The sequence below is a fragment of the Schistocerca piceifrons genome, chromosome 11, assembly GCF_021461385.2.
Source record: "Schistocerca piceifrons isolate TAMUIC-IGC-003096 chromosome 11, iqSchPice1.1, whole genome shotgun sequence".
NCBI classification, from domain to species: domain Eukaryota; kingdom Metazoa; phylum Arthropoda; class Insecta; order Orthoptera; family Acrididae; genus Schistocerca; species Schistocerca piceifrons.
The window spans coordinates 64631976-65785408 of record NC_060148.1 but is presented as its reverse complement, the minus strand read 5'-3'; the positions used below and the strand labels follow the sequence as shown (position 1 = coordinate 65785408).

General features: G+C 44.7%; 1 protein-coding gene, 1 long non-coding RNA gene, 4 other non-coding genes and 1 pseudogene across 7 annotated transcripts; 3 read left to right on the top strand and 4 right to left on the bottom strand.

Moving 5' to 3' along the window:
* Window positions 1-136825: 136825 nt before the first annotated feature.
* Trnas-cga lies at window positions 136826-136900 on the bottom strand. The gene has a single exon. It is a non-coding gene; the product is annotated as a tRNA-Ser (tRNA).
* Window positions 136901-384641: 247741 nt separating this feature from the next.
* On the top strand, window positions 384642-991008 carry LOC124720051 (high affinity cGMP-specific 3',5'-cyclic phosphodiesterase 9A; the record flags this gene model as incomplete). The annotated part of the gene is made up of 15 exons (XM_047245312.1): window positions 384642-384747; window positions 774214-774363; window positions 828607-828655; window positions 843502-843629; window positions 858757-858871; window positions 881507-881744; window positions 890335-890457; window positions 892825-893088; window positions 899445-899534; window positions 910989-911150; window positions 925245-925469; window positions 964530-964742; window positions 975770-975993; window positions 982708-982881; window positions 990978-991008. Coding segments are annotated over exons 1-15 (2292 nt in total), but the record flags the coding sequence as incomplete, so codon positions are not given.
* Window positions 788501-788618, bottom strand: LOC124720629 (annotated as a pseudogene).
* Window positions 829981-830055, top strand: Trnat-ugu. The gene has a single exon. It is a non-coding gene; the product is annotated as a tRNA-Thr (tRNA).
* On the bottom strand, window positions 846249-846322 carry Trnat-ugu. The gene has a single exon. It is a non-coding gene; the product is annotated as a tRNA-Thr (tRNA).
* On the bottom strand, window positions 957826-957900 carry Trnas-cga. The gene has a single exon. It is a non-coding gene; the product is annotated as a tRNA-Ser (tRNA).
* A 98162-nt stretch (window positions 991009-1089170) lies between the features above and the next one.
* Window positions 1089171-1114886, top strand: LOC124720225. 2 transcript variants are annotated; one of them, XR_007006089.1, is made up of 4 exons: window positions 1089171-1089342; window positions 1090739-1090816; window positions 1103073-1103216; window positions 1113254-1114886. It is a non-coding gene; the product is annotated as an uncharacterized LOC124720225 (long non-coding RNA). The 2 variants fall into 2 exon arrangements; XR_007006088.1 differs by lacking the exon at window positions 1089171-1089342 and adding an exon at window positions 1090243-1090335.
* The last annotated feature ends 38547 nt before the right edge of the window (window positions 1114887-1153433 follow it).

Here is a 1153433-nt window from a genome sequence, read left to right as displayed (position 1 = left end):
CCTTGGAGATTTCTCCTCAATTTGGGCCTACGGAACTAGACGTGTAAGTAAATAAAAAATAAATAAACTTCAGTGTTGACGTTCTTGCGTTGCTAGCATTCTCAAGGAGGAATGTTGAAATCTGTGCACTGAATCCTTCGAATTGTCTTTAAGGTACCAACAAATGTCATCATATTTCATTACTACTGTGACAACTTGCAATGAGGAAAGAGAGAGGTGTAAAAATGACCTACTCTCACAATAAAGAAATAGTAACCCCTCTTTGCCTGCCAGTTCTGCTACGTGGGTAGCAAAATAATCGACGATGTCCGAAACAGGGAGCATACATAAAATACAGGCTTGTAATATTAAGAAAACCTATTAAGAAAAGAATCACTGAAAAGAAAGAGAAATTTGTTGGCATAAAATATAAATTTTAGTTTCCGAATCATATCTCTGGAGTGTAGCCTTGTACGAGAGTGACACGTCGAGGACTAACAGTTAAGACAAGAACAGAACAGAAGATTTTGAAATGTGGTACTGCAGTAGATCGCTGAAGATCAGCTGGGTAGATCGAATAACTGATGAAAGAGACACTAAATCTAACTGGGGATAAGAGAAATTTGTGGTATAACAGAACTAATTAAGGGATCGATTGATGGGACATTTTCTCAGGCATCAAGGGATCGCTAATTTAGTATTGGAGAGACGTGGGGGGAGGGGGGGGGGAGGGATAAAATTGTAGAGGGAGACCGAGAGGCGAATACAGTAAGCAGATTCGAGTGTGTGTAGGCTGCAGTAGTTATGCACAGGGTAGACTAGTGTGTCGAACTGCATCAAAGTAGTCTTCCGACTGAAGACCACAATAACAACAACTTCAATAAAATTTGCTTATAAAAGCTTAATAGCTGACTCTTCGACAGTGTGTACCCAGACTAGAACATGTACCAGTAGGAGCCATGAGTGGATATTTCGACCACTAAGTGTGGGTTGATCGCCCGTTTTGGAATTAAATAAAGTAACTAAGACAGTCTCAAAAACGTGTTTCTGCAGTCTCAATTAATCAGTTGCTGATTGTAATGCTCCAAACGTTTCTGCACAACTTGCTGTCTTTATTTTGATAGCTTACAAGGTGTGTGAGAAAACTATTGTGACTGCCAACATTGCAAGCGATCTGGCAACGCTGTGTTGTTCTACCTGTGCAGACCGGCGTGTCCATCCCTTCCAGAGACTCAATACGAGTTTCAGCTGCTTAGAGCCAATACGTGATTTTTAAGAGTGTCATCAGTGAAGTTATGTTTTTGTTCGGCGTTAAGAAAATGGGAGAGCGGAATTTAGGGTAAAGTTCAAATGGCTGTAAGCACTATGGAACTCAACATTTGAGATTATCAGTCAAAAAAAGGTTCAAATGGCTCTGAGCTCTATGGGACTTAACATCTGAGGTCATCAGTCCCCTAGAACTTAGAACTACTTAAATCTAACCAACCTAAAGACATCACACACATCCATGCCCGAGGCAGGATTCGAACCTGCGACCGTAGCAGCAGCACAGTTCCGGACTGAAGCGCCTAGAACCGCTCGGCTACAGGGACCGGCTAGAGCAAAGTTACGCCGTCAAGTTTTGCGTTGAGCTTGGGAAATCCGCGAGTGTGCCCTTTGAAAAGTTGAAACAGGTCTATAGGGAACATTCCTTATCAAGAGCACAAGTTTTTCGCTACCACAAATCATTTTTGGAAGGCCTAGAACACGTTGAAGATGAAACGCGGTCAGAAAGACATTCAGCTTTAAAAACTGACAAACACGTCGAAGATACACTATGTGATCAAAAGTATCGGTGCACTCCTGAAACATACGTTTTTCATATTGGGTGCATTGTGCTGTCACCTACTGCCCGGTACTCGATACCAGCGCCCTCAGTAGTCATTAGACATCGTGAGAGAACAGAATGGGGCGCTCCGCGGAACTCACGGACTTCGAGCGTGGTCAGGCTATTGGTTGTCACTTGTGTCATACGTCAGTACGCGAAATTTCCACACTCCTAAACATCCCTAGGGCCACTGTTTCCGATGTGATAGTGAAGTGGCCACGTGAAGGGACACGTACAGCACAAAAGCGTACAGGCCGACCTAGTCTGTTGACTGACAGAGACTGCCGACTGTTGAAGAGGGTCGCAGTGTGCAATAGGCAGACATCTATCCATACCATCACACAGGAATTGCAACCTGCATCACGATCCACTGCAGATACAATGACAGTTAGGTGGGAGGTGACAAAACTTCGATTTCACGGTCAAATGGCAGCTGGTAAGCCACAGATCATGCCGGTAAATGGCAAACGACGCCTCGCTTGGTGTAAAGAGCGTACACATTGGGTGACTGAACGGTAGAAAAAAGTTGTGTGGCGTGACGAATCACGGTAGACAATGTGGCAATCTGATGGCAGGGTGTGGGTATGGCGAATACCCGGCGAATGTCATCTGCCAGTGTGTGTGGTGCCGACAGTAAAATTCGGAAGCGTTGGTGCTATGGTGTGGTCTTGTTTTTCATGGACATTGGTGTTTTAAGCACCTTCTTGCTTCCCACTATTGACGAACAACTCAGGGATGGCGATCGCATCTTTCAACACGATCGAGCACCTGTTTCATAATGCACAGGCTGTGGCAGAGTGGTTACACGACAGTAACATCCCTGTAATGGACTGTCCTGCACAGAGTCCTGACCTGAATCCTATAGAATGAAACGTCCCCTTTGAACAATTATACATGACTGTGCTTAACCTGACACACAATATTTTTAGCGCAACGCAATCTGACTTTCAATAACCCTACAAAAGAATGGCCCTGACTAACATTAACCTATGCGTTTCACAAATCGCTTACCTCACAAAAATCTTGGTTACTCGAACTACTGCAATACAGCGGGCGCCACTACTGCCAGCTAAATAAAAGATTCAAACTATGGAAGGCACTAACTACTGATAGGGATAGTTACCAAATGAAAGATATTAATAGAGAACAAACAATGTATTTACCTTAATAGTCATAATATATATAGCAGTTCATGACAAATTACAAAACTCCGCCATCTCTCTCCCCACATCCACCACTGCTGGCGGCTCACCTCCAACTGCGCAACGCTACGCGCTGTTCACAGCCAGCTGCCTAACACTACAATGGCGAGTATTACAACAATGCAAAGCAGCCACAGACTGCACACAGCACAGCCAGTGATTTTCATACAGAGGTGGCGTTACCAATAAAAAAACCTAAACAGCCTACTTACAAGAATACCTCTGGGATGCTTGGAACGCCGTGCCAGACCTCACCGACTGACATCATTAACTCTCCTCAGTGCAGCACTCCGTGAAGAATGGGCTGCCATTTGCGAAGAAACCTTCCAGCAGGTATGCCTGCCAGAGTGAAAGTCGTCATCAAGGCTAAGGGTGGGCCAACACCATACTGAATTTCAGCATTACCGATGGAGGGCGCCACGAACTTGTAAGTTGTTTTCATTCAGGTTTCCGGATACTTTTGATCACATAGTGTATGTGTACTCTTATGAGATCAGACAGACGTTGAACGATAAGAATGTTTGGTTACCTGTTAAACACTTCCGCGGTACATAAAATTTTGTCCCAAGTTTTGCACATGCGAATGATTTGCACCCCGGTGGTGCCTAAAAACCACACAACTGAGTAGAAGGACAATCGAAGAAACATCTGCGTTGATCTTCTTCAGAGGATTGCCAATGACCGCGAATGGTTCAGTCGTGTAATCCCAGGTGATGAAACCTGGACCTCTAAGAACGATCCTGCGACGAAGCGGAAAACTGAGGAGTGGCACACTGAGACAACTCCTCGACAGAAAAATACTTGAATGAGGAAATCAAAGATAAAACAAGTTTTTTGACTGTAGGGTGCCGTGCGTAAAGAATTTGTTCCACCAGAACAAACTGTCAACCAAATGTGTAACAAAAATGTCCTTGAAATGGTGAATCGACTTAGCAAGGACATTGCAGACAAGTGGATACTTCATCATGACAACGCCCCGTGTCTCACAGCCACTTCCGTAGCGGCATTTTTGACCTCAAAAGGCATTCCTGCTGTTTCACGGCCCTTGTTCATCTGAACTGAGCCTTTGTGATGCTTTTCTTTTCCCAGAGTTGAAAAATAAAAGGATGTCGTTTTAGGACGCCGGAGAACAATCAAAGAATGTGGCCGACATGTTCAGTGTCCCACCAGTTGAAGCCTTTCAGCTCTGACACCAAGGCTGGGAATGACGAGTCCGCCGTCTACAGCTGACGAAGTGAACTACTTTGAAGCGGCAATACTGTTGTGTGAAAGAAATAAAACCCATTGTAGATAGTAAATGAGTCTCATTACTTTTTTCACACACCTTGTAGAACAGGCTGGTTTTGACTCTGCATTTTGCATTTGACAATCATTAGAACCACCGTAAGAATTCAGGTTTTCATTTAATAGCAGTAACTAAATGGCAAGTTGAGCTTTGACTAGTATACCGTATGCTGCAATCCAAATTTATCAGCGTCTCAATTTCGTATGTTTTTTCAAGTGTATGGCTAGTAGAGAGAGAGAGAGAGAGAGAGAGAGAGAGAGAGAGACGATTTAGCTGGATGTATAAGGTGTGGTGTCACCGCCAGACACCACACTTGCTAGGTGGTAGCCTTTAAATCGGCCGCGGTCCGTTAGTATACGCCGGACCCGCGTGTCGCCACTGTCAGTGATAGCAGACCGAGCGCCGCCACACGGCAGGTCTAGAGAGACGTCCTAGCACTCGCCCCAGCTGTACAACCGACTTTGCTAACGAAGCTACACTGACCGATACGCTCTCATTTGCCGAGACGATAGTTAGCATAGCCTTCAGCTACGTCATTTGCTACGACCTAGCAAGGCGCCGTATTCAATTTATTATGTGAAGCGTGTATCATCAAGAGAGATGTTCTACAATTGTGGATTAAAGTTAAGTATTACATCATCTACGTGCTTTATTTGCAATTCTCAAGATATTGTCCTGTTCCAGACCTCACGCCAGTCAGCGTGTAATTAAACGCGTGCATTTCGGCCTCCTCTAGAAACACAGTGTTGGCTCTTCTGCCAACACTACATAAGGTACATATTAATTTTAAAAAATTATCATCGATCAGAAATTTTATCGCTCAATTCATCTGGTCAGGTGACTTAGGTCATAATGTACCGGGTTAACAACTTGCTGGTTCTGAGTTCGACGTTCCTTTGTCAACAGCTTCAAATTTAAATAAATTCACCCATGTGGTACTTCCACATGTACACTTTCAACAGCGATTGTCCATTAACACAGCATTCTTTTGTGATGTATGTTTACATATTCGTTACAAAATTGTGTTTTTTATGTCTTTCTCTGTTATTCCCAACAGCTGACCATATTCTTTGACTTCTATAAACCGTGACATTTACGATTTTGGATTTTTGTCGAAGCTGGTATTCATCAGAATTTTGTTATCCATTCTTTTCAAGTGGCCATAAAATGTAATCCTCCATTTCCTCATTGTATCTACACTGAAGAGCCAAAGAAACTGGTACACCTACCAAAAATCGTGTAGGGCGCCCGTGAGCACGCAGAAGTGCCACAACATGACGTGACGTGGCATGCACTCGAATAATGTGATGGAAGGAACTGACTCAATGAATCCTGGAGGGCTGTCGATAAATCCGTAAGAGTAGGACGGGATGGAGATCTCTTCTGAGCAGCAAACTGCAAGGCATCCCAGATATGCGGAATAATGTTCACGTCTGGGGAATATGGTGGCCAGCGGAAGTGTTTAAACTCAGAACAGTGTTCCTGGAGCCGCTCTGTAAAAATTCTGGAGGTATGGGATGTCGCGTTGTCCTGCTGGAATTTCCCGTCGGAATGCACAGTGGACATGAATGGATGCAGGCGGTCAAACACGATGCTTACGTACGTATCACCCGTCAGAGTCGTATTTAGGCACATCAGTGGTCCCATATCACTCCAACTGCACACGCTCCACACCATTACAGAGCCTCCACCAGCTTGAACAATCCCTTGCTGACATGCAGGGTCCACGGATTCATGAGGTTGTCTCCATACCCGCACACGTCCTTCCGCTCGATACGATTTGAAACGAGACCGACCAGGCAACACGTTTCCAGTCATCAATGGGTTGACGGGACTAGGCAAGGTGTAAAGCTTTGCGTCATGCAGTCATCAAAGGTACACGAGTGGGCCTTCGTTGAATGGTTCGCACACTGACACGTGTTGAAGGCCCGGCATTGAAATCCGCCACAATTTGCCTGAGTGTTGCACTCCGTCACGATGAACGATTCCCTTCAGTCGTCGCTGGTCCAGTTCTTGCAGGATCTCGGAGATTTGATGTTTCACCAGAATCCTGATATTCACCGTACACTCGTGAAATGGTCGTACGGGAAAATCCCCACTTCATCGCTACCTCGGGGATACTGTGTGCCATCTGTCATGCGCCGATTGTAACCCTCTTAAGGGGCTCCGGAAAGGCTCAAAATCATGAAAAGTTCAATTTTTACTTTTTTGCGTTTTCTGAATCTGCAGACTATTACCTTTTAATAGATATATAATTTATTCAATTCCGAAGACTACAACTATTTTTAAATTTTTTTGAAATGTGTTCTACATGGGCGTGACCCACTGTGGCGCTGTTAAACTGCTGTCAAATGGTGTTATTATTGACGTCCGTGTTCATCAGGTACATTTTAGTGATGTGAGATAAAGTATGTGTTGTGGCTAACCTGTGATGGTTCAATATATATCGCTGGTGTGATTGTCGATTGATTCATGTTTATTTACTCTGTCGTTATCTCGAAAATATTCGTAATTAATTCTGTTTCTTGAGTCTCTGTTTTGTTGAAGTATAATAATGAGTAAAAGTAAAGTTATTAGAAATCCTCTTAAGGCTTTTAAGAAAAGGAGAAATGTTGGAAAGCCAAAGAAAGGTATGTGTTATTACTGTTAACAATAAAGACGATAACCAAGCGAGTGAACCTAACCTCTGAAGTACACCTGCCCATACCAGTCAAAGTGGGAAAGAAAATACTTCACAGAAGAAGCTTGGTTCAATGAGTGAAAACTATGAATGTTTTATGGGCGAATCGGATGTGAATGAAATATTTGATATGTCGGTTCTCAAAGGAATTTTTTCAAACTGTGTAAGATGTATTCATTGTAGTGAAGTTGGTCTGGAACTCTCCATAATAAAGCACGTAGGACTTGCTAGTGAAATACAACTGAAATGTGACAAGTGTTCATACATGACCAACTTTTGGAACAGTGTTGCAGTAACTGCAACTGAAGAAAATGGTAGCAAAATCTACGAACACAACAACGAGCGATGCTTGCTTTAGACAAGGAACGCCTTCGGGCTGCAGACAGGGCTGTAAAGAGTCTAGAAATACAAGCAAGAGTAAACAGGAGGAGGAACAAGAGGAAGCTGGAGGAGGAGTTTGCAGAGGATGAAGATAATCCATCCTATGGACCTGGAATGCACTAAAAAGTTAATCCAATCTTTGTCGTTCGATTCCCAAAACTTTTATTTTCTCATACTAATTACATGTTTTCTAAGGATCTTCCAAACACATTTGTTTCAAACTTTCAGTAAATGTTACACAGTACCTTCTGCATAATTTAACACAGCCTTTTTCCAAACAAACTGTATATTTTTGAATATATAAATAAAAAATTGCAAAAAAATGTTGTGAATTTTCATTACAATTGAAAAAAAAATCATCTTTAATAACTGAACTAAAATTTTGTAAAATCCCTGTGTTAAGTGGTAGCCCATATTCCAATAAATAATCTGTAAAAAGTTCAACTTCCTACCTCAAATACTTTGTGAGGAAAGATGTAATTTATAAGCGTTATTTTAACATTGCAAGTATAGGGCGTTCCGGAGCCCCTTAATTCTTGATTCCTGCCCTTGTAGCAGCAGTAACCGATCTAACAAGTGGGCCAGACACTTGTTGTCTTATATAAGCGTTGACGAGCGCATTGCCGTATTGTGCCTGTTTACATATCTCTGTATTTGAATACACATGCCTATACCAGTTTCTTTTGCGCTTCAGTGTACAGGGTGATTCAAAAAGAATACCACAACTTTAAAAATGTGTATTTAATGAAAGAAACATAATATAACCTTCTGTTGTACATCATTACAAAGAGTATTTAAAAAGGTTTTTTTTCACTCAAAAACAAGTTCAGAGATGTTCAATATGGCCCCCTCCAGACACACGAGCAATATCAACCCGATACTTCAACTCGTTCCACACTCTCTGTAGCATATCAGGCGTAACAGTTTGGATAGCTGCTGTTATTTCTCGTTTCAAATCATCAATGGTGGCTGGGAGAGGTGGCTGAAACACCATCGCACCAACCCAACCAAAATCGCAGGGGGTAAGATCAGGGCTTCTTGGAGGCCAGTGATGAAGTGCTCTGTCACGGGCTGCCTGGCGGCCGATCCATCGCCTCGGTTAGTTGACGTTCAGGTAGTTACGGACAGATAAGTGCCAATATGGTGGCGCTCCATCCTGCTGAAATATGAATTGTTGTGCTTCTTGTTCGAGCTGAGGGAACAGCCAATTCTCTAACATCTCCAGATATTGTAGTCCAGTTTCAGTAGCACCTTCGAAGAAAAAGGGACCAAAAACTTTATTGGCTGAAATGGCGAACAAATGTACAACTAAATGAAACTTTATAGCTCCCTTAATTCGCCGACAGATAGTGCTTAGCTCTGCCTTTTGTCGTTGCAGAGTTTTAAATTCCTAAAGTTGTGGTATTCTTTTTGAATCACCCTGTATTATACTGTCTCATTTTTTTGCTCTTCATTTTCCAAATCACATTGTCATACTTTGAACCCCATTTTTTTCGAATTACTCTTCTTTCTGTTTTCTCCAAATTATTGAACTCATTGACTTTTTGTATGAGAACATTTTCTCAGGCATAAAGACATCCAGTTTTAATCTGCACATAGTAACGCCTCATTTTTGTTCTAATAGATAAGGATTTTTTTATTGTACGTGGTCTTTGTTAAGTGGACGTTCATTTCCATTTTTTGTCTGTTTATGTTAGTACCTTTTTGCAGAGCATTAGGCTGACTTATTTCTCTCAAGCTTTTAATTTTTTAAACTTTCTTTATTTATGTCATGTTTGGTGTACCGTGAGCACTGATCATTTGGTTTTTTTACACAAAATTTGTGATCTAGTGTTTCTCTGTTACCTCTTGGAGAGTGTTTATATTTTTCGTTATGTGTTATAGGCTCTATGTAAGATGGTTAAACCATCAGCAAAAACTAAGGAGTCAGTTTTAAGGTTGTCTCTCTTTATTTCAAGTTTCCTTCATTTTTTATTTCCTCTTCTTCGTTCTTTATCTCCGTTTTTGTACTGCATTCCCGCAAATGGAATTGATTTATGACGGCGACAGTCCATCTCCTTGCCTCATGCCTCTTTCAGTTTCGAGTCGTTTTAGTATTTCACCTAAAAAAATTAATTTTGGAAACGGTATTAGTCAGTGACTGTGAAACGTCCCCTTAGAAAACATAATGAATTACTGTGCTGATAAACCTCTTACATTATTTGATTTTCAAACAGCTGAACAAAATTGAACGTACTCAGACATTACTCTCTTTACTTATCCTGATCATCACTAAACTAACACACAATATTTTTAGTGCAACGCAATCTGACTTTCAAAAATCCCCACAAAAGAATGGCCCTGACTAACAATAACCTATACCTTTCATGAATCACTTACCTCACAAAAATCTTCGTCACTCGAACTACTGCAATACAGCGAGCGCCACTACTGCCAGCTTAATAGTGTTCAAAAGTCATAATGTATATAGCAGTTCATGGCATCCATCCTTACAAATGTACTGTTTCTGATGGACACACGTCCAGATCATCCGCTCTCAAAAATCCGCCATCTCTCTCCCCACATCCACCACTGCGGGCGGCTCACCTCCAACTCCGCAACGCTACGCGCTGTTAACAGCCAACTGCCCAACACTACAATGGCAGACAACAATGCCACCCAGCCACAGACTGCACACAGCACAGCCAGTGATTTTCATACAGAGCGCTACGTACCGTTGCCAGTAAGAAAACATAAACAGCCTACTTACAACTGTCATTGATTTATTGTCAGGTCGAAATGCTTCAAGGGCACCGAATAGTGGGTGCATCTCTTCATATTTGAGCTATATACATATATTGTAACATACAATTGTTTACTAAAACAAATGAAGCCCCATCCTAAAGTGAATTTTCAAGCTGAGTGCTTTTCTTCTGGTAATGCTATGCAATAGATTTACCAGACTGCAGTGTTTATACAGGATATAAGTCATTAAGTCTTTCGCTGTAGACAGCATACTAATTCTTTGTTCACTATAATCGGTTACAATTTAGTTGCTTGCTGCTAGTGATGAAAAAGTATAGTTATTTGATACAATTATCTGCGCGAGTGAAACTTCGGTCAGTGGGTGCTACTTTCGTTTGACGGCTGAGATGAAAAGCAACGGGTTCGACATGCAAATGTCATGTGTTTGCCATCGTTGCTAGAAGTGTGATCTAGTTCTTGGCAGTCCAGCACGTAAGCTGAGCACACTAAATTGCCCCATTTTACTACCTGTCTAGCTGTAGACAAGCCCGTTTCATTTGTGTAACACCACGCTGTCGCTTTTAACCTGTCTGGTGCTGTAATGGTCCATTTGACTTACAGCGTGTTTCCTTAAGTCTGCTCAAAAATTTAACAGGTCGTAGAGGTTGCTCCACTCAACAGTTTGAGGGAGACGATCTCGGGTCAGAGAAGCCAGATTAAGGAGATATGGAAGTAAAAAAGTGGCTCTGAGTACTATGGGACTTAATTTCTGAGGTCATCAGTCCCCGAGACCTTACAAGGGAACCTCCCAATCGCACCCCCCTCAGATTTAGTTATAAGTTGGCACAGTGGATAGGCCTTGAAAAACTGAACACAGATCAATCGAGAAAACAGGAAGAAGTTGTGTGGAACTATGAAAAAATAAGCAAAATATACAAACTGAGTAGTCAATGCGCAACATATGCAACATCAAGGACAATGTGAGTTTTAGAACGCCGTGGTACCGCGGTTAGCGTGAGCGGCTCTGGAACGAGAGGTCCTTGGTTCAAGTCGTCCATCGACTGAAAAGTTTAATTTTTTATTTTCAGACAATTATTATCTGTCCGTCCGTCCGTCCGATGCGAGGTAACTGCGCCTTAGTTTGGGGACGCCACACCTAAACAAACATCGAAACACACGACGTCAGTCGACCACAGCGCACGGAAGAGAGAGTATTCCTGCTAACGAGGCTCCCTGGCTGGCAGTTGACTGTTCGCTGCTTTGGACGAGAGTGCATTAAATACGTGAGACGTATTCCGTGGGCAATATCAATCCAGCAAATATAGCTCGCGACTTCCAAAACAATCGCACGGTTTTGCGGTGCGGTCGCAAAACACAGACACTAAACTTATTACAGTGAACAGACACGTCAATGAACGAACGGACAGATCATAACTTTGCGAAAATAAAGAAAGTAAAATTTTCACTTGAGGGAAGACTTGAACCAAGGACCTCTCGTTCCACAGCAGCTCACGCTAACCACGGGACCTCCGCTCTCTTAAGCTCACAGTATCCTAGATGTTGCGTATCTTGCGCATGGACTACTCAGTTTGTATATTTTGCTTATTTTTTTCATAGTTCCACACAACTTCTTCTTGTTTTCTCGGTTGATTTGTGTTCAGTTTTTCAAGGCCTATCCACTGTGCCAACTTATAACTAAATCTGAGGGGAGTGCGATGGGGAGGTTCCCTTGTTAGAACTACTTAAACCTAACTAACCTAAGGACATCACACACATATATGCCCGAGGCAGGATTCGAACCTGCGACCGTAGCGGTCGCACCGTTCCAGACTGTAGCGCCTAGAACCGCTCGGCCACTCCGGCCGGCAGATATAGAAGTAAACTTGTCTGCCACTCTGCCTAGCATTTCTGTATTCCAGCTAATTTATAACTAACACATGTACAAGTTTACACATACTGTGCTGTTTATTTACATGTACATTCTTTACATGCCGCAAAAAAAAAAAAAAAAAAAAAGGTTTCAAAAGGCTCTAAGCACTACGGGGCTTAACATCTATGGTCATCAGTCCCCTAGACTTAGAACTACTTAAACCTAACTAACCTAAGGAAATCACACACATCCATGCGCGGGACAGGATTCGAACCTGCGAACGTAGCAGCATCGCGGTTCCGGACTGAAGCGCCTAGAACCACTCGTCCACAGCGGCCGGCTTACTTCCTGACCGTCTGAATGACCACCTGTACTTGCGGTTCGCGCAAAGAGTTCTGTCTGAGTTGTTGGAGAACGTACCCTTGGTTGTTCGTTAGAGGATGTGGATACAACATTACAGTGCGCCGCCTAACTTCAGTGTGGATTTCCGCATGCATATCAATGAAGTATTTGCTGGTCGCTGGATTGAAAGCGGAGGTTGTACGAGGTGCATTCAAGTTCTAAGGCCTCCGATTTTTTTTTTCTAATTAACTTCTCACCCCAAATCGATGAAACTGGCGTTACTTCTCGACGTAATCGCCCTGCAGACGTACACATTTTTCACAACGCTGACGCCATGATTCCGTGGCAGCGGCGAAGGCTTCTTTAGGAGTCTGTTTTGACCACTGGAAAATCGCTGAGGCAATAGCAGCACGGCTGGTGAATGTGCGGCCACAGAGAGTGTCTTTCATTGTTGGAAAAAGCCAAAACTCACTAGGAGCCAGGTCAGGTGAGTAGGGAGCATGAGGAATCACTTCAAACTTGTTATCACGAAGAAACTGTTGCGTAACGTTAGCTCGATGTGCGGGTGCGTTGTCTCGGTGAAACAGCACACGCGCAGCCCTTCCCGGACGTTTTTGTTGCAGTGCAGGAAGGAATTTGTTCTTCAAAACATTTTCGTAGGATGCACCTGTTACCGTAGTGCCCTTCGGAAAGCAAAGGGTAAGGATTACGCCCTCGCTGTCCCAGAACATGGACACCATAATTTTTTCAGCACTGGCGGTTACCCGAAATTTTTTTGGTGGCTGTGAATCTGTGTGCTTCCACTGAGCTGAGTGGCGCTTTGTTTCTGGATTGAAAAATGGCATCCACGTCTCATCCATTGTCACAACCGACGAAAAGAAATTCCCATTCGTGCTGTCGTTGCGCATCAACATTGCTTGGCAACGTGCCACACTGGCAGCCATGTGGTCATCCGTCAGCATTCGTGGCACCCACCTGGATGACAGTTTTCGCATTTTCAGGTCGTCATGCAGGATTGTGTGCACAGAACCCACAGAAATGCCAACTCTGGAGCCGATCTGTTCAACAGTCATTCGGCGAGCCCCCAAAACAACACTCTCCACTTTCTCGATCGTGTCGTCAGACTGGTTTGTGTGAGCCCGAGGTTGTTTTGGTTTGTTGTCACACGATGTTCTGCCTTCATTAAACTGTCGCACCCATGAACGCACTTTCGACACATCCATAACTCCATCACCACATGTCTCCTTCGACTGTCGATGAATTTCAATTGGTTTCACACCACGCAAATTCAGAAAACGAATGATTGCACGCTGTTCCAGTAAGGAGAACGTCGCCATTTTAAGTATTTAAAACAGTTCCCATTCTCGCCGCTGGCGGTAAAATTCCATCTGCCATACGGTGCTGCCATCTCTGGGACGTATTGACAATGAACGCAGCCTCATTTTAAAACAATGTCCAGACAAAAAAAATCGGAGGCCTTAGAACTTGAATGCACCTCGTATGACACGGCTGAGGTCACCTGAGCAGAATCCTCTTGATGATTTGCTATGGGGATAGCTAAAGTCACTTGTGCATGAGGCCCCAGTGGATACAGAGATGAAAATAGTTGCCAGAATTGTAGCTGGCTGTAATGTGATGCGAAACACACTGGGGATATTTGTCAGGGTGCGTCAGAATCTTCTTCGCCGACGTCATGCTTGCATTGTGGTTGATGGCGGCCAGTTTCAGCACAATTTATAAGATACGGTACAAATGGTACGTTCATTGTGTCAGTGATGGTATTTGCAGTTAACTAATGTGAATGAAAAATTACACAGTAATGTGATTTTATTCCTATTATCTTCTCATGCTGGCTTCTCCGACTCCAGGTTGCCTACCTCTGTTCTGTTAAACATCCTTTGTGCGCTGTTAAATTTTTGCCCGCTCTTACGGAAACAACCTGTATATCGTGCTACACGGCTACATTTTAACTTCCTAGCTGTATACAGTCGCAGATGCTCTGTCTAGTGCTACACAGCTGAATTTCACGTGCCTAGTACTACACAGTCCAGTTTGATCTTTCTGGACGTGCACAGATGCAGTTGACATGTATAGTAACAGTCCGCTGGGAAAGTCACCGTGCACTGAACCACAGGCTACAGATGTTGATCAAATTGGAACTTCGTGTCAAACTTAGCACGACACAAGTTGGCAGTGCTGCTTTTTGAAGATACACAATTGTTCTTGTTTTAATTTAATCTTACCTAATGTTTAGCTATTTGATTCATTTCATGAAAGATAATGAATATTATTTGTAGTGCTCATATGTTCAGTGTGTTTTTAAATTACAGTATTTGCAACTGAGAAACGTATTTTTCTTATTGAACATCTTTTCCGGCAAGGCGATAGATACGTAGATTTAGTGCAGTGTGTATTTTCCCAAAGGGTCCCAGAAACAACTGTGCCTTATGTGGATCGTCGACTGCCGGCCGCTGTGACCGAGCGGCTCTAGGCGCTTCATTCTGGAATCGTGCTGCTGCTACGGTCGCAGGTTCGATTCCTGCCTCGGTCATGGATGTGTGTGACGTCCTTAGGTTGATTAGCTTTAAGTAGTTCTAAGTCTAGGGGACTGATGACTTCAGATGTTAAGTCCCATAGTGCTCAGAGCCATTTGAACCATTTTTTGATCGTCGATTTATTGAGAAATTCCGAAAGACAGGCTCAGCATTAGTTCGAATTGGAAGACCACCTAAACTAAAACTGGGAAAAGGAAAAGGTATTGGATTGTGACAATATCTAAAGCTGTTTCATAAGCACTGAAGTTGTTGCCAAATAAAGCGTCAGCAATGCGAGAATTGGAAGATGTGTATCAACAAGAGCGAAACCTTTAGTGCAAACGGTATACACCTTTTATATTCCCGGCTGAGTCGGAGATTTTCTCCGCTCAGGGACTGGGTGTTGTGTTGTCCTAATCATCATCATTTCATCCCCATCGACGCGCAGGTCGCCGAAGTGGCGTCAAATGGAAAGACCTGCACCAGGCGAACGGTCTACCCGACGGGAGGCCCTAGCCACACGACATTTCCATTTCCATTGAGACGAGTGCCATTGACATTCTCGATGTCACCTTGTAAAGATAGTCCACAGCTCATAGTCTTGTGGCTAGTGTTGCTGTCTCTGGATCACTGTCTCCCAGATTCGATTCCCAGCTGGGTCGGGCATTTTCACTGCCCGAGGACTGGGTGTTTGTGTTGTCCTCATCATTTCATCACCATTTGGGAAAGTGGCGAGACTGGACTGTGTAAAAGAATGGGACTTTGTATGGGCGCTGATGACCACACAGTTGAGCACCACACAAACCGAATATCACCATCATTATAAAGGTATACAGACGAGGCCTGGTCCCACCTCTCTGGTCATGTTTACAAACGCAACACACGATTACGATGAACGAAGACTCTTCATCCTGTGCTTCAGATGCCACTGCGCGGTCAGAAAAGTGGGGTGTGGCTAGCAATAACCAGACAGCACATTGTTGGAACTTTATTTTTGAAGAAACCATGAACTGTGAACGTCGTTGGTTAATAATCCACGATTCAATTGGCCAGGCAAAGGAAGACCCAATCAATGACTGACGATTCCAACAAGTCGGCGCTACACTGCATGCAGCTAAAAATACTTACATGTCTTCTGGAAGAGTGTTTTGGGGAATGTGTCATCTCAAAAAACCTAATGCCCCCCTCCCCACCTCAGCGTAGCGTGCTTCACCAGACATTTATCCATGGAGAGCTGCAAAATCTGAAGTGTGTCACAATCACCCATGCACACTCTGTGTGGAAAACTGAGCATCATGTCACAAGTCAGATCTGCAGAACGTGCTTAATAAAGTGACTTGTATAGCCGCTTGTTGATGTCATTTCGAACATGTATACATGTACTGTAACTGCATGGCAACTTTCTATCCACCATGTACTGTACAGCTGCGTTTGATCTGTGTAGCACTATACTGCCCCATTTGACATGCCTTGCACTACACTGCCCCATTTGACTTGTCTAGCACTATGTGCCCCCATTTGACCGCCCGTTGCACTATGCAGCCCCATTTGACTTGGCGATCACAGCTACCAGCCCTCACTGGAATACCCTCTCTCGTGCTCCACTGTGAGCAACCGCGGACTGCGAGTGTAATTGGCCGGATAATTGGGCTCTGCTTTAAAACACTCACCCTTCTCCCTCACCCCTCGCCAGTCTGTTACCCATTCATCGGTGTTTCTGAGGAGGACGGGAGACAGGGCAGAGGATGAGTTCGACGACGACGACGACGCCAAATTGTTATAATGGACCAATTACGGCAGGACAACAGGGGCAAAGCGAAATGGAGTAGAACGAGAGAGGCTGCAACTGGGAAGTGGGGGAGAGAAGAGACGTCGTCTCCCTATTCACTCCCTGTCACCCCTTCCACCACCTCGCTGCTCCCCTGTACTGTCGACTGACGGATTAAATAAACAGTTCACAGACTTCGAAACGTACATTGCAGCCTCTACACACACTTAATATGAAACAGTAATGTGTAGATGATTCAGATAGATACAGAAACCTGTGGCATACGTCTCGAACACAGCTTTACTCAAATGGATGGGATTGCTTATTTCATCGCCGTCTTGCCGATCAAGTTTGGAACGCTAGAGATGTGCGTTTTGCAAACTGCTTTAGACACTCTGTTATCCTTGTAGCATAATAAAGACCATATTTTAAACGGAGGTTGCCTTATTTTAATCGTGTACTCCGTAATTTTTCGAGTAAATAGGAACCTAGTCTTCTTCAGTAAAGTTTGATAAGAGATTCATTCCTCCCACATACACTTTGCATATAAAGGAATAACGCCCTCTCTCCTAGTTGATTAAGGAATCGAATTTCCACGTATAACACGGCATTAAACGTCTGATTACTTTACAAATTAGTTAATATGGTAAATACTTGAAGTTAAGCTTGTGAAACCTTTACGATTGAAGACGCAGAGCCGGAATTATGTTGGTTTTATTACTTTCAGATTATTCACCCATACGCTAATGAGAAAGTGTGGAAAAAGGTTTGAAAATATGTTTCAAGTTCGTTGAAAGTTGCCAAGTGCTCTCGTTGTCAAATATTGGATCAATATAGTCTGGGTAATTTGCGTTCCGTTCTCGGGAAAGTAATTTTTTTCCGCATCTCAATGTTTATTAAATCATATCTCCCGTACTGTGTGTCGTACAATGAAATAATTTTACAGGTACATTCAGAAGCGTATGTGGATGCCCTCTGCAAAATGTGTTGTGAAGAGAGTCAGTGGTAAAGAAGTAACAAATTAAAACGTCATGCCGGATGCTGAAGTTCTACTGCATGAAAGGCGACTATGTAGTAAGTCACAACCTTTTCTACTTTAATTAATTTGTATGTGTGTGTGTGTGGGGGGGGGGGGTCATCGCGAAAAGGAAAAAGTTTCAAAAATAACACTGATAATCCCGTAACTAAAGGTACTTTACAAGAAGCTCTTTAGTGATTGATGCACGTGGAAGTTGTCAATCACTTCCTGATTTATTTATTTGGGATGTTATCACGCCTTGAAACTGTACAACTTCTTCTTGAAAAGTCCATCCACTCCTCTTATATTTTCTTTTGTCCTTTCCTTGGAGTCTGCACCATATAAACAGATGCTTTTTATTACCGTTTCATATAACCTGTTTTTGTCTTTTTTTTTAATTTTATCTGACCAGCTTACTGATTGCCTGTTTAGCTTGTGTTGTCGTGTGCCTTATTTCTTCTTTATTGTAACCTTAGTCGGAGATTATAACTCGTTGATATTTATACCTCGGACAGGCTTCAAAAGCTTTTCCTACGATGTCATGCTCTTTCCTTCCTACAGACAGATATTTTGTTTCAGAAAAATTTATTGTTAGACTGGCAATATTGTATGTTTGTCAGATTTTCTTCATAGTGTACTCTATAAGAAAGCCATCTACAACGAAAATTATTTGATGATTGGCGAATAGTAAAATCGACAGATGGTCCCCCATCTCTGTGAAGACCCGTCCTCCACACTTTTCCACCGGTTTTATAACAACTTAATTCAGATAATATTTAAAAACAGCCTTCTCTAAGAGGTTTGCTTGGCTGTATTACTCAGGAGATTTATATTGCTATTTGAATTACTATATGTTATCCCGCATGAACTTCTTTAACTTCAGCAAAGTATATCTTATTTTTGCACTCTCGTCAAAAAATATCGATACAGATTCTTTGCTGGTACTTTGTCACATGTTTCCTCTAAATCTCTGAAAGTGAAATTTGTCTCTGCTGTATTTTTTCAATTGTTCTTTCATTGTAAATATCCATTCTTTATAACACCAGGCTTACTTTTAACAACAACTAAACGACCAATTTTGGAGCTGCATTTGTTTTTGAGTCCTCAGTCTTCTGACTGGTTTGATGCGCCCCACCACGAATTACTGTCGTGTGCCAACCTCTTCATCTCACTGTAGCACTTGCAACCTACGTCCTCAATTATTTGCTGGATGTATTCCAATCTCTGTCTTCCCCTACAGTTTTTACCCTCCACAGCTCCATCTAGTACTATGCAAGTTGTTCCCTGCCGTTTTAACGAATGTCCTGCCATCCTGTCCCTACTGTTCGTCAATGTTTTCCACATATTTCTTCCCTCGCCTATTCTTTGGAGAATCTCTCCATTCCTTACACTACCAGTCCACCTACTTTTGGACACTCTTCTGTAGCACTACATATCAAATGTTTAGAGTATCTTCTGTCCCGGTCTTCCCATAGTCCAAGTTTCACTACCATACAGTGGTGTGCCCCAGATGTACATTCTTAGAAACTTCTTCCTCATATTAAGGCCTATGTGTGAAGCTAGTACACGTCCAGGAATTCCCATTTTTCCAGTCCTAGTCTGCTTTTGCTATCTTCCTTGTTCTGTCCATCGTAGGTTATTTTGCTGCGTCGGTAGCAGAATTCTTTAACTTCATCTACTTCCTCATCACTAATCCTGATAAGTTACTCGCAGTTCTCATTTGTCCTTTCTCATTACTTTCCTCTTTCTTCGATTTGCTCACACTCCATATGCTGTACCCATTAGATTTTTAATTCCATTCAGCACATCCTGTAATTCTTCTTCACTTCCACTGAGGTTGGCGATGTCATCACCGAACTTTATCAGTGATATCCTTTCATCTTGAATTTTAATGCTACTCCTGAACTTTTGTTTTCGCCATTGCTTCTCCGATGCGTAGATTGAACAGTAGGGGCGAGAGACTACATTCCTGTCTTGCAGACTTAATTGCTACGACAATTACAAATGACAATTTTAAAAATATCGCAGCTCAATTTCGCAGTCGATAGGACGTTCGTAAAAAGGTAAAAATGTCTCTGTCGGATGCTGTATTCCTAACATCAGACAACAAAGCCCCACAAGATGCTTAGGAAGAGTAGAGTTGAAGGCTGTGAGCTACATTATAATTATGAACCTTCCAATAATAATAATAATAATAATAATAATGTCGTGTGACTAGGGCCTCCCGTCGGGTAGACCGTTCGCCTGGAGCAAGTCATTCGATTTGACGCCACTTCGGAGACTTGCGCGTCGATGGAGGTGAAATGATGATGATTAGGACAACACAACATCCAGTCCCTGAGCGGAGAAAATCTCCGACCCAGCCGGGAATCGAGCCCGGGCCCTTAGGATTGTCATGCTGCCGCGCTGACCACTCAGCTACCGGGGGGGGGGGGGGGGGGGGGGGAGGGGGACTTTGAAACATCGCCACGTACGCTTACCAGTGCAACGTAACAAGTGTTTCCTGCAACAGGTAGCACAAGGTATTCCACGTTGCCACACACTAAGGCAGCCACATCGGACTGCAGCTGAGCGCGTGTAGGCAGAGCAGCGAGACTGGGGCGTAGGAAGGGCCGCCTGCCTCCCTGGGGGTTCCCAGCCACACCTGTATCGATAGTCGATACGCTCACTCGACTGGACCACTCGCCCGCGCGCGGGGGCTCGATATATCGGGCTGGAGCTGCACCGTGGAGCGCAGCCGTAGCAGGGGGCTTCGGAAGCACAGACCTCGCAACTTACTTCAGAAGCTTTTCCGCTTTTATCTGAGAATTTCTGTGAGGCAGTTGTCTTTCTGATCGCTGTTCCTGCTAGTTTGCTGTGAAGTCTAAAAGTTCTCTGATCACAACCTCAACCGTTTGAAGATTCTTGCCGAATGAAAACTGCGTATACCATCCGGGATTCGAAGCCTAAACCTAGCCTTTTGCAGGTAATGCTCTTATTGTTGTTGCTGTTGTTGCTTCAGTTCTAAGAAGGGTTTCATGCAACTCCCCACGTTACTGCATCCTGTGCAGCGCTTTTAATCTCTGCCTAACTGGTTTGATGCGGCCCGACATGAATTCCTCTCCTATGCGAACCTTTTCATCTGAGAGTAGCAACCCACGTCCTCAATTATTTTCTGGATGTATTCCAATCTCTATCTTCCTCTGTTGTCCTTCCCTCTATATATTCCCTGAAGTCTTAACAGATGTCCTTTCATCCTGTCGCTTCTTCTTGCCAAGTGTTTTCTATATATTTCTTTTCTAACCAATTCTTCGGAGAACCTCATCATTGAAACTTGCTGGCAGATTAAAACTGCGTGCCGGACCGAGACTCGAACTCGAGGCCTTTGCCTTTCGCCAGCAAGTGCTCTACCAACTGAGCTACCCAAGCACGACTCACGACCCGTTCTCACAGCTTTAATTCCGCCACTATCTCGTCTCCTACCTTCCAAACTTTACAGAAGCTCTCCTGCAAAGGTCCCGAGTTCGAGTCCCGGTCCGGCACACAGTTTTAATCTGCCAGCGAGTTACAAACCAGCGCGCTCTCCGCTGCCGAATGAAAATTTCATTCTGGAAACCACCTCATTCCTTACCTTATCAGTCCAGCTAATTTTCAACATTTTTCTCTAGTGCCACATGTCAAACGGTTCGAGTGTCTTCTTTTCCGGTTTCCCCATAGTCCATGTTTTACTACCAATAGTCCTGGGCTCCAAACGCACATTGTCAGAAGTTTATTCCTCAAATTAAGGCCTATGTTTGAACCGGTAGTAGCAGACTCGTCCTGGCCAGGGTTGTCCTTTTTGCAAGTGTTAGTCTGCTTTGGATGTCCTCCTCGCTCAGCTCGTCATGGGTTATTTTGCTGCCTAGGTAATAAAATTCCTTAACTTCATTTACTTCCGTTTCTCGTTCTGTCTCATCATCATACAAATCTTTCCCCTCACAGAGGCCTTCAATATACTTCTCTATGCATTTAACTCTGGAATTCCTATGAATATTACCACCCTTACTTTTAATTTCATTGAAGATTGTTTTGACTTTTCTATATGCTGCGTCAGTCCTACCTACGATCATCTCATTTTCGATTTCTTCACATTTCTCACGCAGCCATTTCGCCTTAGTTTCCCAGCACTTCCTGTTTATTTCGTTCCTCGTCTTCTTGTACTCCTGAACTTTTTCTTTCATTGATCAGTTGAATTATTTGTACCTATGTTCTTGCTGCCAAGTTCCTGTTCTACTGCACTGCCTACTGAGCTACTCCTTATTGCAGTATCTACAGTCTCAGAGAATTTCAAGCGTCTACACTCATTCCTTATTACAGCCGTATCCCATCTCTTTGTGCACTGCTTCATCCTGACCAGTCTCTTAAACTTCAGCCTGCTCTTCATCACTACTTTATTGTGATCTGAGTCTATATCTGCTACTGCATATGTCTTACAATCCAGTATCTGGTTTTGGAAACTGACGTATTCAAGTACCTGCTGCTCTTTTCCAAGTATACCTCTTTCTTTTGTGACTCTTGAACACATTATTCGCTAATACCAAATTAAATTTATTGCAGAACTCAATTATCCCATCTCCTCTCTCATTGGTAGTACGAAGCCCATATTCTCCTGTAACATTTTCTTCTACTCCATCGCCTAAAATCACATTCCAATCCTCCATGACCAGTAGATTTTTATTTCCCTTTAGGTACTGAATTATCCGTTCAGTATTCTTATACGTACTCAATTACCTGTTCAATATCCTCTTGTACCTTTTCTATCTTTTCGTCTTAGGTTTGCGACGTTGGCATGTGACCTGAACTATTGTTGTCGGTATTAGTTTGCTATCGCTGAACTGGTCACAATAATTCACTCTCTGCTGCTGTTGATATTACCTTTACTCATCTGACGAGCACTCCTCGTCCTCTTTCCATCTGACTGCACTGACGCCGCTGAGCGTTAGCATTTCCCTTTTCAAGTTTTCTAGCTGACCTACCACGTTCAGACTTCTGACATTCCACGCATCACCCGTAGAATGTTAACCTTTCGTTTGCTATCCTTAACTTTTTTTTTTTTGGTCATCAGTCTACTGACTGGTTTGATGCGGCCCGCCACGAATTCCTTTCCTGTGCTAACCTCTTCATCTCAGAGTTGCAACCTACGTCCTCAATTATTTGCTTGACGTATTCCAATCTCTGTCTTGCTCTACAGTTTTTGCCCTCTACAGCTCCCTCTAGTACCATGGAAGTCATTCCCTCATCTCTTAGCAGATGTCCTATCATCCTGTCCCTTCTCCTTATCAGTGTTTTCCACATATTCCTTTCCGATTCTGCGTAGAACCTCCTCATTCCTTACCTTATCAGTCCACCTAATTTTCAACATTCGTCTATAGCACCACATCTCAAATGCTTCGATTCTCTTCTGTTCCGGTTTTCCCACAGTCCATGTTTCACTACCATACAATGCTGTACTCCAGACGTACATCCTCAGAAATTTCTTCCTCAAATTAAGGCCGGTACTTGATATTAGTAGACTTCTCTTGGCCAGAAATGCCTTTTTTGCCATAGCGAGTCTGCTTTTGATGTCCTCCTTGCTCCGTCCGTCATTGGTTATTTTACTGCCTAGGTAGCAGAATTCCTTAACTTCATTGACTTCGTGACCATCAATCCTGATGTTAAGTTTCTCGCTGTTCTCATTTCTACTACTTCTCATTACCTTCGTCTTTCTCCGATTTACTCTCAAACCATACTGTGTACTCATTAGACTGTTCATTCCGTTCAGCAGATCATTTAATTCTTCTTCACTTTCACTCAGGATAGCAATGTCATCAGCGAATCGTATCATTGATATCCTTTCACCTTGTATCTTAATTCCACTCCTGAACCTTTCTTTTATTTCCATCATTGCTTCCTCGATGTACAAATTGAACAGTAGGGGCGACAGGCTACATTCTTGTCTTACGCCCCTTTTAACACGAGCGCTTCGTTCTTGGTCGTCCACTCTCATTATTCCCGCTTGGTTGTTGTACATATTGTATATGACCCGTCTCTCCCTATAGCTTACCCCTACTTTTTTCAGAATCTCGAACAGCTTGCACCATTTTACATTGTCGAACGTTTCTTCCAGGTCGACAAAACCTATGAACGTGTCTTTATTTTACTTTAGTCTTGCTTCCATTATTGACCGCAACGTCAGGATTGCTTCTCTTGTGCCTTTACCTTTCCTGAAGCCAAACTGACCGTCATCTAGCGCATTCTCAATTTTCTTTTCCATTCTTCTGTATATTATTCTTGAAAGCAACCTGATGGCATGAGCTGTTAAGCTGGTTGTGCGATAATTCTCTCACTTGCTAGCTCTTGCCGTCTTCGGAATTGAGTGGATGGTATTTTTCCGAAAGTCAGATGGTATGTCGCCAGACTCATGTATTCTACACACCGACCGGACTAGTCTTTTTGTTGCCACTTCACCCAATGATTTTAGAAATTCTGATGGAATGTTATCTGTCCCATCTGCCTTATTTGATCTTAAGCTCTCAAAAACTCTTTGAAATTCTGGTGCTAATTCTGGGTCCCCTATCTCTTCTAAATCGACTCCTGTTACTTCTTCCATCACACCAGACAAATCTTCCCCCTCACACTCTCAATGTATTCTTTACGCCTATCCGCTCTCTCCTCTGCATTTAACAGTGGAATTCCCGTTGCACTCTTAATGTTACCACGCTTGCTTTTAATTTTAGCAAAGGTTGTTTTAACTTTGCTGTATGCTGAATCTGTCCCTCTGGCTATCATTTCTTTTTCGATGTCATCACAATTTTCCTGCAGCCATTTGGTCTTAGGTTCCCTGCACTTCCTATTTATTTCATTCCTCATCGACAAGGACAGCGTTATCTGGATTTCAGTGGAGGAAATCACAGACACTTGTGGCTGTTACTTTGCGAATGTAATTCAAAAAATCGTTCAGATAGCTCTACGCACTATGGGAATTAACACCTGAGGTCATCAGTCCCCTAGAACCACTTAAACTAACCTAAGGACATCACACACACCCATTCCGGAGGCAAGATTCGAACCTGCGACCGTAGCAGCAGCGCGGTTCCGGACTGAAGCGCCTAGAACCGCTTGGCGACAACGGCCGGCGCGAATGTAATTGTTGGTGCTTTAAAAGAAAAGCCTCCTTCTTCCTACTTAGTGGCCTGCAAAGAACTTGAAAAAGTAAATCATTCTACGATTGCCAGATTTGTGAACGAGGGTATTAGAAAAATCTTCTGCAGATGGAAGGGTGTTTGTGTTTATTTCACATGCTGCTCCCTATAGTAAAGGAGTTTTGCTATTTGGGGAGCAAAACAAATGATGATGGTCGCAGTAAAGAGGATAAAAAATGTAGACTGGCAATGGCAAGGAAAGCGTTTCTGAAGAAGAGAAATTTGTTAAAATTGAGTATAGATTTAAGTGTCAGGAAGTCGTTTCCGAAAGTATTTGTATGGAGTATAGCTATGTATGGATGTAAAACAGACAAGAAGAGAATAGAGGCTTTCGAAATGTGGTGCTACACAAGAATGCGGAAGATTAGATGGGTAGAGCACATAACTAATGAGGAGGTATTGAATAGAATTGGGGAGAAGAGGGTTTGTGGCACAACTTGACTAGAAGAAGGGATCAGTTGGTAGGACATGTTCTGAGGCATCAAGGGATCACCAACTCAGTATTGGAGGATAGCGCGGAGGGTAAAAATCGTAGAGGGAGACCAAGTGATGAGTACACTAAACAGATTCAGAAGGATTTTAGAAGGACGTAGATTGCAGTAGGTACTGGGAGATGATGAAGCTTGCGCAGGATAGAGTAGCATGGAGAGCTGCATCAAACCAGTCTCAAGACTGAAGACCACAACAACAACAACAACAACGTATGATGAAAGCAAGAAAAGCCCTCCGAGAATTTATTCCAATTTTATTCATCTGACGTGCGTTGCTGAAGAAGTACATTCCACGTTTGTGAATGTAAATAAACTGATTCCATCCACAAAGAAAGTGTTTCTAAAAGCTCCTGCTCGCATCAAGAGCTACGAAGAAAAACTACCGAATGTACCTTTACCTCCCGAACCGGTGGTAACTCGTTGGGGTACGTGGGTCGAAGCTGCGTTGTTTTACAGTGAACATTTAGAGGCCGTTAGAAGGGTAGTAAACGACTTCGATAGAGCAGTGGCTTTGGCAGTTTGCCAGTCCAAGGAAGTGTTATGAGCCGTCTTCTGTTCGTAACCTACATAAATGGTTCGCGACACAATGTGAGCAACCCTGTGAGACTGTGTACACATACAGGGTGTTTCAAAAATGACCGGTATATTTGAAACGGCAATAAAAACTAAACGAGCAGCGGTAGAAATACACCGTTTGTTGCAATATGCTTGGGACAACAGTACATTTTCAAGCAGACAAACTTTCGAAATTACATTAGTTACAATTTTCAACAATAGATGGCGCTGCGGTCTGGGAAACTCTATAGTACGATATTTTCCACATATCCACCATGCGTAGCAATAATATGGCGTAGTCTCTGAATGAAATTACCCGAAACCTTTGACAACGTGTCTGGCGGAATGGCTTCACATGCAGATGAGATGTACTGCTTCAGCTGTTCAATTGTTTCTGGATTCTGGCGGTACACCTGGTCTTTCAAGTGTCCCCACAGAAAGAAGTCACAGGGGTTCATGTCTGGCGAATAGGGAGGCCAATCCACGCCGCCTCCTGTATGTTTCGGATAGCCCAAAGCAATCACACCATAATCGAAATATTCATTCAGGAAATTAAAGACGTCGGCCGTGCGATGTGGCCGGGCACCATCTTGCATAAACCACGAGGTGTTCGCAGTGTCGTCTAAGGCAGTTTGTACCGCCACAAATTCACGAAGAATGTCCAGATAGCGTGATGCAGTAATCGTTTCGGATCTGAAAAATGGGCCAATGATTCCTTTGGAAGAAATTGCGGCCCAGACCAGTACTTTTTGAGGATGCAGGGACGATGGGACTGCAACATGGGGCTTTTCGGTTCCCCATATGCGCCAGTTCTGTTTATTGACGAAGCCGTCCAGGTAAAAATAAGCTTCGTCAGTAAATCAAATGCTGCCCACATGCATATCGCCATCATCAATCCTGTGCACTATATCGTTAGCGAATGTCTCTCGTGCAGCAATGGTAGCGGCGCTGTGGGGTTGCCGCGTTTGAATTTTGTACGGATAGAGGTGTAAACTCTGGCGCATGAGACGATACGTGGACGTTGGCGTCATTTGGACCGCAGCTGCAACACGGCGAACGGAAACCCGAGGCCGCTGTTGGATCACCTGCTGCACTAGCTGCACGTTGCCCTCTGTGGTTGCCGTACGCGGTCGCCCTACCTTTCCAGCACGTTCATCCGTCACGTTCCCAGTCCGTTGAAATTTTTCAAACAGATCGTTTATTGTATCGCTTTTCGGTCCTTTGGTTACATTAAACCTCCGTTGAAAACTTCGTCTTGTTGCAACAACACTGTGTTCTAGGCGGTGGAATTCCAACACCAGAAAAATCCTCTGTTCTAAGGAATAAACCATGTTGTCTACAGCACACTTGCACGTTGTGAACAGCACACGCTTACAGCAGAAAGACGACGTACAGAATGGCGCACCCACTGCATTGTCTTCTATATCTTTCACATCACTTGCAGCGCCATCTGTTGTTGAAAATTGTAACTACTGTAATTTCAAAAGTTTGTCCGCCTGAATATGTACTGTTGTCCCAAGCATATTGCAACAAACGGTGTATTTATATCGCTGCTCGTTTAGCTTTTATTGCCGTTTCAAATATACCGGTCATTTTTGAAACACCCTGTAACACTCTCATGTAGCGTCTAGTGAAGTCATCGGATGATCTGAAACGACTTCAAAATGTTTTAGTAAAAATAGCTTGATGGTGTGAAAAGTGGTAATTGATCTTCAATAATGAAGTGTGTGCGGTCGCCCACATCAGTAATAAAGGCAATTTCATGAATTTCAGTTACTCGCTAAATCGCACAAATCTGAAGGCCGTCAATTCAACTAAATACTTAGGGATTACAATTAGAAACAACACAAACTGGAACGGTTGCACAGATAGCGTTGTGGGGAAGCCGAAGCAAAGATTGTGACTACGAAGGCTTTCCCGCCGTATTAATTGATAATATTCTTCTCGGATATGCAGCCGGATCACAACGTCTTCACGACACAATATTTCCGCGGTCCAACTGGCCGCCATCTTCAGGTGAGAGTGCTGGTGCACAATCTCGCCGGAACTGACTTCCTAGCGCAAGCGGCGGCCCCTATATAGGCCGCAGAAGACCCACACCGCGTGCGCGAGAAGGTGCTGTAACTGCCCTCTAGCGCAGTAAAAATACCGCGCCACCAGTGGTGGAAATAGGCGAAATCGACATATCGCTGTCAAAAATTAAAAAAATTTTTTATTCCGACGATCGAAACACAGACCGTTGTTTTTTAATGTCAGATAACACTGGGTCCCAAGTCTTACTTAAAAGATAACCCTTGTCTCTATTAATAAGATTGTCAGATAAACGAATCTCTATGGATTTTTTTAAAACACAGTCCCAATAGCGAGATGCAGAGGCAACCATTTGTGTCGCATCATATAGCATTCTGTGTCCCTCGGTGAGACAGAACTCCGCCACTGCAGATTTCTCAGGTTGAAGCAGCCGTGTGTGCCGCTGATGCTCAACACATCGGTCCTGAATGGTCCGGATTGTCTGACTAATGTAAGCCTTCCCACAGTGGCAAGGGATCTTGTACACACCATTAGAGAAGACGAGGATCTGATAGTTCTACCAGCGGACAATGGCAACGCAACGGTTCTTCTGTCACGTGATGACTATCTGGGATAGATGGATCTCTTACTTGAAGACTCAGCATACAGAACATTGCAGGACGACCCAACTGAACGGATAAAACGGAAGACGCTTTCACTGCTGAAGAAGAGTTCTTTACCTGACGACGTTCTTAAAAAACTTCGTCCTGGTGCTGCCTTGCCACCGAGATTATACGGCCTACCCAAGATTCATAAGAAAGGGGTCCCGCTTCGTCCGATCGTGAGTAATTTGGGTGCTCCTACCTACAATCTAGCCAAGTATTCAGCATCTGTTCTTGGCCCTCACGTCGGTAAATGCGAACATCACATTCCCAATTCTATGGTGTTTATTCAGAGATTGAAGTCCTTGTGTCTTAGTCCCTGCGATTTGCTTGTGAGCTTTGATGTCGTGTCGCTTTTTACCCGGGTTCCTCTGACAGAATCCTTGCAACTAATTGGTGAGAAACTGGATGAGGAAACAACCAGGCTTTGTCGCCACGTGCTAACGTCGACGTACTTTTTATTCAATGACAAATATTTCGAACAGACTGACGGAGTGGCTGTGGGGAGCCCATTGTCCCCAACAGTCGCCAACCTTTTTATGGGAGATTTGGAGAACATGGCGCTGAAGACGGCGTCCTTAAAACCAACCTGTTTCTGGAGGTACGTTGACGACACGTTTATGGTGTGGCCTCATGGGAGAGAAGCTCTTGACCGCCTCCTAGATCATTTTAATTCCCTGAATCCTAGCATCAAGTTTACCATGGAGATGGAAAGTGATGGGAAGCTTCCGTTTCTGGATGTTCTGGTGCACAGAAAGGATGATGGGACACTGGGACACAGTGTTTACCGAAAGCCTACGCACACGGACCGTTGCCTGCATGCTTCTAGCTCTGCCGGCCGACGTGGCCGTGCGGTTAAAGGCGCTGCAGTCTGGAACCGCAAGACCGCTACGGTCGCAGGTTCGAATCCTGCCTCGGGCATGGATGTTTGTAATGTCCTTATGTTAGTTAGGTTTAACTAGTTCTAAGTTCTAGGGAACTAATGACCTTAGCAGTTGAGTCCCATAGTGCTCAGAGCCATGCTTCTAGCTGTCATCCATCGTTCCAGCGTACGGGGGTCCTTCGGACGTTGGCGAGAAGAGCTTATGCCATTTCAGATGGAGAAAGCTTGACACAAGGACTGGACCATCTTAAGGTTGTGTTCAAGCAGAATGGCTATACAGATAAACAGATCCGTTGTGCTTTCCAGTATGGACCTTCGCCTGAACCACCAGAAGATACCTGCAAATCGGTGGCCTTTCTGCCTTTTGCTGGCAGCATTTCCTCGAAGATAGGAAGAATTCTAAAAAGATATCATATCAAAAGTATTTTTCGTCCGCCAGCCAAGATTAGAGCGCTGCTTGGCTCTGTTAAGGATGACTTGGGTTTGAGGAAGCCCGGTGTGTACAAGATCCGTTGCCACTGTGGGAAGGCTTACATTGGTCAGACAATCCGGACCATTCAGGACCGATGTGTTGAGCATCAGCGGCACACACGGCTGCTTCAACCTGAGAAATCCGCAGTGGCGGAGCACTGTCTCACCGAGGGACACAGAATGCTATATGATGCGACACAAATGGTTGCCTCTGCATCTCGCTATTGGGACTATGTTTTAAAAAAATCCATAGAGATTCGTTTATCTGACAATCTTATTAATAGAGACAAGGGTTATCTTTTAAGTAAGACTTGGGACCCGGTGTTATCTGACATTAAAAAACAACGGTCTGTGTTTCAATCGTCGGAATAAAAAAATTTTTTCTTTTATTTTTGACAGCGATATCTCGATTTCGCCTCTTTCCACCACTGGCGGCGCGGCATGTTTACTGCGCTAGAGGGCAGCTACGGCACCTTCTCGCGCACGCGTTGTGGGTCTTCTGCGGCCTATATAGGGGCCGCCGCTTGCGCTGGGAAGTCAGTTCCGGGGAGATCGTGCACCAGCGCTCTCACCTGAAGATGGCGGCCAGTTGGACCGCGGAAATATTGTGTCATGAAGACGTTGTGATCCGGCTGCATACCCGAGAAGAATATTATCGAAGCAAAGATTGTTTTATTTACAAAATGTAACATGCAAGAGGTCTACTAAAGGGACTGCCTACGCTACGCTTGTCCGTCCTCTTCTGGAGTTTGACAGCGTAGCGAGGAATGTTTACCAGATAGGAATGACGGAGGACATCGAAAAAGTTCAAAGAAGGGCAGCTCGTTTTGTACAATCCCGAAATAAAGGAGAGAGTGCAACGAATACGATACGTGAATTGAGGTGTCAATCATTAAAGGGAAGGTGTTTTTTTCATGTAGTTTCAATCACAAGCTTTCTCCTCAGAAGACGAAGATATTTAGTTGACGCCACCTACACTGGGAGAAATGATCATCATTATAAAATCAAAGAAATCGGACAGAGAGAGAGAAGGAAGTGTTACCAGACGTACTGTCGTGGTGCAAATGCCGTCTACCTCTACATGACTAGTCCATAACTCACAGTTAAGTGCCTGGAAGTGCTACTAGAACCACCATCAGACTATTTTTGTACCGTTCGACGCTCTAGAAACGCACAGGGAAAAGGAACGCCTATATCTTTTCGTGCCAGCTCTGAGTCCTGATATTTTATCACGACGGAAATGACCCCTATGCGAATGGGACTTAACAATATATTTTGGCGTCCATAGAAGAATGATATCTGGCCGCAACGAAAGACTCCTTTGTTTTATTTATTACCGTGGGACATTCTGCCATGTTTCGCGATGATGCGAAGCTAACTGTTCTTCTTTGACTTTATCGATGTCCTCCGTCAATGCTAACTGCTAACAAGGGAACCTCCCCATCGCACTCCCCTCAGATTTAGTTATAAGTTGGCACAGTGGATAGGCCTTGATAAACTGAACACAGATCAATCCAGAAAACAGGAAGAAGTTGTGTGGAACTGTGAAAAAATAAGCAAAATATACAAACTGAGTAGCCCATGGGCGACATAGGCAACATCATGGAGACAGTTAGCGCACGAGCGCCGTGGTCTCGTGGTAGCGTGAGCAGCTGCAGAAGGAGAGGTCCTTGGTTCAAGTCTTCCCATCGAGTGAAAATTTTACTTTCTTTATTTTTGCATAGTTATTATCTATCCGTTCGTTCATTGACGTCTGTGTTCACTGTAATAAGTTTACTGTCTGTGTTTTGAGACCGCACCGCAAAACCGTGCGATTAGTAGACGAAAGGGCGTGCCTCTCCAATGGGAACCGAAAACATTTGATCGCAAGGTCATAGGTCAACCGATTCCTCCACAGGAAAACAAGTCTGATATATTCTATACGACACTGGTGACGGCATGTGCGTCACATGACAGGAATATGTTGTCGTCCCACGTAACTTGTACACTTGGCGAATGGGTAAAAAGATTCTTCTACCTTGCCCGATTTAGGCTTTCTTGTGAATGTGATAGTCACTTCCAAAAAAGTGATGAAAACATAAGAGTTTGTCACATAAACTGAAAATAAAAAATTAAAGTTTTCACTCGATTTTTTAAATTTTTTTTTGGGGGGGGGGGGGGGGGGAGGAACAGGAAGGCAGGGTAAACAAACAATCTTTATTCGTACAATTGTACTATCTTAGGGATAAGAAAAGGATCGAGACAGCAAAAACAATTTGGAAACCAGAAAATCAACGTAAAGGCCGTCCTTCGATGGAAGATTTGAACCAAGGACCTTTCTTTCCGCAGCTGCTCACATGACCACGAGACCACGGCACTCCTGCATTACCGGTGTCCTTGATGTTGCTTGTCTTCCCATGATCTACTCAGTTTGTATTTTTGGTTATTTTTTCACAGTTCCACACAACTTCTTCCTGTTTTCTCGATTGATCTGTGTTCAGTTTTTCAAGGCCTATCCACTGTGGCAACTTATAACTAAATCTGAGGGGGGTGCGATGGGGAGGTTCCCTTGTAAGAATCGCACACCACGCAAAAATACTCCAGAAGAGGACTTAGAAGCGTAGTATAGGCAGTGTCTGTAACGGATTTGGCATATTTTCAATAAAACGCAGTCTTTGGATTTGCCTTCTCCACATTCTCTTTGTGATCGAATCAGTGTAAGCTGTAGGCAGCTGATGTCCCTATGTTTTAACGTAAACGGACAAGCTTTAAGCATGTGTGTTTTGTGTCCTGCGTTTCTTCGTCGCCCCCTTATGACAGACAACTGCTCACAACCGGCGGGAGAAACATATGTCTTCTCCCCTTGAAAGGAAAAAGCGCTCAGCGACCACATCTCTAGTTAGCATCACGAAAATTCAACGGTACCACTGCGCGATCAACAGGTTGTCGGTATTCCTGTGTTTCCCGGCCCAGCGAGGGATCTCGGGAGCAACAAGTGGATTCTGGAGCAAGACGACGTTCCCTGTGTCCAGATGAGAGTTGAACGGAATGAGAAAGCGTGTGATAACCAGGACCAGTCCCAACTTTGGACGTCTTATATCGTCGGTCTGTCCAAGAGGCGCGCCACAATCTATGTCTTCGCTCCGCAAGCCACAGTATGGTACGTGGTGGAGGGTACTTTTTGTACCACTGTCGCTTCCGCGCCGGCCGCTGTGGCCGAGCGGTTCTAGGCGCTTCAGTCCCGAACCGCGCTGCTGCTACGGTCGCAGGTTCGAATCCTGCCTCGAGCGTTGATATGTGTGATAGCTCAGTTAGGTTTAAGTAGTTCTAAGTCTAGGGGACTGGTGACCTCAGCAGAAGCTGAGTCATTTGAATTTTGTCGCTTCCGTCCTCTCCTGTTACACTCCCGAGTGGATCGCGAAAACAGCGATTGCTGGAAAGGCCCCGTATCGCTTCGGATCTCTCTAATTTTACCTTCCAGTCTTTTCAGAAGATATATGTAGGAGGAAACAGTACAACGGTTGGCTCTCGAAGGAGCATAATTTGAGCAGTAAACGACACCGTCATTGCATTGTCTGCCGATGCAGTTTATTGGGCTTCTCCGTGACGCCTTCGTGCTTACTAAATTACCTTGTAACGAAACATGCTGCCTACACTACGCTTGTCCGTCCTCTTTTGGAGTACTGCTGCTCGGTGTGGGAGCCTTACCAGGTAGGTTTAACGGAGTACAGGGTGATCAAAAAGTCAGTATAAATTTGAAAACTGAATAAATCACGGAATAATGTAGATAGAGAGGTACAAATTGACACACATGCTTGAAATGACATGGAGTTTTATTAGACCCCCCCCCCCCCCCCCAAAAAAAAAAAAAAAAGTTCACAAAATGTCCTACAGATGGCGCTTCATCTGATCAGAATAGTAATGATTAGCATAACAAACTAAGACAAAGCAAAGATGATGTTCTTTACAGGAAATGCTCAATATGTCCACCATCATTCCTCAACAATAGCTGTAGTCGAGGAATAATGTTGTGAACAGCACTGTAAAGCATGTCTGGAGTTATGGTGAGGCATTGGCGTCGGATGTTGTCTGTCAGCATCCCTAGAGATGTCGGTCGATCACGATACACTTGCGACTTCAGGTAACCCCAAAGCCAATAATCGCACGGACTGAGGTCTGGGGACCTGGGAGGCCAAGCGTGACGAAAGTGGCGGCTGAGCACACGATCATTACCAAAGGACGCGCGCAAGAGATCTTTCACGCGTCTAGCAATATGGGGTGGAGCGCCATCCTGCATAAACATCGTACGTTCCAGCAGGTCTTTATCAGCCAGGCTGGGGATGATGCGATTCTGTAACATATCGGCGTACCTCTCACCCGTCACAGTAGCAGTCACAGTGCTGTCCAGCACCATCTGTCGGACATTTTGTGAACTTTATTTTTTGTTTTTGTTTTGTTGTAATAAAATCCCTTGTCATTCCAAGCATGTGTGTCAATTTTTACCTCTCTATCTACATTATTCCGTGGTTTATTAAGTTTTCAAATTTATACTGACTTTTTGATCACCCGGTACATCGAGAAAGTTCAAAGAAGGGCAGCACGTTTTGTATTATCGCGAAATAGGGGAGAAAGTGTGATGGACATGATACAAGATTTGGGGTGGACGCCATTAAAACAAAGGCGTTTTTCCTTGCGACGGAATATTCTCACGAAATTTCAAATACCAACTTTCTCCTCCGTATGCGAAAACATTTTATTGACGCCGACCTACATAGGGAGAAACGATCCTCATAATAAAATAACGGAATTCAGAGCTCGCATGGAAAGAGATAGGTGTCCGTATTTTTAGTGTGCTTTTGGAGAGTGGAATAATAGAGAATTATCGTAAACGTCGTTCGATGAACCCTCTGCCAAGAACTTAAATACACTCCTGGAAATGGAAAAAAGAACACATTGACACCGGTGTGTCAGACCCACCATACTTGCTCCTGACACTGCGAGAGGGCTGTACAAGCAATGATCACACACACGGCACAGCGGACACACCAGGAACCGCGGTGTTGGCCGTCGAATGGCGCTAGCTGCGCAGCATTTGTGCACCGCCGCCGTCAGTGTCAGCCAGTTTGCCGTGGCATACGGAGCTCCATCGCAGTCTTTAACACTGGTAGCATGCCGCGACAGCGTGGACGTGAACCGTATGTGCAGTTGACGGACTTTGAGCGAGGGCGTATAGTGGGCATGCGGGAGGCCGGGTGGACGTACCGCCGAATTGCTCAACACGTGGGGCGTGAGGTCTCCACAGTACATCGATGTTGTCGCCAGTGGTCGGCGGAAGGTGCACGTGCCCGTCGACCTGGGACCGGACCGCAGCGACACACGGATGCACGCCAAGACCGTAGGATCCTACGCAGTGCCGTAGGGGACCGCACCGCCACTTCCCAGCAAATTAGGGACACTGTTGCTCCTGGGTTATCGGCGAGGACCATTCGCAACCGTCTCCATGAAGCTGGGCTACGGTCCCGCACACCGTTAGGCCGTCTTCCTCTCACGCCCCAACATCGTGCAGCCCGCCTCCAGTGGTGTCGCGACAGGCGTGAATGGAGGGACGAATGGAGACGTGTCGTCTTCAGCGATGAGAGTCGCTTCTGCCTTGGTGCCAATGATGGTCGTATGCGTGTTTGGCGCCGTGCAGGTGAGCGCCACAATCAGGACTGCATACGACCGAGGCACACAGGGCCAACACCCGGCATCATGGTGTGGGGAGCGATCTCCTACACTGGCAGTACACCACTGGTGATCGTCGAGGGGACACTGAATAGTGCACGGTACATCCAAACCGTCATCGAACCCATCGTTCTACCATTCCTAGACCGGCAAGGGAACTTGCTGTTCCAACAGGACAATGCACGTCCGCATGTATCCCGTGCCACCCAACGTGCTCTAGAAGGTGTAAGTCAACTACCCTGGCCAGCAAGATCTCCGGATCTGTCCCCCATTGAGCATGTTTGGGACTGGATGAAGCGTCGTCTCACGCGGTCTGCACGTCCAGCACGAACGCTGGTCCAACTGAGGCGGCAGGTGGAAATGGCATGGCAAGCCGTTCCACAGGACTACATCCAGCATTTCTACGATCGTCTCCATGGGAGAATAGCAGCCTGCATTGCTGCGAAAGGTGGATATACACTGTACTAGTGCCGACATTGTGCATGCTCTGTTGCCTGTGTCTATGTGCCTGTGGTTCTGTCAGTGTGATCATGTGATGTATCTGACCCCAGGAATGTGTCAATAAAGTTTCCCCTTCCTGGCACAATGAATTCACGGTGTTCTTACTTCAATTTCCAGGAGTGTATGATTTGCAGATGTACGAGGGCAATCCCAAAATTAAGGTCTCCTATTTTTTTATAACTGCACAACTCTGTTTGTGTGGCAGTTGGTCACACTGTTATGAAGAGTGCCTCGCGAGCTGAGTGTAAACATGGGCACGCCGCGCTGAGGCGCTCAGTCTTGGCCTGGCAGCCGTTGAGAATGGAGTTCTCGTTGGATGTTACCGCCAAGTGCGAATTGAGCGCAGTTATCTGGTTTTTGAACGCAGAAAGCACTGCGGCGATTGAATTCCATCGCCAACTGACGGAACTGTATGGTGACTCGTGTATGGATGTCAAAATTTTCGTAAGTGGTGCAGAGAATTTGCAGCTGGTCGGACCGAAATTCACGACGAACAAAGGAGCGGGAGACCGTCAATTTCTGAGGAGACAGTGTTGAAGTTTGAGCAAAGCATGTGTGAAGATCGGTGGATCATCCTGGATGATCTCTGCACGTTGGTTCCTGAGGTTCCCCGAAGCACCGCCCACAGAATTTTAACGGAAACATTGAACTAGCGGAAGGTGTGCGCAAGATGGGTGCCGCGCATGCTGACTGAGGACCAAATGCGGCAACGAGTCGATGCTTCCCGCGCATTTCTTCACCGCCTTGCAACCGAACAGGACAACTTTCTGGACTCAATTGTCACGGGTGACGAAACCTGGGCATACCACTTTACACCTCAGACCGAGCAACAATCATGCCAGTGGCGGCATGCTTCTCCGCCAAAGCCGCGGAAATTCAAACAAACAAAGTCTGCCGGTAAATTCATGACAACCGTTTTTTTGGAATCGGAAAGGGGTATTGTTGGTCGACTTTATGCCCACTGGACCCCAATTAACGCTGACAGGTACCGTGAGACTCTGAAAAAACTCAAACGGGCAATTCAGAACCGGAGAAGGGGAATGTTGAGCAAGGGTGTGCACATTCTCCATGACAACGCTCGGCCACACATCGCTAGGCAAATACGTTGCTCTCCTGCAACAGTTTCAGTGGAACACAATCACCCACCCACCCTATAGTCCTGACTTGGCGCCCAGTGACTACCACCTGTTCCACAGGTTAAAAGAACATTTGGCCGGAAAGCGAGTCAGCTCCGACGATGAGATGACAGAAGAGATTAATAACTTTCTGAACAGATGGTATGTCATGGGCGTACAAAAACTACTACAGCGTCTACAAAAATGCATCGGCAGAAATGGTGATTATGTCGAAAAATAGCTAAATGTTTAAGCTGTAAACTGATGTAAACCATTGTAGAAATAAACAGGTCTATGTACTTATAAAAAAAATAGGAGACAGTATTTTAAACATAGCTGCGCAACAGCAACGGTTCCACGTAATAAGATTAAAAACAGCCGACCAGTTGCAAAGGATAAAGTAATCTTTACCTAGGTTTCGATAGATTTAAATCTAAATAAAATATAGCCCTGAGAATAGGGTTTGTCAGACAAATAAAAATAAGTACATGGAAGTTGGAGAGCGCATAAGGGCTATATTTTATTTGGACTAATGGAGCTATGCAGATGTTTGTAAAAACGACAATGACATATCACTCCATGTTAATGTAATACTGCCGCCTTCTGAAGAAGATAGATTTAAATCTATCGAAACCTAGGTAAAGATTACTTTATCCTTTGCAAATGGTCGGCTGTTTTTAATCTTATTAAAATAGGAGACCTTACTTTTGGGATTATCCTCGTATACGTAGTGGGGAGCATGATATCGGGGATCGAATCCCGGTCCGACATAAGTTTTCAACTTTCCCCACTGATGTAAAGCAATGCCCGCAAGCAGATAAATGTCATTAATTCCTTTGTGTCTTGAAACAGTGATTCTAAATTCCCCTATTATTTAACTATTATCCAAAAGAGAGAAGATGAAATAATGATGAAGCTGTCAATTACTCCGGGGTCCACAGCTGATCGCTAACCACGCTTACAGTTAACATGTTTCTCACCAGTGTGGCGAGCAGTTTGGGGCAGCTCCGTACTGCAGCAATCTCTGCTGTCCTCCATCGCTCACCTGCTGCATCCGATAGGACTCTGATTTGTGTCGCAGCGCCCAAACTCTCTCTGAGAACTTCAGCATTGTATTTACTGCTGCCAGTTACTCCCGAGCTCTTACAGGGTGTTTCAAAAATGACCGGTATATTTGAAACGGCAATACAAACTAAACGAGCAGCGATAGAAATACACCGTTTGTTGCAATATGCTTGGGACAACAGTACATTTTCAGGCAGACAAACTTTCGAAATTACAGTAGTTACAATTTTCAGCAACAGATGGCGCTGCGGTCTGGGAAACTCTATAGTACGATATTTTCCACATATCCACCATGCGTAGCAATAATATGGCGTAGTATCTTAATGAAATTACCCGAAACCTTTGACAACGTGTCTGGTGGAATGGCTTCACATGCAGATGAGATGTACTGCTTCAGCTGTTCAATTGTTTCTGGATTCTGGCGGTACACCTGGTCTTTCAAGTGTCCCCACAGAAAGAAGTCACAGGGGTTCATGTCCGGCGAATAGGGAGGCCAATCCACGCCGCCTCCTGTATGTTTCGGATAGCCCAAAGCAATCACACGATCATCGAAATATTCATTCAGGAAATTAAAGACGTCGGCCGTGCGATGTGGCCGGGCACCATCTTGCATAAACCACGAGGTGTTCGCAGTGTCGTCTAAGGCAGTTTGTACCGCCACAAATTCACGAAGAATGTCCAGATAGCGTGACGCAGTAATCGTTTCGGATCTGAAAAATGGGCCAATGATTCCTTTGGAAGAAATGGCGGGCCAGACCAGTACTTTTTGAGGAGGCAGGGACGATGGGACTGCAACATGGGGCTTTTCGGTTCCCCATATGCGCCAGTTCTGTTTATTGACGAAGCCGTCCAGGTAAAAATAAGCTTCGTCAGTAAACCAAATGCTGCCCACATGCATATCGCTGTCATCAATCCTGTGCACCATATCGTTAGCGAATGTCTCTCGTGCAGCAATGGTAGTGGCGCTGAGGGGTGTCCGCGTTTGAATTTTGTACGGATAGAGGTGTAAACTCTGGCGCATGAGACGATACGTGGACGTTGGCGTCATTTGGACCGCAGCTGCAACACAGCGAACGGAAACCTGAGGCCGCTGCTGGATCACCTGCTGCACTAGCTGCGCGTTGCCCTCTGTGGTTGCTGTACGCGGTCGCCCTACCTTTCCAGCACGTTCATCCGTCACGTTCCCAGTCCGTTGAAATTTTTCAAACAGATCCTTTATTGTATCGCTTTTCGGTCCTTTGGTTACATTAAACCTCCGTTGAAAACTTCGTCTTGTTGCAACAACACTGTGTTCTAGGCGGTGGAATTCCAACACCAGAAAAATCCTCTGTTCTAAGGAATAAACCATGTTGTCCACAGCACACTTGCACGTTGTGAACAGCACACGCTTACAGCAGAAAGACGACGTACAGAATGGCGCACCCACAGACTGCGTTGTCTTCTATATCTTTCACATCACTTGCAGCGTTATCTGTTGTTGAAAATTGTAACTACTGTAATTTCGAAAGTTTGACCGCCTGAAAATGTACTGTTGTCCCAAGCATATTGCAACAAACGGTGTATTTCTATCGCTGCTCGTTTAGTTTTTATTGCCGTTTCAAATATACCGGTCATTTTTGAAACACCCTGTACCTACCCGCCAGGGTATCCGAGAGCGCTAACGTGCTGTTTCATGGACTCGGGTACGCACGCCGGCCCCGGCCTCGGCGGATTAACGGCGAGGGCCGGTATGCTGGCCAGTCTGGATGTGGTTTTTAGGGGGTTTTCCACATCCCGCTAGGTGAATACCGGGCTGGTCCCCCCGTTCCGCATCAGTTACACGACTCGCAGACATTTGAAAACGTTTGCACTATTTCGTGGCTTACACTAGTCAGCTGGGGTACACTTCTTCCATCCCGGGGGGTTTGGGGTGGCGGCAGGAAGGGTATCCGGCCACCCTCTGCAATTAACACTGGCAAATCCGCCGTAACAGAGCCAACCCTGCGTTGGAGCCGGACAAAGGCCCGAGAAACAAAGAAAGAAACTCCCGAGCTCTTACCTGACCATTCCCGTCAACGAAATTATTCTTTGTAATCTCTATAACTTCCCAACGTAATCTGACTCAACTTTATGCAATTACCCAAATATCTGACTGCATTTTCACCGCCCCCACAGCTATCGAGGCTGTCCTCCTCGCGTCCCCAAAGCCAACTGCCTACACACCAGCGACCAAGCAGCCATCTTGCCCGCGTTTTTTCACAGTCCACACAACCCAGTTTTCTGTCCAATGGCACAGACCAATCAGACTCCGAGAAGCGTGTAGGGATACATCTTACTTGGAACCCTTCAGCCGAGGAATCTGACTATCCAATGAAACCCCTCTCCTAAAACTTGGTGGGAAGGTCCATTTCTCCATCGACGTACGACCTACGAGTCACATAAGCCGCACAGGAATGCGTCCTTGGGGACGCTTCTGCAGATTTTTCTGGCCTGTCCATCCCCGTATTGCGCCACGATAGCTAACGGAACCTCCCTGTCCTCCCTCACAAAAAAAAAAAAAAATGGTTCAAATGGCTCTGAGCACTATGGGACTTAACATCTGAGGTCATCAGTCCCCTAGAACTTAGAACTACTTAAACCTAACCAACCTAAGGACATCACACACATCCATGGCCGACGAAGGATTCGAACCTGCGACCGTAGCAGTCGCACGGTTCCAGAATGAAGTGCCTAGAACCGCTCGGTCACAGCGGACTACCGTCCCTCACCAAACGCAGCAGAAATTCAACCTAAAACGAAGCTAGAAAGAGAATTGGAACAGAGGTGGAATTTTCTGATCAGGAAGGACACTTAAAAATTAAAATAATACTTAGCTTTACGTGAACACGTCCTCTGCGCATCGGTATTACTGCACAGAATTGAAAACAAGCAAAACATAATACGATACGAAGCTAAATAAACCGGGCCTAGAATCAATGAAGGAGGTACGAAGACAACGTATGGCTAATTCCAGCCATTTATCCGCAAACGCCAAGCGCCTGTCCGTATCATTTCTCGATGGTATGGCTATAGTTTCAGATCCTTCATTATTGTCTGCAGTGCTGTGCGTGAAATATTCAGTTCTCTAGACATACGCCTTTGAGTTTTTCAGCTTTCCAGCGGATGTGCTTCAAACACGCAAGTTCTGTTACCGGTACGCATAGTTCTGGGCCTACCCGCTCCATTTACACGCAATACACTACCAGTAGCGTCAGATTTACTGTTTATTTTCGCTGTCGTTAACAAAGAGGTGCATTTCCTCCAAACTCGACGGCCATCCTCCGTCTCACCTCGGCGTACTTGTTTCTTGCAACGAAGAGTAGGCTGAAGTTCACGAGGGTACTCACGAAGAAACAATGTGCAAAGAAACGTGACACGGAGACGCTGACTGAAAGATTTTTAAAAAGTTTTTAAAATTTTCAAAATTTTTCTGTATTTCGTCTCTATCGCATTTAACGTTAAAAAAATTATTTACAAATTGAGGACCAGTTTCGGTGGCTTGACAACCATCTTCAGATCACATGATTATAAATGCACTCGCATTGTACAAGACAGTAGCATCATCCATAATCTTCTAATTTTAAATCTCCATGTAAAACGTGCTATATAAATAGTGAGCTGTCGTAGATACGTCCGCCGTTCGTGGTCTCGGGGTAGAGTTCTCGCTTCCCGAGCACGGGGTCCCGGGTTCGATTCCAGGCGGGGTCAGGGATTTTCACTTGCCCCGAGATGACTGGATGCTGTTGTGTCGTCTTCATCATCATCATTCATCCCCATTAGGGTCGGAGGAAGACAACGGCAAACCACATCCATTAGGACCTTGCCTAGTACGCCGGTCCGGGTTTCTCGCATCGTTCCCCCTACGCTCATAGATAACGTGGCATATTTTGCCTGTAGATGTAAAGTAGGAGCGTTATGTACAATGCATCGGTCTTGTACGCTACGAGTGCATTTATAATCATGTGATCTGAAGATGGTTGTTAAGCTACCGAACCTGGTCATCACTTTACAAATAATTTTTTAACGTAAATGCGACTGTGATGATATATAGAAAATTTTTGAAAGATTTAAAAAGTTTTATACAGAGTTTTTAAAATTTTTATAATTTTGCAGTCGATTATCTGAGTACGATAGCTTTCTCCTTTTATGAAAATGTTAGATATTTTCACGTTTGAAGTTCTCTGAGGCTAAAACACTACGATAACGAATGTCAGTAGGCAGTTCGCTTGAAGAGAAATGGACATCTCTAAAAGGAGCAGTCACAGAAGATGAAATGTAAAATATAGGTAGAAAGAAGGTAACAGCGAGGAAACCATGGATAACAGAAGAAATACTTGAGTTGATCGAAAAATGTACAAAAGTATTTGTGGAAACTCAGGAATACAGAAATACAGCACACTTAGGACCGAAATTAGTGCAGCGATGCTAAGGCGAAATGGGTGCATGAAAAATGTCCAGAAATCGAAAAATGACTGTCGGAAGGTCTGACTCACCTTACAGAAAATTCAAAACAATCTTCGGTGAAGTGAAAAGCGAGGGCGATAACACTAACAGTGGAATGGGAACTCCACTGTTAAATGCAGAGGAGTGAGGGAGTAGGTGGAATGAATACATTGAATGCCACTAGGAGTGCAGCAAAAATGGTTGAAATGGCTCTGAGCACTATGGGACTTACCATCTGAGGTCATCAGTCCCCTAGAACGCAGAAATACTTAAACCTAACTAACCTAAGGACATCACACACATCCATGCTCGAGGCAGGATTCGAACCTGCGACCGTAGCGGTCGCGCGTTTCCAGACTGAAGCGCTTAGAACTGCTCGGCCACCATGGCCGGCTAGGAGTGGAGCACTTGTCTCATGACGTGATAGAAGCAGAAATGGGAGTCGATATGGAAGAGATAGGGGATCAGTATTAGAGTAGGAATTTAAAAGGGCTTTAAAGAACTTAAAATCAAATAAGACAGAAGGAACAGACAACATTTTTCATCGGAAAATAATTGGTGCAATTGGCAACAAAATGACTAGTCATGCTGATGTGTAGAATGCGTCAGAGTGGTGACATACTATCATACTTTCGGGAAAACATCATCCAAACAATTCCGAAGAGAGCAAGAGCCGACTAGTGTGAGAATTATCCCACAGTCATCTTAGCAGGTCATACATTCAAGTTGCTGGCAAGAATAGTACGAGTATGCAGAAGAATGGAAAAGAACAATGAGGACGTATTAGGTGACGATCAGTTTGGCCTTAGGAAACGTAAAGGCACCGGAGAAGCAGCTGTGACATTGCAGGTGATAGTGGCAAGCAACACAGAAGAAATATCAAGACACGTTCATAGGATTTGACGTCTTGGGAGAGGCGTTCCACAATTTAAAATGGTACAAGATGTTCGAAATTCTAAAAATAGTAGGGGTAAGGTACAGAGAAAGACAGGTAATATGTGATATGTAGAAGAACCAAGAGGGAACAGTAAGAGTGGAAGTGCAGGAATATAGGCAGAGATGTAGTCTTTCGCCCCTACTGTTCAATCTGTACATCGAAGAAGGAATGACGAAAATAAAAGAAAGCTTCAAGAGTAGAATTAAAACTGAAGGTGGAAGGATATCAATGATAAGATTCGCTGATGAGATTAGTGTCCTCATTGAAAGTGAAGAAGAATTATCTGTTGAATAAAATGAACATGGTAATTAGAAGAAAATATGGATTGAGGGTAAATTGAAGAAACTTGAAAATAATGTTACGTCATTTAAAAATGGTTCAAATGGCTCTGAGCGCTATGCGACTTAACTTCCGATGTCATCAGTCGCCTAGAACTTTGAACTAATTAAACCTAAATAACCTAAGGACATCACACACATCCATGCCCGAGGCAGGATTCGAACCTGCGACCGTAGCGGTCACGCGGTTCCAGACTGAAGCGCCTAGAACCGCACGGCCACTCCGGCCGGCTTACGTCATTTACGAGGTACGGCTAGAAAAAAACCACACTGATGCTGGAAAAAACATTTATTTACATTTATTTACAATTTCATGTTATCTCCTTCAATGTACTCTCCTCCTCGGTCTCTACACCGCTCCATACGAATTTTCCACTGTTCATAGCAATGCTGCAGATCATTTTCGGTAAGTCTATACATTACTTCCGTCGCTTTTTCTTTTACTGCTTCAACAGTCTCAAATCTAGTTCCTTTCAAAGCTGACTTGACTTTAGGGAAAAGAAAAAAGTCACAGGGGGCCAAATCAGGTGAGTAGGGTGGATGATCTAAGATGGGAATGTTGTGTTTTGCCAAAAACGTCTTCACTGACAACGCACTGTGAGCTGGGGCATTGTCTTGGTGAAGGATCCATGACTTTTTTCTCCACAAATCGTTCCGTTTTCTCCGTACTCGCTCACGTAGGGTAGCCAGGACGCTAATGTAGTAATGCTGATTCACTGTTTGTCCCTCTGGTACTCAATCAATGTGCACAATACCTTTGATGTCAAAAAAAACAGTCATCATTGCCTTGAATTTCGATTTTGTCATTCGTGCTTTTTTTGTCGTGGAGAACCAGGAGTTTTCCAATGCATCGATTAGCGTTTAGTTTCGGGATCGTAAGTAAAAAACCACGATTCATCGCAAGTAATAACATTTTGTAAGAAGGTGGGATCACTTTCAATGTTTTCCAGGATGTTAGGACAAATCATTCTTCGGCGTTCCTTCTGTTCAATTGTGAGACACTTTGGAACCATTTTCGAACACACTTTGTTCATGTTGAAACTTTCATGAAGAATCTGCCAAACACTTTCCTTCTCAACTCCTGTTAACTCAGACACTGCTCTGATTGTTAAACGGCGATCTTGTCGAACAAGTTTACCGATTTTTTCAATGTTTGCATCAGTTTTCGCTGACAATGGTCTGCCAGTGCGAGTGTCATCACTGGTGTCTTCGCGGCCATCTTTAAATCGTTTAAACCACTCAAACACTTGTGTTCGCGATAAACAATCATCGCCGTACACCTGTTGTAACATTACAAACGTTTCACTTGCAGATTTTCCTAGTTTGAAACAAAATTTGATGTTAACACGCTGTTCTTTCTGTACACTCAACATTTTCCGACGCACAGACAAAACGTCAACTACTTAAAACAGACGCCACGGGCAGACTGAGTGCAGGAGGCAGATGAAACTCGAGCAGTAGGCGGAGCGAGAGTCACGTGACAGGCCACGCGACTCTCAGCCTTATTGCATTCGTTTTATTGTTTCACCAGTACTAGCCCGGTTTTTTTCTAGCCACACCTCGTATACACGGTCCAGTCACATTAATGTGACAAGTGCCTACGTTCGACGTTAACGTGCAGACATCGCTCACATATAACAGGTGGCAGCACTAGCAGTGGAGGGTATAATAAGCGGGACGAGGGGAAGCGGAATACTGCGCAGTCGTAATACGGAAATGGAGTGATTTATCTCTCGTCCAAAAGGGCATATGATCATTGGCTTTCGAGCCAAGGGTGGAAGCATTTTCGAAACGGCTAAGTGTGTAAACTATTCGTGTGTTGTCGTGGTGAAAGTATACCGCGCTAGGCAAAATGCCGATATTCAAAACCGGCGCTGCGCAGTTGTTGTACACCATCGACCACAGAAGACTGAGGTGGCCGGCGGCTAGGGAGATGTGTACGAGCGAATGGACGTGCAACTCCTGAGCAACGGACCGCCCAGACGAACCATGGGGCTACCAACAGGGTCTCTTCAACGACCCTTCGGCGAGCGTTGCAGTGTACGGGCCTTCATCGGGGAGGAGTCCGTCCCCGGTAGCTGAATGGCCAGCGTGACGGATTGTCAATCCTCTGGGCCTGGGATCGATTACCGGCTGGGTCGAGGTATTTTCTCCACCCAGGGACTGGATGTTGTGCTGTCTTCATTATCAACCCATCATCCTCATCGACTGCAAAAAAAAAAAAAAAAAAAAAAAAAAAATGGCCCTGAGCACTATGGGACTTAACATCTATGGTCATCAGTCCCCTAGAACTTAGAACTACTTAAACCTAACTAACCTAAGGACATTACACAACACCCAGCCATCACGAGGCAGAGAAAATCCCTGACCCCGCCGGGAATCGAACCCGGGCGTGGGAAGCGAGAACGCTACCGCACGACCACGAGATGCGGGCTCATCGACTGCAGCTCGCCGAAGTGGCGTCAGATTGAACCTGCACCCGGTGAACGGTCTGCCCGACGGGGGGCCCTAGCCATGCGAATAAACAAACAAATCGGCGAGGGAGGCTGGAATCTGCACGACAATATCGCAACCGGACGTCCACGGTGTGCCAGCAGGTGATTAGTCACGTTTCATTCTCCGTCGCATATCTGTTGGCGTATACGGCGTGAAACATCTGAAAGCAAACACCTTGCATGTGTTGTGGTCTGAGGAATGTTTCTGTGGTATTCGCTGGCGTTATCATCCTGGAAGCCACAATGGATCAACACAGGTATGCACCTATCCTCGGGGACCACGTTGACCCCCACATGGAGTTTCTACATCTACACCTATACTCCGCAAGCCACTTGACGGTGTGTGTCGGAGGGTACCTTGAGTACCTCTATCGGTTCTCCCTTCTATTCCAGTCTCTTATTGTTCGTGGGAAGAAAGATTGTCGGTATGCCTCTGTGTGGGCTCTAATCTCTCTGATTTTATCCTCCTGGTCTCTTCGCGAGATATACGTAGGAGGGAGCAATATACTGCTTGACTCTTCGGTGAAGGTATGTTCTCGAAACTTTAACAAAAGCCTGTATCGAGCTACTGAGCGTCTCTCCTGCAGAGTCTTCCACTGGAGTTCATCTATCATCTCCGTAACGCTTTCGCGATTGCTAAATGATCCTGTAACGAAGCGCGCTGCTCTCCGTTGGATCTTCTCTATCTGTTCTATCAACCGTATCTGGTACGGATCCCACACTGCTGAGCAGTATTCAAGCAGTGGGCGAACAAGCGTACTGTAACCTACTTCCTTTGTTTTCGGATTGCATTTGCTTAGGATTCTTCCAATGAATCTCAGTCTGGCATCTGCTTTACCGACGATCAACTTTATACGATCATTCCATTTTAAATCACTCCTAATGCGTACTTCCAGATAATTTATGGAATTAACTGCTTCCAGCTGCTGACCTGCTATTTTGTAGCTAAATGATAAAGGATCTATGTATTCGCAGCACATTACACTTGTCTACATTGAGATTCAATTGCCATTCCCCGCACCATGCGTCAATTCGCTGCAGATCCTCCTGCATTTCAGTACAATTTTCCATTGTTACAACTTCTCGATATACCACAGCATCATCCGCAAAAAGCCTCAGTGAACTTCCGATGTCATCCACAAGGTCATTTATGTATATTGTCAATAGCAACGGTCCTACGACACTCCCCTGCGGCACACCTGAAATCACTCTTACTTCGGAAGACTTCTCTGCATTGAGAAGGACATGCTGCGTTCAGTTATCTAGGAATTCTTCAATCCAGTCACACAATAGGTCTGATAGTTCATATGCTGTTTCTTTGTTCATTAAACGACTGTGGGGAACTGTATCCAACGCCGTGCGGAAGTCAAGAAACATGGCATCTACCTGGCAACCCGTGTCTATGGCCCTCTGAGTGTATTTCTCCTCTGCACGAAGGCATTTACCAGCACGACAATGCAACGTGTCACACAGCTCGCATTGTACTTGCATGGTTTGGAGAGCACCAGGATGACTTCACCGTGCTCGCATGGCCACGAAACTCCCCGGCTCGAGGAACTGTGGGATCACCTCGATCGCAGCTGTCCCTGGCACTCGTATCGGCAGATTCCACATCCCTGTCGGTACCTTACAGAAACCTCACTGACGTTATTTCTGAACGTTTCATCGACATCTACATGGATACTTTGCAAACACACATTCGGGTGCCTGGCAGAGGGTTCATCGAACCACCTTCGCAATTCTTTATTATTCCAATCTCCTATAAGTCACGGAAAGAACGAAGACCTATATCTTTCCGTACGAGCTCTGATTTCCCTTATTTTATCGTGGTGAGGAAATGGAAGAGGATGTAGATGAAGATGAAATGGGAGATAAGATAATGCGTGAAGAGTTTGACAGAGCACTGAAAGACCTGAGTCGAAACAAGGCCCCGGGAGTAGATAACATACCATTAGAACTACTGATGGCCTTGGGAGAGCCAGTCATGACAAAACTCTACCATCTGGTGAGCAAGATGTATCAGACAGGCGAAATACCCACAGACTTCAAGAAGAATATAATAATTCCAATCCCAAAGAAAGCAGGTGTTGACAGATGTGAAAATTACCGAACTATCAGTTTAATAAGTCACAGCTGCAAAATACTAACGCGAATTCTTTACAGACGAATGGAAAAACTGGTAGAAGCGGACCTCGGGGAAGATCAGTTTGGATTCCGAAGAAATGTTGGAACACGTGAGGCAATACTAACCTTACGACTTATCTTAGAAGAAAGATTAAGAAAAGGCAAACCTACGTTTCTAGCATTTGTAGACTTAGAGAAAGCTTTTGACAATGTTGACTGGAATACTCTCTTTCAAATTCTAAAGGTGGCAGGGGCAAGATACAGGGAGCGAAAGGCTATTTACAATTTGTACAGAAACCAGATGGCAGTTATAAGAGTCGAGGGGCATGAAAGGGAAGCAGTGGTTGGGAAAGGAGTGAGACAGGGTTGTAGCCTCTCCCCGATGTTATTCAATCTGTATATTGAGCAAGCAGTAAAGGAAACAAAAGAAAAATTCGGAGTAGGTATTAAAATTCATGGAGAAGAAGTAAAAACTTTGAGGTTCGCCGATGACATTGTAATTCTGTCAGAGACAGCAAAGGACCTGGAAGAGCAGTTGAACGGAATGGAGAGTGTCTTGAAAGGAGGATATAAGATGAACATCAATAAAAGCAAAACGAGGATAATGGAATGTAGTCAAATTAAATCGGGTGGTGCTGAGGGTATTAGATTAGGAAATGAGACACTTAAAGTAGTAAAGGAGTTTTGCTATTTACGGAGTAAAATAACTGATGATGGTCGAAGTAGAGAGGATATAAAATGTAGACTGGCAATGGCAAGGAAATCGTTTCTGAAGAAGAGAAATTTGTTAACATCGAGTATAGATTTAAGTGTCAGGAAGTCGTTTCTGAAAGTATTTGTATGGAGTGTAGCCATGTATGGAAGTGCAACATGGACGATAACCAGTTTGGACAAGAAGAGAATAGAAGCTTTCGAAGTATGGTGCTACAGAAGAATGCTGAAGATAAGGTGGGTAGATCACGTAACTAATGAGGAGGTATTGAATAGGATTGGGGAGAAGAGAAGTTTGTGGCACAACTTGACTAGAAGAAGGAATCGGTTGGTAGTACATGTTTTGAGGCATCAAGGGATCACAAATTTAGTATTGGAGGGCAGCGTGGAGGGTAAAACTCGTAGAGGGAGACCAAGAGATCAATACACTAAGCAGATTCTGAAGGATGTAGGTTGCAGTAGGTACTGGGAGATGAAGAAGCTTGCACAGAATAGAGTAGCATGGAGAGCTGCATCAGACCAGTCTCAGGACTGAAGACCACAACAACAACAACATCGTTCCTCCCTATGTAGGTCGGTGTCAACTAAATATTATCGCATTCGGAGGAGAAAGTTGGTGATTGCAATTTCGTAAGAAGATTCCGGTAGAACGAAAAACGCCTTTCTTTTAATGATGTCCAGCCCAAATCCTGTATCATTTCTGTGACACTCTCTCCCATATTTCGGGATAATACAAAACGTGCTACCCTTCTTTGAACTTTTTCGATGTACTCCGTCAGTCCTATCTTGTAAGGATCCCACACCGCGCAGCAGGATTCTAAAGGAGAACGGACAAGCGTAGTGTAGGCAGTCTCCTTAGTAGGTCTGTTACATTTTCTAAGTGTCCTGCCAATAATACGCAGTCTTTGGTTAGCCTTCCCCACAACATTTTCTGTGTGTTCCTTCCAATTCAAGTTGTTCGTAATTGTAATACCTAGGTATTTAGTTGAATTTATGGCTTTTAGATTCGACTGATTATCGTGTAACCGAAGTTTAACGAGTTCCTTTTAGTACTCTTGTGGATGACCTCACAATTTTCGATATTTAGGGTCAACTGCCACTTTTTGCACCATTCAGATATTTTATTCTAAATCGTTTTGCGGTTTGTTTTGATCTTCTGATCACTTTATTAGTCGATAAACGACAGCGTCATCTGCAAACAACCTAAGACGGCTGCTCAGATTGTCTCCCAAATCGTTTATATAGATAAGGAACAGCAAAGGGCCTGCAGCACTACCTTCGGAAACGCCAGAAATCACTTATGTTTTACTCGATGACTTCCCGGCAATTACTACGAACTGTGATGTCTCTGACAGGAAATCACGAATCCAGTCACATAACTGAGACGAGATTCCATAAGCACGCAATTTCACTACAAGCCGCTTGTGTGGTACAGTGTCAAAAGCCTTCCGGAAATCCAGAAATACGGAATCGATCTGAAATCCCTTGTCAATAGCACTCAGCTCTTCATGTGAATAAAGAGCTAGTTGTGTTTCACAAGAACGATGTTTTCTAGATCCGTGTTGACTATGAGTCAATAGACTGTTCTCTTCGAGGTAATTTATAACGTTCGAACACAATATATGTTCAAAACTCCCGCTGTATGTCGACGTTAACAATATGGGCCTATAATTTAGTGGATTACTCCTACTACCTTTCTTGAATATTGGTGTGACCTGCGCATCTTTCCAGTCTTTGGTTACGGATCTTGCGTCGAGCGAACGGTTGTATATGATTGTTAGGTATGGAGCTAATGCATCAGCACACTCCGAAAGGAACCTAATTGGTATACAGTCTGGACCAGAAGACATGCTTTTTTTCACTACTCCGAGGACATTTACTTCTACGTTAATCGTGTTGGCACATGTTCTCGATTCGAATTCTGGAATATTTACTTCGTCTTTTTTTGTGAAGGCATTTCGGAAGGCTGTGTTTAGTAACTCTGCTTTGGCAGCACTGTCTTCGTTAGTATCTTGATTGCTATTGCGCAGAGAAGGCATTGCCGGCCGAAGTGGTCGTGCGGTTAAAGGCGCTGCAGTCTGGAACCGCAAGACCGCTACGGTCGCAGGTTCGAATCCTGCCTCGGGCATGGATGTTTGTGATGTCCTTAGGTTAGTGAGGTTTAACTAGTTCTAAGTTCTAGGGGACTAATGACCTCAGCAGTTGAGTCCCATAGTGCTCAGAGCCATTTGAACCATTTTAGAGAAGGCATTGATTTTTTCTTGCCGCTGACATGCTTCACATACGACCAGAATCTCTTTGGGTTTTCTGCCATTTTCGGATTCGGTTCGCACTGCAAAAGGCTTTTGACTGCTGGTCTCGTTAATGTGGCTGCGCGGTGTATGAACTGTAAATAGCAGCGGTCCCATAACACTAACTTGAAGTACTCCGGAAGTCGATTTTGTTCCGTAAAGATCGACGTGTGGGGACGTATGTGCAAGGGAGTTGTACATCCAGTCTCTGATCTGGTCCGATACTCAGAAAGCTCGCATTTTGTCCAGTGAGTTTTCGGAAGTGAGTGTCAGAGTCATAAGCTTGCCTCTGATGTGATCAGACGTATTTTTGTATTATAGGGGGCAACAATATAATTTCAGATTCGTTAACGTGAAAAATCAAAATATTGAATGATATACTAAAATGTGGCAAAATGAGTGCAAAATATTCTTGCGCAAAAAAAAATTCTGCGACAACAATTTTCCAATTTATTTACTTCAAACCAACCGTGAAGACTTGATAATACATTTTCAGCTTCAAGAGTGAGACCCATAGACAAGAAGAACAAGAGCCATGACAAGCTAAGTAAACTTGAAAGTGTATTGTAATCTTCGCTCCTCTCAAATCTTCATAAAAGACTTTTCTTATCAATAACTTGGACTGGGCATTGTTTAATGTGGACAATAGCTGGAAGAAGGAAGGAGGCTAGGGCCTTCCACACACTTGTTCATCGTAGCGCTTCCCGGCTTCGATGTCGTTATTACCAGTTGCGACCGACTTCATTTCTGAGGAAAATGTGATCAGCTTTTATTTTCTCCGTCTCAGCTGCACGAATGTACATTTTACCGCTGCAGTGGTCATCGGTTTCGGGCTGACTCACCCGTCCTCTGACTACACACCTTGTTAGTAACCGTAACTCGTCCTCCAACATGGTGCCAAGAGGCACGAACAGCCCTGTACAAGAAAGTCAAACTGGGAACAACAAATGCTCTCACTGATATGACAGAGTATCTGTCTACTCTTACAGTTCTAGTTACGGTGAATAACAAGACGTGTCGCGTGACATAGCGCGAGTCAACCCGAAACCCTATACGGCAATAATTTGTACATTGATGCAGCTGAGACAGACAAAATAGTTGTTGTTGTTGCTGTGGTTTTCAGTCTTGAGACTGGTTTGATGCAGCTCTCCATGCTACTCTATCCAGTGCAAGCTTCTTCATCTCCCAGTACCTACTGCAGCCTACATCCTTCTGAATCTGCTTAGTGTATTCATGTCTTGGTCTCCCTCTACGATTTTTACCCTCCACGCTGCCCTCCAATACTAAATTGGTGATCCCTTGATGCCTCAGAACATGTCCTACCAACCGATTCCTTCTTCTGGTCAAGTTGTGCAACAAACTCTCTCTCCTCCCCAATTCTATTCAACACTTCCTCATTAGTTGTGTGATCTACCCACACATTTCGAAAGCTTCTATTCTCTTCTTGTCCAAACTATTTATCGTCCATGTTTCACTTCCATACATGGCTACACTCCATACAAATACTTTCAGAAACGACTTCCTGACACTTAAATCTATACTCGATGTTAACAAATTTCTCTTCTTCAGAAACGCTTTTCTTGCCATTGCCAGTCTACATTTTATATCCTCTCTACTTCGACCATCATCAGTTATTTTGCTACCCAAATAGCAAAACTCCTTTACTACTTTAAGTGTCTTATTTCCTAATCTAATTCCCTCAGCATCACCCGACTTAATTCGACTACATTCCATTATCCTCGTTTTGCTTTTGTTGAGGTTCATCTTATACCCTCCTTTCAAGACACTGTCCATTCCGTTCAACTGCTCTTCCAAGTCCTTTGCTGTCTCTGACAGAATTACAATGTCATCGGCTAACCTCAAAGTTTTTATTTCTTCGCCATGGGTTTTAATACATACTCCGAATTTTTCTTTTGCTTCCTTTACTGCTTGCTCAATGTACAGATTGAATAACATCGGGGAGAGGCTACAACCTTGTCTCACTCCCTTCCCAACCACTGCTTCTCTTTAATGCCCCTCGACTCTTATAACTGTCATCTGGTTTCTGTACAAATTGTGAATAGCCTTTCGCTCCCTGTATTTTACCCTTGCCACCTTTAGAATTTGAAAGAGAGTATTCCAGTCAACATTGTCAAAAGCTTTCTCTAAGTCTACAAGTGCTAGAAACGTAGGTTTGCCTTTCCTTAATCTTGCTTCTAAGATAAGTAGTAACGTCAGTATTGCCTCACGTGTTCCAATATTTCTACGGAATCCAAACAGATCTTCCCCGAAGTCGGCTTCTACCAGTTTTTCCATTCGTCTGTAAAGAATTCGCGTTAGTGTTTTGCAGCCGTGACTTATTAAACTGATAGTTCGGTAATTTTCACATCTGTCATCACCTGCTTTCTTTGGGATCGGAATTATTATATTTTTATTGAAGTCTGAGGGTATTTCGCCTGTCTCATACATTTTGCTCTCCCAAGGCTGTTAGTAGGTCTAATGGAATGTTGTCTACTCCCGGGGCCTTGTTTCGACTCAGATCTTTCAGTGCTCTGTCAAACTCTTCACGCAGTATCATCTTCATCTACATCCTCTTCCTTTTCCATAATATTGTCCTCAAGTACATCGCCCTTGTATAGACCCTCTATATACTCCTTCCACCTTTCTGCTTTCCCTTCTTTGCTTAGAACTGGGTTTCCATCTGAGCTCTTGATATTCCTACAAGTGGCTCTCTTTTCTCCAAAGGTCTCTCTAATTTTCCTGTAGGCAGTATCTATCTTACCCCTAGTGAGATAAGCCTCTACATCCTTACATTTGTCCTCTAGCCATCCCTGCTTAGCCATTTTACACTTCCTGTCGATCTCATTTTTGAGACGTTTGTATTCTTTTTTGGCTGCTTCATTTACTGCGTTGTTATATTTTCTCCTTTCATGAATTAAATTCAATATTTCTTCTGTTACCCAAGGATTTCTACTAGCCCTTGTCTTTTTACCTACTTGATCCTCTGCTGCCTTCACTACCTCATCCCTCAGAGCTACCCATTCTTCTTCTACTGTATTTCTTTCCCCTATTCCTGTCAATTGTTCCCTTATGCTCTCCCTGAAACTTTGTACAACCTCTGGTTTAGTCAGTTTGTCCAGGTCCCATTTCCTTAAATTACTACAAAATATAGATTTATCAAATTTTCCTCATCACTATACATCCCGAGGCAGCGTGCTTCGAATCTGAAAGACTTTATTTCTGTTGGTATTTCGAAAGGTGCTCCCCAGGGAGTAGTTCAGGAATATTTGCAAAAGTATCCCATTTCAGAAAACTCGCTCTCTCAGTTTCATCTTTCCACATCTTCTTAGCTTCCCTACAAAGCAGCAATCCGTTTCTCGTACTGGCCTTTGATAAGCCTACCATTCAGTCCTGAGATTGCGCTTGTGAGACAGCACCTGTCCACTCTGCGGTGTGGTTTTATCACATCTTAAAATACGGCACTGTACAAAATACATGGAAGGATGGAGAATAAGACTGATTATATCTGACACGGCGATCAGTTTCGCTTTAAGAACGGTATGGGCACCAGAAGGGCACTTCTGACGTTGTGCGTGATAATGTAAGCAAGACGTAGCAGAAACGTTCATACAGTACGTCGGCTTATAAAAGATATCAGAGTTTCTGAGGAAAATAGCTATAGGGAAACACAGGTAATATACAATACGCGCTAGGACCGAGAGGAAACAGTGGGAATGGAGGATCAGCAAAGAAGTGATCGGATTAAAAAGAGAGTAAAACAGGTTTTTGTCTTCTTCCCGTACTGTTCAATTTGTACCTAGAAGAAGCAATGACAGAAGTAAAACAAAAGATCAAGAGTGCACTACATTCACGGTGAAAGAGTATCAAGGATCATATTCGCCGATAACATTCATTAGTGAAAGTGACGAAGAACTGCAGGTTCTGTTGAATTAATGAACTTACGAAGAAAGAAAAGCACTCCGTGTTCAGGCCACGAGTGGCCTACCGGGTCCATCCGACCGCCTTGTCATCCTCAAGGAGGATGTGGATAGGAGTGGCGCGGGGCCAGCACACCGCTCTCCCGGTCGTTATGATGGCATTCTTCACCGGAGCCGCTACTATTCGGTCGAGTAGCTCCTCAATTGGCATCACGAGGCCGAGTGCACCCCGAAAAATGGCAACAGCGCATGGCGGCCTGGACGGTCACCCATCCAAGTGCCGGCCACGCCCGACAGCGCTTAACTTCTGTGATACCACGGGAGCCGGTGCATCCACTGCGGCTAGGCCGTTGCTAAATGAAGAAAGAGAAATAAGATTAATCAGAGGTCGCACAGGAAGATGTAACTGCTCGATTTTCCCTCGCGCCGTTCGAGAGTGGAACGGTAGAGAAATAAGACTTCCTGGCAGATTAAAACCGTGTGCCGGACCGAGAATTGAACTCGGGACCTTTGCCTTTCGCGAGGGTAGTGCTCTACCTACTGAGCTACCCAAGCACGACTCACGCCCCGTCCTCACAGCTTTACTTCTGCCAGTACCTCGTCTCCTACCTTCCAAACTTTACAGAAGCTCTCCTGCGAACCTTGCAGAACTAGCACTCCTGAAAGAAAGGATATTGCGGAGACATGGTTTAGCCACAACCTGGGGCATGTTTCCAGAATGAGAGTTTCACTCTGCAGCGGAGTGTGCGCTGATATGAAACTTTTCAAAGCTTCATATCAGTGCACACTCCGCTGTAGACTGAAAATCTCATTCTGGTTGAGAAACAGCTTGAAGGTGGTCCGATGAACCCTCCGCCAGGTACTTAATTGAGTAATCGTTTAGGTGTAGATGAGGAACGAAAGTGATGAGAAGTAGCAGAAGTGCGATTGGCTGTAAACTTAACATCGAAGTTGGCGACTCCCAAGCAGACGATGTGAAGCTACCTTGGAAGCAAAACTTCACTTGACGAACGGAACAATGAGGACATAAAAAACGGAGATCAAAGACGGCTTTCGTGGCCAAGAGAAAGAATACTGCTAGTAGCCAACAGTGGCCTTAATTTGAGGAAGAAGTTTCTGAAAATGACTAAGGGGTGATTGAAAAGTTTGGGTATGAGGGCGTTGCTGCAGCTTATATGCGACGTAGCGCGACTCCGATGCGGGTATACAAGCACCGACACGTAGGCAAGGGATTAGCGTAGCATTCGTGTCTGTATGACGTCCGTATGGTAAACGGGAAACGTGAACTATAACGACATTACCAAATGCGTCCGAACAGGTTCAAAATGGTTCAAATGGCTCTGAGCACTAAGGGACTTAACATCTGAGGTCATCAGTCCCCTAGAAGTTAGAACTACTTAAACCTAACTAACCTAAGGACATCACACACATCCATGCCCGAAGCAGGATTCGAACCTGCGACCGTAGCGGTCGCACGGTTCCAGACTGTATCGCCTAGAACCGCTTGGCCACTCCGGCCGGCCGGTCGAACGGGACCAACATGTCAGGGACAATTGGACAATGGCTGCTGTTTCATAATATCACCAGTGTGTGGGAGATATTCGAACTGCTCGACTATAGTCATGATCTTTCCCCACCCGCCCTATAGTTCCGACCTTCTCCCATTTTACAGCCACACCTTCGGTCGCTTAAAAATGGATTTTCAGGGTCGCCGGTCCCTATCGGACTAGGATGTGCAACAAGCAGTTACGGACTTCTTCACGCAGCAGGGCGCGGTGTCTTAATGAACAGGTATCTTCAACTTTGAGCGTCGGTGGAATGATTGCATCAATGCTTACGGCGATTTTGCCTGAGTTACATACCGATTTTCGACTCTACGGCCTTCGAACAAAAACTTTTTGATTGCCTTCCATACGTTCAGAACATAGTTCTGCAGAGAAGTGAATCGTGGACTCTGGGAATGTCAGAAAACAAGAATATCACAGCTTTTGAGATGTGGTACTGTAGAAGTATGTTGAAAATTAAGTGTACTGATTAAATGAGAAATGGGAAGGTTTTCTACAGAAACGGCGAAGAAGGAAACCACAGGAAGCACTGACTAGAGGAAGGGACAGTATGACAGGTGTTAACACAACAGGCAATAACTTGCATGGTACTAACAAGGGAACCTCCCCATCGCACTCCCCTCAGATTTAGTTATAAGTTGGCACAGTGAATAGGGCTTGAAAAACTGAACACAGATCAATGGAGAAAACAGGAAGAAGTTGTGTGGAACTATGAAAAAAATAAGCAAAATATACAAACTGAGTAGTCCATGCGCAACATAGGCAACATCAAGGAGAGAATGAGCTCAGGAGCGCCGTGGTCCCGTGGTTAGCGTGAGCAGCTGCGGATCGAGAAGTCCTTGGTTCAAGTCTTCTCTCGAGTCAAAATTTTCCGTTCTTTATTTTCGCAAAGTTATGATCTGTCCGTTCGTTCATTGACGTCTCTGTTCACTATAATAAGCTTAGTGTCTGTGTTTTGCGACCGCACCGCAGAACCGTGCGATTAGTAGACGAATGGACGTGCCTCTCCAATGGGAACCGAAAACATTTGATCGCAAGGTCATAGGTCAACCGATTCCTCCACAGGAAAACACGTCCGATATATTCTATACGACACTGGTGACGGCATGTGCGTCACATGACAGGAGTTTGTTGTCGACCCACCTAACTTGTACACTTGGCGAATGGGTAAAAAGATTCTTCTACCTTGCCCGATATAGGTTTTCTTGTGGATGTGATAATCACTCCCAAAAAAGTGATGAAAAGATAAGAGTTTTTGTCACATAAAGTGCAACAAATGAATGCAACAGTTTCACAGTCGCACAGTTTTTCCTGCGCTCTGTCAAAACATATGTTTTTAACGTTTTCATATTTTTCCGTGTGTAGACCGTCAAATCCTGCATACGTCGAAGCAAATCTGAACATGTACTGGAATTTTGGAGAGCGAAGTTGATTATGTGTGAGTGCCTGAACTTTGATAATTGTCTGAAAATAAAAAATTAAAATTTTCATTCGAATGCAGACTTGAACCAACGACCTCTCGATCCGCAGCTGCTCACGCTAACCACGGGACCACGGCGCTCCTGATCTCGCACTCTCGTTGATGTTGCCTATCTTACGTATGGACTACTCATTTTGTATATTTTGCTTATTTTTTTTCATAGTTCCACACAACTTCTTCCTGTTTTCTCGATTGATCTGTGTTCAGTTTTTCAAGGCCTATCCACTGTGCCAATTTATAACTAAATCTGAGGGGGGGGGGGGGGGGTGCGATGGGGAGGTTCCGTTGTAAACAAAAGTGTTTCAGTCTACAGTTTAGTTAGGTGCTAAATATAGTGATACTATGGGGATAGAGAGTGTGGACAACAAGCCCCATAGTGGGGCAATGGGAGGGGGAAGCTGTGGTAGAAGCTAATGTCTAATTGCACTCAGGGTTAATGATTTAAGAAAGGTTGGTAACCACTGTACTAGATGGAGGTGTGGAGGGTAAAAAGTGGGGCGTGAGTGGTTGGGGGGGGGGGGGTACGTTGGGATCGGAGATTGGGATTCCAAAACAGATAATAGATAACGTCAAATGCTACTCTGAGATATACGAGGTGCATTAAAGTTCTAAGGCCTCCGATTTTTTTTCTAATTAACTACTAATCCGAAATCGATGAAACTGGCGTTACTTCTCGACGTAATAGCCCTGCAGACGTACACATTTTTCATAACGCTGACTCCATGATTCCATGGCAGCGGCGAAGGCTTCTTTAGGAGTCTGTTTTGACCACTGGAAAATCGCTGAGGCAATAGCAGCACAGCTGGTGAACGTGCGGCCACAGAGAGTGTCTTTCATTGTTGGAAAAAGCCAAAAGTCACTAGGAGGCAGGTCAGGTGAGTAGGGAGCATGAGGAATCACTTCAAAGTTGTTATCACGAAGAAACTGTTGCGTAACGTTAGCTCGATGTGCGGGTGCGTTGTCTCGGTGAAACAGCACACGCGCAGCCCTTCCCGGACGTTTTTGTTGCAGTGCAGGAAGGAATTTGTTCTTCAAAACATTTTCGTAGGATGCACCTGTTACCGTAGTGCCCTTTAGAACGCAATGGGTAAGGATTATACCCTCGCTGTCCCAGAACATGGACACCATCATTTTTTCAGCACTGGCAGTTACCCGAAATTTTTTTGGTGGCGGTGAATCTGTGTGCTTCCATTGAGCTGACTGGCGCTTTGTTTCTGGATTGAAAAATGGCATCCACGTCTCATCCATTGTCACAACCGACAAAAAGGAAGTCCCATTCGTGCTGTCGTTGCGCGTCAACATTGCTCGGCAACATGCCACACGGGCAGCCGTGTGGTCGTCCGTCAGCATTCGTGGCACCCACCTGGATAACACTTTTCGCATTTTCGGGTCGTCATGCAGGATTGTGTGCACAGAACCCACAGAAATGCCATCTCTGGAGGCGATCTGTTCAACAGTCATTTGGCGATCCCCCAAAACAATTCTCTCCACTTTCTCGATAATGTCGTCATACCGGCTTGTGCGAGCCCGAGGTTGTTTCGGTTTGTTGTCACACGATGTTCTGCCTTCATTAAACTGTCGCACCCACGAACACACTTTCGACACATCCATAACTCCATCACCACATGTCTCCTTCAACTGTCGATGAATTTCAGTTGGTTTCACGGATTTCAGTTGGTTTCACACCACGCAAATTCAGAAAACGAATGATTGCACGCTGTTCAAGTAAGGAAAACGTCATCATTTTAAGTATTTAAAACAGTTCTCATTCTCGCCGCTGGCGGTAAAATTCCATCTGCCGTACGGTGCTGCCATCTCTGAGATGTATTGACAATGAACGCGGCCTCATTTTAAAACAATGCGCATGTTTCTATCTCTTTCCAGTCTGGAGAAAAAAAAATCGGAGGCCTTAGAACTTGAATGCATCTCATAGTGGCTAGCGCAGGAGCGGAATTCGTGCGGGATGCAGCAAACTGATCGTAAGAATGATGTAAAATAAGAAATAAAAAAACAATCTTACTTCTTCACTCAGTTGTGTCTTTTTATATCACTCCGTCTTCAGCCCACGAGTCGGGAGCATCCGAACGCCGTGTCATCCTCGGTGGATGATGTGGATAAGAGGGACGTGGGGTCAGCACACCGCTCTCCCGGTCGTAAGATGGTATTCTTGACCGAAGCCGCTACTACTCGGTCGAGTAGCTCCTCAATTGGCATCACGAGGCAAAGTGCACCCCGAAAAATGGCAACAGCGCATGGCCGCCCGGATGGTCAGCCATCCAAGTGCCGACCACGCCCGACAGCGCTTACCTTCGGTGATCTCACGGGAACCGGTGTATCTACTCCGGCAAGGCCGTTGCCGTCTTTTTGTATCAGAAGACAAAATATGGAACTGCCCTTTTCTGTACTTGCTGTACAACTTCTTCTGCAACCCCCTCGATTCCCCCCCCCCCCTTCCCCGTCCCGCCAATGCCACTTGCAGCATTCTCCATACTGTTGCGACTGCACGTACCGTGCAGCCCCTGAAGCTCTGCAGCCTGCGCAGCACCCAGCAACAAGTGGCAGGCAGTTCTGCGGCCCGGTCCAACTCCCGCAGAATCGATTCGCGCGCCGCTTCCCTACCCTACTCCCTCGCGCCGGCGACCCCAGTCACCGCCACACTAACCCCTTCCCCCCCCCCCTGATCCTCACACTGCCCCTCCCCCCAACACACACACACACACAGGCATACACACACTGAGCGGCCAGCAGATGGCTCCTCCCACGGCCGTGCAACATGTCTCATCAGCACCACCCGTGACCGGGACAGGCGCCTGCGATTGAGACCACCCGCTGCGCAGGCCTGCCAGATTGGTTGCCATCTCCCGGAAGGCTCACGTACGGTCGTTTTGCTTCCTAAAACTGATCAGCTATTACAATGCCGATACCCACGTAGCGCGGTATTGCTCCACCACTTCCGCCCATAACCTTCAACAGGCCGTTTCAGTAACAATTCTTCAGGTTCGTGATTCACGTCGCGTATAGTCACAATCATTACCGCCATCAGCTGCTGGATATCAGCTGTCTGATAAAAAGTGTGCCGGCCGAGGTGGCCGAGCGGTTCTAGGCGCTACAGTCCGAAACCGCGCGAAAGCTATGGTTGCAGGTTCGAATCCTACCTCGGGCATGGATGTGTGTGATGTCCTTAGGTTAGTTAGGTTTAAGTAGTTCTAAGTTCTAGGGGACTGATGACCTCAGAAGTTAAGCCCCATAGTGCTCAGATCCATTTGAACCATAAAAAGCGTCTCCGACATTTTCCAACAGCTGCGTTTCTAGCTAGGGGCAAACATATTTCTACCGCATGTTTTCTCACCGAATTCTCTACAACACTTCCACATAATGGTACCAACCAATCGAATAAAGTCAGTAAGGGCAGTGCAGTGGGTTATCACTATTTTGCAACACGAATAATTGTACACTGAAGAGCCAAAAAAACTGGTAGTCCTGCATAATATCGTGTAGGGCCCCCGTGAGCAAGCAGAAGTGCCACACCGTGACATGGCATGGAATCGAATAAAATCTGAAGTAGTCCTGGAGGGAATTACACCATGAGTCCTGCATGGCTATCCATAAATCCGTAAGAGTACGACGGGGTGGACATGTCTTCTGAACAGCACGTTGCAAGGCATCCCAGATATGCTCAATAATGTTCATGTCTGGGGAGTTTGGTAGCCAGCGGAAGTGTTTAAAAGCACAAGAGTGTTCCTGCAGCCAGTCTGTAGCAATTCTGAACATGTGAGGTGTCTCATTGTACTGCTGGAATTGCTCAAGTCCGTCAGAAGGCACAATGCACGTGAATGAATGCAGATGATCAGATAGGATGCTTACGTACGTGTCACCTGTCAAGAGTCGTATCTAAACGTATCAGGGGTCCCATATCTCTCCAAGTGCACACGCCCCACACCATTACACAACCTCCACCAGCTTGAACAGTCCCCTACTGACATACAGGGTTCATGGATTCATGACGCTGTTTCCATACCCGTACACGTCAATCTGCTCGATACAATTTGAAACGATGCTCGTCCGACCAGGCAACTTGTTTCCGAATACGCTTATCGATCATCGTTAAAATTAATGTCATGTGGCCAGGGCCTCCCGTCGGGTAGTCCGTTCGCCGGGTGCAAGTGTTTCGATCTGACGTCACTTCGGCGAATTGCGCGTCGATGGGGATAAAATGATGATGATTGGGATGATACAACACCCAGTCCCTGAGCGGAGAAAATCTCCGACCCAGCCGGGAATCAAAATTCTGTCGCGCTGACCACTCAGCTACAGGGGGCGGACATCATGCTTCGTTGAACGGGTCGCACGTTGACAGAAATGGTCTTACGGGGAAACCCCCACTTCATCGCTACCAGCCGGCCGGTGTGGCCGTGCGGTTCTAGGCGCTTCAGTTTGGAACCGCGTGACCGCTACGGTCGCAGGTTCGAATCCTGCCTCGGGCATGGATGTGTGTGCTGTCCTTAGGTTGGTTAGGTTTAAGTAGTTCTAAGTTCTAGGGGACTGATGGCGACAGATGTTAAGTCCCATAGTGCTCAGAGCCGTTTGAACCATTTTTTCATCGCTACCTCGGAGATGCTGTGTCCCATCGCTTGTGAGCCGACTACAACAACACATTCAACCACGCTTAAATCTTGATACCCTGCCATTTTAGCAGCAGCAACCTACCAACTGTGCCAGACGCCAGTTGTGGCCTTAATTTCTTGACGATATGGTATTACATGGTCGTGGTGTTTGTCTCGAAGTGACTGAACACGAACGTCATTTTAACATCGCCGATTTATTACGAACACTTTGCTTGACACCAGTATATTTTACATCACGTTCAAATACGATTCCATCAATATATGCTCTTGAAGTTATAAACTTGCAATATTAATCAATTATTAATTTCAGAGCAATATGCCGCACCCTTTTTTTCCACGCCAGATTCCAACTAAGTACTCGCAGAAATGGCGCAATTAACACCAAAGAGCCTACAGTAAGTTAATATTCTGTGTGTATTTTAAAACATCCATAAAATCCTGATTCCATCTAATACTGTGTTACATTAAGAAGTGCTTTTACTTCACCCTGTATCATAGACTATTTTTATTGGAACTAATCGTGATAAATGTCGGGATGATTATCTTTGTGGAATCAACATCTTTTTTATATAAATCTAGCTAAAAAGTTTTCGTAATTTGCAAGATGGGTAGTGACGTAACAATCCAGTCATCATTATATAAAGTCAGGTGAAGCAGAAATATTATCAAAAACCTGTTACAAGTTACAAACTTTCTGAAATAGAAGATATTGACAGTTAGCACATGTTTCCACTCTATAGAGAGATAAAATTGATGAAACATTAAAGAAACTCAGTTTATTTATAAATATCACGTGTTTCATGATAATAAGACCTTCTATTTCAAGGTACAAAATACTGCATGACCGAGGAAGTATAGTTTAATCGTTCAGACTTGATGTAACTAGTTTTAAAATTAAGATACAGTACTTCACTCAAATTAAAATTCTGTAACTAAAGAATTAACAATGTCCTTAAAATAGCTTTAATGTATTATATAACCCTTAAATATATAGAACTCGCAGTATTTACAAACACTGCACAAAACATAGCCCTATGTGTCACAACAACAACAAAAACTGTAGAAAATGCCGAGTACTGCTTATGGAAGTGTCTAGTGCATGTTCTTTGATGTAATGATAAAATCAGTGACTAGACTGAAATACCGACCACGAAACATCATATGTTCCTTCGTACACTGTCCCCTACAAATTAATAACGTATCAACAAAACCAGTTAACCCCTACGCTGAAAAGAAAATTCTATAATCAGTGTGTTTGTTCTGACAGTGGGACATGGACTTTTCATGTGGAGACCATTCAAAAACTGAGTGCTTGAGCCGTGGCGTTGCTGGCGCGCCAGTGTGCCTGGGAACACGTGAGCATTTTTTTGTCAGCGTTTCAGTCTAGTGGCTGATTTAAGAAACACGTGAAGGAATGCACACTAGATGAAAAACTGAGTTTCTGAGCGAAAATTTAAAATCGCGAGAATCAGAGCAATAGTATTGCCAGACGATTCTTCCACCAAGAATTTAGTATCGAACGATATGGTTTAGGGAAGTGAGACAACCATCGGTTGTCGAGCACCCTCCTCTAAACGTTGTCGTCTCGGTTTTTTCTCAATTTTGGTAACGAGTAAAGAACTTGCTTGCGCCACCTGCCGTCCACTCTGCTGACTAAATATACATCCACCTCCAAATTTATTTCCATTATATCGTCTCCCATTCCACCTATTCCATGTTCAGTTTATTTCCCTATCACTCCCAGCAATTCCTGACAAGCATTCCGCCAATGCTAAAATAACACAGGCCAACTTTTGTGTTGAAAATGCCTTATTCTTATGTTTTTTAGGGTGGAAAATCCGAATATGATACTTAAAAAGCTGTATCACCCACCATTTCTTCACAGTTTACAGTTAAATTTATTAATTTAAGCGATTTTTTAAAGAATTTAACAGCTTTTTAAATTATGTGTATTGAATGTAGATAACGTTGGTAGCATTGCTGAAAAACATTTGCTGGCAAAAAAAAAAGATAGATTGTATTTTTGTGTTAAAAGATGGTGTTTTGTTTACTGTCTATATAACCTCACTTTCCCATTTCCTGTACATGTGCTCATTACAATGTCTAATCGTGGTTGTAAAAACTCTGCTGACAGTTTTTGTTATGTTTGTGATTAAAAAACACCAAAGAAACATTACAGACTTTGTGAAAAAGGTTTATCTATCATTTCTTGGATCTAAACTTGGTGATCAATATACATCTTAGGCGCCACATAAAGTATACTATGTGTGTGTTGAAGATCTGAGAAAATGGTCCAAAAAGGAGTAAAAAGCCTTCAGATTTGCTGTTCCTACCATATGAAGGAAACCAAGGAATCAATCCGATGATTGCTATTTTCGCAGTGTCGATATTACTGGTCAAAATCAGAAAAACAAGAAGGTAATAAGCTATTCTAACCTTTCGTCCGCCATCCGACCAGTAAGGCATGGTGTAGATTTGCCGGTTCCTGAACCACCAGATGATTTAAATCCTGTTCCAGCAGAAGTATTTTCTGAGGTACAATCTGATTTACGTGACCCAGAAAGTCTAGAACCCAAATTGCTTACTCAGACCGAGCTTAACGATTTGGTTAGGGATCTGGGCTTGACGAAAGAGAAAGCTGAATTGCTTGCCTCTAGATTAAAAGAAAAGAATTTATTGGCAGTTGAAACCAGCATATACATATGTACAGAAAGAGAGAGCATCAATTTTCCAAGGTTTTTCAACAAGAAAGTGATTTAGTGTACTGCTCAGACTTCCTGGTCTGATGAATGAGTTTGACATTGAATACAAAAAGGAAGACTGGAGGCTGTTTATTGATTCGTCTAAAACTAGTTTAAAGGCTGTTTTATTACACAATGGAACATGTATGCATCTATACCTGTTGGATATTGTGTACATAGAAAGAAAGCTATGAAAACCTAGAAATAGTGCCAAATAAAATAGGCTATTCTGCTCATGGTTGGATGATATGTGGCGATCTAAAAGTAACGTGCATACTCCTCGGTCAGCAAGTGGCTTTACCAAATTTCCATGTTTCTTGTGTGAATGGGACAGTAGGACTAGGGATCAACACTGGTGCAGAAAGAACTGGCCTGTGAGGGAGTCTTTATAACCTGATGAGAAGAACATTCTACGAAAAAACCTTGTAGATCCAAAAAAAACGTGCTCCCACCACCTCTACATATAACGTTAGGCCTAATGAAACAGTTCGTAAAGGCTTTGCCTAAAGATGGACCATGTTTTAAGTGTCTCTCCCAAAAGTTTCCACACCTTTCAGAAGCTAAACTAAAACCTGACAGTAGAAAATTGATGTTTGATCTTAACTTTGAATCCACAATGACCTTAAATGAGAAAGAAGCACGGGTATCATTCAAGCAAGTCGTTACAAAGTTCTTAGGAGTTGAAAAAGACCCAGAATATGTTTCTATTATAGCTACAACGTTAAAGAAGTTTAAAACTGTAGCATGTTTAATGAACCTGAAAGTTCACTTTTTGAACAGTCACGTTGATTACTTGCCGGAGAATACGGGAGATGTTAGTGAGGAGCAAGGAGAGCGTTTTCACTAGGACTTTAAAGTGATGAAAAAAAGCTACCGACGCCGCTGGAACACCAACATGTTGGGGGACTATTGTTGGTCACTTCACCGAGAAGTTCAGCAAGCGACACATCGTAGAATAAGCTACACAAGAAGCTTCAGTGACAAAAGAGAAAGAAAATACAAACAAATTCGAGCTGACAACTGAAACCTCTGTTAAAACATATCATTCTTTTAAGTAGCTTACTGTAGTTACAAAACTTGCTTATGTTGTAACAAAGCGTTTCATTAATTTTCCCGTTTACCGTATGTCATAGTATTTTTATCCTGTACGGGGTGGTCCACTTATCGTGACTGGGCCAAATATCTCACGAAATAAGTGTCAAACGAAAAAAACTACAAAGAACGAAACTTGTCTAGCTTGACGTGGGAACCAGTTGGCGCTGTGGTTGGCCCGCTAGATGGCGCGGCAAGGGTCAAACGGATATCAACTGCGTTTTTTAAAAAATGAGAACACCCATTTTTTATTACATATTCGTATAGTACGTAAAGAAATATAAATGTTTTAGTGGGTCCATTTTTTTCGCTTTCTGATAAATGGCGCAGTAATAGTCACAAACATATGGCTCACTACTTTACACGAACAGTTGGTAACAGGTAGGTTTTTTAAATTAAAATACAGAACGTACGTACGTTCGAACATTTTATTTCGGTTGTTCCAATGTGATACATGTACCTTTGTGAACTTATCATTTCTGAGAACGCATGCTGTTACAGCGTGATTACCTGTAAATACCACATTAATGCAATAAATGCTCAAAATGTCCGTCAACCTCAGTGCATTTGGCAATACGTGTAACGACATTCCTCTCAACAGCGAGTAGTTCGCCTTCGTAATGTTCGCACATGCATTGACAATGCGCTGACGCATGTTGTCAGGCGTTGTCGGTGGATCACGATAGCAAATATCCTTCAACTTTCCCCACAGAAAGAAATCCGGGGACGTCAGGTCCGGTGAACGTGCGGGCCACGGTATGGTGCTTCGACGACCAATCCACCTGTCATGAAATATGCTATTCAATACCGCTTCAACCGCACGCGAGCTATGTGCCGTACATACACCATGTTGGAAGTACGTCGCCATTCTGTCATGGAGTGAAACATCTTGTAGGAACATCGGTAGAACATTACGTGGGAAATCAGGATACATTGCACCATTTAGATTGCCATCGATAAAATGGGGGCCGATTATCCTTCCTCCCAAACGCCGCACCATACATGAACCCACCAAGGTAGCTGATGTTCCACTTGTTGCAGCCATCTTGGATTTTCCGTTCCCCAATAGTGCATATTATGCCGGTTTACGTTACCGCTGTTGGTGAATGACGCTTCGTCGCTAAATAGAACGCGTGCAAAAAATCTGTCATCATCGCGTAATTTCTCTTGTGCCCAGTGGCAGAACTGTACACAACGTTGAAACTCGTCGCCACGCAATTCCTGGTGCACAGAAATATGGTACGGCTGCAATCGATATTGATGTTGCATTCTCAACACCGACGTTTTTGAGATTCCCGATTCTCGCGCAATTTTTCTGCTACTGATGTGCGGATGAGCCGCGACAGCAACTAAAACACCTACTTGGGCATCATCATTTGTTGCAGGTCGTGGTTGACGTTTCACACGTGGCTAAACACTTCCTGTTTCCTTAAATAACGTAACTATCCGGCGAACGGTCCGGACACTTGGATGATGTCGTCCAGGATACCGAGCAGCGTATATAGCACACGCCCGTTGGGCATTTTGATCACACGATATTGACCTTTTCCGTAATTAGTAAACGGTCCATTATAACACTGGTAATGTATCACGAAGCAAATACCGTCAGCACTGGTGGAATGTTACGTGATACCACGCACTTACACGTTTGTGACTATTACAGCGCCATCTATCACAAAGCGAAAAAAGTGGTGCAACTAAAACATTCATATTTCTTTACGTCCTACAGGAATATGTAATAAAAACGGGGGTTCCCATTTAAAAACAAAAAGTTGATATCCGTTTGACCTATGGCAGCGCCATCTAGTGGGCCAACCATAGCGCCATCAGGTTTCCCCCTTCAAGGTAGACAAGTTTCGCTCTTTGTAGTTTTTTCGTTTGACGCTTATTTCGTGAGATATTTGGCCCGATCACGATCAGTGGAACACCCTGTATAATAAAAAGCATATTGCTCGAAAACTATGGATGATACAAAAAAACTAAGGGTAGATTTGAATTCAGCTCCGAAAAATCTATAAAGATCAGCTATCAAAAAAGAAAAAAGTTCTTTGACCTGTGTAACAGTTCTAATCCTTTGACAGGTTTCTACATTGCAACTTGTAAAGTTCCTTTGTGTGACATATCAGAAACTTATTTGTTTTATTTCTTTATTTATAATGTTACTCGGAAAACGCTACAAGGCAGTACATAATTTGCAGAATGGTGGTTAGAAAGTTTACAAACGAAGCAAACCAATGAATTAACGAAACACAACAAAAAGAAATTGTTAGAAGTTATAAGAGAAAAAGTAGCACATTACGGTGGGAAGTTCAGAACTACTGTGACAGTATTTGTGTATATGCGATTTCAGTCTTTCTCGGCGTATTCCACTGATGAATTTTTCTCGGTTATCGGCTGAGTGGTTACGTCGTCTTGCCCCAACGTTTCAATGCTGCACTGAGCTGAAAACCGCTGTCCCAAAAACGTGTGGCGTTTATGTCGTTTGCTGGACCGCCAACAGCCAAGATCGCAAGAATATTAAAGAAGCACGAAATAACGACCATCCTTCGTGCACCGAAAAACGTCAAAGATATACAGGGTGATTCAAAAAGAATACCACAACTTTAAAAATGTGTATTTAATGAAATAAACATAATATAACCTTCTGTTATACATCATTACAAACTATTTAAAAAGGTTTTTTTCACTCAAAAACAAGTTCAGAGATCATTCCATGTAGGCTTTCACGGCCGGCGTCTTTATCAGTAAACTCTTCCGGTCTAAGTTGCCGTGGTCGATCTGTAGAACTTCTTCTCCCTGACGTTTCGTTCTCAACTACGGAGAACATCTTCCGAGGTGAGTCGACGACTGGCTGCTAGGAGCTGGGGCCGCCGCTTATATAGAGATCGTAGGGGGCGCCACCACACGTCACATGGCGTCGATGTGCAGCTATCTCTGGCTATCGTCTGTTCTCTCGATTGCAGGCAATCGATTGTCACGTGATTGATGCAACGTCGACCGCCATATCTTATCCAATTTTAATCCTTCTTCTTTACGATTAAAATTACTAGCCAAGTTTCAGGTAGAGACAATTTTTAGACCTACTAAGAAAATTAGTGAATGCCTAAGATCAACAAAAGATGCTCGTCACCCCCTAGCCACCCCAGGGGTATATAAAATTCCGTGCAGTTGCGGCAGGGTTTACATAGGAACTACAAAAAGAAGCATCAATACACGGTTGACGGAGCACAAAAGAAACTGTCGCTTGGGACATATCGACAAATCGGCAGTAGCGGAACATGTTTTTAAGGATGGAGATCACGACATAAAATTTGGTGAAACAAGCGTGCTAGCGAGGACGTCGCACTATTATACACGTATGTATAGAGAGGCAATTGAAATCCACAAACATCAATACAATTTTAATCGTAAAGAAGAAGGATTAAAATTGGATAAGATATGGCGGTCGACGTTGCATCAATCACGTGACAATCGATTGCCTGCAATCGAGAGAACAGACGATAGCCAGAGATAGCTGCACATCGACGCCATGTGACGTGTGGTGGCGCCCCCTACGATCTCTATATAAGCGGCGGCCCCAGCTCCTAGCAGCCCGTCGTCACTTACCTCGGAAGATGTTCTCCGTAGTTGAGAACGAAACGTCAGGGAGAAGAAGTTCTACAGATCGACCACGGCAACTTAGCCCGGAAGAGTTTACTGATAAAGTTCAGAGATGTTCAATATGGCCCCCTCCAGACACTCGAGCAATATCAACCCGATACTCCAACTCGTTCCACACTCTCTGTAGCATATCAGGCGTAACAGTTTGGATACCTGCTGTTATTTCTCGTTTCAAATCATCAATGGTGGCTGGGAGAGGTGGCCGAAACATCATATCCTTAACATACCCCCATAAGAAAAAATCGCTGGGGGTAAGATCAGGGCTTCTTGGAGGCCAGTGATGAAGTGCTCTGTCACGGGCTGCCTGGCGGCCGATCCATCGCCTCGGGTAGTTGACGTTCAGGTAGTTACGGACAGATAAGTGCCAATGTGGTGGCGCTCCATCCTGCTGAACTATGAATTGTTGTGCTTCTTGTTCGAGCTGAGGGAACAGCCAATTCTCTAACATCTCCAGATACTGTAGTCCAGTTACAGTAGCACCTTCGAAGAAAAAGGGACCGAAAACTTTATTGGCTGAAATGGCGAACAAATGTACAACTAAATGAAACTTTATAGCTCCCTTAATTCGCCGACAGATAGTGCTTAGCTCTGCCTTTTGTCGTTGCAGAGTTTTAAATTCCTAAAGTTGTGGTATTCTTTTTGAATCACCCTGTACTTGTCTCAACCAAAGACCAGCTGGGCCTGCAGACGCCGGCCATTTACAATACTGAGTGCGAACGTGGGATGGAGTATATCGGGCAGACACAACGATGTATCACTCAGTGCCGTACTGAACACATCAGGAACGTACGACTAGGACAGACAAACAAGTCCACGGTAGCAGAACATAGCATTATCGAAGGACACACCTTCTAATACGAAAAAACGAAAAATCTGTGCAGCGCCAACGGTTTCTGGGAATCGATCTTCAAAGAGGCAGTGAAGATCCGTCTGCACAACAATTCAGTAAACAGGGATAGTGGTTTTCAGCTCAGCGCAGCGTGGAATCCCGCAATTGACAAAATACGTCAAGAACGCTCCGATCTGAAGGCAGCGGCGTCCGCAGTCAGACTGGATAGCCACCGGGTCTCGACGCCGGGCCCCACCACCACCCGACACCGTTCCCCCCTTCCGGAGAAACGTGATTGGCCAGTCTACAGTAGCGGACGACGGCCAAGCAGCTATATAGATATGCAGAACGCAGCATCCCGACACTTCGCCAGAAGATGGTGGGTAAGAAACTCATTGAGACGCTGTGACGAGACGACCGCACCACTCGGCTGATTACCTGAGAAGAAATAATCAGCGGATGTGTCACATGGGAGCTCGATGCCGGTAAATGAAAGTTAATGCAGATGAGTGGGAGATGAAAATCCTGTAACGCTTGAATACATCAGTGGAGGTGTACTGTTTGAAAAAAAAAAAAAAGAATGGTTCAAATGGCTCTGAGCACTATGGGACTCAATTGCTGAGGTCATTAGTCCCCTAGAACTTAGAACTAGTTAAACCTAACTAACCTAAGGACATCGCAAACATCCATGCCCGAGGCAGGATTCGAACCTGCGACCGTAGCGGTCTTGCGGTTCCAGACTGCAGCGCCTTTAACCGCACGGCCACTTCGGCCGGCTGTACTGTTCGAGACAGTCACGTCGATTACATACAAACGCGTAACGCTGCAAAGCGACCTGAAATGGAATGAGCACGTTGGGCTAGATTCACGCAGCAGCGGCGTGGTGGGGATACGTCGCTTCGTGGTCCACGAGACGTCCGTTTGTCGCCACGAGTCGCGAACCCAAGGGACGCTTGGCGGAGATGTCCAAGTGGAGCGCTGGTGTTTTCGTTAATTTGAGATCATCCGATATGCCCAAAAGCATGTTTTATGTACATCAATTAAAGCTACATCCGTATGCTTTAACTTTTGCGTAAAAAACTGAAAACAACTCTTTTCGGATTCGCGCGTCTTCTCCGCTCTGCAGTCTTTCTCATTCGACTCTGAGGAAACTATTTGGGGAAAAAAATGATTTTCCTACATCTTACAGCCTTTAAGTGGAGTAAATACACTGCTGGCCACCGTAAATGCAACACCAAGAAAGACAAGAGGTAGCACAACAAAATTTATTTGTTAGATAACATGTTGGCCAAGTATCAGATGATTACGTTTACAGACGTCTGTGACATGTGGTTCCTGCCAGAATCAGTAGCCAGAGTAGCCGCCATAGTTGGAGATCACCGCTGCCACACGTCTCGGCATTGAGTCAGAGAGACGTTGGATGTGTTCCTGGGGTACAGCAGCCCAAGCAGCTTCCACACGTTGCCAAAGATCATCTGGTGTGGCAGCTGGGGATGTAATTTGTGTCACTCGTTGAGCGACCATGGACCACATGTTTTCTATCGGCGAAAGATCCGGGGAGCGAGCCGGCCAGGGAAGCAATTCAATCTGGTTATTGACGAAGAACCTTTGGACAATGCGTGCCACGTGTGGTCGCGCATTATCCTGTTGAAATATGGCTGTGGCCGAGCCCTGAAGGTAAGGAAAGACAACTGGCTCCAGCACCTCGGATATGTAGCGCCGGCTATTTAAAGTACCGGCAATGCGTACTAGAGGCGTGCCAGAGTAATATCCAATACCGCCCCATACCATAATACCCGGTGCAAGACCAGTGTGGCGGTACACAATGCAGCTGTCCAGCATCCTCTCTCCACGGTGTCTCCACACTCGAATCCGACCATCGTGGTGCTGCAGACAGAAGCGTGCCTCGTCAGTAAAGACAACGTCATTCCATTCTGCCGTCCACATCCGTCTGTCATCACACAATTGGCGACGGAGACGTCTGTGGTTCTGCGTCAATGGTAGACGAAGCAATGGACGTCTTGCGGACAGACCACTCTGCTGTAAACGGATGATGCGTTACAGGCGCAATGTGCTGTGTTATGGTTCGGGATGTCACTCAGCGATCCGTCACTGCCATGTGCACAATTTGCCTATCAGCACGTGCAGTGGTGCACCGAGGTGAATGCGATCGACCACGTCGGTCCGTCGTACCGTCCTGCATCCAACGGTCACATATCCGCATTACAGTTGTTTGGTTTCGTCCAACACGACTAGCGATTTCTCTGTATGATAATCCACAATCTCGGTAAGCCACTATCCTTCCTCTGTCGAACTCGGATACTTGATCAAACGATGTTCGCTGTTGTCTACGAGGCATAACTGATCGTCTTGTGAAACAACCACAAGGTAAACACACGTGCCGAACGTACACTCGTCGAAATCGCCAAGCCTTAAATGGCGCTATGAGGTGGCGACACAGGCGCGCGTGATGTGCGTCTGCGCTGAAATTCTAATCAGTTGCATATCTCATCGCTGCAAACCCATGGTGTAAATTTCACTTGATTCGGATGCTCCCTTCAGGGTGTTGCATTTACGGTGGCCAGCAGTGTACATTAAATAGAGGAAAGAATGTTCGCAGTTACCAGTAATGGCATTACAGCATTATACGACAATATTCGAAGGAGCATTAACGTAAATAGCGTGAGAAGAAAGTGGTCATAGTTGATCACACCTGTCTCGTTAAACTAGTCGATGGAACTAAAAAAAAAGTAGCCTAGATAGGCATACCCAAAATATGTAAAACACTGCTGTACTACATGATCGAGAAACCCAAGCAACCTGTAGAATGGATGCATAGTCAGCATACTGTAGTTGCGTCAACTGAACGGTGTGGGTCGCTAAGTGTCCCACTTTACTCTTTTTTTTTTAATTATTGGGTTATCAGACTTCTGACTGGTTTGATGCGGCCCGCCACGAATTCTTTTGCTGTGCCAACTTCTTCACCTCAGAGTAGCATTTGCAACCTACGTCCACAAATATTCGAATCTCTGTGTTCCTCTACAGTTTTTGCCCTCTACAGTTTTTGCCCTCTACAGTTCCCTCTAGTAGCACGGAAATCATTCCCTGATGTCTTAACAGATTTAGTATCATCCTGCCCCTTTTCCTTGTCAGTGTTTTCCACATGTTCCTTTCCTCTCCGATTCTGTCCAGAACCTCCTCATTGCTTACCTTATCACTCCATTTAATTTTCAAGGTTCACCTGTAGCACCACATCTCAATTGCTTCGATTCTCTTCGATTCCATGTCTCACGACCATAAAATGCTGTCCTCCAGACGTACATTCTCAGAAATTTCTTCCTCAAATTAAGGCCTACGTTGGATACTAGTAGACTTCTCTTGTCCAGAAATGCCAGTGCTAGTCTGCTTGCTCCGTCCGTCATTGGTTATTTTACTGCCCAAGTATCAGAATTTCTTAACTTCAGCTATTTGGTGACCATCAATCTTGATGTTAAGTTTTCTTCTCGTTTCTGCTACTTCTCATTACTTTCGTCTTTCTTCGATTTACCCTCAGTCCATATTTCTACTCATTAGACTCTTCATTCCAATCAGCAGATCATGAAACTCCTCTTTACTTTTACCCATCAGCGACGCGTATCATTGACATCCTTTGACCTATAATTTTAATTCCAGTCTTCAACCTTTCTTTTATTTCCATCACTGCTTCTTCGATGTACAGATTGAACAGTAGGGACGAGAGACTACATTCCTGTCTTACACTCATTTTAATCCGAGCACTTCGTTCTTGGTTGTCCACTCTTATTCCCTCTTGGCTGTGGTACATATTGAATATTACCCGTCTCTTCCTGTAGCTTACCCGTATTTTTGTCAGAATTTTGAATATCTCGCGCCCTTTCATATTGTTGACAGATCGTATGACAGCTCGTATGACTGTTCAAAATGGTTCAAATGGCTCTGAGCACTATGGGACTCAACTGCTGAGGTCATTAGTCCCCTAGAACTTAGAACTAGCTAAACCTAACTAACCTAAGGAAATCACAAACATCCATGCCCGAGGCAGGATTCGAACCTGCGACCGCAGCGTATGACTGTGTCTTCATTTTTCTTTAGTCTTGCTTCCATTAAAACCGCAATGTCAGAATTGGCCCTCTGATCGTCATCCAACACATTCTTCTGTGTGTTATTCTTATGTGGTACTTGCGCAGAACAAATAGGAGGTACGTACATCTGGAGATCCCTTCGTTACACATCGCTGTTGCAAACGGGCGTTACGCCACGACACAGACACAAATATCAATGCAGTGAACAGAGAAGTCAATGACCGGACGGACAGGTCATAATTTCGTGAAGAACGGATGGGGCACAAGCGAGATTTGATTACTGGTCTCTCCCTTCCTAGTCCAACACCTGACCACAGAACCACGACGTTGTGGCTATTCAGATTCGCTCGATGTTGCTCATCTCCAGCTTGTAACGTAAACTGTTTGTTTTACTTCATTCTTTCACAGTTCGGTACGCTTCTTCCTGTTTACATACTTTATCTGTGTTCAGTTTTTGACGGGCTGTCCACTAAATCTGTGGGGTTGTCATGGGGAGTTCCCCTTGTCAGCACTGACTTCAGAAATACGCGGCTTAGGAGTAGCTGAAGGTGGCAGGGGTAAAATACAGTGAGCGAAAGGCTATTTACAATTTGTACAGAAACCAGATGGCAGTTATAAGAGTCGAGGGGCATGAAAGGGAAGCAGTGGTTGGGAAAGGAGTGATACAGGGTTGTAGCCTGTCCCCGATGTTATTCAATCTGTATATTGAGCAAGCAGTAAAGGAAACAAAAGAAAAATTCGGAGTAGCTATTAAAATTCATGGAGAAGAAGTAAAAACTTTGAGGTTCGCCGATGACATTGTAATTCTGACAGAGACAGCAAAGGACTTGGAAGAGCAGTTGAATGGAATGGACAGTGTCTTGAAAGGAGGATATAAGATGAACATCAACAAAAGCAAAACAAGGATAATGGAATGTAGTCAAATTAAATCGGGTGACGCTGAGGGAATTAGATTAGGAAATGAGACACTTAAAGTAGCAAAGGAATTTTGCTATTTAGGGAGTAAAATAACTGATGATGGTCGAAGTAGAGAGGATATAAAATGTAGACTGGCAATGGCAAGGAAATCGTTTCTGAAGAAGAGAAATTTGTTAACATCGAGTATAGATTTAAGTGTCAGGAAGTCGTTTCTGAAAATATTTGTATGGAGTGTAGCCATGTATGGAAGTGAAACATGGACGATAACTAGTTTGGACAAGAAGAGAATAGAAGCTTTCGAAATGTGGTGGTACAGAAGAATGCTGAAGATAAGGTGGGTAGATCACGTAACTAATGAGGAGGTATTGAATAGGATTGGGGAGAAGAGAAGTTTGTGGCACAACTTGACTAGAAGAAGGGATCGGTTGGTAAAACATGTTTTGAGGCATCAAGGGATCACAAATGTAGCATTGGAGGGCAGCGTGGAGGGTAAAAATCGTAGAGGGAGACCAAGAGATGAATACACTAAGCAGATTCAGAAGGATGTAGGTTGCAGTAGGTACTGGGAGATGAAGAAGCTTGCGCAGGATAGAGTAGCATGGAGAGCTGCATCAAACCAGTCTCAGGACTGAAGACCACAACAACAACAGATCACATAACTAATGAGGAGGTATTGAATAGAATTGGAGACAAGAGAAATATGTGGCACGCCTTGACCAGAAGAGGGGATCGGTTGGTAGGGCATATTCTGAGGCATGAAGGGATGACCAGTTTAGCATTGGAGGGCAGCGTGGAGGGTAAAAATCGTAGAGGGAGACCAAGAGATGAATACACTAAGCAGATTCAGAAGGATGTAGGCTGCAGTAGGTACTGGGAGATGAAGAAGCTTGCACAGGATAGAGTAGCATGGAGAGCTGCATCAAACCAGTTTCTGGACTTAAGACCACAACAACAACAACAACAACAAGGTGTAGCTGCTCGACCATCGCACCCCATCATTTTTTTGCTCTCCTTGCACAGTCGTTGCGCGGTCTGGATTGCTGGCACCACTCCGGAACTCACAGACGATTTCTTCCGCTGATTTCACGTGATATTCCACAACCACCCTCCGCAATGTTCGACACAACCTGCCCATCAGTACAGTAGATCTGCCTGGTCTCAGGTGGCTGTTCCTTCGAGTTTCCACTTCAGAACAGCAGTCGACTTGGGCAGCTTCAGGAGGATTGGAACGTCCATGGTTGATCTGTTACTCAGGTGGCATCCAATGACTATGCCACGTTCGAAGTGATTGAATTCTGCTGACAGACCCACTCCGCTGCTACCGCTTCCCTGCTGGCAACGCAACGCTCCCCACGTCCTTTGCTACTGGTGAGTCGGCCTGCCGTGACGTCTCGAGGTCAATTCCGCATTACAGAGGGTGTAAATGGAAGTATATCATGCACTACTTGCGTAATACGGTGTAGCCCCGCCTTCCCCCTCCCCCCCCCCCAAGAGCAGGCAGAAGTGCCGCAACACGACGTGGAATGGGCTCGACTAATGTCTAAAGTAGTGCTGGAGGGCATTTACACCATGATTCCTGTAGGACTGTCCATAAATTCGTGCGAGTACGAGGGGGTGGAGGTCTCTTCTGAACAGCACGTTGCAAGGCATCCCAGATATGCTCAATAATGTTCATGTCTGGCGAGTTTGGTGGCCAGTGGAAGTGTTTAAACTCAGGAGAGAGTTCCTGGAGCCACTCAGTTCTGGACGTGTGGGGTATCGCGTTGTCCTGCTGGAATTGCCCAATTATATCCGAATGAACAATGGACATTGAATGGATACAGGTAATCACAGAGGATACTTACGTACGTTTCACCTGTCAGAGTCGTATCTAGACGTGTCAGGGGTTGCATATCACTCCAACTGCACTCGCACCACACCATTACAGAGCCTCCACCAGCTTGATCAGTCCCCTGCTGACATGCAGAGTCCACGGATTCAAGAGGTTGTCTCCATACCCGCACACGTCCACCCGCTCGATACAAGTTGAAATGAGACGCCTCCGACCAGGCAACATGTTTCCAGTCATCAACAGTCCGATGTCGGTGTAGACGGGCTCTGGCGAGGCGTAAAGCTTTCTGTCTTGCAGTCATAAAAAAAAATGGTTCAAATGGCTCTGAGCACTATGGGACTTAACATCTGTGGTCATCAGTCCCCTAGAACTGAGAACTACTTAAACCCAACCAACCTAAGGACGTCACACACATCCATGCCCGAGGCAGGATTCGAACCTGCGACCGTAGCAGTCGCGCGGTTCCGGACTGAGCGCCTTAACCGCGAGACCACCGCGGCCGGCTCAGTCATCAAGGATGTGTGTATTGCGTATTGAACCGGGGACCTACAAACGACGGAGAGGTTTTGTCCCTGCGATATACCTCAGTGGTTCACAACCCCACAACAAGCTAGAGAAGACCACTCACCCCATCGTCTCCCCAAAATATAGTTCAAATGGCTCTGAGCACTATGGGGCTTAACATCTAGGGTCATTAGTCCCCTAGAACTTAGAACTACTTAAACCTAACTAACCTAAGGACATCACACAACACCCAGTCATCACGAGGCAGAGAAAATCCCTGACCCCGCCGGGAATCGAACCCGGGAACCCGGGCGTGGGAAGCGAGAACGCTACCTCACGACCACGAGCTGCGGACGACGTCTCCCCAAACCGAACGCAGGGAACGTCTCATACCGGACGAGTGTAACCCCAAATGTTTGCGTGTACGCGTACGTGGAGACAGTGTTTGCACAGCAATCGCCGCTAGTGTAACTGAGATGGAATAAGGGGAACTAACCCGCATTCACCAAGGCAGATGGAAAACCGCTTTAAAAACCATCCACAGGCTGGCCAGCACACCGGACCTCGACACTAATGCGCCGCGTGGATTCATGCCGGGGACCGGTACGCCTTCCTGCTCGAAAAGCAGCGCGTTAGACCGCGCGGCTAGCCGGGCGGGAGCCATCAAGGCTACACGAGTGGGTCTCCTGCTCCGAAAACACGTATCGATGACGTTTCGTTGAATAGTTTGCACGCTGTTACTTGTTGATGGCTCTATGCACTATGGGACTTAACATACGTCATCACTGCCCTAGACTTCGAAATACTTAAACCTAACTGACATAAGGACATCATACACATCCCTGCCTTAGGCAGGATTCGAACCTGTGACCGTAGAAACAGCGCGGTTCCAGACTGAAGCGCCTAGAACCGCTTGGTCACAGCGGCCGGCCAATTGTTGATGGCCGAGCAGTGAAATCTGCAGCAATCTGCGGAAGTGTTGCACTTCCGTCACGTTGAACGATTCTCTTCAGTTGTCGTTGGTCCCGTTCTTGCAGTATCTTTTTTCCGGCATCAGCGTTCTCCGAGATTTGATGTTTTACCGGAATCCTGATATTCACGACCGAGCGAGGTGGCGCAGTGGTTAGGCACTGGACACGCATTCGGGAGGACGACGGTTCAATCCCGCGTCCGGCCATCCTGATTTAGGTTTTCCGTGATTTCCCTAAATCACTTCAGGCAAATGCCGGGATGGTTCCTCTGAAAGGGCACGGCCGACTTCCTTCCCAATCCTTCCCTAATCCGATGAGACCGATGACCACGCTGTCTGGTCTCCTTCCCCAAACCAACCAACCAACCTGATATTCACGGTACAATTGTGAAATTTGTCGCCGGCCGAAGTGGCCGCGCGGTTCTGGCGCTGCAGTCTGGAACCGCGAGACCGCTACGGTCGCAGGTTCGAATCCTGCCTCGGGCATGGATGTGTGTGATGTCCTTAGGTTAGTTAGGTTTAACTAGTTCTAAGTTCTAGGGGACTAATGACCTCAGCAGTTGAGTCCCATAGTGCTCAGAGCCATTTGAACCATTTTTTGAAATTGTCGTACGCGACAATCTCCACTTCAGCGCTCCCTCGGAGATGCTCATACGCCGGCTGTAACACCAGTTCAAACTCACATAAATTTTGATAACCGGCCATTGTAGCAGCAGTTACCTATCTGTCAACACCGCCAGACACTTGTGTTATATAGGCGTTGCTGACCGCAGCGCCGCATTCTGCCTGTTTACATATCATTTGAATGCGCATGCCTACACCAGTTCCTTTGGCGCTTCAGTTTGAAATTTTGGCAGTCAGCGACAGAGATGCAGGTATCGCGGAACCCACTACCTCTGTCTGCCACAACACAGGGTGATTCTCATTAACGTTTAAAAATACCCGCAGCTACGTAGATGACGCAGAGACAAGTAACTTAACATGAGACGCATAGGGCTCAAAATGTTGGGAAATACCCCATAAGTGGATGACAGATGCGGAATTGTGTTGTGTTACCGAAAATACGGAGAGATTTTCGAGCGCGGGCGCGTGAAGTGATGGCTGAGCGATGCAAAACTTGCATTCGAACAAACGGTGCAAATTTGGAACACCTTTTGTAAATGTGATCTTCTGTAAGTGTAGAAGTTATAAAATTATTGTCCTCTCTGTAACCGAACAAAAGATACACTACCTGCGTTCCGCATGGATCACGCCTATCTCACCACTGACTACTATTGTTAGACACATACGGTTGCTGACAACACGTATGGGCCTGAAGATGATGTTGGAACAACATCGAAACTAGTTGCCAATAAAACCAACTCCTTAACACAACTGCAGGAATTTCGTCATTTTTAACATATATTATACTAGCTGACGTCCCAAGTCATCTGTTACAATTATGGATATACGAAGAAAAAAAACGAAAAGATATTCATATTTTGTGTTTCTCTCCTTTTCTCCCTTCTTTTTGTGTTTACAGATGTTATGCAGTTACTGATAATGACGCAATTAGGTTGCTTGTACTCATCTACTTCTGAGTCAATACGGTAGGTAATTTCGCGCTGTGCTTTGCAGTAAACCAGTGGCGAGATTAGTAAACACATTAACAAATTTGTACCTCTATGTACAGACATAGCTGTCTAATGCAGTGAAGGAAATGCTGCCTGCCAGACGCAAGACTCGAACCCTGCCTGCCATTCTTTCATCCCACGCGCTAAAACTCCTCACGTTGGCCCGGAGCCACACTGACGCCAATAGTTACTCGACTGGGGCTGGGATGCCCACGTGCGAAACCCGACGGGCTCCAACACGGCACGTGAGATTAGGTACGCCATCTGGTGATGTCAGGCGTTCGACATTTGTCATCCGTGAAACTTCCTGGCAGATTAAAACTGTGTACCGGATCGAGACTCGAACTCGGGACCTATTGCCTTTCGGGGGCAAGTGCTCTACCGACTGACCTACCCAAGCACGACTCACGCCCCGTCCTCACAGCTTTACTTCCGCCAGTACCTCGTCTCGCACCATCCAAAAACACTTTTAACCTGCCAGAAAGTTTCATTTCAGCGCCCACTCTACTGCAGAGTGGAAATTTCGTCCTCTAAACATCCTACAGGCTGTGGCTAAGCGATGTCTCCGCAGTATCCTTTCTTCCAGGAGTGCTAGTTCTGCAAGGTTCGTAGGAGAGCTTCTGTGAAGTTTGGAAGGTAGGAGACGAGGTACCGGCGGAAGTAAAGCTGTGAGGACGGGGCGTGAGTCGTGCTTTGGTAGCTCAGTCAGTAGAGCACTTGCCCCCGAAAGGCAACAGGTCCCGAGTTCGAGTCTCGATTCGGTACACAGTTTCAACCTGCCAGGAAGTTTGATATCAGCGCACACTCCGCTCCAGAGTGAAAATTTCATTTCGCATCCATTTGTACGGTACTTCCCGTCATTTGCTGCCTCTCGTGTCTTGTATTAAATTACTTATCTCTGATCATCTGCATCGCTTCCGAGGTTTTTAAACTTTAATAAGAATCAGCGTGTACATCAATGACCCCTTCCCTTCCGTACCGCCTCTCTCTCTCTCTCTCTCTCTCTCTCTCTCTCTCTCGGCCTTTCCTTCCTCTTCTGCCTGCCATCCTTCGACCAGACATTCTGTGATTCTCTTTTGTCATCGAAACCTAGCCGTGGCGCCTTTGACGTCGCCGCATCGTCCCACACACACAGACACAGAAAGAACGCTACCATTCTGTGTCGTATTTCCGGGGAACCGCAGACGCGGAGGAAGGGATTAAAGGATCGAAGAGAGCCGCGATAGAATAGCGTGCAGACGTAGCGATGTATGGACGCGACTCAGCAAAAAACCACCCTCCAAATCTTTTCATCTGTGATGGAGCAGACAGACATCTCCCGTCTTTTCTCCCTGTAGTTGCTACGGTAAGTCATCTTGGGTGAGTGCTACATTCACAGATGAAAAAACCCACGGCACAAAACGTAGATGACACGTTATTAACCAAATGAAACTGATACTGTTAAAGTTACTCGTAGCCTCTGACAGATGTGGAAATTATCGAACTACCTCCTGACTACATCTACATCTTCATTTATGGTTCGCGGGGAGAACGACTGCCGGAAAGCCTCCGTGCGCGCTCGAATCTCTCTAATTCTACATTCGTGATCTCCTCGGGAGGTATAAGTAGGGAGAAGCAATATATTCGATACCTCATCCAGAGACGCTCCCTCTCGAAACCTGGACAGCAAGCTACACCGAGATGCAGAGCACATCTATTGCAGAGTCTGCCACTCGAGTTTGCTAAACATTTCCGTAACGCTATCACGCTTACCAAATAACCCTGTGACGAAACGCGCCGCTCTTCTTTGGATCTTCTCTATCTCCTCTGTCAACCCGACCTGGTACGGATCCCACACTGATGAGCAATACTCAAGTGTAGGTCGAACGAGTGTTTTGTAAGACACGTCCCTTGTTGATGGACTACATTTTGTAAGGACTCTCCTAATGAATCTCAACCTGGCACCCGCCTTACCAACAATTAATTTTATATGATCATTTCACTTCAAATCGTTCTGTATGCAGTCTGGCGGAGTGGCCGAGCGGTTCTAGGCGCTACAGTCTGGAACCCCGCGACCGCTACGGTCTTAGGCTCGAATCCTGCCTCGGGCATGGATGTGTGTGATGTCCTTACGTTAGCTAGGTTTAAGTAGTTCTAAGTTCTAGGGGCTGATGACCTCAGCAGTTCAGTCCCATAGTGCTGAGAGCCATTTGAACCAATCGTTCCGTACGCATATTCCCAGATATTTTACAATAGCAACTGCTACCAGTGTTTGTTCCGCAGATCTTCCTGCATTTCGCTGCAATTTTCTAATGTTGCAACTTCTCTGTATACTGCAGCATCATCCGCGAAAAGCCGCACGGAACTTCCGACACTATCTACTAAGTTGTGGTTGTAAAATATTGTCGACAGTTATTTGCAGAATAATGGATAAAAGTGGTAGTAACAGACTTTTGGGGAGATCAGTTTGGCTTCGTGAGAAATGGAAATTCTGACCATTCGACTTAGTGTAGAAGATCGATTGAAGGAAGCCCAACTTACGTTAGTTAGTTAGTGTTTATAGGATATGACGATTTATAGAAACATTTTCCCGAATTGACTTGAATTCGCTCTTTTAAATTCTAAAGGTAGCGGGAATAACATTCAGGGAGCGAAAGATTATTTACAAATTGTATAGAAAGCAGACTAAACTTGTAAGAATCGCGCTATATGAAAGGAGAGGAGTGGTCGAGAAGGGACTGATACAGATCTGTAGCCTTGAAACCTTCCCGTCTCCTGTATCTCTCTATTGTTACGCATCCTTCCCTTCTACAATAACCTATGAAACCTGCCAACGATACTTTGGTGCAGACATTCCCTGCTACCACAATTATTACCAACATGACGAATATTAATTATTCCGACTTAATTCTATTAATAAAATATAAACATCTTTCATAAATTGTGGTTTGACAACAGGAATACACACGTCTTACAGCCTATCCCCAATATGATTCAATCTGGACATTGAGCAAGAAGTAAAGGAAGCCAAGGAAAAATTTGGAGGAAGAATTTAAGTTCAGGGAGAAGAAATAAAACCTAGAGGTTTGCCGATCACTCTGTAATTCTGTAAGGTACAGCAAAGTACGAGTGGCGTTCAGTGAGTAACGGAACACATTTTTTTCTCCGCCAATTTCGGTTGAAACAGTGCGGAATTTTTTGTTGGTCATAGTGTAATATTACTGCTTCAGCCGCTCTAGTTCCACGAAGTTCCCACAGGTGGTGGCGCTGTACGTAGCTTTCAAAATGGCTTCTGTAACGAAGGTCCGTTCTAAGCACACAGCTGTCTTTGAGTTTCTTTTGGCGGTAACCCAGAGTACTGCAGGTGCTCATAGGCGCTTGCAGAATGTTTACGGTGAGCTGGCAGTGAACAAAAGCACGGTGAGTCGTTGTGCGAGGCCTCTGTTCGTCGTCGCAAGAAGGTCGCGCAAACCTGTCCGATCTCCCGCTTGCCGGCCGGCCGGGTCATAGTGTAATATTACTGCTTCAGCCGCTCTAGTTCCATGAAGTTCCCACAGGTGGTGGCGCTGTACGTAGCTTCAAAATGGCGTCTGTAACGAAGGTCCGTTCTAAGCACACAGCTGTCTTTGAGTTTCTTTTGGCGGTAACCCAGAGTACTGCAGGTGCACATAGGCGCTTGCATAATGTTTACGGTGAGCTGGCAGTGAACAAAAGCACGGTGAGTCGTTGTGCGAGGCCTCTGTTCGTCGTCGCAAGAAGGTCGCGCAAACCTGTCCGATCTCCCGCTTGCCGGCCGGCCAGGTCATAGTGTAATATTACTGCTTCAGCCGCTCTAGTTCCATGAAGTTCCCACAGGTGGTGGCGCTGTACGTAGCTTCAAAATGGCGTCTGTAACGAAGGTCCGTTCTAAGCACACAGCTGTCTTTGAGTTTCTTTTGGCGGTAACCCAGAGTACTGCAGGTGCACATAGGCGCTTGCATAATGTTTACGGTGAGCTGGCAGTGAACAAAAGCACGGTGAGTCATTGTGCGAGGCCTCTGTTCGTCGTCGCAAGAAGGTCGCGCAAACCTGTCCGATCTCCCGCTTGCCGGCCGGCCAGGTCATAGTGTAATATTACTGCTTCAGCCGCTCTAGTTCCATGAAGTTCCCACAGGTGGTGGCGCTGTACGTAGCTTCAAAATGGCGTCTGTAACGAAGGTCCGTTCTAAGCACACAGCTGTCTTTGAGTTTCTTTTGGCGGTAACCCAGAGTACTGCAGGTGCACATAGGCGCTTGCATAATGTTTACGGTGAGCTGGCAGTGAACAAAAGCACGGTGAGTCGTTGTGCGAGGCCTCTGTTCGTCGTCGCAAGAAGGTCGTGCAAACCTGTCCGATCTCCCGCTTGCCGGCCGGCCAGGTCATAGTGTAATATTACTGCTTCAGCCGCTCTAGTTCCATGAAGTTCCCACAGGTGGTGGCGCTGTACGTAGCTTCAAAATGGCGTCTGTAACGAAGGTCCGTTCTAAGCACACAGCTGTCTTTGAGTTTCTTTTGGCGGTAACCCAGAGTACTGCAGGTGCACATAGGCGCTTGCATAATGTTTACGGTGAGCTGGCAGTGAACAAAAGCACGGTGAGTCGTTGTGCGAGGCCTCTGTTCGTCGTCGCAAGAAGGTCGCGCAAACCTGTCCGATCTCCCGCTTGCCGGCCGGCCAGGTCATAGTGTAATATTACTGCTTCAGCCGCTCTAGTTCCATGAAGTTCCCACAGGTGGTGGCGCTGTACGTAGCTTCAAAATGGCGTCTGTAACGAAGGTCCGTTCTAAGCACACAGCTGTCTTTGAGTTTCTTTTGGCGGTAACCCAGAGTACTGCAGGTGCACATAGGCGCTTGCATAATGTTTACGGTGAGCTGGCAGTGAACAAAAGCACGGTGAGTCGTTGTGCGAGGCCTCTGTTCGTCGTCGCAAGAAGGTCGCGCAAACCTGTCCGATCTCCCGCTTGCCGGCCGGCCAGGTCATAGTGTAATATTACTGCTTCAGCCGCTCTAGTTCCATCAAGTTCCCACAGGTGGTGGCGCTGTACGTAGCTTCAAAATGGCGTCTGTAACGAAGGTCCGTTCTAAGCACACAGCTGTCTTTGAGTTTCTTTTGGCGGTAACCCAGAGTACTGCAGGTGCACATAGGCGCTTGCATAATGTTTACGGTGAGCTGGCAGTGAACAAAAGCACGGTGAGTCGTTGTGCGAGGCCTCTGTTCGTCGTCGCAAGAAGGTCGCGCAAACCTGTCCGATCTCCCGCTTGCCGGCCGGCCAGGTCATAGTGTAATATTACTGCTTCAGCCGCTCTAGTTCCATGAAGTTCCCACAGGTGGTGGCGCTGTACGTAGCTTCAAAATGGCGTCTGTAACGAAGGTCCGTTCTAAGCACACAGCTGTCTTTGAGTTTCTTTTGGCGGTAACCCAGAGTACTGCAGGTGCACATAGGCGCTTGCATAATGTTTACGGTGAGCTGGCAGTGAACAAAAGCACGGTGAGTCGTTGTGCGAGGCCTCTGTTCGTCGTCGCAAGAAGGTCGCGCAAACCTGTCCGATCTCCCGCTTGCCGGCCGGCCAGGTCATAGTGTAATATTACTGCTTCAGCCGCTCTAGTTCCATGAAGTTCCCACAGGTGGTGGCGCTGTACGTAGCTTCAAAATGGCGTCTGTAACGAAGGTCCGTTCTAAGCACACAGCTGTCTTTGAGTTTCTTTTGGCGGTAACCCAGAGTACTGCAGGTGCACATAGGCGCTTGCATAATGTTTACGGTGAGCTGGCAGTGAACAAAAGCACGGTGAGTCGTTGTGCGAGGCCTCTGTTCGTCGTCGCAAGAAGGTCGCGCAAACCTGTCCGATCTCCCGCTTGCTGGCCGGCCAGGTCATAGTGTAATATTACTGCTTCAGCCGCTCTAGTTCCATGAAGTTCCCACAGGTGGTGGCGCTGTACGTAGCTTCAAAATGGCGTCTGTAACGAAGGTCCGTTCTAAGCACACAGCTGTCTTTGAGTTTCTTTTGGCGGTAACCCAGAGTACTGCAGGTGCACATAGGCGCTTGCGTAATGTTTACGGTGAGCTGGCAGTGAACAAAAGCACGGTGAGTCGTTGTGCGAGGCCTCTGTTCGTCGTCGCAAGAAGGTCGCGCAAACCTGTCCGATCTCCCGCTTGCCGGCCGGCCAGGTCATAGTGTAATATTACTGCTTCAGCCGCTCTAGTTCCATGAAGTTCCCACAGGTGGTGGCGCTGTACGTAGCTTCAAAATGGCGTCTGTAACGAAGGTCCGTTCTAAGCACACAGCTGTCTTTGAGTTTCTTTTGGCGGTAACCCAGAGTACTGCAGGTGCACATAGGCGCTTGCGTAATGTTTACGGTGAGCTGGCAGTGAACAAAAGCACGGTGAGTCGTTGTGCGAGGCCTCTGTTCGTCGTCGCAAGAAGGTCGCGCAAACCTGTCCGATCTCCCGCTTGCCGGCCGGCCAGGTCATAGTGTAATATTACTGCTTCAGCCGCTCTAGTTCCATGAAGTTCCCACAGGTGGTGGCGCTGTACGTAGCTTCAAAATGGCGTCTGTAACGAAGGTCCGTTCTAAGCACACAGCTGTCTTTGAGTTTCTTTTGGCGGTAACCCAGAGTACTGCAGGTGCACATAGGCGCTTGCATAATGTTTACGGTGAGCTGGCAGTGAACAAAAGCACGGTGAGTCGTTGTGCGAGGCCTCTGTTCGTCGTCGCAAGAAGGTCGCGCAAACCTGTCCGATCTCCCGCTTGCCGGCCGGCCAGGTCATAGTGTAATATTACTGCTTCAGCCGCTCTAGTTCCATGAAGTTCCCACAGGTGGTGGCGCTGTACGTAGCTTTCAAAATGGCGTCTGTAACGAAGGTCCGTTCTAAGCACACAGCTGTCTTTGAGTTTCTTTTGGCGGTAACCCAGAGTACTGCAGGTGCACATAGGCGCTTGCATAATGTTTACGGTGAGCTGGCAGTGAACAAAAGCACGGTGAGTCGTTGTGCGAGGCCTCTGTTCGTCGTCGCAAGAAGGTCGCGCAAACCTGTCCGATCTCCCGCTTGCCGGCCGGCCAGGTCATAGTGTAATATTACTGCTTCAGCCGCTCTAGTTCCATGAAGTTCCCACAGGTGGTGGCGCTGTACGTAGCTTTCAAAATGGCGTCTGTAACGAAGGTCCGTTCTAAGCACACAGCTGTCTTTGAGTTTCTTTTGGCGGTAACCCAGAGTACTGCAGGTGCACATAGGCGCTTGCATAATGTTTACGGTGAGCTGGCAGTGAACAAAAGCACGGTGAGTCGTTGTGCGAGGCCTCTGTTCGTCGTCGCAAGAAGGTCGCGCAAACCTGTCCGATCTCCCGCTTGCCGGCCGGCCAGGTCATAGTGTAATATTACTGCTTCAGCCGCTCTAGTTCCATGAAGTTCCCACAGGTGGTGGCGCTGTACGTAGCTTTCAAAATGGCTTTTGTAACGAAGGTCCGTTCTAAGCACACAGCTGTCTTTGAGTTTCTTTTGGCGGTAACCCAGAGTACTGCAGGTGCACATAGGCGCTTGCATAATGTTTACGGTGAGCTGGCAGTGAACAAAAGCACGGTGAGTCGTTGTGCGAGGCCTCTGTTCGTCGTCGCAAGAAGGTCGCGCAAACCTGTCCGATCTCCCGCTTGCCGGCCGGCCAGGTCATAGTGTAATATTACTGCTTCAGCCGCTCTAGTTCCATGAAGTTCCCACAGGTGGTGGCGCTGTACGTAGCTTTCAAAATGGCTTCTGTAACGAGGGTCCGTTCCAAGCACACAGCTGTCTTTGGGTTTCATTTGGCGGTAACCCAGAGTACTGCAGGTGCTCATAGGCGCTTGCAGAATGTTTACGGTGAGCTGGCAGTGAACAAAAGCATGGTGAGTCGCTGTGCGAGGCCACTGTTCGTCGTCGCAAGAAGGTCGCGCAAACCTGTCCGATCTCCTGCTTGCCGGCCGGCCGGCCGCACGCCGCAATGTTCGAACGTGCAGACACTGTCATTCCAGGTGCTTGGCGGATCACAATCAAACACCTCCCTGCTAAACTGGTCTTCTCTGTTGCTAGCACTGACACACTCGTCCACCAGTCGGGCTACTAATAGGCGTGTGGCCACTTGATTCTTCGCCTTCCATCTGTTTGGCCCAGTGAAGGATGTACTCTGTGGGAAGCTGTACGTGGATGATGGTGAGGTCATTGATGGAGCAACATGTTCACTGCGACGTCGACCAGTGGAGTGGTACCATGCGGGCATACAGGACCTGCCAGTAAGGTGGGGTGAGGCCGTCCCACTGAACGGAAACTACGCTGAAAAGTAGGGTTTTGTAGCCAAAGGAGTGGGGAATAATGTGCTCTATTGGAATACTGAGTAAAACCAACTTGCTCTCAGAAAAGCTGTGTTGCATCACTTGCTAAACACCCGTCATAAAAAGACTCTCTCGGGTTAATTTACGTCTATCTTCACCAGCTCAGCCGGCCGCTGTGGCCGAGCGGTTCTAGGCGCTTCAGTCCGGAACCGCGCTGCTGCTGCTATGGTCCCAGATTCGAATCCCGCCTCGGGCATGGGTGTGTGTGCTGGCTTTAGGTTAGTTAGGTTTAAGTAGTTGTAAGTCCAGGGGACTGATGACCGCATTAAGTCGTGTAGTGCTTGGAGCTATTTGAACCCATTTTCAACAGCTCAATTTCTTCGGCATCTGTGTGATACTCTCGCGGAGAGGGGGAGGAGGGGGGCAAAGAAATCTTAACTGTGACCATTCGTGCTGCCCTTTTCTGTATGTTCAATATCTCCTGCTAATCCTGTTTCGTACGGGTCCCACACACACAGTCGAGCAGTATTCTAGAATGGGTATTCTGCGAATAAACCGAAGTGTGCTACATGATTTACGTGCGACTGAACCTGTGTGATCGTTTTATATCATATCTTCAGAGGCCGCCCCCGATAGCTCAGCGTCGCCGGCACGGTAGCTCAGCGTGTTCGGTCAGAGAGCTGGTGGGCCTCTGTAATAAAAAACTGAGTGGAAGGATCCACAAACGAACTTGGACGGATGTCATGTGACGTCCGCAACGAACCAAATTATTGTGTCTCACTGTTTAGAGGCACAAAACACGTGGGTGTTTTCAGCTCGTCACTAAATTCAAATAAGGAGGAGGCCGTGTTGGTAGTGAAACTTCCCCTTTGAACAATTTTATATAACTGTGCTTAAACTGACACACAATATTTTGTTAGCGCAACGCAATCTGACTTTCAAAATTCCCTACAAAAGAATGGCCCTGATTAACATTAAACTATACCTTTCACAAATCACTTACCTCACAAAAATCTTCGCTGCTCAAGCTACTGCAATACAGCGAGCGCCACTACTGCCAGCTAAATAAAAGGTTCAAACTATGGAAGGCACTAACTACTGATAGGGATAGTTAGCAAATGAAAGATATTAATAGAGAACGAACAATGTATTTACCTTGATATCATCATATCTAAATATAGCAGTTCATGACAAATTTCAAAACTCCGCCATCTCTCTCCACACATCCACCACTGCTGGCGGCTCACCTCCAACTGCGCAACGCTACGCGCTGTTCACAGCCAGCTGCCTAACACTACAATGGCGAGTATTACAACAATGCAAAGCAGCCACAGACTGCACACAGCACAGCCAGTGATTTTCATATTGAGCGCTACGTAACATTGCCAATAAGAAAACATAAACAGCCTACTTACATAGAGAAAACATAAACAGCCTACTTACAGTAGGAGCTGAAGCAGTCTAGGTTGCAATAATATGCAGTACAGCACACCGTTAGAGAGAAAGATTATTATTCAAGAAACACATAGTACAATGAAATTACTTATCTTCAGTAGTTTGTAGGACTCCAACTGCGGCTATGAACTGACAATCTCGTAACATGGAATACCATGAACTAAAAAATGGTTCAAATGGTTCTGAGCACTATGGGACTTAACATCTGTGGTCACCAGTCCCCTAGAACTTAGAACTACTTAAACCTAACTAACCTAAGGACATCACACACATCCACGCCCGAGGCAGGATTCGAACCTGCGACCGCAGCGGTCGCGCGGTTCCGGACTGTAGCGCCTAGAACCGCTCGGCCACTCCGGCCGGCACCATGAACTAACACAACACATTCTCAGGGACTGAGCCTGATGGGCCCTCCTCAGAGAATCAATGCAAACATTAAAGAACTGGCTGAGGGCCGATTATGGAAGTGCGTCGGCCTAGGTTGAAATCTAGCTAAGAAGTGAACGAGGCACACTGCAGTTCCGTCGAGCTGCACAGCCCGCTAGAGTGCGCTGTGCTCGGCAGACGACGGGCTGCCACGCTTGCGTTGGCGCCGCGTTGTATCTGTGGCAATGATATTACCCAAATGAAAAAAAAAGTGGTCAGCGCGACAGAACGTCTACCCTACGGGCCAGGATTCGATTTCCATCTGGGTCTGAGATTTTCTCCGCTCATGGACTGGGTGTTGTGTTGTCCTAATCATCATCGTTTCATCCCCATCGACGCGCAGGTCGCCGAAGTAGCGTCAAATCGAGAAACTTGCACCCGCCGAACGGTCTACCCGACGGGAGGCCCTAGGCACACGGCATCTATTTTTTTATTTCTCCAGAAATTGTTTCATCCTGGCATTTGTGTGTGTCGTCAGATCAGAGGGTGCTACGTTACGTCTTTTGTGCATAGTTTTACATCTCTCTGTAGTAAGTTGCGGGTCGTTGCACCACTTCTTACAAAGCACTGACTCGATATTTGTGCAGCTTTTCCCGGACAGTAGTGCAGAGATAGAGAAGATCCAACGGAGAGCAGCGCGCTTCGTTACAGGATCGTTTAGTAATCGCGAACGCGTTACGGAGTTGATAGAATCCAGTGGAAGACTCTGCAAGAGAGACGCTCAGCAGTTCGGTACGGGCGTTTGTTTAAGTTTCGAGAACATACCTTCATCGCGGAGTCAAACAGACAGGATAAAATCAGAGAGATTAGAGCCCACACAGAGGCATACCGACAATCTTTCTTTCCACGAACAATACGAGACTGGAATAGAAGGGAGAACCGATAGAGGTACTCAAGATACCCTCCGCCACACACCGTCAAGTGGCTTGCGGAGTATGGATGTAGATGTAGATGTAGATATTTGATAATCGAATCATCTGGGAAAAGTCTGAAGTTGGTACCCACATAGCGTGCAGAGCCATTGATATAAGGCATGAACATCAAGAGTCCCTTGACACTTCCGTGGGGCATTCTCGAAGTTACTCCTAACCCTCATGATGACACTGTATTCGTAATAATGTGCTGCGTCCTCCTAAAAAAAAAATTAAAAAAAACTCAGTCCGCTCGCGAATTTCGTTTTAAACCGCTTTTTTTTTCTTGTAATCGTTAGTGTCGTATCCAGTCGAATGGTTTTCGCATCTCAAGAAATCCTTCATCGATCCGACTGCCCTGTCCCACCATACAGAAGAGTTGAGAAGCATCACCTTCACGCACAGTCTTTAGTAGCATGTACAGGGTGTTTCAAAAATGACCGGTATATTTGAAACGGCAATAAAAACTAAACGAGCAGCGATAGAAATACACCGTTTGTTGCAATATGCTTGGGACAACAGTACATTTTCAGGCAGACAAACTTTCGAAATTACAGTAGTTACAATTTTCAACAACAGATGGCGCTGCGGTCTGGGAAACTCTGTAGTACGATATTTTCCACATATCCACCATGCGTAGCAATAATATGGCGTAGTCTCTGAATGAAATTACCCGAAACCTTTGACAACGTGTCTGGCGGAATGGCTTCACATGCAGATGAGATGTACTGCTTCAGCTGTTCAATTGTTTCTGGATTCTGGCGGTACACCTGGTCTTTCAAGTGTCCCCACAGAAAGAAGTCACAGGGGTTCATGTCTGGCGAATAGGGAGGCCAATCCACGCCGCCTCCTGTATGTTTCGGATAGCCCAAAGCAATCACACGATCATCGAAATATTCATTCAGGAAATTAAAGACGTCGGCCGTGCGATGTGGCTGGGCACCATCTTGCATAAACCACGAGGTGTCCGCAGTGTCGTCTAAGGCAGTTTGTATCGCCACAGATTCACGAAGAATGTCCAGATAGCGTGATGCAGGCATCGTTTCGGATCTGAAAAATGGGCCAATGATTCCTTTGGAAGAAATGGCGGCGCAGACCAGTACTTTTTGAGGATGCAGGGACGATGGGACTGCAACACGGGGCTTTTCGGTTCCCCATATGCGCCAGTTCTGTTTATTGACGAAGCCGTCCAGGTAAAAATAAGCTTCGTCAGTAAACCAAATGCTGCCCACATGCATATCGCCGTCATCAATCCTGTGCACCATATCGTTACCGAATGTCTCTCGTGCAGCAATGGTAGCGGCGCTGAGAGGTTGCCGTGTTTGAATTTTGTACGGATAGAGGTGTAAACTCTGGCGCATGAGACGATACGTGGACGTTGGCGTCATTTGGACCGCAGCTGCAACACGGCGAACGGAAACCCGAGGCCGCTGTTGGATCACCTGCTGCACTAGCTGCGCGTTGCCCTCTGTGGTTGCCGTACGCATTCGCCCTACCTTTCCAGCACGTTCATCCGTCACGTTCCCAGTCCGTAGAAATTTTTCAAACAGACCCTTTATTGTATCGCTTTTCGGTCCTTTGGTTACATTAAACCTCCGTTGAAAACTTCGTCTTGTTGCAACAACACTGTGTTCTAGGCGGTGGAATTCCAACACCAGAAAAATCCTCTGTTCTAAGGAATAAACTATGTTGTCCACAGCACACTTGCACGTTGTGAACAGCACACGCTTACAGCAGAAAGACGACGTACAGAATGGCGCACCCACAGACTGCGTTGTCTTCTATATCTTTCACATCACTTGCAGCGCCATCTGTTGTTGAAAATTGTAACTACTGTAATATCGAAAGTTTGTCCGCCTGAAAATGTACTGTTGTCCCAAGCATATTGCAACAAACGGTGTATTTCTATCGCTGCTCGTTTAGTTTTATTGCCGTTTCAAATAACCGGTCATTTTTGAAACACCCTGTATAAGTACAATATAACTTCTGCACAATTTCAGTGCAGTAATGTGTTCATTGTAAATAAGTATTATAGTAGTTGTATTACATGTTTATTACCTTATAAATAAATAAAAAACTTTTTTTATTTTAAATTCAGTGCATTAGTATTTGTAAAGTGACTCTTTCATGTAGTGTTCATTAAAAAATGACGACCATTCCACTTGGGACCTGTGGAATGGTACATAAGCTTATTTGTTTTTGTTGTAAATATTTGTCATGTGTTGTTCTTTTTCTGACATGTTCCACATCCTGGAGGACCTCCTCACTACGGATCAATTGGAATGAAAGTAAATCTAATCTAATCTAATCTAATTCACGAAGTTACTCCTAACTCTGATGATGACACTCCAGTCATGATAGTACGCAGCTCGTGGTCTTGCGGTAGCGTTCTCGCTTCCCGTTCCCGGGTTCGATTCCCGGTGGGGTCGGGGATTTTCTCTGCCTCGTGATGACTGGGTGTTGTGTGATGATGTCCTTTAGGGGACTGATCACCATAGATATTAAGTCCCATAGTGCTCAGAGCCATTTGAACCAGTCATGATAATGTGCAACGTCGTCCTTAAAGAAATCCTCAGCCCAGTCGCGAATTTCGTCTTACACCGCTTTTTTTTTCCTTGTAATCGTTGGTGTCGTATCCAGTCGAATGGTTTTCGCATGCCAAGAAATCCTTCATCGACCCGACTGCGCTGTTCCATGATACAGCATCACCTTCACGCACAGTCTTTAGTAGCATGTATCTGCGTTATTTCGCGGAAACACCACAAAGATAAGAGAGATTAGGGCTCGTACAGAGGCATATAGGCAGTCATTTTTCCCTCGTTCTGTTTGGGTGTGGAACAGGGAGAGAAGATGCTAGTTGTGGTACGAGGTACCGTATGGTGGATTGCGGAGTATGTAGATGTAGATGTACCTTCGGACAATGTGTGGCCCTCTTGCACCCTCCCACCTCTCCCCACCCCCAGGTGCTTCCCCCTCCCCATATAACTGCGGCACGGTCTCCTCTGACGTTCAGTTTGTTTCGTACGCCGACACACGCAACACGGCTGCCGGTCCGTAAGTTTTCATACCGCCCTCTCGATACACCTATTGCTTCTGATACCCTTTCGCTTCCTTGCGCAAACGTGGTTCGACACATCTGTGCCATCGCCACTGGGTACTTTTATTCAGCTCTGTAAAATTTGAATGTGTTTTAAGTACAATATTTATTTTAACGATAGTACGCCAGTTGTGCTTGTTACCTTTTCTCTTAGCGGAACCTTCTTTTCTAATAGAACGTCAGGACATTCTCTTTGACCAATGCTTGCATTATTGTGTATACTCTCATATGCGAGGAAGTGATATCATCATGATTCTGATAAGTGAGTTAACGGATCATTTTATCTGCAGTCTTAATTTTGTCACGCGAAAATATTTTGCGATTGTTTTCGTGCTATTTGTCCTCATCTGCATGTGCTCATCCATAGTGGAAATATACATATAAATAAGATACACGTGTTTGGAGAACACAATCTCTCTTTTTTGCTCTGGTACCGAACTGCATATATCGAGGGAAGGGACGAGGGACTATCGAGCCACCGGCTTAGTCGGCTGTTTCAGCGTTTCAACTTTCCCGTGAGAGTACTTAAAGAAAAAAGACTTTTGTAGCGTTTATGCATAAAGTTATTACGTTTACAATTCGACCTCAACTTAAGCCCTCCAAGCACGGCAGTTTCGTAGTAAGAAGCCCACACAGACAAAATGATTGAATTGTTAGTTTCACGCTGTTAAAATTGCGAGGTAATATTTACACCAACTTTAAATTTACGCAAATGATATATGCATTCAGAGACTTTTTAAAGTCCCGGGCATCTGTAATGTATACCAGGTGTACCGGTATGAAATGAGCGTTAAGATACAAATGTGTCAATAGGGAACAATTGTTGTGAACGAGCCTTAATTTTTTTATTTTTTTATTTTTTTTTTTGTTTCGTTGGTATGACATCTGTCTGAGATATTTAGTACACATCAAGTCATGGAACAAACAACATCATATGTTTTCATCTTGTACCAGAAAGTGATGATTTGCGGATAGCATTAATTTTTCGTTTTCATTTGAAAAAAAGTGCTGCAGAGTCGCATCGATTGCTTGTCGAGGCATATGGTGATCATGCCCTGTCAGAAGCAACATGCAAAAGATGGTTTCAACGGTTCAGAAATAATGATTTTGATGTAAGAAATGAAGAACGTGGAAGACCACCAAAAAGGTTCGAAGACGCCGGATTGCAAGCAATATTGAATGAAGAAGCAAATGGCAGCAATGCTAAATGTTGCACAAGAAACAATTTCTGAGCGTTTGAAAGCTATGGGAAAGATCCAAGAGTGTGGAAAATGGGTGCCACATGAACTGAATGAAAGACAGATGGAAAACCGAAGAACTATTTGTCAAATTTTGCTTCAAAGACACGAAAGAAAATCAATTTTGCATCGAATTGTTACTGGCGATGAAAAATGGATTTATTTTAAGAATCCTAAATGGGAAAAATCATGGGTTAATCCGGGACAACCATCAACATCGACTGCAAAACCACATCGATTCGGCAAGAAGACAATGCTCTGTGTTTGCTGAGATCAGAAAGGTGTGGTGTATCATGAGCTTCTAAAAACCGGTGAAACTGTGGATACTAATCGCTACAGACAACATACGATCAATTTGAACTATGCATTGCTCGAAAAAAAAGACCAGAATGGGCCAGAAGACATGTGAAAGTAATTTTTTTACACGACAATGGACCTGCACACAAAGCAAAACTCGTTCAGGATACAATCAAAACACTTGCCTGGGAGCTGCTACCCCACCCGCCGTATTCACCAGACTTGGCCCCTTCCGACTACCATTTGTTTTCATCAATGGGACACGCATTGGCTGAGGAACACTTCGATTCCTACGAAGAAATCTAAAATTGGGTGTCTGATTGGTTTGCTTCAAAAGACGAACATTTCTATTGGCGTGGTGTCCACAAATTGCCAGAAAGGTGGCCAAAATGTATAGAAAGCAATGGTCAGTACTTTGAATAAAATGTCTTTACTTTTCAATCTGTATATTGAGCAAGCAGTGAAGGAAACAAAAGAAAAATTCGGAGTAGGTATTAAAATTCATGGAGAAGAAATAAAAACTTTGAGGTTCGCCGATGACATTGTAATTCTGTCAGAGACAGCAAAGGACTTGGAAGAGCAGTTGAACAGAATGGACAGTGTCTTGAAAGGAGGATATAAGATGGACATCAACAAAAGCAAAACGAGGATAATGGAATGTAGTTGAATTAAGTCGGGTGATGTTGAGGAAATTGTATTAGGAAATGAGACACATAAAGTAGTAAAGGAGTGTTGCTATTTGGGGAGCAAAATAACTGATGATGGTCGATGTAGAGAGGATATAAAATGTAGACTGGCAATGGCAAGGAAAGCGTTTCTGAAGAAGAGAAATTTGTTAACATCGAGTATAGATTTAAGTGTCAGGAAGTCGTTCCTAAAAGTATTTGTACGGAGTGTAGCCATGTATGGAAGTGAAATGTGGACGATAAATAGTTTGGAAAAGAAGAGAAAAGAATCTTTCGAAATGTGGTGCTACAGAAGAATGCTGAAGATTAGATGAGTAGATCACATAACTCATGAGGAGGTATTGAATGGGATTGGTGAGAAGAGAAGTTTGTGGCACAACTTGACTACAAGAAGGGATCGATTGGTAGGACATGCTCTGAGACATCAAGGGATCACCAATTTAGTATTGGAGGGCAGCGTGGAGGGTAAAAATCGTAGAGGGAGACCAAGAGATGAATACACGAAACAGATTCAGAAGGATGTAGGCTGCCGTAGGTAGTGGGAGATGAAGAAGCTTGCACGGGATAGAGTAGCATGGAGAGCTGCATCAAACCAGTCTCAGGACTGAAGACCACAACAACAACAACTTTTCAGTTCAAAATTAGTGGTTTACTTTCACAAAAAAACGCTCATTTCAGACCGGTACACCTGGTATATGGAGACTGAAGCAGCGAATGAAAATTTGTGCAAAGACTGGGTCTCGAACCTGGGTCTGCTGCTCACAAAGGCAGATGCGGTAATCACTACGCCACCGTTGCACAGTGGTTTTCCATGCAGTTGTGCAAAGCCATTGTGCCAGGGTGGCGTAGTGATTACCGCATCTGCCTAATCAGTAGGAGACCTCTTTTGGAATTCTGGCCTTGGTACAAATTTTCATTCATCGCTTCAGTCTGCATAAATTCGATAATTTTGCAATTTGTAAGTGTGTGACTGAGGTGGTCACATAATGACAACCCAGAAAAGGAACACCAGCAAGGGTTTAATATCGGAAATAATCGATGTAGTAGTGAATTTTTGTGGAGTTGTAAGAGGGAGTGGTCTGAACATCATCCTAAAAATCCTGACAGGTGGAAGGGGGCGAGCATATTTGAAAGCCGCTTATGTAAGTTCCCTTTGAATAACTCGAATACTGCGGCCTCTAGCAAAAACGTATCCCAGTACAACGTTAAATTATATTAAACGTCTTACAAAGAAAGGCTCTATTCATTTTTTCTGTAGGACCAAAACTTTGCACGTAGAGAGTGAGAGAATACCGAAAATCTCGTGCACCGCGCATGCGCTGTAGTTTAGGGGGTCTTTATAGGCCAGTATGTCGTAGTTTCCCGACTTTATGGACTATAAATGTCCTGTATGAAATTGTTCGGTTCAACTTCATCCTTGCCCCGTTGGAGGTTTGAGTGCTCCCTCGGGCATAGGTGTGTGTGTTGTCCTTAGGTAAGTTAGACTACGTAATGCGTAAGCTTAGGGACCGTTGACCTGTGCAGTTCGGTCCCATAAGACCTTACCACAAATTTCCAAATTTTTTCAGCTTCGTCTGCTACAGGATGTCTCAGGAGGGATGATCAGTATTGAAGGATATCACAAGAAGATCATTCGAAGGAAAAATCTTCATCTGGACACATGTCCTATTCCGAATGGTTTCCGAGCTAGAACACATTTACTGAACATTTGTTTCTGGTCTAGTGGTGCGCACATGTGCCTCTTACCCACCCAACCTCTTCGACGTTTTATTCTAGCTCAAGCTACCTCATTGCTTTCAACCGGTTTTTTTCGGGATGGAAATGAAATGAGTAGTTTGGCGCCTTGGTGCAGGGTTGGGTTGATTTCGGGGGAAAAGACCAAAATTGCGAGGTCATCGGTCTCAACATATTGGGGAAGGATGGGGAAGGAAGTCGGCCGTGCCCTTTCAAAGGAACCATCCCGGCATTTGCCTGAATCGATTTAGGGAAATCACGGAAAACCTAAATCAGGATGGCCGGACGCGGGATTGAACCGTCGTCCTCCCGAATGCGAGTCCAGTGTGCTGACCACTGCGCCACCTCCCTCGGTCCCTTGGTGCAGGTCTTATTACATTCGACGCCACATTGGGCGACCTGCGAGCAGGATTTTTCTCGAGATGTCTTTCTGCCATAGGAATAGGTCTGGACTCACAATTGAACCTTGTGGGAACCCTTTTGTGATTTCTCTCCTGTCACTAAAATTTTCTGTCTTTTAGACATTGTTTGAATTACTCAGCACAACGTTTTGTCTCCTGTTTGTTGAGTATGATTTAAACCAGTTGTGTGTAAGGCCACCAATTCCACAAATAATAATGTATGTTAAATCTACTCTATCTTGGAATAGAGCATATATCTGAAGTTCGTCCTGGGACAGCCTGTATGCACTGCCCCACAAAAAGATTGAATGGACCAGAAGAAATGTGCACATGTGAGTGTAATTATACACATGCATACACCTCTGTCCCCTTCTGTGGGCTTCGCCCCTTTGATCAGTAGTGTGTATGTAGGAGCTACCTGCACTTTTTCCCAGTCACCTGGAACTTTGTGCTGGGCTAGAGATTTGCAATGAATTCAAACTAAGCAAGGGAACTGTGGCGGAAAGTCCTTTTTGTAAAACCGATTGGGATTCCATCTGTATACAGCGACTTTTAGCTACTTTTCAACGCCAGGAACAACGGAAAAAGCAAGCGAAATTCAGAAGAACGCGAAATCCCAAATATTGGCTAAAATTTACAGACGCGCGAAATTTGGGACGGACTTCAATGCGAGACGCCTTTAATAGGTTCCACAACAAAACATTGTCTCGAAATTTGGTAGAAAACCCGAAGAAACTCTGGTCGTATGTAAAGTACACAAGCGGCAAGACGCAGTCAATAACTTCGCTGCGCAGTGCCGATGGTACTGTTACCATCGACTGTGCCGCTGAAGCGGAGTTACTGAACGCATTTTTCCGAAATTCCTTCACCAGGGAAGACGAATGGAATATTCCTGAATTTGATACACGAACAGCTGCTGAGTTTCTTAGAAGCAGATACCTTAGGGGTTGCGAAGCAACTCAAATCGCTTGATACGGGCAAGTCTTCAGGTCCAGATTGTATACCGATTAGGTTCCTTTCAGATTACGCTGATACAATAGCTCCCTACTGAGCAATCATATACAACCGCTCGCTCACCGATAGATCTGTACCTACAGATTGGAAAATTGCGCAGGTCGCACCAGTGTTTAAGAAGGTTAGTAGGAGTAATCCATCGAACTGCAGACCTATATCATTGACTTCGGTTTGAAGTAGGGTTTTGGAGCATATACTGTATTCAAACATTATGAATCACCACGAAGGGAATGATCTATTGATACGTAATCAGCATGGTTTCAGAAAACATCATTCTTGTGCAACGCAGGAAAGCTTTTGACACCGTTCCTCACAAGCGACTTCTAATCAAGCTGCAGGCCTATGGGGTATCGTCTCAGTTGTGCGACTGGATTCGTGATTTCCTGTCAGGAAGGTCGCAGGTCGTAGTAATAGACGGCAAATCATCGAGTAAAACTGAAGTGATATCAGGTGTTCCCCAGGGAAGCGTCCTGGGACCTCTGCTGTTCCTGATCAATATAAATGACCTGGGTGACAATCTGAGCAGTTCTCTTAGGTTGTTCGCAGATGGTGCTGTAATTTACCGTCTAGTAAGGTCAACCGAAGACCAGTATCAGTTGCAAATCGATTTAGAAAAGATTGCTGTATGGTGTGGCAGGTGGCAGTTGACGCAAAATAACGAAAAGTGTGAGGTGATCCATACGAGTTCCAAAAGAAATCCGTCGGAATTCGATTACTCGACAAATAGTACAATTCTCACGGCTGTCTATTCAACTAAGTACCTGGGTGTTAAAATTACGAACAACTTCAGTTGGAAAGACCACATAGATAATATTGTGGGGAAGGCGAGCCAAAGGTTGCGTTTCATTGGCAGGACACTTAGAAGATGCAACAAGTCCACTAAAGAGACAGCTTACACTACACTCGTTCGTCCTCTGTTAGAATATTGCTGCGCGGTGTGGGATGCTTACCAGGTGGGATTGACGGAGGACATCGAAAGGGTGCAAAAAAGGGCAGCTCGTTTTGTATTATCACGTAGTAGGGGGGAGAGTGTGGCAGATATGATACGCGAACTGGGATGGAAGTCATTAGAGCAAAGACGTTTTTCGTCGCGGCGAGATCTATTTACGAAATTTCAGTCACCAACTTTCTCTTCCGAATGCGAAAATATTTTGTTGAGCCCAACCTACATATGTAGGAATGATCGTCAAAATAAAATGTAGATGTAGATGTATCTCTAAGTGGTCCCTATGGCATATGGGAGTCTGTGTAGCTGTGAGACGATGGTACGGCTGTACGATCCTCCTGCGTGAACGATTTGGGCAGAGGCGTGTGACGGAAAGCAACAGGTGCGGCAGCGACCTAGCGCTGTTAACCTCGTCGGCTGGCACAGGTCGTGACGGGAAGCCATTACACTGCGTCACATACCGGGCGCTATGGCGGGGCGTTATTACGGCGACGCGTCGACCGTGGCGTGCGCTACGTGCCGCGGCGGTTGGCACGCCTGACTAAAGCGGGCAGGCAGCGCTGCGTGCGGGGAAGTCCCGCCCTGCCTCCGCCACCAGTCTGGCCACGCACGTGGGGCGTCACACGTGTGACTGACGTGTGACAGCGAGCGGGCGCCCACCACCCGCGTGTGTGGCATGCGTGGAATACATCAGCACACCTGTCCTCTCCTCAGGCTCACATATACACCTGCCGACAACGAGCTAACTGCGTAATTATCTGATTTATTGGTACTACATACTATACACGGTGTTACAAAAAGGTACGGCCAAACTTTCAGGAAACATTCCTCACACACAAAGAAAGAAAATATGTTACGTGGACATGTGTCCGGAAACGCTTACTTTCCATGTTAGAGCTCATTTTATTACTTCTCTTGAAATCACTCCGTCGCATGGAATCCCTGATGCGCTGATGCAGCCCTGGAGAATGGCGTATTGTATCACAGCCGCCCACAATACGAGCACGAAGAGTCTCTACATTTGGTACCGGGGTTGCGTAGACAAGAGCTTTCAAATGCCCCCATAAATGAAAGTCAAGAGGGTTGAGGTCAGGAGAGCGTGGAGGCCATGGAATTGGTCCGCCTCTACCAATCCATCGGTCACCGAATCTGTTGAGAAGCGTACGAACACTTCGACTGAAATGTGGAGGAGCTCCATCGTGCATGAACCACATGTTGTGTCGTACTTGTAAAGGCACATGTTCTAGGAGTACAGGTACAGTATCCCGTATGAAATCATGATAACGTGCTCCATTGTGCGTAGGTGGAAGAACATGGGGCCCAATCGAGACATCACCAACAATGCCTGCCCAAACGTTCACAGAAAATCTGTGTTGATGACGTGATTGCACAATTGCGTGCGGATTCTCGTCAGCCCACACATGTTGATTGTGAAAATTTACAATTTGATCACGTTGGAATGAAACCTCATCCGTAAAAACAACATTTGCACTGAAATGAGGATTGACACATTGTCGGATGAACCATTCGCAGAAGTGTACCCGTGGAGGTCAATCAGCTGCTGATAGTGCCTGCACACGCTGTACACGGTACGGAAACAACTGGTTCTCCCGTAGCACTCTCCATACAGTGGCGTGGTCAACGTTACCTTGTACAGCAGCAACTTCTCTGACGCTGACATTAGGGTTATCGTCAACTGCACGAAGAATTGCCTCGTCCATTGCAGGTGTCCTCGTCGTTCCCCAGTCGCGAGTCATACGCTGGAATGTTCCGTGCTCTCTAAGACGCCGATCAATTGCTTCGAACGTCTTCCTGTCGGGACACCTCCGTTCTGGAAATCTGTCTCGATACAAACGTACCGCGCCACGGCTATTTCCAAGTGCTAATCCATACATCAAATGGGCATCTGGCAACTCCGCATTTGTAAACTTTGCACTGACTGCAAAACCACGTTCGTGATGAACACTAACCTGTTGATGCTACGTACTGATGTGCTCGATGCTAGTACTGTAGAGCAATGAGTCGCATGTCAACACAAACACCGAAGTCAACATTACCTTCCTTCAATTGGGCCAACTGGCGGTGAATCGAGGAAGTACAGTACATACTGACGAAACTAAAATGAGCTCTAACATGGAAATTAAGCGTTTCCGGCCACATGTCCACATAACATATTTTCTTTATTTGTGTGTGAGGAATGGAATGTTTCCTGAAAGTTTGGCTGTACCTTTTTGTAACACCCTGTAGAAAGCACTGTCTCACCATGGTGAAAATGTGCACGTTGCAGAACTGCCAAAGTACGAGGGTCACTCCAAAAGAAACGCTCACAATTTTTTTTAAAAATCCATCTTTTATTCTACATCTTTGAAAGTTTTACAGTATGTAGATACATCCTTTAGGAACAGTATTTTCATTTCTCCACATAATTTCCATCCCTCTCGACTGCATTACGCCATCTTGGAACCAGCGCCTGTATACCCGCACAGTAAAATTCTGGATCAACCTGTTGGAGCCACTGTTTGGCAGCATTCACAAGGGAGTCATCATCTTCAAACCTTGTTCCACGAAGAGAGTCTTTCAGTTTCCCAAAGAGGTGATAGTCACATGGAGTCAGGTCAGGAGCTGGTCGGAGTGGTCGAGCGGTTCTAGGCGCTACAGTCTGGAACCGCGCGACCGCTACGGTCGCAGGTTCGAATCCTGACTCAGGCATGGATGTGTGTGATCTCCTTAAGTTACTTAGGTTTAAGTAGTTCTAAGTTCTAGGGGACTGATGATCTCAGATGTTAAGTCCCATAGTGCTCAGAACCATTTGAATCATTTTCAGGTCAGGACTGTAAAGCGGGTGTTTCAGTGTTGTCCATCCGAGTTTTGTGATCGCTTCCACGGTTTTTTTGACTGACATGTGGGCGTGCATCGTCATGCAACAGCAGAACATCCTGCTTTTGCCGATGTGGTCAAACACGACTCAGTCGAGCTTGAAGTTTCTTCATTGTCGTACCACATGCATCAGAATTTATGGTGGTTCCCCTTGGCACGATGTCCACAAGCAAGAGTCCTTCGGTATCGTAAAACACCATAGCCATAACTTTTCCAGCAGAAGGTGTGGTTTTGAATTTTTTTTTTTTCTTGGGTGAATTTGCATGATGTCACTCCATTGATTGCGTCTTCGTCTCTGGTAAAATGATGGAGCCATGTTTCATCATCTGTCACAATTCTTCCAAGAAATTCATCTCCATCATTCTCGTACTGTTCCAAAAGTTCGCTGCATATCGTTTTTCTTGTTTCTTTGTGAGCCACTGTCAACATCCTGGGAACCCACCTGGCACAAACCTTTTTTAACGCCAACGCTTACAGTATTCTGCAAACACTTCCTTCCCCTATCCCAACGTAGCGTGACAATTCGTTCACTGTGATGCTTCTGTCAGCAGTCACCAATTCGTTAACTCTCTGCACATTGTGTGGAGTGTTTGCAGTACGAGGCCTGCCGCTGCGAGGACAATCCTCAATATTGCCGTGCCCACTTTCATCACGTAACCTGCTCGCCCACCGACTAACTGTACTGCGGTCGACAGCAGCATCTCCGTACGCCTTTTTTAAGCTCTTGTGGATGTTTCCCACTGTCTCGTTTTCACAGCACAGGAATTCTATGACAGCACGTTGCTTCTGACGAACAAGTGTAGCAGCCATCTTGAAGACATGCTGTGGCGGCGCCACTCACGGGAACAGATTGAACTAAGTTTGAAAACAAGCGGGAAGGATGTATCTACACAACTGTAAAACTTTCACACATGCAAAATGAAAACTGTATTTTTACAAAAATAGTGTGCGTTTCTTTTGGAGTGACCCTCGTACTGCTCTTGCACTGGGGACGAGAAAACCCTCCGGGAGAAAACCGACACCGGTATTTTACTTCTGAATAACTGGTTTTTTTCGGTGTTTGTTTGGTCTCACCTACAAGAGGCTCCTTTCGGTTTTTACCAGCAGCCGAGTAAAAAACAGACATGCCACTTTGCAATGGCAGCAGTGCCAAAATGTTTGGTTTTTAAAACTTAATTTTTTTGGAAATTCGATTTCTGTCAAATTTTTTCATGACATTTCCACTGCTTTGAAATATTGGGTTAGTACAAAAAGTGAGAAAAGCGACAGGTGCTATTTTAATAACAACAGCGACAGAAACGAGCAATGAACATACGAAATAAGAATAGGTTCAGTATTGTTGACACAATACTGTACCTATTTCTGTATGGGGTGGCTTATTAGATGATACAGCATGTACGTACAGTTTGCCGGACTTTCCCTCACATGGTAGACACCGTAGTTTCTCAATGTCGTTCTCAGACATCGGTTGTGTTGCGGAATGGTAGTGCGTCGGCAGTCTGGGAGTGAGCATTGACACAGACGAGGAACGAGAGAAGTTCTGACGGCTAGTGGCATGAATTAAAAATCATCTGTACAAAACAGTTTCTAATTAATAGAAAACTGTATTTCTACTAAAGGAGGAATTGATACTTAACTTCCTGTGCCTCTTATACAGGGTGGTCCACTGATCGTGACCGGGCCAAATATGTCACGAAATAAGCGTCAAACGAAAAAACTACAAAGAACGATACTCGTCTAGCTTGAAGGGGGGAAACCAGATGGCGCTGTGGTTGGCCCACTAGATGGTGCTGCCACAGGTCAAACGGATATCAACTTTTTTTTTTTTTAATGGGAACCCCCATTTTTTATTACATATTCCTGTCGTACGTAAAGAAATATGAATGTTGGACCACTTTTTTCGCTTTGTGATAGATGGCGCTCAAATAGTCACAAACACATAGCTCACAATTGTGGACGAACAATTGGTAACAGGTAGGTATTTTAAATTAAAATACAGAACGTAGGTACGTTTGAACATTTTATTTCGGTTTTTCCAATGTCATACATGTACTTTTGTGAACTTATCATTTCTGAGAACGCTTGCTGCTACAGGGGATTACCCGTAAATACCACATTAATGCAATAAATGCTCAAAATGATGTCCGTCAACCGCAATGCATTTGGCAATACGTGTAACGACATTCCTCTCAACAGCGAGTAGTTCGCCTTCCGTAATGGTCGCACATGCATTGACAGTGCGCTGACGTATGTTGTCAGGCGTTGTCTGTGGATCACGATAGCAAATATCCTTCAACTTTCCCCACAGAAAGAAATCCGGGGACGTCAGATCCGGTGAACGTGCGGGCCATGGTATGGTGCTTCGACGACCAATCCACCTGTCATGAAATACGCTATTCAATACCGCTTCAACCGCACGCGAACTATGTGCCGCACATCCATCATGTTGGAAGTACATCGCCATTCTGTCATGCAGTGAAACATCTTGCATTAACATCGGTACAACCTTAGGTAGGAAATCAGCATACACTGCACCATTTAGATTGCCATCGATGAAATGGGGGCCAATTATCCTTCCTCCGATAATGACGCACCATACATTAACCCGCCAAGGTCGCTGATGTCCCACTTGTCGCAGACATCTTGGATTTTCCGTTGCCCAATAGTGCATATTATGCCGGTTTACGTTACCGCTGTTGGTGAATGACGCTTCGTCGCTAAATAGAACGCGTGCAAAAAATCTGTCATCGTCCCGTTGTTTCTCTTGCGCCCAGTGGCAGAACTGTACACGACGTTCAAAGTCGTCGCAATGCAAATTCCTAGTGCATAGAAATATGGTACGGGTGCAATCGATGTTGATGTAGCATTCTCAACACCGACGTTTTATAATTCCCGATTCTCGCGCAATTTGTCTGGTACTGATGTGCGGATTAGCCGCGACAGCAGCTAAAACACCTACCTGGGCATCATCATTTGTTGCAGGTCGTGGTTGACGTTTCACATGTGGCTGAACACTTCCTGTTTCCTTAAATAACGTAACTGCCCGGCGAACGGTCCGAACACTTGGATGATGTCGTCCAGGATACCGAGCAGCATACATAGCACACGCCCGTTGGGCATTTTGATCACAATAGCCATACATCAACACGATATCGACCTTTTCCACAATTGGTAAACTGTCCATTTTAACACGGGTAATGTATCACGAAGCAAATACCGTCCGTACTGGCGGAATGTTACATGATGCCACGTACTTATACGTTTGTGATTATCACAACGCCATCTGTCACAAAGCGAAAAAGGTGGTCCAACGAAAACATTCATATTTCTTTACGTACTACACGAATATGTAATTACAAATGGGTGTTGCTAGTTTAAAAACGCAGTTGATATCCGTTTGACCTATGGCAGCGCCATCTAGCGGGCCAACCATAGCGCCATCTGGCTTCCCCCTTCAAGCTAGACGAGTTTCGTTCTTTGTAGTTTTTTCGTTTGACTATTATTTCGTGGGATATTTGGCCCGGTCACTATCGATGGACCACGCTGTATATTTGTGGATTTCTTCACATGTTGCGGAAGTGATTCTGGATGAGTGGAGGTACAGTCCTGTGTTGGTAATCATGTTTCAGGTTCAGAGAAGTGGCGTGCCAGTTGCCGAAAATTCCCTTGATTAGTTATTGCGAATTTTCCATCTTGTTTTGTGAAGCGTAAGTTTTCAGGTGTTTACCAGCGGACGTTGCTTGCGAAAGTCCACGTAGAATTCTCCCATGTTGTGCTTGCAGAAGTTTCCTTCTGCAGCATCCAGTTGGCCCTTGACGTACAGGGTGTATCAAAAAGAATGATCCGATTAAAAATAATAGTGTAATCCATGAGATATGTGCGTGAACAACATACTGTTGGAAAGAGTAAATTCTCGAGTTTTACATGGTTCCCGCTAGGTAGCAGCAGTGTGCGCCCACTTCACTTCCAGTAAAAATTTTGTTGGGACAACTTGTAATGTCTCTTGCAGCGGTCTCTCCGCGATGTTTTCGATATTTTCAGAAATTTTATAAATTATATAGCTCAGTACATATCTCGAAATATCTCTTCTTATCTTACCGATTCCTAAACTTTAATATACGATGATTATCAATGCAAAGTAGTTTCAAGCCCTATTATTCCTTGGAGCGTGCATTTATTCCATGGAATAGCTTCTCTGCTATCTACGTTTTCTGTTATGAAAAGAAAGATTGGGATCTTGCCGATTAGCCGTGAAAGAACGAAGATGTACATGTGTGTATTGTTGAGCTAGTCGCCATCTTGATGAGATTCTGTATGAGAAGGAATTTAATGCATGAACTAAACTAAAGTAAGTGTGTTCGCATGTTATTTAACTGATTATTACTGACAGTGTCTGCTTACTACGCTGTGTTGCACGGGATCGGTGGGGAACGTCTGATTTACACTGGACGAACCTGTCGTTTTGTATGCTCGAGATATCCAGTTTATTACTTTCAATAAATGGGCTAACACGGACTTACCAGGAGATCTTCGGTCTTCCCCATGTGGTCACCGAAAGTTAATAATTATTACAAATGTTTTCAGGAGATCGACTGACAATTTTCGTCGCACCGAGACTTTGAAATTGCTTCACTGCCTTACGGAATTTAAGTTGAGCTCAATTTAATCAGGATAGAACAGTATTGAAGTGTGTGCATGTGATAAGCCTGCTTTGTGAATGAAAATTGCCTTAACATACGCATGTTTTTTACTATCCTGATCAGTGATGCTAAATCAGGCCGGTGTGAGAGAGGTTTTTAAATTTTTTGAATACGACAAAAAAATATTAAAAACTGATAGCGTTTTGTGTTCTACGTTCTGCGCAGTACGGGTCAGTAATGACTGTTTAGCGTTACTTTCGTACTACTAGCCACATTGTGGATCCTCCTACAGCACAGAGCTTTAGACGATGGCACGAACAGTTTCGTGCAACAGGTTGTCAGTGTAAAGGCAAATCGCCGGGCCGTCTCCGAGTGTCTGGCACAGACGTCGAACGCATCCGCCACGGTTTCACAAAGGAGAGTCCGCAGAAATCCGTTCGCCGTGCAGCTCGACAGCTCAACATCCCCCGATATCCGTCTAGCGTGTGTTGCGTCGACGTTTACACACGAAACCGTGCAAAATTCAACTACTGCAAGTTCTTCATGAAGGTGACAAACAACAACGTGTAGAGTTCTGTAATTTCGTTCTTGGCAAGATGGAGAATGGCACTTTTTTTTTCCAAGCATAGGGTTTCGTGACGAGACAATATTCCATTGAAATGGAAAGGTTCAAATGGCTCTGAGCACTATGGGACTTAACTGCTGTGGTCATCAGTCCCCTAGAACTTAGAACTACTTTAAACCTAACTAACCTAAGGACATCACACACATCCATGCCCGAGGCAGGATTCGAACCTGCGACCGTAGCGGCCGCGCGGTTCCAGACTGTAGCGCCTAGAAATGGAAAGGTGAGCCGTCATAACGTGAGAATATGGGGTTCGGAACAACCACATGAAGTTCTACGACATGAGAGGGACTCTCTAAAATTTAATGTGTTTTGTGCAGTTTCACGGGAAAAGGTGTACGGTCCATTTTTCTTTGTCGAGAACACTGTTACAGGAAGCACAGATCGCGATATGCTTGAGAACTTTATTTTCCCGCAGTTGGAGACTGAGCCGAACGACATTATCAGGATGGGGCACTGCCACACTGGCATCTGGAAGTGTGGGCAATTTTGAATCAGAGGATTCCTGAACGATGGGTTGGCTGCACCGGACCAGACTATATGTGATTGTTTCTTGTGGGGGTTTATAGAAGGCTCTGTTTATGTGCCTCCGCTACCAACAGCAATGAATGAACTGCGACATCGCATTACAGCGGCTGTGGAAGCTTTAACTCCAAGACATGCTGGGTTGCAGTGTGGGAACAGTCTGAATACCGCATTGGCGTATGCCGTACATCTCAAGGGTGGCCTATTGAACATCTATGAAAAGGTAGTTTGAGAAATATAGACGTGCCAAATCGGATGATTCCTTTTGATGCAACCTACACTTTCCGTTGGTTTGCCTAAAGAGCTTTCTCCCTAGTTTTCTTGACTTCTTAAAACGATACTGGTTTTCTGGGGACTGTTTTACTGTTGTATTCCTGGAAGCGTTGTCTGCGTCTTTCAAGTGCGTTTTCACGTTCAGAGTCCCACCCTGGATGTCTAGTGTCCTTTTAGCGTGGTATCAGTTGTTTTGCTTTTTGTGTGCTCCTTCTGTGGAATTCTTCCCATGTACTTGCTTGTTATCTTGCCCTTTTGTGATATTATGATGCATTCTACCATCTTTTTCGTGTCAAATTTCTCTGTGTGTGCGCTTTTCTGATGGGTTCGCCTGTTTATTTCACTACTATGCGAAGTATCTCGCAGGGAATGAGTGTCTGCCACGGAACCTAGAATTTGACACAGAACTCGACGCCTGCTGCAGGCGTAATATTTGCCAGCGGTCAGCCTTAAGCCCATTGCACACGGGACGTGTGAGCTTGCAAGATTACCCATGATCCTTTATTGTATGATTATATGATAGCAGAACAAACACGGGTAGCAGTTACTTCTGAAAATATCTGGTAGTATGCATACGGAACGATTTGAAGTGGAATGATCATATAAAATTAATTGTTGGTAAGGTGGGTGCTACGTTGAAATTCATTGGGAGAGTCCTTAGAAAATTTAGTCCATCACCAAAGGAGGTGGCTTACAAAGCATCTCGTTCGACCTATACTTGAGTATTGCTCATCGCCGGCCAGAGTGGCCGAGCGGTTCTAGGCGCTACAGTCTGGAACCGCGTGACAACTACGGTCGCAGGTTCGAATCCTGCCTCGGGCATCGATATGTGTGACGTCCTTAGGTTACTTACGTTTAAGTAGTTCTAAGTTCTAGGGGACTGATGACCTCAGAAGTTAAGTGCCATAGTGCTCAGAGCCATATTGCCCATCACTGTGGGATCCGTACCAGGTCGGGTTAACAGAGAAGATAGAGAAGATCCAAAGAAGAGCGGCGCGTTTCGACACAGGGTTATTTGGTAAGCGTGATAGCGTTAAGGAGATGTTTAGCAAACTCGAGTGGCAGACTCTGCAAGGGAGGCGCTCTGCATCGCGGTGTAGCTTGCTGTCCAGGTTTCGAGAGGGTCCGTTTCTGGACGAGGTATCGAATATATTGCTTGCCCCTACTTATACCTCCCGAGGAGATCACGAATGCAAAATTAGAGAGATTCGAGCGCGCACGGACGCTTTCCGGGAGTCGTTCTTCTGCGAACCATACGCGACTGGAACAGGAAAGGGAGGTAATGACAGTGGCACGTAAAGTGCCCTCCGCCACACACCGCTGGGTAGCTTGCGGAGTATAAATGTAGATGTAGATGTAGATGCACCATTTCCGACGGCGCCTACGTGTGGACGGGGCCGCTTGCACGAGATTCGCGCGTACGACGGCTAGAATGCGGAATAGGATGGGTGCTGTTCTGACGCGTATGTAGGTGCTTCGCGCATGCGGAGACGACCATCTGGGGAGGACAGCTGACAAACTGCGTGAAGTTCTATGTGAACTGCGTACCTCTCTCCTGCCCACTTAAACGTAGTACAGCAGGTTGTTTGTCTCACAAAAATTAGCGCGTGAAATATCTGCAATTTTCAGTAAATATTATTTGAAGCTTTATTTCGGTTACACAGTTTATCAAAAGCTGTTGCTACTTTAAGCCATTCCTCTTCAGTTGTTGGAGTCTCTAAAAAAAGTAGAATTGAAAGTTTGCACATTCTTTTGATTCGGTAATATAGGAAACAAGTACATTCAAACGGTTATCCCTCAAAGAGTTGCTGATATTGCAGCATACATCTGTTATCGGTTTAGACAGACTCGAAACTGAAATACGATGCACGAAAGACAAGCTCTTGTAACATTCGCCATTCGCCAGAAATCGCTATGTATCTGTTAACCTGGATAGGAATGAAGTATGACAATTTTCAGCTAATATAGTTGAACAAACACACAAAATTAAAGTCTTGCTTTCCGCTTGGCGAAATTGCTTCTCTCATAACTCTGTCTCTCAGGCGAATATTGAGTTCAATGAAGGATGACAGCTTGTCGAAAGAAGTTGCACCCATTCTCGCAAAATTTGATCCTTTTCCTGGTCCCTTCCTTGAAGGCACAGCCGTACCGGCAGTTGTGTTTTTTGGCATGTCTTTCTTCCCGTTTTTCTTTATGACGAAAGCCGCAGCTACGGTAACAAGACCAAGGCGATATCTTCTTCCATCCTTCTAAGGAAATTCAAATGCTTCAAATGGCTCTGAGCACTATGGGACTTAACTTCCGAGGTCATCAGTCCCCTAGAACTTAGAACTACTTAAACCTAACTAACCTAAGGACATCACACACATCCATGCCCGAGGCAGGATTCGAACCTGCGACCGTAGCGATCGCTCGGTTCCAGACTGTAGCGCCTAGAACCGCTCGGCCACTATGAACGGCGTCTTCTAAGCCTTGTCTTTCGGAAGTATTTAAACGTCTTTTATAAAGAGGACATTTACACATGTGAATGTCATACTTTCATATAAACCTCGCGAAAACAATTACATGCAACGATGTAGTGATCGTCTAAGTACAAATAAATGTGATGCCCTTTGAAGACGATATAAAATACCCGAAAACGAAATAACGCCGACGATTCTCGTCAGTGGCGGACACAGAAAAACCTCACTGACGTTGCGGTAAAGATATCTTGAGCTACCTTTACTTTTACTGTAATGAAAAATAAAGTAACATGCAACGTTTAAGGAAGTATTATTTAAACGGATTGCACACCAATAAGACAGTACCACCTTGTGATATAAGGAAGTTACAAATGTGGTTCTCTTCCTTAAATGATGTATTCTATGCGCCTATACGTCCCGGCAAATCGGTCAATTACATCCTCAATAGTAAATGTCAGGGTGAGTGTTCAACAAAGCTAAGCCATTAACTCGATCCTTCTTCACTGTCGACCTCTGCCATGTCTTTGTAAACCGCAGTGCTGAAAACTTCTTCCTACTGTAGCAATAGGTGCAGGGAGACAGACAAATATTTTGTACAGCGTGTGCATAGTGGGATAGTCAGATCTTGGACAAACAGACAACGCTTCCATAACAGAATCACGATCATTAAGGGCGTTTATACTCGTTTGCTTCTACTGAAGAATCTCCTCAATTAGTCTCTTTTTAATCACGAAACAATAGAATATTCGCGACTTTTCTCGAACAAATGCCATTCAGAATAACGTATCGAGGTCAATAGAATGGCCGCAACTTTTCTCTTAGGTATGTGTTTGCTATCTGTCTCACTGTGTGATCAAAAGTATCCGGACACACGGCTGAAAATGACTTACAAGTTCGTGGCACCCTCCATCGGTAATGCTGGAATTCAGTATTGTGTTGGCCCACCCTTAGCCTTCATGACAGCTTCCACTGTCGCAGGTTACGTTCAATCAGGTGCTGGAAGGTTTCTTGGGGAATGGCAGCCCATTCTTCACGGAGTGCTGCACTGAGGAGAGGTATCGATGTCGGTCGGTGAGGCCTGGCACCAAGTCGGCGTTCCAAAACATCCCAAAGGTGTTCTACAGGACTGAGCTCAGGACTCTGTGCAGGTCAGTCCATTACAGGGATGCTATTGTCGTGTAGCCACTCCACCACACGCCATACATTATGAACAGGTGCTCGATCGTGTTGAAATATGCAGTAGCCATCCCCGAATTGCTCTTCAACCGCGGGAAGCAAGAAGGTGCTTACTTAAAACATCAATGTAGGCCTGTGCTGTGATAGTACCACGCAAAACAACAAGGGGTGCAAGCCCCCTCCGTGAAAAACACGACCACACCATAACATCACAGTCTCCAAATTTTACTCTTGACACTACACGCGCTGGCATATGACGTTCCCCGGGGATTCGCCATACCTACACCCAGCCATCGGATCGCCACATTGTGTACCGTGATCCGTTACTCCACTCAACGTTTTTCCACTGTTGAATCGCCCAATGTTTACGCTTCTTACAACAAGCGAGGCGTCGTTTGGCATTGACCGACGTGATGTGTAGCTTATGAGGAACCGCTCGCCCAAGAAATCTTTCTCACATCCCGCCTCACTGTCATAGCATTGGTTAAAAACAGTCTTTATTTTTCAACGACGCCTTTCGCCTTATTTAGGTATCTTCAGGTTATCTTCATAGAAAACAGAGAAGTAATAGATCTATTTAAGAATCACGATCGCGTTGTGCAGAGTTGGATAACCTGTAAACAGATCAAATATTGAAAGAGCAAATACCTTAATTTGGTCCATATTGAAAGAGCAAATACATTAATTTGGTCCATTCTGGAAACATCCCCCAGGCTGCGGCTAAGCCATGTCTCCGCTATATCCTTTCTTTCAGGAGTGCTAGTTCTGCAAGGTTCGCAGGAGAGCGTCTGTAAAGTTTGGAAGGTAGGAGACGAGGTACTGGCAGAAGTACAGCTGTGAGTACCGGGCGTGAGTCGTGCTTCGGTAGCTCAGATGGTAGAGCACTTGCCCGCGAAAGGCAAAGGTCCCGAGTTCGAGTCTCAGTCGGGCACACAGTTTTAATCTGCCAGGAAGTTTCATACCTTAATTTGGTATTTCCTAGAAGAATCCTTTAGTCTGTGTAGCCAAAGGGCATCAACGAATATATCAGGCCAATATCGCCTTCGTTCAATTCAGAAAAAACTAGAAATATAAAATAGTAAAGTCATTACCTATTCTAGATGGACGCAAGAGGCACCAAGATGTGCATAACGTGTTCCCGTTCACAGGAGCGAGTAACTCCAACTCTGCACAACGCGATCGCGATTTTTAAATAGATCTATTTGTTCTCTGTTTTCTATGTATATAACCTGAAGATGCCTAAATTTCGCGAAACGCGTCATTGAAAAATAAAAACCTAAAATTGCAACCAAGATTGTTTTTAACCAATACTGTTAAGCACTGGTTTGCTATATGCCACATATGGATTGGAAGAATTTCCACTGTGATAGTACTTGCAGTGTATCCTGATGCAGTTTGGAATTCCTGTGTGATGGTCTGGATAGATGTCTGCCCATTACACATTACGACCCTCTTCAACTGTCGCCAGTCTCTGTCAGCCAACACACGAGGCCGGCCTGTACGCTTTTGTGCTGTACGTGTCCCTACACGTTTCCACTTCACTATGGTTCAAATGGCTCTGAGCACTATGCGACTTAACTTCTGAGGTCATCAGTCGCCTAGAACTTAGAACTAATTAAACCTAACTAACCCAAGGACATCACACACATCCATGCCCGAGGCAGGATTCGAACCTGTGACCGTAGCGGTCACGCGGTTCCAGACTGAAGCGCCTTTAGCCACACGGCCGGCTCCACTTCACTATCACGTCGGAAATGGTGGACCTAGGGATGTTAAGGAGTGTGGAAATCTCGCGTACAGACGTATGACACAAGTGACGCCCAATCATCTGACCAGATTCGAAGTCCGTGAGTTCCGCGGAGCGCCCCATTCTGCTCTGTCACGATGTCTAATGGCTACTTAGGTCGCTGATATGGAGTACCTGTCAGTAGGTGGCAGCACAATGCATCTAATATGAAAAACGTATGTTTTTGGCGGTGTCCGGATACTCTTGATCACATAGTGTATGCCAGCCGGAGTGGCCGAGCGGTTCTAGTCGCTTCAGTCTGGAACAGCGCGACCGCTACGGTCGCGGGATCGAATCCTGCCTCGGGCATGGATGTGTGTGATGTCCTCAGGTTAGTCAGGTTTAAGTAGTTCTAAGTTCTAGGGGACTGATGAACTCAGCTGTCCCATAGTGCTCAGAGCCATTTGAACATAGTGTATGTGCCGGACAGAAACGTATAAAATACAATGACACGGACGCGTGTGCTACATAGGAAAGTACAACTACTCGATTCAGTCGAGTCGACTGACGAAAGAAACAAATGAACAGCGTGCTGGCTGACTGGAAAGGGGGGGGGGGGCAGGTAGCAAAGCGGGTGGACCCGAAAGGGGTGAGGGAGGGGGGGCGTGACGCCCCCCTCTCCTCCCCCCCCCCCCCCCCCCCCCCCCCATATGTATCCGCCACTGATTCACGTGCTGGAAGTTGTCAACAAACACGTAGAGGAGACGACGTGACAGAGAAGTGCCGTATAGCCGTTGGACGTTCTACCGCATGGAGCGGTGCAACAGACAGCGACGTTCTTGCGAGAGTCGCACGTCTAGCGTAAAGCGGGCTTTATAACGTCGCGGCTGGAAACACAGCGGCGTTTCGCCCGCTCGAGACGAGTCGCAGCGATAACAGAAAACAAAAGCGTTTTGTGAGCGAGCGAGCCGCCACTGAAAGCACTGGGCCTGCCGAAGGAGGCGCCGTGTTCTGAAATAGTCTGGCGGCGAAGGGGCGGCCGCCCGGGGGTGGTTGCCGGGGAAGAGGGTGGGAAAGGGGTGGGCGTGGGTGAGGAGCACAGCGGTGGGCTCAACAGGGCCGCCACACAAAAGGGCAGCGAGCGGTTTGTGCGGTCTCTGGTCCCGCGCCACTGCAGAGGCGAAAGGCGAGTTAGCAGTCTGGGGTGCGCGGGGGCGGAATGCTTCGTGGGTGGCTCAGTCGTTGTCAGGTTCTCAGAGACGGAGAGGGAGCGAGGGGGAGAGAGAGACAGAGAGACAGGAGGTAAAACTCCCCCTCGCCTTGTAAATCCTTCAGCCAAGTTGTCGTCCAACAGTGCGCTACAGACGAGTAGCGGAGACCGGCTGCAGTTTTCAGCCGCTGTATTTCTGCCTCGCTCTGTGTTAATGCACAGTCAACAGCGACAAGTGTGGCTCTTGCTGCAGTCTCGGCTGAAGTGTACAAAAAAGGCTTCAAAACCAAAATACACCATTAGTGTTGATCTCTCAAAAAATGAAATGGCTCTGAGCACTATGCGACTTAACTTCTGAGGTCGTCAGTCCCCTAGAACTCAGAACTAATTAAACCTAACTAACCTAAGGACATCACACACATCCATGCCCGAGGCAGGATTCGAACCTGCGACCGTAGCGGTGGCTCGGCTCCAGACTGTAGCGCCTAGAACCGCACGGCCACTCCGGCCGGCTGTGTTGATCTCTCGTTTCGCGGTTTATGGGAACGTAACAAATGATACAGTAAAAGTTCTAGAATGAAATTTTCACTCTACAGCGGAGTGTGCGCTGATATGAAACTTCCTGGCAGATTAAAACTGTGTACCGCGCACTTGCCCGCGAAAGGCAAAGGTCTCGAGTTCGAGTCTCGGCCCGGAACACAGTTTTAATCTGCCAGGAAGTTTCACAGTAAAAATGAGTCGAGTTTGTTATGGCACGGTGCTACAGCAACCAGTTTCGAATTATTTCAGAATATAAACAGTCTTGGTTGCGAATTTATTTAATATCACTGACGCGTTTCACCCTTTTGTGACATCATCAGACTGTACAAAAGTAGCTGGGTATGAAACCCATCCGTCATAAAGCCGTATAAAATCAAACTGGACACAACACTAACTGGATATGTAATCCAAGCGACATGAGAACATATGCAATACAAAATGGATCTCGTGAAAAGGAAAGTAAAACCCCCAATATATCATGAAGAAGGTGCAGGAAGTGGCGGAAACGTTTCAGTGACTGTCCCGTGTTACCTTGAGCACACCAGTAGACTCCACCATAGCACTACAAAATAGGTTCAAAAAATGGTTCAAATGGCTCTGAGCACTATGGGACTCAACTGCTGAGGTCATTAGTCCCCTAGAAATTAGAGCTACTTAAACCTAACTAACCTACGGACATCACACACATCCATGCCCGAGGCAGGATTCGAACCTGCGACCGTAGCGGTCGCGCGGTTCCAGACTGTAGCGCCTACAGCCGCTCGGCCACCTCGGCCAGCCTTCTAGTGTGTTCAAGGTGCACCTTGCATTTTTTGACGAATAGATTAAATATCCAGTCACTGTTGCGTCCAGTTTCGATTTCATATGGCGTTATAATGAATGGGTGTCATATGTAGTTACTTTTGCACACTGTGATGATGCCTCAAAAGGATGAAACGCGCCATTTGTATTAAATAACTTCGCAACCAAGCTGTTTTTACTCTAAAAAATGATGCAGTTATTTTGTAAGCTGTCTATAAAAGATTTATCTATGAATGAAAATACTGAATATTCTTTTTTCCAAAACTTCCTACTTGTGTAACGTAAGCTTTAGATATGGTATTCGACTGCTGAGCAAATACTAACTGTAATTTGATCTTCTGTTGCGCATGTCAACAGTCTCGTGAAACAAAACTTTAAACTTAGTGAAATGCCGAGTTTGACGTGATGAAAGTCAGGCACCTCATTTACTACTCACGCACCGCGCTCACTCCTGTTTGTCCCAGTACAGTAAAAGCGAATTATTTGCAATGGCCGAAAATACATGAAAACCTTACAATTTTTGAAACGACCTTACTTCAAATTATTAAATTTTCGGGAACGAAGGAAAATATTCTGTGGATGAGTATATGAATAGGACGGGCTATCCAATCAGTGGCGGCTCTTAAAGTATGCATTCTGGGTGTTCATAAATTTATAATTTCACGTAAATATGACAGTGTGAAATTAATAAATGGCTTGGTTCAAATGGCTCTGAGCAGCATGGGACTTAACTTCTAAGGTCATCAGTCCTCTAGAACTTAGAACTACTTAAACCTAACTAACCTAAGGACACCACTCCCATCCATACCCGAGGCAGGATTCGAACCTGGGACCGTAGCGGTCGCGCGGTTCCAGACTGACGCGCCTAGGACCGCTCGGCCACCCCGGCTGGCCGAAATTAATAGCATTTGCTGTATATCACTTATGCTTATTTACATATTTACACAATTTCAGTCGCTGTCAAACTCTGGGACCAAAAATCGGACACAGACTGCAAACCACCGAGACAACAGAAAAAGTATCAAACATCGAAATCGACATCAGAAAGAGACGAATGAAGTTCTATGAACACCTGTACAGATTACCTGGAAACAGACTAACTAAACGCCTATTGGAATATGTGATATCCCTTAAAGCATCAGTATCTTGGGTAACTGAAATTAAGAAGGACTTGACAAAAGCAGAAATTGACGTAACAAACACATCAGACAGGGATGCAGTCAGAAGCAATATTGATAAGTGGAAATTTATTCCAGAGATGGAACGAAAACCATACCGACGAATCTGGACTGAAGAAAAGAAGAAGGCGTTCGGGGAGAAAACGAAGAAACATTGCGAAAATGGGAAGAACCCTAAGAAAGTTCTCCAGTGGGGACATTCGCTAATAATATTAATAATAATAATAACAATATAAAATGTATAACTTGTCTGAAAAAAAGAAAGAATTGTTTTTGTGGAATTTTGTTGTTTTGTGTATAATTAAGTACAGTTTGTGGCAAGAACGAAATAATGTTTAAGCTATCACTACTCTCCGTTTCGCATTTTTGTGTGATGCGAATTTTCCCACTTTTTTTAGCTTTTTGAAGAAATGTATAAGATTCCTAATGCATGTATTAGTTAACGAATTAACTTCCAGGCTGAAAATCAGGCTTTCTTACGTTGCACCCACAACAACAAGTTACGCTTATTGTACCGCCTTTACATTACGTTTAACAGCATTCAGAGGAAAATAACTAATAAATCCGCAAGGTGTCGAAAGTTAGGGTGTTCATGTGCTGTTGTGCTCTATCACAACAGCCGCCACTGTGTCTGATGTTTAAGGAACAGAATGAAATGGATATTTTGCCGTTACTGCGGTTTAAGGAACAGAATGAAATGGACATTTTACCGTTACTGCGGTTACTAGGTTTTGCAATCTCTTAAAAAATAAAAAATAAAACACCTTGAATAAAGTTCTTTTCTTGAGGAAGTAATTCATATGCATGGCCAAGTTATGTTTTAGAGAGTTTCAAGTTGTTTGATTTTTTACAGGGTTGTAAGTCTAATCAAAGTACATACAAAATGGTTTCATTGACCACTGTCTGCAGCAGTAGCAGCAATAACAGTGTTACATACAGGCCGTTTCCTCATGTCATCATTGAAGTACATATATTCATGCGGAATATGATCAAGTAAACGTTGAAGATCTTGCATTTTCTTCCTGTTAATAGCCACTGGTCCATTGTTAAGACTTTTCAAAACTAAAAACAACGCACAGTTCCGGAAGTAAAAGATAGAATGTAGGCTTCCATAATTCTCCCAAGTATACAGAAGTCACAACACCTAACTGTAACTTCACGGGGTGTAGGACGTCAAACGGGCCGACTTGGAGCAGGAGAGGCACCACAGGACATTTTAATTTCCACTGTCTAAACTTTCGCAAATAAATTCATAAAACTTTGTCAGCATGACCAGGAAGGATTAAGGATTCACAATCATAGCAATGGAAGTTCAAAAAAATAAGAAAATAATTTTTTTTTTTTACATGTGAAAGTTCATCATTTTTTCGCTTCTATTGGCTGCGTTTGTTGCTATAGGTACACGTTTCTTCATAAGTAAGAGAGATTCTTCGATGAATTTTGTGCAGCATACAAACCATACTTACAGGTGTATGAAACTGTAGAAATTATTTAATTTATGGAAAAATGAGTGTGCTGTTACATTTTAAACTTCATGTTTAGAAAAAAACTCAAATTTTGTAGTTAATTATCTCAAATTTTAACACAGTTTTTATTAGATTTGGAAAATTCTAGAATTTCATACACCTGTACGTATGGTTTGTATGCTGTGCAAAATTCATCGAAGAATCTCTCTTACTTATGAAGATGAGTGTACCTATAGCAACAAATGCAGCCAATGGTAAGTGAAAAAAAGGTGAAATACAAATGTAAAAAAATAATTTATTTTCTTATATTTTTGAACTTCCACCACTATAAGTGTAAATCCTGAATCATTTCTGGTCATTCTGACAAAGTTTTATGAATTTATTTTTAAAAGTTCAGACAGTGGAAATTAAAAATTCCTGTGGTGTCTCACCTGCTCCATGTCGTCCTGTTTGACGTCCTTCCCCCCTTAATATTTTCCGGTATAAAGGAACACGGTTCACATTTGTCTCTCTGGTACTTTGGAACATATCTACTTTTTGATGCGTTCGACAGTAGGCCTTCCTTGTAGTACGTTGGCCACGACTTAGAGAAGCCCTACATTTCTTCAGTTTCCCTTAGCTAATGAGATTACTGCCCTCAGTCAAAATGAGGGAGAATCAGAGCAGCTGTAGAATGGAATGAACAGTCGATGGAGTACGGAATACGGACTGAGAGAAAGTGGAAGAAACACGAAACTAATGAGAAATATAGGAAGTTAGAACAGCGAGAAACTTAACATAAGGATTGGTGATCACGAAGTAAGTGAAGGTAAGGAATTATGGTACTTAGGCAGAAAAATAACCCATGAGAGAGGAGCAAGGAGAATATCACAAGCAGACTAACACTGGCAAAAAGAGCATTCCTGGTCAAGAGAAGTCTACTCGTACCGAACATAGGCGTTAATTTGAGGAGGAAATTTCTGAGAATGTAGATTTGGAGCACAGAATTTGTAAGGTAATCAAACATGGACTGTGGAAAACCGGAGAGAAGGGAATAGAAGCCTTTGAGTTGTGCTACAGGCGAATGTTGAAAATTAGGTGGCTTGGTAAGGTAAGGAATTAGGAGGCTCTCTGTACAGTCGGCGAGGGAAGGAATAACTAACAAAGAGAAGGGACAGGGTGATAGGGCGTCTCTTAAGACATAAGGGATTGACTTCCATGGTACTAGAGGTAACATAAGAGGGCAAAAACCGAGAGAAAGACAAAGAGTGGAATACATCCATCAAGTAATTGAGGATGTTCGTTGCAAGTACTGCTCTCAGACAAAGTGTTGGCACAGGAGAGGAATTCGTTGTGGGTCGCGTCTAACCATTCAGAAGACTGACAAATACACTACTGGCCATTAAAATTGCTACACCACGAAGATGACGTGCAACAGACGCGAAATTTAACCGACAGGAAGGTGATGCTGCGATATGCAAATGATTAGCTTTTCAGAGCATTCGTACAAGGTTGGCGCCGGTGGCGACACCTACAACGTGCTGACGTGAGGAAAGATTCCAACCGATTTATCATACACAAGCAGTAGTTGACCGGCGTTGCCTGGTGAAACGTTGTTGTGATGCCTCGTGTAAGGAGGAGAAATGCGTACCATCACGTTTCCGACTTTGATAAAGGTCGGATTGTAGCCTATCGTGATTGCGGTTTATCGTATCGCGTCATTGCTGCTCGCGTTGGTCGAGATCCAATGACTGTTAGCAGAATATGGAATCGGTGGGTTCTGGAGGGTAATACGGAACGCCGTGCTGGATCCCAACGGCCTCGTATCACTAGCAGTCGAGATGACAGGCATCTTATTCGCATGGCTGTAACGGATCGTGCAGCCACGTCTCGATCCCTGAGTCAGCAGATGGGGACGTTTGCAAGACGACAACCATCTCCACGAACAGTTCGACGACGTTTGCAGCAGCACGGACTATCAGCTCGGAGACCGTGTCTGCGGTTACCCTTGACGCTGCATCACAGACAGGAGCGCCTGCGATGGTGTACTCGACGACAAACCTGGGAGCACGAACGGCGAAACGTCATTTTTTTTGGATGAGTCCAGGTTCTGTTTACAGCATCACGATGGTCGCATCCGTGTTTGGCGACATCGCGGTGAACGCACATTGGAAGCGTGTATTGGTCATCGCCATACTGGTGTATCACCAGGCATGATGGTATGGGGTGCCATTGGTTACACGTCTCAGTCACGTCTTGTTCGCATTGACGGCACTTTGAACAATGGACATTACATTTCAGATGTGTTACGACCCGTGGCTCTACCCTTCATTCGATCCGTGCGAAACCCTACATGAAACCGCATGTTGCAGGTCCTGTACGGGCCTTTCCGGATACAGAAACTGTTCGACTGCTGCCCTGGCCAGCACATTCTCCAGATCTCTCACCAATTGAAAAACATCTGGTCAATGGTGGCCGAGCAACTGTCTCGTCACAATACGCCAGTCACTACTCTTGATGAACTGTGGTATCGTGTTGAAGCTGCACAGGCAGCTGTACCTGTACACGCCATCCAAGTTCTGTTTGACTCAATGCCCAGGCGTATCGAGGCCGTTATTACGGCCAGAGGTGGTTGTTCTGGGTGCTGATTTCTCAGGATGTATGCACCCAAATTGCGTGAAATATTTCCTGTCACATACGCTACATAAATATCCACGAAAAGGAAAAAAAAATCGCAGTATATTAAAATGTTTAGTGTCCACAAAAGATGCACATATTAGAATGTTAGTGATTCTTATCGGAAGGAGCAACCTTCATGTGTTCTTTTCTTGGTAATACCTTTATGGTCCACATACATGAAAGACTCATTATTCTTCATGTTATATGTACGAAATACTTTTATCCATTGCTGCCGAAGATAAAATACATCCTATATTGGCAGTTTTAGCAGTGGAACATTTTGTATGAAGTCAAAACAAATTATCAAGAAGTGAAGCTATATGTCTGCATTCTTTTTCGGTAATTTTTACGCTCGTGAAGAACTTATCAGCTTGGCGTTTATGAACAAGTCCCACACCAGCTACTGGTCTTCTAGCAGTATCGTTCAACACTAGACTTGAACCAAGAAAAGCGAAACCAAAGTATAGGAATGCCATAGATGGCACATGAAGATGACCACTCCTGAAAGAGCATTATTCCAGGAGTACTTTCCATATATATCTCTCTCTGTCTCTCTCTCTCTCTCTCTCTCTCTGTCTCTCTCTCTCTCTCTCTCTCTCCATCCGAACAGGCTTAAGAGGCCCAACGGTTATGACCGACCGCAGCCTTTAAGGCGTAACTGGATGCAAATATGGAGGGGCATGTGGTCCGCACACTGCTGTTCCGCCGTATGTCAGTTTAGGAGACCGGTGGCCTATATAGGACGTCGAATTGCAATCTTGCGTCAGTTCTCAGCGGGACTCATCAGCAGAAGCAGCATTTCCTGAAGATGGCGAACAGTTGGATCGCCGAAATATCGAGTGAAGTTGATTTTAGGATCCGGCAGCAAACCCGAAAAGACTTTCAAGACTTATTACGCCGGGAAAGCCTACGTAGTCACAATGTGGTGTTTTCATGAGCAGTAAAAAGGGCGAAAATGATGTTTATGTTGATCGCTATTCCAATTCTCTGTACAGGTTCCGGAACTCTCGGAACCGAGGCGATGCAAAACTTTTTTTGATTTGTTTACAACAGTCGGCGAAGGTGATATTTTGTCTGAACGTAACCAAAGGGATTTCGCAGAATGAGAAAGAAGTGAAAGATGAAATATAAGCGTTTCTGCAAGATGAGTCAGCGGACTGTGTGGTGTCGTATATGCTCGACTGTGCGGACAACGCACATGGGGAGTACAATGACGATAATACTGAAACGTGTCGAGCCATTTAGTTCATAATCTTGTCGGACAGGGCGCCACAAATCCCGTTGTGCAAGAAGCGGGTATAAGTAGACTTAAGGGGCTCCGGAAAGGCTCAAAATCACGGAAAGTTCAATTTTTACTTTTTTGCGTTTTCTGAATCTGCAGACTATTACCTTTTAATAGATATATAATTTATTCAATTCCGAAGACTACAACTATTTTTAAAATTTTATTTGAAATGTGTTCTACATGGGCGTGACCCACTGTGGCGCTGTTAAACTGCTGTCAAATGGTGTTATTATTAACGTCCGTGTTGATCAGGTACATTTTAGTGATGTGAGGTAAAGTATGTGTTGTGGCTAACCTGTGATGGTTCAATATATATCGCTGGTGTGCTTGTCGATTGTTTCATGTTTATTTACTCTGTCGTTATCTCGAAACTATTCGTAATTAATTCTGTTTCTTGAGTCTCTGTTTTGTTGAAGTATAATAATGAGTAAAAGTAAAGTTATTAGAAATCCTCTGAAGGCTTTTAAGAAAAGGAGAAATGTTGGAAAGCCAAAGGTATGTGTTATTACTGTAAACAATAAAGACGATAACCAAGTGAGTGAACCTAACCTCTCAAGTACACCTGCCCATAGCAGTCAAAGTGGGAAAGAAAATACTTCACAGAAGAAGCTTGGTTCAATGAGTGAAAACTATGAATGTTTTATGGGCGAATCGGATGTGAATGAAATATTTGATATGTCGGTTCTCAAAGGAATTTTTTCAAACTGTGTAAGATGTATTCATTGTAGTGAAGTTGGTCTGGAACTCTCCATAATAAAGCACGTATGACTTGCTAGTGAAATACAACTGAAATGTGATAAGTGTTCATACATGACCACCTTTTGGAACAGTGTTGCAGTAACTGCAACTGAAGAAAATGGTAGCAAAATCTACCAACACAACAACGAGCGATGCTTGCTTTAGACAAGGAACGCCTTCGGGCTGCAGACAGGGCTGTAAAGAGTCTAGAAATACAAGCAAGAGTAAACAGGAGGAGGAACAAGAGGAAGCTGGAGGAGGAGTTTGCAGAGGATGAAGATAATCCATCCTATGGACCTGGAATGCACTAAAAAGTTAATCCAATCTTTGTCGCTCGATTCCCAAAACTTTTTATTTTCTCATCCTAATTACGTGTCTTCTAAGGATCTTCCAAACATATTTGTTTCAAACTTTCAGTAAATGTTACACAGTACCTTCTGCATAATTTAACACAGCCTTTTTCCAAAAAACTGTATATTTTTGAATATATAAATAAAAAATTGCAAAAAAATGTTGTGAATTTTCATTACAATTGAAAAAAATCATCTTTAATAACTGAACTAAAATTTTGTAAAATCCCTGTGTTAAGTTGTAGCCCATATTCCAATAAATAATCTGTAAAAAGTTCAACTTCCTACCTCAAATACTTTGTGAGGAAAGATGTAATTTATAAGCGTTATTTTAACATTGCAAGTATAGGGCGTTCCGGAGCCCCTTAAGAAAAAAATCAGTGACAGATTTAGAATTAGTCCGCAGGTAAATGACCGTGTAGTGCGTGAGAAAAACTACGGATGTTCAAGGGGGAACAAGGCGCACTTGTTACAAAAAAACAGGTGTTTGCGCGTTTCAAGGATGCTCGAGACAATTCACACGATGTACACAGTGACCTACTGCGTTATGCACATCGAACTACGCGCGACATGGGTTACAGTGATTTCAAGTGAAGCAGTGGATGGTTGCACAACTTCAAACAGTGCTACAGAACTGGAAGACGTAACGAAATTGCAGACAAAGCGCCAATTTGACGATGTAGAGCAAACTGCGGAATCTGCCCGAAAAGTTTTAGATGAGATAAACAAACTTGTTCATTTTTCAGTAAGGGGTTTTCAACTCGGCCAGTCTGCCATTTTTCAGTAAAGGATTTTCAGCTCTGACCAATCGGAATTGGAAGAGGAATTGCAAACGAAGGGAGCGCCGGAAATTAGAGGTACCAAGAGAGATGTATCAAAATCAACTAGCAAATAGGGTCAATGCTTTAATACGTTGGTATACAGTTAATTCCGACTGTTAATCTGGATGGTAAATTGGATGGAGAGTTATTCACTGTGCTGCGAGAAGCTGAAGGAGCTTTGTCCCTTATGGTTCTTTCTCGCGTGCGTGATACTACAAGTGCAGTAGGAATATTTACGTCACAGCAAGCAAGAGTTGGGGAAATGAGCGTAAGAGTACTAAAACTAGGCCTATATGAGTACTGCTTTTGGCCAATGGCTGATCAAAATATCTTGCTTTTGCTTGATTCCTGACCTGCGTAAAAAAAAAAACTTACTCTTTCAGAGCAAACTGTCCCTCCTGAAAACTGACATTGCAGTTCATACCACCTGGAACCACTGGACCGGATGTCCGCCTTGGTATCTGAGTGGTCAGCGCGACATAATGTCAATCCTAAGGGCCTGGGTTTGATTCCCGGCTGGGTTGGAGATTTTTCTCCGCTCAGGAACTGAGTGTTGTCCTAATCATCATCATTTCATCCCCATCGACGCTCAAGTCGAAGAAGTGGCGTCAAATCGACAAATCGAAAGACTTGCACCCGGTGAATGGTGTACCCGACGGGAGGCCGTAGTCACACGACAGATTTTTTTTTTTACTGGACAAATTCAGGCTCTGGATCTGCAGCTACGCCTTAAAGGATAATCACTTCCACGATAAGCTCCACTAGAGACTGTTTCGTATTCGGTTGCATGCCATCACATTCCACCAGTTCTCGTTACCCCGTTGCACCAGTATCACTCTATATGCCTTCTTTAAGAGTGGATGTCTAGCTGAACGTTCTGCACAGCTTGTAACTCAGAATGAGTTCGCCTTCGATCGTGATCGTACGAACCTTCATAATCACTGTGCGTACCATTTTTTATGGTGCAAGTTAATAGTTTGTTTTCAGCATATCTTGAGTATTGACGATGCCTGTTTTGTGAGATGTAATACGTACATATATCCCATAGAAGGTTGATCTCTGCATTTCCCAGACATTTATTTTCTTCGCCTTCCTGGTGCACATGATGAGTCACTAACAGCTAATATTTTTCTTTTCATAATTCTTTACGTAACACTTTCAAATGTGGCTTACTAAAGATCCAGCTTCCAACCTCGCACACAAGGGGTTTCTACATCTACACGTATACTCTGCAAATCACATAAGTGCCTGGCAGAAGGTACATCGAACCCCCTTTACAATAATTCTCTGTTATTCCAATCTCGTACAGTGCGCGGAGAAAACGAACAGCTGTATCTTTCCGAGTAAGCTCTGATTTGCCTTATTTTATTATGGTGATCGTTTCTCCCTATGTAAGTCGGTGTCAACAAAATATTTTCGCATTCGGAGGAAAAAGTTGGTGATTAAAAATTCCCTATATAGGTCGGTGTCAACAAAATATTTTAGCATATGGAGATGAAAGTTGGTGATTGAAATTTCGTGAGAAGATTCCAGCAGAACGAAAAACGCCCTAGTTTAAATTATGTCCATCCCAAATCCTGTATCATTTCAGTAACACTCTCTCCTCTATTTCGCGATAATACAAATCGTGTTGCCCTTGTTTGAACTTGCTCCATGTCCTCCGTCAATCCTATCTCGTAAGGATCCCACACCGCGCAGCAGTATCAAAATGGCTCTGAACACTATGGGACTCAACTGCTGTGGTCATCAGTCCCCTAGAACTTAGAACTATTTAAACCTAACTAACCTAAGGACAGCACACACACCCATGCCCGAGGCAGGATTCGAACCTGCGACCGTAGCACCAGCGCGGCTCTGGACTGGAGCGCCTAGAACCGCACGGCCACCGCAGCCGGCGAAGAAGTATCCTACAAGGATGGACAAGTGTAGTGTAGGCAGTCTCCTTAGTAGGTCTGTTACATTTTCTGCGTGTCCTGCCAATGAAACGCACTCTTTGGTTACCCTTCCGCACAACATTTTCTATGTGTTCCTTCCAATTTAAGGTGTTCGTAATTGTAATTCCTAGGTATTTAGTTGAATTTACGGCCAATAGATTTGACTGATTAATCGTGTAACCGAAGTTTAACAGATTCCTTTTAGCACTAATGTGGTTGACCTCACGCTTTTCGTTAGTTAGGGTTAAGTGTCACTCTTCGCTCCATTGAGATATCTTTTCTAAATCGTTTTGCAGGTTGTTTTGATGTACTGATGACTTGTAGTCGATAAACGACAGCATCATCAGCAAACAAGAGGGCTGCTCAGATTGTATCCCAAATCGTTTATATAGGTAAGGAACAGCAAAGGGCCTATAACACTGCCCAGGGGAATGCCAGAAATCACTTCTGTTTTACTCGATGACTTTCCGTCAGTTACTACGAACTGTGACCTCTCTGACAGGAAATCGCAAATGCAGTCACATACCTGAGACGATATTCCATAAGCACGCAAATTCACTACAAGCAGCTTGTGTGGTACGGTGTTAAAAGCTTTCCGGAAATCTAGTAATACGGAATCAGTTTAAACTACCTTGTCAAAAGCACTGAACATTTCGTGTAAGTAAAGAGCTAATTATGTTTCAAAAGAACGATAGTTTCTAAATCCATGCTGTGTCAATAGATCGTTCCCTTCGAGGTAATTCGTAATGTTAGAACACAATAGATGTTGCAAAATCCTCCTACATATGGACTTTAATGATATGGACCTGTAATTTAGTGGATTACTGCTACTACCTTTGTTGAATATTGGTGTGACCTGTGTAACCTTCCAGTCTTTGGGTACGGACCTTTCGTCGAACGAACAGTTGTATATGATACTTAAGTATGGAACTATTGTATCAGCACACTCCGAAAGGAACCTAACTGGTATACCGTCTGGACCGGCAGAGTTGTTTTTGTTAAGTGATTTAAGTTGCTTCACTACTCTGAGGATATCTACTTCTAAGTTACTCATGTTGGCAACTGTTCTCGATTCGAATTCTGGAATATTTACTTCGTCTTTTTGGTGATTTCCAAGAATGATTGCCTATCGAAGTCACGGTGCCCGAACGATACATATCGACCGTGCGATCATAAATCGATCATGCGAATCTGGTGGCGGGCGTTATGTGTATGTTTACGGTGGTCGCTACAGAAACGACAAAAGAAGAGCGTTACAAAAATACTTGTAATTGGAAGGAGACGCCTTCCCTTACTCGTCGTCGGCGTTGTCATCATGTGAAAGTCCATTTCGGTGGTCTGGATGGATGATTTGGAAGAGTCGAATCATGTATTCTTCCTGATACTCGTTCGTTTTCCGCACTGTCCGCAATGAAATTGTAAATGGTATTACAGCATCGAAACTGTTCTTACGGAGTTTTACACACTTCGCACAACCACAATCTACATAGTCCCTTCTTTCCTCTTCCGGTGGTACTACATATTTGCGACAAAAAAGTCGAACAATTTTCTACGCTGGATAAACATCGAATCAGATTTTTCCATGTGAGAGAATCCGCCGAAGAAACGTCAAGAACACCAGACATCCCACAAACAATGCGTGGAGGTATGTAATTTAGAGCAACTAAGGGAACGACCCCCCCTTGAACCATGGACCTTGCCGTTGGTTGGGAGGCTCGCGTGCCTCAGCGATACAGATGGCCGTACCGTAGGTGCAACCACAACGGAGGGGTATCTGTTGAGAGGCCAGACAAACGAGTGGTTCCTGAAGAGGGGCAGCAGCCTTTTCAGTAGTTGCAGGGGCAACAGTCTGGATGATTGACTGATCTGGCCTTGTAGCACTAACCAAAACGGCCTTGCTGTGCTGGTACTGCGAACGGCTGAAAGCAAGGGGAAACTACAGCCGTAATTTTTCCCGAGGAAATGCAGCTTTGCTGTATGATTAAGTGATAATGGCGTCCTCTTGGGTAAAATATTCCGGAGGTAAAATAGTCCCCCATTCGGATCTCCGGGCGGGGACTACTCAAGAGGACGTCGTTATCAGGAGAAAGAAAACTGATGTTCTACGGATCGAAGCGTGGAATGTCAGATCCCTTAATCGGGCAGGCAGCTTAGAAAATTTAAAAAGGGAAATGGATAGGTTAAAGTTAGATATAGTGGGAATTAGTGAAGTTCGGTGGCAGGAGGAACAAGACTTTTGGTCAGGTGATTACAGGGTTATAAATACAAAATCAAATAGGGGTAATGCAGGAGTAGGTTTAACAATGAATAAGAAAATAGGAGTGCGCGTTAGCTACTACAAACAGCATAGTGAACGCATTATTGTGGCCAAGATAGACACAAAACCCATGCCTACTACAGTAGTACAAGTTTATATGCCAACTAGCTCTGCAGATGATGAAGAAATATAAGAAATGTATGACGAGATAAAAGAAATTATTCAGGTAGTGAAGGGAGATGAAAATTTAATAGTCATGGGTGACTGGAATTCGTCAGTAGGAAAAGGGAGAGAAGGAAACGTAGAAGGTGAATATGGATTGGGGGGCAGAAATGAAAGAGGAAGCCGCCTTGTAGAATTTTGCACAGAGCATGACTTAATCATAGCTAATACTTGGTTCAAGAATCATAAAAGAAGGTTGTATACCTGGAAGAATCCTGGAGATACTAAGAGGTATCAGATAGATTATATAATGGTAAGACAGAGATTTAGGAACCAGGTTTTAAATTGTAAGACATTTCCAGTGGCAGATGTGGATTCTGACCACAATCTATTGGTTATGAACTGCAGATTGAAACTGAAGAAACTGCAAAAAGGTGGGAATTTAAGGAGATGGGATCTGGATAAACTGAAAGAACCAGAGGTTGTAGAGAGTTTCAGAGATAGCACAAGGGAACAATTGACAGGAATGGGCGAAAGAAATGCAGTAGAAGAAGAATGGGTAGCTCTGAGGGATGAAGTAGTGAAGGCAGCAGACGATCAAGTAGGTAAAAAGACTAGGGCTAATAGAAATCCTTGGGTAACAGAAGAAATATTGAACTTAATTGATGAAAGGAGAAAATATAAAAATGCAGTAAATGAAGCAGGCAAAAAGGAATACAAACGTCTCAAAAATGAGATCGACACGAAGTGCAAAATGGCTAAGCAGGGGTGGCTAGAGGACAAATGTAAGGATGTAGAGGCTTGTCTCACTAGGGGTAAGATAGATACTGCCTACAGGAGAATTAAAGAGACCTTTGGAGAGAAGAGAACCACTTGTATGAACATCAAGAGCTCAGATGGCAACCCAGTTCTAAGCAAAGAAGGGAAGGCAGAAAGGTGGAAGGAGTGTATAGAGGGTTTATACAAGGGCGATGTGCTTGAGGACAATATTATAAAATGGAAGAGGATGTAGATGAAGATGAAATGGGAGATAAGATACTGCGTCAAGAGTTTGACAGAGCACTGAAAGACCTGAGTCGAAACAAGGCCCCGGGAGTAGACAACATGCCATTAGATCTACTGATGGCCTTGGGAAAGCCAGTCATGACAAAACTCTACCAACTGGTGAGCAAGATGTATGAGACAGGCGAAATATCCTCAGACTTCAAGAAGAATATAATAATTCCAATCCCAAAGAAAGCAGGTGTGAAAATTACCGAACTATCCGTTTAATAAGTCACAGCTGCAAAACACTAAGCGAATTCTTTACAGACGAATGGAAAAACTGGTAGAAGCGGACCTCGGCGAAGATCAGTTTGGATTCCGTAGAAAGGTTGGAACACGTGAGGCAATACTAACCTTACGACTTATCTTAGAAGAAAGACTTAGAGAAAGCTTTTGACAATGTTAACTGGAATACTCTCTTTCAAATTATGAAGATGGCAGGGGTAAAATACAGGGAGCGAAAGGCTATTTACAATTTGTACAGAAACCAGATGGCAGTTATAAGAGTCGAGGGGCATGAAAGGGAAGCAGTGGTTGGAAAGGAGTGAGACAGGGTTGTAGCCTCTCCCCGATGTTATTCAATCTGTATATTGAACAAGCAATAAAGGAAACAATAGAAAAATTCGGAGTAGGTATTAAAATTTATGGAGAAGAAGTAAAAACTTCGAGGTTCGCCGATGACATTGTAATTCTGTCAGAGACAGCAAAGGACTTGGAAGAACAGTTGAACGGAATGGACAGTGTCTTGAAAGGAGGATATAAGATGAACATCAACAAAAGCAAAACGAGGATAATGGAATGTAGTCAAATTAAATCGGGTGATGCTGAGGGAATTAGATAAGGAAATGAGACACTTAAAGTAGTAAAGGAGTTTTGATATTTAGGGAGTAAAATAACTGATGATGGTCGAAGTACAGAGGATATTAAATGTAGACTGGCAATGGCAAGGAAATCGTTTCAGAAGAAGAGAAATTTGTTAACGTCGAGTATAGATTTAAGTGTCAGGAAGTGGTTTCTGAAAGTATTTGTATGGAGTGTAGCCATGTATGGAAGTGAAACATGGACGATAACTAGTATGGACAAGAAGAGAATAGAAGCTTTCGAAATGTGGTGCTACAGAAGAATGCTGAAGATAAGGTGGGTAGATCACGTAACTAATGAGGAGGTATTGAATAGGATTGGCGAGAAGAGAAGTTTGTGGCACAATTTGACTAGAAGAAGGGATCGGTTGGTAGGACATGTTTTGAGGCTTCATGGGATCACAAATTTGGCATTGGAGGGCAGTGTGGAGGGTAAAAATCGTAGAGGGAGACCAAGAGATGAATACACTAAGCAGATTCAGAAGGATGTAGGTTGCAGTAGGTACTGGGAGATGAAGAAGCTTGCACAGGATAGAGTAGCATGAAGAGCTGCATCAAACCAGTCTCAGGACTGAAGACCACAACAACAACAACAAGGGAACGACAGAAAAGAGATAAAAATGACGATCACATATAATTGATCACAACGCCCGCCACCAGAGTCGCATGTTCGATTTACGACCGAACGTTCGATATGTATCGTTTGGACACTCAAAATTCGATAGGCAATCATTCTTGGAAATTACCGTCGTTTTTGGTGACGGAATTTCGGAAGGCTGTGTTTAGTAACTCTGCTTTGGCAGCACTGTCGCCGATAGTATCTCCATTGCTATCGTGCAGAGAAGGCATTGACTGTGTCTCGCCGTTAGTATCCTTGACATACGACCAGGATCTCTTTGGATTTTCTCCCAAGTTTCGAGACAAAGTTTCATTATGCGAGATAACACCTTGTAAGTTCAGGGACAGAAACCACAAACTGTAGACGGCGTAATCCATCATGGCTTCCGCCAAATGCCGCTTGTAGTGTAGAAAGCCGTATCACATCTCATTGGCCACGTTTCCCTCCACGAAGCAAAAACGTGACACGTCCGATTCTGCCTTTCACCTTTGCGAATGCTCCGCGACGCGAAATCGCGCGTTTGCGACGCCGCAGAACTACAGCCACGTTCGCTTCCACGTCCCGTGGAAGCCGGTGCGACACGACGGAGGCCTCGATCGAGGAAGAGCTGGAAGGAATGCTTCCGCCGTCCAATCGAGATTCACGGCGTGCGCCGACCGCGTGTGTTAGCCGCGCGGTCACGCCGCGGCTAATGTGTCTGTGCGTCGTATAGGGAGGAGCGGCGTGCGTTACGCACCTGCGTTTATGGACAGCGCGAGGACGGCGGGGCGCCAGCCACGCACCGCAGCGGTGCGTGCCACGCATTCTTCACGGCCCCCTCACGGCTGACATTGCGTAACGCTCCAGCTGCGAGTACGAACACAACTGGTCAAAACCGTGACAATGCATTCTGAACCTGGGACTGTTTAGGCCGAGAGATACTGTGACGCCCAGCTTAACCCGCAGGACAGGACAGGTAGTTCAAATTGTGGAAAGGGGCCAAGTTACACTCGACATACAACTTTATTATTTGATCAAACATTACAAGAGCTGAAAAAAAAACATTTTTAAACACACAGCTTTAATCTTTGGGACTTCATTACCGGCTCGAAGCCACTTTAATTTAAAAATGGCTGAAGGCCAATAACTTAAAACGCAAGCATAACCAGAAATTTAAAAGGCAAGCCTTATCTTACAATAGTTCTTTATTTAGGCTGAAGGCCCAAAGAATCTGAGATTTTCAGAGCAAACAATTTGAATTCAAATCGGCTGAAAGCCCAACACTTACGGCTAAACAACATTAAATTTTAAAAAAAGTAAGGCTCCCCCGCATGGCTGCTCACCCTCCATCGGCTCCTTTCCCCCACTCCGCCCCCCCTTTTAATTTTCCCACCCTTTGCCCATGTTCCCGCCACCTGCCCTCGGCTGTGGCATGTCATATTCGCCAAGCTTTTAGTGCAGTGTTATTCATCTTTCCCAAGTGTTGCGAACAGAAATCTTGCTATCGCTGGGTGTGAATTTTACGTCTCTTGCGAACAGAAATCAGACTGTCACCGTGTTTTTTCAATTGTCTGTCTATTATTTTACCTGTCTGCTTCATATGTATTTTATTAGCATCATCATCCCTTTGTTCTATGTTTTAAGTTCCACGATCTTTTCGTCATTTTACCATGTAAGTCTCCGATTTTATCGCCTGTTTTTCTTGTTTATTACTCTTCATCTTTTTAAAACACAGTCTGTAGGCTGAAGAGCGGCATACTAAGCTGCTGCCAGCCCCCCCCCCCTTCAGGGGGGAATCGAAACTCAGTAAGGGGGAAAAAAATACCGTTATCGTAGTATGTTACGAAACAAAGCAAAGAAGGCGTTGGGCCCAAAATCGCTTTGTTCGTTGGGTACCCTAGTGGGCTCATGGTTTTTGGCCTTGTAAATCTCCAACAAGTCGAAAGCGCGACCCTTCTCTGCCCTGTGTAGAATACGCATATCGGCTACGGTGTGGCCTATTTCTACCAAATGCATCCCCAATGCAGTTTGGGTATGTGCCTGCAAATGCTTCCTGATTCTTATTTTAAAAGAACCTCCACTTTGACCGATATAAAATTTGTCACAACTACTACAAACGGTCTTGTAAACCCCAGAACCGTCGAATTTATCAGAATCAGTTCTCTAACTTTGTTTTACACGGAGTTTCAGAGTGTTGTTAACTTGAAAACCACATCTAACCTTAGATTTACCCATACACTTTTCATCATAATTGACTCGCAAGGCCGGCCGCTGTGGCCGAGCGGTTCTAGGCGCTACATCTGGAACCGCGCGACCGCCACGGTCGCAGGTTCGAATCCTGCCTCGGGCATGTATGTGTCTGATGTCCTTAGGTTAGTTAGGTTTAAGTAGTTCTAAGTTCTAGGGGACTGATGACCTCAGAAGTCCAATAGTGCTCAGAGCCATTTCAACCATTTTCTTGACTCGGTAGTTGCGTCGCCTAAAAAGGACTTGCAACACGGCGGCTGAACTCCCCCCGAATGGGACTTCCCGGCCAACAATACCATAATGAGATTTTCACTCTGCAGCTGAGTGTGCGCTGATATGAAACTTCCTGGCGGATTAAAACTGTGTGCCCGACCGAGGATCGAACTCGGGACCTTTGCCTTTCGCGGGCAAGTGCTCTACCAACTGAGCTATCGAAGCACGACTCACGCCCGGTACTCACAGCTTTACTTCTGCCAGTACCTCGTCTCCTACCTTCCAAACTTTACAGAAGCTCTCCTGCGAACCTTGCAGAACTAGCACTCCTGAAAGAAAGGATATTGCGGAGACATGGCTTAGCCACAGCCTGGGGGATGTTTCCAGAATGAGATTTTCACTCTGCAGCGGAGACTACGCTGATATGGAACTTCCTGGCAGATTAAAACTGTGTGCCCGACCGAGACTCGAACTCGGGACCTTTGCCCTTCGCGGGCAAGTGCTCTACCAACTGAGCTGCCGAAGCACGACTCACGGCCGGTACTCACAGCTTTACTTCTGCCAGTACCTCGTGTCCTGCCTTCCCCCAGGCTGTGGCTAAGCCATGTCTCCGCAATATCCTTTCTTTCAGGAGTGCTAGTTCTGCAAGGTTCGCAGGAGAGCTTCTGTAAAGTTTGGAAGGTAGGAGACGAGGAGGTACTGGCAGAAGTAAAGCTGTGAGTACCGGGCGTGAGTCGTGCTTCGGTAGCTCAGTTGCCCGCGAAAGGCAAAGGTCCCGAGTTCGAGTCTCGGTCGGGCACACAGTTCTAATCCGCCAGGAAGTTTCAACAATACCATAAGTGTTTTTTTTTTCTTGTCAGTTCTGCGGCTTGAAGGGTGCTGCTGGTGACCTGTTGTACAGGCAGTTGGATCAACAGGTGCCGGCTTCCGCCGTGATGTGAAGTCACTGGTTGGGTGGTGTCCGCCTCAACGGGTTGAGCGATTTACGAGCGTCCGATGCCTCCAACAGGCGGCGGGGGCTCGGGCGGTAAAGCGACGAGCAGATCTCGTGTTTAATGCATCGCTGGGCTGTGTGTGTGTGTGTGTGTGTGTGTGTGTGTGTGTCGCGGTGGGGGGCAGGGGGGAGGAGGAGGCGAGAATTGGCGGCCAAGCGCTGGTAGAGCCGTGAAAAGAGCTCCCGTATTTCTTGCCGTCTCCATGGAACAATGGGCCTTCACAGAACGACGTACGCCACAGCTGTCACAGATAAATCCGCCCCTAAACGATACCTTCGCAGTGGACATACATTAAAAAAAAAATTAAAATTTATTTTTATCGTTAATGGATTTCGTCTTTGACGATTGCGCTTGCGATACTGTCCAAATCTCATTTAAGCCTCCCTTTTCACGTTTTTACCATTCCTCCGCCTGTCCATTTCGTTTCGTGACGGCACGTGTTTATTCTTTTTTTTTCTTTCGTTATCATTGTTACTGTATTAACACTTTGGAGCTCAAGCCTGAGCATAGCTCGAGGCTGCAACTTTGCGTTTGCGTTAAAAATACCGCTCCCGAGTATAGGTCGGGCTCCTATTATCTTGACGCTCACTTGTCACACTGTATTCAATACGTGTGAGAAAAAGGTAGAGGCGACCCTTTCGTTTGACTGGCGCTGCCTTCCGTTGTCTATTTGTAGAATTATTTGGAAAGAAACGTTGGCGAACGTAAGAGCTGCTGTCGTGAATGAGTGAGCCAATATGATCGTATTCGTGTAATTTCTTGCACATACTGGTTAGGCCGGTATTACACTATCAAATTTCTTTGTCAAAGATTTGATCAAAGATATGATCCAATATTCCGTCCAATATATTTGACAAAGATCTTTGACGTAGCGCTACGAGGGGTATTACACTGTCATCAAATTTTTCGTCAAAGTTCAAGATGGCTGACAACAACTTGTTATTAACCGCAGCAGTTCTACGTACTCCAATTGCATTGTGTGTACATGCGGAAAAGAAGTGGGGGAAATAATGGAACCATACATACGAGGTTGACAGTCTTAAAAGTCCTGGGATTACAACTTTATAATAAATTCAGTTGGGAGGAGCACACCACAGAACTGCAGAAACGCCTTAACAAATCTGTATTTGCAATTCGAGTGTTAGCAGACATAGGCAACATAAAAATGAAAAAGCTTGCATACTTTCATTCCATAATGTCATATGGGATAATATTTTGGGGTAAATCTTGAAGTCAAACAAAAGTTTTCAAGGTCCAAAAGCGTGTAATACGTATTATTTGTGGAGTAAATTCACGGACCTCCTGCAGAAACCTCTTCAAAGAACTGGGTGCTTCAGATTCTTGCATTGGTACTGGGGGAAAATAAGAAAGAAAATGAAACTGTTGGCGGGCCAGAAGTACAGTGAGACTGTCGTTTGGACGTACGAGATTTGCAGGTTAGCTTTTTTTGTTTTGTATTTCATGCCTAGATACTTCCGTAGAGATATTGTTGCATGTGGATCATTATATGTAATGATTATTACAATACATGCAACGATATGTTTGTACAGTTATCTAGGCATGAGAAACAAACAAAAAAAACTATAACTCTCGTAGGCCCAAATGACAGAGTCTCACTATACTTCCGGCTCGCAGGTTAACTACTGCCTCTCAGTATATTTACTTCTTAATAAAATTTGTCGTAAATAATATATCTCTTTTTCCAACAAACAACTCAGTTCATACATACAATACCAGGAACAAAAATGATCTGCACACGGACTTAAAAACACTTACTTTAGTTCAAAAAGGGGTCCACTACTCAGGAACACTCATCTTCAATAATTTGCCAGGAAACATAAAAAATTTAGTTAGAAATAAAGACCAGTTTAAAAGGAGCCTGAAAGACTTACTACTGGCCAACTCCTTCCACTCTATTGGCGAAATTTTTAATAGAAACAAATGATGTATTGTATTTATTCATACTATTAGTATTTTTATTTCAGCTTAAAAAAAATCGACATGTTCCACATCCATGAGGATCTCCTCAGCACGGATCTATGGAACGAAAAACTAATCTAATCTGGGTGAAGCCGTGGGTTTTACGACGACACGATGAAAGCATTCAACAAAACTTGTTACGTGAGCTTACAGTGGAAGACGTCAAGTCGTACATCAATTACTTAAGAATGGATGAGCATACATTTCTGTATGTGCTCAGTGAAGTGTATCCTCATATCACAGAGCACAATATTCACTTAAGAACTGCTACATCTTCAGAAGACAGGCTCACTGTAACACTCCGATTCCTTGCTACAGGAGAGGGTTATGTTAGATTAGGTTAGGTTAGGTCAGGTTAGGTCTCCAATCTTCTTAATCTATTTTTGTATTCAGGGTGCCTCACGTTGTAAAGCGCCTCATCAGCTTCAGACATCTCTATTAATTCTGTAGTTGTCGGCACACACCAATTGTATTTACCGGCAATGGTTATAAAAACACTACAGACGACAGAACGCTGCAGCGATGCTAGCGCTCCGCGTGGTAGCATATCGCATTGCAGTGAACAGAAGACAAGCGATTTCTTTGATCAAATATATGGCCTCGGCCTAGATTTGATCAAATATTGGACGACATTTGTCAAAGATCCCTATTACACTATCAAATATCTTTGACAAAGATATTGGACAAAGATATTGGACAAAGAAATTTGATAGTGTAATACCGGCCTTAGCTTTTGCAGTTCGCTGTAATTCTACCACAACTGAGTCACGTTTCTTGACTGGGCAAGAAAGCTTGGTAGCTCAAGAGGAATAAATTGCTCAGCAACTAACCCTGCCCTTCTTTCTTGGGACGATAATTGTACTCTCTGTTATCATTATTTAAAATTTATAATTATCAAAGAAGTAAGCATCAAGAATGAATCTTGGACCTTGACCCTTTCTTGGTATGTATTACTCTTGAAGATACATCAATTACGAATATGCCAGTAACGCTTTAAATAACAGCATGAATGAGCTGTTTCCTGCGCCAATATTCTTCTAAGCGGCCCGTCTCAAAAGCTGTAACTGATGGACTGTCACCGAACTTGGGTGCACGCAGCAGCTACATCTATTCAGTTATTAGACATCGCTTGCAGCATTCAGTTTCGCTTTCAAATGCTTCAAATGGCTCTGAGCACTATGGGACTTAACATCTTAGATCATCAGTCCCCTAGAACATAGAACTACTTAAACCTAACTAACCTAAGGACATCACACACATCCATGCCCGAGGCAGGATTCGAACCTGCGACCGTAGTGGTCGCGCGGTTCCAAACTGAAGCGCCTAGAACCGCTCGGCCACACCGGCCGGCTCAGTTTCGCTTTGTTTGCCCTATTTTACAATTTTGGCGCTAGACCCTGTTCAGATTTCTGGACACAGAAAGTACATTCGCCATAGCTGGTTTTTGACAACTGTGCTGTCTAGAAGTATCGAGATGGCTGAACGTGGTCTAAATGAGTAATAAATTACTAGGAAACTAAATTAAAGAATGAAAGTAACTTCTACGCATAACTAGACGCACTTCAATACTTTATCAGCTTCCAAATCTACAAATAAGCTCTCCGAACGACTGTGGAGTAAATGGCAGAGGTTACTTCCGTTTGTAGCAGTTATTGACTTACCCACACATACTCAGCATCTATTGCGCAGTAATATTGTCTCTGTATATTGTGCGAAAGTACGAGGGCTAGAACTGCAGAATATTTCTGTACGGTGTTTATGTCCGGGACGCGTCTGTTAGAACTCTTGACTTCACACGTCGGCGCTAGGCGTGTATTACGACCGAGTCGCTTGCCTTGCAAAACACAAGCGGGAATTATGCAGAACGGACGAATGTCTGAAGAGCTTCCAGTAAACATTTCAATGGACCTGAAGCTCATTCACTGCGGCATACATTCATAAACCACCACCGCAACAACAGATCGTTCAAATGGCTCTAACCACTGTTGGACTTAACATCTGAGGTCATCAGTCCCCTAGAACTTAGAACTACTTAAACCTGACTAACCTAAGGACATCACACACATCCGTGCCCGAGGCAGGATTCGAACCTGCGACCGTAGCAGGAGCGCGGTTCCGGACTGAAGCGCCTAGAACCGCTCGGCCACCCCGGCCGGCAGATCTGCGTTCTTCTCGGCTGTGGCTCAACAGTGGAACAGCGTAACACATCGTATACTGTCACCGGTTACAGTTTGTCAGCCGGCCAGAGTGCTCGAGCGGTTCTAGGCACTGCAGTCTGGAACCGCGCGACCGCTACGGTCGCAGGTTCGAGTCCTGCCTCGGGCATGGATGTGTGTGATGTCCTTAGGTTAGTTAGGTTTAAGTAGTTCTAAGTTCTAGGGGACTGATGACCTCAGAAGTTAATTCCCATAGTGCTCAGAGCCATTTGAACCATTTGAACAGTTTGTCACGTTTTATTACGGCACGAGTTACGTGCGCTTCGTCCGCTTCCCCGCCTACGTTTGACGAATGTACTGAAACGTGCTAGACGGCAATGGTGTATGGGACGACAACAGTGCGAACAGGAATGGCATCAGATAGTGTTTTCGGACGAATCCAGGTTCTGTTTGTTTGAAAATGATGGCCGTATTTTGGTTCGCCGCAGACAGTGGGAGCGGCATCACAGTGAATGCAATCACACAAGGCACACAGCGCCAACTCATAAGGCTTCATGGTGTGGGGTGCTAATGAGTACAATAACAAATCACAGATGGTGCGTGTCCAGGGCACTGTGATCAGTGTGACGTACGTGAATGGTATCCTGCGACCTGTAGCCATACCCTTTCTACACAACACCCCAGACGCCATTTTTCAGCACGACAATGCACGACCACATGTTGCTGCACGGACACGTGCCTTCTTGGTGTCACAGGATGTCAGACTTTCAGACTTTTGCCCTGGCATGCCAGATTGAGAGGTGGCATGAGCCCCCTCTCATATTTCTATCTTACGATTCTCCTCTCTAATTGCATGCGGTGGAAAGTTGCTATTCCTTCACACGCGGACTTCCCACGCAGCGTCTCTCGTCACCCGGGTGGTCCGGTGACAGGCGGGCTCTGCTGATTTTGAAAGGGTGTGTGGGAGTCGAGTGAATGCTTTCCAGACGCCGACATTGTCAAAAGACACGCCCGGAGGGGCCTGAAGTAGCGGCTGGGCTAGAGGTTCCGTTACTTGGCAGAAACTTAGCGAAAACACTTTCTGGCGGGCTACCAGCGAGGCGTGGGAATAACTTGTGAACCCAGGCAGTTGTGGCGGGAAAATTCCCGCGCTTTCTGCAAAATAGTAACTGTGATTGGCTTGCTCAGGGCATAGCTCCGTGACGTAGCAAAAGCAGCGCAGAAATTGGCGCCAAGAATCTCCATTGGTGGAATGGTAGTGCTCCGGCAATAGAGTGGAATTTTCCGCCGGTTTTCGAGTTGCTGATTGGAACGTTTAAGCACGGCCACTGTCGTGGGGGCGGGAATGTGGTGTGTTCGGCCTGTATGGGTGCTCTAGGTAGTCGGCTCTCGCCTTTCGGTCGAGGACGTCGAAGCAACCAGCCATCGCCTCCGGTACGCCAATCGCGTTCTTGCAGTTAAGAAGACAGATTGGTAATGTGCGTCCGCTGCACCGGCAGACAGGGATTTTCCCAGGTGATAATCAGGGCTCAGCAGAGCGCGCCTGTTCGTCTTTTTCTAACTTTGTTCTGTCTGGGGTAGCAGCAATTAATGTTGGGTTGGCTATGTGTTTTCTCTTAAGATTTGAGTTGCAAGGAATTGGCTCCACATACCACTTCGTCATAATCCTCACAATCTAGTTTAGGGACAACTTCACATTCACAGCGTTTGTTTGAGTATCCAATTTAAGCCAATTTGATGTATTGTAAATGTTTCATGTGTTTTTGTTTATTATTTTGTGTTTAGTCTTAATAAATCATATTGTTATTTTGGACAAAACTTTCATTCTGTTAGTCGGTAGAGCAACCCTATCAATCCTCACTATGTTAATGAAACCTTCGTTTATTTAACTTATTTATCAAATTAAATTATTGCAGGTGCCAAACTCTCTTCTACTCCACTGGCAGGGTTGATTAGAGTCAGTTCGCGTATTTTTTTTAATCCTTGTGCAACAGCAAAAGTCGGAGTTAGAATAGGGGGGGGGGCTTAGAGCATCATTTACATATGTAGATTCTAGAAGAATTTAGTGTTAAATACACTGCTAGCGCCGGCACCTCGCAAGATCACCAGACTTGTCGCCAATTGAGAATGAGTGGGGTGTGGTGAAAAGACGGGTGCAGCACTGTGACCCAATACCTAGCACCACAGATGAACTTTGGAACCGGGTGAATGCAGCAAGGAAGGCTTATACCACAGGAGACCATTCCTCCCTTAGACGCGTCGATGCCATCATGCACGGAGCACTTTATCAGGGCCCATGGCAGACCCTGTGCCTGCTAGCCAAGAAGACACATGCTGAATCGACGTGTTTTGAATGCTAATCATTTTTGCAGAACATACTTATGAACATATCCTGTGCATGTGAACGTGCTATCTGTAGTCGTTCAAGGTTTTCTGTTTTTTTCTGAACGTGAGTATATATTGCAGTAACTGTCAATAACTGTCTCATCAAATCAATAGACAGCACTGCACAGCAAATACTGAGCATGTGACAGCCTCTTTACGGTTTCTTGCCCTTCCATTCCCGTGTGGAGCATAGGGCTACTGACCGCTTGAACGCCTCAGTGCACCCTTTCTTCCCTATACCTTCGGAAGTGATACGTATTGCTCAGAAGAGCACTCGCTCATGTAATATTGGTTGTTGAAACTTCGTAAATAGGCTATCGAAGGATAATTGGCATGTACCGTCGAGAGGCTGCTCATTTAAGTATTCCAATATTTCACCGACGCCCTCCCACTGGCTAAGAAAATCTGTGACCATCGTGCTGCCCTTCTCTGTATGACTTCGACGTCCCCTGTTAGTTCTATGTGGTACGGTCCCCCACACTTGAGCAATATTCCAAGATGGACTGCAGGAATACTTTGTAACGTGAGTTTCCCTAGTGTACTACAAACAAAGGCAGTCAGCCACGTGATTCACCCACGGCTGAGTCTATGTGATCAGGAAAATGACACGCTGTGCTCTGTTTGTTACGATCACATTATCCAGATCTTGGCCACGAGCGTCTTCATTCTACTTGGCTGAAAATAAACATCTGCATTTCCAAAACAAGTAAGGGGGAGTACATACGATAACAAAGCAGCTTCATCTCTGGAAAATGTGGCTTTGCAACTACTGTACATGTTAACATATACTGTTTCAAACAAAAGTTCAGCATTTTGGTAAACAACGCATTATTTGTGTTTCCGGTGAATCTGCCGGTCATGACTGTGCTTATGTAGTTAATTGTCGGACATTGCTTGGACACAAGAGCAAAGGTTTACAGGCAAAATACCACAAGAGAACAAACGTCCATATTTTTTTCTTATTTTTTACGTTGGACCTCGGACTGGGTTGGATATGCCCCCATGTTTTACTACATGAAAACCAAAAATACAGTAAGCGATAAATTTTCTTCCTTTCATTACTTCATGGGAGGGGACAGCGACAAAACGATACCAAAACTTCGAAATCTTGTTTAATGTTTCTCCTAAGTCGCAAAGTGCGCTCATTCTCAAATACTATATGAACAGCTAGCTATATCCGGCGAAAATCTTTATACGTTATAGCTTAGCCGGCAAACGTTGTTTTCTCACATAAATTATCTCTAGTCTATAAGAATAATGTATATGAGTGACATAATAGCCGTTGTTGCGGGAGCTCGTGACAAAGAATAACAATGCCCAAAAACTGTGTAGGGAGTGAGAAAAGGGTTAGGGGGAAGTCCGGCAGTATCGGCCACTATTAGTTCTGGCGATTCTACGGTAGATCGCGCGGATTTAACAATTGCAGCCGATACACGGCTCGTCCATGAGCACACAAACATAGCGGCAAATTCGTGTCGAAACGTGTTCGCCAGCATTATGAATAACGCCAAGCACTCACGCATCGATTTTTATCGCACTTAAAAATATTGTACGATTAAATTCATTTTAGAGGAACAAAGGAGAACATAGGAACTTCTTTGTTCCGCTAAAAAAATTTGATCATACGATATATTTCCGTACGATAAAAATCGATGCGTGTGCGCTAGGCCTAAATGTCGGTTTGGCGAATCATGCGTGCTACCTAGTTAAACTTCTCGGTCCAGTTACGTCGATTCAAAGAGCGATATTTGATCGTCGCTTTTGGTACGTTTTCTTCGAAAATGGTTCAAATGGCTCTAAGCACTATGGGACTCAACTTCTGAGGTCATCAGTCCCATAGAACTTAGAACTACTTAAACCTAACTAACCTAAGGACATCACACAGATCCATGCCCGAGGCAGGATTCGAAACTGCGACCGTAGCGGTCGCGCGGTTCCAGACTGTAGCGCCTAGAACCGCTCGGCCACTCCGGCCGGCACGTTTTATTCAATTACCTATCTATCGAATAGTGAAAGACTTTCACCGGTAGACACCTGGCGGGGATAACTGATCAAGTGCTAATTGATCAGTTATCGACAGGGGCTGAAAATTGTTAAATTAATAAAACCGCTATTAAAAAATAGGAGTTGGTGGTAGAAGGGTGAAAATTTAGGGTTGCTTGTATTTTGTAATGCCACATCATAAAAAAATAAAAATAAAAAGTTGTGTCCAAAATAAAAAAAATTTGGGGTTGGACCACCCTTATCACTTACGGGTAGGAAAACAGAATACGATCGATTCTCAGACCTACCGAATATACATGTAAAATTTCATCAGAATGGATCGAACTGTTGAAGAAGTGATAATTGATCAGTTATCGACCGGGGTTGAAAATTATTAAATTACTAATAATCGATATTAAAAAATAGGGGTTGGTGGTAGATGGGTGAAAATTTAGAGTTGCGTGAATTTTTTAAAGCCATATCATAAAAAAATAAAAAGTTCTGTCCAAAAAATAAGAACAATTTTTTTTGGGGTGGACCATCCTTATCACTTAGGGGTACGAAAAATAGATAACGACCGATTCACGAACCTACCGAATACACATGTAAAATTTCATCAGAATCGATCGAACCGTTTCGGAGGAGTGTGACAACTAACGCTGTGACACGAGAATTTTATAAATAAGGGCATGTGGATACCGTACGGTAGCGTTCTCGCTTCCCACGCCCGGGTTCCCGGGTTCGATTCCCGGCGGGGTCAGGGATTTTCTCTGCCTCGTGATGGCTGGGTGTTGTGTGCTGTCCTTAGGTTAGTTAGGTTTAAGTAGTTCTAAGTTCTAGGGGACTGATGACCATAGATGTTAAGTCCCATAGTGCTCAGAGCCATTTGAACCATTTTTGGATACCGTAATTTGCCCCCAACACGTACAAACGCTTTTTAACTTTGATGCTTGACTTACTGTGTTAAACTTTTAACGTAACATTTTATCTCTTAATGAGTGCATTGACACAGCGTTTCAAATTCGGTCACAGTTTTGTGAAACATAGAAAATTATATTTTTTTGTGTCAGATAGCTGATAGACAGGCAACATGCAACTGAACTATGTGACTTTACTGACAGATGTAATTACATGCGCCTGGAGACATATTGAGTCTCAACTTTATCTTCGATAAAGATAGAAGTTGAAGTAACAAGTTAAAATTTGTGCCGTGGGTGGGACTCGAAGCCAGGTCTCCTGCTTACGAGGTAGATGTGGTATCTACTACACCATTCTGGCAGTGTGGCTAACATAGCTTACGGAGAGTATTCGTTTAGAGTATTCCGTACAGGTATGTGACGTTGCCAGGGTGGTGCAATGGGTAGCACATCTTCTTGATAAGCAGGAGAACCGCGTTCAAATACCAGCTTGGGCACAAATTTTAACTGATTACTTCAGCTTTGTTGACTTTTAGGTGGACTGATAAGGTAAGGAATGAGGAGGTTCTACGCAGAATCGGAGAGGAAAGGAATATGTGGAAAACACTGATAACGAGAAGGGACAGGATGATAGGACATCTGCTAAGACATGAGGGAATGACTTCCATGGTACTAGAGGGAGCTGTAGAGGGCAAAAACTGTAGAGGAAGACAGAGATTGGAATACGTCAAGCAAATAATTGAGGACGTAGGTTGCAAGTGCTACTCTGAGATGAAGAGGTTAGCACAGGAAAGGAATTTGTGGCGGGCCGCATCAAACCAGTCAGTAGACAAAAAAAAAAAAAAAAAAAAAAAAAAAAAAAAAAAAAAAAAAAAAAAAAAAAAGAAAGAACTAAAGAACTTCAGCTTGTATCCTTACGTGTGACTTCAGCCTTTTAGTAATACAGCCTGATCCAACAACGATTTACGTTCCTGCAAAAGGTAGTCTGTATGATTGGGTCAATGGAAGCATCCAGTTGCACCTGTCTATTGTGATATGTGACATAATGGCATTGTGCTGTGTGACGTTACTAAAGCGCAGAGTTTTTGAGTTGGTTGTGTTTGTAGATATCATGTTGTTGTATTTCATCATCTGGTGGTGGATATGGGCATGCTAGAGTAACTTGTGGTAATAGGTTCATTTGAGTTTTGGTTGTCATCGTGATAACATTGTTTTGAGTTTAAGTAGTTGGTTCACTGATGTGGGTTGTGGAAATGTTTTCAGTGAGTTGTTAAGGTTTTTATGCTTATGTGTTTTGTGTTTTTGTTAGATATCATTGTTTTGGTGTTTGTTGTGCGGAAAGAAGACTAATTTTTTTATTACTTTTTTATGTGTGAATATGACAGTGAAGTTCACGAGTGGATCATAACGTTCTGAGAAGGGTGATGGTATTATGTCTGACATACAATTTCTGCAGATGTTCGGTCTTACTGCTGAATAGCCGCGCGGGATTAGCCGAGCGGTCTAGGGCGCTGCAGTCACGGACTGCGTGGCTGGTCCCGGCGGAGGTTCGAGTCCTCCCTCGAGCATGGGTGTGTGTGTTTGTCTTTAGGATAATTTAGGTTAAGTAGGGTGTAAGCTTAGGGACTGATGCCCTCAGCAGTTAACTCTCATAAGATTTCAGACACATTTGAACATTTTGAACTGCGGAATATGTAAGGTGTGACGTTTGTAGCAACAACATGACGTTGACGAGAGTTCCGGCAGCTCGGGCCAGGTAGATATGCAGGTGGCGGGAATATATATACAGGGTGAGTCACCTAACATTACCGCTGGATATATTTCGTAAACCTCATCAAATACTGACGAACCGATTCCACAGACCGAACGTGAGGAGAGGGGCTAGTGTAATTGGTTAATACAGACCATAAAAAAAATGCACGGAAGTATGTTTTTTAACACAAACCTACGTTTTTTTAAATGGAACCCCGTTAGTTTTGTTAGCACATCTGAACATATAAACAAACACGTAATCAGTGCCGTTTGTTGCATTGTAAAATGTTAATTACATCCGGAGATATTGTAACCTAAAGTTGACGCTTGAGTACCACTCCTCCGCTGTTCGATCGTGTGTATCGGAGAGCACCGAATTACGTAGGGATCCAAAGGGAACGGTGATGGACCTTAGGTACAGAAGAGACTGGAACACCACATTACGGCCACATGCTAACACCTTTTTATTGGTCTTTTTCACTGACGCACATGTACATTACCATGAGGGGTGAGGTAAACGTACACACGTGGTTTCCGTTTTCAATTAAGGAGTGGAATAGAGTGTGTCCCGACATGTGAGGCCAATAGATGTTCAATGTGGTGGCCATCATTTCCTGCACACAATTGCAATCTCTGGCGTAATGAATGTGGTACACGCCGCAGTACATCTGGTGTAATGTCGCCGCAGGCTGCCACAATACGTTGTTTCATATCCTCTGGGGTTGTAGGCACATCACGGTACACATTCTCCTTTAACGTACCCCACAGAAAGAAGTCCAGAGGTGTAAGATCAGGAGAACGGGCTGGGCAATTTATGCGTCCTCCACGTCCTATGGAACGCCCGTCGAACGTGTACCTCACCCCTCGTGGTAATGTACACGTGCGTCAGTGAAAAAGACCAATAAAAAGGTGTTAGCATGTGGCCGTAATGTGCTGTTCCAGTCTCTTCTGTACCTAAGGTCCATCACCGTTCCCTTTGGATCCCTACGTAATTCGGTGCTCTCCGATACACACGATCGAACAGCGGAGGAGTGGTACTCAAGCGTCAACTTTAGGTTACAATATCTCCGGATGTAATTAACATTTTACAATGCAACAAACGGCACTGATTACGTGTTTGTTTACATGTTCAGATGTGCTAACAAAACTAACGGGGTTCCATTTTAAAAAACGTAGGTTTGTGTTAAAAAACATACTTCCGTGCATTTTTTTATGGTTTGTATTAACCAATTACACTAGCCCCTCCCCTCACGTTCGGTCTGTGGAATCTATTCGTCAGTATTTGATGTAGTTTACGAAATATATCCAGCGGTAATGTTAGGTGACTCACCCTATATATATATATATATATATATATATATATATATATATATATATATATATATATATATGTGTGTGTGTGTGTGTGTGTGTCCGTAAATGTGGTGGATAAACCAGGTGGTATTGCCGGAGGCTTTGATTAGTAAATATTTTGTTTGTTTTATTCTAACGTGAAGGGCTTATTTCAATAGTGGTATAATTCGATTTTTGTTCATTGTGAGATACAGAGTCCTAACGTTAAATGAGCGCTGAAAAATCTGCAGTTAAGATACCAGAAATATTCAAGCATATGGCTTCTTGCTAGAGATGAACCTTTCTTTTTGTTTGTTTGGATCATTAATTGCAGAAGCATTATGGGCAGAAAAGTGGAGGTAATGGACTTGTAAAATTATTGAAATAAGCCCTTCAAGTAATTGTGACGTTATGATGTTTTGTGTGTTTTAGCTTTATGGTTGGTGGGTTTTGTTTTAATTGATGTAGTGAATATAGGGTATTTGGGTTTTTGAGTTGCAGGGATTTTGGTTTCACTTTTCCGAGTTGTAGGTGCTGGTTTTTTTGGCATCGATAGCTGCAGTTGAGCTATAGGTCAAGGGAAATGTCCGATTCCACGGTTTGGAGTTGTAGGTGTTTGTTATTTGATATCGATATCTGCAGTTGAGCTATGTAGGTCGAGGGAAATGTCCTATTTTACTTTTTGGGGTTATAGGGGATGCTTGTTTCGTATTGATAGCTGCGATTGACCTATATAGGTCAAGGGGAATGCCGATTCCTGTGGTTCAGTTGGTGTAGCGGAATTTTGTAATTTAATTTTTTTTTGTGTTATCTGTTTTGGGCTGGTGCGGTGTTTCTTTCTTGTTGTATATTTAGCTTGCATCCTTTGCTTAAACTCCCAGTTTTCCGTGGATGACCTGCTAATTTCATTTTATTTTTGGAGTGAGATGTTATTGTGCCATTTTTACTTTTGTCCCCGTTCGCTGTTGTGTGTATGTAGTGACACCACTGTCGTCATTCTGTATACGCTGGAAGTAGCCGTTACTACCATACTGATGACGTCATGCGTCATAGGAGACGGGTGGAATCGGACGCTTCTGTAATCCGCGTATGATGGTATGTTTTAGCTGTGGACCATATACAGGATATCCCAGGAGGGATGGTCAATATTCAGTGAAATGACATGAACAAAGGAAGGAAGGGAATCTGGTGAACAATAGCTCTGAACTGCATACTTTAAGAGCTATAAGCACTTCCTTATCTTCGATACCGTGAAGAAAATCTCTTCCACTGCTAGCTCTTTCTTTTCGATACTTTGAGAGATGATAATGTGGACCAAATCATGAAAAAGATGTCCAGTAAACATGGGTTTTAAAGTGCATACTTTAAGAGCGATTAGCACTTGGTCATTTTCGCTACTGTGAAACACATATCTTCCCCTGAACGAGTGCTCGTAGTTCTTAAGGTATACATTTTACAGCCCAGATTTACTACAGTTTTTTGTCTCGAATTATCCTTTCTGTCATGTCCTGGAATACTGTTCACTCCTCCTAGCACAACCTGTAGAACCGTGCCGAATGTCTTATAGGAATCTAAAAGTATGTCATCTCTCTGTTGGCGTCAACTGTTTGCCAGATTCCGTGCAAGAACAAAGTGATGTGTAACTTCCCTGAATCGTTTAAAGTAGTGCCGGGGTGTTTCCTTACCAGCTTGTGCTCCTACTGGAATGTCCGCGTTACCGACACGAATGCCGGATGATTCCTGGAAGGAAACCACGCCATTTCCGTCGCCAACATGTTGTTCGCTGTGTGTCTCTAACCCATTAAGTACCAGTGCCCTATTTTGAGGACAGAGCACATATTTATGTATAAATACACAATAAATTATTAATTTGCAACTATTACTTTTGTACGTCATTTGTTGATGCTTTTTATAACAAATGTATGCTTACAGGAAATCGAAAGCAATAAATCCTACCATTGATTGATTATTGAATACTAAGGCACACTTTTCGTTATTACAGGTATTTACTTTATCGACAATTTAGTAATATTTGAAATATGTGGCAAAGATCTTTTTGTGATTACTTATAGTCCATAATGTGTCTTTTAAACTACTTGCATTGTTAGCGCAATTCGACTTTATTCATTGTTTTCCAGTGTCATAAAATTTGGTGTACTCGAAATAGGACACTGGGACTTGGTGTTATCATTGCAGTTATTTATATTTCTGCACGTTCGAATATGAAACTTTGCTACTGCTGATGTATTTTCTTTTTAGAACATGGTAATTTGATCAGATTTTGTTGCTGAGGTAAGTTACGGCCCCTCTTTTATGTTACCCATTAGTAAATAATACAGTACCAGATGGACAGAGGTATTTACACATTCCATTTTCTGTAATTTGTGCTAATGTATTATTCTTTCATTTCACTTTATTTTATTTCATTTCATTTTATATAGATTATAATGGCCTGCAGACGAGATAGATACCTCACTAACGAAGAAATAGAAGAAATAATGAACAGTGACGCATTCTATAATGCGGTGTCAGATGATCAGGACCATATTGATATCACCGTATGTCCTCCTGAAGTAGACTGTATGACCAACGAAGAAGGAGGTCCAGACGACGTTACTGGAACCGAGTAGTCCTAAACATGCTGGACTGCATTGAAAAACCCGAGAATCATTGTGTATACTTTCACAATTTCTTCACTAGTAGAGCTAGTAGAGATCTGATTCATCTGAGAAATTTCGGTTTTCGAGCAACTGGGACTGCCAGAGAGAATCGAGTCGGTGACTGTCCACTACTGAGCAGCAACGAACTGAAAAAGACAGTTCGAGGAAACTATGACTACCAGTTCGACAGGAATGGTGTAGTCTTATTTGTTCGATGCCACGACAACAGATGCGTTACAATTGGTACAAATTTTGACAAAGTTGAACCTTTGGAGCAGCTACGTGGTACAGTAGACAAGCAAGTAAGAAGACACAAGTGCAACAACCTGCCGTTTTGAAGTCGTATAACGCATACATGGGAGGTGTTGACCACCATGACTGGTTAGTTGGAAAATATGCAACGGTAATTAGAGGGAGAAATTGGTACTGGGTCCTATTTACACGTATGCTGGAAATGACCCTCGTAATGCCTGGCTCTCCTACAGACTAGTACATGGGAAAAATGCACTGGATTTACTGGATTTCAGACGTGCTGTTACAGTTAGATACCTGAAATTGGACACCAGAAAACCGAATATTGGACGTCCAGTGGAATACCCATCAAGTCAGTTGAGAGTGATACCAGACATCAGGTTTGATGGAATTGGACTTTTTTATTTTTTTTATTTTTTGGGTCATCTGTCTACTGACTGGTTTGATGCGGCCCGCCACGAATTCCTTTCCTGTGCTAACCTCTTCATCTCAGAGTAGCACTTGCGACCTACGTCCTCAATTATTTGCTTGACGTATTCCAATCTCTGTCTTCCTCTACAGTTTTTGCCCTCTACAGCTCCCTCTAGTACCATGGAAGTCATTCCCTCATGTCTTAGCAGATGTCCTATCATCCTGTCTCTTCTCGTTATCAGTGTTTTCCACATATTCCTTTCCTCTCCGATTCTGCGTAGAACCTCCTCATTCCTTACCTTATCAGTCCACCTAATTTTCAACATTCGTCTATAGCACCACATCTCAAACGCTTCGATTCTCTTCTGTTCCGGTTTTCCCACAGTCCATGTTTCACTACCATACAATGCTGTACTCCAGACGTACATCCTCAGAAATTTCTTCCTCAAATTAAGGCCGGTATTTGATATTAGTAGACTTCTCTTGGCCAGAAATGCCTTTTTTGCCATAGCGAGTATGCTTTTGATGTCCTCCTTCCTCCGTCCGTCATTGGTTATTTTACTGCCTAGGTAGCAGAATTCCTTAACTTCATTGACTTCGTGACCATCAATCCTGATGTTAAGTTTCTCGCTGTTCTCATTTCTACTACTTCTCATTACCTTCGTCTTTCTCCGATTTACTCTCAAACCATACTGTGTACTCATTAGACTGTTCATTCCGTTCAGCAGATCATTTAATTCTTCTTCAGTTTCACTCAGGATAGCAATGTCATCAGCGAATCGTATCATCGATATCCTTTCACCTTGTATTTTAATTCCACTCCTGAACCTTTCTTTTATTTGCATCATTCCTTCCTCGATGTACAGAATTGGTCATATGATTGACAAAAGAAGCGCGCAAAGATGATGTGTAAGAGCTAAATGCAATGGGAAACCAAAAACATATTGTGTGAAATGCCGTGTATCACTGTGTACGAAGTGTTCTGTACCATTTCACAAGAAATAAATAGTTAAGACTTGAATGCAGTTTAGTATGCTATACGATACTGTTAGATCCCAGCGTCCTATTTTGAGGACGGCCATTATATCAGAATGTATAAATATTTTTTGGCTATTTTTGTACTTATTGTGGTTCATACAGTATGTACATTATAATTAAGGAATAAAAAATGCAATTAAAAAAAATTAATTTGGGCTAATAACCACGGTATCGATCGTCTGTCGGGAAGAAGTTGTAAAACGTAATTCTTGAATTGGACGGACTCACCCTGATTCGTTACGTCTGCACCTGGCAGTTCAGGCAGTATTCTGAATTCTTTGCTCTTGTTAGGTTTTGTGATGTCTAGGACTTGCTTGAATTTATTCTCTTGACCTACTGATCTTTTACATTAATTTATTAATTCTCTTTGTTGAAGCCTTACAAAGCGTACTTCGCCCCCCTGCTTTTTGCCTCTTGATCACTTTGAAACGCCTTCCACATGCCGCTTGTAGCGTAGTACATTATGCATACAGTGCAATTAATAATGTTTTTCTTCTTTTTCTTCTAGGTAATTCGGAAGTAATGCAGTAACGTCTTCGCCTTCTCGAAGTATGTGAGTAATTTTAAACTCAGTTTCATCCAGTAGCTAAAAAGGAATCACTTGACAAGAGACGAGTAACTGCAAGCTGTATTACATTGCAGCCGAAAGTGTGTATCATCCGAGCCAACTTTTGCTGCGTGCAGATTCAGGTTACGATGCAACAAGAAATTGTCCATCTGAAGCAGTTGACTATATAGGTCGAATAAAAGAGCTTAGAATTCAATAGAAAAGTGTTCGGCGTCTCCTTGGATCACCAGACTGACGCCTGCTGACGGTAAAGCTACCCTTTCTTGAAGTCGCTGTGGCGAAAAAATATGCGAAGTAGTCGGACATTGTGGAGAACGATGTTGATGAAGGCGATGAAAGGGTCCTGTAGCCACCTTTCATTAGTCCGGTAGCCCATTTTCATTACCATTTCTCTTTCTTTTCCTTGTTTCTCTATTCTCTTTACTCTCATAGTGGTGTGATTGAATGAATGTGGTTGTGTGTCACGTTGCTAGAGGGTGGCGTAGTCTGCTGCAGAAAGTCTGCGATAGTCGTACAGATTCAGCAGCAGTTGCACAGAATAGCCAACTCTCGTAGTGGTCAAGTAGCCAAAGAGGTTTTCGCTACTTGTGAGAAATCCACCTGCGTTAGGTTGGTGGCGGAAATGGCATCTTTCGGTTTTCCGGTCCACGCGGAGCGTGGAAGAGGCTGGAGAAGCGGGAGGCAGTCTGCCGCCGGTACGGGAAGCGTCCACAGCTGTGCTCCAGTCGAAGAAGGGTGAGTTAGACTGACCGCGTGGCGCGTTGTTACTTGGCGAGGGGAGAGCTGTTAGCCTTTGGTCTCGCTTTTCAGCTCTGAAAGATTGCTTTGCCTTGTCGCAGCAAGGAATGCAAAACTTTGGCAGATTTTTCTTTTAGCAAATTTCTGTAGAAGACTTGGATCCGCCGGAAGAGCGCCACACAAAGGTGTCGATAAGAAGTGAGCACTCGCTTCTGTATGAGTGTCTGTTTACCTTCAGCTGTGCCTGTATAAGCTTTCACCTTTCTAAATATTTAGAGCCTTGCCTTCTCGTAAATTTTCCTTACTTTCCGTGTCTTTCGTCCGTGGGGAGCCAACCACGTGGTAGAACATTATAGTTGTTGGGCTACCGGCGTCACTAACTGTCCCATCGCATGTTTGTTTTAGATAATGTTAACATGATTGTGTGATGTGATATTGTTGGAATTTGGCACTATACCTAGAAATTGTGCCTCAACAAACCACGTGTTATCAGGAATCGTGTACATGCCTCACATCCTTAGTTTAGGAATAAATGATTTTATCTACAATTTTCTCTTGTGTTCCGAGATTACGTTTTTGCGCCTAAGCCACTCACCTCGCAGCTTTCCCATTAGCACATCCAATACGTTTCCTTACGCACAGGTCCAGTGATTAGTCTCCCCTTGTATTTTATAACAAATGCTTTAGATTAAGTCATATTTTCAGGTGTGTTGCTGGGAGCTGATCTTATGCAGTGTTCATGCATTTTCTATTTTATTTTAAATGTTTGATTGTCGTGAACAGCGCACGGGCAATACTATTAATTACATCGTATCCGCTGTGAGCGACCTCACAACGTATGCATTTTTTGTGAGTTTTTGGTCTGTGATCAAATTAATTTATTTTCCGACTCGACCAAATCTTTGATTAGTTGTATGGTTTGAGTCGGTGGCGACCCTATTCTTCTCACGTTGATTTCATAAGCAACAAGTATTTCCATTCCCAATAATAAGGAATAACCCGTAGTAACGTGGTTAGTTACAGCGATGATTAGCTCTTCCTTATGGAAGCACCATGTCGATGTGTCCTGCGAACGTGTGCTCGACCATGTTGCTCTGACATTCACAGACAGGTGAATCAGGCTCGAAGCAGGTCAAGAGAGCCAGGACAGATGTCAAATGACATGAGCCGATCCCACATAACCACCCCACCCCCTCCCGCCTCCCCCACCGCGACTACCCTGTTGCAAACCTACCTAGCAAACAGCTGTAGTACGGAAACGGCACGTTTCCGGACGTCTGTTACTATTCAAAGTATTATGTACTCACTACCGTCTCGCACATGTCCGAAAGAGCGGGCACTGTTTCGATCCAGCAGCCATTATGAATTAAGACACAAATTAATTACAGACATTGGCTGCTTAGCACGACTTCGAAATATATTCTTGATTGCACAACTCTTTATTAAGCGTTACGGGTTTCAAAATTTCATCGTCAGACTGAATGTGTCGAATGAAGCGTACAAGAAATTAATGACAGGAAATGTAAAATGTACACTAGCGTGTATCTAAGTGTTGCACTGCACAGAAATACCAAATAGTATCGTACTTACATAAAAATCAAATTTTAGTACAAAGCTCAGGAAAGTGATAAGATTAACTGAAAACGGTAGAAATCATATAGGCATATTTGGCAGTGCCGTCGTGTATCGAACTGAGTGAGACCATTGAACTGTTAAACAGGTGGACCACGACCAGCAGCAGGTGGCGCTAAAATCGACCATAGAAAGCAAGTCAGAGAGTACGTTTACAAACTACTGCACACTACGATGGAGTAGCTGTCACCTCGTGAAAAAATTTGAGAAAAACATTTTTGTTACTTTTATGGAAGAGAAAATCATACTAATGGCATGAAAGATTTTAAACATGGCTGCAGCAGCAACTGTTAGAATTCTTCACAATAAAGGATGACAGCCAAATACAGTTGCAGGATATAATTTTTTTTTTTATTAAAATTCTTGACCAAGGTTTCGGTACATATAAGTATACCTTCATCAGAAGTAAAACTTCTAAAATTACATCATGCACTGGAGAATAATAAAACAATTATGCCAAAGGCGTCGTCAGTAAATTAAAATATCATCTCCATAGTTCATAGGCGAAGCAACGGTGTTAAACTGTTCGCTTTGATCCTGTGCCCATTACACATGTTGTACAAATGGAGATGATATTTTAATTTACTGACGACGCCTTTGGCATAATTGTTTTATTATTCTCCAGTGCATGATGTAATTTTAGAAGTTTTACTTCTGATGAAGGTATATTTATATGTACCGAAACCTTGGTCAAGAATTTTAATAAAAAAAAATTCTATCCTGCAACTGTTTTTGGCTGTCATCCTTTATTGTGAAGAATTCTAGCAGTTGCTGCTGCAGCCATGTTTAAAATCTTTCATGCCACTAGTATGATTTTCTCTTCTATAAAAGTAACAAAAATGTTTTTCTCAAATTTGTTCGTAGTGTGCAGTAGTTTGTAAACGTACTCTCTGACTTGCACAGGATCAAAGCGAACAGTTTAACACCGTTGCTTCGCCTATGAACTATTTCATAGGCGAAGCAACGGTGTTAAACTGTTCGCTTTGATCCTGTGCCCATTACACATGTTGTACAAATGGAGATGATATTTTAATTTACTGACGACGCCTTTGGCATAATTGTTTTATTATTCTCCAGTGCATGATGTAATTTTAGAAGTTTTACTTCTGATGAAGGTATATTTATATGTACCGAAACCTTGGTCAAGAATTTTATTAAAAAAAAATTCTATCCTACAACTGTTTTTGGCTGTCATCCTTAATTGGGAATGGCATGAAGGGTGCGTCCATAGGTAACATCGTAAAAAACTTCACAGAGGTAGTCTTAAGTCAGTATTCAAAAGAGAAGACAATTGTAACCAACGACTGGTGTGGTACAATATAAACCCAATATGAGTAATAAGTAAAATGTGTGTAGGAATATCTTCACAACCACCACAAAATGAATGTACATATCAAAGTTTTGAACATGGCTGCTTGGTTCAGTGACCATTTATAAATTAAAATTGAAACAAATGAGGCCTCGGTAACAAATTTTTTTAGTCTTATTAACCATGTTCCAACATTTCTGAGAGTGCCTTCATCGGAATTTAGACGTTTAAAGTGTGTCCATGTGCAGAGTGGGGAAGGCACGCAGTCTATCTGAGTTTGGCTGAGGGCAGATTGTGGTGGTCCGGACGAAAGACGCACTCTGACCATGCTGTCGGTTGATATTATAGGGCGGCCTCTGGCCACTGCGTCTGCCGATCGTTGTCTGTGCCACCCTGAAGCACAGCCTGATCTGTCAACGAAACTATGTTCTTTTTTTTTTGGCTCAAAGGTAACGTTTTAGTATTTTTTTTTTTAATTCGCAATTGCCGGTTCCTTTAGATCCGTCAACGTCCCCGAGAATAGAGCTCTTCCGGAACTTCCTCCAGCTCCGGAGAAAATCCATCAGTGGCCCCTAGGGAGCACACGGGTATATTTCTCATCCGATCTCGCGCAGTGGTGGGGTGGGGCGAAATATCGGCCACATTTATCCGGTCTTATTCCTCTCCACCTCCCCTCAGACAGTAGCGACCCGTGACCGTGGAATCCTGTCGGCGAGGGGCTGAGAGGATGGGGGGGAGGGGGGGGGCGGAGAAACTCCGTTGCCAATCTACAGCTCTTCCCTCTCCACATCTGCCACACTACCTGCTGTCTCTCTCGGACTCTTGTCTTCTCTGCTGTCCCAGTTTCCCTGCCGCCTGCGCAATATCGCCCGCAGCGGTGCTAACCCCCCTTCCGTGGCTCCCCCTCCACTTTCGTCTCCCCCCCCCCCTTCCACTACACTGCCTGCGCCACCGGCGGGCTTCCCCCCACCCCTCCCCCCTTACCACTGCACTACCTGTGCGACCTGCGGGAATCAGATTAGACGGCGCAGCTCCTCTGATTCGGCGCGCTGAACTTCCGAGAATGAGGCGGCGACGTCTTTGCTGGAATTTTCTGGCGAAATACGCCGACTGGGGAAGGGAAGTGTGTTGTACCACGAAGCTGCAGACCAGATATTCGTCGAACCGCGTAGACTTATCTGACTGAAAGGGTCCGGACACCACTATGTAATCCGGAACTGACCGTAAGATGTTCAAAGAGGCCGACCCGCCAGTACAGAAGGAGATTGGGGGAGGGGGGGGGGGTCCCAAAAGACAAGCGGTAACAGCAGAGTGGGCCGGCCGATGTGGCCGAGCGGTTCTAGGCGTTTCGGTCTGGAACCGCGCGACCACTACAGTCGCAGGTTCGACTCCTGTCTCGGGCATGGATGTGTGTGATGTCCCTAGGTTAGTTAGGTTTAAGTAGTTCTAAGTTACTGATCACTTCAGTCCCCTAGCGCTCAGAGACATTGAACCATTTTTTGAGCACAATGGGTCAGTCAGTGGGGCCCGGTGAAAGGACTAGTTACTACACGTCATCGCCGTCGGCTGATATTCGTATCCGCGATTTGATTTCTCTCCTGAGATTTCCTTTGTCACGGTTCAGGCGTGGAAATGTCTCTGAAAAAAAAATGGTTCAAATGGCTCTGAGCACTATGGGACAACATCTGACTTCATCAGTCACCTACAACTTAGAACTACTTCAACCTAACTAACCTAAGGACATCACACGCATCCATGCTCGAGGCAGGGTTCGAACCTGCGACCGTAGCAGTCGCGCGGTTCCAGACTGAAGCGCCTAGAACCGCTCGGCCACTCCGGCCGGCAAACGTCTCTGATGGCTTAGTAGTCCAATCCTAGCATGGAATGTGCGACCACAGAAATTACAAATGATGGAAGGTGGATGACGTCTCTGGGCCTGGAGGAAAAGCGTCTGGCGTTTGTCATTCTCCAGTCTTCGACGTTCCCGCCCAAAGTTCTGAAGAGCATTTGAGGCAGTTGAGCTATGGTGGGCCAGTTACTCGGATCGACGTTCAGGGATTTTAGATTTTTCTTATACTGATCCTTACACCGTTTAAGAGGGCAGCTGGCGGCCTTTTACCTGCGTTCACTTCACTGTGCAACATTAGCCGTGGAAGTCTGTCATCTCTCATCCGCTGGACATGGCCAACCCATCTTAGTCGGCGCCCAGTAATGAGAGCTTCTATACTATTAATTTTCTCTTTCTCGATGTCATCCCATTTCATATTCATGATGTATCTCAGCTTCTGTAGGTTGAAGCATTCTAGTTTCTTCAGGTCGCGGCGGTATAATGGTTGGGGTTGATTTGGGCGAAGAGACCAAACTGGTAGGTTCAAATCGCTCTGAGCACTATGGGACATAACATCTATGGTCATCAGTCCCCTAAGAACTACTTAAACCTAACTAACCTAAGGACATCACACAACACCCAGTTATCACGAGGCAGAGAAAATCCCTGACCCAACTGCTAGGTCATCGGTCTCATCGGATTAGGGAAGTATGGGGAAGGAAGTCGGCCGTGCCCTTTCGAAGGAACCACCCCAGCATTTGCCCGAAGCGATTTAGTGAAATCACGGAAAACCTAAATCAGGATGGCCGAACTCGGGATTGAACCGTCGTCCTCCCGAATGCGAGTCCAGTGTGCTAACCACTGCGCCACTTCGCTCGGTATAATGTCCAGGTTTTGCAACCACAGAGCAGCGTTGAGATGACAACAGCTTTATGCACCATCAAATGGTTCAAATGGCTCTGAGCACTATGGGACTTCACATCTGAGGTCATCAGTCCCCTAGAACTTAGAACTACTTAAACCTAACTAACCTAAGGACATCACACACATCCATGCTTGAGGCAGGATTCGAACCTGCGACTGTAGCGGTTGCGCGGTTCCAGACTGTAGCGCCTAGAACCGCTCGGCCACCCCGGCCGGCTATACACCATCAAGGCTCGTTTTGCCAAGCGCCCAAATGCTACATGGGCAGCACGTATTCTGTTCTCCACGTCTTTTTCAGATGAGCTATTAGATGAGAATATGCTTCCTAGATAAAGGAGGTGGTCCACTTGTTCCAACGGTGCATCAGAAATGAATATGCTGAAATCCGGAAGGGAAGAGCCAGGATCTGGCTGTGTGAGCATCTTAGTACTTTTAAATAATGGTGGAAAGACCAAATCGTTTGTATGCCTTGATGAAACAATTCACAGACTGATGCATCTCTGCAGGTGAATGAGCTGGAGAGGCATTTTCGTCAGCATACTGCAACTCTGTTACACGAGCTTCACTCGTGAACCTTTTTGGGTGGTGTCTGGATTGGTTTAATAATCCTCCATCGAACCTGTACTTTACTTCTGCGCCAGTGTTGTTTATAGATGTTTCATGAAGCATTGCTGCCAGGTAATATGCAAATAATGTTGGTGCAGGAACGCATCCTTGTTTGAGTCCACTCGTTATTCGGAATTCATTAGATGTTTCATTCGGGCAGATGTCCTGTACAGTCATGTCATCATGGAGAGCTTTAATCAGGCTAAGGCCCCCCAAGTCGACTGTTGGTGATCTGATTGTGAATAGGAAACGTGAAGGCTCAACCACACCTAAACCGAGACCTGGCAGAAATGTACTGAAGCAGAGAGACCACCGAGCACTGTGCAGGATGGTTGTAAGAAATGTCACTTGAAGGGAGTTGAGTGAGCTAGAACGGTACTCAGTGCTAAGCGAAGTGGACAGTGGCTGATTAGAAAGAGTGATTTGGAGTAATGAATCACGCTACAGCCTGTGGCAATACGATGGAAGAGTTTGGGTTTGGGGAATGCCCAGACAACGATACCTACCATCGTGTGTAGTGCCAGCAGCGAAGTACAGAGGAAGGTGCTGTGGCGCTATAGGGGTGGTTTTCGTGCTAGGGGGTGTGGTTCCGTTATTGCACTTAGTTTTTTGGGTCTTCTGACTGCTTTGATGTGGCCCGCCACGAATTCCTCTCCTCTGCCAACTTCTTCATCTCAGGGTAGCACCTGCGACCTACGTCTCCATTTATTTGCTTGATGTATTCCAACCTCTGTCTTCCTCAACAGTTTTTGCCCTCTGCAGCTCCCTCTGGTACCATGGAGGTCATTCCCTCATGTCTTAACAGGTGTCTTATCATCCTGTCCCTTCTCTTTATCGCCGGCTGCAGTGGCCGAGCGGTTCTAGGCGCTTCAGTCTGGAACCCCGCGACCGCTACGGTCGCAGGTTGGAATCCTGCCTCGGGCAAAGACGTGTGTGATGTCCTTAGGTTAGTTAGGTTTAAGTAGTTCTAAGTTCTACGGAACTGATGACCTCAGATGTTAAGTCCCATAGTGCTCAGAGCCATGTGAACCATTTTCTTCTCTTTGTCAGTGTTTCCCATATATTCCTTTCCTCTCCCATTCTATACAGAACCTCCTCATTCGATACCTTATCAGTCCACCTGTTTCAACATTCGTCTGTAGCACCACATCTCAAATGCTTCTATTCTCTTCTGTTCCGGTTTTCCCACAGTTCATGTTTCACAACCATACAATACTGTACTCAACAATTTCTTCCTCAAATTGAGTCCTATTTTTGATACTAGTAGACTTTGATACTAGTAGACTTCTCTTGCTATTGCTAGTCTGCTTTTGATGTCCTCCTTACTCTGTCCGTCATTGGTTATTTTGCTGCCTAGGTAGCAGAACTCCTTAACTTCTTCAACTTCATGACCATCAATCATGTTAAGTTTCTTGCTGTTCTCATTTCTGATACTTCTCATTGCTCTCGTCTTTCTTAGATTTACTCCCAGTCAATATTCTTTACTCACGAGACCGTTCATTCCATTCAGCAGATCATGTAATTCTTCTTCACGTTCACTGAGGACAGCAATGTCATTGATATCGTTTCAGCTTGAATTTTAATTCCACTCCTAAACCTTTTATTTTAATCATTGCTTCTTCTTGGACAGTAGGGGCGAACGACTACTGCATTTAAGAAGAAGGTATATACGGTAGCATCTGAACATATTTTACATGATATTCTAGGAATAGTTCGGGGTCGATGACTGTTTGTATGAGCATTACAATGCATTATATCATGAAGGAGCATCTGTGAGGAAATGGCTACTGGACAGTAACATTCCTCAAATGGACTCATCTGTCCAGGGTCCCAATCTGAGCCCAGTGGAACGTCTCTGGGATGAGTTATAACATTGCCTTTGCTCCAAACAGCGGTGTCTCAGGTTTCAGCTCTTGAGGAAGAATAATGCACTGCCATTCCTTCACGTACATTCAGACACCTCACTCAAAGTGTTCCCAGCAGAGGTGAAGTGTGGAAACAGCCATGTCCACTAATAAGTGTCCACATGAAGATCATATCAGCGCACACTCCGCTGCAGAGTGAAAATCTCATTCTGTAAACATCCCCCAGGCTGTGGCTAAGCAATGTCTCCGCAGTATCCTTTCTTTCAGGAGTACTAGTTCTGCAAGGTTCACAGGAGAGCTTCTGTGAAGTTTGGGAAGTAGGAGACGAGGTGCTGGCGGAAGTAAAGCTGTGAGGACGGGGCGTGAGTCGTGCATGGGTAGCTCAGATGGTAGAGCACTTGCCCGATTTCGAATCTGCCAGGAAGCTTCAGGTGTCCAGATGCTTTTGATCAGGTACTGTACAAGTAATACACGAAATGGCTTGCTGTTGTTCTACGAGCAGTGTAGCGTAGGTAGTTGGAGGAGCGAATCGTTGCTCATGTTTGAGAAAAAAAGCCTAGATCATTCCCGTTTTAAAGGAAAAAAAAGAGATCGTGGAACAGATGCACAAAACCGCAGGCCTATATTTGTGACGTTGGTCTGTTGTAGCATTTTCGAACATGTTTTATGCTCGCGTGTAATGACATGGATTGCGCAGACAACGATCGTGTTAAACGCAACTGGCTCTATTCATCTATGAGACCCAAACAGGCAGCAGATACTGGCGTCCATCGTTGGTATCTTGATATCCAGAGGGTGTTAGATCACAATTCCGCACCGACGCCACACGAACGATATAGGAGTATATGGAATATCAGAACAGCTACGTGGCTGGACTGAAGAGTTCCTAGAGGACAGAAGTCACTTTGGACTTACCACAACGGAGTGTTACGCCACCATTGCTTTTGACAAAAAATGGTTCAAATGGCTATGAACACTATGGGACTTTACTTCTGAGGTCATCAGTCGCCTAGACTTAGAACTAATTAAACCTAACTAACCTACGGACATCACACACATCCAGGCCCGAGGCAGGACTCTAACGTGCGACCGTAGCAGCAGCGCGGTTCCAGAGTGAAGCGCCTAGAACCGCTCGGCCACAGCGGCCGGCCTTTACTTTTGACAGTATACTTAAATGTCCTGTTGGAGGAAGTCGCAGGGTCCATGCGGCTCTTGGCGGATGACAGTGTTGCATTGATCACAGTATCCTTGCCTAAATACGGGAAAATCGCTCAAGTCACACCAATACGCAAAAAGGGAACAACAGTAATCCGCTGAATTACAAGCCCATATCACTAACGTCGATTTGCAGTAGGATTTTGGAACATATACTGTTTTCGAAGTCAGCACGGATTTAGAAAATATCATGAAACACAACTAGCTCTTTATACTCATGAAATAATAAGTGCTATGGACAGGGGATGTCAGACCGATTCCATATTTTTAGATTTCCAGAAGGCTTTCGACACCGTTTCTCATAAGCGTCTTCTAACCAACTTGCGTGTCTATTGTATATCGCCTCAGTTGTGCGACTGGATTCATGATTTCCTGTCAGAAATGTCGCAGTTCGTAGCAATAGACGAAAGTTCGTCGAGTAAAACAGAAGTAATATCCGGCGTTCCCCAAGGAAGTGTTATAGTCCCTCTATTGTTCCTGATCTATATTAACGACATAGGAGAGTAGCCGTCTTAGATTGTTTGCAGATGATGCTGTCATTTATCGTCTTGTAAAGTCATCAGATGATCAAAACGACTTGCAAAATGATTTAAATAAGATATCTGTGTGGCGCGAAAAGTGGCAGTTGACCCTGAATAAGGAAAACATGTGAAGTTATCCACGTGAGTACTGAAAGAAATCAGATACATTTGGATTACGCGATAAGTCACACAAGTCTGAAGGCTGTAAATACAACTAAATACTTAGGGATTAGAATTACAAATAACCTGTATTTGAACGATCACATAGATAATATTGTGAGTAGAGCAAACCAAAGACTGCCATTCATTGGCAGAACACTTGGAAGGTGCAACAGGTCTACTAAAGAGACTGCTTACACCACGCTTGTCCGCCCTATTCTGGAGTACTGCTGTGCGGTGTGGGATCCGCATCAGGTGGGACTGACGGATGACATCGAAAAAGTACAAAGAAGGGCAGCTCGTTTTGTTATTATCGCGAAATAGGGGAGATAGTGTCACAGACATGATACGTGAATTGGAGTGGCAATGATTAAAACAAAGGCGTTTTTCGTTCCGACGGGATCTTCTCATGAAATTTCAATCACCAGTTTTCTCCTCCGATTGCGAAAACATTCTGTTGACACCTACCTACATAGGGAGAAATAACCATCACGATAAAGTAAGAGAAATCAGGGCTCGCACAGAAAAATTTATGTGCTCGTTTTTCCCGCTCGCCATTCGAGAGTGGAACGGTAGAGAGACAGCTTGAAGGTGGTTCATTGAACCATCTGCCACGCACTTTACTGTGAATAGCAGAGTAATCTCGTGGACGTAGATGTAGATACACAGAAGTGGCGACGCTAGAAAACAGTAGCGAAACACGGAAAACCTGTGTAGAACCGATGCTTGGTGTGGAGTGGAAACTGACACTCCACATAAACAAACGCAGCGTACCGCCCAATAGACACAAAAACCAGTCTTTATAAAAGACATCGTATTTACGACAGTGACTGTAACACTTTCTTTATTTCACGATTGCAATTTCGGCCTTAGCCATTATCAAATAAAGATGTTATGGCAAATGAGTTGACATGGCCCAATACCCATAACATCTTCACTTGATAATGGTCTAAGACAGAAATTGCAATCGTGAAATAAAGAAAGTGTTACTGTCACTGGCCTAAATACACTACTGGCCACTAAAATTGCTACACCATGGCGAAATACAGATGATAAAGGGGTATTCATTGGACAAATGTATTATACTAGAACTGACATGTGATTACAAAAAAAATGGTTCAAATGGCTCTGAGCACTATGGGACTTAACTGCTGAGCTCATCAGTCCCCTAGAACTTAGAACTACTTAAACCTAACTGACCTAAGGACATCACACAGATCCATGCCCGAGGCAGGATTCGAACCTGCGACCGTAGCGATCGCGCGGTTCCAGACTGTAGCGCCTAGAACCGCTAGACCACTCTGGCCGGCCATGTGATTACATTTTCACGCAATTTGGGTGCACAGATGCTGAGAAATCAGTACCCAGAACAACCACCTCTGACCGTAATAACGGCCTTGATAGGCCTGAGCATTGAGTCAAACAGAGCTTGGATGGCGTGTACAGGTACAGCTGCCCATGCAGCTTCAACACGATACCACAGTTCATCAGGAGTAGTGACTGGCGTAGTGAGACGAGCCAGTTGCTCGGCCACCATTGACCAGACGTTTTCAATTGGTGAGAGATCTGGAGAATGTGTTGGCCAGGGCAGCAGTCGAACATTTTCTGTATCCCAAAGGCCCGTACAGGTCCTGCAACGTGCGGTCCTGCATTATCCTGCTGAAATGTAGGGTTTCGCAGGGATCGAATGAAGGGTGGAGCCACGGGTCGTAACACATCTGAAATATAACGTCCACTGTTCAAACTGCCGTCAATGTGAACAACAGGTGACCGAGACGTGGAACCAATGGCACCCCATACCATCACGCCGGGTGATACGCCAGTATGGCGATGACGAATACACGCTTCTAAAGTGCGTTCACCGCTATGTCGCGACCATCATGATGCTGTAAACAGAATCTGGATTCATTCGAAAAAATGACGTTTTGTCATTCGTGCACCCAGGGTCGTCGTGGAGTACACCATCGCAGGCGCTGCTGTCTGTGATGCAGCGTCAAGGGTAACCGCAGCCGTAGTCTCCGAGCTGATAGTCCGTGTTGCTGTAAACGTCATCGATCTGTTCGTGCAGATGGTGGTTGTCTTGCAAACGTCCCCATGTGTTGACTCTGGGATCGAGACGTGGCTGCACGATCCGTTACAGCCGTGCGGACAAGATGCCTGTCATCTCGACTGCTAGTGATACGAGGCCTTTGGGATCCAGCACGGCGTCCCGTATTACCCTCCTGAACCCACCGATTCCATATTCTGCTAACAGTCATTGGATCTCGACCAACGCAAGCAGCAATGTCGCTATACGATAAACCGCAATCGCCAGAGGCTACAATCCGACCTTTATCAAAGTCGGAAATGAGAAATCGGTTGGAAACTTTCCTCATGTAAGCACGTTGTAGGTGTCGCCACCGGCGCCAAGCTTGTGTGAATCATCTGAAAAGCTAATCATTTGCATATCACAGCATCTTCTTCCTGTCGGTTAAATTTCGCGTCTGTAGCACGTCATCTTCGTGGCGTAGCAATTTCAGTGGCCAGTAGTGTATGATGCCTTTTATAAACTTCTACATGACTGTGGATCCCAGTTGTATGAACTTAATTAGAAAGACCCGTCATTGTACGATTATAAGATAGAACTCACTTTTGCCGACCGCTGTGGCCGAGCGGTTCTAGGCGCTTCAGTCCGAAACCGCGCTGCTGCTACGGTCACAGCTTCGAATCCTGCCTCGGGCATGGATGTGTGTGATGGCCTTAGGTTAGTTAGGTTTAAGTAGTTCTAAGTCTAGGGGACTGATGACCTCATATCATAAGTCCCATAGAGCTACATATTTTGAACCATTTTTGACTCTTTTATGAACTATCAAGAAGTATGCGTACGGCGTGACTGAAAGTAAATGGAGGACACAAAACTAACCGTAGGCAAGGCAGATGTCGCACTGAGATTCATTGGAAGCATCTTCGGGATGTGTAGTGCATCCACAAAGGCAGTAGCTTACAAAACACTCGTTCGACCAATACTTGAATACTACTCTTCGGTATGGGATCTGTGCTGATAGAGGAAGCAGAGAATCCCCAAAGAAGAGCAGGGCGTTTCGTCACAGATTCGTTTAGTAAGCGTGAAAGCTCGTCGAGTAGCAGACGCTGCAAGAGAGGGATCATGCATCACAGTACGGTGTATTGTCAAAGTTCCCAGAGCGTACGTTAGTAGGAGGGTCAACCAAAATATTCCCTCCTCTGACATATATCTCAGCGACACAGGTGTCGCCTGGCCACCAAGAGCTGTTGCAGGACGATTGATTCACGGACCATGTTATGTGGCTCCTTCCGTGTATAGCGATTTTACGACTATGACGAATGGGGCCTGAAGATGGCATCAATGTAATGCCGAAACTGGTAGCCCATAGAAGTTCATAAAATAAATTTCTACAATACATACGGCTGTTGGTAAATTATTGCATCAAGAAGTTCATGCCAGCCGTCGTCAATGAAGACTAACGTTCGGCTCTGCTAACGCTATACTACGCCTTCCACATCGCTGACTACGGGCTCTACACAACGCTGGTGACTACTCTGAAGGACAGTAACAGGTGCAAACATGTAACTCTTTTGTATCGGTTGTGAATAAATAGTTACCACTATTAAAGCACCAACCCTCGTACTTAATTTCTGACACAGATATGCTTTTCCATTTGTTTCTGGAAAGTACTTTTGAAATGAGTCTTTGGTTTGGTGGGCTATTTTTATGACTTCTGCTGTGACAATTTTTGTATTCTGTTTTTGTATTTGTAGTTAAGCCACTGTACACTATTTTGTTTTCTGATGATGTCTCACTTTGTCTTGTTCCTATTCTTGCGTTTTGTATGTCTGTTTCTGCGACAGTCTGCAGTTGTATTGATGTGTAGCGTAGTCAGAATTCTGGACAGCATTGTAAGGTGGCGGTTTGGTTGTAATTGGGGAACTATTGGGTTGGTGCATAAGTTCGTAGCGTTTTTCCATTACTTTAATAAACACAAACATTGTGAAGTACCTCGAAGAAAACTATTTATTGACACATAGTCAGCACGGATTCAGAAAACATCGTTTTTGTGAAACACAACTAGCTCTTCATACTCATGAAGTAATAACAGCTATCGACACGGGATGTCGTATTGATTCCATATTTTTAGATTTCCAGAAGGCTTTCGACACCGTTCCTCACAAGCGTCTTCTAACCAAACTGCGTGCCTACGGAGTATCGCCTCAGTTGTGCGGCTGGATTCGTGATTTCCTGTCAGAAAGGTCACAGTTCGTAGTAATAGATGGAAAGTCATCGAGTAAAACAGAAGTAATATCCGGAGTTCCCCAAGGAAGTGTTATAGGGCCTCTATTGTTCCTGATCTATATTAACGACATAGGAGACAATCTGAGTAACCATCTTAGATTGTCTGCAGATGATGCTGTCATTTACCGTGTTGTAAAGTCATCAGATGATCAAAACGAATTGCAAAATGATTTAGATACGATATCTGTACTGTGCGAAAAATGGCAATTGACCCTGAATAAAGAAAAGTGCGAAGTTATTCACATGAGTACTAAAAGAAATCCGCCACATTTCGATTACCAGATAAATCACACAAATCTGAAGGCTGTAAATGTAACTAAATACTTAGGGATTACAATTACAAATAACCTAAACTGGAACGATCACATGCGTAACATTGTGGGTAGAGCAAACCAAAGACTGCGATTCATTGACAGACCACTTAGAAGGTGCAACAGGTCTACCAAAGAGACTGCTTACACAACGCTTGTCCGACCTATTCTGAAGTACTGCTGTGCGGTGTGGGATCCGCATCAGGTGGGACTGACCGAAAAAGTACAAAGAAGGGCAGCTCGTTTTGCGTTATCGCGAAATAGGGGAGATAGTGTCACAGACATGATACGTGAATTGGAGTGACAATGATTAAAACAAAGGCGTTTTTCGTTGCGACGGGATCTTCTCATGAAATTTCAGTCACCAGTTTTCTACTCCGATTGCGAAAACATTCTGTTGCCACCCGCCTACATAGGGAGAAATGGTCATCACGATAAAATAAGAGAAATCAGGCCTCACACAGAAAAATGTACGTGTTCGTTTTTTCCCGCGTGCCATTCGAGAGTGGAACGGTAGAGGGACATCTTGAAGGTGGCTCATTGAACCTTCTGCCAGGCACTTTATTGTGAATAGCAGAGTAATGATCTAGATGTAGATGTAGACAACAGGTACATATCAACAATATATTCTCCTTCACTATTTACAACGTTGGGGTAACTGCTAGAATGTGTGACTGTTGAAATGACGTGTTTCTGAGGCGGAGAACTCGTCGAGCTATCTTCGGAGCGCATTTTCATCAGTAAAGGAAGTTCTTTGGAAGTTGTTCCACAGAGAGCGGAAAAGATGAAATTCTGAGGGCGCAACATCAGATGGATAGGGTGGGTGCGGAATGACTTCCCAGCCCAGCTCCTGTATAGTGTTTTTCGTCAGTCTAATAGAATGTGGGCGGGCGTTATTGTGGAATGGCACCGCTTCACACAGTCCTCCTGCTCGTTGTTCTCTAAATGCGTCTGCGAGACGTCTCAGTTGGTGACAATAAATGTCAGCAGTGACGGTTACACCTCGGGGTAGGAATTCGTAGGTCACCACACCGTCGCTCTTGCACCAGATGCATAACATTACTTTTTGTAAATGAGCGCTGCTCTTTCTACGGGGAGTTACTGCTTTGTTTGAGCTCAACGATTCCTTTCTTTTCCTGATGTTAGCATAAAGACACAGTTTCTTGTCGCCAGTGACGATACAGGGTAGGAACTGTCGGTGTTGTCCACGAGCCAGTTGATGACGAGCAAACATAGATGTACATACGGTCACCCGATTACTGCGGCTCAGTGCATGCGGTAACCATATACCATTTTCGAACCTTCCCTATTGCATGCAAATGTCGCACGATGGTGGAATGGTCACAGTTCGTCACATTTGGCGGTTCTCGACTCCACTGACGTGGATCGTTGTGGATAAATGCGATTAAACGATCTCCATCAAACTCTGAAGGTCTTCCTGAACGCAGAGAGTTACTAAAACCAAAACGATCCTCCTTAAGGGGAGCCGGAGGTGCCTATGCTGCCCATGTTAAAATCACTAAGTTTGAGGAACATTTATGAATAAACTACCAAATAGAAAAATCTGAATTTTTTTTTACATATAGAGTGGTTTAGTTTTGCAGTTATGACAGAGGGATTTTTGAGTATCTTTTCTACTTTCCTTCCAATTATTTTTTTTATTAATGACCCAATTTTTTTAGAAATAATTGCTTTACAATTAATCTGAAATAAAACTACTGAACATATTGCCAAATGGCTGTGTTACAATGTAAGTTTGACCACTAGGAGTGCTGTATAAAAATTTCATCTCTCTAGCTTGAGTGGATTTTGATAAAATGTTCCTTATATTCGAAAAATTCTAATTTACGGGAAATGGCTATCAAAGTTTCTCAATACATTCCTGCACTATAGGATGGATTATCAGGGTCTTCTTCATCATCCTCCAAAAGCTTCCTCTTCTGTCTTCTTTTCTGGCCTGTTCTTCCATCATACTTCATATGCCTTTCTCTTCTTTCTGCTCCTCTTCTCCTTTCTCTGTCAACATTTCTTAGTGCTCGTACAGTGTTCACCCTCGCTGTAAATCCTAATGCCTTCAGAACTTCACACTTCACACTGTTCCCTTGGTTGTAGGATGCTATTGCATCATAAATGCCAAAGTGCAGTGTTTTCATGCTTACGAACACCCTTTTAGGAATCACTTTCCAAATCAAATTGTTTACGCTCTCATTAGGATTCTGCGTCTTTCCGTGTAGACATTTGTGTAACAATTCTCGCTGTGCTAAGTCATGAAAAATTGGTTTCATTGCATATATTTCTTAGTGCTCGTACAGTGTCACTAACATATTCACGAAATCTGTCACTTTCACCAGTCAGCTTCTTGCTAGAAGATGTCAGAGGGCTATGGCCGGCCATGTGTTGCTCAGCAGAAGAACGCACTGTTTCTGTAATTGTAGTATCGCAACTTGGTATTAGTGTTAATTTTCTTTTCCCTACGTTCTTCCTCTTCTTATATACACGGTTACTAAAACCTGGCATCGTAACCAGAACAACGCTTTACACAAGAAGTATAATACTATCAACAACAGGCGCAACACTGAACTAATTGGAAATGGTAAACAGCAAAGAGACGATGTTCCGCGCTCTTAGCGCTTCGTTTGTCACAGAAAACAATGTAGCCAACCCTTGCACACTCGCTGTATGCGTAACATAAGGCGCTGTATGCGTAACAGGCCGAGAAAATCCCAAGCAGTTCGCCAGGGTGTTAGATGCATTCAGCGGCCGCGCATTTCCTCTGCAGGCGTGGGGAAAATGGTAAAACCCCACTTCTAGGGCGAGTGGAACAATAATTCAAAGTTTACATTAAAGAGGAATGTTCCAATTAATTTTAGGTAGCAAAAAAAATCGTAATTTTTTGGATTTGACCACCTCCGGCTCCCCTTAAAACGAGAAAACCGATTTCTTACCTAGTTTCTGTCTGCCTCCGCTGCTGTCACCGCTCTATTGAAGCCAAACAGAAGAGTATGTCTGAAATGTTCCAATATCTCCGATCCACGCTCCATTTTCGAGCATCCATAGCTGTACCCACGCTCTCTAAATGGCAAAATAGTTTTTTGTTGTGGACAACCGCATCTGAAGTGATACGCATTCGTGGAATGAACCGCTTTCAGCTTTTACAGGAACACGATGGGTTTCGTCATTTCGTATCACCAATCAAACTACCTGCACAAGGGTTGGGAATGAACCAGGAGACACTGCGACAAATTGTTGTTGAGCACCTGCATCTCTTGCCATACAAAATTCAAACCTGTCAGCCATTACGCCCCAAGGCCATGGTAACTGTGGTGTCACCGCCAAACACCACACTTGCTGGGTGGTAGCCTTTAAATCGGCCGCGGTCCGTTATCATACGTCGGACCCGCGTGTCGCCACTGTCAGTGATTGCAGACCGAGCGCCGCCACACGGCAGGTCTAGGGAGACGTCCTAGCACTCGCCCCAGTTGTACAGCCGACTTTGCTAGCGATGGTTCACTGATAAAATACGCTCTCATTTGCCGAGACGATAGTTAGCATAGCCTTCAGCTACGTCATTTGCTACGACCTAGCAAGGCGCCATTATCATTTGCTATTTATCTTGTGATGCATGTACCGTCAGACCGATGTTCACCAATTTATGGATTAAAGTTAAGTATTCCCGCAGCTACGTACGTTCTTTGCTACTATAACTTTCTTTACCTGTTCCAGACCTCACGCCAGCCTGCGTGAGCTTAAACGCGTGCCTTTCGGCTACCCGTCACTGTGGATTGGCTGTCTTTCCCGTCCACAACAGCAACAGCGGATGCGTTTCGCCAACACTACTGTCCACAACATCACTTTCATTTGGATGCGTTCGTCAATAAACAAAATTAGCGCATTTGGCGGACTGAGAATCCGCATTTTTCCATAAAGAAGGCTCTTCACCCTCAACGGGTGACCATTTAGTGTGCAATGTCCAGTCACGGAATAATCGATGCGATATTCCTCGACGGCACGGTATCTAGCGAATGGTACGTGAAGGTTTTGGAAGATGACTTCATCCACATTACGCAAAGTGACCCTGATTTCGACTAGAGATGGGGGATCCGCTCCTGAACTGATTCATAGAGTTGAATCTTTCAAAGGAGTGAACAATCAGTGATTCAGAAAAAAAGAACGGTAGCTCCAAACGTTTCCCACAGCAGAGAGAGAGAGACGGAGCATATCAGTGGGGCCTCTGCTGGTCAGAGCACACTGCACGCCACACAACACAGCCAGCGCCGGCCTCTGCCCTGCTTCTGCCTTGGCTGCCTGCATTGTGCAGTGCCCCATTGGATTTTGTGTTTCACATATGCCGTGCCGTCTCTGTGCTTCCTCTGCCGCGTGCAGTGTCTGGCGCAGCTCAACTTAGCATCGCACTCCATCGGCGATCGTTTCAGTCGCACGTCCTGCCCTCTGGGCAGTTGATGCGAGCAACAGGACCGAGAGCCTCCTAGCCGAGAACATAAGAACTACTTGCAACAACCTGCTCGCAAGAGAACGGACGATTTGTCTCGGAGCGGGTGACTGGCGGCCATTCACCGCACCTTCGGAACTCGCCCACTCAACGCTCACCCCACCGTTTTCGACTCTAGCCAGAGCGTTGAGCAAAGCAACTCAGGTGTCACTCTGGTCTCTGCGGTCTTAGCTCACGCAGTACTACAGCTCGCGGCTCGACCTGCTTGACTCAGCGCCTCTGCATCAGAGTTCGTCTCTACTGGATATTGTTCTTTGTAGTAATACCGCTATGCATATTACAATATTATGTTATGTATACATCATTTGTTTTTATTTAATTTTATTTGTTTAAACTGATCAGATTAGGTTCCTGATGACTCCTCTTACTATAGGATTTTTTATTATGGACACTCGAATTTACACTTTAATTACGAGCGAACCAATAAATGTATTGCAAAATGTGATAGACCAATATTTTCCTTGTTTTATTCTGCGTAAGGCTATATGCAGCACTTTGGTCTTACAGTCAAATTTATATTTTTTTTTTCTAATTGTAGTACGGATTTTGCGATTTTGGGCGTCTTCGGAAGGAAACGTTCACTTTAAAAATATATGGCTTGGGATGTATTTGTACGAGGTTAATGAAATTTTAATACATTATAGCCAAATACATTGTTAATGTAAATCTCAAGTTACAACATTTTCCGATCACCCAAAAAACCACGATAGTGCAAAATAAATCGATAATCAAAAACTTTGTCATATCGTGGAAATTTCAATAAACAATACAAAATTCTTACTCATTATCTGTGTTACTTCAAAATAGGATCAAATAAGATCAAAATACAGGTATAGTACTGGAATAAACCAAGTTTAAAGGGCAATGTGCCTTCCATTTATTTTCTATTGGGAATGAGTGGTGAGTCATGAAGAAGACCTAGTTCATTTCAGGGAGTGAACAGTTCTGATCCGATCTCTGAAAAGAACAGTTTTGCCCATCTCTAATTTCGACAAGATGTGGTTCAGGCAGGACAGAGCTCGACCCCATCGAAGCAGGAGTGTGTTTGATGTCCTGGAGGAGCACTTAAGGGGCCGTATTCTGGCTCTGGGGTACCCAGAGGCCACTGGCATGGACCGCGATTGGCCGCCGTTTTCCCCGGATCTGAACACATGCGACTGTTTCTTAAGTTGTACAGCAATAACCACAAAACCATTGCTGAGCCGGAAACAGCCATTCAGGAGGTCACCGACAGCTTCGATGTTCCGACACTTCAGCGGGTCACGCAGAATTTCGCTATTCGTCTCCGCCACATCATCGCCAATGATGGCCAATCAAACATGTCATGACCTAAAGCCGAATATCTGTAGTGATGTTTAGATGTTGAATCTGGGATTCTAAAACAGCCAGGAAGGCATCTGGCGTAGACGGTATCCCCGTAAGATTTTATGTTGACTATGCTACAAACATAGCACCATTCTTATCCATCATCTATCAGAGATCATTGCAACGGCGGATAGTACCACGGGACTGAAAGAAGGCCCAGGTCATAGTAATCTATAAAAAGGGTACAAAATCGAATGCATATAACTACTGGCCAATTTCACTGACATCGACTTGCTGTAGAATCACGTAACAAATGGCTCTGAGCACTATGGGACTTAACATCTTAGGTCATTAGTCTCCTACAACTTAGAACTACTTAAACCTAACTAACCTAAGGACATCACACACATCCATGCCCGAGGCAGGATTCGAACCTGCGACCGTAGCAGTCCCGCGGTTCCGGACTGAAGCACCTAGAACCGCACGGCCACCGCGGCCGGGAATCACGGAACATATTTTTTGTTCAGACATAATGACGTTTCTAGACTCTGAGAAGCTCATCTGCAGAAACCAGCACGGTTTTAGGAAACAGCGGTCATGCGAGACACAGCTGGCCCTCTTTGTGCATGACATACAACAGACTCTAGATACCGGCTCCCAGGTTGATGCCATATTCCTCGACTTTCGAAAGACGTTCGACTCAGTTCTGCACTGTCGCTTGCTCCAAAAAGTGCGCGCTTTACGGTCTATCCAATGACATATGCAATTGAATAGAAAGTTTTCCAACAGACAGAGAGCAGTATATCGTCCTGAATGGGGTGACTTCAACAGAAACAAGCGTAACTTCAGGTGTGCCCCAGGGCAGCGTATTAGGTCCTCTGCTTTTTACGATTTACATAAACGATCCGGTTTATGGTATGGACAGCGGCATTAGACTGTTTGCCGATGATGCTGTAGTCTACAGGAAAGTAGTATCACACGAAAGTTGCGAACAAATCGATGAGGATTTGCAAAAAATAAATGTGTGGTGTAATGACTGGCAGTTATCTCTCAATATTAGTAGGTGTAACCTACTGCGTATAACAAGGCGAAAATGCCCATTAATGTGCGAGTACAACATAAATGCCCAGTCTTTGGAAGCGGTAACGTCCGTCAAGTATCTGGGTGTGACTATTCGTAATGATGTTAAATGGAATGATCAGATTACACAAGTAACGGGTAAGGTGAACTCTAGATTGCGGTTTATTGGTAGAATCCTGAAGCGATGCAGTCCTTGAACAAAGTTCGTCCAGTCTTGGAGTATTGCTCGTCTATATGGGACCCTTACCAGTTGGGTCTGATTCAAGAGATTGAGAAGGTTCAAAGAAGAGCAGCAAGATTCGTGACTTTTACACATTTAGCCACCGCGAGAGCGTTACAAGTCTCGTTGAAAGTTTGAAGTGGTATACACTTGCTGAAAGACGACGCGCTAAACGGAAGGGGCTGCTCACTAAATTCCGAAATCCGATCTTCGCCGAGAATGTAGAGCATATGTTATTACCACCGACTTTCAAATCGCGCAATGATCACCATTCAAAGATAAGGGAAATTAGAGCTCGTACTGAGGCGTTCAGACAGCCGTTTTTCCCTCGCGCGATCCGCGAGTGGAACAGAGGGGTCGAGGGGGGGGGGGGGGGGGAGAATATGATTTTTGGGTGAATTTTGTTCTCCGCCACACTTGGTGGCTAGCGGAGTGTATATGTTGATGTAGAATAAAGTGTGTGCACGCTTTAGTTTGTAACTCATATACGTCTTTTTCATATATGTAGATCAATAATTGTCACCCAGTACATAAATAGGTTTGTATGGAACTGTAAGTGCACGAGACCTATATCTCTAACGTCGATCAGTTGTAGAGTTTTGGAACACGTATTATGTTCGAGTATAATGACTTTTCTGGAGACTAGAAATCTACTCTGTAGGAATCAGCATGGGTTACGAAAAAGACGGTCGTGTGAAACCCAGCTCGCGCTATTCGTCCACGAGACTCGGAGGGCCATAGACAAGGGTTCACAGGTAGATGACGTGTTTCTTGACTTCCGCAAGGCGTTCGATACAGTTCCCAACAGTCGTTTAATGATCAAAGTAAGAGGATATGGACTATCAGACCAATTGTGTGATTGGATTGAAGAGTTCCTAGATAACAGAACGCAGCATGCCATTCTCAATGGAGAGACGTCTTCCGAAGTAAGAATGCTTTCAGGTGTGCCGCAGGGGAGTGTCGTAGGATCGTTGGTATTCACAATATACATCAATGACTTTGTGGATGACATCGGAAGTCACTGAGGCTTTTTGCGGATGATGCTGTGGTATATCGAGAGGTTGTAACAATGGAAAATTGTACTGAAATGCAGGAGGATCTGCAGCGAATTCATGCATGGTGCAGGGAATGGCAATTGAATCTCAGTGTAGAGAAGTGTAATGCGCTGCGAATACATAGAAAGAAAGATCCCATGTCATTTAGCTACAATATAGCAGGTCAACAACTAGAAGCAGTTAATTCCATAAATTATCTGGGAGTACGCATTAGGAGTGGTTTAAAATGGAATGATCATATAAAGTTGATCGTCGGTAAAGCGGATGCCAGACCGAGATTCATTGGAAGAATCCTAAGGAAATGCAACCCGAGAACAGAGGAAGTAGGTTACAGTACACTTGTTCGCCCACTGCTCGAATACTGCTCACCGGTGTGGGAGACGTACCACATACGGTTGATAGAAGAGATAGAGAAGATCCAACGGAGAGCAGCACGCTTCGTTACAGGATCATTTAGTAATCGCGAAAGCGTGACGGAGATGATAGATAAAATCCAGTGGAAGACTCTGCAAGAGAGACGCTCAGTAGCTCGGTACAGGCTTTTGTTGAAGTTTCGAGAACCGATGAATCATGGAGTATATTGCTCCCTCCTACGTATATCTCGCGAAGAGACCGTGAGGATAAAATCAGAGAGATTAGAGCCCACAGAGGCATACTGACAATCTTTCTTTCTACGAACAATACGAGACTGGAATAGAAGGGAGAACCGATAGATGTAGTCAAAGTACCCTCCGCCACACACCGTCAGGTTGCTTGCGGAGTATGGATGTTGATGTAGATAATTGTCACCCTGTACGTGATTAGGTTTGTATGGATCCGTGAATGCACGAGTGCTATTCGCACCTGGCCTTTTTTTTGTTAGTTGGGGAGGCGACAGTTTGGTAGTGAGTTGCGGAACTGGTGTCGAACACTTGGGTTGCTGAGTTGTCGCGGCGGTACGTGCTGTGACGCGCCGAACCGGTGGCGACCGCGCCAGGAGAAGAGTCGGGAACAGACGGGACGGGGCAGGGCTGGCTCCTGAGGGAGGCGCAGGCAGGAAGCGGCCCATCTTAGGGCCGGACGCCCTGCCGGGTCCTGAGGAAGTGGCCAGTTAGCCATCAAGGCCCTCCCCATCGCCACCAATCAGCGCCGCCGCCGTCGCCGGCACGACCGCGTGCGCGCCTTTCGGTAGCCGGCCGTCCGCCCATCTCCAGCTTCCGCACCCGAATAGCGCCAACGCACACGCACGGCGGTCGCACTGCTACGCGTCTTTGCGTTCGTGCGATGAGAATGTAGCACAGCGGACGTCCACCAGTTCCCACTACTAGAGGTCGTACGGCACTTGGCGGCTCGGAACGGGCTCTACTACGAGGGCAGTGAGGGAAACAAAAGAAATATTCGGAGTAGGTATTAAAACCCGTGGAGAAGAAATATAAACTTTGAGGTTCGCCGATTACATTGTAATTCTGTCAGAGACAGAAAAGGACTTGGAAGAGCAGTTGAGCGGAATGGACAGTGTCTTGAAAGGAGGATATAAGATGAACATCAACAAAAGCAAAACGAGGATAATGGAATGTAGTAGAATTCAATCAAGTGATGCTGAGAGAATTAGATTAGGAAATGAGACACTTAAAGTAGTAAAGGAGTTTTGCTATTTGGGGAGCAAAATAACTGATGATGGTCGAAGTAGAGAGGATACAAAATGTAGACTGGCAATGGCACGGAAAGCGTTTCTGAAGAAGAGATTTAAGTGTCAGGAAGTCGTTTCTGAAAGTATTTGTATGGAGTGTAGCCATGTATGGAAGTGAAACATGGACGATAAATAGTTTAGACAAGAGGAGAATAGGAGCTTTCGAAATGTGGTGCTATAGAAGAATGCTGAAGATTAGATGGGTAGATCACGTAACTAATGAGGAGGTATTGAATAGAATTGGGGAGAAGAGGAGCTTGTGGCACAACTTGACTAGAAGAAGGGCTCGGTTGGTAGGACATGTTCTGAGGCATCGAGGGATCACCGATTTAGTATTGGAGGGTAGCGTGGAGGGTAAAAATTGTAGAGGGAGACCAAGAGATGAATACACCAAAGCAGATTCAGAAGGATGTAGGCTGCAGTACGTACTGGGAGATGAAGAAGCTTGCACAGGATAGAGTAGCATGGAGAGCTGCATCAAACCAGTCTCAGGACTGAAGACAACAACAACAACAGACCTGTTTATTTCTACAACGGTTTACATCAGTTTACAGTTTGAACATTTAGCTACTGGGTGATCAAAAAGTCAGTATAAATTTGAAAACCGAATAAATCACGGAATAATGTAGATAGAGAGGTACAAATTGACATACATGATTGAAATTACATGGGGTTTTATTAGAATCAGAAAAATACAAAAGTTCAAAACATACCCGACAGACGGCGCTTCATCTGATCAGAATAGCGATAATTAGCGTAACAAAGTAAGACAAAGCAAAGATGATGTTCTTTACAAGAAATGCTCAATACGTCAACCATCATTCCTCAACAATAGCTGTAGTCCAGGAATAATGTTGTGAACAACACTGTAAAGCATGGCCGGAGTTATGGTGAGGCATTGGCGTCGGATGTTGTCTTTCAGCATCCTTTGAGATGTCGGTCGATCACGATACACTTGCGACCCAATAATCGCATGGACTGAGGTCTGGGGACCTGGGAGGCCAAGCATGATGAAAGTGGCGGCTGAGCACACGATCATCACCAAACGACGCGCGCAAGAGATCTTTCACGCGTCTAGCAATATGGGGTGGAGCGCCATCTCGCATAAACATCGTACGTTCCAGCAGGTGTTTATCAGCCAGGCTGGGGATGATGCGATTCTGTAACACATCGGCGTGCCTCTCACCCGTCACGGTAGCAGTTACAAAATCAGAATCACGCATTTCCTCGAAGAAAAAAGGCCCGATAACTGTAGATGTGGAAAATCCAACCCATACCGTGGCTTTCTCGTTGTGCAATGGAGTTTTCACGACAGTGCTAGGATTTTCAGTAGCAGTTGTGGGCGTTGAAAGATCCTCGGAGCGTGAAATGTGCTTCGTCGGTCCACAACACGTTACTCAATCAATCGTCATCTTCCGCCATCTTTTGAAACGCCCACACCGCAAATGCCCTCCGCTTCACTAAATCGCCAGGTAACAGCTCACGATGCCGATGGATTTTGTACGGGCAGCATCGGAGGGTACGCCTAAGTGCCAACCAAACATCAGCGTATGGAATGCCGGTGCGACGTGCGACTGCACGAGCGCTGACTTCCCCGTGCATAGACGAACCCGCTACAGTCTCCATTTCTTCCTGAACTGTCTCAGCAGCATTACGCCTTGTGCTCGGTTGGCCACTACGGGGTCTATCGTCTAAACAACCCGCGGCTTCGAACTTCAAAATCATTCTCGCCACAGCTGCATTTGTCAACGGACCTTTACCCGTTCGAATGCCCTTCCTATGGCGATAGGATCGTAACGCTGAACTAGCACATTCCCCATTCTGATAATACAGCTTCACTAAAAGCGGCTTTTCAGGTAACGTCAACATGCTGCGACTGCTGGCGCATCTGATTCTCTCTCTCATTACAGCTCCTTTCATACATCATTGTCATGCGCAGTCACGGACGCTTTGCTGTCCAGCGCCATCTGCGGATATTTTGTGAACTTCTTTTTTTTTTTTATTCTAATAAAACTCCTTGTCATTCGAAGCATGTGTATCAATTTTTACATCTACCTTATTCCGCGGTTTATTAGGTTTTCAAATTTATACTGACTTTTTGATCACCCGGTATTTTTCGACATGATCACCATTTTTGTCGATGCATTTTTGTAGACGCTGTGGCAGCTTTTGTATGCCCAGCTCGCCGCCATGCTGTTCAGAAAGTTATTAACTTCTTTCGTCTCGTCGTCGGAGCTGAACCGCTGGGACCTAAATTAACAGTGACAGGTACTGTGAGACACTGAAAAATTCCAAAGGACAATTCAGAACCAGAGGAGACGAATGTTGAGCAAGGGCGTACACGTTCTCCATGACAACGCCCGCCCACACATCGATCGGCAAACCGTTGCTCTCCCGCAACAGTTTCAGTGGAACATAATCACCCACCCACCCTACGGTCCTGACTTGGCGCCCAGTGACTATCACCTGTTCGCTAGGTTAAAAGAACATTTGGCCGAAAAGCGATTCAGCACCGATGACGAGGTGAAAGAAGAGGTTCATAACTTTCTGAACAGCATGGCGGCGAGCTGGTATGACGTGGGCATACGAAAACTGCCACAGCGTCTACAAAAATGCATCGACAGAAATGGTGATTGTGTCGAAAAATAGCTAAATGTTCAAGCTGTGAACTGATGTAAACCATTGTAGAAATGAACAGGCCTATGTACCTATAAAAAAATAGGAGACCTTACTTTTGGTATTACCCTCGTAAGAACGCTACTCATTAATTCTTGATTTCTATGGCCACAATCTCTGAAGTTGCTTTACAGTTCCTCAGGGTGCTATCGTTCCGTCGTTACAACCACACTGAAGCGCCTAAGAAACCGGTATAGGCATGTGTATTCAAATACAGAGGTATGTAAACAGGCAGAATACGGCGCTGCGCTCGGCAATGCATATATAAGGCAACAGGTGTCTGGCGCAGTTGTTAGATCGGTTACTGCTGCTACAACGGCAGGTTACCAAGATTTAAGTGAGTCTCAACATTGTGGCGATGGGATACGGCATCTTCGAGGTAGCGACGAAGTGGGGATTTTTCCGTATGACCATTTCATGACTGTACCGTGAATATCAGTAATACGATGAAACATCAAAATCTCCGACATCGCTGTGGCCGGAAAAATATCCTGCAAGAACTGGACCAACGACGACTGTATAGAGTCGTTCAACGTGACAGAAGTGCAACCCTTCCGCAAATTGCTGCAGATTTCAATGCTGGGCGGTCAACAAGTGTCAGCGTGCGAACCATTCAACGACACATCGTCAATATGGGCTTTCGGAGCTGCAGGCCCACTCGTATACTCTTCCTGACTGCACGACACTAAGATTTTACGCCTCGGCTGGGCCCGTCAACACCGACGTTGGACTGTTGATGACGCCTGGTCGGACGGGTCTCGTTTCAAATTCCATCGAGAGGATGGACGTCTACGGGTATGGAGACAACCTCATGAATTGGTGGAACCTGCATGTCAGCAGGGGACTGTTCAAGCTGGTGGAGGCTCTGTAATGGTGTGGGGAGAGCGTAGTTCCAATGATATGGAACACCTGATACGTCTGGATACGACTCTGACTGGTGACACGTTCGTAAGCATCCTGTCTGATCACCTGCATCCATTCATGACCATTGCGCAATTCGACGGACTAGGGCAATTCCAGCAGGACAATGCCGCACCCCACCCGTCCAGAATTACTACAGAGTGCCTCCAGGAACACTCTTCAGAGTTTAAACATTTCGGCTGGCCACCAAACTCCCGGACATGAACATTATTGAGCATATCTCAGATGTCTTGCGGATTTATGGACAGCCGTGCAGGATTCATGGTGTCAGTTCCCTCCAGCAATACTTCAGGAATTAGTCGAGTCCACGCCACGTCCTTTTGCGGCACTTGTGCATACTTGCGGAGGCCCTACACGGTGTTAGGCAGATGTACCAGGTTCTTTGCCTCTTCACCATACACGTTTCGCTTTATTGAGATAAAGCTCCATCAGTGGTCCCTAATTAAAGACATTTACAATTTAATTTGTTTTAAGATGGAGAAAAAGTTTTTCAACAATTAGTTGGTTTCACTTACGTCGATTTCTGCTTGGTTTCTCACGTACGTCAGGAAATGCCGTCTGCTAGCACGTCTTTGGGGACTTTCTTCATTAGACACTGGTAATAGTAGTCTAATTTTACGTTGCTCTGCAGAACTATGCATTTCTTACGTGTTACAGAGCACAGTTTTCCGTACAACACTGTTACTGTTTATTTTTATGCTTCTAACAAGGGAACCTCCCCATCGCACCCCCCTTAGATTTAGTTATAACTTGGCACAGTCGATAGGCCTTGAAAAACTGAACACAGATCAATCGAGACGACAGGAAGAAGTTGTGTGGAACTATGAAAAAAATAAGCAAAATATACAAACTGAGTAGTCCATGTGCAAGATAGGCAACATCAACGAGAATATGAGCTCAGGAGCGCCGTGGTCCCGTGGTTAGCGTGAGGAGCTGCGGAATGAGAGGTCCTTGGTTCAAGTATTGTCTCGAGTGAAAAAGTTTAATTTTTTATTTTCAGACAATTATTATCTGACAAACTCTAATGTTTTCATCACTTTTTGGGAGTGGTTATCATATCCACAGGAAAACCTAAATCGCCCAAGGTAGAAGAATCTTTTTAACCATTCGCCAAGTGTACAAGTTAGGTGGGTCGACAACATATTCCTGTCATGGGACGCACATGCCGTCACCAGTGTCGTATAGAATATATCAGACGTGTTTTCTTGTCGAGGAATCAGTAGACCTATGACCTTGCGACCAAATGTTTTCGGTTCCCATTGGAGAGGCACGTCCTTTCGTCTACTAATCGCACGGTTTTGCGGTGCGGTCACAAAACACAGACACTAAACTTACTACAGTGAACAGAGACGTCAATGAACAAACGGACAGATCATAACTTTGCGAAAATAAAGTAAACTTTTCCTTGACGGAAGACTTGAACCAAGGACCTCTCATTCCGCAGCTGCTCACGCTAACCACAGGACCATGGCGCTCCTGGACTTACAGTGTCCACGATGTTGCCTATGTTGCGCACGGACTATTCAGTTTGTGTATTTTGCTTATTTTTTTCATAGTTCCACACAACTTCTTCCTGTTTTCTCGATTGATCTGTGTTCAGTTTTTCAAGGCCTATCCACTGTGCCAACTTAGAACTAAATCTGAGGGGGGGGGGGGGGGGGTGCGATGGGGAGGTTCCCTTGTAAGTGTGTATTGTGTTTTGTAGTATTGTCAACGTAACATTGCCTCTAGTCTGTCTCTGACCCATATCTTTTTTAGTTAGTTGTTCAAAAATGGTTCAAATGTCTCTGAGTACTATGCGACTTAACTTCTGAGGTCCTCAGTCCCCTACAACTTAGAACTATACTCCTGAAAATTGAAATAAGAACACCGTGAATTCATTGTCCCAGGAAGGGGAAACTTTATTGACACATTCCTGGGGTCAGATACATCACATGATCACACTGACAGAACCACAGGCACATAGACACAGGCAACAGAGCATGCACAATGTCGGCACTAGTACAGTGTATATCCACCTTTCGCAGCAATGCAGGATGCTATTCTCCCATGGAGACGGTCGTAGAGATGCTGGATGTAGTCCTGTGGAACGGCTTGCCATGCCATTTCCACCTGGCGCCTCAGTTGGACCAGCGTTCGTGCTGGACGTGCAGACCGCGTGAGACGACTCTTCATCCAGTCCCAAACATGCTCAATGGGGGACAGATCCGGAGATCTTGCTGGCCAGGGTAGTTGACTTACACCTTCTAGAGCACGTTGGGTGGCACGGGATACATGCGGACGTGCATTGTCCTGTTGGAACAGCAAGTTCCATTGCCGGTCTAGGAATGGTAGAACGATGGGTTCGATGACGGTTTGGATGTACCGTGCACTATTCAGTGTCCCCTCGACGATCACCAGTGGTGTACGGCTAGTGTAGGAGATCGCTCCCCACACCATGATGCCGGGTGTTGGCCCTGTGTGCCTCGGTCGTATGCAGTCCTGATTGTGGCGCTCACCTGCACGGCGCCAAACACGCATACGACCATCATTGGCACCAAGGCAGAAGCGACTCTCATCGCTGAAGACGACACGTCTCCATTCGTCCCTCCATTCACGCCTGTCGCGACACCACTGGAGGCGAGCTGCACGATGTTGGGGCGTGAGCGGAAGACGGCCTAACGGTGTGCGGGACCGTAGCCCAGCTTCATGGAGACGGTTGCGAATGGTCCTCGCCGATACCCCAGGAGCAACAGTGTTCCTAATTTGCTGGGAAGTGGCGGTGCGGTCCCCTACGGCACTGCGTAGGATCCTACGGTCTTGGCGTGCATCCGTGCGTCGCTGCGGTCCGGTCCCAGGTCGACGGGCACGTGCACCTTCCGCCGACCACTGGCGACAACATCGATGTACTGTGGAGACCTCACGCCCCACGTGTTGAGCAATTCGGCGGTACGTCCACCGGCCTCCCGCATGCCCACTATACGCCCTCGCTCAAAGTCCGTCAACTGCACCCACGGTTCACGTCCACGCTGTCGCGGCATGCTACCAGTGTTAAAGACTGCGATGGAGCTCCGTATGCCACGGCAAACTGGCTGACACTGACGGCGGCGGTGCACAAATGCTGCGCAGCTAGCGCCATTCGACGGCCAACACCGCGGTTCCTGGTGTGTCCGCTGTGCCGTGCGTGTGATCATTGCTTGTACAGCCCTCTCGCAGTGTCCGGAGCAAGTATGGTGGGTCTGACACACCGGTGTCAATGTGTTCTTTTTTCCATTTCCAGGAGTGTACTTAAACCTAACTAACCTAAGGACATCACACACATCCATGCCCGAGGCAGGACTCGAACCTGCGACCGTAGCGGTCCCGCTGTTCCAGACTGAAGCGCCTGGAACCGCTTGGCCACACCGGCCGGCTTTAGTTAGTTGTGTGTGTTATTCTAATCATTTACGTTGAAGAGATAGCGAAGAAAATGAACATTGGAATGACTGAGAGGACGTTCGACACAAGATATAAAGAACACACCAGTGCATCGAAATACGGTGCAAACCATTCTACATTTGCAGATCATCTACAACAGGAATACCACAAGCTAAGAAAATATTATAAAAAAGATATAAATATCGTAAGGATCAGTAAAGTCCTTGCCCAAGAAAATCTCCATATGCACAAAGGATTAACACAAAGTAAACATTTGCACTACGATCAAGTAAATATTGGAAACGATACACTGGTTAAAACAATTGAGAAGAAGTCACATGAAAAAGGAAAGAGCCTTTTCCATGCTTCAGTCTGTCCCACACAAGACTTCTCCACCTCTCTCCCCCCCCCCCCCCCCTTTTCCACTTTTCACTTCTTGCTCCTCACCTCTTCCTTTGACTCACTCTGCTTGCACGTTTGTCCATTCATCGAAAAACAAAAAAAAGAAGGAACACCCCATCACTATTCCTTCATTACTTTTATACAGTATATAAATGGACAGCAACATTATTAAATAGAATAACGCACTTATAATTATTTAAAAAAATATAGGTCAAATGCAAAATGATAATAATGTTATGTTGGCAACACTACAAAACCCAACACATAATTAGAAGTAAAAAATACACTGGAAACATGGTGTAAGAGAAATTGTGCTGTGTGAAATGTAACAAATGCATAGTTCCGCAGAGCAGCGGATAATTAGACTGAAAATTATCGGTGTCACAGCAAAGTCGTGCTGGCAGCCGGCGTTTCCTAATGTAGGCGAGAAACCAAACAGAAATCACCGTGAGTGAAAGCCAACGAATTGCTAACAAACTGTTTTTCGACCTTAAAAACAAATCAAATTTTAAATATCTTTAGTTACAGACCACAGATGATCCTTTACTTCAGTAAGCGAAACGCACCTGGTGCGAAAAACGCGCATTTTCTTGTAGTTGTAACGACGGAGCGAAAATACCCTCAGGAATTGCCACTTATGTGTTCACTTAAGTTATTGCACTGTGTGAATGACTGTATTCTCCTAGATAAATTGAATGGGATTGACGGTATAGCCGGCGAATGCAAAATGTCATATCTAACCAACAGAAAGTGGTACTCAGCAATTCAGCCAATATAGTCTGCTGATGTAATTCTGATTCGGGAGAAATCACGTATGGGATACTCTAAGGCCCAATCTTAGGGCCCGCATCTCGTGGTCGTGCGGTAGCGTTCTCGCTTCCCGCGCCCGGGTTCCCGGGTTCGATTCCCGGCGGGGTCAGGGATTTTCTCTGCCTCGTGATGGCTGGGTGTTGTGTGCTGTCCTTAGGTTAGTTAGGTTTAAGTAGTTCTAAGTTCTAGGGGACCGATGACCATAGATGTTAAGTCCCATAGTGCTCAGAGCCAACCCAATCTTAGGTCCGCTATCGTTCCTCATGCAGACTGAGACTCATACGTCCCCTTTGAAAAATTATGAATGACTGAGCTGGTAAACTTCTACGTTACTTGATTTTCAAACAGCTGAGCAAACCTGAACGTACTCAGACAGTTCTCTCTTTACTTATTCTGATCATCGCTAAACTGTGACACAATATGTTTTTTAGCGCAACGCAATCTGACTTTCAATAATGCCTACAAAAGAATGCCCCTGACTAACAATAACCTATACCTTTCATCAATCACTTACCTCACAAAAATCTTCGTTACTCGAACTACTGCAATACAGCGAGCGCCACTACTGCCAGCTAAACAAAAGATTCAAACTACTGAAGGCACTAACTACTGATAGGCATAGTTAGCAAATGAAAGATTTTGATAGAGAACACGCAATGTATTTACCTTAATAATGTCCCAAAGTCATCATATATATATATGTATCAGTTCATGATATCCAGTCTTATAAATTTCCTTTTTCTGACGGACACACGTCCAGATCGTCCGCTCAGAACTCTCCCAACATCCACCACTGCGGGCGGCTCACCTCCAACTGCGCAACGCTACGCGCTGTTCACGTCCAACTGCCCAACACTACAATAGCGAACATTCCAACAATGAGTCCAACCGGCCAGAGACTGCACACAGTTTCATACAGAGCACTACGTGGCGTTGCCAACATAAAAACCTAAACAGCCTACTTGCAAGGTGACAGTCAAATAATAGCAACACGCATATGTACACGTAAAGGCAGCATCTCAAGCAATAAAAGGGCAATGCATTGGCGGAGATGTCGTTTGTACTGAGATGATTCATGCGAAAAGGTTTCCGACGTCATCATGGTCCACAGTGTCAAGAGTGTGCCAAGAATACTAAATTTCAGGCGTCACCTCTCACCACAAACAACGCAGTGGCCAACGGGCTTCACTTAACGACCGAGAGCAGCGGCGTTTGCGTAGAGTTGTCAGTGCTAACAGACAAGCAACACTGCGTGAAATAACAGCAGAAATCAATGCGTTAACGAGCTATGGCAGCAGACGACCTAAACGAGTGCCTTTGCTAACAGCACAACATCACCTGGAGCACCTCTTATTCCCTCGTCACCATATCGTTTGGACGGTAGACGACTGAAAAACCATGGTCTGGTCAGATGAGTCTAGATACCTGTTGGTAGGAGCTGATGGTAGGGTTCGAGTGTTGTGCAGAACCCATGAAGCCATGTACCCAAGTTGTCAACAAGGTACTGTGCAAGCCAGTGAGGCTCCATTATGGTGTAGGCATTGAATGGACTGAACCATCCGGTCCAACTGAACCGACCATTGACAGAAAATACACTACTGGCCCTTAAAATTGCTACACCGCGAAGATGACGTGCTACAGAAGCGAAATTTAACCGACAGGAAGAAAATGCTGTGATATGCTAATGATTAGCTTTTCAGAGCGTTCACACAAGGCTGGCGCCGGTGGCGACACCTACAACTTGCTGACATGAGGAAAGTTTCCAACGGATTTCTCAGACACAAACAACAGTCGACGGGCGTTGCCTGGTGAAACGTTGTTGTGTTGCCTCGTGTAAGGAGGAGAAATGCGTACCATCACGTTTCCGACTTTGATAAAGCTCGGATTGTAGCCTATCGCGATTTCGGTTTATCGTATCGAGACATTGCTGCTCGTGTTGGTCGAGGTCCAATGTTAGCACAATATGGAATCGGTGGGTTGAGGAGGGTAATACGGAACGCCGTGCTGGATCCCGACGGCCTCGTATCACTAGCAGTCGAGATGACAGGCATCTTATCCACAGGGCTGTAACGGATCGTGCAGCCACATCTCGATCCCTGAGTCATCAGATGGGGACGTTTGCAAGACAACAACCATCTGCACGAACAGTTAAAAGACGTTTGCAGCAGCATGGACTATCAGGTTCGTGGCTGCGGTTTCCCTTGACGCATCATCACAGACAGGAGCGCCTGCGATGGTGTACTCCACAACGAACCTGGGTGCACGAATGGCAAAACGTCATTTTTTCGGACGAATCCAGGTTCTGTTTACAGCATCGTGAGGGTCGCATCCGTGTTTGGCGATATCGTGGTGAACGCAATTTGGAAGCATGTATTGGTCATCGCCATACTGGCGTATAATCCGGCGTGATGGTACGGGGTCTTCTCTCGTTCGCATTGATGGCACTTTGAACAGTGGACGTTACATTTCAGATATGTTACGACCCGTGACTCTACTCTTTATTCGATCCCTGCGAAATCCTACATTTCAGCAGGATAATGCACTATCGCATGTTGCAGGTCCTGTACGGGCCTTTCTGGTTACAGAAAATGTTCGACTGCTGCCCTGGCCAGCACATTCTCCAGATCTCTCACCAACTGAAAACGTCTGGTCAATGGTGGCCGAGCAACTGGCTCGTCACAATACGCCAGTCACTACTCTTGATGAACTGTGGTATCGTGTTGAAGCTGCATGGGCAGTGTGCCTGTACACGCCATCCAAGCTCTGTTTGACTCAATGCCCAGGCGTATCAAGGCCGTTATTACGGCCAGAGGTGGTTGTTCTGGGTGCTGATTTCTCAGGATCTATGCACCCAAATTGCGTGAAAGTGTAATCACATGTCAGTTCTAGTATAATATGTTTGTCCATCTGCATCATCTGAATTTCTTCTTGGTGTAGCAATTTTAATGGCCTGTAGTGCGGTTATATTGGGCTGTTTGGAGACCATTTGGGGCCATTCATGGAATTCGTGTTCTCAAACGATGTTATGTCACCAGGCCACAAGTGTTTGGCTTAAAGAACATTCGCGGAAAACCGAGCGAAAAGTTGGCCACACAGATCGCCTGACATGAATCGCATCGAACATTTATGGGGGATAATCGAAGGGGCAGTTTGTGCACAAAATCATGCGCTGGCAACACTTCAGTAATTATGGACTGTTATAGAGGCGGCAGACTTCCAAAGACTTGCTGAGTCCACGCCATGCCGGGTTGCTGCACTAGGCCGGTCAAAAGGAGCTCCGACACGATATTAGCGGGTATCTCATGATTCTTGTAACCTCAGTGTATGTAAACAGTCTTCCGTCTGATACACAACAAACAGAATTAGTTATTTTTGCAGATGACAATACTATACTATGACTATACTATACTATAGTATGACTTTACTACCAATCCAAGCATACAAACACAAACAGAAGAAGTGGTAAGCAATGTTCTTAAAGTGTCATTCACTGATTGTCTGCGTATGGGCTCATCCTCAGTTTTAAAAAGACACAACATACGCATTGAGCGAGGTGGCGCAGTGGTCAGCACACTGGACTCGCATTCGGGAGGACGACAGTTCGAACCCGCGGCCGGCCATCCTGATTTAGGTTTTCCGTGATTTCCCTAAATCGCTTCAGGCAGATGCCGGGATGGTTCCTTTGAAAGGGCACGGCCGACTTCCTTCCCCATCCTTCCCTCTTCCAGTTGGACCAATGACCTTGTTGTTTGGTCCACTCCCCCAGATCAGTCAGCCAACACAACATACGCAGTTCTGCACGTCTGGGTGTACTACGTCAACGATAAGCGTAACACGCGGTGAAGGAATGATAAATAGGGTGACAAATTCAAAATTCTTATATGTCCACAAAGACAAGAATTTAAACTGGAGAAAGCACATTCTGGAACTCCTAAATAGGGCATGGCAGTGCGTCATTTTTTTAAAATAATTATATATAAGGAGAATGTATACAATGCCACAATTTGTCTACCCTGCTATCGTAGATAAAAATAACTGCGGCAAAGCAAACTAGGACGCACATTTTCACAGGACAACAGAACACTTACTTCTTTTCTTGCAGTTGGTTTTTTAAAGAAAAGCTGTACGTTGTTGTGTAAAACGATATATAGCCTATACATATTTGGATGTTTATTAGGGTACCGTTTAAAAATTTCAAGTAAAACAGTCAATAATTTCTTGGGTCTTTTGCTAATTATATTTTCCTATATGTAATTAAAAATATGTGCCGCCGGCCGCTGTGGCCCATCGGTTAGATGTGTGTGATGTCTTTACGTTTAAGTAGTTTTAAATTATAGGGGACTGGTGACCTCAGATGTTAAGTGCCATAGTGCTCAGAGCCATTTGAACCATTTTGTTCACTGAGTTAGGCCTTCTGATTACTGCCTTGCAGTATGTTTATTTCCTCTAATCTATTCCCTCTAATCTAAGTTTGTTGTAAATATCCACTGCTAGTCAAAAGGAACAATTATGTATATTATCATCCATAAGGAACAAATGACATTCATTACTCGCCATTAGGGTTGACTTCAACACAAAACAGGGTGCAGAATGCTGTAACGAAAATTGTTAATCACTTACCCAGTGATATAAAAGATCTGACAGACGGCAAAGTAAAATTTGAAAACAAACTGAAAATATTCTCCTCGACAACTCCTCCTTTTCCGGACATGAATTTCTGTTACAGTAATGTGTAAAAGGTGGTCGTAAGAATTCCTTACTCACACCGATAAATTAAAAAAAAGATACTAAAAATAAATAACTTTTATATTTTCAGCATGTGAACATATTTATAAACAAGTTAGCGATGGAATGTAAAATGACTCACTCCACGTAATTATAATTTACCGTGAAAAATGATACGTTGAACATGAAACTAAACATTCTACAAGAATTTTTCAAAGAGTAGCATTCCTAGAGACAGTAAACGAAACGGTACGAAACTAGACTGAACGTAATGGAATGTCAAAACATTTCACAATACATTTCAGAGGGCGACATTCACATTGTCACTCGAGGGAATGGAACGAAATTGAGTCGAACGGAACGTCAAAATATTCGACAATGCATTTGAAGGGCGGCATTCACACGAGCTGCCTAATAAAGGGGAGGGTACGGAACTGAACAGAATGCAACGAAACAAAACATCAAAACATTCGACTATACATATCAAAGGGCAGCATTCACACAGGTCGTGATAACGGCACGGAACTTCAAAACGTTCTGCCGTGAGCACTCTGACGCGGGTCACGTGATCAGGACTGCGACAGCAGCGCGCCAGGCGGCCAGCGAGCGCAACTGCCAGTTGTCAGAGACACTTGATTTTTCTCGAAGCCACACTCAGTTATCGTTTTCTTGTGTATCCATCCCTTTGCCAGGAGGTCTCTGGGACGACGGCCGTTTACTATTGTGACAAAATAAAACACCTACAGCCGTTCTTATGATTTTTTTTTGTTGCAACCAGTTTCAACGCTTAACGCTGTTGTTGATGCGGTACGAGTTGATATGATCCCTATATATATATATATATATATATATATATTGCCAGCGTTGCTGGATACGCAGATATTGTTTCAGCACTCCAGCCATCAACTGGCAACTCAGTTGGTTGGAATGCTGACACAATATCTGCGTATCCAGTAATGCTGGCAACTGATGTGGTATATACAGGGTGGTCCATTGATCGTGACCGGGCCTTATATCTCACGAAATAAGTGTCAAACGAAAAAACTACAAAGAACGAAACTGGTCTAGCTTGAAGGGGCAAACCATATTACGCTATGGTTGGCCCGCTAGATGGCGCTGCCATAGGTCAAACGGATATCTAATGCGTTTTTTTAAAAATAGGAACCCCCAATTTTACTAGATATTCGTGTAGTACATAAAATATGAATGTTTTAGTTGGACCAATTTTTTTCGCTTTGTGATAGATGGCGCTGTAATAGTCACAAACATATGGCTCTCAATTTTAGACGAACAGTTGGTAACAGGTAGGTTTTTTAAATTAAAATACGGGACGTAGGTACGTTTGAACATTTCATTTCGGTTGTTCCAATGTGATACATGTACCTTTGTGAACTTATCATTTCTGAGAACGCATGCTGTTACAGCGTGATTACTTGTAAATACCACATTAATGCAATAAATGCTCAAAGTTATGTCCGTCAACCTCAGTGCATTTGGCAATGCGTGTAATGACATTCCTCTCAACACCGACGTTTTTGAGATTCCCCATTCTCGCACAATTTGTCTGCTACTGATGTGCGGATTAGCCGCGACAGCAGCTAAAACACCTACTTGGGCATCATCATTTGTTGCAGGTCGTGGTTGACGTTTCACATGTGGCTGAACACTTCCTGTTTCCTTAAATAACTTACAGACATCCGGCGAACGGTCCGGACACTTGGCTGATGACGTCCAGGATACCGAACAGTATACATAGCACACGCCCGTTGGGCATTTTGATCACAATATCCATACATCAACACGATATCGACCTTTTCCACAATTGGTAAACAGTCCATTTTAACACGGGTAATGTATCACGAAGCAAATACCGTCCGCACTGGCGGAATGTTACGTGATACCACGTACTTATACGTTTGTGACTATTACAGCGCCATCCATCACAAAGTGAAGAAAGTGGTCCAACTAAAACATTCATATTTTATGTACTACACGAATAACTAGTAAAAATGGGGGTTCCTATTTTAAAAAAACGCATTTGATATCCGTTTGACCTATGGCAGCGCCATCTAGCGGGCCAACCATAGCGCCATCTGGTTTCCGCCTTCAAGCTAGACGAGTTTCGTTCTTTGTAGCTTTTTCGTTTGACACTTATTTCGTGAGATATTCGGCCCGGTCACGATCAATGGACCACCCTGTATCTACCACATCAGTTGCCAGCATTACTGGATACGCAGATATTGTGTCAGCATTCCAACCAACTGAGTTGGCAGTTGATGGCTGGAGTGCTGAAACAATATCTGCGTATCCAGCAATGCTGGCAACTGATGTGGTAGATACAGGGAGTTACAAAAAGGTACGGCCAAACTTTCAGGAAACATTCCTCGCACACAAAGAAAGAAAACATGTTATGTGGACATGTGTCCGGAAACGCTTACTTTCCATGTTACAGCTCATTTTATTACTTCTTTTCAAATCACATTAATCATGGAATGGAAACACACAGCAACAGAACGTACCAGCGTGACGTCAAACACTTTGTTACAGGAAATGTTCAAAATGTCCTCCGTTAGCGAGGACACGTGCATCCACCCTCCGTCCCATGGAATCCCTGATGCGCTGATGCAGTCCTGGAGAATAGCGTATTGTATCACAGCCGTCCACAATACGAGCACGAAGAGTCTCTACATTTGGTACCGGGGTTGCGTAGACAAGAGCTTTCAAATGCCCCCATAAATGAAAGTCAAGACGGTTGAGGTCAGGAGAGCGTGGAGGCCACGGAATTGGTCCGCCTCTACCAATGCGTCGCTAACCGAATCTGTTGTTGAGAAGCGTACGAACACTTCGACTGAAATGTGCAGGAGCTCCATCGTGCATGAACCACATATTGTGTCGTACTTGTAAAGGCACATGTTCTTGCTGCACAGGTAGAGTATCCCGTATGAAATCATGGCGGTGAATCGAGGAAGTACAGTACATACGGACGAAACTAAAATGAGCTCTAACATGGAAGTTAAGCGTTTCCGGACACATCTCCACATAACATCTTTTCTTTCTTTGTGTGTGAGGAATGTTTCCTGAGAGTTTGGCCGTACCATTTTGTAACACCCTGTGTAGGGATCATATCAACCTGTATCGCATCAACAACAGCCTGAAGCGTTGGCCGGCCGAGGTGGCCGAGCGGTTCTAGGCGCTACAGCCTGGAACCGCGCGACCGCTACGGTCGCAGGTTCAAATCCTGCCTCTGGCATGTATGTGTGTGATGTCCTTAGGTTAGTTAGGTTTAAGTAGTTCTAAGTCTAGGGGACTGATGACCTAAGATGTTAAGTCCCATAGTGCTCAGAGGCATCTGATTTGATTAACCTCTTTGATGCGTCTTAGTTATTGTTGTAAAACATTTTCCACGTGTCACGGAAGATTGTTAACGTATATTTGGTGCTATCGCGCTTGAGTTTGTTAGCTTTACTGATAGAACATGTTTCGTTATTAAATATCTTGTTCATGTGCCTAATTCGAAGAGGTGTCTCTTGTGCATCGCAAATATTAGTTTCTTAATTATCAAACGCAAAGTGTCACTTTGAAAGAATGAGAGTACAGAGTAACACTACTTCGTCGTATTATAGCTTTGGCACTCCATAACAATGCTCAACGCCATCCAATGTTGTTTATCAGTTGTGCTCATTTCACATTCGTGCAGAAGTAACCGCAGCTGTATCGCATTTCCACATTAATTGGAGAGCCAATCACTGATCACAGGCGTCTTTTCGTATCTGTTTAAACTGCAATATGTTCCGACAGCGAAGTTTCTGATCAATAACAACAACAACAACAACAATCCTATTTCATCCTCAACTTTCATTAAGTAATTCCGCATGCGTTTCCGCGAATAAACCGAATCATAAATCACTTTTACCCTATAACGAACGCAAAGGAAGGTATACAATTACGTGAGCTGACAGCATATTTTTATTGGACAAATCCCAGATTGCTTCATTATATCGATTTCCACTGTGAAATTATGTAAGTATTTTTATACTTTCGGTTATGTTTTATGATATGCACGATATTCCCACTTCTTTGGGGGATCTAGTCTCTGTATGATGCATAATTTTGACATGTATGCTCCCGAGTACGTAGTTATTGATGTTACATTGTCTTCAGGTTACATGTCTTTCTGAAGTTACATGTGTGGAAATCGTAGTAAGAGATTGAATGAAACCACCTGGTTGCCTGCTTTGGATTCGTTTACTGATGACTAACCGTTGCTGAAGCAGATCCATGTTCAAAATTGAAATATAGACTATTTTTTTTAACTTCTTATATATTCACATGATGGACAGACAAACCTCTAACTGCAAAAAAGGTAACCGCGAAAGGACCTTCGTTACTGCAGTTGATCATCGAAAGAATGAAGTACCAAAATAAGTATCTTAGAAATGAAATAAATAGAAAGGGCAAGGAACCCAAGGCGAAATGGCTACAGGCAAGACACGAAGAAATCGAAAAAGGAATCATCGACGGGAAGACTGACTCGGCAAATGAAAAACTGGAATCGACCTTCGTGAAATTAAAGGCATGAATGGCAACATTAAGAGTGCAACGGGAATTTCGATGTAAAACGCGGAGGGGGAAGCGACAGATGGAAAGATTACATTGAAGGACCCGATATGGGGAGGAATTCTCTGATGATGTGAAAGAAGAAGAAATTAGAGGCACAGTATTGGAGTAAGAATTTAGAAGAACTTTGGAAGACTTAAGATGCAATAAGGCGGAAAGGACAGATAACATCCCATCTGAATTTCTAAATATGTAGGAGAAGTGGCAACAAAACGATTATTGACATTGTTGTGCAGAATTTATAAGACTGGCGGTACGCCATCAGACTTTGGAAATACATCATCCACACAATTCCGAAAAAGGAATGAGCTAACAAGTGTGAGAATTATCGCACAATCAGCTTAACATTTCACGCACCCGAGCTGCTGATACGAGCAACACAAAAGAATGGAGAAGGAAACACCTGGGGAACGCCAAAAATCACTTCTGTTTAACTAGATGACTTCCCGTCAATTACTACGATCTGTGACTTCTGTGACAGGAAATCGCAAATCCAGTCACATAACCGAGACTATATTCCATAAGCACGCAATTTCACTACGAGCCGCTTGTGTGGTACAGTGTCAAAAGCCTGCTGGAAATGCAGAAATACCGGCTCGCTTGTCAATAGCACTCAACACTTCATGCGAGTAAAGAGCTAGTTTTGTTTCACAGGCACGATGTTTTCTAAATCCATGTTGACTGTGTGTCAATAGACAGTTTTCTTCGAGGTAATTCATAATGTTCCAACACAATTAATGATATCGGCCTGTAATTTAGTGGATTACACCTACTACCGTTCTTCAATATTGGCGTGACCTGTGCAAGTTTCCAACCTTTTGGTTCGGATCTTTCATCAACCGAACGGTTGTACATGATTGTTAAGTATGGAGCTATTGCTTCAACATACTCCGAAAGGAACCTAATTGGTATACAGTCTGGACCAGAAGACTCGCTCTTATTAAGTGATTTAAGTTGCTTCACTACTCCGAGGATATTTACTTCTACGTTACTCATGTTGGTAGCTGTTCTCGATTCGAATTCTGGAATATTCGCTTCGTCTTCTTTTGTGAACGCGTTTCAGAAGGCTGTGTTTAGTAACTCTGCTTTGGCAGCACTGTCTTCAAACATGGTTCAAATGGCTCTGAGCACTATGGGACTTAACATCTATGGTCATCAGTCCCCTAGAACTTAGAACTACTTAAACCTAACTAACCTAAGGACATCACACAACACCCAGACATCACGAGGCAGACACTGTCTTCGATAGTGTCTCCATTGCTATCGCGCAGAGAAGGCATTGATTGTGTCTTGCCGCTAGCATACTTCACATACGACCAGAATGTCGTAGGATTTTCTATCAGGGCTCAAGACAAAGCATCTCGCATCCAAGTCCGAGCTAAATTATGAGCTTCTGTAAAAGATCGCCTATCTTGGGAATTTTGCGTCTGTTTAAATTTGGCACGTCTTTTTTTTTTTGGTTATTGTGTTAGTTCGTCTTCCGTTTTCTTTTCTGAAGAAAATTATAGAAAATTACATGGAGTGATAGGGTAAGGTATGAGGAGGTTCTGCGCAAAATCGGCGAGGAAACGAATATATGTAAAACACTGACAAGGAGAAGGAAAAGGATGATAGGCATGTGTTAGGACATCAGGGGATAGCCTCCATGTTACTAGAGGGTCCTGTAGAAGGTAAAAACTGTGGTGGAAGACACAGGTCTGACATCCAACAAATAGTGGAGGACATATGTTGCAAGTGCTACTCTGAGATGAAGAGGTTAGTACAGGACAGCAATTTGTGGTGGGTCACATCAAACCAGTTAGATTCCTCATGACTCAATAAATGGTTCCAATGGCTCTAGGCACTGTAGGACATGACATCTGAGGTCATCAGTCCCCTAGACTTACAACGACTTAAACCTAACTAACCTAAGAACATCACTCACATCCATGCCCGAGGCATGATTCGAACCTGCGACCATAGCAGCAGCGCGGTTCCGGACTGAAACACCTAGAATCACTCGGCCACGATGACTCAATAAATAAATAAATAAATCAGAGCGCAATATTATTGAGTCTTTGTGGTCTACATTGGAGAGAACAGTGTGTCATCACGATCTTCGTATATCATCGTTGTGTGAACTTGCCTCTGTTTTCGAGCAAGAAAGGTATAAGCTTCCCTTCAAAATCATAGAGGACCTGTACTTATTAATTCTGAGGTGACTGAAAGCTGTTTTCCTACACCATGTTAGGCATGGTCATGTGTTGAGCTTTTCTGTCTCCACATTTTTTCTACTCCTGTAGTTCTTAATGTTGTTGTTGTTGTTGTTGTTATGGTCTTCAGTCCAGAGATGTTTTGATGCAGCTCTCCACACTGCTCTATCCTCTGCAAGCTTCTTCATCTCCAAGTACCTACTGCACCATACATCCTTCTGAATCTGCTTAGTGTATTCATCTCTTGCTCTGCCTCTACGACTTTTTACCCTCCACGCTGCCCTCCAATACGAACTTGGTGATCCCTTGATGCCTCAGAACGTGTCCTACCAACCGATCCCTTCTTCTAGTCAAGTTATGCCATAGATTTCTCTTCTCCCCAATTCTATTCAGTTCCTCCCCATTAGTTAAGTGATCTACCCATCTAATCTTCAGCATTCTTCTCTAGCACCACATTTCAAAAACTTCTATTGTCTTCTTGCCTAAACTGTTTATCGTCCATGTGTCACATCCATACATGGGTACTTTCCACACAAATACTTTTAGAAAAGACTCCCTGACACTAAAATCTATACTCGATGTTAACAAATTCCTCTTCTTCAGAAACGCTTTCCTTGCCATTGCCAGTCCACATTTTATATCCTCTCTACTTCGACCATAATCAATTATTTCGCTCCCCAAATAGCGAAACTCATTTACTACCTTAAGTGTCTCATGTCCTAATCTAATAGCATCACCTGATATAATTCGACTACATTCCATTATCCTCGTTTTGCTTTTGTTGATGTTCATCTTATATCCTCCTTTCAAGACACTGTCCATTCCGTTCAACGGCTCCTCCAGACCCTTTGCTGTCTCTGACAGAATTACAATGTCATCAGTAAACCTCGAAGTTTTTATTTCTTCTCCATGGATTTTAATTCTTACTCGAAATTTTTCTTTTGTTTCCTTCACTGCTTGCTGTATATATAGATTGAATAACATAGGCTGCAACCGTCTCACTCCATTCCCATCCACTGCTTCGCTTTCATGTCCCTCGACTCTTATAACTGCCATCTGGTTTCTGTACAAATTGTAAATAGCCTTTCGCTCCCTGCATTTTACCCCTGCCACCTTCATAATTTGAAAGAGAGTGTGCCAGTCAACGTTGTCAAAAGCTTTCTCTAAGTCTACAAATGCTATAAACGTAGGTTTGCCTTTCCTTAACCTATTTTCTAAGATAAGTCGTAGGGTCAGTATTGCATCTCGTGTGCCAACATTTCTATGGAATCCAAGCTGATCTTCCCCGAGGTCGGCTTCTACCAGTTTTTCCATTCGTCTGTAAGAAATTAGTGCTAGTATATTGCAGCCGTGACTTATTAACCTGATAGTTCGGTTATTTTCACACCTTTCACCACCCGATTTCTTTGGATTTCGGGTTATTATATTCTTCTTGACGTCTGAGGGTATTTCGCCTGCCTCATACATCTTGCTCACCAGACGGAAAAGTTTTGTCGCGGCTGTCTCGTCCAACGCTATCAGTAAATCTGGCGGAATGTTGTCTACTCCCTGGGCCTTGTTTCTACTTAGGTCTTTCAATGCTTTGTCATACTCTTCACGCAGTATCATATCCTCATTTCATCTTCATCTACGTCCTCTTCCATTTCCATAATATTGCCTTTTACGTCCTTACATTTGTCCTCTAGCCATCTCTGCTTAGCCATTTTGCACTTCTTGTCGATCTCATTTTTGAGACGTTTGTATTCCTTTTTGCCTGCTTCATTTACTGCGTTTTTGTATTTTCCCCTTTCATCAATTAAATTCAATATCTCTTCTGTTACCCAAGGATTTCTACTAGCCCTCTTCTATTTACCTACTTTATCCTCTGCTGCCTTCACTATTTCATCTCTGAAAACTACCCATTCTTCTTCTACAGTATTTCTTTCCCCTGTTGTCAACTGTTCCCTAATTCTCCGTTCGAAACTCTCTGCAACCTCTGGTTCTTTCAGTTTATCCAGGTCCCATCTTAAGTTCCCACATTTTCGCAGTCTCTTGAGTTTTAAACTACAGTTCATAACCAATAGATTGTGGTCAGAGTCCACATCTGCCCCTGGGAGAGTCTTACAATTTAAAGCCTGTCTTACCATTATACGATCTATCTGAAACTTTCCAGTGTCTCCAGGCGCCGGCCGGGGTGGCCGAGCGGTTCTAGGCGCTAGTCTGGAATCACGCGACCGCTATGGTCGCAGGTTCGAATCCTGCCTCGGGCATGGATGTGTGTATTAGAAGTTAAGTCCCATAGTGCTCAGAGCCCTTTGAACCATTTTTTGTCTGCAAGCCTCTTCCATGTATACAACCTTCTTCATGATTCTTGAACCAAGTGTTAGCTATGAATAAGTTATGCTCTGTGCAAAATTCTACCATGCGGCTTCCTCTTTCATTCGTCACCCCCATTTCATATTCACCTACTACTTTTCCTTATTTTCCCTTTCCCCATTATTTTATTCCAGTCTTCCATGACTATTAAATTTTGGTTTCCCTTCACTGTCTTAATAATTTCTTTTATCTCATCATACATTTCCTCAATCACTTCGTCATCTGCGGAGCTAGTTGTTATGTAAATTTGTAATAGTGTGGTAGGCGTGGGCTTCGTGTCTATCTTGGCTACAATAACGCGTTCACAATGATGTTCGTAGTAGCTTACCAGCGCTCCTATTTTTTATACGCTATTAAACCTACTCTTGCATTAGTCCTATTTGAGTATGGATTTATAACCCTCTATTCACCTGACCAGAAGTCTGTTCCTCCTGCCACCGAACTTCACCAATTTCCACCATATCTAGCTTTAACCTATCCATATCCCTTTTTAAATTTTCTAACCTACCTGCCCCATTAAGCAATCTGACACTCCACACTCCGATCCATAGAACGCCAGCTTTGTTTCTCCTGACGAATAGGGGACTGTTTTACCTGCGGAATATTTTACTCAGGAGGACGCCATCATCATTTAACAATACAGTAAAGCAGCATGCCCTCGCCAAAAATAATGGCTGTAGTTTCCCCTTGCTTTCAGCCGTTCGCAGTACCAGCTCAGCAAGGTCGTTCTGGTTAATGGTACAAGGCCAGATCAGTCAATCGGTTGTTAATAAAACGGGGAAAATGTTCAAATGTGTGTGAATCTTATGGGACTTAACTGCTAAGGTCATCAGTCCCTAAGCTTACACACTACTTAACCTAAAGTATGCTAAGGACGCTCACCCATGTCCGAGGGAGGACTCGAACCTCCGCCGGGACCAGCCGTGCAGTCCATGACTGCAGCGCCTAAGACCGCTCGGCTAATCCCGCGCGGCGAATGAAACGAAAAAAAAACATTGTTGGTACTCTTAAAGTGAGGCCTGGCGCAGTTTTATTGCAGTAAGGTCTTTCGTACTCCCATAGCTCATCGTTTTAGTCTACAATCTGTCGAGTTTTTCTCAGACGAATGTTTTGTTTGTTACGAAACTTCGTTGGGGCTTGCGTTGACTGAAGATCGCCTTCGTGTAGAGAGCCTTTAGGCGTCCTTGTAGACGATCGCTGACGTCACGTCGTCTCTCCCCCCCTCCCTCCCCCCCCCCACCCCATCCCCGGCGAAAGACGCCGAAGCGGAAGCGGTGTTCCGGAGGCGTGACGCGAATCCGTCGTCAGGGCCCGCATAGGCCCATCACCGCCTGTGGCTCGGCGGACAGCGTGTTGGCGAAGTGGTGGGGAGAGGGAGAAATTGCAGATGGCAGTCACGTGCTCGCTAATGCGGCCGCCACCCGCAGCCAGAATCGATAATGCGAGAGCGGTCGATCTATCGCCTCGCCGCGGTTCTCGCAGTCGACACGACGCCATGAGGTAGGGAGCGGAAAACGTGCCGGTTAATTCCGATACCTGTATTTCGGTTCTGAATAATCAGTATGTACGGGTATTAGTTTTGTCTCGGCTGTAACAGATTTGTTTTGTTTGTTACTAGTATCCGTGTAAACAAATCTGATACATAAATTTGCCACAGTACCAGGTGTACCGGTATGGAATGAGGGTTGAGATACAAATGTGTCCATAGGGAACATTTGTTGTGAACGAGCCTTAATTTTTTTTTTTGTTTGGTTGCTATGACGTCTGTCAAAGATATTTAGTATACATTAAGTCGGCGGCCGCGGTGGTCTAGCGGTTCTAGGCGCTCAGTCCGGAACCGCGCGGCTGCTACGGTCGCAGGTTCGAATCCTGCCTCGGGCATGGATGTGTGTGATGTCCTTATGTTAGTTAGGTTTAAGTAGTTCTAAGTTCTAGGGGACTGATGACCACAGATGTTAAGTCCCATTGTGCTCAGAGCCATTTGAACCATTTATACATTAAGTCATGGAACAAACAACATCATACGTGTTAACAATGTCGAATTTTGTACCAGGCAGTGATGATTTGCGGAAAGCATTAATTTTTTGTTTCCCTTTTCAAAAAAAGTGCTGCAGAGTCGCATCGAATGCTTGTCGAGGCATATGGTGATCATGCCCTGTCAGAAGCAACGTGCAAAAGATGGTTTCAATGGTTCAGAAATAATGATTTTGATGTAAGAAATGAAGAACGTGGAAGACGACCAAAAAGGTTCGAAGACGCCGAATTGCAAGCAATATTGGATGAAGATGATACTTTAAGTCAGAAGCAAATGGCTGCAGTGCTAAATGTTGCGCAACAAACAATTTCTGTCCCTTTGAAAGCTATGAGAAAGATCTAAAAGTGTGGAAAATGGGTGCCACATGAATTGAATGAAAGACAGATGGAAAACCGAAAAACCATTTGTCAAATTTTGCTTCAAAGACACGAAAGAAAATCAATTTTGCATCGAATTGTTACTGACGATGAAAAATCGATTTATTTTAAGAATCCTAAACGGTTAAAATCATAGGTTAATCCGGGACAACCATCAACATCGAATGCAAAACCAGGTAGATTCGGCAAGAAGACAATGCTCTGTGTTTGGTGGGATCATAAAGGTGTGGTGTATCATGAGCTTCTAAAACCCGTAAAACTGTGTAAACTAATCGCTACAGACAACAAATGATCAATTTGAACTATGCATTGATCGAAAAAAGACCAGAATGGGCCAGAGGACATGGCAAAGTAATTTTTTTACACGACAATGGACCTGCACACAAAGCAAAACTGGTTCAGGATACAATTAAAACACTTGGCTGGGAGCTGCTACCCCACCCGCCGTATTCACCAGACTCGGCCCCTTCCGACTACTATTTGTTTTCATCAATGTGGCACGCATTGGCTGAGGAACACTTCGATTCCTACGAAGAAGTCGAAAATTGGGTGTCTGATTGGTTTGCTTCAAAAGACGAACGTTTCTGTTGGCGTGGTGTCCACAAATTGCCAGAAAGGTGGTCAAAATGTTTAGAAAGCAATGGTCAGTACTTTGGATGACATGTTTTTACTTTTCAATTCAAAATTAGTGCTTCATTTTCACAAAAAAGAAAATGGTCATTTCATACCGGTACACCTGGTATTGGTGTTAATTTCTTTTCTTTTGGAAGAAAAGTTTTTTTTTTTTTAAAAATGAATAACGTTTATTTCTAAAACTCCCATTGCTTTGAAGTATTGTGTTATTATAGAAAATGTGAAAAGCGATCAGTGCTGTTTTAATGACAGTTACAAAAAAGCGCCAAACAAATGACAAGAACTTGAGATGAGAAAATTCGATCAGTTACAACGGATACCGGTATTTTAATTCTGTAGTTCTGGATAACCGCTGTGTGTCGGTATTTGTTTGGTCTTGGCTATAACAGGTTTATTTTCTACTACTATCTGTCTAAATAATTCGATGAATAAACTTCCCATAGCAGTGGTGTAAAAATTTTTCCTTTTTGAATAAAAGTTTTTTTTAAAGAATGAACGCTGTTACCCATTGCTTTGAAGCACTGGGTTATTATAACATATGGGAAAAGCGTTGAGTGCTGTTTTAATAACAATGCCAACAGTTGGTAAAACAACAAACACACGGTATAAGAACTAGGGATAAGAAAATCCGACCAGTTAAAACCGATATCGGTATTTTTAGTCCTGCATAACAGTTATATAACGGTCTTTGTTCGGACTCGTTTATAACAGCTGTTTTTTTTATTTTTTAGTAATAGCTGACTAAAGATAACGGTATACCAATTAGCCGTGGCAGCCGTGCTAAAATTCGTCGTTTTTAAATACGCCTTTTTTTAAAAAAAGGAGTAATTTTTATTCGTAAAATTTGCATTGGTTTGGAATATTGCGTTATTATAGAAAATGGAAAAGGCTGCATTAGCTTTATAAGATGAAACATTTTTTTATTTAATGAAATAATGGAGGAAGAAAACTGTTGTAACACTGATAAATTAAAAACTATACATTGCACTACAAATAGAAAGTAGCTGATTTGCTGTTTTTTTGTCTACGTAACATGCCAATATCTGCTTGTAGCTCTTCAAAACGGACAAATGAACATGAGTAACAGAGTTTTTAAGCCTCTATTTTCACCCTTTACCAATGACTATTCGTAATGCCCAGATAGTGGTTTGATTCCCTATTACAGTACAGTTTTTGAGCAAAGTTTCACAAAAAATGGAATAAATGGGAGAATATTGGTGATTTTTTTAGTATTCACCCACTTATCACTTTTTGAGAAAGCAGCGGTGGACAGACTAAGTTTCCTCTTATGTGCCTATTTAATGTAATGTTTTGATTCTTTTGTTGATTGGCTACTCCATGCGTGTTGTGTGCACCACGACCAATTGGTGGATAGAATTGCAAGGAAAATCAGCATTGGCCGTATTTTGTTGTTTTATTGTCAGCAAAATCGATTTTTGGTCACTCAGTGACCATCCTCAGTGCTGTAATAAACAATTTAAATTGGTAGGCACTGGTATCGAGCTATAACCACAAGCTTAGAGCGACCACATAAACTGATTCTTTGTATCTTGGAACTGAGACAGTCAAAATAATAGTAATAAAACTGAAAGCCTGTTACTTCAGAAACCGGTAAGGTCAAACTGAGGTGGAAAAAAGCGATACAACCGAAAACCGGTTGTTTCAGTGGCAATCGCCATCCCTAATAATGACTGGTACAGCATTGTTGAGATGATAACGAATCTGCTACCGTTTAGCGTCGCCTCTACGTGCAGTGTGCGAGAATTGTTCCCACATTGGTAGGTTCTCAATGACATTTCTTGTAATGTACGACGGCAGTTCAATAAGTAATGCAACACATTTTTTTCTGAAACAGGGGTTGTTTTATTCAGCATTGAAATACACCAGGTTATTCCCCAATCTTTTAGCTACACAACACTATTTTTCAACGTAATCTCCATTCAGTGCTACGACCTTACGCCACCTTGAAATGAGGGCCTGTATGCCTGCACGGTACCATTCCACTGGTCCATGTCGGAGCCAACGTCGTACTGCATCAATAACTTCTTCATCATCCGCGTAGTGCCTCCCACGGATTGCGTCCTTCATTGGGCCAAACATATGGAAATCCGACGGTGCGAGATCGGGGCTGTAGGGTGCATGAGGAAGAACAGTCCACTGAAGTTTTGTGAGCTCCTCTCGGGTGCGAAGACTTGTGTGAGGTCTTGCCTTGTCATGAAGAAGGAGAAGTTCGTTCAGATTTTTGTGCCTACGAATACGCTGAAGTCGTTTCTTCAATTTCTGAAGAGTAGCACAATACACTTCAGAGTTGATCGTTTGACCATGGGGAAGGACATCGAACAGAATAACCCCTTCAGCGTCCCAGAAGACTGTAACCGTGACTTTACCGGCTGAGGGTATGGCTTTAAACTTTTTCTTGGTAGGGGAGTGGGTGTGGCGCCACTCCACTGATTGTCGTTTTGTTTCAGGTTCGAAGTGATGAACCCATGTTTCATCGCCTGTAACAATCTTTGACAAGAAATTGTCACCCTCAGCCACATGACGAGCAAGCAATTCCGCACAGATGGTTCTCCTTTGCTCTTTATGGTGTTCGGTTAGACAACGAGGGACCCAGCGGGAACAAACCTTTGAATATCCCAACTGGTGAACAATTGTGACAGCACTACCAACAGAGATGTCAAGTTGATCACTGAGTTGTTTGATGGTGATCCGTCGATCATCTCGAACGAGTGTGTTCGCACGCTCCGCTATTGCAGGAGTCACAGCTGTGCACGGCCGGCCCGCACGCGGGAGATCAGACAGTCTTGCTTGACCTTGCGGCGATGATGACACACGCTTTGCCCAACGACTCACCGTGCTTTTGTCCACTGCCAGATCACCGTAGACATTCTGCAAGCGCCTATGAATATCTGAGATGCCCTGGTTTTCCGCCAAAAGAAACTCGATCACTGCCCGTTGTTTGCAACGCACATCCGTTACAGACGCCATTTTAACAGCTCCGTACAGCGCGGCCACCTGTCGGAAGTCAATGAAACTATACGAGACGAAGCGGGAATGTTTGAAAATATTCCACAAGAAATTTCCGGTTTTTTCAACCAAAATTGGCCGAGAAAAAAAAAAGTGTTGCATTACTTATTGAACTGCCCTCGTAAATCACCATTACTGTGGAGCGGTTAGAATTTTTCCCACTATCAGAGATACAAAACTGAGCAGCAGGTAAAGAATGCTGATTTTTCTGCCTTGTCTATGAAATAATAATAAACTTTAAACAGCGTCCGATCAGTTCTCGAAAGACAATGACGATACCGACCGACCGCCGTGTCATCTTCGGCCTATAGGCGTCACTGGATCCGCATGGATATGGAGGGGCATGTGGTCAGCACACCGCTCTCCCGACCTATGTCAGTTTCCGAGACCGGAGCCGCAACTTCTCAGCCAAGCAGCTCCTCAGTTTGCCTCACAAGGGCTGAGAGCACCCCGCTTGCCAACAGCGCTCGGCAGACCGGACGGTCACCCATCCAAGTGCTAGCCCAGCCCGACAGCGCTTAAGTTCGGTCATTTGACGGTAACGGTTGGAAACACTGCGGGAAGCTATTGGCGTATGAATTAGTAATAAAAGAGAAAGGAAAATATGGCAACAATAATAAAGTCAAAACAACAAATCATTTATTTGAAACTTCCTGGCGGATTAAAACTGTGTGCCGGACCGAGACTCGAACTCGGCACCTTTGCCTTGCGCGGGCAAGTGCTCTACCAACTGAGCTACCCAAGCACGAGTCATGCTCTGCCCTCAAGGGTGCTGGCGAAATTAAAGCTCTGAGGACGGGGCGAGAGTCGTGCTTGGATAGCTCAGTTGGTAGAGCACTTGCCCGCGCAAGGCAAAGGTCCCGAGTTCGAGTCGGTCCAGCACACAGTTTTAATCCGCCAGGAAGTTCCATATCAGCGCACACTCCGCTGTAGAGTGAAAATTTCATTCGAAAAATCATTTATAGTTTATAGTAAAAGCAGAAAGCAGTAGATCTACTCCTTGCGTATATATATTATGCCTTTTTCAGCTTATAGCCCTTGAAACGGACAATGTAAACCGCAAAGTGGAGGTCTTCAGCCTCAGTTTTCACCCTTTAGCAGTGACCGTCGTAATGCCCAATTGTAACATGATTGTTGGGCAGAGTTGCAAAAAATTAGATTCAGCACGAGAATAACGGTAAATTTTTTTCCACTGATCAACCCCTCATTGCTTTTCGACTAAAACAGTGAATGGATGACATTCTAAATTTTCTTTTATGTTTACCCGATAACTTTATTCTACGTATCTTGAAACGTATGATGCAAGATTTTGTGGGAGTCTTAGAATTTTTCAATTATTTTTCGACTTCTACGTTCATTACCGGCAATGAAAATAATAGCAACGAAAAATCGAAAGTCGGTTACTTCAGAAAGCGGTTATTTCGAGCAGTTTTAACTGTCATGTTAAACACGAGGTGAAAAAATGAGAGAATACCAGAGACAGCCGACTCCGCGACGGCGCCGAAGCACAGTGATCGAGCCTGCACCATATTGTATGCCTCAAAAGAAATGGACGTTGTAGATGATAGTGGTACACAATATGTCACGTAACCACAAAATAACGTACAACTGTTTATGTTGAACAGTTACCATCATTAGCGAAATTATCCCTGATTATGACGGACGAGCATTTGAAAAAAATTGAAATTTGTGGTAAGGTTTTACGGGACCAAACTGCTGAGGTCATCGGCCCCTAAGCTTACACACTGCTTAATCTAACTTAGACTAACTTACGCCAGAGAAAACACACACACAACACACACACACACACACACACACACACACACACACACACACACACACACTAGCCATGCCCTAGGGAGGACTCGAACCTCTGACGTGGGGAGCCGCGCGGACTGTGACAAGGCGCCTCAGACCGAACATTTGATATACATCGTCTTTCAACACTGATCGTAACACACTAATACAAAAACTCTTGTCACAGGCGATCCATTTTCTAACACTCAGAAAAAAAAGACATGGTGAGGAAAATTCCAACATCAGTTGGAGATGTGAGCAACTCACAGGTTTTGGAGAAATGAGTTGAGATAAAACGTTCTAGGAATAAGTTTCCTTTCGTATTGAGATCAACCTACTTTCATTTAAAATAATTGAAATGCCACGATCGCTTCAATCGTTTATTAGATGACCCGTTTCAGCACTCTGAAGGCGCCATCATCAGATCTGAAACGTGGAACAATGTTTATGAAACCTGATGGACATCATGGCATATGGTTTTATAAATGTTAATCCACGTTTCAGATCTGATGATGGCACCTTCAGAGTGCTGAAACGGGTCATCTAATAAACATCGTGGCTTTTCAATTATTTTAAAAACAGAGTGACCGCCCCACGACACACCATGTGTTACTTTCATTTATTCCACTTCTAACAAGAAATAAACACATAATGATAAATGAATCATCAATTAAATACTTTATTGTCCAAGCAATAGCATCCACAATACTATTATTTTCAATTCTGATGATTCAGATAAGGTACCCAGTAGGATGGGAAAGAGAATTTATTCGTTCAATAATAATCAGATCCAGATCACTATTAAAGATAGTAGCTGCACCTTTCCATTTCTGATTCCAGAAGTCATAGGTGCTTCAAGCTGAAATAATTGCTTAACATTAATAACATGACAAAAAATTGCCCGAATAATAGTTCTATCATATTGTGTTCAACCAAGAACGTTTATTTGAGCCATTATCATTTTAAGGATTATTATTGGGGCAAGAGGAGGTTTAAATCAAACATCATTAGGACAACTTCTCGCATATTCCTCAATTAGACATTTAGGGTGAATAATTATATCTTTAACCGTTAGAGAAAACATTTGAGAACTATATTATTTATTCCTAAGACTAATTATAGTTTTATTATTTAAGAAAATAAATTTGTTCTTTATAAACCAAATTTATTCAGCCAGAAACATAAAAACTGAAATTAAATTCATAATATTTCTATCTCTACTATCTCTAGGTGTTTTACCACCATTCCTTGGATTCCCGCCAAAATGAACTGTTATACAATCACTAATAGAAAACAACATAACAACCATTATAACTTGAAATAACTACAATATGCTTTGTGTGACGTGGGTCGAATACGAAAACTCCGACATATAGATCAGTAAAGCCCGATTCGTAAAAATAATCGACTTTACACGACTGAAACAACTTAAAACGTCCGATCACTTTACAAACGAGCTGATGTGTTAAACATTTGAAGTTAAGCATTTAAGCGAGAAAAACGTTTAGTAAAGGTTTGAAATGACACTTAAGGTGTGTTGCATGTCGCTAAGTGCTCTCGTTTCCAAATACTGGCCGCATAGAGTCTGGGTAATTTTCGCTCCATGAGTTACTCAGCCTCGAGATATATTACACAGGTTATAACTGTAGCACAAGACTTACTGTAACATAAAATTGTATAAGGGGTATTCAAATGAAACCCGGTTCAAAAATGGTTCAAATGGCTCTGAGGACTATGGGACTTAACTGCTGAGGTCATCAGTTCCCTAGAACTTAGAACTACTTAAACCTAACTAACCTAAGGACATCACACACATCCATGCCCGAGGCTGGATTCGAACCTGCGACCGTAGCGGTCGCTCGGTTCCAGACTGTAGCGCCTAGAACCGCTCGGCCACACTGGCCGGCTGAAACCCGGTCACTAGACTGAAGTAACGGTAACGATTTTATTAACTCAAAAATGTAGTTATAACAGGACACATTCTCAAAAATAGTCGCCAAAACTGTTGGCACATTTATTCCACTGCGACACTAGCCGGTTGATTCCATCCTTGAAGCTAGTAGGCTGCTGTCGGATCCAGGCCTGGACCCTGTCACACACTTCGTCGTCCGTTGCGAATCGATGTCCGCAAATAGCTTGTTTTAGAGGTCCAAACACATGAAAGTCACACGGCGAAAGGTCGGGACTGTACGGTGGATGAAATTAGAATGTTAATACCTTCATCTGCTGACGGGCGTTGATATATATCTACGGGGACAGGTGAAAATGTGTGCCCCGACCGGGACTCGAACCAGGGATCTGCTGCTTACATGGCAGACGCTCTGTCAATCTGAGCCACCGAGGGCATGGAGGATAGCGCGACTGTAGGGACTATCTCCCGCGAGACCCACATTCTCACCTTGTATGTCCACACACTACATTCGTAGTGTCCCAAAAGTGGTTCAAATGGCTCTGAGCACTATGGGACTGGAGATCTGAGATCATCAGTCCCCTAAATCTAACTAACCTAAGGATATCACACAAATCCATGCCCGAGGCAGGATTCGAACCTGCGACCGTAGCGGTCGCCCGGTACCAGACTTTAACGCCTAGAACCGCTCGGCCGTAGTGTCCCACCTCAATATACTCATTACTCGTGAAAGACATTCTTACCAAGTCCCGTCAAGAGTTCGTGGAATGTGTGTCCATCCGCACAGAAGATGGTCATGGCTGCTATTGCCAGAACTATATACTTATATGGATATGATGTCTGTTCTTTCGGACATGTCTGAAACAACAGACACCATATCAGTATAGGTATATGTACTGTGGATATTCCAGCGTTTCCCACCGAACGTGCTGCAATGTCGTCTTCACCGCATTGGCCGTGTGTGGTCGGGCATTGTCATGCAGGAGGATAACGCCATTGGATAACATGGCTCGGCGTTTCGACTTGATCGCTCGTCTAGAGTTCTGTAAAGTGGCTTGATAACGCTGGGCATTGGTGGTGGTTCGCCGTTCCAGTATCTGGACAAGCAGGGGCCATTCGTGGTCATGGTGACGAAGTTTTACGAATTTATTTGTAAAAGTATAGACAGTGGAAATTAAAATGTCCCGCAATGCCTTTCCTCCTCCAAGTCGGTCCGTTTGAAGTCCTACCCCCCCCCCCCCCCCGTCCCTTTAGTAAGTGTCCGGATTGATAGCCACAACGGAAAGAAAAAAAATAATGTTTAAACGACCTTCATTCATTTCCTGACCGGATGGATACGACATTATTTTATTGTCTCCATATATTATCTGTATATTGAGCAAGCAGTAAAGGAAACAAAAGAAAAATTCGGAGTAGATATTAAAATTCACGGAGCAGAAGTAAAAACTTTGAGGTTTGCCGATGACATTGTAATTCTGTCAGAGACAGCAAAGGACTTGGAAGAGCAGTTGAACGGAATGGACAGTGTCTTGAAAGGAGGATATAAGATGAACATCAACAAAAGCAAAACGAGGATAATGGAATGTAGTCAAATTAAATCGGGTGATGCTGAGGGGATTAGATTTGGAAATGAGACACTTAAAGTAGTAAAGGAGTTTTGCTATTTAGGGAGTCAAATAACTGATGATGGTCGAAGTAGAGAGGATATAAAATGTGGACTGGCAATGGCAAGGAAATCGTTTCTGAAGAAGAGAAATTTGTTAACATCGAGTATAGATTTAAGTGTCAGGAAGTCGTTTCTGAAAGTATTTGTATGGAGTGTAGCCATGTATGGAAGTGAAACATGGACAATAACCAGTTTGGACAAGAAGAGAATAGAAGCTTGCGAAATGTGGTGCTACAGAAGAATGCTGAAGATAAGGTGGGTAGATCACGTAACTAATGAGGAGGTATTGAATAGGATTGGGGAGAATAGAAGTTTGTGGCACAACTTGACTAGAAGAAGGGATCGGTTGGTAGGACATGTTTTGAGGCATCAAGGGATCACAAATTTAGCATTGGAGGGCAGCGTGGAGGGTAAAAATCGTAGAGGGAGACCAAGAGATGAATACACTAAGCAGATTCAGAAGGATGTAGGTTGCAGTAAGTACTGGGAGATGAAGAAGCTTGCACAGGATAGAGTAGCATGGAGAGCTGCATCAAACCAGTCTCAGGACTGAAGATCACAACAACAACATTTCCAGTATAGTTGTAACGACGCCTGTGTTACGATTAACATTACGAAAAATTATAAAGACAAGCCCCTATCTGCACAACACCAGATTGTATCCCGCAACACAGCCGGGCAGCGTGAAATAAATCTTTGTTACCTTCAGTCGCGGCCTTGGTCAATGATTCGAAAAATAGTATTTTAAAAATGTATTAATGAAATAAGTGAATTATTTTATGTGCTGTCTTTTCAGTTAATTGCTCTTCTATTTAAATTCGATCGTTTACCATGGGTGGAAAGGCTTGTGATTGGTTTTGGAAGTTACGGATGAAAATATCAACGCAGGAAAATTCCAGCTGAATAACTCTGCACTGAGTCGGTGCAGAATTGTGTATATCAGATGAATTTAGTTTTCTACCCGGCTTCCGACACACAGTACTGATGATTGTCGTTATAATGTCATCACATCTCTTCAAGAAAAGCTACTTCCTTTGAAAGTACTAAACTGAAATAATCTTTATTCTCAGACAACTTTTTATAGTGCACATATTTTTTTATTACCGAAGCAAACAGATCGTGGTGATTTAGGCACAGTCTAACAAACACAGTCGCCGCACTCACCGCTGTGAAAACTTTTAAGTCTTTCACATTTGTAGCGACAGTAGCGCCCCTAACGGCGATAAAGCTACCAATGTTAACGTTTGTTTTTACGTAGTTAAAGCCTAGTTTACACGACGTTTGGTTGCGCCGCTCGTTGCGTGGAATGAGTTGCACGCAAGTGTTTTCGTATATGACTGTACACACGGCGACACCAGCATGCACTTCTGTTTAGTCGTTTTGTGTGTCCCTGAGTCGTGTCTGAAATGAAACTTTTGGGAGCTGCACGTAGCACGGGTGGTGATGGAGTTAATGCTTGTTGTGTGGAATCGCTGCATAAGGGAAAAATAAGAAACGTGAAACATCCTGGCAGATTAAAACAGTGTGGCGGACCGAGACTCGAACTCGGGACCTTCGCCATTCGCGGGGCACGTGCTCTACCCACTGAGCTCTCCAAGCACGACTCACGCCTCGTCCTCACAGCTTTACTTCTGCCAGTATCTCGTCTCCTACCTTCCAAACTTTACAGAAGCTCTCCTGCGACATTGCAGAACTAGCACTCCTGAAAGATCGCAGGAGAGCTTCTGTAACGTTTGGAAGGTAGGAGACGAGATACTGGCAGAAGTAAAGCTGTGATGACGAGGCGTGAGTCGTGCTTGGAGAGCTCAGTTGGTAGAGCACGTGCCCCGCCCGAAGGTCCCGAGTTCGAGTCTCGGTCCGCCACACAGTTTTAATCTTCCAGGAAGTTTCACATCAGCGCATACTCCGCTGCAGAGCGAAAATCTCATTCTGGAATAAGAAACGTGTTTCGATTCGTGACTGGATGACGAAAAGGCCTCAGCTCGGTCGCTCATTATCCTCGCTGAAATAATTTGTAATGGAAGATCCAAGAAGTTCTTTTAATTATCTTAGAATGTCACCAGTACTGTTCACCGTTTTTTTCTAAGTTGAGTTAGTTATGCGATAAGGAATACAAGTACTGTAATGCATGAAGCACTGTCAGTAGAACTGACATTACATATCGCATTGCGTGCATTACAATCGAGAACACTCGACATGCTATAAGATACGGTTTTAGTTGGTGATGACAGTATTTCATTAACACCAATAATTATTAACATTAACATTAATAATTATTAACTTTTGCAATAATAATTATTCGAAGCAGACCGCATTAAGAAGAGAATGGTTCGCAAACTACTCTCTTGAAGAGATATACAGGGTGTTTCAAAAATGACCGGCATATTTGAAACGGCAATAAAAACTAAACGAGCAGCGATAGAAATACACCGTTTGTTGCAATATGCTTGGGACAACAGTACATTTTCAGGCAGACAAACTTTCGAAATTACAGTAGTTACAATTTTCAACAACAGATGGCGCTGCGGTCTGGGAAACCGTATAATACGATATTTTCCACATATCCACCATGCGTAGCAATAATATGGCGTAGTCTCTGAATGAAATTACCCGAAACCTTTGACAACGTGTCTGGCGGAATGGCTTCACATGCAGATGAGATGTACTGCTTCAGCTGTTCAATTGTTTCTGGATTCTGGCGGTACACCTGGTCTTTCAAGTGTCCCCACAGAAAGAAGTCACAGGGGTTCATGTCTGGCGAATAGGGAGGCCAATCCACGCCGCCTCCTGTATGTTTCGGATAGCCCAAAGCAATCACACGATCATCGAAATATTCATTCAGGAAATTAAAGACGTCGGCCGTGCGATGTGGCCGGGCACCATCTTGCATAAACCACGACGTGTTCGCAGTGTCGTCTAAGGCAGTTTGTACCGCCACAAATTCACGAAGAATGTCCAGATAGCGTGATGCAGTAATCGTTTCGGATCTGAAAAATGGGCCAATGATTCCTTTGGAAGAAATGGCGGCCCAGACCAGTACTTTTTGAGGATGCAGGGACGATGGGACTGCAACATGGGGCTTTTTGGTTCCCCATATGCGCCTGTTTATTGACGAAGCCGTCCAGGTAAAAATAAGCTTCGTCTGTAAACCAAATGCTGCCCACATGCATATCCCCGTAATCAATGCTGTGCACTATATCGTTAGCGAATGTCTCTCGTGCAGCAATGGTAGCGGCGCTGAGGGGTTGCCGCGTTTGAATTTTGTACGGATACAGGTGTAAACTCTGGCACATGAGACGATATGTGGACGTTGGTGTCATTTGGACCGCAGCTGCAACACGGCGAATGGAAACCCGAGGCCGCTGTCGGTTCACCTGCTGCACTAGCTGCGCGTTGCCCTCTGTGGTTGCCGTACGCGGTCGCCCTACCTTTCCAGCACGTTCATCCGTCACGTTCCCAGTCCGTTGAAATTTTTCAAACAGATCCTTTATTGTATCGCTTTTCGGTCCTTTGGTTACATTAAACCTCCGTTGAAAACTTCGTCTTGTTGCAACAACACTGTGTTCTAGGCGGTGGAATTCCAACACCAGAAAAATCCTCTGTTCTAAGGAATAAACCGTGTTGTCTACAGCACACTTGCACGTTGTGAACAGCACACGCTTACAGCAGAAAGACGACGTACAGAATGGCGCACCCACAGACTGCGTTGTCTTCTATATCTTTCACATCACTTGCAGCGCCATCTGTTGTTGAAAATTGTAACTACTGTAATTTCGAAAGTTTGTCCCAAGCATATTGCAACAAACGGTGTAATTCTATCGCTGCTCGTTTAGTTTTTATTGCCGTTTCAAATATACCGGTCATTTTTTAAACACCCTGTATGTACAGTGGCTAAAATGGTTCAAATTGCTCTAAGCAGTATGGGACTTATCTGTGGTCGTCAGTCCCCTAGAACTTCGAACTACTTAAACTTAACTAACGTAAGGACATCACACACGTCCATGCCCGAGGCAGGATTCGAACTGCGACCGTAGCGGTCGCGCGGTTCCGGACTGAAGCGCCTAGAACTGCTAGACCACCACGGCCGGCACAATAGCAATATTTCAAAATTCTGACATATGTGAATGAGGACCACTGCAGCGACGTTTTAACCAGATGAATACTGAATAATGCAGCTTCTTGAATTTGTATAGCCCTCTCTCCTCTCAACAATATTCCTTAACAAAGAGTTGGCCAACTCGAACATTGGGATTTTAGTCTTCTAGACGAGAGCAGTGCCACAGCTAGAATTACACTTGCTTGTATTTTTCTTAATTCAGTTGTAAATGTGCTCCTAACTCAAGAAATTTTGTCCTGCAGCTCAGATATTGTCAAACTATCTGTGTTCTGATCACACGTGAAGGTCTCAGCGGCAGCAATATGTTGCTTACTTTTGGAATCGGCATCACTGAACCCCCACAAACACCTATGCAAAGCATAGACATCCAGAAAGTGAACATTATTCTCCCTTCCCCGCTTCATATTTCAGTTTGTCTACACTCTACGAACACACATAACCTCAAAACTCATGCAACTAAAGTGCGCGTCATTTATGTTGGCGGCCAAGTTTAGGTTCGTTCTGCGCATCTGACGTCACAAAACACAGTCAGCCAATGAACAGAGAACGACGTTGCCAGAGCTCGGCTGCAGTGCAGAGCACGGACGAGTGTCTTCAGTTTTAGAAACGTTCAGTCATAAATAAAGTAATAGAACAAAAGCAATGTCTTGATAGCAGACTTTCTTTTATAGAAAGTTTGAAAAAAGCATTCTTTATACCAATTGCTTCATATTCTATTAATTAATTAAACCAAACAAGCAATAAGACTCCTAATTTAGGCGATAGCAAGGAAAGGTGTCTGTATCAATCACACGATCCGCTTTTTCGCAATAAAGAACAGCGGTAATTGTTTATTTCCTATTGTACTTCGACGAAGCGTGAATAATTCATAATCATACCAACAGTGTTTGTCAGTATGTTGCGTGACGTGTTAGAGTCTTCATGCAGTTCTGCAGCCTGACGAGTTGCGATAGCGTAGTGGTTAAGGCGATGGGCTTCTACGCGAAAGGTTATGAGTTCATACCTTGTACAAAGCATAGTATTTTCATTATTTAAAAACAATATCGAAGTGCGTTACTTCACGAATTATATTCGTTTGAATGCAATTTTTTGAAATTTCTAGTGCTTCGTCTCTTTATTTAAAATAAAGCCAAACGTGCTCAGTGTAAATAAAAGTTTTGTTACAGTCGCGAAAGACGGAATATTTCTCAATATTACACACGACACCTATGTGGTACTTCAATGAGATATTGTTATAGAGTAAATTTTATATGAAATTTAGGTATCTTGTCCACATTTCATTCTCAACATTGTGACAACTAAAATCGACCATATGGAAAGTATGCTCTATGGATTTTTACCTCTGCAAACTATTCAAAATTTCGTGCAATGGTTTACTACACTCCTGGAAATTGAAATAAGAACACCGTGAATTCATTGTGCCAGGAAGGAGAAACTTTATTGACACATTCCTGGGGTCAGATACATCACATGATCACACTGACAGAACCACAGGCACATAGACACAGGCAACAGAGCATGCACAATGTCGGCACTAGTACAGTGTATATCCACCTTTCGCAGCAATGCAGGCTGCTATTCTCCCATGGAGACGATCGTAGAGATGCTGGATGTAGTCCTGTGGAACGGCTTGCCATGCCATTTCCACCTGGCGCCTCAGTTGGACCAGCGTTCGTGCTGGACGTGCAGACCGCGTGAGACGACGCTTCATCCAGTCCCAAACATGCTCAATGGGGGACAGATCCGGAGATCTTGCTGGCCAGGGTAGTTGACTTACACCTTCTAGAGCACGTTGGGTGGCACGGGATACATGCGGACGTGCATTGTCCTGTTGGAACAGCAAGTTCCCTTCCGGTCTAGGAATGGTAGAACGATGGGTTCGATGACAGTTTGGATGTACCGTGCACTATTCAGTGTCCCCTCGACGATCACCAGTGGTGTACGGCCAGTGTAGGAGATCGCTCCCCACACCATGATGCCGGGTGTTGGCCCTGTGTGCCTCGGTCGTATGCAGTCCTGATTGTGGCGCTCACCTGCACGGCGCCAAACACGCATACGACCATCATTGGCACCAAGGCAGAAGCGACTCTCATCGCTGAAGACGACACGTCTCCATTCGTCCCTCCATTCACGCCTGTCGCGACACCACTGGAGGCGGACTGCACGATGTTGGGGCGTGAGCGGAAGACGGCCTAACGGTGTGCGGGACCGTAGCCCAGCTTCATGGAGATGGTTGCGAATGGTCCTCGCCGATACCCCAGGAGCAACAGTGTCCCTAATTTGCTGGGAAGTGGCGGTGCGGTCCCCTACGGCACTGCGTAGGATCCTACGGTCTTGGAGTGCATCCGTGCGTCGCTGAGGTCCGGTCCCAGGTCAAAGGGCACGTGCACCTTCCGCCGACCACTGGCGACAACATCGATGTACTGTGGAGACCTCACGCCCCACGTGTTGAGCAATTCGGCGGTACGTCCACCCGGCCTCCCGCATGCCCACTATACGCCCTCGCTCAAAGTCCGTCAACTGCACATACGGTTCACGTCCACGCTGTCGCGGCATGCTACCAGTGTTAAAGACTGCGATGGAGCTCCGTATGCCACGGCAAACTGGCTGACACTGACGGCGGCGGTGCACAAATGCTGCGCAGCTAGCGCCATTCGATGGCCAACACCGCGGTTCCTGGTGTGTCCGCTGTGCCGTGCGTGTGATCATTGCTTGTACAGCCCTCTCGCAGTGTCCGGAGCAAGTATGGTGGGTCTGACACACCGGTGTCAATGTGTTCTTTTTTCCATTTCCAGGAGTGTATATTTAATACTGCATAATAACTGCGTTGAACATCGAAACAAAATTAAGTCATTTATGGGGGGAAGGTATCAGTCAAGAAGATGTGTAAAAGTCTAATTTTTGGGCCAAATAGTTTTTGTGAAATCGAATGATAAAGTGTGTCAAAGCAGTCGAAACACCATGTGTCTACACAGGCGAGCAATGCGATGATGACAAAATCGCGCACATCGCGGAATGCGGGGAGCACGTCTCTGTAGCAGCGAAAGGCTTAATGCGGCCGTGGTGGCTTTACTTCAGGAACTGCGCGCTCCCCCCTGAACGTAAGCTTGCGAACTATGCTATACTATGGCGCTGCTTCTATTGGCGCGTGCGTCGCGTGCAACTGGCAACGCAGCAATCTCCCGCGTCTGGACGGGCATGCGCGAGCCGCCAAGATAAAAGAATTGAACTATAGTGTCGCCATAATTGGAACACGCCGAAAGTGTTGAGTTTCACCAACGAGTTTCGCAAACGCGTGGCGCGCATGCGCAGTGGCCGGTAGTCCAGTTGCCTGCAACCTAGTGTCGTCGTGGAAATTGGCCTAACGAAATAGCTATTATTTTTCGTGTCCCAGGCATTAGTAAATTATCGAGAGGCATGAAGGATCGTGAAGTAAATGTAAAAGCAGCCGAATGTCACTGAATTGGCTACAACTTCTCTGCGAAGAAATACTTACGAATATGTGCGTAATTGCAGACTTGACACACAATAATTTTGTACGGAGGCTAATGATTAGCTCATTCTTACACGTGACTCGACTTCAGAATATTTTTGTAAATGTATTTACTTTTGCTTCAAAAGCCAATTATTGAAGATTCTTGCCGTTTGTGGATCAGATGAAGCAACAGGTTAAGGAACTTATTTTTTCTTTGTTGGGAAACAGTTTTATTGTTTTTGACATTTTAATATGACGACTTCAGCTGCATTTGTAGTGGCTCACTTGATACCTTAAATAACGTAGGTATTGCATTATATACCAGTTTCCTACGTTCTATATTCACTAATTTGAGTGGAAGTGTTGTGAAGAAAACATTTTTGAGTAGACATTCGACGCCCTTCTGCGAAAGGTCAGGTCTTCTGCTGTTTACTAGCCATTCTTTTGTCCTTTAAAGAAAACGACATTCGTCAGTAAATGTTTGTAGGTTACAAGAAAATCGTTCATAAACTGTTCGGTAATGTATCGTTTCAAACTTCCGACGGTCCTTAGGAAAATAAAGAATCACAATTTTTTTGTTACTACCAATTTTATGGCACCACATATGTTCCCAATTGTAAAAAATTACGTTGCAAGTAAATATCAACGGTACTATTCTCAATCATCTAATATCTTATTCAGAAGTATAACTTATTTCTCTGCCCGGAGCGTTGCTGTCGTAGTATATAACAAATCAGTAGCAGTGTCATGACCGTGTGTGTGTGTGTGTGTGTGTGTGTGTGTGTTTCAGGTTCAATACTACTCACTATCTGTAATATCTATAACTACAGCAACGAAAATTCTCACCGTTGTTATTTTTATTTTGTTTTTTCTCTAGGAAAAGTTACATCGCTAACTAGCTTCATCCCTCTTACAAACAGTATTAATTTCCGTCTTGCAAAAGGCAGTCCACGTGTAACCATTATGACACGATACGCGCAAATAACGTAGGAAAAAAAAAGTCCGCACAGAATAACGTGGCCGGTTTGATGCGCAGCCGGCAGCAGTGTTGCCTTTCATAACTCCCAAATTATACTTTACATTCGGTACCTCTGCTATAATTTTGCACTAACATAGGCAGTTATACGGAGAAAATATGTACACCAAATACCTCTCTTGCGATTGTGGGTTCTTTAGCACGTGAGGGGAAAGAGAGAATTTGTTTTCCATTGTAGGAGATGAGTAAGGCTTATCTCAGCGTATTTCTAACGCTAGCACTAATCTTACACACCAATAATAATCAGTAACTGCTTTGCTGAGTAATGAACATGATTCCTTCCTGTACGAGGTGCATTCAAGTTCTAAGGCCTCCGATTTCTTTTCTCCGGACTGGAAAGAGATAGAAACATGCGCATTGTTTTAAACTGAGGCCGCATTCATTGTCAATATGTCCCAGAGATGGCAGCACCGTACGGCAGATGGAATTTTACCACCAGCGGCGAGAATGAGAACTGTTTTAAATACTTAAAATGGCGACGTTTTCCTTACTTGAACAGTGCACAATCGTTCGTTTTCTGAACTTGCGTGGTGTGAAACCAATTGAAATTCATCGACAGTTGAAGGAGACGTGGTGATGGAGTTACGGATGTGTCGAAACTGCGTTCGTGGGTGCGACAGTTTAATGAAGGCAGAACATCGTGTGACAACAAACCGGAACAACCTCGGTCTCGCACAAGCCTGTCTGGCGACACGATCGAGAAAGTGGAGAGAATTGTTTTGGGGGATCGCCGAATGACTGTTGAACAGATCGCCTCCAGAGTTGGCATTTCTGTGGGTTCTGTGCACACAATCCTGCACGACGACCTGAAAATGCGAAAAGTGTCATCCAGGTGGGTGCCACGAATGCTGACGGACGACCACACGGCTGCCCGTGTGGCATGTTGCCGAGCAATGTTGACGCACAACGACAGCATGAATGGGACTTTCTTTTCGTCAGTTGTGACAATGGATGAGACGTGGATGCCATTTTTCAATCCAGAAACAAAGCGCCAGTCAGCTCAATGGAAGCACACAGATTCACCGCCACCAAAAAAATTTCGGGTAACCGCCAGTGCTGTAAAAATTATGGTGTCCTTGTTCTGGGACAGCGAGGGCGTAAGCCTTACCCATTGCGTTCCAAAGGGCCCTACGGTAACAGGTGCATCGTATGAAAATGTTTAGAAGAACAAATTCCTTCCTGCACTGCAACAAAAACGTGCGGGAAGGGCTGCGCGTGTGCTGTTTCACCGAGACAACGCACCTGCACATCGAGCTAACGTTACGCAACAGTTTCTTCGTGATAACAACTTTGAAGTGAATCCTCATGCTCCCTACTAACCTGACCTGGCTCCTAGTGACTTTTGGCTTTTTCCAACAATGAAAGACACTCTCCGTGGCCGCACATTCACCAGCCGTGCTGCTATTGCCTCAGCGATTTTCCAGTAGTCGAAACAGACTCCTAAAGAAGCCTTCGCCGCTGCCATGGAATCATGGCGTCAGCGTTGTGAAAAATGTGTACGTCTGAAGGGCGATTACGTCGAGAAGTAACGCCAGTTTCATCGATTTCAGGTGAGCAGTTAATTAGAAAAAAAATCGGAGGCCTTAGAGCTTGAATGCACCTCGTATTTAATTACCTGTGAAGCACGAGCTACTTTCACTGTGAACTCCCTAGTTCTAATCTAAAGAACAAAACAAGTTATAAAGGTACCTCCAAACCGAGACCCAGTTCCAAGAAGCAAAAATATACAACTGTTGAGAGTTTGGCAAATGTTAAGAAATGTTGACAACAGTTTCAAACTCTTGTAAATACAAGTTCGGCGTTCTTATATTTTGTTGCAGAAGAGCAATGGAAATGTCTTCTGACTGTGAAGATTTGGCTTTCGTTAAGGTGGGAGATGATGCTTTTGCTCTTTCAGAGTAGATGATGAAACCATACGCAGGATGGCAAGAGAAAGGCAACCAGGAAAGAATGTTTAATTACCGAGCATCTCGCGCTAGAAGAATTGTGGAGAATTTTTTTGAAATATTATAAGCAGTTTTTTTGTGTATTAGAACAACTGTGTATTTAAGTCCTGAAAAAGCCACATTAGTGACTTCTGCAACTGTGTCTTTGTAAAGTTTTCTTAGCAGAAATAAATAAAGTGCCACAGTTCAGTCACCACCTGGCAGTTTTCATGTGGAAGATCCAGAACAGTCAGGGTTTGGGATGGCAGTTGGAGGATGTCTCCGGAAAATAAGTATCTTCAGAGAAAGGGCGGCAACCCCGGAAGAACTGCAAAGAATATACGGGATGAATTTGCAATCTACTTTGTATCGGATGTTGGTAAAGTAAAATTGCAAGAGAAATATGAATAAATAAATATCGAGTGAAAAGACAAATGTAATTATAAACTTCCGAACGAAACCCTTATAGCTTCAGTTTTTAACAATGTAAGCCATTGAAACTTCCTGGAAGATTAAAACTGTGTACCCGACCGAGACTCGAACTCGGGACCTTTGCCTTTCGTGGGCAAGTGCTCCACCAACTGAGCTACCGAAGCACGACTCACGCCCCGTCCTCACAGCTTTACTTCCGCCAGTACCTCGTCTCCTACCTTCCAAACTTCACAGAAGCTCTCCTGCGAACCATGCAGAACTAGCACTACGTATTTTAACTGTCATTATTACAGAACGTTGCGACAATATTACATCTGTCAACAGTGGAATGCATGTGTCTGCAGTAAAGAGGGTATAAAGAAGTGAAGTCATTGTTGTTTTCTACAAAGAATATCTATTTCTGTGGGAATGAAAAAGACAGTGCTCAAAGTTTTTGTCGTAACCTAGTCAGTTTAAATAAAGCTATTTAAATAAAGCTATTCACTTCTGCTCTGTCCATATGTTTGTTTTCTACCTTTAGAACTCACGCATTTTGTAGGTGTTTTTTTTCTGAAGACGTGACCTCTTCGTTAGAAGGTGAAACAGCAGTGCTGAGTATATGTCATAGTGATGAAGCAGTTTCGGAGGATAAAGATCATGTTTCGAAATGCAGCTCCTTATCTACACTAGAAGACACAGATGATACTTCCATAAAGCAAATCGTAAGTAGTGTTCATAGGATAAATCAAATCAGTGGAACACAGAACCATTACCTCAACTTGGACAGCATGCAGCATGTGATAAAAGTATGCGGACACCCACAAAAACATAAGTGTCTCATATTAGGTGCATGTGCTGCCACCTACTACCAGGTACTCCATATCTGGGGCCTTACAAGGGAACCTCCCCATCGCACCCCCCTCAGATTTAGTTATAAGTTGGCTCAGTTGGCCTTGAAAAACTGAACACATATCAATCGAGAAAACAGGAAGGAGTTGTGTGGAACTATGAAAATAATAAGCAAAATAAGCAAAATATACAAACTGAGTAGTCCATGCAAAAGATATGTAACATCAAGGACAGCTTGAGCTCAGGGTCGCAGTGGTCCCGTGGTTAGCGTGAGCAGCTGCGGAATGAGAAGTACTTGGTTCAAGTCTTCCATCGAGTGAAAAGTTTAATTTTTTTATTTTCAGTTTATGTGACAAACTCTTACGTTTTCATCACTTTTTTGGGAGTGATTATCATATCCACAAGAAAACCTAAAGCGCGCAAGGTAGAATAATCTTTTTACTCATCCGCCAATTGTATAAGTTATGTGGGTCGACAAAATATTCCTGTCATGTGACGCACATGCCATCACCAATGTCGTATAGAATATATCAGACGTGTTTTCCTGTGGAGGAATCGGTTGACCTATGACCTTGCGATCAAGTGTTTTCGGTTCCCATTGGAGAGGCACGTCCTTTCGTCTATTAATCGCACGGTTTTGCGATGCGGCCGCAAAACAGAGACACCAAAGTTATTACAGTGAACAATAAACTAATTACAATGAACACAGACGTCAATGAACGAACGGACAGATCATAACTATACGAAAATAAAAAAAGGTAAAATTTTCGCTTGAGGAAGGACTTGAACCAAGGACCTCCCCTTCCGCGGCTACTGACGCTAACCACAAGACCACGGCACCCCTGCTGTAACATTCTCCTTGTTGTTGGATATCTTCAGCATGGACTACTCACTTTGTATATTTCGCTTATTTTTTTCGTAGTTCCACATAACTTCTTCCTGTTTTCTCCACTGATCTGTGTTCAGTTTTCAAGACCTGTCCACTGTGCCAACTTATAACTAAATCTGAGGGGGGTGCGATGGGGAGGTTCCCTTGTTAGTAGTCATTAGACATCGTGAGGGAGCACAACTCAAGGACTTCGAACGTGGCCAGGTCTGTACGTGAGATTTCCACACTCCTAAACAACCCTAGGTAGACCGGTTCCGATGTGATAGTGAAGTGGAAACGTGGGAAACGTGAAGGGACACGTACAGCTCAAAAGCTCGTCTGTTGACTGAAAGAGACCGCCTGCAGTTCAAGAGGATCGTATTGTGATAATAGGCAGACATCTGTCCAGACCATGACACAGGAATTCCAAACTGCATCAGGATCCACTGCAAGTACTAAGACAGTTAGGCGGGAGGTGAGGAAACACTGATTTCATGGTCGAGCGGCTGCTCATTAGCCACACATCACGCCAGTAAATGCCAAATGACGCCTCGCTCGGTGTAAGGAGCGAAAACATTGGACGATTGAAAAGTGGAGAAACTTTGTATGGAGTGACGAATCACAGTACACCATGTGGCTATCCGATGACAGGACGTGGGTATGGCGAATGCCCGGTGAACGTTATCTGCCAGCGTGTGTAGTGCCAACAAATTCGGAGACGGTGGTGTTTCGGTGTGGTCGTGTTTTTCATGGAAGGAACCCCTTGTTGTTTTACGTGGCACTATCACAGCACAGACCTACATTGATGTTTTAAGCACAATCTTGCTTCCCACTGTTGAAGAGCAATTCGGGGATGGCGATTGCACCTTTCAACACGATCGAGCACCTGTTCATAACGCACGGCCTGTGGCGGACTGGTTACACGACAATAACATCCCTGTAATGAACTGTACTGCACAGATACCTGACCTGAATGCTACAGAACACGTTCGGAATGTTTTGGAACGCCGACTTCGTGCCAGGCCTCACCGACCGACATCGATACCTCTCCTCTGTGCTGCATTGCGTAAAGAATGGGCTGCCATTCCTGAAGAACCTTCCAGCACCTCCGAGAGTGGAAGCTGCCATCCAGGCTAAGGGCGGGCCAACATCATACTGAATTCGAGCATTATCGATGGAGGGCGCCACGAACTTGTGATTTTCAGCCAGGTGTCCGGATACTTTTGATCGCATAGTTTGTGTGTCCAACACATACCCAGGCGAAGCCACAGATGAGAGGTTAATACAAAAAATAAAAGAATACAGTAAGTCTCGTAATCTCCATGCAAAGTATCCCATTTTTTGTTTTTTTGCTTGACTAATTTTTTTTTTTTACATGTACAGATCTGGTATACATTTAAATATCCACACCACAGTACCATTGAATGGCACAAAAACTGAAATGGCGCTCTTCACAGATAAAAGAGGAGACTGATTACGCCATTTAGATTTTGGCTTGTCTAGCGGCGTGCCTATGGTACTCTGGTGTGGGGATTTAAATGTGTACCACGATTGCAGACGTGCAGGTCCTGCAAACAGACAAACAAAATCGATAAAATTCTACGACGTTTCCAGCTGCGTTAAGTGGTTTAAAACCCATGAGATTTCGACCGGTTAGTCCTCAGCCGTTGTCAAATGACGACTGTGGTGTGGCTGCTACTGGCATCTTCATACAGCGGCGCTGCCACTCGTGACGTCACCGGCACCCGGTCCAGCGCCATATAAGGCAATGTTTTGGTTGCAAGACTGCGCCCACATCAGTCTTCTGATGGTCAGGTTCCAAGCTGTCCTTAACTGGAGACCACCCATGTTACCAAGGATGTTTCCAGTACTCTGGATCTCGACTGCTTCTTTTACGGTGCTGTCCCAGAAACAATTTGTCCTTTGAATAGCAGATCTTTAAAACTGGCTCTTAAATTGCCACTTTCAGTTCTCAGTCTTACTTTCTGTACATTTCAATGACGCAAGATGATACCTCTCCTCAGTGCAGCACTCCATGAAGAATGGACTGCCATTCCGCAAGAAACCTCCCAGCACATAATTGAACATACGCTTGCGAGAGTGGAAGCTGTCATCAAGGCTAAGGGTGGGACAACACCATACAGAATTGCGCTATTACGAATTGGGGGGGGGGGGGGGAGCGGCACGAACTCGTAAGTCATTTTCAGCCAGGTATCCAGATACTTCTGATCACATAGTGTAGTTCATCTAACTTCAGGATCAACAAAGTATGTCACTTCTCGCATTACAGATGAATATTAAGCTAGCAAGTTGTTTCATCCTCTGACAGTTGAAAACGTAATATTCGCCCATTCTAATGCTAAAGAAACGTTTATATGGACATACGTGCAAAAAATTTGATGTTCTTGACCAGCATAGCTCTGTTGCTATTAGCGGGGGTTTATAAGTCACATAAAGAATGTGTCCCGAATGTTTATGGGATGAATACAAAGGTCGCCTAGTTTTCAGAGCTGCTTTGTCACTATAAACGTTCAAGAACATGTCAAGGGTTATTCGATATGATGACCGCGATGACTACAGGAAAAGATAAATCTGCGTCTCTGAGGGTTTCGTGGAAGAAATGGAAATATTACCTAAGTTATGCCTAGTAAACCAGGGAAGTATGGCATCAAGCTTTGGGTACGTTGTAACAAAGAAACAATTTATGCACGGAACGACATGAAGGGGCATAACAACACCTGTGACAATTTTTTCACCTCCCGCTGGCTAAAACAAATGCTGATGGAGAAGAATATCACAGTGATTTGAGCTGTGCGACTTACATCCCACCCAAACTATTGCAAACCCGGGGGACTCCTGACCGCAAGTCAACATCTGCCTTCACAAAGGACACAAGATTTGTGTCATATATACCAAAGAACAACAAATACGTTTTTCTGCAAAGCACTCTGCACAATGCAAAAGTCAGCGAAGGCAATAAAAGGAAGCCTCAAATTATTTTATACTACAACACTATAAACGAAGACGAGATTATACAGTAAAGAGGAAGACACACAGGCGGCCTATTGTTGTGTAGTCGGATATCATCGACGTATTTCCGTATAACTCTTGCGTGCTGTTCCCCAATAGAAAGCAAGCACCCTATAGCGAAGGAGATCGTTCCCAGAAACACTTGTCGGGGAGCTAATTGACGGGAATTTGCGGAGACGAAGATGTCTTCCAAGAAGAAATGCTGCAAGAGAATCTATAGACAGAAGAACACTGTGTGAATCTGCACACTCCACATCCGACGAAAGTGATCCTACGAGTAGGAAAACGAGCAGACATCTATTAGGGAAAAACTGGTTACAAACGTTCAGTGAAATCTAAGTGTAATAAATTCACTTGCAAGATACATTTTGCATACTCAGATAAACACAGTTGGTTAAAGGTAGGCATAGGGTAGTAAAATGAACTCACACATCAGTTGAATATTCGATCACATTTATGCCATCTAAATGATACATTTGTTTCAGTGTAATACACAGACATATAGAGCTGTACCTACCGAACCCAGCTAAGAAACTGCATCTATTTTTATCCAAACACCTTGAGTGCATGTGCAAAATTAACACCTTAGTGGGGTTAATTACGCTTCTGATGAGTAAGTTAGCGACTAACAAAATATGTGACATAAATGGCTGTAAGATTTGACTGCACTGACGTAGAAGCTGAAAATTTTTCGCACGACCTAGACGCCGTAGAGCCTAGTGCATGATCCCAAATTTTACTTGATACGTCTATCCATTCTTCTACATCTACATCTACATCTACATCTACATCGATACTCCGCAAGCCACCCAACGGTGTGTGGCGGAGGGCACTTTACGTGCCACTGTCATTACCTCCCTTTCCTGTTCCAGTCGCGTATGGTTCGCGGGAAGAACGACTGTCTGAAAGCCTCCGTGCGCGCTCTAATCTCTCTAATTTTACATTCGTGATCTCCTCGGGAAGTATAAGTAGGGGGAAGCAATATATTCGATACCTCATCCAGAAACGCACCCTCTCGAAACCTGGCGAGCAAGCTACACCGCGATGCAGAGCGCCTCTCTTGCAGAGTCTGCCACTTGAGTTTATTAAACATCTCCGTAACGCTATCACGGTTACCAAATAACCCAGTGACGAAACGCGCCGCTCTTCTTTGGATCTTCTCTATCTCCTCCGTCAACCCGACCTGGTACGGATCCCACACTGATGAGCAATACTCAAGTATAGGTCGAACGAGTGTTTTGTAAGCCACCTCCTTTGTTGATGGACTACATTTTCTAAGCACTCTCCCAATGAATCTCAACCTGGTACCCGCCTTACCAACAATTAGTTTTATATGATCATTCCACTTCAAATCGTTCCGTACGCATACTCCCAGATATTTTACAGAAGTAACTGCTACCAGTGTTTGTTCCGCTATCATATAATCATACAATAAGGGATCCTTCTTTCTACGTATTCGCAATACATTACATTTGTCTATGTTAAGGGTCAGTTGCCACTCCCTGCACCAAGTGCCTATCCGCTGCAGATCTTCCTGTATTTCGCTACAATTTTCTAATGCAGCAACTTCTCTGTATACTACAGCATCATCCGCGAAAAGCCGCATGGAACTTCCGACACTATCTACTAAGTCATTTATATATATTGTGAAAAGCAATGGTCCCATAACACTCCCCTGTGGCACGCCAGAGGTTACTTTAATGTCTGTAGACGTCTCTCCATTGATAACAACATGCTGTGTTCTGTTTGCTAAAAACTCTTCAATCCAGCCACACAGCTGGTCTGATATTCCGTAGGCTCTTACTTTGTTTATCAGGCGACAGTGCGGAACTGTATCGAACGCCTTCCGGAAGTCAAGAAAAATAGCATCTACCTGGGAGCCTGTATCTAATATTTTCCGGGTCTCATGAACAAATAAAGCGAGTTGGGTCTCACACGATCGCTGTTTCCGGAATCCATGTTGATTCCTACATAGTAGATTCTGGGTTTCCAGAAATGACATGATACGCGAGCAAAAAACATGTTCTAAAATTCTACAAGAGATCGACGTAAGAGATATAGGTCTATAGTTTTGCGCGTCTGCTCGACGACCCCTTCTTGAAGACTGGGACTACCTGTGCTCTTTTCCAATCATTTGGAACCCTCCGTTCCTCTTGAGACTTGCGGTACACGGCTGTTAGAAGGGGGGCAAGTTCTTTCGCGTACTCTGTGTAGAATCGAATTGGTATCCCGTCAGGTCCAGTGGACTTTCCTCTATTGAGTGATTCCAGTTGCTTTTCTATTCCTTGGACACTTATTTCGATGTCAGCCATTTTTTCGTTTGTGCGAGGATTTAGAGAAGGAACTGCAGTGCGGTCTTCGTCTGGGAAACAGCTTTGGAAAAAGGTGTTTAGTATTTCAGCTTTACGCGTGTCATCCTCTGTTTCAATGCCATCATCATCCCGTAGTGTCTGGATATGCTGTTTCGAGCCACTTACTGATTTAACGTAAGACCAGAACTTCCTAGGATTTTCTGTCAAGTCGGTACATAGAATTTTACTTTCAAATTCACTGAACGCTTCACGCATAGTCCTCCTTACGCTAACTTTGACATCGTTTAGCTTCTGTTTGTCTGAGAGGTTTTGGCTGCCAAGTTTAAACTTGGAGTGAAGCTCTCTTTGCTTTCGCAGTAGTTTCCTAACTTTGTTGTTGTACCACGGTGGGTTTTTCCCGTCCCTCACAGTTTTACTCGGCACGTACCTGTCTAAAACGCATTTTACGATTGCCTTGAACTTTTTCCATAAACACTCAACATTGTCAGTGTCGGAACAGAAATTTTCGTTTTGATCTGTTAGGTAGTCTGAAATCTGCCTTTTATTACTCTTGCTAAACAGATAAACCTTCCTCCCTTTTTTTATATTCCTATTAACTTCCATATTCAGGGATGCTGCAACGGCCTTATGATCACTGATTCCCTGTTCTGTACATACAGATTCGAAAAGTTCGGGTCTGTTTGTTATCAGTAGGTCCAATATGTTATCTCCACGAGTCGGTTCTCTGTTTAATTGCTCGAGGTAATTTTCGGATAGTGCACTCAGTATAATGTCACTCGATGCTCTGTCCCTACCACCCGTCCTAAACATCTGAGTGTCCCAGTCTATATCTGGTAAATTGAAATCTCCACCTAAGACTATAACATGCTGAGAAAATTTATGTGAAATGTATTCCAAATTTTCTCTCAGTTGTTCTGCCACTAATGCTGCTGAGTCGGGAGGTCGGTAAAAGGAGCCAATTATTAACCTAGTTCGGTTGTTTAGTGTAACCTCCACCCATAATAATTCACAGGAACTATCCACTTCTACTTCACTACAGGATAAACTACTACTAACAGCGATGAACACTCCACCACCGGTTGCATGCAATCTATCCTTTCTAAACACCGTCTGTACCTTTGTAAAAATTTCGGCAGAATTTATCTCTGGCTTAAGCCAGCTTTCCGTACCTATAACGATTTCAGCTTCGGTGCTTTCTATCAGCGCTTGGAGTTCCGGTACTTTACCAACGCAGCTTCGACAGTTGACAATTACAATACCGATTGCTGCTTGGTCCCCGCATGTCCTGACTTTGCCCCGCACCCGTTGAGGCTGTTGCCCTTTCTGTACTTGCCCAAGGCCATCTAACCTAAAGAACCGCCCAGCCCACGCCACACAACCCCTGCTACCCGTGTAGCCGCTTGTTGCGTGTAGTGGACTCCTGACCTATCCAGCGGAACCCGAAACCCCACCACCCTATGGCGCAAGTCGAGGAATCTGCAGCCCACACGGTCGCAGAACCGTCTCAGCCTCTGATTCAGACCCTCCACTCGGCTCTGTACCAAAGGTCCGCAGTCAGTCCTGTCGACGATGCTTAAGGAAAAGACGTCTTAACAGACGGATGGAGAGACAGAGAGACAGACACAGTGATTCCGTACGGGCTCCACATAATGCTTAAAGAATTAACAAATTCACCACTAGAAGAGTAAGCAATTCAGAACGAAATAAAAGTCTTGTAATACATACCCCAGCAAAACGATCATGACACCAAAATTGTAACACAATTATACTACAATAAAACACAACAAGAAAGGTTCAGTACACATAAAGAAATAACGCTAGACACACACAGAACGAAAAATAAGAAAACAGAATACGCAACCACAACCTATCTAGCAAACAGCTCGAACAAAATTCACAAATTATTCAACAAAACCGACATCGCCTTTACATATCAGAACATACACAGCCTCAAACACGAAATTCACAAAGGCAGCTCGAAAATTCCCATACAAAGCGACCCTGGCATTTACAAAAATTTCGTGTAACACATGCCACAAATTCTCCGTAGAACAAACCAGTATAAACCTCAAATTTAGGTATAAACAGCATACCAGAGAAAGTGAAAACAATCCACCGACATTTTTTTAGCATCTACTAACAGAAAAACACGACGTAAAACCCATAAAAGAAGACCTAGAAATCCTCCATATTACGCAGAAGGGAACCTTTATGAACATCCTTGAGGAGATAGAGATATATGCAACATGCATACAGCAACGCTTCAAATTTACTGTACGAACAAACCCACCTAAAACACAAAAAGTACATAGAAAACTTTATTCACATTATACATCAAGAAAAAGGGTCAAGTAATAAATCCGAGACCCAAAATAACACCTATCCGTAATAACAGCAATAACAAAAAAAGACACAACAGCAACATACACTTACGATAAAATAAAAAATGTAAAATAAAAATCTCAAAACTGAGACAAATTACAGGCAGAAACGTAATTACAAGAAAATCTATAAAAATAATAAAAAACGACTGAACTTCACACATAACTTATTTATAACGGTAACTATGTAAAAATATAATATCGCTGATCGATTGCCGTCCAAGACGTCAGAAAAGTAGCGTACGTGGAAACCAACTACAATCAGATGTATGTCTCCAATCTTAATAATCAACTCATTAAAAGACGCGGGCCCCAAAGAACAAAAAAACCTCATGACAGTATTGAGCATCCAGGAGGGGCACCTAAAGTGAAAGTTTTTTTGTGCCGTATCTCGTGAAAAAGTGTGTGCCCCCACCCCCTCTTTTGAGGAAAACACAATGACTGGAATGACATATCTTCAAATGCTACAGATCTCTCTTTGTGCACAACTTCAGTAGAACTCTAATGCCTTCATTTTGCTACAGGATTGAATTCCATCAGTTTCTGAAAACTGCCCCAACGCTGAATAGGGCGCACGGGACCCCGAGAGGGGGTGTTCACGTCGCCTTTACCTTGTGGCATAGAAAAAGTGAAGAACGGAGTAACAGCCTCCGTAACTTCTGTAAAAGGCCATGCATTGTGTAAAATTTACGACGAATTTAGCTTTCGTCTAGGTGTTGTTGATGCTGCTGCTGGTGGACTTCTGTAATAGTATAGCTAAGACCCAGTGTAGGACATGCCGATAGTTCTATAATTTTATGTTTTACTGCGATTTCCTTTTTAAGCTGTGACAACACCTTTGCTATACTTTGTTCTTCTGATATTTTAGTTTTGGGCGAACAGGTACTGCTTAGACGCAAAATTCTAAACTTAAGCAATATTATACCATGTTTAATCAGTTCTGTGTTAACTTTATGAGCTACTGGTTATTTATTGCAACGTTTTTGCTTGTTTTATTTATTTTATTTTATATTGCGAATACGCCATCTGAGGACCAAGTTCCAATTTCAATTCTTCGTTGTTTGTTGTTTTCTTTCAGTATGGCTGCATCACTGTTTCTTCTTTCTATCTTCAGACCATTTTCAACCAGTATTTTAAGGTACCCTGCCTTGGAACCCTTCCATTTTCAATACTTTTTTTCCCGAAAGGCTTCTATTTTGTTTGTATCTTCCATTTTTACATCGTTTCTTTCTAAATCCTTTTCTACTTCGTTGACCCAGCTTGTTGTGGACTTCTTACCCCATAAATATTTGAAAATCCTATTAGTTAATGTACTGTCTTGCATTCGAAATAGATGTCCAAAAACATGACTCTTCTTTTGCTCATTACGTTTCCAATATTTTCTATATTTTCGTATGCGGTACTTCAGCATTCCTTCCTATTTTACAATCTTCTGCTGTGTTTTGTGATCCTAATATTGTCCTTATAATTCGCCTTTCTAGTTCTTCTAATTCATCTGAATTATTGTTTAATGCCTCGCATTCGCTGGCATATAGAATTCTGGCTTCACTACTGTGCAATAATGCTTTATTTTTGCATTTTTGGATAGTCACGTTTTATTGTAGAGGTCTTTGGCGATACCATATGCTCTCTCCATTTTATGTAACCTTTCCTCTATTGCAGATTTTTCCAAAGCATTTTCTTGGATTACCTCCCCCAGATATGTGAATTTTCTTACCCTCTCTATGTGGCCAACATCCGTTTTCAGAAATTTTGGAACATCCGTAAAGTTTGTTAGAAATTTTGTTTTTTTTCTGCAGAAATTCATAAGCCAGTTCTGCTGGCTACTTCTTCCAGGAGATTTATTTGTGTTATAGCAGAAGCCATATTTTCAGAAAGTATAGCAAAGTCATAATGCAAGACAGTTGATTTCGATCTTTTTGCTTCCTCTTCCTAACCTTATAGATAAGATGCTTAGTTCAATAAGTTTTTCGTTCCAAATTCTTACTATTATCTCTAACACACTATTAAAAAGAATTGGGATAGGCCGTCACCTTGTCGTACACCTGTTTTTATTTTGAAAGGCTGTGAAATTTCTTCCATAAGTTTTACTTTAAAGACTGCATGTGTCTATGTCTCACGGATTAGGTTCGCGAGCTTAGACTTTACGCCGAATTGTCGAATTATTTTATCTATAGTTTCTCTGGCAACAGAATCAAAAGCCTTTTTGAAATCCACAAACGAAACTACAGTATCGTTTGAATTAAGTAATCTACGGCGAATTACTGACTTGAGATTAAATATTTGTTGTGAGCATGACCTTCCTTTCCTAAAACTATCTTGATATTCACCTAAGTGACCCTCTAGCGTTGTTTCTATTCTGTTTAATAAAATCTTGGAAAATTCTTTATACACTACTGGCAGGAAAGAGATTCCCCTGTAGGATTTTACATCCTGTTTATTATCTTTTTTGTGGGGTGGGTGTATCAAGGCAACTTTCCATTACTCTGGGATCTTTTCTGTTTTTCAGATTCCTTCAAAGAGTAAATTTAGCTCACTTGCTATATTTGGCAAAGACTACTTCAAAAATTCAGCTGTAATAGAATCTTCTTCACTAACTTTGTTGTTTTTGACGGTCTTAATTACTTCTTCAATTTGTTCTGTAGTTGATGGTAAATCTTATTCCAATCTTATTTCAATATATGACTTGGTTCAGGACATTTCAGAAGCTGATGAAAATGTCTTGGTAGTATTCACAATTTTCAGTATTGCTTAAGCCAATTTTGCCAATTTCATTTTTGAAACACGTTTTGAGTTTAGAATCTCTTTCACTTGTTATTAAAAGTTTTATAAAAGTCATAAGTATTATATTTTACATGTGACTTTTATAAAACTTTTAATAACTATAGTAATAATAATACTAATACTAATAATAATAATAATAATAACAATAATAGTAATAACAATAATAGTAATAACAATAATAAGAATTATATTTTACATCTGCCAGGATAGCCGAGAGCGCAAATGCGCTGCTTCCTGGACTTGAGTAGGCGCGCTGGCCCCGAATCTATTCCGCCCGCTGGATTAACGACGAGGGCCGGTGTGCTGGCCAGCGTGGATGTGGTTTTTAGGCGGTTTTCCACATCCCTATAGGTGAATACCGGGCTGGTCCCCACCTCCTGCCTCAGCTAAACGACTCTCAGACATTTGAAACACATCCGCACTTTTCCATTATTTACACTAGACGCAGACCGATCGGGTACTCTGATTCCATCCCTGGGGTTACGGGGTGGCGGCAGGAAGTGTATCCGGCCACCCCTTCACATTAACATGCCAAAATCGAATTAACCGCGCCAACCCCGCGCACAATGCGGGACAAATGCGCAAGCGATAGATAGACAAGTATTATATGTTACAAAATTTTTATCTATTTCCAAAAGTTTCTCCTTTTCAAAGGCTCGTTTGGTTTTTCTGATTAGTGTGGCTGCTTCCTTCCTTTGTTATTTAAATAATAATCTTCAATTTTCTGTGAGCATTTCCATGCTTTGCGTATTTCTTTCCAGGTATAGCCACTTTAATTTCGTCTTGTTACTTTTTAATTGACCGTTTTGTCGTAGTAAGCCTGTCTATATTATATTTTATTATCCTTTGTGATCTTCTTTGTTCTTTATTATGTTGAGGTTCCCTACTACTTTCACATTCATACACTACTGGCCATTAAAATGAAGATGACGTGCTACAGACGCGAAGTTTAACCGATAGGAAGAAGATGCTGTGATATGAAAATTATTAGCTTTTCAGAGCATTCACACAAGGTTGGCGCCAGTGGCGACACCTTCAACGTGCTCACATGAGGAAAGTTTCCAACCGATTTCTCATACACAAACCGCAGTTGACCGGCGTTGTCTGGTGAAACGTTGTTATGATGCCTCGTGTAAGGAGGAGAAATGCGTACCATCACGTTCCGATTTTGATAAAGGTCGGATTGTAGCATATCGCGATTGCGATTTATCGTATCGCGACATTGCTGCTCGCGTTGGTCGAGATCCAATGACTGTCAGCAGAATATGGAATCGGTGGGTTCAGGAGGGTAATACGGAACGCCGTGCTGGATCCCAATGGCCTCGTATCACTAGCAGTCGAGATGACAGGCACCTTATCTGCATGGCTGTAACGGATCGTGCAGCCACGTCTCGATCCCTGAGTCAACAGGTGGGGACATTTGCAAGACAACTACCATCTGCACGAACAGTTCGATGACGTTTGCAGCAGCACGGAGTATCAGGTCGGAGACCGTGGCTGCGGTTACCCTTGACGCTGCATCACAGACAGGGGCGCCAGCGATGGTGTACTTGACGACGAACCTGGGTGCACGAATGGCAAAACGTCATTTGTTCGGATGAATCGAGGTTCTGTTTACAGCATCATGGTCGCATCCGTGTTTGGCGACATCGCAGTGAACGCACATTGGAAGCGTGTATTCGTCGTCGCCATACTGGTGTATCACCCGGCGTGATGGTATAGGGTGCCATTGGTTACACGTCTCTATCACCTCTTGTTCACATTGACAGCACTTTGAACAGTGGACGTTACATTTCAGATGTGTTACGACCCGTGGCTCTACCTTCATTCGATCCCTGTGAAACCCTACATTTCAGCAGGATAATGCACAACCGCATGTTGCAGGTCCTGTACGGGCCTTTCTGCATACAGAAAATGTTCGACTGCTGCCCTGGCCAACACATTCTCCAGATCTCTCACCAACTGGAAACGTGTGGTCAATGTTGACCGAGCAACTGGCTCATCACACTACGCCAGTCACTTCTCTTGATGAACTGTGGTATCGTGTTGAAGCTGCATGGGCAACTGTACCTGTACACGCCATCCAAGCTCTGTTTGACTCAATGCCCAGGCGTATCAAGGCCGTTATTACGGCCAGAGGTGGTTGTTCTGGGTACTGATTTCTCAGGATCTATGCACCCAAATTGCTTGAAAATGTAATCACATGTTAGTTCTAGTGTAATATATTTGTCCAATGAATACCCATTTATCATCTGCATTTCTTCTTGGTGTAGAAATTTTAATGGCCAGTAGTGTAATTTCAATTGCACTTTTTCGCGAAATAGCCACATGATCTTGTAAGATGTCAGGCAAATCCAACACCTTCCATGGAAATCCTGACATGATAAGCAAATCCGGCAGTATGCCACATAGCTCCGAATAAATTATGACATTAAATTAACCAAAGTAATACGATCAACGAGTGAGCAAATGGAATACCGCAGACTAACACAAGAATGCCTAAATGCATGTCATACCTTCCCACCGTGAAACAGACGCAGTTCCGAAGGAAGAAACGAGAAGCCGAGAGCAGAACCGTGTTAAGCTAGAAGGCCCTACGATAAGGGACGGACACCCACGTCTCCAGCTAACCGCCAGGACCACCCCCCCCCCCCCCTGCCCATCTTAAAAGCTAGAGCCCTCCAGAAGAACAGTATAGACCTTACGATAACACTAAAAGGACCACACCAGCTGCAAGTTTTAGCGTGAGACTTTTTCGCGTCTCTGTTGCGTTGGAAACTTTTAAAACATTGCCCCACCACGAAAAGTATAACGTTTCTCATTGGATAGACAGAATTTTTGTAGGCGGAGCTTAAGGTTAATGTTGAGACCCTGATTGGTCAGATGAAAACACAGCCAGATAGTTTTTTTTTCAACTTCGGTAAATTGTAGTAAGGAGAAGTTAGGAGAGTGTTACTTCCGAGACGGCGAGGTGAGCGGAGCTGTGCTGTCCGCCGCCCCGTGACAAACACCGACAAGGTAATGAACGCACGCGATGCCGCATTTTTGAGAGCATAAGGCTTCACTCAGAACTGCAGAAGTCTCATCTGTTACATCCCCTTTTTGCGTAATACTAATGTCGATTGTCGATTGAAGCTCATGGTGTTCACATTTGCCACATAAGTTAAAATCTGAAACGCGATTATTTTTCTGTTATATAATTATTGAGAAGCCACATCAGCCACTGTAATTTACGACAAGTTAGATAAGTAATTAAAGATAATTGAGGGTCACTGTAGACCATTTTGATAGTTTTCTCTTTTGCGAAACTTAATTTAAACCTAGATTATAGATGTGATATGGCGTAGGACATCCTTCGATCCATTGTAGAACTTGGAAACCCACTCAGGGAATATTCGTTCACATTTTTCTTGAATGCAGTTGGTTTTTATCATCCTGTATTAAAATATTTCCTTTTATCAATAGTACAATTTATAAACAATGTTTTGTGAGTAGAATAAAATTTCCAATGGTAAACTTAACTGCTTCTTCGACGTTATTTTACCAGCTAACTAAAAATAGGAAAGCCTTGAACCCCTTCCACTAAATGGAATTAGTATTAAGATTCTTTTACAGGGAGTGCAGTGGAGCTGACGCTGAAATCATTAAGTAGTCTCACTGAACCCTTCTGAACTCTATATGTCATGTGTGGTCTGCCGTCTCCTTACCAGCAACAGGTCCCAGGTTCAAACTAGCCAATTCCCTAAAAAAACTCGCTCAGAGCGTCGTTGCGCGAAAGTGGTAGGGAGACACGACTTAGAACAAACAGACACCACGCAGAATGTTAGAATCTAACGAAAATTCTTCTAACGTTGGGTTGGGAGATATGCACGTTTCGGCTTTTCTTGGGAGTTTTATAAAGGAGGTTAACGTTAGGTACAGGTGAGGGCTTTCTTTTATTTTACTTTCTATATATGGTCAGCAGCGAATAACAGAGAAGAAAAAATCTTCCAAGCACGGGTCTTGTCTGACTTTCCTGAACCAGGCGGCGAATCGAGGTCACAGGCAGAGCAGCTGGGAGACCTCAGACAGGCAGCCAGACTACAGAACTGGCTCCGCCAGCGCGTATTCGCCTCCGGACCGCGCTTCGCACCTCCAGCCCGTAATACGCATAATCGAATGGCGCCCCCTGACGCGTGGTTCCAGCTCAGCGGCAGCGGGCGTGCGGCGCCTCACACCCACAGCCACGCACCACAGCCCGTTCCCACCTAAACCGCAAAACCCTACCCCCAGCACCGCGACGGGGAAAAACCCTCCCACGCCCTCACCGCTGCGCGAACTCTCTGCACGTAGCGAGCCTCCCCCCCCCCCTTACCCCTCCCCACACCACCCCCAACCCTCCCCCGCGCCCCCCACCGCCTTCACCTGGCAACCACTTGTTGACGTCAGGCGCCACCCCACCTCATTTTTGGTAGCGAGCGCGCGGAGCTGCGAAATGAGATTTTCCTGCCTCCCTTCCTCTTCATTTACTGCACTCTCCCTCTCACTCACTCATTCTCTCTCTCTATCCTCAACTCCATCCTTCCCTCACGCACAACCGCTCTCTCCTCTAGCACTCCAAAATTAGCTACTCGGAGAGAGAAAGAAAAACTGAGGGTGCCTGGCATCTATTGCGTACTGATATTTTTTTTTTTTTCGAAACTCGTTGGGAAGAAAAATTTTGCAATCGCCTGTTGTTTCCTGCTTAACTACACACGGGTCTCCCTTTGATTCTTGGTCAAACACCTGTTGCTTCAGCATTCACGTTTCTCAGACGCCACAACTCCTCCTCAGCGTTTACTAACGCTAATAGAGAAATTTTTAATCTTTTTCTTTTTGCTGGCACCGTTGCATTGAAGAGTTCGGCCTGTCTATTAACCCTACCTGGCCTTTTTTGCCTTTCACTTTTAGAGAATACAGTCGACCTTCCATAATTCTAAGAACCTCAGAGGAATATCAAACAACTGAGAGTTCGAAACTTCCTGGCAGATTAAAACTGTGTGCCGGACCGACACTCGAACTCGGGACCTTTGCCTTTCGCGGGCAAGTGCTCTACCAACTGAGCTACCCAAGTACAACTCACGCCCCGTCCTCACAGCTTTACTTCTGCCAGTACCTCGTCTCCTACCTTCCAAACTTTACAGAAGCTCTCCTGCGAAACCTGCAAAACTAGCACTCCTGAAAGAAAGGATATTACGGAGACATTGCTTAGCCACAGCCTGGAGGATGTTTCGAGAATGAGATTTTCACTCTGCAGCGGAGTGTGCGCTGATATGAAACTTCCTGGCAGATTAAAACCGTGTGCCGGACCGAGACTCGAACTCGGGACCTTTGCCTTTCGCGGGCAAGTGCTCTACCAACTGAGCTACCCAAGTACAACTCACGTCCCGTCCTCACAGCTTTACTTCTGCCAGCACCTCGTCTCCTACCTTCCAAACTTTACAGAAGCTCTCCTGCGAAACCTGCAAAACTAGCACTCCTGAAAGAAAGGATATTACGGAGACATTGCTTAGCCACAGCCTGGAGGATGTTTCGAGAATGAGATTTTCACTCTGCAGCGGAGTGTGCGCTGATATGAAACTTCCTGGCAGATTAAAACTGTGTCCCGGATCGAGACTCGAACTCGGGACCTATTGCCTTTCGCGGGCAAGTGCTTTACCAACTGAGCTACCCAAGTACGACTCACGTCCCGTCCTCACAGCTTTACTTCTGCCAGCACCTCGTCTCCTACCTTCCAAACTTTACAGAAGCTCTCCTGCGAAACCTGCAAAACTAGCACTCCTGAAAGAAAGGATATTACGGAGACATTGCTTAGCCACAGCCTGGAGGATGTTTCGAGAATGAGATTTTCACTCTGCAGCGGAGTGTGCGCTGATATGAAACTTCCTGGCAGATTAAAACCGTGTGCCGGACCGAGACTCGAACTCGGGACCTTTGCCTTTCGCGGGCAAGTGCTCTACCAACTGAGCTACCCAAGTACAACTCACGCCCCGTCCTCACAGCTTTACTTCTGCCAGTACCTCGTCTCCTACCTTCCAAACTTTACAGAAGCTCTCCTCCGAACCTTGCAGAACTAGCACTCCTGAAAGAAAGGATATTGCGGAGACATGGCTTAGCCACAGCCTGGAGGATGTTTCCAGAATGAGATTTTCGCTCTGCAGCGGAGTGTGCGCTGAAATGAGACTTCATGGCATTCTGGAAACATTCCCCAGGCTGAGGCTAAGCCATGTGTCCGCAGTGTCCTTTCTTCCAGGAGTGCTAGTTCTGCAACGTTCGCAGGAGAGCTTCTGTAAAGTTTGGAAGGTAGGAGACGAGGTACTGGCAGAAGTAAAGCTGTGAGGACGGGGCGGGAGTCGTGCTTGGGTAGCTCAGTCGGTAGAGCACTTGCCCGCGAAAGGCAGAGGTCCCGAGTTCGAGTCTCGGTCCGGCACACAGTTTTAATCTGCCAGGAAGTTTCATATTAGCACACACTCTGCTGCGGAGTGAAAATCTCACTCTGGAAACTGAGAGTTCGATTTAACGAAAGTCTGACTGATCAAGTAAGAATTAAGAAAAAGGCGAAGTAATGCTATCTCCTCCAAAAATAAAGTTAAACACTATTACTGCAGTTTAAACAACATTCACATTTCTTTACAAAGCAACAATTAGAATGCAAAGGAAAGTTCTTTTTTTTTTTACATTTTATTAATGTTATTCAACATCTAAAAAAATGGTTCCAATGGCTCTGAGCACTATGGGACTTAACATCTATGGTCATCAGTCCCCTAGAACTTAGAACTACTTAAATCTAACTAACCTAAGGACATCACACAACACCCAGTCATCACGAGGCAGAGAAAATCCCTGACCCCGCCGGGAATCGAACCCGGGAACCCGTGCGCGGGAAGCAAGAACGCTCCCGCACGACCACGAGCTGCGGACTCAACATCTAAATCTGAAGACATATACATATTACTGAAGATATGCAATAAAACATTAAGTTTTGTTTGTAAGTGCAGCGGAATAGCTGCCAGTACCACGGTACTATGTACACTGAGAAATGAGGTACCTCCTAACATCTTGTCGCACCTCTTCTGCCCGGCGTACGAGGTTGAATCCAAAATTTTCGCCGACCGGGGTGACCGAGCGGTTCTAGGCACTGCGGTCTGGAACCGCGCGACCTCTACGGTCGCAGGTTCGAATCCTGCCTCGGGCATGGATGTGTGTGATGTCCTTAGGTTAGTTAGGTTTAAGTAGTTCTAAGTTCTAGGGGACTGATGACCTCAGATGTTAAGTCCCATACTGCTCAGAGCCATTTGAACCGAAATTTTCCGGACTTGTGCTACCATCTGAAAAGTAGGAGTAGTAGATCTTTGCACCACTAGGTGGCAGGAGCTGCCTATCTGATGAGTCAGTGTGCGGAGTGGCATTCAGTTGGGAGGACGTGTTTCGTGTCCACAGTGATTTCCGTAATACTCTGTGTTTGGTGTGTGGCGATTTTACGATGGTTGCGTGAATAGAACAGCGGGTGTGTATCAAACTCTGTGCGTATCTTGGAAAAATTGCTACAGAGGCCCTTGCAATGATTCAACAAGTGTTTGGGGGAGAGAGCATCCATATGCGTGTGTTTGAGTGGCATGCTCGGTTCAGGGCTGGCCCTACAGACGTCGAAGATGATGCTCACACTGGAAGGCTTCTTAGACAAACCTCAACAACTGGTTCGTGATGAACGACGTCGAACCATTCAAGACCATGCGGATGAAGTGGGTACTGGCTAAGGGACATGTCAGCTAATGTTGACTGATGAATTGGACAAGCATCGTGTTGCCGCAAAATTTGTGCCGAGGATCTTGACTGCCGATCAGAAGGCACAGCGTGTTGAAGTGTGCACGGACCTTTGTCAGACGACATCTGATGACCCAACCTTCTTGTTACAGATTATCACCAGCTTTGAGAGCTGGATTTAGGGTTGTGACCCAGAGACAAAGCAACAGTAGTCCCAGTGGAAGAGACCGTGCTCTCCAAGACCCAAAAAAGCGAGACAGGTGAAGAGCAAAGCGAAGAGCAAGGTCATCGTTTGCTTTGGTACCAAGGGAATTGTGCACAAAGTCATGGGGTATCTCCGAATATCCTGTCGGACCTCTTCTGCCCGGCGTACGAGGTTGAATCCAAAATTTTCGGTACTGGTGCTGCCATCTGGAAAGTAGGAGTAGTAGATCTTTGCACCGCTAGGTGCAAACGATGAACATGCTCTTCACATTTGCTCTTCATCTGTCTCGCTTTTTTGGGTCTTGGAGAGCCCGGTATCTTCCACTGGGACTATTGTTGCTTTGTCTCTGGGTCACAACCCTAAATCCAGCTCTCAAAGCTGGTGATAATCTGTAACAAGAAGGTTGGATCATCAGATGCGTCCCACCCAACCAAACATTGAATTCCGTGTATTACTGTGACGCTTTGCGATGGCTCCTTGAAAACGTGCGGTGACGATGGCCCGAATTTTGGCGTCAAGGGAACTGGCTGCTGCAACACGACAACACGCCCTGTCACACCTCCTTGCTCACCAGGGCCTTTTTGGCAAAAAACAACATGGCGGTTGTACCCCACCCACCATTCTCGCCAGATTTGGCACCTTGTGACTTGGCGCTACTCACAAAACTGAAACTCGAGTTGAAAGGCCGTCGGTTCGACATTCTAGAGAGGAATCGAGAAGCATCGCTGGCGGTGATGAACACCCTCAAAGAACAGGAAACGTCTGACCAGTGGTGGTAGCGCTGGGACCGGTGTGTACGAGCGGATGGGAACTACTTCGACGGCGATGGTGACCATTAGTCCAAAGGTAAGGTTTTCAACAGATGGCAGATCTCCCGAAAATTCTGGACAGCACCTCGTATTCTAGCAACTCCACGTGACATGGGCTCAACAAGTCGTTGGAAGTCCCCTGCAGAAATATTGAGCCATGCTGCCTCTATAGCTGTCCATAACTGAAAAAGTGTTGCCGGTGCAGGATTTCGTGTTTGAACGGACCACTTGATTACAACTCGCGAATGTTCGATAGAATTCATGCTGGCGACCTGAGTAGCCATATGATTCGCTCGAATTCTCCAGAATGTCCTTCAAACCAATCACGAACAATTATGCCTTAGTGACAAGGCGCGTTGTCACTCATTAACATTAAATCGGAAGAAGAGAAATTTGTTAACATCGAGTACAGATTTAAGTGTTAGGAAGTCGTTTCTGAAAGTATTTGTGTGGAGTGTAGCCATGTATGGAAGTGAAACATTGACGATAAACAGTTTGGATAAGAAGAGAATAGAAGCTTTTGAAATGTGGTGCTACAGAAGAATGCCGAAGATTAGATGGGTAGATCACGTAACTAATGAGGAGGTAATGAATAGGATTGGGGATAAGAGACGTTTGTGGCACAACTTGGCTGGAAGAAGGGATGGGTTGGTAGGACATGTTCTGAGGCATCAAGGGATCACCAATTTAGTTTGGAGGGCAGCGTGGGGGGGGGGGGGTGGGTAAAAATCGTAGAGGACGACCAAGAGATGAATAGACTAGGCAGATTCAGAAGGATGAAGGTTGCGGTAGGTACTGGGAGATGAAGAAGCTTGCACAGGATAGAGTAGCATGGAGAGCTGCATCAAACCAGTCTCAGGCCTGAAGACCACAACAACAACAACATATCGTTGTTTCCGAACGAGATGTCCATGAATGATTGCAAATGGTCTCCAAGTAGTTCAGAACATAACGAGGACCTGGTCCATTCCATACAAACATAGCGCACACCGTTATGGAGCGACCACCAACTTGTACTGTGCCTCGTTGACAACTTGGATCCATGGTATAGTAGGGTCTGCTGCACACTCGAACCGTCCCATCAGCTCTTACCGACTGAAATCGGGACTCATCTGACCAGGCCACGGTTTTCCAGTCGTCCAGAGTCCAATCGATATTCTCACCAGCCCAGTAGAGGTACTGCAGACGATGTGGTACTGTTGCCTTCGGTCGTTTGCTACCACATCTCGTTAACGCCATATTTCGCTGCACTGTCCTAACGGATGCGGTCGTTGCGCGTGCCACATTGATTTCTGCCGGTATTTCACGCAGTGTTGCTTGTCTAGTAGCACTCACGACTCTACGCTGCTCTCGGTCGTTAAGTGAAGGCCGTCGGCCATTGCGCTGTCCGTGGTGAGAGGTAATGCCTGGAATTTGGTATTCTCAGCACACTCTTGACATTGTGAGTTTCGGAATATTGTATTCCCTAACGATTTCCGAAATGGAATGTCCCATGCGTTTAGCTCCAACTACCATTCCGTGTTCAGAATCTGTTAATTTTCGTTGTGTCGGAAACCGTTTCGCACGAAACACCTGAGTACAAGTGGTAGTTCCGCCAGTGGGCTGTCCTCTTATACCTCGTGTGTGGGGTAGTACTGCAATGTGTGTATGTGCATATCGCTATCCCATGACCGAGCGAGGTGGCGCAGTGGTTACACACTGGATTCGCATCCGGGAGGACGGCAGTTCAATCCGCGTCCGGCCATCCTGATTTAGGTTTTCCGTGATTTCCCTAAATCCCAGGCAAATGCCGGGATGGTTCCTTTGCAAGGGTACGGCCGATTTCCATCCCCGTCCTTCCCTAATCCAATGAGACCGCTGACCTCGCTGTCTGGTCTCCTTCCCCAAAACAACCCTCTCCCATGACCTTTGCTACCTTGGCGTATTGGACAACATTACGTCACAGTCGGTAACCATTATTTCGTATAAGTGTTACATCTTGATTTGTCTCAAGTGCCGGCCGATGTGGCCGAGTGGTTCTAGGCGCTTCACTCCAGAACCGCGCTGCTGCTACGGTCGCAGGTTCGAATCCTGCCTCGGGCATGGATGTGTGTGATGTCCTTAGGTTATTTAGGTTTAATTAGTTCTAAGTTCTAGGCGACTGATGACCTCAGAAGTTAAGTCGCATAGTCCTCAGAGGCATTTGAACCATTTTTTGATAGTTATTGACTCAGCCTGTAGATGCATCTCATTCTCTAGAAGCGCATAAATTTGTGTCTATATGTTCTTATACCCCTCACCATACATGCGACACGGGGTGGGTGTAAGAGAGCCCACTGCGCTGGGGAAGTAGGGTTAACTCGTAAAAAAGCGTAAATATGTCAAGATGTTTTGATTTGAATGTGTTTGGATCTGCTGGGTAAGTCGAAAAGCTAATTCTTTCCTCTTACATTCCGAAATCTACCCAAGACATATTCGCCTTTTTAATGCTATGAAAGGAGCACTGTTCATTCTGGTTCCCAACTTTTACTCTGCCATAACTTTGATGTTACATCACCATAGCTTGGTAAGTGATGTAGATACGTGTTGACTTAAGTGACAACTGGTTTGGTATATATGTTGCTTATATCGTAGCATCGGATCAAACTTATACAAATCAACAGGACGCCATTAATTAAATGCGTAAGGACACATTCAAGGATAATTTGTATCTATTCGCGCAAGTTTGGAAACAAAAATGGCAGGCGTAAAAAAAAAACAAAAAAACCGCAAACAAGTATTTTTTTGCACGTTAACTCCAAACGGAGCAAGATTTTTTTTAACTGTTAAATCCCGTAGATCATGAGCCGATACACCGTTGTGCCAAATTCGAACCGCCAGTCCTGAATTATTTAAGGGTTACTGTTTTTGCACATAAATGCGTGGAAATGGTGTCATGAGCTCAGCAATAATTTCAGCCCAATTAAAATCTTTTGCAAAAGGAATTAATTGATTCGTACAATTTGCCACCAGTTGCAGTTCGTCATTCAAATCTTGCTCAACAGACTGTAACATAGCTACAGTAAGACAGTAAGACAGATAGGGAATTATAATTGGAACCGAGACACTTAAAGTAGTAGACGAGTTTTGTTATTTTGTCAGCAAAATAATAGGTAATGCCTGAAGTAGAAAGGATATAAAATGTAGACAGGTGACAGCAAGAAAAGCGTTTCTGCAGAAGGAAAATTTGTTAACATCGAATAAACAGATTGAAATTCTTACAGGACACTGCATTAACCCTTCATATAGAGATCAGCAATAAATTTTCTTAAACAACAATACACAGGTTTTCTTTTAAAGCTGATTGTGAGAAAGAAAATGCTGTGCTTGGCCCTTCTATGAAAATGTGCTGTTTCGTTTTCGTTCTGACCTTGGTTTTGACCGCAATTGCAGTGAAATGAAATGAAATGAGCGTATGCCATTGTTGGCCGGGAGGCCCCATGCGGGGGAGTTCGGCCGCCGTGTCGCAAGTCCTTTTCAGTCAATGATGATGAAATGGCGATGGAAACACAACACCCAGTCATCTCGAGGGAGAGAAAATCCCTGACCCCGCCGGGAATCGAACCCGGCACCCCGTGCGCGGGAAGCGAGAACACTACCGCAAGACCACGAGCTGATTTTAAGTATTTGATAAATTGTTTGTTTAATGTATATTACTGTTCTTGGAACAAAAACTGTACACACAACAGTGTGCCAATGTGGTTGCTTCCTTAAGTCGGTTTTCACACGACCAATCACCTTACAGCGGTAGAGTGCACACAGAATAACGTGGTAGATAGATGCACTATTGGCAGAATACATGTAGGGAGAGCATTGGGTAGTGTTGGGGAGGGTTGTGGGCAGGCTCTGTAGGTGAAATGCTGAGTGCTGGAGGGGTATGCTGTTGACTTTGGGGAGGGGACCAAAAAGAGAGGTCATAGGTCCCATCGGAAAAGGGAAGGACGGGGAAGGAAGTCAACTGTGCCCTTTCAAAGGAACCATCCCAGCACCTGCCAGAAGCGATTTAGGGAAATCACGGAAAATCTAAATCAGGATGGCTGGCCGTGGGTTTGGACTCTAGTCCTCCAGAATGCGAGTCCAGTGAGCTAACCACTGCGCTACCTCGCTCGGTGGAAGTACTGTTCTACGAGTAAACTGAAGCCTACACTCACTGTTGTTATAAATATTAAGTGGAGGCTCTCCACGCCGACACTTACGTTGTGACCATTCAAAAAAATCCGACATCTCTAAAATGGTCAAATGGCTCTAAGCACCATGGGACTTAACATCTGTGGTCACCAGTCCCCTAGAACTTAGAACTACTTAAACCTAACTAACCTAAGGACATCATACACATCCATGCCCGAGGCAGGATTCGAACCTGCGACCGTAGCAGCAGCGTGGTTCCGGACTGAAGCGCCTAGAACCGCTCAGCCACAGCGGCCGACTCCAACATCTCTGCTTTGGTTTACATTTAAATAGAATTCCGATGAAAATGTAACTATAACAGCGATTTATTTTCGCCTAGCTTGTTAATCACTTGCTCAAATGTGTGGGCCTGCCGCTGTGGCCGAGCGGCTCTAGGCGCTTCAGTCCGGAACCGCGCTACTGCTTCGGTCGCAGGTTGGAATCCTGCCTCGGGCATGGGTGTGTGTGATCCTTAGGTTTAAGTAGTTCTAAGTCTAGGGGACTGATGACCTCAGATGTTAAGTCCCATAGTGCTCAGAGCCATTTGAACCATTTTGAACCAAATGTGTGGGACCCGTTCCAGATAGGACAAACACAGGATATTGAACGTATACAGAGAAGGGCAGCAAGAATGATCACCGGTTTGTTTAATCTGTGGGAGAGTGTCACAGAGAGACTGGAGAAACTGAACTGGCAGGCTCTTTAAGATAGACGTAAACAATCCCGAGAAAGCGTGTTAAAGTTTCGAGAATCGGCTTTAAATTTTATTCTAGGAGTATACTACAATCCACTACGTATCGCTCACATAGGAATCGCGACGATAAGATTAGGATACTTACCGCAAGCACAGATGCATTCAAAGAATCATTTTTCGCGCGCTCCATACTCGAATGGTACGGGAAGAAACCCTAATAACTGCTACAATGGAAAGTACTCTCTGCGATGCACCTCACAGTGGTTTTCTACGTATAGATTTAGACGTTTTGTCAGGAATTGCGTGTCATTGCCTAGTCTGGGTGGATTTAAATTGCGCAGCAAAATGTTTGGTGAACCAGTTTCCAAACGCAGGTTGTGGTGGTCCAGGCAAATAGAGTGAATTCAAGGGTCGAGTGGGGTAACAGACAGCTTCGTTACACCAGTCGCAGTGTCGACCGATTTGAACATCATCAGCTCGACGGAAAACGTTCGTTGTAGTCGTAAATTGATTTTATAAAAGTAGTAGGAAAAGACAGATGTCTAATTACCGTAAAGAGAGGTCATCGGTCCAATCGGATAAGGGAACGATGGGGAAGGAAGTCGACTGTACCCTTTCAAAGGAACCGTCCCAGCATTTGCTTGAGGCGATTTAGGGAAATCACAGAAAACCTAAATCAGGCACGCTAAGTTGGAGACAGGCACAATTAAAAGACATTTGCACGTATGCTTTCGGCCACAGCCTTCGTCGGAAAAAGAAACACGCACGATTCATTCACATAAGCAGACACACCTCAGACACACATGACCGCCAACTCCGGCAGGTCGTACCAGAGTCTCTTTTAATTGCACCTGTCCGCAACTTGACGTGTCATCTTTACGGTAAGTAGAGATTTATTTTTTCCTACATTGTTGATAAAGTCAACCTGGAATTTCCATTGCTTGGTCAACATAGACATTTCTAGCTGCCAATATCGCTCGTTAATGAGCCATCCGTGGTTGATCTATTAATCTATTAAATTATGAATACTTTTTCCATTCATTTTTAGAAGCATCAGTGTTGCAGAAATTATCTGGCAGTTAAATTAATTGCGTATCTTAATGAAATCAATATTACCATCAACAATGTCCAACAGTTGATTGGAGAATGTGACTGCCGATGCATCGTTTTGCACCTGTACACGGATATTCATGATCAGCAGCAATGTCTGTAATTTCGCCAGAAACTGGATAATTTCAAACATTTGTTAATCTCATCCGCGTACGTAGAACGTGGAACGACAGCTAATGTCTGCCGAAAACCGCAATGGAGCCCCACAGAAATGTCTGGTATTGCCGTTCAAATCTTGCAGTGTTCTATTTAATGCCTAAGTAGAATGTTTATGAGTCATAATTTGGCATTTTATTAGTAAATTGGCTTTACCGGATCTAAATCCCCTATTCAGTCACTCGTTGACCACGATGGCACCGAAACAGAGGACGACCGAAGAAAGGCAGAAATACTGAATTCAGTGTTCCGAAACTGTTTCACTGCGGAAAATCGTAACACGGTCCCTGACTTCAGCCGTCGCACGGACGCCAAAATGGAAAATATTGAAATAAACGATATCGGAATTGAAAAACAACTGCTATCACTTAGTAGCGGAAAAGCATCCGGACCAGACGAGATACCCTTAAGATTCTACAGTGATTATGCTAAAGAACTTGCCCCCTTTCTATCAGCAATTTATCGTAGATCGCTGGAAGAACGTAAAGTACCTAGCGACTGGAAGAAAACGCAGGTCGTTCCCATTTTCAAGAAGGGTCATAAATCAGATGCGAATAATTATAGGCCTATTTCGCTTACGTCAATCTGTTGTAGAATAATGGAACATGTTTTGTGTTCTCGTATTATGACGTTCTTAGATAATACAAATCTCCTTCATCATAACCAACATGGATTCCGCAAACAGAGATCATGTGAAACTCAGCTCGCCCTATTTGCCCAAGAAATTCACAGTGCCGTAGACACTGGCGAGCAGATTGATGCCGTATTCCTGGACTTCAGGAAGGCATTTGATACGGTTCCGCACTTACGTTTAGTGAAAAAAATACGAGCTTACGGAATATCGGACCAGGTTTGTGATTGGATTCAGGATTTCCTAGAAGAAAGAACACAACATGTCATTCTTAACGGTTCAAAATCTGCAGATGTAGAGGTAATTTCGGGAGTACCGCAGGGAAGCGTGATAGGACCTTTATTGTTTACAATATACATAAATGACTTAGTTGACAACATCGGTAGCTCCGTGAGGCTATTTGCAGATGACACGGTTGTCTACAAGAAAGTAGCAACATCAGAAGACTCGTACGTACTCCAGGAGGACCTGCAGAGGATTAATGCATGGTGCGACAGCTGGCAGCTTTCCCTAAACGTAGATAAATGTAATATAATGCGCATACATAGGGGCAGAAATCCATTCCAGTACGATTATGCCATAGGTGGTAAATCATTGGAAGCGGTAACGACCGTAAAATACTTAGGAGTTACTATCCGGAGCGATCTGAAGTGGAATGATCACATAAAACAAATAGTGGGAAAAGCAGGCGCCAGGTTGAGATTCATAGGAAGAATTCTAAGAAAATGTGACTCATCGACGAAAGAAGTAGCTTACAAAACGCTTGTTCGTCCGATTCTTGAGTATTGCTCATCAGTATGGGACCCTTACCAGGTTGGATTAATAGAAGAGATAGACATGATCCAGCGAAAAGCAGCGCGATTCGTCATGGGGACATTTAGTCAGCGCGAGAGCGTTACGGAGATGTTGAACAAGCTCCAGTGGCGGACACTTCAAGAAAGGCGTTACGCAATACGGAGAGGTTTATTATCGAAATTACGAGAGAGCACATTCCGGGAAGAGATGGGCAACTTATTTCTACCGCCCACATATATCTCGCGTAATGATCACAACGAAAAGATCCGAGAAATTAGAGCAAATACGGAGACTTACAAGCAGTCCTTCTTCCCACGCACAATTCGTGAATGGAACAGGGAAGGGGGGATCAGATAGTGGTACAATAAGTGCCCTCCGCCACACACCGTAAGGTGGCTCGCGGAGTATAGATGTAGATGTAGATGTTGCACACGGCAATTTCGTTATTATAAATGTTGCAGCCCGAGCACTGAATGTGCTGTTCTCCACCATCCGAGAAAGTAACAGCAGTGGCTGACGATGCAATAGCAAATGCGATTTTATTTTGCGGTTGCACTCCGAATCACGGAATGTTTTCCCTGTGCCACCTACGGCGTCAAAAAAGAGAACAGAGAGAGAGAGAGAGAGAGAGAGAGAGAGAGAGAGAGAGAGAGAGAGAGAGTAGCAATCGGCGGTGTCGAACTGTTGTCTCTGGATTTTTTTTCCCGGATTCTGTGTGGTACATCTTTGCTCGAGTGATTTTCATATTTATCCAAGAAATTCGATGATTGTGCCGGAAAGCATGCCACTTCTGCACCTGTACTGTGAAATTATACCATATTGTCTGTGTCGCGCAGCGTTTTGGTACTATACTTGGGTTAAAATCAGTAGACGGGTTCGCAATAACATTTGTTTATTATGACCAGTTTCGGCTTATGTTGAAGCCATCCTCAGATTTTTTGGGCCTCCTATGGCTGGTGCAGGCGTCTCCTCGGTTGTTCCCATTCCGTCTGAAATATCGCGCTACATCGGAATAAAACAATGTCCATGCGGACTGACCGAAAATACCTGTTCGTTTGCATAATTCGAAAAATTCAGTCAGTAAGCTTTCTCGTGGATTGAATCACTTTCGAGAGTACACTCTCTTCATCTACATCTGCATCTACATCTACATGGTTACTCTGCAATTCACACTTAAGTGCCTGGAAGATGGTTCATCGAACCATTTTCATACTACTTCTCTACCATACCACTCTCGAATGGCGCTGGGAAAAAGGAACACCTAAATATTTCCGTTCGAGCTCTGATTTCTTTTATTTTATTATGATGATCATTTCTCCCTACGTAGATGGGTGTCATCAAAATATTTTCGCATTCGGAAGAGAAAGTTGATGACTGAAATTTCGTAAATAGCCGGCCGCGGTAGCCATGCGGTTCTAGGCGCCTAGTCCGGAACCGCGCGACTGTTACGGTCGCAGGTTCGAATCCTGCCTCGGGCATGGATGTGTGTGATATCCTTAGGTTAGTTAGGTTTAAGTAGTTCTAAGTTCTAGGGGGCTAATGACCTCAGATGTTAAGTCCCATAGTGCTCAGAGCCATTTGAACCATTTGAGCCATTTCGTAAATAGATCTCGCCGCAAAGAAAACCGCCTTTCTTTCAGTGACTGCCACCCCAACCCGCGTATCATATCAGTGACACTCTCAGCCCTATTGCGCGATAACACGAAACGAGCTGCCCTTTTTGCACTTTTTCGATGTCTTCCGTCAATCCTACCTGGTAAGGATCCCATCTGCAATGTTCCAACAGAGGACGGACAAGTGCAATGTAGGCTGTCTCTTTAGTGGGTTTGTCGCATCTACTAAGTGTTCTGCCGTCCGCAGCTCGTGGTCTTGCGGTAGCGTTCTCGCTTCTCGCGCACGGGGTCCCGGGTTCGATTCCCGGCGGGGTCAGGGAATTTTCTCTGCCTCGTGATGACTGGGTGTTGTGATTTCATCATCATTGACTCGCAAGTCGCCGAAGTGGCGTCAACTAAAAAGGACTTGCAATACGGCGGCCGAACTTCCCCGCATGGGGCCTCTCGGCCAACAATGCCATACGATCATTTCATTTCATTTCAGTGTTCTGCCAACAAAGCGCAGTCTTTGTTTCTCCATTCCCCACAATATTATCTATGTGGTCTTTCCAATTTAAGTTGCTCGTAATTGTAATTCCTAGGTATTTAGTCGAATTGACAGCCCTTAGATTTGTGCGATTTATCGTATACCTAAAATTTATCAGATTTATTTTAGTACCCATGTGGATGACCTCGCCCTTTTCTTTGTTTAGTGCCAATTGCTACTTTTCACACCATTCAGAAATACTCTCTAGATCATTTTGTAATTGGAATTGATCGTCTGATAATTTTACTAGACGGTAAATTACAGTATCTGCAAAGAATCTAAGGGAGCTGCTCAGATTATCTCCTAGATCATTTATGTAAATCAGTAACGGCAGAGGGCCTACGACACTACCTTGCGGAACGCCATATATCACTTCTGTTCTATTCGATGATTTATCGTCTGTCACTACAAACTGTGACCTCTCTGAGACGAAATGACGAATCCAGTCACAAAACTGAGACTTTACTCCATATGCACGACATTTTATTAATAGTCGCTTGTGAGGAACGGTATCAAAAGCCTTCTGGAAATCTAGGAATATGGAACTGATGTGAGATCCCTTGACAGCACTCATTACCTCTTGAGAATAAAGAGCTAGCTGTGTTGCACAAGAACGATATTTTCTGAACCCGTGTTGGTTATGTATCAGTAAGTCATTTTCTTCAACGTGATTCGTAATGTTCGAGTATAATATATGCTCCAAAATCCTACTGCAAATTGAGGTCAGTGATATGGGTCTGTAATTAAGTGCGTTACTCCTATTTCCTTTCTTGAATATTGGTGTGACCTGTGCTACTTTCCAGTCTTCTGTCAAATAAACACGTTGATCGTTTTCAGGATGCACAGCCAAATGCCTGACAGATGGATCTTGTTCGTGCATGGAATAACTCAGAATATCCTAGACAGATTCGTTGCTGCTGATGTATTTCCCCATTTTTCAGCGTGTTATTTCGTCGTTTTCATTTACATTTTAATCTGCAAATACTGTCATATCACCGCTCTTATGAACGTATTTGCAAATGTATTTGACTCACTTAACACAACCACAAAACACTTTAATATGAGCCAGAATGAGATTTTCACTCTGCAGCGGAGTGTGCGCTGATATGAAACTTCCTGGCAGATTAAAACTGTGTGCCGGACCGAGACTCGAACTCGGGATTTTTGTCTTTCGCGGGTAAGTGCTCTACCAACTGAGCTACCCAAGCACGACTCACGCCCCGTTCTCACAGCTCTACTTCTGCCAGTACCTCGTCTCCTACCTTCCAAACTTTACAGAAGCTCTCCTGCGAACCTTGCAGAACTAACTAATCTGCTAAGGAAGTTTCATATCAGCGCACACTCCGCTGCAGAGTGAAAATCTCATTCTGGAAACATTCCGCAGGATGTGGCTAAGCCATGTCTCCGCAATATCCTTTCTTTCAGGAGTGCTAGTTCTGCAAGGTCCGCAGGAGAGCTTCTGTAAAGTTTGGAAGATAGGAGACGAGGTACTGGCAGAAGTAAAGCTGTGCGGACGGGGCGTGAGTCGTGCTTGGGTAGCGCAGATGGTAGAGCACTTGCGCGCGAAAGGCAAAAATCCCGAGTTCAAGTCTCGGTCCGGCACACAGTTTTAATCTGCCAGGAAGTTTCACTTTAATGTGAGCTTTTTACGATTTCGGGGAATAGAGGCGAATATGTTACTATGCATTGATTGTCAATGTCGGTCTGATTGCCATTGTTTCACGTTCGCTTTGTAAATGAATGACCTCCACTGTCTACGTTCCTGGACGATACAATGGACAACCGTTGATGTTCGTAATAATGTCGTTAACAGTTTTGGGAAACGCGTAATACAGTTTCCATTTTCCACTCACGGTGCTGTCGTGTTCACATCTCTGGTCGTGTTTTGTCGACTAACCATACCAGAGTATGTGCGCGCGGCAAACCTCGTTTTTGCCGTTCAATAGAATGCAGCCAGCAACGTGTTGGTCCGAAAACGTGTAATTTGGTTATTAAATTAACCAATGATTTTAATTTTCGCTTGAACACACGTGCCGTAATGTCGTGGCGGTGTACTGCTAATTGACCTGGCAATAACAAAGTTTGCATTGCTTCCCACTTGGGATTACATGTGGACGTTATAAATAAATCTGGTTGTCCACAAACGCCCACGAAGCCGTAGCTCCTTGCATGACGTGGACTGAGGTATATGTGGATGGATGTATGAACCCGTTTCCGATTTCGTTGATATATAATTTCAGCAGCAGCTCTCAAATGAATTTACTCTCCGAACGCAGCCTCGCTTGACTGACACGGCTGTGACGTAATCGCTTCCCACACGTGTCCATGGTATACTGATGAAACAGTTGCAGAACATTTGAGAATGTGACTATGTTTTGAACATGGCTGTCATCAGCAACAGTAAGTAATTACAGGGTCACAAATTTCCAAGCAACCGGTTGCAAATAGAATTTACAATTCTTTAATTAGTTTTCAACGCCAACGAGGAGCGTCTTCTTCAGAAGAAACTCTTACCTTACCTAAAAATATCACAGGAAGGTACATTAATAGCAGGTAGGCATTAGAGCAAACACTTAATTTTTACAAATTAAACTGCATAAAAATACTCACATGTGGTTAAAAGGAAATTTGAGTGACACCTCTCTAGTCAAAGCAAGTTGTTGTTGTTGTTGTGGTCTTCAGTCCTGAGATGGTTTGATGCAGCTCTCCATGCTACTCTAACCTGTGTAAGCTTCTTCATCTCCCAGTACTTACTGCAACCTACATCCTTCTGAATCTGCTTAGTGTATTCATGTCTTGGTCTCCCTCTACGATTTTTATCCTCCACGCTGCCCTCCAATGCTAAACTTGTGATCCCTTGATGCCTCATGGCATGTCCTACCAACCGATCCCTTCTTCTAGTCAAGTTGTGCCACAAACTTCTCTCCTTCCCAATTCTATTCAGTACCTCCTCATTAGTTACGTGCTCTACCCGTCTATTCTTCAGCATTCTTCTGTAGCACCACATTTCGAAAGCTTCTATTCTCTTCTTGTCCGAACTATTAATCGTCCATGTTTCACTTCCCTACATGGCTACACTCCATACAAATACTTTCAGAAACGACTTCCTGACATTTAAATCTATACTGGATGTTAACAAATTTCTCTTCTTCAGAAACGCTTTCCTTGCCATTGCCAGTCTACATTTTATATCCTCTCTACTTCGACCATCATCAGTTATTTTGCTCCCCAAATAGCAAAACTTCTTTACTACTATGTGTCTAATTTCCTAATCTAATTCCCTCAGCATCACCCGACTTAATTCGACTACATTGCATTATCCTCGTTTTGCTTCTGTTGATGTTCATCTTATATCCTCCTTTCAAGACTCTATCCATTCCGTTCAACTGCTCTTCCAAGTCCTTTGCTGTCTCTGACAGAATTACAATTTCATCGGCGAACCTCAAACTTTTTATTACTTCTCCATGGATTTTAATACCTACTCCGAATTTTTCTTTTGTTTGCTTCATTGCTTGCTCAAACGAAACAAAACAAACAAAAAAAAATTAACGATTGTAACAATAATATATGGAGTGCATAGGCAATCACAATAAAATAAAATGAAATGGAAATAATACAGGGAAATGGAGGAATAGCCAAGAACAGACTCTGTGGAAATTAATGGAAAACTGAAAGTATTACCTAAAGTTGAGAGAGTAAAAAATAACCAGATAGTGCATTGCATTTATGAAAATTATTTTTTTTTAATTTTCGCATTGATCAGCTAGGATCACGTTACAAATTCAGTTCCTCTACTTCCGTTATTGTTTTCAATTTTTCCAGTACTCCTGCCCCCCCCCCCCCCCCCCCCTCCATGTGGTCTCTCCTTCCCTCTGTCCATGTTATTCCCGATTTTTTAATTCTTTCTCCTAGATATTTAAAATTACTTTTTCGTTCTATTTTACCCGTTTGTGTTTCTATGAATTTTGGTGGATTTTTTATATTTGGCATGAATTTAATTTTTTTTTCAGCTTAAATGTTGAGACCAGCTTTATTTCCTATTCCTTCCATAAGATTTATTTGAATTACGGTGTCCGTCCGATTTTCTGAACGTACTGTAAAATCGTGTGCAAAAGACTGGTAATTTATCTTAATTCCATTTTTTTCCATCCTAGAATTATTGTTTCAGTTTTGTGATTTTTTTTTAGCTCCGAATTCCAGATCGTTACAATTTTTTTAGAACATAGTTTAACAGCAAAGATGGTAAACCGTCCTCTTGTCTAACACCAGTTTTTATTTCAAAAGGCTGAGCGAGTTCTCCCAAGGTGGTGGTAAGTTCCTATGGGACCAAACTACTAAGGTCATCGGTCCCTAGGCTTACGCACTACTTAATGTAACTTAAACACTAACTTACGCTAAGGACAACGCACACACACCTATACCCGAGGGAGGACTCGAACCTCGGACGAAGGGGGGGGGGCGGTCGGGTGGTCGGGGGGGGGGGGGGGGGTGCCGCGCGAACCGTTGCAAGGCGCCTGAGACCGCCCGGCTACCCCGAAATGTAACTTTAGATGTCGTCGTTGTTAGAGCTTCATGAACTACGTTCGCTAATTTCTCCGAAATGTAACTTTAGATGTCGTCGTTGTTAGAGCTTCATGAACTACGTTCGCTAATTTTGTTTTAACACCAAATTCTTCAGTGATTTTATCTATGGAGTGTTTATTTCTTATAATTTTATATTCCAGTAAACTTAATAATGTGCGTCAGAACTTAACAGAACACAGCTCGTGAGGCTGGTGTTAAAAGTCTACCGATGACGTCATACGCGTTAGCCGGACCTCCTAGTTGCCTTCCTTATAGGAATGGCGGTTATCGCTGAAACGACCGATTTCTGTTAAATCGTTTTTCTTCACGTCATTTCAACCTAGCTGTTGAAACCGCTCAAAGTAACCGGTTACTGAAATATCCGATTTTCGATCTTTTGTTCCTGTTATTTCCTGTAGTAAGCGTACAAATCGGACAAAAATTTTCAAGACACGTAGAATGGAAATATTGATTGAATCACGCGAAGTGATAAGTGGTTTAATACTACAAAAGAAATCACCAGTATGCTACTGTTGATTTCAATTTTCAGAAACTGTGCTCAAAAATCGTGTTGTAATCGGGAATCATGCCATTATTTGGGCATTATGAATAGTCAGTGCTAAAGGGTGATAACTGACGTTTAAAAAACACCGTTTTTCGCGTTATTTCTCTGTTTTCAAAGGCTACAGGAGATAAAGGCATATTAGTAGACAAGGCAGCAAAACAGCTACTTCCCTTTTACAGGGCTATTACAAATGATTGAAGCGATTTCATAAATTCACTGTTGCTCCATTCATTGACATATGGTCACGACACACTACAGATACGTAGAGAAGCTCTTAAAGTTTTGTTCAGCTGAAGCCGCACTTCAGGTTTCTGCCGCCAGAGCGCTCGAGAGGGCAGTGAGACAAAACGGCGACAGGAGCCGAGAAAGCGTATGTCCTGCTTGAAATGCACTCACATCAGTCAGTCATAACAGTGCAACGACACTTCAGGACGAAGTTCAACAAAGATCCACCAACTGTTAACTCCATTCGGCCATGGTATGCGCAGTTTAAAGCTTCTGGATGCCTCTGTAAGGGGAAATCAACGGGTCGGCCTGTAGTGAGCGAAGAAACGGTTGAACGCGTGCGGTCAAGTTTCACGCGTAGCCCGCGGAAAATTGGCTCATGCCAGAACTGGAGACCGACAGCGCCGACTTCATCTTTCAACAGGATGGTGCTCCACCGCACTTCCATCACGATGTTCGGCATTTCTTAAACAGGATATTGGAAAACCGATGCATCGGTCGTGGTGGAGATCATGATCAGCAATTCATGTCATGGTCTCCACGCTCTCCCGACTTAACCCCATGCGATTTCTTTCAGTGGGGTTATGTGAAAGATTCAGTGTTTAAACCTCCTCTACCAAGAAACGTGCCAGAACTGCGAGCTCGCATCAACGATGCTTTCGAACTCATTGATGGGGACATGCTGCGCCGAGTGTGGGAGGAACTCGATTATCGGCTTGATGTCTGCCGAGTCACTAAAGGGGCACATATCGAACATTTGTGAATGCCTAAAAATACTTTTGGAGTTTTTGTAGGTGTGTGCAAAGCATTTTGAAAATATCTCAAATAATAAAGTTATTGTAGAGCTGTGAAATCGCTTCAATCATTCGTAATAACCCTGTATATTACTGTTAAGTTTTTAGTTCGTTACTGTTGCATAATTTCCTTTATCTTTTATTGTTTCATAGAAATGGCGGACAACACTTTACTCTTTTAAGGCAAATGGAGCATTGTACTTCACAGCTGCGTCACTCCGTACTAGATTTGGTGCCATTCTACACTGCAGAGCCAAAAAAACTGGTACACCTGTCTAATATCGTGTAGGGCCCCTGCGAGCAAACAGAATTGCTGCAAGACGACGTGGCATGGACTTAACTAATGTTTCAAGTAGTGCTGGAGGAAATTGTACCATGAATCCTGCAGGGAGTATAAAGGTGTGGAAATGTCTTCTCAACAGCACGTTGCAAGGTATCCCAAATATGCTCAATAATGTTTATTTCTGGGTGGCCAGCGGAAGTGTTTAAACTCAGAAAAGATACCTGGGCCCACTCTGTAGCAATTTGTAGCAATTTTGAGCGTGTGAAGTGTCACATTGTCCTACTGGAATTGGCCAATTCCGTGCTTATGTACGGGTCAACGGACAGTGTCTTATCATGGGTCCCATATCACTCCAACTGCACACACCCAGCAGCATGAAGGGTACACGACTGGGTCTTCACCTTCGAAAGCCCATATCAATGGACAATTCCGTGCTTATGTACGTGTCAACTGTCAATGTCTTATCATGGGTCCCATATCACTCCAACTGCACACACCCAGCACCATGAAGGGTACACGACTGGGTCTTCACTTTCGAAAGCCCATATCAATGGACAATTCCGTGCTTATGTACGTGTCAACTGTCAATGTCTTGTCATGGGTCCCATATCACTCCAACTGCACACACCCAGCACCATGAAGGGTACATGACTGGGTCTTCACCTTCGAAAGCCCATATCAATGGACAATTCCGTGCTTATGTACGTGTCAACTGTCAGTGTCTTATCATGGGTCCCATATCACTCCAACTGCACACACCCAGCACCATGAAGGGTACACGACTGGGTCTTCACCTTCGAAAGCCCATATCAATGGACAATTCTGTGCTTATGTACGTGTCAACTGTCAGTGTCTTATCATGGGTCCCATATCACTCCAACTGTACACACCCAGCACCATGAAGGATACACGACTGGGTCTTCGCCTTCGAAAGCCCATATCAATGGACAATTCCGTGCTTATGTACGTGTCAACTGTCAATGTCTTATCATGGGTCCCATATCACTCCAACTGCACACACCCAGCACCATGAAGGGTACACGACTGGGTCTTCACCTTCGAAAGCCCATATCAATGGACAATTCCGTGCTTATGTACGTGTCAACTGTCAATGTCTTATCATGGGTCCCATATCACTCCAACTGCACACACCCAGCACCATGAAGGGTACACGACTGGGTCTTCACCTTCGAAAGCCCATATCAATGGACAATTCCGTGCTTATGTACGTGTCAACTGTCAATGTCTTATCATGGGTCCCATATCACTCCAACTGCACACACCCAGCACCATGAAGGGTACACGACTGGGTCTTCACCTTCGAAAGCCCATATCAATGGACAATTCCGTGCTTATGTACGTGTCAACTGTCAATGTCTTATCATGGGTCCCATATCACTCCAACTGCACACACCCAGCACCATGAAGGGTACACGACTGGGTCTTCACCTTCGAAAGCCCATATCAATGGACAATTCCGTGCTTATGTACGTGTCAACTGTCAATGTCTTATCATGGGTCCCATATCACTCCAACTGCACACACCCAGCACCATGAAGGGTACACGACTGGGTCTTCACCTTCGAAAGCCCATATCAATGGACAATTCCGTGCTTATGTACGTGTCAACTGTCAATGTCTTATCATGGGTCCCATATCACTCCAACTGTACACACCCAGCACCATGAAGGGTACACGACTGGGTCTTCACCTTCGAAAGCCCATATCAACGATGTTTCGTTGAATGGTTCGCACGCTGACACTTGTTGTTCACTCAGCATTGAAATCTCCAGCAATTTGCGGAAGTGTTGCGCTTCTTGGAAAAAAAAAATGGTTCAAATGGCTCTGAGTACTATGGGACTTACCATCTGTGGTCATCAGTCCCCTAGAACTTAGAACTACTTAAACCTAACTAACCTAAGGACATCACACACATCCATGCCCGAGGCAGGATTCGAACCTGCGACCGTAGTGGTCACGCGGTTCCAGACTGAATCGCCTAGAACCGCTCGGCCACACCGGCCGGCTACTTCTGTCACGTTGAACAATTCTCTTCAGTCGTCGTTGGTCCCGTTCTTGCAGGATCTTTTTCCGGCCTCAGAACAGTATTCATGGAGCCACTCTGTAGCAATTCTGGACTTGCTGGGTGTCGCATTGTTTCTCTGGAATTGACCAAGTCTGTCCGAACGCACAATGGACACGAATGGATGCAGGTGATCAGACAGGATGCTTACGTACGTGTCACCTGTCAGCGTCGTATTTAGATGTATCTGGGGTCCCATATCAACCCAACTGCACACGCCGCACACCATTACAGAGCTTCCACGAACTTGGACAGTCCCCTGCTGACATGCAGGGTCCATGGATTCATGAGGTTGTCTCTGTACCTGTACACGTCCCTCCTCTCGATACAATTTGAAACGAGTCCGACCAGGCAACATGTTTCCAGCCATCAACAGTCGAATGTCGGTGTTGGCGGGCCTAGCTGAGGTGTAAAGCTTTGCGTCGTGCATTCATCAAGGATACACGAGTGGGCCTTCCTCCGAAAGCCGATATCGATGATGTTTCGTTGAATGGTTCGCACGCTGACACTTGTTGATGGCCCAGCATTGAAGTCCGCAGCAATTTATAGAAGGGTTGCACCTCTGTCATATTGAACGATCGTCGTTGGTCCCGTTCTTGCAGGATCTTTTTCCGGCCACAACGATGCCGGAGATTTGATGTTTTACCGGATTCCTGATATTCACGGCACACTCGTGACATGGTCGTACGGCAAAATCCCCACTTAATCGCTACCTCGGAGGTGCTGTGTCCCATCGCTCGTGCGTCGACTATAACACCATGTTCAAACTCACTCACATCTTGATAGCAGCAGTAACCGGTCAGACAATTGCGCGAGACACTTGTTATTTTATAAAGGCGCGCTCACCGCAATGCTGTATTCTGCCTATTTACATGTCTCTGTATTCGAAGACGCACGCGTATACCAGTTTTTTGGCGCTTCAGTGTATTACAGAATGTGAATTTGCAAAAACAGTAAGCAAGTTTTAAGGGCATAGGGAGGAGGTAAGAGGAGTTGGGGACATGGGAGGGGGAGGAAGTGGACATCATCAAACAAACAGCAGGACATGAAGAGAGGGAGGGAGGATAAATGGACAGAGAGGAGTGCGGAAGAGGTGGTGGACACAGAGGAGAGAGAGGGAAAGAGATGTGGAAGAGGATATGGACAAACAGAGAGGGAGGAGCAGATGGACAGAGGCAGAGAATGGGTTGGGTTGTTTGGGGGAGGGGACCAAACACCGAGGGTATCGGTCTCATCGGTTTAGGGAAGGATGGGGGAGGAAGTCGGCCGTGCCCTTTCAAAGCAACCATCCCGACATTTACCTGGAGCGATTTAGGGAATCACGGAAAACCTAAATCAGGATGCGAGTCCAATGTGCTAACCACTGCGCCACCTCGTTCGGTAAAGGCAGAGGAGAGGAGTTTAGAGCTATGACCAGTTCCCATACGCATTATAAACGTGTGCTTTTTCTTGTCTTTCTTTCCCAATTAACCAGGCTGAGCCACAGCAAAACATGGCTGGGTACATCTAGTACGTAAATGAGAATAGCCAAGGATCAAGTAGACCTCATGTCACATTGTTGCCATTTATTGACCAGCAGTTTCCACAAATCAGCATGCATTTGGAAACTATCGCTCTTGCGAAACACATCTGCGTCTACATCCGTACTTTGCAAGCCACCTGACGGTGTGTGGCGGAGGGTACCTTCTATTCCAGTCTCGTATTGTTCGTGGAAAGAGAGACTGTCAGTATGCTTCTGTGTGGGCTCTAATCTCTCTGATTTTATCCTCATGGTCTCTTCGCGAGATATACGTTGGAGGGAGCAATATACTGCTTGACTCCTCGGTGAAGGTATGTTCTCGAAACTTCAGCAAAAGCCCGTACCGAGCTACTGAGCGTCTCTCTTGCAGAGTCTTCCACTGGAGTTTATCTGCCATCTCCGTAACGCTTTCGCGATTACTAAATGATCCTGTAACGAAGTGCGCTGCTCTCCGTTCGATCTTTTCTCTCTCTCTTCTATCAACCCTATCTGGTACGGATCCCACACTGGTGAGCAGTATTCAAGCAGTGGGCGAACAAGTGTACTGTAACCTACTTCCTTTGTTTTCGGATTGCACTTCCTTAGGATTCTTCCAATGAATCTCAGTCTGGCATCTGCTTTACCGATGATCAACTTTATATGATCATTCCATTTTAAATCACTCCTAACGCGTACTCCCAGATAATTTATGGTATTAACTGCTTCCAGTTGCTGACCTGCTATTTTGTAGCTAAACGATAAGGGATCTTTCTTTCTATCTATTCGCAGCACATTACACTTGTCTACATTGACATTCAATTGCCATTCCCTGCACCATGCGTCAATTCGCTGCAGATCCTCCTGCATTTCAGTACAATTTTCCATTGTTACAACCTCTCGATATACCACAGCATCATCCGCAAAAAGCCTCAGTGAACTTCCGATGTTGTCCTCAAGGTGATTGATATATTGTGTGAATAGCAACGGTCCTACGACACTCCCCTGCGGCATTCTGAAATCACTCTTACTTCGGAAGACTTCTCTCCATTGAGAATGACATGCTGCGTCCTGTTATCTAGGAACTCCTCAATCCAATCACACAATTGGTCTGATAGTCCATATGCTCTTACTTTGTTCATTAAAAGACTGTGGGGAACTCTATCGAACGCCTTGCGGAAGTCAAGAAACTCGGCATCTATCTGGGAACCCGTGTCTATGGCCCTCTGATCTCAGGAGGACGACGGTTCAATCCCGCGTCCGGCCATCCTGATTTAGGTTTTCTGTGATTTCCCTAATTCGTTCAGGCAAATGCCGGGATGGTTCCTTTGAAAGGGCACGGCCGACTTCCTTCCCCGTCCCTCCCTAATCCAATCAGACCGATGACCTCGCTGTCTGGTCTCCTTCCCCAAACAACCCAACCCCCAACCCCTCTGATCTCGTGGATGAATAGCGCGAACTGGGTTTCGCACGATCGTCTTTTTCGAAACCCATGCTGATTCCTACAATTTCTAGTCTCCACAGCTTGCCCTTTTCTCAGACAATATCCTGTCGACAGTGTATGAACTGGCAAATTCCATTTTCCCTGATTTGCAAAAAGCGTTCGTCACGCTGCCCCACTGTACACTGTTAAGGAAGGTACTAACGTGAGGAATAGGTTCTCTGACTGTGAATGGCTCGATGACTTCTTAAGTAACAGAACCCAGTACGTTGTCCTAGACAGGAAGTGTTCATCAGAGACAAGGGTATCCTCAGGAGTGCCCCAGGGAAGTGTGATAGGACCGCTGGTGTTCTCTGTATACATAAATGATATGACAGAGAGGGTCAACAGCAGTCTGCGGTTGTTTGCTGATGATGTCGTGGTGCACGGTAAAGTGTAGAAGTTGAGTGTCTGTAGGGATGTTTCCAGAATGAGATTTTCACTCTGCAGCGGAGTGTGCGCTGATATGAAACTTCCTGGCAGATTAAAACTGTGTGCCCGACCGAGACTCGAACTCGGGACCTTTGTCTTTCGCGGGCAAGTGCTCTACCAACTGAGCTACCCAAGCATGACTCACGCCCCCTCCTCACAACTTTACTTCCGCCAGTACCTCGTCTCCTACCTTCCAAACTTTACAGGAGAGCTTCTGTAAAGTTTGGAAGGTAGGAGACGAGATACTGGCAGAAGTAATGCTGTGAGGACCGGGCGTGAGTCGTGCTTCGGTAGCTCAGATGGTAGAGCACTTGCCCGCGAAAGGCAAAGGTCCCGAGTTCGAGTCTCGGTCGGGCACATAGTTTTAATGTCTGTAGGGAGATACAAGATGACGTAGAGTGGTGTCATGAATGCAGCTAGCAATAAACGTGGTAAAATGTAGGTTAATGCGGATGAGGAGAAAGATCAAACATCTACATCATACTCCGCAAGCCACCTAATGGTGTGTGGTGGAGGGTACTTTCGGTACCACTATCTGATCCCTCCAACCCTGTTCCACTCGCGTATAGTGCGTGGGAAGTTTGATTGTCGGTGAGCCTCTGCAGTGGCTCTAATTTCTCGAATTTTCTCCTCGTAGTCAATACGCGAGATGTATGTGGGGGAAGTAATATGTTACATGACTCATCCTGAAAAGTGCTCTCCCGAAATTCCAATAGTAACTCTCTCCGTGATACGCAACGCCTCTCTTGTAACGTCTGCCAGTGGAGTTTGTTTAGGATCTCCGTAACTCTCTCTCGCCAGCTAAACGTTGCCGTGACGAACTGCGCCGCTCTTCTTTGGATCTTCTCTATCTCCCTTATCAGTCCTACCTGACAGGAATCCCAGGTAGACGAACAATACTCAAGAATCGGGCGAACAAGCGCCTTATAAGCCACTTCTTTCGTGGATGAGTTGCATTTCCTTAAGATTCTTCCGATGAATCTGAATCTGGTGTCTGCTTTTCCCAGTATCTGTTTTATATGGTCATTCTAGTTAAGGTCGCTCTGGATAGTTGCGCCTAGATATTTTACTGAGACGCTGGTTGTAGCTGTTTGTCATCAATAGTGTAGATCTACAGTAGTGGATTTTTTTTCCTTTGTATGCGCAGTATGTTACGTTTATTTACGTTCAGAGTCAACTGCCAGAGCCGGCACCATTCGACAATTCTCTGCAGGACGTTCTGCAAATTCTTACTATCATCTGGCGTTTCTACTTTGGTATAGACAACAGCATCACCTGCGAATAGCCTTAAAGAGCATCCGACGCTTTCTACTAGATTATTTATAGATATTGTAAACAGCAACGGTCCTATCACACTTCTCTTTGTACTGCGGATATTACCTTTACATCTGTCGATTTAGTTCCGTTAAGAGCGACTTCTTGAGTTCTATCTGCAAATCCAGTCGCACGACTGCTCCGATACTCCGTAAGCTCGTATTTCTTTTAATTAAACTGCAACGGTAATGTTCGGATACAGTATTACTAGTGCCCTGCTGGATACAGTGAAGGTGTTTAAATATCTGGACTTAACGTTGCAAACTGATAAAATGATTTTATCTTGGAGCTCTTCCATTTGGTCCGTGTTTGCATAGAAAAACAGTAGTATAAGAAAAATGAGTCCGCCTTGGTGCAAAACACCTTGTTATTCGTTTATTTCTTTATTCTCCCAAACTAGTTTCGGCGACAAATATCACCATCATCAGTGTTTTTTTTAATCTTATTTATTGTATGTTACCGCATGTTTTAAGCAATTATTGTCGCTGTCTGCGACATATTTTCTGTGCGCTTTTTTTTCTGTTGCCGTTTTTTACTTAGCGAACGTCATGTCATGTTCGTTGGATGGTATGTGGCTTCTTTAATTCACAGAAAAACAAAACTCCCACACTCTGTTTCTGAAGATGGTGTAATGTTCTGGATCAGAAACAGAGTGCGGAAGTTTTGTTTTTCTGTGTATAAAAGCAGCCACATGCCATCCAACGAACATGACATGATGTTCGCTAAGTAAAAAACGAGAACAGGAAAAAAGCGCACAGAAAATATGTCGCAGACAGCGACAATAATTGCTTAAAACATGCAGTAACATACAAGAAATAAGATTTTAAAAAACCACTGATGATGGTGATATTTGTCGCCGAAACTTGTTTGGGAGAATAAACAAATAAACGAATATGAAAGTGTTTTGCATCATGGCGGACTCATTTTTCTGATATTACTGATATGAGGTGGAAAGAGCACGTGAGAACTGTGGTAGGGAAGGCGAATGGTCGATTTAGGTTTATTGGGAGAATTTTAGGAAAGAGTGGTTCAGCTGTAAAGGAGACCGCATATAGGACGCTGGAGCGACCTATTCTTGAGTACTGACCGAGTGTTTGGTCTAACTGAAGGAAGATATCGAAGGAATCCAGAGGCGGACTGCTAGGTTTGTTACCGGTAGGTTCGACGAGCAGGCGAGTTGTAGGTGAATGCTTCCTGAAGTCAGGAGAGAGTCCTGGAGGGAAGATGACGTTCTTCACTCGAAACACAACTGAGAAACTATTTTTCAGTATCAGTGTTTTACAGTGTACATGCAATGTTCTTCTGACGAGCTTGTTTGTCTGACTGTTACGATCCACAGCTGTATGAAATAGAAGAAATGTATTCCCAATTGCGAATACGTTTGGTCTTCAGCTGCACAATATATTGGCGACATTTGAAAATTTATGCCGGACTGGGACTCGAAACCGGATTGCACATCTACATCCATATCCATATCCATACTCCGCAAGCCACCTGACGGTGTGTGGCGGAGGGTACCTTGAGTACCTCTATCGGTTCTCCCTTCTGTTCGAGTCTCGTATTGTTCGTGGAAAGAAGGATTGTCGGTATGCCTCTGTGTGGGCTCTAATCTCTCTGATTTTATCCTCATGGTCTGTTTGACTCCGCGATGAAGGTATGTTCTCCAAACTTCAACAAAAACCCGTACCGAGCTACTGAGCGTCTCTCCTGCTGAGTCTTCCACTGGAGCTTATCTATCATCTCCGCAACGCTTTCGCGATTACTAAATGATCCTCTAACGAAGCGCGCTGCTCTCCGTTGGATCTTCTCTATCTCTTCTATCAACCCTATCTGGTACGGATCCCACACTGGTGAGCAGTATTCAAGCAGTGGGCGAACAAGTGTACTGTAACCTACTTCCTTTGTTTTCGGATTGCATTTCCTTAGGATTCTTCCAATGAATCTGTCTGGCATCTGCTTTACCGACGATCAACTTCATATGATCATTCCATCTCAAATCACTCCTAATGCCCACTACCAGATTATTTAAGAAAATAACTGCATCCAGTTGATGACCTGCTGTTTTGTAGCTAAATCATAGAGGATCTTTCTTTTTATGTATTCGCAGCACATTACACTTGTCTACATTGAGATTCAACTGTCATTTCCCACACCATGCGTCAATTCGTTGCAGATCCTCCTGCATTTCAGTAAAATTTTCCATTGTTACAACCTCTCGATATACTACAGCATCATCCGCAAAAAGCCTCAGTGAGCTTCCGATGTTATCCACAAGGTCATTTATATACGGTATATTGTAAATAGCAACGGTCCTACGATACTCCCCCGCATCGCACTTGAAATCACTCTTACTTCGGAAGACTTCTCTCCATTGAGAATGAGATGGTGCGTTCTGTTATCTAGGAACTCTTCAATTGGTCTGGTAGTCAATATGCTCTTACTTTGTTCATTAAACAACTGTGGGGAACTGTATCAAACGCCTGGCGTAAGTCAAGAAACACGGCATCTGCCTCGGAACCCGTGTCTATAGCCCCCTGAGTCTCGTGGACGCGAGTGGTATCTTAATTTTTTTTCTTTTTAGTTTTTCTTTTGTCAGTGTGGGGTATATAGTAGGGTTTCAGGGGGCAGAATCGGCGGGGTTCGCAACCCGAGGCTTGGCCACAAGTTGAAGAAAAGAGAGAGAAGGGGGAGTATGTGACAAACTAAAAACAAAGACAAATATAGTAGTTTACTTTCTTAGAGCAACAGTTGTGCTATTTTTATTTTATTTTAGTGTTATATTTTTTATTTTTATTCCATTATGCTACTCCAGGCGGGTGTAAAATGAATGTGCGCAACGGAGAATAATCTCAGGTCATACTTATATCTCATCCAAAGTTAATCAGTCGGTACTTTCGCGAAACAGTCCCTCAAATACTCCTCAATGGTACCCAACTACCATACCAAAAAACAGTAAAGGACCTTGGAATAATCTTGGATGAACACCTAAACTGGGAAGAACAAACAGTCACAGCTTGCCGGAAATCGCTCTCCTCCCTACATGCAATTCAAAAATTTAGAAAAATATTTCCAACCCATGTTAAACAAAAATTAGTCCAAACACTAGTCTTGCCTAATCTTTACTACTGTGATGCAGTTCAACACGGCACAAATAGTGAAAATTCGAGGTGCCTCGAGCTAGTGATGAATGCCTGCGTTACATACGTGTGCAATATACGTTTGTATGATCATATCAGTCCTTCATACTCCCAGCTAGGTTGGATACGCCCACATAAGGCACGCGATCTCCACACGATGTGCTTACTTCATCGATTTCTTAGCCACTGGTGCCCCCAATACTTATCTTCTCGCATTAAACACCTATCATCATTCCACAACCGCAATACCAGATCGGATACGTCTAGCATCTTGGCTGTACCTTTACATAACACAAAATCTTTGTCCGTGTCATTCTCCATATCAGCCATACGACTATGGAACGCGCTCCCCTGTGATCTGCGTCTTATCCAGAACCACTCAACATTCAAGAGGGAGGAACTCAAGACTTACATATTAGGCACGGTATAGCCACCATTGTTGTGCCCCTCTAATCTCTTTCTTTCTCCTCTCCATCATAGCTTCGAATTTTACAATTCTATTTCTCTTCCTCTAACCTAGCTACCTCCTTTATATATCTTTCACCCCATTCTATCGTCTTATGTCTCTGCTCGTTGTGAATAACTCGCAAGCTGCAAGAACAAAGCGAGAAAATTCCCAACTAGCAATAGGACTGACATTCATAAAAGAAAAATATGTTTACTTTCATATACATAGTCATTATTATTATTATTATTATTATTATTATTCTTGATTGTTATAATTATTTTTTGATTGTTATAATTATCATTGTACTACTTTTATAATCTCTATTTTTTTTCTTTAACATTAATACTGTATAACATGTTATATGTCCTTAATGTTCTGTAGAAACTGAAATTTGTTGAATCTGAGTATGCCTGGTTAGGTGTAAGAGAGGGCCTGAAGGTCCTAATCTTGCCAGGTAAAATAAATGCATAAATAAATAAATAAAATAAACGCTAAAATAAAGGTTTGTCCCTGTCCGACTACCCCCTGAAGCAGATCTCAGGATCTCTTACTTCTATAAATTACAATCTAAACATAAATGAATGGTGAAGGCAACTAATCCTACTACTAAATGATAAACGTTGTTCCTGGTGATATATTTATTGTAGGGTAAAACCAAAACTTTATATTACATAGTTTACGTTTCCTAAGTAAAATTGCTAATCAATTGCCCAACTCTGCTCCTTATGATGACTGCGCTATCTAATGTCAATAACTCGAAATGACTGACATCATCTACGTACCAAACACTAGAAGACACTACTTTCAAAGATGATCTACGGTGGTGTGGAACCTCAGTGGAAAAAAACTAACGTGATCACAGCTGTTTAGCTTCTGTAGCCCTCATAAGCCGAAGCAATTTGCGATATTACCGTATATATTTCCGGTGCGTCAAAGTGATGGTTCTCGTACTCGTGTGCGACGATGGAAGAACTCCAGCCACAAATAAACCCTTTCAAACACTAGGACGGCAGAAGGCGGTCCTCCGACTAATACTGACTTCTCCTCTCTGTGTTCTACAGCCGAGAAACGCGCACTCCCAATCACAAGAACGGAGGTGAGATAACGTCTCAACGTAAGTATAGGCAGAGAAAGTTCTCTCAATTACTGAACGCTGCGTACTCAACGACGACTTCCAACCCTGACGTGAAGGCCAGGATCGTGTAAGTTCACAACAGTACAGTGCCTAACTGTTCTAACTATAAACTCTCCGTCCGTACCAACAGAAGCTGATATCGGGGGGACCGTCACACACGGGCGCTCACAACGGAAGACTTCTCGTCTCTCCACTGCTGGCTTCCCTGCAAGGTTCGGCTCCCCACCCTCGTAATTCCGAAAACGAATCATATTCCCGAAAACACGGAATATTCTCCCTCTCCACAGGTTCTTCCGAACGCCGACCAACCGTATTTTAGTCTTTTGTCGTCCAGCTCGGAAAATTTGCGAGGGAAAACCTATACAATGGTACGCTTCTGACAAGGGAACCTCCCCATCGCACCCCCCCCCCCCCCCCTCTGATTTAGTTATAAGTTGGCACAGTGGATAGGCCTTGAAAAACTGAACACAGATCAATCGAGAAAACAGGAAGAAGTTGTGTGGAACTGTGAAAAAATAAGCAAAATATACAAACTGAGTAGTTCAAAGGAAGATAAGCAACATTAAGGACGATAGGAACGCAGGAGCGCCGTGGTCTCGTGGTAACGTGAGCAGCTGCGGAACGAAAGGTCCTTGGTTCAAATTTTCCATCGCGTGAAAAGTTTAATTTTTTATTTTCAGTTTATGTGACAAACTGTTATGTTTTCATCATTTTTTTGGGAGTGATTATCACATCCACAAGAAAACCTAAATCGGGCAAGGTAGAATAATCTTTTTACCCATTCGCCAAGTGTACAAGTTAGGTGGGTCGACAACATATTCCTGTCATGTGACGCACATGCCGTCACCAGTGTCGTATAGAATATATCAGATGTGTTTTCCTGTGGAGGAATCGGTTGACCTATGACCTTCCGATCAAATGTTTTCTGTTCCCATTGGAGAGGCACGTCCTTTCGTCTACTAATCGCACGGTTTTGCGATGCGGTCGCAAAACAGAGACACTACACTTATTACAGTGAACAGAGATGTCAATGAACGAACGGACAGATAATAACAATGCAAAAATAAAGTAAAATTTTCGGTCGAGGGAAGATTTGAACCAAGGACCTCTCTTCAGCAGCCGCTCACGCCACCACGGGACCACGGCGCTCCTAAATTCACATAGTCCATTATGTTGCTTATGTGGCCCATGGACTACTCACTTTGTGTATTTTGCTTATTTTTTCACAGTTCCACACAACTTCTTCCTGTTTTCTCAATTGATCTGTGTTCTGTTTATCAAGGCCTATCCACTGTGCCAACTTATAACTAAATCTGAGGGGGGTGCGATGGGGAGGTTCCCTTGTGAGTAAAAATCCTTGGAAATAACCCAGCCTGCGTGGTTTTCGAGGCGCCGCTTCTTCCTTCCTCTCATCTGCGTCCAAGATTTCCCGAGTTCGGAAGTATTATCCGGTTATCCTTCCGCCCCCTACTACAATAGCGGCCGGCCGTCACCCTATTGTGCTCCAGAGCTCACGTGCCACGACGTCCGTGTGGCTACTTCCAGAGTTTAAGCGGAACCAACACCTGTGCGCGCCTTCCACCCAGAGCTTGACTTCTGCCTGCCGTTTCATCTCCACTGGCGTCCCAACCTCTACTACTATAGGCAATCATTCATTGCGCCGTTTTTATAATACAGACACTCCGTCACCTTTCATGCAATAACCGTCAACAATTATTTACAAGACACGTCACAATGTCAGTCTCCTTTGTATATTGATATATACGATGTTGTTGTTGTGGTCTTCAGTCTTCAGACTGGTTTGATGCAGCTCTCCATGCTACTCTATCCTGTGCAAGCTTCTTCATCTCCCAGTACCTACTGCAACCTACATCCTTCTGAATCTGCGTAGTGTATTCATCTCTTGGTCTCCCTCTACGATTTTTACCCTCCACGCTGCCCTCCAATGCTTAATTTGTGATCCCTTGATGCCTCAAAACATATCCTACCAACCGATCCCTTCTTCTAGTCAAGTTGTGCCACAAACTTCTCTTCTCCCCAATCCTATTCAATACCTCCTCATTAGTTACGTGATCTACCCACCTTATCTTCAGCATTCTTCTGTAGCACCACATTTCGAAAGCTTCTATTCTCTTCTTGTCCAAACTGGTTATCGTCCATGTTTCACTTCCATACATGACTACACTCCATACAAATACTTTCAGAAACGACTTCCTGACACTTAAATCTATACTCGATGTTAACAAATTTCTCTTCTTCAGAAACGATTTCCTTGCCATTGCCAGTCTACATTTTATATCTTCTCTACTTCGACCATCATCAGTTATTTTACTCCCTAAATAGCAAAACTCCTTTACAACTTTAAGTGTCTCATTTCCTCATCTAATTCCCTCAGCATCACCTGACTTAATTCGACTACATTGCATTATCCTCGTTTTGCTTCTGTTGATGTTCATCTTATATCCTCCTTTCAAGACACTATCCATTCCGTTAAACTGCTCTTCCAAGTCCTTTGCTGTCTCTGACAGAATTACAATGTCATCGCCGAACCTCAAAGTTTTTACTTCTTCTCCATGAATTTTAATACCTACTCCGAATTTTTCTTTTGTTTCCTTTACTGCTTGCTCAATATACAGATTGAATAACATCGGGGAGAGGCTACAACCCTGTCTCACTCCCTTCCCAATGACTGCTTGCCTTTCATAACCCTCGACTCTTATAACTGCCACCTGCTTTCTGTACAAATTGTAAATAGCCTTTCGCTCCCTGTATTTTACCCCTGCCACCTTCAGAATTTGAAAGAGAGTATTCCAGTTAACGTTGTCAAAAGCTTTCTCTAAGTCTACAAATGCTAGAAACGTAGGTTTGCCTTTTCTTAATCTTTCTTCTAAGATAAGTCGTAAGGTTAGTATTGCCTCACGTGTTCCAACATTTCTTCGGAATCCAAACTGATCTTCCCCGAGGTCCGCTTCTACCAGTTTTTCCATTCGTCTGTAAAGAATTCGCGTTAGTATTTTGCAGCTGTGACTTATTAAACTGATAGTTCGGTAATTTTCACATCTGTCAACACCTGCTTTCTTTGGGATTGGAATTATTATATTCTTCTTGAAGTCTGTGGGTATTTCGCCTGTCTCATACATCTTGCTCACCAGATAGTAGAGTTTTGTCATGACTCGCTCTCCCAAGGCCATCAGTAGTTCTAATGGAATGTTGTATACTCCCGGGGCCTTGTTTCGACTCAGGTCTTTCAGTGTTCTGTCAAACTCTTCACGCAGTATCTTATCTCCCATTTCATCTTCATCTACATCCTCTTCCATTTCCATAATATTGTCCTCAAGTACATCGCCCTTGTATAAACCCTCTATATACTCCTTCCACCTTTCTGCCTTCCCTTCTTTGCTTAGAACTGGGTTGCCATCTGAGCTCTTGATATTCTTACAAGTGGTTCTCTTCTCTCCAAAGGCCTCTTTAATGTTCCTGTAGGCAGTATCTATTTTACCCCTAGTGAGACAAGCCTCTACATCCTCGCATTTGTCCTCTAGCCATCCCTGCTTAGCCATTTTGCACTTCCTGTCGATCTCATTTTTGAGACGTTTGTATTCCTTTTTGCCTGCTTCACTTACTGCATTCTTATATTTTCTCCTTTCATCAATTAAATTCAATATTTCTTCTGTTACCCAAGGATTTCTATTAGCCCTCGTCTTTTTTCCTACTTGATCCTCTGCTGCCTTCACTACTTCATCCCTCAGAGCTACCCATTCTTCTTCTACTGTATTTCTTTCCCCCATTCCTGTCAATTGTTCCCTTATGCTCTCCCTGAAACTCTCTACAACCTCTGGTTCTTTCAGTTTATCCAGGTCCCATCTCCTTAAATTCCCACCTTTTTGCAGTTTCTTCAGTTTCAATCTGCAGTTCATAACCAATAGATTGTGGTCAGAATCCACATCTGCCCCTGGAAATGTCTTACAATTTAAAACCTGGTTCCTAAATCTCTGTCTTACCATGAAATAATCTATCTGATACCTTTTAGTATCTCCAGGATTCTTCCAGGTGTACAACCTTCTTTTATGATTCTTGAACCAAGTGTTAGCTATGATTAAGTTATGCTCTGTGCAAAATTCTACCAGACGGCTTCCTCTTTCATTTCTTCCCCCCAATCCATATTCACCTACTATGTTTCCTTCTCTCTCTTTTCCTACTGACGAATTCCAGTCACCCATGACTATTAAATTTTCGTCTCCCTTCACTACCTGAATAATTTCTTTTATCTCGTCATACATTTCATCAATTTCTTCATCATCTGCAGAGCTAGTTGGCATATAAACTTGTACTACTGTAGTAGGCATGGGCTTTGTGTCTATCTTGGCCACAATAATGCGTTCACTAAGCTGTTTGTAGTAGCTTACCCGCACTCCTATTTTTTTTATTCATTATTAAACTTACTCCTGCATTACCCCTATTTGATGCTGTATTTATAACCCTGTAATCACCTGACCAAAAGTCTTGTTCCTCTTGCCACCAAACTTCACTAATTCCCACTATATCTAACTTTAACCTATCCATTTCCCTTTTTAAATTTTGTAACCTACCTGCCCGATTAAGGGATCTGACATTCCACGCTCCGATCTGTAGAATGCCAGTTTTCTTTCTCCTGATAACGACGTCCTCTTGAGTAGTCCCCGCCCGGAGATCCGAATGGAGGACTATTTTACCTCCGGAATATTTTACCCAAGAGGACGCCATCATCATTTAATAGTACAGTAAAGCTGCATGTCGTCGGGAAAAATTACGGCTGTAGTTTCCCCTTGCTTTTAACCGTTCGCAGTACCAGCACAGCAAGGCCGTTTTGGTTAGTGTTACAAGGCCAGATCAGTCAATCATCCAGACTGTTGCCCCTGCAACTACTGAAAAGGCTGCTGCCCCTCTTCAGGAACCACACGTTTGTCTGGCCTCTCAACAGATACCCCTCCGTTGATGTTGCACCTGCGGTACGGCCATCTGTATCGCTGAGGCACGCAAGCTTCCCCACCAACGGCAAGGTCCATGGTTCATGGAGGGATATACGATGTACAACTTATCATATGATACCTAATTGATCACGGCAAAGTATGTGGATGAGTTCTTGTAAGGTGCGAAATTATGGCCACCTTACCTTATGTATACATGAAGAACCATAGGGGAAGACCTGTGGTACGTTGTGCTAAGTCGGAGAGGGATGCTACTAACGCGTGATGCGCGTTCAGGAGAAAACCGGGAAACAATACAATAAAAGACAAGGCTAAAGTGACGCAACAACGTATGTGACGCCGGATGACGCGGCGTGTCTTTTTTTTTTTTTTCAGTCTGTGTTGTGCCACATTCGTTCGCTAGAGTGTATGATAGGTCATAGCAACTTCTCTCCCCAAGGACGTTCCGGCTGTTCGGTCGATGATGCAGGAACTCGATAGGTAATTTTAAAAGTGTTGACCGTATTGTGGTGAACAATAGTATGGTGCTGCTTGTGGAGGTAACACCAGAAATCAAGAACGTGTCTGGGGTCGGCACAGTAGAGATATTTCACGGCGTGATCGCCGGTCCACCACATTGCATTCATGTTAGCCCTGGGTAGAATGTTGACCACTTCGGCTATCCCACCACAGCTGCTGGACCGACCAAACTCCCATAATAGCCAAATCGCCAAGGCAACTGCTCGCGTTAAACGGGAAATCCAGCTTCGAACCCGTCACCAATAAATTGTGTAGGTCACGTCTAATCCTACTAGGAATTTGTGAATACATTTCTACTACGGAGAAAATTATGAGAACCGGTATTCGCAACAGACTGCAGAACTATTCTACTGCCATCAAACCGGCCGCTGTGACCAAGCGGTTCTAGGCGTTTCAGTCTGGAACCGCCCGACCGCTACAGTCACAGGTTCGAATCCTGCCTCGGACATGGATGTGCGTGATGTCCTTCGGTTAGTTGTGGGGGACTGTAGGGGACTGATGATCTCAGAAGTTAAGTCGCATAGTGCTCACAAGGGAACCTCCCCATCGCACCCCCCTCAGATTTAGTTATAAGTTGGCACAGTGGATAGGCCTTGAAAAACTGAACACAGATCAATCGAGAAAACAGGAAGAAGTTGTGTGGAACTGTGAAAAAATAAGCAAAATATACAAATTGAGTAGTTCATGGCAAGATAGGCAACGTCAAGGACACTCCGAAGGCGGGAGCGCCGTGGTCTCGTGGTATCGTGAGCAGCTGTGGAATGAAAGGTCCTTGGTTCAAATCTTCCATCGAGTGAAAAATTTACTTTTTTATTTTCAGTTTATGTGACAAACTCTTATGTTTTCATCACTTTTTTGGGAGTGATTATCACATCCACAAGAAAACCTAAATCGGGCAAGGTAGAAGAGTCTTTTTACCCCTTCGCCAAGTGTACAAGTTAGGTGGGTCGACAACATATTCCTGTCATGTGACGCACATGCCGTCACCAGTCTCGTATAGAATATATCAGATGTGTTTTCCTGTGGAGGAATCGGTTGACCTATGACCTTGCGAGCAAATGTTTTCGGTTCCAATTGGAGAGGCACGTCCTTTCGTCTACTAATCGCACGGTTTTGCGATGCGGTCGCAAAGCACAGACACTAAACTTATTACAGTGAACAAAGACGTCAATGAACGAACGGACAGATAATAACTACGGAAAAATAAAGAAAATAAAATTTTCACTCGAGGGGAGCTTTGAACCAAGGATCTCTCGTTTAGCAGCGGCTCACGCTACCGCGGGACCACGACGCTCAGGAGCTCACTGTCTCGATGATGTTGCTTATCCGGCCCGTGGACTACTCAGTTTGTATATTTTGCTTATTTTTTCACAGTTCCACACAACTTCTTCCCGTTTTCTCAATTGATCTGTGTTCAGTTTATCAAGGCTTATCCACTGTGCCAACAAATAACTAAACCTGAGGAGGGTGCGATGGGGAGGTTCCCTTGTCAGAGTGATATAAACCATTTGATCTGCCAGCATTATACACCACACATAGTCATGGTTCGTATGGACATATAGACAGTAGTGCTTCCTTCAGTCTGTGAATGGATCAGGACAGGAACTGATTATCTGCGGTACAATATATCCTCCGCCAAGCACCATATTGTTGCTTGCAGACTATGCATGTGCGTTTAGACGTAGGTGAAGTGCTAGGTGTTTGGAATTTCGGGACGTCACCACACGACATCCCACTGTATGTGAGTGTGCGTTGGGACAGGTAGGTGAACTCTTCTCGACTCCAGTCTGTGGCGAGGCGCTCTGCCCAGTGAAAGCAGCCCGGCTGAAGCTGGCGATGGTGGCGGCGGGGGTGGGTGGTTCTCGCCCCAGCCACCCTAATCCCCCGCACCCCCGGCAGCAGCAGCTAAGGACGCACTTGCTGACGTCACGGGCCCGTCGCCGCGAGAAATCCAATTTGCTGAGGTTCCTCCCCCACCCTGCCCCGGGGGCCAGACCGCCTCGTCACCAGCCGGAAACGTCTGCGTCAACACGGCCCGCCAACTAGCTTCTCATTAGGGGCCTAAGCGCCGCAGCGGAGCCGTCTCCCACACACGGCGCTAGCTGGGTGCGCCCCATTAGACCAACACCTGCTGTCGTCTTACAGACAGCCCGCTGCCGCCGACGCATCTCACCTTCTACCTCCCTGTTGGTGACAAGTCTTTCTCTCAAGTGGAAATGAGCGCGGATCATTACGAAGCAAATGACTCACCAGCTGTCCAAATGTATGATTTGTTTCATTTTGAGACGCAACATGTTTCGGGAAGACATGATTCCATATCAAGGTCTGTTAACATGGAATAGATAAGTTCCTTGGGTACTTGTGCTGTGTACCAGGATCTTTTTGGAATAATTGGCAGGTATCAGACAGCTGCCCCGATATGACGTGAGTGCAGTAACACAGTCTTGCAATCCGATCACCATCACCATCATCATCATCATCATCATCATCATCACTTGTAAAATTTGAACACAGTTTCATGCGTTGTCAGTGTATGCCGCCTTTAGAATCTGAAGATGGTCATTGTATGGCCGAATCCGGTTATGACTGTGTCATAAACATGTGATTGCGTCCATAAATAAACAAAAAATTTTACAACAGAAGCAATCAAGCACTCCATAGACAAAATGTCGTTTTTTCCAAAATCATCATCACTGTTGTGCTCAAAGACAGATTTTCACATAGTAACTCTCCATGGCCCCCCATGAACCATGGACCTTGCCGTTGGTGGGGAGGCTTGCGTGCCTCAGCGATACAGATGGCCGTACCGTAGGTGCAACCACAACGGAGGGGTATCTGTTGAGAGGCCAGACAAACGTGTGGTTCCTGAAGAGGGGCAGCAGCCTTTTCAGTAGTTGCAGGGGCAACAGTCTGGATGATTGACTGATCCGGCCATGTAACACTAACCAAAACGGCCTTGCTGTGCTGGTACTGCGAACGGCTGAAAGCAAGGGGAAACTACAGCCGTAATTTTTTCCGAGGGCATGCAGCTTTACTGTATGATTAAATAACGATGGCGTCCTCTTGGGTAAAATATTCCGGAGGTAAAATAGTCCCCCATTCAGATCTCCGGGCGGGGACTACTTAAGAGGACGTCGTTATCAGGAGAAAGAAAACTGGCGTTCTACGGATCGGGGCGTGGAATGTCAGATCCCTTAATCGGCCAGGTAGGTTAGAAAATTTAAAAAGGGGAGTGGATAGGTTAAAGTTAGATATAGTGGTAATTAGTGAAGTTTGATGACAGGAGGAACAAGACTTTTGGTCAGGTGAATACGGGGTTATAAATAAGAAGGGACTGGTTGGTAGGACATGTTCTGAGGCATCACGGGGTCACAACTTTAGCATTGGAGGGCAGCGTGGAGGGTAAAAATCGTCGAGGGAGACCAAGAGAGGAATGCACTAAGCACATTCAGAAGGATGTAGGTTGCAGTAGGTACTGGGAAATGAAGAAGCTTGCACAGGATAGAGTAGCATGGAGAGCTGCATCAAACCAGTCTCAGGACTGAAGAGCACAACAACAACAACAACTACTCTCCATGCTCTCCTGACTTCTGCCATTCTCTTCAGGTTTCTCCTCTCAGTCTCCTCCCATGACCTACACCTTCTAAATCGTCCATCAACAAGCACTCAAGTCTCATCGAATGTCCCATCTAGTTGTTCTCTCCTCTTACCAACACTTTCCAACACTCTCTACACTTCTACTTACTCTTTCCATCCAGCTTATCCTCTCCATTCTCCTCCACATCCCCATCTCAAATGCTTCTAGACATTTCTCATCTTCTACACATACATCTATCTAAATAAATCGGTAGCCATCGTACGGTGCGTGGCGGAGGGTACTGTGTACAACTACAAGTAATTTCCTTTCCTGTTCCATTTGCAAATAGAGCGAGGGAGAAACGACCGTCTAGTATGCCTCTGTATGAGCCATAATTCGTCATTTCTTATCTTCGTGGCCCTTACGCGCAATATATGTTCGCGGAAGCAGGATCGTTCGGAAGTCAGCTTCACATGCCGGTTCTCTAAATTTTCTCAATAGTTTCTTCGAAAACGACGTCGCCTTCCCTCCAGGAATCTCCATTTGAGTTTCCGACGCATCTCCGTAACACTTACGTGTTCTTCAGACCTACCGGTAACAAATCTAGCAGCCCGCCTCTGAATTGGTTATTGGACTTATCTCAGGAAGTATGCATTTACAGACCCACATTTATTGTACTTATTTTTCTTGTTTCGGTGAGTACTATCACCTCTCGAAGTATTTGACATTTTTTTAACACCCTGTATATGTTATCTGTATGTATTCGTATACAACTTCTCAAAGACTACTGTAAATTTATTTTAATACGTAATCTCTATTCACATACACAAAATTTCAACACATTACCGAGTTTGTGGCGACAATATAAGAAAACTACAAGGGAGGCCCAAGTGCATTCTCTAAATGGTGGTTAACTATTAAACTAAATGGTGATTAATTATTAAAATAAATACTCAACACTGCTGAGAAAAGTTGCATAAATGAATGATAAGCTTGGGAACTTGCTGTTAGCTCACAAACGTAAATTGCCATGAGCTAAAGAGTAAATAAATAGTTTGCTAATTGTTCATACTGTAGCGCTCACCTCTCGGTTCAGGATTCTTAGTGAGCATAGAGGCTGAGCAGGTGAGCTCAGAAGCTTGTGTGGGTGGCTGTCATACAGTCCCTGAAACATATTTTTTTTATTCTCGGTTTATCAGCCGATTGTAGGCGCTTCAGTCCGAAGCCGCGCTGCAGCTACGGTCGCAGGTTCGAATCCTGCCTCGGGCATGTATGTGTGTGATGTCCTTAGGTTAGTTAGGTTTAAGTAGTTCTAAGTTATAGGGGACTGATGACCTCAGATGTTAAGTCCCATAGTGCTCAGAACCATTTGAACCATTTTATCAGCCGGCCGAAGTGGCCGTGCGGTTAAAGGCGCTGCAGTTTGGAACCGCAAGACCGCTACGGTCGCAGGTTTGAATCCTGCCTCAGGCATGGATGTGTATGATGTCCTTAGGTTGGTTAGGTTTAACTAGTTCTAAGTTCTAGGGGACTAATGACCTCAGCAGTTGAGTCCCATAGTGCTCAGAGCCAACCATTTTATCAGCCGAGTGGTGGCGTCGTCTTGTCGCAACGTTTCGATGTGTTTCGTACCAATCATCTTCTGGCGAAGTGTCGGGAAGCTGTGTTCTGCATACCTAAATAGCTGCTTGGCCGTCGTCCGCTTCTGGTCGATCTGTGACAGCGAGAGTTTGCCACGTGAGTTAGCACATCTGCGGGAAACCTTCCGAAAGAACGGCTACACCGAGACACAAATAAGACGCGCCTTCCGTGCAGACAAGAGGCGGGAGGAGAAACCAGAAGAAGACGAAGCAAAACGTGTGGCGATTCTGCCGTTTGCTGGACCGCCGACAGCCAAGATCGCAAGAATATTAATGAAGCACTAAATAACGACCTTCTTTCGCCCACCGCAAAAAGTTAGTCATATAATTGGCTCAACCAAAGACCAGCTGGGGTTGCAGACGCCGGCCATTTACATTAGATACAGGCTCCCAGGTAGATGCTATTTTCCTTGACTTCCGGAAGGCATTCGATACAGTTCCGCACTGCCGCCTGATAAACAAAGTAACAGCCTACGGAATATCAGACCAGCTGTGTGGCTGGATTGAAGAGTTTTTAGCAAACAGAACACAGCATGTTGTTATCAATGGAGAGACGTCTACAGACGTTAAAGTAACCTCTGGCGTGCCACAGGGGAGTGTTATGGGACCATTGCTTTTCACAATATATATAAATGACCTAGTAGATAGTGTCGGAAGTTCCATGCGGCTTTTCGGACATGATGCTGTAGTATACAGAGAAGTTGCAGCATTAGAAAATTGCAGCGAAATGCAGGAAGATCTGCAGCGGATAGGCACTTGGAACAGGGAGTGGCAACTGACCCTTAACATAAACAAATGTAATGTATTGCGAATACATAGAAAGAAGGATCCTTTATTGTATGATTATATGATAGCGGAACAAACACTGGTAGCAGTTACTTCTGTAAAATATCTGGGAGTATGCGTGCGGAACGACTTGAAGTGGAATGATCATACAAAAATAATTGTCGGTAAGGCGGGTGCCAGGTTGAGATTCATTGGGAGAGTCCTTAGAAAATGTAGACCATCAACAAGGGAGGTGGCTTACAAAACACTCGTTCGACCTATACTTGAGTATTGCTCATCAGTGTGGGATCCATACCAGGTCGGGTTGACAGAGGAGATAGACAAGATCCAAAGAAGAGAGGCACGTTTCGTTACAAGATTATTTGGTAAGCGTGATAGCGTTACGGAGATGTTTAGCAAACTCGAATGGCAGACTCTGCAAGAGAGGCGCTCTGCATCGCGGTGTAGCTTGCTCGCCAGATTTCGAGAGTGTGCTTTTCTGGATGAAGTATCGAATATATTGCTTCCCCCTACTTATACCTCCCGAGGAGATCACGAATGTAAAATTAGAGAGATTCCAACGCGCACGGAGGCTTTCTGGCAGTCGTTCTTACGGCGAACCATACGCGACTGGAACAGAAAAGGGAGGTAATGACAGTGGCACGTAAAGTGCCCTCCGCCACACACCGTTGGGTGGCTTGCGGAGTATAAATGTAGATGTAGATGTACTGAGTGCGAATGTTGGATGGAGTATATCGGGCAGACACAACGATGTATCACTCAGTACCGTACTGAACACACCAGGAACGTACGACTAGGACAGACAAACAAGTCCGCCGTAGCAGAACATAGCATTATCGAGGGACACACCGTCGAATTCGAAAAAACGAAGAAGCTGTGCAGCGCCAACGGGTTCTCGGACTCGATCTTCAAAGAGGCAGTGGAGATGCGTCTGCACAACAATTTAGTAAACAGGGATAGCGCTTTTCAGCTCAGTGCAGTGTGGAATTCCGCAAGTGACAAAATACGACAGGAACGCTCCGATCTGAAGGCAGCGGCGTCCGCAGACAGATTGGACAGCCACCGGGTCTCGAAGCCGGGCCGCGCCCCCCGCCCCCCCCCCAACCCCCACCACTGCCGACGCGGTACCCCCTTCTGGAGGAACGTGATTGGCCGGCCTACAGTAGCGGGAGACGGCCAAGCAGCTATATAGATATGCAGAACACAGCTTCCCGACCGAAAAGACACAGGCTATGCTGATCACCCGGAGACTTGGGAGACGCGGACCCCCCCAACCCCCCCCCCCCTCCCCCCTCCAATTCACCTGCACCTACATGGATCCCGATTCCCCTGGCGGAGATCCGCCAAATATCTTGGCGTAACCTTGGACTCGACACTGACGTGGAAACCCCACATAGACGAGGTCCACAGGAAGGTCTGCGCCAGAATGTCCATGCTATACCCAGAGGCTGCAGGAAGGCAGTGCACCTACCCATGGGTTTCTCCGGCGACGATCTCCACGCCGCTGCCGAAATCCCACTCCTCAAAGAAAGATTCCAGGATATGGCAAGGGCTTTCTATGAGAGCTCTTTCAGATCTGGAAATAACCTCATCCGCTCCTTGGGTCGGTATGACATGTCCCGCGACAAACACAAACGCCCCACGACGATCTCGGACGGCTAAGTCGAAGAGAAAAATCCAAAAAATCTCCAAATCCTAACACCGTAATCCTTAAAATACCCAACATCTCGCCAACCTCAGGCAAGTACTAGACATCACCAGAACACCAACACAACACACAGACAGTCAAAGACAATCACACACTCACAACACACACTGTGGAGTAAAAGCCAGCAGGCTAAAAACTCCTCTATGCACTTCCCCGAGGAGGGGAAAGTAAAAGGTGAGAGAGAGAGTCCAGCATCACGACACTTTGCCCGAAGATGATGGGTATGAAACTCATCGAAACATTGCGACAAGACGACGCTGCCACTCGGCTGATAACCCGAGAAGAATTCATCATTTGGATACGCCGAGAAAGACTGCAATCGCATATATTTATTACTTTTGATTTTACAGTACGGATCGTCTGGAAACACGCGGCAGACGCACGCGTGCTGTAGCGCACACTCGAGTGCAAGAAAGAATGCGGACAAAGTGTCTCATTCGCTTCGGCTGTGGCACATGCCAGCAACCAGCGGTGGTGTTCGTCGTGCAGGTGTAGGCGTAAGCCTACCGCAGCTCGGCAGAACCTAGCGCGGCCGACCTGAGTGTTCTCGAAGATGGACGTGTGATTAAGCAGGTGCCAAATGCATGTCGTACATGGCAGCACAGCACACGGGGAGGTGGTACTAGATACAGCCAGGGAGATACACTGAAGAGCCAAAGAAACTGGTACAGCTGCCTAATATCGTGAAGGGCCACTGCAAGCATCCAGAAGTGCCACAACACCACGTGGCATGGACTCGACTAATATCTGAAGTAGTACTGGATGGAACTGGCGCCATGAATCCTGCAGGGCTGTCCACAAATTCGCATGAGGGGTTGGAATCTCTTCTGAACCACTTTGCAAGCCATCCCAGATGTGCTCAATAATGTTCATGTCTGGGGCCAGTGTTTGTCCCAGAAGAGTGTTCCTGGAGCAACTCTGTAGCAATTCTGGACGTGTCGGGTGTCGCATTGTCCTACTGAAATTGCCAAAGTCCGTCGGAATGCACAATGGACATGAATGGATGTAGGTGATCACACAGATTGCATGCATGCATACATGTCACCTGTCAGAGTCGTATCTAGACTTACCAGAGGGTCCCGTGTGACTCCAACTGCACATGCCCCACACCACTGCAGGGCCTCCACCAGCTTGAACAGTCCCCTGCCGACATGCAGGGCCCACAGATTCATGAAGTTGTCTCCATACCCTTGCACGTCCATCCGCTTGATACAAACGAGACTCGTCCGACTAGTCAACATGTTTCCAGTCATCAATATTTCACTGTCAGTGTTGACAGACTCAGGCGAGGCATAAAGTTTTCATGCAGTCAAAATTATTTATGGAACAAAAAAATTTTAAAATATACAGATTAATGGCAGTATTATATTTACAATAGCATTAGAAGGTGTTTCTCTATCCCGGGCAAAAGCAGGTCCAATACGATAGCAGAAGTTGTAGGTTCTGAGCACTATGGGACTTAACTTCTCAGGTCATTAGTCCCCTAGAACTTAGAACTAGTTAAACCTGACTAACCTAAGGACATCACACACATCCATGCCCGAGGCAGGATTCGAACCTGTGACCGTAGCGGTCTCGCGATTCCAGACTGCAGCGCCTAGAGCCGCACGACCACTTCGGCCGGCGCAGAAATTATACCACGACTTCATTCACCCTAGTGTATAACTCAATGAAAAGATTAATACATGACCCGCAGCGTTAATGTGCTAAAGTAACTCCATAAACAAAATTTGTACAATGGATCGTCATACACTTCACATCCTGACACCGTCCTTCACATCTCAGGCCGGCCGAAGTGGCCGTGCGGTTAAAGGCGCTGCAGTCTGGAACCGCAAGACCGCTACGGTCGCAGGTTCGAATCATGCCTCGGGCATGGATGTTTGTGATGTCCTTAGGTTAGTTAGGTTTAACTAGTTCTAAGTTCTAGGGGACTAATGACCTCAGCAGTTGAGTCCCATAGTGCTCAGAGCCATTAAAACCATTTTTTTCCACATCTTCAAATCGAACTGACCGACAACATTCTTCTGTCATGTGAGGTTGCATAAAACATTGGTTCAGAGAAAACTCGAATCTCATTACAAATACACTCCTGGAAATTGAAATAAGAACACCGTGAATTCATTGTCCCAGGAAGGGGAAACTTTATTGACACATTCCTGGGGTCAGATACATCACATGATCACACTGACAGAACCACAGGCACATAGACACAGGCAACAGAGCATGCACAATGTCGGCACTAGTACAGTGTATATCCACCTTTCGCAGCAATGCAGGCTGCTATTCTCCCATGGAGACGATCGTAGAGATGCTGGATGTAGTCCTGTGGAACGGCTTGCCATGCCATTTCCACCTGGCGCCTCAGTTGGACCAGCGTTCGTGCTGGACGTGCAGACCGCGTGAGACGACGCTTCATCCAGTCCCAAACATGCTCAATGGGGGACAGATCCGGAGATCTTGCTGGCCAGGGTAGTTGACTTACACCTTCTTGAGCACGTTGGGTGGCACGGGATACATGCGGACGTGCATTGTCCGGTCTAGGAATGGTAGAACGATGGGTTCGATGACGGTTTGGATGTACCGTGCACTATTCAGTGTCCCCTCGACGATCACCAGTGGTGTACGGCCAGTGTAGGAGATCGCTCCCCACACCATGATGCCGGGTGTTGGCCCTGTGTGCCTCGGTCGTATGCAGTCCTGATTGTGGCGCTCACCTGCACGGCGCCAAACACGCATACGACCATCATTGGTACCAAGGCAGAAGCGACTCTCAACGCTAAAGACGACACGTCTCCATTCGTCCCTCCATTCACGCCTGTCGCGACACCACTGGAGGCAGGCTGCACGATGTTGGGGCGTGAGCGGAAGACGGCCTAACGGTGTGCGAGACCGTAGCCCAGCTTCATGGAGACGGTTGCGAATGGTCCTCGCCGATACCCCAGGAGCAACAGTGTCCCTAATTTGCTGGGAAGTGGCGGTGCGGTCCCCTACGGCACTGCGTAGGATCCTACGGTCTTGGCGTGCATCCGTGCGCCGCTGCGGTCCGGTCCCAGGTCGACGGGCACGTGCACTTTCCGCCGACCACTGGCGACAACATCGATGTACTGTGGAGACCTCACGCCCCACGTGTTGAGCAATTCGGCGGTACGTCCACCCGGCCTCCCGCATGCCCACTATACGCCCTCGCTCAAAGTTCGTCAACTGCACATACGGTTCACGTCCACGCTGTCGCGGCATGCTACCAGTGTTAAAGACTGCGATGGAGCTCCGTATGCCACGGCAAACTGGCTGACACTGACGGCGGCGGTGCACAAATGCTGCGCAGCTAGCGCCATTTGACGGCCAACACCGCGGTTCCTGGTGTGTCCGCTGTGCCGTGCGTGTGATCATTGCTTGTACAGCCCTCTCGCAGTGTCCGGAGCAAGTATGGTGGGTCTGACACACCGGTGTCAATGTGTTCTTTTTTCCATTTCCAGGAGTGTATGTACTGCACTCATACAGTTATAACTGGTGGAGACTTCAATCTACCCTCTATTTGTTGGCGAAAATACATGTTCAAAGCCGGTGTAACACAGAAAACATCTTCCGAAATTGTAGTAAGTGCATTCTCTGAGAATTACTTTGAACAATTAGTTCATGATTCCACACGAATTGTAAATGATTGCGAAAACACACTTGACCTCTTAGCCACAAATAATCCTGATCTAATAGAGAGCGTCATGACGGATACAGGGATTAGTGAACACAATATCATTGTAGCGAGGCTCAAAACCATATCAACCAAAACCACTAAAAATAAACGAAATATATATATATATTTAAAACAGCAGATAAAAATTAGCTTTATGTCTTCCTAAGAGAGGGTCTCCATTCCTTCCAAGCTAATTACGTAAGTGTAGGCTAGATATGGCTCAAATTCAAAGCTACAGTGTCGACAGCAATAGATAGATTCATACCGCATAAGTTAATAACAGACGGGATTGATCCACCATGGTTCACAACAAAGGGCAGAACACTGTTGCAGAACCAACGAAAAAAGCATGCCAAATTCAAAAGATCGCAAAATCCTCAAGGCTGGCTAAATTTCACGGAAGCTCGAAATTTAGTGCGGACGTCAATGCGAGATGCTTTTAGTAGTTCCCACAATGAAACATTGTCTCAAAGTATAGTAGAAAACCCAAAGAGATTCTGGTCGTATGTAAAGTACACCAGTGGCAAAAAAGAGTCAATACCGTCACTGCGCGATAGCGATGCAAATGTTACCGATGATGGTGCCACTAAAGCAGAGTTACTAAAAAAAGTGTTCCGTAATTCCTTCACGAAAGAAGACGAAGTAAATGGTTCAAATGGCTCTGAGAACTATGGGACTTAACATCTGAGGTCATCAGTCACATAGAACTTTGAACTACTTAAACCTAACTAACCTAAGGACATCACACACATCCATGCCCGAGGCAGGATTCGAACCTGCAACCGTAGCGGCCGCGCGGTTCCAGACTGAAGCGCCTAGAACCGCTCGGCCACGCCAGCCGGCGCGAAGCAAATATTCCAGAATTCGAAACCAGAACAGCTGTTACCATGAGTGACATAAAAGTAGATATCTTAGGTGTTGCGAAACAACTCAAATCACTTAAAGGCAAGTTGCATATGGTATACCAATCAGCTTCCTCTCAGAGTATGCAGACACAATAGCGCCATTCTTAGCAATCATATACAATTGCTGACTTGACGAAAGGTGTGTTCCTAAAGGCTGGAAAGTAGCACAGGTCACACCAATATTCAAGAAAGGAAATAGGAGTAACTCATTGAATTACAGACCCATATCACTGACTTCAATTTGCAGTAGAATTTTGGAGCATGCCTATACTGTACACGAACATTATGAATCACCTTGAAGAAAATGACTTATTGATACATAAACAACACGGATTCAGAAAATATCGTTCTTGTGCAACGCAGCTAGCTCTTTATTCCCTTGAAGTAATGAGTGCTGTCGACAAGGGATCTCAGATCGATTCCATATTCCTAGATTTCCAGAAAGCTTTTGATACCGTTCCTCACAAGCGACTATTAATGAAATTGTTTGCATATGGAGTATCGTCTCAGTTGTGTGACTGGATTCGTGATTTCGTCTCAGAGAAGTATGATAGACGGTAAACCATCGAGTAGAGCTGAAGTGATATCTGGCGTTCCGCAAGGTAGCGTCATAGGCCCTCTGCTGTTCCTGATTTACGTAAAGGATCGAGGTGATAATCTGAGCAGCCCCTTTAGATTGTTTGCAGATGATGCTGTAATATACCGTCTAGTAAAATCATCAGACGACCAATTCCAATTGCAAAATGATCTAGAGAGAATTTCTGTATGGTTCGAAAAGTGGCAATTGGCACTAAACAAAGAAAAGTGCGAGGTCATCCACATGGGTACTAAAAGAAATCCGATAAATTTTGGGTATACGATAAACCTCACAAATCTAAGGGCTGTAATTCGACTAAGTACCTAGGAATTACGATTAAGAGCAACTTAAATTGGAAAGGGGAAGGCGAAACAAAGACTGAGCTTTGTTGACAGAACACTCGGAAGATGCGACAAACCCACTAAAGAGACAGCCTACATTACACTTGTCCGTCCTCTGCTGGAATATTGCTGCGCGGTGTGGGATCCTTACGAGGTAGGATTGACGGAGGACATCGAAAAAGTGCAAAGAAGGGCAGCCCGTTTGTGTTATTGCGCAATAGGGGAGAGAGTGTCACTGATATGATACGCGAGGTGGGGGTGGCAGTCACTGAAACAAAGGCGGTTTTCTTTGCGGCGAGATCTATTTACGAAATTTCAATCACGAAGTTTCTCTTCCGAATGCGAAAATATTTTGTTGCCACCCACCTACGTAGGGAGAAATGATCATCATAATAAAATCGGAGCTCGAACGGAAAGATTTAGGTTTTCCTTTTTCTCACGCTTCATTCGGGAGTGGAATGGAAGAGAAGTAGTATGAAAATGGTTCGATGAACCCTCTGCCAGGCACTTAATTGTGAATTGCAGAGTAACCATGTAGATGTAGGTGACTGATCCTGTGTGGTTTTATGCCACCGATGGAGATGAACTATAAATCTACGGCGGGAGAAAGTGTAGGGGAGGGGGAGAGAGAGAGAGAGAGAGAGAGAGAGAGAGAGAGAGAGAGAGAAAGGAGGGGGGGGGGGGTTGAGCGGTGAGGAGATTTTATAAGGGTCGCCCTCAGGGCTGTTAACCCCTGTGCGCGCTCTTGCCTGCAATTACCCCCTGTAGCAACGCGGCGTTTGAGGTGGCGGTGGTTTTCATTAAGGGAGGGAAACTCCGAAAGGCCAGCTAGCTCTCATTACACCTCTCTCTCTCTCTCTCTCTCTCTCTCTCTCTCTCTCTCTGTCCTTAAAAAAATTAAAAAAAGGAATATACCTCTGCGGCAGCCAGCGGTTTCAATTTCCCAAACTCCGCGCCTACTTGTTGCTTAATTAAAAAAGAGCCCGCCAAAGTCGCTCCGACACGCTGCGTTTCGACCTCAGTGTGACGTCCTCAGGACCGGTCACGAGGACGAGGCAATCTTCCCGTTTCCTTTTAATTTCAATTATGTATTTAATTAATTACCTTTTTTTATTAGTCTTCCGAATGGTTTGTTGCGCCTCGCCACGAATTCCGCTCCTATGCCAACCTCTTCATCTCAGAGTAGCATTTGCAACCTACACCATCAATTATTTGTTGGCTGTGTTTCAGTTCCCGTATTTCTCTACAGTTTTTACTCTTTACAGCACCATCTAGCACCACGGAAGTCATTCCCCAACTCCTTATGTCCTGTCATCTTGTCCCTTCTCCTAATCATTTTCCTTTCTTCACCGATTCAACAGAGAACATGCTCATTTTTGCGCTGTCTGTACATTGGTGAGGAAATACCGTATGACAAGAACCATCTTGTGCGTGTTTTTATTTGTTATGGAGCTGAAATTTTATATTTGACAGACGCCTCTCCACTACATTTTAACATACCTCTGCCACATCATATCATTCAATTGTCTGTATTTCCTTCTGAACCAAGAATTTTTTTATAAACGTTGAAGGCTTTGTAAAAGGGCCGGCCGCTGTGGCCGAGCGGTTCTTCAGTCCGGAGCAGCGCTGCTACCTCGGTCGCAGGTTCTAGTCCTGCCTCGGGCATGGATATGTGTGATGTCCTTAGGTTTGTTAGGTTTAAGTAGTTCTAAGTTCTAGGCGACTGATGACCACAGGGAGCTAAAGGCTATTTACAATTTGTACAGAAAGCAGATGGCATTCATACGAGTCGAGGGGTATGAAAGGGAAGCAGTGGTTTGGAAGGGAGTGAGACAGGGTTGTAGCCTCTCCCCGATGTTATTCAATCTGTATATTGAGCAAGCAGTAAAGGAAACAAAGGAAAAGTTCGGAGTAGGTATTAAAATTCATGGAGAAGAAATAAAAACTTTGAGGTTTGCCGATGACATTGCAATTCTGTCAGAGACAGCAAAGGACTTGGAAGAGCAGTTGAAGGGAATGGACAGTGTCTTGAAAGGAAGATATAAGATGAACATCAACAAAAGCAAAACGAGGATAATGGAATGTAGTCGAATTAAGTCGGGTGATACTGAGGGAATTCGATTAGGAAATGAGACGCTTAAAGTAGTAAAGGAGTTTTGCTATTTTGGGAGCAAAATAACTGATGATGGTCTAAGCAGAGAGGATATAAAATGTAGACTGGCAGTGGCAAGGAAAGCGTTTCTGAAGAAGAGAAATTTGTTAACATCGAGTATAGTTTTAAATGGCAGGAGGTCGTTCCTGAAAGTATTTGTATGGAGTGTAGCCATGTATGGAAGTGAAACATGGACGATAAATAGTTTAGACAAGAAGAGAATAGAAGCTTTCGAAACGTGGTGCTACAGAAGAATGCTGAAGATTAGATGGGTAGATCACATAACTAATGAGGAGGTATTGAATAGAATTAGGGAGAAGAGGAGTTTGTGGCACAACTTGACTAGAAGAAGGGATCGGTTGGTAGGACATGTTCTGAGACATCGAAGGATCACCAATATAGTATTGGAGGGCAGCGTGGAGGGTAAAAATCGTAGAGGGAGGCCAAGAGATGAATACACTAAGCAGATTCAGAAGGATGTGGGTTGCAGTAAGTACTGGGAGATGATGAAGCTTGCACAGCATAGGGTAGCATGGAGAGCTGCATCAAACCAGTCTCAGGACTGAAGACCACAACAACAACAACAGTGCTCAGAGCCATTTGAACCTTTGTAAAAGGACTTTCATAAACATTCCAATTTGGAAGAAATTGGCTGTTTACTATTTCTACGAGAAGATTGCTGCTCCAGCCATGTACAAAATTTTGATACACCCTCATTTTTTGTGAGCCCACCTAATTTCCAACACCGTTCTGTAGCACAACATTTGAAACATTTTGATTATCGTGTTTTCCGATTTTGCCACAATCCGTGTTTCAATACCTTACAATGTTGTCTTCCGGAATTATATTCCTCAAGATGTATGTTTCATACAAGTAGATTTCTATTGGCCAGGAATGCCGTCTTTTCCTTTTTATCACCTTCTTTCTCCGTTCGTCATATGTTGTTTTGCTTCCAGCCTAGCAGAATTCCTTAAATTTGTCTATTTCGTGTGCACAAATTGTGACATTAAGTTCGTCACTAATCTCATAACTTTTGTCTTTCTTTGAATTACTCTCAATCGTTACAGTGTACTCACTAGACTGTACATTCCATTCAACAGAGCCTGTAATTCTTCTTTACTTCCACTGATGATGAAAATATCATCAGCCAATCTTAGCGCTGATGGCCTTTCAGACTGATTTCTATTCCCGCTGTTGAACGTTTCTTTTACACTGAAGGGCCAAAGAAACTGGCACACCTGCCGAATATCGTGTAGAGCCCCCGCGAACACGCAGAAGTGACGCAACACGAAATGGCATGGACTCGACTATGTCTGAAGCAGTGCTGGAGAAAATTAACACCATGAATCCTACAGGGCTGCTCATAAATGCGTAAGAGTACGAATGGGTGGAGAACTCTTCTGAACAGTACGTTGTAAGGCATCACGGATATGCTCAATAATGTTCACGCCTAGGGAGTTTGCTGGCCACCGGAAGTGTTTAAACTCAGAAGAGCGTTTCTGGAGTTACTTTGCACCAATTTTGGGCGTGTGTGTGGTGTCGCATTGTCCTGCTGGAATTGTCCAAGTCAGTCGGAATGCGAAATGAATGGGTGCAGGTGATCGGACAAGATGCTTACGTGCGTGTCACCTGTCAGAGTCGTACGTAGACGTATCAGGGGTCCCATGTCACTCCAGCTGCACACACCCCACACCACTATAGAGCTTCCACCAGCTTGAACAGTCCCCTGCTGACATACAGGGTCCACGGATTCATGAAGTTGTCTCCATACCCGTACACGTCCATCCGCTCGTTACAATTTGAAACGAAACTCGTCCGACCAGGCAACAAGTTTCCAGTCATCGACAGTCCAATTTCGGTGTTGACGGGCCCAGGCGAGGTGTAAAGCTCTCTGTGTCGTGCAGTCATCAAGAGTACACGAGTGGGCCTTCGACTCCCAAAGTCCAAATCGATGATGTTTTGTTGAATGGTTCGCTCACTGACACTTGTTGATGGCCCAGCATTCAAATCTGCAGCAGTTTGCGGAAGGGTTGCACTTCTGTCACGCTGAAACATTTCGCTTCAGTCGTCGTTGGTCCTGTTCTTGCAGAATCTTTTTCCGGCCGCAGTGATGGCGGAGATTTGATGTCTTATCGGATCCCTGATATTCATGGTACACTCGTGAAATAGTCATACGGGAAAATTCCCACTTTATCGCTACTTCGGAGGTGCTGTGTCCCATTTGTCGTGCGCCGACTATAACTCAATTAAATCTTACAGCGCCGGCCGGAGTGGCCGTGCGGCTCTAGGCGCTACAGTCTGGAACTGAGCGACCGCTACGGTCGCAGGTTCGAGTCCTGCCTCGGGCATGGATGTGTGTGATGTCTTTAGGTTAGTTAGGTTTAAGTAGTTGTAAGTCTAGGGGACTGAGCCATTATTTGCAACACACTGTGTACACACACACACACACACACACACACACACACTGATGAACAAAGCCCTTATGACAACCTGCTTAATAGCTTGCTTGTCCGTTTGTGGAACGAAGTACGTCACTGATTCTGCCCATCAGGGATAGTTTGTTGGTGGGTTCCTGGAGGTATGTGGCATTACATGTCTACGCTCAAATCATGTAATTCGCGTATATAAAGGGCCACTGATTATGCGTATTTTAGTGATGGCGCCCGGTAGGGACCCAGATGGGTTGCATAGGATTTACATCTGGCGAATTTGGACGCCTAGCCGTCAACGTAAGTTCACTGCAAAAAATGGTTCAAATGGCTCTGAGCACTATGGGACTTGACATCTGAGGTCATCAGTCCCCTAGAACTCAGAACTACTTAAACCTAACTAACCTAAGGACGTCACACACATCCATGCCCGAGGCAGGATTCGAACCTGCGACCGTAGCGGTCGCTCGGTTCCAGGCTGAAGCGCCTAAAACCGCTCGGCCACTGCGGCAGGCAGTTCACTGCAGTTCCCCTCAAAGCACTGTAGCGCGGTTATGGCTCCGAGACACGGACAAATATTCCACTCAAAGATAACTTCGTTGTCATGGTAGACGTCAAGCATGTCTTCGGTTATGTAAGTCTGCAGGCTTTCGTGGCCGTTGTCACTGAAGTTAAAATCTTCTGGGCTATTAGGCCGCGTCATGTTTCTTTTAAAATGTTCGACGTTTCTACCCCTGTGCTGGCATCTTCCTTAGGGTCTTTGGATGTCCACTACTGCTAGAACACTACAGGGTTCTATCAGTAGTGGACACCCGAAGATCCTGAGGAAGATGCCAGCAGTGGGGTCGAAACGTCGAACATTTTAGAAGAAACATGACGCGGCCTAATAGCCCAGAAGATTTTAACTTCCATGTCTTCGATTACTATCACAGGTCCCATGCAAGCGCAGGAGAATGTCTCCCAATGCCGCAACCAGCCTGCGTCCATCGCATGCTGCACGTTTCGAGCCGCCGTTCACCTCGTTCTGTGGAGACGACCATCGACCGTGTGCAGCAAAAATGTGATTCGCCCGAAGAGCCTACACTTTCCATTGATCGACGCTCGAATCCCGATGGCCCCATGCCAACAGCAATCGTAACTGACAATGTGGTTGTGGTAGCATATGAACGCTTACGGATGGTCCTCTGCGGAGCTCCATGTTAATCAATGAACGATTAATGGTGTGCTCCGAAACACTTATGCACGCACCAGCAAATATCCCACAGGTCAGCAAATATCCCACTACACAGAACAGCAAAGCCTCCAAACCCCACGTTCTGTGAAGTTCCGTGGACGTCCAACCATTTGGCGCTTACTGGTATTTTCACTCTCCTCCTACCTCTTTCCTTAGATGCTCACGACGGTAGCACGTGAACAATCGACTAGCTTCGCCGCTTTCGACATGTTCACAGGCTCTGCGTAATAACAATCTGCCTTCGTCAAAGGCGCTTATCTGAATGTATTTCCCCGTTCGCAGCCCACATCTTCCCCAGGATGATCTCCCGACCGTTTCTGCTCCGCTTACATACTTTTGTTACCGCGTCACGTGCCCGCAACAACACCAGGCGCAATCCAACGTCGCGGAGCGCAGTTTATCATTGTACGAGGGCAGTTCAATAAGTAACGCATTTTTTTTCTGAAACAGGGGTTGTTTTATTCAGCATTGAAATACACCAGGTTATTTCCCAATCTTTTAGCTACACAACACTATTTTTCAACGTAATCTACATTCAATGCTACGGCCTTACGCCACCTTGAAATGAGGGCCTGTATGCCTGCACGGTACCATTCCACTGGTCCATGTCGGAGCCAACGTCGTACTGCATCAATAACTTCTTCATCATCCGCGTAGTGCCTCCCACGGATTGCGTCCTTCATTGGGCCAAACATATGGAAATCCGACGGTGCGAGATCGGGGCTGTAGGGTGTATGAGGAAGAACAGTCCACTGAAGTTTTGTGAGCTCCTCTCGGGTGCGAAGACTTGTGTGAGGTCTTGCGTTGTCATGAAGAAGGAGAAGTTGGTTCAGATTTTTGTGCCTACGAACACGCTGAAGTCGTTTCTTCAATTTCTGAAGAGTAGCACAATACACTTCAGAGTTGATCGTTTGACCATGGGGAAGGACATCGAACAGAATAACCCCTTCAGCGTCCCAGAAGACTGTAACCATGACTTTACCGGCTGAGGGTATGGTTTTAAACTTTTTCTTGGTAGGGGAGTGGGTGTGGCGCCACTCCATTGATTGCCGTTTTGTTTCAGGTTCGAAGTGATGAACCCATGTTCCATCGCCTGTAACAATCTTTGACAAGAAATTGTCACCCTCAGCCACATGACGAGCAAGCAATTCCGCACAGATGGTTCTCCTTTGCTCTTTATGGTGTTCGGTTAGACAACGAGGGACCCAGCGGGAACAAACCTTTGAATATCCAAACTGGTGAACAATTGTGACAGCACTACCAACAGAGATGTCAAGTTGAGCACTGAGTTGTTTGATGGTGATCCGTCGATCATCTCGAACGAGTGTGTTCGCACGCTCCGCCATTGCAGGAGTCACAGCTGTGCACGGCCGGCCCGCACGCGGGAGATCAGACAGTCTTGCTTGACCTTGCGGCGATGATGACACACGCTTTGCCCAACGACTCACTGTGCTTTTGTCCACTGCCAGATCACCGTAGACATTCTGCAAGCGCCTATGAATATCTGAGATGCCCTGGTTTTCCGCCAAAAGAAACTCGATCACTGCCCGTTGTTTGCAATGCACATCCGTTACAGACGCCATTTTAACAGCTCCGTACAGCGCTGCCACCTGTCGTAAGTCAATGAAACTATATGAGACGAAGCGGGAATGTTTGAAAATATTCCACAAGAAATTTCCGGTTTTTTCAACCAAAATTGGCCGAGAAAAAAATGTGTTGCATTACTTATTGAACTGCCCTCGTATATACGGTAATTGTCAAGCATACCATAGCGATCGATATTTGGTCCAGACCCAGAGTTGATCCTTGAGATACGCTTGTAAATTTTGAGATATGTTTACAAATAAATAAATATGTAACAAGATCAAGAGTGAACGTAGTATATAGACTTGGTTATAAATAAATATGTACACTACTGGCCATTAAAATTGCTACACCACGAAGATGACGTGCTACAGACGCGAAATTTAACCGACAGGAAGAAGATGCTGTGATATGCCAATGATTAGCTTTTCAGAGCATTCACGCAAGGTTGGCGCCTGTGGCGACACCTACAACGTGCTGACATGAGGAAAGTTTCCAACCGATTTCTCATACACAAACGGCAGTCGACCGGCGTTGCCTGGAGAAACGTTGTTGTGATGACTCGTGTAAGGAGGAGAAATGCGTACCATCACGTTTCCGACGTTGATAAAGGTCGGATTGTAGCCTATCGCGATTGCTGTTTATCGTGTCGTGACATTGCTGCTCGCGTTGGTCGAGATCCAATGACTGTTAGCAGAATATGGAATCGGTGGGTTCAGGAGGGTAATACGGAACGCCGTGCTGGATGCCGACGGCCTCGTATCACTAGCAGTCGAGATGACAGGCATCTTATCCGTATGGCTGTAACGGATCGTGCAGCCACGTCTCGATCCCTGAGTCAACAGATGGGGACGTTTGCAACACAACAACCATCTGCACGAACAGTTCGACGACGTTTGCAGCAGCACGGACTATCAGCTCGGAGACCGTTGCTGCGGTTACCCTTGACGCTGCATCACAGACAGGAGCGCCTGCGATGGTGTACTCGACGACGAACCTGGGTGCACGAATGGCAAAACGTCATTTTTTCGGATGAATCCATGTTCTGTGGGCAGCATCATGATAGTCGCATCCGTGTTTGGAGACATCGCGGTGAACGCACATTGGAAGCGTGTATTCGCGATCGCCATACTGGCGTACCACCCAGCGTGATGGTATGGGGTGCCATCGCTTACACGTCTCGGTCACCTGTTGTTCGCATTGACGGCACTTTGAACAGTGGACGTTACATTTCAGATGTGTTACGACCTGTGGCTCTACCCTTCGTTCGATCCCTGCGAAACCCTACATTTCAGCAAGATAATGCACGACCGCATGTTGCAGGTCCTGTACGGGCCTTTCAGGACACAGAAAATGTTCGACTGCTGCCCTGGTCAGCACATTCTCCAGATCTCTCACCAATTGAAAATCTCTGGTCAATGGTGGCCGAGCAACTGGCTCGTCACAATACGCCAGTCACTACTCTCGATGAACTGTAGTATCGTGTTGAAGCTGCATGAGCAGCTGTAGCCCAGGTGTGTCAAGGCCGTTATTACGGCCAGAGGTGGTTGGTTGTTCTGGGTACTGATTTCTCAGGATCTATGCACCCAAATTGCGTGAAGATGTAATCACATGTCAGTTCTAGTGTAATATATTTGTCCAATGAATGCCCGTTTATCATCTGCATTTCTTCTTGGTGTAGCAATTTTAATGTCCAGTAGTGTATAGATCTGTAAGAAGAATATGTGTGAACGTAGTATAGAGACTTGGTTACAAATAAATATGTAACTAGAACAAGAAGGGTGCAATATGGATTCCTGTGGCACCCCTGAAAACGTGGAGAGCTACGCGGGTAACGGGTGAGTAAGCCGTGCTCAGTAGAAGGCCACGTTCTGTTGACGGCACTGAATGAACGCAAAACTTCTCCCTTCCTCCGTGTCCCTCTCCCCTCTTTCCACTCACACCCCTTGTGTTCTCCAGCGCCTACGTAATTACTCGCTGTCGCCACACTCCATCGCTGGAGATTCATCTCGCTCCAAGTCGCCGCTTGCCTCGGCTCCTAGCTTTTGCAGCTCAATAAGACATCCGACAACTTCGGCCCGAGAAATTTCGCGTCGACTCGCCTGCTCCCATTCTTCACTCCTCTCTTACAACTTTACCCATTCCTCCTCCAAATGGAACCTGTGTCCACAGTGCTACCGCGAAATGCTCTTCACTCATCGCCCACTAATTTAGCCGCCTTGTAGCAGACATAGCGAGCCGTGCGCTGTCTTCCCTGTGGAGCAACTTGCGGCCTCATCCCTTCCACAAATCCCCAGTGACGTATTTTGAGACAATTTAACTGTGAAACTTTAATTTTGTGATCCATCTATTACTGATGGGGGCGTCGGCACACCTGTCCTTACATTTCCCGCTCCGTTTTCGCCGGATACTGTCTATAACAGCCGGTTCTGTGCAAAATTTCACATACTGTTTTCGGAGAAAATTTACACTCATTTGTAATATAGTTTTTATTGTGAATATTAAAATGTAAACTCATTCACAACTAAAAGCACTAAAACTTGACTCTTTCCGAAGGCGCAAGGCTTCATCAAAATGCTTCAAATGGCTCTGAGCACTATGGCACTAAACATCTGTGGTCATCAGTCCCCTAGAACTTAGAACTACTTAAACCTAACTAACCTAAGGACATTACACACATCCATGCCCGAGGCAGGATTCGAACCTGCGACCGTAGCGGTCGCGCGGTTCCGGACTAAGCGCCTAGAACCGCTAGACCACCGCGGCCGGCAAGCCTTCATCATCAGAATTATTATACAAGAGTGTTACGAGGCTAATCCGGAAAGTAAAGTTACAAGAATTTTTTGAAGTACAAAAAATGAATTTATTTTAATGAAATGTACATTAATTGTAGTGTTGGTCTTGCATTACACAGGCCAACGATGGACATTTTTTTTGCTGAAAATACCGTATTCTTATGTTCTTTAGGGTGGGTAATCCAAATACGACACATACAAAACTGTATCATCCACCATTTCTTCACATTTTACAGTTAAATTTATTAACTAAGCGATTTTTTAAAGAATTTAACGAATTTTATACAGTTAAAATAATTTAAAAAGGAGGTATAATGAATGTTTATGACGCTGGTAGCACTACTGAAAAATATTTGCAGACAAAAAAAAATTGTCCATTCTCTTTTTATGTCAATAGATGGTGGATTGTTTACTGTCAACGTAACCTCACTTTCCCGTTTCCTGTATATGTGCTCAGTATAATGTCTAATCGTTGTTGTAAAAACTCTGCTGACTGTTTTTGTTATATTCGCGGAGAATTTGATGTTAACTTTTAATTCACAATGGCATTAAAAGAGAAAGAAGCCTGGGTATAATTCAAGCAAGTCGTTACGAAGTTCTTAGGACATGAAAAAGACCCAGAATATGTTTCTGTTATAGCTACAAAGTTAAAGAAGTTTAGAACTTTAGCATCTTTAATGAGCCTGGAAGTTCACTTTTCTAACAGTCGCGTTGATTACTTGCCGGAGAATACGGGAGATGTTAGTGAGGAGCAAGGAGAGCGTTTTCACCAGGACTTTAAAGTGATGGGAGAATGCTACCGAGGCAGCTGGAATACCAACATGATGGGGAACTAGTGCTGGTCACTTGACCGAGAAGTTCAGCAAAAGACTCGTCGTAGAAAAAGCTACGCTAGAAGCTTCAAAGAAAAAAGAGAAAGAAAGCACAAACCAATTCCAGCTGACAAATGAAACTTCCATTAACATATTTCATTGTTTTAAGTAGCTCACTGTAAATACAGACCATGCTTATGTTGTAACAAAGCGTTTCATTAATTTCCCCGTTTACCGTATAGCATAGGATTTTTATACTATATAATAAAAAGCATATTGCTCGAAATCTGTGGGTGATACAGAAAACACTAAGGCTAGCTTTGAATTCAGCTTTTTTTTTTTTTTTTGTCATCAGTCTACTGACTGGTTTGATGCGGCCCGCCACACGAATTCCTTTCCTGTGCTAACCTCTTCATCTCAGAGTAGCACTTGCAACCTACGTCCTCAATTATTTGCTTGACGTACTCCAATCTCTGTCTTCCTCTACAGTTTTTGCCCTCTACAGCTCCCTCTAGTACCATGGAAGTCATTCCCTCATGTCTTAGCAGATGTCCTATCATCTTGTCCCTTCTCCTTATCAGTGTTTTCCACATATTCCTCTCCTCTCCGATTCCGCGTAGAACCTCTTCATTCCTTACCTTATCAGCCCACCTAATTTTCAACATTCGTCTATAGCACCACATCTCAAATGCTTCGATTCTCTCCTGTTCCGGTTTTCCCACAGTCCATGTTTCACTACCATACAATGCTGTACTCCAGACGTACATCCTCAGAAATTTCTTCCTCAAATTAAGGCCGGTATTTGATATTAGTAGACTTCTCTTGGCCAGAAATGCCTTTTTTGCCATAGCTCATAAAGACGTACAAAGATCAGCTATCAGAGTAAAAAAAGTTTTTCAAAAAAAATTTTTCGTTGGCCTGTGTTATTTTTCCACATAATCACCATTTACCGCAATACAGTTTATCATCCACAGGGCGCGTTTTCTGATTCGTGTGTCATAGGCGTCTCCCGCCGCCTTTTTCAACCAGTTCTTCACTTCGATTTTCACCTCGCCGTTGTCGGAAAAGTGTTTTCCATGAGGGTGTTCCTTCAATTTAGTGAACAGATGATAGTAACTAGGTGCGAGATCGGGGCTGTGAGAGGGGTGGCTTAAAACATCACAACCAAACGAAATCAACAACTCTTGTGTTGGATGAGCGGCGTGCTTACGCGCGTTGTCATGATGGAGACAGACTCCCTTCGTCTGTATCCCGCGTCGTTTGTTTTGCGTGGCTCTCATATTATCTTGCAGCATTTATTGTTCCACCTCTTTCCAAAAAATCAACGAGGAGATCACTTTTTCTGTCCGAAAGCACCATGATTTTCCCCACTGTTTGCTGAGTTCGATGCAGCTCTCCATGCTACCCTATCCTGTGCAAGCTTCATCATCTCCCAGTACTTACTGCAACCCAAATCCTTCTGAATCTGCTTAGTGTATTCATCTCTTGGTCTTCCTCTACGATTTTTACCCTCCACGCTGCCCTCCAATGCTAAATTTGTGATCCCTTGATGCCTCAGAACATGTCCTACTAACCGATCCCTTCTATTTGTCAAGTTGTGCCACATACTCCTCTTCTCCCCAATTCTATTCAATACTTCATCATTAGTTATGTGATCTACCCATCTAATCTTCAGCATTCTTCTGTAGCACCACATTTCGAAAGTTTCTATTCTCCTCTAGTCCAAACTATTTATAGTCCATGTTTCACTTCCATACAAGGCTACACTCCATACAAATACTTTCAGAAACGACTTCCTGACACTTAAATCTATACTCGATGTTAACAAATTTCTCTTCTTCAGAAACGCTTTCCTTGCCATTGCCAGTCCACATTTTATATCCTCTCTACTTCGACCATCATCAGTTATTTTGCTCCCCAAATAGCAAAACTCCTTTACTACTTTAAGTGTCTCATTGCCTAATCTAATTCCCTCAGCATTACCCGACTTAATTCGACTACATTCCATTATCCTCGTTTTGCTTTTGTTGATGTTCATCTTATATCCTCCTTTCAAGACACTGTCCATTCCGTTCAACAACTCCGTCAAGTCCTTTGCTGTCTCTGACAGAATTACAATGTCATCACCGAACCTCAACGTTTTTATTTCTTCTCCATGGACTTCAATACCTACTCCGAATATTTCTTTTGTTTCGTTTACTGCTTGCTCAATATACAGATTGAATAACATCGGGGAGAAGCTACAACCCTGTCTCACTCCCTTCCCAACCGCTACTTCCTTTTCATGCCCCTCGACTCTTATATCTGCCATCTGGTTTCTGTACAAATTGTAAATAGCCTTTCGGTCCCTGTATTTTACCCCTGCCACCTTCAGAATTTGAAAGAGGGTATTCCAGTCAACATTGTCAAAAGCGTTCTCTAAGTCTACAAATGTTAGAAACATAGGTTTGCCTTTCCTTAATCTTTCTTCTAAGATAAGTCGTAGGGTTAGTATTGCCTCACGTGTTCCAACATTTCTACGGAATCCAAACTGATCTTCCCCGAGGTCCGCTTCTACCAGTTCTTCCATTCGTCTGTAAAGAATTCGAGTTAGTATTTTGCATCCGTGACTTATTAAACTGATTGTTCGGTAATTTTCACATCTGTCAACACCTGTTTTCTTTGGGATTGGAATTATTATATTCTTCTTGAGGTCTGAGGGTATTTCGTCTGTCTCATACATCTTGCTCGCCAGATGGTAGAGTTTTGTCGCTCACCCAAGGCCATCAGTAGTTCTAATGGAATGTTGTCTACTCCCAGGGCCTTGTTTCGACTCAGGTCTTTCAGTGCTCTGTCAAACTCTACCTGCAGTATCGTATCTCCCATTTCATCTACATCCTCTTCCATTTCCACAATATTGTCCTCAAGTACATCGCGCTTATATAGACCCTCTATATAATCCTTCCATCTTTCTGCTTTCCCTTCTTTGCTTAGAACTGGGTTTCCATCTGAGCTCTTGATATTCATACAAGTGATTCTCTTTTCTCCAAAGGTCTCTTTAATTTTCCTGTAGGCAGTATCTATCTTACCCCTAGTGAGATAAGCCTCTACATCCTTACATTTGTCCTCTAGCCATTGCTGCTTAGCCATTTTGCACTTCCTGTCGATCTCATTTTTGAGACGTTTGTATTCCTTTTTGCCTGCTTCATTTACTGCATTTTTATATTTTCTCCTTTCGTCAATTAAGTTCAATATTTCTTCTGTTACCCAAGGAGTTCTACTAGCCCTCGTATTTTTACCTGCTTGATCCTCTGCTGCCTTCACTACTTCATCCCTCAGAGTTACTCATTTTTCTTCTACTGTACTTCTTTCCACCATTCCTGTCAATTGTTCCCTTATGCTCTCCCTGAAAGTCTGTACAACCTCTGGTTCTTTCAGTTGATCGAGGTCCCATCTCCTAAAATTCCCACCTTTTTGCAGTTTCTTCAGTTTTAATCTACAGTTCATAACCAATAAATTGTGGTCAGAGTGAGAGGCACTCACATGCCTTGCTCATTCTGTGGCATCAAGCAGTCAGGCCTGCAAGATGAGTGGTCTGCCAAGCGAGTGGATTCATTCTTATTTATCGAGTAACATGAACTCTCGTACTCACAATTAAGTTAGTAATTATCCTCCTATATGAATAATACGCAACGGAAACGCAACTCTATCAGTAATTTACAGAACTCTGACCACTACGCACTGGCAATACCACATTATTGTTTTTTTTTTTTTTTAACGGCTTTTATCAACACGTGGCCATCGCACTGAATATGAGTGGCGCACACATTATAAATTCTGGATATCATGACAACATACAATTCGAAGGAAAAGGCCACCAATCTTTTTCTTTTCACTGTCTTATTTATTCCGATAAATTCTATAACCTAAACACACAAATTCTATAACCTACAACAATAACACATGAGAAATTCCGCCCAGTGGGCATGGCTTTACATTGGTGATTCTCTATCTTATGGTCTCGTAATTATTTAACGCTACAGTGCACTTTCTGGATAGGATGGTGGATCTTTTTCTATAAGTCACACTTCGACTCTCACAACCATCATCACGAAACTTTCCTCCAGACCGAGCGGTACAAAAGGAACACGCATAACCCACTACCTCTGAAACTACCTTGCTACTCTCCCATGCAAATCACACATACTTAAATTACATGACATACACCACACTACAACATGAAATACAACACAGGGAATAGTCACAACCTTATCACTTTCAGCTTTACCACTTCAATTAATATTTATCCCAGTTTCACACGACACTGCCCCACTTCGTAATTCTACTTTCCTACTATGAACTCTGGAGATATATGCACGTCTTCCTGTGCAATGCAAACCAAGTGGCGTTGCTGGATAGACGGCTGACTCACCTTGCTTCTCTCTCAGAGTATGAACCAAGCATCACACGGAAACATATCACGCAAAGTAATATTAAGAACATATTCATCACACACGCGAGTCCTCAACTGATACCATGGACGAGTACTTCTCTTTATCCTTTGTCTCATACACAGATTGAGAATCACACAGTACTCACCACGTGGAAGTACTCGTCTCTAATTTCAAGTCCTGCACGCGCCATTTCTTAAATATGTCAACTTATAGTACACACGCTAGTAATTCAGCTTAACTTAAGCACACGGAAGTATTTCAACTTATTGCTACACGTGGTTTCATTGTGACCGTTGGTCACTTCCGAAGATTACTATGATCCCATTAATATTACCTGCCTGACATTAAATTCTCCCCACAAAAGTTCCTGAAATAGAGAAATTATTATTTCAAACTACTCTTAAATATTCCACATGCATACCATGTCTCTGCTCTTTTGTCTTTACGGAGCACAACTAAGACAGGTCTTAACAGCACAAGATCCAGCGGCAGAGTGCTGAAACATGGCCGTTCTTCTGGTCCTCTCGCACCTCTGCCCAAGTGGGGGAGCACCTTGCTACCGTATTGGTCAGCCACATTTCAGGCGCTCAAAGCTCCGGTAAGTTTCATCTCTTTGGTTCCACCAAAGGTGGCCAAAGGATCGTCTCAAAGATGATCATATATTCACATTCACTATCTGCGGTTAGCAGACGACCATACATTCATTCATTTCACAGATCTCACCAAACTGGATGTAGGGATTTATTTTGTGGGAGTGCACATGTGATCAATTAAATAATTGTTGAGCAGAACAAACCACGCGCTGTTGCCTCCGCGGGATACTTTCCCCCGTCGTAAGGGTGGCGGAACTTATGAATGGCCAGTGGTACGTGCGTGTCACCCCACGCCGTTGACCTGCTGTAGTGGGCGCGTGGAGCGTACCCCGACCGGCAGTGGAGTGGGTAGTGCCGCGGCTATGTCGCCTCTCCCATGGCGACGTCAGCTTGGCCTCCCGCCTTCTTATGCAGGTATGGGCGCGTTCTGCGTTGCACCTCAGTGCTACGACACCCAATCAGTCAGACCCTTCCCTGCATCTCACAACATTACAGACAAAAGGATATTCTTACAGTATTTAAATACTCATTGATTACATGTATGATCTATTAGATACATTGGTAATAAAAGAATCTTTGTTCCAAAAAACGTAAAATCATACACCCTAGTTTTCTACACATACAACATCAACATTTATCCCTTTTCTATATACAGCCCACACTTGTGCTATTGATTGTACCTGTCGTCCCTCATACAAAACATGAAAGTGAAAAAAAAACCAAAAGGAATAAGAAACAATCTATACAGCTCATAATTACAATATCAAATAGTAGACTACTTTAACATCCTATCACAGTGAAAATATTAGAAACTGTTGATTCTAAAACTACAATATACAGTGAACCTTTGTGCTTGTAACAGACTGAAATTAATACCCCTTGAAAGTGTTCTAACAAAAAAATAAGAAATAATCTACACAGCTCACAATTACCTACCACATGGTATTAAATAGTAAACTACTTTAACATCCTAACACAATAAACATTTTAGAAACTGATGACTCTAAATCTACAACATACAATGCACCTTCGTGCTTGTGACAGACTGAAATTAGTATCTCTTTATATATTTTACCTTTTTATTATATAAAACAACATTTCTAGGACATGTATGAACCATCCACATGATGTCAGATCCTGACCTGCCATCGAGGTTTACCCAAATCAAACAATAAAGCACAATAAAGTTTTAGTTATGGATCGGTAGCATCCCCTTTACAGGAGTGTGCGCATTGATCACACTACTTTACGACTCTCACTCACCAGACATCACATTTTCCTTCTCATTCAATCCATTAATACACTAACAGAATAGGTCTAGAAGTCAGCTAACCTTAACACCACCACACTCACGACAACATACCATACCTTTGCTCCCTTATACTCAACCACATAACACATGAAGCTGTTTCGGATATAGCATTCCAGTCTCCGAATTCGTCCTTTCACTCAGGCACCTCTCTCCATCGGCTTACCTCTGCATTCACTTTACCGATTATTGATCCTGCTAAATATCAACTTAGAATTGCGACATTTCATCTAAGAACAAAAAATACACAAATTATTCATCCTGCAAAATAATTGTACACATTCTTGGTACCGTTTTGATTAGTTATACTGGTACCAGGCTTCAACAACAACAACAAATATTATTTTGGCCAAATCGCAAATGTTATGCTAAGAATTAGATCTACACTTATATTACATCTTACGTCAGTGTTCCACAATGTCCACCATCTGGATCTCATACTCCCTTTATGTCCTTTCACATTGTGCAGTTGTCCTCATCTCTTCATTCGTATTTCGGCTCTCCGTCCGTCCATTTCTCCATCATTTCCTGGTCTTCCTTCGCCATTTGCATCATTCTCGATTGCAGCATACACAGGCCTCTCTGTAACATACGTCTAAGACATCTCCACATTATTAATTCTACTCACTTTTCTTTACCACTGTTTCATCACGTCGAATCTCTCTTCATTAATCACACTGCTTCACGTCGCTTCTCTCCTTAAATATCACCTTTATCCCCTATTATTTATCATGTCGCTTCTCTCTCTATCTACCATATTTATCCACTCATTAATCATCACGTCGTTTCTGCTTGATCCTTATTCGTATGACAAAAAATACGTACATACACCACTCTGTCGACTCCTGTTCATGACTCATTCGACCAGTCTATTCCGTCATATTTCCTGACATCCCACCTGAAAATTCTTATGTTCGATTTGATCCTGCACAACGTTACACACCAAAAATAAATACACTGACTATCTACCATAAATTTCCTACTTTCGATCTATCCTTAACTTTTCCATAATTTGATGTTAGAAATGTGATGAAGCCCACGAGATTGTTTTCCTTTGATCGTCTCAGTAAGTACAGCATTTTCATGGACAATCCGCCTCACTCTAAATGGTCCATTATACACAGTAAAGAATTTGCTAGTTAGGAATCTGTGCTTACATGAAAAGCTGGGAGAAATGGGACAGCCCAAGTGTTAGAAACTTAGGTGCTAGTGGCCTCTTTCCTTAACAGCAGATTCCGAACAACCATACGCAGCACCTCATTATAACTGTCACTATGACAATGACATACTACAGATCAGATGGCAGCTAATCTAAAAACTTCGATCACAATGTTGACTTTTTACATTACATGTTAAGTACCTGCAATAGTCAAATTGCACTAATTAAACTGGACTCATTGGCATTAACCTAACATTTTTAGCAACTGGTTTTTGAGGAAACAGTCCTTTTACTTTAGTGTTCGAAATTAAAATTTGCAAATTTTAGATGCCATTACTGGTGTTTCATTCTCTGATCAGAAGTATGATATTTGCATTCCTATCCTTCAATCCATTTTGACAAGAATGAAATGCCAGGATTCCATGCCCTCCTGTCATTCTGATAGTTTCTGCCGTTCCTATCCTCGACTCTGTCTGACCTATGATTCATGTCTCCGCTCACAATGTTGCTCTCATTTCCCAGTTCCTGTAACAAGTGCTGAAATGACGCAGAATCATCTAAGCCTCTGCCTGCTATCGCTATATCTCTGCGCAATTTCACTGGCAACTTCGTTATACAGATCCTAATGAGTTCCCCAGGTTCGTATGGCACATCCAAATACCTATTTCGTCTCAGCCTTTCCTGATAGCACGCCACTGGATCTCTTATACCACCTTCGTTACAATTTGACATCATCAATATGCTTTGTGTAACCTGGCCCTTCTTACTTTTCGACCAGAATTCATTTAAATCGCTACTACAGTCTTTAATAACTTCGCTTTACCCTCGTCCCTTAAATATTTACACTCAATCTTCATTTTGAGGAGCAGTCCCCACGATGAAGGTAATGAATCTTGAAATTGAGACAGCCTTGGACTATACCCAGTTGGGTTTGCCACCTGTTTTATCCGACACAACCGTTCTTCTAACTCTCTGAGTTCGTCTTCCTCTTTCTTCCTATTTTCGTTTTTTGAATTTATCTCACTCTCCCTCTGCAATCTACCTGGTGGTGTGTCACCTTCGCTACTGCACGCTAATTGCAACTGTGCTAGTTGTTCCCTATTTGTTTCTAATTGTGCCTCCTTAAACTGTAATAGTGATTGTATCTCCCCCTGGTTGGCATAAAGCTCTCGCTGCGTACTGTCAGAGCCTGTCTCGCCTCTTATACTGATCTTTTCTACATCTGCACTAATCTTATTCATTCTGACCACTACCTCTTTGATTCGCTCATCTGGCAACACGTCCCTATGTTCTGTAATATCACTCTCTATTGCAATTATTCGTACCTCCAAATTATTGGCTTTTTCTTTCACGGCGTCACATACTTGCTTCAATGCATCCAGATTCTTCTCCCCCTCATCTGACCGATTATTAACTGTGGGCAGAAGCTCATCGATAACTGTGTGTAGCTTCCTCATTGCCTCTTTATTTCCCCTATCCATTGCCTCCAATCTTTCCTTAGTCTCCCTATCTCTCTCCTTATTATCTTTATCCATCGCTTCCAATCTTTCCTTATTATACCTATCTCTCTCCTTATTATCTTTATCCATCGCTTCCAATCTTTCCTTATTTGCTTCCAATCTTTCCTTATTATCTCTATCCATCCTCTGTAAAAACTGCAGTAGCACATTGTCATTTGCTACTTTTGGTGCGCTCACCTCATTCGTCTGAGGAACCGTAGCTTCACCAAGGGTAGCTTCACTTTCACTGCATACCTGACCTAGTCCCAGCTCGCCCGCGTCGTCGGGAAAAGCCCCCGATTGTGGACAAAGCTTGCCGCTTAAATGATCACCTAGCCGCGGTCCGCTGAACAATTCAGCCCCTTCCGAGTGTTTGCCGTTCTCGCTGATTAACCCAAGGTCGACCCTACTTCCTGCTGCACTGCTACGTTCACCCCAGAATCGCTATTCTCCATGGTGACTACACTTTTCGACTGCAACCTAGTTACTACGGACATTACGCCAAAAAAATTATGCAACGATCTTCCAGCTTTGGACGATATAGCAATTAATTACATAAAAAAATAAAAGATCCTCACCAATCTGGAAAGAAATTGCAAACAAAAAAAATTTTACTTCTTAGCGCTATCACAATATATTCCATCAAATAAAAAAATCTTAACAGAAAACCCTAACAGCAAAAATATCCTGGCAAAATATCCTGGCAGGGTCGAAATTATGAGAGGCACCCACATGCCTTGCTCATACTGTGGCATCAAGCAGTCAGGCCTGCAAGATGAGTGGTCTGCCAAGCGAGTGGATTCATTCTTATTTATCGAGTAACATGAACTCTCGTACTCACAATTAAGTTACAAATTATCCTCCTATATGAATAATATGCAACGGAAACGCACATCTGACTATCAGTAATTTACAGAACCCTGACTGTTCACTACGCACTGGCAATACCACATTTTCTTTTTGTCTTTTATTTAACGGCTTTTATCAACACGTGGCCACCGCACCGAATATGAATGGTGCACACATTATAAATTGTAGATATCATGACAACATACAATTCGAAGGAAAAGGCCACCAATCTTTTTCTTTTCACTATCTTATTTATTCCGATAAATTCTATAACCTAAACACACAAATTCTATAAATTACAACAATAACACATGAGAAATTCCGCCCAATGGCCATGGCTTTACATTGGTGATTCTCTATCTTATGGTCTCGTAATTATTTAACGCTACAGTGCACTTTCTGGATAGGATGGTGGATCTTTTGCTATATCTCACAATTCGACTCTCACAACCATCATCACGAAACTTTCCTCCAGACCGAGCGGTACAAAAGGAACACGCATAACCCACTACCTCTGAAACTACCTTGCTACTCTCCCATGCAAACCACACATACTTAAATTACATGACATACACCACACTACAACATGAAATACAACACAGGGAATAGTCGCATTATCACTTTCAGCTTTTCCACTTCAATTAATATTTATCCCAGTTTCACACGACACTGCCCCACACCGTAATTTTTCTTTCCTACTATGAACTCTGGAGGATATATGCACGTCTTCCTGTGCAATGCAAGCCAAGTGGCGTTGCTGGATAGACGGCTGATGCACCTTGCTTCTCTCTCAGAGTATGAACCAAGCGTCACACGGAAACATATCACGCAAAGTAATATTAAGAACATATTCATCACACACGCGAGTCCTCAACTGATACCATGGACGAGTACTTCTCTTTATCCTTTGTCTCATACACAGATTGAGACTCACACAGTACTCACCACGTGGAAGTACTCGTCTCTAATTTCAAGTCCTGCACACGCCATTTCTTAAATATTTCAACTTATAGTACACACGCTACTAATTCAGCTTAACTTAAGCACACGGAAGTATTTCAACTTATTGCTACACGTGGTTTCATTGTGACCGTTGGTCACTTCCGAAGATTACTACGATCCCATTAATATTACCTGCCTGACATTAAATTCCCCCACAAAAGTTCCTGAAATAGAGAAATTATTATTTCAAACTACTCTTAAATATTCCACATGCATACCATGTCTCCACTCTTTTGTCTTTACGGAGCACACCTAAGACAGGTCTTTAACAGCACAAGATCCAGCGGCAGAGTGCTGAAACATGGCCGTTCTTCTGGTCCTCTCGCACCTCTGCCCAAGTGGGAGAGCACCTTGCTACCGTATTGGTCAGCCACATTTCAGGCGCTCAAAGCTCCGGTAAGTTTCATCTCTTTGGTTCCACCAAAGGTGGCCAAAGGATCGACTCAAAGATGATCATATATTCACATTCACTATCTGCGGTTAACAGACGACCATACATTCATTCATTTCACAGATCTCACCAAACTGGATGTAGGGATTTATTTTGTGGGAGTGCACATGTGATCAATTAAATAAATAAATTGTCATTCTTTCCTATCTTCATCATACATTTCTTCAATGTCTTCATCATCTGCAGAGCTAGTTGGCATATAAACTTGTACTACTGAAGTAGGCTTGGGCTTCGTGTCTACCTTGGCCACAATAATGCGTTCACTATGCTGTTTGTAGTAGCTTACCCGCATTCCTATTTTCCTATGCATTATTAAACCTACTCCTGCATTACCCCTATTTGATTTCGCGTTTATAACCCTGTATTCACCTGAGCAAAAGTCTTGTTCCTCCTGCCAGCGAACTTCACTAATTCCCACTGTATCTAAGTTTAACCTATCCATTTCCTTTTTTAAATTTTCTAACCAACCTGCCCGATTAAGGGATCTGATATTCCACGCTCCGATAACAACGTCCTCCTGAGCAGTCCCCGCCCGGAGATCCGAATGGGGGACTATTTTACCTCCGAAATATTTTACCCAAGAGGACGCCATCCCGTCGTTATCCTGTAGCCTGCTACAAACAACGTGCAGAATGGCCTGTAGCTGGCAGCATAGTGCAGATGCACACATACCGTCGCAGTATCAGTATAAAGATGGCCGCCCCACTTGCGACTTGCATCAGGGAAGAACAGCGTTCTGTTGTTCGGTTTTTGCGTATTGTACTGTGTAAAACTTAATTAAATTCATTGGCGAATCAATGTTCAGTACGATGATGCATGTTTGTCACAGCAGCAAGTATACGAAAGGAGTAGGAAGTTCGCAAATGGTGTGACTTCAGTGGAAGATGCTCCTCGTCCAGGTCAGGCACAACGAGTTGTGATTCTACAGAACATTGCAGCAGTTGAAGCCATAGTGAAGGAAAACTGCCGAGTGACACTGAATGACACTGCAGCATGTTTACAGACTAGTCACGGGTCAGCACAGCACATTGTGCATGACGTGCTCCAGTTTCACAAAGTGTCTGCAAGATGGGTGCCACGGCAGCTGACTCCTGAAATGAGAGAACGACGTGTTGATGCTTGTGAAGAACTTCTTCGGCTCTTTGAACGAGAAGGTGATCGCTTCCTTGCAAGAATCGTTAGTGGGGACGAAACCTGGGTTCACTTCCATCAACAGGAAACGAAGAGAGCGAGCAAGGAATGGCGTCATTCCTCGTCACTAAAACCAAACAAGTTCGGAACAGAACGATCAGCAGGGAAGGTTATGCTGACTCTCTTTTGCGACGAAAAAGCCGTCAAAAAATGTTCAAATGTGTGTGAAATCTTATGGGACTTAACTGCTAAGGTCATCAGTCCCAAAGCTTACACACAACCTAAATTATCCTAAGGACAAACACACACACCCATGCCCGAGGGAGGACTCGAACCTCCGCCGGGACCAGCCGCACAGTCCAAGACTGCAGCGCCGGAGACCGCTCGGCTAATCCCGCGCGCCAAAAGGCGCCATTTTGGAGCATTACATGCCTAGAGGGACCACTGTCACCAGTGCATCATACACAGATCTCCTAAAAAAAATCATCTACGGCCTGCAATCAAATCAAAGCGACGTGGATTGCTGTCAGCAGGTGTCCTTTTGCAACATGACAGTGCAAGGCCCCACACTGCCCGTACAACAGTTGCCACAGTCAGAGACCTGCATTTTGAGTGTCTTCCTCATCCACCATACTCACCAGACCTTGCCCCAAGTGATTTCCTTATGTCTGGACCACTCAGTGGCGCAATGGGAGGAAAGAGGTTCCGTTCTGAGGAAGAGGTGCGCCACGCGGTGCACGATTGGTTACACGGACTACCAAAAGAATTTTTTTCTAAAGGAATTTATGCCCTTTGTAAGCCCTGGAGGACTTGCATTGAGCGTGGGGGAGATGATGTTGAAAAGTGATACAGCTCTGTACCATTTCTGCACAATAAATAACATTTAAAAAAATATTTAAGGTTAACATTTGTCTCTCCCTCGTACTTTACAAATGAGTTAATGTGTTAAATATCCGTCATTAATCATGTAAGAGAAAACTGATTTAGAAAAAACGTTTTAAATTACTTTTAAAGTCGCTAAGTGCTCTCATTATCAAACACTGGATGAGAATAAATTCGGTAATTTGCATTCCTTTTTAAGGGAAAGCTAATTTTTTGCGCATCTGGATGTTTATGATGTATCTCCCCAACTGTGCACTGTACGATGATGTAATTTTGCTGGAAAGTTGAGTGGTATTTGTGGGCAGTGCCAGCGAAAATGTGTTCCTAATAGAGAGAGTAGTAAAGGAGTAATAAATTGAGATGTTATGCCTGGTGTTGAAGTTTTACTGCATGAACAGCAAAAACGTTTTTCCTTTGGTTATTTCGTGGGGGATGTCATCGAGCAAAGTTTTGGAAGGGTTTGAAATTACGTGTAAAGTTTGCTGCAAGTCACTATTCTCAAATACTGGATGAATATAGTCTGGGCCGCCCGGGATTAGCCGTGCGGTGTAGGGCGCTGCAGTCATGGACTGTGCGGCTGGTCGCGGCGGAGGTTCGAGTCCTCCCTTGGGCATGGGTGTGTGTGTGTTTGTCCTTAGGATAATTTAGGTTCTGTAGGGTGTAAGCTTTGGGACAGATGACCTTAGCAGTTAAGTCCCATAAGATTTCACACACATTTGAACTATTTTGAGCAGTGTAGTCTGGGTAATTTGAGCGCCAGGAGTTGTAGTGCTTCAGAAGATATACAGAGTTTGTGACTATAATACTTGTTTACTATGGCAAAGCCTGAAATTAAGACTGTACCTTGAAAAGTGGCTACACTGAGCCACAGCGCCAGAGATTGCGCCAAAGAGTATTATTCCGCCGCCTCCACTGGCAGTGCTTGTCGCAGGCCCCCACAACCGCACGGGTGCTCGTCTGTGAAGAGCGGACAAATTGAGTAGCTGGGCGGCGGCCATTAGAGTGGTAAACTGACGCGCGGAGTTCGAATGTTTATACATCGCTTTTGGTTATAAAACGCCTTCCCTTGAGTTAGGTCACAAACATAATGCCTCATTTAAATACGTTACTACAATATACTTTTTAGTTTATGAACAAACAGCAACTAGTCACTGTTTATGAATTTATCTTACGTACTACATGGAATCTGCCGTAGCTAAAAGTCATGGACTGGACCCCTAGCATTTTTCGTAGTTCATTTACGATAGATGTACGCAAAATGCATCAAAATACTCCAAGATTTGCCCACTATATTAATAGATATTTTCTGACGCTACCTTGCTTCAGATTTTATGACGAGAAGTGCGTTATATATGGCATAGTGCTTTGGCAACTCACGACCAGATTATCATGTTTCAACCTAACCTAGACCATGAAAACACTACCGATCAGCCAACTTTCTTCAAAATGATCAGAACATATAAAATGGTATTCTGTCGGTCGGAAATGTTGCCTCCTGACAGCGTGTAACCATTTTCGTAACAGCTGTGGCTTTGAGAAAGGAAACCCGCAAACAGATGCACAGACATTATGCTAATACCATGTTACAAAAACATTTATTAAGCAAGTGCACTGACAAACAAAACAACTTAAAATATTCACATACCTGTGAAATGTAATATTCGTTCCTTTCTCGAATTTATTTGTACAATTAATCGCTGCACAACTCTTCACCATTGTACATCTTGTGATTGTATTGTACATACAGTAGAATTACGAGTAACAAATACTGTATGTACCCCCCAACAAATATACAACGTTGAATAAGGGTCTTCATAAACAACAATACTACACAACACATCAGCCACTATAATGGCGTCCAGCCGAAGATTCAAATTATCCCGCGACTGCAGCGCCATCAGTGGGTCTAGATATTTTTTACAACGTCTTTGGCTTGTCGAGAACTCGTAGTAGTAGAGTGCTTGCTGAGATGTCGTAGTGAAAAGTTCTTGTCGAGAAGTCGTGGTGGAGAGTGCTTGTTGAGATTTTGTAGTAGTGAGTCGGTGTTGATACGTTGCAGTAGGGAGTGCTTGTTCCACGTTTTATGCAGTTGTTTGATGGGCTAGACAGCAGATGTAGTTCGAATGGAGATATTGTAATGATCAGAGTGCTTTTCGTCAATATATATGAAGGTAAAATATTCCCTTTTTTTTCATTATTTCCATGTCTTAAATAATGCGTCATTACAGGTTCAGTCAACAAAGCATCTGGCTTGTGTTCTTGTATTAGAGTGTAATTCTGGTTTCCTTACGCAATTACAGTATTTCTATTTTTTTTCAATTACTTCAGTATAAATGGTATTTAAAATTTCTTGTCTTGTTGAAGAAGAACCGTGCCAGATGTGTACGTTGAATCACACTCCCACACATAGAGCAATTACACTTGTGTTTTGGTTTCGTAGGTTTTATAGTTGCTGGGGACTTAATTAATTAATTGTGTTAACGAAAATTTTCTTTCATTCCTTGTTGTTATTCTATGCAGTCAGATTGGGTACTAAAACTAGTCAGGGCCACCCGTTTACGAGACTTCGTAATCGGACATACTACTAAATCAAAAAATTAAAAGTATTTGCAACCTCTTAATGAGAAGATGTCCGAATTTTACAAGGGCGTGGTGACAAGTTATGCCTCCGAATTTGCTATGTGAAAACTCTTACACATTTGAAAATAAAACGAACGTTATAATTCTACATCTTCATTCTAGGACGTCTACGTACTTGTTTCTCGGCGCAGTCACCCTGACGATGCCCGCCCGGCTAGCCGCGCGGTCCAACGCGCTGCTTCCCGAGCGTGAAGGCGTGCCGGTCTCCGGCACGAATCCGCCCGGCGGATTAGTGTCGAGGTCCGGTGTGCCACCCTCCCTGTGGATGGTTTTTAAGGCCGTTTTCCATCTGCCTCGGCGGATGCTGGCTGACTCCCCTTATTCCAGCTCACAAGGGGAGGCCGCCAATTGTGAAATTCGGATTCGATTCATACTGCACATAATAAAAGCCCATGGCCAGAGGTGTAATGTGGCAAAGCACCAAGATGCACTTCTCAGCCGTTGTCGAGAAAATCGACACTTAAAAGAAACCGTTGCGGTGAAATACTCTCTAAGATTAATAATGTTCTACAGCGTCGTGGCGCAGCGGTAAGCTCTCGGGTTCGTAATCCAAAGGTCGCCGGATCGAATCTCGCGCCATGCAATTTTTTTTATTATTAGTTTTTCGTAATTCAAATATGTATATATATATATATATTAATGAATTGCTTATGCATGTTGGTGAAGGCGGATCGCTCTCCAATTGTACCGCCTCCATTTCTCCGTTTTTTTTTTTTTAACAGGGTGTACCAAAGCTCTCCCGTCCGCACTGATTTTCGACGATGTTATAAGTTGCGCTAGGGACCGCATCTACCTTCTTTCTAAGTTAGCACGCAACTACGCTGTTATGCGGCGGCTCGTTTTGGCCCATTCAACATCTGTCCTCCAAGTGTAACGAGCGAGTAACGGAGTTTATATTTCATACCTGCCACAGCAAATTTGTGTTCGTGGGGCCTCTATTCTAATTCGAACGTTTGACTTACGCTATACATATTCGTTTCGGAATATCGTTTCTACGTCTTCCGTTAACTATTTGTGGTTAACATTATGAAGACAATTAATAACATTTGTGAAATACATGTATATATATTTGAATTACAAAAAACAAATACTAAGAAAAAAAAAAAGGTTGCATGGCGCGAGATTCGATCTGGGGACCTTCGGCTTACGAACCCGAGCGCTTACCGCTGCGCCACGACGCTGTAGAAAATTGTTAATCGTAGAGAGTATTTCACCGCAACGGCTTCTTTTAACTGTCGATTTTCTCGACAACGGCTGAGAACTGCATCTTCGTGCTTTGCAACATTACACCTCTGGCCATGGGCTTTTATGATGCGCAGTATGTTTCGAATCTGAATTTCACAATTGGCGGCCTCCCCTTGTCAGTTACATGATGTCAACAATTGCTGCGCAAACACTGTCTCCACATACGTGTGCACCATAATTACTCTACCACCCGAACATGTGGGGCTACACTCGTCATATGAGAAGTCCCACGAGGGGGGGGGGGGGAAGGGGGGGGGATATCACTGGGGACCGAACCGCACAATAAGCCTGGGTTCGATGTGGGGCAGCGGTGGGGTGGGTGGACTGCTGTGGCCTGTTGTGGGGGTGTGAACCACTGAGGGCTACGGCGGGACGAGGCCTCTCCGTCGTTTCTAGGTCCCCCTTTAATACACACACATAAACACACAACCTTAAGATTAGCACATTCCATCCGACGAGAGACCAGTTTCTTGGAATGTTTGATTTTCTTGATGGAGCCACAACCTCACCTCTGCTTGTACCGCTTCATCACTATCAAGGCAAAGTCTTTTTTTTTTTAACTTTATTTTTTTATTTAACTTTTTTTTAATTTATTGAGTATCAATTCCCCCCGAAGGGGGTGGGCTGGCAGCAGCTTAGTATGCCGTTCTTCAGCCTACAGACTTTGTTAAAAATATGAAGAGAATAAATAATAAAAACAGGCGATAAAATCGGAGACTTAAAGAGTAACATGGCGAAAAAAAATCGTGTAACGTAAAACAAAGAACAGAGGGATGATGATGCTAATAAAATACATATGAAGCAGACAGGTAAAACAATAGACAGACAATTAAAAAAACATGGCGACAGTCTGGTTTCTGTTCGCAAAGGACATAAAAATCACACCTAGCGACAGCATGGTTTCTGTTCGCAACACGAGAAAGACGAACAACACTGAACAGTCACTGGAACACTGCACTAAAAAGTTGGCAAATGTGACATACCACAGTCGAGAGCAGGTGGGGGGAAACTCGACAGATGATGGGAAAATAAAAAAAGGGGGGAAGGAGAGGAAAAACGTTGGGGGGGGGAGGGAAACAGGAGACGATGGAGGATGATGACCCATGAGAGGGGTGGGGGGTGCTGGGCAGATGCAAATGCGACAGGGAGTGGGGAAGGCAGAGGAGGGGAATACAAAAGGACTCGGGGGGGGGGGGGGGAGAAGGGAGGTAGGGAGAGGTTTGGTGGGGAGAAAACAGGATGGAAGGGGGGGGAGGGAGCCCAGGGAAAGGACAGAGGGGGGGTGAGGATCAGAGTTGATAGGAGGGATAAATGGAGGGAGAGAGGGCATCATCCGGGAGGGGGAGTCGATGGAAGCCACCTTGGGAAAGGAGATTTAGGGTGTAGAGATGGAGGGTAGGGGGGACACAACAGTGAAGGCGTGGCAGGGGCAGGGATGGGAGAGGAGAGGAGCAACCAGGGCGTGGGGGGGATCAAGTCCTCTGGGTGCTGTTTAAATTTGGAAACAGATGCAAATCTCACAGGGCCAAGTAGGGGCTGTATGGGGAAATGTCGATGACAGTGAACCCAAGGCGTCGGATTGTGGTAATATCGCAGCACTCGTGTGTGGTCTGGCGTTGTTATGCTGAAAGAGAAGGCGCTCCTTGCGTGGACAAACTCGTAGGATTCGAAATTCTATTACATCACGCTGTTTCTCACGCACCGTCGTAATTACGTTACACACCGACGTGTTACACACTGTAATTCGGAGCCCTCTAGTGGCACAAGGCTGGGAACATGTAGACATGAAAAATCTACATCTACACCTATACTCCGCAAGCCATGTGAAGTTGTGTGGCGGAGGGGACCTTGAGTACCTCTATCGGTTCTCCCTTCTATTCCAGTCTCGTATTGTTCGTGGAAAGAAAGATTGTCGGTATGCCTCTGTGTGGGCTCTAATCTCTCTGATTTTATCCTCATGGTCTCTTCGCGAGATATACGTAGGAGGGAGCAATATACTGCTTGACTCCTCGGTGAAGGTATGTTCTCGAAAAACCCCGTACCGAGCTACTGAGCGTCTCTCTTGCAGTCTTCCACTGGAGTCTATCTATCATCTCCGTAACGCTTTCGCGATTACTAAATGATCCTGTAACGAAGCGCGCTGCTCTCCGTCGGATCTTCTCTATATAGATATGTTGTTGTTGTGGTCTTCAGTCCTGCGACTGGTTTGATGCAGCTCTCCATGCTATTCTATCCTGTGCAAGCTTCTTCATCTCCCAGTACCTACTGCAACCTACATCCTTCTGAATCTGCTTAGTGTATTGATCTCTTGGTCTCCCTCTACGATTTTTACCCTCCACGCTGCCCTCCAGTACTAAATTGGTGATCCCTTGATGCCTCAGAATATGCCCTACCAAGCGATCCCTTCTTCTGGTCAAGTTGTGCCACAAACTTCTCTTCTCCCCAATCCTATTCAATACTTCCTCATTAGTTATGTGATCTACCTATCTAATCTTCAGCATTCTTCTGTAGCATATAGATATAGTAAGTTCATAACTTTTCTTTACATTTAAAAAGCTATGAGAATTTTCACATAAAATATTCTGAGTCATTACTTTTCAGCACATCATCCAAAATTTTTTAATTCGGCCAGTAATTGTGTGAAATATTGAAAATTAACAATGGATGCATTTACATAATACCAGCGAAAGCCGAAGACACATACCAGAAGTGAATGTGTGGATTGGATTTACAAACAAGAGCGTTGATGTGTCGTTTTTTTTTTTTTCGGAATAGTCATTTACAGGAGAAATCTACCTTGATATGCTGGAGCAGTCTCTGAAACGACAGCTTCAGCATGGCGTTGCTGTTTCCAGCAGGATAGAGCACTCCTTACTCTGCTGTCAGAGTAAACGAGTACGTAAATCGAAGATTCGTCAATCAAATTCGTAAGCAGAGGTTCAAAAGGTCTATGGACATCGCGTCCACCTGATTCGATACCTTTAATTCCTTCGGAACCGCGTTACTGCTACGGTCACAGGATGGAATCCTGCATCGGGCATGGATGTGTGTCATGTCCTTAGGTTAGTTAGGTTTAAGTAGTTCTAAGTTCTAGGGGACTGATGACCTTAGATGTTGAGTCCCATAGTGCTCAGAGCCATTTGAACCAACAGAGTTCGGATCTGAGATTCAGGGTGGGCTATTCCACAAGAGATGGTACAGAATGTCGGTCTGCTCTTTAATGGTAGGACCAAAGTTTTGAAGTGGACGCAGCTGATGTTGATATGCGACGAATATGCATACATAGATTGACAGTATAGAGGTAGATGCCTTTTTGTTACAGTGTCAATTATTTCGTTGAAATAAGTGGATCCGTGTATTTCTGATGAGAAAGGTTTGCTCCTTCGAAATGCGTCAGTTGTAGTGCTTTGATATTGTGAAAGACGGCTGAGCCTACATTTTAATATTCATTTAAACAACCAAGAGCTTATATTCATTATAGATAAAATCTATTTTTCAATTCACCATGTGTATTGCATTCTTTTATTAAAATGACCAGTTTAAGATCCATATGGATCGCATTCATGTCTGATTGTATTGGTTACAAATGTGATCCTTCGAACTTAGTACCTAAGTTTCCAGCTTAGTGTCGTAAATTTTATGAAACAGTAGTGGGGACGCAAGTACCCTCCTCCTCACACCGCTAGCTAGGTTACAGACTATAGATGCAGTAGCATGGAATGTGGAGCTTCGAGGACAATGCAATCATGGGCGAATATGTCTACAAGGGTTAGTTACAAAGATGCAAAAAATAAATTTAAATTACGTAATTATGTTTACTAAGTGGACACGTATCTTGCCATTCGTTGTCGTCCTCGTTTGCCGAAATGCAATTGGGTATTTCAGCGTTAGTGTTTAACAGGAACCCACCCATGCGGACTGGTATCCGTACGTTAGCAGCTACAACCACAAACTAGGACCTTGGTGAGTCGAGCGGAGGCTGTTTCAGACGCTGTAAACCTGCGAAAAGAACTGAGTTTTCAAAGGACACGTCCGAAACAGCCGACCATTATCGCAAGCCATCCACCAAAGACCCACGAGGACATAAAGAAGCTTGTATCTTTGCCATTTTGTGGTTCAGAAAGGAAGTATTAGCTGTGCTCCTGAACAAACAAAATCAATTCAGCCTCACCATTCAGCAAAAAATTGACACGTCATGAGACCGGTGAAATTTGATTTGGGCCTCAGAAGGCCAGGAATATACAGGATACTGTGTGGATGTGGACAGCTGTATGTCAGGAAGACTGTGCACGGTTACGCAGCTGTATTGAAGTGGCCTGGTGTGGACAGCCATTGGATTTCGGAAGTGCGTTGCAGGAAGAGTGTGCCAGCCATCGGTTCCTCAGGAACACAGTACCAAAGAGTTAAATATTTTATTGAGATTCATGACATTACACTCCTAGCATAGCGGCGAGGTGCGCACACCCCTCTAAGGTGCATGGCGTGGATGACATGCGATGCACTGTGGTAGCCTTGACGTCTGTTCCCAGAAATGCTGACACCCTGAAGCCCATTCAGCGGTTTGTACCTCAGTTAGGTGTGTCCGGGTTGCTTGCAGAAGCCGCCAGTGGTGTGGAAGCCTGCCAGAATACTCCAGTTAGATGTACAGGGTGATTCAAAAAGAATACCACAACTTTAGGAATTTAAAACTCTGCAACGACAAAAGGCAGAGCTAAGCACTATCTGTCGGCGAATTAAGGGAGCTATAAAGTTTCATTTAGTTGTACATTTGTTCGCTTGAGGCGCTGTTGACTAGGCGTCAGCGTCAGTTGATGCTAAGATGGCGACCGCTCAACAGAAAGCTTTTTGTGTTATTGAGTACGGCAGAAGTGAATCGACGACAGTTGTTCAGCGTGCATTTCGAACGAAGTATGGTGTTAAACCTCCTGATAGGTGGTGTATTAAACGTTGGTATAAACAATTTACAGAGAATGGGTGTTTGTGCAAAGGGAAAAGTTCTGGACGGCCGAGAACGAGTGATGAAAATGTAGCACGCATCCAGCAAGCATTTGTTCGCAGCCCAGGAAAATCGACTCGCAGAGCTAGCAGAGAGCTGCAAATTCCACAATCAACTGTATGGAGAGTCCTACGAAAAAGGTTAGTTATGAAACGTCAACTACCCGAGGCGATGGATCGGCCGCCAGGCAGCCCGTGACAGAGCACTTCATCACTGGCCTCCAAGATGCCCTGATCTTACCCCCTGCGATTTTTTCTTATGGGGGTATGTTAAGGATATGGTGTTTCGGCCACCTCTCCCAGCCACCATTGATGATTTGAAACGAGATATAACAGCAGCTATCCAAACTGTTACGCCTGATATGCTACAGGGAGTGTGGAACGAGTTGGAGTATCGGGTTGATATTGCTCGAGTGTCTGGAGGGGGCCATATTGAACATCTCTGAACTTGTTTTTGAGTGAAAAAAAACCTTTTTAAATACTCTTTGTAATGATGTATAACAGAAGGTTATATTATGTTTCTTTCATTAAATACACATTTTTGAAGTTGTGGTATTCTTTTTGAATCACCCTGTATTTTGGCTGCTTATGGAAAGTACCAGTGCTGTGGAAGCCTGCCAGAATTCTCCAGTTGGGCAAGTTGTGGTTGGTTCTGGAAGGTGCCAGTGGTGTGGAAGTGTGCTAGAATTCTCCAGTTACACGTATCATGGCTTCTTATGGAATGTGCCAGTGTTGTGGAAGTCTGCCAGAATTCTCCACATGGGCGTGTTGTGGCTAGTTGTAGACTGGTAAAGCCGACCTCGGGAAGATCAGTTTGGATTCCGTAGAAATGTTGGAACACGTGAGGCAATACTGACCTTACGACTTATCTTAGAAGGAAGATTAAGGAAAGGCAAACCTACGTTTCTAGCATTTGTAGACTTAGAGAAAGCCTTTGACAATGTTGACTGGAATACTCTCTTTCAAACTCTGAACGTGGCAGGGGTAAAATACAGGGAGCGAAAGGCTATTTACAATTTTTACAGAAATGGCAGTTATAAGAGTCGAGGGGCATGAAAGGGAAGCAGTGGTTGGGAAGGGAGTGAGACAGGGTTGTAGCCTCTCCCCGATGTTATTCAATCTGTATATTGAGCAAACAGTAAAGGACACAAAAGAAAAATTCGGAGTACGTATTAAAATTCATGGAGAAGAAATAAAAACCTTGAGGTTTGCCGATGACGTTGTAATTCTGTCAGAGACAGCAAAGGACTTAGAAGAGCAGTTGAACGGAATGAACAGTGTCTTGAAAGGAGGATGTAAGATGAACATCAACAAAAGCAAAACGAGGATAATGGAATGTAGTCGAATTAACTCGGGTGATGCTGAGGGAATTAGATTAGGAAATGAGACACTTAAAGTAGTAAAGGAGTTTTGCTATTTGGGGAGCAAAAAAACTGATGATGGTCGAAGTAGGATATAAAATGTAGACTGACAATGGCAAGGAAAGCGTTTCTGAAGAAGACAAATTTGTTAACATTGAGTATAGATTTAAGTGTCAGGAAGTCGTTTCTGAAAGTATTTGTATGGAGTGTAGCCATGTATGGAAGTGAAACACGGACGATAAACAGTTTGGACAAGAAGAGAATAGAAGCTTTCGAAATGTGGTGCTACAGAAGAATGATGAAGATTAGGTGGGTAGATCACGTAACTAATGAGGAGGTATTGAATACGATTGGGGAGAAGAGAAGTTTGTGGCACAACTTGACTAGAATAAGGGACCGGTTGGTAGGACATGTCTTGAGGCATCAAGGGATTACAAATTTAGCATTGGAGTGCAGTGTGGAGGGTAAAAATCGTAGAGGGAGACCAAGAGATGAATACACTAAGCAGATTCAGAAGGATGTAGGTTGCAGTAGGTACTGGGAGATGAAGGAGCTTGCACAGGATAGATTAGCATGGAGAGCTGCATCAAACCAGTCTCAGGACTGAAGACCACAACAACAACAACAACAACAACGTGGCTAGTTGTGGTAGGCGCCAGTGATGTGGAGGCCTGCCAGAATACTTCAGTCAGATGTATTGTGGCTGCGTATGGAAAGTGCCAGTGCTGTGGAAGTCTACCAGAATTCTCCATGTGTTTGAAATACTGTCTCCCAGCTTATAAGCAGACATTGGCCCATACACACCGTAAACCTCACCACGAAAACCCTTCTAAGATAGCCAGTGTTTGTAGTCCACAATGGGTACACAATCACCCTTCGTCATTGAAATGTACAGAAAGTAAGACTGAGTACTGAAAGTGGCAATTTAAGAGCCAGTTTTAAACATCTGCTATTCAAAGGACAAATTGTTTCTGGGACAGAACCATAAAAGAAGCAGTCGAGATCCAGAGTACTGGAAACATCCTTGGTAACATGGGTGGTCTCCAGTTAAGGACAGCTTGGAACCTGGTCATCAGAAGACTGATGTGGACGCAGTCTTGCAACCAAAACATTGGCTTATATGGCGCTGGATCGGGTAACAGTGACGTCACAAGTCGTAGCGCCGGCGTATGAAGATGCCAGTAGCAGCCACACCACAGTCGTCATTTGACAACGGCTGAGGACTAACCGGTCAGAAGTCATGGGTTTTAAACCACTTAACGCAGCTGGAAACGTCGTAGAATTTTATCGATTTTGTTTGTCTGTTTGCAGGTAGGACCTGCACCTCTGTAGTCAAGGAATAATTTAAATTCCCACAGTAAAGTGCCATTAGCACACTGCTAGAGAAGCCAAAAACTAAATGGCGGAGCCAATCACCTCTTTTATCTGCGAGGAGCACCATTTCAGTTTAAGTGGCGTGCTGTTACTCTGGTGTGGAGATTTAAATGCATTCAAGATCTGTTCACGTAAAAAAAGTTATTCCTGAAAACAAACAAAAAACGGGATACTTCTCATGGAGATTACATGATTTATTGTATTCTTTTATTTTTTATAGTAACCTTTCATCTATGTTCGAGACATATATTAAGCATACTCCTCCTTCCCACTTTGTTTCCACGTCTCCCTTCCTCTATCCTTCCACCTCATGTTCCCACCTCACCTCCTCCTCCCCCACCCCTCTTTTTCCATTTCCTTCACCCCCCTCTCTGACAATATCCTCAGCCCTGCTTCTGACCATATCGCCCTTCCCCTTTCTCATTCCATCTCCACCTCCCCTTCTACCATTTCCACCTGACCACAACCCCTCTACACCATTCACCTGCCTCACGCACCCCCTCTCCGCCCTTTGTCAGTCCCCTCCTCTGTTGACCTCAACCTATTCCCAGCCCTACTCATTGGCATGTGTATCCCCTGCAATAAAACAAGCTGATACTACTCCCACAATGTGTCTGTCATGCAGGGCAGTTAGTGTATGACAGTCGAATCAGCAGGTCGTGAGTGGACGGTGCGATGAACCCATGCAGAAAAAACCAACATGCTCATGGTGTATGGACAGTGCAGGAAGAATGTAATTCGTTCTTGTACTATGTATGCGGCAAGATATCCCAATAGACATCAACTACACTACCGGCCATTAAAATTGCTACACCACGAAGATGACGCGTTACAGATGCGAAATTTAACCGACAGGAAGAAGATTCTGTGATATGCAAATGATAAGCTTTTCAGAGCATTCACGCAAGGTTGGCGCCTGTGGCGACACCTACAACGTGCTGACATGAGGAAAGTTTCCAATCGATTTCTCATGCACAAACAGCAGTTCACCGGCGTTGCCTGGTGAAACGTTGTTGTGATGCCTCGTATAAGGAGGGGAAAAGCGTACCGTCGCGTTTCCGACTCTGATAAATGTTGGATTTAGCCTATCGCGATTGCGGTTTATCGTATCGCGACATTGCTGATCGCGTTGGTTGAGATCCAAAGACTATTAGCAGAATATGGAATCGGTGGGTTCAGGATCACAACGACCTCGTATCACTAGCAGTCGAGATGACAGGCATCTTATCTGCATGGCTATAACGGATCTTGCAGCCACGTCTCGGCACTGAGTCAACGGATGGGGACGTCTGCAAGACAACAACCACCTGCACGAACAGTTCGACGACGTTTGCAGCAGCACGGACTATCAACTCGGAGACCGTGGCTGCGGTTACCCTTGACGCTGCATCACAGACAGGAGCGCCTGCGATGGTGTACTCAACGACGAACCTGCGTGCACGTATGGCGAAACGTCATTTTTTCGGATGAATCCAGGTTCTGTTTACAGCATGATGATGGTCGCTTCCGTGTTTGGCGACATCGCAGTGAACACACATTGGAAGCGTGTGTTCGTCATCGCCATACTGGCGTATCACCCACCGAGATGGTATGGGGTGCCATCGGTTACACGTCTCGGTCGCCTCTTGTTCGCATTGACGGCACTTTGAACAGTGGAAGTTACATTTCAGGTGTATTACGACCCGTGGCTCTACCCTTCATTCCATCCCTGCGAAACCCTACATTTCAGCAGGATAATGCACGACCGCGTGTTGCAGGTCCTGTACGGGCCTTTCTCGATACAGAAAATGTTCGACTGCTGCCCTGGCCAGCGCATTCACCAGATCTCTCACCAACTGAAAACGTCTGGTCAATGGTGGCCGAGCAACTGGCTCATCACAATACGCCAGTCACTACTCTTGATGAACTGTGGTATCGTGTTGAAGCTACATTGGCAGCTGTACCTGTACACGCTATCGAAGCGTTGTTTGACTCAATGCCCAGGCGTATCAAGGCCGTTATTACGGCCAGAGGTGGTTGTTCTGGGTGCTGATTTCTCAGGATCTATGCACCCAAATTGCGTGAAAGTGTAATCACATGTCAGTTCTAGTATAATATATTTGTCCAATGGATGCCCATTTATCATCTGCATTTCTTCTTGGTGTAGCAATTATAATAGCCAGTAGTGTACGAGGGCAGTTCAATAAGTAATGCAACACATTTTTTTTCTGAAACAGGGGTTGTTTTATTCAGCATTGAAATACACCAGGTTATTCCCCCAATCTTTTAGCTACAACACTATTTTTCAACGTAATCTCCATTCAATGCTACGGCCTTACGCCACCTTGAAATGAGGGCCTGTATGCCTGCACGGTACCATTCCACTGGTCGATGTCGGAGCCAACGTCGTACTGCATCAATAACTTCTTATCATCCGCGTAGTGCCTCCCACGGATTGCGTCCTTCATTGGGCCAAATATATGGAAATCCGACGGTGCGAGATCGGGGCTGTAGGGTGCACGAGGAAGAACAGTCCACTGAAGTTTTGTGAGCTCCTCTCGGGTGCGAAGACTTGTGTGAGGTCTTGCGTTGTCATGAAGAAGGAGAAGTTCGTTCAGATTTTTGTGCCTACGAACACGCTGAAGTCGTTTCTTCAATTTATGAAGAGTAGCACAATACACTTCAGAGTTGATCGTTTGACCATGAGGAAGGACATCGAACAGAATAACCCCTTCAGCGTCCCAGAAGACTGTAACCATGACTTTACCGGCTGAGGGTATGGCTTTAAACTTTTTCTTGGTAGGGGAGTGGGTGTGGCGCCACTCCATTGATTGCCGTTTTGTTTCAGGTTCGAAGTGATGAACCCATGTTTCATCGCCTGTAACAATCTTTGACAAGAAATTGTCACCCTCAGCCACATGACGAGCAAGCAATTCCGCACAGATGGTTCTCCTTTGCTCTTTATGGTGTTCGGTTAGACAACGAGGGACCCAGCGGGAACAAACCTTTGAATATCCCAACTGGTGAACAATTGTGACAGCACTACCAACAGAGATGTCAAGTTGAGCACTGAGTTGTTTGATGGTGATCCGTCGATCATCTCGAACGAGTGTGTTTGCACGCTCTGCCATTGCAGGAGTCACAGCTGTGCACGGCCGGCCCGCACGCGGGAGATCAGACAGTCTTGCTTGACCTTGCGGCGATGATGACACACGCTTTGCCCAACGACTCACCGTGCTTTTGTCCACTGCCAGATCACCGTAGACATTCTGCAAGCGCCTATGAATATCTGAGATGCCCTGGTTCTCCGCCAAAAGAAACTCGATCACTGCCCGTTGTTTGCAACGCACATCCGTTACAGACGCCATTTTAACAGCTCCGTACAGCGCTGCCACCTGTCGGAAGTCAATGAAACTATACGAGACGAAGCGGGAATGTTTGAAAATATTCCACAAGAAATTTCCGGTTTTTTCAACCAAAATTGGCCGGGAAAAAAATGTGTTGCATTACTTATTGAACTGCCCTCGTATATGGACAATTATTTATCAGCCTCCTCGGCCAGTTACGTGAAAGTGGTTGTGTAACACCTAGACAACGTAACAGAAGGAAACAAGTGACGATAGAAGAGAGGGAAATTAATGTTCATACTGCTGATATGTTAGCTCCCACATAGCTGCACGAGAAAGTGGCATAATTAGGCAAGTGTCCTACTCATTGTCCATCGACATAGGTTCCTAGCTATTACATCACCATCCATCTAGAGCTGCATGAGATGATTATGAGAGTCGTGTTAACTTCTGTACCTGGGAATTAAGACAGGATACTCCAGATGTATTATGTATCTTTTTGTGAAGCCAAATTAACCAATCATGGTCATTAAACCGCCAAAACATGCACTATCGATCTGTTTGCATTTACCATTGGTTTCGTCAGGTGGAACGTCAGCGTCCATGGAGTGTAAACGTGCGGTGTCGGATAGCGAACCACCAGCTCATAAGCCCACATTTCACAGACGGGACAACGAATGTAGGCAAGTATTGCAACCTCCTAACTGATCATTTCCCAAGATGGGGAAAGCTGGAAGACGCTCTCTGCAAGGACTTACCAACTACAGCCATTGATATGCAATGACGCATTACCGCAGCCTGCTCGGACATCTCTGCTGAAAAGCTAGCATGTGTGCAGCAGTCGTTCAGTAGAATGGAAGCGTGTATTACCGCTGCCAGTATTAATTTTGAACACAACTTGTGATGGTCAGTTACCTCGTTACTGATCAGAATCCACATAACGAGTGTATGAACTTGCGGTGTTCCTTAGTGTGTGCAAGCACAGGTGTTGTACAAGTGTCAGTGTGGGAACTTTTCAAAGTACAATATCTCGTAAACCACTCGCACTAGAAAAATGGCTCTGACCACTATGGGACTTAACTTCTGAGGTCATCAGTCCCCTAGAACTTAGAACTACTTAAACCTAAGGACATCACACACATCCAAAATTGTTCAAAAGTCTCTGAGCACTATGGGACTTGACGTCTGAGGTCATCAGTCCCCTTGGACTTAGAACTACATAAACCTAACTAACCTAACCACATCACACACATCCATGCCCGAGGCAAGATTCGAACCTGCGACCGTAGCAGTCGCGCGGTTACAGACTGGAGCGCCTAGAACCGCTCGGCCACACCGGCCGGCTCGGAACCAAGGTGATGCAAAGCTTTTTTTGATGCTTGTAGTTCGTAAATGTCAAGAGTTTTATGACACTTTAATGTTAAACTTCTAAACTCGTGTTTGTAAGTGTCTGGTCGGAATCTGAGAAATGTATAAAACCTACTTTGATATCGAAATATATAAATATCAGTGCAGGGCAACAGAACTGTGTTAAAATTTGGTTTTGAACAGAAATATGTGAAGCTCACGCTGCACGATATGAAATCCAGAGTAGCAGGTACATCAAAGAATTCATCTGCGAAAAGGCAATCCGTTCTCTATGAAATTTACATATGCAGTCTGGCTACCAAAACAAAATGATACAGATCAAAAATGTTAGCCCCGAATATAGCTAATATTTATCTCACCTCACAGTGGACATTGACGATAATTAAATTTCTAGGCCTACCTGTGCGAACGGAACGCTCCTCTGTTCTATAACCTGTCACTATTAAGATCCTTGATCTGACTGTCCAAAACCACGAATCATTTACCGTACTTTCCATGTGCAATGCAGCGCGGTATCTTTCAATTTTCACAAAAACGCTTCTCAGTACACAACTAGCGATGCGCAAAGCTAGTATGAAAACACAGTCATGAAAGTAAATGAAAATGGGGAACTAATCTTAAGGACTGATAATTGAGGACAAGTATTCCAATTTAAAGCATGCATTAAACCTTGATAACAATACACCTTTTCATGAAGTTCTCACATCCAAACAAGTTAGCAAAACATTACTCAATAACTTTCTTGTGTATAATTGCCTTCCTTGACACTTGTTTCGACTACCACACTAGTCCATGTGCTTCACTATAAAATTTCTGCAGCCAACCTTAACCACATGAAATGTACTAACAGTAAGAAACTGCACAATTACAAATATAAAAAGACTGGATTACATTAAAAATTACCTTTTGTCATTCCTGCATTCATGTCTTGTCATGTCTTCAAAATTTTTCCTCAAAACATGTTATTACGAAAATCCTTTTAAATAATGCTGCCTCCACTACACAGCAGGTCAGATTCCACTCATCTGAAACCAAGTACATTGCCAGACTGTCCTACAAACAGTACTCACTGGTACTCTCTGACTTACCCCAAGCCGGCCGCGGTGGTCTCGCGGTTAAGGCGCTCAGTCCGGAACCGCGCGACTGCTACGGTCGCAGGTTCGAATCCTGCCTCGGGCATGGATGTGTGTGACGTCCTTAGGTTAGTTAGGTTTAAGTAGTTTTAAGTTCTAGAGGACTGATGACCTTAGAAGTTAAGTCCCATAGTGGTCAGAGCCATTTGAACCATTTTGACTTACTCCAATATCTTTGGTCTCAAAACAGAGACTTACAAAGAATATGTCCGCCCCAGGTAGCTGAGTGGTCAGCGTGACAGAATGTCAATCCTAAGGGCTCGGGTTCCATTCCCAGCTGGGTCGGAGATTTTCTGCGCTCAGGGGTTGGCTGTTGTGTTGTCCTAATCATCATCATTTCATCCCCATCGACGCGCAAGTCGCCGAAGTGGCGTCAAATCGAAAGACTTGCACCCGGAGAACGGTCTACCCGACGGGAGGCCCTAGTCACACGACATTAATTTTTTACCAAGAATATCATTATGTTGTTGCTATAAAAGAGTGTATGTTTGCAGTACAAAATACACGTTCTAAGTATTATTACAATGGCCGGCCGGGGTGGCTGAGCGGTTCTAGGTGCTACGGTCTGGAACCGCGCGACCGCTACGGTTGCAGGTTCGAATCCTGCCTCGGGCATGGATGCGTGTGATGCCCTTAGGTTAGTAAGGTTTAAGTAGTTTTAAGTTCTAGAGGACTGATGACCTTAGAAGTTAAGTCCCATAGTGGTCAGAGCCATTTGAACCATTTTGACTTACTCCAATATCTTTGGTCTCAAAACAGAGACTTACAAAGAATATGTCCGCCCCAGGTAGCTGAGTGGTCAGCGTGACAGAATGTCAATCCTAAGGGCTCGGGTTGGATTCCCGGCTGGGTCGGAGATTTTCTGCGCTCAGGGGTTGGCTGTTGTGTTGTCCTAATCATCATCATTTCATCCCCATCGACGCGCAAGACACCGAAGTGGCGTCAAATCGAAAGACTTGCACCCGGAGAACGGTCTACCCGACGGGAGGCCCTAGTCACACGACATTAATTTTTTACCAAGAATATCATTATGTTGTTGCTATAAAAGAGTGTATGTTTGCAGTACAAAATACACGTTCTAAGTATTATTACAATGGCCGGCCGGGGTGGCTGAGCGGTTCTAGGTGCTACGGTCTGGAACCGCGCGACCGCTACGGTTGCAGGTTCGAATCCTGCCTCGGGCATGGATGCGTGTGATGCCCTTAGGTTAGTAAGGTTTAAGTAGTTTTAAGTTCTAGAGGACTGATGACCTTAGAAGTTAAGTCCCATAGTGGTCAGAGCCATTTGAACCATTTTGACTTACTCCAATATCTTTGGTCTCAAAACAGAGACTTACAAAGAATATGTCCGCCCCAGGTAGCTGAGTGGTCAGCGTGACAGAATGTCAATCCTAAGGGCTCGGGTTGGATTCCCGGCTGGGTCGGAGATTTTCTGCGCTCAGGGGTTGGCTGTTGTGTTGTCCTAATCATCATCATTTCATCCCCATCGACGCGCAAGACACCGAAGTGGCGTCAAATCGAAAGACTTGCACCCGGAGAACGGTCTACCCGACGGGAGGCCCTAGTCACACGACATTAATTTTTTACCAAGAATATCATTATGTTGTTGCTATAAAAGAGTGTATGTTTGCAGTACAAAATACACGTTCTAAGTATTATTACAATGGCCGGCCGGGGTGGCTGAGCGGTTCTAGGTGCTACGGTCTGGAACCGCGCGACCGCTACGGTTGCAGGTTCGAATCCTGCCTCGGGCATGGATGCGTGTGATGCCCTTAGGTTAGTAGGGTTTAAGTAGTTTTAAGTTCTAGAGGACTGATGACCTTAGAAGTTAAGTCCCATAGTGGTCAGAGCCATTTGAACCATTTTGACTTACTCCAATATCTTTGGTCTCAAAACAGAGACTTACAAAGAATATGTCCGCCCCAGGTAGCTGAGTGGTCAGCGTGACAGAATGTCAATCCTAAGGGCTCGGGTTCCATTCCCAGCTGGGTCGGAGATTTTCTGCGCTCAGGGGTTGGCTGTTGTGTTGTCCTAATCATCATCATTTCATCCCCATCGACGCGCAAGTCGCCGAAGTGGCGTCAAATCGAAAGACTTGCACCCGGAGAACGGTCTACCCGACGGGAGGCCCTAGTCACACGACATTAATTTTTTACCAAGAATATCATTATGTTGTTGCAATAAAAGAGTGTATGTTTGCAGTACAAAATACACGTTCTAAGTATTATTACAATGGCCGGCCGGGGTGGCTGAGCGGTTCTAGGTGCTACGGTCTGGAACCGCGCGACCGCTACGGTTGCAGGTTCGAATCCTGCCTCGGGCATGGATGCGTGTGATGCCCTTAGGTTAGTAAGGTTTAAGTAGTTTTAAGTTCTAGAGGACTGATGACCTTAGAAGTTAAGTCCCATAGTGGTCAGAGCCATTTGAACCATTTTGACTTACTCCAATATCTTTGGTCTCAAAACAGAGACTTACAAAGAATATGTCCGCCCCAGGTAGCTGAGTGGTCAGCGTGACAGAATGTCAATCCTAAGGGCTCGGGTTCGATTCCCGGCTGGGTCGGAGATTTTCTGCGCTCAGGGGTTGGCTGTTGTGTTGTCCTAATCATCATCATTTCATCCCCATCGACGCGCAAGTCGCCGAAGTGGCGTCAAATCGAAAGACTTGCACCCGGAGAACGGTCTACCCGACGGGAGGCCCTAGTCACACGACATTAATTTTTTACCAAGAATATCATTATGTTGTTGCAATAAAAGAGTGTATGTTTGCAGTACAAAATACACGTTCTAAGTATTATTACAATGGCCGGCCGGGGTGGCTGAGCGGTTCTAGGTGCTACGGTCTGGAACCGCGCGACCGCTACGGTTGCAGGTTCGAATCCTGCCTCGGGCATGGATGCGTGTGATGCCCTTAGGTTAGTAGGGTTTAAGTAGTTTTAAGTTCTAGAGGACTGATGACCTTAGAAGTTAAGTCCCATAGTGGTCAGAGCCATTTGAACCATTTTGACTTACTCCAATATCTTTGGTCTCAAAACAGAGACTTACAAAGAATATGTCCGCCCCAGGTAGCTGAGTGGTCAGCGTGACAGAATGTCAATCCTAAGGGCTCGGGTTCCATTCCCAGCTGGGTCGGAGATTTTCTGCGCTCAGGGGTTGGCTGTTGTGTTGTCCTAATCATCATCATTTCATCCCCATCGACGCGCAAGTCGCCGAAGTGGCGTCAAATCGAAAGACTTGCACCCGGAGAACGGTCTACCCGACGGGAGGCCCTAGTCACACGACATTAATTTTTTACCAAGAATATCATTATGTTGTTGCAATAAAAGAGTGTATGTTTGCAGTACAAAATACACGTTCTAAGTATTATTACAATGGCCGGCCGGGGTGGCTGAGCGGTTCTAGGTGCTACGGTCTGGAACCGCGCGACCGCTACGGTTGCAGGTTCGAATCCTGCCTCGGGCATGGATGCGTGTGATGCCCTTAGGTTAGTAAGGTTTAAGTAGTTTTAAGTTCTAGAGGACTGATGACCTTAGAAGTTAAGTCCCATAGTGGTCAGAGCCATTTGAACCATTTTGACTTACTCCAATATCTTTGGTCTCAAAACAGAGACTTACAAAGAATATGTCCGCCCCAGGTAGCTGAGTGGTCAGCGTGACAGAATGTCAATCCTAAGGGCTCGGGTTCGATTCCCGGCTGGGTCGGAGATTTTCTGCGCTCAGGGGTTGGCTGTTGTGTTGTCCTAATCATCATCATTTCATCCCCATCGACGCGCAAGTCGCCGAAGTGGCGTCAAATCGAAAGACTTGCACCCGGAGAACGGTCTACCCGACGGGAGGCCCTAGTCACACGACATTAATTTTTTACCAAGAATATCATTATGTTGTTGCAATAAAAGAGTGTATGTTTGCAGTACAAAATACACGTTCTAAGTATTATTACAATGGCCGGCCGGGGTGGCTGAGCGGTTCTAGGTGCTACGGTCTGGAACCGCGCGACCGCTACGGTTGCAGGTTCGAATCCTGCCTCGGGCATGGATGCGTGTGATGCCCTTAGGTTAGTAAGGTTTAAGTAGTTTTAAGTTCTAGAGGACTGATGACCTTAGAAGTTAAGTCCCATAGTGGTCAGAGCCATTTGAACCATTTTGACTTACTCCAATATCTTTGGTCTCAAAACAGAGACTTACAAAGAATATGTCCGCCCCAGGTAGCTGAGTGGTCAGCGTGACAGAATGTCAATCCTAAGGGCTCGGGTTCGATTCCCGGCTGGGTCGGAGATTTTCTGCGCTCAGGGGTTGGCTGTTGTGTTGTCCTAATCATCATCATTTCATCCCCATCGACGCGCAAGTCGCCGAAGTGGCGTCAAATCGAAAGACTTGCACCCGGAGAACGGTCTACCCGACGGGAGGCCCTAGTCACACGACATTAATTTTTTACCAAGAATATCATTATGTTGTTGCAATAAAAAAGTGTATGTTTGCAATACAAAATACACGTTCTAAGTATTATTACAATGGCCGGCTGTGGTGGCCGTGCGGTTCTAGGTGCTACAGTCTGGAACCGCGCGACCGCTACGATCGCAGGTTCGAATCCTGCCTCGGGCATGGATGCGTGTGATGCCCTTAGGTTAGTTAGGTTTAAGTAGTTTTAAGTTCTAGAGGACTGATGACCTTAGAAGTTAAGTCCCATAGTGGTCAGAGCCATTTGAACCATTTTATTATTACAATGTGTTGATTGGCTAACAATACGAGCCCTGTGAAAGCCGCACTTCAGTAGCACTTCCAATTTACGGAATATCTGCAGTGCAAGTTTTAGATGGTTCACCCTGCATAACTCTTTTGAAGACATTACACGCTCCATTGTACCACTTTTCTCAGTCTCTTCTCCTATATTGCAGTTCCGTGAATCGTCTATCTGCAGACGAATGCAGCTGAGCTTCAAAAGACGGGCTGGACACCTTATTCAAAAGGTCTCCCGCTACCGGACTGAGCTCTTTGTAGCGGCAAGGTTGCCCCCCCCCCCAATACTCTTCCCCCCCTCCATGTCCCACCCCACCATCCCCCACCATCGACACAGTGGACGTCTCTTCCAGCCGCTCCTAGTGTCTCCCTTAGTCGGGACGCTTTCTCCCAAAGGGCTCCCTTTCAACAGCGGCTGGTGCCGTGCCGGTGGTGGGGCTGGGTTTTATTTCGCCGCTACGCGCAGGGATTATAATTAATACGGCTTCTGCGACCGCCAACTTAGCGGCAGCGTTTCGGCATTCGCTTCTCGGAGAGTTCCACCAATCTCAGGTCTTGTTCTAATTAATCTGGCAGCCCGTATCTGAAGGTCCTGGTGCGGGATTAATCAGCAAGGTAGGGGGGTGCCCCATTCCACTCGCTCAGTGAAGGCTCGAGCAAAGTTGCTTCTAAAGTGTAAGTCTCTCCCTTTGTGTGTGTGTGTTGTATCTACCAGGGCAAGCATCTTTCTCACCCGTACGCAGGGCGCTTAAAAAGAGTGACGCATGTTGCTACAATTGTAATTCCGGGAACCAGTAGAGAGATGAAAGCTGCCTCACTTGTGATGAGTAATATGTTGTATAAATACATCTAAATCTATGTCAACATGACTTAACCTTGCCACCGAAGGTGCAACTTGATTTTAACTTCTAAGAAAAGTCTAACGGTGAAAGGGTGGCAAAGTTTATGTACTAAAATGATCATTTAAATAAAAGCTCTTGAATTGCAATCTTATATAAAATTCTACAAGGTTGGCCAAACAATAGTTAAGATGCTCTACAGTACACAGCTACCGACTCTCAAGATCATAGGCAATAAAGATCAAAACATATTTCAGGTATTAGGCCGTTACACACTAAGCAATAAATTCGTTAACACACCAAATCCGACAAACATGACAGAGGCAGCTACTAACGTACGGTAGACTGATAGGGAGATTACCGAACAACCCGAACCGCATGTTGCTCTAACCCGCCCCTACTCCACAAGGGAAAAAACGCACCACCCGATTTATAAACAACCACCTTCCTGCCGGTGGGCAAACGGAGAAGAATGGTGGGACGACCCCAAAGCAAGACGGCTGGTGATCTCACCAAGAAAACAAGTAGAATTTAACAAGAGTAAATCAAACAACATATCACCAATCACTTAACTTCTAGTAAACTGCGATTTCTCGAGAAGACCTGGCGCAGCACCCCCAAATCGCTCTCCCGAACCGTCCGCTGCCAGCCCCTCCAACGGACGCAGGAAGGCGCGCCGATCTCCCGTCTCACGGCGTCGCAGCTCGCGCCGGCCAGACCGACGTCGTGGGTTGACTCCTGTTGCTCTCGTGTCGGCCGCGAAGCCACTACCCCTCGCTATACGGCGCGGCCCACTGGACTCACGTGGCGACCTCACATGCGCCGACGCTCAAGACGGACAAGTCATCTCGTGTGTCAGTGCGCGACCGACCAACCGATCGACCCAACCGCCAATGACCGTTGCCCGAGCAACTCGAGCAGACTGGCGGCCTAAAGCGCAGACTCAGATGCAGGAACTAAGCCCCGACCGGGCGACCACTAGCTGAGTTGTGTTACTGGCGGAGTGGCAAGACTCTCGTTTTCTGGCTATAAAGTTTGATCCAAACGACAGACATACTAGCACTCCGACGACACACACACTAACTGCCTAACAAATGCGGACCAGAGACATACTAGAAAGCTGGGGACGAGAGACTGGCCCAGGCCGACCGACTGGCGAGCTCATAGCGCCCCTTAAATGCACGTCAACAGGCAACCTTTCCCCTTTCCCACCACAGGGAGACACCAAAGCTGCGATTGCCGCAGCGGCGCCACCGCCAGAAACGGAGGGCGATTGCTTCACACTACGCGCTGCGGCGCGCTCTTCAAAAAAATGGTTCAAATGGCTCTGAGCACTATGAGACTTAACATCTGTGGTCATCAGTCCCCTAAGAACTACTTAAACCTAACTAACCTAAGGACATCACACACATCCATGCCCGAGGCAGGATTCGAACCTGCGACCGCAGCAGTCGCGCGGTTCCGGACTGAGTGCCTAGAACCGCTAGACCACCGCGGCCGGCCGCTCTTCAAAACAGCAATTTTTACCACGGCTCAATGACTTTCAGTCACATCCAAGTGCTTTGCAAAGGGTTCATAGAACCAGTTTGAGACTAGAATAAGGTGCCAAAAGTAACGTGGTACCTTATAATATCATGTCGAACTTCCTTCCGGGTCAACAGGTTGTTTGAAGTTCCCTGCAGAAATAACGAGCCAGGCCGCCTCCATAGCCGTCCATAATTGCAACAGTGTTGCAGGTGCAGAATTTTGTGCACGAACTGACCTCTCACCTATGTCCCATAAATGTTTGATGGGATTCATGTCGGGCAAGGGGCGATCAAGCCATTCGCTCCAATTGTCCAGAACGTCCTTCAAACCAGTCACGAACAATTGTGGCTCGGTAACATGGGGCATTGGCCCGTGGCTGCAAGAGGTATCCAAGTAACAGCAGATAACCATTTCCAGTCAATGATCGGCTCAGTTGGACCAGAGGACCCAGTCCATTCCATGTAAACACAGCCCACACCTTCACGAAGCCACCATCACCTTCCACAGTCCCTTGTTGACAAACTATGTCCGTGCCTTCGTGAGGTCTCCACTGCACTCGAACCATACCATCAGTTCGTACCGACTGAAATCGTCACTCATATGACCAGACCATGGATTTCGAGTCTTCTAGGGTCCAACCTGTATGGTCAGGAGCCCAGAAGTGGCGCTGCAGGCGATGTCGCGCTGTAAGCAGAGGCAGTTGCGTCGGTCATCCGCTGACATAGCTCGTTGTTGTTGTGGTCTTCAGTCCTGAGACTGGTTTGATGCAGCTCTCCATGCTACTCTATCCTGTGCTAGCTTCTTCATCTCCCAGTACCTACTGCAACCTACATCCTTCTGAATCTTCGTAGTGTATTCATCTCTTGGTCTTCCTCTACGAATTTTACCCTCCACGCTGCCCTCCAGTAGTAAATTGGTGATCCCTTGACGCCTCAGAATATGTCCTACCAACCGATCCCTTCTTCTAGTCAAGTTGTGCCACAAGCTCCTCTTCTCCCCAATTCTATTCAATACCTCCTCATTAGCTATGTGATCTATCCATCTTATCTTCAGCATTCTTCTGTAGCACCACACTTCGTAAGCTTCTATTCTCTTCTTGTCCAAACTATTTATCGTCCACGTTTCACTTCCATACATGGCTACACTCCACACAAATACTTTCAAAAACGACTTTCCCACACTTAAATCTATACTCGATGTTAACAAATTTGTCTTCTTCAGAAACGCTTTCCTTGCCATTGCCAGTCTACATTTTATATCCTCTCGACTTCGACCATCATCAGTTATTTTGCTCTGCAAATAGCAAAACTCGTTTACTACTTTAAGTGTCTCATTTCCTAATCTAATTCCCTCAGCATCACCCGATTTAATTCGACTACATTCCATTATCCTCGTTTTGCTTTTGTTGATGTTCATCTTATATCCTCCTTTCAACACACTGTCCATTCCGTTCAACTGCTCTTCCAAGTCCTTTGCTGTCTCTGGCAGAATTACAATGTCATCGTCGAACCTCAAAGTTTTTACTTCTTCTCCATGAATTTTAATACCTACTCCGAATTTTTCTTTTGTTTCCTTCACTGCTTGCTCAATATACAGATTGAATAACAGCGGGGAGAGGCTGCAGCCCTGTCTCACTCCCTTCCCAACCACTGCTTCCCTTTCATGCCCCTCGACTCTTATAACTTCCATCTGGCTTCTGTACAAATTGTAAATATCCATTCGCTCCCTGTATTTTACCTCTGCCACCTTAGCTCATTAAGGCCAAATTTCGCCACACTACTCTAACGGATCCATTAGTGCACGTCCCACATTGAATTCTACAGTTGTTTCACGCTGTTCGCTTGTCTGTTAGCACCGACAACTGAACACAAACGTCGCTGCTCTCGGTCGTTAAATGAAGGCCGTAGGCCACTGCATTGTCCGTCGTGTGAGGTAATGCCTGAAATGTGATATTCTCGGTACGCACTTGACTCTATGGGGGTCGAATATTGAATTCCCTAACGATTTCCGAAGCGGAATGTTCCATGTATCTAGCTCCAACTACCATTCCGCGTTCAAAGTCTACTAATTGCAGTAGTGTGGCCATAATCATGTGGGAAACATTTTGGCATGAATCGCCTGAGTACAAATGACAGCTCAACCAATGTGCTGGACTTTCATATCTCGTCTATACGTTACTACCGTCAACTGTGTATGGGCATTTCACTACCCCGCGACTTTTGTCGCTTCATTGTATTTCTCCACACTTTAACTCACGTGCAAAACATGAACTCCAAAATCTGTCTGTTCGAGATGTGACTTTTCTTGTTTTGCCACTATGATTATCTCTCCCTAAGTAGGTAGAAGTCGACCAAACACACCATTGTTTCAAGGAAACTGGTACAGGCAAGCGTATCCAAACACAGAGGTATGTAAACAGGCAGAATACGGCGCTGCAGTCGGCAACCCTATATAAGACAGAAAGGGCCTGGCACAGCTCTTACAAGGGAGCCTCCCCATCGCACCCCCCTCAGATTTAGTTAGAAGTTGGCACAGTGGATAGGCCTTGAAAAACTGAACACAGATCAATCGAGAAAACAGGAAGAAGTTGTGTGGAACTATAAAAAAGAAAAGCAAAATATACAAACTGAGTAGTCCATACGTAAGATAGGCAACATCAAGGAGAGTGCGAGATCAGGAGTGCCGTGGTCCCGTGCTTAGCGTGAGCAGCTGCGCAACGAGAGGTCCTTGGTTCAAGTCCTCCCTCCAGTGAAAAGTTTAATTTCTTATTTTCAGTTTATGTGACAAACTCTTATGTTTCCGTCACTTTTTTGGGAGTGATTATCACATCCACAAGAAAACCTAAACGGGCAAGGTAGAAGAATCTTTTTACCCATTCGCCAAGTGTACAAGTTAGGTGGGTCGACAACATATTCCTGTCATGTGACGCACATGCCGTCATCAGCGTCGTATAGAATATATCAGATGTGTTTTCCTGTGGAGGAATCGGTTGACCTACGACCTTGCGATCAAATGTTTTCGGTTCCCATTGGAGAGGCACGTCCTTTCGTCTACTAATCGCACGGTTTTTCGGTGCGGTCGCACAACACAGACACTAAACTTATTACAGTGAACTGAGACGTCAATGAACGAACGGACAGATCATAACTTTGCGAAAATAAGAAATTAAACTTTTAACTCGAGGGCAGACTTAAACTACTAACCTCTCGTTCCGTAGCTGCTCGCGCTAACCACGGGACCACGACGCTCTTGAGCTCATCCTGTCCTTGATGTTGCCTATCTTGCGCATGGACTACTCAGTTTGTATATTTTGCTTATTTTTTCATAGTTCCACACAACTTCTTCCTGTTTTCTCGATTGATCTGTGTTCAGTTTTTCAAGGCCTATCCACTGTGCCAACTTATAACTAAATCTGAGGGGGGAGCGATGGGGAGGTTCCCTTGTTAGATCGGTTGCTGCTTTTGCGATGGCAGGTTATCAAGATTTAAGTGAGTTTGAACACTGTGTTATAGTCGGCGCAAGACCGGTGGGACACAGAATCGCCGAGGTAGCGATGAAGGGGATTTTCACGGACGACTGCTCCACGAGTGTACCGTGAGTACCAGGTAGACATCAAATCTCCGACATCGCTGCGGCCGGAAAAAGATCCTGCAAGAACGAGACCAGCGACGACTGAAGAGAATCGTTCGACATCACAGAAGCGCAACACTACCGGAAATTGCTGCAGATTTCAGTGCTGAGTCATCAGCAAGTGTCAGCGGGCGAACCATTCAACGAAACATCATTGATATGGGCTTTCGCAGCTGAAGACCCCCTCGTGTACCCTTGATGATTGCACGACGCAAAGCTCTACGCATCGCCTGGGCCCGTCAACACCGACATTGGACTGTTGATATCTGGAAACGTGTTGCCTGGTCGAACGAGTCGCGTTTCAAATTACATCGAGCGGATGGATGTGTTGTTCCCTGGTGCAAGTCGCAAGTGGTGTGGCCATATTTATACTGATACTGCGTCGGTATGTGTCCATCTGCACTATGCTGCCACCTACAGGCCATTCTGCACGCTTACCAGCTTACAAGATAATGGAGCAAAATTTCGATTTGTTACTAGATTTAAGGTTTTCATTTGACTCACCCTCGTTTAACTATTATAGTTGCAATCAATTAACAAAACTCTTGTACATAAAAAAGTCAATTGAACTGCTTATATTAGAAAAACTATTATTTAGTTCGTCAGTAAATTGAAATACTGTATGTATTGAAATGGTGGAGCTTTTTTTGCATGTTATTAATTTCATTGATATGATAGATGCAATTAATATTTTATTATAGGTGCAATGAATTCGATAAAAATTCTTACAGATAAAAATAATTTTTTTAAAATAAAATTATAATAATCAATCTTTTTGACAGGGAGTCAGATGTACTGTTTGTACTAGGAAAACAAGTATGTACCTCATGTAGGTTGACGTATAGGGGAATAATCATTCTACAGCTGAAAAACTGTTCTATACATTCAAATTGTGCCCATTTTTTCGGTCAGTAATTAATTTCTGCAGTGAAATTGTTGCTATTGATGTAACTATTATAGGAGTATAAACCTAATGAAAATTCTTGTAGATAACAATAAATTTGTTTCTCTTGTTTATAATATCAAGCTTTTTTTTACTAGAAGACATTTATCTAGCTCATCAATAAATTGAAAGTCAACATGATGCCACAGCTTCAAAACTGAAATGGTGATGGTAAAGCTAACCTCAGCAACACATCACAGGCCGTTCGTAACAAATAGAAAGTCCTGCCTTGTAAGACACTGTTTTCTCTGTCTCTCTCCCTCTCTCCTACAACTCCCCACAGCTCCCGTAAAACTCAGCTCCTTGCTTGTTCTACCTTTTCCCTTGCCACCACTACATCACTCTGCGGTCAGGATGAAGCCGCCAAGTTTGGCGTCCATTTCCCGTGACAACAGTTGGTCTGCCGGCAGGTGCAGCCTTTCCCATCCCCCCTCCACCTCCGCCCCCGCCCCCTCCCCTGCAGCAGGGGCTGCCTTTGAGACACCCTGCGGCCGCCATGATTAAAGGCTCCGTGGCACAAGAGCGACCACAGATACCCTACACTCTACCTGCCGCCTTCAGTGGCGCGTCTGCAGACACCGGAGACTTGGCCGAGTTACTTCGAGGCGAGTCTGTTCAGAGGGGCGCGTATTGGAAGCTTTCAGCCAGTTCTCTTAGCGACGGCCCCACACCACACCACATTACATTCCATCAGTCGTATTCTACACTCTGTATCCACTAGTAAACCTCACACTTCCGGTTCTTTAAAGATCGGAACTCTCATTTATAAATCAGTTTCAGATATGTGATTCCTTTCGATTAGATTAGATTAATACTTGTTCCATAGATCATGAATGCGACACTTCGTAATGATGTGGAATGTGTCAGGTTAACAAAAGATGTCTGTACCAGATATTACATTACACAAAATATTGCATGACACTAATGTTTTTTTTTCCTTAATTTATATCTAAAAATTCAGCCAATGAGTAGGAGGAGTTGTCATCTAGAAATTCTTTTAATTTATTTTTAAATGTTAGTTGGCTATCTGTCAGGCTTTTGATGCTGTTTGGTAGGTAACCAAAGACTTCTGTGGCAGCATAATTTACCCCTTTCTGTGCCAAAGTCAGATTTAACCCTGCATAGTGAAGATCATCCTGTCTCCTGGTGTTATAGCCATGCACACTGCTATTACTTTTGAACTGGTTTGGATTATTAACAACAAATTTCATAAGTGGATATATATACTGTGAGGATCCCTAGATCCTTAAATAGATGTCTGCAGGATGACCGTGGGTGGGCTCCAGCAATTGTTCTGATTACACGTTTTTGAGCGATGAATACTTTTCTACTCAACGATGAATTACCCCAGAATATGATGCCATACGAAAGCAGTGAATGAAAGTAGGCATAGTAAGCTAATTTACTGAGATTCTTAACACCAAATTTTGCAATAACCCTAATAGCATACGTAGCTGAACTCAGACGTTTCAGCAGACCATCAATGTGTTGCTTCCAGTTTAACCTCTCATCAGTGGACACACCTAGAAATTTTGAAAGTTCTACCTTAGCTACAGACTTCTGTTCAAAGTCTATATTTATTACTGGAGTTGTGCCATTTACTGTACGGAACTGTATATACTGTGTTTTATCAAAATTTAAAGAGAGTCCGTTTGCTGAGAACCACTTCATATTTTTGTGAAAAACATCATTTACAATTACATCACTTAGTTCTTGGTTTTTGGATGTTATTACTATACTTGTATCATCAGCAAAAAGAACTAACTTTGCATCTTCATCAATGGGGAATGGTAAGTCATTAATGTATATCAAGAACAGTAAAGGACCTAAGACCGAACCCTGTGGGACCCTGTACTTGATAGCCCCCCCCCCCCCCCCCCCCAGTTTGAGGAATCAGCTGTTGTTTTAACATTACATGAACCACTTATTTCAACTTTCTGCATTCTTCCAGTTAAGTATGAATTAAACCGTTTGTGCACTGCCCCCTCTAACCATAATGACTTAGCTTATCCAAAAGAATTCCATGATTTACACAATCAAAGGCCTTTGAGAGATCGCAAAAAATACCAATGGGTGATGTCCGGTTATTCAGAGCATTTAATATTTGATCAGTGAAAGCGTATATAGCATTTTCTGTTGAAAAGCCTTTCTGAAAACCAAACTGACATTTTGTTAGTACTTTATTTTTACAAATATGGGAGGCTACTCTTGAATACTTTACTTTCTCAAAAGTTTTTGATAGAGCTGTCAGAAGAGAGATTGGGCGGTAGTTGTTGACATCCGACGTTTTGAATCAGTTAATGTGTAATTTCTTTGGTCATCAGTCTACTGACTGGTTTGATGCGGCCCGCCACGAATTCCTTTCCTGTGCTAACCTCTTCATCTCAGAGTAGCACTTGCAACCTACGTCCTCAATTATTTGCTTGACGTATTCCAATCTCCGTCTTCCTCTACAGTTTTTGCCCTCTACAGCTCCCTCTAGTACCATGGAAGTCATTCCCTCATGTCTTAGCAGATGTCCTATCATCCTGTCCCTTCTCTTTATCAGTGTTTTCCACATATTCCTTTCCTCTCCGATTCTACATAGGACCTCCTCATTCCTTACCTTATCACTCCACCTAATTTTCAACATTCGTCTATAGCACTACATCTCAAATGCTTCGATTCCCTTCTGTTCTGGTTTTCCCACAGTCCATGTTTCACTACCATACAATGCTGTACTCCAGACGTACATCCTCAGAAATTTCTTCCTCAAATTAAGGCCGGTATTTGATATCAGTAGACTTCTCTTGCCCAGAAATGCCTTTTTTGCCATAGCGAGTCTCCTTTTGATGTCCTCCTTACTCCATCCGTCATTGGTTATTTTACTGCCTAGGTAGCAGAATTCCTTAACTTCATTGACTTCGTGACCATCAATCCTGATGTTAAGTTTCTCGCTGTTCTCATTTCTACTACTTCTCATTACCTTCGTCTTTCTCCGATTTACTCTCAAACCATACTGTGTACTCATTAGACTGTTCATTCCGTTCAGCAGATCATTTAATTCTTCTTCACTTTCACTCAGGATAGCAACGTCATCAGCGAATCGTATCATTGATATCCTTTCACCTTGTATTTTAATTCCACTCCTGAACCTTTCTTTTATTTCCATCATCGCTTCCTCGATGTACAGATTGAAGAGTAGGGGCGAGAGGCTACATCACCCTCTTACACCCTTCTTAATACGAGCACTTCGTTCTTGATCGTCCACTCTTATTATTCCCTCTTGGTTGTTGGACATATTGTATATGACCCGTCTCTCCCTATAGCTTACCCCTATTTTTTTCAGAATCTCGACAAGCTTACACCATTTTATATTGTCGAATGCTTTTTCCAGGTCGACAAATCCTATGAAAGTGTCTTGATTTTTCTTTAGCCTTGCTTCCATTACTAGCCGTAACGTCAGAATTCCCTCTCTCGTCCCTTTACTTTTCCTAAAGCCAAACTGATCGTCACCTAGCGCATTCTCAGTTTTCTTTTCCATTCTTCTGTATATTATTCTTGTAAGCAGCTTCGATGCATGAGTTGTTAAGCTGATTGTGCGATGATTCTCGCACTTGTCAGTTCTTGCCGTCTTCGGAATTGTGTGGATGATGCTTTTCCGAAAGTCAGATGGTATATCGCCAGACTCATATATTCTACACACCAACGTGAATAGTCGTTTTGTTGCCACTTCCCCCAATGATTTTAGAAATTCTGATGGAATGTTATCTATCCTTTCTGCCTTATTTGACCGTAAGCCCTCCAAAGCTCATTTAAATTCCGATTCTAATACTGGATCCCCTATCTCTTCAAAATCGACTCCTGTTTCTTCTTCTATCACATCAGACAAATCTTCACCCTCAAAGAGGCTTTCAATGTATTCTTTCCACCTATCTGCTCTCTCCTCTGCATTTAACAGTGGAATTCCCGTTGCACTCTTAATGTTACCACCGTTGCTTTTAATGTCACCAAAGGTTGTTTTGACTTTCCTGTATGCTCAGTCTGTCCTTCCGACAATCATATCTTTTTCGATGTCTTCACATTTTTCCTGCAGCCATTTCGTCTTAGCTTCCCTGCACTTCCTATTTATTTCATTCCTCAGCGACTTGTATTTCTGTATTCCTGATTTTCCCGGAACATGTTTGTACTTCCTCCTTTCATCAGTCAACTGAAGTAATTCTTCTGCTACCCATGGTTTCTTCGCAGCTACCTTCTTTGTACATTCCCAACTTCTGTGATGGCCCTTTTTACAGATGTCCATTCCTCTTCAACTGTACTGCCTACTGCGCTATTCCTTATTGCTGTATCTGTAGTGTTATAGAACTTCAAACGTATCTCGTAATTCCTTAGTACTTCCGTATCCCACTTCTTTGCGGATTGATTCTTCCTGACTAATGTCTTGAACTTCAGCCTACTCTTCATCACTACTATATTGTGATCTGGGTCTATATCTGCTCCTGGGTACGCCCTACAATCCAGTATCTGATTTCGGAATCTCTGTCTGACCATGATGTAATCTAATTGAAATCTTCCCGTATCTCCCGGCCTTTTCCAAGTATACCACCTCCTCTTGTGATTCTTGAACAGGGTATTCGCTATTACTAGCTGAAACTTGTTACAGAACTCAATTAGTCTTTCTCCTCTGTCATTCCTTGTCCCAAGCCCATATTCTCCTGTAACCTTTTCTTCTACTCCTTCCCCTACAACTGCATTCCAGTCGCCCATGACTATTAGATTTTCGTCCCCCTTTACATACTGCATTACCCTTTCAATATCCTCATACACTTTCTCTATCTGTTCATCTTCAGCTTGCGACGTCGGCATGTATACCTGAACTATCGTTGTCGGTGTTGGTCTGCTGTCGATTCTGATTAGAACAACCCGGTCACTGAACTGTTCACAGTAACACACCCTCTGCCCTACCTTCCTATTCATAACGAATCCTACACCTGTTATACCATTTTCTGCTGCTGTTGATATTACCCGATACTCATCTGACCAGAAATCCTTGTCTTCTTTCCACTTCACTTCACTGACCCCTACTATATCTAGATTGAGCCTTTGCATTTCCCTTTTCAGATTTTCTAGTTTCCCTACCACGTTCAAGCTTCTGGCATTCCACGCCCCGACTCGTAGAACGTTATCCTTTCGTTGATGATTCAATCTTTTTCTCATGGTAACCTCCCCCTTGGCAGTCCCCTCCCGGAGATCCGAATGGGGGACTATTCCGGAATCTTTTGCCAATGGAGAGATCATCATGACACTTCTTCAATTACAGGCCACATGTCCTGTGGATACACGTTGCGTGTATTTAATGCAGTGGTTTCCATTGCCTTGTGCATCCTCATGTCGTTGATCATTGCTGATTCTTCCGCCTTTAGGGGCAATTTCCCACCCCTAGGACAAGAGAGTGCCCTGAACCTCTATCCGCTCCTCCGACCTCTTTGGCAAGGCCGTTGGCAGAATGAGGCTGACTTCTTATGCCGGAAGTCTTCGGCCGCCAATGCTGATTATTTATCAAAATTTAGGCCGTGGAGGGGATAGAACCCGGGACCGAAGACATTTTGATTATGAATCAAAGACGCTACCCCTAGACCACGGTGTTATATACGGGACGTTAAACGCGTAAACAAGCTAACGTTTCATAAAGGTTTGAAGTTGTGTTTAAGGGGGGGTAGGACGTCAAACGGGCCGACTTGGAGCAGCAGAGGCACCACAGGACATTTGAATTTCCACTGTCTATACTTTTACAAATAAATTCATAAAACTTCGTCACCATGACCAGGAAGGATGGAGGACTCACACTCATCGCAGCGGAAGTTCAAACACGTAGCAAAATACCTTTTTTTACATGTGAAATTTCTTCATTTATCACTTATTACTGGCTGCATTTGTTGCTATAGATACACTTTTCTTCCTAAGTAAGAGAAATTCGTCGATGAATTTTTCATAGCATACATACAGTAGTTACAGGTGTATGAAACTCTAGAATTTTCCAAATCTATTAAAAAACTCTGGAAAAAATTGAGATAATTAACTATAAAACTTGACTTTTTTCTAAACATGAAGTTTAAAATGTAACAGTTCATTCATTTTTTCGTAAATTAAATAACGTGTAGAGTTTCATACACCTGTAACTATTGTTTGTATGCTGTGCAAAAGTCATCGAAGAATCTCTCTTACTTAGGAAGAAAAGTGTACCTGTAGCAACAAATGCAGCCAGTAGTAAATGAAAAAATGATGAAATTTCACATGTAAAAAAAATGTGTTTTGTTACATTTTTGAGCTTCCACTGCTATGAATATGAATCCTGAATCCTTCCTGATCATGCTGTTAAAGTTTTATGAATTTATTTGTAAAAGTATAGACAGTAGAAATTGAAATGTCCTGTGGTTCCTCTCCTGCTCCAAGTCGGCCTGTTTGACGTCCTACCCCCCTTAAAGTTTGTTGGAAATCGTTAACAAGGGGAAAATCTCAAACAGGAGCAATCGATTCTGCTCATATTGGGCAGGTCGCTTGTGTACGAAGATACTTTGGCTCAACATACTCCCACTTCCCTCAGAGTTTCTTAGAAAATGACCCCTAATGTTCATGACGAGTAACCAGTCAAAATTGACGGGATCGGTAGATAATTGAAAACTGAGTATTTGGGAGCAGGAAAGAGGATGGAAGATGTTGCGAGTTCCGTTTATATACACCTACGGTGAACGAAGCGCCGTTCAACGAATGTGCCGTTGGTCCAGCGCCTCTGGCTGGGAGGAGAGAACCTACGTTGAATTCCAAAATGCAGTAGTTTTTTACCGTGTCGAAACTAATAGGAGTAGGAGCGACAGTAAGGTTAGTAACATAATAACAAGGTAGGCATATAAATTTCTCAGCGACTTGGATTAGCAGATAACTAAAATTGTAATAGTGGCAGCTTTACAATGGTTCTTCCACTGTTTCGTGTCCTCACGAGCAACGACAAAGATGATGCTTATCATTCAAACATTGAAAGTTTGCTTTAAATTTCGTTACGTTACGGCTTACAATTCTGTAGCACTGTCTGGAGTTAAGCAACCATCCGTTGCTTCCCTTGAAATCACTGTACATCTACATCTACATCTATACTCCGCGAGCCACCTTACGGTGTGTGGCGGAGGGTACTTATTGTACCACTATCTGATCCCCCCTTCCCTGTTCCATTCACGAATTGTGCGTGGGAAGAACGACTGCTTGTAAGTCTCCGTATTTGCTCTAATTTCTCGGATCTTTTCGTTGTGATCATTACGCGAGATATATGTGGGCGGTAGTAATATGTTGCCCATCTCTTCCCGGAATGTGCTCTCTCGTAATTTCGATAATAAACCTCTCCGTATTGCGTAACGCCTTTCTTGAAGTGTCCGCCACTGGAGCTTGTTCAGCATCTCCGTAACGCTCTCGCGCTGACTAAATGTCCCCATGACGAATCGCGCTGCTTTTCGCTGGATCATGTCTATCTCTTCTATTAATCCAACCTGGTAAGGGTCCCATACTGATGAGCAATACTCAAGAATCGGACGAACAAGCGTTTTGTAAGCTACTTCTTTCGTCGATGAGTCACATTTTCTTAGAATTCTTCCTATGAATCTCAACCTGGCGCCTGCTTTTCCCACTATTTGTTTTATGTGATCATTCCACTTCAGATCGCTCCGGATAGTAACTCCTAAGTATTTTACGGTCGTTACCGCTTCCAATGATTTACCACCTATGGCATAATCGTACTGGAATGGATTTCTGCCCCTATGTATGCGCATTATATTACATTTATCTACGTTTAGGGAAAGCTGCCAGCTGTCGCACCATGCATTAATCCTCTGCAGGTCCTCCTGGAGTACGTACGAGTCTTCTGATGTTGCTACTTTCTTGTAGACAACCGTGTCATCTGCAAATAGCCTCACGGAGCTACCGATGTTGTCAACTAAGTCATTTATGTATATTGTAAACAATAAAGGTCCTATCACGCTTCCCTGCGGTACTCCCGAAATTACCTCTACATCTGCAGATTTTGAACCGTTAAGAATGACATGTTGTGTTGTTTCTTCTAGGAAATCCTGAATCCAATCACAAACCTGGTCCGATATTCCGTAAGCTCGTATTTTTTTCACTAAACGTAAGTGCGGAACCGTATCAAATGCCTTCCTGAAGTCCAGCAATACGGCATCAATCTGCTCGCCAGTGTCTACGGCACTGTGAATTTCTTGGGCAAATAGGGCGAGCTGAGTTTCACATTATCTCTGTTTGCGGAATCCATGTTGGTTATGATGAAGGAGATTTGTATTATCTAAGAACGTCATAATACGAGAACACAAAACATGTAACCTATATCGCGCGCAGTTTGATGCGAATAACGTCGTAGATCATAACCACACACTTCCCCTAAATTGTATCGAGCATTCTTGAAATGCGCAAACACAAGTTTTTGTAACAAGTGTGTCCTGTCTTCCCTTGAATATCTGTAGTTTTTCTTATGCATTACAGCGTCACATTGCTGCGGACTTATTCGAAATCTATTCATAACTGTTTATTTACTATCGTGCGTATGACACTCCATCTACGTAATTATCCTTACTACACACTCCTTGGGCAACGATCGTCCTTTACTACGTTTCACTGGAGACGGAATTTGTGGCTCCCTGTCCGACAATGATAATGAACTACATGCCTTACACCTGTTTCAATATCACTTCCACTTCTTAAACACGTATCGTTATCAATGTGCTCCTCATGTACAATCTCCACACAGTCGAGCGCATACGACACAACACATTCCACTGACTCACCTTGCCGAAACGCTAATACGAGGGTTGGAACTTAAACAGTGGCAACTACTTATTCACAACCGATACAAAAGAGTTACATGTTTGCTCCTGTTACTGTCCTTCAAAATAGTCACCGGCGTTGTGTAGAACTCGTTGCCAGCGATGTGGAAGGCGTAGTATACCGTTAGCAGAGCCTCTTCTGTTGATGGTGCGAATGGAGCGGTCTACTGCCTGTCGAATATCTGGAACAGTTCTGACGTGAATGCCACGAAGTGCTTTCTTCATCTTCGGAATCAAATCAAGGTTACAAGGACTTACGTCCGGAGAGTATGGTGGATGGTACAGTACTTCCAAGTCCCATCGACCGAACAGAGTAGCCACAGCATTGTCGTGCAGAAAGTGTCGCCTCTTCTTTCGCAAAGCTGATCGCAGGTGACGCTCCAAAAACGAACAGTAATACCGTGCATTGACAGTCTGCCGTGGAGGAACTTGATGCTTTAGGATAACACCATCACAGTCGTACACGAGAATCACCGTAACTTTCACCGTACTGGGGCTCTGACGCACTTTCCACTTTCGCGGCGACCCATAATGATTTGTGAATAAATACACTCCTGGAAATTGAAATAAGAACACCGTGAATTCATTGTCCCAGGAAGGGGAAACTTTATTGACACATTCCTGGGGTCAGATACATCACATGATCACACTGACAGAACCACAGGCACATAGACACAGGCAACAGAGCATGCACAATGTCGGCACTAGTACAGTGTATATCCACCTTTCGCAGCAATGCAGGCTGCTATTCTCCCATGGAGACGATCGTAGAGATGCTGGATGTAGTCCTGTGGAACGGCTTGCCATGCCATTTCCACCTGGCGCCTCAGTTGGACCAGCGTTCGTGCTGGACGTGCAGACCGCGTGAGACGACGCTTCATCCAGTCCCAAACATGCTCAATGGGGGACAGATCCGGAGATCTTGCTGGCCAGGGTAGTTGACTTACACCTTCTAGAGCACGTTGGGTGGCACGGGATACATGCGGACGTGCATTGTCCTGTTGGAACAGCAAGTTCCCTTGCCGGTCTAGGAATGGTAGAACGATGGGTTCGATGACGGTTTGGATGTACCGTGCACTATTCAGTGTCCCCTCGACGATCACCAGTGGTGTACGGCCAGTGTAGGAGATCGCTCCCCACACCATGATGCCGGGTGTCGGCCCTGTGTGCCTCGGTCGTATGCAGTCCTGATTGTGGCGCTCGCCTGCACGGCGCCAAACACGCATACGACCATCATTGGCACCAAGGCAGAAGCGACTCTCATCGCTGAAGACGACACGTCTCCATTCGTCCCTCCATTCACGCCTGTCGCGACACCACTGGAGGCGGGCTGCACGATGTTGGGGCGTGAGCGGAAGACGGCCTAACGGTGTGCGGGACCGTAGCCCAGCTTCATGGAGACGGTTGCGAATGGTCCTCGCCGATACCCCAGGAGCAACAGTGTCCCTAATTTGCTGGGAAGTGGCGGTGCGGTCCCCTACAGCACTGCGTAGGATCCTACGGTCTTGGCGTGCATCCGTGCGTCGCTGCGGTCCGGTCGCAGGTCGACGGGCACGTGCACCTTCCGCCGACCACTGGCGACAACATCGATGTACTGTGGAGACCTCACGCCTCACGTGTTGAGCAATTCGGCGGTACGTCCACCCGGCCTCCCGCATGCCCACTATACGCCCTCGCTCAAAGTCCGTCAACTGCACATACGGTTCACGTCCACGCTGTCGCGGCATGCTACCAGTGTTAAAGACTGCGATGGAGCTCCGTATGCCACGGCAAACTGGCTGACACTGACGGCGGCGGTGCACAAATGCTGCGCAGCTAGCGCCATTCGACGGCCAACACCGCGGTTCCTGGTGTGTCCGCTGTGCCGTGCGTGTGATCATTGCTTGTACAGCCCTCTCGCAGTGTCCGAAGCAAGTATGGTGGGTCTGACACACCGGTGTCAATGTGTTCTTTTTTCCATTTCCAGAAGTGTAGTTGCCACTATTTAAGTTCCAACCATCGTATTTCATCCGCCATCTTTCTCATTCCGCAAAATTCCTTGGCTTCCTTTTTGACGAAATGTCAACTTCGGCAGCTGTTGTAGATATAATATGATATTTGCCTTGTTTATAGTTGCATTTGCTATGCTTTATATAAAACCACTAGGACTGTAGCACTATTGTGAGTTACTCCTTGACTAAGCAGTTCAACCATGCTCCTTAGCCTCGTACTGTGTCCACCACTGGATAACTCCTGTCCCACCCCTTGTTGCCATTATCAGGCAATATTGTGGTTCCATGGTAGTCAATATATGGAGTGTCGAATGCCGTAAACATCGTTGAGCTTTCGCGACAATCGCACTCGAGAGGTTCCTTGTAAGTAATCAGCGTCAAAAACCTCGAAAAGTATTTCAGATTCGTTCATTTCCTTCCGTTTTCTGAATAGGACTGTCTCCAAAAGCTGGAGGGTCTCCAAGACGACAACAGTATCTATCTGAAACATCAAAGTTCAATCAGAATGCTAAATAAGCAAAACCTACATGATGCCAATGAAGTCTGATACATTGACTGCTGTTGTAAACACTTAAATTTGCGAAGTATTTCAGATATATCACAGCAAATGGCATCTACACAGAACGCATGAAAAATTGGAGTTATCTCGACATCTGTCAGCAACGGATGACGCGCGAACCACGAGTGAACGCTGGATCTGTTCGCAATGCTCTCACTCTGAAATGTAGAGTAGTATGTAGAAGAATACAATAATTCCAATCCCAAAGAAAGCAGGTGTTGACAGATGTGAAAATTACCCAACTATCAGTTTAATAAGTCACTGCTGCAAAACACTAACGCGAATTCTTTACAGACGAATCGAATGGAAAAACTGGTAGAAGCCGACCTCGGGGAAGATCAGTTTGGATTCCGTAGAAATATTGGAACACGTGAGGCAATACTGACCCTACGACTTATCTTAGAAAATAGATTAAGGAAAGGCAAACCTACGTTTCTAGCATTTGTAGACTTAGAGAAAGCTTTCGACAATGTTGACTGGAATACTCTCTTTCAAATTCTGAAGGTGGCAGGCGTAAAATATAGGGAGCGAAAGGCTATTTACAATTCGTACAGAAACCAGATGGCAGTTATAAGAGTCGAGGGGAATGAAAGGGAAGCGGTGGTTGGGAAGGAAGTGAGACAGGGTTGTAGCCTCTCCCCAATGTTATTCAATCTGTATATTGAGCAAGCAGTGAAGGAAACAAAAGAAAAATTCGGAGTAGGAATTAAAATACATGGAGAAGAAATAAAAACTTTGAGGTTCGCCGATGACATTGTAATTCTGCCAGAGACAGCACAGGACCTGGAAGAGCAGTTGAACGAAATGGACAGTGTGTTGAAAGGAGGATATAAGATGAACATCAACAAAACCAAAACGAGGATAATGGAATGTAGTCGAATTAAGTCGGGTGATGCTGAGGGAATTAGATTAGAAAATGACACGCTTAAAGTAGTAAAGGAGTTTCGCTATTTGGAGAGCAAAATAACTGATGATGGTCGAAGTAGAGAGGATATATAACGTAGACTGGCAATGGCAATTAAAGCGTTTCTGAAGAAGAGAAATTTGTTAACATCGAGTATTGATTTATGTGTCAGGAAGTCGTTTTGTATGGAGTGTAGCCATGTATGGGAGTGAAACGTGGACTATAAATAGTTTGGACAAGAAGAGAATAGAAGCTTTTGAAATGTGGTGCTACAGAAGAATGCTGAAGATTAGATGGGTAGATCACATAACTAATGAGGTGTTGAATAGAATTGGGGAGAAGAGGAGTTTGTGGCATAACTTGACAAGAAGAAGGGACCGGTTGGTAGGACACGTTCTGAGGCATCAAGGGGTCACAAATTTAGCATTGGAGGGCAGCGTGGAAGGTAAAAATCGTAGAGGAAGACCAAGAGATGAATATACTAAGCAGATTCAGAAGGATGTAGGTTGCAGTAGGTACTGGGAGATGAAGAAGCTTGCACAGGATAGAGTAGCATGGAGAGCTGCATCAAACCAGTCTCAGGACTGAAGACAACAACAACATCAACAACAACAACATGTAGGTGTACATGCAGATGTTTAAATGGTTCAAATGGCTCTGAGCACTATGGGACTTAACATCTATGGTCATCAGTCCCCTAGAACTTAGAACTACTTAAACCTAACTAACCTAAGGACAGCACACAACACCCAGCCATCACGAGGCAGAGAAAATCCCTGACCCCGCCGGGAATCGAACCCGGGAACCCAGGCGTGGGAAGCGAGAACGCTACCGCACGACCACGAGATGCGGGCTGCAGATGTTTATTATCATGTTTTAAGCCCTTTAAGTTTGTTCCCGAAGAGTAAATTGCGGGACCGATTTCACAGGAGTAAACAACCGCAACGTGGATAGCGGAAAACGACACGTGTTCCTTACTCCATGTTGCACCCAATGCGCCGCGTGACGCTCAAATGTTTCGTCGGGCGTCGGGGGTGGGGGGACGAAACACTTTACGCAGTACCGACTCGAAAACTGGAGTCACGTGGAATACACTTCGCTCACATACGAGTACATAATATTTGCAATAGGCCTAGAGTACACCGCCGGTCTGGGAGGGAGGCCGCGCGATTTCCGGAATTTCTGCAGTTTCTGAAAATAACGCGTCTACTGGCCGTAGCTCACAGCCCCTCGCGGTTTGTTGACTCGGCAGGCTCACTCCCTCCGGGGCCTGGGTAAACACTTGCTGCAGAGCCCCTCCCCCAACCACTCCACCTCCTACCCGCCTCTCTCTCCTCTACTAAGAGCTTATGCAGATGACGTCCGCTAATGACTACGGCGGAATCTCAAAGCGCGGAGGCGCCTGTGGTAGCGGCAGCACCGCCAGACTCTGCTGGCGGATAGGTTGCATAAGTTGAAGGCGCCTAGGGGGGCCACCGACACTACGCACCTAGAGGTCCAAGTCGTAACATGCACGTGATCGCACTCGATCAATAGAGCTCCGAGAAGAGGGTAAGTCGATACCAGGCACGTGGAACAGATGACAGCACCTCAGATACGTCCTTCAGAGCACCAATCGCTACAAATATATTCGATCATCTGCTATGCAAGTTAACTGGGACATTCTACTAAACTATACAGGGTGTTACAAAAAGGTACGGCCAAACTTTCAGGAAACATTCCTCACACACAAATAAAGAAAAGATGTTATGTGCACATGTGTCCGGAAACGCTTAATTTCCATGTTAGAGCTCATTTTAGTTTCGTCGGTATGTACTGTACTTCCTCGGTTCACCGCGAGTGGCCCAATTGAAGGAAGGTAATGTTAATTTCGGTGCTTGTGTTGACATGCGACTCATTACTCTACAGTACTAGCATCAAGCAGATCAGTACGTAGCATCTTAATTGGGCCCCATGTTCTTCTACCTACGCTCAATGGAGCATGTTATCATGATTTCATACGGGATACTCTACCTGTGCTGCTAGAACATGTGCCTTTACAAGTACGACACAACATGTGGTTCATGCACGATGGAGCTCCTGCACATTTCAGTCGAAGTATTCGTACGCTTCTCAACAGCAGATTCGGTGACCGATGGATTGGTAGAGGCGGACCAATTCCATGGCCTCCACGCTATCCTGACCTCAACCCTCTTGACTTTCATTTATGGGGGTATTTGAAAGCTCTTGTCTACGCAACCCCGGTACCAAATGTAGAGACTCTTCGTGTTCGTATTGTGGACGGCTGTGATACAATACGCCATTCTCCAGGGCTGCATCAGCGCATCAGGGATTCCATGCGACGGAGGGTGGATGCATGTATCCTCGCTAACGGAGGACATTTTGAACATTTCCTGTAACAAAGTGTTTGAAGTCACGCTGGTACGTTCTGTTGCTGTGTGTTTCCATTCCATGATTAATATGATTTGGAGAGAAGTAATAAAATGAGCTCTAACATGTAAAGTAAGCGTTTCCGGACACATGTCCACATAACATATTTTCTTTCTTTGTGTGGGAGGAGTGTTTACTGAAAGTTTGGCCGTACCTTTTTCTAACACCCTGTATATTACCAAATTAAAGCCACCCCCTCCCTGCCAAGTGTTTATGCCTTTAAGTGAAGACTAATTTTTTTTTACAGTTTTTACAAAATGACTGATTCACGGGAAAGGATTATTTGAATAGTAAATGTAGGGGTCAGTCAAATGAAATCGAGACAGACGGAAAAAAGTAAGAAACTGTTTATTATTTCAAACGTAATCACCATCACTGTGATACAAGATGATCGATACCTTCGTGGGAAAAGGTTTGCTGTTACCTGCGTAACCATGATTGTATCCAGGTGTGTACGTCTTTGTCCGAAGCACGTCGACAGCTACAAATGTCTCTCTTTAGAGCTCTAAAACTTAGCAAATCGCATGGGGAGAGATCGGTACTGTGTGGAGGACATGAGCGGACCCCACATGTTGCCAAGGTTTTGTCCACTATGCTGCGGAAGTTTCACTGCGAACACTTACACGTCCTCCATACACACATTATCGCTCCCCACGCGATTCCATATTTTTGAAGCACTTTGCTGCGGACGAAGGCTTGCGTATTCCACTGGAAAGATTTTTCCATGAAAGCATTGACTGTCTTGTCTCACAGTGGGATAAGTGTACCGACAGGTGTGCCGGTTAATTTTGACATACACTACTGCCCATTAAAATTGCTACACAATGAAGATGACGTGCTACAGAAGCTAAATTTAACCGACAGGAAGAAGATGCTGTGATATGCAAATGATTAGCTTTTCAGAGCATTCACACAAGTTTGGCGCCGGTGGCGACACCTATAATGTGCTGACACGAGGAAAGTTCCCGACCGATTTCTCATACAGAAGCAGCAGTTGACCGGCGTTGCCTGGTGAAACGTTGTTGTGATGCCTCGTGTAAGGAGGCGTACCATCACGTTTCTGACTTTGGTAAAGGTCGGATTGTAGCCTATCGCGATTGCGGTTTATCGTATCGCGACATTGCTGCTCGCGTTGGTCGAGATCCAATGACTGTTAGCAGATTATGGAATCGGTGGGTTCATGAGGGTAATACGGAACGCCGTGCTGGATCCCAACGGCCTCGTATCACCAACAGTCGAGATGACAGGCATCTTATCTGCATGGCTGTAACGGATCGTGCAGCCACGTCTCGGCCCTGAGTCAACAGATGGGGACGTTTGCAAGACAACAACCATCTGCACGAAAAGTTGGACGACGTTTGCAGCAGCATGGATTATCAGCTCGGAGACCGTGGCTGTGGTTACCCTTGACGCTGCATCACAGACAGGAGCGCCTGCGATGGTGTATTCAACAACGAACCTGGGTGCACGAGTGGCAAAACGTCATTTTTTCGGATGAATCCAGGTTGTGTTTACAGCATCGTGATGGTCGCATCCGTGTTTGGCGAGTTTGCGGTGAACGCACATTGAAAGCGTGTATTCGTCATCGCCATACTGGCCTATCACGCGGCGTGATGGTATGGTGTGCCATCGGTTACACGTCTCGGTCACCCCTTGTTCCCATTGACGGCACTTTGAACAGTGAACGTTACATTTCAGATGTGTTACGACCCGTGGCTCTACCCTTCATTCGAGCCCTGGCCGGCCGAAGTGGCCGTGCGGTTAAAGGCGCTGCAGTCTGGAACCGCAAGACCGCTACGGTCGCAGGTTCGAATCCTGCCTCGGGCATGGATGTTTGTGATGTCCTTAGGTTAGTTAGGTTTAACTAGTTCTAAGTTCTAGGGGACTAATGACCTCAGCAGTTGAGTCCCATAGTGCTCAGAGCCATTTGAACCATTTCGATCCCTGCCAAACGCTACATTTCAGCAGGATAATGCACGACCGCATGTTGCAGGTCCTGTACGGGCCTTTCTGGATACAGAAAATGTTTGACTGCTGCCCTGGCCAGCATATTCTCCAGATCTCTCACCAACGTCTGTTCAATGGTGGCCGAGCAACTGGCTCGTCACAATGCGCCAGTCGCTACTCTTGATGAACTGTGGTATCGTGTTGAAGCTGCATGGGCAGCTGTACCTGTACACGCCATCCAAGCTCTGTTTGACTGAATGCCGAGGAGTATCAAGACCGTTATTACGGCCAGAGGTGGTTGTTCTGGGTACTGATTTCTCAGGATCTATGCACCCAAATTGCGTGAAAATGTAATCACATATCAGTTCTTGAATAATATATTTGTCCAATGAAGACTCATTTATCATCTGCTTCTATTCTTGGTGTAGTAGTTTTAATGGTCGGTAGTATAATAAACAATGTACTTTCTTTTTCCCATTTGTCTTGTTTTGATTTGACTGCCCCTCATATTTTGTGAAAATAAGCTGAAATGTGATGAACTGAAGTCCCGACCGCGCTTTGTATACGCATATAAAGCGTAATCCGCGGAACTACTGTAGAGATTTTTGTCCGTTTTTCACTAATAGGTAGTGTGAATCACGGGAAAAGTTTGTGGATACATTATATTACCACAACCCGAAAGTCGCTCAGCAGTAGTTCATTAGTAGAGGTACCGGTGTGAAGCCGAGATTGTGGCGCGGGTTACGATTCCAAAGAAAGGGAGTGTTGACAAGTAAGAATATGACTGAACTATAAAATAATGTTCAAATGGCTCTGAGCACTATGGGACTTAACATCTTAGGTCATCAGTCCCCTAGAACTTGGAAGTACTTAAACCTAACTAACCTAAGGACATCACACACATCCATGCCCGAGGCAGGATTCGAGCCTGCGACCGTAACAGTCCCGCGGTTCTGGACTGCAGCGCCTAGAACCGCACGGCCACCGCGGCCGGCTACTGAACTGTAACTTTAATAAGTTATGGTTGTAAAATAGCGACACGAATTATTTACAGAAGAGTAGAAAAACTGATCGAAGTCGGTCTTGCGAAACATCAGTTTGTGTTCCAGAGAAAGGTAGGAAGACGAGTGCCAATATTCTACGAATTAACTCCGAAGATATCTTAAGGTACAATTGTAGCAATTGTTGATATGGAGAAATCATTTGACAATAGCTTTTCAATTACTGTACTTGACGGTCTGAAGGTAACACGGACAAAATACATATAGCAAAAGTTCGATCTGTAGACAGAACCAAGACTGGGTGTATGAGGGTCGTAGGACATGAAAGAGAAGCTTCGATTGTGGAAGGAACGGGATAAAATCGCAACCTCTCGCTCGTGTTATTCAATCTATTCGTTTCGCAAGGAGTAGAGGAAATGAAATACAAACTTGGGGAGGGAATTAAAGTTCACGGAAAAAAAACGAAGATTTTTAAGGTTTTCCGATGACACCGTAACTCTGTCAGAGGTGGCAAAGATGAGAGAGAAGTTTTGTAAATGTGCTGTCGCCGAAGAATGTTGAGAATTTGAAAGAAGATTACTGTTAATGAAGTAAACGATCCACGCAGTGGACACCAAATGAAAAAGCTACTGCTTATGTTTCTGATCTAGACTGCCATAAAATTGCGAAGAAACTGTTAATCAGAACTCAGGGAGAAATTCCAGACTAATTCACAATCGATTTATTGATCTTAAACAAGGCAAGACAACAAAATTGTTAAAGAATCATCATACAAAAAAATATTTATTTAACAGAAGCCATACTAAAATGGCATCTATGGTGGACAAAGTGATCTGCTGGGGATCGACACACGACACTATCCAGAACACTACTCGCCCTATCTCACTTCATACACGTGAATCCAAGTTATGGCATCAAACTACGCCACCACCAAGCATCTATATTCTACCATACGAAAAAAAAAGGAAAAATATGGTTCTAAAGAACAGTCTGCTGAGAAATAGATATTATAGCCCTACATCGCAGCAGCGAGTACTTTACCATCCTCCTGGTCAAGGCGGCACACTACAATGCGTTCAGCTACTGAAGTCATGGACGGCGGAAATCTGTTATTAAATGCGCGTTCCCGAAAAATACAAGTACGTGGTATCGCGTTTGGTTAATTCAGCATGCAGGTACGTCCCTAAGAGCCTCTGGAATCCCAACGGATTCCAGTGTGCAGGTGGACCCATTTGCTGGTCTGCCAAACCAATTTGACTCCGTGCCATGACTGTGCGTGTCGGAACATGTAAAATGTTTAGACGGCCGACTCAAGACAAATAAGTACACCCATGCATCACTCGTTGTGACCATGATGGTATAAGCAGTACCTCTGATGGTTCAGAAGGTGACTGGCACAGGCTCTAAGTCGCACCGTAGCAAAAGACACAAGTCTCATCATTTAGGTAGAGACCTACAGTTCTTTACTAGCGAAGCGCCAGTACAAGAGACTTGTACAAGAGTCCTGATCTCCCTTTCTCTGTGTTGCCTCCCCAGCTCAGTTCCAAAAGCACGTTTCTCTTTGTCTTCCCCCAGTTTCGCACAAGCCAATCACGATCTGGAGCCCGGCATTCTAAGCTCGGTGAATGGTCTTTGCACTGCAAACCGATTTGACCAATTAGAGACTTAAAGTTAATTTGTAGAAATCAGAAAAAAATTCAGCTTTGCGGCCTCTTTCCCACACGTTTGCCATGTCTTTTGCGAACACAATACAGGGTGGAAGCACAACCCTCCATAAACAGCTTGTTATCTCTCCCCTGTTGCGTCCATTTCAAAGTTTGCAGGGAACGGCCATAAAATCGCATTGACAAAACATGTTTTGAAACAGAGTCTGCACGTCTGGGCGCCAGTTTTCCTGTCCCACGGACATATCTTTTCGCAGCTTGCCCGCTAACAAGGCCTACAATGCGCTGTCGACGACTTTTCGGCGCTAGGCTGTATACCTGGACATCTGCCCCTGCCCGTGGCGCCAATCTTAATGTGTTTCTGCACAATACAAGGGCGGCAGGGGGGCGTCTGGAAATGTTTCTTCATCGATCTTCATAAAAAACGCGCTTTGTCGCCCCACCAACGCCATGCTTTTACTGCAGTCGTTTAAGTCGGCACCCTGTTCCTTTGAACGCAGGTAAGGATTACTGTATTTCTTCCCCTAGAGCCGTATTTCTTTCCCTAGAGCACGCAAACAAGACCATAAACTGCTGCCCACCATTTCATCACAATGTATGAAGTCAAATCGCTGTACATCATATTCCCTACACCGAATCAGAAGTGAGAGTGCCCTGCAATCTCTCAAATTAAATGGATGTGTCGAGAAGTTCAACAAAACTGACAGTAAATTTTTTTTTTTTGTCATCAGTTTACTGAATGGTTTGATGTGGCCCGCCACGAATTCCTTTCCTGTGCTAACCTCTTCATCTCAGAGTAGCACTTGCAACCTACGTCCTCAATCATTTGCTTGACGTATTCCAATCTCTGTCTTCCTCTACAGTTTTTGCCCTATACAGCTCCCTCTAGTACCGTGGAAGTCATTGCCTCATGTCTTAGCAGATGTCCTATCATCCTGTCCCTTCTCCTTATCAGTGTTTTCCACATATTCCTTTCCTCTCCGATTCTGCGTAGAACCTCCTCATTCCTTACCTTATCAGTCCACCTAATTTTCAACATTCGTCTATAGCACCACATCTCAAATGCTTCGATTCTCTTCTGTTCCGGTTTTCCCACAGTCCATGTTTCACTACCATACAATGCTGTACTCCAGACGTACATCCTCAGAAATTTCTTCCTCAAACTAAGGCCGGTATTTGATATTAGTAGCCGGCCGCGGTGGTCTCGCGGTTCTAGGCGCGCAGTCCGGAACCGTGCGACTGCTACGGTCGCAGGTTCGAATCCTGCCTCGGGCATGGATGTGTGTGATGTCTTTAGGTTAGTTAGGTTTAAGTAGTTCTAAGTTCTAGGGGACTGATGACCACAGCAGTTGCGTCCCATAGTGCTCAGAGCCATTTTTTTGATATTAGTAGACTTCTCGTGGCCAGAAATGCCTTTTTTGCTATAGCGAGTCTGCTTTTGATGTCCTCCTTGCTCCTTGCTCCTCTGCCTAGGTAGCAGAATTCCTTAACTTCATTGACTTCGTGACCATCAATCCTGATGTTAAGTTTCTCGCTGTTCTCATTTCTACTACTTCTCATTACCTTCGTCTTTCTCCGATTTACTCTCAAACCATACTGTGTACTCATTAGACTGTTCATTCCGTTCAGCAGATCATTTAATTCTTCTTCACTTTCACTCAGAATAGCAATGTCATCAGCGAATCGTATCATTGATATCCTTTCACCTTGTATTTTAATTCCACTCCTGAACCTATCTTTTATTTCCATCATTGCTTCCTCGAAGTACAGATTGAAAAGTAGGGGCGAAAGGCTACAGCCTTGTCTTATACCCTTCTTAATACGAGCACTTCGTTCTTGATCGTTCACTCTTATTATTCCCTCTTGGTTTTTGTACATATTGTATACTACCCGTCTCTCCCTATAGCTTACCCCTACTTTTTTCAGAATTTCGAACAGCTTTCACCATTTTATATTGTCGAACGCTTTTTCCAGGTCGACAAATCCTATGAACGTGTCTTGATTTTTCTTTAGCCTTGCTTCCATTATTAGCCGTAACGTCAGAATTGCCTCTCTCGTCCCTTTACTTTTCCTAAAGCCAAACCGATCGTCACCTAGCGCATTTCCAATTTTCCTTTCCATTCTTCTGTATATTATTCTTGTAAGCAGCTTCGATGCATGAGCTGTTAAGCTGATTGTGCGATAATTAGTACAGTAAACTTACTATTAAGAAAACAGTCTTAATCGTGTTTTTTTTATTTATTTAGTGCCGGCTGGTTTCAGCCCATCGCAGGGGTCATCTTCAGGATGAACATACCGCTGGTCGACTGCTGGTGGCGTCACGTCTACCAAGGTGTGGCAGGAGACCTACGATGGGCTGAAACTGGTCGGCACTAAATAAATAAAATCGCGATTAAGACTGTTTTCTTAATACTAAGTTAATTTTATATCAATTGCTGTTACTTCGCAACCATGTTGTCGAAACTGACAGTGCATCGAAAAATGGTTTCAAGATGAACTTCAACAAAAGTAAAGCAAGGGTAATGCAATGCATTCGAATTAAATCAGGCGACGGTGAGGGAACTATATTGATAAATGAGACACAAAAAGTCGTAGATCTGTATTGCAAAATAACTGATGATGGCCAGAGTAGAAAGGATATAAAATCCAGAGTTGTGATAGCAAGAAAAAATTTCCGAAACAGAACATCAGTTAAATAAAATGAAGTGTTAATTAGTGATAAGTGAAGGTATTTGAAAGGAAGCCTTCTACAGAAGTGAAGAGTGAACGATTAGCAGTTAAGATGAGACGAAAAGAGAAGCTTTTGAAATGTGGTGCCACAGGACAATGGGTAAATCGAATAAGTAATGAGGAGGTTCTGGATAGAATGGAAGAGAAAAGAAATTTATGGCACTATGGCACTAAAAGGAGGGATCGGTTGATAGGGAACATCCTAAGGCATCAAAGGAAAAACAATTAAAATCTGGGTTCCCGGGTTCGATTCCCAGCGGGGTCAGGGACTGTCTCTGCCTCGTGATGACTGGGTGTTGTGTGATCTCCTTAGGTTAGTTAGGTTTAAGTAGTTCTAAGTTCTAGGGGACTGATGACCATTGATGTTAAGTCCCATAGTGCTCAGAACCATTTGAACCAATTAAAATCTCTCAAAAGAGGAAAGGCCGCTGGACCTGATGGGATACCAGATCGACTTTACAGAGTACGCGAGGGAACTTGCCCCCCTTCTTGCAGCGGTGTACCGTAGGTCTCTAGAAGAGCGTAGCGTTCCAAAAGATTGGAAAAGGGCTCATGTCATCTCCCGTTTTCAAGAAGGGACGTCAAACAGATGTGGAGAACTATAGACCTATATCTCTAACGTCGATCAGTTGTAGAATTTTGGAACACGTATTATGTTCGAGTAAAATGACTTTTCTGGAGACTAGAAATCTACTCTGTAGGAATCAGCATGGGTTTCGAGAAAGACGATCGTGTGAAACCCAGCTCGCGCTATTCGTCCACGAGACTCATAGGGGCCATAGACACGGGTTCCCAGGTAGATGCCGTGTTTCTTGACTTCCGCAAGGCGTTTGATACAGTTCCCCACAGTCGTTTAACGTATAAAATAAGAGCATATGGACTATCAGACCAGTTGTGTGACTTAAACATAACATCGGAAGTTCACTGAAGCTTTTTGCGAATGATGCTGTGGTATATAGAGAGCTTGTAACAATGGAAAATTGTACTGAAATGCAGGAGGATCTGCAGCGAACTGACGCATGGTGCAGGGAATGGCAATTGAATCTCAATGTAGACAAGTGTAATGTGCTGCGAATATACAGAAAGAAAGATCCTTTATCATTTAGCTACAATATAGCAGGTCAGCAACTGGAAGCAGTTAATTCCGTAAATTATCTGGGAGTAGGCAGTAGGAGTGATTCAAAATGGAGTGACATATAAAATTAATCGTCGGTAAAGCAGATGCTACACTGAGATTCGTTGGAAGAATCCTAAGGAAATGCAGTCCGAACACATAGGAAGTAGGTTACAGTACACTTGTTCGCCCACTGCTTGAATACTGCTCAGCAGTGTGGGATCCATACCAGCACGCTTCGTTAGCTGGAGATGATAAACTCCAGTGGAAGACTCTGTAGGAGAGACGCTCAGTAGCTCGGTACGGGCTTTTGTTGAGGTTTGGAGAACATACCTTCACCGAGGAGTCAAGCAGTATATTGCTCCCTCCTACGAATATCTCGCGAAGAGACCATGAGGATAAAATTAGAGAGATTAGAGCTCACACAGAGGCATACCGACAATCTTTCTTTCCACGAACAATACGAGACTGGAATAAAAGGGATAACCGATAGAGGTACTCGAGGTACCCTCCGCCACACACCGTCAGGTGGCTTGAGGAGTATGGATGTAGATGTAGATGATGGAATTGGTAACTGAGGGAGTTGTGGGGTGAGAGTAAAAATAGTAGAGGGAAAACAAGGCTTCACAGCTGTAAGGAGATTCAAGTGGGTGTAGGTCGGAGTACTTATTGAGAGATGGAGGGGCGAGTACGGAGTGAGTTAGCACGTACCGCTGCATCCAACCAGTCTTCGGACTGAAGAACACGACAACAGTAACATCAGTACGCGGGTAATGGCGTTGAGAAACTACAGACTCGCGAAGTTTTTTGTCCAGCCTGTAGAGTCGTGTATAATGATGCGCGGTCGGTCCCACAATTACTAGGCGCCCTTTTCCGGCAGTCATTATACATGCAGTTTGAAAATAGTCGCAAACTAACCGCCTAACGAGGCACCACCTCTGCATTGCAAACTGCCGCTTGTGTTCGTTCTCGGATTTTTATGGATCTCTGAGGGTGTACTGTATGCAGCGATGAATGCCACGTGCATAAGAAACTGAGTTACTAGGATTTTAGAAACTTGCAGTAACAAGCAGAAAAGGAAAAAGATGGTGCGATGCGTCATCTCGTCTGGAGCGTAGCGATAATCTACATCTACATGCATACTCCGCAAGCCACCTGACGGTGTGTGGCGGAGGGTACCTTGAGTACCTCTATCGGTTCTCCCTTCTATTCCATTGCCGGCCGGTGTGGCCGTGCGGTTCTAAGCGCGTCAGTTTGGAACCGCGTGGCCGCTACGGTCGCAGGTTCGAATCCTGCCTCGGGCATGGATGTGTGTGATGTCCTTAGGTTAGTTAGGTTTAAGTAGTTCTAAGTTCTAGGGGACTGATGACCTCAGTAGTTAAGTCCCATAGTGCTCAGAGCCATTTTTCTATTCCATTCTCGTATTGTTCGTGGAAAGAAGGATTGTCGGTATGCCTCTGTGTGGGCTCTAATCTCTCTGATTTTATCCTCATGGTCTCTTCGCGAGATATACGTAGGAGGGAGCAATATACTGCTTGACTCTTCGGTGAAGATATGTTCTCGAAACTTTGACAAAAGCCCGTACCGAGCTACTGAGCGTCTCTCCTGCAGAGTCTTCCACTGGAGTTTAACTATCATCTCCGTAACGCTTTCGCGATTACTAAATGATCCTGTAACGAAGCGCGCTGCTCTCCGTTGGATCTTCTCTATATCTTCTATCAACCCTATCTGGTATGGATCCCACACTGCTGAGCAGTATTCAAGCAGTGGGCGAACAAGCGTACAGTAACCTACTTCCTTTGTTTTCGGATTGCATTTCCTTAGGATTCTTCCAATGAATCTCAGTCTGGCATCTGCTTTACCGACGATCAACATTATATGATCATTCCATTTTAAATCACTCCTAATGCGTACTCCCAGATAATTTATGGTATTAACTGCTTCCAGTTGCTGACCTCCTATTTTGTAGCTAAATGATAAAGGATCTATCTTTCTGTGTATTCGCAGCACATTACACTTGGCTACATTGAGATTCAATTGCCATTCCCTGCACCATGCGTGTGTACGAGACTTGCGCCGTAAATACACTCCTGGAAATGGAAAAAAGAACACATTGACACCGGTGTGTCAGACCCACCATACTTGCTCCGGACACTGCGAGAGGGCTGTACGAGCAATGATCACACGCACGGCACAGCGGACACACCAGGAACCGCGGTGTTGGCCGTCGAATGGCGCTAGCTGCGCAGCATTTGTGCACCGCCGCCGTGAGTGTCAGCCAGTTTGCCGTGGCATACGGAGCTCCATCGCAGTCTTTAACACTGGTAGCATGCCGCGACAGCGTGGACGTGAACCGTATGTGCAGTTGACGGACTTTGAGCGAGGGCGTATAGTGGGCAAGCGGGAGGCCGGGTGGACGTACCGCCGAATTGCTCAACACGTGGGGCGTGAGGTCTCCACAGTACATCGATGTTGTCGCCAGTGGTCGGCGGAAGGTGCACGTGCCCGTCGACCTGGGACCGGACCGCAGCGACGCACGGATGCACGCCAAGACCGTAGGATCCTACGCAGTGCCGTAGGGGACCGCACCGCCACTTCCCAGCAAATTAGGGACACTGTTGCTCCTGGGGTATCGGCGAGGACCATTCGCAACCGTCTCCATGAAGCTGGGCTACGGTCCCGCACACCGTTAGGCCGTCTTCCGCTCACGCCCCAACATCGTGCAGCCCGCCTCCAGTGGTGTCGCGACAGACGTGAATGGAGGGACGAATGGAGACGTGTCGTCTTCAGCGATGAGAGTCGCTTCTGCCTTGGTGCCAATGATGGTCGTATGCGTGTTTGGCGCCGTGCAGGTGAGCGCCACAATCAGGACTGCATACGACCGAGGCACACAGGGCCAACACCCGGCATCATGGTGTGGGGAGCGATCTCCTACACTGGCCGTACACCACTGGTGATCGTCGAGGGGACACTGAATAGTGCACGGTACATCCAAACCGTCATCGAACCCATCGTTCTACCATTCCTAGACCGGCAAGGGAACTTGCTGTTCCAACAGGACAATGCACGTCCGCATGTATCCCGTGCCACCCAACGTGCTCTAGAAGGTGTAAGTCAACTACCCTGGCCAGCAAGATCTCCGGATCTGTCCCCCATTGAGCATGTTTGGGACTGGATGAAGCGTCGTCTCACGCGGTCTGCACGTCCAGCACGAACGCTGGTCCAACTGAGGCGCCAGGTGGAAATGGCATGGCAAGCCGTTCCACAGGACTACATCCAGCATCTCTACGATCGTCTCCATGGGAGAATAGCAGCCTGCATTGCTGCGAAAGGTGGATATACACTGTACTAGTGCCGACATTGTGCATGCTCTGTTGCCTGTGTCTATGTGCCTGTGGTTCTGTCAGTGTGATCATGTGATGTATCTGACCCCCAGGAATGTGTCAATAAAGTTTCCCCTTCCTGGGACAATGAATTCACGGTGTTCTTATTTCAATTTCCAGGAGTGTATGTCGATGCAGAATGTGTGGGATGCTTGCCTGACTCTTGCCACTTCCTCGTGCGATTGGGCGGGAGCTAACTTGCGGATCAACTGCAACAGCAGCAAGAACATCAATTTACCCCTCTTCTATCGTCACTTGTTCCCTCCTGTTACGCTATGTACACTTGATCAAAAGTATGCTGACACCCCCCAAAACATACGTTTTTCATATTACGTGCATTGTGCTGCCACCTACTATCAGATACTCCATATCAGCGATGTCAGTAGTCATTAGACATGGTGAGAGAGCAGACTGGGGCGCTCCGCGGAAATCACGGACTCCGAACGTGCTCAGGTGATTGGGTGTCACTTGTGTCACACCTCTGTACGCAAGATTTCAACACTCACAAACACCCCTAGGTCCACTGTTTCCGATGTGATAGTGTAGTGGTAACGTGAAGGGACACACACAGCACAAAAGCGTTCACTCATAGAGATCGCCGACAGTGGAAGAGGGTCGTTCAAATGGCTCTGAGCACTATGGGACTTAACATCTTAGGTCATCAGTCCCCTAGAACTTAGAACTAGTTAAACCTAACTAACCTAAGGACATCACACACATCCATGCCCGAGGCAGGATTCGAACCTGCGGCCGTAGCAGTCGTGCGCTTCCGGACTGCGTGCCTAGAACCACCACGGCCGGCGAAGAGGGTCGTAATGTGTAATAGGGAGACATCTATCCAGACCATCAGACAGGAATTCCAAACTGTATCAGGATCCACTGCAAGTAGTGTGCCGAGCGGTTCTAGGCGCTACAGTCTGGAACCGCGCGACTGCTACTGTCGCAGGTTCGAATCCTGCCTCGGACATGGATGTGTGTGATGTCCTTAGGTTACTTAGGTTGAAGTAGTTCTAAGTCTAGGGGACTGATGACCTCAGAAGTTACGTCCCATAGGGGCTCAAAGCCATTTGAACCATTTTTATGTTCAAAGTCTGTGCTCTCGTTATCAAACAATGTGTTAGTATAGTCTGAGTAACTGCTCTCTGTTTTAAGAAAAGCTAGTTTGTCGAGCATTCCAATATTCATGTCATCATATCTGAGTTCCCTTTCCAGGAATACCCTTTTTTCCAGTGGTAGTACTTTTACCACCTCGTTGCTTCGCCAGTCGTGGGGTAGCAAAAATCCTTCATTTTACTTTGTGAGCCCCGATTTTAGTGTTAAATTTATCACTGTTCTCATTTCTACTATTTCTAATTAATTTCATCATTCTTCGATCTAACCTCAATACCTATTCTGTACTCATTACACTCTTCATTCATTCAACACACATTTTAATTTTTCTTCTTCTCCACTGAAGATAGCAATGTCATTAACGAATGTTATCACTAATATCCCTTCACCCACAATTTTACCCTCCTCTTGAATCTTTCTTTTATTTGCCTCATTGTTTCTCCGAAGTATAGACTGCACACGGAGGCGAAAGACTGCGTCTCTCTCTTACCCCTGTTTTAATCTGAGCCCTTTGTTCTTGGTTCCTATTCTTATCGCTCCCTTTTGCCTCTTGTACGTATTATATATTAACTGTCTTTTCCTATTTTCCTCAGAATTTCGCACAACGCTTTTTTAGGTCGACAAATCCCGCCAATTTGCCTTGACTTTTCTTACGCCTACTTCCATTATCAACGCAACGTGACAACAGCCTCTCTGTTGCCTTACCTTTCCTAAAACCTAACACATCCTCAATTTTCTTTTCCATTATTATGTACCTTGTCAGCAACTTAGATGAACGAGCTCTGAAGATGACTGGGCGATATTTGTCTCGCACTAATGTGCCCTTTCTTCCTGTCTTTGTGACTCTATGGACGAGATTTTTACATAACTCTGATGGTACATCTTCAGTCTGGTAGATTCTAGAAACGAATCTGAATAGTCGTCTTATTGTTACTTACCTCAATCATTTTATAAATTCCGACGGAACGTATCTGTCTCCTCCACCTTATTTAAATACAAGTCCCGTAAAGCTCTGTTAAACTTACTATGGATGAAATGCGATTGTCAAATGCGGAGATGAAAATTAAAGTGGAACAAGACAATTAATGCCAATTTTGAGCGAAATGAGAAACGGTTTGAATTAATTAACCTGGCGATTTAAATCGTTTTCGAGTTTTAATTGCGTTTTGTGAGAGTTTAAAGTGCTGTTTGTTGTTGTTGTTGTTGTTGTTGTTGTTGTGGTCTTCAGTCCTGAGACTGGTTTGATGCAGCTCTCCATGCTACTCTATCCTGTGCAAGCTTCTTCATCTCCCAGTACCTACTGCAACCTACATCCTTCTGAATCTGCTTAGTGTATTGATCTCTTGGTCTCCCTCTACGATTTTTACCCTCCATGCTGCCCTCCAATGCTAAATTTGTGATCCCTTGATGCCTCAAAACATGTCCTACCAACCGATCCCTTCTTCTAGTCAAGTTGTGCCACAAACTTCTCTTCTCCCCAATCCTACTCAATACCTCCTCATTAGTTACGTGATTTACCCACCTTATCTTCAGCATTCTTCTGTAGCACCACATTTCGAAAGCTTCTATTTTCTGTTTATGCTACGTTTTATCCACTAGCTCATTACGGGATAATATTTAACTATGTAAAAACTTGGTACTCTTTCCGTTTGAAACATTTAGGAAAGCATTTTGCATACTATTTATTATCAATACTGTTTTTATATCACAAGGTATACAAACCTGTTCTTTTATTATATCGGCACAGAGACCTTTCGAGTCCTTATTTGTCCGCAGTTCGTAGTCTAGTGGCTAGCGTTGCTGTCTCTGGATCATGGGGTCCCGGGTTCCATTCCCAGCCAGGTCTGGGATTTTCTGTGCCCGGGGACTTTGGTGTTTGTGTTGTCCTCATCATTTCATCATCATCATTCGTGACACTGGCTAGATTTGACTGTGAAGAACTTGGACTGTGCAGAAATTGGGACTTTGTACGGCCGCTGATGACCTCGCGGTTGAACGCCCCACGAACCAAACTTCTTCGAATCCTTATTTTCCATACAAATGGTGCTTACACAGCCTGTAATATCACAGATACATGTTAAATTATTATTTTTTACGTTTTAGTCATAAGCAGTGTCTTCATGATAGCTATTCTGCGAAGTGACATCGATGGAGCGCGTGTTTAGCTGTCCTCGAATGTCTTCGAAGTGACGCTTCCGTGGACACTGTGATACGGGCGATTCCTTATCATCCGTTTTATGGACGCTCACTGGTCTTCTAAGCTATGAAAGTAAAGCTCGGTGCGCTATTGCTGGAGCCTGCAGATCGTTTCCCCCGTAGATTCTTTTCCCTTATTAACATATTGTCAGTTCGAATACAGTAAGGTTTCTTGAGACTGCCAAGCATATGTCGACGAATCAGCATGGTTTCAGAAAGCATCGCTCTTGCGAAACTCAGCTTGCCCTTTTCTCACACGATATACTAAAATGCAAATGTCGTGTGACTAGGGCCTCCCGTCGGGTAGACCGTTCGCCTGGTGCAAGTTTCTCGATTTGACGCCACTTCGGCAACTTGTGAGTCGATGGGAATGAAATGGCCATGATTAGGACAACACAACACCCAGTCCCTGAGCGGCGAAAATCTCCGACCCAGCCGGGAATCGAACCCGGGCCCTTAGGATTGACATTGTCACGCTGACCACTCAGCTACCGGGGGTGGACACACGATGTACTGAGAACCATGGATGAAGGACAACAGGCAGATTCCATATTTAGAGATTCCCGGAAAGCATTTGACGCGGTGCCCCATTGCAGGCTGCTAACGAAGGTACGAGCATATGGAATAAGCGCAGATATGTGAGTGGCTCGAAGACTTCTCAAGTTATAGAACCCAGTATGTTGTCCTCGACGGCGAGTGTTTATCAGTTGCTGTTGCTCCCTGTGTCCATACACTACTGGCCATTAAAATTGCTAAACCAAGAAGAAATGCAAGATGATAAACGGGTATTCATTGAACAAATATATTATACTAGAACTGACATCTGATTACATTTTCACGCAATTTGGTGCATAGCTCCTGAGAAATCAGTACCCAGAACCACCACCTCTGGCCGTAATAACAGCCTTGATACGCCTGGGAATAGAGTCAAACTGAGTCGGATGGCGTGTACAGGTACAGCTGCCCATGCAGCTTCAACACGATACCACAGTTCATCAAGAGTAGTGACTGGCGTATTGTGACGAGCCAGTTGCTCGGCCACCATTGACCAGACCTTTTCAATTGGTGAGAGATCTGGAGAACGTGCTGGCCAGGGCAGCAGTCGAACATTTCCTGTATCCAGAAAGGCCCGTACAGGACCTGCAACATGCGGTCGTGCATTATCCTGCTGAAATGTAGGGTTTCACAGGGATCGAATGAAGGGTAGAACCACGAGTGGTAACACATCTGGAATGTAACGTCCACTGTTCAAAGTGCCGTCAGTGCAAACAACAGGTGACCGAGACGTGTAACCAATGGCACCCAATACCATCATGCCGGTTGATACGCCAGTATGGCGATGACGAATACACGCTTCCAATGTGCGTTCACCGCGATGTCGCCAAACACGGATGCGACCATCGTGATGCTGTAAACAGAACCTGGATTCATCGAAAAAATGACGTTTTGCAATTCGTGCACGCAGGTTCGTCGTCGAGTACACCATCGCAGGCGCTCCTGTCTGTGGTGCAGCGTCAAGGGTAACCGCAGCCACGGTCTCCAAGCTGATAATCCGCGCTGCTGCAAACGTCGTCGAACTGTTCGTGCAGATGGTTGTTGTCTTGCAACCGTCCCCATCTGTTGACTCAGGGATCGAGACGTGGCTGCACGATGCGTTACAGCCATGCGGATAAGATGCCTGTCATCTCGAGTGCTAGTGATACGAGGCCGTTGGGATCCAGCACGGCGTTCCGTATTGCCCTCCTGAACCCACCGATTCCATGTTCCGGTAAAAGTCATTGGATCTCGACCAACGCGAGCAGCAATGTCGCGATACGATAAACCGCAATCGCGATAGGCTACAATCCGACCTTTATCAAAGTCGGAAACGTGATGGTACGCATTTCTCCTCCTTACACGAGCATCACACAAACGTTTCACCAGGCAACGCCAGTCAACTGCTGTTTGTGTTGAGAATTCGGTTGGAAACTTTCCTCATATCAGCACGTTGTAGGTGTCGCCACCGGTGCCAATCTTGTGTGAATACTCTGAAAAGGTAATCATTTGCATATCACAGGATTTTGTTCCTGTCGGTTAAATTTCGCGTCTGTAGCACGTCATCTTCGTGGTGTAGCAATTTTAATGGCGAGTAGTGTAAATGATTTGGTGGACAGGGTGGGCAGCAGTGTGTGGCTGTCCGCTGATGATGCCGTGGTGTATGGTAAGGTGTCGAAGTTGCGCGACTGTAGGCAGATACAAGACGACATAGACAAAATTTCCAGTTGTTGTGATGAATGGCAGCTAGCCCTAAATGTGGAGAAATGTAAGTTAATGCGGATGTTTAGGGGGAACAAACCTGTAATGTTCGAATACAGTATTACTAGGGTCCTGCTGGACAACTGAAGTCGTTCAAATACCAGTACGTAAAGTCTCGAAGCGATATGAAGTGGCGAGCAAGTGAGAGCTGTGATAGGGAAGGCGAATGGCCGACTTCGGTTTATGGGGAGAATTTTAGGAAAGAGTGGTACACCTGTAAAGGAGACAGCTGGTGTGACCTGTTCTTGAGCACTGCTCGAGTGTTTGGGATCCGTACCATATCAGATTGAAGGAAGGCATTGAAGCAATTCAGAGGCGGGCTGCTAGATTCGTTACCGGCAGGTTCGAACAAAACTTGTTACAGAGACGCTTCGGGAACGCAAATTGAAATCCCTGGAGGGCGCTGTTCTTTACCAGAATCACTATCGAGAAATTGTAACGAACCGGTGTTTGAATCTGCCGAACGATTCTACTGCCGCCAACATACATGGCGTGTGAGGACACGAAGCTAAGATACGAGAAGTAAGGGCTCATATGGAGGCGTACAGACAGTAGTTTTTCCCCTCGCTTTATTTGCGAGTGGAGCAGGAGGGGAAACGAGCAATAGTGGTACAGTGTACCAATTCCAGAATGAGATTTTCACTCTGCAGCGGAGTGTGCGCTGATATGAAACTTCCTGGCAGATTAAAACTGTGTGCCCGACCGAGACTCGAACTCGGGACCTTTGCATTTCTTTCAGGAGTGCTAGTTCTGCAAGGTTCGCAGGAGAGCTTCTGTAAAGTTTGGAAGGTAGGAGACGAGGTACTGGCAGAAGTAAACCTGTGAGGAGCGGGCGTGAGTCGTGCTTGGGTAGCTCAGTTGGTAGAGCACTTGCCCACGAAAGGCAAAGTTCCCGAGTTCGAGTCACGGTCGGGCACACAGTTTTAATCTGCCAGGAAATTTCATATCAGCGCACACTCCGCTGCAGAGTGAAAATCTCATTCTGGAAACATCCCCCAAGCTGTGGGTAAGCCATGTCTCCGCAATATCCTTTCTTTCAGGAGTGCTAGTTCTGCAAGGTTCGCAGGAGAGCTTCTGTAAAGTTTGGAAGGTAGGAGACGAGGTACTGGCAGAAGTAAAGCTGTGGGTACCGGGCGTGAGTTGTGCTTCGGTAGCTCAGTTGGTAGAGCACTTGCCCGCGAAAGGCAAAGGTCCCGAGTTCGAGTCACGGTCGGGCACACAGTTTTAATCTGCCAGGAAATTTCATATCAGCGCACACTCCGCTGCAGAGTGAAAATCTCATTCTGGAAACATCCCCCAGGCTGTGGCTAAGCCATGTCTCCGCAATATCCTTTCTTTCAGGAGTGCTAGTTCTGCAAGGTTCGCAGGAGAGCTTCTGTAAAGTTTGGAATGTAGGAGACGAGGTACTGGCAGAAGTAAAGCTGTGAGTACCGGGCGTGAGTCGTGCTTCGGTAGCTCAGTTGGTAGAGCACTTGCCCGCGAAAGGCAAAGGTCCCGAGTTCGAGTCTCGGTCGGGCACACAGTTTTAATCTGCCAGGAAGTTTCAGTGTACCAATTGGTTCAAATGGATCGGAGCACTATGGTACTTATCATCTGAGGTCATCAGTTTCCTAGAACTTAGAACTAGTTAAATTTAACTAACCTAAGGACATCACACACGAATCCTTGCTCGAGGCAGGATTTGAACCTGCGGCCGTAGCGGTCGCGCGGTTCTACAGGGTACCCTCCACCACGCACGTTGCGGAGCCTTGTGGAGTATCTGTGTAATTGTAGATGAAGAATCTGTCCAAACCATGTACAGATTTGGTCGAAAGTTTCTCTGGTTGTAATGTTAAGGAAGAATCTCAACCACCGTGCCTTGACCCAAGTGTCGGACTGGCCCTGCGTGTGTATACTTTCCTTTTGTGTGTGGGGGTTTTCCAAACTGTTCGTAGTCGGTGGTTCATTTTTAAACATTAATCGTTTTAATGATACTGGTAAATACGAGGGGCGTTTGAAAAGTCCGTGCAAAATCCGAGAGATGGCACCACCGGCGCATTTCGAGGTCATGTTTAGTTAGTAGCGTGCTCGGAATGGACACACACGACAGGAAGAAGAATTTCGTGTGGTGCTTAACATTACTTTATGAAAGACAAAACGCCTCAGGGAACTAAGCCGGCCACGGTGGCCGAGCGGTTCTGGGCGCTTCAGTCCGGAACCGCGCGACCGCTACGGTCGCAGGTTCGAATCCTGCCTCGGGCATGGATCTGTGTGATGTCCTTAGGATAGTTAGGTTTAAGTAGTTCTAAGTTCTAGGGGACTGATGACCTCAGATGTTAAGTCTCATAGTGCTCAGAGCCATTAGGGCACTAAAGAGAAGCCTTATAAACATTAAGGTGAGTCTGCACCTTCTATTAGAACAGTTCATAAGTGGTTTCAAAATTTTCGGACTGGCCATACGGGTACAAGTGGTGCTGAACGTTCTGGACCCCCTGTGGAGGTTACGGCTGCAGACCTCATTGATAAAATCCATGATATGGTGATGGATGACGGAAGGGTTAAGGTGAGTGAGATTTCTAGTGATCACGCTTGACGAAAAACGGAATCGTGTGAAGTGTTGCAAGGATGGTTTGCAGCTGTTCAGGAAAAATCCGTATGACTTTAAGCGTCGTTTCGTCACTGTGGATGAAACATGTATACATTACTATAGTCCTGAGGCCAAACAACCATCTAAACACTAGGTTACGAAGGGAGAATCTGCACCAAAAAAGGCGAAGACCATTCCTTCGGCCGGAAAGGCTATGGCGACTGTCTTTTGGGATTCGCAAGGCATAATCCTCACCGACTATCTGGAAAAGGGTAAAACTGTTACAAGTGCATGTTATTCATCGTTTTTGGACCGTTTGAAAACCGAGCTGCAAGAAAAACTCCGGCGATTGGACCGCAAAAAAGTCCTTTTCCATCATGACAACACACCAGCACACACCTCAGCAGTTGTGGTCGGAAAATCAATGGAAATGGGATTTCAACTCGTTTCACACCCCCTCTATTCTCCACACTTGCCTCCCTCGGACTACTATTTGTTCCCCAATTTGAAGAAATGGCTGGCGGGATAAATATTTTATTCAAACGAGGAGGTGATTTCAGCAACTAATAGCTATTTTGCAGACTTGGACAATTCCTATTATTCGGAAGGGATCAGTAAATTAGAACAGCGCTGGACGAACTGCATAAGTCTAGAAGGAGACTGTGTCGAAAAATAAAAAAGGTTTACCCCAAACACGTAAGAGGTTTTTATTTTTGCACGGACTTTTCAAACACCCTCGTATTAGGGTGAGCATTAATAAAACCTACAAACTGCAGGGAAGTGGAGGAACGAAAGATCCTGTGAACATGTGACCGGAAATGCGTCGTTGCCACGGGAGATGGCGTTGACGAATGACAGTTCCTCTGACCACGTGCCACGTCTTCCTTGTGTGTTGCAGGCTGTCTGATCGACGCAGCGTACTGTAAGCAGCAGAATGGTCCGGTATTGGTTCAAAAATGGTTCAAATGGCTCTGAGCACTATGGGACTTAACTTCTGAGGCCATCAGTCCCCTAGAACTTAGAACTACTTAAACCTAACTAACCTAAGGACATCACACACATCCATGGCCGAGGCAGGATTCGAACCTGCAACCGTAGAGGTCGCACGGTTCCAGACTGAAGCGCCTAGAACCGCACGGCCTCACCGGCCGGCGGTCCGGTATTGGTGTCGGGAACAAGCCCAGATGGTGTTTGCGTACGGCCGAGCAGATGGAATGTGTCGAGAGGCGCCATTGCATAATACACTGGTTTCGAAAATTAAAGCAACAGACGCAAATTTTGCGAGGTTGTGTTTATTTTGCGACGAAACTGTATAAAGAGGCGGTAGCAAAGTAAAAACAATGTAAAGAACACAGAACATAAATAACTGCTATATGCATAACGATGGACCAAAGGGTTGCTGGTTTTTCCCAACCTAACGGATATTCGCACACATTCCGACAAGTGGTTAATGTGCTCAGTATGGGGTCTGACCAGCTCTGGCAGCAATACAAGGCCCACAACTATGGGTCATGCTGTGAATGACGTCATCATTCTCATGTTGAGGCAATAGCGCACATTCTTCCTGCAGAGCTGCTCGCAAGTGTTGGAGAGTGGTTGGTGGATGCTGAAGTGATGCAACCCGTCCCCCTACCTCATCCCAGACATACTCTGTGGGACTGAAATCGGGGGAGCGAGTAGGCCAAGAAAACATCAGCCACCCGTTGTCATTGAGTTCGAGCATTGTCGTCCATCGGTACGACGTCTGGGTCCACGCCACCTCGCAAAAACTGCACATGAGGTCCCAAGATGTCGTCACGATATCTGACTGCAGTTAAACCTTCTCGATTCACCTGTGGAATTTCATGAAGACGTGTTCGAGTGAAATTTCCTAGGAGATTAAAACTGTGTGCCGGATCGAGACTCGAACTCGGGACCTTTGCGTTTCGCTAGCAACTGCTCTACCATCTGAGCTACCGAAGCACGGCTCACGTCCCGTCCTCACAGCTTGAATTCTGCCAGTACCTCGTCTCCTACCTTCCAAACTTCACAGAAGCTGTGTCCGCAAACATTGCTGGAAGAAAGGATTCGTGCTGGAGTGGTCCACATAATCCCTGCCAACACCATTGGGGATCCCCCTCGATATCGGTCTCTTTCCACAATGCTTGGGTCCCGGAATCTTGTTCCAAGTGTCCTCGAGATGCGAATCCTTCGAGAATCAGCCTCCAGGCCAAATAGGGACTCGTCTGTGAAAACAACATTGGCCCACCATTCGACCGTGCAGGTGGCATGTTGAGGACTCCACTCTACACGTTCCCTTGTGTGAAGACACGTCGGAGGTACACATAAAGCAGGTCTCCAACAATAAAGGCCACGCTGCCGAAGTCTTCTGTACACCGTTTGCCTCGATACAACACTTCCAGTGGATGCTGCGAGGTCAGATGCCACTTGCCGTGCAGTACTATGGTGGTGCCATCGTGCCCTTACAGCCAAAGAACACTTCTCTCTTTCTGAAGAAGTCGGCCCTTCTCTGGTCTTCGGGATACTGTTTCCGTCGCCATAAATTGTCGCCACATCCGAAAAAAAAACAGAATGATTTACGCGAAGCCACCGGGCCACATTAGTTTGCGACTGTCCTGCGCCCATTCTTCCTACGGCCGCCCATCGCAGACAGTCTGGTAGGAGTCTTCTCTACATCTACATCTACATGGTTACTCTGCAATTCACACTTAAGTGTCTGGCAGAGGGTTCATCGAACCATTTTCATACTACTTCTCTTCCATTCCACTCTCGAATGGCGAGTGGGAAAAAGGAACACCTAAATCTTTTCGTTCGGGCTCTGATTTCTCTTGTTTTATTATGACATTCATTTCTCCCTACGTAGGTGGAGTGTCAACAAAATATTTTCGCAATCGGAAGAGAAAGTCGGCGATTGAAACTTCGTAAATAGATCTCGCCGTAAACAAAACCGCCTTTGTTTCAGTGACTGCCACCCCAACTCGCGTATCATATCAGTGACACTCTCACCCCTATTGCGCGATATCAGGAAACGAGCTGCCCTTCTTTGCACTTTTTCGATGTCCTCCGTCAATCCTACGCGGTAAGGACTCCAAACTGAGCAGCAATATTTCCAGCAGAGGACGGACAAGTGTAATGTAGGCATCTCTGTGTCATACTGCACCGTCTGTGATTGTACACAGCGGTTGTGGATATGGGACTACCCGGCACAAACTACAGCCTTTGATAGGTGACCTGAGGTCATCGCTGACTGTCGACCGGAATGCCATCTCCTTTGCAGAACCTAGACCATACGGACATCTGTTGACACTTTGTGAATTAGACACAAGACGCGGAAATGGCGATTTGTTGCTTTAATTTTGGACACTAATGCGCGCATATGTTTTTGACAAGTTTTCATCGACTTCGGAAATACCATCTCGATTACCTGTTACGATGATATGAAAATGGGTCCTGGCCTGAAAATAGTTCGCGAGTAAATTAAAAAAAGCAAAATTTGCAACTTCTGCCGGTTTTTTATTGTTGCTGCCCCGCAGTTATTACTGCATATGGAAGTTCCTTTCACATTTTTCAACCATATTTCAATTTCTTGTAATGACACACACTTTCGTCCCAATGGAAGTTAACAAAAATTTCTACATCAGCATTCGGAGTCCGAGACGTAAGTTTTTCGTGAGAAGATCGTAGTAAACTCAAAACCGCCAATACCCAGTGGGTTCAGCTACGTCATCGCTTTTGCGGCTTTTCCTCATTTCTTTTTCAGCACACTCGTAGCTCTTACATTCGTTCTGGATTCCGTTTTTTACGTTTTCTGTATTCTTTTCGACGTGATCTTTCGTCTGGCTCAAGTTTTCTACAGTTGGTGCATATTTATGGTTCAAATGGCTCTGAGCATTATGGGACTTAACATCTGAGGTCATCAGTCCCATAGAACTTAGAACGACATAAACCTAACTAACCTAAGGACATCACACACATACTTATTAGCAATTCATGTTCGACGGTATTTTGTAACACAAGAAAGTTCAACCGGCGTTCTCATGTCTGGTCTGCAGTGCTACTTCCGCCGCCGAGTCCGGCAGTTCCACCCCCGCCGCCTCCGCCGCCGCCCCCGGGGCGCGGCGGCCGAGCTCCGCCGGCGGCCATGCCGGCTAGCCCGCGCCTGCAGAGCCGCCAGCCGCCCCCGCGCCGCCCCCGCCGCCGCCTCGCATGGAGGTGTACCGCAGCACGCGCACCGTCTACGTCACGCTGGGCCGGGACGGGCCGCTCGAGGTGGCCGCCTTCAGCGTCGACGCCAGCCTCGACGAGATCAAGGGTGAGTACCGCAAGCAGAAGCGTGAGTGCAACAGGTAGAGGATGAGTGCGACAAAGTTGAAGGATGAGCGCAACAAGTTCAAGGGTCAGTGCAGCAAGTAGAAGGACGGGTGCAGCAAGTAGAAGGGCGAGTGGGACAAGTAGAAGGGTGGGTGTGACAAATAGCGGGACAAATAGAAGGGTGAGTGCAGGAAATAGAAGGATGAGTGTGGTGCGTATAAGGCTCAGTATGACAAGTAAAAGGGTGAGTGGTACAAGTAGGAGGGTGAGTGGGAGAACTAAAAGGGTGAGTGCAGCAAATAGAAGGGTGAGCATGGCGAGTAGAAGGGTGAGTGCAGCAAGTAGGAGGGTTAGTATGTCAAGTTGAAGGGTGACTATGGCAAATAGAAGGTTCAGTGCAGCAAGTAGAAGGGTGAGTGGGACAAGTAGAAGGGTGGGTGTGACAAGTGGATGCTGATGTAACAACTCGCTTTACTTCAAGCCCCATGTCATAGCTAGCATTACACCTGAGTGAACGTGAGTTGTGATGAAAAGCAATGACTTCTCCTTTAAATTGGGGAAGATGGAATAAGTTAACCAGGGCGTTAAAGGTGGCCATTGCATATTTTTTGCTCTGCACAGTGCCCCTGCGTGACGAGAAGTGGCCACACTACACTGTGCATCAGTATTGAAGGATTACTTCTCCGAGACCTCATAATTGCCTCCTGTGCCGATGCATAAGTTTAAAATTTGGCTCAAAGGTGCCTACAAATGTAATATAATGCGCATACATAGGGGCAGAAATCCATTCCAGTACGATTATGCCATAGGTGGAAAATCATTGGAAGCGGTAACGACCGTAAAATACTTAGGAGTTACTATCCGGAGCGATCTGAAGTGGAATGATCACATAAAACAAATAGTGGGAAAAGCAGGCGCCAGGTTGAGATTCATAGGAAGAATTCTAAGAAAATGTGACTCATCGACGAAAGAAGTAGCTTACAAAACGCTTGTTCGTCCAATTCTTGAGTATTGCTCATCAGTATGGGACCCTTACCAGGTTGGATTAATAGAAGAGATAGACATGATCCAGCGAAAAGCAGCGCGATTCGTCATGGGGACATTTAGTTAGCGCGAGAGCGTTACGGAGATGCTGAACAAGCTCCAGTGGCGGACACTTCAAGAAAGGCGTTACGCAATACGGAGAGGTTTATTATCGAAATTACGAGAGAGCACATTCCGGGAAGAGATGGGCAACATATTACTACCGCCCACATATATCTCGCGTAATGATCACAACGAAAAGATCCGAGAAATTAGAGCAAATACGGAGACTTACAAGCAGTCGTTCTTCCCACGCACAATTCGTGAATGGAACAGGGAAGGGGGGATCAGATAGTGGTACAATAAGTACCCTCCGCCACACACCGTAAGGTGGCTCGCGGAGTATAGATGTAGATGTACAACACTTCTCTGTACTGCTGCAAAAGCGTGGCGCCTTCATGTTTCAGGACGACACTTCGGACAGCAGGGTGTCGTCACATGCGAAAAAAGGCGAGATCTCAGAATTTCGTGTGAGCTGTAAGATTCAATAACGACGTCATATTGGCCACAAATTTCACCACAATTCTGCCCAATGGTAGCGTGAACATGTCACAGCCCCTCTTACCCACCTTTCACCGCTTCTTTACACAGATCGGCAATCGAGGTCAGAACGACAACTCCCAGCGTTGAAATCATGCGGTTTTCTTATGGGTGGTCAAGATCAAGGATAACGTTTCAAAGACACCGCCGCTCAGAATCGAAATTAAAGGACCTCAGGGTGTGGCATAAATTGCGTCAAGGAAACCACCACCGCCGGCCGGTGTGGCCGAGCGGTTCTAGGCGCATCAGTCCGGAACCGCGCGGCCGCTACGGTCGCAGGTTCGAATCCTGCCTTGGGAATGGATGTGTGTGATGTCCTTAGGTTAGTTAGGTTTAAGAAGTTCTAAGTTCTAGGGGACTGATGACCTCAGATGTTGAGTCCCATAGTGCTCAGAGCCATTTGAACCATTTGAAACCACCACCTTCTGTGGGACATTGATTCCCAAGCGTTTCGTGGTCGAAAATAACAGTTCGCACTTCGATGAGCAAAAGCATGACATTCTTGACAACCTTTGGCGCTGTTGGCACCTCCCGGATAGCTCAACCCTTCTTGACAGAGAACACGGGGCTGGTGATGTTCCGTTAGCGTGAAATGTGAGCGCAAATTTGCTGTGACGTGCAGGGTGGAACAGTTCAAAACCATTCCACGATATCTGATCGTGCTCTTAAGCCGTGAGTCGTGCACGGACACTCGCAATAAGTGGGAAATCAGGGTTCGAGTCCGGGTCCGGGAAAGTAACAACAGCAAACAGAAACAACAATAATGAATTATGGTGGCCGCCCTACCTGTTGGTTGGTTGGTTGGTTTGGGGGAGAGGATCAACCTGCGAGGTCATCGGTCCCATCGGATTAGGGAAGTATGGGGAAGGAACTCGGCCGTGCCATTTCAAAGGAACCATCCCGGAATTTGTCTGAAGCGATTTAGCGAAATCACACGATTGGTGGACGCGGGTCTGAACAGTCGTCCTCCAGAATGCGAGTCCAGTGTTCTAGGCACTGCATGACCTCGGTTGGTGTTCTACCTGCGACAAGAGTACTGCAACTCTGATCATTTAGATACCCTCGAGTTCGAAGTTACTTTGAGACTGCACCACGTCTTGTGGGTGCTACACTTTTTTTGTCACGCATTGTAGATATACGCGCTTCTGCAATCCAAGACATCCACGGCACAAATGGCGAAGCAAGAGACATATGACAGGTAAAACATGCCGAAGTACTCCAATATCCAATTGCAGCGTAGAGAAGGTGATAAATGCTTCAGGCAGTCGGAAACGGCATAAATTTTTTTATTACTTTTATTGAAAAGGAAAAACGCAATAAATATCCTTCACTGTAATCAAGTACTTCAGAAGTTTTAACATTGCAGCGCGTCAGCAATCGTGAATAATTTAATGATTACCTGAGTTTACCTGAGAGCTCGCGGCCCACCGAACGTTGGCTGGGGTGAGGAAGCGCGCTTCTGACGTTTGAGCTAAGTACGGCTGTTGACAAGGTACACACGTACCGTTTATTTTACATTTCATGCGAGTCTTTTGCCCTTTTGGGCGTTCTGTATTAATGTTGGACCATGCCGCTTTAGGCAGTTTGTAGTTTTAGTGTGTTCCGAAGGAGGTGTGGTTATCCGCGCCGAAACCTAGGTCAACATCAAATGTTCAAATGTGTGTGAAATCCTATGAGACTTAACTGCTAAGGTCATCAGTCCCTAAGCTTACACACTACTTAACCTAAATTATCCTAAGGACAAACACACACACCCGAGGGAGAACTCGAACCTCCGCCGGGACCAGCCGCACAATCCATGACTGCAGCGACCTAGACCGCTCGGCTAATCCCGCGCGGCGGTCAACATCCGGTTTCTATTTGCAATCGAGGCAGATTCATTATAATCATTTATAATCTACAAACGAAAGAAAAAGAAATTTCATTTGTAGTGTAATATCGAAAAATGTCACTTTCATAAATTCCTCAGAACACCATTGAAATTATGCAACAGACGTACAGAGAAATATGCATGATGTACAGATATGTAAATACACTATCCCGGACAGTTTCTGTACGCTGTTTCACGTGTCTGTGGGGCGATTTTGTAATCGCCTCTAAGGCAATGCCTCTCCCTAGCCGTTTGGCTTCACTGTTTAAATATGTCAAAACCGCTGCCAGGTATCAGCGGTTTCCTTCAGTTGACTCGACTGTGGGAGAGTCTTATTAGTAAATAACGAATATACAGGGTGATTCAAAAAGAATACCACAACTTTAGGAATTTAAAACTCTGCAACGACAAAAGGCAGAGCTAAGCACTATCTGTCGGCGAATTAAGGAAGCTATAAAGTTTCATTTAGTTGTACATTTGTTCGCTTGAGGCGCTGTTGACTAGGCGTCAGCGTCAGTTGATGCTAAGATGGCGACCGCTCAACAGAAAGCTTTTTGTGTTATTGAGTACGGCAGAAGTGAATCGACGACAGTTGTTCAGCGTGCATTTCGAACGAAGTATGGTGTTAAACCTCCTGATAGGTGGTGTATTAAACGTTGGTATAAACATTTTACAGAGAATGGGTGTTTGTGCAAAGGGAAAAGTTCTGGACGGCCGAGAACGAGTGATGAAAATGTAGCACGCATCCAGCAAGCATTTGTTCGCAGCCCAGGAAAATCGACTCGCAGAGAGCTGCAAATTCCACAATGAACTGTATGGAGAGTCCTACGAAAAAGGTTAGTTATGAAACCTTACCCGTACCTACCTGAACGTCAACTACCCGAGGCGATGGATCGGCCGCCAGGCAGCCCGTGACAGAGCAGGTCATCACTGGCCTCCAAGAAGCCCTGATCTTACCCCCTGCGATTTTTTCTTATGGGGGTATGTTAAGGATATGGTGTATCGGCCACCTCTCCCAGCCACCATTGATGATTTGAGACGAGAAATAACAGCAGCTATCCAAACTGTTACGCCTGATATGCTACAGAGAGTGTGGAACAAGTTGGAGTATCGGGTTGATATTGCTCGAGTGTCTGGAGGGGGCCATATTGAACATCTCTGAACTTTTTTTTGAGTGAAAAAAAAACCTTGTTAAATACTCTTTGTAATGATGTATAACAGAAGGTTATATTATGTTTCTTTCATTAAATACACATTTTTTAAGTTGTGGTATTCTTTTTGAATCACCCTGTATTACAACTTACTCATGATGCAGCAGTTGGTCACGAATCGCAGTGTTTATGACGTCATAGCTCCTAGTCTGCCTGCCTTACAATGATAAATGCTGATAAGCCAAAACAAGTCGACATAAAAGTTTTCTGGGTACCGTTTCATAATGTATAAAACTACTGATGCTGGAGAAAAACCAACGTTTCGGCCACGGTTGCAGCGGTCTTCTTCTGGGTCTAATGGTGCGTTCTAGCTAAGAAGTGTCCCTTATATTTTGCTGTTACTGTTCACTGCGCATGTCATTACGTCATAATTTTAAACAGGTAGTTTGTGCTAAGTGATGCTCAAAACATTACACCTGAGCTTAAAAGGCTGTTTTGTTGTTGTGGTCTTCAGTCCTGAGACTGGTTTGATGCAGCTCTCCATGCTACTCTATCCTGTGCAAGCTTTTTCATCACCCAGTACCTACTGCAACCTACATCCTTCTGAATCTGTTTAGTGTATTCATCTCTTGGTCTCCCTCTACGATTTTTACCCTCCACGCTGCCCTCCAATACTAAATTGGTGATCCCTTGGTGCCTCAGAACGTGTCCTACCAACCGATCCCTTCTTCTAGTTAAGTTGTGCCACAAACTCCTCTTCTCCCCAATTCTATTCAATACCTCCTCATTAGTTATGTGATCTACCCATCTAATCTTCAGTATTCTTCTGTAGCACCACATTTCGAAAGCTTCTATTCTCTTCTTGCCTAAACTATTTATCGTCCACGTTTCACTTCCATACATGGCTACACTCCATGCAAAAACTTTCAGAAACGACTTCCTGACACTTAAATCTATACTCCATGTTAACATATTTCTCTTCTTCAGAAACGCTTTCCTTGCCATTGCCAGTATACATTTTATGTCGTCTCTACTTCGACCATCATCAGTTATTTTGCTCCCCAAATAGCAAAACTCCTTCACTACTTTAGGTGTCTCATTTTCTAATCTAATTCCCTCAGTATCACCCGACTTAATTCGACTACATTCCATTATCCTCGTTTTGCTTTTGTTGATGTTCATCTTATACCCTGCTTTCAAGACAATTCCGTTCAACTGCTCTTCCGAGTCCTTTGCTGTCTCTGACAGAATTACAATGTCATCAGCAAACCTCAAAGTTTTTATTTCTTCTCCATGGATTTTAATACCCACTCCGAATTTTTGTTTTGTTTCCTTCACTGCTTGCTCAATATACAGATTGAATAACATCGGGGCCGGCCGAAGTGGCCGTGCGGTTCTGGGCGCTGCAGTCTGGAACCGCAAGACCGCTACGGTCGCAGGTTCGAATCCTGCCTAGGGCATGGATGTTTGTGATGTCCTTAGGTTAGTTAGGTTTAACTAGTTCTAAGTTCTACGGGACTAATGACCTCAGCAGTTGAGTCCCATAGTGCTCAGAGCCATTTTGAGCCAATAACATCGGGGAGAGGCTACAACCCTGTCTCACTCCCTTCCCGACCACTGCTTCCCTTTCGTGTCCCTCGACTCTTATAACTGCCATCTGCTTTCTGTACAAATTGTAAATAGCCTTTCGCTCCCTGTATTTTACCCCTGCCACCTTCAGAATTTGAAAGAGAGTATTCCAGTCAACATTGTCAAAAGCTTTCTCTAAGTCTACAAATGCTAGAAACGTAGGTTTGCCTTTCCTTAATCTTTCTTCTAAGATAAGTCGTAGAGTCAGTGTTGCCTCACGTGTTCAAAGATTTCTACGGAATCCAAACTGATCTTCCCCGAGGCCGGCTTCTACCAGGCTACATAGAACGTTTCTAGCCAATGGCTACAGCCCTAAATCGATCCACACAGCCTTGTCGACGAACACAAATAAGAAATAGACAAACTGCAGCCAGTGTTACTAACCGAATAGGCGAACACCTTCGCCGCATTGGGGTGCAGCCTGTCTTCTGTAGTGGTCGTAGGATCCAGGACGTGCTAAGCTGCACCAAGGACAAGGTGGATGCATTACACACTGCAGGCGTTTACGAGGTGGAATGCGAATGTGGAGAGGCAGACATCGGCGAGACTGGTAGGCCAATAGCAACGCGCATTCGGGAACACGAGCGCTATATTCGTCTAGGGCAACACAACAAATCCGCAGTGGCAGAACATCAAATGGTTCAAATGGCTCTGAGCACTATGGGACTTAACATCTATGGTCATCAGTCCCCTAGAACTTAGAACTACTTAAACCTAACCAACCTAAGGACAGCACACAACACCCAGCCATCACGAGGCAGAGAAAATCCCTGACCCCGCCGGGAATCGAACCCGGGAACCCGGGCGTGGCAGAACATCAGCAAGACTGCGGAGAAGAAATAAAACTCAGCGAAGCCTGTGTGTTGGCCAAGCAGCCGGTTATGGCGAAACGCAAAATCCATCGAAATAGTTAAACACCCTAATGACATGGACTCAGGCTTGCCCCATCTCGGCTGCCAGCAATCAGAGCCCAACAGAGCGCCCTGTCAACACGAGGCACGAGTAACTGCCGCCGCGCGGCCGACGTACAGCAGATGGTAAACAGCAGCAAACTCCTCATTCGACGGTGACCGCCAATCATGGTACATAACGCAAGAGCCAATGGACAACAGTCTTTTAAAATAAAGTTCCCTCTCCTTCTTCCTTAAGTGACCAATGAAACAAATTGCCCTTTTAAAATTATGACGCAATGGCATGCGCAGTGAACAGTAACAACAAAATATAAGGGACACGGCATAGCTAGAACGCACCATTAGACCCCGAAGAAGGCCGCTGCAACCGTGGCCGAAACGTTGGTTTTTCTCCAGTAGCAGTAGTTTTATGCATTACGATGCTGTACGATACCCAGAAAGGGGTCAGGGACTTTCTCTCCCTGGTGCTGACTGGGTGTTGTGTGATGTCCTTAGGTTAGTCAGGTTTAAGTAGTTCTAACAAGGGAACCTCCCCATCGCACCCCCCTCAGATTTAGTTATAAGTTGGCACAGTGGATAGACCTTGAAAAACTGAACACAGATCAATTGAGAAAACAGGAAGAAGTTGTGTGGAACTGTGAAAAAATAAGCAAAATATACAAACTGAGTAGTTCATGGGAAGATAAGCAACATCAATGACACTTGGACCGCAGGAGCGCCGTAGTCTCGTGGTAACGTGAGCAGCTGCGGACCGAAAAGTCCTTCGTTCAAATCTACCAGCGAGTGAAAATTTTAAATTTTTATTTTCAGTTTATGTGACAAACTCTTATGTTTTCATCACTTTTTTGGGAGTGATCATCACATCCACAAGAAAACCTAAATCGGGCAAGGTAGAAGAATCTTTTTACCCATTCGCCAAGTGTACAAGTTAGGTGGGTCGACAACATATTCCTGTCACATGACGCACATGCCGTCACCAGTGTCGTATAGAATATATCAGATGTGTTTTCCTGTGGAGGAATCGGTTGACCTATGACCTTGCGATCAAATGTTTTCGGTTCCGATTGGAGAGGCACGTCCTTTCGTCTACTAATCGCTCGGTTTTGCGTTGCGGTCGCAAAACACAGACACTAAACTTATTACAGTGAACAGAGACGTCAATGAACGAACGGACAGATAATAACTATGCAAAAATAAAGAAAGTAAAATTTTCACTCGTGGGAAGACTTGAACCAAGAACCTCTCGTTCAGCAGCTGCTCACGCTATCACGGGACCACGGCGCTCTTGAGCTCACGTTCTCCTTGATATTACATATATGGCACATGGACTACGCAGTTTGTATATTTTGCTTTGTTTTTTCACAGTTCCACACAACTTGTTCCTGTTTTCTCAATTGATCTGTGTTCAGTTTATCAAGGCCTATCCACTGTGCCAACTTATAACTAAATCTGAGGGGGGTGCGATGGGGAGGTTCCCTTGATAAGTCTCCTAGGGGACTGATGACCGTAGATGTTAAGTCCCATAGCGCTCAGAGCCATTTGAACCATTTGATACCCAGAAAACTTTTATCTCGACTGCCTCTGGCCGCTGAAGCCTACGCAATGAAGTGAAAACAAAATGATCACCGCCCACCGCGACGTAGGATGCCGGCTGGCGCCGCTGCGGCCACGTGACGAGGTAACAAAAGTAGGTGAGCGGGGCAGGCAGGAACGACGGATCACCCTACCAAAGATGTGGCCTGCAAATGGCGAAGACTCCATTGAGATAAGGGACTTTGACAAAGGGCGGACTGTTATTACTGAGTCTCTCCAAAACGGAGAAGGTGGTCGAATGTCACGTGCTACTGTCGTGCGCGTCCACGGAAAGAGGTAGAAGACTAGTGCAAGTACCATTGGGTGCTACATGGCTGGACGTCTATGACTCTTCACGGAACGTGGTACTCGGAGGCTTGTCTGCTCTGGAAAGTGGGATTGATGGCATCTCTGCCAAAAGAGCACAATGCTCGTGCACGCACAAGTCTTTCGGAGCACACCGTTCGTCGTACGAGGGGGAGTCAAATGAAAACCTTAGATTTGTAATAACAAAACAAAATTTCGCGCCGTTATCCTCCAAGTTGGTAAGCGCGCTACAAACAGCGTGCCGAATGGCCTGTAGGTGGCAGCATAGCGCAGATGCACACATACCGTCGCAGTATCAGTATAAAGATGGCCGCCCCACTTGCGACTTGCACCAGGGAAGAACAGCGTTCTGTTGTTCGGTTTTTGCGTAGTGAAGGTGCGAAACCTATTGACATTCATCGACGAATGAAGGTTCAGTACGGTGATGCATGTTTGTCACAGCAGCAAGTCTACGAAAGGAGTAGGAAGTTGGCAAATGGTGTGACTTCAGTGTAAGATGCTCCTCGTCCAGGTCAGGCACAACGAGTTGTGACTCCACAGAACATTGCAGCAGTTGAAGCCATAGTGAAGGAAAACCGCCGAGTGACACTGAATGACACTGCAGCATGTTTACACATTAGTCATGCGTCAGCACTCCACATTGCGCATGATGCGCTCCAGTTTCATAAGTGTCTGCAAGATGGGTGCCACGGCAGCTGTCCGCAGCTCGTGGTCGTGCGGTAGCGTTCTCGCTTCCCACGCCCGGGTTCCCGGTTCAAATGGATCTGAGCACTATGGGACTCAACTGCTGAGGTCATTAGTCCCCTAGAACTTAGAACTAGTTAAACCTAACTAACCTATGGACATCACAAACATCCATGCCCGAGGCAGGATTCGAACCTGCGACCGTAGCGGTCTCGCGGTTCCAGACTGCAGCGCCTTTAACCGCACGGCCACTTCGGCCGGCCCGGGTTCCCGGGTTCGATTCCCGGCGGGGTCGGGGATTTTCTCTGCCTCCTGATGACTGGGTGTTTTGTGATGTCCTTAGGTTAGTTAGGATTAAGCAGTTCTAAGTTCTAGGGGACTCATGACCATAGATGTTAAGTCCCATAGTGCTCAGAGCCAGAGCCACGGCAGCTGACTCCTGAAACGAGAGAACGACGTGTTGATGCTTGTGAAGAACTTCTTCGGCGCTTTGAACGAGAAGGTCATGGCTTCCTTGCAAGAATCGTTACTGGGGACGAAACCAGGCTTCACTTCCACCAGCCGGAAACGAAGAGAGCGAGCAAGGAATGGCGCCATTCCTCATCGCCAGAACCAAAGAAGTTTCGAACAGAACCATCGGCAGGGAAGGTTATGCTGACTCTCTTTTGGGACGAAAAAGGGCGTCATTTTGGAGCATTACATGCCTAGAGTGACCACTGTCACCAGTGCATCGTACACAGATGTCCTAAAAAATCATCTGCGGCCTGCAATCAAATGAAAGCGATGTGGATTGCTGTCAGCAGGTGTCCTTTTGCAACATGACAGTGCAAGGTCTCACACTGCCCGTACAACAGTTGCAACAATCACAGACCTGCATTTTGAGTGTCTTCCTCATCCACCATACTCACCACACCTTGCCCCAAGTGATTTCCTTATGTCTGTACCACTCAAGGACGCGGTGGGAGGAAAGAAGTTCCGTTCTGATGAAGAGGTACGCCACGCGGTACATAAGTGGTTGCGCTGACTACCAAAAGAATTTTTTTCTAAAGGGATTTATGCACTTTGTAAGTGCTGGAGGACTTGCATTGAGCGTGGGGGAGATTATGTTGAAAACTGATTCAGCTTTGTACCACTGCTGCACAATAAGTAATATTTATAAAATATTTAAGGTGTTCATTTGACTCACCCTCGTACATTGTCCAACATGGAGCTTCGCAGCAGACCATCCGTACGTGTTCATATGTTGATCCAACGACATCGTCAGTTACGATTGCAGTGGGCACGGGACCGTAGGGACTCACACGTCAATCAATAGAAACGTGTCGGCACCTCGGTGAGTGACATTTTTGCTACAGGAGGTCGCTGGTCGTCTCCACAAACGCCGTCATCGGGATGAACGGCGGCTCGAAACGTGCAGCGCGCCACGGACGCAGGTTGCTGGAAGGAATATTACGCTATTGGAGACACGTTCTGCTGCGCGTGCGTGGGACCTGTCGACTAATCGAAGACACGCTGACAGCTGCAACCAACTGCATCGCTTCCTGCTCGATGTCTTCCCCCACGGCGGTTTCTTCTTCCAGCGGTATAACTGTCCCTGTCTCTGAGCCAGAACTGTGCTACACTGCTTTGAGGAGCATGATGGCGTACTCACGTCGATGTCGCGGCGACCAAATTCGCCTGATGTAAATCCTGTGGAACCCATCTGGGTCGAAAATTAGCAATTTTTTTTCTGCCTTCAGTTGCAAGGTAATTTTTACTCGTTTACCTAGGTTTCGATTCCAGTAGTGGAATCTTCTTCAGAACAAAAAATTAAAGTATTTTGAGAGCCAAAGACTGGCCATGTCACAGATTAAAAATTAAAACAATAAAGACGCATAATCATAAGATTATGTCTGTCAAGATTAAAACCATTAAGGCGAACGTAGACGGAGCTACGCCGGCCAGAAATAAGGACCTCATGGCCAGTGTTTGCCTCTCAAAATAATTTTTTGTTCTGAAGAAGATTCCATTACTGGAATCGAAACCTACGTAAACGAGTAAAAATTTCCTTGCAACTGAAGGCAGAAAAAAAATTTGTTTATTTTCTATACATATACGGTTACTGACGCGCTGCATGATGTAAAAGATTTGCCATCTGGGTCGCTATAACCGCGCACGCAATTCAGCGGTCCTTTATTTACCCGTACGTAGACATCTAACGATACATACCACTACAGACCTGTCGACTCCCTGTTGGATCCCTGATACGCAGAATCAGTGGTGTATTGCCTTCCAAACACAGACAAACGAGCTATTACCAGGTTGTCATAATGTCTTGCCTCATCTGTGTAATTTTGTGGGCACGTTAAGCGGCATATATGGATACAGTCTTCGAAATGTTTTGCAAATAGATTTAGTAGCAAAGAAGTAATCAATTTAAACGCCATGCGCAATGCGGCACTTTTTGCAGGTGCAATTACCGGCATACGTGCAAAATATGTAGGAATTTCTTTGCCAATAGATTAGGAGCACAGAAGTAACAAATGTAAATGTATGACGCGGCAAGTCTTCACGCATCTCATTTCTTATGATGTGATATCTCCTGAACTTTAATAGATAGGTGGTTGTTACCCCACAGTGATGGTTGCCTGACAGTAAAGGATATGAGCACCAAGTTTGGCTGAAATAGGTCCAGTGGTTTAGCAGAAGATGTGTAAAACACAGAGACAGACAGACACACACACGTTCAATCAGGTGTTGGAATGTTTCTTGGGTAATGGCAGCCCATTTTTCACGGAGTGCTGCACTGAGGAGAGGTATCGATGTCGGTCGGTGAGGCCTGGCACGAAGTTGGTGTTCCAACAAAACATCCCAGAGGTGTTCTGTAGGATTCAGGTCAGGACTCTGTGCAGGCCAGTCCATTACAGCGATGTTATTCTCGTGTAGCCACTGCTCGATCGCGTTGAAAGATGCGATCGCCATCACCGAACTTCTTTTCAACAGTGGGAAGCAAGAAGGTGCTTATAACATCAGTGTAGGCCTGTGCTGTGATAGTACCGCGCAGAAAAACGAGGGGTGCAAGCCCCATTCATGGAAAACACGACCACACCATAACACCGCCGGCTCCGAATTTTACTGTTGGCACTACACACGCTGGCATATCACGTTCACCAGGCATTCGCCATACCCACACCCTGCCGTCGGATCGCCGCATTGTATACCGTGGTTCGTCACTCCACACAACGTCTTTCCGCTGTTCAATCGTCCAATGTTTAACCCTTCTTACACCAAGCGATTCGTCGTTTGGCATTTACTGCCTTGGTGTGTGGCTTACGCCGCTGGACCATGAAATCCAAGTTTTCTCACCTCCCGCCTAACTGTCATAGTACTTGCAGTGGGGCCGGCCGCGGTGGCCGAGCGGTTCTAGGCGTGGAGTCCGGAGCCGCGCGACTGCTACGGTCGCAGGTTCGAATCCTGCCTCGGGCATGGATGTGTGTGCTGTCCTTAGGTTAGTTAGGTTTAAGTAGTTCCAAGTTCTAGGGGACTGATGACCTCAGCTGTTAAGTCCCATAGTGCTCAGAGCCATTTGAACCATTTTGAACTTGCAGTGGGCCGTGATGCAGTTTGGAATTCCTGTGTGACGGTCTGGATAGATGTCTGCCTATTACACATTACGACCCTCTTCAACTGTCAGCGGTTTCTGACAGTCAACAGACGAGGTCGGCCGGTTTGCTTTTGTGCTGTACGTGTCCCTTCAAGTTTCCACTTCACTATCACATCGGAAACAGTGGATCTAGGGATGTTTAGAAGTGTGGAAATCTCCCATACAGACGTATTACACATGTGACATCCAATTACCTGACCTCGTTCGAAGTCCGTGAATTCCGCATTCTGCTCTCTCACGATGTCTAAAATGGCTACTGAGGTCGCTGGTATGGAGTACCTGGCAGTAGCTGCCAGTACAGTTCACCTAAAATGAAAACGTATGTTTTTGCGGATGTCCGGATACTTTTGATCGCACACACACACACACACGCGCGCATAGTATATATATATATATATATATATATATATATATATATATATATATATATATATATATATGTGTGTGTGTGTCAAAGTACCTGATGATTCTCGTTGCTTACTTCTACATCTACATCTACATTGATACTCCGCAAGCCACCCAACGGTGTGTGGCGGAGGGCACTTTACGTGCCACTGTCATTACCTCCCTTTCCTGTTCCAGTCGCGTATGGTTCGCGGGAAGAACGACTGTCTGAAAGCCTCCGTGCGCGCTCTAATCTCTCTAATTTTACATTCGTGATCTCCTCGGGAAGTATAAGTAGGGGGAAGCAATATATTCGATACCTCATCCAGAAACGCACCCTCTCGAAACCTGGCGAGCAAGCTACACCGCGATGCAGAGCGCCTCTCTTGCAGAGTCTGCCACTTGAGTTTATTAAACATCTCCGTAACGCTATCACGGTTACCAAATAACCCTGTGACGAAACGCCCGCTCTTCTTTGGATCTTCTCTATCTCCTCCGTCAACCCGACCTGGTACGGATCCCACACTGATGAGCAATACTCAAGTATAGGTCGAACGAGTGTTTTGTAACTTACATGGTAGCCGGCCGGTGTGGCCACGCGGTTAAAGGCGCTTCAGTCTGGAACCGTGCGACCGCTACGGTCGCAGGTTCGAATCCTGCCTCGGGCATGGATGTGTGTGATGTCCTTAGGTTAGTTAGGTTTAAGTAGTTCTAAGTTCTAGGGGACTCATGACCTTAGATGTTAAGTCCCATAGTGCTCAGAGCCATTTGAACTTACATGGTATCTATAACTATACGGCTGTTGTACCAGTGAATGTTACAATTTTTGATGATTCAGTTTAAAATAATTTCAGTATGTACCGTTTCACAGCCTGCAGTGTGGTTTGTTACATTGCAGTTAAAATACAATAAAACGCAACACATTTACAGTAGTGCTATTACAATAGCATACCATGTAAGTGTAATATCTACGTTAGAAATATAACATTGCAGTCACAGTACAGTTTCAACATTACAATGTCCGATACAAAAGGAATGCAATTGTAATCATGCGGTTATGATAAAAGTGTTATATTGTATAAAACTGCAATAACATATCGCACGGAATCGTATTGTACATCAGCCGCCGTGAAAGCCTATTGTTATTGCTCGCAGTCTCGATTGTCACAAATGAGCATCACGAATCTGGTATACATAGTCGAAGAGGCACTACACTACCGCCATTGTACTGGATTCTGTTGGATGACTTAAAGATGTTGTCTCTTAGCTGACATATTTGTACACTTTTCCAAGGTTCTTATTGGAAATAACATTGTTCTGTACCGGATGTGTACCTTCTTTCCTTCGATATATTAATTCCACATCTACATCGACACAGATACTCCGCAAACCACAGTACTGTGCGTGGCAGAGGGTACCCTATACCACTACTGGTCATTTCTTTCCTATCCCCCTCGTAGACCTCCATATGAGCCCTAATTTCTCTTATCTTATCTTCGCGGTCCTTGAGCGAAATGTACGTTGGAGGCAGAAGAATGTTTTCGGCAGTCAGCTTGAAATTCCACTTCTCTAAATTTTCTCAGTAGTGTTTCTCAAATAGAACGTCGCCTTCCTTCCAGGGATTCCTATTTGAGTCCCCGGAGCACCTCGACAACACTTACGTGTTATTCGAACCTACCGGTAACAAATGTAACAGCCCGCCTCCAACTGTTTCGATGTCTTCCTTCAGTCCAACGTGGAATCGGTCCCAAAGACTTGATGATTACTCAAGAGTAGGTCGCACCAGTGTCCCATATACGGCCTCCTTCACCGGTGAACCACACTTTCCTAAAATTCTAGCAATAAACAAAAGTCGAGCCTTCGCCTTCCCTACCACGGTTCTCACATGCTATTTCCATTTCACATCGCTTTGCAACGCTACGCCCAGATATTTAAACGACTTGACTGTGTCAAGCAGGACACTAATAATACTGTATCTGAACATTACAGCTTTCAACTTCCTACTCACCTGCATTAATTTACATTTTTCTACATTTAGGGCTATCTGCCATTCATCACACCAACTGGAAATTTTGTCTAAGTCTTCTTGTATCTCCCTACAGTCACGCAACTTCGACACCTTACCGTACACCACGGCATCATCAGCAAATAACTGCAGATTGTTGCCCACCCTGTCAGCCAAATCATGCATGTATACAGAGAACAACAGCGGCCCTATCACACTTCGCTGGGTCTCTTTTTTTTTTCCTTTATTGAATTTCAATTCCCCCCGAAAGGGGCGAGCTGGCAGCAGCTTAGTATGCCGCTCTTCAGCCTACAGACTTTCTTAAAAAGATGAAGAGAATAAATATTAAAAATAGGCGATAACATCGGAGACTTAAAGAGTGACATGGCGAAAAGAAATCGTGGAACTTAACACAAAGAACAGAGGGATGATGACGCTAAGAAAATACATACAAAGCAGACAGGTAAAACAATAGACAGACGATTAAAAAAACACGGCGACAGTCTGGTTGCTGTTCGCAAAAGACATAAAATTCACACCCAGCGACAGCATGGTTTCTGTTCGCAACACGAGAAAGACGAACAACACTGAACAGTCACTAGAACACTGCACTAAAAAGGTGGCAAATGTGACATACCACAGCCGAGAGCAGGTGGGGGGAAACTAGACAGATGATGGGAACATAAAAAAGGGGGGAAAGGAGAGTAAAAGTGAAGGGGGGAGCCGGGAAAGGAGTGATGGAGGATGAGGACCCATAAGAGGGGTGGGGGGCAGACGCGGCAGGGAGTGGGGTAGGCAGAGGAGGGGAACACAAAAGGCTGGGGGGGGGGAGGGAGAAGGGAGGTAGGGAGAGGTTTAGTGGGGAGAAAACAGGATGGAAGGGGGGAAGAGGGAGCCCAGCGAAAGGACAGAGGAAAGGAGGGGGAGTGAGGATCAGAGTTGATAGGAGCGATAAATGGAGGGAGAGAGGGCATCATCCGGGAGGGGGAGTTGGTGGAAGCCACCTTGGGAAAGGAGATGATGGGTGTAGAGATGGAGGGCAGGGGGCGGGGATGGGAGAGGAGAGGAGCAACCAGGGGGTGAGGGGGTTCAAGACGGCGGGAGGTGTAGAGGATGCGGATATGTTCGAGGAATAGGAGCAGATGGGGGAAAGGAATGAGATCATAGAGGATCCGCATGGGGGACGGGAGGCGTATACGGAAGGTGAGGCGGAGTGCATGACCCTCGAGGATCTGGAGGGACTTATAGACTTTGGGGGGGGCCTGAGTCTCTTCTGATGATACCCTTATCAACACTCGCGGTCGAGGACAGCTTACTGGGTTCTATTATTTAAGAAGTCTTTGAGCCACTCATATATCTAGAAACTTATTACATTACCTTATAGAGCCCAACATTGAAAACTTGCTACATATGCTCCTACCTTCGATAACAGCCTGCAGTGGGGCACTGTGTAAATCAGGGCCGGCCAGAAATTCTGCACGCGTGTGGTGCTCCTGCACACGTGCAACTTCCGGGTCACAGCGTGCACGCCGCAGCCGTCAGCGTTCATGTAGTGCTTGTTTCTATGTCGCTCCTCTGTTACACAAAGTGCGTTATCGACACCTCGTATGTATATCACAACGTGGGCTGTATCTGTAGGATCTGTTGCTTCATCGAGCGCAACAGAGTAAGCAACAAAGTATTTAGCCTTATTCATTAGCTGCCTGTGCACATCGCCGGCCATGGCACTGATACGTCTTGTCACTGTTTGTTTGGATAGACTGATTTCTTGAAACCTGATAACGTTCGTGGGACACACAAGTTCTGCAGCATCAATCAGACTCCCTTTCACAAACTCCCCTTCGGAAAAGGGTTTCCCAGATTGTGCAATTCTTAATGCGATTTTAAAACTTGCTCGCAGTGAAGATTTAGTGTGGTTGTCACTCTGGAAAATTGAAAACAGTACATTGTACAGCGTACAGTAAAACAGACATAAATGTAACACAAGAAACTAAGAGTTCAAGAAGTATCAGTTACTTTCACGTACAGTAAAATCGGGTTGATGTGTCTCATCCATTTTCTGAAGGACATTTAATTTTGCTTGCCGCTCTTCACTGTTGAGTACACTACACTCGTCTTTGTGATTCATTTAGGTCACATGTCTAATAACAGATGTCGCTGTCGCACACGTGCGCACATGTGCAGCACTTCCGCACCTCTGCACACTGTGCAACGTTTGGCCATTCCTGGTGTAAATGCTTTCCAGAAATCTAGAAATATGGAATCTTCCTTTTTCCCTTCATCCATAGATCCCAGTTTATCACGTGAGAATAGAGCAAGCTGACTTTCGCAAGAGCGATGCTTTCTAAAACCATGCTGATTAGTAGACAAGCTTCTTTCTCGAGAAAGTTTATTGTATTCGAACTGAGAATATGGCCAAGGGTTCTGCAACAAACAGAAGTTAGGGATACTGGTCTGTAATTTAGCGGGTCCGTTCGTTTGCCCTTCTTACGTACTGGAGTCACCTGCGCTTTCTTCCAGTCGCTTGGGATTTTGTGCTGGGCGAGAGGGCACGATCGATGCAAACTAGGTAAGGGACCAAGGCCGTAGATACACTTTGTAAAATCTAACTGCAATTACAGTCGGACCTGGTGATTTATTTGCTTTCAAATCTTTCAGTTGTTTTTCTACGGCAGAGATGCTTATTATTTTGTCGTCCATACGACAGTCTGTCTGGTAGTCAAATGAAAGAACAGGCCAACTTGGAACAGCGTTTATAATAACAAGGGAAGTTAGTCTGAGTCTGCACATCCTTTCATTTATGGGTTAAAATTCTAGAAGGCTTTTTCTAAGAGGGAAATTTAGGAATATATCAATAGTCAATGCACATGCACCAACAGAGGAATAAGAGGATATAATTAAAGAACAGTTCTACGAAGACTTGGAAAAAATATGCTCTGCAGTACCTAAATATGACCTGATGCTAGTAATAGGAGATTATAACGCAAAAATAGAAAGGAATGAACACTCATATGGAGTTTCTGGAAAATACTCACTACATGAAGAAAACAACGAGAATGGAGACTTACTATGACAATTCGCAGCAAGGAATAATATGATTATTAAAAGTACCTGCTTTCCACACAAAAAGATCCATCTGGGTACTTGGAAGTCTGCAGCCAATGGAGCAGTCAATCAGATTGACCATATTTTAGTGATTGCACGCCATTCCAAGTCAGTTACGGATGTATGGAGCTGCAGAGGACCAAACTGTGATTCAGACCTCTTTGTGATAAAATCAGTCTTGAGAGAGGAACTGTCACTAACAAATGGCAACGGAATAGGAAAGATGATGAAATGGAATACAGACAAACTGAACATCCCTGAGGAAGTGAAAAATATACCAAGTAACAGTAAGCAGAAAGTTGAGCAATGAAGAGACCGCAGTAGGAGTAGACGAAAGGTGGAACAGGACTGAAAAAGCCATTAAGGATGCTGAAGAGGAAATATAGGCACAAGAAGGAATAGAAGAACCCAGGTATGGTTTGATGAAGATTGCAGGTTAGCAATAGAGGAAAAGAACAGGGCAAGAACAAAAGTGCTACAGAGAAAAACCAGAAATAATGTGGAACAATATAGAGAATTAAGGAGAAGAGCTAACAGACTGTGCAAGAGAAAGAAAAAAAGAATGGAATAAGAAGAAATTTTAAGAACTAGAAGAATTAAAGGAACAGAGTGAAATAAGAAAGTTCTATCATCTGTACCCATGACAGTCTAAATAATGACACAAGGCAACGATGGAAACAAAATTGTTTAAGAAATGTAACTGACTTATTGTCGTCGTTTTTAGTGTACAGAATCGTAAAAAGACAACAAAAAAGCGGTGTTGCAACTCATATTTTTGCAAGTGACGTTTACTGCAAAAAAAATTCATCTTTAACGATTTTAATGGAATATATCCCTTAATTGTTGTTGTCTTCAATCGGAAGACCGGTTTGCTGCAACTCTCCACGTTACTCTATCCTGTGCAAGCCTCTTCATCTCCGATTAATTAATGCATCGTACATCTAATTGGACCTGCTTACTGTATTCATCCCTTGGTCTCCCTGGGGAGTTTTTAACCCCCCACAGTTTCTCCAACATCAACCTGACGACTGTTTGGTAACCCACAATACGCCCTGTCGACCGATCACTTCTGTTATTCATGTCGTGCCACAAATTTCCTTCCTCCCCAATTCAGTTTACAACCTCTTCGTTAGTTCCTATGTTTGCGTATCTAATCTTCGGTTTCCTCCTGTAGCAGCACGTTTCAAAAGGTTCTCTACTCGTCTTGTCTGGTGAGCTTATCGTCCGCGTTTCGCTTCCGTGCAAGGTTACAACCAAATTGCTTCAGAAAAGACTTCGTAACACTTAAGTTTATAATATGGGTAACAAAATTCTCTTTTTCTGATATGTTCATCTTGCTACTTCCAGTCTGCATTTTTATTCTCCTCTAGAACGACCATAATCAGTTATTTCGTTGCCCAAATAGCAAAACTCGTCTGCCACTTTTACTGTCTCGTTCCCTAGTGTAACTGTCTCCAGATCGCCCGATGTGAGCGTACTACATTCCATTGCACTTTGTTAGCGTTTGCTGTAATCCATATTATAACCTATTTTCCAGGACAGTATCCATTCCTTTCAACTACTCTCCCAATTCTTTGTCATTTCTGACAGAATGTCATCGGCAAAGTTTCCCTTTCTTCTCCCTCAACTTTAACTTTCCCCCCGATTTCTCGCTGGTTTCCACCTCAGATTGCTGAACTGTGAGATTGAATAACATCGGGGATAGACCCAGTCTCACTCTTTCCTTAACTACTTCTTTCCTTTCATTTACATCGATCCTTATAACTGGAGTCAGGTTTCTATACTACAGTAAGGCTCATAAATTAAGAATAATTGCAGAATGTGGTGCCACACAACGTGGCACTACACAAAACTCGCGCTAATACCATAGGAACATAAGGAATACACAAGACACAGATCTGTACGTCCACGGTATTGGTGATATGTTGAGAAAACCGTCCCGAAACACATGTGCTACAGAACTCCATTGTTTCCTACGCATGTACCCCGACATCAGTATGGGATATGATCACCATGCACACGTACACAGGCCGCACAACGGGTTGGTATACTCTGGATCAGGTGGTCGAGCAGCTGCTGGGGTACAGCCTCCCATTTTTGCACCAGTGCCTGTCGGAGCTCCTGAAGTGTCGTAGGGGTTTGAAGACGTGCAGCGATACATCGACCGAGAGCATCCCAGACGTGCTGGATGGGGTTTAGGTCTGAAGAACAGGCAAATCACTCCATAACCTGGTATCTTCTGTTTCAAGGTACTCCTCCATGATGGCAGCTCGGTGGGGCCGTGCGTTATCATCCATCAGGAGGAAGGTGGGATCCACTGCACACCTGAAAAGGCGGACATACTGGTGCAAAATGACCTTTTACAATTCCTCTATCAAAGACATGCAGGTGTGTAGCTGCACCAATCCTAAACCCATCCCACACCATCAAACAACGACCTCCATACAGGTCCCTTTCAAGGACATTAAGGGGTCGGTATCTGGTTCCTAATTCACGCCGGATGAAAACCCGGCGAGAATCACTGTTCAGACTATACCTGGACTCGTCCGTGTACATAACCTGGGACCACTGCTCCAATGACCATGTACTGTGTTCTTGACACCAAGCTTTACGGGCTCTCCTGTGACCAGGGGTCAGTGGAATGCGCCTGGCAAGTCAGGCAAATAAACCGTGTCTGTTCGGTCGTTTGTAGACTGTGTGTCTGGAGAGAACTGTTCCAGTGGCTGCAGTAAGGTCCCGAGAGAGGCTACCTGCAGTACTCCGTGGCTGTCTGCGGGGACTGATGGTGAAATATCGGTCTTCTTGTGGTGATGTACACTGTGGACGTCCCGTACTTGAGTACCTGGACACGTTTCCTGTCTGCTGGATTCGTTGCCACAGTCGTGAGATCACACTTTGTGGCACACGGAGGGCCCGTGCTACGACCTGCTGTGTTTGACCAGCCGCCCTAGTATTCTACCCTCATAACGTCATCAATATGTGTTCTTTGAGCCATTTTCAACACACAGTCAGCATTAGCACGAATAAACTCTGCACACTTACTCGCTTCACCGTACTCTGACATGCACAACACCACTCCGCGTATGTGGACTGCTGCGAGCGCCACCGTGCGACGACCGCAGGTCAAACACACCGTATGGTCATACACCGAGGTGATTTAAACCCGCAAACCGCCCACCAGAGCGTTGTTTCGCCATGTATCAGCATTATGCTTAATTTATGAGCATGAGTGTAGTCACACATAACTAATCGCTTCCTATATTTTTCCCTGGTACGTACAAAATTTCAAAAGATATTTTGCAGTCAATGTTGTATACAACTTTCTCTACGTTTAGAAGTGCTGTGAAAGTACCGTGTCTCTTTTTAACCAGCCTCCTGCGCCAGTTTTTCCATTGTTCTGTAAATAATTGGTGTCAGGATGTATATCCGCTGAGTCACTTCCGTTTTGATGTGGTGTGTGTGTGTGTGTGTGTGTGTGTGTGTGCGTGCGTGCGTGCGTGCATGCTATCTCCCTCAATTGCCGGCAATATATCAGCCAGTGGCGACTATATCTGCCAATCTCGCCGCTTGCTTATCGGCGCTATTAATTAAAGCTGTGCTTCCGGAATTCCCCGCTCTCCGCATTTATTCCGTACTGCGCGGAAGACGATGATCAACGGTATCGATCTGCAGTGTTATGGCACCGCAGAGTATTTTTCACAGAACCACACACGCAGATGGATACAAAGAATAATTCAAGACGTCCTGAAGGAATTAAAATTATGTTGTTAAGATAGAAGCTATTTTGTCAATAGATGACATTATCAGGGTCTCATGTTGGTATTGTAAGGTACGACTAAACTCCTCCCATTTATCAAACAACTTCTGATTACTTTACAAATGAGTTAATACAGGGTGACAATTAATGAACCATATGAAATAAAATCGTCATAACTTCTCACCGGTTTGCAATAGGATATTAAATCTGCACAGTTGGCCGCAGGGCGTGATGGAAATTAGTATACGCAAGCGCACGAGCATTGTTGTTGTCGGCCACTTTCATTTTGATTGGTCCGTCATTAAAGTGAAATTGGTGCATTTTGGCGACTGAGAACCCGCATTTCGGGATCTAGATAAGACGTACCGGGAACAAACCCGTTAACAGCTGTTAATTCGCGTACAGAAAGTCTTTTGCCAGCCGAAGTGGCCGTGCGGTTAAAGGCGCTGCAGTCTGGAACCGCAAGACCGCTACGGTCGCAGGTTCGAATCCTGCCTCGGGCATGGATGTTTGTGATGTCCTCAGGTTAGTTCGGTTTAGCTAGTTCTAAGTTCTAGGGGACTAATGACCTCAGCAGTTGAGTCCCATAGTGCTCAGAGCCATTTGAACCATTTTTGAACAGAAAGTCTTTTACAAATTGTGTCGGCCTTTTTTGTAGCTAGGACATGGTTTACTTAAAGCTGGTGACGCTCTGACGCGATGCAAGCTTAGTAACGTCGAACAGTGTTTTGCCCAACTCTTTCAAAGATGCCCGGCATAGCCCTGATGTGATTGCTGGCATGTTGAATGCGATCCGTTAATTCCTTTTAGTTTCTGGGAGGTTCGCGTCCGGGTGGGTGAACTAGAGCCTTGAAGAATCGCCACAGGAAAAAGTCCGGTGGCGTGAGGTCTGGTGATCGCGGGAGTCATATCCTATGAGCACCTCTGCCAATTACGCGCTCGCCGAAGAATTCATTATACATCCGCACACAGCACGACTGTTACGTGCAGGGGGGCCCCATCATGGTGCAACCACATGCGTAGCTGTATGTCCAGGGGAACATCTTCCAGCAGGCCGGGTAGAGTTTCTTGTAAAAAGTGATGATAATTTACCCCAGTAAGTCGAGAAGGTAGACAGACTGGCCCAATCAGACGGTCACCCACAATGCCTGCCCAAATGTTGAGTGAGAATCTTTCCTAGTGTCTGTGGACGTGCGTGACACGAGGATTTCCCCATGCTCCGTAATGAACGTTTCGAATGTTGTAAAGGCCATCTCGGTTGGAAGGTACACTCGTTGATAAACAACGCAATGGCGGGGAAGTCGGGATCTCGTGCAACACGTCGGAGAAACCACTGGCAAAACCCTAGTCTGTGTTCATAGTCCGCCACAGGATTAAGGGCTTGGTCAGGGTCGAAACTAAATGGATGCTCGGAATCATCCCTCAAAACCTCCCAGACTAACCGATGAGTGACCCCCATGTCGTGTTCAACAGCTGGAGTACTTGTCGTAGGTGCTTCCTCGAAGCGCTCCAGAACAGTCTATTCAAATGCAGCATCCCGTCGTGTTCGAGGTCTTCCAGCATCACCATGATCTCTCTCTAAGGAGCCTGTTTCGCCAAGTCGCTGGTGAACTGCTGTGAACGTTTGTGGGTGTGGGTGGCGTCTTGCTGGGTACCGTTCCTCATACGAGGTGCATTCAAGTTCTAAGGCCTCCGATTTTTTTTCTCCGGACTGGAAAGAGATAGAAACATGCGCATTGTTTTAAAATGAGGCCGCGTTCATTGTCAATACGTCCCAGAGATGGCAGCACCGTACGGCAGATGGAATTTTACCGCCAGCGGCGAGAATGAGAACTGTTTTAAATACTTAAAATGGCGACGTTTCCCTTACTTGAACAGCGAGCAATCATTCGTTTTCTGAATTTGCGTGCTGTGAAACCAATTGAAATTCATCGACAGTTGAAGGAGATATGTGGTGACGGAGTTATGGATGTGTCGAAAGTGCGTTCGTGGGTGCGACAGTTTAATGAAGGCAGAACATCGTGTGACAGCAAACCGAAACAACCACGGGCTTGCACAAGCCGGTCTGACGACACGATCGAGAAAGTGGAGAGAATTGTTTTGGGGGATCGCCGAATGACTGTCGAACAGATCGCCTCCAGAGTTGGCATTTCTGTGGGTTCGGTGCACACAATCCTGCATGACGACCTGAAAATGCGAAAAGTGTCATCCAGGTGGGTCCCACGAATGCTGACGGACGACCACACGGCTGCCCGTGTGGCACGTTGCCGAGTAATGTTGACGCACAACGACAGCACGAATGGGACTTTCTTTTCGTCGGTTGTGACAATGGATGCGACGTGGATGCCATTTTTCAATCCAGAAGCAAAGCGCCAGTCAGCTCAATGGAGGCACACGGATTCACCACCACCAAAAAAATGTCGGGTAACCGCCAGTGCTGAAAAAATGATGGTGTCCATATTCTGGGACAGTGAGGGCGTAATTCTTACCCATTGCGTTCCAAACGGCACTACGGTAACAGGTTCATCCTACGAAAATGTTTTGAAGAACAAATTCCTTCCTGCACTACAAGAAAAACGTCCGGGAAGGGCTGCGCGCGTGCTGTTTCACCGAGACAACGCACCCGCACATCAAGCTAACGTTATGCAACAGTTTCTTCGTGATAACAACTTTGAAGTGATTCCTCGTGCTCCCTACTCACCTGACCTGGCTCCTAGTGACTTTTGGCTTTTTACAACAATGAAAGACACTCTCCGTGGCCGCACATTCACCAGCCGTGCTGCTATTGCCTCAGCGATTTTCCAGTGGTCAAAACAGACTCCTAAAGAAGCCTTCGCCGCTGCCATGGAATCATGGCGTCAGCGTTGTGAAAAATGTGTACGTCTGCAGGGCGTTTACGTCGAGAAGTAACGCCAGTTTCATCGATTTCGGGTGAGTAGTTAATTAGAAAAAAAAAAAAATCGGAGGCCTTAGAACTTGAATGCACCTCGTACAACCGTCGAGCTTCATGTCCATTATCGTCGACTAGTCCATAAACATAAACCATATCTCGTTGTTCTTCAAACGAATACTGTGCCGCCATGCTTTCTATGTGGCCAAATCGCAGGTGACGTGTGTGTGCTCCGAAGCGAAGCTTAGTTGTGAATGCCGCTGACGTGAGGTGGAGACAAAGAGCAAGACGTATTCGACACGTGTGCGAATTACGTTGTGCCAGTGACGTGGCAAGGGACGTTTGCATGTGTGAACCGACAACAATAGCGCTCCCCGTCAATCGACGAACAGCAACAGGGCAGTCTCGTGGCCAATCGGGAGCGCGTGATGCCAAGTTTCCGTAGTTTAAAAATAGAGCCTTGTCAACCTATACAACATTAGTAATTTTGGTTCCTACTGGCATCAACAATCCAGGGTTAAAATTTCGTGACAGAATTTTTTTCTCCACCCAGTAGATAAGGATAGCAGCTCTTGCCATTACTTATTGCTGGCCCGAAATAATCTGCACGTATGCACAATGGCGTCGCGCAGTTGTTCGGTTTAATTCCTCGTTATGCCCAGCTAACCCTTTCCCTCCCCTCCCGATCTATTCTGGCTCCCTCTGCTTTCCCATTCTCCACCCCTAACCCACCTACCCCTCCCCCACAGCGCGCCTTCGACAACAGGGTGCAGCCCCCCCAGATTCCGTCATACAATACCTGGGCTAATGGCGCACGATTCAGGGGTCGCTATTCAGCCGTGTGTCACGTGCGCACGGTAAAAGGAGCGGTTTTGCAACACAATAGCACCGAATTAAATGAAGTCACTAGACAGTATTTTCAGGAAAAAAAAATTATTTTATAAAATGGAACTGCAGCTACAACTGTATCAGGTTTTAGCGTTGGCGTCATTCTCTCGAGTTTTATAATGTCGGAATGAATCTCGTGCAATAAATTCGTATTCTCGATATTGGCTTCCCCAGTCACACCGTAACCCATTCTTATGATAACTGTTGTCTCGTTGTGCATGTTCCGTATCACCTCAACTAATTTTTTAATAAAGGAAATCATTTTTCCATATGAGTAAAGCGATCGATATTAATACTTCGTGAATAAAAAGGACTATATTGCTTAATATATATCTTTATTACGCCGTTTCAACTTCTGGCATCATCAGATAACTGCAATTAATATTAAAGGAATATAAAGAGCGTTAGGCGTTTGTTATAAAACATCAAGCAACAGAAAATGAAATACATATTGAAAAGTAAAAAAAAAAAAAAAAATATCTAAAACATTGACTCACCAAAAACTTTATAACTTGCAAAACAAGGTATTAAAAAGCTGCGGCTAATCGGGACTTCAGTTAGCAAATTGGCTCAAAAAATTTAAAAAATTAAGTTTTACTGCGCCACGCTTTAGATACCACTCACTAACTCATAGGAGATACACTGTACGAACAGGCTCTAACAGCCCTGCAATACGTAGGTGAAAAGCAACGTCGGCCAATGCAGCTCTCTCTCGTAATACTACAATACTAGTACTGACAATATCTTGTCTACACACGTAATCTGTGTGACTTGAAATAATCCTCTGTACTAACACGACGACGTCACGCAATATTTGATATTCAGCTCCTCACGCTATAAATCACATTACAGCTCGCTACGACATCACTATGTACAAAAGGCTGGACGTAATAACACTTTTCGTAGTATAATAGGGTCAATGGTAGCTACCTGGATATTGATTACAATAACGCATCTGACTATAGGGATTTACTGGGTTCGGAAGATAAACTACCACCAAAGTCAGTATCAGTCAGCAGAAAAATAACGAATGCCAGAGTCTACAGGGAGTAGGAATGATATTTTTACTTCACCAATAACAGCGAACAATAGCGAAGCTTGCTCTGTGTACTGTGACGACACAACTAAACACTTTCTCAACAACGTAGGTACCAGAAACGACACCTTTCGTATACAAGTGACAATAAGTCATATATATCCCTTACCTCTTCTAGTTGCTCCACATTTAAAGCTTCAGCGAATAATCGTATATACAAGCAATCAGTGTGAAAGCTATAAACTTTTACGTAAATTGGAGAATACGTTTAAAATTGTTTATCTTTCGTTGTCAATCAACGATAACCTCTGTAAATAGCGCCTTGCTACAACAGTATTCTCGACTCTATTGAAATTTTATCGTAATAACCTATTTCGTCAGTCATAACCTATCAGAACTAAATGGAATAATTTTTCATATGTAATTAATCACATTTGTAGAAAACGAAAGTAAAGACTAAGTAACTTTATTTACGTTCCAAGTTATTAACTGAAAAATGCTATTCCTTCCCTTTAGAGTTTCAGTTTCTTTGAACTTTACTTTGACACGAAAAGTTATATTCGAGATATTAGTCTGCTTTGAAATAACATTTGAATAATTTTCTTGTAATAGTTTAGGAATAAAGGACAAGTTGGGTACTGACTTTTTCCAGTTTAAAACAGTTAATTCTTTATTTCGTGCAATTAATTCGTTTACAGGCAGAAGTCAGCGTTTTATTTTACGAATGCTCGTTTTCTACTCGAAACCTCACTAAACGAAAATGTAACAAAAAAAGAAAAACTTGAGTGTCACCGCCACTTTTCAGCTATACGAAATTTAAGTCATCAAACAAAGCTCAAACCATTTCGAGTGTTGACTTCCGCGACGCACTAATGTTTAAAATCCAAAACACAGCACCTGATTATCTGTTCTCTAATGCATTGTTTCTTGGTTTGTCATTTAGGGAGAAGGAGAAATATTATGAAGTTCTCAATAAACTTCGGATTGTTTCTCAAGAAATAACTGTAACATAGGACAGCCGTTGTCTTTAATATAGACAACATACACTACTGGCCATTAAAATTTGCTACACCAAGAGGAAATGCAGATGATAAACGGGTATTCATTGGACAAATATATTATACTAGAACTGACATGTGATTACATTTTCACGCAATTTGAGTGCATAGATCCTGAGAAATCAGTACCCAGAACAACCTCCTCTGGCCGTAATAACGGCCTCGATGCGCCTGGGCATTGAGTCAAACAGAGCTTGGAAGGAGTTCGGATGTCGTGTGCAGGTACAGCTGCCCATGCAGCTTCAACACGATACCACAGTTCATCAAGAGTAGTGACTGGCGTATTGTGACCAGCCAGTTGCTCGGCCACCCTTGACCAGACGTTTTCAGTTGGTGAGAGATCCGGAGAATGTGTTGGCCAGGGCAGCAGTCGAACATTTTCTGTATCCAGAAAGGCCCGTACAGGACCTGCAACATGTGGTCCTGCATTATCCTGCTGAAATGTAGGGATTCGCAGGGATCGAATGAAGGGCAGAGCCACGGGTCGTAACACATCTGAAATGTAACGTCCACTGTTCAAAGTGCCGTCAATGAGAACAAGAGGTGACCGAGACGTGTAACCAATGGCACCCCATACCATCACGCCGGGTGATACGCCAGTATGGCGATGACGAATACACGCTTCCAATGTGCGTTCACCGCGATGTCGCCAAACCCGGATGCGACCATCACGATGCTGTAAACAGAACCTGGATTCATGCGAAAAAAGGACGTTTTGCCATTCGTGCACCCAGTTTCGTCATCGAGTACCCATCGCAGGCGCTCCTGTGATGCAGCGTTAAGGGTAACCGCAGCCATGGTGTCCGAGCTGATAGTCCGTGCTGCTGCAAACGTCGTCGAACTGTTCGTGCAGATGGTTCTTATCTTGCAAACGTCCCCATATGTTGACTCAGGGATCGAGACGTGACTGCACGATCCGTTACAGCCATGCAGATAAGATGCCTGTCATCTCGACTGCTAGTGATACGAGGCGGTTGGGATCCAGCACGGCGTTCGGTATTACCCTCCCGAACCCACCGATTCCATATTCCGCTAACAGTCATTGGATCTCGACCAACGCGAGCAGCAATGTCGCGATAAGATAAACCGCAATCGCGATAAGCAATAATTCGACCTTTATCAAAGTCGGAAACGTAATGGTACGCATTTCTTCTCCTTACACGAGGCATAACAACAACGTTTCACCAGGCAACGCCGGTCAACTGCTGTTTGTGTATGAGAAATCGCTTGGAAACTTTCCTCATGTCAGAACGTTGCAGCTGTCGCCACCGGCGCCAACCTTGTGTTGATGCTCTGAAAAGCTAGTCATTTGCGTATGACAGCATCTTCTTCCCGCCGGCAAAATTTTGCGTCTGTAGCACATTATCTTCGTGGTGTAGCAATTTTAATGGTCAGTAGTGTATATTTCGTTCGACGTACTGCTCAACATTGAATGTCCACCTTCCTCAGCAACCGAGCGAGGTGGCGCAGTGGTTAGCACACTGGACTCGCGTTCGGGAGGACGACGGTTCAATCCCGTCTCCGGCCATCCTGATTTAGGTTTTCCGTGATTTCCCTAAATCGTTTTAGGCAAATGCCGGGATGGTTCCTTTGAAAGGGCACGGCCGATTTCCTTCCCCATCCTTCCCTAACCCGAGCTTGCGCTCCGTCTCTAATGACCTCGTTGTCGACGGGATGTTAAACATCACTAACCTAACCTAACCTTCCTCAGTATAGCGTCCCCTTGCTGTCCCTTTTCTCTCAAGCGTAGATACAAGACGACGAAAAAGCAGCGTTGAAGGAAGACGTCGGCTAATATCTACCCTCCAAAGTCCGCGTAATCTCTAGTAGTATTTCAGGTCCTGCAATATCTCATTTATCGGGATTTCGTGCAGTAATATGACGCATTTGACCGAAATGAATGTCCTACAATTTTCAGCCTAGTAAAGTTTGTTGCTGAATAACAAGAGTTAATGCGGTACCAAGTCCGCATTTAGTGGAGAACTATTCTATCATTCTTAATGCTCAGTCAAACAACAAACTTCACACGCAAAGCAGCCAGAATTTTACACATTTCCGACCCGATCGATGACGCGATCTCACAGTCTCATATCCGCTACTATAAAGTTCACATTCGGTCCTTTTCAGTGGGTTCCTTTAAAAGAAGCTGCCCGCCAAATACTCCGTAAATGATTACAGAATACTCCACGCAGAATGTTCACAAAAGCCGAAAGTTCACACGCTCGTAACGTTCGAACAAAACAATCCAAAAACTCCAAAATTTCATGAAACTGTCCGTAATTGGAACGTCTTTCATTACGACTCGTTTTAAACCTGCGGCACTCAATAATTCTTCATTTTACACATAATGAACACCGAGACATTTGACATGACCTTTGCGCGTCCGAAGCTGGCGGGCGACTCTCTCACTCACAGCATATCTAACTAATTGTGTGCAGAAACTACTTAATTCTGATTGGCTGATCAGTCTGACGGACCAATCAGAATGATCCTTCGAGACCACTCTCGCGAGATAACTCGGCTAGGCCAGTCACTATTCAGAAACGCATTTGCATCCCCCAAAAAGCAAATACTAAATGGTTCAAATGGCTCTGAGCACTATGGGACTTAACATCTATGGTCATCAGTTCCCTAGAACTTAGAACTACTTAAACCTAACTAACCTAAGGACATCACACAACACCCAGCCGTCACGAGGCAGAGAAAATCCCTGACCCAGCCGGGAATCGATCCCGGGAACCCGGGCGTAAGCAAATACTAACACAATGTTTAATATAACAAAACGAAAATAAAATTAATCTTGAAAATAATTTAGAAAACGATTGCACTTTAAATTGATTTTCTGGCTGCCTTCCTACAAAAGCAGTCACACCTAGACCAACGTCATCAGCAATGTGGGTAAAACACATCTTTCCCACGTTCCAATTACGTAATGTTGTAATAATATTGAATTTTTTTTAACGTATGTCCCACATACACACTCACGCTCATTCCCACATATTCACACAAGAACATCATAAACAGATATTAATTTTTCCTGAATTGTAATCTACGAAATGAAGAGTAATTAAAGTTTTGAAAATAAAAATTCAAATAAATTGATTGGCTACCTTGAGAACTATGTTAATGATTTCAAATAGTAACAAAAGACAAACTGTTATTTTTCCTAACTGAATTTTTCACTCTGAGTGTTGGTTTGGGGGGCCGGCCGGTGTGGCCGTGCGGTTCTAAGCGCGTCAGTTTGGAACCGCGTGACCGCTACGGTCGCAGGTTCGAATCCTGCCTCGGGCATGGATGTGTGTGATGTCCTTAGGTTAGTTAGGTTTAAGTAGTTCTAAGTTCTAGGGGACTGATGGCCTCAGTAGTTAAATCCCATAGTGCTCAGAGCCATTTGAATTTGGTTTGGGGGGGTTTTAGGTAATTTTCTGAATCTCCAAAACTATTATACGTACAGCTTTGAAATTTGGAGGAGATCTTCTTCTGAGTAACCAAAAATAGTATACCAAGTTTGAAAGTAATTGGCTAATATTTAATATGTTTTATTTAGATTCGTAGGGGGTATGAATATACGGTTTTTCTAAGCGACATAGTAGCCCGTTCTCACGCTGGCTAGTAGCGACAGATGTGCTATGAGTCATGGCTAAGGCCGGTATTACACTATCAAATTTCTTTGTCAAAGATTTGATCAAAGATGTGATCCAATATTCCGTCCAATATGTTTGACAAAGATCTTTGACGTAGCGCTAGAAGGGGTATTACACTGTCATCAAATTTTTCGTCAAAGTTCAAGATGGCTGACAACAACTTGTTTATTAACCGCAGCAGTTCTACGTACTCCAATTGCATTGTGTGCACATGCGGAAAAGAAGGGGGGGGAAAAATGGAACCATACATACGAAGTTGACAGTCTTAAAAGTCCTCGGATTACAACTTGATAATAAATTCAGTTGGGAGGAGCACACCACAGAACTGCAAAAAGGCCTTAACAAATCTGTATTTGCAATTCGAGTGTTAGCAGACATAGGCAACATAAAAATGAAAGAGCTTGCATACTTTCATTCCATAATGTCATATGGGATAATATTTTGGGGTAAATCTTGAAGTCAAACAAAAGTTTTCAAAGTCCAAAAGCGTGTAATACCTATTATTTGTGGAGTAAATTCACGGACCTCCTGCAGAAACCTCTTCAAAGAACTGGGTATACTAACTACTGCCTCACAGTATATTTACTCCTTAATGAAATTTGTCGTAAATAATATATCTCTTTTTCCAACAAAAAACTCAGTTCATACATACAATACCAGGAACAAAAATGATCTGCACAAGGACTTAAAAGCACTTACTTTAGTTCAAAAAGGGGTCCACTACTCAGGAACACTCATCTTCAATAATTTGCCAGGAAACATAAAAAATTTAGTTAGAAATAAAGATCAGTTTAAAAGGAGCCTGAAAGGCTTACTACTGGCCAACTCCTCCTACTCCATTGGCGAAATTTTTAGTAGAAACAAATGATGTATTTATTCATACTATTAGTATTGTTATTTCAGCTTAAAAAAAAATCGACATGTTCCACATCCACGAGGATCTCCTCAGCACGGATCTACGGAACGAAAAACTAATCTAATCTGGGTGAAGCCGTGGGTTTTACGACGACACGATAAAAGAATTCAACAAAACTTGTTACGTGAGCTTACAGTGGAAGACGTCAAGTCGTACATCAATTACTTATGATTGGATGAGCATGCATTTCTGTATGTGCTCAAAGAAGTGTATCCTCATATCACCAAAGCACAATATTCACTTAAGAACTGCTACATCTTCAGAAGACAGGCTCACTATAACACTCCGATTCCTTGCTACAGGAGAGGGTTATGTTAGGTTAGGTTAGGTCTCCAATCTTCTTAATCTACACTCCTGGGAATGGAAAAAAGAACCCATTGACACCGGTGTGTCAGACCCACCATACTTGCTCCGGACACTGCGAGAGGGCTGTACAAGCAATGATCACACGCACGGCACAGCGGACACACCAGGAACCGCGGTGTTGGCCGTCGAATGGCGCTAGCTGCGCAGCATTTGTGCACCGCCGCCGTCAGTGTCAGCCAGTTTGCCGTGGCATACGGAGCTCCATCGCAGTCTTTAACACTGGTAGCATGCCGCGACAGCGTGGACGTGAACCGTATGTGCAGTTGACGGACTTTGAGCGAGGGCGTATAGTGGGCATGCGGGAGGCCGGGTGGACGTACCGCCGAATTGCTCAACACGTGGGGCGTGAGGTCTCCACAGTACATCGATGTTGTCGCCAGTGGTCGGCGGAAGGTGCACGTGCCCGTCGACCTGGGACCGGACCGCAGCGACGCACGGATGCACGCCAAGACCGTAGGATCCTACGCAGTGCCGTAGGGGACCGCACCGCCACTTCCCAGCAAATTAGGGACACTGTTGCTCCTGGGGTATCGGCGAGGACCATTCGCAACCGTCTCCATGAAGCTGGGCTACGGTCCCGCACACCGTTAGGCCGTCTTCCGCTCACGCCCCAACATCGTGCAGCCCGCCTCCAGTGGTGTCGCGACAGGCGTGAATGGAGGGACGAATGGAGACGTGTCGTCTTCAGCGATGAGAGTCGCTTCTGCCTTGGTGCCAATGGTGGTCGTATGCGTGTTTGGCGCCGTGCAGGTGAGCGCCACAATCAGGACTGCATACGACCGAGGCACACAGGGCCAACACCCGGCATCATGGTGTGGGGAGCGATCTCCTACACTGGCCGTACACCACTGGTGATCGTCGAGGGGACACTGAATAGTGCACGGTACATCCAAAAAAATGGCTCTGAGCACTATGGGACTCAACTGCTGTGGTCGTAAGTCCCCTAGAACTTAGAACTACTTAAACCTAACTAACCTAAGGACATCACACACATCCATGCCCGAGGCAGGATTCGAACCTGCGACCGTAGCGGTCGTGGGGTTCCAGACTGTAGCGCCTTTAACCGCTCGGCCACTCCGGCCGGCACGGTACATCCAAACCGTCATCGAACCCATCGTTCTACCATTCCTAGACCGGCAAGGGAACTTGCTGTTCCAACAGGACAATGCACGTCCGCATGTATCCCGTGCCACCCAACGTGCTCTAGAAGGTGTAAGTCAACTACCCTGGCCAGCAAGATCTCCGGATCTGTCCCCCATTGAGCATGTTTGGGACTGGATGAAGCGTCGTCTCACGCGGTCTGCACGTCCAGCACGAACGTTGGTCCAACTGAGGCGCCAGGTGGAAATGGCATGGCAAGCCGTTCCACAGGACTACATCCAGCATCTCTACGATCGTCTCCATGGGAGAATAGCAGCCTGCATTGCTGCAACAGGTGGATATACACTGTACTAGTGCCGACATTGTGCATGCTCTGTTGCCTGTGTCTATGTGCCTGTGGTTCTGTCAGTGCGATCATGTGATGTATCTGACACCAGGAATGTGTCAATAAAGTTTCCCCTTCCTGGGACAATGAATTCACGGTGTTCTTATTTCAATTTCCAGGAGTGTATTTTTGTATTCAGGGTGCCTCACGTTGTGAAGCGCCTCATCAGCTTCAGACATCTCTATTAATTTTGTAGTTGTCGGCACACACCAATTGTATTTACCGGCAATGTTTATAAAAACACCACAGACGGCAGAACGCTGCAGCGATGCTAGCGCCCCATGTGGTAAAATGTCATACTGCAGCGAACAGAAGACAAGCGGTTTCTTTGATCAAATATACAGCGAGGCCCTAGATTTGATCAAATATTGGACGACATTTGACAAAGTCCCCTATTACACTATCAAATATCTTTGACAAAGATATTGGACAAAGATATTGGACAAAGAAATTTGATAGTGTAGTACCGGCCTAAGACACAAGTTTGCAATCTCCTGTACATTCAGCCAGCTGCACGTCTAGGTATCTTACTGCAATAAATGCTATTGCGTAATAACTTGTGACGTCACAAGTGCCACTTCTTACGGTGAATCCAATCACAAATCTGGTTCCACACTCGGCGCGGTTGATGAAGTTATGTCTCCTAATCCTTTATTATCCTTAAGTTGGAAAACTTGCACGCTTCTCCTTCTGCCAGTCCAAATTATTTCCTTATGAATTTTTACCTCCCCTCTCCATTTCTGGCGGGAGAGCCACTGGTTTATGGGTTGAGTACGGCAGTGTGGAGGCGACGTGCTAGAGAACTTACTTCCTTCCTTATGATACGAGGGTGAGTCAAATGAAAAACTTAAATTTGCAATAACAAATCGAAATTTCGCGCCGTTACCTTGTAAGTTGGTAAGGGTGCTACAAACAACGTGAAGAATGGCGTGTACGTGGCAGCATAGCGCAGATGCACGCATACCGTCGCAGTATCAGTATAAAGATGGCCGCCCCACTTGCGACTTGCACCAGGGAAGAACAGCGTTCTGTTGTTCGGTTTTTGCGTAGTGAAGGCGTGAAACCTATTTAAATTCATTGACGAATGAAGGTTCTGTACGGTGATGCATGTTTGTCACAGCAGCAAGTCTACGAAAGGAGTAAGAAGTTCGCAAATGGTGTGACTTCAGTGGAAGATGCTCCTCGTCCAGGTCAGGCATAACGAGTTGTGACTCCACAGAACATTGCAGCAGTTGAAGCCATAGTGAAGGAAAGCCGCCGAGTGACACTGAATGACACTGCAGCATGTTTACAGATTAGTCACGGGTCAGCACACCACATTGTGCATGATGTGCTCCAGTTTCATAAGTGTCTGCAAGATGGGTGCCACGGCAGCTGACTCCTGAAATGAGAGACCGACGTGTTGATGCTTGTGAAGAACTTCTTCGGCTCTTTCAACGAGATGGTGATGTCTCCTTGCAAGAACCGTTAGTGGGGACGAAACCTGGGTTAACTTCCACCAACCGAAAACGAAGAGAGCGAGCAAGGAATGGCGCCATTCCTCATCGCCAAAACCAATGACGTTTCGAACAAAACCATCAGTAAGGAAGGTTATGCTGACTCTCTTTTGGGACGAAAAAGGGCGTCATTTTGGAGCATTACATGCCTAGAGGGACCACTGTCACCAGTGCATCATACACAGATGTCCTAAAAAATCATCTGCGGCCTGCAATCAAATCAAAGCGACGTGGATTGCTGTCAGCAGGTGTCCTTTTGCAACGTGACAATGCAAGGCCCCACACTGCCCGTACAAAAGTTGCAACAATCACAGGCCTGCATTTTGAATGTCTTCCTCATCCACCATACTCACCAGACCTTGCCCCAAGTGATTTCCATATGTTTGGACCACTCAAAGACGCAATGGGAGGAAAGAAGTTCCGTTCCGATGAAGAGGTACGCCGCGCGGTGCATGGGTGGTTGCGCGGACTACCAAAAGAATTTTTTTTCTAAAGGAATTCATGCACTTTGTAATGTAAGCAGACTGCTTAGGTTTTTATATTGGTAACGCCACGTAGCGCTCTGTATGAAAATCACTGGCTGTGCTGGGTGCAGTCTGTGGCTGGTTGGCATTGTTGGAATATTGTAGTGTTGGGCAGTTGGATGTTAACAGCGTGTAGCATTGCGCAGTTGGAGGCGAACCGCCAGCAGTGGTGGATGTGGGGAGTGAGTTTTCAGAGCGGATGACCTGGACGTGTGTCCATCAGAGAGAGTAAATTTGTAACACTGGATGTCATGAACGGATATATATATATTATGACTTTTGAACACTATTAAGGTAAATACATTGTTTGTTCTCTATTAAAATCTTTCATTTGCTAACTATGCCTATCAGTAGTTAGTGCCTTCAGTAGCTAGAATATTTTATTTAGCTGGCAGTATTGGTGCTCGCTGTATAGCAGTAGTTCGAGTAACGAAGATTTTTGTGGGATAAGTGATTTGTGAAACGTATTGGTTAATGTCAGTCAGGGCCATTCTTTTGTAGGGATTATTGAAAGTCAGATTGCGTTGCGCTAAAAATATTGTGTCAGTTTAGTGTTGATCAGAGTAAGCAAAGAGACTAATGTCTGAGTACGTTCAGTTTTGCTCAGCTGTTTGAAAATCAATTAACGTAGAGGTTTATCAGCACAGTAATTCATTAATTTTTCTAAGGGGACGTTTCAGTAAGCGCTGGAGGTCTTGCATTGAGCGTGGGGGAGGTTATGTCGAAAAGTGATACAGCTTTGTACCACTTTTCCATAATAAATAATATTTTTAAAAAATATTTAAGGGTTTCATTTGACTCACCCTCGCCGGCCGGAGTGGCCGTGCGGTTCTAGGCGCTACAGTCTGGACCCGAGCGACCGCTACGGTCGCAGGTTCGAATCCTGCCTCGGGTATGGATGTGTGTGATGTCCTTAGGTTAGTTATGTTTAACTAGTTCCAAGTTCTAGGCGACTGACGACCTCAGAAGTTAAGTCGCATAGTGCTCAGAGCCATTTGAACCATTTGACTCACCCTCGTTATCTACGACACGCAGCTAGACAGCTTTATTTCGTTTATTTCAGCTGATGTTTTGGGGCCAGGAGCGAGTCTCACAGGCGTGATGTACTAATTTATCACTTGTGACTGTATTAGCACCACATTTTTTAGTCAGTATCCACATGTACTACTCAGTGCACCTGTTTTGTGCCACACATATCTCAGGAACAGATCTCAATGGATGTTGGCCAGTGCTTGAGTGAGACTCGGCCCAGCCTAGAAAGTGTTAATAACCGTAGTCACGATATAAAAGTTCATGTGTTACGTACTAGAGATGGGCAAACTGAAACACGTAACTGTTTCGAAACAAATGAAACATTACAATGTAATGTTTCGATACGCTGTTTCGAAACAGTGGAACAGTTTGTGTTTTGTAATCTAATAAACCTACACATCTTATCATCTTGAATGTCTATTCTATAAGTATGTCCATATTAACACAAATTAGGTGCGAGAGCGCTAATCATATCGCAGAAAGTATGAAACTATAAATTAGGCGTCTTGGCAGTTTCGTATTTCCTGCAGCAAATGCGCTGCTTTCGTGTCGTGTGACTTTCATACTTTTCAATTGGCTGAGGACAGCCATAGCTGAAGACAGAAGAACCACCGCGAACGGAACTGGAGGTGGGAGCAAACTGCAGAAACAACGGATGTGCTACTGGGATTCCCACATTCCATTAGTGTGGGTAATATACCCAGCCTGCTAATTTCCATGCACACAAAGGGAATCATTGTGGATAATAGGCACCGTGACTATAGACTCACAAATAACGCCAAATAATTCGAATAAATAACAAAATATAACAGAAAAAATTTTTGTCTTTCAAGTTGTTTCTAACCGTTACTGTAAATTCACCATGCTTTCCAGCCCTTCCCGTTCACCATTACACTGTCAGTGATATGCCAAACAGATTGCTTGCAATTATACCTACATCAAATTTATGTATATGTCTAATAACTGTCACTCTACGCCTTTTTTTTATTCAAAATGTTCTAGGCTTACTTGCGTTTCTTAATATGATTACTGTACATGAACAGAGAAGCGTATGTTATAAAAAAAAGTGTGATTTAACTGAATGATTTTCACATATTTATTATTTTGAATGTGAATAGTATGCATTGTTTTATTGTTTGGTTAATGTTTATAAAGCAAATGTTACGCTATTTCGGAATAGGACAGTCATCTAGAAACGAAGCTTTATTTTCGGATATCTTAAGCTTCATGCTATTGCTTTTCAAAACGATTTCGACACTCTTGAAAGTGTTTCATGAAGTGCTATGTTGTGTTTCAGTACCTGTGCCGAGCACGAATCTCGTCCGACACAGAGCGGAATGAAACATCACTGTTTCGATACAATCAGTCCGTTCCAAGCACAGGTGGACTGAAACAGCCTTATTTTGAAACAACGATACAGTTTCTGTGTCTGGCTCGAGATCGAATCTGGTCCGGATATCCGAGACAGGGGCGGAATGAAACACCACTGTTTGGAAACAGTGAACCACAGCCGTTCCGAAACACTGAAACAGTTCCACGTATCGATACACCGTATCGAAACATAGAAACACTGGCCAAGTCTATTACGTACGCATCGTGTCATGTCGTATGAATATGGGAATGTTATTAACACAGCCCCATCGGTGCTGCTGAACGTCAAACGAGCAAACAGCTGTGTGCAACGAAGGCGTGAGGTGTCAGATGTAAAAGCGCAATTAAAGCTAATCAGCAGTTCTGATGGGGCTGCATTAAAGTCGTTGGAGTATTCGTGTATGCGACCTGACACGTATATAATGGATGCAATTTTATACTGTGATTGGGGTTATTAAGCGAAGCCGGTAGCGTATGTATAGTCACATGTGATGCAATCCGTAAAATATTAAACAGCTGTCACCAAAAAAAAAAAGGTTAATAAAGTTATTCAGAAAATCTTTAATCTACACTAATGCCCATTAAAATTGCTAGTCCGCAGCTCGTGGTCGTGCGGTAGCGTTCTCGCTTCCCACGCCCGGGTTCCCGGGTTCGATTCCCGGCAGGGTCAGGTGTTTTCTCTGCCTCGTGATGACTGGGTGTTGTGTGGTGTCCTTAGCTTAGTTAGGTTTAAGTAGTTCTAAGTTCTAGGGGACTGATGACCATAGATGTTAAGTCCCATAGCGCTCAGAGCCATTTGAACTTTTTAAAATTGCTACGCAACGAAGATGACGTGCTACAGAAGCTAAATTTAACGGACAGCAAGAAGATGCTGTGATATGCAAATGATTAGCTTTTCAGAGCATTCACACAAGGTTGGAGCCGGTGGCGACACCTACAACGTGCTGACATGAGGAAAGTTTCCAACCGATTTCTCATACGCAAACAGCAGTTGACCGGCGTTGCCTGGTGAAACGTTGTTGTGATGCCTCGTGTAAGGAGGAGAAATGCGTACCATCACGTTTCCGATTTTGATAAAGGTCGGATTGTAGCCTATCGCGATTGCGGTTTATCGTATCGCGACATTGCTGCTCGCGTTGCTCGAGATCCAATGACTGTTAGCAGAATATGGAATCGGTGGGTTCAGGAGAGTAATACGGAACGCCGTGCTGGATGCCAACAGCCTCGTATCACTGGCAGTCGAGATGACAGGCATCTTATTCGCATGGCTGTAACGGATCGTACAGCCCCATCTACATTCCTGAGTCAACAGATGGGGACGTTTGCAAGACAACAACCATCTGCACGAACAGTTCGACGACGTTTGCAGCAGCATGGACTATCAGCTCGGAGACCGTGGCTGCGGTTACCCTTGACGCTGCATCACAGACAGGAACGCCTGCGATGGTGTACTCGACGACTAACCTGGGTGCACGAACGGCAAAACGCCATTTTTTCGGACGAATCCAGGTTCTGTTTACAGCATCATGATGGTCGCGTCCATGTTTGGTGACATCACGGTGAACGCACGTTGGAAGTGTGTATATGTCATCAAAAAAATGTTCAAATGTGTGTGAAATCTAATGGGACATAACTGCTAAGGTCATCAGTCCCTAAGCGTACACACTACTTAACCTAAATTATCCTAAGGACAAACACACACACCCATGCCCGAGGGAGGACTCGAACCTCCGCTGGGACCAGCCGCACAGTCCATGACTGCAGCGCCCAAGACCGCTCGGCTAATCCCGCGCGGGTTATTCGTCATCGCCATACTGGCGTATCACCCGGCGTGATGGTATGGGGTGCCATTGGTTACACGTCTCGGTCATCTCTTGTACGCATTGACGGCACTTTGAACAGTGGACGTTACATTTCAGATGTGGTACGACCCGTGACTCTACCCTTCATTCGATCCCTGCGAATCCCTACATTTCAGCAGGATAATGCACGACCGCATGTTGCAGGTCCTGTACGGGCCTTTCTGGATACAGAAAATGTTCGGCTGCTGCCCTGGCCAGCACATTCTCCAGATCTCTCACCAACTGAAAACTTCTGGTCAATGGTGGCCGAGCAACTGGCTCGTCACAATACGCCATCCACTACTCTTGATTAACTGTGGTGTAGAAGCTGCATGGTCAGCTGTACCTGTACACGCCATCCAAGCTGTGTTTGACTCAATGCCCAGGCTTATGAAGGCCGTTATTACGGCCAGAGGTGGTTGTTTTGCGTACTGATTTCTCAGGACCTGTGCACCCAAATTGCGTGAAAATGTAATCACATGTCAATTCTAGTATAATATATTTGTCCAATGAATACCCGTTTGTCATCTGCATTTCTTCTTGGTGTAGCAATTTTAATGGCCAGTAGTGTAGTTCCATTTGGTTTCGGTTTGTGCGCAGACCGTCAAACGAGACACTGGCTACACGACGAGACGCGCCGGTAGGATTTCATGCGCTGTCTACACTGTGCCACGCACGTGCGTTTGTCAGATGAGACGGGACCCCGCTAACGAGGGCCTAACGAGCTACGCACTGCGTGAGGCGCATGTTTTTGTGCTACCGACACCTTGTTCGTAATATTGTATTGTTACTGGGTCTGCAGTGACGGAATCGATGCCTCCATACCGTCCAGCTAGTTCACAAATTCTCGTATGAAACCAACACAACATGCTAAAAAGAAAAAAAATGTTAGTGCCGTTCTAGTACCACCATGAATGATTTCGTCTGCCAGACTTTTATTGTTTATAGATTTGTCATCGAAAAAAATGGTTCATATGCTTCTAAGCACCATGGGACTTAACATTTGATGTCATCAGTCCCCTAGAACTTAGAACTACTTAAACCTAACCAGCCTAAGGACATCACACACATCCATGCCCGAGGCAGGATTCGAACCTGCGACCGTAGCAGTCCCGCGGTTCCGGACTGAATCGCCTAGAACCGCTCGACCATTGCGGCCGGCTTTTCCCATCGAAACTTCACGCAGAATAATAATAAAAACAATAATTAAACACGTTTCATCGTGGGGCGTTCTGTCATTATGATGTCTTTTGTAATAGTTATGCAGCAAGGGGATTGGGGAATGTGCCTTTTAAATTCAAATGGTTTCAAATGGCTCTGAGCACTATGGGACTTAACTGCTGAGGTCATCAGTCCCCTAGAACTTAGAACTACTTAAACCTAACTAAGCTAAGGACGTCACACACATCCATGCCCGAGGCAGGATTCGAACCTGCGACCGTAGCAGTCCCGCGGTTCCGGACTGCAGCGCCTAGAACCGCAAGACCACCGTGGCCGGCCTTTTAAATTCCCTTCATACTTAGAGCACTTGAAACTCAGGGCATAGACATTGATTTCCCAAAGCAGTACGACACAACTGAAGGCATTGCTGCAATAATCAAATACATGATGACAATTATTGGAGCATACGGAATGAAATCGTCATAACGTCTGAACTGTTTGCGTTACGACGTTCAAACCGCATGGTGCGCTGCGGGGCACGATGGGAACGAGTATGCGCATGCGCATTTGGTTTAGCGACGAGGCCCACTTTCATTTGAATGGGTTCGTCAATAAGCAAAATCGGCACATTTGGGGGACTGAAATCCGCATTTAGCAATCGAGACGTGTCATCACCCTCAACGGCTGGCTGTGTAATGTGCAGTGTCCAGTTACGAAATAATCGGTGCGATGTGATTCTTCAGTTTCTCCCGGCGTATTTGTTGCTCGAACAGTCCACGGGTGTACTGCCGGTCCATAGTGTCCAACGAGACAATATTTCGGCGATGAGACATGGTGCGCTGACCAACTGAGCTCCTGAGGGCGGCCGGCCGATGGCGACATGTGTCATCGCCGAAATATTGTGCCCGTTGGATACTATGGACCGGCAGTACACCCGTGGACTGTTCGCGCATTCGGCGCGATATTCCTTGATGGCACGGTGACCACTGAACGGTACGTGAAGGTTTTGAAACATGATTTCATACCCATTATCGCCTGATGGCGACAAGATCTACATCTACATCTACATTTATACTCCGCAAGCCACCCAACGGTGTGTGGCGGAGGGCACTTTACGTGCCACTGTCATTACCTCCCTTACCTGTTCCAGTCGCGTATAGCTCGCGGGAAGAACGACTGTCTGAAAGCCTCCGTGCGCGCTCTAATCTCTCTAATTTTACATTCGTGATCCCCTCGGGAGGTATAAGTAGGGGGAAGCAATACATTCGATACCTCATCCAGAAACGCACCCTCTCGAAACCTGGACAGCAAGCTACACCGCGATGCAGAGCGCCTCTCTTGCAGAGTCTGCCACTTGAGTTTGCTAAACATCTCCGTAACGCTATCACGCTTACCAAATAACCCTGTGACGAAACGCGCCGCTCTTCTTTGGATCTTCTCCATCTCCTACGTCAGCCCGACCTGGTACGGATCCCACACTGATGAGCAATACTCAAGTATAGGTCGAACGAGTGTTTTGTAAGCCACCTCCTTTGTTGATGGACTACATTTTCTAAGGACTCTCCCAATGAATCTCAACCTGGTACCCGCCTTACCAACAATTAATTTTATATGATCATTCCACTTCAAATCGTTCCGCACGCATACTCCCAGATATTTTACAGAAGTAACTGCTACCAGTGTTTGTTCCGCTATCATATAATCATACAATAAGGGATCCTTCTTTCTCTGTATTCGCAATACATTACATTTGTCTATGTTAAGGGTCAGTTGTCACTCCCTGCACCAAGTGCCCATCCGCTGCAGAACTTCCTGCATTTCGCTACAATTTTCTAATGCTGCAACTTCTCTGTATACAACAGCATCATCCGCGAAAAGCCGCATGGGACTTCCGACACAATCTACTAGGTCATTTATACACACTCCTGGAAATGGAAAAAAGAACACATTGACACCGGTGTGTCAGAACCACCATACTTGCTCCGGACACAGCGAGAGGGCTGTACAAGCAATGATCACACGCACGGCACAGCGGACACACCAGGAACCGCGGTGTTGGCCGTCGAATGGCGCTAGCTGCGCAGCATTTGTGCACCGCCGCCGTCAGTGTCAGCCAGTTTGCCGTGGCATACGGAGCTCCATCGCAGTCTTTAACACTGGTAGCATGCCGCGACAGCGTGGACGTGAACCGTATGTGCAGTTGACGGACTTTGAGCGAGGGCGTATAGTGGGCATGCGGGAGGCCGGGTGGACGTACCGCCGAATTGCTCAACACGTGGGGCGTGAGGTCTCCACAGTACATCGATGTTGTCGCCAGTGGTCGGCGGAAGGTGCACGTGCCCATAGACCTGGGACCGGACCGCAGCGACGCACGGATGCACGCCAAGACCGTAGGATCCTACGCAGTGCCGTAGGGGACCGCACCGCCACTTCCCAGCAAATTAGGGACACTGTTGCTCCTGGGGTATCGGCAAGGACCATTCGCAACCGTCTCCATGAAGCTGGGCTACGGTCCCGCACACCGTTAGGCCGTCTTCCCCTCACGCCCCAACATCGTGCAGCCCGCCTCCAGTGGTGTCGCGACAGGCGTGAATGGAGGGGCGAATGGAGACGTGTCGTCTTCAGCGATGAGAGTCGCTTCTGCCTTGGTGCCAATGATGGTCGTATGCGTGTTTGGCGCCGTGCAGGTGAGCGCCACAATCAGGACTGCATACGACCGAGGCACACAGGGCCAACACCCGGCATCATGGTGTGGGGAGCGATCTCCTACACTGGCCGTACACCACTGGTGATCGTGGAGGGGACACTGAATAGTGCACGGTACAGCCAAACCGTCATCGAACCCATCGTTCTACCATTCCTAGACCGGCAAGGGAACTTGCTGTTCCAACAGGACAATGCACGTCCGCATGTATCCCGTGCCACCCAACGTGCTCTAGAAGGTGTAAGTCAACTACCCTGGCCAGCAAGATCTCCGGATCTGTCCCCCATTGAGCATGTTTGGGACTGGATGAAGCGTCGTCTCACGCGGTCTGCACGTCCAGCACGAACGCTGGTCCAACTGAGGCGCCAGGTGGAAATGGCATGGCAAGCCGTTCCACAGGACTACATCCAGCATCTCTACGATCGTCTCCATGGGAGAATAGCAGCCTGCATTGCTGCGAAAGGTGGATATACACTGTACTAGTGCCGACATTGTGCATGCTCTGTTGCCTGTGTCTATGTGCCTGTGGTTCTGTCAGTGTGATCATGTGATGTATCTGACACCAGGAATGTGTCAATAAAGTTTCCCCTTCTTGGGACAATGAATTCACGGTGTTCTTATTTCAATTTCCAGGAGTGTATATTGTGAAAAGCAATGGTCCTATAACACTCCCCTGTGGTACGCCAGAGGTTACTTTAACGTCTGTAGACGTCTCTCCATTGATAACAACATGCTGTGTTCTGTTTGCTAAAAACTCTTCAATCCAGCCACACAGCTGGTGTGATATTCCGTAGGCTCTTACTTTGTTTATCGGGCGACAGTGCGGAACTGTATCGAACGCCTTCCGGAAGTCAAGAAAAATAGCATCTAGCTGGGAGCCTGTATCTAATATTTTCTGGGTCTCATGAACAAATAAAGCGAGTTGGGTCTCACACGATCGCTGTTTCCGGAATCCATATTGATTGCTACATAGTAGATTCTGGGTTTCCAAAAACGACATGATACTCGAACAAAAAGCATGTTCTAAAATTCTACAACAGATCAACGTCAGAGATATAGGTCTATAAAACTTCGTGGCAGATTAAAACTGTGTGCCCGACCGAGACTCGAACTCGGGATATTTGCCTTTCGCGGGCAAGTGCTCTACCCACTGAGCTACCGAAGCACGACTCACGCCCGGTGCTCACAGCTTTACTTCTGCCAGTACCTCGTCTCCTACCTTCCAAACTTTACAGAAGCTCTCCTGCGAACCTTGCAGAACTAGCACTCCTGAAAGAAAGAATATTGCGGACACATGGCTTAGCCAAAGCCTGGGGGATGTTTCCAGCTGTGAGCAGCTGTGAGCAGCTGTGAGCACCGGGCGTGAGTCGTGCTTCGGTAGCTCAGTGGGTAGAGCACTTGCCCGCGAAAGGCAAAGGTCCCGAGTTCGAGTCTCGGTCGGGCACAGTTTTAATCTGCCACGAAGTTTCATATCAGCGCACACTCCGCTGCAGAGTGAAAATCTCTTTCTGGATATAGGTCTATAGTTTTGCGCATCTGCTCGACGACCCTTCTTGAAGACTGGGACTACCTGTGCTCTTTTCCAATCATTTGGAACCCTCCGTTCCTCTATAGACTTGTGGTACACGGCTGTTAGAAGGGAGGCAAGTTCTTTCGCGTACTCTGTGTAGAATCGAATTGGTATCCCGTCAGGTCCAGTGGACTTTCCTCTGTTGAGTGATTCCAGTTGCTTTTCTATTCCTTGGACACTTATTTCGATGTCAGCCATTTTTCCGTTTGTGCGAGGATTTAGAGAAGGAACTGCAGTGCGGTCTTCCTCTATGAAACAGCTTTGGAAAATGTGTTTAGTATTTCAGCTTTACCCGTGTCATCCTCTGTTTGAATGCCATCATCATCCCGGAGTGTCTGGATATGCTGTTTCGAGCCACTTACTGATTTAACGTAAGACCAGAACTTCCTAGGATTTTCTGTCTAGTCGGTACATAGAATTTTACTTTCGAATTCACTGAACGCTTCTCGCATAGCCCTCCTTACGCTAACTTTGACGTCGCTTAGCTTCTGTTTGTCTGAGAGGTTCTGGGTGCGTTTAAACTTGGAGTGAAGCTCTCTTTGCTTTCGCAGTAGTTTCCTAACTTTGTTGTTGTGCCACGGTGGGTTTTTGCCGTCCCTCACAGTTTTACTCGGCACGTACCTGTCTAAAACGCATTTTACGATTGCCTTGAACTTTTTCCATAAACACATAACATTGTCAGTGTCGGAACAGAAATTTTCGTTTTGATCTGTTAGGTAGTCTGAAATCTGCCTTCTATTACTCTTGCTAAACAGATAAACCTTCCTCCCTTTTTTTATATTCCTACTAACTTCCATATTCAGGGATGCTGCAACGGCCTTATGATCACTGATTCCCTGTCCTGCACTTACAGAGTCGAGAAGTTCGGGTCTGTTTGTTATCAGTAGGTCCAAGATGTTATCTCCACGAGTCGGTTCTCTGTTTAATTTCTCGAGGTAATTTTCGGATAGTGCACTCGGTATAATGTCACTCGATGCTCTGTCCCTACCACCCGTCCTAAACATCTGAGTGGCCCAGTCTATATATGGTAAATTGAAATCTCCACCTAAGACTATAACATGCTGAGAAAATTTATGTGAAATGTATTCCAAATTTTCTCTCAGTTGTTCAGCCACTAATGCTGCTGAGTCGGGAGGTCGGTAAAAGGAGCCAATTATTAACCTAGTTCGGTTGTTGAGTGTAACCTCCACCCATAGTAATTCACAGGAACTATCCACTTCTACTTCACTACAGGATAAACTACTACTAACAGCGACGAACACTCCACCGCCGGTTGCATGCAATCTATCCTTCCTAAACACCGTCTGTACCTTTGTAAAAATTTCGGCAGAATTTATCTCTGGCTTAAGCCAGCTTTCTGTACCTATGACGATTTCAGCTTCGGTGCTTTCTATCAGCGCTTGAAGTTCCGGTACTTTACCAACGCAGCTTCGACAGTTTACAATTACAATACTGATTGCTGCTTGGTCCCCGCATGTCCTGACTTTGCCCCGCACCCGTTGAGGCTGTTGCCCTTTCTGTACTTGCCCAAGGCCATCTAACCTAAAAAAACCGCCCAGCCCACGCCACACAACCCCTGCTACCCGTGTAGCCGCTTGTTGCGTGTAGTGGACTCCTGACCTATCCAGCGGAACCCGAAACCCCACCACCCTATGGCGCAAGTCGTGGAATCTGCAGCCCACACGGTCGCAGAACCGTCTCAGCCTCTGATTCAGACCTTCCACTCGGCTCTGTACCAAAGGTCCGCAGTCAGTCCTGTCGACGATGCTGCAGATGGTGAGCTCTGCTTTCATCCCGCTAGCGAGACTGGCAGTCTTCACCAAATCAGATAGCCGCCGGAAGCCAGAGAGGATTTCCTCCGATCCATAGCGACACACATCATTGGTGCCGACATGAGCGACCACCTGCAGATGGGTGCACCCTGTACCCTTCATGGCATCCGGAAGGACCCTTTCCACATCTGGAATGACTCCCCCCGGTATGCACACGGAGTGCACATTGGTTTTCTTCCCCTCTCTTGCTGCCATATCCCTAAGGGGATACGAGAAACTCAGGCTCATACGAAGACATGTAGGCCATCATTGTGGCGTCGCTGTGTTTGCGAGTGGTTTGCGAAATATCTGTGTAGATGTAAACGTAGACGTAGATATAGAATCTTCAGTTTATCTTACATTGAGCTACCTGTGATGTATCTTTGCTGAAACTAAATTCATGATGTTTTTCTAGGGTAAAATACGTTTTTGCTCCTTTGGAACACCTTTTCCATAGTAAGGATTACTAATACAACCTTTTTTTACACTTGTATCTACCAAATATTGTAATCTGTGAAATCTTCTGTTTTCATGAAGACAACGCTAAATTTGTCATTCTTTCGCGAATAATCCAATTTGGGCTCTGTCACCTCACTAACAATGTAATATCGTTCGTGTTTTCTCAGTTTCCTCCTGATGACGCCAAAGTAGCTATCATTGGGGATAAATGAATGGCCTCATACGGGGGAAATTAATTACACTTGTTTATAGAGGCGCTTCATTCACTGTGGACAAGTTCCGTATTTGCAGTGCAATGCAGTGACACGAATTTTCAAAGTTTTGGACATGTTTCCTTTCTGCAGTTAGCTTCTCACTCTTAAGCAGATAGGGGTATAGACCACTGCGCATGGCTGTTGCGTTTTGTGAATCAGCCCAGTCAATTGTTCATTTAACAAATCGCATAGAAATATGCGAACGGCTAACTAATCCTTCGCAAATATGAAACGCGTTGTGGAAATAAACAAACAGTGACTTGGGAAAGTAAACTTGTTTCATTCGACATCAGTATGAGTCACGATAAACCCTGACCAACAATATTCGCATTTACAATTAATTGTCTTTGTAGATTTCTGCTTCCTCTAGCTTATACGGGGTGTCCCATTTATCTTGACCACCCTAAATAACTGTTCGTCCAGATGCAAATTACAAAATGCTTCAAGCAAATGTTCTTTAGCCGTCAGGGGGACATCAATCAGCATGATTGCATTCGTTGTAGCTTTGTTCTCTACAAAGATATGAACAGCGGTATGACTTTTTTAAATCGCACCCTGTATTTTTATTCGGTAATTCATTTCCTCTGCTAAAGACCTATTCAAAAATGTATCACAGTGTACTATTCACCGAAACACGACGTTATTAATTACATAACACAACACTGACATTGACGCTCCCAGTGCTTAGTGCAGGAACTCGGGGTAATGGAACACATCCACGTGCTGACGTTGACACAGGAAAAATGTAGACTCAAGTGGAATGCACACTCGCCATTCTGTCAACCACCGTCAGTTGTGTGAGTAGAATGTACATCAACGAAGAGAAGGTAGGAATCTTACTCATCTATGGGGAATGTAAGTTACCAGAACAGTAATTGCAATACTGTGTTCTTATGTACGGGTACATTTAGTACAGTAGTTTAGTCCTAAATACTGTTGTGTAGAGTAGGCATGCAGTAAAGGCTGTCCTTCCTACAAACTGCATCGTCATAACATTTCTTTTATTATTATTATTTTCGATTATTCCCATTTAAGAGAGCGTTTGAACTTGAATTCCTTTATGATGATTGTTTATGTTTTTTCTGAGCCCAAATTTTCTTCATGTGTTCACTGTGTTGTTTCTTTCGCTCCGCTGTCCATTTGCATCCTGGTCTCTTTTGTGTTGTGGTGTCAAATTGATGTTTTTTGATGATGTTCCTGAATTCAGTTCTATTTTCTGCATCGTTTACTGTTATGTGTGCTTGTCTGAGGTCCTCTTCAACTTCTTTTATCCATTTTGTTTTTCCGCTGCCTGAGTTGATGACTTTAAGAATTCGCTTTGAAATTCTGTTTTCATTCATCCTGTGGATATGTCCGTAGAACTGCATTCTTCTTTTCCTTATTGTATCCGTAATCTTGTCAGTGCATTTATATAATTCTGATGTTGTTGTTGTTGTTGTTGAAGGTAGGCGAAATGGTACGCAGGCAGCGTTACTGTACGGAATGCGATATCCTGACAAGAACCCACCATCTCGACGGATGTTTTCTCGCATATTAAATGACACCGGGGAAAGGCCAAAAGCCTATCTCAGTGCCTTCTCAACTGTGTGCCGCTTCGTGTTCCCGATGTCAATCAACTGTTTGCTTTCCGAACCCTCAATTAGCTCTACAAATAACCCAGCTTCTAGAATTGTTCACGAACGTGATGAGCTAATTAAACTGGCAGCAGTGAATTCCAGGAGACTGGTTCCAGGGTTCACTTGAGCTGAAAGCATTGTGTTCTATGCACCAAGTAATACGTGAAAACATTTATTCATGGTTCAAAGCTTATTAGTAAACACGCTTCACAATATCAGTATGCATTGGCCACGTTCTTGGACTGTTCCCAAACTAACTTTGGAAGGCATTCAGAAAAATGGCGTATCAATATCGTCTTCTCAGAAAAATCTGTGAGTAAACAGTGCTGTCCCTAACCAATTTAAGGGGGTGTGATGTCACAAAAACGAAGTATTATTACTTATTTCTTAAATAAATTTCCCCCATTTAACTGTGGACTACCACTCACATACATCACGCGATCATAATTTCGTTTTTATAGCCGTTTTCAAGTGCAAGTTAAAATGTCGCAGTATATCCGACATACCTAAATAACATGGCACCATGGACATAACTTACATCTGGTGTCATAAGACAATAATCGAAGGAAAACTTATATAATTATGTATTTCATAGAAGAGGTAAGGTGCCTACTTTAATGTACACTACTCGCCATTAAAATTGCTACACCAAGAAGAAATGCAGATCATAAACGGGTATTCATTGGACAAATATATTATACTGGAACTGACATGTGATTACATTTTGACGCAATTTGGGTGCATAGATCCTGAGAAACCAGTACCCAGAACAACCACCTCTCGCCGTAATAACGGCCTTGATACGCCTGGGCATTGAGTCAAACAGACCTTGGATGGCGTGTACAGGTACAGCTGCCCATGAAGCTTCAACACGATACCACAGTTCATCAAGAGTAGTGACTGGCGTATTGTGACGAGCTAGTTGCTCGGCACCATTGACCAGACGTTTTCAATTGGTGAGAGATCTGGAGAATGTGCTGGCCAGGGCAGCAGTCGAACATTTTCTGTATCCAGAAAGGCCCGTACAGGACCTGCAACATGAGGTCGTGAATTATCCTGCTGAAATGTATGGTTGCGCAGGGATCGAATGAAGGGTAGAGCCACGGGTCGTAACACATCTGAAATGTAACGTCCACTGTTCAAAGTGCCGTCAATGCGAAAAAGAGGTGACCGAGACGTGTAACCAATGGCACCCCATGCCATTACCCCTCGTGATACGCCAGTATGGCGATGACGAATACGCCATTCCAATGCGCGTTCACCGCGATGTCGCCAAACACGGATGCGACCATCATGATGCTGTAAACAGAACCTGGATTCATGCGAAAAAACCACCCAGGTTCGTCGTGGAGTACACCATCGCAGGTGCTGCTATCTGTGATGCAGCGTCAAGCGTAACCGCAGCCATGGTCTCCGAGCTGATAGTCCGTGCTGTTGCGAACGTCGTCGAACTGTTCGTGCAGATGGTTGTTGTCTTGCAAACGTCCCCATATGTTGACTCAGGGATCGAGACGTGTCTGTGCGGTCCGTTACAGCCGTGCGGATAAGATGCCTATCATCTCTACTGCTAGTGATACGAGGCCGATGGGATGCAGCACGGCGTTCCGTATTACCCTCCTGAACCCACCGATTCCATTTTCTGCTACCAGTCATTGGATATCGAACAACGCGAGCACCAATGTCGCGATACGATAAACCGCAATCGCGATAGGCTACAATCCGACCTTTATCAAAGTCGGAAACGTAATGGTACGCATTTCTCCTCCTTGCACGAGGCATCACAACAACGTTTCACCAAGCAACGCCGGTCAACTGCTGTTTGTGTATGAGGAATCGGTTGGAAAGTTTCCTCATGTCAGCACGTTGTAGGTTTCGCCACCGGTGCCAACCTTGTGTGAATGCTCTGAAAAGCTAATCATTTGCATATCACAGCATCTCCTTCCTGTCGATTAAATTTCGCGTCTGTAGCACTTCATCTTCGTGGTGTAGCAATTTTAATGGCCAGTAGTGTAATAGCAATCTGCCTGATGCGCTTGGGTTACAGTTGTACCCGATCTTGTCTTCTACCATTAGCTGAATGAACGATAGTTTTGTAACTTGTAACTGAATTTCAGTATTGCATAACAGATTTCTCTGTCAATACATGATACAGTTTTGGAACCAGTTATTATATTATGATCTTTAGTTGTTACAGTCCCTAAGTTCATGGTAACAAAATATGGGGTTATGAATTTAACTGGCTTCATCATTCTGAATGTGGTTTTTTTAGACAGATCCTGTACTATAGTGTTGGGTACCATCTAAGGAACCGGCAATGTTGCGGTGTTGTCACGAACATGGCTTACGTGTAAGAAAATAGAATTTACTTGACATGAGTTTAGGTTAGTGTCAAAGAGTTTGTTACTCGGCATCGCGATTGACTTTACTTCGATAATCGATTATTTAAACTGCATCTGAACTATTGCTTCCTTTTCTTGTTCTTCGAGAATTATATTCCAGTCTTGTCTCTCTATTTTCATTACTGCTGTCTTTAGAACTTCAAAACTTCGAAGTATCATTTATTTATTTCATTAGTAGTACAGAGTAACCCACCGCCTTGAAATGTAAGGTGTATCGGATGCTTCTCAATCTAATAGCAAAGATTTCTCATTGTTACAGTCTTATTGGTATTCAGTTGTTAATGCTTTTTTTAATAATACAAAGAACATAATATATAAAGATTTCTCTGAGGTTACAGCGAATTGAATGCTTAAGAATTGTTACAATGGTTCCATATAAGTTGCTACTACCTAGCTGATGAGAATATAATTTATATAATGCAAATGTCAAAGAAAAATGAAAAAATACAACGTTACATAATGAGCTTGGTGAAAATAATTTGTAGAATGCAGAGGGAAGTGATATGGTGTATTTGGATGTGTAATACAGTCTAAGTAGCATGTTGGTTAATAATGGCCTATGGGTTATTTCAGATGATGTGCTCGATACCATATCGGCTACGCTATTTCAGATGAGAATGTCTCGGAACAACCTCGAGGTATTCACATCTGAAATAGTTTGTGCTAATGTATGTTTATCAGTTTAATAAGTCACAGCTGCAAAACACTAACGCGAATTCTTTACAGACGAATGGAAAAACTGGTAGAAACGGACGTCGGGGAAGATCAGTTTGGATTCCGTAGAAATGTTGGAACACGTGAGGCAATACTAACCTTAAGACATATGTTAGAAGAAAGATTAAGAAAAGGCAAACCTACGTTTCTAGCATTCGTAGACTTAGAGAAAGCTTTTGACAATGTTAACAGGAATACTCTCTTTCAAATTGTGAAGGTGGCAGGGGTAAAATACAGGGAGCGAATGGCTATTTACAATTTGTACAGAAACCAGATGGCAGTTATAAGAGTCGAGGGGCATGAAAGGGAAGCAGTGGTTGGGAAAGGAGTGAGACAGGGTTGTAGCCTCTCCCCGATGTTATTCAATCTGTATATTGAGCAAGCAGTAAAGGAAACAAAAGAAAAATTCGGAGTAGGTATTAAAATTCATGGAGAAGAAGTAAAAACTTTGAGGTTCGCCGATGACATTGTAATTCTGTCAGAGACAGCAAAGGACTTGGAAGAGCAGTTGAGCGGAATGGACAGTGTCTTGAAAGGAGGGTATAAGATTAACATCAACAAAAGCAAAACGAGGATAATGGAATGTAGTCGAATTACATCGGGTGATGCTGAGGGAGTTAGATTACGAAATAACACGCTTAAAGTAGTAAATGAGTTTTGCTATTTGGGAAGCAAAATAACTGACGCTGGTCGAAGTAGAGAGGATATAAAATGTAGACTGGCAATGGCAAGGAAAGCGTTTCTGAAGAAGAGAAATTTGTTAACATCGAGTATAGATTTAAGCGTCAGGAAGTCGTTTCTGAAAGTATTTGTATGGAGTGTAGCCATGTATGGAAGTGAAACATGGACGATAACTAGTTTGGACAAGAAGAGAATAGAAGCTTTCGAAATGTGGTGCTACAGAAGAATGCTGAAGATAAGGTGGGTAGATCACGTAACTAATGAGGAGGTATTGAATAGAATTGGGGAGAAGAGAAGTTTGTGGAACAACTTGACTAGAAGAAGGGATCGGTTGGTAGGACATGTTTTGAGGCATCAAGGGATCACAAATTTAGGATTGGAGGGCACCGTGGAGGGTAAAAATCGTAGAGGGAGACCGAGAGATGAATACACTAAGCAGATTCAGAAGGATGTAGGTTGCAGTAGGTACTGGGAGATGAAGGAGCTTGCACAGGATAGGGTAGCTTGGAGAGCTGCATCAAACCAGTCTCAGGACTGAAGACCACAACAACAACAATGTATATTTACACAGGTTATACAGGTTAAATGCTGATTGAGCAGTTCATACATGGAGTACATGAATTTTAGCTTTACATGAGAAATACACTAATGTCTGTAACTCGTTAGTAGGAATAGAATATAGTTCATTGATACCTGAATGAATTATTCCTCAAATAACTTAATACATTTCCCATATATAAAATTCATTGATTGTAGCTTTGAATAGAGAAAAGAATATACTTCTGTATACTTCTGTCTGCATACAATAAGACGAGCAGTACATTACTGCTTGTGTGCAGTATACTTTAAAAGCCATGCAGGATGTCATTGGGCAGCAGGAGCCTCGGAATAAAAGTTGTTCGATCCTTCTCCTCCCAAGCAACATCACCTCATTACTGCGGTCTTAGTATGTGGTGGCAGTGTTTATTTGTTTCATGATTTTTGTGTTGTTTGTGACTGTGTTGTGGCATGCAGCGTCATACATTGTTGGTTTTGGTCCCTTACGTGTTGATCCCTTCTGAGTCATGTTCACTTGGTGTTCCTTCCTCGGTTTCGGAATCTGTGGTCGTGTTCGTGCTTGTCTACGCCTCCTTCCATATGGGTTTTGGCGCTTGTGCAGAGTGTTCGATACAATATCGGCTACGCTATTTATTGTGTTCAAGTCATCGGGATTACGTATTATTCTGTGGATGTCATTGTCGTTCTGTATAGGTCTCGCTTGTGTTAGCGTGTTGCACAGCAGTGCGACATGCTCTGGTGTCCCTGTTTCTCCGCATACGCATACTTCGTCGTTAATTAGTCCCATACGGCTTGAATGTACCGGATACGGCCCGTGGCGTGTCAGGAAATGGACCATCCCCCGGCTTGGGTCGACGTGTTTCAGTTGTAGTTTTTCCCGTATATCAGGAAAGAAAGAGTGTACTCGGCGACACTTATCGGATGCATCCCACCGTCTCTGCCATGTCTGAATCCGCCATTGTTTCATTTGTGTTTTGTTCGTAATGTTGGTTCCCGTAATTTCGGTGACTTTATTGACCCTGTCCCTCTTAAGCCAGTAAAGTGCAGCTCTGTAACGTATTGTTATGTCTACAGGGCAGGTCCCCATCACAACGCAAAGTACCTGTAGTGACGTGGTGTTGGAGGCTCCGCTTGATCTCAGGAGTATACTACGTTGACCCCGTCTTGCAGTTGTCTTACTAGTCTCTACGTTCAGTCTGTGAGCCCAAGCGCTTGCGCCAGAGCATGCGATGGATTCAAATATCGCAATTTGGTAGGTCTTTATCGTCTTAATAGGTAATTTGTACTGAGTTGTGTTTAGTCTTGCTAGTTTGTGCATAACTTTGGAGGCTTTGTCAGATGTCAAAATGGCTCTGAGCACTATCGGACTCAACTTCTGAGGTCATTAGTCCCCTAGAACTTAGAACTAGTTAAAACCTAACTAACCAAAGGACATCACAAACATCCATGCCCGAGGCAGGATTCGAACCTGTGACCGTAGCGGTCTTGCGGTTCCAGACTGCAGCGCCTTTAAGCGCACGGCCACTTCGGCCGGCAGTGTCAGATGTCAGTTTTGTATGATGGTTCAAAGTCTGTTTTTCGTCTAGATGCAGTCCGACATAACATGTGGTTTGCTTCCTCTGTATGATTGTCAAATTTTAGAATTGGATTCCTCTGTAGTGTCCCTCTGAGCAGCAAACATACAGTTTTGTTGGGAGATATTTTTAATTTACACTACTGGACATTAAAATTGCTACACGAAGAAGAAATGCAGATGATAAACGTGTATTCATTGGACAAATATATTATACTAGAACTGACATGTGATTACAGTTTCACGCAAATATGGGTCAATAGATCCCGATAAATCAGTACCCAGAACAAAACTACCTTTGGCTGTAATAACGGTCTCGATACGCCTGAGCATTGAGTCAAACCGAGCTTGGATGGCGTGTACAGGTACAGCTGCCCATGCAGCTTCAACACGATACTACAGTTCATCAAGAGTAGTGACTGGCATATTTTGTCGAGCCAGTTGCTTGGCCACCGTTCACCAGACGTTTTCAGTTGGTGAGAGATCTTGAGAATGTGCTGGCTGGGGCAGCAGTCGAAGATTTTCTGTATCCAGAAAGGCCCGTACAGGACCTGCAACATACGGTCGTGCATTATCCTGCTGAAATGTAGGGTTTCGCAGGGATCGAATGAAGGGTAGAGCCACGGGTCGTAACACATCTGAAATGTAACGTGCACTGTTCAAAGTGCCGTCAATGCGAACAAGAGGTGACCGAGACGTGTAACCAGTGGCACGCCATACCATCACGACGGGTGATGGCGATGACGAATACACGCTTCCAATGTCCGTTCACCGCGATGTCGCCAAACACGGATGCGACCATCATGATGCTGTAAACAGAACCTGGATTCATCCGAAAAAATGAGGTTTTCCCATTCGTGCACCCAGGTTCGTCGTGGAGTACACCATCGCAGGCGCTCCTGTCTGTGATGCAGCGTCAACGGTAACCGCAGCCATGGTCTCCGAGCTGTTAGTTCATGCTGCTTCAAACGTCGTGGAACTATTCGTGCAGATGATTGTTGTCTTTCAAACGTCCCCATCTGTTGACTCAGGGATCGAGACGTGGCTGGGCTGCGCGGTCCGTTACAGCCATGCGGATAAGATGCCTGTCATCTCGACTGCTAGTGATACGAGGCCGTCGGGATCCAGCACGGCGTTCCGTATTACCCTCCTGAACCCACCGATTCCATATTCTGCCAACAGTCATTGGGTCTCGACCAACGCGAGCAGCAATGTCGCGATACGATAAACCGCAATCGCGATAGGCTGCAATCCGACCTTTATCAAAGTCGGAAACGTGATGTTACGCATTTCTCCTCCTTACACGAGGCATCACAACAACGTTTCACCAGGCAACGCCAGTCAACTGCTGTTTGTGTATGAGAAATCTGTTGGAAACTGTCCTCATGTCAGCACGTTGTAGGTGTCGCCACCGGCGCCAACCTTGTGTGATGGCTCTGAAATGCTAATCATTTGCATATCACAGCGTCTTCATCCTGTCGGTTAAATATCGCGTCTGTAGCACGTCATCTTCGTGGTGTAGCAATTTTAATGGCCAATAGTGTATTTTCTTTGCGCCAATTGTTAATTTTCTGAAGCAGTTCCGTGCCTTTTGTCTCTAGTGCCGTTCTCGAGATGGCTGACACCACTACGAGCAGGTAACCTGCATAAACCACAACACTGCATAAGCCACCAGACCTCTTACCCTGTCGTCACTGTCCAGGGTGTCCAGCAAGGGCTCGATTGCGATATCCCAGAATATTGGTCCGCAAATCGAGCCCTGTGGACACCCCCTATGTTATTCTCTTGACAACTTTCCGTGTACCAGCCCTCCACTCCGCCTCCGCAGTAATCGAGGAGGCTATTGTAGAAGGAAGCTGACAGCCTCATTTCCCTTAGCCTTGCAAAGAGGGACGTCCACCACAAGTTGTAAAAAGACCTAGCTATGTCGATTAGATTGGCTGCCGCGTATTTGTCGCTAATGCTATTTGTAACTGTCAGTGCTAGGTTGACGGAGTCTTCTATTGATCTACCTTCCCTGAAGCCGAATGGATGGGGCGTTAGGCCGAGGAGGCGTCTGTGCGATTGTAAACGGTCACACAGGAGCCTTTCCTGTACCTTGCCGAGAGTGTTTAATACAGATCGGTCGGTACGTGTCGGGGTCTGTTGGCTCTTTGTCTTGTGATTTCCTGATTATTACTACATTAGCAGTTTTCCAAAGGTTTGGAATCCTGCCTGTTGAATTTGTTGTTGTTGTTGTGGTCTTCAGTCCTGAGACTGGTTTGATGCAGCTCTCCATGCTATTCTATCCTGTGGAAGCTTCTTCATCTCCCAGTACCTACTGCAACCTACATGCTTCTGGATCTGCTTAGTGTATTCATCTCTTGGTCCCTCTACGATTTTTACCCTCCACACTGCCCTTCTATACTAAATTGGTGATCCCTCGATGCCTCTCAATATGCCCTACCAACCGATCCCTTCTTCTAGTCAAGTTGTGCCACAAGTTTCTCTTCTTCCTGATTCTGTTCAATACCTCCTCATCAGTTATGTGATCCGCCCATTTAATTTTCAGCATTCGTCTGTAGCACCACATTTCAAAAGCTTCTATTCTCTACTTATCCAAGCTATTTATCGTCCACGTTTCACTTCCATACATGGCTACACTCCATACAAATACTTCCGAAACGACTTCCTGACACTTAAATCTATACTCGATGTTAACAAATTTCTGTTAACAAATTTCTCTTCTTCAGAAACGCTTTCCTTGCCATTGCCAGTCTACATTTTATATCCTCTCTACTTCGACCAGCGTCAGTTATTTTGCTTCCCAAATAGCAAAACTCCTTTACTACTTTAAGCGTGTTATTTCGTAATCTAACTCCCTCAGCATCACCCGATTTAATTCGACTACATTCCGTTATCCTTGTTTTGCTTTTGTTGATGTTCATCTTATATCCTCCTTTCAAGACACTGTCCATTCCGTTCAACTGCTCTTCCAAGTCCTTTGCTGTCTCTGACAGAATTACAATGTCAACTGCGAACCTCAAAGTTTTTATTTCTTCTCCATGGATTTTAATACCAACTCCCAATTTTTCTTTTGTTTCCTTTACTGCTTGCTCAATATACAGATTGAATAACATCGGGGAGGGGCTACAACCCTGTCTCACTCCCTTCCCAACCACTGCTTCCCTTTCATGCCCCTCGACTCTTATAACTGCCATCTGGATTCTGTACAAATTGTAAATAGCCTTTCGCTCCCTGTATTTTACCCCTGCCACCTTCAGAATTTGTCAAAAGCTTTCTCTAAGTCTACAAATGCTAGAAACGTAGGTTTGCCTTTCCTTAATCTTTCTTCTAAGATAAGTCGTAGGGTCATTATTGCCTCACGTGTTCCAACATTTCTACGAAATCCAAACTGATCTTCCCCTAGGTTGGCTTCCACAAGTTTTTCCATTCGTCTGTAAAGAATTAGTGTTAGTATTTTGCAGCTGTGACTTATTAAACTGATAGTTCGGTAATTTTCACATCTGTCAACACCTGATTTCTTTGGGATTTGAATTATTATATTCTTCTTGAAGTCTGAGGGTATTTTGCCTGTCTCTTACATCCTGCTCACCAGGTAGTAGAGTTTTGTCAGGACTGGCTCTCCCAAGGCTGTCAGTAGTTCTAATGGAATGTGGTCTACTCCGAAGGCCTTGTTTCGACTTGGGTCTTTCAGTGCTCTGTCAAACTCTTCACGTGATATCATATCTCCCATTTCATCTTCACCTACATCCTCTTCCATTTCAATAATATTGTCCTCAAGTACATCGCCCTTGTATAGGCCCTCTATATACTCCTTCCCTTCTTTTCTTAGAACTTTTGAACATTTTAGTAAGAAAAGATGTGATTTGTGTTACTCTTCGTTTCAATGTTTCAAGAAGTATTTTGTCTGGGCCTGGTGGTTTTCGGCTTTTAAGCCTGCTGATAGCCGTCGCGACTTCTTCTTGCGCGAATGGCATGGTTACACTGTCACCTTCGAAGTTTTTTTTTTTTCTCACTAGCTGTTTATATATTATGACCCACCGTCTAATTTCTTATGGTGGGTCGTATGTTGCCACTTAGCTGCTGTGACTAGGTCCGCGGTCCGGTGTGACTGGAAATTACACCACCCCGGCTCCCGTCCCCACTCACACCGTTTCCCGTGTCCCGCCACGTGAAGGCGGGCTCTATTTGTTTACATCCTATTTGATACCTTTTTTGTGCACCATTAGAAAAACTTATAACTAACACAAAATCAAGTGAGATATTAATAAACAAAATGGAATTAAATATTTAGAAAGAAGGGAGGAATTGAATAGAGAAGAGATAGGTATAATATTGCCCGTCACCTGGTTGTGGGCGGCGGCCCGGGTCTTGGAATGACCCTCAAGACGCTGGCCGTCGCTCACCATGCCTTTAACATCTGCCATCCTAAAAACTAACCTAACTAGAAGAGATTAGGGTTCGTTAAAGCTAGAAACTAAGACTAAGGCCTCCATGTCCAGCCTGATAAACTATTTACGATATACAATAGAGAGGTAACTGATTTTGTGCTTGGCTCAAAGTTGCTTGTGGTAAATGTAATAAGGTAATGACGCTAACGGTTTGTGTTGAGCCTACAAGGCTCCTAGTAGAGTACATCATGCGCAAGCACCTCCCGGCCCCGCCGACAACACGACCTGAACGGTGGTTTTCCCCGATCTACCGTAGGTATCCGGCGGGTTGGGCTCAAAAGAGAGGAACCACAATTAAGATCCTTCCATCCAGACTGTGCGCTGCCTCTTAATGGAAGGCGTAGGTCCCTTGAAGAGGTACCTACCTTTAAGCTCTTATTAGACATGGACGCACTGTTAACTATTTTCATATTTACATATAAGATGCAATCTGTTTTTAGAATTGTGTGTGACTTGTGCACCTCTTGTCGGTTGTTCCAGACTCTTCTTTGAAGTGGACTTGTTTGACACTGTGGATCATCCGCGCTGGACGCTTCAATATCTGTGTTGGTGCCCTGGTCTGTATCTGATTCTTCTTCATCACTCCTGGTGCTAATCATGTCTGTGTCCCCCTGGGCATCATGATGTCTGTTCGGACCGACTTGCCTTCGGTAGGGTCTGTTGCGCGCAAGTATTCTATTTGTTGGATCTTCGACATTTCGTCATTTAGTTTGTTGAGTACAGTTCACCTTTCTGGGTCGCGTATTATGGCATGTAGTTTGTTCTGTGTGTTCAGGCGATTTATGTGTACTGTGTGTCTTATGTTCGAGCGTTGTCCGCAGAAGAAGACAGTATGTTCAGGGGAACCTTCTTCCCCGCATGTGCATCTATTAGTCTGCTGCAGACTCACGCAGTACAGGTGCGTGCGATGAGAGCCATGTCCTGTTATGAAATGTACCTTCGAAGTATCAAAAGTTCCATGATTACTGCAAAAAGCTTTAAAATCGGTCCGCACACGCAGCGGGAGAAGAAATCATTTGGAAGGGGACTTCGCCGCAGTGAGTAACAGGTGGTTTTGTGGAGTACTTTACTCGGCCACTGCGCGCTGACAGGATATTATCAGGAGATGTAGCTCTGGATGCGTAGGCAGTGACGGCAAATGCGTTCCAGGAAGCGCGATCGCTTCGGGGAAATGCGAGCGGATCCTATTCGCGAGCGTTGACCCCCTGGTCGGTAGGCAGACCCGCGAAACGCTGATTACTCGCTCTGCCGTCGGCCCGACTACCTGCGCGCGAGAGGGGAATCGATTGCTACGGAGGCGCCGACTCGGTGATGCGGGGTGGGGGTTAGAGGGGAAGGGTAGCGGGTTAGGCGGCGGATGGGGGTATGGGGAGAGCGGGTGGGGGTGGCTACGTAACCGTCTCGTGGGTTGCAGGAAGGGGGGGGGGGGAGGGGGTTGAGCGAGAAAACACTCCGCGCTCTGGGAACCCTGGAGATCTCCGCAAACACGACTGGCGAGAAACTGCTCGCAGTGGGGAGAAGCCGGGGAAAAAGGAGAGAGGAGATAAATAGAAGGAAAGAGAGAGAGAGAGAGAGAGAGAGAGACGGGCGGAAATAAGGCGCTACGAGTATGTGTGTGTGTGTGTGTGTGTGTGTGTGTGTGTGCATCCAAACTGCGTCTCCGACAACTCTTGGCTCTGATTCCGTATTACCTCGACGCTAGCTTCCACTCTCGCCGTCCTTGGAGAACACGGAATGAGGCGTCGAGGCAGAACCAGAGAAAGTATTGACGCGGAACATTTATTCGTTGTTCGCTGGAGTTTTCCAGTGTGCAGAAACACCGCCAGTTTTGAATCTCTAACAACTACGAGACCAATTCGGCAATGGCCCATTACTTAGCTTGCATTTATCGCGAATCTCTCTCCCAGAGTAACGCCCCAGTGAGAGGAATAATGACGGTCGTACATAAGAAGGGCAAAAGAACGGACCTGCAAAATAACAGACCAATATTCTTTACATCAGGTTGCTACAGGCTTATTCAGCGTATTCTATGTCAGAGTATAATAAATTTGAGACAGAAAAGCTTCTGCGCACTATTCAGCACGGATTTAGAAAGTTTACGTCATCCAAAACTGAGTTGCCATTTTCTCACATCACAAATGGCTCTGAGAACTATGGGACTTAATATCTGAAGTCATTAGTCCCCTGGAACTCAGAACTACTTAGACCTTACTAACCTAAGGACATCACACACATGCATGCCCGAGGCAGGATTCGAACCGGCGACCGTAGCGGTCGCGCGGTTCCAGACTGAAGCGCCTAGAACCGCTCGGCCCCTGCGGCTGGCTGTCACATCACATTCTGCGAACCATGGATGAAGGGGAATAGGTAGACTACATATTCCTACGTTTCCGAAAATCGTTCGATATGATGTCCCACTGCAGACTGTTAACGAAGATATGAGCATATGTCGTAGGTTTCCAGATAAGTGTGCGGCTCGTACTTCTTAAGTAATTGAATTGTGATTGATGCCGAGTGTTCGTCAGAGAGAAGAATATTATCAGGCGTGACCCACAGGAGCGAGATAGGTGCGCTGTTGTTCTCTGTATACACTATGTGATCAAAAGTATCCGGATACTTGGCTGAAAATGACTTTCAAGTTCGTGGCGTCCCCCAACGGTAATGCTGGAATTCGGTATGGTGTTGGCACATCCTTACCCTTGATGACAGCTTCCAGTCTCGCAGGCATACATTCAGTCAGGTGCTAAGGTTTCTTGGCGAAACGCAGCCCATTCTTCACGCAGTGCTGCACTGAGGAGAGGTATCGATGTCGGTCGGTGAGGCCTGGCACCAAGTCGGCGTTCCAAAACATCCCAAATGTGTTCTGTAGGATTCAGGTCAGGACTGTATGCAGGCCAGTCCATTATAGGGATGTTATTGTCGTGTAACCACTCCGCCACAGCCATGCATTATGAACAGGTGCTCGACTGTGCTGAAACTTGCAATCGCCATCCCCAAATTGCTCTTCAACAGTGTGAAGTATGAAGGTGCTTAAGAGGTCAATGTAGGCCTGTGCTGTGATAGTGCCACGCAAAACAACAAGGGATGCAAGCCCCCTCCATGAAAAATACCATAACACCACCGCTTCCGAATGTTACTCTTCGCACTACTTACGCTGGCAGATGACGTTCACTGGGCATTCGCCATAACCACACCCTGCCATCGGATCGCCACATTGTGTACTGTGATTCGTCACTCCATACAACGTTTTTCCACGGCTCAGTCGTCCAATGTTTACGCTCCTTACACCAAGCGAGGCGTCGTTTGGCATTTACCGGCGTGATGTGTGGCCCATGAGCAGCCGCTCGACCGTGAAATCCAAGTTTTCTCACCTCCCGCCTAACTATCATAGTACTTGCAGTGGATCCTGATGCAGTTTGGAAGTCCTGTGTGATGTTCTGGATAGATGTCTGCCTATTACACATTACGACCTTCAACTGTCGGCAGTCTCTGTCAGTCAACAGACGAGATCGACTTCTACGATTTTGTGTTGTAGGTGTCCCTTCACGTTTCCTCTACACTATGGCATCGCAAACAGTGGACCTAGGGATGTTCAAGAGCGTGGAAATCTCACGTAGAGACGTATGACATAGGTGACACCCAATCACCAGGAAGTCCGTGAGTTCCGCAGAGCGCCCCATTCTGCTCTCTCACGATGTCTAATGACTACTGAGGTCGCTGATATGGAGTACCTGGCAGTAGGTGGCAGCACAATGGATCTAATATGAAAACCGTATGTCTTTGGGGGTGCCCGGTAACTTTTAATCACACAGTATACTGTCGAAATGATTGATTGTAGAATGATACAATATGACTTAGACAGAATGTTTAGTTGATGTGATGATTGGCAACTGGCTGTAAATTTAGAAAAAAGTGAGTTAATGCAGTTGAGTAGGGAAAACAATTCTGCTGTGTTCGGATAAGCGACAATCACATCGTTTGAACGCGAATAAAGTTGTAAAGCAGTATGAAGTGGGACGAGCTTGTGATGATTGTGGTAAGAAAGGCGAATGCTCGGTTTAGTGGGAAAATTTTAGTAAAGTGTGGTTCACCTGTAAAGGAGCTAAATACACTGCTGGCCACCGTAAATGCAACACCCTGAAGGAAGCATCCGAATCAAGTGAAATTTACACCATGGGTTTGCAGCGATGAGATATGCAACTGATTAGAATTTCAGCGCAGACGCACATCACGCGCGCCTGTGGCGCCACCTCATAGCGCCATTTAAGGCTTGGCGATTTCGACGAGTGTACGTTCGGCACGTGTGTTTACCTTGTGGTTGTTTCACAAGACGATCAGTTACGCCTCGTAGACAACGGCGAACATCTTTTGATCAAGTATCCGAGTTCGACAGAGGAAGGATAGTGGCTTACCGAGATTGTGGATTATCATACAGAGAAATCGCTAGTCGTGTTGGACGAAACCAAACAACTGTAATGGCGGATATGTGACCGTTGGATGCAGGAGGGTACGACGGACCGACGTGGTCGATCGCATTCACCTCGGTGCACCACTGCACGTGCTGATAGGCAAATTTTGCGCATGGCAGTGACGGATCGCTCAGTGACATCCCGAACCATAGCACAGCACATTGCGTCTGTAACGCATCATCCAGTGTCTGCGCGTACCATTCGACGCCGTTTACAGCAGAGTGGTCTGTCCGCAAGACGTCCATTGCTTCGTCTACCATTGACGCAGAACCACAGACGTCTCCGTCGCCAATGGTGTGATGACAGACGGATGTGGACGGCAGAATGGAATGACGTTGTCTTTACTGACGAGGCACGCTTCTGTCTGCAGCACCACGATGGTCGGATTCGAGTGTGGAGACACCGTGGAGAGAGGATGCTGGACAGCTGCATTATGCACCGCCACACTGGCCTTACACCGGGTATTATGGTATGGGGCGGTATTGGATATTACTCTCGCACGCCTCTAGTACGCATTGCCGGTACTTTAAATAGCCGGCGCTACATATCCGAGGTGCTGGAGCCAGTTGTCCTTCCTTACCTTCAGGGCTCGGCCACAGCCATATTTCAACAGGATAATGCGCGACCACACGTGGCACGCATTGTCCAAAGGTTCTTCGTCAATAACCAGATTGAATTGCTTCCCTGGCCGGCTCGCTCCCCGGATCTTTCGCCGATACAAAACATGTGGTCCATGGTTGCTCAACGAGTGACCCAGATTACATCCCCAGCTGCCACACCAGATGATCTTTGGCAACGTGTGGAAGCTGCTTGGGCTGCTGTACCCCAGGAACACATCCAACGTCTCTTTGACTCAATGCCGAGACGTGTGGCAGCGGTGATCTCCAACAATGGCGGCTACTCTGGCTACTGATTCTGGCAGGAACCACATGTCACAAACGTCTGTAAACGTAATCATTTGATACTTGGTCAACATGTTATCTACAAAATAAATTTTGTTGTGCTACCTCTTGTCTTTCTTGGTGTTGCATTTACGGTGGCCAGCAGTGTATATGACGTTAGTGCGACATATGCTTGAGTACTGCCGAAGCGCTTTGGATCTGTACCGGTCGGATTAAAGGACGACATCGAAACAATTCAGAGGCGCGCTGCTAGATCTGTTACCGATAGGTTTAAATAAAACGCAAGTATTACGGAAATGCTTCGGGAACTCAGGGAATCAATGGGGGGATGGCGACGTTCTTTCGAGGAACAGTACTGAGAAAATTTAAAGAACCAGCATCTGAAGTTGACTGTAGAACGGTTCTACTGTCGAAGATAAGATGCTTCTACGGAGGCATGTAGACAGTCGTTTTTCCCCTCGCTCTGTTTACGAGTGGAACAGGAAAGGAAAGGACTATCCGGGGTACAGGTTGCCCTCCACCATACTTCGTACAGTGGCCTGAGGAGTATGAATGGTGATGCAGAATAATACGTAAACAGTGGTTGTGTCCGCAACGGATAGATCGTGTCTGTACCGGTTTGTCTCGCTTTTTTGCCTCTGACGTCATCGTAGCAATGTTGTCGCATGGGCGTGATTGTTACGAAGTGACTTAGTGTATGGGTGTAAGATGGTCTACATCTACATCTACATTTATACTCTGCAAGCCACCCAACGGTGTGTGGCGGAGGGCACTTTACGTGCCACTGTCATTACCTCCCTTTCCTGTTCCAGTCGCGTATGGTTCGCGGGAAGAACGACTGCCGGAAAGCCTCCGTGCGCGCTCGACACTCTAATTTTACATTCGTGATCTCCTCGGGAGGTATAAGTAGGGGGGAGCAATATACTCGATACCTCACCCAGAAACGCACTCTCTCGAAACCTGGACAGCAAGCTACACCGCGATGCAGAGCGCCTCTCTTGCAGAGTCTGCCACTTGAGTTTGCTAAACATCTTCGTAACGTTATCACGGTTACCAAATAACCCTGTGACGAAACGCGCCGCTCTTCTTTGGATCTTTTCTATCTCCTCTGTCAACCCGACCTGGTGCGGATCCCACACTGATGAGCAATACTCAAGTATAGGTCGAACGAGTGTTTTGTAAGCCACCTCCTTTGTTGATGGACTACATTTTCTGAAGACTCTCCCAATGAATCTCAACCTTGTACCCGCCTTACCAACAATTAATTTTATATGATCATTCCACTTCAAATCGTTCCGCACTCATACTCCCAGATATTTTACAGAAGTAACTGCTACCAGTGTTTGTTCCGCTATCATATAATCATACAATAAAGGATCCTTCTTTCTACGTATTCGCAATACATTACATTTGTCTGTGTTAAGGGTCTGTTGCCTCTCCCTGCACCAAGTGCCTGTCCGGTGCAGATCTTCCTGCATTTCGCTGCAATTTTCTAATGCTGCAACTTCTCTGTATACTACAGCATCATCCGCGAAAAGCCGCATGGAACTTCCGACACTATCTACTAGGCCATTTGTATATATATTGTGAAAAGCAATGGTCCCATAACACTCCCCTGTGGCACGCGAGAGGTTGCTTAAACGTCTGTAGACGTCTCTCCATTGAGAACAACAGGCTGTGTTCTGTTTGCTAAAAACACTTCAATCCAGCCACACAGCTGGTCTGATATTTCGTAGGCTCTTACTTTGTTTATCAGGTGACAGTGCGGAACTGTATCGAACGCCTTCCGGAAGTCGAGGAAAATGGCATCTACCTGGGAGCCTGTATCTAATATTTTCTGGGTCTCATGAACAAATAAAGCGAGTTGGGTCTCACACGATCGCTGTTTCCGGAATCCAAGTTCATTCCTACAGAGTAGATTCTGAGTTTCCAAAAACGACATGATACACGAGCAAAAAACGTGTTCTAAGATTCTACAACAGATGGACGTCAGGGATATAGGTCTATAGTTTTGCGCATCTGCTCGACGACCCTTCTTGAAGACTGGGACTACCTGTGCTCTTTTCCAATCATTTGGAATCTTCCGTTCCTCTAGAGACTTGCGGTACACGGCTGTTAGAATGGGGGCAAGTTCTTTCGCGTGTAGCGAGGACAATGATTCGGGCGCCATTGTGAAAATCTACTGGAGCTCTGGTAAGACCTACTGTGACAAAGTAAAAATATTCGCCTGAACATAAGTGAAAATCGCTATCAAATCGACATTTACAAAGTGGTGAAACATATCGTCCCATATGAATCGTGATACTCTCGGAATTACAGAAAACGCAAGTGAGAGGAAAGCTGGCTCAGACGCGGTAATTACTGGCATTAAGGGAAACGTGGAAGGGTGGACCTATTAATGTAACTTCCTTTTCGCACAACTTGTTTATTTAACAATATATAATCATAAACTTATTTTCTGTACAAATTAACAAATTTGTGAAATGAATAAGCATAACAAGAGAAATCAAAACAGGAACAACATGACGATAATTACAAGACGGCCGGACCTGCGGCCCGCTTGTTATCGGGTGAAACAGCGGTGTTTGCTACAACGCTGGACACAGTCTGTGTTATTAAATGCCCTTCTACAACACATGAAAACTATATAAGTAATATTGATGACGAGAGTGATTCAATTACTCAAACAGATGACTTTATTTTTATGTGGGCACTGTATGTCGAAAGGTTCGGGGCTAAGATGCGCACCAATGCTCTAAGGTTAAGCCGGCCGGGATGGCCGAGCAGTTCTAGGCGCTTCAGTGTGGAACCGCGCGACCGCTACAGTCGCGGGTTGGAATCCTGCCTCGGGCATGGATGTGTGTGATGTCCTTAGGTTAGTTAGGTTTAAGTAGTTCTAGGTTCTAGGGGACTGATGACCTCAGATGTTAAGTCCCATATTGCTCAGAGCCATTTGAACCATTTTTGCTTAAAGGTTAAACAAATTAGGAAACAATTATCACAATGATAAGGCTTGCTTCAAACCGAACAACCTTTTCATTTCAATCAGCAACCAAGGTGCGACTGGATCGCAATCCGTCCCTTTTGACAATCGTATTGTGACTAAAGCCTTGGCGACAGTTCGCTGTTAATATTTCAAAAGTTAATTGCTTCACAGTTGTGAAGGCCGCTCTGAAGGAAAGTTTTAAAACATTATGTATGCGCACTTACTAGAAGAGGACTCACTCGACAGAACCACAAGATCCAGTTAAAAATATATCAATAATGACCCGGTGTTTCAAAGAGAGGAGCGCACTGCTTAGTACAACAGGTTGTTCAGATTACCTCAAATGCAATTACAATCAAGAAACTGAACCGGTTAACATCTAAATCTAAGCACAAGACCCCTGTTTGCTTCATTAAAACATTAATAATAGGGTATAAACTAGTAAGGAAGGGCAATATAATATCAGAACAAATTTTCAAACGATAACTAGTGTCAAGTACAATGCTACGGTCTGTATTTACGACTAAAGAGCAAACCGACTAAAACTCCGAGAGTCGGGTACAAACCAGAAAATACGAGGGTTGGAACTTAAATAGTGGCAACTATTTATATACAGCTCGTACACAACAGATATGTGTTTCAAAGTTTAACTGACCTTCAAAGAAGTCACCAGCATTGTTTATAACCCGTTGCCAGCGATGTGGAAGTCGTAGGATACTGTTAGCAGTGACATTTGTGTTGACAGTTCAAGCGGCGCGGTCTATTGCCCGACGAATTTGTAGCAGTTCTGAAGCGAATGCCGTGAAGTGTTTCCTTCAGTTTAGAAATCGAGTTGAACCGGTGAGGGCTTAAGTTAGGGGAGTGCAGTAGGTGGTAAAGTCTTAGCAGCCCCATCAGTCAAACAAATCAGTAACAAACTTTCTGGCAGATTAAAACTGTGTGCCCGACCGAGACTTGAACTCGGGTCCTTTGCCTTTCGCGGGCAAGTGCTCTACCATCTGAGCTACCCAAGCACGACTCACGTCCCGTCCTCACAGGTTTACTTCGGCCAGTACCTCGTCTGCCAGGAAGTTTCATATAAGCGCACACACCGCTGCAGAGTGAAAATCTCATTCTGGAAACATCCCCCAGGCTGTGGCTAAGCCATGTCTCCGCAGTATCCTTTCTTTCAGGAGTGCTACTTTTGCAAGGTTCGCAGGAGAGCTTCTGTAAAGTTTGGAAGGTAGGAGACGAGATACTGGCAGAAGTAAAGCTGTGAGTACCGGGCGTGAGTCGTGCTTGGGTAGCTCAGATGGTAGAGCACTTGCCCGCGAAAGGCAAAGGTCCCGAGTTCGAGTCTCGGTCGGGCACACAGTTTTAATCTGCCAGGAAGTTTCATATCAGCGCACACTCCGCTGCAGAGTGAAAATCTCATTCTGGAAATCAGTAACGGGTTGCACTGTACGTGCCTTGAGTATTGCCTTGCAAAATGATGGCCAGTGCAAGTGCTTAAACTCTGAAGAGCGTTTCTGGAGCCACTCTCTAGCAATTGTGGGCGTGTGTCGTGTCGCATTGTTCTGCTGGAATTGCCCAAGTCCTTCGGAATGCACAATGGACATGAAAGGATGCAGATGATCAGACAGAATGTTTACGTAGGTGCCACGTATCACAGTCGTATCTAGACGTATCAGGGATCCCATATCTCTCCAACTGCACACGCCCCACACCATTACAGAACCTCCACCAGCTTGGACAGTGCCCTGCTGACCTGCAGGGTCCATGAATTCATGTCCACCCGCTCGGTAAAATTTGAAACGAACTCGTCCGACCGGGCAACATGCTTCCAGTCATAAAAAAATCCAATGTCGATGTTGAAGGCCCCAAGCGAGCCTTAAAGCTTTGTGTCGTGCAGTGATCAAAGGTACACGAGTGGGTCTTCGGCTCCGGAAGCCGATAGCTAAGATGTTTTGTTGAATGCTTCGCACGCTAACACTTGATGGCCCAGCATTGAAATCTGCAGGAATTTGCGGAAGGTTTGTGTTTCTGTCACGTTGAACCATTCTCTTCAGTAGTTGTTGGCCGCTTTCTTGCAGGATTTTTTCCTGCCGCAGCGATGTCAGAGATTTGATGTTTTTACCGGATTCCTGATATCCTCGGTACACTCGTGAAATGGTCGTACGGGAAAATTCCCGCTCCGTCGCTACCTTGGAGATGCTGTATTCCATCACTCGTGCGCCGACGTTCAAACTCACTTAAATCTTATAACCTGCCATTGTAGCAGTAGTAACCGATCTAACAACTGCACCAGACACTTGTTGTCTTATACAAGGTGTTACAAAAAGGTACGGCCAAACTTTCAGGAAACATTCCTCACACACAAATAAAGACAAGATGTTATGTGGACATGTGTCCGGAAACCCTTAATTTCCATGTCAGAGCTCATTTTAGTTTCGTCAGTATGTACTGTACTTCCTCGATTCACCGCCAGTTGGCCCAATTGAAGGAAGGTAATGTTGACTTCGGTGCTTGTGTTGACATGCGACTCATTGCTCTACAGTACTAGCATCAAGCACATCAGTACGTAGCATCAACAGGTTAGTGTTCATCACGAACGTGGTTTTGCAGTCAGTGCAATGTTTACAAATGCGGAGTTGGCAGATGCCCATTTGATGTATGGATTAGCACGGGGCAATAGCCGTGGCGCGGTACGTTTGTATCGAGACAGATTTCCAGAACGAAGGTGTCCCGACAGGAAGACGTTCGAAGCAATTGATCGGCGTCCTAGGGAGCACGGAACATTCCAGCCTATGACTCGCGACTGGGGAAGACCTAGAACGACGAGGACACCTGCAATGGACGAGGCAATTCCTCGTGCAGTTGACGATAACCCTAATGTCAGCGTCAGAGAAGTTGCTGCTGTACAAGGTAACGTTGACCATGTCACTGTATGGAGAGTGCTACGGGAGAACCAGTTGTTTCCGTACCGTGTACAGCGTGTGCAGGCACTATCAGCAGCTGATTGGCCTCCACGGGTACACTTCTGCGAATGGTTCATCCAACAATGTGTCAATCCTCATTTTAGTGCAAATGTTCTCTTTACGGATGAGGCTTCATTCCAACGTGATCAAATTGTAAATTTTCACAATCAACATGTGTGGGCTAACGAGAATCCGCACGCAATTGTGCAATCACGTCAACAACACAGATTTTCTGTGAACGTTTGGGCAGGCATTGTTGGTGATGTCTTGATAGGGCCCCATGTTCTTCCACCTACGCTCAATGGAGCACGTTATCACGATTTCATATGGGATACTCTACCTGTGCTGCTAGAACATGTGCCTTTACAAGTACGACACAACATGTGGTTCATGCACGATGGAGCTCCTGCACATTTCAGTCGAAGTGTTCGTACGCTTCTGAACAACAGATTCGGTGACCGATGGATTGGTAGAGGCGGACCAATTCCGTGGCCTCCACGCTCTCCTGACCTCAACCCTCTTGACTTTCATTTATGGGGGCATTTGAAAGCTCTTGTCTACGCAACCCCGGTACCAAATGTAGAGACTCTTCGTGCTCGTATTGTGGACGGCTGTGATACAATACGCCATTCTCCAGGGCTGCATCAGCGCATCAGGGATTCCATGCGACGGAGTGATTTCAAGAGAAGTAATAAAATGAGCTCTAACATGGAAAGTAAGCGTTTCCGGACACATGTCCACATAACGTATTTTCTTTCTCTGAGTGTGAGGAATGTTTCCTGAAAGTTTGGCCGTACCTTTTTGTAACACCCTGTATAGGTGTTGGCGAGCTCTGCGCTGTATTCTGCCTGTTGAAATATCTCTCTATTTGAATATGTATGCATTTACCAGTTTTTGTGTTGCTTCAGTGTAAGATTTCCTCGAGAACCATATAGGACTCGTTGTGATCCACTCCGAAACGACTGGGAGCTGTTTTGAACGGTAAGAGGTTTCATACACCCTGCTAGCTATTGCAGTGTGTTGCGTTGTTGGCGTTTCCATATTTTTGTCCAATGCAGATGCAGATTTAGGTTGCTACACAGCGTACGCAACAACACAAAAGCAAAAGCAATTAGTTCCTCGCTGCGAACTTGCTGCAACTCCACTTTGCCGGGAGAAATGAAACACGAGGACAGAGCATTCCGCCCAAACTGTTTCCGTAGCGGTGAGCAGATTGCCATTCGCTTTCGCTCCGCAGAGACGTACCCATCTCGTTCCGCTAGCTACCTGCGTTATCAATTTCCGGCACTTGTGACGGCTTCGCATTTTATTTACTCTCGTGTTCGTTTATTTTCCTCCACACATCTGTCTCTCTCCCAGTCGCTCTTTTTCCTCCTTTTATTTTAGGGGTTGTCCAATCCCGTCGGCGGCAGCGTGTTGCCGCGGGATATCGGAATATCGACCCCCACCTCCTGTCCCCCGATATTCGCAGTCCACTTCATCTTTTGACCCTCCTCGCAGCATATTTTTACGGCGAACTGAGTCGCGCCACGCATGTGAAAAAAAGGAGGCACAAAAAAAGAGCGATTGTTCTAAAATACAGCCTTTTATCGGAGATATGGGCGGACGGCGCCGTTTCGCACCGAATCTGCGGCTGCCATCTTCAGGGGCGAGAAAGAGGAAGCAGTAATTATGCCATTATTTGTTAGACAGCGGCCAGTTCTCGGTGCTAAAAGGGACGCAGAAATTTTAGCTACGAGCTGAATGCGGAGCAACATTGCAGTATGTACATATCTATATTACTGAGGCACTAATTCGAAATGTAAGGATGTAGAGGCTTATCTCACTAGGGGTAAGATAGATACTGCCTACAGGAAAATTAAAGAGACCTTTGGAGATAAGAGAACCACTTGTATGAATATCAAGAGCTCAGATGGCAACCCAGTTCTAAGCAAAGAAGGGAAAGCAGAGAGGTGGAAGGAGTATATAGAGGGTCTATACAAAGGAGATTTACATGAGGACAATATTATGGAAATGGAAGAGGATGTAGATGAAGAAGCCGGCCGGAGTGGCCGTGCGGTTCTAGGCGCTGCAATCTGGAACCGAGCTACCGCTACAGTCGGAGGTTCGAATCCTGCTTCGGGCATGGATGTGTGTGATGTCCTTAGGTTAGTTAGGTTTAATTAGTTCTAAGTTCTAGGCGACTGATGACCTCAGAAGTTAAGTCGCATAGTGCTCAGAGCCATTTGAACCATTTTTTTTTTTTTTTGTAGATGAAGATGAAATGGGAGATACGATACAGCGTGAAGAGTTTGACAGAGCACTGAAAGACCTGATTCGGAACAAGGCCCCGGGAGTAGACAACATTCCATTAGAGCTACCGATGGCCTTGGGAGAGCCAGTCCTGACGAAACACTACCATATGGTGAGCAAGATGTACGAGACAGGCGAAATACCCTCAGACTTCAAGAAGAATATAATAATTCCAATCCCAAAGAAAGCAGGTGTTGACAGATGTGAAAATTATCCAACTATCAGTTTAATAAGTCACAGCTGCAAAATACTAACGAGAATTCTTTACAGACGAATCGAATGGAAAAACTGGTAGAAGCCGACCTCGGGGAAGATCAGTTTGGATGCCGTAGAAATACTGGAGCACGTGAGGCAATACTGACCCTACGACTTATCTTAGAAGAAAGATTAAGGAAAGGCAAACCTACGTTTCTAGCATTTGTAGACTTAGAGAAAGCTTTTGACAATGTTGACTGGAATTCTAAAGGTGGCAGGGGTAAAATACAGGGAGCGAAAGGCTATTTACAATTTGTACAGAAACCAGATGGCAGTTATAAGAGTCGAGGGGCATGAAAGGGAAGCAGTGGTTGGGAAAGGAGTGAGACAGGGTTGTAGTCTCTCCCCGATGTTATTCAATCTGTGTATTGAGCAAGCAGTAAAGGAAACAAAAGAAAAATTCGGAGTAGGTATTAAAATTCATGGAGAAGAAATAAAAACTTTGAGGTTCGCCGATGACATTGTAATTCTGTCAGAGACAGCAAAGGACTTGGAAGAGCAGCTGAACGGAATGGACAGTGCCTTGAAAGGAGGATATAAGCTGAACATCAACAAAAGCAAAACGAGGATAATGGAATGTAGTCAAATTAAACCGGGTGATGCTGAGGGAATTAGATTAGGAAATGAGACACTTAAAGTAGTAAAGGAGTTTTGCTATTTAGGGAGTAAAATAACTGATGATGGTCGAAGTAGAGAGGATATAAAATGTAGACTGGCAATGGCAAGCAAATCGTTTCTGAAGAAGAGAAATTTGTTAACATCGAGTATAGATTTAACTGTCAGGAAGTCGTTTCTGAAAGTATTTGTATGGAGTGTAGCCATGTATGGAAGTGAAACATGGACGATAACTAGTTTGGACAAGAAGAGAATAGAAGTTTTCGAAATGTGGTGCTACAGAAGAATGCTGATGATAAGGTGGGTAGATCACATAACTAATGAGGAGGTATTGAATAGGATTGGGGAGAAGAGAAGTTTGTGGCACAACTTGACTAGAAGAAGGGATCACTTGGTAGGACATGCTTTGAGGCATCAAGGGATCACAAATTTAGCATTGGAGGGCAGCGTGGAGGGTAAAAATCGTAGAGGGAGACCAAGAGATGAATACACTAAGCAGATTCAGAAGGATGTAGGTTGCAGTAGGTACTGGGAGATGAAGAAGCTTGCACAGGATAGAGTAGCATGGAGAGCTGCATCAAACCAGTCTCAGGACTGAAGACCACAACAACAACAACAACAACTGTGAAACTTTCACACATTCAAAATTAAAACTGTATTTTTACAAAAATAGTGTGCATTTATTTTGGAGTGACCCTCGTAGTTCCAGGTTGCCCATCTGACGGTTTCCAGAGTCGACAAAAATTTCGTCTTCAGTATTTCGCGTTCACCCGATTTAAAAATTTAAAACACTGTTTTAGCGTGCTCATTAAGAGCTATACTCTTATCTTCAAAGTTTAACACAGTGAGATAAACATTAAACTCATAAAGTATAGATTTATAATGAGGTAGCGTAACTGATGGAACGTAAATATCCGGACATTATTCACCCAGTATTTGCTTATGACACCACTCGGCAGCTTGCAACAAACTCTACAAATGTTTACAAATTTTTACGAAATTTTTTCTTGCTGATACTCCCCTGGTAAAATGATAAAAGGAAAAAAAGCATATCACTAACTACATTTTCGCTGTTCGTGCAGTAAAACAGCAACATCATGCGTGACGTTTTAATTTATTAACTCCTGTCGGATACAGATGGGTGTTATAAGTTTAAGGTTGTGTCTGTGTATCTGTCTATGGCGTAGTAGCTCCCAAACAAACGGTCCGATTTTAATTAAGTTTTTTATTATTGGAACTCTGGTTTAATCGAGATGGTTCTTAGCTATGTTCCATGAAACTCTTTTCAGCAGTCTAAAATTCGTCAGCTAAATTAACTAAACATTTTTTTCCGTCAGCGCGCTGTCTTCATACACGATACGCAATATATAAGAGCTACATCAAATTATGAAGTACCAGATTGTAGAGCTCAAGAAGACCTAAATAAAAGTCCTCGAGACCATAATTGTTTATCCATTACGATTGACCATCAATGATGATTTTTGTCTTTTGAAGTGGTCCGTTTCGGCACCTGCAAAGCAGAATAATGGTGACTGTGACTCAGCTGTAAAAGATAAACATTCTCTCTTGCATACTTCTTTGTAGTTCTTTCTGAGGCCGACAATTCAGTATTAAATCTAATTTTATCCTAAATAGCTTGGGCAGTCTTTTTGCAACACAGCGCAATAACAGCCCACTTTCTTCCGACTGGAAGAGAAATGTCCGCAGCTCGTGGTCGTGCGGTAGCGTTCTCGCTTCCCGCGCCCGGGTTCCTGGGTTCGATTCCCGGCGGGTCAGGGATTTTCTCTGCCTCGTGATGACTGGGTGTTGTGTGCTGTCCTTAGGTTAGTTAGGTTTAAGTAGTTCTAAGTTCTAGGGGACTGATGACCATAGATGTTAAATCCCACAGTGCTCAGAGCCATTTGAACCATTTTTTGGAAGAGAATTATCGCCCCTGCTTATTGATTGTCTTACCTGAATTAGCTAAATATATATATTAAAACATAGTCAATGAATAAACATGTGTGTTAATAAAAAAGAAACAAATAAATCACACAAGTGAAAAAGATCTGCCGTCGCAATTTCGTGTTTAGTCACGAAACGTATTTGTCTGAATGTGGGGATAGAGTGTCGACAGTACAGTGTCGATAGTACAGTGTCTGCTACTAGTAAACTAAAAAAATTAAAAAGCATGAAATAAAACTTGAATTAAAATTTTAAAAACTGACACGAAAAACAAGAAAAAAAGTGAAAAAATTATTGCCCCTTTAAGCTTAATATGAGTAGTATTATTTTGATCCAAGTTTGCCGCGTCGGGAAAACGCTAAGTAAATAATATATAAACAGAACACATCTAAAAATGATGTACGAAATTTAATTACGAGTAAGCTACCGAGACAACGTAGGTAAATCTCAAAGCAACAACATAAACTCGCTGATTATCAATGAAATGCGCCTACAGCCGAGTAACTGAGATGTCATTTTATTTTATTTTGACTACCAGTTCCGGCATTCCGTTGTGCCGTCTTCAGGCCCCATATGCATCTCTCAAAAGTAGAGATTCATATGGAGCCTTCAGATGGCAGAGGGGTTTAACGAAACTAAAATAAAATTACATAGCAGTTGCACAGCCATTGGCAAATTTCATTGATAATTACTTGACCAGCTGATGTCCCATGTCCATGATGGATAAATAGAGACAAAAATCGTTGAGTCTTAGTTAATTTACTCCGAGAAATTCGCGATATAGACACAACCGTCGACGACGCCTATACTCACGCGACTGCCTGAGTTAGTTCGCTACTATCAGACCACTGCAGGACATAGACAATGTGATCAAAAGTATCCGGACACGCGCAAAAACATAGGTTTTTCACATTAGCTGCATTGTGCTGCCACCTACTGCCAGGTGCTCCACATCAGCTACCTCAGTAGCCATCACACATCGTGAGAAAGCAGAATGGGGCCCTCCCCAGAACTGACGGACTGCGAACGTGGTCAGGTGATTGGGTGTCACTTGTGTCATACGTCTGCACGCGAGGTTTCCACACTCCTAAGCTTCCCTAGTTCCACTGTTTCCGATGTGATAGTGAAGTGCAAACGTCAAGGGACACGTACAGCACAAAAGCGTACAGGCCGACCTCGTGTGTTAACTGACAAACACTGCCGACAGTTGAAGAGGGTCGTAATGTGTAATAGGCAGACATCTATTCAGACCATCAAACAGGAATTCCAAACTGCGTCAGGATTCACTGCAAGTACTGTGACAGTTAAGCGGCAGGTGAGAAAAGTTGGATTTCATGGTCAAGCAGCTGCTCATAAGCCACGCATCACGTAGGTAAACGGCAAACGACGCCTCGCTTGGTGTAAGGAGCGTAAACATTGGACGATTGAAAAGTGGGGAAACGTTGTGTGGAGTAACGGATCACGGTACACAATGTGGCGTTCCGATGGCAGGGTGTGGGTATGGCGAATGCCCGGTGAACGTCATCTGCCAGCGTGTGTAGTGCCAACAGTAAAATTCGGAGGTGGTGGTGTTATCGTGTGGTCGTGTTTTTCATGGAGGGAGCTTTCAACTCTTGTTGTTTAGCGTGGCACTATCACAGCACAGGCCTATATTGATGTTTTAACCAGCTTCTTGCTACCCGCTGTTGAAGAGCAATTCGGGGATGGCGACTGCATCTTTCAACACGATCGAGCACCTGTTCATAATGTATGGCCTGTGGCGGAGTGGTTACACGACAATAGCATCCCTGTAATGGACTGACCTGCACAGAGTCCTGACCTGAGTCCTGTAGAACACCTTTGGGATGTTTTGGAACGCCGACTTGGTGCCAGGCCTCACCGACCGACATCGATACCTCTCCTCAGTGCAGCACTCCGTGAAGAATGGGCTGCCAATCCCCAAGAAGCCTTCCAGTACCTGATTGAAAGTATGCCTGCGAGGGTGGAAGCCGTCATGAAGGCTAAGGGTGGCCCAATACCGTATTGAATTCCAGCATAACCGATGAGCAACGAACTTGTAAATCATTTTCAGACAGGTGTTCGGATACTTTTGATCACGTAGTGTAGGCCTCCTAAGATAGATCAATGGGTGAAACTAAGTTCGTTCGTGATTACGTAAAAATATGGTGTAAAATAAAAAAGGTAATTATTCTTCTACACTCCTGGAAATTGAAATAAGAACACCGCGAATTCATTGTCCTAGGAAGTGGAAACTTTATTGACACATTCCTGGGGTCAGATACATCACATGATCACACTGACAGAACCACAGGCACATAGACACAGGCAACAGAGCATGCACAATGTCGGCACTAGTACAGTGTATATCCACCTTTCGCAGCAATGCAGGCTGCTATTCTCCCATGGAGACGATCGTAGAAATGCTGGATGTAGTCCTGTGGAACGGCTTGCCATGCCATTTCCACCTGGCGCCTCAGTTGGACCAGCGTTCGTGCTGGACGTGCAGACCGCGTGAGACGACGCTTCATCCAGTCCCAAACATGCTCAATGGGGGACAGATCCGGAGATCTTGCTGGCCAGGGTAGTTGACTTACACCTTCTAGAGCACGTTGGGTGGCACGGGATACATGCGGACGTGCATTGTCCTGTTGGAACAGCAAGTTCCCTTGCCGGTCTAGGAATGGTAGAACGATGGGTTCGATGACGGTTTGGATGTACCGTGCACTATTCAGTGTCCCCTCGACGATCACCAGTGGTGTACGGCCAGTGTAGGAGATCGCTCCCCACACCATGATGCCGGGTGTTGGCCCTGTGTGCCTCGGTCGTATGCAGTCCTGATTGTGGCGCTCATCTGCACGGCGCCAAACACGCATACGACCATCATTGGCACCAAGGCAGAAGCGACTCTCATCGCTGAAGACGACACGTCTCCATTCGTCCCTCCATTCACGCCTGTCGCGACACCACTGGAGGCGGGCTGCACGATGTTGGGGCGTGAGCGGAAAACGGCCTAACGGTGTGCGGGACCGTAGCCCAGCTTCATGGAGACGGTTGCGAATGGTCCTCGCCGATACCCCAGGAGCAACAGTGTCCCTAATTTGCTGGGAAGTGGCGGTGCGGTCCCCTACGGCACTGCGTTGGATCCTACGGCGTGCATCCGTGCGTCGCTGCGGTCTGGACCCAGGTCGACGGGCACGTGCACCTTCCGCCGACCACTGGCGACAACATCGATGTACTGTGGAGACCTCACGCCCCACGTGTTGAGCAATTCGGCGGTACGTCCACCCGGCCTCCCGCATGCCCACTATACGCCCTCGCTCAAAGTCCGTCAACTGCACATACGGTTCACGTCCACGCTGTCGCGGCATGCTACCAGTGTTGAAGACTGCGATGGAGCTCCGTATGCCACGGCAAACTGGCTGACACTGACGGCGGCGGTGCACAAATGCTGCGCAGCTAGCGCCATTCGACGGCCAACACCGCGGTTCCTGGTGTGTCCGCTGTGCCGTGCGTGTGATCATTGTTTGTACAGCCCTCTCGCAGTGTCCGGAGCAAGTATGGTGGGTCTGACACACCGGTGTCAATGTGTTCTTTTTTCCATTTCCAGGAGTGTATTATGTTAGGCTAATTAGAGAATATTTTCTTTTCACATTTTATATTATAAGTAATTATTTATGTAGTACTAACTGTATTAGCAAATTACTTTGCAGGGAGTAGTCACTGAATGGATCTGGAAAGTTATATCACTGTACATCACATGCGCGGTCCAGTCTCAGCACAGCCTACGATCGACGTCAAAGTGCAATAATCTCTCACAGACGGAACGTGGCAGCAGTGGCAGTGGAGGGTATGTAAAGCGTGTCGGCGGGACGGGGAGAACAATGCGTAAACAGAGTGATTTATCTGACACCCAAAGGGGCATGAACATCAGCTTTTGGCCGGCCGGTGTGGCCGTGTGGTTCTAGGTGCTTCAGTCTGGAACCGCGTGACCGCTATGGTCGCAGGTTCCAATCCTGCCTCAGGCATGGATGTTTGTGATGTCCTTAGGTTAGTTAGGTTTAAGTAGTTCTAAGTTCTAGGGGACTGATGACCACAGATGTTAAGTCCCACAGTGCTCTGAACCATTTGAACCATCAGCTTTGAGGTCAGAGGTGGAAGCATTTCCGAAACGGCTAAGTTTGTAAATGGTTCAAGTGCCGACGTGGTTAAAGTAGGCATTTATGGTAAAATGGCGCTATCCAAAACCGGTACCGAGATAGCTGTGGTGCACTATGGGCTATAGATGACAGCAGTGAACTGCGGAAACTTGTACAGGCGAATAGATATGGAGTTGTTGAGCAAGAGGCTACCAACAGTAGCAATCGTAGCTGTATATGAAACTCCACAACAGGCACCTGGTTCATGCACCCATGCTGACTGTTGTTCACCAGCGACGAAGGCTGGAGTTTGCACGCCAGATTCCGCCACAGGACGTCCACTGATTCGTGACAGGTGGCCTTTTCAGATGAATCACGTTTTCTGCTGCGTCGGACGGATGGCCGTTGGCGTGTACGATCCTGCAACAATCGTCGGAAGGGTCCAGGCCAGAGGAGGGAGCATTAGGATGCGGGGAATGTATTCACGGCATTCCCCGGGTGATCTCGTCATTCTGCAAGGCACAGGGGATCCACACTGTTATGCGCCTGTCGTTGGGGACCATGTCCACCCCTTGTATGCAGTTTTTTCCCCCCTCAGCGTGATGGCATCTATCAGGAGGATAATGCGATGTGTCACCCAGCTCAAAGTGGACGTGCCTGGTTCAGAGAAGACCAGGATGAGCTTACCGTACCTCCCTGATCACCAAACTATCCCGATGAAAACGCAATCGAGAATCTGCACGACCATCTCGATCAGCATTTCACATCATGGATCCTCAACCCCGAAACCTAGTGACACGTCACACAGCTCAAAGTGGACGTGTCTCGTTGAAACAAGACAAGGATGAGCTTACCTTACCTCCCTGACCACAAAACTCCCCCAATTAAAACCCAATCGAGAATCTGCAGGATCATCTCGAACGGGCTGTTCGCACAATGGATCCTCAACCCAGAAACCTAGCGATGTGTCACACAGCTCAGAGTGGACGTGCCTGGTTCAAAGAAGACCAAGATGAGCTTACCATACCTCCCTGGCCACCAAACTCCCCCGATGAAAACCCAATCGAGAATCTGCAGGACCATCTCGATCGGGCTGTTCACACCATGGATCCTCAACCTAGAAACCTAGTGACGTGTCACACAGCTCAGAGTGGACGTGCCTGGTTCAAAGAAGACCAGCATGAGCTTACTGTCCCTTCCTGACCACCAAACGTTCCCAATTAAAATCCAATCGAGAATGTGCAGGACCATCTCGATCGGGCTGTTCGCACCATGGATCCTCAACACAGAAACCTAACGACGTGTTACACAGCTCAAAGTGGACGTGCTTGGTTCAAAGAAGACCAGGATGAGTCCATGGCCACCAAACACCCCAGATTAAAATCCAATCGAGAATCTTCTGGACCATCTCGATCGGGCTGTATGCACCATGGATCCTCAACCCAGAAACCTAGCGATGTGTTACACAGCTCAAAGTGGACGTGCCTGGTTCAAAGAAGTCGAGGATGAGCTTACCGTATCTTCCTGACCACTAAACTCCCCCAATTAAAACCCAATCTAGAATCTACAAGACCATCTCAATCGGGCTGTTCACACCATGGATCCTCAACCCAGAAACCTAGCGATGTGTCACACAGCTCAAAGTGGACGTGCCTGGTTCAAAGAAGACCAGGATTAGCTTACTGTACCTCCCACCACCAAACTCCCCCCATTAAAACCCAATCGAGAATCTGCAGGACCATCTCGAATGGGCGGTTCGCACCATGGATCCTCAACCCAGAAACGTAGCGCAGCTGATCAGACCCTGGAGTCGGCATGGCTTCACATCCCTTCCTGAACCTCACTGACCCTCCTTCTGCCAGTCCACGCTGCAAAAGGTGCTCATTTGTGCTATGGACAGACGATCACATTAGTGCGAATGGACTGTGTAGACCAGTGTGATGTGTGAAAAATTTGCTTTTGCCTAAAACGAAGAGCAAATTACGTTGTACTCATCTAGTGCTTGAAGCATAATTTCATGTCTTTTATCGTTTACATGCTTAACTTAAAATATTTGTTAATTAATCAGACGTTTAAAGGTGTTTTGCACATGGAATTTCGAGTTTTGAAAGAACCTGGTACACTTCTTAGGTGTGCCACGGAGGGTACATTACACAGCAGGGTCAATTCTTCCCATAGGCGGTGCTATGCCTATGAGGGGGGGGGGGGGGGGGACTTGGGAGTGGATTTTTAAATGAGAGTTTTACAGAGATTTACTTTTGGTTTGAAACCCTTAGACTTCAACCGCTCTGTGCATGTCACATAACGGTACGCTCATTAATGGCTATGTCTAACCGTTGCTTCTACTGCCTACGACGCTTCTGTGTTTAATGTACCATATGTATGAGCATAATTATGTACATTACATGTAATCCTTATGAACACAATGCATCCGACGTACCACATGTGCTGTACATACTTTACATGTAATTTCCAGTGCAAAGTACTGACATAACCACTGAACTAAATAACATCGGAGTGCAATTCAAATCAGTTATTGTTTCATTGAATGTAATCTGAATAGACAATCACTGTTCTCTAACCGCACAAAACGGTGTTTAATTCTGGCGCTAATAGGCATTTGACTTATTTGTGCGACAACAGATAAAAAGGCTGTTGCAGCGCTACTGCGTTGCATTTCTCGGCTGAAACATGTCACGCTGCTATTGTCGTTACTTAAGGGGCTCCGGAAAGGCTCAAAATCATGAAAAGTTCAATTTTTACTTTTTTGCGTTTTCTGAATCTGCAGACTATTACCTTTTAATAGATATATAATTTATTCAATTCCGAAGACTACAACTATTTTTAAATTTTTTTTTGAAATGTGTTCTACATGGGCGTGACCCACTGTGGCGCTGTTAAACTACTGTCAAATGGTGTTATTATTAACGTCCGTGTTCATCAGGTACATTTTAGTCTGCCTCATGCAATAATGGAGGTGATAAAACCTATTTTCAGAGACTTAGCAGGACCTGAACTGTTGAAAAAGTGTATTCACGGAAAAACTCAAAACCCCAATGAAAGTGTAAATAGTGTTATATGGTCTAGAATCCCCAAGACTGCATTTGTTGGAATAGAAACACTTCACTTTGGTGTGTATGATGCTGTTGCGACTTTCAATGATGGCAACATTGTAAGGTGCAAGGTATTTAGAAATATGGGAATGAAGATAGGTTTTAACATGGTACGAGCGATGCTTGCTTTAGACAAGGAACGCCTTCGGGCTGCAGACAGGGCTGTAAAGAGTCTAGAAATACAAGCAAGAGTAAACAGGAGGAGGAACAAGAGGAAGCTGGAGGAGGAGTTTGCAGAGGATGAAGATAATCCATCCTATGGACCTGGAATGCACTAAAAAGTTAATCCAATCTTTGACGCTCGATTCCCAAAACTTTTATTTTCTCATACTAATTACATGTTTTCTAAGGGTCTTCCAAACATATTTGTTTCAAACTTTCAGTAAATGTTACACAGTACCTTCTGCATAATTTAACACAGCCTTTTTCCAAAAAACTGTATGGTTTTGAATATATAAACAAAAAATTGCAAAAAAATGTTGTGAATTTTCATTAAAATTGAAAAAAAAATCATCTTTAATAACTGATCTAAAATTTTGTAAAATCCATGTGTTAAGTTGTAGCCCATATTCCAATAAATAATCTGTAAAAAGTTCAACTTCCTACCTCAAATACTTTGTGAGGAAAGATGTAATTTATAAGCGTTATTTTAACATTGCAAGTATAGGGCGTTCCGGAGCCCCTCAAACAGAACGCACAAAGTGCAATACAGATTTGTGAAGCCCCAGCAGGTCACGAGATAATAGTCCCAGTTCGCAAACTGCAACACGAAAATGAACTGCTATGTTTTAACACTTCTAAATAGCAGTTAGGATTAGGAGACTCAGTGTCAAATAATTCAAAACCTTTTTTGATTTAGTCGTATAATAATCAGCGAAATTAAAAGCATGTGTATGACACGACATCACTGATTACTTACTATGATGAAATTAACTCTTTAAACAAAATTTACGTTCAGTATTTACGAATTAAAAGCGATAGAGAGTGATTTATTTATTTCCTGAGTATCTTGCGCTGCTTGAAACAACAGTACCAAATAGTCAAACAACACAAGTTACGAAATTTACCAGAAAACTTGTAAAGTGTCTTCAAGCACAACAGCCCACTTTCTGCAATACTAGCGCACGTGGCCGAACATAACGTTCTACAATATACAGCGTGAATCAAAAGGAATCACTCGATTTGGCACCTCTATATTTCTGAAACTACACTCCTGGAAATGGAAAAAAGAACACATTGACACCGGTGTGTCAGACCCACCATACTTGCTCCGGACACTGCGAGAGGGCTGTACAAGCAATGATCACACGCACGGCACAGCGGACACACCAGGAACCGCGGTGTTGGCCGTCGAATGGCGCTAGCTGCGCAGCATTTGTGCACCGCCGCCGACAGTGTCAGCCAGTTTGCCGTGGCATACGGAGCTCCATCGCAGTCTTTAACACTGGTAGCATGCCGCGACAGCGTGGACGTGAACCGTATGTGCAGTTGACGGACTTTGAGCGAGGGCGTATAGTGGGCATGCGGGAGGCCGGGTGGACGTACCGCCGAATTGCTCAACACGTGGGGCGTGAGGTCTCCACAGTACATCGATGTTGTCGCCAGTGGTCGGCGGAAGGTGCACGTGCCCGTCGACCTGGGACCGGACCGCAGCGACGCGCGGATGCACGCCAAGACCGTAGGATCCTACGCAGTGCCGTAGGGGACCGCACCGCCACTTCCCAGCAAATTAGGGACACTGTTGCTCCTGGGGTATCGGCGAGGACCATTCGCAACCGTCTCCATGAAGCTGGGCTACGGTCCCACACACCGTTAGGCCGTCTTCCGCTCACGCCCCAACATCGTGCAGCCCGCGTCCAGTGGTGTCGCGACAGGCGTGAATGGAGGGACGAATGGAGACGTGTCGTCTTCAGCGATGAGAGTCGCTTCTGCCTTGGTGCCAATGATGGTCGTATGCGTGTTTGGCGCCGTGCAGGTGAGCGCCACAATCAGGACTGCATACGACCGAGGCACACAGGGCCAACACCCGGCATCATGGTGTGGGGAGCGATCTCCTACACTGGCCGTACACCACTGGTGATCGTCGAGGGGACACTGAATAGTGCACGGTACATCCAAACCGTCATCGAACCCATCGTTCTACCATTCCTAGACCGGCAAGGGAACTTGCTGTTCCAACAGGACAATGCACGTCCGCATGTATCCCGTGCCACCCAACGTGCTCTAGAAGGTGTAAGTCAACTACCCTGGCCAGCAAGATCTCCGGATCTGTCCCCCATTGAGCATGTTTGGGACTGGGTGAAGCGTCGTCTCACGCGGTCTGCACGTCCAGCACGAACGCTGGTCCAACTGAGGCGCCAGGTGGAAATGGCATGGCAAGCCGTTCCACAGGACTACATCCAGCATCTCTACGATCGTCTCCATGGGAGAATAGCAGCCTGCATTGCTGCGAAAGGTGGATATACACTGTACTAGTGCCGACATTGTGCATGCTCTGTTGCCTGTGTCTATGTGCCTGTGGTTCTGTCAGTGTGATCATGTATCTGACCCCAGGAATGTGTCAATAAAGTTTCCCCTTCCTGGGACAATGAATTCACGGTGTTCTTATTTCAATTTCCGGGAGTGTAATAAGTATATAAATGAATTCTGTATTTTGATGTTCAATATGCCCCCCTTGACAAAAAAAAAAAAATGGTTCAAATGGCTCTGAGCACTATGGGACTTAACATCTGTGGTCATCAGTCCCCTAGAACTTAGAAGTACTTAAACCTAAATAACCTAAGGACATCACACACATCCATGCGCGAGGCAGGATTCGAACCTTCGACCGTAGCGGTCACGCGGTTCCAGACTGAAGCGCCTAGAACCGCTCGGCCACACCGGCCGGCGCCCCCCTTGAGATGCACGCCCTATGTGAGTGCGGTATTGAAATTATTCCCACACGGAAGCGGACATGTCTTGAGTTACAGCTTCCACAGCTGCTGTTATGCGTTGTCTCAGTTCATTCATTGGTGTTGGTATCCGAGGCAGATAAGCAGACTCTTTTCTAAACCTCACAAGAAATAGTCACATACAGTCAGGTCCGGGCACCTTGGAGGCCAGTAATGTAGGGCTGAATCATTTAGTCCAGTGCGCCCGATCCATTGTTCAGTAATCGTTTTATTTATAAAATTCCCGCACTTCCAGATGTCACTGTGGCGGTGCCCCATCCAGTTGTTAAATAGAGTCGTTCGAATCAGTGTCTATCTGTGGGGAAAGAACGTTCTCAAGCATATCCAGGTATGTGCTTCCTGTAACAGCGTTCTCGGCAAAGAAAAATGGACCATACACGTTTTCTCATAAAACTGCGCAAAACGCATTAAATTTTGGAGAGTCTCTCTCATGTTGTACAACTTCGTGTGTTTGTTCCGTACCCCCTATTCTCACATTATGAGTGCTCACCTTTCCATTTGAATGGAATGTTGCGTCGTCACTAAATACTAAGCGTGGAAGAAAACTGTCATCTTCTATCTCGTCAAGAGAATTCGACACACGTTGTTGTTTGTCACCTTCACAAAGGGCTCGTAGTACCTGAATTTTGTTTGGTTTCGTGCGCAAACGTCGGCGCAACACACGCCAGACGGACATCGGGGTCATGTTGAGCTGTCGAGCTGCATGGCGAACGGATTTCTGCGGACTCCTCGTGAAACTGTGGTGGGTGCGTTCGACGCCCGTGTCAGACACTCGGGGACGGCCCGGCGATTTGCCTTTACTCAAACAACCCGTTTCTCGAAATTGTTCGTGTCATTGTCTAATGCTCTGTGCTGTAGGAGGATCCACACCAAGCACGCCAGTGTGGCCGAGCGGTTCTATGCTCTTCAGTCTGGAACCGCGCGACCGCTACGGTTGCAGGTTCGAATCCTGCCTCTGGTATGGATGTGTGTGATGTCCTTAGGTTAGTTAGGTTTAAGTAGTTCTAAGCTCTAGGGGACTGATGATCTCAGATGTTAAGTGGTGGTGGTGGTGGTTTTCGGGGAAGGAGACCAGACAGCGAGGTCATCGGTCTCATCGGATTAGGGAAGGACGGGGAAGGAAGTCCGCCGTGCCCTTTCAAAGGAATCATCCCGGCATTTGCCTGGAGTGATTTAGGGAAATCACGGAAAACCTAAATCTGGATGGGCGGACGCGGGATTGAACCGTCGTCCTCCCGAATGCGAGTCCAGTCTAGATGTTAAGTCCCATAGTGCTCAGAGCCATTTGAGCCGTTTTTGATCCGCGCCGTACCTAGTACGAAAGTAACGCTTAACAGTTATTACTGACGCGCACTGCGCAAATCGTAGAACACAAAACCCTATCTGTTGTCCCGACACCATTTTTACTAGGACTGAGGTGGCGCGCACTGCTGCTACCTAGCGAGAACCATGTAAAACTCGAGAGTTTGCTCTTTCCAACAGTACGTTGTTCACGCACGTATCTCAAATAACATAGTACTTGTAATCTTTTTAAAATTGGTCGATTCTTTTTGATACGCCCTGCACAGTATTCCCAGCTGCAGCGGCACTCTGAAGTCTGTGATCCGCACCAGTATACACGTGTACTACCGCTTTCGATTGGCACCGAAGTGTCTCTCAGCCGGTTGACTACTTGACAACAATATAAACAATGAAATCCAGAGAGTCTAGTTTTTCACACGTACTCGGGAAATGTACAGGGTGTTTCAAAAATGACCGGTATATTTGAAACGGCAATAAAAACTAAACGAGCAGCGATAGAAATACACCGTTTGTTGCAATATGCTTGGGACAACAGTACATTTTCAGGCAGACAAACTTTCGAAGTTACAGTAGTTACAATTTTCAACAACAGATGGCGCTGCAAGCGATGTGAAAGATATAGAAGACAACGCAGTCTGTGGGTGCGCCATTCTGTACGTCGTCTTTCTGCTGTAGGCGTGTGCTGTTCACAACGTGCAAGTGTGCTGTAGACAATATGGTTTATTCCTTAGAACAGAGGATTTTTCTGGTATTGGAATTCCACCGCCTAGAACACAGTGTTGTTGCAACAAGACGAAGTTTTCATCGGAGGTTTAATGTAACCAAAGGACCGAAAAGCGATACAATAAAGGATCTGTTTGAAAAATTTCAACGGACTGGGAACGTGACGGATGAACGTGCTCGAAAGGTAGGGCGACCGCGTACGGCAACCACAGAGGGCAACGCGCAGCTAGTGCAGCAGGTGATCTGACAGCGGCCTCGGGTTTCCATTCGCCGTGTTGCAGCTGCGGTCCAAATGACGCCAACGTCCACGTATCGTCTCATGCGCCAGAGTTTACACCTCTATCCGTACAAAATTCAAACGCGGCAACCCCTCGGCGCCGCTACCATTGCTGCACGAGAGACATTCGCTAACGATATAGTGCACAGGATTGATGACGGCGATATGCATGTGGGCAGCATTTGGTTTACTGACGAAGCTTATTTTTACCTGGACGGCTTCGTCAATAAACAGAACTGGCGCATATGGGGAACCGAAAAGCCCCATGTTGCAGTCCCATCGTCCCTGCATCCTCAAAAAGTACTGGTCTGGGCCGCAATTTCTTCCAAAGGAATCATTGGCCCATTTTTCAGATCCGAAACGATTACTGCATCACGCTATCTGGACATTCTTCGTGAATTTGTGGCGGTACAAACTGCCTTAGACGACACTGCGAACACCTCGTGGTTTATGCAAGATGGTGCCCGGCCACATCGCACGGCCGACGTCTTTAATTTCCTGAATGAATATTTCGATGATCATGTGATTGCTTTGGGCTATCCGAAACATTCAGGAGGCGGCGTGGATTGGCCTCCCTATTCGCCAGACATGAACCCCTGTGACTTCTTTCTGTGGGGACACTTGAAAGACCACGTGTACCACCAGAATCCAGAAACAATTAAACAGCTGAAGCAGTACATCTCATCTGCATGTGAAGCCATTCCGCCAGACACGTTGTCAAAGGTTTCGGGTAATTTCATTCAGAGACTACGCCATATTATTGCTACGCATGGTGGATATGTGGAAAATACCGTACTATAGAGTTTCCCAGACAGCAGCGCCATCTGTTGTTGAAAATTGTAACTACTGTAATTTCGAAAGTTTTTCTGCCTGAAAATGTACTGTTGTCCCAAGCATATTGCAACAAACGGTGTATTTCTATCGCTGCTCGTTTAGTTTTTATTGCCCTTTCAAATATACCGGTCATTTTTGAAACACCCTGTATTTACTGTGGCAAATACGAGGAGCGTTCAAGCACTTTGATTTTATTCAGGATTACAATACACCACATTAGTCCCCACTCTTTTGCCTACAAAAACCCTGTTCTTCAACATAATCTCCGTTCAATGCGACGCCGTTACGCCACCTCACTCGGAGGGCCTGCATGCAGGCATGGTCCACTCTACTGGTCGACGTCAGATCCAACGCCTTGCTGCATCAATAACCTCCCCATCATCCACGTACTGCGTCCCACGGAGTGGATCCTCGATTACGTCAAACTCGTTGCTCTTTATGATGTTTTGTTCGGTGGCGGGGAACCTAGAGGGCAGAAAACTTTGAGTACCCCAGCTGGAGGACCATTGTGTCAGTACTACCAACAGAGACGTCCGGTTCAGCAGCGAGGCGTTTGATCGTGATCTGTCGATCACCTCGAATAAGAACGTCCGCACGTTTCTACACCTACATCTATACTCCGCAAGCCACCCAACGGTGTGTGGCGGAGGGCACTTAACGTGCCACTGTCATTACCTCCCTTTCCTGTTCCAGTCGCGTATGGTTCGCGGGAAGAACGACTGCCGGAAAGCCTCCGTGCGCGCTCGAATCTCTCTAATTTTACATTCGTGATCTCCTCGCGAGGTATAAGTAGGGTGAAGCAATATATTCGATACCTCATTCAGAAACGCACACTCTCGAGACCTGGCGAGCAAGCTACACCGCGATGCAGAGCGCCTCTCTTGCAGAGTCTGCCACTTGAGTTTGCTAAACATCTCCGTAACGCTATCACGGTTACCAAATAACCCTGTGACGAAACGCGCCGCTCTTCTTTGGATCTTCTCTATCTCCTCCGTCAGACCGATCTGGTACGGATCCCACACTGGTGAGCAATACTCAAGTATAGGTCGAACGAGTGTTTTGTAAGCCACCTCCTTTGTTGATGGACTACATTTTCTAAGGACTCTCCCAATGAATCTCAACCGCACCCGCCTTACCAACAATTAATTTTATATAATCATTCCACTTTTAAATCGTTCCGTACGCAAACTCGCAGATATTTTACAGAAGTAACTGCTACCAGTGTTTGTTCCGCTATCATATAATCATACAATAAAGGATCCTTCTTTCTATGTATTCGCAATACATTACATTTGTCTATGTTAAGGGTCAGTTGCCACTCCCTGCACCAAGTGCCTATCCGCTGCAGATCTTCCTGCATTTCGCTACAATTTTCTAATGCTGCAACTTCTCTGTATACTACAGCATCATCCGCGAAAAGCCGCATGGAACTTCCTACACTATCTACTAGGTCATTTATATATATTGTGAAAAGCAATGGTCCCATAACACTCCCCTGTGGCACGCCAGAGGTTGCTTTAACGTCTGTAGACGTCTCTCCATTGAGAACAACATGCTGTGTTCTGTTTGCTAAAAACACTTCAATCCAGCCACACAGCTGGTCTGATATTCCGTGGGCTCTTACTTTGTTTATCAGGCGACAGTGCGGAACTGTATCGAACGTCTTCCGGAAGCCGAGAAAAATAGAATCTACCTGGGAGCCTGTATCTAATATTTTCTGGGTCTCATGAACAAATAATGCGAGTTGGGTCTCACACGATCGCTGTTTCCGGAATCCATGTTGGTTCCTACAGAGTTGATTCTGGGTTTCCAGAAGTGACATGATACGCGAGCAAAATACATGTTCTAAAATTCTACAACAGATCGACGTCAGAGATATAGGTCTATAGTTTTGCGCATCTGCTCGACGACCCTTCTTGAAGACTGGGACTATCTGTGCTCTTTTCCAATCATTTGGAACCCTCCGTTCCTCTAGAGACTTGCGGTACACGTACTCTGTGTAGAATCGAATTGGAATCCCGTCAGGTCCAGTAGACTTTCCTGTGTTAAGTGATTTCAGTTGCTTTTCTATTCCTTGGACACTTATTTCGATGTGAACCATTTTTTCGTTCGTGCTAGGATTTAGAGAAGGAACTGCAGTGCGGTTTTCCTTTGTGAAACAGCTTTGGACAAAGGTGTTTAGTATTTCAGCTTTACGCGTGTCATCCTCTGTTTCAATGCCATCATCATCCCGGAGTGTCTCGATATCCTGTTTCGATCCACTTACTGATTTAACGTAAGACCAGAACTTCCTAGGATTTTCTGTCAAGTCGGTACATAGAATTTTACTTTCGAATTCACTGAACGCTTCACGCATAGCCCTCCTTACGCTTTGACATCGTTTAGCTTCTGCTTGTCTGAGAGGTTTTGGCTGCGTTTAAACTTACAGTGAAGCTCTCTTTGCTTTCGCAGTAGTTCCCTAACTTTGTTGTTGAACCACGGTGGGCTTTTCTCGTCCCTCACACTGCTGTGTGTGGCCGGCCTGCACGCGGCAGATCGGACAAGTTCGCGTGACCTTGTTGCGACAATGACAGACGCCGCGCCCAACGACTCACCGTGCTTTTGTTCACTGCCAGCTCTCCGTAGACATTCTTCAAGTAGCTATGAATACCTGCGATGCTGTGGTTTTTCGCCAACAATAATCTGGCGTTCCGCAAGGAAGGCTTGTAGGTCTTCTGGTGTTCCTGGTCTTTATAAACGATTTAGGAGGCAATCTGAGCAGGACTCCTAGATTCTCTACAGGTCATACTGTCGTTTGCCGTCTAGTAAAACCATTAGACGATGAAAACGGACCGAAAAACTGCTTGGGAAACGTGGCTGCCTGCTGCGGTTCAAATGGCTCTGAGCACTATGGGACTTAACAGCTATGGTCATCAGTCCCCTAGAACTTAGAACTGCTTAAACCTAACTAACCTAAGGACATCACACAACACCCAGTCATCACGAGGCAGAGAAAATCCCTGACCCCGCCGGGAATCGAACCCGGGAACCCGGGCGTGGGAAGCGAGAACGCTACCGCACGACCACGAGATGCGGACGTCTGCTGCGAAAAGTGGAAATTGACCCTAATCATTAGGAACTGTAATGTCTTCCAAATGACTACCAAAAAATCCCGTTAGAGGTTGTCGATTCAGCTGAATACCTAGGGACTGCAAACATGGAAAATTTAAATTGAAGCCATCACACAGGAAAAGTGCGGATGGCCAGCCAAAGACTTTATTTTATTGTCAGAACACTTAGTAAATACAACAGGTCTACAACAGTGACCGCCTACACCAGTGGTCCCCTGTGGGGTAGAATGAAATTTTCTGAGGCGTTAAAACTAAGCGATTCGATTCTGTTTCATAAAAGAATACATTGTCCGTTGTAGACCTAGTGATAATGGTTCAAATGGCTCTGAGCACTATGGGACTTAACTGCTACGGTCATCAGTCCCCTAGAACTTAGAACTACTTAAACCTAACTAACCTAAGGACAGCACACAACACCCAGCCATCACGAGGCAGAGAAAATCCCTGACCCCGCCGGGAATCGAACCCGGGAACCCGGGCGTTGGAAGCGAGAACGCTACCGCGCGACCACGAGATGCGGGCTACCTAGTGATAAAAAACAGAAACCAGAGTTCGCATGTTCACTTCTCCCATGTGCTGCTCCGAGACTGGGACAATAGTTTGAAAGTGGCTTTTTGGAATCTGTGCCAAAGGCGTCAGTGTGAATTGCAGGGTACTCACGTAGAAGCATATTCTGAAAGACGAAAACATTCTCTCCGTGTGTCATCGGTGTGTGTGTCGGGGGGAGGCGGGTGTATGAACACGCACGACCACTTCTGTAGCGTGTCCTACCTCCTTATGTTCTCCTGTGCAGCCCGCAACGACAAAAATTCTAGCCACAGTGACCGCGCGTAATTAAAGGAATGGCAAAAAATTTAGGCTGCCCTTGTTTAAATTAAATTCTCAACTTGATATGCGTCGCCGGTCCCTACGCTACATTTAGACTCACGTCACAGCTTGCCTCTGGCAGGCGTGCCGCAAAGGAACCGGGAGCTACGCCGTACAGCTCCGACGACAAGTGTTTCTCTGTGTGTTTCGGCTCGTTAGAGCATTTTTTTGTCTGAAGCCCCTCTAAGCTTGCTGAATCATTTTCTCAGTAACACTGCGCACACATGTTGGCTCTATCTCAAATATGGCGACCGTGTCAGGATTCACAGGTCTGCCACTTCCGTAGACACACAGTGTAGCTAACGTCTCTTAAAATACGTATACTGCCTCGATAAAGTTTTTCTCTTTCGCTCTGGAGGCACATTTACTTGCTACACGACATTGTGGGAGCCAAAGCGGATTTCGGAGACTGATTCACAACTTTCACGTCTATGTAAGTGCCAGCTGTATCGTCTGCAAACGCAACTGTAATGAAGCTGGGTAACAAGAACAATGTACGTGAGAACGGAAATGAAAATTAGACAATTAGTTGGTTTTAGGAAGGGCGGAGGCACCAGGGAGGCAATTCTGACGTTGTACCTGATAATTGAAGCAATACTTAAGAAAAATCACACATTTGTATGATTTACTTGATAAAAACATTCAACAGCCAAAATCGCATAAATATTTGTTTGTCCAGAACAACCGGTTTTGACAGAGTTTGTTGTCATCTTCAGGTCTTAAAAAACCTGTTTGTTGTGAAACATGTTGATTTTGCATTGGACGTCACACCAATTTGGCCTGTGGATGGAAATCAGCCCCTCTTGCCATCATAAAGCACCTTGTGCAAATGGCCATATACACAGGTATATCGCTCACAGATGCTTGTTACGTCACAAAAACGAAGTAAACACCTGTTTACATAAGCGGAATAGAATGTAAACGTTGAAGCTACCTTACAGGTCGGTTAAGGTTACTTTTCAATATTTGGAATATCTATATATATATATATATATATATATATATATATATATATATATATATATATATGTGTGTGTGTGTGTGTGTGTGTGCGTGTGTGTGTGTGTGTGCAGATGACGCTGTCATCTATGGTGTAGTAAAATCGTAAGAAGTTCAAATGAAATTGCAATATCTGTATGCTGGGAAAATTGGCTGTTGACTCTAAATAATGAAAAGAGTGAGGTCATCCAGATGTTAAACGGAATCCGTTAAACTTCGGTTACACGATAAATCACACAAAAAAAAGAAGTCCGCACAACAACGAACAAATTAGAAATAATACAAAGAAAATTTTGTGGGGAAGACGAGCTAAATATTACGTTTAATTGCAGAACACTTAGACGATGCAGCAGATCTACTATAGAGACTACCTACACTATGCTTGTCCATCGTCTTTTGGAGAACTGCTGTGCGGTGTGGGATCGCCATTAGATAGGATTAGCATCGAGAATGTTCAAAGAAGAGCAGCACGTTTTGTGTTACCGGGAAACAGTGGAAGGAGTGTCACGGACATGACACATGATTCGAGGTGGACGTCATTTTAACAAAGGAGTTTCTCGTTGCGGCGGGATCTTATCACGGAATTTCGATCACCAACTTTCTCCTCTGAACGCGAAGATATTTTGTTGACGCCGACCGACATAGGGAGAAACGATCATCATATTAAAATAAGGGAAATCAGCGCTCGCCTGGAAAAATATGGGTGTCTTTTTTTTTTTTTTTTTTTTTTTTTTTTTTTTTTTTTTTTTTCGCGCTGTTCGATACTGGAAGAAGAGAAGATTATTGAGAAGGTGGTTCGGTGAACCCTCTCCCAGGCATTTAAGTGTGATTTACAGAGTGTTCACGTAGATGTAGGTCTAGCTGAATTACAGGTGAAAAATGCGCGTTAGTGCCCGATGAGGCCATATTCTTTATTGAGAATCCACATGATAGTAAAGTGTGTCTACGTTGGGAGTCTGACCAATGTCAGACATAAACGTTTTTTATGTCTGTTATCAGGCCCTCTCGTGTGATGAAATGTATACCACTCTTCGTTATAAGTGTACGAGGGCTATGCCGAAAGGTTTTAGCAGCCGGTAAACCGTAAGGCGGAGGACAATGGGGTTGTTTTCATTCAAAAGAGCGATGTTTTTCGACCTTGGGATGTGCGCGGGCAGCCCCTGGCTAGCGGTGATACCCCCACAGCGCGGTAAGAAAGCACAGCCAGTGCTGAGTCGAGCAACACCGACTCAAAGGAAGGCCTCGGCGCTTGTTCGTGACGTCACGTAAGCTAGGCACGGCGAACGCCAGGTCTGTTGCAGGCATACTCATAATGGTGGAGTCTCCCTCTCTGACACAGGAAAATGTGAAACTATTGGCGGTAGTTGACCAACACACATTGTTCTGAGAGATTTATGCAATCAATTAACTGTGCAATTCATTACACTTCTTAACAAATAGTATACTCCTGAACTTAAATTTCCACCTGTTTTAAGGATTGACACACAAAAACAACTTCATGGTCCAGCAGCAACAGAATTCGTGCTTCATTACCTTATTCGTAAATCTGAGGAAGTTAAGTTTGTACTGGGTTGCTTTTACAAGAAGCTGGTGCTCATAGCACATATTGGTGCTCTTCTTTAGGTATCTTGGTTGACTATGGGGTGAGCCCGCATCTCGTGGTCGTGCGGTAGCGTTCTCGCTTCCCACGCCCGGGTTCCCGGGTTCGATTCCCGGCGGGGTCAGGGATTTTCTCTGTCTCGTGATGGCTGGGTGTTGTGTGCTGTCCTTAGGTTAGTTAGGTTTAAGTAGTTCTAAGTTCTAGGGGACTAATGACCATAGGTGTTAAGTCCCATAGTACTCAGAGCCATTTGAACCATTTGACTATGGGGTGAGGAGCACTGAATGTCAATGAAATATCTTGCGATTGTACACGCTGGAGGAGGGGGTGGGGGGCAAAAGAGAGATACTTGTTTTATCAAATAAATTTTTTTTAACTTATAAAGTTTCTCCTCCAGTTGCAAGAGTGGAGTATTTATCTTTTCTAATGTGCATGTTTAAAAAAGTTTGAGCTCAGCAGTGTTTTCGATGTACGAAGCTATTTGGTTTCCTGTTTAGAATTCCTTTCGTTGAAAACAACTGTAATCTAATGACTGGCAAGAGTTGGACATTTACACATGTAAATTAGTTCGTATTTGCAGTGACGATGTCAAACAAAAATAAATAAATAAATAAAAGAATCGAATTCGTTGTAAGGGGGTTGGGGTAAGTTTCGGTAACAAAATGGATCGAGTAAATATAGTTACTTGAATGTAAAATTTCCGAAGCATGCGATGGGGCAAAGCATCTTCTCATATTGATCTACGTTTGTTTCGACAGGATTCAGTAATACAGAACTATGATCTTCATTTGTAGCTATACGATAGTAAGAAAATCTTTCATCTAAATAAAACTGCAGAATCCAAAACAACACCAAACATTTTGTTCAAAAATAAGAGATTTATAGTGATAAGCACGCCCAGGCGTTTCTGCCTGCAACAGACCCGGCGTTCGCCGTGCCTAGCTGACGTGACGTCACCAACAAGCGCCGAGGCCTTCCTTTGAGTCTGTGTTGGTCAGAGACGGTGCAGGATGGAGCTGTCGCGCCGCAACTTTCGCGCCATGATTTTTTACTATTATAAAAAGGGTTTCAGTGCCGAAGAATGCCATTCTTCTTTGCTGCGTGTTTTTGGTGAAGCTTCCCCTTCTAGAGCCACAGTTGGAAATTCGTTTCGCGAGTTTTCGAGGGGTCGGCAGTCAGTTAAAGATGAACCTCGTCTCAGTCGGCCAGCAACAGCTGTGACTCCTCAAAACATTGATGCTGTGAGGAAAATGATCAAAGAAGATCCACATCTTACATTTTGCGACATTGAAGGGACCCTAAATATTGGATCAACAGCAGCACAAACCATCGTTCATAGTCACTTAGGCCTTACTAAGAGATGTGCCCGTTGGGTGCCACATTCCCTGACAGAAAGCCAAAAGGAGGAGAGAGTGGACTGGTGTCGTTTCGTGCTCGAAAAATTCAGTGGAGGTAAGTCCCAAGACACCTACAATATCGTCACAGGTGATGAAACGTGGGTCTACCATTATGACCCCGAAACGAAGAGACAGTCTTCTGTGTGGTGCTTTCCAGGGGAGGAACCACCCACAAAAGTTCGACGAAATCAGAGCTCTGGAAAAAAGATGGTGCCAACTTTTTTCACAAAGGTCAGGCATCTCACCTCTGTGACCTTCGACACACGTCGTACAGTCAATGCTGAATGGTTTTTTTTTTTTTTTTTTTTGTCATCAGTCTACTGACTGGTTTGATGCGGCCCGCCACGAATTCCTTTCCTGTGCTAACCCCTTCATCTCAAAGTAGCACTTGCAACCTATGTCCTCAATTATTTGCTTGACGTATTCCAATCTCTGTCTTCCTCTACAGTTTTTGCCCTCTACAGCTCCCTCTAGTACCATGGAAGTCATTCCCTCATGTCTTAGCAGATGTCCTATCATCCTGTCCCTTCTCCTTATCAGTGTTTTCCACATATTCCTTTCCTCTCCGATTCTGTGTAGAACCTCCTCATTCCTTACCTTATCAGTCCATCTAATTTTCAACATTCGTCTATAGCACCACATCTCAAATGCTTAGATTCTCTTCTGCTCCGGTTTTCCCACAGTCCATGTTTCACTACCATACAATGCTGTACTCCAGACGTACATCCTCAGAAATTTCTTCCTCAAATTAAGGCCGGTATTTGATATTAGTAGACTTCTCTTGTCCAGAAATGCCTTTTTTGCCATAGCGAGTCTGCTTTTGATGTCCTTCTTGCTCCGTCCGTCATTGGTTATTTTACTGCCTAGGTAGCAGAATTCCTTAACTTCATTGACTTCGTGACCATCAGTCCTGATGTTAAGTTTCTCGCTGTTCTCATTTCTACTACTTCTCATTACCTTCGTCTTTCTCCGATTTACTCTCAAACCATGCTGTGTACTCATTAGACTGTTCATTCCGTTCAACAGATCATTTAATTCTTCTTCACTTTCACTCAGGATAGCAATGCCATCAGCGAATCGTATCATTGATATCCTTTCACCTTGTATTTTAATTCAACTCCTGAACCTTTCTTTTATTTCCATCATTGCTTCTTCGATGTACAGATTGAAGAGTAGGGGCGAAAGGCTACAGCCTTGTCTTACACCCTTCTTAATACGAGCACTCCGTTCTTGATCGTCCACTCTTATTATTCCCTCTTGGTTGTTGCACATATTGTATATAACCCGTCTCTCCCTATAGCTTACCCCTACATTTTTTCAGAATCTCGAACAGCTTACACCATTTTATATTGTCGAATGCTTTTACCAGGTCGACAAATCCTATGAAAGTGTCTTGATTTTTCTTTAGCCTTGCTTCCATTATTAGCCGTAACGTCAGAATTGCCTCTCTCGTCCCTTTACTTTTCCTAAAGCCAAACTGATCGTCACCTAGCGCATTCTCAATTTTCTTTTCCATTCTTCTGTATATTATTCTTGTAAGCAGCTTCGATGCATGAGCTGTTAAGCTGATTGTGCGATAATTCTCGCACTTGTCAGCTCTTGCCGTCTTCGGAATTGTGTGGATGATGCTTTACCGAAAGTCAGATGGTATGTCGCCAGACTCATATATTCTACACACCAACGTGAATAGTCGTTTTGTTGCCACTTCCCCCAATTGTACGTGAACGATTGTCTTCCAAAAGTCATCGCCACATGGAAGTCACAGCATCCAAAGTCCAAGAGCGGGCACCCTCTTCTGCATCACGACAATGCATCTGCGCACAGGGCTGCCAGAACGATGGACTTTCTGGAGAAGGAGAAAGTGCGAGCGTTACCCCATCTCCCCTATTCACCTGACCTGGCCCGCTGTGACTTCTTTCTGTTCCGTAAGACCAAGGAAAAAATTCGAAGGCAGCGGTTTTCATCAGATGAAGAGGCCATTGCTGCGTACAAGAGTGCACTAAGTGACATCCCAAAAGAAGGTTAGACTGACACATTTTCTAAGTGAATGGAAAAATATATACATGCTAATGGAGGGTATTTTGTAAAGTTGTAAACGTTTTTTTGCAAATAAATTTTTTTCACACGTTCTGCTAAAAACTTTCGGCATAGCCCTCGTACCAGTCCTCCTCTATTACGTATGAACTTTATTTATGTCGTCATAATTGCCTGTGGCTGTTGCTGTCCAGCAATGTCTCAGTTCCTTAGCAGTTGTCAGGCAATGTTAGGGAAACTTGGGTAATGTACAGTACGTACAAGAGCCTAAAGAGAAAAATGAGGACGTTGGAACAAGAACAAAGTACACCGGTTAGAGAGGGCGTAAGACAGGAAAGTCGGATTTCGTCCCTGGTGTTCAGTCTATATATCGAAGAAGCAATGGTTGAAATAAAGGAAACGTTCAGTTGTGGGATTACAATTTAGGGTGAAACGTTACCAGTGATAAGATTCGCTGGTGACTTACCTATCCGCAGTGAAAGTGAAGAAGAATCGAATGAACAGCTTAATGAGAACAGAATATGGGTGGAAAGTAAGACGAAGGACGGAGAAAGTAACGAGGGCTAGCAGAAATAAGATTAGCAATAAACTGAACATCGTAACTGGGGACCATGAAGTATGCGAAGTTAATGGGGGACGTAAGCGAAAGCGATTAAAATTCTGTAAAAATTTTTATTGGATCATCAGTTACTACATGGTATTGAAATTTCAGGTCCTGAATATTACGTTCCAATTCCACTCCTAAGGGTGGTAAAAATAATAAGTAACAATAACTTCCACGGTGCCACACCCCTTTGTTGTGCTGTGTTTCCTCATATTATTTATTCCTGCGGAGTTTTCTTCCAGGCCGGCCGCGGTGGTCTAGCGGTTCTAGGTGCTCAGTCCGGAACCGCGCGACTGCTACGGTCGCAGGTTCGAATCCTGCCTCGGGCATGGATGTGTGTGATGTCCTTAGGTTAGTTAGGTTTAAGTAGTTCTAAGTTCCAGGGGACTGATGACCACAGATGTTAAGTCCCATAGTACTCAGAGCCATTTTTCTTCCAGTTTTATGCAGACACAGTGTGTGGAATATTTCGGTGTTTACCAGGTCTAGAATTTCTACCACAGTGTGTGCATGGAAGAAAACATCCTAACGAGAGTTACAGCTGTCTCATTGGAAAACTGTACCCCAAGACAACAGTTGCAGCGTGTGGTCCTTATTTAGTTTTTAACTGTGCTAATCTTGGCAGACTACGGACTTTAAGGATCGAGGGGCTTTCACGCTGTCTACATGGAAGGAAATCGATAACATGAGAACTGATGCAGATGACATCATTGTTACTCCAATTGAAAATAAGGTTTACCGAAGAGGACAAGCAAAGAAAAGACTGCTTGAGGATGAAAAGGAGAATGCATATGATTTGCACTAGTTTGACCATATAAGGTAAGGTGTGATACAAGGACTGTCAAACCTGTCATTCGAGCTTCCTGTAACGGTCATTCTCGTAATTTTATATGCCTTTTCCTCCCAAACCAGTGGCATAATAGTACTTAAAGCCGCCCACTTATAGCACTTAAAAGCCGGCCAGGGTAATTTAACGGTTCTAGACGATACAGTTTGGAACCGCGCGACCGCTACGGTCGCAGTTTCGATTCCTGCCTCGGGCACGGATGTGTGTGATGTCCTTAGGTTAGTTAGGTTTAAGTAGGTCTACGTTCTAGGGGACTGATGACCTCAGAAGTTGTCCCATAGTGCTCAGAACCATTTGAACCGTTTTGAAGTACTTAAATTTTGCATTCAGTTGTCAGTACTATAGTGAAACACTGGGCGGAAAGGAATTTTCGTTACTACTATGGTAAGGGACTTATATAAGAGAAAAGCCCCAAGATTTGGTACATTTTTCACAGAAATTTGGACAGTTGTAATAATCTAGCACAAGAAGATATCGATATTCTCTTCCACACATATTTGTAGTAATTATATATCACACTTTGTACAAAAATACTACAAATTTCGTTATGACAGGTTTTTTTTTCAAAAAAAGTATCGTTTGTACCGACCTTGCTGAAAAAAATTGAGTCCTACATCTACATCTACATGGATACTCTGCAAATCACATTTAAGTGCCTGGCAGAGGGTTCATCGAACCACCTTCACAATTCTCTACTATTCGAATCTCGTATAGAGCGCCGAAAGGATGAACACCTATATCTTTCTGTACCAGCTCTGATTTCCCTTATTTTATCTTTGCGATCGTTCCTCCCTATGTAGGTCGGTGTCAACAAAATATTTTCGCATTCGGAGGAGGAAGTTGGTGATTGGAATTTCGTGAGAAGATCCCGTCGCAACGAAAAACGCCTTTCTTTTAATGATGTCCAGCCCAAATCCTGTATCATTTCCGTGACATTCTCTCCCGTATTTCGCCATACTGCCTCTCTTTGAACTTTTTCGATGTACTCCGTCAGTCCTATCTGGTAAGGATCCCACACCGCGCAGCAGTGTTCTAAAAGAGGACGGACAAGCGTAGTGTAAGCAGTCTCCTTAGTAGGTCTGTCACATTTTCTAAGTGTCCTGCCAATAAAACGCAGTCTTTGGTTAGAAACGTGTAACTACAAAGAGCATGAAAACGTATGCGTGTATCCGTATAACAATCCCTAGCAATTGCGCCAAATTTAATTACACTGCCTCGAAAACTTTGGACATTATAAGGGTTTTTTTTTTCATAGTATCGCAACTTCGCATACGCCCCCCCCCCCCCCCCCCCCTTCCCACGCGTGTTGCTAACGCATTCTGCTACCTTGGAAGCAAAATAACAAATAATGGAGAATATAAAAGGCAGACTGACGCAGGAAAAAAATGGCGTTCTAGGCCGGGAGAAGTCTTCTGGTATCAAACATAGGCCTTAATTTTCTTCTTGTTCTTCTCCTTCTTTCTGTTCGTTCAAATGGTTCAAATGGCTCTGAGCACTATGGGACTTAACATCTGAGTCCGGAACCGCGAGACTGCTACGGTCGCAGGTTCGAATCCTGCCTCGGGCATGGATATGTGTGATGTCCTTAGGTTAGTTAGGTTTAAGTAGTTCTAAGTTCTAGGGGACTGATGACCACAAATGTTCAGTCCCATAGTGCTCAGAGCCATTTTGAACTTAACATCTGAGGTCATCAGTCCCCTAGATCTTACAACAAACCTAACGAACCTAAGCACATCACTCACATCCATGCCCGAGGCAGGATTCGAACCTGCGACCGTAGCGGTCGCGCAGGTCCAGACTGAAGCGCCTAGAACCGCTCGGCCACACCGGCCGGCTTTCTGTTTGTCTTAGACATTTATCTGTGGCTCCCTCTGAGTAAAAATTATTGCTGTTTCCACCTTTTCGTCTGTCTTCCTAAAGTCCCAAAGGTCTTCTGCCCACTGGGTAAGAATTCCTCACTACTCCCTGTATTTTGTCGTCTTCCATTCTTGCGACATAGAGCTTTCAGTTGTTCACGTATTGCTTAAGCTACTCATTTACGCTTTCCACTCGCAGTTGTCCGACAGCATTCCCCCTATCGGAAACTGTGTACCCAGTGTGGTTTTCCTCACAGTACCTCAGACTACCGCCTAGCCTTAAACAATCCTTTACATCAGTCAGCGTCGTCCTGTTAGAAGCGACGTGTAGAGTTCTATCTGCTGGGAAGTTGCATCTGCGAGCAACTATGTCGAACGCCTTCTTCCGGAAGAAAAGGAACACGGCATGTATTTCAGCTCCTGTGTCTAGACGCTTTTTTGGTGGCTGGTATAACCTTGCGGAATTCTGTGTACAGAAATCGACCTGTAGGAGCGAGACAGCTTGTGCGAGGTGTGTGTGTGTGTGTGTGTGTATGAGCAGGCCGTGCCTATACCTGGCCGCGAGTAATCGATAGTCGCACATGAGTGGGTCGACTGCGCGCGCAGCCGCCGTGAAGCTACGCTCCTAGCCGACCTTTGACGCCGCTTACATACACCGCACCTGTGGCATCACAGCGGGGTAGCACGCTCGCAGGTGAACTCAGCAGTACCTTCCCTTTTCGGTTCCCATTGTTTTAGTCCTCGTCTTAAGTCTGTTTTCATTACCACCTCTCACTGCTTTTTTTCTCTTTTTCCTTCCGTCACCAGCCCTTTTTTCACATGATATCTTGCGAACCATGGATGAATGGTATCAGACGCATGCTATATTCCTTGACTTCCGGAAAGGGTTTGACTCGGTGCCCCACTGCACACTCCTAACTAAGGTACGAGCATATGGGATTGGTTCCCAAGTATGTGAGTGACTCGAAGACTTCTTAAGTAATAGAACCCAGTACGTTGTCCTCTATGGTGTGTATTCATCGGAGGTAAGGGTATCATCTGGAGTGCCCCAGGGAAGTGTGGCACAGACCACATGATTATGGAGCCACAGCCAGCTTCCACAGGGCCTTGTTGATAACTCGGCTCCATGGATTCTTGAAGCATGCGCCATACTCTATCATCAGCTTTTGCCAACTAAAATCGGGAGCGGAACACGGCTTCCCAAACGTCTAGGGTCCAGACTATGTGGTCACGAGCCGAGGAGAGGCGCTGCAGGCGATGTTATGCTGTCAGCAAAGGCACTCTGCCAAATTTCGCCGCACTGCCCTAACGGATATGTTCATCATACGTCCCACATTGATTTATGCCGTTATTTCACGCAGCGTTACTTGTCTGTTAGTAGTGACAACACGACGCAAACGTCGCTGCTCTCTGACCTTGGAGGCCAGTAAATTACGCCTGAATCATTTGGTCAGTGCAACCGATACATCGTACAGTAGACCTTTGATTAAAACATTACCGCTCTTGCAGATGCCAGTGTGGCGGTGTTCCATCCTGTTGGTAAATGAAGTCGTCCGAATCAGTCTCCAACTGTGGGAAAGGAAAGTTCTCAAGTATATCATGATATGTGCTTCCTGTAACAGTGTTCTCGGCAAAGAAAACTGGACCGTACACCTTTTCCCGTGAATCTGCCTGTATATAAGAAGGGTAGAAGGACGGATCCTCAAAATTGCAGACCAATATCCTTAACAGCGGTTTGTTGCAGGATTCTCGAACATATTCTCAGTTCGGATATAATAAGTTTCCTTGAGACAAACACGGTGCTGTCCATGGATCAGCACGGCTTTAGAAAGCATCGCTCCTGCGAAACGCAACTCGCCCTTTTTTCACATGATATCTTGCGAACCACGGATGAAGGGTATCAGACGGATGCCATATTCCTTGACTTCCGGAAAGGGTTTGACTCGGTGCCCCACTGCACACTCCTAACTAAGGTACGAGCATATGGGATTGGTTCCCAAATATGTGAGTGGCTCGAAGACTTCTTAAGTAATAGAACCCAGTACGTTGTCCTCTATGGTGTGTATTCATCGGAGGTGAGGGTATCATCTGGAGTGCCCCAGGGAAGTGTGGTAGTTCCGCTGTTGTTTTCTATCTACGTAAATGATCTTTTGGATAGGGTGGATAGCAATGGGCGGCTGTTTGCTGATGATGCTGTGGTGTACGGGAAGGTGTAGTCGTTGAGTGACTGTAGGAGGATACAAGATGACTTGAACAGGATTTGTGATTGCTGTAAAGAATGGCAGCTAACTCTAAATGTAGATAAATGTAAATTAATGCAGATGAATAGGAAAACGAATCCCGTAATGTTTGAATACTCCATTAGCAGTGTAGCGTTTGACACAGTCACGTCGATTAAATATTTGGGCGTAACATTGCAGAGCGATATGAAGTGGGACAAGCATGTAATGGCAGTTGTGGGGAAGGCGGATAGTCGTCTTCGGTTCGTTGGTAGAATTTTGGGAAGATGTGGTGAAGGAGACCGCTTATAAAATACTAATACGACCTATTCTTGAGTACTGCTCGAGCGTCTGGGAACCCTATCAGGTGGGATTGAGGGAGGACATAGAAGTAATTCAGAGGCGGGCTGCTAGATTTGTTACTGGTAGGTTTGATCATCACGCGAGTGTTACGGAAATGCTTCAGGAACTCGGGTGGGAGTCTCTGGAGGAAAGGAGGCGTTCTTTTCGAGAATCCCTACTGAGGAAATTTAGAGAACCAGCATTTGAGGCTGACTGCAGTACAATTTTACTGCCGCCAACTTATATTTCGCGGAAAGACCACAAAGATAAGAGTGATTAGGGCTCGTACAGAGGCATATAGGCAGTCATTTTTCCCTCGTTCTGTCTGGGAGTGGAACAGGGAGAGAAGATGCTAGTTGTGGTACGAGGTACCCTCCGCCACGCACCGTATGGTGGATTGCGGAATATGTATGTAGATGTAGATGTAGACCACCCCTAAACAACTTGCAGAAAGGATACCACGTAGTTGGGCAAAACGTTTAGATGTCCTTAACCAGACTGGAGTTAATTCGAAAGAAATTAATCGAAACAGTTACTTGTAAAGCAAATTCAAGTTCTGAGATAGGAAAAGCGAATCCCTTGCTTTCGCTGATGGCACTGAGGCTCGGCCAGAGACGGCAAAGGACTTGAAAGTGCAGTTCAACGGCATCGATATACACTGAAGCGCCAAAGAAACTGGTGTAGGCACGCGTATTCAAATACAGAGATATGTAAACAGGCAGAACACCGCGCTGCGGTCGGCAACGCCTATATAAGGCAACAGGTGTCTGCCGCAGTTGTTAGATCGGTTACTGCTGCTGCAGCGGCAGGTTATCGAGATTTAAGTGAGTTTCAATGTGGTGTTATAGACGGCGCACGAGCCATGGGACACAGCATCTCCGAGGTAGTGATGGAGTGGGCATTTTCCCGTACGACGATTTCACGAGAGTACTTTGAATATCAGGCATCCGGTAAAACATCAAACCTCCGACATGGCTGCTGCCGGAAAAAGATCCTGCGAAAACGGGAGCTACAACGGCTGAAGAGAATTGTTCAACATGACCTTTCGCAAATTGCTTCAGATTTCAATGCTGGGCCGTCAACAAGAGTCAACGTGCGAACCGTTCAGCAAGACATCGCCGATATGGGCTTTCGGAGCCGAAGGCCCGCCCGTGTACCCTTGATGACTGCACGACACAAAGCTTTACGCTTCGCCCGGGCCCATCAACACCGAAACAGGACTGTTGATGACTGGAAACATGTTGCCTGGTCGGTAGAGCCTCGTTTGAAACTGTACCGAGTGGATGGAAGCGCACAGGTATGGCAACTACCTCTTGAATCCATGGACCCTGCATGTCAACAGGGGACTGTTCAAGTTGGTGGAGGCTCTGTAATGGTATGGGTCGTGTGCAGTTGGAGTGATATGGGACCCCAGACACATCTAAATACGGCTCTGACAGGTGACATGTACGTAAGCATCCTGCCTGATCACGTGCATCAATTCATATCCATTGTGCATTCCAGCAGGACAATGCGGCACCCCACACGTCCAGAACTGATTGGCTCCGGGACGCTCTTCTGAGTTTAAACACTTCCTCTGGCCACCAAACTCCCCAGACACGAACGTTATTGAGCATGTCTAGGATGCCTTGCAACGTGCTGTTCGGAAGAGATCTCCAACTCCTCGTACTCTTACGGATTTATGGATAGCCCTGAAGGACTCATGGTGTCAGTTCCCTCCAGAACTACTTCAGACATAAGTCGAGTCGGTGCCTTACACGATATTAGGTAAGTGTACCAGTTTTTTTTTTGGCTCTTCAGCGCAGGTTGACGAGGCGGCCCGGTTTCGCCAGCACAGTCCCGGATTTCACATAAATGTCCCGGTGTCCAGCGAAAATGTACCTGTTTTTAATTTAGAAACAAATAAAATTTCTCAGTTACTTAAATATTTGGGAAAAACAAATTTTCTAGAAATAAAACTTTATACAAATATACAGTACTGGCCATTAAAATTGCTACACCACGAAGATGAAGTGCTACAGATGCGAAGGAAGAAGATGCTGTGATATGCAAATGATTAGCTTTTCAGAGCATTGACAGAAGATTGGCGCCGGTGGCGACACCTACAACGTGCTGACATGAGGAAAGTTTCCAACCGATTTATCATACATAAACAGAAGTCGACCGGCGTTGCCTGGTGGGACGTTGTTGTGATGCCTCGTGTAAGGAGGAGAAATGCGTACATCACGTTTCCGACTTTGATAAAGGTCGGATTGTAGCCTATCGCGATTGCGGTTTATCGTGTCGCGACATTGCTGCTCGCGTTGGTCGAGGTCCAATGACTGTTAGCAGAATATGGAATCGGTGGGTTCAGGAGGGTAATACGGAACGCCGTGCTGGATCCCAACGGCCTCGTATCACTAGCAGTCGAGGTGACAGGCATCTTATCCGCATGGCTGTAACGGATTGTGCAGCCACGTCTCGATCCCTGAGTCAACATATGGGGACGTTTGCAAGACAACAACCATCTGCCCGAACAGTTCGACGATGTTTGCAGCAGCATGGATGATCAGCTCGGAGACCACAGCTGCGGTTACCCTTGACGCTGCATCTCAGACAGGAGCACGTGCGATGGTGTACGAATGGCAAAACGTCATTTTTTCGGATGAATCCAGTTTCTGTTTACAGCATGACGATGGTCGCATCCGTGTTTGGCGACATCGCGGTGAACGCACATTGGAAGCGTGTATTCGTCATAGCCATACTGGCGTATCACCCGGCGTGACGGTATGGAGTGCCATTGGTTACACGTCTCGGTCACCTCTTGTTCGCATTGACGGCACTTTGAACAGTGGACGTTACATTTCAGATGTGTTACGACCCGTGGCTCTATCCTTCATTCGATCCCTGCGAAACCCTGCATTTCAGCAGGATAATGCACGACCGCATGTTGCAGGTCCTGTACGGGCCTTTCTGGATACAGAAAATGTTCGACTGCTGCCCTGGCCAGCACATTCTCCAGATCTCCCACCAATTGAAAACGTGTGGTCAATGGTGCCCGAGCAACTGGTCACAATACGCCAGTCACTACTCTCGATGAACTGTGGTATCGTGTTGAAGCTGCATGGGCAGCTGTAGCTGTACACGCCATCCAAGCTCTGTTTGACTCATTGCCCAGGCGTATCAAGGCCGTTATTACGGCCAGAGGTGGTTGTTCGGTACTGATTTCTCAGTATCTATGCCCCCAAATTGCATGAAAATGCTATCACACGTCAGATCTAGTATAATATATTTTTCTAATGAATACTCCTTTATCATCTGCATTTCTTCATGGTGTAGCAATTTTAATGGCCAGTAGTGTACATTTTCAAAATTCCTGCTATAGGTCTCCCGCATTCGGTTTAACTCGTCTTATTCCTGAAACAAGAGTAGGAGCTATGTTTGAAAGAAAAGCAGCTGTCACCTTCCCCCGTCTCCAACTTGTTGGACTTCCACTTTATGGACCTCGAGACAAGTGAAATCAAAATTAGAGGAGACGTAAAGGAGCATCACTTAAACCAGTTGTCCTAACGAGACTGCAGCCATATGAAAGTTAATTTTGTGAAGACTGTGAGCCATGCGGCGTGTGGTCGCGGTGCTTGGCATTGTTTGGGATGAACGCACGCTGGCCCTAACTGTCTGTAATCAAATGAAATCTTAAAATTTTGTATGAAATCTGTAATTTGTATCTGATTAGTAATATTGCACAACAGTTTTTTTGGGATAAACAGATGTCCCAAAGAATCTAGTACGTGACTAGACAATGCAGAAAGTATATGCAGACCATTACAGTAAAAAACATATCAGTGTTTTTTTTATTTCTCAAGCACAGGGTATTATTTATGGGTAATGTACGTACATGTTCCTTTCCAATTCATACCGAGCGAGGTGGCGCAGTGGTTGGCACACTGGACTCGCATTCGGGAGGGCGACGGTTCGATCCCGCTTCCAGCCATCCTGATTTAGGTTTTCCGCGATTTTCCTAAATAGCTCCAGGCAAATGCCGGGATGGTTTCTTTGAAAGGGCACGGCCGACTTCCTTCCCCGTCCTTCCCTCATCCGATGAGACCGATAACCTGGCTGTTTGGTCTCTTCCCCCAAATAACCCAACCTCCAATCCAGAAAACGAAGATACATTCTTGCTGGGTTTTCATCTGCTGCACTGACATACACAATGTCGCAGCTTGCGGCAGACCTATATCGATGTCAAAGTATCACGATAACTGTCAAGAACGGTAAGCGTAAGTCTAGTAATGGAATTAGGTGTAAAATATCAAGACAAATGTCCCACTTTTTTCTCTTTGAAATCTGGTCAGCGTACTTCGATAGCCTCTTGAGAAGAAGTTGTTAGGCAAACATCAACAAAAGTAAAATTGAAACAAATGGGTCTTCAGTCACAATTGTTTTGTCTTATTAACCAGGTTTCAACACTTCTGAAAGTGCCTTCATCAGAATTTATTCGTTTTAGGCGGTCTGTAACATAATTACAAATTGATGGGATGAAAAAAAAATTTTATATAAAAAAGTGAAAGTACTGACTAACAATACAAAACAGCGACAGTACTTACATGTCACGTATAAAACAAATAACAGGCCAGAAGGGCTTTAGTCACAAAATATTTAAAAGGAATATCTGTGGCTGTACAGGTATGACCAGCCCTTAGAGCCTCACCTTCATGCATTCCTTTTAAATATTTTGTGGCTTAAGCCCTTTGACTTATTACTTATTTTATACGTAACATTTAAAAATTGCATTTCCTTGTATTGTTAGTCAGTACTTACACTTATTACATTTTTTTTCTTCCCATAAATTCGTAGCCGGCCGGTTTGGCCGTGCGCTTCAGTCCGGAACCGCGTGACCGCTAGGGTCGCAGGTTCGAATTCTGCCACGGGCATGGATGTGTGTGATGTCCTTAGGTTAGTTAGGTTTAAGTAGTTCTAAGTTCTAGGGGACTGATGACCACAAATGTTAAGTCCCATAGTGCTCAGAGCCATTTGAACCATTTGAACCATAAATTTGTAATTATTTTATAGACCACTTTAAATATCTAAATTCTGACGAAGGCACTTGTAGAAGTTTTGAAACCTGGTTAATAACACTAAAAAATTGTGACAGTAGGCCGTTTTAATTTTAATTTATAAACGGTTTCTGAACCAAGCAGGCATGTTCAAAACTTTGCTATCAATAAAGGTGAAATTGAGTGTAGTGGAATTAAATCGGACAAACGAGACACAGTAAGCTAGAATGAAAGGATTACATGGAGCAATGCGAATTAAGGTATTACATTTAATGTCTGGTTTGGTAATGTACACTGCTAGCGATTAAAATTGCTACACCAAGAAGAAATGCAGATGATAAACGTGTATTCATTGGACAAATATATTATACTAGAACTGACATGTGATTACATTTTCACCCAATTTGGGTGGATAGATCCTGAGAAATCAGTACCCAGAACAACCACCTCTGGCCGTAATAACGGCCTTGATACGCCTGGGGATTGAGTCAAACAACGCTTCGATAGCGTGTACAGGTACAGCTGCCCATGCAGCTTCAACACTATACCACAGTTCATCAAGAGTAATGACAAGTGTATTGTGACCAGCCAGTTGCTCGGCCACCATTGACCAGACGTTTTCAATTGGTGAGAGATCTGGATAATGTGCTGGCCGGGGCAGCAGTCGAACATTTTCTGTATCCAAAAAGGCCCATACAGGACCTGCAACATGCGGTCATGCATTATCCTGCTGAAATGTAGGGTTCTGCAGGGATCAAATGGAGGGTAGAGCCACGGGTCGTAACACATCTGAAATGTAACGTCCACTGTTCAATGTGCCGTCAATGCGAACAAGAGGTGACCGAGACGTGTAACCAGTGGCACTCCATACCATCACGCCGGGTGATACGCCAGTATGGCGATGACGAATACACGCTTCCAATGTGCGTTCACCGCGATGTCGCCAAACACGGATGCGAACATCACGATGCTGTAAACAGAACCTGGATTCATCCGAAAAAATGACGTTTTGCCATTCGTGCACCCAGGTTCGTCGTTGAGTACACCATCCCAGGCGCTCCTGTCTGTGATGCAGCGTCAAGGGTAACCGCAGCCACGGTCTCCGAGCTGATAGTCCATGGTGCTGCAAACGCCGTGCAGATGGTTGTTGTCTTGGAAACGTCCCCATCTGTTGACTCAGGGATCGAGACGTGGCTGCACGATCCGTTACAGCCGTGCGGATAAGATGGCTGTCATCTCGACTGCTAGTCATACGAGGCTGTTGGGATCCAGCATGGCGTTCCATATTACCCTCCTGAACCCACCGATTCCATATTCTGCTAACAGTCATTGGATCTCGACCGAACGCGAGCAGCAATGTCGCGATACGATAAACCGCAATCACGATAGGCTACAATCCGACCTTTATCAAAGTCGGAAACGTAATGGTACGCATTTCTCCTCCTTACACGAGGCATCACAGCAACGTTTCACCAGGCAACGCCGGTCAACTGCTGCTTGTGTATGAGAAATCGGTTGGAAAGTTTCCTCGTGTCGGCAAGTTGTAGGTGTCGCCACGATCTTCGTGGTGTATCAATTTTAATGGCCAGTAGTGTAATTCCCGCAGCGCCGCCTGATTTAATTCTACTACACTGTTTCCCTTTCCCCAGCTGCGTGGAGCTAGATGTTCCTTCTGCGATGTAATAGAATTACTTGGCAGGAATGTAGCCTCTGTACATGATTGCTGGCAGCGGTGGTCACGGGAATGTACGGGTGCAAGAAGGCCGGGCTCCGGACGGCCAAGTCGCACCACTGACAAGGGAACCTCCCCATCGCACCCCCCTCAGATTTAGTTATAAGTTGCCACAGTGGATAGGCCTTGATAAACTGAACACAGATCAATCGAGAAAACAGGAAGAAGTTGTGTGGAACTGTGAAAAAGTAAGCAAAGTATACAAATTGAGTAGTTTATGGGAAGATAGGCTACATCAAGGCAACTGGAAACACAGGAGCGCCGTGGTCTCGTGGTAACGTGAGCAGCTGCAGAACAAAAGGTCCTTGGTTCAAATCTTCCATCAAGTGAAAAGTTTAATTTTTTATTTTCAGTTTATTTGACAAACTCTTATGTTTTCATCACTTTTTTGGGAGTGATTATCACATTCACGAGAAAACCTAAATCGGGCAAGGTAGAAGAATCTTTTTACCCATTCGCCAAGTGTACAAGTTAGGTGGGTCGACAACATATTCCTGTCATGTGACGCACATGCCGTCACCAGTGTCGTATCGAATATATCAGACGTGTTTTCCTGTGGAGAAATCGGTTGACCTATGACCTTGCGATCAAATGTTTTCTGTTCCCATTGGAGAGGCACGTCCTTTCGTCTACTAATCGCACGTTTCTGCGATGCGGTCGCAAAACACAGACACTAAACTTATTACAGTGAACAGAGACGTCAATGAACGAACTGACAAATAATAACTATGCAAAAATAAAGAAAGTAAAATTTTCACTTGAGGGAAGACTTGAACCAAGGACCTCTCCTGCAACGAACCTGTCTGGGTGCTGTACACACTGGACCAACACCTGGAGTTATGGTCTGGAGTGCGATTTCGTATGACACCAGGAGCACTCTCGTACTCAATCCACGCACCCTGACCGCAAATTTGTACATCAATCTGGTGATTCGATCTGTTGCGCTGCCATTGAACAGAATTCCAGGGGGGCGTTTTCCAACAGGATAACGCTCGACCATATACCGCTGTTGTAACGCAACATATCGTCTCGGCTGTTAGATGACGAGATCTGTCTCCAATCGAGCACATATGGGACATCATCGTAAAACTCCGGCGTAATCCACAAACAGCACTAGAAGTTCCTGTATCGTTCGACTGAGTGCAACAGACATCGAACTCCTTCCCCCGGCACCTGTACGACACAATGCATGCACGTTAGCATCCTTGCATTCAACATTCTCGCAGTTACGCTCTTTATTAATGCACCAGCATTTCACATTTGGTTCAAATGGCTCTGAGCACTATGGGACTTAACATCTGAGGTCATCAGTCCCCTAGAACTTAGAACTACTTACACCTAACTAACCTAAGGACATCACACACATCCATGCCCGAGGCAGGATTCGAACCTGCGACCGTAGCAGCTGCGCGGTTCCGGACTGAAGCGCCTAGAACCGCTCGGACACAACGGCCGGCACTTCACATTTGCATTGGCTTATTTCGCACTTACAGCAACCTGGGATCTTGCAATATTAATCACTTAAATGATTACCTATACAAATGTATTCCCGAAATTTCATTACTCTACGTTAAGTATTTTTTGGCATTGCGACTTATTTGCTTTAGTGTACTTGTCTTATTGCGTTAAACTTTTCAGGGAACGTTGCACCCGTTGATGACTAGGTCATGACAGCATTTTAAATTTTTAAATTCGGTCAATAATAACGGCAAGTACTGAAAATAGAATTATTACTCGTAAAGCCGTTAGAAAGGCTACGTGCAACTGTAAGTATGAACTGTGAACGGGGATAGGCATTTAGTGATACGTGTATAGGCTCCATTTTATCTTGTTACGAGGGGCGTTTGAAAAGTGTGTGCAAAGAACGAGACATATCACCACAGGCGCGTATCGAGTCAGCCGGCCAGGATGGCCGAGCGGTTCTAGGCGCTACAGTATGGAGCCGCGCGACCGCTACGGTTGCAGGTTCGAATCCTGCCTAGGCCATGGATGTGTGTGATGTCCTTAGGTTAGTTAGGTTTAAGTAGTTCTAAGTTCTAGGGGACTCATGACCTCAGCAGTTAAATCCCATAGTGCTCAGAGCATTTGAACCGTATCGAGGTCATGTTTAGTTAGTAGCTTCTTTGGAAATAACGCACACCAATTTTCAGCCATATTGGTCTATTTCTTTTTGTTTGGCATTCGTGTGAATCAAGGAAGTTAAGTGATTCTCAAAAAATGGACGAAAAAGAATTTCGTATGGTGATTAAACATTACTTTATGAAACACAAAACGCCTCAGGAGACTGAAGAAAAGCTTGATAAACATTACAGTGACTCTGCACCTTCGATTAGAACAGTTTATAAGTGGTTTCTAAACTTTTGGAGTGGCCATATGGGCACAAGTGATGCTGAACGTTCTGGACGCCCTGTGGAGGTTACGACTCCAGAAATCATTCATAAAATCCATGATAAGGTGCGTGAAGTTGCTACTGCTGTTGGCATCTCGAATGAACGGGTACATAATATTTTACATAAACATTTGGACATGAGAAAGCTATCCGGAAGATGCGTTCCGCGATTGCTCACGCTTGACCAAAACCGGGAGCGTGTGAAGTGTTGCGAGGATGGTTTGCAGCTGTTCAGGAAACATCCGCAGGACTTTAAGCGCCGTTTCGTCTCTGTGGATGGAACATGGATACATTAATATACTCCTGAGACCAAACAACTATCTAAGCAATGGGTTACCAAAGGAGAATATGCATCAAAAAAGGCGAAGACCATTCCTTCGGCCAGAAACGTTATGGCGACTTTCTTCTGGGATTCGCAAAGGATAATCCTCATCTACTATCTGGAAGAGGGGAAAAACTATTACAGGTGCATATTATTCATCGGCATTGGACCGTTTGAAAGCCGAGCTGCAAGAAAAACGCCGGCGATTGGACCGCAAAAAAAGTCCTTTTCCATCACGACAGTGCGCCAGCACACACCTCAGCAGTTGTGGTCGCAATATTAATGAAAATAGGATTCCAACTCGTTTCACATTCCCCCTATTCTCCAGACTTGACTCCCTCGGACTACTATTTGTTCCCCAGTATGAAGAAATGGCTGGCGGGACATATTTTTCAGACTTGCACAATTCTTTTTATTCGGAAGGGATTAACAAATTTTAACAGTGTTGGACGAAATGTATAAGTCTAAAACGCCCCTCGTATACAGCTGTACACCAAGGAATTTTAGTCAGTGTGCTTCATTAAGTGTACGGCCATTAATGTCTACGTAACATGTATTGGTAAGTAAGACGAAAGGAAAACGGTATGTTTGGTGGAAGGTGAATTCGTATAAAAATTAAAACATTAGCTTCTGACCTTAGCAAGGCTATTACAGTTAATAACGTGGTGGAATTTAAGCTCTGGAGGCAATGCCTCATGAAAATACTGGTAGTTCAACTTTTACTGTCGACGAAATGTCGACGTTTATAGGAGGCTGTTACGTAGCCGTCTTGAAGATTGCTGGCAAAGTCGTATCGCTAGTGGCAACACGTGTAATCGGATGCAATCTGTCGCTTACGTCGGCACGAAACGCTGGCCAGCGAAACGTTCATAACAGAGCTTGCATGTCTAGTGGGCAGTAAGCTCGATCGAAATTTTACGGCTGCTGAAAGTGTGGAAAGTCGTTGCTGTGTTGATATACTGGCACTTGTTTCACTACCTGTTACACGCAAGAACTGCCAAGGACAACTGGCAGGCAAATTTTTGCCTGGCTTTCCTCAGTGCGTAGTCTTGTTTAAATGCATGTTTAACGCTGAAATTACAGCGCAGGAATATGCACTACTTCTGTAGGGTGTAACAAAAATATACGGCACAAATTGCAGGACACATTCCTCACGCGTGGACGAAGAAATTACGTTATATGAAGATGGGTCTGGAAAAGCTTTTTTTTCCATGTTACAACTCTTTTTCTCCAACTCATTAATCACGGGAAATGCACGCGAGCAGGGCGCACCAGCTAACCACATGGAACAGTTCCTCACATAACATACCGCCGTCCGAACAGGCCTTGGAAGGCCCAGTGGTTTTTGCAAAAACAGACATAATGTCTGAAGGGATAACCGCAATCAGTGGTTTTACTTTGGTTGCAAAATGTTTACTCATGTTTCATTTGCTCTAGAACAGGGCCGGCCAAACGCTGCACAGTGTGCAGACGTGCGGAAGTGCTGCACATGTGCACACGTGTGCGACAGCGACATCTGTTATTAGACATGTGTCCTAAATGAATCACAAAGACGAGTGTAGTGTACTCAACAGTGAAGAACGGCAAGCAAAATTAAATGTCCTTCAGAAAATGGATGAGACGCATCAACTCGATTTTACTGTACGTCAAAGTAACTGATACTTCTTGAGCTCTTAGTTTCTTGTGTTACATTTATGTCCGTTTTACTGTACGCTGTACAATGTACTGTTTTCAATTTTCCAGAGTGACAACCACACTAAATCTTCACTGCGAGCAAGTTTTAAAATCGCATTAAGAATTGCACAATCTGGGAAACCCTTTTCCGAAGGGGAGTTTGTCAAAGGGTGTCTGATTGATGCTGCAGAACTTGTGTGTCCCACGAACGTTAGCAGGTTTCAAGAAATCAGTCTATCCAAACAAACAGTGACAAGACGTATTAGTGCTATGGCAGGCGATCTGCACAGGCAGCTAATAAATAAGGCAAAAGACTTCTCTGTTGCGCTCGATGAAGCAACAGATCCTACAGATACAGCCCAGGTTGTGATATACATACGAGGTGTCGATAACGCACTTTGTGTAACAGAGGAGCGACATCTGTGCGTAGAAACATGCGCTACACGAACGCTGACGGCTGCGGCGTGCACGCTATGACCCGGAAGTTGCACATGTGCAGGAGCACCGCACGCGTGCAGAATTTCTGGCTGGCCCTGCTCTAGAACCGTCTTCAGATATGATATTTCGGTTACAGTAGTAATCCGTCCACAAACAGCAACCTTCACATGCTGCGTCACATCCAGCATGTGAAGGTTGCTGTGTGTGGACGTGTTACTCCTGTAACCGAAATATCATATCTGAAGATGGTTCTAGAGCAACCGAAACCGGTCATACGAATAAACACTTTGCAGTCAAGACGGGTTATAATTAACATTGTAGGCCCAATAGCACCGACCGGCCGCCATGTCATCCTCAGCGCACAGGCGTCACTGGATATGGATATACACTCCTGCAAATTGAAGTAAGAACACCGTGAATTCATTGTCCCAGGAAGGGGAAACTTTATTGACACATTCCTGGGGTCAGATACATCACATGATCACACTGACAGAACCACAGGCACATAGACACAGGCAACAGAGCATGCACAATGTCGGCACTAGTACAGTGTATATCCACCTTTCGCAGCAATGCAGGCTGCTATTCTCCCATGGAGACGATCGTAGAGATGCTGGATGTAGTCCTGTGGAACGGCTTGCCATGCCATTTCCACCTGGCGCCTCAGTTGGACCAGCGTTCGTGCTGGACGTGCAGACTGCGTGAGACGACGCTTCATCCAGTCCCAAACATGCTCAATGGGGGACAGATCCGGAGATCTTGCTGGCCAGGGTAGTTGACTTGCACCTTCTAGAGCACGTTGGGTGGCACGGGATACATGCGGACGTGCATTGTCCTGTTGGAACAGCAAGTTCCCTTGCCGGTCTAGGAATGGTAGAACGATGGGTTCGATGACGGTTTGGATGTACCGTGCACTATTCAGTGTCCCCTCGACGATCACCAGTGGTGTACGGCCAGTGTAGGAGATCGCTCCCCACACCATGATGCCGGGTGTTGGCCCTGTGTGCCTCGGTCGTATGCAGTCCTGATTGTGGCGCTCACCTGCACGGCGCCAAACACGCATACGACCATCATTGGCACCAAGGCAGAAGCGACTCTCATCGCTGAAGACGACACGTCTCCATTCGTCCCTCCATTCACGCCTGTCGCGACACCACTGGAGGCGGGCTGCACGATGTTGGGGCGTGAGCGGAAGACGGCCTAACGGTGTGCGGGACCGTAGCCCAGCTTCATGGAGACGGTTGCGAATGGTCCTCGCCGATACCCCAGGAGCAACAGTGTCCCTAATTTGCTGGGAAGTGGCGGTGCGGTCCCCTACGGCACTGCGTAGGATCCTACGGTCTTGGCGTGCATCCGTGCGTCGCTGCGGTCCGGTCCCAGGTCGGCGGGCACGTGCACCTTCCGCCGACCACTGGCGACAACATCGATGTACTGTGGAGACCTCACGCCCCACGTGTTGAGCAATTCGGCGGTACGTCCACCCGGCCTCCCGCATGCCCACTATACGCACATACTGCACATACGGTTCACGTCCACGCTGTCGCGGCATGCTACCAGTGTTAAAGACTGCGATGGAGCTCCGTATGCCACGGCAAACTGGCTGACACTGACGGCGGCGGTGCACAAATGCTGCGCAGCTAGCGCCATTCGACGGCCAACACCGCGGTTCCTGGTGTGTCCGCTGTGCCGTGCGTGTGATCATTGCTTGTACAGCCCTCTCGTAGTGTCCGGAGCAAGTATGGTGGGTCTGACACACCGGTGTCAATGTGTTCTTTTTTCCATTTCCAGGAGTGTAGAATAGGCACGTGGTCAGCACACCGCTCGGCCGGCGGCATGTCAGTTTCCGAGACCGGAGCCGCTACTTCTCAGCCAAGTAGCTCCTCAGTTTGCCTCACAAGGGCTGGGTGCATCCCCCTGGCCGTCAGCGCTCCGCAGACGAGATGGTCACCCTTCCAGGTGCTAGCCCAGTCCGAAAGCGCATAACTTCGGCGATCTGACGGGAACCGGTGTTACCACTGCGGCAAGGCCGTTGGCACTGTTTCTCACAGGAGATGTTCAACATACGCACGTGCCTAGTTTCTGACGGCCATTTGCACGTGAAAATGTCACGGTGCAGTGCGCCTGAGCGTATAGCGCTTGTGTAGGTGAGCAGTTACAGTCTAACAGCGGCTCAAAGGAAGTTTGAGACCGAGTTCAAGCCGAAGACAACCGGTTCAAGTGTGCTAACTATCAAGAACGGCTACTGTTCGTGATGACTTTTCACAGTGTCGGTCGTCCAAAAGGGGTGAAAACGACTCAAAACGTGGAGAAGATACGCACTGTGTTTCAAACTAGCCCCAGGAGGCCAATCACACGAGCTGTACAACAGGCGGGAATGGACCGGGAGACTCTGCAACGAATTGTTGGGGAAAAGTTGCATCTCTCCTCATACAAAATCGAAACCTACACTCCTGGAAATGGAAAAAAGAACACATTGACACCGGTGTGTCAGACCCACCATACTTGCTCCGGACACTGCGAGAGCGCTGTACAAGCAATGATCACACGCACGGCACAGCGGACACACCAGGAACCGCGGTGTTGGCCGTCGAATGGCGCTAGCTGCGCAGCATTTGTGCACCGCCGCCGTCAGTGTCAGCCAGTTTGCCGTGGCATACGGTGCTCCATCGCAGTCTTTAACACTGGTAGCATGCCGCGACAGCGTGGACGTGAACCGTATGTGCAGTTGACGGACTTTGAGCGAGGGCGTATAGTGGGCATGCGGGAGGCCGGGTGGACGTACCGCCGAATTGCTCAACACGTGGGGCGTGAGGTCTCCACAGTACATCGATGTTGTCGCCAGTGGTCGGCGGAAGGTGCACGTGCCCGTCGACCTGGGACCGGACCGCAGCGACGCACGGATGCACGCCAAGACCGTAGGAGCCTACGCAGTGCCGTAGGGGACCGCACCGCCACTTCCCAGCAAATTAGGGACACTGTTGCTCCTGGGGTATCGGCGAGGACCATTCGCAACCATCTCCATGAAGCTGGGCTACGGTCCCGCACACCGTTAGGCCGTCTTCCGCTCACGCCCCAACATCGTGCAGCCCGCCTCCAGTGGTGTCGCGACAGGCGTGAATGGAGGGACGAATGGAGACGTGTCGTCTTCAGCGATGAGAGTCGCTTCTGCCTTGGTGCCAATGATGGTCGTATGCGTGTTTGGCGCCGTGCAGGTGAGCGCCACAATCAGGACTGCATACGACCGAGGCACACAGGGCCAACACCCGGCTTCATGGTGTGGGGAGCGATCTCCTACACTGGCCGTACACCACTGGTGATCGTCGAGGGGACACTGAATAGTGCACGGTACATCCAAACCGTCATCGAACCCATCGTTCTACCATTCCTAGACCGGCAAGGGAACTTGCTGTTCCAACAGGACAATGCACGTCCGCATGTATCCCGTGCCACCCAACGTGCTCTAGAAGGTGTAAGTCAACTACCCTGGCCAGCAAGACCTCCGGATCTGTCCCCCATTGAGCATGTTTGGGACTGGATGAAGCGTCGTCTCACGCGGTCTGCACGTCCAGCACGAACGCTGGTCCAACTGAGGCGCCAGGTGGAAATGGCATGGCAAGCCGTTCCACAGGACTACATCCAGCATCTCTACGATCGTCTCCATGGGAGAATAGCAGCCTGCATTGCTGCGAAAGGTGGATATACACTGTACTAGTGCCGACATTGTGCATGCTCTGTTGCCTGTGTCTATGTGCCTGTGGTTCTGTCAGTGTGATCATGTGATGTATCTGACTCCAGGAATGTGTCAATAAAGTTTCCCCTTCCCGGGACAATGAATTCACGGTGTTCTTATTTCAATTTCCAAGAGTGTATCACCCGCTAAGTACCATGGCCATAGAACAGCGATTGTGCTCCGTTAGCGCCATTGTCCACAGAATAGACGAACCGGACTTTGATGTGAATATGGTATGGTTTAGTGACAAAGCTAACTTTCACTTGGATGGTATCGTCAGCAAGCAAAATTAGCACATTTTGGGGCACTGAGAATCCGCATTTTGCCATCCAGAACACTCTCAACGGGAGACTGTGTGGTGTGCGATGTCCAATCACGGAATACTCGGTGCGATGTTTCTTGATTGCACGGTGTCTACCGATCGGTACTTGAAGGTTTTGGAAGATGGTTTCGTCCCCATTATCCACAAGATGTGGCTCGTACAAGACGGAACTCGACCCCTTCGAATTATGAGAGTGATCTCACGGAGTAGCACTTTGGGGACCGCATTCTGGCTCTGGGGTACCCAGAGGCCACTGGCATGGGCATCAATTGGCCGCCATACTCTCCGGATCTGAACGCATGCGACTCTTTTTTGTGGGGCCATATTAAGGTGTACAGCAATAACTCCAAAATCATTTCCGAGCTGAAAATAGCCATTCAGGAGGTCATCGACATCATCGGTTTCCGACACTTCAGCGGTCAAGTAGAATTTCGCTGTTTGTGTGCGCCACATCATCACCAATGATGGCAGGTATATCGGACGTGTCGTAACCTAAATCCGAATATCTGTAGTGACGTCTACATGTTGTATAAAGTGTGTGCACGCCGTAGCTTGTAACTAATTCATGTTTTTTTTCCATATAGTTCAATAATTTTCACCCTGTACATGCATCAGCCCCCTGTCGTAGTGAATATCGAAATTGCTGATGTACCCCTGGAGTATTGCGTGTGATTTCGCAGCCTTCCATAATATGGGCGTGGAGACTCCTAACATCTGGTACTGGGGTTCCATACGCCAGAGCTTTCAAATGCCCCACAAATAAAAGTCTGATGGATCAAATTCCAGACAATGTGGAGGCCAGGCATTTGGGCCATCTCTAGCTATCCATCCGTTACCGAGTCTGTTATTTAGATCCCTCCGTCGGAGGTCCGAGTCCTCCTTCGGGCATGGGTGTGTGTGTGTGTGTTGTCCTTAGCATAAGTTAGTTTAAGGGGCTCCGGAACGCCCTATACTTGCAATGTTAAAATAACGCTTATAAATTACATCTTTCCTCACAAAGTATTTGAGGTAGGAAGTTGAACTTTTTACAGATTATTTATTATAATATGGGCTACAACTTAACACAGGGATTTTTCAAAATTTTAGTTCAGTTATTAAAGATGATTTTTTTTCAATTGTAATGAAAATTCACAAAATTTTTTTGCAATTTTTTTATTTATATATTCAAAAATATACAGTTTTTTTGGAAAAAGGCTGTGTTAAATTATGCAGAAGGTACTGTGTAACATTTACTGAAAGTTTGAAACAAATATGTTTGGAAGATCCTTAGAAAACATGTAATTAGTATGAGAAAATAAAAGTTTTGGGAATCGAGCGACAAAGATTGGATTAACTTTTTAGTGCATTCCAGGTCCATAGGATGGATTATCTTCATCCTCTGCAAACTCCTCCTCCAGCTTCCTCTTGTTCCTCCTCCTGTTTACTCTTGCTTGTAATTCTAGACTCTTTACAGCCCTGTCTGCAGCCCGAAGGCGTTCCTTGTCTAAAGCAAGCATCGCTCGTTGTTGTGTTCGTAGATTTTGCTACCATTTTCTTCGGTTGCAGTTACTGCAACACTGTTCCAAAAGGTGGTCATGTATGAACAGTTGTCACATTTCAGTTGTATTTCACTAGCAAGTCCTACGTGCTTTATTATGGAGAGTTCCAGACCAACTTCACTACAATGAATACATCTTACACAGTTTGAAAAAATTCCTTTGAGACCCGACATATCAAATATTTCATCCACATCCGATTCGCCCATAAAACATTCATGGTTTTCACTCATTGAACCAAGCTTCTTCTGTGAAGTATTTTCTTTCCCACTTTGACTGCTATGGGCAGGTGTACCTGAGAGGTTAGGTTCACTCACTTGGTTATCGTCTTTATTGTTTACAGTAATAACACATACCTTTGGCTTTCCAACATTTCTCCTTTTCTTAAAAGCCTTCAGAGGATTTCTAACAACCTTACTTTTACTCAGTATTATACTTCAACAAAACAGAGACTCAAGAAACAGAATTAATTACGAATATTTTCGAGATAACGACAGAGTAATTAATCATGAAACAATCGACAATCGCACCAGCGATATATATTGAACCATCACAGGTTAGCCACAACACATACTTTATCTCACATCACTAAAATGTACCTGATGAACACGGACGTTAATAATAACACCATTTGACAGCAGTTTAACAGCGCCACAGTGGGTCACGCCCATGTAGAACACATTTCAAAAAAAATTTAAAAATAGTTGTAGTCTTCGGAATTGAAGAAATTATATATCTATTAAAAGGTAATAGTCTGCAGATTCAGAAAACGCAAAAAGGTAAAAATTGAACTTTTCGTGGTGTTGAGCCTTTCCAGAGCCCCTTAAGTTAGATTAAGTAGTGCGTAAGCCTATGGAGTGATGACTCAGGGCGCTGACGCGGCCTGGTCGATACTAGGCAGATAGTAAACAGCGCTACGCTATAGTCGCCTCTCAGTCTCCTATTCGCCGATTTCCACCAATGGCAGTCAGTAAAGGAAACTCCAGTGGAAAACGCCCATTTCCGCTTATGACAACACGCGATGCAGAGACCAATAAAATGAACTAATACCCTTCCTCCTCACCTCCATATCCAATGATAGCACTCCTCCATAGTATATAAATATCCAAACTAGTGCTCATTCAGCAGTTAGCAATACACCCTGACGAAGCCGCCTTGCAACAGTCGCCGAAACGTCGTAATTTCACTGTGACAACGGCCACGGAAGCCTACCTTTACATTTGCATTAACCAAGATTTGAACGAATGACTGGAGCTAGCAGGCAGGCAAACTGTGCGAATCGATTAATTTCTTCTGCAAAAGATTTTAATCGGATTGAAATTAATGGTCGGCTAATAGCGCCATTTTTATATGCACTCTTCGGATTTTAATTGCAAGAACACGTTTTTCTGGGATGTTTCTGAGGCGCACCATTTCTATATTTAAACTTGCAGGAATCGCATCAAACTTTGCACGAAGGTACACAATGGACATAGTCAAAACGGAATTTCTATTTCCAATAATCTTTACCCGTTGTCGAGATACGACAGTTTAACGTCGAGCTAAATGTAGCTCACGAAATTCGTTCTTACGTGAAATGAATGAAATTAAACGGTTTAAAGTGAATGAAATAATAAAAAATGCATTCTTCCGATAAAATGGAAAACTCACTTTTTAAAATCTAGCTTCATTCGTATTTAAATCCGAAAATCAGATTTTTTACGTCCGCTGGATTCTACGTGCGAACAGCACGTTTTTTGTAAGTTTCTCTATGCACGTGACTTCTGTGTTTCCTACTTGCGCAAATCTGTTCAGATTTAGTAAGAAGGTAGACAAATACATATTAACGGCTGTCGTGTTGTTTTTTGAAAGCTTTATCCGTTGGCACGATATAAGAAGAAAAACTTTAACGGATCACTTGTCACCCGAGTCAACAAAAATCTACATCATTTGCTAATCTGTGGCGATGTATAATGTCGATATTATGGTAGGGTAAACGCTGGGAACCAGAATTAAAAATGTTCCTACCATACCACAGAAAAGGCTGATTTGTCCTAGTCAGAGTTAGGGATTAAAAGAAGGGAACTAGCTTTTCTGCTTGTCTGGCACCTTCAAAAAGATTTGGACGAAAACATCTTGACATATTCATGCTTCTTTGCGAGTTAGCCCTTTTTCCCAGCGCAGTGAGCTCTTTTAGCTCCAAGGTGTTGGCACACCTGTATTTTGTGCCCAAAATCCACAAGATTCACGAGCTATTGTAAGCAGTATACAGGATCATATGCCTGAAGAGCATACATGTAAGAACTAAAAAAGTTTTTTCTGGGGGCACAAAATTTTTCGGAGTGGATTTTTTTCGTAGTGGGACGCTGAAACAATTTTTTGGTATCTGGGCAGATAGAAGGGAGGGGGGGGGGTTGATTTTTTCCCATGGTGAGGAGCGTAAGAACGAATTGACACAAATTTATCTGCTTCTAGAAAGTGGAATGCATAGACAATAGAAACTATCCGACATAGTGGTGCATCTGTAACAGAAAGTATCCCAGAATGGGGATGCATGCAGACCAAACTTTAATGATACGTTGTCAACTTACACGACATGATAAATGCTATGTTGGATGACCTGATGGCATGTGTCATGTTGGTTGGTTGGTTGGTTGGTTTGGGGAAGGAGACCAGACAGCGAGGTCATCGGTCTCATCGGATTAGGGAAGGACAGGGGAGGAAGTCGGCCGTGCCCTTTGAAAGGAACCATCCCAGCATTTGCCTGGAGCGATTTAGGGAAATCACGGATAACCTAAATCAGGATAGCCGGACGCGGGATTGAACCGTCGTCCTCCCGAATGCGAGTCCAGTGTCTAACCACTGCGCCACCTCGCTCGGTGTGTCATGTTGTACATGACATCATGTATCATGTAACTTTACATGACATAGTGCATTATGTTACAGGACGTGGGAACTAACCCTAACACAACTAAAAGTGGCATGCATGTCAAGATGTTTTCATTTAAATGTCTTTGAAGCTGCCTGATTAAGTCGAGAGAGGCTAGTTCCCTTCTTTTACATCCCTGACTGTGCCCAATACTCTTTCTCCTCTTTTTGTGTTATGGTAGGAGCATTTTTCACACAGGTTAGTAATATGAATATGGATGCTACCACTTTTATTCAGCCATCTGAAATTATATAATCATATAATTACATCCAGAGAAACGAATAAGGTATGAAACCCCCCATTATTTACAGACTGGAACTCCCGTATATTCAGACATCTGATTATTATACAAACGAATTGAGTATTTGACTTTGAGCATGTAAATGAGGAAAAGTTTAGGAATTATGAATGAATGAAATTATGTCTAAAATTTGTTGGAAGTTGCTATGTGCTCCCATTATGACACGCTGGATGGATGTAGTGCCGGTGATTTGCGTTACGTTTCAAGCAAACGCTAGTTTTTCACGGATATCATTGTAAATAATGTCGTCCCTCTAGAACTATATGTCGGTACAATGATATGATTTACCGTTTTTTTCCTTTACTGTGATTTCATGCCTCATACGAGTCAGGCCGGCAGTGGCCTACGTACACCGCTCTGCGGCCAATAGATACAACAGATAGAGATAGATGACAGAAAACATAAAAAGCATGGTAATACACGATGAACATTACATGATGGATTAGAAGGCGTTCAATGGAAAGCACGGTACATAAAGGTGGTCACCAGTAGTACAGACAAAGGCATCCAAATGAAGACATGAACGTAGGAGGACACTGAGGAAAGCACTGTAGCACAAAACGGAGAAACACTGATGCACGGAAACACTGGTGACAATCATTGGCGAAGCACTCAGAAACACATTGATGAAGGGAGAGGCCTGCCTCGGGGTGGAATGGAGAGGTAGGAGGGTGGGAAGGAGGGGGATGGAGCCACTGGGAGAAAGAAAGGAGAGTGGGAGCGGAGGGGAGAGGGGAGGGGTCGGAAGCCTGGGGAGGGGGGGAAGTAGGAGATGTGGGAGAGAGGAGGGGGGAGAAAGGAAGGTGAGCAGGGAGGGAGTCCTGGGGGAAAAGGAGGGGGAATGGGAGGGGAGAGTCAGATCTGGAACGAGGGGCAGACGGAGGGAACGTCATCAGGGAGGGGGAGTTGGCGGAAGCCACCGTGGGCAAGGGTATGGAGGGTGTGAAGATGGAGAGCAGGTGGGATGCAAGAATACAGGCTCGGCAACAGGCTGGGATGGAAGAGAAAATCGTGTATGGGGGATCGAACTTGCAGGAGGGATAAAGGATCCGTATCCAATGATTTGTTGGATACGTTCAGTGCTATATGTGGGTTGTTGTTGTTGTGGTCTTCAGTCTTGAGACTGGTTTGATGCAGCTCTCCATGCTACTCTATCCTGTGCAATGTTCTTCATCTCCCAGTACCTACTGCAGCCTACATCCTTCTGAATCTGCTTAGTGTATTCATCTCTTGGTCTTCCTCTACCATTCTTACTCTCCACACTGCCCTCCAATGCTAAATTTGTGATCCCTTGATGCCTCAAAACATGACCTACCAACCGATCCCTTCTTCTAGTCAAGTTGTGCCACAAACTTCTCTTCTCCCCAATCCTATTCAATACCTCCTCATTAGTTATGTGATCTACCCACCTTATCTTCAGCATTCTTCTGCAGCACCACATTTCGAAAGCTTCTATTCTCTTCTTGTCGAAACTAGTTATCGTCCACGTTTCACTTCCATACATGGCTACACTCCGTACAAATACTTTCAGAAACGACTTCCTGACACTTAAATCTATACTCGATGTTAACAAATTTCTCTTCTTCAGAAACGATTTCCTTGCCATTGCCAGTCTACATTTTATATCCTCTCTACTTCGACCATCATCAGTTATTTTACTCCCTAGATAGCAAAACTCCTTTACTACTTTAACTGTCTCATTTCCTAATCTAATTCCCTCAGCATCACCCGATTTAATTTGACTACATTCCATTATCCTCATTTTGCTTTTGTTGATGTTCATCTTATATCCTCCTTTCAAGACATTGTCCATTCCGTTCAACTGCTCTTCCACGTCCTTTGCTGTCTCTGACAGAATTACAATGTCATCGGCAAACCTCAAAGTTTTTACTTCTTCTCCATGAATTGTAATACCTACTCCGAATTTTTCTTTCGTTTCCTTTACTGCTTGCTCAATATACAGATTGAATAACATCGGGGGTAGGCTACAACCCTGTCTCACTCCTTTCCCAACCACTGCTTCCCTTTCATGCCCCTCGACTCTTATAACTCCCATCTGGTTTCTGTACAAATTGTAAATAGCCTTTCGCTCCCTGTATTGTACCCCTGCCACCTTCAAAATTTTTTGTCAAAAGCTTTCTCTAAGTCTACAAATGCTAGAAACGTAGGTTTGCCTTTTCTTAATCTTTCTTCTAAGATAAGTCGTAAGGTTAGTATTGCCTCACGTGTTCCAACATATCTACAGAATCCAAACTGATCTTCCCCGAGGTCCGCTTCTACCAATTTTTCCATTCGTCTGTAAAGAATTCGCGTTAGTATTTTGCAGCTGTGACTTATTAAACTGGTAGTTCGGTAATTTTCACATCTGTCAACACCTGCTTTCTTTGGGATTGGAATTATTATATTCTTCTTGAAGTCTGAGGGTATTTCGCCTGTTTCATACATCTTCCTCACCAGATGGTAGAGTTTTGTCATGACTGGCTCTCCCAAGGCCATCAGTAGTTCTAATGGAATGTTGTCTACTCCCGTGGCCTTGTTTCGACTCAGGTCTTTCAGTGCTCTGTCAAACTCTTCACGCAGTATCTTATCTCCCATTTCGTCTTCGTCTACATCCTCTTCCATTTCCATAATATTGTCCTCAAGTACATCGCCCTTGTATAAACCCTCTATGTACTCCTTCCACCTTTCTGCAGTCTCTTCTTTGCTTAGAACTGGATTTCCATCTGAGCTCTTGATATTCATACAAGTGGTGCTCTTCTCTCCAAAGGTCTCTTTAGTTTTCCTGTAGGCAGTATCTATCTTACCCCTAGTGAGACAAGCCTCTATATCCTTACATTTGTCCTCTAGCCATCCCTGCTTAGCCATTTTGCACTTCCTGTCGATCTCATTTTTGAGACGTTTGTATTCCTTTTTGCCTGCTTCATTCACTGCATTTTTATATTTTCTCCTTTCATCAATTAAATTCAGTATTTCTTCTGTTACCCAGGGATTTCTATTAGCCCTCGCCTTTTTACCTACTTGATCGTCACCTGCCTTCACTACTTCATCCCTCAGAGCTACCCATTCTTCTTCTACTGTATTTCTTTCCCCCATTCCTGTCAATTGTTCCCTTATGCTCTCCCTGAAACTCTCTACAACCACTGGTTCTTTCAGTTTATCCAGGTCCCATCTCCTTAAATTCCCACCTTTTTGCAGTTTCTTCAGTTTCAATGTGCAGTTCATTGCCAATAGATTGTGGTCAGACTCCACATCTGCCCCTGGAAATGTCTTACAGTTTAAAACCTGGTTCCTAAATCTCTGTCTTACCATTATATAATCTATCTGATACCTTTTAGTATCTCCAGGATTCTTCCAGGTATACAACCTTCTTTTATGATTCTTGAACCAAGTGTTAGCTATGATTAAGTTATGCTCTGTGCAAAATTCTACCAGGCGGCTTCCTCTTTCATTTCTTCCCCCCAATCCATATTCACCTACTATGTTTCCTTCTCTCCCTTTTCCTACTGACGAATTCCAGTCACCCATGACTATTAAATTTTCGTCTCCCTTCACTATCTGAATAATTTATTTTATCTCGTCATACATTTCTTCAATTTCTTCATCATCTGCAGAGCTAGTTGGCATATAAACTTGTACTGCTGTAGTAGGCATGGGCTTTGTGTCTATCTTGGCCACAATAATGCGTTCACTATGCTGTTTGTAGTAGCTAACTCGCACTCCTATTTTTTTATTCATTATTAAACCTACTCCTGCATTACCCCTATTTGATTTTGTATTTATAACCCTGTAATCACCTGACCAAAAGTTTTGTTCCTCCTGCCACCGAACTTCACTAATCCCCACTGTATCTAACTTTAACCTATCCATTTCCCTTTTTAAATTTTCTAACCTACCTTCCCGATTAAGGGATCTGACATTCTATGCTCCGATCGGTAGAACACCAGTTTTCTTTCTCCTGATAATGACGTCCCCTTGAGTAGTCCCCGCCCGGGGATCCAAATGGGGGACTATTTTACCTCCGGAATATTTCACCCAAGAGGACACCATCATCATTTAATCATACAGTAAAGCTGCATGTCCTCGGGAAAAATTACAGCTGTAGTTTCCCCTTGCTTTCAGCCGTTCGCAGTACCAGCACAGCAAGGCCGTTTTGGTTAATGTTACAAGGCCAGATCAGTCAATCATCCAGACTGTTGCCCCTGCAACTACTGAAAAGGCTGCTGCCTCTCTTCAGTAACCACATGTTTGTCAGGCCTCTCAACAGATACCCCTCCGTTGTGGTTGCACCTACGGTACGGCCATCTGTATTGCTGAGGCACGCAAGCCTCCCCACCGACGGCAAGGTCCATGGTTCATGGGGAATATGTGGGTACTGCCTGCAAACTGTGTTGCGAATAGCGTCGGCCTAAAGAAGTAATAAATTAAAAGATCATGTCTGATTCTGAGGTCTTACTACATAAACAATGAAATGTACAACAGCGTGTTGGGAAGTAATGCGTCCGAAGCTTTCACTCTGTTCTCAATATGCTGCGCTGTTACGTATTATGCATCTTACTCTGTCGACTTTTCCGCTTCGCTGATGTAAGGTATAACTCTCTGTCGCTAGAGGGCTCCAGATTGTAGCGCATAACGTGGCTGTGAGTAATGGAAAACTATTTTGCTGCGTGTGAAACAGCATGCTGTGATCAAGTTTCTAAGCGCAGAAAACGAGTCCCCCAACTGAAATTTATCGGAGAGTGAGACCTGTGTAGCCGGCCGGAGTGGCCGAGCGGTTAAAGGCGCTACAGTCTGGTTAAAGGCGCTACAGTCTGGAACCGCAAGACCGCTACGGTCGCAGGTTCGAATCCTGCCTCGGGCATGGATGTGTGTGATGTCCTTAGGTTAGTTAGGTTTAAGTAGTTCTAAGTTCTAGGGGACTAATGACCACAGCAGTTGAGTCCCATAGTGCTCAGAGCCATTTTGAGACCTGTGTATGCTGATGATTGTATTGACATCGGTAATGTGCCATGTTGGGAGGGGTTGTTCTCAACATGTGTGTGACAGATCTCGGAATGATTCTAGAACTTAAGGGGCCATTCTCGCCCCCACATGGATCATCTATGATCTGATTCCTTTCTCCCATCTGCTCCTGTTCCTCGAACATATCCGCATCGTCTACACCTCCCGCCGCCTTGAACCCCCTCACCCCCTGGTTGCTCCTCTCCTCTCCCATCCCTGCCCCCTGCCACGCCTTCACTGTTGTGTCCCCCCTACCCTCCATCTCTCCACCCTTCATCTCCTTTCCCAAGGTGGCTTCTGTCAACCCCCCCCCCCTTCAGATTATGCCCTCTCCATTTTCCCTCCTATCAACACTGATCCTCACCTCTTCCTCCTTTCCTCTGACCTTTCCCTGGGCTTCCTCTTCTCTCATCCTGCTTTTTCCCAGCCTACCCTCTCTCTGCCTCTCTTCTCTCCCCTGAGTCCTTTTGCTCTCCCCTCCACTGTCTTTCCTACTCCTTCTTATGTCCTCCCCCGCTTTTTTATGTCCCCTGCCTTCATCGGCTCCCCCTTTTTTCTTTTCCTCTCCTCCCCCCTTATAGGTCCAGGTTCTCGCCCCCCCCCCCCAATCTCCCACCATGTCACCTGTATAGTGCTGTTATAAGTGAGTGTTGTGCGTCCACTGTCAGTGTTGTGAACAGCCACAATACTGTCGCTGTTTTTTTTTATCTTGTGCGAGCAGAAACCAGACTGTCGCTGTGTTCGTTTTTTAATTGTGACTGTCTACTTCTTGTGTGTCTTCATCCGCATTGTCACGGCAGTGTTTTTATATTTTAAATTTCACAATTTACAGCCATTTAACAGTTTTTCTACAATGTTACCGTTTTGTCACCTGTTTTTCTTGTTTCTTTCTATTCTCATTATGTTTTTTAACTTTTCTGTAGGCTGTGGATCAGCATACTATGCTGCTGCAAGCCCCCCCCCCTCTGGGGGGAGGAATTGAAATCCAATATAGAAAAGAAAAAAAAAAGTCCATTCTCTTCAGTCAGAGTACAAAGTAAGCGATTTCTTACTGTTTGTTTGTGGAAAAACTAAGAAAGATGTCGCTGGCCGGTGCGGCCGAGCGGTTCTAGGCGCTTCAGTCTGGAACCGCGCGACAGCTACGGCCGCAGGTTCGAATCCTACCTCGGGCATGGACCTGAGTGATGTCCTTAGGTTAGTTAGGTTTAAGTAGTTCTAACTTCTAGGGGACTGATGACCTCAGATGTTGTCCCATAGTGCTCAGAGCCATTTGAAGCATTTTTCGTCAGCTTGAGGTATGATTCATTACAAGCTGATGTAATGGACGGCAGACACACTACTAATAAGGGCATCATTCTGAAATTTGGATGAATTGCTCATCTAGCATTTCCACAAATAGTAATGCGCTAATGTATCTTTATTTTAACTTATTCATTAGTTACTGAAAAACACGAGCCTAAAAACAATCGCCGAAACAACATCTTTGTTTCAAACGCCCGCCATTTTATTCATTTTCAAATTTCAAAAAACTGTACTTTTACTCGGTGTGCAATATCCTGTTGAAAACAAAAATTGATAGTTTTTTGGATTTCTAATAAGATTTACATGCAGTAGGACTTCCGTCATGAGCACATCTCATTTTGGACAGACCAACTTTAACTCCTAGGATAAGGGGCTTAATGGTAACTGGGTTTCTGATCAAAATCCGAAAATGTTGTCCAAGAATCAGTAATTAATGTGCAAAAAGATTTACGTTAATTGCATCATTAGCTTAAAAAAATTGTAAAAATCAGTTATTGTATAAACTGGCAGAGGAGAATGGACTCTTAAAGGACACCTTCGAGGAGTTCATTTTCATAGCGACGAAGTGGTGCAAGCGGAGGTCAGGTCGTGGGTCCGTCAATAAGATCATAAATGGCACGGCATCGACAAAACTGGTCTCTCGTTGGGAGAAATGTGTTTGTCAGCAAGGTTCAGAAATAAATAGGAGGACGTGAAGAATTTAAAAGCTTTACGAATTATAGCATAAAAATTTCGGAGGCATTTACACTACTGGCCATTAAAATTGCTACACCAAGAAGAAATGCAGATGATAAACTGGTATTCATTGGACAAATATATTATACTAGAACTGACATGTCATTACATTTTCACGCAATTTGGGTGCATAGATCCTGAGAAATCAGTACCCTCAACAACGACCTCTGGCCGTAATATCGGCATTGAGTCAAACAGAGCTCGGATGACGTGTACAGGTACAGCTGCCCATGCAGCTTCAACACGATACCACAGTTCATCAAGAGTAGTGACTGGCGTATTGTGATGAGCCAGTTGCTCGGCCACCATTCACCAGACGTTTTCAATTGGTGAGAGATCTGGAGAATGTGCTGGTCAGGGCAGCAGTCAAACATTTTCTGTATCCAGAAAGGCCCCTACAGGACCTGCATCATGCGGTCGTGCATTATCCTGCTGAACTGTAGGGTTTCGCAGGGATCGAATGAAGGGTAGAGCCAAGGGGTCGTAACACATCTGAAATGTAACGTCCACTTTTCAAAGTGACGTCAATGCGAACAAGAGGTGACCGAGACGTGTAACCAATGGCACCTCATACCATCCAGCCAGGTGATACGCCAGTATGGCGATGACGAATACACGCTTCCAATGTGCGTTCACCACGATGTCGCCAAACACGGATGCGACCATCATGATGCTGTAAACAGAACCTGGATTCATTCGTGCACCCAGGTTCGTCGTCGAGTACACCACCGGAGGCGCTCCTGTCTGTGATGCAGCGTCAAGGGTAACCGCAGCCACGGTCTCCGAGCTGATAGTCCGTGCTGCTGCAAACGTCGTCGAACTGTTCGTGCAGATGGTCGTTGTCTTGCAAATGTCCCCATTTGTTGACTCAGGGATCGAGACGTGGCTGCACGGTCCGTTACAGCCATGCGGATAAGATGCCTGTCATCTCGGCTGCTAGTGATACGGGGCCGTTGTGATCCAGCACGGCGTTCCGTATTACCCTCCTGAACCCACCGATTCCATATTCTGCTAACAATCATTGGATCTCGACAAACGCGAGCAGCAGTGTTGCGATACGGTAAATCCCAAAAGTAAGGTCTCCTATTTTTTTATAGGGACGTAGACCTGTTTATTTCTACAATGGTTTACATCAGTTTACAGCTTCAACATTTAGTCATTTTTCGACATAATCATCATTTCTGTCGATGCATTTTTGTAGACGCCGTGCCGGCCGGTGTGGCCTAGCGGTTATAGGCGCTACAGTCTGGAACCGCGCGACCGCTACGGTCGCAGGTTCGAATCCTGCCTCGGGCATGGATGTGTGTGATGTCCTCAGGTTAGTTAGGTTTAAGTAGTTCTAAGTTCTAGTGCTCAAAGCCATTTTAACCATTTGTAGACGCTGTGGCAGTTTTTGTATGCCCATGTCATATCAGCTCGCCGCCATGCTGTTTAGAAACTTATTAACCTCTTCTTTCACCTCGTCGTCGGAGCTGTATCGCTGGGACCACAATGAACGCTGACAGGTACTGTGAGACTCTGGAAAAACTCAAACGGGCAATTCAGAACCGGAGAAGAGGAATGGTCAGCAAGGGTGTACATATTCTCCATGACAACGCCCGCCCACACATTGCTCGGCAAACCGTTGCTCTCTTGCAACAGTTTCAGCGGAACATAACCACCCACCCACCCTACAGTCCTGACTTGGCGCCCAGTGACTACCACCTGTTCCCTAGGTTAAAGGAACATTTGGCTGGAAAGTAATTCAGCTCCGATGACGAGGTGAAAGAAGAGGTTCATAACTTTCTGAACAGCATGGCGGCGACCTGGTATGACGTGGGCATACAAAAACTGCCACAGCGTCTACAAAAATGCATGGACAGAGATTGTGACTATGTCGAAAAATAGCTAAATGTTCAAGCTGTAAACTGATGTAAACCACCGTAGAAATAAACAGGTCTATGTCCCTATAAAGAAATAGGAGAGCTTACTTTTGAGATTACCCTCGTATGTAGGGTGAATCACCTAAAACTTGCCACCACAAGTATTGAGGAAACGGAAAGTGCTATCGATGTGCGGTTTTCACAAAATGGATTGGTAGTCACTCGTACTGTTAGGCAATTAACAGATTAGTGTATTTTTTTCAGATGTGATACGTCGTACTTACTGGAATTAAGGAAAACATGGAAGGGTGGACCCACCTATATAAAAAAATCTTGTACATGGCTGCACGTTCAGAGACCGTGAATAGTTACAATTGAAAGAAAATCAGACCTTGGTCACTATTTTTAACAAATTAACCTGGGTTCGACACTGCTAGGAGTGTCTTCCTCAGAATTTAAAACAAATATAGACCTTTCTTTGTTTTAAATTCTGAGGAAGACACTTCTAGCAGTGTCGAAACCAGGTTAATTTGTTAAAAATAGTGACTAAGGTCTGATTTTCTTTCAATTGCCACCAATATAACTTTCTTTTCACACAATCTGTTCATTTAACGATATATGAACTGTGTTTTAGAGATAATCGAAGCATATAACCATAAAAGTTTCCTTAACAAAATGAGCAAATTTGGCAAAATTCTTTTGACCTTAAACCTTAAGTTGAATAAGCTTTTAATCCTTGCCAAGGAAATTTGAAGTGCTGTACTGCAAAGCTGCAAACAATATGGCAGTGATTACAAGACGGCCGGACTTGCAGTCCGCCTCTTAATCGGGCGGAACAGCGATGTTTCCTGCCGTGCTGGACACAGTCTGTCTCATTAAATGCCCTTCTGCAACACATGAAAACTATATAAGGACCATTGATGACAAGAGTGTTTCAATTACTCAAAACAAATGACTTGGCTTATATTTGAAAGCTGTATATCCAAAGGTTCGGGGTTAAACAGGATAGGAAACAAAATGACAGTGATATCTTGATAAGGCTTACTTTAAAGCAACCAACCTCTCAATTTCAATCGGCAACCAAGGTGCGACTGGTTCCCAACCCATCGCTTCTCACAATTTTAACTAAACCCTGGTGACAGTTGACTGTTAGTGGTTCAAATGGCTCTGAGCACTATGCGACTTAACTTCTGAGGTCATCAGTCCCCTAGAACTTAGAACTACTTAAACCTAACTAACCTAAGGACATCAAACACATCCATGCCCGAGGCAGGATTCGAACCTGCGACCGTAGCAGCTACGCGGTTCCGGACTGAAGCGTCAAGAACCGCTCGTCCACAGCGGACGGCCATATTCATTTCCTCTCCTATTCTGCGCAGAACCTCCTCATTCCTTGCCTTATCAGTCCACCTAATTTTCAACATTCGTCTGTAGGACCATATCTCAAATGCTTCGACTCTCTTCTGGCCCGGTTTGCCCACAGTCTATGATTTTTACCCTCCACGCTGCCCTCCAATACCAAATTGGTGATCCCTTGATGCCTCAGAACATGTCCTACCAACCGATCCCTTCTTCTAGTCAAGTTGTGCCACAAACTCCTCTTCTCCCCAATCCTATTCAGTACTTCCTCATTAGTTATGTGATCTACCCATCTAATCTTCAGCATTCTTCTGTAGCACCATATTTCGAAAGCTTCTATTCTCTTCTTGTCCAAACTGTTTATCGTCCATGTTTCACTTCCAATACATGGCTACACTCCGTACAAATACTTTCAGAAACGACTTCCTAACACTTAAATCTATACTCGATGTTAACAAATGTCTCTTCTTCAGAAACGCTTTCCTTGCGATTGCCAGTCTACATTTTATATCTTCTCTACTTCGACCATCATCAGTTATTTTGCTCCCCAAATAGCAAAACTCCTTTACTACTTTAACTGTCTCATTTCCTAATCTAATTCCCTCAGCATCACCCGACTTAATTCGACTACATTCCATTATCCTCGTTTTGCTTTTGTTGATGTTCATCTTATACCCTCCTTTCAAGACACTGTCCATTCCGTTCAGCTGCTCTTCCAAGTCCTTTGCTGTCTCTGACACAATTACAATGTCATCGGCGAACCTCAAAGTTTTTATTTCTTCTCCACGGATTTCAATACCTACTCGGAATTTTTCTTTTGTTTCCTTCACTGCTTGCTCAATATAGAGATTGAATAACATCGGGAAGAGGCTACAACCCTGTCTCACTCCCTTCCCAAACACTGCTTGCCTTTGATGTCCTTCGACTCTTATAACTGCCATCTGGTTTCTGTACAAATTGTAAATAGCTTTTCGCTCCCTGCATTTTACCCCTGCCATCTTCAGAATTTGAAAGAGAGTATTCCAGTCAACATTGTCAAAAGCTTTCTCTAAGTCTACAAATGCTAGAAACGTAGGTTTGCCTTTCCTTAATCTAGCTTCTAAGATAAGATGGACAGTAACTACACCGAATAACTGAAGATTGCATCATCTTTGATGGTTCCCTGGGGGTGCAATAATGGCTCGAGGCACCTTGTATTTGTGCCAATGTCGTGGTGGGGCCTGGCCTACATTCGCAAGTTGGCGGACATTTCCCCAATATTCGTCTAATTTGTGAAACAAACGTTGCCTGGTCTCTTTTCTCTTCTCAGCGACGTATTTTTCTCCAGTCGGCTTGTGTATTTCTCTCTTCCTGGGGCGCCTGGACTCCACTTCAAACACCTGTTTTGTAGTGGTTGCAAGCTACGTATATTAGAGTCACATGTTGTTCCCCAAGACGTCGAGCCGTATAGCAGGGAGGGTTGTACCGTTCCTCTACAAAGTCTTAATTTCGTTTAGATTCCTGCTCAGAAAAAACGGCGTGAGTGTCCTTATCATCTTCAGAGTATTCAGTGTGCTATCTCGTATGTGCGAAAAAAGTGGTCCAACTAAAACATTCATATCTCTTTACGTACTACACGAATAGGTAATAAAATGGGGGTTCCTATTTTTAAAAAACGCAGTTGATATCAGTTTGACCTATGGCAGCGCCATATAGCGGGCCAACCATAACGCCATCTGGTTTCCCCCTTCAAGCTAGCAAGTTTCGTTCTTTGTAGTTTTTTTGTTGACGCTTATTTCGTGTGATATTTGGCCCGGTCACTATCAATGGACGACACTGTATACCTGCAAGCAAAGACCTTCTAAGGGCACAACCCACAGATACGAACTCTTCCTCATAGATATTGGGAATGGGTCAAAAACACAGACAGACGATACTACACTTGAGCGAGTGGCGCCAGACAGAACAGTGTACTAACTCAATAGCGCCACGGTTCAGACACAGGCCGGCCGGCGTGGCCGAGCGGTTCTAGGCGCTTCAGTCTAGAACCGCGCGACCGCTACGGTCGCAGGTTCGAATCCTGCCGCGGGCATGGATGTGTGTGATGTCCTTAGCTTAGTTAGATTTAAGTAGTTCTAAGTTCTAGGGGACTGATGACCTCAGATGTTAAGTCCCATAGTGCTCAGAGCCATTTGAACCATTTTGAACCTAATAAAATAAGAATGAAAACTGAATGCTGAAAGGTGTTCGATTTGACATCCTCTATCGAACAGCTGAGTCCCGCAACTATCGCTAAGACGAGGGACATACAGAGGTTTAAATTAATGTCGCATGCCCTCTATATTTCTTGATAACCTGAAAATGCTGTACCCAGGTGAAGCACGTTGGTTTTGAATTAATAAGGAACATTGTGCAACTTATGACTGTTCGCATGAATTTAGTAATATGACATACAGTGAAAAGATATACAGTAAAGCTGCATGTCCTTGGGAAAAATTATGGCTGTAGTTTCCCGTTGCTTTCAGCCGTTCGCAGTACCAGCACAGCAAGGCCGTGTTGATCAGTGTTGCAAGGCCAGATCAGTCAATCATCCAGACTGTTGCCGCTGCAGCTACTGAAAAGGCTGCTGCCCCTCTTCAGGAACCACACGTTTGTCTGGCCTCTCAACTGACACCCCTCCGTTGTGGTTGCACCTACGGTGCGGCCATCTGTATCGTTGAGGCATGCAAGCCTCCCCACCAATGGCAAGGTCCATGGTTCATGGGGGGTGGAGCATGACCTCATGAATTTAGTAATATTCTGAATTGTTAGTTTGCTGCAGTCTTCCTGCATAGAGTCTGTTCGTGTTGCACAGAGCGTCTGAACGACTCCGCATTCTGAAATGTACAAAGTAAGGCTCCAGTACTCAATGCTAGAACTGTGTTTGTGGTTGCGATTTGTTTTCTTCTCCAGTTTGAAATGGCGCTTTTTTCCTTTCTCACAAATTCCTCTCTTTCTGCTCTCCTCTGAGCCCTGCATTCTGCAAGCAACAGACGGCGGCTGCAGCGACGGGGGTGGACAGGGGGGTGGGTGTTATTAACAGCAAAACAATTACTGCAGCGCCGCTTACCGGCGCGCTGCGCGACCATTACGTGTCGCTGAGGACGGCGAAAGGAAATCGAAACGCAACGGGCTTTGTAGCGCCGCCGCCGTATTTTTCGCCCCTTTGTGCCGCAGGGTGCCCAACAGAAAGGGGAGAGGGCGGGGGAGGGGGGACTGAGAAGGACTTTTCTCCTCTCGCAGTACACCCTACCCCTACACCTTGCCCCCCCCCCCCCCCCCCGTCCCTCCCCCAGGTCCAGGCAAGCGCTTTCGCCGTTGCTCTGGGCCTCGCTAATTATCACTGGATCGGGCCCTACCTCGGCCGCACACAAAAGCTAGCCCGATCGCTAATCTGTGCAGGCCTCGTGGAGATCTTTTCTGCCGCCTTTCTATTGGAACTGCGAGCCAGCGGCACTGCCAGCTTTACGTTTACCCCCACGTGCCGCCTACGCTACGAGGATAAATTGCCCTGTAGCCGCTTTCTCCACTGATTGCCTACTGTGCTGTAGCAGCTCACACGGGGCTGTGTCCTTTGTGACACGCTGCTTTCATTTTCAGGTAAATCTTCCACTTGTGGCGTATCCCATGTTTCAGTGCATGCACTGTGATGCAGTACGTGAAGACTCACACTGCTGTACAGTTGGCAGCAGGCGAGAGCGATGGGAGGACCGCAGGCTACAAAGTGACAGACAGCCAGCCAGCAAGCGTGGAAGCCCAAGCCGTGTAGCGTACATAGAGGTAATCCGCCTAATAGGCTTGGCGCCCAGAAGCACACTTTTCATTTTGCTGTAAGAAAGTGCAGGGTGAAAGGATATCAATGACACAATTCACTGATGACGTTGCTATCCTCAATGAAAGTGAAGGAGAGCTATACGCCGGCCAGAGTGGCCGAGCGTTCTAGGCGCTACAGTCTGGAACCGCGCGACCGCTACGGTCGCAGGTTCGAATCCTGCCTCGGGCATGGATGTGTGTGATGTCCTTAGGTTGGTTAGGTTTAAGTCGTTCTGAGTTCTAGGGGACTGATGACCTTAGATGTCCCATAGTGCTCAGAGCCATTTGAACCATTTTTGAGAGTTATACGGGGTGTTCAAAAAGTCTCCGCAGCGCCGTATGATTGTCAGCCGCGCGTGCCGTATGCCGCAGTATACCGAAATGAAATTCAGTGAAATACAAATTACTGAATATTCATTTTTACTTACAAATTTTCACAGTACACTATTCAGTTCGTCTAATCGTGTTTCCAAACACGAGCTGTTACATTTCTTCTGTAACAGAAGCACTGAAAGTGGATATTGGAGTTTTCAGTTTATCGACGGATTTTGGACGGTTTTTATAGACAGTTGCTTTTCGCTGCACCCCAGAAGAAAAAGTCAGGTGGTGTTAGGTCAGGCGATCGTGGAGGCCAAATTCCCTGTGAAATTACGCGATCACCAAAAACATCAGCAAGCAGTGACATTGAAACACGAGCTGCATGCGCGGCTGCACCATCTTGTTGAAAATAACCGATCAGTATTTTACTTAACACAAGTTCTCCTATGAATGGGTACAGAATATCACTGCAGTATCGTTGTGCGTTTACTGTTCCGTTGAAAAATATGGGACCCACAATCCGACGTCTAGAGATTGCAATCTAAATCCCTATTTTCACAGAATGAAGTGGTTCCTCATGAATACACAATGGATTTGCGGTACTCCACATACGAGAATTTTGCGGATAAATGAAACCACACTTCATCAGTGAAAAACGTTTCATTAAGAATATTCTTTCTATTTTCTTGAACGAAATTTTTGAACCATTGACAATAATGCAGTCTCTTGCCATGATCAGTATTTTTCAGTTCTTGCACGACTGTCACTTGGTATGGGAAAAGTTCTCAAGTTTTCCTTACAGCTGCGTGGGCCGTTCCAGCACTAACATCGATTCCGAGTTTTCTTGCTGACTTTTTCGGACTCATGGGCATATTATCGGAAATATGGAGTAGTTTATCCTCAAACAAAACGCTAGGACGACGACTTCTCGGTGCATCTGTTACTGAACCAGCACTTCGAAATTTGTTAATCAAATATCGCACAGTATCGCGATGTGGGAGTGTTTTCTCCGGGGAAACTTAATTAAATGTTTGACGAACTGAAACTGTGTATTTACCGCCAGCTCTGTTGTTCGACTAAAAACACACGTTCTTCATTGGTTAGCATTTTAACAGTGACGAAAACGAAACAAACGATCAAAGGTACTAAAGTTAAATGTTTACGTTAGCGCGCAACGACACGTACCAACGATACTACTGACGCTGGCTGAGATGAACGAAACAGTGGAATGTGGGAGAGTCCACTTGAAGGGAAGTAACCCAGGCAGGCGAACAGTCATACAGCACGCGCGGCTAACAATCATACGGCACTGCGCAGAGACTTCTTGAACACCCTGCATGAGGTACTGAATGGGATGAACAATCTAATGAGTACAGAGTATTAATTGAGAGTAAATCGAAGAAAGGCGAAAGTAATGAGAGGTAGCAGAGATGAGATGAGCGAGAAACTTGACATCGGGATTGATGGTCACGAAGTAGATGAAGTTAAGGGATTCTGCTTCTTAGGCAGCAAAATAACCAATGAGGGACGGAGCAAAGAGAACTTTTAAAGTAGATTAGCACTGGCAAAAAGGGTGTTGCTGGCAAAGAGAAGTCTGCTACTGTCAAACATAGGCCATAATTTAGGAATAAATTAGTGAGAATGTACTGTTGGAGAAAAGCACTATATGGCAGTGAAACACGGACCGTGGGGAAACAGGAACAGGGGGGAATCGAAGCGTTTGAGATGTGGTGCTACAAACGAATGTTGAAAATTAAGTGGACTGATAAGGAATGAGGAGGTTCTGCGCAGAATCTGAGAGAAAAGGAATTTGTGGAGAAGACAGACAAAAAGAAGGGACAGGATGATAAAACATCTGTTAAGACATCAGGGAATGACTGCAATGGTACTAGAGGGAGCTGTAGAGGGCAAAAACTGCAGAGGAAGACAGAGATTGGAATACATCCAGCAAATAATTGAGGACGTAGGTTACAAGTGCTATTCTGAGATGAAGAGGGTCGCAAAGGGGAGGAATTCATGGCGGGCTGCATCGAACGAATCAGAAGACTGATAACTAAAAAAAAAATATCCCTGCATCTACAGCTACATTAGGGATGGCAGTTATCGCTGAAAAAAATCTGTTTTCGGTTATATCGTTTTTTCTTCACTCCGTTTTAACCTGATTTTCAAAACCGCTCAAAATAACCAGTTCCTGAAACGACCGATTTTCGATTTTTTATTCGTATAATTTCTTCTAATAGACGTAGGAATCCAACAAAGAGTGAAAAATTGTGACTCCGTCAGTTTGAAGCCGCTTAGAACGAAAATATTCAATAGATAGGGATATAGAGGAAAACAGTCTATTCGCTGCTTTTCTCGAAAAGTGGTGAGTGTTCGGATATTACAAAGATCAGTACTATTCCTTTATTAATTCTAATCTTTTGAAACTTTGCTCAAAATTCATGTTGTAATCGAGTATCAGACCACTATTTGGGCATTACGATTAGCGAGAGAGAGAGAGCATGAAAACTGAGGTTGAAGGACTCTGTCTTTCAATTTGTCTGTTTTCAAGGGCTACAAGCACATAAAGGCATCTTACGTAGACCCAGACAGCAAATCAGCTACTTTCTATTTCTATTGTAAACTACGAAATATCTGATAAGTTTTAAGTTTTCTCCCAGTATGATGTCGCCCTTCTCGTTCTTTTAAAGCAATGGAGCACTGTACATCACTGATACCACTCTTTGTGAAATGAGTAGCGATGGTACCATTCTGTAATGCTCCTGATACCCGACGAGAACAACGAGAAACTACCATGCATACCGGATGGGACATGTCTCAGACAGTGCAAGTAAACACATACAGACTAGTAAGCCATGCCACGTGGTAACGGATACATTATTGTCTCAGCGAAGCAGTTCTCACGCCATGTGTCTCTCATCCGTTTCTGTCGGCATCGCTACTAAAATAGCACTGATTACTTATCCCATTTTCTATAGCAGCACAATACTTCAAATCAATGGAAATTTTACGAATAAAAATTACTTGTGCTTTAAAAAAGGTTTATTAGAAAAAAATTTTTACCACTGCTGCTATTGCTAATTGATATTTCGATGTTGTACCCGGTTTCCAGAATGAAATTTTCGCTCTGCAGCTGAGTGTGCGCTGACATGAAACTTCCTGATAGATTAACACTGTGAAGTTTGGAAGGCAGGAGACGAGGTACTGTTTTCTATCCGGATATTTGTAAAAAAACAAAAATAACCTGTTATCACAAGCTGCGAATTTGTCGCGAATGAAACAGTGAGCTGTATATACGATACGTTTCCTTTAATTTACGTCAATGGTCACAAACTTCTTGTTAACAGATTACCGGTTTCGGTCTATAATGACCATAATCAGATCTGCAGCAAAAAATGGAAAAAAAACATAAATACACTCGCAGATTGTCTACAGCTTAGCCGGCCGGAGTGGCCGTGCGGTTCTGGACGCTACACTCTGGAACCGCGCGACTGCTACGGTCGCAGGTTCGAATCCTGCCTCGGGCATGGATGTGTGTGATATCCTTAGGTTAGTTAGGTTTAATTAGTTCTAAGTTCTAGGAGACTGATGACCTTAGAAGTTAAGTCGCATGGTGCTCAGAGCCATTTGGAGGACAAATGCGTACCATTACGTTTCAGACTTTGATAAAGGTCGGATTGTAGCCTTTCACGATTGCGGTTTATCGTATCGCGACATTGCTGCTCTCGTTGGTCGAGAACCAATGACTGTTAGCAGAATATGGAATCGGTGGGTTCAGGAGGGTTATACGGAAACGCCGTGCTGGATCCCAACGGCCTCATATCACTAGCAGTCGAGATGACAGGCATGGCTGTAACGGATCGTGCAGCCACGTCTCGATCCCTGAGTCAACAGGTGGGGACGTTTGCAATACAACAACCATCTGGACGAACAGATCGACGACGTTTGCAGCAGCATGGACTACCAGCTCGGAGACCGTGGCTGCGGTTACCCTTGACGCTGCATCACAGACAGGAACGCCTGCGATGGTGTACTCGACGACGAACCTGGATGCACGAATGGCAAAACGGTATTTTTTCGGATGAATCCAGGTTCTGTTTATAGTACCATGATGGTCACATCCGTGTTTGGCGACATCGCGGCGAACGCACATTGCAAGCGTGTATTCGTCATCGCCATACGTCTCGGTCACCTCTTGTTCGCATTGACGTCACTTTGAAAAGTGGACGTTACCTTTCAGATGTGTTACGACCCCGTGGCCTTACCCTTCATTCGATCCCTGCGAAACCCTACATTTCAGCAGGATAACGCACGACCGCATGTAGCAGGTCCTGTACGGGCCTTTCTGGATACAGAAAATGTTCAACTGCTGCCCTGGCCAGCACATTCTCCAGATCTCTCACCAATTGAAAACGTCTGGTCAATGGTGGCCGAGCAACTGGCTCGTCACAATACGGCAGTCACTACTCCTGATGAACTGTGATATTGTGTTGAAGCTGCATTGGCAGCTGTACCTGTACACGCCATCCAACCTCTGTTTGACTCAATGCTCAGGCGTATCAAGGCCGTTATTACGGCCAGAGGTGGTTGTTCTGGGTAATGATTTCTCAGGATCTATGCACCCAAATTAGGTGAAAATGTAATGACATGTCAGTTCTAGTATAATATATTTATCCAATGAACACCCGTTCATCATCTACATCTACATGATTACTCTGCAATTCACATTTAAGTGCTTGGCAGAGGGTTCATCGAACCATACTCATACTATCTCCCTACCATTCCACTCCCGAACATCGCGCGGGAAAAACGAACACCTAAACCTTTCTTTTCGAGCTCTGATTTCTCTTATTTTATTTTGATGATCATTCCTACGTATGTAGGTTGGGCTCAACAAAATATATTCGCATTCCGAAGAGAAAGTTGGTGACTGAAATTTCGTAAATAGATCTAGCCGCGACGAAAAACGTCTTTGCTTTAATGACTACCATCCCAACTCGCGTATCTTATCTGCCACACTCTCTCCCCTATTACGTGATAAAAAAAAACGAGCTGCATTTCTTCCTGGTGTAGCATTTTTAATGGCCAGTAGTGTACGTTCAATGCGCTGGCCTCAGGCCACCTTACTGGGACGGCCTGTATGCCCGCATGGTTCCACTCTACGTCAGAGCCAACGTCTTGCTGCATCACAAGGCCTTCGCCATGAATCTACTGGCTGAGAATGCGCCTTCGAACTTTTCTCCGGTGGAGAGGCGGTGTGGCGCCATTGAACGGATTGCCGTTTTGTGTCCGCTTCTAAGTGATGAATCCATGTTTCATTGCCTGTCACAATCAGACTCGTAAAGCGCAAGCAATTGTGCACAGATGGGCCTCCGTTGCTCGTTGTGGTCTTGCGTTGAACGGTGAGCAACACGGAGCGCGCACACACCTTTGAGTATTCCAGCTGGAGGACGAGTGTGTCAACACTACCAGCAGGTACGTACAGTTGAGCAGTTCGAATGAGAGTGTCCGCACGTTCCAGCATTACAGGAGAGACGGCTGTGTTTGGCCGTCCTGAATGGGGGATCGGACAGGTTTGCGTCTCGCCCAACGGCTCTCCGTGCTTTTGTTCACTGCCAGGTCTCCACAGACATTGCGCAAGCACCCATGAATGTCTGCGATGCTTTGGGTTTCCTCCAACTAAAACTCACTGACTGCTCTCTTCTTGGGCCACACCTCCGTCACTGACAACCTTTCGAAGGCTTAGATGTAGTGCCGCCGCCTATCGTAACTTCAAGAAACTATAGGGGCTGATCAGATTCCGCAGTATTTCAAACGAATTTACACCATTGACTACCTTTTAATATATAACTAGGTTCCATACCATTCTTTCAGTTCCTCCTCACTTATGTTTCGTATCGTTATGAATGATGTTTCAGTAACCTGTTTCACTTTGTTACTTTATAAATCCTTTCCACCTTTCCCACCATTCACTATTTATAAACAAAGGAATCATACCTTACATATGTATGATTGGTAATGCATATTTTCCTTCCGCCGGCCGGGTGGCCCAGCGGTTCTAGGCCCTAAAGTCTGGAACCGCGCGACCGCTACGGTCGCAGGTTCGAATCCTGCCTTGGGGATGGATGTGTGTGATGTCCTTAGGTTAGTTAGGTTTCAGTCGTTATAAGTTCTAGGGGACTGATGGCCTCAGAAGTTAAGTCCCATAGTGCTCAGAGCCATTTTCCTTACTGTACACACAGAGAAGCATTTTTAGGGTATTATTATTCGTTTTTAACACAATTTTAGTACCGTTTCATTCCTATGTCATTATGGTCACCTACGCTTACATATACTCCCATTTTTATTTTAATGTCTGGTACTGATCGATAACGGAAATAACCGTGTATATTGAACATCATTTGTACTAGTTTGTACCATAAAAATTGTTAATGTCAAGGTAAATTGCATCTTATTGAAAATGAACGAAATGTAACTACTTTGAATGAATTCATCCTATACATAATATGTTTATAATACATTTATTTTTTACACTAGCTCACAGACAACTGATGTCTCACATTGTTTGTTTTATGTGTGGTGTTGTTATATAGGGCCTGAAGATGGCGTTGACACAACGTCGAAACTAGCAGCGAAGTAAATATAAGATCTTAAGTACAGCCGGAGGACTTTCATTTTTAATAAAATCATACCAGCTGTGTCCCACCTTCATCCAGTTTAAATATGGATGTACAAAGATTTCAAACCAAATAGGTCGAGCGAAAGAATGTGTTGCATCAGTTATTGGGGGCCGCCCATAGAATTGTTGCTTGGTTCCACTACAGTTCAAGAGCAAGGATAGACAAGAACCATGAAGGTCGTTTAAGGAAGGGGAGGGGTGGAGGAGTTCTGTTTTCGACACTATCCTTTATTGATACGGGGGGGGGGGGGGGGAATTATGTTCAAAAGTCTTATTTTGTAAAAATTCGGACTTTGCCTACATCATTTCATCTCTTTGTTTGTTGAATGCCTCTTGTACATTTGCAGTCCATATTCTAATGCACCGCAACTTAAAAACACACTGTACACTGAGGTGACGAAAGCCGTGGGGTGCCTCCAAAAAACGTGTCGGACCTCCTTTTGATCGGAGTAGTGCAGAAACTGTGCGTGGGATGGACTCAACAAGTCGTCGAAGCCCATGCAGAAATACTGAGCTGTGCTGCTTCTATATAGATGTCCATAGCCGTCCGTGAAAGTGTTGCTGGTGCGAGATTTTGTGCAGGAACTGACCTATCGATTATGTCCCATAGGATTCAGTTCGGGCGATCTGAGTGGTCAGCTCACTCGACCGAATTGCCCAGAATGTCCTTCAAACCAATTGCCCAGTGACAGCGGGCACTGTCATCCATAAAAATTCCATCATTGTTTGGAAAGTTCATGAATGGCTACAAATGGTCTCGATTTAGCCAAGCATAATCATCTGTAGTCAAAGATCGGTTCAGATTGATCAGGGAACCCAGTAGATTCCATGTAAACACAGACCACATGATTATGGAGCCACAGCCAGCTTCCACAGGGCCTTGTTGATAACTCGGCTCCATGGATTCTTGAAGCATGCGCCATACTCTACCATCAGCTTTTGCCAACTAGAATCGGGAGCGGAACACGGCTTCCCAATCGTCTAGGGTCCAGACTGTGTGGTCACGAGCCGAGGGCAGGCGCTGCAGGCGATGGTACGCGGTCAGCAAAGGCACTCGCCTTGGTCGTCTGCCAAATTTCGCCGCACTGCCCTAACAGATATGTTCATCATACGTCCCACATTGATTTATGCCCTTATTTCACGCAGTGTTGCTTGTCTGTTAGTACTGACAACACGAAGCAAACGTCGCTGCCCTCTGACCTTGGAGGCCAGTAAAGTACGCCTGAATCATTTGGTGCAGGGCAACCGATACATCGTTCAGTAAACCTTTGATTAACAAATTACCGCTCTTGCAGATGCCAGTGTGGCGGTGTTCCATCCTGTTGGTAAATGAAGTCGTCCGAATCAGTCTCAAACTGTGGGAAAGTAAAGTTCTCAAGTATATCGTGATACAGGGTGTGGTGGATATGTAATGAGACTGGCCGCCGCGCGGCGCCCCAGTCGCTCGCAGGGCAGTCTCCACCTGTACGTCACGTGGTGGGGGATCTGAGCTAACAATAGAACCGGTTCGCAGTCGCGTCGGGTGCAGTGAGGGTCGAGCTTCGCGTATTACGTTGTTTGTGTGCCCGTGACACTTGTGAAAACGCTGAAGATGGATCGCTCGATAGAACAGGGGTATGCAATCAAATTTTGCTTTCGCTTGGGCAAAACTGCTTCAGAAACTTTTGCTGTGATTACGGAGGCCTACAAAGAAGACTCCCTATCGAGAGCTCAAGTGTTCCGATGGTTTAATGAATTTAAAAACGGGAGGGAATCCGTTGAAGACATGGAACGATCTGGACGCCCTTCAACGAGTCGTGTGGATGAAACGGTGGCCAAAGTGAAAGAACTCCTGGACTCCGACCGTCGTTTAAGTCTCAAAATGATCGCCGATGAGGTCTCCGTGAACAAATTTACGGTTCACCAAATTGTCACGCAAGATTTGACGATGAGGAAAGTTTGCGCAAAATTGGTTCCCCGAGTGCTCACCGCCGAACAAAAGCAACAACGAGTGGACGTTTGCCGTGAGATGTTGAATGATTTGGAAAATAATCCACACTTTTTAGACAACGTAGTAACAGGCGACGAATCGTGGACATTCCAGTACGACCCGGAGACGAAAGCCCAGAGCTCGGAGTGGCACACACCGGCATCCCCGCGGCCGAAGAAAGCGAGAATGGCAAAGTCCCGCATCGAGACAATGCTGATTGTGTTTTTCGACAAGCGGGGGTTAATTCACAAAGAGTTTGTCCCTCACGGGAAGACTGTCAATGCCGAATTCTACAAAGATGTCCTTCAGCGATTGCACAGAGCCGTCAAACGGAAGCGACAGGACCTTGCTCAACGCTGGTGTCTCCACTACGACAACGCTCCGGCGCACACAGCGTTCCTCGTGACGTCCTACTTGACCCGAATTGGAGTTGAAGTTTTGCCACAGCCACCATACAGCCCTGACTTGAGTCCTCCTGATTTCTTCCTATTTCCGAAGGTCAAAAGATGCCTGAAGGATCATCGTTTCGACGATATTCCGAACATCCAACGTGCTGTCACGAAGGCACTAACTGGCATAACTCAAACGGACTACAGTGGGGCCTATGAAGCTTGGAAAACGCGCTGGCAACGTTGTGTCGACGCCCAAGGCGAGTACTTTGAAGAATATTAACGTTTTGTACAAATTGGATCAATACATTTGTTTTTCTAGACTGAGTCTCATTACTTATCTACCACACCCTGTATGTGCTTCCTGTGACAGTGTTCTCGACAAAGAAAAATGGACCGTACACCTTTTCCCGTTAATCTGCCTGTATATAAGAAGGGTAGAAGGACGGATCCTCAAAATTGCAGACCAATATCCTTAACATTGGTTTGTTGCAGGATTCTCGAGCATATTCTCAGTTCGAATATAATGAGTTTCCTTGAGACAAACACGTTGCTGTCCATGGATCAGCACGGCTTTAGAAAGCATCGCTCCTGCGAAACGCAACTCGCCCTTTTTTCACACGATATCTTGCGAACCATGGATGAAGGGTATCAGACGGGTGCCATATTCCTTGAAAGCGTTTGACTCGGTGCCCCACTGCAGACTCCTAACTAAGGTACGAGCGTATGGGATTGGTTCCCAAATATGTGAGTGGCTCTAAGACTTCTTAAGTAATAGAACCCAGTACGTTGTCCTCGATGGTGAGTGTTCATCGAGGGTGAGGGTATCATCTGGAGTGCGCCAGGGAAGTGTGGTAGGTCCGATGTTGTTTTCTATCTACATAAATGATCTTTTGGATAGGGTGGATACCAATGTGCGGCTGTTTGCTGATGATGCTGTGGTGTACGGGAAGTTGTCGTCGTTGAGTGACTGTAGGAGGATACAAGATGATTTGGACAGGATTTGTGATTGGTGTAAAGAATGGCAGCTAAACTCTAAATATAGATAAACGTAAATTAGTGCAGATGAATAGGAAAAAGAATCCCGTAATGTTTGAATACTCCATTAGTAGTGTAGTGCTTGACATAGTCACGTCAATTAAATATTTGGGCGTAACATTGCAGAGCGATATGAAGTGGGACAAGCATGTAATGGCAGTTGTGGTGAAGGCGGATAGTCGTCTTCGGTTCGTTGGTAGAATTTTGGGAAGATGTGGTTCACCTGTGAAGGAGACCGCTTATAAAACACTCATACGACCTATTCTTGAGTACTGTTCGAGCATTTGGGATCCCTATCAGGTAGGATTGAGGAAGAACATAGAAGAAATTCAGAGGCGGGCTGCTAGATTTGTTACTGGTAGGTTAGATCATTACGCGAGTGTTGCGGAAATGCTTCAGGAACTGGGGTGGGAGTCTGTGGAGGAAAGGAGGCGTTCTTTTCGTGAATCGCTACTGAGAAAATTTAGAGCACCAGCATTTAAGGCCGACTGCAGTACAATTTTACTGCCGCGAACTTACATTTCTCGGAAAGACCACAAAGATCAGATAAGAGAGATTAGGGCTCGTATACAGGCATATAGGCAGTCATTTTTCCCTCGTTCTGTTTGGCAGTGGAACAGGGAGAGAAGATGCTAGTTGTGGTACGAGGTACCCTCTGCCACGCACCGTATGGTGGATTACGGAGTATGTATGTAGACGTAGATGTAGAATCTGCACAAAACACATTAAATTTTGCAGAGTCCCTCTCATGTTGTACAACTTCATGTGGTTGTTCCGTACCCGATACGCTCACATAATGACGGTTCACCTTTCCATTTAACTGGAATGCTGCCTCGTCATTAAACACTAAGTCATGGTATGATAGCCATATTAGAAAAGTGATAAGTAAACAAAGAGCACTTCATCTCAGATTCAAAACCACCTGACAAACAAAACCCGAACAAAGCGAAAATGAGCCTAAGGAGAGCAACGAGAGAAGCGTTCAATGATTTTGAAAGTAAGGCGTTGTCAGCGGATCTGAGTAAAACCCCTGGGAGATTTTTGTCGTATATAAAATCAGTAAGTGGATCAAAATTATCTATTCGTTCTCTGAGCGACCACACCCGCACCGAAATGGAAGGTAACAGAGAGAAGGCCGAAATACTGAATTCGATCTTCCGAAGTTGTTTCACCGACGAAAATCATAACACTGTCCCACCTTTCAGTCCTCGTGCGAACGTAGAAATGGCAGATGTTCAGATAACTGATCGCGGAACTGAAAAGGAACTACAATCGCTTGGTAGTGGAAAGGTGTTAGGACCTGATGAGATACGTGTAAGTGTCTATAAATATTATGCGAACGAATTCGCTTCCCTTCTAGCAGTAATTTATCGTAGGTCGTTTGAGCAACGAAAGGTACCTAACGACTGGAAAAAAGAGCAGGTCATTCCCGTTTTTACGAGGTGCATTCAAGTTCTAAGGCCTCCGATTTTTTTCTAATCAACTACTCACCCGAAATCGATGAAACTAGCGTTACTTCTCGACGTAATGGCCCTGCAGACGTACACATTTTTCACAACGCTGACGCCATGATTCCATGGCAGTGGCGAAGACTTCTTTAGGAGTCTGTTTGACCACTGGAAAATCGCTGAGGCAATAGCAGCACGGCTGGTGAATGTGCGGCCACGGAGAGTGTCTTTCATTGTTGGAAAAAACCAAAAGTCACTAGGAGCCAGGTCAGGTGACTAGAGAGCATGAGGAATCACTTCAAAGTTGTTATCACGAAGAAACTGTTGTGTAACGTTAGCTCGATGTGCGGGTGCATTGTCTTGGTGAAACAGTACACGCGCAGCCCTTCCCGGACGATTTTGTTGCAGTGCAGGAAGGAATTTGTTCTTCAAAACATTTTCGTAGGATGCACCTGTTACCGTAGTGCCCTTTGGAACGCAATGGGTAAGGATTATGCCCTCGCTGTCCCAGAACATGGACACCATCATTTTTTCAGCACTGGCGGTTACCCGAAATTTTTTTGGTGGCGGTGAATCTGTGCGCTTCCATTGAGCTGACTGGCGCTTTGTTTCTGGATTGAAAATGACATCCAAGTCACATCCATTGTCACAAGCGATGAAAAGAAACTCCCATTCGTGCTGTCGTTGCACGTCAACATTGCTCAGCAACGAGCCACACGGGCAGCCGTGTGGTCGTCCGTCAGCATTCGTGGCACCCACCTGGATGACACTTTTCGCATTTACAGGTCGTCATGCAGGATTGTGTGCACAGAACCCACAGAAATGCCAACTCTGGGGGCGATCTGTTCGACAGTCATTCGGCGATCCCCAAAACAATTCTCTCCACTTTCTCGATCGTGTCGTCAGACTGGCTTGTGCGAGCCCGAGGTTGTTTCGGTTTGTTGTCACACGATGTTCTGCCTTTATTAAACTGTCGCACCCACGAATGCACTTTCGACACATCCATAACTCCATCACCACATGTCTCCTTCAACTGTCGATGAATTTCAATTGGTTTCACACCACACAAATTCAGAAAACGGATGATTGCACGCTGTTCGAGTAAGGAAAACGTCGCCATTTTAAGTATTTAAAACAGTTCTCATTCTCGCTGCTGGCGGTAAAATTTCATCTGCCGTACGGTGCTGCCGTCTCTGGGACGGCATTTTAAAACAATGCACATGTTTCTATCTCTTTTCCAGTCTGGAGAAAAAAAATCGAAGGCCTTAGAACTTGAATGCACCTCGTAAGAACAGCTGTAAGACAGATAGACACAGTTACCGACTTATATCGTTGACGTCAATCTGTTGTAGAATTATGGAAGATGTTTTGTGCTCAAGAATTATGAAGTTTTTGCAAAATGAACATCTCCTCTATAAAATTCAACATGGACTCCGCAAACAGAGATCCTGTGAAACTCAGCTCGCTCTGTTCCTCCATGAGATCCACAGCGGACTGGACAACGGCGCTCGTGTTGATGCCGTGTTCCTCGCCTTCAGTAAGGCATTTGACACCATCCCGCACTGCCCTATAATGAAAAAAAAAAATTCTAGCTCCCGGAGTATCGGAGCAGACTTGCGATTGGATTCAAGACTTTCTTGCAGATAGAATTGAACACGTCGCTCTTAATGGAACAAAATAGCCAGAGGTAAAGCTAATATCCGCAGTACCACTGGAATGTGTTACAGGACCGTTGCTGTTTGCAGTATATCTAAACGAAAAAGGTAGACAGCGTCGGATGCTCTTTATGGCTATTCACAGACGATGCAGTTGTCTATACCAAAGTAGCAACGCCAGAAGATAGTAAGAATTTGCAGAACGACCTGCAGAGAATTGATGGTTAGTGCAGGCTCTGGGTGTTGACCGTGAATGTATACTACTCGTCAATAAAATTGCTACACCACAAAGACGCAGTGCTACAGACGCGAAATTTATCCGACAGGCAGAAGATGCTGTGATATGCAAATGATTACCTTTTCAGAGCATTCACACAAGGTTGGCGCCGGTGGCGACACCTACAATGTGCTGACATGAGGAAAGTTTCCAACCGATTTCTCATACACGAACAGCAGCTGACCGGCGTTGCCTCGTGAAACGTTGTTGTGATGCCTCGCTTAAGGAGGAGAAATACGTACCATCACGTTTCCGACTGTGATAAAGGTCGGATTGTAGCCTATCGCGATTGCGGTTTATCGTATCGCGACGTTGCTGCTCGCGTTGGTCGAGATCCAATGACTGTTAGCAGAATATGGAATCGGTGGGTTCAGCAGGGTAATACGGAACGCCGTGCTGAATCCCAACGGCCTCGTATCACTAGCAGTCGAGATGACAGGCATCTTATCCGCATGCCTGTAACGGATGGTACAGCCACGTCTCGATCCCTGAGTCAACAGATGGGGACGTTTGGGAGACAACAACCATCTCCACATTTGCAGCAGCATGGACTATCAGCTCGGAGACCGTGGCTGCGGTTACCCTTGACGCTGCATCACAGACAGGAGCGCCTGCGATGGTGTACTCGACGACGAACCTGGGTGCACGAATGGCAAAACGTCACTTTTTCGGATGAATCCAGGTTCTGTTTACAGCAGCATGATGGTCACATCCGTGTTTGGTGGCATCTCGGTGAACGCACATTAGAAGCGTGTATTCGTCATCGCCATACTGGCGTATTACCCGGTGTGATGGTATGGGGTCCCATTGGTTACACGTCTCGGTCACCTCTTCTTCACATTGACGGCACTTTGAACAGTGGACGTTACATTTCAGATGTGATACGACCTGTGGCTCTACCCTTCATTTGACCCCTGTGAAACCCTACATTTCAGCAGCATAATGCACGACCACATGTTGCAGGTCCTGTACGGGCCTTTCTGGAAACAGAAAATGTTCGACTGCTGCCCTTTCCAGCACATTCTCCAGATCTCTCACCAATTGAAAACGTCTAGTCAATGGCTGCCGAGCAACTGGCTCGTCACAATATTCCAGTCACTACTCTTGATGAACTGTGCTATCGTGTTGGAGCTGCATGGGCAGCTGTACCTGAACTCTGTTAGACTCAACGTCCAGGCGTATCAAGGCCTTTATTGCGGCCAGAGCTGGTTGTTCTGGGTCCTGATTTCTCAGGATCTATGCACCCAAATTGCGTGAAAATGTAATGACATATCAGTTCTAGTATAATATATTTGTCCAATGAATATCCGTTTATCATTCGGATTTCTTCTTGGTGTAGCAATTTATGGCCAGTAATATAAATAAGTGTAACATATTGGGCAGACATAGGATTAGAAATTCACTACTGTAAAGCTACACTATTGATGAGAATCAGCTGGAGACAGCGTCTGCCATAAAATATCTAGGCGTAACTATCCATAGCAACCTTAAGTGGAATGTGATCACATGAAACAGATAGTGCGAAAGACACCAGACTCAGATTCATCAGAAGAATCTTAAGGAAATGTAACTCATCTCCGAAAGAAGTGGCTTATAAGACGATTGTTCGCCCGATTCTTCTGTTCATCTATCTGGAATCCCTGTCAGGTGGGACTGATAGAGGAGATAGAGATGCAACGAAGAGCGGCGCGTTTCGTTACGGGATCGTTTAGATGGCGAGAGAGCGTTACGGAGATGCTAAACAAACTCCAGTGGTAGACGTTACGCCGGCCGCGGTGGTCGAGCGGTTCTAGGCGCTCCAGTCCGGAGCCGCGCTGCTGCTACGGTCGTATCCTGCCTCGGGCATGTATGTGTGTGGTGTCCTTAGGTTAGTTAGGTTTAAGTAGGTCTAAGTTTAGGGGACTGATGACATCAGCTGTTAAGTCCCATAGTGCTTAGAGCCATTTGAACCTTTTTTTTTGGTAGACATTACATCACGGAAATTTCGGGACAGCACCTTTGAGGAGGAGTCGGACAACATATTACTTCCCCCCACATACATCTTGCGTAATGACCACGAGGAGAAAATACGAGAAATTAGAGCCAATACAGGGGCTTACCGACACTCATTCTTCCAACGCACTATTCGCGAGTGGAACGGGGTTGGAGGGATCAGATAGTGTCACCGAAAGTACCCTCCGCCACACACCATTAGGTGGCTTGCGGAGTGTGATGTAGATGCAGATGTAGAATCGTGGAAGAGAACTGTCAACCTCCATCTTGCCAAGAACACGGAGTCCACACGTTGTTGTTTGTCACCTTCACCAAGAGCTTGCAGTAGTCGAATTTTGTGTGGCTTCGTGTGTAAATGTCGACGCACAGACGCCACCAGGACATCTGGGACATGTTGAGCTGTCGAGCTGCACGGCGAACGGATTTCTGCGGACTCCTTGTGAAACTGTGGCGGGTGCGTTAGACGTCTGTGTCAGACACTCGGGGACGCCCCGGCGATTTGCCTTCACACAGACAACCTGTTTCTCGGAACTGTTCGTGCCATGGTCTAATGCTCTGTGCTGTAGGGGGATCCACTCTGTCCCTAGTACGAAAGTCACGCTGAACAGTTATTACAGACCCTCACTGTGCAAAACGTAGAACACAAAATGCTTTCTGTTGTCACGACACCATCTTCAGTAGAACTGACGTGGGGGCAAACTGCTGCTACCTAGCGGGAGCCATCTTAAGGTTGAGATTTTGGTCTTTCGAAAAGTGCGTTGTTCAGGCACATACCACAAATAACTGAATACGAGGGTCACTCCAAAAGAAATGCGCACTAGTTTTGTAAAAATACAGTTTTCATTCTGCATGTGTGAAAGTTTCACAGTGTGTAGATACACCCTTCCTGCTTGTTTTCAAACTTAATTCAACCTGTTCCCGTGAGTGGCGCCGTCACAGCATGTCTCCAAGATGGCTGCTACACTTGAAGTTCGTCAGAACCAACGTGCTGTCACAGAATTCCTGTACTGTGAAAACGAGACAGTGGAAATCATGAACAAGAGGTTGAAAGAGGTGTATGGAGATGCTGCTGTCGATCGCAGTACAGTCAGTCGGTGGGCAAGCAGGTTACGTGATGAAAGCGGGCACGGCAATATTGAGGATTGTCCTCGCAGCGGCAGGCCTCGTACTGCACACACTCCAGACAATGTGCAGAGAGTTAACGAATTGGTGACTGCTGGCAGACGCATCACAGTGAACGAATTGTCACGCTACGTTGGGATAGGGGAAGGAAGTGTTTGCACAATACTGAAAGCGTTGGCGTTAAAAAAGGTTTGTGCCAGGTGGGTTCCCAGGATGTTGACAGTGGCTCACAAAGAAACAAGAAAAACGATATGCAGCGAACTTTTGGAACAGTACGAGAATGATGGAGATGAATTTCTTGGAAGAATTGTGACAGGTGATGAAACATGGCTCCATCATTTTTACAAGAGACGAAGAGGCAATCAGTGGAGTGGCATCATGCAAATTCATCCAAGGAAAAAAAAATTCAAAACCACACCTTCTGCTGGAATAGTTACGGCTACGGTGTTTTTCGATTCCAAAGGACTCTCGCTTGTGGACATCGTGCCAAGTGGAACCACCATAAATTCTGATGCATATGTGACGACACTGAAGAAACTTCGAGCTCGACTGAGTCATGTTTTACCACATCGGCCAAAGCAGGATGTTTTGCTGTTGTACGACAATGCGCGGCCGCCTGTCAGTCAGAAAACCGTGGAAGCGATCACAAGACTCGGATGGACAACACTGAAACACCCACCTTACAGTCCTGACCAGGCTCCATGCGACTATCATCTCGTTGGGAAACTGAAAGACTCTCTTCATAGAACAAGGCTAAAAGGCTCTAAGCACTATGGGACTTAACATCTCAGGTCATGAGTCCACTAGAGCTTAGAACTACTTAAACTGGAATCACTCAACAGAGGAAAGTCCACTTGTCCTGACGGGATACCAATTCGATTCTACACAGAGTACGGGAAAGAACTTGCCCCCCTTCTAACAGCCGTGTACCGCAAGTCTCTAGAGGAACGGAAGCTTCTAAATGATTGGAAAAGAGCACAGGTAGTTCCAGTTTTCAAGAAGGGTCGTCGAGCAGATGCGCAAACTATAGGCCTATACCTCTGATATCGATCTGTTGTAGAATTTTAGAATATGCTTTTTGCTCGCGTATCATGTCGTTTTGGGAAACCCAGAATCTACTCTGTAGGAATCTTCTGTAAAATACCTGGGAGTATGCGTGCGGAACGATTTGAAGTGGAAAGATCATATAAAATTCTTGGTAAGGCGGGTACCAGGTTGAGATTCATTGGCAGAGTCCTTGGAAAATGTAGTCCATCAACAAAGGAGGTGGCTTACAAAACACTCGTTCGACCTATACTTGAGTATTGCTCATCAGTGTGGGATCCGTATCAGATCGGGTTGACGGAGGAGACAGAGAAAATCCAAAGAAGAGCGGCGCGTTTCGTCACAGGGTTATTTGGTAAGCGTGATAGCGTTACGGAGATGTTTAGCAAACTCAAGTGGCAGACTCTGCAAGAGAGGCGCTGTGCATCGCGGTGTAGCCTGCTGTCCAGGTTTCGAGAGGGTGCGTTTCTGGATGATGTATGGAATATATTGCTTCCCCCTACTTATACCTCCCGAGGAGATCACGAAAGTAAAATTAGAGGGATTCGAGCGCGCACGGAGGCTTTCCGGCTGTCATTCTTCCGCGAACCATACGCGACTGGAACAGGAAAGGGAGGTAATGACAGTGGCACGTAAAGTGCCCTCCGCCACACACCTTTGGGTGGCTTGCGGAGTATAAATGTGGATGTAGATGTAGAAACCTAACTGACCTAAGGATATCACACACATCCATGCTCGTGGCAGGATTCCAACTTGCGACTGTAATGGTCGCGCGGTTCCAGACTGAAGCGCCTAGAACCGCTCGGCCACTCCGACCGGGTAGAACAAGGTTTGAAGATGATGACTCCCTTGTGCACGCTGCCAAACAGTGGCTCCAACAGGTTGGTGCAGTATTTTACCGTGCGGGTTTGCAGGCGCTGGTTCGAAGATGGCGTAAGGCAGTTGAGAGGGATGGAAATTATGTGGAGAAATGGAAATATTGTTCCTACAGGATGTATCTACACACTGTAAAACTTTCAGACGTGTAGAATAAAAGACGCATTTAAAAAAAAAATAATGTGCATTTCTTTTGGAGTGACTCTCGTAGTTATAAATCTTTAAAATCGGATGATTATTTCTGATACACACTGTATAATGGAGTTGCATTTTTTTGAGGTCTGTATACGAAACCAGCGGGGATGTCTAAAGAAGGTACAGGTGATGACCGGAGCAAAAGAGCAGAATGCGCGGGCAGCCGCGAGGTCGCATTCGTCGGCCACGGTGGAGGGGGCTATTTGGGTAACGCCCGCAGGGTAAGTAACGCGAGCTGCCGGCGAGAGAGCGATAACGCGAGCGGCCACGGGGTTAATTAATTAATTACGAAATTAAGGCGGCTGCCGGCTCCGCGGGTTGATGGATGAGCCGGCGGCGAGGCTCGCCGGAGAGAGCTTCTGCAGCCGCTGGACATTAAAACTGCAGCGCCTGGAACGACGACCTCGGCGAAGCAGCTCACAGCATACTGTGTACTGTGGCTGTACAGTGCGGCAGGAGGAATGCGTGGTCAGAGTAGTGGGGAAACTCGGGGTTATGTGCAGGCTGAGAAATCCAGTAGGGGAGAAGTCAGTCCAAAAAGCAATGGGGGGCGGGGGAGAGTGGCCTAATGTATCATGTGCACCGTGAGGTCTTGGCAAAAGGTCAAAGTAGTGGGGCAACTCGGGGTCGTGTGCAGGCTGAGAAATCCAGTAGGGGAGAAGTCAGTCCAAAAAGCAATGGGGGGCGGGGGAGAGTGGCCTAACGTATCCTGGCAACTGTGAGGTCTTGGCAAGAGGTCAGATTAGTGGGGTAACTCGGGGTCGTGTGCAGGCCGAGAAATCCAGTAGGCGACAAGTCACTCCAAGGAGCTGTGGGTGTCGGGGGAGAGTGGCCTAACATATCCTGGGGACAGTGAGGTCTTGGCAAGAGGTCAAAGTAGTGGGGTAACTCGGGGTCATGTGCAGGCTGAGAAATCCAGTAGGGGCGAAGTCACTCCAATAAGCTGTGGGGGGCGGTGGAGAGTGGCCTAACGTATCCTGGGCACAGTGAGGTCTTGGCAAGAGGTCAAAGTAGTGGGGTAACTCGGGGTCATGTGCAAGCTGAGAAATCCAGTAGGTGAGAAGTCGCTCCAAAAAGCAATGGGGGGTGGGGGAGAGTGGCGTAACATATCCTGGGCACAGTGGGGTCTTGGCAGAAGGTCAAAGTAGTGGGGTAACTCGGGGTCGTGTGCAGGCTGAGAAATCCACTAGGGGCGAAGTCACTCCAAGAAGCTGTGGGGGGCAGAGTGGCCAAACGTGTCCTGGGGAACGTGAGGTCTTGGCAAGAGGTCAAAGTAGTGGGGTAACTCGGGGTCGTGTGCAGGCTGAGAAATCCAGTAGGGGCGAAGTCACTCCAAGAAGCTGTGGCGGGCGGGGGAGAGTGGCCTAATGTATCCTGGGCACAGTGAGGTCTTGGCAAGAGGTCAAAGTAGTGGGGTAACTCGGGGTCATGTGCAGGCTGAGAAATCCAGTAGGGGCGAAGTCACTCCAATAAGCTGTGGGGGGCGGTGGAGAGTGGCCTAACATATCCTGGGGACAGTGAGGTCTTGGCAAGAGGTCAAAGTAGTAGGGTAACTCGGGGTCGTGTGCAAGCTGAGAAATCCAGTAGGTGAGAAGTCGCTCCAAAAAGCAATGGGGGGTGGGGGAGAGTGGTGTAACATATCCTGGGCACAGTGGGGTCTTGGCAGAAGGTCAAAGTAGTGTGGTAACTCGGGGTCGTGTGCAGGCTGAGAAATCCACTAGGGGCGAAGTCACTCCAAGAAGCTGTGGGGGGCAGAGTGGCCAAACGTGTCCTGGGGAACGTGAGGTCTTGGCAAGAGGTCAAAGTAGTGGGGTAACTCGGGGTCGTGTGCAGGCTGAGAAATCCAGTAGGGGCGAAGTCACTCCAAGAAGCTGTGGCGGGCGGGGGAGAGTGGCCTAATGTATCCTGGGCACAGTGAGGTCTTGGCAAAAGGTCAAAGTAGTGGGGTAACTCGGGGTCGTGTGCAGGCTGAGAAGTCCAGTAGGGGCGAAATCACTCCAAGAAGCTGTGGCGGGCGGGGGAGAGTGGCCTAACGTATCCTGGGCACAGTGAGGTCTTGGCAAGAGGTGAAAGTAGTGGGGTAACTTGGGGTCGTGTGCAGGCTGAGAAATCCACTAGGGGCGAAGTCACTCCAAGAAGCTGTGGGGGGCAGAGTGGTCAAACGTGTCCCGGGGAACGTGAGGTCTTGGCAGGAGGTCAAAGTAGTGGGGTAACTCGGGGTCGTGTGCAGGCTGAGAAATCCAGTAGGGGCGAAGTCACTCCAAGAAGCTGTGGCGGGCGGGGGAGAGTGGCCTAACGTATCCTGGGCACAGTGAGGTCTTGGCAAGAGGTCAAAGTAGTGGGGTAACTCGGGCTCGTGTGCAGGCTGAGAAATCCAGTAGGGGCGAAGTCACTCCAAGAAGCTGTCGCGGGTGGGGGAGAGTGGCCTAACGTATCCTGGGCACAGTGAGGTCTTGGCAAGAGGTCAAAGTAGTGGGGTAACTCAGGGTCGTGTGCAGGCTGAGAAATCCACTAGGGGCGACGTCACTCCAAGAAGCTGTGGGGGGCAGAGTGGCCAAACGTGTCCTGGGGAACGTGAGGTCTTGGCAAGAGGTCAAAGTAGTGGGGTAACTCGGGGTCGTGTGCAGGCTGAGAAATCCAGGAGGGGCGAAGTCACTCCAAGAAGCTGTGGCGGGCGGGCGAGAGTGGCCTAACGTATCCTGGGCACAATGAGGTCTTGGCAAGAGGTCAAAGTAGTGGGGTAACTCGGGGCCATGTGCAGGCTGAGAAATCCAGTCGGGGAGAAGTCAGTCCAAAAAGCAATGGGGGGCAGGGGAGAGTGGCCTAACGTATCCTGGGCACAGTGAGGTCTCGGCAAGAGGTCAAAGTAGTGGGGTAACTCGGTGTCGTGTGCAGGCTGAGAAATCCAGTAGGGGCGAAGTCACTTCAAGAAGCTGTGGCGGGCGGGGGAGAGTGGCCTAACGTATCCTGGGCACAGTGAGGTCTTGGCAAGAGGTCAAAGTAGTGGGGTAACTCGGGGTCGTGTGCAGGCTGAGAAATCCAGTAGGGGAGAAGTCAGTCCAAATAGCAATGGGGAGCAGGGGAGAGTGGCCTAACGTATCCTGGGCACAGTGAGGTCTTGGCAAGAGGTCAAAGTAGTGGGGTAACTCGGGGTCGTGTGCAGGCTGAGAAATCCAGTAGGGGAGAAGTCACTCAAAGAAGCTGTGGCGGGCGGGGGAGAGTGGCCTAACGTATCCTGTGCACAGTGAGGTCTTGTCAAGAGGTCAAAGTAGTGGGGTAACACGGGGTCGTGTGCAAGCTGAGAAATCCAGTAGGGGAGAAGTCAGTCCAAAAAGCAATGGGGGGCAGGGGAGAGTGGCCTAACGTATCCTGGGCACCGTGAGGTCTTGGCAAGAGGTCAAAGTAGTCGGGTAACTTGGGGTGGTGTGCAGGCTGAGAAATCCAGTAGGGGCGAAGTCACTCCAAGAAAATGTGGCGGGCGGGGAAGAGTGGCCTAATGTATCCTGTGCACAGTGAGGTCTTGTCAAGAGGTCAAAGTAGTGGGGTAACTCAGGGTCATGTGCAGGCTGAGAAATCCAGTAGGGGAGAAGTCACTCCAAGAAGCTGTGGAGGGCGGGGGATTGTGGCCTAACGTATCCTGGGCACCGTGAGGTCTTGGCAAGAGGTTAAAGTAGTAGGGTAACTCGGGGTCGTGTGGAAGGTGAGAAATCCAGTAGGGGAGAAGTCACTCCAAAAAGCAATGGGGCGCGGGGGAGAGTGGCCTAACATATCCTGGGCACAGTGAAGTCTTGGCAAGAAGTCAAAGTAGTGGGGTAACTCGGGGTCGTGTGCAGGCTGAGAAATTCAGTAGGGGTGAAGTCACTCCAAGAAGCTGTGGGGGGCGGGGGAGAGTGGCCTAACGTAACCTGGGCACTGTGAGGTCTTGGCAAGAGGTCAAAGTAGTGGGGAAACTCAGGGCGTGTGCAGGCTGAGAAATCCAGTAGGGGAGAAGTCACTCCAAGAAGCTGTTGGGGGGGGGGAGAGTGGCCGAACGTATCCTGGGCACCGTGAGGTGTTGGCAAGAGGTTAAAGTAGTAGGGTAACTCGGGGTCGTGTGCAAGCTGAGAAATCCAGTAGGTGAGAAGTCACTCCAAAAAGCAATGGGGGGCAGGGGAGAGTGGCCTAACATATCCTGGGCACAGTGAGGTCTTGGCAAGAGGTCAAAGTAGTGGGGTAACTCGGGGTCGTGTGCAGGCTGAGAAATCCAGTAGGGGCGAAATCACTCCAAGAAGATGTGGGCGTCGGGGGAGATTGGCCTTACGTAACCTGGGCACAGTGAGGCCTTGGCAAGAGGTCAAAGTAGTGGGGTAACTCAGGGTCGTGTGCAGGCTGAGAAATCCAGTAGGGGTGAAGTCACTCCAAGAAGCTGTGGGGGGCGGGGGAGAGTGGCCTAACGTAACCCCTTGCACAGTGAGGTCTTGGCAAGAGGTCAGAGTAGTGGGGTAACTCAGGGTCGTGTGCAGGCTGAGAAATCCAGTAGGGGAGAAGTCACTCCAAGAAGCTGAGGGGGACAGGGGAGAGTGGCCTAACGTAACCTGGGCACAGTGAGGTCTTGGCAAGAGGTCAAAGTAGTGGGGTAACTCAGGGTCGTGTGCAGGCTGAGAAATCCAGTAGGGGAGAAGTCACTCCAAGAAGCTGTGGGGGGCGGGAAAAGTGGCCTAACGTATCCTGGGCACCGTGAGGTCTTGGCAAGATGTTAAAGTAGTAGGGTAACTCGGGGTCGTGTGCAAGCTGGGAAATCCAGTAGAATAGAAATCACTCCAAAAAGCAATGAGGGGCGGGGGAGAGTGGCCTAACATATCCTGGGCACAGTGAGGTCTTGGCAAGAGGTCAAAGTAGTGGGGTAACTCGGGGTCGTGTGCAGGCTGAGAAATCCAGTAGGGGCGAAGTCACTCCAAGAGGCTGTGGGGGGTGGGGGAGAGTGGCCTAACGTAACCTGGGCACAGTGAGCTCTTGGCAAGAGGTCAAAGTAGTGGGGTAACTCAGGGTCGTGTGCAGGCTGAGAAATCCAGTAGGGGAGACGTCACTCCAAGAAGCTGTGGGGGCGGGGGAGAGTGGCCTAACGTGTCCTGGGCACCGTGAGGTCTTGGCAAGAGGTTAAAGTCGTAGGGTAACTCGGGGTCTTGTGCAAGCTGAGAAATCCAGTAGGTGAGAAGTCACTCCAAAAAGCAATGGGGGGTGGGGGTGAGTGGCGTAACATATCCTGGGCACAGTGAGGTCATGGCAAAAGGTCAAAGTAGTGGGGTAACTCGGGGTCGTGTGCAGGCTGAGAAATCCAGTAGGGGAGAAGTCACTCCAAGAAGCTGTGGGGGGCGGGGGAGAGTGGCCTAACGTAACCTGGGCACAGTGAGGTCTTGGCAAGAGGTCAAAGTAGTAGGGTAACTCAGGGTGGTGTGCAGGCTGAGAAATCCAGTAGGGGAGAAGTAACTCCAAGAAGCTGTGTGGGGCGGGGGAGAGTGGCCTAACGTATCCTGGGTAATGTGAGGTCATGGCAAGAGGTCAAAGTAGTGGGGTAACTCAGGGTCGTGTGCAGGCTGAGACATCCAGTAGGGGAGAAGTCACTCCAAGAAGCTGAGGGGGGCGGGGGAGAGTGGCCTAACGTAACCTGGGCACAGTGAGGTCTTGGCAAGAGGTCAAAGTAGTGGGGTAACTCAGGGTCGTGTGCAGGCTGAGAATTCCACTAGGGGAGAAGTCACTCCAAGAAGCTGTGGGGGGCGGGGGAGAGTGGCCTAACGTATCCTGGGCACCGTGAGGTCTTGGCAAGATGTTAAAGTAGTAGGGTAACTCGGGGTCGTGTGCAAGCTGGGAAATTCAGTAGGTGAGAAGTCACTATAAAAAGCAATGAGGGGCGGGGGAGAGTGGCCTAACATATCCTGGGCACAGTGAGGTCTTGGCAAGAGGTCAAAGTAGTGGGGTAACTCGGGGTCGTGTGCAGGCTGAGAAATCCAGTAGGGGCGAAGTCACTCCAAGAGGCTGTGGGGGCCGGGGGAGAGTGGCCTAACGTAACCTGGGCACAGTGAGCTCTTGGCAAGAGGTCAAAGTAATGGGGTAACTCAGGGTCGTGTGCAGGCTGAGAAATCCAGTAGGGGAGAAGTCACTCCAAGAAGCTGTGGGGGCGGGGGAGAGTGGCCTAACGTATCCTGGGCACCGTGAGGTCTTGGCAAGAGGTTAAAGTAGTAGGGTAACTCGCGGTCTTGTGCAAGCTGAGAAATCCAGTAGGTGAGAAGTCACTCCAAAAAGCAATGGGGGGCGGGGGAGAGTGGCGTAACATATCCTGGGCACAGTGAGGTCTTGGCAAGAGGTCAAAGTAGTGGGGTAACTCGGGGTCGTGTGCTGGCTGAGAAATCCAGTAGGGGCGAAGTCACTCCAAGTAACTGTGGGGGGCGGGGGAGAGTGGCCTAACGTAACCTGGGCACAGTGAGGTCTTGGCAAGAGGTCAAAGTAGTGGGGTAACTCAGGGTGGTGCGCAGGCTGAGAAATCCAGTAGGGGAGAAGTAACTCCAAGAAGCTGTGGGGGGTGGGGGAGAGTGGCCTAACTCATCCTGGGCAACGTGAGGTCATGGCAAGAGGTCAAAGTAGTGGGGTAACTCAGGGTCGTGTGCAGGCAGAGAAATCCAGTAGGGGAGAAGTCACTCCAAGAAGCTGAGGGGGGCGGGGGAGAGTGGCCTAACGTAACCTGGGCACAGTGAGGTCTTGGAAGCGGTCATAGTGGGGTAACTCAGGGTCGTGTGCAGGCTGAGAAATCCAGTAGGGGAGAAATCACTCCAAGAAGCTGTGGGGGGCGGGGGAGAGTGGCCTAACGTATCCTGGGCACCGTGAGGTCTTGGCAAGATGTTAAAGTAGTAGGGTAACTCGGGGTCGTGTGCAAGCTGGGAAATCCAGTAGGTGAGAAGTCACTACAAAAAACAATGAGGGGCGGGGGAGAGTGGCCTAACATATCCTGGGTACAGTGAGGTCTTGGCAAGAGGTCAAAGTAGTTGGGTAACTCAGGGTCGTGTGCAGGCTGAGAAATCCAGTAGGGGAGAATTCACTCCAAGAGGCTGTGGAGGGCGGGGGAGAGTGGCCTAACGTATCCTGGGCAACGTGAGGTCTTGGCAAGAGGTCAAAGTAGTGGGGTAACTCAGGTTTGTGTGCAGGCTGAGAAATCCAGTAGGGGAGAAGTCACTCCAAGAAGCTGTGGGGGCGGGGGAGAGTGGCCTAATGTATCCTGGGCACCGTGAGGTCTTGGCAAGAGGTTAAAGTAGTAGGGTAACTCGGGGTCTTGTGCAAGCTGAGAAATCCAGTAGGTGAGAAGTCACTCCAAAAAGCAATGGGGGGCGGGGGAGAGTGGCGTAACATATCCTGGGCACAGTGAGGTCTCGGCAAGAGGTCAAAGTAGTGGGGTAACTCGGGGTCGTGTGCAGGCTGAGAAATCCAGTAGGGGCGAAGTCACTCCAAGAAGCTGTAGGGGGTGGGGGAGAGTGGCCTAACGTAACCTGGGCACAGTGAGGTCTTGGCAAGAGGTCAAAGTAGTGGGGTAACTCAGGGTGGTGTGCAGGCTGAGAAATCCAGTATGGGTGAAGTCTGTCCAAGAAGCTGTGGGGGGCGGGGAGAGTGGCCTAACGTAACCTGGGTACAGTGAGGTCTTGGCAAGATGTCAAAGTAGTTGGGTAACTCAGGGTCGTGTGCAGGCTGAGAAATCCAGTAGGGGAGAATTCAATCCAAGAGGCTGTGGGTGGCGGGGGAGAGTGGCCTAACGTATCCTGGGCAACGTGAGGTCTTGGCAAGAGGTCAAAGTAGTGGGGTAACTCAGGGTCGTGTACAGGCTGAGAAATCCAGTAGGGGAGAAGTCACTCCAAGAAGCTGTGGGGGGCAGGGGAGAGTGGCCTAACGTAACCTGGGCACAGTGAGGTCTTGGCAAGAGGTCAAAGTAGTGGGGTAACTCAGGGTTGTGTGCAGGCTGAGAAATCCAGTAGGGGAGAAGTCACTCCAAGGAGCTGTGGGGGGCGGGGGAGAGTGGCCTAACGTATCCTGGGCAACGTGAGGTCATGGCAAGAGGTTTAAGTAGTGGGGTGACTCAGGGTCGTGTGCAGGCTGAGAAATCCAGTAGGGGAGAAGTCACTCCAAGAAGCTGAGGGGGGCGGGGGAGAGTGGCCTAACGTAACTTGGGCACAATGAGGTTTTGGCAAGAGGTCAAAGTAGTGGGGTAACTCATGGTCGTGTGCAGGCTGAGAAATCCAGTAGGCGAGAAGTCACTCCAAGAAGCTGTGGGGGGGGGAGAGTGGCCTAACGTATCCTGGGCACCGTGAGGTCTTGGCAAGAAGTCGAAGTAGTGGGGTAACTCAGGATCGTGTGCAGGCTGAGAAATCCAGTAGGGGAGAAGTCACTCCAAGAAGCTGTGGGGGGCGGGCGAGAGTGACCTAATGTAACCTGGGCACAGTGAGGTCTTGGCAAGAGGTCAAAGTAGTGGGGTAACTCAGGGTCGTGTGCAGGCTGAGAAATCCAGTAGGGGAGAAGTCACTCCAAGATGCTGTGGGGGGCGGGGGAGAGTGGCCTAACGTATCCTGGGCAACGTGAGGTCTTGGCAAGAGGTCAAAGTAGTGGGGTAACTCAGGGTCGTGTGCAGGCTGAGAAATCCAGTAGGGGAGAAGTCACTCCAAGAAGCTGTGGGGGGCGGGGGAGAGTGGCCTAACGTAACCTGGGCACAGTGAGGTCTTGGCAAGAGGTCAAAGTAGTGGGGTAACTCAGGGTCGTGTGCAGGCTGTGAAATCCAGTAGGGGAGAAGTCACTCCAAGAAGCTGTTTGGCGCGGGGGAGAGTGGCCTAACGTAACCTGGGCACAGTGAGGTCTTGCCAAGAGGTCAAAGTAGTGGGGTAACTCAGGGTCGTGTGCAGGCTGAGAAATCCAGTAGGGGAGAAGACACTCCAAGAAGCTGTGGGGGTGGGGGAGAGTGGCGTAACGTATCCTGTGCAACGTGAGGTCTTGGCAAGAGGTCAAAGTAGTGCGGTAACTCAGGGTCGTGTGCAGGCTGAGAAATCCAGTAGGGGAGAAGTCACTCCAAGAAGCTGTGGGGGGGCGGGGAGAGTGGCCTAACGTATCCTGGGCACTGTGAGGTCTTGGCAAGAGGTCAAAGTAGTTGGGTAACTCAGGGTCGTGTGCAGGCTGAGAAATCCAGTAGGGGAGAAGTCACTCCAAGAAGCTGTGGGGGGCGGGGGAGAGTGGCATAACGTATCCTGGGCAACGTGAGGTCTTGGCAAGAGGTCAAAGTAGTGGGGTAACTCAGGGTCGTGTGCAGGCTGAGAAATCCAGTAGGGGAGAAGTCACTCCAAGATGCTGTGGGGGGCGGGGGAGAGTGGCATAACGTAACCTGGGCACAGTGAGGTCTTGGCAAGAGGTCAAAGTAGTGGAGTAACTTAGGGTCGTGTGCAGGCTGAGAAATCCAGTAGGGGAGAAGTCACTCCAAGAAGCTGTGGGGTGTGGGGGAGAGTGGCCTAACGTATCCTGGGCAACGTGAGGTCTTGGCAAGAGGTCAAAGTAGTGGGGTAACTCAGGGTCGTGTGCAGGCTCAGAAATCCAGTAGGGGGAAGTCACTCCAAGAAGCTGTTGGGGGCGGGGGAGAGTGGCCTAACGTATCCTGGGCACTGTGAGGTCTTGGCAAGAGGTCAAAGTAGTGGGGTAACTCAGTGTCGTGTGCAGGCTGAGAAATCCAGTAGGGGAGAAGTCACTGCAAGAAGCAGTGGGGGGTGGGGGAGAGTGGCCTAACGTATCCTGGGCAATGTGAGGTCTTGGCAAGAGGTCAAAGCAGTGGGGTAACTCAGGGTCGTGTGCAGGCTGAGAAATCCAGTAGGGGAGAAGTCACTCCTAGAAGCTGTGGAGGGCGGGGGAGAGTGGCCTAACGTATCCTGGGCACTGTGAGGTCTTGGCAAGAGGTCAAAGTAGTGGGGTAACTCAGGGTCGTGTGCAGGCTGAGAAATCCAGTAGGTGAGAAGTCACTCCAAGAAGCTGTGGGGGGCGGGGGAGAGTGGCCTAACATATCCTGGGCAACGTGAGGTCTTGGCAAGAGGTCAAAGTAGTGGGGTAACTCAGGGTCGTGTGCAGGCTGAGAAATCCAGTAGGGGAGAAGTCACTCCAAGAAGCTGTGGGGGGCGGGGGAGAGTGGCCTAACGTAACCTGGGCACAGTGAGGTCTTGGCAAGATTTCAAAGTAGTGGAGTTACTTAGGGTCGTGTGCAGCCTGAGAAATCCAGTAGGGGAGAAGTCACTCCAAGAAGCTGTGGGGTGCGGGGGAGAGTGGCCTAACGTATCCTGGGCAACGTGAGGTCTTGGCAAGAGGTCAAAGTAGTGGGGTAACTCAGGTTTGTGTGCAGGCTGAGAAATCCAGTAGGGGAGAAGTCACTCCAAGTAGCTGTGGGGGGCGGGGGAGAGTGGCCTAACGTAACCTGGGCACAGTGAGGTCTTGGCAAGAGGTCAAAGTAGTGGGGTAACTCAGGGTCGTGTGCAGGCTGAGAAATCCAGTAGGGAGAAGTCACTCCAAGAAGCTGTGGGGGGCAGGGGAGAGTGGCCTAACGTATCCTGGGCACTGTGAGGTCTTGGCAAGAGGTCAAAGTAGTGGGGTAACTCAGGGTCGTGTGCAGGCTGAGAAATCCAGTAGGGGAGAAGTCACTCCAAGAAGCTGTGGGGGGCGGGGGAGAGTGGCCTAACGTAACCTGGGCACAGTTAGGTCTTGGCAAGAGGTCAAAGTAGTGGGGTAACAGGGTCGTGTGCAGGCTGAGAAATCCAGTAGGGGAGAAGTCACTCCAAGAAGCTGTGGGGGGCGGGGGAGAGTGGCCTAACGTATCCTGGGCACTCTGAGGTCTTGGCAAGAGGTCAAAGTAGTGGGGTAACTCAGGGTCGTGTGCAGTCTGAGAGATCCAGTAGGGGAGAAGTTACTCAAAGAAGCTATGGGGGGCGGGGGAGAGTGGCCTAACGTAACCTGGGCACAGTGAGGTCTTGGCAAGAGGTCAAAGTAGTGGGGTAACTCAGGGTCGTGTGCAGGCTGAGTAATCCAGTAGGGGAGAAGTCACTCCAAGAAGCTGTGGGGGGCAGGGGAGAGTGGCCTAATGTCTCCTGTGCAACCTGAGGTCTTGGCAAGAGATCAAAGTAGTGGGGTAAATCAGGGTCGTGTGCCGGCTGAGAAATCCAGTAGGGGAGAAGTCACTCCAAGAAGCTGTGGGGGGTGGGGGAGAGTGGCCTAACGTAACCTGGGCGCAGTGAGGTCTTGGCAAGGGGTCAGAGTAGTGGGGTAACTCAGGGTCGTGTGCAGGCTGAGAAATCCAGTAGGGGAGAAGTCACTCCAAGAAGCTGTGGGGGGCGGGGGAGAGTGGCCTAACGTAACCTGGGCACAGTGAGGTCTTGGCAAGAGGTCAAAGTAGTGGGGTAACTCAGGGTCGTTTGCAGGCTGAGAAATCCAGTAGGGGAGAAGTCACTCCAAGAAGCTGTGGGGGGCGGGGGAGAGTGGCCTAACGTAACCTGGGCACAGTGAGGTCTTGGCAAGAGGTCAAAGTAGTGGGGTAACTCAGGGTCGTGTGCAGGCTGAGAAATCCAGTAGGGGAGAAGTCACTCCAAGAAGCTGTGGAGGGCGGGGGAGAGTGGCCTAACGTAACCTGGGCACAGTGAAGTCTTGGCAAGAGGTGAAGGTAGTGGGGTAACTCGGTGTGTGCAGGTTGAGAAATCCAGTAGGGGAGAAGTCACTCCAAGAAGCTGTGGGGGGCGGGGGAGAGTGGCCTAACGTATCCTGGGCAACGTGAGGTCTTGGCAAGAGGTCAAAGTAGTATGGTATCTCAGGGTCGTGTGCAGGCTGAGAAATCCAGTAGGGGAGAAGTAACTCCAAGAAGCTGTGGGGGGCGGGGGAGAGTGGCCTAACGTAACCCGGGCACAGTGAGGTCTTGGCAAGTGGTCAAAGTAGTGGGGTAACTCAGGGTCGTGTGCAGGCTGAGAAATCCAGTAGGGGAGAAGTCACTCCAAGAAGCTGCGGGGGGCGGGGGAGAGTGGCCGAACGTAACCTGGGCACAGTGAGGTCTTGGCAAGAGGTCAAAGTAGTGGGGTAAGTCAGGGTCGTGTGCAGGCTGAGAAATCCAGTAGGGGAGAAGTCACTCCAAGCAGCTGTGGGGGGCGGGGGAGAGTGGCCTAATGTAACCTGGGCACAGTGAGGTCTTGGCAAGAGGTCAAAGTAGTGGGGTAACTCAGGGTCGTGTGCAGGCTGAGAAATCCAGTAGGGGAGAAGTCACTCCAAGAAGCTGTGGGGGGCGGGGGAGAGTGGCCTAATGTAACCTGGATACAGTGTGGTCTTGGCAAGAGATCAAAGTAGTGGGGTAACTCAGGGTCGTGTGCAGGCTGAGAAATCCAGTAGGGGAGAAGTCACTCCAAGAAGCTGTGGGGGGCGGGGGATTGTGGCCTAACGTATCCTGGGCACAGTGTGGTCTTGGCAAGAGGTCAAAGTAGTGGGGTAACTCAGGGATGCGTGCAGGCAAAGAAATCCAGTAGGGGGGAAGTCACTTCAAGAAGCTGTGGGGGGCGGGGGAGAGTGGCTTAACGTATCCTGGGCAACGTGAGGTCTTGGCAAGAGGTCAAGTTGTGGGGTAACTCAGGGTCGTGTGCAGGCTGAGAAATCCAGTAGGGGAGAAGTCACTCCAAGAAGCTGTGGGGGGCGGGGGAGAGTGGCCTAACGTAACCTGGGCAACGTGAGGTCCTGGCAAGAGGTCAAAGTAGTGGGGTAACTCAGGGTCGTGTGCAGGCTGAGAAATCCAGTAGGGGAGAAGTCACTGCAAGAAGCTGTGGGCTGCGGGGGAGAGTGGCCTAACGTATCCTGGGCACAGTGAGGTCTTGGCAAGAGGTCAAAGTAGTGGGGTAACTCAGGGTCGTGTGCAGGCTGAGGAATCCAGTAGGGGAGAAGTCACTCCAAGAAGCTGTGGGGGGCGGGGGAGAGTGGCCTAACGTAACCTGGGCACAGTGACGTCTTGGCAAGAGGTCAAAGTAGTGGGGTAGCTCAGGGTCGTGTGCAGGCTGAGAAATCCAGTAGGGGAGAAGTAACTCCAAGAAGCTGTGGGGGGCGGGGGAGAGTGGCCTAACGTAACCTGGGCACAGTGAGGTCTTGGCAAGAGGTCAAAGTAGTGGGGTAACTCAGGGTCGTGTGCAGGCTGAGGAATCCGGTAGGGGAGAAGTCACTCCAAGAAGCTGTGGGGGCGGGGGAGAGTGGCCTAACGTAACCTGGGCAGAGTGACGTCTTGGCAAGAGGTCAAAGTAGTGGGGTAGCTCAGGGTCGTGTGCAGGCTGAGAAATCCAGTAGGGGAGAAGTAACTCCAAGAAGCTGTGGGGGACGGGGGAGAGTGGCCTAACGTAACCCGGGCACAGTGAGGTTTTGGCAAGAGGTCAAAGTAGTGGGGTAACTCAGGGTCGTGTGCAGGCTGAGAAATCCAGTAGGGGAGAAGTCACTCCAAGAAGCTGTGGGGGGCGGGGGAGAGTGGCCTAACGTAACCTGGGCACAGTGAGGTCTTGGCAAGAGCTCAAAGTAGTGGGGTAAGTCAAGGTCGTCTGCAGGCTGAGAAATCCAGTAGGGGAGAAGTCACTCCAAGAAGCTGTGGGGGGCGGGGGAGAGTGGCCTAATGTAACCTGGGCACAGTGAGGTCTTGGCAAGAGGTCAAAGTAGTGGGGTAACTCAGGGTCGTGTGCAGGCTGAGAAATCCAGTAGGGGAGAAGTCACTCCAAGAAGCTGTGGGGGCGGGGGAGAGTGGCCTAACGTAACCTGGGCACAGTGAGGTCTTCGCAAGAGGTCAAAGTAGTGGGGTAACTCAAGGTCGCGTGCAGGCTGAGAAATCCAGTAGCGGAGAAGTCACTCCAAGAAGCTGTGGGGGGCGGGGGAGAGTGGCCTAACGTAACCTGGGCACAGTGAGGTCTTGGCAAGAGGTCAAAGTAGTGGGGTAACTCAGGGTCGTGTGCAGGCTGAGAAATCCAGTAGGGGAGAAGTCACTCCAAGAAGCTTTGGGGGGCGGGGGAGAGTGGCCTAACGTAACCTGGGCACAGTGAGGTCTTGGCAAGAGGTCAAAGTAGTGGAGTAACTCAGGGTCGTGTGCAGGCTGAGAAATCCAGTAGGGGAGAAGTCACTCCAAGAAGCTGTGGGGGGCGGGGGAGAGTGGCCTAACGTAACCTGGGCACAGTGAGGTCTTGTCAAGAGGTCAAAGTAGTTGGGTAACTCAGGGTCGTGTGCAGGCTGAGAAATCCAGTAGGGGAGAAGTCACTCCAAGAATCTGTGGGGGGCGGGGGAGAGTGGCCTAACGTATCCTGGGCACCGTGAGGTCTTGGCAAGAGGTCAAAGTAGTGGGGTAATTCAGGGTCGTGTGCAGGCTGAGAAATCCAGTAGGGGAGAAGTCACTCCAAGAAGCTGTGGGGGGCAGAGGAGAGTGGACTAACGTAACCTGGGCAACGTGAGGTCGTGGCAAGAGGTCAAAGTAGTGGGGTAACTCAGGGTCGTGTGCAGGCTGAGAAATCCAGTAGGGGAGAAGTCACTGCAAGAAGCTGTGGGCTGCGGGGGAGAGTGGCCTAACGTATCCTGGGCACAGTGAGGTCTTGGCAAGAGGTCAAAGTAGTGGGGTAACTCAGGGTCGTGTGCAGGCTGAGGAATCCAGTAGGGGAGAAGTCACTCCAAGAAGCTGTGGGGGGCGGGGGAGAGTGGCCTAACGTAACCTGGGCACAGTGACGTCTTGGCAAGAGGTCAAAGTAGTGGGGTAGCTCAGGGTCGTGTGCAGGCTGAGAAATCCAGTAGGGGAGAAGTAACTCCAAGAAGCTGTGGGGGGTGGGGGAGAGTGGCCTAACGCAACCTGGGCACAGTGAGGTCTTGGCAAGAGGTCAAAGTAGTGGGGTAACTCAGGGTCGTGTGCAGGCTGAGGAATCCAGTAGGGGAGAAGTCACTCCAAGGAGCTGTGGGGGGCCGGGGAGAGTGGCCTAACGTAACCTGGGCACAGTGACGTCTTGGCAAGAGGTCAAAGTAGTGGGGTAGCTCAGGGTCGTGTGCAGGCTGAGAAATCCAGTAGGGGAGAAGTAACTCCAAGAAGCTGTGGGGGGCGGGGGAGAGAGGCCTAACGTAACCCGGCCACAGTGAGGTCTTGGCAAGAGGTCAAAGTAGTGGGGTAACTCAGGGTCGTGTGCAGGCTGAGAAATCCAGTAGGGGAGAAGTCACTCCAAGAAGCTGTGGGGGGCGGTCGAGAGTGGCCTAACGTAACCTGGGCACAGTGAGGTCTTGGCAAGAGGTCAAAGTAGTGGGGTAAGTCAAGGTCGTGTGCAGGCTGAGAAATCCAGTAGAGGAGAAGTCACTCCAAGAAGCTGTGGGGGGCGGGGGAGAGAGGCCTAATGTAACCTGGGCACAGTGAGGTCCTGGCAAGAGGTCAAAGTAGTGGGGTAACTCAGGGTCGTGTGCAGGCTGAGAAATCCAGTAGGGGAGAAGTCACTCCAAGAAGCTGTGGGGGGCGGGGGAGAGTGGCCTAACGTAACCTGGGCACAGTGAGGTCTTGGCAAGTGGTCTAAGTAGTGGGGTAACTCAGGGTCGTGTGCAGGCTGAGAAATCCAGTAGCGGAGAAGTCACTCCAAGAAGCTGTGGGGAGCGGGGGAGAGTAGCCTAACGTAACCTGGGCACAGTGAGGTCTTGGCAAGAGGTCAAAGTAGTGGGGTAACTCAGGGTCGTGTGCAGGCTGAGAAATCCAGTAGGGGAGAAGTCACTCCAAGAAGCTGTGGGGGGCGGGGGAGAGTGGCCTAACGTAACCTGGGCACAGTGAGGTCTTGGCAAGAGGTCAAAGTAGTGGGGTAACTCAGGGTCGTGTGCAGGCTGAGAAATCCAGTAGGGGAGAAGTCACTCCAAGGATCTGTGGGGGGCGGGGGAGAGTGGCCTAACGTATCCTGGGCACCGTGAGGTCTTGGCAAGAGGTCAAAGTAGTGGGGTAAGTCAGGGTCGTGTGCAGGCTGAGAAATCCAGTAGGGGAGAAGTCACTCCAAGCAGCTGTGGGGGGCGGGGGAGAGTGGCCTAATGTAACCTGGGCACAGTGAGGTCTTGGCAAGAGGTCAAAGTAGTGGGGTAACTCAGGGTCGTGTGCAGGCTGAGAAATCCAGTAGTGGAGAAGTCACTCCAAGAAGCTGTGGGGGGCGAGGGAGAGTGGCCTAATGTAACCTGGATACAGTGTGGTCTTGGCAAGAGGTCAAAGTAGTGGGGTAACTCAGGGTCATGTGCAGGCTGAGAAATCCAGTAGCGGAGAAGTCACTCCAAGAAGCTGTGGGGGGCGGGGGAGAGTGGCCTAACGTATCCTGGGCACAGTGTAGTCTTGGCAAGAGGTCAAAGTAGTGGAGTAACTCAGGGGCGTGTGCAGGCAAAGATATCCAGTAGGGGAGAAGTCACTCCAAGATGCTGTGGGGGGCGGGGGAGAGTGGCCTAACGTATCCTGGGCAACGTGAGGTCTTGGCAAGAGGTCAAAGTTGTGGGGTAACTCAGGGTCGTGTGCAGGCTGAGAAATCCAGTAGGGGAGAAGTCACTCCAAGAAGCTGTGGGGGGCGGGGGAGAGTGGCCTAACGTAACCTGGGCACAGTGAGGTCTTGGCAAGAGGTCAAAGTAGTGGGGTAACTCAGGGTCGTGTGCAGGCTGAGAAATCCAGTAGGGGAGAAGTCACTGCAAGAAGCTGTGGGCTGCGGGGGAGAGTGGCCAACGTATCCTGGGCACAGTGAGGTCTTGGCAAGAGGTCAAAGTAGTGGGGTAACTCAGGGTCGTGTGCAGGCTGAGGAATCCAGTAGGGGAGAAGTCACTCCAAGAAGCTGTGGGGGGGGCGGGGGAGAGTGGCCTAACGTAACCTGGGCACAGTGACGTCTTGGCAAGAGGTCAAAGTACTATGGTAACTCAGGGTCGTGTGCAGGCTGAGAAATCCAGTAGGGGAGAAATCACTCCAAGAAGCTGTGGGGGGCGGGGGAGAGTGGCCTAACGTAACCTGGGCACAGTGAGGTCTTGGCAAGAGGTCAAAGTAGTGGGGTAACTCAGGGTCGTGTGCAGGCTGAGAAATCCAGTAGGGGAGAAGTCACTCCAAGAAGCTGTGGGGGGCGGGGGAGGGTGGCCTAACGTAACATGGGCACAGTGAGGTCTTGGCAAGAGGTCAAAGTAGTGGGGTAACTCAGGGTCGTGTGCAGGCTGAGAAATCCAGTAGGGGAGAAGTCACTCCAAGAAGCTGTGGGGGGCGGGGGACAGTGGCCTAACGTAACCTGGGCACAGTGACGTCTTGGCAAGAGGTCAAAGTAGTGGGGTAGCTCAGGGTCGTGTGCAGGCTGAGAAATCCAGTTGGGGAGAAGTAACTCCAAGAAGCTGTGGGGGGCGGGGGAGAGTGGCCTAACGTAACCTGGGCACAGTGAAGTCTTGGCAAGAGGTGAAGGTAGTGGGGTAACTCAGGGTCGTGTGCAGGCTGAGAAATCCAGTAGGGGAGAAGTCACTCCAAGAAGCTGTGGGGGGCGGGGGAGAGTGGCCTAACGTATCCTGGGCAACGTGAGGTCTTGTCAAGAGGTCAAAGTAGTGGGGTAACTCAGGGTCGTGTGCAGGCTGAGAAATCCAGTAGGGGAGAAGTCACTCCAAGAAGCTGTGGGGGGCGGGGGAGAGTGGCCTAACGTAACCCGGGCACAGTGAGGTCTTGGCAAGAGATCAAAGTAGTGGGGTAACTCAGGGCCGTGTGCAGGCTGAGAATTCCAGTAGGGGAGAAGTCACTCCAAGAAGCTGTGGGGGGGGGGAGAGTGGCCTAACGTAGCCTGGGCACAGTGAGGTCTTGGCAAGAGGTCAAAGTAGTGGGGTTAGTCAGGGTCGTGTGCAGGCTGAGTAATCCAGTAGGGGAGAAGTCACTCCAAGAAGCTGTGGGGGGCGGGGGAGAGTGGCCTAATGTAACCTGGGTGCAGTGAGGTCTTGGCAAGAGGTCAAAGTAGTGGGGTAACTCAGGGTCGTGTGCAGGCTGAGAAATCCAGTAGGGGAGAAGTCACTCCAAGAAGCTGTGGGGGCGGGGGAGAGTGGCCTAACGTAACCTGGGCACAGTGAGGTCTTCGCAAGAGGTCAAAGTAGTGGGGTAACTCAAGGTCGCGTGCAGGCTGAGAAATCCAGTAGCGGAGAATTCACTCCAAGAAGCTGTGGGGGGCGGGGGAGAGTGGCCTAACGTAACCTGGGCACAGTGAGGTCTTGGCAAGAGGTCAAAGTAGTGTGGTAACTCAGGGTCGTGTGCAGGCTGAGAAATCCAGTAGGGGAGAAGTCACTCCAAGAAGCTTTGGGGGGCGGGGGAGAGTGGCCTAACGTAACCTGGGCACAGTGAGGTCTTGGCAAGAGGTCAAAGTAGTGGGGTAACTCAGGGTCGTGTGCAGGCTGAGAAATCCAGTAGGGGAGAAGTCACTCCAAGAAGCTGTGGGGGGCGGGGGAGAGTGGCCTAACGTAACCTGGGCACAGTGAGGTCTTGTCAAGAGGTCAAAGTAGTTGGGTAACTCAGGGTCATGTGCAGGCTGAGAAATCCAGTAGGGGAGGAGTCACTCCAAGAATCTGTGGGGGGCGGGGGAGAGTGGCCTAACGTATCCTGGGCACCGTGAGGTCTTGGCAAGAGGTCAAAGTAGTGGGGTAAGTCAGGGTCGTGTGCAGGCTGAGAAATCCAGTAGGGGAGAAGTCACTCCAAGAAGCTGTGGGGGGCAGGGGAGAGTGGCCTAACGTAACCTGGGCAACGTGAGGTCTTGGCAAGAGGTCAAAGTAGTGGGGTAACTCAGGGTCGTGTGCAGGCTGAAAAATCCAGTAGGGGAGAAGTCACTGCAAGAAGCTGTGGGCTGCGGGGGAGAGTGGCCTAACGTATCCTGGGCACAGTGAGGTCTTGGCAAGAGGTCAAAGTAGTGGGGTAACTCAGGGTCGTGTGCAGGCTGAGGAATCCAGTAGGGGAGAAGTCACTCCAAGAAGCTGTGGGGGGCGGGGGAGAGTGGCCTAACGTAACCTGGGCACAGTGACGTCTTGGCAAGAGGTCAAAGTAGTGGGGTAGCTCAGGGTCGTGTGCAGGCTGAGAAATCCAGTAGGGGAGAAGTAACTCCAAGAAGCTGTGGGGGGTGGGGGAGAGTGGCCTAACGCAACCTGGGCACAGTGAGGTCTTGGCAAGAGGTCAAAGTAGTGGGGTAACTCAGGGTCGTGTGCAGGCTGAGGAATCCAGTAGGGGAGAAGTCACTCCAAGGAGCTGTGGGGGGCGGGGGAGAGTGGCCTAACGTAACCTGGGCACAGTGACGTCTTGGCAAGAGGTCAAAGTAGTGGGGTAGCTCAGGGTCGTGTGCAGGCTGAGAAATCCAGTAGGGGAGAAGTAACTCCAAGAAGCTGTGGGGGGCGGGGGAGAGAGGCCTAACGTAACCCGGCCACAGTGAGGTCTTGGCAAGAGGTCAAAGTAGTGGGGTAACTCAGGGTCGTGTGCAGGCTGAGAAATCCAGTAGGGGAGAAGTCACTCCAAGAAGCTGTGGGGGGCGGTTGAGAGTGGCCTAACGTAACCTGGGCACAGTGAGGTCTTGGCAAGAGGTCAAAGTAGTGGGGTAAGTCAAGGTCGTGTGCAGGCTGAGAAATCCAGTAGGGGAGAAGTCACTCCAAGAAGCTGTGGGGGGCAGGGGAGAGAGGCCTAATGTAACCTGGGCACAGTGAGGTCCTGGCAAGAGGTCAAAGTAGTGGGGTAACTCAGGGTCGTGTGCAGGCTGAGAAATCCAGTAGGGGAGAAGTCACTCCAAGAAGCTGTGGGGGGCGGGGGAGAGTGGCCTAACGTAACCTGGGCACAGTGAGGTCTTGGCAAGTGGTCTAAGTAGTGGGGTAACTCAGGGTCGTGTGCAGGCTGAGAAATCCAGTAGCGGAGAAGTCACTCCAAGAAGCTGTGGGGGGCGGGGGAGAGTAGCCTAACGTAACCTGGGCACAGTGAGGTCTTGGCAAGAGGTCAAAGTAGTGCGGTAACTCAGGGTCGTGTGCAGGCTGAGAAATCCAGTAGGGGAGAAGTCACTCCAAGAAGCTGTGGGGGGCGGGGGAGAGTGGCCTAACGTAACCTGGGCACAGTGAGGTCTTGGCAAGAGGTCAAAGTAGTGGGGTAACTCAGGGTCGTGTGCAGGCTGAGAAATCCAGTAGTGGAGAAGTCACTCCAAGAAGCTGTGGGGGGCGAGGGAGAGTGGCCTAATGTAACCTGGATACAGTGTGGTCTTGGCAAGAGGTCAAAGTAGTGGGGTAACTGAGGGTCATGTGCAGGCTGAGAAATCCAGTAGCGGAGAAGTCACTCCAAGAAGCTGTGGGGGGCGGGGGAGAGTGGCCTAACGTATCCTGGGCACAGTGTAGTCTTGGCAAGAGGTCAAAGTAGTGGAGTAACTCAGGGGCGTGTGCAGGCAAAGATATCCAGCAGGGGAGAAGTCACTCCAAGATGCTGTGGGGGGCGGGGGAGAGTGGCCTAACGTATCCTGGGCAACGTGAGGTCTTGGCAAGAGGTCAAAGTAGTGGGGTAACTCAGGGTCGTGTGCAGGCTGAGAAATCCAGTAGGGGAGAAGTCACTGCAAGAAGCTGTGGGCTGCGGGGGAGAGTGGCCTAACGTATCCTGGGCACAGTGAGGTCTTGGCAAGAGGTCAAAGTAGTGGGGTAACTCAGGGTCGTGTGCAGGCTGAGGAATCCAGTAGGGGAGAAGTCACTCCAAGAAGCTGTGGGGGGGGGGCGGGGGAGAGTGGCCTAACGTAACCTGGGCACAGTGACGTCTTGGCAAGAGGTCAAAGTACTATGGTAACTCAGGGTCGTGTGCAGGCTGAGAAATCCAGTAGGGGAGAAATCACTCCAAGAAGCTGTGGGGGGCGGGGGAGAGTGGCCTAACGTAACCTGGGCACAGTGAGGTCTTGGCAAGAGGTCAAAGTAGTGGGGTAACTCAGGGTCGTGTGCAGGCTGAGAAATCCAGTAGGGGAGAAGTCACTCCAAGAAGCTGTGGGGGGCGGGGGAGTGTGGCCTAACGTAACATGGGCACAGTGAGGTCTTGGCAAGAGGTCAAAGTAGTGGGGTAACTCAGGGTCGTGTGCAGGCTGAGAAATCCAGTAGGGGAGAAGTCACTCCAAGAAGCTGTGGGGGGCGGGGGAGAGTGGCCTAACGTAACCTGGGCACAGTGACGTCTTGGCAAGAGGTCAAAGTAGTGGGGTAGCTCAGGGTCGTGTGCAGGCTGAGAAATCCAGTTGGGGAGAAGTAACTCCAAGAAGCTGTGGGGGGCGGGGGAGAGTGGCCTAACGTAACCTGGGCACAGTGAAGTCTTGGCAAGAGGTGAAGGTAGTGGGGTAACTCAGGGTCGTGTGCAGGCTGAGAAATCCAGTAGGGGAGAAGTCACTCCAAGAAGCTGTGGGGGGCGGGGGAGAGTGGCCTAACGTATCCTGGGCAACGTGAGGTCTTGTCAAGAGGTCAAAGTAGTGGGGTAACTCAGGGTCGTGTGCAGGCTGAGAAATCCAGTAGGGGAGAAGTCACTCCAAGAAGCTGTGGGGGGCGGGGGAGAGTGGCCTAACGTAACCCGGGCACAGTGAGGTCTTGGCAAGAGGTCAAAGTAGTGGGGTAACTCAGGGCCGTGTGCAGGCTGAGAATTCCAGTAGGGGAGAAGTCACTCCAAGAAGCTGTGGGGGGGGGGAGAGTGGCCTAACGTAACCTGGGCACAGTGAGGTCTTGGCAAGAGCTCAAAGTAGTGGGGTTAGTCAGGGTCGTGTGCAGGCTGAGAAATCCAGTAGGGGAGAAGTCACTCCAAGAAGCTGTGGGGGGCAGGGGAGAGTGGCCTAATGTAACCTGGGCGCAGTGAGGTCTTGGCAAGAGGTCAAAGTAGTGGGGTAACTCAGAGTCGTGTGCAGGCTGAGAAATCCAGTAGGGGAGAAGTCACTCCAAGAAGCTGTGGGGGGCGGGGGGGAGTGGCCTAACGTAACCTGGGCACAGTGAGGTCTTGGCAAGAGGTCAAAGTAGTGGGGTAACTCAGGGTCGTGTGCAGGCTGAGAAATCCAGTAGGGGAGAAGTCACTTTAAGAAGCTGTGGGGGGCGGGGGAGAGTTGCCTAACGTAACCTGGGCACAGTGACGTCTTGGCAAGAGGTCAAAGTAGTGGGGTAACTCAGGGTCGTGTGCAGGCTGAGAAATCCAGTAGGGGAGAAGTCACTCCAAGAAGCTGTGGGGGGCGGGGGAGAGTGGCCTAACGTAATCTGGGCACAGTGAGGTCTTGGCAAGAGGTCAAAGTAGTCGGGTAACTCAGGGTCGTGTGCAGGCTGAGAAATCCAGTAGGGGAGAAGTCACTCCAAGAAGCTGTAGGGGGCGGGGGAGAGTGGCCTAACGTAACCTGGGCACAGTGAGGTCTTTGCAAGAGGTCAAAGTAGTGGGGTAACTCAGGGTCGTGTGCAGGCTGAGAAATCCAGTAGGGGAGAAGTCACTCCAAGAAGCTGTGGGGGGCGGGGGAGAGTGGCCTAACGTATCCTGGGCACCGTGAGGTCTTGGCAAGAGGTCAAAGTAGTGGGGTAACTCAGGGTCGTGTGCAGGCTGAGAAATCCAGTAGGGGAGAGGTCACTCCAAGAAGCTGTGGAGGGCAGGGGAGAGTGGCCTAACGTATCCTGGGCACAGTGAGGTCTTGGCAAGAGGTCAAAGTAGTGGGGTAACTCAGGGTCGTGTGCAGGCTGAGAAATCCAGTAGGGGAGAGGTCACTCCAAGAAGCTCTTGGGGGCGGGGGAGAGTGGCCTAACGTATCCTGGGCACCTGTGAGGTCTTGGCAAGAGGTCAAAGTAGTGGGGTAACTCAGGGTGGTGTGGAGGCTGAGAAATCCAGTAGGGGAGAAGTCACTCCAAGAAACTGTGGGGCGCGGGGGAGAGTGGCCTATCGTAACCTGGGCACAGTGAGGTCTTGGCAAGAGGTCAAAGTAGTGGGGTAACTCAGGGTCGTGTGCAGGCTGAGAAATCCAGTAGGGGAGAGGTCACTCCAAGAAGCTGTGGGGGGCGGGGGAGAGTATCCTAACGTAACCTGGGCATAGTGAGGTCTTGGCAAGAGGTCAAAGTAGTGGGGTAACTCAGGGTCGTGTGCAGGCTGAGAAATCCAGTAGGTGAGAAGTCACTCCAAGAAGCTGTGGGGGGCGGGGGAGAGTGGCCTAACGTAACCTGGGCACAGTGAGGTCTTGGCAAGAGGTCAAAGTAGTGGGGTAACTCAGGGTCGTGTGCAGGCTGAGAAATCCAGTAGGGGAGAAGTCACTCCAAGAAGCTGTGGGGGGCGGGGGAGAGTGGCCTAACGTAACCTGGGCACAGTGAGGTCTTGGCAAGAGGTCAAAGTAGTGGGGTAACTCAGGGTCGTGTGCAAGCTGAGAAATCCAGTAGGGGAGAAGTCACTCCAAGAATCTGTGGGGGGCGGGGGAGAGTGGCCTAACGTATCCTGGGCACCGTGAGGTCTTGGCAAGAGGTCAAAGTAGTGGGGTAAGTCAGGGTCGTGTGCAGGCTGAGAAATCCAGTAGGGGAGAAGTCACTCCAAGCAGCTGTGGGGGGCGGGGGAGAGTGGCCTAATGTAACCTGGGCACAGTGAGGTCTTGGCAAGAGGTCAAAGTAGTGGGGTAACTCAGGGTCGTGTGCAGGCTGAGAAATCCAGTAGGGGAGAAGTCACTCCAAGAAGCTGTGGGGGGCGGGGGAGAGTGGCCTAATGTGACCTGGATACAGTGTGGTCTTGGCAAGAGGTCAAAGTAGTGGGGTAACTCAGGGTCATGTGCAGGCTGAGAAATCCAGTAGGGGAGAAGTCACTCCAAGAAGCTGTGGGGGGCGGGGGAGAGTGGCCTAACGTATCCTGGGCACCGTGTGGTCTTGGCAAGAGGTCAAAGTAGTGGAGTAACTCAGGGGCGTGTGCAGGCAAAGAAATCCAGTAGGGGAGAAGTCACTCCAAGAAGCTGTGGGGGGCGGGGGAGAGTGGCCTAACGTATCCTGGGCAACGTGAGGTCTTGGCAAGAGGTCAAAGTTGTGGGGTAACTCAGGGTCGTGTGCAGGCTGAGAAATCCAGTAGGGGAGAAGTCACTCCAAGAAGCTGTGGGAGGCGGGGGAGAATGGCCTAACGTAACCTGGGCACAGTGAGGTCTTGGCAAGAGGTCAAAGTAGTGGGGTAACTCAGGGTCGTGTGCAGGCTGAGAAATCCAGTAGGGGAGAAGTCACTGCAAGAAGCTGTGGGCTGCGGGAGAGAGTGGCATAACGTATCCTGGGCACAGTGAGGTCTTGGCAAGAGGTCAAAGTAGTGGGGTAACTCAGGGTCGTGTGCAGGCTGAGGAATCCAGTAGGGAGAAGTCACTCCAAGATGCTGTGGGGGGCGGGGGAGAGTGGCCTAACGTAACCTGGGCACAGTGACGTCTTGGCAAGAGGTCAAAGTAGTGGGGTAACTCAGGGTCGTGTGCAGGCTGAGAAATCCAGTAGGGGAGAAGTCACTCCAAGAAGCTGTGGGGGGCGGGGGAGAGTGGCCTAACGTAACCTGGGCACAGTGAGGTCTTGGCAAGAGGTCAAGGTAGTGGGGTAACTCAGGGTCGTGTGCAGGCTGAGAAATCCAGTAGGGGAGAAGTCACTCCAAGAAGCTGTGGGGGGCAGGGGAGAGTGGCCTAACGTAACCTGGGCACAGTGACGTCTTGGCAAGAGGTCAAAGTAGTGGGGTAGCTCAGGGTCGTGTGCAGGCTGAGAAATCCAGTGGGGGAGAAGTAACTCCAAGAAGCTGTGGGGGGCGGGGGAGAGTGGCCTAACGTAACCCGGGCACAGTGAAGTCTTGGCAAGAGGTGAAGGTAGTGGGGTAACTCAGGGTCGTGTGCAGGCTGAGAAATCCAGTAGGGGAGAAGTCATTCCAAGAAGCTGTGGGGGGCGGGGGAGAGTGGCTTAACGTATCCTGGGCAACGTGAGGTCTTGTCAAGAGGTCAAAGTAGTGGGGTAACTCAGGGTCGTGTGCAGGCTGAGAAATCCAGTAGGGGAGAAGTCACTCCAAGAAGCTGTGGGGGGCGGGGGAGAGTGGCCTAACGTAACCTGGGCACAGTGAGGTCTTGGCAAGAGGTCAAAGTAGTGGGGTAACTCAGGGTCGTGTGCAGGCTGAGAAATCCAGTAGGGGAGAAGTCATTCCAAGAAGCTGTGGGGGGCGGGGGAGAGTGGCTTAACGTATCCTGGGCAACGTGAGGTCTTGTCAAGAGGTCAAAGTAGTGGGGTAACTCAGGGTCGTGTGCAGGCTGAGAAATCCAGTAGATGAGAAGTCACTCCAAGAAGCTGTGGGGGGCGGGGGAGAGTGGCCTAACGTAACCTGGGCACAGTGAGGTCTTGGCAAGAGGTCAAAGTAGTGGGGTAACTCAGGGTCGTGTGCAGGCTGAGAATTCCAGTAGGGGAGAAGTCACTCCAAGAAGCTGTGGGGGGGGGGGGGAGAGTGGCCTAACGTATCCTGGGCACAGTGAGGTCTTGGCAAGAGCTCAAAGTAGTGGCTTAAGTCAGGGTCGTGTGCAGGCTGAGAAATCCAGTAGGGGAGAAGTCACTCCAAGAAGCTGTGGGGGGCAGGGGAGAGTGGCCTAATGTAACCTGGGCACAGTGAGGTCTTGGCAAGAGGTCAAAGTAGTGGGGTAACTCAGGGTCGTGTGCAGGCTGAGGAATCCAGTAGGGAGAAGTCACTCCAAGATGCTGTGGGGGGCGGGGGAGAGTGGCCTAACGTAACCTGGGCACAGTGACGTCTTGGCAAGAGGTCAAAGTAGTGGGGTAACTCAGGGTCGTGTGCAGGCTGAGAAATCCAGTAGGGGAGAAGTCAATCCAAGAAGCTGTGGGGGGCGGGGGAGAGTGGCCTAACGTAACCTGGGCACAGTGAGGTCTTGGCAAGAGGTCAAGGTAGTGGGGTAACTCAGGGTCGTGTGCAGGCTGAGAAATCCAGTAGGGGAGAAGTCACTCCAAGAAGCTGTGGGGGGCAGGGGAGAGTGGCCTAACGTAACCTGGGCACAGTGACGTCTTGGCAAGAGGTCAAAGTAGTGGGGTAGCTCAGGGTCGTGTGCAGGCTGAGAAATCCAGTGGGGGAGAAGTAACTCCAAGAAGCTGTGGGGGGCGGGGGAAAGTGGCCTAACGTAACCCGGGCACAGTGAAGTCTTGGCAAGAGGTGAAGGTAGTGGGGTAACTCAGGGTCGTGTGCAGGCTGAGAAATCCAGTAGGGGAGAAGTCATTCCAAGAAGCTGTGGGGGGCGGGGGAGAGTGGCTTAACGTATCCTGGGCAACGTGAGGTCTTGTCAAGAGGTCAAAGTAGTGGGGTAACTCAGGGTCGTGTGCAGGCTGAGAAATCCAGTAGATGAGAAGTCACTCCAAGAAGCTGTGGGGGGCGGGGGAGAGTGGCCTAACGTAACCTGGGCACAGTGAGGTCTTGGCAAGAGGTCAAAGTAGTGGGGTAACTCAGGGTCGTGTGCAGGCTGAGAATTCCAGTAGGGGAGAAGTCACTCCAAGAAGCTGTGGGGGGGGGGAGAGTGGCCTAACGTATCGTGGGCACAGTGAGGTCTTGGCAAGAGCTCAAAGTAGTGGCTTAAGTCAGGGTCGTGTGCAGGCTGAGAAATCCAGTAGGGGAGAAGTCACTCCAAGAAGCTGTGGGGGGCAGGGGAGAGTGGCCTAATGTAACCTGGGCACAGTGAGGTCTTGGCAAGAGGTCAAAGTAGTGGGGTAACTCAGGGTCGTGTGCAGGCTGAGAAATCCAGTAGGGGAGAAGTCACTCCAAGAAGCTGTGGGGGGCGGGGGAGAGTGGCCTAACGTAACCTGGGCACAGTGAGGTCTTGGCAAGAGGTCAAAGTAGTGGGGTAACTCAGGGTCGTGTGCAGGCTGAGAAATCCAGTAGGGGAGAAGTCACTCCAAGAAGATGTGGGGGGCGGGGGAGAGTGGCCTAACGTAACCTGGGCACAGTGAGGTCTTGGCAAGAGGTCAAAGTAGTGGGGTAACTCAGGGTCGTCTGCAGGCTGAGAAATCCAGTAGGGGAGAAGTCTTTCCAAGAAGCTGTGGGGGGCGGGGGAGAGTGGCCTAACGTATCCTGGGCACCGTGAGGTCTTGGCAAGAGGTCAAAGTAGTGGGGTAACTCAGGGTCGTGTGCAGGCTGAGAAATCCAGTAGGGGAGAGGTCACTCCAAGAAGCTGTGGGGGGCGGGGGAGAGTGGCCTAACGTATCCTGGGCACAGTGAGGTCTTGGCAAGAGGTCAAAGTAGTGGGGTAACTCAGGGTCGTGTGCAGGCTGAGAAATCCAGTAGGGGAGAGGTCACTCCCAGAAGCTGTGGGGGGTGGGGGAGAGTGGCCTAACGTATCCTGGGCACAGTGAGGTCTTGGCAAGAGGTCAAAGTAGTGGGGTAACTCAGGGTCGTGTGCAGGCTGAGAAATCCAGTAGGGGAGAGGTCACTCCAAGAAGCTGTGGGGGGCGGGGGAGAGTGGCCTAACGTTTCCTGGGCACCGTGAGGTCTTGGCAAGAGGTCAAAGTAGTGGGGTAACTCAGGGTCGTGTGCAGGCTGAGAAATCCAGTAGGGGAGAGGTCACTCCAAGAAGCTGCGGGGGGCGGGGGAGAGTGGCCTAACGTATCCTGGGCACAGTGAGGTCTTGGCAAGAGGTCAAAGTAGTGGGGTAACTCAGGGTCGTGTGCAGGCTGAGAAATCCAGTAGGGGAGAGGTCACTCCAAGAAGCTGTGGGGGGCGGGGGTGAGTGGCCTAACGTATCCTGGGCACAGTGAGGTCTTGGCAAGAGGTCAAAGTAGTGGGGTAACTCAGGGTCGTGTGCAGGCTGAGAAATCCAGTAGGGGAGAGGTCACTCCAAGCAGCTGTGGGGGGCGGGGGAGAGTGGCCTAACGTATCTTGGGCACAGTGAGGTCTTGGCAAGAGGTCAAAGTAGTGGGGTAACTCAGGGTCGTGTGCAGGCTGAGAAATCCAGTAGGGGAGAGGTCACTCCAAGAAGCTGTGGGGGGCGGGGGAGAGTGGCCTAACGTATCCTGGGCACAGTGAGGTCTTGGCAAGAGGTCAAAGTAGTGGGGTAACTCAGGGTCGTGTGCAGGCTGAGAAATCCAGTAGGGGAGAGGTCACTCCAAGAAGCTGTGGGGGGCGGGGGAGAGTGGCCTAACGTATCCTGGGCACCGTGAGGTCTTGGCAAGAGGTCAAAGTAGTGGGGTAACTCAGGGTCGTGTGCAGGCTGAGAAATCCAGTAGGGGAGAGGTCACTCCAAGAAGCTGTGGGGGGCGGGGGAGAGTGGCCTAACGTATCCTGGGCACCGTGAGGTCTTGGCAAGAGGTCAAAGTAGTGGGGTAACTCAGGGTCGTGTGCAGGCTGAGAAATCCAGAAGGGGAGAGGTCACTCCAAGAAGCTGTGGGGGGCGGGGGAGAGTGGCCTAACGTATTCTGGGCACAGTGAGGTCTTGGCAAGAGGTCAAAGTAGTGGGGTAACTCAGGGTCGTGTGCAGGCTGAGAAATCCAGTAGGGGAGAGGTCACTCCAAGAAGCTGTGGGGGGCGGGGGAGAGTGGCCTAACGTATCCTGGGCACAGTGAGGTCTTGGCAAGAGGTCAAAGTAGTGGGGTAACTCAGGGTCGTGTGCAGGCTGAGAAATCCAGTGGGGGAGAGGTCACTCCAAGAAGCTGTGGGGGGCGGGGGAGAGTGGCCTAACGTATCCTGGGCACAGTGAGGTCTTGGCAAGAGGTCAAAGTAGTGGGGTAACTCAGGGTCGTGTGCAGGCTGAGAAATCCAGAAGGGGAGAGGTCACTCCAAGAAGCTGTGGGGGGCGGGGGAGAGTGGCCTAACGTATCCTGGGCACAGTGAGGTCTTGGCAAGAGGTCAAAGTAGTGGGGTAACTCAGGGTCGTGTGCAGGCTGAGAAATCCAGTAGGGGAGAGGTCACTCCAAGAAGCTGTGGGGGGCGGGGGAGAGTGGCCTAACGTATCCTGGGCACAGTGAGGTCTTGGCAAGAGGTCAAAGTAGTGGGGTAACTCAGGGTCGTGTGCAGGCTGAGAAATCCAGTAGGGGAGAGGTCACTCCAAGAAGCTGTGGGGGGCGGGGGAGAGTGGCCTAACGTATCCTGGGCACAGTGAGGTCTTGGCAAGAGGTCAAAGTAGTGGGGTAACTCAGGGTCGTGTGCAGGCTGAGAAATCCAGTAGGGGAGAGGTCACTCCAAGAAGCTGTGGGGGGCGGGGGAGAGTGGCCTAACGTAACCTGGGCACAGTGACGTCTTGGCAAGAGGTCAAAGTAGTGGGGTAGCTCAGGGTCGTGTGCAGGCTGAGAAATCCAGTAGGGGAGAGGTCACTCCAAGAAGCTGTGGGGGGCGGGGGAGAGTGGCCTAACGTATCCTGGGCACAGTGAGGTCTTGGCAAGAGGTCAAAGTAGTGGGGTAACTCAGGGTCGTGTGCAGGCTGAGAAATCCAGTAGGGGAGAGGTCACTCCAAGAAGCTGTGGGGGGCGGGGGAGAGTGGCCTAACGTATCCTGGGCACCGTGAGGTCTTGGCAAGAGGTCAAAGTAGTGGGGTAACTCAGGGTCGTGTGCAGGCTGAGAAATCCAGAAGGGGAGAGGTCACTCCAAGAAGCTGTGGGGGGCGGGGGAGAGTGGCCTAACGTATCCTGGGCACAGTGAGGTCTTGGCAAGAGGTCAAAGTAGTGGGGTAACTCAGGGTCGTGTGCAGGCTGAGAAATCCAGTAGGGGAGAGGTCACTCCAAGAAGCTGTGGGGGGCGGGGGACAGTGGCCTAACGTATCCTGGGCACAGTGAGGTCTTGGCAAGAGGTCAAAGTAGTGGGGTAACTCAGGGTCGTGTGCAGGCTGAGAAATCCAGTAGGGGAGAGGTCACTCCAAGAAGCTGTGGGGGGCGGGGGAGAGTGGCCTAACGTATCCTGGGCACAGTGAGGTCTTGGCAAGAGGTCAAAGTAGTGGGGTAACTCAGGGTCGTGTGCAGGCTGAGAAATCCAGTAGGGGAGAGGTCACTCCAAGAAGCTGTGGGGGGCGGGGGAGAGTGGCCTAACGTATCCTGGGCACAGTGAGGTCTTGGCAAGAGGTCAAAGTAGTGGGGTAACTCAGGGTCGTGTGCAGGCTGAGAAATCCAGAAGGGGAGAGGTCACTCCAAGAAGCTGTGGGGGCGGGGGAGAGTGGCCTAACGTATCCTGGGCACAGTGAGGTCTTGGCAAGAGGTCAAAGTAGTGGGGTAACTCAGGGTCGTGTGCAGGCTGAGAAATCCAGTAGGGGAGAGGTCACTCCAAGAAGCTGTGGGGGTCGGGGGAGAGTGGCCTAACGTATCCTGGGCACAGTGAGGTCTAGGCAAGAGGTCAAAGTAGTGGGGTAACTCAGGGTCGTGTGCAGGCTGAGAAATCCAGAAGGGGAGAGGTCACTCCAAGAAGCTGTGGGGGGCGGTGGAGAGTGGCCTAACGTATCCTGGGCACAGTGAGGTCTTGGCAAGAGGTCAAAGTAGTGGGGTAACTCAGGGTCGTGTGCAGGCTGAGAAATCCAGTAGGGGAGAGGTCACTCCAAGAAGCTGTGGGGGGCGGGGGAGAGTGGCCTAAGAGTGGCCTAACGTATCCTGGGCACAGTGAGGTCTTGGCAAGAGGTCAAAGTAGTGGGGTAACTGAGGGTCGTGTGCAGGCTGAGAAATCCAGTAGGGGAGAGGTCACTCCAAGAAGCTGTGGGGGGCGGGGGAGAGTGGCCTAACGTATCCTGGGCACAGTGAGGTCTTGGCAAGAGGTCAAAGTAGTGGGGTAACTCAGGGTCGTGTGCACGCTGAGAAATCCAGTAGGGGAGAGGTCACTCCAAGAAGCTGTGGGGGGCGGGGGAGAGTGGCCTAACGTATCCTGGGCACCGTGAGGTCTTGGCAAGAGGTCAAGGTAGTGGGGTAACTCAGGGTCGTGTGCAGGCTGAGAAATCCAGAAGGGGAGAGGTCACTCCAAGAAGCTGTGGGGGGCGGGGGAGAGTGGCCTAACGTATCCTGGGCACAGTGAGGTCTTGGCAAGAGGTCAAAGTAGTGGGGTAACTCAGGGTCGTGTGCAGGCTGAGAAATCCAGTAGGGGAGAGGTCACTCCAAGAAGCTGTGGGGGGCGGGGGAGAGTGGCCTAACGTATCCTGGGCACCTGTGAGGTCTTGGCAAGGGGTCAAAGTAGTGGGGTAACTCAGGGTGGTGTGCAGGCTGAGAAATCCAGTAGGGGAGAAGTCACTCCAAGAAGCTGTGGGGGGCGGGGGAGAGTGGCCTAACGTATACTGGGCAACGTGGGGTCTTGGCAAGAGGTCAAATTAGTGGGGTAACTCAGGGTCGTGTGCAGGCTGAGAAATCCAGTAGGGGAGAAGTCACTCCAAGAAGCTGTGGGGGGTGGGGGAGAGTGGCCTAACTTAACCTGGGCACAGTGAGGTCTTGGCTAGAGGTCAAAGTAGTGGGGTAACTCAGGGTCGTGTGCAGGCTGAGAAATCCAGTAGGGGAGAAGTCAGTCCAAGAAGCTGTGGGGGGCGGGGGAGAGTGGCCTAACGTATCCTGGGCACCGTGAGGTCTTGGCAAGAGGTCAAAGTAGTGGGGTAGCTCAGGGTCGTGTGCAGGCTGAGAAATCCAGTAGGGGAGAAGTCAGTCCAAGAAGCTGTGGGGGGCGGGGGAAAGTGGCCTAACGTATCCTGGGCACCGTGAGGTCTTGGCACGGCACAGAAAATGCTTTAACTTATTCTCCTTGAGGTGTAACCATTCCGCTGCACCGCTTCTCGGAGCTTCACTTGTGGACAAAATTAAAGCAATGAATGGGAGTTTAGCGAGGCTGCGTTTATTTTGCCACTAAACAGTATAAACGGGTGACAGTAAAGTAGAAACAATGTAGAGGATAGAGAACATGAATAACTGCTGCGAGGATAATCCCAAAAGGTCTCCTATTTTTTTATACACTACTGGCCATTAAAATTGCTACGCCACGAGGATGACGTGTTACAGATACGCAATTTAACCGAGAGAAAGAAGATCCTGTGATATGCAAATGATTAGCTTTTCAGAGGTTTCACACAAGGTTGGCGCCGGTGGTGACACCTGCAACGTGCTGACATGAGGAAAGTTTCCAACCGATTTCTCATACACAAACAGCAGTTGACCGGCGTTGCCTGGTGAAACGTTGTTGTGAAGCCTCGTGTAAGGAGGAGAAATGCGTACCATCACGTTTCCGACTTTGATAAAGGTCGGAATGTAGCCGTTTATCGTATCGCGACATTGCTAATTCCGTTGGTCGAGATCCAATGACTCTTAGCAGAATATGGAGTCGGTGGGTTCAGGAGGGTAATACGGAACGCCGTGCTCGATCCCAACAGCCTTATATCACTAGCAGTTGAGATGACCTACACCTTATCCACACGGCTGTAACGGATCGTGCAGCCACGTCTCGATCCCTTAGTCAACAGATGGGGACGAATAGTTCAACGACGTTTGCAGCAGCACGGACTATCAGCTCGGAGACCGTGGCTGCGGTTACCCTTGACGCTGCATCACAGACATTAGCGCCTGCAATGGTGTACTCGTCGACGAACCTGGGTGCACGAATGGCAAAACGTGAGTTTTTCGGTTGAATCCACGTTCTGTTTGCAGCATCATGATGGTCGCATCCGTGTCTGGCGACGTCGCAGTGAACGCACATTGGAAGCGTGCATTCGTCATCGCCATACTGGCGTATCATCCAGCGTGATGGTATGGGGTGGCACTGGTTACACATCTCGGTCACCTCTGGTTCGCATTGACGGCAGTTTGAACAGTGGACGTTACATTTCAGATGTGTTATGAACCGTGGCTCTAACTGTCATTCGATCCCTGTGAAACCCTACATTTCAGCAGGTTGCAAGTCCTGTAGAGGCATTTCTGGATACAGAAATAGTTCGACTGCTGCCCTGGCCAGCACATTCTCCAGATCTCTCACCAACTGAAAACGTCTGGTCAATGGTGACCGAGCAACTGGCTCGTCACAATACGGCAGTCAGTACTCTTGATGAACTGTGGTATAGTGTTGAAGCTGCATGGGCAGCTGTACCTGTACACGCCATCCAAGCTTTGTTTGACTCAATGCCCAGGCGTATCAAGGCCGTTATTACGTCCAGAGGTGGGTTGTTCTGGGTACTGATTTCTCAGGATCTATGCACCCAAATTGCGTGAAAATGTAATCACATGTCAGTTCTAGTATAATATATTTGTCCAATGAATACCCATTTATCCTCTGCATATGTTCTTGGTGTAGTGTACGAAAAAAGTCCGATCCCGGTTCAAAGTTCGGTACTATTTTTAGGATGAGAATCAAGTCTATGGTGGATGGTTAGCTTGTGACAAATTGTGGAAAAGATTACTCAAGGTCGCTCGGGTTTACAGTGGACACATGCTGATGAACCAATAAGTTTACGCCTCTGCACACGGTATTTACCTTAAGCTGCGATGAGCTGCTGTCTGCTAGGCGGCTCTCTTCCGCTGAAATTCCTTTATAACTAATTACACCTTTGCTGAATTTTCCAGCAGAAACTCGCCCTATGTTTCTCGGTATGCAAGAGAACATTTACTCATCCCTAGTCGCAGGATGTGGCGATATACATGCGCTTGGTTTGAGCAGCATGCATATTGTAATGCCCTCTCAGTTTTTGCAAGAATAATTAACTAGCTGGCTGGTTCATTTCTCCACAGTCGCAGCTGAACGATGCTACAGCTAATTTCTAGCTGGATATCAGCCGCTGTGAACGCAATGTTCACACAAATTACTCCTCTGCGTTGTACAGAGCGTTACACGCTCCGTTCTGCACTTGACACCAGTTGAGAGAAGACGCCCCATAAAATTCAATCTTGTCTTAGTCATAGCCAAACTGTCTCCCCACCTGGGTTCTTTTGTTCTTCACGTCATGGCTGTTTTCGACCAATAGGAGCATTGCTCTTATTTTGTGGAAAATCTCTCTACCAATCGCGAGGTCTGCACCATTAAATTGTGTCAAAACATTGGCTCTTTTCTCCTTCCTAGCGCGTTTCCGCAAATTGGACGTTTTGTGCCCACGGAAGCCGCCCAAATCCGTACATTGACTCTCTCACGTGTGTACCACTCGCTGGACACGTGATAAAAAATGCATCACTGGTCTTGTTTCGTATCCATTTGGAATTCCGAAACGCAGTTTTCTAAAAGCTTTCTTTCGTGTCCTCTCTCAGATGGGCCGTTAAACTCGCTCTTCCCGTCTGAGTCACCTGGTCGGTCGTTGACTTTCCGCCTGGACTCCCCTTTAAATGGTTTCCGTGGTACCCCCTGTAGGGCGGCCATGCCTCTGCCGTCGTCCCTCTGAATTCTAAACTAAAACGCCTCTCGCTGCTTGTTTCACCTTCCACTCAAACGTGCATTATAGCAACGGTGTGTTAATTACTATCGATTGAGTGTCATCCCTTTTTGCATTACATACTGCTAGACAAGTTTGCTCATTACCACAGAATTAACCAAGGTGTCATATGCACCTTCCCCTTGTAATGTATAAAGCGCTCATGTAAGGTGCGAATGTGACCATTTATTCTGCCCCCTTACAATCAGTACGAAGTCTGGGTCCACAGCACCTCGCATCAACAGCACATGAGATCCAAGATCTTCTTTTTATATCTGTCTTGCTTCGTCCATCAGTTTTTTGCTTCCGACGTTATATTCTCTACTCATCAGACTGTTCATTCCTTTCATCACGTCCTGCATTACAAAGACAAGCTTAATCAAGACATTGTCACGATAAACACAAAACAATACTCATCAGTTAAGGAAAATTCACAAAAAAAACATACCCAAAATATTAAACGTTATCACTGACATTCCGTGAAACATAAATTGCATTGTAAGCACAGGAGCCAAAGGTGTCAGAAAAGCTGTTGAAAGGTAACTTGTTTGAGCTATTTGATTGACTGAGGATGTTGGCAAAATTTAGTGTACTAACAACATATATTTTATCCAACAAGACATAAATTATACTAAACAAGTTATAGATTAATTCCCCAAACAACTAATAGATGATTAAACACTCTGTCGGGTAGCGCCTGGTTGGCAAACACAGTTTAACTAGGTGATCAGTGAGTCACATATTCTGGCCCTAAAATGTGGATAACAGAAGCTGAATTGGCCTGAGGCTGAGCAGACTTTGACTGATCAAGTCTACTCAAGTTTCTCTACGTAGGTGCTGGTGAGAGCAAGTGGCGATGGAGACCTGTACGCCCTGACAATGCCGGAGCAGCACTACATTACCCCGTTTTTCCTGTTTTTTTTTTTTTTTTAAAAAAAGACTTGCAGTTGACGAGAAGTGTGCGGCAGAGGAGGTGGCCCCTGTAAATCGACCGCGGCCACGAAAGAAATGCAAAATCTCATGGTCTAGTGACCAGGCAGATGGATCACAATTTACTCATTACGAGAGCTCTGAAATCACGGTAGATTTCAGTGCGTAATGCACCCGTTCGCTGGTCATACCAAGGACTAATTTGGCTCACTTGTACAACAGGGCTCACAAGGATACCAAACGTGAAGACTGATAAACCAAAAACTAATGTGTACCGTTGGAAAATGAGTAGTCACGCTGTCAGTACAGTAAGAACCTCGCCACAGGCTCCCCAGCCTAAACTAGTCGCAAGTGAAGTCAGCCTTAGGACATGTCCCAAGTACCAGCCACACATGCCAGAGCTTCCCTCAGAAGAGGCTTACCATCCCGATGTCCCTGCACCTGAGACCTTCCCAACTATCCAGAAATCTTGAGCCGATAACAACGCTCTAGAGGCGCTAAATCTCCCCTCCCACAGCCCAGCACAAACTCATGTCGAACCAGAGCAATCGCTAAGAAACCTACGTCTCTGAAAAAAAAAAGAAACCGCCAATTACTGGCTTTTGTAAGTTTTCCCAGAGGGGAAAGATGATTTTCTCCAAGGTCGTCTCTCTTCCCACGGCAACAAGCGAACAGATACAATCTCAGACATGTTTATTTAAATTGCCTGTGTCTTGGAGCTTGTTAGTCCTAGATATGAGATGTAATAAACATTCCATCTCTAAACGTTTCTCAGATCCGGAGTTTTCTTGAACAACATGGTGACCGAGGGTAGTGGCTCACAGGCCTTCTTGCACTATTGGCGAACACAAAAACATGTGAATTTTTATTACGCATTGTAAGGGTGGGGTTCGTTTGTGCTTATTCTAGAATTGAGAACAACTGGGTGAGATGAAATGACAAGTTTAATGTCGCACTATTTCTCACAAAATTACAGCTTTCACACAGTTTTCAACTCGCCAACATAAAAACAGCACACTGGATAACGCATCTTGCCAACATCAAAAAGTGAAATAAGTTTCTACACAACAATGTTAAATATCAACTCACTGAAAGCACATTAATCCTAAAGACAATATTATGGAAGTTTAAGTGGAAGTTTTTTTACATTAACCCTAAGCACAATAATATGAAAGTTTAATTGGAAGTTGCTTTACAAAACTGCTCCTACACATATGTTATGATGTTGGTCAGTACTACGAAAATCGTTCGATTCCGGTTCAAAGTTCGGTACTATTTAGGATGACAATCAAGTCTACGGCGGATAGTTAGTCAAGAGACAAATTTGAGCTCAAGATTACCCAAATCCGAATTTACAGTGGACACAATCTGGTGAACCAACAAAGTTTATGCCTCTGCACGTGGTATTTACCTTAAGTTGCGATGTGCTGCTGTCTGCAAGGCCGCTCTCTCCCCCATCCTGATTTAGGCTTTCCGTGATTTTCCTAAATTGCTCCAGGCAAATGCCAGGATGGTTCCTCTGATAGGGCACGGCCGACTTCTTTCCCCGTCCTTCCCTGATCCGATGACCATGCAGTTTGGTCTCTTCCCACAAACAACCCAACCCCAACCGTTCTGCCCGCATCTCGGGGTCGTGCGGTAGCGTTCTCGCTTCCCACGCCCGGGTTCCCGGGTTCGATTCCCGGCGGGGTCAGGGATTTTCTCTGCCTCGTGATGGCTGGGTGTTGTGTGCTGTCCTTAGGTTAGTTAGGTTTAAGTAGTTCTAAGTTCTAGGGGACTGATGACCATAGATGTTAAGTCCCATAGTGCTCAGAGCCATTAGCCCAACCGTTCTCTCCCACTGAAATTTCTCCAAAACTAATCTGGCCTTTGCCGAACTTTCCAATAGAAACTTTCCCTATGTTTCTCGTTATGCAAGAAAGCGTGTACTCAGCCCTACTCATATTATGTGGCAATATACGCTAGTATGGTTGGAGCAGCATGCATATTATATTGCCCTCTCAGTTCTCGCAAGAACAGTTAACTAATTTGGCTGGTTTGTTTCTCCACAGTTGGATCCAAACGTTGCTACATCTAATTCTGTAGCTGGAGTGCAGCCGCTGTGAACGCAGAGTCCACACAAATTTCTTCTCTGCGTCGTACGGAGCGTTAAGCGCTCCGTTCCGCACTCGACGCCAGTTCAGAGAAGAGTCCTCCAGAAAATTTCTCTCTTGTCCTACTCCTGGCAGAACTGCCTCCCTCCACTTGGGTTCCTTTCTCACGTTACAGCCTTTTTCGACCAATAGGAGCCTTTCTCTTATTTTATACAAACACACTCTACCAATCGCAACGTCCCTTCTATCAAACTGCATCGATACTTCAGTATTTTTCTCCTTCACTGTGCGTTTCTGCCAGTCGGATGTCTTGTGTCTATTCTAGACGCCTAAAGCACATTGACCTTTCCGTGTGTCACGCTCGCTGGACAGTTTTCTAAAGCTTCTTCTCCGCCCTTGTGCAGATGCCCTGCTACAGATGGTCCTCCGGCTTGAATCACCTGGCCCGGCGTCACTGGCCTCCTTCCTGCCACCCTTTAAGTGGTTTCCGGCATAACTCCCACAGCACAGCTTCGCTACACCATTGTGGAGCTGGTTTTTCAAAACTAAAAGCGACTCGACTCACGTTCACTGTTCTACCTTCCGCTCAAGGACATGCATTGTATAGGAATGGTGTGTTAATTACTTTCATCCTTTTTTGCATTACATATTGATAGGCATTGTATAGGAATGGTGTGTTAATTACCGTCGATTGATTTTCATCCTTTTTTGCATTACATATTGATAGGAAAATGTTCTCACAACTGCCGATTTACGTTACATCTTATCTTTATCTTCTCATTGCGTTTGAAAAAGGTCACATGTAAGGTACGAATCTGACCATTCATTCTGCCACCTTACAAGTTTACGTCCACGAGACTCAGAGAGCCATAGACACAGGTTCGCAGGTAGATGCCGTGTTTCTTGACTTCCGCAAGGCGTTCGTTACAGTTCCCCACAGTCGTTTAATGAACGAAGTAAGAGCATATGGACTATCGGACCAATTGTGTGATTGGATTGAAGAGTTCCTAGATAACAAAACGCAGCATGTCATTCTCAATGGAGAGAAGTCTTCCGAAGTAAGAGTGATTTTGCCGCAGGGGAGTGTCACAGGACCGTTGCTATTGACAATATACATAAATGACCTTGTGGATGACATCGGAAGTTCACTGAGGCTTTTGCGGTTGGTGCTGTGGGTTATCGAGAGGTTGTAACTATAGAAAATTGTACTGAAGTGCAGGAGGATCTGCAGCGAATAGACGCATGGTGCAGGGAATGGCAATTGAATCTCAATGTAGACAAGTGTAATGTGCTGCGAATACATAGAAAGATAGTTCCCTTATCATTTAACTACAAAATAGCAGGTCAGCAACTGGAAGCAGTTAATTCCATAAATTATCTGGGAGTACGCATTAGGAGTGATTTAAAATGGGACGATCATATAAAGCTGATTGTCGGTAAAGCAGATGCCAGACTGAGATTCATTGGAAGAATCCTAAGCAAATGCAATCCGAAAACAAAGGAAGTAGGCTACAGTACGCTTGTTCGCCCACTGCTTGAATACTGCTCAGCAGTGTGGGATCCGTACCAGATAGGGTTGATAGAAGATATAGAGAAGATCCAACGGAGAGCAGCGCGCTTCGTTACAGGATCATTTAGTAATCGCGAAAGCGTTACGGAGATGATAGATAAACTCCAGTGGAAGACTCTGCAGGAGAGACGCTCAGTAGCTCGGTACGGGCTTTTGTTTAAGGTTCGAGAACATACCTTCACCGAAGAGTCAAGCAGTATATTGCTCCCTCCTATGTATATCTCGCGAAGAGACCGTGAGGATAAAATCAGAGAGATTAGAGCCTACACAGAAGCATACCGACAATCCTTCTTTCCACGAACAATACGAGACTGGAATAGAAGGGAGAACCGATAGAGGTACTCAAGGTACCCTCCGCCACACACCGTCAGGTGGCTTGCGGAGTATGGATGTAGATGTAGATGTAGAAGTGGTGCTCAGATATACCAATAATGACAACATCTATAAGCAGTTCACTAACTTTATCTCTTATACCTCTTATTTTTTTATGAAATACGTAAATTCCTTCTGTACATGGATACCTGACCTCCTCTGAAGGTGATTCGTTAGTTAGAGGGACCTCCTTTACGAAGGTATACCTATCAGCTGACTTCAGTCTAAAAAATGTGCAGCTCTAATGCTGACTGCTACAGAAATGTTTGCATTAGTGATCCCCCCACCACCCACTACACGGTCACCTATAAGCTTTACCAGCCTGCCCTCCGCATACCTATTGAGGTGCAGGCAATGCGTCGTGAATTCCGACCTACTTACAGACCCAACTGGCACCACTGAAATGTTACTCATGCTCATACATTAAAACATAGTGCACGGTGCAGCAGATTTGACTCCATACCACCTGAGCTCCATGTCCTACAAAGATATAATCTTACTGCTACATTCGGTGACATATGTCATTACTGTCTGCAAAATGTGTGACGAATGCACTCAGCAGTAAAAAGATGATAAACGGAAATGCCATTTTTCATCTGGACGTTTGACAGCATGAACGGCCAGAAACATAATAAGCCATAAACTTTTTGGCTGTCATTTGATTGTGAGTGTCGTCCGTGAGAAAAGGTTTTGCAAAGGCTTGAAATTATCTATAAAGTTTGTAGCAAGCCTCGAACTGCTCTCACTCTCAAATATTGGATGACTGAAGTGTGGGCATATGTGCGCCATGGGCTACGATACTTTTTCATCCCCACCCCTGCATGAGTAGGTGGTTCTGATCCTCCACATCGATTATCGCCTGACAGTAAGATTATGTGTACCAAGTTTGGCTGAAGTCGGTCCAGTGGTTTAGGAGAAGTGGAACATTATATAAATACATAATTATATGAATCCACGGAGAAGAAATCAAAACTTTGAGGTTCGCCGATGTTGTAACTCTGTCAGAGGCAGAAAAGGACCTCGAAGAGCAGCTGAACGGAATGGACAGTGTCTTGAAAGGAGGACATAAGATGAACATCAACAAAAGCAAAACGACGATAATGGAATGTGGTCGAATTAAATGGGGTGATGCTGCCGGAATTACATTAGGAAATGAGACACGTAAAGTAGTAAAGGAGTTTTACTATTTGGGGAGCAAAATAACTGATGGTGGTCGAAGTAGAGAGGATAGAAAATGTAGACTGGCAATGGCAAGGAAAGTGTTTCTGAAGAAGAGAAATTTGTTGACATCAAGTATAGATTTAATCGTCAGGAAGTCGTTTCTGAAAGTATTTGTATGGAGTGTAGCCATGTATGGCAGTGAAATATGGACGATAAATAGTTTGGACAAGAAGGGAATAGAAGCTTTCGAAACGTGGTGCTTCAGAAGAATGGTGAAGATTAGATGGGTAGATCACGTAACTAATGAGGAGGTATTGAATAGAATTGGGGAGAAGAGGAGTTTGTGGCACAACTTGACTACAAGAAGGGACCGGTTGGTAGGACATGTTCTGAGGCGTCAAGGGATGACCAATTTAGTATTGGAGGGCAGCGTGGACGGTAAAAATCGTAGACGGAGACCAAGAGTAAATACACTAAACAGATTCAGAAGGATGTAGGTTGCAGTTGGTACTGGGAGATGAAGAAGCCTGCACAGGATAGAGTAGCATGGAGAGCTGCATCAAACCAGTCTCTGGACAGAACACCACAACAACACTTTATAAATACATAAAAAGCACTCCTTCATCAGGCCACAAGTAGCCCATCGGGACCATCCGACCGCCGTGTCATCCTCAGCTGAGGATGCAGATAGGAGGGACGTGTGGTCAGCACACCGCTCTCCCGGTTATTATGATGGTTTTCTGTGAGTTGAACCGCTACTATTCGGTCGTGTAGCTCCTCAATTGGCAACACGAGGCTGAGTGCACCCCGAAAAATGGCAACAGCGCGTGGCGGCCTGGACGGTCACCCATCCAAGTGCCGACCAGACCCAACAGCGCTTAACTTCGGTGATCTTGTAACACACCCGGGAGTACAATGGGGTGGGGTTGTACCTAGACCGTGCGCCCTGTCCACACCACGTACCTGATAATCCCGCGGCGGCTGTACTGTTCTGCTCCACACTGCTGCTGGCTTGCCTGAAATTATCTATCGAAATATGCAAGTGGGTTTAGGGGAGCCACTCAGCGTTAAAACACAACCTGTCCGACGTCTGTTACGGACAACTATATTCTGAGACGATTAAAGGAAATCGCAGGTTACACTGTTTACATTCTAATTCATACGTGTTTATCGCAATTAATGGATGATTACCAGTCCACAATATCACTCAGAGGAGCGTACGCGTAACCGACACGACGCGGGTGATTGTTGATGATGCGGAAGCCGAATGATCGCACGAGAGTTCTTACGCTTGCCACGCAGACACAGATTTCTGTCGGTACCAGTCCTCCTTGACACTAGTAATGATATAACAGTGATTATAGAGTTATTTATTCAGTTCTCAGTTCTCACTTGTATGAGCGTGCGTGTAACCGTCGCGGCGCGGCTGATTGTTGATAATGCGGAACGCGATGACCGAACGCACGTCCTCACGCCCGCTGCAAGACCTTGGCACTTGACTGCACTCTTCTGCGGTAACTATATATATATATATATATATATATATATATAATTTCTTTTTATTACGTTAGTTCGTTCTGGGAGACCGAACACGGCGCGGATGATTGATACTGTGCGACACACAACGAGAGGACTCACAAATACGTTATCGGCGGCACTGCTCAAATGGTTCAGAGCACTATGGGACTTAACATCTGAGGTCATCAGTCCCCTAGACTTAGAACTACTTACACCTAACTAACCTAAGGGCATCACACACATCCATGCCCGAGGCAGGATTCGAACCTGCGACCGTAGCAGTCACGCGGTTCCCGACTGAAGCGCCTACAACCGCACGGCCACCACGGCCGGCTGGCACTGCTCATTTTTAAATTACTTCTTGACGCACTTTCCTCTGAATCATTTGCTTATTTTATCGCTTTACTGTAATAGCACTTGTAGCATCACTTCAACTTCCGTACTAACAATGCCTCTCAGATGCAGGGCTACACACTACACAACATAACAGTTCCTTGTCCCGCGTTCGACTCTGCAGACGCGGCTGCCCCCAAAGATACTCCGCAACTAAGCCAGCGATATGACAGTACGCTTACAATCTGACGGGAACCGGTGTATCCACTGCGGCAAGGCTGTTGCCATATAAATACATCCATGATGTTACTTAAAATCCGTCTTGATTGCAAATTTTTTATTCATATGACCGGTTTCGGTTCATTCAGAACCGTCTTCAGATCTGATATTTCAGTTACAGGATTAACCCGTCCAAATCCAGCAACTTTCACATGTTACTCCTGTAACTGAAATATCAGATCTGAAGATGGTTCTGAATGAACCGAATCCGGTCATATGAATAAAAAATTTGCAATCAAGACGGATTTTAAGTGACATTATAAAATCACTGATTGCTGTTATCCCATAAGACATTATGTCTGTTTTTGTAAATACATCCAGTTTCATAATATGTAAGGATACTGTAAATTAAATTTCGTATTGTCCCTAGCAGCCGCTAGAGAGGCCAGCTGTGACTGAAATACGGTGAACTTTTTAGCCATTTAGTGATATATTACGTCTGGGCGGGAATCCGAAGTAAATCGATTCTCCATGACATTTAGCTGGCTGCTTTTAACAAAGTTTTAATTTAGCCCGTCGAATACAAAAAATATAATTTCGGCACATCACTTACAGGTAAAGAAAAAGCACTGTAACGCGTTTAACTAATTTATAACTGTATCAGGTACAGCAAGGAGAAATTACGCTGGAGAGCAAAAGAAACTGGTACACCTGCCTAATTTCGCATACGGCTTCCGCGAGCACGCAGAACTGCCGCAACACGACGTGGCATGGACTCGACTAATGTCTGAAGCAGTGGTGCAGGGAACTGACACCAAGACTTCTACAGGGCGGTCCGTAAATCCTAAGAGTACGAGGGTGTTGAGATCTCTTCTGAACAGCACGTTGCAAGGCATCTGGGGAGTTTGGTGGCCAACGGAACTAGTTAGAAGCGAATTTCTGGAGCGACTTTTGGTTCAAATGGCTCTGAGCACAATGGGACTACCGACAAGGGAACCTCCCCATCGCACCCCTCTCAGATTTAGTTATAAGTTGGCACAGTGGATAGGCCTTGAAAAACTGAACACAGATCAATTGAGAAAACAGGAAGAAGTTGTGTGACTCTGTGAAAAAATAAGCAAAATATACAAACTGAGTAGTTCAAGGGAAGATAGGCAACTTTAAGGACGATGGGAACGCAGGAGCGCCGTGGTCTCGTGGTAACGTGAGTAGGTGCGAACGAAAGGTCCTTGGTTCAAATCTTCCATCGAGTAAAAGCTTTAATTTTTATTTTCAGTTTATGTGACAAACTCTTATGTTTTCATCACTTTTTTGGGAGTGATTATCACATCCACAAGAAAACCTAAATCGGGCAGGGTAGAAGAATCTTTTTACCCATTCGTCAAGTGTACAAGTTGGTGGGTCGACAATATATTCCTGTCATGTGACGCACATGCCGTCACCAGTGTCGTATAGAATATATCAGATATGTTTTCCTGTGGAGGAATCGGTTGGCCTATGACCTTGCGATCAAATGTTTTCTGTTCCCATTGGAGAGGCACGTCCTTTCGTCTACTAATTGCACGGTTTTGCGATGCGGTCGCAAAACACAGACACTAAACTTATTACAGTGAACAGAGATGTCAATGAACGAACTGACAGATAATAACTATGCAAAAATAAAGAAAGTAAAATTTTGAGTCGGGGGAAGACTTGAACCTAGACCCTCTCGTTCTGCAGCTGCTAACGCTACCACGGGACCACAGCACCCCTAACCTCGCATCGTCCATTATGTTGCTTATGTCGCCCATGAACTACTCAGTTTGTATATTTTGCTTATTTTTTCACAGTTCCACACAACTTCTTCCTGTTTTCTCAATTGATCTGTGTTCAGTTTGTCAAGGCCTAGCCACTGTGCCAACTTATAACTAAATCTGAGGGGGGGTGCGATGGGGTGGTTCCATTGTCAGATCATCAGTCCCCTAGACCAGGGCTTCACAACATACGTGCTCGCTGAACAAGCTGTGAGCAGCAAGGCGCGAGCACGGAGCAGCGCGAGCCCGCTACCCCCACTACCGGACCAGAGCGCGGAGAGTGGGGAGAGTCACGTGGGGCACACAACAGCTGCCGCCAGTCAATGTAAATCCGCGGCCACCTGCAGGGATATTACTGCGACAAATGAGACAAATAAAGGAGAATGTACACGTGCCACATAATTTTATTAGCTTAGTGTATGCCTCTACATTCGTATTAATTTGTGAACTGTTACACAATAATAGGTGTCACTGAAGTGTGGGATTCTCGGTTATCTTGTACTTTTTGCCCTTTACAATTGCGTCTATGTTCGGAGTAATTGTTCTTGTGCATTTTAGGCGCAGCGTGCAGTTTAAATTTCGATCAGAGAATGCGTTTCTCAGGCGTGTCTTGTTACATTTCATTGCAGAGACCAGTTGTTCACAAACATACGTGGAACCGAACATTTATATTATTGTAGCTGCCAGTTTGTGCAAACGAGGAAATCTATCCTGAGGGAAGTGTCTGTAAAATTCCAAAATGTTTTTCTTGTTCTGAAATTTGTCTCTGTATTCTCTGTCACACTGCATGTCAATAATTTCTAGTTGCAGCTCAGGACGAATCTCTTCAATATTCGCTGAATATGGAGAGGAGAATAGATCAAAATCACTGTCTAGTGCTGTCAGATCTTGAAAGCGTTGATCTAATTCTTCCTTAAGGGCAACTAAACTATGTGAATAACGTTCACAGTCTTTGTGAACATCTTGCATGGATGATAATATAGGAAAATGAGCTAGATTTCCTGTTTCCAGCTGACTCGCCCAAAGTGTCAATTTCATTTTAAAAGCTCGTATTTGATCTATGAAATGAGTAATTGGCAGATCTTTACCTTGTAGTGAAATGTTCAAAGCATTCAGATGGCTAGTTAAATCTGCTAAGAACGCGAGATCACATTTCCATGAAGGCTCTTTCAATTCTGGAACACACATGTTATTTATTTCCATGAACATATTTATCTCATCTAATAGGCAAAAATTCGATTTAATAATTCGCCACGACTAAGCCAGCGGACCTCGCTGTAATAAGGCAGACTATCATACTGGCTTTGTACATCCTCAAGAAAGCTTTTAAATTGTCTGTGTTGTAGCCCATGCTTCCTTATATAATTGGTTGTACGAACAACAACACTCATCACATTTTTTAGAGTGATACTCTTTGCACACAAGTTTTCCTGGTGGATCACACAGTGAACGCCCCTTATTTCATTCGGCACAGTCAGTTTTTGCATTTTCTCCTTCAACAGCGCAACGAAACCTGATTTTTTCCCTGTCATCGCTGGTGCACCGTCTGTAGACACTGAAACTAAAGAATTCCACGACAATCCTATATTTTCAACACTTTTTTCAACACTACTTAAAATATCACCTCCAGTTGTAGTGTTCTTCATGGCTACTACATCGAGGAGCTCCTCCCTCACCTCCCTCTAATAAATATGGAAAGCTGCGCTGTTCCAGTGATATCAACACTTTCGTCCAGAGCTAGAGAATACGCCATAAAATCTTTATAGATATTTGCAAGCTGGCTCTGGACGTCGTCCGCCATGTCCTGTATGCGACGCATAATGATCATGTCAGATAATGGCACAATCCGAAACTGTTCAACTTGAGATGGACACAAATGTTCCGCTGCAACTACCAAACATCTTTTATTAACTCGCCATCAGTGAAGGGGCGCAAGGATTTTGCTAAAAACAAAGCAATTTTGTAGCTCACTCTGAGAGCTGCCTCAGTTGATTTTTCTTCGTCGTCCAGATCTTCTTCGGATAGCTTCCTTTCAAGTTTAATAACTTCCTGTGCACGATCTGGTCCATCACATTTTCCACTTCCGCAGTCTTTCGCGTGGAACGACATATAATGTCGCTGCAAATTAAATTTCCTAAAAGAATTCAGCGTTTTGTGACATACGAAACATTTTGCAACACCATCTTCTTCTGTAAACAGATACAATTCCTCCCAATGGGGGTTGAACTGCGAAAGCATGGTTGGGGTTACACAACGGCCAAGCAAATCTGAACATGTCCTGGAATTTTGGAGAGCGAAGTTGATTATGTGTGAGTGCCTGAACTCTGACAATTGTCTGAAAATAAAAAAAAATTAAATTTTTCACTCGAGTGAAGACTTGAACCAAGGACCTCTCGTTCCGTAGTTGCTCACGCTAACCACGGGACCACGGCGCTCGTACGCTCATACTCTCCTTGATGTTGCCTACCTTGCCCATGGACTACTCAGTTTGTATATTTTGCTTATTTTTTTCATAGTTCCACACAACTTCTTCCTGTTTTCTCGATTGATCTGTGTTCACTTTTTCAAGGCCTATCGATTGTGCCGACTTATAACTAAATCTGAGGGGGTTGCGATGGGGAGGTTCCCTTGTAAGTGATCCATCCGCGAAGAAGAACAAGAAATATTGAAACTGAGAAGTTTTTGGTATTTCAGAAACGAGTCCATTGTCTGCCAGCCAGTTCTACGAAACGTAACCGTGGAACAAATTGTTCCGCCTGAGATTATCCTATCCTCTCGGGTTGCTGCCTCCATTAATCTAAATTCCGCTGCGAGGTACGCCGCCGCTCAGCCGTGTCTCACCGAAGACGGAGAAATTTTATCCCACCGCACGCCGGCCCTATCTGGATTACCGGCGAGTTTTATTTAATTAGGCGCTGATCCACCCTGCTTCCCCTCCTCCAATCTCGCAGAATTCCATTTCCCCCTTTCTTTCTCCAGCTGCGGCAATTTCCCTGTATAACAACTCCCTCCCTCCCCTCCCCTCCCGTAAATGAAGCCTTACGCTTCGGATCATCACCGTAGCATTGGTCACGAGAGATGTAGCTCGTCTTCCAGCTCGTGGATAAGGAGAGAGGCCTTCTTAATTAACCTGCATTGAAATACCGCTCTCCGCCCATCGTCTTGCGAAAGAATGTTGCTGGAAATTTACATCTCGGAGTTTCGTGAGGGTTTGGGGAAGAGAGGGGGGAAGGTAATAATATTCAAGATTAAGGGTTCAGATCTGATTACACGGGCAATTCGACGGGGTGGCAGCGCAGAATCTGATTAGCGTATTCACAGCGCCCTGATTTTCTGTTCAGAGCTGTGAAAATTTTTCTACTTTTGTGACGACGTCGAATACGATTTCCGCTTTCTTTACAGAAACAATCGATGGAGAGAAATCAGTTTTCTTTTCTTATAAGGCGTTTACTTTTGTGTGTTTTTAAAAAATATTTGCCTTTAAACATTCATATGCTTCAGCAATTCCAGAAACATCTTCTACAGTCTATTGTTTGGTACCTCCAGTACACGGATTTGCAGTGACTCAACTGAAGCTTCAGGTAATGAAAATCGCTGTCGAATTTTTGTTTGTTTGGTTTGTTTCAAATAAGAGAAGAAGAAGACGTCAGTCGGCGACAAGTGACGTGAAGATGAGTAACAAGACATCAATTCGATATTTTTTCCTCCCTCAAATAACCAGTTAACGTCGTGCGTGACTACTGGCATTTTTGTGACGAAGAAAGATGCGACGTTTTCGGTTGTTTTTGCTGATTTCATCCATGACTTGTGCCACGGCTGATCCCGGCGGAGCTTCGAGTCCTCCCTCGGGTATGGGTGTGTGTGTATGTCCTTAGCATAATTTACACTCCTGGAAATGGAAAAAGAACACATTGACACCGGTGTGTCAGACCCACCATACTTGCTCCGGACACTGCGAGAGGGCTGTACAAGCAGTGATCACACGCACGGCACAGCGGACACACCAGGAACCGCGGTGTTGGCCGTCGAATGGCGCTAGCTGCGCAGCATTTGTGCACCGCCGCCGTCAGTGTCAGCCAGTTTGCCGTGGCATACGGAGCTCCATCGCAGTCTTTAACACTGGTAGCATGCCGCGACAGCGTGGACGTGAACCGTATGTGCAGTTGACGGACTTTGAGCGAGGGCGTATAGTGGGCATGCGGGAGGCCGGGTGGACGTACCGCCGAATTGCTCAACACGTGGGGCGTGAGGTCTCCACAGTACATCGATGTTGTCGCCAGTGGTCGGCGGAAGGTGCACGTGCCCGTCGACCTGGGACCGGACCGCAGCGACGCACGGATGCACGCCAAGACCGCAGGATCCTACGCAGTGCCGTAGGGGACCGCACTGCCACTTCCCAGCAAATTAGGGACACTGTTGCTCCTGGGGTATCGGCGAGGACCATTCGCAACCGTCTCCATGAAGCTGGGCTACGGTCCCGCACACCGTTAGGCCGTCTTCCGCTCACGCCCCAACATCGTGCAGCCCGCCTCCAGTGGTGTCGCGACAGGCGTGAATGGAGGGACGAATGGAGACGTGTCGTCTTCAGCGATGAGAGTCGCTTCTGCCTTGGTGCCAATGATGGTCGTATGCGTGTTTGGCGCCGTGCAGGTGAGCGCCACAATCAGGACTGCATACGACCGAGGCACACAGGGCCAACACCCGGCATCATGGTGTGGGGAGCGATCTCCTACACTGGCCGTACACCACTGGTGATCGTCGAGGGAACACTGAATAGTGCACGGTACATCCAAACCGTCATCGAACCCATCGTTCTACCATTCCTAGACCTGCAAGGGAACTTGCTGTACCAACAGGACAATGCACGTCCGCATGTATCCCGTGCCACCCAACGTGCTCTAGAAGGTGTAAGTCAACTACCCTGGCCAGCAAGATCTCCGGATCTGTCCCCCATTGAGCATGTTTGGGACTGGATGAAGCGTCGTCTCACGCGGTCTGCACGTCCAGCACGAACGCTGGTCCAACTGAGGCGCCAGTTGGAAATGGCATGGCAAGCCGTTCCACAGGACTACATCCAGCATCTCTACGATCGTCTCCATGGGAGAATAGCAGCCTGCATTGCTGCGAAAGGTGGATATACACTGTACTAGTGCCGACATTGTGCATGCTCTGTTGCCTGTGTCTATGTGCCTGTGGTTCTGTCAGTGTGATCATGTGATGTATCTGAGCTCAGGAATGTGTCAATAAAGTTTCCCCTTCCTGGGACAATGAATTCACGGTGTTCTTATTTCAATTTCCAGGAGTGTAGTTTAAGTAGTGTGTAAGCTTACGGACTGATGACCTTAGCAGTTAAGTCCCATAAGATTTCACACACACTTGAACCTGAACTTGTGCCAAATGGATACAGTAATCGTAAATGTATTCAGTAACCGATCAAAAGTATCAGGAGACCCCTAAGTAACGCGGCATTGACCACCACGGGTCGCGACGTGCGGACCTGCCAGTAAAAAAAGTGGTCGTGGATAATGTGTAGTCAGCAGATATGAAACGAGCGGATGGTATGGTTGGCCAGGAGGCCCATATTCGGGGAAGTTCCGCCGCCAAGTGCAAGTCTTATTTCATTCGACGCCACACTGGGCGACTTGCGCGCCGGCGTTGAGGATGAAAATGATGAGGAGGACAACGCAACACCCAATGCCCGAGCGGAGAAAATCTCTAACCCGGCCGGGAATCGAACCCGGGCCCGCTTGCATGGGAGTAGAGCGCGTTACCACCCAGCTAAGCAGGTGGACTAGTCATCAGAGAACCGGCAACAGCAGAATGGGTCCATCAGGTCAACGTGGACTATCCATTGGATGTCATCTGACAACGGGAGGCCGCCAATTGTGAAATTCAGATTCGATTCATACTGCGCATAATTAAAGTTCATGGCCAGAGGTGTAATGTGGCAAAGCACCAAGATGCACTTCTCAGCCGTTGTCGAGAAAATCGACACTTAAAAGAAACCGTTGCGATGAAATACTCTCTACGGTTAATAATTTTCTACAGCGTCGTGGCGCAGCGGTAAGCGCCCGGGTTCGTAATCAGAAGGTCGCCGGATCGAATCTCGCGCCATATATATATATATATATATATATATATATATATATATATATATATAAACTATTAATGAATTGCTTATGCATGTTGGTGAAGGCGGATCGCTCTCCAATTGTACCGCCTCCATTTTTCCGTTTGTTTAAAGGGTGTACCAAAGCTCTCCCGTCCGCACTGATTTTCGACGATGTTATAAGTTGCGCTAGGGACCGCATCTACCTTCTTTCGAAGTTAGCAGGCAACTACGCTGTTATGCGGCGGCTCGTTTCGGCCCATTCAATATCTGTCCTTCAAGTGTAACGAGCGAGTATCGGAGTTTACATTTCATACCTGCCACAGCAAATTTGTGTTCTTGGGATCTCTATTCTAATTCGAACGTTTGACTTACGCTATACGTATTCGTTTCGGAATATACGTGGTTAACATTATGAAGACAATTAATATCATTTGTGAAATACAACTTCGTTTGCGGAAAACATAATGATGTTCGAAGTCGCCAGTTTTTCCACGACAAACGACTTTCAACAACTTATTATATGCATAATTGTTAAAACTGATTGCCGGGAATATATATATATATATATATATATATATATATATATATATATATATATATATATATATGTGTGTGTGTGTGTGTGTATGTATACACACACATTTGAATTACAAAAAACAGATACTAAAAAAAAAAAATTGCATGGCGCGGGGGGTTCTATCCGGCGACTTTCGGATTACGAACCCGAGCGCTTACCGCTGCGCCATAACGCTATAGAAAATGATTAATCATAGAGAGTATTTCACCGCAACGGTTTCTTTTACCTGTCGATTTTCTCGACAACGGCTGAGAAGTGCATCTTGGTGCTTTGCCACATTACACCTCTGGCCATGAGCTTTTATTACGCGCAGTACTAATCGAATCTGAATTTCACAATTGGCGGCCTCCCCTTGTGAGTAATAAATACACCAGCGACATTTCAACCTTTATCAAGCTGCCCAAATGGACTCTTGGTGATGTGTTTGTCAAGTGGAAACGTAAAGGAACGAACACGGCTGAGCTAAGACGAGACAGAGCTCATGTACTGACGACATGGCACCGTCGAGCGTTCCACAGGATGGTTGTAAAAGAGCGCGTGAAATAAGCGCAGGTAATGAGTCGTAAAATCCAACATGCTACAGGTAGTCTTGCTAGAACAGTGACTGTACGTCCTGGATTAAGAAACAGTGGGGTACAGTGGTCGATCTGTGTCTCATAAGCCACACGTCGTTGTAGGCAGTCCAAAAGCGACGCTTCATGTAGTGCAAAGAGCGTCGTCATTGGTCAGTAGGTGACTGGGTGTGGTGTGCGTACTGTAAGACCTTCGGTACACACACCATCAGATTATTTGACTTGTCGCTCTAACGAAGTAGGCGAGTGTCAGCAATATGTCTCGTGGTCTTATCGTGGCGTGTTTATCTTCTGCCGTTAGGTCAGACGATAGAAATGCCACTTGCACGCGTAGAGTAGCAGATTGACGGTGACCAACTTTAAACAGAACTTGATTAATTTTCACACACATTTATTAAAATAATAACAATCACAAACCTTACTTAACTTGATTCTGGATGCTATTTACAATTGACAATCTGAAGTTCCTTTGGTCTTGGTACGTTAATCTTATTCTCACATATCTCTGATACTTGACAAAGTGTCTATACATTTCTCTTCATGGCTATGTACAGGGATATGATAATCTTATTAGGCGCAGACTGAAACTTGACTATAGACTGGTGCAGACAAATGCAGACTGACAAATTGGAGGTCTGTGCACTCATTATAATACCTCGAGCGTTCAGGTATCACTGCGTGAGTGTGATCCGCGAGGAGAAAGGGTTCTACGTTAGCAGCAATCTCAATAGGCTGCGTTACATATTAATACGCGGATCGGCGGACACAGAATTTGGTCCGTCTCTAAGGCAGCGCCATCTCGTAGTGCGGAGACGGACGAGCGCTGCGACTGCGCTGTTGTGCTTAGCGGGGCGCGCTCTAGTGGGAAAGTTGTGTACGCGCTGACTACACGGAACTATGTACACAACACTGGGAAAGACTGGTATGGGATGATGAATCACGCTATACCCTGCGGATATCCAATGGGAAGTTTTGGGTTTGACGAATGCCTGCAGAGCGTTGTGTGGCATGATGTGTAGTGCCGATGGTGAAACATGTAGGAGGTGGCTATTGGGTTCAGGAAAAGCTCAATGTGGAAGGATGTGGACAATTTCTACAGCATTCATTACTGTCTACAGCAATGGACCGTTCGTGAGACGAAGAATTTTTGTTTATCAGCATGACAACCAGCTTCTGTGAGGTAGACGTTTATGGACAACAACGTTCCTGAAATGGACTGGCCTGCCCAGTCTCCAACTGAACCCAATGGAACACCTTTGAGACGAGTTAGAACTCGACTTCGCTTGATATCCCATCTACCTGCTCTGGTTTCGGCTCTTGAGGAGGAATGGGCTGCCATTCCTCCACAGACATTCAGACTCATCATTGAGAGTGTCTCCAGCACATATCAAGTCGTCATAAAGATGAAGGGTGGACGCATCCCACATGTTGATATCCACTAAAAGGTGTGCCGATAGTTTTGATCTTATGGTGTTTTTCGATCCTTGAAAGCTACGTCCGTGACACGTACTGTGTAGATAGAGAGACATGCCATCAGTTTCCTGCAAGTGTGCCGGCTGGGATGGCCGAACGGTTCTAGGCGCTACAGTCTGGAACCGCGCGACCGCTACGGTCGCAGGTTCGAATCCTGCATCGGGCATGGGTGTGTGTGATGTTCTTAGGTTAGTTTGGTTTAAGTAGTTCTAAGTTCTAGGGGACTGATGACGTCAGTAGTTAAGTCCCATAGTGCTCAGAGCCATTTGAACCATTTGAACCTGCAAGTGTGTTGCGAAGAAGTCGCTGTTGTTGTTGTTGTTGTTGTTGTTGTTGTCTGTCCACCTTGGAACACCCAAACAGTTGAATGGTGCTTACTTTCCGGCTCCTCCCAGTATATCCCAGTTTCGTCTACTCCTACGAAGATGTGTACAGATTTTCCGTTTCCTACCTCGAATTGTTTTGAACAATTCCGTACAACCTCTAACAAGAGCCTGTTTTTGAACTATGGTCACATTGTGTGGAACCAATCGGGAGGAGATCTGTTTCACAGCTTCAGAAGACATACGTCGGAATTGGCCTAGGAGGCCCACCTGAACCGACCGACCACCGTGTCATCCTTAGCCGGTAGGCGTCACTGGATAGGGATATGGAGCAGTATGTGGTTGACACACCACTTTCTTCTGCGAAGAAGTCGCTGTTGTTGTTGTTGTTGTTGTTGTTGTTGTTGTCTGTCCATCTTGGAACTCACAAAAGGTTGAATGGTGCTTACTTTCCGGATCATCCCAGTACATCCCACTTTCGTAATTTCCCATTTCCTCGCTCGAATTTTTGTGAACATCCAATAAGAGTCCATTCTTGAACTATGGTCATCTTGTGTAAAATGCAATGGGCCGGGATCTGTTTCACAGCTTCAAACAAATTCGGTCGGAACAGGCCTAGGAGGCCCACCGGTACCAGCCGACCGCCATTTCATCCTCAGCAGATAGGCGCCACTTGACAGGTATATGGAGGGGTATGTGGTTGGCACATCACCCTCCCAGCCGTTGTCAGCTTTCGAGACGAGCGCCACTACTTCTCAGCCAAGTAGCTCCTCAACTTGCCTCCCAAGGGCTGGGTGCACTTGGCTTGTCAACAGCGCTCGGCAGACGGGATGGTCACCCATCCAAGTGCTAGCCCAGCCCGACAGCGCTTAACTTCGATGATCTGACTGGAACCGGTGTTACCACTGCAGCAAGGCCGTTTATCGCAGCTAAACATTGACGAAAATTCTGGTGTACTGCCGTTTTCGACGTGCCTAAAGACATCTCTGCCTACCATTGACAACGCTGATCCTGAGTGAGCACACAATCGATGTTTTATTAACTTAACTCCTTCCGAACAGGCAATGAAGGCCCAACGGCATCGACCGGGCGCCGTGTCATCCTCAACCATAAGCGTCGCTGGATGCAGATATGGAGGGGCATGTGGTCAGCACACCGCTCTCCCGGCCGTATGTCAGTTTCCGAGACATTTAGAACATGAAATTGTTTTCCTCTGACGTCACGAAATTCATCAGTGACGGAAACACGATCACGTTCTACAGACGGGTGACCTCTTTTCTGAGGTTGGCTGATTACCAAACGTTGTACGAAGCAATTCGAGCCGTTTTCGTCGGCGTAGGTCTTCACGAAAATCTTGAAAGAATCATCCAGTGAATACCTTCACTTTAAATTTACATTCTCTTCACAGCACTTGTACCTTCAGAAAGCTCACCTTATCGATATTACTAAACGTCCGACCCACTTCATGGTGCACGGTTACAGTTGCAGGCTGCCTATCTAACGGATTGCAAGGGCAGCAGAAAGTAGAATTTCAATATTTCATCTAATTATTGAGCGAATTTAAAGTGCCGTTATAAACTACTCATTACGAAAACGCAGTGAGCGACTACAGTTATCGCAATGAGCGTCTTCTCAGGGCTAGGAGGGCCACCGGTGCCAACCGACCGCCGTGTCATCCTCGGCCAATAGGCCTCACTGGATAGGGATGTGGATGGGTATGTGGTTGGCACATCACTTTCGAGACGGTTACATACTGTGTGTTATGTCGTGAAGCAGCGTTAACTGACGGCACGCAAATACTCGGACTTTACTCATCCAGTATTTCACAATGACAACACGTAGCGACTTGCGTTACTTATTAATTTCAGACCTTCATAAAACTTATTCTCGCTGACACCATCCACAAAATGATGAAAGGGGAAAGCTTTTTTGCTTACTACATTTTTCGCTGTTCATACAGTACAACTTGAGCATTCAGCATAGCATTTTAAGTCATTTCTTCTTTATTTTACTACGAACTATTATTCGCAACACATATAGCAGACACTAACCTAAATTACCTCTAAATGCACCTGCGAAAATTATATACACTGAAGAGCCAAAGAAACTAGTACACCAGCCTAATATCGTGTGGGACCTACGCGAGGACGCAGAAGTGCCGCAACACGACGTGGCATGGACTCGACTTATGTCTGTAGTAGTGCTGGAGGGAACTGACACCATGAATCCCGCAGGGCTGTCCATATATGCGTAAGAGTACGAGGAGTGGGGATCTCTTCTAGGCACCAAGTTGCAAGGCATCCCAGATATGCTCAGTAAAGTTCGTGTGTGAAGAGTTTGGTGGTCAGCGGAAGTGTTTAAACTGAGAAGAGTGTTCCTGGAGCCAATCTGTAGCAATTCTGGACGTGTCGCATTGTCCTGCTGGAATTGCCCAAGTCCGTCGGAATGCACAATGGACAAGAACGGTTGCAGGTGATCAGACAAGATGCCTACGTACGTGTCAGCTGTCAGAGTCGTATCTAGACGTACCAGGGGCCCCATATCACTCCAACTGCACACGCCGCACATCATTACGGAGCCTCCACCAGCTTGGACAGTCCACTGCTGACGTGCAGGATCCATGGATTCATGAGGTTGTCTCTATATCCGTACACGTCGACCCGCTCGATACAATTTGGAACGAGACTCGTTCGTCCAGGCAACGTGTTTCCAGTCCTCAACAGTCAAATGTCAGTGTGACGGGCCCAAGCGAGGTGTAAAGCTCTGTGTCGTGCAGTCATGAAGGGTACACGAGTGCGCCTTCGGCTCCAAAAGCCCACATCGATGATGTTTCGTTGAATGATTCGAACGCCGACACTTGTTGATGGCCTAGCACTGAAATCTGCAGCAATTTGCGGAAGGGTTGCACTTCTGTCACGTTGAACGATTCTCTTCAGTCGTCGTTGGTTCTGTTCTTGCAGGATCTTTCTCCGGCCGCAGCGACGTCGGAGATTTGATGCTTTACCAAATACCTGACATACACGGTACAATCGTGAAGTGGTCGTACGGGGAAAATCCTCACTTCATCGCTACCATGGTATTGCTGTATCCGATCATTTGTGCGCGCCCATAACACGTCGTTCAAACTCACTTAAATCTTGATAACCTGCCATTGTAGCAGCAGTAAACGATCTAACAACTGCGCCAGACAATTGTTGTCTTATATAGGCATTTCCGACCGCAATGCCGTATTATGCCTTTTTATATATCTCTGTATTTTGAATACGCATGCGTATACCTGCTTCTTTGGCGCTTCACCAATTGTCACAAGTTTCTTTGGCCCGTGGGACGGTGTCACAGAGATGCTGAAGAAACCAAACTGTCACACTCGCGAAAAAAGACGTAAAGTATCTCGCGAAAGCCTTACAAAGTTTCAAGAAGCGGCTTTAGAACATGACTCTAGGAATACACTACCACCCCCTACGTATCGCTCCCGTAGAGATCGTTTAAGGACATTTTGAGAGTATAAACATGGTCGAGGTTGGCTCGATTCTTCTTATTATCCGTATAACTAGCCACTTTCAACCGTGGGCTATTTTCAAGCACACATCTTAAGAAGCTGGAAGCATAAGATCTGTGCTTGAAAATGACCCACTGTTGAAACTGGCCAGTTGCACGGATAATAAATAGAAGCAAGCCTACTTGGACAATATTTTCATTCTCAAACCACGTTGAGGCTGAAGACAGCACAAAAATAAAGTTTTAACAATCTTGACATTGTCAAACCTTTTGGAGTTTGGTGATACAGAATGCTACCACTGGGTTGACTGAGCCTTGGCTGCCACTTCATATCAGTGAACCCGTCTCTCATCACCTGTCACGTCACGTCACGCTCCTGCATCGCTGTTGACTTCGGCTACCAACTACTGTGCGACTTGCATTCATCGCTGTCTTTGTTCGAAATTCAACCATTTACAGACTAATTCTACTGGATCGCATTTCATACCAAAAAAATTGGACAAAATCTGTCAACATTATCAGTGGCTGCCTGCGATTCGACGATCGGCTATGATCATTTCTTTCCCACTTTCTCTCGCGAAATCAGCGGCTGATGACGTGCTGGGGCGTACAGTGTGTAAACACTAAACTATCGAACCCGGCAGTTCTTCGCAGTTGCTAAATCTGTATGGAAACTGCGTATACCACTTCCGTCTGAATGTCTACATCTACATCTACATTTATACTCCGCAAGCCACCCAACGGTGTGTTGGTTGGTTGGTTTGGGGAAGGAGACCAGACAGCGTGGTCATCGGTCTCATCGGATTAGGGAAGGAAGTCGGCCGTGCCCTTTCAGAAGAACCATCCCATCATTTGCCTGGAGCGATTTAGGGAAATCACGGAAAACCTAAATCAGGATGGCCGGACGCGGGATTGAACCGTCGTCCTCCCGACGGTCCAACGGTGTGTGGCGGAGGGCACTTTACGTGCCACTGTCATTACCTCCCTTTCCTGTTCCAGTCGCGTATGGTTCGCGGGAAGAACGACTGTCTGAAAGCCTCCGTGCGCGCTCTAATCTCTCTAATTTTACATTCGTGATCTCCTCGGGAGGTATAAGTAGGGGGAAGCAATATATTCGATACCTCATCCAGAAACGCACCCTCTCGAAACCTGGACAGCAAGCTACACCGCGATGCAGAGCGCCTCTCTTGCAGAGTCTGCCACTTGAGTTTGCTAAACATCTCCGCGACGCTATCACAGTTACCAAATAACGCTGTGACGAAACGCGCCGCTCTTCTTTGGATCTTCTCTATCTCCTCCGTCAACCCGATCTGGTACGGATCCCACACTCAAGTATAGGTCCAGTAGTCCAGTAGTCCAGTATATGTCCAGTAGAGTATCGTGTAAAAATCTGAAATAAATCCATCAACATCATTTCAAGATTTTCAGAAGCATCGTTTCCCCTTTATATATATTGCTTATATATTTATATAAGTAATACATTAGAAAAACATACGCATGAGCGTCCATTTAGAGTTGTATTCCTTATCACATCGGCACTTACCGAATCACATGCTCCGACAATTCTCTCTCTCATACCTTCGAGTGTAGTTGGAACGTCGTTTGCTTATCCCCACAAGAAAAAAATCCAGAGGCGTCAAGTCTGGCGAACGAGCCGGCCACGACACACCCCCTCCGCGTCCAATCCAACGATTTGGGAATTGTCTCTGCAACTCATTTCTAGCCATCGGCGAAAAATGTCCCTGACAACCATCGTGTAGATACCACATTCTGTTTCGTGCTCCTAAATGTACTTCTTCCAATAACAGACCTAATGTTTCTTGCAGGAATGTGGTGTACTTCCTACCATTAAGATTTTCTTCGATGAAATAGGGGTCTACAATTCTGTCCTCCAGAATCGTACACCATACATTCGCACATTTTGACGTGCTACTTGCCGCAGTTTCTGTTGCACAATAATACATGTAATGCAAACTAACATTTCCATGGTTCGTGAATGTACGCTCGTCAGTAAATAAAATAAAATTAATAAATGTGTCATGCCTCTGAATCTGAAGTTGAGCCCATCGGCAGAATTCAATGCGACGCATACAATCCGTACCAGTTAATTCTTGGTGGAGACTGATATGGCGATGCAGAACACGAATAACTCTATTCTGGCTCATGCCAGATTCTCTTGCGATTTGACGCGAACTAACACAAGGATCTCGAACCACAGTGGCAAGAGTACCAATTTCCGTCTCCTCGTTAGTAACTTTCCTTTGCGGATATGTTTCCTATGCGTTAAAGATCCAGTTGTTCTCAATTTATCGTACGTTTATTTAAACGTAGGACGTGTAGGGTGAGTACGTTGAGGATATTTTTCAGCGGAAAAGTCTCCAGCTGTCACTGAATTTAGTTGGCATTCTCCGTAAATGAGAGCAATATCGACATGTTCTTCGAAGGAAAACATCATTCACATTCGCTTGATTCGACGATACTAGTCTTACCGTTCCTATTAGTGTTGTATTGCGAAATCGTCGAATGGCGTTTACATGTCAGTAGCACGTTAGATGGATAAACCGTATTCGGCGAATATTTACTATTTGCACGGTATACGAGAGAGAATTGTCCGCGCATGCGCTTCGATAAGTGCCGAAGTGATAAAGAATTCCACTCAATCCATGAAAAGAACATTGCAGCACTGCATTGATACCAGTGGCCCTGACTTCGAACACCTTCTGTAAATGGAAGTTCATGCCACCTTTTTGACCTTCGTTGACCATCAAAGACCTTACAGTTACACATCATTGGTATTTCTCAAGCGACCCCACATAGCAACATAAAACCAACGTCATATTATGGCCCCCGTTGTCCCATGGAACATTTGTCCCACAAGCTTTTCAGCTGCTATCACACTTTCGAAGTTATTCTAGGTGGCAATAGTTAGTGACTCACTCTGTATAATTGTGCTACTGATTTATTTTGCTATGAAAACATGTCACTGCAGAACTGTCAAATTGAACTCAACATCTCATTACCATCGACAATTAGGATCACACAGCCGGCCGGAGTGGCCGAGCGGTTCTAGCCGCTACAGTCTGGAACCGCGCGACCGCTACGGTAGCAGGTTCGAATCCTGCCTCGGGCATGGGTGTGTGTGATGTCCTTAGGTTAGTTAGGTTTAAGTAGTTTTAAGTTCTAGGGGACTGATGACCTCAGAAGTTAAGTCCCATAGTGCTCAGAGCCATTTGAACCATTTTTTAGGATCACACACACACACACACACACACACACACACACACACACACACACACACACACACACAAATTGGTCGAGACGTTCTCAAGTGATTACTTTTCACAACTGATTTCAATTTTCGACTTTTCCGGTGGATTTTCCAAAAAATTTCTTTCACACAAACACTGTCTCGACAATTACGAACACAACAAAGACAAAAATCAATCAAATCTGACGACCTGCTCTTAACTGATTGTGTTTCAAACATGCAGCAATTGATGTTAATTTCCGACTTCCTCGTTGGATTTCCCAAAAATTTTCTTTCGTACAAGCATTGTCCTGACAACAACGAACACAACCAAAAAAAACATCAACCAAATCGGTCAAGTCATTCTAAGATGATGGTCTTTCACACACGTGACAACTGATTTTTATTTAAGTCGGTAAATAACAGCCTATACTACTGCATCAAAGCGACCTTCTTGACAGTTTTCAACAGACTAAATATGTCCAGATGCTTTTCAGGCTTGTTTACCAACGGAACAACGAAAGAAATCGCGCAGATCGGACCAGTAGAACACGCGAAATTGCAAAATTCCCCTTTACTGTTTTTGAACCCACCCAGTGCGGTAGAAACCGCCTCACATTCTCATGCAACGTTTTAATTACATGAACTCACGGTATTGCTATTATTATACTTCTTCGTTCTCTCTACCTTTTGTTCCTATTCGTGAGCTTGTTTCTGTTCGCAAACTGAAAAGCGTCATCCCTGGCTCTTGTCTCTCATATCTTGCTCAACGAGAAGGGGGCGAGTGGACGAAGCAAAATTGAAAAAGGAAAAAAAAAAAATAATGAAAGCGTAGGAGTATGCAAACAAGCACCACACACGCTTGCCGAGTTCCCGTGTAGCAGAAATTCATTTCGCCGCTTTTGTGGCGTCTTTTTGAGCTGAGAGAAGAGAAGCGGAGACACAATGAGAAATACTACGCCACGCACAGTTCTCTGCGCCTCTGTGCAGACCCTGAACGTGAATGGCAACTTCGCGACCACAGCCACAGGATTTGAAGCAGTACTGCACCTAAGCTTATTGTCAAAAGTACTGTAATGTAGGGTATCGAGTGGAATTTGTGGCTGGGTTGACTACGTTTTGGTAGGGAGGACACGGCATGTTGTCTTGGATGGAGAGTCATCGTCAGATATACACTCCTGGAAATGGAAAAAAGAACACATTGACACCGGTGTGTCAGACCCACCATACTTGCTCCGGACACTGCGAGAGGGCTGTACAAGCAATGATCACACGCACGGCACAGCGGACACACCAGGAACCGCGGTGTTGGCCGTCGAATGGCGCTAGCTGCGCAGCATTTGTGCACCGCCGCCGTCAGTGTCAGCCAGTTTGCCGTGGCATACGGAGCTCCATCGCAGTCTTTAACACTGGTAGCATGCCGCGACAGCGTGGACTTGAACCGTATGTGCAGTTGACGGACTTTGAGCGAGGGCGTATAGTGGGCATGCGGGAGGCCGGGTGGACGTACCGCCGAATTGCTCAACACGTGGGGCGTGAGGTCTCCACAGTACATCGATGTTGTCGCCAGTGGTCGGCGGAAGGTGCACGTGCCCGTCGACCTGGGACCGGACCGCAGCGACGCACGGATGCACGCCAAGACCGTAGGATCCTACGCAGTGCCGTAGGGGACCGCACCGCCACTTCCCAGCAAATTAGGGACACTGTTGCTCCTGGGGTATCGGCGAGGACCATTCGCAACCGTCTCCATGAAGCTGGGCTACGGTCCCGCACACCGTTAGGCCGTCTTCCGCTCACGCCCCAACATCGTGCAGCCCGCCTCCAGTGGTGTCGCGACAGGCGTGAATGGAGGGACGAATGGAGACGTGTCGTCTTCAGCGATGAGAGTCGCTTCTGCCTTGGTGCCAATGATGGTCGTATGCGTGTTTGGCGCCGTGCAGGTGAGCGCCACAATCAGGACTGCATACGACCGAGGCACACAGGGCCAACACCCGGCATCATGGTGTGGGGAGCGATCTCCTACACTGGCCGTACACCACTGGTGATCGTCGAGGGGACACTGAATAGTGCACGGTACATCCAAACCGTCATCGAACCCATCGTTCTACCATTCCTAGACCGGCAAGGGAACTTGCTGTTCCAATAGGACAATGCACGTCCGCATGTATCCCGTGCCACCCAACGTGCTCTAGAAGGTGTAAGTCAACTACCCTGGCCAGCAAGATCTCCAGATCTGTCCCCCATTGAGCATGTTTGGGACTGGATGAAGCGTCGTCTCACGCGGTCTGCACGTCCAGCACGAACGCTGGTCCAACTGAGGCGCCAGTTGGAAATGGCATGGCAAGCCGGTCCACAGGACTACATCCAGCATCTCTACGATCGTCTCCATGGGAGAATAGCAGCCTGCATTGCTGCGAAAGGTGGATATACACTGTACTAGTGCCGACATTGTGCATGCTCTGTTGCCTGTGTCTATGTGCCTGTGGTTCTGTCAGTGTGATCATGTGATGTATCTGACCCCATCAACGTGTCAATAAAGGTTCCCCTTCCTGGGACAATGAATTCACGGTGTTCTTATTTCAATTTCCAGGAGTGTAGTAGGAGCTTTAGATGTGCCCGAGGGAAGTGTGTCGGGACCCTTACTGTTCATATTGTATATTAATGGCCTTGCAGACAGTACTAACAGCAAAATTTTGCTGATTGTGTAGTTATCTACACACATCAAAAAGTTTCAAATCACCTCGGTTCCAAGAGTTCCGGAACCTGTACAGAAAATTGGAGTAGAGTTCAACATAAACATCATTTCCACTCTCTCATTGCTCATGAAAATCACACATTGCATGTTGTACCACCATGCAACGAGATCTTCAGAGGTGATGCTCCAGATTGCTGTACACACCGCTACCTCTAATACCCACTAGGACGTCCTCTTGCATTGATGCACGCCTGTATTCGTCGTGGCATACTATCCACAAGTTCATCAAGGCACTGTTGGTCCAGATTGTCCCACTCCTCAACGTCGATTCGGCGTAGAACCTCAGAATGGTTGGTGGGTCACGTGGTCCATAAACAGCCCTTTTCAATCTATCCCAGGCATGTTCGATAGGGTTCATGTCTGGACAACATGCTGGCCACTGTAGTCGAGCGATGTCGTTATCCTGAAGGAAATCATTCACGACATGTGCACGATGGGGACGTGAATTGTCTTCCATGAAGACGAATGCCTCGCCAATATGCTGGCGATATGGCCCTACTGTCGGTCGGAGGACGGCATTCATGCAGGTATCGTACAACCGTTACGGCGCCTTCCATGACCTACGGCGTCGTACGTCGGCCCCATATAATGCCACCCCAAGACAGCAGGGAACCTCCACCTTGCTGCACTCGCTGGACAGTGTGTCTGAGGAGTTCAGCCTGACCGGGTTGCCTCCAAACACGACTGCAACGATTGTCTGGCTGAAGGCATATGCGACACTCATCGGTGAAGGGAATGTGATGCCGGTCCTTAGCGGTCCATTCGGCATGTTGCTGGGACCATCTGTAGCGCGCTGCACGGTGTCGGGGTTGCAAATATGCACCTCGCCATGGACGTCGGGAGTAAAGTTGCGCATCATGCACTCTATGGCGCACAGTTTGAGTCGTAACACGACGTCCTGTGGCTGCACGAGAAGCATTATTCAACACGGTGGCGATGTTGTCAGGCTTCCTCTGAGCCATAATCCGTAGGTAGCAGTCATCTACTGTAGCAGTAGCCCTTGTGCGGCCTGAGATAGGCATGTCATCGACAGTTCCTGTCTCTCTGTATCTCCTCCATGTCAGAACAACATCGCTTTGGTTCACGCAGAGACGCCTGGACACTTCTCTTGTTGAGAGCCCTTCCTGGCACAAAGTAACAATGCGGACGCGATCGAACCGCGGCACTGACCGTCTAGGCGTGGTTGAACTACAGAAAACACGACCCGTGTACCCCCTTCCTGGTGGAATGACTGGAACTGATCGGTTGTCGGACCCCCTCCGTCTAATAGGCGCTGCTCATGCATGGTTTTTTGCATCTTTGGGCGGGTATAGTGACATCTCTGAACAGTCAAAGGGACTGCGTCCACAGTCAACGTCTATCTTCAGGAGTTCTGGGAACTGCGGGTGATTCAAAACTTTTTTTTGATGTGTGTATAATGAAGTACTATCTGGGAGAAGTTGCATAAATATTCAGCCCGATCTTGATAAGGTTTCAACTTGATGCAGAGATTGGCAACTTGCTCTGAATGTTCGGAAATGTAAAATTGTGCACTTCACAAAACTAAAAAACCTAGTATCCTATGACTGTCATATGAGTGAGTCTCTGCTGGACTCGGCCAACTCATACAAGTACCTGAGTGTAACCTCGTGCATGGATGTGTGTGGTGTCCTTAGGTTAGTTAGGTTTAAGTAGTTCTAAGTTCTAGGGGACTGATGACCTCAGAAGTTAAGTCCCATAGTGCTCAGAGCCATTTGAACCAGCCTTGAGTCTAGCACTTTGTAGGGGTATGAAATGGAATGATCTAATAGGTTCATTCTTGGGTGAAGCAGGTGGTAGACTTGGGTTTATTGGAAGAATACTGGGGAAGTGCAATCAGTCTATGAAAGAAATTGCTTGCAAATTACTCGTGCGACCGCTTCTAGAATATTGATGAAGTTTATGGGACCCGTACAAGATAGGATATTGAGTGTACACAGAGAAGGGCAGCACGAATGGTCACAGGTTTGTCTAATACATGGCAGAGTGTCATAGAGATACTGAAGGAACTGAACTTACAGAGTCTGGAAGACAGACATAAGCTATCCCGAGAAAGTCTGTTAACAAAGTTTCAAAAACCGGCTTTAAATGACTACTCCAAGGATATACTAGAGCCTCCTACGTATCACTCACATAGGGGTCGTGAGTACAGGATTAGAATAATTATTGCACGCACAGATGCATTCAAACAATCATTTTTGCCATACGTGAATCGAACAGGAAGAAACCCTAATAAGTGGTACAATGGGACGTAGCCCATGCCATTCACCTCACTGTCGTTTGCAGAGTATAGCTGTAGATGTAAATGTAGACATCGACGGACACGTTTGCTTGCTTACTTCTGTACCCAAAGATATCCTGAGGACGACATTTGTTTAGAAACTACGCGGTTACGAACTACGGAGATTATTCTTTTACAAACGATCCCTTGCCACATTGCAGCTTTTGTCTACATTAATCGTTTAATAATTTTCTGTAACAATTTTCTGTTAGCCACACGGATATTCAAAACTGAACCATAACCATTTCTTATCGCAAACGTTTTGTATTCGCGATGTCCTGCAGCCTTCAGGAAGGTGATGAAGAACATCAGCTGTTCCTACCGATGTCGTTTTATGCAACCCGCAAAGTCATATCTGGCCTTCAAAATGGTTCAAAGGCCTCTGAGCACTATGCGACTTAACTTCTGAGGTCATCAGTCGCCTAGAACTTGGAACTAGTTAAACCTAACTAACCTAAGGACAGCGCAGTGGTTAGACACTGGACTCGCATTCGGGAGGACGACGGTTCAATCCCGCGTCCGGCCATCCTGATTTAGGTTTTCCGTGATTTCCCTAAATCATTCCAGGCAAATGCCGGGATGGTTCCTCTGAAAGGGCACGGCCGACTTCCTTCCCTAATCCGATGAGACCGATGACCACGCTGTCTGGTCTCCTTCCCCAAAACAACCAACCAACCTAACCTAAGGACATCACACACATCCATACCCGAAGCAGGATTCGAACCTGCGACCGTAGCGGTCACGCGGTTCCAGACTGAAGCGCCTTTAACCGCACGGCGGCCCTCAAAAATCACACACAAGGCTTTCATACTGTCGTCCCCGCTACGCGCTAATTATTACTACTGCAGCAAAAATGAACAAGACTATTCGGTAGGAAATTTAATATAGTTTGTACTGGGCTACGTCTCCGCTAGATGACGTAGTTGTTGAGTTATTCAAGGAAACCTTCACACGCGCACCCTTTCCCCACTCAGCCCTTCCCTGTAATGATTTCTACTCGCGGTATATCGTTCATGGCACTCCCTCCTACCACTGTAGAAAAATTTGCTACTGCAGGAAGTGTTTCCCACATTCGATGTTTTCGCGTCTTCACTGACTGGCCTTATTACGCCACCTCCTTAGATAAGCACTTGAAAATTTTAAAATTGACGTTTTGTAAATTTTTTCTAACAACTTTGTGAAATTTAATAGCATAAAATAAACAATTATATCCTTTTAGTTCTCAGGCCTCCCTTCTTAGGATTAAGTTAGGATCGAATTGTCGAGGTAATTACTTCTAGCGTAATGTTTACAAAAGTTCTTTTCTTTCTTTAACCTGAAGTGCACATTTGTAAGGTGGCAATAAGTCCGCACCTTACAAGCAGTCATCCACATACTTTGCGGTTAACTACAACCACAATTAGATATCATTTGACAGGTAGTACATCGTATATATGAATATTTAAAGGAGACTGACATTGTCACGTACGCCTTGTAAATAATTGTTAACCCTTATTGCATGAAAGTTGACAGAGTGTCTTTATTGTCACACTAGTAGAGGTTGGAACGACTGTGGAAATGAAACGGCAGGCGAAACTTAAGCCCTGGGTGGAAGGCCGGCACAGGTGTGTTGGTCCTGCTTAAGCATAGGAAGTAGCAATACGGACATTGTGACACCTGAGCTCTGGGGCACATTAGAATCGCTACCGGCCGGTTTTGTAGCCGGACGGGAAGGATTATATACTAAGATGGTACCTGTTCTTTCGGACGTGTCCGAAAGAACAGATACCATCGGTGACCATGCAGCTCGGTAGAATGAAATTGCAATGAAATGAACACCCTTAGCTGCTTACAGGCGTTGACATACGTCAATGCGGGGGACACATGAAAATTTGTGCCGCGACCGGGACTCGAACCCGGGACCAACAATACGTTGAGAATGTGGGTTTCGCGGGAGGCGTGCCAGAGATATATCCCTGCAGTCGCCCTATCCTCAGATGGATAGAGCGTCTGCCATGTAAGCAGGAGATCCTGGGTTCGAGTCCCGGTCGGGGCACACATTTTCATCTGTCCCCGTTGACATATGTCAACGCCTGTAAGCAGCTAAGGGTGTTCATTTCATTTTAATTTCAGGAAATCTTGGACGCAGCTGAGGGGAAAGAGAAAGCGTCACCTCGGAAACCACACAGGCTGGGTTATTTCCAAGGATTTTTACTCAGAAGTGTACCATTGTACGAGTATAGGTTTTTCTCGCAAACTTTCCGCGCTGGACGACAAAACTAAAATATGTTTGGTCGGCGTTCTGAAGAATCTGTAGAGAGGGAGAGTATTCCGTGGTTTCGGGAATATGATTTATTTTCGGAATTACGATGGTGGGGAGCTGAGCCTTGCTGGGAGGCCAGCGGTGGAGAAACGAGAAGTCTTCCGTTGTGAGCTCCCGTGTGTGACGTTCAGTTGATATCAGCTTTGTTGGTACAGACGGACTTGCTGTCTTTGCTCTCAGGAGAGTTTATAGTTACAACAGTTAGGCAGTGTACTGCTGCGGACCTATACGATTTTGGACTTCACCTCCGGGTTGGAAGTCGTCATTGAGCACGCTGCGTTCAGTGATTGAGAGCACTTCCTCTGCCTATACTTACGTTGAGAAGTTATCTGAAGTCCGTCCTTGTGCCTGGGAGTTCGCGTTTCTCGTCTGTAGGACACAGAGAGGAGAAGACAGTATTAGGGTGTATTAGAGGACTGCCACCCTAGTGTTTGAAAGAAGAGTTTATTTGTGGCTGGAGTTCATTCATCATCGCAGACGCGTATGAGAACCACCACTTCGACGCACCAGACGCAGTTCATAGGGTGGTGTCGTAAATTGCTTCGGCTTATTAGGCCTATACAAGCTAAACAGTTGTGATCACGTTAGTTTATTTGTTTAGGTTCCACACCACCGTTGAACATCTTTGAAAGTAGTGTCTTCTGGCGTTTGGTATGCATATGATGTCGGTCATTTCGTGTTATTGGTATTAGACCGTGCACTCATAATAAGGGGCAGAGTTGGACAATTGATTAGAAATTTTACTTAGTAAATGTAAATTTGGTAATGTAAAGGATTTTTTAATCTACAATAAATATATAAGAAGGGACAACGTGTATCATTTAGTAGAATTACACTGCTGGCCATTAAAACTGCTACACCAAGAAGAAATGCAGATGATAAACGGCTATTCATTGGACAAATATACTACACTAGAACTGACATGTGGTTACATTTTCACTCAGTTTGGGTGCATAGATCCTGAGAAATCGGTACCCAGAACACCCACCTCAGGCCGTAATAACGGCCTTGATACGCCTGGGCATTGAGTCAAACAGAGCTTGGATGGCGTGTACAGGTACAGCTTCCCGTGCAGCTTCAACACGATACCACAGTTCATCAAGAGTAGTGACTGGCGTATTGTGACGAGCCAGTTGGTCGGCCACCATTGACCAGACGTTTTCAGTTGGTGAGAGATCTGGAGAATGTGCTGGCCAGCGCAGCAGTCGAACATTATCTGTATCCAGAAAGCCCCGTACAGGACCTGCAACATGTGGTCGTGCATTATCCTGCTGAAATGTAGGGTTTCGAAGGGATCGAATGAAGGGTAGAGTCACGGGTCGTAACACATCTGAAATGTAACGTCCACTGTTCAAAGTGCCGTCAATGCGAACAAGACGTGACCGAGACGTGTAACCAATGGCACCCCATACCATCACGCCGGGTGATACGCCAGTACGGCGATGACGAATACACGCTTCCAATGTGCTTTCACCGCGATGTCGCCAGACACGGATGCGACCATTGTGATGCTGTAAACGGAACCTGGATTGGCATTCGTGCACCCAGGTTCGTCGTCGAGTACACCATCGCAGGCGCTCCTGTCTGTGATGCAGCGTCAAGGGTAACCGCAGCCACGGTCTCCGAGATGATAGTCCATGCTGCTGCAAACGTCGTCTAACTGTTCGTGCAAATGGTTGTTGTCTTGCAAACGACCCCATATGTTAACTCAGGGATCGAGACGTGGCTGCACGATCCGTTACAGCCGTGCGGATAAGATGCCTGTCATCTCGACTGCTAGTGGTACGAGGCCGTTGGGATCCAGCATGGCGTTCCGTGTTACCCTCCTGAACCCCCCGATTCCATATTCTGCTAACAGTTATTGGATCTCGTCCAACGCGAGCAGCAATGTCGCGATACGTTAATCCGCAATCGCGATAGGCTACAATCCGACCTTTATCAAAGTCGGAAACGTGATGGTACGCATTTCTCCTCCTCACAGGAGGCATCAAAACAACGTTTCACCAGGCAACGCCGGTCAACTGCTGTTTGTGTATGAGAAATCGATTGGAAACTTTCCTCATGTCAGCACGTTGTAGGTGTATCCACCGGCGCCAACCTTGTGTGAATGCTCTGAAAAGCTAATCATTTGCATATCACAGCATCTTCTTCCTGTCGGTTAAATTTCGCGTCTGTAGCACGTCATGTTTGTGGTGTAGCAATTTTAATGGCCAGTAGTGTAATTAACGACTTAATAGATGTTCGTTGTGCATGCAGTAACCCTTCAGCACCAGGTACAAATTTTGTATTTTTTACTTCAGTACTGTTAACTTCCTTTTGAGGCATTTTGTGGATATTACTCACATATACCGCTAAATGTATGCCACCTCCACGTGTACACACACTTCAGGATATGTGGCGTCATAAACATAGAGATGTCTGAAATACAAGCTCCTGCTTTCAACGGATAGCATATTACCCAGATTATATTCATCCTGTGTTTGATAATTAGACCACATGAAATTGACATAACCATGTTGAAGTTGAAACTCTTCTGTCCGTGTTTGCTTAGAAATAGATTTGTTATGGAGCGTTTTCGCCTTAAGCAAAACACAATCTGATCTTTTCCTTTATTTCGGACACATTTTTCCCTGAAGTTATAGTAAAATTAATGGGCTTATGTATTCTTTTTTGTTACAACGTGCAGCGGTGTGCGTGTTTTTTATGTTTTTATTGAAATTGTTTTGTTTCACAGTTTGTCATTTTCTCAGGTTTCCCCACTGTCTTCAACATGAAAAAACTGCACTGTATATGAACCACAAAAATAACTTTTTTCGTAGTTAGTAAACAGCGACAGTGAAAATTGCATAGCGTAGTTTTTCACAGGGACGATAATGAGGAAACCAGAAAACTAGAAGTTAGTGACACACACACACACACACACACACACACACACACCAGTAGTAAAATTTCGAAGCAAGTAAATTTCATATGACTGCAGATGACAAAATACGAAAGAAAACCACACAATAAAAAACGCGAAAACCAGGAGAATCACACACTAAAAACCGTGAAAACCCAGGGAACCACAGCATGTGCTAAAAAGGTATAGGCATAAAATTTTGTCTGTTCTTCAGATTTGTAAATACTGTCTTCAAAACTCAAATTTATGTATGTACCAGTAGTAAAGAGAATTTTCTTGTTTAATAAATGGTTCAAATGGCTCTGAGAACTATGGGAGTTAACATCTATGGTCATCAGTCCCCTAGAACTTCGAACTACTTAAACCTAACTAACCTAAGGACATCACACAACGCCCAGTCATCACAAGGCAGAGAAAATCCCTGACCCCGCCGGGAATCGAACCCGGGAACGGGCGTGGGAAGCGAGAACGCTACCGCACGACCACGAGCTGCGGACTCTTGTTCACTAGAGAGGAGATAAAAGCCCGCTAATGATGTTGAAACTTCAGCGAACATGTCTTGGTAGTAGAAGACAAGATAAAACTGCGTTATATTTAAGGCGGGCCCCTTCCAGAGACAAAACTTTAAACACAGTTTCAAACCATTTGAAAAACTGTTCTCGCTTACATGCGTAATAGCAAATATTTAACACATTAACTCATCCGTAAAGTAATCCCACGGTTGAAGCATTTTTATACATCGGATTTCGATTTGGAGGTGAGGTGTCTTCTGTTATTTACTATTCCTACTGAAACACTAGTTATCAATGATAACCAGAAACCATCACTATGTCCCCTGGCGTACATTGAAGCACTCGTATACAATATAACACTGCCCGCCCTTTTTCACCTCTCTCCCCTCCCACAACACATATATACTCCTCTGCGAAGCGACGCTAAGAAGATTAAAAGGTAGCCACGCAGAAAATTGCTACTAAAACCCGTCCCTTCTCCCTTCTGACGGGCAGCTGTTACGGGACGAAGCGTTCCAGTCTTTAAGTAATGAATAAAAATGAGTCGCCTCCTCAAAAAGAAAAAAAAATGGAAAAAAGAAGACGAAGTAGAAGGAAGAGAAGCAAAAAGGAATAGAAGAGTGTTTGCATAATAAATCCGCCTCCATCGCACTGCGCCAGGAATTATTTCCCTTAATTCGAACTTCCAAGACGGAAGGCGCTAAAGAAAGACGCAAGTCTCACCTTTGAACTTTATTATTTAAAGAGACGCGCGACGTCTCCTCTCACTCCTGTTTATGTACATAAATTTCTCCCTCCCCCCCTTTCTAACCCCCCACCAACACCGCCTCGACAAAGTATCTCTCTCCCAGCAACTTCGGAATCGGACGGAACTTCATTTCTTTCGCCCCCGACCAACAGCTTCGGCGATATCTGATTAAGGAAACAGCTTTCACTTCCCTCTCTTATATTTTCCCAGTTTTTCCTGTACCCTGTACATTTTGCTATCTCCGTCGTTTTAACGCCCGTCTGTTGCTTGAAACAAGACATATTTCTTTCATTTCGCCGTCCCGTCCATCCGCGTGTTATATAGTACAGCGCGCGCTATCTAGCGACTACTCTGCTCACTAAAGGCGAACACCATCTGCCGGCCGTTACGTTCACTACCAGCTCCCGGCGAGCCAACTGTTGCTTTCGGAATACCCTTTACTTCATTTTCCACCGTCATCCGCTATATTCCATTCCATTTCACTATGTCGATTCACCCACTCGTTTGTCTATGTCCGTCCCTCTCGCATGCACTCTGTTTCAATACGCACCGTTTGCAGCGGCTAATTCCCTTCCCCTGGACACAGATGTACACACTTCTCCGTGCTCGTATCGACTCGACTTTTCCCTCGCCCGCGATGTGCGTACCATCTACCGATTGTATTCGCACTAATTACGGCTGAATAGAACGGTTGCACAAAATGGTTCCCTCGCCTGCGAATGGAACACGCCAGGTATATTTTTATCTTTTGATTCTTTTGCGTTCACACTGTTAACTGTATCTCAAAAAGGCTTATACATGATATTTCTTTTTTTTCCCTACATTTTCTGAAAGCGTTTGAAAACTCCGTCTCTGAATATTGTATTTTTGCCACTCTATCATATCACGAGAATCACGAGAACGACCTATTTATTAAAAAAAAAAGGGCACTGTCTTGCAGTAGAGGTCTCTACATCTACATCCATACTCCGCAAGCCACCTGACGGTGTGTGGCGGAGGGTATGTTGAGTACCTCTATCGGCTCTCCCTTCTATTCCAGTCTCGTATTGTTCGTGGAAAGAAAGATTGTCGGTACGCCTCTGTGTGGGCTCTAAACTCTCTGATTTTATCTTCATGGTCTGTTCGCGAGATATACGTAGGAGGGAGCAATATACTGCTTGACTCCTCGGAGAAGATATGTTCTCGAAACTTCAACAAAAGCCCGTACCGAGCTACTGAGCGTCTCTCCTGCAGAGTCTTCCACTGGAGTTTATCTATCATCTCCGCAACGCTTTCGCGATTACTAAATGATCCTGTAACGAAGCGCGCTGCTCTCCGTTGGATCTTCTCTCTCTCTTCTATCAACCCTATCTGGTACGGATAGCCGGCACGGTAGCTCAGCGTGTTCGGTCAGAGGGTTAGCTGCCCTCTGTAATAAAAAAAAACTGAGTTAACCAATCAACGACGAGCTTATACGGGTGTCTTACGACGTCCGCCCCGAGCAGATGCAACGAACAAAAGTGAACTAAATGAGATTAAAAAAAAACAAAAAAAACGCGGTTCTAGGCGCTACAGTCTGGAACCGCGCGACCGCTTCGGTCGCAGGTTCGAATCCTGCCTCGGGCACGGATGTGTGATAGGTTAGTTAGGTTTAAGTAGTTCTAAGTTCTAGGGGAGTGTTGACCTGAGAAGTTAAGTCCCATAGTGCTCAGACCAATTTGAACTTTTTTTTTTTTTTTTTTTTACCTACTTGCTTTGTTTTCGGACATCATTTCCTTAGCATTGTTCCATTGAATCTCAGTCTGGCATCTGCTTTACAGACGATTAGTTTTATATGGTCATTCCGTTTTAAATCACTCCTAATGCGTACTCCCAGATAATTTATGGAATTAACTGCTTCCAGTTGTTGACCTGCTATATTGTAGCTAAATGGTGAAGGATCTTTCCTTCTATGTATTCGCAGCAGAGGTACTGATGGTTTACCAGCATTCCAATCGCTACATGGTTGGTCCAAAAAATAACAGGATTTTTGTTTTCTGGCAAGAATGTTATTTATTTTAATGTTCAAATGTGTGTGACTTCCTAGGCCCTAGACTTAGACACTACTTAAACTAACTTAACGCTAAGGACAATACTCACACCCATGCCCGATGGAGGACTCGAACCTCCGTCGGGATGTTATTTATTCGCCAACATCATTATTATTCCGTTCAGAATAGGGCACATTACATACAATGTCAGCGCTTTTTTCAGCATCTGAAACATTTCTGGGACTCGATCTGTGTAATCGCTGCAGCTCTCTCAGCAGCACGTTCTCAAAGCAGTCTAGACGTGTACATCTTTTCTTTGTTTTTGATGACCGTAACGACTCATGAGACCATATCTGCCCAATATATAGACCAGAGCACCATAGCAGTGTTGTTTTTGACCAAAAATTCGCAAACATGTGAGCAGTAGCGTCATCGCGATGCAAAGCCAAGAACTGTTTCGCCACAAATGACTGCTTCACGCAAATGTCGTTAGCCTTGTTAGGTAGTACGCATACTGAGTGATCGACACTAAAACCTAAGAACCCGTTAAGCCTCCGCAGACCCGGACTTTAGTTTCAAAGTCACATCCGTGAAGAGACGTTCCATCACCTGTTATAAGGCTCGTTTCAGTAGTTTTGCATCGTTGTTCCCTTCATCTAGCCACTCCTGAGCAAGTTGTATTCGCAGCTGTTTTTGTTCGAAAATCAGTCGTTTAGGAACAAGTGCTACTGCCACACGTTCCAAAGCCAAAACATCCGAAATCACAGCATGAACCCGTTGATTATACCATCATCAACGGCTTCACAGATTGTGATTTGGCGATCTTTCATGATTACTATTTTTTTTTCATCGGGTTACCATGTACTGCTTCTTCCAAGACGCTCGTCAAAACGTACACCACTCGTAGACACTGGCTTCGGTCATAGCATACTAACCCAAAGTAGTATTTAATACTCGTAAAGCTTTGCTGTACTTCATTATGTAGCTGCCTAACTTAATGCAAGTTCCTGATCTACATCATTCCAAATAAATAATCTCCGATTTCACCTTGGACCTTCTTGATAGCTGACAAGGTACTAGATATCCGATATGCGTAACACCATCGAGGTACTTTTCGGACCTGTTCAGCAACACAACAACGAAAATACCGGACGCATCGAACGAATACAACATGCGCAGTTAAAAAATTCCCGTTTGAGTTTGCTCCATCATTTCTTACTTTCATCCATATATGGACACGCAATATACAGATGTTACCAACGCTGTTGTCTACAATCTACATCATCTACTGGGTGATCAAAAAGTCAGTATAAATTTGAAAACTGAGTAAATCACGGAATAATGTAGATAGAGTGGCACAAATTGACACACAAGCTTGGAATAACATGAGGTTTTATTAGAACCAAAAAAACAGAAACGTTCAAATAATGTCCGACAGATGGCGCTTCATCTGATCAGAATAACAATAATTAGCATAACAAAGTAAGACTGGGCAAGATGTTCTTTACAGGAAATGCTCAATATGTCCACCATCATTCCTCAACAATAGCTGTAGTCGAGAAATAATGTTGTAAACAACACTGTAAAGCATGTCCGGAGTTATGGTGAGGCACTGGCGTCGGATGTTGTCTTTCAGCATCCCTAGAGATGTCGGTCGATCACGATACACTTGCGACTTCAGGTAACCCCAAAGCCAATAATCGCACGGACTGAGGCCTGGGGACCTGGGAGGCCAAGCATGACGAAAGTGGCGGCTGAGCACACGATCACCACCAAACGACGCGCGCAAGAGATCTTTCACGCGTCTAGCAATAACGGGTGTTTTTCTTTTTGGTTCTAATAAAACCCCATGTCATTCCAAGCATGTGTGTCAATTTTTACCTCTCTATCTTCATTATTCCGTGGTTTATTAAGTTTTCAAATTTATACTGACTTTTTGATCACCCGGTATACTCCGAAATCCACCGTACCACAACTGTCATTTCCCTTCCTGTTCCACTCGCAAATAGAGCGACAGAAAAACGACTGTCTGTATGCCTCGGTATTAGCCCTAATTGCTCGCATCTTACCTCCCCATCCTTACGCATAATGTATGTTGGCAGCAGAAGAATCGTTCTGCAGTCAGCTGCGAACGCCGGTTCTCTAAGTTTTCGCAGTAGTGTTCCTGGTCAAGAATGTCGCCTTCCATCCAGGGATTCCCATTTGAATCCCTGAAGCATCTCCGCAACATTTGTGTGTTGTTCGAAACTACCATCAACAAATCTCGCAGTCCGTCTCTGTATTGTTTCTGTGTCTTCCTTTAACCTGACCTGTTGTCCGCCACCAGTAGCTGAGTGGTACCGGCGCGGTAGCTCAGCGTGCTCGGTCAGAGGGCTAGCTGCCCTCTGCAATAAAAAAAAAAAAAAAAAAACACTGAGTTAATGGGTCAACAAAGAACTTAAACTGACGTCATAGGACGTCCGCCCCGAAAAATAGAACAAACTGTAACGGACAAAATGATATCACCTAAAAGGGGGAAAAAAATGGGTAGCTCGACAGAATGTCAATCCTAAGAGCCCGGGTTCGATTCCCGGCTGGGTCGGAGATTTTCTCCGCTCAGGGACTGCGTGTTGTGTTGTCCTAATCCTCATCATTTCATCCCCATCGCCGAAGTGGCGTCAAATCGAAAGACTTGCACCCGACGAACGGTCTACCCCACGGGAGGCCCTAGTCACACGACCTGACCTGGTACAGATCCCAAGCACTCGAGCAGTACTCAAGAACAGGTCGCACCAGCGTCCTATATCCGCTCTCCTTTACAGATGAACCACACTTTTCTAACTTTCCCCCTACAAGCCAAAGTCGACTATTCGCCTTCCCTACCACAGTCCTCATATGCTAGTTCCATTTAATATCACTTTGTAAACCTACGTTTCTAGCATTTGTAGACTTAGGGAAAGCTTTTGACAATGTTGACTGGAATACTCTCTTTCAAATTCTGAAGGTGGCAGGGGTAAAATACAAGGAGCGAAAGGCTCTTTACAATTTGTACAGAAACCAGATGGCAGTTATAAGAGTCGAGGGACATGAAAGGGAAGAGTGGTTGGGAAGGGGGTGAGACAGGGCTGTAGCCTCTCCCCGTTGTTATTCAATCTGTATATTGAGCAACCAGTAAAGGAAACAAAAGAAAACTTCGGAGTAGGTATTAAAATTCATGGAGATGAAGTAAAAACTTTGAGGTTCGCCGATGACATTGTAATTCTGTCAGAGACAGCAAAGGACTTGGAAGAGCAGTTGAACGGAATGGACAGTGTCTTGAAAGGAGGATATAAGATGAACATCGACAAAAGGAAATCGAGGACAATGGAATGTAGTCGAATTAAGTCGGCTGATGCTGAGGGAATTAGATTAGGAAATGAGACACTTAGAGTAGTAAAGGAGTTTTGCTATTTGGGGAGCAAAATAACTGATGATGGTCGAAGTAGAGAGGATATAAAATGTAGACTGGCAATGGCAAGGAAAGCGTTTCTGAAGAAGAAAAATTTGTTAACATCGAGTATAGATTTAAGTGTCAGGAAGTCGTTTCTGAAGGTATTTGTATGGAGTGTAGCCATGTATGGAAGTGAAACATGGACGATAAATAGTGTAGAGAAGAAGAGAATAGAAGGTATCGAAATGTGGTGCTACAGAAGAATGCTGAAGATTAGATGGGTAGATCACATAACTAATGAGGAAGTATTGAATAGAATTGGGGAGAAGAGGAGTTTGTGGCACAACTTGACAAGAAGAAGGGATCGGTGGGTAGCGCATGTTCTGAGGCATCAAGGGATCACAAATTTAGCATTGGAGGGCAGCGTGGAAGGTAAAAATCGTAGAGGGAGACCAAGAGATGAATACACTAAGCATATTCAGAAGGATGTAGGATGAAGAGGCTTTCACAGGATATGATATCATGGAGAGCTGCATCAAACGAGTCTCTGGACTGAAGACCACAACAACAACAACGTTACGCCGAGATATTTAAATGACATGACTGTGTCAAGCAGGACACTAATAATGCTGTATCCGAACATTACATGTTTGATCTTCCTACTCATCCGTATTAACTGCTAGCTGCTATTCATAATATGGACTAGAAATTTTGTCTAAGTCATCTTATATCCTCCTGCAGTCACTCGACTTCGACTCCTTACCGTCCACCACAGCATTAGCAGCAAATAACCGCTGATAGCCGCCCACCGTATCCGCCAAATCATTTGTGTATATAGAAAATAACAGCGGTCCCATCACACTTCCCCAGGACATTCCTGTCGATAGCCTTGTCTCTGGTGAACATACGCTCGATTAACGGTGGGTTATAACGGTGCTACCTATCGCAAATTAAATCTAACTGGAGGATCTCAATCAGTAAACCTCCGATTCCTTAAAGAATGACTGCCATGCACGAGAGAGCTTCAAAGTTACAATTACGCCAAGTATTTGCCTTGAAGCACGTAATCGAGAAAAAAAAGTTTAGGAAGGTTTTGAAACTATGGTTAAATATTGCTGGAAGTCATTAAGTGCAATCATTATCAGATACTCGGTGAGTATAGTCTGATTATTTTGGCTCCATTTTAAAGGAACAGCTAGGTTTTCACGCATCTCCGTGTTCCAAACGTCATTTCTCCTGCATTGTGTACGGTGGAGTGATATAATTTGCATTTGCAAAAACAGACATAATGTCTTATGGGAAAACAGCAATCAGTGATTTTATAATGTTACTTAAAATCCGTCTTGATTGCAAATTTTTTATTCATATGACCGGTTTCGGTTCATTCAGAACCATCTACAGATCTGTAAAAATAATGATGCTAATTTACTATTTGATGTTGTTGATTAGATAGGATGAAAAAGATTTGCTTCTGTGAAATAGTAAATTAGTATCATTATTTTTACAGATCAGAAGATGGTTCTGAATGAACCGAAACCGGTCATATGAATAAAAAAATTTGCAATCAAGACGGATTTTAAGTAACATTATATAATTTGTAGGTACAAAAATGGCTCTGAGCACTATGTGACTTAACATCTGGAGTCAGCAGTCCCCTAGAACTTAGAACTACTTAAACCTAACTAACGTAAGGATATCACACACATCCATGCCCGAGGCAGGATTCGAACCTGCGACTGTAGCGGGCGCGCGGTTCCAGACTGAAGTGCCTAGAACCTCTCGGCCACAACGTCCGGCTTTACAGGTACATTCGGCGGTGTATGTGAGTACTGTCTGCAAAATGTTTTGCAAATCGAGTTGGTAGAAAAGAAATAATGCTGAAATTTTGCTTCATGAGCAGCGAAAATGCAGTAAGTCATCACTATGTGGGTGATGTCAGCGAGAAAAGCTATCGTACGCGCCCTACTCTGCAATGAACCACCAGAGAGCACCAAAATACACACAAAATAAATCCCTGAACGATTTCAGAAATTTCTATTGAAGAGTTATGCTTCACCGTGTGTGATATGTGGGGCACATTTGCCAGATGACTTTACTGATCTTTTTGTAATTGCTGATCTTTTTGTCAAGCAGATTCTTATTCCTCATGCTGTTAGTGGTTAACTGCCGGAATATTTCGCGTGTGTGAGAGCTTGTCATTACTTCATTTCTAAATGGATTTCTTATTGCACATGAAAAGCAATCTTTCTAAAAGTAATATTGGGTTGTGGTTGGGTTGTTTGGGGGGGGGGGGGGGGGGGGGAGAGGAGACCAAACAGCGAGGTCATCGGCCTCATCGGATTAGAAAAGGACGGGGAAGGAAGTCGGCCGTGCCCTTTCGAAGGAACCATCCCGGCATTTGCCTGGAGCGATTTAGGGAAATCACGGAAAACCTAAATTAGAATGCCCGGACGCGGAATTGAACCGTCGTCCTCCCGAATGCGAATCCAGTGTGTTAAATATTGCGCCACATCGCTCGGTTAAAAGTAGTATTAAACTGGAGAAAATGCTATACCCTGCACGCAGATTAATGACAGAGTACATTCTTTTGACATGCGTTGTTGTGGTCTTCAGTTCAGTAGTTACCCAATCTACCCATCCAATTTCGCCACTCTTCTGTAACTCACTAATGGAAAATCTTCTATTTGCATTCTTGTCTAAACTGCTTATTTGTCCATTTCGTACAAGGCTTCACTGCAGGCAAAGATCTTCAGAAAGAAATTCCTCACAGTTCAGTTCACATTACATTTTAACAAATTCCTCTTTTTCAGAGATGCTTTCCTTGCTATCGTTACTATTCACTCTCTATGCTCTCTACTGCGACCGTCATGAATTATTTTGCTGTCCAAATTGCAAAATCCTTACAATACTTTTACAGTAGTGTTTTGGTTTCTCATCATCGCCTGATTTGATTCGACTACATACCACTATACAAGTTTTACTTTTGTTGAAGAACATTTCACAAGCTCTTTTCTAGACAGTATCCATTCCTTTCAACTTCTCTTGCAAATCGTTTGCCTGCTCTGACAGAATTACCGAGCCATCAATGAACCTCTAAACTTTCATTTCTTGCCTCTAACTTCAGTTCCATTTCCAAATTTCTCTCTGATTTCTTATTCTGTTTGCTCAATGTACAGAGTGAATATCATCAGGGATAGGTTACAACCTTGTCTCAGTCCCCTTTTCAAAAATGGCTCTGAGCACTATGGGACTTAACTTCTGAGGTCATCAGTCCCCTAGAACTTAGAACTACTTAAACCTAACTAACCTAATGACATCACACAACACCCAGTCATCATGAGACTACTTCTTTTTGTGTTCTTCAAATCATGTCACTGCATTATGGTTCCTGTAAAAGTTGTCGATAACCTTTCGCTCTCTTTGTTATACACTACTTATCCCTACAAGTTTATAAATAATATAAACGTGGATTTGCAGTTGTTGAATCTGTCTTAGGGTTAGCTTAAATTTTGAGACCAATCCTAGCCGGTATATTTTTGCGGAAGATTTATTAGAGTAACTGTTTCTGTCAGACTGCACGAAGATACAGCAAAATTCATCTCCAAAATCCAGGTAGTTAAATTCATTAACTTTTTTTTAAATTTTTTATAGCAACCATCATGCTTTGTTGAGACGTTGCGCCTACTGAGGCAGCAACCAGCAACACAGGTGAGCTATGCAGGCCTGGACCTCGAGGGGGACAGCTCTACAGACAACAGACAGTGGATGGGTGCACTGCAGCTAGCCACCAGCAGGCAACCTAAACACTGCCAGAGAACAAATCTTTAACATATTGCAGCGCGTCAGCAACTGTAAAATGTACAGAAAATAAACAATTTTTTCAGCCTTCAGTTGCAAGGTAATTTTTACTCGTTTACCTGGGTTTCGATTCCAGTAATGGAATCTTCTTCAGAACCTATAAATTAAACCACATACGGACATACATTACTCACTGAAGTGCATCATCAGTCTAATGATTGAATAATAAATAAATCGTGATACTTACAAAAAATTAAATTACTTTGAGAGCCAAACACTGGCCATGTCACAGATTAAAAGTTAAAACAATAAAGACGCATAATCGTAAGATTATGTCTGATGAAATTAAAACCATTAAGGCGAACGTTGAAACGTCCCCTTTGAACAATTTTTATAGGACTGTGCTTAACCTGACACACAATACTTTGTTAGCGCAACGCAATCTGACTTTCAAAATTCCCTACAAAAGAATGGCCCTGACTAACATTAAACTATACCTTTCACGAATCACTTACCTCACAAAAATCTTCGCTGCTCAAGCTACTGCAATACAGCAAGCGCCACTACTGCCAGCTAAATAAAAGATTCAAACTACTAAAGGCACTAACTACTGATAGGGATAGTTAGCAGATGAAAGATATTAATAGAGAACAAACAATGTATTTACCTTAATATCATCACAAGTCATAATATATATATCAGTTCATGACAAATTGCAAACCTCCGCCATCTCTCTCCCCACATCCACCACTGCTGGCGGCTCACCTCCAACTGCGCAACGCTACGCGCTGTTCACAGCCAGCTGCCGCTGCCCAACACTACAATGGCAGACAACAATGCAAACTAGCCACAGACTGCACACAGCACAGCCAGTGATTTTCATATTGAGCGCTACGTAACGTTGCCAATAAGAAAACATAAACAGCCTACTTACATAGAGAAAACATAAACAGCCTACTTACATAGAGAAAACATAAACAGCCTACTTACATAGAGAAAACATAAACAGCCTACTTACATAGAGAAAACATAAACAGCCTACTTACATAGCCCCCATGCTCCCCACAAAAATTTTACAAAATATTTTTTGGGCAGTGGCCAATAATGATTTGATAAAATTTTTCATAATTAAAATAACAAACATGTCAAATGCACACACTTATTGATACAATGTTGGTCAAAAGCTAAAATTTTCTCACAGTCCATAAAGACAGTCCTAATCGTACATAACAGTAGAATAGCAGTGTTTTTTCTCAAAGTCTGAGCAGTAAAAGAAAATGCACACGGAAGTAGTGGATTTCCATGCAGTCTTGAAGAAGTAGTGTTGTTCTTCCAATGGAAAGACAGTGCTGACTCTTTATATGCATACAGGTAATGGGCCACAACAGAGCAAACCCACAGCAGAGTCAGTCGAAATTTTGAAGAGTATTGGTAGGTAGGTCATCACAGAGCAGACCCACTGTAGTCCTGGTAGAGATTACGGTATTGGTGGGCCACCAGAGGTGCAGACCCACTGCAGTCCTTGTAGAAATAATGGTATTGGTGGGTCATCATAGATGCAGACCCACTGTAGTCCTTGTAGAGATAGCCAGCAGCCATCTGTTGTGACTGTGCAGGTGCACAATCACCACTGAAGAGTCTTGCGGAGAATATAGCAAGTCCATAAACCACCACTTGTGCACTCACAAAGTTTTTGGAATTGTCCTTAGAACCAGCAATGCTGTTATCCAGTCCCTTGCTGAATTATTAACACACTTGCAAACACTAACAGTCCCTACTTCTCACATATTGTCCATATACTATGACCAACAGAAACGTGTGCAGTGAAATGTAACTTACAAGTTAATAATGTCATGAACTGGTGACAATTACAATTTTATAACATAAGAATACAATTACAAAGGTACAAAATACATCATTAAAAACATAATAATACAGATAACATTTGTAGTACAGGTTTTACAAAAGAATAGAAATAAACATATACATCAGTGTTACAAAAATAGTGACATAAGTACATACATAAAATAATGAGAATAGTTTTCGAAACATTAATTTCACACATGAACATTGAAACAGAACAGAATTGTAAACAACTTTACAAAGAAAATAACATATTATTAATGCAACTTATATTTGAGGATAACAGTATTCCTCCTCATAGTGAATATAGCTTAGTATTAGAAGAGAAAAAAATTCTATGAAACAGTACACAGAGACAGGATGAAAACAAATACTCAAGCGTACACAAACACATAGTGGGATAACACCAATAGGAAAGGACAGGGTTCGTTTTCAGTGTAACATTTGGTACTGCAGTCCAACCCAAAACTTCATATATCTTTCCTCTTATTTCATCCTTTGTTTCCACCAAAAAAAATTCTATCTAAGCATGCTTTCTGTATTTATATGTTCACACATTTCTTACCTCAACCTTTATTTCCAAGAAAATCCTACCTAAACCTGTTTTATGTACTTTTTTCGTATTAATTCTCAATGCATTTCTTCCAATTCATCGCAACTCATTCTCTTATATAGTCTACCCCCTCTTAAGCTAACTTAAATCTACTGAGCTCAGATGCTAAACTAAGGGACGAGGCAATGCAGCATCACATAACAAATCAACACAAACAGCAATGCAAAAAAATGCAAATTGGCAAAGCTAGCAGCATAAATGAGCAAAAGTCAAATTCAATAACACTATGCCTGGCAAACAGCAGCAACTTATACCTAAACATGACCTAGCGCAAGCAGAAAAAATATTACACTAAACAACAATGCAGATAAGGGAAATGTATATTCACATCTTAATGTCTATGTAATTAAAGTGGTGCACCACAAGAAGTTATTCTACCAAAAAGTTACCAATTACTTGAAAAGAAAATTATGAATGCAGTTACTAGTTCCTTCTTATTGTTCTTTCCTGTCCAAGTGCTCCTTTTTTAAAGAATGTGGATCATAAAATAATTATTTAATAGATCTGTTGACAGAAAGTGTTCACATTAGCAAATGCATTTTATTTTATAAAAGCAATGCTGCAACACAGCTGGAAAACAGATGTCAAATGAAATAAGCAACTATGAAAAGCAAAGCATAAAAATATCATTCAGTAGTCATGTGACATTTCGTAAGTTAGTAGAAATTCTCTCAACTCTCATAGAAAGACGCTTGTCATAATCAGGTGCGCAGATGTAAAAATATTTCTTGTCATTTTATTAGGCATTTCAGTAAATATCGTAAATTAAGAGCTAGTGTAATCATATGTTTTCAAGTTCGACCGTGTCGTTTTTGCGATGCTTTCTCTAAAGGAATGACAATGGCCAGGATAATGGGCTTCCCTTTCCTTTTTTTTTTTCTGTGCTCTGAAAGGCACGCGCTAATGACTTTTTCTCCAGGCGTCTGACACAGCTGGGTGCCCGCGACGCATTACGTGCAGGTGGTCACTTAACTTTCATACGGAAATATTTACGACAGCAATTTTCGCTAAAGTGACAGTCTCACGAGTAAGCAAATGCGGATGAGTTCTGAGGGGCTGTATGGGTTTGAAAGATATTGATTCTTATGCAACATGTCTTCAAAATATTTGACAAGACTGGAAAATTCAGATTGTTCAAAGTGTTTCATCATCATGATGCTATGTTTTACACGGTCTTGTGTAGCTTGAGACCAATATGCTGAGAGGAAGGCATGATAAAAATCTCCTTCACTGTGACAATCGTGATTGACCGATCGCATTCTTACACCTGGTTCATTCTCTAAGTAGCCACACATAAATTCTAACCTGTGCTCCAATGACCAGTTGGGAGGGAAACAATGAGAGAATTGATGGAGCCACGCTTGTGGATGAATGTCGTTGGCAGAATTCTTAAACGTTTTGAATTTACGTGTAGTAATGAACAGCTTATAGTCAAAATCATCGTGTCGGCGAGTAGCATCTCGGTCATAGTTACGTCGTGTCGGCGGTTCCATCTCAAAATTCGGTGTACCTTGCCAATTTCTTTCATAATTACCGAAATGCCCTGTGTTATTATTTTGTGGCTTTTGCGTATTTCTAAGTTCCTCTTCCCGTGTTGGAGCGCGAGTGTCTTCTGAAATACGTAATTCTTGTATTACCTGTGTCAGCTGATCTTGTACTTCCCGGATTTCTCTTTGGTGTTGTGTATTAATTTGATTCTGATTTTGTTTGAATTTTCTGATTTGTTCATACTCTTCTGTGTCAGTGAAGGCTACGGGTCTTGTGTCATTCAGATCATCATCTACCTTTGTAGATAAGTTAGTGACCTGATCCGAAAGTTCGGCTACTTTCTCCGATAGTGTACTTAATTCCTCCATGTGTCTTTCTGAACCAATTTTCAGGGTATCTACTGTGTTCTTTAAGTTTTCCTGAGTTCTTGCAAGTTGCGTAACCGAATCGGTAGATGCAACTGAGTCAATTTTAGCTTGCAAGGTCTCATGATTTTCATGAACAATAATTTGCAGTTCTTTTATGGCTGCTTCGTGATTCTCTAATACATTTTCATGACGCAAAAAAATAGGTTGGAAATGCTCACAAATTTGTGTTTTTACGTCATTACAGACTTTTTGACATTTCGATTCAATGTGATGTAACTCAGTAGTTAAATCTTCACGCGTTTGTTCAAGAGTTTGTTCCAATGAGTCTAACTTTTGAAGCTGTTGCTGTGTTTGTCTTTGATTTTGTTCCATTGTGTCTAACTTTTCAAGCTTTTGCTGTGTTTGTCTCTGATTTTGTTCCATTTGTTGCATTAATTGCAATAATAATGTATTAGTGTCTGGAATCTGTTTCTCTACGCTTTTCGGCAGTGCATTTGCACCGGCAACATTCACATTTTGACAAGCAGAAAATGTGTCTTGACTTATTTGAGAAAACGGTGAGGACGCAAACCCTGAATGCACAGTATTTGCAAAATTGAGTCCTGTCATTTCGGATTCCTGAGGCGAGCTGTTGCCGAGCGATCGATCGATAATGCTTCCCTGTTCACTACCTGTTTCACTGTCTATACCATTATTTGACGCCCGCTCCATTTCCCTATGCACAGTTACCAAATTACTACTTTGAACGTCTGTTAATTCATTACACAGTGGTGCTGGCAAGCTACGCTCGTCGTCACTATTATTTCTCATTTTACTTTGGAGCCTAGTGTTACGTTTTTCACACGCCATTATTGTCACAATATTTCACGCGATAACACAGAAAAACACAATTTGAAGATCAAAAATAAGAGAACACATTAACATAGCACTGAAAATAATATCTAGTTAATTGCAGCTGCGAAATACTTGGTGCAAATCTACATGCATGCCACAACTGTTTTACTATACAACAATGAAAGGCTACAACTACAAAGGAAATTCTCTCTACAATCACGCGCCAGCAATAAACAAAATCTACACTAAATACACAAACTACAAGAAAAAATCAGAAGATTCCAGTGAGGTATCCTGGCAGGGTCGCACATATGAAACGTCCCCTTTGAACAATTTTTATAGGACTGTGCTTAACCTGACACACAATACTTTGTTAGCGCAACGCAATCTGACTTTCAAAATTCCCTACAAAAGAATGGCCCTGACTAACATTAAACTATACCTTTCACAAATCACTTACCTCACAAAAATCTTCGCTGCTCAAGCTACTGCAATACAGCAAGCGCCACTACTGCCAGCTAAATAAAAGATTCAAACTACTAAAGGCACTAACTACTGATAGGGATAGTTAGCAGATGAAAGATATTAATAGAGAACAAACAATGTATTTACCTTAATATCATCACAAGTCATAATATATATATCAGTTCATGACAAATTGCAAACCTCCGCCATCTCTCTCCCCACATCCACCACTGCTGGCGGCTCACCTCCAACTGCGCAACGCTACGCGCTGTTCACAGCCAGCTGCCGCTGCCCAACACTACAATGGCAGACAACAATGCAAACTAGCCACAGACTGCACACAGCACAGCCAGTGATTTTCATATTGAGCGCTACGTAACGTTGCCAATAAGAAAACATAAACAGCCTACTTACATAGAGAAAACATAAACAGCCTACTTACATAGAGAAAACATAAACAGCCTACTTACATAGAGAAAACATAAACAGCCTACTTACATAGAGAAAACATAAACAGCCTACTTACAACGTAGACGGAGCTACGCTGGCCAAGCCCCGCGAAATCCCGCTATAGTAACTAAAATTATTGTCGAAACCATGCGTGCTAAGCATAAAATGTCTTTAACATAAAAACGCCTTAGCAACTATGTGTCATTAAAAAGCATATTACGAAATACAAAGACGCACATTTACAATAGCACTATGATAAAAGGACAAAGCAGATAGGGAAAGAGCATCGGCCATTCGAAGCGGACTGTGGGTCAACTCCACTGGAGTAAAGGTTGAAATCCTTCGAAATAACTTCTATTTTTTAGTTGCAGCTGATCGTTAAGTAAATTGTCTCTATCAATAATAAGATGTTTAAAAATTAGCAATTCTTCGAGGGTGTCTAGCCTACATCCCTTAACTTCGAACACAGCCTCGAAGAATTGCTAATTTTTAAACATCTTATTATTGATAGAGACAACTTAGCTAACGATCAGCTACAATTAAAAAATAGAAGTTATTTCGAAGGATTTCAACCTTTACTCCAGTGGAGTTGACCCACAGTCCGCTTCGAATGGCCGATGCCGTTTCCCTATCTGCTTTGTCCCTTTATTATAGTGCGATTGTACATGTGTGTCTTTGTATTTCGTAATATGCTTGGTAATGACACATAGTTGCTAAGGCGTTTTTATGTTAAAGACATTTTATGCTTAGCACGCATGGTTTCGACAATAATTTTTAGTTACTGTAGCGGGGCTTCGCCCTCTTACTATAATACTTAAATGTAAAAAAATTTTTATGCCTTGGCTTTGTAGTTTGTTCTCAGGTAAATTGTTTAGTGTTGCTATACCAATAGATAGGTTTGTCCATTTGTAGGACGGGTTTCAGTCACATTTTGTTTATATCTACATTTGCTCTAAGTAATTTTGAGACAGTTTGTCTCTCGCGCATGCGCTCGGCCGCGGCCGAGCCTCGGCGCGGAACTGCTCACGACGCCTAGTTTCCGAGCCACTCACATGTGATCCTTATTTCTGGCCGGCGTAGCTCCGTCTACGTTCGCCTTAATGGTTTTAATTTCGACAGACATAATCTTACGATTATGCGTCTTTATTGTTTTAATTTTTAATCTGTGACATGGCCAGTGTTTGGCTCTCAAAATAATTTAATTTTTTGTAAGTATCACAATTTCTTTATTATTCAATCATTAGACTGATGATGCACTTCAGTGAGTAATACATGTCCGTATGTGGTTTAATTTATAGGTTCTGAAGAAGATTCCATTACTGGAATCGAAACCTAGGTAAACGAGTAAAAATTACCTTGTAACTGAAGGCTGAAAAAATTGTTTATTTACTGCCAGAGAACAATGGCCCTGCAAAGTTTTTCTTCTCCCCAGGTCACGTGACGGGAAGTAGTACCTGCATTATCCCGATACCTGGGTGGTATTAGGCTAGCATCCGAGGTACACTCAACGTGTTCACTCCAAGTGAGTTTCCAGGGCCGGGCACCGACTGTGATAGCATTCCCACAATCAGGATCTCACTCTGGAGCAGCGATTCCGCCATCCACGTTGGCCTATGCCTCCAGGAGCTTCCCTCTACAGTCTGATACCATTCGTGGCCTGTACACCAAATAGACATGGCCTCTCACACCGTGACCAGCAATTCGACTTTGTAATATCTGTTTTTTGTTTTTCATTGACGAGACGCTACACTTAAACTTCCGTGTGCCCCTTCGGGACTTCAACTTTTACTCGTCCTCTTGGGGATTTAAATTTTACACATTGAAAGGTGGCTAAACTGAGTCACAGCGCCAGAGAGTGCGCCAAAGATTATTATTCCGCCGCCTCCACTGGTGCAGTAGTAGTTCAGAGGATGTCGAGTGCAGTTGTTGTTCTGTTGCGCGAGAGAGTAGATGCTGTTCGGTTGGTGTAATGTATCGATGGGAGATGTTGTAATTATCACAGTGTATTTGATAGAGGAGATGGGCTTTGATTGATGATGCTGGTGTAATGGAAAATTTTCATCAATATACAGGGTGTTACAAAAAGGTACGGCCAAACTTTCAGGAAACATTCCTCACACACAAATAAAGAAAAGATGTTATGTGGACATGTATCCGGAAACGCTTAATTTCCATGTTAGAGCTCATTTTAGTTTCGTCAGTATGTACTGTACTTCCTCGATTCACCGCCAGTTGGACCAATTGAAGGAAGGTAATGTTGACTTCGGTGCTTGTGTTGATATGCGACTCATTGCTGTACAGTACTAGTATCAAGCACATCAGTACGTAGCATCAACAGGTTAGTGTTCATCACGAACGTGGTTTTGCAGTCAGTGCAATATTTACAAATGCAGAGTTGGCAGATGCCCATTTGATGTATGGATTAGCACGGGGCAATAGCCGTGGCGCGGTACGTTTGTGTCGAGACAGATTTCCAGAACGAACAATTGATCGGCGTCTTAGGGAGCACGGAACATTCCAGCCTATGACTTGCGACTGGGTAAGACCTAGAACGACGAGGACACCTGCAATGGACGAAGCAATTCTTCGTGCAGTTGACGATAACTCTAATGTCAGCGTCAGAGAAGATTTTCTGTGAACGTTTGGGCAGGCATTGTTGGTGATGTCTTGATTGGACCCCATGTTCTTCCACCTACGCTCAATGGAGCACGTTATCATGATTTCATACGGGATACTCTACCTGTGCTGCTAGAACATGTGCCTTTACAAGTACGACACAACATTTGGTTCATGCACGATGGAGCTCCTGCACATTTCAGTCGAAGTGTTCGTACGCTTCTCAACAACAGATTCGGTGACCGATGGATTGGTAGAGGCGGACCAATTCCGTGGCCTCCACGCTCTCCTGATCTCAACCCTCTTGAATTTCATTTATGGAGGCATTTGAAAGCTCTTGTCTACGCAACCCCGGTACCAAATGTAGAGACTCTTCGTGCTCGTATTGTGGACGGCTGTGATACAATACGTCATTCCCCAGGGCTGCATCAGCGCATCAGGGATTGCATGCGACGGAGGGTGGATGCATGTATCTTCGCTAACGGAGGACATTTTGAACATTTCCTATAACAAAGTGTTTGAAGTCACGCTGGTACGTTCTGTTGCTGTGTGTTTCCATTCCATGATTAGTGTGATTTGAAGAGAAGTAATAAAATGAGCTCTAACATGGAAAGTAATCGTTTCCGGACACATGTCCACATAACATCTTTTCTTTATTTGTGTGTGAGGAATGTTCTCTGAAAGTTTGGCCGTACCTTTTTGTAACAACCTGTATAATGAGGTAAAAAGGTATTAAGATTTCTTTAATGACAATGCCTCTTGGTCACAGGTACAGTCAACAAAGCATCTGGCTCGTGTTCATGTATTAGACTTTTAATTCTGGTTTCTATGTGCGATTATAGTATTTCTGGTTTTTCAATTAGTTCATTGTAAATGGTGTTTAAAATATTTTGTCGTTTTGAGAAAAATCCGTGCCAGATACATGTACGTTGAGTCACACTACCACACACAGAACAGTTACACTTGTGCTTTGTTGTTTCGTAGCTTTTATAGCTGCAGGGGATTTAATTAATCAACTGTGTTAATGGAAATTCTTTGTCATTCTTTATTTTTATTTTATGCAGTCAGATTGCGTGCTAATACTAGTCAGGGCCAACCGGTTACGAGACTTCGTAACCGGTCACACAGCTACTAAAATTATTGCATCTTATTTTTTTAACTAAGCCTCCATGCAACATCCTTCTGGACTTTGATTGTCGCACACTTAGTGCATGGACATTGGATTTTGGAACTTTCGACTTACTGTGGCCTTTTCAAAAAAATGGTTCAAATGGTTCTGAGCACTATGGGACTTAACTGCTGTGGTCATCAGTCCCCTAGAACTTAGAACTACTTAAACCTAACCAACCTAAGGACATCGCACGCATCCATGCCTGAGGCAGGATTCGAACCTGCGACCGTAGCGGTCACGCGGTTCCAGACTGAAGCGCCTTTAACCGCACGGCCACACCGGCCGGCTGTGGCCTTTTCAGGCCATCAGATTTCTGATATTATTATTGTTTCAAAAAGTGCCTCGTTTTGAATTATATTGAGTCTCTGCTGTCGGAGAAGATTCATATTGATTTTCTACCTGGATATTTTTCGTGCGCCACCTTGACGGACATGTCGCATCAAAAGAGCATTTCACAAGTAGTTGTGGACTACCGTTAAGTCCCTAGGCGAGGCCAACTTCCTTTAAGCCTGGTAAAACGTTTGCGCAGCGAAAGTTATCGCCTAATTGCGATAGCGAGTTGAAGGTAGGTTCCGGTTTCCGGCAGCGGCGCTTTCACAAGGAGCTTACGGCAGGTAGGCAACCCAGACGACGTGTGAGCTGCGGGTTGCCGCAGGACGGAGTGCAGGCGTCTGTTCTGGCGCTGTGCAATTATGCATGGCACTAAAAGGGGTGAGAGCGGTGGGAGGAAAAGCGATTAATGCGGCACCGGAGGGTGGCGGGGGGTGCACCGAACAGCGGGGGAGCGTGCCAGGGGGCAAGATGCTACCAGGGAGGCCTCTCCAGAACTGCGGAGCTGCCACAGAAATGCAGAGAGGGCTGAGAGGACGTAGACCAAATTTATACGAGGGCTATTCACAAAGCACAGGGTTATTACAAATGATTGAAACGATTTCACATCTCTACAATAACTTTATTATTTGAGATATTTTCACAATGCTTTGCACACACATACAAAAACTCAAAAAGTTTTTTTAGGCATTCACAAATGTTCGATATGTGCCCCTTTAGTGATTCGGCAGACATCAAGCCGATAATCCAGTTCCTCCCACACTCGGCGCAGCATGTCCCCATCAATGAGTTCGAAAGCATCGTTGATGCGAGCTCGCAGTTCTGGCACGTTTCTTGGTGGAGGAGGTTTAAACACTGAATCTTTCACATAACCCCACAGAAAGAAATCGCACGGGGTTAAGTTGTGAGAGCGTGGAGGCCATGACATGAATTGCTGATCGTGATCTCCACCACGACCGATCCATCGGTTTTCCAATCTCCTGTTTAAGAAATGCCGAACATCGTGATGGAAGTGCGGTGGAGCACCATCCTGTTGAAAGATGAAGTCGGCGCTGTCGGTCTCCAGTTGTGGCATGAGCCAATTTTCCAGCATGTCCAGATACACGTGTCCTGTAAAAAAGGGGCCGTAAACTTTAAACCGTGAGATTGCACAAAACACGTTAACTTTTGGTGAATTGCGAATTTGCTGCACGAATGCGTGAGGATTCTCTACCGCCCAGATTTGCACATTGTGTCTGTTCGCTTCACCATTAAGAAAAAATGTTGCTTCATCACTGAAAACAAGTTTCGCACTGAACGCATCCTCTTCCATGATCTGTTGCAACCGCGCCTAAAATTCAGAGCGTTTGACTTTGTCATCGGGTGTCAGGGCTAGTAGCAATTGTAAACAGTAAGGCTTCTGCTTTAGCCTTTTCCGTAAGATTTTCCAAACCGTCGGCTGTGGTACATTTAGCTCCCTGCTTGCTTTATTCGTCGACTTCCGCGGGCTACGCGTGAAACTTGCCCGCACGCGTTCAACCGTTTCTTCGCTCACTGCAGGCCGACCCGTTGATTTCCCCTTACAGAGGCATTCAGAAGCTTTAAACTGCGCATACCATCGCCGAATGGAGTTAGCAGTTGGTGGATCTTCGTTGAACTTCGTCCTGGAGTGTCGTTGCACTGTTACGAATGACTGATGTGAGTGCATTTCAAGCACGACATACGCTTTCTCGGCTCCTGTCGCCATTTTGTCTCACTGCGCTCTCGAGCGCTCTGGCGGCAGAAACCTGAAGTGCGGCTTCAGCCGAACAAAACTTTATGAGTTTTTCTACGTATCTGTAGTGTGTCGTGACCATATGTCACTGAAAGGAGCTACAGTGAATTTATGAAATCGCTTCAATCATTTGTAATAGCCCGGTACATTACGTTTTGGAATTAAAAATAAATAAAGTATTGGAAATTTTTTTTTATTACATACAGATGGAAGCCACACTTAAATACTACTTTTCTACATAGTTGCCATTTAAATTAAGGCACTTATCGTAGCGATGGACGAGCTCGGAAATTCCTTCGTCGTAAAATTCGGCCGCCTGCGCCTTCAACCACGTGGTTAGCTCTTCTTGAAGCCGTGCGTCGTCATCAAAACGCTGCACAGCCAACCACTTCTTCATTGCTGGGAATAAGTGGAAGTCGCTCGGTGCCAGGTCGGGACTGTACGGCGGATGAGGAAAAAACTCCCACTTAAAAGATTCGAGAACTTCACGAGTGGCATTTGCCGTGTGGGCCCGGGCGTTGTCGTGAATCGGAAAGATCTTTGAGCCCAACTTTCCCTTGCGCTTGTTTTGTATTGCACTTCTCAGGTTGTGGAGAGTTTGGCAATACCTTTGAGAGTTTATTGTAGTGCCTCTTTCCAGGAAATCCACAAAAATCACACCTTTTCTGTCCCAAAAGACAGTCATTACGTGGTTGAAGGCGCGGGCGGCCGAATTTTACGACGAAGGAATTTCCAAGCTCGTCCATCGCTAGGATAAGTGCCTTAATTTAAATGGCAACTATGTAGAAAAGTAGTATTTAAGTGTGGCTTTCATCTGTATATAATAAAAAAAATTTCCAATACTTCATTTATTTTTAATTCCAAAACGTAATGTACTTTGTGGATAGCCCTCGTATTTGTCGCAGTTAATGAAGAGCGCGTGTGAGTAAGCTGTATGACTAATTTCATCAAACGTTTCAGAAACGGGAAAAATCCGACTTGTTCCTAAAAATAATGAGCAATAAGCAGTGGTTTAATTACAGTGCTTTTCATTTTAATGTTGAAATGGTTCAAATGGCTCTGAGAACTATGGGACTTAACTTCTGACGTCATCAGTCCCCTAGAACTTAGAACTACTTAAACCTGACTAACCTGAGGAGATCACACACATCCATGCCCGAGGCAGGATTCGAATCTGGAGACCGTAGCGATCGCGCAGTTCCAGACTGTAGCGCCTAGAACCGCTCGGCCACTCCGACCGGCCTTCAGTGCAGAGACTGGTTTGATGCAGCTCTCGATGTTACTATATCGTGTGCAAGCTTCTTAATCTCCAAGTAACTATAGCAAGCTACATCCTTCTGAATCTGCTTTGTATATTCATCTCCTGGTCTCTCTCTACGATTTTTACCCTCCTCGCTTCCCTCCAGTACTAAATTAGTGATCCCTTGATGCCTCAGAACGTGTCCTATCAGCCGATTCCTTCTTCTAGTCAAGTTGTACCCATGCAATTTGAGTGCATAGATCCTGAGAAATCAGTACCTAGAACAACCACCTCTGACCGTAATAACGGCCTTGGTACGCCTGGGCATTGAGCCAGAGTTCGCATGGCGTGTACAGGTACAGATGCCCGTCCAGCTTCAACACGATACCACAGTTCATCGAAAGTAGTGACTGGCGTATTGTGACGAGACAGTTGCTCGGCCACCAATGACCACACGTTTTCAGTTGGTGAGAGATCTGGAGAATGTGCTGGCCAGGGCAGCAGTCGAACAGTTTCTGTATCCAGAAAGGCCTGTACAGGACCTGCAACATGCGGTCGTGCATTATCCTGCTGAAATGCAGGGTTTCGCAGGGTAGAGTAGGGAAGAGTAGAGACTCGGGTCGTAACACATCTGAAATATAACGTCCACTGTTCAAAGTGCCGTCAGTGCCAACAAGAGGTGACCGAGAGGTGTAACCAATGGCACCCCATACCATCACGCCGGCTGATACGCCAGTATGGCGATGACGAATACACGCTTCCAATGTGCGTTCACCGCGATGTCGCCAAACACGGATGCGACCATCATGATGCTGTAAACAGAACCTGGATTCATCCGAAAAAATGACGTGTTGCCAGTCGTGCACCGAGGTTCGTCTTCGAGTACACCATCGCAGGCGATCCTGTCTGTGATGCAGTGTCAAGGGTAACCGCAGCCATGGTCTCCGAGCTGATAGTCCATGCTGCTGCAAACTTCGTCGAACTGTTCGTGCAGATGGTTGTAGTCTTGCAAACGTCCCCATCTGTTGACTCAGGGATCGAGATGTGGCTGCACGATCCGTTACAGCCGTGCGGATAAGATGCCTGTCATCTCGCCTGCTAGTGATACGAGGCCGTTGTGATCCAGCACGGCGTTCCGTATTACCCTCCTGAACCAACCGATTCCATATTCTGCTAACAGTCATTGGTGTTTGTATATGAGAAATGGGTTGGAAACTTTCCTCACGTTAGCACGTTGTAGGTGTCGCCACCGTCGCCAATCTTGTGTGAAGGCTCTGAAAAGCTAATCATTTGGATATCACAGCATCTTCTTCTTGCCGGTTAAATTTCGCGTCTGTAGCACATCTTCGTGGTGTAGCAATTTTAATGGCCAGTAGTGTACTTTCAGAAAGGATTCCTGACCACTTAAATCTATACTCGACGTTAGCACTGTATCACTGTGTAATGTGGAACTGACCACTAAATATAAATATAAAAGGAGGCAGGGAGTGTTGTGTTGTCGCTGGAGAAGCAGTGACAGTTGAAAGGGTCGCTCTGGAGAGCTCAGTGATAGTATACATGGACTAGTCACTGGACGTGAGCTGGATAACGAATCTATCAGGAACATTTGAAACCTTCTAAAGCGGCCCAAGTCAACTTTTGATAATGTGAGTGTCAAGAGGAAACGGAAAGGAAGATAGTGTCGGACGTTCCATGCGGCTTTTCGCAGATGATGCTATAGTACACAGAGAAGTTGCAGCATTAGAGAATTGCAGGGAAATGCAGGAAGATCTGCAGCGGATAGGCACTTTGTGCAGGGAGTGGCAACTGACCCTTAGCATAGACAAATGTAATGTATTGCGAAAACATAGAAAGAATGATCCTTTATTGTATGATTATATGATAGCAGAACAAACACTGGTAGCAGTTACTTCTGTAAAATATCTGGGAGTATGCGTGCGGAACGATTTGAAGTGGAATGATCATATAAAATTAATTGTTGGTAAGACGGGTGCCAGGTTGTGATTCGTTGGGAGAGTCCTTAGAAAATGTAGTCCATCAACAAAGGAGGTGGCTTACAAAACATACGTTGGGCCTATACTTGATTACTGCTCATCAGTGTGGGGTCCGTACCAGGTCGGGTTGGCAGAGGATATAGAGAAGATCCAAAGAAGAACGGCGTGTTTCGTCACAGGGTTATTTGGTAAGCGTGATAGCGTTACGGAGATGTTTGGCAAACTCGAGTGGCAGACTCTGCAAGAGAGGCTCTCTGCGTCGCGGTGTAGCTTGCTGTCCAGGTTTCGAGAGGGTGCGTTTCTGGATGAGGTATCGAATATACTGCTTCTGCCTACTTATACAGGGTCCGGCATAAAAAACTCCCCGATTACAAAGTAACGTGCAGCGGACAGTAGAAGGAGCAGAGTGGTGGGGGGCACGTCGTTAAGTAGCTGCCTACGTGCCGTTTTCAGTGTACGCCATGGCGTGGTCTCGTGAACATCGTGCCTTCGTAGTGGAAGATTTTATTCAAAATGGCGAATCGCCTATTAATACTCAACGTGCTTTTCGCGTTCGCTTTGCGCTCGGACGACGGGACCCTGTTCCCGATAAGAAAACAATTTATTCTTGGGTTGCTAACTTTCGTGAGACAGGTTCCGCATTAAAAAGGAAACCACCTGGACGACCACGGACTGCAACAGGCCCCGGAAATGTTGATGCAGTTTGAGCTTCAGTTCAACAATCTCCTCGACGATCTGCTAAAAAGCATGTGGCAGCATTACGGATATCTGATCGAAGTGTCAGAAGAATCTTGCATCGAGATCTTAAAATGCATCCTTACAAACTTGTAACTACGCAGGAACTGAGTGAACGAGACTGTGGTGTCCGTGTAAGTTTGTGCCAAGACCTTCTTCGGAACATTCGTCCCAACGATATTGTGATTTTTTCTGATGAAGCACACTTTCACCTTGCCGGAACAGTGAACAGCCAAAATTGCAGGTACTGGTGTGAACACAATCCCCAAGAACTTCATCAACGACCACTTCATAGCCCTAAAGTAACAGTATGGTGTGCTGTTTACAATTCCGGAGTGATCGGTCCTTACTTTTTCGAAGAAAATGACAGGAATTTAACCGTCAACAGTGAACGCTATTGTGCCATGCTCCGTGAATTTCTCCAACCGCAACTAAGGGAGCTTTTTGGTGAAATAGAGAACGTGTGGTTCCAGCAAGATGGTGCTACTGCCCACACAGCGCGGCAGTCACTGGCATTGGTGAAGGAAATGTTTCCTGGACATGTGATCTCGTTGCGTGGAGACATTGGCTGGCCCCCACGATCGCTGGACTTAACGCCCTGTGATTTCTTTCTTTGGGGCTATTTAAAAGCAAAAGTTTATGAACAACGTCCACAATCTTTACGAGCCCTGAAAGAAGCAATTACACAAGAGGTTGAAGCTATTCCACCTGAAATGACTCAAAGAGTAATGAATAACTTCAGGGAAAGACTCAAACAGTGTGTCGACAGTGCAGGAAGCCATTTAAGGGATGTTTTATTTAAAAAGTAAGACCATAAGAGTATTTTCTAAAATGGCATAATATGTACTTTTATTTAGTATAAATAAAATTGTTCTACCTTATTTGGTTTTGTTTTTATTAGCTTTCCTTAAAGGGGAGGTTTTTCTGCCGGACCTTGTACCTCCCGAGGAGATCACGAATGTAAAATTAAAGAGATTAGAGCGCCCGCGGAGGCTTTCCGGCAGTCGTTCTTCCCGCGAACCATGCGGGACTGGAACAGGAAAGGGAGGTAATGACAGTGGCACGTAAAGTGCCCTCCGCCACACACCGTTGGGTGGCTTGCGGAGTATGAATGTAGATGTAGATGTAGATGTAGAACCAGAGCTAAGCCGAGATGAGGCACACCTCATGTGCCGACGGATGAGGAAAGTCGAGTAGTGCGTAGGATGGTTGTAAAAAACCACATGAAATCGCCTGAAGGAGTCACTTGTGAGTTCCAAAGTGCTACCAGCTGTCTAGCCAGCGCAGTGACTGCGCAGGGAGTCACAAAGAAATTCACAGTGCCGTAGACACTGGCGAGCAGATTGATGCCGTATTCCTGGACTTCAGGAAGGCATTTGATACGGTTCCGCACTTACGTTTAGTGAAAAAAATACGAGCTTACGGAATATCGGACCAGGTTTGTGATTGGATTCAGGATTTCCTAGAAGAAAGAACACAACATGTCATTCTTAACGGTTCAAAATCTGCAGATGTAGAGGTAATTTCGGGAGTACCGCAGGGAAGCGTGATAGGACCTTTATTGTTTACAATATACATAAATGACTTAGTTGACAACATCGGTAGCTCCGTGAGGCTATTTGCAGATGACACGGTTGTCTACAAGAAAGTAGCAACATCAGAAGACTCGTACGTACTCCAGGAGGACCTGCAGAGGATTAATGCATGGTGCGACAGCTGGCAGCTTTCCCTAAACGTAGATAAATGTAATATAATGCGCATACATAGGGGCAGAAATCCATTCCAGTACGATTATGCCATAGGTGGTAAATCATTGGAAGCGGTAACGACCGTAAAATACTTAGGAGTTACTATCCGGAGCGATCTGAAGTGGAATGATCACATAAAACAAATAGTGGGAAAAGCAGGCGCCAGGTTGAGATTCATAGGAAGAATTCTAAGAAAATGTGACTCATCGACGAAAGAAGTAGCTTACAAAACGCTTGTTCGTCCGATTCTTGAGTATTGCTCATCAGTATGGCACCCTTACCAGGTTGGATTAATAGAAGAGATAGACATGATCCAGCGAAAAGCAGCGCGATTCGTCATGGGGACATTTAGTCAGCGCGAGAGCGTTACGGAGATGCTGAACAAGCTCCAGTGGCGGACACTTCAAGAAAGGCGTTACGCAATACGGAGAGGTTTATTATCGAAATTACGAGAGAGCACATTCCGGGAAGAGATGGGCAACATATTACTACCGCCCACATATATCTCGCGTAATGATCACAACGAAAAGATCCGAGAAATTAGAGCAAATACGGAGACTTACAAGCACTCGTTCTTCCCACGCACAATTCGTGAATGGAACAGGGAAGGGGGGATCAGATAGTGGTACAATAAGTACCCTCCGCCACACACCGTAAGGTGGCTCGCGGAGTATAGATGTAGATGTAGATGTAGAGTACATTGGTCGAGCATTCTGTAGGCAATGCAATGCTAAGCGGTTGCACCGAAATTGACCGAGAAAATAAAGTATTGCATTACTTATACAACGCCCCTCGCATAATTAATGTCATATGTTCTTACAGCGTAGACGATAGCATCCACATCTACATCATACTCCGCAAGCCACCTATTGGTGTGTGGCGGAGGGTACTTTCGGTACCACTATGTGATCCCTCCAACCCTGTTCCACTCGCGAATAGTGCGTGAGAAGAATGATTGTCGGTAAGCCCCTGTATTGGCTCCAATTTTTCTAATTTTCTCCTCGTCGTCATTACGCGAGATGTATGTGGGGGGAGGTAATATGTTGTCCGACTCCTCCTGAAAGTTGCTGTCCCGAAATCTCAGTAGTAATTCTCTCCGTGATGGACAACGCCTCTCTTGTAACGTCTAACAGTAGAGTTTGTTTAGCATCTCCGTAACGCTCTCTCGCCAGCTAAACGTCCCGTGAAGAAACGCGCCGCTCTTCGTTGGATCTTCTCTATCTCGTCTGTCAGTCCTACCTGATAGGGATCCCAGATGGATGAACAATACTCAAGAATCGGGCGAACAAGCGCCCGATAAGCCACTTCTTTCGTGGATGAGTTACGTTTCCTTCACATTTTTCCGATGAATAGCGCACCAGACTACTCAGCCTTTCGCTTGGAATCTTTCTTTACTACTGTCCCATCTCCAACTTTTATATAGCTCTCTTGCTCGGTTTTAGTAACCTGAAAGATGAACACGTTTGGCGATATCGTGTGTGGCTGGTCACTTAAATTTGCTGGCGTAACTGCATGACTGTCTAATTTCAATGCCAGTTAACACGGAAACTGCGCAACGCATCGAATTTTTTTTCTTAACAGTTATTTCTCAGCACAACATCATTACAAGTTTCTCAGACTGCCTCTGGTCAGCCTCGTGTACGCAATCAGGCCTGGCAACAGCATAATTCCGCAGCTCGTCGTCTAGTGGCTAGCGCTGCTGTCTCTGGATCACTGGGTCCCGGGTTCGATTCCCGGTCGGGTTGGGGATTTTCTCAGCCCGCGGACTGGATGTTGGTGTCGGCCTCATCATATCATCATCATCATCATCAATCGTGACAGGGGCTCGACTGGACTGTGGAAAAAAAATTGACCCGGTAAAAATTGAGACTTTGTACGGGCCGCAGATGAGCGCCCCACAAACCATCATCATCAAACAGCAGCCCCCGGTAGCTGAGTGGTCAGCGTGACAGACTGTCAATCCAAAGGGCCCGGGTTCGATTCCCGGCTGGGTCGGAGGTTTTCTCCGCTCAGGGACTGGGTGTTGTGTTGTCCTAATCATCATTTCATCCCCATCGACGCGCAGGTCGCCGAAGTGGCGTCAAATCGAAAGACCTGCACCAGGCGAACGGTCTACCCGACGGGAGGCCCTAGCCACACGACATTTCATTTCAGCACTAAACACAAACAACAATAACGCGCTCTGCTGGCCGTTCTAGTAGTCACAGGATTGAAATCCCCATCACTTAACACTCCGTAAATGGTTAGAACATACAGTAAGTTAAAGTGTGGCCCGGGTTGAGGTCTAGCGTCGTATACCGATCCTGCCTTGGGGGCGGTTAGGTGGGAGATGTGTCTCAGAGCTGGATGGTAACACATGGTGACGCGAGACTGGACGCACACGTAGTTTATGAATCAGCCGATAGAGGACAGTATTGTATAGGGGAACTGTGATTTAGTTTCTATTGTGCCCACTAGAGTGCACTAAAGTAATAGAATGTTTTTCATGAACTGTTCTACTATTTTCATAAAGCGTTATTATGTCTTTTGCGTTTGTAAAATGTTATAAATGTATTTTAGCAGTACGAATGATGCGTGAGTGTGGGTTAAGGTTAATATGAAGATAATTGTTTAACGAGTTATGTTGTGGGATTTAGTGTGGGAACATTTCGAAGAAGTATCGATGTGGACGAAAGGGGATTTTTGTAGAATAGATTTGTAAAGTAAGTTTATGGTAGAGGGAAAGTTAATTCAGGGATAAATAACAATAGTAAATAACTTTATGCATAAGCAAAACTTCAGCATATTAGATAATTACGTCGGTAAAAAGTGCAGTCGTAAGGTTTACTATTTTGCCATTCGTTATTGATGAAAAGCACGGACTAACGCGGGAGAATGTTGTTTTGCAATTGGCTGTTGAGTAAACTGACCAATGGTAAAGCAATATTTTTCGCGCGCCTTTCTCTGCTGGTAGAGAAGATTTAGAGTGTTCTAGAGAGGAGTCGTAGCCTAGCCGTGAAACAAAAAATGGTTCAAATGGCTCTGAGCACTATGGGACTTAACATCTGAGGTCATCAGACCCCTAGAACTTAGAACTACTTAAACCTTACCAACCTAAGGGCGAGACACACATCCATGCCCGAGGCAGGATTCGAACCTGCGACATTAGCGGTCGCGCGGTTCCAGACTGTAGCACCTAGCCATGAAAAGTTCGGACGTGTGTAGTAGTAGTTCCGATGGAAATGGTAATTTGCCGGATCTAGCAGTGTTTCATACATCAAAAGTGTTGGAAAGTGACGGCATAATTATTCCGATGTGTGTGTAGAAATTTCGGAATTTTTAAGTAAATTTTGTGACGAGAAAAGAAATAAATTCCGCGTGGCGTATTGAGCAGGTCGGTGGGTAAAAACTGTGACTGCATTAGGTACCGACAGACGTAATATTTGGCGAACATTGTCAACCAAAACCAATACGTATTTTTGTAGCTATTACGTTTTCGGGAAATGCGACACCATAAACTTGCTAACGTGAGTGAAAGGGATTGTGAGTGACTGTGTTAAGACTGGCACGGGCTTGGCAGTGATACTTGTTCACCTAAGTTTCAGAACACATTAATTGAGGACAAAATTTCCAACCTTCCATTTGGTGTGAAAACTATCTCCCGAAACGTAGATTAGTGACTTTAATTGCAGCCTGGTTCACGTCGAAGTACAGTGGGTTTCGCTCGGCTTCCCTACAGATGATCTGCTGAGACAATGTTCACAGGTAGGTGCAGGTTTGTTACAAAGGGACGGAAGGAACCGCGCCGCCGCTGGGTGCTTTAGTTTTCTCCTCAGGCAGAGTATTTATGAAGAAACAACCCTTTGTCACAGGGGGGCAGATGCGAGAGATATGGAAATAATATTACGAATATTTACGAGGTTTGTCCGGAAAATACGTACAAAAATTGAATAATAACTTTATTTTACAATTATTGAGTTATTACAATATGGTCTCCTTCAAAGTACTCGCCCTGAGACGCGATACACTCCTGCCAACGCCGTTTCCAATGTTGATAACATTGCTGTAAGTCTTCAGTTGTGATTTTACTCAGTTGCCGTGTCGTTTCCGCCTTGATGGCTTCCACATCTCCCAAGTGCCGCCCCCGAAGTACCATTTTGCAGTTCGGGAACGTGAAGAAGTCACACGGGGCTAAATCGGGTGAATAAGGCGGGCGGTCTGTCACGGTGATTGAGCTTCGGGCCAAAAATTCACGCACAACGAGCGACGTCTGAGCGGGCGCATTGTCGTGATGAAGGATGCACCTGCCCCCTTTTGCCAACTCCGGGCGAACTCGGGCCACACGAGCTCTGAGACGAGTCAGAACTTCAACGTAGAAATTTCCGTTCACTCTCTGGCCGGGAGGGACAAATTCCTTGTGAATAATGCCCCTAGAATCGAAGAGAACAATCAACGTTGTCTTCACATTGGACCTTGATTTTTACGACTTTTTTGTTCTCGGTTCTCCTGCTAGTTTCCATTCCTTGCTTTGAGATTTGAGCTCCACATCGAATTCGTAAAACCAGGACTCGTCTCCAGTGATGACTCGGTTGAGAAAGTCCCCTCGTTCCTCTACTTCCGACCAATCCTCACAGCATTCGACCCTCTTTGCTTTCTGTTCTGGCGTCAAGAGCTTCGGTATGGCTTTCGCACACAATTTCCTCATTTCAAGTTTTTGTTTCAGGAATAATGAACGATTGTTTTGGGGATTGACAGCTCGTCAGCAATCATTCTGACTGTCAATCTACGGTCTTTAAGAACACGAGCCCGAATTCGTTCAACATTTGCATCGGAACTCAATGTCGACGGGCGTCCTGGGCGAGGGTCACCGTTCACTTCTTCTCGGCCATCCCGGAACCTTCTCAACCACTTGTTCACGGCCGGTTCCTTCAGAGAATTGTCTCCGTAAACCTGTTTCAAACACTCAAATATCTCACGGCCATTCTTGCCTAGCTTTGCAAGAAACTCGATGTTGACGCGCTGTTCCTCAATCTGACAGAGAGCTCCGTGCAGACGGCAGGTGAAAAAGGGTAACTGTCAACAAGCTGCCGCACACTCCCACCTTCACGCAGAGTGCTCTGACTCGAACTGAGCGTTGACGGGATTGATTACAGCAGTAGTCCCACCTGGCGGTGACTGCAACTTGTAAAATAAATACATTATTCAACTTTTATACGTATTTTCCGGACAAACCTCGTAAACTGTATCGACTCGCCTCGCGGGGCGGAAAGTGTACCCTACTTGAAGGCAGGAAAAACAGAAAAATTTCACACTCGGAACCGTGTCGTAGCCAGCGACGCGAAAATCCTCGCGGCGAACGGAGTTCTCCTTCTGACGGGGCTCTGCTGCGCGCGAAATGAAGGCCCTTTGTCCCGCTCCGTAATCCACGGCGTCTTACACCCCCACCCCTGACGCATCTCTCCTCCCCCCCCCCCCCCCCCCCGCACCTTCTTTCCCATTTTGCAAACCGTGTATTTCCCGCGAGACAACACACCTCTTTCGTATTTACTTTTTTCTCCCGCCAGCACCACTTCCGCCTAATATTCCTTATGGCTGTTTCCTTTTCCTTCTCTCGGATCTGTGAGCCTCCGACTCCACTCACGCCAAGCAACCTGTTGCGCCATCGCGCCCTGCTGGGGGGAAAAAAAAATAAATCAGCGAGATTTCTTTTGTATTTCATTCGACGCCACCTTTCTTTTTTCTTTACATTTTGCCGCGAAATCTTCCCACCTCTCGCAAAACAATTCGGCCTGTTTCTGGTGCCTCTCAGTTGTCTCCGATCGGCATGACTGCGTCGAAGGTGCCGCGAATTTGCATCGAAGCTGAGGGAAATTCAGACCGAGTGCTCGGCGTGCGAAATGCAGGAATATTGTTAGGGAATATGTCTTGCGAACCACTGAGTTGGAAGGAACTGGTCGAGGTGTTATGTGTCGCAAGAAAAGTGTCGACATTTGCCATTCCCGTGTATTGACAACAGAGTAGTAAAGACTACTGTAGACTACCGTAGTCTACCGTAATTCAGGGTACTCTCCTGTAGTAGCATTGGTCACTTAAGGTCCTTACATTGGGTATGTCGCACACCTATCAGGCGCTACCTCATAACTATGCGACCAGTGTATTACTATAGTTCTCTAAAAACCGGAAGTACTGAACCATCTACAACTGAGTGAGAATATACGAGGGCGGTTCAGAAAGTAACCTCCGATTGGTCACAGTGCGGGTTGTGGGGGGAGTAGCGACGCCATCTGTGCGTTCACGCACTCAACAGGTCAGTCGGCATCAAGCCGTGGTCGAGTGAACGTCGTACCTGCGCTAGTTTAGTTTTTGTGGCAGTTTGAAATGTGTGCTGCAATAGAAAACCCCGCCAAATGTGAAGTGCGTGCTGTCATAAGGTTTTTTACAGCCAAAGGATATTCTGCAGCAGCTATTCATTGTGAGCTTTGTGCCGTGTACGGACCAAGAGTTATGAGTGAAGGAGTTGTCCGTGAATGGGTACGTTTATTTAAAAGTGGACGAGAAAACGTTCGTGATGAAGAGAGGAGTGGTAGACCATCATTAGTGACTGACGAACTCGTTCAGACAGTTGATGCAAAAGTTCGTGAAAATCGACGTTTCTCAATGTCGGAGTTGTCTACTGGTTTTCCACAGATTTCTAAGACTCTCTTGTACGAGATAGTGACAGCAAGATTGGGTTACCGTAAGTTCTGTGCACGATGGGTGCCCAAAATTCTTACCGACCACCACAAAACTCAAAGAATGGCCTCTGCATTAGACTTTCTGTCACGTTATGAGGACGAAGGTGAACCATTGTTAAACAGAATCGTGACCGGTGACGAAACCTGGATTAAGTACGTGAACCCTGAGACAAAAGAACAATCAAAGATGTGGGCACATTCAAATTCGCCTACTAAACCAAGAAAAGCCTCGCAAGATTTTTCTGCCAGAAAACTGATGGCAACGGTGTTTTGGGATGCCAAAGGGGTGTTGTTGGTTGAATTCATGGAAAGTGGTATGACCATTAATCAAGACGTGTACTGTGAAACAATAAAAAAGTTACGACGGGCTATACAGAACAAACGCCGTGGTATGCTGACTTCCGGTATCGTTTTTTTGCACGATAACGCCCGTCCTCAGTCTGCTCGCAGAACAACGGCCCTTCTTGAGTCCTTCAAGTGGGACGTTATCAACCATCCACCTTACAGCCCAGACCTGGCGCCAAGTGATTATCACCTCTTCATGCATTTGAAGAAATGGCTCGGGTCACAGCGGTTTGATGACGACGAAGAGCTCAAAGATGCGGTCACAGGCTGGCTCCAGGCACAAGCGGGTGATTTTTATGCAGAAGGAATTTCAAAGCTTGTGAAGAGATACGATAAGTGCCTCAATCGCTATGGAGACTATGTAGAAAAATAGTGCAAAGATGTAGTTGTAAGATGTATATATTAAAATATTTTTATTTAACTTGGTGTATTTTTTTTAAATCAACCGGAGGTTACTTTCTGAACGGCCCTCGTATAAAGTGCCAGCTAAACTACAAAAAATGTTTGTGCCAGGTAATTATCATCTAATCCAGGTTTTATTCCAAAATTGTTGACATAAGACAGAGGCATGTCCTAGTAAAACCAAGGAAAACAATACTGGTTTACCGTACAGCACTAGAGAACGCAATTTCCACAACAGATACGTAAAAACTGCCACAGCTGCTGTGATGCGACATCTCGGTTCATTCATTGTTGTTGGTAACGGAGCGAAATAAACACAGTCTTTTACAAACCCCCACAAGAAAGAATCACATACAGTGAGGTCCAGTGACCTTGGAGGCCAGTAATTTAAGGCTGCATCATCTGGTCCAGTGCGACCGATCCATCGTTCAGTCATCCTTTGATTTAAAATTTCCCGCACTTCCAGATGCTAGCGTGGTGGCGCCCGACCCTGTTGGTAAATGAAGTCGTTCGAATCAGTCTCCAGCTGTGGCAAAAGAAAGTTCCCAAGCGTGTCGAGATACGTGCTTCCTGTAACATGTTCTTGGCAAATAAAAATGGACCGTACACCTTTTCCTGTGAAACTGCACGAAACACATTAAATTTTGGAAAGTCCCTCTCACATTCTACATGTGGTTGCTCTGTACCCCATATTCTTACATGATGACGGTTCACCTTTCCACTTAAATGGAATGTTGCCTCGTCACTAAACACTAAGTGTGGAAGAAAACTGTCATCCTTCATCTTGCCAACAATGAAACTATAGAACTCCACACACTGCGCCGGCCGCGGTGGCCGTGCGGTTCTACGAGCTGCAGTCCAGAACCGCGGGACCGCTACGGTCGCAGGTTCGAATCCTGCCTCGGGCATGGATGTGTGTGATGTCCTTAGGTTAGTTAGGTTTAAGTAGTTCTAAGTTCTAGGGGACTGATGACCACAGATGTTCAGTCCTATGAGCCATTTGAACCATTTTGAACCTCCACGCACTGCTGTTTGTCATCTTCACGAAGAGCCTGCAGTAGGTGAATTTTGTATGTTTTCACGTGTAAACGTCGACGCAACACACGCCAGACGGACATCGGGGGATGTCGAGCTGCACGGCGAACGGATTTCTGCGGACTCTCCTTTGTGAAACTGTGGCGGACCCGTTCGACGTGTGTGTCAGACACTCGAGGACAGCCCGGCTATTTGCCATTACACAGACAACCTGTTTCTCGGAACTGTTCGTGCCATCGTCTAATGCGTCTGTACTGTAGGAGGATCCACACCGTACCTTGTACGAAACTCACGCTGAACAGTTATTGTTCAAACCGTAGAACACGAAACGCTTTCTGCTGTCGCGACACCATTTTTACTAGACCTGAAGTGGGTGCACAACGCTGCTACCTAGCGGGAACCATGTAAAGCTCGATTTAACAATTTCTATACAAGATAATACCTTCCATTTCAATATCTTCCTCAAAGAAACATATTCAGATAATGTCATTCCTGCTGACTCAACTCATCCAAAATCTCATAAACTGGCGTTTTTTCATTCCGCCATTCACCGAATGGTAACCACTCCTTTATCGCCTGCGGATCAACAAAAGGAATTGAATGTCATCAAAGCAATCGCTGTTGATAATGGGTACAACCAGAATATGATCGATTACCTGCTCAATAAGAAAATTTCCCAAAATTGTTCGACTTTGAGCAATAACCTCCCCACAGATACCACAGGAACTAAAAAATTTATTTCCATCCCTTTCTTAGGTAACATATCATATAGGATTAAACGTCTTCTAAATAAAAAATATAACTGTAACGTCTCCTTCTCTACAGATAACAGTTTAAAAAGAAATCTTATACAGTCAGTAGAGATTGCCAGCGATTGGTTTTCTAATTCAGGTATTTACAAACTAACCTGTAATGACTGCCCCTCATACTATATTGGTCAAACAGGCAGAGCTGTGAAAACACGATATAAAGAACATCTATTAGGTAAAAAAGGAGCGAATATTCACAACTCTACTTTTGCTGAACACCTCTTGATAGCCGGCCATACGCCTAAACAGTTAGAAGACACGGTTATCCTACATAGACAGGTCAAAGGACGGAGACTAGATCTGTGGGAAGAGCTATTTATTTTTAAACATCTAGAGCTCAAAGACGGTAATATACTGAACGATCAGTTGAACCTTGCCTGTAGACAATTTTTCGAAGGTTTTAAACCCGTACTGTTTAATATATAACATTAATGTTGGTAACCTCAGTAGTCTATTTCCTCAGGAAACTATAATGCACTTTCAAATCTTTAAGCTCACTACCTTTTATGTAATGTGGTTTTCTCACGATGTATGGCTGCCACTACATCGGCCCTCATGTAATTTTCTCTTATTCTAAAACCTTGGCTCCCTGAGAGTGAATATTAACTGGATTGTTGACCAGGTTTCGTAATCTATTTCTTAAGAGCCATTACTGATTATTCTTAAAGTTTTGATTTATATACTTTCTATGTGCTTCACTAATATGGTAATATAACTTTTATATTCTGGCTGTATATGCCACTGCATGTGACTCACGGCGTAAGCGCCACCTGCCTTTTTGATGTATGTATCTACGTTATTGTTCCTAAGGCTCCCACAATGTCATAACGGGAGTGTTAAATGCTTTCCTTTTATTTATTGTCACTCTATCTAAGGACGCAATTAATATGGATATTTTACATGTTGCTTCAGTACGCCAATCGGCACATAGTTCGCGACCTGAGCGCCACCTGCCCTGGCCGCAGTGCTACTACGCTGGCCGATTTTACCCAGTCGCTTATGCGCTCTCCAACTTCCATCTACTTATTTTTATTTGTCTGACAAACCCTATTCTCAGGGCTATATTTTATTTGGACTAATGGAGCTATGCAGATGTTTGTAAAAACGACAATGACATATCACTCCATGTTAATGTAATACTGTAAGTACCAGGAATCCTTCTCATATTTTGTAATACGAGATTCTCCTAATATATGTTAACTCTATTCTTGACTCATGTTTCATACCTTTAATATAAATTACGATGTTCATTGTCCTCAGGCTGCCTTCTGAAGTAGATAGATTTAAATCTATCGAAACCTAGGTAAAGATTACTTTATCCTTTGCAACTGGTCGGCTGTTTTTTACTCTTATAAAGCTCGAGAGTTTGCTCTTTCCAGCAGTACGTTGTTCACGCACATATCTCAAATAACATAACAGTTATAATTTTTTAAATCGGATGATTTTTGTGCAAATGCCAGGTAACCTAAGAAAGATTTTGGTCTACGTACAGTGTGTAAACTTTTAGATGGCAGACCTCTCCCTAGTCCTGAATCGGTAGAAGTCGGTAAACGTCGGGAGACTTCGGTAGGCACGCAGTTTCGACTGCTGCGAACATTACGTAGCTGACTGTGTTGTACAAGGTAGCCATTGTCGTCTGCTTCGTTACAGTTTTTGCGCTGTACTGTTCTGCGTGTTTTTATTGTCCAGTTGTGCTAAACAGTATCAAAATGAGTGAAGATTCAGTTGCTGGCCCGTCTCGGGAGTCGCCAACAACCCCTACCGGTAGGCCTACGGTTAGAAGGAAACCAGTATTACGTAGCGATGCTCGTAAAATTATATTGCGTGTGATTGAATGCTGCGAAAGGGAAAGGGAGCAGAAAAAATTGCTTCACCCCATTTACAAGTCTTCAGTGAGAGCTGCTACATACACAGGACAAAGCATGCGTAGCATCGGAAGATTCAAACAGTTTTCCAAGAATCATCCTGGCGTATCACCACAAACGCCTGGCAAGAAAAGGTGAGTTTCCATTTCAGACATTTTGTTCGCGATCACTTTGAAGGAGCCCCCTATTTCGTCCGAATTACCTTATATTTCAATTTTCCTTCTACCGTATTGCTTTGTATGGAAACACCACTGGTCACTGTATTATTTCGAAACACATTCATATTACTGTACTTTGCAATCGGATGAATGGTTTGTGAGCGCATAGTAGACAAACATATATATATATATATATATATATATATATATATATATATATATATATATATATATATATATATATATATATATATATATGTAGGGTGAGTCACGCAACATTACCGCTGGATATATTTCGTAAGCCACATCAAATACTGACGAATCGATTCCACAGACCGAATGTGAGGAGAGGGGCTAGTGTAATACAAACCATAAAAAAATGCACGGAAGTATGTTATTTTAACACAAACCTACGTTTTTTAAATGGAACCTCGTTAGTTTTGTTAGCACATCTGAACATATAAACAAATACGTAATCAGTGCCGTTTGTTGCACTGTAAAATGTTAATTACATCCGGAGATATTGTAACCTAAAGTTGACGCTCGAGTACCACTCCTCCGCTGTTCGATCGTGTGCATCGGAGAGCACCGAATTACGTAGGGATCCAAAGGGAACGGTGATGGACCTTAGGTACAGAAGAGACTGGAACAGCACATTACGTCCACATGCTATCACCTATTGGTCTTTTTCACTGACGCACATGTACATTACCATGAGGGGTGAGGTACACGTACACACGTGGTTTCCGTTTTCAATTACGGAGTGGAATAGAGTGTGCCCCACTGGAAACGCGTCGACGTATGTGGAAATTTCATGTGAAGGCTTCTTTACCATTTGCATTCATGCACAAGTCAGGAACAAGGGCTCGAATAGTTTCGTTATACTTTCCTCAGTAAATCATCTCGAGAAAGTATTTCTAATCGGTTTGCAGAATTTCATCGTGGTCGTCTCAAAGTCACCAATGAGTTTCTAAAAGGTGTACTGAAATTTGTTGGCGTTCAGAAAAAAAATATTGCTCAACTGAATTGAGTACTGTACCTGCTTTCCTCAGTTACCGCAATAACCACGGAAGTATTACGCATATGTCGAAATGTCGAGTTAAATACTCGAGGTCACTGATGACGACATTGATACGCGAGATTACAGACACTCTGCACAGCTCCAAATAAATTCCGCAAAACAGTCAGCGCATGTATAAAATACAAACATAAATTTTAGAATAGGTGCTCGGAACAGCTAAAGCATTAAAAAGTGGAAACACATACGCCACATTTGCAAACCACCTCGTATAATACACAGATCAAAAAAACATTTGCAGCACCTCGGTTCCGAGAGTTCCGGAACCTGTACAGAAAATTGGAATAGAGATCAACATAAACATCATTTCCGTCCTTTCTATTGCTCATGAAAACCACGCACTGCATGTTGTACCACCATACAGCGGGACATTCAGAGGTGGTGGTCCAGATTGCTGTACACACTGGTACCTCTAATACCCAGTAGCACGTACTCTTGCATTGATGCGTGCCTGTATTTGTCGTGGCGTACTATCCACAAGTTCATTAACGCACTGTCGGTGCCATTCCTCAAGGGCGATTCGGCGTAGATCCCTCAGAGTAAATGGTGGGTCACGTCGTCCATAGACAGCCCTTTTCAACCTATACCAGGCATTATCAAAATATCCACGGGTATGTTGCCGGTCTATAGTGTCCAACAGGCACAATATTTCGGCGATCATACATGTCGCCATCATCAGGTGAACTGACGGACTGAGCTCCTGTGAACGTGCCGGCACGGAGATCCGTACGCTATGGCTGCTCAGAGGGAACTGGGTTCGGTCGCGGCGGCGGCCGATTTAAATACCCTCCGCCCGCGGCGCGCTCCTTCCGCCGTCCGCGCCCCGCGCCACGGTCGCGCGGTGGAACAGATTGCGACGGCGTCTGAGATGACGTCGGTGTGATGGCTCTGTCCGCCGTGGTCGTCACAACTATACGTTTGCTCGATTTACTCTCGATTAACCCAATCGCTGGTTCCCAAGCCTTGCTAAGATTATAGCCACAGTCACGGTTTATGAGGTCGTCATTGGTGCGAATTTCGATGGCCTCTCTAACAACGCTGCCCCAGTATCTCGACGTCTGTACCAGAATCCTCGTGCGTTCATACTCCATAGCGCGATTTTCCGACAAACAATGTTCAGCGACCGCCGACTTGCTCGGATACATCAGTCGAGTGTGCCTCTGGTGTTCACGGCATCGATCTTCGACGGTACGCATCGTCTGACCAATATACGACTTGCCACATTGACACGGAATCTGGTACACGCCGGCCTTCCTCAAACCGAGGTCATCTTTGGCGCTCCCCACCAGTGCACGAGTTTTATTCGGAGGACAAAACACAGTTCCGACCCGGTGTTTCTTCAAAATGCGGGCGATTTTCCCCGAGAGTGCGCCTGTATAAGGAATAAACGCAGTCCCTACCTGCTCCCTCGTGATTTCATCCATCTCCACAGGTTGTGCTGCAGTGGTTGGGCGGAGAGCACGTTGAATCTGCCACTCTGAGTACCCATTTTTTCGAAACACAGTTCTCAGATGTTCCAATTCCTGGGGTAGACTCTCTGCGTCAGAGATAGTGCGCGCCCTATATACTAGAGTTTTAAGTACCCCATTCCTCTGTGAAGGGTGGTGGCAGCTGTCTGCGTGCAAATACAGATCAGTGTGCGTAGTCTTCCGATACACCCCATGACCTAGGGTGCCGTCAGCCCTTCTCTTGACCAAGACGTCAAGGAAAGGTAATTTACCCTCCGTTTCAGTCTCCATAGTGAATTTGATGTTGGGGTGTATGGAGTTTAGATGTGTAAGGAAGTCAAGGAGTTTATCCATATCATGTTCGATAGAGTTCATGTCTGGACAACAATCTGGCCACTCTAGTCGAGCGATGTCGTTATCCTGAAGGAAGTCATTCACAAGATGTGCACGATGGGGTCGCGAATTGTCGTCCATGAAGACGAATGCCTTGCCAGTATAATACCGATAAGGTTGCACTATCGGTCGGAGGATGGCATCGTACAGCCGCTACATTGCCTTCCATGACCACCAGCGGCGGACTTCGGCCCCACATAATGCCACCCCAAAACAGCAGGGAAGCTCCACCTTGCTGCACTCGCTGGACAGTGTGTCTAAGGCGTTCAGCCTGACCGGGTTGCCTCCAAACACGTCTCCGAGGATTGTCTGGTTGAAAGCATATGCGACACTCATCGGTGAAGAGAATGTGATGCCAATCCTGAGCGGTCCATTCGGCATGTTGTTGGGCCCATCTGTACCGCGCTAAATGGTGTCGTGGTTGCAAAGATGGACCTCGCCGTGGACGTGGGAGCCTATTGCGCACAGTTTGAGTCGTAACACGACGTCCTGTGGCTGCACGAAAAGTATTATTCAAGATGGTGGCGTTGCTGTCAGGGCTCCTCCGAACCATAATCTGTAGGTAGCTTTCATCCACTGCATTAGTAGCGTTTGGGCGGCCTGAGCGAGGCATGTCATCGACAGTTCCTGTCTCTCTGCATATCCTTCATGTGCGAACAACATCGCTTTGGTTCACTCCGAGACGCCTGGACACTTCCCTTGTAGAGAGCCCTTTCTGGCACGAAGTAACAATGTGGATGCGATCGAACCGCGGTGTTGACCGTCTAGGAACGGTTGAACTACAGACAACACGAGCCGTGTACCACCTTCCTGGTGGAATGACTGGAACTGATCGGCTGTCGGACCCCCTCCGTCTGATAGGCGCTGCTCATGTATGGTTGTTTACTTCTTTAGTGACATCTCTGAACAGTCAGAGGAACTATGTCTGTGGTACAATAGCCACTGTCAACGTCTATCTTCAGGAGTTCTGAGAACCGCGGTGATGCAAAATTTTTTTTAGATATATGTAGATTCATCAACCTAATTTGCGGCAGTTCAGCGCTGAAATGAGTGAAAAAACCGATAACGTACTCCATATCAGCGACCTCAGTAGTCATTACACATCGTGAGAGAGCAGAATGGGGCGCTCCGCAGAACTCGCGGACTTCGAACGTGGTGAGGTGATATGGGGGTCACTTGTGTCATACGTATGTACGCGAGATTTCCACACTCCTAAACATCCCTAGGTCCACTGTTCCCGATGTGGTAGTGAAGTGGAAACATGAAGGGAAAGGTGGAGCACAAAAGTCGACCTCGTCTGTTGATCGACAGAGGTCGACAGTTGCAGAGGGTCGTAATGGGTAATAGGCAGACATCTATCCAGACCATCACACAGGAATTCCAAACTGCATCAGGATCCACTGCAGGTACTATGACAGCTAGGCGCGGTCCGGAGCTCGTGGTCGTGAGGTAGCGTTCTCGCTTCCCGCGCCCGGGTTCGATTCCCGGCGGGGTCAGGGATTTTCTCTGCCTCGTGATGACTGGGTGTTGTGTGATGTCCTTAGGTTAGTTAGGTTTAAGTAGTTATAAGTTCTAGGGGATTGATGACCGTAGATGTTAAGTCCCATAGTGCTCAGAGCCATTTTTGAAGAGCAATTCGGGGATGGCGGTTGCACCTTTGAACACGATCGAGCACCTGTTCATAATGCTCGGCCTGTGGCGGAGCGTTTACGCGACGGTAACATCCCTCTAATGGACTGGCCTGCACAGAGTCCTGGCCTGAATCCTATAGAACACCTTTGGGATGTTTTAGAACGCCGACTTCGTGCCACACCTCACCGACCGACATCGATACCTCTCCTCAGTGCAGCACTCCGTGAAGAATGGGCTGCCATTCCCCAAGAAACCTTCCAGCACCTGACTGAACGTATGCCTGCGAGAGTGGAAGCCATCATCAAGGCTAAGGGTGTGCCAACACCTTACTGAATACCAGAATTACCGATGGAGGGCGCCACGAAGTTGTAAGCCATTTTCAACCAGGTGTCCGGATACTTTTGATCACGTTGTTTTTTACGGCAAGAACGTGGAATCAGAGCCCTTCCCATCCTTTTATGCGCGCACACCCATTTTCTTCAGATGAAAGAGCCGCCGAATCCTTCACAAAACCTTTTGGGCTTCCAAACGTGAGGGAGGGCAGCAACACAGTGTCTACGAATTTGGATCGATCGAATTTCAAAGTCTAATAATTTAATATCAAAACACGTTCGTAGCATTTGTCGATCTGCTATTACAATGGACAGTCAAATGAAAACGAGGCAATTTGGAAAAAACGTAGGCAGATTATTTATTATTTCAAAAATAATCGGCATAACTGTTAGTACACTTATCCCAGTGAGAAACAGCCGGCCTGGAGTGGCCGTGCAGTTAAAGGCGCTACAGTCCAGAACCGCATGACCGCTACGGTCGCAGGTTCGAATCCTGCCTCGGGCATGGATGTGTGTGATGTCCTTAGGTTAGTTAGGTTTAAGCAGTCCTAAGTTCTAGGGGACTGATGACCACAGCAGTTAAGTCCCATAGTGCTCAGAGCCATTTGAACCATTTTTTGAGAAACAAGTCGCTCAAACCCTTCATGGGAAAATACTTGCGGTTCCCTACTGAACCATTGTTGTACACATCCAGGGGTGCACCTCTTTGTCCGAAAGAAATCGACGGCCACGAATGTCTTTCTTCAGGGCTTCAATAATATGAAAGTCGCATTTGAAGAAATAGGGACTGTACGGAGGACGTGTAAGGGCTTCCCAGGGAAAGTTCTGCAGCGTAGTCGAAACAACTTTGGCAACTTGTGGGTGGCCATTATCCTGGACCACAATGACTTTATCCGTCAACATTCCTGGGCGTTTGGATTTGATGGGGCGCATCAGTCGGGTTTCGCTGGGAAGCCCTTACACATCATGTATACAGTCCCGATCTCTCCCTATGCGATACCCATATTTTTGCAGCTCTGAAGAAAGACGTTCGTAGCCATTGATTTGCTTTGGACGAAGAGGTGGACATCTGGCCAGGCTACGGTCATGGTTCCGTAGCCGACCGCAAACATTTGTCCATGAAGACATTGAACATCATGACTCACAGGGGATAAATTTATTAACACTTATGAGGAGAACTTTTCGATTAATAAATAGATTCTAGAATGAGATTTTCACTCTGCAGCGGAGTGTGTGCTGATATGAAACTTCCTAGCAGATTAAAACTGTGTGCCCGACCGAGACTCGAACTCTGGACCTTTGCCTTTCGCGGGCAAGTGCTCTACCATCTGAGCTACCTAAGCACGACTCACGCCCGGTCCTCACAGATTTACTTCTGCCAGTATCTCGTCTCCTACCATTCAAACTTTACAGAAGCTCTCCTGCGAACCAGAAGATCTTCTGTAAATTTTGGAAGGTAGGAGACGAGATACTGCCAGAAAGGGCTCTCTACAAGGGAAGTGTCCAGCCGTCTCGGAGTGAACCAAAGCGATGTTGTTCGCACATGAAGGATATGCAGAGAGACAGGAACTGTCGATGACATGCCTCGCTCAGGCCGCCCAAACGCTACTAATGCAGTGGATGAAAGCTACCTACAGATTATGGTTCGGAGCGGCCCTGACAGCAACGCCACCATTTTGAATAATACTTTTCGTGCTTCGGCAGCTCAGATGGTAGAGCACTTGCCCGCGAAAGGCAAAGGTCCCGAGTTCGAGTCTCGGTCGGGCACACAGTTTTAGCCTGCCGGGAAGTTTCATGTGAGCGCACACTCCGCTGCAGAGTGAAAATCTCATTCTGGAAACATCCCCCAGGCTGTGGCTAAGCCATGTCTACGCAATATCCTTACAGGAGTGCTAGTTCTGCAAGGTTCGCAGGAGAGCTTCTGTAAAGTTTGAAAGGTAGGAGACGAGATACTGGCAGAAGTAAAGCTGTGAGGAGCGGCCGTGAGTCGTGCTTCGGTAGCTCAGATGGGAGAGCACTTGCCCGCGAAGAGCAAAGGTCCCGAGTTCGAGTCTCGGTCGGGCACACAGTTTTAGCCTGCCGGGAAGTTTCATGTGAGCGCACACTCCGCTGCAGAGTGAAAATCTCATTCTGGAAACATCCCCCAGGCTGTGGCTAAGCCATGTCTCCGCAATATCCTTACAGGAGTGCTAGTTCTGCAAGGTTCGCAGGAGAGCTTCTGTAAAGTTTGAAAGGTAGGAGACGAGATACTGGCAGAAGTAAAGCTGTGAGGAGCGGCCGTGAGTCGTGCTTCGGTAGCTCAGATGGGAGAGCACTTGCCCGCGAAGAGCAAAGGTCCCGAGTTCGAGTCTCGGTCGGGCACACAGTTTTAGCCTGCCGGGAAGTTTCATGTGAGCGCACACTCCGCTGCAGAGTGAAAATCTCATTCTGGAAACATCCACCAGGCTGTGGCTAAGCCATGTCTCCGCAATATCCTTTCTTTCAGGAGTGCAAGGTTCGCAGGAGAGCTTCTGTAAAGTTTGAAAGCTAGGAGGCGAGATACTGGCAGAAGTAAAGCTGTGAGGAGCGGGCGTGAGTCGTGCTTCGGTAGCTCAGATGGTAGAGCACTTGCCCGCGAAAGGCAAAGGTCCCGAGTTCGAGCCTCGGTCGGGCGCACGGTTTTAATCTGCCGGGAAGTTTCATGTGAGCGCACACTCCGCTGCAGAGTGAAAATCTCATTCTGCAAACATCCCCCAGGCTGTGGCTAAAACCATCTCTCCGCAATATCCTTTCTTTCAGGAGTGCTAGTTCTGCAAGGTTTGCAAGAGAGCTTCTGTAAATTTTGAAAGGTAGGAGACGAGATACTGGCAGAGGTAAAGCTGTGAGGAGCAGGCGTGAGTCGTGCTTCGGTAGCTCAGATGGTAGAGCACTTGCCCGCGAAAGGCAAAGGTCCCGAGTTCGAGCCTCGGTCGGGCGCACGGTTTTAATCTGCCGGGAAGTTTCATGTGAGCGCACACTCCGCTGCAGAGTGAAAATCTCATTCTGGAAACATCCCCCAGGCTGTGGCTATGCCATGTCTCCGCAATATCCTTTCAGGAGTGCTAGTTCTGCAAGGTTCGCAGGTGAGCTTCTGTAAAGTTTGAAAGGTAGGAGACGAGATACTGGCAGAAGTAAAGCTGTGAGAACCGGGCGTGAGTCGTGCTTCGGTAGCTCAGATGGGAGAGCACTTGCCCGCGAAGAGCAAAGATTCCGAGTTCGTGACTCGGTCGGGCACAGAGTTTTAACCTGCCGGGAAGTTTCATGTGAGCGCACACTCCGCTGCAGAGTGAAAATCTCATTCTGGAAACATCCCCCAGGCTGTGGCCGCGCCATGTCTCCGCAATATCCTTTCTTTCAGGAGTGCAAGGTTCGCAGGAGAGCTTCTGTAAAGTTTGGAAGGTAGGAGACGAGGTACTGGCAGAAGTAAAGCTGAGAGTACCGGGCGTGAGTCGTGCTTCGGTAGCTCAGTTGGTAGAGCACTTGCCCGCGAAAGGCAGAGGTCTCAAGTTCGAGTCTCGGTCGGGCACACAGTTTTAATCTGCCAGGAAGTTTCAGGATGTATGTAGGTAATCATTTTAAGTATGCGAACATGGTGTCGCTGGCGCATATTTACGACGGCAGGCGACCTCAAAAAGTCATCGGTCCGCCTGGTGGTGCTGTAACCGGATGTACGTATCCGTATGTTCGGATGTCCAGTGTCGTTAGATTTCATTGTGTAAATTCGTCACTATATGTTTAGCCCAACTTTACTCCCCACTCTGCAAAAAGTCTACATATTGCCAAAATGACGTACTCCATATGTACAAGAACCAAGAGTGGCAGACGGGGAACGAGGTACTCGGATTGAAAACGATGTAACACAGGAATGTAGTCTTTCGCTGCTTTTGTTCAATCTACACACTGACAGAAAAATAAAACACTGGCAAAAAGGGCATTCCTGGCTAAGAGAAGTCTATTGGCATCAAGCATAGCCCTTAATTTGAGAGGACGACGGTTCAATCCTGTCTCCGGTAATCCTGATTTAGGTTTTCCGAAGTTTCCCTAAATCGTTTCAGGGAAATGCCGGGATGGTTCCTTTGAAAGGGCACGGCCGACTTCCTTCCCCATCCTTCCCTAACCCGAGCTTGCGCTCCGTCTCTAACTACCTCGTGGTCGACGGGACGTTAAACACTAACCTCCTCCTTAATTTGAGAAGGAAATTTGTGAGAATGTATGTTTGGAACACAGAATTGTATGGTAGTGAAAACTGCACTGTGCGAAAACTACAACAAAAGAGCATCGAAGTACTTTAGATGTGGTGCTACAGAAGAATGTTGAAAATTAGTCGGTCTGATGAAGTTAGGTTCGAAATGGCTGTGAGCACTATGCGACTTAACTTCTGAGGTCATCAGTCCCCTAGAACTTAGAACTACTTAAACCTAACTAACCTAGGGACATCACACACATCCATGCCCGAGGCAGGATTCGAACCTGCGACCGTAGCGGTCGCTCGGTTCCAGACTGTAGCGCCTAGAACCGCACGGCCACTCCGGCCGGCTGAAGTTAGGAATGAGGCGGTTATCCCCCTAATGGTCGAAGAAATTAAAACACTGAAAACACTGACAAGACCGCAGGAACAGGAAGTAGGAGATGTGTTAACGCATCACGGAATATTTTCATGATATTAGAGCGAGCTGTAGAGAGTAAAAAGTGTGGAGGAGTACGTGCAACAAACAACTGAGCGCGTTGGAAGAATGTGCTGCTCTGACATGGACGAGTCGGCACGGGAGAGAAAGTCAGAAGATTGGTGATTCAAAAAATAAACAGATCCACGTACAAAACGGGTCAGGTGAAGTCTCTTGCTGAGATATTCGCCAGGTGCATTCGTGTGGGGACTGGTATGCCTTCCTCCTCGAGAAGCAGTGCGTTATACCGCGCGGCTAGCCCGGCGGGTTTTGTTGTAAGTACAGTTTATACACACAAATAAACAAAAGTCAGCACCTCGCGGTCGCACGGTCGCAATCATGCTTCCCAACCACTGGGTCCCGGGTTCGATTGCCGGTGGGGTCAGGGATTTTCACCTGCCTCGAGATGACTGGGTGTTGTTGTGTCGCCTTCATCATTCATGGAAGTGGCGAGTTTGGACTGGGCAAAGTTTGGGGATTTGTACGGGCGCTGATAACCGCTCGGTTGAACATCCCACGAACCAAACATCATCATCATCAAACACACAAAAATCTATAGGATTATTGTTGTTATTTTGTGCTCTATGGAATGTTCTTCACAATGATCAAAACCAAGAATTTGTTATTGTTACTGATAAAGTGCGATAGTTGTTTATGAATAACAGAAACATGTTCTATATTATGCTGTTTTGTCTATATAATCTTGATGAAGTGATGTTTGATATGTTTTTGTTTTGAGTTTTCTCTAATTTTAACTTTTTTATGAAACAGAGTTCTGTATTGCCACATGATAAATCTGCCCATTTTTTCCATTTTTGCTACAACATCACTCTATTTCATGTTACGTTACAAATCAACGCTTTTCGAATAAAACCTGAATTCATTACTGTAAGGATCAATTTTGCTATAAATAATGTTTATTTTTAAGTGGCAGACAAGAGGAAAACTCCACAACTGGCCATTAAAATTGCTACACCATGAAGATGATGTGCTAAAAACGCGAAATTTAACCGACAGGAAGAAGATGCTGTGATATGCAAATAATTAGCTTGTCAGAGCATTCACACAAGGTTGGCGCCGGTGGCGACACCTACAACGTGCTGACATGAGGAAAGTTTCCAACCCATTTCTCATACACAAACAGCAGTTGACCGGCGTTGCCTGGTGAAACGTTGTTGTGATGCCTCCTGTAAGGAGGAGAAATGCGCACCATCACGTTTCCGACTTTGATAAAGGTCGGATTGTAGCCTATCGCGATTGCGGTTTACTGTATCGACACATTGCTGCTAGCGTTGGTCGAGATCCAATGACTGTTAGCAGAATATGGAATCGGTGGGTTCAGGAGGGTAATACGGAACGCCGTGCTGGATCCCAACGGCCTCATATCACTAGCAGTCGAAATGACAGGCATCTTATCCGCTTGGCTGTAACGGATCGTGCAGCCACGTCTCGATCCCTGAGTCAACAGATGGGGGCGTTTGCAAGACAACAACCATCTACACGAACAGTTCGACGGCGTTTGCAACAGCATGGACTATCAGCTCGGAGACCACGGCTGCGGTTACCCTTGACGCTGCATCACAGACAGGAGCGCCTACGATGGTGTACTCAACGACGAACCTGGGTGCACGAATGGCAAAACGTCATTTTTTTCGGATGGATCCAAGTTCTGTCTACAGCATCATGATGGCCGCAGCCGTGTTTGGCGACATCGCGGTGAACGCACATTGGAAGCGTGTATTCGTCATCGCCATACTGGCATATCACCCGGCGTGATGGTATGGGGTGCCATTGGTTACACGTCTCGGTCACGTCTTGTTCGCATTGACAGCACTCTGAACAGTGGACGTTACGTTTCTGATGTGTTACGACCCGTGGCTCTACCCTACATTCGATCGCTTCGAAACCCTACATTTCAGCAGGATAATGCACGACCGCATGTTGCAGGTCCTGTACGGGCCTTTCTGTATACAGAAAATGTTCGACTACTGCCCTGGTCAGCACATTCTCCAGATCTCTCACCAACTGAAAACGTCTGGTCAATGGTGGCCGAGTAACTGTCGCGTCAGAATACGCCAGTCACTACTCTTGATGAACTGTGGTATCGTGTTCAAGCTGCATGGGCAGCTGTACCTGTACACGCCAACCGAGCTCTGTTTGACTCAATGCCCAGGCGTATCGAGGCCGTTATTACGGTCAGAGGTGGTTGTTCTGGGTACTGATTTCTTAGGATCTATGCACCCAAAATGCGTGGTAATGTAATCACATGTCAGTTGTAGTATAATATATTTGTCCAATGAATACCAGTTTATCATCAGCATTTCTTCTTGGTGTAGCAATTTTAATGGCCAGTAGTGTATGTAAAGAAAAATGCTTCCATAGGTTATGTATCCCCTGATATAGCCTCATTCAGTTCCTAGACAGCTGACCGCTTTCGGTTGCTAGATGAATATAAGAAGACTGATCTCATAAGGAAACAAAGCGATCGAAACGAGGTCTCACCCGATAGGTATGCAGCACTCCTAACATACAGGTAACGCAGTTACGACCTTAACTCTCGAAGGCTACTTGGGAAATTACCGCAGCTTACATGTGAGCCTAGGGTAGTTTTACAACTCTGATTAGAAGAAATTAAGCAGAACGTAAGAGAACGCCACACAAGGTACCATCAGAGAACGAAAGCCTTTGTAATCCTAATTGAAAATCACAAATTCGCCGAGAGAGGTGAAAATCACACTGGAAGACAGTAGACAGGTGAACGCAAGAAACAACACAGTGAATCGTGGCTCTGAGCACTATGGGGCTCAACATCTGAGGTCATCAGTCGCCTAGAACTTAGAACTACTTAAACCTAAGTAACCTAAGGACATCACACACATCCATGCCCGAGGCAGGATTCGAACCTGCGACCGTAGCGGTAGCGCGGTTCCAGACTGAAGCGCCTAGAACCGCTCCGCCACACCGGCCGGCCAGTGAATCTAAGAACTGGTTTTGGGAAGGGAGGAAGAAAGTAAAGCCCTCATCCATTCGAAAAAGTTCAAAGGCGCTCTTTACCTCAGTAAGAAGAAGAAAACGGTGTGTGTGAAAATGAAAAGTTTCACTACATTGTTTTTGCAAAAGCCTGCACGAAAGTGCTTCAGTATGCTTCGCCTCCTAGAACTTAGAACTACTTAAACCTAACTAACCTAAGGACATCACACACATCCATGCCCGAGGCAGGATTCGAACCTGCGACCGTAGCGGTAGCGCGGTTCCAGACTGAAGCGCCTAGAACCGCTCCGCCACACCGGCCGGCCAGTGAATCTAAGAACTGGTTTTGGGAAGGGAGGAAGAAAGTAAAGCCCTCATCCATTCGAAAAAGTTCAAAGGCGCTCTTTACCTCAGTAAGAAGAAGAAAACGGTGTGTGTGAAAATAAAAAGTTTCACTACATTGTTTTTGCAAAAGCTTGCACGAAAGTGCTTCAGTATGCGTCGCCTCTGAGTACCTACAGAGCGCCTTAGTTTGTTCTGCCACGACTGTACCCGGAGTATAGTAAGTGTGTGGGGCGCGCATCAATACCGAGAAGACGCGAGGCATCGCTGCTAATTAGGAAGACGCTGTTCTAATTGCCTCGTTAGCTGAGGATGGGGTTAAACGCAGAAACGCAGATTTGGCTTTTGCGCACGACCGGCTCTGTTAGCGCGAGTTATGGCTGCCAAGGCGCGCGGAAGGTCGGATTGCTTGCGACACTAATTACTTCACTGAATTGTCTCAGCTGCTCTCTCTCTCTCTCTCTCTCTCTCTCTCTCTCTCTCTAACCGCGTGTGTATGTGTGTGTGTGTGCGTAAAGCTCGTAGAAGGAGATTACTCCCACTTGATGATCGCATTTGAAGTCTCCTCTGGATGTAATTGAGCTGTTAATTTCTATAACTGCACATCTCTGTGTTCCTTTCATCTCAATACCTTGGGACGTCCCCTTAGAAAAATTAATGAATCACTCTGCCGATAAACCTCTTACATTATTTGATTTTCAAACAGCTGAGCGGAACTGAACGTACTCAGACATTACTCTCTTTGCTTATTCTGATCAACACTAAACTAACAGCCAATATTTTTTTAGCGCAACGCATTCCGACTTTCAATAATCCCTACAAAAGAATGGCCCTGACTAACAATAGCCTATACCTTTCACAAATCACTTATCTCACAAAAATCTTCGCTACTCGAACTACTGCAATACAGCGAGCGCCACTACTGCCAGCTAAATAAAATATTCAAACTACTGAAGGCACTAAGTATTGATAGGCATAGTTAGGAAATGAAAGATTTTGATAGAGAACAAACAATGTATTTACCTTAATAGTGTTCAAAAGTCACAATATATATATATATATAGCAGTTCATGACATCCAGTCTTACAAATTTACTGTCTCTGATGGACACACGTCCAGGTCGACCGCTCTCAAAACTCCGCTATCTCTCTCCCCACATCCACCACTGCTGGCGGCTCACCTCCAACTACGCAACGCTACGCGCTGTTAACATCCAACTTCCCAACACTAGAATGGCAGACAACAATGCAAACCAGCCACAGACTGCACACAGCACAGCCAGTGATTTTCATACAGAGCGCTGCGTGGCGTTACCAACATATAAACCTAAACAGCCTGCTTACATAGTCCCCATGCTCCCCACAAAAAATTTTACAAATTGTTTTGGGAAGTGGCCAATACCGTATTAGAAAAAAAATTTTCATAATTACAATAACAAAGAAATCAAATGCACGCACTTGTTGATACAATGTTGGTCAAAAGCTAAAATTTTCTCACAGTCCATAAAGACAGTCCTAATCATTCATCACAGTATTAATTACTATTTTCAGATTGCGTTGCGCTAAAAAAATATTGTGTGGCAGTTTAGTGTTGATCAGAATAGGTAAAGAGCGAAATGTCTGAGTACGTTCAGTTCTGCTCAGCTGTTTGAAAATCAAATAATGTAAGAAGTTTATCAGCACAGTAATTGATTAATTTTTCTAAGGGGATGTTTCAACCTTTGGAGTGAAAAGAGTTACCCTCGTCAAAGGAGTACACTCTACAGCTACATCTACATCCGCTTGACTACTTAAGTGCCTGGCAGACGGTTCATCGAACCAACTTCACAATAATTCTCCGTTATTCCATTTTTGAACAGCGCGCGGAAAAAAAAGAACAGCAAATCTTTCCGTGCGAGCTCTGATTTCCCTTAGTTTATTGTGATGATCGTTTCACCATAACCAGGTCGACGTCAGCAAAATACTGAGTGATCAAAAATGGTTCAAATGGCTCTGAGCACTATGGGACTTAACATCTATGGTCATCAGTCCCCTAGAACTTAGAACTACTTAAACCTAACTAACCTAAGGACAGCACACAACACCCAGTCATCACGAGGCAGAGAAAATCCCTGACCGCGCCGGGAATCGAACCCGGGAACCCGGGCGTGGGAAGCGAGAACGCTACCGCACGACCACGAGCTGTGGACGAGTGATCAAAAAGTCAGTATAAATTTGAAAACTGAATAAATCACGGAATAATGTAGATAGAGAGGTACAAATTGACACACATGCTTGGAATGACATGGGGTTTTATTAGAACCAAAAAAATACAAAATTTCAAAAAATGTCCGACAGATGGCGCTTCATCTGATCAGAATAGCAATAATTAGCATAACAAAGTAAGACAAAGTAAAGATGATGTTCTTTACAGGAAATGCTCAATATGTCCACCATCATTCCTCTACAATAGCTGTAGTCGAGGAATAATGTTGTGAACAGCACTGGAAAGCATGTCCGGAGTTATTGTGAGGCATTGGCGTCGGATGTTGTCTTTCAGCATCCCTAGAGATGTCGGTCGATCACGATACACTTGCCACTTCAGGTAACCCTAAAGCCAATAATCGCACGGACTGAGGTCTGGGGACCTGGGAGGCCAAGCGTGATGAAAGTGGCGGCTGAGCACACGATCATCACCAAACGACGCGCGCAAGAGAGCTTTCATGCGTCTAACAAATATGCGGTGGAGCGCCATCCCGCATAAACATCGAACGTTCCAGCAGGTGTTTATCAGCCAGGCTTGGGATGATGCGATTCTGTAACATATCGGCGTACCTCTCACCCGTCACGGTAGAAGTTACAAAACCAGAATCACGCATTTCCTCGACGAAAAAAGGTCTGATAACGGTAGATGTGGTAAATCCAACCCATATCGTGACTTTCTCGTCGTGCAATGGAGTTTCCACGGGAGTTCTAGGATTTTCGGTAGCCCAAATTCTGCAGTTGTGGGCGTTGACAGACCCTCGGAGCGTGGAATGAGCTTCGTCGGTCCACAGCACGTTACTCAACCAATCGTCATCTTCCGCCATCTTTTGAAACGCCCACACCGCAAATGACCTCCGCTTCACTAAATCGCCAGGTAACAGTTCACGATGCCGATGGATTTTGTATGGACAGCATCGGAGGGTACGCCTAAGTGCCAACCAAACAGTAGTGTATGGAATGCCGGTGCGACGTGCGACTGCACGAGCGCTGACTTCCCCGTGCATAGGCGAACCCGCTACAGTCTCCATTTCTTCCTGAACTGTCTCAGCAGCATTACGCCTTGTGCTCGGTCGGCCACTACGGGGTCTATCGTGTAAACAACCCGTGGCGTCGAACTTCGAAACCATTCTCGTCACAGCTGCATTTGTCAAACGGACCTTTACCCGTCCGAATCCCCTTCCTATGGCGATAGGATCGTAACCCTAAACTAGCACATTCCCCATTCCGATAATACAGCTTCACTAAAAGCGCCTTTTCAGGCAACGTCAACATGCTGCAACTGCTGGTGCATCTGATTCTCTCTCTCATTACACCTCCTTTCATACACGATTGTCATGCACAGTCACTGACGTTTTGCTGTCCAGCGCCATCTCTTGGACATTTTGTGAACTTTGTTTTTTTTGTTCTAATAAAACCCTATGTCATTCCAAGCATGTGTGTCAAGTTTTACCTCTCTATCTACATTATTCCGTGGTTTATTAAGGTTTCAAATTTATACTGACTTTCTGATCACCTGGTATTTTCGCATTCGGAGGAGAAAGTTGGCGGTTGAAATTGCATGACAAGATCCCGCCGTAACGAGAAACGCCTTTCTTTCAGTTATGTCCAATCCTGTATCATTTCTGTGACACTCTCTCTTCCATGTTTCTGGATAATACAAAACGTGATGCCCTTCTTTCAACTTCAATAACGATGTACTCCGTTAATCCTGTCTGATCCCACACCGTGAAGCAGTACTCCAAAGGAGGACGGACAAGCGTAGTGTAGGCAATGTATTTAGTAGATATGTTGCATCTTCTATGTATTCTGCCAATAAAACTCAGTCGTTGGTTCGCCTTACGCACAAAATTTTGTGTGTGTTCTTTCCAATTTAAATTCTTCGCAATTGCAATTCCTAGGTATTTAGTTCAATTTATGGCCTTTAGATTTATTTGATTTATTGTGTAACCAAAGTTTAACGGATTCTTCGTTTTAGTAGCCATGTCGATGACGACACACTTTTCATCATTTAAGGTCAGTTCCCAATTTTCGCACCATACAGATCTCTTATCTAAATCGTTTTGTAGTTTTTTTTTAAATATTCTGACGACTTTAAAAGACGATAAACGACAGCATCATCTGCAAACAAACAGGCGCTCAGATTGTCTCCTAAACCGTTTATACCAGATGACAATTATTGAACTTTTTTTAAAAACGTAAGTTATTTACAAACTACGGGGTGCAAACACTTTATTCAAGATGTAAGCGTCACTACAGATATTCGGATTTAGGTAATGACATGTTCGATATGGCTGATCATTGGCAATGATGTGGTGCAGACGAATAGGGAAATTCTGGATGGTCCGCTGAAGTGTCGGAACATAGATGTTGTCGATGACCTCCTGAATGGTTGTTTTCAGCTCAGAAATGGTTTTGTAAATATTATTGACACCTTGTCTTCAATATAGCCGCACGAAAAGGAGTCGCATGTGACCAGATCTGGAGAATATGGCGACCAATCGCGGCCCATGCCAGTGGCCTCTGGGTACCCCGGAGCCAGAATATGGTCCCCAAAGTGCCCCTCCAGGACACCAAACACTCTTCTGCGTCAATGGGGTCGAGCTCCGTCTTGCATGAACCACATCTTGTCGAAATCAGGGTCATTTTGGATAATGGGGATAAACCATCCTGCAAAACCTTCGCGTAACATTCGGTAGTCATCTGTTATCAAGAAATATCGCACCGAAACTTCCTGGCAGATTAAAACTGTGTGTCGGACCGAGACTCGAACTCGGGACCTTTGCCTTTCGCGGGCAAGTGCTCTACCAACTGAGTTACCCAAGCACGACTCACGCCCCGTCGTCACAGCCTTACTTCTGCCAGTACCTCGTCTCCTACCTTCCAAACTTTACAGAAGCTCTCCTGCGAACCTTGCAGAACTAGCACTCCTGAAAAAAAGGATACTGCGGAGACATGGCTTAGCCACAGCCTGGGGGATGTTTCCAGAATGAGATTTTCACTCTGCAGCGGAGTGTGCGCTGATATGAAACTTCCTGGCATTCTGGAAATATCCCCCAGGCTGTGGCTAAGCCATGTCTCCGCAATATCCTTTCTTTCAGGAGTGCTAGTTCTGCAAGGTTCGCAGGAGAGCTTCTGTTAAGTTTGGAAGGTAGAAGACGAGATACTGGCAGAAGTAAAGCTGTGAGTACCGGGCGTGAGTCGTGCTTGGGTAGCTCAGTTGATAGAGCACTTGCCCGCGAAAGGCAAAGGTCCCGGGTTCGAGTCTCGGTCGGGCACACAGTTTTAATCTGCCAGGAAGTTTCATATCAGCGCACTCTCCGCTGCAGAGTGAAAATCTCATTCTGTAAATATCGCACCGATTATTCCGTAACTGGACATTGCACACCACGCAGTCACCTGTTGAGAGTGAAGAGATGTTTTGATCGCAAAATGCCGGTTCTCAGTCCCCCGAATGCCCCAATTTTGCTTATTGAGGAACCCATCCAAATAAAATTGGGCTTCGTCGCTAAACCAAACCATGCATGCGCATACTGGTTCCCATCATGCCCCGCGGCGAAGCGTGCAGTTGGAGGACCGTAGCGCAAACCGTTGAGACGTTATGACGATTTTATTTCACCGTATGACTATAAGCAATAGGAGAGGGCATATAACACTACCTTGGGAAATTCTAGAAATCACTTTTGTTATACTCGATGACTTTCCGTTAGTTACTACGAACTGTGACCTCTCTGACAGGAAATCACGAATCCAGTCGCACAACTGAGACGATATTTCATAAGCATGCAATTTGATCACAAGCCGCTTGTGACGTACTGTGCCAAAAGCATCCAGAAATCTAGAAATACCGAATCAATTTGTAATCCTTTCTCCATAGCACTCAGCACTTCGCTTGTGTAAAGAGCTGGTTGCGTTTCGCAAGAACGATGTATGCTAAATCCGTGTTGACTGTGTTTCAATAGACCGTTCTCTTCGAGGTAATTCATGGTATTCGAACGCAATATACGTTCCAAAGCAAAGAAACGGAACACCACAAATGAATTATCCCAATGGGTCGGAAATTGGTAGATGTGATGTACAGGTACAGACTAAAATGTGCTACTACGTTGTAAAAAAATTAATGAATTAACTAGCTTGACTTTTGACCTTGACACAGATAAGACAGATACTGCATTTTAACTCTCTTTTGATTTTTTTGCCTAGTTGCATACATTTTAAATTTTTTTTTCCTGTCCAAGACAAAAGTCTGTGAAAAAAAATTTACCACACAGTATACGGATTTTTGTATTTTTTTGTGTTTACAGAACGTGAAAGTAAAGGACTCAAATATCAATTCCCAAAAGAAACTCGACGGAACTTTCAAAAATTCTCGAGAAATTCAACTCTGAAGTTTCCTGAGCGTGTTCAATAGCCCAAAGTAATAAACATTTCTCCATTGGCAACACAGCTCTCTGCTACATTGCTCGGCTCCCACGTAGGGCAACTGGGTTCGATTCCTGGCCGATACAAATTTTTAAACGTACCTGCATGTTCTACGAGTATTTCCACGATGTGCAAAATACAACTGTTTTCAGTATCATTTCGATCATTAAGATTTGTTTCTTTTTCGTTCATTTCGAATACCTAAATCATTGAAATTAAAAAAATCGTCAAATAAATGTTAATTAACACATATGCAATTGTAATTTTTATGAAAAAAGCACATCTCCTTATGTCTGATTACGTATTGGAGAGAAAAAGCCAGTTTTTATACAGAATTTATGAGACCTTATCGTCAGAGTCCAAGAGACTATTTTTTCTCACAGACATTTGTTGTTCCATTTCAGTGTTTACTTGATCTTTTCCAAATAATCACCGCCTCCTTGAATGCACTTCTTATAGTCTCTGTTAGTCCTCCAACACATCATGCAGACCGCTCTTCGTGAGGTCCTTGAGAATCGCCTCACTTTTCCCGAGCATGGCTTGCTTCAGAGCTCTCAAATCGAATGCCCCGAAGATCTTTGCCTTTATTGAGGGGAACAAAAGAAAAAAAAATAACAGCGTGCAAGTTCGAGACTACAAGGCAGAGCCAGAAACTTCATGACAGAAACTGCACAAACACGGCACGTGTGGAGATGATAATGCATAATCGTACACAGACTGCCACATGAAATTCTCAGTACTTCACTGAGGCTACGTAGTGATGTCCGCCGATCCTCGCGGACAATCACAGCAGCCGCGCTGAAGAAGCCGAAACACTTAACGGAGACAAGTCTTTGAATGAAACTTCCTGGCAGATTAAAACTGTGTGCCCGACCGAGACTCGAACTCGGGACCTTTGCCTTTCGCGGGCAAGTTCTCTACCATCTGAGCTACCCAAGCACGACTCACGCCCGGTTAATCTGCCAGGAAGTTTCATATCAGCGCACACTCCGCTGCAGAGTGAAACTCTCATTCTGGAAACATCCCCCAGGCTGTGGCTAAGCCATGTCTCCACAATATCCTTTCTTTCAGGAGTGCTAGTTCTGCTAGGTTCGCAGGAGGGCTTCTGTAAAGTTTGGAAGGTAGGAGACGAGATACTGGCAGAAGTAAAGCTGTGAGGACCGGGCGTGAGTCGTGCTTCGGTAGCTCAGATGGTAGAGCACTTGCCTGGGAAAGGCAAAGGTCCCGAGTTCGAGTCTCGGTTGCGCACACAGTTTTAATCTGCCAGGAAGTTTCATATCACTGCACACTCCGCTGCAGAGTGAAAATCTCATTCTGGAAACATCCCCCAGGCTGTGGCTAAGCCATGTCTCCGCAATATCCTTTCTTTCAGGAGTGCTAGTTCTGCGAGGTTCGCAGGAGAGCTTCTGTAAAGTTTGGACGGTAGGAGACGAGATACTGGCAGAAATAAAGCTGTGAGGACCGGGCGTGAGTCGTGCTTCGGTAGCTCAGATGGTAGAGCACTTGCGCGCGAACGGCAAAGGTCCCGAGTTCGAGTCTCCGTCGCGCACACAGTTTTAATCTGCCAGGAAGTTTCATATCACTGCACACTCCGCTGCAGAGTGAAAATCTCATTCTGGAAGTCTTTGAATCACGTAAACACGGTTGCAAGATGCAGTGCATCTCCACTGTACGCTTGCTACCGCTTTTCGTAAGTTTCAGTGGCAGAATGGTTTAAACGAACGCAGAATTTTCTTATTCCGCACTGCTGCTCTCGCGTCATCTCGATTGTTTGGCATGCGAAATTCAAAGAGCGCCAACAAAACAGGGAGTATGACTGCCAACTTGCCGATACGAGAGCGCTGCCGCCTATGGACGTGATACATAAAAACCGGCTCCTTTCAAATTTACATGTGGATCAGCTCTCCTATATTCTTAATTACACCTACTGATCTTATTTTAAAAGACTAGCTTCACGCCCGCCGCTTCATTCGCGTAGTCTGCACGATCTGCACAGGTTTCTTCATGTTTTTCATTAATCGAATTTTCTTGTTGTTCAATAATTGGAACATATTTTAAACTTTTCGCTCTAAGGCCACAGAAGCATGGGCTTTCCGGACTGTACTTCCGATTAAAAAGGGATCTGATAGCTGGAGTCCAAAGTTTATTGTTAAACATCCCTTTTTTGCGTTCTTGTCGTGATATTTTCGTAGAAACTTTTGTCCCCTAACACCCATTTCTTTATATCTAACTGAGAACTGAAGTACCAGTTTTCATAGCTTTACAAAATTTTTCGAAAAGTTTTCGTTTCCTAGTTCACTCCCTTAGGGGTTGAATTTCCAAAAACAGCGGAACACGTATTTTTTAATTTCTAACCGAGAAGCCAAATACAAATTTTCAAAGCCTGTAGGCTCAGGATGACACGGCGGTCGGTCGGTACCGTCGGGCTTTCTGAGTGTGTTCGGACAGAATTTCGTTCAGGATTGAGGATAATATGGACACTCGCAAATCTTCAAAGTCGATTTCCTCGGGAGTTCTTGAGAGTTGCATCAAACTGTGTAGGCCCAGAGATATTTGAGTTTTGAATTTCACGCAGCATAAATGTGAAAAAGAACAAAAAATCCGATTCCTGTGTTAGTCCAAATTTGTGTGTGCTGCTTCCTAATCCAGCTAATTAGTTTTCTTCTAATCATCGTCTTAGTGGTGGTTAAGACAGATTTCGCTGCAACATATGGAGTTGTCGCTTCTATTGCGGCAAGCCTACCAGTTTTTTCATTGCCAGCGATTCATGGCGACCAGGGACGCACAACAAATTCACCCTCTCAATTCCCCAGCCCTCACAAGAGCTTCGTGGCATCCTGCAACGATCATTGTTCTCGTTGCAGGACCTGTTTCACAGCTGCTTTCTGTCTAAATGAATGGGAACGCCACGAGTCTACATATACATTCGAGCTCTGATTTCTCATATTTCGTTATGATGACCATTTCTTCCTATGTAAAGTATTCGGAGTATGCTGATGCATTAGCTCCATACTTAACAATCATATACAACCGTTCGCTCGACGAAATATCCGTACCCAAAGACTGGAAAGATGCAAAGATCACATCAGTATTCAAGAAAGGTAGTAGGAGTAATCCACTAAATCAGGCCCATATCGTTAACGTCCGTATGCAGCAGGATTTTAGAACATATATTGTGTTCGAACATTATGAATTACCTCGAAGAAAACGGTCTATTGACAAACAGTCAACATGGGTTTAGAAAACATCGTTCCTGTGAAACACAACTAGCTCTTTATTCACATGAAGTGCTGAGTGCTATTGACAAGGGATTTCAGATCGATTCCGTATTTCTGGATTTACGGAAGGCTTTTGACACTGTACCACACAAGCGGCTCGTAGTGAAATTGCGTGCTTATGGAATATCGTCTCAGTTATGTGACTGGATTTGTGATTTTCTGTGAGAGAGGTCACAGTTCGTAGTAATTGATGGGAAGTCATCGAATAAAACACAAGTGATTTCTGGCTTTCCCCAAGATAGTGTTATAGGCCCTTTGCTGTTTCTTATCTATATTAACGATTGGGGAGACAATCTGAGCAGCCGTCTTCGGTTGTTTGCAGATGACGCTGTCGTTTATCAACTAATAAAGTCATCAGAAGACCAGAAAAACTGCAAAACGATTTAGAAAAGATATCTGCATAGTGCGAAAAGTGGCAGTTGACATTAAATAACGAGAAGTGTGAGGTCATCCAATGAGTGCTAAAAGGAACTCGTTAAACTTCGGTTACACGATAAATCAGTCTAATCTAAATGCCGTAAATTCAACTAAATACCTAGGTATTACAGTTACGAACAACTTAAATTGGAAGGTTCAAATGGTTCAGATGGCTCTGAGCACTATGGGACTTAACTTCTTTGGTCATCAGTCCCCTAGAACTAAGAACTACTTAAACCTAACTAACCTAAGGACATCACACACATCCATGCCCGAGGCAGGATTCGAACCTGCGACCGTAGCGGTCGCGCGGTTCCAGGCTGTAGCGCCTAGAACCGCATGGCCACTGCGGCCGGCCTAAAACAAATTGGAAGGAACACGCAGAAAATGTTGTGGGTAAGGCTAACCAAAGACTACGTTTTATTGTCAGGACAATTATAATATGTAACAGGTCTACTAAGGAGACTGCCTACACTACGCTTGTCCGTCCTCTTTTAGAATACTGCTCCGCGGCGTTAGATCCTTACCAGATAGGACTGACGGAGTACATCGAAAAAGTTCAAAGAAAGGCAGCACGTTTCGTATTATCACAGAAATGATACTCGATTTGAATCTTCTGACGAAATTGCAATCACCAACTTTCTCCTCCGCATGCGAAAATATTTTGTTGACGCCGACCTATGTAGAGAGGAACGATCACCAAGATAAAATAAGGGAAATCAGAGCTCGTAATCGAAGATGTGGGTGTTCATTCTTTCCGCGTGCTATACGAGATTGGAATAATAGAGAATTGTGAAGATGGTTCGATGAACCCTCTGCCAGGCACTTAAATGTGATTTGCAGAGTATCCATGTAGGTGTAGATGTAGATGTAAACTGATGTCAGTAAAATGTTTTGGCATTCAGATGAGACAGTTGCTGTTTGAAATTTTGTGAAACCATCTTGCCGCAACGAGAAACGCCTTTGTTATAATGATCAGGTACCCCTGTTTGCGTATCGTATACTTGACAGTCCCCCCCTATTTCACGATAATACAAAACGAGCTGCCCTTCTTTGGATTTCTCAATGTCCTCCGCCAATCTGGTAAGGAACCCACACTGCACAGCAAGACTGCGAGAGACAATTGAAGCGCAGACAGTCTCTTTGGTACATCTACATCTACGTACATACTCCGTAAACCACCGTAGGTGCGTGGCGGAGGGCACCCTGTAACACTACTGGTCACTTGCTTTCCCGTTACACTCGTAAGCAGAAGAAGGGAAAAACAACCATGTATGTTCCTCCAAACCAGTCCTAATTTCTCTTATCTTCGTGGTCTCTCCTCGAAATGTACGTCGGTGGCAGTAGAATCGTTCTGCAGTCAGCTATTTTGTCAACAGCGTTCCTCGAAAAGAACGTCAACGTCGCATTCCCATATGAGATCGTGAAGCATCAACGTAGTACTTGCGTTTCGTTCGAACCTACTGGTAACAAATCAAGCAGTCGGCCTCTAAATTGTCTCAGCATCTCCTTCGATCCCAAACACTCGAGCAGTACTCAAGAATAGGTCATACCAACATCCTATATCCGGTGTCCTTTACAGGCGAACCACAATTCCATAGAATTCTTCCTTCCGTCGACCACTCGCCTTCTCTACCACAGTCACCACAGGCTAGTTCCATCTCCACTTTGCAACGTTAGGACAGGATAATAACGACGTGCTGTGTGAAGCAGCGCAGTACTAATACTGTATTCGAAGTTTTTCCTACCAATCTGCATTACCTTACATTTCTCTACATTTAGTACTATCCGTCATTCATCACGCCAACCAGAAATTTTCTCTAAGTCATCTTGTATCTTCAACACCTTCCCATACACTACAGCATCATCAGCAAACAACGGCTGGTTGCTACCCACCCTGTCCATCAAATCATTTGCGCATGTAGAAAATAACAGTGGTCCTAACATACTTTAGTGGAACGACACCCTTGTCTCTGATGAACATTCGCCATCGAGGACAACTTTTCGTTTCTCTTACTTACGAAATCTTCGAGCCACTCAGACATCTGGGAACATGTTCCGTATGCTCGTAACTTCCCTAACAGTCTGTATTGGGTCGTCATAGATATGTGGGGCGCAGCAGATTATTTTCTACTTGTTAAATGCAGTCTTTGGTCTACCTTACTCACGACATTATCTGCGTGATTGTTCCAGTGTAAGTAGTTAGTTAGTTAGTTCCTATCTCGACCTCGAATGCTGTAGCCAGTTTTCTTAGAGAGACAGTACTTCCCAGTCGAAGCAGCACCCCGTACACTATGGCCCGACACTTCTACATCTACATGATTACTCTGCAATTCACAATAAAGCGCTCGGCAGAGGGTTCATCGAACCACAATCATACTATCTCTCTACCATTCCACTCCCAAACAGCGCGCGGGAAAAACCAACACCCTAAACCTTCTGTTCGAGCTCTGATTTCTCTTATTTTATTTTGATGGTCATTACTACCTATGTAGGTTGGGCTCAACAAAATATTTTCGCATTTGGAAGAGAAAGTTGGTGACTGAAATTTCGTAAATAGATCTCGCCGCGACGAAAATCTCTTTGCTCAAATGACTTCCATCCCAACTCGCGTATCATATCTGCCACACTCTCTCCCCTATTACGTGATAATACAAAACGAGCTGCCCTTTTTTGCACCCTTTCGATGTCCTCCGTCCATCCCACTTGGTAAGGATCCCACACAGCCCAGCAATATTCCAACAGAGGACGAACGAGTGTAGTGTAAGCTGTCTCTTTAGTGGACTTGTTGCATCTTATAAGTGTCCTGACAATGAAACGCAACCTTTGGCTCGCCTTCCCCACAATATTATCTATGTGGTCTTTCCAACTGAAGTTGTTCGTAATTTTAACACCCAGGTACTTAGTTGAATTGACAGCCTTGAGAATTTTACTATTTATCGAGTAATCGAATTCCAACGGATTTCTTTTGGAACTCGTTTGGATCACCTCACACTTTTCGTTATTTAGCGTCAACTGCCACCTGCCACACCATACAGCAATCTTTTCTAAATCGCTTTGCAAATTATACTGGTCTTCGGATGACCTTACTAGACGGTAAATTACAGCGTCATAACCGAACAACCTAAGAGAACTGCTCAGATTGTCACCCAGGTCATTTATATAGATCAGGAACAGCATAGGTCCCAGGACGCTTCCCTGGGGAACACCCGATATCACTTCAGTTTTACTCGATGATTTGCCGTCTATTACTACGAACTGCGACCTTCCTGACAGGAAATCACGAATCCAGTCGCACAACTGAGACGACACCCCATAGGCCCGCAGCTCGATTAGAAGTCGCTTGTCAGGAACGGTGTCAAAAGTTTTCCGGAAATCTAGAAATACGGAATCAACTTGAGATCCCCTGTCGACAGAGGCCATTACTTCGTGCGAATAAAGAGTTAGCTGCGTTGCACAAGAACGATGTTTTCTGAAACCATGCTGATTACGTGTCAATAAATCGTTCCCTTCGAGGTGATTCATAATGTTTGAATACACTATGTGCTACAAACCCCTACTGCTAACCGACGTCAGAGATACAGGTCTGTAGTTGGATGGATTACCCCTACCACCCTTCCTCTGTTTTCGGCCACCTGTAACCCACACTATGCCAACTCAGCTGCATCATGCTTCTGCCTTCCCGTGCTCCCTCCCCTCTTTGGTTATATACACTACTGGCCATTAAAATTGCTATACCAAGAAGAAATGCAGATGATAAACGGGTATTCATTGGACAAATATATTATACTAGAACTGGCATGTGAATACATTTTCACGCAACTTGGGTGCATACATCCTGACAAATAAGTACCCCGAAACACCACCTCCGGCCGTAATAACGGCCTTGATACGCCTGGGCATTGAGTCAAACAGAGCTCGGACGGCGTGTACAGGTACAGCTGCCCATGCAGCTTCAACACGATACCACAGTTCATCAAGAGTAGTGACTGGTGTATTGTGACGAGCCAATTGCTCGGCTACCATGGACCAGACGTTTTCAGTTGGTGAGAGATCTGGAGAATGTGCTGGCCAGGGCAGCAGTCGAACATTTCCTGTATCCAGAAAGGCCCATTCAGGACCTGAAACATGCGTTCGTGCATTATCCTGCTGAAATGTAGGCTTTCACAGGAATTGAATGAAGAGGAAAGGCACAGGTCGTAACACATCTGAAATGTAACGTCCACAGTTCAGTGTGCCGTCAATGTTTACAAGAGGTGACCGAAACGTGTAACCAATGGCAACCCATACCATCACGCCGGGTGATACGCCAGTATGTCGATGACGAATACACGCTTCAAATTTGCGTTCACCGCGATGTCTCCAAACACGGACGCGATCATCATGATGCTGTAAACAGAACCTGGATTCATCCGGCAAAATGACATTTTGCCATTCGTGCACCCAGGTTCGTCGTCGAGTACACCATCGCAGGCGCTCCTGTCTGTGATGCAGCGTCAAGGGTAACCGCAGCCACGGTCTCCGAGCTGATAGTCCGTGCTGTTGCAAACTGTTCGTGCAGATGGTTGTTGTCTTGCAAACGTCCCCATCTGTTGACTCAGGCATCGAGACGTGGCTGCACGATCCGTTACAGCCATGCGAATAAGATGCCTGTCATCTCGACTGCTAGTGATACGAGGCCGTTGGGATCCAGCACTGCGTTCCGTATTACCCTTCTGAACCCACCGATTACATATTCTGCTAACAGTCATTGGATCTCGACCAACGCGAGCAGCAATGTCGCGATACGGTAAACCGCAATCGCGATAGGCTACAATCCGACCCTTATCAAAGTCGGAAACGTGATGGTACGCATTTCTCCTCCTTACACGAGGCATCACAACAACGTTTCACCAGGCAACGCCGGTCAACTGTTGTTTGTGTATTAGAAATCGTTTGTAAACTTTCCTCCACTGTTCCCGATGTGGTAGTGAAGTGGAAACATGAAGGGAAAGGTGGAGCACAAAAGTCGACCTCGTCTGTTGATCGACAGAGGTCGACAGTTGCAGAGGGTCGTAATGGGTAATAGGCAGACATCTATCCAGACCATCACACAGGAATTCCAAACTGCATCAGGATCCACTGCAGGTACTATGACAGCTAGGCGCGGTCCGGAGCTCGTGGTCGTGAGGTAGCGTTCTCGCTTCCCGCGCCCGGGTTCGATTCCCGGCGGGGTCAGGGATTTTCTCTGCCTCGTGATGACTGGGTGTTGTGTGATGTCCTTAGGTTAGTTAGGTTTAAGTAGTTATAAGTTCTAGGGGATTGATGACCGTAGATGTTAAGTCCCATAGTGCTCAGAGCCATTTTTGAAGAGCAATTCGGGGATGGCGGTTGCACCTTTGAACACGATCGAGCACCTGTTCATAATGCTCGGCCTGTGGCGGAGCGTTTACGCGACGGTAACATCCCTCTAATGGACTGGCCTGCACAGAGTCCTGGCCTGAATCCTATAGAACACCTTTGGGATGTTTTAGAACGCCGACTTCGTGCCACACCTCACCGACCGACATCGATACCTCTCCTCAGTGCAGCACTCCGTGAAGAATGGGCTGCCATTCCCCAAGAAACCTTCCAGCACCTGACTGAACGTATGCCTGCGAGAGTGGAAGCCATCATCAAGGCTAAGGGTGTGCCAACACCTTACTGAATACCAGAATTACCGATGGAGGGCGCCACGAAGTTGTAAGCCATTTTCAACCAGGTGTCCGGATACTTTTGATCACGTTGTTTTTTACGGCAAGAACGTGGAATCAGAGCCCTTCCCATCCTTTTATGCGCGCACACCCATTTTCTTCAGATGAAAGAGCCGCCGAATCCTTCACAAAACCTTTTGGGCTTCCAAACGTGAGGGAGGGCAGCAACACAGTGTCTACGAATTTGGATCGATCGAATTTCAAAGTCTAATAATTTAATATCAAAACACGTTCGTAGCATTTGTCGATCTGCTATTACAATGGACAGTCAAATGAAAACGAGGCAATTTGGAAAAAACGTAGGCAGATTATTTATTATTTCAAAAATAATCGGCATAACTGTTAGTACACTTATCCCAGTGAGAAACAGCCGGCCTGGAGTGGCCGTGCAGTTAAAGGCGCTACAGTCCAGAACCGCATGACCGCTACGGTCGCAGGTTCGAATCCTGCCTCGGGCATGGATGTGTGTGATGTCCTTAGGTTAGTTAGGTTTAAGCAGTCCTAAGTTCTAGGGGACTGATGACCACAGCAGTTAAGTCCCATAGTGCTCAGAGCCATTTGAACCATTTTTTGAGAAACAAGTCGCTCAAACCCTTCATGGGAAAATACTTGCGGTTCCCTACTGAACCATTGTTGTACACATCCAGGGGTGCACCTCTTTGTCCGAAAGAAATCGACGGCCACGAATGTCTTTCTTCAGGGCTTCAATAATATGAAAGTCGCATTTGAAGAAATAGGGACTGTACGGAGGACGTGTAAGGGCTTCCCAGGGAAAGTTCTGCAGCGTAGTCGAAACAACTTTGGCAACTTGTGGGTGGCCATTATCCTGGACCACAATGACTTTATCCGTCAACATTCCTGGGCGTTTGGATTTGATGGGGCGCATCAGTCGGGTTTCGCTGGGAAGCCCTTACACATCATGTATACAGTCCCGATCTCTCCCTATGCGATACCCATATTTTTGCAGCTCTGAAGAAAGACGTTCGTAGCCATTGATTTGCTTTGGACGAAGAGGTGGACATCTGGCCAGGCTACGGTCATGGTTCCGTAGCCGACCGCAAACATTTGTCCATGAAGACATTGAACATCATGACTCACAGGGGATAAATTTATTAACACTTATGAGGAGAACTTTTCGATTAATAAATAGATTCTAGAATGAGATTTTCACTCTGCAGCGGAGTGTGTGCTGATATGAAACTTCCTAGCAGATTAAAACTGTGTGCCCGACCGAGACTCGAACTCTGGACCTTTGCCTTTCGCGGGCAAGTGCTCTACCATCTGAGCTACCTAAGCACGACTCACGCCCGGTCCTCACAGATTTACTTCTGCCAGTATCTCGTCTCCTACCATTCAAACTTTACAGAAGCTCTCCTGCGAACCAGAAGATCTTCTGTAAATTTTGGAAGGTAGGAGACGAGATACTGCCAGAAAGGGCTCTCTACAAGGGAAGTGTCCAGCCGTCTCGGAGTGAACCAAAGCGATGTTGTTCGCACATGAAGGATATGCAGAGAGACAGGAACTGTCGATGACATGCCTCGCTCAGGCCGCCCAAACGCTACTAATGCAGTGGATGAAAGCTACCTACAGATTATGGTTCGGAGCGGCCCTGACAGCAACGCCACCATTTTGAATAATACTTTTCGTGCTTCGGCAGCTCAGATGGTAGAGCACTTGCCCGCGAAAGGCAAAGGTCCCGAGTTCGAGTCTCGGTCGGGCACACAGTTTTAGCCTGCCGGGAAGTTTCATGTGAGCGCACACTCCGCTGCAGAGTGAAAATCTCATTCTGGAAACATCCCCCAGGCTGTGGCTAAGCCATGTCTACGCAATATCCTTACAGGAGTGCTAGTTCTGCAAGGTTCGCAGGAGAGCTTCTGTAAAGTTTGAAAGGTAGGAGACGAGATACTGGCAGAAGTAAAGCTGTGAGGAGCGGCCGTGAGTCGTGCTTCGGTAGCTCAGATGGGAGAGCACTTGCCCGCGAAGAGCAAAGGTCCCGAGTTCGAGTCTCGGTCGGGCACACAGTTTTAGCCTGCCGGGAAGTTTCATGTGAGCGCACACTCCGCTGCAGAGTGAAAATCTCATTCTGGAAACATCCCCCAGGCTGTGGCTAAGCCATGTCTCCGCAATATCCTTACAGGAGTGCTAGTTCTGCAAGGTTCGCAGGAGAGCTTCTGTAAAGTTTGAAAGGTAGGAGACGAGATACTGGCAGAAGTAAAGCTGTGAGGAGCGGCCGTGAGTCGTGCTTCGGTAGCTCAGATGGGAGAGCACTTGCCCGCGAAGAGCAAAGGTCCCGAGTTCGAGTCTCGGTCGGGCACACAGTTTTAGCCTGCCGGGAAGTTTCATGTGAGCGCACACTCCGCTGCAGAGTGAAAATCTCATTCTGGAAACATCCACCAGGCTGTGGCTAAGCCATGTCTCCGCAATATCCTTTCTTTCAGGAGTGCAAGGTTCGCAGGAGAGCTTCTGTAAAGTTTGAAAGCTAGGAGGCGAGATACTGGCAGAAGTAAAGCTGTGAGGAGCGGGCGTGAGTCGTGCTTCGGTAGCTCAGATGGTAGAGCACTTGCCCGCGAAAGGCAAAGGTCCCGAGTTCGAGCCTCGGTCGGGCGCACGGTTTTAATCTGCCGGGAAGTTTCATGTGAGCGCACACTCCGCTGCAGAGTGAAAATCTCATTCTGCAAACATCCCCCAGGCTGTGGCTAAAACCATCTCTCCGCAATATCCTTTCTTTCAGGAGTGCTAGTTCTGCAAGGTTTGCAAGAGAGCTTCTGTAAATTTTGAAAGGTAGGAGACGAGATACTGGCAGAGGTAAAGCTGTGAGGAGCAGGCGTGAGTCGTGCTTCGGTAGCTCAGATGGTAGAGCACTTGCCCGCGAAAGGCAAAGGTCCCGAGTTCGAGCCTCGGTCGGGCGCACGGTTTTAATCTGCCGGGAAGTTTCATGTGAGCGCACACTCCGCTGCAGAGTGAAAATCTCATTCTGGAAACATCCCCCAGGCTGTGGCTATGCCATGTCTCCGCAATATCCTTTCAGGAGTGCTAGTTCTGCAAGGTTCGCAGGTGAGCTTCTGTAAAGTTTGAAAGGTAGGAGACGAGATACTGGCAGAAGTAAAGCTGTGAGAACCGGGCGTGAGTCGTGCTTCGGTAGCTCAGATGGGAGAGCACTTGCCCGCGAAGAGCAAAGATTCCGAGTTCGTGACTCGGTCGGGCACAGAGTTTTAACCTGCCGGGAAGTTTCATGTGAGCGCACACTCCGCTGCAGAGTGAAAATCTCATTCTGGAAACATCCCCCAGGCTGTGGCCGCGCCATGTCTCCGCAATATCCTTTCTTTCAGGAGTGCAAGGTTCGCAGGAGAGCTTCTGTAAAGTTTGGAAGGTAGGAGACGAGGTACTGGCAGAAGTAAAGCTGAGAGTACCGGGCGTGAGTCGTGCTTCGGTAGCTCAGTTGGTAGAGCACTTGCCCGCGAAAGGCAGAGGTCTCAAGTTCGAGTCTCGGTCGGGCACACAGTTTTAATCTGCCAGGAAGTTTCAGGATGTATGTAGGTAATCATTTTAAGTATGCGAACATGGTGTCGCTGGCGCATATTTACGACGGCAGGCGACCTCAAAAAGTCATCGGTCCGCCTGGTGGTGCTGTAACCGGATGTACGTATCCGTATGTTCGGATGTCCAGTGTCGTTAGATTTCATTGTGTAAATTCGTCACTATATGTTTAGCCCAACTTTACTCCCCACTCTGCAAAAAGTCTACATATTGCCAAAATGACGTACTCCATATGTACAAGAACCAAGAGTGGCAGACGGGGAACGAGGTACTCGGATTGAAAACGATGTAACACAGGAATGTAGTCTTTCGCTGCTTTTGTTCAATCTACACACTGACAGAAAAATAAAACACTGGCAAAAAGGGCATTCCTGGCTAAGAGAAGTCTATTGGCATCAAGCATAGCCCTTAATTTGAGAGGACGACGGTTCAATCCTGTCTCCGGTAATCCTGATTTAGGTTTTCCGAAGTTTCCCTAAATCGTTTCAGGGAAATGCCGGGATGGTTCCTTTGAAAGGGCACGGCCGACTTCCTTCCCCATCCTTCCCTAACCCGAGCTTGCGCTCCGTCTCTAACTACCTCGTGGTCGACGGGACGTTAAACACTAACCTCCTCCTTAATTTGAGAAGGAAATTTGTGAGAATGTATGTTTGGAACACAGAATTGTATGGTAGTGAAAACTGCACTGTGCGAAAACTACAACAAAAGAGCATCGAAGTACTTTAGATGTGGTGCTACAGAAGAATGTTGAAAATTAGTCGGTCTGATGAAGTTAGGTTCGAAATGGCTGTGAGCACTATGCGACTTAACTTCTGAGGTCATCAGTCCCCTAGAACTTAGAACTACTTAAACCTAACTAACCTAGGGACATCACACACATCCATGCCCGAGGCAGGATTCGAACCTGCGACCGTAGCGGTCGCTCGGTTCCAGACTGTAGCGCCTAGAACCGCACGGCCACTCCGGCCGGCTGAAGTTAGGAATGAGGCGGTTATCCCCCTAATGGTCGAAGAAATTAAAACACTGAAAACACTGACAAGACCGCAGGAACAGGAAGTAGGAGATGTGTTAACGCATCACGGAATATTTTCATGATATTAGAGCGAGCTGTAGAGAGTAAAAAGTGTGGAGGAGTACGTGCAACAAACAACTGAGCGCGTTGGAAGAATGTGCTGCTCTGACATGGACGAGTCGGCACGGGAGAGAAAGTCAGAAGATTGGTGATTCAAAAAATAAACAGATCCACGTACAAAACGGGTCAGGTGAAGTCTCTTGCTGAGATATTCGCCAGGTGCATTCGTGTGGGGACTGGTATGCCTTCCTCCTCGAGAAGCAGTGCGTTATACCGCGCGGCTAGCCCGGCGGGTTTTGTTGTAAGTACAGTTTATACACACAAATAAACAAAAGTCAGCACCTCGCGGTCGCACGGTCGCAATCATGCTTCCCAACCACTGGGTCCCGGGTTCGATTGCCGGTGGGGTCAGGGATTTTCACCTGCCTCGAGATGACTGGGTGTTGTTGTGTCGCCTTCATCATTCATGGAAGTGGCGAGTTTGGACTGGGCAAAGTTTGGGGATTTGTACGGGCGCTGATAACCGCTCGGTTGAACATCCCACGAACCAAACATCATCATCATCAAACACACAAAAATCTATAGGATTATTGTTGTTATTTTGTGCTCTATGGAATGTTCTTCACAATGATCAAAACCAAGAATTTGTTATTGTTACTGATAAAGTGCGATAGTTGTTTATGAATAACAGAAACATGTTCTATATTATGCTGTTTTGTCTATATAATCTTGATGAAGTGATGTTTGATATGTTTTTGTTTTGAGTTTTCTCTAATTTTAACTTTTTTATGAAACAGAGTTCTGTATTGCCACATGATAAATCTGCCCATTTTTTCCATTTTTGCTACAACATCACTCTATTTCATGTTACGTTACAAATCAACGCTTTTCGAATAAAACCTGAATTCATTACTGTAAGGATCAATTTTGCTATAAATAATGTTTATTTTTAAGTGGCAGACAAGAGGAAAACTCCACAACTGGCCATTAAAATTGCTACACCATGAAGATGATGTGCTAAAAACGCGAAATTTAACCGACAGGAAGAAGATGCTGTGATATGCAAATAATTAGCTTGTCAGAGCATTCACACAAGGTTGGCGCCGGTGGCGACACCTACAACGTGCTGACATGAGGAAAGTTTCCAACCCATTTCTCATACACAAACAGCAGTTGACCGGCGTTGCCTGGTGAAACGTTGTTGTGATGCCTCCTGTAAGGAGGAGAAATGCGCACCATCACGTTTCCGACTTTGATAAAGGTCGGATTGTAGCCTATCGCGATTGCGGTTTACTGTATCGACACATTGCTGCTAGCGTTGGTCGAGATCCAATGACTGTTAGCAGAATATGGAATCGGTGGGTTCAGGAGGGTAATACGGAACGCCGTGCTGGATCCCAACGGCCTCATATCACTAGCAGTCGAAATGACAGGCATCTTATCCGCTTGGCTGTAACGGATCGTGCAGCCACGTCTCGATCCCTGAGTCAACAGATGGGGGCGTTTGCAAGACAACAACCATCTACACGAACAGTTCGACGGCGTTTGCAACAGCATGGACTATCAGCTCGGAGACCACGGCTGCGGTTACCCTTGACGCTGCATCACAGACAGGAGCGCCTACGATGGTGTACTCAACGACGAACCTGGGTGCACGAATGGCAAAACGTCATTTTTTTCGGATGGATCCAAGTTCTGTCTACAGCATCATGATGGCCGCAGCCGTGTTTGGCGACATCGCGGTGAACGCACATTGGAAGCGTGTATTCGTCATCGCCATACTGGCATATCACCCGGCGTGATGGTATGGGGTGCCATTGGTTACACGTCTCGGTCACGTCTTGTTCGCATTGACAGCACTCTGAACAGTGGACGTTACGTTTCTGATGTGTTACGACCCGTGGCTCTACCCTACATTCGATCGCTTCGAAACCCTACATTTCAGCAGGATAATGCACGACCGCATGTTGCAGGTCCTGTACGGGCCTTTCTGTATACAGAAAATGTTCGACTACTGCCCTGGTCAGCACATTCTCCAGATCTCTCACCAACTGAAAACGTCTGGTCAATGGTGGCCGAGTAACTGTCGCGTCAGAATACGCCAGTCACTACTCTTGATGAACTGTGGTATCGTGTTCAAGCTGCATGGGCAGCTGTACCTGTACACGCCAACCGAGCTCTGTTTGACTCAATGCCCAGGCGTATCGAGGCCGTTATTACGGTCAGAGGTGGTTGTTCTGGGTACTGATTTCTTAGGATCTATGCACCCAAAATGCGTGGTAATGTAATCACATGTCAGTTGTAGTATAATATATTTGTCCAATGAATACCAGTTTATCATCAGCATTTCTTCTTGGTGTAGCAATTTTAATGGCCAGTAGTGTATGTAAAGAAAAATGCTTCCATAGGTTATGTATCCCCTGATATAGCCTCATTCAGTTCCTAGACAGCTGACCGCTTTCGGTTGCTAGATGAATATAAGAAGACTGATCTCATAAGGAAACAAAGCGATCGAAACGAGGTCTCACCCGATAGGTATGCAGCACTCCTAACATACAGGTAACGCAGTTACGACCTTAACTCTCGAAGGCTACTTGGGAAATTACCGCAGCTTACATGTGAGCCTAGGGTAGTTTTACAACTCTGATTAGAAGAAATTAAGCAGAACGTAAGAGAACGCCACACAAGGTACCATCAGAGAACGAAAGCCTTTGTAATCCTAATTGAAAATCACAAATTCGCCGAGAGAGGTGAAAATCACACTGGAAGACAGTAGACAGGTGAACGCAAGAAACAACACAGTGAATCGTGGCTCTGAGCACTATGGGGCTCAACATCTGAGGTCATCAGTCGCCTAGAACTTAGAACTACTTAAACCTAAGTAACCTAAGGACATCACACACATCCATGCCCGAGGCAGGATTCGAACCTGCGACCGTAGCGGTAGCGCGGTTCCAGACTGAAGCGCCTAGAACCGCTCCGCCACACCGGCCGGCCAGTGAATCTAAGAACTGGTTTTGGGAAGGGAGGAAGAAAGTAAAGCCCTCATCCATTCGAAAAAGTTCAAAGGCGCTCTTTACCTCAGTAAGAAGAAGAAAACGGTGTGTGTGAAAATGAAAAGTTTCACTACATTGTTTTTGCAAAAGCCTGCACGAAAGTGCTTCAGTATGCTTCGCCTCCTAGAACTTAGAACTACTTAAACCTAACTAACCTAAGGACATCACACACATCCATGCCCGAGGCAGGATTCGAACCTGCGACCGTAGCGGTAGCGCGGTTCCAGACTGAAGCGCCTAGAACCGCTCCGCCACACCGGCCGGCCAGTGAATCTAAGAACTGGTTTTGGGAAGGGAGGAAGAAAGTAAAGCCCTCATCCATTCGAAAAAGTTCAAAGGCGCTCTTTACCTCAGTAAGAAGAAGAAAACGGTGTGTGTGAAAATAAAAAGTTTCACTACATTGTTTTTGCAAAAGCTTGCACGAAAGTGCTTCAGTATGCGTCGCCTCTGAGTACCTACAGAGCGCCTTAGTTTGTTCTGCCACGACTGTACCCGGAGTATAGTAAGTGTGTGGGGCGCGCATCAATACCGAGAAGACGCGAGGCATCGCTGCTAATTAGGAAGACGCTGTTCTAATTGCCTCGTTAGCTGAGGATGGGGTTAAACGCAGAAACGCAGATTTGGCTTTTGCGCACGACCGGCTCTGTTAGCGCGAGTTATGGCTGCCAAGGCGCGCGGAAGGTCGGATTGCTTGCGACACTAATTACTTCACTGAATTGTCTCAGCTGCTCTCTCTCTCTCTCTCTCTCTCTCTCTCTCTCTCTCTAACCGCGTGTGTATGTGTGTGTGTGTGCGTAAAGCTCGTAGAAGGAGATTACTCCCACTTGATGATCGCATTTGAAGTCTCCTCTGGATGTAATTGAGCTGTTAATTTCTATAACTGCACATCTCTGTGTTCCTTTCATCTCAATACCTTGGGACGTCCCCTTAGAAAAATTAATGAATCACTCTGCCGATAAACCTCTTACATTATTTGATTTTCAAACAGCTGAGCGGAACTGAACGTACTCAGACATTACTCTCTTTGCTTATTCTGATCAACACTAAACTAACAGCCAATATTTTTTTAGCGCAACGCATTCCGACTTTCAATAATCCCTACAAAAGAATGGCCCTGACTAACAATAGCCTATACCTTTCACAAATCACTTATCTCACAAAAATCTTCGCTACTCGAACTACTGCAATACAGCGAGCGCCACTACTGCCAGCTAAATAAAATATTCAAACTACTGAAGGCACTAAGTATTGATAGGCATAGTTAGGAAATGAAAGATTTTGATAGAGAACAAACAATGTATTTACCTTAATAGTGTTCAAAAGTCACAATATATATATATATATAGCAGTTCATGACATCCAGTCTTACAAATTTACTGTCTCTGATGGACACACGTCCAGGTCGACCGCTCTCAAAACTCCGCTATCTCTCTCCCCACATCCACCACTGCTGGCGGCTCACCTCCAACTACGCAACGCTACGCGCTGTTAACATCCAACTTCCCAACACTAGAATGGCAGACAACAATGCAAACCAGCCACAGACTGCACACAGCACAGCCAGTGATTTTCATACAGAGCGCTGCGTGGCGTTACCAACATATAAACCTAAACAGCCTGCTTACATAGTCCCCATGCTCCCCACAAAAAATTTTACAAATTGTTTTGGGAAGTGGCCAATACCGTATTAGAAAAAAAATTTTCATAATTACAATAACAAAGAAATCAAATGCACGCACTTGTTGATACAATGTTGGTCAAAAGCTAAAATTTTCTCACAGTCCATAAAGACAGTCCTAATCATTCATCACAGTATTAATTACTATTTTCAGATTGCGTTGCGCTAAAAAAATATTGTGTGGCAGTTTAGTGTTGATCAGAATAGGTAAAGAGCGAAATGTCTGAGTACGTTCAGTTCTGCTCAGCTGTTTGAAAATCAAATAATGTAAGAAGTTTATCAGCACAGTAATTGATTAATTTTTCTAAGGGGATGTTTCAACCTTTGGAGTGAAAAGAGTTACCCTCGTCAAAGGAGTACACTCTACAGCTACATCTACATCCGCTTGACTACTTAAGTGCCTGGCAGACGGTTCATCGAACCAACTTCACAATAATTCTCCGTTATTCCATTTTTGAACAGCGCGCGGAAAAAAAAGAACAGCAAATCTTTCCGTGCGAGCTCTGATTTCCCTTAGTTTATTGTGATGATCGTTTCACCATAACCAGGTCGACGTCAGCAAAATACTGAGTGATCAAAAATGGTTCAAATGGCTCTGAGCACTATGGGACTTAACATCTATGGTCATCAGTCCCCTAGAACTTAGAACTACTTAAACCTAACTAACCTAAGGACAGCACACAACACCCAGTCATCACGAGGCAGAGAAAATCCCTGACCGCGCCGGGAATCGAACCCGGGAACCCGGGCGTGGGAAGCGAGAACGCTACCGCACGACCACGAGCTGTGGACGAGTGATCAAAAAGTCAGTATAAATTTGAAAACTGAATAAATCACGGAATAATGTAGATAGAGAGGTACAAATTGACACACATGCTTGGAATGACATGGGGTTTTATTAGAACCAAAAAAATACAAAATTTCAAAAAATGTCCGACAGATGGCGCTTCATCTGATCAGAATAGCAATAATTAGCATAACAAAGTAAGACAAAGTAAAGATGATGTTCTTTACAGGAAATGCTCAATATGTCCACCATCATTCCTCTACAATAGCTGTAGTCGAGGAATAATGTTGTGAACAGCACTGGAAAGCATGTCCGGAGTTATTGTGAGGCATTGGCGTCGGATGTTGTCTTTCAGCATCCCTAGAGATGTCGGTCGATCACGATACACTTGCCACTTCAGGTAACCCTAAAGCCAATAATCGCACGGACTGAGGTCTGGGGACCTGGGAGGCCAAGCGTGATGAAAGTGGCGGCTGAGCACACGATCATCACCAAACGACGCGCGCAAGAGAGCTTTCATGCGTCTAACAAATATGCGGTGGAGCGCCATCCCGCATAAACATCGAACGTTCCAGCAGGTGTTTATCAGCCAGGCTTGGGATGATGCGATTCTGTAACATATCGGCGTACCTCTCACCCGTCACGGTAGAAGTTACAAAACCAGAATCACGCATTTCCTCGACGAAAAAAGGTCTGATAACGGTAGATGTGGTAAATCCAACCCATATCGTGACTTTCTCGTCGTGCAATGGAGTTTCCACGGGAGTTCTAGGATTTTCGGTAGCCCAAATTCTGCAGTTGTGGGCGTTGACAGACCCTCGGAGCGTGGAATGAGCTTCGTCGGTCCACAGCACGTTACTCAACCAATCGTCATCTTCCGCCATCTTTTGAAACGCCCACACCGCAAATGACCTCCGCTTCACTAAATCGCCAGGTAACAGTTCACGATGCCGATGGATTTTGTATGGACAGCATCGGAGGGTACGCCTAAGTGCCAACCAAACAGTAGTGTATGGAATGCCGGTGCGACGTGCGACTGCACGAGCGCTGACTTCCCCGTGCATAGGCGAACCCGCTACAGTCTCCATTTCTTCCTGAACTGTCTCAGCAGCATTACGCCTTGTGCTCGGTCGGCCACTACGGGGTCTATCGTGTAAACAACCCGTGGCGTCGAACTTCGAAACCATTCTCGTCACAGCTGCATTTGTCAAACGGACCTTTACCCGTCCGAATCCCCTTCCTATGGCGATAGGATCGTAACCCTAAACTAGCACATTCCCCATTCCGATAATACAGCTTCACTAAAAGCGCCTTTTCAGGCAACGTCAACATGCTGCAACTGCTGGTGCATCTGATTCTCTCTCTCATTACACCTCCTTTCATACACGATTGTCATGCACAGTCACTGACGTTTTGCTGTCCAGCGCCATCTCTTGGACATTTTGTGAACTTTGTTTTTTTTGTTCTAATAAAACCCTATGTCATTCCAAGCATGTGTGTCAAGTTTTACCTCTCTATCTACATTATTCCGTGGTTTATTAAGGTTTCAAATTTATACTGACTTTCTGATCACCTGGTATTTTCGCATTCGGAGGAGAAAGTTGGCGGTTGAAATTGCATGACAAGATCCCGCCGTAACGAGAAACGCCTTTCTTTCAGTTATGTCCAATCCTGTATCATTTCTGTGACACTCTCTCTTCCATGTTTCTGGATAATACAAAACGTGATGCCCTTCTTTCAACTTCAATAACGATGTACTCCGTTAATCCTGTCTGATCCCACACCGTGAAGCAGTACTCCAAAGGAGGACGGACAAGCGTAGTGTAGGCAATGTATTTAGTAGATATGTTGCATCTTCTATGTATTCTGCCAATAAAACTCAGTCGTTGGTTCGCCTTACGCACAAAATTTTGTGTGTGTTCTTTCCAATTTAAATTCTTCGCAATTGCAATTCCTAGGTATTTAGTTCAATTTATGGCCTTTAGATTTATTTGATTTATTGTGTAACCAAAGTTTAACGGATTCTTCGTTTTAGTAGCCATGTCGATGACGACACACTTTTCATCATTTAAGGTCAGTTCCCAATTTTCGCACCATACAGATCTCTTATCTAAATCGTTTTGTAGTTTTTTTTTAAATATTCTGACGACTTTAAAAGACGATAAACGACAGCATCATCTGCAAACAAACAGGCGCTCAGATTGTCTCCTAAACCGTTTATACCAGATGACAATTATTGAACTTTTTTTAAAAACGTAAGTTATTTACAAACTACGGGGTGCAAACACTTTATTCAAGATGTAAGCGTCACTACAGATATTCGGATTTAGGTAATGACATGTTCGATATGGCTGATCATTGGCAATGATGTGGTGCAGACGAATAGGGAAATTCTGGATGGTCCGCTGAAGTGTCGGAACATAGATGTTGTCGATGACCTCCTGAATGGTTGTTTTCAGCTCAGAAATGGTTTTGTAAATATTATTGACACCTTGTCTTCAATATAGCCGCACGAAAAGGAGTCGCATGTGACCAGATCTGGAGAATATGGCGACCAATCGCGGCCCATGCCAGTGGCCTCTGGGTACCCCGGAGCCAGAATATGGTCCCCAAAGTGCCCCTCCAGGACACCAAACACTCTTCTGCGTCAATGGGGTCGAGCTCCGTCTTGCATGAACCACATCTTGTCGAAATCAGGGTCATTTTGGATAATGGGGATAAACCATCCTGCAAAACCTTCGCGTAACATTCGGTAGTCATCTGTTATCAAGAAATATCGCACCGAAACTTCCTGGCAGATTAAAACTGTGTGTCGGACCGAGACTCGAACTCGGGACCTTTGCCTTTCGCGGGCAAGTGCTCTACCAACTGAGTTACCCAAGCACGACTCACGCCCCGTCGTCACAGCCTTACTTCTGCCAGTACCTCGTCTCCTACCTTCCAAACTTTACAGAAGCTCTCCTGCGAACCTTGCAGAACTAGCACTCCTGAAAAAAAGGATACTGCGGAGACATGGCTTAGCCACAGCCTGGGGGATGTTTCCAGAATGAGATTTTCACTCTGCAGCGGAGTGTGCGCTGATATGAAACTTCCTGGCATTCTGGAAATATCCCCCAGGCTGTGGCTAAGCCATGTCTCCGCAATATCCTTTCTTTCAGGAGTGCTAGTTCTGCAAGGTTCGCAGGAGAGCTTCTGTTAAGTTTGGAAGGTAGAAGACGAGATACTGGCAGAAGTAAAGCTGTGAGTACCGGGCGTGAGTCGTGCTTGGGTAGCTCAGTTGATAGAGCACTTGCCCGCGAAAGGCAAAGGTCCCGGGTTCGAGTCTCGGTCGGGCACACAGTTTTAATCTGCCAGGAAGTTTCATATCAGCGCACTCTCCGCTGCAGAGTGAAAATCTCATTCTGTAAATATCGCACCGATTATTCCGTAACTGGACATTGCACACCACGCAGTCACCTGTTGAGAGTGAAGAGATGTTTTGATCGCAAAATGCCGGTTCTCAGTCCCCCGAATGCCCCAATTTTGCTTATTGAGGAACCCATCCAAATAAAATTGGGCTTCGTCGCTAAACCAAACCATGCATGCGCATACTGGTTCCCATCATGCCCCGCGGCGAAGCGTGCAGTTGGAGGACCGTAGCGCAAACCGTTGAGACGTTATGACGATTTTATTTCACCGTATGACTATAAGCAATAGGAGAGGGCATATAACACTACCTTGGGAAATTCTAGAAATCACTTTTGTTATACTCGATGACTTTCCGTTAGTTACTACGAACTGTGACCTCTCTGACAGGAAATCACGAATCCAGTCGCACAACTGAGACGATATTTCATAAGCATGCAATTTGATCACAAGCCGCTTGTGACGTACTGTGCCAAAAGCATCCAGAAATCTAGAAATACCGAATCAATTTGTAATCCTTTCTCCATAGCACTCAGCACTTCGCTTGTGTAAAGAGCTGGTTGCGTTTCGCAAGAACGATGTATGCTAAATCCGTGTTGACTGTGTTTCAATAGACCGTTCTCTTCGAGGTAATTCATGGTATTCGAACGCAATATACGTTCCAAAGCAAAGAAACGGAACACCACAAATGAATTATCCCAATGGGTCGGAAATTGGTAGATGTGATGTACAGGTACAGACTAAAATGTGCTACTACGTTGTAAAAAAATTAATGAATTAACTAGCTTGACTTTTGACCTTGACACAGATAAGACAGATACTGCATTTTAACTCTCTTTTGATTTTTTTGCCTAGTTGCATACATTTTAAATTTTTTTTTCCTGTCCAAGACAAAAGTCTGTGAAAAAAAATTTACCACACAGTATACGGATTTTTGTATTTTTTTGTGTTTACAGAACGTGAAAGTAAAGGACTCAAATATCAATTCCCAAAAGAAACTCGACGGAACTTTCAAAAATTCTCGAGAAATTCAACTCTGAAGTTTCCTGAGCGTGTTCAATAGCCCAAAGTAATAAACATTTCTCCATTGGCAACACAGCTCTCTGCTACATTGCTCGGCTCCCACGTAGGGCAACTGGGTTCGATTCCTGGCCGATACAAATTTTTAAACGTACCTGCATGTTCTACGAGTATTTCCACGATGTGCAAAATACAACTGTTTTCAGTATCATTTCGATCATTAAGATTTGTTTCTTTTTCGTTCATTTCGAATACCTAAATCATTGAAATTAAAAAAATCGTCAAATAAATGTTAATTAACACATATGCAATTGTAATTTTTATGAAAAAAGCACATCTCCTTATGTCTGATTACGTATTGGAGAGAAAAAGCCAGTTTTTATACAGAATTTATGAGACCTTATCGTCAGAGTCCAAGAGACTATTTTTTCTCACAGACATTTGTTGTTCCATTTCAGTGTTTACTTGATCTTTTCCAAATAATCACCGCCTCCTTGAATGCACTTCTTATAGTCTCTGTTAGTCCTCCAACACATCATGCAGACCGCTCTTCGTGAGGTCCTTGAGAATCGCCTCACTTTTCCCGAGCATGGCTTGCTTCAGAGCTCTCAAATCGAATGCCCCGAAGATCTTTGCCTTTATTGAGGGGAACAAAAGAAAAAAAAATAACAGCGTGCAAGTTCGAGACTACAAGGCAGAGCCAGAAACTTCATGACAGAAACTGCACAAACACGGCACGTGTGGAGATGATAATGCATAATCGTACACAGACTGCCACATGAAATTCTCAGTACTTCACTGAGGCTACGTAGTGATGTCCGCCGATCCTCGCGGACAATCACAGCAGCCGCGCTGAAGAAGCCGAAACACTTAACGGAGACAAGTCTTTGAATGAAACTTCCTGGCAGATTAAAACTGTGTGCCCGACCGAGACTCGAACTCGGGACCTTTGCCTTTCGCGGGCAAGTTCTCTACCATCTGAGCTACCCAAGCACGACTCACGCCCGGTTAATCTGCCAGGAAGTTTCATATCAGCGCACACTCCGCTGCAGAGTGAAACTCTCATTCTGGAAACATCCCCCAGGCTGTGGCTAAGCCATGTCTCCACAATATCCTTTCTTTCAGGAGTGCTAGTTCTGCTAGGTTCGCAGGAGGGCTTCTGTAAAGTTTGGAAGGTAGGAGACGAGATACTGGCAGAAGTAAAGCTGTGAGGACCGGGCGTGAGTCGTGCTTCGGTAGCTCAGATGGTAGAGCACTTGCCTGGGAAAGGCAAAGGTCCCGAGTTCGAGTCTCGGTTGCGCACACAGTTTTAATCTGCCAGGAAGTTTCATATCACTGCACACTCCGCTGCAGAGTGAAAATCTCATTCTGGAAACATCCCCCAGGCTGTGGCTAAGCCATGTCTCCGCAATATCCTTTCTTTCAGGAGTGCTAGTTCTGCGAGGTTCGCAGGAGAGCTTCTGTAAAGTTTGGACGGTAGGAGACGAGATACTGGCAGAAATAAAGCTGTGAGGACCGGGCGTGAGTCGTGCTTCGGTAGCTCAGATGGTAGAGCACTTGCGCGCGAACGGCAAAGGTCCCGAGTTCGAGTCTCCGTCGCGCACACAGTTTTAATCTGCCAGGAAGTTTCATATCACTGCACACTCCGCTGCAGAGTGAAAATCTCATTCTGGAAGTCTTTGAATCACGTAAACACGGTTGCAAGATGCAGTGCATCTCCACTGTACGCTTGCTACCGCTTTTCGTAAGTTTCAGTGGCAGAATGGTTTAAACGAACGCAGAATTTTCTTATTCCGCACTGCTGCTCTCGCGTCATCTCGATTGTTTGGCATGCGAAATTCAAAGAGCGCCAACAAAACAGGGAGTATGACTGCCAACTTGCCGATACGAGAGCGCTGCCGCCTATGGACGTGATACATAAAAACCGGCTCCTTTCAAATTTACATGTGGATCAGCTCTCCTATATTCTTAATTACACCTACTGATCTTATTTTAAAAGACTAGCTTCACGCCCGCCGCTTCATTCGCGTAGTCTGCACGATCTGCACAGGTTTCTTCATGTTTTTCATTAATCGAATTTTCTTGTTGTTCAATAATTGGAACATATTTTAAACTTTTCGCTCTAAGGCCACAGAAGCATGGGCTTTCCGGACTGTACTTCCGATTAAAAAGGGATCTGATAGCTGGAGTCCAAAGTTTATTGTTAAACATCCCTTTTTTGCGTTCTTGTCGTGATATTTTCGTAGAAACTTTTGTCCCCTAACACCCATTTCTTTATATCTAACTGAGAACTGAAGTACCAGTTTTCATAGCTTTACAAAATTTTTCGAAAAGTTTTCGTTTCCTAGTTCACTCCCTTAGGGGTTGAATTTCCAAAAACAGCGGAACACGTATTTTTTAATTTCTAACCGAGAAGCCAAATACAAATTTTCAAAGCCTGTAGGCTCAGGATGACACGGCGGTCGGTCGGTACCGTCGGGCTTTCTGAGTGTGTTCGGACAGAATTTCGTTCAGGATTGAGGATAATATGGACACTCGCAAATCTTCAAAGTCGATTTCCTCGGGAGTTCTTGAGAGTTGCATCAAACTGTGTAGGCCCAGAGATATTTGAGTTTTGAATTTCACGCAGCATAAATGTGAAAAAGAACAAAAAATCCGATTCCTGTGTTAGTCCAAATTTGTGTGTGCTGCTTCCTAATCCAGCTAATTAGTTTTCTTCTAATCATCGTCTTAGTGGTGGTTAAGACAGATTTCGCTGCAACATATGGAGTTGTCGCTTCTATTGCGGCAAGCCTACCAGTTTTTTCATTGCCAGCGATTCATGGCGACCAGGGACGCACAACAAATTCACCCTCTCAATTCCCCAGCCCTCACAAGAGCTTCGTGGCATCCTGCAACGATCATTGTTCTCGTTGCAGGACCTGTTTCACAGCTGCTTTCTGTCTAAATGAATGGGAACGCCACGAGTCTACATATACATTCGAGCTCTGATTTCTCATATTTCGTTATGATGACCATTTCTTCCTATGTAAAGTATTCGGAGTATGCTGATGCATTAGCTCCATACTTAACAATCATATACAACCGTTCGCTCGACGAAATATCCGTACCCAAAGACTGGAAAGATGCAAAGATCACATCAGTATTCAAGAAAGGTAGTAGGAGTAATCCACTAAATCAGGCCCATATCGTTAACGTCCGTATGCAGCAGGATTTTAGAACATATATTGTGTTCGAACATTATGAATTACCTCGAAGAAAACGGTCTATTGACAAACAGTCAACATGGGTTTAGAAAACATCGTTCCTGTGAAACACAACTAGCTCTTTATTCACATGAAGTGCTGAGTGCTATTGACAAGGGATTTCAGATCGATTCCGTATTTCTGGATTTACGGAAGGCTTTTGACACTGTACCACACAAGCGGCTCGTAGTGAAATTGCGTGCTTATGGAATATCGTCTCAGTTATGTGACTGGATTTGTGATTTTCTGTGAGAGAGGTCACAGTTCGTAGTAATTGATGGGAAGTCATCGAATAAAACACAAGTGATTTCTGGCTTTCCCCAAGATAGTGTTATAGGCCCTTTGCTGTTTCTTATCTATATTAACGATTGGGGAGACAATCTGAGCAGCCGTCTTCGGTTGTTTGCAGATGACGCTGTCGTTTATCAACTAATAAAGTCATCAGAAGACCAGAAAAACTGCAAAACGATTTAGAAAAGATATCTGCATAGTGCGAAAAGTGGCAGTTGACATTAAATAACGAGAAGTGTGAGGTCATCCAATGAGTGCTAAAAGGAACTCGTTAAACTTCGGTTACACGATAAATCAGTCTAATCTAAATGCCGTAAATTCAACTAAATACCTAGGTATTACAGTTACGAACAACTTAAATTGGAAGGTTCAAATGGTTCAGATGGCTCTGAGCACTATGGGACTTAACTTCTTTGGTCATCAGTCCCCTAGAACTAAGAACTACTTAAACCTAACTAACCTAAGGACATCACACACATCCATGCCCGAGGCAGGATTCGAACCTGCGACCGTAGCGGTCGCGCGGTTCCAGGCTGTAGCGCCTAGAACCGCATGGCCACTGCGGCCGGCCTAAAACAAATTGGAAGGAACACGCAGAAAATGTTGTGGGTAAGGCTAACCAAAGACTACGTTTTATTGTCAGGACAATTATAATATGTAACAGGTCTACTAAGGAGACTGCCTACACTACGCTTGTCCGTCCTCTTTTAGAATACTGCTCCGCGGCGTTAGATCCTTACCAGATAGGACTGACGGAGTACATCGAAAAAGTTCAAAGAAAGGCAGCACGTTTCGTATTATCACAGAAATGATACTCGATTTGAATCTTCTGACGAAATTGCAATCACCAACTTTCTCCTCCGCATGCGAAAATATTTTGTTGACGCCGACCTATGTAGAGAGGAACGATCACCAAGATAAAATAAGGGAAATCAGAGCTCGTAATCGAAGATGTGGGTGTTCATTCTTTCCGCGTGCTATACGAGATTGGAATAATAGAGAATTGTGAAGATGGTTCGATGAACCCTCTGCCAGGCACTTAAATGTGATTTGCAGAGTATCCATGTAGGTGTAGATGTAGATGTAAACTGATGTCAGTAAAATGTTTTGGCATTCAGATGAGACAGTTGCTGTTTGAAATTTTGTGAAACCATCTTGCCGCAACGAGAAACGCCTTTGTTATAATGATCAGGTACCCCTGTTTGCGTATCGTATACTTGACAGTCCCCCCCTATTTCACGATAATACAAAACGAGCTGCCCTTCTTTGGATTTCTCAATGTCCTCCGCCAATCTGGTAAGGAACCCACACTGCACAGCAAGACTGCGAGAGACAATTGAAGCGCAGACAGTCTCTTTGGTACATCTACATCTACGTACATACTCCGTAAACCACCGTAGGTGCGTGGCGGAGGGCACCCTGTAACACTACTGGTCACTTGCTTTCCCGTTACACTCGTAAGCAGAAGAAGGGAAAAACAACCATGTATGTTCCTCCAAACCAGTCCTAATTTCTCTTATCTTCGTGGTCTCTCCTCGAAATGTACGTCGGTGGCAGTAGAATCGTTCTGCAGTCAGCTATTTTGTCAACAGCGTTCCTCGAAAAGAACGTCAACGTCGCATTCCCATATGAGATCGTGAAGCATCAACGTAGTACTTGCGTTTCGTTCGAACCTACTGGTAACAAATCAAGCAGTCGGCCTCTAAATTGTCTCAGCATCTCCTTCGATCCCAAACACTCGAGCAGTACTCAAGAATAGGTCATACCAACATCCTATATCCGGTGTCCTTTACAGGCGAACCACAATTCCATAGAATTCTTCCTTCCGTCGACCACTCGCCTTCTCTACCACAGTCACCACAGGCTAGTTCCATCTCCACTTTGCAACGTTAGGACAGGATAATAACGACGTGCTGTGTGAAGCAGCGCAGTACTAATACTGTATTCGAAGTTTTTCCTACCAATCTGCATTACCTTACATTTCTCTACATTTAGTACTATCCGTCATTCATCACGCCAACCAGAAATTTTCTCTAAGTCATCTTGTATCTTCAACACCTTCCCATACACTACAGCATCATCAGCAAACAACGGCTGGTTGCTACCCACCCTGTCCATCAAATCATTTGCGCATGTAGAAAATAACAGTGGTCCTAACATACTTTAGTGGAACGACACCCTTGTCTCTGATGAACATTCGCCATCGAGGACAACTTTTCGTTTCTCTTACTTACGAAATCTTCGAGCCACTCAGACATCTGGGAACATGTTCCGTATGCTCGTAACTTCCCTAACAGTCTGTATTGGGTCGTCATAGATATGTGGGGCGCAGCAGATTATTTTCTACTTGTTAAATGCAGTCTTTGGTCTACCTTACTCACGACATTATCTGCGTGATTGTTCCAGTGTAAGTAGTTAGTTAGTTAGTTCCTATCTCGACCTCGAATGCTGTAGCCAGTTTTCTTAGAGAGACAGTACTTCCCAGTCGAAGCAGCACCCCGTACACTATGGCCCGACACTTCTACATCTACATGATTACTCTGCAATTCACAATAAAGCGCTCGGCAGAGGGTTCATCGAACCACAATCATACTATCTCTCTACCATTCCACTCCCAAACAGCGCGCGGGAAAAACCAACACCCTAAACCTTCTGTTCGAGCTCTGATTTCTCTTATTTTATTTTGATGGTCATTACTACCTATGTAGGTTGGGCTCAACAAAATATTTTCGCATTTGGAAGAGAAAGTTGGTGACTGAAATTTCGTAAATAGATCTCGCCGCGACGAAAATCTCTTTGCTCAAATGACTTCCATCCCAACTCGCGTATCATATCTGCCACACTCTCTCCCCTATTACGTGATAATACAAAACGAGCTGCCCTTTTTTGCACCCTTTCGATGTCCTCCGTCCATCCCACTTGGTAAGGATCCCACACAGCCCAGCAATATTCCAACAGAGGACGAACGAGTGTAGTGTAAGCTGTCTCTTTAGTGGACTTGTTGCATCTTATAAGTGTCCTGACAATGAAACGCAACCTTTGGCTCGCCTTCCCCACAATATTATCTATGTGGTCTTTCCAACTGAAGTTGTTCGTAATTTTAACACCCAGGTACTTAGTTGAATTGACAGCCTTGAGAATTTTACTATTTATCGAGTAATCGAATTCCAACGGATTTCTTTTGGAACTCGTTTGGATCACCTCACACTTTTCGTTATTTAGCGTCAACTGCCACCTGCCACACCATACAGCAATCTTTTCTAAATCGCTTTGCAAATTATACTGGTCTTCGGATGACCTTACTAGACGGTAAATTACAGCGTCATAACCGAACAACCTAAGAGAACTGCTCAGATTGTCACCCAGGTCATTTATATAGATCAGGAACAGCATAGGTCCCAGGACGCTTCCCTGGGGAACACCCGATATCACTTCAGTTTTACTCGATGATTTGCCGTCTATTACTACGAACTGCGACCTTCCTGACAGGAAATCACGAATCCAGTCGCACAACTGAGACGACACCCCATAGGCCCGCAGCTCGATTAGAAGTCGCTTGTCAGGAACGGTGTCAAAAGTTTTCCGGAAATCTAGAAATACGGAATCAACTTGAGATCCCCTGTCGACAGAGGCCATTACTTCGTGCGAATAAAGAGTTAGCTGCGTTGCACAAGAACGATGTTTTCTGAAACCATGCTGATTACGTGTCAATAAATCGTTCCCTTCGAGGTGATTCATAATGTTTGAATACACTATGTGCTACAAACCCCTACTGCTAACCGACGTCAGAGATACAGGTCTGTAGTTGGATGGATTACCCCTACCACCCTTCCTCTGTTTTCGGCCACCTGTAACCCACACTATGCCAACTCAGCTGCATCATGCTTCTGCCTTCCCGTGCTCCCTCCCCTCTTTGGTTATATACACTACTGGCCATTAAAATTGCTATACCAAGAAGAAATGCAGATGATAAACGGGTATTCATTGGACAAATATATTATACTAGAACTGGCATGTGAATACATTTTCACGCAACTTGGGTGCATACATCCTGACAAATAAGTACCCCGAAACACCACCTCCGGCCGTAATAACGGCCTTGATACGCCTGGGCATTGAGTCAAACAGAGCTCGGACGGCGTGTACAGGTACAGCTGCCCATGCAGCTTCAACACGATACCACAGTTCATCAAGAGTAGTGACTGGTGTATTGTGACGAGCCAATTGCTCGGCTACCATGGACCAGACGTTTTCAGTTGGTGAGAGATCTGGAGAATGTGCTGGCCAGGGCAGCAGTCGAACATTTCCTGTATCCAGAAAGGCCCATTCAGGACCTGAAACATGCGTTCGTGCATTATCCTGCTGAAATGTAGGCTTTCACAGGAATTGAATGAAGAGGAAAGGCACAGGTCGTAACACATCTGAAATGTAACGTCCACAGTTCAGTGTGCCGTCAATGTTTACAAGAGGTGACCGAAACGTGTAACCAATGGCAACCCATACCATCACGCCGGGTGATACGCCAGTATGTCGATGACGAATACACGCTTCAAATTTGCGTTCACCGCGATGTCTCCAAACACGGACGCGATCATCATGATGCTGTAAACAGAACCTGGATTCATCCGGCAAAATGACATTTTGCCATTCGTGCACCCAGGTTCGTCGTCGAGTACACCATCGCAGGCGCTCCTGTCTGTGATGCAGCGTCAAGGGTAACCGCAGCCACGGTCTCCGAGCTGATAGTCCGTGCTGTTGCAAACTGTTCGTGCAGATGGTTGTTGTCTTGCAAACGTCCCCATCTGTTGACTCAGGCATCGAGACGTGGCTGCACGATCCGTTACAGCCATGCGAATAAGATGCCTGTCATCTCGACTGCTAGTGATACGAGGCCGTTGGGATCCAGCACTGCGTTCCGTATTACCCTTCTGAACCCACCGATTACATATTCTGCTAACAGTCATTGGATCTCGACCAACGCGAGCAGCAATGTCGCGATACGGTAAACCGCAATCGCGATAGGCTACAATCCGACCCTTATCAAAGTCGGAAACGTGATGGTACGCATTTCTCCTCCTTACACGAGGCATCACAACAACGTTTCACCAGGCAACGCCGGTCAACTGTTGTTTGTGTATTAGAAATCGTTTGTAAACTTTCCTCCACTGTTCCCGATGTGGTAGTGAAGTGGAAACATGAAGGGAAAGGTGGAGCACAAAAGTCGACCTCGTCTGTTGATCGACAGAGGTCGACAGTTGCAGAGGGTCGTAATGGGTAATAGGCAGACATCTATCCAGACCATCACACAGGAATTCCAAACTGCATCAGGATCCACTGCAGGTACTATGACAGCTAGGCGCGGTCCGGAGCTCGTGGTCGTGAGGTAGCGTTCTCGCTTCCCGCGCCCGGGTTCGATTCCCGGCGGGGTCAGGGATTTTCTCTGCCTCGTGATGACTGGGTGTTGTGTGATGTCCTTAGGTTAGTTAGGTTTAAGTAGTTATAAGTTCTAGGGGATTGATGACCGTAGATGTTAAGTCCCATAGTGCTCAGAGCCATTTTTGAAGAGCAATTCGGGGATGGCGGTTGCACCTTTGAACACGATCGAGCACCTGTTCATAATGCTCGGCCTGTGGCGGAGCGTTTACGCGACGGTAACATCCCTCTAATGGACTGGCCTGCACAGAGTCCTGGCCTGAATCCTATAGAACACCTTTGGGATGTTTTAGAACGCCGACTTCGTGCCACACCTCACCGACCGACATCGATACCTCTCCTCAGTGCAGCACTCCGTGAAGAATGGGCTGCCATTCCCCAAGAAACCTTCCAGCACCTGACTGAACGTATGCCTGCGAGAGTGGAAGCCATCATCAAGGCTAAGGGTGTGCCAACACCTTACTGAATACCAGAATTACCGATGGAGGGCGCCACGAAGTTGTAAGCCATTTTCAACCAGGTGTCCGGATACTTTTGATCACGTTGTTTTTTACGGCAAGAACGTGGAATCAGAGCCCTTCCCATCCTTTTATGCGCGCACACCCATTTTCTTCAGATGAAAGAGCCGCCGAATCCTTCACAAAACCTTTTGGGCTTCCAAACGTGAGGGAGGGCAGCAACACAGTGTCTACGAATTTGGATCGATCGAATTTCAAAGTCTAATAATTTAATATCAAAACACGTTCGTAGCATTTGTCGATCTGCTATTACAATGGACAGTCAAATGAAAACGAGGCAATTTGGAAAAAACGTAGGCAGATTATTTATTATTTCAAAAATAATCGGCATAACTGTTAGTACACTTATCCCAGTGAGAAACAGCCGGCCTGGAGTGGCCGTGCAGTTAAAGGCGCTACAGTCCAGAACCGCATGACCGCTACGGTCGCAGGTTCGAATCCTGCCTCGGGCATGGATGTGTGTGATGTCCTTAGGTTAGTTAGGTTTAAGCAGTCCTAAGTTCTAGGGGACTGATGACCACAGCAGTTAAGTCCCATAGTGCTCAGAGCCATTTGAACCATTTTTTGAGAAACAAGTCGCTCAAACCCTTCATGGGAAAATACTTGCGGTTCCCTACTGAACCATTGTTGTACACATCCAGGGGTGCACCTCTTTGTCCGAAAGAAATCGACGGCCACGAATGTCTTTCTTCAGGGCTTCAATAATATGAAAGTCGCATTTGAAGAAATAGGGACTGTACGGAGGACGTGTAAGGGCTTCCCAGGGAAAGTTCTGCAGCGTAGTCGAAACAACTTTGGCAACTTGTGGGTGGCCATTATCCTGGACCACAATGACTTTATCCGTCAACATTCCTGGGCGTTTGGATTTGATGGGGCGCATCAGTCGGGTTTCGCTGGGAAGCCCTTACACATCATGTATACAGTCCCGATCTCTCCCTATGCGATACCCATATTTTTGCAGCTCTGAAGAAAGACGTTCGTAGCCATTGATTTGCTTTGGACGAAGAGGTGGACATCTGGCCAGGCTACGGTCATGGTTCCGTAGCCGACCGCAAACATTTGTCCATGAAGACATTGAACATCATGACTCACAGGGGATAAATTTATTAACACTTATGAGGAGAACTTTTCGATTAATAAATAGATTCTAGAATGAGATTTTCACTCTGCAGCGGAGTGTGTGCTGATATGAAACTTCCTAGCAGATTAAAACTGTGTGCCCGACCGAGACTCGAACTCTGGACCTTTGCCTTTCGCGGGCAAGTGCTCTACCATCTGAGCTACCTAAGCACGACTCACGCCCGGTCCTCACAGATTTACTTCTGCCAGTATCTCGTCTCCTACCATTCAAACTTTACAGAAGCTCTCCTGCGAACCAGAAGATCTTCTGTAAATTTTGGAAGGTAGGAGACGAGATACTGCCAGAAAGGGCTCTCTACAAGGGAAGTGTCCAGCCGTCTCGGAGTGAACCAAAGCGATGTTGTTCGCACATGAAGGATATGCAGAGAGACAGGAACTGTCGATGACATGCCTCGCTCAGGCCGCCCAAACGCTACTAATGCAGTGGATGAAAGCTACCTACAGATTATGGTTCGGAGCGGCCCTGACAGCAACGCCACCATTTTGAATAATACTTTTCGTGCTTCGGCAGCTCAGATGGTAGAGCACTTGCCCGCGAAAGGCAAAGGTCCCGAGTTCGAGTCTCGGTCGGGCACACAGTTTTAGCCTGCCGGGAAGTTTCATGTGAGCGCACACTCCGCTGCAGAGTGAAAATCTCATTCTGGAAACATCCCCCAGGCTGTGGCTAAGCCATGTCTACGCAATATCCTTACAGGAGTGCTAGTTCTGCAAGGTTCGCAGGAGAGCTTCTGTAAAGTTTGAAAGGTAGGAGACGAGATACTGGCAGAAGTAAAGCTGTGAGGAGCGGCCGTGAGTCGTGCTTCGGTAGCTCAGATGGGAGAGCACTTGCCCGCGAAGAGCAAAGGTCCCGAGTTCGAGTCTCGGTCGGGCACACAGTTTTAGCCTGCCGGGAAGTTTCATGTGAGCGCACACTCCGCTGCAGAGTGAAAATCTCATTCTGGAAACATCCCCCAGGCTGTGGCTAAGCCATGTCTCCGCAATATCCTTACAGGAGTGCTAGTTCTGCAAGGTTCGCAGGAGAGCTTCTGTAAAGTTTGAAAGGTAGGAGACGAGATACTGGCAGAAGTAAAGCTGTGAGGAGCGGCCGTGAGTCGTGCTTCGGTAGCTCAGATGGGAGAGCACTTGCCCGCGAAGAGCAAAGGTCCCGAGTTCGAGTCTCGGTCGGGCACACAGTTTTAGCCTGCCGGGAAGTTTCATGTGAGCGCACACTCCGCTGCAGAGTGAAAATCTCATTCTGGAAACATCCACCAGGCTGTGGCTAAGCCATGTCTCCGCAATATCCTTTCTTTCAGGAGTGCAAGGTTCGCAGGAGAGCTTCTGTAAAGTTTGAAAGCTAGGAGGCGAGATACTGGCAGAAGTAAAGCTGTGAGGAGCGGGCGTGAGTCGTGCTTCGGTAGCTCAGATGGTAGAGCACTTGCCCGCGAAAGGCAAAGGTCCCGAGTTCGAGCCTCGGTCGGGCGCACGGTTTTAATCTGCCGGGAAGTTTCATGTGAGCGCACACTCCGCTGCAGAGTGAAAATCTCATTCTGCAAACATCCCCCAGGCTGTGGCTAAAACCATCTCTCCGCAATATCCTTTCTTTCAGGAGTGCTAGTTCTGCAAGGTTTGCAAGAGAGCTTCTGTAAATTTTGAAAGGTAGGAGACGAGATACTGGCAGAGGTAAAGCTGTGAGGAGCAGGCGTGAGTCGTGCTTCGGTAGCTCAGATGGTAGAGCACTTGCCCGCGAAAGGCAAAGGTCCCGAGTTCGAGCCTCGGTCGGGCGCACGGTTTTAATCTGCCGGGAAGTTTCATGTGAGCGCACACTCCGCTGCAGAGTGAAAATCTCATTCTGGAAACATCCCCCAGGCTGTGGCTATGCCATGTCTCCGCAATATCCTTTCAGGAGTGCTAGTTCTGCAAGGTTCGCAGGTGAGCTTCTGTAAAGTTTGAAAGGTAGGAGACGAGATACTGGCAGAAGTAAAGCTGTGAGAACCGGGCGTGAGTCGTGCTTCGGTAGCTCAGATGGGAGAGCACTTGCCCGCGAAGAGCAAAGATTCCGAGTTCGTGACTCGGTCGGGCACAGAGTTTTAACCTGCCGGGAAGTTTCATGTGAGCGCACACTCCGCTGCAGAGTGAAAATCTCATTCTGGAAACATCCCCCAGGCTGTGGCCGCGCCATGTCTCCGCAATATCCTTTCTTTCAGGAGTGCAAGGTTCGCAGGAGAGCTTCTGTAAAGTTTGGAAGGTAGGAGACGAGGTACTGGCAGAAGTAAAGCTGAGAGTACCGGGCGTGAGTCGTGCTTCGGTAGCTCAGTTGGTAGAGCACTTGCCCGCGAAAGGCAGAGGTCTCAAGTTCGAGTCTCGGTCGGGCACACAGTTTTAATCTGCCAGGAAGTTTCAGGATGTATGTAGGTAATCATTTTAAGTATGCGAACATGGTGTCGCTGGCGCATATTTACGACGGCAGGCGACCTCAAAAAGTCATCGGTCCGCCTGGTGGTGCTGTAACCGGATGTACGTATCCGTATGTTCGGATGTCCAGTGTCGTTAGATTTCATTGTGTAAATTCGTCACTATATGTTTAGCCCAACTTTACTCCCCACTCTGCAAAAAGTCTACATATTGCCAAAATGACGTACTCCATATGTACAAGAACCAAGAGTGGCAGACGGGGAACGAGGTACTCGGATTGAAAACGATGTAACACAGGAATGTAGTCTTTCGCTGCTTTTGTTCAATCTACACACTGACAGAAAAATAAAACACTGGCAAAAAGGGCATTCCTGGCTAAGAGAAGTCTATTGGCATCAAGCATAGCCCTTAATTTGAGAGGACGACGGTTCAATCCTGTCTCCGGTAATCCTGATTTAGGTTTTCCGAAGTTTCCCTAAATCGTTTCAGGGAAATGCCGGGATGGTTCCTTTGAAAGGGCACGGCCGACTTCCTTCCCCATCCTTCCCTAACCCGAGCTTGCGCTCCGTCTCTAACTACCTCGTGGTCGACGGGACGTTAAACACTAACCTCCTCCTTAATTTGAGAAGGAAATTTGTGAGAATGTATGTTTGGAACACAGAATTGTATGGTAGTGAAAACTGCACTGTGCGAAAACTACAACAAAAGAGCATCGAAGTACTTTAGATGTGGTGCTACAGAAGAATGTTGAAAATTAGTCGGTCTGATGAAGTTAGGTTCGAAATGGCTGTGAGCACTATGCGACTTAACTTCTGAGGTCATCAGTCCCCTAGAACTTAGAACTACTTAAACCTAACTAACCTAGGGACATCACACACATCCATGCCCGAGGCAGGATTCGAACCTGCGACCGTAGCGGTCGCTCGGTTCCAGACTGTAGCGCCTAGAACCGCACGGCCACTCCGGCCGGCTGAAGTTAGGAATGAGGCGGTTATCCCCCTAATGGTCGAAGAAATTAAAACACTGAAAACACTGACAAGACCGCAGGAACAGGAAGTAGGAGATGTGTTAACGCATCACGGAATATTTTCATGATATTAGAGCGAGCTGTAGAGAGTAAAAAGTGTGGAGGAGTACGTGCAACAAACAACTGAGCGCGTTGGAAGAATGTGCTGCTCTGACATGGACGAGTCGGCACGGGAGAGAAAGTCAGAAGATTGGTGATTCAAAAAATAAACAGATCCACGTACAAAACGGGTCAGGTGAAGTCTCTTGCTGAGATATTCGCCAGGTGCATTCGTGTGGGGACTGGTATGCCTTCCTCCTCGAGAAGCAGTGCGTTATACCGCGCGGCTAGCCCGGCGGGTTTTGTTGTAAGTACAGTTTATACACACAAATAAACAAAAGTCAGCACCTCGCGGTCGCACGGTCGCAATCATGCTTCCCAACCACTGGGTCCCGGGTTCGATTGCCGGTGGGGTCAGGGATTTTCACCTGCCTCGAGATGACTGGGTGTTGTTGTGTCGCCTTCATCATTCATGGAAGTGGCGAGTTTGGACTGGGCAAAGTTTGGGGATTTGTACGGGCGCTGATAACCGCTCGGTTGAACATCCCACGAACCAAACATCATCATCATCAAACACACAAAAATCTATAGGATTATTGTTGTTATTTTGTGCTCTATGGAATGTTCTTCACAATGATCAAAACCAAGAATTTGTTATTGTTACTGATAAAGTGCGATAGTTGTTTATGAATAACAGAAACATGTTCTATATTATGCTGTTTTGTCTATATAATCTTGATGAAGTGATGTTTGATATGTTTTTGTTTTGAGTTTTCTCTAATTTTAACTTTTTTATGAAACAGAGTTCTGTATTGCCACATGATAAATCTGCCCATTTTTTCCATTTTTGCTACAACATCACTCTATTTCATGTTACGTTACAAATCAACGCTTTTCGAATAAAACCTGAATTCATTACTGTAAGGATCAATTTTGCTATAAATAATGTTTATTTTTAAGTGGCAGACAAGAGGAAAACTCCACAACTGGCCATTAAAATTGCTACACCATGAAGATGATGTGCTAAAAACGCGAAATTTAACCGACAGGAAGAAGATGCTGTGATATGCAAATAATTAGCTTGTCAGAGCATTCACACAAGGTTGGCGCCGGTGGCGACACCTACAACGTGCTGACATGAGGAAAGTTTCCAACCCATTTCTCATACACAAACAGCAGTTGACCGGCGTTGCCTGGTGAAACGTTGTTGTGATGCCTCCTGTAAGGAGGAGAAATGCGCACCATCACGTTTCCGACTTTGATAAAGGTCGGATTGTAGCCTATCGCGATTGCGGTTTACTGTATCGACACATTGCTGCTAGCGTTGGTCGAGATCCAATGACTGTTAGCAGAATATGGAATCGGTGGGTTCAGGAGGGTAATACGGAACGCCGTGCTGGATCCCAACGGCCTCATATCACTAGCAGTCGAAATGACAGGCATCTTATCCGCTTGGCTGTAACGGATCGTGCAGCCACGTCTCGATCCCTGAGTCAACAGATGGGGGCGTTTGCAAGACAACAACCATCTACACGAACAGTTCGACGGCGTTTGCAACAGCATGGACTATCAGCTCGGAGACCACGGCTGCGGTTACCCTTGACGCTGCATCACAGACAGGAGCGCCTACGATGGTGTACTCAACGACGAACCTGGGTGCACGAATGGCAAAACGTCATTTTTTTCGGATGGATCCAAGTTCTGTCTACAGCATCATGATGGCCGCAGCCGTGTTTGGCGACATCGCGGTGAACGCACATTGGAAGCGTGTATTCGTCATCGCCATACTGGCATATCACCCGGCGTGATGGTATGGGGTGCCATTGGTTACACGTCTCGGTCACGTCTTGTTCGCATTGACAGCACTCTGAACAGTGGACGTTACGTTTCTGATGTGTTACGACCCGTGGCTCTACCCTACATTCGATCGCTTCGAAACCCTACATTTCAGCAGGATAATGCACGACCGCATGTTGCAGGTCCTGTACGGGCCTTTCTGTATACAGAAAATGTTCGACTACTGCCCTGGTCAGCACATTCTCCAGATCTCTCACCAACTGAAAACGTCTGGTCAATGGTGGCCGAGTAACTGTCGCGTCAGAATACGCCAGTCACTACTCTTGATGAACTGTGGTATCGTGTTCAAGCTGCATGGGCAGCTGTACCTGTACACGCCAACCGAGCTCTGTTTGACTCAATGCCCAGGCGTATCGAGGCCGTTATTACGGTCAGAGGTGGTTGTTCTGGGTACTGATTTCTTAGGATCTATGCACCCAAAATGCGTGGTAATGTAATCACATGTCAGTTGTAGTATAATATATTTGTCCAATGAATACCAGTTTATCATCAGCATTTCTTCTTGGTGTAGCAATTTTAATGGCCAGTAGTGTATGTAAAGAAAAATGCTTCCATAGGTTATGTATCCCCTGATATAGCCTCATTCAGTTCCTAGACAGCTGACCGCTTTCGGTTGCTAGATGAATATAAGAAGACTGATCTCATAAGGAAACAAAGCGATCGAAACGAGGTCTCACCCGATAGGTATGCAGCACTCCTAACATACAGGTAACGCAGTTACGACCTTAACTCTCGAAGGCTACTTGGGAAATTACCGCAGCTTACATGTGAGCCTAGGGTAGTTTTACAACTCTGATTAGAAGAAATTAAGCAGAACGTAAGAGAACGCCACACAAGGTACCATCAGAGAACGAAAGCCTTTGTAATCCTAATTGAAAATCACAAATTCGCCGAGAGAGGTGAAAATCACACTGGAAGACAGTAGACAGGTGAACGCAAGAAACAACACAGTGAATCGTGGCTCTGAGCACTATGGGGCTCAACATCTGAGGTCATCAGTCGCCTAGAACTTAGAACTACTTAAACCTAAGTAACCTAAGGACATCACACACATCCATGCCCGAGGCAGGATTCGAACCTGCGACCGTAGCGGTAGCGCGGTTCCAGACTGAAGCGCCTAGAACCGCTCCGCCACACCGGCCGGCCAGTGAATCTAAGAACTGGTTTTGGGAAGGGAGGAAGAAAGTAAAGCCCTCATCCATTCGAAAAAGTTCAAAGGCGCTCTTTACCTCAGTAAGAAGAAGAAAACGGTGTGTGTGAAAATGAAAAGTTTCACTACATTGTTTTTGCAAAAGCCTGCACGAAAGTGCTTCAGTATGCTTCGCCTCCTAGAACTTAGAACTACTTAAACCTAACTAACCTAAGGACATCACACACATCCATGCCCGAGGCAGGATTCGAACCTGCGACCGTAGCGGTAGCGCGGTTCCAGACTGAAGCGCCTAGAACCGCTCCGCCACACCGGCCGGCCAGTGAATCTAAGAACTGGTTTTGGGAAGGGAGGAAGAAAGTAAAGCCCTCATCCATTCGAAAAAGTTCAAAGGCGCTCTTTACCTCAGTAAGAAGAAGAAAACGGTGTGTGTGAAAATAAAAAGTTTCACTACATTGTTTTTGCAAAAGCTTGCACGAAAGTGCTTCAGTATGCGTCGCCTCTGAGTACCTACAGAGCGCCTTAGTTTGTTCTGCCACGACTGTACCCGGAGTATAGTAAGTGTGTGGGGCGCGCATCAATACCGAGAAGACGCGAGGCATCGCTGCTAATTAGGAAGACGCTGTTCTAATTGCCTCGTTAGCTGAGGATGGGGTTAAACGCAGAAACGCAGATTTGGCTTTTGCGCACGACCGGCTCTGTTAGCGCGAGTTATGGCTGCCAAGGCGCGCGGAAGGTCGGATTGCTTGCGACACTAATTACTTCACTGAATTGTCTCAGCTGCTCTCTCTCTCTCTCTCTCTCTCTCTCTCTCTCTCTCTAACCGCGTGTGTATGTGTGTGTGTGTGCGTAAAGCTCGTAGAAGGAGATTACTCCCACTTGATGATCGCATTTGAAGTCTCCTCTGGATGTAATTGAGCTGTTAATTTCTATAACTGCACATCTCTGTGTTCCTTTCATCTCAATACCTTGGGACGTCCCCTTAGAAAAATTAATGAATCACTCTGCCGATAAACCTCTTACATTATTTGATTTTCAAACAGCTGAGCGGAACTGAACGTACTCAGACATTACTCTCTTTGCTTATTCTGATCAACACTAAACTAACAGCCAATATTTTTTTAGCGCAACGCATTCCGACTTTCAATAATCCCTACAAAAGAATGGCCCTGACTAACAATAGCCTATACCTTTCACAAATCACTTATCTCACAAAAATCTTCGCTACTCGAACTACTGCAATACAGCGAGCGCCACTACTGCCAGCTAAATAAAATATTCAAACTACTGAAGGCACTAAGTATTGATAGGCATAGTTAGGAAATGAAAGATTTTGATAGAGAACAAACAATGTATTTACCTTAATAGTGTTCAAAAGTCACAATATATATATATATATAGCAGTTCATGACATCCAGTCTTACAAATTTACTGTCTCTGATGGACACACGTCCAGGTCGACCGCTCTCAAAACTCCGCTATCTCTCTCCCCACATCCACCACTGCTGGCGGCTCACCTCCAACTACGCAACGCTACGCGCTGTTAACATCCAACTTCCCAACACTAGAATGGCAGACAACAATGCAAACCAGCCACAGACTGCACACAGCACAGCCAGTGATTTTCATACAGAGCGCTGCGTGGCGTTACCAACATATAAACCTAAACAGCCTGCTTACATAGTCCCCATGCTCCCCACAAAAAATTTTACAAATTGTTTTGGGAAGTGGCCAATACCGTATTAGAAAAAAAATTTTCATAATTACAATAACAAAGAAATCAAATGCACGCACTTGTTGATACAATGTTGGTCAAAAGCTAAAATTTTCTCACAGTCCATAAAGACAGTCCTAATCATTCATCACAGTATTAATTACTATTTTCAGATTGCGTTGCGCTAAAAAAATATTGTGTGGCAGTTTAGTGTTGATCAGAATAGGTAAAGAGCGAAATGTCTGAGTACGTTCAGTTCTGCTCAGCTGTTTGAAAATCAAATAATGTAAGAAGTTTATCAGCACAGTAATTGATTAATTTTTCTAAGGGGATGTTTCAACCTTTGGAGTGAAAAGAGTTACCCTCGTCAAAGGAGTACACTCTACAGCTACATCTACATCCGCTTGACTACTTAAGTGCCTGGCAGACGGTTCATCGAACCAACTTCACAATAATTCTCCGTTATTCCATTTTTGAACAGCGCGCGGAAAAAAAAGAACAGCAAATCTTTCCGTGCGAGCTCTGATTTCCCTTAGTTTATTGTGATGATCGTTTCACCATAACCAGGTCGACGTCAGCAAAATACTGAGTGATCAAAAATGGTTCAAATGGCTCTGAGCACTATGGGACTTAACATCTATGGTCATCAGTCCCCTAGAACTTAGAACTACTTAAACCTAACTAACCTAAGGACAGCACACAACACCCAGTCATCACGAGGCAGAGAAAATCCCTGACCGCGCCGGGAATCGAACCCGGGAACCCGGGCGTGGGAAGCGAGAACGCTACCGCACGACCACGAGCTGTGGACGAGTGATCAAAAAGTCAGTATAAATTTGAAAACTGAATAAATCACGGAATAATGTAGATAGAGAGGTACAAATTGACACACATGCTTGGAATGACATGGGGTTTTATTAGAACCAAAAAAATACAAAATTTCAAAAAATGTCCGACAGATGGCGCTTCATCTGATCAGAATAGCAATAATTAGCATAACAAAGTAAGACAAAGTAAAGATGATGTTCTTTACAGGAAATGCTCAATATGTCCACCATCATTCCTCTACAATAGCTGTAGTCGAGGAATAATGTTGTGAACAGCACTGGAAAGCATGTCCGGAGTTATTGTGAGGCATTGGCGTCGGATGTTGTCTTTCAGCATCCCTAGAGATGTCGGTCGATCACGATACACTTGCCACTTCAGGTAACCCTAAAGCCAATAATCGCACGGACTGAGGTCTGGGGACCTGGGAGGCCAAGCGTGATGAAAGTGGCGGCTGAGCACACGATCATCACCAAACGACGCGCGCAAGAGAGCTTTCATGCGTCTAACAAATATGCGGTGGAGCGCCATCCCGCATAAACATCGAACGTTCCAGCAGGTGTTTATCAGCCAGGCTTGGGATGATGCGATTCTGTAACATATCGGCGTACCTCTCACCCGTCACGGTAGAAGTTACAAAACCAGAATCACGCATTTCCTCGACGAAAAAAGGTCTGATAACGGTAGATGTGGTAAATCCAACCCATATCGTGACTTTCTCGTCGTGCAATGGAGTTTCCACGGGAGTTCTAGGATTTTCGGTAGCCCAAATTCTGCAGTTGTGGGCGTTGACAGACCCTCGGAGCGTGGAATGAGCTTCGTCGGTCCACAGCACGTTACTCAACCAATCGTCATCTTCCGCCATCTTTTGAAACGCCCACACCGCAAATGACCTCCGCTTCACTAAATCGCCAGGTAACAGTTCACGATGCCGATGGATTTTGTATGGACAGCATCGGAGGGTACGCCTAAGTGCCAACCAAACAGTAGTGTATGGAATGCCGGTGCGACGTGCGACTGCACGAGCGCTGACTTCCCCGTGCATAGGCGAACCCGCTACAGTCTCCATTTCTTCCTGAACTGTCTCAGCAGCATTACGCCTTATGCTCGGTCGGCCACTACGGGGTCTATCGTGTAAACAACCCGTGGCGTCGAACTTCGAAACCATTCTCGTCACAGCTGCATTTGTCAAACGGACCTTTACCCGTCCGAATCCCCTTCCTATGGCGATAGGATCGTAACCCTAAACTAGCACATTCCCCATTCCGATAATACAGCTTCACTAAAAGCGCCTTTTCAGGCAACGTCAACATGCTGCAACTGCTGGTGCATCTGATTCTCTCTCTCATTACACCTCCTTTCATACACGATTGTCATGCACAGTCACTGACGTTTTGCTGTCCAGCGCCATCTCTTGGACATTTTGTGAACTTTGTTTTTTTTGTTCTAATAAAACCCTATGTCATTCCAAGCATGTGTGTCAAGTTTTACCTCTCTATCTACATTATTCCGTGGTTTATTAAGGTTTCAAATTTATACTGACTTTCTGATCACCTGGTATTTTCGCATTCGGAGGAGAAAGTTGGCGGTTGAAATTGCATGACAAGATCCCGCCGTAACGAGAAACGCCTTTCTTTCAGTTATGTCCAATCCTGTATCATTTCTGTGACACTCTCTCTTCCATGTTTCTGGATAATACAAAACGTGATGCCCTTCTTTCAACTTCAATAACGATGTACTCCGTTAATCCTGTCTGATCCCACACCGTGAAGCAGTACTCCAAAGGAGGACGGACAAGCGTAGTGTAGGCAATGTATTTAGTAGATATGTTGCATCTTCTATGTATTCTGCCAATAAAACTCAGTCGTTGGTTCGCCTTACGCACAAAATTTTGTGTGTGTTCTTTCCAATTTAAATTCTTCGCAATTGCAATTCCTAGGTATTTAGTTCAATTTATGGCCTTTAGATTTATTTGATTTATTGCGTAACCAAAGTTTAACGGATTCTTCGTTTTAGTAGCCATGTCGATGACGACACACTTTTCATCATTTAAGGTCAGTTCCCAATTTTCGCACCATACAGATCTCTTTTCTAAATCGTTTTGTAGCTTTTTTTTTTTTTTTAATATTCTGACGACTTTAACAGACGATAAACGACAGCATCATCTGCAAACAAACAGGCGCTCAGATTGTCTCCTAAACCGTTTATACCAGATGACAATTATTGAACTTTTTTAAAAAACGTAAGTTATTTACAAACTACGGCGTGCAAACACTTTATTCAAGATGTAAGCGTCACTACAGATATTCGGATTTAGCTAATGACATGTTCGATATGGCTGATCATTGGCAATGAAGTGGTGCAGACGAATAGGGAAATTCTGGATGGTCCGCTGAAGTGTCGGAACATAGATGTTGTCGATGACCTCCTGAATGGTTGTTTTCAGCTCAGCAATGGTTTTGTAAATATTATTGACACCTTGTCTTCAATATAGCCGCACGAAAAGGAGTCGCATGTGACCAGATCTGGAGAATATGGCGACCAATCGCGGCCCATGCCAGTGGCCTCTGGGTACCCCGGAGCCAGAATATGGTCCCCAAAGTGCCCCTCCAGGACACCAAACACTCTTCTGCGTCAATGGGGTCGAGCTCCGTCTTGCATGAACCACATCTTGTCGAAATCAGGGTCATTTTGGATAATGGGGATAAACCATCCTGCAAAACCTTCGCGTAACATTCGGTAGTCATCTGTTATCAAGAAATATCGCACCGAAACTTCCTGGCAGATTAAAACTGTGTGCCGGACCGAGACTCGAACTCGGGACCTTTGCCTTTCGCGGGCAAGTGCTCTACCATCTGAGTTACCCAAGCACGACTCACGCCCCGTCGTCACAGCCTTACTTCTGCCAGTACCTCGTCTCCTACCTTCCAAACTTAACAGAAGCTTTTCTGCGAACCTTGCAGAACTAGCACTCCTGAAAGAAAGGATACTGCGGAGACATGGCTTAGCCAGAGCCTGGGGGATGTTTCCAGAATGAGATTTTCACTCTGCAGCGGAGTGTGCGCTGATATGAAACTTCCTGGCATTCTGGAAATATCCCCCAGGCTGTGGCTAAGCCATGTCTCCGCAATATCTTTTCTTTCACGAGTGCTAGTTCTGCAAGGTTCGCAGGAGAGCTTCTGTAAAGTTTGGAAGGTAGGAGACGAGATACTGGCAGAAGTAAAGCTGTGAGTACCGGGCGTGAGTCCTGCTTCGGTAGCTCAGTTGATAGAGCACTTGCCCGCGAAAGGCATAGGTCCCGGGTTCGAGTCTCGGTCGGGCACACAGTTTTAATCTGCCAGGAAGTTTCATATCAGCGCACACTCCGCTGCAGAGTGCAAATCTCATTCTGGAAACATCCCCCAGGCTGTGGCTAAGCCATTTCTCCGCAATATCCTTTCTTTCAGGAGTGCTAGTTCTGCGAGGTTCGCAGGAGAGCTTCTGTAAAGCTTGGAAGGTAGGAGACGAGATACTGGCAGATGTAAAGCTGTGAGTACCGGGCGTGAGTCGTGCTTCGGTAGCTCAGTTGATAGAGCACTTGCCCGCGAAAGGCAAAGGTCCCGAGTTCGAGTCTCGGTCGAGCACACAGTTTTAATCTGCCAGGAAGTTTCATATCACTGCACACTCCGCTGCAGAGTGAAAATCTCATTCTGGAAGTCTTTGAATCACGTAAACACGGTTGCAAGATGCAGTGCATCTCCACTGTACGCTTGCTACCGCTCTTCGTAAGTTTCAGTGGCAGAATGGTTTAAACGAACGCAGAATTCTCTAACTCCGTACTGCTGCTCTCGCGTCATGTCGATTGTTTGGTATGCGAAATGCAAAGAGCGCCAACAAAACAGGGAGTATGACTGCCAACTTGCCGATACGAGAGTCCTGCCGCCTATGGACGTGATACATAAAAACCGGCTCCTTTCAAATTTACATGTGGATCAGCTCTCCTATATTCTTAATTAGACCTACTGATCTTATTTTAAAAGACTAGCTTCACGCCCGCCGCTTCATTCGCGTAGTCTGCACGATCTGCACAGGTTTCTTCATTTTTTTCATTAATCGAATTTTCTTGTTGCTCAATAATTGGAAAATCTTTTAAACTTTTCGCTCTAAGGCCACAGAAGCATGGGCTGTCCGGACTGTACTTCTGGTTAAAAAGGAATCTGGTAGCTGCAGTCCATAGTTTTTGTTAAACATGTTTTTTTTTGCGTTCTTGTCGTGATATTTTCGTAGCAACTTTTGTCCCCTAACACCCATTTCTTTATATCTGACTGAGAACTGAAGTACCAGTTTTCATAGCTTTACAAAATTTTGTGAAAAATATTCATTTCCTAGTTCACTCCCTTAGGGGTTGAATTTCCAAAAACAGCGGAACACGTATTTTTTAATTTCTAACCGAGAAGACAAATACAAATTTTCAAAGATTTAGCTTTAAAAATGTTTTTGCTATGAAATATTATCAATAAATATTTCACCCCCTATATCAGCATTATGGGTTGAATTTAAAAAAAAAGAAAAAAACAATATAATGTGTGGCTTTTTTGATTCTAAAAGGGAAGCTAGAGACAAATTTTCTTAGGTTTTGCTTAAAAAATACACGCATGACGAAATATTTCCATAAAAAAGTTTCATCCCCTATTTTACTCCCATAAGAGTTGAATTTCCAAAAACAGTGAGACAACTACACTCCTGGAAATTGAAATAAGAACACCGTGAATTCATTGTCCCAGGAAGGGGAAACTTTATTGACACATTCCTGGGGTCAGATACATCACATGATCACACTGACAGAACCACAGGCACATAGACACAGGCAACAGAGCATGCACAATGTCGGCACTAGTACAGTGTATATCCACCTTTCGCAGCAATGCAGGCTGCTATTCTCCCATGGAGACGATCGTAGAGATGCTGGATGTAGTCCTGTGGAACGGCTTGCCATGCCATTTCCACCTGGCGCCTCAGTTGGACCAGCGTTCGTGCTGGACGTGTAGACCGCGTGAGACGACGCTTCATCCAGTCCCAAACATGCTCAATGGGGGACAGATCCGGAGATCTTGCTGGCCAGGGTAGTTGACTTACACCTTCTACAGCACGTTGGGTGGCACGGGATACATGCAGACGTGCATTGTCCTGTTGGAACAGCAAGTTCCCTTGCCGGTCTAGGAATGGTAGAACGATGGGTTCGATGACGGTTTGGATGTACCGTGCACTATTCAGTGTCCCCCACGTGTTGAGCAATTCGGCGGTACGTCCACCCGGCCTCCCGCATGCCCACTATACGCCCTCGCTCAAAGTCCGTCAACTGCACATACGGTTCACGTCCACGCTGTCGCGGCATGCTACCAGTGTTAAAGACTGCGATGGAGCTCCGTATGCCACGGCAAACTGGCTGACACTGACGGCGGCGGTGCACAAATGCTGCGCAGCTAGCGCCATTCGACGGCCAACACCGCGGTTCCTGGTGTGTCCGCTGTGCCGTGCGTGTGATCATTGCTTGTACAGCCCTCTCGCAGTGTCCGGAGCAAGTATGGTGGGTCTGACACACCGGTGTCAATGTGTTCTTTTTTCCATTTCCAGGAGTGTATTTTTTATTTTGAACTGAGAAGCGAAATTCAAAATTTCATAGATTTCACTGTAAAATGTATCCATAGTGAAATATTTTCATAAAACATTTATCCCCTTTTGCATACCATTGGGGGCTGAATTTCCAAAAGCACTCAAACACTTACTTTTTATTCGTAACTGAGAAGTGAAATACCATTTTCCATGATGTAACTTTAAAAATGCTTTAGTAGTTGTTTCGTCGGTCTCGTAAACCGGGAGAGCGGTGTGCTGACCACATGCCCCTCCATATCCGCATCCAGTGACGCCTGTAGGTTGAGGATGACACGGCGGCCGGTCGGTACCGTTCGGCCTTCATGGCCTGTTCGCACGGAGTTTAGTTTAGTTTTAGTTGTTTCGTAATGATTTATCTGAAACAAAACTTTCACTTACTATTTCACCCCATATGAGTTAAATTTTCAGAAATGCTTGAACAAGTATTTCTTTATTTCTGGTCGAAAAAACAAATACTAATTTTAGTAGATATAGCTTCAAAATTGCCTTAATAGTGAACAATTTTCAAAAAAAGTGTCATCTCCCATTTCGCTTCCCTTTACAAGTGGAATTTTGAAAAATCCCCTCTCAAACGACGCCTACAGCACAGGATCAAGACGCTCGACAATTATCAAGTATCTTGATATCTTGGTCTGGGTGATGATGAGTCAATGGTTCAGCCAGTCAGGGCATTCCCTTTTATATCTATACTATACATATACTATATCATTGTTTAGAAAGATTGTTTGAATTAATGAAAAAGATTACAAATTAAATTTTCTTCATCTCAACGTATTTGAAACTTCATTTAATGCTGTTTAATAATTTGTGTGAATCCAATCCAGGTAGTTTACATGGCAGGCAAACATACTGCCACGATGCCACACTGCCCGTTGACAAATCTGTCTCACCTTAGGATATTAAGGCCAACAGCCTTGCCACAGGGGTAATACTGGCCTTGCCGCAGTGGTAATACTGGTTACTGTCAGATTACCAAAGTGAAGCACTGTCGGAATTGGCTAGCATTTGGACGGGACACTGTCCGGGTCTGCCGAGTGCTGTTAGCAAGTGCGGTGCACTCAACCCCGTGTGAGGCCAATGGAGGAGATGCTCGACTGAGCAGTAGCAGCACTGGTCATGAAAACCGACACACGGCCGGGAGAGCACTGTGCTGTCCACATGCAGTGATGACTATTGGCTCAGGACGACACGGCGGTCGGTCGGCACCATTGGCCCTGCCGAGGCGGCATAAGAAAACGACAATTTTCAGTAAATATCTGTAGTTAAGAAGGGAGCAGTGAACAAACTGTCTGGTAATGTACCGTTTCATATACACCTGCGTCTGTGGGAACTAAAGAAAGACAAAAGTTCTGTAAATTTTTAGCTAAAAGCTACATTACAATCATTGTGAATGATATTATCCCGAACAGAAGTTCTTCTTATTGTGTAGGTATACGACCTCTTTCTGCAAAATGTCAGATCTGCTACTGTTTACTAGCAATTTTTCTTGTCGTTGTAAGAAAACAGTCAACGGCCTTGCTGCAGTGTTACCGCCAGTTCCCATCATGTATCGAAGTGAAGTGCTGTCGGGCTTGACTTCCTCTTGGATGGGTGACAGTCCGGCTCTGCAGAACGCAGGCTGCACTCAGCGTTTCTGAGGCCAAAATTTTGAAAAACACAGCCCTCAGTCGCGAACACAATTAATTTGTGTCCTAAGTTTCGGTGTCACAAGGGACACCTTCTTCGGACAAAGTGAAAACTAAATGTTACAGCATAACGCACCAGAAAATACGAAAATTGCGGGCATACCTGACAGCGTCAGATAGTCAAAATTAAAATAAGCCACTAGGGGCTTCCATGTGTCCTCTGGGTTGACTGTAGCAGAGGACACATGGAAGCCCCTAGTGGCTTATTTTAATTTTGACTATCTGACGCTGTCAGGTATGCCCGCAGCTTTCGTATATTTTGGTACGTTATACTGTACGAGGTGCATTCAAGTTCTAAGGCCTCCGCTTTTTTTTCTAATTAACTACTCACCCAAAATCGATGAAACTGGCGTTACTTCTCGACGTAATCGCCCTGCAGACGTACACATTTTTCACAACGCTGACGCCATGATTCCATGGCAGCGGCGAAGACTGCTTTAGGAGTCTGTTTTGCCCACTGGAAAATCGCCGAGGCAATAGCAGCACGGCGGGTGAATGTGCGGCCACGGAGAGTGTCTTTCATTGTTGGAAAAAGCCAAAAGTCACTAGGAGCCAGGTCAGGCGAGTAGGGAGCATGAGGAATCACTTCAAAGTTGTTATCACGAAGAAACTGTTGCGTAACGTTAGCTCGATGTGCGGATGCGTTGTCTCGGTGAACAGCACACGCGCAGCCCTTCCCGGACGTTTTTGTTGCAGTGCAGGAAGGAATTTGTTCTTCAAAACATTTTCGTAGGATGCACCTGTTACCGTAGTGCCCTTTGGAACGCAATGGGTAAGGATTACGCCCTCGCTGTCCCAGAACATGGACACCATCATTTTTTCAGCACTGGCGATTACCCGAAATTTTTTTGGTGGCGGTGAATCTGTGTGCTTCCATTGAGCTGACTGGCGCTTTGTTTCTGGATTGAAAAATGGCATCCCCGTCTCATCCATTGTCACAACCGACGAAAAGAAAGTCCCATTCGTGCTGTCGTTGCGCGTGAACATTGCTCGGCAACGTGCCACACGGGCAGCCGTGTGGTCGTCCGTCAACATTCGTGGCACCCACCTGGATGACACTTTTCGCATTTTCAGGTCGTCATGCAGGATTGTGTGCACAGAACCCACAGAAATGCCAACTCTGGAGGCGATCTGTTCAACAGTCATTCGGCGATCCCCCAAAACAATTCTCTCCACTTTCTCGATCGTGTCGTCAGACCGGCTCGTGCGAGCCCGAGGTTGTTTCGGTTTGTTGTCACACGATGTTCTGCCTTCATAAAACTGTTGCACCCACGAACGCACTTTCGACACATCCATAACTCCATCACCACATGTCTCCTTCAACTGTTGGTGAATTTCAATTGGTTTCACACCACGCAAATTCAGAAAACGAATGGTTGCATGCTGTTCAAGTAAGGAAAACGTCGCCATTTTAAGTGTTTAAAACAGTTCTCATTCTCGTCGCTGGCGGTAAAATTCCATCTGCTGTACGGTGGTGGCATCTCTGGGACGTATTGACAATGAACGCAGCCTTATTTTAAAACAATGCGTATGTTTCTATCTCTTTCCAGTCCAGAGGAAAAAATCGGAGGCCTTAGAACTTGAATGCACCTCGTAACATTTAGTTTTCACTTTGTCCGAAGAAGGTGTCCCTCGTGACACCGAAACCTAGGTCACAAATTAATTGTGTTCGCGACTGAGGGCTGTGTTTTTCAAAATTTTGTATTATACAACAGTCGCTGATTGACAGCCATGTTAAAAACCTTTCTGAGGCCACTTGAGCAGTTACTCGATTGAGAAGTAGCGGCTCCAGTCACGAAAACTGACAACGGCCGGGAGAGCGGTGTGCGGACCACATGCCCCTCGGTATCCGCAATGAGTGAAGCCTGTAGGCTCAGGATGACACGGCGGTCGGTCGGTACCGTCGGGCTTTCTGAGTGTGTTCGGACGGAATTTCGTTCAGGATTTAGGATAATACGGACACTCGCAAATCTTCAAAGTCGATTTCCTCAAGAGTTCTTGAGAGTTGCATCAAACTGTGTAGGCCAAGACATATTTGAGTTTTGAATTTCACGCGGCATAAATGCGAAAAAGAACAAAAAATCCGATTCCTGTGTTAGTCCAAATTTGTGTGTGCTGCTTCCTAATCCAGCTAATTAGTTTTCTTCTAATCATCGTCTTAGTGGTGGTTACGACAGATTTCGCTGCAACATATGGAGTTGTCGCTTCTATTGCGGCAAGCCTACCAGTTTCTTCATTGCCACCGATTCATGGCGACCAGGGACGCACAACAAATTCACCCTCTCAATTCTCCAACCCTCACAAGAGCTTCGTGGCATCCTGCAACGATCAGTGTTCTCGTTGCAGGACCTGTTTCAGAGCTGCTTTCTGTCTAAATGAATGGGAATGCCACGAATCCACATATACATTCGAGCGCTGATTCTTCCTATGTAAAGTATTCGGAGTATGCTGATGCATTAGCTCCATACTTAACAATCATATACAACCGTTCGCTCGACGAAAGATCCGTACCCAAAGACTGGAAAGATGCACAGATCACATCAGTATTCAAGAAAGGTAGTAGGAGTAATCCACTAAATCAGGCCCATATCGTTAACGTCCATATGCAGCAGGATTTTAGAACAAACATTGTGTTCGAACATTATGAATTACCTCGAAGAAAGCGGTCTATTGACACACAGTCAACATGGGTTTAGAAAACATCGTCCCTGTGAAACACAACTAGCTCTTTATTCACATGACGTGTTGAGTGCTATTGACAAGGGATTTCAGATCGATTCCGTATTTCTGGATTTACGGAAGGCTTTTGACACCGTACCACACAAGCGGCTCGTAGTGAAATTGCGTGCTTATGGAATATCGTCTCAGTTATGTGACTGGATTTGTGATTTTCTGTGAGAGAGGTCACAGTTCGTAATAATTGGTGGGAAGTCATCGAATAAAACACAAGTGATTTCTGGCTTTCCTCAAGGTAGTGTTATAGGCCATTTGCTGTTTCTTATCTATATTAACGATTGGGGAGACAATCTGAGCAGCCGTCTTCGGTTGTTTGCAGATGACTCTGTCGTTAACCGACTAATAAAGTCATCAGAAGACCAAAAAAACTGCAAAACGATTTAGAAAAGATATCTGAATAGTGCGAAAAGTGGCAGTTGACTTTAAATAACGAAAAGTGTGAGGTCATCCAATGAGTGCTAAAAAGAACTCGTTAAACTTCGGTTACACGATAAATCAGTCTAATCTAAAAGCCGTAAATTCAGCTAAATACCTAGGTATTACAGTTACGAACAACTTAAATTGGAAGGTTCAAATGGTTCAGATGGCTCTGAGCACTATGGGACTTAACTTCAGCCGGCCACTGGTGGCCGAGCGGTTCTGGCGCTACAGTCTGGAACCGCGCGACCGCTACGGTCGCAGGTTCGAATCCTGCCGCGGGCATGGACGTGTGTGTTGTCCTTAGGTTAGTTAGGTTTAAGTAGTTCTAAGTTCTAGGGGACTTATGACCTCAGCAGTTGAGTCCCATAGTGCTCAGAGCCATTTGAACCATTTGAACTTAACTTCTTTGATCATCAGTCCCCTAGAACTTAGAACTACTTAAACCTAACTAACCTAAGGACATCACACACATCCATGCCCGAGGCTGGATTCGAACCTGCGACCGTAGCGGTCGCGCGGTTCCAGGCTGTAGCGCCTAGAACCGCATGGCCACTGCGGCCGGCCTAAAACAAATTGGAAGGAACACAGAGAAAATGTTGTGGGTAAGGCTAACCAAAGACTACGTTTTATTGGCAGGACAATTATAAAATGTAACAGGTCTACTAAGGAGACTGCCTACACTACGCTTGTCCGTCCTCTTTTAGAATACTTCTCCGCGGCGTTAGATCCTTACCAGAAAGGACTGACGGAGTACATCGAAAAAGTTCAAAGAAAGGCAGCACGTTTCGTATTATCGCGAAATATGGGAGCGAGTGTCACAGAAATGATACTCGATTTGAATCTTCTGACGAAATTGCAATCACCAACTTTCTCCTCCGAATGCGAAAATATTTTGTTGACGCCGACCTATGTAGAGAGGAACGATCACCAAGATAAAATAAGGGAAATCAGAGCTCGTAATCAAACATGTAGGTGTTCATTCTTTCCGCGCGCTATACGAAATTGGAATAATAGAGAATTGTGAAGATGGTTCGATGAACACTCTGCCAGGCACTTAAATGTCATTTGCAGAGTATCCATCTAGGTGTAGATGTAGATGTAAACTGATGTCAGTAAAACGTTTTCGCATTCAGATGAGACAGTTGCTGTTTGAAATTTTGTGAAAACATCTTGCCGCAGCGAGAAACGCCTTTGTTATAATGATCAGGTACCCCTGTTTGCGTATCGTATACTTGACAGTCCCCCCTATTTCACGATAATACAAAACGAGCTGCCCTTCTTTGGATTTCTCAACGTCCTCCGCCAATCTGGTAAGGAACCCACACTGCACAGCAAGACTGCGAGAGACAATTGAAGCGCAGACAGTCTCTTTGGTACATCTACATCTACGTACATACTCCGTAAACCACCGTAGGTGCGTGGCGGAGGGCACCCTGTAACACTACTGGTCACTTGCTTTCCCGTTACACTCGTAAACAGAAGAAGGGAAAAACAACCGTGTATGTTCCTCCAAACCAGTCCTAATTTCTCTTATCTTCGTGGACTCTCCTCGAAATGTACGTCGGTGGCAGTAGAATCGTTCTGCAGTCAGCTATTTTGTCAACAGCGTCCCTCGAAAAGAACATCAACGTCGCATTCCCATATGAGATCGTGAAGCATCAACGTAGTACTTGCGTTTCGTTCGAACCTACTGGTAACAAATCAAGCAGTCGGCCTCTAAATTGTCTCAGTATCTCCCTCGATCCCAAACACTCGAGCAGTACTCAAGAATAGGTCATACCAACATCCTATATCGGGTGTCCTTTATAGGCGAACCACACTTCCCTAGAATTCTTTCTTCCATCAACCACTCGCCTTCTCTACCACAGTCACCACAAGCTAGTTCCATCTCCACTTTGCAACGTTAGGACAGGATAATAACGATGTGCTGTGTAAAGCAGCGCAGTACTAATGCTGTATTCGAAGTTTTTCCTACCAATCTGCATTACCTTACATTTCTCTACATTTAGTACTATCCGTCATTCATCACGCCAACTAGAAATTTTCTCTAAGTCATCTTGTATCTTCATACCGTCACTCGACTTCAACACCTTCCCATACACTACAGCATCATCAGCAAACAACCACTGGTTGCTACCCACCCTGACCATCAAATCATTTGCGCATGTAGAAAATAACAGTGGTCCTAACACACTCCTAACGACACCCTTGTCTCTGATGAACATTCGCCATCGAGGACAACTTTTCGTTTCTCTTACTTACGAAACCTTCGAGCCACTCAGACATCTGGGAACATGTTCCGTATGCCCGTAACTTCCCTAACAGTCTGTATTGGGTCGTCATAGATATGTGGGGCGCAGCAGATTATTTTCTACATGTTAAATGCAGTCTTTGGTCTACCTTGCTCACGACATTATCTGCGTGATTGTTCCAGTGTAAGTAGTTAGTTAGTTAGTTCCTATCTCGACCTGGAATGCTGTAGCCAGTTTTCTTAGAGAGACAGTACTTCCCAGTCGAAGCAGCACCCCGTACACTATGGCCCGACACTTCTACATCTACATGATTACTCTGCAATTCACAATAAAGCGCTCGGCAGAGGGTTCATCAAATCACAATCATACTATCTCTCTACCATTCCACTCCCAAACAGCGCGCGGGAAAAACCAACACCTAAGCCTTCTGTTCGAGCTCTGATTTCTCTTATTTTATTTTGATGGTCAATACTACCTATGTAGGTTGGGCTCAACAAAATATTTTCGCATTTGGAAGAGAAAGTTGGTGACTGAAATTTCGTAAATAGATCTCGCCGCGACGAAAAACTCTTTGCTCTAATGACTTCCATCCCAACTCGCGTATCATATCTGCCACACTCTCTCCCCTATTACGTGATAATACAAAACGAGCTGCCCTTTTTTGCACCCTTTCGATGTCCTCCGTCAATCCCCCGTGGTAAGGATCCCACACCGCCCAGCAATATTCCAACAGAGGACGAACGAGTGTAGTGTAAGCTGTCTCTTTAGTGGACTTGTTGCATCTTCTAAGTGTCCTGCCAATGAAACGCAACCTTTGGCTCGCCTTCCCCACAGTATTATCTATGTGGTCTTTCCAACTGAAGTTGTTCGTAATTTTAACACCCACGTACTTAGCTGAATTGACAGCCTTGAGAATTGTACTATTTATCGAGTAATCGAATTCCAACGGATTTCTTTTGGAACTCGTGTGGATCACCTCACACTTTTCGTTATTTAGCGTCAACTGCCACCTGCCACACCATACAGCAATCTTTTCTAAATCGCTTTGCAAATGATACTGGTCTTCGGATGACCTTACTAGACGGTAAATTACAGCGTCATAAGCGAACAACCTAAGAGAACTGCTCAGATTGTCACCCAGGTCATTGATATAGATCAGGAACAGCAGAGGTCCCAGGACGCTTCCCTGGGGAACACCCGATATCACTTCAGTTTTACTACGAACTGTGACTTTCCTGACAGAAAATCACGAATCCAGTCGCACAACTGAGACGATACCCCATAGGCCCGCAGCTCGATTAGAAGTCGCTTGTGAGGAGCGGTGCCAAAAGCTTTCCGGAAATCTAGAAATACGGAATCAACTTGAGATCCCCTGTCGACAGCGGCCATTACTTCGTGCGAATAAAGAGCTAGCTGCGTTGCACAAGAACGATGTTTTCTGAAACCATGCTGATTACGTATCAATAGATCGTTCCCTTCGAGGTGATTCATAATGTTTGAATACAGTATATGCTCCAAACCCCTACTGCTAACCGACGTCAATGATACAGGTCTGTAGTTGGATGGATTACCCCTACTACCCTTTCTCTGTTTCCGGCCACCTGTAACCCACACTATGCCAACTCAGCTGCATCATGCTTCTGTCTTCCCGTGCTCCCTTCCCTCTTAGGTTACACACACTACTGGCCATTAAAATTGCTACACCAAGAAGAAATGCAGATGATAAACGGGTATTCATTGGACAAATATATTACACTAGAACTGACATGTGAATACATTTTCACGCAATTTAGGTGCATACATCCTTACAAATAAGTACCCCGAACCACCACCTCCGGCCGTAATAACGGCTTTGATACGCCTGGGCATTGAGTCAAACAGAGCTCGGATGGCGTGTACAAGTACAGCTGCCCATGCAGCTTCAACACGATACCACAGTTCATCAAGAGTAGTGACTGGCGTATTGTGGCGAGCCAGTTGCTCGGCTACTATGGACCAGACGTTTTCAGTTGGTGAGAGATCTGGAGAATGTGCTGGCCAGGGCAGCAGTCGAACATTTCCTGTATCCAGAAAGGCCCATTCAGGACCTGAAACATGCGGTCGTGCATTATCCTGCTGAAATGTAGGCTTTCGCAGGAATTGAATGAAGAGGAAAACTACGGGTCGTAACACATCTGAAATGTAACGTCCACTGTTCAAAGTGCCGTCAATGTTTACAAGAGGTGACCGAGACATGTAACCAATGGCATCCCATACCATCACGCCGGGTGATACGCCAGTATGTCGATGACGAATACACGCTTCAAATTTGCGTTCACCGCGATGTCTCCAAACACGGACGCGACCATCATGATGCTGTAAACAGAACCTAGATTCGTCCGGCAAAATGACATTTTGCCATTCGTGCACCCAGGTTCGTCGTCGAGTACACCATCGCAGGCGCTCCTGTCTGTGATGCAGCGTCAAGGGTAACCGCAGCCACGGTCTCCGAGCTGATAGTCCGTGCTGCTGCAAACGTCGTCGAACTGTTCGTGCAGATGGTTGTTGTCTCGCCAACGTCCCCATCTGTTGACTCAGGGATCGAGACGTGGCTGCACGATCCGTTACAGCCATGCAGATAAGATGCCTGTCATCTCGACTGCTAGTGATACGAGGCCGTCGGGATCCAGCACTGCGTTCCGTATTACCCTCCTGAACCCACCGATTCCATATTCTGCTAACAGTCATTGGATCTCGACCAACGCGAGCAGCAATGTCGCGATACGGTAAACCGCAATCGCGATAGGCTACAATCCGACCTTTATCAAAGTCGGAAACGTGATGGTACGCATTTCTCCTCCTTACACGAGGCATCACAACAACGTTTCACCAGACAGCGCCGGTCAACTGCTGTTTGTGTATGAGAAATCGGTTGTAAACTTTCCTCATGTCAGCACGTTGTAGGTGTCCCCACCGGCGCCAACCTTGTGTGAATGCTCCGAAAAGCTAATCATTTGCATATCACAGTATCATCTTCCTGTCGGTTAAATTTCGCGTCTGTAGCACGTCATCTTCGTGGTGTAGCAATTTTAATGGCCCGTAGTGTAGAAAGATTTAGCGAAGTAGCTGGAGGTTATCGTACAGGTAGATGTCATTTGCCCCAATCATTCCCATGTTTACTACACTTATTATATTAGTAAGGGATTCTGGAAATCTTTTCTAGTAAATAAAAGCCGCCCCATTCTTCACCTGCAGGAATGTCTTTTTCTCTGTAGTGACAAGAAGCTTGCATGACAATGGGATTTTAATGAACGTGTCCTACAGGCCTAAAAATTCAGGGGATTCAGTTTGGCAGCGTGCCATGAAGGTGCTGGTGGTGTAAGGCCGTCCATTTTCGTCAGAGTATTATTGAAGGGATCATGCTGCCATAGACGTTGGTAGACTGTGGTGTTGCCCTGGCGTAAGACAAAACGCTTGCCCTAGTAACGTGAAAGGACGATGAACCAGCTTCCGCAATGGGCCACCAGATTTCGCCTGGAGCGCGTGGCGGCACGCGCCACGTTTCCCTGGGGGAATCCCCCTGCGCCCTCCGTGTCGGCCTTGCCGTGTCTGGCGTCAGTGCCGCCACCATTACGGCGTAACAAAGAGGCGAATCTCCCTGCTGTGTTTTTGTGTCTCTCCTGGCCACGAACGCCCCAGTGGATTGCGGTTCAATTTTCCTGATGGTCAATCCACTTAGCCCCAACAACAGGGGACAGACGGAAGAGACAAAGGGCGGGAGGAAAGGGAGGGTGCAGGGGAAGAGAGACAGAAAGAGAGAAACTAGGAGAAGTCGGTGTCGTTGCTGTCACGTAGTTCACTGACCGCAGCAATAAAATGCGGAGTGGCCACAGAGCAGACGCGAGATTATATTCTAAGAAGGCCACTTGGTTGCGGTACTGCTTTTAAATTAATGAACAGGGCCACCAGAGGCTTAGGAGGACGTAGGGAGGGTCATCAGTGTGGTGGGGGGAGGAGGGAGGAGAGGGGACCTGCCACTGCAGTGGTGGGAGTGAAGGAATTTAAGTCCGAGAGTTGGCTGCCTCTGCTGTGTGGGTGCGCTCTGTGTGTTGGCAGCCCTGCCTTGTGAATACCCTGAGGGCGTGGTCAGCGTTCTGGTACCGGTCTGGTGTTCGAAGAAGCCGCCTCTCAGCATCTCAAGGAAAGCAGTATGAGTGGTGAGTTCAAGTTGTGGTAGTGCGGCTGTTCTCCAGTTGTCAGATGTATTCATTTGGTAGAAGCATTCCATTTCCTTCATCAATACATACTATGTATTCTGCAGATCGCATCTTCATGGAGAGTATTTGTCTGTGGTGGCAAATCGAGTAATAGATTAATAGACAAAAGCAGTCAAAGATATAGAACACCATTATTTTAAAAATACAGTTGTGCTGCTGTATTCGCTGAGATGTGTCCTTTTCTTGTTGAGTCATCAGTCTGCTGATTGGCCTGATGTAGACTGTCGCGAATTCCTCTCCCGTGCCAAACTCTTCATCTCAGAGTGGCATTTTCACCCAGTTTCCTCAATTATTACAGTCTCTGTCTTCTCGTATAGCTTTTGCCTTCTGAAACTTTCTCTAGTACCATGTCAGTTACTTCACCATGTCTTAACATGTGTCCCATGATCCCACCGCTTCTTTATGTCAGTATTTCCCATATGTTCCCATCCTCACCTCATTTCTTACCTAATCAGTCCACCTAATTTCTTCTATATCAGCACGATTTAAACACTTACCTTTTTTTGCTGGTTGCCCCAGAGTCCATGCTTCACTACCATACAATGCTGTGCTCCACCACGTTATTAACGATAATAGTCTTCCTGAGGTCAGAAGCTAATTTTTGGCTTTTACATGAGTTCAAACTTCCGCCAAACATATCTTTTTCCTTTCGTCTTACTTACCAATACATGTTACGTAGACACTAAATGAATCACAGACTGTAAAAGTCCGTGGTGTACATCTGTATAAGAAGATAAAATGGTGTCGACACACGTACCACTAAATGCCTATCCCCGTTCATGGTTCATACTTACAGTTGCACGTAGCCTTTCTAACGGCTCCTGTGAGCAACACAGATTTTATTATCTGTACTTCTCGTTATTACTGACCGAATTTAAAAATTTAAGCCGCGCAGGATAGCCGTGCGGTCAGGAGCGTCTTGTCAGGGTCCGCGCGGCTTCCCCCGTCCGTCAGAAATTCGAATCCTCCCTGGACCATGGGTGCGTGTGTCGTCCTTAGCGTAAGTTAAAGTTAGGTTAAGTGGTGTGTAAGCTTAGGGACCGATGATCTCAGCAGTTTGGTCCCATAAGACCTTATCACAAATTACCAACTTTTAAAAAAATTTCAAATGCTGTCATGGCCTACTCATTAAGGGGCTTAATATTCTCTTAAGGGTTTAGCGCAATAAGACAAGTACACTGAAGGGAAAAACTCGCAACACCAAAAAGTACTTAATCAAGAGCAACAAAATTTCGGGAATATATTTGTCTAGGTAACATATTTAAGTGATTATCATTGCAAGGTGGCAGGTAATGTAAGCGCGACGTACGGCATTGCAAATGTGAAATGATGGTACATTAATAACCAGTGTAACTACTGGAGTGTTGAATACAAGTATGTAAACGTGCGTGCGTTGTGTTGTACAGGTGCCGGATGTAAGTTTTTGAGATGGAGTTCCATGGCTGTTCCATTTGGTAGATCAGTACAGTACAGGGTTGGTTAAGGGGGGAAGTTGATGAAAAACACACAATATATAAAAAATGCACCAAATCCACACTTTTGGAGATATGGCAATGAAATTTTGTACGGCGCTTTACTCGAAAGTAACACATATACTTATAAAATCCTTTGATTACATATATTCAATTTCCTTAATGAAATTTGAAGGTTTATTTAAAAAAAAATAATGTATGTTCCTTTTTCTCAGAAAGTATTCAAGATATTTCTACAAAACTTTCTTTGTTTAATCTCTTTCTATATTGTAAGTTTCTCTCATGAGGTTTTTGGAATAGGTCAAATAGGAGAATTTTGATAATATTTTAATTATAATTCCACAAGTACAATTTTAAATTCGTGCAAAATTCCAAGCACTTTGCCCCATATCTCAGTTTACAATCAGAATTTCAAAATTTGCTCTTGAGACAACGTTTACTAGGTTTACAGAAATATGTGTACAAAATTTCATAATTCTAGCATTCATAGGATCTGGGGAAAAGGTACATAAACTTTAAAAAACAAACTTTTCAGGAAACGCAATTTAAAGTTGTACCTAACATTTTTCCTTATGTCACTTCTTCAAAGGCACCATATTTGTACTCTGGATCATCTCTGCCTTCTGGTTTCTTGTTGTCTGTCTTCTTTCCTTTACCAGGACTGCAGAGACGCACTGTAAATCTAATTTTCTCAGGAGTAATATTTCCTATCTTGAAGCCCATTCTTTGTAACGCCTTCATCCTCCAGACGTTACCGTAATTAAATACAACAACTGAATCATTAGTTGCAATTCTGACAACTGTAGCAGATGCAAATGTATTTTTAGGGCATCGTTTGCATATGAGTGAATTTAGAGAATCATTTGGATTTTGGGTTTTGCCATGAACACACTTTTGTGTTGGCAGAAGAGCTAACACCGTGTTACGAGTGGAGGCCGAAATGCACGCGGTTTAGGTCAAGCAGGCTGGCGTGAGGAGGGAAGGACTACACTGACGTGCGGTCTGGAACATGACAAGGAATGAGAATTCAGAAAGCGGACGTATACTTAACTTTAATCCATTAATGATGAACGTCGCTCTTGACATTACATGAGTCACAATATTATCTGTTCAAAATACATTCGTAGTAACTCAATATGGCGCTTTGCTAGGTCGTAGCAAATGATGTAGCTGAAGGCTATGCTAAACTGTCGTCTCTGCAAATGAGAGCCTATGTATACAGTGAACCATCGCTAGCAAAGTCGGCTGTCCAACTGGGGCGAGTGCTAGGGAGTCTCTCTAGACCTGCCGTGTGGCGGCGCTCGGTCTGCAATCACTGATAGTGGCGACACGCGGGTCCGACGTATACTAAGGGACCGCGGCCGATTTAAAGGCTACCACCTAGCAAGTGTGGTGTCTGGCGGTGACACCAGACACACTTTTTGAGAAGTGAAGGATCTGCCAGAAACCTGTAAGTGGGCTTGACAAGATCCAGAATACAATTTCGGAGCCTCTACTTGTGGATGTGGGGGTTGTTATCCCTCTGAGGTTTGCGTGGGAGGGAGGCCGCGTCACACTTTTAATTAATTTTCAGGCACTTCCGATGCAATTTCAACATTGAAACTTTGGGAACTTATTGTCCATGGGTTGTACTAACAAATAAAAAATAAATCGAAAATTGACAGTTTTGGTCAATTTCATCAACTTCCCCTCTTAATGTTGCTTGTGGATGATGCTGAAATTGTCGTCTGAGGATGTCCCGTATGTAGTCCATCAACAAAGGAGGTGGCTTACAAAACACTCGTTCGACCTATACTTGAGTATTGCTCATCAGTGTGGGATCCGTACCAGGTCGGGGTGACGGAGGAGATAGAGAAGATCCAAAGAAGAGCGGCGCGTTTCGTCACAGGGTTATTTGGTAAGCGTGATAGCGTTACGGAGATGTTTAGCGAACTCGAGTGGCAGACTCTGCAAGAGAGGCGCTCTGCATCGCGGTGTAGCTTGCTGTCCAGGTGTCGAGAGGGTACGTTTCTGGATGAGGTATCGAATATATTGCTTCCCCCCTACTTATACCTCCCGAGGAGATCACGAATGTAGAATTAGAGAGATTCGAGCGCGCACGGAGGCTTTCAGACAGTCGTTCTTCCCGCGAACCATGCGCGACTGGAACAGGAAAGGGAGGTAATGACAGTGGCACGTAAAGTGCCCTCCGCCACACTCCGTTGGGTGGCTTGCGGAGTATGAATGTAGATGTAGATAAAGTAATTACAGAGACGTGTGTGGTTGGTATCCTTCATTTTTAAAGCTCATGAGACGACCGGACACAAAGGAGGCGGCTTACAAAACACTCGTTCGACCTATACTTGAGTATTGCTCATCAGTGTGGGATCCGTACCAGGTCGGGGTGACGGAGGAGATAGAGAAGATCCAAAGAAGAGCGGCGCGTTTCGTCACAGGGTTATTTGGTAAGCGTGATAGCGTTACGGAGATGTTTAGCGAACTCGAGTGGCAGACTCTGCAAGAGAGGCGCTCTGCATCGCGGTGTAGCTTGCTGTCCAGGTGTCGAGAGGGTACGTTTCTGGATGAGGTATCGAATATATTGCTTCCCCCCTACTTATACCTCCCGAGGAGATCACGAATGTAGAATTAGAGAGATTCGAGCGCGCACGGAGGCTTTCAGACAGTCGTTCTTCCCGCGAACCATGCGCGACTGGAACAGGAAAGGGAGGTAATGACAGTGGCACGTAAAGTGCCCTCCGCCACACTCCGTTGGGTGGCTTGCGGAGTATGAATGTAGATGTAGATAAAGTAATTACAGAGACGTGTGTGGTTGGTATCCTTCATTTTTAAAGCTCATGAGACGACCGGACACAAAGGAGGCGGCTTACAAAACACTCGTTCGACCTATACTTGAGTATTGCTCATCAGTGTGGGATCCGTACCAGGTCGGGGTGACGGAGGAGATAGAGAAGATCCAAAGAAGAGCGGCGCGTTTCGTCACAGGGTTATTTGGTAAGCGTGATAGCGTTACGGAGATGTTTAGCGAACTCGAGTGGCAGACTCTGCAAGAGAGGCGCTCTGCATCGCGGTGTAGCTTGCTGTCCAGGTGTCGAGAGGGTACGTTTCTGGATGAGGTATCGAATATATTGCTTCCCCCCTACTTATACCTCCCGAGGAGATCACGAATGTAGAATTAGAGAGATTCGAGCGCGCACGGAGGCTTTCAGACAGTCGTTCTTCCCGCGAACCATACGCGACTGGAACAGGAAAGGGAGGTAATGACAGTGGCACGTAAAGTGCCCTCCGCCACACACCGTTGGGTGGCTTGCGGAGTATAAATGTAGATGTAGATGTTCGATTGGAGACAAATGTGGTGATCGAGCAGGCCAAGGCCACGTGTGGACACGCTGTAGAGCATGCTGGTTTACAACAGCGGTACGTGGACGATCGTTATCCTGTTGGAAAACACCCCCCTGAGATGTTGTCCATGAATGGCAGCTGACGAACAGTTTTGCAGTCGGGGAGCTTTGGACAACGACGAGAGCGCTCCTGCTGTCGTACGAAGTCCCCACCCCCACCCCCCCCACCCCCCACCAGCATATAACTCCACGTGTAGGTTCAATGTGTCTAGCATGCAGACAGGTTATTTGCAGGCCTTCAACTGTCCACCTTCTAACCAACACACTGCCATCAGTGGCACCGAGGCAGAACCAGCCTCAGCCGGCCGTGGTGGCCGAGCGGTTCTAGGCGCTACAGTCAGGAACCGCGCGACCGCTACGGTCGCAGATTCGAATCCTGCCTCGGGCATGGATGTGTGTGATGTCCTTAGGTTAGTTAGGTTTAATTAATTCTAAGTTATAAGGGACTGATTACCTCAGATGTTAAGTTCCATAGTGCCTAGAGGCATTTGAAGCATTTGAAGAACGAGCCTCCACCAGAAAACGCAACAGACCTCCACCCTGCCCTCCAGTGACCTCTCGCTTGACACCACAGAAGTCGCAAATGACGGTGGTTTGAGGTCAGTGGGATGTACGCTACAGGGCGTCTGGCTCGGAACTGCCCTTGAAGCAACCGATTTGTAAGAGTTGTTGTGCCAACTGCAGCTAAAATTGCTGCTGCAGATGCAGTATGGCGCGGTAGAGCCATATGCCGAATGTGTCGCACTACCCTCTCCGTACTGCTGCGTGGCTGTACGAAGCTCGATCTTTCCGCGACCGTACATTCTCCTGACCACCGCTGTCAACAACCAGGTACAGTGGCTGCATTCCCGCCCAGTCTTTGTACACTACAGACGCGACATTTAACCGACAGGAAGAAGATGCTGTGACTGTGATACGCAAATGATTAGCTTTTCAGAGCATTCACACAAGGTTGGCGCCGGTGGCGACACCTACAACGTGCTGACATGAGGAAAGTTTCCAACCGATTTCTCACACACAAACAGCAGTTGACCGGCGTTGTCTAGTGAAACATTGTTGTGATGCCTCGTGTAAGGAAGGGAAATGCGTACCATCACGTTTCCGACTTTGATGGAGGTCGGATTGTAGGCTATCGCGATTGCGGTTTATCGTATCGCGACATTGCTGCTCGCGTTGGTCGAGATCCAATGACTGTTAGCAGAATATGGAATCGGTGGGTTCAAGAGGGTAATACGGAACGCCGTGCTGGATCCCGACGGCCTCGTATCACTAGCAGTCGAGATGACAGGCATCTCATCCGCATGGCTGTAACGGATCGTGCAGCCACGTCTCGATCCCTGAGCAACAGATGGGGACGTTAGCGAGACGACAACCATCTGCACGAACAGTTCGACGGCGTTTGCAGCAGCACGGACTGTCAGCTCGGAGACCATGGCTGCGGTTACCCTTGACGCTGCATCACAGACAGGAGCGCCTGCGATGGTGTACTCGACGACGAACGTGGGTGCACGAATGGCAAAATGTCAATTTGCCGGATGAATCCAGGTTCTGTTTACAGTATCACTATGGTCGCATCCGTGTTTGGCGACATCGCGGTGAAAGCACATTACAAGCGTCAACTCCATACTGGCGTATCACCCGGCGTGATGGTATGGGGTGCCATTGGTTACACGTCTCGGTCAGCTTTTGTTCGCATTGACGGCACTTTGAACAGTGGACGTTACATTTCAGATGTGTTACGACCCGTGGCTCTACCCAACATTCGATCCCTGCAAAACCCTACAGTTCAGCAGGATAATGCACGACCGCATGTTGCAGGTCCTGTACGGACCTTTCTGGATACAGAAAATGTTCGACTGCTGCCGTGGCCAGCACATTCTCCAGATTTCTGACCAATTGAAAACGTCCGGTCAATGGTGGCCGAGCAACTGGCTCGTCACAATACGCCACTCACTACTCTCGATGAGGTGTGGTATCTTGTTGAAGCTGAATGGGCAGCTGTACCTGTGCACCCCTTCCAAGCTCTGTTTGACTCAATGCCCTGGCGTATCAAGGCCGTTATTACGGCCAGAGGTGGTTGTTCTGGGTACTGATTTCTCAGGATCTGTTCACCCAAATTTGCGTGAAAATGTAATGACATGTCAGTTCTAGCATAATGTATTTGTCCTATGAATACCCGTTTATCATCTGCATTTCTTCTTGGTGTAGCAATTTTAATGGCCAGTAGTGAATTTATTGATTAACATTGCAAGGTCGCAGGTAATGTAAGCGCGACGTACGCCATTCGAAATGTGAAATGATGGTACATTACTAACCAGTGTAACTACTGGAATGTTGAATACAAGTATGTAACGTGCGTGCGTTGTGTTGTATATGTGTCGGATGTAGGTTTTTGAGATGGAGTTACATGCCTGTCCCACTTGGTCGATTAATACAGGGACGATTAATGCTGTTTACAGATGACGTTGGAGTTATCGTCTGATGGCCCATTAAGTTCAAATGGTTCAAATGGCTCTGAGCACTATGGGACTTGACATCTCTGGTCATCAGTCCCCTAGAACTTAGAACTACTTAAACCTAACTAAGCTAAGGACACCACATACATCTATGCCCGAGGCAGGATTCGAATCTGTGACCGTAGCGGTCACGCGGTTCCAGACTGAAGCGCCTAGAACCGCACGGCCACACCGGCCGGCGTGTCCCATTAAGTGCTCGATTGGAAACAGCTCTGGTGATCGAGCAGGCCAAGGCAACATGTCGACACGCTGGAGAGCACATTGGTTTACAGCAGCGGTACGTGGACGAGCGTTATCCTGTTGGAAAACACCCTCTGAAATGCTGCCCATGAATGGCAGCACAACAGGTCGAATCACCTGACAACCTTTCGAACAGTTTTGCAGTCGGGGTGCGTGGATAACCACGGGAGTGCTTCTGCTGTCATACGGAGTACCACCCCGGGCCATAACTCCATGTGGAGGTCCAATGTTTGTAGCGCTCAGACAGGTTATTTGCAGGCGCTTATCTAGCCGGCTTGTAACCGACAGACGGCCGTCGCTGGCACCGAGGCAGAACCAGCTTCCACCAGAAAACACAACAGACCTCCACCCTGCCCTCCAGCGAGCTCTCGCTTGGCTCCACAGAAGTCGCAAATGACGGTGCTTTGGGATCAGTGGGATGTACGCTACAGGGCGTCTGGCTCGGACATGGAGATGGCGCTACGTATCCCAGCCGTACTACGTTTTGAAGCCATGGGGGCGTGGCTCGCTGCCATGACACTCTGACCAAAACAGTGCCAGTGTGATACAGCGCTGCGTGTATTACAGTCGCTAATTCCACCATATACGCATGTAACGTTATCAGATTGGTTGTTTAAAAGTTTTTGTTCAAAATAAAATCTCGTAAAGGCGAAATTCCGCGTTTCTTCTGATTAAAAATAGTTTTTAATGTAATATTACGAATAGCTAGCCTTCAATGTAAACGATACAATTTTGTTAATTCAGTAATAAACGTGTATCACAAACTAAATAATAGAAACTGAAATCTAAGTTAGCTATACCCTCCCTCCAAAGCCCCATAAATGCATCTTGTTTGTAATACGTACTGGAACATTTCAGTTACGTTACACTACTGGGAAACACTGTTCATTACCACCAATATTTGCTGAAATACGGTACATAGAATGGCAAATCTACACAGTGTCCTGTTTAGGCCTATACTTTACGCCAGTTAATGTAGTGTTAGCTTTTAATTTGGTACATGATGAAGACAAAGTGAGTTACTCAACACTTGGATTATCGACGATACGTACGTATTATACTGAAACGTGAACTTGAAAACTAAGAATTTAATTCTTTGAATTAACATACCTTTTGCAATTGTTTTGGGTGTGTAGGGAAAACTGATGGTACAGCATTTTCTCGGAGCCTTACTGTCGAAAGGGAAGTTCGGTCTATGTCCTCTTCTCGGAAATGCTGAGAACATATAGTGCTCCATTTAGACGCACGCCAATTCTTCCTCCTCACGGCATTCTCCCACAGAGCTTTCCGACTTTCATTTTTAGGAAATCTAAAATCGTACAGGAGAAAAACACGCTATAGTACAAGTACCGATGTAGCACACGTTCGTTCACAATGAAGTTGTAAAATCACACTTAACGAGACAACTTACACATGAAATGTTATTCCCTTCGATTTCGCATCACAATCAGAACGATTGGTACATCCGAACCCCACACAAGTCACCATAATAGCGCAAAATCCTTCCAAAAGCGAGCGACAAGCCTATGCACACAAGCTTACAGCAGCAATGTTTTGGTCGGATTGAGATGGCTACCCTCGGCTTCACGTAGCTTCGCAGCTGTGACGTCACGGCGTCTCCCTCTATTCTTACCTCAATGGGCTCGGAACTGCCTTCGAAGCAACCGATTTGTAAGAGTTGTTGTGCCAACTGCAGCTAAAATTGCTGCTGCAGATGCAGTATGGCGCGGTAGAGCCATATGCCGAATGTGTCGCTCTACCCTCTCCGTACTGCTGCGTGGCTGTCCGAAGCTCGATCTTTCCGCGACCGTACATTCTCGCCCACCGCCGTCAGCAACCAGGTACTGTGGTCACATTGCCGCCCAGTCTTTGTAGTATCGCAGAAGGAACAGCCAGCTTCTTCTAGCCCCATTACACGACCTCTTTCAAACTCACAAGCGGAGGCCACGACGTTTGGAACGCGGATTTACTGCAAACTTCCTACACTCGTAGTACTCCATGAGGACAACAAAATGTGTAAGCCGTAGCGCGTACTTCTCAAGCGTTACTGAGGAAATCGCAAGATAATTTCGGTCGTTAAATACACTCCTGGAAATGGAAAAAAGAACACATTGACACCGGTGTGTCAGACCCACCATACTTGCTCCGGACACTGCGAGAGGGCTGTACAAGCAATGATCACACGCACGGCACAGCGGACACACCAGGAACCGCGGTGTTGGCCGTCTAATGGCGCTAGCTGCGCAGCATTTGTGCACCGCCGCCGTCAGTGTCAACCAGTTTGCCGTGGCATACGGAGCTCCATCGCAGTCTTTAACACTGGTAGCATGCCGCGACAGCATGGACGTGAACCGTATGTGCAGTTGACGGACTTTGAGCGAGGGCGTATAGTGGGCATGCGGGAGGCCGGGTGGACGTACCGCCGAATTGCTCAACACGTGGGGCGTGAGGTCTCCACAGTACATCGATGTTGTCGCCAGTGGTCGGCGGAAGGTGCACGTGCCCGTCGACCTGGGACCGGACCGCAGCGACGCACGGATGCACGCCAAGACCGTGGGATCCTACGCAGTGCCGTAGGGGACCGCACCGCCACTTCCCAGCAAATTAGGGACACTGTTGCTCCTGGGGTATCGGCGAGGACCATTCGCAACCGTCTCCATGAAGCTGGGCTACGGTCCCGCACACCGTTAGGCCGTCTTCCGCTCACGCCCCAACATCGTGCAGCCCGCCTCCAGTGGTGTCGCGACAGGCGTGAATGGAGGGACGAATGGAGACGTGTCGTCTTCAGCGATGAGAGTCGCTTCTGCCTTGGTGCCAATGATGGTCGTATGCGTGTTTGGCGCCGTGCAGGTGAGCGCCACAATCAGGGTTGCATACGACCGAGGCACACAGGGCCAACACCCGGCATCATGGTGTGGGGAGCGATCTCCTACACTGGCCGTACACCACTGGTGATCGTCGAGGGGACACTGAATAGTGCACGGTACATCCAAACCGTCATCGAACCCATCGTTCTACCATTCCTAGACCGGCAAGGGAACTTGCTGTTCCAACAGGACAATGCACGTCCGCATGTATCCCGTGCCACCCAACGTGCTCTAGAAGGTGTAAGTCAACTACCCTGGCCAGCAAGATCTCCGGATCTGTCCCCCATTGAGCATGTTTGGGACTGGATGAAGCGTCGTCTCACGCGGTCTGAACGTCCAGCACGAACGCTGGTCCAACTGAGGCGCCAGGTGGGAATGGCATGGCAAGCCGTTCCACAGGACTACATCCAGCATCTCGATCGTCTCCATGGGAGAATAGCAGCCTGCATTGCTGCGAAAGGTGGATATACACTGTACTAGTGCCGACATTGTGCATGCTCTGTTGCCTGTGTCTATGTGCCTGTGGTTCTGTCAGTATGATCATGTGATGTATCTGACCCCAGGAATGTTTCAATAAAGTTTCCCCTTCCTGGGACAATGAATTCACGGTGTTCTTATTTCAATTTCCAGGAGTGTATATACCTGTGCGTGGCCATTTTTACCATGAAGCGGCGGCAGCCGAGTGGTTGTCGGCACGGTAGCTCTGAGGGTTCGGTCAGAGGTTAGATGCCCTTTGTAATTAAAAAACTGAGTTCACCGATCAATAACAAACTAAAACGGATGTCTTACGACGTCTGTCCCGAGCAGATGTAACGAACGAAGCCGAACAAAATCAGAGAAAAAAAAGTCGTTAGCGTTCAAGCTCCGTAATCGCTGGATCGGTGGATCGAGTCCCGTTCGTTAGGTTTCTTTTTTTTTTTTTTTTTAACACAGTCATTTTCTTTACTATTTATATTACAATTGATATAACGGGAAAAACACGTGTAATCGGATGAACTTTTATTAAATTTACAATGTTATTTGGCAGTCTACAAATTTTTATTATCACGAATAATATAGTTTACTAAATGGTTCAAATGGCTCTGAGCACTATGGGACTTAACATCTATGGTCATCAGTCCCCTAGAACTTAGAACTACTTAAACTGATGGTAAATGTGCCAACACCTTGTAGATAGAGGAAGCCTAAAATGCACGCTATCTAACGCAGACGGGCGTGAATTCTGGAACAGGATAATTAGTGAATGCTAATAAGAAAAGTATGCAGCTCCTCGAATACGTAACTTTATTCGATCCTTGTGGTACATCGCTCTTGATAATACAAATAAGACTATCTTCAGATACGGTTAATGGCGCCTTGCTAGGTCGTAGTCATGGACTTAGCTGAAGGCTATTCCAACTGTCTCTCGGCAAATGAGAGAAAGGCTTCGTCAGTGTACTCGCTAGCAAAGTCGTCGTACAACTGGGGCGAGTGCTATATCGTATCTCGAGACCTGCCTTGTGGTGGCGCTCGGTCTGCGATCACACAGTGGCGACACGTGGGTCCGACATGTACTAAATGGACCGCGGCCGATTTAAGCTACCACCTAGCGTGGTGTCTGGCGGTGACACCACATAAGCCTAACTAACCTAAGTTTCATATCAGCGCACACTCCGCTGTACAGTGAAAATATCATTCTAGAAACATCCCCCAGGCTGTGGCTAAGCCATGCCTGCGCAGTATCCTTTCTTTCAGGAGTGCTAGCTAGCTCTGCAAGGTTCGCAGGAGAGCTTCTGTAAAGTTTGGAAGGTTGAAAACGAGGTACTGGCAGATGTAAAGCTGTGAGGACGGGGCGTGAGTCGTGCTTGGGTAGCTCAGTTGGTAGAGCACTTGCCCGCGAAAGGCAAAGGTCCCGAGTTCGAGTCTCGGTCCGGCACACAGTTTTAATCTGCCAGGAAGGTTCATATCAGCGCAGACTCCGCTGTAGAGTGAAAATTTCATTCTAGAGACATCACACACATCCATGCCCGAGGCAGGATTCGAACCTGCGACCGTAGCGGTCACGCGGTTCCAGACTGAAGTGCCTAGAACCGCACGGCCACACCAGCCGGCCAATATAGTTTACTACCGACTAGTAAACAACCAAACGCATAAAGTGATACTGAAAACGTATATTTTTCCATGTCTTCAAAATTGTTCCTAGTTAATCGAAAGAAAACGAGAAATTGCTTCTCGTGAAGACGCTATTACAATACACTCTATACTGCATGACCAATTAGCAGCGCCGATATTCAAGGAAATACTGCGTTATGCATGGTTTACTTCCAAATTATCGTCTGAAAGAGAGGTTTTATGAAAATGTTAAAGAGGTTTGTTTCCCCGCGGAAAAACCTCAAAAGACCTTGCGTATGCGGAAACATAGCATTTATTCAATACAACTGGTGACGTTTAACTTTATGTTTTACAAGTTTTTACGAAAAATAGCATCCTGCAACTTGTACTCGTAAAGTCGAAAGCGACGATTGATTGTACATCTTTCGAAAGCCGTGTGTGCCGCTCATAGACTTGCAGGTAACAAGTCGCTACGGGCTCGTTTCAGGTATGAGGGATTTCTCAAATCATGGACAATCATACATTTTCAGTATCACTTTATGCGTTTGGTCGTTCACTAGTCGATAGTTATGAATATTATATTATTTGTGGTAGCAAAAATTTGTAGACTGCCAAATAACATTGTAAATTTAATAAAAGTTCATCCCATTACACGTGTTTTTCCGATTATATGAATTTTAATATGAATAGTAAAGAAAATGAGTGTGGTAGAAATAAAAAAAACTGACGAACGGGACTCGATCCACCGATCCAGCGATTACGAAGCTTGAACGCCGAGCACTTTTTCTTTTATCTCATTTTGTTCGTTACATCTGCTCGGGGCGGACGTCGTAAGACATCCGCGTTTTAGTTCGTTGTTGATCGGTGAACTCAGTTTTATAATTACAAAGGGCATCTAACCCTCTCACCGAACACGCCGAGCTACCGTGCCGGCAACCAGTCGGCTGCCGCCGCCTCATGGTAAAAATGGCCACGCACAGGTGTATATTTGACGACCGAAATTATCTTGCGATTTTCTCAGTAACGCTTGAGAAGTATGCGCTACTGGTTACACACACTTTGTTGTCCTCGTGGAGAACTACGAGTGTACCAAGTTTGCAGTAAATCCGCGATCCAAACGTCGTGGCTTCCCCTTGTAAGTGAGGTGCTGATACCGACACATTCATCGTCTTAAAATTTTGGAAATTTGTGGCAAGGACTATGGGACCCTAGGCTTACACACTAATTAATCTAACGTAACCTAACTGACGCTAAGGACAACCATACATCCATGACCGAGGGAGGACTCGAACCTCCGACAGGGGTAGCCGCGTGATCCGTAAGAAGACGCCTTCATGGCCTTAAGGGGCTCCGGAACGCCCTATACTTGCAATGTTAAAATAACGCTTATAAATTACATCTTTCCTCACAAAGTATTTGAGGTAGGAAGTTGAACTTTTTACAGATTATTTATTGGAATATGGGCTACAACTTAACACAGGGATTTTACAAAATTTTAGTTCAGTTATTAAAGATGAAATTTTTTTCAATTGTAATGAAAATTCACAAAATTTTTTTGCAATTTTTTATTTATATATTCAAAAATATACAGTTTTTTGGAGAAAGGCTGTGTAAAATTATGCAGAAGGTACTGTGTAACATTTACTGAAAGTTTGAAACAAATATGTTTGGAAGATCCTTAGAAAACATGTAATTAGTATGAGAAAATAAAAGTTTTGGGAAGCGAGCGACAAAGATTGGATTAATTTTTTAGTGCATTCCGGGTCCATAGGATGGATTATCTTCATCCTCTGCAAACTCCTCCTCCAGCTTCCTCTTGTTCCTCCTCCTGTTTACTCTTGCTTGTATTTCTAGACTCTTTACAGCCCTGTCTGCAGCCCGAAGGCGTTCCTTGTCTAAAGCAAGCATCGCTCGTTGTTGTGTTCGTAGATTTTGCTACCATTTTCTTCAGTTGCAGTTACTGCAACACTGTTCCAAAAGGTGGTCATGTATGAACACTTATCACATTTCAGTTGTATTTCACTAGCAAGTCCTACGTGCTTTATTATGGAGAGTTCCAGACCAACTTCACTACAATGAAGACATCTTACACAGTTTGAAAAAATTCCTTTGAGAACCGACATATCAAATATTTCATTCACATCCGAATCGCCCATAAAACATTCATAGTTTTCACTCTTTGAACCAAGCTTCTTCTGTGAAGTATTTTCTTTCCCACTTTGACTGCTATGGGCAGGTGTACTTGAGAGGTTAGGTTCACTCACTTGGTTATCGTCTTTATTGTTTGCAGTAATAACACATACCTTTCTTTGGCTTTCCAACATTTCTCATTCTTAAAAGCCTTCAGAGGATTTCTAATAACTTTACTTTTACTCATTATTATACTCCAACAAAACAGAGACTCAAGAAACAGAATTAATTACGAATATTTTCGAGATAACGACAGAGTAAATAAACATGAAACAAACGACAATCACACCAGCGATATATATTGAACCATCACAGGTTAGCCACAACACATACTTTATCTCACATCACTAAAATGTACCTGATGAACACGGACGTTAATAATAACACCATTTGACAGCAGTTTAACAGCGCCACAGTGGGTCACGCCCATGTAGAACACATTTCAAAAAAAAATTTAAAAATACTTGTAGTCTTCGGAATTGAATAAATTATATATCTATTAAAAGGTAATAGTCTGCAGATTCAGAAAACGCAAAAAAGTAAAAATTGAACTTTTCATGATTTTGAGCCTTTCCGGAGCCCCTTAAAGGTGTTCTTAACTAGCATCAACTCTCCACGTCCGATCTCAAAGGTAACTACCGCTCGCGACCGTTATACCGTGTGTTTAAAGCAAACCTGGTTTGTATCCTCTTGGTGGCGCTACTTGCGTCAGTCTTATGCGACCGGCTCGAAAATTGAGTAGACATGATCTTTCAGAAGTAGAAGTGTGCCTACCAGCTTTCGTTTGTGTCGCACAACTCCTTCTTGGTACTGCGATTTTTTTTCTGTCCTGTATGTCTGGCGACCAGCGAGCTAACGTAGTTGCCCAGTCTAAAAGCGTCAGCACGCCCCATATATCTTATCGAATATTTCCTCCCCGTCTGTCATGTACATTTGGCAAACTGATCGCGCGCTTTATTTTATAAGCATCTTCTTCATCAAATTCACTTACCCTTTTCCCAACTTCGCCCATTAAACTGTATCAAATTAACTGTTTTGCTGCAAATGCCAATGGGACATTATACAGTCTAAAAATGTTCGCCAACGTCTGTCAAATTTTCCCAAAATTCGATACATCAGAGATCTTTTTTATTCGTAGCTCTTTCCTCTTACCGTTTCTTCTTGCCCGTATGGTTAAGACGATTCACCATCCTTACACCATACTCTTTCTTTACCGCTGTATCTGTATAATACCTATTTAGTGCACCCACTGGTAATCGTGTACACTACGTGATCAAAAGTATCCGGACACCCCCAAAAATATACGTTTTTCATATTATCTGCTTTCTGCTGCCACTTACTGCCAGGTACTCCATATCAGAGACCTCAGTAGTCATTAGACATCGTGAGAGAGCAGAATGGGGCGCTCTGCGGAACTCACCGACTGTACGCCAGGTTTCCACACTCCTAAACATCCCTACATCCACTGTTTCCGATGTGATAGTGAAGTGGAAACGTGAAGGGACACGTACAGCACAGGCCGACCTCGTCTGTTGACTGTTGAAGACGGTCGTAATGGGTAATAGGCAGACATCTATCCAGACCATCGCACAGGAATTCCAAACTGCATCAGGAGCCACTGCAAGTATTATGACAGAAAACTTGGATTTCATGGTTAAGTGGCTGCTCATAAGCCACACATCACGCCGGTAAATGCCAAACGACGCCTCGCTTTGTGTAAGGAGCGTAAACATCGGACGATTGAACAGTGGAAAAACGTTGTGTGGAGTGACGAATCACGATACACTATGTGGCGATTCGATGACAGGGTGTGGGTATGACAAATGCCCGGTGAACGTCATCTGCCGCGTGTGTTGTGCCATCAGTAAAATTCGGAGGCGGTTGTTTTATGGTGTGGTCGTGTTTTTCATGGAGGGGGCTTGCACCCCTTGTTGTTTTGCGTGCCACTATCACAGCACAGCCCTACATTGATGTTTTAAGCATCTACTTGCTTTCCCACGGTTGAGGAGCAATTCGGGTATGGCGACTGCATCTTTCAACACAATCGAGCACTTTTTTCATAATGCACGGCCTGTGGCGGACTGGTTACACGACAACAACGTCCCTGTAATGGACTGGCCTGCACAGAGTGCCGACCTCAGTCATATACACCACCTTTGTAATGTTTTGCAACGCCGAATTCGTGCCAGGCCTCACCAACCGACATCGATCCCACTTCCCCAGTGCAGCACTCCGTGAAGAATGGGCTGCCATTCCCCAAGAAACCTTCCAGCACCTGACTGAACGTATGCCTGCGAGAGTGGAAGCTTCCGTCAAGTCTAAGGGCGAGCCAACACCATATTGAATTCCAGCATAACCGATGGAGGGCGCCACGAACTTGTAAGTCATTTTCAGCCAGGTGTCCGTATACCTTTTATCGCATAGTGTAGATACCGTTCCTTTATAAATTTGCTTTCTTCGTTCAGTCGCCGCGCGGGATTAGCCGAGCGGTCAGGGGCGCTGCAGTCATGGACTGTGCGGCTGGTCCCGGCGAAGGTTCGAGTCCTCCCACGGGCATGGGTGTGTGTGTGTTTGTCCTTAGGATAATTTAGGTTAAGTAGTGTGTAAGCTTACGGACTGATGACCTTAGCAGCTAAGTCCCATAAGATTTCACACACATTTGAACATTTTTTTTCGTTCAGTCATCGGATCTTCTTTAAGGGTAGCGGCAGTTGGGTAAATGCGAGTAGTGCAGTATGGATAACCTCCCTTGTGTCACCTCTGGACTTCTACGGAACAGCTGACGGACTACTGCAGTCAACTGGGGCCGTAAACTTGTTTACAGGACCAGCCAGTGCTGGGGAGCCAGCAGGTGGGACTATAGTTCAATTCTTTTATCTTGGCGGCTCGCGCATGTCCGCCCAGACGCGGGAGATTGCTGCGTTGCCAGTTGCACACGACGCACGCACCAATAGAAGCAGCGCCATAGTATAGCATAGTTCGCAAACTTACGTTTAGGGGGGAGCGCGCAGTTCATGAAGTAAAGCTACCACGGCTGCATTAACCCTTTCGCTGCTACAAAGAAGTGCTCCCTGCATTCCGCGATGTGCGCGATTTTGTCACTGCACTGCTCGCCTGTGCAGACACATCGTGTTCCGACTGCTTTGACACTCTTATCAATCGATTCCACAAAAACTATTTGGCCCAAAAATTAGGTTTTTACACATCTTCTTAACTGATACCTTCCCCCCATAAATGACTTAATTTGTTTCGATGTTCAACACAGTTATTATGCAGCATTAAATATAGTAAACCATTGCACGAAATTTTGAAGAGTTTGCAGAGGTAAAAGTCCATAGAGTATACAGTAAATTTTATATGAAATTTAGGTATCTTGTCCACATTTCATTCTCAACATTGTGGCAACTAAAATCGACCATACGGAAAGTATACGCTATGGACTTCTACCTCTGCAAACTCTTCAAAATTTCGTGCAATGGTTTACTATATTTAATGCTGCATAATAACTGCGTTGAACATCGAAACAAAATTAAGTCATTTATGGGGGGAAGGTATCAGTCAAGAAGACGTGTAAAAATCAAATTTTTGGGCCAAATAGTTTTTGTGAAATCGAATGATAAGTGTATCAAAGCAGTCGGAACACGATGTTTCTGCGCAGGCGAGCAGTGCAGTGACGACAAAATCGCGCACAGTGCGGAATGCGGCGAGCACGTGTCTGCAGCAGTGAAAGGGTTAATGAAGGGACAAAGCACTAGAAATTTCAAAAAATTGCATTCAAACGAATATAATTCGTGAAGTAAGGCACTTCGATATTGTTTTTAAATAATGAAAATATTAAGCACCACACAAGGTTGAACTCATAACCTTTCGCTTAGCAGCCCAACACCTTAACCGTTATGCTAACGCACCTCGTCTAACTACATAACGCCATGAGTGAGTACATAACGCTATGAAGACTATAATACATCACGCAAAATATTGACAAACATTGTTGGTATGACTACGAATTACTCACGCTTCATCGAAGTACAATAGGAAATAAACAATTACCGCTGTTCTTTATTGCGAAAAAGCGGTTCGTGAGAATGATACAAACACCTTTCCTTGCTATCGCCTGAATTAGGAGGCTTATTGCTTGTTTGGTTTAATTAATTAATAGAATATGAAGCAATTGGTATAAAGAATGCTTTTTCCAAACTTTCTATAAAAGAATGCTATCAAGACATTGCTTTTGTTCTATTACTTTATTTATGATTGAACGTTTCTAAAACTGAAGACACTCGTCCGTGCTATGCACTGCAGTCGAGATGTGGCAACTTCGTTCTCTGTTCATTGGCTGACTGTGTTTTGTGACGTCAGATGCGCAGAACGAACCTAAACTCGGTCGCCAACATAAATGACGCGCACTTTAGGAGCAGATGCGGCAGGTGTTGATCGCTACAGGAAAGAAAGGGGACCTCGTGTTGCCGTTTTCAAACTAACGCGAGGACTTTGTCAGTTCTTAATTTTTGACTCTGCGCGTTTTTTAAGCGTGTGTTTATGTAGACAGCCAGATGATGATAGCTTGACCGCCATAACGCGTTGCTGAGAATTATATTCCTAACATTAGTGGTCGTATACTGAAGTAATTATCACGATTATATTCACAACAGCTATCTGCGAGCCTTTAGGTCGACCTTATCGTAACCAACAGGTTATTTTCCAACATTGTAGCATCTCGCCCTTTCTGTTCCCGCCCCTGTTCCTACGGGAGGACGGTTATCTTACACGCACAATATTTTTACACAAATAATTATATAAATAATGAGTCATCTGTCTTACATAGTATACAGGTTTGGTTGAAATTTCTTGAGACGTTTCTGAGCTACACTACTGTGACACACCATTTTCAGTAACAGCTTGCACTGTACGTGTTTGAGCATTGTCCTGCAAAATGATGGTCAGGTCCTGCAGAAAGTGTCATCACTTCTGTTTCTATGCTGTTCATTTTTGGAACAAAAACTGTGACCTGCTTAGGCGCGAACTAGTGGTAAAGATGTGGTACAGATGTAAGAGTAATATTGAAAAGTACTCACGTTTCTGCGCTTGATCTTGATCCAAGGGACGAGGAGGAGGAGGAGGAGGAAAAGAGAGAGAAAGAGAGAGAGAGAGAGAGGGGGGGGGGGGTGCATGGAGGGAGGGAGGGGCGGAGACATCATGTGGCTTGTGGCTTACGTCAGTGTGACGCACGTGATGATGCGTGCGCAGAATCCAGACTGCGGGGCGTCGCAGCTAGCTATTCCTAGTAGCGTTCTGCGTAACGCCCGTAGCATTTCATGGCTAGAGATCTAAGGCGGCAGGCCCACATGTTTCCCACCCATCATCGTGTCTAGCGCAACCATCGTAACCCATCACAGAATCCTGAAGCAATAACTATCTTTGTTCACGCACATACTCCGCGACCCTCCATGTGCTGTGTGGCGGAGGGTACTTTATGTACCTCAGTCGCTTCCTCCCTTTGCGAGTTGAAAAAAAAATGGCTCTGAGCACTATGGGACTTAACATCTGAGGTCATCAGTCCCATAGAACTTTGAACAAATACTTAAACCTAACTAACCTAAGGACGTCACACACATCCATGCCCGAGGCAGGATTCGAACCGGTCAGCGGGATGAACGATTCCCGGTAAGCCTCCGTAAGGACTCGAAAGGCTCCAAGTTTATCTTGATATTGTTTCCGCGAGATGTATACCGTGTGTTCCAGAAATAAGTACAAACGTTTTGTGGGATGACAGGCTGGATATATGCGTAGGCTTCCGTGGCCAGAGTCGGTCGACATAAAAGTTTTCTGGGTAAGGTACAGCGTCATAATGTATAAAACTTCTGCTGCTGGAGAAAAAAACCAACGTGTCGCCCACGGTTGCAGCGGCCTTCTTCTTTGATATCAGTTTAAGACATCAGTTTAAGTATATGCACATGGGGTCACTGATTCATACACTGAACCGTCAAAGAAACTAGTAAAGGCTTGCATATTCAAATACAGATATATGTAAACAGGCAGAATGCGGAGCACCAGTCGGGAAAGCCTCTATATAACAAGTGTCTGGCGCACTTTTTAGATGTGTTACTGCCGCTACTATGGAATGTTATCAAGACTTAAGTGAGTTTGAACTTGGTGTTATAGTCGGCGCACGAGCGATGCGACACAACATCCCAGAGGTGGTCATGAAGTGGGGACTTTCCCGTACGACCATTTCACGGGTGTACCGTGTATATTAGGAATCCGGTAAAACATCAAATCTCCGACGTCGCTGCGGCCAGAAAAAGATCCTGCAAGAACGGGACCAACGACGGCTGAAGAGAATCGTTCAACGTGACAGACAGAAGTGCAACCCTTCTGCAAATTGCTGCAGATTTCAATGCTGGGCCATCAACAAGTGTCAGCGTGCGAACCATTCAACGAAACAATATCGATATCGGCTTTCGGAGTCGAAGCCCACTCGTGTACCCTTGATGACTGCACGACACAAAGCTTTACGCTTCGCCTGGCCCCGTCAATACCGACATTGCACTGTTGATGACTGGAAACATGTTGCCTAGCCGGACGAGTCTCGTTTCAAATTGTATTGAGCGGATGGACGTGTACGGGTATGGAGACAACCTCGTCAATGCATGGACCCTGCATGTCATCAGGGGACTGTTCAAGGTGGCGGAGGCTCTGTAATGGTGTCGGGCGTGTGCAGTTGGAGTCATATGGGACCCCTGATACGTCTCGATAGGATTCTGACAGGTGACACGTACGTAAGCATCCTTCCTGATCACCTGCACCCATTCATGTCCACTGTGCATTCAGACGGACTTGGGCAGTTCCAGCAGGACAATGCGACACCCCACACGTCCAGAATTGCTACAGAGTGGCTCCAGGAACACTCTTTTGAGCTTAAACACTTCCGCTGGCCACCAAAGCCCACAGACATGAACATTATTGAGCGTATCTGGGATGCCTTGCACCGTGCTGTTCAGAAGAGATCTCCACCACCTCGTACTCTTCCGTATCTATGACAGCCGTGCAGTATTCGTGGTGTCACTTCCCTCCAGCACTACTTCAGACGTTACTCGAGTCCATGCCACGTCGTGTTGTGGCACTTGCGCGTGCTCGCGGGGGCGCTACACCGTATTAGGCGATTTCTTTGACTGTTTACTGTATAATGATGGCCCGCATCTCGTGGTCGTGCGGTAGCGTTCTCGCTTCCAACGCACGGGTTCCCGGGTTCGATTCCCGGCGGGGTCAGGGATTTTCTCTGCCTCGTGATGGCTGGGTGTTGTGTGATGTCCTTAGGTTAGTTAGGTTTAAGTAGTTCTAAGTTCTAGGGGACTGATGACCATAGATGTTAAGTCCCATGGTGCTCAGAGCCATTTGAACCATTTGTATAATGATGGGGCTGCTAAGTGTTATACCACCTACCGCACTCCCCTGACTTAAGCCCTCGTGAGTTCAACTCGATTTTTTTAAAATGATGGAAACACTTCACGGCATTCGCTTCACAATTGGTACAAATTCGTCGGCCAATAGACCGCGCCGCTCGAACTGTCAACACAACTGGCACTGCTAAGAGTATCTATCCTACGACTTCCACGTCGCTGGTAACGGGTTATAAACAATGCTGATGACTACTTTGAAGGTCAGTAAAACTTTGAAGCACGTATCTATTTTGTACGAGCTGTAAATAAATAGTTGCCACTATTAAAGTTCCAAACCTCGTAGATAAGGAACAACCGAGGCCCTGTAAACACTAGCTTGGGGAACGCCCGAATTCACTTCCGTTTTACTCGACGACTCTCCACCAATTACTACGAACTGTGACCTCCCTGACAGGAAATCATGAAACCAGTCGCATAACTGAGACGATATTCCATAAGCACGCAATTTGATTACAAGCCGCTTACGAGGTACTGTATCAAAAGCGTTCTGGAAATCTTGAAGTACGCAGTCTATTTGAAATTCCTTGTCGATAGCACTCAACACTTTGTGTGAGTAAAGAGCTACTTGTGTTTCACAAGAACGATGTTCTCTAAGTCCGTGTTGGCTATGCCCCAATTGACCCTTCTCTTGGAGATAATTCATAATGTACGAGCACAATATATGTTCCAAAATCCTGCTGCATATCGACGTTAATGATGTGACCCTGTAATGTAGTGGATTACGCCTATTGCCTTTCTTGAATATTGCTAAGACCTGTGCATCTTTCCAGTCCTTGGGTACGGTTTTTTCGTCGAAAGAGCTGTTGTATTTCCCATTTATGCAGATTCAGGTCTAGGTTCAAATGGCTCTGAGCACTATGGGACTCAACAGCTGTGGTCATAAGTCTCCTAGAACTTAGAACTACTTAAACCTAACTAACCTAAGGACATCACACACATCCATGCCCGAGGCAGGATACGAACCTCCGACCGTAGCGGTCGTGCGGTTCCAGACTGTAGCGCCTTTAACCGCTCGGCCACTCGGGCCGGCAATCAGGTCTAGGTGGGACATATTTCCCCTGTGTCCCACCATTCTTGTTCTATAACTGTTTGTTACAGTACAGATTCCATCTTCTTAAACTATTCCTGATCGAGTCAATCCCTCATTCTGTGGGTCTCCGTTTTGCCCCCAGACTTGGCTTCCATCATTTCGTTTGGTATTCTTCCATCTCCTATTCTTTTTGTGTGTCCAAACCATTTTAACTTACTCTTTTCAATTATATCATTCAACTTTCCTATACCAGTGTCGTTCCTAACATCTTCATTTCCTACTCTCTCTCCTTCTCTCTTTCTCTCTCTATATCTCTTTTTACTCATTTTCCCTAACATATTTCTTAAGTATTTCATTTCACCGGCTTGGATTCTACTCTCCTCTATTCTTCTCATTACCCAGGTCTCTGATGCATTTGTCAGTATAGGAGTAAAGTACGTCTTGCAAAACATTCCCTTACACTTTACTGGCACTGTCTTTACCCAGACTAAGTTCTTCACACACGTAAAATGCATTGCCTTCTAATAACATTTTAATTTCTGCTCCACCCTTCCAGTCTTCATTATCGCTCATCTTAATCGTTTAAAGTTGTCCAAAAACTCAGTATTCTGTAGTTTAACATTAATTTGTCCTGTCCCTTCTCTCTATCCATGGTTACCGTCATAGTCTTGCTCTTCTCCACTCTGCATTTCGTGCCATACATCTCGACTTTTTGTTTATAATACATCTAATTGTACATCCTCACTGTTGGTTCCCCACAAGACAATATCATCGCCAAATAGCGATAACTTCGTCTCTTTCCTCTATGGGCTCCTTTTCTCTCTTTCATGATTTCATCCATCAACGTTACAAATAGTAAGGGTGACGAGACACTTCCTTGTCTCACCCTCGTAACGTTCGTAAACCTATGAGTTCGGGTCGGGACGCAGCTGAAACTTTTGTCATACAGGGTGATTAAAAAGTCAGTATAAATTGGAAAACAATAAATTACCCAATAATGTAGATAGAGAGGTAAAAATCGACACACATGCTTGGAGTGACATGGGGTTTTATTAGAACCAAAAAAAAAGAAAAAGTTCACAAAATGTCCGACAGATGGCGCTGGACAGCAAAACTGCCACCGTGACGGGTGAGAGGTACACCGATATGTTACAGAATCGGATCATCCCCAGCCTGGCTGATAAACACCTGCTGGAACGTACGATGTTTGCCTCAGGATGGCGCTCCACCCCATATTGCTAGATGCGTGAAAGATCTCTTGCGCGCGTCGTTTGGTGATGATCGTGTGCTCAGCCGCCACTTTCGTCATGCTTGGCCTCCCAGGTCCCCAGACCTTAGTCCGTGCGATTATTGGCTTTGGTGTTCCCTGAAGTCGCAAGTGTCTCGTGATCGACCGACATCTCTAGGGATGCCGAAAGACAACATCCGACGCCAATGCTTCACCATAACTCCGGACATGCTTTACAGTGCTGTGCACAACATTATTCCTCGACTACAGCTATTGTTGAGGAATGATGGTGGACATATTGAGCATTTCCTGTAAAGAACATCATCTTTGCTTTTTCTTACTTTGCTATGCTAGTTATTGCTATTCTGATCAGGTGAAGCGCCATCTGTCGGACATTTTTTGAACGTTTGTATTTTTTTTTTTTTTTTTTGGTTATAATAAAACCCCATGTCATTCCAAGCATGTGTGTTAATTTGTGCCCCTCTATCTACATTATTCCGTGATTTAATCAGTTTTCAAATTTATACTGACTTTTTGATCACCCGGTACGTTGCTTGAAGTATTTCAAATCCTCCTTTTCCAGCGCCCTTTCTCTGCAAGGTTCCTCATCCCTTTTGCCTGGGATCATTGTAATATGCCTTCTGTAAGTTAAGAAGTATTAACAGATCTTTCCACTACTCCCAATGCCACTATAATTCTATCAACTGTCTCATACTAAAGTTTGTGTCCAGTGTTGATCCATCACGTCAAAAGCCATACTGCTCCTCTTGACCTTCTACTTTTCCGTTCAGTCTTCATTCTAGTATCCTCCCCGTTATTTCTGCTGCTTGCGGTATGAGTGTGGTCATCCGCAGAGGCCCTAAAAGTAAGCGCGACGCATCGTCGAGTTTCATGGCAATCTGTTACTATCGCCACGCCGCAAAGGATACGGCGGACGTCTGAAGGAGAAAACGGGTGTGTCCTAGATGTCTCTCGTGCGTGCTGGAGATAGCCAGTTCGAATCCCGGTGGCGCGGGAAAATTTCATCGCCGCCATTAGACGGACAAGGTCGCAGCAGTTCCTGATGGCAGGCCTGTGAAGCGGAGTCCTGGGTTTATGATCCTTCCACTTCTCGCCGGTCCACGCTTTTAACGCCGTCATCGGGATTCCAATTTCACGATACGTTGCGCCGCGTTCACCGAGACTGGCCATCCGGTATCTCCGGCTGTGCAGCGAGATGAACTGTGGGGAGCTTTTAGAGGTGACCGGCGTAACGTTGACCTCAAAGGGCAACACTATATGGTCCGTAAAGGGAATTATGAGGGTGGAAGAGCTAGAACGAAGTGCTCGAATTGAAAGGGTGTAACAACGGATCTAGTCTTTCGCCCCTACAATTCAATCTGCACATCGAAGAAGCGATGATGGAAATAAAAGAAAGCTTGAAGAGCGGAATTAAAATTCAAGGTTAAAGGATATGAATGATAAGATTCGTCGTGATATTGCTGTTGTAGTTGCGGTCTTCAGTCCTGAGACTGGTTTGATGCAGCTCTCCATGCTACTCTATCCTGTTCAAGCTTCTTCATCTCCCAGTACTTACTGCAACCTACATCCTTCTGAATCTGTTTAGTGTATTCATCTCTTGTTCTCCCTCTACGATTTTTACCCTCCACGCTGCCCTCCAACGCTAAATTTGTGATTCCTTGATGCCTCAGAACTTGTCCTACCAACCGGTCCCTTCTTCTTGTCAAGTTGTGCCACAAATTCCTCTTCTCCCCAATTCTATTCAATTCCTCCTCAGTAGTTATGTGATCTACCCATCTTATCTTCAGCATTCTTCTGTAGCACCACATTTAGAAAGCATCTATTCTCTTCTTGTCTAAACTATTTATCATCCCTGTTTCACTTCCATACATAGCTACACTCCATACGAATACTTTCAGAAATGACTTCCTGACACTTAAATCGATACTCGATGTTAACAAATTTCTCTTCTTCAGAAACGCTTTCCTTGCCATTGCCAGTCTACATTTTATATCCTCTCTACTTCGACCATCATCAGTTATTTTGCTCCCCAAATAGTCCTTTACTACTTTAAGTGTCTCATTTCCTAATCTAATTCCCTCAGCATCACCCGACTTAATTCAGCTACATTCCATTATCCTCGTTTTGCTTTTGTTGATGTTCATCTTATATCCTCCTTTCAAGACACTGTCCATTCCGTTCAACTGCTCTTCCAAGTCCTTTGCTGTCTCTGACAGAATTACAATGTCATCGGCGAACCTCAGTTTTTATTTCTTCTCAATGGATTTTAATTCCTACTCCGTATTTTTCTTTTGTTTCCTTTACTGATTGCTCAATATACAAATTGAATAACATCGGGGAGAGGCTACAACCCTGTCTCACTCCCTTCCCAACCACTACTTCCTTTCATGGCCCTCCATAACTGCCATCTGGTTTCTGTACTAGTTGTAAATAGCCTTTCGCTCTCTGTATTTTACCCCTGCCACGTTTAGAATTTTAAAGAGAATATTCCAGTCAACATTGTCAGAAGCTTTCTCTAAGTCTGCAAATGCTAGAAACATAGGTTTGCCTTTCCCTAATCTATTTTCTAAGATGTCGTAGGGTCAGTATTGCCTCACGTGTCCAACATTTCTACGGAATCCAAACTGATCTTGCTATCCTCAGCAAACGTCAAGAAAAATTACAGGATGTGATGAATGGAATGAACAGCTTAATGAGTACAGAATATGGACTTAGAGGAAATCGAAGGAAGACGAAAGTAATGAGAAGTAGTAGAAATGAGAACAGTGAGACACTTAACATGAGGATTGATGATCATGAAGTAGATGAAGTTAAGGAATTCTGCTGCGTAGACAGTAAAATAACGAATGACGGACGGAGCAAGGAGGACATCAAAATCAGTCTAGCACTGGCAAAAAGGCAACTTGTGGCCAAGAGAAGTCTACTAATATCAAACATAGGCTTTTATTTGAGGAAGAAATTTCTGAGAATGTACGTGTGGAGCAGAGCGCTGTATGGTAGTGAAACATGGACTGTGGGAAAACTGGAACAGAAGAGAATCGAAGCACTTGAGATGTGGTGCTACAGACGAATGTTGAAAATTAGGTGGACTGATTAATTAGGGAATGAGGAGGTTCTGCGTAGAATCGGAGAGGAAAGGAATATATGGGAAACACCGACAAGAAGAAGCGACCGGATGGTACGACATTTGTTAAGACATCAGGGAATAACTTCCATTGTACTAGAGGGAGCTGTAGAGGGTGAATACTGTAGAGATTGGAACACATTCAGCAAATAACTTAGGTTGCAGGTGCTACTCTGAGATGAAGAGGTTGGCACAGGAGAGGACCTCGTAACCGGACAGACAGCGACAAAAAAAAATTGGTCTCGTAAACGGTTGGCCCTGACTAGTTTTAGTACGCAATCTGACTGCATAGAATAACAACAAAGAATGAAAGAAAATTTCCGTTAACACAATTAATTAATTAAGTCCCCAGCAACTATAAAACCTACGAAACCAAAGCACAAGTGTAACTGTTCTGTGTGTGGAAGTGTGATTCAACGTACTCATCTGGCACGGTTCTTCTTCAACAAGACAAGAAATTTTAAATACCATTTATACTGAAGTAATTAAAAAAAATAGAAATATTATAATTGCGCAAGAAAACCAGAATTACACTCTGATACAAGAACACGAGCCAGATGCTTTGTTGACTGAACCTGTGACGAGGCAGTGTTTAAGACATAATGAAAAAAAAGGAATTTTTTTTGCCTTCATATAAATTGACGAAAAGCACTCTGATCATTACAATATCTCCATTCGAACAACATCTGCTGTCTAGCCCATCAAACAACTGCATACAACATGGCCACAAATAGCACAGCTATCAATATCCTCTCAGCAAGATCTGCACAAGCACTCACTACGACGACATCTCAACAACGACTTGACTCCTACTACTCTCAACAAGCACTGACTACTGCCACATCTCGACAAGCACTGCCAGTGGAGGCGGCGGAATAAAACTCTCTAGCGCGATCTCTGGCGCTGTGGCTCAGTGTAGCCACCTTTCACTGTGTATCGTTCAATGAGATAATTTTGCAGCTACATTCAGTGGTGTATATTTATATTACGTGCAAACTGTATTGCAAATACAGACAGTAGTACAGGAGTAATAAGATAAGCCTTCTTTCCTGCTGCTGAAGTTTGACGGCACGAAGAGCGAAAATGTAGTAAGCGGTGAACTGTTTTTCTTTCATTGTTTTGTGGTGGGCGTGACCGAAAAAAAGTTCCCTAGAGCTTTGAAATTATGTGTAAATTTTGGTGGACGTTGCGAAGTGGCTTCATTCTCAATTACTAGTTGACTGAATTATGTGTATCTGCGCGCCGTCAGTTAACGCTGACGTCGATTTGCTGCAGCATTTTGGAACATATACTATGTTCGAACATTATGACTTATCTCAAAGCAAACGGTCTAATAACTCTCAGCAAGCCGTCCGAATATACTGTTCTTGTGAAACACAACTAGCTCTTTATTCGTAGGGGGTAATGAGTGGCATCGACAGGGGACGTCAAATTGATTCCATATTTCTGGACTTCCTGAAGGTTTTGACGGCCGTACCTCACAAACCTCTTCTAACCAAATTGCGTGCCTACGGAGTATCGACTTTGTTTTGTGACTGGATTCGTGATTACGTGTCACAAGGGTCATAGTATGTAGTAACTGACGGAAAGTCATCGAGTAAATCAGAAGAGATATGTGACGTTCTTCAATGTAGTGCTATGCCCTCTGCTGTTCCTAATCTACACTACTGGCCAGTACAATTGCTACATCAAGAAGAAATGCAGATGATAAACAGGTATTCATTGGACAAATATGCTATACTAGAACTGACATGTGATTACGTTTTCGCGCAATTTGGGTGCATAGATCCTGAGAAATCAGTACCCAGAACAACCAGCTCTGGTCGTAATAACGGCCTTGATACGCCTGGGCATTGAGTCAAACACAGCTCGGATGGCGTGTACAGGTACAGCTGCCCGTGCAGCTTCAACAGTTCATCAAGAGTAGTGACTGGCGTATTGTGACGAGCCAGTTGCTCGGCCACCATTGACCAGACCTTTCCAGTTCGTGAGAGATCTGGAGAATGTGCTGGCCAGAGCAGCAATCGAATGTTTTCTGTATCCAGAAAGGCCCGTACAGGACTTGCAACATGCGGTCGTGCATTATCTTGCTGAATGTAGGATTTCGCAGGGATAGAATGAAGGATGTAACGTCCACTGTTCAAAGTGCTGTCAATGCGAACAAGAGCTGACCGAGACGTGTAACCAATGGTACCCCATACCAGCACGCCGGGTGATACGCCAGTATGGCGACGACGAATACTCCCTTCCAATGTGCGTTCACCGCGGTGTCGCCAAACACGGATGCGACCATCATGATGCTGTAAACAGAACCTAGATTCATGTGAAAAAATTCGTGCACCCGGGTTCGTCGTTGAGTACACCATCGCAGGCGCTCCTCACGGTCTCTGAGCTGATAGTCCATGCTGCTGCAAACGTCGTCGAACTGTTCGTGCAGATGGTTGTTGTCTTACAAACGTCCCCATCGGCTGACTCAGGGATCGAGACGTGGCTGCACGATCCGTTACAGCCATGCGGATAAGATGCCTGTCATCTCGACTGCTAGTGATACGAGGCCGTTGGGATCCAGCACGGCGTTCCGTATTACCCTCCTGAACCCACCGCTTCCATATTCTGCTTACAGTCATTGGATCTCGACCAACGCGAGCAGCAATGTCGCAATATGATAAACCGCAATCGCGATAGGCTACAATCCGACCTTTATCAAAGCCGGAAACGTGATGGTACGGATTTCTCCACCATACGCCAGGCATCACAACAACGTTTCACCAGGTACCGCCGGTCAACTGCTGTTTGTGTATGAGAAATCTGTTGGAAACTTTCCTCATGTCAGCACGTTGTAGGTGTCGCCACCTGCGCGAACCTTGTGTGAATGTTCTGAAAAGCTAATCATTTGCATATCACAGAATCTTCTTCCTGTCGGTTAATATTCGCGTCTGTAGCACGTCATCTTCGTGGTGTAGGAATTTTAGTGGCCAGTAGTTTATATAACCGATTTAAAATGCAATGTGCGCAGACCTATCTGATTGCAGATAATGGTGTCATTTACCGTCTAGTGAAGTCATCAGCAGATGAAAACCAACTGCAACATGATTTAGACTAGATATCGGCATAGGCCGAAGAGTCGTAATTGGCTCTAAATAATGAAATGCGGAAGGTCATGCATATGAGTGCTGAACGGATTCCGTCAAAAATTTGGGTGCAAGATAAATCACCGGAGTATAAAGGCTGTCAATTCAGTTAAATGCTTAGGAATCATAATTACGAGCAAGTCAGACTTGTGGGTAAGGCGAATCAAAGACTGCGTTTTATTGGCAGAACACGTAGAACATGAAGCTAAGGAGAAGATGGAACGAAGAGGGCGTGTAGAGTATTGCGCTATAAGTAAACTGCAACTCTACACTCAGGTGGCAAAAGCCATGGGATTCGATGTGGACAAACATAGATGGCGGTGGTATCGCATACACGAGGTATAAAAGCACAGTGCTCTGGCAGAGATTCATTTGTACTCAGATGATTCATATGTGCCAAGAATACACAATGGTTCAAATGGCTCTAAGTACAGTGGGACTTTACATCCGAGGTCATCAGTCCGATAGACTTAAAACTACTTAAACCTAACTAACCTAAGGACATCCAACACATACATGCCCCAGGCAGGATTCGAACCTGCGACCCTAGCGGTCTCGCGGTTCCAGACTGATGCGCGTAGAACCGCTCGGCCACAGCGTGCCGCAAGAACCAGAATGCTATGTGGTGTCAACACTATGAATGTCCAGCTCATAATGCCTTGCGTGCACGTCGTGTTCTGAAGCGAAGGTATCCAGGCAGATGGATTGGCTCCAAGAATACCAAATTTCAGGCTTTAGCTGTCATTGACCTGAGTCGAAGCAAGACCCCAGGAGTAGACAACATTCCATTAGAAATACTGACGGCCTTGGGAGAGCCAGTCCTGACAAAACTCTACCATCTGGTGAGCAAGATGTATGAGACAGGCGAAATACCCTGAGACTTCAAGAAGAATATAATAATTCCAATCCCAAAGAAGGCAGGTGTAGACAGATGTGAAAATTACCGAACTATCAGTTTAATAAGTCACAGCTGCAAAATACTAACACGAATTCTTTACAGACGAATGGAAAAACTAGTAGAAGCCGACCTCGGGGAGGATCAGTTTGGATTCCGTAGAAATACTGGAACACGTGAGGCAATACTGACCTTACGACTTATCTTAGAAGAAAGATTAAGGAAAGGCAAACCTACGTTTCTAGCATTTGTAGACTTAGAGAAAGCTTTTGACAATGTTGACTGGAATACTATCTTTCAAATTCTGAAGGTGGCAGGGGTAAAATACAGGGATCGAAAGGCTATTTACAATTTGTACAGAAACCAGATGGCAGTCATAAGAGTCGAGGGGCATGAAAGGGAAGCAGTGGTTGGGAAGCGAGTGAGGCAGGGTTGTAGCCTCTCCCCGATGTTATTCAATCTGTATATTGAGCAAGCAGTGAAGGAAACAAAAGAAAAATGCGGAGTAGGTATTAAAATCCATGGAGAAGAAATAAAAACTTTGAGGTTCGCCGATGACATTGTAATTCTGTCAGAGACAGCAAAGGACTTGGAAGAGCAGTTGAATGGAATGGACAGTGTCTTGAAAGGAGGATATAAGATGAACATCAACAAAAGCAAATCGAGGACACTGGAATGTAGTCTAATTAAGTCGGGTGATGCTGAGGGAATTAGATTAGGCAATGAGACACTTAAAGTAGTAAAGGAGTTTTGCTATTTGGGGAGCAAAATAACTGATGATGGTCGAAGTAGAGAGGATATCAAATGTAGACTGGCAATGGCAAGGAAAGCGTTTCTGAAGAAGAGAAATTTGTTAACATCGAGTATAGATTTAAGTGTCAGGAAGTCGTTTCTGAAAGTGTTTGTATGGAGTGTAGCCATGCATGGAAGTGAAACATGGACGATAAATAGTTTGTACGAGAGGAGAATAGAAGCTTTCGAAATGTGGTGCTACAGAAGAATGCTGAAGATTAGATGGGTAAATCACATAACTAATGAGGAAGTATTGAATGGAATTGGGGAGAAGAGGAGTTTGTGGCACAACTTGAGAAGAAGAAGGGATCGGTTGGTAGGACATGTTATGGGGCACCAAGGGATCACCAATTTAGTATTGGAGGGCAGTGTGGAGGGTAAAAATCGTAGAGGGAGACCAAAAGATGAATACACTAAGCAGATTCAGAAGGATGTAGGTTGCAGCAGGTACTGAGAGATGAAGAAGCTTGCACAGGATAGAGTAGCATGGAGAGCTGCATCAAACCAGTCTCAGGACTGAAGACCACAACAACAACAGCTGTCATCTCGATCGGCGGAGTGGCCGGCGCCCTTCACTTAACGACCGAGAGGAACGGCGTCGTTTGCGTAGATTGTCGGTGCTAACAGACAAGCAACTCTGCCTGAACTAACCGCAGAAATCAATGTGGGACGTACGACGAACGTATCCCCTAGGACAGTGCGGCGAAATTTGGCGTTAATGGAATTTGGCAGCAGACGACCGACGCGGGTGCCTTTGCTAACAGTAGGACATCGCCTGCAGCGTCTATCCTGGGCGAGAAAACGTATAGGTTGGACCCTAGACGACTGGGAGACCTTGGCCTCTCGAGTAAGTTGGTAAAAGCTGACGTTAGGGTTCGAGCGTTGAGCGGACCCCACCAAGCCATTGATCCAAGTTGTCAACAAGGCACTGTGCAAGCTCGTGGTGGCTCCATAATGATGTGGGCTGTGTTTACAAGGGATCATCTTGGTCCTCTGATCCAGTTTAGCCGATCATGCACTGTAAATGGTTATCTCCGTACATCCATAGTTGATATGGAGAACAGTGGGCCGTCAGCTGGTATAAATTTGTATCAAAAATGAAGAAATTCCTCCAGCTGTATTTAAGGTGTCGATTTTATTTTCGCAACTAGTTTCAAATGGCTCTGAGCACTGTGGGACTTAACTGGTGTGGTCATCAGTCCCCTAGAACTTCGAACTACTTAAACCTAACTAACCAAAGGACATCACACACATCCATGCCCGTGGCAGGATTGGAACCTGCGACCCTAGCGGGCCCACGGCTTCACACTGTAGCGCCTAGAACCGCTAGGCCACTCCGGCCGGCTAACTAGTTTCAACTTTGTAGCAATGCCATCTTCAGGCCCATACACTCGTTGACGGCAACTGCGTGCGGCTGATAGTAGAAGTCAGTGGTGAGATACGGACGTGCTCCGTGTGGAAGGTGGGTAACTAAATTTTTAATGTAAATGGTTATGTTCAGCTCATCTGCAGCCATTCAAGGATTTCAGTTCCCAAACAACGACGCGCCACATCACCAGGCCACGATTGTTCACAGCTGGTTTGAAGAACATTCTGGTTAATTCGAGGGAGTGTTTTGACCACCCAGATTACCCGACATGAATCCCATCGAACGTTCATCGGACATAATCGAGGTCAGTTCGTGGACAAAATGCTGTACTCTTTCGCAAATATGGACGGCTATAGAGACAGCATGGCTCAATGTTTCTGCAGAAAGCCACAGGTTACTGCACTAAGACGGGCAAAGGGCGGTCCGCCACGCAAGTCCCTGTGAATTTCAATCGGTCTGCGCCCTTTGGCCCACAAGCCATGCGGCTTTTCGCGGATGATGCTGTAGTGTACAGAGAAGTTGCAGCATTAGAAAATTGTAGCGAAATGCAGGAAGATCTGCAGCGGATAGGCACTTGGTGCAGGGAGTGGCAACTGCCTCTTAACATAGACAAATGTAATGTATTGCGAATACATAGAAAGAAGGATCCTTTATTGTATGATTATATGATAGCGGAACAAACACTGGTAGCAGTTACTTCTGTAAAATATCTGGGAGTATGCGTGCGGAACGATTTGAAGTGGAATGATCATATAAAATTAATTGTTGGTAAGGCGGTTGCCAAGTTGAGATTCATTGGGAGAGTCCTTATAAAATGTAGTCCATCAACAAAAGAGGTGGCTTACAAAACACTCGTTCGACCTATACTTGAGTATTGCTCATCAGTGTGGGATCCGTACCAGATCGGGTTGACGGAGGAGATAGAGAAGATCCAAAGAAGAGCGGCGCGTTTCGTCACAGGGTTATTTGGTAAGCGTGATAGCGTTACGGAGATGTTTAATAAACTCAAGTGGCAGACTCTGCAAGAGAGGCGCTCTGCATCGCGGTGTAGCTTGCTCGCCAGGTTTCGAGAGGGTGCGTTTCTGGATGAGGTATCGAATATATTGCTTCCCCCTACTTATGCCTCCCGAGGAGATCACGAATGCAAAATTAGAGAGATCAGAGCGCGCGCGGAGGCTTTCAGACAGTCGTTCTTCCCGCGAACCATACGCGACTGGTACAGGAAAGGGAGGTAATGACAGTGGCACGTAAAGTGCCCTCCGCCACACACCGTTGGGTGGCTTGCGGAGTATAAATGTAGATGTAGATGTAGAAATAGCGGGCTACACTTCGCTGCTCTTCCAAAGTTGGCGACAGTGTCGCGCACGCCATTTCTGTTTCGTAGTTCAGGCTTCTCCCGCTAGAGCTGCACTTGAAAACAAAATACCTGCTGTCGTGCAAACTTACTTCAAACTATACTGTCGCGAAATTTCAATATTCCAGCTGCAATACCAGGGGATAAAAAAAATATTGTGCGTTACTTTCTGCTCTTCCCATATCGGAGGACGGCAATGGAAAAGCACCACCGCTAGCTCCTTGCCTAGTACGGCGGTGCGGGTTTCCCGCATCTACATCTACATCTACATTTATACTCCGCAAGCCACCCAACGGTGTGTGGCCGAGGGCACTTTACGTGCCACTGCCATTACCTCCCTTTCCTGTACCAGTCGCGTATGGTTCGCGGGAAGAACGACTGTCTGAAAGCCTCCGTGCGCGCTCTAATCTCTCTAATTTTACATTCGTGATCTCCTCAGGAGGCATAAGTAGGGGGAAGCAATATATTCGATACCTCATCCAGAAACGCACCCTCTCGAAACCTGGCGAGCAATCTACACCGCGATGCAGAGCGCCTCTCTTGCAGAGTCTGCCACTTGAGTTTGCTAAACATCTCCGTAACGCTATCACGCTTACCAAATAACCCTGTGACGAAACGCGCCGCTCTTCTTTGGATCTTCTCTATCTCCTCCGTCAACCCGATCTGGTACGGATCCCACACTGGTGAGCAATACTCAAGTATAGGTCGAACGAGTGTTTTGTAAGCCACCTCCTTTGTTGATGAACTACATGTTCAAAGGACTCTCCCAATGAATCTCAACCTGGTGCCCGCCTTACCAACAATTAATTTTATATGATCATTCCACTTCAAATCGTTCCGCACGCATACTCCCAGATATTTTACAGAAGTAACTGCTACCAGTGTTTGTTCCGCTATCATATAATCATACAATAAAGGATACTTCTTTCTATGTATTCGCAATACATTACATTTGTCTATGTTAAGGGTCAGTTGCCACTCCCTGCACCAAGTGCCTATCCGCTGCAGATCTTTCTGCATTATACTGCAATTTTCTAATGCTGCAACTTCTCTGTATACTACAGCATCATCCGCGAAAAGCCGCATGGAACTTCCGACACTATCTACTAGGTCATTTATATATATTGTGAAAAGCAATGGTCCCATAACACTCCCCTGTGGCACGCCAGAGGTTACTTTGACGTCTGTAGACGTCTCTCCATTGATAACAACATGCTGTGTTCTGTTTGCTAAAAACTCTTCAATCCAGCCACACAGCTGGTCTCATATTCCGTAGGCTCTTACTTTGTTTATCAGGCGACAGTGCGGAACTGTATCGAACGCCTTCCGGAAGTCAAGGAAAATAGCATCTACCTGGGAGCCTGTATCTAATATTTTCTGGGTCTCATGAACAAATAAAGCGAGTTGGGTCTCACACGATCGCTGTTTCCGGAATCCATGTTGATTCCTACTGATTAGATTCTGGGTTTCCAAAAACGACATGATACTCGAGCAAAAAACATGTTCTAAAATTCTACAACAGATCGACGTCAGAGATATAGGTCTATAGTTTTGCGCATCTGCTCGACGACCCTTCTTGAAGACTGGGACTACCTGTGCTCTTTTCCAATCATTTGGAATCTTCCGTTCCTCTAGAGACTTGCGGTACACGGCTGTTAGAAGGGGGGCAAGTTCTTTCGCGTACTCTGTGTAGAATCGAATTGGTATCCCGTCAGGTCCAGTGGACTTTCCTCTATTGAGTGATTCCAGTTGCTTTTCTATTCCTTGGACACTTATTTCGATGTCAGCCATTTTTTCGTTTGTGCGAGGATTTAGAGAAGGAACTGCAGTGCGGTCTTCCTCTGTGAAACAGCTTTGGAAAAAGATGTTTATTTCAGCTTCACGCGTGTCATCCTCTGTTTCAATGCCATCATCATCCCGGAGTGTCTGGATATGCTGTTTCGAGCCACTTACTGATTTAACGTAAGACCAGAACTTCCTAGGATTTTCTGTCAAGTCAGTACATAGAATTTTACTTTCGAATTCACTGAACGCTTCACGCATAGTCCTCCTTACGCTGACTTTGACATCGTTTAGCTTCTGTTTGTCTGAGAGGTTTTGGCTGCGTTTAAACTTGGAGTGAAGCTCTCTTTGCTTTCGCAGTAGTTTCCTAACTTTGTTGTTGAACCACGGTGGGTTTTTGCCGTCCCTCACAGTTTTACTCGGCACGTCCCTGTCTAAAACGCATTTTACGATTGCCTTGAACTTTTTCCATAAACACTCAACATTGTCAGTGTCGGAACAGAAATTTTCGTTTTGATCTGTTAGGTAGTCTGAAATCTGCCTTCTATTACTCTTGCTAAACAGATAAACCTTCCTCCCTTTTTTTATATTCCGATGAACTTCCATATTCAGGGTTGCTGCAACGGCCTTATGATCACTGATTCCCTGTTCTACACTTACAGAGTCGAAAAGTTCGGGTCTGTTTGTTATCAGTAGGTCCAAGATGTTATCTCCCCGAGTCGGTTCTCTGTTTAATTGCTCGAGGTCATTTTCGGATAGTGCGCTCAGTATAATGTCACTCGATGCTCTGTCCCTACCACCCGTCCTAAACATCTGAGTGTCCCAATCTATATCTGGTAAATTGAAATCTCCACCTAAAACTATAACATGCTGAGAAAATTTATGTGAAATGTATTCAAAATTTTTTCTCAGTTGTTCTGCCACTAATGCTGCTGAGTCGGGAGGTCGGTAAAAGGAGCCAACTATTAACCTAGCACAGTTGTTGAGTGTAACCTCCACCCATAATAATCCACTTCTACCTCACTACAGGATAAACTACTATTAACAGCGACAAACACGCCACCACCTGTTGCATGCAATCTATCCTTTCTAATCACCGTCTGTGCCTTTGTAAAAATTTCGGCAGGATTTATCTCTGGCTTCAGCCAGCTTTCTGTACCTATAACGATTTCAGCTTCGGTGCTTTTTATCAGCGCTTGAAGTTCCGGCACTTTACCAATGCAGCTTCGACAGTTTACAATTACAATACCGATTGCTGCTCAGTCCCTGCATGTCCTGACTTTGCCCCGCACCCTTTGAGGCTGTTGCCCTTTCTGTACTTGCCCGAGGCCACCTAACCTAAAAACCGCCCAGTCCACGCCACACAACCCCTGCTACCCGTGTAGCCGCTTGCTGCGTGTAGTGGACTCCTGACCTATCCAGTGGAACCCGAAACCCCACCACCCTATGGCGCATCGTCCCCTATGCTCCCAGAGTATGGGACCTCTTTATATTTTCAGTTCTCCTGACAAATGTGAGCCTGAGATATATATATGGCTTACATTTGTTGGGAGAACTGAAAAATAATGTACACTATGTCTTTTTGCACTTAACTTACTTGCATAAGAAAAGAGATGTAGCAGCGCAAACAGGACTTGCGCTCTGAAGGTTCCGTACAAACTTAATTATATATATATACATGTGAGTCTGACATTTCCGATCCACTGTTGAAATATAGACTCTGGAAGGAGAGAAAAACAGATTAATTTGGTGCTGCATTATGTATAAATTTAAATACGAGTGTTTCTATCTGATTTATAACTGTAGTGACATTATGTAACCCGAGCGCTTCGCTATTTGCCCGAGCGCCGGGCGTAACACAATCTGCACAGAGCGGATTACGCCGCGCAGCTATTAACTTCTCGGCGCATCGCGTTGCTCCGCCTCGCCAGAGATAATAGCTGCCCGCGCGTGAACATAAGAGTCGACGCGCCTAGCCAGAGGTAACAGCTGTCCGCCGAGGCGCCGCGCGTCATCAGAGATAATAGCTGCTACGCGGTGAGCGAGCGCAGAGCGCTTCAGAGATAATAGCTGCTACGCGGTGATCGAGCGCAGAGCGCTTCAGAGGTAATAGCTGTGCGCGCGGCTGCGGAGCGCGCCAAAGATAATAGCTATGTGCGCAGCGCGTCGCGGCGCGAAGCCTCGGGAGCAGAGCGCAGGGCTGCCAACCTGATCGGCGCGACCGTTTTTCGTGGTGTTGGCAGAGCTGTTCCGGTCCGCGGCGGAGGCGGGCCCGCTGGACATCGTGAAGCTGTACGGCTGCGACGGCCGCCTGCTTAACATCTCGCCCGCGCTGAAGGACAACGCGCCCGACCGCCCCTACCGCCTCGAGGTCGTCGCCGCGCACTGCAACGGTGAGTACCTGACGACGGCACGTACATCTGACGTCGAAACGTCGCGACAGGAATAAATCTCCACAGTGTTAGGTCTACTACTGACGACACAGAGCTGCGTTGTGCTGCGTCCATGTGTCGCCAATGGACAACTGCTATGGTTTACCTGACGACGGCGTACACATATGACGCCGAAACGTCGCGATAGAAATAAATATCCACGCTGTTACTGCTACTACTGACGACAAACAGCTGTGAGTTCATGTGTCGGCGATGTACAAATGCAGCAAAGCGAAACGTGATGATGGTGCACCAGTCTGTCTTTTAAAGGTCGCAGTAAATTTTAGTATTCTAAAGATTGTTATTACAACCAATCACGAGAAGGTGCACTTTTCTCAGGGTGTAACTAAAATCCCTTACAGAGTTTGAGAACAGGTTCCTTACACCAAAACAAAGAAATATCTTGTAAACATGGCCTCTAAAATGCATACTGTATTTCTAAAAAGGGTTTTACTAATGAATTGGAATGAAATGATATTCGTCGTATAGTTTAACACTATTTACAGTTGCGAGCTTTTATACACAAATGCCAACAGTTTATGCCCACGTAGTTATAAGGGAGATAAAATTACAACACTGTTACATAAATTCCTAGTGTAATATTATCTGTCTAACACTAAGGAGAATTTCCTAAGGAATGGCTAGCAATGATCTAAACGGGGCGTTGCCTCTTCACATAACAGCAGTTTTTCAGTCAAGAATGTGATATTCTCTTATTTACAGGGAAATTATGGTCCTGTTTATATGTGTTGCCAATGTAATGTTGCTTTTTCTTAAGACTAAAGAGAACATTTCATACTTTTGACCGAAGGTAGAAGTGTTAGCTGCATCAGTGCTGGAACACTTTCGGTAGTCTGCAATCTGGTGCACCTAAAATTTGCTGAAATTCAGGAAAATCTCAATAGTAATACTTGCATAATAACTCGTCGTGGGTAATGACGTAGTTTTTCTCTGAATAAGCTGGCCACTGCGGTCGTATTCGAATCCAGGTAGTAATGGCTGCCAACAACGAAAATTTCCATCTGAAATTAATTCTGCAAGTTGCCAGAGAGAACATCACATATCACTTTAACAAAAGTAAGTTATATTTTATAGATAACAAATACATAATTTCCAGCAGTACAGACCTTTTATCAAGAGAGAAAAATAAGAGCATCATGATATTACAACGCACGCAGCGTCGAATCATAGATGGGACTTGTATGTCCATTTGCAAACGATAAAATTCCTATGTCGTGTGTCATCGCTTTTTTCGTCTTTTTGACATAGTTCACGTATATTTTTGCACCAGATTTTTCCAGAAGATGTCTACCTTTAGAGCTATGTGCGCTTGTTCAGTACAGAGCTGTTTCATAGTAGCGAAGATGTACAACTGCCCATACCTCTGAAGATGTGCATTTCAGATCGTTTGTTTACTGGACATGTGTTCTTATTTTATTGCATACTAACTCGTCCGAGATTATGGAAAGCAAAGGGCTTGCAGTACAAGAGATGTGTTTCACAGTATCGAAGATATGCATCTTAGAGCCCATGTTTACTACGATTTTTTCTTGTTTTGTTCTAAAGAACCTGTCTTCAAAGTCTGTAAAGGGAATTTAGTTATGTCCTGTATATTTATCCGCTACTAAGCGACAATTACAAAGATGAGATCGCTGTTGATGCCACACGCATATGACGCCGAAACTTTGCAAATAGATTTTAGTTTAATAAGGACTCCTGCTTTCACTGACCACTTGAAAATAAAAGGGAGAACGTTGTATCTTGGAATACAGCCCCGAAATAGCTACACTACTGACCATTAAAATCGCTGCACCAAGAAGAAATTCAGATGATAAACGGGTATTCATTCGACAAATATATTATACTAGAACTGACATGTGATTATGTTTTCACGGAATTAGGGTGCATAGATCCTGAGAAATCAGTACCCAGAACAACCACGACTGGCCGTAATAACGGCCTTGATACGCCTCGGCATTGAGTCAAACAGAGCTCGGATGGCGTGTACAGGTACAGCTGCCCATGCAGCTTCAACACGATACCAGAGTTCATCAAGAGTAGTGACTGGCGTATTGTGACGAGCCAGTTGCTCCGCTACCATTGACCAGACGTTTTCAGTTAGTGAGAGATCTGGAGAATGTGCTGGACATGGCAGCAGTAGAACATTTTCTGTATCCAGAAAGACCCGTACAGGACCTGCAACATGCGTTCGTGCATTATCCTGCTGAAATGTGGGGTTTCGCAGGGATCGAATGAAGGCTAGAGCCACGGGTCGTAACACATCTGAAATGTAACGTCCGCTGTTCAGAGTGCCGTCAATGCGTACAAGAGGTGACCGAGACGTGTAACCAATGGAATCCGATACCATCTCGCCGGGTGATAAGCCAGTATGGCGATGACGAATACACGCTTACAATGTGCGTTCAACGCGATGTCTCCAAACACGAACGCGACCATCATGATGCTGTAAACAGAACCTGGATTTACCCGAAAAATGGGGTTTTGCCATTCGTGCACCCAAGTTCGACGTCGAGTACACCATCGCACGCGCTCCAGTCTGTGATGCAGCGTCAAGGGTAACCGCAGCCACGGTCTCCGAGCTGATGGTCTGTGCTGCTGCAAACGTCGTTGAACTGTTCGTGCAGACGGTTGTTGTCTTGCAAACGTCCCCATCTGTTGACTCAGGGATCGAGACGTGGCTGCACGATCCGTTACAGCCATGCGGATAAGATGCCTGTCATCTCGACTGCTAGTGATACGAGGCCGTTGGGATCCAGCACGGAGTTCCTTATTACCCTCCTGAACCCACCGATTCCATATTCTGCTAACAGTCATTGGATCTCGACCGGCGCGAGCAGCGATGTCCCGATACGATAAACCGCAATCGCCGTAGGCTACAATCCGATCTTTATCAAAGTCGGAAACGTGATGGTACGCATTTCTCCTCCTTACACGATGTTCCACAACAACGTTTCACCAGGCAACGCCGGTCAGCTGCTGTGTGTATGAGAAATCGGTTGGAAACTTTCCTCATGTCAGCACGTTGTATGTGTCGCCACCGGCGCCAACCTTGTGTGTTTGCTCTGAAAAGCTAATCATTTGCATGTCTGTAGCACGTCATCTTCGTGCTGCAGCAATTTTAATGGACGGTAGTGTATTTCTTTTTTTGTTTCCAATTGTGAAATGATAACATTCCGATTACGTGAGCTGCAGTCTTTTTTTGTGAAATTATAAAAAATAATCTGGAAAAGTAACGTCTTCCAAAACGTGCAAAACGCTACAACACTGTTGTTGCAGTCGATAGAATCTTACCTACACTGTATTTTATAGTCCCTGTGTTACATTATTACTCTACAACGCAGTAATAATGAGTAAATGAAAAGAAATTAAGAAGAAGTATTAGCAAAAACAAATATTAAAAACGTTTTGAAAGGAAACCTGTTGGCAAGCAACATGAATTTCTGTTTTCAAGACAGGACAAGTAGTTAAAGCTATTAAAGAAACTGAGTTCATTTGAAAATATAACACGAGTCTCATGGTGTGAGTCCAGCAGTACATTTGATGACCTCTTCTATGCCATTTAAAGACAGTCTTACGTCCACTTGAGTTTCACCCTAGCAAAAAATCAGCAGACCATCTTCCTTTTGGAGGTAAAAGATGGCATGTGACTGGCGATGTATGACTTAACCGTCCAACGTTATGTAACTACACTATGTGATCAAAAGTATCCAGACACCCACAGAAACATATGTTTTCCATTTTAGCTGCATTGTACTGTCACCTACTGACGGGTACTCCATATCAGAGACCTCAGTACTCATTAGACATCGTGAGAGAGCAGAATGGGGCGCTCCGCGGAACTCACGGACTTTGAACGTGGTCAGGTGATTGAGTGTCGCTTCTGTGATACGCGAGATTACCATGCTCCTAAAGATCCCTAGGTTCACTGTTTCCGATGCAACAGTGAAGTGGAAACGTGAAGGAACACGTAAAGCACAAAAGCGTACAGGCCGACCTCGTATGTTGACTGATAAGAGACCGCCGACAGTTGAAGTGGGTCGTAAAGTGTAATAGGCAGACATCTATCCAGACCATCACACAGCGATTCCAAGCTGCATCACGATCCACTGCAAGTGCTATGACAGTTAGGCGGGAGTTGACAAAACTTGGATTTCGTGGTCGAGAGACACATCACGCTGGTAAATGCCAAAAGACGCCACCCCTGGGGTAAGGAGGGTAAACAGTGGACGATTGAAAAGTAGGAAAAAATTGTGAGGAGTGACGAATCACGGTACACAATGTGGCGATCCGATGGCAGAGTATGGTTATGGCGAATGCCCGCTGAACGTCATCTGCCAGCTTGTGTAGTGCCAACAGTAAAATTCGGAAGCGGTGGTGTTATGGTGTGGTCATATTTTTCACGGAGGGAGCTTGCACCCCTTGTTGTTTTTCGTGGCTCTATCACAGCACAGGCCTACATTGATGTTTTAAGCACCTTCTTGCTTCTCACTGTTGAAGAGCAATTCGGGGATGCCGATTGCATCTTTCAACACGATCGAGCACCTGTTCCTAATGCACGCCCTGTGGCAGAGTGGATACACGACAATAACATCCCTGTAACGGACTGGCCTGCACAGAGTCCTGATCTGAATCCTATAGAATATGTTTGGGATGTTTCGGAACGCCGGCTTCGTGCCAGGCCTCACCGACCCACATCGGTACCTCTCCTCAGCGCAGCAGTCCGTGAAGAATGGGCTGCCATTCCCCAAAAAAACCTTCCAGCACCTGATTGAACATATGCCTTAGAGAGTGGAAGCTGTCATCAGGGTTGAGGGTGGGCCTACACCGTACTGAATTCCAGCATTACCGATGGAGCGTGCGACATACTTGTAAGTCATTTTCAGCCAGATGTCCGGATGCTTTTGATGACATAGTGCAGTTTTAAAAATATACGGAACTTTACTCACCATAAAGCTCTGCAAGTGGAGAATGAGCGATATCCTCAAAGTAGGTTTAAAATAGTAAACAACACTGAAATATGTTAAACTCCTGATATTCAAAAACGCTGCCAAAACACAACGCTATGTTTCCGAGCAACAAAAATAGTGGAAAACACCGAAAACTGCTTATGGCGTTCTCTAGCGCACTCTCCCCAAAGTGATTCTCAAATCGGCCAGAAGGCTGAAGCATCGCCCAGGAGTGTCACATGTTCGTAGGTGCACTAACATCAAGGTACAACATTCTCCTCTACCATACCTGCACTACTGGCCATTAAAATTCCTACGCCACGAAGATGACGTGGCACAGACGCGAAATTTAACCGATAGGAAGAAGATACTGTGATATGCAAATGATTAGCTTTTCAGAGCATTCACACAAGGTTGGTGCCGGTAGCGACACCTACAACGTGCTGACATGAGGAAAGTTTCCAACCGATTTCTCATACACAAACAGCAGTTGACTGGCGTTGCCTGGTGAAACGTTGCTGTGATGCCTCGTGTAAGGTCGGATTGTAGCCTACCGCGATGGCGGTTTATCGTATCGCGACATTGCTGCTCGCGTTGGTCGAGATACAATGACTGTTAGCAGAATATGGAATCGGTGGGTTCAGGAGGGTAACACGGAACGCCGTGCTGGATACCAACGGCCTCGTATCACTAGCAGTCGAGATGACAGGCATCTTATCCGCATGGCTGTAACGGATCGTGCAACCACGTCTCGATCCCTGAGTCTACAGATGGGGACGTTTGCAAGACAACAACCGTCTGCACGAACAGTTCGACGACGTTTGCAACAACATGGACTATCAGCTCGGAGACCGTGGCTGCGGTTACCCTTGACACTGAATCACAGAGAGGAGCGCCTGCGATGGTGTACTCAGTGACGAACCTGGGTGCACGAATGGCAAAACGTCATTTTTTTCGGGTGAATTGAGGTTGTGTTTACAGCATCATGACGGTCGCATCCGGGTTTGGGGAAATCGCGGTGAACGCACATTGAAAGCGTGTATTCGTCATCGCCATACTGGCGTATCACCCGGTATGATGGTATGGGGTGCCACTGGTTACACGTCTCGGTCACCTCTTGTTCGCATTGACGGCACATTTCAGATGTGTTACGACCCGTGGCTCTACCCTTCATTCGATCCCTGTAAAACCCTACATTTCAGCAGGATAATGCACGACCCCATATTGCAGGTCCTGTACGGGCCTTTCTGGATACAGAAAATGTTCGACTGCTACCCTAACCAGCACATTCTCCAGATCTCTCACCAACTGAAAACGTCTGGTCAATGGTGGCCGAGCAACTGGCTCGTCACAATACGCCAGTCACTACTCTCGATGAACTGTGGTATCGTGTTGAAGCTGCATGGGCAGCTGTACCTGTAGACGCCATACAAGCTCTGTTTGACTCAATGTCCAGGCCTATCAAGGCCGTTATTACGACCAGAGGTGGTTGTTCTGGGTGCTGATTTCTCAGGATCTATGCACCCAAATTGCGTCAAAATGTAATCACATGCCAGTACTAGTATAATATATTTGTCCAATGAATACCCGTTTATCATCTGCATTTCTTCTTGGTGTAGCAGTTTTAATGGCCAGTAGTGTGTTTATATATCGCCAGTGGACAAATGCAAATGAGCACCCTTATGATGGCAAACAGTGCTGTCTCTTGAACGTCATAATAAATGTTATCTGCCGAACGATTACTATTACGGAGTAGTGTATTTATTCATGCATCGCCAATGGCCTGCCGCAGTGTGCAATATGATGTCGCGGCGCCCTCATCTGTTGCCGAAATGCCACAATAGCTAGCGTCCACTGCTGCCGGTGAGTTCATGCACACCTGCTGTTTCGCTATACCTATATGGAGTGGTCAGCCTTTATGTCGGCTTCTGTTCTTCTGGGGACACTTTCAGTGAGGTTTCTGAATACCTCTGGAGGAATGAGAACCTATTCTTCCCCACAGGCCGAGCCCAGATAAGTAAGTCATGTTGGGAGCTAGAGCCGAGTCGACGTTCTAAATCATCCCAGAAGGATTCCATTAGGTTCAGGTCGCGAATCTGGGCAGGCTGGTCCATTTCAGGAATGTTTTTGTTCACAACAAAATTACCTCACAGTGCTACTTTATCTCTGGTTGAACTGCCATGCTAATAGAAACTACAACCGCCTCCAAACTGACAAAAAAAAAAAATGGCTCTGAGCACTATGCGACTTAACATCTGATGTCATCTGTTTAACCTAAGGACATCACACACAGCCATGCCCGAAGCAGGATTCGAACCTGCCACCGTAGCGGTCGCGCGGTTCCAGACTGTAGCGCCTAGAACCGCTCGGCCACTCCGGCCGGCCCAAACTGATCATCTACTGTACGTAGTGTAGAATGCTATGAAATGTGTTCATACCCTTCCGCATCTAACAATTTCTTAAGCGCAGTGCACGTGGTATTCTGCAGACATTCGCCAGCCTCAAACCTTTTCACCAGAATCTCTTGTCCAGTACAAAGTTTCAAGCGACTGGAGCAAGGCGCAGTTCACTCCACCGTATAAAAAGGGTAAAAGAACGGACCCCCAAAATTACAGACCAGTATCCATAACTTCCGTTTGCTGCAGAATCTTGAACATATTCTCAGTTCGAATACAATAAACTTTCTTGAGATCGGAAGCTTACATCCCTGAATCAGCATGGTTTCAGAACGCATCGTTCGTGCGAAACTCAGCTTGCCCTTTTCTCAGACGATATCCCGAGAACTATGGACGGGGGCAATGAACAGATTCCATATTTCTAGATTTTCGGAAATCATTTGACACGGTGCCCAATTGCAGGCTGTTAACGTAGGTACGAGCGTATGGAATACGTTCACAGATATGTGATTGGCTCAAAGACTTCAAAAAAATGGTTCAAATGGCTCTGAGCACTATGGGACTTAACTTCTGTGGTCATCAGTCCCCTAGAACTTAGCACTACTTAAACCTAACTAACCTAAGGACATCACACACATCCATGCCCGAGGCAGGATTCGAACCTGCGACCGTAGCGGTCACGCGGTTCCAAACTGAAGCGCTTAGAACCGCACGGCCACAGCGGCCGGCGGCTCAAAGACTTTATAAATAATATAACCAGTATGTTGTCCTCGACAGCGTGTGTTTATCAGAGACGAGTTTATCGTCAGGACTGTCCCAGTGAAGTGAGATAGGACCGCTGTTGTACTCTGTATAAATAAACGATTTGGTAGACAGGATGGGCAGCAATCTGTGTTTGTTTGCTGATGATGCCGTGGTGTACGGTAAGGTGTCGAAGTTGAGTGAATTGTAGGAAGATACAAGACGACGTAGACAAAATTATCAGTTGGTGTGATAAATGGCAGCTAGGCCTAAATGTGGACAAATGTAAGTTAATGCGGATGAGTAGGAAGATCAAACCTGCAGTGTACGGATACAGCATTACTAGTGTCCTGCGTGACACAAACAACTCTTTTAAATATGTAGCCATAACGATGCAAAGCGATATGAGTAGAACGAGAATATGAAAACTGTGGTAGGGAAGCCATATGGTCAGGTTTATTAGGAGAATTTTTTTCTAAGAGTGGTTCACCTGTAAAGGAGGCCGTATATAGCACGCTGGTTCGACCTCTTCTTGAGTACTGCTAGAGTGCTTGGGATCCGTACCAAGTCAGATTGAAGGAAGACATCGAAGCGTTTCAAAGGTGGGCTACTAGATTTGCTGCTGGTAGGTTCGAACTACATGTGTCACGGAGATGCTTCGGGAACTTTAGTGGGAGTCCCTGGTTGTTGTTGTTGTTGTTGTTGTTGTTGTTGTGGTCTTCAGTCCTGAGACTGGTTTGATGCAGCGCTGCAACCTACTCTATCCTGTGCAAGCTGCTTCATCTCCCAGTACTTACTGCAACCTACATCCTTCTGAATCTGTTTAGTGTATTAATCTCTTTGTCTCCCTCTACGATTTTTACTCTCCACGCTGCCCTCCAATACTAAATTGGTGATCCCTCGATGTCTCAGAACATGTCCTACCAACCGATCCCTTCTTCTAGTCAAGTTGTGCCACAAGCTCCTCTTCTCCCCAATTCTATTCAATACCTCCTCATTAGCTATGTGTTCTACCCATCTAATCTTCAGCATTCTTCTGTAGCACCACATTTCGAAAGCTTTTATTCTCTTCTTGTCCAAACTGGTTATCGTCCATGTTTCACTTCCATACATGGCTACACTCCATACAAATACTTTCAGAAACGACTTCCTCACACTTAAATCTATACTCGATGTTAACAAATTTCTCTTCTTCAGAAACGCTTTCCTTGCCATTGCCAGTCTATATTTTATATCTTCTCTACTTCGACCATCATCAGTTATTTTGCTCCCCAAATAGCAAAACTCCTTTACTACTTTAAGTGTCTCACTTCCTAATCTAATACCCTCAGCATCTCCCGACTTAATTCGACTACATTCCATTACCCTCGTTTTGCTTTTGTTGATGTTCATCTTATATCCTCCTTTCAAGACAATGTCCATTCCGTGCAACTGCTCTTCCAAGTCCTTTGCTGTCTCTGACAGAATTACAATGTCATCGGCGAACCTCAAAGTTTTCATTTCTTCTCCATGGATTTTAATACCTACTCCAAATTTTTCTTTTGTTTCGTTTACTGCTTGCTCAATATACAGATTGAATAACATCGGGGAGAGGCTACAGCCCTGTCTCACTCCCCTCCCAACCACTGCTTCCCTTTCGTGTCCCTCGACTCTTATAACTGCCATCTGGTTTCTGTACAAATTGTAAATAGCCTTTCGCTCCCTGTATTTTATCCCTGCCACCTTTCGAATTTGAAAGAGAGTATTCCAGTCAACATTGTCAAAAGCTGTTTCTAAGTCTACAAATACTAGAAACGTAGGTTTGCCTTTCCTTAATCTAGCTTGTAAGATAAGTCGTAAGGTCAGTATTAGATCTCGTGTTCCAACATTTCTACTGAATCCAAACTGATCTTCCCCGAGGTCGGCTTCTACCAGTTTTACCATTCGTCTGGAGGGAAGGCGAATTCCTTTTCAATAAACACTATTGAGAAAATTTAGAGAACTGGCATTTGAAGCTGGCGGCAGAACGAGTCTACTGCCGCCAACATACACTGCGCCTAAGGACCACGAAGATACGAGAAACTGGGTATCATACGGAGGCCTGTAAACAGCCGTTTTTCCCCTTCGCAATTAGTGATTGCAACAGGAAAGGAAATGACGAGTAGTAGTTATGGGATTTTTCGAGTAATAAAGGTTAATTCTTATTTGGGGTTGAAGTTTAATTGTTTCCAGGCCGCCTTCCGCCAAGGACCATATGGTAGCTTGGGGAGTATCTACATTACGTGATCAAAAGTATCCGGACACCTGGCTGAAAATGACTTGGACGGTCGTCGCGCCCTCCATCGGCAATGCTGGAATTCAATATCGTGTTGGCCCACCCGTAGCCTTGATGAAAGCTTCCATTCTCGCAGGCATACGTTAATCAGGTGTTGGAATGTTTCTTGGGGAATGGCAGCCCATTCTTCACGGAGTGCTGCACTGAGAAGAGGTATCGATGTCGGTCGATGAGGCCTGGCACGAATTCGGCGTTGCAAAACATCCCAAAGGTATTCTATAGGATTCAGGTCACGACTTTGTGCAGGCCAGTCCATTACTGGGACGTTATTGTCGTGTAACCACTCCGCCACACGCCGTGCGTTATAACCAGGTGCTCGATCGTGTTGAAAGATGCAATCGCCAACCTCGAATTACTTTTCGGCAGTGGGAAGCAAGAAGGTGCTTAAAACGTCAGTGTAGTCCTGTGCTGTGATAGTGCCACGCACAACAAGAAGGAGTGCAAGCCCCATCCATGAAAAACACGACCACACCATAACACCACTGCCTCCGAATTTTACTGTAGGCACTGCACACGCTGGCAGATGACGTTCAGCGGGCATTCGTCACTCCACACAACGTTTTTTCACTGTTCAATCGTCCAAGCGAGGCGTCGTGTGGCATTTACCGGCGTGTTGTGTGGCTTATGAGCAGCCGCTCGACCATTAAATTCAAGTTTTCTCACCTCCCACCTAACTGTCACAGTACTTGCAGTGGATCCTCATTCAGTTTGGAATTCCTGTGTGATGGTCTGTATAGATATCTGCCTTTTGCACGCCGGCCTGACTGGCCGAGCGGTTCTAGGCGCTACAGTCTGGAACCGCGCGTCCGCTACGGTCATACGTTCGAATCCTGCCTCGGGCATGGATGTGTGTGATGTCCTTAGGTTAGTTAGGTTTAAGTAGTTCTAAGTTCTAGGGGACTGATGACCTCAGAAGTTAAGTCCCATAGTGCTCAGAGCCGTTTGAACCATTTGCCTTTTGCACATTCCAACCCTCTTCAACTCTCGGCAGTCTGTCAGACAACAGACGAGCAGTGCCTGTACGCTTTGGTGCTGTACGTGCCCCTTCACGTTTCCACTTCACTATCATATCAGAAACAGTGGACCTAGGGATGTTTAGGAGTGTGGAAATGTCGCATACAGATATATGACACAAACGACACCCAATCACCTGACCACATTCGAAGTCTGTGAGTTCCACGCAGCACCCCATTCTGCTTTCTCACGATGTGTAATGACTACTGAGGTCGCTGATATGGAGCACCTGCCAGTGGGTGGCAGCACAATGCAACTAATATGAAAAACGTATGCTTTTGGTGGTGTCCGGATACTTTTGATCACATAGTGTATCTAGATGTACATGTAGATTGCTACAGGGTGTGCCGCGATTCATCACTCCAAATCTGTCCAGTCGTCCATTGTCCAGTGGCGTTCGTTTTTACACCACTTGAAGCGTCGCTTAGCATTGCCTGCAGAAACACAGGATGTTTCAAAAATGACCGGTATATTTGAAACGGCAATAAAAACTAAACGAGCAGCGATAGAAATACACCGTTTGTTGCAATATGCTTGGGACAACAGTACATTTTCAGGCAGACAAACTTTCGAAATTACAGTAGTTACAATTTTCAACAACAGATGGCGCTGCGGTCTGGGAAACTCTATAGTACGATATTTTCCACATATCCACCATGCGTAGCAATAATATGGCGTAGTCTCTGAATGAAATTACCCGAAACCTTTGACAACGTGTCTGGCGGAATGGCTTCACATGCAGATGAGATGTACTGCTTCAGCTGTTCAATTGTTTCTGGATTCTGGCGGTACACCTGGTCTTTCAAGTGTCCCCACAGAAAGAAGTCACAGGGGTTCATGTCTGGCGAATAGGGAGGCCAATCCACGCCGCCTCCTGTATGTTTCGGATAGCCCAAAGCAATCACACGATCATCGAAATATTCATTCAGGAAATTAAAGACGTCGGCCGTGCGATGTGGCCGGGCACCATCTTGCATAAACCACGAGGTGTTCGCAGTGTCGTCTAAGGCAGTTTGTACCGCCACAAATTCACGAAGAATGCCCAGATAGCGTGATGCAGTAATCGTTTCGGATCTGAAAAATGGGCCAATGATTCCTTTGGAAGAAATGTCGGCCCAGACCAGTACTTTTTGAGGATGCAGGGACGATGGGACTGCAACATGGGGCTTTTCGGTTCCCCATATGCGCCAGTTCTGTTTATTGACGAAGCCGTCCAGGTAAAAACAAGTTTCGTCAGTAAACCAAATGCTGCCCACATGCATATCGCCGTCATCAATCCTGTGCACTATATCGTTAGCGAATGTCTCTCGTGCAGCAACGGTAGCGGCGCTGAGGGGTTGCCGCGTTTGAATTTTGTACGGATAGAGGTGTAAACTCTGGCGCATGAGACGATACGTGGACGTTGGCGTCATTTGGACCGCAGCTGCAACACGGCGAACGGAAACCGGAGGCCGCTGTTGGATCACCTGCTGCACTAGCTGCGCGTTGCCCTCTGTGGTTGCCGTACGCGGTCGCCCTACCTTTCCGGCACATTCAGCCGTCATGTTCCCAGTCCGTTGAAATTTTTCAAACAGATCCTTTATTGTATCGCTTTTCGGTCCTTTGGTTACATTAAACCTCCGTTGAAAACTTCGTCTTGTTGCAACAACACTGTGTTCTAGGCTGTGGAATTCCAACACCAGAAAAATCCTCTGTTCTAAGGAATAAACCATGTTGTCTACAGCACACTTGCACGTTGTGAACAGCACACGCTTACAGCAGAAAGACGACGCACAGAATGGCACACCCACAGACTGCGTTGTCTTCTATATCTTTCACATCACTTGCAGCACCATCTGTTGTTGAAAATTGTAACTACTGTAATTTCGAAAGTTTGTCTGCCTGAAAATGTACTGTTGTCCCAAGCATATTGCAACAAACGGTGTATTTCTGTCGCTGCTCATTTAGGTTTTATTGCCGTTTCAAATATACCGGTCATTTTTGAAACACCCTGTATGTGGCTTATGGGGGAATTGCTCGACCAGTGTACGCCATCATTTTTATGTCTAAAGCACAGTCATAGCGCTGTCTGGACTGCTGGTAGCAATCTGGAACTGACGACTGATTCCTTCCGTTGATGTCGTGCGATTTTTTCACCACCACCCGGCGCACTGCACGGCAGTCGCTGTCCGTCAGTACATGCGGTCTGTCTGGTCCTGCTGTGCATGTGACATCCAATGACCAGCCCGTGTTAGGAGTCACTGAACTCTCATGTCTGAGCCATTGTGCTGCTACTACTTGTCAACTGACAACGCAGGACACCCCGCTTGCTATGTCAAGATTGTTGGATTTGAAAATCACGTTAAAGGGAACGAATGGAAATTATAATAGGTGAGAAAACAGTGGTACTTATGACATAAACTGAATTACCACATAAGCTTACCATATAAGCTCCGTGTGATTTGGATTGTTGACAGTAATAAAAAGTACTCCGTCATCAGACCACAAGTGGCCCGTCGGGACCATCCGACCGCCGTGTCATCCTCACTGAGGATGCGGATAGGAGGGGCGTGTGGTCAGCACACCGCTCTCCTGGTCGTTATGATGGTTTTGTTTGACGGGAGCCGCTACTATTCGGTCGAGTAGCTCCTTAATTGGCATCACGAGGCTGAGTGCACCCCGAAAAATGGCAACAACACATGGCGGCCCAGATGGTCACCCACCCAAGTGCCGACCACGCCCGACAGCGCTTAACTTCGGTGATCTGACGGGAACTGGTGTATCGCCTGCGGCAAGGCCGTTGCCAATGCTGACTGTGGTGTGCGACTGGTCCCGGCGGAGGTTCGAGTCCTCCCTCGGGCATGGGTGTGTGTGTTTGTCCTTAGGATAATTTAGGGTAAGTAGTGTATAAGCTTAGGGACTGATGACCTTAGCAGTTAAGTCCCATAAGATTTCACACACATTTTTGCCAATGCTGACAGTAATACACTATCTTATCTAAAGTATCCATGAATCCCTTATCGAATGTCGAATTGACCACTAGCGTCATGAGAGTTGGACCTGTCAGTATAAAGGTAGGCGTCGCCAGTAGATAAGCAGTAACAGCACAATGGGTTGGCATGGAGAGCCTGCCGGCTGGGATGGCCGAGTGGTTGTAGGCGTTGCAGCCTGGAACTGCGCGACCGCTACAGTCGCAGGTTCGAATCCTGCCTCGGGCATGGGTGTGTGTGCTGTCCTTAGGTTAGTTAGGTTTAAGTAGTTCTAAGTTCTAGGGGACTGATGACCTCCGAAGTTAAGCCCCATAGTGCTCAGAACCATGGAGAGCTGAATGACTTCCAACGTCGGTAAGACACTGGATGTCACCTGAGTAACAGACCGCCCTGATAGCTGAGTGGTCAGTGTGACGGATTGCCGTCCTACGGGCCCGGGTTCGATTCCCAGCTGGGTCGGGGATTTTCTCTGCTCAGGGACTGTTGTGTTGTCTTCCTCACCATTTCATCCCCATCCGGCGCGCAGGTCGCCCAATGTGGCGTCGAATGTAATAAGACCTGCACCAAGGCTGCTGGACCTGCCCCACAAGGGTCCTCCTGGCCAATGACGCCAAACGCTCATTTCCATTACCTGAGTAACAGACCAATCGGCGGCACTTCGACCTTTCTAGAGCTGCCCAAACCGACTGCTGGTGACTGTGAAATGGAAACGCGAAGGAGGAACCACAGCCAATCCAAGGCCAGGCAGTCCTCATGTACTGACAGACTGGTCGAACATTGCGGAGGATGATCGTAAAATACTGCATGAACTCGGTGAAAGGGAATCACTCTTGAGTTCCAAAGACGCGAAATTTAACCGACAGGAAGAAGATGCTGTGCTTTTCTGAGCATTCACACAAGGCTGGCGCCGGGGACAACACCTATAACGTGCTGACATGAGGAAAGTTTCCAACCCATTTCTCATACACAAACACCAGTTAACCGGCGTTGCCTGGTGAAACGTTGTTGTGATGCCTCATGTAAGTTGGAGAAATGCGTACCATCACGTTTCCGACCTTGATAAAGGCCCGATTGTAGCCTATCCCGATTGCGGGGTATCGTATCGCGACATTCCTGCTCGCGTTGATCGAGATCCAGTCACTATTATGAGAATTTGGATTCGGTGGGTTCAGGAGGGTAATACGGAACGCCATGCTGGGTCCCAACGGCCTCGTATCACTGGCAGTCGAGACGACACTCATCTTATCCACATGCCTGTAACGGATCGTGCAGCCACGTCTCGATCCCTGAATCAACAGATGGGGACGTTTACAAGACGTTTGCAAGACGACGTTTGCAGCAGCACAGACTATCAGCTCGGAGACCGTGGCTGCGGTTGCCCTTGACGCTGCATCACAGACAGGAGCCCCTGCGGTGGTGTACTCGACGACGAACCTGGCTGCACGAATGGCAAAACGTCATTTTTTCGGATTAATCCAGGTTTCTGTTTACAGCATCATGATGTTCGCATCCGTGTTTGGCGACATCGCGGTGAACGCACATTGGAAGCGTGTATTCGTCGTCGCCATACTGGCGTATCACCCGGCGTGATGGTATGGGGTGCCATTGGTTACACGTCTCGGTCACCTCTTGTTCGCATTGACGGCACATTGAACAGTGGACGTTACATTTCAGATGTGTTACGACCCGTGGCTCTACCCTTCATTCGATCCCAGCAAAGCCCTACATTTCAGCAGGATAATGCACGACCGCATGTTGCAGGTCCTGTACGGGCCATTCTGGATTCAGAAAATATTCGACTGCTGCCCTGCCCAGCACATTCTCCAGATCTCTCACCAATTGAAAACGTCTGGTCAATGGTGGCCGAACAACTGGCTCGTCACAATACGCCAGTCACTACTCTTGATGAACTGTGGTATCGTGTTGAAGCTGCATGGGCACCTGTACCTGTACACGCCATCCGAGCTCTGTTTGACTCAATGCCCAGGCGTATCAAGCCCGTTATTACGGCCAGAGGCGGTTGTTCTGGGTACTGATTTCTCAGGATCTATGCACCCAAATTGCGTGAAAATGTAATCACATGTCAGTTCTAGTATAATATATTTGTCCAATGAATACCCGTTTATCATCTGCATTTCTTCTTGGTGTAGCAATTTTAATGGCCAGTAGTGTATTTGGGACATACCTTACAGCATCGTGTACTGTGTACAGTAGAGGACAGTTCAGGGACTATGACTGATTGTATCAGCATGACAATGCACCGTGTCCTGAGGCAACATCTGTGAGGCAGCGGTTTGTAGACAATAACATTCCTATAACGGAGAGACTTGTCCAGAGTCCCAACTTGAATACAGTAGCACGTCGAGTTTGCTCCACACTCCAGCTACCACCACTATGTTCCCTGGTTTCAGCTGTTGAGGAACAATGGGCTGTTGATCCTCCGATCCTCAAGACACAGTCAGACACCTCACTGAAAGTGTCCCCAATGGAGATGAAGCTGTCGTAAAGGCAAAAGGTGGACAGCCACCACCACTTACAGGGTGGGACAAATAAAAGTGGCCCAGGAGAATAGATACAATTGGACGTGAATTTGTGGCAGCAGTAAGGCAGGAGGGAAACACCTGTAGTTATTTCCAACAGAATATAGCAACTGCCCATGCAGCCAGCCGGTCAGTGGAGCACGTTTACACAGTATTCACACGTGGCAAAGTTGTTAGCAGAGGCCAGTCCAGTCACAGCCCTAGTGGCCATCCAGGTCATCAGATCTGTCAATTTGCGATTACTTTGTGTGGGGAGCCGTCAAGTGTAAGGTGTATCACAACAACCTTCATAGTTTCCAGAATGAGATTTTCACTCTGCAGCGGAGAGTGCGCTGATATGAAACTTCCTGGCAGATTAAAACTGTGTGCCCGACCGAGACTCGAACTCGGGACCTTTGCCTTTCGCGGGCAAGTGCTCTACCAACTGAGCTGCCGAAGCGCGACTCACGCCCGGTACTCACAGCTTTACTTCTGCCAGTACCTCGCCTCATGCCTTCCAAACTTCACAGAAGCTCTCCTGCGAACCATGCAGAACTAGCACTCCTGAAAGAAAGGATATTGCGGAGACATGGCTTAGCCACAGCCTGGGGGAAGGCAGGAGACGAGGTACTGGCAGAAGTAAAGCTGTGAGTGCCGGGCGTGAGTCGTGCTTCGGCAGCTCAGTTGGTAGAGCACTTGCCCGCGAAAGGCAATGGCCCCGAGTTCGAGTCTCGGTCGGGCACACAGTTTTAATCTGCCAGGAAGTTTCATATCAGCGCACTCTCCGCTGCAGAGTGAAAATCTCATTCTGGAAACATCCCCCAGGCTGTGGCTAAGCCATGTCTCCGCAATATCCTTTCTTTCAGGAGTGCTAGTTCTGCAAGGTTCGCAGGAGAGCTTCTGTAAAGTTTGGAAGGCAGGAGACGAGGTACTGGCAGAAGTAAAGCTGTGAGTACCGGGCGTGAGTCGTGCTTCGGCAGCTCAGTTGGTAGAGCACTTGCCCGCGAAAGGCAAAGGTCCCGAGTTCGAGTCTCGGTCGGGCACACAGTTTTAATCTGCCAGGAAGTTTCAACCCTCATAGTCTTCAAGCACAGCAGAAGAACGTTTCAGATAAGACTGCAGCACTTTCAGCTTTCCAGCTTCGACCCATCTTCAGAAACATGCTGGCCACGCCCAAAGGTGCCTACAGGTGAACGGTGGTCATTTTCGACATCTGCTGAAGTCATATTAGTATTGTATTTCGTTTTCTGTGTTTCCTTGTGACCTGGAACTCTGTTCTCTGGGGCGCTCTTATTTGACACACCGTGTGCTGATGTCCACCAATATGCGTCTGGATGCTTTACATCAAATAGCGTAATTACCTAGATACAGCTGAACACTGACGGCACAGAGTCTGAAATGCATTGTGTAAAGTAAGAAATACTAGGGACTGTAGACGACGTTTAATTTACTTTCTTTGTGCTCAGCACTGTCATGTCCGTAGCTGAAAACCGGAGACAAAATTAAAATACCTGCAATATACACTCCTGGAAATGGAAAAAAGAACACATTGACACCGGTGTGTCAGACCCACCATACTTGCTCCGGACACTGCGAGAGGGCTGTACAAGCAATGATCACACGCACGGCACAGCGGACACACCAGGAACCGCGGTGTTGGCCGTCGAATGGCGCTAGCTGCGCAGCATTTGTATGTGTCAGACCCACCATACTTGCTCCGGACACTGCGAGAGGGCTGTACAAGCAATGATCACACGCACGGCACAGCGGACACACCAGGAACCGCGGTGTTGGCCGTCGAATGGCGCTAGCTGCGCAGCATTTGTGGACCGCCGCCGTCAGTGTCAGCCAGTTTGCCGTGGCATACGGAGCTCCATCGCAGTCTTTAACACTGGTAGCATGCCGCGACAGCGTGGACGTGAACCGTATGTGCAGTTGACGGACTTTGAGCGAGGGCGTATAGTGGGCATGCGGGAGGCCGGGTGGACGTACCGCCGAATTGCTCAACACGTGGGGCGTGAGGTCTACACAGTACATCGATGTTGTCGCCAGTGGTCGGCGGAAGGTGCACGTGCCCGTCGACCTGGGACCGGACCGCAGCGACGCACGGATGCACGCCAAGACCGTAGGATCCTACGCAGTGCCGTAGGGGACCGCACCGCCACTTCCCAGCAAATTAGGAACACTGTTGCTCCTGGGGTATCGGCGAGGACCATTCGCAACCGTCTCCATGAAGCTGGGCTACGGTCCCGCACACCGTTAGGCCGTCTTCCGCTCACGCCCCAACATCGTGCAGCCCGCCTCCAGTGGTGTCGCGACAGGCGTGAATGGAGGGACGAATGGAGACGTGTCGTCTTCAGCGATGAGAATTGCTTCTGCCTTGGTGCCAATGATGGTCGTATGCGTGTTTGGCGCCGTGCAGGTGAGCGCCACAATCAGGACTGCATACGACCGAGGCACACAGGGCCAACACCCGGCATCATGGTGTGGGGAGCGATCTCCTACACTGGCCGTACACCACTGGTGATCGTCGAGGGGACACTGAATAGTGCACGATACATCCAAACCGTCATCGAACCCATCGTTCTACCATTCCCAGACCGGCAAGGGAACTTGCTGTTCCAACAGGACAATGCACGTCCGCATGTATCCCGTGCCACCCAACGTGCTCTAGAAGGTGTAAGTCAACTACCCTGGCCAGCAAGATCTCCGGATCTGTCCCCCATTGAGCATGTTTGGGACTGGATGAAGCGTCGTCTCACGCGGTCTGCACGTCCAGCACGAATGCTGGCCCAACTGAGGCGCCAGATGGAAATGGCATGGCAAGCCGTTCCACAGGACTACATCCAGCATCTCTACGATCGTCTCCATGGGAGAATAGCAGCCTGCATTGCTGCGAAAGGTGGATATACACTGTACTAGTGCCGACATTGTGCATGCTCTGTTGCCTGTGTCTATGTGCCTGTGGTTCTGTCAGTGTGATCATGTGACGTATCTGACCCCAGGAATGTGTCAATAAAGTTTCCCCTTCCTGGTACAATGAATTCACGGTGTTCTTATTTCAATTTCCAGGAGTGTAGTTCTTGAAATTGGAGATATAACTTCGAAACTCGATGACTGAAACAAAAAAAAAGCTATTGTAGGTGTACGTGGGCATGTTACATTGAAGAGCCAAAGAAACTCGTACACCTACCTGGTACACGTCTAGGGCTCCCGCGAACAGGCAGAAGTGTCACAACACGATGTGGCATGGACTCGACAAATGCCTCAAGTAGGGCTGCAGGGAACTGACACCATGAAACCGGCAGGGCTGTTCATAACTCCTTGAGGAGTTACGAGAGGGTGAAGATCTCTTCTGAACAGCACATTGCAAGGCATCCCAGATATGCTCAATAATGTTCATGTCTGGGAGTTTGGTGGCCAGCGGAAGTGTTTAAACTAACAAGAGTGTTCCTGGAGCCACTCTGTAGCAATTCTGGACGTGTAGCGTGTTGCATTGTCCTGCTGGAATTGCCCAAGTCCGTCTGAATGCACAATGCACACGAATGGATGCAGGTGATCAGGCAGGTTGCTAGGTACGTGTCAACTGTCAGAGTCGTATCTAGACGTATAAGGGGTGTTTTTCTGGCAGCAGCGAAGTCGGAGATTTGATGTTTTACCGGATTCCTGATATTCGCGGTACACTCGTGAAATGGTCGTACGGGAAAATCCTCACTTGATCGCTACCTCGGAGGTGCTGTTTCCCATCGCTAGTGCGCCGACAAAAACCCCACGTTCAAACTCACTTAAATCTTGATAACCTGCCTTTGTAGCGGCTGTAACCGATCTAACAGCTGCGCCAGACACTTGTTGTCTTATATAGGGGTTTCCGACTGCAGCGCCGTATTCTGCGTGTTTATATACCTCTGTATTTTAATTCGCATGCCTCTATCACTTTCTTTGGCGCTTCGGTGTACTATCTGACACATACCTAACCTTATTTCAGTGAAACACCTGGTGTGCAACACGTATGTGAAAAGCAAAACACAGGCTTAAAGAAACGCCCACTAAACCCGCTGGGCAGCACAGGTAATTAGGATTGTGAAAAGGGCCAAATAGGTAGGTATCATTTTCACCTTCCAATTGTAATTTATTGTAATTTAATAACACTTTTACAACCAAACCGGCAGATAACCGGACCTTTATCGAATGCAACTCTTTCACAGCTGAAGGCCTCCAAACAAGAAATCTTAAGAAATCAACAAGATAAAAATCCAATTAAGATAGCAATAAAACAATTAAAAAGCAAACATTACAGCAAAGTAGATAGAACAAACATACGCAAGGTGCAATACAAATGGCTGCAGGCCACAATTAAGTTTCAAAATTTTAGAATTTATTACTGTAGACTTTTAAAGGCAGAAGGCCACAATGTTTAATAACAAGAAATTTTAAAAATCAACAAGATATTAACGCAATTAAAAGGCAAATAAAACAAATATATCACAGCTAAGTGGAAAGGCTCAAGGCAAAGCAGATAGAACAACATATGCAAGGTTCAATACCAGTGGTTGAAGGCCACAATTAAGTTTCAAAATTTTAAAACATATTACCAGAATCTTTAAATTTTAAGTAGCTGAAAACAGATAATTAAACACCAGTGCCACTCAGAAGCGCCGGCCGGGGTGGCCGAGCGGTTCTAGGCGCTACAATCTGGAACTACGGGACCGCTACGATCGAAGGTTCGAATCCTGCCTCGGGCATGGATGTGTGTGCTGTCTTTAGGTTAGTTAGGTTTAGGTAGTTCTTAGGGGACTGATGACCTCAGAAGTTAAGTCCCATAGTGGTCAGAGCCATTTGAACCAGTTTTTCACTCAGAAGCTTCCAGGGAGGACGGTCTGCCCTCGTTCACTTAGGTGAGACAGGTGGTGAGCCCAACTACACTTGATCCATCGGAACCCAACCAGGCGACAGCCACGGACCGACCGACACAACGTCTTGCTTGCCACCAATCGGTGCATGAGAACTCAAACACGTTACGGATGTAATTATGCACAATCAAATATGTACAAACACTCGGTGTTGCTCACAGGAAACCCTCCTCAACAGCGAACCACCGAAACGAACCACAACATGAATGGACGTGGCTTGGGTAGTAGAAACGACTACTCAACTTTGACGTCCTGGATCGGTGAACCACGAAGCTCGTAGCGATCTCACAGCTCCACACACACTCCAGCACTGCTCAAGGGCTGCCAGCGGACCTAGCCGACTGCACCGCGCGGAGATGACTTCCCTGGTCCACAACAACCGACCGACTGTCTGCTGGTCCGTCCGCGACTGCTGCTCCACGGCGACTGCACTGCTGGTGCGTCTCCCACTCACTTCCGGTCCCACGCCCGGTTTCCCGGGTTCGATTCCCGGCGGGGACAGTGATTTTCTCTGCCTCGTGATGGCTGGGTGTTGAGTGCTGTCCTTAGATTAGTTAGGTTTAAGTAGTTGTAAGTTCTAGGGGACTGATGACCATAGATGTTAAGTCCCATAGTGCTCAGAGGCAGGCACTCACTTCCGGAAACACGACGGCGGAGACACTGGCTCGGACCCAACCATGTAAACATGCCCACTGGCCTGAGCGAGATCCCTGCAGCAGGAAAGGACCGACCTAAGTTCCACAAGATGGTAACTGAAGGGCCCCAAAAGCGCTCAGAGAACCAGTTACACGTCGCCCGGTGACACGACCGACCTCTCAGAGGCAGTACGCCGACAACATTCAAAATCACTTGTCTGAGGAAATAACACCACCTACACACACAACCTGACAAACACTTGCACGAAGACCTGAACGAAACCCGAAGCACGCACGAAGACAAAAAACCGGCCGGCGTGGCCGAGCGGTTCTAGGTGCTACAGTCTGGAACCAAGCGACCGCTACGGTCGCAAGTTCGAATCCTGCCTCGGGCATGTATGTGTGTGCTGTCCTTGGGTTAGTTAGGTTTAGGTAGTTCTAAGTTCTAGGGGACGCTTGACCTCAGCAGTTAAGTCCCATAGTGCTCAGAGCCATTTGAACGATTTTGAACGAAGACAAATCGGGAGTCGATGCAAACACACACACAGCCGACTCATGAACGATCGGCGAGCCGAAACGCGTCGTCCGGTAGGACGGCCGACCGACGATCCACCCAGACCGTGGCGCGGCTCAAGTGACGTGAGGCAGCAATGGTCGGGCTAGACATGTCGGCGCAGACCTTCCTGCTGCTCCAACCCGACTGCACCAGTGCCGCATTGCAACTCCCCGACTGGCAGGTCCGGACTGCCCTCCAGACATGTTCCAACTGACTGGCACACCCGAACTCGCGACCCGAACTCCAACCCGAACTACACTACTGGCCATTAAAATTGCTACACCAAGAAGAAATGCAGATGATAAACGGGTATTCATTGAAGAAATATATTATACTGGAACTGACATGTCATTACATTTTCACGCGATGTGGGTGCATAGATCCTGAGAAATCAGAACGCAGAACAACCACCTCTGACCGTAATAACGGCCTCGATACGCCTGGGCATGGAGTCAAACAGAGCTCGGATGGCGTGTACAGGTACAGCTGCCCATGCAGCTTCAACACGATACCACAGTTCATCAAGAGTAGTGACTGGCGTATTGTGACGAGCCAGTTGCTCGGCCACCATTCACCAGACGTTTCCAGTTGGTGAGAGATCTGGAGAATGTGCTGGCCAGGGCAGCAGTCGAACATTTTCTGTATCCAGAAAGGCCCGTACAGGACCTCCAACATGCGGTTGAGCATTAGCCTGCTGAAATGTAGGGTTTCGCAGGGATCGAATGAAGGGTAGAGCCACGGGTCGCAACACATCTGAAATGTAACGTCCACTGTTCAAAGTGCCGTCAATGCGAACAAGAGGTGACCGAGACGTGTAACCAATGGCACCCCATACCATCACGTCGGGTGATACGCCAGTATGGAGATGACGAATACACGCTTCTGATCTGCGTTCACCGCGCTCCTCTCTGTGATGCAGCGTCAAGGGTAACCGCAGCCACGGTCTCCGAGCTGATAGTCCGTGCTGCTGCAAACGTCCTCGAACTCTTCGTGCAGATGGTTGTCGTCTTGCAAACGTCCCCATCTGTTGACTCAGGGGTAGAGACGTGGCTGCACGGTCCGTTACAGCCATGCGGATAAGATGCCTATCATCTCGACTGCTAGTGATACGAGGCCGTTGGCATCCAGCACGGCTTTCCGTGTTACCCTCCTGAACCCACCGATTCCATATTCTGCTAACAGTCATTGTATCTCGACCGACGAGAGCAGCAATGTCGCGATACGATAAACCGCAATCGCGATAGGCTACAATCCGACCTTTAACAAAGTCGGAAACGTGATGGTACGCATTTCTCCTCCTTACACGAGGCATCACAACAACGTTTCACCAGGCAACGCGGGTCAACTGCTGTTTGTGTATGAGAAATCGGTTGGAAACTTTCCTCATGTCAGCACGTTGTAGGTGTCGCCACTGGCGCCAACATTGTGTGAATGCTCTGAAAAGCTAATCATTTGCATATCACAGCATCTTCTTCCTGTCGGTAAAATTTGGCGTCTGTAGCACGTCATCTTCGTGGTGTAGAAATGTTAATGGCCAGTAGTGTAGCTTACGACAGACAACGACCGGAAAGTAATAGCAGCCGAGCAAAGATACTACGAGAGGGGATATATCGATACGCGCTACCAGCGCCGGTTAAGGCCAGGCAAAGCAGCAACTCAGTGACAGTAGTAATTTAAATTGACGTAGTGAGGTGGAAGTTCGTTAAAAACAGGGTGTAAAATACATGATGGCGGGAACACGAGCCGCTCACGGCTCAACAATCCTAAGGAAGAATGAAATAATTCGAATTACAAAGAAAGTAGCTACTGAAAGACGTGAATATTACCGAAATATCAGTATAATAAGTGGTGGTCGCAAAGTACTGACGAGAATCGTTTAGAGGAGAATGGAAAAACTCAAGTGCCGAACTTCGGGGAAGATCGCTTTGGATTCCGCAGAAGCGTAAAAATACGCGAGGCAGAACTGACCCTACAACTTATCATAGACGATAGGTTAAAGAATGGGAAACCTACGTTTATGGCATTTGCGGATTTAGAGGCAGGCCTTGACTGCACTATGCTGTTTGAAATTATGGAGGCAGCAGGGAGAAAATACGGGGCAACTAAAAAAGAAGGAGCAGATTTCAGTATTTTGGTTGGTTGGTTGGTTGATTTGGGGGACGGGATCAAAGAGCGAGGTGATCGGTCCCATCGGATGAGGGAAGGATGGGGAAGGAAGTCGGCCGCGCCCTGTCAAAGGAAGCATCCTGGCATTCGCCTGAAGCGATCTTAGGGAAATCACGGCAAACCAAAATCAGCATTGCCGGACGCGGGATTGAACCGTCGTCCTCCCGAAAGCGAGTCCAGTGTGCTCACCACTGCGCAACCTCGCTCGGTTTTCAGTTCTTTCTTTCAGACAAACTATAAAAGGTGGAAACACATTTTGCATGTCACGGGATAGAGGAAGGTTTAAAGTTTTGAGGCAGCTGCTCTGTTGTTTGTTTGTACCAACATGGTGACTACACCACACGAGAAATCGTTTTGTGTGCTGGAATTTGCGCGAAGTGAGTCCACTGTTCGAGAACGACGTGCATTCCGCCGTCGGTTCACAAAGACGACGCCTCTGCACAACCATATTTACGATTAGCATACAAAATTCTTGGAAGTTGGTTGCGTATGCAAAGGGAAGAGCGCTGGTCGACAACGCATGTCTGATGAGGATATCGACCGTATCCTAGATGCGTTCACACGGAGCCACTGGAAGTCCACAAGACGGCCACCCAGGGACTTCTCGTTTCTCAGACAAAGATGTGGCGTGACCTGAAAAGACACCTGTATACGAAGCCTTACAAGTTTCAGATACTGTAGCAACTGTGTCCCGATGACCTCAACAGAGGACCCTTTCACCGAGCGACTCATTTTTTCGGACGAATCGACATTTCACGTATCACGTAAAGCATTCCGCCATAATACACTCCTGGAAATGGAAAAAAGAACACATTGACACCGGTGTGTCAGACCCACCATACTAGCTCCGGACACTGCGAGAGGGCTGTACAAGCAATGATCACACGCACGGCACAGCGGACACACCAGGAACCGCGGTGTTGGCCGTCGAATGGCGCTAGCTTGCGCAGCATTTGTGCACCGCCGCCGTCAGTGTCAGCCAGTTTGCCGTGGCATACGGAGCTCCATCGCAGTCTTTAACACTGGTAGCATGCCGCGACAGCGTGGACGTGAACCGTATGTGCAGTTGACGGACTTTGAGCGAGGGCGTATAGTGGGCATGCGGGAGGCCGGGTGGACGTACCGCCGAATTGCTCAACACGTGGGGCGTGAGGTCTCCACAGTACATCGATGTTGTCGCCAGTGGTCGGCGGAAGGTGCACGTGCCCGGACCGCAGCGACGCACGGATGCACGCCAAGACCGTAGGATCCTACACAGTGCCGTAGGGGACCGCACCGCCACTTCCCAGCAAGTTAGGGACACTGTTGCTCCTGGGGTATCGGCGAGGACCATTCGCAACCGTCTCCTTGAAGCTGGGCTACGGTCCCGCACACCGTTAGGCCGTCTTCCGCTCACGCCCCAACATCGTGCAGCCCGCCTCCAGTGGTGTCGCGACAGGCGTGAATGGAGGGACGAATGGAGACGTGTCGTCTTCAGCGATGAGAGTCGCTTCTGCCTTGGTGCCAATGATGGTCGTATGCGTGTTTGGCGCCGTGCAGGTGAGCGCCACAATCCGGACTGCATACGACCGAGGCACACAGGGCCAACACCAGGCATCATGGTGTGGGGAGCGATCTCCTACACTGGCCGTACACCACTGGTGATCGTCGAGGGGACACTGAATAGTGCACGGTACATCCAAACCGTCATCGAACCCATCGTTCTACCATTCCTAGACCGGCAAGGGAACTTGCTGTTCCAACAGGACAATGCACGTCCGCATGTATCCCGTGCCACCCAACGTGCTCTAGAAGGTGTAAGTCAACTACCCTGGCCAGCAAGATCTCCGGATCTGTCCCCCATTGAGCATGTTGGGACTGGATGAAGCGTCGTCTCACGCGGTCTGCATGTCCAGCACGAACGCTGGTCCAACTGAGGCGCCAGGTGGAAATGGCATGGCAAGCCGTTCCACAGGACTACATCCAGCATCTCTACGATCGTCTCCATGGGAGAATAGCAGCCTGCATTGCTGCGAAAGGTGGATATACACTGTACTAGTGCCGACATTGTGCATGCTCTGTTGCCTGTGTCTATGTGCCTGTGGTTCTGTCAGTGTGATCATGTGATGTATCTGACCCCAGGAATGTGTCAATAAAGTTTCCCCTTCCTGGGACAATGAATTCACGGTGTTCTTATTTCAATTTCCAGGAGTGTATAAGAATTTGGGGATCATAAATCCAAGGCGTCGTCGTCGAACATGTAAAAGACTCATGGAAACTGAATGTTTTTGTGTTCATAAATTTTACGTACCTTTCTTCCTTGCGAAGGAAACTGTGACAGGACTGTGATACCTCGACATGCTGGAGAATTGGTTATTTGCTCATCTTCACCAAGATTCCAGTGATTTCCATTTTCTTGCATGAGGGCGCACCGGCCCACTTTGACCTTGATGTGTGGCGTTATCTTAACAATACCATCCAAATGGTCCAAATGGCTCTGAGCACTATGGGACTTAACATCTGAGGTCATCAGTCCTCTAGAACTTACAACTACTTAAACCTAACTAACCTAAGGACATCGCACACATCCATACCCAAGGCAGGATTCGAACCTGCGACCGTAGCAGTCGCGCGACGCCGGACTGAAGCGCCTGGAACCGCTCGACCACAGCGGCCGGCCAACACCATCCCACAATATTAGATTGTAAGAGGTGGACAACAAGATTTTGTTCAATGCTTTTGACCTCCTAGGTCACCATACGTCACACCTTGCCATTTTTTGTCTTTCTGTGGGGTACATAAAAGACGGAATCTATGTCCCACCTGTGACAGCTTCTCTTATAGAGGTGAGAAATCGAATTGTTGAAGCTGTCGATCCAGTGGACATAGACCTGTTGATTTGTGTGGGGTGAACAAGAGCAAAACGTGTGTAATGAAAAGTAGTCGAATTAAATCAAGCTACGCTGAGGAAATTGGAGTAGAAAATGAGTAACTGAAAGTCGTACATTAGTTTTGCTATCTGGGCACCAAAGTTGAGAGGCACCCACATGCCTTGCTCATACTGTGGCATCAAGCAGTCAGGCCTGCAAGATGAGTGGTCTGCCATGCGAGTAGATTCATTCTTATTTATCGAGTAACATGAACTCTCGTACTCACAATTAAGTTACAAATTATCCTCTTGTATGAATAACACGCAACGGAAACGCACTTCTGACTATCAGTAATTTACAGAACTCTGACTGTTCACTACGCACTGGCAATATCACATATTTTTTTTTTATTTAACGGCTTTAATCAACACGTGGCCATCGCACTGAATATGGATGGCGCACACATTATAAATTCTGGATATCATGACAACATACAATTCGAAGGAAAAGGCCACCAATCTTTTTCTTTTCACTATCTTATTTATTCCAATAAATTCTATAACCTAAACACACAAATTCTATAACCTACAACAATAACACATGAGAAATTCCGCCCAGTGGGCATGGCTATACATTGGTGATTCTCTACCTTATGGTCTCATAATTATTTAACGCTACAGTGCACTTTCTGGATAGGATGGTGGATCTTTTATTATATCTCACACTTCGACTCTCACAATCATCATCACGAAACTTTCCTCCAGACCGAGCGGTACAAAAGGAACACGCATAACCAACTACCTCTGAAACTACCTTGCTACTCTCCCATGCAAACCACACATACTTAAATTACATGACATACACCACACTGCAGCATGAAATACAAGACAGGGCATAGTCACAACATTATCACTTTCAGCTTTCCCACTTCAATTAGTATTTATCCCAGTTTCACACGACACTGCCCCACTTCGTAATTCTACTTTCCTACTATGAACTCTGGAGACATATGCACGTCTTCCTGTGCAATGCAAGCCAAGTGGCGCTGCTGGATAGACAGCTGACTCACCTTGGTTCTCTCTCAGAGTGTTATAGTTTCAATCAAGCGTCACACGGAAACATAACACGCAAAGTAATATTAAGAACATATTCATCACACACACGAGTCCTCAACTGATACCATGGACGAGTACTTCTCTTTATCCTTTGTCTCATACACAGATTGAGACTCACACAGTACTCACCACGTGGAAGTACTCGTCTCTAATTTCAAGTCCTGCACATGCTATTTCTTAAATATTTCAACTTATAGTACACACGCTAGTAATTCAGCTTAACTTAAGCACACGGAAGTATTTCAACTTATTGCTACACGTGGTTTCATTGTGACCGTTGGTCACTTCCGAAGATTACTACGATCCCATTAATATTACCTGCCTGACATTTAATTCTCCCCTGTTCCTGAAATAGAGAAATTATTATTTCGAACTACTCTTAAGTATTTCACATGCATACCATGTCTCCACTCTTTTGTCTTTAAGGCCGGCCGGAGTGGCCGAGCGGTTAAAGGCGCTACAGTCTGGAGCCGCACGACCACTACAGTCGCAGCTTCGAATCCTGCCTCGGGCATGGATGTGTGTGATGTCCTTAGGTTAGTTAGGTTTAAGTAGTTCTAAGTTCTAGGGGACTTATGACCACAGCAGTTGAGTCCCATAGTGCTCAGAGCCATTTGAACCATTTTTTTGTCTTTATGGAGCACAACTAAGACAGGTCTTAACAGCACAAGGTCCAGCGGCAGAGTGCTGAAACATGGCCGTTCTTCAGGTCCTCTCGCACCTCTGACGAAGTGGGGGAGCACCTTGCTACCGTATTGGTCAGCCACATTTCAGGCACTCAAAGCTCAGGTAAATTTCATCTCTTTGGTCCCACCAAAGGTGGCCAAAGGATCGTCTCAAAGATGATCATATATTCACATTCACTATCTGCAGTTAGCAGACGACCATACATTCATTCATTTCACAGATCTCACCAAACTGGATGTAGGGATTTATTTTGTGGGAGTGCACATGTGATCAAATAAATAAATAAATAAATTGTCATTCTTTCCCACACTGGTATCCGGCTTCACTGTATTAATTGAAATTGAGTTATTTTACAAAAAAAAATGTGTTGTTCTGACAAAAATAATGAAGTGTGTTGTACCTATTTTCAATGTCGGGCGGTACTGTACCCTTTCAAAGTAACCGACGACGGCCGAAGAAGAGAGGATCTATACAGATTGGGAATAGCAAGAAAAGAATTTCAGAGAAGGAAGAATTTGTTAAAATATAATACAAATTTGTTATCAAGTCATTTGTGAAGGTACCTGTGTCGAGTGTAGCCTTGTATGGAAGTGAAATGTACACGGTAAGCAGTTGAGGCAAGAAGAGAATAGAAACCTCTGAATTGTGTTGCTACAGAAGAGTGCTGGATTATACGGGTATAGATCGAGTAATTAATGTTGTAGTACTGAAGAAAATTGGTGAGAAAATAAATTTGTGGCACAATTTGACTAAAAGAAGGGATCGGTCGTTAGCAGAAATCGTGATGCATCAAGAAATGGTCAGTTTGGTAATGCAGTGAAGTGTGGGAGGGTAAAAATCGTAGAGGCATGGCACATGTTTAATGGTTGATGTTATTGCATGTGAAAATATTGGGAAGAACGGATCCTCCAGTAAAAAGTTCGCATCGCGAATAGTTTAAGTGTAACGCTTCAAGACACACATGAAAGTTTACCTGTATTTTGTAGTTATGAAAAAATGAGTATCGTGTCGATACACTACTGTTACGTATTTGAGCGCAGCAGATTGCTACCGAAGGGGCCCGGGTTCGATTCTCGACCGGCTCGGAGATTTTCTCCGCTCGGGGACTGGATGCGGTGTTGTCCTCGCGTTCGTAACATCATAAATGACACTCCGCTATTGGCACGTCTCTAAAGTCAGTAAATTACACGGAATGTAGAAAAAAAAATTGGTAAAACTTATATAGTGGAACACCCAACCCCTCGCAGTTTTCGTAGTTCATGTAGAATACAAGTGTGCAGGGTGACAATTATTGAACTATTTACAGGGTTATTACAAATGATGGAAGCGATTTCACAGCTCTACAATAACTTTATTATTTGAGATATTTTCACAATGCTTTGCACACACATACAAAAACTCAAAGAGTTTTTTTAGGCATTCACAAATGTTCGATACGTGTCCCTTTAGTGGTTCGGCAGACATCAAGCCGATAATCAAGTTCCTCCCACACTCGGCGCAGCATGTCCCCATCAATGAGTTCGAAAGCATCGTTGATGCGAGCTCGCAGTTCTGGCACGTTTCTTGGTAGAGGAGGTTTAAACACTGAATCTTTCACATAACCCCACAGAAAGAAATCGCATGGGATTAAGTCGGGAGAGCGTGGAGGCCATGACATGAATTGCTGATCATGATCTCCACCACGACCGATCCATCGGTTTTCCAATCTCCTGTTTAAGAAATATCGAACACCATGATGGAAGTGCGGTGGAGCACCATCCTGTTGAAAGATGAAGTCGGCGCTGTCGGTCTCCAGTTGTGGCATGAGCCAATTTTCCAGCATGTCCAGATACACGTGTCCTGTAACGTTTTTTTTCGCAGAAGAAAAAGGGGCCGTAAACTTTAAACCGTGAGATGGCACAAAACACGTTAACTTTTGGTGAACTGCGAATTTGCTGCAGGAATGCGTGAGGATTCTCTACCGCCCAGATTCGCACATTGTGTCTGTTCACTTCACCATTAAGAAAAGATGTTGCTTCATCACTGAAAACAAGTTTCGCACTGAACGCATCCTCTTCCATGAGCTGTTGCAACCGCGCCGAAAATTCAAAGCGTTTGACTTTGTCATCGGGTGCTTTAGCCTTTTCCATAAGATTTTCCAAACCGTCGGTTGTGGTACGTTTAGCTCCCTGCTTGCTTTATTCGTCGACTTCCGCGGGCTACGCGTGAAACTTGCCCGCACGCGTTCAACCGTTTCTTCGCTCACTGCAGGCCGACCCGTTGATTTCCCCTTACAGAGGCATCCAGAAGCTTTAAACTGCGCATACCATCGCCGAATGGAGTTAGCAGTTGGTGGATCTTTGTTGAACTCCGTCCTGAAGTGTCGTTGCACTGTTATGACTGACTGATGTGAGTGCATTTCAAGCACGACATACGCTTTCTCGGCTCCTGTCGCCATTTTGTCTCACTGCGCTCTCGAGCGTTCTGCCGGCAGAAACCTGAAGTGCGGCTTCAGCCGAACAAAACTTTATGAGTTTTTCTACGTATCTGTAGTGTGTCGTGACCATATGTCAATGAATGGAGCTACAGTGAATTTATGAAAACGCTTCAATCATTTGTAATAGCCCTGTATATATGAGATACAATCCTCTTAACTTATGAATGGTTTGCGGTACGATGTTCAAACTGACGGTTGGCCCCGGGGCGTGATGGGAATTAGAGTGCACATGCGGAGGCGCCTTGTTGTAGTCAACCACTTGCACGTGAAAATATCATTGCTACAGCGTGCCTGAGCGTATAGCGCTTGTGAAGGCCTACTGTGCGAGCAGTAGCAGCCCAACTGCGGCTCAAAGGAAGTTCAAAAAATGTTCAAATGTGTGTGAAATCTTGTGGGACTTAACTGCTAAGGTCATCAGTCCCTAAGCTTACACACTACTTAAACTAAATTATCCTAAGGACAAACACACACACACCAATGCCAGAGGGAGGACTCGAACCTCCGCCGGGACCAGCCGCACAGTCCATGACAGCAGCGCCTAAGACCGCTCGGCTAATCCCGCGCGGCAAAAGAAGTTTGCGGACGAGTTCAAGCTGAAGACATCCGGTCTGACTGTGTTAAGAATCGAGAATTTCATTCGCAAGTTTTGAGAGAACAGGTAGTGTTGGCAATGTCGGTCGCCCAAACAACGTGAAGAAGCCTGAAAACATGGAGAAGACACGCGCTGTGTTTCAAACCAGCCCCAGTAAATCGACCAGACGATCTGCAAAACAGGTGGGAATCAACAGGGAGACACCGCGGCAAATTGTTGTTGAAGATCTGCGTCCCTTCCCATACAACATTCAAACCCATCAGCCATTAAGCACCAGGACCATGCAACATCGCTTGTGCTTCGCCAACAATATTGTCCACAGAATTGGCGAACTGGATTTTGATGTAAATATGGTTTGGTTTAGAGAGGTCACAGTTCCTATAATTGACGGAAAGTCCTCGAGTAAAACAAAAGTGATTTCTGGCTTTCCCCAAGGTATACGCCCTCTGCTGTCCCTTGTAGATCCAGGGTGAAATAAATCCGTCGTAACTTCTGAGCGAATTGCATTAGGCGGTTCAAACAACACGATTGGCCGCGGGGCATGATAGGAATCAATATGCGCATGCATGTTTTGATTTAGCGACAAAGCCCACTTTCATTTGGATGGGTTCCTCAATAAGCAAAATTGACGCATTTGGAGACTGGGAGTTCGTATTTCCGCATTTCGCGATCGAGGAGTCTCTTCACCCTCAGCGGGAGACTGTGTGGTGTGCAGTGTCCAGTCACGGAATAATCGGTGCGATATTCCTCGAGGGCACGGTGACCACCGAACAGTACGTGAAGCTTTTGGAAGATGATTTCACCCCATTATCCAAAGTCACCCTGTTTTCCACAAGTAGTGGTTCCTCCAACACGAAGCTTGACCCCATCGAAGCAGATGGTTCAAATGGCTCTGAGCACTATGGGACTTAACTGCTACGGTCATCAGTCCCCTAGAACTTAGAACTACTTAAACCTAACTAACCTAAGGACAGCACACAACACCCAGCCATCACGAGGCAGAGAAAATCTCTGACCCCGTCGGGAATCGAACCCGGGAACCCGGACGTGGGAAGCAAGAACGCTCCCGCACGACCACGAGATGCGGGCCATCGAAGCAGAAGAGTGTTTGATGTCCTGGAGGAGCACTTTGGGGACCGCATTCTAGCTCTGGGATATCCAGAGGCCACTGGCATGGGGCTCGATTGGCTGTCATATTCTCTCGATCTGAACACATGCGACTCATTTTTATGTGGCTATATTAAAGGCAAGGTGTACAGCAATAACGCCAGACTATTGCCGAGCTGAAAACAGCCATTCAGGAGGTCATCGACAGCATGTTCCGACGCTCCAGCGGGTCAAGCAGAATTTCGCTGTTCGTCTGCGCCATATCATCGCCAATGGCGGCGGACATATCGAACATCTCATAACTGGAATCCGAATATCTGTAATGACGTTTACGTGTTGAATAATTTGTGTTCGCATCGTAGTTTGTAACTAATTTAGATTCTTTTTATATAGTTCAATAATTGTCTCCCTATACAATACGCATCAAAATACTCGTCGCAGCCTTGTCCATTATCTGATACCCAGAGCTGACCAAGAGACGGATACACTAAGCAGATTCCGAAGTGTGTAGGTTGCTGTAGTTATTCGGAGATGAAGAGGTTGGCGCAGGATGTACCAGCGTAGACATCTGTGTCAAACCCGTCTTCGAACTGAAGACCAGAACAAGTCTATTCTGAAGGTACACTACTGGCCATTAAAATTGCTACACCAAGAAGAAATGCAGATGATTAACCGGTATTCATTGGACAAATTTATTGTAGTAGAACTGACATGTGATTACATTTTCACGCAATTTGGGTGCATAGATCCTGAGAAATCAGTACCCAGAACAACCATCTCTGGCCGTAATAACGGCCTTGATACGCCTGGGCTTTGAGCTTGGATGACATGTACAGGTACAGCTGCCCATGCAGCTTCAACACGATACCACAGTTCATCAAGTGTAGTGACTGCCGTATTCTGAGGGGCCAGTTGCTCGGCCACCATTGACCACACATATTCAGTTGGTGAGAGATCTGGAGAATGTGCTGGCCAGGGCAGCAGTCGAACATTTTCTGTATCCAGAAAGGCCCGTGCAGGACCTGCAACATGCGGTCGTGCATTATCCTGCTGAAATGTAGGGTTTCGCAGGGATCGAATGAAGGGTACAGACGCGGGTCGTAACACATCTGAAATGTAACGTCCACTGTTCAAAGTGCCGTCAATGCGATCAAGAGGTGACTGAGACTTGTAACCAGTGGCACCCCATACCATCACGCCGGGTGATACGCCAGTATGGCGATGACGAATACACGCTTCCAATGTGCGTTCACCGCTATGTCGCCAAACACATTTGCGACCATCACGATGCTGTAAACACAACCTGGGTTCATCCGAAAAAATGACGTTTTGCCACTCGAGCACCCAGGTTCGTCGTCGAGTACACCATCTCAGGCGCTCCTGTCTGTGATGCAGCGTCAAAGGTAACCGCAGCCACGGTCTCCGAGCTGGTAGTCCGTGCTGCTGCAAACGTCGTCGAACTGTTCGTGCAGATGGTTGTTGTCTTGCAAACTTCCCCACCCGTTGACTCGGGGATCGAGACGTGGCTGCACGATCCGTTACAGCCGTGCGGACAAGATGCCTGTCATCTCGACTGCTAGTGATACGAGACCGTTGGGATCCAGCACGGTGTTCCGTATTACCCTCCTGAACCCACCGATTCCATATTCTGCTAACAGTCATTGGATCTCGACCAACGCGAGCAGCAATGTCGCGATACGATAAACCGCAATCGCGATAGGCTACAATCCGATCTTTGTCAAAGTCGGAAAGGTGATGATACGCATTTCTGCTCCTGACACGAGGCATCACAACAACGTTTCACCAGGCAACGCCGGTGAACTGCTGTTTGTGTATGAGAAATCGGCTGGAAACTTTCCTCATGTCAGCACGTTGTAGGTGTCGCCACCGGCGCCAACCTTGTGTGAATGCTCTGAAAAGCTAATCATTTGCGTATCACAGCATCCTCTTCCTGTCGGCTAAATTTCGCGTCTGTAGCACGTCATCTTCGTGGTGTAGCAATTTTAGTGACCAGAAGTGTATTTGTGGGGAAAAGACAATGAGTGCAAAAAAAATGGTTGAAATGGCTCTGAGCACTATGGGACTTAACATATGAGGTCATCAGTCCCCTAGAACTTTGAACTACTTAAACCTAACTGACCTAAAGACACCACACACATCCATGTCCGAGGCTGGATTCGAACCTGCGACCGTAGCGGTCGCTCGGCTCCAGACTGAAGCGCCTAGAACCGCTCGGTCACCGTGGCCGGCTACAGTGAGTGCAGTAGAATTGAATCAGGCTACACTGAATGGCTAAGGTTATGCAGTGAGAGGCTAAAAATAGTAGATGAATTTTTCGGCACAAGACCACAACAACACCATTCAGCGAACTTCTGTTGGCAAAAGTAAGAAGTGGTGTTTCATAATTCAGGTCACAGAACGGGTCATGAGGAAAGAGGTTAGGTTGGTTCGGGCGTATTACGCCGGAGAAGCGGAAAGCAGCGCCCAGGTGCGGTTTAGGCGGCAAGGCCGCCTTTTCCGCGAACAAATAACCGCTAAGCTGACAAGCTGGAGCAGCGCGGCCTGCAAGATAAAACCGCCCACCGTCGCTACGGGCCTTCAGCTTTCCTCTCCCTGCTGAAGCCGGTCAGATGTAGCCCCCGTGGGCCGCTCACAGGAAAACACAGCACGCGGCATGGCTGTGACGTCACTGCTGTGCACCCGTGGCCTACGATAAATCCAGGGCCGAGCACACGACCGTGTGACGTCAGCAATGTGGTGTTAAGTACAGGCCGACACAAACGCATACTATGTCAAAGATTTTGTGAAACGTCTTTGAGCAAACTACACTGAAGTGCCAAAGAAACTGCTGTAGGTATGCGTATTCAAATACAGAGATACACTATGTGATCAAAAGTATCCAGACATCCCCCAAAACATACGCTTTTCATATCAGGTGCATTGTGCTGCCACCCACTGCCAGGTTCTCCATATCAGCGACCTCAGTAGCCATTAGACATCGTGAGAGAGCAGAATAGGGCGATCCGCGGAACTCACGGACTTCGAACGTCAGCAGGTTATTGGGTGTTGAAACGTCCCCTTTTGAAAAATTGTACAAGACTGTGCTTAAGCTGACACACAATATTTTTAGCGCAACGCAATCTGACTTTCAAAAATCCCTACAAAAGAATGGCCCTGACTAACATTAACCTATACCTTTCACAAATCACTTACCTCACAAAAATCTTCATTACTCGAACTACTGCAATGCAGCGAGCGCCACTACTGCCAGCTAAATAAAAGATTCAAACTACGGAAGGCACTAACTACTGATAGGCATAGTTAGCAAATGAAAGATTTTAATAGAGAACAAACAATGTATTTACCTTAATAGTCATAATATATATAGCAGTTCGTGACAAATTACAAAACTCCGCCATCTCTCTCCCCACATCCACCACTGCTGGCGGCTCACCTCCAACTGCGCAACGCTACGCGCTGTTCACATCCAGCTGCCGCTGCCCAACACTACAATGGCAGACAACAATGCAAACCAGCCACAGACTGCACACAGCACAGCCAGTGATTTTCATACAGAGTGCTACGTAACGTTGCCAATAAGAAAACATAAACAGCCTACTTACATAGCCCCCATGCTCCCCATAAGAAATTTTACAAATTGTTTTGGGCAGTGGCCAATAATGATTTGATAAAATTTTTCATAATTATAATAATAAAGAAATCGTATGCACACACTTATTGATACAATGTTGGTCAAAAGCTAAAATTTTCTCACAGTCCATAAAAGCAGTCCTGATCATTCATCACAGTAAAATTGCAGTGTTTTTCTCAAAGTCTGAGCAGTAAAAGAAAATGCACACGGAAATAGTGGATTTCCATGCAGTCTTGAAGAAGTAGTGTTGTCCTTCCAACGGAAAGACAGTGCTGACTCTCGACATGGAGACAGGTAATGGGCCACAACAGAGCAAACCCACAACAGAGTCAGTCGACGTTGAAGAATATTGGTAGGTAGGACATCACAGAGTAGACCCACTGCAGTCCCGGTAGAGATTACGGTATTGGTGGGCCACCAGAGGTGCAGACCCACTGCAGTCCTTGTAGAAATAATGGTACTGGTGAGTCATCAAAGGTGTAGACCCACTGTAGTCCTTGTAGAGATTGTGGTATTGGTTGTCCATCAAACGTGCAGACCCACTGTAGTCCTTGTAGAAATAATGGTATTGGTGGGCCATCAAAGATGCAGACCCACTGTAGTCCATGTAGAGACGGCCAGCAGCCATCTGTTGCAACTGTGCAGGTGCACAATCACCATCGAAGAGTCTTGCAGTCAATATAGCAAGTCCATAAATCACCACTTGTGTACTCACAAAACTTTTTGGAATGTCCTTAGAACCAGCAATGCTGTTATCCAGTCCCTTGCTGAATTAATAACACACGTGCAAACACTAACAGTCCCAACTTCTCACATATTGTCCATATACTATGACCAACAGAAACGTGTGCAGTGAAATGTAACTTACAAGTTACTTAATTTGATGAACTGGTGTCAATTACAATTTTATAACATGAGAATACAATTACAAAGGTACAAAATACATCATTAGAGAACATAACAATACAGATAACATTTGTAGTACAAGCTTTACAAAACAATCGAAATAACATATACATCAGTGTTACAGGAATTATGACATGAGTACATAGATAAAAGATCAGGATAACTTTCGAAAAATCAACTTCACACACGAGCATTAAAACTGAACAGAATAAATAATGTCTAAGCATATTTACAAGGTAAATAACATATTATCAGAAAAATTCTTCAACTTAAATCTTATATGCTAGACACATACAGACAGGAAAAACACAAATACACAAGGGAACACAAACACATAGAGGGATAACACAAAAGGAAAGGACAGGATTCGTTTTACTGCAGTATTTTGCATGGAGATCTCCCTTCGTTCATCATTATTCCCAAAAAGTCATATCTAAGCCTGCTTTCTGTATTCTGTTCACATCCTCTTTCAAAAATAGTTTTTCTCCACTGTACACTACTTTTTTTTGCCAAACCATTTTCTTATAGCTTCTCAATGCATTTCTTTCCATTCATCTCAACCCGTTCTCTTATATAGCCTACCCCATCTTAAGGTAACTTAAATCTACTGAGCTCAGATGCTAAACTAAGGGATGAGGCAATGCAGCAGCACAAAACAATTAACACAAACATCAATGACAAAAAATTCAGATTGGCAAAGCTATCAGCAGTAAATCTAAATTTGCAGAGCAAATGCAACATTATCACTAATATGAGCCAGTGTGCAGCAAAAAGAAAAATAAATCAGTAGTAAAACTAGCTTCACAGAGTAATACAAAGTGAAAGTTAGTAGCACTATGCCTGGCAAGCAGCAGCAGCAAATGCAATAACTTATATCTAAACATGACAAAGCTCAAGAAGAAAACATATTACAGTAAAAATGGCCATGTTTAATACCTATGTCACATCTTAACACTAGAGTGATTCATCACAATTTATTCTACAAAAGAAATTACCAAGTACTTGAAAAGAAAATTCTGTATGCAATTCCTGTGAAGGGAAATGTCTTTTTGTGCTCCCTCGTTTTTTTGATGTGGATTATAAAATTATTTACTGGATCTGTAGGCATAAAATATCTGTATTAGTACATCTATTAAATTTTATTTTAACCAATGCTGCATTGCAGCTAGAAACTAGATATTAAACAAAATGAGTAAATAAATACATAAAGCAAGCCATATGGCATTTCTCTCAACTAGCAAGACAATAGCCGTGAAATGTTTCTCATCGTTTCATTAGGCATTTTAGTAAATATCATAAATTAAGAGCTCCACAGTATAATCATATGTTTTCAAGTTTGAGCGTGTCGTATTTGCGATGCTTTCTACAAAGGAATGCCAATAGCGAGGATAATGGCCTCCCTTTTTTTCTGCCTGTGCCTCTGAAAGGCACATACTAATGGCTTTTTCTCCAGGTGTCTGACACAGCTGGGTGCCCACGACGCATTACGTGCAGGTGGTCACTTAACTTTCTTACGGAAATATTTACGACAGCAGTTTTTGCTACAGTGACAGTCTCATATAAAAATATTTCACAGGTCAAGAAATTGCGTTACAAATCTGTAGAAACAAAATCCTATTGATATAACAGTATGGTAATGGTCTGCGATTGGAGTGATATGGGACTTCCGATTCATCTAGATGCGACTCTGACAGGTGACACGTGCATAAGAATCCTGTCCGATCACCTGCATCAGTTCATGTCCACTGTGCATTGCTACAGATTTGGGCAATTCCAGTAGGACAATGCTACACCTCACTTGGCCAGAACGGCCACAGAGTGGCTCCAGGAGCATTTTAAATACTTCCGCTGGCCGCCAGAATCCCCAGATATGGACATCATGGAGCATAACTCGGATGCCTTGCAGCGTGCTGTTCAGAAGATATCTCAGCTGCCTGGTACTCTTATGGATTTATGGACAGCCCTGCAGGATTCGTGGTGTCAGTTTCCCTCCAACACTACTTCAGACATTAGTCGAGTCCATGCCACGCCGTGTTGCTGCCCCTCTGCGTGCTAGTTGGGGCCGTACACGATATTAGGCAGGTGGACCAGTTTCTCTGGCACTTCGGTGTTCTTCACAGGGTCCATTAAACGTTTGTAAAATTTTTCGTCGTACTTGTTCGGGAACGGATAGCAAACAGTTAAAAACAGCATGTAATGGTGGCCATCACCTTTCTTCCACCAACTTGAAGAGTCAGCTGCTGACATACAGGGTCCACGTATTCATGAGGTTGTCTCCATAGCCTTCCACGTACATCCGCCCGATACACTTTGAAACGAGAGTCGTCCCACCAGGCAACATGTTTCCAGTCATCAACAGTACAATGTTTGTGTTGACGAGCCCAGTCAAGGCTAAAGCTTTGTATCGTGCAGTCATCAAGGGTCCATGAGCAGGTCTTTGGCTCTGAAAGGCCATATCGATGATGTTTCGTCGAATGGTTCGCACTCTGATACTTGTTGATGGCCCAGGACTGGAATCTGCAGCAATTTGCGGAAAGATTGCACTTCTGTCACGCTGAACGATTCTTTTTAGTCGTCGTTGGTCCCGCTCTTGTATGATCTTTTTTGGGCGGCTGCGATGTCGGAGATTTGACGGTTCAAATGGCTCTGAGCACTATGGGACTTAGTATTGGAGGTCATTAGTCCCCCAGAACTTAGAACTACTTAAGCCTAACTAACCTAAGGACATCACACACATCCATGCCGAGGCAGGATTCGAACCTGCGACCGTAGCAGTCGCGCGGTTCCGGACTGAAGCCCCTAGAACCGCTCGGCCACTGCGGCCGGCCGAGAGTGATATTTTACCGGATTTCTGATATTGACGGTACACTCGTGATATGGCCGTACAGAAAAATCCCCACCATCGCTACCTCGGATATGCTGCGTCCCATCGCTCGTGCACTGACTGCAACACCACGTTCTGACTGACTTAAATCTTGATAACCTGCCATTGGAGCAGTGGTAACCGGTCTAACAACTGCACGAGATACTTGTTGTCTTAATAGACCTTGCCGACTGCAGCGCCGTATTCTGCCTGTTTACCTATGTCTGTACGAGGTGCATTCAAGTTCTAAGGCCTCAGATTTTTTTCTAATTAACTACTCACCCGAAATCGATGAAACTGGCGTTACTTCTCGACGTAATCGCCCTGCAGACGTACACATTTTTCACAATGCTGACACCATGATTCCATGGCAGCGGCGAAGGCTTCTTTAGGAGGCTGTTTTGACCACTGGAAAATCGCTGAGGCAATAGCAGCATGGCTGGTGAATGTGCGGCCACGGAGAGTGTCTTTCATTGTCGGAAGAAGCCAATAGTCACTAGGAGGCAGGTCAGGTGAGTAGGGAGCATGAGGAATCACTTCAGATTTGTTATCACAAAGAAACTGTTGCGTAACGTTAGCTCGATGTGCGGGTGCATTGTCTCGGTGAAACAGCACACGCGCAGCCCTTCCCGGACGTTTTTGTTGCAGTGCAGGAGGGAATTTGTTCTTCAAAACATTTTCGTAGGATGCACCTGTTACCGTAGTGCCCTTTGGAACGCAATGGGTAAGGATTACACCCTCGCTGTCCCAGAACATGGACACCATCATTTTTTCAGCACTGGCGGTTACCTGAAAGTTTTTTTGATGGCGGTGAATCTGTGTGCTTCCATTGAGCTGACTGGCGCTTTGTTTCTGCAACAAACGGCACTGACTACGTATTTGTTTATATCTTCAGATGTGCTAACAAAACTAACGTGGTTCCATTTAAAAAAACGTAGGTTTGTGTTAAAAAACATACTTCCATGCATTTTTTTATGGTTTGTATTAAACAATTACACTAGCCCCTCTCCTCACGTTTGGTCTGTGGAATCGGTTCGTCAGTATTTGATGTGGTTTACGAAATACATCCAGCGGTAATGTTAGGTGACTCACCCTGTATATGATCCCTGACGGCAGTTTCTCATGCTAGGGACGACTTACACAGAAGTCAGTTTAGCTTGCTAATTACTGCAGTGGCACTCACAGCAACTGCTCGAATGAGCGACAATTGGCCTGCATGCACGAAGTACATCGTCGGATCATTCACTGGCCTCTCCTTTCTAAGATTCCTCGCGTGTGTGCAATGGTGTCAGCAGCGATGGCAGTTCTATGGACGAGGTTGTCTTCTGTCTCCACAACGGACGCACACACCAGCTGCTTCATATGCCCGCAGCGGAAAAAATCCAGACACGTGAGGTCTCGTGACTTGGGTGGCCCACCTCAGCCGATCCATCGATTCGCGAATGTTGTCTCAGATGATTCCTCAGCAATGCAGAAATGGGTGGAACCGCATCATGCTGGAAGTACGCCCATTGTCGAACGTCCAGCGGTACATCCTCCACACCATTGGTTTCACACCTCGCAAATTCAGAAAAACGAATGATTGCACACTGTTCGAGTAAGGAAAACGTCGCCATTTTAAGTATTTAAAACAGTTCTCATTCTCGCCGCTGGCGGTAAAATTCCATCTGCTGTACGGTGCTGCCATCTCTAGGATGTATTGACAATGAACGCGGCCTCATTTTAAAACAATGAGCATGTTTCTATCTCTTTCCAGTCCAGAGAAAAAAAATTGGAGGCCTTAGAACTTGAATGCACCTCGTACATCCGAAATATGCTCTGTGGGATTCAAATCGGGAGAGCGAGGCCACATGATGCGTGCAATATCTTCCGTTCCCAAGAAAACATCAACTACCCGTGCTCAATGAGGTCCAGGATTATCGCCCATCATTACCAAGTCTGGGCCCAAAGCGTCTCGCAACAACCACACATGATGTCCCAAGGTCTCGTCACGATACCTGACAGCAGATAAACGTTGCCGATTCACCCATACAAATTCATGAAGAGTGGTCCGAGTGGTCAACATAATCCCTGCCAACATCATTATGGATCCTCCTCCAAATCGGTCTCTTTCCACAATGTTTGGGTCCTGAAATCGTGTTCCACGCTCCCTCCCTCCGTCGAGAATGACTCTCCAGACTACGAGGTGCATTCAAGTTCTAAGGCCTCCGATTTTTTTTCTCCGGACTGGAAAGAGATAGAAACATGCTCATTGTTTTAAAATGAGGCCGCGTTCATTGTCAATATGTCCCAGAGATGGCAGCACCGTACGGCAGATGGAATTTTACCGCCAGCGGCGAGAATCACAACTGTTTTAAATACTTAAAATGGCGACGTTTTCCTTACTCGAACAGTGTGCAATCATTCGTTTTCTGAATTTGCGTGGTATGAGACCAATTGAAATTCATCGACAGTTGAAGGAGACATGTGGTGATGGAGTTATGGGTGTGTCGAAAGCGCGTTCGTGGGTGCAACAGTTTAATGAAGGCAGAACATCGTGTGACAACAAACCGAAACAACCTCGGGCTCGCACAAGCCGGTCTGACGACGCAATCGAGAAAGTGGAGAGAATTGTTTTGGGGGATCGCCGAATGATTGGTGAACAGATCGCCTCCAGAGTTGGCATTTCTTTGGGTTCTGTGCACACAATCCTGCATGACGACCAGAAAATGCGAAAAGTGTCATCCAGGTGGGTGTCACAAATGCTGACGGACGACCACACGGCTTCCCGTGTGGCACGTTGCCGAGCAATGTTGACACGCAACGACAGCACGAATAGGACTTTCTTTTCGTCGTTTGTGACAATGGATGAGATGTGGATGCCATTTTTCAATCCAGAAACAAAGCGCCAGTCAGCTCAATGGAACCATACAGATTCACCGCCACCAAAAAAATTTCGGGTAACCGCCAGTGCTGAAAAAATGATGGTGTCCACGTTCTGTGACAGCGAGGGCGTAATCCTTACCCATTGCGTGCCAAAGGGCACTACGGTAACAGGTGCATCCTACGAAAATGTTTTGAAGAACAAATTCCTTCCTGCACTGCAACAAAAACGTTCGGGAAGGGCTGCGCATGTGCTGTTTCACCGAGAGAATGCACCCACACATCGAGCTAACGTTACGCAACAGTTTCTTCGTGATAACAACTTTGACGTGATTCCTCATGCTCCCTACTCACCTGACCTGGCTCCTAGTGACTTTTGGCTTTTTCCAACAATGAAAGACACTCTCCGTGGCCGCACATTCACCAGCCGTGCTGCTATTGCCTCAGCGATTTTCCGGTGGTCAAAACAGACTCCTAAAGAAGCCTTCGCCGCTGCCATGGAATCATGGCGTCAGCGTTGTGAAAAATGTGTACGTCTGCAGGGCGATTACTTCGAGAAGTAACGCCAGTTTCATCGATTTCGGTTGAGTAGTTAATTAGAAAAAAACAATTGGAGGCCTTAGTACTTGAATGCACGTCGTAAATCGCGACTCATCCGTGGAAAAAACATTGGCCCACAGGTGGCGTGTTGACGACTCCACTGTAGACGTTGCCTTCTGTGAGGGCGTATAAGAGGTACATGTACAGAAGGTACAATAAAAATCACTCCGCCGAAGCATTCCGTACGCAGTTTGCCTCGATAGAACTCGTCCAGTGGATGCTGCGAGGTCAAATTCCAGTTGAAGTGCTGTACTAACAAGGGAACCTCCCCATCGCACCCCCCTCAGATTTAGTTATAAGTTGGCACAGTGGATAGGCCTTGAAAAACTGAACACAGATCGATCGAGAAAACAGGAAGAAGTTGTGTGGAACTATGAAAAAATAAGCAAAATATACAAACTGGGTCGTCCATGTGCAATATAGGCAATATTAAGGGGAATGTGAGACGAGGAGAGCCGTGGTCCCGTGGTTAGCGTGAACAGCTGCGGAACGCGAGGTCTTTGGTTCAAATCTTCCCTCAATCGAAAATTTTAACTTTTTATTTTCAGTTTATGTGACAAACCCTTATGTTTTCATCACTTTTTTTGGAGTGATTATTACATCCACAAGAAAACCTAAATCGGGCAAGGTAGAAGAATCTTTTTACCCATTCGCCAAGTGTACAAGTTAGGTGGGTCGACAACATATTCCTATCATGTGACGCACATGCTGTCACCAGTGTCGTATAGAATATATCAGACGTGTTTTCCTGTGGAGGAATCGGTTGACCTATGACCTTGCGATCAAATGTTTTCGGTTCCCATTGGAGAGACACGTCCTTTCGTCAACTAATCGCACGGTTTTGCGGTGCTGTCGCAAAACACAGACACTAAACTTATTACAGTGAACAGAGACGTCAATGAACGAACGGACAGATCATAACTTTGCGAAAATAGAGAAAGCAAAATTTTCAGCCGAGGGCAGATTCGAACTAAAGACCTCCCGTTCCGGAGCTGTTCACGCTAACCACGGGACCACTGCGCTCCTGACCTTACTCTATCCCTCATGTTGCCTATCTTGCGCATGGACTACTCAGTTTGTATATTTTGCTTATTTTTTTCATAGTTCCACACAACTTCTTCCTGTTTTCTCGATTGATCTGTGTTCAGTTTATCAAGGCCTATCCAGTGTGCCAACTTGTAACTAAATCTGAGGGGGGTGCGATGGGGAGGTTCCCTTGTAAGGCGGCACCGTCGTGCCGTTACAACCAAATTACGGTCCTCTCTTTCTGACGTCACCCGTGGTCGCCCCTGTCGTGATCTTCGGGATACTGTCTCTACAAGCTGTCACCACATCTGAGAAACAACATAACGGTTCAGACTAAGCCACCAGGCCACATCAGTATGCGACTGTTCAAATGACTCTGACAAGGGAACCTCCCCATCGCACCCCCCTCAGATTAAGTTATAAGTTGGCACAGTGGATAGGCCTTGAAAAACTGAACACAGATAAATCTAGAAAACAGGAAGAAGTTGTGTGGAACTATGAAAAAAATTAGTAAAATATACAAACTGAGTAGTCCATGCGCAAGATAGGCAACATGAAGGAGAAGTTGAGCTCAGTGGTGCCGTGGTCCCGTGGTTAGCGTGAGCGGCCACCGAACGAGTCGCCGGCACGGTAGCTCAGCGTGTTCGGTCAGAGGGTTAGCTACCCTCTGTAACAAAAAAAAAACTGAGTGAACAGATCAACGAAGAACCTAAATGGGTGTCATCGGACGTCCGCAACAAAATGAGATATATATATATATATATATATATATATATATATATATATATATATATATATATATATATATATATATATATGGAATAGGCGGAGTTATTAAAGAGAACCGTTTCCAGTTTAGCTTCAAAAAAAACGAGAGTTTCTTGGTTCAAGTCTTCCCTCGAGTGAAAAGTTTATTTTCTTTATTTTCACAAAGTTATGATCTGTCCGTTCGTTAATTGACGTCTCTGTTCACTGTAATAAGTTTAGTGTCTGTCTTTTGCGACCGCACCGCAAAACCGTGCGATTAGTAGACGAAAGGACGTGCCTCTCCAATGGGAACCGAAAACATTTGATCGCAAGGTCATAGGTCAACCGATTCCTCCACGGGAAATCACGTCTGATATATTCTATACGACACTGGTGACGGCATGTGCGTCACATGACAGTAATATGCTGTCGACCCAGCTAACTTGTACACTTGGCGAATGGGTAAAAAGATTCTTCTACCTTGCCCGACTTAGGTTTTCTTGTGGATGTGATAATCACTCGCAAAAAAGTGATGAAAACATAAGAGTTTGTCACATAAACTGAAAATAAAAAAAAATACAATTTCCATTCGCGGGAAGACTTCAACCAAGGACCTCTCGTTTGGCAGCTGCTCACGCTAACCACGGGACCACCGCACTACTGAGCTCACATTTTCCTTGATGTTGCATATATTGCGCATGGACTACTCAGTTTGTACATTTTGCTTATTTCTTTCGTAGTTCCACACATCTTCTTCCTGGTTTCTCGATTGATCTGTGTTCAGTTTTTCAAGGGCTATCCACTGTGCTCTTCTATAACTACACTCCTGGAAATTGAAATAAGAACACCGTGAATTCATTGTCCCAGGAAGGGGAAACTTTATTGACACATTCCTGGGGTCAGATACATCACATGATCACACTGACAGAACCACAGGCACATAGACACAGGCAACAGAGCATGCACAATGTCGGCACTAGTACAGTGTATATCCACCTTTCGCAGCAATGCAGACTGCTATTCTCCCATGGAGACGATCGTAGAGATGCTGGATGTAGTCCTGTGGAACGGCTTGCCATGCCATTTCCACCTGGCGCCTCAGTTGGACCAGCGTTCGTCTGGACGTGCAGACCGCGTGAGACGACGCTTCATCCAGTCCCAAACATGCTCAATGGGGGACAGATCCGGAGATCTTGCTGGCCAGGGTAGTTGACTTACACCTTCTAGAGCACGTTGGGTGGCACGGGATACATGCGGACGTGCATTGTCCTGTTGGAACAGCAAGTTCCCTTGCCGGTCTAGGAATGGTAGAACGATGGGTTCGATGACGGTTTGGATGTACCGTGCACTATTCAGTGTCCCCTCGACGATCACCAGTGGTGTACGGCCAGTGTAGGAGATCGCTCCCCACACCATGATGCCGGGTGTTGGCCCTGTGTCTCTCGGTCGTATGCAGTCCTGATTGTGGCGCTCACCTGCACGGCGCCAAACACACATACGACCATCATTGGCACCAAGGCAGAAGCGACTCTCATCGCTGAAGACGACACGTCTCCATTCGTCCCTCCATTCACGCCTGTCGCGACACCACTGGAGGCGGGCTGCACGATGTTGGGGCGTGAGCGGAAGACGGCCTAACGGTGTGCGGGACCGTAGCCCAGCTTCATGGAGGCGGTTGCGAATGGTCCTCGCCGATACCCCAGGAGCAACAGTGTCCCTAATTTGCTGGGAAGTGGCGGTGCGGTCCCCTACGGCACTGCATCCGTGCGTCGCTGCGGTCCGGTCCCAGGTCGACGGGCACGTGCACCTTCCGCCGACCTCTGGCGACAACATAGATGTACTGTGGAGACCTCACGCCCCACGTGTTGAGCAATTCGGCGGTACGTCCACCCGGCCTCCCGCATGCCCACTATACGCCCTCGCTCAAAGTCCGTCAACTGCACATACGGTTCACGTCCACGCTGTCGCGGGATGCTACCAGTGTTAAAGACTGCGATGGAGCTTCGTATGCCACAGCAAACTGGCTGATACTGACGGCGGCGGTGCACAAATGCTGCGCAGCTAGCGCCATTCGACGGCCAACACCGCGGTTCCTGGTGTGTCCGCTGTGCCGTGCGTGTGATCATTGCTTGTACAGCCGTCTCGCAGTGTCCGGAGCTAGTATGGTGGGTCTGACACACCGGTGTCAATGTGTTCTTTTTTCCATTTCCAGGAGTGTAAATCTGAGGGGGGTGCGATGGGGAGGTTCCCTTGTAAGCACTATGGGACTTAACATCTGAGGTCATCAGTCCGCTAGACTTAGAACTACTTAAACCTAACTAACGTAAGGACATCACACACATTCATTCCCGAGGCGGGATTCGAACCTGCGACCGTAGCAGCAGCGCGGTTCCAAACCGAAGTGCCTAGAACCGCCCGGCCACAGTGGCGGGCTTCCGAGTGTCTTGCTTACGTTCTTCCTATGGGCCTTCATGGCAGAGAGCCTGTTAGGCGTCTTCTCTGCGCCATACTGCACCGTCTGTGACTGTGTACTCAGCGATTGCGGATGTGGGACTACCCGGCAAACACTATCTCGTTTCATAGGTGCCCTGACGTCATCGTTTGCATGGCTGTCTGTTAACCAGAATCCCATCTTCCGTGCAGAACACGATCGTACGGACATCCGACATCTTAATTACAGCCTGTGTGATTATATCGTGAATTAGACACAGAACGGGGAAATATCGGTTTGTTGCTTTGATTTTGGTCACAAGTTTATTAACTAGAACGGAGAATTACTTGTGTCAGAATTTGTTTATATCATTGTATTGTGTTGCATTGTATGTTAACTGGGAGCCTAGAAACGAGGGAGAGGCTCCGTCCCCGCCGCAGCCGCAGTGGTCCACAACCCCACGACGACTACCGCAGTCCACTTCACGCCTCCGCCGCCCAACACCGAACCACTCTTTCAGGGTAATTGTGCGGTTCGGCAGTTCGGCCCCTGGTGGACTCCCCCCCCCCCCCTCCCCCCCAGGCTGACGAGTGTAACCCCTCTGTTTGCGTGGTAATGGTGGTGGTGTACACCTACGTGGAGAACTTGTGTACGCGGCAATCGCCTATATAGTGTAGCTGAGGCGGAATAAGGGGAACCAGCCCGCATTCGCCGAGGCAGATGGAAAACCGCCTAAAACCCATCCACGGAGTGGCCGGCTCACCGGACCTCCACACAATCCCACTGGATGGATACGTGCCGGGGACCCAGGCGCTCCTTCCCAATCCAACTGGGTGGAGCTCACCATTACTATCTGCAAGTTCATGAAGACGCGGATTTGGTAGAGGAGACGTTGCGCATGGAATGATTTCCAACAAGAAGGCATGATTTTTTTCGGCTGATTTTTTAGCGTTCTGTACCTCACTCGGTGAAAACAGAACTCTTATACCATAGCTTTCTTGTCCGTCTGTCTGTCTGTCCGACTGTTAAAAGTCCTTATTCTCAGGAACGGGAAGACGTGTCAAGTTGAAATTTATGTCGCCTACTAAAGTCTTTAGTCCTTTGGCGGTGTAATAAGTATAAATTTCTTAGTCAATCCAATAAAAACCTTAGCGTACTTCCCATCGACGCAGAATCATGACATCTGGCAAGAAGAAAGGTTTCACAGTACAAGTAAAGGGAAAGAAAAGGAAATTTTGGATTTGTAATTATATCACACGAAAAAATATTACTTGTTATCCGACTTAGAACTTTAAAACATTCTCGAAACCCTTTGAATCCCCAGGATAGGTATCTCGCCAGTATCAATTTCAAGAACAGGCAAAAAGCGTCGTTAACCTCGATTCTCGGCGTGGATGAACTGTCTGTAGACGTAATGAAGTTCGTACGGGTCCCTCATAGTGCTGGTCCTACCGGCACCTAGTCAATTGTTGAAACTCACATATTAAGAAACTGCTGTGACGCAACAGCTTCCGTTTCTTTCCTTTCTTTTTCGTTGTTTCCTTTTTCTCCAGTACTCCATCTTTTTCTCTTTTTTTGGTCATCAGTCTACTGACTGGTTTGATGCGGCCCGCCACGAATTCCTTTCCTGTGCTAACCTCTTCATCTCAGAGTAGCACTTGCAACCTACGTCCTCAATTATTTGCTTGACGTATTCCAATCTCTGTCTTCCTCTACAGTTTTTGCCCTCTACAGCTCCCTCTAGTACCATGGAAGTGATTCCCTCATGTCTTAGCAGATGTCCTATCATCCTGTCCCTTCTCCTTATCAGTGTTTTCCACATATTCTTTTCCTCTCCGATTCTGCGTAGAACCTCCTCATTCCTTACCTTATCAGTCCACCTAATTTTCAACATTCGTCTATAGCACCACATCTCAAATGCTTCGATTCTCTTCTGTTCCGGTTTTCCCACAGTCCATGTTTCACTACCACATAATGCTGTACTCCAGACGTACATCCTCAGAAATTTCTTCCTCAAATTAAGGCCGGTATTTGATATGAGTAGACTTCTCTTGGCCAGAAATGCCTTTTTTGCCATAGCGAGTCTGCTTTTGATGTCCTCCGTCCGTCATTCGTTATTTTACTGCCCAGTAGCAGAATTCCTTAACTTCATTGACTTCGTGAGCATCAATCCTGATGTTAAGTTTCTCGCTGTTCTCATTTCTACTACTTCTCATTACCTTCTTCTTTCTCCGATTTACTCTCAAACCATACTGTGTACTCATTAGACTGTTCATTCCGTTCAGCAGATCATTTACTTCTTCTTCACTTTCACTCAGGATAGCAATGTCATCAGCGAATCGTATCATTGATATCCTTTCACCTTGTATTTTAATTCCACTCCTGAACCTTTCTTTTATTTCCATCATTGCTTCCTCGATGTACAGATTGAAGAGTAGGGGCGAAAGGCTACGGCCTTGTCTTACACCCTTCTTAATACGAGCACTTCGTTCTTCATCGTCCACTCTTATTATTCCCTCTTGGTTGTTGTACGTCTCTCCCTATAGCTTACCCCTACACTTTTTCAGAATCTCGAACAGCTTGCACCATTTTATATTGTCGAACGCTTTTTCCAGGTCGACAAATCCTATGAAAGTGTTTTGATTTTTCTTTAGCCTTGCTTCCATTATTAGCCGCAACGTCAGAATTGCCTCTCTCGTCCCTTTACTTTTCCTAAAGCCAAACTGATCGTCAGCTAGCGCATTCTCAATTTTCTTTTCCATTCTTCTGTATATTATTCTTGTACTCCATCATCTTTCCCCAAATGTTGTCTTCTCCTTTCCTTTCTTCTGTCCCTATTGTGCCCGACTTCTCATTTCATCTCCCTGCTCTGTCTTCTAAATTTAGTATTTTATTCTTAAAAAATTTATGCTATTTTCGATTTTGTGATGTTGTTTATTTGTTGATCTTTTCTTATTTCTGTAATCCGTACTGCTGTTCACTTATTTTTCCAAAAATACAGGAATATTTGTTCCGTTAGCCTGTTCTCAACCATTCGGTAAAGGTGTCCAAAGAAGATTAACCTTCGCTTGGCCCTTACCTCTCATATTTTCTGTGAATTTTGCTGCATCTCCTCACGACTTCTCATTTTGCGACCCCCACCGCCCCTAGTTTGTACTGCACCCATTATTTTACTGAGAGTCTATCGTGCAAATATCTCTGTTGTCTCCAGCATATACTTCATCGTTGAGCATTCACAGACATGTACACATTCTGTGCTTGAAACTATGGCACGGTGTTTTAGTTTATATTTTTGGAAACACATTTCTTCCTGCAGATATTTTTAATCATATCATATGCTCTTTCCTACTAACCCTTTTATTTATCGTAAATCTTTGTATTACATTCTAATTGTGGTTTCCCCAATATATTTATCCTCTTACTCAAGACATTGAAAACATTCACAGGATTTTTTTTCTTTTCATATATTTTAACAAACAGTTCGCAAGCAAGACACAAATGCAGAGTAATTTTTTTTCTGGTTCACTAAGGTATAAACGGAGTCCATGTGTGTGAACCTCCAATCGCACAATAGTCTTTGCCTTGTATTTTCTCTTCCTGTTACAATAAAATATTTTTATTTGTTTAAGACAGTGAACTGTCTATGCTAATGTGCACAGAAAATAGGTTTCTTAAAATGTTAACACATGTGGAATATATGATTTCCAATACATGCTTTTGTTGATGATCTCAGATAGCTTTATAAATGCAAGTAAATAAGAATTGTACAATCGTTTGTGGTACGTAATAATTTGTATTGCCAGTAAAAGAATCTTTATGTTTGGGTATAAGTTTCAGAACAAGTATTGTCCACAGTACATACATAAATTTCACATTTGATATACATGACGCTTGTATCGGAATTGCAGCTACGTTTCCTGCGTTTCGAGACATTCTTTGCGTCACGAAGCATTGCCAGGTCTAACCTCTGGTGTCGGTTTCAAAAGTGCTCTTCTTGCCTATGTATACAGATTTTTTACAGCATCTGCATCTTCAGTGTCAGATGCATTCACTGCACAAGAATGTCCTCTTTGCCTAGCAATTAGCGTGACATATTTGTAATTAATTATAACTTTGTCAACGCGTATTTTGTAGTCAATTAATGGCAGTCTGTTTTGTTGAATATCGAATGTAGTACACAGACCAAAAGTGGACAATCAGGTGGAATATAAAATAATTAAAAATCCATACCAGCCATTGTTCGAATGTAACATACGTAATATCATAAAAATCTGTCACAAAGATCAACATGTCCCATGTTTTCATTACAGTTTCACAATCGCTGATTGTGGAACATCTAACTTCTTTTTCTTTTACCTGCCGTATGACCAGAGGTCCATGTAAGAGGATGTTCATAAAGTGTGTCATTTCATAGTAATGAACTAAATTTATGCAAATGTGAACTAATTCTTACCATCTAGAGTATATAGCGAACAACACGGACTGTCTGTCTAACATTTACGCATGATAAGCATGTACGTATAAATGTTTCTCGTTTTTATGCGCAACCATTTTCAGCATAGGACCAAGTCTAAACTAATACGCCAATCGTTCTTTGCAAGATGCTGCGTTGTAGTGCTAAAAATTAAGAACTAGAAAGTCCACACTTGTGCACAATCGTTCTATAAGCGGGAAAATTCGCGTATTTGTGGCAAAAAAAAAGAACTAAGATAAACATTTCTGGGCACAGAGAACGAAAAGTTTATCTATCTCATCTCTTTGTGTTTCTATGTATTTTGGTGCATTTTTTTTACATTTATCATGCATTTTCTTTTTACAGTTCTATTGAGTAGTTTTCTGAAGATTGATTCGAGTATCCGCTTCTGTCAGATTTTATGAAAAGATTGGAAAATCGTCTGCAAAATGCTTGCACTTTTTTCTGATTCCATTTGATTTACTTCTCCATTCGGTTTACTTCCTACGATGATTGGTCCAGCACTGTGATTTGCTGTTACTTGCGATATTTAGTATATATTTTAGTGTATCTCCTCGTGCCTGTTTCCTTTTCCTTCTTCTACAGTGATACGGTGGATGAGTGACGTACATGATTTATCGTATGTTCCAGGTATGCTGCTGGACGAGGTGGGGATCGACATCCGGGGTCTGGAGGAAAGGTGAGACGCCTGGAAGAGCGTACTAAGAGACCAACCAATGACAACACTCATCTGTGTCAGCCAGTTGTATTTTCTCACCCTCATCCACTGTCTTCACATCTTTACTGATTTATTTTTATTTATTTATTTATTATTATTATCATTTATTCTTTCTTACTTTTCGTATGAGCGCCTATGGACTATGTTTAATTCAACTGTGCATTCACCTTCTTCTTCCACATTTCTCTCATTACTTTCGTATGTTTCTCTCTTCTCTCTTCCGTACAAGTGGCTCCAGTACTCCTCTTGCGTTTTCCGCAGAAATCCTTGCAATCTTACAATTTCTTTCTGAGTGCCAGTTGTTCTTCAATATCTTGCACAGGAATTCCGAATTCTGACATGCTTCTTCCAATTCCTTTGCACCATGTGTTATCCATTTTTAACTGACAGAAATAAGTGAACAGCCATTTGTTAGTCTATTGAGATACATTTACTCGATGCGGTGACAGAAAGCTATTATTCTTTTCCTAATCATGTCTGTAAATTTTTTCAGTGTTTGTATAAAGTCAACTATTACGGGTTAAGTGGTCCAAGATGTTCCTTTCTGCTTCCATGTTCCTTTTGCTTGCATATTCGCCCTACTTATTTTGTAGTCAAACATGCTGCTGCATAAACTGCTTCTGGGCGAATTACCGTACAGTAGTGTCTACGTTTAGCATTGAGGGATTTTGACTTCTCATTATATGAGAGGAGTGTCCAATAAGTATATATGACGGTAGTATCTGTTCCCGAAAGAACAATTACCGTGAATGACCATGCAGCTTTGCTAGAAATGAAATGATAATTAAATGGACACCCTAGCTGCACGGTAACTGTTCTTTCGGGAACAGATACTACCGTCATATATAGTGGTGGTGGTATGGTTAGTGTTAAACGTCCCGTCGACAACGAGGTCATTAGAGACGGAGCGCAAGCTCGGGTTAGGGAAGGATCGGGAAGGAAATCGGCCGTGCCCTTTCAAAGGAACCATCCCGGCATTTGCCTGAAGCGATTTAGGGAAATCACGGAAAACCTAAATCAGGGTGGCCGGAGACGGGATTGAACCGTCGTCCTCCCGTCATATATAGTTAAAATATGGCTTCCCGGCCATTGACCTTCTTGTGCGAAAGCACACGCTATGCCTGAACTCGTACGCGACTTGGTACATTAATCTGCCACGAGTAATGAGTATGATGGGCAAACATCTATTAGGCGCACTAGGAATGTAGTGGTGTGGACATGTTTGGAATGTGGATCTCACGGGGAGCGTGCCAGTGATAAGTCCCTGCAGGCGCCCTATCCTCTGTGCCCGCGGTGGCTCAGATGGATAGAGCGTCTGCCATGTAAGCAGGAGATCCCGGGTTCGAGTCCCGGTCGGGGCACACATTTTCAACATGACCCCAATGAAGTATATCAACGCCTGTTTGCAGCTAGGGTGTCCATTTAATTATCATTTCATGTCCAATAAGTAGTACAAAATATTTTTTCTCTGCCGGTTTCGGTTGAAAAGTACTTAATTTGCTGTGGACGCTCGTAGAATATTCCCGCTTCATCCCTATAGTTGCATGAAGTTCCGATGAGTGGAACGGGACATTGGCTTTCGAAGTGGCGTCTGTAACGGAAGGTCCGCTCCAGACAGAGAGCTCTCACTGAGTTTCTTTTTGGGAAAACCAGAGCACCAGAGACATTCAGAGGCGCTTTCAGAATGTCTACGGAAACCTCACACTGAACAAAAGCACGGTGAGCCGTTGGGCGAGGCGCCTGTCACCCCAACGAGGTGGCACAAACCTGTACAATCTACCGCATACCGCCCAGCCGCACACAGCTCTAACTCCTGCAGCGTTGCAGCGTGCGGACACTCTCTTTCGGGGTGATCGACGGATCACAGCTACCTCACTGTTGAACTGGGAGGCTCTGTCGGTAGTGCTGACATACTCGTCCACCAGCTGGGGTAGGGCGAGTGCTCGCTGGTTTCTTCGCCGCCTGACAGAATACCACAAGGAGCAACGAAGGACCACCTGTGCGGAATTACTTGCGCGGTACGAGGCTGATGGTGAGAAGTTTTTGTGTAACATAGTGACAGGCGATGAAATATGTGTTCATCACTTATAACCGGAAACGAAAGTGAAATGCCCCGCTTAACCTGCAGGACAGAACAGATAGAATAAATTGTGGAAGGGGGCCAAAATAAGGGGCAGTCAGTTACACTAGAACGTACAACTTTATTATTTGATCAAACATTAGAAGAGCCCCAAAATTTTTTTAATCATAGGCTTTAATCTTTGGGACTTAATTACCAGCTGAGAGCCACTTTAATTTAAAAACGGCTGAAGGCCAATAACTTAAAATGCAAGCATAATCAGAAATTTAAAAGCCAAACCTTATCTTAAAATAGTTCTTTAGTTAGGCTGAAGTAAACAAGTAAAATTCAAATAGGCTGAAGGCCAAACACTTAAAACTCCAAAACATTAATTTTTTTTTAAATACCAAAGTCCTTACTTGAAACAGTTCTTTAATTTAGACTGAAGGCCTTAAGAACAAACAACTGAAACTCAAACCGGCTGAAGGCTGAAGACTTAAAAAGTTCAATAGGTTAAAGTAAACAAGTTAAATTCAAATCAGATAAAGGCCGAAGACATACAAATTCAAAATTTTTTTTAAATGCGAAAGGGCTTACGTGAAACAGTACTTTAAACCAGTCTGAGGGCCATAAGAGTAAAACAACTCTAATTTAAAACACCAAACCGGCTATTTTTTTTAAATACCAAAGTCCTTACTTGAAACAGTTCTTTAATTTAGACTGAAGGCCTTAACAACAAACAACTGAAACTCAAACCGGCTGAAGGCTGAAGACTTAAAAATTCAATAGGTTAAAGTAAACATGTTAAATTCAAATCATATAAAGGCCGAAGACATACAAATTCAAAAATTTTTTTAAATGCGAAAGGGCTTACAAGAAACAGTACTTTAAACTAGTCTGAGGGCCTTAAGAGTAAAACAACTCTAATTTAAAACACCAAACCGGATAGAAGCCACACAAGTACCAACAAGAAGATCAAATTAAAAAAACATAAGGCAGTTCACAGAAGGGAGCCCAGATGTTCGACGGTCGCCCTGTAATTCGCTTAGGCGAGACAGGCAGTCGAGCCAACCATTCACGGTCCGACGACAACCCAACCGACCGTGGACCCACCGACAAGATAACTTCCACTTCAGCCGACCAGGGCACAACAGGGAGTTCAACGGAACAACGTAGAAGATATTGGCGCCCACAAGCAATCTTACACGGAGCTGTCAAAATACACACCATACTGGACAGCAACAACACAATGAGGAAACTACACTGCCTGAAATTTACGTAACCGGAACGTTAACTGCCACAGGGCAGAAGATTCCCCTGGTGCACTTCAGTTCAAATAACCAAATACAGTGAAACTCCACCAGAGGATGGCTAGAATTTTCCAACTTGAAAACCACATGGTTGCTCGCGGGAATATCCTAACAGCCGACAACGTACTCCAAAATGTGAACAGTTTTGACTTGCTGATAGGTTAAATCAAAAGTCAACTTTCGTGTCCAGGGTCGGTGAGCCACGGACCTCGTAGCAATGGGAACAGCGCCACACACTCCGACACCGCGTAGAGACCGCCAGCCGGCCCCGGCCAAACTACACCCCGCCGAGAATTCCTCACTGCTCCACGCGAACCGACCGACTCCTCAGAGCCAGTACGCCGACAACATTTAAAATAACTTGTCAATCAAAATCACACAAGCTACGCACAGTTTCACGAACATTTGCACAAAGAACCAGACAATGCTAATGGCAGTGACTGTACAATAACAGGGACGAATTACGAGTCGCCACACACAGCCAACCCATAAGCGATCGCGGGCCAAATACACGTCGTCTGGCAAGATGACCAATCGAAGTCGTCCCCACTCCAATCGTGTGCGTCGGCAACCGTCGAGCGAGTCATGGCGGTCCGGACCTCACTGCTGCTGCGCCCCGACTGAACTAGGGCCACGTGCCAACTCAAACATCTACATCTACATCTACATCTATACTCCGCAAGCCACCCAACGGTGTGTGGCGGAGGGCACTTTACGTGCCACTGTCATTACCTCCCTTTCCTGTTCCAGTCGCGTATGGTTCGCGGGAAGAACGACTGTCTGAAAGCCTCCGTGCGCGCTCTAATCTCTCTAATTTTACATTCGTGATCTCCTCGGGAGGTATAAGTAGGGGGAAGCAATATATTCGACACCTCATCCAGAAACGCACCCTCTCGAAACCTGCACAGCAAGCTACACCGCGATGCAGAGCGCCTCTCTTGCAGAGTCTGCCACTCGAGTTTGTTAAACATCTCCGTAACGCTATCACGGTTACCAAATAACCCTGTGACGAAACGCGCCGCTCTTCTTTGGATCTTCTCTATCTCTTCCGTCAGACCGATCTGGTACGGATCCCACACTGATGAGCAATACTCAAGTATAGGTCGAACGAGTGTTTTGTAAGCCACCTCCTTTGTTGATGGACTACATTTTCTAAGCACTCTCCCAATGAATCTCAAACTGGTACCCGCCTTACCAACAATTAATTTTATATGATCATTCCACTTCAAATCGTTCCGCACGCATACTCCCAGATATTTTACAGAAGTAACTGCTACCAGTGTTTGTTCCGCTATCATATAATCATACAATAAAGGATCCTTCTTTCTATGTATTCGCAATACATTACATTTGTCTATGTTAAGGGTCAGTTGCCACTCCCTGCACCAAGTGCCTATCCGCTGCAGATCTTCCTGCATTTCGCTACAATTTTCTAATGCTGCAACTTCTCTGTATACTACAGCATCATCCGCGAAAAGCCGCATGGGACTTCCGACACTATCTACTAGGTCATTTATATATATTGTGAAAAGCAATGGTCCCATAACACTCCCCTGTGGCACGCCAGAGGTTACTTTAACGTCTGTAGACATCTCTCCATTGATAACAACATGCTGTGTTCTGTTTGCTAAAAACTCTTCAATCCAGCCATACAGCTGGTCTGATATTCCGTAGGCTCTTACTTTGTTTATCAGGCGACAGTGTGGAACTGTATCGAACGCCTTCCGGAAGTCAAGAAAAATAGCATCTACCTGGGAGCCTGTATCTAATATTTTCTGGGTCTCATGAACAAATAAAGCGAGTTGGGTCTCACACGATCGCTGTTTCCGGAATCCATGTTGATTCCTACATAGTAGATTCTGGGTTTCCAAAAACGACATGATACTCGAGCAAAAAACATGTTCTAAAATTCTACAAGAGATCGACGTAAGAGATATAGGTCTATAGTTTTGCGCATCTGCTCGACGACCCTTCTTGAAGACTGGGACTATCTGTGCTCTTTTCCAATCATTTGGAACCCTCCGTTCCTCTAGAGACTTGAGGTACACGGCTGTTAAAGGGGGGCAAGTTCTTTTGCGTACTCTGTGTAGAATCGAATTGGTATCCCGTCAGGTCCAGTGGACTTTCCTCTATTGAGTGATTCCAGTTGCTTTTCTATTCCTTGGACACTTATTTCGATGTCAGCCAATTATACTGTCAGGTCCGAACTAACTGCTGGTGCGTTCCAACTGACTGGTCGACACACGACGACCGGGAAATAATAGCAGTCTAGCAAAGAAAATACGGCGCTGCTGCTGCCTCTCACGGTCAGGCAAAGCAGCAACCCAGTGGCACAAGTAATTGAATCTAACATAACGAGGTGGCAGTTCTGCAAAAACAGGATGTTAAATAAGAGATGGCAGAAACATGAGCCACACACAGCTCAGAAATGGCATACCATGGACTGGTGCTACACTACCTCTTCTCTGAAAAAAAAAAGTTTTAAGCTGCACCCTCAGCTGGTAAAGTAATCGCGACGGTCTTACTGGACTCTGAAGGGGTTATTTCATTTTATGTCCTCTCTCATGGTGCAACGATCAGCTCTGAAGAGTATAGTGCTATGAAACAAACGACTTCAGCATGTTCGTCGCCACAAAAAATGCAAACGAACATCCTTCTCCAGCTCAAGGACTCACGTAAGTCTGCGCATCCAAGAGGACCTCACAAAACACCATTGGACCTTCTCCCTCATCCACCCTAAAGTCCGTATCTCGCGCCCTCCGACTTCTATCTGTTTGACCCAATGAAGGATGCACTCCGCAAGAAGCCATGCATGGGAAATGGGGAGTTTATTGATGCGATGCAGAAAGACGTTGGCTCTGATGTCGACCAGTAGAGTGGCACCATGTGGGCATACCGAACTTGCCAGTGATGTAGCGTAAGTCCATAGCACTAAACGAAGATGATGTAGAAAAATAGGTTTTTGTAGCCCAAAGAGTGGGGAATAATATTGTGTATTGGTATCCTGAATAAAACCAACCTGCTGTCAGGAAAAAAGTGTAGCATTACTCACTAAATGATTCTCGTACAACAGAAATAGAAAGGGACTAAAAACACTCCGGCTCTGCACTTTTCATTGTTCTTTTCACCCTGCTGGTTTCTCTACATGTGGTACATTATCCGTCCTTCCGGTAGTGTACATTTATTTGAGGATTTACAGAGTTGCCCCAATTTTACATTGTTGAATGTTTTTTCTGACTCAACAAATTGCAAAAACGTTCTATCGATTTTTCTTAAATTAGCGTATCTTATATAATCTAATTCATCACGTACTCTCTACCAGGCACTTAAATGTGATTTGTAGAGTATCCATGTAGATGTAGATGTAACTTGGTATGTAATAAAGTGCAGTTGAACAACATAAAGTTCGTTACCTTCTTCCTTGTTTCGTAATGACAACTTGGAAATTTATTTTTAAGGGACTTTGCAACCAGACAAGAATTAATTACGTCAATATCGCCACTACTTTTGATATTCATATTTCTGGCCGCAGCAGATTGACAACTATTTTCACATGTGACAATACTACCCAGATACTTCAGTCATAATCTGTATACACTAGTTACATTCACACTATACATCAGGAAAAATGGTACAAAATATGTCAATAAAATATGCATTCACCTTGCAGTCACATGGTAGAAGTGTAATTTATTGAAGTATATTATATCATATTTCATTGTGTTTAGTGGTCATGTTACTAGTGTTTATACACTACGATGAGGCTATCTGAAAATCGTTGTTAATATTCGGAAACAGGTAACGTAAGAGTTTGCAGTAATTAGTAAAGATATTGACCTGTTATTATCTGAACACTAAATGGTCGCTTACTTCCATCTGACCACACGTGGATCGAAACTTGAGTGTCTGCTGGCGTATGAAACTTTCCCAACAACTTAAGCGGATTCATCTAACTGACGTATTCGACAACCGCCGATATAGCAACAAATGCACCGAGGTAGCTCTGTGCAAGGAAATTTAAAACTTAGGTATGCGGGGCCGCCGGCCGCGGTGGTCTAGCGGTTCTGGCGCTGCAGTCCGGAACCGCGGGACTGCTACGGTCGCAGGTTCGAATCCTGCCTCGGGCATGGGTGTGTGTGATGTCCTTAGGTTAGTTAGGTTTAAGTAGTTCTAAGTTCTAGGGGACTTATGACCTAAGTTGTTGAGTCCCATAGTGCTCAGAGCCATTTGAACCATTTTTTTATGCGGGGCCAAAAACGATAATATGGCCAATGCAGGAAAAAAAATGCGTCCTGAACAACTGCCATCACTCAACCATAGAAAACCAGCAGGAACGAGCGGGGTGACGCAGTGGTTACCACACTGGACTGGCATTCGGGAAGACGACGGTTCAAAGCCGCATCCGGCCATCCTGATTTAGACTTTCCATGATTTCCCTGAATCACTTGAGGCAGATGCCGGGGTAGTTCCTTTGAAAGGGCACGGCCGATTTCCTTCTCCATCCTTCTCTAATCCGATGGGACAGATGACCTCGCTGTTTGGTCCCCTCCCCCAAATCCATCAACCAAGAAACTAGCGTCAGGAGCTAACAGTAGTGAATATTAACAACCAGCGGGTGTGCAAATTTCAGTAACTCATTTCCTCCGTCATTTGACCAAGGAAAGAAAACGATTCCTAGCAGAATTTAAGCAAAAACCTCAGTGTCCTACCACAATAAACTGATGTGCAAAAGAGATAAAATATTCAACAAACAGCCCTGAAACGCGAATAATTCAATACAGTAACATATCCCAGAACTGAAACCAACACGAGACAATGTGATACCTGCTACCTAAGATGTAGGGATTGTGGAAAAAATCTTCATTGAGATGACTGTGAGGACATTTGACACAAGAGGTAAAGAACACATCAGAGCGTGGAAATACAATATAAGACGCTCAAGGTTTGAGGAGAACCTTCAACAGGAATATCATAAACCGTACACAATAGAAAAAGGTAGGAGCATCATAAAAATCAGCAGACACCTCGTCTCTCTTCAAGAAAACTCAGACCTACACAGTGCGTTAACACACAATAAGCAGTCACCCGATAACCAAATAAATATTGCAAATCATACACTATATAAAATCATTTTAAAAAATTACGTACCGGAAAAAAAAGAAAAGCGTTTTGTTTCCCATCCCTCTTTCGCTCTGACTCTGCCCTCCCTCCCTACTTCCCTCTCATCTTTCATTTCTCTTCTTCCTCCTCACCCCTTTTCCTCCATTTCATTACCAACTTACTCTCCGTTCCCCTACTTATCATTTACTGTACACTCACCTTTCTCCCCAACCCACCTCTGTCATTGCGAGATCTTCAACTCTGGCACTACTATTTCATTTCTCTTACACATTACATAAATGCATACTAATATAACTCAGCGACGTAACACACATTCGACGCGTCGCAGAGGAAGAGAACAGTTTCAGATCAAAGGAAAACTAACGTTTAGGTTGGTAACCATATTCACACAAAAGCGCACAGGCCTCTTTAATCAGAAACATGCATCCGCGCTAAGCACCCGCGCGGTTTAAGGCGTTATGTCACGGACTGCGCGGCCCCTCCCGCCGGAGATTCGAGTCCTCCCTCGGACATAGGTGTGTGTGTTGTACTTAGCATAAGTTAGTTTAAGTTAGGGACCGATGACCTAAGCAGTTTGGTCCCTTAGGAATTCACACGCATTTGAACATTTTCAGAAACATGCAAACAAACAGTAGTCGTGCCACATCCATATCAAGACGTGCATAGTTCTCCAAAGCAGCGTCAGGTTATGGGCGAAACAACATTGCCAAACGAGATAATACCTCAAAAACGAGCAAGCACGCGGGTTTCCTGGTGTGGGCGAAAATCGCTCGGAAATACCGTAAGAAAAGTCAACATCTTTATGACGAACTGTTTTCCGATCTAGAAAACAACACAAATATTTCCTTACGGACCACTAACGATGTTTTATTTCCATAAAACGAACTTCCTCCAGCCGCGCGGTATTATCCGAGCGGCCTGGGCTCTGCAGTCATGGACTGCACGGCTGATCCCGGCGGAGGTTCGAGTCCTCCCTTGGGCATGGATGTGTGTGTTTGTCCTTAGGATAATTTAGGTTAAGTAGTGTGTAAGCTTCGGGACTGATGACCTTAGCAGTTAAGTCCCATAAGATTTCACACAAATCTGAACATTTTTGAACTTCCTCCTGACCAATGCGTCAGGGAAGGGAAGACAGCCATGCTGTGCACGGGGAGTTAAAAAGAACGGATTACAATGGTTGACAGCTTCTCAAAAGCCATACGTTTCTGTAGTGGTGTAGAGAGGGACGCCACTGGACAGCGGGTGACTGGAAATGGGCTATTTGGAGTGATCAATCACGCTGCACCCTGTGGCAATCCGATGGAAGATTGTTTGATGAATACCTGGGGAACCATCGCTGCCATCATGTGTAGTGCCCTGGCACAGCGGGTGTTTTCTGTGGTTAGCTGGTTAGCGTGTGTACCCTTACTGCAGTATACAAAACCCTAAATGTGCAAGGATATGCACACACTGCACGGAATTATCTCCTGCATACAGTAGGAACAGTTCGTAGACGATTGTTCATATCAGCATGACAATGCACCCTGTCATAAAGCAGCATCTGTGAGGTAATTGTGTTTATGGGCAATGACATTCCTGGAATGGACTGGCCTGCCCAGTGTTCCAACCTGAAGCCAATGGATCAGTTAGAATTTAGACATCACGCGAGACCCTAGTGTCCAACATCACTATCTGCTCTGTTTTCGCTTCTTCAGGAATAGTGGGCTGCCATTCCTCCTTAGACATCTGCTTGGAAGTGTCTCCAGCAGGGTTTAATTGGATCACACCCTGACTGTCAAACCTGTGGTGTGCGTACTGTAAGACGTTCGGTACACACACCATCAGATTATTTGACCTGTCGCTCTAACGAAGTAGGCGAGTGTCAGCAATATGTCTCGTGGTCCTATCGTGGTGTGTTTATCTTCTGCCGTTAGGTCAGACGATAGAAATGTCACTTGCACACTTAGAGTAGCAGATTGACGGTGACCAACTTTATACAGAAGTTGATTAATTTTCACACACATTTATTAAAATAATAACAAGCATAAAAATAATTTAACTTGGTTCTGGATGCTATTTACAATTGACAATCTGTAGTTCCTTTGGTCTTGGTACGTTAATCTTATTCTCACATATCTCTGATACTTGACAAAGTGTCTATTCATTTATCTACATGGCTATGTACAGGAATATGATAATCTTATTAGGTGCAGACTGAAACTTGACTGCAGACTAAGGCAGACTAAGACAGACTCACTAATTCGAGGTCTGTATACTCGTTATAATACCTCGAGCGTTCAGGTATCACTGCACGAGTGTGATCCGCGAGGAGAAAAGGTTCTACGTTAGCAGCAATCTCATTGGCTGCGTTACATATTAATACGCGGATCGGCGGAAGCAGAATTTGGTCTGTCTCTAGTTGTGTACGTGCTGACTACGCGGAGCTATGTACACAACGAAACCCATGTTAATTTAGGCAAGTATTTGACCAATTTTTGAAAAAACTATTTGATGCAGGACCTTAATATTTTAACTGTATGTTACATGGTGATAATAGAGTCAACTGTAGTAAAATCTACTTTATCCATTTTATAGTTTTAAAAAAATACTTTTTTAAAATTTATTAGCAAAAAATATTAAGTTTTTTCTGCAGAAAATATTTTTTGTGAACTTCCTAATGGGGTAAGATTAATGAATGTAGTTCCAGAGGTTGATTTTTATGTTATGCAGATTCTCTGAAAATTTCATTCATTTATCTATGGTAGTTTCTGATATATTGGGGCATATGTACTGAAAATTTTAGTTTGTGAGAAATTGACTGAAAAAACTTTTGAAATTTGTTACTTACAGTTAATTAAAACTGTCTTGCTGCATATGATGGCCCTTCTTTGGCCTCTAGCAGGTCTTCCAGCTTCTTTTTCACCTTGCTGGATGTCTGTCTAACTTTCTTGGCCATATTAGATGCAGACGTGTCTGCATCGGCTATCCTCATTTTATCGCAATGTTGCAGCCCAGTGATCATATTTTCGCCAGTATTAATTCCCAGCTTTTTCAGTGCCCAACATTTTCCAATATTACCACAATTGAATGTAATTACAGCATCATGAACTCCTAGTTTCATTGTATGCATGCCTGCAAATACAGTTTTAGGAAGGCGGTTCCATATTATGCTGTTGAAACATTCATTTGGGTTCTGTGTCCCCCCATACAAACATTTCCTTAGAAGGCCAGGTTGAGCCAAGTCTCTGAAAATAGGTTTAATTGCTGTAATAACAGCAGCAGGAAGAGAATGCTGGTGAGAATAAGATTCTCCAGTTGCCTGAGCCCTATTGTATTTGCACCACGAATTTTCTCCTGATGGACACAATCCATGGTATGGCTTATCATCAGTAGAGCACTGATGGAAGAATATGGCCCAAACATCTCTCTTCATTGCCTCCACATTTTCTTTATTTCTCCGGATTGCCTGCCCATACTATACCTTCAAGTTACTATTTCAGTTTTAGTTAACATACCCTGTCCGGTCAACAATTTTCCATCTTCTAACTTTTTTCCTTTCATATCACCAGATAGTGTCCTCAGCCTTGTTCCCAAACGTTTTTGATTATGGCCTACACATTTTATTTTGCTAATAATGGCATCTCCATATGGCGAATTCACCACATTGTTGTGTGCCTTACTGTCACCATCGTCCAAATATTTGGTGTACCGCACACCTCTTGTTTCTACGGAGCGATGAAATATTTGTTGTACTCCATGAACTTCCATACCACCACTTGTTCCTCTAAAATTAGCCACACGGTTGTGTTCTCTATGTTCATTGACTTTACAACATTTGCAATATTTAGACATTGTCTCCACATCTAACACTTTACCGGTGTTTAAACTCATGTCAGTCACTACTCCATTCAGAGAAGTATGTCCTCTTTTCTGCCAACTTCCATTAAGTGCAACTGCAATATCCGAACATCCATCATTTTCTTCCACTGCTAACGTGCAATGCAGGGGATAGAAAGATCTAAAATATATGCAGAAAAGTGGCTGACAGAAAAGTGGGCGTGGCACATAAACACACGTGATGGGAAAGTGCTCTTTAAATGCTAGAATTTTTTTTTTCAGCAATATCCTTTTCAGAGGTACATAAATAAAACTTCAATCTATCGAAATATGATGAAAACCGAAAATCGATTTTTTCGACCTGAACCACAATGTGGTCCTCTTAAGCCACAACCCATATTAATGCTCGGTAGTAGAAATCCAAATTCCTTTAATGAGGTAGTATAGACAACGAACTTTTGTGGCTTGGTGCCGGCCACTGTGGCCGAGCGGCTCTAGACGCTTCGTCCTCAGCTCGTGGTCGTGCGGTAGCGTTCTCGCTTCCCACGCCCGGGTTCTCGGGTTCGATTCCCGGCGGGGTCAGGGATTTTCTCTGCCTCGTGATGACTGGGTGTTGTGTGATGTCCTTAGGTTAGGTTTAAGTAGTTCTAAGTTCTAGGGGACTGATGACCATAGATGTTAAGTCCCATACTGCTCAGAGCCATTTGAACCATTCTAGACGCTTCAGTACAGAACCACGCGGCTGCTAGCGTCGCAGGTTCGAATCCTGCCTCGCGCATGGATGTGTGTGATGTCCTTAGGTTAGTTAGGTTTAAGTAGTTCCAAGTCTAGGGGACTGATGACCTCAGAGGTTAAGTCCCATAGTTGTTAGAGCCATTTGTGGCTTGAGGATGATAGTATCTCCACCTGTCAAAATATCAGCGGTTGCAGAAGACGTCACCCAGCTACATTCCTTTAAGGGGCTCCGGAACGCCCTATACTTGCAATGTTAAAATAACGCTTATAAATTACATCTTTCCTCACAAAGTATTTGAGGTAGGAAGTTGAACTTTTTACAGATTATTTATTGGAATATGGGCTACAACTTAACACAGGGATTTTACAAAATTTTAGTTCAGTTATTAAAGATGATTTTTTTTTCAATTGTAACGAAAATTCACAACATTTTTTTGCAATTTTTTATTTATATATTCAAAAATATACAGTTTTTTGGAAAAAGGCTGTGTTAAATTATGCAGAAGGTACTGTGTAACATTTACTGAAAGTTTGAAACAAATATGTTTGGAAGATCCTTAGAAAACATGTAATTAGTATGAGAAAATAAAAGTTTTGGGAATCGAGCGACAAAGATTGGATTAACTTTTTAGTGCATTCCGGGTCCATAGGATGGATTATCTTCATCCTCTGCAAACTCCTCCTCCAGCTTCCTCTTGTTCCTCCCCCTGTTTACTCTTGCTTGTATTTCTAGACTCTTTACAGCCCTGTCTGCAGCCCGAAGGCGTTCCTTGTCTAAAGCAAGCATCGCTCGTTGTTGGTAGATTTTGCTACTATTTTCTTCAGTTGCAGTTACTGCAACGCTGTTCCAAAAGGTGGTCATGTATGAACACTTATCACATTTCAGTTGTATTTCACTAGCAAGTCCTACGTGCTTTATTATGGAGAGTTCCAGACCAACTTCACTACAATGAATACATCTTACACAGTTTGAAAAAATTCCTTTGAGAACCGACATATCAAATATTTCATTTACATCCGATTCGCCCATAGAACACTCATAGTTTTCACTCATTGAACCAAGCTTCTACTGTGAAGTATTTTCTTTCCCACTTTGACTGCTATGGGCAGGTGTACTTGAGAGGTTAGGTTCACTCACTTGGTTATCGTCTTTATTGTTTACAGTAATAACACATACCTTTGGCTTTCCAACATTTCTCCTTTTCTTAAAAGCCTTCAGAAGATTTCTAATAACTTTGCTTTTACCCATTATTATACTTCAACAAAACAGAGACTGAAGAAACAGAATTAATTACGAATATTTTCGAGATAACGACAGAGTAAATAAACATGAAACAATCGACAATCACACCATCGATATATATTGAAGCATCACAGGTTAGCCACAACACATACTTTATCTCACATCACTAAAATGTACCTGATGAACACGGACGTTAATAATAACACCATTTGACAGCAGTTTAACAGCGCCACAGTGGGTCACGCCCATGTAGAACACATTTCAAAAAAAGTTTAAAAATAGTTGTAGTCTTCGGAATTGAATAAATTATACATCTATTAAAAGGTAATAGTCTGCAGATTCAGAAAACGCAAAAAAGTAACAATTGAACTTTTCATGATTTTGAGCCTTTCCGGAGCCCCTTAAGTAGTTTGACCAGTATGTCAAGTCTTTAAAACGAAGAACAGGTTATGACACCGGAGAGTTGTATTGGAGGTGCAAGGTGTAGTGATGTAGTGACGGTCTGCTGTTTCGATGTCTGCAGGGTGGCCCGACTGGAGCGGCAGATCCGGATGGACTTTGAGGAGCTGCCGCCATCCGTGAGGGACCTCAAGGAACAGGTGGACGCCTTCAGGATCAAGCTGGAGACGACGGAGCATCTCAGCTGGATGGGTGAGTAACCATGGTCAACGAGCGTGGATCAACCATCAAGGTGCCAGATGAAGTGCAAAGACTGTGGGTCTGATTGTATCTTGGCGTATTTTTTATTAAACGATCTGCGTTATGTGGTAGTGATGACAATTATTAAATATGTCGCACTAGCATCTGTCATATTCTTGGGCCCGTATAGCTGAAAAAGGTGGTATCTGGTAAGCTCTAAGGGTGAAACATACGTCCAGCATGATATTACAGTCTCAGCAGGTATACTTTAAAAGATACTCATTCAAAAAAAAATTCTGATGGGTGGAAATGTAAAGAAAATGTACCCACTGACATCCAGAAACTGAAGTGATACCTGACAAGAACTTCATTTGGAAATCCTCAGGTAGCGTTCCAGATCTACACCTACATCTACATACAGCAACCGACCTAACAGTGTCTGCTGGAGGGTACTTTGTCACTTCAGCCTCTTGTACTCCTTTCTTCACCTGTGTGCAACGGCACAGCTCGAAGCAATAGAGATCATAACATAATATGACTGTCGCCAGGTCAGTATATATCCGATGTAGAGGTCCCAATACAAAGTATTACAGTGTTTGAGCCAAGTTACATGTGTTGTTGTTGTGGCCTTCACTCCAACGACTGGTCTGACGCAGCCCCATACACCAGTCTGACCCCTACAAGCGTCTCCACCTCTGCACACCTACTAAACCTGCACCCTCTTGAACCTGCTCACTTCAGTCGAGGCTTGGTCTCCCTCTACGATTTTTACTCCCACCCCACTCCCACCCCCAGACTTCCCTCATCCTGAGGCATCAACAGGTCCCTTCTTTTAATCAAGTTGTACCAAAAATTCCTTTATTCTCCAATTCTGTTCAGTATCTCCTCATCAATTGCTCTCTCTGCCTATCTCATCTTCAGCATTTTTCCATAGCACCACATTTTAAGGCGTCTATTCTCTTCTTGTCTGTTTATCGTTCATGTATCACTTCAATGCAAGGCTACTCTCTAGGTTCAAATGGTTCAAATGGCTCTGAGCACTATGGGACTTAACATCTGAGGTCATCAGTCCCTTAGACGTTAGATCTACTTAAACCTAACTAACCTAAGGGCATCAAACACATCCATGCCCGAGGCAGAATTCGAACCTGCGGCCGTAGCAGTCGCGCGGTTCCGGACTGAAGCGCCTAGAACCGCTCGGCCACCGCTACTCTCTACGAAAATACCTCCAGAAAACACCATGTAAAACTTAAATTTATTTTTTTCACAGGCTGCATTTCACAATCGTCCCAATTTCAGTGATATACTCGTATTTCGTTCCCGATATAACAAAATTCATCTGCTACTTCTAGTGTCTCATTTACTAATCTAATTCTCTCAGCATCGCCTGTTTTAATTCGACAGCATTCCATTAGCCTTGTATTACTGTTGTTGAAGTTCATCTTACACTGTTTTCCAGACACTGTCGACTCCATTCGATGGGTCTTCCAAGACCTTTACCAATCGAGGTGGCTACGGGAATGGTCAGCACACTGGACCCGCATTCGTGAGGACAGTGGTTCATATCCGCGCTTGGCCATCCTGAATTAGGTTTTCCGTGATTTCCCTAAATCGCCCGCCATACGGTCCAATACCATCTTTTCAAACTCTACCGTGCGAGCAATTCTAGGCTCGTAACCTAGGGCAGCTCCCCTATACTCCAGCGCCTCAGGTTCTTGTAAAATTTCTGCCCACAGCGATAAATTACGTCCAGTTCAGACGAATCCTGTTGGGAATCTTTTCTCTGTATTTGCGTCTGTACGGCCGCTCTGCGCATTCCACGATAGTGATGGTTGGACTTTGCTATAACCGTAGTGCTAAAGAAACGAATGTGGTTGTACCCTGGTTCCAGTGCATCATCTGTTATTACCGATTTATCCGTGTCGCATTGTAACCAGTTTTATTAAGGCCGAATCATTACTGTTGTACACAGAGGCCACAGACATTCAGTAACACAAAAAAGCATAAGAGTTGAATTTGGGGATTAGTTCTCATCAAGTAAACCGCGTCATCTCTTCCACCCTACATCTACATGTACGCTCCGAAAGGCACCTTTCGTATGTGACGCCACTGTACTTTCCACCATCTGCCATACACGAATGGCACATGGGAGGAATATTTGTCGGCAGACCTCTGTCAGATCTCTGATTTCTCCAATTTTCACGTCGTGGCCATCTTGAGAGACCTGTGTTGGAGGAACTCTCGGACCCTTCCTGGAACACGCGCACTTGAAATGTCGACACTAAACCCCTTCGTGATGCGCACCGCCTCTCTTGCAGCTTCTGCCACCGGAGTTTGTTGAGCTTCTCTGTAACTCTCTTGCGCCGACTACACGATCCCGCCACGAAACGCGCCGCTCTTCTTTGCATCTTCTCCGTCTCTCTTATTAACCCAACCTGTTAAAGAGTCCCAGACTGACGGGCAACATCCAGCAATCGGTCGAACAGTCGTTTTGTAACACACTTCTTTTCCGGATGAATTACATATCCTAAAGGTTCTCCCAATCAAACTGAAACTGAAATTACAATGAAATGTATACCCTTAGCTGCATTCAGGCGTTGATATGAGTCAACGGGGACTGTTGAAAAGGTATGCCCCGACCGGGACTCGAACCCGGGATCTCCTGCTGACACGGCAGACGCTCTATCCATCTGAGCCATCGAGGACAGAGAGGATAGTGCGACTGCAGGGACTTATCTCTCGCACGACTCCCGTGAGACCCACATTCACAACTTATTGTCCCGCGCTATGTTCATAGTGCCCCTGCCCATAATACTCATTACTCGCGGCTTTACCGCCGACTCCCGTTAAGAGTTCGGGCACTGTTTGTGCATCCGCACAGAAGAAGATGGTCAAATGGCCAGTGAGCCTTTACTATATATACAGGGTGTTTCAAAAATAACCGGTATCTTTGAAACGGCAATAAAAACTAAACGAGCAGCGATAGAAATACACCGTTTGTTGCAATATGCTTGGGACAACAGTACATTTTCAGGCAGACAAACTTTCGAAATTACAGTAGTTACAATTTTCAACAACAGATGGCGCTGCGGTCTGAGAAACTCTATAGTACGATATTTTCCACATATCCACCATGCGTAGCAACAATATGGCGCAGTCTCTGAATGAAATTACCCGAAACCTTTGACAACGTGTCTGGCGGAATGGCTTCACATGCAGATGAGATGTACTGCTTCAGCTGTTCCATTGTTTCTGGATTCTGGCGGTACACCTGGTCTTTCAAGTGTCCCCACAGAAAGAAATCACAGGGGTTCATGTCTGCCGAATAGGGAGGCCAATCCACGCCGCCTCCTGTATGTTTCGGATAGCCCAAAGCAATCACACGATCATCGAAATATTCATTCAGGAAATTAAAGACGTCGGCCGTGCGATGTGGCCGGGCACCATCTTGCATAAACCACGAGGTGTTCGAAGAATGTCCAGATAGCGTGATGCAGTAATCGTTTCGGATCTGAAAAATGGGCCAATGATTCCTTTGGAAGAAATGGCGGCCCAGACCAGTAATTTATGAGGATGCAGGGACGATGGGACTGCAACATGGGGCTTTCCGGTTCCCCATATGCGCCAGTTCTGTTTATTGACGAAGCCATCCAGGTAAAAATAAGCTTCGTCAGTAAACCAAATGCTGCCCACATGCATATCGCCGTCATCAATCCTGTGCACTATATAGTTAGCGAATGTCTCTCGTGCAGCAATGGTAGCGGCGCTGAGGGGTTACCGCGTTTGAATTTTGTACGGATAGAGGTGTAAACGCTGGCGCATGAGACGATAGGTGGACGTTGGCGTCATTTGGACCGCAGCTGCAACACGGCGAACGGAAACCCGAGGCCACTGTTGGATCACCTGCTGCACTAGCTGCGCGTTGCCCTCTGTGGTTGCCGTACGCGGTTGCCCTACCTTTCCAGCACGTTCATCCGTCACGATCCCAGTCCGTTGAAATTTTTCAAACAGATCCTTATTGTATCGCTTTTCGGTCCTTTGGTTACATTAAACCTCCGCTGAAAACTTCGTCTTGTTGCAACAACACTGTGTTCTAGGCGGTGGAATTCCAACACCAGAAAAATCCTCTGTTCTAAGGAATAAACCATGTTGTCTACAGCACACTTGCACGTTGTGAACAGCACACGCTTACAGCAGAAAGACGACGTACAGAATGGCGCACCCACAGACTGCGTTGTCTTCTATATCTTTCACATCACTTGCAGCGCCATCTGTTGTTGAAAATTGTAACTACTGTAATTTCGAAAGTTTGTCCGCCTGAAAATGTACTGTTGTCCCAAGCATATTGCAACAAACGGTGTATTTCTATCGCTGCTCGTTTAGTTTTTATTGCCGTTTCAAACATACCGGTCATTTTTGAAACACCCTGTATATATATATATATATATATATATATATATATATTTATATATATATATATATATATATATATATATTGTTTGTGTCAGGAAGAAGAGATACCATCTTCAGTGGCGGAACACTTACGGCAATCGCCGGTAAAGCCGCGAGTAATGAGTACGATGGGCAGAGTCACTATGAATATAGTGCGGGACAATAAGTTGAGAATGTGGGTCTCACGGGAGTCGTGCCAGAGATAAGTCCCTGCAGTCGCACTATCCTCTCTGTCGTCGGTGGCTCAGATGGATAGAGCGTCTGCCGTGTTAGCAGGAGATCCCGGGTTCGAGTCCCGATCGGGGCATACATTTTCAACAGTCTCCGTTGACTCATCAACGCCTGTATGCAGCTAAGGGTATACATTTCATTGTAATTTCAGTTTCAGTTTCGGCTTCGAGTCCCGGTGGGGGTACATATTTTCAATTGTCCCCGTTGACTTATATCAACGCCTGTATGCAGCTAAGGGTATTCATTTCATTGTAATTTCATTCTAACGAGCTGCATGGTCACCGATGGTATCTGTTCGAAAGAACAGATACCATCTTTATATATATATATATATATATATATATATATATATATATATATATATAATCTGAAACTGTCATCTACTTTTCCTACAATTTGTTTTTTGTGCTCGTTACACCTTAGACCACTTCAAGTGACCTGTCAGAAGACTGCTGACAAATATACGTATACATGGTGTATCACAATTAATGGCGTAAAATATAAAGTTGAAAGTACACTGTAATAGAAGCAAGAAAGTTTCAGTAAACGTAGGGTCGAAAATGCGTACCTTAAGAGCTACGAGCAATTTTTCATCTTCGATACTGTGAAGCAAATCTCTTCTACTGCAAGTTGTTTGCTTCCCATATTTTGCGAACTGATAGTGTGGTCCACAACAAGAAAAAAAAAGTCCAGTACACATATGCTCTAAAATGCATACCTTAAGGGCTATGAGCAATTGTTCATCTCTGGTACCTTGGAACACAACTCTTCCCCAACATATGCAAAGCAAAGAACTTGCAGTAGAAGAGCTTTGTTTCACAGTAACTATCTATCTATATATATGTACAGGGTGAAGCGAAATTCGCTCCTCACATGGCCAGCGATAAAAAAATGTCTGTCACAAAATTTCGCCTGGCGAGTCCATCCGGCAGAGAAAGAACGTTAAAGAGTGGCAAGCTGGCAACACTGTAACCACATGTGTGGTAACTACCTCTGTGAGCGCATAATGTTTGTGCTGCACAGTTGGTGCAGTGGATAGAGTTTTGGGTTAGCATGCAAGAGGTCGATGGTTTGATCCTGGTTGAGGTACATGTTTTTTGTTTGGTAAATGTAGTCCAGGTGGTACGGTATCTGGCATCTTAATCATCAACAGCGATTGCAGCGGGTCCTCTACAAAACACTTGCACTTACATAATCGTAGAAATGGAAGATTGGTCAGCTTTGAAAGAAGGCCTTTTAATGTAATGGAATTTCACAATTACCACATCTTCTACAGGCGAAACCTGTTTTCTTTGTACCCTCCTCCAATGGTCCAGAGATCAGTAGCAATTATTATTCTTGTCTAGGGACCGATGACCTAAGCAGTTTGGCCCCATAGAACCTTATCACAAATTTCCAGTTTGCCTATTTAGCATTTGACTAACCACTTATTTGTTATGTTCAGAGTTACAAAATGCTGTAAATGTAGGATACATGTGACCTAAGAAACGGCGTATGAAATATGAGAATGAGATTTAAAAAAAAATCGCTATAACCCAGGATCGAACCCACGACCTCCTGTATGGTAACCCAAAACTCCATCCTCTGCACCAACTGTACAGCATGCTCATCAACTTATGACAAAGATAGTTATCATACGTGTCGTTAAGTGTTGCCAGATTGTGACTCTGTAACGTTCTTTTTCTGCCGGATGCCCTTGCGAGACGAAATTTTGTGAGAGACATTTTTTTATCGCTGGCATACCCAGTCTATGCATACACACACTTGCAACCTACTTTCCCAATTACCTGCTCAATGTCCCAGTCTCTGTCTTCCTCTACAGTATTTACTCTCTAAAGCTCCCTCTAGTACTATTGAAGTTATTCCCTAGTAACTTAACACATTCCCTGTAATCCTTCTTTTTGTCAGGTTCTGCATATGTTCCTCTCTTCGCCAATTCTGCTGAGAACCTCTTCATTCCTTACCTTACCAGACCTCCCAAGTTTCAACATTCTTTTGTAGCATCACATCTCAGACGCTACGATTCTCTTCTTTTCCGGCTTTCTTAATGGCCATGATTCACAACCATACAGTGCTGTACCCCAAACGTACACTCTCAGAAATTAAGGCTTATGTTTGGTACCAGTGGACTTCTCTCGGCGCCGGCCGCGGTGGTCGAGCGGTTCTAGGCGCTTCAGTCGGGAACCACGCGGCTGCTACGGTTGCAGGTTCGAGTCCTGCTTCGGGCATGGATGTATGTGATGTCCTTAGGTTAGTTAGATTTAAGTACTTCTGTTCTAGGGGACTGATGATCTCAGATGTTAAGTCCCATAGTGCTCAGAGCCATTTGAACCATTTGAACTTCTCTCGGCCAGGAGTACCCCTTTGCCTGTTCTAATGTGGTTTCTTTTCCTCCTCCGTGGTCACCATTTTTTGTTAATTTTCTCGCTATTCTCATTTCTTCTACATCTAATTACCTTTGTCTTCTTCCAGTTTATTCTCAATCCATTCTGCGTACTCAGACTCTTGATACCACTCAAATGTACTGTAATTCTTCTTCATTTTCACTGAGAGTAGCAATGTCATCAGGGAATCATATCACTGATATCGTTTCATCCCCAACTTTAATCCCAATCTTGAACCTTTCTTTTACTTCTGTCATTGCTACCTCGGCGTAGACTATCGTTTGTACAGTAGGACCAAAAGACTACAACCCTATCTTACACCCATTTTAACCCGCAGCACCCTGCACCCTTTATAAAGCTTCACATGCTCAAACTTTTTTTAGCCTCACTATTTTTCTTTCTAGAGTCCGTTTCCATCTGCAGGTCAGTTATTTCCGAATGCGATTCTAGTTGTGCCACTAGCCTTTCCCTCATTCTGCTAACGGCCTACCATATACTCCTTTCCTCACCTACATTTAGTTCTGTATCTCTCCAATTAACTTCCTACATTCCTCAGTAGCTCCACATCTCACTATCGCTGAGAGCATGTCCCTATGGCGTGGCGAGGCTGTCAGGCACCAGCCGACTATTACCCCGGGCTGTAGTGTAGCTACATCAGCAGGCCCAGCGTCCCGGCAGCCGTAATCTGAAGCCCAGGGACCCACCTATTAACTCAACTAGAGTGGAGACAATCAGGGGACGAGGCGGTTCGCGCTGGACTACCAGCAGATGACCGGGACGAAGCCTCCCTGGGGTCTGGCTGCTGTGAACACAGTGACGTCTGCCTCTCATCGTCATCATCATCACCATCACACACATTCAGAAAACAATTTAAAGTTGAGCGCACCATCTTCTTCGCAACCGTTCGATCGTTCTTGTACCCTCGGATCTGTAGTCACACATTTTCTTTCGTGTCCGGCTTTGGTCCATATATGGCAGACTGTGGTCTAAAAACAACGGTCGGTTGACCCTCACTATTTTGTTGTTTTATAAATGGAAACGAGATCCGTTGTCGGTTGTATGTTAATATTCTTTATTTAATTTGTGCGATTAGCGAATTTCGACACTGCGTGATTTTACACATGTTTGTGGAAGATGAATCCGATATCTACATCTATACTCCGCAAGCCACCCAAAGGTGTGTGGCGGAAGGCAATTTACGTGCCACTGTCATTACCTCCCTTTCCTGTTCCAGTCGCGTATGGTTCGCGGGAAGAACGACTGCCGGAAAGCCTCCGTGCGCGCTCGAATCTCTCTAATTTTACATTCGTGATCTCCTCGGGAGGTATAAGTAGGGGGAAGCAATATATTCGATACCTCATCCAGAAACGCACCCTCTCGACACCTGGACAGCAAGCTACACCGCGATGCAGAGCGCCTTTCTTGCAGAGTCTGCCACTTGAGTTTGTTAAGCGTACCAAATAACCCTGTGACGAAACGCGCCGCTCTTCTTTGGATCTTCTCTATCTCCTCCGTCAACCCGACCTGGTACGGATCCCACACTGATGAGCGATACTCAAGTATAGCTCCAACTAGTGTTTTGTAAGCCACCTCATTTGTTGATGGACTACATTTTCTAAGGACTCTCCCAATGAATCTCAACCTGGCACCCGCCTTACCAACAATTAATTTTATATGGTCATTCCACGTCAAATCGTTCCGTACGCATACTGCCAGATATTTTACAGAAGTAACTGCTACCAGTGTTTGTTCCGCTATCATATAATCATACAATAAAGGATCCTTCTTTCTATGTATTCGCAATATATTACGTTTGTCTATGTTAAGGGACAGTTGCCACTGCCTGCACCAAGTGCCTGTCCGCTGCAGATCTTCCTGCATTTCGCTGCAGTTTTCTAATGCTGCAACTTCTCTGTATACTACAGCATCATCCGCGAAATGCCGAATGGATGTAAAGGATGACGTATTTAAGTTGGTGTAACCTATGTGGTTGAAAATGACACAACGTCGAAATTAGCTAACCTCGCACAGATTAAAGAATGGACATTAACGTGCACTCTACAACGATTATGAAACAGAGGAACAAAATTTTTATTTTGTTTTTTCAATTCACTTAGTATTTGGCGTGAATGTTTAGAACCCTGCATTACTCAGAACCATTTATCAAGTGATTTGAAATAACAGTGACGGAAAAAACCGCAACTTCTTAAGTAATAGAACCCAGTACGTTGTCCTCCATGGTGAGTGTTCATCGGAGGTGAGGGTATCATCTGGAGTGCCCCCAGGGAAGTGTGGTAGGCTAAAAATGGTTCAAATGGCTCTGAGCACTGTCGGACTCAACTTCTGAGATCATTAGTCCCCTAGAACTTAGAACTAGTTAAACCTAACTAACCTAAGGACATCACACACATCCATGCCCGAGGCAGGATTCGAACCTGCGACCGCAGCGGCCTCGCGGTTCCAGACTGCAGCGCCTAGAACCGCACGGCCACTTCGGCCGGCGAAGTGTGGTAGGTCCGCTGTTGTTTTCTATGTACATAAATGATCTTTTGGATAGGGTGGATAGCAATGTGCGGCTGTTTGCTGATGATGCTGTGGTGTACGGGAAGGTGTCGTCGTTGAGTGACTGTAAGAAGATACAAGATGACTCGGACAGGATTTGTGATTGCTGTAAAGAAGGGTAGCTAACTCTAAATATAGATAAATGTAAATTAATGCAGATGAATAGGAAAAAGAATCCCGTAATGTTTGAATACTCCATTAGTAGTGTAATGCTTGACACAGTCACGTCGATTAAATATTTGGGCGTAACATTGCAGAGCGATATGAAGTGGGACAAGCATGTAATACCAGTTGTGGGGAAGACGGATAGTCGTCTTCGGTTCAATGGTAGAATTTTGGGAATATGTGGTTCATTTGTAAAGGAGACCGCTTATAAAACACTAATACGACGTATTCTTGAGTACTGCTCGAGCGTTTGGGATCCCTATCAGGTCGGATTGAGGGAGGACATAGAAGCAATTCAGAGGCGGGCTGCTAGATTTGTTACTGGTAGGTCTGATTATCACGTGAGTGTTACGGAAATGCTTCAGCAACTCGGGTGGGAGTCTCTAGAGGAAAGGAGGCGTTCTTTTCGTGAATCGGTACTGAGGAAATTTAGAGAACCAGCATTTGACTGCAGTACAATTTTACTGCCGCCAGCTTATATTTCGCGGAAAGACCACAAAGATAGGAGAGATTAGGGCTCGTACAGAGCCATATAGGCAGTCATTTTTCGCTCGTTCTGTTTGGGAGTGGAACAGGGAGAGAAGATGCTAGTTGTGGTACTAGGTACCCTCCGCCACGCACCGTATTGTGGATTGCGGAGTATGGATGTAGATGTAGATGTAGACATACATTCAGAAACCAAAATAAAGTTCAGAGCACCATCTTCTTCGCAATCGTTCGACCGTTCTTGTACCCTTGGATCTGTAGTCGAAAATTTTCCTTCGTGTCCGGCTTCGGTCCACATGTGGCAGACTGTGGTCTAAAAACAACTATCAGTTGAACCTCAGTGTTTTGTTGTTGTATAAATGGAAACGAGATCCGTTGTCGGTTGTGTGTTAATATTCTTTATTTAATTTGTGCGATTAGCTAATTTCGACACTGCATCATTTTACACATGTATGTGGAGGATGAATCCGATATTTAGACAATGTAAAGCATGACGTATATAAGTTGATGTAACGCACGTGCTTGAAAATGACGCAATGTCAAAATTAGCTAACCTCGCACAGATTAAAGAAAGGACATTAACGTACAGTCTACAACGATCATATTTTCATTTGTGAAATATTTATAAGCTGCTGGCACACACAGAAACAAAATTTTTATTTTCTTTTTTCAATTCACTTAGTATTTGGCGTGAATGTTTAGAACCCTGCATTACTCAGAACCATTCAATGCTGAGAAAAATCCTGTCTCTCAAGAAACACCGGGGAAGTGCACTAAATAGCGAAACGTTAATTTTTGAGTTAAATTAACCTAACCTAAATGTGATACATATTAAGCTAGATTCGATAAAAGTCTCATTTCCGCAACCAGTGCTTTTTTAAGTGTACCTAGTCTCGACGTTACTGAGCAAAACGACGGAGTGGATATTTTTTTCGTTTCTACACTGTTTGATCTATCATACTGTTCCTAGAACATGGAGCTGCTTTGTTCTCTCTCTGTTCCTCTTGTGACCTTCTAATGTGTATCCCGCTAAAGACGTTAGAAGTTTAATTACTGCAGCATCGGTTCTACTCAATTGTTTGGTGGTTAAAGTTCATATTTCAGATCCATAGAGCAGGAAACTTACAGTCATAGCATGATATAGAATTGAAGCATTCAATCTCTTTCCTGGTTCTGTTGAGAAGCGTTGAGATAATCGTACCTAAGACATGCAAGTGCCTGAAACTTCCTGGCAGATTAAAACTGTGTGCCCGACCGAGACTCGAACTCGGGACCTTTGCCTCTCATGGGCAAGTGCTCTACCAACTGAGCTACCCAAGCACGACTCACGCCCGGTACTCACAGCTTTACTTCTGCCAGTACCTCGTCTCCTACCTTCCAAACTTTACAGAAGCTCTCCTGCGAAATTCTGGATGCAAGTACCTGTCTATTAGGATGGTGCATAAGCTCGTAGCGTTTTTGTTTTACCTCAAGGTATTCCAGTTGCTATGGGTTTATTTATCGATATTCAGTTTTTATTTGCATTTCACTGTCGGTATTTGAGTTTACACACTGTCATTTTGTCATTTGTACGCTACTGGCCATTAAAATTGCTACACCAAGAAGAAATGCAGATGATAAACGGGTATACATTGGACAAATATATTATTCTAGAACTGACATGTGATTACATTTTCACGCAAATTCGGTGTTCAGAAATGTTCAAATGTGTGTAAAATCTTGTGGGACTTAACTGCTAAGGTCATCAGTCCCTAAGCTTACACACTACTTAACCTAAATTATCCTAAGGACAAACACACACACACCCATGCCCGAGGGAGAACTCGATCCTGAGCGCATAGATCCTGAGAAATCAGTACCCACAACAACCACCTCTGGTCGTAATAAAGGCTTTGATACGCCTGGGCATTGAGTCAAACAGAGCTTGGATGGCGTGTACAGGTACAGCTGCCCATGCAGCTTCAACACGATACCACAGTTCATCAAGAGTAGTGACTGGCGTATTGTGACGAGCCAGTTGCTCGGCCATCATATTCAGTTGGTGAGAGATGTGGAGAATGTGCTGGCCAGGGCAGCAGTCGAACATTTTCTGTATCCAAAAAGGCCCGTACAGTACCTGCAACATGCGGTCGTGCATTATCTTGCTGAAATGTAGGGTTTCGCAGGGATCGAATGAAGGGTAGAGCCACGGGTCGTAACACATCTGAAATGTAACGTCCACTGTTCAAAGTGCCGTCAATGCGAACAAGAGGTGACCGAGAAGTGTAACCAATGGCACCCCATACCATCACGCTGGGTGATACGCCAGTATCGCGATGACGAATACTCGCTTTCAATGTGCGTTCACCGCGATGTCGCCAAACCCGGATGCGACCATCGTGATGCTGTAAACAGAACCTGGATTCATCCGAAAAAATGACGTTTTGCCATTCGTGCACCCAGGTTCGTCGTCGAGTACACCATCGCAGGCGCTCCTGTCTGTGCTGCAGCGTCAAGAGTAACCGCAGCCTCCGAGCTAATAGTCCGTGCTGCTGCAAACGTCGTCGAACTGCTCGTGCAGACGGTTGTTGTCTTGCAAACGTCCCCATATGTTGACTCAGGAATCGAGACGTGGCTGCACGATCCGTTACAGCCGCGCGGATAAGGTGCCTGTCTTCTCGACTGCTAGTGATACGAGGCCGTCGGGATCCAGCACGGCGTTCCGTATTACCCTCCTGAACCCACCGATTCCATATTCTGCTAACAGTAATTGGATCTCGACCAGCTCGATCAGCAATGTCGCGAAACGATAAACCGCAATCGCGATAGGCTACAATCCGACCTTTATCAAAGTCGGAAAGGTGATGGTACACTTTTCTCCTCCTTACACGAGGCATCACAACAACGTTTCACGAAGCAACGCCGGTCAACAGCCGTTTTTTGTATGAGAAATCGGTCGGAAACTTTCCTCATGTCAGCACGTTGTAGGTGTCGCCACCGGCGCCAGCCTTGTGTGAATGTTCTGAAAAGCTAATCATTTGCATATCACAGCATCTTCTTGCTGTCGGTTAAGTTTCGCGTCTGTAGCACGTCATGTTAGTGGTGTAGCAGTTTTAATGGCCAGAAGTGTAGGTAGTGAATGCAGCTGTGGCCACCAGAAAATGGAGTGCCATGTGGAGAAAGCGGAACATTTCCGGCCTATTCTTCTATTTGAGATCAAAAGAGGGGTGACAGCAGCGGATGCAACCAGAAACATTTGCTGCATGTACGGGGATACTACCACTAGGCAGAGCACGGCAAGAAAATGGTTTCCTCGTTCTAAGGAGTATCGTCTTGACATTAGTGACTCTTCGTCATCAGGAAGAACTTTGGGGTTCGATGAAGATCGTATAAACGCATTGATCCACAATTATCCACGTCTGTGTACTCGAGAACCGGCAAATATGATGAAGTGTGAGCAGTCCACAATCTTGTAACGTTTGTATGCAGTGGGGAAAGTTGAAAGATCGGATGTGTGCTCTAACAAGGGGAGGCCGCCAATTGTGAAATTAAGATTCGATTCATACTGCGCATAATAAAAGCTCATGGCCAGAGGTGTAATGTGGCAAAGCACCAAGATGCACTTCTCAGCCGTTGTCGAGAAAATCGACAGTTAAAAGAAACCGTTGCGGTGAAATACTCTGTACGACTAATAATTCTCTACAGCGTCGTGGCGCAGAGGTAAGCGCTCTGGTTCGTAATCCGAAGGTCGCCGGATCGAAATCCGCGCCATGCAACATTTTTTTTAGTATTTGTTTATTGTAATTCAAATGAATATATATATATATATATATATATATATATATATAATTCCCGGCAATCAGTTGCAACCATTATGCATATAATAAGTTGTTGAAAGTCGTCTGTCGTGGAAAAACTGGCGACTTCGAACATCATTATGTTTTCCGCAAACAAAGTTGTATTTCACAAATGTTATTAATTGTCTTCATAATGTTAACCACGTATAGTTAACGGAAGACGTAGAAACGATATTCCGAAACGAATGCGTATAGCGTAAGTCAAACGTTCGAATTAGAATAGAGACCCCACGAACACAAATTTGCTGTGGCAGGTATGAAATATAAACTCCGTTACTCGCTCGTTACACTTGAAGGACGGATGTTGAATGGGCCGAAACGAGCCGCCGCATAACAGCGTAGTTGCGTGCTAACTTCGAAAGAAGGTAGATGCGGTCCCTAGCGCGAAAATCAGTGCGGACGGGAGAGCTTTGGTACGCCCTGTTGAACAAACGGAAAAATGGAGGTGGTACAATTGGAGAGCGATCCGCCTTCATCAACATGCATAAGCAATTCATTAATATATATATATTTGAATTACAAAAAACTAATAATAAAAAAAAATATTTCATGGCGCGAGATTCGATTCGGCGACCTTCGGATTACGAACCCGAGCGCTCACCGCTGCGCCACGACGCTGTAGAAAATTATTAATCGTAGAGAGTATTTCACCGCAATGGTTTCTTTTAACTGTCGATTTTCTCGACAACGGCTGAGAAGTGCATCTTGGTGCTTTGCCACATTACACCTCTGGCCATGAGGTTTTATTATGCGCGGTATGAATCGAATCTGAATTTCACAATTGACGGCCTCCCCTTGTCAGTAACACTCATTCAGGTTCCCATGATCATGAGCCAGTATGTTTCATGTGTTTGTGTTGTATAAGTTAGTTTGACATGAGTCTCTGTACGTTTTACTAAATGTGGCCTACTTTCCGTCCCACGTCAACATCTCACACCCAGTGTTCCGTGCCTCTAACTCCACTGCACGCCCCCTGCAGCCAGCCTGTGCCGACATCACACGTGCCTGTCTGTCTGTTGCTAGGCTTCTACAAGGAGCTGCCTCCGCCGCTCTCCACCGAGGCCTGCCGCCGGCTGCAGTACCGCAGAAAGAGCGACTCCGTCAGGCGGCGAGTCCGGGAGAAGTTCTACAAGATCTGGTGAGTGCCGCTCCGCCAGCCAATCATTTAACCCCTAGGTGCCCTGCAGCTACCTTCGTGTCTGATCTGCTTCGCCATATGACGCCCTAATGTGATGAAAGATGACACTCGAGCTTTCGGGTCGGATCCACTTCATCAGATGCCAGCCAGTCTAACCACTAGGCAACAGGTGGCTTCCTGACTGAATTGTTTCGCCATAGCAGTGCAGTGCAAGGTGACACAGAAGTTTTTCGAACCTCTCTCTCTCATTCATAACTTGTTCAGTGTTGTTCCCATCTGCGTTTTAGGACGCATAGCAAGATTTAGCATGCCACTCAACCTTTCGGGACGACTCACCGCTTCATCAATTGCTCAAATGGTTCAAATGGCTCTGAGCACTATGGGACTTAACAGCTATGGTCATCAGTCCCCTAGAACTTAGAACTACTTAAACCTAACTAACCTAAGGACAGCACACAACACCCAGCCATCACGAGGCAGAGAAAATGCCTAACCCCGCCGGGAATCGAACCCGGGAACCCGGGCGTGGGAATCAATTGCTCAGTGTTGTGTTGCACTCACTGGGCGTCTTGCAACACGCAGGGGGAAAGTAGGGGAAACTGGCCACTCTAAAGGAAATTTAAATTCTACCAAACCATAGTAAACGATTGAATAGGGGCGCCCAAGATATCGATTCGTGGGCTGCGCCCTGGCACGAGTTCCAGAGTGCTCAGTTTCCTGGATGTTTCCCCAACCGCCGCGCCATGCTCTCTCAGTAGGAGCGGGGTCAGAGAAACTGCATATGCACTGCAGTTCAATGGCGGTGCAATCGCACTGAATACGACTGTTTTATATTACACATTTCTCACAAGGGAACATCCCCATCGCACCCCCCTCAGATTTAGTTGTAAGTTGGCACAATGGATAGGCCTTGAAAAACTGAACACAGATCAATCGAGAAAACAGGAAGAAGTTGTGTGGAGCTATGAAAAAATAAGCAAAATATACAAACTGGGTCGTCCATGCGTAAGATAGGCAATATTAAGGGCAATGTGAGGCGAGGAGCGCCGGGGTCCCGTGGTTAGCGTGAACAGCTGCGGAACGAGAGGTCCTTGGTTCAAATCTGCACTCCACTGAAAATTTTGCTTTCTTTATTTTCGCAAAGTTATGATCTGTCCGTTCATTCATTGACGTCTCTGTTCACTGTAATAAGTTTAGTGTCTGTGTTTTGCGACCGCACCGGCAAACCGTGCGATTAGTTGACGAAAGGACGTGTCTCTCCAATGGGAACCGAAAACATTTGATCGCAAGGTCATAGGTCAACCGATTCCTCCACAGGAAAACACGTCTGATATATTCTATACGACACTGGTGACGGCATGTGCGTCACATGACAGGAATATATTGTCGACCCACCTAACTTGTACACTTGGCGAATGGGTGAAAAGAATCTTCTACCTTGCCCGATTTAGGTTTTCTTGTGGATGTAATAATCACTCCAAAAAAAGTGATGAAAACATAAGAGTTTGTCACATAAACTGAAAATAAAAAGTTAAAATGTTCGGTCGAGGGAAGACTTGATCCGAGGACTTCTCGTTCAGCAGTCGCTCACACTAACCACGGGACCACGGCGCTCCTTACCTCACATTGTCCTTGATGTTGCCTATCTTTCGCATGGACGACCCAGTTTGTATATTTTGCTTATTTTTCATAGTTCCACACAACTTCTTCCTGTTTTCTCGATTGATCTGTGTTCAGTTTTTCAAGGCCTATCCACTGTGCCAACTTATAACTAAATCTGAGGGGGGTGCGATGGGGATGTTCCCTTGTCAGCAACATAAATCTCAAACAAACGAAATTTCAGTATTATTTAATTATACACATCACAAAAAATTTTGCATCACCTCGGTTCCGAGAGTTCCGGAATCTACACAGGAAATTGGAATAGAGATCAACAGAAACATTGTTGTGGCGTAGCAAGAGAGCCACGCCACGGAAGTAGCCGAAAGGCACGCGTTTAGCAGGCAAGAGATAGGTCTGTAACAGGATACGTAATGAATGCTATAAAGAAAAGTACGTAGCTTCTGGAATACTTAACTTTAATCCATCCTTGGTACATCGCTATTGACGATATAAGTGAGACTTCATAGATACACGCAATGTTACTAATGGCGCCTTGCTAGGTCGTAGCCATTGACTTAGCTGAAGGCTATTCTAACTATCTGCTCTGCAAATGAGCGAGGCTTCGTCCATGTAGTCGCTAGCAAAGTCGTCTGTACAACTGGGGCGAGTGCTAGTCCGTATCTAGAGACCTGCCTTGTGGTGGCGCTCGGTCTGCGATCCCTGACAGTGGCGACACGCGGGTCCGACATGTACTAATGGACCGCGGCCGATTTAAAGCTACCACCTAGCAAGTGTGGTGTCTGGCGGTGACACCACAAACATCGTTTCCGCTCTTTTTATTGGTCATGAAAACCACACATTGCATGTTGTACCACCATACAGAGATACCTTCAGAGGTGGTGGCCCAGATTGCTGTACACGCCGGTACCTCTAATACCCATTGATACATACCTGTATTCGTCGTGGCATACTATCCGCATGTTCATAAAGGCACTTTCGGTCCAGATTACTCAACAGCGATTCGGCGCAGATCCCTCAGAGTGGTTGGTGGGTCACGTCGTCCATAAACAGCCCTTTTCAATCTATCCCAGGCATGTTGGATAGGGTTCATATCTGGACAACATGTTGGCCACTCTAATGGAGCGATGTCATTATCCTGAAGGAAGTCATTCACAAGATGTCGTCCATGAAGACGAATGCCTCGCCAATATGCTGCCGATATGGTTCCACTATCGGTCGGAGGTTGGCATTCACGTATCGTACAGCCATTACGGCGCCTTCCATGACCACCAGCGGCGTACGTCGGCCCCACATAATGCCATCCCAAAACATCTGGGAACCTCCACCTTGCTGCACTCGCTGGCCGGGTTGCCTCCAAACACGTCTCCGAGGATTGTCTAGTTGAAGGCATATGCGTCACTCATGGGTGAAGAGAACGTGATGCCAATCCTGAGCGATCCATTCAGCATGTTGTTGCACCCTTCTGTACCGCGCTTAATGGTGTTGTGGTTGCAAAGATGGACCTCGCCATGGACGTCGGGAGTGAAGCTGCGCATCATGCAGCCTATTGCGCACAGTTTGAGTCGCAACACGACGTCCTGTGGCTGCATGAAAAGCATTATTCAACATGGCGGCGTTGCTGTCAGGGTTCCTCCGAGCCACAATCCGTAGGCAGCGGTCATCCACTGCAGTAGTAGCCCTCGGGCGGCCAGAGCGAGGCATGTCATAGACAGTTCCTGTCTCTCTGTATCTCCTCCGTGTCCGAACAACATCGGTTTGGTTCACTCCGAGATGCCTGGACACTTCTCTTGTTGAGAGCCCTTCCTGGCACAAAGTAACAATGTGGACGCGATCTAACGGCGGTATTGACCGTCTAGGCACGGTTGAACTACAGACAACACGAGCCGTGTACCTCCTTCCTGGTGGAATGACTGGAACTGATCAGCTGTCGGACCCCCTCCGTCTAATAGGCGGCTGCTCATGTATGGTTGTTTACATCTTTGGGCGGGTTCAGTGACATGTGTGAACAGTCAAAGGGACTGTGTCCGTGATACAATATCCACAGTCAACGTCTATCTTCAGGAGTTCTGGGAACAGGGGTGATGCTAAACTATTTTTGTGTTTGTATTTTTGTGGCCATGGAGACTTTATATAATTTCTGTCGGCATGCTGACAACCATAGACAATTTCACAGATATTCGTACTCAGGTTGTCATGTAATCATAAGTTATTTAATTTCAAACACGGCAAAAGATATTTCAAATAGATATGTCGATCGAAATACTGTAGCACATTTGCAGCTTCATTATGGAGACGTGGAGAATCTACTTGAGGAAAGCAGTGTAGACGTACTGGACAGTTTTAACGTAAAATTATTTGTCTTTGAAATGGTAATTCTCTTGCAGTTTAATCAGTTACATCTGCACATTCAAAGAAGCGTTTTCGTCTGAGATCGACATTGGCCATCAAAATATTTATAAAACTACCCTTGTAATTCTTTCTAGGCCACTTTGAATTTTCAAAAAAATGGTTCAAATGGCTCTGAGCACTATGGGACTTAACATCTGAAGTCATCAGTTCTCTAGAACTTAGAACTACTTAAACCTGACTAACCTAAGGACATCACACACATCCATGCCCGAGGCAGGATTTGAACCTTCGACCGTAGCAGTCGCGAGGTTCAAGACTGTGGCGCTTGGAACCGCTCGGTCACCCCGGCCGGCTGAATTTTCAAATCTCACGTTTTGTTCAACAGGAGTGCGAATAGGAAACTGGACTATGTTTGTCAAAATGTGTCGCTTGTATAACGCGATTTTCCTTTTAAATGCGTCCCTGTCAGATCATAAAGAAGTTACCCCACAATGTTCTTACTGCGGACAGTGTGCAGCGAAACGCGTGCTCTGCAGCCCATTCCGGATGTTCTAATTTTCGACCATGCACCCCTTTTTCCTTCATAAACTGAACAACAGCGACTGTTAAGTCGTGAAATCGTTCGAAATATACCCGCTGACTTAACCAAAGTACTCTGTATTAATGTGTAAAGTCTCCGTACTCTTAGTTCAGTTTCATCGCTGACTGTTGTAACTTACAATGGAATAAAGCGTGCGACTTCAGAAATTTTACTACTTGTACTACCAATTTCTTCACGTCCTCAATGCCCGTAAATTTCGCACAAAGTCCTTCTGGATGCACAGGACGATAAATCCCGTCTGCCAGTCGTTGTACGTTTTTGGTCTTTCGCTGTCAACTAAATCTTGAGATTCTTTCTACATGGTGTTGTAATATCGTTTCATAGAAAATTTGCACTACCCGTCGCTTATGCACATGTATAATAATACATACTGAGAAATCACGTCCCTCTCTTCTGTCATCCACGTTCATTTTTAAGGCTTGAGACCGTGGGTCGCTAGACTGCCTCTTTTTGCGCAAACGGCCTCTCGACGTGTGACTTTCCTTCGTACCAGGAACGAATAGCGCAGACACTGCGATTGTGCCGACCTGAAGAGAGTAGGTTAAATTTCCTGCATTCAGCCGCGCAAATAAAATTTCCTCCGCTGATATTTCGGCCGCGTCGCGTCCGGCCATCCTCAGAGTGAGTCACAAAACTGACGACAAGGTGCCAAGGGCGGCCATACGAGGTGCGGCTAGAAAAAAACCGGACTGATGCTGGAAAAAACATTTATTTACAATTATTTACAATTTCATGTTATCTCCTTCAATGTACTCTCCTCCTCGGTCTCTACACCGCTCCATACGAATTTTCCACTGTTCATAGCAATGCTGCAGATCATTTTCGGTAAGTCCATACGTTACTTCCGTCGCTTTTTCTTTTACTGCTTCAACAGTCTCAAATCTAGTTCCTTTCAAAGCTGACTTGACTTTAGGGAAAAGAAAAAAGTCACAGGGGGCCAAATCAGGTGAGTAGGGTGGATGATCTAAGATGGGAATGTTGTGTTTTGCCAAAAACGTCTTCACTGACAACGCACTGTGAGCTGGGGCATTGTCTTGGTGAAGGATCCATGACTTTTTTCTCCACAAATCGTTCCGTTTTCTCCAGACTCGATCACGTAGGGTAGCCAGGACGCTAATGTAGTAATGCTGATTCACTGTTTGTCCCTCTGGTACCCAATCAATGTGCACAATCCCATTGATGTCAAAAAAAACAATCATCATTGCCTTGAATTTCGATTTTGACATTCGTGCTTTTTTTTGTCGTGGAGAACCAGGAGTTTTCTTATGCATCGATTGGCGTTTAGTTTCGGGATCGTAAGTAAAAAACCACGATTCATCGCAAGTAATAACATTTTGTAAGAAGGTGGGATCACTTTCAATGTTTTCCAGGATGTCAGAACAAATCATTCTTCGGTGTTCCTTCTGTTCAATTGTGAGACACTTTGGAACCATTTTTGAACACACTTTGTTCATGTTGAAACTTTCATGAAGAATCTGCCTAACACTTTCCTTGTCAACTCCTGTTAACTCAGACACTGCTCTGATTGTTAAACGGCGATCTTGTCGAACAAGTTTACCGATTTTTTCAATGTTTGCATCAGTTTTTGCTGACAATGGTCTGCCAGTGCGAGTGTCATCACTGGTGTCTTCGCGGCCATCTTTAAATCGTTTAAACCACTCAAACACTTGTGTTCGCGATAAACAATCATCGCCGTACACTTGTTGTAACATAACAAACGTTTCACTTGCAGATTTTCCTAGTTTGAAACAAAATTTGATGTTAACACGCTGTTCTTTCTGTACACTCAACATTTTCCGACGCACAGACAAAACGTCAACTACTTAAAACAGACGCCACGGGCAGACTGAGTGCAGGAGGCAGATGAAACTCGAGCAGTAGGCGGAGCGAGAGTCACGTGACAGGCCACGCGACTTTCAGCCTTATTGCATTCGTTTTATTGTTTCACCAGTACTAGTCCGGTTTTTTCCTAGCCACACCTCGTATATGCTCCACCGCGGCGGTACTGCGCATGCGCGCCACAGATGGTGGTCGACGGCAGAGAAATACGCTTACACATGCGCCGCCTGTGGCGAAGGCGTACAGACATTCGATTCGCTTATCGACGTATGATCGTCGCCGGTGACACCATGACGACTTCTCTGCAGTTTAATTACCCCAGGAGCTGGATTCCGTGCTTTGTCCAAATTAAAACCATTATCTCTATTTATTAAATTATTGGCTAATCTAATCTTTATAGCTTCCTTGAAGACAGATTCCCAGAAGGAAGAGGTACATGTTAAAATCTTCACATCACTGTAATTCATGGAATGGCCCGTATCGATACAATGTTCGGCCACAGCTGACTTGTCTGGCTGTGATAAGCGGGTTCACAGGTAGATGCCGTGTTTCTTGACTTCCGCAAGGCGTTCGATACAGTTCCCCTCAGTCGTTTAATGAACAAAGTAAGAGCATATGGACTATCAGACCAATTGTGTGATTGGATTGAAGAGTTCATAGATAATAGAACGCAGCATGTCATTCTCAATGGAGAGAAGTCTTCCGAAGTAAGAGTGATTTCAAGTGTGCCGCAGGGGAGTGTCGTAGGACCGTTGCTATTCACAATATACATAAATGACCTGGTGGATGACATCGGAAGTTCACTGAGGCTTTTTGCGGATGATGCTGTGGTGTATCGAGAGGCTGTAACAATGGAAAATTGTGCTGAAATGCAGGAGGATCTGCATCGAATTGACGCATGGTGCAGGGAATGGCAATTGAATCTCAATGTAGACAAGTGTAATGTGCTGCGAATACACAGAAAGATAGATCCTTTATCATTTAGCTACAAAATAGCAGGTCAGAAACTGGAAGCAGTTAATACCATAAATTATCTGGGAGTACGCATTAGGAGTGATTTAAAATGGCCGGCCGCGGTGGTCTAGCGGTTCTAGGCGCTCAGTCCGGAACTGCGCGACTGCTACGGTCGCAGGTTCGAATCCTGCCTCGGGCATGGAAGTGTGTGATGTCCTTAGGTTAGTTAGGTTTAAGTAGTTCTAAGTTCTAGGGGACTGATGACCTAAGATGTTAAGTCCCATAGTGCTCAGAGCCATTTGAACCATTTTTTGATTTAAAATGGAATGATCATATAACGTTGATCGTCGGTAAAGCGGACGCCAGACTGATATTCATTGGAAGAATCCTAAGGAAATGCAATCCGAAAACAAAGGAAGTAGGTTACAGTACGCTTGTTCGCCCACTGCTTGAATACTGCTCAGCAGTGTGGGATCCGTACCAGATAGGGTTGATAGAAGATATAGAGAAGATCCAACGGAGAGCAGCGCGCTTCGTTACAGGATCATTTAGTAATCGCGAAAGCGTTACGGAGATGATAGATGAACTCCAGTGGAAGACTCTGCAGGAGAGACGCTCAGTAGCTCGGTACGGGCTTTTGTTGAAGTTTCGAGAACATACCTTCACCGAAGAGTCAAGCAGTATATTGCTCCCTCCTACGTATACCTCGCGAAGAGACCATGAAGATAAAATCTGAGAGATTAGAGCCCACATAGAAGCATACCGACAATCCTTCTTTCCACGAACAGTATGAGACTGGAATAGAAGGGAGAACCGATAGAGGTACTCAAGCTACCCTCCGCCACACACCGTAAGGTGGCTTGCGGAGTATGGATGTAGATGTAGATGTAGATATCTTCGATACTCCACACATCTCTCATGAACGGTGCGTGTTGTTTGACCTATGTACGACTTCTGACAATTTCCGCAAGCAATCTGATACACACCCGCTTTACAAAGCTGTAAATCGTCCTTTGCAGAGCCGAGTAAAGCTGCAATCTTCGTGGGGAGCCGGAAGATCACCTTAACACTGTGTTTCTCAAGAATACGGCCCGTCTTCGAGGAAAGAGCACCCACATAGGGCAAAAACGCACTAGATCTGAAACAATTACTGTCTTCTTCTACATCACATACCTGCAGTCTAGGTTTTGCATTGAAAGCTGTACCAAAGTGTTGCGGAGAAAATCCATTCGATTTCAAAATTCTCTTGAGGTATGTGAGCTCTTCTTGCAAATTGTCTTTATCGGATACAAAATGCGCCCTTTGCATTAAGGTCTTAAGGACACCTATGGTCTGTCAAGGGTGATGGTAGTTACTCGCATGTAGATATAGACATAGGTTTCCGATACACGGCATGTCCTGCTGTGCCATCAACTTTGCGGAGAACTAGTATCAGATTTACTATGGAGATAGAAAAAGACGGCGGCGTCTCCTTTTTGGATGTTGTCGTTCGCCCTAAAGTTCATGGACTTTTTCCCCGTCTCCCACCCCCCTCTCCCCCGTTTTTATTTCATTGTACGTTTCCTTATTTTGGTAACTTTCTATGTCCGGTCGCCATGCCCTTTCGTTCGCGTTTTTTAGGTCCATTTTATGTTTTTAACGCGGTACAGCGGAGGTGAGAATGACCACAGATGATTGAGTTTATTGCAAGCAACGTCCAGTTTTCTCTTTTAATTTGTCTTAATTTAGACAGTGTAGCCGCATAGTTCCTTATCTGATATTTCAGTGTTGATGATTCGCCTCCGATCCGCGTGTAACAGAATGATTTTATGATTACAGTTCACACCAGATGATGGAACTTTACGTGTTTCGAAACCGGACACGTAGACAATAGAAGTTTGTGGCTTAACCAACTGTCGTGAAGTTTCTTCATTTTTCAAAATGCACAAGAAGACGATGTTTGAAAATAAAAAAAAAAGTTTCTCTGACGAGGGCAAAGCACGACGTTGGGATCACGGATTTACTTCAAAGTTTGTACACTTCTAGTAGGCTATTAAAACAACGTAACGTGCAAGGAGTAAGGTGCACTTCTTTGGCAATGCCGAGAAAATTGGAAGGGAAGTTTTCGCGGTTATTGTGTAACGGATGTTTACGCAGAAGCAGTCATTGTCCAAAAATGGTTCAGATGGCTCTGAGCACTATGGGACTTAACATCTGAGGTCATCAGTGCCCTAGAACTTGGAACTACTTAAACGTAGCTAAGCTAAGGACATCACACACATCCATGCCCAAGGCAGGATTCGAATCTGCGACCGTAGCAGCAGCGCGGTTCCGTACTGAAGCGCCTAGAACCGCTCGGTTACAGTGGCCGGCGCAGTCATTGTAGACGAGTGGTAGAGAGCATGGTGGTGAAGCGTTTACGTTCGTGCTTCCCGAGACAAACGTGTATGATTCGATGGTTCGGCAAACGCATCGAACGATAAGAAAAAAAAAAAAAATGAGATCAACAAAAAAAGAAAAAAAAGTGGTTATCGATCGGGCGTTGCAAGAAGGTAGTGGGCGAGGCGACGGTTCGAATACCACTATGACTGAATTTTTTATCTATCTTTTGTCGTCACTGGTTTCATAATTTAATTTATGTGACATTTGAGATATAATATAATACAAAAACACGTATATTTGCACGAAGTATTTGCATCAAGTTTCAGTTTGGTCTACCTTTTTTCATCACTGGCCACATAATTTAATTTATACCACATTTCAGCGATAATGTAATAAACAAACACGTGTGTTTATACGAAGTATTTGGATCAAGTTTCAATTTTCATTTTCCATATCGGCATGACAAACATCTTGGGACGTGTAATGTCGAGAGCACATCCGACGAGTAATTGTACATTACTGTTGTGGTCTGCCACATCGTGACTATTACTGATAGTGAATAATATCATTCGCATCATCACTTATCGTGCTTTGACTTAGGCTTTCCGAGCCTGTCCCTCATCTTAGAAAATTTAATTACGGATAGCAAATGTTCAAATAATATGAAATTCTCTACAGCTTCATGAAAATGCACGTCGTCTTTTTTTTTTTTTTTTTTTTTTGTTATATTACCTCTCAGAGGCCATATACGAGGGCAGTTCAATAAGTAATGCAACACATTTTTTTTTCTGAAACAGGGGTTGTTTTATTCAACATTGAAATACACCAGGTTATTCCCCAATCTTTTAGCTACACAACACTATTTTTCAACGTAATCTCCATTCAATGCTACGGCCCTACGCCACCTTGAAATGAGGGCCTGTATGCCTGCACGGTACCATTCCACTGGTCGATGTCGGAGCCAACGTCGTACTGCATCAATAACTTCTTCATCATCCGCGTAGTGCCTCCCACGGATTGCGTCCTTCATTGGGCCAAACATATGGGAATCCGACGGTGCGAGATCGGGGCTGTAGGGTGCATGAGGAAGAACAGTCCACTGAAGTTTTGTGAGCTCCTCTCGGGTGCAAAGACTTGTGTGAGGTCTTGCGTTGTCATGAAGAACGAGAAGTTCGTTCAGATTTTTGTGCCTACGAACACGCTGAAGTCGTTTCTTCAATTTCTGAAGAGTAGCACAATACACTTCAGAGTTGATCGTTTGACCATGGGGAAGGACATCGAACAGAATAACCCCTTCAGCGTCCCAGAAGACTGTAACCATGACTTTACCGACTGAGGGTATGGCTTTAAACTTTTTCTTGGTAGGGGAGTGGGTGTGGCGCCACTCCATTGATTGCCGTTTTGTTTCAGGTTCGAAGTGATGAACCCATGTTTCATGTAGCTACATGATGAGCAAGCAATTCTGCACAGATGGTTCTCCTTTGCTCTTTATGGTGTTCGGTTAGACAACGAGGGACCCAGCGGCAACAAACCTTTGAATATCCCAACTGGTGAACAATTGTGACAGCACTACCAACACAGATGTCAAGTTGAGCACTGAGTTGTTTGATGGTGATCCGTCGATCATCTCGAACGAGTGTGTTCGCACGCTCCGCCATTGCAGGAGTCACAGCTGTGCACGGCCGGCCCGCACGCGGGAGATCAGACAGTCTCGCTTGACCTTGCGGCGATGGTGACACACGCTTTTCCCAACGACTCACCGTGCTTTTGTCCACTGCCAGATCACCGTAGACATTCTGCAAGCGCCTATGAATATCTGAGATGCCCTGGTTTTCCGCCAAAAGAAACTCGATCACTGCCCGTTGTTTGCAACGCACATCCGTTACAGACGCCATTTTAACAGCTCCGTACAGCGCTGCCACCTGTCGGAAGTCAATGAAACTATACGAGACGAAGCGGGAATGTTTGAAAATATTCCACAAGAAATTTCCTGTTTTTTCAACCAAAATTGGCCGAGAAAAAAAATGTGTTGCATTACGTATTGAACTGCCCTCGTAAATTGAATTATGTAACCAGTGATGAAAAAAAAGAGATTAAAAAGTAAGTGTTTGCGTGATCCTTACCATCGCCTCGACAAAGACCTTTTTTGCAGTGCCCGAACGCTTACCGCTTGCTGATTGCAGTAAACGCCTTTGCACAGATACATCAGCTACATAATAGACGCCTAAAATTTCTCTTGGATTTTCCCAGAGTTACCACAGTAGTGCACCATATTACCTGCATATGTCAAAAAATGTCGAAATTCCTCCAGCTGTATTAAGGCGTTGGTTTTATTGGCAACTAGTTTGGATGCTGTTACAACATCATCTTGAGACCCATACGTGTTGACAGCAACCGTATGTGTCTAACACAAGTAGTCAGTGGTGAGATACGCGTGTTCCATGCGGAAGGCATACTACCTGGATCACGCCTTTTTAACATACCGGGTGATCAAAAAGTCAGTATAAATTTGAAAACTGAACAAATCGCGGAATAATGTAGATAGAGAGGTACAAATTGACACACATGGTTGGAATGACATGGGGTTTTATTAGAACCAAAAAATACCAACGTTCAAAAAATGTCCGACAGACGGCGCTTCATCTGATCAGAATAGCAATAATTAGCATAACAAAGTAAGACAAAGCAAAGATGATTTTCTTTACAGGAAATGCTCAATATGTCCACCATCATTCCTCAACAATACCTGTAGTCGAGGAATAATGTTGTGAACAGCACTGTAAAGCATGTCCGGAGTTATGGTGAGCCATTGGCGTCGGATGTCGTCTTTGAGCATCCCTAGAGATGTCGGTCGATCACGATACACTTGCGGCTTCAGGTAACCCCAAAGCCAATAATCGCACGGACTGAGGTCTGGGGACCTGGGAGGCCAAGCATGACGAAAGTGGCAGCTGAGCACACGATCACCACCAAACGACGAGCGCAAGAGATCTTTCACGCGTCTAGCAATATATGGTGTTTTTCTTTTTGGTTCTAATAAAACCCCATGTCATTCCAAGCATGTGTGTCAATTTTTACCTCTCTATCTACATTATTCCGTGGTTTATTAAGTTTTCAAATTTATACTGACTTTTTGATCACCCGGTATATTATACTAGGTGACGTCCCAAGTCGTCCATTACAATTATGGATATACGAAGATTTATTAGTTGCAGTTTTAATGGCCTCCTAAAGGTTTGCAAATTTTGACGTAAATCCGTAATCCGAATGTCATTGCCGCCCCTTGGCAGCTAAGTCGTTTGTTTGTATTTCATTCCGAGAACTTTTCAAATTACCCTCGTAGAAATAGTGTTACTTTTAAATATAAACTTTCGGCTTCTTAGGCGATAGTCAGACACCTTAATACTAAACAGGAAGTCCACGCAACTAATGTTGATGACTGTGTGGGTAAGGGGGATGGTGGTTATAGGCCGTGCTTTTTTTCTAAAAAAAAGTTTGAGGGTACTCCGACATTGGATATAATGCAGCGAAAATTACTTATAACTGAAGCATGAGATACCACCCGTCTACTTTTAGCCATGACGTCATCGATCTTTTTTAAATTTTGTCGATCTTATATTCTGATATAACGTGGCAGCCCTTCCTGTACAAGAATCATATCATATAATTTTAAAATGAAATCTTATCTGCAATTTGGACTTTTTTAAATGTTCAAAGACAAGTATAGTAGAACTGTCTCAAAACTGAAAGTTATAAAAAATATGTAATTCATTCATATTCTATTTAAGTACCAAATAAAGGTTCTCCGTTAGGCTGCACAAATAAGTTTCGTTGCCTGTCCTTGATCACTCTACCACGTTTAACTAGAAAGAAGTAATGTGTTAAATCTGAGCAAAACAGTACTGCTTGTGACAATAGTAGATGTGCTGACCGCAAAGTTAAGATGTTTACCATCACAGAATTTTTTTTACTCCCGATTAAAGTTTCACAATATTTTTTTTTTTTTTCGAAGATATCGTTGTTAAGTGCGTACACGAAATTATATTCGTTTACAACTAATAGTAAGCAAATGCAAAATGTGGTTATACTTAAGAATGCTTACAGAAATACTTAGAAAAGAAGCAAAATCTGTTTCTTAAACTTATTTACAGTCTCAATGTGAAAAATATCTTGTAGTTAAAACTCACCTAATCCCTATACATACTTTATGCAAAATAAATAATTATGTCGGTAATGTCAGGACGCGAAACCCACTGCTCAGTGCAATATTTGTCAGTAAATTAACGGACTATATTTCAAAGACGTTGAGGTTTTGAAAACTTTCTAGTGTTAACCTGCACGTGGAGATCGTTTTTACCACCATAATCCGTATCAGAAGAGCTGTATAACAAAGAGGAAATAGACGGCATGGAAGGCGAGTGTAAAACCTATGCGACTGCAATACAGTCTGGATTTAAACAGTAACTCACGAGAAATATTTGCGTGTTACTTTTCATTTATTTAATTTCGCATATGATTGTGAGAAGTATCCCTATAGTAGAAATAAACTTGGTTTTTAGAATTACAGGAGCTAATCTACATTCTTCGATTGAAAACTCGGGAAAAACCATAGCCAATCATAGTCTACAGTCAGCTGTGTGACGAATGCATTTCGCGCGCATCGCGCTAGCCGAACACAAATCAGCGTCATTGACGTCACCGAAGATACAGCGTTGCCAATTCCGCGACATGGACAGGACAGTTAGCATTGTAGCGTCGCCTGCGACATCTGTTGACCGACGGGAAAACTATTGTTACGCTTGCCTGTTCCGCCGTAAGGACGGTCAATCTGTTTCTTACGTGATCCGGGGTTGGACTCTGGAGAGGGGCGGACGGGTTTCATTCACATTCCGTCTGCAACTCTGCGGGGGGAGGGAGAGGAGGCGCGCAGACCAGCCGGGCTGTCGATAATCACGTGGCCGTCGACTTCGTGGAAAAGTACCAGACCCTGCTAAAGGGGTTAGACTGGAGTGCCGTGATGCGGCGCGGTGACTGAGAGAGGGTGGGTGGCGGCAGAGGGAGTAGTGGATGGGGGCTGAGGGGGTGGTGGACGTCGCGGGGGAGGGGGGGGGGGTGAAGTCGTCGGTTGCCGGGGGACGGGAGGGGGCGGAACTCTGCCTCCAGTGAATTCTGGCAGCTGGGACAGCGACGCACCGACGTCGCTATGCAAAGGCAGGCTTCAAAGTTTTCGCATAAACTATAATAACAATATTTATGCAATATTCCCCTGGTTCTTGGAGGAACATAGACATATTAATAACATGGATACTCAGTTTTAATGTTTTACAATAATGTTCGTGTAATAGTTCGTTATGAACTGGCTTCTTAGACCATCGTCAGAATACTAAACAGAAAGTCCACACAGCTTAAGTGAGAATTCATAGCTGGTTGGTTGTTTGTGGGAAGAGACCAAATTGCGAGGTCATCGGTCAGAATTCATAGCTGTACAAGGTTTGTTGTACAAAGATGAGTGACATTTTATTACTATATCGAGACAAAACACAAGAATAATATAAAGAGGCCGGCCGGGATGGCCGAGCGGTTCTAGGCGCTACAGTCTGGAACCGCGCGACCGCTACGGTCGCAGGTTCGAATCCTGCCTCGAGCATGGATGTGTGTGATGTCCTTAGGTTAGTTAGGTTTAAGTAGTTCTAAGTTCTAGGGGACTGATGACCTTAGAAGTTAAGTCCCATAGTGCTCAGAGCCATTTGAACCATTTGAAGTCCTGATGAACTGCCGTTTGGCTTCTTAGGCCATCGTCAGGTAACTGAATACCAAACAGATAGTCCACTCAAGTGAGAATTCGTCATCAAAGATATGTGATATTTTATGACTGTGTCGATACAAGACACAAGAATGACGTAATATACCATGACGTGGAGGACGCATAGATTGGCCAGCCCGTTCTCCTGATCTTACACCCCTGGACTTCTTTCTGTGGGGTACGTTAAAGGAGAATGTGTACCGTGATGTGCCCACAACCCCAGAGGATATGAAACAACGTATTGTGGCAGCCTGCGGCGACATTACACCAGATGTACTGCGGCGTGTACGACATTCATTACGCCAGAGATTGCAATTGTGTGCAGCAAATGATGGCCACCACATTGAACATCTATTGGCCTGACGTGTCGGGACACACTCTATTCCACTCCGTAATTGAAAACGGAAACCACGTGTGTACGTGTACCTCACCCCTCATGGTAATGTACATGTGCGTCAGTGAAAAAGACCAATAAAAAGGTGTTAGCATGTGGACGTAATGTGCTGTTCCAGTCTCTTCTGTACCTAAGGTCCATCACCGTTCCCTTTGGATCCCTACATAATTCGGTGCTCTCCGATACACACGATCGAACAGCGGAGGAGTGGTACTCAAGCGTCAACTTTAGGTTACAATATCTCCGGATGTAATTAACATTTTACAATGCAACAAACGGCACTGATTACGTATTTGTTTATGTGTTCAGATGTGCTAACAAAACTAACGGGGCTCCATTTAAAAAAAACGTAGGTTTGTGTAAAAAAAACATACTTCCGTGCTTTTTTTTATGGTTTGTATTAACCAATTACACTAGCCCCTCTCCTCACATTCGGTCTGTGGAATCGATTCGTCAGTATTTGATGTGGTTTACGAAATATATCCAGCGGTAACGTTAGGTGACTCACCATGTATATATGATGTTACAAAAAGGTACCGCCAAACTTTCAGGAAACATTCCTCACATATAAATAAAGAAAACATGTTATGTGGACATGTTAGAGCTCATTTTAGTTTCGTCAGTGTGTTCTTCCACCTACGCTCAATGGAGCACGTTATCATGATTTCATACGGGATACTCTACCTGTGCTGCTAGAACATGTGCCTTTACAAGTAAGACACAACATGTGGTTCGTGCACGATGGAGCTCCTGCACATTTCAGTCGAAGTGGTCGTACGCTTCTCAACAACAGATTCGGTGACCGACGGATTGGTAGAGGCGGACCAATCCCGTGGCCTCCACGCTCTCCTGACCTCATCCCTCTCGACTTTCATTTACGGGGGCATTTGAAAGCTCTTGTCTACGCAATCCGAGTACCAAATGTAGAGACTCTTCGTGCTCGTATTGTGGACGGCTGTGATATAATACGCCATTCTCCAGGGCTGCACCAGCGCATCAGGGATTCCATGCGACGGAGGGTGGATGCATGTATCCTCGCTAACGGAGGACATTTTGAACGTTTCCTGTAACAGAGTGTTTGAAGTCACGCTGGTACGTTCTGTTGCTGTGTGTTTTCATTCCATGATTAATGTGATTTGAAGAGTAGTAATAAAATGAGCTCTAACATGGAAAGTAAACTTTTCCGGACACATCTCCACATAACGTATTTTCTTTCTTTGTGTGTGAGGAATGTTTCCTGAAAGTTTGGCCGTACCTTTTTGTAACACCCTGTATATATATCAAAAAAACTTTTGCAGCTCCTCGGTTCTGAGAGTTCCGGAACCTGAACAGAAAATTGGAATACAGATCAACATAAACATCATTTCCTCACATTTTATTGCTCATCAAAATCACACATTGCATGTTGTACCACCATACAGCCAGACCTTCAGAGGAGGTGGTCCAGATTGCTGTACACACCGGTACCTCTAAAACCCAGTAGCACGTCCTCTTGCATTGACGCAGCCTGTATTCGTCATGGCATACTATCCACAAGGCCATCAAGGCACTGTTGGTCCAGAGTGTCCCACTCTTCGATGGAAAAAAAATGGTTCAAATGGCTCTGAGCACTATGGGACTTAACATCTGAGCTCATCAGTCCCCTAGAACTTGTAACTATTTAAACCTAACCTAATGTCATCACACACATCCATCCCCTAGGCAGGATTCGAAACTGCGACCGTAGCGGTTGCACGGTTCCAGACTGAAGTGTCTAGAAGCGCTCGGCCGCTCCGGCCGCCTCTTCGATGGAGATTCGGCGTAGATATCTCAGAGTGGTTGGTGGATTACAGCCCTTTTCAATCTATCCCAGGCATGTTCTATAGGGTTCATGTCTGGAGAACATGCTGGCCACTCTAGTCGAGCGATGTCGTTATCCTGAAGGTAGTCATTCACAAGATGTGCAAGATGGGGGCGCGAATTGTCGTCCATGGAGACGAATGCTTCGCCAATATGCCGCCGATATTGTTGCACTACCGGTCAGAGGATGGCATTCACGTATCGTAGAGCCATTACGGCGCCTTCCATGACCAGCAGCGACGTACGTCGGCCCCACATAATGCCACCGCAAAACAGCAGGGAAGCTCCACCTTGCTGCACTCGCTGGACAGTGTGTCTAAGGCGTTCAGCCTGACCGGGTTGCATCCAAACACGTTTTGACGATTGTCTGGTTGAAGGCATGTGCGATACTCATTGGTGAAGAGAACGTGACGCCAATGCGTAGCGGTCCATTCGGCATGTTGTTGAGCCCATCTGTACCGCACTGCATAGTGTCGTGGTTACAAAGATGGACCTCGCCATGGAAGTTGTGCATCATGCAGCCTATTGCGCTCAGTTTGAGCCGTAAGATGATGCAAGACTGCATGTTGCTGGTACTGTCACGGCCCACATCTTTACAGAGGGTGTTAATGCTGTTGTCCCGGTTAGCACGTTCTCCAGATCTGTCACCTACTGAAAACATCTGGCCAATAGTTACCAAGACAATGGCATGTGAACACTCAGCAGCCACAGTAACTCTAGTATAATACACTCCTGGAAATGGAAAAAAGAAGACATTGACACCGGTGTGTCAGACCCACCATACTTGCTCCGGACACTGCGAGAGGGCTGTACAAGCAATGATCACACGCACGGCACAGCGGACACACCAGGAACCGCGGTGTTGGCCGTCGAATGGCGCTAGCTGCGCAGCATTTGTGCACCGCCGCCGTCAGTGTCAGCCAGTTTGCCGTGGCATACGGAGCTCCATCGCAGTCTTTAACACTGGTAGCATGCCGCGACAGCGTGGACGTGAACCGTATGTGCAGTTGACGGACTTTGAGCGAGGGCGTATAGTGGGCATGCGGGAGGCCGGGTGGACGTACCGCCGAATTGCTCAACACGTGGGGCGTGAGGTCTCCACAGTACATCGATGTTGTCGCCAGTGGTCGGCGGAAGGTGCACGTGCCCGTCGACCTGGGACCGGACCGCAGCGACGCACGGATGCACGCCAAGACCGTAGGATACTACGCAGTGCCGTAGGGTACCGCACCGCCACTTCCCAGCAAATTAGGGACACTGTTGCTCCTGGGGTATCGGCGAGGACCATTCTCAACCGTCTCCATGAAGCTGGGCTACGGTCCCGCACACCGTTAGGCCGTCTTCCGCTCACGCCCCAACATCGTGCAGCCCGCCTCCAGTGGTGTCGCGACAGGCGTGAATGGAGGGACGAATGGAGACGTGTCGTCTTCAGCGATGAGAGTCGCTTCTGCCTTGGTGCCAATGATGGTCGTATGCGTGTTTGGCGCCGTGCAGGTGAGCGCCACAATCAGGACTGCATACGACCGAGGCACACAGGGCCAACACCCGGCATCATGGTGTGGGGAGCGATCTCCTACACTGGCCGTACACCACTGGTGATCGTCGAGGGGACACTGAATAGTGCACGGTACATCCAAACCGTCATCGAACCCATCGTTCTACCATTCCTAGACCGGCAAGGGAACTTGCTGTTCCAACAGGACACTGCACGTCCGCATGTATCCCGTGCCACCCAACGTGCTCTAGAAGGTGTAAGTCAACTACCCTGGCCAGCAAGATCTCCGGATCTGTCCCCCATTGAGCATGTTTGGGACTGGATGAAGCGTCGTCTCACGCGGTCTGCACGTCCAGCACGAACGCTGGTCCAACTGAGGCGCCAGGTGGAAATGGCATGGCAAGCCGTTCCACAGGACTACATCCAGCATCTCTACGATCGTCTCCATGGGAGAATAGCAGCCTGCATTGCTGCGAAAGGTGGATATACACTGTACTAGTGCCGACATCGTGCATGCTCTGTTGCCTGTGTCTATGTGCCTGTCGTTCTGTCAGTGTGATCATGTGATGTATCTGACCCCAGGAATGTGTCAATAAAGTTTCCCCTTCCTGGGACAATGAATTCACGGTGTTCTTATTTCAATTTCCAGGAGTGTAGTTGAAACAGCATGGAATGACCTTCCAGATTGTATCGGCTGAGCTCAGTTCAACTCAGTGCCAAACCGTGTTAGATCAATCGTTGCAGCCAGAGCTGGTAGTTTCGTGCACACTACATTCACAGATTGTATATCCCTAACACTCTGGAGACCAAAGCCGAGCATAGATCGGGCCACAAATTTGTGTTAAAGAGACGTCTCCCGAGTATAAGTCGGGACGCAATTTTCTCGATGAACGAGCCACCGGTAGCTTCAAAACTAGACTCATTTAGTATGAGAGCGAAGTACTGCAGTCTCGGTGTCTGTCCCTCGAGCAGCTCAGCCTTCTGTTGTTAATTTATAGAGTTATTTCGACAGAAACATTAGCTAGCGTAACAGATGTCACGAATGGGTGAGCAATTTCGTGTGTGTTCTCGTGAGGTTTCTCAGTGTTCTGTAATTGTGCTACAGATAGGTCTTCTTTGTTGAGTGAGAAAGAAATTGTGGAAGATCAGGAGAAAGAAACTGCTCAGTAAGTCACCTCAGACTTTTTGCTTGGGAGCATACTTATTGTCATCATTATTTTAAAATTCGTAATCTATCAAAGACCTAAAGCAAATACCAAAAATAAATCTTGAATCTCTATTGGTATGTACCGGGCGATCAAAAAGTCAGTACAAATTTGAAAACTTAATAAACCACGGAATAATGTAGATAGAGAGGTGAAAATTGACACACATGCTTGGAATGACATGGGGTTTTATTAGAACCACCCCATATTGCTAGACGCGTGAAAGATCTCTTGCGCGCGTCGTTTGGTGATGATCGTGTGCTCAGCCGCCACTTTCGTCATGCTTGGCCTCCCAGGTCCCCAGACCTCAGTCCATGCAATTATTGGTTTTGGTGTTACCTGAAATCGCAAGTGTATCGTGATCGACCGACATCTCTAGGGATGCTGAAAGACAACATCCGACGCCAATGCCTCACCATAACTCCGGACATGCTTTGCAGCGCTGTTCACAACATTATTCCTCGACTACAGCTATTGTTGAGGAATGATCGTGGACATATTGAGCATTTCCTGTAAAGAACATCATCTTTGCTTTGTCTTACTTTGTTATGCTAATTATTGCTATTCTGATCAGATGAAGCGCCATCTCTCGGACATTTTTTTGAACGTTTGTAATTTTTTTTTTTTTTTTTTTTTTTTGTTCTAATAAAACCCCATGTCATTCCAAGCAAGTGTGTCAATTTGAACCTCTCTATCTACATTATTCCGTGATTTATTCAGTTTTGAAATTTATACTGACTTTTTGATCACCCGGTATTACTGTCCACCTGCTTAGCTGAGTGGTAACATGCCTACAACCCATGCAGTTGGCCGAGGTTCGATTCCCGGCCTGGTTGGATATTTTCTCGGCTCATGTACTGGGTGTTGTCTTCTGCTGATCATGATTTCATCATCACCGGCACGGGAGTCGCCCAATGTGGTGTTGACTGAAACAAGACGGACTCGGCGGCCGAACTTCCCCAGATGGGGCCTCCTGGCCAGCAATACAAAAGAATCATTTCATCATTTCATTTCAGTATGTATTACTCTTGAAGATACATCAATTACATAGGTGACGGTAACGCTTTAAATAACGGCATTAATAAAATGTCGTGTGACTAGGGCGTCCCATCGGGTAGACCGTTCGCCGGGTGCAAGTCTTTCGATTCGACGCCACTTCGGCCACTTGCGCGTCGATTGGGATGAAATGAGAATGATTTTTTGTTGTTGTTGTTGTGGTCTTCAGTACTGAGACTGGTTTGATGCAGCTCTCCATCCTACTCTATCCTGTGCAAGTTTCTTCATCTCCCAGTACTTACTACAACCTACATCCTTCTGAATCTGTTTAGTGTATTCATCTCTTGGTCTCCCTCTAAGATTTTTACGCTCCACCCTGCCCTCCAGTACTAAGTTGGTGATCCCTTGATGCTCTCTTCTTCTAGTCAAGTTGTGCCACAAACTCCTCTTCTCCCCAATTCTAAGCAATACCTCCTCATTAATTATGTGATCTACCCATCTAATCTTCAGCATTCTTCTGTAGCGCCACACTTCGAAAGCTTCTATTGTCTTCTTCTCTAAACTATTTATCGTCCACGTTTCACTTCCATACATGGCTACACTCCATACAAATACTTTCAGAAACGACTTCCCAACACTTAAATCAATACTCGATGTTAACAAATTTCTCTTCTTCAGAAACGCTTTCCTTGCCATTGCCGGTCTACATTTTATATCCTCTCAACTTCGACCATCATCAGCTATTTTGCTTGCCAAAATAGCAAAACTCCTTTACTACTTTAAGTGTCTCGTTTCCTAATCTAATCCCCTCAGCATCACCCGACTTATTTCGACTACATTCCATTATCCTTGATTCGGACAACACCCAGTCCTTGAGCGGAGAAAATCTCCGACCCAGCCGGGAATCGATCCTGGGCCCTGAGGATTGACATTCTGTCGTGCTGACCACTCAACTACCGGGGACGATCGCGGCGCGAATGGCCGGTTTCCTGGGCCCGACATTCTACTAAGTTGGCGGTCTCCAAAGTCTTAACCACGTATTATTCGTATTGTACTGCATACGCACTATTTGTCGTACTGCCTGGTGTCGCGTTTGTCGCGGCCAGCAATGCACTGCCTTTGTGTCGCGTGGCGCTGTGCTGACGTTTCTGCCCCCGGGCGCGGCGCCGTCTTCAGCGACGCGTCGGTGTCGGCCGAGGTGCGGGCGCGGCTGCGGCAGCCCACGTTCGACGGCTGCCAGTGGGAGGACGAGGAGGTGCTGCTGCTGCTGCAGCTCATGTACACAGACCTCGAGCTGCACACCCGCTTCGCCATCGAGCTGCCCGTGCTGCGCCGCTTCCTCTACGAGGTCTACAACAACTACAACGAGGTGCCCTTCCACAACTTCCGGCACTCCTTCTGCGTCGCGCAGATGGTGAGTCCTGCTCCACTCTCTAGTCTCCGACATCCACTTGATCCACGACATGCCCTTCCACATGTAGTGTGTCGTAAAAAGGAACTAGCCAATCTGACATGTCGAAACCTGTCTTTATTATTTTTTTATTTGTATCGTGCTCCATTACAATATTTGTAATTCTCACTCTCTCTCTCTCTCTCTCTCTCTATATATATATATATATATATATATATATATATATACTCCTGGAAATGGAAAAAAGAACACATTGACACCGGTGTGTCAGACCCACCATACTTGCTCCGGACACTGCGAGAGGGCTGTACAAGCAATGATCACACGCACGGCACAGCGGACACACCAGGAACCGCGGTGTTGGCCGACGAATGGCGCTAGCTGCGCAGCATTTGTGCACCGCCGCCGTCAGTGTCAGCCAGTTTGCCGTGGCATACGGAGCTCCATCGCAGTCTTTAACACTGGTAGCATGCCGCGACAGCGTGGACGTGAACCGTATGTGCAGTTGACGGACTTTGAGCGAGGGCGTATAGTGGGCATGCGGGAGGTCGGGTGGACGTACCGCCGAATTGCTCAACACGTGGGGCGTGAGGTCTCCACAGTACATCGATGTTGTCGCCAGTGGTCGGCGGAAGGTGCACGTGCCCGTCGACCTGGGACCGGACCGCAGCGACGCACAGATGCACGCCAAGACCGTAGGATCCTACGCAGTCCCGTAGGGGACCGCACCGCCACTTCCCAGCAAATTAGGGACACTGTCGCTCCTGGGGTATCGGCGAGGACCATTCGCAACCGTCTCCATGAAGCTGGGCTACGGTCCCGCACACCGTTAGGCCGTCTTCCGCTCACGCCCCAACATCGTGCAGACGCCTCCAGTGGTGTCGCGACAGGCGTGAATGGAGGGACGAATGGAGACGTGTCGTCTTCAGCGATGAGAGTCGCTTCTGCCTTGGTGCCAATGATGGTCGTATGCGTGTTTGGCGCCGTGCAGGTGAGCGCCACAATCAGGACTGCATACGACCGAGGCACACAGGGCCAACACCCGGCATCATGGTGTGGGGAGCGATCTCCTACACTGGCCGTACACCACTGGTGATCGTCGAGGGGACACTGAATAGTGCACGGTACATCCAAACCGTCATCGAACCCATCGTTCTACCATTCCTAGACCGGCAAGGGAACTTGCTGTTCCAACAGGACAATGCACGTCCGCATGTATCCCGTGCCACCCAACGTGCTCTAGAAGGTGTAAGTCAACTACCCTGGCCAGCAAGATCTCCGGATCTGTCCCCCATTGAGCATGTTTGGGACTGGATGAAGCGTCGTCTCACGCGGTCTGCACGTCCAGCACGAACGCTGGTCCAACTGAGGCGCCAGGTGGAAATGGCATGGCAAGCCGTTCCACAGCACTACATCCAGCATCTCTACGATCGTCTCCATGGGAGAATAGCAGCCTGCATTGCTGAGAAAGGTGGATATACACTGTACTAGTGCCGACATTGTGCATGCTCTGTTGCCTGTGTCTATGTGCCTGTGGTTCTGTCAGTGTGATCATGTGATGTATCTGACCCCAGGAATGTGTCAATAAAGTTTCCCCTTCCTGGGACAATGAATTCACGGTGTTCTTATTTCAATTTCCAGGAGTGTATATACGAGGGGCGTTCAGAAAGTAAGCTCCGATCGGTCGCGAAATGGAAACGACTATGAAAATCCGATAAAGCTTTGCACAGATGTGTTGGGTAGTGTCTCTAGTATAACCCCAGTTAGCATCACGTCGCTCTTCTCATTTCTGAGCTCGCAGTGAGTGCGTAAAGATGTCTAGAAAATAGTGTCTGCCGCCAAGTACGAGGGCCTTGTGAGAAATTTCGCCTGAAGCTATGCAGCTAACATTACATAACTGTCGTGCTGTTCCGTCTTCACAACAATTCTCAGCCGCATTCTGCAGGGGCAATGAAGATGCCCCTGCATCGTTTTCAAATGGAAATGTTAGATTACGCACAATACAGTCCGCAATTGTCTCCCCCTGAGTTTCATCTCTGGTCACATGAACCGCTGTCTTTGAAGACAACATTTTGACACAGACAACGAGGTGTAGGCCAGCGTGGAGAATTGGCGGCTGCCTTCTGTGATGAGGCTATTGAAAAGTTGGTACAACGCTATGACAAAAGTCTAAGTCAGAACGGCGACTACGTAGAGAAGTAGCTGAAAGGTGTAGCTAATTGTTACAAGTAACACATTTCTCATGTTCACTGTGGTTTCAATTTGGCAATCAATCGGAACTTACTTTCTGAACAGGCCTCGTATATATATGGAGGAGGAGGATATTAGTGTTTAACGTCCCGTCGACAACGAGGTCATTAGAGACGGAGCACAAGCTCGGATGAGGGAAGGATGGCGAAGGAAATCGGCCGTGCCCTTTCAAAGGAACCATCCCGGCATTTGCCTGAAGTGATTTAGGGAAATCACGGAAAACCTAAATCAGGATGGCCGGAGACGGGATTGAACCGTCGTCCTCCCGAATGCGAGTCCAGTGTGCTAACCACTGTATATATATATATATATATATATATATATATTGTGTTGGCAGAAGAGCCAACACCGTGTTACTTGACGAGGCCGAAATGCACGCGTTTTAGCTCACGCAGGCTGGCGTGAGGAGGGAAGGACTATACTGACCTGAGGTCTGGAACATGCCAAGGAATTAGAATTCAGAAAGCGGACATAATTAGTTTGATACTTAGCTTTAATCCATTAATGATGAACGCCGCTCTTGACGGTACATGATTCACAATATTATCTGTTCAGAATACATTCATAGTAACTGAATATGGCGCCTTGCTAGGTCGTAGCAAATGATGTAGCTGAAGGCTATGCTAAACTGTCGTCTCTGCAAATGAAAGCATATGTAGACGGTGAACCATCGCTAGCAAAGTCGGCTGTACAACTGGGGCGAGTGCTAGGGTGTCTCTCTAGACTAGACCTGCCGTGTGGCGGCGCCCGGTCTGCAATCACTGATAGTGGCGACGCGCGGGTCCGACGTATACTAACGGACCGCGGCCGATTTAAAGGCTACCACAAAAAAATTACATATATATATATATATATATATATATATATATATATATATATATATATATATATATGTGTGTGTGTGTGTGTGTGTGTGTGTGTGTGTGTGTGTGTGTGTAATGTTTGTGTTGTATGATGTTGATGTACTCCTGGGTATAGAAAAAGCCTATGATAGTGTTATAAAAGATCTGGGAGTGCCTGAGGAAAAAGGATGTGCCAGAAGGGCTAATAAGAAAAATTCAGATGTTGTACAAAGACTGTACTAGGTGTGTACAAATTGGGGAAGGACGAACATCATCGTTTGAGACCAAGGTTGGAGTTCAGTAAGGAACTGCACTGTCCCACTACTATTCACCACTGTTATGGATACTACACTACTGGCCATTAAAATTGCTACACCACGAAGATGACGTGCTACAGACGCGAAATTAATTTGACAGGAAGAAGATGCTGTGATGTGCAAATGATTAGCTTTTCAGGGTATTCACACAAGGTTGGCGCCGGTGGCGACACCTACTACCTGCTGACATGAGGAAAGTTTCCAACCGATTCCTCATACACAAACATCAGTTGACCGGCGTTGCCTGGTGAAACGTTGTTGTGATGACTCGTGTAAGAAGGAGAAATGCGTACCATCACGTTTCTGACTTTGATAAAGGTCGGATTGTAGCCTATCGCGATTGCGGTTTATCGTATCGCGACATTGCTGCTCGCGTTGGTCGAGAGCCAATGACTGTTAGCAGAATATGGAATCGGTGGGTTCAGGAGGTTAATAACGGAACGCCGTCCTGGATACCAACGGCCTCGTATCACTAGCAGTCGAGATGACAGGGATCTTATCCGCATGACTGTAACGGATCGTGCAGCCACGTCTCGATCCCTGAGTCAACAGATGGGGACGTTTGCAAGACAACAACCATCTGCACGAACAGTTCGACGGCGTTTGCAACGGCATGGACTATCATCTCGGAGACCGCGGCTGCCGTTATCTTTGATGCTGCATCACAGGCAGGAGCGCCTGCGATGGTGTACTCAACGAAGAACCTGGGTGCACGAATGGCTAAACGTCGGATGAATCCAGATTCTGTTTGCAGCATCATGATGGTCGCATCCGTCTCTGGCAACATCGCGGTGAACGCTCATTGGAAGCGTGTGTTCGCCATCGCCATACTGGCGTATCACCCGGCGTGATGGTATGGGGTGCCATTGGTTACACGTCTCGGTCACCTCTTGTTCGCATTGACGCCACTTTGAACAGTGGACGTTACATTTCAGATTCGTTACGACCTGTACCTTTCATTCGATCCCTGCGAAACCTTACATTTCAGCAGGATAATGCACGACCGCATGTTGCAGGTCCTGTACGGGCCTTTCTGGACACAGAAAATGTTCGACTGCTGCCCTGGCCAGCACATTCTCCAGATCTGTCACCAATTGAAAACGTTTGGTCAATGGTGGCCGAGCAACTGGCTCATCACAATATGCCAGTCACTACTCTTGATGAACTGTGGTATCGTGTTGAAGCTGCATGGGCAGCTGTACCTGTACACGCCATCCAAGCTCTGTTTGACTCAATGCCCAGGCGTATCGAGGCCGTTATTACGGCCAGAGGTGGTTGTTCTGGGTACTGATTTCTCTGGATCTATGCACCCAAATTGCGTGAAAATGTAATCACATGTCAGTTCTAGTATAATGTATTTGTCCAATAAATACCCGTTTATCATCTGCATTTCTTGTTGGTGTAGCAATCTTAATGATCAGTAGTGTACATCATTCAAAAATTATATTAAGAGCTGTGTTTAAAATATTTCACGTCAGCGTATTAAGGTCCTAGTTGATGGAAGTCGTCTGTAATGTAACATCACAGACTGCCTTGATTTTGTTTCCTATGCTAGTCAGTTGAGTTGAAATTACATCTGTACCAGTTAAGCGAAGCACTGAGAGACGTAAGTCGGAACAAGACCCCAGGAGCAGACGACATACCATCAGGGGCTCTGATAGCCTTGGGAGAACCAGCCATGACAAAACTCATCCATCTGGTGTACGAGACAGGCGAAGTACCCTCAGCCTTAAAATAAGAATGTAATAATTGCAATTCCGAAGAAATCAGGCGCTGACAGGTGGGAATATTAACGAATTATCAGTTTAATAAGTCATTGTAGCAAAATATGAACACAAATTCCTTACCGAAGAATGGAAAAACAGGTAGAAGCCGACCTCGGGGAAGATCATTGTTGAATTTGGAGAAACGTAGGAAAACGAGAGGCAATACTGATCCTATGACTTACTTTAGAGGATGGGTTAAGGAAAGGGAAACCTACGTTTATCACATTTATAGACTCAGAGAAAGCTTTTGACAATTTCGACTGGAATACTCTCTTTCAAATTCTAAAGGTGGCAGGGGTAAAATACAGCGATCGAAAGGCTATTTACAATTCGTATAGAAACCAGACGGCGGTAACAAGAGTTCAGAGGTGTGAAAGGGAAGCAGTAGTTGACAAGCGAATGAGACAGTGTTGTAGCCTATCCCTGATGTTATTCAATCTGTACATTTTACACGCAGTGAAGGAAACCAAAGAAAAAATTGGAGTAGGAGGGAGACGAAATAAATTCTTTGAGGTTTGCCGATGACATTGTAATTCTGTCAGAGACAGCAAAGGACTTGGAAGAGCAATTGAATGGACAGTGTCTTGAAAGGAGGATATAGGATGAACATCAGCAAAAGCAGGACAAGGATAATGGAATGTAGTCGAATTAAATCAGATGATGCTTAGGGAATTAGATTAGGAAATTGTTATTTGGGCACAAAATAACTGATGGTGGCTGAATTAGAGAGGACGTAAAATGTAGACTGGCGATGACAAGAAAAGCGTTTCCGAAGAAGAGTAATTTGGTAACATCGACTGTATATTTAAGTGTTAGGAAGTGTTTTTTGAAAGTGTTTTTTGAAAGTGTTTGCCTGAGTGTAGGCATGCATGCAAGGGAAACATTGACCATAAACAGTTTGGACAGTAAGAGAATAGAAACTTTTGAAATGTGGTGCTACAGAAGAATGCTGAAGATTAGATGGGTAGATCGTGTAACTAAAGAGGAGGTACTGAAATGACGAGAAAATAAATTTGTCGCACAGTCTGACTATAAGAAGGGATTGGTTGATAGGATACATTCTAAGACATCAAGGGGTCACGAATTTAGTATTTGAGGGAAGCGTGGGCTTTAAAAATCGTACAGAGAGACCAAGAGATGAATATACAGAATCAGGATGTAGGTTGCAGTAGTTATTCGGAGGTGAAGAAGCTTCGACAGGATAGAGTATCATGGGAAGCTGCATCAAATCAATGTTCGGACTGAAGACCAAACAACAACAACAACAAAACCAACACCAACAACAGTTTATCTTACGATTTAATCTGCAAATCATTCAAAAAATTAACGATTCGAGACATTTTTTGTATGATTTAAGTGCATAAAATTCATGTGTGTGCACATTTTACTTTGCGCTATGTGGCGTTGCGTTCTCTTGTCATGGATGCGTCTGCTCATTCAGCGATTCTCGTTCGAGACAGGTAGGGCTCTACAAACCGCTGTTCAAATGGTTCAAATGGCTCTGAGCACTATGGGACTTAACATCTATGGTCATCAGTCCCCTAGAACTTAGAACTACTTAAACCTAACTAACCTAAGGACAGCACACAACACCCAGCCATCACGAGGCAGAGAAAATCCCTGACCCCGCCGGGAATCGAACCCGGGAACCCGGGCGTGGGAAGCGAGAACGCTACCGCACGACCACGAGATGCGGGCACAAACCGCTGTTATAAACGCTTTCCTAGTGGGGGAAAAATTAGTAATTTTAACATTTTGAAAAATATTTGCGTGCTTAGAACGTTCAAAAGCCAAGGTCGCTAAACCAGGTTCGACAAACTTTGCTGTCATCTTCAGGTCTGTAACATAGATCATGTGCATGATAATAGTCTCATAACCTGAGTTTTAGTTTGGCACTACAAGAACGGAAACATAACTGTACATTTACATACCTTGAAGAGTCTTTTCATTATGGAACGTGTTTCAGTTGAACCTCCTAGGATGAGGCCCGTCTTAAAATGAACATATTTCATAACAAAATGAGTTTTTAAGGTGTGTAAATGTACAAGTCCACTTTCATTTTAACTTTTAACCTCAACTATTACGTCTTAACTCAGGTTATGAGACATATTTCCACGTATATGCACTTTGCTACAGACCTGAAGATAACAGCAAAGTCTGTCGAAACCGGTTGTTTTAAATAAAGAAATATTTATGCAATCTTGACTTTTGAATGTTTTTAGCAATTAAACCAGGCCATTCCTTTATTGTTCTCAAAATGAGAAAATTCAGTTAAATATTTGCAGTGCGCCGTAATTTCTTTAATACCCTCGACAGACCACATAGACAGTTCGTTGGAGTGAAATGCCTGGAGGACATGTGGTGATACGATGGACCAGATGGATCCATGAAAACAGTGTGGCAGGAAGAGTAAGGACGGATTCTCTGGGACTGACCACACCTTGAGTAGATCATAAGATTGTTAGACTGACTCTGACAAATAGAGGGATGACAACAGCTCAAAGTTGGACTTAGCTTACAGGCAGAGACTCATCACAAGTCATCAGAAACACATTACTGGAAGCTGGGTTAACATCTCGAGTTGCCTTGTGTTGTTTACACCACAAATAACAAATACTTGCAATATGTAGTGACAGAGTGGTAAAGTGGGTGATTGAGTGGCACTTCGTGTTGTTCAACAATGAGCCTCGCTTCTATCTCTGGTGATCATATCAACACCATATATTGAGATCCATATCTCTCCAATTCCTTGGATCGTGATATGGTGAGCAACTTGATATGACAACACGAGTCATTTAATAGTTGTATAAGGGACGCTTAATAGTCCCCAGTATATGACATCCTGTTATTGCACCCTTCATGACCATGGTACAAAATTCCATATTTCAGCAGGATAATGCAAGACCCCACACTACATTTCACATCGCAGCTGCCTTGAGGACTGTATGAATCCTTGACTGACGTACGTGGTCCCCCTGATTCCTCTGCCACAGACATAATGTGAAATGCAATGAGAAGACACCCACTTCCATACCATCCACCAGCAAACAAAGTGACACATTGTATGTTTCAGGCATAGCAGGAAATTTCTCAAGACGACATTTGGGGCTGTTATCCATGCCACAACCAATGCAATATTGTATTCATACCAGAGGGAAGGAGGTTGAGTTTGGGGTGACCCCTCAAACTGATTTTGATGCTTACCTCTAGTTCTGAATGTGTCGAAAGTTTAATCATGTAATATCAGTTATGTGATGAACATTCTCAAAATTTGGTAAATATCAAGAGTGGTGGTTCATTGTATAATACTTCCCATATACATACGATTTCGGTTCGTGTCGTGTAACAGCCTGATTTCATGTAACCAACAATTTTAAGCAATAAGCGATTACTGACTGGCTTTTCCCGCTGTTGGCAGATGTACGCCATGATGTGGGCAGTGGACCTCCCTGCCAAGTTGGGCGACCTGGAGACGCTGGTGCTGCTGACGTCATGCATCTGTCACGACCTTGACCACCCAGGCTACAACAACATCTACCAGGTAATGTAGAAGCGGCAGCATACAAAACTCTGCTCTTCACCTCGGCCTGTGGCTAGAGCCAGTGAATTATGAACACTTCAACCAGACTTGTTGGTCGAGATAATGAATTTAAATTGATCTCATTTGAGGACCGATGAGCGATGGGTTGATGACATAGGTTTACTGAATACCATACCATGTGCCAGACCTGTCTCACAAAGTCAGGTCACGTGACAATGTTGATGGAGATTCGGTCATTAGCCAGGGTCGTTAAACATATGGGCCATCTTGGTGCTATTCGAGGGGAGTAGGCTTTCTTGCTGGGACCAGGATTAAAACTCCACTCGCTTCTCTCTCATTTCTATTGCCCTAAATTTTGCTTCACTTCTTTTTCCATTTCAGGCATTCTTCTAGTCACTATGACAAACATGAATGAGGTTTCCAGTAACAGTATAGCATACCAACTGCTTTAATCAAATCGACTGAAGACATTAAACATTCCTTTGCCAGGTCAAAGTGACCATTGTAACACTGGTTGACTTTACCAAGGTTAAGTTGATGCTGTTGAGTTCAGTGTACAGCTTATGAAAATGGAGTGACAGAAATGAAACGTTTTACACTATGAACACTTTAACCGAATGATACCATACTGCTATGTGAGTTTTCCATACTTGTAGGATACACTGATTCTTATGCAACTTTATTTTCAGTACAGAAAAATGTCTTTCCTTCACGTGAAGAATGGTGTAAGTAGGTGATGGATATTGGATGTGTACAGTGTAACTGAACTTTTCAGGTGGCGATAGCAGCGCAACATGTTCATCATCAACAAACCTAATGTCCGTCATTTACTCACACCATTCTTTATCTAAAGGAGTGGATTCTTTTCTGTACTAAAAATGAGCTGGAATATCGGTGAAATTTTAATCAGCATATCCCAGAGGCATGTAACTAATGAAGTTTCGCTTTGACATCGTTGGGGCATAGTGTTCATGGTCTAACACACATCAGATTTTTGTCTTCATGTGTCATGCAGTGGTACATGTTTCTCACAGAAAACATGTGCAGAAATCAGTCTAGCATTAATTGACTGTTCCGTCGGTTCTTGGTAGAATATTTGATACATTTCGAATAAAAGGAAGCACATAACACAAATGTAATGTCCCACAACAATAATTTACAAACTGGCTTTCGGCTAGCATGCCATCGAGGCACAGAAAGATAAATATGTGTTGCTGCGAAATTTTTATGGGATTCAAAGTTTTAAGCTAGGTGCATCTAGAGAGAACATGAGTTGGTTTTCAAATATGATACTTGTTGTTTCATTTGGGACTAAAGCAAGAGAGATTATTTCAGTAAAACGTGATGTAAAACTATTAGCTTGGATGAAATATGTGACACACTGAATACTAAACAACATGACAAGTTATAACAATTGTTCTGAGAAGAAAATTAAATTGAACAATTACAGGAAATTTTTGAAGGCTAACGATCTTGTTCAGAAATTCCCCTGGAACATGTCAGAAAAGATTACGACACATTGCTCAACTTAATTTTATTATCGGAACAATAGTTGTAACGTTTCATGTGTAGTTCAGTAGTTCGAGGCACATATTTTACCGAAGTTTTACATCATCTTTTAGTGAAATAATCCCTCTCATTTTATCCGGAAATCAAGCATTAACAATTTTTTTAGACAACATAGTTGTATCGAGATAAACAGCGATTAATTTACTTATAATCAATTATTCAAAATGATAGTCACAATCGCATTATTTATTTTGCCACCAACCGGTTTCAACCCGCGATGGGGTCATCTTCAGGGCAATTTACACCATTTGGTCGCTCGCTGGAGTCCTCACTCTGCCTGTGCACAGGTTGGTGGCAAAATAAATAATGCGATTGTGACTGTCATTTTGAATAATTGATTACAAGCATTAACAATTGCCATCTTTGGAAACGAACTGAGATAGTCTCTAAATGCACCTTGTTTGAAACCTTTGATCGCACAAAAATTTCGCAGCCACAGTTATTTATCTTTGTATGTGACTATAGTTTAACGGCCGAAAACTGATTTGTAAAAATAATAAATGTTACGGAATATTACACAAGTGTTGCACGTTTTTGTCATTTATAACCTGTGTGTCTCCTTAAGTTATAGAAATTCCATGATAATGGAGGTAAGATTCACTGAAATGGATAGACAGTGTTTATTATTTTCAACTGATATTCATACCAATCACAGGCAGCCCAAACTTGATATGTTTCCATTTCTTACCTTATTTGAGTGTAGTATATATTTTAAGCATATGTAGGAAAGCCCACACAGAGTGGTGTGGTGTGTGTGAGTTTGTGTGTGTACATATGTGTGTGTTTGTCTGGCGGCAGATCAACGCCAAGACGGAGCTGGCGCTGCGCTACAACGACATCTCGCCGCTGGAGAACCACCACTGCTCGGTGGCGTTCCGGATCCTGGAGCGCCCCGACTGCAACATCCTCAGGTCGCTGGACGCGGAGGCCTACCGGAGGGCCCGCGAGGGCATCATCCGCTGCATCCTGGCCACCGACATGGCGCGCCACAATGAGATCCTCGACCAGTTCCGCGAGATCACGCCGCGCTTCGACTTCAAGGACCGCGCTCACGTCAACCTGGTGGGTGGCAAGTGATGATAATCTCGACCATTGCGGGAACCAAAGGCCCTGGTGAATTACAGTGACAGTGTAGGTGCTCCACGCCAGAAAAACTTGGGCTTCATACACCCAGCATAACGTGGGCTATACAGGATGCTCCGTTGATCGTGACCGGGCCAAATATCTCACGGACTAAGCGTCAAACGAAAAAACTACAAAGAACGAATCTTGTCTAGCTTGAAGGGGAAAACCAGATGGCGCTACGGTTGGCCCGCTAGATGGCGCTGCCATACCTCAAACGGATATCAACTGCATTTATTAATTAGGAACTCCCATTTCTTATTACATATTCGTGTAGTACGTAAAGAAATATGAATGTTTTAGTTGGACCACTTTTTTCGCTTCGTTATAGATGGCGCTGTAATAGTCACAAACATATGGCTCACAATTTTAGACGAACAGTTGGTAACAGGTAGGCATTTTAATTTAAAATACAGAACGTAGGTACGTTTGAACATTTCGTTTCGGTTGTTCGAGTGTGATACACGTACCTTTGTGAACTTATCATTTATGAGAACGCATGCTGTTACAGCGCGATTACCTGTAAACACCAAATTAATGCAATAAATGCTCGAAATGATGTCCGTCAACCTCAATGCATTTGGAAATACGTGTAGCGACATTCCTCTCAACAGCGAGTAGTTCGCCTTCCGTAATGTTCGCACATGCATTGACAATGCGCTGACGCATGTTGTCAGGCGTTCTCCGTGGACCACGATAGCAAATATCCTTCAACTTTCCCCACAGAAAGAAATCCGGGGACGTCAGATCCGGTGAGCGTGCGGGCCACGGTATGGTGCTTCGACGACCAATCCACCTGTCATGACATATGCTATTCAGTACCGCTTCAACCGCACGTGAGCTATGTGCCGGACATCCATCATGTTGGAAGTACATCGCAATTCTGCCACGCAGTGAAACATCTTGTAGCAACATCGGTAGAACATTACGTAGGAAATCAGCACGCATTGCACCATTTAGATTGCCATCGATAAAATGAGGGCCAATTATCCTTCCTCCAATAATGCCGCACCATACATTAACCCGCAAAGGTCGCTGATGTTGCACTTGTCGCAGCCATCGTGGATTTTCCGTTGCCCAATAGTGCATATTATGCCGGTTTACATTACCGCTGTTGGTGAATGACGCTTCGTCGCTAAATAGGACGCGTGCAAAAAATTCATTCATCGTCCAGTAATTTCTCTTGTGCCCAGTCGCAGAACTGTACACGAATTTCAAAGTCGTCGCCATGCAGTTCCTGGTCCATAGAAATATGGTACGGGTGCAACCGATGTTGATGTAGCATTCTCAACACCGACGTTTTTGAGATTCCCGATTCTCGCGCAGTTTGTCTGCTACTGATGTGCGGATTAGCCGCGACAGCAGCTAAAACACCTACTTGGGCATATTCAATTGTTGCAGGTCGTGGCTGACGTTTCACATGTGGCTGAACGCTTCCTGTTTACTTAAATAACTTACAGACATCCGGCGAACGGTCCGGACACTTGGATGATGTCGTCCAGGATACCGAGCAGCATACATAGCACACGTCCGTTGGGCTATTTGATCACAATAGCCATACATCAACACGATATCGACCTTTTCCGCAATTGGTAAACGGTCCATTTTAACACGGGTAATGTATCGCGAAGCAAATACCGTCCGCACTGACGGTATGTTACGTGATACCACGTACTTATACGTTTGTGGCTATTACAGCGCCATCTATCACAGAGCGAAAAAAGTGGTCCAAGTAAAACATTCATATTTCTTTACGTACTACACGAATATGCAATAAAAAATGGGGGTTCCTATTTTTTTAAAAAGGAATTCATATCCGTTTGACCTATGGCAGCGCCATCTAGCGGGCCACCCATAGCGCCATCTGGTTTCCCCCTTCAAGATAGACAAATTTCGTTCTTTGTTGTTTTTTCGTTTGACGCTTATTTCGTGAGATGTTTGGCCCGGTCACTATCAGTGGAACACCCTGTATACCCATGTCCACTTTGAAAGTCAGTTGCAAAGTGAGCGACAGAGGACACTATTTACAGCATATAACAACTGCTCTGGATAACTTGGATCTTATTTTATGGGGTCATCTGCAGAGGGATTTGACTACTAGTTTCCTAGGGAAGTTCTGCCTGATGATGCTATGGTTTGACTTCGAGATGAGTGCCCACATCATTTTGGTGCATACCAAATGGCGAGCTATGTTCAAAGTTGATACCAAAGACCTGGTAGATCATGATGATAATAGTGATCCCCATCACAACGTTGGTCATACCCACATGTATGCTAGGCAAACGATTGATAAAGGAGTAGCAGAGGGTGCTATGTACAGTGTATGACAACTGATTTGGATTACTTGGCTTTACTTGAGTTATCTGTAGAGCGATTTGACAACAGATTTCCTTGGGATATCCGTGTGTCCATGGATATCCTGCGTGGCATTGAGTATGTCCCTTCTCTGCCGTCGATTCCATATTCGTGTGACAGTTGTGGGATCCCAACATTATGGGCGGCATTGCTATCGCCGTAAAATGATGAAACGTGCTGCCAGACGCAATTCTTTCTCATATGAACCATAAGACAATCTCCTCACAAACAACCAAGATTCTAATACGATTTCTACAGTTGAGAGACCCAGTGTTCAATCTCCCATCATGTATGGAATAGGAAGCATTTGCGTGGCTGCACTCAAATGCTAAGCATTTCCATATAGTACACTTCATGCAAACTTAATTAATAAATAAATGTATCAAATTTAATGAAATAGAGTGATTAAACAATTTTATGTGCATACAGTAACAGATACTCTCTCAGATCAATGCTATCAGTGGCTCCGCAGATAGTGTGTGCCAGGAGCTTGAGTAGCACTTTGAACAATGTGTGACTTTGGCTTGTATGTTGTAGATGGTTGCTCTGTTCTAGGGAGGTCACTGAACTGAGTCAGTTGAGTGATTTATGACGGTAGTTTTTGGGCCCCCTTTAAGTTAGGTGTTACCTAACCTTCCGTCTCCAACCGTAGAGGATAGTTCTCTGCCTTAAGAGATTTCCAGTAAATTGTGGTCAAGAGTGAAGGCTGCTCACTCATTAATTCTCCACTTGCACTGCGTAAATACTTATTGAGGGGATAAATTCTCTGTCTCATCCTATTGGATATTTTATTTGAATCAGTAGAATTGAAAATGAGAATAATTTGGATAGAAACTAAAATTTTTCTGAATCCATTACTTTTCTTTGTTTGTGATTTGTAGCACATATAATGGGATTTTGTATTAAGTAGAGAGTATAACCCCAGATCGCGTAAGAAACAGATTGCCCGATCGCTTGGTCTAGCAGGCAACCCTTGTCAGGGAACGGCCACCAGGCGGCAACAGCGTCACACCCTTACTTGTGGAATCAACCACTAGATGGCACTCTGTTCTGTGAAATATGTGGCAACATCGGCCGAACGCGTGCAGCTTTCCACTATTTGGCGTCTGTGAAGTACAGCTGTTTCTGACATACCGGTGGTAGTGGGTCGAGTCGTCATGCCGACGGCCTGCGAGTATATCAACTGTGGAAGGAGTAGATGAACAAATCCTGAACTAAAAATGTTCAGATTTCCCGTCAAAGATAAAGAAAGGTTACGCAAGTGGATTTTAAATTCAGGTAAATCAGTAAATTAGTTACGAGTAAAATTAATAAAGAGCCCTAAGCATTCGATCCTATCTAAATTTTGTCGATCTTATATTCTGATATAACGTGGCAGCCCTTCCTGTACAAGACCTTTCCTTTGGAGGTGTCAACTTTGAAGAGCCACAGACGGCAAACCATAATTATGTTAAAATGGCTCTAGAGCTGAAATCGCAGTGAAATAAATGAATAATAGCCATCCATCATCTAACTGCTAGGTCATCGGTCCTTCTAAATCCTGGTATATACTAGAGCAAACGAAGTGAACGAGTGTAAAACCTCGTTTACACTGCTGCAAATGAATATTCATAGATAATTCGCCAATGTTCACTGCCATTCGTTTATACGTGTGAACAGGCGTTTATACTGGAATGAAGGGAAGAGAATAGAAGAGAACGAGCATAGCATGCAAACTGTAGACGCTGCCTATTTTAGTTTTTTTTATCTGTGCACTAATAATCCTCACACAGCTTTCACTCGAAAACAACACTACTTATAGTAACAGGTCTGCGCGAGTGCAGATATCTCCAGTAATAACTGTGTTGCAGATAAAAGCGTACATCTGTTGCGAATATTTGCGGGTTATCTTTAAACTGTACAAAGTAAATTTTTAACATAATTATGGTTTGCTGTCTGTGGCTCTTCAAAGTTGACACCTACAAAATATGCTCGAAAAACACGCTTTCATTTGTATATTACCGCGTTTGCAGCCCCCTTTCAACAACAATCCAAAATTCATCGTTTTGTGCTACTCTTATATCATTTACGATAAGTTACATGCAAAGTAAAGGAATTTAAATTTGAAATGACTGTCACTGAAACATGTCAAGCCTTAATTCGCTTCACAACCGAGTGCGGACATCAGCAGACAAAAATTCAGGCGAGGCACAAGTCTTTTCAGAGAAGTGGTGGGTTAAACTGCTTTACAAAACGTTAATATCTCTGAATGCGGATAAGCAACTTGGCAGATGTGGATAATGATCTTGTGGATGCGGTGCACATACGGACGGCGGCATTTTTCCTGTCCATGCAGACTTCTAGTTACAGCCTCGATGTAAATCTTATATATTGAGATAAGATTATTTTGCCCGCTGGTTTTGACAAAGCAAACAAAGTGGCGTAGGAAAATAATTATGTCGGTAATGTCATGACGTGAAACCCACTGCTCAGTGCAATATTTGTCAGTGAATTAACGGATTTCAAAGACGTTGAGATGATTTTGAAAATTTTCTAGTGTTAACCTGCACGTGGAGATCTTTTTTACCACCATAATCCGTATCAGAAGAGCTGTATAACCAAGAGGAAATAGACGGCATGGAAGGCGAGTGTAAAACCTATGCGACTGCGCTACAGTCTGCATTTAAACAGTAACTCACGAGAAATATTTGTGTTACTTTCCATTTATTTCATTTCGCATATGATTGTGACAAGTATCCCTACATTAGAAATAAACTTGGTTTGTAGAATTACAGGAGCTAATCTACATTCTTCGATTGAAAACTCGGGAAAAACCATAGCCGATCATGATCTACAGTCAGCTGTGTGACAAATGCAATTCGCGCGCAGCGCTCTAGCCGAACGCAAATCAGCGTCATTCACGTCACCGAAGATACAGCGTTGCCAATTCCCTGACATGGACAGGTCAGTTAGCATTGTAGCGTCGCCTGCGACATCTGTTGACCGACGGGAAAACTATTTTTACGGTTGCCTGTTCCGCCGTAAGGACGGTCAATCTGTTTCTTACGTGACCTGGGGTATAACCATGTATAACAGATATGCTAAACAGAGATTTAATAGTGTTATTTTTTTGTAATTGGAGTAGTTGTTGTTGACTTTCATAATGTCTCTTTCTTTATTTCAGCAGGTGCAAATATTCATACAGCTGTTAAATTTTCTTTCCCAAATTGATGAATTGCTAAAACTGATTTTCCAAAGTATACCAAAGTTTTGCAGTTAAATCTAAAGTGTCTAAATAAAAGATACTTTCCCCAAAATTGTTCCTTTACATATTTTACCAAAGCAGTTGCTATAAAAATTCTGCCTATCCCTCAGAAAACTTGATTTTCATAGTGTTTGATCGTGTTGATGAACCCCACAGCACAAAGCTTTCTGTCCACAGCTTAAAAAAACATGTTAGAATATTTGATACAATTTTCCTTCACTAAATATGAAACGGACAATGTTGAATGAATCAATTACCAAATTTTTATAACCAGTTCAAAAATTATGCTGTGTCTTTTTAAAACTAATTTCATCATGAACTCAGATTTACAAACAATAATCTTGGTCATTACATTATTAATTAACGTCTTTTAACTCACAGCTAATTTCTTTGTTGAACAGACTTGAACATAGTGCATTGTTAAAAAAACTAAAATGTGCTTGATTATCTTTTCTGTGCTCAGTTAGAACAGCTACATCAACTGTTGTGTAATGGGTTGAAATGTGTTGACTACTTCTTGAGAGACATACACTACTCACTGTACTCCTCATTGTTGTGTACCATAGTGCCTATGACACCTAGAGTACAGTGTTTGCAGGACACTGGCATAGAGTTAGAATATAATGTTTGAAATTGTGTTTTCTGTACACTCGTCACTTTGCTGGGAGTGAACTGTGCGTGTGATGCGGTGTTGCAGCTGTGCATGGTGCTGATCAAGGTGGCGGACATATCCAACGAGGCACGGCCCATGGAGGTCGCCGAGCCGTGGCTGGATCGACTGCTCCAGGTACGGATGCGATGTAGAACTCTGTGCAGTGCCAGTGTTGGGTACCCTGTTCCACCCATTTGACATAGCTTTACCTGTGCGTAGAAGAAGTGGTGGTGTTCGTTGATATAGAAACTTCCCAGTTGCTCAAGGTTGGAGAGAGGTGGGCTCCAGCTGTACTCTGTTTCAGAACATTATTGATACTAGGGATTCACAAGTGTACATACTGTATGTCTGTAAGTAATTTGAACAGATGTATTATTATACCATTAATACTTAATAGTGAGCAGCAAGTCCAAATAATGCACCTGGAGTTGATGACATTTCTTAGAATTACGAGGGCAGTTCAATAAGTAATGCAACATATTTTTTTTCTCGGCCAATTTTGGTTGAAAAAACCGGAAATTTCTTGTGGAATATTTTCAAACTTCCCGCTTCGTCTCGTATAGTTTCATTGACTTCCGACAGGTGGCAACGCTGTACGGAGCTGTTAAAATGGCGTCTGTAACGGATGTGCGTTGCAAACAACGGGCAGTGATCGAGTTTCTTTTGGCGGAAAACCAGGGCATCTGAGACATTCATAGGCGCTTGCAGAATGTCTACGGTGATCTGGCAGTGGACAAAAGCACGGTGAGTCGTTGGGCAAAGCGTGTGTCATCATCGCCGCAAGGTCAAGCAAGACTGTCTGATCTCCCGCGTGCGGGCCGGCCGTGCACAGCTGTGACTCCTGCAATCGCGGAGCGTGCGAACACACTCGTTCGAGATGATCGACGGATCACCATCAAACAACTCAGTGCTCAACTTGACATCTCTGTTGGTAGTGCTGTCACAATTGTTCACCAGTTGGGATATTCAAAGGTTTGTTCCCGCTGGGTCCCTCATTGTCTAACCGAACACCATAAAGAGCAAAGGAGAACCATCTGTGCGGAATTTCTTGCTCGTCATGTGGCTGAGGGTGACAATTTCTTGTCAAAGATTGTTACAGGCGATGAAACATGGGTTCATCACTTCGAACCTGAAACAAAACGGCAATCAATGGAGTGGCGCCACACCCACTCCCCTACCAAGAAAAAGTTTAAAGCCATACCCTCAGCCGGTAAAGTCATGGTTACAGTCTTCTGGGACGCTGAAGGGGTTATTCTGTTCGATGTCCTTCCCCATGGTCAAACGATCAACTCTAAAGTGTATTGTGCTACTCTTCAGAAATTGAAGAAACGACTTCAGCGTGTTCGTAGGCACAAAAATCTGAACGAACTTCTCCTTCTTCATGACAACGCAAGACCTCACACAAGTCTTCGCACCCGAGAGGAGCTCACAAAACTTCAGTGGACTGTTCTTCCTCATGCACCCTACAGCCCCGATCTCGCACCGTCAGATTTCCATATGTTTGGCCCAATGAAGGACGCAATCCGTGGGAGGCACTACGCGGATGATGAAGAAGTTATTGATGCAGTACGACGTTGGCTCCGACATCGACCAGTGGAATGGTACCGTGCAGGCATACAGGCCCTCATTTCAAGGTGGCGTAAGGCCTTAGCATTGAATGGAGATTACGTTGAAAAATAGTGTTGTGTAGCTAAAAGATTGGGGAATAACCTGGTGTATTTCAATGCTGAATAAAACAACCCCTGTTTCAGAAAAAAAATGTGTTGCATTACTTATTGAACTGCCCTCGTACAATGAGGTGAGAAAAGTCATGGGACGGCTCCTAATATCGTGTCTGATCTCCTTTTGACCGGAGTAGTGCACCAACTCGACGTGGCATGCACTCAATAATTTTCAGCCTGGGTGTGATGCTCATGAAGTATATTTCTGAAAGTAGCAGTTCGACAGCAGTACATTCTTGTTTTTATGTCTTTCTTTGTGACTAGTTTCGTAGCTGGCTGGCCATTTCCAGGTTTGCAGCTGACTGTTTAATTGTAGTCAATAATTACTGTAAGATATAGGAGTTACTAGGGTGAAACTACTATGAAACTTACTGCCAAATTAAAACTATGTGCCAGAGTGGTCTCCATCCTACACTACTGGCCATTAAAATCGCTACACCAGATGATAAACGGGCATTCATTGGACAAGTACATTATACTAGAACTGACATGTGATTACATTTTCACTCAATTTGGGTGCATAGATCCTGAGAAGTAACTACCCACGAAACGGCCTCTGGCCGTAATAACGGCCTTGTTACGCCTGGGCATTGAGTCAAACAGAACTTGGATGGCGTGTAATGGTACAGCTGCCCATGCAGCTTCAACACGATACCACAGTTCATCAAGAGTAGTGACTGGCGTATTGTGACGAGCCAGTTGCTCGGCCACCATTGACCAGACGTTTTCAATTGGTGAGAGATCTGGAGAATGTGCTGGCCAGGGCAGCAGTCGAACATATTCTGTATCCAGAAAGGACCGTACAGGACCTGCAACATGCGATCGTGCATTATCCTGCTGAAATGTCTGGTTTTGCAGAGATCGAATGAAGGGTAGAGCCAAGGGTCGTAACAAATCTGAAATGTAACGTCCACTGCTCAAAGTGCCGTCAATGCGAACAAGAGGTGACCGAGACGTGTAACCGATGGCACCCCATACCATCACACCGAGTGATACACCAGTATGGCGATGACGAATACACGCTTCCAATGTGCGTTCACCGCGATGTCACCAAACACGGATGCGACCATCATCATGCTGTAAACAGAACCTGGATTCATCGGATAAAAATGAAGTTTTGACATTCGTGCACCGAGGTTCGTTGTCGAGTGCTCCATCGGAGGCGCTCCTGTCTGTGATGCAGTGTTAAGGGTATCCGCAGCCATGGTCTCCGAGCTGATAGTCCATGCTGCTGCAAACGTCGTCGAACTGTTCGTGCAGATGGTTGTTATCTTGCAAACGGCCCCATCTGTTGACTCAGGGATCGAGACGTGGCTGCACGATCCATTACAGCCATGCGGATCAGATGCGTGTCATCTCGACTGCTAGTAATACGAGGCCGCTGGGATCCAGCACAGTGTTCCGTATTACCCTCCTGAAAACACCGATTCCATATTCTCCTAACAGTCATTGCATCTCGACCAATGCGAGTAGCAATGTCGCGATACGATAAACTGCAATCGCGATAGGCTACAATCCGACCTTTATCAAAGTAGTGATTGTACGCATTTCTACTCCTTACACGAGGCATCACAACAACGTTTCACCAGGCAACGGCGGTCAACTGCTGTTTGTGTATGAGAAATCGGTTGGAAACTTCCCTCATGTCAGCACGTTGTAGGTGTCGCCAACGGCGCCAACCTTGTGTGATGCTGTGAAAAGTTAATCATTTGCATATCACAGCATATTCTTCCTGTTGGTTACATTTCGCATCTGTAGCACGTCATCTTCGTGGTGTAGCAATTTTAATGGCCAATAGTGTAGAAAGTAGCCCTTTCGAGGGCAGATGTTCTTCTGACTGAGCCCGCTGATCAGGAACATGGTATGAGGCTGGGCTGTGATTCTTGTCAGGATTTATCAGTTCGTGGATCATCTAGCCGCAAAAGGCAAAGGCCCTATGATCAAGACACAATCTGGCGGACACTTTTAATCTGGCAGCTAGTTTTATAGTAGACAGTTATGGATCCATATAAATAATTCTTTGTTAGTGAAGATTGCAAAAATTATTTATAATCGTTGATAACTAGTTTCTGCTAAAACAGCTAGCCGTCTTCAGATCTGGCCCTCACACCAGGCTATGATCTACGAGCCATATTTAAAATGATGTACTACTTTTACAAATGCCTTCCAACTATACAATATTAACTATGTAACGTTGTTGTTATGAATACTGCTATGCAATCCATTGATGTGCTTCTGAATCACCTGTCATATCTTACATTCCGGGAAAACAATTACGACAAACATTACTGTGTGTAATCAACAGGCTGGTAGAGACGCGTTGTCACTGATACCATACACACTAGTGCTTGCCAGCATTGAGTACAAAAAGATTGAACTATGAATGCTGTTAAGCACTAATATGAAATTTGTCAGTAATGATGTTTCTCCTACAAGGCTATTCATCAGATGGTTGTCTTATTTGACATGAAGATGGCTAGCTGTTGTAACTGAAACTAGTTATCAATAATTATGAATAATTTTTGTAATCTTGACTAATAAAGGATATGTCACAAGAAAACATGGCCTTTAACATCGACAGATCGCTTATCTCCAAAGTGCCTATGTCAGGAAACATCAAAATAACACTATACAGGGTGACAAATTGCAGGAAATGGATGATAAGGAGGCAAGAAAGGGAGAAGGGCATCTGGACACTTGACTGGATATACACTCCTGGAAATTGAAATAAGAACACCGTGAATTCATTGTCCCAGGAAGGGGAAACTTTATTGACACATTCCTGGGGTCAGATACATCACATGATCACACTGACAGAACCACAGGCACATAGACACAGGCAACAGAGCATGCACAATGTCGGCACTAGTACAGTGTATATCCACCTTTCGCAGCAATGCAGGCTGCTATTCTCCCATGGAGACGATCGTAGAGATGCTTGATGTAGTCCTGTGGAACGGCTTGCCATGCCACTTCCACCTGGCGCCTCAGATGGACCAGCGTTCGTGCTGGACGTGCAGACCGCGTGAGACGACGCTTCATCCAGTCCCAAACATGCTCAATGGGGGACAGATCCGGAGATCTTGCTGGCCAGAGTAGTTGACTTACACCTTCTAGAGCACGTTGGGTGGCACGGGATACATGAGGACGTGCATTGTCCTGTTGGAACAGCAAGTTCCCTTGCCGGTCTAGGAATGGTAGAACGATGGGTTCGATGACGGTTTGGATGTACCGTGCACTATTCAGTGTCCCCTCGACGATCACCAGTGGTGTACGGCCAGTGTAGGAGATCGCTCCCCACACCATGATGCCGGGTGTTGGCCCTGTGTGCCTCGGTCGTATGCAGTCCTGATTGTGGCGCTCACCTGCACGGCGCCAAACACGCATACGACCATCATTGGCACCAAGGCAGAAGCGACTCTCATCGCTGAAGACGACACGTCTCCATTCGTCCCTCCATTCACGCCTGTCGCGACACCACTGGAGGCGGGCTGCACGATGTTGGGGCGTGAGCGGAAGACGGCCTAACGGTGTGCGGGACCGTAGCCCAGCTTCATGGAGACGGTTGCGAATGGTCCTCGCCGATACCCCAGGAGCAACAGTGTCCCTAATTTGCTGGGAAGTGGCGGTGCGGTCCCCTACGGCACTGCGTAGGATCCTTCGGTCTTGGCGTGCATCCGTGCGTCGCTGCGGTCCAGTCCCAGGTCGACGGGCACGTGCACCTTCCGCCGACCACTGGTGACAACATCGGTGTACTGTGGAGACCTCACGCCCCACGTGTTGAGCAATTCGGCGGTACGTCCACCCGGCCTCCCGCATGCCCACTATACGCCCTCGCTCAAAATCCGTCAACTGCACATACGGTTCACGTCCACGCTGTCGCGGCATGCTATCAGTGTTAAAGACTGCGATGGAGCTCCGTATGCCACGGCAAACTGGCTGACACTGACGGCGGCGGTGCACAAATGCTGCGCAGCTAGCGCCATTCGACGGCCAACACCGCGGTTCCTGGTGTGTCCGCTGTGCCGTGCGTGTGATCATTGCTTGTACAGCCCTCTCGCAGTGTCCAGAGCAAGTATGGTGGGTCTGACACACCGGTGTCAATGTGTTCTTTTTTCCATTTCCAGCAGTGTAGGATCCAACGTAGGTATAGCTACTAGGAGGTGGAGTTTCAATATCTTTGGCACTCCCCACAGTACAAACACCAGGCAGATTGCCTATCGGCATGAAGTACACCAGATTACTGCATGGATAACTGTGCATGACAACTACCTTTACCTGTAACACTTACAATGCATGATGGCGTCGCTACTACAGAATTGTCACTGTGGCAACGGTTTTGCCATACAGCCCACCCTACTTGCAGATGAGGGTACCTTCATGAGGAGTGTTATCGTCAGCCTTCGTGATACCCATCTTCGGGTTATGAAGAATCACCCCTGTGTTGTGGCAGTTCTAAGCTGCCTCCATGTTGACTCCTCAAAAATGTTCAAATGTGTGTGAAATCTTACGGGACTTAACTGCTAAGGTTATCAGTCCCTAAGCTTACACACTACTTAACCTAAACTATCCTAAGGACAAACACACACACCCATGCCCGAGGGAGGACTCGAACCTCCGCCGGGACCAGCCGCACAGTCCATGACTGCAGTGCTTTAGACTGCTCGGCTAATCCCAGGCCATGTTGTCTCTGTTCATTACAATATTCATAGCAATAAAACTTCACAAACTTTACAAAATTTGACTTTCCATATGTTTGCACAATAGACGCAAATAACAATGAGCAAGTGCAGGTAGAAACACAAAATTAACGGTTTATATTTAAATTGCAGTACTTCGTTGTTGGCCCTCTGTGTAGTGGGATGGTTCTTCGTCTTGCAAGAGGATTTTTTATTTTGTAATACACACATTAAAAAAGGTTTTGCAACTCCTGAAGACAGACGTTGACTGTGGATATTGTATCACAGACACAGTCCCTTTGACTGTTCACACATGTCACGAAACCCACCCAGAGATGTAAACAAAAGCAGCGTCTGTTAGACGGAGGGGGTCCGACAGCCGATCAGTTCCAGTCATTCCACCAGGAAGGAGGTACACGGCTCGTCTGTAGTTCAACCATACCTAGACGGTCAGTACCGTGGTTCGATCGTGTCCGCATTGTTACTTTGTGACAGGAAGGGCTCTCAACAAGGGAAGTGTCGAGGTGTCTCAGAGTGAGCCAAAATAATGTTCGGACATGGAGGAGATACAGAGAAACAGGAACTGTCAATGACACTCCTCGCTCAGGCAACCCAAGTGCTACTACTGCAGTGGGTGACCACTGGTTACCGCCTTCAGCTTGGAGGAACCCTGAGAGGAACGGTGCCGTGCTGAATGATGATTCATGTGCAACCACAGGCCGTCGTGTTTCGATTAAAACTGTACGACATAGGCTCAATGGTGTGCAAAAAAAAAAAAAAAAATGGCTCTGAGCACTATGGGACTCAACTGCTGTGGTCATTAGTCCCCTAGAACTTTGAACTACTTAAACCTAAGGACATCACACACATCCATGCCCGAGGCAGGATTCGAACCTGCGACCGTAGCAGTCGCACGGTTCCGGACTGCGCGCTTAGAACCGCGAGACCACCGCGGCCGGCTCCATGGTGTGCAACTTCACTCCCAACGTCCATGGAGAAGTCCGAGTTTGAAACCGAAAGACTGTGCAGCGCGGTACAGATGGGCCCAGAAACATGCCGAATGGAATCATCAGGATTGGAGTCAAGTTCTGTTTATAGATAGCACTTGCATACGCCTAGAACCAGACAATCGTTAGAAACGTTTTTGGAAGCAGTGTAGTCAGCCTGTAATTCTTAGACTCACTATCCACCGAGTGCAGCGAGGTGGTTGTTCCCTGTTATTTAGGGGTGGCATTACGTGGAGCCAACGTACGCCACTGGCAGTAATTGAAGGCAATCGAATGGCTGTGCGAGACAAGGATGACGTCCTCCGGTGTATAGTGCAACCTTATCGGCAGCATTTCGGAGAGGGATTCGTCTTAATGGACGACATTTCTCGCCCCGACGTCTTGCGAAGGCGATAACGAAATCGATAGATTAGAATGGCCATAATGTTCTCCAGACAGGAATCCTATCATACATACCTGAGATACATGTAAAAGAACTGGTTCAAATGGCTTCGAGCACTAAGGGACCTAACATCTGAGATCATCAGTCCCCTAGACTTAGAACTACTTAAACCTAACTAACCTAAGGACATCACACACATCCATGCCCGAGGCAGGATTCGAACCTGCGACCATAGCAGTCGCGCGGTTCCGGACTGAAGCGCCTAGAACCGCTCGGCCACCTAGGCCGGCTAAAAGGACTGTTTTTGGACCAAATGACGCAGCAGGCAACCAAACAATATGCCGAATCGCCATTGAGGCGTGGGACAATGTGGACCGGCAGTGTCTCGGACAATATGCCACGACAAATATGGGCATGCATCAGTGCAAGAGGACATGTTACAGGGTGTAAGAGGGATTGGCGTATGCTGCAATCTGGAATACAAATTCAGGAAGTCCAGATCAGTATTGTACAACTTGTCGTTTTTGTTTTCATAAGCAAGAAGGAGAGCTGAAATGTTGTTTTTAGATATCTCTATTCTGTTGTCATGGAAAGGGTCAGGAGCTTATAGAACCGTGCTGATGCAACTCCTTTTTTATCTATGTAGCACAGATATTGCAGACAACTTTGTTTTCACATCAATTTTTCATAAACATTACAAATGACTTTTCTTCCATCAAACACCAAGTCCCAAAAATCAACAACACAACTCCGCACTCCACAAACAAGTGACCAACGATACAACAACTTGCATGGCAATTCAAACATGACGTAATTAGATATTGATTTTTTACATCCAGAGGAACTTACATACGACTAATTGTTCATATAAAAATGTCTAATTAGCTATTTTTCAGAACAATTATGGAAGCATAAATACAGTCATAATAATGTTACATGTCAGTGAGTTGCCATTGAAATTTTGAAATACGTCGAAAAAACAAAAAGAATTATGTTATAATTTTTGTGTTAAATTCATGTCTTCTGTTTATAAAAATATAAGACTACTTTAGTTGTGTTCCCATAATTACACTTAATGCAAAGTTACAACTTGTGCAGTGTGTCACAGGGGACATTACAAATTTGGAATGACATATAAATTTATTGAGATAACTTACAGGATCAGTAGATGTGTCATTTTATAGCAAACAATCTCACGTTTTATTCGCATAGTGCGTTAGTATCCCATTCCGCCACCACGAGCGCCAGTGTGGTGCACAGTTAAGATGGCTACTTTCACTTGTGCGGAGCGTGTATGTTTTTGTATCATGAAACGAACTCTACAACAACTTTTCAGAATAAATTTCGCACCGAATACGCTAAAGAACATCCAAGCTCATTTCCTCATTGAAGTTAGAGGTTTCCTCGATAATCTATTGCCTGGTTAGTCGATTGGCCGTGAAGGGCCAATGGCATGGCCACCTCGCCCTCAAGGCTTGACACCACTTAATTTCTTTCTCTGGGGTTTCATTAGAGACCATATGTATGTTCCTCCCATGCCAAACAATTTAGCCGAGCTGAAAAATCTAATCTACGCTGCCGTTACACCCAAACTGCTGCTACGAGCGTGGAAAGAAATTGATTACCGATGGGATCAGTGCCGCATCACAAATGGTAGTCACATCGAACTAAAATGACACTTGGCACTTTTATGTTAAACTTGAGGTTGTTTGCTACAAAATGACGCATCTACCATTTCTATGAGTTATCTCAATAAATTTCTACATCATCCCAAAGTTGCAAAATCTTTGTTGACACTGTTTGTATTGTTATCTACAACATGTGATGGAAGAAGGTGCACTGGCCAGTTCCATTGCACAGCGAACCATCAGCCCCTATTCAGTCTCAGTACCTGAACAGAGATTGTTGACGACAGCCTCGATGTAACAGTCACCCGTCCGCATCACATCACGGGCGAGCCGTATCTTTGCTTCCTGTGAGTAACCCTTCCTTCCCTGCTGAAAGACGTGTCTTTAGTCGGACAAATGGTAATGTGACTCCCACATGATGGTGTTCCATCTCACTGACCTCTGGAGTGTGGAGCTAAAACATTGGTACAAACAGAACATTATAGCATGCCTGTCGTGTTCTCATGTATATTTTCAGGAGGACAACATTTCAAACCCGCGTTCAGCCATCCTGGTTTAGGTTTTCCGTGATTTCCCTTAATCTTTTAAGGTATATTCCGAGATCGTTTCCTTGAAAAGGCACAGACGATTTCCTTCTCCGCCATTACCTAACCTGATCTTGGGCTGCATCTGTAATGACCTCGTTGTCGACAGAATGTTAAACACTAATCCCTCCTCCATTTGTCCTTTCAATCACTGAAACATATACTGTCAGAGATCTATCTCTGTGAGGAAACCATGGGTAACAGAAGAAATACTTCAGTTGATTGACGAAGGAAGGAAGTACATAAACGGCCAGGGAAATTCAGGATACCAAAATACAAGTCACTTATGAGTAAAACAAATGGGTAGTGCAGGGAAGTTAAGGAGAATTGGCTGCATGAAAAACGTCAAGGAATCGAATGAGAAGTGATTGTCAGAAGGACTGACTCGGCATATAGAAAAGGCACTCGACCTTCCATGAAATTAAAAGCAGTGGCGGTAACACTGAGAGAGTAATGGGAACACTGTTAAATGCAGAGGAGAAAACGGATAGGTGAAAAGAGTACATTGAGGCCTCTTGTGAGAGTGGGCTTGTCTGATGATGATATAGAAGAAAAAACAGAGTCGAATTGAAATTTAGTGTGAAATGACATCAATGATAAGATTCGCAGCCCTCCTGAGTGGAAGTGAATAAGAATTACGCAATGTGTTGAATGGAAAGAGCAAATGAGACTGAGTGTAGTGAAACATGGGATGTGGGAAAACCGACACAAGAGAGGATTTGAGATGTGGAATGTTGAAAATTAGGTGGACTGTAAGGCAAGGAATGAGGAATATATGGAAAGCAGTGGCAATAAAAAGTGGAAGGATGGTAGGACGTCTGTTAAGAGATCCGGGAGTAACATCTATGTTACTAGAGGGAGCTATAGAGGGTAAAAACTTCAGCAGAAAACGGAGATTGATATACATCCATCCAATAGTTAAGGACATAGGTTGCAAGTGCTACACTGAGATGAAGAGGTTGGCACAGTAGAGGGCCACAGCAAACCAGTCAGTCATCTTCAGTTGACCATACCTCCCCTGGAGTGCATATTTGGCCGTATGTCCAAATGGCATTTTGTCTCCTTACTCTCTCAGGAATCATTTCCAGCAATTTTTTCCCATTTAGCAAATTCACCCCTTATACACACGTGCATTACAGTCACCCACACTCAGCAGATACAGTGCAAGGAAATGGGCCATCCTTTGTCTGAAGAGAGGGTGGGGGAGGCACGAAAACCGATACCAATAAAATAGTTGAAACAACCACTGAAAAGTCTCCAAGTCAACAGTGTTGTAGAACTCTTAATTTCTTTCTTCTCTTGACTGACACCCATGTGCAGATGGTGTTGCCCGCTGGCACCATTGGAAGAACAAGATGGCGATGGACGTTGAGCACCTGCTCACACAAGTCCTTACCAAGTGGGATAGCGTTGTCATTAGCACACTGGACCCATACTTAGGAGGACGGTGGTTCAAACCCCACCTCCGGCCATGCAGATTTAGGTTCTCTGTTGTTGCCCTAAATTGCTTAAAGCAAATACAGGGATGGTTCCTTCGAAAGAGGATATGACAGGACGTTAAACACTAACCTGCTCCCTCCTCCCCCAGGAGTTCTTCAAGCAGAGTGATGCAGAGAAGCTGGAGGGCCTGCCAGTGACGCCCTTCATGGACCGAGACAAGATCACCAAGCCATCCTCGCAGTGCAGCTTCATCGGCTTCGTGTTGCTGCCGCTGTTCGAGGCCTTGGGCGATCTCTTCCCTGCCCTCAACGTGAGTACCACACATCACCAACTACTATGTAGTTTAGCTCAAAAAAGTCCAATGTCCAATAGGTTCTCAACATACCTCATGGATTCATGTACACTTCTCCTGCGCTCCGGGATTTGTCCCACTTTGCAGGTCGTCACTTCGTTTGAGGTGATTTTAAAGACTGAAAAACAAACAAAATACTTCCATAGTATTATTTTTTATGATTCAGCACAGAAAAAGGCTTTATTACTCTACTTCCATGTGGTCGAGCGAAGTGGCCTAGTGTTGAGCACACTGCACTCACATTCAGGAGGATGGAGGTTCACACCTGCGTCCAGTCGCCCTGACTTACGTTTTACGTGGTTTCCCCAAATCGTTCAAATGGTTCAAATGGCTCTGAGCACTATGGGACTTAACTTCTGAGGTCATCAGTCCCCTACAACTTAGAACTACTTAAACCTAACTAACCTAAGGACATCATACACATCCATGCCCGAGGCAGGATTCGAACCTGCGACCGTAGCGGTCGCGAGGCTCCAGACTGCAGCCCCTAGAACCGCTCGGCCACCACGGCCGGCTTTCCCTAGACGGGTTAAGCCAAAAGCGGACATGGTTCACTTGAAAGGGCGCGGCTGCTTTAATTCTCCATCCTTCCCAAATCCGAGCTTGTACTCCATCTGTGACGACCTCAGTGTCTACATCTACATCTACATTTATACTTCGCAAGCCACCCAACGGTGTGCGGCGGAGGGCACTTTACGTGCCACTGTCATTACCTCCCTTTCCTGTTCCAGTCACGTATGGTTCGCGGGAAGAACGACTGCCGGAAAGCCTCCGTGCGCGCTCGAATCTCTCTAATTTTACATTCGTGATCTCCTCGGGTGGTATAAGTAGGGGGAAGCAATATATTCGATACCTCATCCAGAAACGCACCCTCTCGAAACCTGGCGAGCAAGCTACACCGCGATGCACAGCGCCTCTCTTGCAGAGTCTGAAACTTGAGGTCGCTAAACATCTCCATAACGCTATCACGCTTACCAAATAACCCTGTGACGAAACGCGCTGCTCTTCTTTGGTTTTCTCTATCTGTCTCTGTAACCCGACCTGGTACGGATCCCACACTGATGAGCAATAGTCAAGTATAGGTCGAACGAGTGTTTTGTAAGCCACCTCCTTTGTTGATGGACTACATTTTCTAAGGGCTCTCCCAATGAATCTCAACCTGGCACCCGCCTTATCAACAGTTAATTTTATATGGTCATTCCACTTCAAATCGTTCCGTACGCATACTCCCAGATATTTCACAGAAGTAACTGCTACCAGTGTTTGTTCCGCTATCATATAATCATACAATAAAGGATCCTTTTTTCTAAGCATTAGCAATACATTACATTTGTCTATGTTAAGGGTCAGTTGCCACTACCTGCGCCAAGTGCCTATCCGCTGCAGATCTTCCTGCATTTCGCTGCAGTTTTCTAATGCTGCAACTTCTCTGTATACTACAGCATCATCCGCGAAAAGTTGCATGGAACTTCTGACACTATCTACTAGGTCATTTATATATATTGTGAAAAGCAATGATCCCATAACACTCCCCTGTGGCACGCCAGAGCTTAGTTTAACGTCTGTAGACGTCTCTCCATTGAGAACAACATGCTGTGTTCTGTTTTCTAAAAAATCTTGCATGATGAAAATGTCAAGATGTCGGCAGGACGTTAATCACTAATCTCCTCCTCCTCCCTCTTCCTTGTCCTCCTCTTCCACCTGGTGTACTCAGTGTTGCCACCACACCGTAAACTAAAGTCCGTTTAAAATTACTTGACAGTTGACGTCCGTCACTCGCGACTACAGTGTTGCCACATCAGCTGCCGGCTACCGCTCGGTTATAGGCGACACTCCAACACGGAGGTCACTTCAAAAATGGCGTTGACGTGTAACGCGGAGCAATGTCGGACGTGACAGCTGCGAGGTATGTTGGAAACGCGAGATGTTCTGCCCACAGCTCATTTTAAGTGACCAGTGACTGAACTGATGCAGGAGACACGTTTGGTGGCCCTGAATTTAAAATCGTGTCCTAAACCAACCACGGCCTTGTGACGTGTAATGACTCTGAAAAAGTGCTGGTCTGTGGCAGAATTAAAAGCAGGATAGCCCTGTTCGCGGCTATTAAAGATAACCTCTACAAGCAAACTCAAGACAGAAAAAGTTCAGTTTCAGCGCTAAACGCAAATCGTAATTTCTCGCTATAACTGTCTACTTGAAACTATGCTCACACTGGCTACATGAGCTGCCGCATTACCAACCGATGACGTGTCCTGGTTGGAGCCAGGTTTGCAGATTATAGACGACACAGGCAGATTGTACAGGAAGAAAGTTAATACGACGATGAAAATGAGATGGCAAAGAATTAGAAATAAAAGAAATTATATTTAAACCAATTAACAGAATAAAAATTTTAATCAAACATTTATGATTGGATTTAGAAAAAAAAAATATTTCACGACATTTGAACCTGCAGTCTTGAACATGGCAGGTTGTTATGCTAACCTTTGCGCTAAATTGCAACACTGAGTCAAGCTGTTGTATTGTATGGATGCAGAGCCTCGCAGCGATGGGCACTTGTTTATCTTTGCTAGTGTAAAACACATTTCTTCTGCTGAACAAGTGATCGTAGCTCGTAAAATATGCATTTTAAAGCCCTTATTGACTAGTCATTTTTTCCTTGTTTTGACTGTACTACTTTCTCTCAAAATATGGAAAGCGAAGTCCTTGCAGTGGCAGATATGTACAGTATTTCATAGTATGGAAGATGAGTAAGTGCTCGAAGCTCTTACGGTATAAATCTTAGAACCCATGTTTACTGGACTTTCTTTTTACTGTTTTGGTGTAAGGATCCTGTCCCTGAGACGGGACTCGATGTATTATTAAGATTCTTCTTGTTCTTTAATGTTCAGCCATGGGCATCACTGCTGGGAGGGGACAAGGGGACGCGGATGTCCCCCCCCCCTCCCCAAGTTTACTTTTTTAAAGCGGTTTCAGTGTTTTGCGCCTTAGTTGACAAGTAATGATACAGTTGAGTAAATATATGCAAGCTTCACTAATTGCGCATACTAAAAGCTGGCCGGCCGTAGTGGCTGAGCGGTTCTAGGTGCTACAGTGTGGAACTGCGCGACCGCTACGGTCGCAGGTTCAACTCCTGCCTCGGGCATGAACGTGTGTGATGTCCTTAGGTTAGGTAGGTTTAAGTAGTTCTAAGTTCTAGGGGACTGATGACCTCAGAAGTTACGTCGCATAGTGCTCAGAGCCATTTTTGAACTAAAAGCTGTTGTGCAGTAAGAATTAATGGCTTGCAGCATTTACTAACGTCCCAGTAAACCAAATCCATTTCTATTATTAACTAAACAACATTATTCCAAGTTTTAAGGTGTTGTGTTCGTACGATTGTGAGTGTTGAAGGAGTGCAGTAGATAAGAATCTGATTGGTTTTGCTGTTGGAAGTTTGAAAGCAGGAAGCTGACGCCTAACAATCGAAGGTCGCGTGACAATCACGCACAGTGTGGTGTTGGTATAATAATAAATTTAGTCAGTGCATGCATCAAGAGGCATATTTCTCTGAAGAGAGTTCGCTAATTCACTAATATTATCGTTTTTTTGATAGGCAAAGGAATTATGATAAGTAAATATTTATTACAAAATATATTCCAATTTACTCAGTTTTACCATTTTAATGTACTAAAATACCTAGGTCATAGGAATTTGCTAACTGTTTTTAAACTGATCTGAATATACCATTTGGCCTATTGCGTTCTGTACATATTACTTTTCCTTCATTGTTCCCTAAAATATGGTTCACAATAAATTAGCAATTTTCCCGTCGCGGCTTCTTCCAATAAAAATCAGGCAGGATTTAGTTTGAAGAACTATTCAGTTTGAAATAGTTTCCACGATTGTTTAGGGGAAAGGCGCAGGTGACTCCAGTATGTAAGAAGGGCAAAACAACGGACCCGCAAAATTACAGACCAGTATCGGTAACTTCGGTTTGCTGCGAATCTTTGGACATATTCTCAGTTCGAATACAGTAAATTTTATTGAACACCGAGCGAGGTGGCGTAGTGGTTACACACTGGACTCGCATTCGGGAGGACGACGGTTCAATCGCGCATCCGGCCATCCTGATTTAAGTTTTCCGTGATTTCCCTAAATCGCTCCAGGCAAATGCCGGGATGGTTCCTTTGAAAGGGCACGGCCGACTTCCTTCCCCATCCTTCCCCAATCTGATGAGACCGATGCCCTCGCTGTCTGGTCTCCTCCCCCAAAACAACCCAACGATAACATTGAATAAAATGTTCTCGGGTTTCCAACCGCGTCAATTGCTTAAAACTACACGAGCTTTCGGCCAAGCACTCCTTGGCCATTCTCAAGTGGTATGACTGCCATAAAAAAATCGGCTTCACACAATGCCGTGTGAAGCTTATCTAATGTAAGATAATCTCTGTGATTATGATCACCTTTATATAACGCTGAATTGCATCTTGTACGGAATTATCCAGTAGTGTTCAGTTAGGGCTGTGTATGAAACGTGTGCATTTCATTACTGCTGGACGAGGAACTGGAAGTGAACTGACCAACTGTTGTGGCAGTTTGGCAACAGTGAACAGTTCGGGCACGACGCTGATTGCTCTGATTGGAGAAAACCAGCTTCAATGTGTGATCTGTCAACTGTCTAGTAAGTTTAATCAGACTACTGTAACTAATCACCTGAACAGCTCTACTGTACAGTAACAGGATCAAGCATCCGATTACTTTACAAATGAGTTATTGTGTTAGATACCATACGTTGAGCATGTAAGCGAGAAAAAGTTTAGAAAAGGTTTGAAATTATGTTTAAAGTTTGTTGAATATCGCTAAGCACTCTCATTATAAAACACTGTATGAGTACGTTCTATGTAAACTGCAATCCATTTTAATCAAAAGCTAGTTTTCCTCGCATCTCTGTGTTTAGGTCGAGATACCTCGTCAACTGTGTGCCGTATATTGACACAAGTTTGCAGGTACATTCAGTGATATATGTGGATACTGCCTGTAAAATGTGTTCCAAATAGAGTTAGTAGTGAAGAAGTAATGATTTAAAATGTCATTCGTGATGCTGGAGTTTTACTGCATGCTCAGTGATGATGTAGTATGTGATAAAGTGGTTTCCTTTCGTAAGCGTGTGGTGATGGTCTGCGAGGAAAAGATTAGTAAATTATATGCAAAATTTGTTGGAAATCACTAAGCACTCTTATTGTGAAATGGTGGATGAAGAATATGGCGCGGGTCATTTTCGCGCTGAGCTCCTCTGGCTCAGAACATGGACACATTTTCTACCTACAGTACTTGTCTTACTGTGTTACTCCTTTAACTTACGACTGAGTAGATTATGCCAGCGTATTTTGAATTCGGTCAATAATTATCTCAAATATTGAGGATCATATTTCAGGTGCCCTTGGAAGCCGTAAGATAGGCAACGTGCCACCAAAATTTCGCGCCATAACCCGTGAACCATGAACTGGGTTAGCCATTTGGTGATACACTCCTGGAAATTGAAATAAGAACACCGTGAATTCATTGTCCCAGGAAGGGGAAACTTTATTGACACATTCCTGGGGTCAGATACATCACATGATCACACTGACAGAACCACAGGCACATAGACACAGGCAACAGAGCATGCACAATGTCGGCACTAGTACAGTGTATACCCACCTTTCGCAGCGATGCAGGCTGCTATTCTCCCATGGAGACGATCGTAGAGATGCTGGATGTAGTCCTGTGGAACGGCTTGCCATGCCATTTCCACCTGGCGCCTCAGTTGGACCAGCGTTCGTGCTGGACGTGCAGACCGCGTGAGACGACGCTTCATCCAGTCCCAAACATGCTCAATGGGGGACAGATCCGGAGATCTTGCTGGCCAGAGTAGTTGACTTACACCTTTTAGAGCACGTTGGGTGGCACGGGATACATGCGGACGTGCATTGTCCTGTTGGAACAGCAAGTTCCCTTGCCGGTCTAGGAATGGTAGAACGATGGGTTCGACGACGGTTTGGATGTACCGTGCACTATTCAGTGTCCCCTCGACGATCACCAGTGGTGTATGGCCAGTGTAGGAGATCGCTCCCCACACCATGATGCCGGGTGTTGGCCCTGTGTGCCTCGGTCGTATGCAGTCCTGATTGTGGCGCTCACCTGCACGGCGACAAACACGTATACGACCATCATTGGCACCAAGGCAGAAGCGACTCTCATCGCTGAAGACGACACGTCTCCATTCTTCCCTCCATTCACGCCTGTCGCGACACCACTGGAGGCGGGCTGCACGATGTTGGGGCGTGAGCGGAAGACAGCCTAACGGTGTGCGGGACCGTAGCCCAGCTTCATGGAGACGGTTGCGAATGGTCCTCGCCGATACCCCAGGAGCAACAGTGTCCCTAATTTGCTGGGAAGTGGCGGTGCGGTCCCCTACGGCACTGCGTAGGATCCTACGGTCTTGGCGTGTATCCGTGCGTCGCTGCGGTCCGGTCCAAGGTCGACGGGCACGTGCACCTTCCGCCGACCACTGGCGACAACATCGATGTACTGTGGAGACCTCACACCCCACGTGTTGAACAATTCGGCGGTACGTCCACCCGGCCTCCCGCATGCCCACTATACGCCCTCGCTCAAAGTCCGTCAACTGCACATACGGTTCACGTCCACGCTGTCGCGGCATGCTACCAGTGTTAAAGACTGCGATGGAGCTCCGTATGCCACGGCAAACTGGCTGACACTGACGGCGGCGGTGCACAAATGCTGCGCAGCTAGCGTCATTCGACGGCCAACACCGCGGTTCCTGGTGTGTCCGCTGTGCCGTGCGTGTGATCATTGCTTGTACAGCCCTCTCGCAGTGTCCGGAGCAAGTATGGTGGGTCTGACACACCGGTGTCAATGTGTTCTTTTTTCCATTTCCAGGAGTGTACATATAATGCATGTGTAGGTTTCAATTAATTGTTATTAATTACATGGTGACATTTGGATGAATCAAATTACTTGCGCCGAGGTATTTGGAGCTCGTACGTCGACTTCAGTCGCCTCAGAATGCCTTTCTAAGTAACTGTCGAAAAGGATTTTGAGCAGTGCTCTGATATTCAGGCTTAGCAGAATTAATTCATCAAATCTATCCCTCAAAAAACCTGTTATCTCATTGCTAACAAGAAGAGTTTTGATTTCAACATTAAGGTGCTACAATGCACCATTAATAAACCTAATTCCACTGGAGGCAGGAGCTGAAAGATTCAGAACTATCAGATTAATAATTTTTATTTTGGCTGGAGCCACAGTTTAGGTAAATTTTTTGAATGATGCTGCCGCCATTTGACTGTAATAATTTTTATTTTATTCTTATACAATCCAGATTTCGGCCTTAGGCCATTTTCAACCACAAAGACTTGCTTACATGTCAAAGGACATCAGGATGGTATGGAACACGATCCTTGTCAGAAAAGTATATATTGTCACATAGGCCAGATTTGCCATTAGTAAAAAGTGAAACATCCCTAAAACGCTAAACGTAATGCAGACATTCGTTCGTGGACCCCATAGCACAGCTGTTATATGAAACCGATAACCAATAAACAGATATGCTATAGGGACCAGAAATGAAAGTCTGCAGTACATTTAGGCTTTTTAGAATTTTTTTTTCATTTTTACTAATGGCAAATCTGGCCTATGTGTCACTATATACTTTTCTGACAAGGATCGTGTTCCATACCATCCTGATGTCCTTTGACATGTGGAGAAGGTTTTGCACTTGAAAATGCAAATATGGATCGTACAACAATAAAAAAATATTGATACGGTCAAATGACGGAAGTCTCACCAAAAAAAGTATCAGATTAATGAGACATGCTTTACAGAAGATTGGAAAAACGGGAAGAAGCCGACCTCAGCGAAGTTCATTTTTGGTTCCGGAGAAATGGAGGAACACGTTAGGCCATACTGACTCCACAGCTTATCCTGTAGGAGAGGCTGAACTAGGATAACATACGTTTATAGCTTTTGCAGATTCAGAGAAACTTTTTGACGACGTTGACTGGAAGAAGCTCTTTGAAATTCTGAAGGCAGCACGCATGAAACACAGCTAACTCAATTATCAGTTAATGTAGGCTAAAAGCCAATTTTCCGTACAGTTCAGTACATTATGAAAAAAACGGGAGTACCGTTTTTGAAAGCGTGGACATCCCGTTAATAAGGCTTTGATTGACCCAGGTTGATACTAGCAGCGAAGAACACCCATTATATACTGGGCAAACAAACTATTCCGTCGATGCAAGGCGTGATACATGACGTCACGGTCACCATGACATACGTGGGCAAACAGTGAAATAGAAAAATTTGACAGGAGGAAAGCACTTACTATTTCCTGATAGCACGCAACACTGCCTGAGTTTAGTTTCTAGTTCACTGCCAACACCGGTGGAATAAGTGCCAATCCTTCTCTACTAGACCAGTTCCATAGCTGTTCTGCTCTGATTAGATACGTAGATCCACGTCGGCATGGCTACTGTGCGAACCACACATAAATGCCTGAAACCCAAGGAGAATAATAATGGGCCAATGAGTGGCTGTAGTTAAACATACTTTCTTAAGAAATTTTTTGTCTGACATTAGCCAGTTTGCATTAATAATGTAGTTTATTTCTGATTTGAAATTTTGTACAAAAGTTAATTTATAATCATTCTGTCTATTCTAATAAGTTTTATATTTCCCTGTTTGGTAACAACAGAATAACTCATAGCATGGAATACAGGATGCAGAACATGGAACAAGGAAAGTGAAACACAGAAGTCAGACATGCAGAATGCAGTCATGAAATACAGAACAGAGAACGCAAATCATTATTAATGGAACACAGAATACACAAGTGCAACAAGAAAAATTGAATATGGAAGACACAACACAGATTCGAAATACAGAATGCATACAGAAATATATAACCAGGACTGCAAAACATGGAAAATGAAAGGCAGAACTTAGATGATAAACACAAAATATGGAACACGCAACCAAAACATGGAACACAGAAAGTCTAACACAGGATGCACATACAAAACTCAGAACAGGGACTACAAACGTGGAAAATGGAACACAGAACACGGAACACAGACGTGAAACACAAAAGTGGAACATGGAATGTAGAACATGGAAAGTGAAAAAGAGAATGCAGATGTGAAACGGGAAACAGAGAAACAAAATATGGAAAATGGAACCAAGACATGAAACACGACATATGGAACACAGAACATGCAAAGGGGAAAGCTGAACAAGGACATGGACCACATAATATGAAACACAGAAGACACAAAATGTGAGGAGGGACACAGAACAGCGATCTAAGAACCTTGAGCACAGGAAATAGTGCCACCCAGAACATGGAACACACAGCACTGAACACAGAACATGGAACAAAGGTCATTTAAATAGAATGTAGAACACCCAACATGGAAAATGGGACATGGAACACAGAATAAAGAACTAAGAACATGAACGCAGAAAATGAAACACAGAACATAAAACAAATAACATGGAACTAAGGACATGCAACTAAGGATATTTAACATAAAACACGCAATACAGTACATCAACTACAGAATATGGAACATTAGACTTGGAACACAGAAAACTGAACTAAGAACATTTAACATAGAACATGGAAAACAAAACATAAGATGCACAATATGGAACTAAGAACAGAAATGCAGAACGTGGCAGTCGAAACAGGAGAACACAACATGGAACTAACAGCATCTAACACGGAATGTGGAACCAGAACATGGAAGGCAATGAAAACACACAATTTGGTATGCCGAACACAGAGCACAAAGCACTGAACGAAGAACATACACTACCGACCATTAAAATTGCAGCACCACGAAGATGACGTGCTACAGACGCGAAATTTAACCGACAGGAAGAATATGCTGTGATATGCAAATGATTAGCTTTTCAGAGCAATCACACAAGGCTGGCGCCAGTGGCGACACCTACAACGTGCTGACATGAGGAAAGTTTCCAACCGATTTCTAAAAATGGTTCAAATGGCTCTGAGCCCTATGGGACTTAACATCTGTGGTCACCAGTCCCCTAGAACTTCTTTTTTTTTGCTCATCAGTACTGACTGGTTTGATGCGGCCCGCCACGAATTCCTTTCCTGTGCTAGCCTCTTCATCTCAGAGTAGCACTTGCAACCTACGTCCTCAATTACTTGCTTGACGTATTCCAATCTCTGTCTTCCTCTACAGTTTTTGCCCTCTACAGCTCCCTCTAGTACCATGGAAGTCATTCCCTCATGTCTTAGCAGATGTCCTATCATCCCGTCCCTTCTCCTTATCAGTGTTTTCCACATATTCCTTTCCTCTCTGATTCTGCATAGAACCTCCTCATTCCTTACCTTATCAGTCCACCTAATTTTCAACATTCGTCCATAGCACCACATCTCAAATGCTTCGATACTCCTCTGTTCCGGTTTTCCCACAGTCCATGTTTCACTACCATACAATGCTGTACTCCAGACGTACATCCTCAGAAATTTCTTCCTCAAATTGAGGCCGGTATTTGATATTAGTAGACTTCTATGGCCAGAAATGCCGTTTTTGCCATAGCGAGTCTGCTTTTGATGTCCTCCTTCCTCAGTCCGTCATTGGTTATTTTACTGCCTAGGTAGCAGAATTCCTTAACTTCATTGACTTCGTGACCATCAATCCTGATGTTAAGTTTCTCGCTGTTCTCATTTCTACTACTTCTCATTACCTTCGTCTTTCTCCGATTTACTCTCAAACCATACTGTGTACTCATTAGACTGTTCATTCCGTTCAGCAGATCATTTAATTCTTCTTCACTTTCACTCAGGATAGCAATGTCATCAGCGAATCGTATCATTGATATCCTTTCATCTTGTATTTTAATTCCACTCCGGAACCTTTCTTTTATTTCCATCATTGCTTCCTCGATGAACAGATTGAAGAGCAGGCGCGAAAGGCTACAGCCTTGTCTTACACCCTTCTTAATACGAGCACTTCGTTCTTGATCGTCCACTCTTATTATTCCCTCTTGGTTGTTGTACATATTGTATGCGACCCGTCTCTCCCTATAGCATACCCCTACTTTTTTCAGAATCTCGAACAGCTTGCACCATTTTATATTGTCGAACGCTTTTTTCAGGTCGACAAATCCTATGAAAGTGTCTTGATTTTTCTGTCACCTTATTTCCATTATTAGCCGTAACGTCAGAATTGCCTCTCTGGTCCCTTTACTTTTCATAAAGCCAAACTGATCGTCACCTAGCGCATTCTCAATTTTCTTTTCCGTTCTTCTGTATATTATTCTTGTAAGCAGCTTCGATGCATGAGCTGTTAAGCTGATTGTGCGATAATTCTCGCACTTGTCAGCTCTTGCCGTCTTCGGAATTGTGTGGATGATGCTTTTCCGAAAGTCAGATGGTATGTCGCCAGACTCATATATTCTACACACCAACGTGAATAGTCGTTTTGTTGCCACTTCCCCCAATGATTTTAGAAATTCTGATGGAATGTTATCTATCCCTTCTGCCTTATTTGACCGTAAGTCCTCCAAAGCTCTTTTAAATTCCGATTCTAATACTGGATCCCCTATCTCTTCTAAATCGACTCCTGTTTCTTCTTCTATCACATCAGACAAATCTTCACCCTTATAGAGGCTTTCAATGTATTCTTTCCACCTGTCTGGTCTCTTCTCTACATTTAACAGTGGAATTCGTGTTGCACTCTTAATGTTACCACCGCTGCTTTTAATGTCACCAAAGGTTGTTTTGACTTTCCTGTATGCTGAGTCTGTCCTTCCGACAATCATATCTTTTTCGATGTCTTCACATTTTTCCTGCAGCCATTTCGTCTTAGCTTCCCTGCACTTCCTATTTATTTCATTCCTCAGCGACTTGTATTTCTGTATTCCTGATTTTCCCGGACCATGTTTGTACTTCCTCCTTTCATCAATCAACTGAAGTATTTCATCTGTTACCCATGGTTTCTTCGTAGCTACCTTCTTTGTACCTATGTTTTCCTTCCCAACTTCTGTGATGGCCCTTTTTAGAGATGTCCATTCCTCTTCAACTGTACTGCCTACTGCGCTATTCCTTATTGCTGTATCTATAGCGTTAGAGAACTTCAAACGTATCTCGTCATTCCTTAGTACTTCCGTATCCCATTTCTTTGCGTATTGATACTTCCTGACTAATGTCTTGAACTTCAGCCTACTCTTCATCATTACTATATTGTGATCTGAGTCTATATCCTCCTGGATACGCCTTACAATCCAGTATCTGATTTCGGAATCTCTGTCTGACCATAATGTAATCTAATTGAAATCTTCCTGTATCTCCCGGCCTTTTCCAAGTATACCTCCACCTCTTGTGATTATTGAACAGGGTATTCGCTATTACTAGCTGAAACTTGTTACAGAACTCAATTAGTCTTTCTCCTCTTTCATTCCTCGTCCCAAGCCCATATTCTCCTGTAACCTTTTCTTCTACTCCTTCCCCTACAACTGCATTCCAGTCGCCTAGAACTTAGAACTACTTAAACCTAACTAACCTAAGGACATCACACACAACCATGCCCGAGGCAGGATTCGAACCTGCGACCGTAGCGGTAACGCGGTTCCAGACTGAAGCGCCTAGAATCGTACGGCGACACTGGCCGGCCAACCGATTTCTCATACACAAACAGTTGACCGGCGTTGCCTGGTGAAACGTTGTTGTGATGCCTCGTGTATGGAGGACAAATACGCACCATCACGTTTTCGACTTTGATAAAGGTCGGATTGAAGCCTACCGCGATTGCGGTTTATCGTATCGCGACATTGCTGCTCGCGTTGGTCGAGATCCAATGACTGTTAGCAGAATATGGAATTGGTGGGTTCAGGAGGGTAATACGGAACGCCGTGCTGGATCCCGACGGCCTCGTATCACTAGCAGTCGAGATGACAGGCATCTTATCCGCATGGCTGTAACGGATCGTGCAGCCACGTCTCGATCCCTGAGTCAACAGATGGGGACGTTTGCAAGACAACAACCATCTGCACCAACAGTTCGACGACGTTTGCAGTAGCTCGGACTATCAGCTCGGAGACCGTGGCTGCGGTTACCTTTGACGCTTCATCACAGACAGGAGCGCCAGCGATGGTGTACTCGACGCCGAACTGGGGTGCACAAATGGCAAAAGGACATGTTTTCGGATGAATCCAGGTTCTGTTTACAGCATCATGATGCTCGCATCCGTGTTTGGCGACATACGGTGAACAGAACATTGGAAGCGTGTATTCGTCATCGCCATACTGGCGTATCACCCGGCGTGATGGTATGGGGTGCCATCGGTTACACGTCTCGGTCACCTCTTGTTCGCATTGACGGGAATTTGAACAGTGGACGTTACATTTCAGATGTGATACGACCCGTGACTCTACCCCTCATTCGATCCCTGCGAAACCCTACATTTCAGCAGGATAATGCACGACCGCATGTTGCACGTCCTGTACGGGCCTGCTGCCCTGCCCAGCATATTCTCCAGATCTCACATCAATTGAAAACGTCTGGTCAATGGTGGCCGAGCAACTGGCTCGTCACAATACGCCAGTCACTACTCTTGATGAACTGTGGTATCGTGTTGAAGCTGCATGGGCAGCTGTACCTGTACACGCCATCCAAGCTCTGTTTGACTCAATGCTCAGGCGTATCGAGGCCGTTATTACGGCCAGAGGTTGTTGTTGCGGGTACTGATTTCTCAGGATCTATTCACCGAAATTGCGTGAAGATGTAATCACATGTCTGTTCTAGTATAATATATTTGTCCAATGAATACCCGTTTATCATCTGCATTTACTCTTGGTGTAGCAGTTTTAATACCCAGTAGTGTAGAACATGGAACACCGAATTTGGAGCACAGAACACATACATGAAACACAATGAATGGAACACGAAATGGAAGGTACGAAGATGAAGACAGAAGTGTGGGAGACAGTTATGTAGGTTTGGAGGAGTCTGAGGTGGTGGTGTTGGTGGTGTTGCAGCCGCTGCTGGTGCAGCCGGTTCGCGACGCTCTCGACCACTACCGGCGGCTGAACGAGGCGGCCAAGGACGAGCAGCGCGCGCACCGCAAGAGCGTCAGCGTCGCCGTGGACGCCGGGGGCGGCGCGCAGCACCCGGGCGACGCCGCCCCCGAGGCGCCGGCTGGCGGCCTCCCCAAGTCCACCTCCGGCCAGTCGGTGCGCTCCAGGAGGGCGTTCGGCTCCATGGCCGGCCTCATCCACGTGAGTACCAGCGCCATTCTCTCAAGGCAGAGCACTGTCGGCAGTAACTCACAACTGGTTCATCTCCTACCTCAACAACAGACAACTCTTGCTCCAGCAGCTTAACTTCACACTACCTGCCACTCTCCCAATAGGTGTGAACCCTTCACCACCTTGCCTTCGTGCGGTGGCCCATGTTCACGTCGACTTCATCCACTTCTAAGAACACTCATCCAGCCTCGCTCTATCGCCGTAAGTTTCACGACCTTTGCTCAGTATTTCGCGATAGTACCTTTATGTACACTGATGGTCGATACAGTTCCCCACAGTTGTTTAATGAACAAAGTAAGAGCGTATGGACCATCAGACCAATTGTGTGATTGGATTGAAGAGTTCCTAGATAACAGAACGCACCATCTCATTCTCAATGGAAAGAAGTCTTCCGAAGTAAGACTGATTTCAGGTGTGCCCCAGGGGAGTGTCGTAGGACCGTTGCTATTCACAATATACATAAATGACCTTGTGGATGACATCGGAAGTTCACTGAGGCTTTTTGTGGATGATGCTGTGGTATATCGAGAGGTTGTAACAATGGAAAATTGTACTGAAATGCAGGAGGACCTGCAGCGAATTGACGCATGGTGCAGGGAATGGAAATTGAATCTCAATGTAGACAAGTGTAATGTGCTGCGAATACATAGAAAGAAAGATCCTTTATCATTTAGCTACAATATAGTAGGTCAGCAACTGGGAGCAGTTAATTCCATAAATTATCTGGGAGTACGCATTAGGAGTGATTTAAAATGGAATGATCATATAAAGTTGATCGTCGATAAAGCAGATGCCAGACTGAGATTCGTTGGAAGAATCCTAAGGAAATGCAGTCCGAAAACAAAGGAAGTACGTTACAGTACGCTTGTTCGCCCACTGCTTGAATACTGCTCATCAGTGTGGGATCCGTACCAGATAGGGTTGATAGAAGAGATAGAGAAGATCCAACAGAGAGCAGCGCGCTTCGTTACAGGATCATTTAGTAATCGCGATAGCATTGCGGAGATGGTAGATAAACTCCAGTGGAAGACTCTGCAGGAGAGATGCTCAGTAGCTAGGTACGGGCTTTTGTTGAGGTTTCGAGAACATACCTTCACCGAAGAGTCGAGCAGTATATTGCTCCCTCCTACGTATATCTCACGAAGAGACCGTGAGGATAAAATCAGAGAGATTAGAGCCCACACAGAAGCATACCGACAATCCTTCTTTCCACGAACAATACGAGACTGGAATAGAAGGGAGAACCGATAGAGGTACTCAAGGTACCCTCCGCCACACACCGTCAGGTGGCTTGCGGAGTATGGATGTAGATGTGGATGTAGATGTTTCTCGGACTGACCGTGGTGTCGGATGTGCCGTCATCATTGGCACCGACGTTTTCGGTATCGGCTTCCGGAACACTGCTCACTATTTACAGCAGAGCTCTTCGTGCTGTATCAGGCCACGCAGCACATCCAGCGACCAAGCCTTTTCACTTTCATCATCTGCTCCCACTTTCTCAGTGCCCTTCAGAGCCGGTGTATGCTGTACACCATCCATCCTTTAGTGTAACAGGTCCAGGAAATCTGTCACTTCCTCACTCTTGATGGAGCCACTGTGATTTTTATGTGGGTTCCTGGTCATATCGGTCTGACGGGAAATGAGGCTGCTGATGCTGCTGCCAAGGCTGCAGTACTGGTACCTCAGCCCGCTAGTTCTTCCATTCACTCTGATGATCTCCGTGTTGCCATCTGTTAGCAGGTGTTGTCACTGTGGCATCACCGTTGGTCCTCCCTTCATTGGAGCAAGCTCTGGGAAATTAAATCTCTCCCAGGAGGTTGGACTATCTCCTCTCGGGTCTCTCGCCATGAGGAGAACATTAAATGTATTTTTCGCTGAAATTCATTGTAAATAAATAGTATATCCATTGCAGCTTTTCGTTTCTGTAATTTCACTGCATTTCTTACATGGGCTACTTTTATCTTCACCCCTCTATAGAAGGCATGTTATTTGTGTAAGTAAGCAAGAACAGTGGCCCCAGCACTGATCCCTGGGGCACCCTCCTTTTAACAGTGCCCCACTCAGACCCCACATCATAGCCACTCTCAGCGCTGTGGAGGATGACTTTTTGCTGTTTTGTTTTGTTTTATGGCGCAAAAGCAACGGGGGTCATTCTCGCCCATGTCAGAACACAAAGACAAAGGGAAAAGGAGTTAAAGTGACAACACATTAGATCCAGTCGATGGATGGAAAAACATCTAAAAACGGGTACTTGGTGGATGATCCATAAAATGCGCCATAGAGAAACAGAGGTCCTGAACAGCAGATTACATGTTCTTTACCATATTGCTATGACAGATAAAAAGTAAAACGTGACTGACAGACTGTAAATCACTCCAACTTTTTGACATGATGTGTTTATAATGGTACCACATTCTATATACATACATAACGCTGATAAGCCAGAATATTATGACCACCTACCTACTTAGCCGGTATGTCCAACTTTGGCGTGTATAACAGCGGCAATGCATTGTGGCATGGAAACAATGAGGCCTTTGTAGTCGCTGGAGGAAGTTGGCATCAGGTTCATACTTGGCAGCTTCGGGGGTCCAGCACATCTGTTCCAACTCACCACTGTCTTCCTCCAACCACTCCATCTCACTCCTGGCCTTGTGCATGATCTTCGTCTGCAACCTGTGTACAATAATTCTTGGCCATCATGGTGCCTTGGGTGAGGTCCACTGGACCTGTCGACGCCCCTGTGAATTTTCCCCAGAGCATAACGGAGGCACCGCCATCTTGTTTTTGTCCTGCAGTACAGGTGTCAAGGTGTTGTTCCCCTGGAAGACGACGGATTCGCACCGTCCAATCAGGACATGAACAAGATATCGGGATTCATGGGGTTGTCGGCTGTGGAGTCCCATTGTTAGGAGTGTACAGTGCACTGTGTAATCACACATTCTTGTATTCTGCCCAGAATTAAAGTCTGATGTTATTTCCGCCACATTTCGTCGCTTGTCCTGTCTTACCATTGTGCCCAGCCTACGATGCCCGACATCTGTAATGAGGGGTGGCTGCCCAACCCCATGATATCTGGACGTGGTTTCACCTTTGGTTTCGCCACGAGTTGAAGACACTCACCATAGTACACCCGATAAGTCGTGCAGCTTCAGAAACGCCTGTGCCGAGGCTCCAGGCCATCACCTTCTGCCCTCGGCGAAACTCATATAGATCGCGTGTGCCTTCCCCATTGTACACACGGACAGAACGCTCACTGATACTACATGTACCGTATGTGTGTTTGACTAGCAGTCGTTCCTCGCCAGGAGACGTTGCTATCGCCCGGACGGTAGCCCGTGGTCGTAATGTTCTGGCTGATCACTGTACATCTTTCTGCATGCAAAGGGTTTTATTTCATACACTGTAAATGTGTTTTCGCGACTCCATTACAGCGACGTAATGTATGAAAGAGCTTTACTTCTGGAATAATGCCCTTTCAATGGCAGTTATCTTCACATGGCGTCTATCGAATAGCTAATGCGCTACGCGCTACATTTCGCTTTTCCGTACTTATGCTGTCGTTATCGATGGATTGCTGTTGCGAAATGTAAAGTTGCGCCTACTACTGAGTGGGAACAATTGAAAGTACCAAGGCACTCTTATTTCCGGCTGTGTCTGTTGTTTTCGATTTTGCGAAGGCTGACACTGGACCAGTGGCTACTAACAGGAACAAAATGCAAAGAAACAACATTTACGTTATTATAATCCGTACGAATATAGGTATTTCTCAGCTGCTGACGGGTGTTGTTGATATACCTCGATGTGAACAGCTGAAAATGTGTGCCCCGACCGGGACTCGAACCCGGGATCTGCTGCTTACATGGCAGACGCTCTATCCATCTGAGCCATGCTCGGTGGCTCAGATGGATAGAGCCTCTTCCATGTAAGCAGGAGATCCCGGGTTCGAGTCCCGGTCGGAGCACACATTTTCAGCTGTGCACATCGAGGTATATCAGCAACACCTGTCGGCAGCTGAGGGTTTCAGTTAGTCATCATTTATTCCAGGGAAAAGCTGCACGGCCAACAACCCAACAACAGTAAATCTGTTCTTTCGAGAACAGTTACTGTCTACACACACACACACACACACACACACACACACATATATATATATATATATATATATATATATATATATATATATATGTATGTATATATATATATATATATATATATATGGGTATTTCTATCGTGATTTGACGAAAAAGCGCCGGCCACTGTGACCGAGTGGTTCTAGGCTCTTCAGTCTGGAACCGCGGTGCTGCTACGGTCGCAGGTTCGAATCCTGCCTCGGGCGTGGATGTGTGTGATGTCCTTAGGTTCGTTAGGTTTAAGTAGTTCTGAGTTCTGGGGGACTGATGACCTAAGAAGTTAAGTCCCATAGTGCTTAGAGCCATTTGATGAAACAGCCTGTACGTAACAGAACTGCAGATGACGATAATCATTGAAACCATTTTGTGTGTACTTTGATTAGAGCTACAATGCTGTGAAAATGTATGAGTAAAAAAAAGGAACAATGTAAAATACTGCAAAAAACGTAACTAGACCGTCTGAATAAACTACTTCCTCAAGAAAAGGACCTTATTCCAAGATTTGAACTTATTTTTTAAAAGAGATTACAAAAATTAGCAGCCACACGGGATTAGCCGAGCGGTCTGAGGTGCTGCGGTCATGGCCTATGCGGCTGATCCCGGCGGAGGTTCGAGTCCTCCCTCGGGCATGGGTGTGTGTGTTTGTCCTTAGGATAATTTAGGTTAAGTTGTGTGTAAACTTAGGGACTGATGACCTTAGCAGTTAAGTCCCATAAGATTTCATACACACACAAAAATTAGCAACTGTAGTAATGGAAAAATATCCATTTCATTCTGTTCTTTAAACATTGGTAAGCTCATCCTGCTACATTCCATATACTCACCCGCAGAATGTTTTCCTTAGTTCCTGAAAATTTTAGATTTGGAGGTAAGGTCCTTGCAGACATGACTGTATCATTTGTAGAGCATGCTGTAAGTGATGTCCCTGTGACATCAATGCATGGCTGTGCACATCTAAGCGTATTCAGATACACCCGGCGTAAATTCAGATATCGATGGCAGCAACTTCACGGCTGATGTTGTCTGTCAGTTCCTGTATTGTGTGTGGATTTGTTTCACAGACCTTGCTCTTGAATTGGCCTCACAGGAAAAAATATGTTGTTAGAGCCGGTGAATGTGTTGGCCATAGATGTTAGTTGATATTTCGTTCCTCTGTGAAGACATCTGGGACTCGTTCCAGACGTGTAGCATGTTGCCCCATCATGCTGGATGAAGCAGTATTGTCTTTCATATTCAGTGAGTTAGGCAAAAAATGTATCAAAAATTTCCGTATTACAACCGTGTTGAGGGTAGTGTCAAAAATATCGGTCCAATGATGCCCGTTCCTGTCACACCGCACCAAACGCCGGAACTTTCATCACGGAGTGGTTGCTGACACACAGTGTTGGGATTCTCCGCTGCCCAGTACCTCATGTTATGTGAATTCACAAGATCAGAAAGATAATATCGAGCTACATCACTCTTCATGTAATGAAGAGGGTCTGGCAAACGATCGTTGATGTTATTCAAAAGCCTCGTGCAGTCATCCTCCGGTAATTGCTGGACAGCCGTCACACACTATGGCTCAACATTAAGAATTTTCAATATACGCTGACAGTTCCTCCTGCTTAGATGCACCTGATGGGACAATTTATGTGTAGACTTCTTTGAGCTCTGAATAATTCTTCGGTGAATGTCTGCAATAACTTTTGGCGTGTGAATTCAAGGAATTCTTTGTAGTTTTACATTTTGTGTAGAGCCCGCATCTCGTGGTCGTGCGGTAGCGTTCTCGCTTCCCACGCCCGGGTTCCCGGGTTCGATTCCCGGCGGGGTCAGGAATTTTCTCTGCCTCGTGATGGCTGGGTGTTGTGTGATGTCCTTAGGTTAGTTAGGTTTAAGTAGTTCTAAGTTCTAAGGGACTGATGACCAGAGATGTTAAGTCCCATAGTGCTCAGAGCCATTTGAACCATTTTGTGTAGATCTGTAGGTGCGCCAGTTTTTATACGGACTCTGTATTGCTCTCTTTGCTGGTAGTCCTCTATCCGGATACTTCACCCCGAAAATTCTGCAGGTTCCCTTAATCGAACGTGTTTTCCACGGATGTTTCCACAGTTTCATTTCTTTCGTCGATCGAGAAGGTCATTTTGCAGATCGCAAAGAGAAACGTCTAGCTTCACTGTTCACGTAAACTGAACTGCTTACACAAGAATGCTAGCATCGATCATTGCATAAAACTGTTCACTGTTGTATCTGTTTACTTCAGAAGTCGAAATATTGCATTCGCCTTCCAAGGAGAGGCGGCTGGTTTTAACTGCGCCAGCCTGCAGTATTACAGGTGATTCTAAAATATTACTGTTTGCTGATGTAGTATCGGATGTTGTGTGCAACGTTGGCACTGTTTCAAATAGTGCTGTTCGTCAAGACATAAGTTCATGGTGTGTAGACAATACAGTAACGCTAAATCACAGCAAAGTTCACTTTTTACACTTTCCAACACACAGTTCAACAAAACCTGACGTTCTGCTTACATAGAATGAGCACATGATTGGTGAGAGTGAACATTTCAGATTTCTAAGTGTTCAGATAGACAGTCAGTTATCGTGGAAAGCCAATGTTCAGGATCTTGTTCAAAGACTTAATGCTGCCATTTTTACTATTAGAGCAGTATACGAAGTAAGGATAGTTCGACACCAAGTCTGGTTTGCGTATTTCTTTCGTTTATGACATGCGGTATTATACTTTGGGATAACTCTTCCCATTCTCAAACGGCATTTTTGGCTCAGAAACGGGCGGTTCGGGCAAGAAGTGTTTTAAATTCGCCAGTCTCTTGTCGACTCCTGTTCATTAATCTGGTCTCTCAATAAATATATATTCGTTAACGTCGTTCCTTGTTAACAGTATCAGCTTATTCCCAAGAATTAGCAGCTTTCACTCAGTTAAATACTAGGCAGAAATCCAGTCTGCATTTGTATCGCACCTCCTTGACTCTTGGCCACAAAAGGCGTTGTACTCCACCACCCTTTAGGTACCGGTAACTCGTAACAGATATACTGTATGAACAGGTGCCGCGGGGGATTAGCAGAGCGGTCTCAGGCGCTGCAGTCATGGACTGTGCGGCTGGTCCCGGCGGAGGTTCGAGTCCTCCCTCGGGCATGGGTGTGTGTGTTTGTCCTTAGGATAATTTAGGTTAAGTAGGGTGTAAGCTTTGGGACTGATGACCTTAGCAGTTAAGTCCAATAAGATTTCACACACATTTCAACATTTTTATGAACAGGCTTGTAACAAGTCCGATTTATTTATCTCGACCCGATCCGGATCTGAATAGCAGCCCAAATAAATATTAATTAATGTGACCGTGTACCTAATGGGGCTGGCAATCGGATTTGACTGCTACGGAGTTGTTACATTCCATTTTGTCCTTCTCAAATGCTGTAATAATGAATTGTCTGGTAACAAGAAGAACACCAACACAGCTTCACTAATCAAGAACCTATATTCGTCTCAAAAACACAAAGAGAAGGAGACAGCCACTGCCTTCGTCATACATATTTAATTACGGCTAATCTCAGCACAGGCCTCCTCGCTATTCAGTATCGTCACACGCAAATTCAATCACTGCAATCCAACACTGCAATCCAAATGATGCCGGCGCGGTAGACGCGAAACCACAAATATCGGCACAGAAATATCGCTGATCACTCTCGTAATTATACTTCTTCACTTTCCTGTATTATACTAACACAAAGGGGTTAAACCGCGGCAATGGCCACTCCCTTTGTCGGTAAGCCTTGCATTACATCGACAGGCCTCCACACGGCTCGGCCCGCAACCTGGGAACTGACTCAACTCTACACTCGCTCTCGCAACACGACACTATCGATTGTTTGCCCTATCGACCTGTGCCGAGTGCAAACTTATAGTAAGGGCCTACGGGACCCCTTACAGGCTCTAACAGCACTGCAATACGTAGGTGAAAAGCAACGTCAGACAACGTAGCTCATTCTCGTAATACTACAATAAGGTGTCCTGCGAAGACTTTGCTTACGCTCAACGAATTAATTTTTGTGAGTTGAAATAATCGTCTATAGTAACACAACGACGTCACGTAACATTTGATATTCAGCTTCTCACACTATAAATGACACTGCAGCTCGCTACGACATCACTATGTACGAAAGAACGAACACAATAACACTTTTAGTGGTATAATGGGGTCCGATCTAGCTATCTGGATATTAATTACAACAACGCATCTATGAAGGGTTCACTAGGTTCGAAAGATAAACTACCACCAAAACTAGTATCAGTCACCAGAAAAATACTAAATGTGACAGTCTACGGGGAGTAGGAATGATGTATTTACTTCACCAATAACAGAAACCTACAGTGAAGCTTAATCTGTGTACTCAAACGACGCAACTGAACACTTTCTCAACAACATGGATACCAGACTGATGGATACGTCAGATAGATCGCTTGCCTCTTGTAGTTGCTTCTCTTGTAAAGCTGCAACGAATAATCGTACATACACTCAATCAGTGTGAACGTTACAAATTTTTACGTAAATCGGAGAATACGTTGACAAGGCAAAGATATAATTCTATATTATCACTCGTTGTCAATCAACGATAACCTCTATAAGTAGCTTTTGCTACAATAATATCCTTGACCCCATTGAAATTTTATCGTAATAACTTATTTCGTTAACCTCAACCTTTCATAATTAAATGGAATAACTAGACATTTATAATTAATCACTTTTCAATAAAACATAAGCTTGCTATTCCTATCTAAATAAAGATTAATTATCTTTCTTTCCTTTGCAGGCTATTACCAGAAAAATACTATTCCTTCTGTTTAATTTTTTAAACTTTGCTTTCACCAATATTCCAGTCTTTTACTTTATTGGCCTTTGGATTTACTTTATTCCGAAAATGTATATTCATGAAATTAGTCTGCTTTCAAATAAGCCTTAGATTATTTTTATTTCGTAATAGTTTGGGGATGTAGGACAAGTCGCTATTGACTTTTTCAGTTTAAACTGTTTTCTTTATTACCTGCAATTAAATCATTTACAGGTACAAATCAGAGTTTTATTTTTTGAGTGCTGGTTCACTATTTAGAGCCCCACTAAGCGAAAATGTAATTAAAAAACCTGAGTGTGACCGCCACTTTTCAGCTATCTGAACTTCAAATAATCAGACAAAGTTCAACCACTTCAGGCGTTGACTCGCGCGACCCACTAAGATTTAAAACTCGATACACAGCACTTAATAATCTCTTTCAGAGACAATTAGCGTGTTCTCTAACAAATGATTATTGATTTGTTGTTTAGGGTTGAAGGGAAAAACTCAATAAACTTCAGATTGTTTCTCAATAACTAACTATAACGCAGGACGACCATTGTCTGTAATGTAGACTGCACACTCAGTGCTTCCAACGAGATTCCCGGAATTTACTGTATTACGACGCTCACGCTGAATTCACACAATAAATCGCATGGAGGTAAGAATAAGGGGAGATGGCGCTACGTATCCCAGCCGTACTACGTTTTGAAGCCATGGGGGGCGTGGCTCGCTGCCATGACACTCTGACCAAAGCATTGCCAGTGTGCTATAGCGCTGCGTGTATTACAGTCGCTAATTGCACCATATACGCATGTAACGTCATCAGATTGGTTGTTTCAAAGTTTTTGTGTAAAATAAAATCTCGTAAAGGCGAAATTCCGCGTTTCTTCTGATTAAAAATAGTTTTTAATGTAATATTACGAATAGCTAGCCTTCAATGTAAACGATAAAATTTTGTTAATTCAGTAATAAACGTGTATCACAAACTAAATAATAGAAACTGAAATCTAAGTTAGCTATACCCTCCCTCCAAAGCCCCACAAATACATCTTGTTTGTAATACGTACTGGGACATTTCAGTTACGTTACACTACTGGGAAACACTGTTCATTACCACCAATATTTACTGAAATACGGTACATAGAATGGCAAATCTACACAGTGTCCTCTTTAGGCCTATACTTTACGCCAGTTAATGTAGTGTTAGCTTTTAATTTGGTACATGACGAAGACATAGTGAGTTACTCAACACTTGGATTATCGACGATACGTACGTATTATACCAAAACGTGAACTTGAAAACTAAGACATTAATTCTTTGAATTAACATACCTTTTGCAAATGTTTTGGGTGTGTAGGGAAAACTGATGGTGCAGCATTTTCTCGGAGCCTTACTGTTGAAAGGGAAGTTCGGTCTATGTCCTCTTCTCGGAAATGCTGAGAACATATAGTGCTCCATTTAGACGTACGCCAATTCTTCCTCCTCACGGCATTTTCCCACAGAGCTTTCCGACTTTCATTTTTAGGAAATCTAAAATCATACAGGAGAAAAACACGCTGTAGTACAAGTACCGATGTAGCACACGTTCATTCACAATGAAGTTGTAAAATCACACTTAACGAGACAACTTCGCCCACATGATATGTTATTCCCTTCGATTTCGCATCACAATCAGAACGATTCGTACATCCGAACACCACACAAGTCACCATAATAGCGCGAAATCCTTCCAAAAGCGAGCGACAAGCCTATGCACACAAGCTTACAGCAGCAATGTTTTGGTCGGACTGAGATGGCTACCCTCGGCTTCACGTAGCTTCACAGCTGTGACGTCACGGCGTCTCCCTCTATTCTTACCTCCATGATAAATCGTAACCAAATATCGCTTAATCGCTGACTATTCCTCGGTGCTCGCATACAGCTATACAAACACAGTAATGCAACGCAACACTACTGTCTCTTAGAGTGTGCTCTAATCCTCAATCACAAGATAACTAAAACGACTTCGCGTAAACATTTCACATACACCATACAATGAGAAATCTCACAAAAATATTGAAATATGTTTCGCCTACCATCGCATGGCTGCTAAACAGCACAACACACCATTAATCACAAATAGGAGAAACCAAACTCACACTTCAAGAAAACGAAGCTTTTCCTATTCCGGGTGAGTCTACACTCTACCAAAATCGGCGAAGTAATCCTTTTCCACACAAGCCGATAACCTTCTCAAAATATCTTTCTGAACGATTTAGAACACCCTTGGGATCTATCCCCACTGCAGACTAATTCACATACCGTACGAGTGAGCCGATCTCATCACATTCTTGACGTGATCTCTCTCGAGGCCCACTATTCGAACGATACTCGGATACCAAAGTCCCTATTACACGATGCGCGTAAGCCGTAGACCTATGCACCAGCGCCCCAAGCGTGTATATCTGTAACTACAGACTGGTTCACATCAGCATATTACATCTACACGGGATATGCCTGTTGCACATGCATAGTAGACCGTAATAATGCACGGAATGCAACTAGAATTGTCTGGTCTCTAGTAAAGTCGTTCATTCTGCCGGGGAAACTGTGGTGTCACCGCCAGACACCACACTTGCTAGGTGGTAGCTTTAAATCGGCCGCGGTCCATTTAGTACATGTCGGACCCGCGTGTCGCCACTGTCAGGGATCGCAGACCGAGCGCCACCACAAGGCAGGTCTCTAGATACGGAATAGCACTCGCCCCAGTTGTACGGACGACTCAGCTAGCGACTATACTGACGAAGCATCGCTCATTAGCCGAGCAGATAGTTAGAATAGCCTTCAGCTAAGTCCATGGCTACGACCTAGCAAGGTGCCATTAGTAACATTGCATGTATCTAAAGAGTCTCACTTGTATCGCCACAATCTCCAGATGTACCACAAGGATGGATTAAAGTTAAGTATTCCAGAAGCTATGTACTTTTCTTTATAGCATTCATTACGTATCCATTTTCAGACCTCACGCCATCCTGCTTTAGCTTAGCGCGTGCCTTTCGGCTTCCTCTCATTGTGTCTAGGCTGTCTTGTCTAGACACAACAGAAACATCAGGGGGATCGTGTGATATATGGCTCTGAGCACTATAGGACTTAACAGCTAAGGTCATCAGTCCCCTAGAACTTAGAACTACTTAAACCTAACTAACCTAAGGACATCACACACATCCATGCCCGAGGCAGGATTCGAACCTGCGACCGTAGCGGTCGCGCGGTTCCAGACTGAAGCGCCTAGAACCGCTCGGCCACTCCGGAGCTAGTGTGATATATTGGAACGTCATTCGTACAAATTATTTTGCGAGCTCAAGGTTCCTATTTAATAAGAAATTGTTTTTATCATTTTTTGTTAAGTAATTATTATTATTAAGCTCGCCACTGTTGAATAGTGGACTCAACAACTAGTTTTATATTACGAAGCTTGGCTACACAGGTGTCTTTATGTCTAAATTTGCATTTGTACGGCATTTTTCACATGGAGGACCCACTTATTTTTGGAGCTACTGCGCTGGCAGTGACAGTCAATCTTCGTGTTAGGGCAGAACGGCGACGAAAACGAAAAGCCAGACGGTGTTGGGTTCGACCCTGCCTGAAAAGAAGGAAGGAAGGCAGGAAAATATAATCACTTTAAGGTCATTTTTTCGAGTTTGGCATAGAATTTTGCAGTCCTCGTCTGTCGCACTGAGCAAAACTGCACCGACTTTCCCGCCTTTCGGTGCCCGTTTCTCTTTCCTGACATGCTGAAATAAAGCAAGAGATGCAATCAAATAAGCATGATTTTTCGTAAGCTAAGGCAATACGATACAAATCGGATGTCACCGTGTAATGTTATATACATTTTACTCACAAATAAAAGGTTGGCGACGTACCTTATTATGAGAAAGCGGGTCGTGTGGGTCATACATCCACCTTTCCTTGTTTTATGCCCGAATTAAGATGCTTCACGCTTCTTTGATCCATTCCATTTCTCGAATACGGCACAATCAACAGAAAAAAATGCTTTCACAAACAGCTAGTACAAAAGAAAGTCTACTGGCAAAACAACTGTTTTTTCTGCATTTATGAAAACCTATTTACTGAAAAATGCAAATAATCCGCAATACGAATATCTGAAATTAGCCACCAACCACCTAACAGAAAGCACTGCAGTAGCTCCTGCGCATGCACGAATTATCGCTGGCTAATGTGCATGCGCGGACCGTTCTCTATCGTGGCGCACGGATAATGTGTCTGCCAAGGTTACTAAATAATAAGGTAAACGCTCTGCTCTGCCATTGGCTGACCTAGTGACGTCAGCGTGGAAGCAAGCGCTCACAAGCAGACGACACGGTATGCCCGTTTACGTCAAGTTTTTGGCGGAATATTTTGTTTTTACCAGAACTGAGATGTCTAAACTGCTTTTCTGCTGCTAAAATATTACAGTTAAAACTGATGAGTTACATTCTTTCGCAGCTTATGCCTCACACATCGGTAAAATGTCAGATCACAACCACACTGACACACACTTGAAATTCGAAACCTCGGCTCAGATAAATCAGAAACTATTCATTTAATCGCATTGAAATATATTTAATTAAGAGCTCGAAGTTGCACACACTTGTTTGTAAGAACAGCGTTCTAAAGCCGCTATAGTATTCATCAAAGTAACTTTATCTGTGTCTGAAAAAAAAACTGTCATCTGTACATGTGCTCTTACTATGATGTTTCTTATTTGGTGACAGCTTTTCCAGAGTTTCTAGAGATCTCTTACGTAGTTCTCGCTTCTTATACCGTTTGGTTCCGTCTTTGTGTTGCGGGTGACACATTGACAGTCGCACTACTGCACGGAAAATTGCACGAAGGAACTGCATCTGGCTTGAGCATTCTTTTTCGCGGCAAATTAAGCAATTCAGACTGTAAATACCTTAAGTAATCTGTTTCTGCGAAATGGCGAGAACATATTCGTGCATGCGCAACATTTACACTGCCTTAACATTTCGACAACCATAGTTTTTGTAATGTTTCATTACGCGGGAAACTGTGATACATTACGTCAGTTCCCTTTGTGCTCCGGTTGTAGGAAAAACAGCCCGTAACAGCACAGCCTGGCATTGTAAAAATTAATTTTCTCACTCACTTGTAGATTCTCCAATAAGAGTTTCACAGGACGAACCATAAACTGTAGAGCTGGCGAACACAATGTTGATCCCGCTGTCCACTATCGCTAACTATTTCAGTTTCGAATCAAATATCAATTACAGCAAAAACCGTTAACACTCCCGAATTCCGAATGTTTCCGCTGTTGACTGAGTACTTCAGAAGAAAGAACTCAATCAAAATACTCCTTCAAACACAAAACAACGCAAGAAAAACAATCACACACAATTCGAACTGTGTACTGTTTGGCACAGCTGCTTCCACCGTGACGTCATGCGCACAACTGAGAAAACACGTTGCTTTCTGCGCATAGCTTTCTGCGCCCCCTGGTGTCTGCTAATTTTTGTAGTAGAGGTGGGCCAAACGGTTATTCTGGAGTAACCGTTATCACAGTTCCAGTTATTCTTTGATAACCGTTATTTTTAACGGTTATCAATAACTGTCAAGTTATTTTTCGCTACCGAATACCGAATACTCCGACGGGGTTACAGTTAAATAACGACATAGTTGGAACCCGTCAGTTTAGTCATCAGTATAACTGCGAGTAGTGTGAAATAGCAGGAATGTTGTATGAATCGTGTCATAACCTTAGCTGATGAACTCTGGGTACATTTTAGTTGATGTTAGAACGATTATTAGTGTTTCATATTATATGTTTGTAGGTTATCGGTCCTATTAGAAATTTTATCTTCGCAGCTGCAACAGAAAGTACGCGGAACTTCGCCACAGCACTGTTTAAGTAAAATGATAACAACGTGCGTTTTTAAATATGAAGTAATATGTAAACTGACACTGTAGATTAAATTAGAAGCTTAATTTCTTGTGCTGCTCACTTATTAGAATAAGCGTGCAGCCTTGTAATACAACAAAAAAAATATACGTAATGTGACAGATTCGTTTGCTCCTGTACTGTACAAGATAGTCCTATTGGGGAAAGTGTGAGTACGCTAATCAAAGTTTTATGTGAGATTTGGAAACTGCTCGATTTCTCCAGCTACAGCATGTTTATAACATATGAAGACATGCAGATCGAAAAGGTTGACAGTGTTACATTTCTGGGACTTTTTTTTTTTTTTTTTTTAGTCATCAGTCTACTGACTGGTTTGATGCGGCCCGCCACGAATTCCTTTCCTGTGCTAACCTCTTCATCTCAGAGTAGCACTTGCAGCCTACGTCCTCAATTATTTGCTTGACGTATTCCAATCTCTGTCTTCCTCTACAGTTTTTGCCCTCTACAGCTCCCTCTAGTACCATGGAAGTCATTCCCTCATGTCTTAGCAGATGCCCTATCATCCTGTCCCTTCTCGTTATCAGTGTTTTCCACATATTCCTTTCCTCTCCGATTCTGCGTAGAACCTCCTCATTCCTTATCAGTCCACCTAATTTTCGACATTCGTCTATAGCACCACATCTCAAATGCTTCGATTCTCTTCTGTTCCGGTTTTCCCACAGTCCATGTTTCACTACCATACAATGCTGTACTCCAGACGTACATCCTCAGAAATTTATTCCTCAAATTAAGGCCGGTATTTGATATTAGTAGACTTCTCTTGGCCAGAAATGCCTTTTTTGCCATAGCGAGTCTTCTTTTGATGTCCTCCTTGCTCCGTCCGTCATTGGTTATTTTACTGCCTAAGTAGCAGAATTCCTTAACTTCATTGACTTCGTGACCATCAATCCTGATGTTAAGTTTCTCGCTGTTCTCATTTCTACTACTTCTCATTACCTTCGTCTTTCTCCGGTTTACTCTCAAACCATACTGTGTACCCATTAGACTGTTCATTCCATTCAGCAGATCATTTAATTCTTCTTCACTTTCACTCAGGATAGCAATGTCATCAGCGAATCGTATCATTGATATCCTTTCACCTTGTATTTTAATTCCACTCCTGAACCTTTCTTTTATTTCCATCATTGCTTCCTCGATGTACAGATTGAAGAGTAGGGGCGAAAGGCTACAGCCTTGTCTTACACCCTTCTTAACACGAGCACTTCGTTCTTGATCGTCCACTCTTATTGTTCCCTCTTGGTTGTTGTACACATTGTATATGACCCGTCTCTCCCTATAGCTTACCCCTACTTTTTTCAGAATCTCGAACAGCTTGCACCATTTTATATTGTCGAACGCTTTTTCCAGGTCGACAAATCCTATGAACGTGTCTTGATTTTTCTTTAGCCTTGCTTCCATTATTAGCCGTAACGTCAGAATTGCCTCTCTCGTCCCTTTACTTTTCCTAAAGCCAAACTGATCGTTACCTAGCGCATTCTCAATTTTCTTTTCCATTCTTCTGTATATTATTCTTGTAAGCAGCTTCGATGCATGAGCTGTTAAGCTGATTGTACGATAATTCTCGCACTTGTCAGCTCTTGCCGTCTTCGGAATTGTGTGGATGATGCTTTTCCGAAAGTCAGATGGTATGTCGCCAGACTCATATATTCTACACACCAACGTGAATAGTCGTTTTGTTGCCACTTCCCCCAATGATTTTAGAAATTCTGATGGAATGTTATCTATCCCTTCTGCCTTATTTGACTTTAGTCCTCCAAAGCTCTTTTAAATTCTGGATCCCTATCTCTTCTAAATCGACTCCTGTTTCTTCTTCTATCACATCAAACAAATCTTCACCCTCATAGAGGCTTTCAATGTATTCTTTCCACCTATCTGATCTCTCCTCTGCATTTAACAGTGGAATTCGCGTTGCACTCCTAATGTTACCACCGTTGCTTTTTTTAATGTCACCAAAGGTTGTTTTGACTTTCCTGTATGCTGATTCTGTCCTTCCGACCATCATATCTTTTTTGATGTCTTCACATTTTCCCTGCAGCCATTTCGTCTTAGCTTCCCTGCACTTTCTATTTATTTCATTCCTCAGCGACTTGTATTTCTGTATTCCTGATTTTCCCGGAACATGTTTGTACTTCCTCTTTTCATCAATCAACTGAAGTATTTCATCTGTTACCCATTGTTTCTTCTTTGTACCTATGTTTTCCTTCGCAACTTCTGTGATGGCCCTTTTTAGAGATGTCCATTCCTCTTCAACTGTACTGCCTACTGCGCTATTCCTTATTGCTGTATCTATAGCGTTAGAGAACTTCAAACGTATCTCGTCATTCCTTAGTACTTCCGTATCCCACTTCTTTGCGTATTGATTCTTCCCGACTAATGTCTTGAACTTCAACCTACACTTCATCACTACTATATTGTGATCTGAGTCTATATCTGCTCCTGGGTACGCCTTACAGTCCAGTATCTGATTTCGGAATCTCTGTCTGACCATGATGTAATCTAATTGAAATCTTACCATATCTCCCGGCCTTTTCCAAGTATACCTCCTCCTCTTGTGATTCTTGAACAGGGTATTCGCTATTACTAGCTGACACTTGTTACCGAACTCAATTAGTCTTTCTCCTCTTTCATTCCTTGTTCCAAGCTCATATTCTCCTGTAACCTTTTCTTCTACTCCTTCCCCTACAACTGCATTCCAGTCGCCCATGACTATTAGATTTTCGTCCCCCTTTACATACTGCATTACCCTTTCAATATCCTCATACACTTTCTCTATCTGTTCATCTTCAGCTTGCGACGTCGGCATGTATACCTGAACTATCGTTGTCGGTGTTGGTCTGCTGTCGATTTTGATTAGAACAACCCGGTCACTGAACTGTTCACAGAAACACACCCTCTGCCCTACCTTCCTATTCATAACGAATCCTACACCTGTTATACCATTTTCTGCTGCTGTTGATATTACCCGATACTCATCTGACCAGAAATCCTTGTCTTCCTTCCACTTCACTGACCCCTACTATATCTAGATTGAGCCTTTGCATTTCCCTTTTCAGATTTTCAAGTTTCCCTACCACGTTCAAGCTTCTGACATTCCACGCCCCGACTCGTAGAACGTTATCCTTTCGTTGATTATTCAATCTTTTTCTCATGGTAACCTCCCCCTTGGCAGTCCCCTCCCGGAGATCCGAATGGGGGACTATTCCGGAATCTTTTGCCAATGGAGAGATCATCATGACACTTCTTCAAATACAGGCCACATGTCCTGTGGATACACGTTACGTGTCTTTAATGCAGTGGTTTCCATTGCCTTCTGCATCCTCATGTAGTTGATCATTGCTGATTCTTCCGCCTTTAGGGTCAATTTCCCACCCCTAGGACAAGAGAGTGCCCTGAACTTCTATCCGCTCCTCCGCCCTCTTTGACAAGGCCGTTGGCAGAATGAGGCTGACTTCTTATGCCGGAAGTCTTCGGCCGCCAATGCTGATTATTTATCAAAATTTAGGCAGTGGCGGGGATCGAACCCGGGACCAAAGACGTTTTGATTATGAATCAAAGACGCTACACCTAGACCACGGGTACTGGGACTACGACTCGATAATAAATTCAGTTGGGAAGGGCATACCACAGAACTGATGAAGCGCCTAAACATGTCTGTATTTGCAGTGAGAATAATGTCAGATGTAGGACACATTAATATAGAAAAGTTTACATATTTTCATTCTATTATTTCATAAGGTATCATATCCTGTGGTAACTCATCAAACGGAACATAAGTTTTTCGCATGTAAAAGCGTGTAATAAAAATCGTTTGTGGTATAAATTCAAGAACATCATGTAGGAACCTGTTCGAGGAACTTTGTTTTCTAACTACTGCTTCGTAGTATATTTATTCCTTAATAAAAGTTGTTGCAAGTATTTCCAACCAATAACCCAATACATAATATCAGTACTCGAAATAGGAACAGCAATCTACATAAAGACCTAAATTCACTTACCTTGGTCCAAAAGGGGTCAAATATTGAGAAACACGCATTTGCAATAAACTGCCAGCAAGTCAGCAACCATTAAAAACTTGGTTTCACATAAAGCACGGTTTGCAGAGTGTTTGAAAGATTCCACCCGTCTGCTATGACCCAGGACGTCATCAATATGCCGGAAAAGGCTATTTTAAGTGTGTCTATGACGTCACTACATACACATGGCAACAAACACGAAGATACATATAAATAATACAATAACATCTCCCACCAAAAATTCAATCAAACCAACGGGACAACCACGGGAAGTCAAGGGTTTTAGGGTGAGGACAAGCTAGTAAAAAAATCACACCGTGATGCCAAAACACAAAATGAAGAACAAAAAGAAAAGAAATACGGCATTCCGCTACACCAACAAAATCTGCAGGAATCGAACACTTCCCTTGAACAATATAGGTCAACCATAGGTGACCATACCAAAACAGCAATACCCACATCTAAAAGTACGAAAACTGGAATCGGACATTTCGCTTGACCTACATGGGTCAACCTCAGATGACCAAACATCAACACCTACAACTATGAAAACGGGAATCGGTCATTTCCGGTGACCTATATAGGTCCACCACAACTACTGATGCCGGCCGGTGTGGCCGAGCGGTTCTAGGCGCTACAGTCTGGAACCGCGCGACCGCTACGGTCGCAGGTTCGAATCCTGCCTCGGGCATGGATGTGTGTGATGTCCTTATGTTAGTTAGGTTTAAGTAGTTCTAAGTTATAGGGGACTGAAGACCTCAGAAGTTAAGTCCCATAGTGCTCAGAACCATTTGAACCAATTTTTGAACAACCACTGATGCCAAAAAACCAACACCTACAACTGCGAAAAATAAAACCAAAACCACAACCTCAAAAATCCACATATCATACATCCCCACATGTATTAAAATGCAATCAATACTCCATAAATACACAAAACATCACAACTAGAAAAAAAAAAGTTACCGCCAGCAAATTCCGGCACTGCAAACTAGATCGGCCAGCCCAACGACCCCACCCCCCCCCCCCCACACACACACACACACATACACACACTAAACGTCTTACCAGACCACAAATAACAAACCAATAACACTTAACGAAAACGCCAAACACATAAACAAAAAACACTTGACAATTCATTGAAAGAACTTCCAAATCTTACGTTTGGAATTACAATTACTGCCACCAAAAAAACACACACACAACCAACTCATAAACACCGTGCCGTAATGACATTCCCACACCACAACACCTTTACGTCATAGCAGACGGCTGGAATGGGACGCTTCCATTGACCCCTCCTTCTACTCTGTAAATGAATATCTTAACAGAGACTGTTAGACCAGCGTAAGTAAAAATTCTGCTACATTTCAGTTGTGACAGCACTTGGTCGCAACAGTCAAGATCGGATATTCTGTGTATGATAAATTTATTAAAAGTGCATAAGTGTGTTTTATTCTGACAGTGTATCAATTCTGTAAATATTAGCAGTTACTGTAATATGTACACATATTTTGACAATCTCCTGAAAATGATAAGGATAATACGTACGAGGGCAGTTCAATAAGTAATGCAACACATTTTTTTTATGAAACAGGGGTTGTTTTATTCAGCATTGAAATACACCAGGTTATTCCCCAATCTTTTAGCTACATAACACTATTTTTCAACGTAATCTCCATTCAATGCTACGGCCTTACGCCACCTTGAAATGAGGGCCTGTATAAATGGGCCAAACATATGGAAATCCGACGGTGCGAGATCGGGGCTGTAGGGTGCATGAGGAAGAACAGTCCACTGAAGTTTTGTGAGCTCCTCTCGAGTGCGAAGACTTGTGTAAGGTCTTGCGTTGTCATGAAGAAGGAGAAGTTCATTCAGGTTTTTGTGCCTACGAACATGCTGAAGTCGTTTCTTCAATTTCTGAAGAGTAGCACAATACACTTCAGAGTTGATCGTTTGACCATGGGGAAGGACATCGAACAGAATAACCCCTTCAGCGTCCCAGAAGACTGTAACCATGACTTTACCGGCTGAGGGTATGGCTTTAAACTTTTTCTCGGTAGGGGAGTGGGTGTGGCGCCACTCCATTGATTGCCGTTTTGTTTCAGGTTCGAAGTGATGAACCCATGTTTCATCGCCTGTAACAATCTTTGACAAGAAATTGTCACCCTCAGCCACATGACGAGCAAGCAATTCCGCACAGATGGTTCTCCTTTGCTCTTTATGGTGTTCGGTTAGACAACGAGGGACCCAGCGGGAACAAACCTTTGAATATCCCAACTGGTGAACAATTGTGACAGCACTACCAACAGAGATGTCAAGTTGAGCACTGAGTTGTTTGATGGTAATCCGTCGATCATCTCGAACGAGTGTGTTCGCACGCTCCGCCATTGCAGGAGTCACAGCTGTGCACGGCCGGCCCGCACGCGGGAGATCAGACAGTCTTGCTTGACCTTGCGGCGATGATGACACACGCTTTGCCCAACGACTCACCGTGCTTTTGTCCACTGCCAAATCACCGTAGACATTCTGCAAGCGCCTATGAATATCTGAGATGCCCTGGTTTTCCGCCAAAAGAAACTCGATCACTGCCCGTTGTTTGCAACGCACATCCGTTACAGACGCCATTTTAACAGCTCCGTACAGCGCTGCCACCTGTCGGAAGTCAATGAAACTATACGAGACGAAGCGGGAATGTTTGAAAATATTCCACAAGAAATTTCCGGTTTTTTCAACCAAAATTGGCCGAGAAAAAAAATGTGTTGCATTACTTATTGAACTGCCCTCGTATTATATTCAAATGTATTATGTTATACTTTCTGACATGTTATCTGTCATTCGCAATGGCCAGTGGCTATTTCCGAAGCAGTATGAAAATATTTGCTCTCTTCAGTAACTATCGTCTCTGGAAATATCACCAGGGCCTACTGCTGGAGTCACTAAGTCAGGAACACAGACAAACAGTTATTCTGTTACCAACTTCCAGGTTACCTGTAGTGGTAGCCCGATAACTGCCAGAGAACGAGAACTGCGAGCCAATAATGATAAGTGCCAGAGGAAAATATTTTTTTTTTTCTTTATTGAATTTCGATTCCCCCCGAAGGGGACGGGCTGGCAGCAGCTTAGTGCGCCGCTCTTCAGCCTACAGACTTTGTTTTAAAAAGGTGAAGATAATATATAATAAAAAACAGGCGATAAAATCGAAGACTTAAAGGGTAACATGGCGAAAAAATCGTGGAACTTAAAACAGAACAAAGGGATGATGGTGCTAATAAAAATACATACAAAGCAGACAGGTAAAATAATAGACAGACAATTAAAAAAAACACGGCAACAGTCTGGTTTCTGTTCGCAAAGGACATAAAAGTCACACCCAGCGACAACATGGTTTCTGTTCGCAACACGGGAAAAGATGAAACAACACTGAACATTCACTGGAACACTGCGCTAAAATATGACGTACCACAACCGAGAGCACATGGGGGGAAACTAGACAGATGAGGGGAAGATAAAAAAGGGGGGAAGGTGAGGAAAAGCGAAGGGGGGAGGGGGGAAAGGAGCAAATGGAGGATGAGGACCCATAAGAGGGGTGGGGAGTACTGGGCAGACGCGGCAGGGAGTGGGGAAGGCAGAGGACGGGAAAATACAAAGGGGGGAGGGAGGGGGGAGAAGGGAGGTAGGGAGAGGTTAGGTGGGGAGAAACAGAAACACAGGAAGGGGGGAAGAGGGAGTCCAGGGAAAGGACAGAGGAAAGGAGGGGGATGAGGATCAGAGTTGATAGGAGGGATAAATGGAGGGAGAGAGGGCATCATCATTGAGGGGGAGTTGATGGAAGCCACCTTGGGAAAGGAGATGTAGGGTGTAGAGATGGAGGGGACACATCGGTGAAGACGTGGCAGGAGGCGGGGATGGGAGAGGAGAGGAGCAACCAGGGGGTGATGGGGATCAAGGCGGTGGGAGGTGTAGAGGATGCGGATATGTTCGAGGAATAGGAGCAGATGGGGGAAAGGAATGAGGCCGTAGAGGATCCGCGTGGGGGACGGGAGTCGTATACGGAAGGCGAGGCGGAGTGCATGACACTCAAGGATCTAGGGACTTATAGAATTTGGGGGGAGGGGGGGGGCAGATATCCAGGTGGGACTGGTATAACAGAGGATGGGACGGATTAAGGATTTGTAGGTGTGGAGGATGGTAGAGGGGTGCAACCCCCATGTCCAACCAGAGAGGAGTTTGAGGAGTCAGAGGTGGTTGTTGGCTTTGGATTGGATGGAGCGGAGATGAGGGATCCTGGTGCGGTGGCGGTCAATGGTGAGTCCAAGGTAGGTGAGGGTAGGGGTGAGGCGGACAGGACGGGCGCAGATGGTAAGGGAGAAATCCAGGAGCCGGAAGGAGCGAGTGGTACGACCTACGATGATTGCCTGGGTCTCGGAAGGATTGATTTTCGGAAGCCACTGGTTACACCGTGCAGCAAAAAGGTCAAGGTGATTCTGGAGAAGGCGTTGGGACCGTTGGAGGGTAGGAGCGAGGGCAAGGAATGCGGTGTCATCGGCATATTGCAAGAGGTGTACTGGAGGGGGGGTTGGGGCATATCTGCCGTGTATAGGAGGTAAAGGAGAGGGGAGATGACAGAGCCCTGGGGCACACCTGCAGAGGGGTAGAAGGTGTGGGAATTGGCGTTACGGATGGTAACATAGGAGGGGTGGCGGGAGAGGAAGGAGGCCATCAGACAGATGTAGTTGACAGGAAGGGCATAGGTTTGGAGTTTAAACAGGAGACCGGGATGCCAGACACGGTCGTAGGCCTTTTCGAGGTCGAGGGAGACAAAAATGGCGGAGCGACGGTAGTGAAGCTGGAGGGAGAGGAGATGAGTGAGGCGGAGGAGTCGGTCATCGGCAGAGAAGGAAGGTCGAAAGCCACATTGGGTGTTGGGGAGGAGGTGGTTTTGGTGGAGGTGGTGATGGATGCGCTGGGAAAGGATGGATTCCAAGAGCTTGCTGAACACCGATGTGAGACAGATGGGACGATAGGAAGAGGTATCAGATGGAGGCTTGTGGGGTTTGGAGAACATCAGGGTACGGAAGGTTTTCCACAGGTCGGGATAGAAGCCAGTGGCAAGGATGACATTGTAGAGGGTGGCAAGGATTGAAAGGAACGAGGGAGGGCAGTGTTTGAGGTGGCGGTAGGTAACGCAGTCGTGGCCGGGAGCAGTGTTGCGTTTAGTACGGGGTGTGAGGCTGATGTCCTGGGTAGTGATGGGAGTGTTAAGTGCAGATGGTGGGGTGTGGCCCAAGTACTGGAAGCTAGGAGCAAGGGGAGGAACAGAGGTATTCGTACAGTAGACTTGGCCACTGTTTCTATGTTTCGATAGAGTGTATCGACACGTGAACTGTTTCAGTGTTTCGGAACGGCTGTGGTTCACTGTTTCGAAACAGTGGTGTTTCATTCCGCCCCTGTCTCGGATAACCGCACCAGATTCGATCTCGAGCCAGACACAGAAACTGTATTGTTGTTTCAAAATAAGGCTGTTTCAGTCCACCTGTGCTTGGAACGGACTAATTGTATCGAAACAGTGATGTTTCATTCCGCTCTGTGTCGGATGAGATTCGGGCTCGGCACAGGTACTGAAATACGACATACCACTTCATAAAACACTTTCAAGAGTGTCGAAATCTTTTTGGCAAGCAATAGCATGTAGCGTAAGATATCCTAAGATAAAGCTTAGTTTCTAGCTGACTGTCCTATTCCGAAATGGCGTAACATCTGCTTTATAAGCACTAACCAAACAATAAAACAACGCATACTATTCACATTCAAAATAATAAATATGTGAAAATCATTCAGTTAAATTACACTTTCTTTTATAACATACGCTTCTCTGTTCATGTACGGTAATCATATTAAGAAACGCAAGTAAGCCTACAACATTTTGAATAATAAAGGCGTAGAGTGACAGTTATTAGACATATACATAAATTTGATGTAGGTATAATTGCCAGCAATCTGTTCGACATATCACTGATAGTGTAATGGTGAACGGGAAGGGCTGGGAAGCATGGTGAATTTATAGTAACGGTTCGAAACATCTTGAAAGAGAAAATTTTTTTTCTGTTATATTTTGTTATTTATTCGAATTATTTGGCGTTATTTGTGAGTCTATAGTCACTGTGCCTATTATCCACAATGATTCCCTTTGTGTGCGTGGAAATTAGCAGGATGGGTATATTACCCATACTAACGGAATGGGGGAATCCCACTAGCATATCCGTTGTTTCTACAGTTTGCTTCCATCTCCAGATCCGTTCGTGGTGGTTCTTCTGTCTTCAGCTATGGCTGTCCTCAGCCAATTGAAAAGTATGAAAGTCGTACGACACGAAAGCAGCGCATTTGCTGCAGGAAATACGAAACTGCCAAGACGCCTAAGTGATAGTTTCATACTTCCTGCGATATGATTAGCGCTCTCGCACCTCATTTGTGCTTATATGGACATACTTATACAGTAGACATTCAAGATGATAAACTGCCTGACTCATGTAGTACTGTCACCGTCAGAGGGTGGTATGGGACTGCAAGTCCCACCGCCACACCTCCAAAGTGAATTGTTACTGCCTCACCAACACAGTTAGACCGCAGTAGACCGGTGATTATGTATTGTATCATATCACAAAAAACAAAAAAAAATTTTTAAATGTATAGGTTTATTAGTTTACAAAATACAAACAGTTTCACTGTTTCGAAACATCGTATCGAAACATTACATTGTACTGTTTCATTTGTTTCGAAACAGTTACGTGTTTCAGTTTGTCCATCTCTATCGTACAGTCCACTACGTCAGGGAAGAGGGAATAATCAAAGTGGGGATCGTCTGGGAGGTGAGAGGCAGAGTGGTTGGCCTTACTGAGGTTGTCAGGAAAGGGACGGTCACCAAGGAGGAAAGGGTACTGGGGGGGGGGGGGGGTTCCTAGTGGGGGGGGGGGGGGGGGTTCCCAGTAAGGAGAGGAAAATACCGATCTCTGACAGCTATTTCCATAGTCGCTCGAATTCCTTATGGTAACTCTCTTTATACTACCAGTCCAAGCTAAATTGACATATAAGGCGGTGCCTCAAGGGAACGACCATACTTGTTAATGCCTGTACTCCAGCTCCTATCAACCACCGCTCGGACATTAACTTTATTTGATGGTTTGTGCTAACAGTAACGAAGGCGCACGGTATAGTACACACTTCTTATCAACAGATGGCGTGCAATCTCACAGTTATTCCCATGGCCTATAGAACGCCTTCCAAATGGTCTGCCCCTCTCCGTTCGTTGCCAGATCTCCGATGAGTTGACGCGAAAGCGTAGTACGATCTTCGGTCAAAAGATGGCACTGTTGACACTAGAAAGTTATTGAAATAACTGCCAGTATCAGAGGAACGGTTATCGCAGTAACCGTTACTTCTCAGTAACCGGTTATTTCTATCAGTTACGTTATTTTTTGCCGCCTCTATTTTGTAGTTTCACCCGTTCTAATGCTAGATGGCTGTCACGCTAGATCACTACCATTCGCGGCGGATCGTCGTGTAATACCCCCTTTAATACTGAAATTCTACAACAACAAGCCAAGAACAGTTCCCTGCGATCATTCATCACGCTAATTTTCTATTTAACAGTAAGTTCTTCTCAGCAGTCACCGGCAAACGTTTATAATGGCCAGCTGCATCGTAGTTATTAACTTTGCCACACACCGTGATTCAGCAGTCGGCTGGGCGTTGCAAACTCGCTGACTTGACAGGACACAGCTTTTCTCGACCATCAGGTGTCACATATCTACGAGATCTTAACAAAAAAATTATAAGAAAACTATATAAACAGTCTCTTCATTTTTCTAGCACATAAAAATCAAATACCTGTTCAAATGTGTGTGAAATCTTATGGGACTTAACTGCTAAGGTCATTAGTCCCTAAGCTTACACACTACTTAACCTAAAGTATCCTAAGGACAAACACACACACCCATCCCCGAGGGAGGACTCGAACCTCCGCCGGGACCAGCCGCACAGCCCATGACTGCAGCGCCTGAGACCGCTCGGCTAACCCCGCGCGGCACATAAAAATCGATCACAAGTTGACGCGATGCAGATCAGTGATGCACTTTTTTTCGGGCTGAAGGAGATTTGACGCATTGCAGCGTGCAGTATTCTGCTGCATCTATTTTCAATAAGCTAACGCAAGAATTAAAAAATCTTAGCAGTAATCCACTCGCTATCAAATCTAAACTGAATAGTTTCCTCATCGATCATTCTTTCTATTCTGCCGAGGAGTTCCTTGAAAATTAAGCTAATTCCTGAGTTACATTGTTGCTGCGTTTATATATAAACTTATAGATTTTTTTTAGTATTTATAAACATTTTATTTTATATATTATTACTTTTCTGTCATCATTTCATTTGCTGGCACACTCCATGACCTTGGAGATTTTCTGCTCAGTTTTGTCCAACAGAACTAGACGTGTAAATAAATAAATAAATAAAACTGTCTCCTGTCAACAGGACCGTTGCCATCACTTCATATGCATCTTTATTTACAACATCGTTTCGAATGCTGCTATTGTCAAAGCTACAGGGCGTGTCCCCCTCCCCCGGCCCTTAAAAAAAAAAAAGACGAGTAAACATGGGTTCTAATATGCATATCGTAAGTGGTATGGTCACTTGTTTATCTTCGCTAGTGTAAAACACATTTCTTCTGCTGAACAAGTGATCGTAGCTCGTAAAATATGCATTTTAAAGCCCTTGTTTACTAGTCATTTTTTTCCTTGTTTTGGTCTGTACTACTTTCTCTCAAATAATGGAAAGCAAAGTCCTTGCAGTAGCAGATATCTACAGTATCTCATAGTACCGAAGATGAGTAAGTGCTCGAAGCTCTTAAGGTACAACTTTTAGAACCCATGTTTACTGGACTTTGTTTTTACTGTTTTGGTGTAAGGATCCTGTCCCTGAAACGGGACTCTCTGTATTATTAAGATTCTTCTTGTTCTTTAATTTTCAAAACAAAAAGTTCAAATGTGTGAGAAATCTTATGGGACTTAACTGCTAAGGTCTTCAGTCCCTAAGCTTACACACTACTTAACCTAAATGATCCTAAGGACAAACACACAAAACAGTACAAGGAAAAATAACCCTGGTGGCCGCATATCTTAGCCCCAGAGCAGTATTTGAAGAAAATGACTTGCTACAAATACTTGATAACAACAACCGAATCTTACTTGCCGGCGACCTAAATGCAAAAAAAACGACGTGGAATGCCCAACGGAACAATGCACGCGGAAACACATTATATAATCTACAAGGACGACTGAGTGATGCAATTTCCGCTCCTGAAGATATTACCCACAATCCATTCAACCACCGTCACCAACCGGACGTCCTCGACATATGCATAACCAAGAACCTCGATCCCGACCTGCATCTCCGAACCTTTCAAGATCTCACCTCCGAACATTAAACTGTAATTGGCCATATCCGTAACGCAATAGAACCGCCTCACCCACGACAAAAAACCACAATCAGCTGGGAGCAATACCAGAGATGGCTAAACAATAACATTCGCCCCACACTAGACCTAACAACTATTCAAAAAATAGAAGAAGCCATCGGCACTCTAACGGACAAAATTAAAACGGCCTACAAGAAAGCATCTACAACAACCATATTTCCTGAAACAAACGTTCACACTCTGCCACCGCTTATACAAGATCTCAAGTACCTCAAAAACGCAGCTAGACGCCGATGGCTCCAAACACGAAACCCAGAAGACAGAAGACAATTAAACTGACTTCCCTGCAACTTCGAAACAAAGACGACTGGAAACTCATTAAAAACCTCCGACGCACAGAAAAACATAAACCGGCCTTGCTGCACAACAACAACCTCATCTTCGACGCTTTCAGCCAGGCGGAACTGTTTGCAGCTACCTACGAACAACAAAATACAATTGAACCTCAAGAAAACCAACAGCAAGACATATTCCAATATCAACAACACGTGACAGCTACAGCCCAGAATATACGTCAGACACCACCTCGCGACCTACCAGAACTAACCACTCCTGCGGAAATAAAAACATGTACCTGAAACAACCACATAACTTTAGGCCAATTAGCCTAGTTACAACCATGTCAAAGCTCCTGGAACGCATCCTGCTCCCAAGAATTCGACAACCATTACTTGACGGCAACATCATCCGACAAGAACAGTTCGCCTTCCAAGAGACACTGCCAGCAGAACTCCAGGTACTCCGTATTACAGAATATACAGGGTGATTCAAAAAGAATACCACAACTTAAGGAATTTAAAACTCTGCAACGACAAAAGGCAGAGCTAAGCACTATCTGTCGGCGAATTAAGGGAGCTATAAAGTTTCATTTAGTTGTACATTTGTTCGCTTGAGGCGCTGTTGACTAGGCGTCAGCGTCAGTTGATGCTAAGATGGCGACCGCCCAACAGAAAGCTTTTTGTTATTGAGTACAGCAGAAGTGAATCGACGACAGTTGTTCAGCGTGGGGCACTGAGAATCCGCGGGAAACAACTCAGTATGAACGTGACTCGCCTAAGGTGAACGTTTTCTGTGCCATTTCAGCCAATAAAGTTTTTGGTCCCTTTTTCTTCGAAGGTGCTACTGTAACTGGACTACAGTATCTGGAGATGTTAGAGAATTGGCTGTTCCCTCAGGTCGAACAAGAAGCACAACAATTCATATTTCAGCAGGATGAAGCGCCACCACATTGGCACTTATCTGTCCGTAACTACCTGAACGTCAACTACCCGAGGCGATGGATCGGCCGCCAGGCAGCCCGTGACAGAGCACTTCATCACTGGCCTCCAAGAAGCCCTGATCTTACCCCCTGCGATTTTTTCTTATGGGGCTATGTTAAGGATATGGTGTTTCGGCCACCTCTCCCAGCCACCATTGATGATTTGAAACGAGAAATAACAGCAGCTATGCAAACTGTTACGCCTGATATGCTACAGAGAGTGTGGAACGAGTTGGAGTATCGGGTTGATATTGCTCGTGTGTCTGGAGGGGGCCATATTGAACATCTCTGAACTTGTTTTTGAGTGAAAAAAAAACCTTTTTAAATACTCTTTGTAATGATGTACAACAGAAGGTTATATCATGTTTCTTTCATTAAATACACATTTTTAAAGTTGTGGTATTCTTTTTGAATCACCCTGTATTACTCATAACATGAATCTCTCCAAATATACAGCTGCAGTTTTTTCTAGACGTGGAGAAAGCGTACGATAAAGTATGCAAGGACAACCTTGTCACGAAACTACGAGACCAGACAGACATACCTGACTGCTATATCAGAGTTATTGACAGTTTTTTACATGACCGGAGACGCTTCGTACAGATAGATGGCAAACGATCAGCACACAAAGTACTACAAGAAGGAATACCACAAGGTTCGGTACTTTCGCCAACCCTTTTTACCGCGTATGTAAACGACATTCCGACAACAGAAACCTCGAAAATTGCGCACTTCACAGACGATACAGCACTTCTGGTAACGCACAGACGACTATCAACAACGATAAATAGACTACAAAAACAAGTACACAGAAAAATGGGCAAAACTCAACAAGATAAAAATAAACCCAGAGAAACTTCCATGGACCACATCAGTATAGTACCTTGGCATAACAATAGACAATAAAATACTATTCAAGTAACACATAGAACAAAAACGACAATGCATATCAAGAACCATCCACTCAATATACCCTCTTCTGGCCAGCAAAGAAATGTACCAAAGAACAAAACGAAACATCTATAAAGCAATAGTCCAACGAATGATGCTCTACGGCTGCTTGTCGTGGGGCATAACCAGTAAAACCAACAGAAAACCACTTCAAACCTTACAAAACAGATGCTTCAAGCTCGTCCTTAACGCCCCATGGTGGACCAGTACTAATCAAATACACGAAGAACTAAACATGCCGACAGTGGACAACCAAATCAACACCTCTGCAAGAAGACTCTTCGAAAAAATAGAACGGCTCAGAATTACTAGACAGCAACTACAAGAATTGGCAACAGAAGAACCAGCCCATTGGCACAAAATTCGTGTTCTGCTATCCATATTACAGTACAATTAAGAACCAAGAAGCAACTCAAAAACTGGAAAGATCACAACAAACAACAACGAAGCAACAACAATAATATATAAAAATACCAAGACTGTGGGCCTCAAGGACCAAAAAACCGCGCCCAACGGCTCTCAAATGAATACAAGGTGCCCCATTTTTTCAAATAAATAGTGTCCCCAATAAGTGACCCTACCACGCACACTTGAGGGACCAACCTCCTCCGGAGGTAGAGCCCTAGCCATCGCACAACAGACACACACACACACACACACACACACACACACACACACACACACACACACACAAAACCCATGCCGGAGGGAGGACTCGAACCTCTGCCGGGACCAGCCGCACAGTCCATGACTGCAGCGCCCTAGACCGCTCGGCTAATCCCTCGCGGCTTTAATGTTCAGCCAAAGCATCACTGCCGGGAGGGGCAAGGGGACCTGCGCCCCTCCCCCCCCCCCCTACCCACCAAGTTTATTTTTTTTATGCGATTTCAATATTTTGCGTCTTAGTTGACAAGTAATGATACAATTGAGAAAGTATATGCAAGTTTCACTAATTACGCATACTAAAAGCTCTTGTGCAGTAATAGTTAATGGTTTGCAGTATTTACTGACGTCCCAGTAAACCAAATCCATTTCTATTATTCACTAAACGACATTATTCCAAGTTTTAAGGTGTCGTGTTCGCACGACTGTGAGTGTTGAAGGAGCGCAGTAGATACGAATCTGCTTGGTTTTGCTGTTGGAAGTTTGAAAGCAGCAAGCTGACGCCTAACAATCGAAGGTCGCGTGACAATCACTTACACTCAGGTATTGGTATAATAATTAATTTAGTCAGTGCATGCATCAAGAGGCATATTTCTATGAAGAGAGTTCACTAATTCACTAATATTGTCGTTCTTTTAAAAAAGGCAAAGGAATGATGATAAGTAAATATTTATTACAAAGTATATTCGAATATACTCAGTTTTACCATTTTAATGTACTAGATTACCTAGGTCATAGGAATTTGCTAACTGTTTACCATTTGGCCTATTGTGTTCTGTATATAATTATTTATCCTTCATTCTTCCCTAAAATATGGTTCACAATAAACTAGCAATTTTCCCGTCGCGGCTTCTTCCAATAAAAATCAGGCAGGATTTGGTTTGAAGAACTATTCAGTTTCAAATAGAATGAGATTTTCACTCTGCAGCGGAGTGTGCGCTGATATTAAACTTCCTGGCAGATTAAAACTGTGTGCCCGACCGAGACTCGAACTCGGGACCTTTGCCTTTCGCGGGCAAATGCTCTACCAACTGAGCTACCGAAGCACGACTCAGGCGCGCTACTCACAGCTTTACTTCTGCCAGTACCTCGTCTCCTACCTTCGAAACTTTACAGAAGCTCTCCTGCGAAGAGAGGTACTGGCAGAAGTAAAGCTGTGGGTACCGGGCGTGAGTCGTGCTTCGGTAGCTCAGTTGCTAGAGCACTTGCCCGCGAAAGGCAAAGGTCCCGAGTTCGAGTCTCGGTCGGGCACACAGTTTTAATCTGCCAGGAAGTTTTCAGTTCCAAATAGTTCCACGACTGTTTAGGAGAAAAGCGCAGGTGACTCCAGTATGTAAGAAGGGTAAAAGAACGGATCCGCAAAGTTACAGACCAATATCGCTAACTTCGGTTTGGTGCAGAATGCTCGGACATATTCTCAGTTCGAACATAATAAATTTTTTTAAGAATGAGAAGCTTGCGTCCACGAATCAGCATGCTTTCAGAAAGCATCGCTCGTGCGAAACTCAGCTTGCCGTTTTCTTTCGTGATATACTGTGAAATATGGATGAAGGGCAACAGGCATTCATATTTCTAGATTTCCAGAAAGCATCTGACACGCCACCCATTGCAGGCTCTTAACGAACGTACAGGCATATGCAATAGGTTCACAAATATGTGACTGGGTGGAAGACTTTATAAATAACAGAACCCAGTATATTGTCCTCTGTGGTGAGAGTTCGCCAGACACAGGGATATCGACAGGAGTGCCCCACGGAAGTGTGGCAGGACCGCTGTTGTTTTCCTTATACATACACTATGTGATCAAAAGTATGCGGACACCTGGCTGGAAAGGCCCACATCTCGTGGTCGTGCGGTAGCGTTCTCGCTTCCCACGCCCGGGTTCCCGGGTTCGATTCCCGGCGGGGTCAGGGATTTTCTCTGCCTCGTGATGGCTGGGTGTTGTGTCAGCCTTAGGTTAGTTAGGTTTAAGTAGTTCTAAGTTCTAGGGGACTGATGACCATAGATGTTAAGTCCCATAGTGCTCAGAGCCATTTGAACCATTTTTGAACCTGGCTGGAAATGACTTGCAAGTTCGTGGCGCCGGAAATGACTTGAAAGTTCGTGGCGCCCTCCATCGGTAATGCTGGATTTCAGTATGGTATTGGCCCACCCTTAGCCCTGATGACAGCTTCCACTCTCGCAGGCACACGTTCAACCAGGTGCTGGAAGGTTTCTTGGGGAATGACAGCCCATTCTTCACGGAGTGCTGCACTGAGGAGACCGCTCCAAAACATCCCAAAGATGTTCTATGGGATCCAGGTCAGGACTCTGTGCAGGCCAGTCCATTACAGGGATGTTATTGTCGTGTAACCACTCCGCCACAGGCCGTGCATTATGAACAGGTGCTCGATAATGTTGAAAGATGCAGTCGCTATCTCCGGATTCCTCTTCAACAGTGGGAAGCAGGAAGGTGCTTAAAACATCAATGTAGGCCTGTGCTGTAATAGTGCCACGCAAAATGCAAGCCCCCTCCATAAAAAACACGACCACACCATAACACGACCGCCTCCGAATTTTACTGCTGGTTCTACACACGCTGGTAGATGACGTTCAGCGGGCATTCGCCATACCTGCACCCTGCCATCGGATCGCCACATTGTGAAACATGATTCGTCACCCCACAACGTTTTTCCACTGTTCAATCGTCCAATGTTTACGGTCCTTACACCAAGCGACGCGTTGTTTGGCATTTACCGGCGTGATGTGTCGCTTATGAGCAGCCGCTCGACCGTGAAATCCGTGTTTCCTCACCTCCCGCCTAACTGTCATAGCACTTGCAGTGGATCCTGATGCAGTTTGGAATTCCTGTGTGATGGTCTGGATAGATGTGTGCCTATTACACATTATGACCCTCTTCAACTGTCGGTGGTCTCTTGTCACTCAACAGACGAGGTCGGCCTGTACGCTTTTGTGCTGTACGTGTCCCTTCACGTTTCCGCTTCACTATCACATCGGAAACAGTGGACCTAGGGATGCTTAGGAGTGTGGAAATCTCGCATACAGACAGATGACACATCTGGCACCCAATGAGGTCGCTGATATGGAGTACCTGGCACTCGGTGGCAGCACAATGCACCTAATATGAAAAACGTATGTTCTGGCGGGTGTCCAGATACTTTTGATCACATAGTGTATATACATGTTTTCCCCCATTTCCAGCAGGAATCAGTCCCTGGAGTTCGTCGCGTTTACTAATAGTCAATAAATATATGTATATATAACCTTCAGAATTTGAAAGAGAGTATTCCAGACAACATTGTCAAAAGCTTTCTGAAGGTGGCAGGGGTAAAATACAGGGAGCGAAAGGCTATTTACAATTTGTACAGAAAGCAGATGGCAGTCATAAGAGTCGAAGGACATGAAAGGGAAGCAGTGGTTGGGATGGGAGTGAGACTGGGTTGTAGCCTCTCCCCGATGTTATTCAATCTGTATATTGAGCAAGCAGTAAAGGAAACAAAAGAAAAATTCGGAGTACGTATTAAAATCGATGGAGAAGAATTAAAAACTTTTAGGTTTGCCGATGACATTGTAATTCTGTCAGAGACAGCAAAGGACCTGGAAGAGGAGCTGAACGGAATGGACAGTGTCTTGAAAGGAGGATATAAGATGAACATCAGCAAACCAAAACGAGGATAATGGAATGTAGTCGAATTAAGTCGGGTGATGCTGAGGGAATTAGATTAGGAAATGAGACACTTAAAGTAGTAAAGGAGTTTTGCTATTTTGGGGAGCAAAATAACTGATGATTGTCTAAGTAGAGAGGATACAAAATGTAGACTGGCAATGGCAAGGAAAGCTTTTCTGAAGAAGAGGAATTTGTTAACGTCGAGTATAGATTTAAGTGTCAGGAAGCCGTTTCTGAAAGTATTTGTATGGAGTGTAGCCACGTATGGAAGTGAAACGTGGACGATAAATAGTTTGGACAAGAAGAGAATAGAAGCTTTCGAAATGTGCTACAGAAGAATGCTGAAGATTAGATGGATAGATCACATAACTAATGAGGAGGTATTGAATAGAATTGGGGAGAAGAGGAGTTTGTGGCACAGCTTGACTAGAAGAAGGGATCGGTTGGTAGGACATGTTCTGACGCATCGAGGGATCACAAATTTACCATTGGAGGGCAGCTTGGAGGGCAAAATTCGTAGAGGGAGACCAAGAGATGAATACACTAAGCAGATTCAGTAGGATGTAGGCTGCAGTAGGTATTGGGAGATGAAAAAGCTTGCACAGGATAGAGTAGCATGGAGAGCTGCATCGAACCAGTCTCAGGACTGAAGACCACAACAACAACAACGTTTGTGAACTTATCATTTCCGAGAACGCATGCTAATACAGCCTGATTACCTGTAAATACTACATTAATGCAATAAATGATCAAAATAATGTTCGTCAACCTCAATGCATTTGGCAATACGTGTAACGACATTCCTCTCAACACCGAGTATTTCGACTTCCGTAATGTTCGCACATGCATTGGCAATGCGCTCACGCATGTTGTCAGGCGTTGTCGGTGGATCACGATAGCAAATATCCTTAAACTTTCCCCACAGAAAGAAATCCGGGGACGTCAGATGCGGTGAACGTGCGGGTCATGGTATGGTGCTTCGACGACCAATCCACCTGTCATGGAATATTCTATTCAATACCGCTTCAACCGCACGCGAGCTATATGCCGGACATCCATCATGTTGGAATGACATCGCCATTCTGTCATGCACTGAAACATCTTGTAGTAACATAGGTAGAACATTACGTAGGAAATCAGCATACATTGCACCATTTATATTGCCATGGATTAAATGGGGGCCAGTTATCCTTCCTCCCATGATGCCGCACCATACATTAACGCGCCAAGATCGCTGATGTTTCACTTGTCGCAGCCATCGTGGATTTTCCGTCGCCCAATAGTGCACATTACGCTGGTTTACGTTACCGCTGTTGGTGAATGACGCTTCGTCGCTAAATAGAACGCGTGCAAAAACTCTGTCATCGTCTCGTAATTTGTCTTGTGCCCAGTGACAGAACTGTACACGACGTTCAAATTCGTCGCCATGCAATTCCTGGTCCATAGAAATATGGTACGGCTGCAATCGAAGTTGATGTAGCATTCTCAACACCGACGTTTTTGAGATTCCCGATTCTCGCGCAGTTTGTCTGCTACTGATGTGCGGATTAGCAGCGACAGCAGCTAAAACACCTACTTGGGCATATTCAATTGTTGCAGGTCGTGGCTGACGTTTCACATGTGGCTGAACACTTCCTGTTTACTTAAATAACTTACAGACATCCGGCGAACGGTCCGGACACTTGGATGATGTCGTCCAGGATACCGAGCAGCATACATAGCACACGCCCGTTGGGCATTTTGATCACAATAGCCATACATCAACACAATATCGACCTACCGCAATTGGCAAACGGCCCATTTTAACAAGGGCAATGTATCACGAAGTAAATACTGTCCGCACTGGCGGAATGTTACGTGATACCACATACCTATACGTTTGTGATTATTACAGCGCCCTCTATCACAAAGCGAAAAAAGTGGTCCAACCAAAACATTCATATTTCTTTACGTACTACACGAATATGTAATAAAAAATGGGGTTCCTAATTTAAAAAAAAACGCAGTTGATATCCGTTTGACCTATGGCAGCGCCATCCAGCGGGCCAACCATTGCGCCATCTGGTTTCCCCCTTCAAGCTAGACGAGTTTCGTTCTTTGTAGTTTTTTCGTTTGGCGCTTATTTCGTGAAACATTTGGCCCTGTCACTATCAGTGGACCACCATGTATACGTAACCCATCTGTTACCTGTTTTCCGAGAATATACAGGGTGTCCGAAAAGTCTTTCCCTGATTACATAAATTGATAACTCAGGCTAGAAGTAAGATACAAATATGAAACTTATGTGGATTTGTTTACAACTATCAAAGTTTTTTTTTTTGTTTTCGGTTCGCAGTACGTAAGTAGTGGATGAGGTGCAGTGCCCAGTAAGCCATGTTAACCAATCAGGAGAAGGCGCAGTGTGTCCTGTGGTACCATGAGACACGATCACCAACCACAGTGCAGAGACACTTCCAGACAACATTTGGAAGGAGTCCACCTGATGTCAAGAGCATTAAAGCCTGGTATGAGAGGTTCAAGAACACAGTGTCGGTTGCTGACCTTCCGAGGTCTGGTCGACCAAGAACCACAGCAGACAGGGCGGAAGCTTTAAGGCAGTCTTTTTTGCGAAGTCCGAAGAAATCGGTGCGCAGGGTGACACACTGAATTACAGATGCCAAAAAGCTCTCTCCATGACATTTTACACCAACGTTTATTGTTTCGTGCATACAAAGTTCAAATCGTTCAGGCCTCGTTGCCCAACGACAGTACCACGTCGATATGACTTCGCAGTCGAAATGCTATCAGGTATTGAGGAGGATGATGGTTATCTCAGACGGATTGCCTATTTGACGAAGAGACCTTTTTTGTCAGTGGAGTAGTGAATCGCCATAATGTGCGCATTTGGGGTTGACAACCCCCTGGCGAGGTCACGGAGTGCACCAGAGGCAGTCCAAAGGCGAATGTTTGGTGCGCGCTATGTTGTTGTTGTGGTCTTCAGTCCTGAGACTGGTTTGATGCAGCTCTCCATGCTACTCTATCCCGTGCAAGCTTCTTTACCTCCCAGTACCTACCGCAACCTACATCCTTCTGAATCTGCTTAGTGTATTCATTTCTTGGTCTCCCTCTACGATTTTTACCCTCCACGCTGCCCTCCAATACTAAATTGGTGATCCCTTGATGCCTCAGAACGTGTCCTACCAACCGATCCCTTCTTCTAGTCAAGTTGTGCCACAAACTTCTCTTCTCCCCAATCCTATTCAGTACTTCCTCATTAATTATGTGATCTACCCATCTAATCTTCAGCATTCTTCTGTAGCACCACATTTCGAAAGCTTCTATTCTGTTCATGTCCAAACTATTTATCGTCCATTGCACGATCGAAATATCGGGCCATTCTTCTTCGCTGAGGCTACCATCGCATCTGCAGTGTATCTGGACATGTTGCAATTATATGCTGTTGCTCAGCTGCTTCAGTATCACCCCGATGTCTCGTTTCAGCATGACGGTGCACCGCCTCATTGGGGTTTGGACGTCTGTGCCTATCTCGATATGACCTTTCCTGGGCGATGGATTGGTCGTGATGGGCCAACGGTTTGGCCTCCACGCTCTCCTGACCATTAGACTTCTTTTTATGCGGTTATGTCAAGGACGAGGTCTACCGAACACGTGTACCAGATCTTGAAACCCTGCGGCAACGGATAACCGCAGTCGTTGAATAGATCCCTCCAGTGATGTTGGCTAATGTGTGGACGGAAACTGAATATCGCCTAGATGTGCTACGGGCTACCGAGGGTGCTCGTGTGGAAGTTTACTGATATGAGAGAAAAACTTTGATGCTTTGTAAACAATTAGACACCAGTTTCATATTTGTATCTAACTTCTAGCCTAAGTTACCAATTTATGTAATCAGGGAAAGACTTCTTGGATACCCTGTAGAATGTCGTGCTCCAGTTTACAGAGTCAGCTCATTACCGAGCCGCACGTCACAGAGAGATGGTAACTCGCCCGCCTGGTGTTGCAGTCCAAGTCGCGGTCGCGGTCGACAGACGAGGAGGCCCCACCAGCAGCAGAGGCGGCTGTGGACGGCTCAGCGCCAGCAGGGCCGGACAGCCAGGCCGCAGCTGACGCCATGCCGGACGTCGCGGAGGAGGAGCCCGCAGTCGAGAACGACGTCGCGCGCTCCGACGGGGAGGAGGAGGTGGAGGACGACGAGGACGAAGAGGAGGAGGCTATCACAGAGGTCAGCCAGTCAGTGTGACGCAGCCACTCGGTGGGTGACTTGCAAGTTTGTCGATCCGTCATCCATTTTCCTCTCAAGCCTTCCTCTGCAACAGAAGTCCAGTGTTGTGGTGCTTTGAGCAGTGTTTAACCCTTTCGCGAGCCGTGGAAAACATGCTTCCCACTACAATGAACTCGCCTCTAGTTCCGTGGGATTCACAGTTCCCACCTCTGTGCGGTGCTACCACCTAGTGAACAGTATAGGATACTACTTCCAATCGCCGGCTAGAGTGGCCGAGCGGTTCTAGGCGCTACAGTCTGGAGCCGCGCGACCGCTACGGTCGCAGGTTCGAATCCTGCCTTGGGCATGGATGTGTCTGTTGTCCTTAGGTTAGTTAAGTTTAAGTAGTTCTGAGTTCTAGGGGATTGATGACCTCAGCAGTTAAGTCCCATAGTGCTCAGAGCCATTTGAACCATTTGAACTACTTCCAGTCGGAAGTTCCCGCCGTTTATGCTGTACCTTCGCGCAGAGGCATTGTACTAGAGATGGGGGATCCGCTCACATAACTAATGAGGAGGTGCTGAATAGGATTGGGGAGAAGATAAGTTTGTGGCACAATTTGACTAGAAAAAGGGATCGGTTGGTAGAACATGTTCTGGGGCATCAAGGGATCACGAATTTAGTATTGGAGGGCAGCGTATAGGGTAAAAATCGTACAGGGAGACCAAGAGATGAATACACCAAGCAGATTCAGAAGGATGTAGGTTGCGGTAGGTACTGGGAGGTGAAGAAGCTTGTACAGGATAGTGTAGCATGGGGAGCTGCATCAAACCAGTTGCGAGACTGAAGACCACAACAACAACAACATAGCTGTTTGTGAAAGCATTTTTTTCTGTTGATTGTGTCGTATTCGAGAAATGGAATGGATCAAAGAAGCGTGAAGCATCTTAATTCAGGCATAAAACAAGGAAAGGTGGATGTATGACCCACACGACCTGCTTTCTCATAATAAGATACATCGGTAACCTTTAATTGTGATTAATATGCATATAACGTTACATGGTGACATTCGATTTGTATCGTATTGCCTTAGCTTACGAAAAATCATGCTTACTTGATTGCATCTCTTGCTTTATTTCAGCATGCCAGGAAAGAGAAATGGGCAGCAAAAGGTGGGAAAGTCCGTACAGTTTTGCTCAGTGCGACAGAACAAGGACTGCAAAATTCTGTTCCAAACTCGAAAAAAATGACCTTAAATTGAATATATTCCTCTGCCTTCCTTCCTTCTTTTCAGGCAGGGTCGAACCCAACAACGTCTGGCTTTTCGTTTTCGCGGTAGTTCTGCCCTAATAAGGAGATTTACTGTCACCGCCAGCGAAGTAGAGATGGGGGATCCGCTCCTGAACTGTTTTATAGAGTTGAATCTTTCAAAGGAGTGAACAATCAGTGATTCAGAAAAAAAGAACGGTAGCTCCAAACGTTTCCCACAGCAGAGAGAGAGAGAGAGAGAGAGAGAGTCGGAGCAGATCAGCGGCGCCTCTGCTGGTCAGAGCACACAGCACGCCACACAACACAGCCAGCGCCGGCCTCTGCCCTGCTTCTGCCTTGGCTGCCTGCATTGTGCAGTGCCCCATTGGATTTTGTGTTTCACATATGCCGTGCCGTCTCTGTGCTTCCTCTGCCGCGTGCAGTGTCTGGAGCAGCTTAACTTAGCATCGCACACCGTCGGCGATCGTTTCAGTCGCACGTCCTGCCCTCTGGGCGGTTGATGCGAGCAACAGGACCGAGAGCCTCCTAGCGGAGAACATAAGAACTACTCGCAACAACGTGCTCGCAAGAAAATGGACGATTTGTCTCGGAGCGGGTGACTGGCGGCCATTCACCGCTCCCCCTACCCTCGGAACTCGCCCGCTCAACGCTCACCCCACCGTTCTCGACTCTAGCCAGAGCGTTGAGCAAAGCAACTCAGGTGTCACTCTGGTCTCTGGGGTCTTAGCTCATGCAGTAATACAGCTCGCGGCTCGACCTGCTTGACTCAGCGCCTCTGCATCGGAGTTCGTCTCTACTGGATATTGTTCTTCGTAGTAATACCGCTATGTATATTACATTATTATGTTATGTATACATCATTTGTTTTTATTTTATTTTTATTTGTTTAAACTGATCAGATTAGGTTCCTGACGACTCCTCTTACTATAGGATTTTTATTATGGACACTCGAATTTACGCTTTAATAGGGAGTGAACCGATAAACGTATCGCAAAATGTGATACACCAATATTTACCTTGTTTTATTCTGCATAAGGCTATATGCAGCACTTTAGTCTTACAGTCAAATTCATTTTTTTTTCTTATTCTGGTACGGATTTTGAGATTTTAGGCGTCTTCGGAAGGAAACGTTCACTTTAAAAATATATGACTTGCGATGTATTTGTACGAGGTTAATGAAATTTTAATACATTATAGCCAAATATATTGTTAATGTAAATCTCAAGTTACAACATTTTCCGATCACCCAAAAAACCACGATAGTGCAAAATAAATCAATAATCAAAAACTTTGTCATATCGTGGAAATTTCAATAAACAATACAAAATTCTTACTCATTATCTGTGTTACTTCAAAATAGGATCAAATAAGATCAAAATACAGATATCGTACTGGAATAAACCAAGTTTAAAGGGCAATGTGCCTTCCATTTATTTTCTATTGTGAATGAGTGGTGAGTCATGAAAAAGAGCTAGTTCATTGCAGGGAGTGAATAGTTCTGATCCGATCTCTGAAAAGAACAGTTTTGCCCATCTCTACATTGTATAGCTGAGTGTTGCTCTGTAGAGGAACCTTTCAGTGCTGTTTGCGTGACATTTTGTGATTTTTTCCTCAAAGCTATAGTATAAGGTAAATACTTTTGATTTACCCAAATTTATGAAGGAAAACGTAACATTGCAACGAGCAGAATTCCAGTTTGAAACAAAAGGAGCCATTTCTGCAGTAAAATGGATGGATAACCGTCCAGTCACTTTCCTGTTCTCAATTCATGACCCTTGAGAAACAGACACAGTGAAAAGGAAAAACAAGGATGGTACTAGTACAGAGATTTCTTGTCCTGAAGTTGTGGCAGAATACAACAAAATAATGGGTGGTGTCGATAAGTTTGGTCAGTTACGAGAAAGGTATGCTATTGTCATACGTTCTGTAAAATGGTGGCACAGAATATTTTATTTCCTGGTGGACGTTGCTGCAGTGAACAGTTTTATCATGCGGAAAATAAGTAAAAGAGAAAGTGGGCAGCATGATCAGCTGCATCTAGCCAGACAACTGATCGCTGGCTTCTCATCCCGAAAAAGGCGTGGACAAAAACCTGTCTTTCTGGCAAAAAGGGGTAAAGTACCTGAAGATGTTCGTTATGTGGCTGTAGTGGAGCGTCAACCTATTTTAGGAGAAACCTACTGGATGTGCCGTCATGGTAGTACCAAAGCTGCGGAAAAGAGCACTCTTGTTTGTACATATTGTCAAATACCACTTTGCATAGACCCATGTTTCAGAAAATTTCATGGCAAGTAACTGTGAACAATCGTTTTAACAAAAGAAGTAAATTTATAAAATAAATATGACATGTATTGTCGTTTAACTCCAAGGAAGGGCAGTGGGAAGAATACTTCCCACCTTATTGTGTGACCTCACCTTCACAGTTGTAACAAATTTGACATTCTGTTTGATAAATATACCTATCTCCTAACTACTATCAGCTCTACATTCACTAAAAAAAATTGCTCAATAATTTTGCCCACGAAAGGGTTAAATTACTGTACCCTAAGTCTTTGATGTTACTGACCTGTAAAACCTAAATAAACAGTAAATACAGATGATTGCCACACCTTTCTAACGAAACACACAGTGGCAATGAAGTGTTAAGGTGCAATATGCTCAAAGAGGCTAAAAATGTGGCATCATGGTGCACACTGTCCAATGGAGTACAGTTCCAGTGCAACATGCATTCAATAACAAGATCCCAAAACATGGTAAGTGGAACCAAACAGTAGTTTAGTCTTATGAAACATGGACTCCAAACAGTTCTTTCTTATATGACAAAAACCGGAAATATATATCTTTAAACATTATGCAACACGATTATTGGAATCTTACACTACTGGCCATTAAAATTGTTACAACAAGAACAAATGCAGATGATAAACGGGTATTCATTGGACAAATATATTATACTAGAACTGACATGTGATTACATTTTCACGGAATCAGGGTGCATAGATCCTGAGAAATCAGTACTCAGAACAACCATCTCTGGCCGTAATAACGGCCTTGATACGCCTGGGCATTGAGTCAGACAGAGCTCGGATGGCGTGTACAGGTACAGCTGCCCATGCAGCTTCAACACGATACCACAGTTCATCGAGAGTAGTGACTGGCGTATTGTGACGAGCCAGTTGCTCGGCCACCATTGACCAGATGTTTTCAGTTGGTGAGAGATCTGGAGAATGTGCTGGCCAGGGCAGCAGTTGAACATTTTCTGTATCCAGAAAGGCCCATACGGGACCACCAACATGCGGTCGTGTATTATCCTGCTGAAATGTAGGGTTTCGCAGGGCTCGTAACGCATCTGAAATATAGCGTCCACTGTTCAAAGTGCCGTCAGTGCGAACAAGAGGTGACCGAGACGTGTAACCAATGGCACCCCATACCATCATGCCAGGTGACAAGCCAGTAAGGCAATGAGGAATACACGCTTCCAATGTGCGTTGACCATGATGTCGCCAAACACGGATGTGACCACCATGATTCTGTAAACAGAACCTGAGTTCATCCGAAAAAATGTCCTTTTGCCATTCGTGCACCCAGGTTCGTCATTGAGTACACCATCGCAGGTGCTCTTGTCTCTGATGCAGCGTCAAGGGTAACCGCAGCCACGGTCTCCGAGCTGATAGTCCATGCTACTGCAAACGTCATCGAACTGTTCGTGCAGATGGTTGTTGTCTTGCAAACGTCCCCATCTGTTGACTCGGGGATCGAGATGTGGCTGCACGATCCGTTACAGCCATGCGGATAAGCTGCCTGTCATCTCGACTGCTAGTGATACGAGGCCATTGGGATCCAGCACGGCGTTCCGTATTACCCTCCTGAACCCACCGATTCCATATTCTGCTAACAGTCATTGGATCTCGACCAACGCGAGCAACAATGTCGCGATACGATAAACTGGAATCACGATAGGCTACAATCCGACCTTTATAAGAGTCGGAAACGTGATGGTACGCATTTCTCCTCCTTACACGAGGCATCACAACAACGTTTCACCAGGCGACGCAGGTCAGCTGCTGTTTGTGTATGAGAAATCGGTTGGAAAGTTTCCTCATGTCAGCACGTTGTAGGTGTCTCCACCGGCGCCAACCTTGTGTGAATGCTCTGAAAAGCTAATCATTTGCATATCACAGCATCTTCTTCCTGTCGGTTAAATTTCGCTTCTCTAGTACATCATCTTCGTGGTGCAGCAATTTTAATGTCCAATAGTGTACAATAAATATTTATCACGGACCACTAAGCATTATTCATAAATAAAAGGAAGCCAAATGCATTAGGCATAGAAACAAATATCTTTTTATTTAGTTGCATAGATGGACTACATCTCTAACAACTTAATAGTAGAAGTAGTAGTAACGTGAATTTTGAAACACAGCTGACCGGTTGCAATAAGATTTTACATTAACATGGTCTTGACACTGATTATGAGTGACATTATCAGAAAATCCAAACTATTACCTAAAAACATAACAAACAATTGACACAAAGGAAAAGCAAGAATGGACGTCTATTTTACTAAGTAGATTTATTAAACACTCTACTCGCATGTACTAACAGGTGAACAGATTTACCAGAAAAATGCTTTCGTCTCATAAAATACTTCATGAGAAGATAATATATAAAACATATCAAAACTACAGACATTACAACTATCATAAAATTGGTAATTGTCACTAAAATTACAGCTACATGGCGTAGCACACTGTACACCATAAGGGCTGTAACAGCAAACAAGCATTGGAGTTGGCATTAGACTATGAGCCTCACAGAAGGAAATTATGTACGTGAAACAAGTTCCTCCATCTACTGGCAATCAAAAATAATCAGCTGCTTACATTAACAAAAATATTTTAAACAGCATATAACTGTTCATCTCATAAGTCAATAGTCAGTATTATGCAAATAGATACGTACACAGAATAATGCAACAGCAATGATTCTATACATTTTGTATGAAAACAATTATAATGTAATAAACGAAAAGAGAGAGAAGAAGATGATATTTTAGAGTCTATTCTGAGGAAAAAGAAGATTTAATTTTGTCATTTTTAAGCAGGGGCTTTATACCATTGAAGATATTTTTATGACATAACTGCAACTATTCATTCAGAATGAAACCGCCATTAAAAGATCTTTGACAGTTTCTAATTCTTCACGGATATCAAGTCTGCAGTCTTTCTTCTCTGTATGTAGAATGCTGATGCCATTGAACTTCTTTATGCTTGTGGCCTTTAAATAATAGGTGATCAGCAAAGGATGAGTTACGTATCTGTACACTTTTGCTAAGTAATGTTGTTTATGTCTAACTGCAATTGTTCACCCTCTTCATAATATATAATAGACCTGGCATGTGTCGCAGCTAATTCTGTACACACATGAGTTTTGCAAGGTAGAGTGCATTAGTTTCAAATTGTCAATAAGATTATTTTGCAAGTTATTATTCGTAGAAAATGTTATTTTACAGTCATATTTGTTTTGGAGGAGACGTTGAATCGTGTACTATGGACAAATTAATAACAGTAATAATAACTAATTTATTTAGCAAACCGCTTTTTGGCTTACAGTCTGATGACAGTGTTGTAAACCAAAACCTGGTAAAGTAAATAATTTAATACTATAGAACATCAACAATTTTGTGCTTTTTATCTATAAATACATTGAAGTTTTACCAAAAATCAGTAAGAATCAATTAACACCTACATAATTGCATCAAAAGTCTGCATAGCTATCCAAGATCTCCATCAACCGTACAGGGTGTCCCAGCAGGAATGGCCAGTATTCAGGGCTGTGACAGGAATGGCGATTTGCAACCAAAATGTCTAGTAAACATGGGCTCTACAACGCATGCCTAACAGCTGTGAGCACTTGTCCAGTAGAAAGTATGTTTCACAGCAGCAAAGAGGATGAGGTGCTCATATCTCCTCTTGACACCACATTCAGTGGACTTTTTATCTTGTTACAGTCCATACTACCTCCTCTAAACGTATGTAAAGCAAATAGCTGGTAGTATAAGAAATTTGTCTCACTGTATCAAGATGGAGAAGCATTCATAACTCTTAAGGTATGTAAGGCAAGCGAAGAAGGGAAAGCAGAAAGGTGGAAGGAGTATATAGAGGGACTATACAAGGGCAATATACTTGAGGCCAATGTTATAGAAAGGGAAGATGATGTAGATGAAGATGAAATGGGAGATATGATACTGCGTGAAGAGTTTGCCAGAGCACCGAAAGACCTGAGTCGAAACAAGGCCCCGGGAGTAGATAACATTCCATTAGAACTACTGATGGCCTTGGGAGAGCCAGTCATGACAAAACTCTACCAGCTGGAGAGCCAGATGTATGAGACAGGCGAAATACCCACAGGCTTCAAGAAGAATATAATAATTCCAATTCCAAAGAAAGCAGGCATAGACAGATGTGAAAATTACTGAACTGTCAGTTTAATAAGTCAGGGCCGCAAAATACTAACGCGAATTCTTTACAGACGAGTCGAAAAACTGGTCGAAGCTGACCTCAGGGAAGATCAGTTAGGATTCTGTAGAAATATGGGAACACGTGAGGAAATACTGACCCTACGACTTATCTTAGAAGCTAGATTAAGGAAAGGCAAACCTACATTTCTAGCATTTGTAGACTTAGAGAAAGCTTCTGACCATGTTGACTGGAATACTCTCTTTCAAATTCTGAAGGTGGCAGGGGTAAAATACAGGGAGCGAAAGGCTATTTACAATTTGTACAGAAACCAGACGGCAGTTATAAGAGTCGAGGGGCATGAAAGGGAGGCTGCGGATGGGAAGGGAGTGAGACAGGGCTGTAGCCTCTCCCTGATGTTATTCAATCTGTATATTGAGCAAGCAGTAAAGGAAACAAAAGAAAAATTCGGAGTAGGTATTAAAATCCATGGAGAAGAAATTAAAACTTTAAGGTTTGCCGATGACATTGTAATTCTGTCAGAGACAGCAAAGGACTTGGAAGAGCAGTTGAACGGAATGGACAGTGTCTGGAAAGGAGGGTATAAGATGAACATCAACAAAAGCAAAACGAAGATAATGGAATGTAGCCGAATTAAATCGGCTGATGCTAAGGGAATTAGCTTAAGAAATGAGACACTTAAAGCAGTAAAGGAATTTTGCTATTTGGGGAGCAAAATAACTGATGATGGTCGAAGTAGAGAGGATATAAAATGTAGACTGGCAATGGCAAGGAAAGCGTTTTGAAGGAAGAGAAATTTGTTAACATCTAGTATAGATTTAAGTGTCAGGAAGTCGTTTCTGAAAGTATCTGTATGGAGTGTAGCCATGTATGGAATATGGACGATAAACAGTTTAGACAAGAAGAGGATAGAAGCTTTTGAAATGTGGTGCTACAGAAGAATGCTGAAGATTAGATGGGTAGATCACATAACTAATAAGGAGGTATTGAATAGGATTGGGGAGAAGAGGAGTTTGTGGCACAACTTGACAAGAAGAAGGGACCGGTTGGTAGGACATGTCCTGAGGCATCAAGGGATCACCAATTTAGCATTGGAGGGCAGCGTGGAGGGTAAAAACCGTAGAGGGAGACCAAGAGATGAATACGCTAAGCATATTCAGAAGGATGTAGGTTGCAGTAGGTACTGGGAGATGATGAAGCTTGCACAGGATAGAGTAGCATGGAGAGCTGCATCAAACCAGTCTCAGGACTGAAGACCACAACAACAACAACAACAAGGTTTGCATTTTACAGCCCATTTTTACTAGACTATTGTGCTTCGAATGATAATTCCTGTCATATCCCTGAGTATTGACCATTCCTGCTCGGACAACCTGTATTTATTAATATAATCATACTTTGAACAATTTCCAGTTAGCGCAGTCCTAAATAATACCTCCAGTCTGTGACAAGTGTCTTCAGGTGTATGTAAAATAATGTGATTTTCAATGCCTAATAATCACTCCTTGGACATGTAACTAGTGTTAGGTCAAAATTCACATAGCGTCCGTAAGATGTTAAAGTTACATAATAAACTTCATAAAGAATAATAAAAATCACACTGAATATAGCACAGAATGTGCTGGAACATGTTGTGCTATAATAAAAGTAACCAAATGGTGTCTTGAATGAGGCAGAATTTCTCAGCAATTCTGATACTTTGTAGAAGTGTGAAATGCATTATTACAGGTCTAACATAAGAATCTGGAGAAGTTTACACAAACCTGTAAATAAATAAATCACTGCACATCCAACCGATTAAAGAATCTTCATTTTACCCATATCTTCATATATTGTGATATATTCCCGCGTCAGACAGAACGCCAATACTTCAAACAACATCTTGAGAAAGTCAAGGGGCATAAACTGAGGAACTAAGCCCCAAGCTCTTAGAACTGCTGCTTTGTCACTGTGCTGTTCTGCAGCACACTATGTCTTCCATGTTTGATATAATTCATTTCATGCGAAAATTTTGGACCCTACTGTGTATGTAGCTTGTACGCTGCCCACAGGACACTTAAAACCTACCGCTGTTCAGAAGACTTACTGTCTTGCCAGTATCATGCATCCAAGTATTCGTTGAGAAATTGCCGCCAATCATGAATGACTAAAGGCTGAGAAAGTTGAAGATCACCTACTCTGTGACCATGCCCAGCCTAGGCTCAAATCAAGAAAAAGTTTCCTTTGAAAAGCAGAACCTTTGAAGTTCCTTATAGACAATGCAAGACTTTTTCGATGGAAATCCAGACTAGGTTGAATGGAAGTGCGAAAACATCTTCCAGCTGGTCACAAAGACTGGTTAACGACTGGTGTTGGCTGGCTGAAGACCTCCCTTTCACCGTGAGGTTTGGCATCAAATGGTTCAGATGGCTCTAAGCACTATGGGACTTAACATTTGAGGTCCTCAGTCCCAAAGACATAGAAATACTTAAACCTAACTAACCTAAGGACGTGACTCACATCCATGCCCGAGGCAGGATTCGAACCTGCGACCGTAGCAGCCGTGTGGTTCCAGACTGAAAATTTGGCATCATAGGATAGCAAATGTGAGTGTGTATGGAGAATAACAAACTGTGGCACAAGATTTTAAACATGGTTGAAAGAGCAAGTGTTGAAATTCTTCACGGTAAATGATAACAGCCATACAGTTGCAGGATAAAGATTTATTATAATCCTTGACCATCTCATTTAAAATCCTGAAAACAGTTGACAGGGGAAGTACTGATGCTATGCTGTGTTCGCATCGAACCTCTGTCCATAATTATGTTGTACAAATGGAGATGATGTTTTAACTACTGACGACACCTTTGGCACAATTGTTTTATGTATCTCCACTGCGGGATGTGATTTTAGTGTATTTTACTTCTGATGAAGGTATATTTAGATGTACCGAAACCGTGGTCAAGGATTTTAATAAATCTTTATCCTGCAACTGTTTGGCTGTTATCATTTACCATTTACCATGAACTACGGAACATCTTTGGCAGTCCCCTCTTCGTCTGCTTGCTTGTTCAGTGTGGGACCTCATGCTTGCAAATGGCTTTGCCCTGTGTGTGGTTCAGTTTTGGACACATGTCATCTGATTTGCACATATGGTCAGTGATATATCTGAATGTTCCTTTTCTAAATATCTATATGATGTTTACAATGGTGTAGTGTAAAGGTAGGCTTCTGACACAAGTAAACAAGCAAGTAAATAAATAAATGTATTATGTCACCACTTGTGAGGAATTTTAGTCAGTGTACTTGTATCCATTGCAGGTGGAGGTCAGCGAGAAGACACTGAAATTCAAAATCGCAACTTCTGAGGGCCCAGTGACGTCAACAACCGGCAGGAAGAGCATCCCCGGCAGTCGCAAAGGCAGCCGCGAGGGCGAGTTTGGCAGTGTGGGGTACTACGGGGGCCGCAAGCGCAGCGTGGTGTCGCCTGCCTCCAGTGGGGGCGGAGAGCTCTGCAATGGGGGCGGCGCTCCAGGGAGTCACAGGTAGGAAGACTCAGGTGTTCCAGGGCCCTGCTGACACTCCACTGCTCATGTCCATCACACCGCAGGAAGGGTGTTGCGGAGAGCTAGTCAGAGGACGCTTTCGTACACAAAGTTTTTTGTAGCTGTTAGTACAGGGTGGCATACATAAAAGTAGCCTGTGGAAGTACACTACTGGACATTAAAATTGCTGCACCACGAAGATGACGTCCTACAGACGCGAAATTTAACCGACAGGAAGAAGATGCTGTGATATGCAAATGATTAGCTTTTCAGAGCGTTCACACAAGGTTGGCACTGGTGGCGACACCTACAACGTGCTGACATGAGGAAAGTTTCCAAGCGATTTCTCATACACAAACAGCAGCTGACCGGCGTTGCCTGGTGAAACGTTTTTGTGATGCCTCGTGTAAGAACGAGAAATGCGTACCATCTTGTTTCCAACTTTGATAAAGGTCTGATTTTAGCCTATCGCGATTGCGGTTTATTGTATCGCGACATTGCTGCTCGCGTTGGTGGAGATCCAATGGCTGTTAACAGAATATGGAATCGGTGAATTCAGGAGGGTAATACGGAACGCCGTGCTTGATCCCAACGGCCTCGTATCACTAGCAGTCGAGATGACAGGCATATTATCTGCACGGCTGTAACGAATCATGCAGCCACATCTCCATCCCTGAGTCAACAAATGGGGACGTTTGCAAGACGACAACCATCTGCACGAACAGTTCAACGACGTTTGCAGCAGCATGGACTATCAGCTCGGAGACCGTGGCTGCGGTAACCCTTGACGCTGCATCACAGACAGGAGCGTCTGCGATGGTGTACTCGACGACAAACCTGGGGGCTAGAATGGCAAAACATCATTTTTTCGGATGAATCCAGGTTCTGTTTACAGCATCATGATGATCGCATCCGTGTTTGGCGATATCGCGGTGAACGCACATTGGAAGTGTGTATTCATCATCCCCGTACTGGCGTATGAGCCAGCGTGATGGTATGGGGTGCCATTGGTTACACGACTCAGTCACCTCTTGTTCGCACTGACGGCACTTTAAACATTGCACGTTACATTTCAGATGTGTTACGACCCGTGGCTCTACCCTTCATTCCATCCCTGCAAAACCCTACATTTCAGCAGGATAATGCACGACCGCATGTTGCAGGTCCTGTACGGGCCTTTCTGGATACAGAAAATGTTTGAGTGCTGCCCTGGCCAGCACATTCTCCAGATCTCTCACTAATTGAAAACGTCTGGTCAATGATCGCCAAGCAACTGGCTCGTCACAATACGCCAGTCACTACTCTCGATGAACTGTGGTATTGTGTTGAAGCTGCATGGGCAGCTGTACCTGTACACGCCATCCGAGCTCTGTTTGACTCAATGCCCAGGCGTATCGAGGCCGTTATTACAGCCAGAGTTGGTTGTTCTGGGTACTGATTTCTCAGGATCTATGCACCCATATTGCATGAAAATGTAATCACATGTGAGTTCTAGTATAATATATTTGTCCAATGAATACCAGTTTATGATCTGCATTTCTTCTTGGTGTATCAATTTTAATGGCCAATAGTGTACAAAGAAAATGCAGTGAAATTACAAAACAAAGACCTGAAGTGGACGTACCCGTCATTTGCAATGAAAAATGCACTGAAAAATTCATTTGTAGAAGACACTGAATGTGATCCCCTGCAACATCAGTACACAACTGTACACGTCTAAGCATACACAGATACACGTCGAATAAAGTTCGGATATCGATGGCGGCAGCCTCGTGGCTAATATAGTCTTTTGGTTTCTGTATTGTGTGTGGAGGTTTCACAGACCTTGCTTTTCAATAGTCTCCACAGGAAAATGTCGTATGTTGTTAGATCCAGCAAATACAGTGGCCATAAATGTTAGCTGATAGTTCGTTCCTCAGTGAAGACACCATGGACTTGTTCCAGGGATACTTTAGACAGGTGGTATGTTGCCCATCTTGCTGGAAGAAGCAGTATTGTCTTTCATATTCAGTGAGCTGAGCACAAAATGTATCCAAAATTACCATATAAGCAAACGCGTTGAGGGCAGTGTCAAAAAATATCGGCCCAATGATGCATGTTCCTGTTATGCCTAGCCAAACGCAATTTTGTCATGATGGAGGTGTTGCTGACACACAGTGTTATGGTTCTCCGTTGCCCAGTATCTCGTGATCTATGAATTTACGTGACTAGAAAGACGAAGCTTCATCAGTCATGACGTAATGGAAAGGGTCTAACAAACCATCGTTGATGTTATTCAAAAGCCATGTGCAGTAATCTTCACGTTTCTGACATTCATCCTCCTGTAAGTGCTGCAAAGGTTAGGTTAGGTTAGTGGTGTTTAACGTCCCGTCGACAACGAGGTCATTAGAGACGGAGCGCAAGCTCGGGTTAGGGAAGGATGGGGAAGGAAATCGGCCGTGCCCTGTCAAAGGAACCATCCCGGCATTTGCCTGAAACGATTTAGGGAAATCACGGAAAACCTAAATCAGGATGGCCGGAGACGTAAGTGCTGCAAAACCGTCACATGATATGCCTTCAAGTTAAGACTTTTTAATATCTACTGGCAAATCATCCTACTCTCATGTTCCTGTTCTGGTGGGCCAATTTATGTGTAGACTTCTTTGCGCTTCGAATAATTCTACAGTGAATGTCTGGAATAGCTTCTAAATGAATTTATTGACTTTTTCATTTTGCACAGATCTGTAGGTGCGCCAATTTTTATGCAGCCTCTGTATTGCTCTCTTTGCTGGTACTCTCCTATCTGGGTACTTTGGTGAATGGACGTCTTGTTGCCTACTCAGAGTCATATGGTGCGATTCATGGTCTGCTGCGATTCAGACGGACACTCATTTGGATACGTAGTGTCAGGAACCTGATTCTGCCAGGAGTCTATGGAGACAAGAGCATCACATGCACTTCGGTAGCCAGTGAACGACTTGTGTCTCTCTGTTGACGCCCCAACACAGAGATCATAATACTGCTACAGGCCTGAAAACATCATCGTTGGACCATGGAACAGTGGCACTGTGTAGCAGGGTCCAATGAAGCGTGGCTTCAGTTGTTTGAGGATGATGGACAGATGCGAAAGAAGCATCTGTCCCACAAAACTGTGGATCGCACGTGTTGACAAGGTACTGCCTAGACAGGAGGTGGCTCTGTTACAATTGCTCTGTTACAGTTGGGCTGTGTTCCCATGACAAAGATTTGGCCCTATTGTCCAGTTGCAGGGAATAATGACAGATGGGACCAATGACAGGTGTGCATAGTGTGGACCCTCGTGTGGCCATCTTCACCCCTTTCTGGCACTGCATTGAGGCTCTGAGCACTATGGGACTGGATTAGCCTGATGGATATGGTGTGTTTCGATAGGACAATGTCCCACATCACTGCTGTTCAGCTGCACAGCAGGCTTGATAGACACCCCAGTGATTTCACAGCCTCAGCTTGGCCCCTCCAGTTCCTTTAGTCTTACCACAGTCGAGCATTCGTGGAATGCTGTCAATACCCATATCCAATCAGTAACCCAGCACTGGCTACGCAAGAAGAATTGTGGGTAGTACTGCGAGATGTGTGGATCGTAATCACTCCAGAATGATTACAACACTCTGTAGAGTCTATTCCTTACCGTTTTACTTATAATTTAGCCACTAAATCAAAACTTTAGAAAACTTTGATATTTTCAGCTGATGATTTAATTGGCAGCATCACCATATGCCAGCGACGAAGTCGACATTGTTAAATAAATAATGAAAATTTATACACTACTGGCCATTAAAATTGCTACACCAAGAAGAAATGCAGATGATAAACAGGTATTCATTGGACAAATATATTATACTAGAACTGACATGTGATTACATTTTCATGCAATTTGGGTGCATAGATCCTGAGAAATCAGTACCCACAACAACAAACTCTGGCCGTAATAAAAGCCTTGATTCGCCTGGGCATTGAGTCAAACAGAGCTTGGATGGTGTATACAGGTACAGCTGCCCATGCAGCTTCAACACGATACCACAGTTCATCAAGAGTAGTGATGCGTATTTTGACGAGCCAGTTGCTCAGCCACCATTCACTAGACATTTTCAATTGGTGAGAGACCTGGAGAATGTGCTATCCAGGGCAGCAGTCGAACATTTTCTGTATGCAGAAAGGCCTGTAAGGACCTGCAACATGTGGTCTTGCATTATCCTGCTGAAATGTAGTGTTTTGCAGGGATTGAGTGAAGGGTAAAGCCTCGGGTCATAACACATCTGAAATGTAACGTCCACTGTTGAAAGTGCTGTCAATGCGAAAGAGAGGTGACCAAGACGTGTAACCAATGGCACCCCATACCATCACGCCGGGTGACATGCCAGTATGGCGATGATGAATACACACTCCCAATGTATGTTCACCGCAATGTCGCCAAACACGAATGCGATCATCATGATGCTGCAAACAGAATCTGCATTCATCCGCAAAAATGACGTTTTGCCATTCGTGCACCCAGGTTCGTCGTCGAGTACACCATCACAGGCACTCCTGTCTGTGATGCAGCATCAAGGGTGACCGCAGCCACGGTCTCTGAGCTGATAGTCCGTGCTGCTGCAAACGTCATCAAACTGTTCGTGGAGATGGTTGTTGTCTTGCAAACGTCCCCATCTGTTGACTCAGGGATTGAGACGTGGCTGCACGATCCATTACAGCCGTGCAGATAAGATGCCTGTCATCTTGACTGCTAGTGATACGAGGCCATTGGGATCCAGCACGGTGATCCGTATTACCCTCCTGAACCCACCGATTCCATATTCTGCTAACAGTCATTGGATTTCGACCAACGCGAGCAGCAATGTCGCGATACGATAAACAGCAATCGCGATAGGCTACAATCTGACCTTTATCAAAGTCCGAAACGTAATGGTACGCATTTCTCCTCCTTACACGAGGCATCACAACAACGTTTCACCAGGCAACGCCGGTCAACTGCTGTTTGTGTATGAGAAATCGGTTGGAAACTTTCCTCGTGTCAGCACGTTGTAGGTGTCGCCACCGGAGCCAACCTTGTGTGAATGCTCTGAAAAGCTAATCATTTGCATATCACAGCATTTTCTTCCTGTTGGTTAAATATCGTGTCTGTAGCACGTCATCTTTGTGGTGTAGCAATTTTAATGGCTAGTAGTGTATTTTCATGGAAATGAAGTGAGCGTTTGGTGTCATTGGCCAAGAGGCCCCTTACGGGGCAGGTCCGGGGCCGCCTTGGTGCAGGTCTTATTACATTCGAGTCCACATTGGCGACCTGCACGCCGCATGGTGATGAAATGATGATGAAGACAACACAACACCCAGTCCCTGAGCGGAGAAAATCCTCCACCCAGCCGGGAATCGAACCCAGGCCCCTTAGGATGGCAGTCCGTCACGCTGACCACTAAGCTATCGGGGTGGACTGTATGTTCATAATTTACACTTACCTTTGCAACAGCATTAATATCATCTGGGTTCTTATTTCGTAATAACGTGAAGCACTTTGCCTCCAACTCTTCTTTTATTTTTTTCAGACACAAGATAATGGACACTGTCTCTGAAGTAGTAACAGCGCCATTGAATACACAGACTCAGACATGGATGACAATTAAAACTACAATTACTCAGTGGCCTGCACATACCTATTTATAAATATCTAATGATCAGCCTATTATGATACATTGTTGTTTAGATTCAATATAATTGCCTATGCTATTTCACAACAAATATAAATTATTTACAGTATTGTAGGACATTTAGCTTCTATATTTTTAACAACTGATGTTTTTTATTCTCCCACATTTTATAAGTTATTTCATTAATATTGCAATTTAACAGTCACCCACATACTTCAATTATTTAACACTGACAGGAACATCCAATTAATTTTGCCTTTTAAATTACTGTTACAGTTTATGCTGAAATTGAAATTTTTTTGATGTAAAGGCTTGTCTGCCCCATGCATCCATATTGTATCAGACATTATTAGTGTAGCCAGTTGCTAGGTTTGAATGAAGGGAAATACTCTTTAAAATAATAAAAATTGAGAATTATCTATTCAAAACTAAAGACAAAGCAAAGATTGAAAAGATAAATTACAAATGTATTTATCGGATTGTACAGTACTTCCGTGTACCCTTTTGTAAAATACTATTTGACAGTGGCGTTTACACTACATACTGCAGTTTTTTGAGGGCTCCCAGAGGAACAAATCGCTATTAATATTACACAACACCTCCCCGAGATGTTCATCCACACAGCCTATTAGGGATTCCATAATTTTTTAACAAAGCAAACAATGTAGTTTGTGTACTCTTAGAATAACAATTTTATGTTTCTATAAAATTGTGTTGAAATGATTTAGTTCCTACTTTTATGAAATTGAAAAGATTTTTGTTAATGAATTGTTCTGCTACTTCTTTCTATAAAAGTTTCATATTTGAGGGTGAAAAGGTAAGAAACTACGTTTTGTTCCAGTTCTGTTTGGTCTATGTTACCTGATTTTCAGATTATTATCCACCTCATGTAACAAATTACTAGTGTCTGCATGAAACAGTAATCTGCTAGAAAGGAAACTGTGAGGAGTAAAGATGATACCAACGCAGAGAGTCTCCACTAGTGTGACTTGGCAAACATCCTTGCCTAAGTGGTCCACGAGTGGGTGAGGTAGTCTTGCCTCTCGTTTTCCAGTGGCCGGTCCTCGCTAGACAGCCGCCGCCAGGGCCCGCTGCCACCGGACGAGGCCGAGGAGAACCCTCCGGCACCCGCAACCCAGACTGTCACCGACTACTCAGCTGCTGCTAGCACTCAAGGCACACCCTCTGACAGGGCGCAAGGGCACGCCAAGCCCTCCATACTGGCCAGGTGAGTGATTCGTCTCTGACCTGCTCTACGCTCAGCACTTTGAGTCCCCTCCAGTTACCTGACTTCTGGGAAAAGGTGAGAGCAAACAATAACCCCACCCCCAGGAATGACTCTTCATCCATCCAACATCGACCTCTGTCCAATGCAGTCATCACCCGTGTGCATCCATATAGCTTGCCCACGTTTCCTGACACCAACTAGCAGCCTTCCATTCGGAGATCGCCATGGAGCAACACCTTCCTCATCCAATCGGCAGTGGCTGTAAAAGAATGGCATGGTTGGTAGCCCAATCTCTCTTCTGACTGCCTTATCCAAAATTCTGGAAAAAGTAATGTATTGTAGAGTAGCTTCACACCTTTGTAAAAATAAAGTTTTAACAAAGTGTCAGTTTGGTTTCCAGAAGGGTTTTTCAACGGAAAATGCTACATATACTTTCACTAATCAAATATTAAATGCTCTGAGTAACTGGAAGTCACCCGTTGGGATTTTTTGTGATCTATCAAAGGCTTTTGATTGTGTAAATCGTGGAATACTTCTAGATAAGCTCAAGTACTGTGGTATGAATGGGACAGTGCTCAAATGGTTTAAATCATACCTAACTGGAAGAGTGCAGAAAGTTGAAATAAACAGTCCACATAATATGCAAAAAACTGGTGATTTCTCAAACTGGGGATCAATCGAGAATGGGGTGCCGCGAGGTTCGGTCTTGGGTCCTCTGCTGTTCTTAATATATATTAATGACTTGCCATTCTATATTCACAAAGGTGCAAAGCTGGTACTTTTTGCCGATGATACAAGTATAGCTATCACACCCGACAGACAAGAATTAACTGGTGAAATTGTTAATGATGTTTTTCAGAAAATCATTAAGTGCTTCTCTGCAAATGGGCTCTCATTGAACTTTGACAAAACACGGTATATACAGTTCCACACAGTAAATGGAATGACCCCATTAATAAATATAGACTTCGATCAGAAATTGGTAGCTAAGGTAGAATATTCAAAATTTCTAGGTGTATGCGTTGATGAGGGGTTGAACTGGAAAAAACACACTGAGGATCTGCTGAAACGTCTGAGTTCAGCTATTTATGCTATTAGGGTCATTGCAAATTTTGGCGATATACATCTCAGTAAATTAGCTTACCACGGCTATTTTCATTCTCTGCTTTTGTATGGCATCATATTCTGGGGTAACTCATGATTGAGTAAAAGTGTGTTCATTGCACAAAAGCGTGTAATAAGAATAATTGCTGGAGCTCATCCAAGATCATCCTGCAGACACTTATTTAAAGAGCTAGAGATCTTTACTGTAGCCTCACAACATATATATTCAATTATGAAATTTGTTATTAACAATCCAAACGAATTCAAAAGTAATAGCAGTGTACATGGCTACAACACTAGGAGAAAGGATGATCTTCACTACTCAAGGTTAAATCTAACTTTGGCTCAGAAGGGGGTAAATTATGCTGCTACAAATGTCTTTGGTCACTTACCTAATAGCATCAAAAGTCTGACAGATAGCCATATAGCATTTAAAATGAAATTAAAAGAATTTCTTAATGGCATATAGTAAGTGGGTAATTTCTCAATCTCAAAAAAAAAAAAAAATTGTATAATGTAATATCTTGTATAGACACCTTTTATTAACCTGACATGATCCACATCATTACGAAGTGTCGTATTCATGATCTATGGAGCAAGTACTAATCTAATCTAATCTCTCTAATCTAAACCAAAATGATGGAAGCGGTTGAGGTAACATAATTGCAGAATGGCAAGGTAGTCATATCACTAAAATGATGGAAGGAATTGAGGTAACATAACTGTATTGAAACAACAAGAATTGTAGAAGTATAGATCTCTGTCTAACATGTCTCCTTGATCCAGTGACTGCAATATCTGTAGTGTTAAAACCTAACAAACTTTGTAAAATTTTGCTATTTTTATGTTTCCATAAAAGATGTATATCAGAATGGGAAAATTTTAGGTAGGAAAACTAAGTTAATTGTTTGTATACAACTTTTGGAACTCATCTGCAGATTGATGAATTATTTGTTGGCACTCTGTTTAGTGGTACACTTCTTGTTCTTGTGAGAGGAATTCAGGTTTTAATTTTGGAATATGCATGACAAAATAGTGTAGATATTGCTGATAACTTTGTCTTCACATTAATTTTTAATAAACATTATAAAATTCATTTCTTCAAGCCATCATAATTTACAGTCCTTAAACAAATACAAACTGACCGGTTCTTTGTGCCACGACTTGACAACTTTTTCAACTCGACACGTCAGAGCCAAGTGACCAGCAATACAACAACGTACATGGTCACTCGAAGATGCTGCAATGACATGTCGATTCTTTTACATACAAACTGATGTATGAATTATTCATGTAAAAAAGCCATTTTTTAAATTACTTTTCAAAACAATTTCACAGACATGAAATACAATCAGTAACTTCAAATACAATACAGTTTGCAAATATGTAGAAAATATAAAAGTAATTTTTTTTTGAGGAGTAATAAGTTTTTTGTAGAATTCATTTTTCCTGTATATAAACATACAAGACTATTTTAGTTACACTGCGGAGATTACACTAATGCATAATTACAATTCCTAGACTGTTGAATTACATTGTAAATTTATCTACATATTGTATTCTACAACATGTGACAAAAAAGGTGCACTTCTAGAAAGTGAAATTGTGTCACTATTAAGGCGACATGAAAGAAGCACCGAATTCACTTTGATATGCAAACCAGTAGCATTCCAGAATGAGATTTTCACTCTGCAGCAGAGTGTGCGCTGATTTGAAACTTCCTGGCAGATTAAAACTGTGCGTCGGACCGAAACTCGAACTCGGGACCTTTGCCTTTTGCAGGCAAGTGCTCTACCAACTGAGATACCCAAGCACGACTCACACCGCGTTCTCACAGCTTTACTTCTGCCAGTACCTCATCTAATACCTTCCAAACTTTACAGAAGCTCTCCTGTGAACCTTGCAGAACTAGCACTCCTGAAAGAAAGGATATTGCGGAGACATGGCTTAGCCACAGCCTGCAGGATGTTTCCAGAATGAGATTTTCACTCTGAAGCTGGACTCACCTGTGTCAGCAACAATAAACATGGAGGCCCACAGATTGCAGTGGGTCATGTTTTAGATGAGTCTCACTTCTGCCTTGGAGGCAACAACCACTGGGTCCATGTCAGGAGGCATAGTGGAGGGCGCCACGAAGAATGATTCCTAGTCTCCCCCACACGTCCCACAATCTTCTGTGATTTTGTTGGGAGCAACATCCTTGGTGCTCACTCACCATTGGTGTTTCAAACAGGTTCCGTGACAGTTGCATGGTAGTGCTCTTCATCAATGCCCACATCCATCCCCTATTTCAACAAGACAGCCCTCATCCTCATACTGCTGTCACCTACTACCAGGCAGCTGTCGATACTCTGCGATGGCCAGCAGCATCGCCTTATTCTTCACAATTGAGAATGTGTGGGGAGCCATGGAGCAGACTGTCAGGACTCCAAGCCCGCCCACCAGTCTGTGGTATCTGTATATCCAGTTGTAAGCAGCATGGGATGAAGTATCACAGAGCTAAATCCGAGTCCTGTACAATACCATGCTGTGATATCTCGATGCTTGTATTCACAACCATGATGGTCCGACAGCATACTAACATGTACATTTTGTGGCCGTTTTGCACAATATGTGTTGATCCTTCATAATTGTAAGTGTAATCATGGCACATGTTTGGTGCCATCTACCTGCCTACCAACAATGATTGGACTATACCTTTTCTTTCTGAGTGCAGCTTATTTTATAGTGACGTGTGTATAATGATTTAACCAAACTCTCCATACAGATATGACAAAATGGACTGATCAACATCGCTTTACAGGGACAAACAAACATACTAATATCTTGTGAAATAAACCTCCTTAGATATAAAAACAATACACCCTGATGATATCACACCTCGCATCATTCCCCCCCCCCTCTCCCTCACCCAACTCCTTCCCCCCCCTCTCTCTCTCTCTCACTCTCTCTATCTCTCTCTTACACACACTCACACACACACACACACACACACACACATACAGGCTGAGTCGTGTAAGACGTAACACTGCCATTCTTCCGGGGGCGATTGCAAGTATCGACATGGCTTAGCCACAGCCTGGGGGATGTTTCCAGAATGAGATTTTCACTCTGAAGCTGGACTCACCTGTGTCAGCAACAATAAACATGGAGGCCCACAGATTGCAGTGGGTCATCTTTCAGATGAGTCTCACTTCTGTCTTGGAGGCAACAACCACTGGGTCTATATATACAGGGTGAGTCACGTAACGTTACCGCTGGATATATTTCGTAAACCACATCAAATACTGACGAACCGATTCCACAGACCGAACGTGAGGAGAGGGGCTAGTGTAACTGTTTAATACAAACCATACAAAAATGCACGGAAGTATGTTTTTTAACACAAACCTATGTTTTTTAAATGGAACCCCGTTAGTTTTGTTAGCACATCTGAACATATAAACAAATACGTAATCAGTGCCGTTTGTTGCATTCTAAAATGTTTATTACATCCGGAGATATTGTAACCTAAAGTTGACGCTTGAGTACCACTCCTCCGCTGTTCGATCGTGTGTATCGGAGAGCACCGAATTACGTAGGGATCCAAAGGGAACGGTGTTGGACCTTAGATACAGAAGAGACTGGAACAGCACATTACGTCCACATGCTAACACCTTTTTATTGGTCTTTTTCACTGACACACATGTACATTACCATGAGGGGTGAGGTACACGTACACATGTGGTTTCCGTTTTCAATTACGGAGTGGAATAGAGTGTCTCCCGACATGTCAGGCCAATAGATGTTCAATGTGGTGGCCATCATTTGCTGCACACAATTGCAATCTCTGGCGTAATGAATGTCGTACACGCCGCAGTACATCTGGTGTAATGTCGTCGCAGGCTGCCACAATACGTTGTTTCATATCCTCTGGGGTTGTAGGCACATCACGGTACACATTCTCCTTTAACGTACCCCACAGAAAGAACTCCAGAGGTGTAAGATCAGGAGAACGGGCTGGCCAATTTATGCGTCCTCCACGTCCTATGAAACGCCCATCAAACATCCTGTCAAGGGTCTGGCTAGTGTTAATTGCAGAATGTGCAGGTGCACCATCATGCTGGTACCACATACGTCGACGCATTTCCAGTGGGACATTTTCGAGCAACGTTGGCAGATCATTCTGTAGAAACGCGATGTATGTTGCATCTGTTTGGGCCCCTGCAATGAAGTGAGGACCAATGAGGTGGTCGCCAATGATTCCGCACCATACATTTACAGTCCACGGTCGCTGTCGCTCTACCTGTCTGAGCCAGCGAGGATTGTCCACGGACCAGTAATGCATGTTCCGTAGATTCACTGCCCCGTGGTTTGTGAAACCCGCTTCATCGGTAAACAGGTAGAACTGCAACGCATTCTCTGTTAATGCCCACTGACAGAATTGCACTCGATGATTGAAGTCATCACCATGTAATTGCTGATGTAGCGACACATGAAATGGGTGAAAGCGGTGACGATGCAGTATGCGCATGACACTACTTTGACTCAGTCCACCGGCTCTCGCAATGTAACGTGTACTCATGTGTGGGTTCATGGCAACAGCAGCTAGCACACCAACTGCACCCGCTTCTCCTGTGACGGGCCTGTTACGGACCCGTTTGCGTGCTACGACCATACCTGTTGCATACAGTTGGCGGTAGATGTTTTGCAGTGTGCGGCACGTTGGATGCTCTCTGTCCGGGTACCGTTCTGCATACACCCTGCAGGCTTCAGCTGCATTTCGTCGACACTCGCCATAGATGAGTATCATTCCGCCTTTTCAGAGTTCGATACACCATGGTCACAGTTCCTACAACACTACACTACCACAGACGTCTAGTAACACGTTGTACTACAGTTGGTCTGCGTGCGGAGACGAATGCAGAATAACAATAGCAGCAAGGGCTACATGCAGACACTGCGACAGCTAGACCAAACCACAACAGTGCACTACAGCCACACTCGTAAACACGGTCGTCATCGTAAACATATCCCTGCAGATGCTGCTCGCCGACCGTGGCCCGTGTTTGTTACAACACGCAACTGAACGTCAGAGGTTTCAAGTGTCAACTTTAGGTTACAATATCTCCGGATGTAATTAACATTTTACAATGCAACAAATGGCACTGATTAAGTATTTGTTTATATGTTCAGATGTGCTAACAAAACTAACGTGGTTCCATTTAAAAAAACGTAGGTTTGTGTTAAAAAACATACTTCCGTGCATTTTTGTATGGTTTGTATTAACCAATTACACTAGCCCCTCTCCTCACGTTCGGTCTGTGGAATCGGTTCGTCAGTATTTGATGTGGTTTACGAAATATATCCAGCGGTAACGTTAGGTGACTCACCCTGTATATATATATATATATATATATATATATATAGACACACACTCACACACACACACACACACACACACACACACACACACACACACACAGGCTGAGTCGTGTAAGACGTAACACTGCCATTCTTCTGGGGGCGATTGCAAGTATCGACAAGCGGTGTTCGGTGAATCATAGCCGACTATGGGGCACATACTTTGGTACATACACAATACTCAAAACGTTTATATTGACCGAGATAATGAGACAAGTACATGTTTTTAAAAGGGACGCTATACTTTTTTTACCATCATTTGAATGCTCTGGAAGAGATGCGTATAGTGATGTAACGCATGTTGCTATTGTGATTCAAACTTCGCTTAAAAGACGCTGGGAAATATTGTACGATTGAAGGTCAAGGTGGTCGGAAGCGGGTGCGCACTGTAAACACGCCTCGCGCGACCCGCGAGATGAGTTGCCGTGCTCTATGCAGCATGCACGGCCTACGCTACGTAGGTAAATCCTCATACGCCCTCTTTTAAGCAAAGTTTGAATCACAATAGCAACATGCGTTACTTCACTATAACGCGTCTTTTGCAGAGCGTTCGAATGATGGTAAAAAATGTATAGCGCCCCATTTAAAAAACATGTACTTGCCTCATTATCTTGGACAATATAAACGTTGTGATTATTGTGCATGTACCAACGTATGCGCCCCATAGTCTGCTATGATTCACCGTAAACTGCATGCTGATATATATATATATATATATATATATAATGAGAGAGGGGGGAGCGAGATGGGGTGAACATAAATATAACCAACAAACTGCATGGACAGAGTCCTGACTGGAAATCGAGGAAGAAAGCTACTATGAACATGTGTCTAGAAATGCATGATTGCCAGAATAGATGGAGCTGAGGAATGAAACTTCCTCTGATCACGTGCCATGAGTTCCTTGTGTGTTGCAGACTGTGTGACTCACACAGCATACTGTAAACAGCAGAATAGTTCGGTAGTCAGTTGGGGAACAAGCCGAGATCGTGTTTGTATACAACAGGCAGGTGGAAGCTGTGAGATGCAGCACGCCTATTAGAAAACAAGTACCCTCACAGGAACCGGCCACATCACATGACATTTCCAGCCTTTTTTGTGTTTATGTGTAATCAAGGGCCCTTTCACACAGATGAACGTGCACAAAAATGGCAGACTGTGTGAGCAGGCAACAGGCATCATATTAGCCAAAGTACGATTGTGTGTACCGTAACTGACGACCACTGCTGTGCCTATCACATACAAGTGCAAGGGTTATCAGTAGCCGATTTTCCTCTGTGGGAAGGATTTCTGCATCAGACCATCACAATTATGGAGTTTCTGTCATCAGTCCTCTTTACCAACAAAACAACCTTTACCAGAACTAGCATCATCAGTCTGCATAACAGACATCTGTGTGCTACAGACATGGAACTTTTATTCATCAGCAGCACCATGTACCGTGGCAACAATGCATTTCCGGACACAGGTTCATATGAATATTCCCCTCAATTTCCAGTCAGGAATCCTCGCTGCAGTTTGTCGGTTTTACTAATGTTCACCCCGTACATACAACACACATTTCACACCCCCTCTCCCGCGTCTTGCAGGCTGCGGAGCTTCGCATTTGGCAGCAGTGGCAGCGACCGCAGCAGCCCCAGCAGCCGCGAGGCTACGCCCACCAGGCAGCCGGGCGCCCGCCGCCGCAGCACCGTCAGTGGGAGCCCCGTCAGCGTCAGCGGGGGTGGCGCCACCACCCCGGAGCCGTCCTCTGCCCCCGACGGCAAGGCCACCACGTTGCCCAAGGCACGCCGCCCCCGTGGGTGAGTCATCGGCTTTAGGTTACAGCACATGTACAGGGTGAAAGGTATTTAAACCGACAAACTCTGGGAGGTTGTAGAGGACATCAAAACAAATATTTTTCCCTAATGCTATTTTTTCCTGCAGGGATTATTTAAACCAGTGGAGGCCATATTACGCTCTTCAGTTGTTAGAGGCCGTATTACGTTCTTTAGGTGTTAGAGGGCGTATTGCTCTCTTCCAGTTGTAGGCAACTGCTGTCCACCAGTGCAGTAGTGCATTGTACACCTGGATTGAGTACACTCATATGGTTGGTAGTAATAGACGGCAAATCATCGAGTAAAACTTAAGTGATATCAGGTGTTCCCCAGGGAAGCGTCCTGGGACCTCTGCTGTTCCTGATCTATATAAATGACCTGGGTGTCAATCTGAGCAGTTCTCTTAGGTTGTTCGCAGATGACGCTGTAATTTACCGTCTAGTAAGGTCATCCGAAGACCAGTATCAGTTGCAAAGCGATTTGGAAAAGATTGCTGTATGGTGTGGCACGTGGCAGTTGACGCTAAATACCGAAAAGTGTGAGGTGATCCAGACGAGCTCCAAATGAAATCCGTTGGAATTCGATTACTCGATAAATAGTACAATTCTCAAGGCTGTCAATTCAGCTAAGTACCTGGGTGTTAAAATTACGAACAACTTCAGTTGGAAAGACCACATATATAATATTGTGAGGAAGGCAAGCCAAAGGTTGCGTTTCATTGGGAGGACACTTAGAAGATGCAACAAGTCCACTGAAGAGATAGCTTACACTACACTCGTTCGTCCTCTGTTAGAATATTGCTCGGCGGTGTGGGATCCTTACCAGGTAGGATTGACGGAGGACATCGAAAGGGTGCAAAAAAGGGCAGCTCGTTTTGTATTATCACGTAATAGGGGAGAGAGTGTGGCAGATATGATACGCGAGTTGGGATGGAAGCCATTAAAGCAAGGACATTTTTCGTCGCGGCGAGATCTATTTCCGAAATTTCAGTCACCAACTTTCTCTTCCGAATGCTTAAATATTTTGTTGAGCCCAACCTACATAGGTAGGAATGATCATCAAAATAAAATAAGAGAAATCAGAGCTCGAACAGAAAGGTTTAGATGTTCGTTTTTCCCGCGTGCTGTTCGGGAGTGGAATGGTAGAAGAGATAGCATGATTGTGATTCGATGAACCCTCTGCCAAGCACTCAAATGTGAATTGCAGAGTAATCATTTAGATGTAGATGTACTACGTAGTGCACCACAAATAACGAGCTGCACAGTGGGTTTATCAACAACAATATCCTAATCGCCGTATCCCGCATCATACGACATTTGCTGCTGTGTACCAACATCTGCGTGAGAACGGGTCATTTAGCAGATTACCTGGACAGGGACACCGCCGCACTTTAAGAACGCTGAAATTTGAGGAAGCTGTCTTGCAGCACGTGAAGCGGGATCCTTCAATCAGCACTCGTGCAATTGCATGTAACACAGGGATTAATCAGACGAATGTAAGAACAGTCCTTCAAGAGCAGTTTTAATGACCATTTGACTTACACCATGTCCACAACCTGGAACCAGTTGATTATCCACCCAGAGCACAGTTTTCGCAGTGGTACCTGGAACAGTGTGAAATGCATCCTACATTTCCATCCTGTGTGTTGTTTACCAATGAATCTAGGTTCTGGCATGATGGAATCTTCAACATGCACAATTTGCATGTTTGGAGTGACGATAACCCACATGCCACAGTTACTAGCGCTCATCAAGTGCGGTTCCTCGTTAATGTGTGGGTTGGTGTTGTTGGGGACTGTTTAATTGGGCCGTATCTGCTTCCTAGGCCATTAAATGGCAGGCACTATTCTATTACAACTTTCTCGCCAGAGCATTGCCAGAATTGCTGGAAGACGTCCCGCTCCCTACAAGACGACACATGTGGTTCCAACGTGACGGGGCGCCGGCACATTTCAGTCGTCATGTGCATCGATTCCTGGACCGACGGTTCCCAGAAATGTGGATTGGCAGAGGTGGTCCTGTACCGTGGACTGCTCGGAACCCAGATATGTCCCCTTTGGACTTTTTTGTGTGGGGAGAGATGCGCAACCTTGTTTACACAACTCCTGACGCATCAGAAGAGGCTCTGGTTGCCCGGATAGCAGCAGCAACAGGAACAATTCAGGATACTCCTGGGGTTTTGGCCCGAGTCAGACAGAACATGATCCGACAGTGTAACCTTTGTTTACGTGTCAATGGAGGCATTTTTGAAAATCTACAGCAATTGAAATTGGGTTGTGTTAATGTGTTGTCTCTTGGTCATAAAAAAAATAGAAAAATATTTGTTGGTTTAATTAATTTGCCGGCAGAGAAATCTTCCTCTAGTGGTATAAATACTCCTCATAGAAAAAAATGACATTAGGGAAAAATATTTGTTTTGATGTCCCCTACAACCTCCCAGAGTTTGTCGATTTAAATACTTTTCACCCTGTATAAAGCCCAGAGCACAGTCAGCGAGAGAAGTTCGCTGGCAGCTGTTATGGGCCCTGCCCAGCAGCTTTGTGCATCCACCTCAGCTGATCATTTAATGCAACTTCATATACCTCTCCATGACGGCACATCAGTATTGTCATAACTCAGTGAATGCCTATTGTTGTAGTTTCAGTAGAAAGTTGGCACTGTTGCAGCCAGCTGGCCGTGATCATACCTCTCTGATTATGCTATAGCCTAGCCCAGTCCATGGCAACCACTTCTCACCACTTACTCCTCGGCTGCAGACTCACCACCACTTCCTTCCCAACCACTTCTCACAATCAGCTTATCTCTGGCAAGTACTCGTTGTCTGCAAGCCAACATTCTGGAGCTAATGAAGCATTTGACATGCTACTATAGTGCGCGTCATTTATGACGGCGGCCGAGTTTAGGTTTGTTCTGCGCATCTGACATCACAAAATACAGTCAGCCAATCAACAGAGAACGACGTTGCCAGAGCTCGACTGCAGTGCAGAGCACGGACGAGTGTCTTCAGTTTTAGAAATGTTCAGTCATAAATAAAGTAATAGAACAAAAGCAGTGTCTTGATAGCAGACTTTCTTTTATAGAAAGTTTGGAAAAAGCATTCTTTATGCCAACTGCTTCATATTCTATTAGTTAAACAAGCAATAAGACTCCTAATTCAGGCGATAGCAAGGAAAGGTGTTTGTATCATTCTCACTAATCGCTTTTTCGCAATAAAGAACAGCAGTAATTGTTTATTTCCTATTGTACTTCGACGAAACGTGAGTAATTCATAGTCATACCAATAGTGTTTGTCGGTATTTTGCGTGATATTGTAAAGTCCTCCGGGAGACGTATTGAATGGTAGGCGTTGTTAGCGTAATGGTTGAAGTATATGGCTGCTAAGCGAAAGGTTCCGTGTTCAAACCTTATTCGATGCTTAATATTTTCTTTATTTAAAAACAATATCGAAGTGTCTTATTTAAAGAATTTTAATGTTTGAAAGTAATTTTTTGAAATTTCTAGTGGCAACTATACGCCATGGACTTTTACCTCTGCAAACTCTTCAAAATTTCGTGCTATGATTTACTACATCTAATGCTGCGCAATAACTGCATTGAACCTCGAAACAAAATTAAGTCATTTATGGAGGGAGGGGGGGGGGGGGGGGGGAGGAAGGTATCAGTCAAGAAGATGTGTAAAAATCAAATTTTTGGGCCAAATAGTTTTTGTGAAATCGAATGATAAAGTGAGTCAAAGCAGTCGGAACACCATGTGTCTGCTCAGGCGAGCAGTGCAATGATGACAAAATCGCGCACATCACGGAATGCGGGGAGCACGTCTCGGTAGCAGCGAAAGGGTTAATGCGGCCGCGGTGGCTTTACTTCATAAACTGTGCTCCTCCCTAAGCGTAAGTTTGTGAACTATACTCCGGCACTGCTTCTCTTATCACGTGCGCCGTTTGCAACTGGCAATGCAGCAATCTCCCGCGTCTGGGCAGGCATGCGCGAACCGCCAAGATAAAAGAACTGAACTATAATCGACTGCTTCAGAAGGAACCATCGTAGTCTAAATTTTCGCATAGTAAAAGTTGGTTTTTGGTCTTGTAAACTGACATACAGCTAGGAGAGCAGTGTGCTGATCACATGCCACTCCAATGAGGCCTGTGGACTGAAGATGACATGGCGGCCAGTCGGTACCATTGGCCCTTCATGGCGGAGTTTAGTTTAAAAGTTAGTTTTCATATAACATGGCTGGTCCTTTTGGCTACAACATTAATTTTCTTGGATTTATCAATCTCTTTTTAGATCAATATTTTACTTGTCTTTCGTTTATCAGCTTACTTTGTGTGATTCAAGTTTTCGTATTTGCTTTCCTTTTGAAACATTAGTAACATTTATTGCCACTCATAACAGTCTCTTAATCGCAGTGACATAGTTGGTTTCACAGGGGATACTCGTACCTTTGATGAACTAACTCATCAGAGTCTGATATGTGAGTGCTACTCAACCTATTTTTCAGCTCTTTCTTTGAAAAACTTTCTGAAGCCGTTGAAGTTCACCGTCCACGTGTAGTGCCACGTTGCAGGTGTGGTCTCATCTGAAGAGTCATATTTTAATTAATATCAATTAATTGACATCATTTAACACTTCCGGGGTGAGATGCCATGGTCCATATATAAGACTCTCCCCTGACGTTTCACCTTCAATTGTGGAAGGCATCCTCAGAGGATGCCTTCTGTAGTCGAAGGCGAAACATCAGGGGAGAGTCTTATGTATGGACCATAGCATCTCAGCCCAGAAGTGTTAAGTGATGACAACACCTGCCAGGAAAGCCTTCATTCCATGATCAATTAATTGAAACACCAATACAAAGAACATCAGCAGTTAACTGAATATGTTTGTTCTCTCCCCCTCCCCCCTCCTTTCTCTCTCTCTCTCTCTCTCTCTCTCTCTCTCTCTCTCTCTCTCTCTTTCCCTCTCTCTTTCCTCTCTCCTCCCTCACATTCTCTCTGTCTCACTCTCTCTACACAGAACTGCTTTTCACATAATTCGCACTATAGATGTGAGTGCCCAGTTTTGGTCACAGACGTATGCTACGTGTTGTTGCAGGTGGAAGGCACTGATCGGCAGTGTGAGCAGCAACAGCGTCCACCACCACCGCCTTCACGCATCCGTGGGCAGCGCACCGCCCGGGGCAGGGAAGAGGTCACCGCCGGTGTCGGCGTCATCCACGGCGTCGCCAGTGCGCCAGCAGAAGGAGGCGACGTCGCCGGGCGGCGGGTGGATCTCTGCGGTCACCTCCACACTGGGCAGTCGGCCCGTGAGACACCACCAGCCCCCACAGCGTGCCAACACTGTGGCAGGGGGTGGGTCGGGGGCAGCGGGGTCGGACTGACTGGGGGATCCGCCGCTGCCCCTCTCACCTTCACCGGAGTGCTCTGCCCCCGGGGGTGGCGGCTCCGGAGGCGAACTGACCTCCCTCTGCTGCTGCTGCTACCCACAGGCCAAGTAGCGAGCTACGTAGGATGCTCTGTGAATCTTGGTGCCCTGTAGTGTACACGACGCTGTGCGAATGCCTGGCCTCCTCAGCCGAACCGGAGCAGGAAACCCACACTCGTGTCAGTGCCGTTGATAGAATACGTGTGAGATTTTGTTCCGTTCTACTCCAGGAAGTGTGTTTGGCGTTTCATCTCTCCAGTCAGACAGTTTCCTAAATCTGCCCTGTGAGCATGTACATCAAAGACAGTTCTCTAACACACATGTCTACCACAAATTCCCAGAAGGTCATATTACTTTCACACAGTATTCAAAAATTTAAAAAATGCAAGATCTCTAAATTAAATATATTCTTCTCACTACATGAAACAGTGAAAACCAGGTCAAATCAAGAGATGCAAGCAACTGTTCATAGCACAGTTAACAGTTTACTGGACTGTAGTCCTGGCTGTATTTGTTGGGAACATAATGGCTTTTAAATATTGCTCTTTTGCCAATTGGATGGATTTGTATGTATGGACATGGCTAGCACAAATTGCATGAAAGAAGTATTGCTTTCACTAAGTCAATTACATCACAAGTTGTTCTGTACTCAAAAATAAGATCTGTAAATTGATTACATTTTTCAGGAAGAAAATAACTTTGTTTCTTCTCATTCCAGAAGAGAGAGGAAACAGCTGTATATCGAAAGTTGCTACAGACTACTCATACAATGCTTTATAGTTCCATGGATTGCATGTCTGGCTGAATTTGCTGGAAACATAATGATTTATAAATATTCCTTCATCAGCAAATAGCATGAGTCCATATTTTTGACATGTGTGCAGATAGTTCACTGAAAGAAATATTCGTTTCATTGATGCCAATTATACTCAGAGAACATACATAAATTACAAATATTGTCCAGTAAAGAGAAAATGTATTTGGTTTTCTTGCCACAAGAGACAATGGAAATAGTGTCAAAGCAAGAGATGGAAGCAACTCGTCACAGTTTAGTGGATTACATCTCTGGCTGAATTAGCCATAAAAGTAAGGACTTATAAATATTTATTCTTGAGTAATTTGGATGAGCCCGCATTTATGGACACATTACATGGACCTGAGGAGCCAAATTCCATTGGGTTGCAAATTTTGAGAAAAGTTAATGAAAAATTCGGTAATTTTTTTTACATGTGACTGAAGGTCAAGTATTGCACACACAATAGAAAATGACTGTTCTACGAAAGTGAATTTCAACTGGTTGTCCCCACCTCTCCCTCAACCACAATGTGAGAGTGAAAACTATGTTACTGCACTTAATGGATCCCAGATAAATAAATGTATCTTTCTGGTTGGTGGTTGCACTTTCATTTGCCTCACCACATCAGTTACCATACGAATTGGCCATCACACGGGGTTATGGTTTTCTAAAACTCAGTTACAACAAATTCTGCACTGTGCCCTTTCCAAAAGATGCTGTCAATTCCTTTAGCCATTATTCCTCAACCCAAACTTGTTCCCCATTGCTAAACACCTCTCCATAGACCACTGAAAATGTAAATGTACTTATCCTTCTTATTTTTAGTGTTCATGAATAACTACTGTTATAATCTTTTTCTTTCATTTAATTTACTTCAAAGATTTCTGCAGCCAAATTTGTGTTACTTGAATATAGAATTTTCAAACAAGGTACACTGCTAATGAGAGACTGAGTGTTGTTTAGAGTAATGAATAATTTTTCAGTTAATCTTTCTCAATGGTGAAATTATACTGCAGCTATTTTTAGAAGTGTTGTCTGTTTTGGTAACTATACTGAATTGCCTGTTATTTATTTGTCAACTGCCCAGAAGGGTGCTGGCACAATTGTCTTTCATAATTTTTCTTAATATTTTCTTCACCATTGCTTTATCTGTGTCTGATGTTAGTTAACTTTCCTTCTGTGTGCATGTTTATAATCAGGAAATGCTGCTAAACACAGAGAAATGTGTCAGCTGAATTTATGTACTACAGCATTCCAGTGGTCACAAGGCAGCTTACCTGGCCCTTACAACCTGTTGATGTCGATACATATTTATGTGTAATTTTACACAATTTATTGTCTCTCTCGTATTATAAAGGAGGGTATTAGAAACAATATTTCCATATGAAAATGTAGAGGAAATTCACAAGGCAATAATACATATATGGTTGAATAAGTGACACAAAAAGTAGCTTTGGCAAGCTCCTCCATCCAGAAAAGGAAAGAAAGAATGCAAGAAATGGGCCACTTGGGGATTAAGTGGGAAATTCAGCCCAATACTCAAGAAGAAGAATGGAAAAGAAATTGATTCCTCTCTTATCCTGCTCTAATCTTTTTCTCTTGTTTGATTTTTTTTTTTCAGACTCTTGAATAGTCCTACTTACTGTCTTTTCTTCATGAGGGAGTTTCTAGTCCTCTTTCTAAGTTTTTAATCTTTTATGGAGGTAAACTATGTGATCATTAGTGCCATTCCTTGACCTAGAAGGTAGCATTTGTGTCTCTGCTTGTGTGCTTTGATATGCTCAGACCCTGGTGAAGTATGAGACTCCTTTCAAATGTGCATCCATCTATTAGTAAGATATCCAGAAACTGGTTAGATTTATAAGATCCACTTGTGTTGTGCCTTGAGGGAACAATCAGTTTTAACTGACAATGAACAAATTAACTGACTCAGAAGTACATAGCATCATTACATATTCTTTGGTTGTACAATTAGCTGCTATCTATAACCATTCTCGCAATACTTCTGTTGGTTCAGTGTGTTGTGATCTCATTCAGACTCATTGAGACTCAAACTGTTTAGGCACTCCATCAAAGTAGAGACAGCAAATAATTGTTGGTAAATTACAGCCTTGACCAGAACTGAAGGGAAATTTCTTTGAGAGTATACGGTTTCTGGGCATTGCATGACAGAGGTCATTGGTAATTGGATAGCTTTGCCCTTGTGTGTTTTGCCCAACAATGTATGACTTACTTTCACACAGAGCACAGAATCAGTGTTGGATGGCTCTATTGCAGCACATTTGAAAATGAGATAAATCTAAATATTTTGGGATCTATTAATGCAAACATAGAATACCAGTTTCCTGGCACTAACAACTTTATTAGTCAAATCATGCAAATTTGCTTTTATCTGGTTTTGTTTCCATGTGGCAAGTGAAAAACAATTGAACTCAGTTTTTCCAGTCAAATAACTTGGATTATAGTAAAGTACAATGAGCAGTATACTGCCAACAATTTAATCTTTAATAATTTGCCTTTTTGGACACTATATATAATTAATTTTCACAGCATATCATTACCATTTCTTGTGTACAGAAGAGAAGTATGGCACTTTTTGTGTCACTGAGTAAGGCAATTATCACATAATCTTATTAGGCAAAGGAAATGAAATTGTAGGTGAGGGATACACATTTTCCACATTTGCTTAACAGAAGTGACACCCATGTGAAAATGACACTCTCATGAAACAAATGTATACAGGTTCCGAAAGAAAAAGAAAGAAATGTGATTTAATTCCAACAATAATGGTAGCATGTTACTGGATTTTGCTCTGTGAATACTTTCAACATAGTAGAATCTGTTGATAAACTACTATTGCTGATGCAATTTAGATATGCAAGCGTGTATCGAGAGTGCTAAAGAAAATTATTTTGGTCAAAATAAAATATTCTTCCAGATAATATTTAAGGCATTCAGATATCGTGAGGAAATTCTGTGTGTGATGAGTTGGATTCCCCTGACAGTGTCAGCTTTTGAGATTGTAAATGACGACAGGATAAAAAACATTGTGACTTCCAAAGTCGTTAAGTTAAAGTTACAATTAGGCAAGACACAGACATCTTGACTTCTGTTTCTTAGAAAATGTGAAGTAAATTTTCTGCAAATTTAGTGACAAGGAACACACCTTCACTATGGATACTATAAAAATTATCTTTTTAACTGATAATTCTCCATGATTGTAGTGAATATGAACTGTGCTGTTGCATACTACTTATTTTTAAAGTGTAAAATCTTATTACCTCAAGTGAACATATTTTTGTTGTTTTACCATTCACCCTTAGAAAATAAGCAACTTATTGTATGAAGCATATGTTCTTTTTTCCCCTTCTAGTCACAGTGGCTGCCATGAGGTAAATACAAAGAATGTGTATGAATATACAGTATGTATGTATACATTAAGGTCACAAAATGCCAATGTAAGTAAAGTGTTATCTTTAGAAATCATTGTGAATTACTGATAAAACTCTAGTTTATTAATTGTGTACAAAGTAGAAAATATGAGTTTGAAAACTTTTATTGTTGTATGTCTGAAATAGATATTGCTACAAGCCAAATTTGTTCATATGTGTTCAGCAGTGTATGTGCTTCCTGTAGAGGATTCATCTTTTGCATTTTACTGTTGCGTTTAAAGATTGTCTGTGACACTGACAGAAATCTAATCTAATAGTACTGGACGTCTGCTAAGCAGTTTCTGTGCCATAGCATACACTGATGAGAGCTAGTTTGATTGGCCAGTTAGAAGTAAGGTGAAGTGTGAAAGAGTAGCACCCACTGACAGTTTAGCCCACTCACCCCGAAGAGATTAACTGTGTCCTTTTACACATCAAAATAGATTTGAGGAAAAAAATTCACCTGCTTTATTAGCTGACCACTTAATGTTGGGCTAGAAAGGAGAATTAGTAAACAAAATGAAAGAAAGAGCTGTTACCAATTTCTCAAGAGTAGATTTCTTCAGTGTCACACCCACTAGTTTTACATGCATCTAATTTAGAAGGAGGCAGTGAAAGACAGCACAGAATAGTTTTATTAGCTTGTTCTGTGGGGAGATTCTGGCAAAATAGTGTGTCAGTTCTACACACACAAGCTTTTCCTTGAAGTCGATACACCTTTCTATCAAGCACTAACAGATTGAATTACTTGTAGTCTCACAACCTATTCAGTTCAATTTAGCAGCTGTTCCACGTCATGTAGCAGTGGTATTGGTCCCCCTCAGATGTAGTCATCTTTCAGCTGTCACTCTGTGAGAATGTAATATTATTTATTCCTAGATTACATATACAAATGTTATTTTGAAAATGCTGCAGGTGAAACTGTATGCTCTCCAGTAATGAAAAATTTTCAGAAGTTATTAATCAAAATCTGCTATTCCATTTAGAACCATTGCTGACATATTTATCACGACAGATTCTGCAACTGTGTTGGAAATTAAAAGACATCCTCTGTGTTACTATCTCAGCTGCAAATTTTTTATCATATGGCTACTTTTGATCAATATTTGGTCACCATCAGGTCTATGTAATTGTGTAAGCGACCTGTTGTATCCATATATGAATACTGTTAGTACTGACATATTGACTGAAATTAGGCATATAATAAAAATAAATTTGCAACTGAGACAGTAAAACAGAGTATAAAATTATATTTTTCATTTTGAATCACTGAAGCTCCTTGCAGATTACCATGTTTTATCACTGGTTTTTACTTTGATTAACTCAAACACATGTTCATTGCACAAGTGACATTTATTTCTGTGGGTTGTGACTATTGCAATTTCATCTGCAGGCAGTCTTTTTTTAACATACCTCATACAGTGTTTTTGTTAATTATTGTAGTATTACATGTAATGTATATATGGCAGTATGTGTTGGAAATCCTTTAAAGTGGAATATAATAAAGAAGTAAAGTACTATATATGAAAGAAATTATATGAAAATGAAATGATCTTATTGTGTAGGAGGGTATTTGTGAGCTTGGAAGAATGTTAATGCTGACTGTTTGTGAGAGTGAGAGAGAGAGAGAGAGAGAGAGAGAGAAATGACTAGTAATAAGTGTTATAAATGATTGTTATGACAGCAGTAATTTATAAATATATTACCTCCTCCAGGAGTACCAAATCTTTTAAGGTGGAAAAATTGCTGTAACAAAGTTGCTGGACAACTTTAAAATATATACAAAGATATATACATATAAATAAATATATGTCAAATGTTTATATGAAATTCCCTCAATTACTCTTGCAGAAGGATGTGAAGCAATGTTTGAATGCTATATGCTGATACGCCATATAGTATGATGATGGTATTGTAATACCTTTGTACCAATTATTTTTGTGATGAAATATTTCTGTAGCTTTGGAATATCTTCGTGTCATAGTTTCTGTTGAAATGACTGTCAATTATTTGAAATTGTGCAAAAAAAATTCATGAGGTGAGGTATGTAGTGACCTTACAGTCACGAAATTCTTCCACTAAATGTGAAACGTCTGTACACAGAAATCCTGAGGTGTATTCGCTTGAACCCAGCTTTGTGGCTTCTTCCCTTACCCATTTATCAATCTTTAAGTGGCCCAGAAAGTTATCTTCCTCTGCTTCAGTGAACTGATGTGCTACGGAATGTTGCTTGAATTAACTTTGTGACTTGTCTTCCGTGGATTCTGCTGTACCATTGCAGTTATCAAGTATGTACAAACATATAATATAATGCACCAAGAGTTTTCATAAAATGGCACAATGTGACAACAAGTACTGAAGGCAGAGTTCCATTGTAACTTTTGTGTAATGTGTAATGATCACACAGGTAACAACATGAACCATTCTTTGACGGGTTGGTAACTGAAATGAATTACTGGGGGTGGAAGGCAGCCTGGATAAAAAATGTTAATTTTGATGCGTTCATAGTAAATGATTCTCTAATAGAAATCAGTGTTAGTGTTATTGACGTACTTTCTCATATGATACAATTCAGTGGACTGCATGATTGTTAGCACTCTACAACATTCAGTCCATTTTTTTCTTTTTGCAATACTATTATTAGTATTATATACTTCAAAACGTGCATGGCGCAATTCACAGGATGGTCAGATCACTCCAGAACTAATGAATGATAATAAGCCTCACTTTCTGAACCCAGATATTTATTCATCTAGAATTACATCAAAAGAGAAGTCCATTATTACGAAGCATAAAAAGGTCTTTCACACATTTTGAACAGCAAAATAGAATTTTTTTAAAATTCTTTGTTCATTTCCACAACCACACAAAATTTTAAGACCACATAGCACACAGAATGGAAGGAAGGATGCATTTGTGATCATGGAGAATAATAATTGATAAAGCTTTTTTTTAATCGTTTCCTCACAGGCACAATTACACACAAATTCTGTTATGGCCAATTTATTTATCTGTTCTTTGCCTGGGAGATTAACTGATAATTTTCAGCTAAGAGTATAGGGTGCATTGCATAATTTTATATTCAGACAAATGTAACACATGCATTCTAGCAGCATTTACTATTTCACATCACATCAAGGCTTAATTATAATGTATATTCAAAAAATATACGAAAAAGGAACAGTATCATATTTTACAGATATACAAAATGTTATAATACATTTTATATTACTGTGTAACATCTGACAGGTAGTTGTATTTTTAAATTCTCAGTCATATTATATATACAATTCTCTGTGAGACACATTTTTAACATTTAAATTCCTTTTTTTTCTTAACTGGGTCAGGCAGCTTATGAAGAGACATTTTGACCATTTCAGTCAGAGCACTCATTGCCAGTTTGAGGTTTCACTGTCTTGTATAATAATTTTCCTTTCCTCCTCTGGTATGGTCATGTATGTCTTTATTGAGAAGGTAATAATCACTTTCTCTCACTGCCTTAATATTTTGATATACAGTAGACTGTACAAAAGCTTGTCTATCGGGCTGTTTGGGTGGTATTTGTGCTATAAACCTCACAAGTCTTTTCTGAATTAAAAATATTCTGTTTGAGTAGCCAGAGTGTGCATTTTCCCATATATGTACTGATTATGACAGTGTTGTATTATTCTGAGAACTACCATCCATGGTTTTTGCGATTTTTCAGTGCATCTATGTGCTCCCCGTGTTAAACGCTTATATAATATAGTTCCTAAAATTATTGTGCTTCTTACTTCTTTAGTTTCCTCTTTGTTTATTTTAATTTTTACACTACAAATTTGACTCTCTGATTTGATACGGTATATATATTGTAACAGATGGATTGATAGAAAAATTGTTTTGCAGTAGATACTTCCTTGCATTTCCAATATTCAGGACTGCTTCCTTTTTAAGCTCTTCCTTTGTTTGAGCTTGTAGAAAGTTTTTCCGTCATCAGCATTCTTATCTGATTTATATCGTCTGGGAAACTATGTATGGAGAGCATAAATAGTAGTTGACCAAGTATGGAAGCATACCATGTTTGACATTTTGGTGCTCAAATCCATAACTGATTATGCTTCCCCCACTAGTATGTTTGATTTCTGTGCAATGTTCCCCATGAATACTGTAAGCTTTTATTATGTCATAGCATTACCCACAGAAAACACACTGTTGTAATGGATGAACAGTTTTAAAAAGGATTTTCATCACTAAAAGATGACTCTCCAATACATCTACAGCTACAACTACATCTACATCTATACTCTGCAAACCACTGTGAGGTGCATGGCAGATGTACAGGAGAAGTATGAATGTTTTCCAAAAAAAGGAAACGCTGTGCAAGCATCAAAATCTGTTTACTTGCACTTTGTCCATCATCTAAGGAATTTATTAACACGTTATTTGTGGTCTGTCACTACTTAAGCCTTGAAATGGATTTTCTGTTCACACTTGCCACATCACTCCCAGGGGGCAAGCATATTTCCTTTAACAGTAAAATTTATTACACTGAAATATTCACATAAAACATCTCAGCAGCTGACCCAGTTACCCTCATCAGCCATTTTCAGTAACCCAAGTAATTATTTTTGGCTTGAGGATATTTACGTGTATATCTCCTAGCAGTATTGTTTTACATAACAAGTCAACAAGAAACATTGACATCAGATTGCATTCATCGTGTTAATTATAAAGAAATAGATATCAAATGGGATAGAATACCATGTTATTAGATTAGAAAGTAAGCATTCGTGCACTACACACATATAAACAGTCATGCACGCATGGTGACCATCGGCAAAATCTGACACTGCATTAGGCTAAGAATAATTATGCACATCTTTGAAAATGACTGAAAATTGGAAACCATCTCAGACAATGAAATATCTGACTGCAATAAACCGTACTATCAGCAGGTTTTCATTAGACTGTGCCTCAGCTGCCTTAATAAAGTTTAGCTATCTCCAGATTATATAAACAGTAAACTCTGAAACATGTTTTAAAAAAAGAGACCGGTATTTTAAAATTCAATTAAAACCTGCCTTATTCAGTGCCAAAAAGAACAATACAATGGTGGACAAAACATTGGGCAATGTCTGTAAACATTTTACTACTGTGTTCACTGAACTAACAAGGCAGAGAAAAAGCAAGAAGTCATGAGAAGTGTTGGCTAAACAGAAATATGATTTGGCAAGGAGGTGTGGGATCTCACACACCATTCTGTTTACTGACAACTCACATGGGTCTGTAAATAACATGAATTCACAGCTGAATTCTTCAACTGAACTTGCCTTCTTTGCGATGTTGCACGAATTTGACATAGCGGTCTGTAAAAAGAACTTTGTGTTTATACTTCTCATTCTCAAGTTCATTACTGTTCTAGGACTTGGACCCTTTACGTCTCTTTTTCACATAAACTTGGAGACAAATGCAGTGATGGACTGAATGTAAACACAGTTTCCCTGCGGTCATACCTCCAATCACATATCTATAAATATCATTCAATGCTCCTTTAATATTGCTAATTTTATGTTCCTTGATTAATTTGAATGATAAGTCGTAACAATGTGGAGTGAGTCATTTTATGTTCATCTCACAAATTATTTTGTATATATGACTACAAGCTGAACATTGTAAGTCATTCTTTTCCTTAATATACAGATGTATATAATGTGAATTAATAATTTCTATCCACAATGAAAATACATTACAATACTAAAAATTATTCTACATTTTCTTTAACATTTTTAAAACTTTGCTACACTTTATTCCATTCTCATAGACAAATCTAATATAAAGTCTCCAATGCATTTTTATGTAAAATAAATACCTACCCATAGTACCACACCACCAAATCTTTTTCATAGTCAAAAGCAGACTATAAGTGTCCAATATAGCTACCACCATAAAGATACTTTTCAGACCCATCTACCAACACAGTAACGAAACAGTCACACGAATTGGATCAATAAAACATGCAAAATTATTCCCGTTAGTCTTTGAGCATGCATCCTACTTCAGCCAGTTTTGAACAATGTACTGTATTATACAGCCATGTCTTTCAATAATGAACATTTTCGGCATTTAAAACTAAAAGTTACCTTTTCAAATGATTTTTGATGATTCACCATGCATTTAATTCTTTCATGGTACAAGGTTACTTCTAAATGATGTGTGTTGAAAAAATTTTCGTTTTTTATGGAAATAAATACTTATTCCGTGAAAGATATAACTACCTCGCGAGCTGTAAGATCACATCTGGTACATACATGGCTCACCTCATTGAAATCTCTCCATAATTATAAACATTAGTTGTAAGCATATCTTTAAGACGTGGCATTTTTATATACCTTGTATGACTCATAATATTACAGAACACATGGGTCAAGAGACAAAAATCAGATAAATCTATGTAACATAATCTTATACAGATTGTTACCTATACTGAATTTTTCTTTTCAGTTCATTGTGCATATATACTAGTGACATCAAAAGATAGTAACATACAGAGCAGAGATTCAATTCTAGTCTTACTTTTACAGTTTTATTGTTCAAGCAAGAGACTGTTGCAAATGTGGGCATGATGCTGATGCCTTCCTGCACTACATACTATTGCTAATTATAAACAGTGTAACCTGAGAAACAAATGATTTGTGTAAGTATGGAACTAAGTACATCTGTGATTACAGTATTTATTATGTGTGTGCAGAAGTTGAAATAGAAACACTGACAATATATACAGTATGTGTGTCTGTGAATCAGTGTCAACATATTGTGACTTTCCTTGGCCATGGACAGAGAATTTAAACAGTAACATGAACACTCGCTATGAAGTCTATCTACTATTACAAGAGTTACTGTACATTGTACTTGTGGAAAATCTATTTTTCTCTCTTAGTTTACCCTGTTATTGCAGTGTAGAATGTTTGTTTATCTTCATCAGATGTTGAGACATTTGCAAGGGATCAAAGCACTTTTCTGTGTTTCCAAGATGTACAAAGTACCATTTGTGTGCTGACAATGACAAATGGTATATTGTAGGGCACGTGTGCACACCGGACAGTTTTCTAGACTAGTGCCAAAGTGTAAAGACAGCGTGATGCTTCATTTCATTTGGTCTTTAAAAACATGCCACTCTTTTTACATTTCTTATATATAGCTTTATTTGTTCAGATGAATTGTGTTTTCTTCTTGTTTTGGGATACAGAGTTTTGTCGCATGTGTAATTCTTATAATTCTTGCAAGCAGCAGAGATATTGAAGCAGATATGGTATCATATCAAATGGTCTTGATGAGATGGATACAGGGATATAACACTTGTTAATGTTGGTTTTAAAACTTTTCCAAGAGATATCAAGGAAATGTCCTAAAACTGAAAGGCTAGATGGCCAGAAAAACTGAAAAGTAAGGTGGCCAGAACCAGTTACTGCAGTGTGAACATCGTTAAGTGAGGCCCTGAAAGAAACATTGCACATGGGAAAAATATATTAAAAAAAGGTTCTGTGACTTACCAAATGGGAAAGTGCTGGTAGATAGACAGAAAGCGCTGGTAGATAGACACAATAAAAAATAAAAAACACAAAGACACACACAAATATCAAGCTTTCGCAACCCACAGTTGCTTCGTCAGGAAAGAAGGAAAGAGAGGGAAAGATGAAAGGATGTGGGTTTTAAGGGAGAGGGTAAGGAGTCATTCCAATCCCGGGAGCGGAAAGACTTACCTTAGGGGGAAAAAGGGACAGGTATACACTTGCGCGCACCCGCGCGTGCGCGCACGCCCTCACACACACACACACACACACACATATCCATCCGCACATATACGGACACAAGCAGACATATGTAAGGCAAAGAGTTTGGGCAGAGATGTCAGTCGAGGCGGAAGTATAGAGGCAAAGATGATGTTGAGTGACAAGTGATGTACGAGGGGCTAATTTCAAGTTGCCGCCCCTCGTACATCAGTTGTCACTCAACAACATCTTTGCCTCTATACTTCCGCCTCGACTGATCTTTGCATTTACATATGTCTGCTTGTGTCTGTATATGTGCGGAAAGATATATGTGTGTGTGCGCGAGTGTATACCTGTCCCTTTTTCCCCTAAGGTAAGTCTTTCCACTCCCGGGATTGGAATGACTTTTTACCCTCTCCCTTAAAACCCACATCCTTTCGTCTTTCCCTCTCCTTCCCTCTTTCCTGATGAAGCAACCGTGGGTTGCGAAAGCTTGATATTTGTGTGTGTGTGTGTGTGTGTGTTTGTGTTTTTTATATTTTATTATGTCTATCTACCAGCGCTTTCCCATTTTGTAAGTCACAGCTCGTTTTTTTAATATATATAGTTGTCTTTCAGTGCATATATTGGTCTTCTTGCAAACTCATCAAATACTTTACAACCTAATGTTTCCTCATGGTCTTAACTGCACCAGTATATGCAGTATATGCAGTGAAAGACAACTAACACGCTAAAGTGGGTACATGTTAAGATATTAGCTGTCACAATATTTGTGCCTATATCCCTAACACCCTGTATATTTAGGGTGTTAGGGGTATAAATGCAGATATTGTGTCATTGGTATCTTAATATGTACCCACTTCAGTATGTAAGTTGCTTTATCTTTGCATCTAACAGTCTTCCCACAAACACGACACATAATTTAACTATTTGATATTTTCTGCATGATCGTAACTACACTGCTGAGTGGAGTAAACCTGTCAGTATAGACTCGCTGTTTTGCATCCTTGCATCCACACTTCAAAATCTGGTGTGCTGCCCAAAGGAAGATAAGCATTAGTCGCAAGCTTGCTTGTGCTACATGTTCCTGGAGGTACTAACAAACTGAAAAACATCCCATTCCTAATAGGTGAATGAACTAAATACTGATGTAATGTTGTTCAGCACAGTGTCCTTGGTTATCAAAAAAATATTTGCACTTACAGACCTTATGAGGTTCCCACTTGATGCTGTAGCTACAGCAATAGCTGAGTCTGGCAGCATAGCCTTTCAATATTTTTGGCCATCTAGCTTTTGAATTTTAGTACATTTCTCTCTCTCTCTCTCTCTCTCTCTCTCTCTCTCTCTCTCTCTCACACACACACACACACACACACACAAACATGCTTCTCTGTGTTAGGCAGACCTCCTAAAATATCTATCTCCATTTACAGACATTCGTTCTTAAAGTTTTTTTGTTAAAATCTTGTTGAACATTACTTCATTAATTTACTGGGGTAAGTAGTATGCATTACTTAGCACCCCTGGTTAGTAGACCCTGCTAGTTTTGTGAGTGGTGAAGTCTCATCATCCCATGGCTCATGAATTTAGTGAACCAAAGACTTTTAAATACCCTGTATTATCATAATGTGTTACAAAATTTGCTTACAATTGGCCACTGAGCCATAATTAAGAAATTATCATATCAGAAATGTGGTCTCACGGTGTCTGTTCTCCTTCAGACAGAACTTATCAAATTCCATCAAAACAACAGCAGTATCAGTTAACAACATAGTTGAAAAAGGTGGCAAGGATTTCTGTTTTACTTTACATCACTCTCAAGTTAAATAAAAAAAAATTCCAGTGATTCTATCTACAACTGTGGATCTGTTAGATTCAGGACGGTCCTGAGGTAAGTGAAGAAATTGCATTTGCCAATGATGGCCGTTGCATCAACTTCTATCAAGGTGAACTTGACAAGAACATAGCCTTTAAAAATTGCGAATTTTTCAACACTACGTTTTTGATGAATCAGGGTGGCCGTATATGTTACGAAGTTTTCAGCAGTGCCCATCTTGGTTAAAGCTTCACTGTCTAGCAAATATTTTGTGCTGATAGTACTTAAGCAAAATAACAATATTCTTTTTTAACAAAAGCATTAAAAATAAATTTATTTGGTAAAATTTACAAAACTTACATTTTATACACAGAGGAGTGAGAAATAGTAGCATGTATTTTTGGTTTTGTAGTAAATATGCTCTTAATCAAGAATCGACAGACAAAGAAAGTCCTTGGCATACTTTACACTCGTTCTGGTCTTTTCTCCATCTCTACAGTCTGGGATCTGCTAATAAATGTAAGTCAAACAGCACTTTCCAGATCATCATTTAAATGAATAATTGGAAAATTAATGACAGTTCGTTAACTTCTCAACACTGAAGATAGAAAGACATAGAAAAACCGACAGCATTTACTTACACACAATAGAGTAGGCGTCTTTGATCTCTGCAAATTCTCTGTTCTAATGAGATAAACTTGCAGTTACAGAAAGATTACGAGATATCAGAAATGAATGACTACAGACATTTTGTTTTCGTGTATGAACTGTATATCACTTGTGAGAACTACTATATTTCGACAGGGTAAAACTTCATTAACTTTCTCTGGATTTTTATGCAACATCTATTGACCTCTTATAAATTGTTTATCCTTTGTGAAAACTAGTATTTTTAATAGGGCAAAACTACAGTTATTTTTCTCTGAATTATCATAAATATTTCTACCTGAATGAAAAGTGGAAGAAGAGAACAAGTTTTTATATTCTTTGTAAAAGGAATAAGTACTTCTAAATTTCATATGTTTCATTATGAACAGTATCTTGACACAGCATGCAAAAGAAAGTTCGCTTATCAACATGTACATTTTTACAGTACCTAATAATTAACTGGTATTATTGTAACCGGAAAGACAGAGAAAGACAATGCCTGAAATTTTATCATTTTTTGACTATAGTTTATCTTGTTATACAGTCACACATGTGCTTTAAACCACTGAACTGCGTTCATTAACTGATTATAATTTCATGAAGATGAGTCAGTGTAGATCAAGTATTTTCATTCTAATGGTTCTTCTCTTCAGTTATAACATCTGGAAGTAATAATAATAACATATGATCTAGACCGAGCTTTACCTGCTGGTGAAAATTTTCTGTAAAGTGACTGAAGTTTGAGAAAAGCTCGACAAGTCATTGTGTCGGGAAACTGCTCATGATGTATCTCATCCTATCCCACCTCTGTGCCTTGATCTTAAACTCTTCTCTGCATAAACTCTTCAGACAACTTCTCAAAACTTCGCCTGCAAATTCGTCATATGGTATTTTAATACTGTACATATGTGTAATATATGAAGTGTATTTGTTAATTTGGTCAAGTGACAGTCACATCATCAAGAGTTTAAGTTAACTTTGTCGAATGTCAAGTCCAGTGCTGAAATTAAATGTTTAGTACTGGTAGATGATGTATCAGTTTCTTGTTAATACATCAAATGCATTTATTGTGTACATTGAAAGTAAATATAGATAAGGAATATTCAGTTACCTTGGCTTTAAGTTATGTAATATAATATATAGATTCAGTGTGATATTATTTGTATAACAATATAGAATGCACACTTCCACAAGAGGAAAAAAATTACAAAAGAGTAACAGCAGTGTATTGAAATGTCTATGAAGTAGTCTGTGTTACATTCCTTTGCTTGATTCTGTAAAATTAGGCCTACAGAGGTATTAAAAAACAAAATTCAGTTGAATATACAAGTCTTTTTTGAATAACTAGGGATATCATGACGTGAATGACGAAAGTGTAAAAGTGTAGGTACAAAACTGGAAACAAATATAAGTAGAAATAAGTGTCCATAACTGAAAATGTGTATTTTCCTAAGAAGACTTGTACAGGCGAAATATAAATAAATCGTCATCAATCGAGAGTGGGGAGTGTCTTCTGTTCTTTCATCCTATTTCTTTACTTTCTGTGAAATGCATAGATAATAAATAATAATAATTAGACCTGCCCCAATGCTGCTGTTGTACTAAAAACTCTACTTACGTCTGAAGCCATGCAACTTCAATCACTTGTGTACTTCTTCTGGAAAAGTGAGGAATGAGCTTATTGTATCAGCAAATATTCAAAGCTCCCTTTTAAAAATATTCCGAGTTCCCTCTTACCTCCCAGTGCTTTTGACTAACATTAAAAATTAGTTTAGAAAAGGCTGTGATTTTCATGACTTGATTACAACACACACAGATAGTCTCTATTGGCACCGATACTCCCGGGTGAAGGTCCGATTGATGATCTGTGTGGTTGCGAGTGGACTAGTTCAGAGCAATTCGAGAGTGGGAAAATTGTTTAGGCTCATGTATTGGATCCTTCTGTGACCGAGGTAAGCGAAGTGTTTGGAGTTTCAAGAGGAATCAAGTGGAAGACATATACTGCATAGAGGGAAAGCGGAAAGATGTCATCTGCTGAGTCACAACGTGGGCGGAATTGTGTGGTGAATGATCATGACAGACTGTCATTGAAGAGGAGTCTGATGAAAGATAAGAGGATGACAGCTGCGAAAGTCCTAGCAGAAGTAAATATCACACTCACGAACCCCTTCAGCACCAAAACAACACTAATGGTGCTCCATAAGCTGGGAATTGCAGGCTGAGGTGGAATTTCAAAACCACTCATCAGTGAACCAAATGCCTGTGACCAGAAAACTTGGTGCCAAAGCAATAAAATCCGGACTGTGAGGCCCTGAGAGAATGTCATTCAGTCGGATGAGTGTTGTTTCACACTGTCGTTGTCAAGTTCTGTAGATGCTGCTAGGGAATACCGCAGATCAAGTAACTTCCATAATATGAATTTGACCCTCACTACCCCAGCAGAAATAGTGTCCATCATAAAATATTTAAAATCAAAAACATCCAGTGGGTTTGATGGAATATCAACAAAGCTAATTAAAGAATGTGATTCTGAGTTAAGTAACATATTAAGCTATCTGTGTAACCAGTCGTTTATCAGTGGAATATTTCCTGAATGGTTGAAATATGCTGAAGTTAAGCCACTGTTTAAGAAGGGAGATAAAGAAATAGCATCCAATTTCCCTTTTGCTAGCATTCTCAAAAATTTTAGAAAAAGTAATGTACAATCGGCAATGGCAAGGAAATCGTTTCTGAAGAAGAGAAATTTGTTAACATCCAGTATTGATTTAAGTGTCAGGAAGTCATTTCTGAAAGTATTCGTATGGAGTGTAACCATGTATGGAAGTGAAACATGGACGATAAATAGTTTGGACAAGAAGAGAATAGAAGCTTTCGAAATGTGGTGCTACAGAAGAATGCTGAAGATTAGATGGGTAGATCACATAACTAATGAGGAAGTATTGAATAGGATTGGGGAGAAGAGAAGTTTGTGGCACAACTTGACCAGAAGAAGGGATCGGTTGGTAGGACATGTTCTGAGGCATCAAGGGATCACCAATTTAGTATTGGAGGGCAGCGTGGAGGGTAAAAATCGTAGAGGGAGACCAAGAGATGAATACACTAAGCAGATTCAGAAGGATGTAGGTTGCAGTAGGTACTGGGAGATGAAAAAGCTTGCACAGGATAGAGTAGCATGGAGAGCTGCATCAAACCAGTCTCAGGACTGAAGACCACAACAACAACAACAACAACCATCTTATCTCAAATAACATACTGTCAAAGTAGAGGGAGACCAAGAGATGAATACACTAAGCAGATTCAGAAGGATGTAGGTTGCAGTAGGTACTGGGAGATGAAAAAGCTTGCACAGGATAGAGTAGCATGGAGAGCTGCATCAAACCAGTCTCAGGACTGAAGACCACAACAACAACAACAACAACAACAACCATCTTATCTCAAATAACATACTGTCAAAGTCACACTTCGGATTTCTAAAGGGTTCTGATATTGAGAAGGCTACCTACACTTACAGTGAAAATGTGCTTAATTCATTAGACAAAAACTTGCAGGCAACTGGTATATTTTGTGATTTGTCAAAGGCATTTGACTGTGTGAATCAGAATACCCTTTTAAGTAAATTAGAATGTTATATCATATCAGGAAATGCTGCAAAATGGTTCAAATCTTATATCTCTGGCAGGAAACAAAGGGCGTTATTATGAAAGAGACATGTATCAAGCTATCAGGCATCATCCTACTGGGAACTAATTACATGTGGGGTCCCACAAGGTTCCATTTTAGGGTCCTTACTTTTTCTTGTGTATATCAATGACCTTTCATCAGTAACATTACCAGAAGCCAAGTTCGTTTTGTTTGCCGATGATACAAACATTGCAATAAATAGCAAATCAAGAGTAGTTTTAGAAAAGTCAGCTAATAAAATATTGATGGAAATTAATCACTGGTTCCTAGCCAATTCTTTGTCACTAAACTTTGATGAAACACACTACATGCAGTTCAGAACTTGAAAGGGATGTCCCACGAGTTTATGCCTAACATACGATGACAAGCAGATAGAAGAAGTGGACAGTGTTAAATTCTAGGGATTACAGCTAGATAATAAATTCAACTGGGAGAAGCAAACCACAGAACTGCTGAAGCGTCTTAACAAATCTCTATTTGCAATGCGAATTGTGTCAGACATAGAGGATATAAAAATGAAAAAGCTGGCATACTATGCTTACTTTCATTCCATAATGTCATATGGGATTATTTTTGGGGGTAATTCATCAAGCCAAGCTAAAGTTTTCTGGGCACAAAAACGTGCAGTAAGAGTTACATGTGGTGTAAACTCAAGAACATCCTGCAGAAGCCTGTTTAGGGAACTAGGGATACTAACTACTGCTTCCCAATATATTTATTCATTAATGAAATCTGTCATTAAAAATATATAATTTTTTTTTCAAGCAAATAGCTAATTCCCATGAATACTAGAAATGAGAATAATCTTCATAAGGATTTAAAGTCACTTGGTTGGGGTTGGGGTTGGTTTGGGTTGTTTGGGGAAGGAGACCAGAGAGCGAGGTCATCGGTCTCGTCGGATTAGGGAAGGACGGGGAAGGAAGTCGGCCGTGCCCTTTGAAAGGAACCATCCCAGCATTTGCCTGGAGCGATTTAGGGAAATCACGGAAAACCTAAATCAGGATGGCCGGATGCGGGATTGAACCGTTGTCCTCCCGAATGTGAGTGCAGTGAAAGTCATTTAGTCTTGTACAAAAAGGTGTGCATTATTCAGGAACACACATTTTCAATAACTTGCCAGCACCCATAAAAAGCTTAACAACCAACTTCTTCTAGTCCATTGATGAATTTCTCAGTAGAACCATAAGTACAATATAACTTCTGAACAATTTCAGTGCAGTAATGTGTTCATTGTAAATAAGTAAGTGTGTGTGTGTGTGTGTGTGTGTGTGTGTGTGTTAAAGTACAATCTAACTTCTACACCATTTCAGTGCAGTAATGTGTTCATTGTAAATAAGTATTATAGTAGTTGTATTACACGTTTATTACCTTATAAATAAATAGAAAGACTTTTTTATTTTAAATTCAGTACATTAGTATTTGTAAAATGATTCTTTCATGTAGCATTCATTAAAAAAATGACAATCATTTCACTTGGGACCTATGGAATGGTACATTAGCTTATTTGTTTGAATTGTAAATATTTGTCATGTATTGTTGTTTTCCTGACGTGTTCTACATCCTGGAGGACCTCTTCACTACGGATTAACTGGAATGAAAGTAAATCTGATCTAATCTAAACTGTTTCCAAGTTCTGGTCGAGTTTATGTCCCGAGAGTGAAACATGCCTGCGGTTCAGTGATGAGTTGGACAGTCTTATCTTGGTACTCCATTGGCCCCATTGTTACTCTGGAAGGTCACAATTACAGTCACAGTGGTGATGCCGCATTCCAAGACTACAGGGCCTCTTTTCACACAGCTCGCATCGTCCAGGACTGCTTTTGTGAGCACCAAAATGAACCGCCGCATTTCCCCTGATCATCACAGTCACCAGATCGCATTATTATTGAGCCTTTATGGTCTACATTGGAGAGAAGGGTGCATGATTGCTCCTTCATCATTACCTGAACTTACCCCTCTTTTGCAAGAAGAATGGTATAACATAGCCTCAAAACCATATATGACCTGTATTTGTGCATTCTGAGATGAATGGAAGCTGTTTGGAATGCCAACGGGTTTCCTAAACCTTATTAGCCATGGTAACATGTTGTGTTGTTGGTGTTTCTGTATTTTCTTCCAACCTCTTCAGGTCAGGGGCAACGGTCTTGCCGCAGTGGTAACACCAGTTCCCATCAGATCACCGAAGTTAAGAGCTGCTAGGCTGGACTTGGATGGACGATCGGCCGGCCGAAGTGGCCGTGCGGTTAAAGGTGCTGCAGTCTGGAACCGCAAGACCGCTACGGTCGCAGGTTCGAATCCTGCTTCGGGCATGGATGTTTGTGATGTCCTTAGGTTAGTTAGGTTTAACTAGTTCTAAGTTCTAGGGGACTAATGACCTCAGCAGTTGAGTCCCATAGTGCTCAGAGCCATTTGAACCATTTTTTGATGGACGATCATCCGGTCTGCTGAGCACTTTTGGCAAGTGGGGTGCACTCAGCCTTTGTGGTGCAAACTGAGGAACTACTTGATTGAGAAGTAGCAGCTCCTGTCTCGTAACTGACATATAGCCGGGAGAGCGGTGTGCTGACCACATGCCCCTCCATATCCGTTTCCAGTGACGCCTGTGGGCTGAGGATGACACGGTGGCTGGTCGATACTGTTCGGCCTTCCAAGGCCTGTTCGGACGGAGTTCTTCAGGTCAAGAGAGATGACGGTATAAATACTGAGAAATGTGAAAATCTAGCCTTTGCTTTAAAAGGCGTGCGTGTTATCCAGGCTACAGACATCCAGTCACATAGCGACTTCCAACAAACTTCAAACATAATTTCAAACCTTTCCTAAACTTTTTTTCCCTTACACACGTCATGTCAAATATTTAAAACACTAACTCACTTGTAAAGTAATCAGAAGTTAGCCATTTTGTAGATGGGGCTTCGATTCTTTAAAGAATTGGGGGTTTAGTGGTTCTGTATTGATGGTCGTAGATTTACGGAAATCTTTAGACGGTGTTGAATGGAACACACTTCTTCATATTTTGAAAGTGGCAAGGATAAAATACAGGGAGTGGAAGGTTATCCAAAAGTTTCACAGAAGACAGATTGCAGTAATAAATGTTTAAGTACGTGAAAGGGAAGCAGTGGTTACTTTTGTTGTTACCGACACATCCATCAACACTACGTACTATTTTCAATGTTCCGCTGAGACCTGTTTGTAACCTACCCTAGTATTCTCAATCTGTACATTGAGCAAGCAGTAAAGGAAAACATGAACAAATTTGAAAAAGTAATTAAACTCCAGGAATAAGAAATAAAACGTTAAAGGTTCGCCTATGACAATATAATTGTGTCAGAGGTAGAAAGGGGTTGGAAAATTAAATGAAAGCAGTGGGCAGTGTTTTGAAAAGAGGTCATGAAATGAATATCAATTAATGTAAAACAAAATGAAGAACATACATTAGGCCCTACCATAATAGAGAAGCATAAATTGCGTAACGGATCACCACACTGATTATGAAGTAAGGAGACGGAAAACCTTCGGCAGCTTCTCCGCTACTAACAGCCCCCACATTTCGTGATTCTTCACACTACCACGTGTGTGGGTAATCCAGTACTTGTAGTGGAATCAAGCTTTGTAAGTCATTATTCAAATGGTTCAAATGGCTCTCAGCACTATGGGACTTAATGTCTGAGGTCATCAGTCCCCTAGAACTTAAAACTAATTAAACCTAACTAACCTAAGGACATCACACACATCCATGCCCGAGGCAGGATTCGAACCTGCGACCGTAGTAGTCGCGCGGTTCCAGATCGACGCGCCTAGAACCGCTCGGCCACTGTGGCCGGCTAAGTCATTATTATCGCGTCACGTACGCCTGTAATCCATTCAGTTTTCATTTTGTTTATCATAACTTTAACGATTTCTAAAGTTTTGAGCTCGAACCTTGAGGCAGTTAAATACCTTGTGATCTCTCCAGAACAGAACTTTACTCCTGCTCAAGTAGTGATCGATGTTATGAATAAACGCTTTACACATTGCTTATAATCAGATATAACTTCACATAACAATTTGTTTCATAAATAAAATTTCCGTTTTAAGGTGTGGCAACCGGGTTATTAGTTTCATTAAAATGCAACTTGAAACATTAGTAAATTCGACTAACCAATCGAAGTGGAGAGGAATAATGCCTTTTGTAAGACACCCTTTTATAATTTGTTGCTACCGACACATGTATTAACAATTTACGTACTGTTTTTAGCGGTAGATTTGTTTATTTTCTTTCTAAAACATTGTTCTTACTTGTTAATGTGTTGTGTAGCAGACATGAATTTTTGGCTCGAAGGTAGGTGCATTTACAGAGGACAGATTACTAGATGTTAAATATTCTGCCTTTGTTTACACACGGTTTACAGATAAGACTTACTCTCATGCCACTAAGTTGAGGCATTATACGTAGTTCATCTATGCTATGCTTAAAGGCTCTTTAGCCTAGAATACTAAACTTGGAAATCATAGGAGTATATATTTGCTCATATACTTCATATGACGCTGTTAGTCGTGTGTGTTGGAAGTTTTAAATCTACCATACAGGGTGATTCAAAAAGAATACCATAACTTTAGGAATTTAAAACTCTGCAACAACAAAAGGCAGAGCTAAGCACTATCTGTCGGCGAATTAAGGGAGCCAGAAAGTTTCATTTAGTTGTACATTTGTTCGCTTGAGGCGCTGTTGACTAGGCGTCAGCGTCAGTTGATGCTAAGATGGCGACCGCTCAACAGAAAGCTTTTTGTGTTATTGAGTGCGGCAGAAGTGAATCGACGACAGTTGTTCAGCGTGCATTTCGGACGAAGTATGGTGTTAAACCTCCTGATAGGTGGCACTTATCTGTCCGTAACTACCTGAACGTCAACTACCCGAGGCGATGGATCGGCCGCCAGGCAGCCCGTGACAGAGCACTTCATCACTGGCCTCCAAGAAGCCCTGATCTTACCCCCTGCGATTTTTTCTTATGGGGGTATGTTAAGGATATGGTGTTTCGGCCACCTCTCCCAGCCACCATTGATGATTTGAAACGAGAAATAACGGCTGCTATCCAAACTGTTACGCCTGATATGCTACAGAGAGTGTGGAACAAGTTGTAGTATCGGGTTGATATTGCTCGTGTGTCTGGAGGGGGCCATATTGAACATCTCTGAACTCGTTTTTGAGTGAAAAAAAACCTTTCTAAATACTCTTTATAATGATGTATAACAGAAGGGTATATTATGTTTCTTTCATTAAATACACATTTTTAAAGTTGTGGTATTCTTTTTGAATCACCCTGTATATTCTGCAGCTTGTCATCTGCAAACAACAAGACGTTTCCACTATGCTTTCCGTTTCTCGTTCACTTCCAACTCCGAATCGCTATATATCGTGTTATTTAGTGTATTACTTGCATTTATTTTTGTGTTGTGGCCCTGGTTCCCCTGTTTGTGACAAGATAAAGCACTTATTTCTTCTGCTGTTATCGTTTCTTGCTGTTATACGTTTATTTGATATAATTTATTACCAAATCACAAGATATTTCTGCGGCCATTTCACGTATTGTTGTAACTGCGTTTTGTACATTTGTTGCATTTCGTCTTTATTTGGAGTGTACCGTATCGTGAATAACACGGAAATACCATTCCAATTTGCCTTAGCAGGCGCGGAAATAGGAAGAGCTACGACATCCGAAAGAGTATTAAACAATGTAAGTTGACTTTTATAATAACTCTTATTTGCATTCAGCTCTTATTAAGGCTCGATTCACACGGTGGGTGACGTCACGTCAACGCCAGTGACGTCACACACCGTGAAAAATCCACTTGGATTCACACTGGACGCAACTTCAAGCGACAGCAAAACTTCAACCACGTTTTGGCGCGTTATTGGAAACTCGCAGAAGTGTTCACGAGAGAGGATGGCGGACGTTATATTTAGTCTTGACGAACTTGCTACGATTGCAATTGCTTTAGATGATGAGGAAAGAGACCGGAAATTGGCAAGGCAATCAAAACGAACGTGGGTGAAGAAAATGATTTTGAAGAGAATGTGTGAAGGCGAATATCACACATTGCGTAGAGAGCTGGAACAAGAGGAGACGTCATTTCATAAATATTTACGAATGTCGAGACAGCAATTTTTCAATTTGCTGTCTTTGATAAGCAGCAGCATCAAGAAAGTAGACACAAGCATGCGCCGTGCAATTTCTCCACGAGAAAAACTAATGGTTTGTTTGAGGTGAGTCTGATGCTTCAGCTTTACCAATTCCTATTCTACCTTTACGTATTTTATAGAACAGAATATTTATTGTAATACTGCACACTATCAACAAATTGATCTATAGGCTAAACATTCACAATTTATGGCCCCTAGTTATGTAGATCTAAATCTGCTAAAGTTCGTCCTGCATAAACTTTGGCACTGCGGAGAACCAGCTGCACACTGTATATGAATGTGAAACATCGAACTTTTTACTGCAGTTGTACTTAAATAAGCTGCATCCATACGAAATGTTAAGTGGGACTCAGTACCAGAAAGTATGCAAATAAATACAATACATAAGTAAACTACTAGCCAAAACGACAATGTGGCGTAGACTACTCATATTTGCTTCGGAATGATAAGTATTACACATAAGCATGGTCGAAATAAACTTTCACGACTCGCGAATAATTGTGAAATTGGAAAGCAGGAAGGCTCTAACCTCTGCTAAGCGTTTTCACCTCCTAATCTTGGGTACATACATACACTCCTGGAAATTGAAATAAGAACACCGTGAATTCATTGTCGCAGGAAGGGGAAACTTTATTGACACATTCCTGGGGTCAGATACATCACATGATCACACTGACAGAACCACAGGCACATAGACACAGGCAACAGAGCATGCACAATTTCGGCATTAGTACAGAGTATATCCACCTTTCGCAGCAATGCAGTCTGCTATTCTCCCATGGAGACGATCGTAGAGATGCTGGATGTAGTCCTGTGGAACGGCTTGCCATGCCATTTCCACCTGGCGCCTCAGTTGGACCAGCGTTCATGCTGGACGTGTAGACCGCGTGAGACGACGCTTCATCCAGTCCCAAACATGCTCAATGGGGGACAGATCCGGAGATCTTGCTGGCCACGGTAGTTGACTTACACCTTCTAGAGCACGTTGGATGGCACGGGATACATGCGGACGTGCATTGTCCTGTTGGAACAGCAAGTTCCCTTGCCGGTCTAGCAATGGTAGAACGATGGGTTCGATGACGGTTTGGATGTACCGTGCACTATTCAGTGTCCCCTCTACGATCACCAGTGGTGTACGGCCAGTGTAGGAGATCGCTCCCCACACCATGATGCCGGGTGTTGGCCCTGTGTGCCTCGGTCGTATGCAGTCCTGATTGTGGCGCTCACCTGCACGGCGCCAAACACGCATACGACCATCATTGGCACCAAGACAGAAGCGACTCTCATCGCTGAAGACGACACGTCTCCATTCGTCCCTCCATTCACGCCTGTCGCGACACCACTGGAGGCGGGCTGCACGATGTTGGGGCGTGAGCGGAAGACGGCCTAACGGTGTGCGGGACCGTAGCCCAGCTTCATGGAGACGGTTGCGAATGGTCCTCGCCGATACCCCAGGAGCAACAGTGTCCCTAATTTGCTGGGAAGTGGCGGTGCGCTCCCCTACGGCACTGCGTAGGATCCTACGGTCTTGGCGTGCATCCGTGCGTCGCTGTGGTCCGGTCCCAGGTCGACGGGCACGTGCACCTTCCGCCGACCACTGGCGACAACATCGATGTACTGTGGAGACCTCACGCCCCACGTGTTGAGCAATTCGGCGGTACGTCCACCCGGCCTCCCGCATGCCCACTATACGCCCTCGCTCAAAGTCCGTCAACTGCACATACGGTTCACGTCCACGCTGTCGCGGCATGCTACCAGTGTTAAAGACTGCGATGGAGCTCCGTATGCCACGGCAAACTGGCTGACACTGACGGCGGCGGTGCACAAATGCCGCGCAGCTAGCGCCATTCGACGGCCAACACCGCGGTTCCTGGTGTGTCCGCTGTGCCGTGCGTGTGATCATTGCTTGTACAGCCCTCTCGCAGTGTCCGGAGCAAGTATGGTGGGTCTGACACACCGGTGTCAATGTGTTCTTTTTTCCATTTCCAGGAGTGTACATAAATAGAGGCAGGTGCGATGTTATACATCTAAATACATTACATACAAAATAAATATAACCTGCAGTAGGCCTACAATATTCATACAGTTATTTACCTGGGCGACCGATAACCAATCCAGTTTTCTTCCATATTTCTTCTTTAAACAAAGTGTCCCTGTATCTTTTGCAGCTCGTGTCATACAACTCCACATTTTGGCGAACAAGTTCGATTAACTTTTCGCCGTTCATGTTTGTATAAAAACATTTTATAACTAAAAACTCAGTAGATATTTTCGATGTGGAGAACACTGCTAGCAGAATCAAACTCGTGCCATGCGAGCAGCCGCAGAACAGAGAGAAAAGTAACAGCCAATCGTAAGCAGTTTGCCAATCACGTGACCCCCACCGTCAACGCCACACTATTCTTTCGAAGTACACCGGCCAGCAGGCAAACTGACGTGACGTGACGTTGCCCACCGTGTAAATCGAGCATAAGACAGTGTATTTAGTTGCGATATCTACAGTGAGTCCCAGGAAGAACGGTTAATATTCAGAGAGCAATGCGTGATACCTTCAATGACTACCGTAGCAGAATATTGTCAACCGACATTTCACAAAACTCAAAGAAATTCTGTTCGTATGTAAAGGCTCTTACAAGGGAACCTCCCCATCGCACCCCCCTCAGATTTAATTATAATTTGGCACAGTGGACAGGCCTTGAAAAACTGAACACAGATCAATCGAGAAAACAGGAAGAAATTGTGTGGAACTATGAAAAAATAAGCGAAATATACAAACTGAGTAGTCCATGTGCAACATAGGTAACATCAAGGAGAATGCAAGCGTAAGAGTGCCGTGGTCCCGTGGTTAGCGTGAGCAACTGCGGAACGAAGGGTCCTTGATTCAAATCTTCCCGCGAGCGAAAAATTTATTGTCTTTATTTTCGCAAAGTTATGATCTGTCCGTTCTTCATTGACGTCTCTGTTCACTGTAATAAGTTTAGTGTGTGTTTTGCGACCGCACCTCAAAACCGTGCGATTAGTAGACGAAAGGACGTGCCTCTCCAATGGGAACCGAAAACATTTGGCCGCACGGTCGTAGGTCAACCGATTCGTCCACAGGACAACACGTCTGATACATTCTATACGACACTGGTGACGGCATATGCGTCACATGACAGGAATATGTTGTCGACCCACCTAACTTGTACACTTGGCGAATGGGTAAAAAGATTCTTCTACCTTGCCCGATTTAGGTTTTCTTGTGGATGTGATAATCACTCCCAAAAAAGTGATGGAAACATAAGAGTTTGTCACATAAACTGCAACAAATGAATGCAATAGTTTCACAGTCGCACAGTTTTCCCTGTGCTCTGTCAAAACATATGTTTCTAACGGTTTCAAATTTTTCCGTGTGTAGACCGTCAAATCCTGCATATGTCCAACCAAATCTGAACATGTCCTGGAATTTTGGAGAGGGAAGTTGATTATATGTGAGTGCCTGAACTTTGATAATTGTCTGAAAATAAAAAATTTAACTTTTCGCTTGAAGGAAGGCTTGAACCAAGGACCTCTCATTCCGCAGCTGCTCACGCTAACCACGGGACCACGGCACTGCCGAGCTGAAGTAGTCCTTGATGTTGCCTATCTTCCACATGGACTACTCAGTTTGTATATTTCGCTTTTTTTTTCATAGTTCCACACAACTTCTTCCTGTTTTCTCGATTGATGTGTGTTCAGTTTTTCAAGGCCAATGGACTGTGCCAACTTATAACTAAATCTGAGGGGGGTGCGATGGGGAGGTTCCCTTGTTAGCAGCACCAAAGTTAGTGTCCAGTCCCTAACGAGTTAGGCAGGAACTGAAATTGAGGGTAGCAAAGCAAAAGCTGAAATTCTTAACTCCGTTTTCAAACATTTTTTCACAAAGGAAAACCCAGGAAAATTGCCCCAATTTAATCCTTGTACCACTCGAAATATGAATGACATAAGTATGTTGAGAAACAGCTGAAATCGTTAAGATCGAACGGAGCTCCAGGACTTGGGGGAATCCCTGTCAGATTCTACAGGGTGAAAAGTATTTAAACCGACAAACTCTGGAAGGTTGTAGGGGACATCAAAAAAATATTTTTCCCTAATGTCTTTTTTTCCTATGAGGAAGATTTCTCTGGCGGCAAATTAATTAAACCAACAAACATTTTTTTATGCCCCAGAGGCAACACATTAACACAACCCAATTTCAGTTACAGTAGATTTTAAAAAATGCCTCCACTGACACTTAAACAAACGTTACACCATCGGATCATGTTCTGTGTGACATGGGCAAAAACCGCAGGAGTATCCTGAGTTGTTCCTGCTGCTGCTACTATCCGGGCAACCAGATCCTCTTCTGATGCAACAGGAGTTGCGTAAGCAAGGTTGCGCACCTCTCTCCACACAAAAAAGTCCAGTTGGGACACATCTAGGGATCAAGCAGGCCATGGTACAGGACCACCTCTGCCAATCCACATTTCTGGGAACCGTCGGTCCAGGAATCGACGCACACGATGACTTAAATGTGCCGGCGCCCCGTCATGTTGGAACCATATGCGTTGTCTTGTAGGGAGCGGGATGTCTTGCAGCAATTTCGGCAATTCTATGGCGAGAAAATTGTAATATTGTCTGCCATTTAATGGCCTAGGTAGCCGATACGGCTCAATTAAACAGTCTCCAATAACACTGACCCACACATTAACGAAGAACCGCACTTTATGAGCTCTAGTAACTGTGGCATGTGGGTTATCCTCACCCCAAACATGCAAATTGTGCATGTCGAAGACTCCATCACGCTCAGAAGTTGCTTCATCGGTAAACAACATACAGGATGCAAATGTAGGATGCCTTTCACACTGTTTCAGGTACCACTGCGAGAACTGTGCTCTGGGTGGATAATCAACTGGTTCCAGGTTGTGGACAAGCTGTAAGTGAAATGGACGTAACAATTACTCCCGAAGAACTGTTCTTACATTCGTCTCATTCATCCCCATGTTACGTGCAATTGCACGAGTGCTGATTGAAGGATCCCGCTCCACATGCTGCAAGACAGGTTCCTCAAATGGCAGCGTTCTTACCGTGCGACGGCGTCCCTGTCCAGGTAATCTGCTAAATGACCCGGTCTCACGCAGACGTTGGTAGCCAGCAGCAGAGGTTGTATGATGCGGGATGTGGCGATTAGGATTCTGTTGTTGATAAACCCGCTGTGCAGCTCGTCCATTGTGGTGCGCTACGTAGTACGCACCAACCGTATCAGTGTACTCACTCCAGGTGTATCGCTGCATTAGTAAACAGAGACGCACTGCTACACTGGTGGACAGCAGTTACCTGCAACTGAAGATCGTAATACGGCCTCTAACAACTGAAGAGCGTAATACGGCCTCCACCGGTTTAAATAATCCTCATAGGAAAAAATGACATTATGGAAAAATATTTGTTTTGATGTCCCCTACAACCTCCTAGAGTTTGTCGGTTTAAATACTTTTCACCCTGTATACTGAATACGCGCTTGAGTTTGCCCCTCTTCTAACAATAATCTATTGTATATCCCTCGAGCAAAAAACTTTGCCCAATTCTTGGAAAAAAGGCACAGGTCACACCCATGTACAAGAAAGGTAGTACAAGTGATCCACAAAAGTACCGTCTGATATCCTTGACATCGACTTATTACGGAATCTTAGAGCATATTCTGAGCTCAAACATAACGAGGTATCTGGAACAGAATGACCTCCTGAATGCCAACCAGCATGGATTCCTAATACATCGATCATGTGAAACCCAACTCTCACTTTCTCACATCACATACTGAAAGCAGTCCAGTAGACACAGTACTTCCTGATTTCTAAAAAGCATTACGCTCAGTATCACAGCTACACTTATTGTCAAAGGTTCAGTCATATGGGTAATCAAGTGGAATTTGTGCCTTGACTGAAGACTTCCTAGTAGGGAGGACACAGTATGTTATCTTGGAAGTTGAGTTATCATAGGCTGTAGGAGTAACTTCGGTTGTGCCCCAGGGAAGTGTGTTGGGACTCTTGATGTTTATGTTGTATATTATTGAACTTGCAGACAATGTTAATAGTAACCTCATGCTTGATGATACGGTTACCTGTAATGGAGTACTGTCTGAAAGAAGCTGTATAAATACTCAGTCAGACCTTGATGGAATTTCAAAGTGGTACAAATATTGGCAACTTGTTTTAAATGTTAAGATATGTAAAATTGTGAACATCACAAACGAAAAAATGTAGTCTCCTATGACTATAATATCAGTGAGTCACTGCTGGAATCGGTCAACTCATACGAATACCTGGGTGTAACACTTTGTAGGGATACGAAATGGAATGATCACATAGACTCAGGCGTGGGTAAAGCAGGTGCTAGACTTCGGTTTCTTGGTAGAATACTGAGGAAGTGCAGTCAGTCTACATAGGAGAATGCTTACATACACTGTGTGATCAAAAGTATCCGGACACCTGGCTGAAAATGACTTACAAGTTCGTGGCGCCCCCCATCAGTAATTCTGTAGTTCAGTATGGAGTTGGCCCACTCTTAGCCTTGATGACAGCTTCCACTATTGCAGGCAAACGTACAATCAGGTGCTGGAAGGTTTCTTGGGGAATGGCAGCCCATTCTTCACGGAGTGCTGCACTGAGGAGAGGCACCTGGCACGAAGTCGGCGCTCCAAAACATCCCAAAGGAGCTTTATAGGATTCAGATCAGGACTCTGTGCAGGCCAGTCCATTACAGGGATGTTATTGTCGTGTAATCACTCCGCCACAGGTCGTGCATTATGAACAGATGCTCTATCGTGTTGAAAGATGCAATCGCCATCCCCGAATTTCTCTTCAACAATGGGAAGCAAGAAGGTCCTTAAAACATAAATGTAGGGCTGTGCTGAGATAGGGGTGCAAGCCCCCCTCCATGAAAAACACGACCACACCATAACACTACCGCCTCCGAATTTTACTTTTGGCACTACACACACTGGCAGATGACGTTCACTGGGCATTTGAAATACCCACAGCCTGCCATCGGATCGCCAAACTGTGTACCGTGATTCGTCACTCCACTCAACGTTTTTCCACTCTTCAATCGCCAATGTTTACACTCCTTACACCAAGCGAAGCGTCGTTTGACGTTTACCGGCGTGATGTGTGGCTTATGAGCAGCCGCTCGACCATGAAATCCAAGTTTTCTCATCTCCCTCCTAACCGTCATAGTACTTGCAGTGGATGCTGATGCAGTTTGGAATTCCTGTGTGATGGTCTGGATAGATGTCTATTACACATTACGACCCTCTACAACTGTCGGCGGTCTCTGTCAGTCAAGAGACGAGGTCGGCCTGTACACTTGTGTGCTGTGCGTGTCCCTTCACGTTTCCACTTCAACATCACATCGGAAACAGTGGACCTAGGGATGTTTAGGAGGGTGGAAATCTTGCGTAGAGACGTATGACACAAGGCACCCCCCTTTCACCTGACCACGTGCGAAGTCCATCAGTTCTTTGAAACGCCCCATTCTGCTCCTTCTCGATGTCTAATGACTACTGAGGTCGCTGATATGGAGTACCTGGCAGAAGGTGGCAGCGCAATGCACCTAATGTGAAAAACGTATGTTGCTTAGGGTGTCCTGATACTTTTGATCACATAGTGTTTAACTCGTCGCCATTTCTAGAATATTGCTCAAGTGTGTGGGACCTGTACCAAATATTGAATATATACAGAGAACGCCAGCACGAATGATCACAGGCTTGTTTAACCCGTGGAAGAGTGTCACAGAGATGCTGAAGGAACTAAACTGTAAAACTCTTGAAGATATCAAGAAAGTTTCAAGAACGGCTCTAAATGATGACTAGGAATATACTACAACCCCTTACGTATCGCTCATATAGGGATCATGTGGATAAGATGAGAATAATTTCCGTTCACACAGATGAATTCATACAATCAAGCTTCGGACGCTCCATACGTAAATGGAATGGGAAAAGAATCCTAATGACTGGTACAGTGGGACGTGCCCTGTGTCATGCAGTCCGCAGTGGTTTTCAGAGTATAGATTTAGATGTACATGTAGATATGACAACAACAACCGTTCGAAGCAAACAAGTCTAGCAAACATGGGCTCTAAAATGCATACGTTAGGGCAGTGGCCGTCAAACTTTTTTTTGCTTTACAGCCAATATTAGCACTGTAAAGCAATACTTCAGACAGCATAAGAAGGGGGTTGGGCAAGAGGGGGTGCTAACGTGGGCACTTAAGGACTAAAATGACCACTCAAATAGAAATTAAATTTTTTCACCAAACCATTGTTATTGATAGTAGTTTATCACTTAATATTTCGTACCAAAATACTGCAAGGTATCAGACCAAATACTTTTATCACTTTTTATTTGTCAATTTTTGTTTGCAGTTCATTGTTGTAGTTTCAATTTAAATATTGACATTCTGCTATTTGGAGGTAGTGAGTGGAGCTGTAGACGCTAGAAATCGGGAACGTTTCCTACACATTCTTTTGTTTAAGTTCAGTATAGGGTTAACAGAAGCAGGAGCAGCGACATACGTTTGCTCCAGGTGTGGGGATAATGCCATTTGACAGAGCACGGCAAGAAAATGGTTTTCTCGCTTTAAGGAGGATCGTTTTCACATTAGTGACTCTCCACGTTTAAGAAGACCTTCGTGGTTTGATGAAGATCGTTCAAAAGCATTAGTGCACAATATTCCACATCAGTATACTCGAGGATTGCCAAATGTGGTGAACTGTGATCATTCCACCATTGTTCAACATTTGTATGCAATGGGGAAATTTCAAACACTGGGTGTGGGTACCGCATTCTCTAAGCCAAAATCCGCAGGTGGTCACATGTGTATCTCTGCCTGCTGGTCATCAATTGGCTCGTGAGCAACACTGACCATTTCTACCCTGTATCGTTACTGGTGACAAGAAATGGTGTCTTTATGCTAACATAAGGAACAGACTGGAATGGTTGAGCGCAGACCAAGCAGCAAATCCCTCTATAAAGAGCAGCACGCATCCACAAAAGACAATGTTATGCAGCTGGTGGAACAGCCACGGTGTGGTGTACTGCCAACTGCTTCCCCGAGGTGTAACTGTCACTGCTGACATTTATTGCCAACAACTGAGACGACTTTCAGACGCAATCCAACAACAACGACGAGGTAGTCTGGGTGAAGTGACGCTACTCCACGATAAAGCCCACCCGCATTCTGCTAGACTGCCCAAAAAATACACTACTGGCCATTAAAATTGCTACACCACGAAGATGACGTGCTACAGACGCGAAATTTCAGCGACAGGAAGAAGATGCTGTGATACGCAAATGATTAGCTTTTCAGAGCATCCACACAAGGCTGGTGCCGGTGGCGACACCTACAACGTGCTGACGCGAGGAAAGTTTCCAACCGATTTTTCATACACAAACAGCAGTTGACCGGCGTTGCCTGGTGAAACGTTGTTGTGATGCCTCGTGTAAGGAGGAGAAATGCGTACCATCACGTTTCCGACTTTGATAAAGGTCGGATTGCAGCCTATCGCGATTGCTGTTTATCGTATCGCGACATTGCTGCTCGCGTTGGTCGAAATCCAATGACTGTTAGCAGAATATCGAATCGTTGGGTTCAGGAGGGTAATACGGAACGCCGTGCTGGATCCCAACGGCCTCGTATCACTAGCAGTCGAGATGACAGCCATCTTATCCGCATGGCTGTAACAGATCGTGCAGATCGTGCAGCCACGTCTCGATCCCTGAGTCAACAGATGGGGACGTTTGCAAGACAACAACCATCTGCACGAACAGTTCGACGTCGTTTGCAGCAGCACGTACTAACAGCTCGGAGACTACGGCTGCAGTTACCCTTGACGCTGCATCGCAGACAGGAGCGCCTGCGATGGTGCACTCGACGACGAACCTGGGTGCACGAATGGCAAAAAGTCATTTTTCCAGATGATCCATGTTCTGTTTACAGAATCATGATGGTCGGATCCGTGTTAGGCGACATCGCGGTGAACGCACATTGGAATTCGTCATCGCCATACTGGCGTATCACCCGGCGTGATGGTATGGGGGTGCCATTGGTTACACGTCTGCCACCTTGTTCGCATTGACGGCACTTTGAACAGTGAACGCACATTGGAATTCGTCATCGCCATACTGGCGTATCACCCGGCGTGATGGTATGGGGGTGCCATTGGTTACACGTCTGCCACCTTGTTCGCATTGACGGCACTTTGAACAGTGGACGTTACATTTCAGATGTGTTACGACCCGTGGCTCTACCCTTCATTGGATCCCTGCGAAACCCTACATTTCAGCAGGATAATGCACGACCGCATGTTGCAGGTCCTGTACGGGCCTTTCTGGATACAGAAAATGTTCGGCTGCTGCCCTGACCAGCACATTCTCCAGATCTCTGACCAACTGAAAACGTCTGGTCAATGGTGGCCGAGTAACTGGCTCATCACAATACGCCAGTCACCACTTTTGATGAAGTGTGGTATCGTGTTGAAGCTGCATTGGCAGCTGTACCTGTGGCCAGTAGTGTAGCACATTTGAAGTTGACCATCTCGAAAAGACGCATTCACGAATCCTTGTTACTTGCGTTTGACATTTATACCACAGCAGCCGATCGGTGGTGGTCACGCAGACCCGTGAGTTTTCAGCATTGAAAGACAAACAATAAAACATCCCCCCTCTCACCTCCTCTAAACCCGCAGTGACTGCTTGGTTGTCTTTTCCCTCTGCTATCGATATCTGCGTTTGCTTCCTGGAAACTACTATGGAGAAAGTGAGGTCTTTGACCGGTTGTAACCTTCTGTGGTGGCGCGGAAGTATGGCGTGCGCGCAGAGAGTGAGGTGGACACGGGAGGGCTGTCTCGGCGAGTCAGTTCACCGCCTCAAGACTGTCTGCCACCATCATCAAAAGATGCCGCCAAGAAGAAGAAGAGGCCAGGAAAATGGCCTTTCGTCTTCTCTCAACTTATGCTGTTCCTCCCCCTATCCTTTACTCTATCACTTAGTTATAATTCTCGGCCAGCCAATGGGCCATTCGTCTTCCACACACTTCTACTGTCCCTTCTACTGTCCTGTCTTCTGTCATTAAAAAAAAATCGCTGGCCAGTCAATTGGGCCATTCGTTTTCCAATTTCTTCCACTATCTCTCTAACTATCCTTTCACCTCAAAAAAAAAAGAAAGCAGCACAAAAGTCAAGTAAACATCCAACCGCCATGACATCCCACACCAATCTTCAAGTAAGAAGGAGAAGCGCCTTAGTTGCGCTAGAACTTCGCCAACTGCAGAGGGTACAATCCCTCAGTCATGTGCGTCTGCGTCTGCGAGTCAGTTAGTCTGTTGGTCTCCGAGTCGGTGCAGTGAAGCGACAGAGTTAAGGCCGGTTCCCACTAGAGCGCGGCAGCGCGTCGTGCGGCAGCGGCAGCGGCAAGCGCTTTCCGCTTTGACGCGGCGGCTCGCGGAATTGGCGTTCCCACCTGGAAGCGGCAGCCGCTAGCGGTAGCCAATGACGGACAGCCACTGAGGTACGGGGCAGGACCCACTGAAACGCGCGGTGCGTTTGATTAGCTATATCTTACACCTACATGAAGGAAAGACGACGTTGGGTGAAGACATACCAATTTTTCATTTTCTGTACAATGTACTCTTTCACATATTTCATTATTCATGTTTTCTCATTTCACCATAAACAGATTTCATGACTACCGTTCACGATTGTTCACTATCTCCTAACACATTGAAACAATGTGCGACAAAAGAGATTATTCAGATAGTTAAGCGAGACAAAACTTTAAAATGTAATACGGTAGCAGGTACACGAAAACAGTAAGAACACAAAGACTAGCTGGAAGGGATGAAAGTGGAAGCCACCTGATAGAATTTCCCACAGAGCATAATGTAATCATCGCCAGCACCTTGCTTAAGAATCACGAAAGAATAATATATATTTGGAACAGTTTTCGAAACCAGATTTTAAATTGTAAGGCATTTCCTGGTGCAGACGCAAACCTGACTGAAGACTGTCAATAACAAGAAAAGCGTTCTGAAAAAGAAAATTTGTTCACACCGAATATAAATGCTAATGGTTGGATACTATTTTACAAAGGTATTTGTGTGGAGTGCAGCCTCGTATGTAAGTGAAACGTGGACGATGAACACTTCTGTCAAGAAGACAATGGACGCTTTCAAAACTTGGTGATTCATAAGAATGCTGAACTTTAGATACGAGGATCGTGTGACTAAAGAAGAGGTACGGAATTAAATAGAGGAGGAAGAGGAAATTACGGTACAACTTTGACGACAATAGGGTTAGTTGACAGGGCGTATTGTGGGGCGTCAAAGAGTGAGGACAAAGGGGTTGGGTGATAGTATTCTGATAATAATCATCTGTTGAAATACTATTCTACTATTTTATCTATTAATGTAAGCAGTGAATTTACTCTTCCATGCACTCCTTAAAACATTTAAACCAAAACTGAAATCAGCTGAACACCAAATCTTTCAACCACTGTCTGACAACTACTGGATTCACTTTCAACTTTCTATAACTATCACTGGCTAGCCACACACACATACAGATATAAGGAGAACAAAAATAAACAAACATTAGTTTTCAGCATATAATTCTGCAGGTTGGCAACATGTACATAAACAAACCAGACAGGAAGGGACATGAGCTGAACACACTGTAGTTACGACTTTAAATCAGAGTTTTCGGTAAAACGTCTACTGCTAGTGACAGAAGAAAAAAGAGCGAACATGAAAATGTGCTTATGTTCCATAATCTAAGTTTTAGTTCAACCTCCAGCATGTGAGCAGGTGATGGGAAACGTATATGTCCGCCAAAAACTCAATTCACTGTAAGTAATCAGTCATTCACGTAAAAAAAAGATGTGAACTGTTTTATAATCTCCAAGTATCACAGATCAAAACAAAACTGAGTCATTCTAGATTCCACCGAAGATGCCTTAAAGTAAAAGGCGAAACGCGTCTTGAATCAGTAAAGTACACTGGATAAAGAAAAAAGAAAGGAAATAATCAATAGCTCTACATATTTAGTAAATTACATCTTATGACATACCAGCAAATTAGTTTCGGTTTAACTTCTCATTCGACATGCTATTAATGCCATTTAAAAAAATTCATCTATCCCTTCTGAAAAACTGTAGTTACTTTCATATCTTGGTAGATAAACAGATTTAGGATATTTATCATGCGACGAAATACATGACTTTTCACAAGTTATCGTTTGCAAAAAAAAAAAAAAAAAAAAAACATTTCGATTTCTTGAACCGTTTACGAAATTTGCGGTTGATACAACCACATGGTTTACAACGAGCAGGACGAAGTACCGGTCGCGTCGCCGAGCAACCCGCGCGCGGTCACGGCATAGCCCGTCCGCCGACATATCAGACAATATCTCGAGAACGGTGATAGCTATCGATCTGCTCTCAGCTTTAAAAACAATTTCGATATGTTGACTAAATTTCATACGCAATAATGTATTACCTAAAATGAACTGTACGCAAAGTCCACGCAATGCGTTTTTACCTCTGCACACTCATTAAAATTTCGTGTAAAGGTTTACGTAAATGCGATACAGCAAGTAACCACGACGAATAACGAAAAGAAATTCGGTCCTTTATCGAGAGAAGATATCAGGCTGTAACATGCCCAAGAATCAAATTTTTCTACCGAATAGTTTCCTTGGAATCGGATGATAAGTATTTCATAGGTGCCGCCGCGTCCGCGCCAGCGGTTCGGCGAAAGTTCGTGTGGCCCGGGGGTCCGTACCTGACGTCACGCTCAGCGCGTTCTGTGATTGGCGGCGCGCACCTGGAGCGCGGCACGCGGCAGCGGAAGCGGTTCGACATGGTCAAACCGCGACGCAGAGCCCGCCGCGCCTTGCCGCTGACGCCATTTCCATGGCAACCACGCCGCTGACGCGCCGTTTTGACGCGTGGCAGCTCTAGTGGGAACCGGCCTTTAGTCAGAAGGCAGACACTCGCGTGTTGGTCGGTCGGCTCTAAGTCTCAGTCGCTGTTGCGTTGTGGACTGAGTCGGGTTCGTCGTTACTCCGCCGTTGGACGAGTGGGCAGTCAACAGTGGGCAGGTCCGCACGGTGCAAGTACGCGCCGGGACCGTGGCCGACGCGGACGGAAGGCCGTTGGTCGATCGGTCGGCTGGTCGTCGGATGGCGACATGTGGTCTGCTGAGCACTGACACCAGTATCGATCGGGAAGAGTTGGCAGCCAGCAACAGTCGGATCCGTCTGGTCTTAGTACTTGGCGGGACCGCTGTCGGCGAAAGCGGGCTGCCGTTGGTCGTCTGCTCGGCCGGTCGTCTTACAAGAGGAGGCCGCCAATTGTGAAATTCAGATTCGATTCATACTGCGCATAATAAAAGCTCATGGCCAGAGGTGTACTGTGGCAAAGCACCAAGATGCACTTCTCAGCCGTTGTCGAGAAAATCGACAGTTAAAAGAAACCGTTGCGGTGAAATACTCTCTACGATTAAGTACATTCTACAGCGTCGTGGCGCAGCGGTAAGCGCTCGGGTTCGTAATCCGAAGGTCGCCGGATCGAATCTCGCGCCGTGCAATTTTTTTTTATTATTAGTTTTTTGTAATTTATATATATATATATATTAAACTATTAATGAATTGCTTATGCATGTTGGTGAAGGCGGATCGCTCTCCAATTGTACCGCCTCCATTTTTCCGTTTTTTTTAACAGGGTGTACCAAAGCTCTCCCGTCCGCACTGATTTTCGACGACGTTGTAAGTTGCGCTAGGGACCGCATCTGCCTTCTTTCGAAGTTAGCAGGCAACTACGCTGTTATGCGGCGGCTCGTTTCGGCCCATTCAACATCTGTCCTTCAAGTGTAACGAGCGAGTAACGGAGTTTATATTTCATACCTGCCACAGCAAATTTGTGTTCGTGGGGTTTCTATTCTAATTCGAACGTTTGACTTACGCTACACGTATTCGTTTCGGGATACCGTTTCTACGTCTTCCGTTAACTATACGTGGTTAACATTATGAAGACAATTAATAACATTTGTGAAATACAACTTTCTTTGCGGAAAACATAATGATGTTCGAAGTCGCCAGTTTTTCACGACAAACGACTTTCAACAACATATTATATGCGTAATTGTTGCAACTGATTGCCGGGAATTATATATATATATATATTTACTTATTTATTTATTTGAATTACAAAAAACAAATACTAAAAAAAGGGTTGCATGGCGCGAGATTCGATCCGGCGACCTTCGGATTACGAACCCGGGCACTTACCGCTGCGCCACGACGCTGCAGAAAATTATTAATCGTAGAGAGTATTTCACGGCAACGGTTTCTTTTAACTGTCGATTTTCTCGACAACGGCTGAGAAGTGCATCTTGGTGCTTCGCCACATTACACCTCTGGCCATGAGCTTTTATCATGCGCAGTATGAATCGAATCTGAATTTCACAATTGGCGGCCTCCCCTTGTTAGTCGACGACGTCTCGGATCCTCAGGATGAACACCATTTTCCGAGTCGGGATGTGGTCGGACCTTGTTGGTTCGTCGGAACTGAGCAGCGACGTAGTCTCTACAGCGCGAAGCCAGGCCGGAGCTTTTGGCGGCGGGCACGCGCGGGTGCATTTGGAGGCGCTAGCTGCGACAGCGACATTTCGCTTTCCTCCGAAACAGGATCCTCGACTTGAGTAATTAGTGACTTCTTTTAAAATCTCGACTGTTGAAATTGGTTCGTTATTTGTGGATTGTTGTTGTTTCCTCAGCCGTTCATGCGTGTGATAACAAGTGGTGTGTGTTGTTGTCTAGAGCTCGCAGCCTTTTTCGGTAGTCATTTGACAGTTGTGACTTGTGTTTTCTGTATTTTTTAAACTTGTCTTGAGTGCGATTTGATGCCTTGATCTTGGTTAGGCCGAGTTAGGAAGTATAGGTATCTTGGTTTACCCGTCATCGGCCGATATTCTCTGTTGTATGTGCAGCCGGATCTGACGGTCGAAAAATCGGTCGGATTGTCGGTCGGAGACCTAATGTCTGTCTGTCGGTCTAGCCTGAGCATTCCTGAGTGGGTGATTTGTGGCCGCCTTACACGGGTCCGTCATATCTGTTATGTTCTAATGATATTCCAGGCCGGCCGGAGTGGCCAAGCGGTTCTAGGCGCTACAGTCCGGAACCGAGCGGCCGCTACGGTCGCAGGTTCGTATCCTGCCTCGGGCATGGATGTGTGTGATGTCCTTAGGTTAGTTAGGTTTAAGTTGTTCTAAGTTCTAGGGGACTGATGACCACAGCAGTTAAGTCCCATAGTGCCCAGAGCCATTTGAACCATTTTTTTGATATTCCAGGACACATTTGTTTAAAAACTTTTTTAAATTCCTCCATTCCTTTATTGCCACTAATCGTGTGTTTGCTGAGACCTTTGATTTTTTTTAATGGCGCGGTTGGTAGCTTCACTACCTCACCGTACTTTATTAACAAAGCTCTGTATTTACTTTAGTAGCCTATATACTAATGTTCTTTAAGAAATTTTTAAACTGTGGTATTGCTATATTGCTATAAATTACTTGATTGCCGTTAGCGGCATGGTTTCAAAGGCTGTTTATTGCCGTACTGTTAGCTTCTGTGTTTTTTAAAAAAAAGAATTTTTTTAAAATTGTTGTATTGCTATAAATTACTTGATTGCCGTTAGCGGCGTGTTTAAACGGCTGTTTATTGCCGTACTGCTAGTTTCTGTAAGATATGATTAAAACATTTGTGTGAACATCTCAACTCGACAGTAAACTACTAGAAATTTGGCCCCGTTTCCCAACTTGTGGTGTGGCTCGTAGTAACCGTAACCACTGTGTGTGTCAATATTATTAAGAGATGTTATATTTAGTTTCAGTTTTTCCTTTCAAAACTTTGGTCCTTTATTACATTTTCATTGAATGTCTTTTTAGTGTTGAGAGTACCTTTTCTTTTTCAACTTAGAATATTTTTCCTTGTGTCTTGTTTGGCAGTGTTTTCAGTCTTTTTGTGAAGTTTTCAAGTTATGTTTGATGATTTCTGCCCTCACTGTGTATGAGTTTTTATTTAACAATTAGTGTCGACAAATAAATAATTTTGTATTACTAATGTACAAATTTTTATAGGATGCAAATGTATGAGCGTAGGTTGACAGTCTGCACTCTTGCTAGTTTGCAATGAAATGTAGTGTATTTTGATATTTCAAGGACTTCACTTCGTCGTTTCGAGGTCCTTATTTTATGTGGAAAAGATGACAGACATTTATGAAAATAAAAACTGTTTATGGTTGTAATATGGCTTCCAGTTTTAACATTATTAAGATGTTGATAGGCAGACTATCAACCAAATGATGAGAATATGGGTAAACATATTGAGGAGTAGCTTAAATCAATGACTACACATTTAGAGTGATTTGACATGGGATGTCACAATAGAATTTAGTTTTCTATATGGGTGCATTTTAGCATAAAAATGTTTTTAACACAGGTTTAATTTAAGCATGTGGCAATTAATAAATCACTTAATTATTTAGTGTAAATATGACACACGTTTGAAAGTGAAGGAATATTAATTTTTCCTTTTTCTTTCTCCTTTTTCTGCTATTCACTGTTCATCAGCACTGGCGACGACATTCGCTGGACCGATCGAGTTGGCGCATTGGTTAGCACACTGGGCTCGCTTTCGGAAGGACGATGGTTCAAACATCCCGATTCAGGTTCTCCGTGATTTCCCTAAATCGCTTCAGGCGAATGCCATGATGGTTCCTTTGAAAGGGCGTGGCCGACTTCCTTCCCCAACCTTCCCTAATCTGATGGGACCGATGGCCTCACTCTTTGGTTGCCTCCCCCAAAACAACCAACCTAGCAACATTTGATGGCACTAAGACAAAATCAAATCTCACATTACACTAAACCTCTGCATTCTAGAGGTTCTGTGCAAACCCAGGAGCCAGTACTACTCATCTTACAAGCCAAATACACTACCATTTCACCAAGAACACTTTGCAGAGGAACGTCATTTTTTACATTTAGATTAGTAATTTTTCTGCACTTATCGGCTGTTGAAAGTTCTTGATCGTATACGAAACATTCGTCTTCAATTGATTGATGAGGTAGTGAAACTTACATCTGCTCATCCGCGTATATTCGAAGAATTTGTCTGGTGATTTTCGTAGCTGATGATGCTAAAGTAATGAAATTCTGTATAAAGATTCTTCTGCTTGAGAGTTTCGTGTACTGCGCTTCTTTACCAGCTTAGTTTCCTAAGTAAAGCTAATTTTTTGCCCTACTGTCGAGTTACAACCATCCACGATTCATGGGCACCATTTTATAGAAACACCTGGATACACTCTGGCAGCCATCTTGTGTCACTAGTCCGTCGTTCGCACGCAGGTCACCCACTGCGGTCGAGTACAGTTCACACAGCTTTCTGTAGCCGTGACGTCACTAGTGAGCTTCCGACTGTCGATTTTTGCGAGAGCGTGTGAACGACCATACTGGAACTGTGCGCGTTTCGATTATTCAATTCCTTTGTAATATGTGTGCCGCAGCACGCTTTTTCAAAGCAAGGGTGCGTTCAAAATGTGTTAGAAACGCGTCACCCTCATCATTAAATGTCAGTTGACAAAGCTTCAGAGATATAAGACTTCAAGAGGTATTACCATGACAGAGACATGAGACTCAGTTCGAACAATTTAACCGTAGCGTAATGTATAACGTCGTGGTTTGTAGAGACAGAGCTTGCATCCTACCACATGCTGATATCTTTTTCCATGCTTGGCTTTGTTAACACATTCTGGAACTTTATTACAAACGTAATACAAGTACACTACTGGCCATAAAAATTGCTACACCAAGGAGATGACGTGCTACAGACGCGAAATTCAACCGACACGAAGAAGGTGCTGTGATATGCAAATGATTAGCTTTTCAGAGCATTTGCACAAGGTTGGTGCCGGTGGCGACACCTAGAACGTGCTGACATGAGGAAAGTTTCCAACCGATTTCTCATACACAAACAGCAGTTGACCGGCGTTGCCTGGTGAAACGTTGTTGTGATGCCTCGTGTAAGGAGGAGAAATGCGTACCATCAAGTTTCCGACTTTGATGAAGGTCGGATTGTAGCCTATCGCGATTGCGGTTTATCGTATCGCGACATTGCTGCCCGCGTTGGTCGAGATCCAATGACTGTTAGCAGAATATGGAATCGGTGGGTTCAGGAGGGTAATACGCAACGCCGCGCTGGATCCCAACGGCCTCGTATCACTAGCAGTCGAGATGACAGGCATGGCTGTAATGGATCGTGCAGCCACGTCTCGATCCCTGAGTCAACAGATGGGGACGTTTGCAAGACAACAACGATCTGCACGAACAGTTCGACGACGTTTGCAGCAGCACGGACCATCAGCTCGGGGACCTGCGATGGTGTACTCAACGACGAACCTGGGTGCACGAATGGCAAAACGTCATTTTTTCGGATGAATCTAGGTTCTGTTTACAGCATCATGATGGTCGCATCCATGTTTGGCGACATCGCGGTGAACGCACATTGGAAGCGTGTATCCGTCATCGCCATACTGGCATATCACCCGGCGTGATGGCATGGGGTGCCATTGGTTACACGTCTTGGTCGCCTCTTGTTCGCATTGACGACACTTTGAACAGTGGACGTTACATTTCACATGTGTTACGACCCGTGGCTCTACCCCTCATTCGATCGCTGCGAAACCCTACATTTCAGCAGGATAATGCACGACCGCATGTTGCAGGTCCTATAAGGGCCTTTCTGGATACAGAAAATGTTCGACTGCTGCCCTGGCCAGCACATTCTCCAGATCTCTCACCAATTGAAAACGTCTGGTCAATGGTGGCCGAGCAACTGGCTCGTCACAATACGCCAGTCACTACTCTTGATGAAGTGTGGTATCGTGTTGAAGCTGCATGGGCAGTTGTACCTGTACACGCCATCCAAGCTCTGCTTGACTCAATGCCCAGGCGTATCGAGGCCGTTATTACCGCCAGAGGTGGTTATTCTGGGTACTGATTTCCTCAGGATCTATGCACCGAAATTGCTTGAAAATGTAATCACATGTCAGTTCTAGTATAATATATTTCTCCAATGAATACCCGTTTATCATCTGCATTTTTTCTTGTTGTAGCAATTTTAATGACTGGTAGTGTATATTCTGCAATATTTTCGATGTTATTTAATATTCCCGCCTGATAAGAGAACAGAGGGTGAAATAAATATTTGATTGCCTGTTTCGGAATATGCGGTGATTTCCGTGTGTGTGTTTACGCAGGAACCTAGGAGGACAGGTTAAATTGCTGCAAGGGATCGATGAGCAATAACATTCATATTCTGCCTTGTCCCAAATATTTCGCAGATTACGCAGCGACAATTGCAGCTGCAAAAAGAGTTACTAACATAGCCACGAACGCCAGCTCGGCGCTGTGGCGATCGAGAAACCGATAGCCTCGTTTCTGGTCACCTTCAAAGGGCTATTACGTCAGTTCCTGCAAAAAGTACAGGGTGTATCAAAAAGAATCATCGAATTTTTAAATAATCGTAACAGTTATGTTGTTTGAGATACGTGCGTGAACAACGTACTGTTGGGAAGAGTTTTACATAGTTCCCCCTAGGTTGCAGCAGTATGTGCTCCCTTTAGTTCTAGTAAATATGCCATCAGGACAATAGAATGCATTTTGTGTTCTACATTTTGCGTAGTGCGGGTCAGTAATAACTGTTGAGCGTGACTTTCGTGCTAAGTGAGGTGTGGATCCTCCTACAGCTCAAAGCATTAGACGATGATATGAACAGTTCCGAGAAACAGGTTGTCTGTGTGAAGGCAAATTGCCGGGGCGTCCCGTAGAGTCTGACACACACGTCGAACGCATCCGCCGTAGTTTCTCAAGGAGCCCGCAGAAGTCCGTTCGCCGTGCAGCTCGACAGCTCAACATGTCCCCGATGTCCGTCAGGAGCGTGTTGCGTCGACGTTTTCACGTGAGACCGTACAAAATTCAGCTGCTGCAAGCTCTTCGTGAAGGTGACAAACAACAACGTGTGGAGTCCTGTAATTTCGTTCTTAGCATGATGGAGGATGACAGTTTTCTCCCACTCTTAGTGTTTAGTGTCGAGGCAACAATTCATTTTAATGGAAAGGTGAACCGTCATAACGTGATAATATGGGGTACAGAACAACGCAATAGAAATTGAACAACATGAGAGGGACTGTCCAAAATGTAATTTGTTTTGTGCAGTTTCAGGTGTACGGTCCATTTTTCTTTGCCGAGAACACTGTTACAGGAAGCACACGTCGCGATATGCTTGAGAACTTCCTTTTCCGACAGTCTGAGACTGATTCGAACGACTTCATTTACCAACAGAATCGGGCACCGCCACACTGGCATCTGGAAGTGCGGGAATTTTTAAATCAAAGGATTACTGAACGATGGATCGATCGCACTGGACCAAATGATTCAGTCTCATACATTACTGACCTCCAAGGACACAGGACCTGACTGTATGTGATTATTTATTGTGGCGTTTTATAAAAGACTCTGTTTATGTGCCTCCGTTACCAACAACAATGAATGAACTGAGACATCGCGTAACAGCAGCTGTGGAAGCTGTAACTCCAAGACATGCTCGCTGCAGTGTGGGAACAACCTGAATAGCGCACTGACATATGCCGTGCATCTCAAGGCGAGGCATATTGAACACCTATGAAAATGTATGAAAAAAATACTTTGAGATTCCCGTTCATCAAAAACCAAAATTCATTGTATACGATTACTAGCTTCAGAAATACAGATGTGCTACATCGAACGATTCTTTTTGATGCAATAATTAAATCGACACCCTAGCTGCAAACAGGCGTTGATATACATCATTGGGGAGATGTTGAAAATGTGTGGCCCCACCGGGACTCGAACCCGGGATCTCCTGCTTACATGGCAGACGCTCTATCCAGCTGTTTTTTAATCTCATTTTGTTCGTTTTCGTTCGTTGTATCTGCTCGGAGCGGACGTCTTAAGACACCCGTTTAGGCTCGTCGTTGATACATTTTTATTATTATTATTATTACAGAGGGCAGCTACCGCTCTGACCGAACACGCTGAGCTACCATGCCGGCGCCCATCTGAGCCACAGTGGGCACAGAGGATAGTGCGCCTGCAAGATCTCTCGCACGCTCTCCATGAGACCCACATTCCCAACATGTCCACACCACTACATTCGTAGTGCGCCTAATAGATGTTTGCCCATCACACTCATTACTCGTGGCAGATTAATCTACCAAGTCCCGTACGAGTTGGGGCATAACGTGAGCATTCGCACAAGGTCAGTGGTCGGGTAGCCATATTTTAACTATATATGAAGGCTGTATCTGTTCCCAAAAGAACAGATACCACTGATGACCGTGCAGCTTCTCTAGAATGAAGTGATAATTAAATCGACACCCTGGCTGCAAACAGGCATTGATATACATCATTGGGGACATGTTGAAAATGTGTGCCCCAACTGGGACTCGAACCCGGGTTCTCACATGGAGCGTGCAAAGGATAAGTCCCTGCAAGTGCACTATCCTCTGCGTCCTCGGTGGCTCAGATGGATTGAGGGTCGGCCATGTAAGCAGGAGATCCCGGGTTCGAGTCCCAGTCAGGGCACACATTTTCAACACATCCCCAGTGATGTATATCAATTCCTTTTTGTAGCTAGGGTATCGATTATCTTTTTGATACACCCTGTAGTGTGAAACGTTCTCGACACCACACCGCCCGAAGCTGCTGCTTGTAGCTGGAAGGACGTGTTTCCAGGTGTCACGCGCTATCCGTGTCTTCTGCCGCTCATGTAGAACGCGCCCTGCTACTGCTTGCCATCGCCGACAGATGCAGTTTTTTTTCCCTTTATTGGCATTTGAACACCTTTACATAAGGTGGGCTGGCAGCAGCATATTAAGCTGCTCTTCAGCCACAAGTTTAACAATTGAAGAAACATGGAGACACAGAATAAGCAGAACAAAATTGTGGGTCAAAAAACAGTAGACACATAAACAAAGAACACGTAGCCGTTAACACGCGAAGACACCGAAAGAAACTGTTGGCACTGCACACTGCACTGATGATTTAGATGGTACAGGTGAACGAAGGAGCGCGACGGCGAAAAACACTAAAGCACAAACACGATGGCACAGACACGATAAACTGATGGCGATGATCTCTGGCGTGCGAATGTCCACTGAGCGTGTGCGAGTCTGGGGACCGGCCAAGAGGGAAGGAAGGTGGTGGGGGTGGGAGAGGGGAGAGAAGGGATGCCAATGGCAGGGAGAGATGGGGTGAGGAATGAAGGGAGGAGGAGGGGGTAGGGGAAGCCCAGGGGAGGAGGGAGGGAGGAAGGGAGGATGGAGGGAAAGGAGAGAGAAGGGAGAGAGGGTGCCCTAAGGAAAAAACACAGTAAGTGGGAGGGGAGGGTCAAAGTTGATAGCAGGGGAGGAGGGCATCATCAGGGAGGGGGAGCTGGCGGAAGCCACCTTGGGAGAGGGTAAGGGGGTTGGAGACATGGAGAGCAGGTGGCACGTGGAAAAACAGGTGCGGCAGCGGACGTGGGTGAGAGAGGATGTGAGAGACAAGCGGATGAGGGGGATCTAGTTTACGGGAGGTGTATAGTATTATAGTGTCCGTATCTGTTCGAGGAAGAGGAGGAGGAACGGAATAAGATCGTACAGGATCCACGTGGGGGAGGGGAGACAGATACGATAGGCGAGGCGGAGAGCGTGGCGTTCAAGGATTTGAAGGGATTTGTAAAAGGTAGGGGGGGGGCGGAGGTCGAGGCAGGATGGGCGTAGCAGAGGATAGGGTGGATGAGGGATTGATAGGTGTGGATTATGGTAGAGGGGTCCAGACCCCATGTGCAGCCAGAAAGGAACTTGAGGAGATGGAGCCGGGAGCATGCCTTGACTTGGATTGTCCGGCGGAGATGGGGAGTCCAGGAGAGGCGACGATCGAGGGTGACACCAAGGTACTTAAGGGTGGGGGTGAGGGCGATAGGACGGCCATAGATGGTGATATAGAAATCGAGGAGGCGGAAGGAAGGGGTGGTTTTGCCTACAATGATCGCCTGGGTTTTGGAAGGATGACAGATGCAGTGCGACACACTACTTTTATTTGCATATACGTGGCTGTGCGCGCGAGAACGGAATCAGTACAGGGTTTTGCACCATTCCTATCACCTCGTCCAAATTCTAACCAAGTAACTAATGAAAAGTCAGAACTGGAAGACCAATGGGAGAGCACTATGTTTCACCCGCGTGCAGGTTTATATATGTTTTCTACTAAAGTTGTTTTTGGAACTTTGAAAATTTATCACAAACATGTTGCTCTCGGTAGAATTTCTTATAGTTGAATGTCAACTAACGATACATCAGCAGACAGTCATCAGGAGATCCCAATATAAACATTAAATTTATAAGATTGTCTGCAACGTTCCGTTTGGTCGTTTTGCTAAAAGTAACGTATTACTGTCTCGAAAGACACAGGTTTGAGGCTTGAATTTGAATTTTTTTTTTCATCATCACTGCGTTTGTGATGGGTTCTGAGAGCAGCAATGATATTTATATTCTTACTTGTTACAAATATTTGATGGTGGTTTTCGCTATGTCGCAGGTTCCGTGGGTACGGTTAGGCAGCAGCCTATGGCTACAGCCTAAATTGCTGTGAGTGAACAAGCAGCAGCGAGATTTGGGGAGTTAAATGCCTAAAAGCGGAAACCCAGTTCGCTATTTATTTAAATAAGTTGAAAATAGTAAAAAATTGGGCTTTAGAGGCATGCAATTTTTGCTTTATATTGTTATGTGCCATTTACATTTTATTAATAGGAAATAAACGAAAAGTTATTATGAAAAAATATTTTAAAAACATTACACTTAGCGAGTTCCAAAAATAGGTACCAAAATTGGATCCCATGTACAAATAATCAAAATGACACTAAACAGAATTAAAAGAAGGTATTAAATTAGAGAAAACATAATCTAGTTTCAAACTACGTATAATACAACATCCTTAAGAAAATTATAGAATTTCTGTGTGTTTTCTTTGCTTGAACCCAAGAATCATGTTATAGGACGTTCCTGCGGAATTTGTTTATTACAGTTTGGTATTGTATCATTTAAGGACTCCCCCACATTTTACCACCTGTTTCATCTTTGAATGGGTGTTCAATGTTATTTCTCTCCGCCAATTGCATAGTCATTCTTCACACACCATTGCGATTAAGCGTGAAGGAAGAAGTTTCCATAACATGACGACACTAAACCAGCTCTTCTTCAAGATCTCTACCCAAAAGTGTAGGTCTGCCTCTTTTAGTTTTTTTCTGCTTCATCAGGTGCACTACACCTCTTGCTGGACACCCTCATAAGAGTTGTTTTTAGAACGTTAAACTGTTCTCTAGCATTCCAGCTCACCTGTTTTTTAACTACACAGTAGCTTTAGTAGTCTTAGTCGGACTCCACTTTCTTTGATTGCCCCTATGTATTACAACCTTGGAATTACAACGGAATAAGAGTGCAGTAATACAGGAAAACTTTAAATGTGAGAAAGTAAGTGGCCCAGTTTAAGGAACTTCAGGAGGTCCAGTTTACCTGACTAAAGCGTACATTTCATATCAGAATAATTGTTTAACCGAACATCTCAATCAAAATATAAAATGTTCGCTACAACAAATGCATTAACGCACAATGATATGCTGTGTGTGCATACCATATCAAACATTGCTACGAAAAACTAATTTCCCATATATGCGTTTATTTCATATAATTTACTTGGCACACGTTTGATAGCATTCATGAACTGGGCTTGGTTTTACCACTGCGCTAACGTTCAACTGCAAACCACACCTACACCAATCAATTCGGGCAGGAACTATTCCAGAAGCTTCATATTTCACTTCACATACGAATAGTTTTCTGATTTCTCTGTTTAAAACAGCAATACGAAAAAAAACACTTAACATAATACCACTATCGCAAATAAATATAATTTTCACAGGAAACTTTCTTCACACATAAGTGGTTTCAAAGAAGCGGCTGTGCTTTAGACGGTAAACATAAATCAGCTGTTTTTACAAGCATGAAGGCGAAACATAGCGCAATACGATTGGCCCTCCACTTCTGAGTTATCAATGGTCGCTTTGTTAGAGCTGGGACAATGTGGTGAGGATAGTGCAAAACCCTGTATTATTTCCGTTCTCGCATGCCTGCGCTCCTTTCAAAGATATACTTTGGCTTTCACGAAGGCATCGATAGATGTCTCTGTTGTCAAGGTATCGTCACAGTATGACATCACAGGCGCGACACTTCGCCTCGATTTGTTGCCTATTGCGCCAGCAGCGCACCAAGTGGCCAGTAAGTAAAACTGTTGAGTTTGGCGTGAGAATGAAAGCGAATGGTAGATGTTTATTTTGGTTTGTAATATGGTTTTTAAAAACGGGAGCTTCTGTAGCGCGATAAATTGCAGCAACAACAACAAGAACATACCACATTTGCCTTTTTTTAGGCTTCCTAAGGACCCTGAGAGGTACGTACCATCATGTTACTAAACCAGGGCTTCACAACATACGTGCTCGCGGAGCAAGCTGTGAGCAGCAAGGCGCGAGCACGGAGCAGCGCGAGCACGCTACCCCCACTACCGGACCAGAGCGGAGAGTGGGGAGAGTCACGTGGGGCACACAGCAGCTGCCGCCAGTCGATGTAAATTCGCGGCCACCTGCAGGGATATCACTCACGAAATATTACTGCGACAAATGAAACAAATAAAGGAGAATGTACACCTGCCACATAATTTTATCAGCTTAGTGTATGCCTCTACATTCGTATTAATTTGTGAACTATTACACAATAAAAGGTGTCACTGAAGTGTGAGATTCTCGGTTATCTTGTACTTTTTCCCCTTTACAATTGCGTCTATGTTCGGAGTAATTGTTCTTGTGCATCGTAGGTGCAGTGTGCTGTTTAAATTTCACTGCAGAGAACAGTTGTTCACAAACATACGTGGAACCGAACATTGATATTATTGTAGCCGCCAGTTTGTGCAAACGAGGAAATCTATCCTGAGGGAAGTGTCTGTAGAATTCCAAAATATTTTTCTTGTTCTCTGTATTCTCTGTCACACTGCAGGTCAATAATTTCTAGTTGCAGCTCAGGACGAATCTCTTCAATATTCGCTGAATATGGAGAGGAGAACAGATCAAAATCACTGTCTAGTGCTGTCAGATCTTGAAAGCGTTGATCAAATTCTTCCTTAAGGGCAACTAAACTATGTGAATAACGTTCACAGTCTTTGTGAACATCTTGCATGGATGATAAGTTAGGAAAATGAGCTAGGTTTCCTGTTTCCAGCTGACTCACCCAAAGTGTCAATTTCATTTTAAAAGCCCGTATTCGATCTATGAAATGAGTAATTAGCAGATCTTTACCTTGTAGTGAAACGTTCAAAGCATTCAGATGGCTAGTTAAATATGCTAAGAACGCGAGATCACATTTCCATGAAGACTCTTTCAATTCAGGAACACACATGTTATTTATTTCCATGAACATATTTATCTCATGTAATAGGCAAAAAAATCGATTTAATAATTCGCCACGACTAAGCCAGCGGACCTCGCTGTAATAAGGCAGGCTACCATACTGGCTTTGTACATCGTCAAGAAAGCTTTTAAATTGCCTGTGTTGTAGCCCTTGCTTCCTTATATAATTGGTTGGTTCAAATGGCTCTGAGCACTATGGAACTCAACTTCTGAGGTCATTAGTCCCCTAGAACTTAGAACTAGTTAAACCTAACTAACCTAAGGACATCACACACATCCATGCCCAAGGCTGGATTCGAACCTACGACCGTAGAGGTCTCGCGGTTACAGACTGCAGCGCCTAGAACCGCACAGCCACTTCGGCCGGCTATAATTGGTTGTACGAACAACAACACTCATCACATTTTTTAGAGTGATACTCTTTGCACACAAGTTTTCCTGGTGGATCACACAGTGAACGCCCCTTATTTCATTCGGCACGGTCAGTTTTTGCATTTTCTCCTTCAACAGCGCAACGAAACCTGATTTTTTCCCTGTCATCGCTGGTGCACCGTCTGTAGACACTGAAACTAAAGAATTCCACAAAAATCCTATATTTTCAACACTTTATTCACCACTACTTAAAATATCACCTCCGGTTGTAGTGTTCATCATGGCTACTACATCGAGGAGTTCCTCCCTCACCTGAAGATCTCTATTAACACCTCTAATAAAGATGGCAAGCTGCGCTGTTCCAGTGATGTCAACACTTTCTTCCAGAGCTATAGAATACGCCATAAAATCTTTCCAGATATTTGCAAGCTGGCTCTGGACATCGTCTGCCATGTCCTGTATGCGATGCATAATGGTCATGTCGGATAATGGCACAATCCGAAACTGTTCAACTTGAGATGGACACAAATGTTCTGCTGCAACTACCAAACATTCTTTTATTAAATCGCCATCAGTGAAGGTGCGCAGGGATTTTGCTAAAAGCAAAGCAATTTTGTAACTCACTCTGAGAGCTGCCTCAGTCGATTTTTCTTCGTCGTCCAGATCTTCTTCGGATAGCTTCCTTTCAAGTTTAATAACTTCCTGTGCACGAACTGGTCCATCACATTTTCCACTTCCGTAGTCTTTCGCGTGGTACGACATATAATGTCGCTGCAAATTAAATTTCCTAAAAGAATTCAGCGTTTTGTGACATACTAAACGTTTTGCAACACCATCTTTTTCTGTAAACAGATACAATTTTTCCCAATGGGGGTTGAACTGCGAAAGCATGGTTGGGGTTACACAACGGCGACTTGACATGATTCTTAACCAGCGAAGTGACTGTTAGAGCCGATCGTAGTACTTTTAACGTTACACAGTCGGTGCGAATTCAATAGGCACGCTGCGGCCCTATTCAAACGTTCGCGCGCATTTCCCCTCCCTCTCCTCCCTCCCTACTCCGCGACCTTGCACCTGCTCGCGAGCACGTGCCTGAGCAGACGCGAGTACTCGCGCTCAAAACCGGCCAGTTGTTAAGCCCTGTACTAAACTGTATCGTTAGGTTTCGCTTGCAAACTACAGATGTATTAATGATTAATGTTTCGTTTTAGGAGCAGAAAATCGCTAGTGAGTAGCAGACGAGAAGATCTTATGAAAAAAATACACTGGTTTCATTTATAATAATGTTTAGTTCGCTACACTTCGAACCAATGAATGCAGACAATAATAAACGCGTGTGGACTGTAGTGCCCACACAGTTTGATATTTCGAATAAGCTACCTCAGCCGCCATGTCACGAATTGCGCGGTCCCTCCCGCCGGAGGTTCGAATCCTCCCTCGGGCATGGGTGTGTGTGTTGTTCTTAGCGTAAGTTAGTCTAAGTAGTGTGTAAGTCTAGGGACCGATGACCTCAACAGTTTGGTCCCTTAGGAATTCACACACATTTGAACATTTTTTAAGCAACCTCAAACTGACGATGAAGAGGAAACTGCCACAAAGGTTCGATAAATCGTCTAAAGCTCTATGACAGTCCTATGGCACAGAATCAGCCAGTTCAACTCGCCATATATCTGTCCCAGATTCATGGGAACCGTCAACACAGCTCTGCTTTGACAATGAAGTGGTTAGATTAAGTGCAGTTATTCGTGTCTTGCAAAAGCAAGTGAAGTGTCAGAACGTGCATATCGCTAGACTTCGTTCAAAACTGTAACGGGACAAGAAAAAATGTCCATCATTTTAAATATAGAAAGCAACAGAAACTGTATCAGAAGGACAAACAAATTTTGAAGACTATAGGATCTCAATATTTAAAAAAAGATGCCGTTGACTTGCTGTTAAGTCAGATGAGAATGCCATTGAAGGAGAAACGTGCTGCAAGATGGAAAGACGAAAATATGGTAAGCTGTTTGCTCTAAATTTATTATATTACAGCACTGAGGCATACAGGTTTTGTCAGAATGTTTTATGCTTCCATCAGGACCTACATTGCAGAAGGATGTGGATGTCAGATGAGAATGCCATTGAAGGAGAAACGTGCTGCAAGATGGAAAGACGAAAATATGGTAAGCTGTTTGCTCTAAATTTATTATATTACAGCACTGAGGCATACAGGTTTTGTCAGAATGTTTTATGTTTCCATCAGGACCTACATTGCAGAAGGATGTGGATGTCAGATTAGAATGCCATTGAAGGAGAAACGTGCTGCAAGATGGAAAGACGAAAATATGGTAAGCTGTTTGCTCTAAATTTATTATATTACAGCACTGAGGCATACAGGTTTTGTCAGAATGTTTTATGCTTCCATCAGGACCTACATTGCAGAAGGATGTGGATGTCAGATTAGAATGCCATTGAAGGAGAAACGTGCTGCAAGATGGAAAGACGAAAATATGGTAAGCTGTTTGCTCTAAATTTATTATATTACAGCACTGAGGCATACAGGTTTTGTCAGAATGTTTTATGCTTCCATCAGGACCTACATTTCAGAAGGATGTGGAAGGCATAGAAATAAAATGTGGCATAAGCGACCTTTTGGTGCAGAAGGCACAGCATTTCTTCAACAGTGATAAGCTAGTGAATGTCAGTGGAGAAATGTCGCTATTGGCAAATTTATCACATAACTGCAATTCCGACAGTGTTATTGGCTTTCAGGACTTGGGGTTTACACGCACAGGATATTTCTCCCACTATTTGGCAGTTGCTTGCCCCACTTCGAATAAGATAATGTGGTAACAGGCGACAACAACAAAAACACAGCAGGCCTACAGAACGACAAATGCGGTGTCGATCCCTTTTGCATGTAGAGATATATGTCTGCGCTTCTTACGTGTGAGTCTGTGTGTTTATGTTCTTTTGATATCGACGTGGTAAGCTACAGTTCCATCTAACGTCACAAGTGTTTCTTCACGAATGTGTTGTAGCTTGCCACTGTATTCATGATTTTTATCCCTGCTATCGCTTATTTTAGAATCATTTTTAGAAATGGCTGTTTTTTCTGTTATTACATAAACTCTTGGAGGCAAAAAAATAATTCGAATATTTCGTAAATGATGTAGGAAACGGGTGCAAAACAAACATTATGCTTACAACGCATCTGACGTTCTCCTTCTCGTCGCTTGGAGCGCTAGTGTCGCTCCAACTGTCAAACGGTAACTTTCACAGCAGTGAGTGCCGCGACTCTCTTATTTTTCTCAAACGATTTTACAGAAACTATTCTCTGAAAATATATGATTTTTGCCTTACTTGTAGCGTTATATGTCAGCTTCGTGGCGAAGTGCCCATCACCTCGCTAATGACCATTCTTATTGTGATGTACACATTTTACTAAGACACTACCCAAAACTCAAAATGTTTGCAACGAAAATTAGGGGTCGCGTTTGGTGCGTATTTCACCATATGTTGCTGCGTATGAAATTTAGCTAACATGCTGAATTTTTGTTTAGACTTGGGTGGAGATCTCTATCTGCCTACGATCTCGAGAAAATGGATCCCATGTAGCGCGCTCACTTCCAATCTCACGCCCCCGAGAATGAAATACTTGCAACATCTCTCATATCTCCTAAACCGCTGGAGACATTGAAACGAAAATTTGGCGAATGGTAGCACACAAGGGGTAGAGTGTTTTGCCAGTTCTTAAACACACATAACTTTCTTATCCATGGCGATATATCAGTATTTATACTTCCCTTTTTATTTATTTCACTTCAGTGACTGCAATTTTTTTAAGAGCTATAGATAGTGAAACAAGAGCTTCCTAGTATAAAAATAAACATAAAATTTCTATTTTATGTTACTGCAAACCGACGCTATGACGTTTTTCGTAAGCTATTGAGCTCTGTGATTGCCAATTACTTGTTTAATGAGGCACTCCGTTTCGGAATTTTGTCGCAATAGCTGCTGTGAGATGAGTTTGACAAATTACGAGGTGCATTTAAGTTCTAAGGCCTCCGATTTTTTTTCTAATTAACTACTCACCCGAAATCGATGAAACTGGCGTTACTTCTACACATTTTTCACAACGTTGACGCCATGATTCCATGGCAGGGCAAAGGCTTCTTTAGGAGTCTGTTTTGACCACTGGAAAATCACTGAGGCAATAGTAGCACAGCTGGTGAATGTGCGGCCACAGAGAGTGTCTTTCATTGTTGGAAAAAGCCAAAAGTCACTAGGAGGCAGGTCAGGTGAGTAGGGAGCATGAGGAATCACTTCAAAGTTGTTATCACGAAGAAACTGTTGCGTAGCGTTAGCTCGATGTGGAGGTGCGTTGTCTTGGTGAAACAGCACACGCACAGCCCTTCCCGGACGTTTTTGTTGCAGTGCAGGAAGGAATTTGTTCTTCAAAACATTTTCGTAGGATGCACCTGTTACCCTAGTGCCCTTTGGAACGCAATGGGTAAGGATTACGCCCTCGCTGTCCCAGAACACGGACACCATCATCTTTTCAGCACCTGCAGTTACCCGAAATTTTTTTGGTGGCGGTGAATCTGTGTGCTTCCAATGAGCTGACTGGCGCTTTGTTTCTGGATTGAAAAATGGCATCCACGTCTCATCCATTGTCACAACCGACGAAAAGAAAGTCCCATTCGTGCTGTCGTTGCGTGTCAACATTGCTCGGCAACGTCCCACACGGGCAGGCGTGTGGTCGTCCGTCAGCATTCGTGGCACCCACCTGGATGACACTTTTCGCATTTTCAGGTCGTCATGCAGGATCGTGTGCACAGAACCCAAAGAAATGCCAACTCTGGAGGCGATCTGTTCAACAGTCATTCGGCGATCCCCCAAAACAATTCTCTTCACTTTCTCGATCATGTCGTCAGACCGGCTTGTGCGAGCCCGAGGTTGTTTCGGTTTGTTGTCACACGATGTTCTGCCTTCATTAAACTGTTGCACCCACGAACGCACTTTCGATACATCAATAACTCCATCACCACAGGTCTCCTTCAACTGTCGATGAATTTCAATTGGTTTCACACCACACAGATTCAGAAAACGAATGATTGCACGCTGTTCGAGTAAGGAAAACGTCGCCATTTTAAGTATTTAAAACAGTTCTCATTCTCGCCGCTGGCGGTAAAATTCCATCTGTCGCATGTTGCTGCCATCCCTGGGACGTATTGACAATGAACGCAGTCTCATTTCAAAACAATGTGCATGTTTCTATCTCTTTCCAGTCTGGAGAAAAAAAATCGGAGGCCTTAGAACTTGAATGCACCTCGTACATTGAGACAAAGGAAGTATAGTTAAACCAGTCACCAAGAGAAATGTTGCCGTTACTCACAAACGGTGATGCTTCTTCGAATGAGAAAGGTTAACAACTCACACAAAAATAGATTGCCAATTCTGTTGGAATCCCTGTAACCCATCGTATTTTTAACACTGAGCGACTGGAATGGAAACTCGCCAAAGGATTTTGAGACGTTCTTCTGTCCGTCTCGTTTAAACACGCACCCTAGTACGCCTTGGCTTCCTGCCGGCACTTTTCCGCGTGACTGCGACGTCTGTTCTCCTCGTCTCATGCCCCCCCCCTCCCCCCCTAGGTCGGTGGTGGAGTGGGTGACAGTCGTGAAGCGTGGCAGTACGCCATCGACTCCGGAAGTGCTTGTTTGTCTTATTTGCGCTGGTTTGTGTGGTGTCGGCCGGCTCATTCCACCGTGAGGTTCTGCGGCATAGCGTGTCTGACTTGGAGAAGCCGTTAGCTACGATTATGCTTGTTCTTGTCGGAAGAGAATTGAAATAAGGAGCTGTGATGTTCCTGTTCCGGAGAAAAGTGGGAGTCGCCGAGGACGGTTGCTCCGGGAATGTTTTCAGGGCGGCAGGTTTTCTTCCGGGACTGAAGTTGAGTATATTTCGCTATTGCCGTTGTGCTTTTGACTTGCTATTGCCTTGTATTAGGGTGGTGTTTGCGACTTCCTCCATATTGCTGCCGCCGACATTGTGTGTTTTCCGTACACCGGTTTAGCTCGCCAGTTCTGAACCTATCAAGGAAAAGGTTGAATGTAAGTTCTGCACTGCGTTTGCGGAGTTTGACTTGGAGTGCGTAGGTTGTTCTTGTACTGCTGGGCTGGTTCCTCGGTTAGACGTCGACGTGAGCGTGAATTGCTCGGTTAAAATTTGCAGTAGGCACTCCGGGCATGGTCCGTGCTGTACAACGAGGATAGTAGAACATGTTGAATCAAAGGCTGTGTATGTGAACGGTTGCTCTGTCATGTCACACTAGGAGACTGTCTAATTAGGTACTGATGTATTGGTGGCTATCTATTGATTCATGTGACCAATTTGGTTGTCAGTTCCAAGCCTACGTGTTCTATGTATGTGAGAGAAAGGAAAGAAATTTGTGAAGTACGTGGCTGTGCACACCTTAAAAGTTGTTGGTGCATGTGTTTATCTTAAAGATGGTTTTAATACCGTACGTTATTATCAGCCCCCTTTTAGACTGAAAATTTTACAGGGTTAGAGAATTTTATTTGTACGAGGTGCATTCAAGTTCTAAGGCCTCCGATTTTTTTTCTCCAGACTGGAAAGAGATAGAAACATGCGCATTGTTTTAAAATGAGGCTGCGTTCATTGTCAATACGTCCCAGGGATGGCAGCAACGTACGGCAGATGGAATTTTACCGCCAGCGGCGAGAATGAGAACTGTTTTAAATACTTAAAATGGCGACGTTTCCCTTACTTGAACAGCGTGCAATCATTCGTTTTCTGAATTTGCGTGGTGTGAAACCAATTGAAATTCATTGACAGTTGAAGGAGACATCTGGTGACGGAGTTATGGATGTGTCGAAAGTGCGTTCGTGGGTGCGACAGTTTAATGAAGGCAGAACATTGTGTGACAACAAACCGAAACAACCTCGGGCTCGCACAAGCCGGTCTGACGACGCGATCGAGAAAGTGGAGAGAATTGTTTTGGGGGATCGCCGAATGACTGTTGAACAGATCGCCTCCAGAGTTGGCATTTCTGTGGGTTCTGTGCACACAATCCTGCATGACGACCTGAAAATGCGAAAAGTGTCATCCAGGTGGGTGCCACGAATGCTGACGGACGACCACACGGCTGCCCGTGTGGCATGTTGCCGAGCAATGTTGACGCGCAACGACAGCGTGAATGGGACTTTCTTATCGTCGGTTGTGACAATGGATGAGACGTGGATGCCATTTTTCAATCCAGAAACAAAGCGCCAGTCAGCTCAATGGAAGCACACAGATTCACCGCCACCAAAAAAATTTCGGGTAACTGCCAGTGCTGAAAAAATGATGGTGTCCATGTTCTGGGACAGCGAGGGCGTAATCCTTACCCATTGCGTTCCAAAGGTCACTACGGTAACAGGTGCATTCTACGAAAATGTTTTGAACAACAAATTCCTTCCTGCACTGCAGTAAAAGCGTCCAGGAAGGGCTGCGCGTGTGCTGTTGCACCGAGACAACGCACCCGCACATCGAGCTAACGTTACGCAACAGTTTCTTCGTGATAACAACTTTGAAGTGATTCCTCATGCTCCCTACTCACCTGACCTGGCTCCTAGTGAGTTTTGACTTTTTCAAACAATGAAAGACACTCTCCGTGGCCGCACATTCACCAGCTGTGCTGCTATTGCCCCAGCGATTTTCCAGTGGTCAAAACAGGCTCCTAAAGAAGCCTTCGCCGCTGCCATGGAATCATGGCGTCAGCGTTGTGAAAAATGTGTACGTCTGCAGGGCGATTACATCGAGAAGTACGCCAGTTTCATCGATTTCGGGTGAGTAGTTAATTAGAAAAAAAATCGGAAGCCTTAGAACTTGAATGCACCTCGTATGTTTGCCAATATGAACAGTGTTCATTGAGCTGGTGGCTTTTACGCCAGTTTGTGATATATGGCAGCTTTACGCTGCGGTTTAATGATTTGTAATTAATGATTAGTTCCTCTTTGGGGCTCGCCTTGTATTTTTTCTGTTTTGTACTACCTGAAGATTGTAAATCATGATATTGGGGCACGATGACTGATTGGTAGCCTTGCAGCTGCTTGTATTTCATACTCAGCAACTGTGGTTAAACTTTTCTAATTTGCTGGCCACGTTGGTGTGCGATTGTTTGCATTTTAAGTTTAGATTTTATGCAAGTTTACCTTTTAGAAGTATATGCATGTATTGTTGTCCCTAGGTTGTAAGCTGGATAGTATGAGTTCATTTAAGGTTGCTAAGTTTTAGGGAATTGCTTCGTTGTATGATACTTCTTGATGCTTAATGTGGATCCTAAATGTACTGTGGCCCTTAAGGCTCGATTACTGATAAATTTGCCTTCTATTTTTGAGAACTTGCCTAACCTTAACCATCGACCAGCCCTTCAGGCTGAGCTGTTTATTAAGTACCTTGATGAATTGGCCCTTCAGGGCCCCCTTTTGGAAGCTCTACAGCCCTTAAGACTTTGAAATCCAGTTTTAATACTTAACCTCCCTTGTTAGTGCACTGTGGGACCCTTAAGGCCGGCTTACTGATAAATTCCTGGCCATTACCTACTTATTGCAGAATTTGACTAATTTCATTTATTACCTGGCCCTTAAGGTTGAGTTGTTAATAAGCACTTGTTATTTTCCAGTTGATATTTTTAAGATTTTCTTATCTTCTTAATTTGGCCCTTCAGGCTTTCTTTGCGATTGCAGCCCTTAGGGCATACGCAGTACTATGTTGCATGCTACAATGTTAAATTGTTGATGAACTAGTTTCTTATGGTTTAATTCTCCCTATATTCATTATCTTGGCAGATTGTATATTGTATTTTAGCTAGTTTTAATAAATGCATTAGAAGTAAGGTGTTGTGTTACTTCTACCAGCACTTGGCCCTGCTTCCTCGCCCGATCCTAGTGGCTCCTTGCTCCCTTGATTGTTAGAATTTTTGCCCGTTAACCACTATAATCGGCTTCAGATTTTATTCCTTCTGTTGATCTGAGCGGTGTTAAAATAATGACGAGCGTTCCTTCAGGTGGAATATATACAAGCTAGCCATGTGTGCCCCATGAGATGGAGTTCGAAAAACATTCTCATGAAAGTAGATCTGCCTTTGTCAGCGGTGCATTTCAACATAGTAAATAATCTAATCATGACACTCTTTTAGGATATTCCTACTTTCTTAATAATACCTACCATTTTCTTTATTTGTGTAGCCTGTTGTATAATTAGTCTATTAATGCTCATAATGTGCATGCAACAATTGAAATGCTTTTTCTCATCACGGCGAACCAACTAAAACATTGTCGAACCAATTAAAACATTGTTATTTGTCACTACTTTTCGACTGCTTCTAGCTTGCAGTGGAAATGTGATGTTCACATGCATATAGTACAGTGTGTCGTAGACTTCTATACTTCAGATCTTGGACGCTTTTTACCAGGAGCACAAAGAGGTCACACCTGTGGAGATTATCCCTTTCCAAATTTTTGTAACATCGTACAGATACGCCAGCATACCAGTCGGCGAAGAGATAACCTTGTTTTACTTTCCTGCCTTACTTCTTAATCACATGATTTTATAATATCCCTTGCTCCCTTATTCACTACCCTCTGTCCCTACTTGCGATCTGAAAACATCGTGGAGGCATATGATACAATTCCAGCAGTCAATGGCTCACCAGTTACTGAAGTATGCATTTTTTTGACAGAAGAAAAACAAAACAAAACTATACAGATATAAATAACAGAGAAGTATAATGTACTAACGAAGAAAGCTGGAGCGTTTAAATGGCGAAAAACGAAACACTACCCAAAGGCAATAAAACTTAGTACACAGTAAGGGAAAATTTATCGTATGGGCAATACTACCACGGCTCATATGCGCCGAACCGATGTGAGCATATGGCCGGGTTACTTTTTCGCTCACCGAGCGAGGTGGCGCAGTGGTTAGCACACTGGACTCGCATTCGGGAGGACGACGGTTCAATCCCGTCTCCAGCCATCCTGATTTAGGTTTTCCGTGATTTCCCTAAATCGTTTCAGGCAAATGCCGGCATGGTTCCTTTGAAAGGGCACGGCCGATTTCCTTCCCAATCCTTCCCTAACCCGAGCTTGCGCTCCGTCTCTAATGACCTCGTTGTCGACGGGACGTTAAACACTAACCACAACAACAACAACAACTTTTCCGATCCCAGCCTCTTAATTTCCCACGGTGCTGGCGAAGCACGCGCGGCGCGAGAAACAAACTGTGCTTCAACCACAACGTCGCGCGACCTGGCGCAGGCGCGAGTCGCGTCCCAGTCGCGTCGCGTCCCAGTTTGCGCCGCGGCCCCATTTGACCCTGTGTGGAGTTACAAAAACGCGCGCTGCGCTGCTTCATGCCACACGGGCTATACGCGTCTCAATTTGCGCCTAACCTTATTGTTAGATTGCGGCATCGTCATGACTGGGGAACCATTCTCGCAGCGGAATTAAGCCAGAAACTATGTATATCTTCGGCTCGATCACACACCTCCAAAGTGAATTGCAGTGACGCAGTCACTGCCCTGTGGAAATTTACTGCCTCACCAACACAGTTAGCCCGCAATAGACCGGTGATGCTGTATTGTAACATATCACCCCTCATAGTAAATTTGGATGGTATTACTATCTTCTCGCTCTTTGCAGCTGACAACCTGCCCACTTTACACTCGCTATTTGTATAGCGGTTTGCAGGACGAAAGGTACTTGAGACGCTCTCCCAATGCTACGTAAGCGCGCTGGTTGTGTGAAGTATGTTCTAGTCTGCGCGAAAAATTACAATTCCCTGCCAGGAAAGTAAACTTCTACCTTAGCTCTTTAATATAACTGAAACACCAGCAGAAATATACCTACACCAGTACCAGACTATCTTTCGTCTGCATATGTGCTGAATTTGAAAGCGTTCTTGTTTGGAAAAGAAGTACCTTAAAATAACTACCATGTAAATTTACTATTACACTTTATAGGAGGCTGACCCTAAAATAACTACCATGTAAATTTACTATTGCACTTTATAGGAGGCTGACCCTAAAATAACTACCATGTAAATTTACTATTACACTTTATAGATGGCTATGAGGCTGACAGTGAGACTAGGTCATCTTTTAATTCTTTCTCATACGCATCAGTCTTTCTTACGTGTTTTGTTCTATCGAAGAGTGGTAGTTTGCTTCTACCAGATAATCAACGTGTTTTGAACATTCACTCGCATTTCCGTGTTTCAAGCTTTTTTGTAAATTATTAACAATGACACGTCCCAGAAGCTCTCAGAACGGTGAAGGTAAATAATAGAATTTTTGTGCATTTCAGGACTCGAACTTAAACAACAGTGCAATTTGACTGCATCATTCACCTCCAGCTGCGGATTCCCGTACGGCGTGAGCATTTGACTGACGCAACTCCGCTCTCCATTCACTTGTTCCGAGCCGTTAGCTCGATGCAGGAGGGCGCACATTGTCCGTTGATTGTTTGCTGCAACTTAAAGAGTGCTATCAGTACATATTCTTTTTAGATTTATTAAATACAGGCGGAGAAAGAAGAGTCCATATGGTGAGTACCGTTTTCTATTTTAATAGCACTAATTTCTGTTAGTAAATATTCCCTGTTTTGAGACGCTGTTTTAAAACGTCAATATCTAACAGCAGTGTCTATACAGAAGTTTAAATCCTCGGTCGGACATAACGTTCTCCCAAAGTGGCCTCAATTCATCTCTGACATTAGAAATTGCATTTCCGCTGAATTTTATAACATTTGTGAAGCGATCAGTTAGGCTAATGTTACTCTAATTTCCATTCCTATTGCCTTTTTGGAGTGATAATATTTTTATTATTAATGCCAATTCAAAAACTTCATTTACACCCAGTAAGTAACTGTATGAATGAAGAACTTTTAAACAACATTAGCACAGTTAATTCTCAAAATAATGTAGGTATCTTTATTTCCATTTGAGGGGGGGGGGGTTGATGTAATTGACCAAGAATGTCAATTTTCGATTTATTTTTTATTTGTTAGTACAACTCATGGACAATAGGTTACCAAAGTTTGTGTTGATATCGCATCCGAAAGGCCTGAAAATTAATTAAAATTATGATGCGGACCTCCCTGCTATGCCCACATTTTGAAGGAGCACTTCAATACCAGCTCAGTGAACAACGATTCCGTGTATTGCTTTCAACCAAATATGTGCAGGATACATCTAGAAGGCCATGATACATACTCTTTGGTTTTATAGATCATCTTTGACTCTGTTCCGTATCATATAAACTAATGTGGAAACAAAGCCCTAAAAACACATTTGCATCTGCTACAGTTGTCAGAATTGCAACTTATGATGCAGTTATTGTATTTAATGATGGGAATGTCAGGAGGATGAAGATATTAGAAATAATGGGCTTCAAGATAGGAAATTTTGCTCACGACGTCCTGAAAAAAATAGATTTACAGCACGTCTCTGCAGCTGAAAAGTCTGTTGAAGACCTGGTAAAGGAAAGGATATGGACAACAAGAAACCAGAAGAGACATGTTGAAGGGAAAGACGACCCAGAGTATAAATGTGGTGCCTTCTGTAAAAGTGACATAAGGGAAAAAGTTAGGTTGAACTTTCAATTTTGTGTCCTGAAAAGTTTGTTTTTCAAAGTTTATGTACCTTTTCCTCAGATTCTATGAATGCCAGAATTATGAAATTGTGTACACATATTTCTGTAAACCTAATAAATATTGTCTCAAGAGCAAATTTTGAAATTCTGATTGTAAGCTGAGATATGGGCCAAAGTGCTTGGAATTTTGCATGAATTTAAAATTGTAGAATTATAATTAAAAAATTATGAAAATTTTCCTATTTTACCTTTTCCAAAAGTCTCAGAAGCTTACGACATATAAAGAGATGAAACAGAGAAATTTTTGTAAAAATCTCTTGACTACTTTCTCAGAAAAAGGAACTAAATTATTTTTTGAAGATAAAACTTCAAATTTCATTCAAAAAAAGTTGAATATACATAATCAAAGGATTTTATATGTAAACTAGCTGACCCGACAGACTTCGTCCTGTCAAAAAGATTTGTAATATGGCAGTTTTTCTGCCTACGTATTTAAAAAAATTCTCCTGAACAGAACCGTCACCCTGGTGATAGGGCGTTGTGAATAAAAAATAATTAAATAAAACATATATAAGGATTTAAAAGTAAGTAATCGCTTTATTGTTAATCATGTGAATCATAATTATTATTATTATCATTGTAGTGCTTTGTGGTATACGATGTTTTTTGTTTGATTACCTGGCGCATAGATAAACAAATCTGATGGTTTTCCAACACGGGAACAGGCAACATACAATTGACCATGTGAGAAACATGGGTTTTCTAGATTAATACCACAAACACTTAATGATTGCCCCTGGGACTTGTTTATAGTCATAGCAAAAGCAAGCCGCACTGGAAACTGTAGTCGTTTAAACTCAAATGGCACATCAGTCGGAATCATTGGGATGCGCGGTATGAGAACATCTTCTCCTTTATACTTTCCTTTGAATATAGTTGCTTCTATCACATTGTTTAGTAATTTTTTTATCGCTAACCGTGTACCGTTGCAAAGACGCGGTTGGTTGATATTTCGCAACATTATAACCACCGATCCAACCTTTAATTGAAGATTGTGAGGTGGCAATCCTGGCAAATCCAGCGAGTTTAAAAATTCCGGTGGATAGTTGACTACATCATCTTGATTAGTAGCCGAATCAACTGATTTATATATCCTCAATTCGCCTGTAATTTGTTCTTGAATTTTGAAATTTAATTCATTTACATCTATGTTTTTTGCAGCCAGTATAGCTCGTTCGCTCAACCAATCATGGTTTCTGTAATTTTGAGAAACATCTGGAAACACCTTCTGAATAAGTTCATCTTTTGATCGAGTTAACTGACAAAAACTTTGAGGAAAGTTAATGCAGCCAGTCAACATGTCTATAGGAAATTTGCCATTACCAATGTCAATGAGTTGTTTAGAGAATATGTTTCCAGATTGGTCATTTCGCAACTCGACACGCATATTCTTGCTTAAATGAAGTACTTTGACATGTTTCCACAAATTGGAGGACTTTAGACATGCATTGAGTTCATCAGCTGGCGTTGATCGTGGAATCACTGGCAATGTTTGACGAAAATCTCCTGCTAATAAAATCATTGCACCACCAAATCGGTTATTATTGCTCCGTAGATCTTTTAAGGTTCTGTCTAAAGCCTCCAAAGATTTTTTATGTGCCATCGTGCATTCATCCCAAACAATCAATTTACATTGCTGCAAAACCTTTGCCATTGCAGAGTTCTTCGAAACTTTGCAGGTTGGAGTTTCATTGCTTTGCATATTTAATGGCAATTTTAGTGCTGAATGGGCTGTTCGACCACCTTCAAGCAAAGTTGCTGCGATTCCCGACGAAGCGAGTGCAAGTGCAATTTTATTTTGTGAGCGAATTGTTGCTAATATTAATAAAATCAAAAAAGTTTTTCCTGTACCACCAGGTGCATCTAAGAAGTAAATCCCTCCAGTTTCATCATTTGTTACTTTCATAAGAGTTTCAAATACATACTTCTGTTGTTCAGTTAACAGTGGAAGATTTGTTTGAATTAATTCTTTCAAAGCGTTGAGATCATACAGTTTTTCTCGATGCAACTCTTGGTTAAAAGCGTCATGCATTGGACGATTGGGCGCGGTCAGGCCTAATTGAATTAATAGTTTGTTTGACATTATCAAGCACATGTCCTCAATTGAAATCAATGCTTCATTGTAAATTTCTTCACTGATTTGTATATTTGGATTTCCCATTCTATTCCGTATTTGATACAAAATATCATCACACATATAATCTTTGTACTTGACCCACAAATTAATTGGGTTTGATGGGAAGCATGTAGATATGATTATAGAAAACAATGTTCGTATTTGATGAGCGTGTGATGATATTACAGCATCATTGAGAGTTTGCTCCAAATGAGCGTCATTTTCAAGCAATTGCAAACGTTGACAGGCTTCTCTGTAGGATCCACACAATTCACCATGAACAGTTCGTAACTGTTGGAATGATGTTGGGCCAGGTACATTGACTAATAGCAGTCGTAAATAAAAACATTCATCATTGCTTGGATGTACTGAATAAATCCGGCCAATCGCATCGGTGGAATATACATCTGTATATCCTGGAACTGGTTTTCCTTGTTTCCGTCGTATAAATCTCCTTGAGGATTGATTCCAGGTATAATATTTTGGCATTTCAGAATATAGCAATGTTTGTGCGAAATGATCGTTTAGGCATGTCTCAAAAAAACTGGTTAATGTAGTAGATGGTGGCTGAGCAGCTCTTTCTACTGCGTTCTGTGCTGTAAAATACACTCTTTGTCCATTTTCTAAATGCACAGCTAAGTGAACAACAGAAGGGTGTCTCTCATGAATAGGAAAAGAAAATATTCGCCAAACTGCTTCATTACTACTGACATAGCGGCCCATTTGGTATTGGGTAACTTCATCATTGGAATTCTCTGCACCAATTCCAATCACAGCCATATCACTCCCTTTGGTTACATATTTGCAAATGTATTTAATAGATTTCACTGAATGGCAAGATTCAACGTTGATGTGTGCTTTGAATGTCTTTGATAAAATGGGTGAATATGGAACAATCCAACGATTATCTATTTCAATATCTTGTTGATTTAATTTGACAATTGTTGATTTTCCATTGTCTGCTGTCGATCTGCGACGATACAATGGATAACCGTCATTACCAGTAATTGTTTCCGATATTAATGTCCGTGGATATCGTTTTGAACATTTACCATCCATCATACACGGTGAATTTTGATTAAGAGTTCCACAGGGACCATGTATCATGTTTTTGATAACTACCTCATGCAATCCAGGATCTACTTGTACATTAGGGATTTCAGCTGATATCACTGCATCAACTTCATTTGGCCTTATCTTTTCAACCAACCAAATCAAAATGTGTGCATGTGGCAATCCTCGTTTCTGCCACTCCACAGAATACATCCAGCAGCGTGTCTCACCAAACACATTATGTTTTACGATGAAATCCATTAAAGATTTCAACTTTTGTCTAAAGACTCTGGCTGTAATATCATGACGATCAATGGGTGATTGCCCAGGGAATAACTCCTGCTTGATTTCTATCCATTGCGGATTGCATGTAAATGTGATGAACAAATCTGCTGTACCATAATGACGAACATACGACATGGCATCTTGAGCATATTTGTGCATATGCCGAGGGCTTCCGATGTATGTTGCTGGAAGAATAGTCATCCGACCGACATTCTGTGCATTTCCATCAGTATTAATCGCATCTCGAAGGTGAATATACTCTTCAGATCGGAGTTTGGTTTGATTCAACCTGATGAATGTTAATCTCTCCGTTTCAATTTTTACATACATGTCAACAACATATTTGTGATATAATCGCCGACATTTCAATATGTGATTTTCTTCATTTTCCCGAATCATTAGGCGGTATGAATAATAGTTCATTGAGCTGACTTTTTTGTTGGTTTCAGAACCTGTAAATAGATTTTCTTTTAATAACATTCAAATATAAAATTAAAATACATAATATAATGACTGAGATATTATCGCCATAGCTAAATTAATATTTTAGTTACCTGTAATGGGATTTATCATTTTTATTGAGAAATCGTAGCCATCTTCACCTTGCCAAAATATAATGGGATATTGCAGTGCATCATATGAGCGGTGTGTTTCCTTTATACGTTGTAATTGATCATTCCGACGATGTAAAACAATATCACGGGATTCCAAGTTTTCTCCAACTACAACGATAGCAACTTCATCAATAGTTGGTGCATTAAAACGTCTTGTATGTTGACCTGCAGGTGTTTTATCAGCTCTGATTACAATTTTGTGATTATCGGATGGCATCAGATCCAGGGCAGTTTTAAACAATATAATCAATTGATTGTGTTGATGAAATAAAGTTTGTAATTGTTCTACAATAGACCTCTTTACTAAATTGTTATGTGCACAACGCAGATCAATTTCTTGTGGTGAATTGCCCATAAAATAAATTTGCAGGAATTTGTTGTCGCTATCTGACACTGGTAACAGTGAACCTGCTCTGTGATATATTTGCCCTTGTATCTGTAAATAAAATAAAATATTATGGTGTGGTATAAATTAATGGATTGTCAGTGATCAAACTTAAATAATATTTGATCTTAAAAAGTATATATTTAGTTTGAACTAATATCTATCAAATATAAAATATAATAAAAGTGTCACTGAAACTGAATCACCATATAATATGATGACTAAGTGATATATAAGTGATTAAGAAATTGAAGATTAGTGACACATCTTAACTTTTGTGACAGAAAATTTTGTTCGCTAAAATAATTATGAGTAACTGCTATAATACATACCTTGAAAGTTGGCATAAAATTTTCCCGAACTACATTTGTTGCCCCAAATGAAGTCATTTGAAAGCAATTGTTATATTGTTGGATATGTGTCAAAAAGTGTATAGAATCTGTTCCTATTCCTGAAACCAATGAGTACAATGGTTCTGGTGGTGGGTCCAATGGTATCAATTTCACTTTACCATTTGCGCAACACAATCCATTGGCTTCGTTTTTGTATTTTAATGCCTTACAGTGTGAGCAAACCGAGTTCATAGAACCAATAACAACACATTGGTAGTTACTGTAGTCAATTGACACATCGTAACTGAAAGCAGCTCGATTCAAACTTGCGCGATTATTAGTTGAATGTCGCGCTCGCGCTTCACGCGTTTGTGATATCCGAATTCTTTCACGTTCATTTCCGTCGTCACGTTCTTGTGCCGTACGATTAGATCGGTAATTAGCTTGGTTTGTAGCATTTCTGGTTCTTCTACCTAAATTGCTTCGTCTTATAGGAGGCATATCAAATATAAATTAGTTTTTCACTAATCACGAACTAAACAAACACTAGCTAAGTAAACACTCTGCACAAAACACGAATTTGTTTCGTGTATCAGTTGACAAAAGCAAACTCAGTAGATTAGGTCACAGACAACTTTTTTTTTTTTTAAATTTTATATGACTTGAAGTCAAATCCTTTTAAGCCGTACGAATTGTAACGCGATTTTTGTTTGACTGATGTAATGACGTGGAAACTGATGCATTTTATCTCGCGTGCCGAAACTAATACAAAAGAAACGCGAGTTTCGGAACGCGACATTAAACTTCTCCAACTATGTATTCTGTGCTCCAACGCACACACGCACATTGTTTTGATAGATATGATCTTTGACGTTAGGAACACACCTACATTGCTTAGACAACAGTGAGTGCTTGTAATTTAATATGAACTTTATACCATAGCAATAAAGCTCAAATTGACTACGTTTTAGTTACAAATCATTTGTATAGGAAAAAGAAAAGGGCTATTTTTAGGGTTTTTCCAGCAATAATTCTAATTTTTCTCGCCGTAAAAACCATCCTTGAACTTCAACGAACATTTTAAAAAAAGATTTGGCCAAATTGGTCGAGGCGTTGTTGAGTTATGCACTTACCAACACATTTTGCGATTCATTTTTATATTATAGATGTGTTACTTTCATGTAAAGTGTGGTACAAAATTTCATTACCACATCTCCAAAACTGTGGATTTGGAGCATTTTTGAAATAGTGTGTGTTTTTCATCAACATCCCCCCTTACAAAAGGAGGACGTAGTTTTGTGCCATTACACCTTTTATTCTTGTGGTAAACTGATTTTATGACACTTTGTCAGTAATATAATCACGATTTCTAGCTTTCTGATTTCTAATCTGCCCTAAATAGGTTTGCGTCATGTCTTGAGGAATTTTTCCACCCTGTAGGATAAATTCAGTGCCCCCACCCTGTGTCACTTACATATGTTATGTAAATTTCAGTCATTGTCATTGATACGTGACTTGCTACTTGCACATATTACACTATCTGACACATACGAGTTTTTGATGTCATTAGCCTATGTCATTAATATCAGAATTAATATCAGTACCCAAAACGAGATTTCCTCCATTTCATTTAGTTAGTTAGTTACGTGTTCCATTGATCAATAGCACGGAAAAAAACGTTATGATGTAGAACGTATTACACACTAACACGCTTTGGAAAAGAAGTGACGTAATTTTAGTGCGATTGCCGGCTCACAGTAGAGGAGAAATGACGTAATTTTACTGCGACTTATGGCTTGCATTCGAAGGCAAATGGTATAATTTTCGTACGATACTTACAGTGTGCTGTAACGCAGTGGCACATGATCACCAGCCGCCAATGGCTGTAACCTCATGATGCAGCAGCGCATTCAAAGGATAGGTGACTTCCGATTAATAACAGAGAAACACTATGTAGCGTTTTTATACTGGTTGCTTATTATCTCCAGTACATTACCGATATTCTCATTGTTAAACCCAACCGTGTATGGATGCAACGTCGGCCGAAAGAGAATCCTCATTTTCCAACAAACTGGCTACACTATTTACTAATGTTAAAAAAGTACAGTAAGTAAATTCCGTATTACATTAATATACATAAAATTGGTTTCGTATTCAGATAGATTAATTCACTCCAACTTACTGGCCGTTGTCAATTGTAACCTAAATTAATAAATTCTTCGTAAACATTAAGAGACACTGCGTAAGGTTATCAATCACTTTTGAATTCAATACTCACATATACGCCGGGAAAACAACGAGAGTGTCAGAAGTCGAAGGAAATATATAGACGCTCTAAAATGCCTATAGGAACACAAAATAAAATATTATAGTAAGAGTGAGCATTTCATTTATTTATTAATTTGTTCAACCAAGTACCAACAAACCATTTCATTAGTTTCTCTCAAAAATTGTTTCAGGAACCACAGAAAGGAAAAAAACCTTCTGGGGCTTAGCTTCGTAATCAAAAACGAGAGACGGAAAGGCAAAAAGAGAAACTCTCAGGTTCTATTACGAAATTTTTGACCAAATCTCTAAACGACAGCCAGGAAACTCTTGCCTCTGCCATGTGCTCGACGTCTGGATCTGAAACTATGGAAGCAAGTGAAGGGACGACATGTTGCTCTCCTACTGCCTCTGGTGGTCTCAATGAAAGCATTGACACATGTGATGTTGCTGATAAAGAATCTTCAAGCAGTACAGCGGCAGTTTGTGGGAGTTTGACGATTAGCCAAGACCCAGGGCTGTGGCCTCTTAATATTGATAGTGGGCTTGTTAATATTATAGTTAAACGTGGTCCTGTTCAAGTACGTAATCATACTCCTCCCATTAATGATGAGGGAAGAAAGTTTGCCAATACTTGCTATTACAGAAACCTTTATAACAGCTAAAAAGTTAAAAGAGTCAGCGTTCTTATCAAAGCATACAGTGTATCGTTTCTAGCATAACATGTTTGGCAGAAGTGTAAGTAATCGTCATGATATGAATGGATTTTCAGATTGGCAGTATTTATCATTGACTCTGAAAAGACACGAAACAAGTGATTACCACAATGAAAATGTGAAGTCATGGGTACAAGTATATAACATGTTACAAACAAAAAACACTGTAAGTCAGATGCAACTGAGACTAATAGAGAAGGAAAACAAAGCATTGGTGTTATGTACTAAAAAGGATTATTGCTGGTATTAAGCTTTTGTCACGAAAATGTCTGGCTTTTTGCTGTTCTTCCAAATAATATATGAACACGATAGTGCAAATTTCTTAGAAGCAGTAGGGATGCTGATATTTTCTGATTCAGTTATGCACGAACATATTCGCAGAACTGAATCAAAATCTCACTCAAGTTGCATGGACGTGGCCCACTATTTAGGAGATCACAATCAAAATGAAATTATTGATTTACTAAGAGCATGGATAAAAAACATATTTTGAAGAAAGTAAAAGAATCTAAATATTGTTCCATCATATTACACTCCAAACCAGATGGAAGCCATACTGAACAAATAACAGTACTACACTCCTGGAAATGGAAAAAAGAACACATTGACACCGGTGTGTCAGACCCACCATACTTGCTCCGGACACTGCGAGAGGGCTGTACAAGCAATGATCACACGCACGGCACAGCGGACACACCAGGAACCGCGCTGTTGGCCGTCGAATGGCGCTAGCTGCGCAGCATTTGTGCACCGCCGCCGTCAGTGTCAGCCAGTTTGCCGTGGCATACGGAGCTCCATCGCAGTCTTTAACACTGGTAGCATGCCGCGACAGCGTGGACGTGAACCGTATGTGCAGTTGACGGACTTTGAGCGAGGGCGTATAGTGGGCATGCGGGAGGCCGGGTGGACGTACCGCCGAATTGCTCAACACGTGGGGCGTGAGGTCTCCACAGTACATCGATGTTGTCGCCAGTGGTCGGCGGAAGGTGCACGTGCCCGTCGACCTGGGACCGGACCGCAGCGACGCACGGATGCACGCCAAGACCGTAGGATCCTACGCAGTGCCGTAGGGGACCGCACCGCCACTTCCCAGCAAATTAGGGACACTGTTGCTCCTGGGGTATCGGCGAGGACCATTCGCAACCGTCTCCATGAAGCTGGGCTACGGTCCCGCACACCGTTAGGCCGTCTTCCGCTCACGCCCCAACATCGTGCAGCCCGCCTCCAGTGGTGTCGCGACAGGCGTGAATGGAGGGACGAATGGAGACGTGTCGTCTTCAGCGATGAGAGTCGCTTCTGCCTTGGTGCCAATGATGGTCGTATGCGTGTTTGGCGCCGTGCAGGTGAGCGCCACAATCAGGACTGCATACGACCGAGGCACACAGGGCCAACACCCGGCATCATGGTGTGGGGAGCGATCTCCTACACTGGCCGTACACCACTGGTGATCGTCGCGGGGACACTGCATAGTGCACGGTACATCCAAACCGTCATCGAACCCATCGTTCTACCATTCCTAGACCGGCAAGGGAACTTGCTGTTCCAACAGGACAATGCACGTCCGCATGTATCCCGTGCCACCCAACGTGCTCTAGAAGGTGTAAGTCAACTACCCTGGCCAGCAAGATCTCCGGATCTGTCCCCCATTGAGCATGTTTGGGACTCGATGAAGCGTCGTCTCACGCGGTCTGCACGTCCAGCACGAACGCTGGTCCAACTCAGGCGCCAGGTGGAAATGGCATGGCAAGCCGTTCCACAGGACTACATCCAGCATCTCTAAGATCGTCTCCATGGGAGAAAGCAGCCTGCATTGCTGCGAAAGGTGGATATACACTGTACTAGTGCCGACATTGTGCATGCTCTGTTGCCTGTGTCTATGTGCCTGTGGTTCTGTCAGTGTGATCATGTGATGTATCTGACCCCAGGAATGTGTCAATAAAGTTTCCCCTTCCTGGGACAATGAATTCACGGTGTTCTTATTTCAATTCTGGAGTGCATTTTACATCCCACACTCAGCTCTTGGCTTAACCTTAGTGATGAGTGGTGCAGCAAATATTTCTCCCCAGGCCATCAATTTCTTCGACGTTATTCAAGAAATTTATATCTTCTTTTCATCGTCAACAATTAGGTGGTCAATCATTTGCAAACATTTACCACAGCTAAAGCTAAAAGCCTTAAGAGCTACGAGATGGTGTAGCAGAATTGAAGCAATCAAGCCCTAAGGGTTCTACACAGAAAACACATCTGATACTCTGTTGGAAATATCAGAAACGTCTTCTATTTGGGACTGTACCACCACTCTCAAAGCGAAGTCACCTGCTTTAAAAACTCAAAATTATAAATTTATTTGTTGTGTTGTAGTCTGGCACGATGTTTTGAGCGAAATAATTCTTTAAGTACAATGATGCAGAACCCAACATTTAATACTCTGATATGCATCAGTTTGTTAAAGAGCTTCATTGAAAAATTCACAGAATATCGCACAGATGAAAACTTTAAAATAGTTTTAAAGGAAGCTACCAATGTGGCAAACAAACTAAATGCTGAAGCAAGTTTCCCTCCAGTAAAGACACTTCGCCCAAGAAGAAAACCCACTCAGTTTCAGTATGAACATCATGATAAAGTTTTTTTAGACCACAAAATGAATTTCAAAGTAGAGTTTCTTTCCGAATTATAGATCAGACATTAATTTCCTTAACAAACAGATTTTAAGAGTTAAAAAGTTTAAACGATCTTTTTGGTTTTTTCAGTAGTATATTATCTACATCTACATTGATACTCTGCAAATCACATTTCAGTGCCTGCCAAAGGGTTCATCGAACCACCTTCTCAATTCTCTATTATTCCAATCTCGTATAGTGTGTGGAAAGAACGAACGTTTATATTTTTCCATGCGAGCTCTGATTTCCCTTATTTTACCATGGTGATCGTTTCTCCCTATGTAGGTCGGCGTCAACAAAATATTTCCGCACTCAGAGAAGAAATATGGTGATCGGAATTTAGTGCAAAGATTCCTCCGCAGTGAGAAATCCCTTTGTTTTAATGATGTCCATCCGAAATCCTGTATCATTTCAGTGACACTCTCTCCACTATTTCGTGATAATACAAAACATTTCGATGTACTCTGTCAATCTTATCTGGTAAGGATCCCACACCATGCAGCAGTATTCTAAAAGAGGACAGACAAGCCCAGTGTTGGCAGTCTCTTTAGTAAATCTTACATTTTCTAAGTATCCTCTCAATAAAATGCAGTCTTTGGTTAGCCTTCCCCACCACATCTACTATGTGTTCCTTCCAATTTATGTTGTTTATAATTGTAATTCCTAGGTATTTAGTTGAATTTACAGCCTTTAGATTTGACTGACTTATGGTGTAACCTAAAGAAGAACTGATGAAACATGGTAAATATTTGCATATGAAACTTAAAGACCATTCAAGGAATGAAACTGACATTGACGGTACTGATTTTTACAATGAAATTAAAGCTCTAAGGTTGCATTTCCTAGAAAATCAGTCTCGTGAGCCATATATAATTCTTCAGCATTTTTTGAGAAAAAGATTTAATATTACCTTTTACCAACACAGCAATAGCGTCAAGAATTTTCTTACTGTGCCAGTCACAGTTGCATCTGGTGAAAGATCATTTTCGAGATTAAAAATTATAAAAAATTATCTAAGATCGACAATGCATCAATAGAGACTTACAAATTTGGCTATTATTTCAATAGAACGTGTGATCTTAGACACCTTAGATACTAGACAGGTAATAGAAAATTTTGCAGTTATGAAAGCAAGAAAAGTTCAATTTTTGTGATTATATGTAAATGTAGGGGAAACTTTCACTCCAGTATTGGATTGCCAACAGTGTTTGTCGTTTATACTTAATAGCTAGTGAATTAGTAAGAAAATGGATTTTCTTTTTTTGTTATTAAAATTGTTACTAAAGAAATTCTATATCACGAAAATTCCGATGACATGTCTTTAATACGAGTGTGAAAAAAAGGTTTTGTAGGGTCGAGGGGGGGGGGGAGGGGGGAGGGCGGCGGCAAAATCTGGTTTATGCAGGGGCAAGCAGTGGGCCTGACACCAATAACTCATTACCTGACACTTACTATCTGTAAATTGTGCCTTTTAGAGAGAGTCTCAATGTAATAGTACTTTGGAACAGCATTTATTTATAGAGTGTTAGCTATAATTGGTTATAATATAAATCACGAACCAAAATTATTGTATTTGCTAGTGTACCTCCTCATATACTACACAGTATATTACCCATTACATCACAACATTTCCTGAAACCTTTGTACACTGATAACTCATTATCTGACATTCAGTATCAATAAACTGTAACTTTTCAAGAGGTCCTCAATGTGCTAGTGTATTGGGGCACCATTTACTTGTACAACATAAGTTATAATGCTTTTAAAATATAAAACACGCCAAGTACGAGCCTGACTTCAGCGAGGCACTTCAACCAAACTATATTTTTGAAAGAAGCGAATCCATACTACCTCTCCTGACATAAATACAAATAAAGGCATGTACCTGGAACATGTCCAGCCCATTCACCTCCTCAACAGCAATCGAGCGCTCGCTCCCCAACAAAAAGTTAACCGGTACACTCCAGGGTGCCTACGCACCACGTAAATTCGTTGGTCTACACCACATAATCAACATCGGGTGGTCTTTGGTTCTCATTGTATAGTGCAGCACATATTTTACCCCGTTTGCTTCTTTGTAGGGTTTGTACTGAAAATAATAACCGCAGTTAGAAATCGTGCATCTTTATTTGAAATAGTTTCAAAATTAAAATCTTAGATCACATACTACAAACTGTAAGTGTAGGTTAGGTTGGTAGCTGATAATTTGGTTGAGAGTTGACAGATGTGATTGGAAAATAAATATTGTGTTAACAGATTTATTTGTAGCATACCCCGTCTACTCTCGTACTATATTTGAAGTACATCTCATTATAAAAACAAACTGCAAAGTGAATTCAGCAAAATTGTACAATAGATTATGTAGATTCACTGGACAAGCGTTTTGATGCATATTGTGTAGACATCGTGTACAAACTGTGAAAATAGCATGTGGGGGTTCCGTTGCATAAATTTAACCTAAATGATTCGGGAAAACTTTCACATGAAATATTCTGCATGTTCATTTGTAATCAGTTGATATACTGTCCGCACAGCGCCACGTGCCCATCAGCTGCTACCAGACAAGTGGCACACAGAACTAATGTTTCATGAAGACATATTGTAGGGATGTTTGTGTTCCAATGTGCTGCTTATTTGTAGTAATGAGTATGGACTTAAATCAACCTAGTTCTAATACAAGTCAGTGAGATGAACACCAAGAACACTTAAAGCATTTACTAAACATGTAACTCTGTATCTCATGTCACATGCTCACTTTGTCTTTTTAACTCTTTGGGAAGTTAAAACTGCGCATGGCCCCTATAGGCCAGGAATAATTTCATCATTCATCGGCAAATTGTTTATTAATTAATAACGGACACATGTTCACTTAGCAACCACAATGCAACTACTTGAACATGGCGGCTGGTACCACTTGAAAACATTATGTCATAGTCACAAAGACTGGGCCAACGAGACATACGAGCCTTGCAATGAACCTGTGACGTCGCACTAGTCGGCTTGTCTGCCACACTTTGTGAACGCTTGGCTTCTTGCAAGGCCCACAGGAAATCGATATGTAAGGGGAGTTGGAAAGTCCTGTCCCGACTTTATGAAATTTAGTGACTTGGCTTCCCTGTATTTCAGGAACCACTGTAGCCATTGACATGAAACTTTTATGGAATATTAAACTGTATGTTCTGTGTCTACTGAACTACAATATTTACATTTCAGCCACTGCTTTCGGAAATACAATTTCTTAATCACACAGTTAAAATTTTGTGTACTTTTTTTATGTTATCCTAAATAATTTTAATTATACATAACATTATGCTCTTCTTTTAGTTCAGTAAACTCAGGAAATGTATGTTACTACTCCCTGAAAATTTGAATACTCTACTGAAAGTGGTTACTGAGATTTAGGGGAAAATGCAACAGAAAATGTAAATTTTCAGGAACGGCTTCTAAAGTTTCAAAAGCCTGTAACTCACTTAATATATGCTTATTTTTTTATTGTTAGTCACTCAAAAGCACCCTGCACCATACTGTATAACATACTTTCGATCTTTTTCCAATTTTCTCTTCTTTTCTTCTTTCTGGACTCCTTAGTGGCCAACTGTGCTGAGTACTCTGCTTTATCAATGCGAACCATTTCCATCTGTTCAAGTTCTCTGATGCAGTTTGCTCCAGGATTAACGCCCATAAGCTGTAGCACTTTACCCCTGCCAATGTTGCCAATATTAAAAGCAATAACAGCATCACTGACCCCCACTTTAGTGCTTTCATTCCAAAAAAACATTTTATGGTTAGCGAGACCATATAATATAACTGAACGACTCATTGGAATTTTGAGTCTGACCATGCTGACACTTCTTCAGTAATTAAGGATTTGCCAGGTCTCTGTAAACAGTTTTTAGATATCCATGACTGCTGCTGGGATGGAATGTTTATGGCTGTATCTACAGTTTGAATACTGGCCATTGTGGTAATTGCACCATGAATCAGGTCCAGGAGGACAAAGGTGGTGTACTGGTTTTTCATGAGTAGACAGTATGTGGGAGAAGGTTGCCCATACTGCCTGCTTCATTTTCAACAAATCCTCAGTATTATTTATAATGGCCACCCCATAATACTCCTGTAGTTCATCAATCGTTTTGTCTCTCAGCCTGCTGCTTATGGTTTTACCATCAGAAAGTTTCTTGTCTCTCACACTTTGTTTCAAGTTCCTCAATCTGGTGCCCATCATCTTCTGGACATGACGAATACAAACAGGTAATTTAACCTTTATAACACAGCAATCCATAGCCTTCTACATAAAGAATTACCGATTTTATTAGATCTTGAAGTAGTGCACATATTAATTTTAACATTTTCAACCAGTGTAGATTGCATTTAAAAAATACTTCCCATGTGAGTATATATATATATATATATATATATATATATATATATATATATATATATATATAATGGAAGGAAACATTCCACGTGGGAAAAATTATATATAAAAACAAAGATGAGGTGACTTACCGAACAAAAGCGCTGGCAGGTCGATAGACACACAAACAAACACAAACATACACACAAAATTCAAGCTTTCGCAACAAACTGTTGCCTCATCAGGAAAGAGGGAAGGAGAGGGGAAGACGAAAGGAAGTGGGTTTTAAGGGAGAGGGTAAGGAGTCATTCCAATCCCGGGAGCGGAAAGACTTACCTTAGGGGGAAAAAAGGACAGGTATACACTCGCACACACGCACATATCCATCCACACATACAGACACAAGCAGACATGTTTGTATACCTGTCCTTTTTTCCCCCTAAGGTAAGTCTTTCCGCTCCCGGGATTGGAATGACTCCTTACCCTCTCCCTTAAAACCCACTTCCTTTCGTCTTCCCCTCTCCTTCCCTCTTTCCTGATGAGGCAACAGTTTGTTGCGAAAGCTTGAATTTTGTGTGTATGTTTGTGTGTCTATCGACCTGCCAGCACTTTTGTTCAGTAAGTCACCTCATCTTTGTTTTTATATATATATATATATATATATATATATATATATATATATATATATATATATATATATATATATGAGAAGTAATTTTTAAATGTAATCTACACTGGTTGAAAATGTTAAAATTTATATATATATATATATATATATATATATATATATATATATATATGTAACATCATATGGGAAGTATTTTATTGTATTTTTTTAAATGTTAAATTTAATATGTGCACTACTTCAATATCTAATAAAATCGGTAATTTTTTATGTAGAAGAGTGTGGATTGCTGTGTTATAAAGGTTATATATGTAATTTTATTCAGAAAATCGCAATTTATAATGTGATAAAAATCTGAAAATGTGAAAAAATTCCATTCTAATCCCTTAATTGGAAAAGTCTTAACTTTGTCATGTGCTATTGAGAACTTCCATGTATTCAAACGCACAATCAGGATTGAACACACAATCAGGAATTATTAAACTTGTCTGAACTAGTTACTCGCTCCCCACTGGAGACAGCTGCTGCCACTTGTGAGACCTGTAATGTCACTTGCTGAGAGGTAAGCATCATGGCCTATCTTTTTCGTGGGCCACACGAAGACAACTGACTTGTACCGATATGTATTGAGTAGAACTGGGGAGCAAAGTGCCATGGCTTTGATGACAGACATTAGCACATGTTGTTTATATTAAATCCTGTGGTTTCATTGTTTGGTTATAAGAAATTGTGTTTTTGAAAACCTCAATTTCAGAACAGTATTTTGTAAAAAACGATTTCTCGTTCTAAGGTTTATCACGACTTTTCAAAAATCGAAAACTGTGATTTTTATGACTGGTTAGGGGGAAGGGGGCGATGGGGGGGTGCATTACAGCGCCCAGAAACTCAGGGATTAAACACTCTGTTAAACTACTTGGATTGTGCTTCAACTACATAGATCAATGTACACTTCTGTTAAAACTCACACAAAAAATAAAAATACCTTGCAGTGCTAATAGGGTGAATATGTATTGTTGTCACATGCAAACATAATGCATCACTTTAATGTAATTACATCTTTATCTACTGATAGGTTACTTATTTCTCACTCTCCTTGCACTTGGAAGTTTTTCCTTGGGTAATTACAGAAAAATATCTTTTTGTTATATTTTTCAGATGTATGTCAGTCAGATGTCTGATATTTTCAAACACAATTTGTATAAAAATCATCACATTAAGACGTTCTGGAAATTATTCTTTTAATAGTTATTTCCTTAACAGTTTCCTCGTTAAAACTATTTTTCTTCAGTACATAATGCATTTCTGACAGAGAACACACTTTCTGCAGCAGAATTAGTACCAGGTAGAGCTAACATAATGGAATAATTAGCTGCGAATTCTTGCAACACATATCTTGAGATGAAAATAAGCTGAAAATGACAGACCTCATTCAGTCTGATTTAATCAAAGAGAGTATTCTCCGTGTACTTTGGGTACAACCACATTTGTTCTCCATTTGGTTCTGCTACATGTTTCTTGAAGACATGCTATTTCAGAATATGTCTCACAGTTAATGTAAAATGGGACAATGTATGTTGTGTATGTATTTTGTAAGGACAATTCAACACTTGAGGTTAATACGAGATGTTCCCACAAAATACAAGACGTCTGGTCACCCTGTGCTAAGTACCCTTGTTCTCAAATATTGGATGAATATAGTGTGGGTATTCTGCACACCTTATAATATGTACACAGTACTTGTGTTACTGCATTAAACCTTCAACATAAAACTGTGCCTTGTAACAGTGGCAGCTCATGAAAGAATTTAGCAATTTACCTGAAATCTAGTGGTCTATAGCGTTTTCATATACAGGGGTAATAATTTTAACTAAACTGAATATATTAATTGTATGTATACAGGTTGAATTGTTTAAATATATGAAAATGTATAATCAACAGTTTAACACTGCAATAAAAGAAAAAATGAAAAAGAAAAAATGCTGGTAGCAGCGAAAAAGGAACCTGAGTCGACATGCTTGACAACTTATTTTGCTTCATAGTATCTCAGAGGAGCAGGAGATTAGTGTTTAACATCCCACTAGAATCAGAGCATTAGAGATGGAGCATAAGCTCGGATTAGGGAAGAATGGGAAAGGGAATCAGCCATGCCCTTCCGAGGGAACCACCAAGGTATTTGCCTGAAGCAATTTAGGGAAATCACATTAAAGCTAAATCAGGATGGCTGGACGCATGTTTGAATCATCGTCCACCCAGGTTCGAGTCCAGTGTGCTAATCACTGCACCACCTAGCTCAGTTTGTAGCTCGGCCACTGTGCCATCATGTCTAGTGTTCCTTGAAAATCTCACAGTCTTCACTTTTGCAATACATTACATGCAGTTTCAAAGAAAAATACTGACCTCATGCTGTGGGCAGTGTAGTACTCATAGTACTGGAACGGACAATGTCACATCAGAGCATTATGAAAGGTGTTGAATGAATGAAAGTTTTCAAAACAGATTGGTCAGTAGTGTAGCTAGAAGTGTAGAGTTTGTTGTAAGGCAGCAGTTAATATGTGAGTTGCAAAAGTCTACAAATGTGAACAGGAAATCTTAGTCACAGTGTCATACTGAGCTGTAGCATAGCTAAAGAGCAGATTAGGTTGTCCCCACTTGGGTCGATCCCGTCAGCCTTGTTTGTCTGCAGAGTTACAACACTCATGACACACTGCAGGTCTATTCACCTGCCAATAGCTGAACACCCACCCAATGGCTGAATTCTGTCAGATTTCAAGTGACGTGTAAATTTGGCCTCATAATTTACACCACCATCTGCTTTGTTTTCATCTACACCCTAATAATTTTGCAGACATTATTTATGAGGGAGTAAGATGCATGTAGGAGATAGTTACGAACAAATATGTCTGTAATCAATGTGTAACCTCCTGTGTATGCCACAAGTTTGCTGCCAAAAGAGAAATTGATTCTGCAGTTTATGGGAGTGCATGCACAGAGTATTATGGACCGTTAATTAATGTATGGCTATGTCGTTTGTGTAACTTTAGAATCTACTGCTGTTGGTCCTGACGAGGCCTTGTTCACATACTCAGACATAAGGCAACATGAGGCATGATATGAATATTACTGTGAAACTTAGCTCTCAGACCAGTGATCACGGCGAGGATGTCTCGAAACACCCACCGGTTCATGAAGTTAACACGTCCTGGGTTGATAGTAACATTCGAGTGGGTATATTTTGACTGTTGTCTAATTTTAAATTTTTCATTATTATCTTTTTTGGCTTTTTGGTTTATATTCAGTTCTTTAAACTTAAAATATAGTTCATTTGTCACTTTGTATTTGTTTTTGTTGGGGAAGGGAGTTTAGGCATGTGGTTTGGACATGTTGGGTTGAATGAGTGATACTTACAGTTAGTTTTGACAGTGTTTAGGGAAGGGAAGGGAAGGTTTGGTTTGGGTTTAGTTTTTGCATGGCATCGGCCATTATTTATTTTTTTCCTCTCTTGTGGGTTTCTATCTTCTTTTAATTAATTAATTAACTTGATTTAATTCACTTTGTTGTTTTTTTTATTTTCTCAGCCTGTTTGTGCTTTCAAGTACTTAGATTTTTGCCTTTCAGGAATGTTGAAAGACGAAGTCTACATAAAAAAGTAAACATAAGAGGTGAACTGATCGTTCATGTTACAAATAGTGCTGATCTTGTAAAAGAAGGTCGAGATGGCCTCAGAAGAGGTCTACAAGTGCTACTGCTGAGAGGAAAGGGCAATGGAATTGGAGTGGAGCTTATTAAAATCACTGTTCAATTTAACACCTTCTGATTGCATTAATTTGGATTAGAGACCAACAGCTACATCTCTGTCAAAAATCAAGTTGGACACATCATAAGGAATGTTTCACACTAATCAGTCTAGCCTCCATATCTCAAAATATTTACTACCCCTCCAGAAAAAACGTTATTCTGGGCTAGCTCGCCAGTGAGGAAAGAAAGTGATTGTTCCATATATGTGTGCAGTAACTGTGATGGCCACTCTAGAGCCTCTGGCAGACAGCTTCTTAAGGAGTTTTGGGTACTGTCAACAGCAGCAGAGAACATTTACTGCATTAAGAAGTTAGTCATCAAGAATTAGCCACAGTATGAAAGCAACACTAACATTTATTAATGTAATAGTAGAATGAGAAATGACCTACTCTACTAGTGATGTGAAGAATTTAATTGATATTTAGAATTGCGGAACTGTTGTTTATCCATTTCATGTCCTACATTTACAATCAATTTGGTATGTGTACAGGAGACATGACAAAAATTTATAATATAGTTATAATGATTTTTTCACTAATAAACAACAGTACTAAAATAAATAGTAACTCTAAAACTCTATTTCCTTGGACATGTAACACATTGTATCCAGCTCAAATTTCCTGTTTGTCTTGCATGAATTCATCCACTGAGGAATAATAACTCAGTGTAGGTGCCTCATATAGCTTTCTTTTAAGTGGGCCAGATTAATTTGCATTAACTTGTTTCCTTAAAATGTACTATAAATTTTCGTTTCTGTGTATTCAAGTCAATGGTTGTACAGTTTACACAGTGGGTGGGAAACACAAAATTGTCTTTGTTTCTTGTATCATATGAGTGAATAAAATAGTTTTCCTCAAATAATTCCAGGTCTCATATCTCATATGTATAGGAATGGCAGAGTTAATATTTTAAGTTTTCTTAACAAAGGAAACCATGTTTCTTTAAAAAAAGGAAAAATTCTAATAGCTGCTGATTTTAATACTGATATCATATGTGATAGTAGCTATACTTCAAACTTTTCTGACCTGAAATTGAATTTCTTTGAATCTAACACAGACAATGGTCGATCAGCAACCTGTACTAACAATATTTTAGCTAATTAAGTATATGATGATGTGTGTAAATTTTGTCTAGATTTAGGTATTTCAGATCATTGTGCATTGTTCATTGAGCTGCCACAGACAGAAAAGTACACTCCATGTGTGAAAATCCATATGAGAAAGAACTTTTTAAAATTTATGATGCACATATTTCAAATGATTTTTTCTGTATTTTTTATACCTGCACTATGCTTATTGAGTTGCCTCAAACAACACCACACCTAAGAATGGGTTCAAAGTAGCTTGTATATGCTACTTTTATTGTATCCATGTTATTTGCAGTTGACAATATTTGCAATGCAAGTGCAAAGCTGCTCAATTTGTTTGCTGGCTACTTAATTTTTGCCTGCCAGCTCAAGCTTTTACACAAATTTAATCCCAACCATTTGTCTGAGCCAGCTTCTTCTAGAGCTTGTTTGTTATGAATAATATTAATCTGCTCACATTTTGAATCTTTGGTTTTATGTACTTGCAGCTTGTGAGTCTTAGATATGTTTAGATGCAACATATTTAGCTGAAACCAATTTTTTAAGGCACTGAGGATGCAAAGCACAGACTTGGGAATTTTTCTGAATCCTGGTTTTCAATTAACACAGAAGTATCTTCTGCAAACAGAACTGATGGGGAGCTGATATTTAATGGTATGTCTGTTTAAGAAAATGCATTTGCGACAGAGAGAGACAGAGAGAGGAAAGAAGAGAGAGAGAGAGAGAGAGAGAGAGAGAGAGACATTTAATATAATATATATAAATCATTCTATGCATGCGCACGATTTTGGGTGAGTGAATATACATAAATATTAATCAATAAATATTAGCAGAAATCGATTTAGTGAACATTAGAGCACGTTATTATATACAGTGTAAAGTATTGTGTAGCGATACAGTATAAAATCACAGTCTAAAATAACAGTCGCGACACTTCATCTCGGTTTTATTTATTTATTTATTTATGCATTTATTTTACCTGGCAAGATTAGGGCCTTCAGACCCTCTCTTACACCTAACCAGGCATACTCAGATTGAACGAATTTCAGTTTGTACAGAACATTATGGACATACCACGTTATACAGTATTAATGTTAAAGAAAAAAATAGAGAAATACAAGGATAATTATAGCAATCAAAAAATAATTACAACAATCAAGAATAATAAGCCAATAATAGTAATGACTGTGTATATGAAAGTAAACATATTTTTCTTTTATGAATGTCAGTCCTATTGCTAGTTTGGAATTTTCTCGTTATGTACTTGCAGCTTGTGAGTTTTTCACATCGAGCAGAGATATAAGACGATAGAATGGGGTGAGAGAGATATAGAAGAGGTAGCTAGGTTAGAGGAAGAGAAATATAATGGTAAAATTTGAAGCTATGATGGAAAGGAGAAAGAAAGAGATGAGAGGGGCACAACAGTGGTGGCTCTACCGTCCCTAATATGTAAGTTTTGAGTTCCCTCTTGAATGTTGAGTGGTTCTGGATAAGACGCAGATCACAGGGGAGTGCGTTCCATAGTCGTATGGCTGAGACAGAGAATGACACGGAGAAAGATTTTGTGTTATGTAAAGGTACAGCCAAGATGATAGATGTATCTGATCTGGTATTACGGTTGTGGAATGATGAAAGGTGTTTAGTGTGAGAAGATAAGTATTTGGGGCACCAGTGACTAAGAAATCGATGAAGTAAGCACATCGTGTGGAGATCGCGTACCTTATGTGGGCGTATCCAACCTAGCTGGGAGTATGAAGGACTGATATGATAATACAACCGTATATTGCATACGTATCTAACGCAAGCATTCATCACTAGCTTGAGGCACCTCGAATTGTCACTATTTGTGCTGTGTTGAACTACATCACAGTAGTAAAGATTGGTCAAGACTAGTGGTTGGACTAATTTTTGTTTAACATGGGTTGGAAACATTTTTCTAAATTTTTGGATTGCATGTAGGGAGGAGAGTGATTTCTGGCAAGCTGTGGCTGTTTGTTCTTCCCAGTTTAGGTGCTCATCTAAGGTTATTCCAAGGTCTTTTACTGTTCTTTGGTATGGTAGTTGGGTACCATCGAGGAGTATTTGAGGGACTCTTTCGCTATAAGTACCGGCTGATTAACTTTGGATGAGATATAAGAATGACCTGGGATTTCTTGGGGTTTAGTTTCAGACCTAGGTTCTGTGCCCATCGAGAAACAGAGCAAGGATCTGCCTTCATACTCGCTACTGCTTCAGCAATGTTCTTGGGGCTTGAACTTGTGTACAGTTGGATGTCGTCGGCATATAGATGGTAGTTGCAGGAGTGAATCACTGAAGAAATATCATTAATGTACAGCGAGAAGAGTAATGGACCAAGGACAGAGCCTTGGGGAACTCCAGAGCGCATGTTTTTCCATGATGACTTCTCCCACCCACAAATGACTTGTTGACTTCTGTTATCGAGGTAGCTGTCGAACCAGTGTATTGCGCTGTTTGAGAAATTCAGCTGTTTCATTTTAATTAGTAATATATCAAAGTCAACTGTATCAAAAGCCTTGCTAAAGTCAAGCAGTGTTAGGATGGTAGCTTCACGTCTGTCCATAGCATGTTTAATGTCATCAGTTACTTTGATTAATGCAATTGCTGTGCTATGGTGCTTTCGGAAGCCTGACTGATATTTATCATAGATGTTATGAGTTTTGAGGTAATCTGTCAGTGGTTCATGGACGATGTATTTTAGAGCTTTAGATATTGCAGGTAGTATGCTGATCGGCCTGTAGTCACCTGGCGACTTTTGGTTGTCAGTCTTGGGTATAGGTCGAATTAAACTTTGCTTCCACTCAGTAAGATATGTACTACTGACAAGAGACTGGTTGAAGATGTCTGTGATAAGTGGAATAATAGTGTCTACAACGTTCTTAATCATGCCAATGCTCACTCCATCATTTCCTACTGCCTCGGATGAGATTCTCATAATTGCCTTGTGTACTGTGCCTATAGTGACATGTTTTAGGAAAAACTTGTCTCTCGAGAGATTGATATCTTGGGGCTGGTAATTTGTCGCTGCGTGACAGTTTACAGCTGTTGAGAAGAAATCGTTTAATTCTTCTGTAGACTCTTGATAAACAATGTCAGATCTTCGCTTCCCTATACCGAAACTGCACAGCTTTTTCCACAGTGCAGCAGGTTTCGATATGCCGCATATGACAGAGCAGGCATGTCTGATTTTGGCATTCCTCACGCTTTGCTTGGTTCTGTTTTGGAGTTTCCTGTGGGCTTCATACGCCTCAGAGTTGGGTTACGCTTGAAGGCCCTATGTGCAGCATCGCGTTTATTCATTAACTGGTGTAATTCAGTGATGAGCCACGGAGCGGGAGCTCTCTTTACCTTGACAGTGCATTGAGGAGCATGTTTGTCATACAGTGCAATAATTTTGCGACATAATTCCCGAATTTTTCCGTCTAAAGTCGGTTCATTGCCTATATCATGCCAAGGGATGTCTGAGCAATCCTTTTGAAGAGCGTCATGGTTAAAAATTTTTAGGTTTCTGTAGGTTACTAGGAGAGATTTTTCTTTGGTAGTATGCATTGAGGAGTTTAAGAATATCACATCATGAGCAGAGAGCCCTGGAGCGGATGTCTGATTGGCGCGAATTATTTTATCTGGTCGCTTTGTTGCTATTATATCTATGAGTGTATGTCTGTGCAGTGTGTGATGGGTTGGGTCCAGCGGTGTTATACTCATATCATTGGAGTGGAACAGTCTCCTTAGTTTTTCTGCAGAGTGCGGTTTTAACTGTAAGTCGATGTTTGTGTCGCCCATTACGATTATGTGTTCATACTGTGAGATGAGCAAGGACAGGGCAGACTGAAAGAAGGACATAGCACTGACGTTTGGAGATTTATAGATTACTCCAATTAGCAGTTTCTGATTTGATGTATGTATTTCGAAAAACAAGAACTCTGCTTCTCCTTCGCCCTTTGCATCCGATGTGCATAGTGTTTCAGATCAGAGTGAATGTAGGCACCCACACCACACTGCGTCGTGTTTCACGATCTGCCCTTAGGAGAGAGTAGCCAGTGATTCAGATAGCGTCGGAAGAAATGTTTTTGTTTCAACCAAGATTCAGAGACGAGGATAATATGGAACAGCGACTGGCAGAACAGGTCATAGAACTCGTCGAAGTGAGCCGTTAGCGACTGCGCGTTCATGTCGGCCACAAAGAGCCCACTGCCGGAAGCGCTCCGTCCCATTGTGGCCGCCTATAGGACCGAGCACGCTCCGTTTACCTGCTGGCCGGAAGAGGAACAAAAGCTGTAATTCGCGGGGGAAGACATATTTGCAGGCGTGCCCGAGGTCGTGGCTGACTCGAGCGTCTGTGGGCTAAAGGTGAGAAACAGGCTGGAAGTATCGAACAAGGGAGCCAAGAGAAAGATGGAAAGTGCAGTAGTGGTTACGAAAAAGATAATAGTAGTAGTAGTAGTGGTAGTGACGAGGATGAAAATGATAGATATAGAAAGGCGGATTTAAGGAGATTCCTGTTAATGGAGAAGTGTTAATTCCCATTTGACTGACAATATGAATGTACATGAGCCCTTATGATGGAGTAATAATGAAGCAATGTTTACGTTAAAAAATGAAAAAAAAATTAACTTATATTAGACAGAGTACAATATGAGTCTTTGTGTCTCACGAGATTTCGCTCAGTCTTTCAGTTCGAACATGCTCGTCACCGTTTTCCTCCCTCCTCACATCTTGACTACGATCCTGCCATCCCGGGTCCATAAATTTTGAAGGCCGAACTGTGTTATCGCAGTGTTCAAAACTTTTAGTCTTTCACGCGTCAGATCTTCCCTCAGGGTAACCCCACTCTTGGCGAGTTTTCTTTTCTGAGCAAACACTTCAGTTCTTTTCCAGTAGGACACAAATTTAATTATTATGGGCCTGGGTTTCATGGCACCTGGTATCCTGCGCCGTGTGGACAACACGGTGGCTTCTGTCAATATCACGTCGACCTGCACGCCAAGTTTCTCATGCACGAGGTTAATGAGTAGGAAGTCGGTGTTTTCGCGATCGTTTTCGGCTACCCCGAACAAGCGCAAGCTGTTCCTTCGCTGATACTGCTCAATTTCATCGGTGGCCGCAGAAAATTTAGCTTCTACGTCAGCGGCTTTTGTCTCTTGTGCGGCCAGGGACTTTCTCAGAGACTGGATTTCGGCGCTGTTCCACCCGACAGACTCTTGCAGTTTGTCCATGACCGCGGCCGTCACAGAGTCCGCGATGGATTGCACGGTTACGTCTAGCGTGTCTTTACTGTGCAGCAGCGCGCTCACCTCGGACCGGACGAGTTCCCCGATGTCAGGCAGCGAGGCCTCACCTGCCGCCGGAGACCGGGCGCGCGCGCTGCCTGCGCCCCTGTAGCCTCGCCTGCTGCCGCTTACTCTTGCTCTTCCCATTTTTCACTCACTTATCACTTGTGGTAATCAACGGAGAACAACACACCACGGCAAGTAACACTTGTTTGGTCGGATGCACACGTTGTAGACTGCCGCACTGCTCTGTAACACCTTCAATGAGCGGAAAAACTCGCGAGCCGAAGAAACGTACCTCACTCAGTGGCCGCCATCTTACTTACTTTCCTTTTTATTATCTGCAGCGATAGCAGCGCCCCATGTGGCCAGCAAGCGACACTTCTGAGCACGATATCGGATGAGTGGGAATGCTAACGTTTATACTGATTTGTAACATAACTCTTACAATATGTAGTGTGAGTTGTGCCATAACAATGGACAATAACTAAAAAATTACATCACATTTGTGTTTCCTTAGTGATCTAAACACCCTGGGAGATAAGAAACCGTGCATTACAGGGCAGTTTATTTATGATTCTCTTGTAATTGTACAGAAAATTTCTGAATAATGTCGTTTTCCTTTAATAAGAAAAAATTGCTAGTAAACACCAGAAGACGTGACCTCTTGTGGAAAGACGTCGTATATCTACCCAACAAAACAGAGAGTTGTTCGCTACACTTCAGCCAAACCAGTGAGCGTGCAACATAGGAAACCTGTATGAAACGTAATACATACATATGTAACGTATCAAATAAGCCGCCATAATTGCAAATTAAGGGAAAACCACACAAATGTGATAGTAAATCGTCAGAAGCAATAAAACTATTTCTAAACACAGAGAAACCAATTCCACAATTGTTGCTAAATCTGAGCCACAAACGACAGCCGGCCGTCGTGACCGAGCGGTTCTAGGTGCTTCAGGCTGGAACCGCGCGACCGCTACGGGCGCAGGTTCGAATCCTGCCTTGGGCATGGATGTATGTGATGTCCTTAGGTTAGTTAGGTTTAAGTAGTTCTAAGTTCTAGGGGACTGATGACCTCAGATGTTAAGCCCCATAATGCTCAGAGCCATTTGAACCACAATCGACAAGAATCTTCAATACATTCGCTTTTGAAACAAAAGTAATTACATTTATAAAAATATTCGTGTATTAGAAAGTCGTCTGAAGTGTAAAAAAGTGCGAATCATTGGACTCCATAAAATTTTTTAAGCATAAATGAAAGCGCTTATGATAACTGAAGACGACAGAAATATATCCTTCTCATGCATGAGATGTGTTTACATTCTCTTGCTTTCAACGAAACAAACTGCAAATTTAGAAATATTCGAAAGTATTTCTTATTGAATGAGTTGTAGCTTCTGCCACTGAATCAGTGTGATTCGTCTGTTATTACATGTATTTCACGATAATTCATGTCTCTTGGTAACCTACTAACGCACAGAATGCAAAAATATAACACCTATTCCATTAATTAAGTAGAAAATAATTAAAAACAAACATTATCCTTCCGACGTTTGTGACTGTCTGCTTTTACACCGCTTGGGCGCTAGGTCGCTCCAGATCCCTAGAGTGTGTCGTGACTTGTCTTTATTTCTTAGACTGTGATAAAATGCTCCTCTAGGTTTCTGATTGACAGTCCTCGAATACGGCACAATGCAGCGTCGCAAAACCTTTCAGTTTCATGCCACTTGCTTTATCAATATTTTATATAAGCTGCGACGCCAACCTATAAAGTATCAAATTTAAATATCATCATGTAATACAAGTATTTCGAAAAGCAACTATAAACTGTAGTTTTCCGCGCCCTGTTTTTCTGTTTTTGAAGTTCGGTACGACGCCACAGGGAGTGCTGCTATCGTCTCTTTCTGACGTACCTTGCAAAATGCAAATTGCTTTCGATGTTCAATTGTGGTAGTCAGTCACAGAAATTAATAATTATGTCCTCCACGTAATAAACAAGCGAGCAGAAATTACAATCATAAATAAAGAAAAAACCAAACATTATTTCGAAATCGAGTAGAAGCAGCAATTTTGCAGTGTTACAATTTGTTCGGCCTCAGGACGGTGTCAGCGATTAGTATATTGTTACGATGCTACGGTGAGTTTGTCAACAATACATTAATGTTACCTAGCAAGGAACGTGAACGTCATTTTATTCCATGTGTTAACGGCAGTGGTCGAATCAGCGTTGTTAACAGCTATGATGGTTTGTGAAAACGTGTGGATTTCGTGTGATGTTATTTTAGGTTATGTTTATCGTAACAAAAGATTAGTGTTGCTGTCGACAGACTTTTAATTATTCGAATTGCGGAAGAGAGGTAAATAGTTTTCCCTTATTGCTTTTTGTGCATATTACGCTTCCATACCGCATATGACCTGTTAAATTTACCCAAGTCAATGTGTACGAATATCGCGTTGTGAAGTGCTTGCTGTTTTCGCCTTGCCGATGAATTCTCGGAATGCGTAAAAGAAACTGCTTGCATTGTGATGAATTGCTTTGATTTTGCTGCGGTTCCTGTGTAGTGTGGTCCTCAGACAAAATTAAAGTAGTTGTTAAACATTTTGTGATGGAGTAGAAAAAGACACGCAGTGAAGTTGAAACTTCCGCTGCATACATCATGACGTAACACTGTTAGCGAATTCATGACCAGGGACTAGAGCCGTTTTTGCTGTGACGTCATATGCTGACACTCCGGATTGTAGTGAGAGTAGTTGCATCGCATTCTTCCGTATTTTCCATTGAGATGCCCACATTTACATCATTTCAGAGACTCGTTAAACGGGAATGGAGCGCAATGAAATGCTGTAGGAGGTAACTGATTCTGTTGCATTTGCTGTAGCTGATTAGAATGCTTTGAATATCATTTAGTCCCTTCTGCACTGTAAATTAGTAAACAGTGTGTCAGCAGGAGTATATAAAAGTATTCATATTTCAGAGTAGTTTTGTACAGTGAAATCACCTGGACGGACCTTATTTTACTAATTGTATTAGACAGAGCTATTATGCAAGTGTGTTTTTTCCCACCTTCATTGCCGAAGAGCATTACATGGCACCAAACTTTAACAGAACATTCATCATGGTTACACAGTTGTAAGTAAACCACTTCAGCTAATCAGTTTTAAATGTTAAGGTGTTACTAATATGGCACTACAAGCATTTTAACCTTTTTCTTATGTAATATTGAGGTTTACTGCAGTAAATCATTTTAATTAGCAAATTCACTCCACATTTATATGATGTTGAAGTTCGAATTATTGTGGGAAAAGCAGGGTGTATCTCCTGTAATGCTCACAGTAAGACAGTATAGCCTGCCTTAAACTAGTGCTACAGAGAAACAACTTTTGATAACAATTTATTCCCATCATGTGTGCTGTTCAAAATTTATTTATTTATTACTTTTTTTTTCGTTATTATGAGACAGTGCTCTGACTCTTCACAACATGCAGTTCGGAATTGAGTATGGCTGTTTTCAGCTTACTCCTTGTTTTTTCAGGTGCTTAGAACTGCAGTCACATGGAGTGGATCAAGAAACAAGAAATGCACGAGATACCTGTTGTGCCAAGACTCCATGGTAAGAGGTTTCCTTGTATTTCTCATCATTGTTCCATTCACTTCTGTGGGCAGCCTGCTAGTGAATAAATATAGTTCATATCATGTTCCTGGAAGTATGACTAACCATACTCTGCAAATCACTCTGAAGCGCTTCACTGAGAGTATGTCTCTCTTGTACCAGTTACTGCGGCATTTCCCTTTTCCACTCGTGTATGGAACCCATGAGGAATAATTGTGTACATGCCTTTGTGCCTGCTGCAATGGGCCTTGTTTTGCCCTCACAATCATTATGGGAGCGATATGTAGGTGGTTGTAGTATATTTGTGGACTCACTGCTTGGAGTTGCTTCTAGAAACTTCCTCAGGATAGTTTACATCTGTCTTAAAGTGTAGGTCAATTGAGTTCTTTCAGCGTCTTCTTGGCTCTCTTCCATGGGTCAAAGAAACCTGTGATCATTCGTGTTACACCTCTTTGTGTCTCTTCAATATCCCTTGCTAATCCTATTTAGTACAGGTCTCATACACTTGAGCAGTGTTCTGAGATGGCTCAGACAATAGTTTTTCAAGGAATCTCTTTTGTAGTCATTGTCATGAACACGCAATTTGAACAGCAAGGGTCCCAACACACTTTCCTGGGCAGGGTTCCCACAAGTTCTGGAGGGTTGACCAAAGCGTCCGATCCCACCCGTCGGCTTTGACCAGTGACGTAAGGCTATTGTGGTGTGTGACGTCATGACGGCGCGGAATTTAGTTTGTGAGAGTGGCATGTTTGTAGGTGTTGTTTTGATGCGATCGGTGGTGCTCTCTGGTGGTGTGTTAGGTGATGTTTTTGGTTTAGTTTGCGAGTGTGGCGTCGTGTGTGAATTTTGGTAAATTGTTTTTTTTTTATGTCTTTGGTAGGTACGGATATGACTGACAGGGTCAACGGTTTTTGCTTGTTGGCTATGATGAAGGACAGTGCGTTGTCTCTAATAAAATTTCTTCAACTATTCGGATTTTTGGATGAAGTCGTGCAGTGTTCAGTATGTCGTGAAGAAATGAGGCTTACTTAAAGTTCCGGCGTCTCGGACCAGGGACGGCTGTATGTGGAGATGTCGTAAGGATAACAGGTCAAGGGAAGTGTTCGATCCCAATGTGTGACTGTGAATGTTGGTATTAGTATTGGGAGATGTTTTTGAGCTGTATAGGTCAAGGGAAGTGTTAGGTCCTAATTTATGGGACCGGGAGCTGCTGTTGAGCTATATAGGTCAAGGAAATTGTCCGATTCCAGATGATATTGTGTTCAGTGGTATTTGGGGAGTTTTGAGATGTCGATTTTTTCGTCATTTTGCGTGGTTTTGTATGGGGGTGGGTGTCTAAATTTGTTTATATTTAGTTTGTCCCGTTAGTGTCATTAGGCTTTTTGTGGAATGTGTGTGTGTTTGTGTTTGTTTTTTGATGTATTTTTGTCCTCATAATGTGTATGTAACGACTTTATATGCACCATATCGTGGTTTCTGGTCGTTTCCGCCGTATTTGTGACGTAATGGGTCAAAGTAGACTGGCGGGATCGGACGCTTCCGTATTTCCGGAATGGTGGTCACGTGAGCGTGAGTTGTGTCTGAGTGATAATGTGAATATGTGTGTGTGTGTGTGTGTGTGTGTGTGTGTGTGTGTGTGTGTGTGTGTGTGTGTCGCGCGCTCTCATTTGCTGGCAAAAGCCATGGTGGAAAATTTAGATTTGAGAGTGTGATTGTCTTTTCTACATGCCTGTCTGTGGCTCAGTGATCATCTTTACGGTGAGTTTCCACCTATCCTTATTAGTATTGATTCTCAGACTATTTTTGCAAGTTATCAGTTGTACAGATTGATCACTGCAGTCTCATTTCATCAACATGAGGTCTTCGACACATGAATAGCTAGCCACATGAGTGGTGTTCCACGACGGGCCAAAACCGTGGGCCATTTCTGCATGTATCTCTAACAGATCAGACCTGCCAATCTGTAGCCTATCGGTTCCCACTAATGTGCAGTCTCTGCCCGTCGGGTCTAGTCTCACCGATCTACCCACAGGTGGGGTCTGTTTGTCAGTGGCATAATGCGGCATATTTTTGTGGTTTATCCAAGGACCCAGGACTGCTGTGCTCCTCGGCAGGCCACAGGCAATTGTTTTTAGGGTTTGTGACTGTCTCACTGCAAGTACATTGTACCGTGCAGTGTTTTGTAGACATTTTGTTTATTCTAGTACATTTTGGCACTTTCAAAAGAATTTATATATTAGAAAGTATGGACGATAAGAAGAAGAAAATTGTGGCCGTCGTTGGCGGTTTGTATGCTATGTACCCACCTATTTCTCAAAAGAAAATTCACACAATACCTGTAAAATAAGACATAACACAGTAGGTAATAGCTGGCAATATAAATGTGTTCACAACTACAAGGAATTTTATATACCCCCCGGTGTAGACAAAGCATGTCGAACATCTTTTGCTGATCTTAAATGTTCTTTTATTTTCCTGGTGGGTCGGAAAATAGTTTTCAACCCGTACTTGCTTAACACTTTCCCAATGCAATCTGTGACCTTACTAATGAACGGAAGAAAAACCTTCCCTGCGGCTGTTGTTCATCATTGCTCCTGATTCTCTGCCTAGAGTCAAGTGCTCGATCCATCTCCCTGCTAGAATAGCCGTTCTTTGCATAAGTCGACCGTAGATGTTCAATCTCGTCTTTTAAATAAACAGGTCCACAAATTTTGTGCACCCTGTCTACCGAGGTCTTTATTACACGTCTTTTTTTTGTTTATGCTGGTAGTTTGAATCTTTGTGCAGATACCGATCAGTATGTATGGCCTTTCTCTACACCATATGGACTATTGTTCTGTCCTGTCGTTTAATCACACACATCCAGAAAATTCAGTTGCTCATTACTATCCGTCTCTGTAGTAAATTGGATTTTCGGGTTAATGCTGTTTAGATGTGTCAGGAAGGCATCCAACTCCTCTGCTCCGTGTGTCCGTACTATGAAAGTGTCATCATCATAGCGATACCATCTGGTTGGTCTCTCACTGGCAGTCTGCAACGTCCATTGTTCAAAAGTCTCCGTAAACAAGTTAGCCACAGCAGGGCTGCGAGAACTGCCATAACCACCCCGTCAATCTGTTCATAAAGGTCACTATTGTACTGATAGTAGGTTTTGGTGAGGCAGTGTCTCAATAATGCCACAATATCGGTAGGAAAAATATCCGCTATGCACGAGATAGCTTTGAGAGGGGAGAGTTTTGTACATCGACTGTGGCCTGTCAGTCTGGAAGTTTTAAGTGAAGACAATATCGACAGTGAAAACCTACATTGTATGAGCAGTAGTCTCTTGTTTCTTTACATTAAGGGGAGCCGGAGGTGCCTATGCTGCCCATCTTAAAATCACTAAGTTTGAGGAACATTTATGAATAAACTACCAAATAGAAAAATTAGATTTTTTTTTTGTTTTTACATATAGAGTGGTTTAGTATTGCAGTTATGACAGGGATTTTGGAGTATCTTTTCTAGTTTCCTTCCAATTATTTTTTTTATTAACGACCCAAATTTTTTACAAATAATTCCTTTATAATTAAACTGAAATGAAACTACTGAACATATTGCCAAATGGCTGTGTTACAATGTAAGTTTGACCACTAGGAGTGCTGTATAAAAATTTCACTTTTCTAGCTTGAGTGGATTTCGAGAAAATATTCCTTATATTCGAAAAATTCTAATTTACGGGAAATGGCTATCAAAGTTTCTCAATACAGTCCTGCACTGTAGGATGGATTATCAGGGTCGTTCTTCTTCGTCCTCCAAAAGCTTCCTCTTCTGTCTTCTTTTCTGGCCTGTTGTTCCATCATACTTCATATGCCTTTCTCTTCTTTCCGCTCCTCTTATCCTTTCTCTGTCAATATTTCTTAGTGCTCGTACAGTGTTCACCCCAGCTGTAAATCCTAATGCCTTCAGAACTTCACACTGTTCCCTTGGTTGTAGGTTGCTATTGCATCATAAATGCCAAAGTGCAGTGTTTTTATGCTTACAAACACCCTTTTAGGAATCACTTTCCAAACCAAATTGTTTACGCTCTCATTAGGATTCTGCGTCTTTCCGTGTAGACATTTGTGTAACAATTCTGGCTGTGCTAAGTCATGAAAAATTGGTTTTATTGTTCCCTCCTCATTCTTGTACATACTGCATATTACCCGCTTTACACAAGAAGTATAATACTACCAACAACAGGCGCAACACTGAACTAATTCGAAACGGTAAACAGCAAAGAGACGATGTTCCGCGCTCTTATTCATTGTAGTGTCGCAACTTGGTATTAGTGTTAATTTTCTTTTCCCTACGTTCTTCCTCTTCTTATATACACGGTTACTAAAACGTGGCATCGTAACCAGAACAAAAGTGTACGACAATATTAAATGGAGCAAGATGTTCGAAATTCTGAGGAAAATAGGAGTAAGCTGTAAGGAAATACGGGTAATATTTGTCACAGAAAACAATGTAGCTATCCCTTGCACACTCGCTGTATGCGTAACATAAGGCGCTGTATGCGTAACAGGCCGAGAAAATCCCAAGCAGTTCGCCAGGAAGTCACGAGAGGGTGTTAGATGCATTCAGCGGCCGCCCATTTCCTCTGCAGGCGTGGGAGAAAATGGTAATAACTCCACTTCTAGGGCGAGTAGAACAATAATTCAAAGTTTACATTAAAGAGGAAAGTTCCAATTAATTTTTGGCAGCAAAAAAAAAATCGTAATTTTTTGGATTTGACCACCTCCGGCTCCCCTTAACTGTCTGCCATGGAGGGTCCTTCCCATCAGGAACTGTTCTGCTAGGTACATATCTATCCAGTGCATGGTCAAGCTTTCTTTTAACTTGAGCCATAGTTCTAAGTGCTCCTGTCCTGCACATATAAATTATTCAACTTGATTTAGCTGACCTTTGTACTTTGCTAATTATTGTTGCTACAGCTATTTGTGGTCAGTGAAGCCAGTTTGTGTGGATATTTGCAAAGAGGTCAGGTCTGTTTGACAGCATTAGATGCCAATAATGCAGTATAATAAAAAAAATAATTTTTTATCTTACTTGCAACAGTGAATAAAGTATAGCATGTGTTGAACCTCACTTGGGGTAGAGGATAGAGTTTATATCTAATGTTTAGTAGGTTAGGATAAATTTATAATGTACCACCAACTGGTTAGCCAATATGTTTGCATAAAAGTTGCGTTTATCTTGATCTGATTGGTTTCTTATTAAAAATCATCTTTAATGTGCAATGTAGAATGAAGATAATTTTTAAGTGAATGTTTATTTTGTAGTTAAATGTTACAAAATAGATCTAGGTAGTGAATTATCACATTGTATACGTGCTATGTAATAAAACTTGTGACTTCTTTATAAACATTATATGTTTGTTGTGATTTAAAGTAATTATTTTGAAAAGAAGCCTTCACTGGTGTGTGCGGTAATTTTCATAATAATCTTAGCAGTAAGAGTTAAAATTAAACATGTAAATGAGCCGTGAGAGGGACCAACAGCAGATGGTTTTGATTTCAGACAAATCTTACTGGTAAACATTAATTAATTGTATGCATGTACTGTGATTGATTAAAAAATCGATTTCTCTTTTGGCAGCCAACTTGTAGTAATGTTAAGAGGTGACACATTTATTATTGACATGTTTGTTCAAAGCTGCTACCAGCATTGATAAATAATGTTTGCAAATTTGAAAGGAGATTGCTGAAAACCAGAGCAGTTGTCAGTATAAATTACAAGACTACACTTACACATAACTTGAAATACAAACATTGGGAGGGTGGTCAGCATCGGCAGGGATTTAGACACACTGGATGCCATGAGCTTTGTTACACGGCAGCCAACCAGGGCTGATGGAATTAGCCTCACGAGCAGTCTACTTGTGGACACTCTGGGCTTGCCAAACATGTTAACTTCAGCATTCACATTATGCTCTGTTGTGGCAGTATTGTGGTAGCTTTATTGTGCCATGTACCATTTGAATTTCAGTGTGGATAAAAGTGCTTTATTGGAACTAGTACAGGGGAACTGACCAGGTTGGGATGAATTTGAGCTGCAATACTACAACTGTGATCCTAAATCGGCTCTGTGGCAGAGATGGAGGAAAGCAAATGTATGTGACATTCATTAAATACAGTAATAGGGTGTTTCCAGAATGAGATTTTCACTCTGCAGCGGAGTGTGCGCTGATATGAAACTTCCTGGCAGAAGTTTCAGTAATAGGGTGGGTCAAATCTATCAGTACAAAATAAGCTTAAGATAATAGCAGTATAAAATTAATTGAAAATTCTGGAAAGGATGAAAGCCAGTTCTGAAGATTTGTACATCAGTCGATCTTGAAACTTGCAATAGAGCGTAGTGAGAGATGCTTTATGAAGTGTTAGATATCGTTGAAGGAAGCTTTTCAATATACCACCCGATCCACATTACACTGTGCCCAGTGTGTAATGAAGCATCTTTTGCTTCATAATTTTTGATCAGATGCTAATGCATACATTATGTACACAATATAGTATAACTAAGTAGCTTACCTGCCTCAAGGCAAATGTAATTAGCCAGAATCTGTAATTAGCAGCAGCATTACTTTGGACTCTTCAATTTGATGAAGGATATAGGAAAACTGTTACTTTGGACTCAGCAATTTGATGAAAGATATAGGAAAACTGTGACTTTTGAAAACAATAAGTGAAGATTTCATAATGGTTGGCATCAAATTCCAGCTTGTAACTAATTATCAAATAAATCACTAAAATTTGATTATTTCACGTAAAGCCAAATTAACAATTTGAAATGTTTCACATCAGATGTCATTAAACTCATGTCGGATCTTAGGAAATCATGTTATCAAAGATGCCAGACTCAGAATGCCTGAAGTTAATTTTGTAATTACACCTTCTAGAAATTGCCAGTATAAACAAATTACCTTATTGAGATTCTGACAAAACAAAGCTCTGAAGGATCTCACTAATTCTAAGGCAATGTCGTCCTCTCCAGAGTCCTTGTTTTGGCTTGGAAGTTACAGTGCTCTGTCAAATTCTTATTGCAGTATTGTATCTCCCATGTCATCTTTATCTACTTACTCTTCCATTTCTATAGTATTGCCTTCAATTTCATAATATTCATGCTAATGCCATGTAAATTTAATCAATTAAATTGGAAAGACGACTGATACCCAAAAAAAGCTGCTTCCTCAATTTTGCTATGTGGCTTAATATTTACTTTCTTACAGTTCAGTTTTTGAAAGGAAATTATTGTATACATCTGTGATAGTGAGTCTTTACTGTAGTACATTACCACTTATTTGTGCAAGTCCACCTCCGTAGCGCAGCAGTAGCATTACCGCATACCACGCAAGGGGGGCCTGGGTTCAATTACTGGCAGGGGACTGGGTGTTGTGTGTCATTTTCATTATCATTGACACGCAAGTCACCGAAGTTGTGTCAACTAAAAAGACTTGCAATACGGTGGCCGAACCCTGAAGGGGATGCTCCAGCCAATAAATGCCATACGATCATTTCATTTTTTTTATTTGTGCAAGTAACACCATTACTTGCTATGTAACTACCAGAACTTTTCAATCCCTGAATCTATTTAGTAATGGTGGTTCATGTTTTAATTTTCTTTTGAAATTATTGGTTCCCAATTTCTTGCTTTATGTTACTTGTATGCTGTTGCACTAAACTTCACTCTGATTCCTAGAAAGTCTACATGAAAATTATTTTTGTGCATTTTATTGTAGTTGTATAGATCATATTTAAGCCGAGTCTCACTTTGTTGTCAGCTACACAAACCATTATGGAGTAGATGTGTTGAGAAATGAACACAGGAATTTGTAGATCTTTAAAAATGCTTTTGCAAGATGTGTAGTTGCATGCTTTACTTAGTATCCTTACTGCTAACTTCCAGTGAGCAAATATTTTATTTGTTTGAGGTGGACTGCATCAGAAGATAATCCAGATCATGGCAGGGAGTGAAAATACAAAAAAGAAGCCAATGCAATATTCCCCTAGAGAAGCTCAAATATAGTGCATTGGTTAACACACCGGACTCACATTCAGGAGGACAACAGTTCAATCCTCTGTTCAGCCATACTGATTAAAGTTTTCTGTGATTTCCCTAAATCACTTAAGGCAAATGCCAGGATGGTTTCTTTGAAATGGCATGGCCAACTTCCTCCTCTATCCTTGCTCAATCTGAGCCTGTGCTCCATCTCTTAACAATGTGGTTGTCGATGGGATGTTAAATTTTAATCTCCTCCTCCCTCCCATGTGTCAATAAAAGGATTCAGTGTGTCACATTAAGAAATCCTGGAGCGTGCACAAGGAAACGGCTTCTTCAGAATGGGAATAATCACTGCAGATGCACTGCGGGAATCAATTAGGGTTTTACACTGTTCTTATTACCTGTAAATGATCTGCCATCATTAATGAAGAAGGTTCAACACTTGAAAATGTAATTTTATTTTAAAATTAATAACTGTTTCTCTGCACATGGAGAGAGTTAAGGTAAATCACAATACATGCAGTTCAGCACTGCACAAGGGCTGATCACACTATTTGAAATAACCCACAAGGCTAAATCAGTAAACAGTATGGAATATTGGTAATTCTTAATTGTTTATATTGATAAGAACCTGATCTACAGGGTGTTACAAAAAGGTACGGCCAAACTTTCAGGAAACATTCCTCACACACAAATAAAGAAAAGATGTTATGTGGGCATGTGTCCGGAAACGCTTAATTTCCATGTTAGGGCTCATTTTAGTTTTGTCAGTATGTACTGTACTTCTTCGATTCACCGCCAGTTGGCCCAATTGAAGGAAGGTAATGTTGACTTCGGTTCTTGTGTTGACATGCGACTCATTGCTCTACAGTACTAGCATCGAGCACATCAGTACGTAGCATCAACAGGTTAGTGTTCATCACAAACGTGGTTTTACAGTCAGTGCAATGTTTACAAACATCGGAGTTGGCAGATGCCCATTTGATGTACGGATTAGCACGGGGCAATAGCCGTGGCGCGGTACGTTGTATCGAGACAGATTTTCCAGAACGAAGGTGTCCCAACAGGAAGACGTTCGAAGCAATTGATCGGTGTCTTAGGGAGCACGTTACATTCCAACCTATGACTCGCGACTGGGGAAGACCTAGAACGACGGGGACACCTGCAATGGAGGAGGCAATTCTTCGTGCAGTTGACGATAACCCTAATGTCAGCGCCGGAGAAGTTGCTGCTGTACAAGTAATGTTGAGCACGTCACTGTATGGAGAGTGCTACGGGAGAACCAGTTGTTTCCGTACCGTATACAGCATGTGCAGGCACTATCAGCAGCTGATTGGCCTCCACGGGTACACTTCTGCGAATGGTTCATCCGACAATGTGTCAATCCTCATTTCAGTGCAAATGTTCTCTTTACAGATGAGGCTTCATTCCAACGTGATACAATATAGTGACGAAACTAAAATGAGCTCTAACATGGAAATTAAATGTTTCCGGACACATGTCCACATAACATCTTTTCTTTATTTGTGTGTGAGGAATGTTTCCTGAAAGTTTGGCCGTATCTTTTTGTAACACCCTGTAGAAGTCACATGTTTTTAATTAAACATCAAATCACTGCAATGTTCCATTACGGATAACATCAAATTTTTTATATGAAAATGTCAGAAAGTTCATGTAATTTTCCAATAGTCACTCACTAATGTTTGACATCATATACTTGGGCAACCTGTTATTGAAAAAGAAAGTGTTTGGTGCACCAGAGCATGAAGTAAGGATAGTGCACTGTTCACTCTAGAACCTCCTACAACTGTTTAAATACTTAGGCATGCTGGCAACAGCCTTACAGTACACTGCCTCTCTTAAGATGTTTGATGTCAGTAAAGTTTGAAACAGCAGTAACATTCGTAAAATATAATATTGGAAGGAGAAGTTATTCTTCTCAATAACCCATGGGAGCACAAAAGAAAATGGATATCCCAAAGCAAAATGTAAGTAACTGCAAATACGTGCTTGAAATATCTTGGCACAATAAAATTATGTTTAAACATGAAGTGATGTGTTTACCTACCAACTAAATTCACATTAATATCTTTTGGCTGCAGATGACTCGCGACCAGTACTTGATAATGTATAAATCGTCTTGCAGAAGTGTATAATATAAAATTTAAGTAATGACAAAATCAAAAACTGTTCTTTAGGCCTAATTTTTGCAGATTGGGTAACAGTCAAAATATATTCACATTTCTACATGTGAATAAAGAAAACTCACAGGTAGTGGAACAGAGGTGTTGAAACGTATTGTGGTTTTCATAACAGGTAGACCTTATATACAATAATTTACACTGCCTGAAGAGATTTGCACAGCTCATAAAGTGTTCTCCAAGATTCTCCAGAAAAGATTGAAACCATATTTAAAGAGATGATGGATGAGAAACAAGAGGATTTATGAAAAATTGATCCACCACAGGTCAGATATTTGTTCTAAAATGAATAATAGCGAAATATTGAGAATACAACAAAACAGTAACAGTATTGTTTGTTTGTTTTAAGAAAGTCTACAATAGCACAAACAGAGAAAATTTGAGGAAAAAAATGCAGAGGTTTGGAAAACCAAAGAAAATTACAAATCTTGTAAAAGTTGTACAGAATGTCCAGAAGGGACCATGAAAGTGGATAGTGTATTTCATTGCTTTTTGACATGAAAATGGTAATCAGGCAAGGATACAGAATATCACAACTCTTGTTCAACATGATGAAGCTGGATGCACTGAATCCAACAAGTGAAGCAGAAGAGGTAATTAGTATAGGAATAAAAATAAATGTACTTGCCTTTGCAGCTGATGTAGCATTAATTGCTAAAAATCTAGATGGCCTGAAAATATTGGCAAGAAAGCTCTTTCAGGAAAAGTTGAAAGAATGTAAAAGACAAAAAAGAGGGCAACTTTGCAGATCTGTAGCCACATTTTGGAAGAAGCAGTACAGTTTAATTATCTTTGTGTTGTAGTAAGTAACAGAAATGATGAAAACAAGAAGTAGAATAGTGGACAAAATCAGCATCCAGAACACCATATTCACTCAGCAAACCACAGCAATCTGAAGTTTTTAAAGAGGGACCAAAATGAGGACACACAAAATTAAAATCAGACCAGTATTGTTATGTGGGACAGAAATACGGTAAGAAGATAAGTATACAGAAAGAAAGATGAAGGTTTGAAAATAAAATCCAGCACAAGATATTTAGATAGATCTGTGAGTGAGGAGACTGGGAAGTGAAAGAACAGGGAGCTGAGGGAAGTATGTTATGAACAAGAGACCAAGACAAGGAGACTGAAATGGGCCAGTATAGTGATTTTTTTCATGTATTGGGTATGTTGTGTACTTGTGCCATTAATAATACATCGAAAGCACACACAAGGCTACACAAAACATATTCACTGCAACTTCTTATCATGGACAAGTATTATTATTTTTGATATTGTTAGGGCTTTCTGTATTCAAGTGTCCAATAAATAAATCGCTTTGGAATGTCTATATAGACATTAAATTAGTAACAGCTTGGTGTCAAGCAGCTTGATCTTTTACATTTTGAAATATCACAGGGTTGTAATTCAACGTCTTTTCACTTGAATGATAATTTACACTTTTGCGGATCTGCATGGAGAGAGACCTTTCGCATGGTACATCAATTGTTAATTCAAAGGTGATAACTTTCTGCACTGTGAAAATCTCATCAGTTGAAGAAAAGATAGACTTCAGTATTTTTGCTCAAAAATTAATTGTAAACCCACTCCATTTTGCTCCAGGCCACTTAACATTGGAGTAATAGGATCAAGATCTGCCATCTTGTAAAAGGTGGCCAACAATTCAAATTACAACTGAAGCTGTAGCACACGTTATTAATCTCCGAAAAAAATGTACGGTTAAATTTTCACACATATAGGGATGCTACCACTACTGAAATAAATGTATTGGTTATAAATAACAGCATGTATCCAGAAATACATTACAAGATATGTAAATCTCCATCCATGTTTTCTCATGTGAAGATTTGAACCAAAGTAAAATAATTCGGAAATCTATTTCTATTGTTTCATTGTTCTCAAAACATAGATTATCTTGCAATATTGATACTGCACACAATGAGATAATTAACACTTTTGCATGTTCTTTTGCACACAGAAGAACAGTTCATTTAAACATATCATGTCAACCATAAATAAATATTTCTTGTTTCCAGAGGACCAGTACATGAACCATGTCAGAAGAGAGGTGATATCAAGGTTGAGAGAAGCATTAGAGAAGAAACCTGAAGGATGAAAACAAGTATGCAGATAAGATGGAGAGATAAAGTAGCCAAGTGTTTTCTGAAAATTGGAGCAAGGTAAGAAGGTTCCACAATAAAGTCATACTGCAGTTGTCAATTATAGGCTTAAACGTAATTTTTGGGAACGGAAGGCCTATGCTCATTCAAAATAATTGTTCTCTAATTTCATTCTACAGTTGCATGAGAAATAGGTTAGTTTCAGAATTTTCGGATGCTTACAAAACTATATTTTCATAAGTTAGTGGTACAAGTGTTTTGGATACATAATTTAGCTCATAGCAAATCAGCATTTGTGGTTCACAGTTCAGCTAAAGAATACACCACCCTGAATTCCATTATATATCAACACAAATAGATGCGTGTTTTTGAGAATTTTTGGAAGCTAACATTGTTCTTTGCATAATTTTAGCAACTTTCTAGCTCAGCAGATAATCAGTGGGCTTAATTTAAAGTTTATTGTTAACAGCCTTGTAATACATTGCCCCAGCCAAAATGCAACCTTATTTTGAATACTATTCTCGAACACGGAATGAGTTGGTTGGTATTCATAAGCAGCTGAAAACTGCCTTGACCGTCAAACAGTTGGCAGTTGCTGTGTGTTGAAAGATCTCCCAAGAGGTATCTTAAGTACAATGCTCTCCTGTGGATCCTGTCTCATCTGCAGAAAATACAGAATCTGTAATTACTCATTCACTTGACTGTGGGTGGCATGCCAATGGTAGATCTAGGCATCCTGTATAGGGTGGACTCAGACCAGGGAGGATTCAGGGTGTTTTACGAATCCCCCTAACCGTCTTTCACTGAAACTGAAACTGAGTCAGTTTGTCACCTGTTTTGTCCAGTGTAAAGAGGAGGCAAATGCAAAATGGTAAGAGTCTGTTAGTCATTGTCAGTTCAAACATATGGTGAATGATTGTACACCTTAGGGAAATTGTACCAAGGGACAGGAAAGAATAACAGATGCACTCAGTGTTTATGCCTAGGGGCCTCATTCAACATGTTGAACAGGCTACCGTATTTACTTGAATCTAAGCCGCACTTTTTTTCCGGTTTTTGTAATCCAAAAAACCGCCTGCGGCTTAGAATTGAGTGCAAAGTAAGCGAAAGTTCTGAAAAATGTTGGTTGGTGCCGCCACAACTAACTTCTGCCTTCGAATATACGTAGCGCTACACAGTCATGCTTTGCAGGCACAAAGATAAATACTGGTGCCAAAACCTCTGCGTCAGTAAATAAATTAAAAAAAAAAAAAAAAAAAAAAGGTGGAAGACGAGCTTTTTTTCTCCACCCTGAGTTTCGACCACTGCATTTTCATACATTATCTAACGAAGTACATACAAATTCCGTATTGTTCATATTCGAATGTAGCAGCATTTCAATGTTCTACGAAAATCCGACTGGCAAGACTGTTTGGGATGTTTGTCAATATGGCCAACTCTACGTTCTGAATTTTTTCCTACCTGTTGCTAATAGGAACTTTTATGAATTGAGAATCACATGCAGTATTCTCTTCACCATAAGAATAATACTGATATTTTGCCATGCATTCTTTCGTGTTTGCTGCTATCTAATTTAAATCTTGTCTGCCTAATAAACTATGAAACTAGTGTGAGACAACAGCAAACACGGAAGAATATACATATCATGTCATGTTTATATTCGTATTATTCTTATGCCTAATAGTGATACAGTCAGATCAGATCAAAGAAAAATAAGCAATCAATTCAAACCAGACGAAGCACATGAAAAAGGAAGGGTACCCGTATTAATACGGACGGAGCGCCTGAGGCATAGCAATGGCTACCTGGTAAAGCTTAACTGCTAAGCTTACGACTCGAACCAAACTACTGTAGTTGTATCGTCATTCATTCGACCTAAGTTGTGCCTCATATTACAATGGACCAGCTTTGTTTCGATTTGGAGGTGCGGCCTAAAACTTTTTCTCTCCCCTTGAATTTCGAGTTTCAAATCTCAGGTGCGGCGTAGATTCTGGAAATTTTTTTTCCTTGATTTCAAGTCTCATTTTTCAGGTGCGGCTTAGATTCGAGTGCAGCTTAGATTCGAATAAATATGGTATTCCAGCAGCCCTTGAGGGAACAGGGTGCAATCAACTGCAGATTGTAGTGCACATTGGAACAAATGGGCTCTGAGGTCAGACTTGGGTCATTCCAGTGACAGGCAGAGGAGGTTGAGATGGAGTTTCAGTGAAGCTCATAATTTGCAGCCTTGTCCACAGAAGTGATTGTGGCCATTTGCCTGTAAGGTTTGATGGAAGGACTGACCAGAGACTTCAAAGGTTCTGTGAAAAGGTAGGTTGCAACTTCCTGGACTTGCATGTAGGTTTGAGAACTTTTGGCCCCACTATGTGGGTCAGGTGTGCACTATACATCGGCACCTGCTACTTAGGTAGCTGGCTGTGTGTGAGGTGTGCACAAGGGTTTTTAGATTGGCTGATTCTCAATCCATTCCATGTAACAATAGCTGTAGGAAGTATCAGTGTAAGATTGAAAGAAATGCCTTCAACAGGTGAGAGTATTAAAATCCTAATGGTTAACTGCTGGAGAGCAAAGTGCCAGAGTTTGAAGCATTGCTAAAAAGCAATGAAGCTCACAGAATACTAGGTACGGAAAGCTGGTTGAAAACTAAAGTTGATAGCAGTATGATTTTTGGGGAAAATTTAAATTTATATAGAAAGACAAGGCAAATCAGAAGTATAGGTGGTTTGTTTGTCACAGTAGACAAGAAACACAAATCCATTGATATAGAAATTCGAGCTGCGTGTGAGATTGTTTGGCCAAGACTCAGTATCAAAGGTGGGCATAAAATGATAATTGGAGCCTTCTATTGCAGACTCGTCTCCTTATGTAACAGAAAACTTTAGAGAAAACCTCAGTTGACTTGTATGGAAGTTCCCCAGTCATACAATAATCATTGGTGGAGACTTTTATCATCCGACAATTAATTGGCAAAATTACAGTTCTGTTAGTGGTGGGCATGATAGGACATCGGCTGAAAATTTGCTAAATGCCTTCTCTGAAAACTATCTAGAACAGATAGTTTGGAACCCCACTCATGATGGAAATGTATTGGATCTAATGTCAATGAATAGACCTGACCTCTTTGAGAATGACCACATTGAAACTGGTATCAGTGTCCATGATGTGGTTGTGGCAACAATGACTACCAGAGTAAAAAGGATGACTAAAACAAGCAGAAAATATATGTTCAGTACACTAGATAAAAAAATTAGTGGTGAATACGTCAATGAGGAACTTGAAACTTTCAGCACGGGGCAGCACCGTGTAGAGGAACTATGGCTCAAGCTTAAAAGAATAGTTGAACATGCACTGGATAGATACATAGTCAGTAGAACATTCATAGTGGGAGGTAACCTCCTTGGTACATAAAGAAACTTCTCAAGAAACAGAGTTATTGCATAATAGGTGCAAAACAAAGCTTAGGGCTATCAATAGAGAGTTGCTGAATGACATGCATTTGGCTGTCAAGAGAGCAGTGTGGGGTGCCTTCAGTGATTACCATATCAGAATATTGTCAAATGATATTTCACAAAACCCTAAGAAATTGTGGTTATATGTAAAGGATGTTGTGCCACCAAAGTTGGTGTCCAGTCCCTGGTGAATGAGATACGAACTGAAATTGAAGGTACAAAGCAAAAGCTGAAATTCTCAATTTGCTTTTCAAGTGTTCTTTTACAAAGGAAAATCCAGAAGAATTGCCGCAATTTAATCCTCATACCACTGAAAAGATGAATGAAATAAGTATTAGTGTTAGTGGCATAAAGAAACAGCTGAATTTGTTAAAACTGAACAAAGCTCTAAGGCCTGATGGAATCAGTATCAGACTCTTTTCTGAATTTGCAACTGAGTTAGCCCCTTTTCTAACTATATTCTATTGTAGATACCTTGAACAAAAAACCATGCTCAGTTCTTTGAAAGAAGCACAGGTCACACCCACTTACAAGAAGGGTAGTAGAAGTGATCCACAAAACTACCATCCAATAACCTTGCCATCAATTTGTTGTAGACTCTTATAACATATTCTCAGCTCAAACAGAACAAGCTATCTTGAACAGAATGACCTCCTCGATGTCAACCAGCACGGATTCCAAAAACCAGTAATATAAAACTGAACTTGCACTTTTCTCACATGACATACTGAAAGCTTTGGATCAAGGCAGTCATATATTTCTTGATTTCTGAAAAAGATTTGACTCAGTACTACACCTACCTTATTGTCAAAAGGACAGTTACATGGGGTGTCAAGTGAAATTTGTGACTGAATTGAGGACTTTTTGGTAGGGAGGATGCAGCATGTTACCTTGGGTGGAGAGTCATTAGTAGATGTAGAAGTAACTTCAGGTGTGCCCTGTTGATCATATTAATGACCTTGCAGACAAGATTAATAGTGAGCCCAGACTTTTTGTGAATGATGTGTTATCTTTAATTAAGTACCATCTGACAGAAGCTACATAAATAATCAGCCAGAACTTGATAAGATTTCAAAGTGGTGCAGTGACTGACAACTTGCTTTAAATCTTCAGAAATGTAAGATTGTGCACTTCACTTGACTATAATATCAATGAGACATTGTTGGAATTGGCCAACTCTCACAAATACCTGTGTGTAACGCTTTGTAGGGATATGAAATGGAATGGTCACATAGGTGTAGTCATGGGTAAAGCATGTGGTAGACTTCAGTTTATTGGTAGAATACAGGGGAAGCATAATCAGTATTCAAAGGAGATTGCTTACAAATCACTCATGTGACCAGTTCTAGAATATTGGTTAAGTGTGTGCGACCTATACCAAGTAGGACTAACAGAGATATTGAACATATAAAGAGAAGAGGAGAGTGTCACAGAGATACTGAAGGAATTGAACTGAAACTTTCATGAAGATATACGTAAACTGCCCCAAGAAAGTCTACTAACAATGTTGCAAGAACTGGCTTTGAGGCTACTTGATGAAACCAAAAACAGACAGTAGTGTGTGGGGTCAGGAGACTAAGTGCACCTGAAAATATTTGCCCAGTTCTAATAGAAAGTGTCCCAAAAAGCACTGAATCATTGAATAACGGTGACAGCATGCACACACAGTATTGATGTAACATGTAACTGTTAAATAAATGAGTATACAATCCAAAAGTGTCCCTTTTTTGCAAATATTCTCCTTGAGTTTTATAAATTTCAACACCTAAGTTCTGCTTTCAGTTACATTAAAGGGTTACATTGAAATAGTAGGTGGGTAAAGTCAGTTTTGATAGAACAGACTTGAATTAATCAACCATGAATATAAAGTGTTATCCAGATTTGGATATGTATGGTAAGCGTTTAAATGAGGTAGTGTGCCATATTATGTCATCAAATCACTGCAGTTATACAGAACCATAAAATTTTACAGTATAGAGGACGTTGTGCAGTTTCTCTCTGAAACTTTCATTCAAAAGAATTTGGCATAACGTTTACAATCAAGAGTTGGTTTCATGTCACAAAAATATACATATCTTTCTGTTCTTTCTCTTTATGGTGCACTTCTGAGTGGTCAGCAGAGTTGCTGATTCAACTTTCTTGCATGATATTTTGACAGACAACCTAGCTGTCATCCTCAGGTACTGCAAGATGCGCTGTTGCCTTCTTGCCGCCTGGACTATAACCAGACTATGGACTGTTGTTGCTCTCATGCTGCTGTTTATAGCAGAGTTTGATTCACAGTACCCTCTATGCCCTTTCATGGTCTTTTGTTTTTTTTGAGCCTGCACTGATATTCCATGAAACAGACATATTCTCTGTCAGCATTTCTCAGATCTGGTGGGCAAGATCTTAGTAAATTGAGTGCCAAATCCCAAGCATTCCTTAAATTGAAATCTCCATCCCAGTTTATTATGTTTTCTGACATCCTTATTTCAAAAGGCTCCTGTATTACACTTTTCTGAAAAACTGGTGTCATTAACTCAATAGTGGGTAGAAACAGTAGTTAACAGCCCCCATATAGTTGAGACCTGTAAGTGAGATAGCAGTCATTGCTAAATATGCAGTGTTTCTCACAGATAACAAGTTCACACACACCTGCAACATCTTTATTCATCCCAACTGGAGGTGGTTGTGTAGCTCTCCGTATTGTGTATACTGTATGTGCTGTTTTGGTAGTGTTTGGAGTGATAGGCTACACTAGGGAAGCTAAATTTTCATGTGCCTCACATATTGGCCTGCAAACAGTACATAGCACAAGTTTCCAGTGATTTCTCCCAGTGCAACCAGTATCATACAACAGGAACTGTAGTAGATGTTAAATAACAAATAACTGTATTTCAGGCCATGCTGAATGGAATGATGTGTAATAAAAGCAGCAATTTTATTTCAAATTACTACTCACATGAAAGTAAATTATAATTTGGTACAGGCATTTGAAATGTTTTGTTGTAAAAGAACAAAATTACACTACTGGTCATAAAAATTGCTACACCAAGAAGAAATGCAGATGATAAACGGGTATTCATTGGACAAATATATTATACTAGAACTGACATGTGATTAGATTTTCACGCAATTTGGGTGCATAGATCCTGAGAAATCAGTACCCAGAACAACCACCTCTGGCCGTAATAACGGTCTTGATATGCCTGGGCATTGAGTTGAACAGAGCTCGAATGGCATGTACAGGTACAGCTGTCCATGCAGCTTCCAACACGATACCACAGTTCATCAAGAGTAGTGACTGGCCTATTGTGAAGAGCCAGTTGTTCGGCCACCATTGACCAGACATTTTCAATTGGTGAGAGATCTGGAAAATGTGCTGGCCATGGCAGCAGTCGAACATTTTATGTATCCAGAAAGGCCCGTACAGGACCTGCAACATGTGGTCGTGCATTATCCTGCTGAAATGTGGGGTTTCGCAGAGATCGAATGAAGGATAGAGCCATGGGTCGTAACACATCTGAAATGAAACGTCCACTGTTCAAAATGCCATCAATGCGAACAAGAGGTGACCGAGACGTTAACTGATGGCACCCCATACCATCACGCCGGGTGATATGCCAGTATGGTGATGACGAATACATGCTTCCAATGTGCGTTCACGACGATGTCACCAAACACAGAAGCAACCATCTTGTTGCTGTGAACAGAACCTGGATTCATCCGAAAAAATGACGTTTTGCCATTCGTGCACCCAGGTTCGTTGTTGAGTACACCATCACAGGCACTCCTGTCTGTGATGCAGTGTCAAGGATAACCACAGCCATTGTCTCTGAGCTGATAGTCCAGGCTGCTGCAAACATTGCTGAACTGTTTGTGCAGATGGTTGTTGTCTTGCAAACGTCCCCATCTGTTGACTCAGCGATCGAGACATGGCTGCACGATCCGTTACAGCCGTGCAGATAAGATGCCTGTCATCTCGACTGCTAGTGATACAAGGCCGTTGGGATCCAGCACGGCGTTCCGTATTACCCTCCTGATCACACCGATTCCATATTCTGCTAACAGTCATTGGATCTGACCACTCGAGCAGCAATGTCGCGATACGATAAACCGCAATCACGATAGGCTACAATCCGACCTTTATTAAAGTTGGAAACGTGATGGTAAGCATTTCTCCTCCTTACATGAGGCATCACAACAACGTATCACCAGGCAATGCCCGTCAACTGCTGTTTGTGTATGAGAAATTGGTTGGAAACTTTCCTCATGTCAGCAGTTGTAGGTGTCGCCACCGGCGCCAACCTTGTGTGAATGCTCTGAAATGCTAATCATTTGCATATCACAGCATCTTCTTCCTGTCAGTTAAATTTCGCATCTGTGGCGTGGCATCTTCGTGGTGTAGCAATTTTAATGGCCAGTAGTGTATATGCATTGATAATATTGTTCAGTAACTTGATAAAAATGTTTTTGCATTTTCATGTGATCAGTAATTAATCACTAGATCTGATTTTCGTTCAAAATTATGATCCAATGTTTTAATTAATATTTCCATATTATTGTTATTGAAATTATAAATAAAAGTATATCATTTACTAGTGGTGAGAATCAAGCTGATAACCTCATGAATACACACTCTGCATTCAGTTGCAGTGTTTCTTTTTCCTCCCTTTCCAGGAATTACTTCATACCAGTTTAGGAAATTTGTTATATGCACACGTACCTCCATTTCTGTAAGAAGACTGAAGAGGACTTGTCTGCAAGGACCCTTGTTGATCACAATTATTGCATCAAATAAAACTTGTGCTCCTGCAATAGGACCAAAAGAAACTGCCATATACAAGTAATGATGAAATGTGTAATGTGTCAGTCACTGAAGATGGCCTCCAAACATGTCATGTTTTTCAGTAAGTCCCACAATTTTCTGGTTTTCTTCCTTGCATATTTTCAAACATTTGAGTGTCGAATATGCTAATTTTGGGTTGTCTGCCACTGTCTGTATTTTGCGTCTGTGACTTTAAAATGTGGTGTAGATTTATTTCCTTTGTAGTTTGCTACAGCCAAATGTAGTACCAGCAGTTCATTTTTTGTTTTCATTGTCAGAATTGTGTGAACATGCTACTGAATGCCAAAATGGAAGCAGAGTGCGAGAAGCTGCCCTCTGCCCCTGGTGATGTTAGAGAAGGAATTGGTGAATGAACTACCAGTTCAGGTGCCCTCCATACTCCACAGCAATTTGTCTACCTGCTTATTTTCAGTACCCAACAGCAGAGCACATTTGGTCATACGTAGCACTTATTTTGTTCTTGGGTCGACAGTATTTCCGTAATGCTAATAACCTGAAGATATTGGGAAGATCGAAGTTAACTGGTCTCATTGTTGCAACTAAGATATTGAACGCTAGCATTTCTCTAGAATGAATTTTTTGCAGCATCTTGTAGTCACCAATCATCCTCTGTTACTCTGTCTTGGACCTAGCAATCGCTATAATGGCTACCACCGAGCTACATAACACAGAGTGGCTTGCTGTGCATTTGTTCTGTGGGCTAACCATAAAGTTTTAACTACTCCAAAAAAAATGAAGTTGTGTGTTATTTGGCAAAGAAAGAAATTTGCAACTGGCACTACTATGCATCAACTTAGTCATGTGACTAGATGCAGCCTTGCTCCATTGAAAGTAATGTGTATTGTTACAAGGAACTGGAAAATTCCATTAACAAAGTCAAAATTGTTTATCTGTGAGAAGGAGAAAGCAGTGGCAATGCTGATGGAAAGGTGACAGAATGTGGAAAGCAAGTGTTAAATGAGCAAATTATGGCAGGAATGACATTTCTGGGATGAATGGAGTTGAACTACCTACCCCAAAGAAAAAGCAGCAAAGTGTGCACAATATATATACACGGAGACAGTGTGGATAAACATGTTACTTGGCAGCAGTTTTTGCATCATTATGGAGGGTAAGAGGAAATGCCAACTTCACTAGAACTTCACAGCTTACATCATATGGACGTTACAGCTAGCAAACTAACTCTGACAAATAGGTTAGAAGAACAGAGAGTGAAAGCTGATGTGGTTTAAAGTGCCAGCTATATCACCTCGAAACTGTTTATTCTGCTAGCTTTAGTTTGAGAAGTGGTGACTGGATGAAATTTATTAAAATGATCACAGCTTGCAAAATAGCATGATGGCACGCTGTGTAATTTAACAGTCTAGTACACAGAGGTGTGTGTGATCAATCCTACTACAGAATAAATTTATCTAGTTTTCATTATAATTTATCCAATTTCACTTTTGATGACAGCTGATAACCACCTTGAATACATTGATTACAAAATAGATAACAAAGAGATAGATAAAAGTGATTTCATATTCAATGTACAGCAGGTCATATACATTTATTTACTATTATACAATTTATAATTTTTAGAGTGATAAACACTGTAACTGAATGCGAACTATGAGGACAGTAATTGTCACAAATTATGTTGTCTAGGATGAAGAACTATCTAAAGCTACTTGACAAATAACCTTTTGTCTTTGTGCTTGATTGATAAGAATCACTCAAAGTTAGATGATATTAATAAAAAGTGAAGTATTAAGTGCTATATAATATGTACAGAAATGTAAAGGTAGTTTTAATTCAGATACTCTTTACTTTTTCAGTTTCTTGAAGTTCCATTTGGAGTCTCATGGACTACTGATTGTATCAAGGAGAATCCTGAACAAAATTTGGGAGTGGATGAAACTGAGAATACTGAGATTAGAATATTCTCAGTTTCATCCGCTTCCAGATTCAGTTCACATCGCTGATATATTGCATGCAAAGAGAGAAAACATCATTGGCATAAATTGTGAGTTTTCTGGAAATTATCATGTAAGTAATTTTCCAGTATCCTTGTACTATTCCACTAGACTTGGATTACCACCTATTATTTGCTGACTTTTGTGAGTAGAATATGAACAGGTCTTGTAACCTACTTGCAGTGACCCCCTCTTGATAAAATAAAGGTGTAGGGCATATGTTGATACTTTACACATTGTGAGGCGCCCACCCTGTAATTGGATTAAGACTGCTTCTTGAATACCGGGTTTCTGTCATATTCACTTGGCATTGGATTTCCAGTTTTATCTGCACTGTTGGGTAGTTCCACTTCCTAGGTGTGCATATCAAAGGAATGAGGTCTGTAACCATGTGCCAAAGTAACATATGCCCTATCAAACACCTACTCCCACTGCTCCATATAATTAAGTCAGAAAAATGTCAAGTAATGTGTCTCGAAATTGGAAACAGTTTCTCATTAGAAATTAAATTTATTATACTTTCTCTGCAAAGGAAATGTCCCTGTAATGGCTAAAGTTCAATCACAACACATTAACATTGACACAGTTTCATAACATTATTCAAATTGGCCATTTCTTTTAGATTCAGCTTCATTGCCATAAAAGTATCATACAGTTCCTCATTTCATGCAAAATGAACAAGAATTGGTGATATTTCAATGGCGGCAGTTACTTTCCACACTTACCTTATCTCACTCTCCTGAGACCTTCAAGCTAATTACACCAGTTATCTACTGCTGAATGGGTGACTGCCACGCACCATACTGACAGGTGCCAAAACTGCTCCTAAACTCAGATGATGGAGTATGCTGTGCAACCTGTGGGCTCCAGTTGGACAAAGGTGAGCCTGGGTAAGATCAGATATTGTATCAGTATCTGTACATCCCCCTACTAAACATTTTCCAAAATGCTCATTCCTCACATTTTGGAAAAGAAAAAATAGTCCCACAGGTAACCTTAAAATTTCACCAAAAAGGACTCAAAGCCAAATATTCCAGTAGAACAATAAAAAATATTTTGATGAAGTATGTGAATAGCAATGGTGTCCTCTTAAAACAGAAACCAGAAATTCATATAGCAAAATTTAAAACACATTCACACTTCCATTTTTTCGTACCCGTATATTATAAGTTGCTTGTATCATATGATTTATAGAAGAAATCCGAAATCAAAACCTTATAATTCCACGTAGGTATAAATTTATCAGATATTTGCAAAACACACTTTGTTGATACAAATCCAAACTCTGGTTATGGTCCAATTCAGTGTATTTTCAAATTTGAAATTTTCAGATAAGGCATTCAGAATTCACTTAGTCAGTTTTAATCCATTTTGAGTTAAGCACTTATTTACATCTATAGGAAAACACATACCAGTTATCATGTGACACACTTGATAAGAATAATGAAAAGTAGGCAACAGTGTTTCAAAATTCCCAAAATACATTATTCTTTCAGGAGAGATTTGTATCTGTGTAAAGAGCTAATGCATTAGTTTCTTTATTGAAAAGAAAGCTTTATTTTCTGTAATATTCTGTAAATGCAACTAAGTGTTTAAGAAACAATAAAATTTTTAAAAAATCTGCTGTTAAAAAAAAAAAAAAAAAAAAAAAAACCTAATTTTGTGTTCTCTCTTCTCCCCCTCTCCCCATCTTTCCCCTCTCCAACCCTCTCCTTCCCCCACCTCTACCCCACCTGCCAAATCCATGTACATGTGCATTTTAAGAGTGTGTCACTTCATCATTAACTCGTGGCACAGGGCCTTGGTATGACGTCACATTGTGTGTTACCCAAGTCCTGAATGGGAACTTCTTGTGTTTTTATCTGCCACCTGGCCTACACTGCTGATCAGCAAGCAAGGATCATTGTCTTATGGTTGCTGAAATGTCACAGTCACCAGCAAATCTAAATTTGAGGTACACGATGTGTACTCTGTTCAAAATTAGTTTACTGCTGATACTTGCACTGGAACACATGTGGAGAAAGAACACAGTTGCCATAGTCCACTTGGAACACATGCCTGCTCATGCATCTCATTCAACTCCCTAAACACAGAAATTATTTGACATCAGTGGAACTGGCATCAGGAGGAGTTGCACTGTTTCCATTTTAGTTTTATTTGCATCAGCTAAGGTTAAAATTGATATACAAAAAGCGTACAAATTTGCATTTTCTGATGATATTACATTTGTGATGTACAGGGAATTTTTTTGTCTTTGAATTTAAGTGAACACGCTATGTGAATGAAATCTTAAGAATACATCACTGAACACACTACGTGAATGAAATCTTATGAATGCATCATATCTTCGTCAGCTTCATCCTGCAACTGTGTCGGTCATCCATAATGCGAGATAATTAGAGTTAAATATGATACATGGTGCTGCGCTCACACGTGGAAATGTCAGTGACAGCCTGCTTGATTTCATTTAGAGAAAAAGAGTGCTAGGTTTACAATTAACATTTGATTACATTTGTGATCAAACTTCATACTTTTGGTGCTGAAAATCTTGGCGAAGATCTTTGGTCGAGCACAAGACACTGATGGTGGTTGGAGAGAAGAAGAAACCAAAGTTTGCCAGAAATGGTGTAACATTATCCAGAAGAGAGTCTTACTTGCCTGAACACATTTGGGACATATTTGTGAACATTAGGACAACTAACACTGGGCAGATGGAGCCATTAAATATTGAAGACAAATTGTGATGAAAGGTGAATAGATGGAAAAAGCACAATACTGTAACTGGAGGCAAACTGTGAGGTCAGCACGTGATGGTAAAGGTCAGTAAATACAATGATATGCTATGTAGGAGAGTGAGAAGTCGGAGCCTCTGCAAAGAATGTAGTGAAGTGTGGTGCAAGGTGAAATCATGGTTGTGTGTCACTAGAAAAATGGTTAGCAAACTATCTGTTTTATATGTACAGAAGTTGTAATTTGGCTATGGTTTTCTTCAGTTTCTTGAAGATCCAATGGAAGTTGCTTGGTCCTCTAATTGTATCAAGCAGGAACCCAAACTACATTTTGGGTGGGTTGAAACAGAGAACAGAGAAAGCACTGACATCAGTGATGTAGTGCATGTGAAATGGAAAAAAAAAATGTTGTTGGCTATTTCTTGAATGTTAAGAATTCATTACATTGAAATAAATCCAGAATGTGAGTTTTCCAGGTTTTACTGTTATTACTAATTTCCCAGTATTCTTATACTAATCTTCTTCACTAAGATTGTCAAATACATATCTGATTTTATGGAAACCTTGTTGGTGGCCCCCAGGCAGTTCTGCAGCTAACGGGATCGCGCTGTTTAATGGACAAATCAGTTGGTTTTATAAGTGACGTCAAGTAAGGGAATTCCTCTGTAGTTACCTATTTATTTCAGATGACAAGGCTGTTATTTTTCTCAAATGTGTGGTATGTAACTGCAGTGGTATTGTTTCTATCTTGTAAACAGTTTCTATTAAAGATTATATTTCGAATTCCAGTTGTGTTTCTCCATTTTTTTTATACATCATTGCATATCTGGTCTTTGGCACAAGCCTTGTTGTTGTTTGGGTTCCTTATAGATAGTATTTCATTTACAGATGCTGTGGTGACTTGTATATCAACTGTACCTGGTTCTCCAAATTTAATATAACACTGTGGATCAGTAGTCATGAAAAAAAAGTATTTCATGATGTTTTTGTCTGTCTCAAAATCTTGTACTGTTGGAGTATTCTGGTTTCTCGTATCTTAGAGTTCATTGTGTTTCCTCACTGATTTTATAGTTTCATTACTTCACTGTCAAATTTTTTCCTGAATGTTTCATATCTACCATGCGCACTCTGAGACACTTATGAGAAAGCCCTATGACTAGAGGCACCTGTTTTTTGCAAAGCGCGAAATCGCGAATTTTTTCACGAAATTTTACACATTTTGCTGAAAACACGACACTATTTACTTTTAAGCCAAATCGCGAAATAATTGACGAAACTTTGCAAAATCTCGTCATTTGAACTTAACTGCGGAAATTTAATTGGAGTTATGGTAAATCAATCTGGATATCGATTGTACACCATTTCGATATATATAATATATCGAGTATTCCAAAGACATTCTACAATGTTCTGGCGGTGTATTCAGTATTGCGTGTTGGAAATCGTTGTGGATCGCCAGTGCATTGAGTGTGGTATTTTGTGTTTTGTTTTCGTGCTACAGATTATTAATATGGTAGTGACAGTTTTCGAACTAGAAAAGGAATTTTCGTCAGAAGGATTTTGTGTTTTCGAGAAAAGTAGGAAGATACTTACGTGCAAATGTGTGTATTGAGTGGCAGAGGAAGGCCACGTGACTGAAACACACTAATATCAGTTCTTCCCATAAGAAGAACAAGGAGAAGGCGCTAACAACTACTGGTATAAAAAGACAAGCTACGCTGACGGAAGTCACTGCAGCGGCAAAATGAGCGCACCCAAAATGATAAAGAAGAATTCATTTTATCGACTACTCAAGCTTTCATTGAGGCTAACATTCCGATGGAAAAAGTTGATCATCCGAAGCTGAGAGAATGGATGAACAAATACATACCAGGTTTGTGTGGAGCTGCAGTGAAGGCTTTGTGGATCCCATTCAGTAATGTTGGTAGTAAGAGATCATTTTCTAGATATTGCAATATAATGTCTGACAGGAGAACAGCACTGACTCCCAGTAATATGGAAGTCATGGTATCCTTGTCTTTCTTGGACTGACTTGCGTGTTGTGTACATAGACTAGGACAGGATAAATGTTTTCCAAACTGTTATGATTTGGCATTTGTGTTTTAATAAGATTTATAATTTTTATGCTTTTTCAATTTATGTAAAATAAAATATTTTTCACTGCAAATGTGCCATAAATGTGTTTCCTGTACCTTTTACTGCTGAAAAGTGGAAATAAAATTTAACGAAATTCTTGACGAAATGGAAAAAAGAGTAGCGAAAAATATACCAAAACAACTTTTTAAAAATGACGAAATCGGGCAAAAAATTTTCACCACAAGCGGGTGCCTCTACCTATGACTCGTGGTGTGCTTTGCACAGCTCCAATTACTATAGAGAAGCTTCAAGAGACTTTGAAAGGTATAAAACAGAAAAGCTGCTGCAATAGGTGGAATAAATGCAGAATTAATTAAATATGGACGGTTATCACTAGATAAAAGAATTTTGTAATAAATGAATGTTGGATGAATTGCAAACTCTCAGACCCTTGGTATACAGCAGAAGTAATCTCTTTCCAAGGAAAGGACACACAGTGACAGCAAAAACTATTGTGGCATCGGTCTTGTAAACACTGCCTACAAACTACACTCAAAGATAATAAGTCATGAATACCACATAAGCTATTATTTCTGAAGAGCAAAAGAGGTTCCCCCCTGCGGGTTCGGGGGTAAGAATAGGCCCGCGGTATTCCTGCCTGTCGTAAGAGGCGACTAAAAGGAGTCTCAAACGTTTTGGCCTTAATGTGATGGTCCCCATTCGGGTTTGACCTCCATTTTTCCAAATTCCACAGAAGTACGAGCCTTTTGGGGAAGGACACCTTACGTGGTGCACCATCTGTCCTCTGTGCCCTACGACCTTGGCACTCTTGATCGTCTTGGCGTCGTACATGCACCCTCCATCCCTCATTTTGGGCATAGACACCTGATGTATTGTGTAAGTACCGCCCTTAGTGCGTCACCACCAGCACCCACGATCACTATGGACTACTCATGGCACCCGAAATCCAGCACGGTAGCCAGCCCGTTGTGGTGGGGTCGTCATGTACCCTCTAGGTTGTAGCCCCCTGACAACACAGGGATCGTACTGCCGATGCCTGAGCTGACTCCTCCCCACGTAAGCCAAGGAGTAGATGCTCGTCTCTCTGGGGCATCGGGACTCCCGGCAACGGCCATCCTGCCAGGTGGCCTTTGCTGTGGCTGGGTGGCGCCCGTGGGGAGAGCCCCTGGTCGGAGTGGGTGGCATCGGGGCGGATGCCCCGCAATGAAGCGGGTGAAATCTCAATCTGGTGGTCGCCCAACCGCCAATGTCTCTAAGCGTGGTAAGGTGGAATTTAACGCTGTGACATATAACCCGAAGTCGTTCCCTTCCCTAGCCACACCATGGGAGGAACGTAGGGCTGCAGACAGACAGGAGCCGTATTCGCCACGATACCTTGTATGCAGCAGAACTGATGGGGATTCGTTTTTGGGGACTAAGCCTCTTTTCTTCGTGCACAATCTCGAAGATAAGTTTGGGGAAGTGGTGTCTCTTTCCAAACTGAGGAGCGGCGCCATTTTGATACAAGCAGCTTCATCTGCGCAGTACCAGGCATTACTCGCCTGTGAGAAGCTCGGTGACATCCCCGTTACTGTCACTCCCCATAAGTCCTTAAATTTGGTCCAGGGGATTATTTTTCATAAAGATCTTCTGCTACAGTCTGATGACGAGCTACGTGAGAACCTGGTATGAAGAAGTGTACACTTTGTCCGTCGTGTCTTTAGGGGGCCGAAGGATAATAGGGTCGCTACCGGTGCTTTCATCCTGGCCTTTGAGGGTGACTGCTTGCCTCAGAAAGTCAAGGTCATGATATACCGGTGCGATGTCAAGCCCTATGTCCCGCCCCCTATGCGATGCTACCAGTGCTGGAAATTCGGACACATGTCCTCCAGGTGCACTTCCAGCCCCACGTGTCATGATTGTGAACAACCTCCGCATCCTAATGCTCCATGTGCTCCGCCTCCCACCTGCGTTAACTGTGGGGAGCATCATTCTCCCTGCTCACCAGACTGTGCGGTCTATCAACGAGAACGGAAGATACAAGAAATTAAGACCTTGGACCGTTTAAGTTACCAAGAGGCAAAGAAGAAATTAGAACGACTCAACCCCACACCTATGTTGAGGAGTTACGCTACCATCACACTGCCGCCACCAGCTCCTGCACAGACTCCCTTCTCTGTTGGCCCACAGAGAAATCACGTAACGTCTGCCCCACCGCTGGGGCAGGCCGCTCTCTCTTCCACTGCTCCCAAAACACCAAGTTTGGGAGCAGTGCTCCCCAAGCAACCGGGGACGTTGGTCCCCACCTCTCAGCCGGAGCGGCGACGGCCCTCTCCGGCTCCTCAGCCGGGGAAGCGACAGCTCCCTCCGGCTGCTCAGCCGGAGACGCAACAGCCTCCTCCGGCCTCACTTGTTCGGAAGGGATCTCTTGGGGGCGTCCCTTCCACGGACTTCCCCAGTGTCTAAAAAAGCCACCAGCTGCTGGTCGAAGGGCTTCACGCTCTTCCTCTGTTCCTGACAATGCGTCAGGACAGCCCTCCCAGCATGCCAACCCTCCTCCCAAAGACAAGAGAGAGAAGAGGAAGCTCTCCAAGAAGGATAAGGACCCAGTGGTTCCCGCACCAACGCTCCCTGTCAGCTCAGCCTCTGAGGACGAGGTCGAGCTGTTTGCGTCCCCTGATGACCTGGATCTCGCCGTCTCCTCAGAAACGATGGCCATAGTGACGTCCGTCGCTCAGTCGGTGGCAGCATGTGACCCTGCAAAGTAATTTGCCTTTTCAGTGCCTGAATGCCCCTACAAGACACGCTTTGTACAATCCTCCAGTGGAATTGTGGCGGTTATTTTAGCCATCTCCCTGAGCTACGACAGCTTCTAAGCCTGACACCTGCGTTCTGCATTGCCCTCCAGGAAACCTGGTTCCCGGCAATGCGGACCCCTGTCCTTCGTGGATACAGGGGTTATTACTGCAACCGTAGCACTTACAGTTGTGTGTCAGGTGGAGCCTGCGTGTATGTCCTTACCTCTGTATATAGTGCTCCTGTACCCCTTCAAACATCATTGGAAGCTGTGGCTGTCCGTGTAAGGACTACCCAGGACATAACCGTCTGCAGTGTCTATCTCCCTCCAGGTGGTACAGTCTCCCTGACCGACTTGGCTGCACTTGTCGCCCAACTCCCCACGCCTTTTCTGCTCCTTGGGGATTTTAACGCCAACAATCCCCTGTGGGGTGGAACGAAGGTTACTGGCCGAGGCAGAGAGGTCGAGAATCTCATCTCCCAACTCAACCTCTGCCTCTTAAATACTGGCGCCACCACACATTTCAGTGTGGCGCATGGCACGTTCTCGGCCATAGATCTGTCATTGTGCAGCCCAGGGCTTGTACCATCTGTCCACTGGAGAGTCCATGCTGACTTGTGTGGTAGTGACCATTTTCCCATCTTCCTTTCACTACCCCAGCGTCGCTCCCATGAACGCTTGCCTAGATGGGCATTTAGCAAGGCAAACTGGGACATGTTCTCCTCTGCTGCCACTGTTGACTCTCTCCCCCACGGTACCATCGATGTGGCGGTTGAGACACTGACTGCAGCGATTGCTTCCGCTGCGGAACGTGCCATTCCTCATTCATTAGGGTGCCCCCGGCGAAAGTCAGTGCCTTGGTGGTCTCCAGAGGTCGCTGAAGCCATTAAAGAAAGTCGGCGGGCTCTTCAGCGACATAAGCGGCACCCGTCTTTGGAGAACCTCATTTTTTTCAAACGTCTCCGTGCTCAGGCACGGCGGCTCATCAACAGGTGGAAACAGGAGTGCTGGGAGAGGTACGTTTCCACCATTGGTTCCCGTACTTCACCCTCCCAGGTATGGATGAAGATTCGGCGCATCTTTGGATTGCAGCACTCTACAGGTGTCGCAGGGCTTACCATCAATGGGGCGGTATCCACCGATGCCGATGCAATCGCCGAGCATTTCGCTCAGCACTATGTTCGGGCCTCTGCGTCGGGGAATTACCCACCCGCGTTTCGCGCGCTCCAACGCCGGGCGGAAGGCAAACGGCTTTCTTTTGCTTCTCGCCACCCTGAGGCGTATAATGCCCCATTTAGTTTGTGGGAACTGCAGAGCGCCCTGACACAGTGCCCCGATACAGCCTCTGGGCCAGATGGCATCCACAATCAGATGCTCAAACACCTTTCCCCAGACTGTCAGCGGTGTGTTCTTGCCATCTTCAACCGCATATGGGGCGATGGTGTCTTTCCGTCGCAGTGGTGGGAGAGTACCGTCATTCCGGTGCTGAAGCCTGGTAAGGACCCACTTAATGTGGATAGCTATCGGCCCATCAGCTTGACAAATACTCTGTGTAAGCTCTTGGAACGCATGGTGAGTCGACGGCTGTGTTGGCTACTCGAGTCTCGGGGTCTTCTTTTTTTCTATTCGGACATTCCGCGTTTTAATTGGCACATCCCATAGTTCACTTCATATCCAGGAGAACGGCGTTCCGCAGGGCTCTGTATTGAGCGTGGCCCTTTTCCTTGTGGCCATTAATGGCCTTGCAGCAGCAGTAGGGTCGTCTGTCTCACCCACGTTATATGCTGACGATTTCTGCATCTTTTTCAGCTCCTCCACTATTAGTGTTGCAGAACGTAGGTTGCAGGGAGCCATACGCAAGGCGCAGGCGTGGGCCCTAGCCCATGGGTTTCAATTTTCTCCTGCGAAGACCTGTGTTATGCACTTTTGTCGGCATCGTACTGTCCATCCCCACCCTGAGCTCTATCTTCAGGATGCCATGCTCAGGGTTGTTCGATGCCCGGCTTACTTGGCTTCCACATATTCGTCAGCTCAAGCGTCAGTGCTGGCAGCATCTGCATGCCCTCCGCTGCCTCAGCAACACAACTTGGGGTGCAGATCGTAATACGCTGCTGCAGCTCTACAATGCCCTTGTGCTGTCCCGACTGGATTATGGGAGTGTGGCGTATGGCTCAGCATCGCCCTCAGCGTTGCAACTGCTGGATCCCATTCACCACTGTGGGGTTCGACTGGCGACAGGAGCATTCCGCACCAGTCCTGTTCATAGCCTCCTTGCTGAGGCTGGGGTTCCTCCACTTCGTATTCGGCGTCAACAACTGTTAGCCAACTATGCTGCCCATATCCGTTGTTCGCCCCGTCACCCTAACTATCGTCTCCTTTTCGAAAATGCGGCAGTCCATATCCCACACCAGCGGCCACGATCAGGCCATACAATTGGGATCCGTGTTTGGTCGCTCCTTAATGAACTCGAGTGTTTGCCTCTTCCATCTGCTTTCCAGGTCCGCCCACATACACCACCTTGGTGTATTCGTCGGCCGCAGCTTCGGCTGGAACTTTCCCGATGGCCGAAAGATTCAGTTCCTCCTGCAGTCTTGCGCCGCCAATTCCTTGCGCTCCTAGGCGCATACCATGCCTCGGGGGTTATCTATACCGATGGCTCGATGGTTGATGGCCGTGTGGGGTACGCTTATGCTCATGCGGACTATGTCGACCAGCACTCCTTGCCGGAAGGCTGCAGTGTTTACGCCGCAGAACTGACAGCCATTTTTCGTGCCCTTGAGCATATTCGTACCAGCACTGGACAGTCCTTCGTCATTTGCAGTGACTCACTCAGTAGTCTACAGGCTCTAGACCAGTGCTACCCACGCCATCCCATTGTTGGTGCCATCCAGGGGTCCATCCACGCTCTTGAACAGCGTGGTCGTTCGGTGGTGTTCATATGGACCCCGGGACACGTTGGGATCGCGGGAAACGAACTCGCTGACAAGTTAGCCAAAGAGGCTACCCGCAAACTGCCGTTGGAGATCGGCCTCCCGGAAACTGATCTCAGAACCGTTTTGCACCGTCGGGTCTTTGGGTTGTGGGGAGACGAATGGCGCACTCTGTCTGCACCCAACAAGCTGCGGCAGGTAAAGGAGACAACAACTGTGTGGGGTTCCTCCATGCGGGCCTCTCGCAGGGATTCTGTTGTTCTGTGTAGGCTCCGCATTGGCCACTCTTGGCTGACGCATGGTCATCTGCTGCGTCGAGAGGACCCCCCTCATTGTCGCTGTGGTGCGAATATGACGGTGGCCCATATATTGTTGGACTGTCCTCTTTTAACCGCCCTCAGGCGAACTTTTAATCTCCAGGGTGCTTTATCATCTCTTTTAGGTGACAATGTCTCTATGGCAGATCGGGTTTTAAGTTTTATTCGCGCAAGTGGCTTTTATAGGTCCATTTAACTTTTGTAACATCACCCTCTTTTGAGCTGTCTCTTTTAATTAATTTTGTGTTGTAATTCGACTCCACCCTACATTGTTAGGCTGGAGGTTTTAACGTGTTGCAGTGTGGCTGGCTCATCCTATTATTTTCGTGATCACCCAGCCACAGTCCTCTGCTGTGCAGCTTTCATTCCTTCTGCCTTTGTTCTCTATGTTGTTTTTGTTGCTGTGCTCTGTTTTCCGTGTTGTCTTACAATGGACCATGGGGCTTTTCTTCCCCCGGAGTTTTTCTTTTAGTGCTTTGCTTGACTGGTGGATAGTTTTCCTGTGCTCTGTGTTTTTATGAACCAAGGGACCGATGACCTTTGTAGTTTGGTCCCTTTAATCTTTAACCCAACCAACCAACCAACCAAAAGAGGTTAAAGATAATCAATAAGGACATGAATATCACAGAAGCTATTATTTCTGAAGAGCAACAAAGATTTAGAGCTGGTCATTCATGTACAGACAATACCTTTGTAATTAAAAGCACCATAAAAATATTCAGAGAATTTATCATAAAACCCATATGGTCTTTATTTTCCTAGGGAATGCTTTTGACCATGTGAGCTGTGATAGAATGGAAGATTATGTCCAAATATGGATATCCTTATCACCTAACAGCAGTAGTGAAAATCACACATTTTAATAAACAGGCAGGAACTGATTAGAAGAAATAATTACTTACCAAGGAGAAGACAAGGGTGTGGACTATCACCTACCATTTTAATATGTACATTTACATCACTTTTCAAAAAGGGAAGTGTGAAGAAAGCAAAGAAATTAAGATTGTTAAGCATATCGATTTCCGGCATGCTGGATTAATTACAGGACAGCAACTTCAGTTAAACCCTTTGATATACACACATCGTAAAAAGTTTTGCATACCTTGGTTTCAAGAGTTCCAGAACCTGTACAAAAAATTGGAATAGAGATCCACATAAACATCATTCCCGCCCTTTTTATTGCTCATGAAAACCATACATTGCATGTTGTATCACCATACAGTGAAGAGAAGTTAATGCCAATCCTGAGTGGTGCATTCACATGTTGTTTGGCCTATCTTTACCTCGCTGCATGGTGTCATGGTTGCAAAGATGACTTCTGTATCTCCTCCATGTCCAAACAACATCACTTTGGTTCACTCAGAGATGCCTGCACACTTCCCTTGTTGAGAGCCCTTCCTGGCACAAAGTAAAAATGCGGACGCGATCGAACTGTGGTATTGACTATCTAGGCATGGTTGAACTACAGACAACACGAGCCGTGTACCTCCTTCCTAGTGGAATGACTGGAACTGATCGGTTGTCAGACCCCCTCTGTCTAATAGGCACTGCTCATGCATGGTTGTTTACATCTTTAGGTGGGTTTAGTAACACCTCTGAACAGTCAAAGGGACTGTGTCTGTGATACAATATCCACAGTCATCGTCTGTCTTCAGGAGTCCTGGGAACTCGGGTGATGCAAAATGTTTTTTGATATGTGTAGAAACAACTGACATTGCTAGATTCTTATTTTATTTAATTGACTAGTTTTGGGTTAACTGAAACAATTTTCAAATCACCCAGCAAGACAAACAAACTATTTTCGAAAGTATCATGTGACACCTGTCAAGATTATACATTTACATAACAAAGTCACGTTTCAACCTTGAACAGTGACAGAACAAATATACATTTATAGATACTTGTTCTGTCACTGTATGTTATTAAAACTTGACTGTATTATATGTATACGTGTAATCTTGACATTTTATATGCTATTTCAGAAAATATTCTTTTCTCTGTATTTATCATTTCAAAATGGGTCCAGTCAACCCAAAACTAGTCATCAATTAGGTAGAAAGTGAATCATGCAACTTAGGCTGTTGCTCTATTGAACTGAATGAAGAGTACCTCATTGTGCCTCTATTTGCAGATATCATTATTGTTCAAAAGAATGAATATGATCTCCAAAGATCAGTATACATACTGAATAAAATATACAATAAATACACTTTTAAAATGTCTAGTAACGAAAATCTACATCCACATCTATACTCTGCAAACCACTGTAAGGTACATGGCAGAGGGTATGTCCCATTGTATCAGTTATTAGGGTTTCTTCCTGTTCCATTCACGTATGGAGTGTGAGAAGAACAATTGTTTTAATGTCTGTGCATGCAGTAATTATTCTAATGTTATCTTCACAATCCCTATGTGAGTGATATGTAGGATGTTTTACTATATACCTAGGGTAATCATTTAAAGCCAGTTCTTGAAACTTTGTTAACAGACTTTCTCGGGATAGTTTACATCTGTTTTCAAGAGTCTGCTAGTTCAGTTGCTTCAAGATCACTGTGACTCTCATGAATTAAACATACCTGTGACCATTTGTGCTGCCCTCCTTTGTATACATTCAGTATCCCTTGTTGGAGATAGGTGGGGAAAGAAACTGAATTTTATTAGGTATGAAGTAATATTGCAGTTAATAGGTAATTACAATTTGCAGCTCATTTTAATGTACAATCTAGTTGACTCATACCAGCAAATGGGAAAGATTTTTCCCACTGGCACTTTTTATCATGAGGAAATATAATGACAATACCTTATTTTTTAAACTTATTTATTGATATATTCTCATGAATGATAGAAACAGCTGCAAGTAACACACTTTTGAGTAAAACAAATTATTTCCCATGAAACTGATAGAAACATGGATCCACACAGTGATACATTACATGCTATGTATGTATGGCGAATGTACTTTTTTCTCTCTGCTTACTGCTACAAGACCCGCATCTTCGATAAAAGCTTCCCAAAATAGGATGATGATTTCCAACCTTTGGTAGCCTGATGTACACAGGAACTACTCCCCCCCATTTTTTTTTGCAAGGTATGAAAATACTTTTGCATCAGTGTTTCGTAACAGAATATTCAGCAATGAGCTGTGGTGCTAATCTGAGATGAAATGTTAAATGATCCTTGTTTGATGTAGAGTGCTTATTGATCTTCCACAATAAAAAGCTGTTCACTACAGTGACATCAATACAGAAATAAAAAATTCTATGCCACCATTTGACTGAATGTCTATCTAGGGCACATATTTCTCATAAGTGTTTGAGTCTGTCAACCCCACCCTTTATCCTGTTACAGTCAGCCACAACTGGGGGGATGGAATGCATGTCACTGTGTCCCATCTTTATTCTTGTGAGTGGCTATTGTTCTCTCTCGTGCATCATGAAATGTAGGTAGCAATGTGACAGCATAGTTGTCCATCCATTTCATAGCTGAGATGACACCTTTTATTGGAAACGGAAACCTACTACAGCTTGTAAACTTTTAGATGGCAGACCTCTCCCTAGTCCTGAATCGGTAGAAGTCGGTAAACGTCGGGAGGCTTCGGTAGGCACGCAGTTTCGACTGCTGCCATCATTACGTAGCTGACTGTGTTATACAAGGTAGCCATTGTCGTCTGCTTCGTTATTGTTTTGCGCTGTACTGTTCTGCGTGTTTTTATTGTGCAGTTGTGCCAAACAGTATCAAAATGAGTGAAGATGCAGTTGCTGGCCCATCTCGGGAGTGGCCAACAACCACTACCGTTTGGCCTACGGTTAGAAGGAAACCAGTATTGCGTAGCGATGCTCGCAAAATTATATTGCCTGTGATTGAATGCTGCGAAAGGGAAAGGGAGCAGAAAAAATTGCTTCACCCCATTTACAAATCTTCAGTGAGAGCTGCTACGTACACAGGACAAAGCATGTGTAGCATTGGAAGATTCAAACAGTTTTCCAAGAATCATCCTGGCGTATCACCACAAACGCCTGGCAAGGGGAATGAAATAAAATGAAGAAAAAAAATTGCGAGCAGTGCGAATTGAACCCGGGTCCGCTGCATGACAAGCCTTGATTGGTTTGTGAGTGCATAGTAGATACAATTTCAGTTTCGTTTACGAACAATATTTAAAGCAAGTTTTACTTCCAAGCCTTTCGTCTGCTTTCGTGTAAGCATGATGCGCAATTTGTAGTGCCAGCACTGCAACTGGTAGGCGTCCCTTGTCCACCTCCAATGGCTCTCCTCCCCTCGCCAGCCGGTGCTTGCTTCCTCCTCTCCCTGCACTCCCCTCACAACTCTGCCGTCTTACAGTTAACACACTGTATCATCTTTCATCACACAAGGGAGACCTTTGCAGTTCACTCTCACAGTTCCACTGGAGTAAATACCTTTCTTCAGTAAGATAAGACATCAGCCTCAGTGATGTAAAGAAGTTGTGAAACGCTAAAAGTGCAGCCTTCTGATCCTCCCATCTTGTTAGTTTTGGGATTTCTCTTTTCCCTAGTGTGTAACGGTCATTGTTTTCTTTCGATTTCCTAGTATAGATATCAAAATTTAGTACATATTCTGTATCTGCGTCGCATAATCACCATACTTTATATCCCTTCTTGACATATTTTGTCGGCATGTACTATGACATACTAGAGCAACAGATAGAAGAGTGCCATCCTTTTGTTCTGCCAACAGTCTACCAGACAAACCTTTATTTTGAGTTGCATACATGGTTTTTTCATTTATATGTTGTCATTAAAATGATTTGAAAAGTAGCATAGTTCACTGTCATTGTTACTGGAAGCATATTTTGAAGCAGCACTTTTTACTGAATGACACCAGTCCCCTTCTCTGAAAAGATATGAGCAGCCATTGCCCCACCCTTTGTCACTATGTTGATCTGAGTCATCTTCTGTAGCTGCCTGAAAAGTAGCTCCTTCAGTCAGGTCCTCTGCACATAATCACATGACTGTACTGATGTGGCATGAAATGGTTCATTCAAGCTGCCACTAGCTAAAAAGTCACATTCTGCTTCAGAATCACTGTCATTCTCCAGCAAAGAAAATAGAATATTCAGCACCTCTTCCACATGCTTTGGGTTACTGATGTCTAGTTTCTCAGACATCTGTAAAGATAACATTATGTTCAGATAATATGAAATTGCAATATCGAAATACATCATCAGCATTTGAAATACACATCTCAACAAAAATTTGGAATATCATAACGTGTGCAATATTGGCTCTGTTTCAAATAGTGCAGTTTATGACATAAGTTCATGGCTTGTAGAAAATAAACTAATGCTAAATCACAGAAAGACACAGATTTTACTGTTTCTAACACACGATTCAACAAAACTTGACATTTTAATTTCACAGAATGGGCATGTGATTAGTGAAACTGAACAGTTCAAATTCCTAGGTGTTCAGATAGATAGTAAACTGTCATGGAAAGCCCACGTTCAGGATATTGTTCAGAGACTTAATGCTGCCACTCTTACCATTCAAATGGTACCTGAAGTAAGTGATCATTCAACACGAAAATTTGTCTACTTTTCATTCGCTTATGCCGTGTGGTATTATACTTTGGGGTAACTCTTCCCATTTTAAAAGGATATTTTTGGGTCAGAAACGGGCAGTTCGGTCAATAAGTGGTGTAAGTTCACAAAGCTCTTGTTGACCCCTGTTCACTAGTATGGGTATTCTGACATCGACACACACACACACACACACACACACACACACACACACACACACACACACACACACACGTTCGCTATATTCTTTATTGCCGTTTCTTGTTAACAACAGCTTATTCCCAAGAATAAGCAGCTTTCACTCCGTTAATACTCAGCAGAAATCAAACCTGCATTTGGATCGGACTTCTTAAATCTTGTGCAGAAAGATGTGTAGTATACTGCTGCATCCTTTTTCTATTAGCTTCCACAAGAATTCAAAAATCTTAGCAGTAATCCACTCGCTTTCAAATCGAAATTGAAGAGTTTTCCATGTGAAAATTAAGCTGATTCCTACGTTATATTGTTGATTGCATTTGCGTAAATTTATGGCTTGTCTTTTTTTTTTGGAGTCATAAACATTTTATTTTATCTGTTATCACTTTTATTTTGTAATTTCGTGTACTGACACTTTCCATGACCTTGGAAATTTGCTCCTCAGTTTGGTCCTATGGAACTAGATGTGTAAAATAAAATGGGAAAAAAAAACTTTGAGTGATATGTAACAGATCGGCAACATCTTGCTGTGTATGACCAGGTGAAAGTAAAGCTACTATCCTAACTCTATCAAAGTGTTGTATGCCTCTACATGTCCTGTTACTGCAGTGCTGAACACAAACTGATTGAAGCTGTTGTTGATACTGGACTGTTCGCGGTGTGCCGCTGCGGCAGTGGTATGTTTATATGACTGGAAAACTACCACAAAGCATGCTAGTAGTAAACACTGTCCAGTATTTAGGCTCTAACTTCAGGTTTAGTGTGGCTAGAAACTCGATTAAGGCACAATGGTTCTCACTCACTACGTTGCACATTGCCATATTGCTTACTACGATTTGGAGCCCTTTAGCGGCAGAGTGTTTCAACTTGCGTCAGCGAAGTGGAACAGTCAAGTAATATGCATGACATGTAACAGCACAACTGATATTGAGAACAGGGTCAAAAATTGTGAGGCATTGCTCTTTAGCACACCCTGGTATATACCGTAGAAACGAGCAATTTGTTCCAACTTCACAATTGACAACATTAGTGATCACATGACAAACAGAAACTGACTGCTGTAGCAGTTTGCATGCACCCGGTACAGCGTCCTATGCCAAAGTGTGAGGCGTGTCCAGAGGATGCAAGACGTATTCCCGTAAATGTAATGTAGTAAAACAACTAAGTTGGTGGTAAGTATGCTTTCTGCAGTCCATAAAAAGAAATGTTAATACTGTGGCAACTTTAATTCCCTGAAAAATACGAGACATTTCATGAGAATTGAAATGTATGTTTCTACATTTCTCAACAGAAACAACAGCTAGTTCACCAGACCATGACTAGGTACCAGAAGCGTATACAGCTAGTATGATGAATTACCACAGATGTGGCAAAGAAGTACAGTAGACAGTACATATACTTCCCATAGCCTGCAAAAGGATTGACCATAATCTTATGTAGTTCCCTCAACGAAAAACTGCTCCCACTAGTTGGAACAAAGTGCAGGAGACACGCATCTGCAAGAACTGTGGCACAAGTAATCCACAAAACAACTATCAAATATCCTGGACATTGTTGTAACCGCAGGAACAAGCCAAGTCTAATTGCAGTACCTTGAGAATAGTACGTAGGAAGAAGTTATAGTTGTAGCGCTGGACGCCAGGCGTGGCCGAAGGGCCAGCCGAGGCGGCACTCAAACTGCTGGGCAGCAGCACTTGATAAGAAAGCAAACAGCCAGCAGATATAAACGAAGGTCTGTGCAGGGACTCATGATAAGCAATCAAGTAAGGAGTATAAACAGAAAGCATTCCTGGCTAGAGAGTAAGAAAGAGGGCCCTTGGTGGGGACAGCGCTACATCATGAGGAGCCAATGAAGGGCTCAGGACGCAGTGCGTGACCATATAGGGAGAGCCGCCTCTATCCCTCCACTCAGCCTCTGAAGAACAATAGCAACAACAATGCTTTAACGATACCAAATAAGGACAAGTTGCCTTCGACGCTACATCATGCCAAGCGCTGGCGGGGTTGAAGGGGAAACGCTAACAAAACCCAAGAGCATGCCGCTCTGAGGGTTCTTCTGGTCGAGTAGTTAGAGCGTGATAGCAGCAGCCGACATGGGCTGAGGGACGGGCTGTAGGCAGGCAGCCGGAGATGGTCGCTGGAGAGCGTTAGGGCGTAGCCGCGGGACTCTAACGTAGGGTGCTAGGAAGTATTGCAGAGCTTCTAGTAGGCAGTCGGAACGGTGGAGTCAGTCACCGTCTCTGTGTTAGACTTGGCCTTCCTGTGAATGCAATCACCACGCAGTTAGGGTGAGCTGTATTCATTCAGAATAAACTGCAATTTGTTAAAGTTATCAAGACTTTAATTCTACCCGCTTCCTAGCCTTGTACCTTCACACCAGGGATTTCTACATCTTAGCCAGATCAAAAAGTCTCCCTCTCACTAAGGTCAATCGGCTAAATCCCATCCACGAACTGTGTCGCTCAATCCCTCGCAATACCCACACTTGGGACGCGACAACATCCATTTGTTGTAGGACCATCGAACATGTACTCAGTTCAAAGATAACGAGGTATTTCGAACAAAATGACCTCCTTCATGCCAACCAGCATGCATTCCGAAAATGTAGATCATTTGAAACTGCACTCAACTGGCATGTGATTCTCTACTACACTTACGCTAAATTTTGAGTGTACAATTATATGGGATCTCAAGCAAAACTTGTGACTGGGTTCAATATTTCTTAGCAAGAAGTATGCCGCAAGTTATCTTGCATGGAGAGTCGTTGACAGATGTGCAGGTAAACTCAGATGTGTCCCAGGGAAGTGTATCAGGACCCTTATCATTCATGTTGTGTAGCAGTAACCTTGCAAAGCTTCAAACTCTTTAGAGATAACCTGCCAGGAAGTTTCATATCAGCGCACACTCCGTTGCAGAGTGAAATTTTCATTCTGGAAATATCCACCAGGCTGTGGTTAAACCATTCTGCAATACCCATTCTTCCAGGAGCGCTAGTTCCCCTAGATTTGCAGAAGAGCTTCTGTGAAGTTTGGAAGGTAGGAGACGAGATACTGGCGGGAAGTAAAGTTGTGAGGACGAGTTGGGAGTCGTGCTTGGATAGCTCAGGTGGTAGAGCACGTGCCTGCAAATGGTAAATGTCCCCAGTTTGAGTCTCGGTCTGGCACACAGTTTTAATCTGCCAGGAAGTTCCAGTGCAGCTTCTATGACGAAGTACTGCCTTAAAAAGATTGCACAAATATTCAGTTGGATCTTGATAAGAGTTCAAAGTGAGGCAAAGATTGGCAACTTGCTTCAAAAGTTCAGAAATGTAAAACTGTGAGCTTCACACAAAAAGCATAGTACCCCATGACTATAATATCAATGAGTCACATTTGAAATAGGTCAACCCATACGTGTACCTGGGTCTAACAGTTTGTAGGGATATGAAATGGAACGATTTAGTTGGACATCTTTAAATCAAAGGCGTTTTTCATTGCTGTAGAATCTTCTCACCAAAGTTCAATGATCAATTTTCTCCTCAGAGTGCGAATATATTTTATTGGCGGCAACCTACATTGGGGGAAACGATCATCATAATAAAAAAACAGAAATCAGAGCTCATACGGAAAGATACAGACGTTCGCTTTTTGCAGTCGCTGTTCGATATTGGAATAATAGAGAATTATTGTGAAGGTTGTCTGATGAGCCCTCTGTCAGGCACTTAACTGTGATTTGCAGAGTATCCATGTAGATGTGGATGCAGATTACATATGATCAGTGGTAGATGAAGCAGGTGGCAGGCTTCTGTTGATTGGTATAGTGCTAGGGAAATTCAGTCAGTATACAAAGAAGATTATGTGGCGACAATTAGTTGCCTACCCAGAAATGTCCATTCACTTTTCAGTGACTTATTCTGCAGTACATGTCTTCCCACAGATAATGAGTAATGTTTCTTCGACTGGAAAAGATGAAACAGAAATGAATCACACTGCGCGACTCTACAGATTGCACAAAATGTTTTCCAATACCAGTTCTGGCTTGTTGCCAAATGCGAGAAAGTCATACAATAAAAATTCCGATATATTGTCATTTCTTAGATACAGTTTCACCTATTGACTCCACTTTAATTTGGTCTAAACATTGCGACTTTCACGCATGAACACTATCACTCTCATTGCCCAGCTTATGGTACATACATAACATTTATTCATTCATTCACTCAAATAATCAAACATTTGAAATTCGCAGTATTTAATGGAAAATATAATATTAGCAAAAAATGAGATCTGTCCACAAAAAATAGAGAGATTTACAGAAATTGGTTGCCATGACAAGAAATTATTGACTCACTTAAGCTTTCAATTCCGCATTTTTAGTGAGTTTCTGTATCTCTAAGTGTGACAAATATTAGGCTGCAGTACACACTCTTGTTAGCTGCTGACATATATGTAAACTCAGTACAAAGCTTTGTTTCATTTGGTATGTGGCAGACGTTACGTTTAATTCTTACAATAACATGCATATTATTTTGTTGTCTGTACTTAGGTGATAGGTCTGGAGTGAAGCTGCCGACTGGCAAATGCCAGAACAATTGTTGCGGTAAGGACATGACCCATTGCCTATATGAAGCTACTAGCTATTGTAACATTCCTGCAGGATCAGTCTCTGGTGCTTCGACACACATCACCTCTAGTTCTGACGATTCCCCCCCTGAAGAAGACATTAGAATTATTTCACTTCTACAATCTACATCCATACTCCGCAAGCCACCTGACGGTGTGTGGCGGAGGGTACCTTGAGTACCTCTATCGGTTCTCCCTTCTATTCCAGTCTCGTATTGTTCGTGGAAAGAAGGATTGTCGGTATTCCTCTGTGTGGGCTCTAATCTCTCTGATTTTATCCTCATGGTCTCTTCGCGAGATATATGTAGGAGGGAGCAATATACTGCTTGACTCTTCGGTGAAGGTATGTTCTCGAAACTTTGACAAAAGCCCGTACCGAGCTACTGAGCGTCTCTCCTGCAGAGTCTTCCACTGGAGTTTATCTATCATCACCGTAACGCTTTCGCGATTACGAAATGATCCTGTAACCAAGCGCGCTGCTCTCCGTTGGATCTTCTCTATCTCTTCTATCAACCCTATCTGGTACGGATCCCACACTGGTGAGCAGTATTGAAGCAATGGGCGAACAAGCGTACTGTAACCTACTTCCTTTGTTTTCGGATTGCATTTCCTTACGATTCTTCCAATGAATCCCTCTCATCTGCTTTACCGACGATTAATTTTATATGGTCATTCCATTTTAAATCACTCCTAATGCTTACTCCGAGATAATTTGTGGAATTAACTGCTTCCAGATGCTGACCTACTATACTGTAGATAAATGATAAAGGGGTTTTCTTTCTATGTATTCGCAGCACATTACACTTGTCTACATTGAGATTCAATTGCCATTCCCTGCACCATGCGTCAATTCGTTGCAGATCCTCCTGCATTTCAGTACAATTTTCTGTTGTTACAACCTCTCGCTATACCACAGCATCATCCGCAAAAAGCCTCAGTGAACTTCCAATGTTATCCACAAGGTCATTTATGTACATTGTGAATAGCAAAGGTCCTACGACACTCCCCTGCGGCACACCCGAAATCACTCTTACATGGGAAGACTTCTCTCCATTGAGAATGACATGCTGCGTTCTGTTATCTAGGAACTCTTCAATCCAATCACACAATTGGTCTGATAGTCCATATGCTCTTACTTTGTTCATTAAACGACTGTGGAGAACTGTATCGAACGCCTTGCGGAAGTCAACAAACACGGCATCTACCTGGAAACCCGTGTCTATGGCCCTCTAAGTCTCGTGGACGAATAGCGCGATCTGGGTTTTGCACGACCGTTTTTTTCGAAACCCATGCTGATTCCTACAGAGTAGATTTCTAGTCTCCAGAAAAGTCATTATACCCAAACACAAGACGTGTTCCAAAATTCTACAACTGATCGACGTTAGAGATATAGGTCTATAGTTCTGCACATCTGTTCGACGTCCCTTCGTGAAAACGGGGATGACCTGTGCCCTTTTCCAATCCTTTGGAATGCTACGCTCTTCTAGAGACCTACGGTACACCGCTGCAAGAAGGGGGGCAAGTTCCTTCACGTACTCTGTGTAAAATTGAACTGGTATCCCATCAGGTCCAGAGGCCTTTCCTCTTTTAAGTGATTTTAATTGTTTCTCTATCCCTCTGTCGTCTATTTCGATATCTACCATTTTGTCATCTGTGCGACAATCTAGAGAAGGAACTACAGTGCAATCTTCCTCTGTGAAACAACTTTGGAAAAAGACATTTAGTATTTCGGCCTTTAGTCTGTCATCCTCTGTTTCAATACCATTTTGGTCACAGAGTGTCTGGACATTTTGTTTTGATCCACCTACCGCTTTGACATAAGACCAAAATTTCTTAGGATTTTCTGCCAAGTCAGTACATAGAACTTTACTTTCGAATTCATTGAACGCCTCTCGCATAGCCCTCCTTACACTATGTTTCGCTTCGCGTAATTTTTGTTTGTCTGCAAGGCTTTGGCTATGTTTATGTTTGCTGTGAAGTTCCCTTTGCTTCCGCAGCAGTTTTCTAACTCGGTTGTTGTGCCACGGTGGCTCTTTTCCATCTCTTACAATCTTGCTTGGCACATACTCATCTAACGCATTATGTACGACGGTTTTGAACTTTGTCCACTGATCCTCAACACTATCTGTACTTGAGACAAAACTTTTGTGTTGAGCCAACAGGTACTCTGAAATCTTTTTGTCACTTTTTCTAAACAGAAAAATCTTCCTACCCTTTTTAATATTCCTATTTACGGCTGAAATCATGTATTTGGCAAGGATTACTTCAAAAATTTAATAAATTTTCAAGAGAAAACAGAATAAAATTAAATTATGTAATTCTAGTTTCGGAACTGGCACTTCTAAAAGCAACTAAATCCATTATTTTACAAAATTTTGTTTTTTTTCCAAAAAAACCTATTCACCAAAATTTCTTCCAAATAGAAATCCTCACGTTCTATTCAGGACACTCTGACCCATCTACAAATAGTTCATTTATGTTCTGTATTTAAAACGTTTAAATGATGAACTCCTTACCTCCTCACTCACTGTAGCGTGCATCTGTAGAATTTGAATTGTTACACTCCACATTCTCCCTACCCTTTGCAACTTATAATGCATCTGTGTTACTAATATCAATCCATTTCTATTTTATATTCAGTACTCTTCTAGTGTCCTTTTATATGCAAAAATAGTCCTCACATTCCTGCACCTTCATTTCATACTCAATCCAGGTTTCAGTCATAGGTCGATATTTTGTGTAAACATAGTCCCGTCTAAGGCTACGAATTTATATAGTGTCTTCCTGAAAAGTAAATTTTAATTCATGTTGTTTGTCTAAAACATCTTTTCTGTTCATTGTTAATTAAGTTTTTAAATATTATTCTCATTCTCCTCAATGAATGTAAATTAATGGAGAAACTCTCTTACTGCTCCTGTTATAACGTCAAGTTTAACACATATATTTCAGAACGACACAACACATATAAGTCACAGAGTAAGTTGACAAGCGATACAAGTGTAAACGTTAGCGTTCGAATGAGCACTGAGTCCCAGTCTACCGGCCGCTGCTCGGCTGGCCGCTTAGGTGGCGCAGCTGCTGCATGGCTGGCAGACAGCGCCGCACGTAGAGGACGCGCGTAATTGCGCGGCGGCACTTTGAATGATCGGCGAGTCACAACAGCTCCACTCAAGTGGAACTAAATGGAAGTTACCTGAAAATACTCTTAAAACAAAAAGAAAATCACTAATTTTATCAATAAGTGGGAAGATAATGAAAGCATCTTTTATACATACTTATCTAACTGAGAATATTTACTGTAAGTTGGAACTTAAAGCTGGCTAAAATTTAGGTCTAGCACAAATCTTTTTTTAAATCACAGTATAGCATCGATATGTTCTTTTAGCAGTTTATTTTCTTAAATTTATACAAAATCACGTGTTTATACAAAATTGGCAAGCAACAGTGCCCATTAAAATCCTCACAATAAAACTTTGACCTAGGACAAAATAGATTACATAAAAAATCATGAAATTATTTACAAAACTCTTTGTATCATCATTTTTATTTTCTGACACATTCAGGTTAGTCAGACCAACATTATGACATCCATTCCACTTTCCTACTAGAACTTGTAATTCATTATCTGCTTCTTCAACCATAACTTTTCCTCAGTAAGGAAACAAAATACTTACTTTCACAGCACCACATCTTTCTCTTGAAAATTGTGTTTACTAGTCACCAGCTATTCTTCTAATGTATCCTTCATCAGTTCATATTATAATATTCAAGTTACATCCACCACTAGTTTCTACATGCTTAGTTTACACATCACATCTAGTAGTCTTTACCTCATTATTTCGAAATCCACAGCCTAGTTTACAAAAAGTCAATACCCCTCTCTGCAAACCTGTAACCATATTCCACCACTAATCACTGTTTTCATAAACAATGTTCATTGTAATTATAGACTTTTCAAAATTTATTAATACTTTTCCCTTTCTTCTTAATAATCATTGCTTTCATCAGCTAAGTTCAAGGTGAAAATTCCCATTGATTGTTCTATTTCCTCCTGATATTGAAGACTGTTAAAATTGATAAACATAGTTAAAATGACAGAAGAAAAAGACAGACAATCTGAAAGGAAAATTAAGTAAAACTGCAAGTAACTCGAGTACCTGGCGATCAAACAATCACCTAGCATTGCAAAGAATGCGGTGCTCTCTCTGGTCTTTACCCACATTTCTTCATTGTGTTTGTGTACCCTTCCTACTCTTCATTTCTTCTACGCCAAGATATTGGAATATCATCCCCTCCTCAGCTGTCAGTTTCTATCTCCTGGAAAATGGTAGCGTTACTTTTCTCACCGTTATTTTGAAAATCACAGACCATCAGTTGATTAAAACTGTATGTTGTAGTGACAAGAGATGGCAATGTACAGGGAATAATACTACCAATATATATTGCTTAGGTTGTTAGCAATAGAATGCAACATGCCTATTGTAGTTGTAAGTTAAATTACCTGTTTATAACAAACTGTAAGTAACGAATGGCAATGTGCAAAATAGTAAAGTGCTGATGAAATGCCAAGGACCTCAAAATCTCATCACATTGCACTAGTGATAGAGATGGCAATATACTGATAAATGATCAAGTATTTGCTTTGGGTGGTATTGTATGCACTTTAATTAGAGTATTTTAACTCAATAATGACATTATATATATATATATATATATATATATATATATATATATATATATATATGGTTATAATAGAGGGAAACATTCCACGTAGGAAAAATATATCTAAAAACAAAGATGATGTGACTTACCAAATGAAAGTGTTGGCAGGTCGACAGACACACAAACAAACACAAACATACACACAAAATTCAAGCTTTCGCAACAAACTGTTGCCTCATCAGGAAAGAGGGAAGGAGAGGGAAAGACGAAAGGATGTGGGTTTTAAGGGAGAGGGTAAGGAGTTATTCCAATCCCGGGAGCGGAAAGACTTACCTTAGGGGGAAAAAAGGACGGGTATACACTCGCACACACACACACATATCCATCCACACATATGGCTTGTGTCTGTATATGTGTGGATGGATATGTGTATGTGTGTGTGTGTGTGCGAGTGTATACCCGTCCTTTTTTCCCCCCTAAGGTAAGTCTTTCCGCTCCCGGGATTGGAATAACTCCTTACCCTCTCCCTTAAAACCCACATCCTTTCGTCTTTCCCTCTCCTTCCCTCTTTCCTGATGAGGCAACAGTTTGTTGTGAAAGCTTGAATTTTGTGTGTATGCTTGTGTTTGTTTGTGTGTCTGTCGACCTGCCAGCACTTTCATTTGGTAAGTCACATCATCTTTGTTTTATATATATATATATATATATAAAGCAGTTCATAGTAACAAATCATAGGATAAGAACGGGTGTAGAACGTAATTAGTAAGAAGAGGCGGCAATTGAATTCTTGGAAAACGTCATTTGAAAAATATGGAATTGTCTTTGATAATCCAAAACTTTGAAAAGAGAATGATGGGAAGGATATGTAATACATCCGTGCTAGATTTCATAGCAAGTATTCCATATAGGATTCATTAGATGAGATCGCGAAATAGTACTCAACTTTGGGCAGAGCAAGAGCAGCTGAAGTAATTTTCAGTGACATAACACTGGCTAAGTATCAACTAGGTGATGTGGAATTGCATGTTAGTTTCTCATTGGCTAAGAGGAGCCATACCATATACGGTGACGAAACTAACCGAGAGGATTTTTGGCAGTGGGAAGCTCCAAGAACTCTACTGAACAGTCAGGCAGTCAAGTGGGACCATGTGACTCAAATGGACGTGTGTCGAAGGCAGTCATCATAAATGTTAGAAAAACTACTAAACTACAAATATTACGAGACGCTGTGACAAAACGCATTTGAATCGCAATAGTGTCTGGAGAACCAGAAACAAGTGTATGTTAATGATCATAGGTTTGTAATTTGCTGTTTAACTCGTGTTGGATTACTGTGTCTTGTGTAAAATATGTGTATAGTGAAGTCTGGTGTACACCTGAATTAGCACCCAGTAATAAACGTGTTGGTTCCAAACGTTACTTGGTGACGTTATTTATCATCGAATATTTAGTTCCTTGTCAGATTCCTCTTGGTATGACATTTTACAACTTCCAACAGTATCAGCGCCACGAGCCAGCGACCTGTGCTACCTGTTGTGGTGGAGGGACGATTATCTATCGAACATTCCAGGTAAGAGCTTACATAGAGACACTATATGCGAAGTGTGACGGCCTTGCACACTTCCAAACAGCAACCTCGCGTGTACAGCCACTTTACCACAAACAGACACCCTAGCATGTCTTATAGATATATATGTAAGGAGAGAGCTGCAAATACAATTACTAAACATTCCTCAATGGGTTAATTCCGAACTTATGTTACTAAATTTTCACAATTGAACCACTGAACTGATTTTGATCATAGTTGGTATGGAGATAGCTTCAACCCCAAGGACGAATTTAGGCTGCTTTAGAAAGTAAAAACGAAAAAAAGTTGACCCTCTAAAAGAGGAAGTAGGGAATGAAACATATGGTTTTTCATCAGTGAATGTATGACATGTTAAGAAAAGGTGCTAAATTTGCCATGTAATATCCACTGTGTATATTTTATAACTACTCCAGTAGCATGATGCACAGATGAGCACTCCTGCCCACGCCCCTCTGTATGCATTGCTCGCCAGTGACACTGCACGTGCTGCTGTATTGTGCATTCAGATGGGGGGGGGGGTAGAACATACATCACGAGTTATGATTACCCAAAGAGGCAGACACAAGAGGGCACCTGATGTCATTGCAGATGCGACAGCTAGAAAGTGCTGATATGCAAGCACAACTGTGAGCTACAGCTAGTTATTATTAAACATGTAACAACTAAGCTGCTTGGAGATTTTCTTGTAAATGAATCATTGAACAAGTTTCTGAGATGAGGTGAGGTCTTACAAATAGCTTCAGGTACATGAATATGTCACTCACTTCGCCAAAAGAAATAACTTCCATAATAAAATCTTTAAAAACAAAGCGTTGTAGTGGTTACGATGAAATATCAACAAAGTTAATTAAGGCATGTTCTTGTGAGTCTCACTTCACCAAAAGAAATAACTTCCATAATAAAATCTTTAAAAACAAAGCGTTATAGTGGTTACGATGAAATATCAACAAAGTTAATTAAGGCATGTTCTTGTGAGTTTAGTACAATTCTAAGTTACTTGTGTAACCAGTCAATTATAACTGGGACATTTCCTGACTGGCTAAAATATGCAGATGTTAAGCCTCTATTGCAAGAAAGGGGTAAAGAGATACCATCAAACTACAGACCGATTTCACTTTTGCCAGCATTCTCAAAATTTTTAGAAAAAGTAATGTACAGGCAGCTGCTCAACCATCTGACCACAAATAACATATTATCAAGAACACAGTTTGGATTTCTGAAGGGTTCCGATATCGAGAAGGCTATTTACACCTACAGTGAAAATGTACTTAACTCATTAAATGACAAGTTACAAGCAGCAGGTATTTTCTGTGATTTGTCAAAGGCATTCGATTGTTTGAACCGCAACATCCTTTTAAATAAATTAGAATTATATGGTGTCACGGGCAGTGCTGCAAAATGGTTCAAGTCATATGTCGCTAACAGGAAACAAAGGGTGTGAGTGCAAGGGACTAGTGAATTAAGTCATCAGTCATCGTCAGAAGGGGAAGAAATTACATGTGGTGCCCTGCAAGGAGCCATCTTAGGGCCATTGCTTTTTCTTGTGTACATTAATGATATCTCATCAGTTACACTGCCAGAAGCAGAGTTCGTTTTCTTTGCAGATGACACAAGTATTGCAATAAATAGTATGTCGAGTGTAGTTCTAGAAAGATGTGCTAATGATATTTTCATGGGTATCAATAAATGGTTTAAAGCCAACTCACTGACATTAAACTTCGAAAAGACTCACTATATGCAATTCAGAACCTGTAAGAGCTTTCCACCCAGCATATGCATTAAGTATGAAGAAGAGCAGATAGAAGAGGTTGACAGTCTTAAATTGCTGGGATTACAACTTGATAATAAATTCAGTTGGGAGGAGCACACCACAGAACTGCAGAAACGCCTTAACAAGTCTGTATTTGCAATTCGAGTGTTAGCAGACATAGGCGACATAAAAGTGAAAAAGCTTGCATACTTTCATTCCATAATGTCATATGGTATAATATTTTGGGGTAACTCTTCAAGTCACAAGTTTTCAGAGTCCAAAAGCGTGTAATACGCATTACTTGTGGAGTAAATTCACGGACGTCTTGTAATAACCTCTTCAAAGAACTGGGTATACTAATTACTGCCTCTCAGTATATTTACTCCTTAATGAAATTTGTCCTAAATAATATATCTCTTTTTCCCAACAAACAGCTCAGTTCATACATACAATACGAGGAACAAAAATGATCTGCACAAGGACTTAAATGCACTTACTATAGTTCAAAAAGGGGTCCACTACTCAGGAACACTCATCTTCAATAATTTGCCAGAAAACATAAAAAATTTAGTTACAAATAAACAACAGTTTAAAAGGAGCCTGAAAGACTTACTATTGGCCAACTCCTACTCCATTGACGAATTTGTAATAGAAACAATTGATGTATCGTGTATATTCATACTATTAGTATTTTTATTTCAGCTTTAAAAAAAAATGACATGTTGCACATCCACGAGGATCTCCTCAGCACGGATCTATGGAACAAAAAACTAATCTAATCTAATCTTACACTGCCATGATCTACAGTCAACTGCTAAAAGTGTGGTTCGTTTTGGATTAGTCTGGTGTATCCAGGGTCAAGAAGAACCACATTAAGTTAATCTCCTGGGTTTCAAGTTCTGGATACTTCCTTCCAAGTTATTCCTGTTAGTCCTGCCACTTGTTTGACGGCTTGGACATATTTGCTGTGAATCGTTGCAAGTTAACGTCTCATCAGTAGAACATGTCGACGGAAAGTCACGGTTCAGTAACATCTTCTAAACGTTTAAGAGTCCTCATCGCCGTTCTCCTCGACCTCATTTGAGTGTACCTGTTGTAGAACAGTTCTGCTAGAAGTACCACCGTGCAAAAGGAGAGAGCAACTGCGAGAGCAGTTAGCATAGACTTGAAAGGTTGAAAGGAAATGAAGGTGCTCTGCTCCTGTTCTCCGCTCCTACGGCGCCTTTCGAGGCTCATGAGAACACTGCGTGAACGCCTGTACAGCAGGGGGGAAACCAGCGCCGCCTCACTAACGCGCAGTATGGCGTTGTTCAGAAGGGGCAACAAAGGGCTGCCTGTGGGAACAATCATGACCACGTTGTATGCGAACACGTCTTCTAAAAGAGGGACAGCAGAATGTAGCCCCGTTTTTCCGCCGTACTTTGCTATACTCATATAGGTGAGGTATATTCGGGGTCCGAGGACACCCGTCTTCCCCGAACGGACCATGTGGTCGAAAGACGACTCGAGCGAAGGGCGTTCTGCACACTTCCTGGGGGCGAATCTCATATAATAATTCGTCGTCCTACAAACAAGGTCAGAGGAATAAAATTCTTCCATAGTCGTAATTTGTTTCTCGTAATTCGGTCGTGTCATTCTGCTGGTGAGTATAGACTGGTTGACATAGCCGATCACCTGCGAGAAAAGCACCCACGAGGCGAAAATCGTCCTGGCTGTAAGTGTCACAGGTTCTCTTACTGGTACCGAGAAGATGATACTGCAGAAATTGACATAAGTGTGCCAAAACCTCTTATAGTTAGATATTTCATTCTTGTGCGAAAACAGTGTGGAGATAGCTGAAAGCAGAAATTGCAATCCAATAATGATTACAAAAAGAAGTGGTGGAATTATAAAGAAAGAGTTTGTCCATGCAGGGACGTTACTGGCCAGTGGGACAAACATCGTCACAGAATCTCGAAGGTAAGATGCTGTTACTTCGACTTCACCTACAGACAGTACAGTCTCGTGAAATCCTCCGAAAGCTATGTCTACCTCTCCATTTTGGACAAGTTCCGTCAGCAAGTAGTAACTGTCAGGCCCTGCAGTTGTTACATTCAAAGACACATTTAGCATTGCTGCTACCAGTTCTACTGTGAAAATGTCGTATCCGGCTAAATCTCGGTCTCCTGTTACGTTTTCATTGGTGACCATGACGAACGGAGGAAAACGGTACGTAGCTGCCGTTAGATAACACAGGTCAAATTGCCGAGGCACCTTCTCAGGAAACAGGCTCGAACTCTTCCCGAAACGGTGTCGCTGCAAATCCCATTCGTCCAGTACTGATAACTGGATTTCAGCACTCCTACACCTCCCAGAAGAATCGTACGGAAACCAAGTGTACACAGTCACACTGTCGACTGCAGCTAGGGCCTGCCCAGACAATCGTATCACGACGATTGTGCAGTTTATCATGTTCCGACTGTCGAATTCTCGAAACATTTCAGCCACTTTACTTTGGTATTGCGCATTGACTGTGAGGAAGAAAACTAGGCACTGCGATCGAGGATTCCACTTTGCAAAGTTATTCGCTTGTTGCAGTAGCAGTTGCAGTGTCTCTCTTGTCGCAACAGCATCATCTATTACCAAGAGCAGCCCTCTGACAGCCACACGTAGCTCCCCTGTCCTGCCACTGTATGGCTGGAAGTTTATCACGGGCAGCTGCAACAGCTTCAGGGCGACTGTCTGAAGGCTTCTGACGGTAATCTCAGGTAGTGGTGGTGCCAAGCGCCACCTGTCTTCAGGACGGGGTGAGGATGTTCCAGGCATCGTGACGACGAGGAGAGGGCCGTTGACGATCGGTGATCTGTTCAAGACAGCCTCCACGACGCAGCAGAGAGACGGCTGGGGTCTACTGCCGGTTGCGACAGTCCGCGCCACTGGCCAAGGACACAGGATGAAGCACACTGCCACCTGGAAGCATAACGTGGTGTTGCCAAAAACACTGTGACTTGTGGAAGTTTCTACGTGTAAACAGTTCACTTAACTGAGGGGATTCAAAACAAAAGGGTGTAAGTGACAAAATCACGATTCTGAGAAAATGGCGACTGTCGAACCATACTGACCCAAGTGGCATTCCCATCATTTGGACAAAAATAGAAAACTCATTTGTGTTTATTGTAAGGAAGTGGATCATTTTTATGAATTAATCTTTACTGAAATGTTGACTAATACACACATCAAAAAATGTTTCGCATCACTTCAGTTCTGAGAGTTCCAGAACTTGTATAGAAAATTGGAATAAGGATCAACATAAACATCATTTCTGCCCTTTTTATTGCTCATGGAAACCACACATTGCATGTTGTACCACCATACAGGGAGACCTTCAGAGGCGGTAGTCCAGATTGCTGTACACATCGGTACCTCATGCACATCCTCTTGCATTGATGCATGCCTGTATTGGTCGTGGCATACTATCCACAAGTTCATCAAGACACTGTCGGTTCAAATTGTCCCACTCCTCAACGGCGATTCAGCGTAGATCCCTCAGAGTGGTTGGGGGGGTCACGTCACCCGTAAACAGCCCTTTTCAAACTATCCCAGGCATTGGCGATAGGGTTCTTGTCTGGATAACATGCTGGCCACTCTAGTGGAGCGATATCATTATCTTGAAGGAAGTCATTCACCAGATGTGCACGATAGGAACGCGAATTGTCGTCCATGAAAACGAGTGCCTCGCCAATATGCTACTGATATGGTTGCAGTATCGGTCGGAGGATGTCATTCATGTATCGTGCAGCCATTGCGGAGCCTTCTGTGACTACCAGCAGCGTACGTCGGCCCCACACAATGCCACCCCAGAACAGCAGGTAACCTCCACCTTGCTGCACTCACTGGACAGTGTCTCTAAGACGTTCAGCCTGACTGGGTTGTCGCCGGCCGCTACGGCCGAGCGGTTCTAGGCACTTCAGTCTGGAACCGCGAGACCACTGCAGTCGCAGGTTCGAATCCTGCTTCGGGCATGGATGTGTGTGATGTCCTTAGGTTAGTTAGATTTAAGTAGTTCTAAGTTCTAGGGGACTGATGACCTCTGATGTTAAGTCCCATAGTGCTCAGAGCCATTTTGAACCTGACTGGAGTGTCTCCAAACACGTCTCCAACGATTGTCTGGTTGAAGGCGTATGTGACACTTATCGGTGAAAAGAATGTGATGCCAAACCTGAGCGGTCCATTCGGCATCTTGTTGGGTCCATCTGTACCGCGCTCCACGGTGTCGTGGCTGCAAAGATGGTCCTCGCCATGGACGTTGGGAGTGAAGTTGCGCATCATGTAGCCTATTGAGCACAGTTTGAATCGTAACACGACGTCCTATGGCTGCACAAAAAGCATTATTTAACTCGGTAGCGTTGCTGTCAGGGTTCCTGCGAGCCATTATCCGTAGGTAGCGGTCATCTGCTGCAGTAGTAGCCCTTGGGCGACCTGAGCGAGGAATGTCATCGACAGTTCCTGTCTTCTTTATCTCCTCCATGTCCGAATAACATCGCTTTGGCTCACTCCGAGACACCTGGACACTTCCGTTGTTGAGAGCCCTTCCTGCCACAAGGTAACAATGCGGGCGCGATTGAACCGCGGTATTGACCATCTAGGCATGGTTGAACTAGAGAGAACATGAGCGGTGTACCTCCTTCCTGGTGGAATGACTGGAACTGATCGGCTGTCGGACACTCTCTGTCTAATAGGTGCTGCTCATGTATGGTTGTTTACATCTTTGGGTGGGTTTAGTGAGATTTCTGAACAGTCAAAGTGACTGTGACTGTGATACAATAGCCACAGTCAACGTCTATCTTCAGGAGTTCTGGGAACCAGGGTAATGCAAAACTTTTTTTGTTGTGTGTGTTTTAGAAGCAAAAAATGTTTTATTGAAATCTTTTTATTGGAAGATACAAAATTTTGATTTCTATATTAAACAAATCACATGGATCACTTTGGTACACATAAATAATAAAATTACACACTGAAGGTGTAAGAAGGTAATCAAACTTCATCATTTACAAATCCAGAAGGTAACGTGCTTTCATCATCCTAGGCCTCATCACCCATTTCTTGACTGGGTTTGTGCGGAACTGACAGGTAGAAACGCTGATGAACTGGTGGAACATATTTAAGAATTTCTTATATGTCTTGCATTTTTTGTGTGGTATCGGCTTTGTAGCCCTAGCCTGTGCAGGTATGTAATTTCGGGAGTTTAGCAGAAATGCCTATAAATCTGTTTCATTAGTGCTGAGGTTAATGGCCCTATACTTTTCTGTATAATCATATTGTAATGCTTAAGGTTAGAGCCCTTGAAAAATTGTATTTTTCGCATTTGTGATATCTTTGCGCCGTGTCCGAAAACTGTCTGGTAGTCTTTGTAGTGATCTGATAGGCTTTCAAAATGCAGGAACTTGTCAGACATGTCTCGAACTATGAATGGTTTGTGCTTCCGACAGCCACGCACGTGGTCCATCCATACCTGAGGTGCGAAGATGCCAAATATAAGTCAAAATTATAATATTTTGCACTTGGATCTTCAGCTTTTATACTAAATGAGAGTCATAACTTGTAGCTGTGACTTGGAGCCATAACTATCCAAGTGTGATTTTTCACTTGGATCAGTGTGGCAGGATGTATTTTTCAAAATAAGATCAATTCTAAAGTAGAAAATTGAGACGGTCTTACAGAAAATGGTGATTTCTACTTATGGCTTCAATGTAGCATGAAAATTTATATTTTCTTCCATGATCCATGCAAAAAGCTCTAATAAAAAGAAAAGTCGCTTGGATAAGTATGGTTCTACTGTCTCCAAACGAGCTTCGAAGTTTTTATTAAATTTGAAATTGTATGTTCGTTTGTTATGTTGTCTACAGCAATTTGCATATGCAGCGGTTATTAGAGAAGCTGTAAGTACAATGTCATTGAATTAAATACAGAATGTTGCGCTCAGTAATGTTTTTAGCAGTAGCCTACTTAGCAATTGCACCGCTCGGCTTCTAAGGGTGTCACATCTCTTTGCATCTCACTAAATCTCACTAATATCAAGTTTGGGAAGGCTCACAACAATGTACGATGGCTATTCGGAAAATAAAGAACGATAGGTCACGAAGTGGAAACCACCGTGAAAATCAAAACTATTTTATTTGCAACAGTTAGCCACAACTTCCAGCCACTTATTTCCATAGTCGCCGATCCGTCTTAGACGTTTGTCGTAGCATTTTGCCAACTTTCCAATACGCTCGTTATAGAAGGCAGCCGCGAGTGCTTTCTGCCGATTCTCTACGCTCGCTTACAGCTCGTTGTCTGTTCCAAAATGATGTATTCATAGCCAGCGGTTCATGTGAGCGAAGAGATGTTTAGTTTTTTTTCTTTTTCAAAATGGTCCATGTCTCGTGTGCTGTGACAATATTGTTCAAACAATCTGACCCTTTATCAGTGTGGAACTGGGGAAGCGGTAAGGCGATGCCTAGTCGCTGTGGTTTGTGCTCCTGGGGACTCATCTGTCACAGAGGTTTGCAGTGCTGAAGTCTCCCACTCAGGACGGTACGGAGAACTGACCTTGACATTTCTGGAGACGAATCAGTCAACTCAGAGACTGAACTGTCGATTTTCTCGAATCATGTGATCCACTCGCTGAACAAGATCATCGGTTGGCACTAGGTTGCTCCTCAGACTACTTGAAAGTTCCTGCACCATTGCCTCACTTTGCAGCCACTCGTCAAAGTTTCGCCGTACACCTAACCCATTCATCGATGAATTTCTGCTGCACTGCATCCTTCAGCTTGAAGAAATCGAATGACCGCACCGACTTCCGCACTTGGTGGCACACTTTGTTGTTCTAACAATCTTTACGTGCTTGTAGCAAGCTCACAACTAACAAGTGCGACATGACACGATCCAGAGACCGTGCTAGAGGCATTGTGGAACGCACGTGTACAAAGCTTCATGGGAATTTCACAGTGGTTTTAATTTCGCGACCGATCGGACACTGAGAGGAAAAAAATAGTCATCGTATTTTCCTTAGTCGCATTTTCGATTAACGCTCTTTGTTCACCGCACAGGAGGGGGGTGGGTGACAAACTCCGACTTGACACTCGTTTTTAGACATCAGTTTCCTTCAAATTACTGCTAATAAACAGGTATTTAATAAGACTGCAAAACAGGGGAAAGAAAAAAGTTAATGTAAATGTGTCTACATTTGTTACTACAAAAAAATTCATTATATTTGTTCAGATTTACGATTTAACTCTTGATATACTAATGCACTACTGGAGTGTTCATGAAGAAGAAATCACATTGTTGAAGGATTATGTAAAAGAAAAATGTAGCTAAACATATTTTCCTGCTTCTTTCACGAATGTTCTTGCATCATTTCGAAGCTTTGTAGTAGGATCACCAGAGCGGGGTTGTAGGGCGTGGCTGGGTAGAAGAAGGTGGCTGTTTTTAGCAATCTTCCTCTTTATTGTTGGTTCTTCCAATACATTTTCCGGTAGCTCAGCCCCACCGCTCGTGTCGTGGTGGAGACGTGCCGATGCACGCAGTCCGGGGAACTCAGTCAGCGGCTGCGCAGGCGGTGGGAGGTTAGCGGCACGAGGCCCGGCCCAGCTCGCAGACGCAGCGGCTCGTGACGACGCCGGGAGTCGTCGGTGCAGCAGCGGGCAGCGCCCACCGCCGGCCGGTCCTCGGGGACAGCGTCACTGATGACGACGACGTAACAGCGACCGAACGCCCAATCGGTCGAACCGATGCCGACGCCCACCTCTGATGCCCTTAAATGGTTCAGACCGCTGCTGAATCCGCCGGTTACGCGGTGCCATTTTATTAGAAGGTTCTCGATGAGTTGGCTAACGCAACCGCGCCACACGCTGCTCGCGCCTGCATAATTCTGCTAATGCTGCGTTCTGGCTGCTGATGGCTGCCGTGCATGTACACACATACCGACGCTCGTTGCAAAACTGTGTCACCTGCATAACACGCCGGCCAGCCTTTGTCTGCCGTCTTCCGTGAGGCCGGCGCATAGCGCACTGAAATACACGAAATCACAATTTCACACCATATTTCCTAAAAATAATCCCTTGTCCTCTACAGCTTCTTTGGTCTATTTGTCCCTCTTTGCGACTGGACTCCAGCGTGCTAGCGTTTCGGTGGTAGAGAGAGTGTTGTATGCAGGAACACTTTTCGACTTCGCCACTAGTTATTCCTGTGACAGAAGTTTAACATCATTGACTGGAGTAGAACTGCCTCCAGTGATGAGTCCCGCTTCGAACTGAACCCCGATGACAAGCGTAGACGTGCCTGGAGACGCTCCAGACTGCAGTGGGATACAAACCCGATTGTCGTCCACCATACGGCTCGACAGCCAGGAGTGAAGGTCTAGGGTGCCACTTCATTTCATAGCACTGGGCTTGTGTTCCAGCAAGGTAACGCTTGCCCACACTCGCCGAGATTTTCCCCTACTTGTCTTTGTGCTTGCCAAACACTGCTTGGCTGCCTTGGAGCATTACAGTCATGGCTCTCCAATCAGCTCGGGATTCTGACGATCTAAAGCTCGAATTGGACAGAAGTTGGCACGATATCCCCCTGTCAATCAATGCCAAGTCAACAAACTGCTTGCATAAGGGCCTGAGGTCGACCCACTCGTTACTGACTTTCTCAATTTGTGAAGCTCATTCCCTTGAACAGATCACTATTTTTTTTCTGAAACTGTGATCATCTGCTTGTCGTTACATGTACATGACATCTACGGATTCCTCTGCCGTGATGATGATGATGATGATTGAAACGTCCCCTTTGAACAATTTATACACGAGACTTCCCCTTAGAACAATTATACACGACTGTGCTTAACCTGACACACAATATTTTGTTAGCGCAACGCAATCTGACTTTCAATAATTCGTACAAAAGAATGGCCCTGACTAACATTAAACTATACCTTTCACAAATCACTTACCTCACAAAAATCTTCGCTGCTCAAGCTACTGCAATACAGCAAGCGCCACTACTGCCAGCTAAATAAAAGATTCAAACTACTAAAGGCACTAACTACTGATAGGGATAGTTAGCAAATGAAAGATATTAATAGAGAACAAACAATGTATTTACCTTAATATCATCACAAGTCATAATATATATATCAGTTCATGACAAATTGCAAACCTCCGCCATCTCTCTCCCCACATCCACCACTGCTGGCGGCTCACCTCCAACTGCGCAACGCTACGCGCTGTTCACAGCCAGCTGCCTAACACTACAATGGCGAGTATTACAACAATGCAAAGCAGCCACAGACTGCACACAGCACAGCCAGTGATTTTCATATTGAGCGCTACGTAACGTTGCCAATAAGAAAACATAAACAGCCTACTTACATAGTGAAAACATAAACAGCCTACTTACATAGTGAAAACATAAACAGCCTACTTACATAGCCCCCATGCTCCCCACAAAAATTTTACAAAATTTTTTTTGGGCAGTGGCCAATAATGATTTGATAAAATTTTTCATAATTACAATAACAAAGAAATCAAATGCACACACTTATTGATACAATGTTGGTCAAAAGCTAAAATTTTCTCACAGTTTATAAAGACAGTCCTGATCATTCATTACGGTAATCACAGGTTTTTTTTCACAAAGTCTCATTAGTAAAAGAAATTGCACACAGAAGTAGTGGATTTCCATGCAGTCTTGAAGAAGTAGCGTTGTCCTTCCAACGGAAAGACAGTGCTGGCTCTTGACATGCTGACAGGTAATGGGCCACAATGGAGCAAACCCACAGCAGAGTCATTCGAAGTTTTGAAGTATATTGGTAGGTAGGTCATCACAGAGCAGACCCACTGGAGTCCTGGTAGAGATTGTGGTATTGGTGGGCCACCAGAGGTGCAGACCCACTGCAGTCCTTGTAGAAATAATGGTATTGGTAGGTCATCATAGATGCAGACCCACTGTAGTCCTTGAAGAGATGGCCAGCAGCCATCTGTTGTGACTGTGCAGGTGCACAATCACCATTGAAGAGTCTTGCGGATAATATAGCAAGTCCATAAACCACCACTTGTGCACTCAGAAAGTTTTTCTTTTAATTGTCCTTAGAACCAGCAATGCTGTTATCCAGTCCCTTGCTGAATTACCAACACACGTGCAAACACTAACAGTCCCTACTTCTCATATATTGTCCACATACTATGACCAACAGAAACGTGTGCAGTGAAATGTAACTAACAAGTTAATAATGTCATGAACTGGTGACAATTACAATTTTATAACATAAGAATACAATTACAAAGGTACAAAATACATCATTAAAAACATAATAATACAGATAACATTTGTAGTACAGGCTTTACAAAAGAATAGAAATAAACATATACATCAGTGTTACAAAAATAGTGACATAAGTACATACATAAAATAATGAGAATAGTTTTCGAAACATTAGTTTCACACATGAACATTGAAACAGAACAGAATTGTAAACAACTTTACAAAGAAAATAACATATTATTAATGCAACTTATATTTGAGGATAACAGTATTCCTCCTCATAGTGAATATAGCTTAGTATTAGAAGAGAAAAAAATTCTATGAAACAGTACACAGAGACAGGAAGAAAACAAATACTCAAGGGTACACAAACACATAGTGGGATAACACCAATAGGAAAGGACAGGGTTCGTTTTCAGTGTAACATTTGGTACTGCAGTCCAACCCAAAACTTCATATATCTTTCCTCTTATTTCATCCTTTGTTTCCACCAAAAAAATTCTATCTAAGCATGCTTTCTGTATTTATATGTTCACACATTTCTTACTTCAACATTTATTTCCAAGAA